The 1,114,629-nt window shown below is 44.1% G+C and overlaps 3 protein-coding genes across 4 annotated transcripts; 1 reads left to right on the forward strand and 2 right to left on the reverse strand.

The window, feature by feature from the left end:
* Positions 1 to 146,879: 146,879 nt before the first annotated feature.
* Positions 146,880 to 972,021, forward strand: piezo2b (piezo-type mechanosensitive ion channel component 2b). 2 transcript variants are annotated; one of them, XM_078215732.1, is made up of 53 exons: positions 146,880 to 147,818; positions 282,659 to 282,754; positions 419,356 to 419,481; positions 505,793 to 505,835; positions 589,853 to 590,015; positions 636,690 to 636,897; positions 641,089 to 641,302; positions 649,395 to 649,563; positions 657,717 to 657,851; positions 670,576 to 670,614; positions 678,644 to 678,782; positions 681,196 to 681,314; positions 684,802 to 685,047; positions 690,766 to 690,877; positions 691,259 to 691,440; positions 708,419 to 708,567; positions 709,100 to 709,273; positions 729,441 to 729,577; positions 744,899 to 745,062; positions 751,829 to 752,005; positions 758,677 to 758,805; positions 763,416 to 763,616; positions 768,612 to 768,816; positions 770,514 to 770,615; positions 781,661 to 781,826; positions 788,910 to 789,153; positions 794,275 to 794,371; positions 795,377 to 795,542; positions 795,848 to 795,937; positions 796,095 to 796,225; positions 817,553 to 817,624; positions 819,892 to 819,998; positions 845,423 to 845,522; positions 854,129 to 854,206; positions 855,798 to 855,964; positions 866,230 to 866,429; positions 874,085 to 874,243; positions 876,841 to 877,143; positions 877,231 to 877,489; positions 880,974 to 881,156; positions 885,184 to 885,421; positions 889,717 to 889,852; positions 904,523 to 904,670; positions 918,706 to 918,920; positions 919,149 to 919,307; positions 928,444 to 928,591; positions 931,431 to 931,619; positions 935,425 to 935,517; positions 938,479 to 938,651; positions 941,736 to 941,852; positions 955,463 to 955,542; positions 961,267 to 961,456; positions 967,852 to 972,021. In XM_078215732.1, exons 1-53 carry the CDS (start codon positions 147,755 to 147,757, stop codon positions 968,102 to 968,104), a joined length of 8,154 nt encoding a protein of 2,717 aa, XP_078071858.1. In that variant the 5' UTR covers positions 146,880 to 147,754; the 3' UTR covers positions 968,105 to 972,021. The 2 variants fall into 2 exon arrangements, with proteins under 2 accessions (XP_078071858.1, XP_078071856.1); XM_078215730.1 differs by lacking the exon at positions 874,085 to 874,243.
* Positions 972,022 to 981,679: 9,658 nt separating this feature from the next.
* Positions 981,680 to 1,019,313, reverse strand: LOC144495580 (putative aminopeptidase NPEPL1). The gene is made up of 12 exons (XM_078215716.1): positions 1,019,062 to 1,019,313; positions 1,013,314 to 1,013,499; positions 1,010,236 to 1,010,400; positions 1,008,061 to 1,008,150; positions 1,006,464 to 1,006,545; positions 1,000,790 to 1,000,932; positions 999,892 to 999,969; positions 994,188 to 994,288; positions 991,822 to 991,945; positions 990,788 to 990,964; positions 985,219 to 985,329; positions 981,680 to 984,188 (listed from the first exon to the last, which is right to left on the reverse strand). Exons 1-12 carry the CDS (start codon positions 1,019,233 to 1,019,235, stop codon positions 984,027 to 984,029), a joined length of 1,593 nt encoding a protein of 530 aa, XP_078071842.1. The 5' UTR covers positions 1,019,236 to 1,019,313; the 3' UTR covers positions 981,680 to 984,026.
* A 6,631-nt stretch (positions 1,019,314 to 1,025,944) lies between these two features.
* napgb (N-ethylmaleimide-sensitive factor attachment protein, gamma b) lies at positions 1,025,945 to 1,082,903 on the reverse strand. Its single transcript, XM_078215717.1, has 12 exons — positions 1,082,618 to 1,082,903; positions 1,072,399 to 1,072,466; positions 1,069,733 to 1,069,817; positions 1,068,050 to 1,068,067; positions 1,058,344 to 1,058,374; positions 1,054,885 to 1,054,994; positions 1,047,159 to 1,047,225; positions 1,042,854 to 1,042,924; positions 1,040,971 to 1,041,049; positions 1,037,456 to 1,037,535; positions 1,030,424 to 1,030,553; positions 1,025,945 to 1,027,167 (listed from the first exon to the last, which is right to left on the reverse strand). Exons 1-12 carry the CDS (start codon positions 1,082,668 to 1,082,670, stop codon positions 1,027,018 to 1,027,020), a joined length of 942 nt encoding a protein of 313 aa, XP_078071843.1. The 5' UTR covers positions 1,082,671 to 1,082,903; the 3' UTR covers positions 1,025,945 to 1,027,017.
* Between the last annotated feature and the right edge of the window lie 31,726 nt (positions 1,082,904 to 1,114,629).

A 1,114,629-nucleotide genomic window follows, 5' to 3' on the forward strand; every position in this document is an offset into this window, starting at 1 on the left:
GTGCTGGAGATTACCCTGGCTGAGCGAAGAAGATTCTTCATCTTCTTCCGACACTGCTGGCTCGTCCTCTTCTGGAGGGTGCTTGCACACATCAGAGCCGCCACTGCATCCCAGGTGGTGTTGGTGACCCTGCTGAAAGGTCTTCTCCTGGAACGGGGGTAGAGTGTGTCCCATCTCTGCTACACTCCATCCAGCATCCTGGTGAGGGCTCCCTCTAAAAGGCAAGGTGTTGACTTCTTGGCTGCTATTCCCTGCAAGTGCTGGGGAGCTGTTTATATGGAGCTCCCCAGATATTGCAGTGAATAAATTGTGGTGGGCCGGGGGAATCAGAGAGAACAGGTCACGGTGTGATTCCCGTGGGCATAAGAATTTTTATTAATGAGGCATAAGATTTGGTTTGAAATCACGCTGGTGCTGTCAGCAGGAATCACTGTTTTTCGCACCGGGACCAACACTTTGCAATGCTGTGGTAAGATTCTGCCCATAGATTTGAGCACAAGTCCTGACATCACTGAGGGAATGCTACACCATTGGAAGTGTCACCCTTCATGTGAGATGCAAGACACAGTCTGCACACTCAACAGGACTTAACAATTGTGTGGCACTATTTTGAAGAGGAGGAGGAGAGTTTTCAGTGGTGTCCTGGCCAATATTTATCTCTCAGCCAACATCTGTAAAAAAAATTACCCAATAATTTAACTCATTGCTGTTTGTGGGAGTTTGCTGTATGAACATTTGCTGCATCATACCAGTTACTACTCTTCGTGCACCTCCTTTTACGTGGGCTATTGCATTCTCTGCTCCCAATACGATCTACTCTACATTTGGAGAGACTAAATGCAGACTGCGTGACCACTTTGCAGAACACCTTCGGTCCATCCACAAGCAGGACCAGGCCTCCTCAGCGTTTGCCATTTCAACACACCATCCTGCTCTTATGTCCATATCGTCACCCTTGGCCTGCTGCAATGTTTCAGTGAAGCCCAATGAAAACTGGAGGAACAGCACCTCATCTTCCAATTAGACACTTTATGTCCTTCCAGACTTAACATTGATTTCAAGAAATTCAGACTGTGAACTCTCCCCTCCAGCTTAGAACCATTAAACCATAAAATCCATATAGTGCAGCAAGAGGTCCATCAAGTCTGCATCGACTCTCTGAAAGAGCACCCAACCCAGGCCAACCAAAGCCAACCAAAAAAGCACACAACCCAATAATCTCTCCCTCAATGTCAACAAAACGAAGGAGATTGTTATTGACTTCAGGAAGCGTAAAGGAGAACATGCCCCTGTCTACGTCAATAGGGACGAAGTAGAAAGGTTGAAAACTTCAGGTTTTTAGGTGTCCAGATCACCAACAACCTGTCCTGGTCCCTCCATGCTGACACTATAGTTAGGAAAGCCCAACAACACCTCTACTTTCTCAGAAGACGAAGAAAATTTGGCATGTCAGCTACGGCTCTCATCAACTTTTACAGGTGCACCAGAGAAAGCATTCTTTCTGGTTGTATCACAGCTTGGTAATGTGGTCATATAATCAGGGCCTAGTTTTAAGGCTGATTAAATTGGATATCCTAAGTTAAAGAATTGGGCATATTAAAATCAAACACAATCAAACGTCGGGCAGGCCAATTGTACAATACACAAACATGTCTGGGCCTGACCCATCAACCACCCATCAAAGGTCGTTGCACTCTACTGATACTTAGCAAGAGATCATTGCACCCCATTGAAATGCACTGGCCTATTGTTAGAAGCCCAGATCGGGCCAGACTTTCTGTCACCGAGAATTCCTGCAGTTACCTTATCTGATAACAGGTTACATGTAAGCAACAGCATGGAGATGGATACCTGGGGGCGGAGCCTGGTGTCCTGTCAGGCAGACATCAAGGAACCCACTGGGTATTGGAACCCCCTCCTAGAACCTCATTGGCCAGAAGCCAGAGAAGTTTCTGGAAAGGCAAGCAGGCAGGGGGATAAAGGGACACATTTCAGACACACCAGCAGCGAAGACTCGACGAGGGAGGCGACCTTGACCATCCGGAAGACTGACCAGAGAAGGAAGGAAGGAAGAAGCTGCCATCGAGACTCACCTTCGTGACGACGGACCAGAGGGACTCAGAGAATCGAGCCTGCAGTTTAACCAAACCATCTTTGCGGGTAGTATACTTGAATCTGGGGTATCCTCTTGTTTTATGTGGGTAATTTAAGGGTTAATAGTGCTATTATTAATAAACTTATTGAACCTTTACTTGTGCTTGTCCTTTGTCCATCTTACAAATAAGGGCACCGGGGTAAAACCTTGGAGTAAGCAAACTGGTCGAAGGTATCTGAGAATTAACAGGTACAACAGCATGGCTCCTGCTCTGCCTAAGACTGCAAGAAACTACAAAAGGTCGTGAATGTAGCCCAATCCATCACGCAAACCAGCCTCCCATCCATTGACTTAGTCTACACTTCCTGCTGCCTCGGAAAAGCAGCCAGCATAATTAAGAACCCCACGCACCCCAGACATTCTCTCTTCCACCTTCTTCAGTTGGGAAAAAGATACAAAAGTCTGAGGTCACATACAAATCGACTAAAGAACAGCTTCTTCTCTGCTGCTGTCAGACTTTCGAACGGACCTATCTCGCATTTAGTTGATCTTTCTCCACACCCTAGCCATGACTGTAACAATACATTCTGCACTCTCTTGTTTCCTTCTCTATGTACGGTATGCTTTGTCTGTACAGCGCGCAAGAAACAATACTTTTCATTGTATACTAATACATGTGACAAAAATCAATCAAATCAAATCAAATCATGTCAAGGTCTTTCCTCCACCCTATCCCCATAACCCTGCACCATGACCAATCTACTTAACCAACACACTTGTGAGCACCAAGGGGCAATTTAGCATGACCAATCCACCTAACCGGCACATCTTTGGACTCATAGAAATCATAGAAACCCTACAGTACAGAAAGAGGCCATTCGGCCCATCGAGTCTGCACCGTCCACAATCCCACCCAGGCCCTACCCCCATATCCCTACATATTTTACCCACTAATCCCTCTTACCTACACATCTCAGGACACTCAGGGGCAATTTTAGCATGGCCAATCAACCTAACCCGCACATCTTTGGACTGTGGGAGGAAACCGGAGCACCCGGAGGAAACCCACGCAGACACGAGGAGAATGTGCAAACTCCACACAGACAGTGACCCAAGCCGGGAATCGAACCCCTGGAGCTGTGAAGCAGCAGTGCTAACCATTGTGCTGCCGTGCCGTCCGTTTTCAGTGGAGTAAGTTACAGTGCAATGTCTTTGTGATCATATTTAATGTGCCCAGGCACCTGTTGCTGTTTTTCACTTAATTCATTCATGGGACGTGGGTGTCACTGGCTGGCCAGCATTTATTGCCCATCCCTAGATGCCAGAGGGCAGTTGAGAGTCAACCACATTGCTGTGGCTCTGGAGTCACATGTAGGCCAGGTCGGGTAAGGATGGCAGATTTCCTTCCCGAAAGGACATTAGTGAACCAGATGGGTTTTTACGACAATCAAAAATGGTTTCATGGTCATCAGTAGATTCTTAATTGCAGGTTTTTTTATTGAATTCAAATTCCCCCATCTGCCCTGGCAGGATTCGAACCCGGGTCCCCAGAACATTAGCTAAATTTCTGGATTAATAGTCTAGCGATAATACCACTGGGCCATCGCCTCCCCTTGTTGTTTTAAGTTAATTCCCTGTGTAATTTGGAGATTTTAGCTGCCAAATTCCTCTCTTCATTCTAAATTCTTCTCATCTGACGGCATATTTTTAAACATGTACTTAATGCCAGCGTGGGGAAGGGAGATGACTATCAGAAAGAAATCCATTCTGAATTTACGCATATTTAACAGACAGTTCAATCTCTCTGTGCTTGAATTAATAACTTTACAAGATTCCTATTTTAACTCCAAATGATAAAATGCGACTAGTTGCTTATTGTTTTATGAATTCAATTGTTTTCAGTTCCTTCATTTGGTGCCTAGTATCCTGCATACATTGCCATGCTCGGTCGAAAGGTTGTCCTCTCTGTCATGAATTCTTTGTTTTCTGCAATTATTTTGGTCTGATCTCACTTAATTTCTTGAGATATGACCGATTAAATATTCATAGTGAACACCCTGCCCCGATGGGGTCTGGTGCAGGGAGCCCGCTGCTATAGTGGAGGGGAAACAACATCCGTCAACTTAAGGCTCTTACACAGCAGCTGTTTAAAGGTTTTGATGAATATTTGCTGGCAATCGTGGAAGAAGTGGCCAGAGCAAGAAATAGGTCTGATACAAATCTGGATGTTCTTATAGATAAAGTGCAGCCTGACAGGCCACCTTCCTCTGCAAACAAATACGTGTGGTGCTTGGCAGGAGGTGATAACAGAGTGAATGATGTTTTCAACATACAGAAAACCTGGAGGCAGATGAGGAAAAAGTTAATAAATAGCTTTAGGAACTCTGCCAAAGAAAAGCTAGCCAGTATTTCACTATGTCAAGTAGATGGGCAAAGTATCCAGGACATTAATAGTTTCCTTTCACCCAGTTAAACCCTAATTGAGGCTATAGATGAAGCGCTCAGGAACCAATATTTCCCAAATTTAGCATCCATGCCCATACCACCGTAAGATAAATGTTATTCTGGTTATAGCTGTAACTATTATTGCGTGACCATTTGGAAAGGTTCACTACAAGGCAAATTTACCACAACGAACCTGCAGCTGCAGCATAAGCTGGAATCCGGGGTAGCTATTTGGTTGGCTCTAGTCCACATCCTTTTCAAACTCTCGACGCCTCAACATTCTTTTGTCACTATTATTCAGTCAAAGCTGCACATAAAAGAGGAGGACCCTCTAATTTTAGAACCATCACTCTACATGAGTAGAACACGCTTGGCATGTTCAAATAGAGAAGGAGGTCAGCGATAGTGAAGCCGGATGGTTTATTGTAGAACAGATCAAACACAATCCTTTTCTTGTCATTCTTTCGTCACTCACTCACTCCGCCATTCAATTGAACATACAAATTGCAGCAAATCATTACAACATACGCTATTAACTATGTTAGCTGTGTTTTAGGAGACAGTTTACAGGCATCATTATAACATGAACTGCAGTTAGAGTATTGATTCCAGTTCTGGTCACCATAGTTTTGGAAGGATGTGGCGATCATTGAGAGTGTGCAGAGGAGATGCTAATTTATTCCAGGGATGAAGAGTTATTTTGGATTGGAGAAGCTGGGTTTGTTCTCTTTGAAGCAAATGAGATTTAAGGGGAGATTTGATAGACACGTACCAGATTGTATAAAACCTTGGTTAGGTCGCATTTGGAGTATTGCGTGCAATTCTGGTCACCACACTACCAGAAGGACGTGGAAGCATTAGAGAGAGTGCAAATAAGGTTTACCAGATGTTGCCTGGTTTTAAGGGTGTCAGCTATGAAGAGAGGTTGAGTAAACTAGGATTATTTTCACTGGGAAGACAGAGGCTGAGGGGAGACCTGATAGAGGTCTACAAGATTATGAGAGGTGGATGGTCAGAGGCTTTTTCCCAGGGTGGAAGTGTCAATTACAAGGGGGCACAGGTTCAAGGTGAGAGGGGAAAAGTTTAAGGGAAACGTGTGGGGGAAGTTTTTCACACAGAGAGTGTTGTGTGCCTGGAACGCACTGCTGGAGGAGGCGGTGGAAGCAGGCACATTGGCAACATTTAAATGGCATCTAAATGGATACATGAATAGGGAAGGAATCGAGGGATATGGACCAAGTAAGGGCAGAAGGTTTTTCCTTTAGTTTAGTTAGGGCATCATTATCAGCACAAACTTGGAGGGCTGAAGGGCCTATTCCTGTGCTGTACTTTTCTTTGTTCTTTGTTATGTCATGTTTGGATAAGATAGGCAAAGAAAAGTCATTCCCATTAGTCAATGATACAAGGAGGGGGTGAGGCTGGAAAAGTAAGAGAGAACTGTCCCTGGTGTGTTTCCCCAACACATTCCTGACTCCTGGAAACTTTCTAATTTGCAGTTAGCCAATTAGGGGCCATTTTGCAATGGTGCCAATATTTTCCTCCTCAATTCAGGCAGCATTCAATGGCAGGCCAGGTGGCTCTCAGAGTCTGACAACAGAGATGAAACGCCAGTTATTTTTATTATGAGTTCTGTTGGGGAGTTTCCCTTCACCCTCTTGGTTCTATTGGCTTCAGACTTCTGAGGGCACTTCATGTTGAGGCAACACCCTGCTCTCCTTACTGTCTCAGCAGTGCCACTTTTCCTGGTGTGGCTATCAACCAGGCATCACAGTGGATCCTCTGATTGGGCCTGGAACTCTGGAGCCTGCAGGGACTACTTTCTGAAAGGTTGTGCCAGTGGGAAAGCTGACAAAATCGGTGGGCTTGGGATTTCCATATGGGCCCAACTTTGGAGTCCTGAAGCTTATTAACTCTGTCTCGCTCTCCACCGACGCTGTCTGACCTGCTGAGTACGGGCACAGTAAGAAGTCTCACAACACAAGGTTAAAGTTCAACAGGTTTATTTGGTATCACGAGCTTTCGGAGCGCTGCTCCTCAGGACTCCAATGTTGGGCCTGTATGGATATCCCAAGCCCATCGATTTTGTCAGCTTTCTCACTGGCACAACATTTCAGAAGGATTGCACATGTCAGAGCAGCTTTCTCGAAGGTCAACCCACGGAAAGCGACTGGCCTGGATGGGGTACCCAGACGAGCACTCAGATATTGCGCGGATTAGCTGGTGGGGATACTCGCAGACATCTTCAATCTCTCTTTACAACAATCTGAGGTCGCTATCTGCTTTAAGAAGACAACCATTATCCCGGTACTTAAGAAAAACCAAGCAGCGTGCCTCAATGACTATCGTCCGGTGGCTCTGACATCCATCATTATGAAGTGCTTTGAAAGGCTAGTCATGACATGAATCAATTTCAGCCTCCCGGACTACCTGGATCCACTACAGTTTGCCTACCGCCGCAAAAGGTCCACAGCAGATGCCATCTCCCTGGCCCTGCACTCAACCCTGGAACACCTAGATAACAAGGACACCTATGTCAGGCTCCCATTTATTGACTACTACAACACTGTTCTTCAACACTATTATTCCTATGAAACTCATCTCCAAACTCCGCCGCCTGGAGCTTGGCTCCTCCCTTTGCGACTGGATCCTGAACTTCCTAACTCACAGACCACAATCAGTAAGGATAGGTAACAACACTTCCTCCACGATTATCCTTAACATCGGTGCCCCACAAGCTGTGTTCTCAGCCCCCTACTATACTCCTTATACACCTATGGCTGTGTGGCTAAATTCCCCTCCAATTCAATTTTCAAGTTTGCTGACGACACCACCGTAGTGGGTCAAATCTCAAACAATGACGTGACAGAGTACAGGAATGAGATAGAGAATCTGATGAACTGCTGCGGCGACAATAATCTTTCCCTCAATGTCAACAAAACGAAGGAGATTGTCATTGACTTCAGGAAGCGTAAAGGAGAACATGCCCCTGTCTACATCAATGGGGACAAAGTCAAAAGAGACGAGAGCTTCAGGTTTTTAGGTATGCAGATCACCAACAACCTGTCCTCGTCCCCCCATGCCGTGCTATAGTTAAGAAAGCCCACAAAAGTCTCTGCTTTCTCAGAAGACTAAGGAAATTTGGCATGTCAGCTACGACTCTCACCAACTTTTACAGATGCACCATAGAAAGCATTCTTTCTGGTTGTATCACAGCTTGGTATGGCTCCTGCTTTGCCCAAGACCGCAAGAAACTACAAAAGGTCTTGAATGTAGCCCAATCCATCACGCAAACCAGCCTCCCATCCATTGACACTGTCTACACTTCCCGCTGCCTTGGCAAAGCAGCCAGCATAATTAAGGACCCGACCCACTCTGGACATTCTCTCTTCCACCTTCTTCCATCAGGAAAAAGATACAAAAGTCCAAGGTTACATACCAACTGACTCAAGAACAGCTTCTTCCCTGCTGCTGCCAGACTTTTGAATGGACCTACCTTGCATTAAGTTGATCTTTCCAAACACCCTAGCTATGACCAGTTCTGGTCGCCACACTACCAGAAGGATGTGGAGGCTTTGGAGAGAGTACAGAGGAGGTTTACCAGGATGTTGCCTGGTATGGAGGGGCTTAGTTATGAGGAGAGATTGGGTAAACTGGGGTTGTTCTCCCTGGAAAGACGGAGGATGAGGGGAGACTTAATAGAGGTGTATAAAATTATGAAAGGCATAGATAGGGTGAACGGTGGGAAGCTTTTCCCCAGGTCGGTGGTGACGTTCACGAGGGGTCATAGGTTCAAGGTGAAGGGAGGGAGGTTTAACACAGATATCAGAAGGACATATTTCACACAGAGGGTGGTGGGGGCCTGGAATGCGCTGCCAGGCAAGGTGGTGGAGGCGGACACACTGGGAACGTTTAAGACTTATCTAGATAGCCATATGAACGGAGTGGGAATGGAGGGATACAAAAGAATGGTCTAGTTGGACCAGGGAGCGGCATGGGCTTGGAGGGCCGAAGGGCCTGTTCCTGTGCTGTATTGTTCTTTGTTCTTTGTTTGTTCTATGACTGTAACACTACATTCTGCACTCTCGCGTTTCCTTCTCTATGAACGGTATGCTTTGTCTGTACAGCGCGCAAGAAACAATACTTTTCCCTATATGTTAATACATGTGACAATAATAAATCAAATCAAATCAAATCAAAACCTCAGTCCAACACAGGCATCTCCGCATCACTGCTGAATATGTTCAGCATTTTCTGTTTTAAAATCAGATTTCCAGCAGCAGTGGTGTTTTGCTTTTGTTGACAGAATATCCTGTTCCTGCACTTCAGATTTATGGAAATATCTTGGCAGATGCATTGAGGAAAGAATTCCCTGCTTGTGAAAGAGTGTACCCAATTTCAGCGCATTAATTAAAATGAGCAGGGAAAGAACAGAAAACCGTCGTCCAGCAGGCTTGTAGCTGTCCATTCTCAGCCTCAGGGCTTTGGTGTGCAGAATTCACTGAGCCTGTACATACAGTTCTTCCGTTGGTGCAGAATCTAGCGAGTCTGTCAAACACCTGGCAAGGCTGTTGGTAGTGCAATGCAATCCATTAGCAGCATCTTTGAATGCCCACCTTTTTTTTATGTGAAGCTTAAGTACCAATTTCCCAGATGTGTCTTCTCCAGCTTGGGGAATTTCCTGCACCACTGTGATGGGTTTAATTGCTCACATTGCTTCCTGAAGGCCTGATCCCACTCAGATCAAGACAGCTGTTGGGAGAATGCCCATTATTGGCAGATATATAGCTGGTGTTGACCCTGAGGAGAATGCTGTTTTTCAGCATGCTGAAACATTAACCTCTCCAGTCCCCTTGTTTCATTGAGAATAGATATCAGAAAGTGAGCAGGACCAAGCAGCCTTCCATAGCAGTGGAGGTTTTGAGTGGCAATCAGTTTCCAGACAGTGGCATAACTCCATCACTGTCGCTCAAGTAAAGACAATGACCCTGAATATGCCACATCTCAATTCCTTAGATTTTCGGGAACACTGTCTTAAACTCAGCCAAGAACAATTGAGATTCACCTAATATCCATTCAGTGCAGGAGAATCATAGAATCCCTGCAGTGCAGAAGGAGGCCATTTGGTCCATTGAGTCTGCACCAACTCTCCAACAGAACATCCCACCCAGGCCCTATCCCGTAACCCCACGTATTTGGTCCACTAATCCCCCAAACCTACACACAATTGGGGGACACTAAGGGGCAAATTTTAGCATGGCCAATCCACCTATCCTGCACATCTTTAAACTGTGGGAGAAAACAGGAGCACCCGGAGGAAACCCACGCAGTAAGAAAACAAAAGTAACAAGATATAATTTGATGCATTGATGATGAACAAGCAATAAATTATATTCCTATATATCCATGTCAAGTGTAGTCTGGAGTGCTGAGAAAAGGGAGGAAGGTTCTGGAGAAGCTGAAGTGCAGAGTTAAATGGATTTGGGGTCTAGAACACTCTGGAAGGTTTTACAAGTTTTCTGAACAGATAGCAAATCCTAGGGTCACTTTCAGTGCATTAAAATTGTCACATGGAAACATTCAGAGTGAGCAAAGAGTTCATAAGTTCTTCAGTGACTGTTTGGGCAGATGGCGGCAGGCTGGGGATAGGGTGATTAAGGAACACACAAGGTTATGGAGTAATGGGAATAGAACTGGGAGTGCTTTGAATAGGTCAATCAAGATCTATGACCACTGGAATTGACTGGTTGGGCCCAGTATTTCTCAGAGCACGTGATGGCGATTGTAAATATTTGTGATGGGCAGTGATGGAAGTAATAGAGTGAACAGATGAGCTGCGAGCTCAAAGGAATGCTCAGATGAAATAGCACCTAAAAGCAGCGCTCCCCAAACTTCTTCCCGATGTGGCCCCATTTTAATGCCTCAGGCTTTGTGGGACCTCCCAGAATGAAAATTGTGGGGGAGGGGCAAGGGACAGGGGCTAGCGAGTTGTTGGGAGGGGGGAAATCACTATCCATCTTCAGCATAGCTGCCCTGATCATTGCTTACAGGTGTGAATAACTCAAAGCTTCTTCCCAGTAAGACCACTTGGAATCCCCTTTTAACCTTTATTTACCAAGCAACCCAAGCAGAATTCAGAGAAGGTCACACGACCCCTTTCATTCCACCATTTCACCCTGAACTGAAACTTCAGTGAGTGAGACACAGACCAAGTGAGTATATTTGGGAATTTGGATCAAAATGCGATTCCAACTGGTAAATCTTTCCAAATTAAGTCGCAGAGTTAAACAGGTAGCTGATTCAGTGACAGTTAACTGTCAATCACCTGAACTCCCTTTGCCTGAATAGGTGTTGATTACTATGTCAGGGAGCTAAGCTAAAATGTGACTTCTCAGCTCGATGTAGTATCGGTATTACAAGTAATCCAAAATATAATAGAGTTAATGCAAGGGATGTAAAATTAAGACATGGCAGGGCAGCTCAGTCCTGTAATGTGTGCAAAGCCATGGATGCTACTGGTGTCTTAGACAACTACCTGCGCAGGAAGTGTTGCCAGCTTCAGAAACTTGAGTTCCGGATTTCAGAGCTTGAGTGGTGGCTGGAGAATTGTGATGCATCCGCAAGGCTGAGAGCTATGTTGATAGCACATTCAGAGAGGTGGTCACACTACAGCTTAAGGACCTGGAGGAAGAGAGGAAGTGAGTAGCCCAAGGGAACTAGGCAGGTAGAACAGGAGTCCCCTGGGGTCCCACTCAGAAATCGTTTTTCCGCATTTGGAACTTGGTACTTCAGAGGAGTGCAGTTAGAACCAGATTCGTGATACAACAAATGCCTCAGCTCTACAGGAGGGGAGGAAGGAGAAGAAAAGAACAAAAGTAAGAGGGGATTTGTTAGTTAGGGAAACAAACAGGCATGTCTGTGACCATTGATGTGACTCCAGGATGGTCTGTTGCCTCCCTGGTGCCAGGGTAAAGGATTTTACAGAGCAGCAGCAAGACATTCTTCTGGGGGAGGCTGAACAGCTCAAGGTCCCGGTCTACATTGGTACTAATGACTTAGGTAGGAAGGGGGACGGAGGCCTGCAATCAGAATTTACCGAATATTTGCAAATAGGACCTTAAATGTAATAATCTCTGGAATACTCCCAGGACCATGTGAAACTGAATGCAGAAATAGGAGGGTAAGGTAGATGAATATGTGGGTGGAAAGATGGTGCAGGAGGGAGGGCTTTAGATCCCTGGGACTGGCTCTGGGGAAGATGGCACCTGTACAAGCTGGACGGGTTGCACCTGAACAGAGCTGCGACTGAGTTCCTTGTGAGGCGTTTCGCTAATGCTGTCGGGATGGCTTTAAACTAACTCAGCAGGGGTGTGGGAACCAAGAGGAAATATTAGAGAGGAATACCAGGATGCACAAAATACTGTGAGAGACAGAAAGCATTAGTGTAGAGAATAGTAAGTTGGAATAGTTAAAATAATGAAGTTGGAATAAGGGAGAAAGTAATGACATTTAAATCAGGGTTACTATGCATGTATGTAATGCACAAATATAGTAAATACAACTGGGGAGTTACAGGTGCAGATGCATAATGGAAATATGATATTGTGGTGATAAGAGATCTGGCTCAAGCAAGGGAAAGATTGGCTGTTAAATATTCCTGAGCGCAAGGCGTTCAGAAACAATAGGGAAAGAAGGGAGAGAATTGCTGTGCTGGAGAAAGAGGATGTAAGACCATAAGACCATCTTCCTCCTCCTGATGCCTGAGGGATGAAGTGGCCTGGACAGGCAAACAAGCAGAACTAGGACCTGTGTGAAACATAATGAGATATTTAGGTATATGCACCTACATCAGCTGTGTACACATACAAGCCTTCATACTGAAACAGAGTGTGCATCAGAATATGGATATGCAGAGGTGACCATTTCCTTGGCCCTCTCTGCAGATGAGTCAAGCTACTCAGCCGGAATGTAGCAGATCCCCAAATCTTTTCTGGCACTGAATCCAGGAACATTCATTCTCTCCTGCTGGGCTCACTGCAGCTGCAATTTGAATCCACGCTTTCTAGATTGTTGTAGGTGTATTATGTTGGCCTGCAGGATACAGGATACATCTGGAGACCTCCAGGCTTTAGACAAGTGTGGGGCAGCTGGGCCTATCGCTTCCTCCATGTCTCCTGTGTGTGACTTTCTCTAGATAAAAATGTGGGGCAGAAAGGTTCATGAGCAATTCAGAATACTAAGCTGTCAGTTACTCCGTGTTTATATACTCTAACCATTTTCTGCATATCGTATGGTGTGGTAGTTCTGCACAAGTGCTTGGTGCTATGTATGTGTGGCTGTGACTCCAGAACATGCTGTGCTCTGGGATCACTTTGCTGGTTTATTCCCTCTCAGTCACACTGTTATGCTGTGACAGCGTGCAGATGTGATGGACCTGGTCAAGAGTCAACACTGTGGGCGCATCCTGATAGTGGATGGGAAAATGACTGTGGCACTGTTCATCATTCATCCATCCACTATATCTTGGCAGCTAACTATATGATTGTATAATATCTGTACCAAGTCATGGTGGCAAGATGATGCCATCACCCTGGCTGTGCCCTGGAAATCACTCAATGCTTTCAGTGTTTCTGAACATTGCACTTTGAATAGGCAACAACAATGACAATTCTTCCATAGGGAAAGCCATGATGGCCATCTGTTTCAGGGTGGAATTCTCTGTTCACCACTCTAAGTGCAGTGGTGGGTGGCTCCCATAGAATCCATAGAATCCCATAGAATCCCTACAGTGCAGAAGGAGGCCATTTGGCCCATCGAGTCAGCACCGACCCCAATTCCAACCAGATCCTATCCCTGCAACACCACATATCTACTCTGCTAATCCCCCTGACACTTAGGGGCAATGTTCTGTGGCCAATCAACCAAACCCGCACATACTTGGAGTGTGGGAGGAAACCAGAGCACCTGGAGGAAACCCATGCAGACACAGGGCGAATGTGCAAACTCCACACAGACAATCACCCAAGGCCGGAATTGAACCCGGGTTCCTGGCATTGTGAGGCAGCAGTGCTAACCACTGTGCCATCATGACGCCCATGGCACCTTTCCCGCTGGCTCGGATGGTGGGAACCCATGCCAGTTTGTGCACTTGGAATATCATTGATGATGTGCAGGCGAGTTCCCCTCCAAACCACCTATCAGGCCAGCAGTTGATTTGCCTGTCCGCAATCAGCTGGCACGCCATATTTAAACAGCAGTCCAACACACTCATATCATTCTCTCCAGCCCACCTATCCTCACCAGATCATTCAGGACATCTGGAACCCTGAAGCAGAATGCAAGTAGCCTCAAGAAAAAGGCAGCACCAGCTTTAACCACCAAGTTCCTCAAGGCCCAGATTCAAGGAATCTGGGTCCACCGGCATGTGCTCTACCCAATGAGTGGCTTGAGAAAGCACCTGGACAACACCTATCCAGCCTGAGAGGCCATTGCCCAGGAGGTGAGCACAGTCACCACCCACCCACAATGAGCAATCCAATGCAGGAAGTGGATGAATGAACATTTATGTTGTTTACACTCACCTGACTCTGTTATCAGGAACCTATCTCAGGATTTTCTTATCCTACAAGAGATCCCGCTGGAGGCAATAGTCTTTGTTCAGAAACATTTATTTACATGCCAACTATTTACAACGGTTGAGTAGGCCTAACAAAGAGCTGGAGCTGTCCTCCGTGATGCTACTCTGACATCCTCTTTCAGTGGGTGACATCATGGTGACTAAGCTTCTTTTGCACATGCTCAGTGAGCTCTGATTAGAGTTAGCACATTACATTTCTTGCCATGCCCTGAGTCTATCCACATTACCCACATTGCCCTACGCTTCCCTGCAAAGTCTCTTCTTTGAAATGGATAGCTATTTGGTGGTTTTCCCAGTCTCCCTGAATGAGTATGAAGCTCCTTCTGGGGTGGCTGGGAATCCTGCTGCTCTGAGGCCAGTTCTAGGGGGCTGTCACTCCTGGTTTCCTTCACTAGTGGTGCAGTAGGTATGGTTCAGGGAACTCTGCCCATGCTACTGATGGTTTTCTGTCTATTGATATGAGGGCAAATCTGTTCTTCTGAATGATTCCTGACTGCGTTTTGACCAGGTATGATGTTGGTTACAGCAGTGTATCAACTGCCATATCCACGCAATTCTGGTCTCTGATTCATTGCCACTCTCCTTTCCCAGAATAGAAAGGTCTTGAGCTCTAGGTTGCTGGTTGAACGTACAAGCCTGACATGTCCATTAGGTTTCTTCCTTCTTCCTAGTTTGATAATGCTCTTCCCCTGTGCCAGTAACCAGGTCTTGGGCAGAAAGAGAATTTGAGTCTTTTGTGTGTGGCCCAACAGGAATTTGCATGGGGCAAACCCATCATGGAATGAACAATAGCTCAGCAGAGTGAGCTCAAAGCCATCATTTTTCTTCAAGATTACTTTGTTAGTGCGTAATCCTTGTTCAGCTTCTTCACTCGTTGGAAGGTACTATAGGGAGCTCAGGCAATCTTTGATTTGATTTGATTTATTATTGTCACATGTATTAACATACAGTGAAAAGTATTGTTTCTTGCCCGCTGTACAAACAAAACATACCGTTCATCGAGAAGGAAAACAGAGAGTGCAGAATTTAGTGTTACAGTCATAGCTTTCTAGGGTGTAGAGAAAGATCAATTTAATGCAAGGTAAGTCCACTCAAAAGTCTGACATCAGCAGGGAAGAAGCTGTTCTTGAGTCAGTTGGTACGTGACCTCAGACTTTTATATCTTTTTCCCGAAGGAAGAACATAGAACATAGAACAGTACAGCACAGAACAGGCCCTTCGGCCCACGATGTTGTGCCGAGCTTTATCTGAAACCAAGATCAAGCTATCCCACTCCCTATCATCCTGGTGTGCTCCATGTGCCTTTCCAATAACCGCTTAAATGTTCCTAAAGTGTCTGACTCCACTATCACTGCAGGCAGTCCATTCCACACCCCAACCACTCTCTGCGTAAAGAACCTACCTCTGATATCCTTCCTGTATCTCCCACCACGAACTTTATTTTATAATGCTCCCTGGATGTTTTATTACTTTAAGGTGCTATATAAATATATTTTGTTGTTCCTCATGTCTCCTGGGCCTAATCATTTTCAGCGGCTTCATTAATTACCGTCTCCCCACCGTAGGGTCGGAAACGGGGATGTTCACTGATGATTGCAGTGTATATTACCATTCACAACTCTGAATACTGAAGCTGCCCGCATGCAGCGCAGGACCAGGACAACATTCAGGTTGGAGCTGATTGTCAATTCATGCTGACACCACATAATTATCAGGAAATATCTATTTCCAGCAAGAAAATCTAACCATCTTCCCTTGATATTCAATGGCATTACCATCAGTGAATGCCCCACCAGCAATAACTTTGGGGTTACCATTGACCAGTCATTTAAATACTGAGGTTACAAGAGCAGATCAGAGGTTGGGAGTTTTGTGGCAGGTTACTCACTTAATGACTCCCCAAAGGCTTGCCATGATTCACAAGGTATAAATCAGGAGTAAGGTGGAATATTCCCTACCTGGATGAGTGTATCTGCAACAATTTTGTAGATCCTATCCAGGACCAAGTAGCTCGCCTGATCAGCATCTCAAATACCACCTTAAACATTCACTCTCCACCATTAGCCCACAATGGTGGCAGTGTATCCCACAGATTAGATGCACTGCAAGAAATCACCAAGGCTGTTTTCACAGCATGTTCCAAACCCTAACTTCTACCACTTGAAAAACAAGTGCAGCCAGCGTTTGGGAATGTGAAGTCGGAAATTATACCTCTATAGGCTGATATGAGTCAAAAATACAGTCATGCTTTATTCTCATAAGCTTATGGGAGAACTTGACCCCTTGAAAGCGGACGCCAAAGTCCTCACTGAACACAAGAAGCATGGATATTTATACATCAGGGTTCCCAATACAAGTCATGAAGCAAAGTCCAGTTAACAGTCCTTGATCGTAAATTATAGTTCCTTTAACAGCTTCTGATAGTCTTTGGATCATGGTTAGAAACCATCTGGTATCCTTGGGTCATAAAGCACAGAAGGTGGAAGAGAGAATGTCCGGGGTGCATGGGGTCCTTAATTATACTGGCTGCTTTGCCGAGGTAACGGGAAGTGTAGACTGAGTCAATGGATGGTTTGCGTGATGGATTGAGCTACATTCACGACCTTTTGTAGTCCCTTGTGGTCTTGGGCAGAGCAGGAGGCATACCAAGCTGTGATACAACCAGAAAGAATGCTTTCTATGGTGCATCTGTAAAAGTTTGGAGAGAGTCCTTGCTGACATGCCAAATTTCCTTAGTCTTCTGAGAAAGTAGAGGCTTTGGTGGGCTTTCTTAACTATAACGGCGGCATGGGGGGACCAGGACAGGTTGTTGATGATCTGGACACCTAAAAACTTGAAGGTCTCGACCCTATTGACTTTGTCCCCGTTGATGTAGACAGGGGCATGTTCTCCTTTACGTTTCCTGAAGTCGATGACAATCTCCTTCGTTTTGTTGACATTGAGGGAGAGATTATTGTTGCCACACCTGTTCACCAGATTCTCTATCTCATTCCTGTACTCTGTTTCATCATTGTTTAATATCTGATCCACTACAGTGGTGTCGTCAGCAAACTTGAAAATCGAATTGGAGGGGAGTTTGGCCACATAGTCAGGTATATAAGGAGTATAGTCGGGGGCTGAGAACACAGCCTTGTGGGGCACCGGTGTTGAGGATGATCGTGGCGGAGGTGTTGTTGCCTATCCTTACTGATTGTGGTCTGTGAGTTAGGAAGCTGCAGAGGGATCATCGGTGAATTTGAACCACTATTGGAGATGGCTATGTCTGGAATGCCATGTTTAGTGAATGTTTTCTTTAAGGAGGTAATAAAAGCTTCAGAGTAAGGCCATGTAGTTTTTGTAGCTCTATCCAGCGGGAGTAATATTTGACCACTAGATGAAAGATTTTCACCTTATTTTTAACTTGATTTATTATTGTCACATTTATTAGTATACAGTGAAAAGTATTGCTTCTTGCTCACTATACAGACAAAGCATACAGTACATAGAGAAAGAAAGGAGAGGACGTAGTGTTCCAGTTATAGCTAGGGTGTTGAGAAAAATCAACTTAATATGAGGTAGGTCCATTCAAAAGTCTGATGACAGCAAGGAAGAAACTGTTCTTGAGCCAGTTGGTACGTGATCCCAGACTTTGTATCTTTTTCCCGACGGAAGATGGTTTAAGAGAGTTTGGTGCGTGGGGTCCTTGATTATGCTGGCTGCTTTTCCGAGGCAGTGGGAAGTGTAGACAGAGTCAATGGATGGGAGGCTGGTTTGCATGATAGACATGGTTTTGTTCACAACTCTTTGTAGTTTTTTGCGGTCTTGGACAGAGCAGGAGCGATACTAAGCTGTGATACAACCAGAAAGAATGCTTTCTATGGCGCATCTGTAAAAGTTGGTGAGAGTAGTAGTGGACATGCCTCTTGAGAAAGTAGAGGCATTGGTGGGTTTTCTTAACTATATTGTTAAACAAATCCATGCTAAAGTGTTCCCAAAGCCTTGATGGGGAGGGCAGGAGTTGCTCTTTCTACTCCTGCCTATGGATGACTCAGGTGACACAGATGGAGACCATCTGTTTAACTGAGGGCCTCAGACAGTTTGAGATCCCTGGCCACCAGACAGGCTACTGTGCCCTGGCTCCAGTGAACTGCAACAGGGCTTCTATTTGGCCTCTGCAGCATGCCAGTCTGATTTAAATGAGGCTCGCATCTCAAAATGGCTCCACCTTTTCTCCCATTTGAATCTTGGCATAGCCGCCTGGAGGGTGGCTGAGTTTCAGCTGGCTAAAAGTTTAACTCTCATATACCATCACAGTACACCCTCCTCCCCCCCCCCCCCCCCCGCCCCAACAACGACCCCGCCCCAGACTGTAGCAATGCTGCAGTGCTTGTTAACCTAGCTTCTGATCTTAGTGCTGAACACAATACAATTGTTTGGAAATGATATTGTGCGTTAGGAATGTTAAATGCTGCTGCCAGGAAGTGAGTGGTTATGTGTATCGACAGTCACAGGGTTCTGTGTGAGGTGCTGCTGTCAGGGTTTGAATGAAGAAACATGATGGGTCAATAACCTGGGGACATGGATTTAAAATAATTGGCAATAAAACAGTTGGGAGGGGGGGGGGAGGTGGGCGGGGAGGGCACAGAGGAGAATATTTTACATGCTGTATTGTTATGATGTGGATGGCATTGCTTGAAAGGGAGCAAATTCAATAGCAACTTTAAAAAGGAATTTCTTTTGAAAAAGAAAAAATTTGAAATGCTATGTGGAAATAGCAGGAGAGCAGGTCTAATTGTTAGCTCGTTCAGAGTCATGATGTGGAGATGCCGGCATCGGACTGGGGTGGGTACAGTAAGAAAGCTCACAACACCAGGTTACAGTCCAACAGGTTTATTTGGAATCACGAGCTTTTGGAGCGCTGCTCCTTCATCAGGTGAGTGGAGAGTTGGGTTCACAAACACGGCATATATGGACAGAGATGCAATCGCACGATAATGTTTGGAATGCGCGTCTTTACAGGTAATCAAGTCTTTACCTGACAGAGAGACAATCGCAGGTTAAAGAGGTGCGAATTGGGCAGTTAGTAGGAATTTGCAAGCCCAGGCCAAATGGCAAGGGTTGCATGTAGTGTGACATGAACCCGAGATCCCGGTTGAGGCTGTCCTCATGCGTGCATTTCAGTCAGTACATGCATGATGGGCCAAATGGCTTTCAATTGTGCTGAATAATTCTATGATTCAAATATGGCCCAAGTGAATTTGGTTTTATTTTCTGAAATTCACCCACCTCCCCCAATGTCCCCACAACCTACCTTCCACCGCTTGTTGTAGTTTGTCAGGATTGGGAGGCCGATATCCCACTTGTGTCAAAATTCCAGTTGCTTGTCAGAGAATGTTTTAACTGGATATACAGGCTGGAGCAGTGAATAGGTTGGGTTTGAGTTGCCCTCATCACTGATGCAGTTCTAAAATTGAAGAATTAATGACACGCACTGCTGCTGGTCTGTTGCTTAACATGAGAAAGTTTACGAGGTGCAATAAATTTTGATTACTCCAATGGAATCAGTAGAGATTTGGTGCTGTCACCCAAATTCTGCACAGGCAAGATGCTGCTTATTCACAAATATTGAGCCCTTCCAGCTCATTTCCTCCATCTGAATCTTTCTATGCAGGGCAATACCAGGTGGCATATTATTGTACAGCTGGAAAGTGGGCACAGTCTAGCAAATGGTTTCACAATGGTGTGGAACAGAAAACAAGTTAACAGACATTTGGACAGACTGTAAGAAACATTATCTGAGGTAAGCACAAAAATCACTTAACCATGGTTTGCCTGAAATTTTATTGGCTCCCATTGTACCTCATTGTGTCAAAAAGAAATTGTATTTAAGTGATTAATAACAGTAATGTTCTTATCTGAGAAACAGCAACCATTACCAGCCAGCTACTTTTCGACAAATCAATGTAACAAATTGCAAAATAATTATATTTTCTTTAAACCATACACTGCTCAGTCTATAGCTTAAATTTATCCTGTGTTATCAATTTCTGCATGTTGCAGAAACTCGATATTGGAAATTCTGTCAACAGAGCAAACGTTTATATCAAAGGACTTTTCTTCCGCCCAAAAAATGTGTAAAATAAGGACTTTTTCTTCATTCGAGCCAATTTGTAATTTTTAGCACTTTTCAAGTGTGGATGCAGGGTGCAACACTGCGGTAAGCAGTTTTTACACTGACTTATTTCACAAGGCTCTGGGTAGTATTTATTGTAGTTCATAAATTCCGACAAAGGTTTAAAAGAAAGGTAACGGTTTTATGATAGAGAGCCAGAAACATCAGTCAGGCCAAATATTGCAGAGCCGATGGACCGCAAATTCCAAATTGTTACGCGGTGTACTCAACTGACGTCGTAAGTAAACCTGAGATCTGGTCTTAATTTACATCAACGGACGAGATGGATGGTAATAAATGAAACAGATTTGGCAACTTTCTCGCAAGCTGCACTACTTTCAAAAGAGGAATTGTTGAAGTAAAGGCTTTGGTAAAACTGAGGGCAAACAAACAGCAGGCAGCACTGACCTAGGGAGAGGGTCTATTGGTTGCACACATCCTAAGTAAGTTTACATTTCAAACTGATTCTGATCAAAGATAATTGACTTGAAATGTTGGCTGGAATTCTCTGACCTCACCTATGGCTGGGATTCTCCTGTCCCGCTGCAGTGAATAGAAATTTGGTTGAGCGCCAAACTCTCTGTTTTCGCTGGCCGGGCTGGTGGGGCATACAACATAGGAGATTAGTTTACCTATGATAGCTCAGAAGGCTTTAGACCTGACTTTTCGATGTTTGATCAAAATTAGATGAATATCTTGTTTTATTTCCAAAATTAATAAAATATCAATGACATTGCAGGAACATATGGTTTTCAAAAAAGTCACTGCCTTTGTGGAGTCTGCACATTCTCCTCATGTCTGCTTGTGTTTCCTCTGGGTGCTCTGGTTTCCTCCCACAGTCCGAAAGATGTGCTGGTTAGGTGCATTGGCCATGCTAAATTCTCCCTCAGTGAACCCGAATAGGCACCAGAGTGTGGCGACTAGGGGATTTTCATTATAGCTTAATTACTGTGCTAATGTAAGCCTACTTGTGACACTAATAAATAAAAAAACTTTAAAGTTTAAAAACTTTAAAATTTGAAACTTAAATATGTGATTTATAAACTTTTTCAAAGACAATCAGTAGAACCATAATACAAATACAATTCGTATGACCTTTTCTTCAGCAGCTAATGAGCCACTTGGCCAATGCAAAACTTAAAGGCTGTGATCTTACAACCTTGCTCTGCCCGACTTTCAGCAAGCTAAGGTGCTAAGATCGGGCAGTAGGCGAAAAATTAGATTCGTGCCCAGTTTTTACCTCCCCTGATCTTACTGGCGCTGTTTTGTTTGCCATTTAATAGCCACAATTAGGGTGAGGGTAGAGAGCCCATCTTAGGCCTCACCCACCCCCTGTAAAATTATTGATAGGTCATGGCAGGGTGGGCCATCGGGGCAATGCTTTGGGCCACCTGTCTGCAAGCCCAACAAGCAGGGACACTAAAGTTCTGCCCCACGAATGTCCCTATAGAGCCCCTAGGGGAATATAGATTTTATTGGGCCTGCATTGAAACAATGGTTGAAATAGCACCACCACAGTATTGAATAGGTGCTCACCTTGTCGTACTATGCATTTGAAAGCAGTGTGACTGTATCGCCCTCTTCTACAAGAGTAGCATCATTAGAACATAAGGCAGTCATGTTGCAGTAGTAGAGGTGGAATACTTGGGCATGAATTGTGCATGGGGTAAAAGTGAGTACTCAGCAGTAACAGTGATATCTACAGCTTACAAAGATTGTAACACAATAAGAGCAACCATCATTTATGCTGCTGTTACTCCTATAGGTCCAGGATGCAGTTATAGCTGGGATCAATCTTTAAGCCTGGTTATAGATAACCCTTCATAAATGCACACTTGCACACATGGGACAGTGGCAAATATGAGTGACAGATGGATAATTGGTTGGCACTCTTACTAACAGTAATTGTGCACAATTCCTCAAGCTTGCACAAATGATATTAGGCATTGTTTTTTGAAATAGCAATGCCAAGGCTACTAAAGCAGCAGAGGTTCCTGACATTGGTGTCTGCCCATCCTAGTTAATGCCTATCCTAGTTAATTACAGATGTGGTTAAAGAGCTTCCTCTGTCCTTTCCATTGCGAAGTTTCAGTTATTAATGCAATCTCTGAGCTACAGGAGCATTTAGTACATGTCACATCCACAACCTACATAGAAAACTGCATGCTGTTCATGGGACAAAGGATCAAATTCAGCACTAAATGTATTAAGCTCCAATGCCAAGAATAATGGGAAACTTAATGAAAATTAATGTACCTTTTATGTTTTATGCAATCTCCTATTTTTCTTGTGACTAAAGTAAGTTGTCAGTTGGTCAAAAGCTAAACAACGGAAGTGCAAAAAATGCAAAAAACAATGAATGGGAATAAGAAATAGTAGTTTCATTCTTGTGAAAATGTGATAAATATGTGTGTGAATATGTGAAACCTTAATGCACGTATCCCCCATTTTATTGTGGATCAGTGCTGGATCCTGCAGAGGTGCCTGGAATGTGCAGCACAATACTCCACTGTTTCAGTAACTTTCAACAACAATTAGCACAGAACAGACTGACTCATTCCTTACATCTGTCTGTGACAGAAACATTGAGGGCAGTAGTGGCAGTATCTGCTGGAATGAGCAGATGCTTGGCTGTTCTTTTTCGATCTTAGTGGACTAGGTGGCACAGCCTCCTTGGGAAGTCTGAACCCTCTCCTTCATTTCCTCCTCCCTTTGTGGGGAGGCAGTGGCGTAGTGGTATTGTAGCTGGACTAGTCATTCAAAGACCCAGGGTAATGCTCTGGGGACCTGGGTTCAAATCCCACCATGTCAGATGGCAAAATTTGAATTCAATAAAAATCTGGAGTTAAAGGTCTAATGATGACCACAAAACCAATGTTGATTAAAAACCCATCTGGTTCACCAATGTCCTTTAGGGAAGGAAATCTGCCGTCCTCACCTGGCCTACATGTGACTACAGAGCCACAGCAATGTGGTTGACTCTCAAATGTCTTCTGAAATGGAGGGCAGTTAGGGACAAGCAATAAATGCTCGGCCAGCGACACTCACGTCCTGTAAAATGAATTTAAGAACACCTGGAAACTAATAGGAATTGTACTTCAAAAATAACTCATTGGCTGGTAAACACTTTGGAACATCCTTAGGATAATCCAGGATCTATAGAAATGTAAATTATTTGCTTTATTCTAGTACAGCTTCATTGGGCTGAACTGATGCTTTTTGTTTATATGTTCATACTGCTGAATTGATGACTTTCCGCCTCATTACCTGCTATATTTATCCTATTGACTCCTTTGCACACGGAACATCCTACCTTTTGGCAGTGGAACAGAGCTAACTATTTGCTGCTGACTGTTGATTGACATAGAGCTGCTGGAATCTCAGAGAGCAGTAATAGAAAATAAACAACATGAACAATATTCTTACAGTTCCTCTGTCCAAGCTATACTTGATGTGTTCTTCACACACTAAGTACTTGTTATTCACTATACCTAGCCTGTCATTCCTCATGACAGAAAACATTTAAAATCTAACTGCACCCACCTGTTCCCAAATGAAAAATACAGATGTAAGCAAAACCAGTCATCACTGAAAATCTAGTCGTTGATGTAAATGACAAGGCAGCATTCAATAGAATTCAACACCTGCACTTCTCTTTCTGCAGTAGTTTGATCTCTGATGTGAATAATCCTTTACCCTGTATGAAAACAAGGTTAATGGTGTGAATTCTGTGTCAAATACTTTGTGTATATTGTGGAGTGAGGGCAAATTGACTGAATGAAACTGTAATGAAAACAGGAAACGCTGGGAACACTCAGCAGATCGTGCAGTTTCTGTGAAGAGAGAAGTGGGGTTAATGTTTCAAGACCGTGAACTTTAATCATAATTCTCCAGCGAGGGCTCAACTAGCTTTTCTGTAGGTTTCAAAAGTGGCATGAAGTAGCACAAAATCCAGCTGGTCGGAGTACTGCTAAAGAAAATAGTTGGGAATTTGGTGAAGGAATTCGAATCAGTGAGGGAAGAGAACTGAGTTTTGGTCTCATTCAGAACAAGGAGTGGTCTGAGAGAGGGAGCAGGATGCAACGAGATCTAAGAGCTGTGATTCAGAGACATAGGGGGCAATTCTCCCAGCCCGCTGTGGCGCTCTTGCAGTGCAGTGGGCCAGAAGACTCTAACAGAGGCCGTTTCGTGGGCTTCCCACTGGGCACTGCGGCCTCCGACTGAAGTCTCCGGGCCCGCTAGAACCTCCCCCCGCCGCCAGGTATTTCACTGCAGCGGGGTTTACAATAGCTCCCCACTTGCGGGGAGCTGGCGGCCTGACCCCACTGGAGAGAAGGGAGGCCACTGAGGCCCCCCCGGGGCTCAGGGGTGAAGGGGATGCCCCCTCGGCACTGCCAGCTTGGCAATACCAGCCTGGCTCTCGGGCACTGCCCACCACGCATCAGGGTGTGGGGAATATAGGGGTGGGGCCTCTGGAGGGGAGATCGGTGGGGCTGGGGGTCCTGCTACCACTCTGCACAGGGGTCAGTGACCGAGAGAGGGAGGCCAGCGATCGGGGCTGCCCATTGGAGTTGGGGAGGGTGTCGGCCTGCTGGCGGGGTCAGGACTGTGGTGGGTGGGAGGTGCGGGTGACATCGGGACTGCCAGGCGGAGGGGAGATCAAGGTGGGTTGGGTATGGGGGGAATCGAGGCTGGCCGGAAGGTGCCCGGGAGGCAAGTGACCGGGCTGTGGGTGGTCGGAGGGGCAGCAATGTGGGGGTCGCAGGGCTGGCCAGTGATCGAGCTGGCCAGCGATCGGGAGGCCAGTAGTGTGGGGCCAGTACGCATGTGCTGATCTCGGCCCTGACAGATCGGTGCATGCGCAGCAGCCCGCTCACTGCTATGCTGCCGGTCTCTCCAGAGGGAATAGGCCCTGCCCACGGATGTTTTGTGTGAATCACAGTAGTGCACTCTGCAGTGCACAGAGTGTGGGAGATTCATTTTGAAAAAAACAGCGGGATTTACTCCATTTTTTACGCATACTCGACACATAATTTCTTTGGGACAATCGCCTCCATAATTTAGGTTAGCAGGGAAATGATAGGTTGGTGAGTTTTAAGATCTCTTTTTATCTCTAAATTAGGATAGTTGTATAAATCTGGACTAGAAAAGTGCAAGTACACATTACATTTATAGCACAACTAGTTAAACAACTTGATATAACTATAAATACTCATTAAACAAAGACTTTAAGTAAATATATGAAATAATTCTAGTATGAGATGTAGCAGGTTGTGTGTCTGCACTGCAGAATATGGGAGTTTGGGGGTGAGACTGTAATGAAGAACATGTTTGCAGGAAGTGTCTCAATCTCAAATCTCCTTGCTCAGAGTCATTGAGCAGAACTTTAGGACCTCTCATTAATAGGTTGGCAAGTGAGAGGCATAGAATGAGGCACCAAGGCAGTGGTATTGTGCGCATTGCCTACTGCTACACCTCCTCCTGTGGGTATTTTACACCTGGCGGGGAGCATTGGGCAACCCAGTCGCTCATGGGCTAATTAAGACCATAAGACCATAAGACATAGGAGCGGAAGTAAGGCCATTCGGCCCATCGAGTCCACTCCACCATTCAATCATGGTTGATTTCAACTCCATTTACCCGCTCTCTCCCCATAGCCCTTAATTCCTCGAGAAATCAAGAATTTATCAATTTCTGTCTTGAAGACGCTCAACGTCTCGGCCTCCACAGCCCTCTGTGGCAATGAATTCCACAGACCCACCACTCTCTGGCTGAAGAAATTTCTCCTCATCTCTGTTCTAAAGTGACTCCCTTTTATTCTAAGGCTGTGCCCCCGCGTCCTAGTCTCCCCTGTTAATGGAAACAACTTCCCTACGTCCATCCTATCTAAGCCGTTCATTATCTTGTAAGTTTCTATCAGATCTCCCCTCAACCTCCTAAACTCCAATGAATATAATCCCACGATCCTCAGACGTTCATCGTATGTCAGGCCTACCATTCCTGGGATCATCCGTGTGAATCTCCGCTGGACCCGCTCCAGTGCCAGTATGTCCTTCCTGAGGTGTGGGGCCCAAAATTGCTCACAGTACTCCAAATGGGGCCTAACCAGTGCTTTATAAAGCCTCAGAAGTACATCCCTGCTTTTGTATTCCAAGCCTCTTGAGATAAATGACAACATTACATTTGCTTTCTTAATTACGGACTCAACCTGCAAGTTTACCTTTAGAGAATCCTGGACTAGGACTCCCAAGTCCCTTTGCACTTTAGCATTATGAATTTTGTCACCGTTTAGAAAATAGTCCATGCCTCTATTCTTTTTTCCAAAGTGTACGACCTCACACTTGCCCACGTTGAATTTCATCAGCCACTTCTTGGACCACTCTCCTAAACTGTCTAAATCTTTCTGCAGCCTCCCCACCTCCTCAATACTACCTGCCCCTCCACCTATCTTTGTATCATCGGCAAACTTGGCCAGAATGCTCCCAGTCCCGTCATCTAGATCGTTAATATATAAAGAGAACAGCTGTGGCCCCAACACTGAACCCTGCGGGACACCACTTGTCACCGGTTGCCATTCTGAGAAAGAACCTTTTATCCCAACTCTTAATTGGCCAGTTAATGGGGAGATCCATGCCAAGTGTCCTGGCAGCCTTGTGACTTGCCCAGGTTCTGACCAATCAATTAGTGTCATTTGTCCCTCATTGCATGGGTAGGGCCAAATTAGGAGACCAACATCCTGCGCTTGAATAGCATCAGAAATATTTCCAATGCTAAATTAAGTCAGGGGATCAAGAGCATTCCTAATGTCAGCCTAAAAGAGGCATTTATCATAGAACCCTACGTTGCAGAAGGAGGCTACTGAGCACATTGAGTCTGCACTGGCTTTCTGAAAGAGCATCTTACTCTTTCTCAGGTGATGTGCATGAAGGTGGCTGAAATATTCAGAAATTAAAATATAACTAAAAGTAATTATTATCATTGATTGAACAAAGAACAAAGAACAATACAGCAATACAATCTGTTTGTGATTTATATAAACGATCTGGAAGAAGATGAGGGGGGGGAGGTTTAACACGGATATCAGAAGGACGTATTTTACACAGAGGGTGGTGGGGGCCTGGAATGCGCTGCCGGGCAAGGTGGTGGAGGCGGACACACTGAGAACGTTTAAGACTTATCTCAATAGCCACATGAATGGAGTGGGAATGGAGGGATACAAAAGAATGGTCTAGTTTGGACCAGGGAGCGGCGCGGGTTTGGAGGGCCGAAGGGCTTGTTCCTGTGCTGTATTGTTCTTTGTTCTTTGTTAGCACAGGAACAGGCCCTTTGGCCCTCCAAGCCTGCACCGAACATGTGTCCCTAACTAGACCATCCATTTGTATCCCCCTATTCCCAGTCTGTTCATGAGGCTATCTAGATAAGTCTTAAATGATCCTAGCGTGTCTGCCTCAACCACCTTGCTTGGTAGTGCATTCCAGGCCCCCACCACCCTCTGTGTAAAATATGTCTCCCGCAAATCTGTATTGAACCTTGCCCCCCTTACCTTGAACTTGTGACCCCTTGTGTTTGTCATTTCTGACCTGGGAAAAAGCTTCCAACTGTTCACCCTATCTATGCCCTTCATAATTTTATAAACTTCTATTAGATCGCCCCTCAACCTCTGTCTTTCCAGGGAGAACAACCGTAGTTTACTCAATCTCTCCTCATAGCTAATACCCTCCATACCAGGCAACATCCTGGTAAACCTTTTCTGCACTCTCTCCAAAGCCTCCACATCCTTCTGGCAGTGTGGCGACCAGAACTGGATGCAGTATTCCAAATGTGGCCTAACCAACGTTCTATATAACTGCAACATCATATGCCAACTTTTATACTTTATGCCCTGTCCAATAAAGGCAAGCATGCCATATGCCTTCTTCACCACCTTTTCCACCTGTGCTGTCACCTTTAAGGATCTGTGCTGCCACCTTTAAGGACCTGTGTACTTGCACACCCAGATCCCTCTGTGTGTCTATACTCCTGATGGTTCTGCCATTTATTGTATAGCTCCTCCCTGCATTAGATCTACCAAAATGCATCACTTCGCATTTATCTGGATTAAATTCCATCTGCCATTTCTCCGCCCAATTTTCCAGCCTATCTATATCCTGCTGTATTCTCTGACAATGTTCATCACTATCCGCAACTCCAGCAATCTTTGTGTCATCCGCAAACTTACTAATCAGACCAGCTAAATCTTCTTCCAAATCATTTATATATATCACAAACAGCAGAGGTCCCAGTACAGAGCCCTGCGGAACACCACTAGTCACAGACCTCCAATCAGAAAAAGACCCTTCCACTGCTACCCTCTCTTCTATGGCCAAGCCAGTTCTGTACGCATCTAGCTAGTTCACCTTTGATCCTGTGAGATTTAACCTTTTGCACCAGCCTGCCATGAGAGACCTTGTCAAATGCTTTACTAAAATCCATGTAGACGACATCCACGGCCCTTCCTCGTCAATCATTTTTGTCACCTCCTCAAAAAACTCAACCAAATTTGTGAGGCATGACCTCCCTCGTACAAAACCATGTTGTCTATCGCTAATGAGATTGCTGCTTTCTGAATGAATTATAAACATGTCGCTACTGCTTTAAACCTATATATCAGAACACTGGAAGCTTCATCCACAGAAGCTGACTCTTGCATGTTGCCACTGAAAGTACTTAAACCATTTAACAAAAATCACCAGTGTCACTTCCAGTTTAGTAATTAAGAGCTGTTGAGATTAATATACATGAATTGACTGTCCTGAGACTCAACGGCCATTTGGTTTTATAAAACAAACTCCAGGCACTCCTCAAGATTGTCCTCTCTCATATCTTGAGAGTGCACCTGTCTTGAGTATTGGCAGAGTGCAGCAGTGCATGTGGGGTATAAAACTCTCTTTGGAAGATGTCTCTTTGAGTTTAGTATGCAAGTACTTTGTGGGCAGATTATATTCGAAAGATCCAATTTAGAAATAAATACAGACATTCCCTGGCTGATTTGGTGAATTTATCCTTTGAGGCACTGAGCTAAGCAATTCAGAAGAATTCCGAGTTCAATCCCTAGTCTATGGTAAATTAGTTGATCTCACCTGGGGAGGTGGTAGGGCTACTATAATGAGCTTTCACATCCCCAGATCCAGAGGGGGAAAATGGGCCACGGTTCCCATGCTTGACTGCTAGGCAGTGTGATACTTGCTGGAGATGCCAACTTATGGACAGTAGGAGAGGATACAAACATACAGATTAGGAGAAGGAGTAGGCTATTCAGCCCTTTGAGTCTGCTCTGCCATGGCTGATCTGATTAAGGATAGACTGAAGTTTGGCTCTGATGCAATAGCCATCAACCAGCCTGCCAATCCTGTTGAATCCTCATATAAACAATGACTGTTTAGGGAAGGCACTGGAGAGCAACTGTTGATGATGGAGATCTAACAAAGAGTGAATGGCCTTGAATTTTCATGGAGTCTTCCCAATCTCCTGTGGTAACTAAGGCAAATTGCCGGAAACCTTTCGGAAAAAGAAGAGGGGAAAATTGAGAAGACAAAATAAAATTTAGAAAAAGAGAGCGCGTGATATATTTGCATGATGACAAACTCTCAACCTTTTCTGTGATGAATATTTTAACATCATATTCAATGTTTCTACATTGTGGCCATGATGTCCACTGATTTTAGCTACAATGTGTCATGAACTGCCAGAAATAAGCAAGAGAAGGCTAAATATACTTTGGCAGAATAAAAGTAAAGACAGATCATTTTATGCAACAGTAATGGTATTGTTCATCCAAGTAAATATGGGAAGAGGTCAAATAGACACAAAAAAAGCAAATATTTTAAGCAAGTCAGCTTCCAAATGTTTTAACCGAAAAGCACTCAAGGATGTGAATTGAAGCCAAAATTGAATGTTTGGACATTCTATGGATGATAGTAAGTTGGATTTTGTTGAACCTCAGTGGTTTTTCTGCCAGAATCTGCTTTCCCTTCCTGGTAAAATTCAGATTGAATGCTCAGCTAATGACCATTCATTCACATATGTGGCAGACATTACACTTGGGCATCACTGAAATCCAATGAGTGGAAAATTCTCAGGTTCAATAAGTGGTGATTCAGATTGCACATAGTACAATGCAAATTTTCCAGCAGTTTCCAATTTCTCTTACAGTTTGTAAACAATATTGAAACATATTTTTGAAATGCAAACGACACTGCTGTGCTTCTGGGCTCTGGACCTGAACCTTTTTAAGTCCATGAAAAGACCGAACTAATCCAAGGAACTGGCATCAGAGTGATTCTTTATTGCATATGTGTAAGTAATACATGTTCCAAAAGGTCAGACTCTGGTTTACTGCACTGGTATCTTCCATTTTGCAGCTATGCAACTCTGGGTCTGAAATTCCAATCGAAGCCTGGGTGCATTTCCGACCTAAATGTGGAAGTGGAGGGTGGAAAATGGAATAGACTGGGGGGAGAATTAGGGCTGGTGAAATGGGCAGACAGTGACAGTGATGAAATTTAATTCAGGGAAGTGTCATGTCATTCATTCTGCGAGGATGAAAGAGGAGAAGCAACATTAGATAATGGGTATAATTATAAAAGGGATGCAGGAGAAGAAGGACCTGGGGGGATATACACACACAAATCATTGAAGGTGGCAGGCTAGGTTGAAAAAGCAGTTAATAAAGTATCCAGGATTCTGGACTTTATAAAAAGGGGCATAGGCCCGGAATTTCAAATCCCGGTTGGGATTGGAAAGATGGGACATTTTCCAGCTCTGCTGCCCAACCTGGGAGGACGAGGCCCAGAAGGTCAGATTTTTATTTCAACGTGTGTGTGTGTGTGTGTGTGTGCGTGTGTGTGCATGTGTGTGCGTGTGTGTGCGTGTATCTGTGTGTGTGTGTGTGCGTGTGTCTGTGTGTGTGCGTGTGTCTGTGTGTGTGTGTGTGTGTATGTGAGTGCGTGTGTGTGTGTGTGCGCGCGCATCTGTGTGTGTGCGTGCATGCGTGTGTGTGTGCGTGTGTGTGTGTGTGTTGGGGGGTTGTGGGGAGGTGGGGGGGGAGGGGGTGAATTGGTGACATTTAAAGTTGGGCCCACAATCTCTGGAAGTACTGTGGAGGTTGTTGGGTGAAAGGCCTGCCTCTGTGCACCGCCACACTTAGGTTGGAAATGCACCCAGAAGATATTTAAAATCTAATTTTTAAAAAGTCCTCAACCCACACACCTCCTCAACCCCTTAGACAGTCCACACGCCCCATCCATGTCAACCTGTGCCACCTCATGTCTCCCACCAACCAATCCTGGCCTCTTATACACTCTATGCTACTCTATAGCCCCTTACCCTCCTCCCCATAGCTCCTCATATCCCCTATGCACCTCCAAGCAACCCATGGACCCACATATCCCTTATGCTACCCTGTTCCCCATCACCCACCTTCATGGCTCTTATGCCAACTTAATGCCAACTTAATTTCAATTCACAGCAACCCATGCCCCCAACAACTTCCCTTTGCCCTTATTCTCCCCCCACGTGCCGACTTATCTTGTATCCACCATCGATAAACGTCAGGAGCAATGCTGACATAAAGTTATGTGTTTATTGATGATGTCACTATTTTTAAAAAACTTTCATCGATTAACATAAAAGCTTTCAATATATTGAAATGCCTTAAAATAATCACTTATGGAAACAAACATTTCACTTAAGTAGTTAATCAGACATGAAAACAAACATTTCTATTTTATAACTGCTTGAGCTGCCAATTGGTTGGCACTGCTGCCTCACAGCGCCAGGGACCCGGGTTCGATTCCCGGCTTGGGTCACTGTCTGTGTGGAGTCTGCACATTCTCCCCATATCTGCGTGGGTTTCCTCCGGGTGCTCCGGTTTCCTCCTACAGTCCGAAAGATGTGCTGGTTAGGTGCATTGGCCGTGATAAATTCTCTCTCAGTGTATCTGATCAGGCACTGGAGTGTGGCGACTCGGGGATTTTCACAGCAACTTCATTGCAGTGTTAATATAGCCTACTTGTGACATGAATAAGCAAACTTAAACTTAAAAACTTAATTAAACTGCTCACTTAACAGGCATCCCATTGCGATAATGTTAAGTTGTAAAATCAGTCATTCTATAATCTTAGCTCTCAAGCTTATGTCAATGGGCAGAGTGAAATAGCTTGCACTGATTTTTATTCAAAATCCACATATTTTGTTTCAAATGTAAAGTCCAACAGAGTTAAATCCCTGGAATGTTTTGGCAGTGCCAATAAGCTCTGACAGTTCTAATGGGGTTTTCTTGTTCTTTGATAACTTTGACAGTTATTTTGACAGATTGACAGTTCTTTGACAGTTTGACAGGTCTTTGACAGCTTAACATTTGTTTGACATCTCTCCAGTTTGATGAGCTTTGATAGTTCCTTGACAGCTTCACAGTTCTTTGGAAGCTTTACAAATCCTTGACGATTTGTCACTTTCAATGAGTTTATGCATTTTTACGCACAATCATGTCCAATTTTATGAATCCCAAAGTGAACCTGACCTCGCCCAAAAGGTTTCTTAACTCTTACAAAGAGTGCCTTGCTTCTCCTAAATGTGACCTGGGACCATATCCAAAGGGATGCCTTACCTGTCCAAAGGGGTGCCCTGGCTATCCAAACATATTCACAAGTTTGAGACCTGCTCCTACCTGGTTTTACCTTCAGGTTTCAGATACATTTATATCTAAGGGTGGCATCATGGCACAGTGGTTAGCACTACTATCTCACAGTGCCAAGGGCCCATGCTCGATCCTGGCCTTGGGTGACTGTAGCTCATACTTGGGTCAAGCAAATGTGGCACATGACCCCCCCCCCCCCGCCCATTTATCTCCCATTGTGTGCCTCAGCTCTATGCTGTTTCATAAGAACATAAGAACTAAGAGCAGGAGTAGGCCATCTGGCCCCTCAAGCCTGCTCCGCCATTCAATAAGATCATGGCTGATCTTTTTGTGGACTCAGCTCCACTTAACCGCCCGCTCACCATAACCTTCCTTTACTGTTCAAAAATTTATCTATCCTTGTCTTAAAAATACTCAATGAGGTAGCCTCAACGGCTTCACTGGGCAGGGAATTCCAGAGATTCACAACCCTTTGTGTGAAGAAGTTCCTCCTCAACTCAGTCCTAAATCTACTTCCTCTTATTTTGAGGCTATGCCTCCTAGTTCTAGTTTCACCCGCCAGTGGAAACAACTTCCCTGCTTCTATCTTATCTATTCCCTTCGTGATCTTATATGTTTCTATAAGATCTCCCCTCATTCTTCTGAATTCCAATGAATATAGCCCCAGTCTACTCAGTCTCTCCTCATAAGCCAATCCTCTCAACTCCGGAATCAACCTAGTGAATCTCCTCTGCACCCCCTCCAGTGCCAGTATATCCTTTCTCAAGTAAGGAGACCAAAACTGTACACAGTAAAGTTTCACACAATCTCATACAGTGAGTCACATTTCTGTACACAGCAGCAACATGAACAAAGTCTCTTGCTCTATCAGCATAGCAATGCATATCTTAGACTTGCATCAGAGGATTATATCAAGTGGCTCATGAGTGTAGGTTTATTCCCCTGATGCGGCTGCACTGAAGACCTCTATGTAGATCTGGTAAGTTTTAATGGCAAACTGTATTGGAGTCAATCTAACTCATTTCATCTTGAAATGTCCTCAATTCTCCCATCCCGCTCGCCACTGGAATTTTAGCAGATGGGTTGCGGACAATGTGAAACCCATCGACAGTTGAGCGAGAATTTCCGGCTGTTAGACCAGCACGGCCGGAGAATTCTGCCCGTAATGACTGTCAGCCTTAAGTGTGGATTACATTGCAAGAATATATCAGCCTGTAGCATGAAGTTATGACCGCGTGTACAGCTAGACATCACCCCTGTATTAGTTCCCATTCTCCTCCTGCAGGATGCAGACCTATGGATCTAGCTGGCACTTTGTGACTCCTAAAGTGTTAGCTATATGGCAACAACAATGCGAGATCAGAGATGTGTGTCTAGGGCCCAGGTGCCGAACTATTAAATGGGAGGATGCCACTCTTGACCTAAAGGTCTGGCTAACACTGCTTGAGTTAATCCCTGAGCCAGGTCTCCAGTGGTCATATGATTGTCAAAACACCATCAATGTGCCAGCTTTCCTTGTGTCTTTCTGAAACTGCTGGAATGAAAATATGGAGATCTTAAATAGGATCAGAGTGAAGTGCTAGTGCATCTTATGTGTGTTCTTTATTATCAACAAAGTTACCAAATAAAACTTAAATATATTGTCGACAAGTTCTGGGTCACAGATGCCAAGGCAATGCTGGATGTGAACTTGAGAAGCTCCTTACAAAGGCTGGGCCATGAATGCTTGTCAACGATCAGACAATGCTGTTGCTGAAGCAATCTCTGTGCACACAAAAGTGATCTAACATGCAAGCTCACATTGTGTCCTGGACCTAAATGATTTTGGAAAATTGACTAAGTGAAAGAGAAACACTAAAGCCTGATGGGACATGTACAGGTACTGAGCATTCTGCGCACTGGAAATGTACAGGAGTCGTACTGGTGTTATACATCATTAACTTGCAGACTTGAAATGAGGCTTCCACCTCTTTCAGGTGAGATTGTTGACCACCTACATCTTAACCCCGATAAAATGGACATTGGCGGAAATGAGGCAGTTCTTAGCCCCCATCTCCATCGTGCTTCGACCTGAAAATGGAATGAATAATTGGCCCATATCTTTTTTGTCTTGATAAATTCTGTAAGATAGACTCAAACAGAATCCTATTAATTAACAGCGTCCAATATTTTCTCTTCGACTAATCATCTCAAACTTAGTTATTCTGTGCATGCAGCAGTTTCTCTGTCTGCCAGCGTTTCCTAATGAAGTTCATTAGTTTTGTGCTGAAATAAATGGAGTCTCTCTCTCAATCAACTCCTGATATTACCAGCACTAGAGAGCTATTAAATTGTTTTATGTAATATAATCAGCTGCTCTTTAATCTAACATTTGAACTAATCAATACAAAGTAGTGGATAATACTGTTCATGCTTTGATGTTTGTTCACAGCAGAGACCAAGGGGCGGCATTAAATGGGCTCTAAATTTGCACTCCAAGTTTGTTGTTTCTCTATCGAAAAATCACTCAGAAACATTATCGAGCTACTCGCAGTTGTTGTTTCTGTAACTTTGCATTCTTCTCTTGGTGAATAGTGTGAAGTAGTGGAAGGACATGCAGGTAGTTGGGTATTCCAAGACTGTGATCACCCTTATATCAGCCAATAGGAGTGGTTAGAACTTCATGGAGGATTCTAAGGTGTGGTAGTGTGGCCCCTTTAAGGAGGTGATTCCTGAGGGCCATGAGGGTTGGACCGGAGCCTATGGAGAGGCATCAGGAGAAGACGAGCCAATTGGATGCAAAGGTGAGCGCCCTGGGTCAGGGTGGAATCTCAGTTGGAGCCAAGGAGGAGAAGAGAGTAAACATATATTCGCTTCGTCAGACCTTTGTTTGTATCCTTGATATAATTATTGTTGATAATAAACTCTTTGTAACTTGATGCCACAATGAGTTGCCTTCAAAGTTATTGCATCAGATCTCTCATAACCCATAAAAAGGAGGAGGTTTGAAGTGTCACACTAAGTCAAGTGTGATTACTCCACTGGATGTCACATGAAGAATTTAGAACTGGCGTCTACTTACGGGAATGTCTGAATCAGGTTTTGAACCCTATAATTTCCAAGGCAGGAATGCTATCAATCATCAAAGTCTCTGCCTCAGCAGGCAGTGGAGGCAGGGTCATTGAATATTTTTAGTGTGAAGGTAGATAGGTACATGTTAGGGAACAGAATCATTGGTTATCAGGGATGAGTGGGAATGTCAGGCTTGAAACTCAAATAGATTAGGTATGCTTTTATCAAATGGCAGAGCAGGCTCGTGGAGCTGAATGGTCTACTGCTCCTATTTCATATGTTTGCATAAAATAAAATCCTATTATTCAAAATGGCCACTCACTAATAATTTAAAATACCAATAAGCCCAGCTTTCTGTCTCTCTGAAGATATGGAACTGTGTTTTATGTGCCCCTGTCTGGCGTGCTTTTTGTGGGCAGAGGCGGGGTGTGTAAACCAGGTTAGGTGACTAGACCGTCACCTTCCCATCCACCCCTGAGTTCACCCCCATAATACGTTAGCTAAGTGGATGCCAAAACAGCAGCCCATCCACCATATGTAAATAAATAATTAAAGGTTAATTGGCAAAACTATTGACCTGGATAATAGAATCATAGGATCTCTACAGTGCAGAAGGAGGCCATTCGGCCCATCGAGTCTGCACCGACCACAATCTCACCTAGGCCCTATTCCCATAACCCCACATATTTATCCTGCTGACACTAGGGTCAATTTAGCATGGCCAGTCAACCTAACCCGCTCATCTTCGGACCGTGGAAGGAAAGAAAGAGCACCTGGAGGAAATCCACGCAGACACGGGGAGAACATGCAAACTCCACACAGACAGTCACCTGAGGCTGGAATTGAACCTGGGTCCCTGGCACTGTGAGGCAGCAGTACAAAGCAGTGTGCCACTGTGCCGCTGCACGCTGCATACTAATACACTGCACCCACCATAATAGAGGCTTTTAATGGTCAATGGAGATGAGAACCTCATTCGGCAGGCTACCCTCCATGCATCAGGGTCACTCCATTAGGATATCACCCTCCCCCCACTTCCTTCTACACTGCCTGGCCTCCAATACCTGCGCACCCCCCATTCTTCTCTCCCCCTGCCTGGGCCCTAGTATCTCTCCCTACCCTAAAACCCCAGGACTTAGCGTTCTGGGGCAGCCATGAGCTTCTTGGTCCTCCTCCCTGCAGTCCCAGCAGCTTCTTCCACTGCTGCTGGTGCTGCTGGAACTGCTGGCCAATCCGCTCAGCCAGTGGCTCCCGAGGGCGGGACCTCCTCTCACTTACAGCTAACATTCCTTACAGGAGCAGTACATAGAGGGAATGAAGAGTCCACCACCCGCCCCCACCTCCAACACACCACCCCCCTCACTTTCCACTCCCAAGCAACCCCTCCACCACCTCCCCACACCCCGCAAAATGCAGCCCTTGGTGATTCAAAGGAGTTATACTATATGCACTTCATGAATCACACTCATAAACTGTATGTTAGCTCAGTTGGCTGGACAGCTGGTTCATGATGTAGAGCATTGCCAACATTGTGGGTATACATTCCTGTATCGACGAAGGATCACCTCCTCAACCTTGCCCCTAAGGTGAGGTGACTCTCAGGCTAAATCACCACCAGTCAGCTCTCTCTGAAAAAGGAAGAGCAGCCTATGGTCCTCTGAGATTATGGTTATATTTACAGCCATTTGATTGGAGGATTTTGATATTTATTGTCAGTTGTCATTTGGCACTACAGATCTTGAATATTGCTGAAAATAGATAAGCTGTTGAACCTTTTTGTCTTGCAGTCATCAGGACAGAGTTGCTGGAAGGTCAGGAACATTTAATATTATGTTGAATGCAACATTTAGCCGAAGAATTTAAGAATGCGTTTATGACAAAGCTATTAGCATCAAGCCATTGATCATCTCCATCCTGCAGTATTCAGTGCGCAGACTCAACTTATATTGCTGACTATATTTAATATAGAGCTCAATAACAACACAGCTTTACACTATTGTGCTTGTGCTCACTACAGATGTTACAGCGTATTCAAGTAAAAGGGTGGCATGGTGGCATAGTGGTTAGCACTGCTGCCTCACAGTGCAAGGGACCTGGGTTCGATTCTAACCCTGGGTCAAAGTCTGTGCGGAGTCTGCACACTCTCCCTATATGGTTTCCTCCCACAGTCCAAATGACGTGCTGGTTAGGTGCATTGGCCATGCTAAATTCTCCCTCAGTGTACCTGAACAGGCGCCAGAGTATGGTGACTAGGGAATTTTCACAGTAACTTCATTGCAGTGCTAATGTAAGCCTATTTGCGACATCAATAAATAAACTAAAAACATATTCTCCACGTAAACTACAACTGGCCAAACACAAATCCGTATAGAACATCGCTCATTATGCCTGTACACCCTAAGAAACTTCCTTTTAGTCCTACCGCTTTGTTCTCTACTTCTGTCCTCCAACGATTGCTGTATCCATGTGGATGCACTTCCCATAATTCTGTGCAGCTTTATCAATGCCACATGTTGATGCACTATCAATCAAGCAAAGACTAGTTTGTATGCAAGAACAAATAGGCTTTTATTCGCAAAAGACTTGGAGCACACCCATGCTGATGAACTGGTCCAGAGACTGAGGCAGGGGGGTGGGGAGCAGTCACCTTTATACCTGGACCAGGGGGGGGAGGAGTCTCAGGCAGGGCCAGCAGGGGCATGTCCAGGCATGTCACACACACACAGGCAATAAGCTTAACAGTGATTTACCACATTCACCCCCTGCTTTTAAAAAAGAGTCCTGCGGGGGTGAGGTGGGTGGAACGATATTTACAGAATTACAAATTTACAAGTTCAGTCTCTCTGGGGGCTTGATCTGCCGCTGTGACCGCCGTAGTGCCGGTTGTGGTGTCGGTTCCGGTGGCCGCGGTGTTGGTTCAGGCGCCAGGCCATAGTCGCTCGAGTCGTCTGTAGTCCCTTCTGATTGTCGGGTGCGTGGTGGCGGCTCCTGGGGCTCAGGCGTGCTGTATACGGGGGTTAGGGGTGTGGGGTTGTGGGTCGTCGTGGTCCCTGGGGCACCTGCGGGTCCCTGGTCTCGAATGGAGACCGTGTCCTCCCGCCTGTCGGGGTATGCCACATAGGCGTATTGGGGGTTGGCGTGGAGGAGCTGGACCCTTTCGACCAGGGGGTCCGACTTATGGGTCCTCACGTGCTTCCGGAGCAGGACAGGGCCTGGGGATGTCAGCCATGACGGTAGTAAGGCCCCCGAGGAGGACTTCCTGGGGAAAACAAACATTCTTTCATGAGGGGTAGCATTGGTAGCTGTGCAAAGGAGTGATCTAATCGAGTGTAGTGCATCAGGGAGGACCTCTTGCCAGCGGGTGACTGGAAGTCCTTTAGACCTCAGAGCTAGTAAAACGGCCTTCCAGACTGTCGCATTCTCCCTCTCTACCTGTCCGTTCCCCCTGGGGTTGTAGCTGGTGGTCCTACTCGAGGCTATGCCTTTGGAGAGCAGGTACTGTCGCAGTTCATCACTCATAAAGGAGGATCCCCGGTTGCTATGGATATAGCTAGGGAAACCGAACAGGGTGAAGAGGTTGTGCAGGGCCCTGACGACCGTGGCCGAGGTCATATCCAGGCAGGGAATAGCGAAGGGGAAACGTGAATATTCGTCAATGACATTGAGGAAGTATACGTTGCGGCCAGAAGAGGGGAGGGAGCCTTTGAAGTCGACGCTTAGGCGTTCGAAAGGGCGGGTGGCCTTAACGAGGTGTGCTCTGTCTGGCCGATAGAAGTGCGACTTGCACTCTGCGCAGACCTGGCAGTGTCTGGTTATAGACCTGACTTCCTCAATGGAGTAGGGCAGGTTACGGGCTTTAATGAAGTGAAAAAACCTGGTGACCCTCGGATGGCAGAGGTCGTTGTGGAGAGTCTGCAATTGGTCTATTTGTGCGCTGGCACATATTCCCCGGGACAGGGCATCTGGGGGCTCATTGAGCTTCCCGGGCCAGTATAAGATGTCGTAATTGTAGGTGGAAAGCTCGATTCTCCACCTCAATATTTTATCATTTTTGATCTTGCCCCGCTGCGTGTTATTAAACATGAATGCAACTGACCATTGGTCCGTGAGTAGGGTGTATTGTTTACCAGCTAAGTAGTGGCGCCAGTGCCGTACAGCTTCCACTATGGCTTGGGCCTCCTTCTTGACAGAGGAGTGTCGAATTTCAGGGCTTTGGAGAGTTCGTGAGAAGAAGGCCACGGGTCTGCCCGCCTGGTTAAGAGTGGCGGCTAGGGTGAAGTCAGACGCATCGCTCTCCACCTGGAACGGGATGGATTCATCGACAGCGTGCATCGTGGCCTTCGCGATGTCTGCTTTGATGCGGTCGAAGGCCAGGCGGGCCTCTGCCGTCAGGGGAAAAGAGATGGATTTGATGAGCGGACGGGCTTTATCCGCATAATTGGGGACCCACTGGGCGTAATACGAGAAGAAGCCCAGGCATCTCCTCAGTGCTTTGAGGCTGGTGGGGAGGGGAAGTTCCAGGAGGGGAAGTTCCAGGAGGGGACGCATGCGGTCGGGATCGGGACCGATGACCCCGTTTTCCACAACACAACCAAGGATGGCGAGGCGGCGTGTGCGGAATATGCACTTCTCCTTATTATAGGTCAGATTTAGGAGTGTGGCGGTGTGGAGGAATTTGTGGAGGTTGACGTCGTGGTCCTGCTGATCATGACCGCAGATGGTAACATTATCCAGGTACGGGAAGGTGGCCCGCAGCCCGTTCTGGTCTACCATTCGGTCCATCTCACGCTGAAAAACCGAGACCCCGTTGGTGACGCCGAAGGGGACCCTAAGGAAGTGATAGAGGCGGCCATCCGCCTCGAAGGCAGTATATTGGCGGTCTTCCGGGCGGATAGGGAGCTGATGGTATGCAGATTTTAAGTCGATGGTGGAGAACACCCGATATTGCGCAATCTGATTAACCATGTCAGATATGCGGGGAAGGGGGTACGCGTCCAGCTGCGTGTAGCGGTTATGGTCTGACTGTAGTCAATGACCATGCAATGTTTCTCCCCAGTTTTAACAACTACTACTTGGGCTCTCCAGGGGCTGGTACTGGCCTCGATGATCCCCTCCCCTAGGAGCTGTTGTACTTTGAACCTGATAAAAGCTCTGTCTCCAGTACTGTACCGTCTGCTCTTGGTGGCGATGGGCTTGCAGTCGGGGGTGAGATTTTCAAACAGTGAGAAAGGGGCGACTTTAAGGGTCGAGAGGCTGCAGGTGGTGCGCGGTGGGCGATCTAAGAACTGATGATTGCAAACAGAGAGCGGGGGAAAAGGCCCATTATACTCCATGGTGGCACTCTTAAGGTGACACAGGAGATCTAGCCTCAGGAGTACGGCAGCGCAGAGTTGTGGCAGCATGAGGAGCCTGAAGTTTTTGTACACTGTGCCCCGTACAGTCAGGGTCGCCACGCAGTACCCGAGGACATCCACTTGACTTTGAAGCCATGGAGATCGTTTGCTTCACTGGCAGTACTGAAAGGGCGTAGCGACTCACTGTGTTAGGGTGAATAAAGCTCTCCGCACTCCCACAGTTAAATAAACAGTTTGTAGTGCGACCGTTTACCTCGATGTCCATCATGGACCTGGCGAGTTGGTGAGGCCTGGGTTGGTCCAGCATAACCGAAGCCACCGTTGGATTTTGCGACGTGGCTGATGGCGTCCAAGATGGCGGCCCGCACGGCTCACACGCTGCTACCGGCGCCCAAGATGGTGGCCCCCGCGGGTCGCACGCGCGCTACTGGGCTTGGAGGTCGATTTCGCCCTGCATACCTTCGAATAATGGCCCTTCTTTCCACACCCATAAGAACATAAGAACATAAGAACATAAGAAATAGGAGCAGGAGTAGGCCATCTAGCCTCTCGAGCCTGCCCCGCCATTCAATAAGATCATGGCTGATCTGACGTGGATCAGTACCACTTACCCGCCTGATCCCCATAACCCTTAATTCCCTTACCGCTCAGGAATCCATCCATCCGCGCTTTAAACATATTCAGCGAGGTAGCCTCCACCACCTCAGTGGGCAGAGAATTCCAGAGATTCACCACCCTCTGGGAGAAGAAGTTCCTCCTCAACTCTGTCTTAAACCGACCCCCCTTTATTTTGAGGCTGTGTCCTCTAGTTTTAACTTCCTTACTAAGTGGAAAGAATCTCTCCGCCTCCACCCTATCCAGCCCCCGCATTATCTTATAAGTCTCCATAAGATCCCCCCTCATCCTTCTAAACTCCAACGAGTACAAACCCAATCTCCTCAGCCTCTCCTCATAATCCAAACCCCTCATCTCCGGTATCAACCTGGTGAACCTTCTCTGCACTCCCTCCAATGCCAATATATCCTTCCTCATATAAGGGGACCAATACTGCACACAGTATTCCAGCTGCGGCCTCACCAATGCCCTGTACAGGTGCATCAAGACATCCCTGCTTTTATATTCTATCCCCCTCGCAATATAGGCCAACATCCCATTTGCCTTCTTGATCACCTGTTGTACCTGCAGACTGGGCTTTTGCGTCTCATGCACAAGGACCCCCAGGTCCCTTTGCACGGTAGCATGTTTTAATTTGTTTCCATTGAGATAGTAATCCCATTTGTTATTATTTCCTCCAAAGTGTATAACCTCGCATTTATCAACGTTATACTCCATTTGCCATATCCTCGCCCACTCACTCAGCCTGTCCAAATCTCTCTGCAGATCTTCTCCGTCCTCCACACGATTCACTTTTCCACTTATCTTTGTGTCGTCTGCAAACTTCGTTACCCTACACTCCGTCCCCTCCTCCAGATCATCTATATAAATGGTAAACAGTTGCGGCCCGAGTACCGATCCCTGCGGCACGCCACTAGTTACCTTCCTCCAACCGGAAAAACACCCATTTATTCCGACTCTTTGCTTCCTGTCGGATAGCCAGTCCCCAATTCACTTTAACACACTACCCCCAACTCCGTGTGCCCTAATCTTCTTCAGCAGCCTTTTATGGGGCACCTTATCAAACGCCTTTTGGAAATCCAAAAACACCGCATCCACCGGTTCTCCTCCATCAACCGCCCTCGTCACATCTTCATAAAAATCCAACATGTTCGTCAAGCACGACTTTCCCCTCATGAATCCATGCTGCGTCTGATTGATCGAACCATTTCTATCCAGATGCCCTGCTATCTCCTCCTTAATAATGGATTCCAGCATTTTCCCTACTACAGACGTTAAGCTGACCGGCCTATAGTTACTCGCCTTTTGTCTCCTTCCTTTTTTAAACAGCAGCGTAACATTAGCCGTTTTCCAATCAACCGGCACTACCCCAGAATGCAACGAGTTTTGATAAATAATCACTAACGCATCCACTATTACATCTGACATTTCTTTCAATACCCTGGGATGCATTCCATCCGGACCCGGGGACTTGTCCACCTTCAGTCCCATTAGTCTACCCAGCACTGCCTCTCTGGTAACATTAATCGTATTAAGTATTTCTCCTGCTGCCAACCCTCTATCGTTAATATTTGGCAAACTATTTGTGTCCTCCACCGTGAAGACCGACACAAAAAACGTATTTAAAGACTCAGCCATATCCTCATTTCCCACTATTAACTCCCCCCTCTCGTCCTCCAAGGGTCCAACATTCACTCTAGCCACTCTATTCCTTTTTATATATTTATAAAAACTTTTACTATCATTTTTTATATTAATTGCTAGCCTAGCTTCATAGTCTATCCTTCCTTTCTTTATCGCTTTCTTAGTCTCTCTTTGTTGTTTCTTAAATTTTTCCCAATCACTTGTTTCTCCACTATTTTTGGCCACTCTGTACGCAGCTGTTTTTATTTTAATACTCTCCTTTATTTCCTTCGTTATCCACGGCTGGTTCTCCCTTTTCTTACAATCCTTGTTTTTTGCTGGAATATATTTTTGCTGAGAACTGAAAAGGATCTCCTTAAAAATCCTCCACTGTTCCTCAGCTATCCTACCTGCCAGCCTGCTCTCCCAGTCTACCTTAGCCAATTCATCCCTCATCCTATCATATTTCCCTCTGTTCAAACAGAGGACACTGGTTTGAGACCAAACTTTCTCCTCTTCCATCTGAATCAGAAATTCGACCATATTGTGGTCACTAGACCCAAGAGGGTCCTTCACAATAAGATCCTTAATTCTACCTACCTCGTTACACAATACCAGATCCAAAATAGCTCGTTCCCTCGTCGGTTCCGTAACATGCTGTTCAAGGAAACTATCCCGACAGCATTCTAAGAACTCTTCCTCCATTCCACCCTTACCGACTTGAGTCTGCCAGTCAATGTGCATGTTGAAGTCCCCCATGATTATTGCCGTTCCGTTTTTACACGCATCCCTTATCTGCTTGTTTATAGCCCTCCCTACCTCAACATTATTATTCGGGGGCCTATATACCACACCTACTAGTGTCTTTCTCCCTCTACTATTCCTCATCTCTACCCATAACGATTCCACGTTTTGTTCCTCAGAGCCTATGTCATCCCTCAGTACTACCCTGATATTATCTCTTATTAATAGCGCGACCCCACCACCTTTTCCTTCCTGTCTATTCTTCCTAAACGCCTGATACCCCTGGATATTCATCTCCCAGTCCTGGTCACCTTTCAGCCACGTTTCTGTAATGGCCACTAGATCGTACCCACTTGTGCTGATTTGCACCATCAACTCATTCACCTTGTTCCGAATGCTTCGTGCATTCAGGCAAAGTGTCCTTATTCCAGCTTTTATCTGAACCCGCTTTGATGAGTTGCGAACACCGTCTCCCTCTACTCCCTTATCTAAATTACCGCCTTCATTCACTTGCACCCTCTCCTCTACCATTAATTTTGTAATTCCCCTTACCCCTGCATCCTCCCCCCCATCAATTAGTTCCTTGATCCTAGTCAACTCTTCTAGCTCCCCTCCCCCCAACCTATCTAGTTTAAATTCTCCCCAGTAGCCTTAGCCAACCTACCGGCCAGGATATTGGTCCCCGTGTGATTCAAGTTCCACCCGTTTTTTGTATACAGATCACCCCTGCCCCTAAAGAGGTCCCAATGGTCCAGGAACCTGAATCCCTGCCCCCTGCACCAGTCCCTCAGCCACACATTCATCCTCCACCTCACTCCATTCCTGCCCTCACCTTCCCGTGGCACAGGCAGTAATCCTGAGATTACTACCTTTGCTTTCCTCTTTCTCAGCTGTCTCCCTAATTCCCTGTACTCCCTTTTCATGACCCCTTCTCCCTTCCTACCCACATCAGCGGTACCAATATGTACCGCTACCTCAGGCTCCTCTCCCTCCCACCTCAGGATTTCCGGGACGCGACTAGCGACATCCTGGATCCCGGCCCCAGGGAGGCAGACCACCATGCGAGAATCCCGCCTACCTCCGCAGAAACGCCTGTCTGTCCCCTTCACCATCGAGTCCCCGATTAATACCGCCTTCCTCCTCTTTTCCTTAGCCCTCTGAGTTACAGGGCTGGACTCCACTGCGGAGACACGGCCACTGCTGCTTCCCCCAGGCGGGCTGTCCCCCCCAGCAGTACTCAAGCAGGAGTACTTGTTGTGCAGGGGCAAATCCACCGGGGTGCTCTCAACCACCCTAGCCTTACCCTTCCTGGCCGTCACCCACTTGGCCTCTTCCCGTGGCCCTGGTGTGACCACCTGATGATAGCTCTTGTCTATCACCTCCTCATTCTCCCTCATCAGCCTAAGATCCTCGAGTTGTAGTTCCAGCTCCCTAACACGGTCTCTCAGGAACCGCAGCTCGACACACCCCTCACAGATGTGGATGTCCGGGAGGCCAGATGCCTCCAGGACCTCCCACATCCTACACTGGGAACAACACATTGGTTTCACACTCATACTGGACACTTTATGTCAAGTAAGACAGTGAAAAGTTAATAAGAGTGTAAGGAAACAAAAACTCACCCCTGCTCGTCCAAGCCCTGTGAGCCAAAGCCCTGGCAGCTCACTCAACTTCCCACTCACTCTGCTGCCCGCTACAATGCTGCCCGCTGTATACTTTGGTGCACTTTTAAACCCTCCAAAAACTTCCCCTGGCCACTCCTGGCCTGACTTCCGGTTTTGAAAAAAACCTCCGATTTTAAACCCAAAATTAACTGAAAAAATAAATAATTAATTCCAGTCAGAAAACCCACTCTCTTACCCTCAGCCTGCTCCTGGGAACAATGAGCAGATCGCATCCTTTGCCGGGCAGCGTTGTCGGGGGTGCTTCCCCAGGCCGCAGAAGTAGAACTTCGGGCCTCCGGAGACTGCCGCAGCGGTCGGGTCATTGGTGGGACGTGGCGTGGCGTAGGTCTGTGGCCCTCCCGAGTACAGAAGTGGCAGCGACTGTGGCGTCCACGATGCGCCCCCCTGGTCAGGGGTGTAGGCCTCGAGATTACGGAAGGCCACCTCTAACGAGTCGGCAAGTGCCACAGTCTTTTGTAGGTCCAGCCCACCCTGTTCCAGCAGTCGTTGTCGGATATAGTTTGACCTGATACCCGTGACACATGCATCTCTGATTAAGTCCTCAGTGTTTTGGGCGGCTGTTACGGTCTTGCAGTTGCAGGCCCTGCCAAGTGCTCGCAACGCACGCAGGAATTGGTCGCCCGATTCTCCTGGCTGTTGTCTGCGAGTAGCCAGAAGATGTCTGGCGTAGATTTCATTCGACTGTTTGTTGTACTTGCCTTTTAAAAGTTCGATCGCATCCTCGTAAGTTTCAGCGTCTCTAATCATCGAGAATACTTGATCGCTTACCCGGGCGAGGAGCACGTGTAGCTTGTCGGTTTCGGTCCGGACGACGGAGGCAGAGGCGGTGAGGAAAGTTTTGAAACATCGCAGCCAGTGATCGAAGCTGTTAGAGGTTCCTACGGCTTGAGGATCCAATTCTAATCTATCGGCTTTTAGTATCTGCTCCATCCCAAAACTTTTTTGCGAATAAAATTGATGCACTATCAATCAAGCAAAGACTAGTTTGTATGCAAGAACAAATAGGCTTTTATTCGCAAAAGACTTGGAGCACACCCATGCTGATGAACTGGTCCAGAGACTGAGGCAGGGGGGTGGGGAGCAGTCACCTTTATACCTGGACCGGGGGGGGGGGGGGTGGCGGGGAGGAGTCTCCGGCAGGGCCAGCAGGGGCATGTCCAGGCATGTCACACACACAAAGGCAATAAGCTTAACAGTGATTTACCACACATGTAAATTATAAACAGGAGAGTTGATTTCCTGTTTTTACTATCCTGTGCACACCACAGAAATGGAACAATGGCACCAAGGAGAAATGATTTCAATCTTTAAAGATTGGCTGTGATGACAGATCCAATTGTACAATTGCACTTCTGAAAGACGTGCTGGTTAGGTGCATTGATCCGAACAGGCACCGGACTGTGGCGACTAGGGGAATTTCACAGTAACTTCACTGTAGTGTTAATGTAAGCCTTAAGCCTTACTTGTGACTAATAAATAAACTTTTTAAAAAAACTTTATACATGTGAAGGTTTGATGAGCCATTATGCTGGATGGTTCTTCAGAAGTATCCCAATCGCAGCATGCCACGCTTTCTGTGACACTGAATGAAGGAAGACATGATGATGATCAACCATCAAAGTCTAATCGTTTTATTCCACAATTCAATTTGTTTTCTGCCAAAAAACTGAAATCCAACATCCTCACATCTAGAATACAAAAAAAACAAATGCATCAAGGTTGCAGTGGGATGTGAGTTTAAGCTGAGGCTGTATCCAAAATTCCACCAGGAAAGTAAAATGAAAGTAACAAAAAGTAACATGTGCAGAGGTGGATGGAGAACCTTTTTGAAGGGCAATCCCTCAGCGGAGATCTCGCCACAAACCCAGCAAGAGGGACATGGGAAGTGCTTCCTGCAAACCTGTTGCCAGACCCTTTTAAACCAAGAGGTTCACAGCCATGAAGGATTGCAAAGGCCTGTGAGCAACCCCGTCCCCAGAAATGTTTGAGATGTAAGCCCTCCCCCCATGGCCCTGTATTGCACTTGTCTGGATCCCCTGCATCCTGTCCGGTGCCCCCTCTCTAACTGACTCCCCAGGTGTGATGGTGACTTGACCACTCAACTCAGATATCCTCTTCAGAGGCGAGGTCATCAGATTCTCGTTTTTATATAGCTATTGTACATCAAACTGGCGCGCAATGAATATTCAGTGAGGCAGGAAGTCCTGGCAAGAGGGCTCACTAACGATGTGTTAAATCATGTAAATGAGGTTCCTGACTTTTCTGGGCAGGAACCTTGTTACATCACTGGCGAGGGGGTTGGAGGATTAGTAAACGTGATTTTCATGGGGTATTGCATCTGCATCACCATTCTCACTGACGGCTTGAGCAGGCTCAAAATTTCACCATCTGATTTTGATTTGATTTGATTTGATTTATTATTGTCACATATATTAGCATACAGTGAAAAGTATTGTTTCTTGTGTGCTATACAGACAAAGCATACCATTCATAGAGAAGGAAAGGAGAGAGTGCAGAATGTAGTGTTACAGTCATAGCTAGGGTGTAGAGAAAAATCAACTTAATGCAAGGTAGGTCCATTCAAAAGCCTGACAGCAGCAGGGAAGAAGCTGTTCTTAAGGTTGGTACGTGACCTCAGACTTTTGTATCTTTTTCCTGACAGAAGAAGGTGGAAGAGAGAATGTCCGGAATGCGTGGGGTCTTTAAGTATGCTGGCTGCTTTGCCGAGGCAGCGGGAAGTGTAGACAGAGTCAATTGTTTATTTTGTTCTTTCAGTTAATTTCTAGGCAGCTTTGTGCTGTGGACTCACGCCTACACTGAATTGGATTTAAGATGTTAGAACTCATTTTGTGTAACATGCCTATTTCCATCAGGGAGAGAAACATTCATCCCATTAACCTGGGCTAGATTCAAACACAGCTCCCAGAGGTGAAAGTATAGCGTACTAATCCACTATACTCCAAAATACTGTAATTGTAATAGAAAATCTATAACGCATTGGACATTTTGATTTTATGTAATATCACATTATCTGTAAAATGGATTAATTCCACAGGATGAAAATTGGATTTGTTTCAGCTCTGTATCAACTATTTTGAGGTTAACAAAAACAACTTTTTTTGATTATCCTTGGTGAGGTTGAGGTAACTAATTGGGGGGTTAGATTGGCCCCAGATGGTGATCAAAGAATGGGACTTAATCAATTCCCTATGACATCTACAGTACTCAGGACACCATTAATCATTGACCACCAAATCTGGTTCAATAACAAGAACATGACTTGTGACTCTATGACTCTATAACATGATGGATATATCTGTCACTGAAAGGTAGGGTTCTACCCACTGAGCCCCAGATAGAATGACAATGGTGGCACAGTGGTTAGCACTGCTGCCTCATAGCGCCAGGGACCTGGAGTCAATTCCCAGCTTGGGTCACTGTCTGTGAGGAGTCTTCACATTCTCGCCGTGTCTGCGTGGGTTTCCTCCCACAGTCTGAAAAACATGCTGGTTAGGTGTATTGACTATGCTAAAATTGTCCCTCAGTGTACCCAAACAGGTGCTGGAGTGTGGCAACTAGGGGATTTTCACAGTAACATCATTGCAGTGTTAACGTAACCCTATTTGTGACACTAATAAATAAACTTTAGTTAACCATGTTACAGTTTTAGATATTTATGCTAGATTTCTCAATCACTTGCAGTGGTACGCTCTCACTCCCAATATCTGAGGGAGGTTTAATCTATCATATATCTGTTAAATCACATTGAGTCCAGGGATGGTACAGGAATGATTGTGAATTCTTCCTTGACGTCAGAAAGCAGTAAACATTTTGCTGGAAAATAGCTGAGGGTATAAACTGCCAAACACATTTATTGAACCGAAAATGGATAAATGAGCAGAATCAGTAATGGATTTGCAGTGGTTAACAGATTAACTATCTCTCCTTAGATATTACATTCTCCTTACATTAATATGATAAAGAAGGACTTTACTACATATTATCGCAGGTGGAAATAGGTCGTTGTTTTAATTAAATCAATTAAAATTACAATTTATTTATTTAATTGATTGAAAGAACAAGCAGTTACGTCTGCTATGCTAAATCTTATCATAAACTGTAATTTACACATGATCCCTGAATATTTATCCTTAAGTGTATCTTTGCTCCAATACCCACAGATACATCTTATCTTGCCTATCTCACTCTCTGTTGGCTTCAGTGGATGCCCAATTTGAATAGGAAAAAATAGGCTTATAAAGGAGCAAAACCTTAATGTTACATGTCCCTGCTAATGACAGGTGTCAGTGTTTATGTGGGAAGTCCCAACAAGGAACCGTGCTGTAATATGCTCAGCTGTTCCATGCTGCTAGAAACTCTTGTGTTTGCCACTCTTTGTGTTTCTGGGAAGGGTCTACCCAGAACTCACACCTTTCCCAAGATCCCTTTGCTAACTCCATTGACCATTGTGTAAGTGGTCAACGCTTAAATATTTTATAAAGAATCTGACTCTCGATATTTTATCATACCCACGAGTGGAAGGGAGTCCAGCTGAGTGGCCAAGGAAATTTCCCCCACGTAAGTTAAACGTATCCCAGACTCAAAATAAGCCGGCATACAAATATTTTATAATTTACTCAGTCAGGGTCAACAATTTTGCTGGTCTGTAGATTTTCAGGGCCAGAATCTACATTCCTCAGCTTTGAGGTCCAAGATCACTTTGTGATTTTTAACCCCATATTTACCATAACAGAAAGAAAGTCGTCAATATAGTGACACACATGGACTATTCCCATTCACAGGATGGTTGTGGCTGAACGATCGGTGACCTTCTTATTGATATACTCTGCTGAGAATTTAACTCTGACAACTCACTCTCCATACCCGGAGGTGTCTAAGACATGGACCTGAGTTATATGGGGGATTCTGAGTAAGGAGATAGGAATGATCTTGCAGGAAGATAATGTGCAGTGCAGATCAGGGAAGCAGAAACCCCAGCTGTGGGGATTTTCTCACCGTTTGGTTTGGAGAATGTTATGTGTGTTATTTTGGAATGCTGCGTGTATCTTATTTTGCCAAACCAAAAAAAATGTTGAAATTTATTTTATTTAAATTATAAATGAAACATCAGTCATATTGGAAACATTATCAGAATATTGCACTGGCACATTATTAGCAGATATAGTGGAAGATGTTTATTGTGAAGTCGTTGTAGCTGAGGATCTTATCAGGCATCATGAATTTTTAAAGTACAAAGACAGTGATTGCATTGCCTAGGTCGTTGAGCATTATCTGGAAGAGATTATCTACTACAGCAAATAAAGTTATAAATTCACCACGCTATTATTGTAAAGTAAGCTGTAAAATAGAAGGCAATGCCTGACAATTTTATTACTCATCTTTGCTAGGACAGTGACTCTCTGGAGTTGGTGCCAGAAATCAAGTATACATTTTTAATATTATACATAAATAGAATGAATGTGAAACTGACCTTTGGCAGTAGTGAGAATGGGTCTCACAGAGAGACAGCAGCTGGATTTACACCTTGATAAAAGCAAAATACTGCGGATGCTGGAATCTGAAACAAAAACAGAAAATCTCAGCAGGTCTGACAGCATCTATGGGGAAAGAATAGAGCCAAGTTTCGAGTCTGGATGACCCTTCGTCAGAGCAGGCTCTGCAGTGTAAAGGTGAGCTGTCGATTTGCAATGGACTTGTTTTGTGCCACTGGCAGATAGCAATGTCTCTCCCTGATGTACAGTGTGTATTGCTTATTTTGCATTAACTTCCATTACTGGTAATATTTGTATCATGAATTGTTTCGCAAAATCTTTTTTTATTACGAACAGATATTAACGCAGACCTGTGGCTGAAAGGTGCTGCAAAATTAACAGCTCGTAACTCTAAAAGAAAGAGCACGAAAATCCCATAGTGTGGGATGGTTAATAGAATAACGTACAGAGGTAAAAGAAAAACAGAAAAGAATCACACGGAAAAAATTGATGCTATTTTGAAGTTTAAACTTTTTAAAAAATGAAGTGGCCGATTGCTGGAAAGCACGTTAAAGTCAGAAAAGTTCAGCGAAGAAATTGCTGCAATAACCTTTTTAAATATTTGAAAAAAGTCCCATAATCCCTGGGACCCTAAAAATTGCAGCAAAATCATAGAGAAGAAACCAATAGCTGAAGACAACCTCAGTTTAAAAAACGGCTACTGCACTGATAACCTGAAAGAGGAAACATCATTCAATGTTGTAACTACAAGGAAAGAAAAAAGCCATGAACAGAACATTAGAAGAGCCAGGTGTGTTTTGGATAGGAAATGGCTCAACCAGACCACAGAGTGGGAGTCTTGGAGAAGACCATTCTTAGTGAACAGGAGACTTACAGATCTAAATAAGGAACCAGAAGACGTACAAGTTAATGAGTTTTAATTCATCTTTTGGTTCACTTGCTGGTGAAGTACTCTACAGGGAACATATAGTTCAATACTCAACAACATTTGGTGAGATATTAAAAGGTCTTGACAGATGTTTAATGTGCCAAGTTGTAGAGAGTGCAGATCCTAGAAGAAAGTTCAGTGCACATCCAAAAAAGCGCCAAGGGTAACCAGTGATCCCAGAGAGAAAGGGCAACAATTAAAAAGTTATCTGAATATCTCACACACACACATGCACATTCACACTCATCTCACACACACACTTATTCTCTCTCACACACACACTCTCATCTCTCTCACACACACACTCTCATCGCTCACACGCACACACACACTCATCTCACTCACACACGCTTACTCTCTCTCACACACACACATTGTGTGAGTCAGCAGAATGGAAGCACACTGGAAGAAACTCAGGGAGGCGCTACTGAATTACAGAGAAACTGAAGATGAAGGAAGCAAGCTTTGTAAAGAAAAGGAAAAAACCTCTTTCCATTTTGAAAAGAGGTCTTTTGAAAGACCTCTACAAGCTACAAGAATTCCTCAGGACAAAGTTTGTACCTTTGGAAAATTAAGCCACAAAGCAAAAATAATTTAACATCACTGAAGGCACTGAAGAACCAGTTGGCAGAGAAGACTGATCAATGTTCTGTATTCCAGGATGAAGCTGAAAACTGTGGGCATCAGACTGAAGCGCTAAAGACGCAGTTGAATAACAAAGAGGAAGCATTGAAAGGGAAAACCGTAGAACTTTCCAAGCTGCAAGCAGATAACGAAGCCATGGCTAGCACAATTACAGGACTGAAATAAGTTTAGACTTTGCCAGAGACAGGTTGGGCCAACAGTGAAAACAAAATGAAAGACAAGGACAAAGTTCTGCTGCAGACAGAGAAAGAAAAGACAGAAATAAGATCCACTGGCATCTCCCATGTATCTAGGGAAGATTTGAAGATTATGGCAATCCCTTCCACTATGTCCATTGCCACTTAATTTAGCTACGTGGGATGCAAGCCATTCAGACCAGGCAACTTACTCACCGTAAGCATAGTTAGCTTTTCCTGTATGTCCTTCCTGTCATTTTTCATCCCAAACATTACCACTACCATTGCCATCCCTATTTTTAGGCTTAGGCGAGAAGCAAGGTTGAGAAGGCATGGATAACCTCAACTGGTACAGGAATTGAACCCGTGCTGTTGACGTCACTACACATTACAAACCAGCCATCCAGCCAATTGAGCTAAGCGACCCCCTCTTTCTTCGTAACCATCAATATATAAAGTACTCATTCAGTTTAAATAAAACAAAACACAGAAAAATATTTTTAACAAAAAAGTTTAAGACAACATATATATCTGGTGTTGCAGTGAACAATATTACCAGCTGAAATATCATTGCAAAGATCACAATATCTTGATACTAGGAAAGGTCAAGAGACTATTAATACTTCAATAGAAGAGGTCAAGAAAACTCTTTGTTAAAAACTTCAGGAAAATAGTTTTTAATGTAATTCCTTGGGCTCTTCAGTTATCTCTCAATGGATGTGTCAGCAGCAATTCCAGGATTCTCATTCACTGCTTATTCTCTGCTTATCTCCTCTGGCTGTTTCTGATTTTACTGTTCCGCAGATAAGAGATGACGCTGAAATACTGGAGGCCCTATTCCCTCGAATCACCCTGCCTAGTGCATTACATTTTCTCTTGACCTTGTCGATATAATAACACCAGTCTGAGCCTGCATGCTCCTCAGATAATCTGTTCAATTGACATGTTTCATCCCTTGCAGCAGTGCAAGACAGTACATCGATTACAAATGAAATCAAGGTTTTGTATTCTTGAACATCAAGGATTCCATGATCATCAGTTGTCTCCATTTAAAAAGTCAACTTGTTAGCCTGAGGACTTACACTAAGTGTATGCATTATCAACATATCCTCCGATTATAAACCCACAATTCCCATGACAACCACCATTCACAGCAAACTTTTGGGCCATGTTGGTATGTAACCTGTGGGTCACTTGTCAGAAATTATATTGATAAGATGTAAGGCGGCATGGTACCACAGTGGTTAGCACTGCTGCTTCACAGTGCCAGGGACCTGGGTTCGATTCCTGGCTTGGGTCACTGTCTGTGTGGAGTTTGCATGTTCTCCCTGTGTCTGTGTGGGTTTCCTCCGGGTGTTCCGGTTTCCTCCCACATTCTGAAAGACATGCTGGTTCGGCGCATTGACCTGAACAGGCGCCGGACTGTGGCGACTAGGGGAATTTCACAGTAACTTCATTGCAGTGTTGATGTAAGCCTTACTTGTGACTAATAAATAAACTTTATAAACACAGCTGAATTCTCTAATCATCCCTCTTCCGTAGTTTCACCCCCAATCCATTGTTTAGATAAAACATTAAAAAATGTGAAGCTTAAAATGTATATAAAAACAGAAAGAAACTGTAATAGTAAAAGTATTTGAAGGATTGGGAAGAATTTGATCCAATTACTGTAGAAGTCAGTACATTTGTAATAAGTACCAATGAAAATCCCAGCAGCAGCAAGACAAGTGGCTACAAGAGCAGGTCAGAGGCTAGGAATACTGCGGCGAGTAACTCACCTCCTGACTCCCCAAAGCCTGTCCACCATCTACAAGGCACAAGTCAGGAGTGTGATGGAATACTCCCCACTTGCCTGGATGAGTGCAGCTCCAACTACACTCAAGAAGCTTGACACCATCCAGGACAAAGCAGCCTGCTTGATTGGCACCACATCTACAAACATTCCATCCCTCCACCACTGATGCTCAGTAGCAGAAGTGTGTACTATCTACAAGATGCACTGCAGCAATTCACCAAAGGTCCTTAGACAGCACCTTCCAAACCCACAACTGCTTACATCTCTAAGGACAAAGGCAGCAGATAAATAGGAAGACCACCACCTGCAAGCTCCCCTCCAAGCCACTCACCATCCTGACTTGGAAATATATCACTGTTCCTTCACAGCCACTGGGTCAAAATGCTGAAATTCCCTCCCTAATGCCATTGTGAGTCAGCCCACAGAACATGGACTGCAGCGATTCAAGAAGGCAGCTCACCAGCACCTTCTCAAGGGCAACTAGGGATGGGAAATAAATGCTGGCCAGCCAGCGACGCCCATGCCCCACGAATGAATAAAGAAAAACAAGTCTGGAACAGACAGGAATGGAGGAAGAGTCAACATCAACATGAAGGCAAGGGTGAGGGACCTTGCGTAGAGAAGCAGATGGGCATGGAAGGTAAATTAAATACACAAAGACTGTTCCATGTTTAATCAATATTGACCTTTCTTGATCTATCTGGGTCAAGTTCCAAATAAGACTGATATTAGATTAAAAACGTTAACTCTGTTTCTCTCTCCAGAGATCCTGCCAGACCTGCTGAGTCCTTTTTCCAGCAAGTTGTTTTTATTTCAGATGTCCAACATCCATCGTGTTTTGCTTTTATTGACCCTTCAGGGAACAGGCTTTCACAATCCTTCAGGTCAAGAGCTTTGAAGATCTGAAGCTTCCAAGTTTTTATGCTTTGAATGAGACAAATGAGGATGGCAGGAGAAAAAGATAAGGGGGATACGATAGAAACAGAAAGATGAAGAGAAAGGAGGGGGAGTTCTTCTGTAATAATTTGAACTTGTTTTATCTTTCAGTATATTTATAGAAAACTAAGTTGAGGCATTGCTTTAAAACACAGCTTCTGCCGAAAGTACCTTTCATCCGAAACAAGAGTTTACAGAGACTGATTTATGTTATATTACAACATTTCCATTTACGAGTCAGTATAATGCAAGGCCATTTTGATGAAACAAAATGACTCATTAACTGTTTTGAATTATTTACTCTGAAGTTATTTGCTACTGCCAGAATCTACTTTGCACAACATGAGATGGCAGCTTTCCGCTTCTCATGATCAGAAACTATCCATGGCAACACATACACAATTTAAAATGCAGTATTTTTGAGTAGCTGTCTCTAATTTATGTATATCTGACATCCACAAAGCTCAGTGAAGCATGGAAAAGTTACCTTAGCGTCATCCTTATGTCTGAAGTGGCATGTCAGTGCCCATGTTGATAGTCCTGTTGTAACCACTACCAGTCTGATCAACATTCCTCTGCAGTTCCCTGTCTTATCCACTCATCTTTTCCTTACTCTTCCTCTTGAGATTTGACTCTTCAGTTCTCCAAACATGAACATCTCACCTGGTGCATTTCTTCCTTTATGGTTACATGTCCGGAGTGTTCTGTTGTTCATTTCTAGGGCACTGTTTGTACTAGTTGAATATGTTGATGTCTATTGATTCTTATGAACAATTTGATTCAGGTGCAGAGAACCCAGAGGTTCAAGGGCTGGAGGACATGGGGTGGGAGAACAGGTTGGGAAGGCCATTGTTCTGTTCTTATATTGTCGAAAACAGTTAGTAGCTAAATTGTTAGGCAGATGAATACATACATATCCAGGGCACCGAATCATTCACTAGTGCACCACAGTCTGTGTTGTGTACTGAACTGGAGCATATGGTGAGATCTGAGAAACCTGGGAACCACACGGCATAACATGGTGGCTGTAGGTGCAGATAAAATCCAAGTATTATAAATGGAATAAATACTGTATTAGATTGAGAACAATCAACCTAAATTAATGCCAGAGAAAGAGATAAAAACTGGGTAAATTATGTGAAAATGAATTGAACACCACTGCAGCAGTGAATGCACAGCTCCAACTCAGGATGAATTGGGAGGTTGACAAAGGCATAGAGGCATCTGAGAAGTTTAAACAAAAGTGCAGATTGACATTCAGTAATTTTCCAAGAAGCACCAGTGAAGAAGGAAGGATCAGTTATGTTATTTTGCAGGAGAGAAAGATTTAGATCTTTTCAATAGCTGTGAAATGAATGAGGAGTAAACACCCCGACAAGATTTCTGAGAATGTCAGTGCATAGGGTGGCATGATGGCACAGTGGTAAGATTAGACAGATATTGCTGCCTCACAGTGCCAGGGTTCACAATTCCGGCCTCGGGTGACTGTCTGTGTGGAGTTTGCACATTCTCTCTGTGTCTGTGGGTTTCCTCTGGGTGCTCCGGTTTCCTCCCACAGTCCAAAGATGTGCGGGTTAGGTTGATTAGCCAGAGTAAATTGCCCCTTAGTGTCAGGGGGACTAGCAGGGTAAATTTCAAAGTTTCAGACAAGAACTAGGTGAGCCTGTTGACAATTCTTAGCAAGATTATGCAACATAGTTAGTGAGTGTAAATTCAAGGAAACAGACAAATGGCTGTTGAATATCTCATTTAAGGCTCTTCATTCTCTGATGTCCCAAAAGAACTGATTGGAATGGACAAGCTCACAATTTCACATAGAGTAAAGACACTGCCAGAGAACAGGAAGCCATGAGCAGGCAGATGAAGATATTGACCATCCAAATGGTCAGCTTTCAGTTACATCAAAGGTAGCAGGGTTGATGCAGTGAAACAGCAACAAAAGAATGCACACCAGACAGAGAGAAATATGTGCAGGAGCTATGGATGACAACATGAGTCCACAGACAGAAGGAAATGTGTCACATAAACTTCAGAGTTTGTGCAACCACTGAGAAAAAATGAGCAGACCAAAGAAAGAAGATGGTCAAGGCATTACCAGAGGCAGACCAACACAGTGAATGAAAAGGAGAAGAAACTGAAACATTCATACCCTGGAAGATGATGGTAAGTTTGAGAACACAAGAGTCAAAGGAACCAAATAACTGTGAGAAATGTTTGGAAGCCACAATTCTCAGAGATAAGAAATTCAAACAACCAATACTTAAATAAATACAATTTCTGCTCTTCAGTTCAAATAAGCAGCATGGAAAACCATGGGGAAATCGTGGGCAGTGGTAGTGAGGTAAAGCTGGCGACCATTAACATATACGTGGAATTGACATTGTGTCAGTGACAATAAAGTCACTGAGGAGCAGCATGTAGATGTGAAATGGGATGAGACCAAGGAAAGATCCTTGGAAGACCATGGAAGTGGGAAGAACAACATTTGCAGGAGATTCTCTGCACGTGAATGGTGAGATAAGAATGGAGTCAGACACTTGGTGTCTGCTGGATAACGAAGGGTCAGCATTGTAAAAGAATGGTGTGGTCAACCATGTCAAAGGCTGCAGAAAGGTCACGAAGCCTTCAGAGGGTTAGCTCACTACCATCGCTGTCACACATGGTGACATTTAGGACTTTAATTTAGGGCCATTTTAGTGCGATTGTAGGTACTGAAACCTGATTGGATGGGTTCAAAATGGAGCTACAGGAAAGATAGGCATGGATTTAAGAAGCAATAACACGTTTATAATTACGCACATTCACAGACTTCGTCAGAAATACAGGGTATTTGTAAGGAAGAACTGTAGAGAGGCTGGCCGGCAGCTCCCCACCCTCCCTGATACCCTAGAGCAGCCTACCGGCTGCCCCAGTCCCTACATGTCTTCCACATGTTTTTAGATTGTCTTCTGCCCAACTGAGGGCTCCACCCTCTGCGGTGATTACCCACTCCTGTCCTAAGTGGTCCCTCAAGCCAGGTGGCCTACTTGTGCTGTGCTGCCCTGAAAGGAACAATTACCACAATGTTCAAGGGCTTACAGCTTAAAGGTCTTCTTCTTCCAGACCAGAAGAAAATATTCTGTCTTTCCAAGAGTGCAAATGACGGAAAGTGAATTGATTGACTCTGTGATTGAGATGATGTCCTTGATATGTAACAACTCTTCAACAGACCTAAAAATGCTGGTGCCTCTTGCATATGTCCTCATACCCTGCACAGATTTGGATTTAATGGTAATAGTTAAGATGCCTTAAATTACTTTTTTATTTATTTGATTACCCCTGTCTTTTATTAGATAGAAAATTCCAATGTTCACTGGCAGTCGTATGCACATTTGACATCAACCAATTAAAACCCATTGATCTGACCAAAATCAAATGACAATTTCAGATGAAATCCTCTCTGATGTGTCTCAGTTTGTGAGGAGTGAATCTGCAACAATTGTAACCACAGTCCTGTTTTTAAAACAGAGAATTAAAGCGCATGTTTTAAGTCACATGAGATTCAATCTGTTTATGGAAATTGCCTGAATTAGCCAGGAAAATGAGAAGAGTATATTACTGGGACTAAGCCTAACCACATTGAGAAGTTTCCAGATAGTCTTAATTTCCAGTATTATCTGATTTCCAAAAAAAAATCAGAAAGCCCACAAACTTGGTGGAGAGAAGTTATGATTGAAACAAACTGCATATAAACTGCTTTCGTTTGACTGTAATTTGCAACAGAACATGTGATTGGCAATAAGTTGGATGTGTCTCTTTAAACAACTAACTTTAACTTCAGGGTTTAAAATGTTAAAGTCCCATTAGAAATATGTTTGGTTTTCTGTCATGGCGGATTTTGCAATTCCCATTGTGTTAGTGAGAGGGACAAAATTCAGGCGATATTCTTTGCAACAAAAATCTCAATGCAGGTCACCTAAGTGCTGGAAAATGATGATGATTTGCTCGAGGAAAATAAAGTTTATTTATTAGTCACAAGAAAGGCTTACATTAACACTGCAATGAAGTTACTGTGAAATTCCCCTAGTCGCCACAGTCCAGTGCCTATTGCGGTCAATGCACCCTAACCAGCATGTCTTTCAGAATGTGGGAGGAAACGCATGCAGACATGGGGAGGACACGCAAACTCCACACAGAGAGTGACCCAAGTCAGGAATCGAACGCCGGTCCCTGGTGCTGTGAAGCAGCAGTGCTAACCACTGTGCTACCGTGCCATTACCTAAAGAGACAGAAATACAAAAAAGACAGAAATCACAGAAACAAGTCAAAGCTTGTCATGTTTTTATTGATATTTACTTATATTTATTTGTTTGCTTTCTTCCACATGTTAGAATGTGATAATGTATGTTCCTGCTTCGTTTTAGAATCAAGTGGCTTCAGGAAATATCAGGTTGCAGTTTTGCTCCTGGAATTCAGATGCAGTTCCGTTGGTAACTCCACTGCCTCGAATTCAGAAGATTGCAGGTTCAGGTTTCGGTCTGGAGGCCTGAGCACAAAGGTTTGGGCTGACATTCCAGTGCAGTACTGCACTCTCCAAGGTGTAAGTCTCTTAAATGAAGGGTTAAATCAAGGCCTTGACTACCCCCTCAGATCCCATATCAACCATCCTATTGCACTATTTCGAAGAATGAACATTATCCTCAATTATCCCTAATGTTCTGATCAATGTTTACTCCTCAATCAACTTCACTATCACAGTGTTGCTTGTGGTAACTTACTGTGCACAAATGTGCCTGGCAAGTTATCTACTTTGCAGCAGCAACTACACTTCAAAAGTACTCCATTGGTTGTAAAGCACTTTGGGGCATCCTGAGGTCATGAAAGGTGTTTTCTAAATGTAAGCTATTTTGTTCTTTCTTGACTGACTAATGAGTGGAGTCTGTGATTGATTGCACATTCAGGTGGCTGCGAGGCTTCCATGGCCTTGAGTCTCTGGCCTCATTTAAACTGGGGAGGTGAACCAGAGTGCCAAACAGGAATCCTAACACAGCTAACTATGCTGCAGTCTCTAAATTGGACTCAAGCTGCCACCAGCAAGGTAAAAGTCCCAGGATTGCTGAGCCCTGGAGGTGTGGTACAGCAGTTGCTCAGATTATTATGTGGCAGTTGGTGGTGCTGGTTTGGGAACCTGTAACAAATGACGCCAGTTCCTGTTGTAGGAAGCACCGTCTGAGGCAACCACATAGCTGTTTGGATGGGGAGGGCATGGCTGTGGGCCACTGCCAGTTTGTCAAGGCCGTGTGTGGTCTGCATTCTCACTGTCTGGCCGTACTAGAGTGCAGGGTCTGTGGGCTTGTGGTCATAGCACCTCTCCTCTCTTGGCACTGTTTTGAGAGGGCTCCACCCACATTTGTTTGCATTTTTGGTTGGAGAAGGGCCTAGGTGACAGGGATCATGGTTCTGGTACATCTGGAGGATATTCTCTGCGATGATGAGGGCAGGCCCTCTCTTGGAAAATTTTGCAAATTGAGTAATGCAGCATGTGTTGTCATGTTGTCAAGTTAAAATGCCCATCTTTGATAAAACTCAATTTAAAGAGTTGGCAAAAGAAATCTGCCAAGTATGGCCTGAATTCAGTTACAAACAACAAAACCAAAGAAAAGATGCTGTTAGTTCTTACTAAATGCTGAGCAAATTTATATCATAAATGAGCATTGGAAAGAGCAAGGTAATGGGATTAGAGTAAAATCCCTAATAGAAGGATGGGTACCACCACAGGTATGTGGGGTGAAGGGCCATTTGTTCTCTAATTTTTATCAGGGCACAAAAAGAAAATATATTACTTCAAATATTAAGATTTTCTTCACTTTGGTTGTGAAAGATAAATGCAAGAACTGGGATTCTCCCAAAAATGTTCCCAACTTGCGGGAAAATGGGAGTAAATCCCATCGGTTTTTTCCAGAATGAATCACCAACACTCACAATGAATGAATCACCAACACCAACACAATGCCCCCTCGGCCGCCCTAACCCCCACAACATGGATGGAACTCCAATCACCCTCCTTTCCCCACCGATTCCAATTGCAGAGTGGTAGTGAGTCCTCCCGTCACCGATTGCCCCGGCAATAGGCTCCATCCCCCTAGTATGCCCTACCCTCCTCTGGCCCTGCCTCCTTGGTACTGCCTGGTGCCCGGTGGGTAGAGCCAAGGTGCCCCTTGGGCAGTGCCATGGTGCCAGGCTGGCACTTCCCAAGGGGGCCCTCCCCCTTACCCCCAAGCTTCTGGTGGGGGGGGGGGGGGTGGGCGGTGACAATGGCTTCTGTTCCCTCCAGTGGGGTCAGGTCGCTTGTTCCTCGTTAGTGTTGAGCAGCACTGAACCCTGCTGGAGGGAACCACTCCCGGTGGGGCGGGGATGACGCTAACGGGTCCAGGAAATTCAGTCCGAGGTCCGTTAATCATATGGAAATATCAATTACCATGACATTTCCATACGATAAATCGGCATGGAGCTAATTACTTCAGCGGACCAGGAGACATCAGCAGAAGCCGTGTTGACCAGTGGGAAGCCCGCAAAACAGCTACCATTGATGTCTCCCAGCCCGCTGCGCTACTCAAGCAGTGTAGCGGGCTGGGAGAATCGCCCCCAAGATTTTTTAAAAATTTAACCCACATAATCACATTTTGAATAACCATTTTCATCCCTTTTCACAAAGATGGCAATTTACTGAAATACTTTGAGTTGACATCACAGAAATAGGCCATTCAGTCAAATTGGTTTATACAGCATTTATGCTGGACATGAGTCTCCTCCCCACTCTGTTCAATTAACTCTGTAAGCATATTCTTCTATTCCTTTTTCCCTGATAAAAAAACAGGAGCAAGATTTGGTCACGTGGCCCCTCGAGCCTATTCTGTTGTTTAATAAGATCATGGTCAAGGTTATTCTTCAACTCCACTTTCCTTCCCTCCCCCTTGATTAGTAGTGCCCAAAAATCTATCGATCACAGTCCTAAATATATTCAGTCCCTGAAATTTCACACGCTGTTAGAGAATACCAAAGATTTACAACTCTCTAAGAAAAGAAATTTGTTCTCCTAAGTACAAATTTTGCAAGTGGAGTCTATATGTGAGAATGAAGTTGCTGAATTCACCAACAATGCATCGCTCAAAATCACAGCCCGATTTTCCATTGGCACTCTCTGCTTTTGTATATAATATGCAACAGCCTCATTGCCTTCCAGAAACTGTGCCAATGAAAGTCAAAGTTTTCAGTGCATAATATTTTTAAATGTATGACATCCGTTAGTTGTGTGTTCAATCAAAAGTCCATCAAAAGTAGACAGTTAAAGGTCAGTGCTATAATGGCTTGGCTTAAATTGAACAACTCTTTGATTTTCAATTGTGTGCAGGGATAGGATTCAGTACCTCTCTTATGGTAGGCTTGATATACTAGGGTGAAGAAGAAAGAGGAAGTGCCAGAGCAATCAGATCCTTATTGGAGGGTGGCACTAAACAGTAGAGATGGGTGTAATCCTTCGACGTGGATAAATTACCAGCTCTCACCATTGAATACAAACTGAGCATCGATACAAACAACCCCATGCAGCTCCTAGGATAATCATTCAACATACCATAGAGATCTTGCAGTTAACTTTCAAATGTCTTTGCAGATCAAGGGATGTCACATGTATCATCCTGCCATGGTCATCTCAATTATCAGTGTTTGCTGTACACGCGATAATGTTGTTCTCCAAAGAGAGCCTGACGAGGTGGAGGAGACCAACACACAATCAAATAAAGAGCATGACACATACATAGGCCAAGAAGTCTGGCACAATCTGGAATGCACTCCCTGAAAGGTTGCTGAAATCAGACTCCATCGGAACATTCCACAGGCAATTATACATCTATTGGAAGAGAACTAATTTTCAGAGTGATGTGCTGAAAGTTGGATGTGGGGCTAATTTGGACTAATTTTAAAGAATCAACACAGGCATAATGGCCCCCCTTGTCTGCACTGTAGAATTCTAAGTGCCAAAGGACCATGCATACAGTCAGGAAGAATCTTGCACAAGATATTTGACATTCTGACAAGCCTCTGATTGCTGTACCAAAGCAAACTATTACAGATGCTGGAGATCCAGGATAAAAACAAAAAATGCTGCAGGTCATCTGTGGAGAGAAAGACAGTTAGCATTTCTCTGGTCTTCTCCACAGATACTGCCTGACTGCTTCCAATATTTTGTGTTTTTATTCTACAACCAGCTGTGCTTGTGCCAGTCCTTTCATGTAGTTTTGATTTGAAATGTACTTAATAACATTTTTAAAAATGTATTGATCCGTGGGATGCAGGCAGCAATGGCTGCACCAGCATTTACTGGCCATCCCTAATTGTTCTAGAAAAGGTAATGGTGAGTTGCCTTGTTGAACTGCTGCAGTCCAAGTGGTGTAGGTGCAGTGCTGATAGGGAGGGAGTTCTAGGAGTTAACTCAGTGACACAGTGATTTTATTACAAGTCAGGATGATGTGTAGCTTGCAGGAGAACTTGTAGGTGGTGCTGTCCACTTCCATCTGCTGCCCTTGTGCTTCTAGGTGGTAGAGGCTGCAGTTTTGGAAGGTGTTGTCATAAGAACTAGGAGCAGGAGTAGGCAATTTAGCTCCTCAAGCCTGCTCCACCATTTAATACAATCATGGCTGATCTAATCTCAGCCTGAACTCCACTTTCCTGCCCATTCACCATAGCCCTTCAAACCCTTACTAATTAAAAATCTGTCCATCACATCCTTAAATTATGCAATGCCCCAGCATCCACCAGGCTCTGGGGTAATGAATTCCACAGACTCATGACCCTTTGAGAAAAGTAATTCCTCCTCATCTCTGTTTTAAATCTGCAGCAGGAATTTCCCTTTCTCTCTGTGAGAAGCTGCAGGTGTGAGCGGACCCCTCTGATAGAGAGAGATGTCAATTTCACTGGGGGAAGCGGTTTCCCTATCCACAGCTGTTCACTTTACACTCTACAAAGACTATAAGCCTGATTGACAGCTGTGGTTTTTCATTGGGAATAAGTGGTTTCACTTCCTCTTCTGCATAAGAGTTCAGAGGAAATGTGTGAGCAAATGTGGACTTCGCTGAAAGGAACTCATTACTCATGATGATAGAACCCAGCCCTCCCACAAAAGGCTCAGAATGTGTTCCCTGTATCCAACTCTCAACTCAAACAGGACCATGTAACCTCAAAGATATTTATGCTCCAACACTGTGATATCCGATAGAGTTGACAAGCCAGTTCTATGAGGAGGATCACATTGGTTTTAGCAAGAAACCTTAAATCAAAACGTCTTTACTTGCTGGGGGATTTCGAAATAAGAACAGGCGCAGGCCATGAGGTTAGGCCCTCCTGCTTCAGACATCATGGCCTGGGAAAGATAAATGAGATCAGACAGAGATTACTTGAGCTTTGCTGCCTCCACGAGCTTTGTACAACTACTATTGTCAACATTGTGGCGGGGGGGAAGGTGGGGGAGGTGGGGGGTGGATTTTGCCATTGACCAGAAACTGAACTGGATTCAACATATAAATACTATGGCTACAAGATGAGGTTGGAGGCTGGGAATTCCGCAAAGAGTAACTTACCTCCTATGCCTGTCCACCATCTACAAGGCACAGGGCAAGAGTGTGATGAAAAACTCTTCATTTGCCTCAAGGAGTATAGCTGCAGCAATACTCAAGAAGCTGGACACCATCCAGGACAAAGCGATCTGCTTGATTGGCATCCTAACCACAAACATTCACTCCCTCCATCACTGATGCAAGTGTGTCCCATCTACAAGATACACTGCAGGAACTCACCCAGCTTCCTCACACAGCAGGGTATCAAATCTAAATCATCTCCATATCTATATTTAATCTATATGTATATATATATATAGATATATTGTCCTATATCATATCAATCAGCTGTTCAAATAATTTAGTAGATTTGTCAAACACACTTATCTTTAATAAATCCATTCTTGTTGCTCTTTGTGATCTCATGCATTTCTAAACAATCATTAACGATCTCAAATTAACAATTTTCCCACAAAGGAAAATAAAATAAGAGCAGGGTGAGGACGTACAACCTCTTTAATCTTAACCATTCAATAAGATTGAGTTTGAGTATGTTTGAGGTGTGGTATGGGCTACTCCTGCTCCCATTCCTACTGTTCTAACATGGGTGAATACATACAATCTATAATTTGAGACTCAGTTCATGTACAATTGGTGTGTCTAATCATGCAGCATATTCTTTTCTCCCATCTTCACAGTAATAGTCTCTGCACCCTGGAATTCTCTGCCTTATAACTTCTCCCCACATCTTTAATTGCCTTCTCAAAACCTGGCCGTAGCACATCTCCTAACTCTGGTTTTGTGTACACTGCTCTCACTCTCTTCTTTTTGTCAAGTGACTTGGACATTTCCTTAATCTATCAGAGGAACCTCACGCTACTTTTTATCTTTAAAAGCTGAAACTTTGAAGATTGAACTGGAACATCTGCAACAGTGTTAACAATGGTATTAATTTTAATTCAGCTGACATATTGGGCCCAATTTTACCATCATGTTGCGCCTGCTTAGGGGTGTGAAAACTTGGTAAAGTCGGCCATGAGGCGAGTAGTGTGATCCGCGCCCAACCCGCGCCGGTTCCCCTTTACCAAAGCCCGAAAATGGCCACGATCGGGTCCGTGCCTGAAACAGACGTAACAGCCACAGAAATGCATTTGCATACATTTAAATTGACTTAATGGGCTGCACACCCAACTTTACCGGCACTTCCCCCTTTACCACTGCGTTCGCCCATCCAGAATCAACATGAAACAGATATGCTCCATATAAGTCCAATTCGGGCGCTCCAGTTAGTGAGGAGGTAAGTGCCGAGCATCTGACGGCTCTCTGCTTGAGATCGGTGGGGGGGGGGAAGATGGGTCCGACAGCTCTCTACTTGAGATCGGTTGGGGGGGGGAGGTGGGTTCAGGTGCCACCCTGCCTGATATTGGTGAGGAGGAAGGGGGGAGGGGGCCGTGATCAGTCTGGGTGGCGGGAGGGTGGGGGGACAAGGGGGTCAGTAATGTTGTGGGGGTGGGGTAATGTCTGTGGGGGCTAGGGGGAGGCATTATCCGGTCTGGGAGGGATGCGGAGCCGCATTCTATCATTTTTTTTCCTGTGTATGTGCAGTTGGAGGCGCTGATCGGAGCTGCAGGGTTTCGGGCGCATTAAGCCCCGCCCACAGGCTTGCGCAGCGCGATTCGGAATCGCTGATATTTTTGCAGGCAGAGTGTGTATGGGGACACCTCAGAACGGGTCTAAAAGTCAGATCTGAAACACTCCCAGTTTCAAGTCTGCCCAACACTTAGAATCAAAATGATTAAATCGGGCCCGTTCTGTTCAATTCCAAAAATTCGTAATATGTTCCCTTGACCAGATCATAGAATCCTACAGTGCCGAAGGAGGCCATTCGACCCATCGAGTATGCATCGACCACAATCCCACACAGGCCCTATCCCCATAACCACATGCTAGACCCCCTGACACTAAGGGGAAATTTAGCATGGCCAATCCACCGAACATCTTTGGACTGTAGGAGGAAACCGAATCACCTGGAGGAAACCCACACAGATACGGGCAGAATGTGCAAACTCCACACACCCAAGCTGGGAATCGAACCCGGATCCCTGGTGCTGTGAGGCAGCAGTGTTGACCAACTGTGCCACTGTCTGCGCTGATGCAGACCCGTAGTGATTCGCGCTAGCGTGACGTCTCATCGGAGAGGTGGGTAGCATCCGGGAGGGGGGGAAGCATGTATACCGAACTCCGTAATGACATTGAAATCCAATCAACTTCATGATAATAAGTTTTGCACCCTTTCTGGACATGAAGGGGCCGGGAAAATCGGAAACCATTTCGCATCAGGTACAAATTGGATTTCTAGCTTCGCATGCTATTTTCCCAGCCTAGTGAAATATACATTCTCATTTCCACCTGCAGCACTATAACATATATTCATACTACGGATGCTGGATATCTGAAACAGAAACAGAAAATTCTGGAAATACTCAGCAAGTCACATAGCATCTGTAGAGAAAAGAAAGTTAACATTTCAGGTCTGTGCCTTTTGTTTTGATGGAAGGTCATAGACCTGAAACTTTAACTTTATTTCTTTCTCCATTGATGCTGCCTGGTCTGTTAAGTATTTCCACAAAACTGAGTCTGCGCAGCCTCCTTACATAAGTTGCAATGGCAGAGGAGTCCAGAACCAGGGGTCAGAGTCTGAGGATACGGGTAAACCATTTAGGCCTGAGATGAGGAGAAATTTCTTCACCCAAAGAGTGGTGAGCCTGTGGATATCTCTACCACAGAAAGTGGTTGGGACCAAATATTGTTTGTTTTCAAGGAGTTAGACATAGCTCTTGGGGCTGAAGGGATCAAAGAATATGGGAAGAAAGTGGGATTAGGTTACTGAGTTGGATGATCAGCCATGATCATAATGAATGGCGGAGTACACTTGAAGGGCTGAATGGCCTACTCCTGCTCTATTTTCTGTGTTTTTGTGTGTTTCAATAGGAGTCACATGGATAATACTCAACTTGCATCAGGAAATATTAAATCAGGAATTTCCATCTCCTATTAGTTCTAACATTCCATGCTATGCTTTTCTACTATTACTGCTAATCCTCTTCTACAGTATCTCTGCAATGGATTTTTGGAGACTGTATTACGAGCTTTAATATTAACATTAAATAGGGTTAACAAATGTGAGTAAATTTATAGGTTCTATACTCTATGCCAATTGCTCTGTAAGAAGTAGAAAGAAAGCATTAATGTAAAGTTGATATTAATATGTATTAAAATATTTGCTTCCTTGGAGTATTTTTAGAAAGGTGAACAGAAGTTAGTATTTATTCCATTAATGACTGATGAACTCACTGATAACTTCTCCAACATTATGTTTATCTCTGTTTACTTGGCAATCATGAACTTACAAAAATTATCATCTGAAAACTGCTGAGAAAGTCAAACCAGAAATAACCTAATCATCAAACTGGTTAACTCCACCTTAGGTGCAAATGTTTCCGCTTCACACTCATCTCCTCCCAACCTTTGCTATATTGTGGAACATTGCACCTTATTCGGGCTTGGTCACCACATACTAAGCTGGTGGATACTTAATACATGCTACCCTGCATCTTGTATCGGACACATTGCATCCCTTTTATGTTGACCAGCCTCTTGTAACAATGTTCCATCTAATCTTAATCTTTCAGCTGCAGTAGCAAAATTTGGTGCATCATTTTTTTTGCCAAAATCAAGCTGCCATTTCAGTCCGATTTATTCTATCCGCTAACAACTCTTGGACATGTCCAGTCTGGTCAAACCTTCATGATTCCTATAACTTTCTTTGTCAATTCACTGGCATGAAGAGTGAAGAGTGACTGTTCCTATCAATCACTATTCCTTCCCCAACCCGACAGGCTGTCAACCAGGATTTAACTGGGCACTTTGCAGTTGGGTGCTTCTTAACTACTTTCAAACTGGACCAGGACAGCACAATTGAAATCTTCACCCATGCCCCACATCATCAACTATTCGATGGCTAATCAGTTTTGTGTAGCGGTGAAGATGATTCTCAAAGATGGCTGGAAATATATGCTGAATCTGCATGTCCTTGACAAATAATTAATAAATCCCCAACCATAAAACTACTATTCCCTCAGCACACAGTCAACATTCACACTCGCTGCACAGACCAAATGAACCCTGTAGGTGCGAATGTCAAGTCCCTTCTTTAGTTGACAGTTTTGTTTCATTCTGTTCTGTACAATAGTTTCAGAACAACACTTCTGCACCAATTAATAATACAACATATTCAGTTGTGACACATTAATCTGCTCACCAACTGAGATTTAGTCAATTAATAGAAAATGTGCTGAAGAATTTTTCTATTTGGTTTCTCTGTGCAAGGAGCAAATCGAATTTATAATTTTCTAGCTTTAGCCTCATTGATTATAACTATATTGAACCGAGAAGAAATTGTGTTCTGCAGAGTTATGAACATGTGAAATAGACTTGCAGATAGAGCAATCAATTCTGCGTTGACAAGTACCTGCTGAATGAAGTGGATGAACAGCTGATTAGGAACAGAATTGACAGTTTATTAAATAAAGAACAGGCTGAGATAATGAAATGCCTAAATGCTGCAAATACATATCCATCTGTATCTCTGAAGATGAAGACAAGTTAACATTTTAGGGGCAGGCCCTTTGTCAGGATGAGTGAATTGCTGCTTTGTGGAATGTGTCAACTTGTAAGCCAATACTCTCCAAAATTTCTCCTTGCTCCTGCTCAGTGGTAAATCAAACCAATTTTCACAATAATTATCTAAAGTTATATGCTTGGGGTAAATTTTGCCGAACCCCTTTTTTGAGGAGTGGATTGTTTAAATTCAGTTCAATGAAAGAGTGCATTGTCCATGATTAGTGGGAAGAATAAGATCTCTTGTTATGAGCTTTCTTAGGTTTGTTTTATCATTGCAGTAATTTCCATTCTAATTAATACAGCCTGCATTTCTGTCAGTGCAACTGATTTTTCTGGTGGGAACTATACATGCAGGAGTGAGAAAATCTCAAGTTGCTTCAAATGGGTTTTCCATTTTGACATTCCTGGCACATGCCAGGAACAGAAAATGGGTAATTTCCTGCCCCGCCACCGAAGACACTTCTTAACTTTCCACTCCCACTTTCCCTTTCAACCTAAGCTGTATTCCAAAGGTGAGGTGAGAGTGAAAGCCTTCAACATCTCTGCTGCATTCAACCTCGTCTGGTATCAAGAAGTCCTAGTGAAACTAAAATAATTGAGAATCAGGGAAAAACTCTTCAGTGGTTGTCGGTGTATTTGTCAATATGCAAAATGGTTATGGCTGTTGACAGCCAATCAACTCAGCCCAGGATATTCCTAGAGGAGTACCTCAGGGCCGCATCCAAAGTCCCTCTATCTTCACCAGTGATCTTTCATTCCACCTTAAGGAGAGAAGCAGGGCTGTTTGCTGATGACTCACTTCATTTGGTTCCATTTACAATTCCTCAGATAATGAAGCAGTCGGTACCCACATGCTGCAAGACCTGAACAATGTGTAGACTAGGACTGAGGTACAAGTGCTAGGCAATGACCATGTTCAACAAATGAGAGTCCAATGACTTCCTTTGGCACTCAATGGCATAACTATCACTGCATATCAATAGAGGAGGGATGAGGGATGCTGACAACAAGGGCAGATGGTAACTTTCTGCAGGTGCCCCTCTTCCCAATGCCAGGTCCCTCAATCAGTCAATGAATGCCTTTGAACAATGGATCCCACCCCCTACTCCAGGATCCCACAAGCAAACAAGCCAAGATTTGCTTATTGTGTTCCCCAAATGGCTAGCTCCTGCTCATTTCCTTGGACTTAATCAGGGTGGAGGTGAGAAGATGGCAGGGTCCCCACCAGCCACCCTCCCACCCAATTAAATGATCCCCCACCACCAAATACTGTCTAGGTGAGGGCACAAGATTCTACCCAATGTGTACTATAGGATGCAATGCAATAAATTTTCAGGACTTCTTTGACGGCCTCTCCCAAATGCATAATAATCAAAATGCAGCATAATTAGAGCACAATGATTTCCTTCAACTTGCATCTACTTTTTAAGTATATAATTTAACATTCTGCTGGTTTTGTTGATTTATCCGCTGCATTAGTAGGACACACTCAGCGTTCAGTCTAGAAGACGCTTCGTTCTTTTTCGACTTTATTGTTGGCTGTTTTAGCACCATCCCTGGTATGTTGCTTGCATTTTTCATAACCACCAATTGTTCCAAAATGTTTTACAGTCATTAAGTACTTTTGAAGTGTAGTCACTGTTGCAATGTAGGAAATGGGGCAGTCAATTTGAGAACAGTGTATTCCCACAAGTACCAATGTGATAATGACCACATAATTTGTTTTTTTGATGTTGATTAACAGATAAATATTGGCCAAGATACCAGGGATACCTCCTCTCCTCTTCTCTGAAATAATGCCATTGGATTTTTTACATCTACTTGAACAGGTAGACAGGTCCTTAGCTTAAGGTCTCACCTGAACGGAACTTCTAACAACTATTAAGAAATGTACACTTACTTCTGGAGGTCAGGAACTCTGATTCCCGATGAACCTTGGGCCTTCTGTACATGCACCGGCTGGGAAATGGCTGCACATGTGTAGTTTGGGTTTTTTTTGTGTTCTTCAGTTCTGGGACGGCCCTGTGTGCCTGCATGGAAGGAAAAAAGTGAGAATGGTGCAAAAAAGCAGCTCAAATGACCTAATATAGAGGCCATTGTCCATTGGGTGTCCCAGGGTACAGGGCACATGAGGGGACAGGTCCCAAAAGGGAGTTGCAGGCAAGGGATAAGAGACAAGGGAAACAGGTCCCTGTGAAAGCTGAAAGAAAGGAGCAGAGAAATAGGCTCTGAAGCAAAGAAAGAGCTGTATGGAGCAGGCTTGAAATGAATTGGGCAAGAGAGAATGCCTGAAGATCCAAGAAAGCAGCCAATGGTTGGTGACTCTGTGTTGTGGGCTGTTGGGGCAAAGGCACCCTTTTGGAACAGTGGTGTTTTGCTTGGTACAGCCAAAGATCTGAAATTTTGTTGGGTAGCTGAAGCATGAATGTACTCAGAAATCAAGGGGCAAGGGATTTCAGAAGGCAAGATTGGAACCCTGAGATGTTGGCTATTGCTGAGGCTGCTCAAGTGTAAGTGACTTTTGGACTGAGTTCCAATGCAAAATCTTTAAATGTGGAGACTGGAAACCTGTGTGAGAAAGATTAAGTTTCCATCAGATTAGAATCATAGATTCCCTATAATGCAGAAGGAGGCCAGTTGGCCCATCAAACCTGCACCGACAACATGATGGTATTAGACAGGAACATTCAAAAGTTGATTGGGTGAGTCTGTTGGCAGGCAAAGGGACAGCGGGAATTTCAAAAGTGTGTTAACCAGGGTTCAGGGTAAGCATATTCCTTTTAGAGTGAAGGGCAAGGCTGGTAGAAGTAGGGAACCCTGAATGACTCGTAATATTAAGGCCCTGATCAAGAAGAAGAAGGAGGCACATGACATGCATAGGCAGCTGCAATCAAGTGAATCCCTTGAAGAGTGTAGAGGGTATCGGAGTAGAGTTAAGAGAGAAATCAGGAGGGTAAAAAGGGGACACAAGATTGTTTTGGCAGATAAGGCAACACCAAAGAGCTTCTACAAATACACAAAGGGCAAAAGAGTAACTAGGGAGAGAATAGGGCCTCTTAAGCATCAACAAGGTCATCTATATGCAGAGCCACAAGAGATGGGTGAGGTCCTAAATGAATATTTCTCATCAGCATTTACTGTTGGGAAAGGCATGGATGTTAGGGAACTTGGGGAAATAAATAGATATCTTGAGGAGTGTACATATAAGAGAGAATATAAAGCGCATCAAGGTAGATAAATCCCCGGGACCTGATGATGTGTATCCCAGGACACTGTGGGAGGCGAGGGAGGAAATTGCGGGTCCCCTAGCAGAGATATTTGAATCATCGACAGCCACAAGTGAGGTGCCTGGTGATTGGAGGGTGACAAATGTTGTGCCTTTATTTAAGAAGGGCTGCAGAGAAAGCTTGGGAACTACAGACCGGTGAGCCTTACATCTGTAATGGGTAAGTTGTTAGAAGGTATTCTGAGACACAGGATCTACAGGCATTTAGAGAGGCAAGGACTGATTAGGGACAGTCAGTATGGCTTTGTCAGTGGAAAAGCATATACAACAAAGAACCGGACAGCACAGGAACAGGCCCTTTGGCCCTCCAAGCTTGCGCCGATCACGTTTATCTATCTAGACCAACCGCCTATATCCCTCTATTCCCCATTTGTTCAAATGTCTATCAAGATAAGTCTTAAATGTGGTTAACCTAACTGCCTCAACCACCTCACTTGGCAGCGCATTCCAGGCCCCCACCACCCTCTGTATAAAAAACTTCCCCAGCACATCTCCACTGAACCTTTCCCCCTTATTTTGAACTTGTGCCCCCTTGCAATTACCATTTCTGCCCTGGGAAAAAGGTTCCAACTGTTCACCCTACCTATACCTCTCATAATTTTATAAACTTCTATCAGGTCGCCCCTCAGCCTCCATCTTTCCAGGGAGAACAATCCCAGTTTATTCAATCTCTCCTCATAGCTAATACCCTCCATACCAGGCAACATCCAGGTAAACATTTTCTGTACTCTCTCCAAAGCCTCCACGTCCTTTTAGTAGTGTGGTGACCAGAATTGGACACAGTATTCCAAATGTGGCCTAACCAACGTTTAATTTGCCAATTTTTATACTCAATGCCCCGTCCGATGAAGGCAAGCAAGCTCCTTGAAAGACATCCCAACTCCTGTTTCAATGTTCTGACCAATGAAACCAAGCATGTTGAATGCCTTCTTCACCACTTTGTCCACCTGTGACTCCATTTTCAAGGAGCTATGAACCTGCACCCCTAGATCTCTTTGTTCTATAACTCTCCCCACCGCCCTACCATTAACTGAGTAAGTCCTGCCCTGGTTCGATCGACCAAAATACATCACCTCACATTTATCTAAATTAAACTCCATCTGCCATTCGGCAGCCAACTGGCCCAATTGATCAAGATGCCGTTGCAATCCTGGATAACCTTCTTCACTGTCCACTATGCCACCAATCTTGATGTTATCTGCAAACTTACATGCCTACAAAATTCTTATCCAAATCATTAATATAAATGACAAATAACAGTGGACCCAGCACCGATCCCTGAGGCACACCACTGGTCACAGGCCTCCAGTTTGAAAAACAACCCTCTACAAACACCCTCTGTATTCTGTCATCAAGCCAATTTTGTATGCATTTGGCTACCTCACCCTGGATCCCATGAGATTTAACCTTATGCTACAACCTACTATGTGGTACCTTGTCAAAGGACTTGCTGAAGTCCATGTAGACAACATCAACTGCACTGCCCTCATCTACCTTCTTGGTTACCCCTTCAAAAAACTCAATCAAATTTGTGAGACATGATTTTCCACTCACAAGCCATGCTGGCTGTCCCTAATCAGTCCTTGCTTCTCTAAATGCCTGTAGATCCTGTCTCTCAAAATACCTTCTCACAACTTACCCACTACAGATGTGAGGCTCACTGGCCTGCAATTCCCAGGCTTTTCCCTGCAGCCATTCTTAAACAAAGGCACAACATTTGTCACCCTCCAATCTTCAGGCACCTTACCTGTGACTATTGATGATTCAAGTATCTCTGCTTGGGGACCCGCAATTTCCTCCCCAGACTCCAACATTGTCCTGGGATACACTTCATCAGGTCCTGGAGATTTATCTACCTTGATGCGTTTTAAGACTTCCAGCACCTCTTTCTCTGTTATGTGTACACTCCTCAAGACATCACTATTTATTTCCCCAAGTTCCCGAACATCCATGCTTTTCTCAACAGTGAATACTGATGAGAAATATTCATTTAGGATCTCACCCATCTCTTGTAGATTCGCATATAGATGACCTAAATGGAATGAATCCATGACCATTTATTTTCCTCTGTATAATCTCCTGATAATATGCAACTAAAGAGTTAAATATGCAAATAAACAAACAAATATTTCTTGAGTAATGACGCATTTCCTGCTGAAAAGTGATTCATCGTTCCCTAACATAGCCACACACTTATTTTTCCATCTTGTTAAAGTCGAAACTTAATCCATCTGCCAATCAACCTACTTTTTTGTCTAATTAAGAAGAATACAAATTTCATAATGGTAGATGTTCAATTTTGTTGTTACTTAAGCCTGATTATAAAATGTACGTTTATAGGAAGTATTCATGATCTGATCAACTCACAAAATAGTGATAAAAGACAGCTGCTGTCAAAATGGAATAGTGTTATCCTAACTTGTAGAAAATCTACAATCTGGTTGTATTTAGATCAGATATTTTAAATTTAAAACTTATGGAAAATGGTGGAATTTGAATTCAATAAAAATATCTGGAATTAAGAATCAACTGATGACCTTGAAACCACTGTCGATTGTCAGAAAAAGCATCTCGTTCGCTAATGTCCTTTAGGGAAGGAAATCTGCTGTTCTTACCTGGTCTGGCCTACATGTGACTCCAGAGCCACAGCAATGTGGTTGACTCTCAACTGCCCATGGGCATCTAGGGATGGGCAATAAATGCTGGCCAGCAACACCCATTCCCACGAATGAATATATAAAAAAAAACAAGGTTCCTTTGGAAACACCTTCCAAACTTATGACCACTGCCATCTAGAAGGACAAGGGCAGCATATACCTGGGAATACTATCACCTGGAGGTTGCCTTCCAAGTCACTCACTATCCTGACTTGGAAATATATCACTGTTCCTTCACTGTCGCTGGGTCAAAATCCTGGAATTCCCTCCCTAACAGCACTATGAGTGTACCTACACCTCAGGGACTGCAGCTGTTCAAGAAGGCAGCTCACCATCACAGGATGTTGCCTGGTATGGAGGGGAGATCCTATGAGGAGAGGCTGAGGGATTTGGGATTGTTTTCGCTGGAAAGGCGGCGGCTAAGAGGGGATCTTATTGAAACATATAAGATGATTAGAGGTTTAGATAGGGTGGATAGTGATAGCCTTTTTCCTCTGATGGAGAAATCCAGCACGAGGGGGCATGGCTTTAAATTGAGGGGGGGTAGTTATAGAACCGATGTCAGGGGTAGGTTCTTTACCCAGAGGGTGGTGAGGGATTGGAATGCCCTGCCAGCATCAGTAGTAAATGCGCCTAGTTTGGGGGCGTTTAAGAGATCCGTAGATAGGTTCATGGACGAAAAGAAATTGGTTTAGGTTGGAGGGTCACAGTTTTTTTTTTTTAACTGGTCGGTGCAACATCGTGGGCCGAAGGGCCTGTTCTGCGCTGTAATGTTCTATGTTCTATGTTCTATGTTCTCAAGGGCAACTAGGAATGGGCAATAAATGCGAGCCTAGCCAGCGATATCCACATCCCGTAAATTAATTTTTGAAAATGGGCGGTTGATTTGATCTCCAAGGTTCACGTGGAACTGTTGGTTGCTGATCATGGATTTGATTGGTTGTAGGCTATTTACACGCACATGAATTTGGAGAGTTTCAGGAGTATGCCTGTGAATGACAGCGTGACATAAACACAACAAAGGCAGTTCCTGCCTTTGGGCCTTTCTGGAAACCGGTCTCAATATGTGCGGCCAGTGTCAGGGTCTGCTCATAGCAATTGTGGCCTGTATGCAAACCTTCTGTTGTGGGAGGGGAGAGGAATGGGTGGGGGAGGCATTGCTGTTTCCAGGGTGGGACTCAGTCTGTTCAGCAGGAGGCGTTCCAGGACCTTACATGTAATTGAGAGTGGACGATGAGGTGATAGCCATGTGGGTCGCCGAGTGGGTTGGCCCTAGTGTGGCAATGGGCATGATCTTGAATTGGTACCAACCGTTTGGATGGTGCCTGTGCCATGGATGTTGATGAACAGCTCTGCTAACCACTTCCTTCCTTGTGATCTAATGTTCTGGGTAAATCCCATTGACTCTTGCAGCTTTGCCCGACTTGGTTGCTGTCAAGGCATGGTCCACTTCCTCTTGTGTGTAAGAGCTTGAAAAGTCTATCTGAGAGACCATATTGAGACTGTTATCTTCCCGGCTTGTCAGCATCTTTGACTTTATTAAGAGCTATGTAGTGAAAGCACCAGCATTGCTTGGTTGTTCTGAGGCAGCAGAGGAGTTCCCATGCGCTCCGACTTGAGTGCACTTGAGTTTCCACTTTTCCCCACCATCTGATGAGACGATCTTCATCAAGGGACTCAAGGAGTGCTGTTGCCACATTGGGGACTTCATTTTTTCTTCTGTATTCTTCCAGGAGCCTTTTACTTTCCAGGGTCCAGCAGAGGCTGAAAGATCTTCCAAAGCCCCAGGGAACACATTTGGTGGCTGTCAGTTTGAGAAGTTGAGTAAAGCAGTGTAGTTTGCAGAGGTAGGAGTGGAATTCGGTTAATGGTGGTTTCATTTGGACTCTATATCTTAACTCAGTTTCTCGCCACAGTTACTGCCAGAACTGCTGAGTTTACCAGCATTTTCTGATTGTATTTCAGATTTCCAGTATCCACATTATTTTGCTTATATTGTAGGCTTTCCAGTTGTCCGTTCACAGATTCCAGCATGGTTTTATCTTTGGGTTTATGAATGTTAGTTTGAAGCCAATGTGAAAGAGGGTTGGCTGATGTTGGGAGTGAGCAAAGACCAGTGGCACTTGTTGGGAGCACACCAGAAGTCAGCCATGGCTGCCTGGGTCATGAAGCAAAGATGAAGTGAATAATCTTTCTTCGACCTCGCAGAATGGAATGTGCCAGGCTGCTTTGCATCGTACATAAGTTTTAGGCCATGGATGGAGGCCCATTCTGACAGTTGCCACATATTGATTTTTGAGGGAATTTCTCTATGTTATGCACTTAAAGTTATATGACACACTTGACTCTTGGCAGTTCATGAATCAACATGAACAGGATGGTGACCATGTTTCCAGCCCAGTCTTGTGCCTGGGTAATACTGATGTACAGACATACAGGGGATGATCTCATTGGCTCATCACGCTGGTCGACTAGTGTGGCAAGCCATTAAAACTGGGTGAGAAGTGAAAAATTGGGCTCGCGCCCGATTTCTTGCTTCTCGGGATGTTACTAGCGCTGTTCTGCCAGCGAAATGATTTAAATATTCACAAGGTTCTTTAAATGTGGCTAGTGAGTTCTGGATGCAACCCTCTGGGCTCATGTGTCCTTACCTGCTCGCCATTGAAGGTTCTCACTGGCGAGGATCACGTATGGTCCCTATCAACGGGGGTCTGACCTGATAGCCTCGCTAGTGGGACCGGAGCCCATTGAAGTCACCTGGGTGGTCGGGGAAAGGCTGGGCAATGCACCTTGGGCAGTGCCAGCCTGACACTACCAGCCTTGTCACATTGCCACTGTCCACCGGGCACCCTGGCACTGCCCACTGGGCACTGAGAAGTGCCAAGGGGGTGGGGCCCAAAGGGAGGGGTGGGGCCTGAAGGGGGTAGGGCTTGAAGGGAACAGTCCCATGATGGGGTGGGGCTTGATGGGGAGGCCAGGGGACACCTCCATGGGAGGATACACTGCATGGGGGTGGTTCGATGACGGCGATCGGCATGGGGGGGATCGGGTAGCGATTGGCCGGGGTGGCAATTATGGGGGGTGGGACTGATATGGGGGGGGGCGATATCGCAAGGGGAGCAATGTCCAGGAGGACAATCGGTGGGGAGTGGTTGCGTTGCCTGAGGGTGGGGGGGGGGGGGGGTGAATGGGTGGAGGGGGGAGCGATTGGTGGGGGGAGCCATGTTCTAAGGGTGATCGGGGGGGGGCAATGTCCAGGGGTTGGGGGGAGTGAAGATCTCCCAATGTACACAGTGCACTGGGAGGTCGGGGGACCTGCACAATGGTGCCCTTGGCGGTGAGAACAGACTCCACCCACTCCCCCTACTGGCGAGAATCACATTTTGCCTCTTTGTTTTTCAACTGCTGTATGATTATGTTTCAAAGCTCACTCAAAAAATGGGAGTGATTCTATCCCATTTTCACACTCATTCAACCCTTAGAATGTTTCTGGTGAGATCGCCCCCACGGTATCTGCCATGGATTTGACCACAACTTTATGTGATGATTACAATACAAGTTACATGTAGGTTCTTATGGTGGCATTGGGTTTACCCCATCTCAGCTGAACTAAGTGAACTGCTGGAGGTGACTACCTCAACCTTAAAATTGATGCGTGTGTGTTATTGATAGATGAACGTTGGTTTTCAGGGTTTATTTCACATGATACCAACGACTTGTGTAAGTACACTGAAGCGCTTGCTTTAATTTCTGAACTAGTGAGTCATCCATTGAAACGGATCAGGTAAAGATCTTGTGAGCCATAATTAGAAGCCATTTCAACACAGTGGGCAAAATTTCTCTTTATTTTGGATGCGTAATTTTGAGTGAGAAAGGTGGTGAGTAGCTGATCGGTGAGTTTCATGTTATATTTGTAGGCACTTTGGAAATAACAATGTGCACGAGTTTCATGCTGCACTCGTGGCAGGCTGACTTTAATTCACCCGCCTTGTTATTACTCCAATCAGGGAGGCACTCCCAAGCATTTGTTCCAAGTCCAGTCAGGAGAATAGCTATGAGGAAAGCTGCCCTGAGGTTTTGTGAGGGAGCACTCACCAGATTGCTGGATGGGGTGGAGCTGAGGCTGGACATCCTGCACCCTCAGGCTGACGGAAGACCAACCAGCAACGTCAACAATCAAACATGGGAGGCGGTGGTAGCACTGGTAAGCTCAAGCTCCCTGTACGAGAGGACGGTCATCCAGTGCAGGAAGAAGATGAATAATCTCCTCCGTGCGGCCACTGTAAGTCACTCTTCACATTTCTAAACACTCATCCACTTGTAGACCCATCACAGATCCACTGTGAGCTCATTGACTGCCAATTCACAGGACCCCACCATTCACCCTCCCACACGTTTCCTCATCTCCCCTGTGGTTCCTCTCCTCATCACATCTCAGCTCCCACTCACCAAGCACACATTCCTTGCATCCTTACCATCTGACCCAACATGCATCCTGTTTACACTCTCCTCATCTGCCTACTTGCAGAAAGAGCTGACTCACAATTAAAACGAGAGAGCACAGTTTTGGTTTGATATTTTAAGTTTCATTTGCTTGTTGGTTCAGGCAGTATCCCTTTACAGGGGCTGCCTCAGTTTATTTGATTTATTTTAATTGGTTATTTGATTAGCCACAAAAAACCTAATATTGAACTCCTCCATATTGAACTTAACTGACTCAGATAACATCACTTTCAGCCCCCCACCCCCCAGAAGTTGTGGCTTCTACAAGCGCAGTATCGTGGACGCCCACCTACTTAGCCCAGCTGCCCACGCTACTTGGCCCAGAGCCAGGGCTCCTTGAGATTGCACAGGCCCTTCAAGCTGTGGATTCCAGACTCAAGGTGGGCGAGATTTGTTTGTGGCTTAATTGCCCACTCACTGAAAATGTTCCTTACCTCTTACGGAGCCAAACCGTGGGCGGCACGGTCGCACAATGGTTAGCACTGCTGCCTCGCTGTGCCAGGGACCTGGGTTCGATTCCCGGCTTGGGTCACTGTCTGTGTGGAGTTTGCACGTTCTCCCCGTGTCTGTGTGGGTTTCCTCTGGGTGCTCTGGTTTTCTCCCACAGTCTGAAAGACGTGCATTGACCTGAACAGGCACCGGAGTGTGGCGACTAGGGCAATTTCACAGCAGCTTCATTGCAGTGTTAATGTAAGCCTACTTGTGACTAATAAATAAACTTTTAAAAAACCATACCCTCCTCTCAGAGTCATGCCAATGGCAGTCACCTCAAAACTGCCCCCCCCTCGGAGGTGAAACTGCCCCCCCCTCGGAGGTGAAACTGCCTCCCCTCTGTCAGAAAAGCCTCCGTTGAGGCTTGAATATACAACGAGGGGGATGGCCGTGTGGTAGCATCGCTAGAGCATTAATCCAGAATGTTCTAATGCTCCCTGGACCCGGGTTCAAATCCCGCCACGGCAGATGGTGAAATTTGAATTCAAGAAAACAAAAACCTGGAATTAAGAATCCACTGATGACCATGAAATCATTGTTGACTGTTGGAATAATCCATCTGGTTCACTAATGTCCTTTAGGGAAAGAAATCTGCCATCCTTACCTGGTCTGGCCTACATGTGACTCCAGAGCCACAGCAATGTGGTTGACTCTCAACGGTCCTATGACATGACATCGCAAGCCACTCAGTTCAACAGCAATTAGGGATGGGCAGTACGTGCTGGCCAGCTAGTGATGCCCATGTCTCATGAATGAATGAAAAAAATGAATACAGTGGGAGTGCCCGCTAATGAAATGTTGAAGTGTTGAAATGAGGTTCATAGAACATAGAAAGCCACAGCACAAACAGGCCCTTCGGCCCACAAGTTGCGCCGATCACATCCCCACCTCTAGGCCTATCTATAGCCCTCAATCCCATTAAATCCCATGTACTCATCCAGAAGTCTCTTAAAAGACCCCAACGAGTTTGCCTCCACCACCACCGACGTCAGCCGATTCCACTCACCACCACCCTCTGAGTGAAAAACTTACCCCTGACATCCCCCCTGTACCTACCCCCCAGCACCTTAAACCTGTGTCCTCTCGTAGCAACCATTTCAGCCCTTGGAAATAGCCTCTGAGAGTCCACCCTATCCAGACCCCTCAACATCTTGTAAACCTCTATCAGGTCACCTCTCATCCTTCGTCTCTCCAGGGAGAAGAGACCAAGCTCCCTCAACCTATCCTCATAAGGCATGCCCCCCAATCCAGGCAACATCCTTGTAAATCTCCTCTGCACCCTTTCAATGGCTTCAACATCTTTCCTGTAATGAGGTGACCAGAACTGCGCGCAGTACTCCAAGTGGGGTCTAACCAGGGTCCTATAAAGCTGCAGCATTATCTCCCGACTCCTAAACTCAATCCCTCGATTAATGAAGGCCAGTACGCCATACGCCTTCTTGACCGCATCCTCCACCTGCGAGGCCGATTTAAGAGTCCTATGGACCCGGACCCCAAGGTCCTTCTGATCCTCTACACTGCTAAGAATGGTACCCTTCATTTTATACTGCTGCTCCATCCCATTGGATCTGCCAAAATGGATCACTACACACTTATCCGGGTTGAAGTCCATCTGCCACTTCTCCGCCCAGTCTTGCATTCTATCTATGTCTCGCTGCAACTTCTGACATCCCTCCAAACTATCCACAACACCACCTACCTTGGTGTCGTCAGCAAACTTACCAACCCATCCCTCCACTTCCTCATCCAGGTCATTTATGAAAATGACAAACAGCAAGGGTCCCAGAACAGATCCCTGGGGCACTCCACTGGTCACTGACCTCCATGCAGAGAAAGACCCCTCCACAGCCACTCTCTGCCTTCTGCAGGCAAGCCAGTTCTGGATCCACAAGGCAACAGCCCCTTGGATCCCATGCCCTCTCACTTTCTCAAGAAGTCTTGCATGGGGGACCTTATCGAAGTCTTGCATGGGGGACCTTATCTCGCCAGTGAGATCTTGTTTCCCAGCCTTCCTGGGCGGGAGCCTCGTTACGTCACTGGCAGGGGCTGGGAAACAAGATCTCACTGGCGAGATACTCATTTTTTGACTCTTGCAGGATTTTGCGCCCATGTTTCAATTTGCAAAATCCCGGCCTTTGAATGGTGATGAGAGAGACCAGGCCACGCATTCACTGAACAATTTTGTTGACGAATGGAATGCAATAAAGTAAGGATTGCCAGATATATAAAAGGTGCTAGGTGCCTTACTGGAAGAAACCAGAGAAGAGACACACTGTCTGTTCAACAAGCAACGGAGAAGAAGGCAGAAAGAGTCAATTCAGTGTCCAGGATCTGCAGAAACCAGAAAAAGCAGGAAACAGATGTCAGGTCTCAAGAAATCTGTTACGGTAAGTCAATAATAATGCTCTACATAACCTAAGTCCTTGGCCAAGTACATAAGCAAACATGACCACTCTGCTAACAATTTACTCTTTTATTTCAGCAAGATACTATGCTCTAAATCTAGTGCAAGATGTAGCAGTGGCATAAAAGAACCAGGGCAAGAAACATTTTGTTTGAACGGATATTTGTGTGGAACTGTGTGCACAGCAACATTCCTTAAAGGGGAAATTCACACAATGAAATGAATTCTGAATTTGAAGCATTACATTGACACTATGCTATTGGCCACTCTGCACTGTTGCTTTGCTTGCAGGGCAAGGGAACTTTTAATTGATCATGATATGTGCAAATTGTTTTCCAAAGCAAGTTAATAGCCAGGATTCTCCCAAAAAAATTCTAAGTCACCAATTTGCATGAAAACGGGAGTAACTCCCATTGTTATTTTAGTGGGAGTTTCAGAGTAAATCTCCCACACTCTGAGCACTGCAGAGTGCTTCAGCGGCATTCCCTCTGAAAATCAGGGGGTGGAGCCTATTCCTGCTGGAGAGGATGACAGCATAGCATTGGGCGGGGCCACTGTGCACGCACGATCTGTCAGCGCAGAGATCGATGCATGCGCAGTGGCCCCGCATTGCTGGCCTCCAGTTTGCTGGCCAGCCAGATCACTGGCCAGCTCCACAATCCCCCATCGCTGCCCTTGCTGACCCCCCCACCCCTGGATCACTGGCCTCCCAGATCTCCCTGGGCAAGCCCCGATGTCCCCACTCCCTGGCCAGCCCCGATCTTCCCAACCCCCACCTGACCAGACCTGATCTCCCAATCCCCCCCCCACAGCAGTCCTGACCACCCCCAGGCAGTCCCAAGTCCCCGGCAGCCCCCACTCCACCTCCCCACCTGGATGTCCAGCTCCAATTGCCATCCTCCCTCCCTCTGTCACCGCTCCACCAATCCCGAATGCAGAGTGGCAGCGGATCCCTCCATCCCCACCGATCGCGCCCACCCACAAGGCGCCATTCCCTCCTCTGGCCCCTCCCCCTTGGCTCTGCCCAATGCCCGTTGGGCAGTGCCAAGGTGCCCTTTAGGCATTGCTAGTTTTCCCCTTGGGCTGTGCCAATGGGCGAGGCTGGCACTGCCCAGGGTGCACCCCCCTGACCCCTGATCTCCTGGGAAGGCCTCAATTGTCTCTCTTCCATCCAGTGAGGTTGGCTGCCTGTTCCCCATTAGTGGGGAGCAGTTGTAAACCCCACTGGATTGAACCACTCCTGGCGGGGGAGGGGGGAACTAGTGGGCCCAGAGACTAGAGCAGTGCAGCGTGCTGGGAAAATCATCCCCTATATCCTTTCAAAGATGCAGGCCGAGATTCTCCTGGCCTGCTGAGCTGCTCAAGCACTGTAGTGGGCTGGGAGACATCAGCGGGGGGTTTTTAGCGAGGGTCGCTGGTCATGGGTCTCCCAAGTGCTTTTTTATAAGCGCACTCAGCTCTGCGCTGGAAATCAGCGTGGAGCTGACTATCGTATGGAAATTAACATCTCCATATGTGTCTCCATATAGTGTCTCCCCCCCACCCCCCCACCCCGCTGCACTAGGAGAGGTTCCCACCTGCAGTGTTTACGACTACTCCCTATTAATGGGGAATAGGCAAACAGGCAGGCTGAACCCACTGGTGGGGACAGAGGATATTCAGCCCCCCCTCTCTTTGGGCAGCGCCAGCCTGGCATCCTGGCACTTCCCAAGGGGCAAACTGGTACTGCCCACCAAGCACTGAACAGTGCTAAGGGGGCAGGTCATACTGTGGGGGTCAGGGCCTATTGGGTGGGGGAATGATCGGTTATGGGGGGACCCACTGCCACTCTGGCAGGATAAAATCCCATTTTCCTGCCCGTTGGGCACTTCGTTTTGTTTTGGGAGAATTCTGGCTGCCACTTTTAAGATCATTGGACATGATCCCATCAATGCAGTGAGGGACAATGAATCTTGGAGCTTCCCTTGCATTTGGTACTGACATCATAATGTTCATATAATATTATTCGTCCTACTGAACAAGTTTGTACACTAATCCACCTAACTGGAATAGCATCACACACAGCGGACAAAACCTAATCCAGATAAATGGGGCTAACTGATTTTTGATTTTATTTATTATTGCCACATGTCTTCGTATACAGTGAAAAGTATTGTTTCTTGCATGCTATACAGACAAAGCATACCATTCATAGAGAAGGAAACGAGAGAGTGGAGTATGTAGTGTTACAGCCATAGCTAGGGTGCAGAGAAAGATCAACTTAATGCAAGGTAGGTCCATTCAAAAGTCTGATGGCAACAGGGAAGAAGCTATCTTGAGTCGGTTGGTTCGTGACCTCAAACATTTGTATCTTTCGGGCATTGGGCATTGTATTGGGCATTTAAATACTCGCTGTGGGGCCTTCCCCAAGATTAAGGGTCCCGGGATAGAAATCCAGCTGCCCCCTAGAGCTTCTGGCCTAATCAAAGGCCAACAGTGCTTCATTGGCCATCAGCACCACTGAGGGTGATGGCAGCTACCAGGAATGCATCTACCAGAGGCCTGGATCAACAAGGGACTGGAGGCCAAAAATCACACAATGGAGGATGTGAGCTCACATGGGAGTAGGTTCAGATGCAGGGCACAGAGAGGGCTGGCTTTTAGCAGCCCTTTCTTCCTGATGCTGGATCCCTCCATCAGGCACAGAATGCCTTTAAATGAAAGGCCCCACCTGGGACTTGCAAGGTTTGCTTTTTGGGCTTCCTGTGCAGCAGTTCCTCCACCCAGCAGTGGTTGAATACCAGTTGCGGTGTTTAAGCACTTAAGGGGCTATTGTTAGGTCAGCAGGCTACATACTGTGTTGGCCCTACCAAAATAAGTGACACTGTATTTACATAAATCAAATAGCATTTGCCAATGTGTAGCCTGCCCACCAGCACGTCCAAATCATAAGATCATGGAGTGATACAGCAAGGTAGGAGGTGCACTGCACATGTGTCAACTCTTTGTTAAAGCTATCCAATCATCTAACTCCTGCTCCTTTCCCATAGTCATTTAAATTTTTCACTTCTATTTAAATAGGATTTCACTCCTCTACAATCTTAAATTCTTGCATAGATTTTGGTGTCATCTAAAAACTAACATACCGTACTCCCACTGTCCAGGTCATGAAGGATTACTGTGAAGATTAACGAATCTATGACCAATCCCTGGGTTACACCATTTAGTAAAATGTCTCCAAGGTGAAACATATCCATTAACTGCAGCAATGAAAGTAGTGCTAAAGGTAGTATGAAAATCAGGAATGTGCATAAGGTCAGAATTGAAGGAGTGCAGGGGTCTTGGAGAGTTGTTTTACAGAAAAAGGGAAAGAAGATGCCATGGATTGGATGACAATTTAGAGAGAATTACCGGGCTGGGAGCCTATGCATGGGTGATGGACATCTTGACATTTTTCTCCACTGCTTCAATAGAATGTGCAAGAGGCCTGAATTGGAAAAGGGCAGATGTATTTGAAAGTTACAAGGTTACAGAGGTTGGGGGGTGTGAGGCCATGGAAGGATTTGAAAACAATGATTAGAATTTTAAAATTGAGGCTTTACAGGATCGGGAGCCAATGTAGATGGATAGGTGTGGGGACTTGGATTGAGTTAAGATACAAGCAGCAGATTTATGAATGAAGTTGAGTTTACAGGGGGTGCATAGTGACTGCTCAGCCAAGAGAGGAGTAGAATAGACCAACGATATTACCGAGGTTGAAATAGAGTTACTGACAGTGTCCCTGCTCGGACATGCTGCAACGTATAAACCCCCATGCAGGCCAAGTAAAAGTCAGCACGGTTCAATTACCATGCATATGCAGCCACACAAAAAAATAAAGGGACTGCACTCTTAAACAATCACCTGTACAATCAAAAAAAGGTTATCAATAGAATGTTACCATTGATTAAAAACTCTCCGGGATTGTCTGATTGTTCTGTCTATTAGTTCTGAAAATACCGGAGGTGGGAAAAGAAATCTATTTGACTGTGGAGGGTGATTGAAGGATATAGTGATGAAAACTCTAGAAATATATCTAGCCAGAGTTGGCAACCCTACTCTTAAGGCCTATTGACAGATGGAGATTGCTGCTTTAGCAGAGTTTTCTAAATATGTCACATTTCTGTGTAAAGTACATTGCAAGGTCTGTGGAGGAATCTAGAACTGCGCAATATGCCATAAAAAATGTTAAATTTAGACTTTATCTCTATTTTCATGTGAAATTAGTATACTGAAATGCTCGCTAAGGAGCTGTTAATAGAGAATTCATAAAAATCAAGCAAAATTGCTCAGGTTAAAATAGAAAATATATTTAGGTATCAATTCACATGATGGGTGGAATTCTCCTGAATTGGGATGAAGTGCCCAAGTCAATGGGAAAATGGGAGTGTTTTCTGCTGGCGCTGTTTTCTGCCGGCACGGTAGCACAGTGGTTAGCACTGCTGCTTTGCAGCCCCAGGGACCTGGGTTCAATTCCCGGCTTAGGTCACTATCTGTGTGGAGTTTGCACATTCTCCTCGTGTCTGCGTGGGTTTCTTCCGGGTGCTCCGGTTTCCTCCCACAGTCCAAAGATGTGCGGGTTAGGTTGATTGGCCATGCTAAAATTGCCCCTTAGTGTCCTGAGATGCGTAGGTTAGAGGGATTGGTGGGTAAATATGTAGGGATATGGGGATAGGGCCTGGGTGGGATTGTGGTTGGTGCAGACTCGATGGGCCAAATGGCCTCCTTCTGCATTGTAGGGTTTCTATGATTCTATGATCTGTCAGATGGGATTCACCTATATTGGTGCCAGAGCAAGCTGTGCCCAGCATACCTTCAAATTCTACATTTTACTCTCGTTCTATGCTTCTAAAATTTTATTCTAACTCTCTTAAACTCTCGAACAATGCTTTAATTCAATCTCTTACACCCTAGCTATGACTGTAACACTACATTCTGCACTCTCTCCTTCCCTTCTCTATGAATGGTATGCTTATCTGTATATTGCGCAAGAAACAATACTTTTCACTGTATACCAATATATGTGACAATAATAAATCAAATCAAATCAAATCAAACCCACCTGATGGATGCAAATATATGCATCCTGGGAAACCCGCTGGCCAGCCCGGCTTTTCTGAGATTAGGGCACCTTTTTTAAAGGCTGTCCTGATCTCAGTGCCTGGAGACAGGTTCCCTTCCCTCCCCAAATGGAAATGGTCCCTCTTTCCACACTGACCAGGGGAGTACCACCAACCCTTCACCAAAGAGGGGCATCCTCTCTCCCCACCCCCCACATCATGCAGGTATGAGGGTGACCCAGCCCCACCACTCATCCCCCCTCTCCATTCAGAACCCCATGGTGGGTGACCCATTATTTGAGTGGTGGGACGGAAGATGCCCCTCTTTGCTGAGGGGTTGCTGGTGGTCCCCTGGGCCCTCAGGGTTCAGCACGCCAGAACCACACTGGTCATTACCAGCACCAAAGCCTGTCTAGTGCACTTCCCACTGGAGAGGCGGGTGAATGGCGGTAAGCCAGTGAATGGACCATCAAACCTGCTAATTGTATTGGAGCCAGACGAGCGAGCCAGGGGAAAGTGATGGGTGCCAAATCCATTTTGTGCCCAATCTTGCTGGCATCTCGTGAGCCCAAAGAATCCCCCCATATCTGTGAGTGATAGGAAGGAAAGATACCGAGGAGGGGGCCGATTCTCCCAGCAGCACAGCAGGCCGGGAGACATCAGCAGAAGCTGTTTTTTGGGCTTCCCTCTGGGCGTCACGTCCTCCACAAGTCTCCCAGCCTAAGATTTCCAGAGTAATCGGCTTTGCACCAGAAATCGGCGCAGAGATTATTACAATATGAAAATTGCTATTTCCATTTTATTAGACTCCGGGCCAGCTATCGTCTCCCACCTCCCTTCCCTCCACCCACTGTCAGGAGTCATCCATTCCAGCGGGGTTTACTATTGCTCCCCATTAACAGGGAATTGGCGGCTAACACAGCTGGAGGGAAGAGAGGTCATTGAGGTTCCCCCAGGGGATTGGGGTAAGGGGAGAGGTGCCCTTTGCGCAGTGCCAGCCTGGAACCCTTTCACTGCCCAAAGGGAAAACTGGCACTGCCCAAGGGGCACCTTGGCACTACCCACCAGGAATTTTGCAGTGCCAAGGGGGGCGGGACTGAGGGGGTTGGGAGCCACTTGGGGGGCGGGATCCATGGGGGGAGGCGATCAGTGGGGGGGGGCACTCTGCAATTGGGATCGCAGGCAGAGGATGGGGGCCGGTGAGAGGGAGGGAGGAGATGATCGGGGCTTGCCATCTGGATGGAGGGGTGGATGGGGCTGCCGGGGGCTGGGACTATCTAGAGGGGGGATGGTCAGGCTGTCGGGGGGGGGGGGATCAGGAATGTCGGGGCTGGTTGCGGCTCCCGGAAGGGGGATTGGGAGATCGATGGTGTCTGGTGGGGGTGGTGGGAGAATGGAGATTGAGGCTAGCTGCGGGGGTGGCGGGGGGGGGGGAGGGGGGTGTGGGCGACATTGGGGCTTGCCTGGGGAGGTCTGGGATGCCAGGAATCAGGAGGTGGGAAGTTCGCAAGGCCAGTGATGGGGAGGAGGTTGTGAGGCTGGCCAGCAGATAGACTGGCCAGTGATTGGAAGGCCGGCAATGCGTGGTCATTGTACATGTGCCGATCTCGGCTCTGACAGATCGGTGCATGCGCAGTGGCCGACACAGCGCTATGCTGCTGGCCTCTTGAGTGGGAATAGGCCCCGTCCCCTACTTTCCAGAGTGAATCCCACTGAGGCACTCTGTGATATAGTGTCGGAAACTCATTCTAAAAAAAACAGCGGGATTTAATCCCGTTTTCCCACAAATTGGGTACTTGGGATTTTTTTGGGAGTATTTCGGCCACAATTTCAAAGTATCAGGGCAATTAGCACTTTGAAGACATGCTTGAAATAATGACTATAGATGGTGAATTGCCTATGGCTTTTTCTTGCATTGATGGAATCTCATGCTGTTTCATTGCATTTGCTGCTTAGTGTTTGGTATGGTCTCCTCCCTTTGCAGTCTTCCACCAGGGAATTTTCACAGGAGGTGCACAATAAGTGGAGTCGGTGGTCACATTAATTAAAAATGTTCAAAAGATTTTCCTTAAATGAATCCTCAGAGGGCATGGAGATTAAGGTTTATGGAAAATATTTTGAGTCCTAAATTGTTCTCAGAAAAACAACAGAAGCATGTGGAGTGTGTACAATTAGAACTGTTGGTTATGAACGCTTGGAGCTCGGTCTCTTTTGGACTTAATGTACGATTAAGAAATACTTAATTGTTCATTTAAAATCTTATCGAGGCATGGGCTTTTCTTCGATTCGGGAGACTGCCAGCCTAACAATGTGGCCAACTGGGAGACATTAGGATCTCAACAGTAGTTGTAAGAAAACAAATGCCCAAAATTGAACTTATTCAAGTGGGGTTTCAAGCAGCTATGCTGTACTTTTAAGTGTAGTCTAACCAATGTTTGATGCAGTATTTCCTTTACTGTTGTTGAAATTCAATTTCATGACCCCAAGCACAATGCAACTTTTCTTTAATTCATTCCTGGAATGTAGGCATCACTAGTTGAGCTAGCATTTTATTGCACATACCCAATTGGCCTTGAACTGAGTGGCTTTGCTAGGCTATTTCAGAGGGCAAAGCAATATGTAGTCCAGGCCAGGTAAAGATGGCAGATTTCCTTCCCTAAAGGACATTAGTGAACTGGATAGGTCTTTACGACAACGGTTTCATGGTCATTATTAGACTTTTAATTCCAAATTTTATACGGAATTAAAATTTCACCACTTGCCTGATAATCAGCATTATCATGGGTCTCTGGATTATGTGTCCAGTGACAATACAACTGTGCCATCGCCTCCATATGTAAGGTCCACTGATCTATGATGGCTGAATAAGTAAAATAATGTATTTTTTTAATTACATATTATCTTGATGTTAAGCTGCTCAGATTGCCCCAGTTCTGGCCAATTTTCCGTTGGTTAGGTGCCTCAAATATTATGATTTTAGGTTTACCTGCAATACCTCCTTTTTTATCTTTTACCTTGTTCAAAACCCCAAATACACAGAAAGATGGTTGGCAGGAGATGCCAGAGAGGAACTTGGTATCTGCATTTAAAAGTCGTGGTCAGAAAGTCAAGACTTCACTTTCACCTACTGTTTTCTCCTTTGGTTAGCTCTCTCAGTTAGAAGGGCAGAAACTTGCTGTCAAAAGGTTTCACAGTATAAGTAGGCTCCTGGTCTCTGGGGAACAATTTAATTAAAAAATATATATGCTTATTTACCGAACATAAATGATGATAAATAAATCTCATATGATCACCCCAATCGGATGGAATGTTACCAGATGAAGGAAGTGACTTGCACTATTTGCTTGTTCAGTGGTTTGACTCCCTGAGAAGTGCTGGCTCTAATAGTGTACAGCTTCATCCTCTTCTGTCTTTGAGAAGAAGTTTAATATTAAATTTATCACTTCGATACATGCTTGCAGTTTATTTAACTTTAACAAGCTAAGTTAAAAATTCACCAGCATAATCACCAAAACAAGCTCACTTTAAATCTTGAAATATGAGCTGGTACCACAGTTATTATCGCCTTCTGTTAGTGCATTCATTAAATTGTTTAGTTAGTGTTAATGTGGTATGTCCAAGACCCAGCCATCTTCAACTGCTTCACCAAACCGATGGCATTCCCTTCAACATAAGGTCAGAAATTGGAAAATTTGCTGGAGATTACACAATACTCAGCAGCATTTGCAAATGACACAATACGCAGCCACATGCAGCAAAACCTGGACACCATTCAGGCATAAGTGGCAAGTAATAGTCACGTCACACAAGTCCCAGACATTGACCCCTCACCAACAAGAAAGAATCGAACCATCTTCTGTATCATCACTGAATCCCCAAGTATAAAGATTCTGGATGCTATTATTGACCAGAAACTTAACTGTAACTACAAGAGCAGGGCAGAGACTGAGAATTGTGTAGTGTGGAATTCATTTTCTGACTCTTTAAAACCTATCTCAATCTACAAGGTACAAGTCAGCACTGTAATGGAATGCTCTCCACTTGCCTAGATGTATGCAACTCCAAAACAGTCAAGAAGCTTGACACAATCTTGGACAGAGCAGTCCAATTGATTGGTAGCCCATTCATCACCTTCAGTTTCACACAGTGGTGGCGGTGTGCACCATCTATAGCATTCACTGCAGCAACTTGAAAGCAACTTCCAAGGCTGTAACCTCTACAACCAAGAAGAAAAAGGGCAACAGACGCATGGGTCACGCTCCAAGCCACACAGTTGGAATTATATCATCACTACTTCACTGTCACTGGGTATAAATCCTGAAACACTGTGCCTAACAGCATTATGATTGCATCCTGCGGGAAATTCAAGATTAGGAATAAATGCTGGCCTTGCCAATCACTCTCGTATCATATGAAAAAAATAGAAAATAGTAGTGCCATCATTACTTCAAATGTAATCAGCATCAAAGTCTTCATATAAGTGCCTGGTTTAATATATCATAATTGAATCATAGAATCCCTATAGTACAGAAGAAGGCCATCCAGCCCATCAAGTCCATACCTACTCCCCATCAGAGCATCCCACCCAGACTCACATCCTGCCTTACCCCAACTCCTTGCACTCACTCTGCCAATTTCCTAACCCACACATCCTGGAATATGAAAAGGCAATCTAGTGTTTGGTAATGACAAATCCACCTAACCTGCGCATCTTTGGATTGTGGGAGGAAACCAGAGCACCCAGAAGAAACCCACGCAGACACGGGGAGAACGTGCAAACACCACACAGACAGTCACCCAATGCCAGAATCGAATCCAGGTCCCTGCTGCAGTGAGGCAGTAGTAACCATTGTGCCACAGTGTCGCCCATACCTGTATGCAGTTAGAGTCATAGAGTCATAGAGATTTACAGCATGGAAACAGGCTCTTCGGCCCAACTTGTCCATGCCACCCTTTTTTTAAAATCCTTAAGCTCATCCCAATTGCCTGCATTTGGCCCATATCCCTCTATACCCATCGTATCCATGTAACTATCCAAATACTTTATAAAGGACAAAATTGTACCCGCCTCTACTACTACCTCTGGCAGCTTGTTCCAGACACTCACCACCCTCTGTGTGAAAGAATTGCCCCTCTGGACACTTTTGTATCTCTCCCCTCTCACCTTAAACCAATGCCCTCTAGTTTTAGACTCCCCTACCTTTGGGAAAAGATATTGACTATCGAGCTGATCTATGCCCCTCTTTATTTTATAGACCTCTATAAGATCACCTCTCAGCCTTCTATGCTCCAGAGAAAAAAGTCCCAGTCAATCCAGCCTCTCCTTATAACTCAAACCATCAAGTCCTGGTAGCATCCGAGTAAATCTTTTCTGCACTCTTTCTAGTTTAATAATATCCTTTCTGTAATAGGGTGACCAGAACTATACACAGTACTCCAAGTGTGGCCTTACCAATGTCTTATACAACTTCAACAAGACGTTCCAACTCCCAACAGTTCCCAACAGTTAGTAGGGAAAATGCTAGAGTTTATTATAAAGGGTGTGAAAACAGGACACTTAGAAAATATGAACAGGATGAGACAAAGTCAAGATGGATTTATGAAAGAGAAATGATGTTTGACAAACCTACTGGAGTCTTTGAGGATGTAACCAGTAGAATGGATTGGGAGAACCAGTAGGGTGGGGTTGGTAGAGTGGGTGGAAGTCTCGCTCTATTTCTATTCTTTCCCAAAGAGGGAAATTTTACCAATCCAATGATGGCAATGATCATTTGTAATTTAACAGTTGAATTGTTTTATTTGTGGGATGTGGGCATTACTGGCAGTAATTGCCCATCCCTAACATGGTAGTGGTGATGGTGCCATGGAGTGCCATAAGGGGCTACCCTCCACTGACTCACCTCATGCAGCATCACCTTCACTTCGGCAGACTTTAAACAATGTTCACAAGCTGGTCCGTGATTCCCTTTCTGATTCTTTCAACACACTTCAAGTAAGCATGAGGTGGCAGCATGTATGGGACAAACTTCATTTATACAGCATAGCTGATCCCATTTATACGGCTCAAAAATAGCAACTTAGTTTTTTCTCAATTCCTGCCACCTGAGATAGCTTTCTGCCCTATTTGTACACTGGCTGTTTACAACAAAGATGGCATTCTGTGTGTAGGGACACCAGACTGACAACTCCTTTTAACCCCATTGAGATACCTCCCAATTTAAGATTACATTGCCTTTTATTTCAAAGCATCTGTTATGGAATACAGATGTACATTAATCTTTCATAGTCACTACCCATTCTGGTCAGCATGCTTTGCATTCCAGTTGATAAGTAGAATAAAACCCCTTTATTAATTTTCTATGTATCAAACTCTCTTTATGTTTCCCAAACTCCTGGTCTATCAACAACCAATGGCTATGATCATTCATTTTTGTTTTTATAGGCCAGTTTAATTATTAACTTTCGGATCCACAGCATGCCCAACAGGATACAATGTCACTAGCAAACTAATGCTTGCACCCTGAGTTTTTTATCCTCCTTAGTTTCGTTGTCCCTTATTAAACCCCATCCTCTTCAACTTTAGAAAAGGTTGACAATGGATTATCCAACATCTTTTAGAAATCTTGTCCCGCTGTAGAGGCACTTGCCTTAATTGCTTTATTCCTTTAAATTTCTCTGCACATGGTTTCTCCATTCCCACCACTTGAGATGGTAATTTTTGATTCTTCCCCTTCGGTTGTTTGTTTAAAGTTTATTTATTAGTGTCAAAAGTAGGCTTGCATTGACACTGCAATGAAGTTACTGTGAAATGCCATGCAACCTTGATAGAACTGTACATAATAAGTTCATAAGTTCATAAAATATAGGAGCAGAATTAGGCTATTCGGCCCATCGAGTCTGTTCCACCATTCGGTCATGGTTGATATGCTCCTCATCCCCATTTTCCTGCCTTCTCCCCATAACCCTTCAACCCATTACCAATTAAAAATCTGTCTAACTCCTTAAATTTACTCACTGTTCCAGCATCCACCAAACTTTGGGGTAGCGAATTCCACAGATTCACAACCCTTTGGGAGAGGCAGTTTCTCCTGAACTCTGTTTCATATTTGCTACCCCTTATCCTAAGACTATGACCTCTCATCCTAGAATGCCCCACAAAAGGAAGCATCTGTTCCACGTCTACTTTAGCCTTGCCTTTTATCATCTTGTATACCTCAATTTGATCTCCCCTCATTCTTCTAAATTGCAGAGAGTATAGGCCTAAACTGTTCAATCTCTCTTCATACGACAATTTTCATTCCATTCAGATTAATACAATGAGAATAGGTTTATTTCTGTTAAGAGTTGACAATCTGTTCCATTAGGTTACTGCAAAAGTGCCAGTTGAAAACTACACCTTTTATACTTGCTAGTTGGCTCGAGTATGATGTAAAATGACGCAAACGGTGCGATTGCCGTATTAGCTGTGGTAGTTCATAAAGGCCTGCCTCCTTGCCATGCCCCATGCTTGTGGAACAGTGTCCCTCAAGTTCTATGCAATCAATTAGGTACCTCTAATGTAATGAGATTCCTAGGTTCTTTGTGGACTACAGCTAATTATTTATTTGCTAAACCCATCCAACAAGGTACCTGCATTATAACAGTGGCTACACATCAAAAATACATTGGCTGTTAAGTGCTTTGGGATGTCCTGAAGTAGTGAAACACACTGTATGAATGCAAGTTCTTTCTTTATCTGACTTTGTGGTAATAAACTGATCTCAGAAAACTGGTACAAATATTACGCATCCCATTGTCGTAAACCCACAAATAATTATTCTGTCACAAATTATGCCAATATGGAAAGAATGCAGCAGTAATCCCAAACTAGTTTTTTTGTTAGAAGATAAAATGAAAACTCAGAAATGATGGGAATCTGAAATAAAAACAGAAATGTGAAACATTCAGCATTTGATTAAATGTCAAGTCCTGAAGGAGCACCTGAACTCATAACCTTCCTTACTTGGTAGGTGAGACTGCTGCTGTTAAATCATGCTGACAGAACATCACATGGTTTTGTGTTCATGTAACTTTGCTAGTAAAATTATTCAATGGTACTATTTCATTTATTGACTTTCCAATCCTTTATTACACTTTTAAAGAATTGTATTGAAGCTAGTATCAAAGTAAAAGTTAATCCTCCCTCACCAAATATTTTTAAATTTCATCATGGCCATAGACTTATAATAAAGGGGTAGCACAGTGGTTAGCACTGCTGCCTCACAGCGCCAGGGACCCAGGTTCAATTCCCGGCTTGGGTCACTGTCTGTGTGGAGTTTGCACATTCTGCCTGTGTCTGCGTGCGTTACCTCCGGTTGCTTTGGTTTCCTCCCATGTTCTGAAAGACTGCTGGTTAGGTGCATTGACCCGAACAGGTGCCAGACTGTGGCGACTAGGGGAATTTCACAATAACTTCATTGCAGTGTTAATGTAAGCCTTACTTGTGACTAATAAATAAACTTTAACTTAAACAGAGTAATTGCAGCATTACTGGTTTCATATAAACATTGCTATAATAAACCAGATGAACATTCCTTCAAATTGACAGGTTCATTTTTGGTAATTGAACATGGTGCCTTGGTGGCAAGGTAGCACAGCCTACTGTTGTACCAATGCATTGCACTATTGAGCACAAATACACGGCAAGGTCTTTGTTTTAGTTGAGTCATTAAAGGGAGAGACATGTGGTCAACAGACACTCAGGAGAAGGTATTGAAAATAATTAGAAGACAATTCAATCTGATTGTTTACCCTCTTGCACCTCCTAATGGTCCATTACAGGGAAGTATTGATAGAGTTCTGGCAGCAGATCTTCTGCTCTCTCATCCAGGGCACAGTGTGTATTGTGGTAGACTTCTGAAAGCAGTAAGGACAAAGCATAATAATTAAATACATGAAGTGACTGGCTGAAAAGTAGGCAATAATCTTAAATAGAGCCAACTATTTTCCAGTTTAGCTTTTAAAAATATACTCTAAACATTACTTAAGAGTTACCAAACTGAAATGGTATCTTAGCGCAGTGTGGAAATATGTCCTCAATTTTATGGAATAGGCGTTTTAAACTAATTTAATCTCAATATGAAATAGCTCTTTTACTCCTATTTCAACATATCCCAACTATCCTAAAGGCTTATATTTTAATTTTTAAAAAATCTGCTTAGCAAGGTATGGTGACTCAAATGCAAATTAGAGTAGATGATCAATGTCCTCATTACTGGTTGTGCTTATCAAAACTAAATATTGACATCCATAGGAGCACAAGAACAGGAGTAGGCCATTTGGCCCTTTGAGCCTGCTCTATCATTCAATCATATCGTGGCTGATCTGATTATGATCTCAGCTCCACTTTCCTGTCTGCCTCCACCACCCACAAACCTTGCTTCCTTGCCTAACAAAAATATGTCTAACTCTGGGGGAATCTTACCTCAATTTGGCAAAGTGCTGGTTCTGGTGAGAAAAACAGTGCGACATTTTCTCACGGAATTTTAAGCCTCATTAGGAAATGTTTTTTCTGATGTGATTCACCCCTGCTCATGGCGGCCTCCCTCTGATTCGCTCACAGTCTCCGCAATCAGTGGGGAACTCCATATAAATGCCTGCTCAGCATTTATCCCAGATCCATTAGAGAGGATGGTTGTCAGGGAGCCAGCACCACGATTCTTAGAGGGAACACTGACCAAACTGTTGAACGTATGCAAGCAGAGGCGGGATGTCCTCCAGCCATGGACGCGCAGACGTCCTTCCAGCAAGGTGACCACACCCATCTGGGAGGCAGTGTCAGCCTTAGTGAGTGACAGATCACTACATAAGTTAACGGGGCAGCAGTGCCGCAGGAAGATGAATGATCTTCTTTGCACGCCCAGGGTAAGTGTGCCCCCTTCAGTCTCCCGCTAGACCCTCTCACATGCCCCTTGCACCTCCAAGATGATCTCTCACTCAGCCACCTCATGGGTTGCCAACACTTATTGAGAGGCCTTCTTCCTTCACCAATCCCAGTGTTCCCCCATTTGCTGCTCTGCTCACACTCCAGTTCTCACTTAAGTCCCATACAAGTCACATCTCAATACCATCTAAACTGGCAGGAATTCCACCTACAGTCTCTCCCCATCTGTCCTATTGCAGGACAAACTGCACCATAACAGCATGCATGGACATAGCATTGTGGAGTCATGCCAAAGGATTCCTGACAGAGCCCTGACCCTTATTCCTCAGTGACTCTGGAACTTCCACCCAAGTGCTTCCCACTTACTGAGTAACTCTCCACTATCCATTACACTCTCCCTCTGACAATGTAGCCACATCCCCACATTGGTCCCTCTCAACACCACCACGATGTAGAGAATGCACCCTCCAGAGTCTCAGTGGCATCCAACCCTTGAATCCTTCACCTACTACCAACCATCCCCGCTCGTCCCCCTCCACCCTGACCCCCAAAGCCTGGTATTATGTAAAAGGGCAGTTGAGTGGATGCATCAGACCAGTGTCTGCATCTTGATCAAAGATGGCCCTTGTCATGACATTGAATGGGGTGAGTGGTGATACACATCACCATAACACAATGCATTTGGATTCACATCTGTGTAGTCTGTGTCATAAGAACATAAGAACATAAGAAATAGGAGCAGGAGTAGGCCATCTAGCCCCTCGAGCCTGCCCCGCCATTCAATAAGATCATGGCTGATCTGACGTGGATCAGTACCACTTACCCGCCTGATTCCCATAACCCTTAATTCCCTTACCGATCAGGAATCCATCCATCCGCGCTTTAAACATATTCAGTGAGGTAGCCTCCACCACCTCAGTGGGCAGAGAATTCCAGAGATTCACCACCCTCTGGGAGAAGAGGTTTCTCCTCAACTCTGTCTTAAACCGACCCCCCTTTATTTTGAGGCTGTGTCCTCTAGTTTTAACTTCCTTACTAAGTGGAAAGAATCTCTCCGCCTCCACCCTATCCAGCCCCCGCATTATCTTATAAGTCTCCATAAGATCCCCCCTCATGCTTCTAAACTCCAACGAGTACAAACCCAATCTCCTCAGCCTCTCCTCATAATCCAAACCCCTCATCTCCGGTATCAACCTGGTGAACCTTCTCTGCACTCCCTCCAATGCCAATATATCCTTCCTCATATAAGGGGACCAATACTGCACACAGTATTCCAGCTGCGGCCTCACCAATGCCCTGTACAGGTGCATCAAGACATCCCTGCTTTTATATTCTATCCCCTTCGCAATATAGGCCAACATCCCATTTGCCTTCTTGATCACCTGTTGTACCTGCAGACTGGGCTTTTGCGTCTCATGCACAAGGACCCCCAGGTCCCTTTGCACGGTAGCATGTTTTAATTTGTTTCCATTGAGATAGTAATCCCATTTGTTATTATTTCCTCCAAAGTGTATAACCTCGCATTTATCAACGTTATACTCCATTTGCCATATCCTCGCCCACTCACTCAGCCTGTCCAAATCTCTCTGCAGATCTTATCCGTCCTCCACACGATTCACTTTTCCACTTATCTTTGTGTCGTCTGCAAACTTCGTTACCCTACACTCCGTCCCCTCCTCCAGATCATCTATATAAATGGTAAATAGTTGCGGCCCGAGTACCGATCCCTGCGGCACGCCACTAGTTACCTTCCTCCAACCGGAAAAACACCCATTTATTCCGACTCTTTGCTTCCTGTCGGATAGCCAGTCCCCAATCCACTTTAACACACTACCCCCAACTCCGTGTGCCCTAATCTTCTTCAGTAGCCTTTTATGGGGCACCTTATCAAACGCCTTTTGGAAATCCAAAAACACCACATCCACCGGTTCTCCTCCATCAACCGCCCTCGTCACATCTTCATAAAAATCCAACATGTTCGTCAAGCACGACTTTCCCCTCATGAATCCATGCTGCGTCTGATTGATCGAACCATTTCTATCCAGATGCCCTGCTATCTCCTCTTTAATAATGGATTCCAGCATTTTCCCTACTACAGACGTTAAGCTGACCGGCCTATAGTTACCCGCCTTTTGTCTCCTTCCTTTTTTAAACAGCGGCGTAACATTAGCCGTTTTCCAATCAACCGGCACTACCCCAGAATGCAACGAGTTTTGATAAATAATCACTAACGCATCCACTATTACCTCTGACATTTCTTTCAATACCCTGGGATGCATTCCATCCGGACCCGGGGACTTATCCACCTTCAGTCCCATTAGTCTACCCAGCACTGCCTCTCTGGTAACATTAATTGTATTAAGTATTTCTCCTGCTGCCAACCCTCTATCGTTAATATTTGGCAAACTATTTGTGTCCTCCACCGTGAAGACTGACACAAAAAACTTATTTAAAGACTCAGCCATATCCTCATTTCCCACTATTAACTCCCCCCTCTCGTCCTCCAAGGGTCCAACATTCACTCTAGCCACTCTATTCCTTTTTATATATTTATAAAAACTTTTACTATCATTTTTTATATTAATTGCTAGCCTAGCTTCATAGTCTATCCTTCCTTTCTTTATCGCTTTCTTAGTCTCTCTTTGTTGTTTCTTAAATTTTTCCCAATCAGTTGTTTCTCCACTATTTTTGGCCACTCTGTACGCAGCTGTTTTTATTTTAATACTCTCCTTTATTTCCTTCGTTATCCACGGCTGGTTCTCCCTTTTCTTACAATCCTTGTTTTTTGCTGGAATATATTTTTGCTGAGAACTGAAAAGGATCTCCTTAAAAATCCTCCACTGTTCCTCAGCTATCCTACCTGCCAGCCTGCTCTCCCAGTCTACCTTAGCCAATTCATCCCTCATCCTATCATATTTCCCTCTGTTCAAACAGAGGACACTGGTTTGGGACCAAACTTTCTCCTCTTCCATCTGAATCAGAAATTCGACCATATTGTGGTCACTAGACCCAAGAGGGTCCTTCACAATAAGATCCTTAATTCTACCTACCTCGTTACACAATACCAGATCCAAAATAGCTCGTTCCCTCGTCGGTTCCGTAACATGCTGTTCAAGGAAACTATCCCGACAGCATTCTAAGAACTCTTCCTCCATTCCACCCTTACCGACTTGAGTCTGCCAGTCAATGTGCATGTTGAAGTCCCCCATGATTATTGCCGTTCCGTTTTTACACGCATCCCTTATCTGCTTGTTTATAGCCCTCCCTACCTCAACATTATTATTTGGGGGCCTATATACCACACCTACTAGTGTCTTTCTCCCTCTACTATTCCTCATCTCTACCCATAATGATTCCACGTTTTGTTCCTCAGAGCCTATGTCATCCCTCAGTACTACCCTGATATTATCTCTTATTAATAGCGCGACCCCACCACCTTTTCCTTCCTGTCTATTCTTCCTAAACGCCTGATACCCCTGGATATTCATCTCCCAGTCCTGGTCACCTTTCAGCCACGTTTCTGTAATGGCCACTAGATCGTACCCACTCGTGCTGATTTGCACCATCAACTCATTTACCTTGTTCCGAATGCTTCGTGCATTCAGGCAAAGTGTCCTTATTCCAGCTTTTATCTGGACCCGCTTTGATGAGTCGCGAACACCCTCTCCCTCTACTCCCTTATCTAAATTACCGCCTTCATTCACTTGCACCCTCTCCTCTACCATTAATTTTGTAATTCCCCTTACCCCTGCATCCTCCACCCCATCAATTAGTTCCTTGATCCTAGTCAACTCTTCTAGCTCCCCTCCCCCCAACCTATCTAGTTTAAATTCTCCCCAGTAACCTTAGCCAACCTACCGGCCAGGATATTGGTCCCCGTGTGATTCAAGTTCCACCCGTTTTTTGTATACAGATCACCCCTGCCCCTAAAGAGGTCCCAATGGTCCAGGAACCTGAATCCCTGCCCCCTGCACCAGTCCCTCAGCCACACATTCATCTTCCACCTCACTCCATTCCTGCCCTCACCTTCCCGTGGCACAGGCAGTAATCCTGAGATTACTACCTTTGCTTTCCTCTTTCTCAGCTGTCTCCCTAATTCCCTGTACTCCCTTTTCATGACCCCTTCTCCCTTCCTACCCACATCAGCGGTACCAATATGTACCGCTACCTCAGGCTCCTCTCCCTCCCACCTCAGGATTTCCGGGACGCGACTAGCGACATCCTGGATCCCGGCCCTAGGGAGGCAGACCACCATGCGAGAATCCCGCCTACCTCCGCAGAAACGCCTGTCTGTCCCCTTCACCATCGAGTCCCCGATTAATACCGCCTTCCTCCTCTTTTCCTTAGCCCTCTGAGTTACAGGGCTGGACTCCACTGCGGAGACACGGCCACTGCTGCTTCCCCCAGGCGGGCTGTCCCCCCCAGCAGTACTCAAGCAGGAGTACTTGTTGTGCAGGGGCAAATCCACTGGGGTGCTCTCAACCACCCTAGCCTTACCCTTCCTGGCCATCACCCACTTGGCCTCCTCCCGTTGCCCTGGTGTGACCACCTGATGATAGCTCTTGTCTATCACCTCCTCATTCTCCCTCATCAGCCTAAGATCCTCGAGCTGCAGTTCCAGCTCCCTAACACGGTCCCTCAGGAACCGCAGCTCGACACACCCCTCACAGATGTGGATGTCCGGGAGGCCAGATGCCTCCAGGACCTCCCACATCCTACACTGGGAACAACACACTGGTTTCACACTCATACTGGACACTTTATGTCAAGTAAGACAGTGAAAAGTTAATAAGAGTGTAAGGAAACAAAAACTCACCCCTGCTCGTCCAAGCCCTGTGAGCCAAAGCCCTGACAGCTCACTCAACTTCCCACTCACTCTGCTGCCCGCTACGATGCTGCCCGCTGTATACTTTGGTGCGCTTTTAAAGCCTCCAAAAACTTCCGCAGGCCTCTCCTGGCCCGAATTCCGGTTTTGAAAAAAAACCTCCGATTTTAAACCCAAAATTAACTGAAAAAATAAATAATTAATTAAAGTCAGAAAACCCACTCTCTTACCCTCAGCCTGCTCCTGGGAACAAATCCCTGATATTAACAACTGATATTAAACCCAAACAACTGAGATTAAACCCAAACAACTGAGATTAAATCCAAACAACTGAGATTAAATCCAAACAACCGATACTAAATCCAAACAACTGATATTAAACCCAAACCACTGAGATTAAACCCAAATAACGGAGAGTAAACCCAAACAACTGAGATTAAATCCAAACAACCGATACTAAATCCAAACAACTGAGATTAAACCCAAACAACTGAGATTAAACCCAAATAACGGAGAGTAAACCCAAACAACTGAGATTAAATCCAAACAACCGATACTAAATCCAAACAACTGATATTAAACCCAAACCACTGAGATTAAACCCAAATAACGGAGAGTAAACCCAAACAACTGAGATTAAATCCAAACAACCGATACTAAATCCAAACAACTGAGATTAAACCCAAACAACTGATATTAAACCCAAACAACTGAGATTAAACCCAAACAACTGAGATTAAACCCAAACAACCGATACTAAATCCAAACAACTGATATTAAATCCAAACAACTGAGATTAAACCCAAACAACTGAGATTAAACCCAAACAACTGATACTAAATCCAAACAACTGATATTAAACCCAAACAACTGAGATTAAACCCAAACAACTGAGATTAAACCCAAACAACCGATACTAAATCCAAACAACTGATATTAAATCCAAACAACTGATATTAAACCCAAACAACTGAGATTAAACCCAAACAACTGAGATTAAACCCAAACAACTGAGATTAAACCCAAACTTCATGTTGAAGCTCGTATGAGCTTTGCACCTCAATATTAGGATTCTAGCTCTTTAGTTGAAAAATCAAATAAAGTAAATGAAACAAACTGAGGGACGAAGTAAAAAGGGCAGTCTCTTAAAGGGAGAATGCTTTAAACAAAAACAATCACAAATGAAACTTAAAACATCAAATTAAAATGTGATTAAAGAATGAGGAACCTAAATAGGCACAGAAGGCCTCAATGGTACCAGTGGGCACTGCATGCTGCCCCTCCAGGGACACCTAACCATTAATGTAGTCAGGGTAGAGGGGCAGACTGGCAGGTCAGACGACACCCCTCGATTGCCTGCTGCCAGCACCTGTTGATGGCAAGTTTGGCCAGGCCCAGGAGCACGTTGACGAGGAGGTCCTCCTCCTACCTTGCCCGTCTCTGCATCGGGTGTCTGTAGATCACGTATGAGGGGCTGAATTGCAAACAAAACTGTAACGAAATATTTTTTAAATAACTAAAAAGGGAGAGCAGTCTAAGCAAACTGCATATGCTTCATAGAATCATAGAATCCGACAGTGCAGAAGGAGGCCATTCGGTCCATCGACTCTGCACCGACCACAATCCCATCCAGGTCCTATTCCTGTAACCCCACATAGTTACCCTAGCTAATCCCCCTGACATTAAGGTCAATTTATCATGGCCAATCCACCTAACCTGCACATCTTTGGACTGTGGGAGGGAATCGGGGCACCCGGAGGAAACCCACGCAGACATGGGGAAAATGTGCAAACTCCACACAGACAGTGACCCGAAGGCGGAATCGAACCCGGGTCCCTGGCGCTGTGAGGCAGCAGTGCTAACCACTGTGCCACCGTGCCGCCCCATGGAGAGCTTGGACTCTGCAAGGCCACAAAAGGGCAGGCATCTTGGGAGTCCCTGAACCGATGCAACATAATGTTGTGTGAGTGTGAGACTGCTGGATGCAACACGCTCCATCCCCAGGTCTCCAATGAGGGTGGGGAGGGGGGGGGGGAGGGGGGGGCAGTGGTGGTGGTGGGGGCGCTGGGGCTTGGCTCTCCAATCACTGGCACTGATGTTTAGCTCTGAAGATATAATCAGCAGGATTGACTGGTCAAGGCAGGGTGAGGTTGTTGTTTTGGCAACTGGCTTCTTCTTACTGACGAGGCATAGCTGATACTTGAGAGGATTGCAATTAGCATGTCAGGCACATTCCTAGAGGGTACCCTCATTCTCCCAGGTCACAGGGGCTGTTGAGTTGACCTGCCTCCTGTCAGCCACAGCCATGCACACCAAGACTTATTCCTGACAGTCAAACTTCCCTGATAAGTGGATTTGGACTACCATGCAGCTAAATCCCTTTGGGCACACACTGTTGCCTAAGTGTGGGTGCAAAACATCCTGCAGTCACCCTCTAAGTAAGAGGTCTTCATTCCTCAGGAGGCAGAGAGGCACTCCATTCCTGAGACTCTCTACTCTGCCCTTGCAGCATGGTCTCTCACAGAACTACACCCAGGAATCTCATAATTGTCCCAGTACTGCCCCTCTGTATTCACCTCCTCCCACCCACTTTCAAACTCTCACCATGGAAGGGCATTCACTCAGCAACAATTTGGACACAAGCCCAGGAAGGACGACATGGGAAGTACTGCCTGCATGCCAGCCACCAGACCCTCCTTACAGCAAGGGGCGCCCCGATATGAAGGGAAGGTAAGGCCTCCAAGTGACCCCCTCCCCCGAGATTGCAAGACTGAACCCCATTCCCGGCCCCGAATCGAACCTATCTGGGTCACCCCCATCTTCTCTGATGCCCCTTGAGCATTTTACATCCTGGAGGGTGATGGCTGCCTGAGTTCTCACCTCTGATATTCCCCGGGTGAGGTAAGTTCACCAGGTTCATGCTCATATAAAGCTGTTGTAAATGGTGCCGGCGTGCTTAATATTCAGTGAGGGGGAAAGTTCAGTGTGAATGCTGGCTAATGACTTGCTAATGTATTTAAACGAGGTTCCTGGACTCCCGTGGTGTGTTTCACATTACTCCGCCAGCGAGGGAGTGGAAAATCAGAAATTGTGAGCTCTCCAAAGAGAATTGCATTTTCCGATACCAGCCGAAATTTTCACCCACCTCGCCACTTCCACTGACATCTAATAAGGGCTTAAAATTGCCCCATGTCTGGAATAAATTCAATGACCCAACCTCCACTACTTTCTTTGGGAGAAGAAAATTCTCCTCACCCCTGTCTTAAAAAGAAGACCTCTTATTGTTAAACTATGTCCCCGAGTTCTAGTCTCCCCCACAGAGGATGGATACCCTGAGGAAATATCCTCAGGGTATCCATCCTATCAAGTCCCCTCAGGATCTTATGTTTCAACAAGATTACCACTCATTCTTCCAAACTCCAATGGATGCAGGCTTAACCTGTTCAATCTTTCTTCATAAGGTAAGCCCTTCATCACAGGAATGAGTCAAGTGAACCTTCTCTGAACTGCTTCTAAAGTAATACAGTTTTTAAAATAAGGAAATGAAAACTGCACACAGTAGTCCAATATTCCTTGCTCATGTATTTAAATGAGGTTCCTGGGATATTCCTCCCCCGCTGTGGTGTGTTTCGCAGTAGCGGCAGGCGCCGGGCCACTTGTTCGTGGCAAGATCTTATGGTCCCATTGTTTTCAATGGGGGCTTCCTGTTGAATTCACCCCTTGCCACTGGTTGCAATTCAATAAAACACAGGCTAAACTGATTAACAATTCTCAGACTGGATCTTATGGTCCCACTGGCGCAAACAGCAGCAAGATTTCGGCAGTAGTCTCACCAAGGCCTGTACGGCTGCAATAAAACGTTCCTACTTTTATATTCCATTCCCTTTGCAATAACTGCCAAAATTCTGGTTCCTAATCACTTGCTGTACCTGCATTCTAACTGTGATTCATGTATCTAGACACTTCTGTACCACAGAGTTCGGCAATCTGTTTCCATTTCAATAATATACTGCTTTACTATTCTTCCAACCATAGTGAACAATGTCACATTTACCTACGTTATTCTCCACCTGCCAAATTTTTACCCACTCACTTAACCTGTCTATATTCCTTTGCAGATTCTCTACCTCCTCTTGACGAGTTATTTTCCTACCTATCTTGGCGTCAACAGCGAATTTTGTTACCATACATTCAGTCACTTCTTGCAAGTCATTGATGTAGATTGTAAATAGTTGTGGAACTATGGCACTCTACTGGTTACAGCTTGCCAATCCGAGCAAGACCCATGTATCCCCGTTCTCTGCTTTTTGTTTGCCAATCAATCTTTTACTATGCTAATATGTTACTCTTTACACCATGTGCAAATAGTACAACTTTATAAAAATGAAATCTCATAACTTCAACGGATACCTACTGAGCCTATGACTCTGGTCTACATTAGATTCTCTACCCACTCCGCCGCATCTGCACACTAAACCATCATTCGAAGCAAATCAGTAAAGTTGAGCATGAAGCTGTCCGACTGTTGTAAAACCCCATAGTATCATTAATGTCATTTAGGGGATGAAATCTGCTAGTTACACTTGGGCTGGCCTATGAGTGACTCCAATGTCACACCAACATGGTTGACTCTAAATTGTCCTCTGCTCCTTTCGTAGTAGCGCTCCAAAAGCTCATGATACCAAATAAACCAGTTGGACTTTAACTGGTATTGTGAGACTCTTACTGTGTCCACCCAAATCCAACACCGGCATCTCCACATCATCCTCTGAAATGGTTAGTAAACCACTCAGTTGTTTCAAACAGGTTGTCACGCAAACTGCAATGGTTCAAGAAGAAGGTCTCTCAAAGTCTACTCTGGATGGACAATAAATGCCAGCCTTGATAGCAATACCCAGTGTATTTTTTTCTTTAATTAGATAACCGCTAATTTATACTTCAACTCGATTTAAATGTCTTTGCGCATATCCCTTATTAGCCTTCTTGATAAAAATCTAGCAATCTCAATCTTGAACATTTCAAATTACTCAGCATTTTTAATCAGCAAGAAGCTTCTTTGTTCATGTATGACCTGAGAGACTTTATGAGATCTGGAGTGCATGTTGAGGACTCCCAAGACTAATCGCTCCTGATTGTATACTACTGTAAGCTGATTGTCCTGCTGGTGGGACAGGATATAACTAAGGATGGTGATGAAGGGGTTTGGGTGTTGGCCCTTAAGAATGCTTCTGTGAGTATGATTATGCTAGATTGTTACTTAATGTGTGGGACAGCTCTCTAAACCTTGGCACCAGTCACAACTAAGTATGTCTGTATTATTTTATAAATTTGCTCTGCCATCAACAGAATGTACTATACCACCTGTTTTGAATATCTAGTTCATGGTTCATGTTCATATATTAGAAGTAATGTTTAGTTATGAGAAGATTATTGTTGTGAAAGTAAGGTGATTAAAACGCTGGGGTTTAATGATTACTAAGCCAAAACATTGTCTGATTTCAAGAAGGAATTAGATATAACTCTTGGGGCTAAAGGGATATGGGGGGAAGGGGGGGATCAGGATATTGAATTCGATGATCAGCCATGATCAAAATGAATGGTGGAGTAGGATCAAAGGGCCGAATGGCCTACTCCTGCTTCTAATTTCTACTAGAACACATAAATAAATGATAGTTCAGAAGGTTACTCATGTTAGTTTAGTAGATTCAGAATAGAAGAGGTGAAGTTATAAAACAGCAAAAGGTCTTAGTGAGCTTGATGATTGTAGATCAGGGATAATTAGCTTAACAATCAGTTTAAGGAAGCCCACTACAGATTATGTCATCATGGAGATGGGTGGAAAAGTTCTTTAGATGTTCTTAGGAAGGTACTCTGGTTTCAGTTTATCTGGGTGTTTGCTGGGAGATGTTTTTATTTGCAGTTTGGACTTCATGTGGTTTGCAGCTCACTCAGAGAAGTTAGCTAAAATAAATGACACTTAGACAGACCTGAACAATAAGAGTAAAAACTAATTCCATCTTTGACTGCAAGGAAGATGAGTAAGGTTTAATCTCAGTTTGGATCTTCTGAGGAATAGAAGCTGGAAGATTACCTAGTTTGAAGCTAATGGAAGAATCTACAGAAGGCCTCATAGTGTCTTACTGCAGCAGAAAATAACCAGCAAATTAGTTTAGAAGTAATGGAAAAGTAACCAGAAGAAGGGACTGTGACCTCCACAGTCAATAGTGGGGTAAAAGAAAATGTTACCACTGAGAACAGTTGCAGCTGAGGAGAATTCTTCAGCGGACTGTGGCATACTTATGGGCAGCCCCTAAAGAAGCAAATAACTTTAAGATTGACATGTCTTATAAGAGAATTCTTGGTGGAAGCAGGAATTAAACCTGAATTGCCATGGAGAAAGCAACAGGGAACTACAGGCTACCCAAGCCTTGCACTAAATTACCCAGAAGCTTGGGAGCTTCTTGTTCCCTATTGTTTCCTCCACAGCAATGCCTTGACCAATCAGAGCCCACTTGCCAATCAATCAGCATCTTTCCCCCTATATTATAAACTGTTGTGATCCTTTGAAATTTAGCATTCTTGCAATTCTCCTAATAAGTGCAAGACAAAATGTTTAGACAACATATTTCTCTTTTCAACATCATCGTCCATTGTTGCCTCACCTGCCTCACCTGTCAAATAGCCTTAAGTCCTCTTTTTCTTAATATATATGTTAAAAACTCCTGCTGTGAGTTTTGATTTCCCATGCAATATTTCAATATTAGAAATGTTTAAAAGGCATATCTTGAACTCTTCTGTATGAATTAAATAGTAATAGCAACTCTTCTGTAAGAATTTAATAGCAATAGTACTGAAGACTTGTGCTCCAGAACTTGCTGTTCCCCTAGCCAAGCTCTTCCAGTACAGTTACAACACTGGCATCTAACCAACAATGTGGAAAATTGCCTAGGTATGTCCTGTACTCAAAAAGCAGGACAAATCCAACCCGGCCAATTATTACCCAATCTGTCTACTCTCGATCATCAGTAAAGTGATGGAAGGGGTCATCAACAATGCTATCAAGCAGCACCTGCTCAGCAATAACTTGCTCAGTGACGCCCAGTTTGGGTTTTGCCAGGGTCACTCAGTTCCTGACCTCATTACAGCCTTGGTTCAAACATGGACAAAAGAGCTGAATTCCAGAGGTGAGGTGAGAGTGACAGCCCTTGACATCAAGGCCACATTTGACCAAGTGTGGCATCAAGGAGCCCTAGCGAAACTGGAATCAATGGGTATCAGGGGGCAAACTGTCCGCTAGTTGGAGTCATACCTGGTACATAGGATGATGGAGGGTCAGTCAACTCAGCTCCATGACATCTCTGCAGGAGTCCCTCAGGGCACTGTCCTAGGCCCAACAATCTTCAGCTGCTTCATCAATGACCTTCCCTCCATCATAAGGTCAGAAGTGGGGATGTTCGCTGACGATTGCACAATGTTCAGCATCATTCGCAACTCCTCAGATACTGAAGCAGTCCATGTTCAAATGCAACAAGATCTGGACAATATCCAGCTTGGGCTGACAAGTGGCAAATGACATTTGCGCCACACAAATGCCAGGCAATGACCATCACCAATAAGAGACACTCTAATCAACACCCCTTTACATTCAATGGTGTAACCATCACTGAATCCCCCATCCTTGGGGTTACCATTGACCAGAAACTCAACTGGACTCACCACATAAACACTGTGGCTACAAGAGCAGGTCAGAGGCTAGGAATACTGTGACGAGTAACTCACCTCCTGACTCCCCAAAGCCTGTCCACCATCTACAAGGCACAAGTCAGGAGTGTGATGGAATACCCCCCGCTTGCCTGGATGGGTGCAGCTCCAACAACACTCAAGAAGCTTGACACCATCCAAGACAAAGCAGCCCGCTTGATTGGCACCACATCTACAAACATTCAATCCCTCCACCACCGACGCTCAGTAGCAGCAGTGTGTACTATCTACAAGCTGCAGCAATTCATCAAAGATCCTTAGACAGCACCTTCCAAACCCATGGCCGTCTCCATCTAGAAGGACAAGAGCAGCAGATAATTGGGAACACCACCACCTGCAAGTTCCCCTCCAAGCCACTCACCATCCTGACTTGGAAATATATCGTCGTTCCTTCGCAGTCACTGGGTCAAAATCCTGGAATTCCCTCCCGAACGGCATTGTGGGTCAACCCACAGCACATGGACTGCAGCGATTCAAGAAAGCAGCTCACCACCACTTTCTCAAGGGCAACTAGGGATGGGCAATAAATGCTGGCCAGCCAGTGACGCCCATGTCCCTCGAATGAATTTTAAAAAATTAATAGGATCATATTATGGGGCACAGGCCTTAAAAACATTTTCTGAGGCCTTAACAAATTTGGTGCACACCTGTTACACGGATCCTTAACACCACATATGCCTCTCCATCTCATTTTCCTGTGATATGTATGATGAGCACACAAAAAGCTTAGCACTAAATAATATAGGTCACCTGCACTCAATTTACATTACTGTTACTGGCACCAAGCTTTACATTATTGGCCCCATAATTTTTTTCTGGTCAATGAAAAATGCATTATGGTGAAATGGCTCAAAGCACAAGAATTTAATTACCTTTCTCATGTTGGCTTCCCAAAAATTGCCTGGTCAGTAAAGAGTTGTTGGGTATTATAATGGAGTTGAATTTATTAATAATGCAAATGTAAAAAGTAATTTATATCTGTTCTTATCCTTGTAACTTAATGGTTGATGTCATATTAGACTGAATGACGGTTGCGTATAGATTATTGAACACTGCACAACAAACAATCAGATACATTAACATTTAGAATTTCCACTTCCACTCAATATCCCATTTATTTTTAATAGTAAAATGTGTACCCATCTATGGGGAAATGTATTTATCTTAATTTAGTATCATACCATTGGAGCCTACTTCAGAAGCTTGCCTTTAAGAAGGTTAAGCATTGCAATGATTGTTTATCTGTTCCATTGTTTTAGAAGTGATTTATTCTGAATAAACCATTTTTATTACAAACTCCAGCAATTAATTAAATGTGGTTGCAATTTCACTGAAAATGTTTAATTTGCCTGACAATATTTATCTATACTTTTTCCTTTTCTTGTAGATATCTAGAAATAACCTTGGAAATGCATGTGAAAATTAAAGGTAACTGATGCCATGCAATTGTTTCCAAGGGTTCCACTTGCGAGACTTTTTTTTTGATATCTAGGTTTATCTATTCAGTGTCAACTGAATAGTGAGTAATCTATTACAGGGTTTGCATGAGGTTATTGAAAGAGCTCCAGCAGCTATATAAACATCTGCATTATTGTCCAAAACTTCTGGGCAAAAAAAGGCTTCTCATCTTAGACTCATAAATCTGCAAGATTGCACTGGAGCTTATGCTGTTAAAAGGAAGGTTGTCCCCTTTAGCACTGGAGAATACCATCCACAAGAATTGCAATTCTGGCAGTAGATAACTGACACTGATAACTTTTGCCACAAATATCCAGATCATCTGGGTTGAAATGCATAAGGAAGCTTTTAATTTAAGGTTACTGAATGACTTCCTTTGCCAAGTGTTATGTCCTGAGAATAATTGCAACAAAGTCCTATAATCTATTTGCTCAATTCAAATATTTTTACAATTTATAGCACTTTGAATATTTATTAGACATAGCCTAAACACAGATTACAACTTATATCTGACATTGTTGACACATTGTAAACTTTACATATGGCAAACCTTTCCAATACAAGCTAAGTTCCTTCATTTGCAAATTGGATAAACTGCATCTTGTACAAAAATCTGTCACTGCATGTGCTTTTTAACCATTTCAAGTCTACTCTGCCTGCAGCAGTTAATTTAAACCCTTGAGTCACTTTGAGGAGATTTGGTAAATATTATTGGAAATAGATGCTTCCAGAAAATAAGGGGAGGTGAATCTGGAAACCTCCTGAAGCAGTTAGCATCATCCTGATTTAGTGATACATTCTCCTATGGCGAAGAAAAATAAGGCTGGTCTCGCATGGTGCAACAACTGATGGATTTCATTATTTCTGCACTCAATTTTTGTTTGTTGCTGCTGCAAAGACGTCATTAGCCACAGCTAAAGATGGTAACCATAATCTCCAAGAAGCCATCTGTGCAAATTTCCTGCAAATGATTCTCATTCAAATGATTATCAGAAAATGAAATGGTTAAATGGTTAAATGGCTTTTTCTGGGTACGTGGTCCTTGAGCTACATTGTACAGCGTGGTGATCATGAGATGATGTATAACACTTGTTCCTGTTCCTTGCACCACAGGGATGAGAGACCTGATAGCTAGAAACAATATCCTAATATACTTTGGGAAAACCAACAAGCAGTTCACTTGAGCAGCATTGTCCTTCTGCTCTGGAGAAGGAGATGCAGATCTTCAGACCGTAGGCTGTTTCATTAGCCATCTCATCTGATACGTTTGCCAACAGAACATATACATATTTCCTGCATCAACCTGGAAGCAATTGGAGGCATAAAAGTTTGGGACAGATTCATCTTGACTGCCGCTAACAGTGCTGTGCCAATAGTGGAGGTCTACTGCACATTGTCTTGACATGTGAACCTCTATGATATTTACTGACCATTTAAATGGGCAAGATTAGTGCACTACATTTTTGCGGCATGAAAGCAGGAAATACTGCATAAAGTATTATTCAATAAAAAGTTTGCAATGCTAATAAAGATATCATTTGTCGTGTAATAGCATTCGTCTTTCAGAAGCAGAAATAGAGCCATAGAGTAATAAGGCAGAGTTTTACGGCCTCGCTCATCTCGAAACCGTAAAATCCCACCTGAGGTCAATAGACCTTTCCATGCTCCGCCCCTTATCCGCTCCGATTCCCATGACGAGCAGGCCGGTAAAATTCCGGCCATAGAGTCTGTGGTGAACCATAGATGGTTACCACTATGGGTACTTGTACATATGTTACTCTTGTTACTGTTGGGGTTAGGGTTTGGGTATTTGATGCACCTCAATGAGCACCCGGAAACAAGGCTTTAGAACTGAAGGCTTTAATACATTAACAATGAAACTACTAACACAAATTCACCCGTTCAGACTGAAGGGGTCCTGCCGGAGCAGGGGGTCTTATACCCTGCCACCGGAGGCGGGACCCCACTGGAGTGTGCCATGATAACACTTAGGACAGGTAAACACCCTAACCCAACAACATAGTACAACCCCCATAACAACAACACCCTAGCCCAACAGTAACACAATAACAACCCCAGTGGTGAACCAACGATGGTTCACCACATTCACCCCTCCTTTAGGAACCAAAGGTGGCGGGGTGGATGAAAACAGACAATGACAAAAAAAATAACAGGATTCACAAGTCCAGACGGTCTGGAGGACCACACCGACGCTGCGATCTTCTCAACACCGGTTGCGAAACCGGAGCAGGTGCTTGCGGTGGCTCTCTCAAAACAACATCTGGCTGTCCCCTCAAAGACTCCCGGGCCGGCCGGCCCTGATGAGGCGATGGTGTAGGGGATCCTGGAACGTTTGGTGGTGGTGGTGGTGGTGATGATGGTGGCGCCGATCTCCGAGTCTCAGGCAAGCTGTACATGGGAGTAAAAGTGTTATGCACTGGTCCCGGTGCTGACCGCGCCACGTCTGGGGAAGTAATGAGGAGTAGTGGATCTGTGACTGGGGGAATAGGAGCGACAGGAGTTGCTACGTCCCCTGCGGGCGCCAGGTCTCTAATGGAGACAGTGTCCTCTCGCCCGTCAGGATATGCCACATAGGCATACTGAGGGTTGGCGTGGAGGAGTTGGACCGGTTCGACAAAGGGGTCGGACTTGCGAGCCCTCACATGGCGCCGCAGAAGGACGGGTCCTGGGTACGTCAACCAGGCTGGCAATGAGGTCCCCGAGGACGACTTCCGAGGGAATGAGAACATCCTCTCGTGGGGAGTAGCATTGGTTGCCGTACACAGGAGGGAGCGGATAGAATGGAGCGCAGTTGGAAGGACCTCCTGCCACCGGGAGACTGGAAGGCCCTTGGATTTCAGTGCCAGTAGGACAGCCTTCCAGACTGTAGCATTCTCCCTTTCCACCTGTCCGTTACCCCTAGGGTTGTAGCTCGTGGTTCTACTAGAGGCAATCCCGAATGAGAGCAGGAATTGCCTCAAGTCGTTGCTCATGAACGACGAGCCCCTGTCGCTATGAATATAGCAGGGGTACCCGAACAGGGTAAAAAGCTCACTGAATGCCTTGATGACGGTGGCAGTCGACGTGTCCGCACAGGGGAAAACAAACGGAAACCGGGAAAATTCGTCTATTATGTTAAGAAAATAGACATTCCGATCCGTTGAGGGAAGGGGGCCCTTAAAATCTACACTCAGCCTCTCAAAAGGGCGAGTGGCCTTGACCAAATGTGCCCGGTCTGGTCGATAAAAGTGTGGTTTGCATTCTGCGCAAATCCGACAACTTCTAGTAACTGACCTGACCTCCTCCACCGAGTAGGGTAGGTTGCGGGCTTTTATGAAGTGGTAGAGTCTGGTGACTCCAGGATGACACAGATCATTGTGGAGAGCCTTCAAGCGGTCCTCCTGCATGATGGCGCATGTTCCGCGCGAGAGGGCATCCGAGGGCTCATTGAGCTTCCCTGGACGATACATAATATCGTAATTATAGGTGGAGAGCTCAATTCTCCACCGCAAGATCTTATCGTTCTTGATCTTGCCCCTCTGCGTGTTACTGAACATAAACGCTACGGATCGTTGATCCGTGATCAGGGTGAACCGCTTACCTGCCAGGTAATGGCGCCAGTGTCTGACTGCCTCCACAATGGCCTGAGCCTCCTTTTCCACCGCTGAGTGCCGAATCTCTGGGCCTTGAAGGGTGCGGGAAAAAAACGCGACGGGCCTGCCTGCCTGGTTTAGTGTGGCGGCTAGGGCGAAGTCCGATGCATCACTCTCCACCTGGAAAGGGATGGATTCATCCACCGCGTGCATCGTGGCTTTCGAGATGTCGCTTTTCAAAACCTTGAAGGCCAATTGGGCCTCCGGCGTAAGTGGGAAGGTCGTGGACTTAATGAGCGGACGAGCTTTGTCCGCGTAGTTGGGGACCCACTGTGCATAATACGAAAAGAACCCGAGGCATCTCCTCAGTGCTTTCGTGCTAGCGGGCAAGGGAAGTTCAGTGAGTGGGCGCATACGGTCTGGATCAGGGCCAATGACCCCGTTTTCCACCACGTATCCGAGGATGGCTAACCTATGCGTACGGAATACGCACTTCTCCCTGTTATAGGTCAGATTCAGGCGAGATGCAGTGCGTAGAAAGTGTTGGAGATTCGTGTCGTGGTCCTGCTGGTCATGGCCGCAGATGGTGACGTTATCCAGGTACGGGAAGGTAGCCCGCAACCCGTTCTGGTCCACCATTCGGTCCATAGCACGCTGGAAGACCGAGACCCCATTGGTGACACCAAATGGAACCCTGAGGAATTGGTATAGACGACCATCCGCCTCAAAAGCCGTATATTGTCGGTCCTCTGGGCGGATGGGGAGTTGATGGTAGGCGGACTTAAGGTCTATGGTAGAAAACACTCGGTACTGCGCAATCTGATTGACCATATCAGAAATGCGCGGGAGAGGATACGCATCCAGCTGCGTGTATCTATTAATGGTCTGACTATAGTCGATGACCATCCGAGGTTTGTTCCCGCTTTTGACTACCACGACCTGCGCTCTCCACGGACTAGCACTGGCCTGTATGATCCCTTCCTTGAGGAGCCGCTGAACCTCAGATCTAATAAAGATCCGGTCCTCAGCGCTGTAACGCCTACTTTTAGTAGCAATGGGCTTGCAGCCAGGTACCAGATTTTTAAAAAGGGATGGTGTCGTGATCTTCAGGGTGGATAGATTGCACGCGGGGCGCTTTGGGCAATTTGGAGGCTGCGGCTGGTTCCCTACTGCCAGTGAAGGGAGTGGCCCACCGTACTGTAGGATCACACTCCTCATGTGGGCCATAAAGTTTAGTCCGAGGAGAATTGGCGCGCAAAGGTGAGGTAGCACAAGGAGCCTGTATTGCTCGTAAACTGTGCCCTGTACCTCAAGAGTTACCATACATTGTCCTTGGATCGGTACAGACCGGGACTGTGATGCCATGGAAATTGTCTGTTTGGCAGGGAGAACCCGGAGTCCACACCTTTTAGCAGTTTCAGGGTGTATGAAACTTTCGGTGCTCCCACTGTCAAACAGACAATTCACAGTTCTGCCACTAACCTTTACCTCCATCATAGAATGTTCCAGTCTGTAATGCCTGGTCTGATCCAGAGAGATCGACGCCACCGTTGGCCCCTGGGCGTCACTGCATGCTGCCGATGTGGATGCTGAGGACCCCTGCTGGTCGCTCCTAGTCGTCGTGGACCATGATGGCCGCCCCCATGAATCGCATGTGGCCGAGGGCTCCAAGCGCAGCGACTCCTGGTGGTCTTCCTCCTCCTCTGTCTGCCACGATGGCGCCGTCCTGAGATCGCACGTGGTCGGACCTCGTGGGTACTGCAGCGCCGAAAGAGATGGTCTCCGTTCTGGAGGGTTACAAGCTGCACTGCCGTTTTTAGGTTTGGACCTGCAGACTTTGCCGTAGTGGCCTTTTTTACCGCACTGGCTGCAGATTGCCGTTCTTGCCGGACACTGTTGCCGTGGATGCTTGGCCCCACCGCAAAAATAGCATCGCTGGCCACCTGGAGCTGCCGCCGTCGTCGAATCGATCTGGGAGCGCGGGTTCGCGGGGCGAGGAGGGAGCAGAGCTTGCTCCAACCACGTTGACTGCACGTGGTCCTCGGGGTACAGCGCCAAGCTCTTCGACGCCGCCTCCAACCTCACGGCCATCCCCATTGCCTGGGTCAAGTTGAGTTTCCCCTTTTCTAATAATTTAAGTCTGATGTACGAGGACCCTACCCCTGCTACGAACGCGTCTCGGGCGAGGTCTTGCATGTACTGCTCGGCGGAGACATCCTTACAGTCACAACCCCTGGCAAGCTGCAGGAGTTCATTGGCGTAGTCTTCTATGGTCTCGCCCGACTGCCGACGTCGTGTAGCGAGGAGATAACGAGCGTGAATCTCGTTGGGTGGCGTAATGTACCTATTCTTTAGGAGCTCGACGGCACCCTGGTAAGTGGAAGCTGCACGAATGGCTAGGTAAAACGTGTCGCTTACCCTTGCGTGGAGGACCTGGAGTCTATCACTGTCTGTAGTGATAGCTAGCGAGGCTGCCAGGTAGTCCTCGAAGCACTTCCACCAATGTTCGAACGTGTTAGCTGCACCGACCGCACGTGGGTCCAGTGTCAGACGATCCGGTTTTAGGATCTGTTCCATATTCTCAGTTAATGTATTAAATTGATGCACCTCAATGAGCACCCGGAAACAAGGCTTTAGAACTGAAGGCTTTAATACATTAACAATGAAACTACTAACACAAATTCACCCGTTCAGACTGAAGGGGTCCTGCCGGAGCAGGGGGTCTTATACCCTGCCACCGGAGGCGGGACCCCACTGGAGTGTGCCATGATAACACTTAGGACAGGTAAACACCCTAACCCAACAACATAGTACAACCCCCATAACAACAACACCCTAGCCCAACAGTAACACAATAACAACCCCAGTGGTGAACCAACGATGGTTCACCACAGTATTCCACCTGTTATTATTGTTTATGTGGTACACTCCGTCCGGCTCCGCCTTCTTACAGGAGTATAAAGGTCACTGCTACTTCCTAGTAGCCTTTAGTCTGGGATAATATTGTTAAGTAGTGTGCTCCTATTTTGTCGTGAATAAAAGCCTTTATTCGCGGGTACGTCCTAGCCTCCCGTGTGAATCAATCGCGCATCAGAGTCATAGTCATACAGAGCATGTCCAAAGTTGTGCGGGTTAGGTTGATTGGCCATGTTAAAATTGCCCCTTAGTGTCCTGGGATGCATAGATTAGAGGGATTAGTGGGTAAAATATGTAGGGATATGGGGGTAGAGCCTGGGTGGGATTGTGGTCGGTGCAGACTCGATGGGCCGAATGGCCTCTTTCTGTACTGTAGGGTTTCTATGATTCTATGAGAGCAGAAAAGGCCCTGTAACTTCTTTGGTTAGCCACCGTTGGACCACTTTTTTTCAGGGAATGCAAATTTAATACAAATTATGAATGAATCCCTTAAATGCTTGTCTTTACTTATCTCCCACCACATCTTTTAATCTAGTTTCCCAATCAACCTTAGCCAAACTTGCCCCTTGTACCTATATAGTTTGCTTTATTCAGATTTTATATTTTAGTTTTGAACTAAATTACTCCCAAAGTCAATGTAAAATTCTATCATATTATGATCAATATTCCCTAGACACTCTTTTAAGAACAAAGAACAAAGAACAATACAGCACAGGAACAGGCCCTTCGGCCCTCCAAGCCCGTGCCGCTCTCTGGTCCAAACTAGACCATTATTTTGTATCCCTCCATTCCCACTCCATTCATATGGCTATCTAGTTAAGTCTTAAACGTTCCCAGTGTGTCCGCCTCCACCACCTTGCCTGGCAGCGCATTCCAGGCCCCCACCACCCTCTGTGTAAAATATGTCCTTCTGATATCTGTGTTAAACCTCCCTCCCTTCACCTTGAACCTATGACCCCTCGTGAACGTCACCACCGACCTGGGGAAAAGCTTCCCACCGTTCACCCTATCTATGCCTTTCATAATTTTATACACCTCTATTAAGTCTCCCCTCATCCTCCGTCTTTCCAGGGAGAACAACCCCAGTTTACCCAATCTCTCCTCATAACTAAGCCCCTCCATACCAGGCAACATCCTGGTAAACCTCCTCTGTACTCTCTCCAAAGCCTCCACATCCTTCTGGTAGTGTGGCGACCAGAACTGGACGCAGTATTCCAAATGCGGCCGAACCAACGTTCTATACATCTGCAACATCAGACCCCAACTTTTATACTCTATGCCCTGTCCTATAAAGGCAAGCATGCCATATGCCTTCTTCACCACCTTCTCCACCTGTGATGTCACCTTCAAGGATCTGTGGACTTGCACACCCAGGTCCCTCTGCGGATCTACACCCTTTATGGTTCTGTCATTTATCGTATAGCTCCTCCCTACATTATTTCTACCAAAATGCATCACTTCGCATTCATCGGGATTGAACTCCATCTGCCATTTCTTTGCCCAAATTTCCAGCCTATCTGTATCCTTCTGTAGCTTCTGACAATGCTCCTCACTATCTGCAAGTCCTGCCAATTTTGTGTCGTCCGCAAACTTACTGATCACCCCAGTTACACCTTCTTTCAGATCATTTATATAAATCACAAACAGCAGAGGTCCCAATACAGAGCCCTGCGGAACACCACTAGTCACAGGCCTCCAGCCGGAAAAAGACCCTTCCACTACCACCCTCTGTCTTCTGTGACCAAGCCAGTTCTCCACCCATCTAGCCACCTCCCCCTTTATCCCATGAGATCCAACCTTTTTCACCAGCCTACCATGAGGGACTTTGTCAAACGCTTTACTAAAGTCCATATAGACAACATCCACGGCCCTTCCCTCGTCAACCATTCTGGTCACTTCTTCAAAAACCTCCACCAGGTTAGTGAGGCATGACCTCCCTCTCACAAAACCATGCTGACTATCGTTAATGAGTTTATTCCTTTCTAAATGCGCATACATCCTATCTCTAAGAATCTTCTCCAACAACTTCCCCACCATGGACGTCAAGCTCACCGGCCTATAATTACCCGGGTTATCCTTCCTACCCTTCTTAAATAACGGGACCACATTAGCTATCCTCCAATCCTCTGGGACCTCACCTGCATCCAGTGAAGAGACAAAGATTTGTGTCAGAGGCCCAGCGATTTAATCTCTCGTCTCCCTGAGCAGCCTTGGATAGATTCCATCAGGCCCTGGGGATTTGTCAGTCTTTATATTCTCTAACAAACCTAACACTTCCTCCCTTGTAATGGAGATTTTCTCCAACGGTTCCCTCCGAGACACTCCCAGTCAACACATCCCTCTCCTTTGTGAATACCGACGCAAAGTATTCATTTAGGATCTCCCCTACTTCTTTGGGCTCCAAGCATAATTCCTCACTTTTGTCCCTGAGAGGTCCGATTGTTTCCCTGACAACCCTTTTGTTCCTAACGTATGAATAAAATGCCTTGGGATTCTCCTTAATCCTGTCTGCCAAGGACATTTCGTGACCCCTTTTTGCCCTTCTAATTCCCCGTTTGAGTTCTTTCCTACTTTCTTTGTACTCCTCCAGAGCTCCCTCCGTTTTTAGCTGCCTGGACCTACCATACGCCTCTCTTTTCTTTTTGACCAGTCCCTCAATTTCCCTGGTTATCCATGGTTCTCGAATCCTACCCTTCCTATCCTTTTTTACAGGCACATGCTTGTCCTGCAGCCCTAACAACTGTTCCTTAAAAGACTCCCACATGCCAGATGTGGATTTACCCTCAAACAGCCTCTCCCAATCAAGAGCTGCCAATTTCTGCCTAATCCCACTAAAGTTAGCCTTCCCCCAATCCAACACTTTACCCTTGGGCCACCACTCATCCTTTTCCATCACTATCCTAAAGCTAACAGAATTGTGGTCACTATTTGCCACATGTTCCCCTACCGAAACTTTGAAGACCTGACCGGGCTCATTCCCCAGTACTAGGTCCAGTATAGCCCCCTCTCTAGTCGGGCTATCTACATATTGTTCCAAAGAACCCTCCTGTACGCATTTTACAAATTCCTCCCCATTCAGAGTCCCAGCTCTCAGCGATTTCCAGTCTATGCCAGCGAAATTGAAGTCTCCCACGACAACAACCCTATTTTTCCTGCACCTGTCCAGTATCTCCTGACATATCCATTCTTCCACTTCCCTTGGGCTGTTGGGGGGCCTGTAGTATACCCCCAACAAAGTGACTGCGCCCTTCCTGTTTCTAAGCTCCACCCAGAGTGACTCGTTACACGACCCCTCTGAATTGTCCTCCCTCTGCACCGCTGTAATATGCTCTCCAACTAATACTGCTACTCCCCCACCTCTTTTGGCCCCTCCTCTGTCTCGTCTAAAACACTTGTACCCCGGAATATTCAGCTGCCAGTCCTGAGCCTCTTTCAACCAAGTCTCTGTCACCGCAACCACATCCAAATTCTTCGTGAGCATTAAGGCCCTAAGTTCGTCTGTCTTACCTGCTACGCTCCTTGCATTGAAGTATAAGCACTCCAGACCTCCAGGCCCAGTGAGGTCATCCTCCCCCAGAGTGCTCTTCTTCTTTGCCAGCCTTGTCCCAGCCCCAAGCTCGTCCCCAGCCACTACACTTGTAGACCTAATATTTTGATCCCCATCCCCCTGCCATACTAGTTTAAACCCCCCCGAACTGCACTAGCAAAACTTCCAGCCAGGATATTCGTGCCCTTCCAACTTAGTTGTGACCCATCCTTCTTGTACAGGTGCCATCCTCTCCTGAAAACTTCCCATTGATCTAGGAAAATGAAGCCCTCCCTCCTTTTAATTCTCTACATAATACTGAATCATAGACTGTTCTGAAGTTGGTTCCTCTGCCTGCTGATCTGGAAAACTAACTTGGTCTCACTACTATTACTGCAAATTTGATTTGTCCAGTCTATATGAAAATTAATGATGTTGTAACCAACACAGATGAAGGAGCGGTGGACCACAAGGAATAAAAGCCAAGTCTTCAATTATTTATGCACACTTTGATATTCAATTATATAGTAGATTAAGGGGTTACTAAACTATAAAAGAAAAACACTTAAAAGGCAAGGGAAGAAGAACAATCAGCTTTAAGTAAGTAGCTGGATTAAGCCAAACCGAGAAAAAGAAATACCTCGTAGGATTCAGATTTAATCCATCTGATTGAAGACACATCAAGAAGCAGAGATAAATGAATAACTGCGGTAAAATGAATAAATAAGGATAAAATAGATAATATCAATGCAGTCAGTGTGTCAGGGCTGAAGAATGTGGGAATTTGTCGACAATCACAGAGAGTCCTAATGTCTCCAATCCTTCTAGCTGAGAAACATTGAGCTGGAAGCACACTGACACTTACTTGGATAGAAACATGCTATTAAACAGCATTTCCTAACAAATGAACCTCCATAACATTTAATGAACATTTAAAATGGACAAGGTCAGTGAACTACTTGTGCGAATTTTGTCATGCTGAGTTGGTACAACAAAGAGGAATGCATGACAGACAACCAACAGGGTAAGGGAAAACTAGTGCAGGCAAGGAAGGAGAAATCGCAGAAGTTGGTCCTTGTTGTAAAATTGCATGAAACGCACCGTGAGCAATTCCTGTAGAAATTTAAAGGACAAAAATTAGGTTATGTGAATTTTAATTTTGCTAACTTTAAAATATGAAACCAATGTTTCAAGAGCAGCCAGGTTGCTTTTGTGGAACTCTGAGAAGCACTTTACTTCCCCTAGCCCCTGAAAGTTGACCTTCTCATCTTCTCTAAGGCTGGACAGCCAGCTCAAAGTAATATAGCAGGACTCAACTGGTCACAGCATGTCTACTTGAATCCTACAATGAAAATCTGTTTGTTAAGTTCATCATGAAATCCCTATTTGTAGGTTAAGAAGGTCAACCACCAGCGAAGATGTGTGCTCCAGCCACCTGTATAGATGGAAATTTAGCCACAGCGGGACTGGGACAGTAAGACTTACCTTGGCATTTTTGGGGCACTATTGCTTCATTGTTGCCAGGCATGAGACCTCAAAAATCTCCCTGACATTTTACTTCCATTTGCCATTTGTGTTGGCATTTAACTAACTTGACTCAATAAATAAAACCTATACTTTGCTGTCAGTAGTGTTAAGACCTAGGCCAGAAACTCCAAGGTGTTTTGTGAAGTTAGCCTAGACCCTAAGTTTTACATTTGATTTTGGCTTGGGTGAGCATAAGGTGTTTCACTCCAGGTATGATTCAAGTGACCCACTAGGAAGCTTTTATCAAACAAAGTTTATTTAAGAACACAGTTAAAGTATAACAAAAAGAATTAGCATAACTTTTACCAATTACACAACTTAAACATGACATCGCATAATCCTTAACATCTGTCTATCTATGTTGTTCCAATGTAAAGCAACCCCATAGACATATACCCTTCTTCAGACTAAGTTAGCACTAAAGCAAGTATGCTCACATGATACTGGTTTTGCAGCTTTGAACACCTATGTGAATTGGTCCTTTGAATGTTGGATGAAATATCTAAGGCTCACCAGTCTTGGAACTTTCAGAAAGCCTCTGGAAAGAGAGAGATAGAGGGATTATGATTTCTTCCACCAGCTCCTGGCAGCAACTGAAAACAAAACTAAAACCGTAATGCTCTGTGGGGAAAAAAGCTGTCCTCATTCATCCTCATTCACATGACATAACCTGAAAATCAACCCCAATCAAGCTCCACTCAGCAATCGCAGGGGATACATTAAAACCAGAGAACACTGCATTCGTTCAGATTAAAATCAACACTGCTTCGATTATCCTGCTTGAACAGCAATAAAGAACAGTGGTCACAGACAACACAGTGTTGACAAAATTCCAGAGCCTGCTAGAAACATCCCGCAGCGAACATGATCAAAATATACCTCTTAAAGGCACAGTACAATCACAGTATCCAGAAACTCTCAGAGATCACTATATGTCAATGGAGAGTCTGCAATAAGCAAGATTAAATGTTTGTATCCTGTTTGAGGACCATTTTATATAACAGGTGTGACATAACAAACAATTATTTAACAAGGGTTAAGCATGCTGTCATTGCTATAGCTAAAGTCTTCTGTTAATTTGTAGTTAAAAACAAATTTCTTAAATGCTCAAAGTGCCTACACACCCCTGAGGATTAAAAATCTATGAAGTGAAGTGATTTTTAATCTAATGACATTCTCTAGAATGATTTCTTCTATGGGAAGTGATGTTCTGTGTTTTACTAGTGAAGAAATGGTTTTCTAGACAGCAGTAGGCTTCTGGCCCAAAAAAGCTGATAACTTCAATATCCTTATCGTTAGTAAGCTAACATTAAACTGAAAAATGAAAGAAATTAACATCCTCCTGGTCTTCTATATGTTTTGACGTGGAGATGCCGATGTTGGACTGGGGTAAACACAGTAAGAAGTGTAAGTGTAAACACAGTAAGTAGTAAGAAGAACTTCTTACTACTTCTATATGTTTGTCAGGGTAGAAATTCTGACTGATTTTCAGCTTTCCAATTGGGTTTTGTGTCTTCTAGATGAAGACCACTACTGTCTCCCCTAAAATATATTTCCCTGTAAAAGATCCTAATTACGTGTGAGAAAAAAACCTTTAAAAGCATGATTTTTGAACCAAAGAAAGAAAATAACTAAAATAACTTATTTTAATGTTGACTGTGGTTCCTTGGGTCAAAACTTTAAAAACATGTATTACAAATATCAGAGGTTTCAGTGTGTGGGGAAACTAGAGATTAGATTTTGGCATTGCTTAACCTGAGACATTGGATAGGGAAGAGAATGGAATTGGATGTATGCATGGAATCTATGGCAGATGGACATACATGATAGTTTCTATCTCGCAAATGTTGAATGGGAGGAAATTGAAACTTGTCAAAGACCGGGTGGTGGGATTTTTCCATTCACGCTCTAAGTCCGGTGGAGGGTGCGAAGATCGACTTTTTCCTGCCAACCCCAATGGTGGATTTAAATGCTGTATGTCAGCTAACTGTTTCATTACTTATTTGCACATGGGAAAAATGTCATATTGTGGATGGCTGGCCTCTGATTCACCCGCCCCACATGAACTCACCGGTACCTCACTCTGGGTGCATAATTTAAATAGCAGCCACACACAGCTGTACCACTGTGCAGGATAGCTCCACTGAAGACATGGCCTCGAAAGCCAAGACAACGCAACCCCCAAATTCAGTGATACCTCCTTGGGCTGTTACCCGTTTCACCTTTCTTTCCTAGGCAGCTCTTCCAAGTGTCAACCAGCCCTGGAGACCTGCTGTAATGTCCTCTACCCCTGCTCTGGCCACAGGAGGTCCACCAATATCACCATACTGGATTGGAAGGCAGTGGCAGAGGTGGTCTGTGCTAATGCTGCACAAAAGAGCTCAACCATCCAGTGCAGAAAGATGATGAGTGATCCTGCCCATTCCACCAAGTCAATCACTTCATCACTCTCAACTCAAACACTCAGCAGCCCATTGGACATTCACTGGCATCTCACCACTACTAACCCAAAGGACCTCACTACTCACTCTTCATACACACCTTCGCATCTCCATCTGGCCTTATATCCTCTGGAGCTCATATCCACATCCCGTCCATGATTCCACTCAGCATCTACAACTGCCCTGGCATGCATTGTGCTCAAACTCTCTCCATGCAGGACAAGCTTGCACACAATCAGAGGAGGAGGTACCAAACAGCTGGTGGAGTAGCCGAGATCAAGTTCCTCACTCCCTATGAGAAGTGAGCCATCGTGCCGACTGGAGAGGATGTGGACTGTTTCTGTGGTGATGATAAGATTGGTGAAAATCACCCTAGTTAGGATCCTGTACCAGCTTATCCCTCAAACAACCACACTGTGAGTGCATTGAATGTTTTTTGAGTGCCCTGTTATGCATTAATCATCTATACTTTATTTCACAGGCACTTCTGCCAAGTGCCTGAGGCCCTCAAACAGCCAAACCCTCATCTCATGCCCTTATAACATTTCAGATTGGGAATGTTATATATTTAAAAGGTTTGCAGGTTGCTTTAAGAGCTGATCACATGATTTGATGGTAACATCATTAGGGTGTTGCCACAGGCTGCTGTTTTACTTTTAGTTTGTACTCTGTGCAGAGGACAGCTCCTAGAATAAATCTGTGGTTGTTGCTTTGAATCCATGTGTGCAAAGCATGTTTTTTCCTTTTTGTTAAAACCCACAAGCCTTAACATTGAAAGGAGCCTGAAAGAGCATTAACCTGCCTCCTCTGTCAGCAGAGGCAAACACATTGCTGGGACCTAATTCCAAAGCAGGCTCAGGATCACTATCTGGTGAACACAACACACAATCTGGTCTACAACAGATGGAGAAGGGATTTTGAAGCTTGCTGGCACTCAGGAGGTTGCTAAAGACTGGGATTCTGCTGAGTCCGAGTCAGGTAACAAGCCTCTGGGCTTGGTAAGTTGTTGGAGCTGCAGCAACAATCATGGGAACATCAGCAAGGGATATCGGCTGCATTTTTCAGATATCGACACATGATAGAGGAGTTCGTCCGCTTTCAGTCTGATAGCGTCTTAATAGCATCAGCATGTCAACACACAAGGTCAACACTGGTAGGATGGCAACTGCCATGGAGACTTTGGTCCAGGACATTGGTCTTGCGTTGTGGCAGAAGCTTCACTTTGTTGGTGTGAGCATTGGTGGTATCCATCAGTGGCTATGTGAGAGTAGGTGGGGCAACTCAATCCCATTCCTGCCTAGCCTTCTCCTCAGGGAGTCAGCTAGAGAGACTCAGACACCCATAGGGATGAGGACCAGCAGCTGGTTACCCCAGGGTCATCTACCCAGATGTGTTAAACATATGTATATAGTATTCATAAAGTGTAAATAGAATCCGATCCTTCTCACATAACCTCTTATGTGTGCCTCCTCTTTACGATCATATATGACAATATGGTCCTTCTTGCAAAGGGATATAGTCAGGTTAAGCAATTGAGAAACAGGGTGGTAGATGGAGCATAATGTGGGGAAGTGGGAAGTTATTCACTTTGTAGTATCCATGGCCTTCAAAGAGATAATGAGCAAATTAAAATAAAGACAATTTACATCAAGTTGTTATGCTCCATTTTGGTGTTTCCACTATCAAATTATGGGAGGTGTCACATATAAGACATTTTGAGAATAGTGATCTGGATTGCAAATTCTGGGAAGTGCACAAGCCACTTTTCTTTATTATTAGAGCTGAGACTTGTCACTTGTAATAGAAGAGACACAATGGTGCAGCTGTTGAGTTTATTTATACGTTACTTCCAAATGTCATTACATATTTATACTTCCTCTGAACAAACAATAGAACCCAAATAAAAACCCAGTCAGACAATATGAAAGATTGAAAGTAGCATGAATAATATTTGCTCTAAATTGTCAAAGCATTAAAATATTGAAGCATGGTGAATACGCATAGTGGACCCCACGGGGAAATGATTCATATGGTGGGGACTTAAAAGGTGGAATCATACACCATAATCACCATCCCTGGTTACATCCGGTTCCACCAGGAGGACAGACCCAGCAGAGATGGTGGCACAGTAGTATACAGTCAGGACAGAGTTGCCCTGGGATTGATTCTGGACCCCATGACATCAGGTCAAACATGGGCAAGGACTACCACTTACCACCTTCCCCCTCCCTCCATGCTTCAGATGATGAATCAGTACTCCTCCATGTTGAACACAACTTGAAGGAAGCACTGGGGGTGGCAAGGACATTTAATCTACTTTGGGTGGACGACTTCAATGTCTATCACCAAGATCAGCTCAGAAGCACCACTACTGATTTAGATGGCCAAATCCAAAAGGACATAACCGCTGGACTGAGTGTGTGACAGGCGGTGAGGGGACCAAGAAGAGGAAAAAACATAGTTAATCTCAACTTCACCAATCTGCCTGTCACAGATGCATCTGTCCAAAACAGTATAGGTAGGAGTGACAGCCGCACAGCCCTTGTGGAACCAAAGTCCCATCCTCACATTGAGAATACTATTGATTGTGTTGTACAGCACTGCCACACTCTTGCCAGCCCCCAATAAAGAAACGCACTCCCTCAGCTGCGATATGGACAGGAACCCAGGAAGCAGCACACAGGAAGGGCTGGCTGCATACCAACCCCCTTAAAGTAAGTGGTGCACTGACATGAAGGGAAGGTAAGGTCTGCAAGTGACCCTCTCCCGACCCCTCTCCCCAAAATGGCAATTCTGGGACCCTCACCCCAAGTTGAACTTATCTGTGTACCCCTGTGTACACCACAGAGGGTACTGGCTGCCTAAGTGTTCACCTCCGAAATTCTCCTTGGAGATGAAGGCGCTGGTTTCATACTTATATAGAACGCCTTCCAAACGGCGCCGGTGTGACTTCACACTGGCGCCTGTTGAACATCCAGTGAGGGGGGAGTTCCTGGAGAGAATGTTCACTAATGACATGCTAATGTATTAAAATGAGCTTCCTGCAGTCCCGCGGCATGTTTCACGCCACTCCACCACTAAGGGGCCAGTAAGTTTGGAATTTGGAAATTTGCTGATGCAAATCGTGCTCTCTGGATTTTGAGCACGCATCAATCACCATTCCCATATTGATATTAGGCTCACGAGTCTATTGTTCCCTGTTTTCTCTTCACCTCTCTTTTTGGGCTTACATTAACTACCCTCCAATCTGTAGGAACAAGTCCAGAGTCTAAAGAATTTTGGAAAATAACCACCAATGGATCTACTATTATTTAGGTGAGAATAGTTTCAATTTCTGCTTTATTTGAAGTAAAACAGTGTGATGTCTGGGAACATGGATTCATCATTTCAGATGTTTAATTGATCTATAGGTATCAGTATGTCCTGTAGAACTTCACTAAAACAGGCACATATCAATGTATTTTTGGTGAGAGAACTACTTTGCCATAGTATGATTTTGTTGTATCTGTTAGTGCTTGGTATAATTCAATTATAGGTACAGGATCGCTTTACAAAACTTAAAAAGTTATAGAAATAACAAAAATTCAATAAACATACATGTAAAACCAAGGCTTGGAAGTGATTGTTGCGCTAAATATAACACAACACATTCAGTTAATACATATTAAATTTAAAAGAACCATTGAGTTACAAAAGCTAATTACCGAACTTAATATTAAACTTACAAAATCAAAGATAGTTACGTACTGTGAAAGAAATTGACTTATTTTAAGCATCATAAGTTAAACTGCACTAATTTAGTGCACAAGGCTGAATGTTTTAACACTTGTTTTTCTTTGCACAATAGGTCTTTGAATTTAGAGAATGTAGCTGATCATTTTAATTGCTAGGGAGATGGATGGTTCCACTCCAGTAATAGTTCAAACTGGACGCCTTGCATCATTGGCCGTATTTTTTTCTCTCCTGTCAAGTGTAAGCCCCATGCTAAGACCAAGTCGTGTGACGAGCTAGTGTGCCAGAATTCAGCATAAAATCATATTGGGTTGACATAATTTGATTATTTGACTAATGCCATAACTGAACTACAAACTAATTGCAAATAATTATCAAAGTTGAACTTTCTACATCAGTTTCAGGACATCACTGCATGAGTTCCTTAGGGTAGTGTACTAAACTCAATCATCTTTGGCTGCTTTGTCAATGACCTGCCCTGATGACAGTATAATGTTTGGCACCGTTTGCCACTCTTCAGATACTGAAGCAGCTCATGTCAAAATGCAGCAAGAGCTGGACATCATCCATGCTTGAGCTGGCAATTGGTAAGTAACATTCTTTTTATTATTCATTCATCGGACAGAGGTGTAGCTGGCTAGCCAGCATTTATTGCCCATCCCTGCTTGCCCAAGGGCAGTTGAGAGTCAACTATACATTGCTGCGGCTCTGGAGTCACATGTAGACCAGACCAGGTAAGGACGGCAAATTTTCTTTGCTAAAGGACATCAGTGAACCAGTTGAGTTTTTCTGACAATCAACAATGGTTTCATGGTCATCAGTAGGTTCTTAATTGCAGATATTTTTTATTGAATTCAAATTCCACCAACAGCCATTGCAGGATTCGAACCCAGAATTCGTGCCACACAAGTGTAAGGCAATGACCATCTCTAACAAGATGGAATCTAGCCATCACCTATTGACATTCAATGGCATTACCATTGCTGAATCCTTCTTTGCTGAAGGATGAACAGCAACATGTAGAACAGCCCAACCCTAACCCCAACAGTAACATATATACAGACTCATAGTACTGGCCAGACCCTGGCTCAGTATTACCTGGTGGGAACCAACGATGGTTCACCACATTCACCCCTCCTTTGAAGACAAAGGCCGGCGGGGTACAAAAAAAAAATTGGTCATTAGTCTATAAGTTCAGACGGTCAGGGGGACCGCACCGTCGATGTGACCTCCTCAACACCGGCGATGACACCGGAGTAGGCACTCGCGGTGGCGTTCTCCCCAAGGCGGTGTCCAACGGTTCCTCCAATGTCTCACGGGCCGGTTGACCCCGAGGTGGTGACAATCTGCTGAACTCGGACACGCCTTGAAGTGGCGACCATCTCCTGGACTCAGGCAAGCTGTACACGGGAGTAAAAGGGTTAAGTGATGGTCCCGATGCTGCCCGCGCCGTGTCAGGAGGGGAAACAATAGTTGGGGGGTCTCTAACAGGAGGTATGGGAGCGACAGGGGTTTCCAAGCCCCCTGCTGGCGCCAGGTCTCGAATCGAGACCGGGTCCTCTCGCCCGTCAGGGTATGCCACATAGGCATACTGAGGGTTGGCGTGGAGGAGATGGACCTGTTCAACCAAAGGGTCGGACTTGCGGGTCCTAACATGTCGCCGCAGAGGACAGGTCCTGCGTACGTCAACCAAGACGGTAATGAGGTCCCAGAGGAAGATTTCCGAGGGAATGAAAACAGTCTCTCATGGGGAGTAGCGTTGGTTGCCGTACACAGGAGTGAGCGTATGGAGTGGAGCGCATCAGGGAGCACCTCTTGCCAACGGGAGACTGGAAGGCTTTTTGACTTCAACGCCAGTAAGACAGCCTTCCAGACTGTAGAATTCTCACGTTCCACCTGTCCGTTACCCCTAGGGTTGTAGCTCGTGGTTCTACTAGAGGCAATCCCGTATGAGAGCAGGTATTGCCTCAAGTCATCGCTCATGAACGACGAGCCCCTATCGCTGTGGATGTAACAGGGGTACCCGAACAGGGTGAAAAGATCACGAAATGCCTTGATAACCGTGGCAGTGGTCGTATCAGAACAGGGAATGACAAAAGGGAATCGTGAGTACTCATCAACCACATTGAGGAAGTACACATTCCGATCTGTCGAGGGAAGGGGGCCCTTAAAATCCACACTCAGTCTTTCGAAGGGACGAGTGGCCTTAACGAGTTGTGCCCTGTCAGGTCGGTAAAAGTGCGGTTTGCATTCCGCGCATACCCGGCAGCTTCTAGTTATGGACCTGACATCCTCCACCGAGTAGGGTAGATTCCGGGCTTTTACGAAGTGGTAGAGCCGAGTGACCCCTGGATGGCAGAGGTCATTGTGGAGAGCCTGCAATCGATTCTCCTGCATACTGGCGCATGTTCCACGCGACAGGGCATCTGAGGGCTCGTTGAGTTTCCCTGGACGATACATGATGTCGTAATTATAGGTGGAGAGTTCGATTCTCCACCTCAAGATCTTATCATTTTTGATCTCGCCCCGTAACGTGTTATTGAACATGAACGCCACGGACCGCTGGTCCATGAGCAGGGTGAACCGTTTTCCTGCCAAGTAATGGCGCCAATGCCGGACGGCCTCCACAATGGCCTGGGCCTCCTTTTCCACCGCTGAATGTCGAATTTCAGGGCCTTGGAGGGTGCGAGAGAAAAAGGCGACGGGCCTGCCCGCCTGGTTAAGTGTGGCGGCCAGGGCGAAATCAGATGCATCGCTCTCCACCTGGAAGGGGATGGACTCATCGATAGCGTGCATTGTGGCTTTCGCGATGTCGGCTTTTAGTTTTTCAAAGGCCACACGAGCCTCTGGTGCTAGGGGAAAAGAGGTAGACTTGATGAGCGGACGGGCTTTGTCCGCGTAATTGGGAACCCACTGTGCGTAGTAAGAGAAGAAGCCTAAGCATCTTCTCAGTGCTTTTACGCTAGTGGGCAGGGGAAGTTCCAGGAGGGGACGCATACGGTGTGGATCAGGGCCAATGACCCCGTTTTCCACCACGTATCCGAGGATAGCTAGGCGGCGCGTGCGAAATACACACTTCTCCCTGTTGTAGGTCAGATTCAGGCGAGATGCAGTGCGTAGGAATCTAAGAAGGTTGGTATCGTGGTCCTGCTGGTCATGGCCGCAGATGGTGACGTTATCCAGGTACGGGAAGGTAGCCCGCAGTCCGTTATGGTCCACCATTCGGTCCATAGCACGCTGGAAGACCGAGACCCCATTGGTGACACCAAAAGGAACCCTTAGAAAATGGTACAAGCGACCATCCGCCTCAAGAGCCGTGTATTGTCGGTCCTCTGGGCAAATGGGGAGCTGGTGGTAGGCAGACTTTAGGTCGATGGTGGAGAACACCCGGTACTGCGCAATCTGGTTGACCATGTCAGAAATGCGCGGGAGGGGATACGCATCCAGCTGCGTGTATCTGTTAATGGTCTGACTATAGTCAATGACCATCCGGGGTTTGTTCCCACTCTTGACCACCACGACCTGCGCTCTCCAAGGACTAGCGCTAGGTTGTATGATCCCTTCCTTGAGGAGCCGCTGAACCTCAGATCGAATGAAGATCCGATCCTCAGCGCTGTAACGCCTACTCTTAGTCGCGATGGGCTTGCAGCCTGGCACGAAATTCTGGAATAAGGAGGGTGTGGTAATCTTAAGCGTCGAGAGGCTACAGGTGGAGCGCGTTGGGCAATTTGGAGGCTGCTGTTCTCCCACTGAAAGCGGAGGGAGTGGCCCACCGTACTGTAGGGTTACACTCTTCAAGTGGACCATGAAATTTAGTCCGAGGAGTATTGGCGCGCAAAGGTGCGGTAACACCAGGAGCTTGAAGCTCTCGTAAACCGTGCCCTGCACCGTTAGATTTACCACGCAACTCCCTAGCACGGTGACAGACCGGGACCTTGACGCCATCGAAATTGTCTGCTTGACAGGCTGGATCTGGAGGCCACACCGCTTCATGGCGTCTGGGTGAATGAAGCTCTCCGTGCTTCCGCTGTCAAACAGACAATAAATCGTGCGTTTGTTTACCTGTATGTCCATCATGGACTTGTCGAGTCTGTGAGGCTTTGCCTGGTCCAGGATGATCGACGCCACCGTTGGTTTGTGAGCGCCACTGCAGGCAGCTGAGATGGATGATGGCGACCCCTGCTGGTCAGTCGCGGTCGGTGCCGACCAAAATGGCTGCTCCCATAGGTCGCACGTGGGCGATGGCGCCAAAATCAGCGGCCCCTGGTGGTCGCGCGTCTCTTGTGACTCCGTCGTCTGGAATGGCGACGTCCTGGCCTCGCACGTGGAAGAAACCCTTGACGATGCCGACGACGAGGAACCCGGCTCCGGGGAGTCACACGCCGCACTGCTGTTCCTGGATGTAAGTTTAGATCGACATACCTTCGAATAATGCCCCTTCTTGCCGCAGGCGGAGCACAACACCGCTTTAGCGGGACATCGCTGCCGAGTGTGCTTCACTCCCCCACAGAAGTAACACCGCGGGCCGCCTGGAGCTGCTGCCATCGTCAGGCCCGAGGTTGGGCACGCCATCACGCAGCTTTTCGGTCCCGCCGGATGAAGTGGGGTCTGTGACTGCCCCTGCCACGCTGTCTCCACGTGGTCGTCGGGGTACATCGCCAGGCTTTTGGAGGCCGTTTCTAGCGTATCCGCTAGCTCTATAGACTTAGTGAGATCGAGATTACCTTGCTCCAACAGCCGAAGTCAGATATAAGACAATCCGATTCCCGCCACAAACGCATCTCGAGCGAGGTCGTTCATGTTCTGGTCTGCCGACACTGCTTTGCAGTTACAGCCCCTGGCTAGCTGTAGGAGCTCGCACGCATACTGTTCCGTCGTTTCGCCGGGCTGCTGTCGTCGAGTGGCTAAGAGATATCGAGCATGCATCTCGTTTGGCCGTTTAATATATCGCTTCTTAAGAAGCTCGAGGGCCCCTTTGTAGTCGGTGGCCGCACGGATCGCTAAATATACAGCGTCGCTTACCCTCGCGTGGAGGACCCGGAGTCTGTCGTTGTCTGTGGTGACAGCTGCGGAGGCTTCGAGGTAATCCTGAAAACATTTCAACCAGTGGTCGAAGGTGTTGGAGGCGCCCGCTGCATGTGGGTCCAGCGTAAGACGTTCGGGTTTAAGCATTTGCTCCATGCTCTCTGTATCGTTTTCTTTTTTTTTCAATGACGAGAGTTCAATTAGTAGTCAATAAAATTGATGCGCGATATAACTCACGAGGCTAGAGATGCTCGAAGAAATAAAGGCTTTTATTGACTACTACAATAGAGCTACCATATTTAATACACGATCCCAGACTGAAGGGTCCCAGACAGAGCAGTGACCTTTATACCTCTCCCAGGAGGCGGAGCCCGACTGGGATGTACCATAAGAACTATATTACAGGTAGAACAGCCCAACCCTAACCCCAACAGTAACATGTAGAACAGCCCAACCCTAACCCCAACAGTAACATATATACAGACTCATAGTACTGGCCAGACCCTGGCTCAGTACTACCTGGTGGGAACCAACGATGGTTCACCACACAAGCAAAACTGGGCCGAGGTGAATCTTATGTCAGAGTCTGAAGCAGGTCGACCAAAAATTTTAAAGAAATGTGCCATTGTCTTTGATGGAGAGCTGGAAAGCATGGAAGAGATCTCAGTCAAGCTAAAGATTAAGAATAAAGCTAAACAAGATGCTTAAAGGCTAGGTCAGTGCCATACACAATCAGGCCTAAGAGAGGCTAGTCAAGGCAGGGGTTCTCAAACTTATTAATGTAAGTGAGCAGACCCTGCCTTTAATTGATGGTTTATTTGTTTGGTTGACTGGAAACCAGCATTTCAATGCAGTTGATCTCGGTCAAGCTTCTCTCCAGATGAATGTAGTCTAGATTCACAACAATATTTGACAATCGTGACACGATAATGTGGGGGTATTCAGATATAAAAGACTTCCATTTGGCATTATGTATGCATCTACATTGTTCCAATTTACTATGGGTCAAATTCTAAGTGAGCTTTCAGACATGATTTTATGCTACCTAGAGCAAAAAAAAGGCAAAGTGTGATTCACGCCAGTAGGGGGAGTGGATGGTGTCTATTCTCACTGGAAAGTCGATTGATGACGGCTAAATGTGACATTGCACATGCGCAGATTACTCAGTCTTCCATGTACAAGTGTGCATAGAACACTGAAGATCTATCACTCCCCCCACCCCCTTGATTGCTGGCCTTCTCCAATCACTGGCCTCCCCAGCCGATCGCCCTCCACTGATATCAACCCTGATACCCCCCACTCAGGCCGATTGCCACCCCAGCTGATCCCTGATTGCAAAGTGCACAGCTCCTCCCGCCCACCTCCCTTTAGGCCCCGCCCGATCACAGACCTGCCCCATCTCTTTAGGCCCTGCCCCTTGGCACTGCCCAGTGCCAAGTGCCACCAGGGTGCCTGGTGGGCAGTGTCTAGATCCCAGGCTGGCAGTGCCAGGTAGGCACTGTCTCTCCCTGCTCCCGGCCACCCGGGGGCCTCAATCACCTCCAGTCCCACTGGCGAGGCCATCATGTCAGTTTCCCATTGCTGGGGACCATACTTGATCCTCACTGGTGAGGACCTTCACCGGCGAGGCCGTTAAGGCAAGTGAGCCCAGATGATTCTGGCCCGGGCTCACTAATCACATTAAAATGAGTTTTTAAATATTTAAATCAGCACAAGGCTGATCATGCCAGCAATCCAGAGCTGGTAAGATAGTGAGAGGTGAAAAACCGAGATTGAACCCAGTTTTTCACCTCTCTCCCCAGATCTTACCAGCTCACCACACCGATCGATTGGCATGACGAGCTGGTAAGATTGCCTCCTAAGAGTCCAATCACATGACATATTGATGATGTCATCGATCTTTGGTGCAGGCAAATGGGTAGTCTACCCTAACAACCTGTAAACACCTTCCCAATAAAACCCATGCTTGTTTGTACCATTGTGGTCTGCAAGCCTTTCTTTTAAAATATCACACTTGTCATCCCAAGATCCAGAATGGACCTGAGCAGACGACAGTAGAACACCAAGGCAACAACTGTAGAGAAAGGCTGTGCCATCTTTGCCTCTTGAGGATCACCAGTCGTCAGTCAGTCTGAGAACCAGACCCTGAAACTAGCTGCAAGTCATTAAACAGTCAAAGTACTGAACATATTCCAGTTTCAAAGCTCATCTGAGAACAAACCTCCAAGACATTCAACTACAAGAAATGTTACAACCTACTTCATTTTACAAGACCCTCACTTCAACTTTAAATAACCAGATCCATTTAAAAAACCACCAGCCTGCCAAATGGGAGACCGGGAATTATAAACCAGAGACTGAATTAACTGTACTCTGTAAAATAATGCTATCTTTATCAGTATTTTATCTTTGTGTGTGCATGTGTGTGTATAGATGAGACCGAGTGTGTGTGGTTGTGTTAATTCAGGGAAAATGTGAGAATAAGTAACCTTCCTTATTTAAACTCACAAAAGTTGCTGTTGAATTATTTAATTGGAATACACATGCCAAGCGTAAAAAAATACATACCTCTTTCTATACAAAGCGTACTGAGTGCAGAGAGTAAGAGAAAAATCACATTCTGTGACACTTCTTTGTGGAGGCTACAAAACTTAAGAACTGGAAAATCCATTTGATATAGTTTATTTGGATTTTGAGCAAAATCCTTTTGAGCAGCTTCTAATTAAAACAGTAATCCATGAGAATCCAGGTTAGAATAGGAGATCAGATTGGAAATAGAAAGCAGACAGGACGTGTGAGAAATGTGAGGTGGGTGATGGGATTCTCTTGTTCAGAACAAACATCTGGCTGGGTGGGCCTTCCATCCACCCCTCTGTTCATAAACCCTGTTTCATGGATCAGCGTTAATTACATAAGCGCAATTTGCTTTTGGCTGGATTCCCAAAATCAAGTCTGTCACTACAAAATTAGAAATGGGAGGGTGGGGGCAGTGGAGAGGGTGGTGGAAGAGGGGGCAGATTGCTGGAGGGGAATGGAATGTAGTACAAGAGGATTCAGCAAAGGTATTTACAGGGAAAACATGACCCAATCTTTACAGAAGAGATACTCCCTCCCACAGAAGCCCATGCCTCAAATTAGGGCCTTCAGTAAGCAGATGCAAGGAAGTAATAGGAAGGAATTAAAAAGGGGGTGGGGGAATGTATTTTCATACAAATCAAGAAAAGTTATATTGAGATTTTATACTGGTCTGATATTTTTTGTGTTGTGTTAGATGTAGAAAAAACAAAACATAATAATCACAAATGGAAGGTTGAAATCGCAGCCATGAGTTAAGTATTCTGAGGAAAGAATAATGAAATCTAAGTGAATGATGTAAATAAGATTAACAGAACACTATGGAGGCAATGCTCCCAAAAAATTCTAAGTGTTGAATTCACGTAAAAACTGGAGTAAATCACGCTGGTTTTTTCAGGGGGAGTTTCAAAATGAACCACCCACACTCTGTGCACTGCAAAGTGCACCAGCGTGATTCACTCCAGAAACCAGTAGGCGGGGCCTATTCCCGCTGGAGAGGCCGGTAGCATAGCGCAGAGCAGGCCATTGTGCATGTGCTGATCTGTCAGCGCCGAGATCGGTGTATGTGCTGTGGCCGCGTCTACCGGCCTCCCAGTCAGCCAGCCCGCAACCTCTGCATCGACAGCCATGCAATCCCCTACCCCCCATGCCCCGATTTGGTCGGGCCAGCCTCGACCGCCACCCGCCCCCCCCCCCCCCCCCCCCGATCCCAATCTCCGGATCTCTCCCCTCCCACTGGCAGCCCGAACCCCACTCTGCAGTCCTGACTTCTCTCCCTGCAGCCCTGACCCCCCCAATAGGCTGCCCCCCTCACCCCAATGCCCAGCTCCGATTGTTGGCCTCCCACCCTCTGTGATTCAGCCCAAAGTGTAGTGTGACAGCAGGATCCCCCACCCCCACTGATCACCCCTCAGAGGCCTCCTCTATCAGGCCGTGTCCCCATTAGGCCCCACCCCCTGGTCACTGCCTGATGCTAGATGTGTGAACTACTCCTGGCGGGAGGGGTTGAGGGGGTGGGGGGGGGGAGGTGGGGGGAGGCTGGCGAACCCTGAGACTTCAGTCCTAGGCCCATGCATGATTTAAAAATTGTATTCAAATCAGGTTCTGCATATATTATGCAGTTCCGCGCCGATTTCCAGCACCGGAAATCCGGCAGGAGAATGGCCCCTATATTTCCATGTATAGAGGTCAAAAGCATCATTGTTGTGCCATTATACGGACATTATCATGGCTTCAGAGTGTCCCAAAATGTTTTAGAACCAATAAAATACTTTTTGAAGTAGTTATTGTTGTAATTGAGGATGTGCAATAGCCAATTTGTGCACAGCAAGATCCCAGAAACAGTAATATGGTGAGCACTCAGATCATTGTTCTAGAGATGTTAGTTAAGGATAAATGTTCGTCAGGACACCAGGGAGAACTCTCCTAATCTTCTTGTTGCATGCAATTTGATCTTTTGCAGCCATTGGAAGGGCAGATGGAGCCTCAGTTAAATATCTCATCCAAAAGGAATCAAATTCAACAGTTCAGCACTCCCTAAGTCTTCAACTGAGTTGTCAGTCAGCAAAACTGGAGTCAATGGGAATCATGGGGAGAACTCTCTGCTTATTGGAGTCATACCTAGCACATAGAAAGATGGTTATGGTGGTTGGGTGTCAATCACCTTAGCTGCAGGACATCACTGCAGGAGTATATCAGGGTAGTGTTCCAGACCTAACCATCTTCAGCTGCCTCAACAGTGGCCTTTCTTCAATCAAAAGATCAGAAGTGGGAATAACTGCAGATGACTATGCAATGTTCAGCTCCATTCACAACTCCTCAGATAACGAAACAGTTCATGTTCAAGTGCAACATGACGTGGATGATATCAAAGCTTGGGCTGACAACTGGTAAGTGGCAACATTTGCACCATTGTGATGATGCTGTGCCTTTAAATAATGTATTTGTGTCGTGTTTCTTGTGCAAGATATTGTTTAGCTGTTTGTTTTATTATTGGCGCTGTTTTGTCTGGATCTAACAGCCCCTGTTGTTACTGCAGCAGCATTATTGATGTTAATTGCTAAAATGTTTGTTTTAATTTGGACTAATGTAGAGTTGTTAATTTAGTGTTTTCCCTGAGGTTTTTCAAAGTGAGGCTTGATTACGTTGTGACAGGAAAAGTCATGTGACTGGGCAGGGATAGGCTCACAGGGGGAACCCCAGCTCAGAAGTTGCTTGGGATCTTTGGAGAGAAGTAGATCTTTCTCTCTCTGAAGTCTGAAGACTGAGATCTGCCAGAAAATAAGTCTCTTTCGCTAAAGTCTGCTGCTGGAAGGTAGATCTTTCTCTGGAAACTGTTGTATGGGAGTCAGAAGACAGGTGTCTTTCTGTTTCTGTCCAGATGGGCTAAAGGGCTGGATATCTAGCATCCACATGAGCATATCTGTTTTTGGTGCTAATTGATTCAGAAGTAGGATTAATGCCTATGGGATTATTGCTTATATTGGAACCATAGAGATAGTTAGCTGTTAAGAATTATACTTTGTCATGTTCAAGTATTTTAATTGGTAAAAGTTATGCTTTAAAAGTTATGCTAATTCTTTTTGTTATAGTCTAACTGTGTTGTTAAATAAAGTTTGTTTGAATAAAAGCTTCCTAGTGGGTCAAGGAAGAAAAACCTTATGCTCGCCCTAATGCTAAAAATGTGGGATCTAGGCTAACTTCATAATATACTTTGGAGCTTCTGACCTGGTCCCTAACACCATACAAATGCCAGGCAATGACCAACTCTGGCAAGAGAGGGTCTAACCATCACCCCATGCCATTCAATGGCATTACCATTGCTGAATCCCCCACTATCAACATTCTGGGGGTTACTGTTGACCAGAAGCTGAACTGGACCAGCTAAATAAATATTGTAGCTACCAGAGCAAGTTAAAGGCGAGGAATCCTTCAGCAAGATGTGAAGGAGGTTGCCTCACATCCTTTAAAAGTGCTTAAATGAGCACTTGGCACATCATACAATTCAAGACTATGGGCCAAGTAAATGGGATTAGGTGGGAGGTCAGGTGTTTCTTGTGTTGGTGCACTTAATGGGCCGAAGAGCCTCTTCTGCATTGCATGAACCTATGATTCTAAGTAACTCATCTCCTGACCCTAGGAAGCCTGTCAGGAATGTAATGGAATATTCTCCACTTGCCTGGACGAGTGCATCTCCAATGCCACTCAAGAAGCTCAGCACACCCAGAACAAAGCAGCCCACTTGATTGCTACCCCTTCCACAAACATTCAATCCCTCCACCAATGAACAGTAGCAGCTGTGTGTACCATCTTCAAGATGCACTGCAGGAACTCACCCCAAGATTTTTTAAGCAGCACCTTCCAAACCCACAACCACTACCATCTAGAAGGACAAGAGCAGCAGATAATAGGGCACACGACCCCCAGGAGGGTGCCCTTCAAGTCACTCACCATCCTGACTTGGAAATATATCGTCTTTCCTTCACTGTCATTGGGTCAAAATCCTGGAATTCCATCGCTAACGGCACTGCGGGTGGATTTATACCTTAGGGATTGCAGTGGTTCAGGAAGAAAGCTCGCCACCATCTTTAAGGGCAACTTGAGATGGACATTAAATGCTGGCCTAGCCAGTGATGCCCACATCCATAAATGAATTTTAAAAATGTCTAGACTATGTGGTCAAGGTTCTGGAGAGAGGATGGAATCTGCAATATTTTGAATCAGTATTAATGTCACCTTGTATATTGTTGGGAAAATTGAATATTGTCTGTAAACTACTGAGGTACTGCAAGGATCAGTTCTTGGGCCTCAGGTATTTGCAATCTAGATCGGTAACTTAGATGAGAAACTGAATGCAATGGATGAGATTTCCCCAGAAATCAGCAAAAGCCGATGTTGGGTGGGAAAAGTGGTGTTGAAACCGCTGACAGCATTGGTCGCTTTCTCCGCTGTATAGTCCAGAATTTTGAAAATGAAACCTGAAAGGGCATGTCCCACATGTATTGCTGGCGGGCTGACCTCTGATTCACCCGCCCCACCTGCATCTTAGTCAGCTGAGGCTTGGGGCACCATTTTTAAAGGTGGCCTCAGTGTAGAGAGAGCAAAGGAGTTCACCCTAGCATAATCCTCTTCCCCCCGAAGCGCTGCATATGCTTGTGCTCACCCAGGAGGTCTGCTTGCCAAGGTGCATGCCTTGAGAAGCCAGTGATGATTCATGCCATTCTGCATCATGCTGATATGAATATATTTTTGATGGGGATGGGGGGGTGGGTGCAGGGGCCTGATAGTTATGTTAATATATTCAAATATAATATATCCATGCCCAATGTTGAATGTCAGGAAATGCACCCTGTCACTGATGGGGGAAGTGAACAATTGCATCTTGTGTTTACGCCAACATAAAACGCGACTTTGCAGTTCATGTAGTATTTTCCTCTCTGTCGCTGAACCCGCCTGATGCGATCGGGAGCAGAAAATGTATCCAAATTTGCTGATGGTACAACATTAGGTAGTAAGGTCTGAGGAGATACGAAGAGACAGCAATGGAAGTTAGACAAGTTAATGAAGTGGACAGATGTGGCAGACAGAACATAATATGAAGAATTGTAACATTTTCCACTTTACTCAGAAAAGTAGAACACTTTTTTTAAATGATGGGAGACAGAGATATCGATCGGAATGTTCATGCCCCGCAGCCACTGTGAGCAAAGATGGAGAATTTGGTGCTCAGCCAAATCTCCATTCACCGCAGTGGGACCAGAAAATCTCACCGGCATGAATGGTCATTTCCCCCGTTGAGTGAGAGATGTTGGTATTCAAAGGGAGCAGGGTGACCTTGTACAGGAATCACAGAAAGGTAACTTGGGGATACGGTGAGCAATTAGGAAAAAAATTGTACTTTTTTTAACAAAGGAGTGTAACAGTAAAAACAGTCTTACTGCAATTGAATAGGACCTTGGTAAGATCACACCTGGATTACAGTTCCTTGCCTCAGGAAGGATATACTTGGATATACTTTTACTTAGAGGGGCTGCAACTGATTCACTGGACTGATTTCAGGGATGAGGTTGGTTGTACTATAAGAATAAATTGAATAGGCTAGGGCTATATCACTTAGACTTAGAAGAATGGAAGAATTGGAATATTCCTTTCAGGGGTTTGACAGGATATATGTAGGGAGAATGTTTTTCCTGGCTGGGGAGTCAAGAAATAATGGTCAAAATGGCAGAATAAGGGGTAAGCCACTTAGAACTGGGATGAGGAGAAATTTCTTCTCTGAGTGGACTTTGGAAATTCTCCAACTCAGAGTGTTGTGGTTGTTGAATTGTTAACTATATTTGAGATGAAGCATGATAGATTTTTAGGAACTAAGGGAATCAAGGGAGTATGTAGATAATGTGGAAGATGCAGTTAAGGTAGGTCAGCAAGCTCTCATTGAATTGTAGAACAAGCATAGAGGGCTTATGGATGGAAAAAGAATGACTACAACAATGATTTCAACAGCAATAATGGCAATATTAGCTTTAATAAGCAATGGGGACTGAGAATTAAGCATGCTGGGATTTTCAGTCAACTTATAATTGAAAACAGATGCAGGTTGTAAAGTTGCTCTTGCTGTGGTCTGAACTGTGACCTGACACTTCCTGTGTTGACCAAAAATGGGAAGTCGTTTACTTTGAGCTGAACTCTATGGCACCGAGATTTATGGGTTCTATGTGAGCTGCATGCTATCTGGATCAAGTATAATGGTGTCGTATAAAAGTAATTCCATTGGCTGTTCGAGCAATGTGACCGGTTTCCAGTTACACCTTTGGCTGGGTGCTAGAAAAACTGGAAAAGTTGAAACAATTTGTCGGTAAAAGAGATGTGCAGTCCTTTGTCGCTAGCGATAACTCTAGAGATCAACAATCACAAGAAGTGCCCTGAAGAACATCAGAGAAGGACCACGAGGATATTCTACATTGAGAATGGACCTGGCCATTTCATTCTAAACTGGGTAGTATCTGTTTTCAATTAAAGAATTAAAGTTAATGTTAAACAATTAAAGAGAATGTTCAGTTAAAGAGCCAATGTTCAGTGAAGAGTTAAAGTTCAGTTAAGAGTTAATTTTCAGTAAAAGTGTTGCAACTGTTGTAAGTTTGAATTTGGTACCAAAAGTGTTAAATAAAGGAAGATTGTTAAATGAATTAAGAGTCCACTCCAGTCTTTATTTGTGACATTAAACTGGAGTGCTTGGAGAGGGTTTAAATTAGTAGCAGAATAACAGGCTGAATGGCATACCCAATCTTATATTTCTTGTGTTCTTAAGTTATTATTTATTCTATAATCTGTGTTGTTGGCATGCATCTCCTGGTTTATTCACTAATCACATCCATATGTTCTGCGAGTGTTACCAAATGTTTCTGACTTGCCTAGTTCTGGAATTTCACATGATCTCATGTATCAATTAAACCAGTAGTCCTAACATTTTACTGTCAGTTAAATAATGAATCCTCTTTTAGATAGTTATCTAATCTCAAATAAATGACTATCAATCATACACTCATGTAACTATGTTCGTATGCAATATTTTCATTTTTTATTAGGTGACTCCTGCATAATAATGATTGTATTGTTGGTGACTGGCTCAATCACCTAATGTATTGTCTAGAATTTTCAGCAGTTTCACTATTGCAAACTATTAACTGGAGCCGATTGCTTGGTTACTTAATGATGCAGCCTTTCCCATCACATCACAAAATTGCAATAATTAGGTGGCAGCTGGCAAACTGGATGACTGGCCAATTTTGTGGAAATTAGTCACTGTCTGTTACCTTTATGTGCAGTGGCCCATTAGATCTACAACTATTTAATGTTAATATGCTTTAACAACTGCACACAGATGTAATAAATAATTAAATCTTTGGCATGTAAAAGAAATGCAGAACCTTCTCTATTGTAGTAACACTGAATAGCTCATATTTCTGTTATGATTTCTAATGTTATCTACTACTGTAACTGGAATTTCTACTGTTGAAGAATTTTTCAATAATTTGAAGAGTTTAAAAATAATGTTATTTTGTATAGATAATTCTCAATAAACATATCAGAGCAAAACAATAAGCAGGTCAATTGGTTGGGTTCATTTGCCATCTGCAGAACTGACGCAGAAACGCCTTGACCCTCAAATGGACGTTTTCAATAAAAGTCAACATTGACACTGAGGAACGGATGTCGCTTCTTTTTTTTCAATCCAGCTCCTTTCCAAAAAATACTTCCAAAAAATGATTGTGTTTTTTTAAAACGGAAAATCGTCCAGTGTTCAGGATATTCCAGGTGGATCCCTTTCCTGTTAACAATGCTAAAAGACTTGCTTCCAATTTCCAGGAAATAACATTGTGAATTCCAAAAAATTTCCGCGAGCAAAAAAGTTAAATGGTAGTCAATAAAATCCGTGGATCTTTCTGTCTCCAGGCATTGGGCGTATGACCAACTGCCCCCAAAGATCTGCACCTGAAGAAAACACTACGTGGAACAAGACGAGGGTCCGAAAAATAGAAATAGCTGCTTACTTTTGCTTACATTTAGAGGCCACTTTTTTGTTTTGATTATATATAAATATATTTTTCTTTTTGAAAGGTCACATCAGCCTTATTTTGCTTCAGCAAATAAATATGGGTAAACAAAGATCGCTCTGATATTTTTCGGAATACAACGCCTTTATCTTTGTATCTTTTATTCTCTCTCTTTGTATCGTTTTACAAACCTGGCATTCCGAGTAGAAACTGATTTAAATCAACTTTAAATACATCGCTTTCTTCATCCAGCGATTGTGTCATATAGATCATATATTACGTACCAAATAAATAGTTGGTGTGTGATTTTAAAAAATCCAACCCACAAATAAAGTAACTGTCAAGATGAGTTTCTGTTAAAGATTAGTTTTTATCTATGTAAGGATTTTAAAAAATGGACGACCATGAATAAAGTCTCAATCTCTTTTTGATAGAGAATTTGTAGCATCGTTTAATACATTGCATTTTCTTTCCAGCAATGTTTTCAACTGTTTTAAATCGTAAAAATTCATTGCGGCGCTTTTTTTTAAATATTGTGTTCATTGTGTTTGCAAGTGGCTCCACTGTCCCGTTAGGTGCAATGAAAGAAAGAAGAGTTTCCACACTCCATCCTCAGTTGTAAAGATTGGCTTTTATTCTAATATACCAAGCAGTACTTTATCCTCTCTCTTTCCACACGCATCGTCTCCCTTTGTGAATGGTCGACTTGCACGTCAATCACGGAAGGAGGAGGTGGGAATTGGTTTGACAAAGTTTCATTGAAGGTAGTTCAGTCAGATGTTAGCAGAGCAGCTGGAAGCCAGAAACCAGCGAGGGGCAGCACAGGAAGGCTGAAATTTCAACCCTTGTATCAGCGGGATTTAAAACACATTCATTTCAGCCTGTCACAGAACGCACCCACGCGCATCTGGTTTTCAAAAAAGAAAAAAAAACCATACGTGTTTCTGAAAAGATTATTTCTTTGAAAGAAAAGTCAGGGGATCGCAAAGCAACGAATGAAATAGAGACTGTCGGCAGTGGAGTGCCCCTCGCATTCGCGTTGCAGATGTTAATCTTCATGGATGAAAAAAAAGAGAAGCCAGTCCAGAAGCACCATCAGTGAAACGTGTTGGGCTCCGATTCTGCTTTCGCGATGAGTCATACAAGCCACGGGATTTAACAGCAGAAGTTTGTGAAGTCCCCGCTTGCTGGAAAATAGAAAACCAGTTCACCGCTGGATCATTTCTTGCAAGCCCGTTCCGTCGCATCGTTGTCTTTTTTAAAATTTGGTGCATAAAACTGCTTTGAAAAAAAAATAAATAAAAGGACAACTTCGAAAGAAGGCGGAATTTGCTTGCCGGATCGTCGTTGAGACCCCCTCCGGGCTTTATCTCATGAAAATAATTTGACTCCCATCAGATCAGCTGGTACTTGATGGGCTATTCCGGCGATGCCGGCAATCTTCTGAGACTTTCCGGTTGTAGAGGGTAGATCGAAATAAGTTCACGAGGGCACCATGCTAAGGTTGCTTTGAATTTCGACGAGGCCAGACCTGCAGTTGACTGGGATTTGTGTACTTCTTGAATGATAAGCGGTTCGGTGCGGTCAACAAGTATTTGAACACCCTCTGCATATTTGAGAAGGGAGCCATCTCTACTCGCGATGGCTTCAGAAGTGGTGTGTGGGCTGATCTTCAGATTGCTCCTTCCCGTCTGTTTAGTTGCCGGTAAGAGTGCTTTCAGATAAGGAAAATAAACTCTTAGTGTTTATTTAGACCGAGGGGCATTTCTGGTGCATATTTTCTTTCTCCCTGTGAATGCCAACTCCACAAACCGACGCATCGTCTGAAATCAATGATAATACGGTTTTGAAATTGTTTTTAAATTCTCTGGGCCAAGTTCATTATTGCTTTCACATGGTAGCCACTGGCTGTAATATACAGTGCTGCAATATTGCGCTTTTAGACAGATACATGACCTAAAAGACATGAAAATGAGTGCATGACAGAATTTACAGCATGAGGGGGGCAAAACCTCACATATATAATTGATTTTTTTCGTTCATTTAAAGAGTACTTTGAGAATGCATTTTAGAAATAATGATCGCCAACAGGAAGCTGTTTTGCAATCGATCAGGTGTATTTATCCATGTCTATCACTCTCATAAGGCGACAGTAAATGTCAACACGCGACTGAGATAAAGTCGTGCGTTTCCCCACTTTTTAAAAATAAAAAAAATCGTACCAAGCAAAAATCCAAACGGGTACAACTACAATTGCGGATTATTTTGTTCAGAGTTTAGCAATATTGGGAAGCTTATTCCAGGGCAAGGAATGTAGATGGTTTGAAGAGTGAAATGGACTTTTAGCTGGGGAGAAACCTGTCGGGGCAGAATGAAACCGATTAGTTTAAATGACAAGTCGAGAGAGAAATGGCTCTGACCTGAAGCTGTGTCGGTGTGGTTGAGGTCTGGATAGAAAAATAAAACGAGAGCAGGGTTGCAGGCAGATGAGTTTCTGAACTGCTTCAAAGTTTCATTGTAATGGGCGTGAGGATAGACCATCGGCTCGGGTCGGTTGCCGGTGAAGTATATCCGTTGCCTGACCCTCCTATCCGTTTTCCTTGTTGCCAAATGGAGGGAAGGGTCGGATCGCCAGCCCACCCCCCTTCGCCTTTGCCCCACTGGCCTGGGGACTAACATCAATCCGGTCCAAAGCTACATTATTGCGAGTGACTGTAAACTTCACCGCCCAAGCGTATTGGTTTAATGGTCAACGTTCTTGGTTCAACTGTGAAATTTGCGGTAAAGAGTTGCCAGATCTGACTTGTGTTTGTGACAACGTTACCTGACAATTTCTTAAAATTCAGTTCGGTAAACTATCACCCCAGCAGTTTTCACGTTTGTGTGTCACATGCATTTTGATGTTACCAAGTCAATGTTCACTTTTTAGTAACCATTCCATCGATTTTCTGACCAAAGAAAAGCGCTACCGCTGGGCCAAATACGAACTGGCTCAACTCCCAATTTCACATAAAAGTGTTAGCAAAAATGACACAGAAGTCTGGAAAATCTGGGTTTTATAAAAAAAGTCTCAACGCAGTTTGTGTAAGATTGCTTCATTATTGCCCTTTTTCTTCTGCCACCCTTTTACCACACGTGTCCAGAATGTAGCAGGTAGAAATCCAGACGTCCAACGAGCTAGTTTAAATAAACATCCTTCTCCCGCTAACTCGCTGCAAAGTCACGCATTCAGCATATTTCGCGGAGCCGTTAGCTTTTTACACTTAAGGATTTCCAGATGAGACGGCGACGCGCCGCTCGCAGCTGGAGAAACGTTGATGCACTGCAATTCTTATTAAAGAACACCACATTTTGTGCCTGTGAGCAGCTGGTGTTTAATATTCGGCAAGGGGAGAGTGGCAGAGCTTGCAATCGCGCCCAGGTGTGTGCTTGCAGGCTGCGGTGGCCTCCTCGTGCTGGGCGCGGTGAGTGCACGTGCTGCTTTTCTCCCGCGCTCGCGCCTCATCCAAGGGCGGCCACCAGGGCTGGAGGGAGCTGAGGGGGCTGTGTGCAACCTGGGCCGGCATGAGCTGAGGAGGCTGTGGCAACCTGGGCTGGCATGAGCTGAGGAGGCTGTGCAACCTGGGCTGGAGGGAGCTGAGGAGGCTGTGCAACCTCCTCGTACTGAGGAGGCTATACAATCTGGGCTGTGCTACCTGGGCCGGCATGAGCTGAGGAGGCTGTGGCAACCTGGGCTGGCATGAGCTGAGGAGGCTGTGCAACCTGGGCTGGAGGGAGCTGAGGAGGCTATACAACCTGGGCTGTGCTACCTGGGCTGGCATGAGCTGAGGGGGCTGTGCAACCTGATCCTGGGCTGGCGCGTGCTGAGGGGGCTCTGCAACTTGGGTTGGCACGAGCTGAGGAGGCTGTGCAGTCTGATCCCAGGCTGTACTACCTGGGCTGGCACGAGCTGAGGGGGGGCTGTGCACCCTGGGCTGGCGCGTACTGAGGGGGGGCTGTGCACCCTGGGCTGGCGCGTGCTGAGGGGGGGCTGTGCACCCTGGGCTGGCGCGTGCGGAGGGGGGCTGCGCACCCTGAGTTGGTGCGTGCTGAGGGGGCTGCGCACCCTAGGCTGGCGCGTGCTGAGGGGGGCTGCGCACCCTGAGTTGGCGCGTGCTGAGGGGGGCTGCGCACCCTGGGCTGGCGCGTGCGGAGGGGGGCTGCGCACCCTGAGTTGGCGCGTGCTGAGGGGGGCTGCGCACCCTGGGCTGGCGCGTGCGGAGGGGGGCTGCGCACCCTGAGTTGGTGCGTGCTGAGGGGGCTGTTGCACCCTGAATTGGTGCGTGCTGAGGGGGCTGCGCACCCTGAGTTGGCGCGTGCACCCTGATCCCCGGGGCGACCGCCTGGGCTGAGGGAAGATTTCGAATGAGCTCGCGCCGAGCCAACCGTCAACCGCCTTCCTCTCTGCGCCTCCTGACATTTGGCAGTCGAAGAATCCCTTTAAAACACAAAGAGACGGGGGCTGGGAGTGAACCAGACTCCCGATAGTGCAGCCGAGAGAGCAAGAAACAAATAATCAAATATATGTTTTGAAAAAAGGTACTTTTACCCATTTCATAAAGTATGGAATTTTATATATATTTAAATAGGGGTGATTCACACACTAATATAAAAGTGTGGCTTGGTGAAGTTACCCGTGGAATGAAGTTCCTGACGAATAAGAGAAACATGGGAATCGTTAGCATGCAGCTTAGAAAGTTAGTGTTAAATTCAAGATGACGGCTGACAATTTGGGATTCCTGGTGGAAATTTCCTGATGATCAATATTACAGTTACTGCATGAACACTTGCGTGCAGTTCTCTTCCTGTATAACCCATAATCTTTACCTTTTTTAAATACTTTGATTTTATTGTCACGTATTGGGATACCGTGAAAAGTATTGTTTCTTGCGCACCATACAGACATAGAAGGAAAGAAGGTGCAGAGTTAAAAAACTTTCCTAGCGAATAGACTACTCTGACCTGATGTTCAGGAGACCCTAGATACATTGCCGGATCGTTAACAGTCCAAATTTCCAGCAACTTGTGGTGTAAAAATGAAATGATCCCAAGGGTGAAGTGAAAAGAAAATCAAAGCACAACAATATGAGATAGCAGGTCAGCGATTTTTATGCCAGGCTGGGTTCATTTCGAAAATGTTTATTTTTGTTGCACACAATAACTTATTTCGCGACCACAAATACAATTGGTAAGATACCGTGCTATACTTAATCTTTACACAACTGACAGAATTAGACAATGAATGGAGACTATCCTAGTGAGATGAAGTCTGGTGCAAAAGGACAGAGCTAGAATGGTAACACTTATACAAATACAAACACTTGACCTGTATCTATTTTCTTATAAATCAAGACTTCCATGATCTCAGGGATTGTTTTGACTTTACAGCAGTAGTTAGGCAGAAGTATACACACTCCACAATGGAATTAAGACAGAGTTAATTGTTACTCTACGTCAGAAGTTAGAACAGTACTTTTGCATTGATAAGGTTGCATTTCATAATATGTTTTAAAAGAGGGAGGTAGATCTCAGACGTTAGAAATAATTTTTAAAAAGTTAACGTTTATTTAGAACATAGAAGAACATAGAAAAACTACAGCACAAAACAGGCCCTTCGGCCCCACAAGTTGTGCTGAACATATCCCTACCTTTTAGACCTACCTATAACCCTCCATCCTATTAAGTCCCATGTACTCATCCAGGAGTCTCTTAAAATACCCTATTGAGTTTGCCTCCATCATCACTGACGGTAGCCGATTCCACTCGCCCACCACACTCTGTGTGAAAAACTTCCCCCTAACATTTCCCCTGTACCTACCCCCCAGCACCTTAAACCTGTGTCCTCTCGTAGAAGCCATTTCCACCCTGGGAAAAAGCCTCTGAGAGTCCACCCGATCTATGCCTCTCAACATCTTATATACCTCTATTAGGTCTCCTCTCATCCTACGTCTCTCCAAGGAGAAAAGACCGAGCTCCCTCAGCCTATCCTCATAAGGCATGCCACTCAATCCAGGCAACATCCTTGTAAATCTCCTCTGCACCCTTTCAATCTTTTCCACATCCTTCCTGTACTGAGACGACCAGAACTGAGCACAGTACTCCAAGTGGGGTCTGATGAGGGTCTTATATAGCTGCATCATTATCCCCGGACTCCTAAACTCAATCCCTCGATTGATAAAGGCCAGCACACCATACGCCTTCTTAACCACCTCCTCCACCTGCGGTGCCGATTTTAGAGCCCTTCTGATCCTCTACAGTACTAAGAGACTTTCCCTTTACATTGTACTCCTTCATCCCATTTGACCTGCCAAAATGGACCACGACGCATTTATCTGGGTTGAAGTCCATCTGCCACTTCTCCGCCCAGTCTTGCATCCTATCTATGTCCCTTTGTCACTTCTGACATCCCTCCAGACTATCCACAACCCCACCAACCTTCGTGTCATCGGCAAACTTACCAACCCATCCCTCCACTTCCTCATCCAGGTCATTTATGAAAATGACAAACAGCAAGGGTCCCAGAACAGATCCCTGGGGCACACCACTGGTGACCAACCTCCATTTAGAAAAAGACCCATCTATACACACTCTCTGTCTCCTTTGGGCAAGCCAGTTCTGGATCCACAGGGCAGCAGCACCTTGGATCCCATGCCCTCTCACTTTTTCCAGAAGCCTTGCATGGGGGACCTTATCGAACGCCTTACTAAAATCCATATAAACCACATCTACCGCTTTCCCTTCGTCAATGTGTTTAGTCACATTTTCGAAGAACTCCACCAGGCTCGTAAGGCACAATCTGCCTTTGACAAAGCCATGCTGAGTATTCTTGAGCATACTAAACCTCTCTAAATGCTCACAAATCTTGACCCTCAGGATCTTCTCCATCAGCTTACCAACAACTGAGGTTAGACTCACCGGTCGGTAATTTCCTGGGCTATCCCTATTCCCCTTCTTGAAAGTAGGAACCACATCCGCAATCCTCCAGCACCTCTCCCATCTCCATTGACGACGTAAAGATCATCTCCAGAGGCTCTGCAATCTCTTCCCTCGCCTCCCACAGTAACCTGGGGTACATCCCATCCGGACCCGGCGACTTATCTATCTTGATGCCATTCAAAGATTCCAGCGCAACCTCTTTGTTAACGTCCACATACACAATCTTTTCAGTCCACCGCAAGCCCGCAGTACATCCACCCAGGTCCTTCTCCTCTGTGAAAACCGAGGCAAATACTCATTAAGCACCTCTGCCATTTCTACTGGTTCCGTACAGATTTTCCTGCCTTCACCTTTTATAGGCCCTATTCCTTCACGTCTCATCCTTTTACTCTTCACGTATTTATAGAACGCCTTAGGGTTTTCCTTAATCCTACCTGCCAACGCCTTCTCGTGACCCCTTCTGGCTCTCCTAATTTCCTTCTTTAGTCTCTTCCTACAAGCCGTATACTCATCTAGATCCCTATCTTCGCCAAGCTCTCTGAACCTTTTGTACGCTTTCCTTTTCTTCTCGACTAGGTCCCGCACAGCTTTTGTGCACCACGTTTCCTTTAACCTACCAACTCCTCCCTGTCTGCTCAGAACGTTGTCCTGTAGAACGCTAGACAGACATTCCTTGAAAAACTGCCACCTCTCTTCAGTACATTTCCCTGAGAATACCTCCTTCCAATTTACTCCTCTAATTTGCTGCCTTATGTCTTCATATTTCCCCTTACTCCATATAAACACTTTCCTAGCTTGCCTGATCCTCTCTTTTTCCAATGCAAGCATAAAGGAGATAGAGTTATGATTGCTATCCCCAAGATGCTCTCCCACTGAGAGATCTGACACCTGTCCAGGTTCATTGGTCAGTATCAGATCAAGTACAGCCTCTCCTCTTGTAGTCTTGTCCACATGCTGTGTCAGGAAACCTTCCTGAACACACCTAACGAACTCCTCCCCATCCAATCCCCTTACCCTAGGGATATCCCAATCTATGTTTGGGAAATTAAAGTTTCCCATCACAACAACTCTACTATTATTGCAACTCTCCAGGATCTGTTTCCCTATCTGCTCCTCCACCTCCCTGTTACTATTGGGCGGCCTATAGAAAACTCCCAGCAAAGTGATCGACCCCTTCCCACTCTGAACTTCCACCCACAGAGACTCTGTAGACAATCCCTCCACAGCATACGCCTTCTCTACAGCTGTGACACTATCCCTGATCAGCAGTGCCACTCCACCCCCTCTCTTGCCTCCCTCCCTGTCCTTCCTGAAACATCTGAATCCCGGCACCTGTAGTATCCAGTCCTGTCCCTGAGACATCCAAGTCTCCGTAATGGCCACCACATCACACTTCCAGGCATTGATCCACGCTCTGAGCTCATCCCCTTTATTCGCTATACTCCTGGCATTAAAGTAAACACATCTCAATCCTTTGGTCTGAGCTCTCCCCTTCTCTATCCCCCGTCCATCCTCCCTCTTGCACTGTCTATAACCCTTCTCTGTTTGCGAGCTAACTTCCTCGCTCCCAGTCACCTCATCTCGATCCCCTCCCCCCAACCTTTCTAATTTAAACTCTCCCCAGTAGCCTTAGCCAACCTTCCCGCCAGGATATTGGTCCCCCTGGGATTCAAGTGCCACCCGTTTTTTGTGTACAGGTCACACCTGCCCCTAAAGAGGTCCCAATGGTCCAGGAGCCTGAATCCCTGCCCCCTGCACCAGTCCCTCAGCCACACATTCATCCTCCACCTCACTCCATTCCTGCTCTCACGCTCCCGTGGCACAGGCAGCAATCCTGAGATTACTACCTTTGCTTTCCTCCTCAGCTGTCTCCCTAATTCCCTATACTCTCTTTTCATGACCCCTTCCACCTTCCTTCTCACATCTGTCACAAGTAAGGCTTACATTCACACTGCATTGAAGTTACTGTGAAAATCCCCTAGTCGCCACATTCCTGCGCCTGTTCGGGTACACTGACGGAGAATTTAGCATGACCAATTCACCTAACTTGCATATCTTTGTACTGTGGGAGGAAACCGGAGCACCTGGAGGAAACCCACGCAGACACAGGGAGAACGTGCAAAGTCCACACAGCCAAAAAAAAATTATTTATTAGTCACAAGTAGGTTTACATTCACACTGTAATGAAGTTACTGTGAAAATCTCCGAGTTGCCATGTTCCAGCGCCTGTTCGGGTACACTGAGGGAGAATTTAGCATGGCCAATGCATCTAACCTGCACATCTTTTGGACTGTGGGAGGAAACCGGAGCACCCGGGGGAAACCCACACAGACACAGGGAGAATGTGCAAACTCCACACAGACAGTGACCCAATCCGGGAATCAAACCCAGCTCCCTGGCGCTGTGTGGCAGCAGTGCTAACCACTGTGCCACCGTGTCACCCATTATCATTATCGTTTGGAAGTTATGTTGCATGCACATGAAGGACAAATATATGCTGGAGTAAAGTTGTATGCGTCTGGTGACATTAAGTAATGTAGTCTGAGTTTGTTTTGGAGGAACATCCTGTAATTAATTACTCAAAACCTTTTCATGTTAATTATCTTCCAGGTAGCCACAAGGGTACTGTCGCATATTCAAAACAAATATATTCACAAACATTCCACAGTACAGTGTTACTGTATTGAAGAACTCTTACGCAGCCCATTTGCAACAATATGGTTTCTAGAGTGAACTTTCATGACGTATTCTACAAATTATTCATTTTAAATTATACCAATCCATTAAAGCATTTGCTTATCAGGCCTTGAATAATCTGCAATTTTTATTTACTTCAGCAAAAGTTTGGTCAGATTTTTGTGCAAAATGCATTCAGGATTATGGTGGAAACATCCAGAGAATGAATTTATAACTCCCATGGTTATGAAATCCGTACCCTTCAACCTTTATTCAAACCCCATAAATAGTTCCATTTGTAAATGAGTAAATCTTAGTGTACATCTCTTGTTTATTATTCTTCTTTGTACTGAAATGGTGGTAATATATTCTGAAGGCTTTTAAACATTCCTTTCAGATAAAATTTCGTGAGTCAAGATGAATATTTTGTCTCAGAACAAACATCAAGTAGATAAAGTAAATATTTTTCTAAAAGTTCAGAATCTATGCTATGTGTCTGTATTTGTAAGAAAAATAAATCAGGAATAGTAAAATTGGAAAATAAACACGAATTAAAGCATTTGTTACAGATTAGGAATGTAATCCAAATTTTAGATACAACACTTGTTGCAGAAAGATTTTGTGAAAACATTGTGCTTCTTTGTGAGGCAAAATACTCCATTTCATTAATTATTTTTACTTCTTCTGTGATCAAGTTCAGTATAGAATTTCTGAACACATCAAGGTATTAATCTAAAGATGACTCTTGTCCCAGTTCTCTCAAACCCTCTCTGTATGGAATTAACTGAGGTATATTCAGCACACAATGCATAGAATATAGTCGGTGATTTGGCCCTTTGTGCTTGCTCCACGTTATGATCATGGTTGATCATCAAATTCAATACCTTGATCCTGCCTTCTCTCCATATTCTTTGATCCTTTTGGCCCCAAGAACAATATCTCATTCCTCCTTGAAATCGCACAACATTTTGGCCTGAACTACTTTCTGTAGTAGTGAATTCCACAGATTCACCACTCTAGGTGAAGAAATTTCTCTTCACCTCAGTCCTGAAAGGTTTACCCTTTATCCTTAAATTATGTTCTGGACTCCCCTCTTACTCTTGTAAACTCCAATGAATATAGTTCTAATCGACTTTGTCTGATTTTGTATGATAGTCCTGCCATCCCAGGATTCAGCCTGATAAACCTTCGCTGTACTCCCTCTATAGTAAGAAGATCCTTCCTCAGTAAAACATCTCTATTCCTATACTCAAATACTATCACTGTGAAGGCCAACATATCATTTTCCGTCTTTACTGCCTGCTGTACCTGCACACTTATTTTTAGCGACTGATGTACATGGACACCAAGGACTGCGAACAGGATACAATTTCATGAAACAAAATAAAAAGAATGATCTGCATTTATATAACATGACCACCAGACTTTACAGCCAATTCAACTTTTTGAAATGTAGTCACTGTTTTAGTACTGGAAACATAGCAGTCAAATTGCAAGCTTCCACAACGAGCAATGTGATAATGACCAGATAACCAATTCTGTGATGATGACTGAAGGATAAATATTGTCCAGGACACCAGGAATATCTCCCCTGTTCTTCAAAATAGTGTCATGGAATCATTCACCCAAAGAAGCAGATGGAACCTCTGCTTAACCAAAATACAGCACACCTGACAGTGCAGCACTCCCTCAGTACTAACCTGGAGTGTCAGCTTTGAACTTGTGTTTATGCTGGTTTTGTACACTCTTGTAAATTTTAGATTTAAAATATTAAAGGAAAATTGTAGGTGTGTATTACATTAAAGCATAATTTGGTCTCTTTAAGCTTATCTTGCAATTTCTTTGAACATTATGGATAGTTAATGGATGTTAATCACAGAACTGTGGTTATATATTGCGCAGAAGGGGTGGATGGGAAGAAGCCTGTGAGGTAGACGTGTTCACTTAGATGCTGGTTGTAATAGCTTGGAATTTTATGAACTTAAACTTGTAAACTGTAAACAAAGTTTGACAAAACCTAGTTCCAGAAGGATAGTGCAAAAAATGCAGCACTAGAATAAAAGAAAAATACAAAGCTATGGTTTGAGTGCTGCAGTGTAGTCCCAAATTACTCTTTATGCCCAGTAATGCTATTAAAGTGCTATTTTGCTATTGTGTGAGGCAGTATGAGATATATTACAAATATTGAATGAAATGCAAATATTTTTTGCAGGAACAATCCTTGTCAAATCTGGTTATATAGATTTATACAAAACTTATTCAATAGAGAAAGAACAAAGACTTGCATTTGCATAGCACTTTTCACAACCACTAGATGTCTCAAAGTACTTTAAATATAGGAAGTGACATATAAGCAATTGGAAAATTAAAAAAAGTACATTGATGGGAATATAGTGCATATCGTTGATCAAAATGACTTTACAACTTAGAATACTCATTATTACTTCAGCATTTCTTCAATATACCCAAACTCCAGACCCTTGGCTGAATAATGAGTATAAAACTCCGTAAAACCAGTATCTCATCTATATCCTTCAATGCAACAGTAAAAATCTTGGTGAGAAATTTGCCAAATGATAACTCTTCTGTGCCACTAAATTTCATAGTAAGAAGCCTCACAACACCAGGTTAAAGTCCAACAGGTTTATTTGGTAGCACGAGTTTTCTGAGCGCTGCTCCTTCATCAGGTGAGTTAATCAGGTATGCAGATGTAGCACATAATCAAGGAGGCTAATGTAATGCGATCTTTTATTACAAGAGGAATTGGACATAAAAGTTATATTATGCTTCAGTTAAACAGGGCATTGGTGAGACCAAGTCTCAAATACTATGTGCAGTTTTGGTCTCCTTATTGAAAGAAACATGTAAGCATGTCGGAGGAGGTTCACTAAATTGATCTCTAGAATGAATGGGTTTTCTCACCAGGAAAGGTTGGACAGTCTAGGCTTGTTTTCACAGGAGTTTAAAAGAGTGAGAGCTGACTTAATTAAAGTATATAAAATCCAGAATGGTCTCAGCAAGGTGGATGTGTAAACGATGTTTCCTCTTGTGGGTCAGTGCAGAACTGCAAGATGGATGTGGAAAGTCTGTTTCCTCTTGTGGGTCAGTCCACAACTAAGGGCTACTGTTTGAAAAATACGGGCTGTCCTTTTAGGACAGAGATGAGAGGGTTGAGCAACTTTGGAACTCTGCCTCTGTAGGCGGGGTCATTGAATATTTTTAAGGCAGAAATAAATCGATTATTAGGCAAGTAACTCAAAAGGTCATGGGGTAGATGGGAATGTGGAATTTGAAAGACAGACAGATCAGCCATCATATTGAATAGTGGAGCAGGCTTGAGGGCTGAATAGCTACTCTTATTTTATATGTTTGTACCTTCTTATGGTTCAAAACATTGAACATAGAACAGTACAGCACAGTTCAGGCCCCTCGGCCCTCAATGTTGTGCCGAGCTTTGTCCGAAACCAAGATCAAGCTATCCCACTCGCTATTATTCTGGTGTGCTCCATGTGCCTATCCAATAACCGCTTGAAAGTTCCTAAAGTGACTCCACTATCACAGCAGGCGGTCCATTCCACACCCCAACCACTCTCTGAGTAAAGAACCTACCTCGGACTTCCCTCCTATATCTTCCACCACGAACCTTATAGTTATTCCCCCTAGTAACAGCTACATTCACCCGAGGAAATAGTCTCTGAACGTCCACTCTATCTATCCCCTTATCTGATAAACCTAAGTCACCCCTATTCCTCCTCCGCTCCAAAGAGAAAAGCCCCAGCTCCCTCAACCTTTCCTCATAAGACCTACCCTCCAAACCAGGCAGCATCCCGGTAAATCTCCTCTGCACTCTCTCCAATGCTTCCACATCCTTCTTATAGTGAGGTGACCAGAACTGCACACAATATTCCAAATGTGGTCTCGCCAAGGTCCTGTACAGTTGCAGCATAACTCCATGGCTCTTAAACTCAAACCCCCTGTTAATAAATGCTAACACACTATAGGCCTTCCACTTGAATGGCAACCTTCAGAGATCTGTGGATATGAACCCCAAGATCTCTCTGTTCCTCCACATTCCTCAGAGCCCTGCCATTGACCCTGTAATCCGCATTCAAATTTGTCCTACCAAAATGAATCACCTCGCACTTAACATTTTTCGGCCCAGCTCTGCATCCTATCAATGTCTCTTTGCAGCCTACAACAGCCCTCCACCTCATCCACTACTCCACCAATCTTGGTGTCATCAGCAAATTTACTGACCCACCCTTCAGCCCCCTCCTCCCAGTCATTGATAAAAATCACAAATAGCAGAGGACTCAGCACTGATCCCTGTGGTACATCGCTGGTAACTGGTCTCCAGTCTGAAAATTTTCCATCCACCACCACCCTCTGTCTTCTATGGGATAGCCAGTTATTTATCCAATCGGCCAAATTTCCCTCTATCCCACACTTCCTTACTTTCTTCATGAGCCGACCATGGGGAACCTTATCAAACGCCTTACTAAAATCCATGTATACGACATCAACTGCTCTACCTTCATTTACACACTTAGTTACCTCCTCAAAGAATTCAATCAAATTTGTGAGGCAAGACTTATCCTTCACGAATCCATGCTGACTATCACGGATTAAGCTGCATCTTTCCAAATGGTCATAAATCCTATCCCTCAGGACCTTTTCCATTAACTTACCGACCACCGAAGTAAGACTAACCGGCCTATAATTACCAGGGTCATTCCTATTTCCTTTTTTGAACAGAGAAACAACATTCGCAGTCTCCAGTCCTCTGGCACTATCCCCGTGGACAGTGAGGACCCAAAGATCAAAGCCAAAGGCTCTGCAATCTCATCCCTTGCCTCCCAAAGAATCCTAGGATATATCCCATCTGGCCCAGGGGACTTATCGACCCTCAGGTTTTTCAAAATTGCTAATACACCTTCCCTCAGAACATCTATCTCCTCCAGCCTATCAGCCTGTATCCCACTCTCATCCTCAAAAACATGGTCCCTCTCCTTGGTGAACACTGAAGAAAAGTATTCATTCATCGCTTCTCCTATCTCTTCTGACTCCATGCACAAGTTCCCACTACTATCTTTGATCGGCCCTAACCTCACCCTGGTCATTCTTTTATTTCTCACATAAGAGTAAAAAGCCTTGGGGTTTTCCTTGATCCGACCCGCCAAGGACTTCTCATGCCCCCTCCTAGCTCTCCTAAGCCCTTTTTTTTAGCTCATTCCTTGCTACCTTGTAACCCTCAAGCAACCCAACTGAACCTTGTTTTCTCATCCTTACATATGCTTCCTTTTTCCTCTTGACAAGACATTCAACCTCTTTTGTGAACCATGGTTCCCTCACTCGGCCATTTCCTCCCTGCCTGACAGGGACATGCCTATCAAGGACACACAGTATTTGTTCCTTGAACAAGCTCCACTTTTCATTTGTGCCTTTCCCTGACAGTTTCTGTTCCCATCTTATGCTCCCTAATTCTTCCTAATCGCATCATAATTACCCCTCCCCCAATTATAAACCTTGCCCTGCTGTAAGGCCCTATCCCTCTCCATTGCAATAATGAACGACACCGAATTGTGGTCACTATCTCCAAAGTGCTCTTCCACAACCAAATCTAACACTTGGCCCGGTTCATTTCCCAGTACCAAATCCAATGTAGCCTCACCTCTTGTCGGCCTATCCACATATTGTGCCAGGAAACCCTCCTGCACACACTGTACAAAAACTGCCCCATCCGAACTATTCGACCTATAAAGGTTCCAATCAATATTTGGAAAGTTAAAAGTCACCCATGACAACTACCCTGTGACCTCCACACCTATCCATAATCTGCTTTGCAATTTCTTCCTCCATATCTCTATTACTATTTGGGGGTCTATAGAAAACCCCCAACAATGTGACCGCTCCTGTCCTATTTCTAACTTCAGCCCATATTACCTCAGTAGGCAGATCCCCCTTGAACTGCCTTTCAGCAGCCGTTAAACTATCCTTGATTAACAATGTTACTCCTCCACCTCTTTTACCACCTTCCCTACTCTTACTGAAACACCTATACCCCGGAACTTCCAACAACCAATCCTGTCCCTGTTCTAACCATGTCTCCGTAATGGCCACAACATCGTAGTCCCAAGTACCAATCCACGCTCCAAGTTCACCTACCTTATTCCGGATGCTCCTTGCATTGAAGTAGACACACTTCAACCCACCTTCCTGTCTGCCGGTACACTCCTGCGACCTTGATACCCTCCTCAGTACCTCACTACACTCAACACTGGCTTCTGGACTACAGCTCATTTTCCCATCCCCCTGACAAATTAGTTTAAACCACCCCCCCCCCCGAAGAGCCGTAGAAAATTTCCCTACCAAAATATTGGTACCCCTCTGGTTCAGGTGCAAACGGTCCTGATTGTATAGGTCCCACCTCCCCCAGAATGTGCTCCAATTATCCATGAAACTGAAACCCTCCCTCCTACACCATCCCTGCAGCCACGTGTTTATCTGCACTCTCTCCCTATTCCTCAACTCGCTAGCACGTGGCTCCGGCAACAAACTAGAGATGACAACATGGTTTGTCTTGGCTCTCAGCTTCCACCCTAGCTCCCTAAATTCCTGTTTTAAATCCCCGTCCCTTCTCTTACCCATGTAGGGAGGAGCTATATGATAAATGGCAGAACCATAAAGGGTGTAGATACGCAGAGGGACCTGGGTGTGCAAGTCCACAGATCCTTGAAAGTGATGTCACAGGTGGAGAAGGTGGTGAAGAAGGCATATGGCATGCTTGCCTTTATAGGACGGGGCATAGAGTATAAAAGTTGGGGTCTGATGTTGCAGATGTATAGAATGTTGGTTCGGCCGCATCTGGAATACTGCGTCCAGTTCTGGTCGCCACACTACCAGAAGGACGTGGAGGCTTTGGAGAGAGTACAGAGGAGGTTTACCAGGATGTTACCTGGTATGGAGGGGCTTAGTTATGAGGAGAGATTGGGTAAACTGGGGTTGTTCTCATTGGAAAGACGGAGGATGAGGGGAGACTTAATAGAGGTGTATAAAATTATGAAAGGCATAGATAGGGTGAACGGTGGGAAGCTTTTCCCCAGGTCGGTGGTGACGTTCACGAGGGGTCATAGGTTCAAGGTGAAGGGGGGGAGGTTTAACACAGATATCAGACGGACATATTTTACACAGAGGGTGGTGGGGGCCTGGAATGCGCTGCCAGGCAAGGTGGTGGAGGCGGACACACTGGGAACGTTTAAGACTTATCTAGACAGCCATATGAACGGAGTGGGAATGGAGGGATACAAAAGAATGGTCTAGTTTGGACCAGGGAGCGGCGTGGGCTTGGAGGGCCGAAGGGCCTGTTCCTGTGCTGTATTGTTCTTTGTTCTTTGTCGTTGGTACCGATGTGTACCATGACTTGTGACTGTTCCCCTTCCCCCTTAAGGATCCTGAAAACACGGTCCGAGACATCACGAACCCTGGCACCCGGGAGGCAACATACCATCCGTGAGTCTCTTTCGCTGCCACAGAATCTCCTATCCGTCCCTCTAACTATCAAGTCCCCAATAACTATTGCTCTCCTGCTCTCCCCTGTTCCCTTCTGTGCCACAGGGACGGACTCAGTGCTGGAGATTCAGTCACCGCGGCTTACCACTGGTAGGTCTTCCCCCTCAAGAAGAGCAAGAAAGGGAAATGAGAAGGAAATCAAATGGCTCATTCAAAGGGCAGAGTAATTTTATTAAATTTATTAAACATATTCTGAGAAATCCATCATTTGTCTTTTTGTACAATTGTTAGTATCAGTTTTCAGCTTTAGCTGTGTACCGAACATCCAGCAATTGGGTCTTGGCTTAGACGAACTATGCTTGTGAATTATATTGGCTTAAAAACAACAGTAACTTAAAATTAACATAATCTTTTCTTGTACTGTATTGCATTTATTATAGCATTAAACATGCAGCAGGTTGATATGCCTTTGTGGTGTTGGTCAAAATTTATGGCTATCCACACCATCAGAATTTTTAGTTTTGCTTTGACTATTGCTCAAAGAAAATACCTGACTCCCTAATCATCTTGAGATAGTTAAAGTGGTAGTGGTAATATACCTGTGCAGTTCCAAATTTTCACTCCTTTACCTTTCATAAGTAAGCTTTTGAACTGCATCTCTAACAAAATATCTAGAATCGCGAAACAAACTACTTATGAGCATACATATGTTTTCTGTTTACATAGTAGTTAAAATGGTTGATTTCGTGATTGTGAACTGCACACAAGTGTACACTTTTGAGTGTCAGCCTATTCCAAGGGTGGAATTTAGTGTTCTCAGCACCTTTCTCCAGGATGTTGACACAATTATCAAGTTAAAAAACAGAAAATGCTGGAAAAAATCAGCAGAGTGTACTGAGGGGAACCAGTTAATGTGTTGCATTTGGACTTCCAAAAGGTGTTCAATAAGCTACCTCACAAGAGGTCAAGTCATAAGATAAGAGCCCATGGTGTTGGGGATAGTATGTTGATACGGATAGAGAATTGACTAATGGACAGAAACCAGTGAGTGCGGATAAGGGGTTCTTTTTCAGATTGATGACCTTTAACCAATGGGGTTCCATTGGGATCAGTGCTGGGACCACAACTGTTTACGATATATCTTAATGACTTGGAAGAAGGAAGCAAATGGACTGCAGCCAAATTTGCAGACAGCAAGTTGTGAGAGGGATACAAACAATTTACAAAGAGATATTGATAGGTTAAGTAAGCTGACAAAAAGTTAGCAAATGGAGTATAATGTTGGAAAATATGAAGTTGTTCATTTTGGAAGGAACAAAATTATTATTTTATTAAATAAAAGTATTATTTAAATGGGGACAATTTGCAGAAAGCTGCAACACAGAGACTTGGGGGTATGTGTGCATGAAACATAGGTGGCACACAGGTGCAGCAGCTAATCAGAAAGGCTAATGAAGTATTGGCCTCTATATCAAGGGGGTTAGAGTATTAGACTAGGGAAGTCTTTCTGCAACTGTACAAGGTACTGGTGAGACCACATCTGGAATACTGTGATTCTCCCATCCCGCTGTGCTGCTTTTATAGTGCAGCGCTGGGCCTCCATGCATTTTCGAGGACTAGATTTCTGGCGCTGTCAGCACCTCGCAGAGCTGCATAATGTATGCAGAAGGTAACTTAAATATATTTTAAATAGCATTAGTGGGCCTGGGACTAAAATCTTCGTCCCTGCTAGCCAAGGGGGCAGGGTTCAATGGGGGCGGGGCCTCTGAGGGGGGACGATTGGTGGGGGATCCCGCTGCCACTCTGCACTTGATCGGAGTGACAGAAGGAGGGAGGCCAGCAATTGGGGCAGGGGTGGTCGGGGCTGGCCCAGGCATGTTTGGGGCCGTGGGGAGAGTGGGGGGGTAGCAATCGGGGGTTGCGGGGCTGGCCATCAATTGGGAGGCTGGCAGATAGGGGCCACTGCACATGCACCAATCTTGGTGCTGACAGAACTGCGCATGCGCAGTGGCCCGCCCAGCACTATGCTGCCTGCCCAGCACTATGCTGCCTGCCCAGCACTATGCTGCCGGCCTCTCAGTGGGGATAGGCCCCGCCCCCAGCATTTTAATGTGAATCATGCTAGTGCACGGGTGTGGGAGATTAATTTTTAAACTCCTGCTGAAAAAAAAAGTGTGATTTACTCCAGTTTCTACGCGAATTCGACACTTTGAATTTGTCTGGGAGAATCCACCCCTATATTTCATTGGAGGCAGTTCAAAGAAGGTTCACAAGGATGATCCTCAGTGTGGAAGGATTGTCTTATGAGCAAAGGTTAAACAGGTTGGGCTCTAATCATTGAAATTTAGAAGAATGAGGGGTATTTTATTGAAACATTTAGGGATCAGGATATTGAGTTTGGTGATCAGCTATGATCAGAATGAATGGCGGAGCAGGCTCAAAGGGCTGAATGGTCTCCTCCTGCTCCTATTTTCTATGTTTCTATGAAACCAGATTCTGAGAGGTCTTAATTCCTCCAAGGCCTGTGGATGGATGCTCAGTCAATGAGTCGGTTAAGATCAATAGATTTTTTGATACTAAGGAAATACATGGATTTGGTGATTGAGTCGGAAGAGATATTGATGCAGAAGTTCAGCCACGATCTTATTGAATTGCGGAAGAGACTTGAGGTGCTCTATGTGCCCGACTCCTACTTCCACTTGCTCTTGTTCTATTTCAATTGCTTGAATTATGATAATAATAATAATAGTGTTGTCTGTCCTTTGGAACTGAATGATTGCTTCTCGAATTTTTTTTCAAACTCGCATCTATTAAATAAGAACATAGGAGCAGGAGTCAGCCATTCAGCCCATTGAGACTATCCATTCAATACGATTATGGCTGATCGGACACAAAAATGCCTTTTACCCATACTATCCCCAGAACACTATACGTTACTGTTAATCAGAAATCTATCAATCTGTTCCACAGTGGTTAGCACTGCTGCCTCACAGCGCCAGGGGCTGGACAGGGTAAATGCTGAGAGGATGATTTCCCTCATGGGAGAGTTTAGGACCAGGGAGCATGGTTTCAGAATAAAGGGATGCCAATTTGAGACTGAGATGAAGAGGAATTTCTTCTGTTGGTTGTGAGTCTTTGGAACTTAGCTATGGAGGCAGAATCCTTGGCCGGAATTTTATCATCCCGCCTTCCACGGGAATCCGAATGGGCGAGGGGCGGACCATGGAAAGGTCCGTTGACCTCAGGCAGGAGTTTATGGTTTCGGGATGGGCAAGGCCATAAAATTCCGCCCCTTGTGTATATTTAAGGCTGAGACAGATATACTTACTTATCAAGGGTTGCAGGGAAAGGGCAGGAAAATGGACGTGAGGAATGTTGGTCGGATCAGCCATGATCCTGTTGAATGGTGGACTGGCTTGAGGGGCTGCACGGGCGACTCCTGTTCCTGTTTCTTATGCTCTTGTGGTCTGGCAGCATATGTGGAGAGAGAAACAAGAGTTAATGTTTTGAATCTGGATGGCTCTTTTTTAGAGCTGAAGAGAGGGAGAAATGTGAAGGGCTTTATACTGCTGAAGAATAATGGAGCAAATAGAAGGTCAGGGATAGGTGGAAGCCAAGATTGGGGTCATCTTTGTGGACTGACCAATGGTGTTCTGCAAAAGCAGTCACCCAACCTTCACTTAGTCAACCCAATGCAGAAGAGACTGCATTGTGAGCAGCGAGTTAAATAGACTAAACTGAAGGAGGTGCAAATGAAAAGGAGTGTTTGTGGTTTGTAGCTTTGGATGGTGAGGAGATCAACGGGCAGGTGTTACAATTTCTGCGATTGCATGGGAAGGTGAATGAGGAGTTGGGGGTGATGCAGGGGTGGACCAGGGTGTCACAGGGAATGGTTCCTATGGAATGCTGACCGCAGTGAGCATGGCGGGGGGGTGTGATTGTGGAGGTGAGGGGAAGATGTGTTTGGTGGCAGCATCATGCTGGAATTTGTGGAAATGATGGAGGATGATCCTTTGAATGTGGACGCTGGTGGGGTGAAAAGTGAGGATAAAGGGAACCTATCATAGTTCTGGGAAAGAGCAGAAGGGGTGAGGCAAAGTTATGGTTTAAAGTTTATTTATTAGTGTCACAACTACACTTACATTACTGTGAAAATACCCTAGTCCCTTAGTTGCCTGTATGGGCACACTGAGGGAGAATTTAGCACGGCCAATGCACCTAACCAGCATGTCTTTTGGACTGTGGGAGGGAACCGGAGTACCTGGAGGAAACCCATGCAGACATGGGGAGAATGTGCAGATTCCACACGGACAGTGACCCAAGCTGGGAATCGAACCCGGGTCTCTGATGCTGTGAGGCAGCAGTGCTAGCCACTGTGCTACCATGCCGCCCATCTCCCACGGGAGATGGATGAACATGAGGGCCTTGTCAACCAGTGGGGTAAAACCTCAGCTCAGGAAAGAGGAAGACATGTCAAAAGCACCGTTTTGGAAGTAGCATCATTAGAATGATCTGATTGATGCAAGGTGTGAGGCACCTGTGGAAGTTGCTGGGCTTCCTAATCCAGATGATGGCATGAAGCAGCACCAATACAGTCATCCATGACCAGAAAAATGTGGGAGGGGGCCTCTGCAAGGCTGGAAAAAGGAATATTCCACATACCCAACAAAAAGACAGTTGTAATTGGGGCCTGTGTGGATGTCCGTAGCCATTTGGAGGAAGTAAGACAAGTTAAAGGAGAAATTGTTCAGTAAGAGAACAAGTTCAGCCAGGCAGAAGAGAGTAGTGGTGGATGATTATTTGGGCTTCTGTTCAAGGAAGAAGCAGAGAGCCATTAGACCATCCTGGTGGGGGATGGATGTGTAGAGGCATTTGATGTCCATGGTGGAGAGGATGTGTTTATGGTAAGGAAACAGGAAATTGTTGATATGTCATAGGGCATGAGAGGAATCATGAATGTCAGTGGACAGAGGCTGGACAAAGGGAGAAAGAATGGAGTCATAGTGGGAAGAAAATGTTTCAGTAGGGCAGGAACAGCCTGAACCTATGGGCTTACTAAGCCAGCCCTGTTTATGGATTTTGGGAAGGAGGTAAGCCAGAAAACAGCAGGTTTGATAACAAAATCAGGATTGGACCTAAGAAAACGGAGTGCAGCAAGTTCAGAGGGAGACAGATTGGAGTGGGTCAGAGGAGCAAAGAAATTAAGATGGCCGATGATAACTATCAACATGACAATGAAAAGATCTAGAGCAGGTAAGATGTCTGATGGAAAGGGCCAGATAGAGGGAGAATACTGGAGGTGGGTGACAGGATCCGTTGAATAATTGGAAGATTCCTGCCCAAAGAAGTGAGCACAGTGTCAAAAGTGACAGAAAGTTCAGCATTGTGTCGAGCCCGAAATTCATTAAGGTGAGGACATAAGGGGATGAAACTGAGATATTTGTTGAGCATAGAACATTCAGCATTAGAGAAGGAAGGTCAGGTGGTACAGTAAATACACAGCAAGAACTGAGATTAGAAGAAGAGATGGGGTCAGAGGGACAGGAAAGGATGGAGGGCTCCAGATGGGCATTGCTATCAATAAATTGTTCGAGCTTCCATTCCTTCACATCTGAATGGAAGAGAAAAAGTTTCTTGTTATAGTGTTAGATGAGATGAAGAATGAAATGGAATTGGGGACAATGACACCTTTGAGATAGGGTGAAATTGGTGAAGTCTAATAGATTGGTATAGTCTAATTGCCTTCCTGCTACGAGAGGACGAGTTTCCTATTTTGGACCCTTCCTGACACTCAATGCAGGACAGCTTTTCTGCTGTCGCTGAGAGCCAGACACGTGGCTTCCCATTCAATTTTGAGCCTGATCCCGAGCTTCCCACTTCTGCGGGCTCCACTAAATTCTGCCATGGTTGACAATCCAGTGTGTTGTTAGAGATGCTGGGTGGAATTCTCCGACCTCGCCTGTGGCTGAGATACTCCAGTCCTGTTGCAGTGAATGGAAATTTGGCTGAGCTCCAAATTCTCCATTCTTGCTAGCAGTGGTAACGGAGTGCAAGACCAGAGAATTCTGACCACTGTCTTTCAGCTGGGATGTTAAACCATGTGTCCTTCTGCTCTCTCAAGTGGATATAAAAGATCTATGACACTATTTTGGTGAAGCGCAGGGGGGTTGGTGCTGGTACTGCACAAAACAAGTTGTTTAGTCCTTATGTTGCTGTTTGCTATTTGCAGATCAGCTGTCTACATTATAACTGACTACATTCCGAAACTATGCCTTTGGCTGTCAAGCACTTTGGGGTGCCCAGTGTTCATGAATGATGATATATAAGTGCAAATTTTCTGTGGCATTGTGGTATTGTCACTGGGCTAATAATCCAGAAACCCAGGATAATGCTCTGGGGACCCAGGTTCAAATCCCACAATGGCAGATGGTAAAATTTGAATTTAAAAAAAATCTGGAATTAAAATATTAAGGATGACCATGAAATCACTGTTGATTGTTGTAAAGATTCATCTGGTTCGCTAATACCCTTTAGGGAAGGAAATCTGCTTGCATGTGACCCTAGACCCACAGCAAAGATGTGCGGGTTAGGTTGATTGGCCATGCTAAAATTGCCCCTTAGTGTCCTGAGATGTGTAGGTTAGAGGGATTAGTGAGTAAATATGTAGGGATATGGGGGTAGGGCCTGGATGGGATTGTGGTCGGTGCAGACTCGATGGGCCGAATGGCCTCCTTCTGCACTGTAGGGTTTCTATGGTTTCAATGTGGTTCACACTTAAAAGTTAGGATTTGGAATGAAATGCCTGATAATGAGATGCATAGGAATCCTGTAGTAATCTTGGGAATTAGATAATAATTATAGGAGAAAAAACATTGTAGACAAGGGGATGAATTTTACAGGGTGGTGGTGGGGGTTTGTTGTATTGCTCACTGCTCTAGTCGAAAAGTCAGTCTTGAGCTGGTCAACATTTTTTAAAAAAAGGCTGCTGGGGATGGTCTTAACAAGCTGAGAGAGGGACTTTCACCCCTCGGGGAATGCCAGTCCTGCCTGAGAGAGCTTCTAGCAGCTGAGTAGTCCCAACACTGCCAGAGTCCAGTCGTGGCCACTGCTGGAGCTGCAAGACCTCCCAAGGAGAAGATCCATGAATATCAGACTTACAGGTAAGTCCAGGGTTTTATTCAGGGTGGTAGACAATGTTGGGGTGTAGTGGGGCAGGGTGAGATAAAGTTCTGGTGGCCAGGGGGGAAGGCACAAAGGGAGTACAATGGGGAGTACCATCTTGGGAGAGTTCTTCCTGATGGCTACAGGGCACCCCCCAAACTCCTTTCCTTTTAGTCCAAGTTGTGAAAAAGTTGGCTGGTTTTCTTCGCAATGATGTGGAGATGCTGGCGTTGGACTGGGGTAAACACAGTAAGAAGTCTCACAACACCAGGTTAAAGTCCAACAGGTTTATTTGGTAGCAAAATCCACTAGCTTTCGGAGCGCTGCTCCTTCGTCAGGTAAGTGTGAGTTCTGTTCACAAACAGGGCATATAAAGACACAAACTCAAATTACAAAATAATGGTTGGAATGCGAATCCTTACAGGTATTCAAGTCTTAAAGGTACAGACAATGTGAGTGGAGAGAGCGTTAAGCACAGGTTAAAGAGATGTGTATTGTCTCCAGACAGGACAGTTAGTGAGATTTTGCAAGCCCACTGTAAAGGCACAAAATAAAGCAAAACTACAAACCTGTGGTGAACACACACAAGTCCCAACCGAGACAATACAATAATGGATCCACTCAACTAGTGATTAGAGTGACTGTTTGCTGGTTATCTCCTTCTATTTATCTCCTTCTATTTAGTTAGCCCGAAAGCAGTACCTCATTCTTTCAGCATATTGTAATTAGTTCTCAACACCTGCGTTGTATGGCTCCAATTTCCTGAAAAGTGGCATTGCAAAAACTGCACGATACAGACTTACCAGGATCTGATAAGCAGGGTTACCGAAACATTCCTTTCACCTCGTCGCCAGTGTAATACCCCTAGGAGTCAGCTGTAAAGGAACAGGTGTTTAATGCACAAAACAAAATAAAGCAAAACCACAAGCCTGTGGTGTACACAATCAGGTCCCAACCAGGACAATACAAGAATGGACCCACTCAGGAGCCTGCTTTAAACAGGATTTGGTATACGAGCTCCACCTCGTGAGTTAATTACCAATCCCCAGGGAGCTTGTACTCAATGCGTCTTACAGAGAGATCAGTCAATGATTTCCCCATGCAAGGGCTGGGGATTGTCACCAAAGGAAATTCGTTTTGCTGCTTTTATGTCCATTGGCGGTTTTCTACTTTGTGGCTCATAATCTTGTCTTGTTTACCTTTGATCATGTGCCCCTTTATTCATTAGTGAGATCATGAGTGGCCCAACATATCATTGCAAAGAAAAACTAATACTGTTCAGCAAGTTACATCAGTAAAAGTAAGCATTTGCTAATATTGTAAAGGTTCTCTTATTTTCTTACTGACCTTAGTCTGTAATGATTTGAGACATTGCTATATTGCGATATATTAATGAGTCACCAGGGCATTACATTTTCCACCATATCAGAATCCATCTGTTATGTATTAAAAAAACATAATTAGTAAGAAGTTAAAAGGCAGCAAGACAATCCTAGTAATTCAGACAACCTGCTTAAACCACTCATGTTTAATGTCTGGAATGTTAAGGACACCCTGTCCTTCTGGGATGGGCTGAGAAGTTGGGAGTTGCTATACTGCTGTTGGCATTTTATGAGTGGTGGGGTAAGTAGCAAAAAGCCTGCCTGTTCTTAGGCCAATTGAGGTTCTAATGGCAAAGTAAGGGCCACTTAAAAGGGCCTCTTTCCACTGTTGCTGGTAAAAGCTGACTGATAAGCACCTCAACTGGTAAGGGTGCCCAAGCAAAACAAGGCAGCCTCCCGGTGGGCTCAGTGTGGAGGGAGGGTCCACCCTGATTGGGGCAACCTCAAAGACTTCCTCTGTCCTCACAATTAACCTTCTTCACCCTTGCCTGATTGATCATAGAAACAAGAAGCAGGAGTAGGCCATTCGACCCTTTGAGCCTGCTTCGTCATTCACCTTGATCACAGCTGATCATATTCAAGATCTTGTTTCCCCCCTTCCTCCCATATCCCTTGATTCCTTTCGCCCCAAGAGCTATAATAGAAACTGGTGATAACTGAACTCACTGAGTTGTACTTTGGGCCTCTGAATGGCTGGTAACTCTTGGAGGGGGGTATCCTGCCATAGAGAGCAGAAGCCATGATTGCAGGCACTTAATTTCCTCCTCAACTTAAGATATCGTGCCTTCCAGAGGTGGGCTTGCTTTCCAGCTGGTGGACAGGGCTACCGCTTCCACATAAACTCAAAATATGTACTAAGATTTATCAAATCATCCTTACCAATTATGAAACTAGCACTTAACTGTTATTCATGTATTCCAGTTTTGTCATTATATTGCCATATCGATGCAGTCCAAATATTATTGGAGACTGGAAAACACACTGCTATTATGATATGATGGCTGCATTCAAAAAGCTCTGCAGATGCATACTGAAACATACAAATGAAGCATTATATTTGGGCTTGCTGTTCTACTAATTGAAAAGAACTGACAGAATGCCCCATTAAAATAGCAGAAATAGCAATGTGTAACATTAAGTGTATTTAATTTTCAGGCTCAGGTGATATTTTGGCAGCAACATGTAAAAATATCTTGGCATGACAGAAAGCTCAGTAACCAGAGAATACAGATTTAAGATGACTGGAAAAAGGTGAGATGAGGAATTTTTTAAGCAGAGTTGCTATGATCTGGATGTACTTGAAAGTTTGATAGAAGCAGATTCAGTAATTGCCTGGATTTTGCTGTAATAATAATAGAGGCTGTAGGTGCTCACTCTTATTGGTAAAACTAACAGCAGCTTCTGTCATCCACACATCGGGCTGCAATCCAGAAGTTACTTTCATTGATAAGTCTGCTCTTCCTCAGGCTGCACGGTTGCCGTCTTTGTCAGTGGAATCAACAGAGATCATGCCACAACCTGAATCTATTCTAAATCAAAATAAGTTTAAGGCTGATTCAATCATGCTTAACTGAGCTTTTAATGACATAGTAAGTGATAATTATTCTTAACCTCTCTAGTCCCAAAAAAATGGAATTTCATTTCCTCAGAAGAAAATGAGAGTTGCAGATTTTTTAATTTTCATAATCATTTTGGCATTTTTCTGTTTTACATCTTTATGACTTTCCCTTACTCCATGTGTATGTCTTTGAGTAAGATAGTGTAGAACTCCAGAAGGACATAGACAGGCTGCTGGAATTGGTGCCCAAGTGGCAGATGAAATGTAATGCAGAGAAACATTAAGTGATTCATTTGGTAGGAAGAACGTAAAAAGGCAATATAAAATAGAAGGAACAATTCTAAAAAGGGTGCAGAAGCAGTTGTATATGTGCATAAATCATTGAAGGTGGCAGGACAGGTTAAGAGAGGGAATATAATAAAGCATTCAGCAGCTTAGGCTTTACTAATAGGGGCATTGTGTATAAAAGCAAGGAAGTTATATTAAGTTTATATAGAGCACTGGTTCAGCCTCAGCTGGAGTATCGTACAGTTCTGGGTGTCACACTTTATTTTATATATTATTGTCACATGTATTAGTATACAGTGAAAAGTGTTTCTTGCTATACAGACAAAGCATATTGTTCATAGAGAAGGAAAGGAGAGAGTGCAGAATGTAGTGTAGGGTGTAGAGAAAGATCAACTTAATGCATGGTAGATCCATTCAGAAGTCTGATGGCAGCAGGAAAGAAGCTGTTCTTGAGTCGATTGGCATCCTTACCATTTAGGAATGATGTGAAGGCATTGGAGAGGGCGCAGAAAAGATCCATGATAATGGTCCACAGGATGAGGAACTTCAGTTATGTTGACAGATTTGAGAAATTGGTACTAATTTCCTTGGAGAAGAGAAGGTTAAGAGGAGATTTGATAGAGATATTCAAAATGACGAGGGGTCTGGACAGAGTAGATGGGGAGAAATAGCTCCCATTGTGAAAAGATAGAAAACCAGAGGGCACAGTTAAGGTAATTGGCAAAAGAAGCAATGACGACATGAAGAAAAGTTTTTCATGCAGTGAGTGGTTAGGGTCTGGAATGCACTGTCTGAGATTGTAGTGAAGGTAGAGTCAATTGAGGCTTTTAACATGGAACTGGATTATTATCTGACAAGAAAAAGAAATGTAGGGCAACAGTGAGAAGACGGGAGTTGTCACTAATTGTTATGTGGAGATTTATTGTGGTAGTATGTTGCATGTACTTTATAGCACAGAACCAGACTATTTGGCCCAGCTCGCTTATGCTGCTATTTTTATGCATCACAATAGCCTTCTCTTAATCTACTTCATCTAACCCAATTAAAATATCTTCCTATTCAACACCAACTAGCTGCTTTTAAACAGTGCCTATACCATTTTAAATGTGCTAAGGTGTTTCAGAGGAGAGTTATTAAACAAAATTGAACACTGAGGCACATAATGAGATATCAGGGCAGATAACAAAAAACTTGCGCAAAGAGATGGGTTTTATGGGGTGTCTTAAAGGAGGAATGAGTGGGGTTTCAGAGTTTATGGCTTGAGCAGCTGAAGGCATGACTACCATAGATGGAGCAATTGAAATCAGTGATGCTGAACAGGTCAGAATTGGAGAAGTGCAGATATCCAATGAATCTGAGGTTTGTTAAGCTGCAAGAGGATATAGAAATTGGAAGGAGTGATACTGTAGAGGGATTTGAAAATAAGGATGAGAATTTTAAAATCAAGGTCTTACTCAGTTACGGGTCCAATATAGGTAATTAAACACAGAGCTAATTGACTAACAGGACTTGGCATGTGTTAGGATATGTGCAGCATAGGTTGAGTTAGGCTTATGGAGGGTGGAAGATGCGAGACCGGCTGTGCACTTATCAAACTTCCCTTTAAATGCATATGTGTTACTCACCTCAACTAAGATCTTAACTTTCTAACCAGTCTTTGAAGTAAAGAATTTTCTCTTGAATGGCTGACTGGATTTATTGGTGACTATCTCATATTTCTGGCCCCCAGTTTTGGATCTTGGAATCACCTTACCACATCCCTTGATAATTGTAAAGACCTCAATTAGGTCACCCCTCAACCTTTTATTTTCTAGAGAAAAGAAACCTGGACTGTTCAGTCTTTCCTGAAAGAATCTTTAATTTTGGTATCATCCTTGCAAAACTTTTTTTGCACCTTCTCTAGTGTCTCAATGTCCTTTTTTATAGAATCATACAGCGCAGAAGAGGCCCTTCAGCCCATTGAGTCCGCACCGACACATCAGAAACACCTGAATTCCCACCTAATCCCATCTACCAGTCCTTGGCCCATAGCCCTGAATGTTAAGATGTGTCAAGTGCTCATCCAGATACTTTTTAAAGGATGTGAGGCAACCTACCTCCACCACCCTCCCAGGCAGCGCATTCCAGATCATCACCGTCAAATTATAGAGATTTATTTTTTTGTTTATTCATGGGACATGGGCATCACTGGCTGGCCAGCATTTATTGTCCATCCCTAGTTGCTCTTGCAGGGCAGTTGAGAGTCAACCACATTGCTGTGGCTCTGCAGTCACATGCAGGCCAGGTAAGGACATCAGATTTCCTTCCCTAAAGGACATTAGTGAACCAGGTGGGTTTTTCTGACAATCGACAATGGTTTCATGGTATCAATAGATTCTTAATTCCAGATTTTTAAAAAATTTGAATTCAAATTCCACCATCTGCCGTGGCAGGATTTGAACTTGGGTCCCCAGAACATGAGCTGAGCTTCCTGATTAATATTCTAGCGATAAAACTACTAGGCCATTGCCTCCCCTGAATATGAGATGAAGGCAGTAATTCAGGGTAGTTGGAAGTGGCAAATGGTGTCACACAAGGTTCAGAAAGTTCATCTTCGGGGCTCTTTCTATTTACTGTGCATATCATTGATTTTGACATAAGCTCACAGCGAGTGATCTCAACAGTTGCAGATGACACAAAAATGGGAATTATAGTTATTTCTTTGGAAGACGAAATAAACCTGCAAAGGGATATTGGTAAAATGGGAGAATGGGCTAAAAGAGACACATGGAATTTAATGCTAGTAAATGTGAGGTCGTACATTTTAATTTAACAAAAAGTTTTTATACTTTGCATAAAAATGGGCTTGGTGTTTTGGAAGAATAGTAAGACTGCTGAGTAATTTGAAAATAGATGTGAATTTAAGCACACAACATTTGCTGCGCCAAGTGCAGGTACCTGCAGTATGGGAGATCTTTTGTATTTGTTCACAGGATGTCAGGATGGTGTGTAGCTTGGGGGGGAATGTTTTGCTGGTGGGGTTCCAATGAATCTGCTGCCCTTGATCCTTCTAGGTGATAGAGGTCGCAGATTTGGAAATGCTATTGAAGGTGCCTTGGTGAGTTGCTGCAGTGCGCCTTGTAGATGGTACACACTGCTGTCACTGAGTGGCACTACATCCACCGACAACAATCAGTGTTGAATGTTTAAGGTGGTGGATGTGCTGCCAGTCAAGAGTGGTACTTTGTCCTTGATGGTGTTGAGCTTCTTGAGAGTTGTTGGAGCTGTATTCAGCCATGTAGGTGGAGAATATTTCATCACATTCCTGACTTGTACTTTTAGATGGTGGACAGGTTTTGGGGAGTCAGGAGGTGAGATAATCCTCACTGAACTCCCAGCCTCTGAAAAGCTCTTGTAGCCATTGTATTTTTATGGCTGGTCTAGTTCAGTTTCTGGTCAATGATAACCCCCAGGATGTAGTAAGAAGTCTCACAACATCAGGTTAAAGTCCAACATGTTTATTTGGTAGCACAAGCTTTTGGAGCGCTACCACTTCATCAGGTGAGTGCAGGATTTGGTTCACAAACAGGGCATATATAGACACAAACTCAAATACAAGATAATAGTTGGAATGTGAGTCTTAACAGGTAATCAAATCTTTGAAGGTACAGACAATGTGAGTGGAGAGAGGGTTAAGCACAGGTTAAAGAGGTGTGAATGGTCTCCAGCCAGGACAGTTAGTGAGATTTTGCAAGCCCAGGCAAGTCGTGGGGCTTACAGATAGCGTGACATGAACCCAAGATCCCATTGAGGCCGTCCTCGTGTGCGGAATTTGGCTATCAGTTTCTGCTCGCCGATTCTGCGTTGTCGTGTGTCTTGAAGGCCGCCTTGGAGAATGCTTACCCGAAGATCAGAGGCTGAATGCCCTTGACTGCTGAAGTGTTCCCCGACAGGAAGGGAACTCTCCTGCCTGGTGATTGTCAAGTGGTGTCCATTCATCCGTTGTCATAGTGTCTGCATGGTCTCGCCAATGTACCATGCCTCAGGACATCCTTTCCTGCAGCGTATCAGGTAGACAATGTTGGCCGAGTCACAAGGGTATGTACCGTGTATCTGGTGGATGGTGTTTTCACGTGAGATGATGGTATCTATGTCGATGATACGGCATGTCTTGCAGAAGTTGCTGTGGCAGGGTTGTGTGGTGGTGTGATCACTGTTCTCCTGAAGGCTGGGTAGTTTGCTGCGTACAATGGTCTGTTTGAGGTTGCGCGGTTGTTTGAAGGCAAATAGTGGGGGTGTGGGGATGGCCTTGGCGAGATGTTCGTCTTCATCGATGATATGTTGAAGGCTCCAGAGAAGATGTCGTAGCTTCTCCGCTCCGGGGAAGTACTGGACAACGAAGGGTACTCTGTCTGCCGTGTCCCATGTTTGTCTTCTGAGGAGGTCGGTGTGGTTTTTCGCTGTGGCGTGTTGGAACTGTCAATCGATGAGTCGAGTGCCATATCCTGTTCTTATGAGGGCGTCTTTCAGCATCTGCAGGTGTCTGTTGTGATCCTCCTCATCTGAGCAGATCCTGTGTGTACGGAGGACTTGTCCGTAGGGGATGGTTTCTTTAACGTGTTTAGGGTGGAAGCTGGAGAAGTGGAGCAATGTGAAGCTATCCGTGGCTTGTGGTACAGTGAAGTGCTGAGATGACCGTCCTCGATGGGGATGCGTGTGTCCAAGTTTGCAACCGATTCTGGAGAGTAATCCATGGTGAGTCTGATGGTGGGATGGAACCTGTTAATGTCATCATATAGTTGTTTCAGTGATTGTTTGCCGTGAGTCCAAAGGAAGAAAATGTCATTGATGTATCTAGTGTAAAGCATCGGTTCAAAGTCTTGTGTGGTGAAGAGGTCTTGTTCGAACCAGTGCATGAAGATGTTGGCATATTGAGGTGCGAATTTTGTCCCATTGGCTGTTCCTTGTGCCTGGATGAAGAACTGGTTGTTGAAGGTGAAGATGTTGTGGTCCAGGATGAAGCAGATGAGTTGTAGAATTGCGTCTGGAGATTGGCAGTTGTCGGCGTTGAGTACTGAGGCAGTTGCAGCAATGCCGTCGTAATGGGAGATGCAGCTGTACAGTGCCGAGACACCCATTGTGATGAGGGGTGTTCCTGGTTTAACTGCTCCATGGGTGCTGAGTTCCTGTAAGAAGTCCGTAGTATCACGACAGAAGCTGGGGGGTTTTTGTACAATGGGTTTCAGGATGCCCTTGACGTAGCCAGAGAGGTTTCACACAGGGTCCCATTGCCTGATACGATGGGACGGCCGGGTGTGTTGGCCTTATGTATCTTCGGGAGGCAGTAGAGATCTCCAACGCGGGGAGTACGTGGGATGAGAGCACGGAGAGTGCTCTGAAGATCTTGATCAGTCTGTTGAGTTGACAGGTGTGTTCTTTGGTCGGATCTGTGGGTAACTGTCTGTAGTGTTCCTCGTTTAATTGACGGTACACTTCTTTGCAGTAATCCGTTCTGTTCAGTATGACAGTGGCCCCTCCTTTGTCTGCTGGTTTGCTGACAATCTTGCGGTTGGTCTTGAGAGCGCGTATGGCATTGCGTTGTGCTTGGGTGACGTTCGGGGCTGTCTTGTGAGTGTGGCTGATGAATCTGGCATTGACGCACCTGACAGCTTGGGCATACATGTCGAGTTGAGGGCAGCCGCCTTCTGGAGGAATCCAATTCGACTCTTTCCTCTTTGGTTGCTGCATCGCGGATCGCTCTGTCTGCTGTTCCGGTTCATTGGCTGTCTCATTGGGTTCGCTGTTGGCCTCTTGGGGTTTGTGGAAGAACTCGCGGAGCCTCATTCGCCTGATGAATCCAGTTCTTCCCCAGAGAGGAGAAGCTACGACATCTTCTCCAGAGCCTTCAACATGTCATCGATGAAGACGAACATCTCGCCAAGGCCATCCCCACACCCCCACTACTTGCCTTCAAACAACTGTGCAACCTCAAAAGATCATTGTACGCAGCAAACTACCTAGCCTTCAGGAGAACAGTGACCACGACACCACACAACGCTGCCACAGCAACCACTGCAAGATGTGCGGATCATCGACACAGATGCCATCATCTCACGTGAGAACACCATCCACCACGGTACATACTCTTGCGACTTGGCCAACGTTTTCTACCTGATACGCTGCAGGGAAGAATGTCCCGAGGCATGGTACATTGGCGAGATCATGCAGACGCTATGACAACGAATGAATGGACACCGCTCGACAATCACCAGGCAGGAGTGTTTCCTTCCTGTCGGGGAACACTTCAGCAGTCAAGGGTGTTCAGCCTCTGATCTTCGGGTAAGCATTCTCCAAGGTGGCCTTCAAGACACACGACAACTCAAAATCGGCGAGCAGAAACTGATAGCCAAGTTCTGCACACGAGGACGGCCTCAACCGGGATCTTGAGTTCATGTCACACTATCTGTCAGCCCACGACTTGCCTGGACTTTCAAAATCTAACTGTCCTGGCTTGAGACAATTCGCATCTCTTTAACCTGTACTTAACCCTCTCTCCACTCGCATTGTCTGTACCTGTAAAGACTTGATTACCTGTTAAGACTCACATTCCAACCATTATCTGGTAATGGAGTTTGTGTCTATATATGCCCTGTTTGTGAACCAAATCCTGCACTCACCTGATGAAGAGGCAGTGCTCTGAAAGCTTGTGCTACCAAATAAATCTGTTGGACTTTAACCTGGTGTTGTGAGACTTCTTACTGTACCTACCCCGGTCCAACGCCGGCATCTCCACATCATGACTACCCCAGGATGTTGATAATAGAGGATTCAGCGATGGTAATGCCATTGAATATCAAGGGCAAATGGTTAGATTCTCTTCCTCTTTGCAGATGGTCAATGCAATCTCAGTAGGGTTGGCACCTTCAGTGGAGAGAGAAACAGAGTTCGTATTTTGACTCCAATGTGACCCCCCTTCGAAATTAGACACGGGAGTTCCAAATAAGAGTCATGTTGGACTTGAACTGCTCACTCTGTTTATCTCTCCACAGATGCTGATAAATCTGCTGAGTTTTTGATTGCTTTTCTGTTTTATTTCCAATTTCTAGAATCCACAGTATTTTATTTTTATTTCGGTTCTATTAGAAACTCTCCTGTTGGAGATGCTAATTGTTTGGCTGCTATGATCCATGTGTGGGAATCATAAATCAAAATAACCAAATACATTGAGTGATCCCCAAATGAAGACATTACCAACAAGGTTCCACTTTTTGCAGTTTAACACAATCAGAATCCATGTAAATTAAACATGAGTTAACAAGTAAATTATGGTTGGTGCAAAATTTATATTACAAGGAATAGCAGACACAACAAAGACAGTCTCATAAGATATCTAGCGTTCACATCACTTCCCGCTCAAATATGGCACTATGTCGCTAACCAGCTCCATAATATTCTGTTCTTTATTTATGCAGGGTAGGCCAGGAGTCATACCCAATAACAACTTTCGCCTTTGAGTTTCATGGATACAGTTATCACCACCGAGTCACACTTATACAAACCCTCTATACCCTCAGGTCATGACAATCCTAATGATGCAGCTTTTCAGAGTTGCAGTTTCAGCTGACTAACCAATAATACCGTGGTTCAGAGTTTGGCCACTTTTGGGAAAACTCCCAGCTCTTTGGCACCTTCAAACTACTTGCACAGCTTTTCAGGTTTTAGAATTTTTTAGTTAGCTCTTACAGTACCTCCAAGAGCTTCTGTCTCACTTTTTGACAAACAGAAAAACTCACCTCTTCCTGAAGGCTGCCTCCCAGATTTCTCCATTACTGTGGTTGCTGTAATCTTAAAAAGTCCAAGGGCTGGTTGACTTTTCTGGCCCGTGCTGTAGTCCCTGTTATTAGATATTTTTCCTTTGACAGAATTGATCAGTTATCCTACCCTTCCTCCTCTAATAAATCAAGGGTGACTTGATGAGGCCTAAGAACAAAAGGCTTTATTGCCAATGAACAAATAACTATATCTACAAAAAGAGTGAGACAGAATAACTGCGACTGTACACTACCCTCCCTGGGTCCAACTGCAGATCCTCGCCCAATCCCGGATACGCACCCTTGCACTCGATTGGCTCATCTTTCCGCCTTGACACTCCATAGATCCAGACTGACCACATGGCCCTTAAAGGGGCCAAGCTACCACACTCATTTTCCCCCCAACTTCTGAAGTCACCAAAGGAGGAAACAAAAGAAAACATCATTGGCAAAAACAACAATTCTCAGAAAAACTTCAGGGAAAGCCACCAAGTTAACTAGTCATAAGTTCACTCAATCCAGTGGCTTCCAAACTCTAGTTCAAGTCTGAACTCTGAGCTAGGTTAATCTGGAAATGAAAAAATAGGTCAGGCCAAGGCGAAAGGCATACTTATCAACCACGGTCTATTTCTTCCTTAGTAGCTGCTGTATTCTCAGTTATAGAAACCACTGGTTCCTCCCATTCCATATTTACACCTGGGATCCCTGTAACCAATCCTTGCAGATCTAAATTTACTGCTGGAGTCTCCTGTTGATCCTTTGTATCAGGCACTTCCTCAGGTGGTCTACATGTTTCTTGATGCGACAATCTTGCATCTTTACAATATAGGAGACTGGTCCTGTCCTTTTGCACAATCTTACCAGCCACCCATAAGGCCATTCGGCCCATCGAGTCCACTCCACCATTCAATCATGGTTGATTTCAACTCCATTTACCCGCTCTCTCCCCACAGCCCTTAATTCCTCGAGAAATCAAGAATTTATCAATTTCTGTCTTGAAGACGCTCAACGTCTCGGCCTCCACAGCCCTCTGTGGCAATGAATTCCACAGACCTACCACTCTCTGGCTGAAGAAATTTCTCCTCATCTCTGTTCTAAAGTGACTCCCTTTTATTCTAAGGCTGTGCCCCCGCGTCCTAGTCTCCCCTGCTAATGGAAACAATCTCTGAGGAGGTCTCAGATATGTTGAGAGAGAAGCAGAGAAAGATGCTCTGAGCAGGAAAAGGGCTGAGGTTAGCAAATTTCAAGCAAAGAGGGCTGGATAGAAGCCCTGGCAATGGAAGAGAACTCTGGAGAAGTCCTGAACATCTAAGAAGACAGCAGAATGTTGGTGACTCTATACAGCAGGCTGTTTGGGAGCAGTAATGTTCAGCTTGACATGGTCAAAGAGCTGAAGTTGTGCTTAAGTTGTACTTGAGTGCATACTTGGGAATCCAATGGAACAGAATCTCAGGAAACAAGATTGTAACCCTGTGGTTTGGGCCATTGGTGAGGCCTTCAGTGTTGGAATGACCTTTGAAGAGAATTTCCAAGTTATATCTTCAAAGTCGAAGTTTGGAATCTGTTATGAGAGATACAGAGGCCAGGATTTTCTGGCTGCATCGTGCCCAGCGCAGAGCGCATTAGAGCAGAATGGGGCCAGAGAATCGCAGGTGCAGGTTTAGCGCATTCAACGCTGATGCGAAACCCACTACAATCTTCCCAGCCACCGCTCTTGGATGTAATCTGGTGGGCGGGAACCAGATTAGCATATTTAAATAAGTACTTAAATATGATGAGTCTAAGGCCAGATTCTCTCTGCTCCTGGGATTTCCCAACCCTCGGGTGCAGCAGGAGCCCAGTGAAAATCACTATTGGTCTCCACAAACAGAGACCAGGTGTGATGGCTAGCCTGGGGGGCTTGGAGGCCATTGAAGTCCCTGAGTGGTTGGGGATATGGCTGGGCAGGGGTGGTCATGAAGGGCGGGACATGGAGGGGGAGTCATGAAGGGTAACCATTGGGTGGGCCCCAATGCCGGAGATCTTTGTTGGGGAGGGAGGTGGGGAAACATCCCTTCAATGTGAGAGAGGGAAAGGGGGTCTTCAATTTCACTTTGAGGTCATTAAAAATGGTGCTCAATCTCTGAGATAGAGTCATCGAGGTTTACAGCATGGAAACAGGCCCTTTTACCCAACTTATCCATGCTGCCCTTTTTTTTTAAACCCCTCAGCTAGTCCCAATTGCCTGCATTTGGCCCATATCCCTCTATACCCATCTTACCCATGGAACTGTCTAAATGCTTTTTAAAAGACAATATTGTACCCACCTCTACTACTACCTCTGGCAGCTTGTTCCAGACACTCAACTGTGTGAAAAAATTGCCCCTCTGGACCCTTTTGTATCTTTCCCCTCTCACCTTAAACCTATGCCTTCTAGTTTTAGACTCCCCTACCTTTGGGAAAAGATGCTGACTATCTAGCTGATTTATGCCCCTCATTATTTTATAGACCTCTATAAGATCACCCCTCAGCCTCCTACGCTCCAGAGGAAAAAGGTCCCAGTCTATCCAGCATCTCCTTATAATTGTGGTCTTACCAATGTCTTGTGCAACTTCAACAAGACGTCCCAACTCCTGTATTCAGTGTTCTGACCAATGAAATCAAGCATGCTGAATGTCTTCTTTGCCACTCTGTCCACCTGTGACTCCACTTTCAAGGAGCTATGAACCTGTACCCCTAGATCTCTTTGTTCTGTAACTCTCCCCAATGCCCTACCATTAATTGAGTAAGTCCTGCCCTGGTTCAATCTACCAAAATGCACCACCTTGCATTTATCTAAATTAAACTCCATCTGCCATTCGTCAGCCCACTGGCCCAATTGATCAAGATCCCATTGCAATCCTGGATAACCTTCTTCACTGTCCACTATGCCACCAATTTTGGTGTTATCTGCAAACTTACTAACCATGCCTCCTTTATTCTTATCCATATCATGAATATAAATGACAAATAACAGTGGGCCCAACACTGATCCCTGAGGCACACCACTGGTCACAGGCCTCCAGTTTGAAAAACAACCCTCTACAGCCACCCTTTGGCTTCTGTCATGCAATTTTGTATGCATTTGGCTATCTCACTCTGGATCCCGTGAGATTTAACCTTATGCAACAACCTACCATGTGGTACCTTGTCAAAGGACTTGCTAGAGTCCATGTAGACAACATCAACTGCACTGCCCTCATCTACCTTCTTGGTTACCCCTTCAAAAAACTCAAGATGCAGATGAGCTAATTTCAATCAACTGGCTGGCCAGCCCCACTGTTCTGAGATTGGGGCAAACTTTGAGACAGTAGCCCCCCCCCCCAAAAAAAAGATTAAATGGTGTCCACCCTCCTCCCACTGATCAGGGAAGCACCACCAACTCCTCACCAAAGAAGGGCATCCTGCCCCCCCACCCACAAATAATGGGTAACTCCCTCCCATACACATCACAGGCATGAGAGTGTCCCAAACTGATCCCCCATTCAACCCTTCTCCTCCCCCCTCAGACTGCCCCCTCAGACCCCTCCACCCAGATCTTCATTCAGCCTCTTTACCCTTCAGATGTCCCACTCAGGCCTCCTTTCCCCTCAGACCACCCACTCAGGTCCCCTTCCCCGTCAGTCCCCCTTCTGGCTACGCGCCTTGGCAGTGCCCACGGTGCACTGTCCCCTGGCAAAGCTACACTGACACCCTAGCCCAGTACTCTAGGGGGTTCAAGGAGGAAGATACAGTGCCAATTTGCTCCTCTGCTGCTGCCATGCTGTAGGGGAAGGGTCCCTCAGGGGTACTGGAGATTGGATGAGTTTGGGCTGGGGGTACTCTCTGCCGAGATGAGGTTGTTGTGTCGAATGTGGGGGTCTGGTTAAGAATCATAACAGACTACAGACCTGAAAATGGTCCCACCATTCTGGAGGGACTGAGATGAAAAAATTCCACTCTTCATGTTTGTTATTTCTAGCAAAACGGTTCTTCCACAAGAATAGGTTATGATTTGGCAAGAAATTGTAAATCATGATGACCAGAGAAAATCCTTTCTTTATGGTGAATTAGGAAGTGTTCTACGGTTCTATATGTTGGTTTTATTTTATAGGGACAAATTTTATATAATCTGTGGTGAATCTAAAACAGCCATAAAATATATATCCGTGTTCGCTGTTGTTATGGTGTAAATTGGATTGCAACCTCTGGCAACTACAAGTTTGCAATTAAATGGGGCAATCAGTAAATTGCTGACCTGATGTCCTGCTCCCACAGGAGCTTCATTCACCAGGCAGTATCTCACCCAGAGACTTGTAATTAAAATACATGGAATGTCTTGCGTTGTGTGGTGGTTGCCCACTGGATACCCACCATTCTGTCAGGGTTTGAGATGATAAGATTCCACCCTTCATGTTAAGTACTAAACTCACCAATAAAAGTAACTGTTCATTTTTCTGTAAGTTGATTTTTCGCATGTGAGTCATGTGAACATCTCTTTGGGTTCCCCTCTCACCAAATGTTACTTGCCACTTGTCAGCCCAAGTGATGTCCTGGGTCTGAGATGATTGACCTCCAACAATAACAACCACCTTTTTTTGTGCAAGGTATGACTCCAAACAATAGAGAGCTTTCCCCCTGATTCCCATTGACTCACGTTTTGCTCAGGCTTCTTGATGCCATACTCAGTCAAATGATGTCAAGGGAAGTCACTCTCACCTTGCCTATTGTGTGTGCTGAAGATTGACTTTGTGCCCTAAGATAGATGAAATGCTCGTGATGCTAAATCACTAGCAATCTTTGGAAATGTTTCCCATCTAGTATTGTGTAACCCTTTGAGTGCATGATGCCATTATGAGATTGTGAGATTGGAGTGAGGAGAAGGTTGATTTACACTAGCAGATAGAATTCAATCATTCATCCACTTCCTGAATTGATTGTGTTTCGAGGGGGGGTTGTATATTGCATTCACCGCTCTTGCAGTGGCCTGCCAGGTTGGCCATCTCTGGGCTATAGGGTATCCCTGCGTTGCTGCATACCATTCATTTGAGACTCCAGGGAGTCCTTGCAAAACCTCAGAGCAGCTTTCTCCTTTAATGTAGCCATTTTTGCACATGTTCGTCTGGCAGCTGGGCTGGAGAGAGTGAGGATGGTGTTTGACTATAGAGTCCAGGCCTTTGAACCCATTAGGTGACAGTGGGGGCCTAGGGCAGTTGAGTTAGTTCCTAATGCGTAACATGATTTGGAGAGAAACTTGCCTATGCATAATTAATGAGCAAATGAGCATGAAATTGGGCACGATTTCCCTCCACACCAGCCTGCAGTAAATGCACTGTGGAACCTGCCCTCTATCACTTTTAGTTCCAAAAATGGGAAATTCCACCCTTGTCACTTCATGATATTAACAGGAAAGGACAGGGTTGATAAAGATAAACTATTTCCATTGGTTGAAAATTCTAGAACTAAGGGGCATAGTCTAAAGATTAGGGCTGGACAGTTCAGGAGAGATGTTAGGAAGCACTTCAACACGCAAAGGTTGGTGGAGGCTTGGAACTCTCTTCCACAAATGGCAGTTGATGCTAGATCAGTTGCTTTCTTTAAATCTGAGATAGATAAATTTTTGCTTAGCAAAGGTATTAAGGGATATGGGCCAAAGGCAGGTATACAGAATTAGGCTACAGATCAGCCATGATTTAATTAAATGGCGGAACAGGCTTAATGGGCTGAATGGTCTACTTCTGTTCCTACAAACTTTTACAAGCACTATATTCTCATTCCTTCAGATTTTTATTTATTGTTGGAGATTCAAAAAAGATAAAACTGTAATTTTTAAAATGTCTGTTCCTTTTATCTCTCTGCTAATCCTATATATCCTTCCCATTTTAAATTTCTCTTGCTATGTATGATTTGGCATTGGAATAAATATTTGACTTCACATTTCCTGGTTTAGAATTTCCATGCTTCAGTAAGTGTTCTTCGGTCTAATTGGCCAAAGAGATGCACAGCTGCTGTCCTGTTCATACGGATTCCCTGCTGAGGGTGAGACATTTAAATGGCTTTCTAACTCCGTGTAAGTGCACTGAAGAGAGAGCATTGTTTGTTTGCCACAGAGATTTTTTGAAGTAAACAACTGTCATAATTTAAATAATAACAAAGCAAGTACCTCTGTGAGATTAATATTTAAGAAAAACAGTGAAATAAATGGAAAAGAAAATTGGATATAGTTTTAAAAACAGGTTAATTCATTAATGTTCATGATTGGCTTTACAGTTATAGTCTTGTTTCATTCACATTGTCCTCCCACTGACTGATTAACTTGTATCTTCTTTCTGTTGGTCAGAGAGGGTGAGTCTCTGCTAGTTTCTTCCTCACTGACAAATGAACATCTTGTTACCACATGGCATTCCAACCAGCAACTTAGCTGAGTGCTGGCAACATTTACCCAACCAAACAAATTAGCTCAACTACCAGGATCAGGAGTTGGTTTTTGGCTGACTGCCAAACTTGAGACTGCTTGAACTACAAAGCTCATTCTTTACTGTGCATGTGCAAAATGGCACTAGATGTGTTGAAGACTAACTTTTTAATTCCCTGCGAATATGGCTTAGGTTTACATATATTTCAAAATGTTATTTAAAACGTATCAAAGCATGGTTATGTTTATTTAGTGAACCTTGAAACAGCTTAAGGCATTCAGCGAAATATATATATTTTTAGAAATATGTTTATATAAGTGGGTGGTATTAAATATGACTGAATACATATAGAAATTTAAAATACGTTTGCACTGTTGTTGCTGTTCATAACTTCTGCATTATGAATTAATTAATATGGGTATTGGGTAAGCAAGATTCCTTCTACCTACTAGCTATAGCAAAATTGCAAACTTGTTTATAAAGAATGGATGAAGAAGTTCTGCTACACCAGAGGAAATTTTCACCATGGCCAATAATTTGTTTTTGTGCCCCTTATTTGACATACAAAGCTGACTTAACTTTGATTTGTGCAACTTCACATCTGAACTACAATATCCAGTTCGCAGTGAACCTGAAACCATTTGGATTAGCATAAAGTGTCTAGTATTACTAACTGGTTATGTGAGTAAGGGGGATATAATGTTGCAATCAAAATCAATAATGGCTTGATGCTGTTAATGTTTTTAATGAGTTGATATTTGTCTTTGTTTCATAAGCATTTGAGTTGCATTTGTAAAACAGGGAAAAATAGTGATGTTTCAGTGAGTAACATTAATTGATCTGAGTGCGATGCTTGAACGCGTGCAATGTTTTCTCCTCAGTTAGTTAAAAGTTGAAACATTGAAGTGGAACTTATCCTTAGACTTTCCAATTAAATTACAATCAAAAGTATGAAGTGTGATGTTTAGCAAGGTCAAATTACACAGGTTGTTTTGCTACTGTACCATGTTCAGCTTCTGTTGATTATCTGATATCTTAGTAAAGACAAAGGTAAGGCCAACAGCTGTGCATCCGGTGTATGGAAAATATATTACAGTATAGGACATGCTGATTGATTGGGTAGACTGTAATAAGTCTTTTGTTGAAAAATGTCTGGAAATGATATGAAGCTCTGTATTTCTAAAGAAAGATCGAGGAAAAGACATTTTGTGTGTGTGTATACTATAAATATGTGTGTTTTTAGATGCCTGTTTGTTATTTGTACAACTGAACAGGGGTACTAATTTGACGGTTTTAAACGCAGCTGTAGTAAACTGATATCATCTGTAAATAACTGACAAAGAACTACAATGAAAGATTTACAATGATATTGTAATAATTTCCCACAGCTCTATAATGAAAACATAAAACACCTTGTGATTATGGGCTTTATTGAAAGTAGCAAAAATAAATTTCAAAAGGTTTTTTTGATATTTAATATCATTTTCCTCAACACCTTAATATTCACAGCATAATGCATAGAAAGCTAGATTGAAGGTACACAGGCTGGAAAAACTGAAGCTTTTTTATATGTATTAGTTGTTGAGTTATTTGAAGCTTTACTTTCTCCAAAGCAAGGTGAAGACAGATGTTGAATTAAGGAGAACGTGTGCCAAAAGTCTTCATTTGAACATTTGTGAAATTGTTGGGTTTTGGAAATAAAATGATGAATTTTGCTGAATTTGAAAATTTATATTGAGATTCCTATGTTTAGGATTTTGCTGCTAGAGTTTTCACTCTGTTGTGTGATGTACCATTTGCCTGTTTATGGGTAAATTGCAGGGACATGGGTATGTCTGGCAAAGCTGCTTTTAGTTAGTTTACATGCTGGAGGCCTCATTGTTATTGAATATCACTGCTTCTGCAGTGAATTAAGGAGGCCAAAATCTATGGGGGGGGTGGGGTGCGAGTGCGGGGGAAAGTGTGTGTGAAGTCAATAATGGAAAGATAGATTGCTAATCCTGGATTTGTGACAACCAATTAAATCTTTCTAAGAACAAAATAGTCATCTTTTTGCTCCCATTCCTGCAAATGTTCATGGTACACTGAGACAGATGCAACGTAAGAATGAAGGCCTAAAGCAGCACCCCAGGAGCTAGCTCCTAAATGTGTATGATTGTGTAGAATGGGTGATAGCAAGCCAGCATGAATCCCAATTTTTATTTCATTGATATCTTGTAAATATAAACGGATTTAACTTCCTCATACTAGATTTCATGAAGAGGTAGCTTATTGTGAGAAGACTGTTAGGCTGGCTGATTTCTGTATTTGTTATTGGCAGCTGTGCATTATCTGCCTTATCCCAGTTGATTTATTAACGTTCATTTCTCAGTAAATTGTTTGGCAGATTTGTAAGAGTGCATTGAATTGTCCAATTATTTTATCCCATGATAAAGTTGCGAAGCAGGCACATACGGATGGTATATCCCTGTACCATTGACAGCTGTAGCCCAGTGGGTACCACTCTTGCTTCTGACTGAGTAGGTTGTAGGTTCAAGCCCCATTCTAGAAATTTTAGCAGAAAAAATATTGTGCTGTTGGAGGTGATGCTTTTTGAAAAGGATATTTAAATCAAGGCTCTATCTTCTGTAAAAGTGGATGTAAAAAAGATCCCATGGTTCCATTTCAAAGAGGAGTGGGTGAGTCACCCTCCCCCCCCCCCCACCCCGCCCTCATCCCCCCAGTGCCCTGCTATCCCTGAATCAACAACATTGCTAAAAATCAGGTTACTTGGTCATTATGACTTTGCTATTTGTGATAGTTTGCTGTGTGGAAATGGAATATACACATAGAAATCATAGAAACCCTACAGTACAGAAAGAGGCCCTTCGGCCCATCGAGTGTGCACCGACCACAATCCCACCCAGGCCCTACCCCCATATCCCTACATATTTACCCACTAATCCCTCTAACCTACACATCTCAGGACACTAAGGGCAATTTTAGCATGGCCAATCAACCTGACCCGCACATCTTTGGACTGTGGGAGGAAACCGGAGCACCCGGAGGAAACCCACGCAGGCACGAGGAGAATGTGCAAACTCCACACAGACAGTGACCCAAGCCGGGAATCGAACCCAGGTCCCTGGAGCTGTGAAGCAGCAGTGCTAACCACTGTGCTACCGTGCCGCCCAAAATGAGTTGCTATGTTTCTCATTTTCCGTGACTACATTTCAAAGACTCATAGAGGTTTACAGCATGGAAACAAGTCCTTCGGCCCAGCTTTGGCTGCCAAGTTTTTACCACTCAGCTAGTCCCAATTGCCTGTGTCTGGCCCATGTCCCTCTTCCCCATCTTACCCATTTAACTGTCTAAATGCTTTTTAGAAGACAAAATTGTACTTGCCTCTACTACTACATCTGGCAGCTTGTTCCAGACACTCACCACCCTCTGAGTGAAAAAATTGCCCCTCTGGACCCTTTTGTATCTCTCCCCTCTTATCTTTAACCTATGCCCTCTAGTTTTAGACTACTCTACCTTTGGAAAAAGATGTTGACTATCTAGCGGATCTGTGCCCCTCATTATTTTATAAACCTCTATAAGATCACCCCTCAGCCTTCTACGCTCCAAGGAAAAAAGCCCCAGTCTATCCAGCCTCTCCTTATAACTCAAATCATCAAGTCCCGGTAGCATCGTAGTAAATCTTTTCTGCACTCTTTCTAGTTTAATATCTTTTCTATAATAGGATGACCAGAACTGTACACAGTATTCCAAGTGTGGCCTTACCAATGTCTTGTACAACATTTCAAATGTACTTCATTATCTAGTATGTTTTGTGATGTCCTGAGGTTTTGATAGATGCTACATAAATGCAAGTCTCCCTTTCTTTACTTCATGGTTTAGACTCAGAGCTTCATATACCTGGACATCAAATGCAGTTGCTGCCTCTGGAGTACAATTTTCATAATGCAATTGTTCAGTGCATGGAAGAATACAACTGCTTCCTATTTCAAAGTCTTAATTGGCTGCTGAGCATATTGAACAAGTGTTGGGCATGATGACAGAGCAGCTCTTTCATTGAGTACCCCTTTGGGCAATCATCACACTATAAGGCATCTTAGACTGAACATGCAGAGTAAGAACTAAGTAAGAGCCAAAGGGTCTATAACCATGCTTTATAATGTTGAAACAGCTTAAGCAATATTCAGTTAAACTGTTATGTTTTATTAAAAGTGCAAGCTATTATTGTCATGGACTAATTTCCAGGCTTCTTTCTGAATCACCTGAAGTAGAAACATGGGTGAGTACAGTCAAAATTATGAGCTGTGCTATTACAACAATGAGTAAGTTCTTGTCACACCTTTTGAAGGATAAAAAATATTATTTGGCTTATTGATCCAAAACTAGTGTTTAATAAAGTTTTTTAAAATTCATTTGTGAGACATGGGCATCGTTGGCTGGCCAGCATTTATTGCCCATCCCTAGTTGCCCTTGAGAAGGTGCAGGTGAGCTGCCTTCTTGAATCGTTGTAGTCCATGTTCTGTGAGTTGATCCACAATGCTGTTAGGGAGGGAATTCCAGGATTTTGACCCAGCGACCATGAAGGAACGGCGATATATTTCCAAGTCAGGATGGTGAATGGCTTGGAGGGGAACTTGCAGGTAGTGTTCCCATTTATCTGCTGCCCTTGTCCTTCTAGATGGAAGTTGTCGTGGGTTTGAAAGGTGCTGTCTAAGGACCTTTGGTGAATTGCTGCAGTGCATTTGTAGGTAGTACACACTGCTGCTACTGAGCATCGGTGGTGGAGGGATTGAATGTTTGTAGATGTGGTGCCAATCAAGCGGGCTGCTTTGTCCTGGATAGTGTCAAGCTTCTTGAGTGTTGTTGGAGTTGCAGCCATCCAGGCAAGTGGGGAGTATTCCATCATACTCCTGACTTGTGCCTTGTAGATGGTGGATAGGCTCTGGGGAGTCAGGAGATGAGTTACTCACCTCCATATTCCTAGCCTCTGACCTGCTCTTGTAGCCACTGTGTTTACGTGATGAGTCCAGTTGAGTTTCTGGTCAATGGTAACCCCAAGTTGACAGTGGGGGATTCAGTGATGGTTACCCCATTGAATGTCAAGGAGCGGTGGTTAGAGTTTCTCTTATTGCTGATGGTCATTGCCTGACATTTGTGTGGTGCAAATGTTACTTGCCACTTGTCAGCCCAAGCCTGGATATTGTCGAAATCTTGTTGCATTTGAACATGGACTGCTTCAGTATCTGAGGAGTCACGAATGGTGCTGAACATTGTGCAATCATCGGCGAACATCCCCACAGCAGACCTTATGATGGAGGGAAGGTCATTGATGAAGCAGCTGAAGATTGTTGGGCCTAGGACACTACACTGTGGGACTCCTGCAGGGATGTCGTGGAGCTGAGATGACTGACCCTCCACAACCACAACCATCTTCCTATGTGCCAGGTATGACTCCAGCCAGCAGAGAATTTGCCCCCTGATACCCATTGATTCCAGTTTCGCCTGGGCTCCTTGATGCCACACTCAGTCGAATGCAGCCTTGATGTCATCATAGAATCCCTACAGTGCAGAAAGAGGCCATTTGGCCCATCGAGTCTGTACCGACCACAATCCCACCCAGGCCCCACCCCCATATTCCTGCATATTTACCCGTTAATCCCTCTAACCTACGCATCTCAGGACTCTAAGGGGCAATTTTTAGCATGGCCAATCAACCTAACCTGCACATCTTTGGACTGTGGGAGGAAACCGGAGCACTTGGAGGAAACCCACGCAGACACGAGGAGAATGTGCAAACTCCACACAGACAGTGACCCAAGCCGGGAATCGAACCAGGTCCCTGGAGCTGTGAAGCAGCAGTGCTAACCACTGTGCTACCGTGCCGCTCTGTCAAGGGCTGTCACTCTCACCTCACCTCTGGAATTCAGCTCTTTTGTCCATATTTGATCCAAAGCTGATTTGCAGACCTCAAAATAATTGGGCTGCAAGTTTAACCTACAATAATATTCCTCTCTAATCTCAGGAATTTTGTTGACTGTAAAATAAAAGAATATCCAGTATGGTAAAGCACAATTTTTGCTTTGAGTTTTCACGTTAAGTTACAATTTATACCATAGAAAACACTTTAAAAGTACACTTTATCCCATGTAATAAAAAAAAGTTGGCAACACACTGGCTTTACTTAGCTTTGTTCCCATGGTTTATTATATCATACAATCATACAAATTTGACAGCAGAAAAGACCAGCTGTTCTCTCAAGTCTGCCCCATAACATGATAAGGAGTCTAACAACACCAGCTTAAAGTCCAACAGGTTTATTTGGTAGCAAACGCCATTAGCTTTCGGAGCGCTGCTCCTTCGTCAGGTGAGTGGGAGATCACCTGACGAAGGAGCAGCACTCCGAAAGCTAGTGGCGTTTGCTACCAAATAAACCTGTTGGACTTTAATCTGGTGTTGTTAGACTCCTTACTGTGTTTACCCCAGTCCAACGCCGGCATCTCCACACCATAACATGATGCCAATGCATCATGACTGAATACTATACTTCCCTCCCTCCCACCTCCTTCTCATCCCTTCAGCCATGTAAGGGGAGGCAGAAATCCAGAGTCATTCAGAGAAAAAATATTTTGGAAAATCCCTCTCCAATCCCTTCAACTGATCAATACAAATTCAGGAGATCAGATGGACCAAGTGTTATCTATAAAGACAATTGTCTTCCATGCACTCAATGCAATCCACTCAATGCAAGTCGAACAAATTATTGAATTGTAATTTGCTATCAACTACCTACTCTAAACTAATTTAAACTGTCATACTTTAAATCTGTGCTTAATCAATTTGACTGGTTGCTGGTTTTTCAGTTCATGCTGATTGGATCAAAAATCGTATTTTCATTGCCACATAGGAAGAGCCACTAGACAGGTCACAAAATGTTCCCACCAAAACTTACCATCATCAATCAGGAACCAGCAACCCACACTGTGCATAATAGCAATCAAATAATCATTCAGCATTTATCTTATGTTGTCAACTTATGGTGAACAATGTAAAGGATACCATAGAATTTCATAATCAGTGAAATAAAAATAAATTTGATTTATTGTTGTCACATGTATTAGTATACAGTGAAAAGTATTGTTTCTTGCATACTATACAGTATATGCATACTATATGTTCATAGAGAAGGAAAGAAGAGAGTACAGAATGTAGTGTTAGTTATAGCTAGGATGTAGAGAAAGTATAAAGTAATAAAAGGATTGCACAAATATCAACATTACAGTATACAAGTAATCAGAATATGTTGAAAAGTGCAGGTCGCAATATAAAAGTCTATTGCACTCTCCATTTTGTGTTAAAGTCCATTAAGTCGAGTTCATTAATTTCTCAATCATTTAAATAAGTGGGGGCTTTGGCTGTCTCGTAGTCTTTCATTTTATATCTTACTTGTGGTATGGTGTCCTTTCTCATAAACAGGTTGGTGGAATGGGCAAACAAGTAACAGATGAAATTTAATGCAGTGAAGTGATTCATTTTGATAAGAACACAGAGACAATGGCCAGAATTCTCTGTCCTTGCCTGTGGCTGGGATTCTCCAGTCCCGCTGCAGTGAATGGAGTTTGATTGAGCACCAAATTTTCTGTTTACACTGGTAGCAGAGGCGGGAGGAAAACAATTGGAGAATCACGGCCAATTTAATATATAGGGTACAATTTTAAAGGGGCTGCAGGAGCAGAAGGATTTGCCTATATGTGTGCATAAATCATTGAAGGTGCCAGGACAGGTTGAGAGGGTAGTAGTCAATAAAGCATCCTGGGCTATATTAAACAGTGCACAGAGTTCAAAAGCAAAGAAGTTATGCTAAACTTGTATAAAGCGTCAACTGGAGTTTCATGCCCAGTTCTGGGCATCACACTAGGAAGAATGTGAAAATATCAGAGTTCAGAAAAAGATTAGTGAGAATGGTTCCACGGATGAAGAACTTCAGTTACAAAGAGAGATTGGAAAAGTTGGGACTGTTCTCATTGAATAAGAGAACGTTAAGTCGAGATTTCATAGAGAGTAGAATCCCGACAGTACAGAAGGAGGGCATTCGGCCCATTGAGTCTGCACTGACCACAGTCCCACTCGGGCCCTATCCCCGCAACCCCTCATATTTACTCTGTTAATCCCCCTGACACTAGGGTCAATTTAGCATGGCCAATCAACCTTACACGCACACCTTTGGACTATGGGAGGAAACCAGAGCACCCGGAGAAAATCCAAGCAAACACAGGGAGAATTTGCAAACTGCACAGAGTCACCCAAGGCCGGAATTGAACCTGGGTCCCTGGGGCTGTGAGGCAGCAGTTCTAACCGCTGTGCCACTGTGCGATAGAGGTATTTAAACTCATGAGGGTTATGGACAGAGCAGATGTGGAGAAACTTGCTGTTGGTGAAAAGATCATCAGCAAAGTGATGGAAGGTGTCTTTGACAATGCTATCAATCAGCACCTTCTCAGAAATAACCTGCTCACTGATGCTCAATTTGGGTTCTGTTAGGGGGACTCAGCTCTTGGTCTCAATACAGTCTTGGCCCAAACCTGGACAAAAGAGCAAAACTCAAGAGATGAGATGAAAGTGTTTGCTCTTGACGTCAAGGCAGCATTTGACGCATTGTGGCAACAAGGGATGAGAATGGGGGGTGGGGTGGAAATCTATCCACTGGTTGGAGCCATATCTATTACAAAGGAAAATGGTTTTGGTTGTTTGAGGTCAATCATCTCAGTCCCAGGACATCTCTGCAGGTATCCATCAGGGTAATGCCCTCGGCCCAAGCATCTTCAGCTGCTTCATCAATCGCCTCCTCCCCCTGCCAACACCATCATATCGTCAAAATGGGATGTTCGCAAGTGACTGCAAATGCTCAGTACCATTCATGAATCCTCAGATACTGAAGTAGTTTGTGTCCATGTGCAGCAAGACATGGAAAATATATAGGCTTGCAGTGAAATGGCAAGTAACATTCATGCCGCACAAGTGCCAGGCAATGACCATCTCCAACAAGAGACAATATTAACTATCTTTCCTTGATATTCAATGGTATTAACATTGCTGAGTGCCCCAGTAGCAACATCCTGAGGATTATCATTGATCAGAAACGGGACTCGACCAGCCATATAAATTCTGTGGCTACAAGAGCAGGTCAGAGGTTGGGAATTCTGCAGATAATAGCTTACCTCCTGACTCCCCAACGTCTAATCAACCATCCACAAGGAACGAATCTGGGGTATGATGGAATATTTTATTCTTGCCTGGATGAGTGTGCTCCACCAGCACTCAAGATGCAGGATAAACATTTGGCTTGATTGGCACCCCTCCATCACCTTTAACATTTACGACCTCCACCACTGATGCATACTGGTATCGGTGTGTACCATCTACAAGATGCACTGCATCAACTCACCCAGGCTCCTTCAAACAGCACCTTCCAAACCCACAACCTCTACTACCCAGAAAGACAAGGGCAGCAGAGGCATGGGCACAACACCACCTGCAGGTTCCCCTCCAAGTCGCATATCATTCTGACTTGGAACTACTCGCCATTCTTTCACTGTTGCTGCATCAAAATCCTGGAATTCCCTTCCTAACAGCACTGTGGGTGTTCCTGCAACACATGGACTGCAGCAGTTCAAAGAGGAAGCACACCATCACCTCCTGAAGAAAAATTAGGGGTGGACAACAAGCTGGCCTAGCTAGAGCCACCTACATCCCACAATGAATAAAAAACAAACCTCAGCAATGGCTGCCACCCACCCTCTATTTAGGGCCTGCCCATGCCTAATTCCTGCCTTCTTCCTTCTATCCAGAATGCGACTCCGGGCCAAATACCTTATTTCCATATTGAAGTTGCAATGCATGCACATTGCTGACACAGTGCAGGGTTGGGACCTGGAAGTGGCTGCCACGTTGGTCCCGACCCCAGAATGCAAATCCTGTCCCATACAAAATCGGTCAGAAACTTTACAAAGAGCCACGATGAGGTGTGTGTAGCAAACAAAGGGTGAAATAAAAATTGAGCATTGAACACAGCTGATGAAAATGAATGTAAAGCTTATATTTCTATCCCACTGTCCAAACATTCTGAAATATCCACAAAATCAAAACTAGAACAGCTCAATTTTGGATATTGCCTTGCTGCACATCCACGTATTGTAGGATCCAGCCAAACTCAGGCCTGAAATCCCAAAGCTCAATGCGAGGAACATTCACAGCAGACCAAATGCATACATATGTAGATTACTTAATATCTTGAGAAGTAACAAAGCAGTGACACATGTAACATATATTTAATTTTGATTTATTATTGTTACATTTATTAGTATACAGTGAAAGGTATTGTTTCTTGTGCGCTATACAGACAAAGCACATCATACATAGTGAAGGAAAGGAGAGAGTGCAGAATGTAGTGTTACATCATAGCTAGGGTTTGGAGAAAGATCAACTTAATGCGAAGTAGGTCCATTCAAAATTCTGATGGCAACAGGGAAGAAGCTGTTTTTGAGTCGGTTGGTACGTAATCTCAGACTTTTGTATCTTTATCCCGACGGAAGAAGGTGGAAGAGAGTATGTCTGAGGTGCATGGGATCCTTGATTATGCTGGCTGTTTTTCTGAGGCAGCGGGAAGTGTGAACAATGTCAATGGATAGTTTGAGTGATGGACTGGGTTTCATTCACGACCCTTTATAGTTTCTTGCAGTCTTGGACAGAGTAGGAGCCGTACCAAGCTGTGATACAACCAGAAAGAGTGCTTTCTGTGGTGCATCTGTAGAAGTTGGTGAGAGTTGTAGCAGACATGCCAAATTTCCTTAGTCTCCTGAGAAAGTAGAAACGTTGGTGAGCTTTCTTAACTGTAGCATCCGCATGGAGGGACCAGGACATGTTGTGGATGATTTGGGTACCTAAAAACCTGAAGTTCTCGAACATTTCTACTTTGTCCCCATTGATGTAGACAGGGGCATGCCCTCTACTACGCTTCCTGAAGTCAATGACTTTCTCCTTTTTTTTTTTGACATTGAGGGAGAGACTATCGTCATCGCACTAGTTCACCAGATTCTCTATCTCTTTCTTGTACTCTGTCTCATCATTGTTTGAGACCTGACCACAACGGTGGTGTCATCAGCAAACTTGAAAATCGAGTTGGTGGGGAATTTGACCATACAGTCAAAGGTGTCTCAGGAGTATAGTAAGGGGCTGAGGACACAGCCTTGCGGAGCACTGGTGTTGAGGATGATCGTGGATCGTTGTGTATCCTTATTGACTATGGTCTGTAGATTAGGAAGTCTAGGATCAAGTTGCAGAGGGAGGAGTCGAGCCCCAGGCCACGGAGTTTGGAGATGAGTTTCGTAGGAATAATGTGTTAAAGGCTGAGCTGTAATCTATGACTAGGGGTCTGACATTTTGCTTTCTAGGTGTTCCAGGCTTGAGTATAAGGCCAGGGAGATGGTGTCTGCTATGGGCCTGTTGCAGCGATAGGTGAACTGTAGTGAATCCAGGCAGTCTGGTAGGCAGCAATTGATTTGTGTCATGACTAACCTTTCGAAGCACTTCATAGTGATGGATGCCAGAGTCACCAGACGATAGTCATTAAGGCACGCTGCCTGACTTTTCTTGAATACCTACTTGTTAAATTACTCTTCCCAAAGTGTATCACCTCACACTTTACAGGATTAAATTTCATCTGCCACTTATCTGTCCATTGACCATTCCGTCTATATCTTCTTGTAGACCAAGACACGCAGCCTCACTGTTAACCATCTGGCCAACCTTTGTCATCTGCAAATTTACTAATCCTACACCTCCCCCCCCGCCCCCCTGACATAGTCATCTATGTCATTTATATAAATGACGAATAATAGGGGCCCCAACACAGATCCCTACTGGCTTCCACTCACTAAAGCAGCCTTCTATCATCATCCTGTCTCCTACAACTGAACTAAGATAAATTGTTGTAATTAAATAATGAACAAAGCATTTTATTGTCAATGATGTATTCATTTACATTCAAGTAGCATTTTCTGCTTTAGGTTTAAACTGAAACAAAGAGCAACGATTTGTTTCACTTTTATTTCTGAACTTCGAGATTTTTCTGCACCAAATTCTAAATGCATGCCAAAAGTTGCAGTTTACACAATACTTATACTTTCAAATTATATTATTTTAGACTAAGGATATTACTAGACGAAGTGCACTAGTTGCACAGTTGATTGTGTTGTCTCTAGGTTTAAGGTTGTGTGTTCAACTCCCACTTCAGAGACTTGACCACAAAAATCTCAGCTGACACTCCATTGCCGGGCTGAGTGAGTGCTTCACCGCCAGAAGTATCAGCATTCGGATGAGACAACCAACCACCTGCTCTCTCAAGTGGATCCAATAATAAAAATAGCTATTTTGAGGAAAAGTATGGGAGTTATTCCTGGTGTCCTGGCGCATATTTTTCTCTCAAATTGTATCAATTTTGAGGGGCCACTTGGTCTACTCCTGCTCCTAGTTCTTATGTTCTTAAAGCAGATTATCTGTTCACATTGTTTGTCGGAGCTATCTGTGCACAAATTGGCTGACATATTTCTTACATTCCAACAATGACTGCTCCTTTAATAGAAAAAGACAAAAAAGTTAAATGCAATGCTTTCTGTGAAGTCAATGTAAAATAGCATTATGAAACAGACAATTGGATATACAATGTTCCCTGTTTTACTGGTCAATTTTTTAAAATTTCATAGGATCATAGAGTACAGTACAGAAGATGGCTGTTCCACCACTTTCAGGCATGGGATTCAAATCCTAACCACTTTGTAAATAAGTTTTTCCTCACGCTGCCTTTGTTCTTTCACCCAGTCACCTTAAATCGATGACCTGTATTAATTTTATTTATTTCAAGTGATTTTCAGAGAACCGTTCATTAAATTATCATAACCAAATGAGTGATGAGTCAACCATCCTATTTAATTTCAATAAGTCAGAACATTTGCAGCTTTTATCAACTTTAAAAATTCAACACAATTTGATTGTGCAACACCTGAAGTGTTACAATATTCAATTCCTAAATCTGTGCCAAAATGTCAAACCAGTTTCTAAGTGTATGCTTTTCTTTATTTCAAACATCTGTGTTGTATTTTGGCTTCAAGACTTTTTTTGTTTTTGTTTTCTGAAACTACATAACAACAGGCACTACATTTCATTGCACGTTAAGTTCTTTGACTCATTTCAAAGAGTGATACTATGCTTATAAATGAAGGCCTTTCTCACCACTACAACCAAATAAACTCAATCATTGTAAATCTAAAGCATAACCATTTTTCATACTTTTTCATCTTATTTCTTTAAGTTATTACACAAATTATTCAATTAAACAAGTTAAAAAATAATCCTAGTTCTTTCAATTGTTACAATTACGACAAATTCAGAGTCAACTATGAAAGGTTATGTATATTATCAAGAGCACTTTGCTTCATTTTCTTTTAGAATTTAAACAGCAGATGTCAGTAAACAATTGGGATACTGAATTGAAGGTATTATCCAGCTGAATTTTCATTATCAAAGCTATGGCTATAAATACAAGAATGACGTGGTATTAATCAAGCATGTTGACTCAATTCTTTCACACTATCAGCTTCAACAATCCCTCAATAAGAACCAATGATAATTTCTATTTAAGCAACATTTTCAAATATTTATCACATTTCAAAAAAATTAAGATGTTATTTCATGAAGCCAAACATAAATCATTTTACTTAATCATGAAATTCCCAATTGGATCAGTTGAGTGATTGGTTGCAGCGCATTAAGGGACTGATTGAAAAACTATTGTTATAAAGGGATTTAATGATAAAACAGTTTAATAGAAGAACTAAGAGAGACAAAAGTGAGAAGAGAAAGAAAGTGTCTCTATGAGTGAGAGGGACAAATAGAGAGCGAGAAAGAAAGCTGACCAGGCCTGACCAGAGAAATGTTGAGCCGTAACTTCTAGGCTCCCCCAGCGTTGGATTTGGGAAGTACCCCAGTGATGTATTGGGAAATCCCTCTTCGTATATCCCAAGTAAGCATTTGTACAGCAATTGCTCAGAAGTGCTAACTGCCACTGGGTAATTGTGCTATGCTGGGAACTATCCAAAGATGTGATTAAAATCACTAACTTTGGATGGTTCTGGCAGGGTTACACTAATAGTTATTTTGGAAAAGTTCAAAGAATTAAAACTTCTTCTTATTTCTGGGTAATTATTTTAAACACCCAGACCAATGCCTGCATGGGACATTCCAACACCTACAACTCCCCAACCTGAATTAATCACAAACACATGGTATTCCCCATTGCTGAACACCCCCCCCCCCCCCCCCCCCGCAATTGCCCTTCTTTCTGGCCCAATTTGAACCATTATAATGGATCTTACAACTGAATAGCTTGTGGGGTCACATCGGAAGGGATTGAAATTAACTATGTGGTGTTGGATGAGACACATCTATGTCAAACTGACTATGGATAATAGGTTTTCCATCACTGAAGGGTATTAGCGAACCATTTGCCTCATTAGCACAAACAGTAGTTTTTATGGTGACTGTCCCTAATTGCCAGATTTATTGATTTCAGTTTTATAATTTGCCATAATGGGACTTGAGTTATGATCCCTTGATTATGAATCCAGTACCATAACTATTTGCCCATTTTATTTTAACCCCACCCTGTCCTTAAAATGCTTATTCTTCATAGTATTATGATCTCAGTCGTGACTAGTAACTTTTTTTTTGAAAAGATTAAGAAATTCAAAATCTTAGTTATTCACTGAAAGAATGAAGCCACAAGGTTCCACAATTTAAAATAAAAGGATTTTTACTATACAAGTTAAACAAAACAAACACTAAATTCTATCTTAGCAAACAGCCTACTCTAAATCCCAGAATAAACATAAGTTAAACATGAATGAATAGGCAGGTTGTGGTCAATTATAGTTCTGGTACAGTTCTGGTCACCTCACTATAGGAAGGGTGTGATTGCATTAGACAGGATACAGAGGAGATTCACTAGAGTGTTGCCTGGGATGGAGCATTTGAGCTATAAGGAAAGATTGGATAAGGTTGGATTGTTTTCTTTAGAGCAGAGAAGGCTGAGGGGAAGACATGATTGAGGTGTATAAGATTATGAAGGGTGGATAGGAAGTAGTTGTTCCCTTTGGTTCAGGCGTCAATCATGAGGGGGGGGAATAGTTTTAGGGTATGGGACAGGAGATTAAGAGAAAAAGAAATTTCACTCGGGGTGGTGAGAATCTAGAATCTACTGCCTGGGAAGGTAGTGAAGGCTGGAAACCTGACAACATTTAAAAAGTATTTGGATGAGTAATTGAAATATCATAACATTCAAGGATATGGGACAAGTGCTGGGAAATGGCATTAGCATAACTTTAGTAGTAGATATTGTCGATATAGACTCGATTGGCCAAAGGGCTGCACAATTCTATGACTCTATAAAGGTAAATTTGCCATAGTCCCAGATGACCATACGCTTTGAGGGGAGAGCTGATTGGTAGTGATTTAGCCCGAGGATCACCACATCTCAGGTGAGGGGTAAGGATGAGAAGGCAGGCCTTCATGAATAACCTTAGTCTGTCCGGGAATTAAACCCATGCTGTCGGCATCACTCGGCATCACTAACCAGCTGTCCAGTCAATTGAGCAACCCCCTAAATTATAAATTACATATTAAGGGGCAGCTGCAACTAAGACAGATCATACCAAATGGCTCGGCAGTCCACTCAGAAAATATATAATCAATCTGTCTTAAAGCGCTTCAAAACTCTGCCTCACACAGAATTTCAGTTCATTTTGGATTTGACACTGTATAATGTGTAAATTGAGTGCTGTATCAAACCTGGTTTGAAAGTGCTCAGTGGCTTGGTTAGAATGCATGGACACTTAGCAGTAGAAACAGCCACCTAAGCATCCAAGCCCTTTGCCTGAAACAGGCATTCAGAACTTTGCATATGCAACTTTATTTGAAGACCCACTTCACGAAAAATTCTCATAACAACATTCTCTGAATGTAGTTATGCTGGGCTTCCTGCATTCAGGTGATTGGCAAAAGGACCAGCAGACACGAGGAAACATTTTTTACACACACAGTTGGTGTGATATAGAATGTGCAGCCTGAAAGGCTTTTGATGGTGGATTAAATGGTAAAACAAAAAACAAACTGGTGAAAAAAAATACAGGGCTATGAGTAAAGAGCATTGTAGTGGGATTAAGTGTACAGTGCTACCAAAGAACCAACATAAGCATGAAAGGCTAAATGGCCTCCTTCTTTATTGTATTGGTCAACAATTTTCCATGTGACCATTTCCAACTGTTCTTAAAAATAAATTGGTGGAGGCCAGCACCACAAAGGAAAGATTTGTCAAATTATTTATCAAAATGTGAGTCAGAAATAGCACTCTCCAATCTGTGACATCACCAGTTTATGCTGCAGGGAGCTGGAACCAGCTATTGTCCTGGGAACAATTGGGTGTGGGGTTGGGGGGGAGGGGGGTGATATGAGGATTGGCAGGAGAGGTTGAGTGGGGTTGGGGGAGAGCGGAGAGATGAGGGGCTCAGTGGGAGACAAGGAGACTGGGTATTGGGGTCAGGGATGGACAGACAAGAGGACTGGAAAATGAGATTGGGTTGAGGGATGGAGATGAGGAAATGGAAATTGGGATGGGAAGAGATGGAGCCTAGAATGCAGTGGGGAACTGTGAGGTTGGGGATGAGGAGAGAGAGAAACTGAAAAATAATATTTTTCAGCTGAAGAGGGAGTATAGGATTGGAATTTGGGGAGAATGGGGATGTGACAAAATGCAAATACCTTACTTTTAAATTGGAGGTCAGGAGTTTGGAGGCTAGGAACTTCCGTTCCCAATGGACATCGAGCTTGTTGTGTATGCATGGTTGGGAAAGGGCTGCACATGCACGGTTAGTGTTTTTATGTTCTGTGGGCTGGGAATCGGCCCTGCGTACATGCACAAAAAGAAAATAAGCAAAAAAGTGGAACAACATGAAACTGGATGTCAGCTGACCTGAACTTGATTGCCATTAAAGGAGCAGAATATGGGAAGGGAGACAGGGTAAAGGCACTAAACCAAGAAGAAGGTCCCAAACCCCAGGGAGTGGAACAGAAAGAGATTCCAGGCAAAGACAAAGGCTGAGATCAGATCTTGATTCCGCTGAGTCAAAATAAATGACAAGAACAGAGAAAAAGACTCCATGTTTATGAGAAAGAGCGGCACAGAGCAGATTTGATGCGAAGTGGATTTGAGAGAAGCACATAAGATCTAATGAGGCAGCCAAAGGTTAGCGATTCTTTACTGCAGGCTTTTTGGGGCAAGGTGTTCTGTTTAGCATGGCTGAAGTTCTGAAACTGCTTGGTAGGTGAAGCTTGAGTATACTTGGGGAATATATTGGGGAATTTCACAGTAACTTCATTGCAGTGTTAATGTACGCCTACTTGTGACTACTTTACTTAGAAATACAGGATAAAGGAGTCTCGGAAGGCGAGATTGAAACCCTTTAGATGGACCCTTGTAGGAGTGAGTGAGAGTGAGGCTTGGAGAGAATTCCACTGTGAGTTCTTCAGATGTGAAGATTGGAAACTCTCGTGAGCAAGACAGAGTTTCAATGAGACCAATTGGCTCATGGTGTGTATAATGAACACTTCAATCACAGAAAATGGTTATCTTCAAGGACCAAACATTCTGGAAGAATTTGTGTTTTAAAAGACACTTTGTTAAATGCAAAAATGCTCATTGTTATTACTTGAGAAAATGTCCTTTTTCAAGATAGGTTATGGAAAAAAAAGCCTGAAAAACTGTTTTTAGTTGTTTGGATTTGAAATGAGAAGGAAAAACTGCTTGTGAGGAAGACGTATGTTAATAAGCTTTTGCTGTCTATTCAACAAGACTGGTTTTATAATCTGATCATTTTTTTGTTTATTGAAGAAACCTGGTCATTAAATGGTCATTCTGAGATTAATAGAGAAAGCACAAGGTCGTGGCTTTTTACCAAGGTCACATCATGGTCCTCCATGAGGAAATGTTCCCTGAATGTGGAATTAAAGTATTTTCAATTAATTGGTCACAGATTAGTTCGTTTGTTCGTGTGCCAAATGTACATTTAGAAACCAATTGCTACAATGCTGCCATGTATTGTTTAATGAGCTCATAATACAGCTCATGTATATCATTCAATCATCACATTTTGCTTTGACCCAGAGTATTTTTCAAGAGCAATTATCACCACATCAAATGTAGGATTGTCTTCTCCTCTTGAATATTGATTGGCCTTTTGCTCCAAGAAAATGTACAAGTATTGCTTTCTTGTGGAGTGCTACAACAGCCCATCCAGTATGGTGGCACAATGGTTAGCACTGCTGCCTCATAGTGCCAGGGACCTGGGTTCGATTCCTGGTTTGGGTCACTGTCTGTGCAGAGTCTGCATGTTCTCCCCATGCCTGCGTGGGTTTCCTCCTACAGTCCAAAAGACCTGTTGGTTAGGTGCATTGGCCTTGTTGAATTCTCCCTTAGTATACCCGATCAGATGCTGGAGGGAATTTTCACAGTAACTTCATTGCAGTGTTCATTTGATTTGATTTATTATTGTCACATATATTTACAGTGAAAATTATTGTTTCTTGCGCTATACAGATAAAGCATACCGTACATAGAGAAGGAAAGGAGAGAGTGCAGAATGTAGTGTTACAGTCATATATAGGGTGTAGAGAAAGATCAACTTAACACGAGGTAGGGCCATTCAAATGTCTGCTGGCAGCAGGGAAGAAGCTGTTCTTGAGTTGGTTGGTACGTGTCCTCAGACTTTTGTATCTTTTTCCTGATGGAAGAAGGTGGAAGAGAGAAAGTGGTCCTTGATTATGCTGGCTGTTTTTCCGAGACAGCAGGAAGTGTAGACAGAGTCAATGGTTGGGAGGCTGGTTCGTGTGATGGACTGGGCTTCGTTCACGACCCTTTGTACTTTTGTCCAGTCTTGGACAGAACAGGAGCCACACGCTGTGATACAACCGGAAAGAATGCTTTCTATGGTGCATCTGCAAAGGTCGTAGCGGACATGCCAAATTTCCTTAGCCTCCTGAGAAAGTAGAGGCATTGGTGGCCTTTCTTAACTATGGTGACGGCATGGAGAGACCAGAACAGGTTTTTGGTGGTCTGGACACCTAGAAACTTGAAGCTCTCAACCATTTCCACTTCGTATCCGTTGATGCAAATGGGCATGTACTCCACTATGCTTCCTGAAGACGATGACTCTTTTGTTGACATTGAGGGAGAGATTATTGTCATCGCACCAGATTCCCTATCTCTTTCCTGTATTCCTACTTGTGACATTAATAAATAAACTTTTAAACTCCATGTAGCAAGCAAGAAGGGCTTGAACCCCAAAATCCATCAACCCATGACATGGGAGGGACTCTCCCAGAGAAGAAAGAAATGATGCTGAAGCTGGTAAAATTAAACTTTTCTTGATCAGCTTCATTGCCAGTCTGTTGTGTTTGCTGATTAATTGTATATTCTATATTTTGGTGCAAAGCAAATTATATCGGATTTACATCTGTAGGAAATGTATTTACAAGAGTTCTATGGTCAGAAAATGACTGCACTAATGCTGCAACTCTGACTTCCAGTGCCATCTGTAGTTTGTTTACTTTGGTCAAGTCTGAGTGGGAACTCAATCAAGTACAATGAGTTTCAATTTTAAATAGCCTCACTTAATCAATGCAAAACAATTGACCCCACAATAAGAGCACCATGTATTTAATCCTTTTCATTTTCTATACTTCCTTTAATTCTCATAATTTAAAAAATTTTGATTAATATTTATTTTGTCAAGATTTATTCAAATTTTAATGTTATATTCAGCTGACCAATTATTTTGGACAGATGAAGATTTTTGAAATGGAGTCAGTATTTTCTCTGCCAGTATTAAAGTTACTTTATTTAACATGTTGCAGTTTAATTTAATACAAACTTCTGAAAACTGAACAATGTGTTCAACTTGGTATATGATGCAGCATAAAAAATGCATGCTTAGCACCTGTGACACACTAAAACTCCTTTCATTCACATGGAACAAACACTTAACAAATTTGTTTGTCATCCCGTCACATAAATAATTCAGCTGCAATGCTACCTACCATGATACTTACTTTTGTTTTAGGCCTTTTATTGTTTGTATACATCTATACAAAGATCTAGCCAACTGTTGCTTTGTAGTGTGATTTTATAATGCAAAACTCTAAATACATTGAAAAGCTTAGTTCTCATCATGAGCTGTTTTGTTTGGCTTCAATGAAGTTTTCTATTTTATAAGAAACATCAGAAAAAACATGTTTGGTCCAACTGAGACTTTAAGTACTAGATAACATTAAGGAAGGAAATGAATCACAAAAGACTAGTGTACAGATACAGCAATTAATTAGGAAAGCCAATAGAATGTTATTGTTTAATGTGAGGGGAATTGATTGCAAAGTGTTATGTTGACCACGGAGGCCATGGGAGATCATCAATAGATCTACCCATGGGCTGCGTGGAGAACAAGCTGCCTTATTGAACGAGCAGAGGTGAATGGGAAGTAGCCAGGGGGGTTCTGAAGCCTGTAACTTTACTTGGACTGGTACTGAAGGTCCCGAATGAAGACTGCCTGACTGTAAGCCACAGGAGTGGCCTTTCCTTTTGGTGCACAATAAAGATGTTGGTGACGGGAAACTTGGCTGAATTACTACAATGGCGATGAGGAGAAAAATGTACTTTTTCCCTCTGGACAACCTTCGAAAATCAAGAATTTCCCCGGGAAGAAAAAAGCCTCTTTTTGGGCAACTTGAACCCTATGTCACCAATGGGAAAGACTGGACCCAATACATTGAGCGCATGCAGTAGTTCTGCCATGCTAACACCATTGAAAGAGACGAAAAGCAAAACATGTTATTGTCAACAGCATGCAGGGCCCCAACTTTCAGTGTGATAAGAAGTCTGATCTGTCATGATGCCCTGATTCCAAAAACTGTTAATGAACTGGTAGACTTGTTAAAAAAAGCACTAAGATCCGAAGCCCCTGGTAATTCTCCAGCGATATCGCTTCAACATGGCTGGGAGAATCCCTGGGGAACTAGTCACTTGGCTAGGTTGCAGAAATGAGTTGAACACTCCAAATTTGGACCACCTCTTAATGAAATGTTGCAGGACAGATTGGTATGTGGTATAATTTATGTAACCATCCAAAGATCCAACCGGCAGCACAACTCAAGTCACATAACTGATTGTCTGGCGCCCATGTTAAGCTATGCACACCTCCCATCCATTTATCATTCATCCCTTTTCAATCAGATAGTGGGGTCTCAGTTTGTTCATGTACTCCGAGTGACAGCCAGCAGTGGCACTTACGGCCGACTCGGTGCTGAAGCAAGAGGAACCACCTTTGTGTGAGAGTGCAGGAGCACTTTGTAGTTCCTCCTGCAGAACGAAGTGAGATGTATGGATATGCAACATTGAGATCTGGGCATGATGGTACTGCAACACTTGTCAACTTGTGAACTCATTCTGGTATCTTTCATAACACTTATCGTATTTCTTAAGTCTGCAGTAGAAACCCTTTCTATTTGTCCTGCTTTCGTCAGCGACTTAATTTTGAAACTCTCTGCTTGTCACACAGCACTGACTATGCTGAATACTTTTGCAACTTTTCTTTTTACCTCACTTCCGTATAACTTTGTCTTCAACAAAGTGCTTGTCTATATGAGGTACACGCATTTGTATTTTTTTGTCCTCCATGGATCACCTGCATTACCCTTGTGTGACACAGGTTGGAAACCACTGAACTAGAATTTAGAAGAGTAAGGGGCGACTTCATCAAAACCTTTCAGATCCTGAGGGGTATTGTCAGGGTGGATGTTTCCTTTGTCTGACAATCGAGAACTAGGAGAACTAAAAATAAGGGGGTCACTCATTTAAGGCAGAGGTAAGGGGAATTTTTTTCTCCAGACTGTCATGTGTCTCTGGAACTCTCTTCCTCAAAAGACAGTGGAAGCAGAGTCTTTGAATATTTTTAAGGAAGAGCTAGATAGATCCTTAATTAACAAGGGAGTGAAAGGTTATCAAGAGTAGGCAGGAAAGTGGAGTTGAGGTTACAATCAGATCAACCACGATCTTATTGAATGGTGAACCAGGCTTTGGGCTGAGTGGCCTACTCCTGCTCCTAATTTGTATATTCATATTTTCATATGAAATGCGCCATAGGAAATAAACGTCAAGCATTCCAATGGCTTTCAGTGTGGTTCATGCTCAGTGAAATTATTGGAAGTTTTATTTGTGTGTCTAAACTCACAGCAAGTCAAATCCTATTAGATTAGAGGTTTTGGCTAGTATATAAGGATTAATGGCAGAATTGATTTAACTTCATAAATGCATAGATAAGTTCAACTTTGTTTATCATTGCATCTGCTACTTGGCAGATGGGATAAATTTAGTCATAATTACTTTCAAGTACAGTTGGATATAATGAATGCCAAACAATCTAAATGTGTTAAATGTTACATGAGAACATTAACAGGATGATTTTAATTTCCTTTACACCCTGAAACGATTGGAGCCAGAGCAAAACAGAACACTTTCTGCTTATTTTCATCCATACTGAGGTTTTTGTTCAGGTTTGGGGTGCAAGCTCAAACTTGCATCTGATACAGGTAGAGGTTTCATTTACATAAAAACTGTAATGTTCCCCAGGCAATTTAGTATGCCAGGTGCAATCCATCGAATCATAGAATCCCGACAGTACAAAAGGAGGCCATTCAGCCCATTAAGCCTGCACCGACAACAATCCCATCCTATCCCCGTTACCCCATATATTTACCTTGCGATTCCCCCCGAAACTAGGGTCAATTTAGCATGGCCAATCAACCTAACCCACATATCTTTGGACTGTGGGAGGAAACCAGAGCTCCCGGAGGAAACCCACGCAGACATGGGGAGAATGTGCAAACTCCATACAGACAGTGACCCAAGCCGGGAATCGAACCTGGGTCCCTGGCGCTGTGAGGCAACAGTGCTAGCCACTGTGCCGCCCCAATCCATAGGCATGAAGTTTGATGTTTTGTAGACTTTTTAAATGGGGAACATTTAAAAAACAACACCACCTCCACTTTTTAAGAGCAGGCTATTTAGCTGCAGATTGTTTTCTGAGTGTAAGTTGTCTACACTTCCCCCATGCACCCTGGACATACTCTCCTCCACCTTCTTCCATTGGGCAAAAGATAAAAAAAGTCTGAGGACACATATCAACTGACTCAAGAACAGCTTCTTCCTTGCTGCCATCAGACTTTTGAATGGACCTATCTCATACTAAGTTGATCTTTCTCTACACCCTAGCTATGACTGTAACATTACATTCTATACTCTTTTCCTTCTCTATGAACGGTATGCTTTGTCTGTATAGTGTGCAAGAAACCATACTTTTCACTGTATACCAATACATGTGACAATAATAAATCAAATCAAATCTTTTCCCTTTATTCTAACACCTTCCATGACCTCAGGACTTGGGAAAGCTCAGTTGGCTGGATGGATGGTTAGTGATGTAGAGTAATGCCAACAGTGTGGGTTAAATTTCTGTACTGGCTGAGGTTATTCATGAGGCTTGCCTACTCAACCATACCCAAAATTCTGGTCAACCAGTTTCCATTTAGGGCTGCTCCAATCACAGGCTGTTTCTCTCCTGCCTTTGCTGATAGGCTAACTAGTGAGTAGTGAACAGTATGTTTTTTTGATATATGGTTGTCAGATGTATTGGGATGCAGTGAAAAGTATTGTTTCTTGCACGCTATACAGACATAACATACCATACATAGAATACATTGGACAGAAGGAAAGGAGAGGGTGCAAAATAAAGTATTACAGTCATAACTAAGGTGCAGAGATAGATCAGCTCAAATCCAATCAAAAGTCTGATGGCAGCAGGGAAGAAGCTGTTTTTGAGTTGGTTTGTACATGATTTCAGACTTCTGTATCTTTTTCCCGACAGAAGAAGGTGGAAGAGCATGTCCAGGGAGTGTGAGGTCCTTGATTATGCTGGCTGGTTTCCTGAGGCAGTGGGATAGAAACATAGAAACATAGAGGAAAGGAGCAGGAGGAGGCCATTTGGCCCTTCGAGCCTGCTTCGCCATTCATCACGATCATGGCTGATCGTCAACTCAATAGCCTAATCCTGCTTTCTCCCCATAACATTTAATTCCGTTCGCCCCAAGTGCTATATCTAGCCGCCTCTTCAATACGTTCAATGTTTTGGCATCAACAACTTCCTATGGTAATGAATTCCACAGGCTCACCACTCTTTGGGTGAAGAAATGTCTCCTCATCTCCGTCCTGAATGGTCTACCGTGTATCCTCAGACTGTGACCGCTGGTTCTGGACACCTCCACCATCGGGAACATTCTTCCTGCATCTACCCTGTCTAGTCCTGTTAGAATTTTATATGTCTCTCAGATTCCCCCCTCATTCGTCTGAACTCCAGTGAAAACAACCATAACCTAGTCAATCTCTCCTCGTACATCAGTCCCACCATCCCTGGAATCAGCCTGGTAAACCTTTGCTGCACTCTGTCGAGAGCAATTGGATACAAATTTGACTTGATAACAGAAGGTGGTTGTAGAGGGTTGTTTTTCAAACTGGAGGCCTGTGACCAGTGGTGTGCCTCAGGGATCGTTGCTGGATCCATTGTTATTTGTCATTTATATTAATGATTTGGATGAGAATTTAGTAAGCATGGTTAGTAAGTTTGCAGATGACGCCAAGATTGGTGGCATAGTGACGGTCATTAGTCTCACAACACCAGGTTAAAGTCTAACAGGTTTATTTGGTAGCACGCGCTTTCGGAGCGTTGCCCCTTCATCAGATGAGAGAAGGGGCAACGCTCCGAAAGCTCTTGCTACCATATAAACCTGTTGGACTTTAACCTGGTGTTGTGAGACTACTTACTGTGCCTACCCCAGTCCAACGCCAGCAATTCCACATGGTGGCATAGTGAATGGTGAAGAAGGTCGTCTAGGATTGCAACGGGATCTTGATCAATTGGGCCAGTGTGCTGACGAATGGCAGATGGAGTTTAATTTAGATAAATTTGAGCTGATGCATTTTGGTCGATCGAACCAGGGCAGGACTTACTCAGTTAATGGTAGGGCGTTGAGGAGAGTTATAGAACAAAGAGATCTAGGGTTACAGGTTCATAGCTTCTTGAAAGTGGAGTCACAGGTGGATAGAGTGGTGAAGAAGGCATTTGGCATGCTTTGTTTCATTGGTCAGAACATTGAATACAGAATTTGGGACGTCTTGTTGAAGTTGTACAAGATATTGGTAAGGCCATACTTGGAATACTGTGTACAGTTCTGGCCACCCTATTATAGAAAGGATATGGTTTGAGTTATAAAGAGAGGCTGGATAGACTGGGACTTTTTCTCTGGAGCGTAGGAGGCTGAGGAGTAATCTTATAGAGGTCTATAAGGTAATGAGTGGCATAGATCAGCTAGATAGTCAATATCTTTTCCCAAAGGTAGAGGAGTCTAAAGCTAAAGGGCATAGCTTTAAGGTGAGAGGGGAGAGATACAAAAGGGTCCAGAAGGGCAATTTTTTCAAACACAGGATGGTGAGTGTCTGGAAACAAGCTGCCAGAGGTAGTAGTAGAGGCAGGTACAATTTTGTCTTTTAAAAAGCATTCAGACAGTTACATGGGTAAGATGGGTATAGAGGGATATGGGCCAAACGTGGGCAATTGGGACTAGCTCAGGGGTTGAAAAAAAAGGCGGCATGGGCAAGTTGGTTTGAAGGGCCTGTTTCCATGCTGTAAACCTCTATGACTCTATGGTACTGTCTCTTGGCATCTTTGATGGTTCTCCTTGGATCGTATCTGGATTTCTTGAATAGGTCAGGGTCACCCGACAGGAACACCTCAGACCTGGACTTCAGGAAGCTGTGGATATCCCTGTTCATCCGTGGTTTCTGTCTAGTCCTGTTAGAATTTTATATGTCTCTCAGATTCCCCCCTCATTCGTCTGAACTCCAGTGAAAACAACCATAACCTAGTCAATCTCTCCTCGTACATCAGTCCCACCATCCCTGGAATCAGCCTGGTAAACCTTTGCTGCACTCTGTCGAGAGCAATTGGATACAAATTTGACTTGATAACAGAAGGTGGTTGTAGAGGGTTGTTTTTCAAACTGGAGGCCTGTGACCAGTGGTGTGCCTCAGGGATCGTTGCTGGATCCATTGTTATTTGTCATTTATATTAATGATTTGGATGAGAATTTAGTAAGCATGGTTAGTAAGTTTGCAGATGACGCCAAGATTGGTGGCATAGTGACGGTCATTAGTCTCACAACACCAGGTTAAAGTCTAACAGGTTTATTTGGTAGCACGCGCTTTCGGAGCGTTGCCCCTTCATCAGATGAGAGAAGGGGCAACGCTCCGAAAGCTCTTGCTACCATATAAACCTGTTGGACTTTAACCTGGTGTTGTGAGACTACTTACTGTGCCTACCCCAGTCCAACGCCAGCAATTCCACATGGTGGCATAGTGAATGGTGAAGAAGGTCGTCTAGGATTGCAACGGGATCTTGATCAATTGGGCCAGTGTGCTGACGAATGGCAGATGGAGTTTAATTTAGATAAATTTGAGCTGATGCATTTTGGTCGATCGAACCAGGGCAGGACTTACTCAGTTAATGGTAGGGCGTTGAGGAGAGTTATAGAACAAAGAGATCTAGGGTTACAGGTTCATAGCTTCTTGAAAGTGGAGTCACAGGTGGATAGAGTGGTGAAGAAGGCATTTGGCATGCTTTGTTTCATTGGTCAGAACATTGAATACAGAATTTGGGACGTCTTGTTGAAGTTGTACAAGATATTGGTAAGGCCATACTTGGAATACTGTGTACAGTTCTGGCCACCCTATTATAGAAAGGATATGGTTTGAGTTATAAAGAGAGGCTGGATAGACTGGGACTTTTTCTCTGGAGCGTAGGAGGCTGAGGAGTAATCTTATAGAGGTCTATAAGGTAATGAGTGGCATAGATCAGCTAGATAGTCAATATCTTTTCCCAAAGGTAGAGGAGTCTAAAGCTAAAGGGCATAGCTTTAAGGTGAGAGGGGAGAGATACAAAAGGGTCCAGAAGGGCAATTTTTTCAAACACAGGATGGTGAGTGTCTGGAAACAAGCTGCCAGAGGTAGTAGTAGAGGCAGGTACAATTTTGTCTTTTAAAAAGCATTCAGACAGTTACATGGGTAAGATGGGTATAGAGGGATATGGGCCAAACGTGGGCAATTGGGACTAGCTCAGGGGTTGAAAAAAAAGGCGGCATGGGCAAGTTGGTTTGAAGGGCCTGTTTCCATGCTGTAAACCTCTATGACTCTATGGTACTGTCTCTTGGCATCTTTGATGGTTCTCCTTGGATCGTATCTGGATTTCTTGAATAGGTCAGGGTCACCCGACAGGAACACCTCAGACCTGGACTTCAGGAAGCTGTGGATATCCCTGTTCATCCGTGGTTTCTGTCTAGTCCTGTTAGAATTTTATATGTCTCTCAGATTCCCCCCTCATTCGTCTGAACTCCAGTGAAAACAACCATAACCTAGTCAATCTCTCCTCGTACATCAGTCCCACCATCCCTGGAATCAGCCTGGTAAACCTTTGCTGCACTCTGTCGAGAGCAATTGGATACAAATTTGACTTGATAACAGAAGGTGGTTGTAGAGGGTTGTTTTTCAAACTGGAGGCCTGTGACCAGTGGTGTGCCTCAGGGATCGTTGCTGGATCCATTGTTATTTGTCATTTATATTAATGATTTGGATGAGAATTTAGTAAGCATGGTTAGTAAGTTTGCAGATGACGCCAAGATTGGTGGCATAGTGACGGTCATTAGTCTCACAACACCAGGTTAAAGTCTAACAGGTTTATTTGGTAGCACGCGCTTTCGGAGCGTTGCCCCTTCATCAGATGAGAGAAGGGGCAACGCTCCGAAAGCTCTTGCTACCATATAAACCTGTTGGACTTTAACCTGGTGTTGTGAGACTACTTACTGTGCCTACCCCAGTCCAACGCCAGCAATTCCACATGGTGGCATAGTGAATGGTGAAGAAGGTCGTCTAGGATTGCAACGGGATCTTGATCAATTGGGCCAGTGTGCTGACGAATGGCAGATGGAGTTTAATTTAGATAAATTTGAGCTGATGCATTTTGGTCGATCGAACCAGGGCAGGACTTACTCAGTTAATGGTAGGGCGTTGAGGAGAGTTATAGAACAAAGAGATCTAGGGTTACAGGTTCATAGCTTCTTGAAAGTGGAGTCACAGGTGGATAGAGTGGTGAAGAAGGCATTTGGCTTGCTTTGTTTCATTGGTCAGAACATTGAATACAGAATTTGGGACGTCTTGTTGAAGTTGTACAAGATATTGGTAAGGCCATACTTGGAATACTGTGTACAGTTCTGGCCACCCTATTATAGAAAGGATATGGTTTGAGTTATAAAGAGAGGCTGGATAGACTGGGACTTTTTCTCTGGAGCGTAGGAGGCTGAGGAGTAATCTTATAGAGGTCTATAAGGTAATGAGTGGCATAGATCAGCTAGATAGTCAATATCTTTTCCCAAAGGTAGAGGAGTCTAAAGCTAAAGGGCATAGCTTTAAGGTGAGAGGGGAGAGATACAAAAGGGTCCAGAAGGGCAATTTTTTCAAACACAGGATGGTGAGTGTCTGGAAACAAGCTGCCAGAGGTAGTAGTAGAGGCAGGTACAATTTTGTCTTTTAAAAAGCATTCAGACAGTTACATGGGTAAGATGGGTATAGAGGGATATGGGCCAAACGTGGGCAATTGGGACTAGCTCAGGGGTTGAAAAAAAAGGCGGCATGGGCAAGTTGGTTTGAAGGGCCTGTTTCCATGCTGTAAACCTCTATGACTCTATGGTACTGTCTCTTGGCATCTTTGATGGTTCTCCTTGGATCGTATCTGGATTTCTTGAATAGGTCAGGGTCACCCGTCAGGAACACCTCAGACCTGGACTTCAGGAAGCTGTGGATATCCCTGTTCATCCGTGGTTTCTGGTTGGGAAACACATGGATTTGCTCCTTTGGCACAGTCTTCTGTGAACTTACTAATGAAGCCTGTTACTGTAATGGCATACTAATTCAAGTTGGTTGCTGAGTTCTTAAATATTGACCAGTCCACTGACCCGAAGCAGTCCTGAAGGAGACCATCTGATTCCTCAGACCAACATTGCACGACTTTCTTTATCGGACTCTCCCATTTCAGTTTGTGCTTGCAAGCCAAGAGCAGGAGCACAGCTTTGTTGTCTGATTTGCCAAAGTGTGGACGGGCGATAGAGCGATAGGCATGTTTGATGTTTGTGTAGCATTGGTCGAGGACGTTTGGGCCTCAGGTTGGACAGGAGACATGTTGGTAATACCTTGGTAGGACACTCTTGAGCTTAGCCTGGTTGAAGTCCGTGACCACGATGTACAAGGACTCATGATGTTTCATCTCAAGTCTATTTGTGGTGATATACATTTCGTCCAGTGTGGTTTTCACGTCCGCATGGGGTGGGATGTAAACTGCTGTTAGGATAACAGAGCTGATCTCCTGTGGTAGGTAGTAGGGGCGGTATTTCAGCATCAGACACTCTAAGTTTGGGGAGCAGAAACTCGCCAGTATTGTTACGTCTGAGCACCAAGAGTTGTTGATTAGGAGGCACACTCCACCTTCCCAAGCCTTTCCTGAAGCCGCTGTACAGTCCATTCGGTGGATTGAGAAACCCTCCGGTTGTAGGGCACAGGTATGCTGAAGACTGGAGCCCACTGAGCCAAATAATGTCAGGGGTAGAGCCATGTGGCCAAGCAATTACAAGTCTGGAGCCTGTGGAGCCAAGCAATGGCAAGGTCGAGCCCATGGAGACAAGGAGTGGTGGGCCAGAGACTGTAATGGTGGGGCCGGAGCCCAGGGAGTCAAGAAATGGCTGAGCAGGAGCCTCTGGAGCCTGGCTTGGTGGGGCCAGAGCCTGGTGAACTAGGCATGGAGGGGCTAGAGCCTGCAGAGCCAAGCATTAGCGAGGCCAGAGCCCATGGAGCTGAGCAATGGCAGTATTGGAGCCCAGACAGCCACGCATTGGCAGGCCTGTGGAGTCCAGTGAGCCAAAGAAAGGCAGGGCTGCAGTCCAGTGAATTGAGCAATGGCAAGGCAGGAGCCCACGGAGCCAAGCAATGGCGGGAAAGGAGCTAATGAAGTCAAGCAATGGCCATTCTGGAGCCCTGTCGGCCAAGCAAAGGCAGGTTTGGAGCCTGCAGAGCCAAGTAATGGTGGGTGCCAGAGCCCAGAGAGCGAAGCAGTGGCGGGAAAGAATCCCGTGGAGCAGTGGCAGTGCCAGAGCCTGCGAAGCCAAGCAAAGGTGGGGCCGGAGTCCAGGGAGCCAAACTATGTTGAAATTGGAACCCGGCAGAAATGGATGTCAGGGCAGGTCAGGGAGGACAATGTTGATTAGTGCGTGCATGTAAGCGTATGTGTGACTATGAAGGTGGGGGTGTGCGACTAAGTGGCTGTGAGTGTGGGAGAGAGTGATTGAGTGGATGGGGGTGAGTGTGAGTCTCCCTTAAGTCCAGTCTCCGTTTTCTTACTCTCACTACACACTCTTACTGCCACACACCAACAATACACATGCATGTGCACTGCACCGATCCTCCAAAATTTTGGTAATTTTTATTGCTTTCTTTTAACTCGACAATTTTTTAACCCAACAATTTATTGCTATGACATGGTTTTAAATTTGTTCTGCAATTGTATCTTTCCTTAAAACCTCAACGTTTTCCTGAAATTCAGTTTATTGTTTTGCCAAATCTTATCTATCTGAAATTTGCTCATCAGCCCTCAAGTAAGACAAATATGCAAATGGAGTCCCCAGAATGAAAAGGTTGGACAAGCCTGTTGTACATTCACCTGAGAGCAACCAGATTTAACATCTAATCTGTAAGACCTCCAACAGTGCAGCACTCTTATCAATTCAGCTGTGGTGTTTCAAAATGGATTACATTCTCAAGTCTCTGAAGCAGGACTTGAACTCGCAACCTCTTCTGAGCCAGAGCTGGGAAAACCACAAGTGAGTTGATAACCCTCAACTTCTCCTTGACAAAGGCTGGGTTGGTGCCCTTGGTGTTTTCCAAAATCTTTCAGAATTTTAGCTTCTATTGTGAAATGTTTCCTTTAATGTCACCATCATTTAAAAATTGACCTAAATTTAAAATTTTCTTTGACCAGAACTTTCCCAGACCCATCTGACTTTGCACTTGGCATTGTAAATAATTAAGAAAATCACCTTAAGGTGGAACATTGAGTTCTATTGCCTTTTACCTCTAAAGCATTTTTACTAGCACTGTACTTTCTAAGAAGACTTAGACCTGCAAAAAGAAATTAAGATAAAGGCAAAATACTGTGGATGCTGGAATCTGAAACAAAAACAGAAAAAGCTGGAAGATCTCAACAGGTCTGACAGCATCTGTGAAGAGAGAATTGAGCCAATGTTTTGAGTCTGGAACTGACGAAGGGTCATCAAAGCATTGGCTCTATTCTCTCTCCACAGATGCTGTCAAACCTGCTGAGATTTTCCAGCATTTTCTGTTTTTGTGAAAAAAATTAAACCTTCAGAAGAAGGCAATTTGTTCCATCAACTCATCACATAAGCTACTTAACCTAACAACACACACATCCACTCACACTTTTGATGCAGGAAAATCTCTATTATCCAACAGGCTTTGGGAATGTGAGGTGCCAGTTAATCAAATATGTTGGTTAACTGAGATGCAAGGTGAGTTCCAGTGAGAGAACTCCAGGATGATCATGCAGGCATTGAGGTCTCACAACATGTGGAGGAGCATGTGAATTGAGTGAATGGTGCCGAGGAGCAATGGTGCTGCAGAGCAGTGGGAGTGAGGACAAGCTGTTTATAACTGTGACTGGTAAGTTTGACTTCTCCAATAAATATGGACCCAAAGACCTGACCTCAGAATTCTGTTTAATAAAGATTTCCAGTTGGTAGAGCAGAAATGTTAACTGTACTTCTATTATTAGGCAAGTATTCAACTCCCTTTCAAAGAAAATTATGGACTCTGCTGAAAAAAATGATTTCTGGCAGAGTTGTGAGGAGTATGAAAATTATCTAATACTTTACAATCTTTTGATATCTTACACTATAGGTCTTAGCCATCATCTGGCTTTCTCAATATAAAAGAAACCACTGATGTTGTTCACAACAATCAAAAGTTATTATTGTAGAAAGGACATGTAACTTGATTCAAAAATATTAAACTCAGCGGTATCATCAGGTGCTCTTTCTGTGCTGTAATAATTTCACGAGAAGTTTGGCAGAAATTCAAAGAATTTACAACAGAGGAGTGGGAGCATCTCTGAGAGAATTCATGGACCAATATTTGTCAACCTTTTCTAATTCTGGGGATAGGGTAGAATCAAGGTAGAAATTAAATGAAAAGAGTTCCAACATGAAACAACAAATTAGTTTTTGTGGACAAGTGACAAAATTAGTACAGCATCCAATGACATTTTTGATGGGTTATCAAGTAAGACCATAAGACATAGGAGCAGAATTAGGCCATTTGGTCCATCGAGTCTGCTCCGCCATTCAATCATGGCTGATATTTTTTTCATCCCCGTTCTCCTGCCTTTTCCCCATAATCCCTGATCCCCATATCAATCAAGAACCTACCTATCTCTGTCTTAAAAACACTCAATGACCTGGCCTCCACAGGTCATTGCAGCAAAGAGTTCCACAGATTTATCACTCTCTGGCTGAAGAAATTCCTCCTCATCTCTGTTCTAAAGGATCGTCCCTTTAGCCTGAGGTTGTGCCTTCAGGTTCTAGTTTTTCCTACTAGTGGAAACATCCTCTCCACGTCCACTCTATCCAGGCCTCACAGTATCCTGTAAGTTTCAATAAGATTCCCCCCTCATCCTTCTAAACTCCAATGAGTACAGACCCAGAGTCCTTAACCATTCCTCATACGACAAGTTCTTCATTCCAGGGATCATTCTTGTGAACCTCCTCTGGACCCTTTCCAAGGCCAGCACATCCTTCCTCAGATACGGGACCCAAAACTGCTCACTAAACTCCAAATGGGGGTCTGACCAGAGCCTTATACAGCCTCAGAAGTACATTCCTGCTCTTGTATTCTAGCCCTCTCGACATGAAATGCTAACATTGCATTTGCCTTCCTAACTGTCGACAGAACCTGCACATTAACTTTAAGAGAATCTTGAACAAGGACTCCGAAGTCCCTTTGTATTTCTGATTTCTTAACAAAGAACAAAGAACAATACAGCACAGGAACAGGCCCTTCGGCCCTCCAAGCCCGCGCCGCTCCCTGGTCCAAACTAGACCATTCTTTTGTATCCCTCCATTCCGTTCATATGACCGTCTAGATAAGTCTTAAACATTCCCAGTGTGTCCGCCTCCACCACCTTGCCTGGCAGCGCATTCCAGGCCCCCACCACCCTCTGTGTAAAATATGTCCGTCTGATATCTGTGTTAAACCTCCCCCCCTTCACCTTGAACCTATGACCCCTCGTGAACGTCACCACCGACCTGGGGAAAAGCTTCCCACCGTTCACCCTATCTATGCCTTTCATAATTTTATACACCTCTATTAAGTCTCCCCTCATCCTCCGTCTTTCCAGTGAGAACAACCCCAGTTTACCCAATCTCTCCTCATAACTAAGCCCCTCCATACCAGGTAACATCCTGGTAAACCTCCTCTGTACTCCCTCCAAAGCCTCCACGTCCTTCTGGTAGTGTGGCGACCAGAACTGGACGCAGTATTCCAGATGCGGCCGAACCAACGTTCTATACATCTGCAACATCAGACCCCAACTTTTATACTCTATGCCCCGTCCTATAAAGGCAAGCATGCCATATGCCTTCTTCACCACCTTCTCCACCTGTGACGTCACTTTCAAGGATCTGTGGACTTGCACACCCAGGTCCCTCTGCGTATCTACGCCCTTTATGGTTCTGCCATTCATCATATAGCTCCTCCCTACATTATTTCTACCAAAATGCATCACTTCGCATTTATCAGGATTGAACTCCATCTGCCATTTCTTTGCCCAAATTTCCAGCCTATCTATATCCTTCTGTAGCTTCTGACAATGCTCCTCACTATCTGCAAGTCCTGCCAATTTTGTGTCATCCGCAAACTTACTGATCACCCCAGTTACACCTTCTTCCAGATCATTTATATAAATCACAAACAGCAGAGGTCCCAATACAGAGCCCTGCGGAACACCACTAGTCACAGGCCTCCAGCCGGAAAAAGACCCTTCCACTACCACCCTCTGTCTTCTGTGACCAAGCCAGTTCTCCACCCATCTAGCCACCTCCCCCTTTATCCCATGAGATCCAACCTTTTTCACCAGCCTACCATGAGGGACTTTGTCAAACGCTTTACTAAAGTCCATATAGACGACATCCACGGCCCTTCCCTCGTCAACCATTCTGGTCACTTCTTCAAAAAACTCCACCAGGTTAGTGAGGCATGACCTCCCTCTCACAAAACCATGCTGACTATCATTAATAAGTTTATTCCTTTCTAAATGCGCATACATCCTATCTCTAAGAATCTTCTCCAACAGCTGCCCCACCACGGACGTCAAGCTCACCGGCCTATAATTACCCGGGTTATCCTTCCTACCCTTCTTAAATAACGGGACCACATTAGCTATCCTCCAATCCTCTGGGACCTCACCTGCGTCCAGTGACGAGACAAAGATTTGCGTCAGAGGCCCAGCGATTTCATCTCTCGTCTCCCTGAGCAGCCTTGGATAGATTCCATCAGGCCCTGGGGATTTGTCAGTCTTTAAATTCTCTAACAAACCTAACACTTCCTCCCTTGTAATGGAGATTTTCTCCAACGGTTCAACACTCCCCTCCGAGACACACCCAGTCAACACATCCCTCTCCTTTGTGAATACCGACGCAAAGTATTCATTTAGGATCTCCCCTACTTCTTTGGGCTCCAAGCATAATTCCCCACTTTTGTCCCTGAGAGGTCCGATTGTTTCCCTGACAACCCTTTTGTTCCTAACGTATGAATAAAATGCCTTGGGATTCTCCTTAATCCTGTCTGCCAAGAACATTTCGTGACCCCTTTTTGCTCTTCTAATTCCCCGTTTGAGTTCTTTCCTACTTTCTTTGTACTCCTCCAGAGCTCCCTCCGTTTTTAGCTGCCTGGACCTACCATACGCCTCTCTTTTCTTTTTGACCAGTCCCTCAATTTCCCTGGTTATCCACGGTTCTCGAATCCTACCCTTCCTATCCTTCTTTTTAACAGGATTTCTCCATTTAGAAAATAGTCTATGCCTCTGTTCCTCCTTCCAAAGTGCATAACCTCACACTTTTCTACATTGTATTCCATCTGCCACTTATTTGCCCTCTCTCCTAACCTGTCCCAAGTCCTTCTGCAGCCCCCCGCTTCCTCAATACTACCTGTCCCTCTACATTTCTTTGTATCATCTGCAAACTTTGCAACAGTGCCTTCAGTTCCTTCTTCCAAATCGTTAATGTATATTGTGAAAAGTTGTGGTCCCAGCACCGACCCCTGAGGCACACCATTAGTCACCAGCTGCCATCCTGAAAAAGACTCCTTTATCTCCACTCTCTGCCTTCTGCCAGTCAGTCAGTCCTCAATCCATGCCAGAATCTTACCATTAACACCATGGGCTCTTAACTTATTTAACAGTCGCCAATGCAGCACCTTGTCAAAGGCCTTTTGGAAATCTAAATAAATCACGTCCACTGGTTCTCCTTTACCTAACTTCCTTATTCCCTCCTCAAAGAACTCTTAACAGATTTGTCAGACATGACCTCCCCGAAACGAAGCTGTGCTGATTCAGTCCTATTTCATCATGGATGTACAACTACATGAAATAGCTACAATGTTAGGAAACTAAAGGTAATTTAAAGGTTTAAAGTTTATTCATTAGTCACAAGTAGGCTTACATTAACACTGCAATGAAGTTACTGTGAAAATCACCTGGGCACCACACTCCGGCGCCTGTTCAGATACACTGAGGGAGAATTTAGCATGGCCAATGCACCTAACCAGCGCACGTCTTTCGGACAGTGGGAGGAAACTGGAGCACCCGGAGAAAACGTGCAGACTCCGCACAGACAATGACCCAAGCTGGGAATCGAACCCAGGTCCCTGGCGCTGTGAGGCAGTAGTGCCTGGACATATAACTGTATGGGTAAACATTAGAAATAATTTATGGCTTTAGGTGAGTTTAATTTAATGTTTCTGTGCCTGGAAGAAAACTATAGTTAGATTCATGCTAGACAAAGGTGCTTATACGTGTGGGGGTTGCTTTCAATTCCAACTGGGATCCTGTTGTGCTTAGAGGTTTGGAGGTGGTTGCTTAGCAAATAGAGGCCCTTGTAAGGGAAAAAGCTTTTCCTTTGTTCTCAGTTTAATTATAAGGTTTAATCAGGCAGTTGCTGATAGACAGCCAGAGAGGGATCATCTCCCACAGTTTTGCTAAAGGCAGTTGATGATAGGCAGTTGAAGAAGGAACACCTCTCTCAGCTTTGCTAGAGAAAAACTGGATTAATAGAGTAATTAATGTGCAAGAAAGCAAGCTCTGAAGAAACTAAAGGACAGTTAATTATGGAAACCTGGAAATAGAACAGGATATTGTTTGTGGGCATCTCAGACAAAACTGAGAAGTTTTGGTTGGTGAGAATGCTATAAAAAAAGTTTTAAAGTAATCCTAAAGTTTGGAATAAGAACAAAGAACAGTACAGCACAGGAACAGGCCCTTTGTCCCACTAAGCTTGCGGCAACACATGACGCCTTTCTAAAGACCTTTTGCATCTACGTGGTCCGTGTCCCTCTATTCCCTGTCTAATCATGTATCTATCTAATCAATATGCCTCTTAAACATTGCTATTGTATCTGCTTCTACCACCTTCTGTGGCAGTGCATTCCATGCACTTACCATCTTCTGTGTAAACAACTTGCCTCTCACACCTCCTTTAAACTTTTCCCCTTTTACTTTAAACTTATGTCCCCCAGTAATTGACATTTTTACTGGGAAAAATAAGTCTGAATTTTTTGGATGGAGGACCTCACTTCCCACCATCCGAAGAGTAAACCCAACCAACAATGTTGATAGTGGGGAATTCAGTGATGGTAATGCCATTTAATGTCAGGGTGAGACAGTTAGATTCTTCCTTGTTGGAGATGGCCATTGCCTGGCACTTGTGTGGTGCAAATGTTATTTGCCACTCATCAGTCCAAGCCTGGAAGCCAGTCCAAAGATGTGTGGGTTAGGTTGATTGGCCATGCTAAAATTACCCCTTAGTGTCCTGAAATGCGTAGGTTAGAGGGATTAGCGGGTAAATATGTAGGGATATGGGGATAGGGCCTGGGTGGGATTGTGGTCGGTGCAGACTCGATGGGCAAATGGCCTCTTTCTGCACTGTAGGGTTTCTATGATTCTTTGAATGTTGTCCTGATTTTGCTGCATGTGCATATGGATTGCTTCAGTATCTTAGGAGTCGCGAATGGCACTAAACATTGTTCAATTATCAGGGAACATCCCTATTTTTGACCTTATGATGGAGGGCAGGTAATTGATGAAGCGGCTAAAGATGGTTGGGCCCAGACACTACCCTGTGGAACTCCTGCAGTGACATCCTTGGATTGAAGTGATTGACCTCTAGCAACATCTTCCTTTGTGCTAGATTTGACTCCAACCAGTGGTAAACTTTTCCTGATTCCTTTTGACTAGCGCTCCTGGATGCCACACTTGGTCAAATGCTGAGTTGACATCTAAACAGTTATTATTTATTTATTTATTATTCGTGTCACAAATAGGCTTACATTAACACTGCAATGAAGTTACTGTGAAAATCCCCTAGTCGCCACACTCTGGTGGTTAATTTCACCTCACCTGTTGAGTTCAGCTCTTTTGCCTATGTTTGGACAAATAAGGTCAGGAGCTGAGTGGCTCATGGCATCCAAACTATGTCAATGAGCAGTTTATTGCTGAGTAAGTGCTGCTTGATTGTTGACAACCCCTCCCATCACTTTGTTGAAGATGGTTGGGGTGCCAACTTGCTGAGTTGGATTTGTCCTGTATTTGGGAATAGGATATAAGTGGGGAATTTTACACTTTGCCAGGTAGATACCAATGTTGTAGCTGTACTAGAACAGCTTGGCTGGGGGCATGGTTAGTTCTGGAGCATAAGTCTTTAGCCAGATAAAACATGGTGGCAGAGAATGTTTTTTTAAATATGGAGGTTGGAAACTAAACTATAATCCTTGTGGAAAATGGCCTTAAATGAATATAAATTGTCGGGGTGTGATACACTCCAATGATTTTGGAGTCTGAATATCCTGACCAGTGGAAGAATTAAGTGGATATGAAATATTATAAGGAATTGTTAGTATCTGCTGGAATTTAGAAGACAAAGGGACGACTTGATTGAAACAAATAAGATCCTGAGCAGTCTTGACAGGGTGGATGTAGTGAGGATGTTTCCTCTTGAGGGAGAATCAAGAACTAGGGGGGTCACTGTTTTAAAAATAATGGGTTGCTCGTTTCAGACAGAGATGAGACGAGGGTCATAAGTTTCTGGAACTCTCTTCCTGGAAAGGTTATGGAACCAGAAGGTGGAATTTTAACAAAATATCGCAAAGTGGCAGGATCTGACTGAAAACTATTGTGTTTCTCTCCTAAGAAGCAGACAGATTTTCCAGATCTTGCAAAAAAAAAGCAGGGAGTGTGTTTCACACCATCATTTTGAGGAGTGGGACCTAAACACACTGGCAAAGCTCGGCTCCGCAGAGACCGGGGCCCCATTTTAAAATCAGAGCAAAACATTTCCTTCCCTCCACCAATGGAAGCATTAGGGGCTTCCACCGTTCCCTGTTTTCCCCCCCAGTCATCACCGGCATTTTCTTCCCCTCCCCCATCACCATTGGCATCTTCCTCTCTCATGCATCCTGACACCCGCACCACCCCCCCCCCCCCCCCATCCCATCATCGCCAGCATCTCCCCCTCGCACAACCCCCTCTACACTTCTGCACTGTAGGGATTCTATGGTTCTATCTCCCTTTTACGCCCTTCCCTGCCCCCATCATCGCTGACAACTCCCTCTCAACCATCCTCCCCTCCCACCTGCCCCTCGTCATTGCCGACATCTCCCCCTCTCTCATCAGCCACCCCTCCCCCACACTCACATCATTGCTGGCATCTCCCTCTCACACACCATCTGCCTCGCCACCCTCTGCCATGATCATCGTCGGCATCTCCTCCCCACCTTCAGTGCATGCTCTCTTCCCCCTCTCCCACCAATTATATGTACATGACCATTCCCCACCCCACCCCCCCGACCCCCTAACGAGGCGCCCACTAGGTTCTGCTCCTGAGACTACCCCTGGCACAGGTTAGCATTGCCAAGTTGGCAGTGCCAATCTGTGCCAGGAGGTGGTGCCTGGGCATATCCCTCTTTCCCAGGAGCTATACTCATCTTTGTACCCCCAGAGGAATCCCCATGACAGATTCATGTCTGGGTGAACCTGTTGTAGAAAATATGGTGAGGGGAAAAATATGGCGGGGGAGGGGGCTGATAATATTAAAATTAATGCAAGTTCATTAAAATTAGGTTTTCACTCTGCGTGGGCGTGAACCTCCTGACGTTACCAGCGAGTAATAGGATAAATTGCGGAACACAATTTCTTTGAGAATTTCCTGATTCTCTCCTGATTTTCAGCTTGTGTTGCCATTTTTTCTGACGTTGAATGTGGGCTGAAAATTGCCCCCAGAGTCTTTGAATATTTTAAAGGTAGAACTGGATAGATTCTTGGTAAGGCAAGGGGGTGATAAGTTATTGGAAGTAGGTGGAGATTATCAGGAGTAGGTGGAGTGCAGATTTGAGGTTACGATCAGATCAGTCATGATTTTATTTCATGGCAGAGCAGGCTTGAGGGACTGAATGACCTACTCCTGCTCCTTGTTCGTATGCTTGTATGTTCAAAATGGTCCTGATACTGGATGCAGTCTCAATACAATGGAAGATTACAACTGACAGAATGAGTTATATGCACCTTTAGCAAATCTGGGTATTACAGTAGAAGACAAATTGGAACCAGAAAAGTAAGTGACTGAAACGAAGGAATGCCCGAGAGGTGGAATGTCCTGTTTGTTTCATGACGTTTCCTAAAATTTTTTTTCACGGCAGCAAACATCTGATCCAACAGACTCTCCTTTTCTGAGACCGAAGGTCTGCCCATTTGAAACAATGTTATACAATTCAGCAATTTGATACTGATGCAGGGATTCCCAAAATGTTTTTTGTCTATCTTAGGAACACTATATGATAGTTAGTAGGTGCTTCAGATATGACTGGAAGTTTCATTATATAATGAATAGCCCAAGCTGGGAGACAGAACCATTGAAATAACACAAAATGAAGAGAATTCCGGTGAGGAGGATGAAGACAATGCTAAATTATACTGGTCACAGAGATTTTGCCCCGTGATGAATGTGTTAGTTATGGCATTCTTTAACTGTACAGTACTGGGTAGTGTTTGCACTTTAACATTCTGAGGTAGCTAAAGAGAGTTGTAATTCCATGTAAACTAGCTGGAGTTTTTTTTATTCATGGGGCATGGGCATCTCTGGCTGGCCAGCATTTATTGCCCTTGAGAAGGTGGTGATGAGCTGCTTTCTTGAATCGCTGCAGTCCATGTTCTGTGGGTTGACCTACAATGCCGTTAGGGAGGGAATTCCAGAATTTAGACCTAGCGACTGCGAAGAAATGGCGATATATTTCCAAGTTAGGATGGTGAGTGGCTTGGAGGGGAACTTGCAAGTGGTGGTGTTCCCATTTACCATCTGCCCTTGTCCTTTGAGTTAGAAGTGGTCGTGGATTTGGAAGGTGGTGCCTAAGGATCTTTGGTGAATTGCTGCAGTGCATCTTGTAGATAGTATACACTACCGCTACTGAGCGTTGGTGGTAGAGGGATTGAATGTTTGTAGATGTGGTGCCAACCAAGAGGGCTGCTTTGCCCTGGATGATGGCAAGCTTCTTGAGTGTTATTGGAGCTGCACTGATCCAGGCAAATGGGGAGTATTCCATCACACTCCTGACTTGTGCCTTGTAGATGGTGGGTAGGCTTTGGTGAGTCGAGAGGTGAATTACTCGCTGCAGTATTCTCAGCCTCTGACCTGCTCTTGTAGCCACTGTTTATGTGGTGAGCCCCATTGAGTTTCTGGTCAATGGGAACCCCAAAGATGTTGACAGTGGGCAATTCAGTGATGGTTGCACCATTGAATGTCAAGGGGCAGTTGTTAGAGCACCCCTTATTGGTGATGGTTATTGCCTGGCATTTGGAGTAAATCATTTTATAAGTACGTATGCACTCCAAATACTCTAGTGAGACACCTATGCTGTTGAGTAAATCATCTGTGAAAAAGGCACAAATGAAACTTAACATGGAGCATGATAAGGCAATTATTTTTGGAAAGTCAGTGGATCAGCATTTTAACCAGTCAGGGTGTTAACAAAATCTGGGGCAGAATGTTATGGTCCCTGCGAGGTGGGTTCTGGCGAGGGGGAGTGCAAAATTGAATGGACAGAATGCCCCGGGACCCCGCCCAAACCCAGGCACAACTTCAAGCTTGGGCAGACAGATTAATTTGATTTTGGCATGGTGAGTCTAAGATGTTTTACTCCAGTTATGTTTCAAGTGACCCACTAGGAAGCTTTTATCAAACAAAGTTTATTTAAGAAGACAATTAAAATATAACAAAAAGATTTAGCATAACTTTTACCAATTACAAGAATTAAAAAATATGAAAAAGTATAACTCGTAATAGCTAACTACACACCCTTCTTCAGACTTGGCTTAGAAACAAGTATGCTCATGTGATGCTGGATTTGCAGCTTTTAACAACTATGTAAATCGGTCCTTTGAATGTTGGATCAAAATTCTGAGATATCCCAGTCCTGGAACTTTCCAAAAAGCCTCCGGAGAGAGAGAGAGAGACAGACAGAGACGCTGCCTCCTTCCACCAGCTTCTAGCAGCAACTGAGAAACAAAACTAAAAACTTGGAATGCTCTATGAAAAAATAGCTGTGCCCAGGGATATCACCTCACCTGTCAATCATCCTCAATCAAGCTCCATTCAGCAATCCCCAAAGGACCATTAAAATTCCAGAACACTGCATTAGGCCAGTTTAAAATCAACATGATATCAATTATACCACCTCAGCCGCAATAAAGGATACCGGTTACAGTCAACACGGCACCAATAAAATACCAGGGCCTGCTTGAAACCTCCTTCAGGGAAACATGATTAAAGTACACTTCTTAAAGGCACTGTACTGTCACATCACCCTTTTACCTATTAAGGCCTTAAGTGACCACTTTGGCCACTTAATGGTCATTTAAGGGCCTTTTCCCACCCAGCCTCAATTTTTTGGCTGGCGGGTAGGTAGGAAACAGAAAAATAAACTTATTTCCATCGTGTGCGGGGAGGGCTCAATCTGATGGCCCCTCTGGGACCTTGGAGCAATGGGCCTCACTCTACTCCCTTCCCCCCCAGACACATAAAAAGCCCACTCTCCCAGCCCCTCAGGGCATATCCTTTTATCTTTCCAATGGTCCTGGTACATAAGTTCCAGGCAAAACACTGATTTGTCGACAGCTTTCACGGGCAGGACTTCCTTCCGAGGATGATGGAACTCTCATCCACCCATTGCCAATCAATACTCAAGTGAACATTAAATGAAGTGGGCTTCCGAGAGTTGACTGCAATGCGTTAAAATTCTACCCTGATGTATCTTATCAGAGAGTTAGACAGATTGCAATCACATCAGGTGATAAAGAATTAGACAAATTGCAGATTGTCTTAAAGTTGCATATAAAATTTGCTCACCATGCTTGTTAAAGGGTAAAAATCCTGCTAAAGGATGCAGGTGTGGTTGATGAAGTAAAATCTATTTTTAAAAATGCACTGAAGGATGCTGCCACATTCCATTTTAAGTCTTCCCTTAGCAACTTAAAGAGGTAGATGGCATGGGTATGGGACAAAGACAAAAAATTGCTTAATTCTACATTTTGGTAGGCCGGGGACCAGATCTGGTCTTACTACAATAACACTTGAATGCAAAATGATTATTGTAGACAAAATCCTGGAAAAATGGATCCGGATCACTTTTAAGAGAGCACCAGTGAAGCTTCTGATGGATAATGAATGTAAGCTTGCTAATGATGATCTCAGAGAGTTGTGAAACCCTGAACACAATGGTCATGAATATCACAGCTGAAAGTTCTCACAATGGACTCTGAAAAGAATTATGTGGTGATCGTGAAATGCTGCACAAAATTTTAGCCGATCAATCAATCTGCAAGTTGACTGACCCTGGCATGGGAAGTTCATGTAAGTAATTCACTCCAGAAAGTTCAAGGATATAATCTCTATTAATTAGTATCGATCAGTTAATCTCTGGGAGAAATCCCAAATTGCCTCCAGTGCTATGCGATAGCCCTTCTTCTCTGGGTGCTACTACATTAGTTTTGTTTTTCTCTGAACATTTATATACTTTATATGTAGGGAGATAGGCTTTCATCAAGGCTGAGCATTTGTTGAGCATTGAGGCATTGTGACTGTCAGAATTGAATTCATACTATTGGTGTATTATGAAAGTGAGTGCCATAAGGAGTGGAAAAGCCCTGGTAAGTCAATAGCTAGGACAGTACTTATGAAACATGTCAGAAAAGTTAGTCATCCCATGTGATTGACATGTAGCTTGGATAAAATTATACAATGAAATAAAAGCCTGAGAATAGTTATGGAACAGAACTGGAAGCAAAAGTTCTTGTGATTGTGAATTTGCTGGCTGCTAATAAACCTGGGGATCAACTAATACGAGAGGTAAAGCAAAGGGAATTAAATAGCTTGAGAGTTCAGAGTTTCTTAATTACCAGATAAGGAACTTTGTCACACAGGTAGATTTGTACTGAAAAGTCCTCACAGGTGGGACTTATAAGGTTAAAGTGAGGCTCATTATTGCAGGATTTTTGAAGAATGAGTGGATGATGCAGATGTTACATGGTCTCTCGCAAAGCTCAAAAAATAATCTTGAAAGTCTTTTTAGCTCTCTTGGTCACGTACTCATTGGAATGTAGACCAGTCAGCATAAATTCCGCATTTCTACCAGTCGATTCTTTTTAGAGAGGTGTTTCATTGAAAATAGATGGTGTTCAACAGAAAGCAAAGCACATTTTTTTTGTTTGTTCATTGGGTGTGAGCTTGGCTTGCTCGGCCAGCATTTATTGCTCATTCCTGAGGGCATTTAAGAGTCAACCACATTGCTGTGCATCTGGAGTCATATAGGCCAGATCAGGCAAGGACGACAGATTTCCTTCCTTAAAGGACATTGGTATCATTAAGATAATCTTTTGGGGAACTTCATGATGAATATTGGTGATATCTTATTGAGTGCTCCTGTGGAATTTGAGAAATGTGTTATGAATAAGATTAGAGTAAACTTAAATTTGGGAGTCATGCTTGTGGGGCTTTTAAATATATTGGTTTAGATATTAAGCAGAGTAGCTCTGGACTAACTCGAATCAACAATCCAATTAGAAATTGTTACTGCCCTCTTGGTTAATTTTAGGTCCTTGCAGAAAGGTGATGTCGCAGAAACGTTTTTGGGCAATTGAACTGGTTGAGCACTCAGACCACATGCTAGTTTTGATGTGTTAGAGTTGAGTACTACAATGAACCACACTAAAGTCCAGAATGTTTTAATGGCAAATAAGACATTTAAAACATTAATTTAAGAAATGCTTAGGTGATACAAATAATATGGAACTAGTTATTTTTAGCAATGCTTCATAGAGTCATAGAGGTTTACAGCATGGAAACAGGCCCTTCGGCCCAACTTGTCCATGCCGCCCTTTTTTTTTAAAAACCCCCTAAGCTAATGCCAATTGTCTGCATTTGGCCCATATCCCTCTATACCCATTGTACCCATGTAACTATCTAAATGCTTTTTAAAAGATAAAATTGTACCCGCCTCTACTACTACCTCTGGCAGCTTGTTCCAGACTCTCACCATCCTGTGTGTGAAAAAATTGCCCCTCTGGACACTTTTGTATCTCTCCCCTCTCACCTTAAACCTATGCCCTCTAGTTTTAGACTCTCCTACCTTTGGGAAAAGATATTGACTATCTACCTTGTCTATGCCCCTCATTATTTTATAGAGCTCTATATGGTCACCTCTCAGCCTCCTTCGCTCCAGAGAGAAAAGTCCCAGTCTATTCAGCCTCTCCTTATAACTCGATTCATCAAGTCCCGGTAGTATCCTAATTTTGCTGATGGGCCTTTTTGTACAGCTGATTTCATGTTATTTCTTATTGGTGAAAATGAGAAATGCTGTCCTTCAGCTTGGAAAAGTAAGAAAATAAAAAGGGCTATTAGAAATATTTTGACTGCTGAAACACTGGCTGTTGTACAGGCAGTGAATACGGGATTCTCTAGCTAGAATTTCATGGGGCATTTGGGAATGGGATTAGAGGTAGGACGGCTGGAAAAATCATGTGGAAATGAATGAGTGACTTGTCTAATGCCTTTCCATTGCATGCCTTGGGATAATGGTTAGATTCTCTCTCGTTCGAGATGGTCATTGTCTGGCACTTATGTGCTGCGAATGTTACTTGCCTCTTGTTAGCCCAAGCCTGGGTATTGTCCAGGTCTTGCAATGTTTTTACATGGACTGCGTCAGCATCTGAGGAGTTGTGAATGTTGCTGAAACTATGCAATCATCAGCAAACATCCTCACTTCTGACCTTATTATGGAAGGAAGGTCATTGGTGAAGCAGTTGAAGATGGTTGGGCCTAGAACACAACCGTGAGGAACTCCTGCAGTGATGCTCTAGAACTGAGATGATTGACCCCCAACAACCATAATCATCATCCTTTGTACTAGGTACGACTGCAACCAGTGAAGTGTTTTCCTCCCTGATCACCATTGACTCTAATTTTGCTAGGGCTCTTTGATGTCCATTTGGTGAGGTGCTGCTTTGATGTTAAGGACAGTTATTCTTGCCTTACCCTTTGAGTTCAGCTCTTTATTCCATATTTAAACCAAAACTGTAATGTGGTCAGGAGCGATCCTGGTGGAACCCAAACTGAGTGTCAGTCAGCAGGTTATTATTAAGCAAGTGTCACTTGATACCACTGTTGGTGACCCTTTCTGTCACTTTACTTGTGATCGAGAGTAGACAGATGGGGTGATAATTGCCTGGTTTGCATTTCATCTGCTTTTTGTGTATAGGACATACCTGGGCAATTTTCCACATTGCCAAGTGCTGTAGCTGTACAGGAATATTTGGATAGGGCATGGGACAAGTTCTGTAACACAAGTCCTCAGTACGATTGTCAGGGCCCATTATCTTTTCAGTATCCACTGCCTTCATCTATTTCATGTGGAAGTGAATCAAATTGGCTGAAGACTGGCATCTGTGATGCTGGTGACATCAGAAAAAGGCTGGCTGAAGATTATTGCAAATGCTTTAGCATCAAATTTTGCACTGTTGTGCTAGGCTTCTCCATCATTCAAATGGGAATATTTGTGGAGTCTCTTTCTCCAGTGAGTTGTTTAATTGTACATCACCATTTACGACTGGATGTGGCAGGACTGCAGAGCTTAAATCTAATCCTTTAGTGTCGAATCGCTAAGCTCTGTCACTTGCTACTTATGTTGTTTGTCATGCACGTAGTTCTGTGTTGTAGCTTCACCAGGTTTCTTGCTGCTCTGCGGTTTTTTCACTTGTGGGCTAGATGGCAAGCAGCCCACCCAAATGGAGCCCAGTTGAGCCACTTGTTCCCAATTTAGGAAGTCTTCCTGTCTTCTCTGGAATTTTCCATTTAATCGGATGCTGTGGCAGGGGAGGCGGAGAGGGGCAAATTCCGCAACATAGACTGCCAGATAAATTTTGATTGCTGCCTTGAGTTCCAGGGCGGGGTGGCCCCCTTTTTGGCTACAGTGGGGCTCCCGAGCAAAAATGGGCACCTCTATGGCATCGGCACCTCTGTCTTTGACAAACCCCCTTGCTGTAGCTTGTCTAACTGGCCACAAACTTTTGACAAAGGAACTGGCATTCGCACAGTCTACTTTCAGGGTGCATTGTACTCCTTCCTTCAAGTAGAACCCCAGTAGTGACCATTGCTAATGGTAGCTCTGCTGAATGGACCAGCAACTCTGAGTGGAACACAATCCTAAATTAGATGGCAGCCCAGGCGAAAGCCATTTACTTGGCCCCTTACAGGAAATGCAACACTGGATCCCATCATCCACCATAACAGGGTTAGGACCCTGCCACCTACCCCCTCCTGAATTTACTCCAGCAGTAGAAACCTTAGCATCTCCAAAGAAAAATAGCCTATTTGTCAAGTATTTTAAGTGAGATTCCATACATTTGGTGTACTGTAGATAATGTAGGATGTTATGTAGGTAATCATTCATTGTAGAATAATGTACACTCTATGGAACATGTGAATGAGAAAAGGTTATGGATTGAACTTGCTAACTTGAAATAAATTATCAAATATACATACATCCTGGGATGGTTTCTTATAATTTTGAGTAATATGGAGGAATGCAGGGATGTCATGTGACCTGTTTGAATTCTGCCCAACAACAAGCTTGGGTGGCTTGGTTGCTAAGGGCCAAAGGTGAGGAGGGGGGGGGGGGGGGGGGGAAGGTGAGGAGGGGGGGGGAGGTGAGGAGGGGGATTGTTAGAACATAGAACATAGAACAGTACAGCACAGAACAGGCCCTTCGGCCCACGATGTTGTGCCGACCTTCATCTGAAACCAAGATCAAGCTATCCCACTCCCTACCATCCTGGTGTGCTCCATGTGCCTATCCAATAACCGCTTAAATGTTCCTAAAGTGTCTGACTCCACTATCACTGCAGGCAGTCCATTCCACACCCCAACCACTCTCTGCGTGAAGAACCTACCTCTGATATCCTTCCTATATCTCCCACCATGAACCCTATAGTTATGCCCCCTTGTAATAGCTCCATCCACCCGAGGAAATAGTCTTTGAACGTTCACTCGATCTATCCCCTTCATCATTTTATAAACCTCTATTAAGTCTCCCCTCAATCTCCTCCGCTCCAGAGAGAACAGCCCCAGCTCCCTCAACCTTTCCTCATAAGACCGACACTCCAAACCAGGCAGCATCCTGGTAAATCTCCTCTGCACTCTCTCCAGCGCTTCCACATCCTTCTTATAGTGAGGTGACCAGAACTGCACGCAATATTCCAAATGCGGTCTCACCAAGGTCCTGTACAGTTGCAGCATAACCCCACGGCTCTTAAACTCCAACCCCCTGTTAATAAAAGCTAACACACTATATGCCTTCTTCACAGCTCTATCCACTTGAGTGGCAACCTTTAGAGATCTGTGGATATGGACCCCAAGATCTCTCTGTTCCTCCACAGTCTTCAGAACCCTACCTTTGACCCTGTAATCCACATTTAAATTTGTCCTACCAAAATGAATCACCTCACATTTATCAGGGTTAAACTCCATTTGCCATTTTTCAGCCCAGCTTTGCATCCTATCTATGTCTCTTTGCAGCCTACAACACCCCTCCACCTCATCCACTACTCCACCAATCTTGGTGTCATCAGCAAATTTACTGATCCACCCTTCAGCCCCCTCCTCTAAGTCATTAATAAAAATCACAAAGAGCAGAGGACCAAGCACCGATCCCTGCGGCACTCCGCTAGCAACCTGCCTCCAGTCCGAAAATTTTCCATCCACCACCACCCTCTGTCTTCGATCAGACAGCCAGTTACCTATCCAATCGGCCAACTTTCCCTCTATCCCACACCTCCTTACTTTCATCACAAGCCGACCATGGGGGACCTTATCAAACGCCTTACTAAAATCCATGTATATGACATCAACCGCCCTGTTGGGGAGTTTATTTTATTGGGAAGAAGGTATAGGATATTAACATCTGTAAACAATGGGAAGAGCATTTGTCCTGAATTTTGTTAGATTGTTGGACTTGCAATTTTGCTATGACAAGGAGCCTCACCAAAATAGCAAATAATGGCATGCGCAGAAATTGAACACGACACAACCTCTCCTTAGTGGACATGAATTTCACTTCTCATCTTGTTATATTTCATCAAGGCAGGAGGATTGCTATTGTTGGAATAGCAATTAATGTTGTAGTACATTGTGATCCCTCCATCAGCCTACACTTCTGTGAGGGGTCACTTCAGCAGTCTATTGTTTATTGTTCCAAAGACAAAGGACAGAAGAGCACCTTCTAGGGGTCGCCTGATGTTGAATTCATGCCCCCAAGTATATGTTCATTATACAGTGAAAAGGAATATATCAATCCACAATATCCTACAAATGATGCCCAAAGTGGAGCAGCAACTGTGACACTGAATGAAAATGGCCACAAGACATTTTTTAGACAATAGCAAAGAGGAACAGGAAAGTAGCTCCAGACCTCTGCTGTCTAAACATAATTGCTTTCTTGTGTATCTGATATCCATTAAGGTGCATCTTCCAATAAACAATAGCAACTTCTGATAATGTGCAATTTCTTAATAATTTTGCCTTCACTAAAAGCTCTGCCAATCTTATTTAGCAAAAGGGTTTAAGATCTTATTTTTCCAATAAAGCTAAATTTTTGGATATTAACTCTATTTTGAATAATCGAAGAACATCGTGAACCACTCAATTTATAATTTTTAAAAGGGCAATTAAGTATTGAAGTCAAGCACCACTTAAGTTTGATTAAATCATTTTCTTGGTTTGCTAGGTTAAGGAACCATTTCATAATTTTATGAAAACTGATCCTTCGATACTTCACCAGACAAAATCCCTACTTTCTGGGTGGGTTTATTAAATCAACTGCTTATTATCCACAATGGCTGTGTGTGGATGGCCCAAGACAGATGAGCAGATACCATGACTGCAGATCTGGTTGGAGTATCTACAGAGGCAGATAGAGAGGCTTATCTGAGAGTGTTTGTTTTTTAACCGTGGGGTATACAATGACAAGGGAACTTTTGTGGTGCAGCGGATAGTGTCCCTACCTCAAATCCCACCCAGGATTTGAAGGCCAAGGAAGGTGTGTTTTTAACACGGTTTGACAGGTTGAGTAACATAGAAACTAGAAGCAGGAGTAGGTCCTTCGAGCCTGCTCCGTCATTCATCTTGATCATGGCTAATCATCGAATTTAATAAACTGCTCCTCATATCCCTTGATCCCTTTAGCCCCAAGAGCTATATCTAATTTCTTCTTGAAATCAGACAATGTTTTGGCCTCAACTACATTCTGTGGTAGTGAATTCCACACATTGACCACCCTCTAGGTGAAGAAATTTCTCCTCACCTCAGTTCTAAAAGGTTCACCTCTTATCCTCAAACTATGACTCCTAGTTCTGGACTTCCCCACGATTGGGAACATTCTTTCTGAATCTACCCTGTCAGAATTTTATAAGTTTCTATAAGATCCCCTCTCACTTTTCTAAACTCTGATGATAACCGACTTACTTTCTTCTCATATGACAGACCTGCCATCCTTGGAATCAGCCCTGGTAAACCTTCACTATACTCCCTCTATAGCAAGGACATCCTTCCTCAGATAAGGACACCAAAACTGCACACCACGCCCTATACAATTGCAGCAAAATTAACCCTATACTCAAATCCTCTACCTATGAAAGCCAACATACCATTTGCTGCTTTTACTGTCTGCTGTACCTACTGTAACTTCCAGCACACACTCAGACTCCCTGAGTGAGCTGTACTACACCATCACCCATAGACTATGACGGAAAGAAATAATTGAATACCATGATATGAAATGCTTCATTTTTATTATATTCACATCTGCCAGGAACTAAATTGAGACTGCTCAGCTGATGTACAAGATTTCTGCAGTTATGAGAGAGGGAAGGTATTTATTTCATCAGATGGATTTATACCCAGGTTTCAGAAATGAATGCATTATATTCCAACATACTGCAATCTGTTTCACTCCTAACTCCCACCATTTAATTAATTATTTGGAAATCAAATTTTTGAACAGTGACTACATTTTAAAAGTAGTTCATTGATTCTAAAGCACTTTGGAACACCCTGAACTCATGAAAAATACTACACATAAATGCAATTTTTTAAGGTTTTAATTCAAAGTACACTTAAAACTGTATCGTACAGCTCAAAATCTGTAGGAAATATGAAAGAAATGTTAGATTGAATCTGAGCAAATTTAACTTCAAGACATTCTTTGATAAACTTTTCCCATTTAAGGTAAAACAAAGATTTAAAAAAACACAAAATACTGAGATTCTTGTGACGATAAAAAGCATTTGTTCTTTGTTGCGCACTGCCAGCTAACTGAAATTATTTCATTATTTTATATGTTGTATATAAAATAGACACTATCTTCATAAACATATAATAGACACAAGTACTATGTGCATTTTGCAGCAGATTTTTAAAATTTTATGTTTATCCTTTGCTTTTTCTAGAACACTGGCTGTGTTGTCTACAAAATAATAGTTGCTGCATGTCAGAAGTTAGCTATTGACGATGAATACTTTGGGATGTCTTCAGGACATGAAAAACATTACATGAATGCACTTTCTGACTCCGTCCCCATTTGTCCTGCACTCTGGCTATATTTCTATTTCAACTTAATGCTGTTTAGTTCATTCCATTCCTTTTAAATGGGAGCGTAATCCTTGCATCAAGTGTGTTAATGAAGATGATCAAGTTCTTGAAATTTTTCATGCTTAGGCAGAAATATCACTCAACAGCAGTTCCATCCATTACAATCTGTGAAAGGGAAGTGGCTAAAGAAAGTTTATTTTGCATTTGTTCATGGGATGTGGGCATTACTGTTACTTATTGCCAATTCAGTTGCCCTTGAGAAGGTGGCCATAAGGAAATTTCTTGAACCATTTAAGTCCTAGTGGTGTGGATAATCCCACAGTGCTGTTTAAGGAGGGAGTTCCAAGATTTTTAACTCCGTAACAGTGAAAAAATGATGAGATATTTCCGAGTCAGGATGATATGTGACTTGGATGGGAACTTGATGTTCCCAATGTGTCTGCTGCCCTTTCTCTCCTAACTGGTAGGGGTCGCATGTTTGGGAGGTGCTGTTTCAAGTTGCTGCAATGCAGCTTGTAGACTGCTGCCACTGTTAGCCAATGTAAAAGGGAATGAATGTTTAAGGTGGTGGATTAAGTGCTGCTTTATCTTAATATAAAGCACCAATATAAAGGGACTAAAGGAAAGAATTGAGAAAACTTTTTTTTATTTATGTTTAGGTAACATTTTCAGAATTAAGTTTCAGACATTTGGGAGGGAATTTTCCTGTCCTGCCCACCATGGGAATCATAGCAGGTGAGGTGCAGACCATGCAACGGTCCATTGCTTTGGGCGGGATTTTCCAGTTTTGGGGTGGACGTGGCTGGAAAATCCCACCATTGGAATATTTAATTTCACAGTTAATATTTGTTATTTTAGAAAACATTCAGCCAATATGAATTGTTTCTTTCCTTTAATTCTGCTCTTTTATCATTCTATGGAATGAATGTTTATGTTAGGAGGCACCTCTACACACAAAGGGTGGTAGTTGTTTGGTACTATTATACAATGATGCTGGATCAGTTGCTATCTTTAAATCTGAGATAGATAATATTTTGTTAAGCAAAGATATTGAGGGATATGGGCCAAAGGCAGGCATATGGAGTTGGGCTACAGGTCAGCCATGGTCTCATTAAATGGCAGAACAGGCTCAGTGCACTGAATGGCCAATTCTTGTTCATATGTAATGAGAGAAGCAGTAATAAATTACCAACATTGTGTACAGAAGGATTTTGCAACTATCTTGCTGAACATCAACATGTTGGCCCAACATTCGGCCCATCGAGTTTGCACTGACCACAATCCCACCCAGGCCCTATTCTCGTAACCCCACATATTTACCCTGCTAATCCCCTGGCAGTACAGTCAATTTAGCATGGCCAATCAACCCAACCCGCACATCTTTGGACTGTGGGAGGAAACAGGAGCACCCGGAGGAAACCCATACAGACATGGGGAGAATGTGCAAACTCCACAGACAGTGACCCGAGGCCAGAATTGAATCCGGGTCCCTGGCACTATGAGGCAGCAGTGCTAACCAATGTGCCAGGGTGCCGCCATTCATGTAGAATGTATAATTTGTCTCTGACTATACCACTATTTTTACCATCTCAAGGGCATCACTGCATCTAACTGGAAGCTAAAACAAGTGTCGGAATCTTAGTTTAGAAGTCTATAAAATTATAAGAGGCATAGATAGGGTTAACAGTCAGAATCGTTTTCCCAGAGTTGAAATGTCTAATACTAAGGGGCATGCACTTAAGGTGAGAGGGGGTAAGTTCAAAGGAGATGTGAGGGCAAGTTTTGTCTGAAATGCACTGCCAGGTGGCAGAGGCAGATACGATAGGGGCGTTTAAGGGGCTTTTGAATAAGCACATGAATATGCAAGCAATAAAGGGATATGGACAAAGGGCAGGCAGAAGGGATTCCTTTAATTGGGCATCATGTTCGGCACAACATCGTGGGCCGAAAAGCCTGTTCCTGTACTGTACTCTATGTTCTATGAGTCAGAACTATCTAATCAGGAGATCAGGTTAGATCATAGAATCATAGAAACCCTACAGTGCAGAAAGAGGCCACTGGGCCCATCGAGTCTGCACCAACCACAATCCCACCCAGGCCCTACCGCCATATCCCTACATATTTACCCGCTAATCCCTCTAACCTACGCATCTCAGGACACTAAGGGGCAATTGTTTAGCATAGCCAATCGACCTAACCCCCACATCTTTGGACTGTGGGAGGAAACCGGAGCACCCGGAGGAAACCCACGCAGACACGAAGAGAATGTGCAAACTCCACACAGACAGTGACCCAAGCTGGGAATCAAACCCAGGTCCCTGGAGCTGTGAAGCAGCAGTGCTAACCACTGTGCTACTGTACCACCCTATTCAAGATGGTGGATCCTAGTGGCTCCAGGCCTGGTAAGTAACTCAGGACAATTTAACTACTTCGATCTTTGTGCCAGATAGTCAAGTTTTAAATAGCGCACACTTTCAGGCTGACAGCTGTAGGTCTGTTCTCTCAAGGTTCGGGGCTCAATCCCAATCTGGAGATTGGAGCACAAAATCTTGTTTGATTCTCCAAAGCAGTGATTCTGTCTTGGATGAGAAGTTAAATACAGATTGATGCACGATTAATCCACTCGGGAGGCTAGATTGTACCCGGGAATAAAGGCTTTTATTAGCAACAAGAATAGAGCATACTGCTTAACAATACAATCCCAAACTAAAGGGTCACTAGGAAGTGCAGTGACCTTTATACTCCTATAGGAAGGCGGAGCCAACCGGAGTGTACCACAGAACAATGCTAACAGGTGGAACACCCCAACAGGAACAAGAGTAACATATGTACAAGTACCCATAGTGATGACCATCTATGGTTCAGTACCCATAGTGGTAACCATCTATGGTTCACCACATTCACCCCTCCTTTAAAAACAAAGGCCGGTGGGGCAAAAAAACAGTACGAACTGTCCATATATTCACAAGTTCAGTCGTATCGGAGGTCCGCACCGTCTCTGCGACCTCCGCAGCACTGGCGGTAGTGCCGGTTCTGGTGACCGTGGTGTCCCTCTCTCCAAGGTGGTGCCCAGTGACTCCTCCAGTTCCTCACGGACGGGTGGACCTCGAGGTGGCGATAATCTCCTGGACTCAGGCAAGCTGTACACGGGAGTACGAGGATTAAGTGGAGGTCCCGATACTGCCCGCGCCGTGTCAGGAGGGGAGAGAATGGGCAAAGGAACCCTAACCAGGGGTCCAGGAGCGACGGGGGTTTCCAGGTCCCCTGCAGGCGCCAGATCTCGGATAGAGACCGTGTCCTCTCGCCCGTCAGGATATGCTACATAGGCATATTGAGGGTTGGCGTGGAGGAGATGAACCTGTTCAACCAAAGGGTTGGACTTGCGGATCCTAACATGCCGCCGCAGGAGGACCGGTCATGAGTACGTCAACCAAGACGGCAGTGAGGTCCCAGAGGAAGACTTCCAAGGGAAGGTAAACATCCGCTCATGTGGGGTAGCATTGGTTGCCGTACACAGGAGGGACCGGATTGAATGGAGCGCATCAGAAAGTACCTCTTGCCAACGGGAGACTGGAAGACCCCTAGACCTTAACGCCAGTAAGACAGCCTTCCAGACTGTAGTGTTTTCTCTTTCGACCTGCCCGTTACCCCTGGGGTTGTAACTCGTAGTCCTACTTGAGGCAATTCCTTTAGAGAGCAGGTATTGCCTCAAGTCGTCCCTCATAAACGACGAACCCCTATCACTGTGGATATAACTGGGGTAGCCGAACAGGGTAAAAAGACTCTGCAGGGCTTTGATGACCGTGGCAGCGGACATGTCAGAACAGGGAATGGCAAAAGGGAATCGGGAGTACTCGTCAACCACGTTGAGGAAATACACATTCCGATCTGTCGAAGGAAGGGGGCCCTTGAAATCAACACTCAGTCGTTCAAAAGGGCGAGTGGCCTTAACGGGGTGTGCCCTGTCAGGTCGGTAGAAGTGCGGCTTGCATTCAGCACATACCTGGCAGCTTCGAGTTATCGACCTGACATCCTCTGTGGAGTAGGGCAGATTCCGGGCCTTTACAAAATGGAAGAGCCGAGTGATCCCCGGATGGCAGAGATCATTGTGGAGGGCCTGTAGCCGGTCCTCCTGCACACTGGCACATGTTCCACGCGACAGGGCATCTGAGGGCTCATTGAGCTTCCCCGGACGGTACATGATATCATAGTTGTAGGTGGAGAATTCGATTCTCCACCTCAAGATTTTATCATTCTTAATTTTTCCCCTTAACGTGTTGTTGAACATGAATGCCACGGACCGCTGGTCCGTGAGCAGGGTAAATCGTTTTCCAGCCAAATAATGGCGCCAATGCCGTACGGCCTCCACAATGGCCTGAGCCTCTTTTTCCACAGAGGAGTGCCGAATTTCAGGGCCTTGGAGGGTGCGAGAGAAAAAGGCGACGGGCCTGCCCGCCTGGTTAAGTGTGGCGGCCAGGGCGAAATCAGATGCATCACTCTCCACCTGGAAGGGGATGGACTCATCGACAGCGTGCATCGTGGCTTTCGCGATGTCAGCTTTTATCCCTTCAAAGGCTAAGCGAGCCTCTGCTGCCAGGGGAAAAGAGGTAGATTTTATGAGCGGACGGGCTTTGTCCGCATAATTGGGAACCCACTGTGCGTAATACGAGAAGAAGCCTAAACATCTTCTCAGTGCTTTGATGCTAGTGGGTAGGGGAAGTTCAAGGAGGGACGCATACGGTCTGGATCGGGGTCGATGACCCCATTTTCCACCACGTATCCGAGGATTGCTAGGCAGTGCTTGCTGAATACACACTTCTCCCTTTTATAGGTCAGATTCAGGCGAGACGCAGTGCGTAAAAACTTCAGGAGGTTGGCGTCGTGGTCCTGCTGGTCATGGCCGCAGATAGTGACGTTGTCCAGGTACGGGAAGGTAGCCCGTAGCCCGTTTTGGTCCACCATTCGGTCCATCTCATGCTGGAAGACCGAGACCCCATTAGTGACGCCAAAAGGGACCCTTAAGAAGTGGTAGAGACGGCACCCGCCTCAAAGGCCGTGTATTTTCGGTCCTCTGGGCGAATGGGGAGCTGGTGGTAGGCTGACTTCAAGTCGATGGTGGAGAACACTCGGTACTGCGCAATCTGGTTGACCATGTCAGATATGCGCGGGAGAGGGTACGCGTCCAGCTGCGTGTACCTATTAATGGTCTGACTATAGTCTATGACCATCCGGGGCTTGTCTCCAGTCTTAACCACCACGATTTGTGCTCTCCATGGGCTAGTGCTAGGTTGAATGATCCCTTCCCTGGGGAGCCGCTGAACCTCAGATCGAATAAAGATCCGATCCCCAGCACTGTAACGCCTGCTCTTAGTTGCGATGGGCTTGCAGCCTGGCAGGAGATTTTCAAATAAAGAAGGCGGGTTAATTTTGAGTGTCGAGAGACTGCACGTGGAGCGCGCTAGGCAATTTGGAGGCTGCGGTTCTCCCACTGAAAGTGGAGGGAGTGGCCCATCATACTGCAGGGTCACACTCCTCAGGTGGACCATAAAGTCTAGTCCCAGGAGTACCAGAGCGCAAAGGTGTGGTAACACGAGGAGCCTGAAGTTCTCATAAACTGTGCCCCGTACCGTTAGAGTTACCACGCAGCTCCCAAGAACGGTAACAGATCGGGACCTCGACGCCATAGAGATTGTCTGCCTGACAGTTTGTACTCGGAGAGCACACCGTTTCACGGTATCCGGATGAATGAAACTCTCCGTGCTCCCGCTGTCAAACAGACAATGTATCAGGCGTCCGTTTACCTCTATGTCCATCATGGACTTGTCGAGTCTGTGAGGCTTGGCCTGGTCCAGGATGATTGACGTCACTGTTGGATCCCGAGTGCAACTGCAGGCAGCTGAGATGGTCGACGATGAGGACCCCTGCTGGTTGTCTGCGGGCGGTGTCGACCAAAATGGCTCCGCCCATGGATCGCACGTGGTCGATGGTGTTGAAAGTGGTGGCACCCGCAAGTCGCACGTGTCTTGCGTCGTCGTCATCAGGAATGGCGGCGCCCGTGAATCGCACGTGGTTGAAGACATCGACGAAGCTGGAGACGAGGAGACGGATCCTGAGGAGTCACACGCAGCACTGCTTGGCTTCGAAGGGAGCTTCGCTCGGCACACTTTAGCATAGTGCCCTTTCTTTCCACAAGCGGAGCAAAATACCGTCCTGGCCAGACATCTCTGGCGAGGGTGCTTCGCCAATCCACAGAAATAGCACCGTGGGCCTCCTGGAGCTGCCGCCGCAGGTCCGAGGTTGAAAGCACGATCGCGCAGTTCCTAGGAGCCGCTGGGTAGAGTTGAGTCGGTGGCTGTACTTGCCACGATGTTCCCACGTGGTCGGTGGGGTAAGTTTCAAGACTTCTGGAGGCCGTTTCCATCGCATCAGCCAATTCTACTGTCTTAGCTAGGTCCAAGTTACCTTGCTCTAGCAGCCGCAGGCGAATATAGGATGAGCCGATTCCCGCCACGAACGCATCTCGGATCAGATCGTTAGTGTATTGAGTAGCCGACACTGGCTTGCAATTGCAGGCTCTGGCTAGCTGCTGAAGTTCGCGCTGGTACTGTCCCGTCGTTTCACCGGGCTGCCGCCGTCGAGCGGCTAGTAGGTGACGAGCATGAATCTCGTTTGGCGGTTTATGGTACAGCTTCTTGAGTAATTCGATGGCCTCTTTGTAGTCTTGGGAATCACAGATTGTTGCATACACAGTGTCGCTTACCCTTGCGTGGAGGACGCGCAATCTGTCAGCGTCGTTTTGGACTGCTGTTGAGGCGTCTATATAATCCTGGAAACACTTCAACCAATGGCCGAAAGTGTTCGACGCTCCTGCGGCACGTGGATCCAAGGTTAGCCGATCGGGTTTCAGCATCTGCTCCATTTTTTTTTCAAAACAAAATTTGTTGCTAATAAAATTGATGCGCGATTAATCCACTCGGGAGGCTAGATCGTACCCGGGAATAAAGGCTTTTATTAGCAACAAGAAAAGAGCATACTGCTTAACAATACAATCCCAGACTAAAGGGTCACTAGGAAGTGCAGTGACCTTTATACTCCTATAGGAAGGCGGAGCCAACCGGAGTGTACCACAGAACAATGCTAACAGGTGGAGCACCCCAATCCTAACCCCAACAGTAACAAGAGTAACATATGTACAAGTACCCATAGTGATAACCATCTATGGTTCAGTACCCATAGTGGTAACCATCTATGGTTCACCACACAGATACTTTTTCCCCTCTGTGGAAAAGGTCCCATAGCAATATTTTAAAGAAGAGTTGAGGAGTTCTTCCTTGTGTCCTGGTGGATATTTATCTCTGAACCAACATCATTAAAATAAATTGGGGGCAATTTCCTCCCAAAATAACAGAGAAAACAGGAGGTTTTCCCACCTGTTTTTTGGGCAAGCTGAGTTTCATGAATTTACGGTATTTTGTGCAATACAGGAACTAACAGGCGATTTATGCCAGTGGCGGTGGAGCATAAACCCACCAGAGAGGCCGGTAGAAGAGTGCTCAGGAGGCCATCGGACATGTGCCGATCTCCCAGTATACTGAGATCAGTTGACATCCCCCCCTCCATCCCCCGGACATTGCTGGCCTGCCAATCACCCACCCTGCCCCCACAGGCCCCACCCACTTGGCACGGCCCAGTGTCCCAGTCGGCTGTGCCAGATTGCCAGCTGGCACTGCGGAAGGGGTACTGTTTTCTTTCCCCCCCCCCCCCAACCTCCCGGGGGCCTCAGTGGCCTCCGGTTCCATCGGCAAGGCCATCACGTCTGGTTCCTGTTGATGAGGAGCGAATGTGATCCCACTGGGGGGAACCTCCACCAGCGAGGTCAGAAAACCAAGTGAACCCAAACAATCGCATCTGGAGCTCGTTGAAGACATTTAAATGAGATCATGCATTTTAAAATTAGCCTCGTGTCATTCCCTGTCGCGAGACTGATTATGTGAAAAAAAAATGATCCGGGAAGAGCGTGACCTGCCGGGTGGGAATTAAATTTTTCGCCTCCTGCTTACATTTCGCACCCAGCAACGCTGGTCGGGTAGGGTATCAGGGTGAGAAAATTGGGTCCATTATCTGGTCATTGTCCCATTTTGCTTGTTGGGTCTTGCTGTGTGCAAATTGGCGAGTGCTGTGAGGCAGCAGTTCTAACCACTGTTGGGATATCCTGAGGTCTTGAAAGGCACTTATTAACGTAAGTCTTTTTTTTGTTAAGTGCTGTTATTTTAAAATTTGGGCTGCTTGCAAACATTGAAAGATACAAAACTTAGTCCTGACACAATGGTATAGATATTAGAAAGTATTGTGCCCATTTTTCAGATGTAAAATGGGCACAATGTAGCAGTGGGGTGGGCTGCATCTAATCTGCGCGAATGCTGGACTCCTTTTTCAGGGTGGAAGCTAAAAGCAACACTTAGGACCCGATTTTACCATTTTGATTCAAAGTGCTGAATCTGAGAGCAATTCAGATCTGACTTGGAAAACTGCTCTCAGGTGCCCCCATACGCACTTAGCCTGAAAAAAAATTGTGAGTCTGAATCATGCTGTGGGTGCTGCAGCTCCGATTGGAGCTTTGAACTGCGCATGTGCAGTGAGGAAAAAAAAATTTGAAAAAACACGCGCCTGTCACATTGCTCCCGGACGGCAAAAAGTGGATAAAACGGCCCAGGAGTGATGGCCCCCACAAACATTGTCCCACCCCCACAACATGACTGTCCCCCTTATCCACACATACCCTCCGTTACCCAGACCGATCGCGACCCTCTGCCCCCCCTCCCCACCGATTGCCTGCAAAGTGGCAGTGGACCCCCCTGCCCTGCCCCCCCGCACCGCCCCATCCTCCCCTTCCCACCAGAGATCCATCTGGCCTCCCTCCTCCTCCCCCCCCTCCTTCCCCAAAAAGAGAGCGATCGGGCTTTCCACGCCCCCCCCCCCCCCCCCCCAGCGATACATCTGACCCGCCTCCCTCCCCTTCTCCACCAGAGAATGATCAGGCCTCCCCCCTCCCTCCCCCTCCCTCCCCCTCTCTCCCCCCACTTCCCCCCCACCAGAGAATGATCGCTCCTCCTCCATCCCCCATCAGAGAATGATCAGACCCCCACCACCACCAGAGCATGTCTGTTTTGCGCCGAATCTGGATGGGCGAACGCAATGGTAAAGGGGGAAATGCAGGTCAAGTTGGGCGGGCAGCCCATTAATTCAATTTAAATGCATGCAAATGCATTTAAATCGCCGTTGTGCTTGTTTCGGGCGTGGTTCAGATCGTGGCCATTTTCGGGCCTTGGTAAAGTAGGCATCTGCGCGGACACGGGCGCAGATCTCGCTAATCGCCTCACGCCCAACTTTACCAAGTTTGTGCGTCCAAAAACCTGTGCGACGCAATGGTAAAATCGGGTTCTTAGGCTCCTTAATGTACATGTTAAAGTCTTAACACTTGTTGAAGAACTCCATTGAGAAATTTGTCTGCAATGATTAGAGCATGCATTGCATTTCACACTGTGTCTCAGCTGACTACAACTGGTCCAGACATAAAATTGGGCCATTGGTGTAGATTACATCCATACATAAATTATTTGTCTATTTCTGTAATGTAATCAGATTTATATATGTATTTGTAAGTGACCATGACAATTGGAATTGAAGCATTCTGTGTTGTATATAGTAGATAATTTGATACACAAATAAAATTTGGACTGACAGTTATTAATTATGGGGAGATGGTGTCAATGGACTGATAATTAAGAGGCCCATGCTAATCCTCCTTGTAGGACTAACTCCTAATGGCAGTTAGTGGAATTTGAATTCAGTTAATCGAATTGAAAGCTAATCAGTATAATGGTGACCATGATGGCCATTATTGATTCTTGTAAAATCCCATTTGGTTTACTAATATCCATCAGGGAAGGAAATCTGCTCCCCTTATTTGGCCTAGCCTAAATGTGACCGCAGACCCACAGCAATATGGTTGATTCTTAACTGCCCAATGAAATGGTCTAACAAGTTACTCAGCTGGTAGGGCAAATTGGGAGTGGCAACAAATGCTGGACTTGCCAGTAATACACGCATCCTGTGAAAGAACAAAAAGTACCGTGATTAGTTTGTGATATTATGGTAGTTGAAATCTGACACATTTAACAACACCGAGATACTAAAAACTGTTTTTTATTCTTTAAAATCTCAAAACCTTTACATTATTTGAGACTATAATATTTTAGGTTGGAGCTGATCAGGGTTGGAATTCTCTGGGTGTTCATGCCCCACCACTGCTGCAAGCAAGAATGGAGAATCTTGCGCTCAGCCAAATTTCCGTTCACTGCAGCGGGACCAGAGAATCCCGCTGGCGTGAACGACCAGAGAATTTTGGCCCAAATTTCTTAAAACAGTTGGTATTCAAAGGGAGTTGTTTTCTGTATTGGGATTATTGATCAAAGTTAGTATTTGGAAGGCAAAGTTGCAGAGAAGTATGCACAGCAGAATGCAGGCCTCCTGCCAAGGATTTTAACAAATTCCAGATGTTTTCAGAATTGAAATGGTAGTATCACATTTCAGCAAAAAAACACGAAAATAGATTAAACTACATGTACAAAGGCATCACAGTTCCTAGTACAACAGCCATCTGCAAAAACGTGTAGCTATTCATTCTGAGTCTGAAGCACTGACTGTAAGAGGATCATTGATGTGTTGACAAGAGTACATGTAAATAGAACATGAATTTTGATCCATGACTCAAGACTGCCCTTTCAATGAATATCTGCAGCAGGCACATCAGTAAAAGATCATTAACATAACACAAAATGCTGCACATTATGATTCCTTTTTGCTGGATTGTAGAAGAATAGCTTACAGTTTTATTACTTTTATTCTCATTGGATAGAATTTTATGCCAATCATAAAAGGAATTTTGTTTAGGTACTAGCTACATTTTTATGGATGTTCTATATCAGTAAAAGAGGTAAAATCTTTTGGAAGCAAAGCAATATGATTGTTGTGTTTCTTAAAACTTCTATGCTTGATGTTAACATTTGTTGTTGAGTAAATAGCCTTCTCAGAATTCAGGAAGAGAAACTTATTGTGTCATTCAGTATCCTGATGGATAAGAAGGAAATATTGTTTAAGTGCAGTTGTGACAGTTCACAAATGAAGGAAATACAAATCTATCAGTGAATATAGTGTATACTAAGGAATTGATTTTCCTCTTGATTTTGGCATAAGGAATTACTTAAGGGCATTCATAAAGAAAAGTAGATAGGAAGAATCATAAACGTGAATCAGATCCTGTCCAATTTTCCATCAATTAATGGAAATAATATCAACTTGTCGCTGTTATGGGCATGTAAACTTATCTGCCAGTTCTTTCTCTTTGCACTTCACCCATAAGATTCTTCATGCCAAATGCAATAACAGTAAAAATGTGCTCCTAAGTTACCTGTACTTTTCCCTAACTTCATATTTTTACTGAAACCACTGTCTCTTGCTGTTACACCATTCAAAAGGTATCAGCATTCCACCTTGGCAGGCTATTGGACTGTGGAGGTTATCAGTGCTTAGCCTTGTTCTTGCTGAACATCTGCATATTAGCAACTTTCAAAAGGGAATTGGATAAATACTTAAAAAGGAAAATATTTACACTCTATGATTAAAGAGCAGGGGAGTTGGACTAATTGACCAGCTTTTCTAAAAGAGCTGACACAGACCTAATGGCCTTCAGTGCTCTACAATTCTATGATTCTATCACTCAATATTAACGGAAATGTGGTTAATATTTGTCCTCTGTGTGCTCAGCCCAATTATGCTTCAGCTTTTATCAGGCTAGGCTATCAGCTACCTCAGACTGGAATGAAGTCTATACATTTCTTAGTACTATACTAATGGAGCCTTTATCCACTGAGCAATATCGGGGACCTTCTAAACAATTTCCTAATTGTTTGTGAATTTGAATATCAAAGTCACTGGGGTGATGCTATATAATGATATACCACAGTTTATTCTTTAATCGTACTCTAGTGGATGGTTTTTGAAACTCTTCATGTCCATAACAATCATTTTATTTTGACTCATTTATGTTATGATTAGTGTAATTAATTGGCTTAGATAAGACTTGGAGAAAAAAGATCAACAAAATTTAAATCCCTTTTCTCAAAGATTCTCAAACATTTCTCAACGTCTGATTTTGATCAAATTGATGTATTTATGTAGCAGAGCCCACACAGCTCAGCAATAAGAGGTGTCTCGTCTTTAGTCATTCTTAGTGATTTCAGAAATGATGCTCTAAAATATTTTTACTGTGAACTAACAGAAGTCAGTCATTGAGTTGCTGACAATGGGGGGTATACAATAGTGAATCATCTCTATTAACATTGTGAGGATTATCTGCTATCATTAAAACCTACCTCATTTTATGCAGGTTAAATGTGACTAGTTAGAAGAGCATGTGGATAATGTCTTCCTGCTTTGCCAACTTACCTTCAAAAAAGCAGAGTCAGCATAGAACATAACAGTGCAGTACAGGCCCTTCGGCCCTCGATGTTGCGCCGACCAGTGGTACCAATCTAAAGCCCCTTTAATCTACACTATTCCAATATCATCCATATGTTTATCCAATAACCATTTGAACGCTCTCAACGTTGACGAGTCCACCACTGCTGCAGGCAGGGCATTCCACGCCCTTACTACGCTCTGAGGAAAGAACTTACCTCTAACATCTGTCCTATATCTCTCACCCCTCAATTTAAAGCTATGTCCCCTCGAGCTAGCCAACACCATCTGAGGAAAAAGGCTCTCACTATCCACCCTATCTAATCCTCTGATCATCTTGTATGCCTCTATTAAGTCACCTCTTAACCTTCTTCTCTCTAACGAAAACAACCTCAAGCCCCTCAGCCTTTCCTCATACGATTTTCCCACCATACCAGGCAACATCCTGGTAAATCTCCTCTGCACCCTTTCCAACACTTCCACATCTTTCCTATAATACGGCGACCAGAACTGTACGCAATACTCCAAATGCGGCCGCACCAGAGTTTTGTACAGTTGCAGCATGACCTCCTGGCTCCGAAACTCAATCCCTCTACCAATAAAAGCTAACACACCGTGCGCCTTCTTAACAACCCTATCAACCTGGGTGCCAACTTTCAGGGATCTATGCACATGGACACCCAGATCCCTCTGTTCATCCACACTACCAAGTATCTTACCATTAGCCCAGTACTCTGTATTCCTGTTACTCTTTCCAAAGTGAATCACCTCACACTTTTCCGCATTAAACTCCATTTGCCACCTCTCAGCCCAGCTCTGCAGCTTACCTATGTCCCTCTGTAACCTGCCACTTCCCTCCGCACTGTCTACAACTCCACCGATTTTAGTGTCATCCACAAATTTACTAATCCATCCTTCCAAGCCCTCATACAAGTCATTAATAAAATTGACAAACTGCAGTGGCCCCAAAACAGATCCTTGCGGTACACCACTAGTAACTGAACTCCAGGATGAATATTTCCCATCAACCACCACCCTTTGTTTTCTTACAGTAGCCAATTCCTGATCCAAACCACTAAATCACCCTCAATCACATGTGTCCATATTTTCTGCAAAAGCTTACCATGGGGAACCTTATCAAACGCTTTGCTGAAATCCATATACACCACATCAACCGCTTTACCCTCATCCACCTCTTTGGTCACCTTCTCAAAGAACTCAATAAGGTTTGTGAGGCACGACCTACCCTTCACAAAACCGTGCTGACTATCCCTAATCAAATTATTCCTTTCTAGGTGATTATGAATCCTATCTCTTATAATCCTTTCCAATACTTTGCCCACAATAGAAGTAAGGCTCACCGGTCTATAATCACCAGGGTTGTCCCTACTCCACTTCTTGAACAAGGGACAACATTTGCTATCCTCCGGTCTTCTGGCACTGTTCCTGTAGACAATGACGACCCAAAGATCAAAGCCAAAGGCTCTGCAATCTCCTATCTAGCCTCCCAGATAATCCTAGGATAAATCCCATCCGGCCCAGGGGACTTATCTATTTTTACCCTTTCCAGAATTGCTAACACCTCCTCCTTATGAACATCAATCCCATTCAGTCCAACAGCCTGCATCTCAGTACTCCCCTCAACAACACTGTCCCTCTCCAGTGTGAATACTGACGAAAAATATTCATTTAGTGCCTCTCCTATCTCTTCAGACTCCACGCACAACTTCCCACTCCTGTCCTTGACTGGCCCTAATCTTACCCTAATCATTCTTTTACTCCTGACATACCTATAGAAAGCTTTAGGGTTTTCCTTGATCCTACCTGCCAAAGACTTCTCATGTCACCTCCTGGCTCTTCTTAACTCTTTCTTTAGGTCCTTCCTGGCTAACTTGTAACTCTCAAGCGCCCTAACTGAGCCTTCACGTCTCATCTTAACATAAGTCTCCTTCTTCCTCTTCACAAGAGATTCAACCTCCTTAGTAAACCACGGTTCCCTCACACGTCTGCTTCCTCCCTGCCTGACAGGTACATATTTATCAAGGACGCGTAGTAGCTGTTCCTTGAACAAGTTCCACATTACAATTGTGCCCATCCCCTGCAGTTTCCTTCCCCAACCTATGCCAGCTAAATCTCGCCTAATCGCATCATAATTTCTTTTCCCCCAGCTATAACTCTTGCCCTTTGGTATATACCTATCTTTTTCCATTGCTAAAGTAAACGTAATCGAATTGTGGTCACTGTCACCAAAGTGCTCACCTACCTCCTAAATCTAAATCCAATGTGGCCTCGCCTCTTGTTGGTCTATCTACATACTGCGTCAGGAAGCCTTCCTGCACACACTGGACAAAAACCAACCCCTCTAAAGTACTTGAACTATAGCTTTTCCAGTCAATATTCGTAAAGTTAAAGTCCCCCAGTACAACTACCCTGTTATTTTCGCTCCTATCCAGAATCATCTTTGCAATCTTTTCCTCTACATCTCTGGAACTTTTCGGAGGTCTATAAAAAACTCCCAACAGGGTGACCTCTCCTTTCCTGTTTCTAACCTCAGCCCAAACTACCTCAGTAGACGAGTCCTCATCAAATGTCCTTTCTGCCACCGTAATACTGTCCTTGACTAACAATGCCACACCTCCCCCTCTTTTACCACCTTCCCTGCACTTACTGAAACATCTAAACCCCGGAACCTGCAACAACCATTCCTGTCCCTGCTCTATCCATGTCTCCGAGATGGCCACAACATCGAAATCCCAGGTACCAACCCATAATGCAAGCTCACCCACCTTATTCCGGATGCTCCTTGCATTGAAGTATACACACTTCAAACCGCCTTCCTGCCTGCCAGTACACTCCTGCGACTCTGAAACCTCATCCATGACCTCACTACTCTCAACCTCCTGTACACCGGAGCTACAATTCAGGTACCCACCCTCCTGCTGAATTAGTTTAAACCCTCCCGAAGAGCATTAGCAAATTTCTCCCCCCAAGATATTGGTACCCCTCTGGTTCAAGTGCAGACCATCCTGTTTGTAGAGGTCCCACCTACCCCAGAAAGAGCCCCAATTGTCCAGGTATCTGAATCCCTCCCTCCTGCACCATCCCTGTAACCACGTGTTCAACTGCTCTCTCTCCCTATTCCTCTCCTCACTATCACGTGGCACGGGTAACAAGCCAGAGATAACAACTTTGTTTGTTCTATCCCTAAGCTTCTACCCTAACTCCCTGAATTTCTGCCTTACATCCCCATCCCTTTTCCTACCTATGTCTTGAGTGCCTATGTGAACCACAACTTGGGGCTGGTCCCCCTCCTCCTTAAGGATATCGAAAACACGATCCGAGACATCGCAGACTCTGGCTCCTGGGAGGCAACACACCAACCGCGAGTCTCTCTCGTTCCCGCAGAATCTCCTATCCGTCCCTTTAACTATGGAGTCCCCAATGACTAATCCTCTACTCCTCTCCCCCCTTCCCTTCTGAGCCACAAGGACAGACTCCGAGCCAGTGACCTGTACACCATGGCTTACCCCTGCTAAGTCATCCCCCCCAACAGCATCCAAAAGTGTACTATCCCCAATTTCTACGACATTTTTTGTTTCTCCCCCCACTTGGATGGCTCCCTGTACCTTGGTGCTGTGGTCAGTTTGCCCATCCTCCCTTTCCCTCCCCTTCTGAGCTGCTGGGCCGAAAGCATGAAAGGCAATTTTGTTAATAATTAATACATAGGACTAAAACACGTCATTATAAACTGTGCTGGATTCTTAGTAACTCCAAAAAAATCATCAAATTAACAAAAAAGAGGTACCTTTAAACATATTAGTTTGCCGTTTTTAATTTAATCTAAATACTACTGTAAAGAGCAAAGTTTGTAACTATTTTCACAAGATCGGCAAAACAATTAACATTCAATGCTACTATAAATCATTTGGATTGATTTAAATTAAAGCTTTCCTTGCTTGAGGCAATAAGTAAATGACAAAAAAGTATAATTATTGCCCTACTTATGATTGCCATTGTACATATTGCCCTACTATAATTGCCATTGTACATTGCATTACAGCTCCTCAATCATAAATATTAGGGAGGCAGCAACGTAGTGGTAGTATCACTGGATTAACAATCCAGAGACCCAGAGTAGTGCTCTGGGGACCCTGGTTCAATTCCCACTACGGCAGATGGTGAAATTTGAATTAAATTTAAAAAAAATCTGTAATTAAAAGTCTAATGATAGCCATGAAACCATCATCGATTGGAGTATCCAATATAACTAACATATCCAATATGTATGATAGAAAAACTTAAGTTTCAAATAACCCTTAACTACCTTCAGGAGAAAGAGAGCTGAGTTCTTTAAAAAAATTCATTTATGGGTTGTGGGCGTTGCTGGCTAGGTCAGCATTTATTGCCCTTCTCTGAGGGCATTTATTGTCTAAGTTTGAGTTTCTTCCAGTCTCGAGCAGTGATAAACAAGCTCTCTAATGGAGAGCAGCTGTAATTAGTTAATTAGGTAGTTAGTTTAATCTGGTTTCTGTATTTCTTTTGATACCAATCAAGTAAACAAACTCAAATTAACTTAGGGCCAAAGTAAAAGGGGCAGCTCCCCAAAAGGAAGGGGGGAACAGCCCGAGCCAAAAACAAAGTCGAAAGGAAACTTAAAACGTCAAACCAAAAGGTGATTATCGGGGTCGATAATACACCCCAGCCCCTGCGGCGCCCAGCGGTCGCGGAAGGCGTCAATCGCGCCCGTGGACACCGCATGCTCTCTCTCCAGAGACACCTGGCCGCGAATGTAGCCGCGGTAGAGGGGCAGACAGTTGGGATGGATGGCCCCGTCGATCGCCCGCTGCCTGGACCTATTGATGGCGCGTCTCGCCAGGCCCAGGAGCAGGTTAATCTGGTTTCTGTAGCTGTCGCAGAACTGACTCATCTTCAAGTTTCAGGTAGTATAAATGCAGGAGTACAGCTTGGGTTCAGTATGTGAAGCTGACAGCTTGATGAATGATAGAGTTTGGTGAAGAGGGGAAGGTGGTGCTCTTTTCTTTTTCAGCCTCCAGTGGTTGGTGAGTACTCTTCTTTTTGTCTCCAAGTGAGGAGAGTGCAATTCGACTTGTTAGCTGATTGGTCAGTGAGTATCCAATACAGAAGTGTCCAATATAGCTGCATAATAGAAAAACTTAAATTTTTAAATAACCCTTAACTACCGACAGGAGAAAGAGAGCTAATTTAAAAAAAAATCATTTATAGGTTGTGGGTGTTGTTGTCTAGGCCAGAATTTATTGCCCATCCCTGAGGGCATTTGAGAGTAAACCACATTACTGTGGGTCTGGAGTCGCATGTGGACCAAGTAAGGATAGCATGTTTCCTTTCCTAAAGGACATTAATGAACCAGATAGGTATTTACAACAATCAATGATGGTTTCATGATCATCATTAGACTTTAATTACAGATTTTTAAAAATTTAATTCAAATTTCACCATCTGTGTGATGGGAATCGAACCAGGGTTCCCAGAGCACTACCCTGCATCTCTGGATTGTTAATCCAGTGGTACTACCACTACGCCACTGCCTCCCTAATAACTGTGATTGAGGGTCTGTCATTCTACATTCTACTAGCAACTGGCTCAAAAGTAAGGTTAAGGTGTGGCAAGGCAGTTCAGTCCAGTGGAATGTGCCTCCTGTGATATTTTGGAAGTCACAGGCACTTCATGTGGTCTAGACAAACATGTTTTCTGGAAGTGTCACCAGCTACAGAAACCTGTGCTTCAGGTTTTGGAACTCGAACAGTAGCTGGAGTCACTGATGTATCAGTGAGGCTGAACCGGGATCTTGGGTTCATGTCACATTATCTGTAACCCCCACGACTTGCCTGGGCTTGCAAAATCTCACTAAATGCCCTGTCTGGAGACAATACACATCTCTTTAACCCGTGCTTAACACTCTCTCCACTCACATTGTCTGTACCTTTAAGACTTGATTACCTATAAAGACTCGCATTCCAACCATTATTTTGTAAATTGAGTTTGTGTCTTTATATGCCCTGTTTGTGAACAGAACTCCCACTTACCTGACAAAGGAGCAGCGCTCCGAAAGCTAGTGGATTTTGCTACCAAATAAACCTGTTGGACTTTAACCTGATGTTGTGAGACTTATTACTATGTTTACCCCAGTCCAACACCGGCATCTCCACATCATGACTGCTTTTGTAGCACAGTGGATCGGGAGAATCTAGTGGAGGCCATTTCATGGGCTCCTCGTTAGGTGCCACAGTCTCTGTCCATCTCTGGCAGCTGAATTTTAAATACGATTAGTGGGCCTGGGACTGAAATCTCTAGGCCAGCTAGCCTGTTTGTCCCCCAAATGGGAGTGGTTCACTCCAGTGGGGTTCAGTATAGCTAAACCACTTTTGCAGGGCCCGGCCCTGCTGGAGTGAAGGGGGAGGGGGGGGGGGTGAAGCCCCCCACAGCGTCAGGTACTGTGTGGGGGGGGAGGGGCCTGGGTATTGACATCTGGCAGTGCCAGCCTGGGCCCTCTGGCATTTCCCAAGGGGAAAAGGACCAATGCTCAGGGGATACATTGATATTGCCCATTGAGCATATGGCAGTGCCATGAGGGCAGGGCCTGAAAGGGGTGGGGCCTCTGGGGACTCCCGCTGCCATTCTGCATTTGGGCTGAATGACAGAGGAAGGGAGGCCAGCAATCAGGGCGTGGGGGTGGGGAGGGGAGGCAGAAATCGGGGGTGAGTGGTTGAGGCTGGCCTCGGCATGTTTGGGGATGCCAGTGATCGGGCTGTGGGGGTTGTGAGGGGTTGCAAGGCTGGCCAGCGATCGGGAGGATGGCGGTGTGGGACTACTGCGCCTGTGCCGATCTTGGCAGTGACAGATCGGTACATGCGCAGTGGCCCGTTCAGTGCTATGCTGCCGGCCTCTCAGGTGGGAATAGGCCCCGCCCATAGATTTTCAACAGGATTTACACTACTGAACAGAGAGTGGGGGATTAATTTTGAAACTCTTGCTGAAAAAATCAGCATGATTTACTCCAGTTTTTATGCAAATTCACCACTTAGAATTTTTTTGGGAGAATCGCCTCCTGAAACTGTATGGATAATTCACATTGTATTGCCCTAATACACTAATGAATCTTTGTGGCATTGCTCATAGTAAATCAGGTAAACAGTTCTAAAATAAATTAGTTTGATGCACGTCAATCGAGCACAAGACACAAGGCTTCGGTAACTGAAGGCTTTTATTGCCTAACAATGGGACTATTAGAACACAAGTACACCACTCCAGACTGAAGGGGTCCCGCCCGACCGGGGGGTCTTATACCTCTCCCAGGAGGCGGGGCCCGACTGGGATGTGCCACAACAGCAACAACCACAGGTGTATTAATCCCACAGTGTAAACACCCTAGCCCAACAACAACATTAGAACAATCCCACAGTGTGAACACCCTAGCCCAACAACAACATTAGAACAACCCCACAGTGGTAACCAACGATGGTTCACCACATTCACCCCTCCTTTGAGAACAAAGGCCGGCGGGGTGCGAAAACAGACTATATAAAAAAAAGTCAACAATCTACAAGTCCAGACGGTCTGGAGGACCGCACCGTCGTTGTGACCTCCTCAATACCGGCGGTGACACCGGAGCAGGTGCTTGCGGTGGCGTTCTCTCCAAAACAGCGTCCGGCTGTCCTCTCGCGGACTCACGGGCCGGTTGACCCTGATGAAGCGGTAGTGCAGGGGATCCCGGTACATTCTGCGATGGCGCCGATCTCCGAGTCTCAGGCAAGCTGTACAGTGGAGTATAACTGTTATGCACTGGTCCCGGTGCTGACCGCGCCACGTCCGGGGGAGAAATAAGAGATAGGGGATTCGTGACTGGGGGTATGGGAGCGACAGGAGTTGCTACGTCCCCTGCGGGCGCCAGGTCTCGGATCGAGACTGTGTCCTCTCGCCCGTCAGGATATGCCACATAGGCATACTGAGGGTTGGCGTGGAGGAGGTGGACCGGTTTGACCAAGGGGTCGGACTTGCGGGCCCTTACATGTCGCCGCAGAAGGACGGGTCCTGGGTACGTCAACCAGGCTGGTAAAGATATCCCCGAGGACGACTTCCGAGGGAATGAGAACATCCTCTCGTGGGGAGTAGCATTGGTTGCCGTACACAGGAGGGAGCGAATGGAGTGAAGCGCATTTGGGAGGACCTCCTGCCAATGGGAGACTGGAAGGCCTTTGGACTTCAGCGCCAATAGGACAGCCTTCCAGACTGTAGCATTCTCTCTTTCCACCTGTCCATTGCCCCTAGGGTTGTAACTCGTGGTCCTACTAGAGGCAATCCCGTATGAGAGCAGGAATTGCCTCAAGTCATTACTCATGAACGACGAGCCCCTGTCGCTATGTATATAGCTGGGGTACCCGAACAGGGTAAAAAGATCACGGAATGCCTTGATCACTGTGGCAGTCGACGTGTCCGCACAGGGGACAACAAACGGGAACCGGGAGTACTCGTCTATGATGTTAAGAAAGTACACGTTCCGGTCTGTTGAGGGAAGGGGGCCCTTAAAATCCACACTCAGCCTCTCGAAGGGGCGAGTGGCCTTGACCAAATGTGCCCGGTCAGGTCGGTAAAAGTGCGGTTTGCATTCCGCGCAAATCCGACAGCTCCTTGTTACCGACCTGACGTCCTCCACCGAGTAAGGCAGGTTGCGGGCTTTGATGAAGTGGTAGAGCCGAGTGACCCCAGGATGGCACAGGTCATTATGGAGGGAGTTCAAGCGGTCCTCCTGCATAGTAGCGCATGTTCCGCGCGAGAGGGCATCCGAGGGCTCATTGAGTTTCCCTGGACGATACATAATATCGTAATTATAGGTGGAGAGCTCAATTCTCCACCGCAAGATCTTGTCGTTCTTGATCTTGCCCCTCTGCGTGTTATTGAACATAAACGCCACGGACCGCTGGTCCGTGATCAGGGTGAACCGCTTCCCCGCCAGGTAATGGCGCCAGTGTCTGACGGCCTCCACAATGGCCTGGGCCTCCTTTTCCACCGCTGAATGCCGAATTTCGGGACCTTGGAGGGTGCGGGAAAAAAACGCGACGGGCCTGCCCGCCTGGTTTAGTGTTGCGGCCAGGGCGAAATCAGATGCATCACTTTCCACCTGAAAAGGGATGGATTCGTCCACCGCGTGCATCGTGGCTTTCGCAATGTCGTGTTTCAATGCCTTGAAGGCCAATTGGGCCTCTGGCGTGAGTGGAAAAGTCGTGGACTTAATAAGCGGACGGGCTTTGTCCGCGTAGTTGGGGACCCACTGCGCATAATAGGAGAAGAAGCCGAGGCATCTCCTCAGTGCTTTTGCGCTAGCGGGCAAAGGAAGTTCAGCAAGGGGGCGCATACGGTCGGGATCAGGGCCAATGACCCCGTTTTCCACTACGTATCCCAGGATGGCTAACCGGCGCGTACGGAATACACACTTCTCCCTGTTGTAGGTCAGATTCAGGCGAGATGCAGTGCGCAAAAAGTTCTGGAGATTTGTGTCATGGTCCTGCTGATCACGGCCGCAGATGGTGACATTATCCAGGTACGGGAAGGTAGCCCGCAGCCCGTTCTGGTCCACCATTCGGTCCGTAGCACGCTGGAAGACCGAGACCCCATTGGTGACACCAAATGGAACCCTAAGAAACTGATACAGACGACCATCCGCCTCAAAAGCCGTGTAATGTCGGTCCTCTGGGCGGATGGGGAGTTGGTGGTAGGCGGACTTAAGGTCTATGGTGGAGAACACCCGGTACTGCGCAATCTGATTGACCATATCAGATATGCGCAGGAGAGGATACGCATCCAGCTGCGTATATCGATTAATGGTCTGACTGTAATCAATGACCATCCGGGGTTTGTTCCCGCTCTTAACCACCACGACCTGTGCTCTCCACGGACTAACGCTGGGCTGTATGATCCCTTCTTTGAGGAGCCGCTGAACCTCAGATCTGATGAAGATCCGATCTTCAGCGCTGTAACGCCTACTTTTAGTAGCGATGGGCTTGCAGCCTGGTACCAGATTCTTAAATAAGGAGGGTGTGGTGATCTTTAATGTGGAAAGATTGCATGCGGGGCGCTTTGGACAATTTGGAGGCTGCAGCTGGTCCCCTACTGTCAGCAAAGGGAGTGGCCCACCGTACTGTAGGATCACACTCTTCATGTGGGCCATAAAGTTTAGTCCGAGGAGAATTGGTGCGCAAAGATGCGGCAACACAAGGAGCCTGTATCGCTCGTAAATTGTGCCCTGCACTTTCAGAGTTACCACACAACGTCCTTGGATCGGTACAGATCGGGACCGTGATGCCATAGAAATTGTCTGTTTGGTAGGTAGAACCTGGAGTCCACACCTCTTTACAGTGTCAGGGTGAATAAAGCTCTCAGTGCTCCCGCTGTCAAACAGACAATAAACTGTACGACCATTTACCTTAATGTTCATCATTGAACAGTCAAGCCTGTGATGCTTAGCCTGGTTCAGGGTGATCGACGCCACCGTTGGCCCTTGGACGTCACTGCAGGCAGCTGAGGTCGATGCTGAGGACCCCTGCTGGTCGCTCCAGGTCGTCGTCGACCAAGATGGCCGCCCCCATGAATCGCACATGGTTGAGGGCGCCAAGTGTAGCGACTCCTGGTGGTCATCTCCCTCCGACTCTGCCGACCACAATGGCGTCGTCCTGGACTCGCACGTGGGCGGACCCCGTGGGTACTTCGACGTCGATGGTGATGATCCCCGTTTTGGAGGGTCACAGGCTGCACTGCCGTTCTTGGGCTTCGATCTGCAGACCTTCGCGTAGTGCCCCTTTTTACCGCATTGATTACAGACCACCGCTTTAGCAGGACACTTTTGCCGTGGATGCTTGGCTCCTCCGCAGAAGTAGCATCGCGGGCCGCCTGGGGCTGCCGCCGTCGTCGGGTCTATATGGGAGCACGCCATAATACTGCACTTCGAGCCCGTGGGGCGAGGAGGGATTTGTGACTGCTCCTGCCACGTTGTCTCCACGTGGTCCTCCGGATACAGGACCAAGCTCTTCGAAGCCGCCTCAAGCATTTCAGCCGTCTCCATAGCTTGGGTCAGGTTGAGATTCCCCTTTTCCAGCAGCTTGAGACGGATGTACGAAGACCCTACCCCTGCCACAAACGCATCTCGGGCGAGGTCGTACATGTACTGCTCAGCCGACACAGCTTTGCAGTCGCAGCCCCTGGCAAGCTGCAAGAGCTCATTGGCGTAATCCTCCATGGTTTCGCCCGACTGCCGACGTCGTGTAGCGAGGAGGTAACGAGCGTGGATCTCGTTGGGAGGTCTCGTGTAGCGCTTTTTTAATAGCTCGAGGGCCCTCAGGTAAGTGGTGGCCGCACGGATCGCGAGGTAGACAGTGTCGCTTACCCTCGCATGGAGGACCTGGAGTCTGTCGTCATCTGTGATGACCGCTGCAGAGGCTGCCAGGTAGTCCTCGAAACACTTCAGCCAGTGGTCGAAGGTGTTAGAGGCGCCGACCGCACGTGGATCCAGCGTCAGACGCTCTGGCTTTAGTATTTGTTCCATACTCTCCTTTCCGTCGAGAGCTTAGTGTTAGGCAATAAAATTGATACACGTCAATCGAGCACAAGACACAAGGCTTCGGTAACTGAAGGCTTTTATTGCCTAACAATGGGACTATTAGAACACAAGTACACCACTCCAGACTGAAGGGGTCCCGCCCGAGCAGGGGGTCTTATACCTCTCCCAGGAGGCGGGGCCCGACTGGGATGTGCCACAACAGCAACAACCACAGGTATATTAATCCCACAGTGTAAACACCCTAGCCCAACAACAACATTAGAACAACCCCACAGTGGTAACCAACGATGGTTCACCACAGAGTTATAATGTATATTAATTTGCTGATAAGATCCATCCCAGAATGTGTTTAAACTGGTCTATCCCTTCAAGGTAATGAAATGTTTCTTGCTATAAATCCTGAGGTCAAATAGAGGTAATTGCTGTTGGTAAGAAAAGTTTTCAGGCAGTTACTTATAAATTCTAAGTTCCTGGTCAGGAGAAACCAGCCTGAAATTTAAAATGATTACAGATTATAAACATGCTTGGATGTTAGATGCAAGTTGCTATCAGCACTACTTTCAATCAACTGCATTGTACATTTAGCATCAATTAAACTTGGTGAATTATTAATGAGTGCTCAATGGTTGAGTAGTTTTAGTTCTGAAACAGTAGGATTATAGGAATAGCCTGCAAATGTTTTCCAGATGTTCTATTTGAATGGGCCATGTACTCGAAGATGAAAATATTATATTTTTGTTGAGATCTATTCAATTAGATTTCAGTTGCAGTTCCAGTGACCCAGGGGGCAGAGGCTGATGGCAGAAATAAGTCTAGCTTCCATTTGGCATTATCTCTGTTGGCAGTAGCCCAATCCAATCAATAAAAACTAATTTGGCACATCAGAAATATTTCCAACCCATTCTTCCAACCTTATACCACCCGACCATCCCAGCACTTTTTTTAACTGACAGACTTGTCCCTTTATTAGGCATTGCAATTAATTCCCTGGGTGACCATGGGCATAATTAATAATTCAGCAACTTAAAATATTGCCCGGGGAAATATTGATCATGTTGTTACCTGGGATGCAAGGACTCTCTGCATAACAGTACATATTATGTGCTATAAGTATAGAACTATACTTAATATCAATTTAAATTTCAAATTTGACTAGTTTTCATTGGTTTGGTTTGTACAAAACCTTGCCAAATTGTAATATTCTAAAATTATTTTGCAGACATGCTAATTGAAGAGCAGACAATGTTTTTTTTGAAAAAGTGCATATTCTTTGACATTTAGTAAGGGTTTGTCTAATGGTGCAGCACTGAATGTTAGGAAACTAGTACTAATGTATTGCAATTAAGTACATCCCATGGGATTTGACCAGTTTATTTCCAGGATCACAACCAAAATAAAATTTTATGTTTCATATACCTGTAGTGTTTCTAGCACTGTGCTGTGGCTCAGTTCTGAAATTAGCTACATGGCTTCAAATATGTATAGGTGTTCTTTTTCTTTAATGAGTAGCTTAAAGTGCTGAAACTAGCTGCTTTTATGCTTTGTTGAAAAAGTAGATAAATGACCAAGGCCATATTGCAAGGTACTACCAATGTTTAAAGGAATAAGAGAAAGCAAATAGGGTGGCACAGTGGTTAGCACTGCTGCCTCACAGCGTCAGGTAACTGGGTTCAATTCCGGCTTCGGTCACTGTCTGTGTGGAATTTGCATTCTCCCGTGTCTGTGTGGGTTTCCTTCAGGCCCTCTGGTTTCCTCCCACAGTCCAAAGATATGCAGGTTAGGTGAATTGGCTGTGCTAAATTGCCCCTTTCTGTCAGGGGGACTAACTAGAGTAAATGCATGGGATTATGAGGATAGGGCCTGCGTGGGATTGTGGTCAGTGCAGACTTGATGGGCCGATTGACCTTCTGTACTGTAGGATTCTATGAAATAAAATAATAGAAAATTGAGGGGGTTGAGGTATGTGATCCTTCTCACCTACCTTTGCTTGACCAAGTATTGCTTTACGCCTAGATAGTATAGAGGGAAAACATCATTGTTAATTAAGTTTTGGTTTTAAAACTGCAAGAAATTTGACTTGGGCAATAGTTCAAAACATCTTGGGATGGGTTTTATGGTTTTGCTCAACCTGAGACCAGAAAATCTTGCCCAAGGACAACGGACATTTCCATTGTCCACCCCTGCCTGCTCCGATTCCATGGTGGGCAGGGCGATAGAATTTCAGCACTTGTATCCCATCAGCCATTCATTAAATCCCTGCTTGATGTTCCATTCCCTTGAGGTCAATGGAGCTGAGTTTCAGGCAGGGAGCATTACAAGTGACCAACTCTATCAAATATGCGCTACTGTCCAATGTGCTTATTGTGTACACTTTGCAGCACAGTACCAACTCCCTGACCACCTCACTGAAAACCCAAATACAGCATACTTGATTGCTGAATATAAAAAAGTACTCAAAAATAGTACACGTAGTTATTCTTCAAAAGAGTGTTACACTCTCATTTCTCCATCTTCCTGTTCCTCAAACTCCTCTGATGTACAGAACATTGTTTCACTTTACTAGGACTTTGCCAAGATGACTTGCTAAAGCAGCATAAATATATTCTATGTTCACTCATTGCATGTTCATATATCCATCAACTGACACCAAGTAGCCCTTGTATTCCATTCCATTCCATTCCCCATTTTAACTTCACTATCATCAGTTTGCCAGTTAATCCATTGAGGAAAGGTTTTGGAATCAGTGGTAAACTTATGCTGAGGGATTGGCTGACACTGTAATGGCAGCAGCTCTGGAGTGGAATCTGTTATTTTTATTGGTCATTTACGAGATGAGGTAGGATTATCTCCATTTGAAATGAGTGTGTGTCAACAGTACAAGACTGTCTCCACTTTTGTTGTGATTTGTATTCTCTCTCTTGGGTAGTCCCTTGCGATCAAGGATTGTTTGTATCCACTCTGGCTGGATGGGTTCTGGGATGGCTGATAAATCCAATATGCAATCTTCAGACTCTGCCAGTTGTGGGGCAGATAGTGCTTGAAGTGTTTAGGCACTCCCTCCGACACATTGACTTTGCCTCTGCACAATCCAGTTGAAGTTTCTTGATGTGTTTGGTACCTTCCAAATTAACCTTTGCTATTTTGGTCACAAATCAAGGTTTCCCATGAGTTGATGGTGGTGCTTTCCCAGTATTTCTGCTGTCCTCCTGGGAGTGTCCTGCTGCAACTGAGTTTGGAGTAGAACAGTTGCTTCGGGACCCTGGTGTCAGGCATACTGATGACATTTAATATCTGGCATAGCTGATTTTGAGTGGTTAGTGACTCAATGCTGGGTAAATTGGCTACCGTTGCACCATCTTTCTTGTCACTGGATTTGGGGGATCTTGTGAATGCACCACTGGTAGTGTTTTTCTGTGCTTTGAGCTGCCTGATGTGGGTTGTCCAAGTCTCCATTGCATAAAGGAGTGTAGGGATGTGATGATACTTTAAGAAATGTATTTTAATCATGTTTCTCTGCAGGATATTTTAGCAGTCCCTGGAATTTTGTTGGAGCCATGTTGTTGGTAGCCAGTACCCTTTATTGTTACTGAAGCTGTATAATTGACATCATGTTGGTTTTAATCTGAACTAATAGTGTTCTGTTGTTTGTGTTCCCCTGGGATGGCAGAGTGGAGCTTGATTGGGGGTGATTGACAAGTCAGGTCATACGATTAGGGCAAGCTATGTTTTCACAGAGGTGCAGTTTTAATTACATTTTTCAGAAGCTGCTTGGAGCTGAGAGGGACAACAGTGATTTTTTTTTTCCTGTCTCTGAAGTTTGGAGACTGGGAGCTACCAGAGACTAAGTTTACCTCACTGAAGTTTTGCTGTTGAGGACATAATATCCTTCTCTAAAAATTGCTGGCTTGGATTGCTCTCCATGGGTGTTAATCTAGCATCAAGTGAGCATGCTTGCATTTGTGCTAACTAATTCTGAAGAAGGGTGTATGTCTGTGGGATATTGTTTTAAATTGGAACAATAGAGAAAGCTAGCTAAAAGTCATGGTTAAGTCGTGTATTGGTAGAAGTTAATAGGTTATGCTAATTGTTATGATATTCTAACTGTGTTCTTAAATAAACTTTGATTAAAAACTTCCTAGTGGGTTACTTGAATCATACTTGGAGTGAAACATCTTGTGCTCCTCAATGGCAAAATCAAATGTAAAACTTAAGGTCTGAGCTGACTTCACAAAACACCTTTGAGTTTCCAGCGTGGGTCTTAACAGTGGATTTTCCTGCTATCTTGGAGACCATAACCTTAGTCGCAGGTTTGACATCCTGGTTCTCAAATACTCTTACCATAGTTGGTCGAAGGCTTAGCTGGTATATTGGAGATGTTGCTGAATTTAGTTATCAATGTCTGTTTGCGGCGAGAGGAGATTCCCATGGTATGGAAAATAATCTGCATTTTCCATGATCTCACTGCTGATCTTCACCTGATGGGAGTTCATTGGAAGAGGACCATTTTTTTTGGAGAACAGTCAATAATGATCTGGAGTTCAGTTTCTAGTGAGTGTGCACACAAGTGTCATTTAGCATACTGGTCATTTAGCATTGTTGATCAACTCAAGGTTATTGAGCAACATTGCAAGTAATGAATCTGTTTCAGTATGTTTGTGGATAATGACATTTATGATGATTTGCTGCCAATTGATGTGGAGTAGGGGGTATGATTTGAAACTAAGGTAATTTTGATATCCATTGTAACAACCTATATGCTCAGAACTTGGGGGATAAGGTAGTTTGTGAAAACTGTTTGTGAAACTGCCTTTCATTGTGTGATCTAAACCTAGTTCAATCTGTTCTAAGCATAATTGATAAACTACATGTAACATTTTTTCTATTTCACAGTTCAATCTCATGATCAATATAAATGTCATACTTTAAAAAAATACTCGTGGTATAAAACCTCATGCAGGTTTTTATTATTTGCAAAACTAGGTTTGAAAGTTGAACAATCGACTGAAAACTGAGGCGATTTAATGTACAAAAAATTATGATAATCAAATAACAATTACGTATTTCATTAAGATTTACATGGATATCTGTGCCAAATGAATGAGAGTCACCTTTTACTTAACATCCCTCCAGTTATAAAACTGCTAACATTGTCTGCTTGTTTTATATCTTGACGCTGCAGTGGTTAATATTTGATCAGAACAGCATGTTTTGGGCAGCATGGTGGCACAGAGGTTAGCATTGTTGCCTCACAGCACCAGGGACCCAGGTTTGATTCCAGCCTTGGGTGACTGTGTGGAGTTTGCACATTCTCCTTATGTTTGCATGGATTTTCTCTGGGTGCTCTGGTTTCCCCTCTCAATCCAAAGATGTGTAGGTTAGGTGGATTAGCCCATGGTAAATGCGTGGAGTTGCAGGGGATAGGGTGGAGAGGAGGGCCTGGGTAGGATACTCCTTTGGAGAATTGGTTCCGACTTGATAGTGCAGAAAGAGGTCATTTGCCCTGTCGGGTTTCTATGTTTTGTGATTCCATCATCCTTGGATGTCCATCAACTTGCATAATTTTTGTGTGGTGAAAAGTGACTAATAGAATAATCTTCATTGCACAAAAGGGGGAAAAAAGCTTAATGTTTATGTCAATGACTGAAGCCAGTTTGTGGTATTTGGCAGTTACGGGCTTGTGCAGAAAATTATCTAATGTGTGAACTGCATTGTGATCTGATATGTTTCAACTACTGCTCAAAAATAAGGAAATTTACAATATTATGTGTTTTTAAAAAATTTATGCCTTCTCCAATGTGGATGTTACTGGCAAGGGCAGAAGAGTCAAGAACCAGAGGACATGATTATATTATGTAAAAGAACCAATGATAACATGAGGAAAAACATTTGTACGCACTGAATTGTTAGGATCTAGAATACATTGAGAGCATGGTGGAGACAAATTGTGGGTTTCAAAATTAGATAATTATCTGAAGAGAAATAATTCATGGGGTTACGGGGAAAGAACAGGGAGTGGTACTAGCCCAGACACTATTATTGAGAGCCAGTATGGCCACAATAGGCAAAATGGCCTCCTTCTGTGCCTTGATTATTTTATGATTCTATTTATTCAAACAAAAATTTCAGAATTGTTGCAGTACAGAAGGAAGACATTTGGCCTGTCAAGTCTGTGTCAGCTCACTGTAGGAGCAATTTACCTACTATCACTTTTCTGCATTCTCCCTGAATCTCTGCATGTTCTTCCTATTCAGCTACAATCCATTTCCCTCTTGGGCGGCATGGTAGCACAGTGGTTAGCACTGCTGCTTCACAGCTCCAGGGACCTGGGTTCGATTCCCGGCTTGGGTCACTGTCTGTGTGGAGTTTGCACATTCTCCTCGTGTCTGCGTGGGTTTCCTCCCGGTGCTCTGGTTTCCTCCCACAGTCCAAAGATGTGCGGGTTAGGTTGATTGGCCATGCTAAAATTGCCCCTTAGTGTCCTGGGATGCGTAGATTAGAGGGATTAGCGGGTAAAATATGTAGGGATATGGGGGTAGGGCCTGGGTGGGATTGTAGTCGGTGCAGACTCGATGGGCTGAATGGCCTCCTTCTGTACTGTAGGGTTTCTATGGTTTCTTTCTATGGTTTTGAATGCCTCGATTGAACTCGCCTCCACCACACTGTCAAGCAGTGCATTCCAGATTCTATCCACTCACTGTGACTCATGTCTCCATTGCTTCTTTTGCCAATTACCAATTAAGGGTTATGGTGAGCGCGGGTAAGTGGAGTGGAGTCCACAAAAAGATCAGCCATGATCTTATTGAATGACGGAGCAGGCTCGAAGGGCCAGATGGCCTACTCCTGCTCCTAGTTCTAATGTACCAAAAATTTGTGCCCTCTTGTTCTCAATCTGGCCATGAATGAGAACATTTCTTTTTATCTATTCTGTCCTCATGATTTTGGATACCTCTCTCAAATCTCCTTTCAACTTTCTCTGCTCCAAGGAAGCAGTTCCAACTTCTCTATCTACATAACTGAAACTCCACATACATGGAACCATTCTCGTGAATCTTTTCTGTTCACTCTCTAACATCATATTTTTCCTCAACATAGTGCCCAAAACTGGACACACCCAGAAGTCTAAGTCTAAATTAAAAGTCTATTTAAAAACTGTTTGAATTAAATAATCAGTGATTCCCATCATGAGCGCATGCCCTCATTCATACATCAAACTCCTGATAAAAGCTCTCTTAGATAAGGGCACAAGTGAGTTCAGGAACCAATCTGTCCTGCATCTGAGGGATTGTAGCCTTTTCCCTGAATGCATCCAACAATAGTACTGAGACAAGGGAATGAATTTTCTTGTTCTGCCCACCATGGGAATCGTAGCGGGTGAGGGGCGGACCATGGAAAGGTCCATTGACCTCGGGTGGGATTTTCCAGTTTCAGGGCGAGTGGGGCTGGAAAATCCCACCCAAAGGATGATTCTTTGAGACAAGATTTTATCACGAAAGATCTGATCATGAAAAATTCTTCCTATCTGGTTCAATAATCTCTGTCCCCTTAAAATTCTGTTCTCCTAAAGCAACAGCCACGAGATAGTTCAAGGATAGTACTCTCAACCACAACCGTAGAGAGGAGTTTCATGGTTGTGGGATCTGCTCAAAAGGTTGTTAGTTTTTTGAGGTAGTGTAATCGTGTATGTCACCCCCACATCTGTACACTCTTTCCTCCAATTCAACTTGTCCATTTTGATACCTAGATACTTATTATTGGTAGCTATTTCAATATCCATATCCTGAATCTTCAAAGAGGCAATATCATTGTGACTTTGTCCTAAAATCTATAACTAGTTCTTTTGTCGTCTTTCCGTTCAGTTTAGAGAATGGTTATTGTACCAATTTAAGAACTTGTCCACCGAGTTCCTGTAGTTTACTTCATCATTTCTCATGAGACCCACAAGCAGCATATCATTAACATGCTTCAGGATTGTTACGTCATCGTGCTTTAATCAATAATCATTTATGTAGAAGATGAAAAACAACTTTGAAAGTACACAGCGCTAAAAGGATCCAGTATTGTTTAACATGGGATCTGAGTAAATCTGGAGATGATCCTTTGTGTCCTGTTGTAAAGGAAATCACTGTTTCAAAGTTGGGGGGTGGGATTGGCATCAAGGTTCTTCAATTTCTCAATAAACGTAAATGGTTGCATGGTGTTAAAAGCTGAAGAGAAATCAACATGTATAGCACAAGCATAGTTGCCTCATCTATGTATGTGTACTGTTGGATCAAATGGACCAAGTTCAGAACAGCATCATTCACTGAGATTGGAAGGCAGACTAACATCAATATGTAGATCAAGAAGATCCAAAAGACGCTTCCCTCCTGAGGTTAAGTTCACTGGCCTGCAGTTGCTGGACTGGTCTTCAAATCATTTTTTGAATGAAGATGTATTATTTACAGTTCTCCACGACTCTGGCACCACTTATGAATCTAAGAAAATTGAAAATTGTAGTCAGTGCCTCTGCAATGTCCACTCTTCCTTTCCTCAGTATTGTTAGATGCATCCCATCAGATCCTGGTGAACTCCACAGCCTATCCACTACCACTTTGTTATCAATTTTCAAACCTTCAAGTCTCCTTAATTGCCTCCTCTTTCACCATGCTCTGCACAGCATCATGTTCTTTGGTAATGACAGATATAAAGTATTTAATACTTTAGTTATGTCCCGTGCCTCCAAGCCTATTCCTCCCCTTATCCTTTTTCAATTTACAGTCTACAGAAATTTTTTGGATTCCTTTTTATATTAGCTGCTAGCCTCTTTTCATCTCTCTTTGCTTCTCTTGTAGTTATAACTTCCCCTGTGAACCTTTCATATTCAGCCTGGTCTCGGTTGACATCTGTCATAACTACACTTTTTTCTTCTTTATCTTAGTCTCTGTCTCTTTTGTCACATAGGGGCAGATTTGTTTGCCCTCCCTAGCCACTTCATATCTGTGCCCAAACTATCACTGAGCTCGTATACTGGTCCCCTTCCTTTATTTCCAAAAAATAAAATTGTGACCCTGACACCACGCAGGGGGCATGAGGGTGAAACAACCCAACCCTCCCCTCAGATCCCCAATCAGCCTTCCTTCAGGCCATGTGCCTTGGCAGTGTCCATATTGCACTGCTTCATAGCACCCTGGCACTGACCCCCTGGCATAGTGCCTTGAGCCCTGAGGACGCTTCAATTTAGATCCAGTGGCTATTTGTGTGACTGTTGCTGTCAGGCTGCAGAGGAAGGATTACTCAAGGGTTACAAAGAACAGTACAGCACAGGAACAGGCCCTTCGGCCCTCCAAGCCTGAGCTGATCACGTTGTCCTATTTAGACCAACCACTTATATCCTTCTATTCACCGTCTGTTCATATGTCTATCCAGATGAGTCTTAAATGTCGCTAATGTATCTGTCTCAACCACCTCATTTGGCAATGCATTCCAGGCCCCCGACCACTTTGTGTTTAAAAAAAAACTTCTCCTGCACATCTCCACTGAACCTTGCCTTATCTTGAATTTGTGCCCCCTTGTAATTGTCATTTCTGCCCTGGGAAAAAGCTTCCAACTCTTCACCCTATCCATACCCCTCATAATTTTATAAACTTCTATCAGGTCGCCCCTCAGCCTCCGAGTTTCCAGGGAGAACAATCCCAGTTCATTCAATTTCTCCTCATAGCTAATACCCTCCATACCAGACAACATCCTGGTAAAGCTTTTCTGTACTCTCTCCAGAGCCGTCACATCCTTCTGGTGGTGTAGTGACCAGAATTGGACACTGTATTCCAAATGTGGCCTAACCAATGTTTTATATAACTGTAACATAATTTGCCAACTTTTGTACTCGATGCCTCATCTGATGAAGGCAAGCATGCCATCTGCTTTCTCCACCACCTTTTCCACCTGTGCTGCCTCTTTTAAGGATCTGTGGACCTGTACTCCCAGAACTCTGTGTATGTGCTCTTGATGGTTCTGCCATTTATATTATAGCTCCCACCTGAATTGGATCTACCAAAATACATTTGCATTTGTCCGGATTAAATTCCATCTGCCATTTCTCTGCCCAATTTTCCAGGCTATCCAAATCCTGCTGTATTCTCTGACAATTTTCACCACTAATCACGTCTCCACCAATCTTAGTATCATTTGCAAACTTGCTAATCAGACCAGCCATGTTTTCTTCCAAGTCATTTATATATATTGTAAACAGCAGTAGTCCCAGCACTGATCCCTGTGGAACACTACTCGTTACAGACCTCCATTCAGGAAAAACACGCTGCCACCTCTACTCTATCTCCTGTGGCTAAGCCAGTTCTGAATCCATCTAGCTAGTTCACCCCTGATCCCGTGAGATTTAATCTTTTGCACCAGCCTGCCATAAGGGACCTTGTCAAATGCCTTACTAAAGTCCATGCAGACAACATCCACAGCCTTTCCCTCATCAATCATTTTTGTCACCACCTCAAAAAACTCAATTAAATTAGTGAGACATGACCTCCCTCATACAAAACCATGCTGTCTGTTGCTAGCGAGACCATTCAGTTCCAAATGTGTATAGATCCTATCTCTAAGAATCTTCTCCAACAATTTCACTATCACTGACATCAAGCTTACTGGCCTATAATTACCCAGGTTAACCTTGCTACCCTTCTTAAATAACAGGACAACATTGGCTATCCTCCAATCCTCTGGACCTCACCAATGACCAACGAGGAAACAAAGATTTCTGTTAGAGGCCCAGCAATTTTATCTCTTGTCTCCCTCAGTAATCTGGGATAGATGCCATCTGGCCCTGGGGATTTGTCTACCTTAATGGTTCTGGGGGTTGGGTGGACTCGGGCTGGAGGCAAGTGGTTGACTTCGTCACACTCCACTAGGATGGGGTGTCATGACTGGACTGCTTCTTCTGGCCCTGGCAAACCTGAAGATCACCGCAGGCAGTCCTGTGATCACTATCTGCATTCCTGCCTGTTTGCCATGCAAATTCTTTAACCACCACGCCAACCCCCTCCTGGGTCACCTGGCAGGAGTTTAAATTGTCGCAGCACTCCATTCTGCAGCAGAGATTTTCCTTTTTCCTAACAGAAGCTGCAGGTGAGATCAGAACCCTTTGAGATCCTCTGAACAGAGGAGATGTCAATTTCACTTTGCATGGGGTTTCCAGTCTGCCCAGCTGTGTACTTAGCCCCACTGTATGCACACAGCTTTGATTTGAAGTTGCTGTGACTTCCCAGCAAGCAGAAATCGTTGAAACCCTTTCCATTGCACTTGAAGCTTTGATCCGTAATAAGTTCAACCTGCAATACCTCATAAAAGATTCAGCTGTCAGATAAAGGGATTTCCATCATCATCTAGCCATCTGTGTTTATTTTGATTTCCCTTCACTGTTGACTGCACCTCAGGTATTCCATTGATCCTGACTGCAATATAAGCAGTGTCTAATCCTGATTGACAGCCTGTAGTTTCACTTCTTTGGTGGTGAATAGTGAGGGCCATTTGACTTGGACTGCAAGCCTGATAATCGCATTTAAATGTGTGTATTTGAATATCACTAGGCTTCCCACCTGCTCTGGATGTGAACTCGATTGGAGCTGGCAGCACAGCCTTGAGGGTTAGGCTGCAGGCTCAAAACCAGTTATTGCGCCGACTCCCGATTCTCTGGGCCATTGTGATTCACAATCAGATGGCGGACCCAGAGAACCTCCCTTGTCATTTTATATACTTAAATTTCAGTCTAACTCTCCAAATCCCTTGATGACAGCAAAAACAGTGAAGCACCTCTTTTCTCCCCCTCTCCTCACCACATTTTCATCAGCCTTTATCACACTCCACTCCCACTCAGCAACTGTGACTAGGGATCCATTGCTGCCCCTGCCTACCTGGCTAAGACTCAAATTCTGGCTTGGACCACGGTCTGCACCCGCCCTGGCTCATTCCCCAGCTGTGTTTTGGGCTCAGCTCCCCCACACCCCACATTTGAGACTTCCAGCCCCAATGCTCACTCACCTTGATCAATATCCCTGAAAGGCTGAATTATGGTTCCCTGGGTCTACTCAAGCTTTGTTACTGATGGAGAACCCTTCCTCCTCTTCGCTTTTTGACTTTCTTTGGCTTCCCAGAGGATTCCCACAATTGGTAATTGTTTGTTTTATATATATATATTATATATATATAAATATAAATGATTTGGAGGAAAATGTAACTGGTTTGATTAGTAAGTTTGTGGACGAAGGTTGGTGGATTTGTGGATAGCAATGAGGAACATCAGAGGATACAGCAGGATATAGATCAGTTGGAGACTTGGGCGGAGAGATGGCAAATGGAGTTTACTCCGGACGAATGTGAGGTAATGCATTTTGGAAGATCTAATACAGATAGGAAATATACAGTAAATGGCAGAACCCTGAAGTGTATTGATAGGCAGAGGGATCTGGGTGTAGAGGTAGACAGGTCACTGAAAGTGGCAACACAGATGGAGAAGGAGTGAAGAAGGCATAAGGCATGCTTGCCTTCATCGGTCGGGACATTCAGTTTAGAAATTGGCAAGTCATGTTGCAGCTTTATGGAACCTTAGTTAGGCCGCACTTGGAATATAGTGTTCAATTCTGGTCGCCACACTACCAGAAGGATGTGGAGCTTTGGAGAAGGTACAGAACAGATTTACCAGGATGTTGCCTGATATGGAGGGCATTAGCTATGAGGAGAGGTTGAAGAAACTTGGTTTGTTCTCACTGGAATGACGGAGTTTGAGGGGCGACCTGATAGAAGTCTCCAAGATTGTGAAGGGCATGGACAGGGTGGATAGTCAGAAGCTTTTTCCCAGGGTGGAAGAGTCAATTACTAGGGGCATAGGTTTAAGGTGCGAGGAGCAAGATTTAAAGGAGATGTATGAGGCGAGTTTTTTTACACAGAGGGTAATGGGTGCCTGGAACTCACTGCTGGGGGAAGTAGTGGAAGCAGATACGATAGCGACTTTTAAGGGGCGTCTTGACAAATACATCAATAGGATGGGAATAGAGGGATATGGTCCCTGGAAGGGGAGGGGGCTTTAGTTCAGTTGGGCAGCATGGTCGGTGCAGGCTTGAAGGGCCAAAGAGCCTGTTCCCGTGCTGTAATTTTAAAAATTCTTTGTAATGGCGCAGCTGAAAATCTCCCGACTGGCAGTGGGACTAATCAGAATAACTCCTCTGATCACAGGTTCCCTCCTTCCTGCCCTTGCTACTCCTCCAATCATAGATTCTGCATCTTAAGGAGAAGAAAGATTGGGAGGGAATGAACTTGTGGTTGGAGGAGCTAGAACAGTCAACATGGGAGAGACATAACCTGTTATTGGCAGAGCAATTCCTCTCAGATTTTGTCTCTTTTGTTTAGAGGGGTGACTTAACTCTCATTTTTCACCTTTGTCATTTTGGGGCTTTCGAGAGCAAATTCACCCACCACCCCCGTGTACTTTAAATCTTATTTGAGACATAACAAATGTTCAGTGTATTATGCTGAAGAGGAACAGGTAACTTTGGAACTAGAAGGTTTTCCTTAATTGGTATTGTCCCTGTGTCTGGGACCATAGTAAACTAATCAATAGAGACTGATTGCTATGATTTGCCACCAACTCTATTATTGCTGTATCCTTCCACCACAAGATATTAGAAGCTGAACTAGATAGCATATTTGTCTTTTCCATCGAATGATTCTTGTGTTCCTATTTTACACAATGAAATCAGGTTGGCAACCCTAGACCATCTTCCAGTGTCTCTTTGGTATAATTGTGGGCTTAAAGGTTTGGAATACAAGTGAGAATCTTTGAGACAGTCATTGAATTGCCCTTTACTGAAAGTAACATGTTCAAAGTGTTAAAACCTTTGAAAGGTTTTTCCACAGAACTTAATGTTGAAGCAATTTATGTGATTTATAGCAACTGTATGGCATTTTGACATTTTTCCAGAAAAAGTCTCAAATTATTTTTATTAACAGCCTGGTATTCATTTATTCCCCAAAACAACAAACACAGTTTACAATTCTATGCTAAAATATAGCCCTATCTTTTAGTGGGATTTCCGTAAAGTGTTAACATTAGTATTTACAAAAGCTTACCATGACCACTGGCATAACTCAAACTCATGTCATGCACGTGCTTGACTTTGCCTCTGCAATCAGGCAGGAAATATATGTCATGATTCAGAAGCTTCTGAATAAGTCTATTGAAACTGATGGGAAGATAAGCTTCATTTACTCCCAGTGGTATTTTCTTGCACTTGGATGATTATAGACAACCTGAACTTTTATTCATTTCATTTTTTTGATGGAATTGCAAATAAATGCACATGTTGGCCAGATTTCGCTATGAACACTATATGCAACAGCCTGTTTGTCGACCCGAGCAAGTTTTTTGAGATACAGTACTGTAACTGGCTAATTGAAAAGTGGAGAATAATATATTAGGTGGGTATGCAATTTTTTTAGTCGTAAAAGAAATGGGTTCTAGCCACACTTCTTGACAGGTTGTTATCTATCTCTCGTAAACCATACAATTGAGCTAGTTTTTAATCAGATGTTGGTTGGCCAAAGCTAAAGGCTAAAACTTGGACCTAAAGCAATATGTTTAAAATCTTCATCTTTTGGGAGTACTCTGATGGCTTAGTAGCATGCTGTGTCATTGAACCAAAAGATTAAGATGGTCTGAGGTTTCAACTTGTGTATGAATCCACTGACCTCAGCTTGTCAGGGGTGTAATACTATAGTTGACATCTGTATCTCCACCTTAGAAACAAGAAAGTTTGCCCAGATGCCTCTCTTGATCGTCATCCAGTAACTCCTTGAGTATCTACATTTTTGTGGAAAATTCCCATAGGGGAATCTTAAACCGATCAAATTTACTGAATAACCCCCAAATGAAGAAATTGTCAAAAAGATTCCACTTTTTGTTGCTTTTACTTTAAGACAAATTGGAATCAACACGAATCAAACATTAAGTAAATGATACTTCAAATAAAATGGTAATACGTTTTTCGCAAGCACCTGCATCATTCCCTGCACAAATATGACACAACATGCAATCTTTGCAACTTACTGATTGGGCATTTGAGTTGCATTCACTGGCAGCTGTATTCCATCTAAGCTCTGTGTGGTTACCACTGAAAGGGCATCTCTCTTTTTTACTTGGGTCATGTCAGTCTTGATGGCACAACTTTGCAAAGTTCCTTTTCAACTGACCAAACAATAATATTGGGTTCACAATCTGGACCTCTGATACATATTCTCAGCTCTTTCACATACCTGAGTTATTTGTACCACTTTTTAGATTTCAGTCCCTTTTAGCTCGCTTGTTCATCACTTCCAAAAGAATTTCTGGAATTCTTTTTTCTCGTCTTACTGCCAAACAAAAACTGACCTTTTGTAGAGCTTTGTTGGTTTCTTCTTGCACGAATTCTGTGTTCCTCTTTAGGTCTGTCTGCTTTTTCTTTGTGTCTGATTCTGTGCTGATTGTTTTCACCTCCAGCTCTCCTGCTTTTAGCTCTCCCTTGTGTCTTGTTATTCAGCTTCTGTCTTAACTTATTTCCAGTTGGTACTGCTTCAAGTCGAGGGTTGTCAAGTTACGTGGACCAGTATTTCTTATTATCTAAGAAAATTACAATTAATCTCTTTAAACATTGTTAAAAGTAAATGCAGATTTCACAACCCTTTTAAGAAAATTGCAAATTTTCCACATTGTTTGCTTCTGGCCATAATAACTACAAATTCTATTTCTTACCTGTCTATGAAGTGTTCTCCTTGCCTCTTTACTGTTTATGGTGCTGTTCACCAAAATGTTAATGTCACCTCCTTTGAAACAAACTGGCTGTAAAATGTAATATCAAAAAGGTGTTCAAGTTGGGGCGATGTTGCCAATTAAAATGCTGTTTATTTGTAAAAAAATTGTAGATCTGTTCATATTTCTCTACTTGACACACAATTGCATCGATGCATTTTGTAACCATCATTTTAAAGTCTAGTTTCAACAATAGATAGCTGGAAGTTAGTTACAAATCAGAATCTATTAATTTGAGGGGAAATGCTTTATAAATATGTCAACTGTGAAATGAGTTTGCAGTCTTGAAGTCCTCCCATTCTCTGTTATTATTTATAACAAATATCTTTCTCCTTCTTGTTATAAGTGAAATAGAATTGGCAAACGGTTTCTGACTTTGCCATCATACTTTTTATGCCCTCAGTCTCTTTGATTAAGAGATAATTGAGGTGAAAGTACAATATGATTTTCACGGAATATTGTTTACCAACCAATTACTGCATGTTCACAAAGTCACTTTTGACTGATTATGAAATCTGCATGTCCTATCAAATTATTGTATCGGTGGATATTTTGTATTTTTATATATCTGACATGCTCAATTGTGTGAAGCTTGTAACACATCTAAACTAACTAAAATTGCAGTAGTTGTTCAAAAATACAAGTTATATCAATAAGCTCAGGCACCACCTCTTGAATTTTGGTGGCATTGCGCTCATCTATCAAGTGGAGAGTATTATATCATACTCCTGATTTGTGCCTTGTAGATGGTAAACAGGCTTTGGGAGGTCAGGAAGTGGGCTAGTCACTGCAGAATTCCCAGTCTTTGACCTTTTGTAGCCCTTTTGTAGGTCCAATTGAGTTTCCGATCAATGATGAGGTTGTTAGTGGGGGATTCAACAAATGATAATGTCATTGAATGTCAAGGGGAGACATTGATTAGATTCTCTTGCTGGAGATGGTCATGAATGTTAATTGCCACTTAACAGCTCAAGACTCAAAATGTTTTTGTATGTAACCAAATGCTGATAATATTAGTGCATCAGCTTTAATTAGGAAAAAGCTGAACCATAGAAAGCATTCTTTCTTGTTGTATCACAGCTTGGTATGGCTCCTGCTCTGCTCAAGACCACAAGGAAATACAAAGGGTTGTGAATGTAGCCCAATCCATCACGCAAACCAGCCTCCCATTCATTGACTCTGTCTTCCCCCTGCCTCAGCAAAGCAGCCAGCATAATTAAGGACCCCACAGGCACCCCGGACATTGTCTCTTCCACCTTCTTCCTTTGGGGAAAAAGATATAAAAGTCTGAGGTCACGTACCAACCAACTCAAGAACAGCTTCTTCCCTGCTGCTGAATGGACTTACCTTGCATTAAGTTGATCTTTCTCTACACCCTAGCTATGACTAACACTACATTCTGCACTCTCTGGTTTCCTTCTCTATGAATGGTATGTTTTGTCTGTATAGCGCGCAAGAAACAATACTTTTCACTGTATGTTAATACATGTGACAAAATAATAAATCAAATCTGAGAACTGTCATTCCATCATGCTAAGCATGTCATAAATATTTAAATCGCCTTTGCGCCCAAAAAGAGTGAAAAGCTGATTTCGCCGGCAAAATAGGGCTGGTATGATTGGGGGAGGCAAGAAACCAAGCGCGTTTCTCATTTTTCCCCCTTCACCTGATCATACTGCTGAAAGACAGGTGGGACCAGGTCATAAAATCGTGCTCATATGTCTAACAAATTTGATTGAGTTTTTCAAAGAGGTGATTAGGTGTGTAGTGCAGTTGATGTAGTCTACACGTAGTCTACATGGACTTCAGTGTGGCTTTTGACAAAGCCCAATGTGGGAGACTGCTCAAGATCATAAGAGCCCATGGGATTCATGGCAGTTTGGCAAATTGGATTCAAAATTGACTTATTGGCAGAAGGTGATGGTTAAAGGTTGGCTTTTGTGACTGGATGCATGTGTCCAATGATGTACTGTACGCAGGGACCAATGCTAGGTCCTTTGCTGTTTGCAGTGCACATGAATTAGCTAGACATGAGAGTTGGAGGTATGATTTTGCAAATTACAAAAAAATTGATGGTGTGATAAATAGCGAGAAAGAAAACCTTGGATTACAGGACAATACAGACCGGTTGGGCAGAACAGTGACAAAGGGAATGTAACCCTGAAAAGTGTGAAGTGATACATTTGGGAGGACTAATAAGGCAAGGGAATATACAATTAATGGTAAGATGCTAGGAAGTATAGAGGACCAGAGTGATCTTGGGTACATGTCCATAGGTCCCTGAAGGCAGCAGCACAGATAGCTAAGGTGGTTAAGAAGGCATATGGGATACTTGCTTTTATTAGATGAGGCATAGAGTATAGGAGCATGGAGATTATAATGGAGCTATGTAAAATGGTTGTTAGGTCACAGCTAGAGTACTGTATGCAATTCTGGTCACCATACCATAGGAAGAATGTGATTACACTATAGAGGATGCAAAGGAGATTCACCAGGATGTTGCCTGGGCTGGAGTATTTCAGCTATAAGGAGAGGTTGGCGAGGCAGGGTTTTTTTTTGCTTGGAGCAGAGAAGGCTGAGGGGAGACCTGTTCGAGGTGTGCAAAATAATAAGGGACATAGGTAGGGTATCTAGGAAATAACCTTTCCCTTACTGGAGGAGTCAATAACCAGGGGGCATAGATTTAAGGTAAGGGGCAGGAGATGTAGAGGGGATTTGAGGACATTTTTTTTTTCACCCATGTGGTGGTGGGAATCTGGAACTCATTGCCTGAAAGGGTGCTGGAGGTGGGAACCCTCACAACATTTAAGAAGTATTTAGAAGAGCACTTGAAATGCCATAACATACAAGGTTACGGAGTAAGTGCGGAAAATGGGATAGAATGGATAGATGCAGGATGGCCACGCAGGTACATTGTCTGAAGGGCCTATATTATGCTGTAAAACTGTGGCTCAAATATGCCTTTTGGTAATAAACATTAATCCAAAATTCTCACAATGCAGAAATGATTATTCTTTTTCACTTGTCTTTCAGCATGTTTATTCCGATACAATGGATTATCATTTGTGTACCTCATTTTCCTTCTCCTTATACCACTTTTTTCTGAACCCACAAAAAAGACAATGCAAGGTAAGAAATTTTAAATTATTATTGTATCCAAACCCTATGGCTGTATTTAATAGCAGGTTGATAGCTTAGGAGTTAATGTTTGTGATTTTATTTCATTTGTTCTTGGGATGTGAGCATTGCTGGAAAGGCCAGCATTTATTTCCCATCCCGAATTGCCCTTGAGGATTGTGATGAGCCGCCTTTTTGAACTGCAGTAGTCCATGTGGTGTAGGTACCACAGTGAGGAGGAAGTTCCAGTTTTTTGACCCAGCAGAAGTGAAGGAATGACGATACAATCCCAAGACCGGATGAATTTCGAACCTGCCTCGGCAGTGGAGTCTGATTTGACTGTCAGTATCTGCAATTCACCTGCTACTGTCAACTAAATGGTGAGCCTGGAGCTGTTAATTAGGAGATGCCTCCAGAATATTGCCAAGCTGGTCCCACTGCTGGCATGTCCAATGTGGAATCCTGGAGCCGGTGGTAAAATTCAATTTATTGTTTTAGTCTGGGACTTGCTGTTTAAATTTAATTAGTTTATTTTAATTTTACATATACTTCATCAAATTTCCACTGGAGCAATTGATTGTTTTTCCAGTTGAATTAAAGGCTTGATCAGAAAAAGAATGATTTGTAAAATAGATTGCTAGCTGCACTGTCTGAGTAATACTGTTCATGCCAATTACCGTGATTTGAATAAACCTCAACTAAATCTTCTGTAATGAATCTTTTCCAGAGATTTCAGTTGCATCCTCTGTAACAAGCATTCCTTCAAAGTGGAATTTGATAAGTTATAGACAATTCCATTGAAATTGTAACAAGAACACAGGCTATTTTACCCAATCAGTCTATATCAGTTTATCCTCCACACAAACAAGTAACCCAAATCCATACTTGACTTCTTCTAAATCTCTGTGTCCCCCTTTCTATCATTTACCTCTTTAATTGATTCTTAAATGTTAAGTGTGGTCTCTGCTTTCATCATTGACTCGGGTACTGCACTCCTCAGCCTTACTACAAACATCTGTGCACAAAAGATTTTTTTTCTGCTTTATATCCTTAATCTCCTACTTTAATTTGGTACATATATATATTTGCACTTGAGGAAAAAAAGAGTGAGTAGTTAGTGAACTTAGACTGTCTTGCATCATGGTCCTCTGGAGAAGTTTGATTCCTTAAGGAAGTTGGAAGGGTATTTACCCAAATGGGTTTTTCAGTGTTCCTAGTCTTTCCCAGAAGATAGCATTCATTTCATATATTCATGCATTCGTATGTGATTTGTATTTCCTGACAGCAGGGATATAAACACAATTTTTACTTGCTGCCTAATTCTGAATGCAATCCCTTTCAATTCAGGGTTGAAAACACATATATTACTGGACAGTTGTGGAGTCATTCTCTTCCTTATAGACCTCTATAAGATTACTCCTCAGCCTCCTACGCTCCAGAGAAAAAGTCCCAGTCTATCCAACCTCTCCTTATAACTCAAACCATCAAGTCCCAGTAGCATCCGAGTAAATCTTTTCTGCACTCTTTCTAGTTTAATAATATCCTTTCTATAATAGGGTGACCAGAACTGTACACAGTATTCCAAGTGTGGCCTTAGTCTTGTACAGCTTCGACAAGACGTCCCAACACCTGTATTCTGTGTTCTGACCGATGAAACCAAGGATGCCGAATGGTTCTTCACCACTCTGTCCACCTGTGACTCCACTTTCAAGGAGCTATGAACATGTATCCTTAGATCTCTTTGTTCTGTAACTCTCCCCAATGCCCTACCATTAACTGAGTAAGTCCCGCCCTGGTTTAATCTACCAAGATGCATCACCTCGCATTTGTCTAAATTAAACTCTATCTGCCATTCGTCAGCCCACTGGCCCAATTGATCAAGATCCTGTTGCAATTGGAGATAACTTTCTTCACTGTCCACTGTACCACCAATCTTGGTGTCATCTACAAACTTACTAACCATGCCTCCCATATTCTCATCCAAATCATTGATGTAAATGACAAATTACAGTGGATCCCTGAGGCACACACTGGTCACAGGCCTCCAGTTTGAAAAACAACCCTCTACAACCACTGTCTGGCTTTTGTCATCAAGCCAATTTTGTATCCATTTAGATAGCTCACCCTGGATCCAGTGAAATTTAACCTTATGCAACAACCTACCATGCGGTACCTTGTCAAAGGTCTTGCTAAAGTCCATGTAGACAACATCAACTGCACTGCCCTCATCTACCTTCTTGGTTACCCCTTCAAGAAACTCAATCAAATTTGTGAGACATGGTTTTCCACTCACAAAGCCATGCTGACTGTCCCTAATTAATCCTTGTGTCTCTAAATGCCTGTAGATCCTGTCTCAAAATATCTTCCAACAACTTACACAGATGTGAGGCTCACTGGCCTGTAGTTCCCAGGCACAACATTTGCCACACTCCAATCTTCAGGCACCTCACCCGTGACTATCGATGGTTCAAATATCTCTGCCAGGGGACCCGCAATTTTCTCCCTAGCCTCCCACAATGTCCTGGGATATACTTCTTCAGGTCCTGGGGATTTATCTACCTTGATGCGTTTTCAGACTTCCAGCACCTCTTTCTTTGTAATACGTACACTCCTCAAGACATCACTATTTATTTCCCCAAGTTCCCTAACACCTATGCTTTTATCAATAGTATATACTGATGAGAAATATTCATTTAGGATCTCTTGTGGATCCGCACATAGATGACCTTGTTGATACTTAAGGGGCCCTACTCTCTCCCTTGTTACTGTTTTGGCCTTTATGTATTTGTAGAAGCTCTTTGGATTCTCCTTTGCTTTATCTGCCAAAACAATGTCATGTCTCCTTTTTGTCCTCCTGATTTCTCTCTTAACTCTACTCCGACACCCCCTAGACTCTACAAGGGATTCACTCGATCCCAGCTGTCTATGCATGTCATGTGCCTCTTCTTCTTGACCAGGACCTTAATATCCCGAGTCATTGTCCATCCCACCCAGTTTTTCTATCAAGTTAATCCCAATTGCCTGCGTTTGGCCTGTATCCCTCTATACCAATATGTCTAAATGCTTTTTAAAAAAGAAGGTTGTACCTGCCGCTACTACTACCTCTGACAGCTCCAGACACTCACCACCCTCTGTGTGGAAAACATTGCCCCTCTGGACCTTTTTGTATCTCTCCTTTCTCACCTTAAACCTATGCCTTCTAGTTTTAGACTCCCCTACCTTTGGGAAAGGATGTTGACTAGCTGATCTATGTCTCTCGTTACTTTATAGACCTCTATAAGATCATCCTTAAGCCTCCTACACTCCAGGGAAAAATGTCCCTGTCTATCCAGCCTCTCCTTACATCTCAAACCATCAAGTCCTGGTACCATCCTAGTAAATCTTTTCTGCACTCTTTCTAGTTTAATAATATCCTTTCTATAATAGGGTGACCAGAACTGTACACAGTATTCCAAGTGTGGCCTTAGTCTTGTACAGCTTCAACAAGACGTCCCAACACCTGTATTCAATGTTCTGACGATGAAACCAAGGATGCCGAATGGTTCTTCACCACTCTGTCCACCTGTGACTCCACTTTCAAGGAGCTATGAACATGTACCCTTAGATCTCTTTGTTCTGTAACTCTCTCCAATGCCCTACCATTAACTTAGGAAGTCCTGCTCTGATTTGATCTACCAAAATCCATCACCTAGCATTTATCTAAATTAAACTCCATCTGCCATTCATCAGCCCACTGGCTCAATTGATCAAAATCCTGTTGCAATCCTAGATAACCTTCTTCACTGTCCACTGTGCCACCAATTTTGGTGTCATCTGCAAACTTACTAACCATGCCTCCTAAATTCTCATGCCACATTAATATAAATGACAACTAACATTGGACCCAGCTCTGATCCCTGGGGCGCACCACTGGTCACAGACCTCCAGTTTGAAAAACAACCCTCCACAACCACCTTCTGTTATCAAGTCAATTTTGTATTCAATTGGCTACTTCACCCTGGATCCCATGAGATTTAACCTTGTGCAACAACCTACCTTACAATACCTTGTCAAAGGCCTTGCTGAAGTCCATGTAGACAATGTTGACTGCACTACCCTCATCTACCATCTCGGTTACCCCTTGTTGCACTTTTTCAAGGAGGCTTTACAGGTGTAATTGAAATGTTTCCTCTATCCTCCTGGGGCTCGCTTATGATTTTGAAGTTGAGTAGAGCGCCCGTTTCAGGAGTCTCGTGTCAGGCACTTGGACAATGTGGCCCACACAGTGGAGCTGATTGAGCCAAGTCAATACCTCAGTACTAAGAATATTGCGTTGAGTGAGAATACTGATGTTGATGTGCCTTTTCACCCGATTTTTAAAAAAGGTTTTAACATCTCCCTGCATTGAACCTGTACTTGGGCACCAGACTGTTCAGATTTGCCCACTTTTAAATAGAAATAGTAATTCTCATTCTCCTGGCCTGTGAACAAACTCTGCAAAGCATAACAGGGCATTAATTGAAGGTGAGCAGATTCCTGATACTCTCGTCTCCAAACTCGCTTTAAAATTGACATGCACCCTGGAGGCATCAGGAACGATGTGGTTAAAGTCCAACGGCATCAGGAACAACAGACTTTCAAATTGCACCTGCATCCATTTATGACCTCACTGGCAATTGAAAATTTGGTCCATGGCATCTGAAATACTGGCCTGGATCATCTGAAAGCAACAGTAGTAAATGCTAAGATGCTTGCCGCTGTCATGTGCTAAAACTATTAAGAAATCCCAACTGGTGCACATGTGCAGTATTTACCCGAAAAGTTTAAAATTATGATGGGGAAAATTATATTGCTCACACTATCTGAGATTGTCTCCAATATTGGTTTTACTGTTGAACGGCTTAATTTATTTCCCCAATCCTTCTCCCGCAACTAATCTTAGGACAGTGATCTTTTTCTGTTAATTCACGTGGTGTGGGTATTGCTGGCAGGGCCAGCATTTATTGCCCATCCCTAATTTAAGAATCAATCACATTGTTGTGCATCTGGAGTCTTATGTCAGACAAAGGAAGGATGGCAGATTTTTAAAGGTTTATTATTTTTATTAGTGTCACAAGTGGGCTTATATTAACACTGCAATGAAGTTACTGTGAAAATCCCCGAGTCGCCACACTCTGGTGCCTGTTCGGCTACACTGAGGGAGAATTTAGCACGGCCAATGCACCTGGTTAGTATGTTTTTCAGACTATGAGAGGAAACCAGAGCACCCAAAGGAAATCCGTGCTGACACTGGGGAAACGTATAGACTCTGCACAGACAGTGACCCAAGCTGGGAATCGAACCCGGGTAAAAGCAGCTTTGACAAAGTCATCAGGACTCAATGTCAGCTCTTTTCTCTCGTTACAGATGCTGTCAGACCTGCTGAGATTTTCCAGCATTTTCTCTTTTGGTAATCGAACCCAGGTCCCTGGCGCTGTGAAGGAGCAGTGCTAACCACTGTGCCACCGTGCTGCACTAAAGGAAATTCCCTCCCTAAAGGAAATCCATGAACCAGATGGGTCTTTATGACCATTAGCAATGGTTTTCATGGTCAGTGTTTGACTCTTCATTCAGATTTTTATAGGATTCAAATTTCACCATCTGCCGTGGTATGGTTTTTTTTTGAAAACCCAGGTCCTGAGGGCATTACCATGACTAGTCCAGCGGCAATACCAATACACTGCTGCCTTTCCAGTGGGCGCTGCATCCAGAGGAGCTAAAAACAGTCAATGAACTCCACAATGTTCATCCTCCCTCCTGACAATGCTCATCTTCCCTCCTGACGATGCTCATCCTGCACTCCTGACAATTCTCACGCACCCCCATGAAAGCTCACTACCATGCCCATTCCTGACGATTCTCACCCTCTTGCAACCCTGACAATGCACCCTCCTTGCCTCCCCCTGATATCCCAACACCTTCCCACCAATGTTCACCCCTTGTGTTCCCTATAATGCACACTCCTCCTACTGTTCATGCCCTCTTCTAGACACTCCGTCCTGTCAATGCTCACAACCGCTCTTCCACACCCTAATAATGTTCAACCGCTCTATACCCCTTACATTGTACATCCTCACCCTCAGTCCTCCACTCTACAGCTCCAATCTCCCACCCAACCTAACCCTACCATCCTCTCAACAATCCCAACACAAACTCAGAACAGCAATTAAAAGTATTAAACATTAGAAATAGTTTTTAAAATAAAATCTTAGGCTTTTAATATCATATTTTTAAAAATCATGTTTACTTAAGGGGAGTTACTTTAGCTGGTGATGTCAGGAGGAAGTGTGGGCTTGCCTTTGTGGTGACAATGCCTCCCTCTTCACTCTGGACAGGGTGAAGGGCAACAAAGATACGCCGTTCTTTTAATCATGGTCAGTTGCAACGACTGTGGCATCACTGCTGACTGGAAAATCTTGGCCAATATTTTTTTTTCTTAAATTATTTTTCAATTCCTGTGGAAACTGGACACCACCCCTTTTCTTGCCAGCAGAACTGGTTTCAATGTCCCAAGAATTTGAAGCCATCCTTCCTGTACCATACTTTAAGCCATGCATGCATTGATCCTCCCCATCTTCCTATTTCTACCCTCGCTAGCTTGCAACACTGGAGGTAATCTTTCTATACCTTTCCCCATTATGTTCTATTCTAGCTGATGTTCACTGATTGCACAACGTTCAGTACCATTTGCAACTCCCCAAACACTGAAGCAGTCCATGTGAGATTTGCAGTAAGACTTGGTGCGATAACCCCCAGGACTTGCAGAGGGAATCACTAATTGACCTCCCTGTAGGATTCGTTGAATACAAGCTCCTGAGGATTGGTAATTAACTCATCAAGTGGAGCTCATATACCAAGCCTGAATAAAGCAGGCCCTTGAGTTGGTCCATTATCGTATTGTCTCGGTTGGGACCTGTTTCTGTTCACCACAGGCTTGTGGTTTTGTTTTATTTTATTTTGTGCATTAAAACACCATCCCTTTACAGCTGACTCCTGAAGTAATTATACTTGGCCAACATACAGGCTTGGGCTGCTAAGTGGCAAATAATATTTGTGCAAGGCAATGACAATTGTTACAATCCCAGCCAATTTCTCCACTGGCCAAGTCACATCCCAGTGTGAAACGTGGTTTGAGAGGTAATAATTTGTATTTTTTTAAGAAGTTATGGAGGTAAGTTACTGAACACTTCTCCGAATTCTGCTGATGAATAAAACATGTATTAAACAAGAAAAATGAACCAGATTACACCAGACAAAAGGGTTGGAAAGATCTCAATACCAACACAAGAAAATGAATCAAATACTCACGATTCCTTCACCTCAGCTATATATTTACAGACACGTACAAATTTGGAAAGATAACACAATTTACCATTTCATGTGAACCAACTGCGAACTGTGGTCAGGAAATGACACTTGCAACCAAAGTAGATTCCATGGATTTCTCAAGAACCCACCCAGATGCTCATTGCACTGTGAACCAATAGGTCTCGTTGAAATCCTGTCTTTCTCAGGAGGGTTTCCAATTCCTATGCTTGAAGAACTTGCGTCAGTTGACTTCAAGCAGGACTCAACTTCATGATTGCAATCTTGCCTTCTGAGATTTTCTCCTGGATCACCATATACACTGAAGCTTCATCTTTCAAGCACACCTTCAGATCTTCAGCCATCTCGAGTAGAACACCATTGCTGCAAAGATCTGCAGTAAGGAGTCACCAACTGTCAGCAGCTCCCTCAATTTTTGGGGGTTTCTCTTTTTTTTCCCCCTTTGTTCATGGGTTATGGGTATTGCAGGCTGGACAAGCATTTATTACCCATTCCTAAAGGCATTTAAGAGTCAACCACATAGCTGTGGATCTGGAGTCACATGTAAGCCAGACTAGGTAAGGATGACAGGTTTCCTTCCCTAAAGGATATTCGTGAATCAGATGGGTTTTTAATGACAACTGAGAATGTTTCATGGTTAATTGCAGATTTTTATTGAATTCAAATTTCACCATCTGCCATGCTGGGATTCGAACTTGGGTCTCCAGAATATTACCCTGGGTCTTTAGATTATTAGTCCAGCGGCAACACCAATATGCCACTGCCTCTTGAGCCCACTTTGTTGCAATCTGCTTCCCCCAGGCCCCTCACTTCTATTCGGAGCCTATTACTCTGTTCCTTTTTGTTTTCAACCTAAGTTAACAGGATCTCTGTCCTTATTCCTTACCTGGGACTTCCTTGTCCGATCTGTTGTTGCCTGACTCCCTGCTTTGAAATCTTCCTTGTTTGGGACCTTCTCCTTGTCCCCTCCCTATATCCTGCTCTCTGGGTCACCATTTGTGCAATAGTATGCCTCTTCAAGACACCTGACCTGCACTTTTGTACTGTTTAATTTTTTTTCTCTGTTCTGCACATATGTGCAAAGGCTGTTCCCAGCCTGAATATATGAAAATAGACGAACTGCACATGTACGGCCCATTCCTGGCTGACAGACGTGCAGAAATTCAGACGCTCACTGGGAACTGTGATTCCCAAACTCCCCATCTAAATTTAAGGTAAATATTGGGAGCTCATTTACACCATCTTCAACAAGAGAAAATCTAACAATCTCTCCATGACGTTCATAGAAACTAGAAGCAGGAGTAGGCAATTCCAGCAGCCCCCCCCCCCCCCCCCCCCCCCCCCCCCCGATCCCTTTAGTCCCAAGAGCTATACCTAATTTCTTCTTGAAATCAGACAACGTTTTGGCCTCAACTAGATTCTGTGGTAGTGAATTCCACACATTCACCATCTTCCTGGGTGAAGAATTTTCTCGTCATCTCAGTTCTAAGTGGGGGAGTCTGTGGGAAAGCAAAGGGACGTCTGGTAAGTGGGAGGCTTTCAAAAGTGTGTTAACCAAGGTTCAGGGTAAGCACATTCCTCTGAGTGAAGGGCAAGGCTGGTAGATGTAGGGAACCCTGGATGACTCGGGATATTGAGGCCCTGGTCAAGACGAAGGAAGAGGCAAATGACATGTATAGGCAGCTGGGATCAAGTGAATTCCTTGAAGAGTATAGGGGGTGTAGGAGTAGAGTTAAGAGAGAAATCAGGAGGGCATCAGGGACACGAGATTCTTTTGACAGATAAGGCAAAGGAGAATCCAAAGAGCTTCTACAAATACATAAAGGCCAAAACAGTAACAAGGGAGAGATTAGGGCCCCTTGAGGATCAACAAGGTCATCTATGTGCGGATCCACAAGAGATGAGGGAGATCCTAAATGAATATTTCTCATCAGTATTTACTGTTAAAAAAAGCATGGATGTTAGGGAACTTGGGGAAATAAACAGTGATGTCTTGAGGAGTGTACATATTACAGAGGAGGTGGTGCTGGAAGTCTTAAAGCGCATCAAGGTAGATAAATCCCCGGGACCTGATGAAGTGTATCCCAGGACATTGTGGGAGGCTAGGGAGGAAATCCCCTAGCAGAGATATTTGAATCATCGATAGTCACAGGTGAGGGGCCTGAAGATTGGAGGGTGGCAAATGTTGTGCCTCTGTTTAAAAAGGGTTGCAGGGAAAAGCCTGGGAACTATAGGCCGGTGAGCCTCACATCAGTTGTTAGAAGGTATTTTGACAGACAGGATCTACAGGCATTTAGAGATGCAAGGATTGATTAGGGACAGTCAGCATGGCTTTGTGTAGAAAATCACGTCTCACAAATTTGATTGTTTTTTGAAGGGGTAATGAAGAAGGTAGATGAGGGCAGTGCAGTTGATGTTGTCTACATGGACTTTAGCAAGGCCTTTGACAAGGTATCGGATGGTAGGTTATTGCATAAAGTTAAATCTCTCAGGATCCAGGGTGAGGTATCTAAATGGATACAAAATTGGCTTGATGACAGAAACCAGACGGTGGTTGTAGAGGGTTGTTTTTCAAACTGGAGACCTGTGACCAGTGGTGTGCCTCAGGGATCAGTGCTGGGTCCACTATTATTTGTCATTTATATTATTTTGGATGAGAATGTAGGAGGCATGGTTAGTAAGTTTGCAGATGACACCAAGATTGGTGGCATAGTGGACAGTGAAGAAGTTTATCTTGGATTTCAATAGGATCTTGATCAATTGGGCCAGTGGGCTGATAAATGGCAGATGGAATTTAATTTAGATAAATGCGAGGTGATGCATTTTGGTCGATCGAACCAGGGCAGGACTTAGTTAATGGTAGGGTGTTGGGGAGAGATTATTGTTGCTGCACCAGTTTACCAGATAGAGAATCTGATGAACTGGTGCAACAACAATAATCTCTCCCTCAATGTCAACGAAACGAAGATCGTCATCGACCTCAGGAAGCATAAAGGAGAACCTGCCCCTGTCTACATCAACGGGGACGAAGTGTCGAGAGCTTCAAGCTTTTAGGTGTCCAGAACACCAACAACCTGTCCTCGTTCCCCCATGCCAATACTATAGTTAAGAAAGCCCACAACACCTCTACTTTCTCAGAAGACTAAGGAAATTTGGCACGTCAGCTGGGACTCTCTTCAACTTTTACAGATGCACCATAGAAAGTATTATTTCTGGTTGTATCACAGCTTGGTATGGCTCCTGCTCTGCCCAAGACCGCAAGGAACTAAAGGTTGTGAATGTAGCCCAATCCATCACGCAAACCAGCCTCCCATCCATTGACTCTGTCTACACTTCTCGCTGCCTCGGCAAAGCAGCCAGTATAATTAAGGACCCCACGCACCCCGGACATTCTCTCTTCCACATTCTTCCTTTGGGAAAAAGAGACAAAAGTCTGAGGTCATGTACCAACCAAACAGCTTCTTCCCGGCTGCTGTCAGACTTTTGAATGGACATACCTTGCATTAAGTTGATCTTTCTCTACAGCCTAGCTATGACTGTAACACTACATTCTGCACTTTCCGGTTTCCTTCTCAATGAATGGTATGCTTTGTCTGTATAGTGCGCAAGAAATTATACTTTTCACTGTGTTAATACATATGACAATAATAAATCAAATCAAATCTTCTCCCAAAGGTAGGGGAGTCTAAAACTAGAGGGCATAGGTTTAAGGTGAGAGGGGAGAGATACAAAAGGGTCCTGAGGGGCAATTTTTTCACACACAAGGTGGTGAGTGTCTGGAACAAGCTGCCAGAGGTAGTTACATGGGTAAGATGGGTATAGAGGGATATGGGCCAAATGCGGGCAATTGCGACTAGCTTAGGGGTTTAAAAAAAAAGGGCGGCATGGACAAGTTGGGCCAAAGGGCTTGTTTTTGTGCTGATTTCCTCTATGACTAAAAGATTTATCCCTTATCCTCAAACTATGACCCCTGGTTCTGGACTCCCAAACCATTGGGAAGTAACCTGTTAGAATTTTTATACGTTTCTATGAGATCCTCTCTCGCTCTTCACAGCTCCAGTGAATATGGACCTGCAGATTTATCCACCTTCAATCCCATCAATTTCTCCAAACCATTTCTCTACTAATGTTGATTTCCTTCAGCTCCTCACTACAACGTTTCTCTCAGTACTTCTTGTACATTATTCATGTCTTCCTTTGTGACGACTGAAGCAAAGTACGAATTTAATTCTTGAGCCATTTCTTTATTCGCCGTTATGAATTCTCTCATTTCTGACTGTAAGGGGCCTACATTCGCTTTTGCCAATTTTTTTTTCTCTTTACATATCTATAGAAATTTTTACAGTCAGTTTTTATGTTCCCGCTAGCTTACTTTCATACTCTATTTTTCCCTTCTTCATCAACCCGTTGGTTGTCCTTTGCTGAATTTTAAACTGCCCCCAATCCTGAGGCCTATTTCTTTCTCTTGCCAATTTGAATCTGATACTATCTCTAATTTCCCATGTAAACCATGGCTTGGCTACAATCCCCCTACCACTCTGGAATAAACAACTTCTGGAGTTCACCTATTCGCTCTTTAAATGCCTGCGATCGCCTGTTCACTGTCATTCCTTTCAGTAATGTTTCCCAGTCCATCATGGCCAATTCATGCCTCATACCATCATAGTTGCCTTAATCGCGATTTAGGACCCTGGCCTCAGAATCAACTACATCACTATCCACCTTGACAAAGAATTCTACCGTATTACAGTCTGTTGTCCCCAAGGGTTCTCTCAACTGGACTGGCAACTAATCCTTTCTCAATGTGCAACACCCAGTCCAATGTGGCCTGTTCTCTTGTTGGTTCCTCAATGTATTGCTCCAGGAAACTATCCCACATGCATTCTGGAAATTCCTCCCCTGTTGTACTGTGACTAATTTGACTCTCCCAATCTATATGCAGGTTAAAATTGCCCATAATCACAGATATTCCTTTAATGCATGTATCTCCAATTTTCTGTCTCATGCTTTTCCTAACATTACCACTACAATTTGGTGTGTATTCAATGGCATTATTATCGCTGAATCTCCCACCATCAACATCCTGAAAAACCAGAAACTGTAGTGGACCAGCCTTATAAATGTGGCTACAAGTGCAGATCAGAGTGGGGAATTCTGTGGTGACTAACTTAACTCTTGACTTCCCAAAACCTGTCCACCATCTACAAGATACAAATCCGGAGTGTGATGGCGTACTCTTCACTGAGCTCTACCATCATTCAAGAAGCTTGACATCATCCAGGACAAAGCAGCCCACTTGATTGGCATCCAATCCACCAATTTAAACATTCATTCAGTCCACCTCCAACCCACAGTGGCAGCAATTTGTATTGTATACATAAAGTATTGCAGCAACTCGCAAGGACTCCTTGGACAGTACCTTCAAAACCCGCAACCTCTACCACCTCAAAAGGACAGGGTAATAGACACATGAGAACAAGTTCCCCTCCAAGCCAGACTTGGAATCACAGAATGGTTACAGCACAAAAAGAGGGCATTTGGCCCATTGTGTCTGTACTGGCTCTCTCTCTTTCCCTGCATTTCTCCATAAACCCTACACATTCTTCTTTTTCAGATAAGTCGAATAGCCTTTGAATGCCTTGATTGAACCGGCCTCCACCACACTGTGCATTCCCAAAAACATCCTTATGAGGAACTATATGGCCATTCCTTCACTACCAAGGGACCAAAATCCTGGAACTCCCTTCCCTGAAGTACAATGGGTGTATCTGCACCAGATGATGGAGGCTAGTGAGGCAACTCACTATCACCCTCTCAAGAATGAGCAAAAGATGCTGGCCTTGGCAGTCATGCCCATATACCATGAAAGTTGTTAAAAAAGATCTGTGTAACAAAATGTGCTGTTACAATTTGGGTCAGAAACTCAAATGTTTTATGAAGTCTGCCTGGATCATAAATTTTGCAATTTATTTTTGGGTAAGCTGAGCATGAGATATTTCACTTCAGGTATGATTCACATGACCCACAAAGGAGCCTTATCAAACAAAGTTTATTTTCGTATGCAATTAACATGTATAGAAAGAAAATTAGCAATAACTTACCAATTACAAACAAGAAAAAAAAATTATATTGTATAACCCTTAATGAATATAGGAAATGTTCCAATCAAACAAAACTCATACACAAAACAGTTGCTACAGGTTTAACACGGCAAATACAAATGCTCGTGATGCTGGAACTGAGACCTTTGGATGGAGAATTGAAACTCTGACTTCCCAGCCTTGTAACTTCTAGCAGCCCTCTGGGTATACACCCCAGAACAGCTTCCAAAACATCAGGGAGAGAGAGACTTTAGGCAGGCCAGCCACCAACAGCACGTTTTCCACTTCAGGAAGGCCAGGAATCTTGCTCCCAGCTAACAGCAGAATTTCCAAAACCAGGGAGAGAGAGCAACACTGTTTTCCAGTCTTCTAAACCTAAACTGAAAATGAATCCTCAGATTCTTTTCTGGGAAGGAACCACCTGACTTTGACTTGTCAATCAATCATCCTTCTCACAATGCAAGACCATAAAAAATCCCAGAAAGTATCAGAGGCCCCAGAGTAAAAATAAACAAAACCCCATTTAAGCCACTGAAGTAGCAATAAAAGGACTTCGAGCAGACGGCCCAGCAGCAGAGGGGGAAAAAACTGAAAAGATCTGCTTACAACTGCAGAGAACATGATTAAAGAAAATTTCTTAAAGGTACACCAACATCACAGGGTCCACAGTCTGTTTAGGAAGTCAATGCATTTCCAGTCTTTCTAGTATTAAGGACCACAGTCTATCCCTTATTCAAAAGCTTTGAACCCCATTTCTTTTATTAGCAATATTGCAAATTCTACTAGTGGCACAGCTAACTGAGAAAATTATTATTAGGTTAAGCTGGGCAGACCAATTGGCTGAGACAGTAGTTTCAATTGTATGCTTTTATTTCTGGTTCAAATCCAACATTAGGAAAGGAAGTTAACATTTTCTCTCAATGACAGCTGTTTAGAATCTTAAATGCATTCAGTTTTGGCAGTCCCAGTCTAGTTCTCACTTGACTGGTATCCACATTGCGACACTACTTAAATTCATCAGCTAATACTTGGCTCTGAAAGAACTAGGTTTTCAATAGTACAGGGAGAATTGCTGATAAATGCATAGCTAATTTTCCCCAAAATGTTATGCTGAACAAGAAACTTCTGAATAAAAATTACTGAGTGAGAATGGCATATTGAAATCCTATGCCCTGGAACTTTGATTAGGTGTTCAGACTCAATTGGAGATGGAGCCAAAGTTTTTCTGAGATTGATCTGGAGGCCATGCTATGGGGATGGTAGAGAGAATCAGAGCTTTTATGAATAGCTGACAATTACTAAGATTTATTTCCTAGTCAGTCAGGTCATTGCACTGAAACATAACAGATTTCTGGAGACCGGGAAATGTGGTTCAGTGTCAAGTAGCCAGATTGGCACCTCTTTAGTACCAAGCATAATTACCTGGCAGTACTTTCTAGACCAGCTGAAAGTGGTCTCAATAAAAAGAATAGTTTCAATATAAGTATTATAAAGTGTTCAAAGGAAGTCTCAAGTAATTTCCTGTCTGTTTAGGATAGGATGAAGTTGGATGTACCTTCACCAATTGAGTAGAACAATGGAGCTCTTAAAGCTTCAAAGATTTTTAGTATTTTTACTGTCAGTTTTACAGTGCATTTCTAATACTATCATCAACTATTAATTTTAGTTAGAGGTTTTATGAAAACATTTTTTTTTCTTCAAGCGTCTAAAATGGCCAAATATGTTCTGCCCATTCACCATGAAACCAAATGGAATTGAAGCATTTACTTTGAATGCCAACTGACTGACTTCTGTTTTTGCACAGGTGCTACTTGCTGTGCATTTTCAGCTTTTTTATTTTTTTTAAAAAAAGGTCTGGAGACTGGATTAAATAGAAACTCCCGACTCATCACAATAACTGCAAACTCACCATGGCTGAGACAGGAGCAATGTTCCATCCAATTTTTCTTTTTGTTTGCAGTCTATTTGTTCAGTGTGCAATTCCATTTAAGATCCTTGTGCACGTAAGTTAAAAGGAAGTTCGTTTGTGCATGGCCTTTTGTCTGTTTCACTGAATAGTATATGCTGTGGAATGCCACATGACCATGACCTGAATGGTTTCATGGGAACTTTATAAGTATATTATAAGTAAAACTTTCAGGAAGTTTAAGGCAGGAAGAGAGTAGGAATTGTGATAGTAGTTAGAGACCATGGTTCCATTAGTTATCGGGAAGTTATTGGGTGATGCCGAAAGCAGCTGGAAAACTCAATAAGGGACACAAGTCCTACTGATCTTAACAACAGGACCTCATTAACATTTTGCAGCTAGCCAAATTAAAAGGAAAACCAACTGCAAGAAGCCATAGCCAGTGATCTTTTGGACGATTCATGGAAATTTGGGACAAAATTGTGCAACTAGAAGGGCTGGGTGGATGTTGGTATTTGAGGATCATCAGACTGTGCAATGGAGCAGGGTTGGATGGTGAAGAAAGGCTAATGAATCTGGTCTGAGGGGGAACAAGGACCTTTGGGGCCTGGTCTACAAGGAGTACTGAAAGTGGCACTGAGGAGCTGGCAGCTTTTGCTGCCTTTCACTGCTGAGTTTCCCAACCCCTAGGAAACCTGAATTTCAAATCAAGCTCTTAAGTTTCTTGAGGATCTAACAAGCAGGGTGGATAAAGGGAACCAGAACAAAGAAAATTACAGCACAGGAACAGGCCCTCCGAGCCTGCACCGACCATGCTGCTTAACTGAACTAAAACCCCCTACCCTTCCAGGGACCATATCCCTCTATTCCCATTCTAATCATGTATTTGTCCAGATGCCCCTTAAAACTCACTATCGTATCTGCTCTTCTACTACCTCCCCCGGCAGCGAGTTCCAGGCACCCACCACCCTGTGTAAAAAAAAACTTGCCTCATACATCTCCTTTAAACCTTGCACCTTAAACTTCCGCCCCCTAGTAATTGACTCTTCCACTCTGGGAAGCTTCTTCTGACTATCCACTCTGTCCATGCCCCTCAATCTTGTAGACTTCTATCAGGTCGCCCTTCAACCTCTGTCATTCCAGTGGGAACAAACCAAGTTTCTTCAATCTTTCCTCATAGCTAATGCCCTCCATACCAGGCAACATCCTGGTAAATCTTTTCTGTACACTCTCCAAAGCCTCCACATCCTTCTGGTAGTGTGGCGACCAGAATTGAACACTATATTCCAAGTGCAGCCTAACTAAGGTTCTATAAAGCTGCAACATGACTTGCTAATTTTTAAACTCAATGTCCTGGCCGATGAAGGCAAGCATGCCATATGCCTTCTTGACTACCTTCTCCACCTGCCTTGCCACATTCAGTGACCTGTGTACCTTTACACCCAAATCCCTCTGCCTATCAATACACTTAGGGGTTCTGCCATTTACTGTATATTTCCTATCTGTATTAGATCTTCCAAAATGCATTACCTCACATTTGTCTGGATTAAACTCCATCTGCCATCTCTCCGCCCAAGTCTCCAACCGATCTACATCTTGCTGTATCCTCTGATGGTCCTCATCGCTATCTGCAAATCCACCAACCTTTGTGTTGTCCACAAACTTAGTAATCAAACTAGTTACATTTTCCTCCAAATCATTTCTATATATTACGAACAGCAAAGGTCCCAAGGCTGATCCCTGAGGAACGCCACTTGTCACAGTAGATTAGTATATTTTGAATTTCCAAAAGTGATTTGAAGAAGTGCCACACAAAAAAGTTGATGATGTGAGGGGTGATTTATTAGCATAGACAGAGGACTGACTAACAGGAAGCTGGGAGTTGAGAGAGTTATCAACTTCAGGAAGCATAAAGGAGAACATGCCCCTGTCTACATCAATGGGGACGAAGTAGGAAGGATCGAGAGCTTCAAGCTTTTAGGTGTCCAGATCACCAACAACCTGTCCTGGTCCCCCCCCCATGCCGACACTATAGTTAAGAAAGCCCACCAAAGCCTCTACTTTCTCAGAAGACTAAGGAAATTTGGCATGTCAGCTATGACTCTCCCCAACTTTTACAGATGCACCATAGAAAGCATTCTTTCTGGTTGTATCACAGCTCTGCCCAAGACTGCAAGGAATTACAAAAGGTCGTGAATGTAGCCCAATCCATCACACAAACCAGCCTCCCATCCATTGACTGTCTACACTTCCCACTGCCTCGGCAAAGCAGTATAATTAAGGACCCCACGCACCCCGGACATTCTCTCTTCCACCTTCTTCCTTCGGGAAAATGATACAAAAGTCTGAGGTCACGTACCAACCGACTCACGAACAGCTTCTTCCCTGCTGCCATCAGACTTTTGAATGGACTTACCTTGCATTAAGTTGATCTTTCTCTACATCCTAGCTATGACTGTAACATTACATTCTGCACTCTCTTGTTTCCTTCTTTATGAATGGTATGTTTTGTCTGTATAGCGCGCAAGAAACAACACTATGTTAATACACGTGACAATAATAAATCAAATCAAAAAGGGATAAAGGGACATTTTCAGGATGGCGAATGGTAACTAATGAAGTGCTGCAGCCTCAACAATTTACAACCACATTAATGCCTTGGACGAAGGGGCCGACTATACTGTAGCCAAATTTGCTAATAATAAGATAGATAGGAAAGGATATTTCTAAGTTGTAAGAAGAATATAAAGGCTGGACTTATCTGGACATGCCTGCAGCAGCAAGCTTGGCAGTTGGGGGGGATGTAGTTTGGCAGGAAACCAAAAATCAGCTTCCTGACAGTGGGATGAACTTCAGTAATTAAGTTCTTGATACTTTAAAAGCAGATTGAGCTTCCTGATGAACAATGTTGGGAAATTCTTTAGCATGTCATACTTGCTCATTAAAAGGCCAGAATTAAGATTTTCTCCAGTGAGAAATCAATGTTCACGTTTACAGCTGCATATAAGTGGTGTACACCTGGTGAGGAAGAGTTATTGCTTGATTGCTGATAAGTAGCTACTTTAGGGGACATCTGTAAATGCCAGCCTATGCTTGAGACTGGGTGATGGCAGTGCAGTTTGCATGGAGGATGACTAAGGCAGGCATAGCGAGGAAGGTTGGCAGGTTTAGTACAGGCTGTCCAGGGAGAGTTAGTGCGGGCTCTCTGGGGAGTGTGCAGGTTCTCCGTGGCCAAGATGGGCAGGTTAATCAACTCAAGTGGGTGTTGGCCATGCTTTTGGTTGGGAGAATGGCAGTCTGAGTAGTTAGAGGTTTACAGCATGGAAACAGGCCCTTCAGCCAACTTGTCCATGCCGCCCTTTTTTAAAAAAAACCCCGAATGTAGTCCCAATTGCCCGCATTTGGCCCATATCCCTCTATACCCATCTTACCCATGTAACTGTCTAAATGCTTTTTAAAAGACAAAATTGTACCTGCCTCAACTACTACCTCTGACAGCTTGTTCCAGACACTCACCACCTTGTGTGTGAAACAATTGCCCCTCTGGATACTTTTGTATCTCTCCCCTCTCACCTTAAACCTATGCCTTCTAGTTTTAGACTCCCCTACCTTTGGGAAAAAATATTGACTATCGAGCTGATCTATGCCCCTCATTATTTTATGAATCTCTATAAGATCACCCCGAAGCCTTGTACGCTCCAGAGAAAAAAGTCCCAGTCTATCCAGCCTCCCCTTATAACTCAAACCATAAAGTCTTGGTAGTATCCGAGTAAATCTTTTCTGCGCTCTTTCTGGTTTAATAATATCCTTTCTATAATAGGGCGACCAGAACTGTACACAGTATTCCAAGTGTGGCCTTACCAATGTCTTGTACAACTTCAACAAGACGTCCCAACTCCTGTATTCAATGGTCTGACCAATGAAACCAAGTGTGCTGAATGTCGTCTTCACCACTCTGTCCGCCTGTGTCTCCGCTTTCAAGCAGCTATGAACCTGTACCTCCAGATCACTTTGCTCTGTAACTCTCCCAAATGCCCTACCATCAACTGAGTAAATCCTGCCCTGGTTCAGTTTACCAAAATGCATCACCTCGCATTTGTCTAAATTAAACTCCATCTGTCATTCGTAGCCCACTGGCCCAATTGATCAAGATCCCGTTGCAATCAGAGATAACTTTCTTCACTGTCCACTATGCCACCAATCTTGGTGTCATCTGCAAACTTACTAACCATGCCTCCTATATTCTCATCCAAATCATTAATATAAATGACAAATAACAGTGGACCCAGCACCGATCCCTGAGGCACACCACTGGTCACAGGCCTCCAGATTGAAAAACAACCCTCTACAATGACCCTCGGTCTTCTGTCATCAAACCAATTTTGTGTCCATTTAGCTACACCCTGGATCCTGTGCGATTTAACCTTATGCAGCAACCTACCATGCGGTACCTTGTCAAAAGCCTTGCTAAAGTCCATGTAGACAACATCAACAGCACTGCCCTCATCTACTTTCTTGGTTACCCCTTCAAAAAACTCAATCACATTTGTGAGACATGATTTTCCACTCACTGTCCCTAATCAGTCTTTGCGTCTCTAAATGCCTGTAAATCCTGTCTCTCCAAATATCTTCCAACAACTTACCCAGCACAGGTGTAAGGCTCACCGGCCTGTAGTTCCCAGGCTTTTCCCTGCAGCCCTTCTTAAACAAAGGCGCAACACTTGCCACCCTCCAATCTTCAGGCACCTCACCTGTGACTATCGATGATTGAAATCATAGAAATCATAGAAACCCTACAGTGCAGAAGGAGGCCATTCGGCCCATCGAGTCTGCACCGACCACAATCCCACCCAGGCCCTACCCCCACATATTTACCCGCTAATCCCTCTAACCTACGCATCTCAGGACTCTAAGGGGCAATTTTTAACCTGGCCAATCAACCTAACCCGCACATCTTTGGACTGTGGGAGGAAACCGGAGCACCCGGAGGAAACCCACGCAGACACGAGGAGAATGTGCAAACTCCACACAGACAGTGACCCGAGCCGGGAATCGAACCCAGGACCCTGGAGCTGTGAAGCAGCAGTGCTAACCACTGTGCTACCGTGCCGCCCTGTAAATATCTCTGCTGGGGACCCACAATTTCCTCCCTAGCCTCCCCCAATGTCCTGGGATACACTTCATCAGGTCCCGGTCATTTATCTACCTTGATGCGCTTTTAAGACTTCCAGCACTTCCTTCTCTGTAATATGTGCACTCCTCAATACATCATTCTTTATTTCCCCAAGTTCCCTAACATTCATGCTTTTCTCAACAGTAAATACTGATGAGAAATATTGATTTAGGATCTCACCCATCTCTTGTGGATCCACACATAGATGACCTTGTTGATCCTTAAGAGGCCCTACTCTCTCCCTTGTTACTCTTTTGCCCTTTATGTATTTGTAGAAGCTCTTTGGATTCTCCTTTGCCTTATCTGCCAAAACAATCTCATGTCCCCTTTTTGCCCTCCTGATTTCTCTTTTAACTCTACTCCTACACCCCCTATAATCTTCAAGGGATTCACTTGATCCCAGCTGCCTGTGCATGTCATGTGCCTCCTTTTTGACCAGGGCCTCAATATCTCGAGTCATCCAGGATTCCCTACTTCTACCCCCTCTTGCCCTTCACCCTCAGAGGAATGTGCTTACCCTGAACTCTGGTTAACACATTTTTGAAAGCCTTCCACTTACCAGACATCCCTTTGCCCTCCCACAGACTCCCCCAATTAACTTTTGAAAGTTCCTGCCTGATACCATCAAAATTGGCCTTGCCCCAATTTGGAATTTTAACTTTTGGGCCAGACCTATTATTCTCCATAGCTGTCTTAAAACTAATGGAATTATGGTCACTGGTCCCGAAGTGATCCCTCACTGACACTTCTGTCACCTGCCCTTCCTTATTTCCCAAGAGGAGGTCAAGTTTTTCCCCCTCTCTAGTCGGACCATCCACATACTGAATGAGAAATTCCTCCTGAATACACAACAAATTTCTCTCCATCCAAGCCTCTAATACTGTGGCTGTCCGAGTCAATGTTGGGAAAGTTAAAATCCCCTACTATTAGCACCCTATTTTTCTTGGAGCTTTCTGTAATCTCCTTACATATTTTCTCCACAATTTCCCGCTGACTATTTGGGGGCCTATAGTACAACCCTATCAAAGTGATTTCCCTCTTATTTCTCAGTTCTACCCATATAGACTCAGTGGCCAAACCCTCGGATATATCCCCTCTCAGTACTGCTGTGATGTTCCCCCTAATCAAAAGTGCAATTCCCCCTCTTCTCTCACCTGCTGTTCTATCTTTCCTATAGCATCTGTATCCTGGAACATTGAGCTGCCAGTCCTGTTCCTCCCTTAGCCATGTTTCAGTAATTGCTATAATATCCCAGTCCCATGTACCCATCCATGCCCTGAGTTCATCTGCTTTGCCAGTCAGGCCTCATGCATTGAAATAAATGTAGTTTAATCTGTACTTCCCTTGCTCTTGCCTGATCTGTCTGGTACTAGGATTACTGCCTTTACTACTTAATTAGTTCTCTTTAACTTCTGTGCAGTTCTCAACCTTCTCTTCTGTCTCCCTACTGCTTTGGGTCCCACCCCCCACCCCTGCCAAACTGATTTAAACCCTCCTGAGTGGCTCTCGCAAATCTCCCCGCCACGATGTTAGTCCCCCTCCAGTTCAGGTGTAACCCATCCCTCTTGAACAAGTCACCCCTTCCCCAGAAGAGATCCCAATGATCGAAAAATCTAAACCCCTGCACCAGCTCTCAAGCTACGCATTCATCTGCCTAATCTTCCTATTCCGACTCTCACTAGCACATGGCACCAGTAGTAGTCCAGAAATTACTACCTTCGAGGTTCTGCACTTGGGCCTTCTGCCTAACTCTCTATATTCACACTTCAGGACCTCATCCCTTTTCCTACCAATGCCATTGTTACCAATATGTACAATGACCTCTGGCTGCTCACCCTCCCCCTTAAGAATGTCCTGCAACTGCTTAGTGACATCCTAGAGTCTTGATTGCGGCCACAGAAATGCCTGTTTGTGCCTCTAACTAGTGAGTCCCCTATTGCTACTGCTTGCTTGCTCGTTGTCCGACCCTACTCTACAGCAGAACCAGTTGTGGTGCCACAGGCCTGGCTGCTGCTGGTATTTTCCCCTGACAGGCTATCCCCCTCAACAGTATCCATAACGGTATACCTGTTTGAAAGGGGAATAGCCACAGGAGACTCCTGCACTACCTGCCTACCTCTTCTGGCGGTCACCCATCTACCTGACTGAACCTGTGGTGTGGCAACCTCCCTGTAATTAGTGTCTATCACACTCTCGGCCCCCTGTATGCTCTGCAATGTGTCCATCTGCTGCTCCAACCGAACAATGTGGTCTGTGAGGTGGACACACTTCCTGCAGACAAAGTTGTCAGGGAGACTAGATTGCTCCCTAATTTCCCATATCTGGCAGGAAGCGCATACTACTGCCCTAGCTGACATGCTGCCCTTGTATAGGCAAAAGGATGAAAGAATCTCAACTCGCCTTTCCCCTGCTTGTGATCCTCCCAGTGACATTTTGTTTGGTTAGAGGCAGACCTAGGGAGGGAAACACTGAAGTAGTGTTTAGGGTTTAACTGTCCCTTTACAACAGCTCCTCCACAAATCACCTTCTGGTTGCATTGACTGCACCTATGCAAATCTTACCTGAAACAGCCAATCAGCGTCGCTGCTCTGCTGCCCTCACCTATGATGATGGCACAGGAAAGCATCCAAAGGGTGGGGCTGTGGTTGTCAAGGTTTGGTTCCTAAGTGTTGAGATTAGGGTTCTGGGAGACAGAGTGACAGTGCTGGTTCTGTTAGGTTGAATAGGTGGCACAGTGGTTAGCACTGCTGCCTCTCAGTGCCAGGGACCTGAGTTCGATTCCCGTCTTGGGTCACTGTTTCTGTGGAGTTTGCATGTTCTCCGTGTTTGCATGGGTTTCCTCCAGGTACTCTGGTTTTCTCCCACACTCCAAAGATGTGCAGATTAGATGAATTGGCCATGCTAAAATTCTCCCTCAGTGTACCCAAACAGGTGCCGGAGTATGGTGACTAGGGATTTTCACAGTAATTTCTTTGCAGTGTTAATATAAGCCTACTTGTGACTAATCAATAAACTTTATTTAAACTTTACTTTAGAATTGGGTACTGTCGAATTTCATGAAAAGTCAGGTTAAGGGTGACCTCAAGGACTGGAAGGGTGACGGTTGGAATGGGCATCTTCAATTGGACAGTTAAGGGCTTGGGGGATAACAGAGATAAAAATGTAAAGTTGTATCAAGGGTAATGAGGGAGGTGCGAGGCAAACAGGGGGATTCAGGGGCAACTTGGTAGGTGAGAAGAGGAGGATAGAAGGCACCGGACCTTTGTCTTACCTGCAATGTTGCAACGCAGCCTCACAGTGAGAGTCACGACTCAAAGCGGTAGAGTGGGTTAACTAAAATTGTACCCTAAAATCATTAGTCGACTGGATGCTCAGTTGTGTTCTCATCTCTATAGTCAAACCAGCAAGACATCAGCATTTCTGCATAACTTGTGGGTCTCGTGCGCTACATTCCAGCAAAGTCTGGAGCAGCACCAAAGCTTGTGCTGAAAGCCATTCCCTCTTGACTGAGGCCGGACTGTCTGAAGGAAGTGAAGCTCCGCAGAGCTCAGGTGAGAGAACGGCCGCAATGTGTCAGGTTGGAACCTTGAGCTATCTCGGTAGATAATAATGATGAGGGGGTGGGTGTTACATCGATGGTGGTAAGAACAAGGTCTACCAAATGTTTCAAGTTTTGGGGGGAAGCTCAATAGTGTTCGAGGAAAGATGTGTGGACATGACTTACATGATCCTAGTCCAAGCATCATGTATCCGCGCACATAGATTAAATGAGAGGAGCATTAATCTTTGGTCCTCCAGCATGGTCTTCTCTATGCTGGGAGGTGTGGGGGGAGGGGGCAGGTGTAGACCAATGCGAAGTCCATGCCTTCCCATTGGTGGTCAGGAATGGAGGGAAGGTTTCAAACAATGTGATGACTGCAGTGTGTTCAGAGAGCACGTCAGGCATCTCAGATGATGACTGAAGGCAACCGTACCATTTTGCTAGTCATGATGCAACTAAGGAGGAACTGGTGCAGGTTGGTCCAGTGCCAGAAACAGCAACCTCCACATTAGCAAGAGACAGCAGTTGGTGACCCTGCATGTTAGCTTTCAGGTCGATACAGGAGGGAGGGGGTGGTCCCGCTGCACACTCTGCCTGTGATTGGTGGGGGTGGGGGGGGAGAGAAGAGAGGGAGTGCTGTTGCTCTCTGCGCACTCTGCCTGTGATCGGGGGGCGGGGGGGGTGTGTGCTCTGCGAATGGTGGGGGTCTCAATTGGTCTGGGCGGCAGGGGGGGGCAGCGGGGGTGATATTTTCAGGCAGCGTAGGGCTCATGATCAGCTGCGGGACCCCACAGTTGTGGTGGGGGCTGGGTTGAGACTGGCTGCAGCAGCAGAGGCCTGACATCTCTCTCGCTCTCTCAGTATGTTTGATTTCTTTATGAACTGCAGACTAACAGCCACAAGTGAGGTGTCTGACGATTGTAGGGTGACAAGTGTTGAACCTTTGTTTAAGAAGGGCTGCAGGGAATCTACACGCCAGTGAGCCTAACATCTATAGTGGGTAAGTTGTTAGAAGGTATTCTGAGAGCCAGGATCTACAGACGTCTAGAGAAGCAAGGACTGATTCGGGACAGTCAGCATGGCTTTGTGAGTGGAAAACCCATGTCTCACAAATTGGATTGAGTTTTTTGAAGGGGTAACCAAGAAGGTAGATGACGGCAGTGCAGTCGACATTGTCTACATGGACTTTAGCAAGGCCTTTGACAAGGTACCACATGGTAGGTTGTTTCATAAAGTTAAATCTCTCAGGATCCAGGGTGAAGTAGCCAAATGCATACAAAATTGGCTTGATGATAGAAGCCAGAGGGTGGTTGTAGAGGGTTGTTTTTCAAACTGGAGGCCTGTGACCAGTGGTGTGCCTCAAGGATCGGTGCTGGGTCCAATGTTTGTCATGACCAAGGTTGGTGGCATATGGACAGTGAAGAAGGTTTTCTAGGAGTGCAACGGGATCTTGATCAATTGAGCCAGTGGGCTGACGAGTGGCAGATGAGTTTAATTTCGATAAATGCGAGGTAATGCATTTTGGTAGATCGAACTAGTGCAGGACATAGTTAATGGTAGGGCGTTGGGGAGAGTTATAGAACAAAGATCTAGGGATACAGATACATAGCTCCTTGAAAATAGAGTCACAGGTGGACAGGGTGGTGAAGAAGGCATTCGGCATGCTTGGTTTCATTGGTCAGAGCATTGAATACAGGAGCTGGGACGTCTTGTTGAAGTTGTACAAGACATTGGTAAGGCCACACTTGGGTAGTTGTACACATGTACAGTTCTGGTCACCCTATTATAGAAAGGATATTATTAAACTAGAAAGAGTGCAGAAAAGATTTACTAGGAAGCTACCGGGACTTGATGGTTTGAGTTATAAGGAGAGGCTGGATTGACTGGGACTTTTTCCCCTGGAGCGTAGGAGGCTTAGGGATGATCTTATAAAGGTCTATAAAATAATGAGGGACATAGATCAGCTAGATGTTTGTCTAATTTGGTGGAATTCTTTGAGAACATTACATGTGCAGTGGACAATGGGGAATCTGTGGATGTGGTGTATCTGGGATTTCCAGAAGGCATTTGACAAGGTTCCGCACCAAAGACTGCGACATAAGATAAAGGTGCTCGGTGTTACAGGTAATGTATGAGCATGGATAGAGGATTGGTTAACTAGCAGAAAGCAAAGAGTGGGGGTAAATGGATGTTTTTCTGGTTGGCAATCAGTGACTAGTGGTGTGTTTCAGGGACCAGTGTTGGGACCGCAATTGTTTATGATTTACATAGATGATTTGGAGTTGGGGACCAAGTGTAGTGTGTCAACATTCGCAGATGACACTAAGATGGGTGGAAGAGCGAAGTGTGCAGAGGATGCTGAATGTCTGCAAAGGGCTATAGATAATCTAAGTGAGTGGGCAAGGGTCTAGCAGATGTTGGTAAATGTGAGGTCATCCATTTTGGTACGAATAACAGCAAAATGGGCTATTATTTAAATAGTAAAAAATTGCAGCATGCTGCTGTGCAGAGGGACCTGGATGTCCTTGTGCAGGAATCTCAAGGAGTTGGTTTGCAGGTGCAGCAGGTAATTAAGGCGGCAAATGGAATTTTGTCCTTCATTGCTAGAGGGATGGAGTTTAAAAACAGCGAGGTTATGTAGCAGCTGTATAAGGTGCTGGTGAGGCCACACCTGGAATACTGTGTACAGTTTTGGTCTCCCTACTTGAGAAAGGATATACTGGCACTGGAGGGGGTGCAGAGGAGATTCACTAGATTGATCCGGAGTTGAGAGGGTTGGTTTATGAGGAGAGGCTGAGTAGACTGGGACTATACTCATTGGAATTCAGAAGAATGAGGGGAGATCTTATAGAAACATATAAAATTATGAAGGGAATAGATAAGATAGAAGCAGGGAAGTTATTTCCACTGGTAGGTGAAACTAGAACTAGGGGGCATAGCCTCAAAATAAGGGGAAGCAGATTTAAGACCGAGTTGAGGAGGAACTTCTTCACACAAAAGGGCTGTGAATCTGTGGAATTTCCTGCCCAGTGAAGCAGTTGAGGCTACCTCATTGAATGTTTTTAAGGCAAGGATAGATATATTTTTGAACAGTAAAGGAATTAAGGGTTATGGTGAGCGGGCGGGTAAGTGGAGCTTAGTCCACAAAAAGATCAGCCATGATCTTATTGAATGGCGGAGCAGGCTCAAGGGGCCAGATGGCCTACTCCTGCTCCTAGTTCTTATGTTCTTGTGTAGATAGTCAGCATCTTTTCCCAAAGGGAGGTGAGATACAAAAGTGTCTAGAGGGGCAATTTTCTCTCACAGAGGGTGGTGAGTGTCGGAACAAGCTGTCAGAGGTGGTGGTAGAGGCAGGTACAATTTTTGTCTTTTAAAAAGCATTTAGACAGTCACATAGGTAAGGTGGCTATAGAGTATTATGGGCCAAACACTGGCAATGGGGACTAGCTTAGTGGTTTAAAAAAAAGGGGGCAGCATGGACAGTTGGGCTGAAGGGCCTGTTTCCATGCTGTAAATCTCTATGACTCTTATGACTGATGCAAAAAATATCAGCCACAGCATCATGGAAGGACTGCATGACACGTAAACTCGGAATGAAAACTGCCATGGGCAAAATAGGGTCACCTGATCCTGTAAGTCTTGCTGCAGGAGACTTAAGAGGTCTGTGACAACCAACCCTGAGAAGCAAAACTTCCCAAAGCACTTATCTTCAGATAATTCAAATTGACTCCAGCCCATTATGCAATGCAGGATTTTTTCAAACAGGTAGGTAGTCCTGTCACCAGGACTGAAAGTGGGGCCCAAATCTATGCAGTTGAGCAATGGACCTTGACGGCATTATATCCGCAGTGACCAGTAAGATTGCTGGTTGCTGCCATGATAACGATTCACTTTAGGAAAACCTCCTAAAGCTGCTGACCCAATCAGAGGGCCAGCAGTTTGGCAACCTCAGCAGCACCACCGATATGGGTGGCTGCTGTTAAGGCTGCAGGAAGAAGTAGGAGGGCTTCTCCATGCTGAGATACCCTTGAGGCAAGGTAATTTTAAAATAAACTTTGCTGGGATTGGACAGGCTGGCTCCGCCAAATGACTTGTTGGGGTGGGATTTGGCGGGGAGGTGGCTCAGTAGACTTGATGGTGATGTACTCTCCAGTAGCTGCGGAGTTGGCCATTTCTGGGGGTTGGAGGAGGAATCCCTCCATGGAATAGCCATAAACGGCGTTTTATCTGGTGTGGTGGCAGCCCTTCCACTAAAATGCCAGTGTTGGCAAAGTACGGAAAGTGACTGGTAACTGACCCTCCTGCATCCAGAGAGCTAGTAAAATTCAACCGTACATAGTCGATTCTCATTTTCTGTTTAATTGTTTAACACCAACACCAGATTGGTGATAGTTCTGGCTTTATTTGACACAGGTAAGAATTAATATACTGAAATATTTAAATAGTTGTTAACAAAGGACATTTTAAGTTAAATTACTTCCTTGAGATTTCGGTTAAAAAATGTGATATTGGTACCTTTCCCTTTGCACCCTCCATGATTGTCTATTTCCAGGCTTTTAACAAGATTTTTTTTTGTACTTAAGTTCCAGGAGAACTTTTGTTCCATTTGTTCCATTAAGGGAACTTTTGTTCCATTTTTCACGCTGCTTTTCAGCAGCAAATGTCCATCAATCACTTGGATATCTGGGTACAGTGATTTATGAACTTTGTCAGGCAAGCCACGAGCTATACTTTGTTTCCAGCATTTCATTAAACAATAATTCATGAAAGGGGACAGCAATTCCAGCGATAGTGACTTTTAAGGGGCATCTGGACAAATGCATGAATAGGATGGGAAGAGGGGGATATGGTCCCCAGAATGTATGGGGTCTTATTTCAGACGGGCAGCATAGCCAGTGCAGGCTTGAAGGGCCTGTTCCTGTACTATAATTTTCTAAGTTCTTGAAGCCAGAGTGATTTAATTTTCCAATGTCAATCCTCTAATTACCCTATTAACTTATATTTCCCCAAAGTTATGGGCTGGGTAGTCTTCAGCACCTTAGTGAGGCAGTGATGCAGTGATATTGCTGCTGGACTATTAATCCAGAGACCAAGGGTAATGCTCTGGGGACCTGGATTCAATAAAAATCTGGAATTAAAACTCTAATGATGACCATGAAACCATTGTCAATTGTTGTAAAAACCCATCTGGTTCACTCATGCCTTTAGGGAAGGAAATCCTGTTGTCCTGACCTGGGCTGGCCTATATGTGACTCCAGATTCACAGCAATGTGTGGTTGACTCTGAATACCCTTAGAGATGTGCTGTAAATGCTGGCCTAGCCAGCAGTACCCACATCTCATGAACAATTTTTTAAAAACCTAACAACATCCCCATCACAACTCCTGATGAGTGGTCTCGGGAGAGGTATAACTGCTGCTGCTTGTGTTTGACCAGCTTACTGCTGCTACTCTTGCTGTATTTCTTCATTCTCTTTCTCCTTTTATAAAGTGGAAAAAATTACCATCATACACTTTATCATATTGTGTGTAAGAGCAGAATAAATGTGGAAAAATATAATCTCCATAGCAAACGTTCCTGTCAAAGTCCATAAAATAGTGTAGCAAACAATGATCTGAATGCTTGCAAGTGAGTTCACCTTTAAAGGTGTGCCAAAATTATGATGGGCTTAGATAGAGCTGACAGGAAAGACTTGTTTCCCCTTGCTGAGGGGTCAATTACCAGTGAACATAGATTTAACGTGATTGGTAGAAGAATTAGAGGGACTATGTGGAAAAACTTTCATGCAGAGGTTGGGTAACTGGAACTCACTGCCTAAGTATGTGGTTGAGGCTGAAACGCTCAACTCATTTAAAAGGTATTTGGACCTGAAATTCTGTAACCTGCAAGGCTATGGACTAGATGCTGGAAATTGAGATTAAAATGAGCGGCTAGTTTCTTGTTTCCCTTTTTCGGTTGGTGCAAACACAGTAGGCTGAATGGCCGCTTTCTAAAAGCCCAAGAGAGGTGAAACTTCCATAAAGAGCATGGGGAGAAAGAGAGGCAAGACTTCAATAGAGAGACCTGAGACTTCAGTAAAGAGCGCAGGGAGGGAGACATGAGACTTCAGTGCAGAGAGAGACAAGATTTCAATCAGATTGCAGGGAAAGAAACGATACTTCAGTAAAAAGCACAGGGAGAGAAAGAGGTGAGCCTTCATAAGAGCATATAGGGAGAGATGAGACTTCAATAAAGAGTGCAGGAAGAGAGGGGCAAGACTTTAGTAAAGAGCATGGGACTCGCTTTCTGGGAGCAGAAACAACAAGGGACACAGTGACATCACAAGAAAATGGTAACTTCATTGGCTGGTGAGTAACTGTTAATTTGGAGTAACTATTGTAAATTGCTTTCAGATTAAAGGTAGTAAGGAAAAGTATTTTATAGATTAAAAAGCTAAAAACCAATTGAAAATTAAAAAAAACAAATTAAAGACAAATTCAATAAAATAGGGATGGAGGGTAAGGTGACGTGTTGTACTTGCAAGATGTGGGAGCTGGTGGACCCATTGTGGTTCCTAGCGAACACCGCTGTAGTAAGTATTGGTTGCTTGAGGAACTGTGGCTCAGAGTTGATGAGCTGGGGTCTGAACTTCGGATGCTGCAACATTCAAGGAAGGAACACTGTTTTTCAGGAGGCAGTCGCACCCCTTAGATTAATGACCTTGAATTCAGCCAGTGGTCAGGGACAGGAAGGTGTGACTGAGTGAGGCAGGTAGAGGGATCCAAGGGATAGCATTACAAGAGCCGATGCCCTTGTGCTTGAGAGAGGGGACTGTATGAAGGATGACAAACTGACCATGACGTTGTTCAGACAGTTGTTCAAGTGGTGGGAGAAAAGACAAATGTAGAAGAATCCCTGCAGTGCAGAAGGAGGCCATTCAGCCATTGAACCTTCACTGACAACAATCCCACCCAGACCCTATCCCTGTAACCCCATGTATTTACCCTGTGATTCCCCCTGACACTTTGGGCATGGTACATTGCCCCTATCAACCTAACCCGCACATCTTGAGTGTGGGAGGAAACCGGAGCACCTGGAGGAAACCCCCACAGACACGGGGAGAATGTGCAAACTCCACACAGGCAGTCAGCCAAGGCTGTAATTGAACCCGGGCCCTTGCTGCTGTGAGGCAGCAGTGCTGACCACTATACCACCGTGCTGTCCCAATGTACGTATGTATGTATGCAACTATGTAGTCATAGTTGGGGATAGTATGGTCAGGAGAATAGACATTGTTTTCTGTAGCCAGGATTGAGTGTCTCGAAGGCTGTGTTGCCTGCCCGCTGCCAGGGTTTGTGACTTCTGCTCTGAGCTGGGAACTTGCAGTGGGTGGGGGAGGATCCAGTGGTGCATGTAGGTAGCAATGGCATAGGTAGAACGAGAAAAGAGATTGTGTAGGCAGTGTGAGGTGTTGGGCACTAAATTAAACAGAACCTCCAAGGTTATAATCTCTGGATTATTACTTGAGCTATGTGCAAATTGACAGAGTACCCAAAATTAGAGACGAGTTCATGGCTCATAGACTGGTGTAAGAGCGTGGTAATCGGTTCGTGGGATGTTGGCATCAGTACTGGGGAAAAGGGGGGGCTGTACTGTTGGGATCATGCTGGGACACCGCTCGACAATCACCAGACAAGCGTGTTCTCTTCCTGTTGGGGAACACTTTAGCAGTCATGGGCATTCAGCCTCTGATCTTCGGGTAAGCGTTCTCCAAGGCAGCCTTCACGACACACGCCAATGCAGAATCGCTGAGCAGAAACTGATAGCCAAGTTTCGCACACATGAGGACGGCCTCAACTGGAATCTTGTGTTCATGTCACACTATCTGTAACCACCACGACTTGCCTGGACTTGCAAAATCTCACGAACTGTCCCGGCTGGAGACAATACACATCTCTTTAACCTGTGCTTAACCCTCTCTCCACTCACATTGTCTGTACCTTTAAGACTTGATTACCTGTAAAAACTCGCATTCCAACCATTATCTTGTAAATTGAGTTTGTGTCTTTATATGCCTTGTTTGTGAACAGAACTCCCACTCACCTGATGAAGGAGCAACGCTCTGAAAGCTTGTGCTACCAAATAAACCTGTTGAACTTTAACCTGGTGTTGTGAGACTTCTTACTGTGCTTACTCCAGTTCAACGCTGGCATCTCCACATCACTTTTTAGGACCCAGCAGCAAAAGACTTTAAAGCTCATAAGATGGGTGAAAATGAAGAGAAAACTTGCTTGTAGCAGAAAAAGAGTTTCTATGGATATATAGCTAGGAAGTGAGTAATTAGGGTAAATATGAGACTTCTACTGAATGAGGCGGGTGAATTGATAACAGCAAACAAAGAAATGCCAGATATGCTAAATACATTTTTTTGCATCAGTCTTCACCGTGGAAGACATTGCAAAAATCCCTAAATTATCAGAGAGGCTGATTTCAAATAACATGGTAGAATTTATTCTATAGTGAAACTCATGGGCTAAAGGCGGACAATTTGTAAGGACCTGATGAACTGCACACTAGGATTTTGATGGAAGTGGCTGAGAGATAGTGGACCCTTTGGTTGAAATTTTTCATAACTCGCTAAATTCCAGGAGGATACCAGAAGATTGGAAGATAGCCAATGTGACACCCTTTTTCAAAAAAGAACGGCAGGAAACTAGAGGCCAATTAGTTTAACATCTATTATTGGCAAGATGCTGGAGACAATAAGCAAAGAGGAAACAGCTAATCATTTTGGAAATAATTAAACCTAGTCAACATGGTTTTATGAAAAAAATAAATCATTGACAAATTTGCTGGAATTCTTTGAGGATGTAACAGGGAAAATAGATAGAAGGGAACCTGCAGATGTAGTGGATTTAGAGTTCCAAAATGCAGTTGACAAGGTGCCACATAAGAGGCTGGTGCATAAAGTAAAAGCCCATGGGACTGGAGGAAATGTGTTAACATGAATTGAAAACTGGCTGTTAGATAGAAAACAGTTGACATGAATGGTCTTTTTCAGAGTGGAAAGATGTAACCGCAGGGCTCAGTTCTTGGCCCACAATTGTTCGCTGTTTACATTGTTTATGATTGTCACATGTATTAGTATATAGTGAAAAGTATTGTTTCTGTGCTATACAGAAAAACCATACTGTACATAGAAGAAAAGGAGAGATATAGAATGTAGTGGTGTTAATGACCTGGAGGAAGGAACAGAATGCAAGGTTTCCAAATGATACAAAGATGTGTGGAAAAGCAGTTTGTGATTCTGCAACAGGATATCGCGAGATTGGGTGACTGGGTGAAAATCTGGCAATTGGAGTTTAATATGGGGAAGTGTGAGGTCATGTACTTTGGTAGGAGCAATCAAAAGGCAGAGTATTATCTAAATGGAGAGACTCTGCAGGTCAGTGAAGTACGGAGGAATCTAGGTGTTCTAGTGCATGATCACAAAATGCCAGCAAGTAGGTCCAACAAGTAGTTAAGAAAGCAAATGGCATTTTGGCCTTTATTGTTAAAGGGTTGGAGTTTGCAATTGTACAGAGTGTTGGTGAGAGCTTACCTGGAATACGGCTTATAGTTTTGGTCCCCTTACCCAAAAAAAGAACATAGTAACATTGGAGGCAGTCCAAAGGAGATTCACCAGGCTAATTCCTGGGACGAGAGGGTTCTCCTATCAAGAGAGTCTAAATAGTCTGGGTCTGTATTCCTTGGAATCTAGAGTGAGGGGTGACCTTATTCAAACATATAAAAGATCCTGAGGGAGCTTGATAGGGTAGATGGTGAGATGTTTTCACTAGTGGGAGAGTCTCGGACCAAGGAACCAGATAAAGGACTAGCCATTTAAAACTGAGGTGCATATAAATTTTTTCTCACATAGGGTGGTGAATCTCTGGAATTGTCAGCCCCAAAGGGAAGTGGAGGTTGGATCATTAGCATTATTTCAAGTGGAGGTGGATAAATATTTGATAGTTCAAGGAATAGAGAGCTATGGGGAAATGGCACAGAAAATGAGTTGAGGCTTGCATAGATCAGCCATGATTGTATTGAATAGTGGGGCAAGCTTGAAGGGCCTGGTGGCCTATTCCTGCTTCTATTTCTTGTGTTCTGCATCATAGCATTTCTATGGTTCTAAATACCACTTCTTCTTGCTGTCAAAAACCAATCCCACAAAGGTTTTACTGATCCAGCACTCAACAGGAGTTACATCTTTGATAAACTTATGCTCAAGTCCTAATAATATAATGGAACTCAATTTTTAGTCATGATGTTCCAGTTTTAAGTGACATTTTTGACACCTGTAAAAACTGCAGTAAAGTGAGCAAGGAATGTTAAAATCATCATTCTTGGCTTTCTGTTTGGAAGCATGGAGGTACAATTCAACTTTGCAGAGCAAATTGAAGGGACAGAATGGCATATTTCTATTTCTGCTATATGTTGCACTGGAGCTTAGCTAGTTCCCAGTTCGAGCAGTGGCCAAGCCCACTGCTCTTACCTTTACTCCAGTGCTGCTCCTGATGCAGGGCCGATTGCATTCCCAACAGTCCCTTGATGTTGGTTAATTTAGCTTCAGAATGATTGCTGAGATGTTGGTATGTCCAAAAAATAACTGATTTATTATATGCAACTAAACTATGTATAGCTACCAATGACTAAGTGTTACACTGCTGAAGCGATGAACATTCTCCCCCTTGACTCCTCACCATGTGTTCTCTTATATCATTATGGGAGGTGCAACTGACATCGTCCCATACATTAATTCTACGAATCAAAATATTAGAGTCATATAATCAGATTCCCTGGCACAAACCAAAGTTGAAGTGGAGGCCAGATATTGTTTTTAGCACAGAACAGTAAAAATATTGGGGAAGGAAGTAGAACACTGGAATTAGACTATTGGCTTGTGGAGAAAACCAGCGCAGACTTGATCGACCAAATGGTTATGCTTTTGTGCTGTAACATTTCAGATTCGTACAATATTTTTAAAAATCTGCTCAATTATTGCCTATTTGCACAAATGGCTGATACATTTCATGGAGTCATAGAAGTTTACAGCATGGAAACAGGCCCTTCAGCCAAACTTGTCCATGCTGCCCCTTTTTTTTTAACCCCTTAGCTAGTGCCAATTACCCGCGTTTGGCCCATATCCCTCTATACGTATCTTACCCATGTAACCCTCTAAACGCTTTTTAAAAGACAAGATTGTACTGCCTCTACTACTACCACTGGCAGCTTGTTCCACACACTCTCCACCTCGTGTGGAAAAAATTGCCCTTCTGGACACTTTTGTATCTCTTCCCTCTCACCTTAAGCCTATGCCCTCTAGTTTTAGACTCCCCTACCTTTGGGAAAATATATTGACTATCAAACTGATCTATGCCCCTCATTATTTTATAAATCTCTATAAGATCACCCCGAAGCCTTCAATGCTCCAGAGGAAAAAGTCCCAATCTATCCAGTCTTTCCTTATAACTCAAAACCATCAAGTCCCGGTAGCATCCTAGCATCTTTTCTGCACACTTTCTGGTTTAATAATATCTTTTTCTATAATAGGGTGACCAGAACTGTACAAGTATTCCAAGTGTGGCCTTACCAGTGTCTTGTACAACTTCAACAAGACGTCCCAACTCCTGTATTCAATGTTCTGACCAATGAAATCAAGCATGCTATGAATGCCTTCATCACTCTGTCCACCTGTGTCTCCACTTTCAAGGAACTATGAACCTGTACCCCTAGATCTTTGTTCTGTAACTCTCCCCAACGCCCTACCATTAACTGAGTTTGATTGACCAAAATGCATCACCTCGCATTTATCTAAATTAAACTTCATCTGTCATTCGTCAGCCCACTGGCCCAATTGATCAAGATCCCGTTGCAATCAGAGATAACCTTCACTGTCCACAATGCCACCAATCTTGGTGTCATCTGCAAACTTACTAACCATGCCTCCTATATTCTCATCCAAATCATTTATATAAATGACAAATAACAGTGGACCCAGCACCGATCCCCGAGACACACCACTGGTCACAGGCCTTCAGTTTTAAAACAGCCCTCTACAACCGCCCTCGGTCTTCTGTCATCAAGCCAATTTTGTATCCATTTGGCTACCTCAGCCTGGATCCCGTGAGATTTAACCTTGTGCAACAACCTACCACGTGGTACCTTGTCAAAGGCCTTGCTAAAGTCCATGTAGACAACATCAACTGCACCGCTCTCATCTACCTTCTTGGTTACCCCTTCAAAAAACTCAATCACAATTGAGACACATGATTTTCCATTCACAAAGCCATGCTGACTGTCCCTAATCAGTCCTTGCATCTCTAAATGTCTGTAGATCCTGTCTCTCAAAATACCTTCTAACAACTTACTCACTACAGATGTGAGGCTCACCGGCCTGTAATTCCCAGGCTTTTCCCTGCAGCCCTTTTTAAACAAAGGTGCAACATTTGCCACCCTCCAATCTTCAGGCACCTCACCTGTGACTATCGATGCTTCAAATATCTCTGCTAGGAGACCCACAATTACCTCTCAAGCCTCTGTTTCCTGGGATACACTTCATCAGGTCCCAGGAATTTATCTACCTTGATGCGCTTTAAGACTTCCAGCACCACCTCCTCTGTAATATGTGCACTCCTCAAGTCATCACTATTTATTTCCCCAAGTTTCCTAACATCCGTGTTTTTCTCGACAGTGAATACCGATGAGAAATATTCATTTAGGATCTCATCCATCTCTTGGGTGAGATAGACACATATAGCGCACATAGATGACCTTGTTGATCCTTAAGAGGCCCTACTCTCTCCCCAGTTACTCTTTTGGCCTTTATGTATTTGTAGAAGCCCTTTGGATTCTCCTTTGCCTTATCTGCCAAAACAATCTCGTGTCCCCTTTTTGCCCTCCTGATTTCTCTCTTAACTCTACTCCTACACCTCTATACTCTTCAAGGGATCTACTTGATCCCAGCTGCCTATGGGTGTCATGTGCCTCCTTCTTCTTGACCAGGGCCTCAATATCCTGAGTCATCCAGGGTTCCCTACTTCTACCAGCCTTGCCCTTCACTCTAAAGAGGAATGTGCTTGCCCTGAACCTTGGTTAACACACTTTTGAAAGCCTCCCACTTACCAGACTCCCCAATTAACTGTTGAAAGTTCCTGCCTGATAAAATTGCCCCAATTTAGAATTTTATCTTTTGGGCCAGACCTATCATTCTCCATAGCTATCTTAAAACTAATGAAATTATGGTCACTGGTCCCAAAGTGAACCCTCGCTAATACTTCTATACTTATAATTATTCATTTATATAGAATAACCTTTGTTATTTATAATACATGCATCTGTTAAGATAGTGAACCAAATAATTTCATCTATGCCGTATCTGTGTTAATATTGTACAGCATAATTTCTTGTCTAGAATAAACTATATTATTTTCCGTAACTAGTCGTTTAAAGTCCTCAGAGTAAAGATGTTGATCAATAATGGAATTGGAATGTCTGTTGTTCCAAAGTAACCCTTTTTAAAACCTGTTAAAAATCTTGCTGAGCACCTGTATGACAGAGATTATTTTGACGAGTAAGCCAATATAGCTTAGAGGAAGGAACAGAGTCAAACATGTTCTCCTCATTCCTGGCAGTTCTGAAAATTTGAATGTGGCTGTTCCATAAATGAGCAAATGTTTCACAATTGAAAGACCAAATCCTTGAAGTTACATTGTGGATATTGGTATATGAACGCTGACTTTGTCTTAAATGCAGTTAACGCAAAAGGTAAAAACATTGTTGGGCAAGCTTGCTACACACCATGGTGGTGGGGCCATCATGGCGAAACCCTTCTTTACTCCAGTGTCTCCTTCATCTCCAAGTTCACCCCTGTAGCCATGTATTTATTTCCGGATAGACAAAAAACAACAACTATAGTGGAGAAAAGATCGCAGTTTCAAAGAAATGTCAAAGGTAAGAACCAAATGGCTGGCATTTGTGTTGTATCACGCTTGGATTCTATTTAGTGTTTGTACACCGATATCCCATGACACTATTTCCCGTACTGTCATTTGAACCTGGATATTTAACCAATGATGGCTGCAATCCTCCCACCTCGTCCCACCGATTGATCAGCGGGGCAAGACTGGACAATTGTGTGCAATGTTAAAAAAAAAATTTGTGCATGGCATAAAATAGTTTGCTATCCTCCCGACGCCTTATTACTGGTATAAAATGGGTGTGAAGCTTACCAGCATGCATTTGAATGGATTTTAATATCATTAGCGAGGTCGGCATGCATGCTTCGTCCCTTCCAAATGCTTCCCACCTTCAATGAGAAGTCACGCTGGCACGAATCATCGCTGCCCTATAAAAGTGTAGTTCAGGCATAGCAGGAGTGAAGGAGAACGAGGAGTTGGGTAGCACTGACCACCAACAACTACAGTATTGGGGGGGAAGGGGTGTCACAGCCGCTGCATGATGAGGGATTGGTGTGCTTGTATGGGTGCAGGGCTTTGGGGGAACTCATGCAATTCTGGGAGTCCTCAGTTTGGAGGTCACCACTGGCTTGGGGCTTGTGTTGTGTGCATTCCCCTGGCCACTGAGTGACCTCCCCATGGGTTTCACATGCTTGACAGGTTCTGTGGCTAACTAGTGATATTCTATCCCAGGCCTTACTAACGAGTATCGTGCCTGGCAGCTGTGTCCCCAATCAAGGAGCTCTGCAGGTTTTAACACGGCTCCTCACACTGCATGGACTCTGCAGTACTGCCTTTGGGAACCCATCCGGTGCTAATTATGGGGGTGCTTCTCCACCATGTTAGCAGCAGTGCTAACCACTGTGCCACCCCTTGTGGCTAAAGGGATCAAGAGATATTGGGGGAAGGCAGGATCAAAATATTGAATTTCATGATTGGCCACAACCAAAATGAATGGTGGAGCAGGCTGGAAGGGCTGAAACAGTTTCTATAGCTACATCTTGTGCAGCTCAGACATCCCTGGGCTTTGAGGACCAGCCCAGGCTGCTGGAATGGCTCATGGGGGACAAGGACTACCTGCTGAGGCCAGTGCAGAGGCCCGAGAATGATGCGGAGACCTGCTACAATGAGGCCTATGCTGCCATCCAGTCCATCATCGAGCAGTGCATCTGGCTCCTGAAGATGCAGTTCCTCTGCCCAGACCACTTTGCCGATGCCCTCCAATACAGTTCCTGGGGTCTCTCCATTATCTTTGTTGTCTGCATAGGCACTCCACAACCTGGTGTAGCAACCCCTCCGCATCCAGTCATCGGTCCCATTGACATCACACCAGGATGATGGGCCTAGATTAGCCATGTTAGTGAGTTACTGATTTGATTTAATTTGTTATATGTATTAGTTTACAGTGAAAAATATTGTTTCTTGCATGCTATACAGACAAAGCATACTGTACATCGAGAAGGAAAGGAGAGAGTGCAGTATGTAGCATTACAGTCATAGCTAGGATATAGAAAAAGATAAACTTAATGCAAAGTAGGTCCATTCAAAAGTCTGATAGCAGCAGGGAAGAAGCTATTCTTGAGTTGGTTGGTACATGGCTTCAGACTTTTGTATCTTTTCCTGGTGGAAGAGAGTCTGTCCGGCGTGCATGGGGTCATTGATTATGCTGGCTGCTTTTCCAAAGCAGCGGGGAGTGTACACAGTGTCAATAGGTGGGAGGCTGGTTTGCGTGATGGATTGAGGCTTTGTAGTTCCTAGTGGTCTTGGATAGAGCAGGAGCCGTACCAACCTGTGATACAACCAAACAGAATTTTGCATCTGTAAAAATTGGAGAAAGTTGTAGTAGACATGCCAAATTTCCTTAGTCTTTTGAGAAAGTAGAGGCATTGGTGGGCTTTCTTAATGATAGCATCAGCATGGAGGGACCAGGACAGGTTGTTGGTAATCTGGACGCCTAAACTTGAAGCTCTCGATCATTTCTACTTTGTCCCTATTGATGTAGACAGGAGCATGTCCTCCACTATACTTCCTGAAGTCTATGACTATCTAATTCGTTTTTTGACATTGAGGGAGAGATTATTGTTGTTACACCTGTTCACATATTCTCCATCTCTTTCCTGTACTCCATCTCATCATTGTTTGAGATCTGACCCACTCTGGTGGTGTCATCAGCAAACTTGAAAATCGAGTTGGAGGGGAATTTGGCCACACTGTCATAGGTGTATAAAGGAGTATAGAAAGGGGCTGAGGACACAGCCTTGTGGAGTACCAGTGTTGAGGATGATCGTGGAGGAGGTGTTGTTGCCTGTCCTTACTGATTGCAGTCTGTGTTAGAAAGTTCAGGGTCCAGTCGCAAAGGGAGGAGCCGAGTCCCAAGCCACGGAGTTTGGAGACACACCCCCATCCTAGATTTAGCACAGAAAATCAATATGCTCACGTGAAGCTGGATTTTGCAGCTCTGCAATACCTGCTGTGAATTAGTCCTTTGGATTGGAGAATTGAAACTCTGACTTCCCCATCCTGGAGCTCCCAGCACTCCTTGAGGTAGAGATGGAGTCACAGCTTGCCTCTAGCTAGCAAACCATCAACAGCAAAATTTTCACTTGAGAGGCAAGAAAGACTGCTTCCAACCAGCAAGCAGAATTTCTAGTATCAGGGAGGGAGTCAAAAACACATCCAGCTGGAGACCAAACACCTAACTATCCAGCAGCCAAAACTGAAAGTAAAGAACTCTTGTGAGAAAATAAAACTGTCCCACCTGACCTGTCAATCATTCCTCCTCCAACAATTGAAAAGGGCAGTGAAACTCCAGGACATTAGGCCCAGATTAAAATAAACAAAAGGTCTATTATATGACTCTAGCAATAATAAAAGATGCCACTACAGACCTCGGGTGCCAATAACAAAAACAAAAGATTTGCTTACAAACTGCTGAGAACATGATTAAAAATACACTTCTTAAAGGCACAGTGGTGTCATATACCTTTGGTGGCTATGCTTTCAGCTCTCTGGGACCTGAGCTCTGGAAGTTCATACAAACCTCTCTGCTCCTCTACCACTCTCATCCTTTAAAACTTACCTGATCCCATTCAAATGTGGCTCAGTGTCACATTTTGTTTGACAGTGCTCCTGTGAAGTGCTTTTTGACGTTTTACTTCACTAAAAATCGCTGTATAAATGTATACGTACATTCAAGCTATCGTGTTTTATGTAGCTGAAGAGAATTTTAATAAGAGGCCAATTAATAAAGATAAGAGATTGGCATTTATATAATGCCTTTCACAATCTCAGAATTTCTTAAAGCATTTCTTAAATTCATTTATGGAACCTGAGCATTGCATCTGTACCTTCCCAGTTACCCTAGATGGTGAGCTAATGTTATGAACCCGTGCAGTTGGAGAGTTACATCACATTGCTCTGCAGGGTTTTTGACCCGATGGTATATCATAGAAATCATAGAAACCCTACAGTACAGAAAGAGGCCATTCAGCCCATCGAGTCTGCACCGACCACAATCCCACCCAGGCCCTACCCCCATATCCCTACAGATTTACCCACTAATCCCTCTAACCTACGCATCTCAGGACACCAAGGGCAATTTTTAGCATGGCCAATCAACCTAACCCGCACATCTTTGGACTGTGGGAGGAAACCGGAGCACCCGGAGGAAACCCACGCAGACACTAGGAGAATGTGCAAACTCCACACAGACAGTGACCCAAGCCGGGAATCGAACCCAGGTCCCTGGAGCTGTGAAGCAGCAGTGCTAACCACTGTGCTACCGTGCCGCCCATGAAGTAACACTGATATCGTTCCAAGTCAGGATGATTTGTAGCTTGAAGGGGAACTTGCAAGTGGTGGTGTTACCATGCATCTGTTACCCTTGTCCTTTTAAGGTGGCTGAGGTCATGAAAGGCACTACAATGGAGTTTTGACCTCAAAATGTGTACAAACCTTTGTGTATATCATGCACTAATAAATAAAGATCTTGTTATTACAGGCTAATTTCTGTCAAGTCAGGATTTATTCCCACTTGGAAATAAGTGGATGTATTAGTGAGGTAACATGGTTTTGTGAAGGGGAGATCGTGTCTCATTAACTTGATCGAGTTTTTTGAGGAAGTGACGAAGATGATTGAGGGTAGGGCAGTGGATATTGTCTACATGGACTTCAGTAAGGCCTTTGACAAGGTCCCCCATGGCAGACTGGTGAAGTCGCATGGGATCAGAGGTGAGCTGGCAAGATGGATACAAAACTGGCTCAGTCAAAGAATGTGGAGATGCCGGCGTTGGACTGGGTTAAGCACAGTAAGAAGTCTCACAACACCAGGTTAAAGTCCAACAGGTTTATTTGGTAGCAAATTTTCTACCAAATAAACCTGTTGGACTTTAACCTGGTGTTGTGAGACTTCTTACTCAGTCAAAGAAGACAGAGGGTAGCAGTGGAAGGGTGTGTTTCTGAATGGAGGGCTGTGACAAGTGGCGTTCCTCAGATCAGGGTTGGGACCTTTGCTGTTTGTAATATAAATGATTTGGAGGAAAATGTAACTGGTTTGATTAGTAAGTTTGTGAACCACACAAAAGATTGGTGGATTTGCGGATAGCGATGAGGATCATCAGATGATACTGCAGGATATAGATCAGTTGGAGACTTGGGTGGAGAGATGGCAGATGGAGTTTAATCCGGATAAATGTGAGGTAATGCATTTTGGAAGGTCTAATACAGATAGGAAATATACAGTAAATGGCAGAACCCTTAAGAGTATTGATTGGCAAAGGAATCTGGGTGTACAGGTACACAGTTCACTGAAAGTGACAACGCAGGTGGAGAAGGTAGTCAAGAAGGCATACAACATGCTTGCCTTCACTGGCCGGGGCATTGAGTTTAAAAATTGGCAAATCATGTTGCAGCTTTATAGAACCTTACTTAGGCCGCACTTGGAATATAGTGTTCAATTCTGGTCGCCACACTACCAGAAGGATGTGGAGACTTTGGAGAGAGTACAGAAAAGATTTACCTGGTATGGAGGACATTAGCTACGAGGAGAGGTTGGAGAAACTTGGTTTGTTCTCACTGGAGCAACGGATGTTGAGGGGCGACCTGATAGAAGTCTACAAGATTGAGGGAATGGACAGAGTGGATAGTCAGAAGCTTTTTCCCAGGGTGGAAGAGTCAATTACTAGGGGGCATAGGTTTAAAGTGTGAGGGGCAAGTTTTTTTTTAATACACAGAAGGTGGTGGGTGCCTGGAACTCGCTGCCAGGGGAGGTAGTGGAAGCAGATGCGATGCGTGACATTTAAAGGGGTGTCTTGACAAATAAAATGAATAGGATGGGAATAGAGGGATATGGGCCCCGGAAGGGTAGGGGGTTTTAGTTAAGTCGGGCAGCATGGTTGGTGCAGGCTTGGAGGGCCGAAGGGCCTGTTCCCATGCTGTAATTGTTTTTGTTCGCTTTGTTTTTTGTTCTTTGTAAGTATCAGCTTATTACAAAATAAAAGTTGTATGCTATTTTACTTTCTTATATGCCTGTGGTTTAGTAATTGTTCTGTCATTTAACCATACATCATCCATCAAATATTAAGATACTAATTTCAAAAACCTTTTAAAGCCAAGGTAAACATGATGATGTTTGAAAACGAAAGTGGCGTTTGAAGCTTTCTTGTGACGAAACATGAAAGCCCCAGGCACTTAATAAATATTTCAGTCGATCCGTCAAAACAACAGAGAAATCAGCCAATGTGCCGGAAGCAGAAATGAATGTGTCAGTATAAAGATATTGAGAATAAAATCATGTGGTTCCTGTGCATTTGGGATAATTGGGTGCAACATGATTTTTAACAGAGGTATTGGCGGGATGGTATGGCTAGTTACAATTTTCATGCAGACTACAAGGGTTCAAACCACAATGAAGAATCAAAAATTACTAACTTTTTATGCCATGGCATGAATAACACAGACACATGTGTCTGTGATAGACACATGGAAATATGACATTATAGCCATTCGTGAAACTTGGCTACAGGAGGGCAGGACTGGCAGCTCACTGTTCCAGGCGGGATAGAGGCAGAGGGATAAACGTTGTGGGGGGGGGGGGGGGGGGGGGGGGTGGCATTGTTGGTCAGGGAAAATGTTACAGCGGTACTCCGGCAGGATAGATTAGGGAGCTTGTCTACAGAGGCCCTATGGGTGGAGCTGAGAAACAGGAAAGGTATGACCACATTAATGGGGTTGTATTATAGACCACCCAATAGTCAGCAAGAATTGGAGGAGCAAATCAGCAGAGAGATAGCTGACAACTGCAAGAAACACAAAGTTGTGATAGGGGATTTTAATTTTCCACATATAGATTGGGACTCGCATACTGTTAAAGGTTTAGACGGGGCAGAGATTGTAAAATGTGTTCAGGAAAATTTTCTACATCAGTATATAGAGGTGCCAACTAGAGAGGATGCGATATTGGATCTCCTATTGGGAAATGAGTTAGGGCAGGTGATGGATGGGAGTGCGAGGGAACACTTTGGATCCAGTGATCATAATGCCATTAGTTTCAACCTGATCATGGATAAGGATAGATCTGGTCCTAGGATTGAAGTTCTGAACTGGAAAAAGGCCAAATTTGATGAAATGAGAAGGGATCTGGGAAGCGTGGATGGGCACAGGCTGTTCTCTGGTAAGGATGTAAATGGAAAGTGGGAGGCCTTCAAAGGAGAAATTTTGAGAGTGCAGAGTTTGTATGTTCCTGTCAGGATTAAAGGCAAAGTAAATAGGAATAAGTAACCTTGGTTCTCGAGGGAGATTGTAACACTGATTAAGAGGAAGAGTGTGTTGTATGAAATGTACAGGCAGCAAGGAACAGATCAGATGCTAGGGGAATTTAAAAAGTGCAAGAAGCTACTTGAGGGAAATCGGGAGGGCTAAAAGACGACATGAGGTTGCTTTGGCAGACAGAGTGAAGGAAAATCCAAAGAGCTTCCATAGGTATATTAGGAGCAAAGGATAGTGAGGGATAAAATTGGTCCTCTTGAAGACCAGAGTGGTAGACTGTATGGAACCAAAAGAGATGGGGGAGATACTAAATGGTTTTTTTGCATCCGAATTAACTGAGGAAACGGGCATGGAGTCTACGGAAATAGGGCAAGTAGGTAGGGAGGTCATGGAACCTTTACAGATTAAAGGGGAGGAGGTGCTTGCTGTCTTGAGGCAAATCAGAGTGGATAAATCCCCAGGACCAGACAGGGTATTCCCACAGACCTCGAGGGAAACTAGTGTTGAACTTGCAGGGGCCCTGGCAGACATATTTAAAATGTCAGTATTCACAGGGGAGGTGCCGGATGATTGGAGGGTGGCTCATGTTGTTCAAAAAAGGTTCCAAAAGAAATCCGGGAAATTATAGGCCAGTAAGTTTGACGTCGGTGGTGGGCAAGTTATTGGAATGTGTGATGAAGGGATAGGATCTACAAATATTTGGATAGACAGGGACTTATTAGGGAGAGTCAACATGGCTTTGTGTGTGGTAGGTCATGTTTGACCAATCTAGAGTTTTTCGAGGAGGTTATCAGGAAAGTGGATGAAGGGAAGGCGGTGGATGTTGTCTACCTGGATTTCAGTAAGGCCTTTGACAAGGTCCCTCATGGGAGGTTAGTTAGGAAGGTTCAATCGCTGGGTATACATGGGGAGGTAGTAAATTGGATTAGACACTGGCTCAATGGAAGAACACAGTAAGGAGTCTAACAACACCAGGTTAAAGTCCAACAGGTTTATTTGGTAGCAAACACTGTTTGCTACCAAATAAACCTGTTGGACTTTAACCTGGTGTTGTTAGACTCCTTACTGTGTTTACCCCAGTCCAACGCCGGCATCTCCACATCAATGGAAGAAGCCAGAGAGTGGTTGTGGAGGATTGCTTCTCTGAGTGGAGGCCTGTGACTAGTGGTGTGCCGCAGGGATCGGTGTTGGGTCCATTGTTGTTTGTCATCTATATCAATGATCTGGATGATAATGTGGTAAGTTGGATCAGCAAATTTGCTGATGATAAAGATTGGAGGTGTAGTCGACAGTGAGGAAGATTTTCAAAGCTTGCAGAGGGATTTGGACCAACTAGGAAAATGGGCTGAAAAATGGCAAATGGAATTTAACGCAGACAAGTGAGAGATATTGCACATTGGAAGGACAAACCAAAGTAGAACGTACAGGGTAAATGGTAGGACTCTGCAGAGTGCAGTTGAACAGAGGGATCTGGGAATACAGGTACAGAATTCCCTAAAAGTGATGTCACAGGTGGATAGGGTCGTAAAGAGTGCCTTTGGTACATTGGCCTTTATAAATCGGAGTATCAAGTAGAAAAGGAGTGTTATGGTAAGGTTATACAAGGCATCGGTGAGGCCGAATTTAGAGTATTGTGTACAGTTTTGGTCACCTAGTTACAGGAAGGATGTAAATAAGGTTGAAAGAGTGCAGAGAATGTTCACAAGGATGTTGCCGGGACTTGAGAAGCTGAGTTACAGAGAGAGATTGAATAGGTTGGGACTTTATTCCCTGGAGCGTAGAAGAATGAGGGGAGATTTGATAGAGGTGTATAAAATTATGATGGGTATAGGTAGAGTGAATGCAAGCAGGCTTTTTCCACTGAGGCTTGGGGAGAAAAAAAACCCAGAGGGCATGGGTGAAGGGAGAAAAGTTTAAAGGGAATATTAGTGGAGGCTTCTTCACGCAGAGAGTGGTGGGAGTGTGGAATGAGCTGCTGGATAAAGTGGTAAATGTGGGGTCACTTTTAACATTTAAGAAAAACTTGGACGGATTCATGGATGAGAGGGGTGTGGAGAGATATAGTCCAAGTGCAGGCAAGTGGGACTAGGCAAAAAAATGGTTTGGCACAGACAAGGGCCAAAGGGCCTGTTTCTAACAGTAGAAACATTTCTAGACATTCGTGGGAGAAAATAGATGTATTTTTTGAAATTGCATCAGTGGAGTTTGTCATATAGAGAATACACAGATAAGAATTTGCAAAGGCTTTATCATCTCTGAATACAGTATGTTTGATTGGCAAAAGCAACAAGAGAATTGAAGGGGCTTGCTCTGAATTTTGTGCGCTCTTCCACTCATTGCTCTTTTAAAAGGACAGTGTCATGGATGTGGCTCAAGCTGATTCAAATAAGCACTTAATGTACAGTCGCGTCGTGGTTATGCGACTGTAATCTCGATCACAAATTCATATCCCACCATGGTATTCTGAAAATGACCAGGAAGCTTTAAGATTATTGTAAGAACCAATCTGTGTGGGCGGCACGTTAGCACAGTGGTTAGCACTGCTGCTTCACAGCTCCAGGGACCTGGGTTGAAATCCCGGTTCGGGTCACGTTCACAACCCTTCGTAGTTTCTAGGTTAGAGGTCTAAGTCAGAGTTGGAGCCATGACAAGATGTGATACATTCGGAAACGATACTTTCAATGGTGCATCTGTAAAAATGGGAGAGAGTTGTAGCAGACATACCAAACTTCCTTAGCCTGCTGAAAAAAAAAAGAGGCAATGGTGGGCTCTCAACCATAGCATCAGCATGGAGGGACCAGGACAAGTTGTTGGTGATCTGGACACCTAGAAACCTGAAGCTCTCGCCCATTTCCACTTCTTACCCTATTGATGTAAACAGGGTAAGAAGTTTAACACCAGGTCAAAGTCCAACAGGTCTATTTGGTAGCAAAAGCCACAAGCTTTCGGAGGGCTGCTCCTTCGTCAGGTGAGTGGGAATTCTGTTCACAATAGGGCATATAAAGACAAACTCAAATTTACAGAATAATGGTTGGAATACGAATACTTACAGCTAATCAAGTCTTAAAGGTACAAACAATGAGAGTGGAGAGAGCACCAAGACAGGTTAAAGAGACGTGTATTGTCTCCAGATAGGACAGCCAGTGAAATTCTGCAAGTCCAGGCAAGCTGTGGGGATTACAGATAGTGTGACATGAACTCAATATCCCGGTTGAGGCCTTCCTCATGTGTGCGGAACTTGGCTATCAGTTTCTGCTCAGTGACTCTGTGCTGTCATGTGTCGTGAAGGCCACCTTGGAGAACACTTACCAGAATATCAGAGGCTGAATGCCCGTGACCGCTGAAGTGCTCCCCAACAGGAGGAGAACAGTCTTGCCTGGTGATTGTCGAGCGGTGCTCATTCATCCGTTGTCACAGCGTCTGCATGGTTTCCCCAATGTACCATGCCTCGGGACATCCTTTCCTGCAGTATATCAGGTAGACCACATTGGCAGAGTTGCAAGAGTATGTACCGTGTACCTGGTGGATGGTGTTCTCATGTGAGATGACATCTGTGTCAATGATCCGGCACGTCTTGCAGAGGTTGCTGTGGCAGGGTTGTGTGGTGTCATGGTCACTGTTCTCCTGAAAGCTGGGTAGTTTGCTGCGGACAAACCGCAGGCTGAGGTGTAGTCAATAAGTGTGATATGTGTCTTTGTTATCCAGGTGTTCCAGGGTTGAGTGTAGAGCCAGGGAGATGGTGTTCATTCAGGGGATGGCAGGACTGATGTATGAGGAGAGATTGACTAGGTTAGGATTGTTTTTGCTGGAGTTCAGATGGATGAGAGGGGGTGGATCTCAGACTTAAATTCTAATAGGACTAATTCTAAATGTTCCAGGGTTGTGTAGAGCCAGGGAGATGGCGTGCTGTGGATATGTTGTGGCGATAGGTGAACTGTAATGGAGCCAGCCTGAGTTGACGTGTGCCGTAACTAACCTTTCGAAGCACTTCATAATGGTGGATGTCAAAGCCACCGGGAGGTAGTCATTAAGGCACACTGCCTTGCTTTACTTTGAGACAGAGATGGTGGTCATCTTCTTGAAGCAGATAGGGACTTCAGATCGGTGTAAGGAGAGGTTATAGATGTCTGCGAATACCCCTGCCAGCTGGTCTGCGCAGGATCTGAGTGCTCCTCTGGGTATCCCTTCCATGCCAGTAGCTTTCCGTGGGTTAACTTTTAAGGCCGATCTGATGTAAACCATTCAAATTCTACCAAATGTGGACAACGAGGGAAACGTATAGCAATGCCCACATTTCAAGAATGAATAAAGAAAAGCTTTAAAATTTTGCATACGGTGACAACCAGCAAGTTGTCCTTTTTGGTTTTCTACCATGCTGATTAATAATTTCAGTTACAAAGGATACAATTAACAACAAGAATAAAAATTTTGATCAACTCCTAACTGTAGAAATGAAATAAGATGTGATATAAAGCATTAAGCTCAAATTTCTTTTGGACCTTTGGTAGGGTGCAGTCAATAGTTTTTCTTTCATGGGATGGAGGCGTTGCTGGCTAAGCCAGCATTTTAATTGCTTATCCCTAATTGCCCTTGGGCAGCTACCTTCTTGAACAACTTGCAGTCCATGTGGTGTAGGTACACCCAGAGTGCTATTAGGGAGAGAGTTCCAGAATTTTGACTCGGCAACAAAGAAAGAATGACAATCTAGTTTCTATTCAGGATGTTGTGCGGCTTGGATGGGAATTTGTAGATGTTCCAAAGTATTTGCTGCTCTTGTGGGTTTTGAAGGTGCTGTCAAAGGATCTTTCGTGAATTGCTGCAGTGTATTTTGTACGCACTGCGCCTCCTTGGTGGAGGGACTGGATGTTGAATGTGGTGCTAATCAATCATGCCAGGAGGAGGGGTAAGAAGCAATCGGGAAGACAATCCCCTGGGGCGGATCCCCTCCATAATAGGTTTTCGGTGCTGGAGGCTACAGTTGAGGAGGAATCAACTGAGCATAGAGAGCAGATCTCTGGGGGTGAGCCGAGTGAGAAAGCTCAGGTGGTTAGGGGCTGTAAAAGACTGGGCCTTGTGATTGGGGACTCCACAATTAAGGGGACAGATAGGAGGGTCGGAACTAAAGGTAGGGACTCAGGGTTGGTGTGTTGCCTACCAGGGGCTGGGGTCCGGGATGTGTCTGACAGGGTATTCAGGACTCTTAGGGGGGAGGGAGATAAACCACAAGTTATTGTACATGTGGGGACACACGACATAGGGAGGATAGGGGAAGGGGATATTAGGCAGGGATTTATGGAGTTGGGGTGGAAACTAAAGGCCAAGACTGACAGAGTGGTTATCTCTGGACTCTTGCCTGTACCACGGGATAGTTTAGAGAGGAATAGGGAGAGGGAAGGTTTGAATTCATGGCTGAGGGGATGGTGCAGGAGGGAGGGGTTCAGGTACTTAAGCAATTGGGGCTCGTACTGGGGAAGGTGTGACCTCTATGAGAAGGATGGTCTACACCTTAATCAGAAGGGGACCAATATCCTGGGGGGTAAATTTGCTAAGGCCATGCAGGGAGGTTTAAACTGATTCGGGGGGGGGAGGGATCCTGAGTAGTGGGGCTGAAAGTGAGGGATGCATGGATGGGGACTGCAATGCACGGCATTGCAGAGGTGGGGTGGAGCAGGGTTTGAAATGTGTATACTTCAATGCCAGGAGTATTCGCAATAAAGTGGGTGAACTTGCAGCGTGGATCAGTACCTGGGACTTCGATGTTGTGGCTATTTCAGAGACATGGATAGAGCAGGGGCAGGAATGGATGCTGCAGGTCCCGGGGTTCAAATGTTTTAGTCGAAGTAGGTAGAAGAGGGGGAGGGGTAGCATTATTGGTCAGAGATTGTATCACAGTGTCAGAGAGGAGGTTTGATGAGGACTTATCTGTTGAGGTAGTATGGGCGGAGATTAGAAATAGGAGAGGAGAGGTCACCCTGTTGGGAGTCTTTTATAGACCTCCTAAAAGTTCTAGAGAGGCTGAGGAAAGGATTGCGGAGTCAATCCTGCTTAGGAGTGAAAGTAATAGGGCAATTGTTATGGGGGATTTTAACTTGACTAATATTGACTGGAATTGTTATAGCTCTAGCTCGTTAGAGGGGTCAGTTTTTGTTCAAAGCGTGCAGGAAGGTTTTTTGACTCAGTATGTAGACAGGCCAACTAGAGGTGAGGCTATATTGGATCTGGTGCTGGGAAATGAGCCAGACCAGGTGCTAGACTTGGAAGTTGGTGTGCATTTTGGTGATAGTGACCACAATTCGGTTACGTTCACCTTAGTGATGGAAAGGGATAGGCATGAACCTCGGGCCAGTGGTTTTAGCTGGGGGAAGGGTAATTATGAGGCTATTAGGAGAGAATTAGGAAACATAGGTTGGACTAGGAGATTACAGGGACTGGGAACGTCCGACATGTGGAGTTTTTTCAAGGAGCAGCTACTGCGAGTCTGTGATAGGTATGTCCCTGTCAGGCAAGGAGGAATTGGTAGGGCTAGGGAACCGTGGTGCACCAAAAAAGTTTCTTTGTTGGTTAAAAAGAAAAAGGAGGCTTATGTTCGGATGAGACGTGAGCACTCGGGTAGTGCACTAGAAAGCTTTAGATTGGCTAAGAGGGAGTTGAAGAGCGAGCTTAGAAGGGCTAAAAGGGGACATGAGAAGACTTTGGCGGATAGGGTTAAAGAGAATCCTAAGGCGTTCTATAGGTATGTCAAGAACAGAAGGTTGGTTAGGGCAAGTTTAGGGCCAGTTATAGATGGCAGAGGGAAGTTATGTGTGGAACCGGAGGAGATTGGTGAAGCATTGAACCAATATTTCTCTTCGGTGTTCACGCAAGGGGACATGAGTATAGCTGAGGAGGACACTGGGTTGCAGGGGAGTAGAATAGACAGTATTACAGTTGATAAGGAGGATGTGCAGGATATTCTGGAGGGTCTGAAAATAGATAAATCCCCTGGTCCGGATGGGATTTATCCAAGGATTCTCTGGGAGGCAAGAGAAGTGATTGCAGAGCCTCTGGCTCCGATCTTCAGGTCGTCGTTGGCCTCTGGTATAGTACCAGAAGATTGGAGGTTAGCGAATGTTGTCCCATTGTTTAAGAAGGGGAACAGAGACTTCCCCGGGAATTATAGACCGGTGAGTCTCACTTCTGTTGTCAGCAAGATGTTGGAAAAAATTATAAGGGATAGGATTTATAGTTATTTGGAGAGTAATGAATTGATAGGTGATAGTCAGCATGGTTTTGTGGCAGGTAGGTCGTGCCTTACTAACCTTATTGAGTTTTTTGAGAAAGTGACCAAGGAGGTGGATGGGGGCAAGGCAGTGGACGTGGTATATATGGATTTTAGTAAGGCGTTTGATAAGGTTCACCATGGTAGGCTTCTGCAGAAAATGCAGATGTATGGGATTGGGGGTGATCTAGGAAATTGGATCAGGAATTGGCTAGCGGATAGGAAACAGAGGGTGGTGGTTGATAGTAAATATTCATCATGGAGTGCGGTTACAAGTGGTGTACCTCAGGGATCTGTTTTGGGGCCACTGCTGTTTGTAATATTTATTAATGATCTGGATGAGGGTATAGTTGGGTGGATTAGCAAATTTGCTGATGACACCAAAGTCGGTGGTGTGGTAGACAGTGAGGAAGGGTGTCGTAGTTTGCAGGAAGACTTAGACAGGTTGCAAAGTTGGGCCGAGAGGTGGCGGATGGAGTTTAATGCGGAGAAGTGTGAGGTAATTCACTTTGGTAGGAATAACAGATGTGTTGAGTATAGGGCTAACGGGAGGACTTTGAATAGTGTGGAGGAGCAGAGGGATCTAGGTGTATGTGTGCATAGATCCTTGAAAGTTGGGAATCAAGTAGATAAGGTTGTTAAGAAGGCATATGGTGTCTTGGCGTTTATTGGTAGGGGGATTGAATTTAGGAGTCGTAGCGTTATGTTGCAACTGTACACAACTCTGGTGCGGCCGCACTTGGAGTACTGTGTGCAGTTCTGGTCCCCACATTACAGGAAGGATGTGGAGGCTTTGGAGAGGGTGCAGAGGAGGTTTACCAGGATGTTGCCTGGTATGGAGGGGAGATCCTATGAGGAGAGGCTGAGGGATTTGGGATTGTTTTCGCTGGAAAGGCGGCGGCTAAGAGGGGATCTTATTGAAACATATAAGATGATTAGAGGTTTAGATAGGGTGGATAGTGATAGCCTTTTTCCTCTGATGGAGAAATCCAGCACGAGGGGGCATGGCTTTAAATTGAGGGGGGGTAGTTATAGAACCGATGTCAGGGGTAGGTTCTTTACCCAGAGGGTGGTGAGGGATTGGAATGCCCTGCCAGCATCAGTTGTAAATGCGCCTAGTTTGGGGGCGTTTAAGAGATCCGTAGATAGGTTCATGGACGAAAAGAAATTGGTTTAGGTTGGAGGGTCACAGTTTTTTTTTTAACTGGTCGGTGCAACATCGTGGGCCGAAGGGCCTGTTCTGCGCTGTAATGTTCTATGTTCTATGTTCTATGTACTGCTTTGTCCTTGGTGTCAAGCTTAGAGTGTTGTTGGAAATGTACTCATCCAAGCAAGTGGAGAGTGTTGCATCACACTCCTGATTTGTGCCTTGTGGATGGTGGACAGGTTTTGGGAAGAGGTAGGGTCTCTCCACACAATTCCCAGTCTCTGACTTGCAACCACAGTATTTATATAGCTGATCCAGTTCTGTTTTTGATTAATGCGAGGGATATTGATGTCAATAAATATCAAGCAGAGATGGTTCAGCCCTTTGTTGTAGATGGTCAGTGGCTGGCATTTGTGTCGTGAATGTTGCTTGCCACTTAGCATCTCAAGCCCGAATGTTGTCCAGGTCATATGGATACACCCTGCTTAAGTACCTGAGGAATAGTCATTGGTGCTGAACATTTTGCAATCATCAGCAAACATACCTGCTTCTGACCTTGGAGGCAAGGTCATTGATGAAGCAGTTGAAGGTGGTTGAGCCTAGGACACTACCCTAGGGAACTCCTGCAATGACATATCAACATACGGATCAGAAGTAGGCAATCTGGTCCCTCAAACCTGCTCTGCCATTCAGTATGATGGCTAATTTGTTTGTTTCAAATTCCACATTCCCATTTACCCCAGATAACCTTCGGTTGCCTTGTATAACAAGAATATATTAACATACGAAATAAAACATCCTGGGACTGAGATGATTTCATCTCCAATGACCTAAACCACTTTCCTTCATGCTAGGTATAATTCCAACAAGTGGAGAGCTTTTCCCCGATTCCCATTGACTCAAGTTTTACTTTAGGGATCCTTAATGCCAAAAAAGTGAGAAGAGAAGAAAAAGAGACTGACAGCTAACATAAAAGGAAATCTCAAGGTCTCCTATAAGCATAGGATAAAAAGGTGGTAAAAGAAAGTATGGCCGATTTAGGGATGAAAAAGGGACTTTCATGTTGATACAGAAGAAATAGCAGAGGTATTAAATGAATACATTGCATCTGTCTTAACCAGGAAGGTGGTGAGAGGTGGTAACTGGTACACAAGAAGAATTCACAATTGAGAAGTTAGAAAGGCTAACTTTACTTAAAATTGATATGGTACCAGAACTAAAGATGCATCTCAGGGCACTGAAGGGAGTGCGTGGAAATTGCAGAGCCATAAGTAGTAATTTTTTCTTAGCTTGCATCATCCCTGTGCCCAAGGAAACTAACTGGAGAGTTTAGAAAGTTGCACGCTTGTTCAAGGAGTGCAAGGATAAAGCTGGGAAATACAGACAAGTCAGTTTGATTTCAGTGGTAGGGAACATCTGGAAACTGCAGTTTGGGACAAAATCAATAGTCATTTCGACAAGTGCAAGATAATTAAGGAAAGCCAGCATGGATTCATTGAGAAAATCATGTTAAACTAATTTGCTGGAGTTTTGAGATGGTAACAGAGAAGGTTGATAAGGGCATGGAGACTGCTGTTGATGTGATGTACGTAGATTTTCAAAAAGCATTTAATATAGTGCCACATAACTGACTGGTTATGCGAAGTGATGCATTTTGGAAGAAATAATGTAGGGAGGAGTTATACAATAAATGGCAGAGTCATCAGGAGTATAGAAACACAGAGGGACCTAGGTGTGCAAGTCCACAAATCCTTGAAGGTGGCAACACAGGTGGAGAAGGTGGTGAAGGCGGCATATGGTATGCTTGCCTTTATAGGACGGGGTATAGAGTATAAAAGCTGGAGTCTGATGATGCAGCTGTATAGAACGCTGGTTAGGCCACATTTGGAGTACTGCGTCCAGTTCTGGTCGCCGCACTACCAGAAGGACGTGGAGGCATTGGAGAGAGTGCAGAGAAGGTTTACCAGGATGTTGCCTGGTATGGAGGGTCTTAGCTATGAGGAGAGATTGGGTAGACTGGGGTTGTTCTCCTTGGAAAGACGGAGAATGAGGGGAGATCTAATAGAGGTATACAAGATTATGAAGGGTATAGATAGGGTGAACAGTGGGAAGCTTTTTCCCAGGTCGGAGGTGACGATCACGAGGGGTCACGGGCTCAAGCTGAGAGGGGCGAAGTATAACTCAGACATCAGAGGGACGTTTTTTTTTACACAGAGGGTGGTGGGGGCCTGGAATGCGCTGCCAAGTAGGGTGGTGGAGGCAGGCACGCTGACATCGTTTAAGACTTACCTGGATAGTCACATGAGCAGCCTGGGAATGGAGGGATACAAACGATTGGTCTAGTTGGACCAAGGAGCGGCACAGGCTTGGAAGGCCGAAGGGCCTGTTTCCTGTGCTGTACTGTTCTTTGTTCTTTGTTCTTTGGTGAATGAAATTCTAGATCATGGAATAAAAGGGCAAGTAGGCACTTGGATGAGAAATTAGCTGAGCCACAGGAAACAAAGAGGTGATAAGTGGTTGTTTTTCAGATTGAGGGAAGGTTGTCGTGGAGTTTCCCAGGAGTCAATGTTGGAACCCTTACTCTTCCTGATATTAATGACCTACAGTGTGATGTTCAGGGCATATTTGAATCAGACAGCCACAGGTGAGGTACCTGAAGATTGGAGGGTGGCAAATGTTGTGCCTTTGTTTATAAAGGGCTGCAGAAAAAAGCCTGGGAGCTACAGGCCAGCAAGCCTCATCTGTAGTGGGCAAGTTGTTAGAAGATATTGAGACACGATCTGCAGGCATTTAGAGATGCAAGGACTGATTAGGGACAGTTTGCATGGCTTTGAGAGTGGAAAATTATGTCTCACAAATTGGATTGAGTTTTTTGAAGGGTTAACCAAGAAGGTAGATGAGGGCAGTGCAGTTGATGTTGTCTACATGGACTTTAGCAAGGCCTTTGACAAGGTACTGCATGGTAGGTTGTTGCACAAGGTTAAATCTCACGGGATCCAGGGTGAGGTAGCCAAATGCATATAAAATTGGCTTGATGACAGAAGGCAGAGGGTTGTTTTTCAAACTGGAGGGCTGCGACCAGCAGTGTGCCTCAGGGATCAGTGCTGGATCCACTGTTATTTGTCATTTATATGAATGATTTGGATGAGAATTTAGGAGGCATGGTTAGTAAGTTTGCAGATGACACCAAGATTGGTGTCTAGTGAACAGTGAAGGTTATCTAGGATTGCAATGGGATCTTGATCAATTGGGCCAGTGGGCTGACGAATGACAGATGGAGTTTAATTTAGATAATGCAAGGTGGTGTATTTTGGTCGATTGAACCAGGGCAGGATTTACTCAGTTAGTGGAAGGGCATTGGGGAGAGCTATACATCAAAGAGATCCAGGTTCATAGCTCCTTGAAAGTGGAATCCCAGCTGGACAGTGGTAAAGAAAGCATTTGGCATGCTTGGTCTCATTGGTCAGAACATTGAGTGCAGGAGTTGGGACGTTGGTAAGGCTACATTTGGAACACTGTGTGCAGTTCTGGTCACATAGAAAGTTATTAAACTAAAGGGTGCAGAAAAGATTTACTAGGATGCTACTGGGACTTGATGGTTTGAGTTTGAGGCTGGGACTTTTTTTCTCTGGAGTGTAGGAGGCTTCGGGGTGATCTTAGAGGTATATAAAATAATGAGGGGCATAGATCAGCTCGATAGTCAATATCTTTTCCCAAAGGTAGAGGGCATAGTTAAGGTGAAGGATATAAAAGGGTCCAGAGGGGCAATTTTTCAGAGGGTGGCGAATGTCTGGAACAAACTGTCTGAGGTAGTAGAGGCAGGTACAATTGTCTTTTTAAAAAGTGTCTTTTGTCTTTAAAAAAAAAAGACAGTGGAGAGAGTAGAGGAAATTCACAAGAATGAAGCCAGTGATAAACAACAAGTGCTTGGGACTAATTTTCTTGGGAAATAGAAGGCTGAGGGGAGATTTCATATGGGTATTCAAGACCCTGAAGGGCATAGACAGGGTAAATAGTGAAAAAAGCATCAAGAACTAGAGGACACAGTTTAAAAATAATTGGCAAAAGGTGTAAAAGTGATGCAAGGAAAAGTTTTTTCACCCAGAGGGTGTTAGGAGTCTGGAGCAAACTTTGACAGCATGGTGGAAGCAGGTTCGATCGAGATATTCAAAAGAGAATTGGATTGCTATCTGAAAAATGTGCAAGGTTGTGGGGATAAAGCAATGGCACAAGACTAGGTAGAATGCTGAGCCAGTGCAGATTTGATGGGGTGGATGGCCTTCTGCAGCAAAGATTGTGATTTATAATCAAGGGCAGTCACTCTTACCACCTCTTTTGTCCATGTTTGGACCAAGGCCATAAGGTTATAAGTTGAGTGGACATGATGGAACCCATACTGAGCAGGTTATTGCTGAGTACGTGTTGCTTGATACTGTCGACCACCCCTTCACTGATGAGAGAGTAGACTGAGTGTAATTGGTTGAGTTGGATTGGTCCTGCTTTGTGGACAGAACATACCAGGCAGCTTTCTGCATTGCTACGTAGCTGTACTGAGGGTGCAACTAGTTCTGGAGTACAACTCTTCAGTTCTAGTGCTGGAATGTTGTCTGGGCCCACAGCCTTTGCAGTATTCAGTGCCTTCAGCTGTTTCTTGATATCATGTGGAGCGAATCAAATTAGCTGGGGACCTCAGGAGGAGGCTGAGATGATTCATTCACTTGGTACTTCTAACTGTTGACAATTGCAAATATTTCAGCCTTGTCTTCATCATTGTAGGGAGGGATATATTAAAGCTTCTTCCTCCAGTTAGTTTAATTGTCCACCACCATTCATGACTTAATTTGAAAGGAAGTAAATAGCAACAGTAGTGACAGCAACAAGAAAATAAAAATTACAATTACCAGGGTAGTGGTGCTTAGCAGTCCCTGGGTCCAGTTGGATTTCACCTCATCTGAAGCTCTCACTGGCCAGTTCTTTTATGTTGGTTTTAATTTTCCAAAATTCAGACAATATGGAAAAGGTTCCACTTGATTGCAAAATAACTAATGCAACACCTTTGTTCAAAAAAGACAGGAAACAGTTGGCCAGATAGCTTAACAGCAGGCATACAGATTTTGAACACAAGTCAAAAAATGTACAGCTGCCTCACGCAATTCAGTTGCTACATTGCAAATTAAATTCGAGTAGTGACTGAAACATGGGATGAATGATGCACAGAGGCTTGTTTGTAGACCTGAATACTTTCCTGACATTTGTGGCATTATCAAAGTCCTGCCCATGACAATTTTTGATGTCCAAACCTAAATTTGCAATGATTTCCAAAATAGTTGACTCCAGGCACTGAAGTGTGGGATTGTTGCTGGAAAAAGAGAAATCGCCCTACAATTTCACCATCACTGGTCACACATCTTAAAATTAAGGTTAATTAGTCCACATGACTCACACCTGGTATTGAATCAACTATTATGGAATAGTATTTTCATCTTTAACTACAGTGAATTGGTTTGAGCTACTCTGCCATCATAGGTTTAGGGACCGGATCAGAAACTCCAAGGTATATTAAGTTAGCCTGACCACAACTTTTTTTGATTTTGGCATTAGGGCGGGCATATGATGTTTCACTCCAGGTATGATTCTATTGACCCACTAGGAAGTTTTTATTTAAAAAAAAACTTATTTAACACAAGTTAAAATATAACTTAGCATAACTGTTACAAATTGATATACTTAAACTTGACTTGGTATAATTCTTAGAGCTGGCTATCTCTGTAGTTCCAATATAGGAATAACCACACAAACATAAATCCCTCTTCAGAAAAAAAAATCAACTCACATGGATGCTAGATTTCCAGTCTTTTAACCTTTCTGGAGAGATACAAAAATATACCAGTCTTCTGACTCTCATACAGCAGCCTTCAGAGAAAAAGACATATTTCTTGGCAGCACCCAGTCTCCAAATCCAAGGAGAGAGCAAAAGAACTTCTCTCCAACAATTCCAAGCAGCAACTGATCTTATTTGTGTAAACCTAGTCCCGCCCAGTCACATGATTTGTCCTGTCAATTAAAATAATCAAGTCCCATTCAACCCCGAGTGGAAAACACTAAAATAACAACCCTGAATTAGTCCTGATTAAAACAAACATTCCAGCAATTAAGATCAATTATTCTGAAACAAATCCTGCACAGAAACATAGTCATAGAGCAAGACAGCACAGAAACAGGCCCTTTGGCTCAACCACTCCAAGCCAACCAAGGTGCCCTCCCAGCTAGTCCCAATAGCCCACGTTTGGCCATGTCCTTCAAATCCTTTCCCATCCGTGTACTTATCCAAATGTTTTTTAAATATTGCTATTGTATCTGCCTCAACCACTTTCTCTGGCAGCTCATTCCATATACGCACCACCCTCTGTGTGAAAACATTGTCCCTCAGGTCCCTTTTAAATCTTTCCCCTCTCACCTTAAACCATGCCCTCTAGTTTTCAATTCCTCTTTTCCTAGGAAAAAGACTCTGCGTTCATCCTACCTATGCCCCTCATGCTTTTATACACCTCAATAAAGTCACCCCTCATTCTCCTATGTTCCAAGGAATAAAGTTCTATCCTGGCCAACCTTCCCTATAGCTCAGGCCCACTAGTCCTGGCAGCATCCTTGTAAATCTCCTTTGTATTCTTTCCAGTTTATCAATGTCTTTCCTATAACTAGGTGACCAAATCTGTACACAATACTCCAAGTGTAACCTTACCAACGACATATACATCTGTAACATAATGTCCCAACTCCAATACTCAATGCCCTGACTGATGAAGGCCAGTGTGCTAACTGCCTTCTTCACCATCCTGTCTACCTGTGACACCGCTTTCAGTGAACTATGTACTTGTACTCCTAGGTCCCTCTGTTCGTCAATACTCCCCAAGGCCCACCATTCACTGTACAAGTTCTACCCTGGTTTGACTTTCCAAAATGCAGCACTTCACACTTATCTGTATTGAAATCCATTTGCCAATTCTCCACCTACTTCCCTAACTGATCAAAATCCCCCTGTAACTTTTGATAACCTTCTTCACGATCAACGATACCTCCTAATTTAGTATCATGTGCAAACTTATTAACCATGCCTTACACATTCACATCCAAAACATTTATATAAATAACAATTAACAAAGGTCCCAATGCCGACCCCTGAGGCACACCATTAGTCACAGGCCTTCAATCCAAGAAACAATCATCAACCATCACCTCTGCTTCCTACAATCGAGCCAATTTTGAATCCAGTTAGCTAGCACTCCTTGGATCCCATGCGACCTAACCTTCCAGACTAGCCTGTCATGCGGGACCTTGTCAAAGGCCTTGCTAAAGTCTTTATACACAACATCTACTGCCCTATCCTCATCCATCCTCTTGGTTACCTCTTCGAAAAACTCTAAAAGATTCATCAGACATGATTTCCCACGCAAAAAGCCATGCTGACTATCCCTAATCAGACCTTGACTATTCAAATGTTGGTAGATCCTGTCCTACAGATCCCCTTCAGTAACTTACCCACCTCTGATGTCAGGCGTGTAATTCCCTTGCTTGTATTTGCTACCCTTCTTAAACAATGGAACAACATTAACCATCCTTTCGTCTTTCAGAACTTCCGCCATGGAAAGAGATGAAGCAAATATCTCTGCAAGGGTCTCTGCACTTTCTTTCCTAGCCTCCCACAAGATCTGAGGATGCACTTGATCAGCTCAGGGGATTTATCCATGTTAATGCGCATTAAGGCTTCAAATACATGACACATTTAAAACATTTAACGACATGGTATTGTCACAATAGTGATGAAGTCATCGTACTTCTGTGCAATAAAATGTTGGTCTTTCCTGAGCCACAATGTTTATAGCTTTTCAAATGTTCTTTGAGAAGCTTGGCAAATTCACTGAGATATTCAAGGCAGGTGAAAAAATTACCTCCTTGACTTGACACTGAAGACTCATTATGTCCTCTTAAAGTAAGTGCCAAGGAAGATAACAGTTTGATTGTGGCAGCAACACTTCTCAGCACTTTCCCCCAGTAAGAACACTCCTATAAGACCATAAGACATAGGAGCAGAATTAGGCCACTTGGCCCATCGAGTCTGCTTCGCCATTCAATCATGGCTAATTTTTTTTCTCATCCCCATTCTCCTGCCTTTTCCCCATAACCCCCGATTCCCTTATTAATCAAGAACCTATCTATCTCTGTCTTAAAGACACTCAATGATGTGGCCACCACAGCCTTCTGCGGCAAAGAGTTCCATAGATTCACCACTCTCTGGCTGAAGAAATTCCCTCTCCTCTCTGTTTTAAAGGATCGTCTCTTTAGCCTGAGGTTGTGCCCTCTGGTTCTAGTTTTTCCTACTAGTGGAAACATCCTCTCCACATCCAGTCTACCCTGACCTCGCTATATCTTGTAAGCTTCAATAAGATCCCTCCTCATCCTTCTAAACTCCAACGAGTACAGATGCAGAGTCCTCAACCGTTCCACATACTACTTTTCAACTTGAGCCAATAACGTAGAATCAATTATTCCAGATGATTTACAACTTGGAATGAATGCACACATAGCCTTAATATGACTTTTGGAAGCTACACGATCAGCAAGATCTCTTTCCGAAATTTCTCCAGTTAGAGCACCCATTGATGAAAGCATGTGTCCCTCTACTAGGGTCAGGGAATAATTTGCAAACATAACAGTAGACTGCCTTGGTTTTCTGAAAATAATCAACCAATTTCTCCTTTCCATTTCCTTTCATCCTCAAAATGGGACTCATGAATACTGCTTTTGGCCACCAACACCAAACTCTTTTCTCAGATTTTCCATATTACCTGGTCTATTTATTACAAAGTATTCAATCATACCCTGTGGAACAGATTTTAGCCATAAGCAATGTCTTGTAGGTTTCTTCCCTCACTTCAGCTGCAGAAGAATGAGCTTGTCATTCCAGTCCCAATTCAGAGTTCACTTCTTATTCTTGAACAACTTCAACATTTTCAGGCAATATGACATCTCTGGAAATTGGCAAGTCGAAGTCATCAGATAATTCATCCATAATTTTGATGGATGAGGATGAATGTGCAGTTTGCACTGCCCAATACTTCAAACTTTCTAAAGTAAAATGACAAACTGTCTTTTTGGCGGCTTTGTCCTCTTGCCTTTAATTTTCTGTGCTTTTGACTGTCAAATTGATAGTGTTGCTTTGCATCGACTCATGTTTCTTGACTTTAACGAATTACATTTCTGAAAGAGCACATTTTTTTTGCCACCCTCAGCCCTGGGGTTCTAGTTGTCCATGCTCACTTAATGACCTCACTGTTGTGCTGGCTCATTGGCTCCCTGGCTATGGTATGGCCTTAGCCCCGTCCTCAGTTGCCCAGTCCTCCACAGCCCTGGTTGGGGTCCAAGTTGCCCCTGGTCACTCAATGACCTCGCTGTTCTGCTGTCTCACTGGTTGTCTGCCTGGCTATCTGAACTCCTCATCTTGCCCTCAGCTTATTGCCCAGCCCTACTGGCCTGGTCAAGTTGCCCCGATGTTCCCCTTAATGACTGCTGGCATGTCCTCGGCTTTCGTACCTTAGATTTACTTTACAATGACCTTGGCAAATTGCTGCTGCTTTGCCTGTTGCATGATTGGCCTTCTCAGCTTGTCCTCCGTTCATTGCCAACCAGCCTTTTCAGTCTTGCTGTTGGCCTGGTCGAGTCGCCCCATTGCTTCCCCTTGACGACTGCTGGCACCTCCTCGGCCATCACACTTCACCTCTGCACGACACTGACTTCAGGGAATGTACTCGCTCATTCACTGGCTGCCTTGCCTGCTGTCTGGCCCCCTTGCCTTCGCCTTTGGTTCATTGCCCATATGCCCTCCTCAACCTGCTGCTAACTTGATTGAGTCACCCCGCTGCTTCACTCGACGACTGCCGGTGCCGCCTCAGACCTAACACCTTGCCTCTACTTGATGACGACATCGGGAAATGTGCTGGCTCACTTACTGGCTGCGACGCCTTCTGCCTGACTGACCTCCTCACCTTGCCCTCGGTTCATTGCCCACTAGCCCTTTGAACCTTGCTGCTAGCCTGGTTGAGTCACCCTGCTGCTCCCCTCGAGAACCGCCAGCACCGTTTCGGCCTACACAGCTCACCTATACTCAATGACAACCTCAGGGAATGTGTTGGCTCACTCACTTCACTGGCTTCGTTGCCTGCTGCTTGGCCTCACCTCACCTTAACTTCACCCTCAGTTTGTTGCCCACCAGCCCTCTCAGCTGGTGGCCTGGTTGAGTTGCCCATTGCTCACTCCGATGAGCACTGGCTTCTAGGGATAATGTGCTTCATTGTAAATCTGCCGCTGGCTCTAACATATTCTTCTTCCTTTCAGTTTTTGACAGCGTCTCTGACTCAAAATGTTAACTCTACCTGATAGATGCTGGCAGATCTGCTGAGATTTTCCTGTGTCTTCTGTTCTTGTTTCAGATTCCAACATCCACAGTATTTTGCTATTCCAATGTCTCTTCACTTGTAATATAAGTGGGAGTGGGAATGGAGGGATACAAAAGAATGGTCTAGTTGGGACCAGGGAGCGGCGCGGGCTTGGAGGGCCGAAGGGCCTGTTCCTGTGCTGTATTGTTCTTTGTTCTATAAGCCCTTGCACCCAAAGCAAACTTACTGTTGGCTCAGGTTGCTCTGGCCTCCATAGATCCCTGGCCCTGGTCAGAAATTGGCTTGCCTTTTTTTATACTTTGGTTGCCTGCCCATCCTCCTCAGCCCTGGCATGAGGGTTGACCTGCTGCTCCCTTTGATGACTGCTAGCCAGCACCTGCCCTCACTTGGCCCTCGCAAGCTCGCAACCCCCCCCAAGATAAGTTCATGACCTTGCTGTTGGCTTAGCTACCTGCCTGGTCATCTGGTCTTCTCAACCCTACTTCTGGGCTGTTGTTGTTTTAAAATATATTTTTGGAAATCCTCGTTGCTGCTGTTCTATTCTCCAAAGTCATCAAACTCTCAATGATCTTGCACAATGTTTTCCCTCTCTGTCGGGTCTCCACCAAGCAGCAATTGCTTTGTATTGATTGCAGATAGGCTCAATGAGCCTATTAGCAAATTCAGAGCTCTCAGGCTCTGATTGGAGGTCACCTACCAGCATGGGGTCCCACATTGGTTAGGGTCCTGTATCTAGGCATAATGTGCTTCATTGTAAGTCTGCTTCTGGCTCTAACACATTCTTTGTCAAAACTGAAAGGAGGGAGAGTCAACGACTCAAAATGTTTACTCTCCTGATAGTTGCTGGCATGATCTGCTGAGTTATTCACATGTCCTCTGTTGTTTCAGATTCCAAGCTCGCAGTTTTAGCTATTCCAATGTCTCTTCACTTTTAATAGAGATAGGCACTGGCAGGGTAGTCTCCTTGCAGCCTAGTTTTTAAAACTAGCCTTTGTTCATTCATGAAATATTGTGGTGAAATTATTGAGATCATGAAGCGATAGAATTTTGCACAGAACCATAGCAAATTCTAAGCCTGCTCTTTAATTGATTTTACTGAGTGCACCATGATTAGATTCTGGAAAATCACTAAGCTATGAGTCACATCATAAAAACTAATTAGAGTTTGCTCGCCAGTTTATCATCCTGCTGTGGATTGCCGCTAAGTGGCATCTTAGATGATGTTGCCAAACTGCTTTGTTTAATTTTTAGAAGAATATTCATTTGAAATAGAAGGGAGTTTATTTTGGATTTACTTGAATAACAGCTTTAAAAAACTTATTTGAAAAATAGTTTTGTTTTATTCATTTGTGGTTCATGGCCATTGCTGGCTGGCCAGCATTTATTGCCCATCCCTAGTTGTCCTTGAGAAGGTGGTGGCGAGCTGCCTTTTTGAATCGCTGCAGTCCTTGTGCTGACCACAATGCCATTCGGGAGGGAATTCCAGGATTTTGACCCAGCAACTGTGAAGGAACGGCAATATATTTCCAAGTCAGGTCGGTGAGTGGCTTGGAGGGGAACTTGCAGGTGGTGGTGTTCCCATGTATCTGCTGCCCTTATCTTTCTAGGTGGAAGTGGTCATGGGTTTGGAAAGTGCTGTCTAAGGATCTTTGGTGAATTGCTGCAGTGCATCTTGTAAATAGTACACACTGCTGCTGATGAGCATCGGTAGTGGAGTGGATGTTTGTAGATGTGGTGCCAATCAAGCGGGCTGCTTTGTCCTGGATAGTGTCAAGCTTCATGAGTGTTGTTGGCGCTGCACCCACCAGGCAAGTGGGGAGTATTCCATCACACTCCTGACTTGTGCCTTGTAGATGTGGATAGGCTTTGGGGAGTCAGGAGGTGAGTTACTCTTGCAGTATTCCTAGCCTCTGACCTGCTCTTGTAGCCATTGTTTATGTGGCGAGTTGAGTTTCTGGTCAATGATAACCCCAAAGATGTTGACAGTGGGGGATTCAGTGATGTAATGCCATTAAATGTCGAGGGGCAGTGGTTAGAGAGTCACTTATTGGTGATGGTCATTGCCTGGCATTTGTGTGACGCGAATGTTACTTGCCACTTGTCAACCCAAGCCTGGATATTGTCCAGATATTTTTGCATTTCAACATGGACTGTTTCAGTATCTGATGAGTCGCGAATGGTACTGAACATTGTGTAATCATCGGCGAACATCCTCACATCTTACTTTATGATGGGGGGAAGGTCATTGATGAAGCAGTTGAAGATGGTTGGGCCTGGGACACTAACCTGAGGAACTCCTGCAGAGAGGTCGTGGAGCTGAGATGACTGACCCTCCACAACCATCTTCCTATGGATTGGGGGGCATGCCTTATGAGGATAGGTTGAGGGAGCTTGGTCTCTTCTCCCTGGAGAGACGAAGGATGAGAGGTGACCTGATAGAGGTTTACAAGATGTTGAGGGGTCTGGATAGGGTGGACTCTCAGAGGCTATTTCCAAGGGCTGAAATGGTTGCTACGAGAGGACACAGGTTTAAGGTGCTGGGGGGTAGGTACAGGGGGGATGTCAGGGGTAAGTTTTTCACTCAGAGGGTGGTGGGTGAGTGGAATCGGCTGACGTCGGTGGTGGTGGAGGCAAACTCGTTGGGGTCTTTTAAGAGACTTCTGGATGAGTACATGGGATTTAATGGGATTGAGGGCTATAGATAGGCCTAGAGGTGGGGATGTGATCGGCGCAACTTGTGGGCCGAAGGGCCTGTTTGTGCTGTGACTTTCTATGTTCTATGTTCTATGTTCTATATGTACCAGGTATGATTCCAACCAATGGAGAGTTTGCCCCCTGATTCCCATTGATCCCAGCTTTTCTAGGGCTCCTTGATGCCACACTCCATTTAATGTGGCCTTACAAAGAACAATACAGCACAGGAACAGGCCCTTCGGCCCTCCAAGCCCGCGCCGCTCCCTGGTCCAAACTAGACCATTCTTTTGTATCCCTCCATTCCCACTCCGTTCATATGGCTGTCTAGATAAGTCTTAAACGTTCCCAGTGTGTCCGCCTCCACCACCTTGCCTGGCAGCGCATTCCAGGCCCCCACCACCCTCTGTGTAAAATATGTCCGTCTGATATCTGTGTTAAACCTCCCCCCCTTCACCTTGAACCTATGACCCCTCGTGAACGTCACCACCGACCTGGGGAAAAGCTTCCCACCGTTCACCCTATCTATGCCTTTCATAATTTTATACACCTCTATTAAGTCTCCCCTCATCCTCCGTCTTTCCAGGGAGAACAACCCCAGTTTACCCAATCTCTCCTCATAACTAAGCCCCTCCATACCAGGCAACATCCTGGTAAACCTCCTCTGTACTCTCTCCAAAGCCTCCACATCCTTCTGGTAGTGTGGTGACCAGAACTGGACGCAGTATTCCAAATGCGGCCGAACCAACGTTCTATACATCTGCAACATCAGACCCCAACTTTTATACTCTATGCCCCGTCCTATAAAGGCAAGCATGCCATATGCCTTCTTCACCACCTTCTCCACCTGTGACGTCACTTTCAAGGATCTGTGGACTTGCACACCCAGGTCCCTCTGCGTATCTACACCCTTTATGGTTCTGCCATTTATCGTATAGCTCCTCCCTACATTATTTCTACCAAAATGCATCACTTTGCATTTATCAGGATTGAACTCCATCTGCCATTTCTTTGCCCAAATTTCCAGGCTATCTATATCCTTCTGTAGCTTCTGCCAATGCTCCTCACTATCTGCAAGTCCTGCCAATTTTGTGTCGTCCGCAAACTTACTGATCACCCCAGTTGCACCTTCTTCCAGATCATTTATATAAATCACAAACAGCAGAGGTCCCAATACAGAGCCCTGCGGAACACCACTAGTCACAGGCCTCCAGCCGGAAAAAGACCCTTCCACTACCACCCTCTGTCTTCTGTGACCAAGCCAGTTCTCCACCCATCTAGCCACCTCCCCCTTTATCCCTTGATTTCAAGGGCAGTCACTCTCACCTCACCTCTGGAATTCAGCTCTTTTGTCCATGTTGGAACCAAGGCTGTAATGAGGTCAGGAGCTGAATGACCCTGGAGAAACCCAAACTGGGCATCCAAGAGTCTTCCATCTTGTTTTCACACTTTACAGTTACTGTTAAATCTCTGGATAGTTCAAAAGTGAAAAGGTTCTATAAATGTATAAACTGACATCACGTAAAATTGATTTTCCTGGAATAGTTAGCACAGAAAAATAAGGTAAAGCAGTTAGGGATTTGTGCAGAAACTGTTGAAAGTCTTAGTTTTACAACATTTTGGCATCTGTTGGGCTGTTGGTAAGTGCATTATTTGTGTTCAAAGAATATTTATAGTATATGCAGTAGCTGCATTCATAACATGGCCAAACAGGTTGATTATCAACTTGCAAACCCCTCAGCATACCTGTGGCAGGCGCAAAGAGCGGGAGAGTCTCCTGGTCAGTCAGAACCTGCAGAAGGCAAGAACATGCCATTGTAGTACCTTGCCAAGCATAACAATGGACCAACACATGGAAGTCCATGGCCACCAATGTCATCTTGGGGCATGGTACCTAAACAGAGAAAGAGCTTTGGAGGAGCAGTGAACCATGGAGTCCGCCAAGTAAGATCATGATTAAATATAAAGACCTGGGCCATGATTCTTCCATCCTGACCCACTAATTTTTTGGCGGGTCGGGCCAGGAGAATTGCATGTGCGCCGATTTGCGGGATTCACGCATGTGTTCCCGATGCGTGCGCACCTCCCAGCAACAGATATCCGGCGCGATTGGGACCATACTGGAAACGGGCAGGAACAACAGGTAAGTTAATTTAATCTTGTTTTAATGTGATTTGAATGCCATTATCAGGCCCGGGACTGAATTCTCCAGGCCCGATAGCATCCCCCACCCCGCCAGTACAATTTCACTCCGGTGGGGTTTAGAGTAGCACCCCACTTTCGGGGAACTAGTGGGAGACCCCACTGGAGTGAAAGGGGGGGCAATCAGGGCCCATAAGAAAGAACATAAGAAATAGGAGCAGGAGTAGGCCATCTGGCCCCTCGAGCCTGCCCCGCCATTCAATAAGATCATGGCTGATCTGATAGTGGTTTAGTTCCACTTACCCGCCCGCTCCCCATAACCCTTAATTCCCTTGTTGATCAGAAATCTATCTACCTGTGACTTAAACATATTTAATGAGGTAGCCTCCACTGCTTCAATGGGCAGAGAATTCCAGAGATTCACTACCCTCTGAGAGAAGAAGTTCCTCCTCAACTCTGTCCTAAACTGACTCCCCCTTATTTTGAGGCTGTGTCCTCTAGTTCTTGTTTCCTTTCTAAGTGGAAAGAATCTCTGCCTCTACCCTGTCGAGCTCCTTCATTATCTTATATGTCTCTATAAGATCTCCCCTCAGCCTTCTAAACTCCAACGAGTACAGGCCCATTCTACTCAATCTCTCCTCATAAGCTAACCCCCTCATCTCCGGTATCAACTTGGTGAACCTTCTCTGTACTCCCTCTAAGGCCAATACATCCTTCCGCAAATAAGGGGACCAAAATTGCACACAGTACACCAGTTGCGGCCTCACCAGTACCTTGTACAATTGCAGCAAGACCTCCCTGCTATTATACTCCATCCCCTTCGCGATAAAGGCCAACATTCCATTTGCCTTCTTGATCACCTGCTGCACCTGCAAACTGAGTTTTTGCGATTCATGCACAAGGACCCCCAGGTCCCTCTGCACAGTAGCATGTTGTAATTTTTCACCATTTAAATAATAGTCCATTTTACTATTATTTCTTCCAAAGTGGATAACCTCACACTTGTCAACGTTATACTCCATCTGCCAGATCCTCGCCCACTCACTTAGCCTATCCAAATCTCTCTGCAGACTTTCTGCATCCTCCACGCAATTCGCTTTCCCACTCATCTTTGTATCATCCGCAACCTTTGTTACCTTACACTCGGTCCCCTCCTCCAGTTCGTCTATATATATGGTAAACAGTTGAGGCCCCAGCACCGATCCCTGTGGCACGCCACTAGTCCCCAACTGCCAACCAGAAAAGCACCCATTTATTCCAACTCTCTGCTTCCTGTTAGATAGCCAATCCTCAATCCACGCTAACACTTTACCCCCAACTCCGTGTACCCTAATCTTCTTCAGCAACCTTTTGTGAGGCACCTTATCAAACGCCTTCTGGAAATCCAAAAACACCACATCCACCGGTTCCCCTCTGTCAACCGCACTCGTTACATTTTCATAAAAATCCAGTAAATTTGTCAAACATGACTTTCCCTTCATGAATCCATGCTGCGTTTGCTTGATCAACCCATTTTTTTCCCAGGTGTCCTGCTATTTCCCAACTACGGACGTTAAGCTAACCGGCCTGTAGTTACCCGCCTTTTGTCTACCTCCTTTTTTAAACAGTGGCGTCACATTAGCTGTTTTCCAATCAGCCGGCACTTCCCAGAGTCCAGCGAATTTTGATAAATTACAACCAACGCACCCGCTATTACTTCTGCCATTTCTTTCAGTACCCTGGGATGCATTCCATCCGGGCCCGGGGACTTGTCTACCTTTAGTCCCATTAGCCTACCAAGCACTACCTCTTTAGTAATAGTAATCGTTTTAAGGACCTCACCCCCTACAGTCCCACAACCATCAATTTTCGGTAAGCTATTTGTGTCCTCTACCGTGAAGACCGACACAAAAAACTTGTTTGAGGCCATTATTAAATCCCCCTTCTTGTCTTCTAAGGGTCCAACATTTACTTTAGCTACTCTTTTCCTTTTTACATATTTGTAAAAACTTTTACTATCAGTTTTTATATTTTGTGCCAGTTTAGTTTCATAATGTATCTTTCCTTTCTTTATCGCTTTCTTAGTAGTTCTTTGTTGTTTTTTAACGCTTTCCCAATCTTCTAATTCCCCACTAGTTTTGGCCACTCTGTACGCATCGGTTTTTAATTTAATACTCTCCCTTATTTCCTTAGTTATCCACGGCTGGTTATCCCTTTTCTTACGTTCCTTTTTTATCACAGGAATATATTTTTGCTGAGTACTAAGAAAAATCTCCTTAAAAATCCGCCACTGTTGCTCAGCTGTCCTACCAACTAGTCTGCGCTCCCGGTCTACATTAGCCAGTTCTGCCCTCATCCTATTGTACTTCCCTCTGTTCAAGCAGAGGACACTGGTTTGGGACCTTACTTTCTCTCCCTCCATTTGTATTAGAAATTCAACCATATTGTGATCACTCATTCCAAGAGGATCCCTCACAAGGAGATCATTAATTTTACCTGTCTCATTACACAGGACCAGATCCAAGATAGCTCACTCCCTCGTAGGTTCTGTAACATACTGTTCGAGGAAACTATCCCGACAGCATTCTAAGAACTCTTCCTCAAGTCCACCGCGTTCGACCCCCAGGGGGTCAGGTGGCAGGGGGTGTTGCCCCCTGGGCAGGGACACCCTGGCAATGCCAGCCTGTGCCCCCTGGCACCGCTCAAGGGGCAAAATGTCCATGCCCGGGGGCACCTTGGCACTGCCCACTGGGCATCGGGCAGTGCCGTGGGGTCCCTAGACGGTGGGGCCTATGGGCAATTGGTGGGGGTGGTGGGTCCCACTGCCACTCTGCATGGGGATCGGTCAGGGCTGGAGGGAGGCTAGCGATCGGGGTGTTCTGGGGTCGGGGGGGTTGGGGTGTCTGCCAGGGGTTGGGGGCATCTGCTGGGGGGTCTGCATCCTGTGCGGGTTGGGGTGGGGGGAATCATCGTCACTGTGGGTGCTGGAGATTGGGAGGCTTCTGGACTGGGGTGGGGGATGGGGTTCGGGGCCGGCCTGGGAATACTCGTGGGGCTGCGTTTCAGCCATGGGGGTGTCGGGAGGGGTAGCACTGCAAGGGTCCTGGGCTGGCCAGCGATTGGGCTGGCCAGCAAGCGGCAGGCTGACAGTTCGGGGCCACTGTGCATGCGTAGAGGCCCAGAACTGTTAGCCTCTGGCGTGAATAGGCCCTGCCCTGGAGCTTTTTAATCTGATTTGATTTATTTTTGTCACATGTATTACCATACAGTGAAAAACATTGTTTCTTGCGTGCTGTACAGACAAAGCATATCGTTCATAGAGAAGGAAACGAGAGAGTGCATAATGTAATGTTACAGTCATAGCTAGGGTGTAGAGAAAGATCAACTTAATGTAAGGTAAGTCCATTCAAAAGTCCGACAGCAGCAGGGAAGAAGCTGTTCTTGAGTCGGTTGATACGTAACCTCAGACTTTTGTATCTTTTTCCCGATGGGGGTGGAAGAGAGAATGTCCGGGGTGTGTGGGGTCCTTAATTATGCTGGCTGCTTTGCCGAGGCAGCGGGAAGTGTAGACAGAGTCAAAATGGATGGGAAGTTGGTTTGCGTGATGGATTGGGCTACATTCACGACCTTTTGTAGTTTCTTGCGGTCTTTGGCAGAGCAGGAGCCATACCAAGCTGTGATACAACCAGAAAGAATGCTTTCTCTGGTGCATCTGTAAAAGTTGGTGAGTGTCGTAGCTGACATGCCAAATTTCCTTAGTCTTCTGAGAGGCGTTGGTGGGCTTTCTTAACTATAGCGTCGGCATGGGGGGACGAGGACAGATTGTTGGTGATCTTTTAATGATATTCATTTTTGTGAGAGTGTGGGAGATTCGAATCTGAACTCCCACTGAAAAAACACTCGTGATTTACACCAGTTTTCCTGCAATTCAGCATTTAGAAATTGTTTGGGAGAATCGCCTTCATCGAGTCTCATCCCCCCCTCCCTGAGTCATATCCCCCCCTCCCCCTCGCGTCTCATCCACCCCCCTCCCCCCTGCGTCTCACAATACATGACAACGCAAAACCGCTGAGCAGAGACTGATAGCCCAGTTCCGCACACATGAGGACGGCCTCAACCGGGATCTTGGGTTCATGTCACACTATCTGTAACCCCCACGACTTGCCTGGGCTTGCAAAATCTCACTAACTGTCCTGTCTGGAGACAATACACATCTCTTTAACCTGTGCTTAACGCTCTATCCACTCACATTGTCTGTACCTTTAAGACTTGATTACCTGTAAAGACTCGCGTTCCAACCATTATTTTGTAAATTGAGTTTGTGTCTTTATATGCCCTGTTTGTGAACAGAACTTCCACTTACCTGACGAAGGGGCAGCGCTCCGAAAGCTAGTGGTTTTTACTACCAAATAAACCTGTTGGACTTTAACCTGGTGTTGTGAGACTTCTTACAACTATTACCACCCCTAGCTTTAGTGGAATTTGGCAATTAATTAAATAAATGCAGGAGAGTAACTGAAACCAGTCCTGTGACGAACTCGTGCCATGTCTGCCCAGATTTCACAAGTTATTTCCCCTTCCTTACTCACCACAGCAAAAAGTTATTTGAGGATATTATTGTTAAACTTCCAATAGCTCATTGTGAAGAAGGAGAGTAGGTTACAACCTTTACTCAGTTTTAGATTTATTCACAAAGTGAGGCATAAATGTATAGCTGCTAACTTTCCAACCAGTTTGTGTCTCTTTATATTCTTTTGAAATTCAAATAAACAGATAAATAAATGATCAACACATTTTTAAAGAGGCACTGTAACTTTACCTTAACAAAAATGTTAATGGAAACTTACCAAATTAAATCAAAATATTTTTGGGAGTCATGTCCTCCACCCCCTGTGGGACCTATCAATTGCAGAAGGCGTCAGTCATGTAGACACCACATGCTCCCTCTCCAGGGAGACTCAGATGTAGATGTAGCCAAGAAAGAGAGGCCTACTCCCTCAATTGACAATTCCACAGACTTGTAATCATCTTGAATAAAACAATGTATTGATTAATAAACAAAAATGTCAGGGGTGCCCCTGCTGGGGCACTGTACCTAAAACGAAACTTCAAAAAGAAACTTAATTAATTAAATGTCATTCCTTGGGGTGATGAAGCACCACAACCTTAGTGGAGCTCACTGGTCACAGAAGCCTGAAATGTGCCAGTGGACACACTGGAATGTGGGTGTTGCTGGCACGGATAGCATTTGTTGTCAATCGCTAATTGCCCTTGAATTGAGTGGTTTGTTGGGCCATTTCAGAGAGCAGTTGAAAGTCAACCATCTGGAGTCACGTGTAGGCCAGACCTGGTAAAGACAGCAGATTTCCTTCCCTGAAGGACATGGGTGGCACAGTGGTTAGCACTGCTGCCTCAGAGCCAGGGTCCCGGTTCGATTCCTGGCTTGGGTCTGTGTGGAGTTTCCACATTCTCCCTGTGTTTGCGTGGGTTTCCTCCAGGTGCTCTGGTTTCCTCCCACAGTCCAAAGATGTGCAGGTTAGGTTGATTGGCCATGCTAAATTGAATCTAGTTTCGGGGGGATTAGCAGGGTAAATATGTGGGGTTACAGGGATAGGGTGGGATTGTTGTCAGTGCAGACTCGATGGGCTGAATGGTCTCCTTCTGTACTGTAGGGATTCTATGATTCTAATCTTCTATGAGTGAATTAGATGAGTTTTTATAACAACCGATGATAATTTCACGGCCACCATTATTGAGATTTAATTGAATTTAAATTCCACCAGCTGTCGTGGTGGGATTTGAACCCATGTCCTCAGAGCATTAGCCTGGATTTCTGGATTACTAATCCAGTGACATCACTGTAATGGTAGTGTCACATCCCTTTAAAACTGCCTGTACTCAATGTTGAGTTCAACAATTTCAGACAATGAACTCTGTCTCAAGTTTACATTCTTTTTTTTTGCCATGTGCCATTCTGAATATTAATTTTTTTTGTTTCTTTACTACAACCATGATTACTCCCTTTGCCATTTGTTCCGTGGCATCTTTGTCATTTAATCTCTTTCAACCTCTACCCTATCCCAGTTCTTCCCTTTTGTCTTTTCCTTGCCCCCATTCAAAGCATAAAATCTATCCCATTTGTACCTTCTGGCCTGAAGGAGAGCCATATTTGACTCAAATTGCTAACTCTGTTTCTTTCTTCACAGGTGTTGAACCTGCTGAAAATTTCTTACACTTTGTTTTAATTACAATGGCACCTGTCAAGTTGTCTTGGGTGGCTACACTCCTGGATCTGAGTAAACAGTCTACTTGGGGGCTGAGTAGTGAGTTGCTTTTACAAGTTTTTGGTATGCCCAAGGCAACATTCTCTGCATTTTCCACTGTCGGACCCATGCATTTTGTGACATTATCTCAAAGATTTTCACAGATAATGTCCCTGACAGCTACATTTTATTCTGAATACAGAAACCCCAGGTGTTAAATTGTTAATAAACGTTGCTCAATAGTTAACTCAATGTTTTTAATTGCAGAATTCAGGTTCAACGTTGAGTAAGGCTCAAAACTTGTTTTGGCTTTAAATTACTTTGTTACTTCCAGTGTTAAATTTTCAGATTCATTGCATTCCTGCAGAGTGCAGAGGGGCGGCATGGGTGGCACAATGGTTAGCACTGTTGCCTCACAGCACCAGGGACCCGGGTTCGATTCCCAGCTTGGGTCACTGTCTGTGTGGAGTTTGCACAATCTCCTCGTGTCTGTGTGGGTTTCCTCTGGGTGCCCCAGTTTCCTCCCACAATCCAAAGATGTGCGGGTTAGGTGGATTGGCCATGCTAAATTGACCCTAGTATCGGGGGAATTAGCAGAGTAAATATGTGAGGTTAAGGGAATAGGGCCTGGGTGGGATTGTGGTCAGTGCAATCTCGATAGGCTGAATGGCCTCCTTCTGCACTGTAGGGGTTCCGTAGGTTCTATGGCGTTTTTAACAACTGTAACATTGCTGGCCTAATGGAGAATAAGGCCTCACTAAAATATCTCAAATGCCAGTTAAATCAGCCAAATCGTAGAATGGTTACAGAATAGAAGGTGGCCATTCAGCTCTGTGTCCTTGCCAGCTCTCTGCTGGAGGAATTTGGCTAGTCCCACTCCTTGCATTTTCCTCATTGCTCTGCAAATGTACTTCATGTACTTATCCAATTTTTAAAAGCCCATATCGCACCTGCCTCCATCATGCTCTCAGGTAGTGCATTCTAGATCTTAAGTACTCACTGCATAAAAGGATTTCTTGGGTTCCTTTACCAATCATCTTATTTTGGTGTCATCTGATGGGAACAGACTTTTTTCTGTATATTCTAACCTAAGACTGTGATGGATTCTCTGAAGCGCCTAATGGAGCAGGAACCATCATCTTGTCCACTTCTCATTCAAGTGGCCGATGATCACATTTCAAGAATATAACCTTATCACAGCATTAAACTGAATTTCAATAAAAAGTTGAGGATTGAAAAACAGTAACCACGACACCCTCCTCCCCAAGGCCCCGGCAGCTCATCTTCCCCATGGCCCTAGCAGCCTAGCCTCCCCCAGGCCCCAGCAGCTTGAGCATCCTGTGGTCCTTGCAGTCTCTCCTCCCCATGGTCTTGACAGTTTGTCCTCTTTGTGGCCTTGGCAATTTATTCTCCCAGTGGCCCTGGCTGTCTCTCCTATGTGTGACTCTGGCAGCTTGTGCATCTCCTCCAATGGGTCCCAGAGGCCGGTCCATCCCATGACCCTGGCAACCTGTCTTCTCTGTGGCCCTGGCAGACTCTCATCCTCATGGCCCCAGCAGTCTCTCCTCCTTGGCCCTGGCAGCCTGTCTTCTGCATGTCTCCAATGGTTCCCTGGGGCCTGGCCCTGGCAGCCAGTCCTCCATGTGACCCTGTCAGCTTGTCCTCTGTATTCTTCCTGTAGTCTCTCCTTCCAATAGGGCAAAGGTGCCTGTCTGCACATTGCCCTAGCAGCCTGTCCTCACCCAGGCCCTCTTTCCACCCTCCCCAAATCTTCCCAGCAAACCCATGCCCACTACTGTTTGTTGCTCCTCCAATCAGAGACTGTTTCTCTCCCACATTTACACATTAGCAAACTTGGGGGAGAAACAGTCTCTGACTGAAGGAGCAGCACCTTGCAGAATCTTCAACTTCTTCGGCCGCCTCAAACCATGTGTTTTGATCATCAGGCTCGCTGCCCTCCTCCTCCTGTCTTTCCATTGTCCTGCTGCCTACGAGAGCACTTCCAAGAAGGCTTCACAGAATCTTGGGGCAATTCTTCCTCTCGATGAAACAATACCTCAGCACCTTCATAGCCCGTCCGTAATTTTTCACAGGCTACAGACTTCCCTTTAAAAATTGTGGCATTTGGTTGCTGGCACCAGGACCCACACACCGCCTTTAATTGGCTGGTGCCCCATTTGCTGGCTGTTAGATGGCTTCCCCTCACGATATCATGGGAGTAATCATGCCACCTGCATATGCTGATCACAGATCTGGACATTTTTTAAAAAATGGACATCACTTTGGTAGGAGGAACGGATTATGCAGAGTATTTGTTAAATGGGCAGAGATTAGACAATGTCGGTTAACAAAGGGATCTGGGTGTCCCAGTCAATAAGTCATTAAAAGTTAAAAAGCATGTGTAGCAACAATTAGGAAGGCTAATGGTCTGTTAACCTTTATCACAAGCGGATTTGAGTGCAGGAGTAGTGAAGTTTTGCTTCAATTGTATGGGATCTTCATTAGACCACACCTGGAGTACTGTGTGCTGTTTTGGTCCCCTTACTTCAGGAAGGATATCATTGCCATCAAGGGAGTGCAATGAAAGTTCACTGGACTTATTCCCAGGATGGCAGGACTATCCTCAAAAAAAGAGATTGGCAAACTGGACTTGTATTCTTTGAGAGTTTTGATGAATGAGAGATGATCTTGTTGAAACCTAGAAAATACTTAAAAGGACAGGCAAGGTAGATGCAGGTAAGGTGTTTCCCCTGGATGGGAGACCAAGGGACACAATTTCAAAATAAGGGGAAAGCCAGTTAGGACTGAGAGGAAGAGAATTGTTTTGGTTTAGAGGGTTATGAGTCTATGCAATTCTCTACCCCAGAGAGTTGTGGAAACTTAGTCATTGAGTACGCTTAAAATACAGATTGACAGACTTCTAACTACCAATGACATGAGGGATATGGGGATAGCATAGGAAAAATACATTGAAGTGGATGATCTGCCATGATTGTATTGAATGGTGGAGCAGGTTTAAAGGGCTGAATGGCCTACTCCTGCTCCTGTGTTCCTATTAACCCATAATTGGGCCATCTATCTGGTAAAATCAAGACTGAAGAGTCTGGATGGAGTAGAGGGAAATTGTTTCCATTTGCAGAAGGATCGAGAGCCAGGGGATACAAATTTAAAGTGACTAGCAGAAGAACTAAAAGAAAACGAGGAAGAACTTTTTTCCACACTGAGTGGATGGGAGCTTGAATGCACTATTTGAGTCTGTGATGGAAATTATATCATAGCTTTATAAAGGTAATTGGATAAGCACCTGAAGGGACATGGTTTGCAGGGCTGGGGCTGGAGGCTGAGGAGACTTGCTAAATTGTTCCTTCAGAGAGCCAGCACAGACTGATTGGGCCAATGACCTTCTAATTTGCTGTAACCATTCTGTGATTCTAAGTTTTAAAACTAGTGATTTTTTTTCATCAAAATAGCTACCCAGTTTACACCTTGATCAAATTTCCATTCCATTGAGCCAATTGAATGGGAAAATCATTGGGGCATTGAATGGTTGTTTCAAATTCTACTGTTTACATAATCATCCAGAGTTAAACTCAGTGCATCCCAACTCTCATACTGCTAGTTACAATAAGAAATCTTGCCACATTCACATTTTATGTGGCTTCATGCATAAAACCATTATCACACAGACATGATTACTTGCAGGCTTCCATGATCAACTTTAGATTGGGAAAATGACAGCCATCATTGACTTCATGTACTTTTACCTTGCATCCCACCCCCTCATTGAACTTCATGCCTTTGTTGCAATAGCTGCATGGGAACATCCCACAGCACAGTGCTGTTCAGACAGACACGAATGTGGCAGGGAAGGAGACCGCTGTATTCCCTGACCCCAGACAGCTGTACTAATTTGACACATTGCACGAGAGGGTTCATGGGTCTATCAGCACTGTGCTATCCATGGAGATCAACTCGGCATGAAGATGGAGGACGGGCCTGCTCTGGCAGTGTGGTGTACAGCGTACCAGACGCAGCACAGTACTATGGCAGAAAGGCTTTGTTGCTTTCACCTCAAAGCTTCCTGCGAACTGAGGACTACCTTGTGCATGCAACCCTATATCAATTGGGTCTTAGACCTACCGTAATTTCCCACTGTTGTGATTCAAATTTGGAAGGCCTGGCAGAAAACCGGTAGCTAGCTGTTTTAATGAGCATTCACGAGATGCAAGTGAATGTAAATGGAGCTAATGCCACCAGCCAGCAGGAAGACACATCTGCCATTTACACACCATTGGGAGGATTGCAATGTGATGTTACACCGGCGGGTCTCTGACTTTTTCGCTGCCACTAGATTCTCTGCTCCTGCCCGCCACCAAACCCACTGCGAGCGAGATGGGAAAATTCTGCCCCAATCTATTCCTCCCATTTCAAATGGGTGTTACAGGAAAAAGAAAATCTTACATAAGTGTCATATTATGGTACTGCTATGTGTTCCTTACATGAAATCTGAGACTTTAATGAGCCTTTTGTAATAACTTGTGTATAAGCCCTCAGCAACCCAGGTGCTTCCCTAAAGCACTATACTGCCTATGCTCAACAGAAGTGCACAGCAGGCATAAGGCTTCAGAACAAGGGCCAGGATTCTCCCAAAAAAATTCTAAGTGTCGAATTTGCATGAAAACTGGAGTAAGTCACGCTGTGGGAGTTCAGAGAAGAATCTGCCACACCCTGTGCAGTACTGAGTGTACTAGTGTAAATCACAAAAATTTAGGGGGCAGGGCATATTTCCACCCAGGAGGCCGGCAACATAGTGCTAAGCAGATCACTGTGCATGCGCTGATCTGTCAACGCTGAGATCGATATATGCGCAGTAGCCCACGCTGCCGGCCTCCCAATTGCTGGCCAGCTTGATTGTTGGCTCCTCAAACATGCTCGGGCCCAGCCCCCCCCCCCCCCTCCCCCGCCCCTCCACACACACCGGCAGGTTACCCCCCCCCCCTCCCCCCCCCCCACCCCTGCCCCCGATGGCCAGCCCCGATCACTGGCCTCCCTCCCCCACCAATCCCAACTGCAGAGTGGCAGAGGAACCCCCTGTCCCGCCCCCTTGGCACTCCCCCATGCCTAATGGGCAGTGCCAAGGCGTCTCCTGGGCATTGGCACTTTGTCCCTTGGGCAGTGCCAGGGGGCCCAGGCTGGCACTGCCAAGGTAGCAATGCCCGGGGGCACCCCCCACCACCCGACCCTCTGGGGGCTCCAATTGCACCCCGCCTTCACTCCAGCAGGGTCAGGCCACTAGCTGCCCAAAAGTGGGGAGCTACTGTAAACTCCTACTGGAATGAAATATTCCTGGCGGGGTGGAGAGGCATGAATATATGAACGCTTGCATATGTAATGCAGCGACGCGCCTATTTCCGGCGTGGACTCCGCGGATCGGGCACCACTTAAATCTTCCGGCCAGCTGTGCTGATTTTTTAGTGCAGCGGAATGGGAGAATTGCCCCCCAGATATCTGGAGAATTATTGTCTGTTGTGCCAAAACCCTGCTCTAGCACTTTTATTAGCCTCTCAGAGCACTTTCTGTCTACATTGATGCAACAGCATCTTTCTTATATTGACAGATTTTACTCCATTAAAAATGCATATTTCCATCAATTTTCACCACAATATTTTTACAGAGCCTACCCCAAATACTTATGATAACATCTGTAGCACATCAATTCTTGAATGCATCGTAGATGCAGTAGACCTAATTAATTCATGTATACTTGTGCCATTTTAGGTCCCTGTTTTCTATCAGCAGGTCTCTTGATGACTTAACATGGGTTGTTACGTATTGTCCAACTGAACAATGAACACACATTATGTAATAGATTGAAGTCGACTCATGGCTCAAAGTACAAAAGGGTTTATTGCCAACGATGGATATGACTATTCTCCACCCCTCCCTGGCCCCAATTGAGGATCAACCCTTGCACCCGATTTGCTTGCTTTCTGCCTTGACACTCCATAAAGTCTGGCCCAGTCATGTGGTCCTCAGGGATTGTTCCCTTAAAGGATCAGCTACCACATTGACTTTTAAATTAAGCTAACACACATCGTAACGCAAATGTTGGAGGTAATAGGCATCTGGACTTAGTTCAGATGTTATGAGTACGTCCCTTTTGTGTTGTCCAAAAATTGATTGGAATCATGGCTGAGGTAAAGTTGAGGTTGTTGGTGAGACTACTCCTAGTGTACTCTGTAAAGTCTTGGTCTCCTTTTTTAAGGAGGGATATACTAGCATTGGAAGCAGTTTGGAGCAGGTTCATTATGATTTAGGCTGATGCCTGAGATAAAGGGGTTGTCTAATAAGGAGTTGGTGGCATCTGGGGATTTCAGGCTTCTTATCAGCTTATAAATTGGAGCCTCGCAGATTGTTAGTCGGATAACCCAATGCTTTTTTAACCCCCTCACAATTTCATTGGCCTTCAAGAAATAATGTAGGCATTCGACATGCAGCACCCACTGTTCCATATTTGAATTGAAAGGTTCCAGTTCACCAAAAATGGGCATTTTGGCATTCACAAACTGCTGAATGATTTCACTTCAAAAGTCTTCCAAACGAGGTCTACTGTCCTGATTTTCTGTGGTTATATGAAGGCACTCCTATTGATCCTCCAGGACAAATGTAATATCTTGAATAACAGGCAGCCACCAGGTAAATAAACGAATAAACGGTTTATTGGGATAAATCACAGTTTACAGAGTGATGATAAGGTTAGCTTATTCCATGACTCCAGATTCTTAACAACCAGGGAGACGCTGATGCCAAAACATTGAATGTATTCAAGAGGCAGCTCGATATAGCACTTGGGGGCGAATGGGATCAAAGGTTATGGGGAGAAAGCAGAATTAGGCTATCGAGTTGGACAATCAGTTATGATCGTGATGAATGGCGGAGCAGGCTCGAAGGGCCAAATGGCCTCCTCCTGCTCCTATCTTGTGTGTTTCTATGTCCCTGGAACTGCACGTTCCGGCCCAATTGGCTGACTGGGTCACATGGCCCACAGACACCCCCCGCCCTTAAAGGGGCAAGCTACCATAGTAGCATAGCGCAAATATTACTGGATTAGCAATCCATAGCCTTGACTAGTGATCCTGAGACATTGGGCTAGATTTTTCAGCCTGTTGCTGACCTGTTCGAAGGCTGAGGTTCTCGTAAAACCCAACCTGTCTCTCATTTTATTGGTGACAGTGGAGGCACCAGGAGGCCTACTTGCCCTTGGGCCTAGTGAGACCCTTAAGTGGCCAATTAATGACCACTCAAATAGCTTAACCTGTCTTTGCCACAGTTTTACTCATGGCAAGGGGAGGCTCAGGCAAGGATGCTATTTTGCCTACACCATGCCTCCTCGAACAGTAAAGTTGTTCAGAAGATGCAGACAAAAAAGCCAGCTATTCTGGAGCCATTTTATGTTTGGAGAGATTTATAATTGGTTCAGGGACAGACTTTGGCCCCAACCTGGAGAGGAGGTCCCATCTTAGAGAGCTGCCCACCAGTCCAATTGGCCATCAGTTCTGTAGTCCCAGCAGCGATGAGTTTGATGGTGGCCACTGTTGGGACTTTAGACAATTCTCAAAGAGGGGATTATGGAAGCCAGACCTCAGGTAAGTCTGGAGTATCAGCTGTCCTGGCTGGCGGGCCCAGAAAGGAGGGGAACAGGTTTGAGAGCCCAAGTGGAAGCGTTAAATAGGGGGTAAGACCTTGGTGGGGGGTGCCTCCAATGGATACAGAGGCCCCCCCAAAGGAGGTGGCCAGCTCCCTTGCTCAATGGCAGCTCATCAAGTAAAAGGGGGCCTAGCATCCTGTAAAATCCAGTTTAGATCCCATCAAAGCAGTTGCAGTTCGTAAATGCAATTAATTAAAAATTAAAAATAGCAAGTATGAGTAATGGTGATCATGAAGACACCGGATTGTTACCCATTTGGTTCTCTAATGTCCTTTAAGGAAGAAATGTATCCAGACAGGGGATCTGCTTAGCTGGGAAGACAACTAACATGTGATTCAGAATAATGCCAACAGCACAAGTTCAATTCCCATTCTGACTCAAGTAGAATTGGGAAATACCTCCTGAGTGGAAGCCAATGGCAAATGACTACTGGCAAAAACAGCCAAGAAAATAGCTCAGGATGAAGCATCTGTTGACAATGAGCCAAAAACTTGCATTCCGACAGAGTACAGACACCAGGTCCACAGCAATGTGGTTGATTCTTAAACTGGTCTAGCTAAAAAGTTTAAATTTATTTATTAGTCACAAGTAGGCTTACATTAACACTGCAATGGAGCTACTGTGAAAATCCCCTAGTTGCCTGTTCGGGTACACTGAGGGAGAATTTAGCATGGCCAATGCACCTAACCAGCACGTCTTTCAGACTGTGGGAGGAAACCAGAACACCCGGAGGAAATCCACGCAGACACAGGAAGAACGTGCAGACTCTGCACAGACAGTGACCCGAGCTGGGAATCAAATCCGGGTCTTTGGCGTTGAGGCAGCAGTGCTAACCACTGTGCCAGTCATTCAATTGTGTTCAAGAAGGCAACATCATTGTCTCAAGGGCATTTTTTTTTATTATTCAGCCCATGGGATGTGGTGTCATTGGCTGAGCCTGCATTTATTGTCCATCTCTAATTGCTCTGAATTGAGTGGCTTTTAGGCTGTTTCAGAGGTCATTTAAAAGTCAACCACATTGCTACGGATCTGGAGTTACATGTTGGCCAGACCACAGAAAGGATGGGAGATTTCTTTCCCGAATAGATATTAGTGAACCAGATAGATTTTTATAACAATCTGCAATGGCTTCATGGCCATCATTAGACTTTTAATTCCAGATTTTTATTGAGTTCAAATTTCAACATCTGCCATGGTGGGATTAGAACCCAGGTCCCCAGAACATTACCCCTGGTCTCAGTACCACTATACCATTTCCTTCCCTATTAAAACTAAAATTAAATAGAAATTCCAAAACTGTTCCAAAGCTTTTTGCTCCAACTAATTTTGTTGGTGTCTATTTTCCTCAAAAGTAGTAGTTCAAGTCATTCAAATCACGTGTACTTGCATGCATATCTTTTTTCTCCTTCTCTTCAATTACCATGCAATCATTGTAATGTACATTGGATGGAATTTTATGTTTTGTTTTAAAGTGCTATCTTGGGCAGGAAAAAAAGAGAGCAGCCCCTCGGATGTCTTGCTGGCATTTCCTGCCAAATTTTCAAGTACGTTGAAAAAATGGAAGGGGCAAGACCTACGACATCACACTGGTGAGGAGGGCTCTGAATCTACGGGTTCCGTGACAAATGATCTGAAAACAATAACAAAAGAGAAACAAATACCCCTTGGACCCACCCCTCCCATGGAATTGGGAACCCCCCCCCCATAGACATGTGTTGTGTCTGTCCAATTCAGATACTTCAACCAGCTTCTTCATCAAAGTTTTACCCAGGTGCCTTTATTTATGAGAAGAACAAAGTACGGACACAGATATAAAGCAACAAACTTTATTAAATATAGTTAACCCGTAAATTGCCAACTATGTATACAAGAAACACCCAGGATTCGGCTATACTACTCGTAAAGATGGCTTGGTAGGCTGTAGATCTGGTCCATGAGTCCCTCTGGTTCCTCTTCGTGAAGGTGATTCTTGCTTGCTGATGCTTGCATGCTTCCTTCCTTCCTTGTCTGGTCTCAGTCATCTCTGGTCTCGAGTCTCCACTCCCAAGATGTCCGGAATGCCTATTTTTATCCCCGTGTGGCCTCGCACTTTTTTTTCTACCTGCCCTTGACCTTCTGCCAATAGGGTGTTGGGAGGGGGGGTGGGGTCTCAGTGCCCAATGGTCTAGTTGATGACCTGTTAACAGGATATCTGAGCCCACCCCGGGTATCTTGGAGTCTGGCCCCATCTAGGCTGCGGATAATATGCCCATGCATATCAAATAGGAGTGATGATTACTTGATAGATTATCAGGGCTGATCCAGATATGCCTGGCAACCTGTCTGAGTTCTGTATATTCAAACTTTGGTCAGGTCTGATTTTTGCTGGAACTGACTGTAGTTTAATTTAGAGTGCCCAGTTCTTTAATTTCAGATGTCCAATTTTATTTTGAGCTCAGCACTACACATTGGACCCCAGCCTCCCCCCAACCTAAACCTCCCCAATGGAAGCACCAACCTCCGGCCGTGCTCCTGGGGGCAATGGGTTCTCACGTACTGCCTCTCCCCCTGGGAATTGTACTTGCCTGTACTCCCCCCAGTGGGAACTATTTGCCAGGTCCCCATTTGTTCAAATCTATTATAAACGCCACCAACGTAATGTCATGCCAGCATGGGAGGAAATCCTAACGTGGGGACATTACAGCAACAAAATCTTCTAATGATATTTAAATATACACTAATTGGTTTCCCAACCCATTACATCATTGGCGGGTGTGAGAACATTGCAGTGGGAAATCCCGGCAACATAAAAGCTGTTTGGCGACTCCCTTTGGATTCTCTGCCCGCACTGGTTTTTGTGCTAAAAACGGGAGCAGAAAACCCCCTCCCATTGAAACTTGTCTATGTATTTGACAGCAGAAGTCTGATACCCCAAACAGTGAACATGTAAAAAATAAATAGATTTAAACCCAAACACCAGCTTACAAAACTGTGCACACTCTAGTTTCCTTCAATATGCTAATATGGATGAACATGTCTTGATATTTGGAGAAAATAGAACATCACTCATTTTTAGGCAGTGGTGGCATGAGTTTGTTTACATCAATGCTTTGGTATAACAGAACATTAAGTAGAAGCAAAACTTCTCTGGTCTATAGCATTTACTTAGATGATAAGAAAGCATTAGATAAAGAAAGGCTTTAAAAAAAAAAGTCTTATGAACTTCAGGACAAATTAATTTGCTGGACTGAGTCTTGCTTGGCAACAGAAAGCTGAAACTGTGACAAATGAATACATTTGCCCCTGGGGACAATGGTTAGTGGAGTAGTGCCACTAAACTGAGCAATGCTTTCAACTTCCACTTGGTTCCTTCGGTGGAAATTAAAATGTTCCAGCATGATCAGTGGCTTTGGAGAGCATTGGCCTTCAAGGATCTTTGCAAAGTCATCGTAAGCTTTTGCCCCAGGCTTTGTTTGGATGAACCAAGTTCCAGAGCCAACTGAATGTTTTACTTCCTATTGTACTGAGAAAAACTGGGATGAGCAACTCATCTGCAACTTTATTCACTTGTACAAAATGCTGAAAAAGCTCCCCATCAGGACACCATGATTCATTTTCTTCATTGAAAGTACCCATGGATCCTATTGAGCATCCATTTCTCTTGCAGTCACTAGCAACGTGAGACTGCTCAGTACTTTCTTTCTACTGTCTTCCTGGTACTCCCCTTTATACCCTGGAGACTGTTGACTTGACATACGTTTTTTCAAATGACCCCAGCTATACAGCAAAGCATACACTCTTTTCAAATATGTCAGATACTACATGGAATACTACTGGAATCTCATCCGTTCTCTGATAGGAAAAAAAAATCCCCTCTTTTAAAACCACACGGACACCTTTTTTTCTTAATTGGTCTTTCTGGCACACTCTAATCTTTAATCCTGATCTTGCTTCTCCTCAGTCTTCTAATATTAAAGTGTGAGGGCCCAAAATTTTTTCTTCTTAGAATTTTTCCTCAACGTTCCTGTTGAAACAAAATTCTGACTTGCAGCCAATTTGCTCCCTGTAATGTCCTCACTATGTAACAGGCTGTCAGTTTTAACAGAAGGGAAGAACATGGTTTGCACATGTCAATTCAGAGTAACAACAGATTTATTGAAGAGCTGTTGTCTGCACTACACAATAAAGAATTGAAAGTAAAATAACAGACTTTGCAAACACCCTAATGACATCACCATCAAATCATGTAATCTATGAAGAAGGTTATCTAGGAGTGCAACGGGATCTTGATCAATTGGGCCAGTGAGCTGATGAATGGCAGATGGAGTTTAATTTGGATAAACGCGAGGTAACGCATTTTGGTTTCTAAATGGGGGGTATTCAAAAGTGAGCAATTATGTCATAATCCTATGCCCCTCTATTAAAAAGTGGGTTTCCTCCGGGTGCTCCGGTTTCCTCCCACAGTCCAAAGATGTGCAGGTTAGGTTGATTGGCCAAGCTAAATTGCCCCTTAGTGTCCCAGGATGCGTAGGTTAGAGGGATTAGTGGGTAAAATATGTAGGGATACGGGGATAGGGCCTGGGTGGGATTATTGTCGGTGCAGACTCGATGGGCCGAATGGCCTCTTTCTGCACTGTAGGGTTTCTATGCTTTCTTTATATGGTAGATTGAACCAGGGCAGGATTTACTCAGTTAATGGTAGGGTGTTGGGGAGAGTTATACAACAAAGAGATCTAGGGGTACAGGTTCATAGCTGCTTGAAAGTGGAGTCACAGGTAGACAGGGTTGTGAAGAAATAATTCAGCATGCTTAGTTTCATTGGTCAGAATATTGAATATAGGAGTTGGGACATCTTGTTGAAGTTGTACAAAACTTTGGTAAGGCCACACTTGGAAGACTGTGTACAGTTCAAGCCCAATTTAATGCTCTGCTCTTCTAGATATAAGTGGGGCTGAAGTTTGTTTTCCTGTTTCTTTAGTGTGAGCAGGAATTTGAGCATAAATATGTACCAAATATTTAGTTAAGCTAAAATATTAAGTAAATATGTACTTACAAGGACCAATTTTAGTCTCACTAGGTGTTGCAAACATTGGTAAACAGGGATAAAAGGGTGCTTTTGTATAATGCGGAAACCAAACACACCAATATGTAGCTTAATGCAACATAAACTACCGCCACATCCCATTTGTGTTTTAATACTTCCAAAAATATTTATTCAAGCTTTTAACAGTTTTGTATATAACATTCTTCTATTTATGTAGGGACTTGAAATCCAAACATATTTGTGGTCTCTATAAATTGGCTTGACATAACCTCCAATACAACTTTTCCAGTAAAAGAAGATGCATTTTCATACCAAACCAGTGAATAAACAGGTATCTAATTCCAAATGAAAAAAGTAACAGTTACATAACGGATGGCAACTGTGTAATTATTACTTAAAAATAGTTATATTGAAAATAATGGTTTGCTCGGAAAGATTTGCACAGCTGCAATCCAGCTAAGGACAATGGCCTGAATTTTCCAACTGTTCCTGCCAGTGGGATCTTCCAGTCACGCCGACAGCAAACCACCAGCGCAGGTTTCCTAGCAGCAGGGGTACATACAACAGGAAACCCCGTTGACAGTGGGACCAGAAGATCCTGCCACCGGCCAATGGTGGGCTGCCTCCGCTGCTGTGAAACATGCTGCAGGGGGTGTGAAAAACCCTGCCCAATAGATGTGATCAATGAATAAAAGTCAGATCTTTTGTGACTCTTTTTCAGTTTTTAAATTGGGAAGCAAAATGGGCCACACTCAAGGCTACAAGAACAACTTGCAAATAACCATTAACGTGCTAAAATATCCACATGCCAAGTCTCCATGGTGCCTGATGTATGTCTGATCGGGAATTGTTGCTGCAAATTGCCCTTGCAAATTTCACAGGCATCAGTCTGCTTGCATATACTGAGCATCCTGAGATCTGTTTTTGGACCTCATCCTGAAATTAGGCTGCATGGAGATGAACAATCGCCATGTTGCTGTGCTCAGGCTTTCACTGTGTGAATGAGGCCCAACAACCCTTGAAGGTGGAGCCAGAGAGGGTCACGTGTGTTCCTCTCACCTTCAAAGCACTCTAGATGGATGCTGTTGGTCCTGATCGTCCTCTTTCATTCTCCTTTGACTACTCCTCCAGGGACTTGAGGACTGTTGCTAATGTTGTAGGTGACCCAATTATATGACATGAAATGGGCTAGTTGGGTCTGGATCTATGACAGGAACCAGCTAATGATCTCAGCTATTACAATGAAACTTGAGACTCAATTTTAAATGAGTCGAATGCTTTCTGCTTCAGAGGGAATGTTAAGTGAGAAATGCCTGTTGTATGCCCGAGAATAAGCCATAACAAATGTCTACCACAGAGTTTATTGTGGACCAGATTGAGACTAAGTTGGAGCAGTTTCAACATCATAACTACGTTAAATGAGTAGTATAATTTGGGATCAGGATCATCTAAATTACACTGAGGCAGGCAGTGTGTCATTCTCTGAAATTTGTTTATTGCTTTTAATAGTCTGGCAATAAGATGAAAGTGTGTGAAAAGATGAACAGCTAACATAAAAGAGAATCCAAATGCCTGCCACAAGCATATAAATAATACAAGCATAGTAAGAGGAGGAATGGGGCCAACTGGGTAACAAAAAGGGGAAATATGCATGGAGGTAGAAGACAGTAAAAGCAAAATATTGCAGATGGTGGAAATCTACAATAAAAAAGAAAATTCTGGAAACACTCTGATCTGCAGCATCAGTGGAGAGAGAAACAAGAGTTAATGGTTTGAGTCAAATATGACTTTTGTTCAGAGCATACATGTGATGTTCTAACGATGTTAGGGGTGTGGGTTTTAACAAAAAGAAAAGTTGTGGTTTACTCACATAGATTCGAACCAACAACAGCAAGGTTTATTGTAAGAGATGTTCTCTGCATTGCACAGAGTACAAACTGAAAGTAAAACAACAGCCTCTGCAACACCCTGATGACATCACCATCAAATCATGTGACTGGCTCTTAAAGCAATCAGCAGCCACTTAAATATATAACAACACTGAACAGCATATTATGAGAGGGGCAGCCCCCCCTCACTCAGATTCAAAGTCAGCATGAGGCAGTCGCTCCATGCCTGCCAGCCCCACAGTCATGATATGGCACTGCAGGAGGCCTGAATTGGGCAGTGTGGAACTTCTGCGTCTCACTGGGTGGGAAATTCTGCCTTTGGGAGTGACTGGCCAAACAGATTAATAATGATTGTAATTGCAATAATAATCAAAGTAGTAATGGAACTTAAAAAAACTAAAGATGTGGCAAGTAAAAGTATGAACAGCAGAATCTTGAACAGCTGCCATCCAAAAGCAAAGAAAAATTAATTTAAAAACCTGTAAAGAGAAAGGAAATAACATTTTATTTGATTTTGATTTGATTTATTATTGTCACATGTATTAGTATACAGTGAAAAGTATTGTTTCTTGCGTGCTATATCCAAAAAGCATACCGTTCATAGAGTACATTAGGGAGAAGAAAGCTGGAGGTGCAGAATATAGTGTTACTGTCATAGCTAGGGTGTAGGAGAAAGATCAACTTAATATAAGGTAGGTCCTTTCAAAAATCTGATGGCAGTAGGGAAGAAGCTGTTCTTGAGTTGGTTGGTATGTGATCTCAGACTTTTGTATCTTTTCCCCAACGAACGAAGGTGGAAGAGAGTATGTCTGTGGTGTGTGGGGTCCTTAATTCTGCTGGCTGCTTTTCCAAGGCAATGGGAAGATATTATGGGTTGAAATTGTTGAACTCGGTGTTGAATCTGGAAGACTGGAAAGTATGTTAATTTGAGTTATTTTGTTTGGTTAGCATGAAAAGAAATATCTAATTGAAAGATGAGGTGCTGTTTCTCATGTCTATATTAAGCTTCATTGGAACATTGCAATAGGCTGAGGACAGAGAGGTCAGTTGAGAGAGAGCTAGGGAATTAAATGACAGGTGACTCGAATGTCACAGTCATGTGTCTGAACTGAGGTTTTCTGCAAAGCAGCCACCCAATCTGTGCGTGTCTCCCCAGTGTAGAATCGTGAGTAATGAATGCAGTACACTAAATTGAAAGAAGTAACACAAATCACTGTTTCACTTGGAATGAGTGTTTGGGGCTTTTGAGAAAGAGAGAAGAAGCCATTTTTTTTTTCATGCTTACATATAATGTGCCATCAGAAAGTGATGAGAGTGGCCCAGGGTGTTATGGAGGTAATGATCCTCACGGAATGCTGAAAGAGGAGGGGAAGATGGGTTTAGTGGTGGCAATAGCTGGAGGAGCTCGGAATAGCAGTGGACGATCTGTTGAATAGGAGGCTGATGAAGTGAAAAATTAGGACAAGGGACTGTCGAGAATAAAGAATTGATGAGCCCCTTGACCATCACCATCCCATTTCCATCACTTAAGCTCTCAACCTTTCCTCTGCCTCCCAGAACCATGATGTCCTAACAGTCCACCCCACCAACCTTCTTGTCCAATGAATTAACCTCTGCATTAGGGTGGCACAGTGGTTAGTACTGCTGCTTCAGAGTGCCAGGGACCTGGGTTTGATTCCCGACTTGGGTCACTGTCTGTGTGGAGTTTGCACATTCTCCTCATGTCTGCATGGGTTTCCTCCAGAAGTCCGGTTTCCTCCCACAGGTCAAAGATGTGCGGGTTAGGTGGACTGGCTATGCTAAATTGCCCCTTAGTGTCAGCGGGACTAGCGAGGAGAAATGCATGTGGTTATTGGGATAGGGCCTGGGTGGGACTGTGGTCAGTGCAGACTTGATGGGCCTTCTTCTGCACTGTAGGATTCTATGATTCTCCAGTGTGATGCTCCCATCTTCTTCTCCCATCACCTTTCAGCATTTTAAAGGCAACTGTTGCACCCTGGACCACTGCTCATTCCAAAATTCCTCCCCTTTCCAAAGCTTCTTTCCATGCACGTGCAGGAGATATAAGACCTGCCCTCTTACCTTCTCACTCCTCAACCTCCAAGGCTCTGAGCACTCCTTCCAGGAGAAACAATACTGTACTTGCAATGTAAAATATTGTATTCAGTGCTCAGAATACAGTCCACTCGACATTGGAGAGAGCAAATGCAGATTGGGCGACTGCTTTTCAGAGCGCATCTGCTCATTCTCGGCAATACCGAGTTTCTGGTTGCCTACCATTTTAATTTTCCACTTTCCTCTCTCACTGACTTCACTGTCCTTGATTCAATGAGACAGAATTGTCTCAGAATTGACAGAGAGACTATTGTCATCGCACCAGTTCACCAGATTTTCTATCTCATTCCTGTATTCTGTCTCGTCATTGTTTGAGATCCGACCTATCACGGTATTGTCATCAGCAAACTTGAAATTCAAGCTGGAGGGGAATCTGGCCAGTTGTAGGTGTAGGAGTATAGTAGGGGGCTGAGGACACAGCCTTGTGGGGCATCAGTATTGACGATGATCATGGAGGAGGTATTGTTGCCTATCCTTACTGATTGTGGTCTGTGAGTTAGGAAGTTCAAGATCCAGTCGCAGAGGGAGGAGCTGAGGCCCAGGCCATGAAGATGGGAGATGAGTTTTGTTGGAATTTCAATGGGAAATCCCATTACCAGCAGCGAGACCAGAAAATCCTGCTGCCGGCAAGTGGCAGGTTGCTTCCCGCACAAGAAACATGGGATGGAGGGAGCCAGAGAATCCCGTCTATTATCGTTCTCACTACAAGATCTGTTCCCTAGCCGCCATGCCATCGCCTTATATCAGGCTGGTCCATTCTTCTCTCTTGGAGGGCGGGGGGTCGGGGGGGGGGGGGGGGGGTTCACATTTCCAATTTTTTCTCACTCAAAGGACCAATGAGCAAGTTTTGGAAAGCTTATGATTGATGGAGCAGCTGTTTGCAACACCCAATTTACCTGTTTGACCGGCATTGTGAAACTGACTAAGGGGGCCACAAAGAATAACTTTGGGGTCCACATCTGGCCCTTGGGCTGCCAGTGGGACAATCCTGCTCTATATAAATACAAGTTGTTATTGTTTCACAATGACTGAAGAAATTACTCATTGTAGAGAAATGAATGAGTCAACAGCAAGCTGGATTAAATTACACTTTCTAGACGAAGTGCTGGGTGTGTACTGTGCTCTAATGTCCTGATGGTGAGGATAAAAAGCTTTTCCTTCATTTGCACGACAGTGGTGTCAGCAGATTTAGCTAATCATTTTATAGCAAGGAACTGTCTGTTCCTGTGAGATGATGGCGTCTGTGAGATGATGGCAGATGCCATCATCTCACGTGAGAACACCATCCACCAGGTACACGATACATACTCTTGCAACTCGGCCAACGTTGTCTACCTGATACTCTGCAGGAAAGGATGTCCCGAGGCATGGTACATTGGGGAAACCATGCAGACGCTGCGACAACGGATGAATGAACACCGCTCGACAATCACCAGGCAAGACTGTTCTCTTCCTGTTGGGGAGCACTTCAGCGGTCACGGGCATTCGGCCTCTGATATTCGGGTAAGCGTTCTCCAAGGCAGCCTTCATGACACACAACGGCGCAGAGTCGCTGAGCGGAAACTGATAGCCAAGTTCCGCACACATGAGGACGGCCTCAACCGGGATATTGGGTTCATGTCACACTATTTGTAATCCCCACAGCCTGCCTGGACCTGCAGAGTTTCACTGGATGTCCTGTCTGGAGACAATACACATCTCTTTAGCCTGTCTTGATGCTCTCTCCACTCACATTGTTTTGTATCTTAAAGACTTGATTAGCTGTAAGTATTCGCATTCCAATCATTATTCATGTAAATTGAGTTTGTGTCTTTATATGCCCTGTTTGTGAACAGAATTCCCATTCACCTGAAGAAGGGGCTTGGCGCACCGAAAGCTTGCGTGGCTTTTGCTACCAAATAAGAACATAAGAACATAAGAAATAGGAGCAGGAGTAGGTCATCTAGCCCCTCGAGCCTGCCCCGCCATTCAATAAGATCATGGCTGATCTGACGTGGATCAGTACCACTTACCCGCCTGATCCCCATAACCCTTAATTCCCTTACCGATCAGGAATCCATCCATCCGCGCTTTAAACATATTCAGCGAGGTAGCCTCCACCACCTCAGTGGGCAGAGAATTCCAGAGATTCACCACCCTCTGGGAGAAGAAGTTCCTCCTCAACTCTGTCTTAAACCGACCCCCCTTTATTTTGAGGCTGTGTCCTCTAGTTTTAACTTCCTTACTAAGTGGAAAGAATCTCTCCGCCTCCACCCTATCCAGCCCCCGCATTATCTTATAAGTCTCCATAAGATCCCCCCTCATCCTTCTAAACTCCAACGAGTACAAACCCAATCTCCTCAGCCTCTCCTCATAATCCAAACCCCTCATCTCAGGTATCAACCTGGTGAACCTTCTCTGCACTCCCTCCAATGCCAATATATCCTTCCTCATATAAGGGGACCAATACTGCACACAGTATTCCAGCTGCGGCCTCACCAATGCCCTGTACAGGTGCATCAAGACATCCCTGCTTTTATATTCTATCCCCTTCGCAATATAGGCCAACATCCCATTTGCCTTCTTGATCACCTGTTGTACCTGCAGACTGGGCTTTTGCGTCTCATGCACAAGGACCCCCAGGTCCCTTTGCACGGTAGCATGTTTTAATTTGTTTCCATTGAGATAGTAATCCCATTTGTTATTATTTCCTCCAAAGTGTATAACCTCGCATTTCTCAACGTTATACTCCATTTGCCATATCCTCGCCCACTCACTCAGCCTGTCCAAATCTCTCTGCAGATCTTCTCCGTCCTCCACACGATTCACTTTTCCACTTATCTTTGTGTCGTCTGCAAACTTCGTTACCCTACACTCCGTCCCCTCCTCCAGATCATCTATATAAATGGTAAATAGTTGCGGCCCGAGTACCGATCCCTGCGGCACGCCACTAGTTACCTTCCTCCAACCGGAAAAACACCCATTTATTCCGACTCTTTGCTTCCTGTCGGATAGCCAGTCCCCAATCCACTTTAACACACTACCCCCAACTCCGTGTGCCCTAATCTTCTTCAGCAGCCTTTTATGGGGCACCTTATCAAACGCCTTTTGGAAATCCAAAAACACCGCATCCACCGGTTCTCCTCCATCAACCGCCCTAGTCACATCTTCATAAAAATCCAACATGTTCGTCAAGCACGACTTTCCCCTCATGAATCCATGCTGCGTCTGATTGATCGAACCATTTCTATCCAGATGCCCTGCTATCTCCTCTTTAATAATGGATTCCAGCATTTTCCCTACTACAGACGTTAAGCTGACCGGCCTATAGTTACCCGCCTTTTGTCTCCTTCGTTTTTTAAACAGCGGCGTAACATTAGCCGTTTTCCAATCAACCGGCACTACCCCAGAATGCAACGAGTTTTGATAAATAATCACTAACGCATCCACTATTACCTCTGACATTTCTTTCAATACCCTGGGATGCATTCCATCCGGACCCGGGGACTTATCCACCTTCAGTCCCATTAGTCTACCCAGCACTGCCTCTCTGGTAACATTAATTGTATTAAGTATTTCTCCTGCTGCCAACCCTCTATCGTTAATATTTGGCAAACTATTTGTGTCCTCCACCGTGAAGACCGACACAAAAAACTTATTTAAAGACTCAGCCATAACCTCATTTCCCACTATTAACTCCCCCCTCTCGTCCTCCAAGGGTCCAACATTCACTCTAGCCACTCTATTCCTTTTTATATATTTATAAAAACTTTTACTATCATTTTTTATATTAATTGCTAGCCTAGCTTCATAGTCTATCCTTCCTTTCTTTATCGCTTTCTTAGTCTCTCTTTGTTGTTTCTTAAATTTTTCCCAATCACTTGTTTCTCCACTATTTTTGGCCACTCTGTACGCAGCTGTTTTTATTTTAATACTCTCCTTTATTTCCTTCGTTATCCACGGCTGGTTCTCCCTTTTCTTACAATCCTTGTTTTTTGCTGGAATATATTTTTGCTGAGAACTGAAAAGGATCTCCTTAAAAATCCTCCACTGTTCCTCAGCTATCCTACCTGCCAGCCTGCTCTCCCAGTCTACCTTAGCCAATTCATCCCTCATCCTATCATATTTCCCTCTGTTCAAACAGAGGACACTGGTTTGGGACCAAACTTTCTCCTCTTCCATCTGAATCAGAAATTCGACCATATTGTGGTCACTAGACCCAAGAGGGTCCTTCACAATAAGATCCTTAATTCTACCTACCTCGTTACACAATACCAGATCCAAAATAGCTCGTTCCCTCGTCGGTTCCGTAACATGCTGTTCAAGGAAACCATCCCGACAGCATTCTAAGAACTCTTCCTCCATTCCACCCTTACCGACTTGAGTCTGCCAGTCAATGTGCATGTTGAAGTCCCCCATGATTATTGCCGTTCCGTTTTTACACGCATCCCTTATCTGCTTGTTTATAGCCCTCCCTACCTCAACATTATTATTCGGGGGCCTATATACCACACCTACTAGTGTCTTTCTCCCTCTACTATTCCTCATCTCTACCCATAATGATTCCACGTTTTGTTCCTCAGAGCCTATGTCATCCCTCAGTACTACCCTGATATTATCTCTTATTAATAGCGCGACCCCACCACCTTTTCCTTCCTGTCTATTCTTCCTAAACGCCTGATACCCCTGGATATTCATCTCCCAGTCCTGGTCACCTTTCAGCCACGTTTCTGTAATGGCCACTAGATCGTACCCACTCGTGCTGATTTGCACCATCAACTCATTTACCTTGTTCCGAATGCTTCGTGCATTCAGGCAAAGTGTCCTTATTCCAGCTTTTATCTGGACCCGCTTTGATGAGTCGCGAACACCCTCTCCCTCTACTCCCTTATCTAAATTACCGCCTTCATTCACTTGCACCCTCTCCTCTACCATTAATTTTGTAATTCCCCTTACCCCTGCATCCTCCACCCCATCAATTAGTTCCTTGATCCTAGTCAACTCTTCTAGCTCCCCTCCCCCCAACCTATCTAGTTTAAATTCTCCCCAGTAACCTTAGCCAACCTACCGGCCAGGATATTGGTCCCCATGTGATTCAAGTTCCACCCGTTTTTTGTATACAGATCACCCCTGCCCCTAAAGAGGTCCCAATGGTCCAGGAACCTGAATCCCTGCCCCCTGCACCAGTCCCTCAGCCACACATTCATCTTCCACCTCACTCCATTCCTGCCCTCACCTTCCCGTGGCACAGGTAGTAATCCTGAGATTACTACCTTTGCTTTCCTCTTTCTCAGCTGTCTCCCTAATTCCCTGTACTCCCTTTTCATGACCCCTTCTCCCTTCCTACCCACATCAGCGGTACCAATATGTACCGCTACCTCAGGTTCCTCTCCCTCCCACCTCAGGATTTCCGGGACGCGACTAGCGACATCCTGGATCCCGGCCCCAGGGAGGCAGACCACCATGCGAGAATCCCGCCTACCTCCGCAGAAACGCCTGTCTGTCCCCTTCACCATCGAGTCCCCGATTAATACCGCCTTCCTCCTCTTTTCCTTAGCCCTCTGAGTTACAGGGCTGGACTCCACTGCGGAGACACGGCCACTGCTGCTTCCCCCAGGCGGGCTGTCCCCCCCAGCAGTACTCAAGCAGGAGTACTTGTTGTGCAGAGGCAAATCCACTGGGGTGCTCTCAACCACCCTAGCCTTACCCTTCCTGGCCATCACCCACTTGGCCTCCTCCCGTTGCCCTGGTGTGACCACCTGATGATAGCTCTTGTCTATCACCTCCTCATTCTCCCTCATCAGCCTAAGATCCTCGAGCTGCAGTTCCAGCTCCCTAACACAGTCCCTCAGGAACCGCAGCTCGACACACCCCTCACAGATGTGGATGTCCGGGAGGCCAGATGCCTCCAGGACCTCCCACATCCTACACTGGGAACAACACACTGGTTTCACACTCATACTGGACACTTTATGTCAAGTAAGACAGTGAAAAGTTAATAAGAGTGTAAGGAAACAAAAACTCACCCCTGCTCGTCCAAGCCCTGTGAGCCAAAGCCCTTACAGCTCACTCAACTTCCCATTCACTCTGCTGCCCGCTACGATGCTGCCCGCTGTATACTTTGGTGCGCTTTTAAACCCTCCAAAAACTTCCCCAGGCCTCTCCTGGCCCGACTTCCGGTTTTGAAAAAAACCTCCGATTTTAAACCCAAAATTAACTGGAAAAATAAATAATTAATTAAAGTCAGAAAACCCACTCTCTTACCCTCAGCCTGCTCCTGGGAACAAATCCCTGATATTAACAACTGATATTAAACCCAAACAACTGAGATTAAACCCAAACAACTGAGATTAAACCCAGAACAACTGATATTAAACCCAAACAACTGAGATTAAACCCAAAACAACTGAGATTAAACCTAAACAACTGATATTAAACCCAAACAACTGAGATTAAACCCAGAACAACTGATATTAAACCCATACAACTGATATTAAACCCAAACAACTGAGATTAAATCCAAACAACTGATATTAAACCCAAACAACTGAGATTAAACCCAAACAACTGATATTAAATCCAAACAACTGAGATTAAACCCAAACAACTGAGATTAAACCCAAACAACTGAGATCAAACCCAAACAACTGAGATTAAATCCAAACAACTGAGATTAAATCCAAACAACTGAGATTAAATCCAAACAACTGAGATTAAATCCAAACAACTGATATTAAACCCAAACCACTGAGATTAAACCCAAATAACGGAGAGTAAACCCAAACAACTGAGATTAAATCCAAACAACTGAGATTAAACCCACAACAACTGGGTTTAAACCCAAACAACAAGGCTGGTGAGCCTTGCATCAATGGTAGGGAAATTATTGGAGAGGATTCTTCGAGACAGGATTTATCCCCACTTGGAAATAAGTGGACGTATTAGTGAGAGGCAACATGGTTTTGTGAAGGGGAGGTCGTGTCTCACAAACTTGATCGAGTTTTTCGAGGAAGTGACGAAGATGATTGATGAGGGTAGGGCAGCGGATGTTGTCTGCATGGACTTCAGTCAGGCCTTTGACAAGGTCCCTCATGGCAGGCTGGTGCAGAAGGTGAAGTCGCATGGGATCAGAGGTGAGCTGGCAAGGTGGATACAAAACTGGCTCGGTCAAAGAAGACAGAGGGTAGCAGTAGAAGGGTGCAGCTTTATAGAACCTTAGTTAGGCCGCACTTGGAGCATAATGTTCAATTTTGGTCGCCACACTGCCAGAAGGATGTGGAGGCTTTGCAGAGGGTACAGAAAAGATTTACCAGGATGTTGCCTGGTATGGAGGGCGTCAGCTATGAGGAGAAGTTGGAGAAACTTGGGCGGCACGGTAGCACAGTGGTTAGCACTGCTGCTTCACAGCTCCAGGGTCCCGGGTTCGATTCCCGGCTCGGGTCACTGTCTGTGTGGAGTTTGCACATTCTCCTCGTGTCTGCGTGGGTTTCCTCCGGGTGCTCCGGTTTCCTCCCACAGTCCAAAGATGTGCGGGTTAGGTTGATTGGCCAGGTTAAAAATTGCCCCTTTGAGTCCTGGGATGCGTAGGTTAGAGGGATTAGCGGGTAAATATGTGGGGGTAGGGCCTGGGTGGGATTGCGGTCGGTGCAGATTCGATGGGCCGAATGGCCTCCTTCTGCACTGTAGGGTTTCTATGATTTCTATGATTTCTTTTCTAAACTTGGTTTGTTTTTACTGGAACGACGGAGGTTGAGGGGTGACCTGATAGAAGTCTATGAGATTATGAGAGGCATGGACAGAGTGGATAGTCAGAAGCTTTTTCCCAGGGTGGAAGAGTCAATTACTAGGGCGCACAGGTTTAAGGTGTGAGGGGCAAGGTTTAAAGGAGATGTACGAGGCAGATTTTTTACACAGAGGGCGGTGGGTGCCTGGAACTTGTTGCCAGGCGAGGTAGTGGAAGCAGATACGATAGTGACTTTTCAGGGGTGTCTTGGCAAATACATGAATAGGATGGGAATAGAGGGATATTGTCCCCGGAAGGGTAGGGGGTTTTAGTTAAGTTGGGTAGCATGGTCGGTGCAGGCTTGGAGGGCCGAAGGACCTGTTCTTGCGCTGTAATTTTCTTTGTTCTTTGCTCCTTAATTTACATTCTGCATCTGCTTATTATTCTACATCGAGGATATGCAGGCACCATTAAATGAACAACAAGATATTCATTTAATAATATCCGCTCTAAAAAATATATCCACTTTCGATAACGCAGTTGCTGTAGTTAAAAGGGGCTCGACTAGTATATTTGCATATATTTTTCTTCCAAACCTCACTTTCTTCCAAAAGAAAAGTGGAAGACAAAGCTTCTTTGGATGGCACCGAAAATAGGAGTCTCCAGTGTGGAAAAAGTTCAGCTATTTATCTTCACAGATAAACAGACAGACACTGGGGCAGCTCTTTCTGTTAACTTTCAACCCCTTCTTTGTATATTCTAAATGGAAACCGGAATCCGCTGGTCCACCTAGGCATTACATACAGGATCTTTTGAGATGAGATGGCCATTATGTCCCTTTGTCTTTACCGGAGATGATAATCAATATTTGAATGCTTTTAGAAGTACCTTGTCTGGAAACGGGGAGGAACTCTATTGTTCCTGAGAGAATCATCCTGTAGCCATTCCTGTCAGTGGTCGACTGTAAATTTTCAGCCATCTTTAGAAATCCATTTTTAGAAATGAAACTCGGGTCTTATTTAAAATCCTACATTTCCATGTGTAATTCCAAGTTTTTTTTCTCCATCATTATGACCCTATTTGTGTTTCATCTTCACAGTTTATTTATTTTGTTTTGAATGTTATGTGCATTCAGATACCGAATCATTAGTTTTGTCCTTTTATTATTTTTGTAACCTCTAGCCTTAACTGCTGATTTACTCTTAGATTTATATTCTCTATCAGGGTCTGTTTTTCCTTTCATATATTAATATGTGAAAAGAAAAACATAAAAAAAGGAGAGACATATTAAATTGTCTCTCATGCCTTTGATTTACCATTTTTTTCTAAATTTGATCAGAAGGCCCCACTATTTCATTTCTTACCCTCTTTAGTTCCCTCATTATGTGGCTCATTAGAACACCTGGCCCCAGTAACATTGAAGTATAGACCATTTCAACCATACAGACCTGATTTTCCCCAGTACTGGTGCTAGTGCCCCACTAACTGGAACAGCCTTTTACCACACCAGTCTTTGAATCACGCATTCATATCCTGAATTTTGTTTACCCTACGCCAGTTAGGCAAGATGTCAAAGTAACAGGGTTGTTGTGGTGGGTGATTTTAACTTCCCGTATGTTGACTGGGACTCGCTTAGTGGTAGGGGCGTGGATGTGGTAGAGTTTATAAGGAGCATCCAGGAGGGCTTCTTGAAACTGTATGTAGATAGTCCAACTAAGGAAGGGGACGTACTGGACCTAATATTGGGGAATAAGCCTGGCCAGGTGGTCAATGTTTCAGTAGAGGAGTGGTTCGGGAACAGTGACCACAATTCAGTAAGCTTTAGGGTAGTGATGGATAAAGATAAGTGTACTCCTCAGGTCAAGGTGCTAAATTGGGGGAAGGCTAATTACAACAATATTAGGCAGGAACTGAAGAATGTAGATTGGGGGTAGATGTTTGAGGGCAAATCAACATCTGGCATGTGGGAGGTTTTCAAGTGTAAGTTGATAGGAATTCATGACCGACACGTTTCTGTAAGGATGAAGGATAAGTATGGCAAGTTTCAGGAACCTTGGATAACGAGAGATATTGTGAGCCTAGTCAAAAAGAAAAAGGAAGGATTTGTCAAGGCTAGGAAGCTGGGAACACACAAAGCAAGTATGGAACATAAGGAAAGTAGAAAGAAACTTAAGCAAGGTGTCAGGAGGGCTAAAAGGGGTCATGAAAAGTCATTGGCCAGCAGGATTATGGAAAATCCCAAAGCTTTTTATACATATAAAGAGGGAAAACAGGGAGAGGGTTGGCCCAATCAAGGACAGGGGAGGGAATCTATGCTTGGAGCCAGAGGAAATGGGTGAGTTATTAAATTACTATTCACCAAAGAGAAGGACTTGGTGGATGATGAGTCTGGGGAAGGGTGTGTAGATAGTTTGAGTCATGTTGAGATTGAAAAGGAGGGGGTATTGTGGATCTTGAGGAACACTAAGGTAGACAAGTCTCCAGGGCCTGATGGGATATACCCCAGAATACTGAGAGGCAAGGGAGGAAATTGCACATATAAAGAAACACTATTGACATTGATATAAGAATTTGGGCGTAATTAAAATTTAGGACTGATGGTATAATTAGTCAATTTAACTTTGTACCCCAAACTTACAGTTTATACAGGTTTCACTGAGCTGACCTACAAGATACAATCAGATGCAGTGAATCAAAGTAGAATTTATGGAGCATGAATGGTAAATACACTTAACAAAAAGCAGTAAAGACAACATGTATCAACCCTCAAAGGTGCGGATCCTTTGAGTGCTAACAGAAAAGTTAAAAGGGGTGACCTTAAACTTCTCTTCCCGCCAGTTGATGGGCGGGGCATGCCCAATTTCTCACCTATTGCAATCTTACCGGCCTCGGATATCCAGCGAGATCAGCCTCGTGCCCAGGAAGGGAATGAGAATGATTATAACATTCAAATCTATTTTAATGTGGATTCAAGTGTTATTAGTGAGTCCGGGACGCAATCATCTGGGCTCACTTGCCTTAGCAGCCGCGCTGGGGAAGGTCCTAACCGACGGGGATCACATATGGTCCCCATCAAAAGAGACCTGTTGTGATGGCCTCACCAGTAGGACCAGAGACCATTGAGGCCCCCAGGAGGTTGGGGGTAAGGGAGAGGGTAGTGTCCCTTGGCCAGTGCCAGCCTAGCACCCTGGCAGTGCCAGTGATGGTGCCAAGGAGGCCAGGCCTAAGGGGAGGTGGAGGGAAGCTGCACACCCTGCAACTGGGGCTTGGCAATCGACTGGGATAGGGAGACAGGGCCAGGACAGGGGGTGGGAGCAAAGGGGTGTTCACAGAACAGAGATCTGTGCATGTGCGATTACGCTCTCTACTATGAGATGCCAGCTTTCCAGCGAGCTTCGGCCCCACCCCTTCCCCTGCTGGCCTGACACAGATTTAGCATTATTTTTTGCAGGGTGGCATAAGATTGGACTTGTGGCCTCACCACTAAAAAAACAGATCTGAAACTCTCCCACTTGAATATTTGTACAAGACTTAGAATGTTATTGCAAGTTTTTCTCTTCATCCTCGTTTGAACTATGTCTTAGGAGAGTTGGCATCATAGCAGCAATGCGATAACTGGGACAATGATGTCTCAGAACCGTTCATATTTATCCCTAAGTTTTGGTCTGCTTGTGCCATATTTGGACATTGGTTGTTTTAACTCTTTCAGGTGGTTAAAAGTTAGGTCCCGAGCTTTATCCCCACTTCCATGGTTCAAGTAACATAGTAAGAAGACTCACAACACCAGATTAAAGTCCAACAGGTTTATTTGGCAGCACTAGCTTTCGGAGTCTCAGGTTCCTTCATCAGGTGAGTGAGGACTTGTGTTCACAAACAGGTCATATACAGACACAAACTCAATTTATAAGATAATGGTTGGAATGCGAGTCTTTACAGGTAATCAAGTCTTAAAGGTACAGACAATGTGAGTGGAGACAGGGCCAAGCACAGGTTAAAGAGGTGTGTATTGTCTCCAGCCAGGGCAGTTAATGAGAGTTTGCAAGCCGAGGCAAGTCATGGGGGTTACAGATAATGTGGGATGAACCCAAGATCCTGGTTGAGGCCGTCCTCGTGTGTGGAACTTGGCTATCAGTTTCTGCTCAGCGATTCTGCGTTGTCGTGTGTCGTGAGGGCCGCCTTGGAGAACGCTTACCCGAAGATCAGAGGCTGAATGCCCGTGACTGCTGAAGTGTTCCCCGACTGGAAGGGAACACTCCTGCCTGGTGATTGTCGAGCGGTGTTCATTCATTTGTTGTCATAGCATCTGCATGGTCTCCCCAACGCACCATGTCTCGGGACATCCTTTCCTGCAGCGTATCAGGTACACAATGTTGGCCGAGTCGCACAATCTCAAACAAACCATTGCCCGCAGCAAACTACCCAGCCTTCAGGAGAACCGTGACCACACAACCCTGCCACTGCAACCTCTGCAAGACGTGCCAGATCATCGACACGGATGCCATCATCTCATGTGAGAATACCATCTACCAGGTACACAGTACATACTCTTGCGACTCGGCCAACGTTGTCTACCTGATACACTGCAGGAAAGGATGTCCCGAGGCATGGTGCGTTGGGGAGACCATGCAGATGCTACGACAATGAATGAATGAACACCGCTTGACATTCACCAGGCAGGAGTGTTCCCCTCCAGTCAGGGAACACTTCAGCAGTCACGGGCATTCAGCCCCTGATCTTCGGGTAAGCGTTCTCCAAGGTGGCCTTCACAACACACGACAACGCAGGATCGGCGAGCAGAAACTGATAGTCAAGTCCTGCACACATGAGGACGGCCTCAACTGGGATCTTGGATTCATGTCACACTATCTGTAACCCCCACGACTTGCCTCGGCTTGCAAAATCTCACTAACTCTCCTGGCTGGAGACAATACACAGCTCTTTAACCTGTGCTTGGCCTTCTCTCCACTCACATTGTCTGCACCTTTAAGACTTGATTACCTGAAAAGACTCGCATTCCAACCATTATCTTGTAAATTGAGTTTGTGTCTGTATATGACCTGTTTGTGAACATAAGTCCTCACTCACCTGATGAAGGAGCCTGAGACTCCGAAAGCTCGTGCTGCCAAATAAACCTGTTGGACTTAAACCTGGTGTTGTGAGACATCTTATTGTGCTTACCCCAGTCCAACACCGGCATCTCCACATCAAGTTACATAGCCAGTAACTAAACTACACATGCTTATTCCTTGTATTCAATGTTAGCTCGAGACATTACATGAATTAGAAGTACAAATGACAATCCCATAAAACAAATTTCACTCTTATTACAAAATGCAGCTTGTCGGTTTTTTCAAGTTGTTTCCAGATTTTTGCAGACTAGTCATGTATGTCCTGAAAGATATTTTTACTAGTGTTAAACAGTTTCTCATGGTGAAACAGGAACTGCAGCAAATAAGATGTCTTATTTGCCTTACTCTTGGATTAAAGTTCAATGATCAATAGTTAGAAAATTATTCTGATTAGAAGGTATGTGTGTTGGTCCTAGCATTTATCACTTTGTGAGTGATTCATGGTGAGATTTTTTACGAGGCCTTGAGTGTGTCTTAAAAACAAAGGGATGCTTTGAATGCTTCAGATATACAGGCAAGCTAACTCTTATCAGCAAGACAGTTCTTCACAAAGTACTAACAGCCTTGAATTGTTTTTAAGCTGTTGCACAGCTGCAATTATTGAAAGTACTGTTTTTAACTGTATAATTGCCACTCTCAGCAGGCAATAACTTCAGCTAGTCTATTTAAAATGTGGTTAGTATAAGATCACAAAATGTTAATCCCAATTATTATAAAATCCTAAAATAGTAGATTATCAAATGCTTACACTGATGGTGGGGTTGTAGAGTTAGGAGCTATACTTTTAGAACATAGAACATAGAACAATACAGCACAGAACAGGCCCTTCGGCCCACGATGTTGTGCCGAGCTTTATCTGAAACCAAGATCAAGCTATCCCACTCCCTATCATCCTGGTGTGCTCCATGTGCCTATCCAATAACCGCTTAAATGTTCCTAAAGTGTCTGACTCCACTATCACTGCAGGCAGTCCATTCCACACCCCAACCACTCTCTGCGTAAAGAACCTACCTCTGATATCCTTCCTATATCTCCCACCATGAACCCTATAGTTATGCCCCCTTGTAATAGCTCCATCCACCTGAGGAAATAGTCTTTGAACGTTCACTCTATCTATCCCCTTCATCATTTTATAAACCTCTATTAAGTCTCCCCTCAGCCTCCTCCGCTCCAGAGAGAACAGCCCTAGCTCCCTCAACCTTTCCTCATAAGACCTACCCTCCAAACCAGGTAGCATCCTGGTAAATCTCCTCTGCACTCTTTCCAGCGCTTCCACATCCTTCTTATAGTGAGGTGACCAGAACTGCACACAATATTCCAAATGTGGTCTCATCAAGGTCCTGTACAGTTGCAGTATAACCCCACGGCTCTTAAACTCCAACCCCCTGTTAATAAAAGCTAACACACTATAGGCCTTCTTCACAGCTCTATCCACTTGAGTGGCAACCTTTAGAGATCTGTGGATATGGACCCCAGGATCTCTCTGTTCCTCCACAGTCTTCAGAACCCTACCTTTGACCCTGTAATCCACATTTAAATGAGTCCTACCAAAATGAATCACCTCACATTTATCAGGGTTAAACTCCATTTGCCATTTTCTAATGTTTTACTTTATGAATAAGTCTAAAACTGAGTAAAGATTGACTTTTGGTCTCCTCCTTCACCAACTAGCTATAGTATGTTAAGACCATCAATACTATACACTTCTGAAGAGATCAGCAAGGATCTAATTGAATATTGGAAGGAGGCTTGAAGAGCTGTATGTATTACTCCTGTTCCTATGTTTCGAACAAAGTTTGACCCAAACGAAACATAGTCACAAGACTCAGAATAGTTCCAGATAGAACATAGAACATAGAACATTACAGTGCAGTACAGGCCCTTCGGCCCTCGATGTTGCGCCGACCAGTGAAACCAATCTAAAGCCCCTCTATTCTACACTATTCCAATATCATCCATATGTTTATCCAATAACCATTTGAATGCTCTCATTGTTGACGAGTCCACTACTGCTGCAGGCAGGGCATTCCACGCCCTTACTACTCTCTGAGGAAAGAACCTACCTCTGACATCTGTCCTATATCTCTCACCCCTCAATTTAAAGCTATGTCCCCTCGTATTAGCCATCACCATCTGAGGAAAAAGGCTCTCACTATCCACCCTATCTAATCCTCTGATCATCTTGTATGCCTCTATTGTCACCTCTTAACCTTCTCTCTAATGAAAACAACCTCAAGTCCCTCAGCCTTTCCTCATACGATTTTCCCACCATACCAGGCAACATCCTGGTAAATCTCCTCTGCACCCTTTCCAACACTTCCACATCTTTCCTATAATGCGGCGACCAGAACTGTACGCAATACTCCAAGTGCAGCCGCACCAGAGTTTTGTACAGTTGCAGCATGACCTCCTGGCTGCGAAACTCAATCCCTCTCCCAATAAAAGCCCACACACCGTACGCCTTCTTAACAACCCTATCAACCTGGGTGCCAACTTTCAGGGATCTATGCACATGGACACCCAGATCCCTCTGTTCATCCACACTACCAAGTATCTTACCATTAGCCCAGTACTCTGTATTCCTGTTACTCCTTCCAAAGTGAATCACCTCACACTTTTCCGCATTAAACTCCATTTGCCACCTCTCAGCCCAGCTCTGCAGCTTATCTATGTTCCTCTGTAACCTGCCACTTCCCTCCGCACTGTCTACAACTCCACCGACTTTACTGTCATCCGCAAATTTACTAATCCATCCTTCTACCCCCTCATCCAGGTCATTAATAAAAATGACAAACAGCAGTGGCCCCAAAACAGATCCTTGCGGTACACCACTAGTAACTGAACTCCAGGATGAATATTTCCCATCAACCACCACCCTTTGTTTTCTTACTGCTAGCCAATTCCTGATCCAAACCACTAAATCACCCTTAATCCGACGTGTCCATATTTTCTGCAAAAGCTTACCATGGGGAACCTTATCAAACGCTTTGCTGAAATCCATATACACCACATCAACCGCTTTTCCCTCATCCACCTCTTTGGTCACCTTCTCAAAGAACTCAATAAGGTTTGTGAGGCACGACCTACTCTTCACAAAACCGTGCTGACTATCCCTAATCAAATTATTCCTTTCGAGGTGATTATAAATCCTATCTCTTAGAATCCTTTCCAATACTTTGCCCACAACAGAAGTAAGGCTCACCGGTCTATCATTACCAAGGTTGTCCCTACTCCACTTCTTGAACAAGGGGACAACATTTGCTATCCTCCAGTCTTCTGGCACTGTTCCTGTAGACAATGACGACACAAAGATCAAAGCCAAAGGCTCTTCAATCTCCTCTCTCGCCTCCCAGAGAATCCTAGGATAAATCCCATCCGGCCCAGGGGACTTATCTATTTTTACCCTTTACAGAATTGCTAACATCTCCTCCTTATGAACCTCAATCCCGTCCAGTCCAACAGCCTGCATCTCAGTACTCCCCTCGACAACTCTGTCCCTCTCCTGTGTGAATACCGATGAAAAATATTCATTTAGTGCCTCTCCTATCTCTTCAGACTCCACGCACAACTTCCCACTACTGTCCTTGACTGGCCCTAATCTTACCCTAGTCATTCTTTTACTCCTGACATACCTATAGAAAGCTTTAGGGCTTTCCTTGATCCTACCTGACAAAGACTTCTCATGTCCCCTCCTGGCTCTTCTTAACTCTTTCTTTAGGTCCTTCCTGGCTAACTTGTAACTCTCAAGCGCCCTAACTGAGCCTTCACGTCTCATCTTAACATAAGTCTCCTTCTTCCTCTTCACAAGAGATTCAACCTCCTCAGTCGTGTGAGCAGTCGTGTGAGGCAACCACGGTTGCCTCACACGACTGCTTCCTCCCTGCCTGACAGATGTTCCAATGAAAATTACAGTAAAATGAAAGAATTCCTGAAGGGAAACCATTAATGCTGACTTAAAATAGACAACAAGCAAAAGATGTTTGCTGAATTTTTTTTTTGCCATTGACAAGAGTCTTTCACAACTTCATGTATACTACTTACAGTGGCAACATTTCAGAGGAATCTTGACAAATGCATGAATAGGCAGAAAATAGACTGCATAGAGGCAAAACATCTTTAATTTAGGAAGGCATCATGTGTCGGCGCAGGCTTGGTGGGCCGAAGGGCCAATTCCTGTGCTGTACTGTTCTTTGTACTGACCATTATATGTTGGGCTGAGCTAAGGAAAGTGAAACATGGAAACCAGGCACCAAAAGTGCATGAGCCATTGCTGTGGTATATTTAACAAGAGCAGTTATTCCCCCTTGGGGCACAGTTTATGTTGTACATAGATGCTCCATTGAGTGTTGTTACAGATCAATGCCAAATATGTTAGCAATCTCAATTTCCTACAATGTCAGTTTCCAATCTTATTTGTGTACCAGGAAGGGAAATGTCATATGACAAGAAATCTCAGTCCGTCTCCCACACCTCCATCAGCAAGGTTAAGAAAAATATTTTGCCAAAGCCTGGAACCATTTCATTTGCCTTTCAATCTGTGTGAGAGATCTGGCACAGGCAAGAAGGAGAAGAAAAATGGCAACAATAATTTTTATGAAACATTGCGAAAAGTACATGAATAATATGATATACATTTAAATTGTGGAGATTGAGGGGGTAATTAACTTCTCCCATTTAGTACAAAATGAATGGCTTGGCAGTTCTGCTGTTTTGTATACCTTCTGTATTTAAAAAAAATCTGTATCTAGAACTTTGGACTTGACATAAAAAGCTTGCGCGCTGTCAAAAAATGAACCGCTCATGCAGCGTATGTGCTGAAATGGAATGCAAGATAATATTGATTTACATGTTGCTCAGACAGAACCAATGCCTTAAATGAGTAAAGGATCAATATCCTGATAAATGGAATACTTATTTTTTTTGTAGTTCTAATAGTACACACATGCACATACAGACCAATAGATATATAATAAATATGCTTCTAAATTCTTAAATTATCACTTAAGATCAATACAAATGGGTATCAACTTCATAAAAAACATTTAAATAAAAATATTATGAACCCCATTTTTGAAAAATGTCAAGTGTTACAGTGCTCCAATTCTGCCAACAATACCACATTTAATCTGTTTTAGTGATTGTTATTGGCAGGAGTGGTGCATTTTTCGAGAAAGAAAAATAATGTATGAATTGCACCTTTTGATTAGTATTGGTATCACTTCTGCTTAGATTTTTTGGTGTAAAGATTTCTGCAAATAATGTTAATCGTGACATGCATTTAGCACCTGAAGTTTGATTGCACAACAGTGAATAAGAGTAAGAGCAGGAATCATATTTTTAGGTTTCTTAATTTTTTAATGAAGGATTCCAAGGATCAATGTGCATTTACATTGCTAACAAAGGATTTTCTATGAAAATAAAAGCTGGCAATATTAAGGTTTCCCTGGCTTTTGAATCTCTTAACATGTTTTCAGTAGAAAATCTAAGCCTTGAAATTACAGTATGCATACTAGCATATGAAATGACTTTAATAGAAGAATCTGTTTATTTGAAATAAAGCCCTTAAAATTGTAGTTCAAGGAATATCATACAAATGCACGGAACTTTAGCATCACAGCATAATTTCAATGCCAAAATGTATTTTTCAGCTAATTAAATTGATTGTCAGTGATGCAGTTAAGAATTCCTTCCTACTGCAACTCATCAATATATACTCCCAGGCACTTATTGAATCTGTTTATTTGAATAGCTAAACTTGAGAGTGGAATTTTCCCACCTTGCGCTGCTGGTGATCGTTTCACATCTTCCTTTCTTCTGAGAGTACATAGCAAAAATTGGGGCATACGTAATGCACAGTATGGCCAATTTATTATTGAGCTCTACTGGTGGGTGAGTTTTGCCCCCATGAAAAGTGTGAAGTTAGGCAATTGTAGTTTAATTGGTTTTAATACCTGTTCCTGTATGTTAGAGTGAAAAGATTAAAGGGAGATTTAATAGGGGTGTTCAAAACTATGGATGGAATCTTACCAGAATTTGCCAAAGTATCAATTCCAGTGAGAAAACCGGTGTGAATCCTGCCGGTATTGGTGGCAGGAAATCTCACTGTACTTTGAGGCTCTTTATCAATTTTATTTCTCCATGTGAATCATGCCGTGCTCGTGGCAGCCTATCTGATTCGCTTGCCCCAGGATGATTTAATCACTGCAATTAATGGGGAGCTCCATATAAATGCCCCTCCAGCACTATTTCCAGATCCATTAAAGGGGATAGCTGGCAGAAAGCCAGTACCTCGATGCTCCAAGGGAGCCCTGACCACAGCCCTAGATGGTGTGCAGCAGAGGTGGGATGGCCTCTATCAATGGTCACATAAACGTCCTTCCAGCAAGATCAACACCTCTGCCTGGGAGGCAGTGGCATCTTCAGACAGTGCCAGCTCACTACAGAAGAGGATGGGGCAGCGGTGCCGCAAGAATGCGTGTGGCCAAATTCCCCTCCAACTAAATTTTGAAGTTTGCTGATGACACCACCGTAATGGATCGGATCTCAAACAATGACGAGACAGAGTACAGGAATAAGATAGAGAATCTGGTGAACTGGTGCGGCAACAATAATCTCTCCCTCAATGTCAAAAAACGAAGGAGATTGTCACCGACTTCAGGAAGCGTAGAGGAGAATGTGCCCCTGTCTACATCAATGGGGACAAAATAGAAAGGGTCGAGAGCTTCAAGTTTTTAGGTGTCCAGATCACCAACAACCTGTCCTGGTTCCCATTCCCGAAAGTATAGCTAAGAAAGCCCACCAATGCCTGAACTTGCTCAGAAGACCAAGGAAATTTGACATGTCAGCTATAGAACATAGAACAGTACAGCACAGAACAGGCCCTTCGGCCACGATGTTGTGCCGAGCTTTATCTGAAACCAAGATCAAGCTATCCCACTCCCTATCATCCTGGTGTGCTCCATGTGCCTATCCAATAACCACTTAAATGTTCCTAAAGTGTCTGACTCCACTATCACTGCAGGCAGTCCATTCCACACCCCAACCACTCTCTGCGTAAAGAACCTACCTCGGACATCCCTCCTATATCTCCCACCATGAACCCTATAGTTATGCCCCCTTGTAATAGCTCCATCCACCTGAGGAAATAGTCTTTGAATGTTCACTCTATCTATCCCCTTCATCATTTTATAAACCTCTATTAAGTCTCCGCTCCTCAGAGAACAGCCCTAGCTCCTTCAACCTTTCCTCATAAGACCTACCCTCCAAACCAGGCAGCATCCTGGTAAATCTCCTCTGCACTCTTTCCAGCGCTTCCACATCCTCCTTATAGTGAGGTGACCCGGACTGCACACAATATTCCAAATGTGGTCTCACCAAGGTCCTGTACAGTTGCGGCATAACCCCACGGCTCTTAAACTCCAACCCCCTGTTAATAAAAGCTAACACACTATAGGCCTTCTTCACAGCTCTATCCACTTGAGTGGCAACCTTCAGAGATCTATGGATATGGACCCCAGGATCTCTCTGTTCCTCCACAGTCTTCAGAACCCTACCTTTGACCCTGTAATCCACATTTAAATGAGTCCTACCAAAATGAATCACCTCACATTTATCAGGGTTAAACTCCATCTGCCATTTTTCAGCCCAGCTTTGCATCCTATCTATGTCTCTTTGCAGTCTACAACAGCCCTCCACCTCATCCACTACTCCACCAATCTTGGTGTCATCAGCAAATTTACTGATCCATCCTTCAGCCCCCTCCTCTAGGTCATTAATAAAAATCACAAAGAGCAGAGGACCAAGCACTGATCCCTGTGGCACTCCGCTCGCAACCTGCCTCCAGTCCGAAAATTTTCCATCGACCACCACCCTCTGTCTTCGATCAGACAGCCAGTTACCTATCCAATCGGCCAACTTTCCCTCAATCCCACACCTCTTTACTTTCATCATAAGCCGACCATGGGGGACCTTATCAAACGCCTTACTAAAATCCATGTATATGACATCAACTGCCCTACCTTCATCAACACACTTAGTTACCTCCTCAAAAAATTCTATCAAATTTGTGAGGCACGACTTGCCCTTCGCGAATCCGTGCTGACTATCCCGGATTAATCCGCATCTTTCTAAATGGTTGTTAATCCCATCCCTAAGGACCTTTTCCATCAATTTACCAACCACCGAAGTAAGACTAACCGGTCTATAATTACCAGGGTCATTTCTATTCCCTTTCTTAAACAGAGGAACAACATTCGCCACTTCCAGTCCTCTGGCACCATCCCCGTGGACAGCGAGGACCCAAAGATCAAAGCCAAAGGCTCTGCAATCTCATCCCTTGCCTCCCAAAGAATCCTAGAATATATTTCATCAGGCCCAGGGGACTTATCAACCTTCAGTTTACTCAAAACTGCCAGTACATCCTCCCTCCGAACAACTATTTCCTCCAGCCTATTAGCCTGTAACACCTTCTCTTCCTCAAAAACATGGCCCCTCTCCTTGGTGAACACTGAAGAAAAGTATTCATTCATCACCTCGCCTATCTCTACTGACTCCATACACAAATTCCCACTACTGTCCTTGACCGGCCCTAACCTCACCCTGCTCATTCTTTTATTCCTCACATAAGAGTAAAAAGCCTTGGGATTTTCCTTGATCCGACCCACCAAGGACTTCTCATGCCCCCTCCTAGCTCTCCTAAGCCCCTTTTTCAGCTCATTCCTTGCTAACTTGTAACCTTCAATCGAGCCATCTGAACCTTGTTTCCTCATCCCTACATAAGCTTCCCTCTTCCTTTTTACAAGACATTCCACCTCTTTTATGACTCTCGCCAACGTTTACAGATGCACCATGGAAAGCCTTCTTTCTGGTTGTATCACAGCTTGGTATGGCTCCTGCTCTGCCCAAGACTGCAAGAAACTACAAAGGGTTGCGAATGTAGCCCAATCCATCACGCAAACCAGCCTCCCATCCATTGACCCTGTCTACACTTCCCGCTGCCTCGGCAAAGCAGCCAGCATAATTAAGGACTCCACGCACCCAGACATTCTCTCTTCCACCTTCCTTCCATCGGGAAAAAGATACAAAAGTCAGGTCACATGCCAACTGACTCAAGAACCTACTGCCATCAGACTTTTGAATGGACCCACCCTGCATTAAGTTGATCTTTCTCTACACCCTAGCTTTGATTGTAACACTATTCAGATACGTAGATAATTGGAACACATTCTGGGGAAGGTGGGACCTGTACAAACAGGACGGGGTGCACCTGAACCAGAGGGGCACCAATATCCTAGGAGGGAAATTTGTTACGGCTCTTCAGGGGGGTTTAAACTAATTTGTCAGGGGAGTGTGAAAAGGAGTTGTAGTCCGGAGGTCAGTGAGGGTGGTGAGGTATTGGGGAAGGTATCAGGGTCAAGGGTGGGTACCGGTAGACAGGAAGGTGGGTTGAAGTGTGTCTACTTCAATGCAAGGAGCATCCGGAACAAGGTAGATGAACTTGGGGCGTGGATTGGTACTTGGGACTACGATGTTGTGGCCATTATGGAGACGTGGGTAGAACAAGGACAGGAATGGTTGTTGGACGTTCCGGGGTATAGATGTTTCACTAAGTGTAGGGAAGCTGGTAAAAGAGGTGGAGGAGTGGCATTGTTAATCAAGGATAGTTTAATGGCTGCGGAAAGGCACTTCGAGGGGGGTCTGCACACTGAGGTAATATGGGCTGAGGTTAGATAGGAAAGGAGCGGTCACGTTGTTAGGAGTTTACTATAGGCCCCCAAATAGTAATAGAGATGTGGAGGAAGAAATTGCTAAGCAGATTATGGATATGTGTGGGGGTCACAGGGTAGTTGTCATGGGGGACTTTAACTTTCCAAATCTTGATTGAAACCTTTGTAGGTCAAATAGTTCGGATGGGGCAGTTTTTGTGCAGTGTGTGCAGGAGGGTTTCCTGACACAATATGTGGATAGGCCGACAAGAGGTGAGGCCACATTGGATTTGGTACTGGGAAATGAACCGGGCCAAGTGTTAGATTTGGTTGTGGGAGAGCACTTTGGAGATAGTGACCACAATTCGGTGTCTTTTGTTATTGCAATGGAGAGGGATAGGGCCGTACGGCAGGGCAAGGTTTACAATTGGGGGAGAGGAAATTATGATGCGATTAGGCAAGAATTAGGGGGCATAAGTTGGGAACAGAAACTGTCAGAGAAAGGAACTAATGAAAAGTGGAACTTTTTCAAGGAACAAATACTGGATGTCCTTGATAGGTATGTCCCTGTCAGGCAGGGAGGAAATGGCCGAGTGAGGGAACCATGGTTCACGAAAGAGGTGGAATGTCTTGTGAAAAGGAAGAGGGAAGCTTATGTAGGGATGAGGAAACAAGATTCAGATGGCTCGATTGAGGGTTACAAGTTAGCAAGGAATGAGCTGAAAAAGGGGCTTAGGAGAGCTAGGAGGGGACACGAGAAGTCCTTGGCGGGTCGGATCAAGGAAAACCCCAAGGCTTTTTACTCTTATGTGAGGAATAAAAGAATGACCAGGGTGAGGTTAGGGCCGGTCAAGGACAGTAGTGGGAACTTGTGTATGGAGTCAGTAGAGATAGGCGAGGTGATGAATGAATACTTTTCTTCAGTGTTCACCAAGGAGAGGGGCCATGTTTTTGAGGAAGAGAAGGTGTTACAGGCTAATAGGTTGGAGGAAATAGATGTTAGGACGGTGGATGTCCTGGCAGTTTTGAATAAACTGAAGGTCGATAAGTCCCCTGGGCCTGATGAAATGTATCCTAGGATTCTTTGGGAGGCGAGGGATGAGATTGCAGAGCCTTTGGCTTTGATCTTTGGGTCCTCGCTGTCCACAGGGATGGTGCCAGAGGACTGGAGAATGGCGAATGTTGTTCCTCTATTTAAGAAAGGGAATAGAAATGACCCTGGTAATTATAGAACGGTTAGTCTTACTTCGGTGGTTGGTAAATTGATGGAAAAGGTCCTTAGGGATGGGATTTACAACCATTTAGAAAGATGCGGATTAATCCGGGATAGTCAGCACGGATTCGTGAAGGGCAAGTCGTGCCTCACAAATTTGATAGAATTTTTTGAGGAGGTAACTAAGTGTGTTGATGAAGGTAGGGCAGTTGATGTCATATACATGGATTTTAGTAAGGCGTTTGATAAGGTCCCCCATGGTCGGCTTATGATGAAAGTGAGGAGGTGTGGGATAGAGGGAAAGTTGGCCGATTGGATAGGTAACTGGCTGTCTGATCGAAGACAGAGGGTGGTGTTGGATGGAAAATTTTCGGATTGGAGGCAGGTTGCTAGCGGAGTGCCGCAGGGATCAGTGCTTGGTCCTCTGCTCTTTGTGATTTTTATTAATGACTTATAGGAGGGGGCTGAAGGGTGGATCAGTAAATTTGCTGATGACACCAAGATTGGTGGAGTAGTGGATGAGGTGGAGGGCTGTTGTAGGCTGCAAAGAGACATAGATAGGATGCAAAGCTGGGCTGAAAAATGGCAGATGGAGTTTAACCCTGATAAATGTGAGGTGATTCATTTTGGTAGGACTCATTTAAATGTGGATTACAGGGTCAAAGGTAGGGTTCTGAAGACGGTGGAGGAACAGAGAGATCTTGGGGTCCATATCCACAGATCTCTGAAGGTTGCCACTCAAGTGGATAGAGCTGTGAAGAAGGCGTATAGTGTGTTAGCTTTTATTAACAGGGGGTTGGAGTTTAAGAGCCGTGGGGTTATGCTGCAACTGTACAGGACCTTGGTGAGACCACATTTGGAATATTGTGTGCAGTTCGGGTCACCTCACTATAAGAAGGATGTGGAAGCGCTGGAAAGAGTGCAGAGGAGATTTACCAGGATGCTGCCTGGTTTGGAGGGTAGGTCTTATGAGGAAAGGTTGAGGGAGCTAGGGCTGTTCTCTCTGGAGCGGAGGAGGCTGAAGGGAGACTTAATAGAGGTTTATAAAATGATGAAGGGGATAGATAGAGTGAACGTTCAAAGACTATTTCCTCGGGTGGATGGAGCTATTACGAGGGCACATAACTATAGGGTTCGTGGTGGGAGATACAGGAAGGATATCAGAGGTAGGTTCTTTACGCAGAGAGTGGTTAGGGTGTGGAATGGACTGCCTGCAGTGATAGTGGAGTCAGACACTTTAGGAACATTTAAGCGGCTATTGGATAGGCACATGGAGCACACCAGGATGATAGGGAGTGGGATAGCTTGATCTTGGTTTCAGATAAAGCTCGGCACAACATCGTGGGCCGAAGGGCCTGTTCTGTGCTGTACTCTTCTATGTTCTATGTTCTAACACTACATTTTGCACTCTCTTATTTCTTTTTCTATGAATGCTCTGCTTTGTCTATATCGTAGAAACATAGAAGAAACATAGAAAAACTACAGCACAATACAGGCCCTTCCGCCCACAAAGTTGTGCCGAACATGTCCCGACCTTAGCGATTACTAGGCTTACCTATAACCCTCTATCTTACTAAGTTCCATGTACTTATCTAAAAGTTTCTTAAAAGACCCTATCGAATCCGCCTCCACCACCTTTGCTGGCAGCCCATTCCACGCACCCACCACCCTCTGAGTGAAAAACTTACCCCTGACATCTCCTCTGTACCTGCTCCCCAGCACCTTAAACCTGTGTCCTCTTGTGGCAACCATTTCAGCCCTAGGAAAAAGCCTCTGACTGTCCACTTGATCAATACCTCTCAACATCTTATACACCTCTATCAGGTCACCCCTCATCCTTCGTCTCTCCAAGGAGAAAAGGCCGAGCTCACTCAACCTATCCTCATAAGGCATGCCCCCCAACCCAGGCAACATCCTTGTAAATCTCCTCTGCACCCTTTCTATGGCTTCCACATCCTTCCTGTAATGAGGCGACCAGAACGGAGCACAGTACTCCAAGTGGGGTCTGACCAGGGTCCTATATAGCTGCAACATTATCTCACGACTCCTAAATTCAATTCCTCGATTGATGAAGGCCAGTACACCATACGCCTTCTTAACCACAGCCTCAACCTGCACAGCTGCTTTGAGTGTCCTATGAACTCGGACCCCAAGATCCTTCTGATCTTCCACACTGCCAAGAGTCCTACCATTAATATTATATTCCGCCATCCTATTTGACCTGCCAAAATGAACCACCTCACACTTATCTGGGCTAAACTCCATCTGCCACTTCTCTGCCCAGTCTTGCATCCTATCAATGTCTCGCTGCAACTTCTGACATCCCTCCACACTATCCACAACACCTCCAACTTTGTGTCATCAGCAAACTTACCAACCCATCCTTCCACTTCCTCATCCAGGTCATTTATAAAAATCACAAAGAGTAAGGGTCCCAGAACAGATCCCTGGGGCACTCCACTGATGACCAACCTCCATTCAGAATATGACCCATCTATAACCACTCTTTGCCTTCTGTGGGCGAGCCAGTTCTGGATCCACAAAGTAATATCCCCTTGGATCCCATGCCCCCTCACTTTCTCAATAAGCCTTGCATGGAGCACCTTATCAAATGCCTTGCTGAAGTCCGTATATACTACATCTACTGCCCTTCCTTCATCAATGTGTTTAGTCACATCCTCAAAAACTTCAACCAGGCTCGTAAGGCATGATCTGCCATTGACAAAGCAATGCTGACTATTCTTAAGCATATTATACCTCTCCAAATGTTCATAAATCCTGCCTCTCAGGATCTTCTCCATCAACTTACCAACCACTGAGGTTAGACTCACTGGTCTATAATTTCCAGGGCTGTCTCTACTCCCTTTCTTGAGTAAAGGAACAATAAATAAAGGAATATAGTTTGCAAGAAACAATACTTTTCACTATGTAAATACATGTTACAATAATAAATAAATCAAATAAATGAGCTTTTTCGCATGGCCAAGGTAAGTGTACCTCTTGCACTCCCTTCACACCTCCAAGGAGATCACTCACCCAATCACCTTACAAGTTGACAACACATATCACGCAGCCCCTTTCCCCACCTTCCCCCGTCTATCCCCATAGTCCTCCCCCAGTAGCTACTCTACTCCTCACATTCCTGCTCTCTCTCATGTATGCCACGTATCATCGCCATCTGGACTGGCATGACTCCTGCCTAAACTCTACTCATCTATGTGATTGTGTGACAAACAGGAGCATAACAAGTGTGCCTCACCCTTTGAGGAAAGAGCCCTTGAATTGGCTGGAGGGGATCAAGACCGTGCCTGCACAGAGGATGGAGTGAAGGTGGCAGACAAAAATGAAAATCCTCAAGGCAATGTAGGGTGCAAGATTAGTAAGTTTGCAGATGACACAAAGATTCGCCAGGCAGTTAACAGTGAGGTTGAGTGTCTTGGGCTACAGGAAGATATAGGCGGGATAGTCAAATGGGCAGATAAGGAGCAAATGAAATTTAACGCTGAAATGTTTGAAAGTAGTAATTTGACATGGAAGTATTCAATCAATGGAATGACAGTAAGAAGTTCTGTGGAACAAAGGGACCTTGGTGTGTTTGTCCACAGATCTCTGAAGGCGGAAAGGCACATAAGCCTTTATCAATCGAGGCATAGATTATAAACGCAGGATGGTCATGTTGGAGTTGTACAGAACTTTGGTGAGGTCACAGCTGGAATACTGTGTGCAGATCTGGTCACCACATAATGGGAAGGATGTGATTGCACTGGAGGGGGTGCAGAGGAGATTCACCAGGATGTTGCCTGGGACGGAACATTTAAGTTGTGAAGTGAAGTTGGATAGGCTTGGGTTGTTTTTATTGGAGCAGAGAAGACTGAGGAGCAACCTGATCAAGGTGTACAACATTATGAGGCACATGGACAGGGTAGGTAGGGAGCAGCTATTTTTCTTCGTTGACGGATCAGTCATGAGGGGGCACAAGTACAAGATGAGAGGCAGGACATTTAATGGAGATGTGAAGAAAAACCTTTTTATCCCAAGGGTGGTGATGGTCTAGAATGCACTGCCTGGGAGGGTGGTAGAGGCAGGTTGCCTGACATTCTTTTAAAAGATACCGCGATGTGCACTTAGCCTGTCATAACGTTCAAGGCTATGGGGAAAGTGCTGATAAATGGGATTAGGTAGATAGGTCAGGTGTTTCTCACCCTTCAGTGCAGATTGGATGTGCCAAAGGTCCTCTTCTGCACTGAGATTCTGTAAAATTGTGCCATCATTCCAATGCAACGAGGGCAATATTGACAGGCTGACATCCACAGTAGAGACCTTGGTGCAGGAGGTGCATTCCATGGCAGGAGATGTCTGCTCTATGGCTCAGCTCATGATCTCCATGGCTGAGGACCTGAGCTTCTTGATGCACACATTGGTAAGAATGTATAAGTGTCTGTGCCAGAGGTTAACAGGGCTTCTGTTAAATGGTAAAAAATTGCAGCATGCTGCTGTGCAGAGGGACCTGGGTGTCCTTGTGCAGGAATCTCAAGGAGTTGGTTTGCAGGTGCAGCAGATAGTTAAGAAGGCAAATGGAATTTTGTCCTTCATTGCTAGAGGGATGGAGTTTAAAAACAGCGAGATTATGTTGCAGCTGTATAAGGTGCTGGTGAGGCCACACCTGCAGTACTGTGTACAGTTTTGGTCTCCTTACTTGAGAAAGGATATACTGGCACTGGAGGGGTGCAGAGGAGATTCACTAGGTTGATTCCGGAGTTGAGAGGGTTGGCTTATGAGGATAGACTGGGGCTATACTCATTGGAATTCAGAAGAATGAGGGGAGATCTTATAGAATTATGAAGGGAATAGATAAGATCGAAGCAGGGAAGTTGTTTCCATTAGCAGGTGAAACTAGAATTAGGGGGCATAGCCTCAAAATAAAGGGAAGTAGATTTAGGACTGAGTTGAGGAGGAACTTCTTCACACAAAGGGTTGTGAATCTGTGGAATTCCCTGCCCAGTGAAGCAGTTGAGGCTACCTCATTGAATGTTTTTAAGGCAAGGATAGATAAATTTTTGAAATGTAAAGGAATTAAGGGTTTTGGTGAGCGGGCGGGTAAGTGGAGCTGAGTCCACAAAATGATCAGCCATGATCTTATTGAATGGTGGAGCAGGCTTGAGGGGCCAGATGGCCTACTCCTGCTCCTAGTTCTTATGTTCTGGGTCTATTCCAGCTGTCCCGCTATCCCATGGAGGAGCACAGGAGCCCTTGGCAACCCAAAGGAAAGAGGATCGGCAGGAGCATAGCCCAGGGTTGTCCACCTAGGAGACCTGGTGGTGCCCAAACCATCTAACACCCCCCCTCCGTGTGAGTGACACACATCCAGCCCTGCACACCGAGGAGGATAACACTGTAATACCCATGCTGCCTGAAAGTTGGCTTGAACATTCCAAGTCAAGGCCCTCCAGGTCAAGTCCACCAAGGGTATTTCAGGCAACAGGATGTGGGTGGCAGCAGACTGCCTCAAGCTCTGCTGTGGATGCGGGGGATACACCTAGATGCAGCAGAATGGTGAGGAAGAGTAAGAAACAATTGGTACCTCGTGGGCAGGGGTGAACCTAGGCACAAGTATATAAATGTCGCCATTGTTATATAGTTCTAGAAATAAAGATCATTTTGTTCACCAACAGAGCCCCCACTCTGTCATTTCATGGTGCCAAGCTTGTCGAACCCCCGCACACACTTGGCACTTCATTTCTGTGGAGTGTGAGAATGGCAATGCTGTATCTCTTCCATCTCTCTCACTGACAAAGCAGTAAAGATGCACTGCTGCTGGCACCATGATCCCCCCCCCCCCCCTCTCTTATAACTGCCACTCTTCCCCAGAGATGATGCTGGGGGCTGATGAAGTGGTGAGAGCCTGCCCACCTCGGATGTCTATATCTAATTCCTTCTTGAAATCGCACATCATTTTGGCCTCAACTGCTTTCTGTGGTACTGAATTCCATAGATTCACCACTCTGGGGGGAAGAAATTTCTCCTCATCTCAGTGCTAAAAGGTTTACCCCTTATCCTCAAAATATGACCCCTAGTTTTAGATTCCCCCACCATCGGGAAGATTTTTTCTGAATGATCCCTGTCCAATCCTGTTAGAATTTCTATGAGATCCCCTCTCACTCTTCTGAACTCCAGTGAATATAATCCTAACTGACTTAGTCATTGCTCATATGACAGACCTGCCATCCCAGGGTAAACCTTCGCTGCGCTGCCTCTAGCAAGAACATCCTTCCTCAGATAAGGACACCAAAACTGCACACGCTACTCCAGGTGTGGCCTCATCAACACCTGTACAATTGCAGTAAAACATCCCTATTCCTATGCTCAAATCCTCTCATTATGCAGGCCAACATACCATTTGTCTTCTTTACTGCCTGCTGTATCTGCGCGCGCACTTTCAGCAACTGATGCAAGAGGACACCAAGGTCTCGTTGAGTATCCAGCTCTTTCAATTTGCGCCCATTCAAATAATAATCTGCCTCACTATTTTTGCAACCAAATTGGATAACCGCACATTCATCCACATTGTACTGCATCTGTCATCCTTATGCCCACTCACTCAGCCTATCCAAATCACCCTGAAGCAGCGCTGCATCCTCCTCACAGCTCACCCTCTCACCCAACTTTGTATCATCTGTAAATTTGGAGATAATACATTTAGTTCTCTCGTCTAAATCATTAATATATAATGTGAACAGTTGGGATCTGAGCACAGATTCCTGCGGTACCACACTAGTCACTGCCTGCCAATCGGAAAAAGACTCCTTTATTCCAACTCTTTGCTTGCAGTCTGCTAACCAGCTTTTTACCCATCTCAAATCACTACGTGCAATCCCATGCGCTTTAACTTTATATTGTAATCTGTTACGTGAAACCTTGTTGAAAGCCTATTGAAAGTCTAAATAAATCACATCTACCAGTTCTCCCTGGTCAACCCTACTCGTGATATCATGAATCAAAATCGGGAAATTTGTTAAGCATGATGTCCCTTTCGTAAATCCATACCGATTTTGTCGAATTATACCAATGCTTTCCAAATGCTATGCTATGAAATCCACGATAATGGATTCTAGCAACTTCCCTCCTACTGAAGTTAGGTTCACTGATCAATAGTTCCCTGTTTTCTTTCCACCTCCCTTTTTGAATGATGGGCTTACATTAGCTACCCTCCAATCTGTAGGAATCATTCCTCAGTCCAAAGAATTTTGGAGAATAGCTACCAATGGATCTACTATTTCTAGGGCCATTTCTTTTTGTACTCTGGAATGAAGATTATCAAGCCCTGGAGATTTATCCACTGTCAATCCCATTAATTTCTCCAAAACCTTTTCTCAACTAGTACTGATATCCAACCTTGAAAGACTTTTTGCTGGTAGTGTCTCCTACGAGGTTCCGCACTCATGAGGTATTGCTCTCAGAACACCTATGGGCCCAGCATCCCCCTCCTCTGCAGGGTGCTGGTCCTGGCCACTTGCAGTGAAACATTGATATTTCTGCTGCTGGTCGATCGCTCAGAGTAGAATCACCAACTCAACTGGCTCCATGATTCTCCAGAATCAAGCAATGAAAAGAACAGCAAAGATGAGGGGTCCTGGAAGAGCCCTAACCCCTCAGCCTGCATGCCTTTGGGACATTCACCCATGTACTTCCCTCTTAGTGAGTGCCTCTCCACTGAGCCTCTCATACAATAGCCACTTCCCCACAATAATCCCTCTCAACTCCACCTGGATGAAGTGTGTGGACCCTCCAGAGTCTCAGTGGTGCCTAACCCGGCCATTCCACACAGCCCCCCCCGACTTTCCCCGCCCCCAACCTTGGTGTTAGGTGAAAGGGCTGTTGAGCGGATGCATGGGTCTGGCATTTGCATCCTCACAGGGTCCTCAACGATGCCCTCCTGTCGTAACATTGACCTTTAGTGATGATGGATAGCACCATCATGCCTTGCATATGGGTTACACATCAGTGTTATCTATGTAATGTTAATGCTTATTTGAACATTAGAGTTCAAGGCTTGGTGCCAAAGCTTCCAAAGCGTTAAGATCATGGCTTCAATCATGCTGATTTAACTCCCACTATTGACTAGTCAACAAAGGTTGAGGGAGCTGATCAGGCAACTGGCTGCTTCTTGAAGCACATAAGGCTTGATTTGTGTGAACACTGTAATTACCATGTAAGCTCATACCAAAAGGACACACTCATTCTCCCAGGTAACAAGGGCTGCAGAGTTAGTCAACCTTCCATCAACCACAGCCATCCACCCTTGCACTAATTTCTTACACTCAAATCTCCCTGAAAAGTGGATTTGAACTTCGAGGCAGCTTTTCCCCGTTGATCTCACACAGTTGCCTGAGTTTGGGGATCAAATCACACTGCAGTCGTCCAACCTCCTCTGCAGCCATTGTGACCTGGGAGAATGAGGGTTCTCTCTTGGAATGAGTTTGAATGTTTTTTTTTATTCATTCATGGAACATGGGTGTTGCTGGCTGGCCAGCATTTATTGCCCATCCCTAGTTGCTCTTGGAGGGCAGTTGAGAGTCAATCACATTTCTGTGGCTCTGGAGTTACATCTAGACTGGGTAAGGACAGCACATTTCCTTCCGTAAAGGACATTAATGAACCAGATGGGTTTTTCCGACAAATATAGTAAATGCTATCTTCATACGAATCAGGTGTGCATTGCCTGCTTCAAGAGGCAGCCAGTGAGAAGGGCTTCAGGCCTCTGAGGCAGGAATGCACCCCATTCCTGAGTCCTGCACTCTGTCCTTACAACCTGGCCTCTCATGGAACCCCACTCAGGCACCCCATAGTCATCCCCAATGCTGAACCTCCATTTTCACCTCCTACTAATTTTCCAGCTCCCATTATGGAAGGGCACTCCCTCAGCAGCAATTTGGATACATGCCCAGCAAGGAGGACATGATGTGGAGATATGGCCTTGGACTGGGGTGGGCATAGTAAGTAGTCTCACAACACCAGGTTAAAGTTCAAAAGGTTTATTTGGTATCATGAGCTTTTGGAGCGCTGCTCCTTCATCAGGTGAGTGGAGAGTTGGGTTCACAAACAGGGACACAGAGTCAATTGCAAGATAATGATTGGAATGCAAGTCTTTACATGTAATCAAATCTTTACAGGCACAGACAATGTGAGTGGAGAGAAGGATAATGACAGGTTAAAGAGATGCGAATTGTCTCAAGCCAGGACAGTTAGTAAGATTTTGCAAACCCCGGTCAAATCATGGGGTACATACTCATGTGACTTGGCCAATGTTGTCTACCTGATACGCTGCAGGAAAGGATGTCCTGAGGCATGGTACATCGGCGAGACCACGCAGACGCTACGACAACGGATGAATGGACACTGCTCGACAATCACCAGGCAGGAGTGTCCCCTTCCTGTTAGGGAACACTTCAGCAGTCAAGGGCATTCAGCCTCTGATCTTCGGGTAAGCGTTCTCCAAGGCGCCCTTCGAGACACACAATAAAACAGAATCGCCGAGCAGAAACTGATAGCCAAGTTTCGCACACATGAAGACGGCCTCAACCGGGATCTTGGGTTCATGTCACACTATGTGTAACCCCCACCATTTGGGTTGGGTTTGCAAAATCTTACTAACTGTCCTGACTTGAGACAATTCACAACTCTTTAACCTATCATTAACCATCTCTCCACTCGCACTGTTTGTACCTGTGAAGACTTAATTACCTGTAAAGACCTGCATTTCAACCATTATCTTGCAATTGAGTCTGTGTCTATATATGCCCTATTTGTGAACCCAATTCTCCACTCACCTGATGAAGGAGCAGTGCTCCGAAAGCTCGTGATACCAAATAAACCTTTTGGACCTTAATCTGGTGTTGTGAGACTACATACAGCAAGGAGGACATGAGAAGCACTGCCTGCATGCCATCTTTCAAGCTCCTTTTTCAACTAGGGGTTTCCTGACACAAAGGGAAGGTAAGACCTGCTCTCAATGGAAACAGCTTCGCCATAATTACTCTGTCAAAAACATTCATAAGGGGGCAATTTTGAGCCCACATGAACCATCAGTGAGAATGGCAATGCGGGCAGGATCCCCACTCCCCTCCCCACTAGATGGGGAAACTGAACCCATTCCTCTCCAGATCTGAGTTGAACTTATCTGTGTCCTCCGTGACCTTTCCGTTGCCCTCTCAGCAAATCAAACCTTAGAAGTTGTTGGTGGCTTGACTGCTCACCTCTGATGTCCCTTTCAGAGCTGAGGTCACCAGGTTCATGTTCACATAAAGCTGTTGTAAATGGTACCAACGTGACATCATGCCACGCCCCGCTGAATATTCAGTGAGGGGGAAATCTAGGATTAAGTGCTGGCTAATGACATGCTCATGTATTTAACTTAGATACCCGAGCTCCCTTACCGTTTTTTGCACTACACCATTGGCGTGTTGGTTTGAAAATTGGAAATTGCGATCTCTCCAGATCGCTTTTCAAATTTCCTATCCGCATCACCATTCTCACTGATGGCTCATGCGGGCTCAAAATTGCCCCCTCATGAGTGGTTTTGACAGAGTAAATATGGCAAAGCTGTTTCCATTGAGAGAAGGCTCAGTAACTGGAAGACATGCATTTAAGGTAATTAGCAAAAGAACAGAGAGGAGTTGACAATTTATGATTTTTGAATGAGAGGTGCCAAGGATAGAACAAGGTGCGGTGCTCAAAGGAGGAGAATGAGCCATAGGAGTAGAGAATTGGGTCAAGGTGAAATTTGGTGATAAGTACCAAACCGCCACTGTAACAGTCTTGATGGAGAAAATTGTGGACGATATAGCCAGGTGAGGAGGCTTCATTCAATGAATGTGTCATCTGTCATTCTATACAACTCTTCTTCATTTCTAACTAAGCTTTAAAAAAAGCTTCTGAACAGATGGACTTTATGAACATCCATAGTTTTCTTTTCCGCTGTAGAGTACGTAGTAAGGCTATTGTTTACTTAACCATATCTTAGGAGGTATTTGCATAAGTCTTCTGATGCGAGTTTGCCTTTAGTGTAACATTAAGCACTTCACAAAGCAACAATAAAACTGATTCAATAAAGTCAGGGTAATCAAAATCTGCCTGTATTCATTTTGAGTTCTGCAATGCATATGGTTGGTAGTTAAGGCATATTGATGATCTTTGAACATGAATACTTACATTTTATTTTAGCTCTTTTTTTAAAATCCCAGATGTATGATCAAGTTGGACCTTTGGTTACTCCCCATATATTGGTGTAAGCTTCTTGAGTCCAGAGTTCAGATGCCCAAATATTTGTAAATTTGTCAGAATATTTGTCTCATCTGAGATTTTATGACATCTAAATTTGACTTAGAGATTTGCTAGGTGCTCTTTCTTAGATGCTCCGGTAATCAGTACATCATCTAGGTAGACAACCACCTTAGATAGGTTCTTCAGTAAATTTTCCATCGTGCACTGGAAAGAGTAGCCAGGTATACTAGTATCGGCCTTTGTGCCTATTTATAGTCACAAATTTTCTAGATATCTCATCTAATTCTAATTGTTGATATCCATGACTCATGTCAAGTTCAGTGTACCTGAAACCGCCTGCTAACTTAACATGTATATCTTCAATTCTTGATTTTGGGTATCAATCTAATTTGGCCACCTGGTCCACTGTTAGTTTGTAATCCCCACATATCCTGATTGTTCTAGTAGGCTTGAGCACTGGCATGATGGGAGCTACCCACCCCGAAAATTGCACAGGCTTGATGATGCCTAGTTCTTCCAACCGCTTTGTTCAGACTCACCCTTCTCATGTAAGGTGTAAGATACTGGTTGGGCTCTATAAAACTTGGGTATGGCCTTGGGCTTCACATACATTTTTGTTTTTAGGCCCTACATTTTGCCTAACTCATTTTGGAACACCTCCAGGTATTTAACTTGCAGGTATTTTTTAAGACATCATGAAAATCTCCTTCGTTAATTTTGAATAATTTGAGGCAATTTAATCTGATTTGGGGAAGCCAACATTGGCTCATCAGGCTTGGCCTTTTGATTCCCCATTACTGGAGCTAGCTTGGCTGTCGTCCGTTTTGAACTGGAGCTGGACACTCCTCCACCCCGGCAGATAATGATTAGTTGTTTTCCTACAATTATAGCAGAGGCCCACGTACTCATCTCCATTCTGGCTGATCATTTACCACCAACACAATCATAATTGGGGCCGTCTTGCCCACTTTAAGTTGTTCAATCTGTGCACTTCAGATATGTTTTCAGGGCTATTCTCAACATTGTGTACTGGAGTTGGAGTTGACCCTATTAGGCTTTGCTTCGTCTTGTATTTGCTCCTAATGTGTCCCCACCTATTGAAGGCAAACCACACAACGTTCCTGAATTTACATTTCTCCTGTGGGTGATCTCCCCCACACTGGTAGTATTGTTTTGTAGCTCCTGGTGTGCGGACTTAATTCCCTATATCTCTGCATTTCTTTTGCTCCACGCCTCTTTACTCATTAGTTTCTGTGCACTCATTCCTGGTGCCACAACTCCTGGCGGCTTACTGTCAAATTTGGTGGACCTCGCTGCTTGCACGTTCTGCAACTCCATCACCTTCCTCCTTAGTACTTTCCACACTCTGGGTGATCTCCAATGCCTTCTTTAAAGTAATTTCTGTTCATTTTGTTTTTGTATGAGCCTGTTATATCATCACAGACTAGCCTGACTCTAAATATATCATTGAGTACAGGCCCAAACTTGCACTGTTGAGCTGTTTGTCTTAACTAATTCCACAAGCTCCTCAAAGGTTTTGGAATTGGGTTAACTGGGGAAGCCCAACTCCCTATCAGGTTATAAGTTGGAGCCCTGCAGGTTGTTAGTAGGATAACCCACTGTGTTTCTTCCTCGCCGATTTCATTGGCCTTACAGAAGTAATGTAGCTATTCGAGAAACAGCCGCAACTGCTCCGTGTTAAGGTTGAATGGTTGCAGTTCATGAGATCCAGAGTCGATATTGAAAACTCCCAGGGCAACTCCCTCCATACTGTATACCATTGTGCTGCCACCTCTGTACATTAACAGGGCAGACCCAGGGATGGTAATCGTGAAATAATGGGAAATTATTTGTAATTAGGATTCTGTGTTGCTCGAGACAGCTGTCCCAATTTTGGATTTTGCAGGGTCGACAGAGCTGGGTTTGCTATTGCTGTTTCTGATGGCTAGGTGGATGCCAGGTGATCCATCTGGTTTCATTCCTTTTTTGACTTTGTAGCAATTTGATACAACTGAGTGGCTTGCTAGACCATTTCAGAGGGCAGTTAATAATCAACCACATTGCTTTTTGTGGAGAGTCACATTTAGCCCAGACCAGGAAATGAGAGAAGATTTGCTTCCCTAAATGACATTAATGTACCAGATGGGTTTTATGACAATTGACAATCATTTCATGGTTATTATTAGTCTTTTGATTCCAGATTTATTGGCACTTTTATCCTGTGGTGGGGTTCGAACCCGGGTCTCCAGAGCGTTACCCTGATTTTCTGGATTACTAGACGCGAACACTATGCCACCCCAAGTTTAGTACATCACACGTCAATAAATAGAAAACTAAATTACTGAAAACTAAAGTAAGCAATGTTAAAAGACAGCAATGTTACACTGAATTTATATCATTTTCATGGTATTTATTATACTATATATATATATGTATAAAACTATGTTCATGAGTAAGTATTAGAATTAAATGACTGCTACTGTAATTGTATCTTTAGTATCTGTTTACTCTACCATAGTATTTCTGTCATCAATAGCCACACAACCCAAAAACATCTGTTTTTTATTTTGTATTTCTCACAGAAGTAATTTTCTATTTTGCCACCGGCAGCATATTTTTGTGATTCATTGCAGATGAAATCTTTGTTCATTATTTTACTTCGAGCATGCCAGTTATACCACATTATGATGTAGCATAACTCAGGGGTGAAGCTGCCAAGAATAAATTTTGGTGACTTATATGCGACCACCTCAAAGGTGAATCCTACTTTCATTTCTCACTGAATGTAATATAACTGCAAGCACCATGGAAAAAACAATGCCAAGTTTGGACAGCTTGGAATGTTAAAAGTCACATTCATTGTTTGATTTTAGCAGAGCTGACTGTTTTGTTGGCTCTTCACTAATGTAAAAAATGTAACTGACAATTGTACCCTGGTGAGAGAAGCTTTATGTATGTGTGTAAAGCTCTGTTTTGCCTGACTAGAGAACAATGAGGAGCCAGTTGTAAAACTCAGCACTGTCAGATTCATATGGTTTTAAGCAAGCATTGGCCCTAAACTGATACCTATGGCGTAACTGGAGCAAAATAAATATGCATGCTAAACTTAATTGAATGTCTGTCAGGATAGGATCATAAAATTACTGACAGATGCTAGATGTTGACTTTGCTTATTAAATTCTAAGATTGCTGCACATATCAGGGAAAGTCTATTTCATTTCTCGTAAAGCAATCATGTTCTGCAGATTGATTACTCAGCATTAGTCCTTAACCTTTGGACTGCCAATAAGACTAAGGAAGTTCCAGATGGTCATGTCACACAATTTCCGTTTTAAATTTGTAGTTCACACAAAGTGATATTGAAACAAACACATGTATTACAAGATGAGCATTGTCAGATCAGGATTTTTGTGACATATTATTCCTAAGTAATTACAAAAAAACTTGAATATTTTGAGAAATATTTACAGCATAGTAACAAGCCATTCAGCTCAATTCGTCCATGAACATATGAATAGGAGTAGGTCATTTAGATTCTTGAAATTTTTCTGCAATTCAATGAGATTGTGGCTGCATGATCAGTGACCTAACTCCTGTCTTTGTCCTCTTTATCTTGGTGTGTTTGATTAACAGAAATCAATCTCAGATTTCAAATTAACAATTTATCGAGCATCAATTGCTTATTGTAAAAGGGACTTCCAAATTTCTATCATCCTTTCTGTGTAGAAGTGTTTTCTAATTTCACTCCAGGAACTTCTGTTTTATTTGGGCTATGTTCCCTTGTCCCATTTTCTAAAACCAGCAGACAACGTTTCTCATTATCTAATCCCTCAGTTCTCCTTAATCTCTTGAAAGCTTCCATAAAATCACCCCCTAATATTTTAAATTCCAGGGAATACAATCCAAGTTTGTTTAATATCAGTGTTTGTGCTGCACATTTATAAATAATACTTTTAAAAACAGTTTGGGTGTACACCATTGATCAGAATAGAATAAAAGCATCAAGAATTTTGTTAGATTGGGTAAAATAGAAAAAGAGGTGAAGGGGAAAAAGTCAAAAGATGCACCTACCACATAAGAGAGATAATGTCCCACAACCTCCTGGCTCCGCAGTGTCAGATTTTGGGGGGGTATCCCAAAAATTAACTGGGGAATCCCTCTTGGACGTTCCCAGGTAAGGGTTTACCCAGCAATTGTCCAGAAGTGCTAATTTCCCCTGGACAATTATGCTGCATTGGAAACCATCTGATAAAGTGACTTTTAAAAATTTTTTCATGGGATTTGAGCATGTCTGGCTGGGCCAGCATTTATTGCCCATTCCTAATTGCCCTTGAACTATGGGCATTTAAGATGTCCTGATGCTGTTTACCACTCCGAAGAAGTTATGGCCCAATAGGTTAAGTTATCGAATAAAAATTGTCAGGAGACACATGTAGGCCAGACCAGGTAAGGATTGCAGATTTCCTTCCCTAGAGGACAATAGTGAACCTGATGGGCCCAAAATCTACAATGGTTTCATGGTCATCATTAGACTTTTCATTCCCGATTTTTATCAAATTAAAATTTCACCTTTTGCTGTGGTAGATTTGAACCTGGGCTCCCGCGATCTGTGGATTACTCATCCAGTGACAATACCAGCATGCCACCGACTGCCCTCCCCACCACCCCACTGGCTAATGTTGGCTAGTTCTGTCAGCAATTACATTCATGGTTACTCTGAAAGAGTTGGAAGAAATAAAATGATTTCTAACTCACTTTAAGCATTTAAAACACCCAGACTGGTTCCCACACAGGACACCCTCTATATTCCTGACAACACAAGCAACCGCCCCCCCAACCACTACCACGGTATTCCACACTCATCCTGCCACCCACCCCTCAACTTGAACAATGCCACCTCCTGACCCGATCCGACCCCCCATGCAACCCAGTTGTACCCTCTTCCCCCAACCCTAATCTTTTCCTTCCTTTCCACTCAACCACTGTCCCCACAACAATCTGACCTGACCCAACTTGTGTCCCCAATCCCCACACCACACCTTCTGACCCAACCCAATATGACTCCCATCTTGATGTCTGATCCCCACCCTCAATGGCCGAACTTACCCTTCCAATGTCCTTCCCCCCGACTTCCTACCCTTCCTCTGTTGTCTGACTCACCCCAATGTCCGATCCCCTCTTCCCAATGTCCTGATGCTGATTAATACTCCAAAGAACAAAGACCAAAGAAAATTACAGCACAGGAACAGGCCCTTCGACCCTCCAACCTGCACCCACCATACTGTCCGTCTGCACTAAAACCCCCTACCCTTCCGGGGACCATATCCCTCTATTCCCATCCTATTCATGTATTTGTCAAGATGCCCCTAAAAAGTCACTATTGTATCTGCTTCCATTACCTTCCCCGGCACTGAGTTCCAGGCACCCACCACCCTCTGTGTGAAAAAACTTACCTCGCACGTCTCCTTTAAACCTTGCCTCCTGCACCTTAAATCTATGCCCCCTAGTAATTGACTCTTCCACCCTGGGACAAAGCTTCTGACTATCCACTTTGACAAGGCCCCTCATAATCTTGTAGACTTTTTTCAGGTTGCCCCTCAACCTCCGTCGTTCCAGTGTGAACCCTAAACCAAGTTTCTCCAACCTCTCCTCATAGCTAATGCCCTCTATGCCAGGCAACATCCTGGTAAATCTGTTTTGCACCCTCTCCAAAGCGTTCACATTCTTCTGGTAGCGTGGCGACCAGAATTGAACAATTCCAAGTGTGGCTTAACTAAGATTCTATAAAGCTGCAACATGACTTGCCAATTTTTAAACTCAGTGCCCTGACCGACAAAGGCAAGCATGCCGCATGCCTTCTTGACTACCTTCTCCACCTGTGTTGCCATTTTCAGTGACCTGTGTATCTGTATACCCAGATCCCTCTGCCTATCAGTACTCTGAAGGGTTTTGCCATTTACTGTATATCCCCCATTTGTATTGGACCTTCCAAAATTACTTCACATTTGTCCGGATTAAACTCTATCTGCCATCTATCTTCCCAAGTCTTCAACCAATCTGTATCCTGCTGTATCCTCTGAAGATCCTCATCGTTATTCGCAATTCCATCAACCTTTGTTGTCCGCAAATGTACTAATCAAACTAGTTACATTTTCCTCCAAATCATTTTTATATATTACAAATAGCAAGGGTCCCAGCATTGATCACTGAGGAACGCCACTAGTCACAGCCCTCCATTCAGAAACCCCCCCCCCCCTTCACTGCTACCCTCTGTCTTCTATGACCGAGCCAGTTCTGTATCCATTTTGCCAGCTCACCTCTGATCTCGTGCAACTTCACCTTCTGTACCAGTCTGCCACGAGGGACCTTATCAAACACCTTACTGAAGTCCATGTAGACAACATCCACTGCCCTACCCTCATCAGTCATTTTCGTCACTTCCTTGAAAAGCTCGATCAAGCTGGTGAGACACAACCTCCCCTTTACAAAACCATGTTGCCTCTCGCTAATATGTCCACTTATTTCCAAGTTGGAGTAAATCCAGCCTTGAAGAATCCTCTCCAATAATTTCCCTACCACTGAAGAAAGGCTGACCAGCCTATAATTACCTGGATTATCCTTGCTACCCTTCTTAAACAAAAGCATTGGCTATTCTCCAATCCTCTAGGACCTCCCCTGTAGCCAGTGAGGATACAAAGATTTCTCTCAAGGCCCCAGCAATTTCCTCCCTTGCCTCTTAATATTCTGGGGTATATCCCATCAGGCCCTGGGGACTTGTCTACCTTAATGTTTTTCAAGACCCCCAATACCTCCTACTTTTTGATCTCAACATGACCTAAACTATCTACGCACCCTTCCCCAGACATATTATCTACCAAGTCTTTCTCTTGGGTGAATACTGACGCAAAGTACTCATTTAATACCTCGCCCATTTCCTCTGGCTCTACGCATTGATTCCCTCCCCTGTCCTTGACTGGGCCAACCCTCTCCCTGACTACCCTCTTGTTTTTATATATCTATAAAAAGCCTTGTCATGGTCCAATGGATTGAATCATCCAATAAAAATGGTTAGATGACATAAGGATCACTTCTGGTTAGCTAAATGGTAACACAACTACTGCCCTTTGCATGTATAATTCGACTGTAATCAAAACACGGTTAAAATTTCAATTTACTATTTATTTTTGCATGGTGCCTAGTTTAATGTAAAATATTAAAAATATATGCCAATAAAAAGCCTTCCCATTTGGATAAAAAGGTGCAGGTATTAATAAAGCAGCTGTAAGATCATCAGTTGGTCCACTTGATAGCTCTATGTCCAGGATTTATGTATCAAGCCAAGTTGATATGTAAAAACTTGTTATCACAGGATAAAATTTAAAATCAATGTCCTGTTGCCTGTCAGTGTTCAAAGAATAAAGCTGTCCTGATTTCCTGGCCAACATTTATCCCTCAATGACCACAAAATTGGTTGTTTCTTATTTGAAAAAGACTTACATTTGTATAGCAGTTTTCACAATTTCACAGCATCCCTCAGCAGTTTACAATCAATGAAGTGCTTTTGAAGTACAGTCTATGTTATAATGTGAGAAACATGGAAACCAATGTGTGCTCATCAAGGTCTTACAAAGAGTAATGTGGGAAGGACCAGATATTCTGACCTGGTTGGTTCTTTGGTATTGTAGCAGGCGATTATTTATGCCACGTGAGAGAACAGATGAGGTCTTGGATTAAGGCCTTATGAAGAACTTTGTTAAAACATCGGGCTGCCCTCTCCTACCATACCAAGATTGCATATTTGAATATGGTAAGTGAGCAGCTGATGGGGGTGTGTAAAATACAGCCCTGCATTCCTGGAGGAGTCTTTTTTATTTTAACGACTCATTGTAGCCAGCTCTAGAGATACGAATTTGACAAGGTTTGAATTAACACAGAAAGGTGCCATATTGTTCGTCTATACTTCAATTTAAAAAAATACTTTTAAACTCATTGTAAAGGTTTGAAGACAGAAATGTACCTTTAAAATAGTTGAACTTAAAACCTGCAGCATCTTTCTGGAATACAGAACAAGTGGAGGCAAAATTCTAAAGCCATCAAAGTTATAGGCTATCAAAATGACTTATTTTAATATCTATTTTCAATAAAAATGTCAATTGTTCTCTCTTTCCCTCCCCTCCTCTTCTGATGCTGTTTCTTGCTGGTAACTAGTTCAATTCGTCTAATAACTCTCGAGGTCATTAGATATCCAAAGTAAATATGGGAGCAGGCTCCTCATCATGAAAATTAGCACAGAAAAGTCCAATTCTGTCCTTGGCTAAATCATTCATGCACACATGTGCATATGCATATTTACTAAATAGGAAAGTATTTAATAGAGAGTTCAAGTTCTTCTCATCCCCATAGCCTGATGGATTTGGCCAATCTTAGCACTATAACTTCTTCCACCATTAAGATGACCCAGGGGTTCCCAAACTGGGTTCCACAGATCCCCAGACCTGAGAAGAGCCGAGGAGGCTAGAGAAGAGCTGAGGCGAATGCGGTTGAGAAAAGCCAGGGATGGGGAGGAGCCAAGAAGAGCCAGACATGGGGAGCAGCTCAAGAGGAGCTGGCTGCAGGGACATCAGAAGAGCTGGGGCCGACACCAGAGGATCCTGAGAAGAGCCAAGGCCACGGGCTTAAGAAGATCTTGAACTGTGGGAGCCCAAGAAGGGCCAAGGCTGGAGGGGCCTGAAAAGAGTGAAGGTAGGAGGGTTCAAGAAGAGCCAAAGCTAAGGGCAGATGAGAAGAGCCGAGGGCGGTGGTGCCCAAGAGGTGGATGAAGGTGAGAGAGAGTGGGTGAGGGTGTGTGTGTAAGTCGATGCTCCTGTTTCAAAACTTCTGTAGAAGGGTCATTTGGTTAACTCTGTTTCTCTCCACAGATGCTTCCAGACCTGCTGAGTTTATCCAGAATTTTCTGTTTTTATTTCAGATTTCCAGCATCTGCAGTATTTTGTTTTTATTTGAGTGAAACATCTTATAAGTTTGTTTCTGTGTGTTTGTACGTATCGAACAATAATGTTGTTGTGGTTTACCATTTTAATATAATAATGTTTCTCAGGGGTTCCTTCAGTACTCTTGGGACGTCAAAAGTGTTCTGGGGCTGGAAATGTTTGGGAAACCAAAGCTAATTCAGAAGAAATTGGCAAATGTTTTTTTATGATAAAAGTTGTTTCCTTAGTTTATGCATTAAGAATCAAAAATGAATAACAAATGAAAAGCAATCAGTTAACTTTATTCCATGATTATGGTTTCCTGTAATTCATCTGTGCATCCATGTTAGACAAATACCTTTGCATTTTGATTGGAAAGTTAGGTAAAATTATCAAATTCAAATAGTATAGTCCTTGATTTAGAATCATAAAAGCAGAAGAATAGAATTATACAGCATAGAAGGAGGCAATTCTGTGCCTGTGATGTTTCTTTGAAAGAGCTACCCACTTCATCCCACTTCTCTGCTCTTTTCAAGTATTTATTCAATTTCCTTTTGAAATTTGTTACTGAATTTTCTTCAACGACCCTTTCAGACAACGGATTCCAGATCATAACACCTTGCTGCCTAAAATAATTTTTCCTTATCCCCTCTCTGTTTCTTTTGCCAAATGTCTAAAATCTGTGATGTCTGGTTACTGATTCTTTTGTCATTAGAAATAGTTTTTCTTTAACTACTCTATCAAACCTCTTCAATTTTGGATATCTCTATTAAATCTCTTAACACTCTGTGCGAAGGAGAACATCCCCACCTTCTCTACAACACCGCAATACCCTATATGGTCAGGACCCATAGTGTTCAGAAACATTTGAATGAGGGGTACGTTATTCCTTGGCTAAGTCTCTGGCCATAATTGTGGTATTAAAACTTGTAAAAAGAATACAAATGCATTATGTATGTAAAAAAATTGAGATGGGGATGCTGTTGGTTATAATGAAGTCCATGAAGATGCTAGTGACCCAGACAATGGGAAAGCTATAAAATGTATAGTACGGCATTGGCAGTATTATAATTAATTGGTGATTTGATTTAAATAGAATTTCTTCCTGGGAACTTATTATTGAATTTTTGTTTTATTTCAGGACATACAGGCCGCTTACTGAAAACCTTGTGCTTTACAAGCCTCACCTTTCTGTTGCTGCATGCCTTGTTTCAAATTACAATTTACAGCCTCCAAGCTAATGAAAAAATCAGGCCAGGCTTCAATTGTAAGTACATTCCTTTCTGTTCTTTTTCATATGTTGTGACAGCACCATGTGCATATTTTTTTTCACAGTGGTGATAAGGGATAGAATAAAGAGCTGTGCTTCTTGGCCTGGATTTGGAGTTAGGAGCAAAGCAACTCAATATTGCATACTGTGATTTACTGTGCATATTTGAAATATATATTAAATGTGTCCTATTAAAATATAAAGAAGTGTCATCTACAGATGTAAATAGCATAAATGCATTTAAGGGAAAACTAGATTCACAATATACATTAACAATTTGAAAGAAGGAACTGAAGGCACTATTGCGAAGTTTGCAGATGATACAAAGATACGTAGAGGGACAGGTAGTATTGAGGAAGCAAGAGGGCTGGAGAAGGACTTGGACAGGTTAGGAGAGTGAGCAAAGAAGTGGCAGATGGAATACAATGTGGAAAAGTGTGAGGTTATGCACTTTGGAAGGAGGAATGGAGGCACAGACTATTTTCTAAATGGGAAAATGCTTAGGAAATCAGAAACACAAAGGGACTTGGGAGTCATTGTTCAAGATTCTCTTAAGGTTAACGTGCAGGTTCAGTCGGCAGTTAGAAAGGCAATGTTAGCATTCATGTCGAGAGGGCTAGAATACAAGAGCAGGGATGTACTTCTGAAGCTGTATAACATTCTGGTCAGACCCCATTTGGGATATTGTGAGCAATTTTGGGCCCCATATCTAAGGAAGGATGTGCTGGCCTTGGGAAGGGTCCAGAGGAGGTTCACAAGAATGATCCCTGGAATGAAGAGCTTGTCGTATGAGGAATGGTTGAGGACTCTGGGTCTGTACTCGTTGGAGTTTAGAAGGGTGAGGGGGGATCTTATTGAAACTTACAGGATAGTGCGAGGCCTGGATAGAGTGGATGTGGAGAGGATGTTTCCACTCGTAGGAAAAACTAGAACCCGAGGGCACAACCTCAGGCTAAAAGGACGATCCTTTAGAACAGAGATGAAGAGGAATTTCTTCAGCCAGAGAGTGGTGAACCTGTGGAACTCTTTGCAGCAGAAGGCTGTGGAGGCAGGTTATTGAGTGTTTTTAAGACAGGGATAGGTAGGCTCTTGATCAATAAGGGGATCAGGGGTTATGGGGAAAAGGCAGGAGAATGGGGATGAGAAAAAAAAATCAGCCTTAATTGAATGGTGGAGCAAACTCGATGGGCTGAGTGGTCTAATTCTGCCCCTATGTCTTATGGTCTTATAGATAAACACGAGAGAAAAACGAATATAAGATTATGCTGACACGGATAGATGAAGTAGATTGGGAGAAGGCTTGTGGTGCCACAGAAACGTTGGCCAGAATTTCATGTGGTATTAGTGGGCATGAACTGAAAGAGCATGAAATCTTGCAAGAATATGCTGGCTTGCGTCCTGAAGTCATTTCGCACTCACAGATGCACACAGTTGGAAGTGCTCCTGCTGACAATTAATCAGGACAAAGGCAATTAAATTGACAATTGAAGATAATTTTACGTTGCCTGTGTGATTTAATGGTCGTTGCATGGGTGACAAGAGCAGGAAGACATTCTTTTTTCATTTTTTTCATTCAATGATGGGGTAAAAGGCAGCTGGAGCATTGGCTGTGTGAGTTGGTTGGAGTTCAGTTGAGTGTTTTCTGCTGCTTCATTGCTAATGTTTTTACCTTTTGCTTCTTCTGAAGTATTTGTTTTGTAATTTTTGTTCTGAGGACCCTTGTTTTGTCAACTCTGAGCATTTCTATTAAGTGCAGTCTTCAGTGAGTGGGACAGTGCCATTTGCATTTCAGCAGATGAGGATTTTCTACTCCATGATGGGGACCTCCTCTGAGGAGGAAGAGAATGGGGTGGGGAGGATCTGCAGGCAGCATCACAGAGAGAGAGACCTGTGGGAGGAGATGCCCAGGTAGTGGGGGTGCATGGCTAGCAGGGAGAGCAAGGCAGAAGGAACTATTGACGATGCTCTACTATCAGTGTGAAATTTGCCAATCAGCTGGCAAAAGTTGTATCAAGCTCATCACTGACGCTGTGTTCTGATGGGTCCTCCCATTCATTCATTACCAGACGGATAAAACTAACCAGACTGAGTACACCAAAGGCTTTGCAGTTATTGCTGTGTTCCTCCGCATTCATGGTGCCATAAACTGCACTGATGTGGCCATCAAGGTGCCAACGGGTCAGCTGGATGCCTTTGTTAATAGAAAGGGTTACCACCCCATGAATGTGAAGATAGTTTGCAATCACAAGACCCAGATTCTGTAGGTCTGTGCAAGGTACCCTGGCAGCACCCATGATGCAAGCATCCTGTGGCACACCCAGGTACCAAAGCTGTTTGTGGCTCCAACTTGGCTGGATGGTTGGCTGCTGGGTGATAAAGGATATCCCTTAAAAGGATGGCTCATGGAACCGGCACCCAGGGACAGAGGCGGAAGAGAGGTACAATAGGAATCATGCCTCCACAGGGGCGGTGGTTGAGAGAGGACCATTGGGGTGTTGCAGGTAAGATTCCACTGCCTGGACTGATCAGAGGGTGCACTGCAATATTCTCCAGAGCAAGTGTCACTCATCATCATTATCTGCTGCGCTCTGCAAAATCTGATGAGAAGCTCGTCAGACATAGGCTGAGGATGTGGAGGTAGACTTGAGGAACCTTCAAAGAAACCAGGGTGTCTAGATTCAATGCTTCTTCAGCTAGGTTGTTAAGGTATGGCTTCAATCTCATTGCAAGGGCACCAGCTCTTTCACACACTTCTGAGGAGACAATCACATTACTGCAAAATCAACTCACAACCTCTGTAATAAAGTTTACTAGCTCCTGGTGCTATGAGCCTTTCAAGGGATATCCTTTGTCACCCCGCAGCCAACCATGCTGCCATCTCACCATAAGATACTGATGAGGCCTTTACCTATGGAAAACATGAAGGACATTGAAGCCATTGAAACGTGATTTATATGTTTACCAGAGTTGCAAACAAGGAAAGTAACATAATATGAATGTTACTGTCACACAAAAACAATACATAAAGCTGATGAAATGAAAGAAAGCCACCCATAATAGCCCAATCCTGCGCTCACAGTGCCTTAAACTTATGCTTGCGAGTGCTGCATCTTGGTGCTTCTCTGCACCCTCACTAGCAACAGCATTATAGAAACATAGAAACTGGAAGCAGGAGTAGGCCATTCGGCCCTTCAAGCCTGCTCCACCATTCATTATGATCAGGCTGATCATCGAATTCAATATCCTGATCCCCCCGCCCCCCTTCTGCCCATATCTCTTGACCCCTTTAGTCCCAAGAGTTATATCTAACTTCTTTTTGAAATCAGACAACATTTTGGCCTCAACTACTTTTTGTGGTAGCGAATTCCATACGTTCACCACCCGATGGGTGAAGAAATTTCTCCTCACCTCAGTTCTAAAACGTTTACCCCTCATTCTCAAATATAAGCCCTAGTTCTGGACACCCCCATCATTGGGAACATTCTTTCTGAATCAACGCTGTTGAACCCTATTAGAATTTAATAAGTTTCTATGAGATCCCCTCTCACTCTTCTCAACTCCAGTGAAGGTAATCCTAACCGACTTAGTTTCTCCTCATATGACAGACCTGCCATCCCAAGAATTGGCCTAGTAAACCTTCGCTGTACTCTTTCTATAACAAGGATATCCTTCCTCAGATAAGGACACCAAAACTGCACACAATACTCCAGCTGTGGTCTCACCAACACCCTATACAATTGCAGTAAAGCATCCCTATTCCTATACTCAAATACTCTCACTATGAAGTCCAACATATCATTTGCCTTCTTTACTGCCTACTGTACCTGCGCACTTACTTTCAGTGACTGATGCATGAGGACACCTATGTCTCGCTGAGTATCCATCTCTCAATTTACACCCAATCAAGTAATAATCTGTCTTCCTACTATTGCTACCAAAGTGGATAACCTCACATTTATCCACATTGTGGTGCTTCTGCCATGCACATGCCCACACACTCAGCCTGTCCAAATCATGCTGAAACATCTCTGCATCCTCCTCACAGCTCATCCTCCCACCCAACATCTGCAAAATTCAAGATAATACATTTAGTTCCCTCTTCCAAATAATTAATATGTAATGTGAACAGTTGGGGTCCTAGCACAGATCCCTGTGGAACCCCACTAGTCACTGACTGCCAATCAGAAAAAGACCTATTTATTCCAACTCTTTGCTTCCTATCTGCTAACCAGCTTACTGTACACCTTAAGACATTACCTGCAATCCCATGTACTTTAACTTTACATAGTAGCCTGTTATGTGAGACTTTATTGAAAGCCTTCTGAAAGTCTAAATAAACCACATTCACTGGTTCACCTCGGTCAACTCTACTAGCTACATTCACAAAGAATTCTAATAGATTCTTCAAGCATGATTTCACTTTTGTAAATCCATGCTGACTTTGCCTGATTATATCACTGCCTTCCAAATGCTGAGTTACGAAATCCTTGATAATGGACATTAGCAACTCCCTCAGTACCAACGCTAGGCTCACTGGTCTATAGTTCCCTGTTTTCACTCTACCTCCCTTTTTGAATAACAGGCTTACATTTGCTATCCTCCAATCTGTAGAAACCAGTCCAGAATCCAAAGAATTTTGGAAAATAACTACCAGTGGATCTACCATTTCCAGGGCCACGTCCTTAAATACTTTGGGATGAAGATTATCAGGACCTGGAGATTTATCCACCTTCAATCCCATCAATTTCCCCAAAACCATTTCTCTACTAATGCTGATTTCCTTCAGCTCCTCACTTGTTTCTCTTACAACTTCTGGCACATTATTCATGTCTTCCTTTGTGAAGACTGAAGCAAAGTACATAATTCCTTGGCCATTTCTTTATTCCCCATTATGAATTCTCCCGTTTCTGACTGTAAGGGCTTACATTAATTTTTGTCAATCTTTTTCTCTTTACATACCTATAGAAACTTTTGGTCACTAGTTTACTTTCATACTCTTATTTTTCCATTCTTATCAATTCCTTGGTGCTCCTTTGCTGAATTTTAAATTGCTCCCAATCCTCAGTCCTATTGCTTTTCCTTGCCAATCTGTATGCTTCTTCCTTGAATCTGATAATATCTCTAATTTCCCTTGTAAGCCATGGTTTGGCCACAATTCCCTTACCACTCTTGAGCCAAACAGGAATAAACTTTTGGAGTTCACCTATTCTTCTTTAAATACCTGCCATTACCTGTCCATCGTCTTTCCTTTCAGTGTTGTTACCCAGTCCATCATGGCCAAATAATGCCTCATACCATCATAGTTACCTTTTATTGAGATTCAGGAACCTAGTCTCAGAATCAACTACATCACTATGCACCTTGACAAAAATTTTACCATTTTATGGTAACTCAACCCCAGGAGTAGTCTCACAACTAGATTGCCAACTGATCCTTTCATATTGCACAATACCCAGACCAGATGGCCTGTTCCCTTGTTGGTTCCTCAACGTATTGCTCCAGAAAACCATCCCGTATGCATTCCAGAAATTCCTCCTCTATTGTACTGTGAATAATTTGACTCTCCTAATCTATATGCAGATTAATGTTGGCCATAATCACAGATGTTCCTTTAACATATGCATCTCTGATTTCCTGTCTAATGCTTTTCCCAACATTAGCCCTCCAGTTTGGTAGTCTGTAAAAAAAAACCCGCCATTGTTTTTCACCCCTTGTTGTTTCTTAACTTGACTCATACAGGTTCCACACCATCAATGCTAATAACTTTCCTCAGTTTCATATCAATATCATTTTCAATCAACAATGGATCTCAACCATCTTTTCCTTTCTGTCTGTCCTTCCTAAACATTGAATGTTTATTTCCCATCCTTGGTCACCTTGGAGCCACGTCTCCGTAATGTCAACTATATCATACCCCTTTACATCTATCTGTGCAACTAATTCATCCATTCTGTTTCAAATGCTCTGAGCATTCACCTTAAGGTGAGTCACCACTGTGACTAGTGGTGAGCCGCAGGGATCGGTGTTGGGTCCATTGTTGTTTGACATCTATATCGATGATCTGGATGATAATGTGGTAAATTGGAACAGCAAGTTTGCTGATGATACAAAGATTGGAGGTGTAGTGGACAGTGAGGAAGGTTTTCAAAGCTTGCAGAGGGATTTGGACCAACTAGAAAAATGGGCTGAAAAATGGCAAATGGAATTTAACGCAGACAAGTGTGAGATATTGCACTTTGGAAGGACAAACCAAAGAAGAACGTACAGGGTAAATGGTAGGACTCTGAAGAGTGCAGTTGAACAGAGGGATCTGGGAATACAGGTACAGAATTCCCTAAAAGTGACATCACAGGTGGATAGGGTTGTAAAGAGTGCCTTTGGTACATTGGCCTTTATAAATCGGAGTATAGAGTATAAAAGTTGGAGTGTTATGGTAAGGTTATATAAGGCATTGGTGAGGCCGAATTTGGAGTATTGTGTACAGTTTTGGTCACCTAGTTACAGGAAGGATGTAAATAAGGTTGAAAGAGTGCAGAGGAGGTTCACAAGGATGTTGCCGGGACTTGAGTAGATGAGTTACAGAGAGAGATTGAATAGGTTGGGACTTTATTCCCTGGAGCGTAGAAGAATGAGGGGAGATTTGATAGAGGTGTATAAGATTTTGATGGGTATAGATAGAGTGAATGCAAGCAGGCTTTTTCCACTGAGGCTAGGGGAGAAAAAACCAGAGGGCATGAGTTAAGGGTGAAAGGAGAAAAGTTTAAAGGGAATATTAGGGGGGGCTTCTTCACGCAGAGAGTGGTGGGAGTGTGGAATGAGCTACTGGATAAAATGGTAAATGCGGGGTCACTTTTAACATTTAAGAAAAAATTGGACGGGTTCATGGATGAGAAGGAATTGGTACTCACCTGCAACACATTCCCATATGGGGTTGGCGCAGTTCTGACACACAGATGGCAAAACGGACAGCAACGGCCAATAGCGTATGCCTCCAGGACCTTAGCAATTGCAGAGCGAAGATTTGTCCAAATTGAAAAAGAAGGTCTGGTTGTAATTTTCGCAGTGAAGAAATTCCACCAGTACCTATATGGGCGGAAATTCACGATCGTCACAGATCACAAACCGTTGCTGGGCCTACTCGAGGAGGACAAAGCAGTGTCACCAATAGCTTCAGCCTGGGTCCAGCGCTGGGCATTATTACTGGCAGCATACCAATATTGGTTGGAGCATCGACCGGGGACTCGAGTGGGAAACACTGATGCCCTAAGCAGGCTACCATTACCAGACACCACACCATTGGTACCCAGAGTAGAGGAAACGGTGATGACATTAAACTTCTTGGATACCCTCCCAGTGGCCGCACACAACATACGCCTGTGGACACAAAAAGACCCTGTATTAGCGAAGGTAAAGCACCTGGTGCTAACAGGGGAGTTATTGTGGTCCAGCCACAATTCCACCCCTATTGGAGCAAAAGAGAGCAGATCACCTTGAGAGATGGGATACTGCTGTGGGGAGCATGAGTTATAGTCCCAAGCCGGGGCCGTCGGGCCATACTGGCTGAATTACATCATGGGCACCCCGGAATGTCCAAAATGAAGATGCTGGCCAGGGGCTATGTCTGGTGGCCAGGTCTGGATGCAGACATAGTGGAATTGGTGGGATAGTGCCAGAAGTAGGGCACAAGGCACTACTGGCATCCCCGCTGCACCCGTGGGAATAGCCAGGTAGACCATGGTCGCGACTCCATGTCGATTTTGCAGGTCCGTTTACGGGGTCCATGTTGTTGGAAATAGTAGATGTCCATTCCAAAGGGTTGGACGCCTACAAATTGAACTCGGCAAACAATGGCAACTGTTGAGAAACTGCGCACCTCGTTTGCAATGCATGGGATACCAGAGGTATTAGTTTCAAACAATGGATCGGTTTTTACCAGCCCAGAGTTCACAAAATTCACGAAATTGAATGGGATTCAGCACATCAGGACAGCACCATACCACTCAGCGTCGAATGGGCAGAGCAGTCCAGACCTTAAAAGCCGGGTTGAAAAAACAACTAGTGGCGTCAATAGAGACCAAACTCTCACGCTGGCTATTCGACTATAGGGCAACCCCACACGCCACCACGGGTATAGCTCCAGCAGAGTTACTCATGGGCAGACAACCCCGCACCAGACTGAGCCTGCTATTTCCAAATCTGGAAGGGAAGGTAGAAAAACATCAAGAAGCCCAATGCAGGGGCCATGACAACACTCGCCAAGAGAGGCACTTTGATGCCGGTGAGAAAGTCTGGGTAAGAAACAAATGGACCCGCATGGATAACAGGAATGGTCGAGTCCAAGATGGGATTGGTATCCTACCGGGTACGCTTTGGCGAGGCCGACATAAGGAAACACCTGGACCAGATCCATGCCACAAACTCACCTCCTGTTCCTGAGTCGAGTCAGCCCTGCAGTCCTAGGAACGAGCAGAGTCCTCCTCGACGGGCCAGCACCATCTCTCCAGCACTCCTGTTGGGAACCTCTAGAGTCTGAGATGGACACGGGACGAAGCTGCAGCGGTTCCCCTATCGCCAGAAGTAGAAGAGGAACTAGCCCTCCGGTGTTTGCTGCAGAAGAGACGGGCGCCCAACCGATACACCCCGCCAATGTCAGATGCTGAGTTGGAGAATCCCGGCCTGACGCTCAAACAGAGAAAAAGACCTGTGAAGGAATCAAACCGAGAGGATTCCTCAGACCTTCGGGGGGAAGGAGTGTGATGACTTCAACCTGACAATTGAGATTGGCTTGCTTGAGTATGAACTTCCTGATTGATTGCTAATTGATGGCCCAATTAGGGAGCCTCATGTTCTATATTTAAACAGGGTTGTCAGTCTTTTGGCATTTCAGTAGCACCGGGAGTACTCTGTAGGTTGTAGTGAGATCTTGTAAATAAAGGAACTTTTGGTGATGGGACTTGTGCTTCCGTGGACTTATTACAGGTGGTTTGTCTTTGACCAGCACATGCACAATGGGCTGAACAGCCTTTTCTTGTGCTGTAGCCCTCTGTCACTCTCTCTTTCAAATTCTAGCACTTGTTAGCGTCAATAGTGATGTTAACTGCACCGGTTCAATTCCTGTATCAGCTGAGGTTATTCCTGAAGACCTTCTCAACCTTGCCCTGAGGTGTAGTGATCTTCAGCTTAAATCACTAAAACTGAGACACTCCTTTTCCCAAACAACATCCATAATTAAGTGACTCTGAGTTAAATCTAATAATTGCCACATACATGTTAAGGTGGCCACATCTGGAGAATAGTTTTCAGGTTCAGTGAGGGTGGAAAATGGCTACTTCTTTTGGGAGACACTGGGGGCAATTTTCTGACCTTGCTGCGCCTGGCCCAGGTTGCGACAATCCCAGCTCTCCCACTCAAAGGGGAGTGCAGCCTATGGTCATCTGGGACTATGGCAACTTAAATTTGGACCTTTATGACTCTATAATGTGAGGAACAATGTACAACCCAGTGAGGAACAGTCCAACCATTGTGTGAATAATTAATAAAGAATATTTATTAAGTTAAAAAAATAAAAACACACAACAAGAAGGCCTATATTTACAAAATGATACTTAAGTACACTGATAACTATACACACACAATTTCATATGAAACTTTGCCGACGACACAAAGGTTGATGGGGTTGTGGATAGTCTGGAGGGATGTCAGAAGTTACAAAGGGACATAGATAGGATGCAAGACTGGGCAGAGCAGGCTGAGGGTAAGGGAGCTTGTGTGTGCACTAATTTATTTAATTATTTTTCAGTTAAATTAGTGAAAAAAATCGGAGGTTTTTTTTTTCTAAACAGGAAATAGGCCCAGCAGCAGCCTCGGAAGGTTTTGGAGTGTTTAAAAGTAGGCTGTACCTTTGAGCGGGCAGCGTCGTTAGCGGGCAGCGGAGTGAGCAGGGGACAGAGTGAGAGCTAAAAGGGCTTTGGCTCACAGGGCTTCGGCGAAGGCGAGGAAGGTTGTTTGTTTGTTTTTCTTCGGTTACACCCCCTTTTTGTTTTAGCCCCAAAACTAAAAAGGACATGGCTGGTATGAGTGAGAGGCCAGTATACTGCATTCGGTGTGGGATGTGGGAGTTCCTGGAGACAAATTGCCTCCCATATCTGTGCCAGATGTGTGGAACTGCATCTCCTGAAGGATCGTGTAAGGGAGCTGGAGCTGAGGCTCGATGAACTCAGTTTAGTTAGGGAAAATGAGAGAGTAATAGATAAAAGTTATAGTCAGGTAGTGACACCAGGGTCTCGGAAGGAAGACACGTGGGTCACAGTTAGGAGGGGTAATAGTCAGAAGGGTGGTGTGCCAGTAAATACCCCAGTGGCAGTCTCCCATAAAAGAAAGGAATGGGCAACAGATGGGAGAAGGGAAGGGAGTGAGCAGTCTGTGGAGGGATCCCCTGTGGTTGTCCCCCTCCAAAATAGGTATCTTGTTTTGGATTCTGTGGAGGGGGATGACCCTCCAGGGGTAAGCCACGAGGACCAGATCGCCTCCACGGAGACAGGCTCAGGGGTCCGGAAGGGAAAGAAGGGGTTTAGGAGAGTGATAGTTGTGGGGGACGCAATGGTTAGAGGCACGGACAGGCGCCTCTGTGGGACTGAACGAGAATCCAGGATGGTAGTCTGCCTCCCTGGTGCCGGGGTACTGGATGTCTCCGAGAGGGTAGGAAGCATATTTAAAAAGGAAGGTAGTCAAATGGATGTGATTGTACACATTGGTGGAAATGATGTAGGTAGGAAGAGCAGGGGGGTCATACGAGAGAAATTCAGGGAGTTGGGTGCTAGGCTAAAAAGTAAGACCTCCAGGGTAGCAATATCTGGACTGCTCCCGGTGCCTAGTGCAAGTGAGGCTCGGAACAGGGAGATTCTACAGTTGAACGCGTGGCTAAAGGACTGGTGCAAGAGGGAGGGTTTTAAATTCATAGATAACTGGGAAATCTTCAAGTCAGGATGGCAACTGTACAGAAAGGATGGGTTACACCTTAACTGGAAGGGAGCAAATATCCTGGCTGGGAGTTTTGCGAGAGTGTTTCGGCAGGATTTAAACTAGTGTGGCAGGGGGGTGGGGAACAAAACAGGAGGTCAGTAAATACTGAGGCTGGGGTCGAGCTGGGGGCCAGGGCAAGGCTAGCTAAGAAGAGGAGCACTCTGGAGGAGGAGGACCTGACTGGGCCTGGAAGTCTGGAGTGCATCTGCTTCAATGCGAGGAGTGTAACGGGTAAAACAGACGAACTTAGGGCCTTAATGCTTGTGCGGAATTTGGATGTGGTTGCGGTGACGGAAACTTGGTTAAAAGAAGGACAGGACTGGCAGCTGAATATTCCGGGGTATAAGTGTTTTAGGCGAGACAGAGGAGGGGCTAAAAAAGGTGGGGGAGTAGCGATATTAGTTAAGGAGCATATTACCGCGGTGCAGAGGGTAGACAACTTAGAGGGGTCATGTACTGAGTCGCTGTGGGTAGAACTCAGAAACAGGAAGGGTGCAGTCACTATGCTGGGGGTGTACTACAGACCACCCAACAGCCCACGGGAAGTGGAGGAAAGGATATGTCAGGAGATTCTGGATAGGTGCAGAAAACATAGGGTTGTTGTAGTGGGGGACTTTAATTTCCCTGGCACAGACTGGAAAGTGCTTAGAGCTGGGGGACCGGACGGGGAGGAATTTGTAAAATGCGTACTGGAAGGTTCTTTGGAACAGTATGTAGATAGCCCGACTAGAGAGGGGGCTATACTGGACCTAGTTCTGGGAAATGAGCCCGGTCAGGTCGTCAAAGTTTTGGTAGGGGAACATGTGGCAAATAGTGACCACAACTCTGTTAACTTTAGGATAGTAATGGACAAGGATGAGTGCTGTCCTACGGGCAGGGTGCTAAATTGGGGGAAGGCTGACTATAGCCGGATTAGGCAGGAATTGGTGGATGTTGATTGGGAGAGGATGTTCGAGGGTAAGTCCGCGTCTGGCATGTGGGAGTCTTTTAAGGAACTATTGATAAGGCTGCAGGATAGGCATGTGCCTGTAAAAAGGAAAGATAGGAAAGGTAGGATTCGAGAGCCGTGGATAACCAGGGAAATTGAGGATCTGATTAAAATGAAAAGGGAGGCGTACGTTAAGTCCAGGCAAATGAAAACAGATGGAGCTCTGGAGGAATACAGAGAGAGTAGGAAAGATCTCAAACGGGGAGTTAGAAGGGCAAAAAGAGGGCACGAGATGTTCTTGGCAGGCAGGATTAAGGAGAATCCTAAGGCATTCTATTCATGCGTTAGGAACAAAAGAGTTGTCAGGGAGAAAATTGGACCTCTCAGGGACAAAGGAGGGGAATTATGCTTAGAACCCAAGGGAATAGGGGAGATCCTAAATGAATACTTTGCATCGGTATTCACGAAGGAGAGGGGAGTGTTAACCGGGAGTGTCTCGGAGGGAGGTGTTGACCCGTTAGAGAAAATCTCCATCACAAGAGAGGAAGTGTTAGGTTTTTTAGGGAACATTAAAACTGACAAAGCTCCAGGGCCTGATGGCATCTATCCTCGACTGCTCAGGGAGACGAGAGGTGAAATTGCTGGGCCTCTGACGGAAATCTTTGTCGCTTCTTTGGACACGGGTGAGGTCCCTGAGGATTGGAGGATAGCGAATGTGGTCCCGTTGTTTAAGAAGGGTAGCAGGGATAACCCAGGAAATTATAGGCCGGTGAGCTTGACGTCCGTGGTAGGGAAGTTGTTGGAGAGGATTCTTAGAGACAGGATGTATGTGCATTTAGAACGGAACAATCTCATTAGTGACAGACAGCATGGTTTTGTAAGAGGGAGTTTTTTGAGGAAGTGACAAAAACGGTTGATGAAGGAAGGGCCGTGGATGTCGTCTATATGGATTTCAGTAAGGCATTTGACAAAGTCCCACATGGCAGGTTGGTTAAGAAGGTTAAGGCTCATGGGATACAAGGAGAAGTGGCTAGATGGGTGGAGAACTGGCTTGGCCATAGGAGACAGAGGGTAGTGGTCGAAGGGTCTTTTTCCGGCTGGAGGTCTGTGACCAGTGGTGTTCCGCAGGGCTCTGTACTGGGACCTCTGCTATTTGTGATATATATAAATGATTTGGAAGAAGGTGTAACTGGTGTAATCAGCAAGTTTGCGGATGACACAAAGATGGCTGGAATTGCGGATAGCGAAGAGCATTGTCGGGCAATACAGCAGGATATAGATCGGCTGGAAAATTGGGCGGAGAGGTGGCAGATGGAACTTAATCCGGATAAATGCGAAGTGATGCATTTTGGAAGAAATAATGTAGGCAGGAGTTATACAGTAAATGGCAGAGTCATCAGGAGTATAGAAACACAGAGGGACCTAGGTGTGCAAGTCCACAAATCCTTGAAGGTGGCAACACAGGTGGAGAAGGTGGTGAAGAAGGCATATGGTATGCTTGCCTTTATAGGACGGGGTATAGAGTATAAAAGCTGGAGTCTGATGATGCAGCTGTATAGAACGCTGGTTAGGCCACATTTGGAGTACTGCGTCCAGTTCTGGTCGCCGCACTACCAGAAGGACGTGGAGGCATTGGAGAGAGTGCAGAGAAGGTTTACCAGGATGTTGCCTGGTATGGAGGGTCTTAGCTATGAGGAGAGATTGGGTAGACTGGGGTTGTTCTCCTTGGAAAGACGGAGAATGAGGGGAGATCTAATAGAGGTATACAAGATTATGAAGGGTATAGATAGGGTGAACAGTGGGAAGCTTTTTCCCAGGTCGGAGGTGACGATCACGAGGGGTCACGGGCTCAAGCTGAGAGGGGCGAAGTATAACTCAGACATCAGGGGGACGTTTTTTACACAGAGGGTGGTGGGGGCCTGGAATGCGCTGCCAAGTAGGGTGGTGGAGGCGGGCACGCTGACATCGTTTAAGACTTACCTGGATAGTCACATGAGCAGCCTGGGAATGGAGGGATACAAACGATTGGTCTAGTTGGACCAAGGAGCGGCACGGGCTTGGAGGGCCGAAGGGCCTGTTTCCTGTGCTGTACTGTTCTTTGTTCTTTGTTCTTTGGCAGATGGACTTCAACCCAGATAAATGCGTAGTGGTCCATTTTGGCAGGTCAAATGGGATGAAGGAGTACAATATTAAGGGAAAGACTCTTAGTACTGTAGAGGATCAGAAGGACCTTGGGGTCCGGGTCCATAGGACTCTAAAATCGGCCCCGCAGGTGGAGGAGGTGGTTAAGAAGGCGTATGGTGTGCTGGCCTTTATCAATCGAGGGATTGAGTTCAGGAGTCCGAGGATAATGATGCAGCTATATAAGACCCTCGTCAGACCCCACTTGGAGTACTGTGCTCAGTTCTGGTCGCCTCATTACAGGAAGGATGTGGAAAAGATTGAAAGGGTGCAGAGGAGATTTACAAGGATGTTGCCTGGATTGAGTGGCATGCCTTATGAGGATAGGCTGAGGGAGCTCAGTCTTTTCTCCTTGGAGAGACGTAGGATGAGAGGAGACCTAATCGAGGTATATAAGATGTTGAGAGGCATAGATCGGGTGGACACTCAGAGGCTTTTTCCCAGGGTGGAAATGTCTGCTACGAGAGGACACAGGTTTAAGGTGCTGGGGGGGGTAGGTACAGGGGAAATGTTAGGGGGAAGTTTTTCACACAGAGGGTGATGGGCAAGTGGAATCGGCTGCCGTCAGCGGTGGTGGAGGCAAACTCAATAGGGTATTTTAAGAGACTCCTGGATGAGTACATGGGATTTAATAGGATGGAGGGTTATAGGTAGGCCTAGAAGGTAGGGATATGTTCGGCACAACTTGTGGGGCCGGAGGGCCTGTTTGTGCTCTAGTTTTTTCTATGTTTCTAACTATCCTTTGGTCGCCAATTACTTACGTTACCTAAAACTGAGACACTCGTTTTTCCAAACAACATCCAATATTAAGTGACTGTATGAGTTAAATCTAATAATTACTATATACGTGTTAAGGTGGTCACATCTGATAAATCGTTTTCAGGTTCAGTGAGGGTGGAAAATGGCTACTTCTTTTGGGAGACACTGGGGACAATTTTCTGACCTTGCTGCGCCTGGCCCAGATTGCGATAATCCCAGAAAAGCTTGTGGGTCTAAAAATCAGTTTCACGTTTCACACCAAACAGTTTGCGATTTTCCCAGCTCCTTTCTAATGGTGCAAACAGGACCATGCCCAGAAAGAGCTGATGCTGATTAGCATGAGATTGACTGGTTTTCAAACTCAGTGGCGAGTTTGGCACATGATCCTCCCTCTCCCGGAATGCTCCCACCTCTCTGCTGAGACATCCCAGATGTGGAGATGCCGGCGTTGGACTGGGGTAAGCACGGTAAGAAGTCTCACAACACCAGGTTAAAGTCCAACAGGTTTATTTGGTAGCACAAACTTTCAGAGTGTCACTCCTACATCGCAAGGGGGATAGAATATAAAAGCAGAGATAGAACATAGAACATAGAACAGTACAGCACAGAACAGGCCCTTTGGCCCACGATGTTGTGCCGAGCTTTATCTGAAACCAAGATCAAGCTATCCCACTCCCTATCATCCTGGTGTGCTCCATGTGCCTATCCAATAACCGCTTAAATGTTCCTAAAGTGTCTGACTCCACTATCACTGCAGGCAGTCCATTCCACACCCTAACCACTCTCTGCGTAAAGAACCTACCTCTGATATCCTTCCTGTATCTCCCACCACGAACCCTATAGTTATGCCCCCTTGTAATAGCTCCATCCACCCGAGGAAATAGTCTTTGAACGTTCACTCTATCTATCCCCTTCATCATTTTATAAACCTCTATTAAGTCTCCCCTCAGCCTCCTCCGCTCCAGAGAGAACAGCCCTAGCTCCCTCAACCTTTCCTCATAAGACCTACCCTCCAAACCAGGCAGCATCCTGGTAAATCTCCTCTGCACTCTTTCCAGCGCTTCCACATCCTTCCTATAGTGAGGTGACCAGAACTGCACACAATACTCCAAATGTGGTCTCAACAAGGTCCTGTACAGTTGCAGTATAACCCCACGGCTCTTAAACTCCAACCCCCTGTTAATAAAAGCTAACACACTATACGCCTTCTTCACAGCTCTATCCACTTGAGTGGCAACCTTTAGAGATCTGTGGATATGAACCCCAAGATCTCTCTGTTCCTCCACAGTCTTCAGAACCCTACCTTTGACCCTGTAATCCACATTTAAATTAGTCCTACCAAAATGAATCACCTCACATTTATCAGGGTTAAACTCCATTTGCCATTTTTCAGCCCAGCTTTGCATCCTATCTATGTCTCTTTGCAGTCTACAACAGCCCTCCACCTCATCCACTACTCCACCAGTCTTGGTGTCATCAGCAAATTTACTGATACACCCTTCAGCCCCCTCCTCTAAGTCATTAATAAAAATCACAAAAGCAGAGGACCAAGCACTGATCCCTGCGGCACTCCGCTAGCAACCTGCCTCCAATCCGAAAATTTTCCATCGACCACCACCCTCTGTCTTCGATCAGACAGCCAGTTACCTATCCAATCGGCCAACTTTCCCTCTATCCCACACCTCCTCACTTTCATCATAAGCCGACCATGGGGGACCTTATCAAACGCCTTACTAAAATCCATGTATATGACATCAACTGCCCTACCTTCATCAACACACTTAGTTACCTCCTCAAAAAATTCTATCAAATTTGTGAGGCACGACTTGCCCTTCACAAATCCATGCTGACTATCCCGGATTAATCCGCATCTTTCTAAATGGTCGTAAATCCCATCTCTAAGGACCTTTTCCATCAATTTACCAACCACCGAAGTAAGACTAACCGGTCTATAATTACCAGGGTCATTTCTATTCCCTTTCTTAAACAGAGGAACAACATTCGCCATTCTCCAGTCCTCTGGCACCATCCCCGTGGACAACGAGGACCCAAAGATCAAAGCCAAAGGCTCTGCAATCTCATCCCTTGCCTCCCAAAGAATCCTAGGATACATTTCATCAGGCCCAGGGGACTTATGAACCTTCAGTTTATTCAAAACTGCCAGGACATCCTCCCTCCAAACATCTATTTCCTCCAGCCTATTAGCCTGTAACACCTTCTCTTCCTCAAAAACATGGCCCCTCTCCTTGGTGAACACTGAAGAAAAGTATTCATTCATCACCTCGCCTATCTCTACTGACTCCATACACAAGTTCCCACTACTGTCCTTGACCGGCCCTAACCTCACCCTGGTCATTCTTTTATTCCTCACATAAGAGTAAAAAGCCTTGGGGTTTTCCTTGATCCGACCTGCCAAGGACTTCTCATGTCCCCTCCTAGCTCTCCTAAGCCCCTTTTTCAGCTCATTTCTTGCTAACTTGTAACCCTCAATCGAGCCATCTGAACCTTGTTTCCTCATCCCTACATAAGCTGTCTTGCTGCATTTGTACAGGGCATTGGTGAGGCCGCAGCTGGAATACTGTGTGCAGTATTGGTCCCCTTATTTGCGGAAGGATATTTTGGCCTTGGAGGGAGTGCAGAGAAGGTTCACCAGGTTGATACCAGAGATGAGCCTGGGTGGGATTGTGGTCGGTGCAGACTTGATGGGCCGAATGGCCTCCTTCTGCACTGTAGGGTTTCTATGAGGGGTGTTGATTATGAGGAGAGACTGAGCAGATTGGGTTTGTATTCGTTGGAATTTAGAAGGCTGAGGGGGGATCTTATAGAGACCTCTAAGATAATGAAGGGGCTGGATAGGGTGGAGATGGAGAGATTCTTTCCACTTAGAAAAGAAACTAGAACTAGAGGGCACAGCCTCAAAATAAAGGGGGGTCAGTTTAGGACAGAGTTGAGGAGGAACTTCTTCTCTCAGAGGGTGGTGAATCTCTGGAATTCTCTGCCCACTGAAATGGTGGAGGCTACCTCGTTGAATATGTTTAAATCACGGATAGATGGATTCCTGATTGGTAAGGGAATTAGGGGTTATAGGGATCAGGCGGGTAAGTGGAACTGATCCACTTCAGATCAGCCATGATCTTATTGAATGGCGTGGCAGGCTCGAGGGGCTAGATGGCCTACTCCTGCTCCCATTTCTTATGTTCTTATGTTCTTATCTTCAGGTGAGTGAGGAGTTGTGTTCACAAACAGGGCATATATAGACACAAACTCAATTTACAAGATAATGGTTGGAATGCGAGTCTTAACAGGTGCAGACAATGTGAGTGGAGAGAGGGTTAAGCACAGGTTAAAGAGGTGTGTATTGTCTCCAGTCAGGACAGTTACTGAGATTTTGCAATCCCAGGCAAGTCGTGGGGGTTACAGATAGTGTGATATGAACCCAAGATCTTGGTTGAGGCCGTCCTCATGTGTGCGGAACTTGGCTATCAGTTTCTGCTCAGCGACTCTGCGCAGAATCGCTGAGCAGAAACTGATAGCCAAGTTCCGCACACATGAGGGCAGCCTCAACCGGGACCTGTAACCCCCACGACTTGCCTGGGCTTGCAAAATCTCACTAACTATCCTGGCTGGAAACAATACACACCTCTTTAACCTGTGCTTAACCCTCTCTCCACTCACATTGTCTGTACCTTTAAGACTTGATTATCTGTAAAGACTCGCATTCCAACCATTATCTTGTAAATTGAGTTTGTGTCTACATATGCCCTGTTTGTGAACACAACTCTTCACTCACCTGAAGAAGGAGTGACACTTCGAAAGCTTGTGCTACCAAATAAACCTGTTGGACTTTAACCTGGTGTTGTGAGACTTCTAACTGAGACATCCCAGAGGCATGAATCACTACTGGTTCTTTAAAGTGTGGTTCAACTGAGGGTTGTGAGGGTGAGTGAGGAGGTGAGTACCGCTTAATACCAACCCCTGGGTGCAAGAGGACAGGTCAGCTGTTGCCATGGTGTGTGGTGGGGGACCCCAATAGGTGCTTGTGTGGCTTGGGCTGGGGGATCTCAGGTCAGGGGTTACCGCTAGGTTGGGGCTTCTGTGGTGAGCATTTTCCCTGGCCACTGAAAGACCTCTGAGGGATTCCATATGAGCTTGAGCTCGAGTCACACAAATGTCGCATTCATAATCCTGCCACCCGTCTGCTGGGTTAGGCTCTGTGGTTTCGGGTGAGGGACAGGAGTCTCCGAGGGGATGTGAGGAAAAAGTTTGCACTCCGTGGGTGGCAGGGATCTTGGATCAGTGAGGGCCAATTTCTGTATGGCCCGTGAAAGGCATTTGGAGGAGCACTTGGAATATTATAGCACTCGGGGATATAAGACCTATGGTGGATAATGTGATTAGTACAACTGCAGTGGTAGCTTTTGTCAGTGTGGACTCGTTGGGCTGAAGGGCCTTTCCTGTCCTATACGATGCTATACAGAGGAATCGCAACTTTGGGGTGCAATGTCCTTTAATCATGATTATTTACAGTGCACACTACCCTATCCCTAACTATAGGATCCGCCTTCACCTGTGCCCTTTTGGTGACCTGACAACTTCTTAATCTTAAATGACCTGTTGCTAGGTCTAGCTGTGTCCCCAGAATGCACATTGGAGATGGAGGTGGTCAGCTGTGTTCTGCGCCCTATGACCTTTGATGCCCTTGGTGAGCATCCCCTGGAAGGCCGGGACCTGGGGGAAACCCACTGTTAACCCACTTCAACCCACTGTCTGTGAAATGCACCAGTGTCAGGAGGGGAGAATTCGGATGGGCTGGAGACTGCCAGAGTCTCTTGGGTGTGTGGCTCTGGGATAACCTCCAGTGCTTCCTCCTCTCTCGGGGTGTTGGTGGGCCACGGGGATGAAGGGACAGCTGGAATGAGCTCCAGAAGCCTCTGCATTACCTGGCGCTGCCAGGCCTGGAAACCCAACATTATCTGCACCATGATGTGCAAAACCCCAGCGATATCCTTCTGAGTCGGACTAGGCTGTGGAGCCCCTCGCAATCACAGAATGACAGAATCCCCACAGTGCAGGAGGCCATTTGGCCGATCGAGTCTGCACCGACCACAATGCCACCCAGGCCCTATTCCCGCAACCCCTCATATTTACCCTGCTCATCCCCTGACAGGGTCAATTTAGCATGGCCAATCAGTCTAACCCGTACATCTTTGGACTGTGGGAGGAAACCGGAGCACCAGGAGGAAACCCATGCAGACATGGGGAGGATATGCAAACTCCACACAGACAGTGACTTAAGGCCAGAATTGAACCCGGGTTCCTGACGCTGTGAGGCAGCAATGCTAACCACTGTACCACTGAATCACCTGCTGTGTCTCGACTATGCTCTCAATGCACTCAATCATGGTCCTCAGCGACTTGGCAATGCCTTGGACCCTGCCACCCATGGCTACCATTTCCTTCACTAGACTTTCCACTGTGGTTGCCACCCTTGTACTGTTGACCTGGATGCAACGCAATATCAGCATCATCTCATGTGACTGAAGGCTGTGGAACTCCTCCAAATGGCCTTGCAGTTGCCAGAATGTCGCTGACATATCCTCCTGCAGTCCCCGACTCTGCTTCTACGTCTCCAGCAGCTCTGTGAGAACCACTTCCAGTGACTGGCTGGGGTCCAGCTGTTTCCTTGGATCCGGTGGATTTCCACCTGCCCAATCACTTGGACGTTTTCACTTCCACCTGATGTGCATCAGCAGCTGTATGCTGCTCACCAGAAATGACCCAAAGCTTGTCTGCTAATTCCGTCCACTGAGGTGTGTGTCTCTGCGCTGATGGATGGTACAGGTGATGCATTTGATGCCTCATCAGTGCTTTCCTCCTAGCTACTGCTGGGAATTGCAGGGGGGCTACTGATTCCTGAGGGCTTGTCCTCATCAGATGTTGCTCCTGCAAGAGAAGATGCATGGTTCAGTGCAAAGGAGGGACAAGTATCTGGGCAACTTGGAACTTACTTGAGAAAGGTCATATGGATGAAGGTTTCGTGGATTCCCACTTCTGTGGTGCACACCAACCTCACAGTCACTCAGTCTCTCAGGTGCCTCTCCTGAGAGCTCCATTGCTCGCTCCTTGAAGGGGGTCAGAGCCGCAACTCAGAAATACCCTCGCCAGTCTTTTCCCGCTCCCTTTGGTTATGGTCCATCTTCTCCTGCGGAGACAAAAGGAGATGATTGAGAGTTCGATGGTCAGCGAGGCAGGGAAAGGGTGGAAATAGTATTCTATGTTTCTATGAAATTTTTATGTTTCTATGGAATTAGATATAACTCTTGGGGCTAAAGGGATCAAGGAATATGGGGGAAAGTGGGAAGGATCAGGATATTGAATTCGATGATCAGCCATGATCAAAATGAATGGTGGAGCAGGCTCGAAGGGCTGAATGACCTACCTCTGCTTCTAGTTTCTATGTATGTCAGCACCATGCCTTGGCAGACAGGGGTTGTGACGGGGTGTGTCAGAGGGATGTGAGGATGATGCTGAGGGTCGGGTTCTGGATTGCCCCATGGTCAGGGATTGGATTTGTGTGTACATTCCAGGTGTGACATATGGGACTGATGCCTGGACAGAACAGATGGATACTCACTATTGCAGTTCGAATGAGGTCGTTGATTTCCTTCAGGCATTGGGTGCGGGGCCTCGGTCTTAGCCTGTGGGCACTGACTGCTACAGACACTGCATCCCAGGTTGCATTGGACTCCCTGCTCCTGGGTTGTCTGTCCTTTCAGGGGTGTAGGATGGCTCGCCTCTCCCCCATGGCATGCGGCAGCTGTCCCAGGGCACCCTCGGTGACGCGTGGAGCTGGTCACCATGCTGCCATCCTCCTGGTGTAACTGGTTGTGGGTCCAGCTTTTCCTTGTTAACTGCACATGGCTGTGGTCACTTTGGCGAGACGCATGGCTGTGGCCACTTCGGGTGAGTGGAGCTGAGGTCACGAAAAGATCAGCCATGATCTTATTGAATGGTGGAGCAGGCTTGGGGGGCCTGATGGCCTACTCCTGCTCCTAGTTCTTATATTCTTATGAATCACATGCCTGAAGATTCCATAAAGGCATGATTCATGTGGAGGCTCCTTCAGTGCACAAAGTGTGGGAGGATTGCACCAAAAATATCTGCATGGACTGCTCCTGTTTTCTCACCGTTTTGACACTTCAAAATATTTTGGGAGAATTCTGCCCTCTATCTATAACTGCTGCAGTTCTGATGTTAGTTGTCATTCTTTTTCGTTAGTTAGTGTTCTATAGTTAATCAGAATCAAAATGCGTTTTGGCAGAGAGATCTGGGTGTCTATGTTAATGAATGGCAGAAAGTCGGTATGCAGGTGCAACATGTAATAAAAAAGGCAAATGATATGTTGGCAATTATTGCAAAAGGACTGGAGTATGAATGTAGAGAAGTGTTGTTGCAATTATATAAGGTGTTGGTGAGACCACTTCTGGAGTATTGTGTCCAGTTTTGGTCTCCTTATTTGAGGAAGAATGTGGTGGCATTGGAGGCAGTTCAGAAGAAGTTCACAAGATTGATTCTGGAGATGAAAGGGTTGACGTATGAGGAGAGATTCAACAGTTTGGGCTTATACTTGCTGGAGTTTAGAAGGATGAGAGGAATCTGATCGAGGTATAGAAAATTTTAAAAGGGATTGATAGAGTAAACATAGACCAAAGGTTTCCTCTTATGAGGTGAGGCAATCTAGAACAAGGGTCACAGGTATAGGTTGCGAGGTGGTAGATTTAAAACTGAGATGAGCAGGAACGCAGAGGATGGTGAATTTGTGGAACGTGCTGCCCATAGCATGGTGGAGTCTGAATCGCTGAATGGTTTCAGGAAGGAGATAGATATATTTCTAATAAAAAAGGGATATGGGGAACAGGTGGGGAGGTGGATTTCAGACCAGGGAGCGATCAGCCACGATCCAATTGAATGGTGGAGCAGGCTCGAAGGGCTGAATTTGTCTACTTCTGCTCCTAATTCCTATATTCCTATTTCTTTCCCTTTGATGTTATCCATCCTTTAGAGTTGGCTTTTGGCAGGTATGAGTCAATTTTCTTATTTCTCCATATTGAAACTATCACCTCTATATCCCCATTGATTTCTCTCGTCACATATGAAAACACTTTTTTCCAATGATAGGCTAATTCGCATCTTATCATTTCTCCTCTGCCTCGAATCAACTCCCCGTTTTAGGTACTTTTATCATTGTTTCATTTTATTTTAATCTTAATTTTTCCCAATTCTTAATATGAGGTTGTGAAAGGCACTTTATAAATGCAAATCTTTCCTTTCCTTGTTTGGATTATTCGTTATTGGACAAATCAGCTGTCGAGACAGTGGTTATTTAAGCTGATCACAATCACGTGACAGATGATTTAGGGTGACCATAATGTCTTGTTTGGTTGATGTGCCCATTTGGTATAATATGGGCTATATGCAATACTTTAAACTTCATGGGTCTGTTACTGTAAAATGTTAATTAACAAAACAAAATCCTCTTTAATGAAGCCAACTTTTCTGTAATCATCAGTATTTCCTCATCGAACATTGATGTGGTGAACAACCTTCATATGGTCTCACCAGTCTCCATGTTTCAACATTTTAGGCATACACATAGTCCACTTATAAAACCACAAAACGTTAGCTTGGTGATCTTTGCATTTACCATATTAAAAGTCTAAAAATTCTCCTTTTTATAATCAGTTATGGAAACAATAGTGTCTTTTAGAAGGAGTTGGGTACTTGTTCGTCATCATTTCTCATGGGAACTGTTAAAAAAAATTGTTTTGCAATAGTAAAATTTTATTAAAACAAGCTTCCACATTCAACCTTTCACTTAGAGTATAGCATATGAAAGGTATATTGTGTAGCATAGAATTTGATGCAGATAAAATACTGCCTTTGCTAGCCTATCAATGACTGATGCTCCATCTTGGGGCAAAAGACTCTGCACACACACAGACAAATGCATATACACATAGATATACATATGCAGACACATAAATACACACATAAATACACACACACACACACATATGTATGCACATGTATGCTCACACAAAGATGTGCACACACGAACACATGCAAACATATACAGACAGACAAATATACACTTACACACATGGCAAAAGCTTAGCTTTCATTGATGTAGATTTTTAATATTTTGAGCTCCATAACCAGCAATCATTAGCTTTCTCCATTTTAAATTTTGCAGTACCAATGTGGAAATTTCCAAATTTGTAATCCTTTAAGCCTGATTTATTATCCTGCCTTCCTATATGGTAAACAAAAGTCACTGGACACTATTACCAGTACATAGAACATAGAACAGTACAGCACAGAACAGGCCCTTCGGCCCACGGTGTTGTGCCGAGCTTTATCTGAAACCAAGATCAAGCTATCCCACTCCCTATCATCCTGGTGTGCTCCATGTGCCTATCCAATAACCGCTTAAATGTTCCTAAAGTGTCTGACTCCACTATCACTGCAGGCAGTCCATTCCACACACCAACCACTCTCTGCGTAAAGAACCTACCTCTGATATCCTTCCTGTATCTCCCACCACGAACCCTATAGTCATGCCCCCTTGTAATAGCTCCATCCACCCGAGGAAATAGTCTTTGAACGTTCACTCTATCTATCCCCTTCATCATTTTATAAACCTCTATTAAGTCTCCCCTCAGCCTCCTCCGCTCCAGAGAGAACAGCCCTAGCTCCCTCAACCTTTCCTCATAAGACCTACCCTCCAAACCAGGTAGCATCCTGGTAAATCTCCTCTGCACTCTTTCCAGCGCTTCCACATCCTTCTTATAGTGAGGTGACCAGAACTGCACACAATATTCCAAATGTGGCCTCACCAAGGTCCTGTACAGTTGCAGCATAACCCCACGGCTCTTAAACTCCAACCCCCTGTTAATAAAAGCTAACACACTATAGGCCTTCTTCACAGCTCTATCCACTTGAGTGGCAACCTTTAGAGATCTGTGGATATGAACCCCAAGATCTCTCTGTTCCTCCACAGTCTTCAGAACCCTACCTTTGACCCTGTAATCCACATTTAAATTAGTCCTACCAAAATGAATCACCTCACATTTATCAGGGTTAAACTCCATTTGCCATTTTTCAGCCCAGCCTTGCATCCTATCTATGTCTCTTTGCAGCCTACAACAGCCCTCTACCTCATCCACTACTCCACCAATCTTGGTGTCATCAGCAACTCTACAGTAGTAACTGTAGAGTTCCATTCTCTTACATAAATTACAAGTGGGGAATTTTATCTAGGAAGCAAACTTGCCTATACAAACTGTTGATCCAAGTTTGGTAAAATAAAGATATGTCAACATCCAGCTGAACAGTTATCACTGTCCCCTGTTTTATAGGAACCAACGTCATTCTCCTGACCCTCACTCTGCCAGGCTCACTTTTGTTGATTCTTTTTACATTCTGATCAAATATATATATTTTCAGAACCATCAACAGTAGCATCCAATTTGCTTTAAAGATCATCCATGTGTCTGAAAGAAAATAAACTGACAGAGGAAATGATTGGATACTAACCTGCCACTGAGGCTGGTCCAGTTTGGTAATTCAGTCTTCACAGCTGAGTTCATTGATAACATTTGAAGTAACTTTGATAGATGATAAATAGAAGTGAAATTGAGTACACGTGATTCAGACTCCAATCCCTGCAGTTTATGGAAGGAGTTCACCTGTCATGGAACCCTATGGATGACCTACTGAAGTTTCTGCAAGTAAGAAAAGGAGTCTGCATAAATGGACCTTCTGTCATCATGGTGAGAGGCCCTGTAAAGTTTAAATTGTTTCGATTTGAGATTCTGTAGACTACAAAAGACTCAGGAGAGCACCAATCACTTGGTATCCAGCTTAAGGACCCTGATTTCTCATGATAAGGGCACAAAATCAGACTGTTTTACTGTTGATAATTCATAACCCAAGTGGATAGATTATTTGAGCCAAATACATGAGGAAAACTAAAGCATTAGTGCAAGTTCTGAAAGTATAAAATTAGGTTAACAAGCACTTATTTTTTATAGAGGTGTTGACCTCTTGAGTAGTTGCTATTGTGAGTGATTTGTGTGGCACTTCGGAAGGCAGCCAAATGAGTTGCTACGAGAAGAAGACATCCCAAGGTATAGAAGGTAACTAGGACTAGTGATATCAATCATTGCATTGTCCTGGAGTTAGCTTAATTGCCATTAGGGATTGGAGAGAAATTTTCAATTTTTCTGTCAAACTGACCTAAGTTTTTTTTTCTCTCAAAAGGTGGGGTGGGATTTTCCTCCCCCTCCACAGTGTGGTAGGGGAGTAGTGTGCCGCTCATTGGTGGTGGGATCTTTTGGTCCCACCATTGTCAATGGGATTTCCTGTTGAACACACCTCTTGCCATTAGGAAACCCGCTGCCGGGATGTGCCATCGGCGGGACCATAATATTCCGCTGGTGTAAATGGCAGCAATATTTCGGTGATATTGTATGTGGGGAGCCAATTAACTCAGTTGCTGGACAGCTGGATCATGATGCAGAGCAATGCCAACAGCACGTGTTTAGTTCCTGTACTGGCTGAGGATATTCATGAGGGCCTGCCTCCTCAACTTTGATCCTCACCTGAGGTGTGGCGATGTTCAGGTTAAATCACCACCAATCAGATCTCCCCCTCAAAGGGGAGAGCAGCCTATGGTCATCTGAGACTATGGCGACTTTACTTATTGTAAGCGGAATAGGATGAGTTCAGTGTGCATGTAGATTGTAGCATGTCTGAATGGGACAGATCTGGTGGATCACTTAGCACTTTCCTATCCTATTCTAGGTGTTCATCATTCCAGTGCTGTGTCAAAACAGGAGTAAAAATGTTCAGAGTCCTTATCTACAATTAATTTAAATGTGCATTACCTAAAAACTAAGTACAATGAAAGAAGCTCTGTAGATATTTGTAAATACACGCGAGCTGTGTAGTCTACTGGACAGCAGAATTCAAGTTTCACCCAAGCAACATGATTGGGAAAAAAAGCTCCCGTTGTGGTATAAATTCGCTTCAACAAGTAGCTAATCATTTGCCATCACTGTAACTTTTTGCTCAAGTATTGTGCCGTCTTTTGAAGTTATGCAATTTGTCTAGTTAACATTTTGCATGAATTAGACAGTACTGGATGGCTTTGAACAATTAGTTCTTAGCTGTCAGAGCATGCGGCTCATGATAATGAGTGAGTTGTATGGATTTTAAAAGTTTATTCATTCATAGGATGTGAACACACTGGTGAGACCAGCATTTATTTCCAATCCATAATTGTTCTGGGGAAGATGGTGGTGAGCTGCCTTCTTGATCTGTGGATTACAGTGCTTCATAGCAGTTTTTGATCCAATTGAGTGGCTTGCTGAAGAGTTAAGAATCAAACATATTGCTGGGGGTCTGGAGTCACATATAGGCCAGACTTGGTAAGGATAAAAAACATAAAAGAGTTGGGCTTTTATTACCATCCAGCAGTTTTATGGTGGTCATTACTGATGCTGCATTTTATTTCCAATTTATCTAATTAACTGAATGAAATTTCCCATCAGCTGCGGTGGATTTGAACTAACCCTTCTGGATTACCAGACAAGTCACCTGCTATCATATCCAGGTGATAATGATGCTAAGCAGGACTGATTTTCCTCTGCTCGCCCTGTTCAGGAATGACTTGGGGAGAGGACACTTGAAATGCACCCTGATGGGTCATATACGCTACTGCCTACACTTACTGTTTGGTTTCAGTAGGATTTTATGGATGTACATTTGACACACTATTGTGTATAGGGCTGCAGGAAAGAGGAAGTATGAACACCTCTACTAGATTAAAGACATTATTAAAAAGACTGGTTTGGGAGTGTATATCCATGACTAAAGGAGTTGTACAATTCCACATCTGAGGTACTGCGTATAGTTTGGTCTCCAGACCTGAGGAAGGGTACACTTGCTTAGAGGAGGTGCAATGCAAGTTCACTAGGTTGATTTTTGAGACTACATGGTTATCCTGTGAGGAGAGATGGGGTTGATTGAACTTGGAGAGGTGAGGTACCCGTTTGGAGCGGCGAGGTCCCCTTTTGGAGCGGCGAGGTCCCCTTTTGGAGCGGCGAGGTCCCCTTTTGGAGCGGCGACCAGAACTGGGCGCAGTATTCCAAATGCGGCCGAACCAACGTTCTATACAACCGCAACATCAGACCCCAACTTTTATACTCTATGCCCCGTCCTATAAAGGCAAGCATGCCATATGCCTTCTTCACCACCTTCTCCACCTGTGATGTCACCTTCAAGGATCTGTGGACTTGCACACCCAGGTCCCTCTGCGTCTCTACACCCTTTATGGTTCTTCCATTTATCGTATAGCTCCTCCCTACATTATTCCCACCAAGACCATAAGACATAGGAGCGGAAGTAAGGCCATTCGGCCCATCGAGTCCACTCCACCATTCAATCATGGTTGATTTCAACTCCATTTACCCGCTCTCTCCCCATAGCCCTTAATTCCTCGAGAAATCAAGAATTTATCAATTTCTGTCTTGAAGACGCTCAACGTCTCGGCCTCCACAGCCCTCTGTGGCAATGAATTCCACAGACCTACCAAGGGGCCTTGGATGTTGGTGCAGGTCAGCTGGTTGTATGAGTTGGCATGAATGGGACAGAGAGAGCGTGTGTGGAGGGGGATGAGGGATAGTGGACTGTTTTTGATTTACCCTTTCTCACAACTGGGATGAAGTCCCAGATCAAATGCGAAATAGTGAAAGAGGCACTGAAGATCATTTTTGGACTGGCAAAGTTCCACCAATTCCTGTATGGCTGGAAATTTGTCCTACTAATGGACCACAAACCATTCAAGAATTTTGGGGCCTATTCAGGTATTCCATCAATGGTGGCCACAAGGTTGCAAAGGTGGACATTGATTTTGTCAGGTCATTCATTTGAGACTCGTTATTGCCAGTTGGACCTATATGCCAACGTGGACACATTATCGACACTGCCTTTGCCAGGGAACAGGGAAGATACAGAGGAGACAGTGAAGATAATGTATTTTTTACAAGAGAATAAAGTTCTGACTACAGCTGTGAATGTTAAGCAAGCCGTAAGAAAAGACCCCATACTGAGTTGGGTGATTGATGTTGTCCGGAGGGTAACAACTTATCACAAGAAGGATCCTGTGTTGAGGGCCTACTTGAACCAACAGTGGGAAATTTCGATACAAGCTGGCTGTTTGTTGTGGGATATATGGATCATTATCCTGACCGAGTTGAGGAGGAAGGTGCTGGAGCAGCTGCACCAAGGGCACCCAGGAGTGATGCAGATGAAAGAGGTGGCCAGAAGTTGCATCTGGTGACCAAACATTGATACTTGTGTAGAAGAGAAAGCAGGAGCGTGTGTAGTGTGCTCCCAAATTTGGAAAGCACCACTAGCATCGCCATTACATCCTTGGATATGGCCAAAACGACCGGGGAAGGCATTCTTATCAATTTTGCTGGGCCAGTGGAAGACTACATGTTACTTGTGGCTGTTGACGCATACTCTAAGTGGCCGAGGTGATGTGCATGAAAACATCTACCACAGATTCGATCCTGGACAGGCTTGGCGACATGTTTGCCAGGTTTGGTTACCCGCAGGAAGTGGTAAGTTATAACGGGCTGCAGTTTGTGTCACGGGAATTCAAAGAGTACATGGAACTTCATGACATTTGGTATGTAAAGTCTGCACCATATCATCCGGCAACGAATGGTCTAGCAGAGCCGTTTGTGCAGTCGGTAAAATACTCCTTAGAGGCTGTGGTAAACCACTGTTATCTGTTATCTGTGGTGGTTAACCACTGTAGTTAGTATTTCTCATTACCTGTATATGTGGCACATCCCTGTCGGTTCCGCCCAAGTCTCCTCCCCCTGGTCTGGGTATGAAGGCGGTGGCTCCACCCCCCTTGCTCTCAGTTCAGACCCGATCACTGACAGGGATGGCTCCAAGTTCTTGCCAATAAAAGCCTGTTTGTCTTGCTCTCAACTAGTCTCAGCTCGACTGATAGTGCATCAGAGGCGTCAAAGGGGAAGGGTCATTGAGGCGAAGAACCAGTTTTTAAATATGTATGGAAGCACACGCATGCAACAACAAAATCCCCCCCCCCCCCAACCGCGATGTTGATGCCAGGAAGACCTTTACGGACAATGTTCATTTTACTGAGGCCGGAAAGGACCAGGTGAGTGGTGGAGAAGCAGATGGACCGGCGAGCTGAACATGCAAAACTGAGAATTTTTCAAAAAGGTGAAGTAGTTCTAGCGAGGAATATGTGCCAGGGAAGAAGTGTTTCCGACAATAATACTAGCCGAGCCTGGGCCGTTATCCTTTACTGTTGAGATGTAAGACGAGTTGGGTTGGCATAGACATGCGGATATCAAGGAATGGAAACACCAGCTGGGTAAATGGAGGCGGTTCAGCCAGAACCAGCAGAGTTTCCTGAGGAAGGGAGCAGGGGACCCATAGCTACACCTTTGCTTGATGAGCTGGGAACACCGGTAGTGGTGACTGATGATGTATGTATGAAAGAATAACTGGAGCCACGATCATTGGGAAGGGACCTAAGACCAGTTCCAGCTCCCAGGAAACAATCTCCATGGAACTATCGGCCCCCGGACCAATTGATCATGTCTATACATTGTTAAATGAATGTTTATTACTGTCTGTAATGTGCAAATAGTTAATTGCTATTTCTGGATGGAAATTGCTATTTTGACCATGTATTTAAATAATTGTTATTTCTGGATGAGGATTGCGATTTAGAAGAGAGGAGTGTTATGTATGTGGGGGTAGCCCCTTTAAGACGGTGGGTTGAGTGACCTACCCAGGAAACCACCCCTACAACAGTCGAGGGCTGGAGTGCGAGGAGTACAGTTCACCAATAAACCCTATTGTTGCTGCGGCTTGCCATTCCGTGACTTCTTTGGAGCTACTAGCCGATAGTCTCAGATAAGTTAAGTGAGAAGTGAGTGGGCAAAAGTTGGCAATGACATATAACATTGGAAAATGTGAACTTGTTCACTTTGGTTGGAAGAATAGAAAAGCTGCACTTTATTTAACTGGAAAGAGATTGCAGAGTTTTAAGGTTCAGAGGAATCTCGGTGTCCTAGTACATAAATCACGAAAGGTTAGTATGCAGGTGCAGCAAATGATTAGAAAGGCAAATGGAGAGTTGCCATTTATTGCAAAGGGAATAGAATAGCAAAGTAAGGATATTTTGCTACAATTATACAGGGTGTTGGTGAGACAACAGTTTTGTTTTCTTATTAAAGAAAGGATATAAATCCATTAGAAGCAGTTAAGAGAAGGTTCATTTGATTTGGAATGGGAGAGTTACCTTATGAGGAAAGGTTGGACAGGCTAGGCCTGAATCCATTGGAGTTTAGAAAATTGAGAGGTGATCTTATTGAAACATATAAGATCCTGAGGAGACTTGACAGGGTGGATGCTGAAAAGATATTTACCCTTGTTGGAGGGACTTGAACTAGGGAACACAGTTTACAAGTGTGTAACTCATGGGAAGGCGATGGCCCAGTGGTATTATCACTGGACTAGAAACTTGGCTAATGTTCTGGGGACCCAGGTTCAAATCCTGCCATGGCAGATGATAAAAAAATCAATAAACAAAAAATCTGGAATTAAGAATGATGACCATGAAACCATTGTTGATTGTTAGAACAATCTATCTGGTTCACTAATGTCCTTTAGGGAAAAAAATCTGCCATCCTTACCTGGTCTGGCCTACATGTGACTCCAGAGCCACAGCAATGTGGTTGACTCTCAACTGACCTCGGACAACGAGGGATGGGTAATAAATGCTGGCCAACCAGCGACACCCATGTCCCACAAATGAATTTTTAAAAAACAGTTTACGAATACCTTGTGATAAGTGATAAGACACGCACAATATTTGTTCAGTGCAGCACTATGATGATCTATTATTGTGGTATCGGTCTATCTCAAACATGGAGGAACAGGAAAAACAAATCTGAGCATGAAGAATTATGGTATTGGAAACAGACCATAAAGTTCAGCTTAACAGGAAAGACTGATCTCATAAGACTGATAATGCCTGAACAGCAGCTCGGGGATGAGTAGCACTAGTTTTTTTTACAGGAACAATACAGGATGAAAGCTGAGAGTAAAACTGTTGAACATGCATTTGCATAAAATGTATATTTAGACACCAGCAAATCTATTAAAATGTTTTAGTGATATTCAGGATCAAAATGAGATGAAAGGAATTGTGTTATTATTCCTCCCATGGTTACAATTTTAAGAAATGTAGTTGGGACAATACAGAGGATAATCAGTCTTAGCATGTTTAGATTATAGAATCATAGAATCTACAGTGCAGAAGGAGGCCATTTGGCCCATTGAGCCTGCACCAACTCCAATCTCACCCAGGTCTTATCCCCATAACCCTACATATTTATCTTCCTAGTCCCCCTGACGCTAAGGGACAATTTATCATGACCAATAAACCTAACCCGCACATCTTTGGAGTGTGGGAGGAAACCGGAGTACCCAGAGGAAACCCATGCAGACACGGGGAGAACATGCAAACTCCACACAGATAGTGACCTGAGGCCGAAATCGAACCTGGGTCCCTGGCACTGTGAGACAGCACTGCTAACCACTGTGACATAACTCAAATATTTACGATCTCAACTTCAAACAAAAGCCATCAATCATTTCATGAGGATCCAATTTTAATCTCATGTTCAGTAATTGGAGAATGCACCTCATTCACAGTAAATAAACCACCAAACAGCACCTTACTCAGAACTCAATTGCTCCTTGCAAAAAAGTGAGTTACACAGGCAGTGACAGAAGTGATTTATTACCTTAAGTCACTGGTCTCCAATTGTAGCAGATTGCAGATAAGGTAAATAAGGTGAAGTTAGGCAAACTAATAGAACATAGACATAGAACAGTACAGCACAGAACAGGCCCTTCGGCCCACGATGTTGTGCCGAGCTTTGTCTGAAACCCAGATCAAGCTATTTCCTCCCTATCATCCCGAAGTACTCCATGTGCCTATCCAATAGCGTCTTAAATGTTCCTAAAGTTTAGGTGTCATATTTTACAAACTATACTGCAAGGTTAATCTTATATTCTAGACCTTAAAGTATTAGATCAGAATGAAATGGAATTGAGATTATAACATGTCAACATTGCCAATATCAATACCTGTAAATTTGCTAAATTCAGGGGCACCAAAAAATGCGACTATACCATGCTTTTTGCACAAGCATTAAGGCTGAATGGACTATTTGCATATGAACACATTGCCCCACTTTTCGTGTGTGGTCACTTCTTGAATGGTCTGCATGCATGAAGGATGAAGAAGGGTGCACATAAGTGCATCCTCTGTGTGCACTAGAACAGCTTTATGCCAGCCTATTCTGATGTCACTTCGTGGAACCAATTTATGCAATGCCAGGATTCAGAACACAGTGCAGCCCACACATTGATGAATCCCTCACCAGAAATGAAGCAGGCAACTGTTGGATTGGATCTGAACCTCACAAATTAAAGGGCCTTTCACAAATTGCTGGTGATGTGGTTTTTAGTAACAGACCCTTGTGCAGATTTGGTGGTTGCTCAGTGGTAGGTTCCAGAGGTGTTTTTATACCATTTTAGCATAACTGCCTAAAGGATGAAAGAACTGTCCTGATATTTGAATCAGGTGGTCATCTTTGATGACCACCTGATTCAAATATCAGGACAGTTCTTTCATCCTAGTCTGCAGCAGCATTAGGGAATGGGAAAAAGGAGGGCATCCTGGCCTTTGTGTAACCAGATGGAATGTCTCATGATGAATTATGAGACTCCATTTCCACTTCAAAAAACATCCCCATCCCACCGTAGAACCATCAATCATCATAGCATCAATTAGAGCCTTCCTATCCAGTTTATCTAGACCCCTTACAATTTTATAAACTTCAACTCACTTACTCCTTGTCTTTCTATTCACAATCTTCTCTCATAACTTTCTCCTTTTCAAATATGTATTCAATTCCTTTTAAAAACAGAAGTCACTTAAATTGGATATTTGAGGATCTGGCAGGAATAGAACAAGTTAACTTTAGATTTTTAGTTTAGCAGCTATTAGACTTAGATGCTAAGTGGAAAGGATAGGAAGCTGTGTTACCTTAACTTTACAATTCAAATTTTACTGTGCTTTGCAAGTTCTCATCAGAGCCTTGGGAATCACATGTTGGTAGGAAATTGGTATGTTTTGCAAATTTAGAATTGTGAGGCAGTGGATTTTGCATTTACACAGAGACTACAATTGTTCTTCTTATAAAATTAGATCATACATCTCAATTTTGTAAACCATTTGTCATCAGATAATCTGTAGCTTTTATTTTGTTGTGTATTTTGATACTTTAATTTTGTTATACTAACAATCATTGGAAGGTTGTACCAGTTGTCTGAAGGAATATGAATTTTCCAAGGATAATTTACTGTGAAATCATTTACTGTAAACAGAGGATGCACATCAGGAAATGGTGCATTACAGAAAATGAACCATGGTGTAGCATGGTTGCCGTACTTCCTGAGTGCCACCTAAAGTGTCTGTCACATTACGAGTCATCTATTTTCTGCAATTGATTGCTTTTCTGAAATTTTCTTTTTTTTTCCCAAATACCACATTAAAAAAAATAATTTTGTAAAACCTACCTTTTCCCTTTACTCATTAATAGAGGTTTATAAGATGATGAGGGGGATTGATAGAGTGGACATTCAGAGACTATTTCCTCGGGTGGATGTAGCTGTTACTATGGGGCATAACTATAAGGTTCGTGGTGGAAGACATAGGAGGGATGTACGAGGTAGGTTCTTTACTCAGAGAGTGGTTGGGGTGTGGAATGGACTGCCTGCTGTGATAGTGGAGTCGGACACTTTAGGAACTTTCAAGCGGTTATTGGATAGGCACATGGAGCACACTAGAATGATACGGAGTGGGATAGCTTGATCTTGGTTTTGGAAAAGGTTCGGCACAACATCGTGGGCCGAAGGGCCTGTACTGTGCTGTACTGTTCTATGTTCCAATGCAGAGAGTAGGAATGGTTAGTGGTTTGCTTTTTGTGGTTCTGTATGTCACTACTTAAGGAATTCCAATCTTGCATCAAAGCACTCTGAAGCAAAGAGAAAGCAGAAATGTGAATAATGGGAAAGGGTTAGGATCCACAAACAAAATTAGATTGAGAAAAATGAGCCACTGAGGAACAGAAATATACTGAAGAGGCCTAACGAGCACAGAGGAAAATATATATGGGTGAATACATGCAACTGTTAGAGAAATAGTTCTCTTGAGCTTTTCCCCAAAGAACACACCTGGGGAGCACTACTGTTGAGCTGCCTGGAATTGCAGGATAAGTATTCTCCATTCTTCCTAAAATACTGCTTCAGGCTTAATATCATGTGGACTTGCCAGTGCCTGCATTTTGAGATTACATTAAAACCTTTAATGTTTTGGGATGTGAGCATCCTCGGAGTGAAATAAATTGGTTGGAAATTGTTTTGATGACCCCGGGAAATTGTCAATAGTTTTCTCCATGGACCTCATAGAGTACAAGCTCCACTATTAATTGAGTGGAGGCTCATCTGAAGGAGCTGTTGGGCGTTTAAAATCAGCCAGCTCCATTCAGGCCAGCAGTCGAAGGACACTGGGGTTTGACCTGTACACTGTAGCCGCGGAAGTGCTACTTCATGCATGTTGTAAATAAAGGGTCTTGGCGACGGAAGACTGACCTTGCAAGATTATTTCATTGGCAACGAGGAGTAAAATTAGTTTTTTCTTCCCCGGACAACCTTTACTATCGAGACAAGTAATCCTGAAGTAAGAAAAATGCCTCTTTTTGGTAAACTTGAAACCTACAATGCAAGCATATGTGATGCTAGTGTACCTTTAAGAAATTGATTTTTTTTAAAATCGTGTTCTCTGCAGTTAAATAGCTTTGGTTTTTTAATTGTTGCTGGGCTGTCAGGTTAGAAGTCCTTTTATTGCTGCTTCAATGGCTTAAGTGGTGTTTTGTTTATTTTTACTCTGGGCCTCAGGTACTTTCTGGGATCTTTTATCACCCTGCATTGTGAGAGGGAAGGTTGATCGACAAGTCAAAGTCAGGTGATTCCTCCCCAGAAAAATCTAAGGATTCATTTTCAGTTTTAGAAGGGGGGTGGACATCAGACTGAAAAGCAGTGTTTCTCTCTCTCCCCCTGGTATTGGAAATTCTGCTGGTTAGCTGGAAGCAAGTTTTTTTGCCTTCCTGGAGAGAAAATTCTGCTGTTGGTGGTTTTACTAGCTGGTACCTAGAGTCTCTCTCTCTCTCTCTCCCCTTGGTGTTTTTGGGAAGCTTCTCTGACTCCAAGCTTGTCTGTGTGTATATCAAGAGAACTGTAGCAGTCAACCAAAGGCTGCCAGCATCATGTGAGCATTCATATTTTCTATGCTAAACCTGCAAGGGTTTTATTTACGGGATTTGTTTGGTTGGAATGGTATTTAGCTGTTCAGGATTTTACAATATCATGGATGTTTTTTTCTCTTGTTTGTAATTGGGAAAAGTTATTGCTAATTTTCTTTCTATACATGTTAACTGTATTCTTAACTAAACTTTGTTTGATACAAGCTTCCGAGTGGGTTAGTTGAATCATACCTGAAATGAAGATCTCATGCTCCCCCTAGCCAAATTCAAATTGCAAAACTTATGATACAGGCAGACTTCGTAAAACACTTTGGAGTTTCTGAGCTTAATTGTATCAAAGTCCTTCTCACTGATTTTTGTACCCATACCATCCTTCTCACTAGTGAACACCATTACAAAGTATTCATTTAGAAACCTATCTACGTCCTCTGGCTCCACACAATTTACCACTGTAGTCCTTAATGGGCCCCACTTTTTTCCTTGTTATCCTTTTACCCTTAATGTACTTATAAAACAACTTAGGATTTTCCTTTATTTTATCTGCCAGTATCCTTTCATGTACCTTTTTGCTCTCCTAGTTTCCTTTTTATGTTCCCTCTATGCTCCTCTAGGGCTTCTTCTGTTTTGAGCTCTTGATGTCTGCCATAAGCCTCCATTTTCCTCTTTATCCAATGCTGTATATCCCTTGATATCCAGGGTTCACTGGATTTGTTGGTCCCACCCTTTTTCTTCATTGGAACATGTTGACCCTGGACTCTCGCTATTTCCTTCTTGAATGCATCCCACTGTTCTATCACAAATTTACCTAAAAGTGTCTGCTTCCAGACCACTCTGACCTAATCATATCTGATTTTATTAAAATCAGCCTTCCCCCAGAACTTTGATTACAGGCCCATCTTTGCCCTTTTCCATAACAATCTTGAATCTAACTGAGTTATAGGGCCCGAGTTTACCAACAATTTGCGCCTGTTTTCGGGCGTGAAATCACGGTAAAATCGGGTGTGAGGCCTTTATCGTGATCTGCACCCATGTCCGAGCAAATTGCGACTTTACAGACACCCGATTCGGGCGTGGATCCGTTCTGCGCCTGAATCGGGCGGCCCGACGATTTAACATGCATTAGCATGGATTTAAATCGATTTAATTAAACGCCCGCCCAACTCTATCATCAATTCCCATTTTACCTTCTTCTGTTCCGTTCCGGATCCGCGCTTTTAGCGACCTGCAAAAGAAAAATCCGAAGATGATTTTTATTTTGCAGGGGAACTCCGAAGCGGGTTCAGATCCTGCAACGGCTCTCTGACCCAGATCATCCTCTAGGAGGGGGGGGGAGGAGGGGAGGGGGTCAGATCACCCTCTGGGAGGGGGGGGAGGAGGGAGGTGGGTCAGATCATCCTCTGGGGGGGGGGGGGGGAGGAGGAAGACGGGTCAGAGCATCCTTTGGCGGGGGGAGCATCTTCTGGGGGGTGGGAGGAGGGAGGATAGTCAGAGCATCCTCTGGGGGGGAGGAGGAGGAGGCAGGTCAGATGTATCTCTGAGGGGGGAGCAGGGGTGTCCACTGCCACTCTGCGGGTGATCCCTCCTCCCCACCGGAGGAACGAATCCCTCCTCCCAGAGTGACTGCACGTCCACTCCGGGAGGAGGGATTCGTTCCTCCGGTGGGGAGGAGGGATCGCCCGCAGTGTGGCAGTGGACACTCCTGCCCCCCTCCCTCCCCACCGATCGCCCGCAGAGTGGCAGCGGACCCCCCTGCCTCCTCACCAGAGATTCATCCACACCCCCCCCCCCCCCACCAGTGAGTGATCGGGCCTCCCCCCCCCCCCCACCACCACCAGACAACGATCAGCCCTCTCGCCCCCTCCCCCCAGAGATACATCTGACCCGCCTCCTCCTCCTCCCCCCCCAGAGATACATCTGACCCGCCTCCTCCTCCCCCCCCCCCCAGAGGATGCTCTGACCTGCCTCCCTCCCCCCCCCCCCCGCCCCCCTCCCCAACCCAGAGATGCATTTGACTGCAAGACCCCAGACTGATTAGAGCTCCGGGTTCAGTGAATTGCACTAGACAGGACAGCAATCAGATTATTAACTCTGCTTGAAAATACTCTCCACTGCCCAGGATTAGCATGAATGTTTTGATATAGATCGATAAGCAATCTCCTCTCTATGAGAAATACCTGCAAGATTCATTTGTCTGATCAAAGGTTTATATCAGTGACAGCTAGCTATTGTTTTCTGCCTTCTTCACAGCAGAACCTGTCTAAAACTCCCAGGCTCTCTTTCACCTAATCGTGGAAGTCATCACAGGGTTACAAGATTCCATCTTCCTGTGACTTCCAGAATACAATTAGCACAGGAGCGACTTGCAGTGCAAGGCACATCAATGATCTGCATCACTGACCCGCCTACTCCCCCCCCCCAAGAGATACATCTGACCTGCCTCTCCTCCCCCCCCCCCCCCCCCCGCTCCCCCGCCCCCCAAGGATGGTCTGTGTCAGAGAGCTGCTCTCTCCGCTTCTGCTATTTTTTTCCCGACCTGGGCGCGCTTTTTCAAATTTTTTTTGAACTGCGCAGCGGACACCCCTGATTCGGCACTTAGAATCAAAATGGTAAAATCGGGTCCATAATCTGCAAAATGCTCTCTCACTGATGCATCAACTAGTTACCCGGCTTTGTTACTCATCCAGGACTCTCTTGTGGGACCTTCTACGTAGTGGCATTAAAGAATTCCGCTCCTTCTAAATCTTTCACACTATGACTACTTGAGTTAATGTTGGTGAAGTTGAAATCCCCACTATCATTACTCTATTACTTTTACACTTCTCGGAAATTTGCTTACATATTTACAAAGAACATAGAAAATTACAGCACAGGAACAGGCGCTTCGGCACTCCAAGCCTGCACTGATCATGCTGCCTGACTGCCCAACATTTTCCTCCAAATCATTTATATAGATGACAAACAGCAAAGGTACAAGCTTTCGGAGCGCTGCTCCTTCATCAGGTGAGTGGGGGTTTTGTTCACAACAGGGCATATAAAGACAAAAACTCAATTTACAAGATAATGTAAAGATGTAAGGGTAAAAATAGATAAGTTCCCTGGGCCGGATGGGATTTATCCTGGGATTCTCTGGGAGGCTAGAGAGGAGATTGCAGAGCCTTTGGCTTTGATCTTTGTGTCGTCATTGTCGACAGGAACAGTGCCAGAAGACTGGAGGATAGCAAGTGTTGTCCCCTTGTTCAAGAAGGGGAGGAGGGACAATCCTAGTAATTATAGACCGGTGAGCCTTACTTCTGTTGTGGGCAAAGTATTGGAAAGGATTATAAGAGATAGGATTTATAATCACCTCGAAAGGAATAATTTGATTAGGGATAGTCAGCACGGTTTTGTGAAGGGTAGATCGTGCCTCACAAACCTTACTGAGTTCTTTGAGAAGGTGACCAAAGAGGTGGATGAGGGTAAAGCGGTTGATGTGGTGTATATGGATTTCAGCAAAGCGTTTGATAAGGTTCCCCATGGTAAGCTTTTGCAGAAAATACGGACACATGTGATTGAGGGTGATTTAGTGGTTTGGATCAGGAATTGGCTAGCTGTAAGAAAACAAAGGGTGGTAGTTGATGGGAAATATTCATCCTGGAGTTCAGTTACTAGTGGTGTACCGCAAGGATCTGTTTTAGGGCCACTGCTGTTTGTCATTTTTATTAATGACCTGGATGAGGGCGTGGAAGGATGGATTAGTAAATTTGCGGATGACACTAAAGTTGGTGGAGTTGTAGACAGTGCGGAGGGAAGTGGCAGGTTACAGAGGGACATAGATAAGCTGAAGAGCTGGGCTGAGTGGTGGCAAATGGAGTTTAATGTGGAAAAGTGTGAGGTGATTCACTTTGGAAGGAGTAACAGGAATACGGAGTACTGGGCTAATGGTAAGATACTTGGTAGTGTGGATGAACAGAGGGATCTGGGTGTCCATGTGCATAGATCCCTGAAAGTTAGCACCCAGGTTGATAGGGTTGTTAAGAAGGCGCACGGTGTGTTAGCTTTTATTGGTAGAGGGATTGAGTTTCAGAGCCAGGAGGTCATGCTGCAACTGTACAAAACTCTGGTGCGGCCGCACTTGGAGTATTGCGTACAGTTCTGGTCGCCGTATTATAGGAAAGATGTGGAAGTGTTGGAAAGGGTGCAGAGGAGATTTACCAGGATGTTGCCTGGTATGGTGGGAAAATTGTATGAGGAAAGGCTGAGGGGCTTGAGGTTGTTTTCGTTAGAGAGAAGAAGGTTAAGAGGTGACTTAATAGAGGCATACAAGATGATCAGAGGATTAGATAGGGTGGATAGTGAGAGCCTTTTTCCTCGGATGGTGATGGCTAACACTAGGGTACATAGCTTTAAATTGAGGGGTGAGAGATATAGGACAGATGTTAGAGGTAGGTTCTTTACTCAGAGAGTAGTAAGGGCGTGGAATGCCTGCAGCAGTAATGGACTCGTCAACATTAAGAGCATTCAAATGGTTATTGGATAAACATATGGATGATATTGGAATAGTGTAGATTAGAGGGGCTTTAGATTGGTTCCACTGGTCGACGCAACATCGAGTGCTGAAGGGCCTGTACTGCGCTGTAATGTTCTATGTTCTATGAGGGACCTTGTCAAAGGCCTTACTGAAGTCCATGTAGACAACATCCACTGCCCTACCCTCATCAATCATCTTCGTCACTTCCTTGAAAAACTCGATCAAGTTAGTGAAACACAACCTCTCCTTCACGAAACCATGTTGCCTCTCACTAATACGTCCACTTATTTCCAAGTGGGAGTAAATCCTGTCTCAAAGAATCCTCTTCAATAATTTCCTACCACTGACGTAAGGCTCACCGGCCTGTAATTATCTGGATTATCCTTGCTACCCTTCTTAAACAAAGGAACAACATTGGCTATTCGCCAATCCCCTGGGACTTCCCTTGCACAGTAAGAAGTTTAACAACACCAGGTTAAAGTCCAACAGGTTTATTTGGTAGCAAATGCCACTAGCTTTCGGAGCGCTGCCCCTTTGTCAGGTGGAGTGGAGATCTGCTCACAAACAGGGCATACAGAGACACAAACTCAATGTACAGAAAATTACAATTCTGTAAATTGAGTTTGTGTCTCTGTATGCCTTGTTTGTGAGCAGATCTCCATTCCACCTGACGAAGGGGCAGCGCTCCGAAAGCTAGCGGCATTTGCTACCAAATAAACCTGTTGGACTTTAACCTGGCGTTGTTAAACTTCTTGCTGTGTTTACCCCAGTCCAACGCCGGCATCTCCACATCATGACCTCCCTTGCAGCCAGTGAGGATACAAAGAGTTCTCTCAAGGCCGCAGCAATTTCCTCCCTTGTCTCTCTCAGAATTCTGGGGTATATCCCATCAAGCCCTTATCTACCTTAATGTTTCTCAAGTCCCCCAATACCACCTCCTTTTTGATCTCAACATGACTCAAACTTTTTACACACCCTTCCCCAGTCTCATCATCCACCAAGTTCTTCTCTTTGGTGAATACTGACGCAAAGTACTCATTTAATACCTCGCCCATTTCCTCTGGCTCCATGGATAGATTCCCTCCCCTGTCCTTGAGTGGGCCAACCATCTCCCTGGCTACCCTCTTGCTCTTTATATATGTATAAAAAGCCTTAGAAGTTTCCTAAATGGCCCTGCTGGCCAATGACTTTTCGTGACCCCTTTTAGCCCTCCATACTCCTTGCTTAAGTTTCTTTCTACTTTCCTTGTGTTCCACACTTGCTTCATGTGTTCCCAGCCTCCTAGCCTTGAGAAATGATTCCTTTTTGTTTTTAATAGGCTCACAATATCTCTCATTATTCAAGGTTCCCGAAACTTGCCATACTTATCCTTCATCCTTGCAGGAACGTGCTGGTCCTGAATTCCTATCAATTTAGACTTGAAAGCCTCCCACATGCCAGATGTTGATTTGCCCTCAAACATCTGCCCCCAATCTACATTCTTCAGTTCCTGCCTAATATTGTTGTAATTAACCTTCCCCCAATTTAGCACCTTCACTTGAGGACTACACTTAACTTTACCCATCAGTATGCTAAAGCTTACTGAATTGTGGCCCTGTATTTCTCTTGGACTGTTAGGGGACCTTTAGAACACTTCCAGCAATGTGATTACTCCTTTTTGACTTTTAAGTTCTACCTATCGGCTTCATTTGCAGAGCCTTCTAAGATGTTGATCCTCCTTACTGTTTTTATTGATTACCTAATCGAAATTGCGACGGTATCTCCTTTTTTTTACCTCCTTCCCTGTCTCTCCTGGAGATTGTATCGTTGGAATCTTAATATGAAATGGCAATGTCAGTATCTGAATGAAAACCACTGTGTTTCTCTCTAAATCTGATGGTACTTGGCCTGATAAAAATCAGGGGAGCGTGTTTCATGCTGTCATTTTAAGGAGTGGGGCCTAAGTAAGCCAGCTGCGCTGAGGTCGAGATGCCATTTTTAAAGGGTGACCTAGTCAGACTAAGAAATAAACTCCCCCCACCCCACCATGGCAGTTTTGGGGGTCTTCCCACCCCGCCCCTCCCGATGGATCAAAGCCATCATTCGTCCTCCCATCGGATCAACGCCAGCATTCCATCCCCCTCCACCCAACTGGCATTGCTAGCATCACCCCTCATCTCCTCCCCGCCCCTCCAACCAGTAGTCACCACCAGCACCATCTTCTCTCTCCCCCCACCCCCCAAACAGTCACCTCCGGCATCTCCCTCTCTCCTCCCCACTACACACACATGCACCCACCTCCCTACCCATGAGGCTCTCACTGAGGTCTCCCTGGCAATGCCCCTTAGCGCAAGTTGGCACTGCCACATTGGCACAGTGTCAGCCAGTGCAAACCTGATTCCAGTGCTCCCCCAGTACTCACTTTTACCTCCCCAGGGGGATCCCCACAACAGATTCATGTCTGGGTGAACCTGTTGTAAACTTCACCAACGTGACGCAGTGAAAATACGGTGAAAGGGGAATCATGTGGTGAGGGGGGTCTTTAATTATTATCAAATTTATTCAAATGAATGGAAATCAGGTTCTTGGCCATTATGGGTGCAAACCTGATTCCAGTGCTGTCAAGGGGTGTTGCAAATCAGAGATCGCAATCTTGCCAGCAAGATTTGCGATTTTCGGGTTTCACCAGATCTTGAGCCCCTTCCACGGACCCCATGGTTGGAGAATGTGGGTTCAAGATCATCCCCAAATCCTGGAAGATTGAGCTGCCAATCCTGCCCGCTCTCATATATAAAAGCTCCGATATCTCTTGAGCATTAATTGTGGTCAACAATCATACCAAATATTAAGGATTCAAACATTTATCTAGTTTCAAATTTCACCTTTAATCCAACTCATAATTCCCATTTGATTTTAAACTCAGCACTGAAACTATTATTGCAAAATCACAATTTAAAGAAAAAAATAAACATTAAAGGTTGAAGCTAGCAGCACAAAAATGAAAAATCCACACAAATTATTTATTGACACATGGATTCACTCCAGGAAACTCCCATAGTCACACATCATCTCCATAGCATTTTGCTTTCATTCAATCTTAATGATTTAAAACTGAAATGAAAGTTAAAAATTTCAAAGAAAACAAGGAACTAGATTAACACAGCGGTCTTCATTCTTCTTCTTAAGAAATTATATAAAGAAAGTTTAACATTAAGACTCTTTCACAGCCAGATAACCTTTGACGTGAAACCAAAATGTAAAACATCATGGCCGGGATTCCCCCAAAACAAAACTTAAGGTGGAATTTTCCTGTCCTGCCCGCCATGGGAATCGCAACAGGTGGGACACAGACCATGCAAAAGTCTGTTGCCGTCGGGTGGGATTTTCCGGCTTTGGCACGAACGCGGCCAGAAAATCTCCCTTTGAATGCCCAAGGGCAGGAAAATGGGAGAATTTCCTGCCCGTTTTTTGGGCATACTTACCTGAATGAATCTCTGGCACTCTGTGAAATGCAGAGTGCCATAGAATGATTCACGCTGAAAAGTGGGGGAGGGGGGGGGGGGGGGCAGGGCCTCGTCCCGCTGGAGAGCTGGCAGCATAATGCTGAGCGGGCCACTGTACATGCCTTAATGACGATCATTCGGTGGCTCTGACAACCATCATTATGAAGTGTTTCGAAAGTTTAATCGAGACACAAATCAATTCCTGCCTCCCAGACTGCCTGGATCCACTATAGTTCATCTATTGCCACAACAGGTCCACAGCAGACGCCATCTCCCTGGCCCTTCACTCAACCCTGGAATACCTAGGTAACAAAGACACCTATGTCAGACTGCTATTCATAGACTACAGCTCAGCCTTTAACACCATTATTCCTACAAGACTCACTTCCAAACTTTGTGGCCTGAGGCTCGGCTCCTTCTTCTGCAACTGAATCCTAGACTTCCTCACCCACAGACCGCAGTCAGTCAGGATAGACAACAATACCACCTCCATGATCATCCTCAACACCGGTGCTCTACAAGACTGTGTCCTCAGCCCCTTATACACCTCTGTCTGTATGGTCAAATTCCCCTCCAATTTGATTTTCAAGTTTGCTGCTAACCCCACTGTAGTGGATCAGATCTCAAACAATGGCAAGACGGAGTACAGGGAATAGATAAAGAATCTAGTGAACTGGTGCGACAACAATATTCTCTCCCTCAATGTTAACAAAAGGAAAGAGATAGTCATCAACTTCAGGAAGCGTAGTGGAGGACATGCCCCTGTCTACACCAATGGGAACGAAGTAGAAATGGTCGAGAGCATCAGTTTTTAGGTGCCCAAATCACCAACAATCAGTCCAGGTCTCTAACAATCTGTCCTGGTCCCTCCATGTCGACGCTATAGTTAAGAAAGCCCACCAACTCCTCTACTTTCTCAGGAGACTAAGGAAATTTGGCATGCCCGTTACAACTCTCACCAACTTCTACAGATGCACCATAGAAAGCATTCTTTCTGATTGTTTCACAGCTTGGTATGGCTCCTGCCCTATCCAAGATCACAAGAAACTACAAAGGGTTGTGAACAAAGCCGAGTCCATCAATCAAACCAGCCTCCCATCCATTACGCTTCCCGCTGCTTCGGAAAAACAGCCAGCATAATCAAGAAGACCCCCACGCACACCAGACATACTCTTTTCCACCTTCTTCCATCAGGAAAAAGATACAAAAGTCAGAGGATATGTACCAATGACTCAAGAACAGCTTCTTCCCTATTGCCATCAGACTTTTGAATGGACCTACTTCACATTAAGTTGACCTTTCTCTACACCCAAGCTATGACTGTAACACTGCATTTTGCACACTCCTTTCCTTCCCAGTGTACAATATGCTTTGGCTGTATAGCATATTGTACAGAGAAACAATACTTTTCTCTGTAAGTAACAATACTTTGTTACTTACATTGTTGTTGAATTCGTTGTTGTCTCCCAGCCTGCTGTGCTACTTGAGCAGCGCAGCGCACTGGGACAATCCTGGCCCACATTTCATTGCCCCAGAATCGCCACTCTCTTGCCAGAACAAAGCAATTGCTTTAACAATTCCTCATCACTTTATCACAGAATATCCTTCCCCTCATTCAGCCTAATTCAAAATATTACTATATACATATGTTAAACAAGTAACTTTAAAATAACTAACACAACCAAACTCGGACACAGACACAGAATCACAGGCAAGAAAAATGACACTGGACAGTAACACACAGACAGAAACTTACTCAAACACAAGTTTTCTTTTTCACATAACAACTTGACTTTACTATGCCATCAAACCATTCTTGATATTCCTTACATATTTAGTACCATAACTTTGTACACAAACAATAGCTTTTCAAAACTATTATTACAGAAAGAGTTGGCTATGAATCAAGTGCTGGTAAATGGAATTAGTATAGATTGGTATTTGATGGTTAATATAGACATGGTGGGCCGAAGGGCCTGTTCCTCTGTTATATGACTGTAGGACACCCTCAAAGCTCCTTGAAAAAGTGCAATATCCCCACCAACACCTGGTAATCCCGAGACCAAAGTCACCTGAAATGGAGGAAAAGCATCTGGGAAGGAGCTGCATATCTCATATTTTATGGCCGAGGGCAAGTTGACACTAAGCATCGACAGTGGAAGAAGCGCGAAGCAACCCGGGAACCCCACCCACCTGGAGGACCCCACCCACACCCACCCATTCCTCCAACCGCAATCTGCCCACCTGTGACAGAGATGGTAGGTTGTACATTGGTCTCCTCAGTCATCTGAGAACTCACTTTAAGTATGGAAGTAAGCCATCCTAAACTTCGACGTTGCCATAGAAAGATAAAAAAGACTACCATTATTTCGGCTTATATGGCTCGATGTCTAATTTTGCTCAATTATAATGCTTCTGTGAAATGCCTTGGATATTTTATTGCATTAAAGGCACGATATACAAATATAATTTGTTTTTTTTTTGTATAGTGCCTTTCGCATCCAAAGAACATCCCAAAGCAGGTTACAGTAAGTGAAATAGTTTTGAAGTGTAGTCATTGTTGGAATGTTGGAAATACATGCGTCCAGCTCTCATAAACAGCAATGTAATAATGACCAGAGCATCTAATTTTAGTGAAAGCACGGAAATGCTTTAAATTTTGGAATAAAATTTAAGCTTGAACTTTCATTTCTGAACATCTTGATACTGAATAAAAGTAAGGTTCATGTAAGAACATTGCGAAGGAGCACATGGAGCAAGACTTCCCCGACAGGTTTCAGGACCCCAATATCAGAGTCAAATGGGAGTTCAAAACCTGCATCCTTAGGGAACAGTCATCCAGCTGTGATTTTCCATGTGACAATAAATTAATTTAATTCAATCGATCTCCGGGAAAGGGTTGGCTTGGTGCTAGAAAATCAGCAAACCAGCAGGCAGCATGAAATTCAGTGCCTGTCCACTGCCATACACCATTGCATATAAAAATCCAGCTCATCCATTCAAAATATTTGATTTGATTTATTATTGTCACATGTACTGGGATACAGTGAAAATTGTGGTTTCTTGCACGCTGCACAAGCAAAATATACTGCTCATAAAGTACATAGGGGAAAAGGAAAAGGATAGGGTGCAAAATATAGTGTTGCAGTTATAGGTAGGATGAAGAGAAAGATCGGCTGAATAAATGATAGGACCATTCAAGAGTCTGATGATAGCAGGGAAGAAGCTGTTCTTGAATCTGTTGGTATGTGTATTCAGATTTTTGTATCTTTATCCAACTGGTTGTTGTGGGGAGTTGAAAACCTCACTTAAAAATAATTATCATTGCCATGGTTTTCTTAAATGCATCTCCTAACAAACTACTCGATAGTCAGAGGTACAGACAGGAGGTTCTGCGGTCGTGACAGAGACTCCCGGATGGTTTGTTGCCTCCCAGGTGCCAGAGTCAGGGATGTCTCTGATCACGTGCACAGCATTCTGAAGTGGGAGGGTGATCAGCCAGATGTCATGGTACACATCAGTACCTATGACGTAGGAAGGAAGAGTGAGGATGTCCTGAAGAGTGAGTATAGAGAGCTTGGTAGGAAGTTAAAAAGCAGGACCCCGAGGGTAGTAATCTCAGGATTGCTACCTGTACCACGTGCCAGTGAGGGTAAGAGTAGGATGCTTGGACAGATGAACACGTGGCTGAGGAACTGGTGTAGGGGGCAGGGTTTCAGATTTCTAGATCATTCTGGGGCAGGTGGGACCTGCACAAGAGAGACGGGTTACACCTGAACTACAAGGGGACCAATATAATTGCAGGGAGGTTTGCTAGTGTTATTGGGGAGGGTTTGCAGGGGGATGGGAAGCAGAGTGCCAGAGTAAATAGTGGAGTGGGGGTGAAAATAAATGATGTTAATACTTCATGCAAAATCACAAATAGAAGGGTTGTGTGTGGTGGTAATAATCTTCTGAGGTGTGTCTATTTCAATGCCAGGAGTATTGTGGGGAAGGCAGACGAGCTGAGGGCGTGGATTGATACATGGAATTATGACATTATAGCCATTAGTGAAACTTGGCTATAGGAGGGGCAGGACTGGCAGCTCAATGTTCCAAAGTTCTGATGTTTCAGACGTGATAGAGGCAGAGGGATGAAGGGTGGGGAGTTGGCATTGCTAGTCAGGGAAAATGTTACAGCAGTGCTCAGGCAGGACAGATTAGAGGGCTTGTCTACTGAGGCCATATGGGTGGAGCTGAGAAACAGGAAAGGTATGACCACATTAATGGGGGTGTATTATAGACCACCCAATAGTCAGCGAGAATTGGAGGAGCAAATCTGCAGAGAGATAGCAGACAACTGCAGGAAACATAAAGTTGTGATAGTAGGGGATTTTAATTTTCCACATATGGATTGGGACGCCCATACTGTTAAAGGTCTTAGACGGGTTAGAGTTTGTAAAATGTGTTCAGGAAAATTTTCTAAATCAATATATAGAGGTACCAACTAGAGAGGATGCAATATTAGATCTCCTATTAGGAAACGAGTTAGGACAAGTGATGGAAGTGTGTGTAGGGGAACACTTTGGTTCCAGTGATCATAACGCCATTAGTTTCAACTTGATCATGGATAAAGATAGATCTGGTCCTCGGGTTGAGATGCTAAACTGGAAAAAGGCCAAATTTGAAGAAATGAGAAAGGATCTAAAAAGCGTGGATTGGGACAGGCTGTTCTCTGGCAAGGATGTGAATGGTAAGTGGGAGGCCTTCAAAGGAGAAATTTTGAGAGTGCAGAATTTGTATGTTCCTGTCAGGATTAAAGGCAAAGTGAATAAGAATAAGGAACCTTTGTTCTCGAGGGATATTGGAACTCTGATAAAGAAGAAGAGAGAGATGTATGACATGTATAGGCAACAGGGAGCAAATAAGATGCTTGAGGAGTATAAAAAGTGCAAGAAACTACTTAAGAAAGAAATCAGGAGGGCTAAAAGAAGACATGAGGTTGCTTTGGCAGACAAGGTGAAGGATAATCCTAAGAGCTTCTACAGGTATATTAAGAGCAAAAGGATAGTAAGGGATAAAATTGGTCCTCTTGAAGATCAGAGTGGTTGGCTATGTATGGAACCAAAAGAAATGGGGGAGATATTAAATGGGTTTTTTGCATCCGTATTTACTAAGGAAACTGGCATGGAGTCTATGGAAATAAGGCAAACAAGTAGGGAGGTCATGGAACCTATACAGATTAAAGGGGAGGAGGTGCTTGCTGTCTTGAGGCAAATCAGAGTAGATAAATCCCCAGGACCGGATAGGGTATTCCCTCGGACCTTGAAGGAGACTAGTGTTGAAATTGCAGGGGCCCTGGCAGATATATTTAAAATGTCGGTATCCACAGGTGAGGTGCCGGATGATTAGAGGATAGCTCATGTTGTTCCGTTGTTTAAAAAAGGCTCAAAAAGTAATGCGGGAAATTATAGGCCGGTAGGTTTGACGTCAGTAGTAGGTAAATTATTGGAAGGAGTACTAAGAGATAGGATCTACAAATATTTGGATAGACAGGGACTTATTAGGGAGAGTCAACATGGCTTTGTGCGTGGTAGGTCATGTTTAACCAATCTATTAGAGTTTTTCGAGGAGGTTACCAGGAAAGTGGATGAAGGGAAGGCAGTGGATTTTGTGTACATGGACTTCAGTAAAGCCTTTGACAAGGTCCCGCATGGAAGGTTAGTTAGGAAGGTTCAGTCGCGAGGTATACATGGAGAGGTAGTAAATTGGATTAGACATTGGCTCAATGGAAGAAGCCAGAGAGTGGTTGTGGAGGATTGCTTCTCTGAGTGGAGGCCTGTGACTCGAGGTGTGCCACAGGGATCAGTGCTGGGTCCATTGTTGTTTGTCATCTATATCAATGATCTGGCTGATAATGTGGTAAATTGGATCAGCAAATTTGCTGATGATACAAAGATTGGAGGTGTAGTGGACAGTGAGGAAGGTTTTCAAAGCTTGCAGAGGGATTTGGACCAGCTAGAAAAATGGGCTGAAAAATGGCAGATGGAGTTTAATGCAGACAAGTGTGAGGTATTGCACTTTGGAAGGACAAACCAAGGTAGAACACAAAGGTAAACGGTAGGACACTGAAGAGTGCAGTAGAACAGAGGGATCTGGGAATACAGATACATAATTCCCTAAAAGTGGTGTCGCAGGTAGATAGGGTCGTAAAGAGTGCTTTTGGTACGTTGGCCTTTATAAATCAAAGTATTGAGTATAAGAGTTGGAATGTTATGGTGAGGTTGTATAAGACATTGGTGAGGCCGAATTTAGAGTAGTGTGTGCAGTTTTGGTCACCTAATTACAGGAAGGATATAAATAAGGCTGAAAGAATGCAGAGAAGGTTTACAAGGATGTTGCTGGGACTTGAGAAACTGAGTTACAGAGAAAGGTTGAATAGGTTAGGACTTTATTCCCTGGAGCGTAGAAGAATGAGGGGAGATTTGATAGAGGTGTGTAAAATTTTGATGGGTATAGATAGAGTGAATGCAAGCAGGCTTTTTCCACTGAGGCTAGGGGAGAAAATAACTAGAGGACATGGGTTAAGGGTGAAGGGGGAAAAGTTTAAAGGGAATATTAGGGGGGGGGGGCTTCTTCACACAGAGAGTGGTGGGAGTGTGGAATGAGCTGCCAGATGAAGTGGTGAATGTGGGCTCACTTTTAACATTTAAGAAAAACTTGGACTGGTACATGGATGAGAGGGGTGTGGAGGGATATGGTCCAGGTGCAGGTCAGTGGGACTAGGCAGAAAAATGGTTCAGCACAGCCAAGAAGGGCCAAAAGGCCTGTTTCTGTGCTGTAATGTTCTATGGTTCTAAGTGAAATTCAAAAAAATTCATTATTCAGAATGATGAATTGGTTTAATTTATAACAGATGTTTTACAAGTACAAATCAAAATAACACTTAATCAGCATATTTGATTTTATTTTATTATTGTCACATGTATTAGCACAGTGAAATTTTCTTGCGCGCTGTATAGACAAAGCATATTATTCATAGAGAAGAAAACGAGAGAGTGCAGAATGTAGTGTTACAGCCATAGCTAGGGTGTAGAGAAAGATCAAGTTAATGCAAGGAAGGTCCATTAGAAGTCTGACGGCAGCAGGGAAGAAGCTGTTCTTTAGTTGGTTGGTACGTGACCTCAGAGTTTTGTATCTTTTTCCAGATGGAAGAAGGTGGAAGAGAGAATGCCCGGGGTGCGTGGGGTCCTTAATTATACTGGCTGCTTTGCCGAGGCAGCGGAAAGTGTAGACGGAGTCAATGGATGGGAGGCTGGTTTGTGTGATGGATTGGGCTACATTCACGACCTTTTGTAGTTTATTGCGGTCTTGGGTAGAGCAGGAGCCATACCAAGCTGTGATACAACCAGAAAGAATGCTTTCTGTGGTGCATCTGTAAAAGTTGGTGAGAGCCGTAGCTGACATGCCAAATTTTCTTAGTTTTCTGAGAAAGTAGAGACGTTGGTGGGCTTTCTTAACTATAGTGTTGGCACGGGGGGACCAGGACAGGTTGTTGGTGATCTCGACAGCTAAAAACTTGAAGCTCTCGACCCTTTCTACTTCATCTACTACTTTCTACTTCGCATATTCTTTGGGTGACCTGATCCCACACCTTAAAGTGACTCATTGATTTTATTTTATTTTTGCTTTGTGGGGTAATAACTGAACTGAATTTTACCAGCCCTTCGGGGATGTGCTGGGACATGGGAAGTTTGGCAAATGGCATGGCAAGGCAAAGGGTGGCATGCTGTTGTATTCCTGCCACTGGTGGGAAAGTTGGCAGGTGGCCAGCTGCTTGGAGCCAAATTGAGCCACTTAGAAGACAAATTATGGGTCTCTTCCAACCTTAGTTGGCATTTTACCAGCAGCTGGGGGGACTGTAAATTGAAACCCGGTGGGTTCTGGGAGAAATGCTCTCCTGTTCAGGCATGCTTTCGCCCACGGATGAACCCCCTGGTGCCAATGGCATAAGTGTATCACTTGCCCTCAATTACCCGCCCCTCCTCCCCCCTCCCTCCCCAGGGTCTGTCAACATGCTCCAGCACCTCTTGGCCCCACTTATCTGACTCTGAGGTCTCATGGTCATCAATGAACCTTCATCTTCCAGATGCAGCCCAGCAGTGGCCACTGCTAGTGGAGCTATTTAGCTCTGACCCTCTTGTTGACATCTTTAAAAGCAATGGCAGCTGCAGTGATACCCATTCAAATTGGCAGTGGAATATCTGCCATCTACTTAAAATTTATCCCCTGTCTCTGTTTGCGACGTTCCCATGATCAGTTGCACATGATCAGAGATTCTGTTTTACTGGAGCTGGTGGGAAAAGGAATATTGTTGAGGACAGCAGTGAGTGGGAATCAATGAATTTTGTTTAATCCCCTAGAGATGTCGGGCAGGGAGTATTAATGTGGATGGTCAACAGGTGCGATAGTGTAGATTATGCTAGTGATAGGCTTGATGGGCTGTTTATTTTTCTTTGTTAGTGCTTTGTTCTGCTCTAAGAAATAAGGAACATTGTGTATCAGATTCCCATTAAAGCCACTTTGTAACTGAATAGTGACATGTAGAAGATCACGTATTAATACATCATTTCTAAATTTCCTTTATCCATGTGATGCTTCTCTCAAATTATCAGAAACCACCCCACATTGGAGAGTTTTAGATTCAAAATGGGAGATATGAGCTTAATAGCACACTGTGCAGTGTAATTTCTCCATCAACATATTTTATTAAGCATAACAGAGGACATCACCTGCATTTATAAGAAGCATATAGTTCAAGTCATAGTCAAAGTTATTGGAGTAGAAATTCATTGATGCCTGGTTTCAGGCTTGAAAAGCAATGAAATGGAAATAATACACCTGAATCCGATTTGAAATCAGGTCTTCAGTCACATCTAAATAGCTCAGCTGAGCTATTGTTATGTGTCCACAGGCAGCCCAGCATTCTACAAGTATGAATTTTTGACATCTCTCATATGCCTCTAAGTCATGATGTGGAGATGCTGGCGTTGGACTGGGGTAAGCACAGTAAGAAGTCTCAACACCAGGTTAAAGTCCAACGGGTTTATTTGGTAGCACAAGCTTTCGGAGTGTTGCTCCTTCCTCAGGTGAGTGAAGAGTTGTGTTTACAAACAGGGCATACATAGACACAAACTCAATTTACAAGATAATGGTTGGAATGCGAGTCTTTACAGGTAATCAAGTCTTTACAGGTACAGACAATGTGAGTGGAGAGAGGGTTAAGCACAGGTTAAAGAGGTGTGAATTGTCTCCAGCCAGGACAGTTAGTGAGATTTTGCAAGCCCAGGCAAGTCGTGGGGATTACAGATAGTGTGACATAAACCTAAGATCCTGATTGAGGCCGTCCTCATGTGTGCGGAATGTGGCTATCGGTTTTTGCTCAGTGATTCTGCGTTGTCGTGTGTCGTGAAGGCCGCCATGGAGAACGCTTATCCGAAGATCAGAGGCTGAATACCCATGACTGCTGAAGTGTTCCCCGACAAGAAGAGAACACTCCTGCCTGGTGATTGTCAAGCGGTTGAGCAGTTGAACCAGAAGCACTCCTCATCACAATGGATGTCTTGGCACTCTTCACCAGCATCCCCCATGATGATGGCATTGCTGCAACTGCCTCAGTACTCAACGTCGACAACTGCCAATCTCCAGATGCAATTCTACAACTCATCCGCTTCATCCTGGACCACAACGTCTTCACTTTCAACAACCAGTTCTTTATCCAGACACACACAACAGCCATGGGGACCAAATTCGCACCTCAATATGCCAACATCTTCATGCACAGGTTCGAACAAGATCTCTTCACCGCACAGGACCTTCAACCAATGCTATACACTAGATACATCGATGACATTTTCTCCCTTTGGACTCATGCGAACAATCACTGAAACAACTATATGATGACATCAACAAGTCCCATCCCACCATCAGACTCACTATGGACTACTCTCCGGAATCAGTTGCATTCTTGGACACACACATCTCCATCAAGGACGGTCACCTCAGCACTTCACTGTACCGCAAGCCCATGGATAATCTCACGATGCTCCACTTCTCCAGCTTCCACCCGAAACAAGTTAAAAAAGCCACCCCCTACGGACAAGCCCTCTGTATACACAGGATCTGCTCAGATAAGGAGGATCGCAACAGACACTGAAAAGACACCCTCATAAGAACAGGATATAGCGCTCAACTCATCAATCGACAGTTCCGATGCGCCACAGCAAAAAACCACACCGACTTCCTCAGAAGACAAACACGGGACACGGCGGACAGAGTACCCTTCATCATACAGTACTTCCCTGGAGTGGAGAAGCTACGACATCTTCTCCGGAGCCTTCAATGTGTCATCGGTGAAGATGAACCTGTCGTCAAGGCCATCCTCACACCCCCACTTCTTGCCTTCAAACAGTCGCACCGTCTCAAACAGACCATTGTCCGCAGCAAACTACCCAGCCTTCAGGAGAACAGTGACCACGACACCACACAACCCTGTCACAGCAACCTCTGCAAGACGTGCCGGATCATCGACATGGATGCCATCATCTCACGTAAGAACACCATCCACCAGGTACACGGTACATACTCTTGCGACTCGGCCAACGTTGTCTACCTGATACGCTGCAGGAAAGGATGTTCCGAGGCATGGTATATTGGCGAGACCATGCAGATGCTACGACAATGGATGAATGAACACTGCTCGACAATCACCAGGCAGGAGTGTTCTCTTCCTGTCGGGGAACACTTCAGCAGTCACGGCCATTCAGCCTCTGATCTTCGGGTAAGCATTCTGCAAGGCAGCCTTCATGACACACGACAACGCAGAATCACCGAGCAGAAACTGATAGCCAAGTTCCGCACACATGAGGATGGCCCCAACCGGGATCTGTAACCCCCACGCCTTGCCTGGGCTTGCAAAATCTCACTAACTGTCCTGACTGGAGACATTTCACACCTCTTTAACCTGTGCTTAATCCTCTCTCCACTCACATTGTCTGCACCTGTAAAGACTTGCATTCCAACCATTATCTTGTAAATTGAGTCTGTGTCTATGTATGCCCTGTTTGTGAACACAACTCTTCACTCATCTGAGGAAGGAGCAACACTCTGAAAGCTTGTGCTGGCAAATAAACCTGTTGGACTTTAACCTGGTGTTGTGAGACTTCTTTCTATGCCTCTAAGTGACTGAGGAAACTGAGGGAGAAGTTGAGGAGAACAGGAAGAGATACAATTGCAGCCAAGACAAGTGACAGAACTGGTTCCACATTAAAAAAATTTTTAAATCGTACATTTTTGATGGTGTAAATTTAGGAGGCCAACTCCAGGCCAATGAAATCTGAGTGGAGCACAGACTGTAATTTCTCTGTGATACACAAGGAGCCCCCTGCCTTTTTTAAATGGTTTCAAAAATGCAATTTTAAAGTAGGGACAGCATGGTGGCACACTGGTTAGCACTGCTGCCTCACAGTGCTAACCAGTGAGGGACCGGGTTTAATTCTGGCCTTGGGTGACTGTGTGGAGTTTTCACATTCTCCCCGTGTCTACCTGGGTTTCCTCCAGGTGCTCCGGTTTCCTCCCACACACTCCAAAGATGTGCGAGTTAGGTTGATTGGCCATGGTAAATTGCCCCTTAGTGTCAAGGGGACTGGCAAGGTGAATATGTTGGGTTACGGGAATAGGCCCTGGGTGGGGTTGTTCTCGGTGCAGGCTGGATGGGCAAATGGCCTCCTTCTGCACTGTAGGGATTCTATGATAAATGTAATTTAATATATTATAATAAAACTAATGACAGCAACAGGTTGGCTGTCTTCAGATGTCATTGGGATTGGAAATTGGACCTCAGGTCACCAATTGTATCCTTGCAAAATGTTTTTGGCTGATAACTCTTGAGATGTAGATTTCATATGTACGAACAAAAGAAAAATGCAAAGCATTGTATAATGTATATTTTTGAAATTATTACAAAATGATGGCAGAGCTGTCTCATCTCAGTATAATTGCTGCAAAGGTACGTAGTTCTTGAGAAACATGAATATTCTGAAATGCGCATATGAACTGTTTTTATCCATTTTCATTCTGATGCAATTAGCTTTGGTAATCCTATACATTATTAAGCCAGTTCAAACTCTGCCAAAAATATTAAATTTAAACAATTCCGCACAGTGCAGTTGTTGATTACTTTACAGTAGCTGTTTTCCTGAATTTCAGGCAAATGATTCTGATGATCTACTTTGAAACTATTTTAATTTGTTAGTTTGAGCTCCCATGTGTTCAAATGCAATTTTTTTTCTCTAAGCCTGGTTCTAATTGGATCCATAGAGTGAGTACGTAAACATGTAATAGGTTATTAAGATATTGGTTTGCATCACAGCTGCCCTGACTGCACTGAGTAGTTTTACAATGACAGACCTAGGTATTAGTTCTAAGCAACAAGCAGGGCCATTACTAGTTGAGCAACATCTTAGGCCAAATATTTGCTGGACTCTCTTATGTTAACAGTTACAATGTGGAATGATGCAACTAAAATCCTTTAAAAGTGTTGGGATTCTTACAGTTCTGTGTGATACAAGATTGGTCTTATTGGCAACCTCACAAATAGGGCCTGAACTATTTGCTCACCATGCAAACTTGTTGCCGAAGTGAGGCATATCAAAGCTATCCTGTGGGATAATGGCTACCCTGATAAGATCATAGCTTGCTATATATCGCACAAATATATGATTGAGCCTAAGGCTGCCAATTTCGGTCCTGAAAATTGCCCAATCTATCTCAGATAATGTATTGAAGTTTTGAGCAACAGGTTCATAGCTCTTTGACAGCTTCATAGCTCCTTGAAAGTGGAGTCACAGATGGACAGAATGTGAAGAAGGCATTTGGCATGCTTGGTTTCATTGGTCAGAACATTGAATAGAGGAGTTGGGACATCTTGTTGAAGTTGTACAATACATTGGTAAGGCCACATTTGGAATACTGTGTACAGTTCTGGTTAGCCTATTATAGAAAGGATATTATTAAACTAGAAAGATTGCGCGAGAGGCAAAAAATCAGCTTCGTGCCTGGTCTCTCGCCTCTCACGGTATTAGTAACCCTGTTGAGCTGGCATAATCAAGGGTGCAAGGCTGATTTTAATATTTATAAGTTAATTTCCATATTATTAGCGAGCCCGGGACACAGTCGTCTGGGCTCACTTGCCTTAACGGCCTCGGGGTGGAGGTCCTCACCGGCAAAGATCACATATGGTCCCCCACCAACAGGGACCTGACATGATGGCATCCCTGGTGGGACCGGAGGCCATTGAAGCCACCCAGGTGGTTGAGGGCAGGGCTGGGCAGTGCCCCTTGGGCAGTGCCACCCTGGCACTGTCAGTCTCGGACCCTGGTAGTTCCAGCTCGGCACCCCGACACTATTCACTGGGCACCCTGGAACTACCAGCCTGACACCCTGGCAGTGTCCGGGGATGCCCGGGGGTGAGGGGAGGGGAAATCGGGGGATGGCAATCAGTGAGTGGTGGGGGGAGGGGAATGTGTTCTCCGGGGGAGTGAGGGAGTGACAATCTCCCAAAGCACTAGTGCACTGGGAGATCAGGGCACATGGGCAATAATATATTTCTATAAATAGCCCTCTCTACCAGTCAGCAGCCAGCTTCCCAGCATGAATAGACTCTGTCCACTGCCTCTACTGGCGAGAATCACATTTTGCCTCACTTGTTTTTCTAAGTGCCATAAGATTGCAACTAGGAGCTCGCCCAAAAAGTGGTCACAATTCTCTCCTGTTTTCACGCTCATTTGGCACTTAGAAATTTTTTTGGTGAGATCACCCCCTGACGTTTGAAGTAGAAAAAAGTATTGTGGAAATAGTTGCTTTACAAATATTGCAAGCAACTTTGTTTTCTTGCTGTGGCTGCCTTTTATTAATAAAATTTTTGCCTATGCCTTGCATGTAGTTCCAGCACAGTCTGATGAGTTGCCATCTTCATGAGATCATTAGTGTGGGCATTAAGATCCTGCATTGGAAATATGCATGATATCAGTCAGTGTGTAATGCTTTTTTGACTGTCCTGCCAAATTGTCTTTTTTCTCTCAGTTTTCAAAATATGAGCAGAGTTTTCAAAGCAGGTTGTTGGATGTGGATTAGCCTGAAGCCTTCTCAGTGAGATGGAAATTCTGGATAAAAAGATTTCCTTTTTTCTCTTTGTAGTTACAGAACATCAATCAGGTAGGGAAAAGTGTTATGGGAGGTGTGCAAATGTCATAACATTGAGTTCACACAGGATGGCGAAGGTATGCTTTCTATCAAGTGCCCATTTCCCTGTTTTTCTGATGTTTTCAGCTTCTTCATCTGCTAATTATATTCAGAACTGAATCAACAATTAATTAATTGAAAGTTGAGTATGTAGATAAGCAGCTTTTGGAGTGTCGAACTGGAAGCTTCTCACATTCCAATGAGCTGCTACCACTTAAAGTCAAACACCACCAATTGCTTGATCCACAAAATATACCAGCACACTTTAAAATCAGCTAAATACTCACATTTCCTTCTTTATATGTTTTACTCTAATTTAGTATTATGTTTAGAAACAGAAAACAATTATTTTGTAGCAAAATAAATAAACAGAAAGTGCTGGAAATACTCAGCCAGCCTGGCAGCACCAGTGGAGAAAGAAACAGAGTTTGGAGTGGAAAATTATGCTTTTTCTTCTCGTTCTGAAGAAGTTATGCTTGACTAAAAATTTAACTCTCTTACTCTTCACACAGATACTAGCAGACCTGCTGAGTAGCACCTACTCTTTTCATTTATGAACAGCACTGGACTTCATTGTACTTGTCTCATGGTGACCAATACAATCAGTCATATCAATCTAACTCATTCAGGGTGCTCATTTTAAAAAGCTAAAGAGTTAACTAAGTATAGTAGTGTATGCAACTTATTTGTGCACAGAGATGATACTAGCAGATGGCTGTTTCCTATTCTGTAAACAGAACACTTTTATCACTTGATTTTTGTATTGATGCAAAACAAAAATCCAATCCCTTTGTCATTCCACAAATCACTTAGGATATTTACTTCAATGCTGGAATAGCCTATCCCATTTTAGCTAGTCTACAGCATAATTACAAAGTGATGACAGCAATCATGGTGTCGACATTTTCCTTCACTGTTCAATAGAATTGTTATTTTCTTTTTAGCAACCCAGTGCATTACATTTTGTAACCTCCTCTGTCTACTGTTTATAGATATTTATGTGTGCAAAGGTATATATCACAATAGGATGAATCTGTGTGCTGAAAAGACACTATTGTGTTGGCAGTGTCATTTAGAGTTGACTGACAAAAAAGTAATCATTTCAGTGTTGGGGATTGGTGCAGTGAATTAGACAATGGCTTCCCGTCTCTGAGACTGGGGTTCAAATACAGCTTAGTCTGATGCGATGAAAGTTGTTTCTGTCTGTTAGTAGTCAGGACAGTCTCAATCAGTTTCTAATGGACATGGACCCACATCAGAAAACTGTAGTTACTGTGGCAAATGAAAGAAATATCACACTTTTATTAAGGAGAATGCTCTCCTACTGTTGGAGTTGGGGAAAGTCTTTTTTATTCTTTAATGTGATGTATCACTGGCAAGGTCAGAGTTTGTTGCCCATCCCTAATTGCTCTTGAACTGAGTAGCTTGTTCGGACATTTCAGAGTCAACCACATTACTGTGGATCTGGAGTCACATGTAGCCAGACCAGGTAAGGATGGCACATTTCCTTCCTTAAAGGTCATTAGTGAAGCAGAGGGATTTGGGTGTTTGAGTGCATGAATTGCAAAAGGCTAGTATGCAATACAGCAAGTAATAGAATATGATCATTTATTTTGAGGGGAGTTGAATATAAAAGTATGGAGGTTGTGCTTCAATTATACAGAGTACTAATGAGACTACATCTGGATTACCTTGTGCAATGTCGGTCAATTTATTTAAGGAAACACGTAAATGTGTTGAAAGCAGTTCAGAGAAAGTTTACCAGACTAATATCTAGAGTTGGTGGGTTGTCCTGCGAGGAATTCACTGGAATAAAAACAAACTATTGCAGATACTGGAATCTGAAACAAAAGTAGAAAATGCTGGAAAATCTCAGCAGGTCTGACAGCATCTGTGGGGAGAGAATAGAGCCAACATTTCGAGTCTAGATGACCCTTCGTCAGAGCTCAGACTTCCAGTTCCCCAGCCCAGACCGCCTCCTCTTCACCATGGATGTCCAGCTCTGACGAAGGGTCATCTAGACTCAACATTGGCTCTATTCTCTCCCCACAGATGCTGTCAGACCTGCTGAGATTTTCCAGCATTTTCTGTTTTGTTGTATTCACTGGACTTTAGAAGAGTAAGAGGTGATTTGATTGAAACATCTCAGAAGATCCTGAGGGGTCTTGAGAGGGTGGATGTGGAGAGGATGTTTCCTCTTGTGGGACTATCTAGGACTAGGGGTTGATCTTTAAAAATAGGGGGTCACCCATTTAAAACAGAGATGAGATTAACTTATTTCTCTGAGGGTCGTGTGCCTTTGGAACTCTTCCTGAGAAGACAGTTGAAGCTGTGTCTATGAATGTTTTTAAGGCAGAGGTGAATAAATTCTTGGTTAGCAAGGGGGGGTGATGCAAATTTTTGTTTACTATCAGATCAGTTATGATTTTACTAAATTGCGGAGCAGGTTCAAGGGGCCAAATATCTTACTCCTGCTCCTTGTTTGTATGTCTATATGTATTACACTGGGCCCTTGGATTACTAGTCCAGTGCATTTAGTTCTATGGAACTGTCTCCCTGTAGCTGCTGTAATCAAGGAGAGAAAATGTTACTCTGCAGTTGGCTGTGCTGCAACTAACCTGGACGTACTCAATCCTAATGCTGGGAGATAAAGATGGGATCCTCCAAAGCTAATGGGCCAGATTTTCAAAGCACAATTGGAGCCCGACACCCAGATGAATTCAGGATCCCAACCTTTGCCTCAACAGCGTTCTCGCAATGCTATTTTAAAATGGTCTAATTGGCTAGAAATGAGACCGGTATCCATTTAGTGATGCCCAGCACTACTTGGAGGTGGGTTTTCCTGCCTGGTACCAGTGCCAAGGGCAAAAAGCAACCATGTTGGGGCAGCCTCTCCTTTGTTGAAGATAGGCAGCTGCTGAAAGCGGCACATGTTGGTCCCAAAAAGGAATGAGTAAAAAACAAATGAACTTTAATTGGTCCCTTGCACTAATGCACACCTGACTGTTTGTTTGGATTCATTACTTGAATGGGTGTAAATTGAGAGAGGTGAATAATCAACGAGACCTTGGAGTCCTTGTGCATCATTCGCTGAAAGTAAGCATGCAGGTACAGCAGGCAGTAAGGAAGGCAAATGGTATGTTGCCCTTCATAACGGGAGGATTTGAATAAAGGGATAGGGATGTTTAGCTGCAATTGTATAGGGCGTTGGTGAGGCCATACTTGGAGTTTTGTGTGCAATTTTGGTGTTCTTATCTGAGGAGGCTGATCATCAAATTCAATATTATGATTCCTCCAATCCCTCCATATCCTTTGATTCCTTTAGCCCCAAGAGCTATAGCCGATTTCTTCTTTGCCTCTACGTTCTGTGGTAGTGAATTCCACACATTTACCACCCTCTGGTAAAGGGTGGAGAAATTTCTCTAAGTAAGTTAAGTTTATTTATGAATCACAAGTAGGCTTACTTTAACACTGCAAATGAAGTTACTGTGAAAATCCCCTAGTTGCCACACTCCGGCATCTCTTCCGGTACACTGAGGGAGAATTTTGCATAGCCAATGCACCTAACCAGCATGGCTTTTGGACTGTGGAAGAAACCTGAGCACCCAGAGGAAACACACGCAGACGTGGAGAACGTGCAGACTCCGCACAGACAGTGACCCAAGCCGGGAATCAAACCCAGGTTCCTGGCGCTTTGAGGCAGCAGTGCTAACCACTGTGCTTCTCCTCACCTCAGTTCTAAAAGGTTTACCCCCATATCCTCAAACTATGACCCCTAGTTCTGGACACCCCCACCATTGAGAACATTCTTTCTAAATCTACCCTGTCTAACCCTGTTATAATTTTCTATGAGATCTCTTCCCAAACACTCAGCTCCAGTGAATATAATTCTAACCAACTCTTCTCATATGACAGACCTGCCATGTCAGGAATCAGCCTGGTAAACCTTTGCTGTACTCCCTCTATAGCAAGGACGTTCTTCCTCAGATAAGGACAACAAAACTGCACACATTACTCCGGGTGTGGCCTCGCCAATGCCCTGTACAATTGTAGCAAAACATCTCTATCCCTATACTGAAAATTTGGTTCCAATTTTATTTTTCTTTAACTTTTATCCTTTATTTTATTGAAAAGGTGAGTTATTAAATTGGAATCATGGAATGACATTATTTAGTGGTCAGTTGCAACTTGTGTGAATGAAATGTTCACTTTTTGGAGAGTGCAAGTTTGAGATTAAAGAACATAGAACATAGAACAGTACAGCACAGAACAGGCCCTTCAGCCCACGATGTTGTGCCGAGCTTTATCTGAAACCAAGATCAAGCTATCCCACTCCCTATCATCCTGGTGTGCTCCATGTGCCTATCCAATAACCGCTTAAATGTTCCTAAAGTGTCTGACTCCACTATCACTGCAGGCAGTCCATTCCACATCCCAACCACTCTCTGCGTAAAGAACCTACCTCTGATATCCTTCCTATATCTCCCACCATGAACCCTATAGTTATGCCCCCTTGTAATTGCTCCATCCACCCGAGGAAATAGTCTTTGAATGTTCACTCTATCTATCCCCTTCATGATTTTATAAACCTCTATTAAGTCTCCCCTCAGCCTCCTCCGCTCCAGAGAGAACAGCCCCAGCTCCCTCAACCTTTCCTCATAAGACCTACCCTCCAAACCAGGCAGCATCCTGGTAAATCTTCTTTGCACTCTCTTCATTGCTTCCACATCCTTCTTATAGTGAGGTGACCAGAACTGCACACAATATTCCAAATGTGGTCTCACCAAGGTCCTGTACAGTTGCAGCATAACCCCACGGCTCTTAAACTCCAACCCCCTGTTAATAAAAGCTAACACACTATAGGCCTTCTTCACAGCTCTATCCACTTGAGTGGCAACCTTCAGCGATCTGTGGATATGGACCCCAAGATCTCTCTGTTCCTCCACAGTCTTCAGAACCCTACCTTTGACCCTGTAATCCACATTTAAATTAGACCTACCAAAATGAATCACCTTACATTTATCAGGGTTAAACTCCATTTGCCATTTTTCAGCCCAGCTTTGCATCCTACCTATGTCTCTTTGCAGCCTACAACAGCCCTCCACCTCATCCACTACTCCACCAATCTTGGTGTCATCAGCAAATTTACTGATCCACCCTTCAGCCCCCTCCTCTAAGTCATTAATAAAAATCACAAAGAGCAGAGGACCAAGCACTGATCCCTGTGGCACTCCGCTAGCAACCTGCCTCCAGTCCGAAAATTTTCCATCGACCACCACCCTCTGTCTTCGATCAGACAGCCAGTTACCTATCCAATCGGTCAACTTTCCCTCTATCCCACACCTCCTTACTTTCATCATAAGCCAACCATGGGGGACCTTATCAAACGCCTTACTAAAATCCATGTATATGACATCAGCAGCCCTACCTTCATCAACACACTTAGTTACCTCCTCAAAAAATTCAATCAAATTTGTGAGGCACGACTTGCCCTTCACGAATCCGTGCTGACTATCCCGGATTAATCCGCAACTTTCTAAATGGTCGTAAATCCCATCCCTAAGGACCTTTTCCATCAATTTACCAACCACCGAAGTAAGACTAACCGGTCTATGATTACCAGGGTCATTTCTATTCCCTTTCTTAAACAGAGGAACAACATTCGCCACTCTCCAGTCCTCTGGCACCATCCCCGTGGACAGTGAGGACCCAAAGATCAAAGCCAAAGGCTCTGCAGTCTCATCCCTTGCCTCCCAAAGAATCCTAGGATATATTTCATCAGGCCCAGGGGACTTATCGACCTTCGGTTTATTCAAAACTGCCAGTACATCCTCCCTCCAAACATCTATTTCCTCCAGCCTATTAGCCTGTAACACCTTCTCTTCCTCAAAAACATGGCCCCTCTCCTTGGTGAACTCTGAAGAAAAGAATTCATTCATCACCTCGCCTATCTCTACTGACTCCATACACAAGTTCCCACTACTGTCCTTGACCGGCCCTAACCTCACCTTGGTCATTCTTTTATTCCTCACATCAGAGTAAAAAGCCTTGGGGTTTTCCTTGATCCGACCCACCAAGGACTTCTCATGTCCCCTCCTAGCTCTCCTAAGCCCCTTTTTCAGCTCATTCCTTGCTAACTTGTAACCCTCAAGCGAGCCATCTGAACCTTGTTTCCTCATCCCTACATAAGCTTCCCTCTTTCTTTTCACAAGACATTCCACCTCTTTCGTGAACCATGGTTCCCTCACTCGGCCATTTCCTCCCTGCCTGACAGGGACATACCTATCGACAGGGACATACCTATCAAGGACACCCAGTATTTGTTCCTTGAAAAAGTTCCACTTTTCATTAGTGCCTTTCCCTGACAGTTTCTGTTCCCATCTTATGCCCCCTAATTCTTAATCGCATCATAATTACCTCTCCCCCAATTGTAAACCTTGCCCTGCCGTACGGCCCTATCCCTCTCCATTGCAATAACAAAAGACACCGAATTGTGGTCACTATCTCCAAAGTGCTCTCCCACAACCAAATCTAACACTTGGCCCGTTTCATTTCCCAGTACCAAATCCAATGTAGCCTCACCTCTTGTCGGCCTATCCACATATTGTGTCAGGAAACCCTCCTGCACACACTGCACAAAAACTGCCCGATCCGAACTATTTGACCTACCAAGGTTCCAATCAATATTTGGAAAGTTAAAGTCCCCCATGACAACTACCCTGTGACCCCCACACATATCCATAATCTGCTTAGCAATTTCTTCCTCCACATCTCTATTACTATTTGGGGGCCTATAGTAAACTCCTAACAACGTAACCGCTCCTTTCCTATTTCTAACTTCAGCCCATATTACCTCAGTGTGCAGATCCCCCTCAAGTGCCTTTCCGCAGCCGTTAAACTATCCTTGATTAACAATGCTGCTCCTCCACCTCTTTTACCAGCTTCCCTACACTTACTGAAACATCTATACCCCGGAACGTCCAACAACCATTCCTGTCCTTGTTCTACCCACGTCTCTGTAATGGCCACAACATCATAGTCCCAAGTACCAATCCACGCCCCAAGTTCATCTACCTTGTTCCGGATGCTCCTTGCATTGAAGTAGACACACTTCAACCCACCTTCCTGTCTACCGGTACCCACCCTTGACCTTGATACCTTCCCCAATACCTCACCACCCTCAACACTGACTTCTGGACTACAACTCCTTTTCCCACTCCCCTGACAAATTCGTTTAAACCCCCCTGAAGAGCCGTATCAAATTTCCCTCCCAGGATATTGGTGCTCCTCTGGTTCAGGTGCACCCCGTCCTGTTTGTACAGGTCCCACCTTCCCCAGAATGTGTTCTAATTATCCACGTATCTGAAACCCTCCCTCCTACACCATCCCTGCAACCACATGTTTAACTGCACTCTCTCCCTGTTCAAGACAAAAACATTATGAAAGTGATCAATCAAGCAAAGACTAGTTTGTATGCAAGAACAAATAGGCTTTTATTAGCAAATGACTTGGAGCACACCCATGCTGATGAACTGGTCCAGAGACTGAGGCAGGGGGTGGGGAGCAGTCACCTTTATACCTGGACCAGGGGGGAGGAGTCCCAGGCAGGGCTGGCAGGGGCATGTCCAGGCATGTCACACACACACAGGCAATAAGCTAACAGTGGTTTACCACAGAAAGCACAGGACTTATGTCAACTCCTGAAGCCACATTTAAATTAGAACAAATTGGTACCATCTGAGATTTAACTTGTGTTGTTTCTCTTTCAAATGCTGATAGGTTTATTCTATAGTTTATAGTATCTGTTTCACATGATTAGTTTGGCTGGGATTACTATTGGCTGTGGAAACCTATAGCACTTGGGATTTGAATCAATTATAATCCAAATCTGACCTTGAACAAGTAGTTCAAAAGTACTTTTCAATGTTTCTAACATCGTGTGAAGTGACCCAAAATTAAGCACTATTCTCATCAGTAAGGGTTTTGGTTTTCAGTTAAATTGTTCCTTGATGTGACCATACTACGATCATATGGTCTATCCTGAATGTCTTGAGAACCTCAAGAGTATATTATGTAGAAGGGACAGAAGTCACATGTAGGCCAGATTGGTAGGGAAACAGATTCTTCTGAAAAAGGTGGATAGCCACTTAATGGGCACTTGAGGGCCTTTTCCAACCTAGCTTCAATTTTCAGGCTGGAGGGTGCCAAATAGCTGAGGGTGGGAACCAGAAAGAAATCACTGGCCTCGATCTCAGGCAGGGGGGGTGGGGGTGGTTCTCCTTCTGACTGGGGACACTCTCCCCTCATGGACACCTCCAGAGCTCCCTCTCCATCCACTCACCCATCCCCCAGTTAAATGCCCGTCTGCATCCCCTCTCCATTACCATTGCTTCTCTGGGACTCTTGTCACTTGTCTCACAGAGGCACAGCATCTCAATGCCTCTTCCGTCCACTGCAAAGCTGTGCCTGGATGGGTTGGAGTGCTTTTGGCGAATCAGACTGGCCAACAGCTCTCCAAAGCAGGACTATCTTCCAAGTGCAGATGGAAGTCATGTCTGCTACCAATCAACATTCATTTGAGCGTGAAATGGCAGCAGGCCTGTCAAGTGCTGATTCTCTGGATGGTAGGGCCCTGAAAAATTCAGGCCTAAATGAGTCCTGCTTAGTATGATGGGTACACCAAATTGTGTGCAGCCAACCATTTTGTTCCTGAACGTTCAGGTTTTAAAGAGTTAACATTAATGTATCGTTACTGTCACATAGTTGTCTGGATGGCTGGTTTGTGATGCAGAGCAGCACCAACAGCCTGGATTTATTTCCCGTACCGGCTGAGGTTATTCATGAAGGTCTGCCTTCTCAACCTTGCCCCTTACCTGAGGTGTGGTTATCCTCATGTTCAATCACCACTAGTCAACTCTCCCCCTCATTGGGGAGAGCAGTCTATGGTCAGCTGGGACTGTAACAACTTTACCTTTAAATTTCTGAGTAATCAGTAAAAGTTGATGAACAATTTTCATCTTGATCACGTAATATGGAAATAATCTTGTTGCTTTAAAATCATCTGATCCTGATGATTACTGTGGTCTTCTCACCTGCATGACAGCTTGGTATGGCTCCTGCTCTGCCCAAGACCGCAAGAAACTACAAAAGGTCGTGAATGTAGCCCAATCCATTAGGCAAACCAGCCTCCCATCCATTGACTCTGTCTTCACTTCCCGCTGCCTCAGCAAAGCAGCCAGTATAATTAAGGACCCCATGCACCCCAGACATTCTCTCTTCCACCTTCTTTCTTTGGGAAAAAGATACAAAAGTCTGAGGTCACGTACCAATCGACTCAAGAACAGCTTCTTCCCTGCTGCTGTCAGACTTTTGAATGGACTTACCTTGCATTAAGTTGATCTTTCTCTGCACCCTAGCTATGACTGTGACACTATATTCTCTACTCTTTCGTTTCCTTCTCTATGAACGGTATGTCTCGTCTGTATAGCGCACAAGAAACAATACTTTTCACTGTATGTTAATACATGTGACAATAATAAATCAAATCAAATCAAATTCCTGTGAGGTGGCCAATTAACAGACCACACATCAGGGAGCCTTGTCAAATCAAGGGCAGTTGGAGGATCAATTTATGCTTGTAAGCCAATTTGAAAAGGCTATAAAACCTTTCCATTTTTTGTTAAAAGCAATTTTTAAAACAAACTGCTCGTTGCACAATACCCCTTGAATATTTCAGGATTTGAGTGGAATCTATTGAAATCCTTTCTAATTCTGTACCTATTTACATATCAGTACATTGATTTTTAAGGCTTTTCTGGGGTGAGAAGAGGGGCCAGTGTTATTTTTGTCAGAATATTATGTGCATGTAAAACAATGAGAGGGTTAATTCTGTAGTATTCACTCCATATACAACTGCTCTTCAAAAACAGCTTCTTCACTGGGTCTGTGATGTATCAGAATTAACATTAATGTATTATAACTGACATACATTTCTGACCAATCAATATTCACATAAATCTGAACGCTTAGGGAAGAATTTTGCTGCCTTCATTTTAAAACACAGCTAGGACCATTTTTGAGTCCTGACCACGATGATTACTGTCATCTGCCCAATTGCATGACCTTTCTGGGAGGTGACCAATCAAATTTAGGGCAGTGAGAGGATCAATTGAAATGTCTGAGGCTGTGGGCACTGGGAAAGGAAGATGCTGCAGATGTAGGAAGAAGACTGGGAGGATGCCCTCAAGTTCGAGGCATCCTCTGAAAACTTCACAAATAAATAAGAATGGCCATTGGAGCCAGGCTGTCATGGTGGAGGGAGAATTAAAGGAGGCCTTGCTGGCCCCTGTGGACTGTTGCCTGGAGGGCCACTTTCTGAGCCTGAGGCAACCCGTCTGCTGCAGATATGATCTGGTGGCATTGCCAATCCCCAAACTGAGCACTTAATTATGCTGTTGGGTAGATAATTGTTGCCATTCAGACCCTGCCTCCGGCAAGATTGTTCAGAGCCGGAAATGAATTGGCAAAACTTCTCCCAGTGCAAAATATTCTGAAATTCTCTTTCTTTCAGTTCCAAAGCTGCATCCCTTCTTCTGGTAAGATTCTGCCCACAATAAGCAGGACATTGTCAATAGCAGCATTCAAAATTTTTGTCAGCACTGAGAGCACAAGCAATCAATAATTTATGTTTGGATCAGGATTATGGATTTCAAGATTTGCCCGAAATATGAATTCAATTAAATACTGATTATTCAAAAGCAATTCAGATTTAGTATTCTGTGTTTTGGTCAGAGTGAATGGTGCAGGCATTGACCCCAGCTAAGGTTTATAATTTTAGAATACTGAAGAGGAAGAGTTTACATTTGTAACTGAATGGAGTTCTATCCTAAATGTCAGAAATTTGCCATCAAAACTGGAATTTGTTTTGAAGATCATGTGCAAAAGTATGCTACTTGGAAAAGCTGAGTACGGCTTTTGCTCTCAGGCAAGTACCATAGATAATCACAACTAAGCCGGAGGGCGCAATTAAGTCAATAAATTTCAGAATAAATAAAGACCATTCTTTAAACAACACTCAGAATGGTTGAAGGCCAATGAAACAAAATTGTGAAGTGAATGAGACTACGGGTAAAATTGAGTCAATTAAATATCCTGCTGGCATTGATCTGCTGCAGATGCCAGATAGAAAGTTGTGGTAAACCATCGTTGCTTCCCACTAGATAGTACTGAGCCAGGGTCTGGCCAGTACTACAAGTATGTAGATATGTTGCTGTTGGGGTTAGGGATGGGTTGTTCTACTTGTTGCTGTTGGGGTTAGGGTTGGGCTGTTACACTTGTATTATAGTTATTATGGTACATCCCAGTCGGGCTCCGCCTCCTGGGAGAGGTATAAAGGTCACTGCTCTGTCTGGGACCCCTCAGTCTGGGATCGTGTACTATACATGGTAGCTTCGTTGTAACTGTAAATAAAAGCCTTTATTTCCTGAGCATCTCAAGCCTCGTGTGTGATAACGCGCATCAATTTTATTTACTGTTAAGTAAACTCTCATCGTTTAAAAGAAAAAGAAAACGAGACAGAGAGTATGGAGCAGATGTTAAAACCTGAACGTCTTACACTGGATCCACGTGCGGCGGGCGCCTCTAACACCTTCGACCACTGGTTGAAATGTTTTGAGGACTACCTGGCAGCCTCCGCAGCGGTCACCACAGACGATGACAGACTCCGGGTCCTCCACGCGAGGGTAAGCGACACCGTATACCTCGCGATCCGTGCGGCCACCGACTACACAAGGGCCCTCGAGCTTCTTAAGAAGCGTTACATTAAACCGCCAAATGAAATGCATGCTCGATACCTCTTAGCCACTCGACGACGGCAGCCCGGCGAAACGACGGAAGAATACGCGAACGAGCTCCTACAGCTAGCCAGGGGCTGTAACTGCAAAGCAGTGTCGGCAGACCAGAATATGAACGACCTCGCTCGAGATGCGTTTGTAGCGGGAATCGGATCTCTTATATCCGACTCAGACTGCTGGAGCAAGGTAATCTTGACCTCACTAAGTCGATAGAACTAGCGGATACGTTGGAGATGGCCTCCAAAAGCCTAGTATTGTATCCTGAAGACCACATGGAGACAACGTGGCAGGAGCAGTCGCTGATCCCTCCTCGTCCCTCGGGTTCGAAAAGCTGCGTGATGGCATGCCCACACTCGGGCCTGACGACGGCAGCAGCTCCGGGCGGCCCGCGGTGTTACTTCTGTGGGGGAGCGAAGCATACTCGGCAACGGTGTCCCGCTAAAGCTGTGTTGTGCTCCGCCTGCGGTAAAAAGGGGCACTATTCGAAAGTATGCCGATCTAAACTTACTTCCAGGAACAGCAGTGTGGCCTGCGACTCCCCGGAGCCCGGTTCTTCATCGTCGGCATCGTCAAGGGTTTCGTCCACGTGCGAGGCCAGGACGACGCCATTACAGTCGACGGAGTCGGAGATGCGTGACCACCAGGGGTCGCTGGTTTTGGCGCCATCACCCACGTGCGACCTATGGGAGCGGCCATGTTGGTCGGCACTGACCGCGAACGACCAGCAGGGGTCATCTTCGTCTATCTCAGCTGCCTGCAGTGGCGCTCACGAACCAACGGTGGCGTTGATCATCCTGGACCAGGCCAAGCCTCACAGACTTGACAAGTCTATGATGGACATTCAGGTAAACAACCACTTGATTTATTGTCTGTTTGACAGCGGGAGCACTGAGAGTTTTATTCACCCAGACGCTGTGAAGCGGTGTGGCCTCCAGATCCAACCTGTCAAACAGACAATTTCTATGGCATCAAGGTCCCGGTCTGTCACCGTGCTAGGGAGTTGCGTGGTAAATTTAACGGTGCAAGGCACGGTTTACGTGCGCTTCAAGCTCCTGGTGTTGCCGCACCTTTGCGCGCCAAAACTCCTCAGACTAAATTTTATGGTCCACTTGAGGAGTGTAACTTTTTATATATTTTATAAATATATACTTTTTATATATTTTATAAATATATAAAAAGGAATAGAGTGGCTAGAGTGAATGTTGGACCCTTGGAGGACGAGAGGGGGGAGTTAATAATGGGAAATGAGGATATGGCTGAGTCTTTAAATACGTTTTTTGTGTCGGTCTTCACGGTGGAGGACACAAATAGTTTGCCAAATATTAACGATAGAGGGTTGGCAGCAGGAGAAATACTTAATACGATTAATGTTACCAGAGAGGCAGTGCTGGGTAGACTAATGGGACTGAAGTTGGACAAGTCCCCGGGTCCGGATGGAATGCATCCCAGGGTATTGAAAGAAATGTCAGAGGTAATAGTGGATGCGTTAGTGATTATTTATCAAAACTCGTTGCATTCTGGGGTAGTGCCGGTTGATTGGAAAACGGCTAATGTTACGCCGCTGTTTAAAAAAGGAAGGAGACAAAAGGCGGGTAACTATAGGCCGGTCAGCTTAACGTCTGTAGTAGGGAAAATGCTGGAATCCATTATTAAAGAGGAGATAGCAGGGCATCTGGATAGAAATGGTTCGATCAATCAGACGCAGCATGGATTCATGAGGGGAAAGTCGTGCTTGACGAACATGTTGGATTTTTATGAAGATGTGACGAGGGCGGTTGATGGAGGAGAACCGGTGGTTGCGGTGTTTTTGGATTTCCAAAAGGCGTTTGATAAGGTGCCCCATAAAAGGCTGCTGAAGAAGATTAGGGCACACGGAGTTGGGGGTAGTGTGTTAAAGTGGATTGGGGACTGGCTATCCGACAGGAAGCAAAGAGTCGGAATAAATGGATATTTTTCCGGTTGGAGGAAGGTAACTAGTGGCGTGCCGCAGGGATCAGTACTCGGGCCGCAACTGTTTACCATTTATATAGATGATCTGGAGGAGGGGACGGAGTGTAGGGTAACAAAGTTTGCAGACGACACAAAGATAAGTGGAAAAGTGAATCGTGTGGAGGACGGAGAAGATCTGCAGAGAGATTTGGACAGGCTGAGTGAGTGGGCGAGGATATGGCAAATGGAGTATAACGTTGAGAAATGCGAGGTTATACACTTTGGAGGAAATAATAACAAATGGGATTACTATCTCAATGGAAACAAATTAAAACATGCTACCGTGCAAAGGGACCTGGGGGTCCTTGTGCATGAGACGCAAAAGCCCAGTCTGCAGGTACAACAGGTGATCAAGAAGGCAAATGGGATGTTGGCCTATATTGCGAGGGGGATAGAATATAAAAGCAGGGATGTCTTGATGCACCTGTACAGGGCATTGGTGAGGCCGCAGCTGGAATACTGTGTGCAGTATTGGTCCCCTTATATGAGGAAGGATATATTGGCATTGGAGGGAGTGCAGAGAAGGTTCACCAGGTTGATACCGGAGATGAGGGGTTTGGATTATGAGGAGAGGCTGAGGAGATTGGGTTTGTACTCGTTGGAGTTTAGAAGGATGAGGGGGGATCTTATGGAGACTTATAAGATAATGCGGGGGCTGGATAGGGTGGAGGCGGAGAGATTCTTTCCACTTAGTAAGGAAGTTAAAACTAGAGGACACAGCCTCAAAATAAAGGGGGGTCGGTTTAAGACAGAGTTGAGGAGGAACTTCTTCTCCCAGAGGGTGGTGAATCTCTGGAATTCTCTGCCCACTGAGGTGGTGGAGGCTACCTCGCTGAATATGTTTAAAGCGCGGATGGATGGATTCCTGAGCGGTAAGGGAATTAAGGGTTATGGGGATCAGGCGGGTAAGTGGTACTGATCCACGTCAGATCAGCCATGATCTTATTGAATGGCGGGGCAGGCTCGAGGGGCTAGATGGCCTACTCCTGCTCCTATTTCTTATGTTCTTATGTTCTTATGTAACCCTACAGTACGGTGGGCCACTCCCTCCGCTTTCAGTGGGAGAACAGCAGCTTCCAAATTGCCCAATGCGCCCCGCCTGTAGTCTCTCGACGCTGAAGATTACCACACCCTCCCTGTTCCAGAATCTTGTGCCAGGCTGCAAGCCCATCGCGACTAAGAGTAGGCGTTACAGCGCTGAGGATCGGATCTTCATTTGATCTGAAGTTCAGCGGCTCCTCAAGGAAAGGATCATACAATCTAGCGCTAGTCCATGGAGAGCGCAGGTCGTGGTGGTCAAGAGTGGGAACAAACCCCGGATGGTCATTGACTATAGTCAGACCATTAATCGATACACGCAGCTGGATGCGTATCCCCTCCCGCGCATATCTGACATGGTCAACCAGATTGCGCACTACCGGGTGTTCTCCACCATAGATCTCAAGTCTGCCTACCACCAACTCCCCATTCGCCCAGAGGACCGACAATACACGGCTTTTGAGGCGGATGGTCGCTTGTATCACTTTCTCAGGGTTCCTTTTGGTGTCACCAATGGGGTCTCGGTCTTCCAGCGTGCTATGGACCGAATGGTGGACCAGAACGGGCTGCGGGCTACCTTCCTGTACCTGGATAACGTCACCATCTGCGGCCATGACCAGCAGGACCACGACACAAATCTCCTGAAGTTCCTACGCACTGCATCTCGCCTGAATCTGACCTACAACAGGGAGAAGTGTGTATTTCATACGCGCCGTTTAGCCATCCTCGGATACGTGGTGGAAAACGGGGTCATTGGCCCTGATCCAGACCGTATGCGTCCCCTCTTTGAACTTCCCCTGCCCACTAGTGCAAAAGCACTGAGAAGATGCTTAGGCTTCTTCTCTTACTATGCACAGTGGGTTCCCAATTACGCGGACAAAGCCCGTCCGCTCATCAAGTCCACCTCTTTTCCCCTAACACCATTGGACATCGCCTTGGGGAGAACGCCACCGCGAGTGCCTATTCCGGTGTCATCACCAGTGTTGAGGAGGTCACAACGACGGTGCGGTCCCCCTGACTGTCTGAACTTATAGACTGATGACTAATTATTCAGTGGTGGAAAAGGAGGCCCAGGCCATTGTGGAGGCCGTCAGGCATTGGCACCATTACTTGGCGGGAAAACGGTTCACCCTGATCACGGACCAGCGGTCCGTGGCGTTCATGTTCAATAACACGCTGAGGGGCAAGATCAAGAACGACAAGATCTTGCGGTGGAGAATTGAACTCTCCACCTATAATTACGACATCATGTATCGTCCAGGGAAACTCAATGAGCCCTCGGATGCCCTGTCGTGTGGAACATGCGCCAGTATACAGGAGGACCGTTTGCAGGCTCTCCATAATGACCTATGCCATCCTGGGGTCACTCGGCTCTACCACTTTGTAAAAGCCCGCAATCTGCCCTACTCGGTGGAGGATGTCAGGTCCATAACGAGAAGCTGTCGGGTATGCGCGGAATGCAAACCGCACTTTTACCGACCTGACCGGGCACAACTCGTTAAGGCCACTCGTCCCTTCGAAAGACAGAGTGTCGACCTTAAGGGCCCCCTTCCCTCAACAGATCGGAATGTGTACTTCCTCAACATCATTGATGAGTACTCGAGATTCCCTTTTGTTATTCCCTGCTCTGATACATCCGCTGCCACGGTTATCAAGGCATTCCGTGATCTTTTCACCATGTTCGGGTACCCCTGCTACATTCACAGCGATAGGGGCTCGTCGTTCATGAACGATGACTTGAGGCAATACCTGCTCTCATACGGGATTGCCTCTAGTAGAACCACGAGCTACAACCCTAGGGGTAACTGACAGGTGGTACGTGAGAATGCTACAGTCTGGAAGGCTGTCTTACTGGCGTTGAAGTCAAAAAGCCTTCCAGTCTCCCGTTGGCAAGAGGTGCTCCCTGATGCGCTCCATTCCATACGCTCACTCCTGTGTACGGCAACCAACGCTACTCCCCATGAGAGGCTGTTTTCATTCCCTCGGAAGCCTTCCTCTGGGACCTCATTACCGTCTTGGTTGACGTACTCAGGACCTGTCCTCCTGCGGCGACATGTAAGGGCCCGCAAGTCCGACCCGTTGGTCGAACAGGTCCATCTCCTCCATGCCAACCCTCAGTATGCCTATGTGGCATACCCTGACGGGCGAGAGGACACGGTCTCGATCCGAGACCTGGCGCCAGCAGGGGACGTGGAAACCCCTGTCGCTCCCATACCCCCTGTTAGAAACCCCCCAACTATTGTTTCCCCTCCTGACACGGCGCGGGCAGCATCGGGACCATTACTTAACCCTTTTACTCCCGTGTACAGCTTGCCTGAGTCCAGGGGATGGTCGCCACTTCAGGGCGTGTCGGAACTCAACGGATTATCATCACCTCGGGGTCAACCGGCCCGTGTGACTGTGGAGGAACCATTGGACATCGCCTTGGGGAGAACGCCACCGCGAGTGCCTATTCCGGTGTCATCACCAGTGTTGAGGAGGTCACAACGACGGTGCGGTCCCCCTGACTGTCTGAACTTATAGACTGATGACTAATTATTCTGTTTTTTTTGTACCCTGCCGGCCTTTGTCTTCAAAGGAGGGGTGAATGTGGTGAACCATCGTTGGTTCCCACTAGATAGTACTGAGCCAGGGTCTGGCCAGTACTACAAGTATGTAGATATGTTGCTGTTGGGGTTAGGGATGGGTTGTTCTACTTGTTGCTGTTGGGGTTAGGGTTGGGCTGTTACACCTGTATTATAGTTATTATGGTACATCCCAGTCGGGCTCCGCCTCCTGGGAGAGGTATAAAGGTCACTGCTCTGTCTGGGACCCCTCAGTCTGGGATCGTGTACTATACATGGTAGCTTCGTTGTAACAGTAAATAAAAGCCTTTATTTCCTGAGCATCTCAAGCCTGTGTGTGATAACGCGCATCAAAAGTATAATTGGCTAGACAGGCATTTTATCTGCCAAATATCGTGGTTTGCGGTTAAATTCAATGAATAAGTACAATTACAATGCTACCATAAGAACAAACTATAGTATATGTAACAACTTGTAGTATATATAATGGACTTTAGTAAGATGTTTGACAAGATCCCACATGGCAGAATGGTGCAGAGACTAAAATCACATGGGATTCAGGCTGGGTAGATGGATACAGAACTCGCCTGGTCATAGAAGTGTCGATGGTCATTGTCCGCAGCAAACTACCCAGCCTTCCGGAGAACAGTGACCACGACACCACACAACCCTGCTACAGCAACCTCCGCAAGACATGCCGGATCATCGACACGGATGCCATCATCTCACGTGAGAACACCATCTACCAGGTACACGGTACCTACTCTTGCAACTCGGCCAACGTTGTCTACCTGATATGCTGCAGGAAAGGATGTCCCGAGGCATGGTACATTGGGGAAACCATGCAGACGCCAAGACAATAGATGAATGAACACCACTCGACAATCACCAGGCAAGACTGTTCTCTTCCTGCGGGGGAGCACTTCAGCGGTCACGGGCATTCAGCCTCTGATCTTCGGGTAAGCGTTCTCCAAGGCAGCCTTCACGACACGCAACAGCGCAGAGTCGCTGAGCAGAAATTGATAGCCAAGTTCCGCACACATGAGGACGGCCTAAACCGGGATCTTGGGTTCATGTCACACTATCAATAATCCCCACAGCTTGCCTCCTGGACTTGCAGAATCTTACTGGCTGTCCTGGCAGGAGACAATACACATCTCTTTAACCTGTGCTTAATGCTCCCTCCACTCACATTGTCTGTATCTTTAAGACCTGGTTTGCTGTAGAGATTCGCATTCTAATCAGTGTTCTGTAACTTGATTTTGTGTCTCTGTGCCCTGTTTGAGAGCAGATATCCACTCCATCTGACGAAGGAGCAGCGCTCCGAAAGCTAATGGCATTTGCTACCAAATAAACCTGTTGGACTTTAACCTGGTGTTGTTAAAACTCTTACTGGTCATAGAAAACAGAGAGTAGCGGTAGAAGGGTGTTTTTCAGAATGGAGATCAATAATGGTGTTCCATAGAGATCAGTGCTGGGATCTCTGTTGTTTGTCGTATGTATAAATATTCTGGAGGAAAATGTGGGTGAATTGTAAGTTTGTGGATGACATGAAGCTAGATGGAATTGCCATGTCCCGAGGCATGGTACATTGGGGAGACCATGCAGATGCTGTGACAACAGATGAATGAACACTGCTCAACAATCACCAGTTCTCTTCCTGTTGGGGAACACTTCAGCGGTCACGGGCATTCGGCCTCTGATCTTCAGGCAAGCGTTCTCCAAGGCGGCCTTCACGACACACGACAATGCAGAGTCGCTGAGCAGAGACTGATAGCCAAGTTCCGCACACATGAGGACGGCCTCAACCGGGATCTTAGGTTCATGTCACACTATCTGTAACCCCCATGACTTGCCTGGGCTTGCAAAATCTCACTAACTGACCTGGCTGGAGACAATACTCATCTCTTTAACCTGTGCTTATTCCTCTTTCCACTCACATTGTCTGTACCTTTAAGACTTGATTCCCTTTAAAGACTCACATTCCAACCATTATTTTGTAAATTGAGTTTGTATCTTTATATGCTCTGTTTGTGAACACAACTTCCACTCACCTGATGAAGGAACAGCGCTCCGAAAGCTAGTGCTGCCAAATAAACCTGTTGGTCTTTAACCTGGTGTTGTGAGACTTCTTACTGTGCTTACCCCAGTCCAACGCCGGCATCTCCATCATGCTGGAGGTTGTCAGAGGATATATCATAGAAATCATAGAAACCCTACAGTGCAGAAGGAGGCCATTCGGCCCATCGAGTCCGCACCGACCACAACCCCACCCAGGACCTACCCCCACATATTTACCCACTAATCCCTCCAACCCACGCATCCCAGGACTCCAAGGGGCAACCTTCAACCTGGCCAATCAACCTAACCTGCACATCTTTGGACTGTGGGAGGAAACCGGAGCACCCGGAGGAAACCCACGCAGACACGAGGAGAATGTGCAAACTCCACACAGACAGTGACCCGAGCCGGGAATCGAACCCGGGACCCTGGAGCTGTGAAGCAGCAGTGCTAACCACTGTGCTACCGTGCCGCCCTTTATAGGTTTATAGATAGATTGGAGACTTGGACATAGAAATGGCAGATGAAGTTTAATCCGGACAAATGCGAGGTGATGCATTTTGGAGGATAAAATTCTAGGTGAGAATTATACTGTAAATGGCAGAACCCTTAGGACATTGACATACAGAGGGCATACAGGTCCATAGATCCCTGAAAGTGGCAACACATTTGGCCAAGGTGATTAAGAAGGCATATGGCATGCTTGCCTTCATCGGCTGGGGCATTGAATACAAGAGTTGACAAATCATGTTGCAACTATATAAAACCTTGGTTAGGCCCATTTGGAGTATTGCATACAGTTCTGGTCACCATACTGCCAGAAGGATGTGGAAGCTTTGGGGAGACCGCCAAGAATGTTCACCAAGATGTTGCCTGGTCTTGAGGGTGTTGACTATGAGGAGAGGTTGGTTAAATTAGGATTGTTTTCACTGGAAAGATGGAGGCTGAGGGGAGACATAAGAACTTAAGAACTAGGAGCAGGAGTAGGAGTAGGCCATCTGGCTCCTCGAGTCTGCTCCACCATTCAATAAGATCATGGCTGATCTTTTCGTGGACTCAGCTCCACTTACCCACCCGCTCACCATAACCCTTAATTCCTTCACTGTTCAAAAATTTATCTATCCTGGCCTTAAAAACATTCAATGAGGTAGGCTCAACTGCTTCATTGGGCAGGGAATTCCACAGATTGACAACCCTTTGTGTGAAGAAATTCCTCCTCAACTTAGTTCCAAATCTGCTTCCCCTTATTTTGAGGCCATGCCCCCTAGTTCTAGTTTCACCTGCCAGTGGAAACAACTTCCCTGCTTCTATCTTATCTATTCCCTTCATAATCTTATATGTTTCTATAAGATCTCCCCTTATTCTTCTGAATTCCAATGAGTATAGCCCCAGTCTACTCAGTCTCTCCTCTTAAGCCAACCCTCTCAACTCCGGAACCAACCTAGTGAATCTCCCCTGAACCCCTCCAGTGCCAGTATATCCTTTCTCAAGTAAGGAGACCAAAACTGTATGCAGTACTCCAGGTGTGACCTCACCAGCACCCTATACAGCTGCAACATAACCTCGCTGTTTTTAAATTCCATCCCTCTAGCAATGAAGGACAAAATTCCATTTGCCTTCTTAATTACCTGTTGCACCTGAAAATCAACTCCTTGTGATTCTTGCGCAAGGACATGCAGGTCCCTCTGCATAGCAGCATACTGCAATTTTTTACCATTTAAATAATAGTCCATTTTGCTGTTATTCCTACCAAAATGGATGACCTCACATTTACCAACATTGTAATCATCTGCCAGACCCTCGCCCACTCACTTAGACTATCTATATCCCTTTGCAGACTTTCAGCGTCCTCTGCATACTTTGGTCTGCCACTCATCTCAGTGTCATCTGCGAATTTTGACACACTACACTTGGTCCCCAACTCCAAATCATCCGTGTAAATCGTAAACAATTGCGGTCCCAACACTGATCCCTGAGGCACACCACTGGTCAGTCACTGATCGCCAACCAGAAAAACACCCATTTATCCCCACTCTTTGCTTTCTATTAGTTAACCAATCCTCTATCAATGCTAATACATTACCTGTAACACCGTGCACCTTTATCTTATGCAGCTGTCTTTGGTGCGGCACCTTGTCAAATGCCTTCTGGAAATCCAGTTACACCACACCCTCAATTGTCCCACCATAAAGTTTTTGCTCCCAGTCTACCTTACCCAACACATCCCTCATCCCTTTGTAGTCTCCTTTGTTTAAGCACAAGACACTGGTATTGGATTTTAACGTCTCACGCTCCACTGCGCATGTAATGTTTTCAAAGAATTCCACCAAATTAGTCAAACATGACCTGCCCTTCATGAACCCATGCTGTGTCTTACCAATGGGACAATTTATATCCAGATGGTCACGCTATTTCTTCCGTGATGATAGATTCAAGCATTTTCCCTACTACAGAAGTTAAACTAACCGGCCAATAGTTACCCACCTTTTGTCTACCTCCTTTTTTAAACAGTGGCGTCGCATTTGCTGTTTTCCAATCTGCGGGAACCACCCCAGAGTCCAGCGAATTTTGCTAAATTACCACTAGTACATTTGCTATTTCCCCCGCCATCTCTTTTAGTACCCTGGGATGCATTCCATCAGGGCTAGGAGACTTGTCTACCTTTAGCCCCGTTAACTTGCCCAACACTACCTCTTTCGTGATAATGATAGTTTCTAGGTCCTCACCTGCCATAGCCTTCCTGTCATCAATTTTTGGCATGTTATTTGTGTCTTCCACTGTGAAGACCGACACAAAATACCTGTTCAATGCCTCAGCCATTTTCTCATTTCCAGTTATTACATCCCCCTTCTCATCCTCTAAAGGTTTACTTTAGCCACTCTTTTTCGTTTTATATATTTGTAGGAACTTTTGCTATCTGCTTTTATATTCTGAGCTAGTTTACTCTCATAATCCATCTTACTTTTCTTCATTAGCTTTCTTCGTGACTTTCTGTTGACCTTTAAAGATTTCCCAATCCTCTAGTTTCCCACTAATCTTTGCCACTTTGTATGCATTTTCTTTCAATTTGATCGAAAATCCTATCTAATTTTATTTTCTTAGATATCCATGGTTGATTATCTCTTTTTCTACAGTCCTTCCTTATCACTGGTATATACTTTTTCTGAGCACTGTGAAAGATCGCTTTGAAAGTCCTCCACTGTTCCTCAATTGTCCCAACATAAAGCTTTTGCTTCCATTCTACCTTAGCCAACGCCTCCCTCATCCCTTTGTAGTTTCCTTTGTTTAAGCATGAATCACTGGTATTGGATTTTACCTTCTCACGCTCCATCTATATTTTAAATTCAACCATACTGTGAGCGCTTCTTCCGAGAGGATCCCTAACTGTAAGATCATTACTTATTCCTGTCTCAGTACACAACCAGATCTAGGAAAGCTTGCTCCCTCGTAGGTTGCATTACATATTGTTCAAGGAAGCTATCGTGGATATGCTCTATGAACTCCTCCTCAAGGCTGCCTTGACTGACCTGGTTTGACCAATTGATATGTAGGTTAAAATCCCCATGATAATTGCTGTACCATTTTTACATGCATCGGTTATTTCTTTGTTTATTTCTCGGCCCACCGTGATGTTATTATTTGGTGGCCTATAGACTATGCCTATCAGTGACTTTTTCTCCTTACTATTTCGAATTTCCACCCAAATTGGGTACATCCTTTTTTTCCACAGAACCTATATCATCTCTCACTACCGCCCTGATGTCATCCTTAAATATCAGAGCTACACTACCTCCCTTACCTTCCTGTCTGTCCTTCCGAACAGTCTGATACTCCTGGATATTAAACTCCCAGTTGTCACCATCCTGCAACCATGTCTCTGTAATGGCCACCAAATCATACTCGTTCGCAATGATATTTGCCGTCAACTCATTTACCTTGTTTTGAATGCTATAAGCATTCAGATAAAGTGCCCTTATGCTAGTTTTTGTACCTTCTTTTTGAATTCTAACACTTCCATTAATAATATCTCCTGAATTCTCCTTCCTTTTAACTTTTTTCTTGAATTTTGATTTGATGAGACCTGATAGAGGTCCACAAAATTATGAGAGGCATAGACAGGGTGGATAGTCATAGGCTTTTTCCCAAGGTGGAATGTCAATTACAAGGGGGCATAGGTTCAAGATGAGGGAGAAAGTTTAAGGGAGATGTGCAGATGAAGTTTTTCATACAGAGTGATGGGTACCTGGATCCCGCTTCCAATGGAAGTGGTGGAAGCAGGCACATCAGAATATTTAAAGACATCTGGATGGGTACATGAATAGGGAGGGAATAGAGGGATATGGTCCAGAAAGGACAGAATGTTTCTTTTCTAGTTTAGTTGGGGCATCATGATCGTCAGAGGCTTTGAGGGCCAAAGGACCTGTTACTGTGCTGTACTTTTTCCTTTGTTCTTTTGTTCTACATAATATAACTATCAATCTTTTTGGTAGAATATTAGTGTGCATTTACACTACATAGCTTTAGCACAAAACAATTTGTAACCCAAGTCTGAAGACAAGCACAACTTTACTCGAGGGAAGCAGATTTACTCTGCTTCGGTTAATTCCTGACTGAGGATTTAGGCTATATTTACATTATGTAGGCAATTGAATGCATCTCCCCTGTGTGGCAACAGAATTAAATAAAATTAGAAGGCTCTGTTCATGATTTTTCACTTATTAAAATAAATGGGTAGGAAAACATAATGCGTGTGCTTACAATTTTCTTTATTTGCACTTTGCCATTTAGTCCATATTGATTAATCCTTTTAAAGGATGATTCATCCTTTTAAAGGGATAGAGTTCCTTCATTTTTGTATCTAATTAATTCTTAAATATTGGGAAAGTTTACATTTCCACTACTCTCTCTGGAAGTCAATTCCACGTTTTATCACTTGTATAAGGAAAAGTTGTATATAGAATTATACTCTTCAATTTATTCTCATCTGCTTTCAACTCATACCACTTTTTCTACTCTTCCAAATGTATTAACATTTAAAAAGAAATCTGAATACCCTGAAGTAACCAATAGAATTGCACCACAGGATGTATCTCTTTTTGAAAATGAAACAAACAACACGTTTTTAAAGTTATTCAATCCTGCAGGGCTACCCATAAATATGCCACAGTCCTCTGTAGAATTTTCCTCAGCTCCAGCTATTCTTCGAGGTAAAATTCACATTTACACTCTCTTAGCTATGGAGGCCCATTCCCTTATTCTGGTTACTTTTCCAATACTTCCATGCTATTCGGCTGCCATTTTCTTTCATTGTAAGACACTGAGGCCAATTGTAGATTTTTCCTGAAGCTTCAAACTAGCCAATCTTCCAGCTCCTGTTTTTCACAAGCTCCAAACTGAGATTAAGCCTCAACTTCCTTACACATGACCAATGATGAAGTTAATGCCTTCCTCTGCTTACAGTGCAGACCTGTCCAACAGTCATTATTTTTGGTTAATTTCTCTCAGCGAGCTGCAAACCACAAACTGCAACAAATACCCCTCTCAGCAAAGATCGAGATAAATTAAAACTAGAGAGCCTTTCCAAGCTGCACCCATCTCTGAGGGTATAGTTCCAAGCTGTCAGATTTTTTACACAGAGGGTGGTGAGTGCCTGGAACTCATTGCCGGGGGAGATAGTGGAAGCGGAAATGGTAGTGACTTTTAAGGCGCGTCTTGACAAATACATGAATAGGATGGGAATAGAGGGATATGGTCCCTGGAAGGGTAGGGGGTTTTAGTTCACTTGGGCAGCATAGTCGGTGCAGGCTTGGAGGGCCGAAGGGCCTGTTTCTGTGCTGTAATTTTCTTTGTTCTTTGTTCTTTGTTCAAACTGACCTCAAGTTAATTTTCCCTTATTTACAATTGTAACCCCCTGCTGACCACTATATGGGGCTACTATTTAAATATTCAATCAACAGGATCCCGAATTCCTAGCGGTTGATGTTGATTTGGCTAATTCCCTGTTTACCCATAAATGTCAGTACTGTAAGTCGGAATATCAAAAATAAATTTAATAACACATATCATTAACAGACATAAAACAGTGAGCTCTGATCTATAACCGTTGGTGCACATATGGGGAAACTCATCCTCTGTAACACATTCGTAGATACTGATCCAGTTGGACTGTATAGTCTCCACCAGTTACTCACGACACCCACACACAGTCCAGGAGAGACACACGTGTGGAAGATGATGCCGCAGGAGGCAGAGGTGCCGCGAGCTATCCGTGCAGCAACGTAGGTCGAGTGCGCTGAATGCTGTCCTCCTCGGCAGTAATGAAAAGAACAGGCAGGGGAACGCCTGGCTGCCTCTCACTCCAAACCGAATTCTCCCTACCTGGAAAAAGCTCTCTTCAGCTCTGCACCTTCAGCTCTCTGCCTCTCTCTTCACTGCTTCACTTCCTGGCGCCTTTTTTTTCCTCCCGCCCCCAGAGCAATCCCATTGGCCCAGCCCACATCACTCAACCAGCAGCATCCTGTTCACAGCACCCACCCGGCAAACAGGACACTGAAGCCCACCAGGGACAAAGAACACTGGTAACTGTCTTCCCCACAAATTTTCCTCAGTCCCTGACACAATATTTTTCATCTTATGAAGTAAATGTTTTTTTATGATCTTTCAGGTTTACTAAATGCTTTCAAACTAATTTAGCTCTAAGTCGCAAAACAAAACCATGGACACAATATTACCACTTCACCATGCCCGTCGATCAGCGTGGCAAGCTGCAAAATCCAATTCACACCCGATGCAAAATGGTTTGCTATTTTCCCAGTCCCTTTTTACTGGCACAAACCACTTCACGCCCAAAAGTGAGCACAAAGCTTGTGAGCATGAATTTGACTGGATTTCAGTATCATTAGTGAGTTCGGCACAGAATCATCCTCCCTCCCGAGTGCTTTATGCCTTTCCGGAGTGATGTCACTGTTGCTCTATGAAAGTGTAATTCAGGCACAACAGTAGCAAAGGGGAGTTGGGAGGTGAGTACCACTGAACACCAACCTCTGGGGTGCAGGGAGGAGGTGGGTCTCAGCCACTGCCATGGTGCAAGGTGAGGTGGGGGGCTTGCATGGGGAGGTTCGTGCCATTATTGGGGTCCTCATGTCGGGGGTCACCATTGGCTTAGGGCAGAATTTTAAAAGTCAGAATCTTGAGAGTGGGAAGGGGTAGCACAATTGTAATGTAAATATGTTTGGTAAAGACTTGGGGGGAAGTGTAATGTACGGGTATCTGGCATAGCAAGGGTTAATGTGGGATTGAGAAATAGTGCCCGCCATAGTGTGATGTAAAGAGACACATGATCTGAGACTAGCGAGAGTTGTGAACTGGACAGAGACCGGAGTAAAAGTAAGCATGAAACTTGAGCTATACCCAGTATACTCTTATGAGCATACCGATTACCATACCGAAAAATGCAATCTTCAAACATATAAGACTAACAGGCCACATAGTCCTCTTTGTATGAAACCTACAACATATAATCAACTTCAAACAGGCAGTCTCATAATTTAGCAATGGTAGAAGATTTAAGGTGATAAGGTAGAGTTGGGTGTTATCAGCGTACAAGTGAAAAATTACCCTATGCTTTCAGATGAAAGCAACACCTTGCATGGAGATGAGAAATAGGAGGAGACCAAGGAGAGATCCTTTAAGAACACCACAGGTAATAATATAGGAGGAGGAAGAGAAGCCATTGTAAGGAATGCTCTGGGTATGATTTGATAGGTAAGAAAGGAACCAGGTGAGCAAATCATCATCCAGTTGAATGATAAGGTTGAAGCTTTGGAGGAGGATTATGTGGTCAAAAATCTTGAGGGCCGCAGACAGGTCCAGAAGGATGAGGAGAAAAGGTTTACCTTCTCTGAGTCACATAGAATGACATTTGCGCCTTTGATAAGAACTGTTTTTGTACTATGTTAGGGCAGGAAATCTGATTGGAAGCTTGGAACATTTGAGAAAAAAATAACAGGCTAATTGAATGCATCATACGCTGAAATCTGTGAATTGCTATCTATTTATTTTATGATTCTACTTAAAATCTTTGAAACAATAACAGTCATAATTAATTATTTTATGTTTCCTTTTTACCAGGCACAGATTGGGAAAAGACCTTCCGACAGATAGGATTTGAAAGGTGAGTGTTTCGTATTGTTCTATCAGATACGGGCTAGTTTTATAACAAAGCGCAATAAATGCTGATTTTCTGAGGTTTTGCTTGAAGTAATAGAATAGCCTATTTTGATATATGATAATATGCTCTGGATAATTAATTCCCTAGTAATCAGGACATACACAATGGGTGGAATTTTTCCATTTTTGCAGAGTGCTGGCTGAGGAGGAAACTGGTGTGCAGCCCACCAGCTGCTCAGCTGGCCGTGCTCACCACATTGTGCAGTACTCTGCAAAAAAAATGGAGGCATGGCCCATGCCATCAGGATGGTAGGGCAGGGGTATCCAAAAAGGGTAGCCCCTATCGATAAAAGAGAAACAGGAACCCCAACCCACATCCCCAGGCAAACCCTCCTCCTTATAGACACAAGGAATGCTCCTCTCCCCTCCAAAGGATATGGGAACACCCCCCCCCCCCCCCCCCATGGATACGAGGAACCCCCCCACCAGAGGGGTTCCCCAGCATTTCCCCAGCACCCTGCGGGGAAAATACCAGCCTCTGGCACTGCCCACGACAAGGCAAAGAGCAGTGGGAGCTTGTGGAAAACATAGAAACCGAAAAAATATCTGAAATGTTTGCCAAGATTCAAGTTTTCTGCCCTAAGAAAGTTGGTAACTACTCATTATTGTGATACATTGGCACAGAAGTAAGTGCCAACATTCTACCTCTGCAGATTCTAAAACACATGTATTCACAAATGATTAAACTATGGCAAAACCTATTACTGTGCAACATTCGGTTATCAATGGTTTACTAATTCCATACATAGGGTCCATAGTCCTGAGTGCATGTACAATCAATCTCTCTGGGTGTCACAGATGCTTTACATTGCGGAGACTAAAGGTCCGGCAATAGTAGATCTACCAGCATGCCGTGACCTCGCACTAATCACAATCCATGGAATTAACCGGACATCACACAGCAGATCAACCTCAGAACCTACTCCTATCACCTCAGTTCACGACCTAACATCGCAATATCCAGAATGTTTTATCAAACTTGACAGTTTCAAGGGAGCTGCATCATTACAGTTTCAGTAGAATACAAGTCCATCTATTAATTCACCACATAAGTGTAACATCCACTTACAAGACAAAATGAAGGTTAAGCGAGTCAAAATGGAGAAGAACAAAATCATTAGAAGAATACAGGAGCACACAGATTGGTGCAACTTCATTACATGTGTCATAAAGAAGGGCAGATCATTGAGAGCATGCCTTAACCCATGATGTATATAAATGCAGCTTTGAAATTTTGTCCTTACAAATACCCACATTAGAACAGATTTGCAGGTAGAAAATTATTCTTAAAGCCTGATGCCAAGCACAGTGGAGAACTCCTGAGCACTAATTATATTTTGTATGCCGTTCGGACGACACTGTTTTGAATGACTTCCCTTTGGGCTATCTGTTAGTCAGGGCCTCTTTCAAGCTCACATGGATGCTTCTATAAGTATGTAAAAACAAAAAGATTGGTGAAGAAAAACATAGTCCCTTACAGTCGGAAACGGGAATAGATAATTGAGAACAAGGAAATGCTGGAGCAATTAAGCAATAACTTTAGCTCTGCCTTCATAGAAAAAAACTTCCCAAAAATACTCGGAAGCAAAGGTCTAGTGAGAAGGAGGAATTGAAAAATATTAGTATTCATAAAAAAAGAGTGCTGGAGGACTGAATGCTGATAAATCCCCCAGATTTGATAATCTACATCCCATGGTACTCAAGGAGGTGAACACAGTAAGAGTTTTAACAACACCAGGTTAAAGTCCAACAGGTTTATTTGGTAGCAAATGCCATTAGCTTTCGGAACGCTGCTCCTTCGTCAGATGGAGTGGAAATCTGCTCTCAAACAGGGCACAGAGACACAAAATCAAGTTACAGAATACTGATTATGGTTGGCTGTAGAGATTCGCATTCTAATCAGTATTCTGTAACTTGATTTTGTGTCTCTGTGCCCTGTTTGAGAGCAGATTTCCACTCCATCTGACAAAGGAGCAGCGCTCCGAAAGCTAATGGTATTTGCTACCAAATAAACCTGTTGGACTTTAACCTGGTGTTGTTAAAACTCTTACTGTGTTTACCCCAGTCCAACGCCGGCATCTCCACATCATGACTACTCAAGGAGGTGGCCATGGAAATAGTGAATGGATTGGTTGTCATCTTCCGAAGTTCTGTTGATTCTAGAATAGCAGATTGGAGAGTGGCAAATGTAACCCTGCTATTTAAAAAAAGTGAGGAAACAAAATTATAGACCAGTTAGCCTAATATCAGTAGTAGAAAAGAATGCTACAATTTATTATAAAGGATGTGATAACATTACATTTAGAAAATATCAGTGAGCTTGGACAAAGTCAAAATGGATTTATGAAAGGGAGATTATGTTTGACAAACCGACTGGAGCTTTTAGAGGATGTAACTAATAGAATAGATAAGGGAGTACTTGTGCATGTGGTGTAGTTGGATTTTCAGAAAGCTTTCGATAAAGTCCCATGTAAGAGGTTAGTAATATATTGGCATGGATTGGAATTGGTTAGCAAACGGGAAACAGAGAGTAGGAATGAATCGGTCTTTTTCAGAGTGGAAGATGGTAACTAGTGGGATACCACAGGGATCAGTGCTTGGCTTCAGCAAGTCACAATATATATCAACAATTTGAATGAGGGAATCAATAACAATATTTCCAAGTTTGTTGATGACACAAAACTAGGTAGAATTATGCGTGATGAGGAAGTAAAGAGGCTTCAAGGAGATTTAGACAAGTTGAATGAGTGGACAAATTCATGGCAGATATGGTAACATGGATAAGTGAGAGGTTATCCACTTCGGTAGGAAAAACTAAATGATAGAGTATGATTTAAATGGTGATAGATTGGGAAATGTTGATCTGCAAAGGGACCTGGATGTCCTTGTACTCTAGTCATTGAAAGCAAGTATGCAGGTACAGCAAGCAGTCTGGAAGGCAAATAGTATGTTGGCCTTCATTGCAAGAGAATTTGAGCAAAGGAGCAAGGAAATCTTACTGCAGCTGTATGTGGCCTTGGTGAGACCATACCTGGTGTATTATGTACAGTTTTGGTCTCCTTACCTAAGAAAATATATACGTGCCAATAGAGGGAGTGCGGCAAACATTCACCAGTCTGATTCCTGGGATGGCGGGATTGTCATCTGAGGAGAGATTGAATCATCTAGGCCTATACTCACTGAAGTTTAGAAGAATGAGAGGGATCTCATTGAAGCATTTAAAATTCTGACAGGAAATAGAATTCCCACTATCAACATCCTCAGGCTTACCCTTGACCAGAAACTGAGCTGGACTAGCCATATAAGTACTGTGGCTACAAGAGTAGGTCAGAGTCTGGGAATTCTGCAGCAAATAACTCACCTAACTCCCCAAAACCTGTCCACGATCTACAAGGCACATGTTTGAAATACCATCCACTTGACTGGGCGAGTGCATAGAAAGAAATCATAGAAACCCTACAGTGCAGAAGGAGGCCATTCGGCCCATCGAGTCTGCACCGACCACAATCCCACCCAGGCCCTACCCCCACATATTTTACCCGCTAATCCCTCTAACCTACACATCCCAGGACTCTAAGGGGCAATTTTTTAACCTGGCCAATCAATCTAACCTGCACATCTAACCTCACAGCTCCATTCAGGAAGCTTGTCAGCAGCTAGGACAAAGCAGCCCACTTGATTGGCACCCCATCCACCACTTTCAACATCCAATACCAGCTCCTGGTCACCAATCTACCTCCTGAGGCTTCTGATTCCACTTTCATCCCCAAGCTTCTGATCTCCACCTATGCAGGCCTCCAACTTAACTTCAGTTCATCCCGTCAATAACTCCCAGCCTCCCAAACCAGCCCTCCATATCCCCACCAGCTCACTGGGAGCAGGAAATCCCCTAAAATGTCCTCCCCTATTGTGCCACTCTGCCCAAAACCCTGTTCCACCTATTTTCCCCTGCCCTGGAACTAACTCTCCTTCTCTCCTCCACTTCCCCCTCATTTACTTTTGATTCCTACAGCCTTCCGACCACCAAAACCCCACTTTTCCCCCAGTTGGGTCAGCAAAGTAAAACTCCGGGCAGATATTATCTATGCCAATTTAAACTCTTCATTGGACCCATCTATTTTAATTCCATTTGCCTTGTTTGTCCCCATGTCATTCAATATTTTTCATCTTCATCTTCAAGTATCCACCTAATCCCATTTAAATCCAGTGATTGGCCTAGCTTTAATAGCAACTTGTGGCAATGCATCCATGGACATCAAAGAATTATGCTTGAGCTCTATTTATGCTTTTTGCATTATTCTAAATTCATCATATTTCATTACCAGTTTGCACCGAACAGTGAAAATAATCGTAAATCCACTGAGCTCATTATTAAACAGTAAATTGAGCTTTACTCTTTGTGTTGATATAGAAAAAGATGATGTCATGAAGATAAATATGTTAAATAAAATAGAAAATGCTGGATAAGCTCATTAGGTCTAGCAGCATCCATGGAGAGAGAAACAGTTAATGTTTTGAGACCCTTTGACAGAACTAAGTCTAAATGAAGATGTAGTTGTGTCCCCTGCATCGAAGCATGAAGAGAACTGCACTCAAAAAATTTATCTTCACTTTATTCCTCCTGGAAGCTTGTAACTATTAGGTTGTCATGGGCACATCTTCTCCATCGTGCCCATGCAATGGCATTCTCATATGGCTTGTCTAAATCCTCACCCTCCTCATATTCACCCTTTTCAACACTGTCCTCATCCAGGGAGATGTCTAGCTCTTCCAGGTCTCCCTCTGGCAACACATCCCCTCTTTGCAACGCTAGATTGTGCAAGGTTCCCAGTGAGTTTCCTGGGTAACAATCACAAACATGCATAATCAGCTTTCTGTGATCACAATTGGTTGGATGTTCAGAGAGAGTGAAATCCATTTCTATTAGAATCTCACCGGCTGCTACCAGAGAGGTCTAAAGGCCACAGGTGTGGAGTTGATGGTGCCCTGCACTTGCAAGAATCCTGAATTGCAGCAAAAACCACATCTCTGGCAGCCTGATTTGCTTCAACCATGTAGAACTGTACATAATGTTGAGCTTTATTGGAAAGGGTATCTTTCACCTCCTTTATGCATTTGTTTGTCACTGATTGTTAGATACTGCAGAGGTCCCCAGTGGAGCTGTGCAAGTACCTACAGCAAAAAATGATCAGTTCGACAGAGCCCTTCAGAGCTACCAGAGTTGGATGCCCTCCAAGTCTGTGCCATGTCAGTTCCTCATGGAGAATGTGGCAAATATGAGCTACCACACTCCTGGACAAGTAAATGCATCTGCCTTTCATTAATCTCCATGTGTGAGTTGCATCTTCTGTAGCCTGTTGGCCATGCCAGAAGTCTATGGATTTAGCTCCTCCTTGTCAGCATCTGAGTCTTTCTGGGGTTCTTTTTCCTCAGAGTGACAATCCTTTTTCCTCAGAATGACAATCCTCTCTGGGCCACCGCTTTCTCGTTTTAATCAAAACTATCAAGAAGGCAGTATTGCCTACAGCTTGCATTCTCCACTCCTGCTGGTATTTGTGCATGGATACAATTAAGCAATCAATGGTAGTTCTCCCTCCATATACAAGGCAAGAATGCAGCCTCTAGCCCATGACTTTCTGTTAGTCTGCACACCACTACCAAAGGCCACCCGTCGCAGGATGATATCATCCTGGAGGACAACAGATGGCTGAACTTCCCCTCAGATGTGGCTGTATATTCACAACAAGGGTCTAAATTTGGTCAAAAGATCCAACACAATCAGCCTGTGTTGGTTGTCTTCCAGTGGCCTTGACAATAACTATGGATACCCAGTCTTTGCATTTAAGTACTGACTGCAAGCATGGTGCCTTGAATGCCAACACCAGTGCACTGGGAACATAGAGGTTTGTAGGGCTCCGCTGCCTCTGTGCAGCAGACATGGACATTGATTTTTGGACTGCCTCAGTAAAGATCAGATGCCAATTAACACCATATGCCCTGAGACAATTTTCCAATTGATATTCTTTCTAGCTTGTTTTCGAACTGTGTCATTGTAAGGTGAACTCAAAAATGGTGCTACTGACTATCTTGTGGGAGGCCAGCTTCCAACTCTCCCTATCTTCCACCAAGTCCCTGTGATTCTTCTGCCTCCTGATTATCGTTCCTCCTATTAATATCTAACCTCCCCTGTTACCTTTGAACCCTGGAGATGCCGGTGTTGGACTGGGGTAAGCACAGTATGAAGTCTCACAACACCAGGTTAAAGTCCAACAGGTTTATTTGGTAGCACAAGCTTTCGGAGTGTTGCTCCTTCCTCAGGTGAGTGAAGAGTTGTGTTCACAAACAGGGCATACATAGACACAGACTCAATTTACAAGATAATGGTTGGAATGCGAGTCTTCACAGGTAATCAAGTCTTTGCAGGTGCAGACAATGTGAATGGAGAGTGGGTGAAGCACAGGTTAAAGAGGTGTGAATTGTTTCCAGCCAGGATAGTTGGTGAGATTTTGCAAGCCCAGGCAAGTTGTGAGGGTTACAGATAGTGTGACATGATCCCAAGATCCCAGTTGAGGCCATCTTCATGTGTGCGGAACTTGGCTATCAGTTTCTGCTCAGCGATTCTGCGTTGTCATGTGTCGTGAAGGCCGCCTTGGAGAGCACTTACCCAAAGATCAGAGGCTGAATGTCCGTGACCGCTGAAGTGTTCCCCAACAGGAAGAGAACACTTTTGCCTGGTGATTGTCGAACGGTGTTCATTCATCCATTGCCATAGCGTCTTTGAACCTTTGAACCCTTCATTATCCATGTGAATATCCCTGTTCTCCCCCTGAACCCTTTTGAATGTGCCCATACCTTTGTCATAAGAACATAAGAACATAAGAAATAGGAGCAGGAGTAGGCCATCTAGCCCCTCGAGCCTGCCCCGCCATTCAATAAGATCATGGCTGATCTGAAGTGGATCAGTTCCACTTACCCGCCTGATCCCTATAACCCCTAATTCTCTTACCGATCAGAAATCCATCTATCCGTGATTTAAACATATTCAATGAGGTAGCCTCCACCACTTCAGTGGGCAGAGAATTCCAGAGATTCACCACCCTCTGAGAGAAGAAGTTCCTCCTCGACTCTGTCCTAAACTGACCCCCCTTTATTTTGAGGCTGTGCCCTCTAGTTCTAGTTTCCTTTCTAAGTGGAAAGAATCTCTCCACCTCTACCCTATCCAGCCCCTTCATTATCTTATAGGTCTCTATAAGATCCCCCTCAGCCTTCTAAATTCCAACGAATACAAACCCAATCTGCTCAGCCTCTCCTCATAGTCAACACCCCTCATCTCTGGTATCAACCTGGTGAACCTTCTCTGCACTCCCTCCAAGGCCAATATATCCTTCCGCAAATAAGGGGACCAATACTGCACACAGTATTCCAGCTGCGGCCTCACCAATGCCCTGTACAGATGCAGCAAGACATCTCTGCTTTTATATTCTATCCCCCTTGCGATATAGGCCAACATCCCATTTGCCTTCTTGATCACCTGTTGCACCTGCAGACTGGGTTTTTGCATCTCATGCACAAGGACCCCCAGGTCCCTCTGCACAGCAGCATGTTGTAATTTCTTTCCATTTAGATAATAATCCAATTTGCTATTATTTCTTCCAAAGTGAATAACCTCGCATTTGTTAACGTTATACTCCATCTGCCAGATCCTCGCCCACTCACTCAGCCTGTCCAAATCTCTCTGCAGACCTTCTACGCCCTCCACACGATTCACTTTTCCACTTATCTTTGTGTCAATCTGACCGCTCTCTTCCTTGAGGCCACATGCACCCTAACTTTCTGGGGCCCACAATGAGACCATCAAATATGCTGCCTTCCCTCCCCAACCCCTACCAATGACTTTTCAGCTACTGACTTACAAGATACAGATGCCTCCTCTGACTGTGACTGTGCCCTCTGCCTCACAGTACCATGACTCTAACCCCCAGGGCCAAAATCCTTAAGTGACTGACATACTGTCCATGGCCATCACCCCACAAAGAGGCCCACTCCCCCAAGACTGGCATGTTTGCCATTCAAAGCCCTCTAATAAGGTCCACACCACCCCAGGATAGCCTCTTCAACATGCTCTCAACAACACAGCCTCAGCCCCATGACAGTCTCTTAAGTATGCCCCTGATGGTGTGGCCTCAGCCCTTTGAGAGTCTCTTCAATATGTCCCGACATTGGACAGTCTCTTCATCATGTCCCTGACAACATGGCCTCAGCTCCAGGAGAGGCACAGACTCTTCCTTGGTCAGTCTTATAAGTTTTGCCCCAGGACAGTCTTTCAGTACCCCACTCTGTTCCCTGACCAGCCACTAATTCTGCCTCAGTCTAGCCCCTTCCCACCCATTTTCCACATCCCCACCCCCCCCCCCACCCCCAAGTCCTGCCTCTTCATCCGCTTCCTGTGTTCCACAACCATTCACCTCCAGCCCTGTCTCTGTCTCCCCTACCCTGCCCATGTTCCACACCAATCCACTCCTGCCTCTTTCTCCACCTCCCCTTCCGTGTTCCACAACCACACCCTCCACTCCTACCGCTGTCTCTCCCCTCCCTGTTTCTGTTCCACAACCACTCCCAAGTCCTGTCTGTCCCCTCCCCATTGGTATTGGTGCTCATAGTCAACATTGGCACAACATATGACACAAGTACCTGAAATCTCATAGAGTCATAGAGATTTCCAGTATGGAAACAGCCCCTGCAGCCCAATTTGTCCATGCCGCCTTTTTTTTTAAAGCCCTAAGCTAGTCCCAATTACCTGCATTTGGCCCATATCCCTCCATACCCATCTTACCATGTAACTGTGTAAATGCTTTTTAAAAGACAAAATTGTACCCTCCTCTACTACTACCTCTGGCAGCTTGTTCCAGGCACTCACCACCCTCTGTGTGAAAAAATTGCCCCCCTGGACCCTTTTGTATCTCTCCCCTCTCACCTGAAACCTATGCCCTCTAGTTTTAGACTCCCCTACCTTTGGGAAAAGATATTGACTATCTAACTTATCTATGCCCCTCATTATTTTATAGACCTCTATAAGATCACCCTCAGCCTTCTACGTTCCAGAGAAAAAAGTCCAGTCTATCCAGCCTCTCTTTATAACTCAAACCATCAAGTCCCGGTGGCATCCTAGTAAATCTTTTCTGCACTCTTTCTAGTTTAATAATATTCTTTCTATAATAGGGTGACCAGAATTGTACAAGTGTGGCCTTACCAATGTCTTGTACAACTTCAACAAGACGTCCCAACTCCTGTATTCAGTGTTCTGACCAATGAAACCAAGCATACTGAATGCCTTCTCCACCACTCTGTCCACCTGTGACCCCACTTTCAAGGAGCTATGAACCTGTACCCCTAGATCTCTTTGTTCTGTAACTCTCCCCAACGCCCTACCATTAACTGAGTAAGTCCTGCCCTGGTTCAATCTACCAAAATGCATCACCTCGCGTTTATCTAAATTAAACTCCATCTGCCATTCGTCAGCCCACTGGCCCAATTGATCAAGATCCCGTTGCAGTCCCAGATAACCTTCACTGTCCACTTTGCCACCAGTCTTGGAGTCATCTGCAAACTTACTAACCATGCCTCCTATATTCTCATCCAAATCATTAATATAAATAACAAATAACAGTGGACCCAGCACTGATCCCTGAGGCACACCACTGGTCACAGGTCTCCAGTTTGAAAAACAACCCTCTACAACCACCCTCTGGCTTCTGTCGTCAAGCCAACTTTGTATCCATTTAGCTACCTCAGCCTGGATCCCGTGAGATTTAACCTTATGCAGCAACCTACCATGCGGTACCTTGTCAAAGGCCTTGCTAAAGTCCATGTAGACAACATCAACTGCACTGCCCTCATCTACCTTCTTCATTAGCCCTACAAAAAACTCAATCACATTTGTGAGCATGATTTTCCACTCACAAAGCCATGCTGACTGTCCCTAATAAGTCCTTGTGTTTCTAAATGCCTGTAGATATTGTCTCAAAATACCTTCCAACAACTTACCCACCACAGGTGTGAGGCTCGCTGGCCTGTAGTTCCCAGGCTTTTCCCTGCAACCCTTTTCAAACAAAGGCAGAACATTTGCCACCCTTCAATCTTCAGGCACCTCACCTGTGGCTATCGATGATTCAAATATCTCTGCTAGGGGACCCGCAATTTCCTCCCTAGCCTCCCACAATGTTCTGGATACACTTCATCAGGTCCCGGGGATTTATCTACCTTGATGCGCTTTAAGACTTCCGACACCTCCTTCTCTGTAATATGTACACTCCTCAAGACATCACTGTTTATTTCCTCAAGTTCCCTAACATCCATGCTTTTCTCAACAGTAAATACCGATGAGAAATATTAATTTAGGATCTCGCCCATCTCTTGTGGATCTGCACATAGATGACCTTGTTGATCCTTAAGAGGCCCTACTCTCTTCCTAGTTACTCTTTTGGTCTTTATGTATTTGTAGAAGCTCTTTGGATTCTCCTTTGCCCTATCTGCCAAAACAATCTCGTATCCCTTTTTGCCCTCACAGCAAAGGTTTTAAAGGTTGGCAAAAGCGACATTCTACATACCTCAAAGTCATTGATGAACTGAAGCTCACTAGCTGCACACCACTTATGTTTAGTTGGGAAACAGACCAATTAACCTTTGGCGGGACACTCAATTTGGAGGGGGAATGTAATTCTGGTGAGTTGGTCTTTTAATTAGCATTCATGAAACGCAAATGAATTCAAACAAGGTGCCCAACATAGCTCAGCAGGAAACTCAACCCACCTTTAACCCACCATCAAAGTTGGGAGAATAAAATTCCAAACTAATTTCCCGCCAGTGGGAAACTGACTTTTTCCATCACATCAAATTTAGTGCCCCCGCCTGCGACGATCCCCTCCACTACTGGAAGTGGAAAGTTCCGCTGTATCTTTGTAAATAGTTTTTTAGGGAAGCAAATTGCTAAACACTTACAAAATTGTGTGAAAAATGAAATATTAGCCCAAAGTTTGCAGGAGCAGAGTATCTTATTTCATGCCCTGTTAATTGGTCTTGGCTTGTACACATTTAGGTTTCAAAACCTTTTACCCCCAAAAAATGATTGAAGTGCAAGCAGTTCAAAGTAAAGGAAACGCTGTCAAGAAGCTTGTGTTCTACAGGCTTTTGGTATACTCATTTCCCTTTTCAAAACCTTTTATGCTGCTCATACTACAATTACAAATTTGTGTTTGTTACAGTTGTCCTAGCAGGTGAGACTCCGGGAATTTAACAGATGATTATTTGTTCAGATAGCACACTGGGGAAGTTATTTTGAGCCTGCATTCTCCGTTTGTGGGAACAGTGGCACGTGCTTAAAATCCAGAGAGTGCAATTCGCGCCGACGAGTTTCTGCATTCCAATTTTACTGGCCCCTTGCCGGTGGAATGGTGTGAAACACGCCATGGGACCACATATGTATTTTAATACATAAGCATGTTATTAGTGAGCACTCTCTCTGGGACTCCACCCCTGCCCCACCTGATATTCAGTGGGCGCTGGTGTGACATCACTTTGGTGCCATTTACAACAGGTTCACCTCGGAGGGGGGGCAGTTACTCAGGTTCTGATTGGGGTGCCCTTTAAAGATGGCACCCAGATCACTGGAGTAGTAGGATTTTGCTGGTGTGTTGAGCCCCACCCCCCCCCCCTCCCCCTCCATATGATGGTGTGAAACACACCCCTTGATTTTTTTTGGCAGAGTGCAGTAAGATCTGGAAAGAAAACCAACCTGGAGAGAAACACAATGGTTTTCTTGTCAGAAACAACACTCTTGCCATTTTTGGGTAAGATTTTGCCCACTATCTTATTTGCAGATATCTAGGCTGCATATTAATCGCATCCTTTCTCATCCTCCGTCTAGAAACATTTCAGAACTATTTGCTTTTGAAGTGCAGACAAATACAACAATTTGCATCTAGCATGGTCCCACAAGCTGCTAATAGCCAGGCACTGTGCTCTAACCATGATTGAGAAAGAGATGTTGGCTAGGATACCAGAAAAACTCTCAGTTCTTCGAAAACTATGTGATCTTTTGTATCTGTTTGAGAGGAAAAGCAGTTAGTTTAATCTCTCACCTAAAAACCGTAACATTGACAACGTAGCATTGCCATAGCACTGCATTGAAGTGTCAACATTAAAGTTGCTTGCCCAACATCCAGTTTTGGATGAGCAGAAACTCGCTCCAATTAAATATTAAGAAGACCAAAGTCATTGTCTTCAGCTCCAGGAATAAACTCTGTTTTCTAGCCATGAATGCCATACCTCTCCCAGGCCAAGTTTATAAACCTGGCATCCTATCTGGCCTTAAACTGTGTCTCCCACCCCATCTTCTCCACCACCATTACTGCCTACTTCCACTCACATAATATTGTTCATCTGCCCCAGCCTCAGCCTATTCATGCTTTCGTTGTGTCCAGACTTCATTATTCCAAAACTCTACTTGGTGGCCTCCTATATTCTGTCAATTTCTGTTCATCCAAATTGCTACTGTTTGTATCCTGACTTGCATGAAACCCCTATTCATCCATTATCCTTGTGCTTTTGATTTACGTTACTTCCTGGTTCAGCAATATCTTAAATTTATCAGACTTGTTTCAAATCTGTCTTTGACCTCATCTATCCCTATAACCTCTTCCAGCCATACAAACCTATAAAAATACTGCATTCCTGTATATCTGACAAGTTGTGCATTGAGCTATGCACAAATAATAGTAGCATGGAAAAAGAATAGAGCAATGATTATGCATGACTTTAATCTTCATGTTGATTGAGTTAATCAAGTTGGAAACAATAGCTATGACAACAAATTCATAGAGTGCATTAGGGATACTTTCCTCGAGCAATATTTCATGGAGCCAACCAGGGAACAAGCTATCTTGGATCTGGTAATGAGTAATGAGGCAGGCTTAATAAATGACCTCAGAGTAAACGATCCTCCAGGAAGTAATGATCATTCCATGATAGAATTTAATATTCAGTTTGAGAGTGAGAAACTTGGGTCGGAAACAATTGTGTTTAACTTAAATAAAGGGAATTACAATGAAATGAGGATAGAGTTAGCTAAAGTGGGCTGGGCAGATAGATTAGCTAGAAAGATAGTAAGCAAGCAGTGGCAGGATTTAAGGAGGTAATTCATGACTTTCAGCAAAAATATATTCCAGTGAGGAGGAAAGATTCCAAGAGAAGAGTAAATCAACTATGGCTAACCAAGGAAGTGGGACCAGAGAATCTCGTCAACAGTGAATGGTACACTGCCTCTTATAGCTGAGAAACATGCAGCTGGCAGGCTGGAGAATCCCGTCCAGCATCTCCTTCTGTGGGTCAATATCCAATTTTGACACGTAACATTCCTGTGAAGTGACTGGGGACATTGTACCACATTAAAGGTGCTACATAAATGCAACATTTTATTTATGCATTGAAGTCTTGAACTGGGCCTTGAACCAACAGTGTTAGTTGAAAGTGAGAACAACTAGCTGACTGGAATTATGTAGCTGTTTGTTATGAACAGTTTGTTGAGGATCTCTTACCAACATTAACATTAGAAAATTACCTAATCATATATCAAATGCCTAAGACCTCAAAGTGGTAGTTCTTTCTATAGCTCTGTGATTTTGGAGGCCTAATAATTCATTGAGAAATCTGAGTGGAGGACATGGTACTTAATGCAGATCACTGTTAAAGTTTAAAAAGGAGATGGAAGACAATCAAATCGAGAAGCAATGATTAAATTACAAGTTCAAGTTTAAAAAGGTAAGAAATTCCATTCGTTGAGAAAAAATGATTTAGAATAGATGTGATGAGTCTTCAATATGCTGGAAGAGTAAGTCATTTGAGATATCTAGAATTTAAGAGGATTAAGGCAAGAAAGATGAGAGGAGCAATGGCCATAATAGTAGTAATAAAGTAGAGAGAGATGAAAAAGCTTATGCGAGACAGAGAGATTGAAAGCTGGAGGTAAATGAAGGTTTAATAGAATCCATCTGCAGGGCATAGTAAAGCGTCCAAAAAATATTGGTGTGCATTATTGTTTGCCAGAGTTACAATGTATTTCACAGCAACTGTAGTGCAGGGAAAGCTGCTTTTGGCTCAAATATCATCATATTGAGGAAAAAGTGACAAGAAGCCATTGTTAACTGAATTATGTGGATCGCTTGAAATCCAATTATTTTCTACATTCGTGTTTTAGACTAGAAATTTAAGTCCTGGGTGTACACAACATTGTGATATGAGATAATTCATCTCTATTGTGATAATTCATCACCAGAATAAGGGTGTCAAACATTTTTTCATGAAGGCAATGCATTTTTAAATTTTTTGCTTTGGAACTCCCAATTCTGTTTTTTTGGATCTTGGCTGCCAAAATACAAAACTGTGAAAAGATAATTGAAAAGGGACAAATTATAATTGCTGGAAGTCTGAAATGTAAAAATTGGAACTCTGGAAATCCTCCGACAGATCAGTCAGCACCTATAAAAAAAAATACAATGCCAGGGCATTGAGTACAAGAGTTGGGAAATCATGTTGCAGCTATATAAAACCTTGGTGAGGCTGCATTTGGAGGATTGTGTGTAGTTCTGGTTGCCACACTACCAGAAGGACGTGGAATGTTCACCAGGATGTTGCCTGGTCTCGAGGGTGTTGACTCTGAGGAGAGGTTGATTAAACTAGGATTGTTTTCGCTGGAAAGATGGAGGCTGAGGTGAGACCTGATAGAGGTCTACAAAAGTATGAGAGGCATAGACTGGGTGGATAGTCAGAGGCTTTTTCCCAGAGTGGAAGTGTCAGTTACAAGGGAGCACAGGTTCAAGGTGAGAGGAAGAAAGTTTATGGGAGATGTGCGGGTGAAGTTTTTCACGCAGAGAGTGGTGGGTGTCTGGAACATGCTGCCAGAGGAGATGGTGGAAGCAGTCACAATCGCAACATTTAAGATGCATCTGGATGGGTACATGAATAGAGGGTATGGACCGAGTGAGGCAGAAGGTTTTTTCAGTTTAGATAGGGCAACCTGATCGGCACAGACTTGGAGGGCCGAAGGGCCTATTCCAGTGTTGTACTTTTCTTTGTTCTTTGTTCTATAAATTTCAAGTATGCATTCCTGCACAAGAGGAATTTTGACATAGGGCAAAACCAAAATGTCAAATCTTCTCTTTACTGACAGTGGCATGTAACCAACAAGTTGCATTTACACAGCACCTTTAATGTTGTGCAATGTCCCCAGTCACTTCACAGGAGTGTAAAGTGACACAATTTAAGCCACATATGGTACACTGCATATTTCTAGTGCTTCCTGTTTTCATTCTTCTGTCAAGATGTGCACGGAAATTTCTTGTGATTAATTGTCCAGTTTAGTCGAACCTTGATGTGAAATTTTTTTTCAAAACTGACCAGATTAACTGTGCATGGTAATGTATATGTTCATTGTTGTGTTTTCTTTGTGTTAGATATGCATTTGAATATTGCAAATACTCCTACTATATGAAAAGTGAAATAAAACAGAATGCTTGATGTCCACAGTAAGACCATCTTAAAAATTGTGTTTATTTAGTGCCTGAATTTGTTGTAGCTGAGCAGCTAACAGTGGGTGAAATTTAGGAAGCCCATTTGCCACGGGCAAAAGTTATGATGGCTAAATATCAACAGAAGACCATAATGAGATTTACAATGGCGAGACCTCGGTTCGCAATCCTACCCACTGCCCTGCTGGTGATGTAATCATGTTCACACCAAATTTGATTCACTTTAAAAAGTAACTTCCTTTTGCCGTATTGTCTGGTCCCGTTGAATGCTGCTCTCAGCAGTGTGATGTCACACCGGCACAATTCACTACTGGTTTTCGATAACGAAAATCAGTCAAAAAGAGAATGCCGGGGATGCGGAGGTGTCTGAAGGCCCTAGGGATTGAGGGCCAAGACTGGGCATTGTCAAGGGGCACTAAAGTGGGCACTGCTGGGGACTTGCCCTCCTTCATTTGGGGGGTGCAAGTTCCCCTTTGTGTTGGGGGAGAGGGGTGCAGGCCGTGGGGGTGGTGGCAGAGGGGAAAGAACCTCCCGATACTTCTATGGTGTGGGGAGTGGGGGTTCACCCTGAAACTTTTGGGGGAGCCCTCCATAGCTATGAAGGGGTTGGGAGGGCATCTATAATTTTTTGCAGATCAGGGCACCCTTTAAAAATAGCACCGATTCCTGCTATCAGACCCAACCCTGCCAGTGTGATGGTGCAAACCATGCCCCTAATTCTTTTTGACAATGTCAGAAGATCTGCTGAGAAACCCTGGCAGTGTTTCTGGAGTTTTCAGTCAGAACCTTACACTTTGCCATTTCTTTCGAAAATGCCTCCCAATATATATGATTAGATATGTCCTTGCATTGAAGGGCCAAAAGGTAAGATGATGGAAATATTGAGTCATGTGATCAGACTGTAGAATGATTTTCTCAAAAACAATAAACCAGACATATTTTACAACAATGCATTGTCATGATAATAGAGTCATAGAGTTATAGAGGTTTACAGCATGGAAACAGGCCCTTCGGCCAAACTTGTCCATGCCGCCTTTCCTTTCTAAACCCCTAAACTAATCCTAATTGCCCACATTTGGCCCATATCCCTCTATACCCATCTTACTCATGTAACTGTCTAAATGCTTTTTAAAAGACAAAATTGTACCCGCCTCTACTACTACCTCTGGCAGCTTGTTCCAGACACTCACCACTCTCTGTGTGAAAAAATTGCCCCTCTAGACACTTTTGTATCTCTCCCCTCTCACCTTAAACCTATATCCTCTACTTTTAGACTCCCCTACCTTTGGGAAAAAATATTGACTATCTAGCTGATCTGTGCCCCTCATTATTTTATAGACCTCTATAAGATCACCTCTCAGCCTTCTACGCTCCAGAGAAAAAAGTCCCAGACTAGCCAGCCTGTCCTTATAACTCAAACCACCAAGTCCCGGTAGCATCCTAGTAAATCTTTTCTGCACTCTTTCTAGTTTAATAATATCCTTTCTATAATAGGGTGACCAGAACTGTACACAATATTCCAAGTGTGGCCTTACCAATGTCTTGTACAACTTCAACAAGGCATCCCAATGTTCTGACCGATGAAACCAAGCATGCCGAATGCCTTCTTCACCACTCTGTCCACCTGTGACTCCACTTTCAAGGAGCTATGAACCTGTACCCCTAGATCTCTTTGTTCTGTAACTCTCCCCAACGCCTTACCATTAACTGAGTAAATCCTGCCCTGGTTCTATTTACCAAAATGCATCACCTCGCAGTTATCTAAATTAAACTCCATCTGCCATTCATCTGCCCACTGGCTGAATTGATCAAGATCCTGTTGCAATTGGAGATAACTTTCTTCACTGTCCACTATGCCACCAATCTTGGTGTCATCTACAAACTTACTAACCATGCCTCCTATATTCTCATCCAAATCATTAATATAAATGACAAACAACAGTGGACCCAGCACTGATCCCTGAGGCACACCGCTGGTCACAGGTCTCCAGTTTGAAAAACAACCCTCTACAACCACCCTCTGGTTTCTGTCAAGAAGCCAATTTTGTATCCATTTAGATACCTCACCCTGGATCCCGTGAGATTTAACCTTGTGCAACATATGGTTGCATAAGGTTAACTGGTGGTTAAATTCCACAGCTGCTGTGGGGCTACTCAAATTGTCTCTAAATCATTCATACAGGCCTCTAAGTTATCAGTCCTGCAACATAATCCATAGGCTACTACACCTTGACTGTACCAGAATGATTCTTGAATGGCACTCATCCAAAGTTACTGAACCCAAATTTGTACTGTGCATGCATTGATAGCTGCACCCAATTAAAAAAAAATGCTGGGAGAACTCGGCAAGTCTGGCAGCATCCGCAAAAGGAGAAAAATAATTATTAATTAGAATTTAATCATGGCGACATAGGTCCTGTTGATGAAACTGGAAGTGGGTGGAAGCAACTGGCCCAACATGACTACGTGGCAGTTAGCCAATTAACAAGCAGAAGGGTGAGACCAGTCGAATCATGTGATGGGGCGGGAGTCAGGATGGCAATCTCGGTGAGAGCTGTTGGTTGCCTATGTGCTGCCACCATTTTTAAGTGGCGGTCAGACCGGCCTACAGAATTTAAATACACTTCTCTGACTGCAGTATAGAGAAGATTAGCTCAGTTGGCTGGATGGTTGGTTTATGTTGCAGAGCGACAGCAACAGTGCAGGTTCAATTCCTGTACTGGATGAGGTTATTCATAAAGGCTCTGCCTTCTCAATGTATGGTGATCCCCAGGCTAAAATCACCACCAGTCAGATCTCCCCCTCAAAGTGGAAAGCAGCTATGTCATCTGGGACTATGGCAACTTTACCTTTTTTATAAGAGAAGGACAGGTCAACTTCACAGCAGTCGACTACAAACTTGAGAAAGGCAACTTTGAAGGACTGATAGTCCTTGGAAGGAACTAGAGGCATAGGTATTGAGCACAGTGATAATTTGAGTGCCACTGGCATAGGATAGCTGTAATCCTTTGGGATACAGGGCATTCTGCATCATGGCACACAGCTTACTGACAGTCTTCTCTGGCATTGCCCCATAGGCATCTGCATGTAGGTATTTGTGTCTTGAAGACTCTGGGTCCTATTTTACCATTCACATTCTAAGTGCTGGGCGGACTTGAAACTGTGAGTGTTTCAGATCCGGCTTTTAGACCCGTTCTCAGGCGTCCCCCATACGCATTCTGCCTGAAAAAATATCAGCGATTCCGAATCACGCTGCAGAAGCCTGTGGGCGGGGCTTAACACCCCCAATATCCTGCAGCTCCGATCAGCGCCTCCAACTGCACATGCGCAGAAAAAAGAATGATAGAATGCCATTCCCCTGCCACATCACTCCCGGATCGGATAATGCTATCCCACAGACATTGCCCCACCCCCACAACATTACTGAACCCCTTATCCCCCCACCCCCTCACCACGCAGAATGATCATGGGCCCCTCCCCCGCTTCACACACACAACCCCCCCCCCCCCGCCCCCCACTGATCACAGGCAGAGTGGCAGCAGACTCCTCCTTCACCCTCACTGATCACAGGCAGAGTGGCAGCGGAACCCCCCCTCTCCTCCCCCCTCCCCACCGATCTCAAGCAGAGAACCGTTGGACCCCTTCCGCTGCCACCCTCCCCATCGATCTCAAGCAAAGAGCCGTCGGACACTCGGCACTTACCTCCTCAGCAACTGGAGCGCCCGAATCGGACTTTTGTGGAGCATGCCTGTTTTGCGTCAATTCTGGATGGGCGAACGCAGTAGTAAAGGGGGAAAGTGCCGGTAAGGTTAGGCATGTAGCCCATTAAGTCAATTTAAATTCATGCAAATACATTTAAATGGCCATCATGCCCGTTTTGGGCGTGGTCCCAATTGCGGCCATTTTTGGGCTTTGGTAAAGGGGGAACTGGTGCAGAGGTGGGCGCAGATCACGCTACTCGTCTCACACTCACCTTTACCAAATTTTCAAGCCCGAAAATGGGCGCAACTTGATGGTAAAATCGGGCCCTGGGGTTACATCACAACCTTTCTTCCGCCTCGCCCCTGCTGCCATTCTGCCTTGTCTTTTGGTGATTCCTGCCCAGCTGTGACTTGTACCTCCTGCTGCAGCTGTTGTGCTGGAAATGGTGGCTCTGCACCATGGTGTTCTTGTGCACATTTCCTTCAGTGCTCCTTGCACGACACAGCAATGAGACAAAACCCTGCACCCAGATGACATGTAGGAGAACAAGCCTCACCAGATGAAGAAGATAAACAAGATGGAGAAGAGGATGTTTAGCAGGCAGGATTTCGCCCCTGGTGGGGTGAGAAATAAACAAAAAAATAACTGATGCATGTAAAAATGGTACAGCAATTATCATAGGGGATTTTAATCTACATAGCAATTGGTCAAACCAGGTCGGCCAAGGCAGCCTTGAGGAGGAGTTCATAGAGTGTATCCACGATAGCTTCCTTGAACAATATGTAATGCAACCTACAAGGGAGCAAGCTATCCTAGATCTGGTCCTGTGTAATGAGACAGGAATAATTAATGATCTTGCAGTTAGTGATCCTCTCGGAAGAAGCGATCACAGTATGATTGAATTTAAAATACCAGTGTCTTGTGCTTAAACAAAGGAGACTACAAAGGGATGAGGGAGGCGTTGGCTAAAGTAGACTGGGAGCAAAAACTTTATGGTGGGACAATTGAGGAACAGTGGAGGACTTTCAAAGCGATCTTTCACAGTGCGCAGCAAAAGTATATACCAGTGATAAGAAAGGACTGTACAAAAAGAGATAATCAGCCATGGATATCTAAGGAAATAAAGGAGGGTATCAAATTGAAAGAAAATGCATACAAAGTGGCAAAGATTCGTCGGAAACTAGAGGATTGGGAAATCTTTAAAGGTTAACAGAAAACCACGCGAAAAGCTATAAAGAAAAGTAAGATGTATTATGAGAGTAAACTAGCTCAGAATATAAAAACAGATAGCTAAAGTTCCTACAAATATATAAAATGAAAAAGAGTGGCTCAAGTAAACATTGGTCCTTTAGAGGATGAGAAGGGGGATGTAATAACTGGGAATGAGAAAATAGCTGAGACATTGAACAGGTATTTTGTGTCGGTCTTCACAGTGGAAGACACAAATAACATGCCAAAAATTGATGACAGGTGAGGACCTAGAAACTATCATTATCACGAAAGAGGTAGTGTTGATCAAGTTAATGGGGCTAAAGGTAGACAAGTCTCCTGGTCCTGATGGAATGCATCCCAGGATACTAAAAGAGATGGCGGGAGAAATAGCAAGTGCACTAGTGGTAATTTACCAAACTTCGCTGGACTCTGGGGTGGTTTCCCAGATTGGAAAATTGCAAATGTGACGCCACTATTTAAAAAAGGAGGTAGACAAAAGGTGGGTAACTATAGGCCGTTAAAGTTAACTTCCGTAGTAGGGAAAATGCTTGCATCTATCATCAAGGAAGGAATAGCGAGACATCTGGATATAAATTGTCCCATTGGTAAGATGCAGCATGGGTTCATGAAGGGAAGGTCATGTTTGACTAATTTGGTGGAATTCTTTGAGAACATTACATGTGTAGTGGACAATGGGGAACCTGTGGATGTATCTGGATTTCCAGAAGGCATTTGGCAAGGTACTGCACCAAAGATAAAGGTGCACGGTGTTACAGGGAGGATTGGTTAACTAACAGAAAACAAAGGGTGGGGGTAAATGAGTGTTTTTCTGGTTGGCGATCAGTGACTAGTGGTGTGCCTCAGGGATCAGTGTTGGGATCGCAATTGTTTACAATTTACATAGATGATTTGGAGTTGGGGACCAAGTGTAGTGTGTCAAAATTCGCAGATGACACTAAGATGAGTGGCAGAGCAAAGTGTGCAGAGGATGCTGAAAGTCTGCAAAGGGATTTAGATAGTCTAAGTGAGTGGGCAAGGGTCTGGCAGCTGGAGTACAATGTTGGTAAATGTGAGGTCATCCATTTTGGTAGGAATAACAGCAAATGGACAATTATTTAAATGGTAAAAAATTGGAGCATGCTACTGTGCAGAGGGACTTGGATGTCCTTATGCAAGAATCACAAGGAGTTGGTTTGCAGGTGCAGCAGATAATTAAGACGGCAAATGGAATTTTGTCCTTCATTGCTAGAGGGATGGAGTTTAAAAGCAGCTGTATAAGGTGCTGGTGAGGCCACACCTGGAGTACTGTGTACAGTTTTGGTCTCCTTACTTGAGAAAGGATATACTGGCACTCGAGGGGCTGCAGAGGAGATTCGCTAGGTTGACTCCAGAGTTGAGAGGGTTGGCTTATGAGGAAAGACTGAGTAGACTGGGGCTATACGCATTGGAATTCAGAAGAATGAAGGGAGATCTTATAGAAACATATAAGATTATGAAGGGAATAGATAAGATAGAAGCAGGGAAGTTGTTTCCACTGGCAGATGAAACTAGAACTAGGAGGCATGGCCTCAAAATAAGGGGAAGCTGATTTAGGACTGAGTTGAGGAGAAACTTCTTTACACAAAGGGTTGTAAATCTGTGGAATTCCCTGCCCAGTGAAGCAGTTGAAGCTACCTCATTGAATGTTTTTAAGGCAAGGATAGATACATTTTTGAACGGTAAAGGAATTAAGGGTTATGGTGAACGGGCAGGTAAGTGGAGCTGAGTCCACGAAAAGATCAGCCATGATCTTATTGAATGGCGGAGCAGGCTCGAGGGGCCAGATGCTCCTAGTTCTTATGTTCTTGTTGGTTCTATAGTACTGGGTGGATGATTTATGGCGGCACGGTAGCACAGTGGTTAGCACTGTTGCTTCACAGCTCCAGGGTCCTGGGTTCGATTCCCGGCTCGGGTCACTGTCTGTGTGGAGTTTGCACATTCTCCTCGTGTCTGCGTGGGTTTCCTCCGGGTGCTCCGGTTTCCTCCCACAGTCCAAAGATGTGCGGGTTAGGTTGATTGGCCAGGTTAAAAAATTGCCCCTTAGAGTCCTGGGATGTATAGGTTAGAGGGATTAGCGGGTAAATATGTGGGGGTAGGGCCTGGGTGGGATTGTGGTCGGTGCAGACTCGATGGGCCGAATGGCCTCCTTCTGCACTGTAGTGTTTCTATGATTTCTATGATGATTCCCAACTTTATAACTCGCTAGTTGTCCAGGAATGATTGATCTCGCTATGGCCCCTCAGAGTTTAATTTCTCTTTTGCCCCTTTTAAGCTCTGACTCTTCAACGTCTGAGAGTAGATCATATCCTGAAAGGCTCTGCTGCTCGGAGCTGCCCCTCTAGTTTGACCAAACTTTTTCTTCGCTGTTTCTACTTGGTCCTACACTGCACTGCAAAGGAAGGTGATTCAACTTTTCCACTGAAATTCAGAGATGCCATCTGAAACTCCCAGCTTTTAATGGATGTATTTCCAACAGCACATTGTGGCATTCCCATGCACCTCATTAAATTTGAGAGGCAGTATAAAATCTGACTCAACAACCTTGCAAAGAAACTTAACTACTTTCCCAATCTCTTCCTTCCCGTCGCATGCTTAATTGCCTTCTGTTTTCCCACTATCGGGCCTCTGACCGGGTTCTCCTGTGTGATTCAATAGCATCCATCTGCCATGTTTCCCATTCTCGTGGGTTTGTTTTTTATTTAATTTGACAACTGTTGGTATTTTCAAAATCAATAGTTTTGGTGTGACTATCATTTTGTAGTATGAATTAATATATTATTTAGCATATTGTGCTCATATTGACAGAAGCCATTTTATGAACTAAACCAGTTACTGCATTGTCGAAAATCAGCCACATTAATAAAATAGACAGCCTTAATAGTGAGACAATTAAAGAATAAGCAATTTATTTATTGCTTATTTATTTTTTTTAGCTTGCACCCAATGCTCCAAGTAGGTGATCCTTCCGCAGCATGAGCTGTGTATTTCCAGTAATTCTTCCATTTATATTTCAGATATTAGCATCTGCCATACTTTACTCTTGCTTCAATGAAGAAGTACTTCGTATTGAAGCCATACACTGATCAGGCTCCAAATTTCTGCAATAAAGAGGTCCCAAATTGATTAATTCTTAGTGTCAAATAAGGCATCAGATACAAAATTCACAGAGGTGTGTGCAAGCACAAGTGAAAGGCATTTGTTCTGGGAAGTGAGTAAAATAACATAGGAAATTTGGTATGTTTGGAGATTACTGAAATTACTTCATATTCAATCTCTGTGCGGGACATGGGTGTTACATTATCATGAGGCCAGACAGATGACAATTTCAAGTCAAAGCAATGTCCAAGCTGATAAGTTTAACCCTTTGGAGTTTAACCCTGATAAGTGCGAAGTGATTCATTTTGGTAGGACAAATTTGAATGCGGATTACAGGGTCAATGGCAGGGTTCTGAGGAATGTGGAGGAACAGAGAGATCTTGGGGTTCATATCCACAGATCTCTGAAGGTTGCCACTCAAGTGGATAGAGCCATGAAGAAGGCCTATAGTGTGTTAGCGTTTATTAACAGGGGGTTTGAGTTTAAGAGCCGTGGGGTTATGCTGCAACTGTACAGGACCTTGGTGAGACCACATTTGGAATATTGTGTGCAGCTCTGGTTACCTCACTATAAAAAGGATGTGGAAGCATTGGAGAGAGTGCAGAGGAGATTTACCAGGATGCTGCCTGGTTTGGAGGGTAGGTCTTATGAGGAAAGGTTGCGGGAGCTAGGGCTTTTCTCTTTAGAGCGGAGGAGGATGAGAAGCGACTTAATAAAGGTTCATAAGATGATGAGGGGGATAGATAGAGTGGACGTTCAGAGACTATTTCCTTGGGTGGATGTAGCTGTTACTAGGGGGCATAACTATAAGGTTCGTGGTGGGAGATATAGGAGGGATGTACGAGGTAGGTTCTTTACTCAGAGAGTGGTTGGGGTGTGGAATGGACTGCCTGCTGTGATAGTGGAGTCAGACACTTTAGGAACTTTCAAGCGGTTATTGGATAGGCACATGGAGCACACTAGAATGATAGGGAGTGGGATAGCTTGATCTTGGTTTTGGACAAAGCTCGGCAGAACATCGTGGGCGGAAGGGCCTGTACTGTGCTGTACTGTTCTATGTTCTATAATGTGTTTTCTCTTACAACAATTTTTTAATGGCTAGAAAGTCAACTGCATTGTGAGAGCAGAAAGTAACTGTAGCTATCTACTCATACAAAATATTTGAGGGAAATTTAACAGGAGATTTAACATAAATGCTCAGAAATGAAAGGTTTTGATTGAGTAAAGGAAGAGAAATGGTTTCTAGTGACAAAAGGGTTGGCTGGTAACCAGAGAGTACTGATCCAAAATAGGCAGAAGAACCCGAAGTGACATGAGGAAACTTTTATTTACACAGTGAGATACAATGGGGACGATCTTACGAAAAAAATCCTAAGTCCAGAATGAGCGTGAAAATGGAAGAGTTTCCAATTCTTTTTTTTGGCAAGGCCGCAAGCCCAATCTTATGCCATTCTATTCAAAAAATAGAACTCCCCCTGTAATCATTGGCCTCTGTGATTGATCGCTCCCCCCACCCCTGCCTCCCTGCCCCTGGCCATTGCTGGCCTCCGTAGCCGATTGCCCCCCCAGCCTGGTCGATCGCTCATCGTCCCGTGCTTCCGAATAATTTAAAAATTCTATTTAACATTGACTTAAATATTGAAATCGGCCTTGTGCCCTTTTCGGGTGTGAGGCTGATCTCGCCGAATTTCTGGGCCTAGTAAGAGCGTGATAGGCGTGAACCCGATTTTCTTTTTGCCTATCTTGCAATCTTACCAGCTCATCCCATCCATCGACTGGTGGGACGAGAAGGTAAGATCATCCCTTTTGTTCTGGAAAACATTGGTGAAAGGTGGTGAAAATAGATTAATTAGTAACTTTCAAAAGGAAATTAGATAAATAATTGAAGAAAAACAATTACAGGGTATGAAGAGGGGAGTGGCACAATTTTTTAGCTTTACCAAAGATTACAGGCACAATGGACTAAATAGCATACCTCTTTTGTATAACCATAATACATCAGATACTGCATTATATGAGGAATTTCATTATTCTCATTTTGTAGATAACTTCTCTTGTAATTCCATTAGTTACTGATGGATGAGTGATTGCTTCTAAACCTACGCTAACTACTTTTTGTGGTTTCTGTGCTATGTATATAAGCACTGATACAATCTAATATAAATACTCGACAGCAAATGTTGTACAACTTCCAGGTTCGCCATTTTCTCTTTTTTGTATCTTTGCAGTAGGATTTGCTGTCCTCAGGTTACTCAATCTTAATGAAGCTCTCAAAAATATCACCAGTACAGACGACTAGATGAGAGAGAGAGACTATTATAATCTCAAATATTAGAGATAGGGGTAAAGGGAAGGAGTGGTTTATTTGAGGTTTAAATGTACTCAGAATTGATTATGATGTTCTCAATTCAGTGTTTATTTTCTTTGAATTTTCTGTACTGAAAGCACTGATTTGTACCGGGATACAATTTCATGCTTGTTGGCAGCCTTCATGTACTACTTCCTTTGGGTCATTCTTCATGAGTAAATTTTGTCAGTGGAGCACATCAATTGTTCCTGATATGGGGTTTCTAGATGGCACATGGATGTTGCAGTATTATAAGGTCAAATAGTTGACAACTTGAAATCAAGGCAGTGTCCACGCTGACATGTATAGTGTTTCTCCGAAATAACAGTGCTGTCAATATACAAGTTAACTGCACAGTGAAGGGAGAATATAACTATAGCTATCTATTCACACAACTGTTCTGATAAATGCAAAATGGAGACTCAGGAGGAACACAGACTAAAGTACTGCCCATAGATATCAGCATGCATCGTTCCTGAGGTTTGCTATTAATCTGCAAACAGAATCCCTTGATTCTTCTAGTAAAAGGAAAATACTGATTCTAATACATATGACCTTTCTTCATGAGTTCTGTAGAAGGGTCATATGAATTTGAAACATTAACTGTTTCTCTCTCCACAGATGCTGCCAGACCTGCTGAATATATCCAACATTTTCTGTTTTTATCTCACAATTCTGCTACTAGATTGTCCTTAATATCATGCAAAATTATATCTGATCCTTATACTGTTTCTCCCTTCCTGTTCCACATGCTGGACAAGAACTCACTAAGGCTCCTTAGACAACACCTCCCAAAACCATGGTTGCTATCATCTAGAAGGACAAGAGCAGCAGATACATGGGAATACCACCACTTGGAATTTCCCCTCCATGCATCTCACCATCCTGACGTGGAAATATATCACCATTGCTTTACAGTCACTGTGTCATGATCCTGGAACTCCCTCCCTAATAGCACCATATATGCATCTACATCACATGGACTGCAGAGATTCAAGAAGGCAGCTCACCACCTTCTCAGGGGCAATTTAGTCATAGAAATCATAGAAACCCTACAGTGCAGAAGGAGGCCATTCGGCCCATCGAGTCTGCACCGACCACAATCCCACCCAGGCCCTACCCCCACATATTTACCTGCTAATCCCTCTAACCTACGCATCTCAGGACACTAAGGGGCAATTTTTAACCTGGCCAATCAACCTAACCCGCACATCTTTGGATTGTGGGAGGAAACCGGAGCACCCGGAGGAAACCCACGCAGACACGAGGAGAATGTGCAAACTCCACACAGACACTGACCCAAGCTGGGAATCGAACCCAGGTCCCTGGAGCTGTGAAGCAGCATTGCTAACCACTGTGCTACCGTGCCGCCCTAGTGATGGGCAACAAATGCTGGTTTAACCAGCAATGCCCTCATCCCATGAATGAGTACAAAAACATGTACACTTAAACACATCAGACTTTTGAATGGACCTACCATATATTAAGCTGACCTTTCACTACATCCTAGCTATGGCTGTAACACTATATTCTGCACCCTCTCCTTTCTTTCTCCCCATGTACTCTATGAATGGTATGTTTTGTCTGTATAGCACGCAAGAAACAATACTTTACATTGTATCCCAATACATGTGACAATAATAAATCAAATCAAACCAACCCATACATACACCCATACACAAAATACCAATATTTTTCATTGTACATTGATCAGCAGTGAAGTCGTAAACAATCCCGCCCTCTGCTGCCTCTTGTAAGGTGAGTTAGTAAAATAGATATTGGAGAACCATCCAGAATCATTCTTGAACTGAGAGGCTTGCTGATCCATTTCAGAGTACATTAAGAATCAACCACATTACTGTAGATACATGGGTCATATGTAAGCCATTGTTCTTGGAAAAAGTGGTGGTTAAAAACCTTGAGCTGCAGGTGGAAGTGACAGGGTGCCAGGGAGCAATGCCATGTATTGCCCAGGCACGTCCCTCTCGCCCCAGGGGATATACTAACCTGTTTATCCTCAGCAGGTTCCTTTCACCTGGTTCCAGTTTTTAAAAAGTAGTTACAATCTCGCTGAAGTGGGGGAATTCCAATTGTGGAAGGATGATACAATGGGGATGTGCACTAATTATATTGAAATGTATGAAAATGGGGTTCCCAACTTATTAGGACCTCATTACATTGTTGGCAGGTGGTGGGGAGAATCGGCAAACGATATTTCACTGGTGATTTTCATTTTTTGAGTTTCACAATAATTTGCGCCTGCGTTGCTGTTTGTGCACGTGGCAATAAATTGTGACTATAGCGTTGTTAGGGAGGGAGTTCTAGGTTTTGGCCCAGTAACAATGAATGCTGGCAATATATTTTGAAGTCAGGATTCTATGCAATTTGGAGAGGAATGTGCAGATGGTGGTGTGTCGAATTGGATTCAAAATGTAAACTGTTTCTCTCTTCACAGCTGCTGCCAGACCTGCTATTTCTTTCAGCACTTCTGGTTTCTATTTAAGCAAATTAAACTTTGGCCTAAGAGCATGTTTAAACACTAAATAGTGAAGTGAGCAACCTATTATAGACTTGGATTTGTTTGGAAGAGCACAGAGGAGAAACATGGAAGTGACTGCCTCGCTTGTCACCCAGCAAAAACTCCTGTAAGGGCCTATCAATGTAGTGAGAGGAGACTCCATAGTTGCGGGAACAAACAGGAGATTCTATGGCCGCAAACAGGAGTCCAGGATGGTGTGCTGTCTCCCGGGTGCCAGGGTCAGGGATATCTCGGAGCAGCTGCAGAAAATTCTCAAGGGGGGTGGTGAGTAGCCAGAAGTCGTTGTGCACATCGGCACAAAAGATGTAAATACAAGTAAGGATGAGGTCCTGAGGAGTGATTATAAAGAGTTAGGAAAAGAGTTAAGAAGCAGGACCACAAGAGTGGTACTCTCTGGATTATCTTCAGTGCCATGTGCTCATGAGAGTAAGAACAGAAGAAGATGGCAGATGAACATGTGGCTAAAGAATTGGTGCAGGGGACAGGGATTCAGATTCTTAGATCATTGGGATCTTTTCTGGAGCAGAGGTGACCTGTTTAAGAGGGACATGTTGCATCTGAACTAGAGAGGGACCAACATCCAGGGAGCAGATTTGCTAGGGCTACAAGGGAGGGTTTAAACTAGATTGGCCAGGGGTGGGATCCTCAGCAGCTGGGAAGCAAATGAGGGACTGAAAGGAGATGTAGTACTCAGCAATGGCAAGCTGAATAGACATGACAGGCAGGAGCATGGCAGGGAGTGGGGAAAACCTGTTGGATTAAATTGCATCTATTTCAATGCAAGAGGGCTGACAGGTAAGGCTGATGAACTCAGGGCATGGATAGGTACGTGGGACTGGGATATTAAAGCCATAACTGAACCATGGCTTCCTGGCACCTTGTACTTTGAGGGGGTAAAGGAGGCAAATGCCGGGCTGCAGAGGGATGGTCCCAAAGGGTCCTAGGGTTGGGTGGGCTCTGGCTGGGCTCTTGGCCCTCTCCCTTGGGATGGGAGTCCTGTGGCTAGCCTGCCCCTTCTAACCCTGGGAATTTATGATAATTCAGAAGATGAGAAAAAAGGTCCACAGCGCAAGGACCTTGGCATGGTGATTTCAGGCATTTCTCTGGTCAAAGTCTTAATTCTGGTATGTGTACTCTGAAAACTTTGAAGTGGGCTGGTCACTTTAATCTCAATGCCCCTGGATACCTGGCAGGCTTCCAAATCACAGCAGTATTCTACTATGCAAAACAAATTTCCCTTTCTGCAGGTGTGAGAAGACCCCTTTCAAGTCCTCTGACTGACAGGAAAAATCACTTTCACTGATGAGGAAGGGAGAGGGGGGGGGGGGGGAGGAAGGTGGAGAAGAATTCCCTTCTCCACAGTTGCTCACTCAGCACCATTTTTTTAATACTGCATTTATTCCGAGTCTCTAAGCCTTTCTAGAAAGGACAAATTCTTGGAAATCCCTTGAAGCCCTTTGCTTTTCTTTGAAAACCTTTCTTTTCATTCAATTTCAAAGTACAGTGGAATAAGCCTTTGATTGACAGCCTAATCTTTTTGCACAGCATGCTATGTTTATCTTTTCATTCAGGTTTGAATGAATTTGAATTACCCCCCATTGTTCTGAACCACAATGTTTATATAAAGGAGGATCTGAGAGCACTTAGCTGCATTGAAGTTGTCTGCAGCTTGGCTCAAAGCCACAAAAGTCGGCAGTTGTAGATCCTGCTGGAGAGGTAGATGAATGGTGGAATGGCTTTGAATCGGGCTTCAAACCTGCCAATTACATTCAAATTGGCAGTTCTGCTTAATTAACAGGTTCACACCTGATCGGGGCCAGCAGGATGGGTCAAATGAATGGCAACAGGTTCGACGCCCATCGGGAATCTAGTTTTAGCCCCTACACCCCATTCAACAGGACATCGGGATTCCCACCAGCTTGAATTGGGCTGGCGAATGCCTTCCCAAAGCCACAGAATATTTAACGTCCACCTGAGGTGTTTGTTGAAACCTCCGTTTAACGTCACATTGAGAAGATGGTACCTTCAACTCTCTCAGAACTGCAGTGAAGTGTCAGACTAGATTATATTCTCAACTGTCTGAATTTTCAGTGAGACTAGGGTCAGAATTCTCCAATGTCGTATGCCCTGACACCACTACCAGCAAAAACAGAGAATTTGGCACTCTATTCATGGCAGTGGTACCAGAGAATCCCAGCCGCGGGCGAGCTTGGAGAGTTCCCTCTTGATCACACATTTCTCTGACTCAAAGACATAAATGCTACAATTGAACTATGGCTGACACCTGTGAAATACATCATGAACCTCATTACCTGAAGTAGGTTTTATTTGTATTGTTACACAATCAGACAGAGCTTTGCATGTGCTTCATTACTTGTAAAACTTATAGCATCCTTGGTGCTTGAATATTCAGCAATATGTAATTTCCAAAGGGGTATTGATCTGACAAATGTGATGAATGAAAGGCCACAATAAATAATTGTGGAACATGCTCAACTGGAGGGGCCTTGTAGGTGCCTATTGTTTTCACCTATTTACATTATGATGCGATTAGGCAAGAATTAGGGGGCATAAGTTGGGAACAGAAACTGTCAGAGAAAGGAACTAATGAAAAGTGGAACTTTTTCAAGGAACAAATACTGGATGTCCTTGATAGGTATGTTCCTGTCAGGCAGGGAGGAAATGGCCGAGTGAGGGAACCATGGTTCACAAAAGAGGTGGAATGTCTTGTGAAAAGGAAGAGGGAAGCTTATGTAGGGATGAGGAAACAAGGTTCAGATGGCTCGATTGAGGGTTACAAGTTAGCAAGGAATGAGCTGAAAAAGGGGCTTAGGAGAGCTAGGAGGGGACATGAGAAGTCCTTGGCGGGTCGGATCAAGGAAAACCCCAAGGCTTTTTACTCTTATGTGAGGAGTAAAAGAATGACCACGGTGAGGTTAGGGCCGGTCAAGGACAGTAGTGGGAACTTGTGTATGGAGTCAGTAGAGATAGGCGAGGTGATGAATGAATACTTTTCTTCAGTGTTCACCAAGGAGAGGGGCCATGTTTTTGAGGAAGAGAAGGTGTTACAGGCTAATAGGCTGGAGGAAATAGATGTTCGGAGGGAGGATGTCTTGGCAGTTTTGAATAAACTGAAGGTCGATAAGTCCCCTGGGCCTGATGAAATGTATCCTAGGATTCTGTGGGAGGCAAGGGATGAGATTGCAGAGCCTTTGGCGTTGATCTTTGGGTCCTCGCTGTCCACGGGGATGGTGCCAGAGGACTGGAGAATGGCGAATGTTGTTCCTCTGTTTAAGAAAGGGAATAGAAATGACCCTGGTATAGACCGGTTAGTCTTACTTCGGTGGTTGGTAAATTGATGGAAAGGGTCCTTAGGGATGGGATTTACGACCATTTAGAAAGATGCGGATTAATCCAAGATAGTCAGCACGGATTCGTGAAGGGCAAGTCGTGCCTCACAAATTTGATAGAATTTTTTGAGGAGGTAACTAAGTGTGTTGATGAAGGTAGGGCAGTTGATGTCATATACATGGATTTTAGTAAGGCGTTTGATAAGGTCCCCCATGGTCGGCTTATGATGAAAGTGAGGAGGTGTGGGATAGAGGGAAAGTTGGCCGATTGGATAGGTAACTGGCTGTCTGACCGAAGACAGAGGGTGGTGGTCGATGGAAAATTTTAGGATTGGAGGCAGGTTGCTAGCGGTGTGCCGCAGGGATCAGTGCTTGGTCCTCTGCTCTTTGTGATTTTTATTAATGACTTAGAGGAGGGGGCTGAAGGGTGGATCAGTAAATTTGCTGATGACACCAAGATTGGTGGAGTAGTGGATGAGGTGGAGGGCTGTTGTAGGCTGCAAATAGATAGGATGCAAAGCTGGGCTGAAAAATGGCAAATGGAGTTTAACCCTGATAAATGTGAGGTGATTCATTTTGGTAGGACTAATTTAAATGTGGATTACAGGGTCAAAGGTAGGGTTCTGAAGACTGTGGAGGAACAGAGAGATCTTGGGGTCCATATCCACAGATCTCTAAAGGTTGCCACTCAAGTGGATAGAGCTGTGAAGAAGGCCTATAGTGTGTTAGCTTTTATTAACAGGGGTTGGAGTTTAAGAGCCGTGGGGTTATGCTGCAACTGTACAGGACCTTGGTGAGACCACATTTGGAATATTGTGTGCAGTTCTGGTCACCTCACTATAAGAAGGATGTGGAAGCGCTGGAAAGAGTGCAGAGGAGATTTACCAGGATGCTGCCTGGTTTGGAGGGTAGGTCATATGAGGAAAGGTTGAGGGAGCTAGGGCTGTTCTCTCTGGAGCGGAGGAGGCTGAGGGGAGACTTAATAGAGGTGTATAAAATGATGAAGGAGATAGATAGAGTGAACGTTCAAAGACTATTTCCTCGGGTGGATGGAGCTATTACAAGGGGGCATAACTATAGGGTTCGTGGTGGGAGATACAGGACGGATATCAGAGGTAGGTTCTTTACGCAGAGAGTGGTTGGGGTGTGGAATGGACTGCCTGCAGTGATAGTGGAGTCAGACACTTTAGAAACATTTAAGCGGTTATTGGATAGGCACATGGAGCACACCAGGATGATAGGGAGTGGGATAGCTTGATCTTGGTTTCAGATAAAGCTCGGCACAACATCGTGGGCCGAAGGGCCTGTTCTGTGCTGTACTGTTCTATGTTCTATGTTCTATTATTTATAATTATAGACATTGGCCTGGAATTGCTGCCTCCATCTGCCCAGACCTCAGCACAATCTGGAAATTCAAGACTAAAATAGTGCAGTGATATGCTTTTTGTATGACTTGTATGATGAAACCACCAAGAATACGTCCAACCTTACCCAAGACAGAAAAATCAACATTTTTCCCTTCTTTAGCCAAAAGTCTTTCCTTGCGCTATGGACCTTTTTTTCTCATCTTCTGAATTACCATAAAGTTATAGAATCCCTACAGTGCTGAAGGAGGCCATTCAGCCCATCAAGACTACATCGACTCTCTGACAGAGCATCTTACCCAGGCCCACCCCTCTGCACCATCCCTATAACCCAATACATTTACCCCGCTAATCCTCAAACCCTGCACATCTTGGGACACTAAGGGGTAATTTAGCATGGCCAGTCCATGTAATGTGCACAATTTTGGATAGTGGGAGGAAACCCATGCAGACATTGTGCAAACTCCACACAGAGAGTGACCCAAGGCTGGAATTGAACCCGGATCCCTGGTGCTGTGAGGCAGCAATGCTAACCACAGTGCCACTGTGTCACCCACGTGTGGGCAATTGTATGAATTCTCCTGAATTGTAATGAATGTAATTAATTCTCATTACACCTGTACCCATCCAGAGAAACATACATAGAATATAGAAGCAGGAGTATTTGGCCATTTGGCCTTTCGAGCCTGCTCAACCATTCATTATGATCATGGCTGACATCAAATTCAATACCCTGATCCCACCTTCCTGCCATATCCCTTGATCCCTTTAGCCCCAAAAGCTACATCTAGTTCTTTATTGAAATCATACAACATTTTGGCCTCAACTGCTTCCTGTGGTAGTGAATTTCATATAATCGCCACCCTCTGGGTGCAGAAGTTGCTCCTCATCTCATTCCTAAAAGGTTTACCCCTTATCCTCAAACTATGACACTATGTTCCCTCAGGAACATTCTTTCTGAATCTACTCTGTCTAATCCTGTTCGAGTTTTATAAGTTCCTATGAGAACCACACTCGCTCTTCTCAATAAAGAATCTGGTGAACTGGTGCTCCCTCAATGTCAACAAAACGAAGGAGATTGTCATCGACTTCAGGAAACGTAAATGAGAACATGCCCCTGTCTACATCAACGGGGACGAAGTAGAAAGGGTCGAGAGCTGCAAGTTTTTAGTTGTCCAGATCACCAACAACCTGTCCTGGTCCCTTCCATGCCGACACTATAGTTAAGAAAGCCCACCAACGCCTCTACTTTCTCAGAAGACTAAGGAAATTTGGCATGTCAGCTACGACTCTCACCAACTTTTACAGATGCACCATAGAAAGCATTCTTTCTGGTTGTATCACAGCTTGGTATGGCTCCTGCTCTGCCCAAGACCGCAAGGAACTACAAAAGGTTGTGAATGTAGCCCAATCCATCACGCAAACCAGCCTCCTATCCATTGATTCTGTCTAGACTTCCCGCTGCCTCGGCAAAGCAACCAGCATAATTAAGGACCCCACGCACCCCAGACATTCTCTCTTCTACCTTTTTTCTTCGGGAAAAAGATACAAAAATCTGAGGTCACGTACCAACCAACTGAAGAACAGCTTCTTCCCTGCTGCTGTCAGACTTTTGAATGGACTTACCTTGCATTAAGTTGATTTTTCTCTACACCCTAGCTATGACTCTAACACTACATTCTGCACACTCTCCTTTCCTTCTCTATGAACGGTATGTTTTGTCTGTATAGCGTGCAAGAAACAATACTTTTCACTGTATGTTAATACATGTGACAATAATAAATCAAATCAAATCAACTCCAATGAATATAATCCTAACCAATTTAGTCTCTCCTCATGTGACATTCCTGCCATCCCAGGAATCAGCCTGATAAACCTTTGCTGCACTCCCTCTATAAAGCAAGAACATCCTTCCTCAGGTAAGGACAGTGGTTAGCACTGATGCCTCACAGTGCCAGGGACCCGGGTTCGATTCCAGCCTTGGGTAACTGTCTGTTTGGAGCTTGCACATCCTTTGCATGTCTGGTTTCCTCTGGGTGCTACAGTTTCCTCCCACAGTCTAAAGATGTGCAGGTTAGGTGGATTGGCCATGCTGAATTTCCCCTTAATGTCCTAAGTTAGGAGGATTCGCAATGTAATAATCTTCCTTCCGATTTTTGCCACCAAAGTAGATAATACATTTATCCACGTTATACTGCATCTGCCATGCACATGTCCACTCTCAAAGCTTGTCCAAATCATGCTGAAACATCTCTGCATTCACTTCACAGCTCACCCTCCCACCCAACTTTGTGCCATCTCCAAATTCGGAGATAATATATTTAGTTTCCTCATCCAAATCATTTATATAATGTGAACAGTTGGGATCCTAGCACAGATCCCTGTGCTACCCCACTGGTCACTGCCTGCAAATTGGAGAAAGACCCATTTATTCCAACTCTTTGCTACCGGTCTGCCAACCACCTTTCTATCCATCTCAAGACTCTACCTGCAATTCCATCTGCTTTACCTTTACATAGTAATCTGCTATGTGAGACCTTGTCAAAAGCCATCTGAAGGTTTTGGTAAACCACATCAATGGTCAGCTCTACTACAAAGAACAAAGAACAATACAGCACAGGAAAAGGCCCTTCGGCCCTCCAAACCTGCGCCACTCCCTGGTCCAAACTAGATCATTCTTTTGTATCCCTCCATTCCCACTCCGTTCATGTGGCTATCTAGATAAGTCTTAAACGTTCCCAGTGTGTCCTACTCCACCACCTTGCCCGGCAGCGCATTCCAGGCCCCCACCACCCTCTGTGTAAAATACGTCCTTCTGATATCTGTGTTAAACCTCCCCCCCTTCACCTTGAACCTATGACCCCTCGTGAACGTCACCACCGACCTGGGAAAAAGCTTCCCACCGTTCACCCTATCTATGCCTTTCATAATTTTATACAGCTCTATTAGGTCACCCCTCATCCTCCGTCTTTCCAGTGAGAACAACCCCAGTTTACCCAATCTCTCCTCATAACTAAGCCCCTCCATACCAGGCAACATCCTGGTAAACCTCCTCTGCACTCTCTCTAAAGCCTCCACGTCCTTCTGGTAGTGTGGCGACCAGAACTGGGCGCAGTATTCCAAATGCGGCCGAACCAATGTTCTATACAACCGCAACATCAGACCCCAACTTTTATACTCTATGCCCCGTCCTATAAAGGCAAGCATGCCATATGCCTTCTTCACTACCCTCTCCACCTGTGCCGTCACCTTCAAGGATCTGTGGACTTGCACACCCAGGTCCCTCTGCGTATCTACACCCTTTATGGTTCTGCCATTTATCGTATAGCTCCCCCCTACGTTAGTTCTACCAAAATGCATCACTTCGCATTTATCTGGATTGAACTCCATCTGCCATTTCTTTGCCCAAATTTCCTCTACTAGTTACATCCTCAAAGAATTCCAATAGATTTGTCAAGCATCCATCTCACCTCTTACTCTTTCTCTCCTCCCCTCACTATTTTCCCTCTGAACCTGCCTTATTCTGTTTTCTGAAGTTCAACTCTAACATTATCATGAAACCTGTTGACAAGGAAGACATTGCTGTTGTTTGGGGTACCAGTCTGCACCGAGCAGAGGTTGAAAGCCAACTCTCTGATGTCCGTACATACATGGATATAAAGCTGAGGACATCAGAGCTGTGCATCTGTGTGTTGCTCCAGACCAAAGTGAAACTGAGGCAGAATCACATGACACACTACACTTAAAGTGATACGCTGCTATCCCTTAAAGGTATATTACAACATCCCCTTTTTAAAAAAAAGAATTCCTCCCACCTTCCAATGATGTAGAACTGTTTACAATGCATGATCATGTTTAGTTGCCGTTACATAAATGCATAGGACTGGTGAATCTATGGGGCACGCCAGATTTCTCGCCTCCTGTGATCTTACCGGCAATAGATATCCGGCGCATTCAGCCTCCCACCCATTTCTAGCGAGAGGCTGAATAAATGGGACCTGAAAGGGCGGGGTCAGGTCAGGGGCCTGAAGGGGGCATGTCAATCGGGTAGGGAGGGGGGGTCACTGTCACTCTGCATCACGATCGGTGGGGGAGTGGGTGGGAGCGACTGGTCTGGGTGGCGGGGGGCAGGAACAATATTTCTGTGTGTGGGGGTGCTTGCGATTGGCTGCGGGCCTCTGCAATAGCTGGGGGGAGGGGTGCTGGGTCGAGGCTGGCTGCAGCATAGAGAGCCGACAGATCTCTCAGACCTGTCAGCTCTCTGCTGGTTGCCATTGTGTATGTGCAGCCACAGGTCTGGCGCTGTTGCTGGAGCCTTGCTGACGAGTTAAGCCCTGCCCCCTTCCACTAGAAATGGTCTAGTCCATTTTTTCCCTTCTCTAAGTACATAAGATTTGCAATTTAGACTCGCCCAGGAACGTTTTCCGAAACCAAGATCAAGCTATCCCAACCCCTATCATTCTAGTGTGCTCCATGTGCCTATCCAATAACCGCTTGAAAGTTCCTAAAGTGTCTGACACCACTATCACAGCAGGCAGTCCATTCCACACCCCAACCACTCTGAGTAAAGAAACTACCTCGTACATCCCTCCTATATCTCCCACCACGAACCTTATAGTTATGCCCCCTATTAACAGCTACATCCACCCGAGGAAATAGTCTCTGAACTGGCACTGGAGGGGATGCAGAGGAAATTCACGAGGTTGATTCTGGAGTTGAGAGGGTTGGCTTATGAGGATAGACTGAATAGACTGGGACTATACTCATTGGAATTCTGAGGAATGAAGGAAGATCTCATAGAAACATATAAGATTATGGAGGGAATAGATAATAGAAGCAGAGAGGTTGTTTAGCACAGTGGTTAGCAACCGGCACGGTAGCACAGTGGTTAGCACTGCTGCTTCACAGCTCCAGGGTCCCGGGTTCGATTCCCGGCTCGGATCACTGTCTGTGTGGAGTTTGCACATTCTCCTCGTGTCTGCGTGGGTTTCCTCCGGGTGCTCCGGTTTCCTCCCACAGTCCAAAGATGTGCGGGTTAGGTGATTGGCCAGGTTAAAAATTGCCCCTTAGAGTCATGTGATGCGTAGGTTAGTGGGATTAGCGGGTAAATATGTGGGGGTAGGGCCTGGGTGGGATTTGGTCGGTGCAGACTCGATGGGCCGAATGGCCTCCTTCTGCACTGTAGGGTTTCTATGATTTCTATGATTTCCACTGGCAGCTGAAACTAGAACTAGGGGACATGGCTTTAAAATAAAGGGGAGCAGATTTAGGAATGAGTTGAGGAGGAACCTCTTCACCCAAAGGGTTGTGAATCTGGAATTCCCTGCCCAGTGAAGCAGTTGAGGCTATCTCATTGAATGTTTTTAAGACAAGGAAATATAAATCTTTGAACAGTAAAGGAATTAAAGGTTATGGTGAGCGGGTGGGTAAGTGGAGCTGAGTCCACAAAAAGATCAGCCATTATCTTATTGAGTGGCGAGCAAGCTCGAGGGACCAGATGGCCTATTCCTGCTCCTAGTTCTTATGTTCTCATGTTCTTATGTTATGTCTATGACCCCTTGTTCTAGACTGTCCCACAAGGGTTAACATCTGTTCAAAGTCCACCTTATCAATCCCCTTTAGCATTTTATATACCTCAATCAGATTCCCCCCCCCCCCCCCCCCCCCCCCCCCGTCATTCTTCTGAACTCTAGCAAGTACAAGCCCAAGCTATTCACCCTTGTACGACAGCTCTTTCATATTTGGAATCAATCTGGTGAAACACCTCTAGCTGCATCCAATGTCACCACATCCTTTCTCAAGTAAGGAGACCAAAATTGGACACAATACTCCAGGTGTGGTCTCACCAACACCTTACACAATTGTAATAACACTTATTTACTTTTAAAATCTTGTCCTTTTGCAATAAACATTCTTCTTATCATATGCTGCACCTGCATACCCACTTTCTGCAATCTATGCACAAGGACACCCAGATCCGTCTGCCTTGGTGCACTTTGAATCTGCTTCTCATTTAAATGATTATTTGCCCTTTTATTTTTCTGGCCAAAATGGATAACCTCGCGCTTATCCACATTAAACCTCATCTGCCAGATTCTGGTCCATTATCCTAGCCTATCAATATCCATCTATAAACTCTTTATCTCCTCATCACTGCCTGATTTCCCACCTATTTTAGTATCATCCATGAACTTCGCCATGTTATACTCTGTCCCTGCTTGCAGATCATTTATGTAGATTGTAAATAGTTGAGGTCCTAGAACTGAACCCAGTGGCACCCCACTAGTTACTGTTCCATCCAGAGAGGGACCCATTTATCCTGACCTTCAGAAGTCAGCCAATTCTCTATCCAAGCTAATACTCTATCCCCAAACCACTGGGATCTAACCTTCTGGATCAGTCTTTTATGCGGTCCCTTGTCAAATACCTCTGGAAGTATAGATATACCAGATCTACAGGATCCACATTATCCACCTTGTTGGTTATACCCTCAAAGAACTCCAGCAAGTTTGTCTAGAATGACTTGCTCTTCATAAAACCATGTTGACACTGGTGAATTGAGCTTTGTTTTTCCAAGTGTTCAGTTTCTCCTTCTTAATGATTGACTCCAGCAACTTCCCCACCACAGTGGTCAAACTAACTGGTCTATAGTTTCCCACTTTTTGCCTCTCTCCTTTTTTTGCACACGTTAGCAAGTTTCCAATCCACTGGTACCTTTACAGAATCCAGGGAATTTTGGAATATCATAACTAATGCATTCATTATCTCTGCTGCCACCTCTTTTGATACCGTAGGGTACAGGCTATCAGACCTCTGGGACTTATCTACCTTTAATTCCATATGCTTACTTAATACCTTCTCCCTAATTATAGTAATTTCACCAAGTTCCTGTGTAGTAACTGCAGGTTTTGAGAAAAAATTAACTTCTACCATGAAAACAGAGACAAAATATTGGTTTAGTGCCTCTGCCATTTCTGAGTTTCCCATTATTACCTTGCCATTATCATTCTCTAAAGGGCCAACATTTACTTTCACTATTCTCTTCCTCTCTTTATATACTTATAGAAGCTTTTGGTATCAGTGCTTATATTTTCTGGTAGTTTCCTTTCATAGTTCATCTTAGCTCTTTTTATTTTGCATTTATGCTGACGTTTAAAGTTCTCCCAATCCCATTAACTTTTGCAGTATGATATGTCCTAGTTTTCACCTTTATGTTATCCTTGCCCCTCTGGACACTTTTGTATCCCTCCCCTCTCACCTTAAACCTATGCCCTCTAGTTTTAGACTCCCCTACCTTTGGGAAAAAATATTGACTATCTAGCTGATCTGTGCCCCTCATTATTTTATAGACCTCTATAAGATCACCCCTCAGCCTCCTACGCTCCAGACAAAAAAGTCCCAGTCTATCCAGCCTCTCCTTATAACCCAAACCATCAAGTCCCGGTAGCATCCTAGTAAATCTTTTCTGCACTCGCTCCAGTTTAATAATATCCTTTCTTTAATAGAGTGACCAGAACTGCACACAGTATTCCAAGTGTGATCTTACCAATGTCTTGTACAACTTCAACAAGGCATCCCAACTCCTGTATTCAGTGTTCTGACCGATGAAACCAAGCATGCCGAATGCCTTATTCACCATTCTGTCCACCTGTGACTCCACTTTCAAGGAGCTTTGAACATGTACCCCCAAGATCTCTTTGTTCTGTAACTCTCCCCAACGCCCTACCATTAACTGAGTAAGTCCTGCCCTGGTTCAATCTACCAAAATGCATCACCTCGCATTTGTCTAAATTGACTTCCTTGTTAAGCCATGGATGATTTTTCACCTTTTTACGGTTCCTCTTCTTCTCAGGAATATACTTTAATTGAGAGGTTTTTATTATTTTCCTTACCATTTGCCACTGTTCTTCAACTGTGCTGCCCTTTAATATTTTTGCCCAGTCCAACTCCTTCCTTAGGCCTTGGTGCAGCTATCATCCGGACAGGTATTCCATCACTCCTGACTTGTGCCTTGAAAATATTGGACAGGTTTTGGGGAGTAAGGGTATGAGTTACTCACAAGAGAATTCCCAATCACTAACCCATTCTTGTAGCCACAGGACACGATCTTACCTGCTATTCAAGCCATGCTCCCGCAACACCAAGGTTGGAAAATTTGGCGGCCAGCCAAATCTCTGTTCACTGAAGCCCAATAGGAAAATCTCACCAGTGTGAATGGAGATAAGATTCTGGCTACAACATTTATATAGTTTGATTCAGTTACATTTCTGATCAATAGTAACACCCAGGATATTAATGTTGGGTGATTCAGCAATGGTAATGTCTCATGAGGAGATGCTTAGATTCTTTGTTGGAGATGGTCATTGCATGCCAAACCATTGCTGAAAACTGGTTAGAACCTGGAACATTAACTATTTGTTGGATAGGGACATCGCTCTCTAATAGTCCATCAAAGCAAGGAGCACACTTGCCACAGAGCCTATGACAAGAAATGTGACTGGAGTCTTTTAATGTGGTGATCCTTTTGAATTGCAGCTATGACAGGGTTTTGGTTAGGAAACTCTCCCACTCTTATCCTCTGCAATAAGTGTGGCAGAAGGATTTATAGGTTGACAAGTTACCTGCTTGGCCATGCCATGAACACTGCTTCCATGGGGATTAATATGGGAGGTGGGACTCAAATCTGAAACTGCAGTCTCAGAGATAGGGATGCTACCCATTGCAGCATTAGACCTCATTTTAAGTCACTATATAATGATGGAATCAAAAGAGAAAATGCTGGAAAATCTCAGGTCTGGCAGCATCCGTAAGGAGAGAAAAGAGCTGACGTTTCGAGTCTAGATGACCCTTTGTCAAAGTTAAAAGGCATAGTAAGTGGGAGATATGTATAATATAGGGTGAGGGAATGAAAGATGAGTCATAGCCACAAAAACAAGGGGAAAGGGGAAGAGGTGCTAATGACAGTCCATAGAGAGAAAAGAAGGTGTGAATGGCCAAACAGCAGAGAAGCTGCAATCAGAGGGTAAACTGTGATGGGGGGGGCGGGGGGGGAGGGGAGGCGGGGGGGGAGGGGAGGCGGGGGGGAGGGGAGGCGGGGGGGGAGGGGAGGCGGGGGGGAGGCGGGGGGAGACAAATAAAGAAAAACAATAAAGAAATAAAAGGTAGAGAACAGTTGAAATAAAATAAAATAAGAACAAAGGGATCGAGGTGGGGTAGAGCTAATCATCTGAAGTTGTTGAATTCGATGTTGAGACCGGAAGTCTAAAGTGTCCAGCCGGAAGATGAGATGCTGTTTCTCCCAGTTTGCGTTGAGCTTCACTAGAACATTATGGAAGCCAAGGACAGACATGTGGGCATGGGGGGAACAGGATCGTGTGTTAAAATGGCAAGCAACGGGAAGGTCAGGATCCTGATTGTGCACAGACTGAAGGTGCTCAGCAAAGTGATCACCCAGTCTACATTTGGTCTCTCCGATATAGAGGAGGCCACATTGGGAGCAGCGAATGCAGTAGACCAAATTGAAAGAGGTGCAAGTAAAATGCTGCTTAACCTGGAATGAGTGTTTGGACCTTGGATGGTGAGCATGGAAGAGATAAAGGGGCAGGTGTTGCACCTTCTGCGATTGCTCGGGAAGGTGCCATAGGTGATGGGAGAGGTATTGTGTATAATGGAGGAGTGGACTAGGTTATCCCGGAGGGAATGGTCTCTGCGGAATGCTGACAGAGGGAGTGAAGGGAAGATGTGTTTAGTGGTGGCATCAAGCTTGAGTTCGCGAAAATGGCGGAGGATTATGCATTGCTGGTGGGGTGAAATGTGAGAACAAAGGGGACTCTATCCTTGTTCTGGGAGGGAAAGGGAGGTGGGTGAGGGCTGTGGCGTGGGAGATGGACTGCACGCTGTTGAGGGCCCTGTCAATAACTGTAGGTGGGAAATTATGGTTGAGGAAGAAGGAGCACATATTCTAAGCACCACTTTGGAAAGTGGCATAATTGGAACAAATGCAAAGGGGGCGAAGGAGCTGAGAAAAAGGGATGGAGTCCTTACAGGTTGTAGGGTGCGAAGATGCAGTAGCCAGGTGCACAGTAGCAGATTATAAACATGCTGTCATACCAGAATGAAAATTAAAAATATGTGGCTTTGCATATGAATATTTAAATCCGTGTGCAAAATTCTGAAGAAGCAGTACAAAATAAGATATTTGAAATTATTTTTAAGCTAATTAACATAACACGTTTACTCCAAACATAGATGCAGAGATAAATATTAATACAAGTTTCATAATTAAAGTGAGGAAAATAGTAGAGATAGCCAGCTAGAATTGAAAGCATGTCTATGGATGGAATTTTCCCATTCCACCCGCCACAGGAATTGTACTGGGTGGGACACGGACCATGCAAAGGTCTGGAAAATCCCGCCACAAATCTTTCACTGTCCCCTGCAGTAAATCAGTAAATATATAGCTTGAAGTTTATTTTCAGTTATCCTAAAAATTAATAACTTTCTACTGATTGTTTTTGTACATGGCACAATGAACTTGGCTCTTAAATCTGTAAAACAGCATAATTAACTGAGCTATAAAGTATTTTATTCTGATAGTTCAATTTACACTATATAAATGCAAGCTGTTGTTATAGCTGGTAACTAGACACAGGTTTAAAGTACAGAGATAATAAATGGACTGTGGCTTATTTATCTAGAGAAAATAATGTCATTTCCAATCCCTACTTTCAACTAAAAAAATTTACAACTGCACAATGTCGTCTTTCATTGCCTTTTGGATATTTTCCAACTGTAACAAAACTAAAATTTATATTCCAAATCAGCATTTAATTATTTCCTTTTGCTCTCTCTTAATCTTTGTAGCTAAATCTATATGATTCAATGTAATCCCACGTATTGGCCCAAATTTTATTAGCAAAATAAAGATGAGGATAATGGTACTGGTCATTACTTATGCAAAAGTGGTACGGCAACTTTAGACAAAGGGTAGATACATAGTTAAACATATATATCCAAAGACTATAGATGATGACCTTCCTCCCCCATTTTGACCTTTTTTTATATCATAGAATCATAGAATCTATGGCATGGAGACAGACCCTTCGGCCCAAACTGGTCCATGCTGACCAAAATGCCCATCGCAGCTAATGCCATTTGCCTGCATTTGGCCCATATCCCTCTAAACCTTTCCTATCCATGTTTCTGTCCAAATGCCTTTTCAATGTTGTCAATGTCCCTGCCTCAACCACTTCCTCCGGCAGCTTATTCCACATACATACCACGTTCCGTGTAAAAAACAAAAGTTGCTCCTCAGGTTCCGATTAATTTTTTCCTCTCTTAACTTAAACCTATGTCCTCCAGTTCTTGATTCCCCAACCCTGGGAAAATGACTGAGTGCATTCACCCTATCCATGCCTCTCATGATCTTGTACACCTCTATAAGATCACCCCTTAATCTCCTGCGCTCCAAAAAAAAAGTCCTAGCCTGTCCAATCTCTTGGGCCCTGGCAACATCCTTGTAAATCTCTTCTGCACTCTCTCCAGTTTAATAACATCTTTCCTATAGCAAGGCAACCAAAACTGAACGCAATGCTTCAGATCCAGCCTCACCAATGTTTTGTACAGCTGCAAAATAACCTCCCAACTTCTATACTCAATGCCCTGACTGATGAAAGCCAGCATGCCAAAAGCCTTCTTCACCTCCTTATCTACCTGTGATCCACCTTTAGAGAACCATACACCTGAACTCCAAGGTCCCTCTTTTCCACGATACTCCCCAAGGTCCCATCATTCACCGTGAAAGTCCTACCTTGATTTGACTTTCCAAAACGCAACACCTCACCCTTTTCTGAATAAAACTCCATTTGCCATTTCTCGGCCCACTTCCCCAGCTCATCAAGATTCTATTGCAATTTTTGATAACCTTCCTCACTGTCTACAATACCACCCATTTTAGTGTCATCTGCAAACTTATTGATCATGCCTTGTACATTCTCATCCAAATCGTTGATATAGATAACAAACAGCAATGTGCCCAACACTGACCCCTGAGGCCTCCAATTCAACAAGCATCCTTCCACCATTACCCTCTGCTTCCTACCATCAAGTGGAGATGCCGGCGTTGGACTGGGGTAAGCACAGTAAGAAGTCTCACAACACCAGCTTAAAGTCCAACAGGTTTATTTGGCAGCACTAGCTTTTGGAGTCTCAAGCTCCTTCATCAGGTGAGTGAGGACTTGTGTTCACAAACCGGGCATATAAAGACACAAACTCAATTTACAAGATAACGGTTGGAATGCGGGTCTTTACAGGGAATCAAGTCTTAAAAGTACAGGCAATGTGAGTGGAGAGAGGGCCAAGCACAGGTCAAAGAGATGTGTATTGTCTCCAGCCAGGACAGTTAGTGAGATTTTGCAAGCCCAGGCAAGTTATGGAGGTTACAGATAGTGTGACATGAACCCAAGGTTCCGGTTGAGGCCGTCCTCATGTGTGCGGAACTTGGCTATCAGTTTCTGCTCAGTGATTCTACGTTGTCGTGTGTCGTGAAGGCCGCCTTGGAGAACGCTTACCTGAAGATCCAAGGCTGAATGGCCGTGACTGCTGAAGTGTTCCCCGACTGGAAGGGAACACTCCTGCCTGGTGATTGTCGAGCGGTGTTCATTCATCCATTGTTGTAGCGCCTGCATGGTCTCCCAAATGTACCATGCCTCGGGACATCCTTTCCTGCAGCATATCAGGTAGACAACGTTGGCCGAGTCGCAAGAGTATGTACCGTGTACCTGGTGGATGGTGTTCTCACGTGAGATGATGGCATCCATGTCGATCATCCAGCATGTCTTGCACTGGTTGCTGTGGTGTCGTGGTCACTGTTCTCCTGAAGGCTGGGTAGTTTGCTGCAGACAATGGTCTGTTTGAGGTTGTGCGGTTGTTTGAAGGCAAGAAATGGAGGTGTGGGGATGGCCTTAGCGAGATCTTCGTCTTCATCGATGACATGTTGAAGGCTCCGGAGAAGATGTCGTGGCTTCTCTGCTCCGGGGAAGTACTGGACGACAAAGGGTACTCTGTTCGCCGTGTCCCATGTTTGTCTTCTGAGGAGGTTGGTGCGGATTTCCGCTGTGGCACATCGGAACGGTCGAACTGTCGATTGATGAGTCGAGCGCCATATCCTGTTCTTACGAGTGCCTCTTTCAGCTTCTGTAAGTGTCTGTTGCGATCCTCCTCATCTAAGCAGATCCTGTGTATATGGAGGGTTTGTCCGTAGGGGATGGCTTCTTTAATGTGTTTAGGGTGGAAGCTGGAGAAGTGGAGCATCGTGAGGTTATCTGTAGGCTTGCGGTATAATGAAGTGCTGAGGTGACCATCCTTAATGGAGATGCGTGTGTCTAAGAATGTAACCGATTCCGGAGAGTAGTCCATGGTGAGTCTCCACCCTAAACACGTTAAAGAAGCCATCCCCTACGGACAAGCCCTCCGTATACACAGAATTTGCTCAGATGAGGAGGATCGCAACAGACACCTACAGACGCTGAATGATGCCCCCATCAGAACAGGATATGGTGCTCGACTCATCGGTCAACAGTTCCGACGTGCCAAAGTGAAAAGCCGCACCGACCTCCTCAGAAGACAAACACGGGACACAGTGGACAGAGTATCCTTCATCGTCCAGTACTTCCCCGGAGCGGAGAAGCTACGACATCTTCTCTGGAGCCTTCAACATGTCATCGATGAAGATGAACATCTCGCCAAGGCCATCCCCACACCCCTACTTCTTGCCTTCAAACAACTGCACAACCTCAAACAGACCATTGTCTGCAGCAAACTACCCAGCCTTCAGGAGAACAGTGACCACGACACCACACAACCCTGCCACAGCAACCAGTGCAAGACATGCCAGATCATCGACACGGATGCCATCATCTCACGTGAGAAAACCACCAGGTACACGGTACATACTCTTGCGACTCGGCCAACGTTGTCTACCTGATACGCTGCAGGAAAGGATGTCCCGAGGGCATGGCACATTGGGGAGACCATGCAGACGCTACGACAACGGATGAATGAACACCGCTCGACAATCACCAGGCAGGAGTGTTCCCTTCCAGTCGGGGAACATTTCAGCAGTCATGGGCATTCAGCCTCTGATCTTCTTGTAAGCGTTCTCCAAGGCGGCCTTCACGACACACGACAATGCAGAGTCGCTGAGCAGAAACTGATAGCCAAGTTCCGCACACATGAGGACAGCCTCAACCGAGATCTTGGGTTCATGTCACACTATCTGTAACCCCCACGACTTGCCTGGGCTTGCAAAATCCCACTAACTGTCCTGGCTGGAGACAATACACATCTCTTTAACTTGTGCTTGGCCCTCTCTCCACTCACATTGTCTGTACCTTTAAAACCTGATTACCTGTAAAGACTCACATTCCAACCATTATCTTGTAAATTGAGTTTGTGTCTTTATATGCCCTGTTTGTGAACATAAGTCCTCACTCACATGATGAAGGAGCTTGAGACTCTGAAAACTAGTGCTGCCAAATATACCTGTTGGACTTTAACCTGGTGTTGTGAGACTTCTTACTGTTCCTACCATCAATTCAATTATATATCCAATTTGCCAGCTCTTCCTGGAATTCCATGTAACCTAACCTTCCAGAGTAGCTACCATGTGGAACTTTATCAAAGGCCTTCCTGAAGTCCATATAGACTACGTCTACCACCCTGCCCTCATCAACCTTCTTGGGACCTTCATCAAAGAACTCTAACAAATTTGTAAGGCATTATCTCCCATGCACAAAGCCATGTTGACTACTCCTAATCAAATCCTGGCTTTCCAAATGCCTGTATATCTTATCCCTCAGAATTCTCTCTAGTAACTTACCTGCCACAGATGTTAGGCTTACTGGTCTATAATTCCCAGGTTTTTCTTTGCAGCCCTTTTTAAATAAGGGCACATCATTTTCTACCCTCCAGTCTTCTGGTACCTCACCCGTGGGTAACGATGATGCAAATATCTCAGTCAGGGCTCCCGCAAGTCCGAGCATATTTGCTTGTTCACATGGCTCTGTCCAACACTAGATTTGCCCCTTGTCCCAGCAAACTGCTCAAACCTGGTTGCTACTGGACCTACAGAACTGCCAGTCAATCAGATTAGCCATTACCTCTCTGAGGTGGTATTTCCTCCCCAGATGGAGACTGGCCAGGGGATAGCTACCCTTTTCCTGATGGGTGGGCTCCCTACTGACTTTCTACTCTGTGGGATGGGGGCGGGGGAAGGAAATTCAGTGCTCTGTAAAATGCAGCCCAGTATTTCAGCATTATTAATGGGAGCATCTTGAAGCATGCACATTCGGAATATTTTTGGAAATCTGCAATGAAATAAAGAGCAATTACAAATTGATTTACTTTAAGGATGGAAGATAAAGTAAATTATGGATTTACAGAAGTATGGAGTTTGGCAAGCAGTGAGAAGGATTTTTTTAAAAATTCAGAATTTATTTTCAAGCTGAAAGGCCAAACATGGAGAGCCTGTGCACCTGCCTCTGGCTGTTAATTGGCTGCCCTAGAGAATAACAATGGTGAGTGTTTCCCAGGTGCGAAGGGAAATTCAATACCCTCTCCTTTCCTTCTCTCCTATGTACTCTATGAATGGTATGTTTTGTCTGAATGTCCATTCTGATGAAAATTATCAACCAAATACATTGGGCTGCTCCACCGCATCTTTTGCTGTACATAATCTAATCATATTTCTCCCTCTCTTTTACTCTGAAAAGTTATAGAAACCTGAAACATTAACTCTAGTCTCTCCATAGACATTGCCAGACCTGCTGAGTTTTTCCAGCATTTTCTGTTTTTATGTGTGATAAATATCCAAAGGCTGTTGTCCAGGATGTGCTACTATATCCTTAGGCCGGAATTTTACTGCCCCATCTGCCATGGGAATCGAAGTGGATGAGGAGCGGACAGTGGAAAGGTTCTTTGACCTCGGGTAGGATTTTACGGTTTCAGGATGAGCGAGGCCATTAAATCCCGCCCTTAGTTTCAGAAAAATGATATCTTGCTGTCTATCTCACAATTGGCATTCATTGAACAGAGCAAATATGCTGTATTTGCAAGCTACACTTGTCACAGTACCATTTTAGTAGAATGATAACCTTTTTTCCAAAAAGCTCTCTGGCCCTGGATGTCAGCTACCATAGATGCAGAATTCCATTCTTTCAAGTTTAATTGTTGGTGAACATTTTTAACTTTCCATTTTTCTTTTTGCCCTTTTTCTCCTTCATAGAAATCATAGAAACCCTACAATGCAGAAAGAGGCCATTTGGCCCATCGAGTCTGCACCGACCACAATCCCACCCAGGCCCTACCCCCATATCCCTACATATTTACCCGCTAATCCCTCGAACCTTCACATCTCAGTACACTAAGGGGCAATTTTAGCATGGCCAATCAACCTAACCCGCACATCTTTGGACTGTGGGAGGAAACCGGAGCACCCGGAGGAAACCCACGCAGACACGAGGAGAATGTGCAAACTCCACACAGACATTGACACAAGCCGGGAATCGAACCCAGGTCCCTGGAGCTATGAAGCAGCAGTGCTAACCACTGCTACCATGCCGCTCCTTATTTTTGCTGTATCTGATTTGACATTAAATTCTCAAAAATTTAAAATTGCGCTGTTAATTTACAGTTCTTCAATCTGACTGGTTCAAGAGATACTCATTGCATGTTGTGTTCTTCAGGTCCCAGATGTGCAGTTCTCTTGTTGTGACAATTATCACCTTGCACTTTATTTTTGAACCTAATTTGTAAAGGGCAAGTTATTTTTTAATACTCTTTTACGCCTGGCCTGATTGGCTGACAACTCTGAAAAGCAGGACTTCCTTCCCAGTTCTGATGAAAGTCGCGCAGGCTGCCAATCAATGCTCATTTGAATGTGAAATGGCAGCGGACCTGTTGGAGATATCTTCCCCTAAACTCTCTGGCTGACAGAGGGCTTACCCCTGTCATTCAAAAGCTTTAGGCATATGTTCTGGGTTTTACAAGCACGTTCTGGTTCTCAACCAGCATGTCAAGGAAAGGGAACTCGTTTGGTTGCTCCATTACAAAGTTTATTTCTGTAGCCCATTAAGGTATGTGAGAAATTCCTTACATGCAGTTACAGATTCAAATAGAGCAAATGTATCATCTACATATCAGAAATATACAAGGATAGGGAGTCATTCCATTGAAGAAATGTTTCACGAGGAAACCGATGAAGCCAATTAAGAAACTGACCCAGCAAGAGCTTGGCCTAAAGAGGATCCTATATCAAGACCATCTATTTGGGTAAGGTAACATGAGCACATGGATATGGACATGACATTACTATCGGATATATTCTTTGTAAAGGCGATGTCGATGCTGAGACATATGCTAAATCTTAATATGCATACCAAAAGACAAATGAAAAGGTACTCAATAGTCAGCTTTGTAATGATGCAGTAAAACAAGCTCTCTGTTCTCAATGTGCCAGTTGAGAAATCTGCCAAGAGGTTCTCTACTACTGTCTACCACAAGCCCATAATGGTTACCCTGATCAGATTGTTGCTTGCTGTACATCGAGCAAACTCATGAATGAGCCAAAACTGTCACTTTCTGCCCCGAAAAGTGTCCAATCTAACTCTGATTACCCTGGTATCTCAAAAATTTGAGCAACTATGAAGCTAGTGGTTTCATGCTGCAACTATGCAATAGCAATACAAGTGATAATCTCCACTAACAGGATGCTACCATCAAGTCAAAGAGATGCTTTGCTTCCCACACAAGTGAAAAATGCAGTATATGAATTTCAGTGCCAGTGTGATACCTGGCATGTAGACCATACTTCCCAGCGATTTGGTGGATTATATCAAACAACATAACCCTTAGGTTGTTCACAACAGGCAAAGTACTGACTGAACTCAACCAGCCTTTACTTGCAAAACTCAGGACATTAGATATGATCCCGTGATTCGACAACGCTAACTAAACAAGTGAGGTGGGAGTGACTGCTCTTGACAGCAAGGCAGCATTTGTGGCAGCAAGAAGTCCTGGCAAAATTAGAGTTCATGGGATTCAGGGGTAAAACTCTCTGCTGGTTGGAGTCATACCTAGCATAAAGGAAGATGGCTGTGTTTGTTGGAGGTCAGTCATCTCAGCTCCAGGATGTCACTGAAGGAGTTCCTCAGTGGAGTGTCCTAGGCCCAACAATCCTTTAGCATTTTCTTGAATATAATTACCCTTTTATAAGGGACAGAATTGTCCAGTGGAATGCTAGGTTTGCTAATGAAGTGGCTAGTGCAGCTTGTTGAAGCATCATTTTCATTTCCTATGTAGTGTGTTTCATTGGTTTTATATTTTTGCCTGAGGCAATAGTTGTAATCAAAAGGAAGTAATAACTAGAACTACTGATGTGTATTTACCCCTAATACTCTACAGATACGAGTTACTTCCAATTACTAATTTTAAAATTTATATCCCCACCTTTTTTTAGTTTAATTCTATTCTTTTAACTTTCTCCAACATCTATTTCCTGCTCTATATTAAGAGACCAAAATACTATACTAATATTTAGTCCAGCATTATCATCCTTAAATAATAAATTATTTACTGTATTTATTTTTATGTTGTTTTTGGCTGCAGATGTGCGATTACAATGTCAGGCACACCAGAGATATACAGTTATGCAATTGTAGTTTTTGTATTAATTTTAAAATTTGTTGCGCAGTTACATGCAGCCATTGTGAAATTCTCTCAGTTCCTTGCTATTAATAAGCAAATCATGTTGGAATGAATGGATTATTATTCAGAGGCCCTGGAAAACCTTTTGAGTATTGAGCATCTTTCTTTAAAAGAAATCTACATTAAATATTAATTTGGTGTGGCCAGACAGTTTTATAAGGCATATTTGTTACAGCACTATTAACAGTTCCATAATGGAGCACTGTCTTAAGTATCATAACTCTCACAACACCGGGTTAAAGTCCAACAGGTTTATTTGGAATCACGAGCTTTCGGAGTGCTGCTCCTTCCTCAGGTGAGTCTCACTCACTCACCTGAGGAAGGAGCAGCGCTCCGAAAGTTCGTGATTCCAGATAAACCTATTGGACTTTAACCTGGTGTTGTGAGACTTCTTACTGTGCCCACCCCAGTCCAACGCCGCTATCTACACATCTTAAGTATCAGAGTAAGTTTTGAAGCAGAGCAGGAGTGCTCTTCGAAATGTCTTGTATGATAGATGGGAAGGTTTTTTGGTGGGTTTAAAAAGGGCTTACCTTGGAGGTTTCAGCCTCATTGTTCCACAGGAGCAGGCTGAGGGTAAGAGAGTTTGTTTCTGGACTTGATTGATTGATTTATTTATTTTTCTGTGATTTTTTTGTGTTTAAAATCGGAGGTTTTTTCCAAAACCGGAAGTAGGCCCAGGAGAGGCCTGGGAAGGTTTTTTGGTGGGTTTAAAAGCAGGCTGCACTTTTGAGCGGGCAGTGTTGTAGCGGGCAGTTTAGTGAGCAGGGAGCAGAGTGAGAGCTATAAGGGCTGTGGCTCACAGGGCTTCAGCAAAAAACAGGCGGAGGCAAGGAAGGTTGTTGTTATTTTTCCAAAACTAGAAAGGAAATGGCAGGTATGAGTGAGAGTCCAGTTCGCTGCGTTCGGTGTGGGATGTGGGAGTTCCTGGAGACAACTTGCCTCCCGGAGGTCCATGTCTGTGCCAGATGCATGGAACTGCAACTCCTGAGGGACCGTGTAAGGGAGCTGGAGCTGCGGCTCGATTACCTCAGTTTTGTCAGGGAAAATGAGACAATAATAGATATAAGTTATAAGCAGGTAGTCACACCGGGGCCTCAGAAGGAAGACAAGTGGGTCACAGTTAGGAAGGGTAAAAGTCATAAGGGTCATGTACCAGAAAGTACCCCAGTGGCAGTCTCCCATAATAGCAAGGGCTGGGCAACAGATGGGAGAGGGGAAGGGAGTGAGCAGTCAGTGGAGGGATCCCCTGTGGTTGCCCTCCAAAATAGGTATATTGTTTTGGATTCTGTGGAGGGGGATGACCCTCCAGGGGTAAGCCACGAGGACCAGTTCGCCTGCACAGAGACAGGCTCAGAGGCCCAGAAGGGGATTAGGAGAGAAATAGTGGTGGGGGATGCGATGGTTAGAGGCACGAACAGGCGGTACTGCGGGCGCGAACGAGACTCCAGGATAGTAGTCTGCCTCCCTGGTGCCGGGGTACTGGATGTCTCCGAGGGGGTAGGAAGCCAATTAAAAAGGGAAGGTAATCAAACAGATGTAATTATACACATTGGTGAAAGTAACGTAGGTAGAAAGAGCAGGGGGGTCATACGAGAGCAATTCAGGGAGATGGGTGCTCGGCTAAAAAATAAGGCCTCTAGGGTAGCAATCTCTGGACTGCTCCCAGTGCCTAGTGCTAGTGAGGCCAGGAACAGGGAGATTCTACAATTGAACATGTGGCTGAAGGACTGGTGCAACAGGGAGGGTTTCAAATTCATAGATCATTGGGAAGTCTTCATGAGAGAATGGCACCTGTACGGAAAGGATGGGTTACACCTTAACTGGAAGGGCACAAATATCCTGGCTGGGAGTTTTGCTAGAGTGTTTCGGCAGGGTTTAAACTAGTGTGGCAGTGGGGTGGGGATCAAAACAGTAGGTCAGTAAGTACTGAGGCTGGGGTCGAACTGGGGGCCAGGGCAAGGCTAGCTAAGAAGAAGAGCATTCCAGAGCAGGATTAGCTGAGTGGGCCTGGAGATCTGGAGTGCATCTGCTTCAATGCAAGGAGCGTAACGGGTAAGACAGACGAACTTAGGGCCTTAATGCTTACGCGGAATTTGGATGTGGTTGCGGTGATAGAGACATGGTTAAAAGAAGGACAGGACTGGCAGCTGAATATTCTGGGGTATAAATGTTTTAGGCGAGACAGAGGAGGGGCTAAAAAAGGTGGGGGAGTAGCGGTATTAGTTAAGGAGCATATTACAGCGGTGCAGAGGGTGGACAATTTAGAGGGGTCATGTAATGAGTCGCTGTGGGTGGAGCTCAGAAACAGGAAAGGTGCAATCACTATGCTGGGGGTATACTACAGGCCACCCAACAGCCCACGGGAAGTGGAGGAATGGATATGTCAGGAGATTCTGGATATGTGCAGAAAAAATAGGGTTGTTGTAGTGGGAGACTTCAATTTCCCTGGTATAGACTGGAAAGTGCTTAGGGCTGGGGGTCTGGACGGGGAGGAATTTGTAAAATGTGTACTGGAAGGTTCTTTGGAACAGTATGTAGATAGCCCAGCTAGAGAGGAGGCTATACTGGATCTAGTTCTGGGAAATTAGCCCGGTTAGGTCGTCAAAGTTTCGGTAGGGGAACATGTGGCAAATAGTGACCACAACTCTGTTAACTTTAGGATAGTAATGGACAAGGACGAGTATTGTCCTAAATTGGGGGAAGGCTAACTATAGCTGGATTAGGCAGGAATTGGTGGCCGTTGATTGGGAGAGGCTGTTCAGGGGTAAGTCCACGTCTGGCATGTGGGAGTCTTTTAAGGAACAGTTAATAAGGCTGCAGGACAGGCATGTGCCTGTAAAAAGGAAGGATAGGAAAGGTAGGATTCGAGAGCCGTGGATAACCAGGGAAATTGAGGATCTGATCAAAAAGAAAAGAGAGGTATACGTTAGGTGCAGACAACTGAAAACAGATGGAGCTCTGGAGGAATACAGAGAGAGTAGGAAAGAACTCAAACTGGGAGTTAGAAGGGCAAAAAGAGGTCACGAAATGTTCTTGGCAGACAGGATTAAGGAGAACCCTAAGGCATTTTATTCATATGTTAGGAACAAAAGAGTTGTCAGGGAAAATGTCGGACCTCTCAAGGACAAAGGAGGGGAATTATGCTTGGAACCCAAGGGAATAGGGGAGATCCTAAATGAATACTTTGCATCGGTATTCACAAAGGAGAGGGACTTGTTGACTGGGAGTGTCTCAGAGGGAGGTGTTGACCCGTTAGAGAGAATCTCCATCACAAGGGAGGAAGTGTTAGGTTTTTTAGGTAACATTAAAACTGACAAATCCCCAGGGCCTGATGGCATCTATCCTAGACTGCTCAGGGAGACAAGAGATGTAATTGCTGTGCCTCTGACGGAAATCATTGTCTCTTCGTTGGACACAGGTGAGGTCCCTGAGGATTGGAAGATAGCGAATGTGGTACCGTTATTTAAGAAGGGTAGCAGGGATAACCCAGGTAATTATAGGCCAGTGAGCTTGACATCTGTGGTAGGGAAGTTGTTGGAGAGGATTCTTAGAGACAGGATGTATGCGCATTTAGAACGGAACAATCTCATTAGTGACAGACAGCATGGTTTTGTAAGAGGGAGGTCGTGCCTTACAAATTTGGTGGAGTTTTTTGAGGAAGTGACAAAAACGGTTGACGAAGGGAGGGCCGTGGATATCGTCTATATGGATTTCAGTAAGGCATTTGACAAAGTCCCTCATGACAGGTTGGTTAAGAAGGTTAAGGCTCATGGGATACAAGGAGGGGTGGCTAGATGGGTAGAAAACTGGCTTGGCCACAGGAGACAGAGGGTAGCAGTCGAAGGGTCTTTTTCCAGCTGGAGGTCTGTGACCAGTAGTGTTGTGGAGATGCTGGCGTTGGACTGGGGTAAGCACAGTAAGAAGTCGCACAACACCAGGTTAAAGTCCAACAGGTTTTTTTGGTAGCAAATACCATTACCTGAGTAATTACCTGAGTAATTTGCTACCAAATAAACCTGTTGGACTTTAACCTGGTGTTGTGAGACTTCTTACCAGTAGTGTTCCGCAGGGCTCTGTACTGGGACCTCTGCTATTTGTGATATATATAAATGATTTGGAAGAAGGTGTAACTGGTGTTTTCAGCAAGTTTGCGGGTGACACGAAGATGGCTGGACTAGTGATGAACATTGTCGAACAATACAGCAGGATATAGATAGGCTGGAAAATTGGGCGGAGAAATGGCAGATGGAATTTAATCCGGATAAATGCGAAGTGATGCATTTTGGAAGAACTAATGTAGGGGGGAGTTATACAATAAATGGCAGAGCCATCAAGAGTATAGAAACACAGAGGGACCTAGGTGTGCAAGTCCACAGATCCTTGAAGGTGGCAGCACAGGTGGAGAAGGTAGTGAAGAAGGCATATGGTATGCTTGCCTTTATAGGACGGGGTATAGAGTATAAAAGCTAGAGTCTAATGTTGCAGCTGTATAGAACGCTGGTTAGGCCACATTTGGAGTACTGCGTCCAGTTCTGGTCGCCACACTACCAGAAGGATGTGGAGGCTTTGGAGAGAGTGCAGAGAAGGTTTACCAGGATGTTGCCTGGTATGGAGGGTCTTAGCTATGAGGAGAGATTGGGTAAACTGGGCTTGTTCTCCCTGGAAAGACGGAGAATGAGGGGAGACCTAATAGAGGTGTACAAAATTATGAAGGGTACAGATAGGGTGAACAGTGGGAAGCTTTTTCCCAGGTCGGAGGTGACGATCACAAGGGGTCACGGGCTCAAGGTGAGAGGGGCGAGGTATAACTCAGATATCAGAGTGACGTATTTTACACAGAGAGTGGTGGGGGCCTGGAATGCGCTGCCTAGTAGGGGGGTGGAGGCAGACACACTGGCATCGTTTAAGACTTACCTGGATAGTCACATGAGCAGTCTGGGAATGGAGGGATACAAACGAATGGTCTAGTTGGACCAAGGAGCGGCACAGGCTTGGAGGGCCGAAGGGCCTGTTTCCTGTGCTGTACTGTTCTTTGTTCTTTGTTCATGCCTCAGCCAGCATCACTAAAACAGCTGATTTGGTCATTGTCACATTGTTGGCTGTGGGAACTTACTGTGACCAAATTGGACACCAAGCGTTGGCACGTCCTTTTTTATATTTGTTCATGGGATGAACATTGCTGGGAAGGCCAATATTTGTTTTTTTTTTATTCATTCGTGGAACATGGGGGTTGCTGGCTGGCCAGTATTTATTGCCCATCCCTAATTGCCCTTGGAGGGCAGTTGAAAGGCAACCACATTGCTGTGGCTGGAGTCATATGTAGGCCAAACCGGGTAAGGGCAGCAGATTTCCTTCCCTAAAGGACATTCGTGAACCCAATGGGTTTTTTCGACAATGATTTCACGGTCATCAGCAGATTCTTAATTCCAGATATTTTTTATAGAATTCAAATTCCACCAACTGCTGAGGCAGGATTCGAATCTGGGTCGCCAGAACATGAGCTGAGTTTCTGGATTAATAGTTCAGCGATAATACCACCCCCTCCCCATTTGTTGCCCAAATCAATTTTTTAAAAATCGATTTATGGGATGTGGGGGTTGCATTTACTGCCCTTGAATTGAGGACATTTAACAGTCAATCAAGTTGCTGTGTAGGCCAGACCAAATAAGGATAGACCATAAGGATGGCAGATTTCCTTTCCTAAAGGGCGTCAGTGAACAAGATGAGTTTTTGCAATTATCAGCAATGGTTTCATGGCCTTTGGTTTCATTGGACTTTTAATTCCATACTTCTACTGAATTCAAATTTCACCATCTGCCATGGTTGGATTCGAACTTGGGATTCCTGGGTCTCTGGATTACCAGCCCAGGGACAAAACACTCTGCCACAGTCTCCACTTCTTAAATTGCATTTGAGAAAGCAAAGATGAACCACCTTCTTTAACTGCTCCAGTCAATGTTTTGTAGGGAAGTGGTGTTCGGAATTAAGTTCCAGATTTTTGGCCCAGCAACACTGAAGGAGCAGTGATAGAGTTTCAAATCAGGTTAATGTGGCATGCTGGGGTGCTTGCAGTTGTGGTGTTCCCTCGTCCTTCCAGAAGGTAGAGGCCATGGGTGCTGTTGAAGGAGACTTGGTGGGTCACTATGGTGCATCTTGTAGATGGTACACACTGCTGCCACTGTGTGTTGGTGGTAGAGGGACTTACTGTTTAACTTTTGGATGGGGCACTAATAAAGTGGCCTGCTTTGACTTGGATGTTGTTGAACCTTTGAAGCTGTTTTGAAGCTGCACTCATCCAAGCAAGCGGAGAGTATTCAAACTCCTGCTGTGTGTTATGCAGATGATCAGAGTCAGAAGGTAAGCTACTTACAAACAAAGAACAAACAATACAGCACAGGAACAGGCCCTTCGGCCCTCCAAGCCTGCACCAATCATGTGTTCCTAACTAGACCATCCGTCTGTATCCCTCTATTCCCAGTCTGTTCATGTGGCTATCTGGATAAGTCTTAAATGATCCTAGCGTGTCTGCCTCAACCACCTTACTTGGTAGTGCATTCCAGGCCCCTACCACCCTCTGTGTAAAATACGTACCCCGCATATCTGTATTGAACCTTGCCCCTCTTACCTTGAACTTGTGATCCCTTGCGTTTGTCATTTCTGACCTGGGAAAAAGCTTCCAACTGTTCACCCTATCTATGCCCTTCATAATTTTATAAACTTCTATTAGGTCGTCCCTCAACCTCCATCTTTCCAGGGAGAACAACCCTAGTTTACTCAATCTCTCCTCATACCTCAGAACTCCAAGCCTCTGACCTGTTCTTGTAACCACAATGTTTATATAGTTGGTCCAGTTAATTTTCTGGTCAATGGTGTGACGTTAGTGTCTCTTTAAGAAAGGTTTTTTAAAAAAACATGTTTTGCAACTCACAGCTTCAGTGGTTTCATGCCCACAGCCTTAAGTGGTGCCATTGTTGGGAAGAGAAAAAAACTAGGCAGGTCAGGTGACAGGGATTGTTTTCAGTTTCAGTTTTGAGCTGCAGGTTTGAGTTGGGTTTAAAAGGGAGTGGACATCAAATTGAAAGCAGTGTTTCTTCTCACTCTCCCTGGTTTTGGGAAATTCTGCTGTTTTGCTGAAAGCCTTCCTAGAGTAGAAAATCTGTTGTAGGGGCTGGACCAGAGTCTCTCTGGTGCTTTGGAAAGCTGCCTTGTCTTCAGACTGTTCTGAGTCTTAAGAGCATCAGACTGCAGAATTCAACTAATGGCCTTGATGCCAGTATCAATTGAGCATTAATTTGTGCTGTGTTCAACCTGTGAAAAGGGTTTTTTTTATTTTCTAGACGTTTTGGTTTTAATTGGAACACAGATACTCATTAAGGGTTATATATTATAGTGGTTGTTTTGTTTTATGTTTATAATTGATAATAGTTCTTGCTCATTTCCTTACTATATCTGTCTATATTTTAAAATAAACTTTGTTTGGTAAAAGCTCTCTAGTGGGTCACTTGAATCATATCTGAAGTGAAACAGCTCATACTTATCGTAGCCAAATTCACGATGAAAAACTTATGATTCAGGCGGGCTTCATAAAACACTTTGGAGTTTCTGACCTGTGCCATAACAATAGTTACACCCAAGTTGTTGATCATGGGAGATCCAGTTTACTTGAATTTTGTTAAGACTCCTGGATAATAAACTTGGTCAAATTCTGTTTTGATATCAAGGGTAGTCATGCTAACTCCAACTCTAGAATTTAACCCTTCTGCCTATAATTGACACAGTAAGTAGTCTCACAACACCAGGTTAAAGTCCAACAGGTTTATTTGGTAGAACGAGCTATCGGAGCGTTGCTGCTTCATCAGGTGAGTGCCTGATCATGCCTATAATTGAACCAAGGCTTTAATAAAACTTGAAGGAGAATGACCCTGGACACAACCTTCTCATTGGTGAGAAGGTTATACTGAGTAAGCACCTCTTGATCACACTGTCACTTTGCTGATAGTTGAGAGTAGGGGAATTGCCCATCGAAAGTTCAAACTTCCTAGATAATTTCCATGGAGCCAGTGTGTTGGGACATCCGAGGAGTTCCGTAGCATAACTTCCAGGATAGATCTGGCCTCCGTAAATCTGGAGACCAGAACCTCTCTATATTCGATTCAGGTTTGAGGAGAGGACATAAAAAAATCTCAATGTATATCATCTTAAAAGGAAACATTTGCTGGGCTATGGGTAAAATGTGGGACTGTAGGGGGTGAGGTCCTTAAAACGATTACTATTACTAAAGAGGTAGTGCTTGGTAGGCTAATGGGACTAAAGGTAGACAAGTCCCCGGGCCCGGGTGGAATGCATCCCAGGGTACTGAAAGAAATGGCAGAAGTAATAGCGGATGCGTTGGTTGTAATTTATCAAAATTCGCTGGACTCTGGGGAAGTGCCGGCTGATTGGAAAACAGCTAATGTGATGCCACTGTTTAAAAAAGGAGGTAGACAAAAGGCGGGTAACTACAGGCCGGTTAGCTTAACGTCCGTAGTTGGGAAATTGCTGGAATCCATCATTAAAGAAGCAATAACAGGACACCTGGAAAAAAATGGTTTGATCAAGCAGACGCAGCATGGATTCATGAAGGGAAAGTCGTTTTTGACGAATTTACTGGATTTTTATGAAGATGTAACGAGTGCGGTTGACAGAGGGAAACCGGCGGATGTGGTGTTTTTGGATTTCCAGAAGGCGTTCGATAAGGTGCCTCACAAAAGGTTGCTGCAAAAGATTAGGGTACACGGAGTTGGGGGTGAAGTGTTAGCGTGGATTGAGGATTGGCTATCTAATAGGAAGCAGAGAGTTGGAATACATGGGTGCTTTTCTGGTTGGTAGTTGGTGACTAGTGGCGTGCCGCAGGGATCGGTGCTGGGGCCTCAATTGTTTACCATATACATAGACGATCTGGAGGAGGGGACCGAGTGTAGGGTAACAAAGTTTGCGGATGATACAAAGATGAGTGGGAAAGCGAATTGCGTGGAGGATGCAGAAAGTCTGCAGAGAGATTTGGATAGGCTAAGTGAGTGGGCGAGGATCTGGCAGATGGAGTATAATGTTGACAAGTGTGAGGTTATCCACTTTGGACGGAATAATAGTAAAATGGACTATTACTTAAATGGTGAAAAATTACATCATGCTACTGTGCAGAGGGACCTGGGGATTCTTGTGCATGAATCGCAAAAACTCAGTTTGCAGGTGCAGCAGGTGATCAAGGAGGCAAATGGAATGTTGGCCTTTATCGCGAAGGGGATGGAGTATAAAAGCAGGGAGGTCTTGCTGCAATTGTACAAGGTACAGGTGAGGCCGCAACTGGAGTACTGTGTGCAATTTTGGTCCCCTTATTTGCGGAAGGATGTATTGGCCTTGGAGGGAGTACAGAGAAGGTTCACCAAGTTGATACCGGAGATGAGGGGGTTAGCTTATGAGGAGAGATTGAGTAGAATGGGCCTGTACTCGTTGGAGTTTAGAAGGCTGAGGGGAGATCTTATAGAGACATATAAGATAATGAAGGAGCTCGACAGGGTAGAGGCAGAGATTCTTTCCACTTAGAAAGGAAACAAGAACTAGAGGACACAGCCTCAAAATAAGGGGGAGTCAGTTTAGGACAGAGTTGAGGAGGAACTTCTTCTCTCAGAGGGTAGTGAATCTCTGGAATTCTCTGCCCATTGAAGCAGTGGAGGCTACCTCATTAAATATGTTTAAGTCACAGGTAGATAGATTTCTGATCAACAAGGGAATTAAGGGTTATGGGGAGCGGGCGGGTAAGTGGAACTAAACCACTATCAGATCAGCCATGATCTTATTGAATGGCGGGGCAGGCTCGAGGGGCCAAATGGCCTACTCCTGCTCCTATTTCTTATGTTCTTATGTTCTTATGTTGGGGAGTGGTACTGAATGGTCGTTCTTTCAATTCGCCAGAATAGACATGATGGGTCAAATGGTTTCATATACTGCATGATTCTATGATTCTATGAATCTATGATTACAAAATTGTTATATCTGTTTCTTAGAATTACTTGGCTACTGCCTTCATATGCAGTTGCACAGATGGAGCACTGTTATGTGTTTATATCATGCAAACAGAGTGACGTTAAGGTTTTGTGTTGGTGGCTTTCCAGATTTGACCTGCTACAAACCCATGACTTTCATCTGCCCCTGTTTGTCCAAGTGTAGAAGAAAAGTACCATCATTTAAAATCTTTATCACCTTATGGATGAAATATGCTTTTTGTTTTTAAGTGCCGTATTGCATCTGTTAAATAAATGTAACGTCTAATTAGAAATGTCATTATACGATGCAGGGTTTTGGAATTTTGGGCAAGTTGCTCTGCCTTTACTTGCAAATTACTGAATAGAGCAGAGATCATTTATTTAATCGCTGTAGACTATGAGAAGCAACATTAAGGTGCATTTACTTAAACCATGAACATTTTATGTTAACATTATTTCACCTCACGTATTATCTGAAAACACACACTACTTCATCACCAAGGAATGCAGTTATATGTTGTACCTGGTTTTTTTGGCTACTTCTGCACACAGTCTTCTTATTAATCAGAAACAAATAGCTTTTGTTAGTGTTGATGACTAATGAAGTGTTTTTGCAAGTATGTACAGCTACCCCTAATTTATTTCCTGAGTTGGATTTTCTCATTTGCAAAGTTCTAACAACTTATGCTTTTTCATGCCAAACATAATATCTCTTGTGGCATTCAACACTTTGAACTTTTTTTATGAATTGCTTTTGGCTTTCTACAGCATCTTCTGCTTTTAAAGCTGAATATGCGATGCTACTTTCTGATGGACATGTTTAAATCGAAGTTACTTGATAGATGAGCTGCGATGTAAGTAACTGAGGATCACTAGATGCTTCTAATTTTACTTCTGCTGGGTACAAATTCCAATTTGCCTCTAGTTTATTGCCTGCATTAAAATCATGCAAACTTGAATTTTGCAAATGCACACTAAGCATTTACAGAGCAGCACCAATTAGAATTTTTATTCTTAATCTCAGCTGGCCATGCAGAATTTTGTTTTTTTTTCTACTGTGCTTAAATATGAAATAGTATTAAAATAATGAAATAATTGCTTTATCTATATTAAGTTTATTTGTAGTAGGGATAGTCCTAACCTCGGGATCCAAATATAAGAGTCATTAGCCACTAAGACATATAGGAGAAACATTTTTACTCAGATTTTTAAGAACATGGACCTTGTTGCCACATGGACTGGTAGAGTTAAACAGTATAGATGCAGGTAAGGTAAAGTCGCCATGGACCCATATGATCATAGACTGCTCTCCCCTTGTGATAAAAGTACACAGAAAAAAATAATTTCAGATTCTCCATTGCTACATAGCAAGACATCCTTCTAAAACCTTCAACAACTTTCTGTAGAGGCTTTCCTCAATGAAACAAACCAATATTTGTGACTATTTCCTCTTAATGAAACAGTCCAATAGCTTAGAGATTTCTTTCCTCTTCAACATCTGGTGTCGTGGGGGCGGCACGGTGACACAGCGGATAGCACTGCTGCCTCACAGCGTCAGAGACCTGGGTTCAATTCCTGGCTTGGGTCACTGTGTGGAATTTGCACATTCTCCCCGTGTCTACGTGGGTTTCCTCCGGGTGCTCCGGTTTCCTCCCACAGTCCAAAGATGTTCAGGTTAGGTGCATTGGCCACCCGAACAGGCGCCAAAGTGTGGCGCCTAGGGGATTTTCACAGTAACTTCATTAGTGTGAATGTAAGCCTACTTGTGACTAATAAATAAACTTTATTTTACTTTACTTTACTTTAAGCTTTCATTGCATTCCCCGGGAAGTCATTATCCCCAACCCTATCCAAAGCAGCATATCTAAAAGGGGTATGGCTCTAGGGGGCTCCTGCACTAGCAACCTACCTCTCTACTCTGCCTGGCAGTCACCTTTCTGCCTGTGCAGACTTGGCTTGTGCTATACACAAAAATTGCAATCCCTCATGGATGCTCCCGAGTGACTCCAGCTGCTGTTTCAGCTCTGATGCACGGATTTTCAGTAGCCGCATTTGAAGACACTTCCTGCACTCATGTTCATTCTCATCACTGGAGGTGTCTCTGGTATCCCACATAGCACAAGAGGAGCATCCACATGGCCAAGATGTCCTGACATGAATGTCCCTCAGATCACTCCCCTTACAACTTCCAAGAAAATAAATAACACTAAGGACTTTCTTCTACACCAGATGCTGACTCTGTAGCAACAGATACTACTATATTACTGTATATCAAATGATAGAATAGATACTCACCAGTTCCTACTAACCAATCAGCAGGTTCTCAGACTGCCTCACTGCATTGCTGACTGCAGGACACCCTTCCCAGTCTGCTTCATTGCAATGATAACAGCAGGACACCCTGTCCAGGCTGCTTCATCGCAATGCTGACTGCAGGATACACTTTCTGGTCAGCTTCACTGCATTTTCTTGTTAATAAACAGCCTCATAAGTCTCCTTCACTCCCTCCAGAATCTCTTGGTGCTGAGTGATTTGTCTGTTTCATGCGGCCTTGTGCACTTGGTCCAGACATTAGTTAATAATCCCACACTTGACACATATCACACCCTCATGCCCTTCCATATATGTCCATTCTCCGAAATGGTTATACATTCAGCCTGGCAGATCATAAGAGGTCATTCAGCCTCTTGCGGCGCTGTTATCAAATCCTTGGTATGATTCCATAGTTACTGACCTCACTTGTGACCTTTTATCCAAGTTGCTTTTGGCTAGCTGGGAGGTCTCCTGCCGATCAACCACAGACTGGAGGAGGATTTGGATGGCATCATCATCAAACCGTGGATCATGCTAGGTCTGGGTGCCTCAACAGCTCTTCTTACAGTTTCTGTGGAGGGGCAAAGAGAGTTAATGGATAGAATTTGAGTCTTTTTGTAAACACTTGTTGTTCATAAGGGGAATGTGGCAGGTTTTCTCAAATATTCTTCCCTCCCTGTCAAGAATCCTGAGTGAGAAAGTGGCTGGCACATTAGTCACCAAAATTTAAAAATGAACTCTTACCTGCTGCTGCTCCAATAGTTCAAAGGATTTTACACTCTTCTGGGTCAGAATTTTGGTTTGAAAACCACTAATTATGGTACAGCTGCCACCAATTCCACCTCTCCCTCACCCTCTCGGAAGTCTAGCCCTGGTGGCATAATCCCTGTTTGGCCAGCTTCCCACTGGAAGGCCACTAACTGGCTGCAAGATACTTTATCTGGCGTCCCGAAAAGGTTGGGGTCTATGAAGGGTACAGTTTCGGGACAGTCATTTTGAAGTTTCAATGATAAATACTGTCCTGTGGAAAATCTCTTTCATTCTCTCATAAAATACTTCGTAAGGATAATATTGATTATTAGAAAGTCTCATTAGTTTAAAAGGCAAGGCAAAATAGGAGGGAGATTAAAGAGAGTGGGACTAGTGCTGAGCCAGTGTTTAAGCTGTCACTGTGCCCAAATATTCACATATTTCTCATTCCTAGTTATTTATTTCAGTCATCCTCCTATTAGCTACATTACACCAATGCAACATTGACTCATGATTGAGAAAGATTTACTTCCTCTACTTTATCCTTTCACTGAAAATAAATCTGTTTTCAGAAGCTAACATTTACAAGCTCAAGATTTAATAACAGACTTCTGCTTCATTTGCCTACACTTTAGTACCTTATTATTTAGATTTCACTTATGTATATTGCCAGTCCCAGTTACAAACAACATATACATGTAGAAACATTTTATGACAAAGTGGTTAGATTTCTGCTGGAGTTACCTCAATTATCCTCAGTAACTTAAGTTGAACATCTGTAACGGCCACAGAGAAACTCCTGAAAGTTGGCAACCAATTAGGACAATCATATGGAAATTGAACCCCAAGTCTATTTGGTTCTCACGAAAGAGAACACCAGGGAATGTCAGGATCTCGATGGTAAAGTGAACCATCAGGAACAACTAAAATGAAAGAGTAAGTGTACAAACCTTTTCATGGGGGTAAGTGGAGACCATTTTAATACAACATACTCATGGGAAAGTACTGTACTAAAAAATTAATACCACCCCACAACCCTTGGTTCATAATCTGGAAATAAGAGAACACTTGGAGTTCCAGAAAAAGCTGTGTGGCAAGACTTTTTTATGTAATTAAGTCAAAGCCAAACATAACACTCTGATTTGTACAAGCCTTCAGATAAGCAAGTATGACTTTAAACTAGAACTAGAAGGTAAAACAATGGAATTAAAATTTTTCGGGGCTATTTTATGGAAAGGAATTTTTGAGTACAATTTCTTTTATTATTCAAAGATGATAATAGGACTGGTAATGTGTTTTTTGAGTGCTGGTGCCTCACATTATGGAGGCCTGGCACATTATGGAGGCCTGGCACATTATGGAGACCTGGCACATTAGCGAGGCCTGGCACATTAGTGACGTCTGTAACACTATGGAGATCTGTAACACTATGGAGACCAACGGCATTATGGATGCCTATTACGATTTGGAGAGCTGACACAATAAGGAGGTTCTGGGGGAAAGAGTAGGGGAATAGGTTGGGGAATAATTGGTCTTTCAAAGAACTGGCACAGCAAGTTGTGCCATATGGCTTTGTTCTGTGCTGTAAGATTCTGTGGGCTGGATGCATGCCCGCCTACAATTAATGGGCTGATTTAGGCCATTAAAAGTCCAAACGACAGCAACTTCTTGTTGCCTGTGCAATTTCCATCTCATTATATGGGCAAAACGAGTGACACTCATCACTTATTTTTCATTTCCTCATCCAACGGCAGGATAAAAGGCACCTGGAGCAGTAGCTGGTTCTCTGTGATAGAGAGTTTGTATCTGTGTGAGTATAGAGTTTTGTCTGAATTTCCTAGTTATTGTTAGCATTTCTAGTGTGATTTTAAGCATTTCTGGACTTCCCTGGAAGGTTTTCCTGAGGACTGCAGCACAATGTTTCATCATTTGCAAGGCATCGGCCCTCTGCATCTGTTCCAATGGGGTATTCCATTCTGCTCATGGGACCTCCTCTGAAAAGGAAGAGAGAAGCAGGAGGAAGAGGAGTCACAATGCGTGTAGGCAGTATCTACTGGCTCAGTTGGTGCAGGACCAACAGGGGGGTCAAGGCAAGAGAGGACACTGAAGATGCCATTACCCAGCGGCTAGAGTATACAATTGGTGCACCAGCCAGCTGCAAATGTCTGAATTCCAGTGCTGCAGGAGGCTACGCCTCTCCAGCGACACAGTGATAGTTTCCAAAATTACATCCAACTGAGTGGGCAGTCATTTCATGCCAATGAAGTTCACAGTGGCTCTCAATCTTTACGGCTCCTGTTCATTTCTTTACATTGGAATTCATTACAATTCTTTGCTCCTTCACATATTTATCTAATTCACTTTTGAAAAATATTGTTGAATCTGCTTCCACCTTAAGGCAGTGCATTTTAAATCATTACTTGCTGCATAAAAATGTCTCCTCATCTTGCCTGCATACTTTTGACAATTTTCTTAAAGTTGATTAAATAAAGTCACAATTAAACACCAGAAAATTTACCTAGTCTCATTCTGCACCTAAATTCTGATCTTAGTTTTGCACCCATTTTGAACCAGCATAATGCAGGAAATTCACTCATTAGCCTGGAGACAGAATCATCATAATAATCAGTGATGTGCTTTGGTGCAAGGGTCGATAGTGGAGCATAAACGAGTGAGGAAATTCAGGATGGCATCATTGTGTGTGTAAGGCTTTGGGGACTGAGCATGCTCATTTCATTAGTGTAGGTTTTTGCTTTGCACCTCGATTACAATTGTCTTTTAGTGTAAGAATGAAGGAAGTTCCATCTCTAGATGAGCAGTGGAGTGAAATGCTGAATCTGACTTCAGGGAAACAGAATTATCAGTAGATTTTCCTTCTGTCCTTTAAGGTACAGGAGAGGTTAATGATAATGTTTGTTTTTAACTAAACAAGAGAATGAATTTCTTCTGTAAGCATTGATTTAAAATTTAAATGATGAAACAAGTATTTGGCATAAAAACTGACTTTTAGTTTGAATACCAAGACACAAAAAACTAAAGCAGGTCAGAGGTGCCAATATTAATTGAAACACAGATCCACAGCTGTAAATTATTACTATGATATGAAAGAAAACTTGCATGCTATAAAAATGATTAATATTAAAAAGTCCCTCTGCAATCATGTGCTGTGAGTAGCTTGTGTATACTTCTGATTTTGCTTTCTTTTTCTTTTGATGAATTGCCGTGCCTAGATTTTGGACTTCTGACCACCCAGCTAGATCACAAGCTCACCACATACTGCCTTAACACTGTTGCAATGTTGGCACACCAATACACTTTGTCACTAGGTTGCCTGAATGCCTAAGGAAAATTTACTCAGATACAAATATTACATTAATCTGTACCAGTAACCCACTATTACTGATCTTTAAATATATATTGATTATTGATTAACAATCTGTTCAGCATTTTTCCTGATGTGACTACAAAATCTAGGTGAGCACTGCTCAGAGTTTTTAAAGGAACATTAGAAACAATGTTATACAGTAGACCATCTATCTCCGTATTAAAAGGAGATAGTATCTCCAGGTTTCCTTGCCACTCACATAGCAAGTTTAAATCCTCCTGAGAACTCATGGCATTCCACCCATTTCTCATATTATGACAATAGCAACATGAACTCCAGTCCCCTAACCTTAGTGAACATAATTTCAGAAGTCAGAACATGGTTGACTTGCATGATGTGTGGCAAGGCTACACACTCACAAATGATGGCTAATGCTTAATCATGCACATGTGGGATTATTGAGTAATCACTGTCAATATTATGAGAGAAGTACGTAGGAGTTCATTATTGGACTCTGATGGGGGCGCAGATTTCATTCCCTTAAATGCCCATGATCATTCAAGCATCTAGCAGCAAGGTGAAATCCAGGAAATCTCCAAACAGTGCAGGTAAACTATATTTAAAGCTGCTAAAACTATATACAATGATTGTACACCTGTGCCACCTGTGTGCCTTCAAAATGACTTCACCTTTCTTTGCCTACTGCTGCAGTCCCGACATCCACAGCTGAGGTAGAGGCAGCAAGCTGACTGCTATGCCCTGTTGATTGTGATGGCTATGTGCCCTGGTAACCCGTAGCCTAGAGGACCCCAGCCCGCTTCAGGGTATCCTTGGAGGTCCTTGGATGAAGCTCCTAGAGTGCCAGGCTGGTGCTCTCCTCTCTGTGGGTGCCCAATGGCACCTTCCTGACTACTTGCAGAGAAGGAGCACCTGCAGGGAGGTCAATATGACCATTCCTCTCCCACCTAGCCACAGCTACACTGCACCCATTGCGAGAGAAATGAGGTACAGGAGCGAGCACATATCTGGCAGCCACTGTGCATTCTACTGGACCTGGGTCTTCAAGGCAGGCACTGCCCTTTTCCATTGAGGCAGTGAAGCACTCTCATGCCAGAGCCAAAACACCAGGCAGAATGTGGATGGATTCTTCCAGCCTTTGCTCCAGTCTGCGTAAGAGCTCCGTATCTCAGCCTGATGTTCCCCTGCCTGTCTCTGTATTTGCAACAGGTGTCTTTGGGCTGAGTCCAGAGGCTTGTCATGGGGCTGAGCAGAGCCCTGCTCTCCAGTTGTCCTCCAAGTGTCGAAAACCTTGTCTGTCACTTCCTCTGCCAACTCTGGATCCATGTCAGTGATATGCTCACCAGAGCCTACTCTAAAATGTGTACCCCCCAGGGTGACCATATCTGCAGTGTTGCAGGGTGTAATTGAATGCTTTGATGGTGCATCCACTGAGGCTTCTGAGGCATCTTCCTCAAAGGTGGTGCTGGGGTTGTTTCTGTGGCTAGTCTCCATTGTGGGCCTCACCATTTTATTGCTAGTACTTGTAATAGAAAAAGCAAAGATTTAGTGAATGCTTAAGCAAACTCCTTAAATGAACCAATGTGTTTACTCTATGGGTACAACTGACATCTGCACACTGGAGGCATCTCACTGGCTTCCTGGGGATCTTGCCTTCAACACGTGCCCGTCCCTGACTATCTGGGCGGCTTACTCCTCATTTGGGGTGTGTCTGGAATGCTGCCTCTGCTGTTGCACAGCTCCTGCCTATTGTGGCCATTCTTGTCCTGCAGAAAGACACAAGGATTGATTGTAATATAGCAGTTACTGTTAACCACCACAGTAAGTGATTAACAAGCAGGATATCCTGATTGAAGATTAAGAGAATGAAGTGGCTGACACTTCATCTCAATCTGTTATCGTGGGGTTGGTGGTGGGGGCGAGGGAGGTGGTGGTGGGAGGGGATTGCTGTAGGCATGTAACATTTACTTGATCCTGTGCATTTCACACCAGACATATTAAGTTAAAATTGTCTTGTTTTTTTATGTTGCAGGATGACCAATACCATATATAAACTAATTTTACATGGACATGAACAAAATTGCAGGCCTGAAGCCTGGTTACATTTACATATACATGTGTTACCTGACCTCTGACTCCCAGGTCAGGTGATCCAATGAAGTACAGAATGCACTGTATTATATGTAATGTGTATTTAATGTGTGCTTCCAGCATGAAAGGTTGGGAGTGCATTTAGGTCTACACTTTAGGTCTAATTAGATCTACACTTTGTTTCCTCCACCAGAGAGACATATAATTGTGGTGTAAAACAAATTCTCAGACTGAAAGGGAGAGAAAGCTCTGTTGCAAATGTGTTAAGAGTGTATTGATGTGACACCTTAATTTCCTCAATCTTTCATACCCTTCTATTGATCCTTGCCCCAAACATATCTTGACTCATTATAATGGCTGTAGCCTGAGCGAAAGAGACTTCACTATGAATTTTCTGCAGTTATGCTGGTTCAAAACAGGTTTAAACTAAGGCTCATATCTGAAGTGCCAGAAACAGCACGCAGCAAGAAACAATCATTTTTCTGGTGTTTTATTGCATATTTTAGGCATTTTGTTTTATTTTTCCTTTCCAAGACCTGCACTGCATTTTCAGTTTCTTGGAATGCACTTTTACGGCCTTAGTATGAGTCACATTTAACATTTAAAAACTCTTTAATTCCTACAGTGCAGAAGGAGGCCATTTGGTCCATTGAGTCAGAACTGGCTCTTGACAGAGTATCTTACCCAGGCCCTCTTCCCTGCTCTATCCCTGTAACCCCACACATTTGCCATGGTTAATCCATCTAGCCTAGACACCTATGGATACTAAGGGGCAATTTACCATGTCCAATTCATCTAACCTTCACATCTTTGGGCTATTCACCAACCACAAAGTTAAACAAGTTAAAGTTTATTTATTAGTCACAAGTAAGGCTTACATTAACACTGTAATGAAGTTACTGTGAAATTCCCCTTGCCCCATGTTTCATACAACATTGTTCTGCACTTAGGTACTTAGAGGTTTGATTATAAGCTCCTTCTACTTTCTCTATTCACTTCAGTGCAGTTATACTTGAGTTTAACTTAGCATCTCAAACTGAGGCACAGCTAGGATCAAAAACTCCCCTTTTGGGAAACCGTATATGAAATGGGTGATAGGATGGGGGATGGTAATGAAACCAAATACAAGCCGTTGTACAATGAATGTTATGTGTAGCTCTTTTACAGACTAGGCAGCTAAACATAACACTGTAGACTTAAGGAAATCTTATCCAGACAGGACTGTGAAATCCTGTGTGAATGTTTGTGGATGACTCATACTATTTTTATTGCTGTGTTTGCTGCAGACAGGGTGAATGATTTCTTGCCAATATTTGTCCACATTGCAGAACAGATGTAGAAATTAATACGTCTTTTTGGTGTGAAGGGCAGTTTGTTCCCTTTTGGTTTCCTAATAAAAAAAGATGCTTTATCTCCCAACTGTGCTGATTTTTACATCTGTACTAAAACATGGCACATTTCCCGATTGGTATTCGTTATACATTATGCTAAAGTTTCTCTTTCATTCAATGATTGAATGTAAAAAGAAAATTGTGTTTTTACTCTTGGGGACTGAGTTTATTACTTTTCAAATCTGTATTACTCTTTACCTCCTTCAGTTTACACTTCTTTGACCTTGTGTTTAATTTACCTTATCTTCCCAGCAATGGTTTATGGTTCATACTATGCGCCTTCGTTCTTCCTCTAGGTTTATCAATTATAGAAGCAAGACAAATAAAAAAGAATTGATAAAATTATTTCTATTGGCCTTTTGCAATCTGCTTCCAGTCTTTATTTACTGTTTTAAGTTTGCACAGTTGTATCAGTTGAGCAGTACAGCATGGTAATACAAAAGGATAATCAGTACCTCTCACCAAAAGATGATGGGGGTGATTTTCCCACCTCGCTGTGACTGCGCAAATGGCAGTGAGCTGGAAAAATAGTAGGCAAATCTAAAAATCTGATTCATGCCCAGCGCCAAACAGTTTGTGATCTTCCTGGCCCGTTTCGAGTGGTGCGAGTTGTGTCACGCTCAGAAAGTGCACAAAGCTTATTAGCATGAGATTGACTGGATTTCAATATTATTAGTGCGCTTGGCATGCAAATATCCCCCTCCTTGAGGCTTCCCACTTCTCCAGCACGACATCGCACTGGTGCCAATTAGTACAGTGTTTTCAAAAGTGTATGGTCAAGGCATAGCGTAACGAAGGACACAGTGGCACAGAGGCTATCACTGCTACCTCATAGCGCCAGGAACCTGGGTTCAATTCCTTCTACTTCTACTTTCTCTATTCACTTCAGTGCAGTTATGCTTGAGTTTAACTTAGCATCTCAAATTGAGGCACAGCTAGGATCAAAAACTCCCCTTTTGGGAAACCGTATAGGTGACTGCTTAGGTGACTGTTTATGTGGAGTCTGCGCGTTCTCCCCGTGTCTGCATGGGTTTCCTGCAGGTGCTTCGGTTTCCTCCCACAGTCCGAAAGACGTGCATTGTCTTTGTTAGGTGAAGTTAGGTGCATTGGTCATGTTAAATTCTTCCTCAGTGTACCCAAACAGGCGCCGGAGTGTAGCGATGAGGGGATTTTCACAGAAACTTCATTGCAGTGTTAATGTAATCCTATTGATGACTAATAAAAATACTTTACTTTAGGAGGTGCATACTGCTGAGCACCAACCTCTGGTGTGTGGGGGGGGGTGAGGTGGGGGTAGGGGGTTGGTGTAGTTGCTGCTGCCATGGTATGGGATGGGGTGGGGGCTTACATGGATGCAGGGGATGGGGAGCTTGAGCATGTCCAGAGCTCGCTGCTGGCTTTTGTTGCACACATGGCTCAGTGGAAGAAGCCAGAGAGTGGTTGTGGAGCATTGCTTCTCTGAGTGGAGGCCTGTGACTAGTGGTGTGCTGCAGGGATCGGTGTTGGGTCCATTGTTGTTTGTCATCTATATCAATGATCTGGATGATAATGTGGTAAATTGGATGCCCAAATTTGCTGATGATACAAAGATTGGAGGTGTAGTGGACAGTGAGGAAGGTTTTCAAAGCTTGCAGACGGATTTGGACCAACTAGAAAAATGGGCTGAAAAATGGCAAATGGAATTTAACACAGACAAGTGTGAGATATTGCACTTTGGAAGGACAAACCAAAGTAGAACATACAGGATAAATGGTAGGACTCTGCAGAGTGCAGTTGAACAGAGGGATCTGGGAATACAGGTACAGAATTCCCTAAAAGTGACGTCACAGGTGGATAGGGTCGTAAAGAGTGTCTTTGGTACATTGGCCTTTATAAATCGGAGTATCGAGTATAAAAGTTGGAGTGTTATGGTAAGGTTATATAAGGCATTGGTGAGGCCGAATTTAGAGTATTGTGTACAGTTTTGGTCACCTAGTTACAGGAAGGATGTAAATAAGGTTGAAAGAGTGCAGAGAAGGTTCACAAGGATGTTGCCGGGACTTGAGAAGCTGAGTTACAGAGAGAGATTGAATAGGTTGGGACTTTATTCCCTGGAGCGTAGAAGAATGAGGGGAGATTTGGTAGAGGTGTATAAGATTTTGATGGGTATAGATAGAGTGAATGCAAGCAGGCTTTTTCCACTGAGGCTAGGGGAGAAAAAAACCAGAGGGCATGGGTTAAGGGTGAAAGGTGAAAAGTTTAAAGGGAATATTAGGGGGAGCTTCTTCACGCAGAGAGTGGTGGGAGTGTGGAATGAGCTACTGGATAAAGTGGTAAATGCGGGGTCACTTTTAACATTTAAGAAAAACTTGGACGGGTTCATGGATGAGAAGGGTGTGGAGGGATCTGGTCCAAGTGCAGGTCAGTGGGACTAGGCAAAAAATGGTTCGGCACAGACAAGAGGGGCCAAAAGGCCTGTTTCTGAGCTGTAAATTTTCTATGGTTTTCTATGGTTCTACATTTCCCCTGGTCATTGCATGACCCCTGAGAGATTGCAAATGAGATCCAGTCTCAACCCCACTAATGTCGCATTGGTTACCCTGCCTTCTGTCTGCTGGACCGGCTCTGTGGTTTATTGCGGGCCTTCCATCCCAGATCCCACTAACAGTAACAAGCACCAATTCTGACAGCTTTTACCCCAATCAAGGGAACTTGGCAGGTGTTAACACAGCTCATCACACTGCATGAACTTTGCAGTGCTTCCTACAATGGCTACCCATTGCATGAAAGTCACAATGGTGCTTCTCCACTGTCAGCCTGAACTACACCCCATTCCTGAAAACCAGTGCACCAAATGTACAGGTGGGTGCACGCAAGCCTGTGCTTCAAGTTTTCCGAATGAGCATCTCCTCACAGCCATCCTTATGCTTACATGAGTGCCAGAGTGTGGAGCACAGTCCACCACATGTTTCTGGCAATAGCCTGTGGTCTCAGGGATCCATACTTGGAGGGGTTGCCCATCTAGAGGGGCACTAGGGGTGCAGAATGCATCATTCCGCGCAATGTGAAGGGAGGGTACAGCCGTGTGGGAGGCCATTAGCGACCATAAAGGGGCATGGTCCCCAACAGAGGGCAAGGGCAAACAGGCTCAGCAGAGCACCCTGATCCACCAGGTGTGAGAGCTGCAGCTTCCTTCCAGGGTCCCCACCCCTTTGCCACTTTGACTAGGTAGCATGCAGGGCCTCAGAGTTAACCTAGGGACAAATTTCTAGGAGACAGGAGGTTTGCCAGAGCTGTGGCCAGAGAAAGGCTGAGTGGGGAAAGAGTACTCTGCGGTCTTTTTCCAATCTTGGAGATTTTGAGGGAAAAGTCTGCAATGCGATGGCTAACACAATTGTCTGTGTCCGTCAGCATGCTACAACCAGAGGTGAATAGGGCAAGGGTGAACCCTTGGAGGTGAAAGGTCACCATTACCTCTGTAACAATACCATTGTTATTACCTCTCTCTTATTCACTTGCAGAGATGAGCAGGAGAGGTGGAGCCTATAGAACTGGCTATCATTATTTTAGTGCATTGAGAGAAGAGAAGACTCCAGTGAGACATACGGCTCTCCAGAGGCAGGAGCAGAACCCTAAGGTGGAAAGAGTGATAGGACCTGTCATGCTGCCACAGAGCAGATTCCAGAGAGTGGTCACTTGGAAGCATCTTATAAGGCTCGGGGTCTACAGACGTCACCTGACCTTCCTAGAAATGAGCCATCGGTGAAGAATTCACCTCTCCAGGGACAAGATAGCTCACTTATGCCACCTATAGCAGGAGTTAACGGCACATGGACTTTTAAAATCACAGCTGCCCTCAACATTTATGCAACTGGCTCCTCTCAGGGCTCTAGGGTGTGCTCTGTGGCGTCTTGCAGGCCTCTCTGCTCATTAATGCATCAAGGAGATGATGGACACTCTCGTTGCAAGGGTTCACAACTATATCCAGAATCAGGCTAGCCTGATTCCAGAACCAGAATCAGGCTAGCCAACTCAGAGGAGCCATAGGATTTGCCCAAATAGCAGGTATAATGAAGCTCATGCTACTACTTATACTTCGATGTATGAGGTATGAGATTCCTCATACGCTGCATGAAAGGATGTCCCGAGGCGTGGTACATTAGCGAGACCATGCAGACGGATGAATGGACACCGCACGACAATCACCAGGCAGGGGTGTTCTCTTCCTGTCGGGGAACACTTCAGCAGTCAAGGGCATTAAGCCTACGATCTTTGGGTAAGCGTTCTCCAAGGCGACCTTCAAGACACATGACAATGCAGAATCGCCTAGCAGAAACCAATAGCCAAGTTCCACACGCATGAGGATGGCCTCAACCAGGATCTTGGGTTCATGTCACACTACGTGTAACCCCCACCAGTTGGCCTGGGCTTGCAAAATCCTACTAACTGTCCTGGCTTGAGACAATTCGCACCTCTTTAACCTGTCATTATCCCTCTCTCCACTCGCATTGTCTGTACCTGTGAAGACTTGCATCCCAACCATTATCTTGCAATTGAGTCTGTGTCTATATAATGCCGTGTTTGTGAACCCAACTCTCCACTCACCTGATGAAGGAGCAGTGCTCCGAAAGCTTGTGATACCAAATAAACCTGTTGGACTTTAACCTGGTGTTGTGAGATTTCTTACTTTTCCCACCCCAGTCCAACGCCGGCATCTCCACATCATGGCTACTAGAAGAATTCAAGACTCATAGCCACCCGATCCATGGATGCTGATGATTAAAGCTAATGATAACGTTCCATCATCCCGAAGTCCCTTCTATGTGCACTGCTCGCCTGTCTGATTGTTAGCACTACCCACCTTCATTGATAAGGCTCATGTCATGGGGAGGGAACGGTTGCCCATAGTCTTTATCTTGAAGGAGTATTATGATGATTTGCAGTGGGGCCATTAGTACTATTCCTCAAAAAGCTACTGCGAATGCCTGACTCCTGTCTAGCTGAAACAACTTGCTTACTTTCAGTGACTAAGGTCATATCAGGGTGATGTCGCGTGGATAGTTTAATCCCGCCTGATCTAAGCTGCTCCTAGGTTCAGTGTCACCAGAAGCAGATGCCCACTGTCCGTAAGGGACTAGCCACTGGGTTACATGTGCAAAGGTCAAACTTTCAAAATGACTGGGTTGACCAATGGTGGCCCTGAACCTTGGTGGGGATGTCCTCATTACCATGGGGAAACTGGCATGACTAATGTATTCTGCTACTGTGAGCGGAAGTCAACCAATGTGCTGGTAGCCATGCAGAGACCAGATGAAGGAGACTTTGGAGTGAGCATCCAGCCTTGCTGTGGAACACAGATGCAGCTGTCTCAGCAGAAGAAATCTTATGAGACCAGGGAGCCATAGAGAGATTGCAATAAGTAAGATTTATTCCATTTACAGAGGTGGTGCTAATTTACATAGGTGATTGCTATCTACAAGAGCCTAACACTCTGTGCAACTGGACCTTCTTAACCTTTCCAGACCTGCCATTACATCTTGGTGTTGGCCCAGGATCCTCAGCAGAGGTGTAGGCAACCTATCTGCCATGCCCTGTTGTCTTTGATGATCTTTACAGGTGTATTCTGCATGGTTGAGTTCTGGAGAGCCTCGGCCTCCTTTCAGGATGCTGCTTTGTGACACCCTCTTCGGTTTTGGGGTTGAAGCTGATTTGGTCAGAGGAAAAGGGGAGTCAGATGGGCTGGATACTCCCAAAGTCTCCTGGGTTGATGGCCCTGGGCTGTGATCAGCTTCCTCTTCTTGCTACAGGTGCTTGAACGCCCTTAGCTTCCACCTTGGGGTAGAGGGGCAGCTGGAATCCCCATCCTCCTCTGACACTGGTATCTTGGATGCAGACAAGTGCCTGTACTATGGAGTCCATATCATACACTGAAGTATTCATGCCCTTCACTGGTGCTGTACAGAACTCTTGCACCAATGTTTCCACTGTGGCTCCCACCCTCGCAGTGTGGCTGCCTCAGAATTTTGGCATGATGTCCTCGGACAAAATGTGTTTCCTTTCTTCCTTTCAATCCAAGGAGTGTAGCTGACATCCCTTCCTGATGTTCCCAACTTTGCCTTTGGAGCTCCAGCAGCTGAGGCATGACCAAACCCAGAGGCACGTGATCTGTTTGGGCATCAGCAGATTCCTGGCCTCCAGCAGGTCTCTGAGTGCCAACTCCCTGGGATGTCCCTGCCTCCACCTGCTGTGGATCAGATAGAGTGAGGTGCTCAACAGTTTGTGACCCCAAGCCCCTCTAAGTCCCACCAAGGTGTGTGTCTCTGTGCTGATGGAAAGTGTTAGTGAAAGCTCTGATGCCTCTTCAATCTCAGTGTCCAAAAATTTGTCCTCACTGGCCTCTGGGGTGGAGTCCTGTGCCTGGCTGGTGGAAGCACTGGGCTCCTCCCCTGTTGTGCCTACAAGAGAAGGAAGATGTCATGAATGCATGGCAGCAGCATAACGATAAAAAAGACAAGACTCACATTAGCATGGTGTGATGGATGATGGTGTCCTGGGACCTCACTTGGTTTTTTTGGCACCCACCTCATTCTCAGCAATCACCTTCCTGCCCAGCCAGTTGGAATTCTTTGAATTCCAAGAGGACTTTAAACTCAGGTATCCCTTCACCTTTCTGGGATCTCTCACTTTTATTATGTGCTAGCTTGTCCTGCATGAAAACAGATGGAGAGAGGGTAAGCAGGCCATGTGCTAAGGAAAATAGTAAGAATGCTGGCATGTATGTGTGGTTGGTGAGCAGGAGCAGAGAGGTGATGAGGAGACGATCTGTAGGGGAGGTGAAGAAGTATTTGGGAAAGTGAGTGGTGGTTTCTCTTCAGCTGGCAGCGAGTGAACGCTCGATGGATGTGTGATGTGTTTGTTTGTGTGTGAGTGGAGAATGATGAGAAGAGTGGCTCATCCTGAAAGAGATCATTCATTCTTTTATGTCAGTGGAAGGCCATCCTCTTGTGCAGGGAGCTGGTGCTTACCAATGCAGTCATAGCAGGTTGGTGACCTTGCTTGAGGTCTCCTCCCTGTGTGTGGGTACAGGATTTGCAGATGCTCCTCCATGACATCCAGCAGGCTGCCAAGGGACGTCTCTGTAAATCTTGGGGCAGACTCCTTAGTTGTCATTGTAGGAGCATGAAGAAGTTGCTGCAGAGTGCTGGGACGGCCGTTAAATGGAGCACCCCACTGATTGAAGCACTCAGCTGATGGGTGTGAGGGCGAATCAGAGGCCTCCCACCATGGAAGCAGCGTGAATCCCTGTGCGAAATATTGTCTTTTTCAAAGTGGTTGAAAATAGGGTGCAAAATCCTGCCAATGCTGCCAGTGGGCTAATCACTGCTTTTCCCACATGAAACCAAAGAAAAGCCAAGCAGCATTCCTTAATAACTATCGTCCGGTGGCTCTGACATCCATCATTATGAAGTGCTTCGAAAGGCTAGTCATGGCACGAATCAATTCCAGCCTCCCGGACTACCTGGATCCACTGCAGTTCGCCTACTGCCACAACAGGTCCACAGAAGATGCCATCTCTCTGGCTCTGTATTCAACCCTGGAACACCTAGATAACAAAGACACCTATGTCAGACTCCTATTTATTGACCACAGCTAGCCTTCAACATCATTATTCCTACGAAACTCATCTCCAAACTCTGTGGCCTGGGCCTCGACACCTCCCTCTGCGACTGGATCTTGAACTTCCTAACCCACAGACCACAATCAGTGAGGATAGGCAACAACACCTCCTCCATAATCCTCAACACCAGTGCTGAACAAGGCTGTATTCTCAGCCCCCTACTATCCTCCTTATACACCTGTGACTGTGTGGCCAAATTCCCCTCCAACTCGATTTTCAAGTTTGCTGATGACACCACTGTAGTTGGTCGGATCTCAAAACAATGACAAGACAGAGTACAGGAATGAGATAGAGAATCTGGTGAACTGATGCAGCGACAATAATCTCTCCCTCAATGTCAACAAAACAAAGGAGATTGTCATCGACTTATAGAAGCGTAGAGGAGAGCATGCCCCTGTCTACATCAACAGGGACGAAGTGGAAAGGGTCAAGAGCTTCAAGTTTTTAGGATCACCAACAACCTGCCCGATCTCCCCTCATACCGACACTATAGTTAAGAAAGCCCACCAACGCCTCTACTTTCTCAGAAGACGAATGAAATTTGGCATGTCAGCTACAACTCTCACCATAGAAAGCCTTCTTTTTGGTTGTATTACAGCTTGGCATGGCTCCTGCTCTGCCCAAGACCACGAAGAACTACAAAAGATTGTGAATGTAGCCCCATCCATCACACAAACCAGCCTCACATCCATTGACTCTGTCTACACTTCCCGCTGCCTTGGCAAAGCAGCCAGCATAATTAAGGGTCCCACGCACACCGGATATTCTCTCTTCCACCTTCTTCCGTTGGAAAAAAGATACAAAAGTCTGAGGTCATGTACCAACCGACTCAAGAAAAGCTTCTTCCCTGCTGCCATCAGAGTTTTGAAGGGACCTACCTTGCATTAAGTTGATCTTTCTCTACACCCTAGGTATAACTGTAACACTACATTCTGCACTCTCTCGTTTCCTTCTGTCTGTATAGCGCGCAAGAAAGAATACTTTTCACTGTATACTAATACATGTGACAATAAATCAAATCAAAACCAGGGTTGGAATTTTCTGGCCGTTCACACCCCGCTGCCACTGCGAGCAAGGATGGAGAATTTGGCGCTGAGCCAAATCCCCAATCACTGCCGTAGGACCAGAGAATTCCGCTGATGTGAACAGCTGGAAAATTCAAGCCCATGCGTCGCTACAAAATTGGAAATTTCCACCCAAAATGTTTGTATTCACCTCTTGAGTTGTAATCTGTCAATGCAGCTTGCCCAAATATTGTAACAAACCCCTCAACATTGGTTGGAAATGGTTCATGGCATGGGATTCTGAAGAAATACAGGACAAAGCTTTCTTAAACTTTCAGTGCATAATGTCTTCATGCTTGTGAATAAGTATTGTAAAAGGTAAAAACTGATGATCCAAGATTGTGTTAGTGATCCATTAGGGAACTATGAATTATTTTGCAATTCTACATCCATTGCCAGTCTATCATCATAATCAGCAGATTATGGATAGGTGTGGGGGTCACAGGGTAGTTGTCATGGGGGACTTTAACTTTCCAAATATTGATTGGAACCTTTGTAGGTCGAATAGTTCAGATGGGGCAGTTTTTGTGCAGTGTGTGCAGGAGGGTTTCCTGACACAATGTGTGGATAGGCCGACAAGAGGTGGGGCCACATTGGATTTGGTACTGGGAAATGAACCGGGCCAAGTGTTAGATTTGGTTGTGGGAGAGCACTTTGGAGATAGTGACCACAATTCGGTGTCTTTTGTTATTGCAATGGAGACGGATAGGGCCGTATGGCAGGGCAAGATTTATAATTGGGGGAGAGGTAATTATGATGCGATTAGGCAAGAATTAGGGGGCATAAGATGGGAACAGAAACTGTCAGGGAAAGGCACTAATGAAAAGTGGAACTTTTTCAAGGAACAAATACTGGGTCTCCTTGATAGGTATGTCCCTGTCAGGCAGGGAGGAAATGGCCGAGTGAGGGAACCATGGTTCACGAAAGAGGTGGAATGTCTTGCAAAAAGGAAGAGGGAAGCTTATGTAGGGATGAGGAAACAAGGTTCAGATGGCTCGATTGAGGGTTACAAGTTAGCAAGGAATGAGCTGAAAAAGGGGCTTAGGAGAGCTAGGAGGGGGCATGAGAAGTCCTTGGCGTGTCGGATCAAGGAAAACCCCAAGGCTTTTTACTCTGATGTGAGGAATAAAAGAATGACCAGGGTGAGGTTAGGGCTGGTCAAGGACAGTAGTGGGAACTTGTGTATGGAGTCAGTAGAGATGGGAGAGGTGATGAATGAATACTTTTCTTTAGTGTTCACCAAGGAGAGGGGCCATGTTTTTGAGGAAGAGAAGTTGTTACAGGCTAATAGGCTGGAGGAAGTAGATGTTCGGAGGGAGGATGTACTAGCAGTTTTGAATAAACTGAAGGTCGATAAGTCCCCTGGGCCTGATGAAATATATCCTAGGATTCTTTGGGAGGCAAGGGATGAGATTGCAGAGCCTTTGGCTTTGATCTTTGGGTCCTCACTGTCCACGGGGATGGTGCCAGAGGACTGGAGAGTGGCGAATGTTGTTCCTCTGTTTAAGAAAGGGAATAGAAATGACCCTGGTAATTATAGGCCAGTTAGTCTTACTTCGGTGGTTGGTAAATTGATGGAAAAGGTCCTTAGGGATGGGATTTACGACCATTTAGAAAGTTGCGGATTAATCCGGGATAGTCAGCACGGATTCGTGAAGGGCAAGTCGTGCCTCACAAATTTGATAGAATTTTTTGAGGAGGTAACTAAGTGTGTTGATGAAGGTAGGGCAGTTGATGTCATATACATGGATTTTAGTAAGGCGTTTGATAAGATCCCCCATGGTCGGCTTATGATGAAAGTAAGGAGGTGTGGGATAGAGGGAAAGTTGGCCGATTGGATAGGTAACTGACTATCTGATCGAAGTAAGAAGTTTAACAACACCACATTAAAGTCCAACAGGTTTATTTGGTAGCAAAAGCCACACAAGCTTTCGGAGCCCCAAGCCCCTTCTTCAGGTGAGTGGGAATTCTGTTCACAAACAGGGCATATAAAGACATAAACTCAATTTACATGAATAATGGTTGGAATGCGAATACTTAAGCTAATCAAGTCTTTAAGTTTGTGAGTGGAGAGAGCATCAAGACAGGCTAAAGAGATGTGTATTGTCTCCAGACAGTGAGACTCTGCAGGTCCAGGCAAGCTGTGGGGATTACAAATAGTGTGACATGAACCCAATATCCCGGTTGAGGCCGTCCTCATGTGTGCGGAACTTGGTTATCAGTTTGATGGGACCTGATAGGTCCTCTGCTATTTGTGATTTTTATTAATGACCTAGAGGAGGGGGCTGAAGGGTGGATCAGCAAATTTGCTGATGACACCAAGATTGGTGGAGTAGTGGATGAGGTGGAGGGCTGTTGTAGACTGCAAAGAGACATAGATAGGATGCAAAGCTGGGCTGAAAAATGGCAGATGGAGTTTAACCCTGATAAATGTGAGGTGATTCATTTTGGTAGGACAAATTTAAATGTGGATTACAGGGTCAAAGGTAGGGTTCTGAAGACTGTGGAGGAACAGAGAGATCTTGGAGTCCATATCCACAGATCTCTGAAGGTTGCCACACAAGTGGATAGAGCTGTGAAGAAGGCCTATAGTGTGTTAGCTTTTATTAACAGGTGGTTGGAGTTTAAGAGCAGTGGAGTTATACTACAACTGTACAGGACCTTGGTGAGACCACATTTGGAATATTGTGTGCAGTTCTGGTCGCCTCACTATAAGAAGGATGTGGAAGTGCTGGAAAGAGTGCAAAGGAGATTTACCAGGATGCTGCCTGGTTTGCAGGGTAGGTCTTATGAGGAAAGTTTGAGGGAGCTAGGGCTGTTCTCTCTGGAGCGGAGGAGGTTGAGGGGAGACTTAACAGAGGTTTATAAAATGATGAAGGGGATAGATAGAGTGAACGTTCAAAGACTATTTCCTCGGGTGGATGGAGCTATTACAAGGGGGCATAACTATAGGGTTCATGGTGGGAGGTATAGGAAGGATATCAGAGGTAGGTTCTTTACGCAGAGAGTGGTTGGGGTGTGGAATGGACTGCCTGCAGTGATAGTGGAGTCAGACACTTTAGGAACATTTAAGTGGTTATTGGATAGGCACATGGAGCACACCAGGATGATAGGGAGTGGGATAGCTTGATCTTGGTTTCAGATAAAGCTCGGCACAACATCGTGGGCCGAAGGGCCTGTTCTGTGCTGTACTGTTCTATGTTCTATGTTAATACCCGCTTTTCCGGTTAGTATTATTAATTGAATGATTAAACTGTTTACAAAAATCTTACTAATGTGCCGCATTAATTTAAAAATTCTTCACATTTACTTAAGATGCATTTTTTTCTTCACAGTGTGAGTGGGGCAGATGCTGGGAACATTATTAGACTTTTTGCTCCAGATGTTGGAATGTTTGTTGCTGGCTTGGCTACATGGCTTGTCTGTAAAAATTTAGTTCAGCAACCACCAACAGAGGACATGGCACAGTACAATCCAGAGTTCCAGAATGAAGAACAGGTAAAACTTAACTTTTTTTTAACCTTTTACTTTCGTCTTTACAATAAAATAGAAACCTTGTTTGTGAACCCAGAGGTTTGAGATTCAGTGAAACAAAGTTATTGTTTTAATGACTGTTTAGTTGTTGAATGGCTAAAAGCAGATGGTTCACCGACATAATGCTGAAGCATGCACTTTAGGCTGTTGTGTTCTTCGTTTAGTCCTGGCTCTAATTGACCGTCGAACTTACCACCCACATCATGATTGGTTTTGCCACTTGTCAGCTGGTGAGAAAGCTCAGTGCACCTAAGGTGAAAATTAATTATTCCAATGATAACCTGGTTGATTATACAGCAGTATGGTAATAATAAGGTTTCACCTATCTTTAACCTGAAGAAAAATGGATATGGACAAGAGATTATTGGGGCTAGGAATGGATAGTTGCAATGGTTTCAAAAGAGATCTGTTTTTAGAAATGTGGTGACTAACCTGTAGTAACAATATACAAGTGTCTCTGATTCAAAAGATTTTTTAACAAGACTTGCATTTATATAGCACTCTTCACTACTTCAGGACATCTCAAAATGCTTCACGACCAATGAAATACTTTTGAAGTGCAGTTACTGTTGTAATGTAGGAAATTAAGAACAACATGTTTAGGATCTCATTCCACATATACGACACATTTATGCACTTTTAACTGAGTTCATCACTGTAAAGGGCACCTGTGTAAGGACAATTTATTCATATTTAATATAAAACTATTGTGTTTGAGGTCTGATATTGAAGACAAATAAAGAACACAAGGTCAGTAGTCGTAAACTAACGGAACAGTTTACTACATGTCTTTCTCCTCGCATAGTCAGCACAAGACTTCCCAGGCAAGTGCCACCCAGGGTGGGGCTTGAATCCCAGGTCACCTGACTTGTTCTTCATATAACATGTATACATTTTTAACACACACATGAATACATAATTCAACTATATTCAAAAACATGAACATCAACTGCGAAAGGCAATATCAACGTCCATTACAATGTCTGTATAGACATCATCCATCTATCTGGAGGATGATGGTTCCTGGACGACCGTCTTGTTGCCACTTGGCTCTTCTTGGGTGTTCTTCCCCACATTTCCGGAAGCTCTTGATCTTCTTCTCTAACATGGTTAGCTTTTGTTGACATTTCCTCTCTGTCAGTTTCAGGAACACAAGACTCAGTCAGTTCCTCAGGCTCCTCTTGCAACAATTCCGTGTCAGGGAGGACTTCCCTGCTTTGATAAGAAGCAACCACTAGCTGATCTGTGTGACTTCTCCCAGATACATTTATCCTGGGTCTGGGCCACCACTGTTGCAGGAACCCATTTTACCCCCCTCCATGTAGTTCCTTGCCAACACAATTTCTCCCTTCCTGAGCTTCCTTGTCTTTCCCTTTGTTTGAGCCATCTGCCCTGTTTGGTTGATTGTTACCACTTCTCGTGTCTCCTCTGCCGCATCAGGTCAAAAGCGGTCCTCAATCTGCGGCCAAACATCAATGACGCAAGAGAAACTTGGGTCATTGCATGAGGTGTGTTGTGATATGTGCTTAAGAATTGATTCACTTGCTTTCCAAGGGGCCCCTCCTGTTGGAAAACCTTCGCGCTGCACCCATGGTGGCCAGCGTCTGATTTGCTCACCCTGCCACGACTTAATGGCTGCCATCAGTGGGGTCACCATTTAAACGTCTCCCCAGAATTTGTTCGAAGTCCAATTGAGGGAGGGCTGCCAGAAAGACTGTACCATGCTTCATCAGGGGGTTCTCAGCAACCTGCTGGATGGGGTCCAGCAGAGGCAGGAGACTGTCTCCCCTCAATCGGACAGACGTCCTGCCAGCAAGATGACCAACCCTGCTTGGAAAGCTGGAGCCGTGATTGCAAGTGCCAGCTCACTGCATAACAAAGTGAGGCTGCAGTGCCGTAGGAAGAAAAATGAACTTTTTTGAACAGGGTAAAGCTGCTTCCTCATGTCTCCTGCAGCACCCCATAACAGTTCTCACACCTCCACAGTGATCTCAATCTCACTTACCTCGCGGGGCTCCAACACTTGTCATGCTGAACCCCTGCCTGCCTCCCCCACCCCCCATAATCCCCATAGTAGCTCCTCAGTTCCTCACATCCCCGCTCCCACTCAACCCTCCATGCATGTCAGACTATATTACAATCTGACGTGGCACTACTCCTGCTGACACTCTCCCCTTCTGTCTTATTGCGGGACAAATTTGAGCGCAAATGGCATGAGTGAGCACAGCCAGGCGTAGTGATGCCAGAGCTCAATACCCTTACTTTCTTAGAGGAGCAAGCCTTTGAGCTTATCGATGAGGAGAAGGACCATGCATGTGTAGAGGGCGAGGTGGGGGCCAAAGACACAAGTGAGATCCCTCAACACATCCAGCCATGCTCAAGCCTCACATGAGTTACTTTTCTCCTATCAGCGTTCCCCTGTCCTGCACTAATGCCACCTCTCTTCCATTTCAGGTCAATCAGCAGACCAGCCCGGTTCATCCTCATGATCCCTGGAGGCCACAGACCTGAGCAACTCTGAGGAGATATCTCGGAGACCAGTATTGAAGAGGTGTCACAGCTGTCACCCGCACCCTCCACTAGCACAGATACTCACACCTCAGTGGGAATAAGTAGTAGGCAGGCATCTGGGTCACTCACTGGTGAGCACCTCACGCCTGAAGATCCATAACAGGCTGAGGCAGGGATGTCCCATGGATCTTGTGCTCGGAGGGATGACGGAGCCCAGGACTCTGAGTCTCAGTTCAATGATGTGTTCCTGGGTTTGGCCATCCCAGAGCTGCTGGAGCAACAAAGGCAAAGTCATGAGTATCAGGAAGGGACATAAGCATCCCTCCTTGGACTGCAAGGCCGACTGGAAAAGTCCCATTATCTTCCGTCCAAGTAAATGGTGCCTTCACTCTCTACACAATAAGGCCAACACTACAAAGGTGGCATCCACCATGGAGACCTTGGTGCAGGACGTGATCTCCATGGCAAGTGATGTCCACTCCATGGTTCAGGGTCATGATTTCCATGGCTGAGTATGTGAGCTCCATGGTGCAAGGCTTCAATTGAATGGTGCAGGCACTGGTGGAACTTCATGAGTGTTGACACCAGAGGATGGCAGGACTTCTGGGTCTCATTCCATCTGCCCCTCTATCCCATGATGGAGCCCAGGGGCCCCCAGGCACCCAGAGGGAAGAGGATCAGCATGGGCACAGCCTGGGGCCTTCCAACTAGGAAGCCTTGGGGATGTTCAGCCCATCTGATGCCCCCCTTCCTGTGAGTGACACACCTCCAGCCCCGCGCACCGAGGAGGGCAATATTACAAGAACTATGCTCCTGAAAGCAGGTCTGGACCCTCAAAACTTCAGCCCATCAGGGAATGCCTGCCAAGGTCATCTTAGGCAATGGAGCATGGATACAGCGAGACAATATAGGTAGAGCTCAGGAATAGGAAGGGTGTAGTCACAATGTTGGGGGTTTACTATAGGCCGCCCAACAGCCAGCAGGAGATAGAGGAACAGATATGTAGGCAGATTTTGACAAGGTGGAAAAATATCAGCGTCGTTGTGGTGGGAGATTTTAACTTCCCCTATATTGACTGGGACTCACTTAGTGCTAGGGCCGTGGATAGGGCATCCAGGGGGGCTTCTTGAAGCAGTATGTAGATAGTCCAATTAGGGAAGAGGCCGTACTGGACTTGGTATTGGGGAATGAGCCTGGCCAGTTGGTCGATGTTTCAGTAGGGGAGCAGTTCGGGAACAGTGACCACAACGCAGTAAGCTTTAAGCTACTGATGGATAAAGATAAGTGTCGTCCTCAAGTGAAGGTGCTAAATTGGGGGAAGGCTAATTACAACAATATTAGACAGGAACTGAAGAATGTAGATTGGGGGCAGATGTTTGAGGGCAAATCAACATCTGGCATGTGGGAGGCTTTTAAGTGTAAGTTGATAATAAACAAAGAACAATACAGCACAGGAACAGGCCCTCCAAGCCCGCGCCGCTCCCTGGTCCAAACTAGACCATTCTTTTGTATCCCTCCATTCCCACTCCGTTCATGTGGCTATCTAGATAAGTCTTAAACGTTCCCAGTGTGTCCGCCTCCACCACCGTGCCCGGCAGTGCATTCCAGGCCCCCACCACCCTCTGTGTAAAATACGTCCTTCTGATATCCGTGTTAAACCTTCCCCCCCTCACCTTGAACCTATGACCCCTTGTGAACGTCACCACCGACCTGGGAAAAAGCTTCCCACCGTTCACCCTATCTATGCCTTTCATAATTTTATACACCTCTATTAAGTCACCCCTCATCCTCTGTCTTTCCAGTGAGAACATCCCCAGTTTACCCAATCTCTCCTCATAACTAAGTCGTTCCATACCAGGCAACATCCTGGTAAACCTCCTCTGGACTCTCTCTAAAGCCTCCACGTCCTTCTGGTAGTGTGGCGACCAGAATTGGGCGCAGTATTCCAAATGCGGCCGAACCAACGTTCTATACAACAACATCAGACCCCAACTTTTATACTCTATGCCCCGTCCTATAAAGGCAAGCATGCCATATGCCTTATTCTCTACCTTCTCCACCTGTGACGTCACCTTCAAGGATCTGTGGTTCAGGACCGTCACATTCCTGTAAGGATGAAGGATAAGTATGGCAAGTTTTGGGAACCTTAGATAACGAGAGATATTGTGAGCCTAGTCAAAGAGAAAAAGGAAGCTTTTGTCAAAACTAGGAGGCTGGGAACACATGAAGCAAGTGTGGAACACAGGGGAAATAGAAAGAAACTTAAACAAGGAGTAAGGAGGGCTAAAAGGGATCATGAAAAGTCATTGGCCAGCAGGATTGAGGAAAATCCTAAGGCTTTTTATATATATATAAAGAGTAAGAGGGTAGCCAGGGAGAGGGTTGGCCCACTCAAGGACAGGGGAGGGAATCTATGCGTGGAGCCAGAGGAAATGGGCGAGGTATTAAATGAGTATTTTGCATCAGTATTCACCAAAGAGCAGGACTTGGTGGATGATGAATCTGGGAAAGGATGTGTAGATAGTTTGATGTGGAGATGCTGGCGTTGGACTGGGGTAAGCACAGTAAGAAGTCTCACAACACCAGGTTAAAGTCCAACAGGTTTATTTGGTCGCAAATACCATAAGCTTTCGGAGCGTGCTGCTCCTTCGTCAGATGGAGTGGTTATCTGTTCTCCAACAGTGCACAGACACAGAAATCAAGTTACAGAATACTAATTAGAATGCAAATCTCTACAGCCAGCCAGGTCTTAAAAGGTACAGATAATGTGGTTGGAGGGAGCATTAAACACAGGTTAAAGAGATGTGTATTGTCTCCAGACAGAACAGCTAGTGAGATTCTGCAAGTCCAGGGGGCAAGCTGTGGGGGTTATTGATAACATGACATAAATCCAACATCCCGGTTTAGGCCATCCTCATGTGTGCGGAACTTGGCTATCAGTTTCTGCTCATTACTAAGTTTGCGGACGACACAAAGATTGGTGGATTTGCAGATAGCGATGAGGACCATCAGAGGGTACAGCAGGATATAGATCGGTTGGAGACTTGGGTGGAGAGATGGCAGATGGAGTTTAATCCGGACAAATGTGAGGTAATGCATTTTGGAAGGTCTAATACAGATAGGAAATATACAGTAAATGGCAGAACCCTTAAGTGTATTGATAGGCAGAGGGATCTGGGTGTACAGGTACACAGGTCACTGAAAGTGGCAATGCAAGTGGAGAAGGTAATCAAGAAGGCACATGGCATGCTTGCCTTCATCGGCCGGGGCATTGAGTTTAAAAAGTGGCAAGTCATGTTGCAGCTTTATAGAACCTTAGTTAGGCCGCACTTGAAATATAGGGCCCGATTTTACCAAACGGGCGCGAAAACGTAGTAAAGTCAGGCATAGAACATAGAACATAGAACATAGAACATAGAACAGTACAGCACAGAACAGGCCCTTCGGCCCACGATGTTGTGCCGACCTTCATCTGAAACCAAGATCAAGCTATCCCACTCCCTACCATCCTGGTGTGCTCCATGTGCCTATCCAATAACCGCTTAAATGTTCCTAAAGTGTCTGACTCCACTATCACTGCAGGCAGTCCATTCCACACCCCAACCACTCTCTGCGTGAAGAACCTACCTCTGATATCCTTCCTATATCTCCCACCATGAACCCTATAGTTATGCCCCCTCGTAATAGCTCCATCCACCCGAGGAAATAGTCTTTGAACGTTCACTCGATCTATCCCCTTCATCATTTTATAAACCTCTATTAAGTCTCCCCTCAATCTCCTCCGCTCCAGAGAGAACAGCCCCAGCTCCCTCAACCTTTTCTCATAAGACCGACACTCCAAACCAGGCAGCATCCTGGTAAATCTCCTCTGCACTCTTTCCAGCGCTTCCACATCCTTCTTATAGTGAGGTGACCAGAACTGCACGCAATATTCCAAATGCGGTCTCACCAAGGTCCTGTACAGTTGCAGCATAACCCCACGGCTCTTAAACTCCAACCCCCTGTTAATAAAAGCTAACACACTATATGCCTTCTTCACAGCTCTATCCACTTGAGTGGCAACCTTTAGAGATCTGTGGATATGGACCCCAAGATCTCTCTGTTCCTCCACAGTCTTCAGAACCCTACCTTTGACCCTGTAATCCACATTTAAATGAGTCCTACCAAAATGAATCACCTCACATTTATCAGGGTTAAACTCCATTTGCCATTTTTCAGCCCAGCTTTGCATCCTATCTATGTCTCTTTGCAGCCTACAACACCCCTCCACCTCATCCACTACTCCACCAATCTTGGTGTCATCAGCAAATTTACTGATCCACCCTTCAGCCCCCTCCTCTAAGTCATTAATAAAAATCACAAAGAGCAGAGGACCAAGCACCGATCCCTGCGGCACTCCGCTAGCAACCTGCCTCCAGTCCGAAAATTTTCCATCCACCACCACCCTCTGTCTTCGATCAGACAGCCAGTTACCTATCCAATCGGCCAACTTTCCCTCTATCCCACACCTCCTTACTTTCATCATAAGCCGACCATGGGGGACCTTATCAAACGCCTTACTAAAATCCATGTATATGACATCAACCGCCCTACCTTCATCAACACACCTAGTTACCTCCTCAAAAAATTCTATCAAATTTGTGAGGCACGATTTGCCCTTCACAAATCCGTGCTGACTATCCTGGATTAATCCGCATCTTTCTAAATGGTCGTAAATCCCATCCCTAAGGACCTTTTCCATCAATTTACCAACCACCGAAGTCAGACTAACCGGTCTATAATTACCAGGGTCATTTCTATTCCCTTTCTTAAACGTGTTAATGGCATGAGGCCATTAACACGATCTGCACCTGCGTCCGCTCAGATGGCCACTTTACCGAGGCCCGGGAATGGCTGCAATCCGATTCGCACCCGAAACGGGCACAACGGCGATTTAAATGCATTTGCATGCATTTCAATTGAATTAAGGAGCTGCCTGCCCAACTTTATCAGCATTTCCCTGTGATTGTGGGGAGCATGTGGCTGGGGGATTGGGGGGGCATAGGGGGGCTGTGATTGTGGGGAGCATGTGGCTGGGGGGATTGGGGGGGCATAGAGGGGCTGTGATTGTGGGGAGCATGTGGCTGGGGGGATTGGGGGGGGGTCTGAGATTGTTGATGTGCTAGGGGCAAGCAGCGTTGCATGACTTCCGCATTTGTTCATCTCCACCTCCACCCCCACCCCTCCCTTTCAGAGTGACGAGATGGCTTTTGCGATGCAACCAATCGATCTTGCTGTTCTTTTGGTTGCTGCTGGAGCTGAGGAGGAGGAACTGGAGGAAGAATTGCAGGCCCAGGAGGCCCAGGCCTTACCACTTGCAGGACCGGAGGAAGACAACCACCAGAGGCAGGAGGTGGCCGCCATTCACCCAGAGTGTGGGGAATAAGAGAAGGAGGGAGCAGAGACCCCGGCAGTTCCATGCACGAGTGTCCTTCGAGGAGATGTCAGACACCATATGCTGCCGACGTCTCCGACTCCGAAAGGATGCCGTGCGACACCTGTGCAACCTGTTGCAGGACCTGGCGCCTCGAGGCAGGGGGGGCACCCACTCTCGGTGGCTGTCAGATTGACGGCTCTGAACTTCTATGCGACTGGCTCCTTCCATAGCCCGAGCGGAGATGCCTGTGGCATCTTCCAGCCTTCAATGCACACCTGTGTCTAGCAGGTCACTGAATCCCTGTATGCCCAGGCTGGGCAGTACATCAAATTTAACCTGGACCATGCCCATCAGGAAGCCCGGGCTGCAGCGTTCGCTGCAATTGCAGGGATGCCGAATGTGCAGGGGGTGGTTGACTGCACCCACGTCGCCCTCAGGGCTCCCCTACAGGATCCATGATGATTTGTTAATAGGAAGGGGTTCCACTCCCTGAATGTACAAATCATGTGCGACCACAATATGACCATCATGCATGTCTGCGCCAGACATCCAGCAGCGTGCATGGCAGCTTCATTGTCAGAAGCTCGGACATCCCGGAAGCATTTGAGGAGGGGTCCAGGCTGCGGGGGTGGCTCCTGGGTGATATGGGTTACCCGCTTCGGACATGGCTGATGACGCCTGTGCAGAGGCCTGTGACTGAGGCAGAGACCCACTATAATGAGGCCCATGTAGCCACACGCGTGACAGTAGAGAGGTGCATTGGGCTCCTCAGGATGCGGTTCCGGTGCCTGGACTGATCCGGAGGGGCCCTCCAGTATAGAACCCTGATCTCCTCCTGCATAGTGGTGGTGTGCTGTGCCCTGCACAATCTGGCTCTGCAGCGAGATGACCTCTTGGAGGAGGAAGAGGACGTGGAGGATGACCAGCCGGCCGTCACTGGGGAGGATGACCAGCAGGAAGAGGAGGAGGAAGAGAACGCCTTGGAACACCAGCCAGGCGATGGAGGGCTGACATCTCAGCTGAGGCATGCGAGGGCAGCAAGGGAGGCTCTGATAATCAGGCAGTTCAGTTGCCAGGGGATGGTGATAGGCTCATCCAACAGCACACACACACTCCCACACACCCTCCGAGGGTGATGACGACTCGCTAAGCACCATTCTGATGATGCCCTGGTGCAAACTAGTCTGACTCCTACCTGAGCTCCACATGCACACTGGCACCTGGGCCCACATCTGTCTAGTGGATAAGGGATCCGAAACCCCCATACAGGGCCCTGGAGCAGGTGGGGTGGGGGACAGGAGGTAATCGCTTGTGGAGTATGAGAGTCCTATGGCTTCCTTTTCTCAGTTACACTGCATTGAGGGGCCACCCCAACTGATATCACCATGAGGCATCCGTCAGGTGATCGTCAATGGGACAGGAACCATATTTGAGACAACTTGTTCGCAGGTGGTTGTTGAGAAAAAACATTTATTTACAATAAAGGCGTTCAGATAAGCTGTTGTAACATAAAAACTTGTGAAAAGAAAACATTAAGGTGCTTACATTTCTTTCTAACTAATGCAGCCCTTCACCCGTGCCATCTCAGTGCAACTACAACTTCCTAACCTTACGTGGCCTACCATTACACCTCAGTGACTCCCCAAAATGTACATCGGAGGTAGAGGCGGCCAGCTGCCTACCTCGCCCCGTGGCCTGTGATGCACTTGGGGGGGGGCCTCTGGAGGCCCTTGAGGGTCCTGGCCGGCTTCCAGGTGTCTGGGATGTTTCCATGGCACCCTCTTCATCCCGCTGCCCCTGAGATGCCCCAGTGTCAGGAAGGGGGGAGTCAGAACATGTTGCCATAGGCACAGTCTCCTGGCTGGAAGGCCCCTGCATGAGCTCGAGCCCTTCCTCCTCCCTTGGGGTCCCTTTTGGCCCCTGGGTCACTCCATGGGACACTGGTGCTTCTGCAGTGAGGTCCAGAAGCTCTGGTGTCACCTGGCACTGCCAGTCCTAGAGGACCACCTGCGTCCTACCCATGGTGGTTGACCCCTCCGCGATGGCCACTTGAGTCGCGAGCCATCTCTCAATGGCCGCAGCAAGTGCCCTCTGGGACTGGCCCTCACTCTGCAAGCCCTCAGCCGTGGCCCTCTGAGACTGGGCCACCTTTTCAAGTGTGGCTGCCATTGCCCTCTGTGTCTCAGTGCTGTCCCGCTGGGTCTCCTGCAAGCTCTCGAGCCTCTCAGCCATGGGCCGCAGAATCTCGAGAAGCCTGCTCAGTCCCTCCGCTGTGGCCTGCTATGGCTCGGCCATTGCTTGGAGCCTGCCACCCATGGTGAGGATCCCCTGCCCAGGCTTTCCATTGCAGACGCCACCCTTGCAGTGTTGGCCTGAGAAGTACGCAGGACAGGCAATTGCTGGTCCGCCTGAAAGCTTTGGGACTCCTCCCAGCAGCCTCGCAGTTGGTCCAGTGTGGCTGTCAGCCCCTCCTGCATTCCCTGGCTCCTTTGCTGAATCTCAAGCAGCTGAGGGAGAAGTGATCTCAGAGGACCAGCATGTAGCCTGGGGCCAGCTGAGTCCTCGTCTCCGGCAGGCCCCCGCATGTCAGAGGCCTCGGACGTTCCCTCCTCCACCCGATGTACATCAGCAGATGTGTCGTGCTCACCAGATTGTGACCCAGAAGCCTCAACACTAACTGGACCCACCGACATGTCAGTTTCTGCGATGGTGAGTTGTGAGGTACAAGCTGACGGATAAATGGTGCCACCCATATCCTCGGAGGACTCATCCGAGCTATCGTTCTCAGGATGGGTGGGAGCTGTAACTGGGGCCTGCGGCCCAGAAGGCCCCGGGGCATCAGTATCTGTCCCTGCAACACAGGACACAAGGTTAAGTGCAAGGGAGGGAGAGGAATCCGGGATGCCAAACACATGAATCACATGACTCCATTGAACATAGAACAAAGAACCCAGAAAATTACATCACAGGAACAGGCCCTTCGGCCCTCCAACCCTGCAGCGACTAGGCTGCCCATCTGATTTGTTTGCCCCTACCCTTCCGCGGGCCATATGCCTCTATTCCCATCCCATTCAGATAGCTGTAGAGATGCTCCTTAAATGTCCCTATAATTTCTGCATCCACGACCTCCCCTGGCAGTGAGTTCCAGGCACCCACTATCCTCTCTATGCAAATAAACATGCCTCGTACATCTCCTTTACACCTTGCCCCTTGCACCCGAAACTCGTGCCCCCAAGAAGTTGCCTCAAAGTGAGTGTATGAATGACAGGTGCTCACGGCAGACCGACCATGCTGTTACTGACAGCCAGCGCCTCCCCTTCTCTGGAGAGCTCCAGCGCCCACTCCTTGAAGGGGGTGAGGACCCGGAAGTCTGGCTCACTGTCTTCGCCCTCTCATGGATATTGTGCTCGGCCTTCTTTTGTGGAGACGGAAGGAGCCATGAAATAAATGGTGGCGTGACTCATGCAGAGAATCAGGTGGTGACCCTTAGAGGGCAAACACAGTGGGGTTCATTGGGGGGAAAGGAAGGAGGTGCTTGGGGGTCAGGAGCTGGAAGCATGCAGGGTGCTGGGAATGGGAGGATCTGGGGGAGATATGGGGGAACATGCTAAATGGGGTTCAGCACTCACCTTTGCTGTACGGATGAGGTCATTGAGTTTTTTCCGACACTGCCTCGCGGTTCGGGGGGCTACTGCCCTGACACTGACCGAGGTGGCGACTTCCTCCCAAGCCGCATGGCCATCAGCCCCACTGGTTCTGCTTCCTCCTGGGAGGAAGAGGGTGTCCCGCCTCGCTTCTGCTGCATCCAGCAGCCTCCCCAAGCCGTCCTCAGAAAATCGTGAGCTGGTCGTGAGCTCATTTTCTCCCTGCAACGCCTGCCTGCCTATCCATTCTTGAGTTTTTTATGGAGCTGCCCTTCGTTAGGGCAGATCAGCTGCAGGCAGTTTGACAGAGCATTCCAGCAAGTTCCATGCAGTTTGCTTGTTAGCATTGAGGGGAAAGCAAGTGAACACTTGCAGGTGTGCTGCTGGGGAGGGGGGGGGAGGGGGCGGGGTGGATGAGTGCCTCAATGATTAGCGACAGGAGAGAGAAAGGGAGGTGTCATACAGCATCGGAGTCCAGAGGTAATGGGGCCTTGTGCAGGAGGGCCTGGGGTGGGGGTGAGGGAGATCACTCTGCCTGATATCTGTAGGGTGGAGGGGGTGGGTGGATCTCTCTGCCTGAGATCGGTGGGGGAAAGGGGGGGGTCCGCTGCCACTCTGCCTGAGATTGGTGGAGGGGAAAGGGGGAGGGGCCGTGATTGCTCTGGGTGGCGGAGAGTGGGGGTATAGGTGGGTCTGTAATGTTGTGGGGGTGGGGCAATGTCTGTGGGGGCTAGGGGGAGGCATTATCCGGCCCGGGAGCGATGTGACAGAAGCACGATTTTCAAATTTCTTTCTAACTGCGCATGCGCAGTTCAGAGCTCCGATTGTTTCAGGCGTGCAAAGCCCTGCCCACAGCACAATTCAGACTTGCGATTTTTTTTTCAGGCAAAGTGCGTATGGGAGCGCCTGAAAACAGATCTCCAAGTCGGATCTGAATCGCGCTCAGATTCAACACTTAGAATGAAAATGGTAAAATCAGGCCCATAGTGTTCAATTCTGGTCGCCACACTACCAGAAGGATGTGGAGGCTTGGGAGAGGGTACAGAAAAGATTTACCAGGATGTTGCCTGGTATGGTGGGCATTAGCTATGAGAAGAGATTGGAGAAACTTGGTTTGTTCTCACTGGAACGACGGAGGTTGATAGAAGTCTACAAGATTATGAGGGACATGAACGGAGTGGATAGTCAGAAGCTTTTTCCCAGGGTGGAAGAGTCAATTACCAGGGGGCATAGGTTTAAGGTGCGAGGGGCAAGGTTTAAAAGAGATGTACGAGGCAAGTTTTTTACACAGAAGGTGATGGGTGCCTGAAATCGCTGCTGGGGGAGGTAGTGGAAGCAGAGGTAGTGGAAGCAGAATTAGGAAACATAGGTTGGACTAGGAGATTACAGGGACTGGGAACGTCCGACATGTGGAGTTTTTTCAAGGAGCAGCTACTGCGAGTCTGTGATAGGTATGTCCCTGTCAGGCAAGGAGGAATTGGTAGGGCTAGGGAACCGTGGTGCACCAAAAAAGTTTCTTTGTTGGTTAAAAAGAAAAAGGAGGCTTATGTTCGGATGAGACGTGAGCACTCGGGTAGTGCACTAGAAAGCTTTAGATTGGCTAAGAGGGAGTTGAAGAGCGAGCTTAGAAGGGCTAAAAGGGGACATGAGAAGACTTTGGCGGATAGGGTTAAAGAGAATCCTAAGGCGTTCTATAGGTATGTCAAGAACAGAAGGTTGGTTAGGGCAAGTTTAGGGCCAGTTATAGATGGCAGAGGGAAGTTATGTGTGGAACCGGAGGAGATTGGTGAAGCATTGAACCAATATTTCTCTTCGGTGTTCACGCAAGGGGACATGAATATAGCTGAGGAGGACACTGGGTTGCAAGGGAGTAGAATAGACAGTATTACAGTTGATAAGGAGGATGTGCAGGATATTCTGGAGGGTCTGAAAATAGATAAATCCCCTGGTCCGGATGGGATTTATCCAAGGATTCTCTGGGAGGCAAGAGAAGTGATTGCAGCGCCTCTGGCTCTGATCTTCAGGTCGTCGTTGGCCTCTGGTATAGTACCAGAAGATTGGAGGTTAGCGAATGTTGTCCCATTGTTTAAGAAGGGGAACAGAGACTTCCCCGGGAATTATAGACCGGTGAGTCTCACTTCTGTTGTCGGCAAGATGTTGGAAAAAATTATAAGGGATAGGATTTATAGTTATTTGGAGAGTAATGAATTGATAGGTGATAGTCAGCATGGTTTTGTGGCAGGTAGGTCGTGCCTTACTAACCTTATTGAGTTTTTTGAGAAAGTGACCAAGGAGGTGGATGGGGGCAAGGCAGTGGACGTGGTATATATGGATTTTAGTAAGGCGTTTGATAAGGTTCACCATGGTAGGCTTCTGCAGAAAATGCAGATGTATGGGATTGGGGGTGATCTAGGAAATTGGATCAGGAATTGGCTAGCGGATAGGAAACAGAGGGTGGTGGTTGATAGTAAATATTCATCATGGAGTGCGGTTACAAGTGGTGTACCTCAGGGATCTGTTTTGGGGCCACTGCTGTTTGTAATATTTATTAATGATCTGGATGAGGGTATAGTTGGGTGGATTAGCAAATTTGCTGATGACACCAAAGTCGGTGGTGTGGTAGACAGTGAGGAAGGGTGTCGTAGTTTGCAGGAAGACTTAGACAGGTTGCAAAGTTGGGCCGAGAGGTGGCGGATGGAGTTTAATGCGGAGAAGTGTGAGGTAATTCACTTTGGTAGGAATAACAGATGTGTTGAGTATAGGGCTAACGGGAGGACTTTGAATAGTGTGGAGGAGCAGAGGGATCTAGGTGTATGTGTGCATAGATCCCTGAAAGTTGGGAATCAAGTAGATAAGGTTGTTAAGAAGGCATATGGTGTCTTGGCGTTTATTGGTAGGGGGATTGAATTTAGGAGTCGTAGCGTTATGTTGCAACTGTACACAACTCTGGTGCGGCCGCACTTGGAGTACTGTGTGCAGTTCTGGTCCCCACATTACAGGAAGGATGTGGAGGCTTTGGAGAGGGTGCAGAGGAGGTTTACCAGGATGTTGCCTGGTATGGAGGGGAGATCCTATGAGGAGAGGCTGAGGGATTTGGGATTGTTTTCGCTGGAAAGGCGGCGGCTAAGAGGGGATCTTATTGAAACATATAAGATGATTAGAGGTTTAGATAGGGTGGATAGTGATAGCCTTTTTCCTCTGATGGAGAAATCCAGCACGAGGGGGCATGGCTTTAAGTTGAGGGGGGGTAGTTATAGAACCGATGTCAGGGGTAGGTTCTTTACCCAGAGGGTGGTGAGGGATTGGAATGCCCTGCCAGCATCAGTAGTAAATGCGCCTAGTTTGGGGGCGTTTAAGAGATCCGTAGATAGGTTCATGGACGAAAAGAAATTGGTTTAGGTTGGAGGGTCACAGTTTTTTTTTTTAACTGGTCGGTGCAACATCGTGGGCCGAAGGGCCTGTTCTGCGCTGTAATGTTCTATGTTCTATGTTCTATGATACAATGGTGACATTTAAGGGGTGTCTTGACAAATACATGAATAGGATGGGAATAGAGGGACACGGTCCCCGGAAGGGTAGGGTGTTTTAGTTCAGTTGGGCAGCATGGTCGGTGCAGGCTTAGAGGGCCGAAGGGCCTGTTCCTGAGCTGTAATTTTCTTTGTTCTTTGGATATCAGCAGGCCGCCTCAACTGTGGATCTTCACAATGCACCTGGACATCGAGGGAGGGTGAGGAAGGCTAAGGAAAAGTAGGCACCTAGTGGGCATGGGGATAAACCTGGGCACTAGTAGAGATAAGTCACCATTGTAATAACTAGCTTGTATTAAAATTCACGTTGATCACCTATAAGGTGCCTATACACGCTCATGCAATAATGCCATGCTCCGCCAACCAAGGGCAAACTCAACACTTTTTCCCTCTGCATTGAGAGAATGGCAGCACTATGGTTCTCCCACTTCCCACAGTGATGATGCAGTAATGCTACACTGCTCCTGGTCCTTAGTCCCACATCTCTCTACAGAAATGTTCAGGCCCCTCATGCCTGCCAACATTCTTTGATATTGAGGATGCCATCAGCTGAAAACATGTGAGAATCTGTCCAACTCGTCAGTAGGTGGAGAAACACACCAGGACCTCTTGAACTCAGAAGATGTAGTAGCAGCTGAGATCTGTCATTGAGCCTTTCTGCACCCCTGGATCACCCTGTTCAGTGGCAGGTCACATTCAGCTCTCTGTAAGGCAGGAGTTAGACATTTTGCAGAGCTTAAAAGGGGCATCACTCTGCCTTCACTGTAAGTCACCATCATTCTCCTGCAATGTCCAGTCAATTGCTTTAGCGCCCTGCCCATGAATGGTGCAACCATCAGGATGACTTCCTGCAAGCACCACAGTAGTGAGAAGATATAAATTCCCATGTTTGGAAAGGTCTTGACACCCTAGTCCTGGCCGTCTCCAAACTGAAAGGAAATGAGGGCATCCTGGGCCCTGGCCAGCGCCTGAGGTCCTTTCTCTGCCTCCTCCGTAGATTGATCCTTGCTGCCCTCCTTGACCTCCTCCTCGTCAGGGGAGATGTGGCGCTCTTCCATATCCTCCTCGCCCGGCTGTTTGCCCCATTGCAGTGTCAGGGCACCACAGTGGAATAATGAGGGTTATTTGGTCCTTAAGTGGCCACTTAAGGCCTTAATTGGCTTCCAGGTGAGAAGACCATCCTTGAACCTTCCCTTGAGTCTTAAGTGTGGGAATTAAATTCTGCATAGTGACCTGTATTGAACTTGCAATGTGCATTAAGGCTCCATATTTCCAATTTTATAAGCTTAGAGAGAGTGGCTGGTAATAAAGTAAATAGGAGAGATCAGCATCAGGAGATTGGTTTAGCAGAACTGCCCTGGTTCACTGGGGCAATTTCAAATAAATTAAGAGTAGTACACTACAGTCTGAGAGGTGCTTATGCAATAACCTGTTCACTGACGCTCAGTTTGGGTTTTGCCAGGGTCACTTGACTCCTGACCTCATTACATAGTTCAAACATGGACAAGAGACCTGGGAGCGAAAATTCAGGCCATAGTTTCCTCCCAACTTATAAATTAAGGGTTTCTCTGGCTTTATGTTGGTTTCATTCCTTGGGTCTTTGCTATCACTGCACATTATGGGGAGAAGGAGGGGATTTTGAGGAGGGGAAAAATAGTGAAGATTAAAAAGATTTGAATGTGCTATACATTCTTGGAGATTTTGTCTAAATGTATCATTTTTCCTGTTAGGTTATGCCTCAGAATGAGCTCATATGATTGTGCTATATAAGATTTTAATTTATTTTCACACAAGTTTAATTATCAAATCCACTGCTTCTATTATATGCTTTCCTGGCTTTTCACCACCAGCATGCACCTGGTCTGTACAAGTGGTTTCACTGCAATGAAAGAATGTGGTACTTTTCTAGTCAGGATGGAAACATGCACTTGCTGCCCTTGTTATTCCAGGCTGCAGAAGTCACAGATTTAAACGGTGCTGTCTAACAAGCTTGGCGAGTTCTTGTGCATCTTATTGTTGGTGCATGCTGCAGTCTTGGTGTACCTGTGATGGAGGGAGTAAATGCTTCAGTTGGTGGATGAGGTATTAATCAAACGGCTGTTTGCCTGGATGGTGTTGAACTTCTTGTGTTGTTGGAGCTGCAGTCATCCAGGTGATTGCAGAGTATTCTATCACATTCCTAACTCGTGCCTTTGTAAATGGAGGAAAGTCTTTGGGATGTCAAGAGGTGAGTTACTCAGCCTCTGACCTGCTTCTGTATCTGTTATTTATGTGGCTGTTTCTGACATGCTTTTGTTTCCATGTTATTTATGTGGCTGGTCCAGTTAAGTTTCTGGTTGAAACTATATTCACACTGCCTATTTATTGCCTGTTTTATGATTCCATCAGGGCCGTCTCTTCAGCACTCAAGCCAATAATGAATCAAACGTGTTCCCAACACTGCTTAGGCACAGGATGTTGGTCCCTAAATTGGATTCCTATGCACCTATTATTAGCCATGGAAACAGGTGCAATGAGGTCCAATTTCACACTCGTTACATTGTGCCACGTTCCAGGAGTATTTCAGCCAATCAGTAGTAGTTGCAGGCATAGAGTGTTTTTTGCTAATTGTGGTCTCGTCCCTTGTTCTGTCTCTTCATGAAGTTTATGAACTTATGAAGTTTATGAGCAGTGCCTGCAGTGGAAAACATTTCTGTCATGATTGTAAAATGCTAGCATATAGGTAAATTAATTTTTTTATTGCAAATTTTGTAATGTTTATCATGATGCAGACCTAATTTTGGGTACTAAATTCCTCAGCCAAGCGAAAATAAGGCTGTGCTTCTCCAGGTATAGCATTTCAATTCAAAGATCGCTGAACCATGGCCTTAATGCTGCAATTTTGCTATGGTGTAGGGAGAGGAGATGGGCCTCAAGTTTTTCTCAGCTGCAATTGGGGATCAAACCCCTGTTGACATTTGTCTGAACCATACACTAACTGAACTAATCGGCCCTCCAGTGGATATCAGTTTGCTTTCATTTTTGTTTGTTAGCCTTTGAACTTCTTAATTGGTAGCTTTCATTCATTCTTGCTAATTGCACAGTTGTTGTGATCTTTTGCTGTTTTATGGATATGACATTTGAGCCAATGAATTCAAGTTGAACATATACTTAGTGGCTCAAGTGTGATGCCTGAAACATGGCAGATGAAACCAGTACATATATTGAATTATAAGTTAGAAATTATTGATAACTGTCAACATTGAAAATCAAATTGTTATGAGTCAGGCAGTATTACAAGCCAATTAGAAATTATCTGAAATTGACACTTTTTACACAGGAATATGCAAATAGGAACAGTTTTATATTGAGAGCAGTCTTGTGACTTAGCAACAAAAGGTCTAGAATTAAAAATAGATTTTTATTTCACAAGAGAAAATGATTTGCAGAATCATGTCTGCATATAATTTATTATCCTATCATAGAAAACAAATCATTTCTTTGTTTTCAAATACATCTGTAGTTTTAATAATATATGAACTTTAGTTAAAGTTTATTTATTAGTGTCACAAGTAGGCATACATCAACACTGTAATGACGTTACCGTGATAATCCCCTAGTCGCCACATTCCGGCGCCTGTTTTGGCACACCAAGGGAGAATTTAGCATGGCCAACATGCCTAACCCATCTTTTGGACTTTGGGAGGAAATTGGAGCACCCAGAGGAAACCAACAGAAATGGGGAGAACTTGCAAACTCCACACAGCCAATGACTCAAGCCAGGAATCGAACCAGGGTCCCTAGCGCTGTGAGGCACAGTAAGTAGTCTCACAACATCAGGTTAAAGTCCAACGGGTTTATTTGGTAGCACAAGCTTTCGGAGTATCGCTCCTTCAGGTGAGTGAAGAGTTGTGTTCACAAACAGGGCATATATAGACACAAATTCAATTTACAAGATAATGGTTGGAATGCGAGTCTTTACAGGTAATCAAGTCTTAAAGGTACAGACAATGTGAGTGGAGAGAGGGTTAAGCACAGGTTAAAGAGGTGTGCTTTGTCTCCAGTCAGGACAGTTAGTGAGATTTTGCAAGCCCAGGCAAGTTGTGGGGGTTACAGATAGTGTGACATGAACCCAAGATCCCAGTTGAGGCCGTCCTCATGTGTGCGGAACTTGGCTATCAGTTTCTGCTCAGCGATTCTGCGTTGTGTGTTGTGAAGGCTGCCTTGGAGAACGCTTACCTGAAGATCAGAGGCTGAATGCCCGTGACTGCTGAAGTGTTCCCCGACTGGAAGAGAACACAACTGCCTGGTGATTGTCGAGCGGTGTTCATTCATCCATTGTCGTAGCGTCTGCATGGTCTCCCCAATGTGCCATGCCCTCGGGACATCCTTTCCTGCAGTGTATCAGGTAGACAACGTTGGCTGAGTCGCAAGAGTATGTACCGTGTACCTGGTGGATGGTGTTCTCACGTGAGATGATGGCATCTGTGTCGATGATCCGGCATGTCTTGCAGAGGTTGCTGTGGCAGGGTTGTGTGGTGGTCACTGTTCTCCTGAAGGCTGCGGACAATGGTCTGTTTGAGGTTGTGCGGTTGTTTAAAGGCCAGAAGTGGGGGTATGAGGATGGCCTTGGCGAGATGTTCATCTTCATCGATGACATGTTGAAGGCTCCGGAGAAGGTGTCGTAGCTTCTCCGCTCCAGGGAAGTACTGGACGACAAAGGGTATTCTGTCCGCTGTGTCCCATGTTTGTCTTCTGAGGAGGTCCGTGCAGTTTTTTGCTGTGGCACTTCGGAACTGTCGATTGATGAGTCGAGTGCCATATCCTGTTCTTATGACGGCGTCTTTCAGTGTCTGTAGGTGTCTGTTGCGATCCTCCTCATCTGAGCAGATCCTGTGTACACAGATCCTGCTGTAAGGCAGCAGTGTTAACCACTGTGCCACCGTGCTGCCCTAGTATTGTTACCTAATTTGCTGAAAATCTTGCTGTGCTAGAAATATATTTCAATATACCCATTGTGACTTTCATATTATTTGTGTAATACTAAAGGACTTTAAAATCCCATATTTAACCATGAATGTGTCTTTCCAACACAGGTTTTGTAAATAAAAGATGCACTAAACATCGGAATCAACAAAACATCAGAATTAACATTGATCATGCTGAATGTAAATACTCAAAGCACTTAACCTGGCACTCATGTCCTGACATACCAGATAGTGCATTACTAACTCAATTTCTAGCTTGCATTTTCATCTTGGGATAGAAACTAATCAGGAATTTAAATTAGACTATTTCCATCTAGCGGACAGGAATTAAACTGCTTTGTTTAGTAACTTTAAACTGATAACCAAGGAGAACATTTTATATCAAAAAATATAAACATGGCTCAGTTAAAACAAAATTGACAGCCACATTAAGCAATTGTCTTGGCCTTTATTGTAACATTCCTTTGCTTTTATTGAAGGAATTTCTACAGGTCAGTATAGAGAATGACTCTTCATCATTTTCCATAAAGATTCAAAAGGACTTCTGCAAATATATAATTTATTCTAGAGGACAAAGCAATCTCATACTAAATTTTCAAATTTAGTCATGTAAACAATTATATTTGGTCTCTAAAGAGATGCAAAAAATCTAAGGGCTGATTGAAACTACAGGCAGAAAGCTGGAGGGAATGGTTGTAAATCCTGCACTGTAGTCTTTTTTTTTATTCATTAATGGGACATGGACATTGCTGGCTGGCCAGCATTTATTGCCCAACCCTAGTTGCCCTTGAGAAGGTGGTGTTGAGCTGCCGCCTTGAATCGCTGCAGTCCACGTGCTGTGGGTTGACCCACAATGCCATTCGGGAAGAAGTTCCAATATTTTGACCCAGCGACTGCGAAGGAGCGGCGATATGTTTCCAAGTCAGGATGGTGAGGGCTTGGAGGGGAACTTGCAGGTGATGGTGTTCACATGTACCTGCTGCCCTTGTCCTTCTAGGTGGAAGTGGCCATGGGTTTGGAAGGTGCTGTCTAAGGATCTTTGGTGAATTCCTGCAGTCCATCTTGTAGATAGTATACACTGCTGCTACTGCGCATCAGTGGTGGAGGGAGTGGATGTTTGTGCCAATCAAGTGGGCTGCTTTGTCCTGGATGGTGTCAAGCTTTTTGAGTGTTGTTGGAGCTGCACCCTTCCAGGCAAGTGGGGAGTATTCCATCACACTCCTGACTTGTGTCTTGTGGATGGTGGACAGGTTTTGGGGAGTCAAGAGGTGAGTTACTCGCTGCAGTATTCCTAGCCTCTGACCTGCTCTTGTAACCATTGTGTTTATGTGGTGAGTCCAATTACGTTTCTGGTCAATGATAATCCCAAGGATGTTGACAGTGGGGGATTCAGTGACTTGTTGACATGACTAAATTTGAAAACACCATTGAATGACAGGGGGCAATGGTTAGAGTGTCTCTTATGGTGATGGTCATTGCCTGGCATTTGTGTGGCATGAATGTTACTTGCCACTTGTGAGCCCAAGCCTGGATATTATCCGGATCTTATTGCATTTGAACATGGACTGCTTCAGTATCTGAGGAGTTAGAATGGAGCTGAACATTGTGCAGTCATTGGCAAACATTCCCACTTCTGACCTTATGATGGAAGGGAGGTCATTGATGAAGCAGCTGAAGATGTTTGGGCCCAGGACACTATAAGGCACAAGTTAGGAGGATTGTAATGGAATACTCTCTCCATTTTCTTGGAGGGTATTCCATTCAATCATTCAATCCCCCCCACCATCAAAAACAAAAACATGGAGAAGATCCTGAGGGATAAGATTTATGAGCATTTAGAGAGGTTTAGTATGCTCAAGAATACTCAGCATGGCTTTGTCAAAGGCAGATTGTGCCTTACGAGCCTGGTGGAGTTCTTCGAAAATGTGACTAAACACATTGACGAAGGGAAAGCGGTAGATGTGGTTTATATGGATTTTAGCAAGGCGTTCGATAAGGTCCCCCATGCAAGGCTTCCAGAAAAAGTGAGAGGGCATGGGATCCAAGGGGCTGCTGCCCTGTGGATCCAGAACTGGCTTGCCTGGAGACAATACACATCTCTTTAACCTGTGTTGAATGCTCCCTCCACCCACATTGTCTGTACATTTAAGACCTGGCTGGCTGTAGAGATTTGCATTCTAATCAGTATTCTGTAATTTGATTTCTGTGTCTGTGTACTGTTTGAGAACAGATATCCACTCCATCTGACGAAGGAGCTCTGCTCCGAAAGCTTATGGTATTTGCTACCAAATACACCTGTTGGACTTTAACCTGGTGTTGTGAGACTTGCCCAAAGGAGGCAGAGAGTGGGTATAGATGGGTCTTTTTCTAATTGGAGGTCGGTCACCAGTGGTGTGCCCCAGGGATCTGTTCTGGGACCCTTGCTGTTTGTCATTTTCATAAATGACCTGGATGAGGAAGTGGAGGGATGGGTTGGTAAGTTTGCCGATGACACGAAGGTTGGTGGGGTTGTGGATAGTCTGGAGGGATGTCAGAAGTTACAGAGGGACATAGATAGGATGCAAGACTGGGCGGAGAAGTGGCAGATGGACTTCAACCCAGATAAATGCGTAGTGGTCCATTTTGGCAGGTCAAATGGGATGAAGGAGTACAATATAAAGGGAAAGACTCTTAGTACGGTAGAGGATCAGAAGGACCTTGGGGTCCGGGTCCATAGGACTCTAAAATCGGCCCCGCAGGTGGAGGAGGTGGTTAAGAAGGCGTATGGTGTGCTGGCCTTTATCAATCGAGGGATTGAGTTTAGGAGTCCGGGGATAATGATGCAGCTATATAAGACCCTCATCAGACCCCACTTGGAGTACTGTGCTCAGTTCTGGTCGCCTCATTACAGGAAGGATGTGGAAAAGATTGAAAGGGTGCAGAGGAGATTCACAAGGATGTTGCCTGGATTGAGTGGCATGCCTTATGAGGATAGGCTGAGGGAGCTCGGTCTTTTCTCCTTGGAGAGACGTAGGATGAGAGGAGACCTAATAGAGGTATATAAGATGTTGAGAGGCGTAGATCGGGTGGACTCTGAGGCTTTTTCCCAGGGTGGAAATGGCTGCTACGAGAGGACACAGGTTTAAGGTGCTGGGGGGGTAGGTACAGGGGAAATGTTAGGGGGAAGTTTTTCACACAGAGGGTGGTGGGCGAGTGGAATCGGCTGCCGTCAGTGGTTGTGGAAGCAAAATCAACAGGGTCTTTTAAGAGATTCCTGGATGAGTACATGGGACTTAATAGGATGGAGGGTTATAGGTAGGCCTAAAAGGTAGGGATATGTTCGGCACAACTTGTGGGGCCGAAGGGCCTGTTTTTGTGCTGTAGTTTTCTATGTTTCTATATTTCTATTGTAGCAATTGTACCATCTACAAATGCACTGCAGGAGCCCACCAAGGTCCTTTGGCAGCACCTTTCAAACCCATGACCATTACCATATCGAAGGAGTAGCAGATACCTGAGAAAACCACCACCTGGAGGTTTCCTTCCAAGTCACTCACCACCCTGTCTTGGAAATATATCACCGTTCCTTCACTCTTGCTCGGTCAAAATCCTGGGATTCCCTCCCTAACTGCAGTGTGGGTGTACCTACACCTTAGGGACTGCAGTAGTTCAAGAAAGCAGCTCCTGAAGGGCAAGTAGGGTTGGGCAATGAACTCTGGCCTGGCCAATGATGCCGACGTTGCTTAAAATGGGAAAAAATGCACTCTACGCACTTCACTAAATGCACTTTACGGTAATCCAAGAACAATATATATTTTCTAAGTTGCAGTGCCCAGAACTGTACATTGTAGTCCAGTGTTTTCACAAGTATTTTGGTCTAACCAGTGATTGGACTAATCAGAGAAAATTGTTGCTGATTTGGAACAGGAATGGGAGCAGGAGCAAGAGAAGGAAAAACAGCTGGAAAAGGAGGAGTTTATACAAGTTTACTACCAAGGAGATCCTACAAAGGCTCATGAGCTTTTCAATGTGTTTTCCATTATAGAAGTATGTGATTGGAAAAATAAGAGGTCCAGATCTTCCAACCAGCGGTAATAGAGTGGGGGGTGGGGAGGTAGGTGGTGCTTAGTTCAGTAATGCTGACTAAACTCTGAGCTACACCAAGTATTAGAACGAGAGGGCACAGCCTCAAAATAAAGGGGGGTCAGTTTAGGACAGAGTTGAGGAGGAACTTCTTCTCTCAGAGGGTGGTGAATCTCTGGAATTCTCTGCCCACTGAAGTGGTGGAGGCTACCTCGTTGAATATGTTTAAATCACAGATAGATGGATTCCTGATCGGTAAGGGAATTAGGGGTTATAGGGATCAGGCGGGTAAGTGGAACTGATCCACTTCAGATCAGCCATGATCTTATTGAATGGCGGGGCAGGCTCGAGGGGCTAGATGGCCTACTCCTGCTCCTATTTCTTATGTTCTTATGTAAGTATTAATCAGCACTAATTTAGAATTATACAATAGAATCATAGAATCCCTACAATACAGAAAGAGCCCATTTGGCCCATCGAGCACGCACTGACAACATTCCCACCCAAGCCTGAGAACATAGAACATTACAGCGCAGTACAGGCCCTTCGGCCCTCAATGTTGCGCCGACCAGTGAAACCAATCTAAAGCCCATCTAACCTACACTATTCCAATATCATCCATATGTTTATCCAATAACCATTTGAATGCTCTTAATGTTGACGAGTCTACTACTGCTGCAGGCAGGGCATTCCACGCCCTTACTACTCTCTGAGTAAAGAACCTACCTCTAACATCTGTCCTATATCTCTCACCCCTCAATTTAAAGCTATGTCCCCTAGTGTTAGCCATCACCATCCGAGGAAAAAGGCTATCACTATCCACCCTATCTAATCCTCTGATCATCTTGTATGCCTCTATTAAGTCATCTCTTAACCTTCTTCTCTCTAACGAAAACAACCTCAAGCCCCTCAGCCTTTCCTCATACGATTTTCCCACCATACCAGGCAACATCCTGGTAAATCTCCTCTGCACCCTTTCCAACACTTCCACATCCTTCCTATAATGCGGCGACCAGAACTGTACGCAATACTCTAAGTGTGGCCGCACCAGAGTTTTGTACAGTTGCAAGATGACCTCCTGGCTCCGAAACTCAATCCCTCTCCCAATAAAAGCTAACACACCGTGCGCCTTCTTAACAACCCTATCAACCTGGGTGCCAACTTTCAGGGATCTATGCACATGGACACCCAGATCCCTCTGTCCATCCACACTACCAAGTATCTTACCATTAGCCCAGTACTCTGTATTCCTGTTACTCCTTCCAAAGAGAATCACTTCGCACTTTTCCGCATTAAACTCCATTTGCCACCTCTCAGCCCAGCTCTGTAGCTTATCTATGTTCCTCTGTAACCTGCCACTTCCCTTCGCACTGTCTACAACTCCACCGACTTTAGTGTCATCTGCAAATTTACTAACCCATCCTTCTACGCCCTCATCCAGGTCATTAATAAAAATGACAAACAGCAGTGGCCCTAAAACAGATCCTTGCGGTACACCACTAGTAACTGAACTCCAGGATGAATATTTCCCATCAACCACTACCCTCTGTTTTCTTCCAGCGAGCCAATTCCTGATCCAAGCCACTAAATCACCCTCACTCCCATGTGTCCGTATTTTCTGCAAATGTTTACCATGGGGAACCTTATCAAACGCTTTGCTGAAATCCATATACACCACATCAACCGCTTTACCCTCATTCACCTCTTAGGTCACCTTCTCAAAGAACTCAGTAAGGTTTGTGAGGCACGACCTACCCTTCGCAAAACCGTGCTGACTATCCCTAATCAAATTATTCCTTTCGAGGTGATTATAAATCCTATCTCTTATAATCCTTTCCAATACTTTGCCCATAACAGAAGTAAGGCTCACCGGTCTATAATTACCAGGGTTGTCCCTACTCCCCTTTTTGAACAAGGGGACAACATTTGCTATCCTCCAGTCTTCTGACACTGTTCCAGTAGACAATGACAACCCAAAGATCAAACCCAAAGGCTCTGCAATCTCCTCTCTAGCCTCCCATTGACTCCTGGGATAAATCTCATCCGGCCCAGGGGACTTATCTATTTTTACCCTTTCCAGAATTGCTAACACCTCCTCCTTATGAACATCAATCCCATCCAGTCCAACAGCCTGCATCTCAGTAGTTATCTTGACACTGTCCCTCTCCAGTGTGAATACTGACGAAAAATATTCATTTAGTGCCTCTCCTATCTCTTCAGACTCCACGCACAACTTCCCACTCCTGTCCTTGACTGGCCCTAATCTTACCCTAGTCATTCTTTTACTCCTGACATACCTATAGAAAGCTTTAGGGTTTTCCTTGATCCTACCTGCCAAAGACTTCTCATGTCCCCTCCTGGCTCTTCTTAACTCTTTCTTTAGGTCCTTCCTGGCTAACTTGTAACTCTCAAGCTCCCTAACTGAGCCTTCACGTCTCATCTTTACATAAGTCTCCTTCTTCCTCTTCACAAGAGACTCAACCTCCTTAGTAAACCACGGTTCCCTCACACGTCTGCTCCCTCCCTGCCTGACAGGTACATATTTATCAAGGACGCGTAGCAGCTGTTCCTTGAACAAGTTCCACATTTCAATTGTGCCCATCCCCTGCAGTTTCCTTCCCCAACCTATGCCAGCTAAATCTCGCCTAATCGCATCATAATTTCCTTTCCCCCAGCTATAACTCTTGCCCTTTGGTATATACCTATCCTTTTCCGTAGCTAAGGTAAATGTAATCAAATTGTGGTCACTGTCACCAAAGTGCTCACCTACCTCCAAATCTAACACCTGGCCTGGTTCATTACCCAGTACCAAGTCCAATGTGGCCTCGCCTCTTGTTGGTCTATCTACATACTGTGTCAGGAAGCCTTCCTGCACACATTGGACAAAAACCGACCCCTCCAAAGTACTCGAACTATAGCTTTTCCAGTCAATATTTGTAAAGTTAAAGTCCCCCAGCACAACTACCCTGTTACTTTCGCTCCTATCCAGAATCATCTTTGCAATCTTTTCCTCTACATCTCTGGAACTTTTCGGAGGTCTATAAAAAACTCCCAACAGGGTGACCTCTCCTTTCCTGTTTCTAACCTCAGCCCAAACTACCTCAGTAGACGAGTCCTCATCAAAAGCCCTTTCTGCCACCGTAATACTGTCCTTGACTAACAATGCCACACCTCCCCCTCTTTTACCACCTTCCCTGCACTTACTGAAACATCTAAACCCCGGAACCTGCAACAACCATTCCTGTCCCTGCTCTATCCATGTCTCCAAGATGGCCACAACATCGAAATCCCGGGTACCAACCCATGCTGCAAGCTCACCCACCTTATTCCGGATGCTCCTGGCATTGAAGTATACACACTTCAAACCACCTTCCTGCCTGCCAGTACATTCCTGCGACCCTGAAACCTCATCCATGACCTCACTACTCTCAACCTCCTGTACACCGGAGCTACAATTCAGGTACCCACCCCCCTGCTGAATTAGTTTAAACCCTCCCGAAGAGCATTAGCAAATTTCCCCCCCAAGATATTGGTATCCCTCTGATTCAGGTGCAGACCATTCTGTTTGTAGAGGTCCCACCTACCCCAGAAAGAGCCCCAATTGTCTAGGTATCTGAAACCCTCCCTCCTGCACCATCCCGGTAACCACGTGTTCAACTGCTCTCTTTCCCTATTCCTCTCCTCACTATCACGTGGCACGGGTAACAAACCAGAGATAACAACTTTGTTTATTATCCCGCCTTATCCCCGTAATCCCACGTATTGACTCTGATAATCCCCCTGACACTAAGGGGCAATTTTTTTAGCATGGCTAATCAACCTAACCCACACATCTTCGGACTATGGGAGGAAATCGGAGCACCACGCAGGCGCAGGGAGAACCTGCAAACTGCACACACAGTCACCCTAGGCTGGAATAGAACCCAGATCCCTGGCACTATGAGGCAGCAGTGTTGACCACTAATTTACTGAATAAGTACCCGGTGAGTCCCAATTATCAGACTCAGGTTGGAGACTGTTGCAGAAGGTTCCAGACGGCACAAATCAATCTATTGACAGTTTAAACTTCCTGGGCAACTTCAGTGCATGCGCATGTACCAGGTCTTCTGCAGGATTCTGTGCAACACAGGCTTAAGTCAACATTTTTGCTGCTCTGACCATCAAAAGATTGGGGCCAGAGTAAAATGAAATACATATATATATCACTCTATTATGCTTCTCACATACCACTCTTTGAGCCATGTATTCATCGCTCTAATTTTATGAACTCTAGGCGAATTTGCACATGATTCAGGTAATAATTCAGAGATTACATCCTTGGAGGTTCTGTTGTTTAATTTAGTGCCCAGCATCTCAAACTCTCTAATCAAAACCACTTTCCTTGTTCTATACCCATGTCGTTGGTTCCATGACAATGGGATCCTTCCCCTCCCATCGCAAATTGCTCTCCAGCCCAGAGCAGATGTCTCGAACCCTGTCACCAGGCAGGCAGCACAGCTGTCTGTATTCATGTTCCTTGATACAGTGAAGAGTGTCAATCATAGAATCCTACAGTGCAGGAGGAGGCCATTCGGCCCATTGAGTCTGCACTGACCACAATCCCACCCAGGCCCTATTCCATACCCCATGTATTTATGTTAGCTAGTCCCCCTTACACCAAGGGGCAATTTGTCATGGCCAATTCACCTACCCCACACATCTTTGGACTGTGGGAGGAAACCGGAGCACCCGAAGGAAACCCGCACAGACACATGGAGAACATGCAGACTCCACACAGACAGTGACTCAAGTCGGGAATCGAACCCCCATCCCTGGCACTGTGAGGCAGCAGTGCTAACCAGTGTCGTCCTAATCCCTCTCACTGTACTGTCCCCTATTACCGTTAACTTCTTATGTGCTCCTCCCACTAGAATGGCATCCTGTACCACAGTATCATGATCAGTCAGCTCATCCACCCTGTCCCCACTGTCATCCAAACAAGCTGAAATAACCTCAAACCTGTTAGACAATTGCAGAGGCTGACACTGCTGACGTTGTGTCTCCTTACCTGCAGTCACACCCTCCTGTCCCTGACCACTTTGTAAACCAGAAGATTCTACCCTAAGGGCTGTGACCACCTCCTGAAACAAAACATCCAGGTAATTCTCACCCTTCCTCATGTGTCACAGTGTCTCCAGCTCAGTCTAAAGCTCAATGACTCTGAGCTAAAGCTCATCAAGTCGCAGACACTTACTGCAGATGTGCTTGTCCTGGATAACAACAGTATCCATGAGCTCCCACATTGCCACAGGCTTTACGCATCACCTGTCATGGAATCTCTACAGTGCAGAAGGAGGCCACTCGGCCCATCGAGTCTGCACCGACCATAACCATGGGAGGAAACCGGAGCACCCGGAGGAAGCCCATGCAGACAAGGGGAGAATGTGCAAACTCCACACAGACAGTGACCTGAGGCCGGAATTGAACCCAGGTCCCTGGCGCTGTGAAGCAGCAATGCTAACCTGTGCCACAATGCAACCCCAATACTAATGTCCTGCAATACTAATGAGATTTAATTAATTATTTCGTTTCTTTTAGATATTCATTAATCTTATCACAAACTCCAGTATAATTTTAAACCTTCAGAAAATAGACATTGGTCCATTACTAGATATTCACCAGATATGCATCAGCAGCTCACCTCCTCCCCTGTAGAACAGCAGAAACCAATTCTTACAAGGTGAAAAAGTTAGAAAAACAAAGGAGTACCAGCTTCCACTTCTCACTGAACTCCCTCTTATCATCTTCCATGCTCTGTCTGAAGCTGCACTCAGTGCTGGTCACAGAGAGGGCGGAATTTTCCGTTCGCGTTCACCCCAAGGCCGGAAATTTCTACCCAAAGTCAACAGACCTTTGCATGGTCCACCCCCACCCACTACAATTCCCATGGTGGGCAGCATGGGATAATTCCACCCAGGGTGTCTGAATTTATATGTTCTGAACAAGGGACTAGCTGAGCCCAGTTACAGCAATTATAACTAGTTTCCTTAATTAATTAATCTGGTTGAGACCTGGAAGTTAAACAATACTTGCAGTTAAATGTTAAACACAAATACAAATAATATTAGAATTTTAGAATTATATTTGAAATGTCCCTCTTCTCACCAACCTTCCATATCAAATGGAATTCCAGTGGCAAGGCAACCTCTGGCAGCCCCTTAGTCTTTAACTCTTCAAAAACCTCAGCTCTTTGAACTTTGAATTCATTCTAACCAGCACTCTGCTTGGTGTTTAGCAAAAAACAGTCCCATTCCTCTCACACAACATAATATAAAAAGCAAATTACTTTGATGCTCAAGTCTGAAACAAAAACAGAAAATGCTGGAAATTTTCAGCAGGTCTGACAGCATCTGCAGAGAGAGAACATTGACATTTCGAGTCTGGATGACTCTTTGTCAGAGCTACAGACAATAGAAAATAAGATACGATTTATATTGTTCCACACTCTGAAGCCATATCTTCTCCAGAAATGCCTCAGCAATAGAGGTAGCCATACTGACTTTTCAATAAATGCATGAGAAGTAAAAGTGAAATTTTGTTCATTTAAACATTGTAAAATTCTAGTGTACCCATTTTATAGCCTCTGAATTTGTATCCCATTCGAACCCTTAATTTCTTATGTTACCCATAAAGACCAATAACTTTTAAAAATATATATGAATTTTCCAGTGACCAGTGCAAAGAGTCACACAAGATTTCATGTTCTAAGGCTTTGCTGTAACAAACAAAAATCATTATTGACAAAATATTACTTTAGAAAGCAACTAATACACTAAACTACAGAAACAGAATTCCCTAATAAAATCTTAGCACAACAAAATCCCCAGGTCACATTTGTATTTTACACCCCATTCTCTGTGGAAATATAATCTTGGGCAAAAAGTCCCAAACTTCTCCCATTTTAACAGAATATCCCTCCAAAGCTAATCTTCCAATGTATTTTTAAAACAATGGCCCTTCACTCAATATTCTGAGCATAATCAAATGGAATTCCAGGGGCAAGGCATCCTCTGGCAACTACTTGGCCTTTAACTCTTTAGAAACTCAGTTCTTTTAACTTTGAAAATGTACTTACCAGCACTCTGCTTGGTGTTTAGCAAAAACAGCTCTATTCCTCTCACACAACATAATATAAAAGCAAATTACTTTGATGCTCAAATCTGAAACAAAAACAGAAAATGCTGGAAATTCTCAGCAAGTTTGACAGCATCATTGTGGTGAGGAGAGAAATGGGGGGTGGTGGTGGTGGGGGGGGGGGGCGGGGGTGGGTGACTGTGGAGGCTGGTAAAGGGCCAGCAGTTTGTGGAGACAGGAAAGATTGACAAAGATGTCATAGACAAAAAAGCAAAGGAAGGTAAATGATGGTGATCATGGCTAAGAAGAGTGCCAAGAATGGTCATTAAGGGATCTGAATGTGTAAATGGCCGAACAAAGTTAAGCAGATTGTCAAAGACAACATGAGACTTGTAACAAATGGTCCTAATGGGGTGGGAAGAAAAAGTTGAAAAATGAAACAATGGAAGAAATAAAAATAAAATATTTATAAAATAATAAAATAAATTGATGGAAATGGGGTGGAGGTGGAGGAGAGAGTTCCTGGTCTGACTTTGTTGAACTTAATGTTAAGTCCGGAAAGCTATAAAGTGCCTAATCGGAAGATCAGGTGCTGTTCCTTCAGTTTGCTTTGGGCTTCATTGAGACATTGGGTGGGATTTTACAGCCTCGCTCAAGCGAGATGGGAAAATCCCACCTGAGGTCAATGGACATTTCCATTGTCCTCCTCTTGTCCGCTCTGATTCTGTGACAGGCGGGGGTGCTAGAATTTAGCCGATTGCAGCAAGCCAAGGATGGACATTTGGGCATGAGAGCAGTATGGTGTGTTAAAATGGCAAGTGGCAGGAAGGTCTAGGTCATGCTTGCGGACAGACTGAAGGTTGTTTTCCTCTGCCTGGCATAGCAGCACCTCACAATCTCAAATCTGTCTGACTGACTCTGAGAGTCTGTGTTCCTGTACACAACAGGACCAGCTTTGTGTTCAGGTGTTAAAACTTGCACCTTACATTCAAGAAGTTTTGATTTGAGTTTATGTCTCCATAACAAGCAGATTTTTTTTTATTCGTTCCGGGGATGTGGGCATCCCTAATTGTTATTGAACCGAGTAGTTTGCTGAAGCTTTTCAGAGTGCATTTAAGAGTCAGCCACATTGCTGTGGATCTGGAGTCACATGTAGGCCAGATCAGGTAAGGACAGCAGATTTCCCATGCTTTGGGAGATTCCGCACACGTGCAGATAGGAAGCAGGCTGTACCTATGGAGTCCTCTGTTTTAGAGTTCTTCAGACGGGCACCTGCATGGAAAAATAGCATGGAAACTTGATCATGGGACCAAGGAATGGGGCACCATATGAGAGAGGAGTCCTAGAACAGGGGAGAGTGAATCCTCCCAAAGACAAAACTCTGAGAGTGAACCCAGGGAGAGGGGACAGGGAGAGGTCCCAGAGAGGGAGCGAGAGTGAACGGGAAGTCACTGAGAGGAGATCACTGGTAAGAACTGATGGAGATGGGAGCAAGCCAAGAGACTCCAACAGTAAGAATGCAGTGCCTGACAGGTTTCAAGTAGCTGGACTTCGGATAGTGAAAAGGCAACAAAAGGTTGATGGGCCCATCTTGTGGGCCTTTGGGGCAGTGACATTTTGCTCGGCATGGCTAAAGAGTTAAAGCTCTGCTTGTGAGTTGGTGCTGGAGTGCAGTCTAGAAAACCCAGGAGTATGTAGTCTTGAGAGACAAAATTGAAACCCCATAGGACAAGCAGTGGTTGAGGCAGTCCAAGCTGGAGCGATTTATGGAGGAAATTTAGAGATTAAATCTTTGATGGGGAACTGTGAAGACTTGCAATCTTCATAAGGAAGATAGAGTTTGAATAAGATTGTGTAACTCACAATGGATGCTGACATCTGGGTAGGTTGCTGAGAAAACCGTGACATCCATCCTAGTTGCACCTGACATTTATTGTGCAGTAACTATAAGTATATCAATGGGAAGAGGATAGCCAGGGTTTCATTAGGAACCCAGAGGACAATCTGTGGGTGGAGCCAGAGGACATTGGTACTGAATAAATACTTCACATCCGTCTTCACCCAAGAGAATGAAGATGAAGGTACAGAATTCAGGGAGAGAGACTGCAAGATTATGGAATTCAGACAGAGAGACTGCAAGGTTCTTGAGCAAATTGACATTGAGAAGGATGAGGGATTGAAGGTGTTGGCAGGCTTAAAAATGGACAAATCTCCAGATCCAGATGAGCTGTGTCCAAGGCTGCTGTGGGAAGCAAGGGAGGAGATTGCAGGGGGTCTGAACCAAATGTTTTAACCATGAAAAGTGTGAAATGATACACTTTGGAAGGAGTAATTTGACAAGGAAGGATTTAATGAGTGGCATGACACTAAGAAGTTCTGTGGAACAAAGTGACCATGGTGTGTTTGTCCACAGATCTCTGAAGGCGGAAGGACATGTTAGTTGGGTGGTGAAAAAGACATATGGGACACTTGCCTTTATCAACTGATGCACAGATTACAAAAGCAGGGAAGTCATGTTGGAGTTATATAGAACTTTGGTGAGGTAACTGCCAGAGTACTGTGTGCAGTTCTGGTCACCATATTACATAGGAAGAATGTGATTGCATGGAGTGGGTACAGAAGAGATTTACCAGGATGTTACCTGGGATGGAAAATTTAAGTTATGAGGAGTGGTTGGATAGTCTTGGGTTGTTTTCGTTGGAGCAGAGAAGACTGAGGGGTGACCTGATTGAGGTGTACAAGATTATGAGGGGCATGGACAGAGGGGCAGCTGTTTCCCTTCATAGACATAGATAGACATAAAATCCCCACAGCACAGAAAGAGGCCATTCGGCCCATCGAGTCTGCACCGACCACAATCCCACCCAGGCCCTACCCCCATACCCCTACATATTTTACCCACTAATCCCTCTAACCTACGCATCTCAGGACACTAAGGGCAATTTTAGCATGGCCAATCAACCTAACCCGCACATCTTTGGACAGTGGGAGGAAACCGGAGCACCCGGAGGAAACCCACGCAGACACGAAGAGAATGTGCAAACTCCACACAGACAGTGACCCAAGCCAGGAATCGAACCCAGGTCCCTGGAGCTGTGAAGCAGCAGTGCTAACCACTGTGCTACCGTGCCTTCGTTGAAGGGTCAGCCATGAGGGGACAAAGGTTCAAGATGAGGGCAGGAGGTTCAGTGGGGATGTGAGGAAAAACATTTTACCCAGAAGGTGGTAATGTTCTGGAATGCTCTGCCTGGGAGGGTGGTCGGGGTGAGTTGCCTCACATCCTTTAAGAAGTACCTGGATGAGCACTTGGGTCAAGTGCTGGTAAATGGGATTAGGTGGGAGGTCAGGTGTTTCTCACATGTCGGTGCAGACTTGATGGGTCAAAGGACCTCTTCTGCACTGTATAATTCTATGATCCTTTGTAATGTGTTTGCTCACAGTTTGCCTGTTAATTCATATGTACCGCCTTAATTCCATTGAGTTTCCACTCAAAACATCACAGTATCAGGGCATTGTTCCAACATGTCAGGACAAAATCAACCAATTCAGGTATTTGTTGACTTACTATACAATCCTAGTTTGCTCCATGAGTTCAGTACTGGGATACTTGATGATATAATTTATAGTAGCAGTGTTATGTATTTGTCTATATATATATAAGTGGCAAGGAGGCTTTTATACTGAATTGTGAGCAAATCATGTTAGATGATCCTCAGTTTAGGACTCTTATGTACAGACATCCAATTTGCTGCTGTGCACAATATCAATTGTAATAATGTTTTAACTTTATAGCCTGCAAACTCGATTGAGCAACAAGAAGACACGGGGCAATGTTTCAGCATTCATAAGTTCTGTGACATTTCTGCCCTCCAGTGGACAAAGTTAGTACAAGAATGATGTAAAATTTAAAGAAGTAGGGTTAATTTGGTGAGATCAGGCGTAGAGAGGGTTGCTCAATGGCACAGCAGATTAGGAAATATGCAAGGTTCAAAATAAACAAGGGGTTGTGCAAGTTTGCCCTTAAAAAGTCACAAGTAACCCAGAAAAAGCTAAGAAAAATTCAAGCGGTCACCCACATACAATATTCCTTAGATGATTTCTCCTCCATGGTCTGGGGCTGAACAATTACAGTGGCTTGTTGAGAGCAGGAAAACATGGGGGACGACCTCCTCCTGTTAGTTTTTAAATTGTCCACCACCATTCATGGCTGGAATTTCTTTTCCTCTTTTATGCGATGTCAGCATTACTGGCAGAGCCAGCATTTGTTGCCCATCCTAATTGCCCTTTTACTGAATGGCGAACAAGGCCATTTCAGAGGAAACTTAAGGATTGGGGAGGTGGTGGCGTAGTAGTATTTTCATTGGAGTAGTAATCCATAGATGAAGGGGACCCATGTTCAAATCACATTACCCTTTAGGGAAGGAAATCGACCATACTTAACTGGTCTGGCCTACATGTGACTCCAGACACACAACAAATGCCCTCTTAAATGGACTAGCAAGTCACTCAGTTGTACCAAACCACAAAAAGTCTAAAAGGAATGAAACTGGACTGACCACCCAGCATGGACCTAGGCACTAGAAACAACAAAAGCAAACTCAACCCTGTCAATTGCCTCACAGACTAGTTAAACAACAGCCTGACAGAGGGGAGGCAGTGGCCTAGTGGTATTGTCACTGGACTAGTAATTCAGAGACCCAGAGTAATGTTCTGGCGTCCTGGATTCAAATCCCACCATGGAAGATGGTGGAATTTGAATTCAGTAAAAAAATTCTGGAATTAAAAGAAACCATTGTTAATTGTTGTAAAAGCCCATCTGGTTCACTAACTTCCTCTAGGAAAGGAAATCTGCTATCTTTACCTGGTCTGACCTACATGTGACTCCAGATCCACAGCGATTTGGTTGATTCTTAAATGCCCTCCTAGCAAGCCACTCAGTTCAAAGGCCATTAGGCAATAAATGCTGGTCCAGTCAGTGACACCCACATCGCATAAGTGAATTAAGAAAACTTATGGAATCATACCTAAAGATAATGTCACAGACACCACCATCACCATCCTTGGGTATGTCCTGTCCAACCAGTAAGAGGTGATGACAAAGTGGCATACCGTCAGGAGGGAGTTGCCTTGGGAGTCCTCAACATCGACTCTGAACCTCATGAATTCTCATGGCTTTGGGTCAAACATGGACGAAGAAACCTCCTATTGATTACAAGTACCACTCCCCTCAGCTGATGAATCAGTACTACTCCATGTTGAACACCAATTGGAGGAAGCACTGAGGGTGGCAAGAGTGCAGAATGTACTCTGGATGGGGGTTTCAATGCCCATCACCTAGAGTGGCTCAGTAGCACCACAGCAAGCTAAGTCCCAAAGGACATAGCTACGAGACTGAGTCTGTGGTAGGTAGTGAGGGAACCAACAAGAGGGAAAACCATACCCGACTTCGTCCTCATCAACCGGCCTGCTGCAGTGGCATCTGTCCATGACAGAATTGGTAGAAGTGACCACCACAGTGCCCTTGGGGAGACAAAGTCACATCATCACATTGAAGATACCCTCCATTGTGTAGTATCAAAATCAGGATAAATAGAAAATATTTCAAACAGATTGAACAACTCAAGACTGGACAACAATGAGGCACTGTTGGCCATCAGCAGCAGCAGAATTTTATTCAAGCACAATCTCGTGGCCCGGAATATCCCCTGCTCCACTGTAACCACCAAGCCAAGGATCAACACTGATTCAATGAAGGGTGCAGGAAGGCATGCCTCAGGAGCGGTACCAAATACATAAAAATGAGATGTCAGCTTGGTGACACTACAACACAGGACTACTTGCATGCCAAACAGCATAAGTAGCAAGTGCTTCCACTGTGGTAATTCCTGTTGTGTGAGGCCTGGTACTGAAGTCTCCGGGCCACCTAGCGTCTCCCCCACTGCCAGGAGTGTTTCACTCCAGTGGGGTTTACAACAGCTTCCCACTAGTGGGGAGCTGGCGTTCTGACCCTGCTGGAGTGAAGGGGGGCCATGGACGCCCCCCAGGAGATCGGGAGTAAGGAGGGGTGCCCCCTGGGCAGTGCCAGCCTGGCCCCCTAGCTCCACCCAAGGGGCAATGTGGCAATGCCCAAGGGGCATCTTGGCACTGCCCACCAGGGCCAGAGGGGCTGAGCCTCTTGGGGGTGGAGCCGATGGGAAGGAGATCGATGGGTGTGAGGGGTCCCACTGCCACTCTGCGGTCAGAATCCGTAAGTAGTCTCACAACACCAGGTTAAAGTCCAACAGGTTTATTTGGTAGCATGAGGTTTCGGAGCATCGCTCCTTCATCAGGTGAGTGCAGGATTTGTTTCACAAACAGGGCATATGTAGACACAAACTCAATTACAAGATAATGGTTGGAATGCGAGTCTTAATAGGTAATCAAGTCTTTACGGGTGTAGACAATGTGAGTGGAGAGAGGGTTAAGCACAGGTTGAAGAGGTGTGAATTGTCTCCAGCCAGGACAGTTAATGAGATTTTGCAAGCCCAGGCAAGTTATGGGGGTTACAGATGGTGTAACATGGAGATGCAATGCCTGCTCCAATCAGCTTGGATCATGTAGATCAAGCCCAGACAGGAAATGAGAGGCCTGTCTTGTCAGCTTGGATCTGGAATGTCTCACTTGCTGAGACTCTGAATTGAACTTTGATTGGATTGAATTGGATATATTAAAAAAAACATGAACCCAAGATCCCAGTTGAGGCCGTCCTCGTGTGCGGAACTTGGCTATCAGTTTCTGCTCAGCAATTCTGCATTGTCGTGTGTCGTGAAGGCCGCCTTGGAGAACGCTTACCCGAAAATCAAAGGCTGAATGTCCTTGACTGCTGAAGTGTTCCCCAACAGAAAGGGAACACTCCTGCCTGGTGATTGTTGAGCGGTGTCCATTCATCCGTTATCTGCATGGTCTCGCCAATGTACCATGCCTCGGGACATCCTTTCCTGCAGCATATCAGGTAGACAATGTTGGCTGAGTCACAAGAGTATGTACCGTGTACCTGGTGAATGGTGTTCTCATGTGAGATGATGGCATCCGTGTCGATAATCCAACACATCTTGCAGAAGTTGCTGTAGCAGGGTTGTGTGATGTCGTGATCACTGTTCTCCTGAAGGCTGGGTAGTTTGCTGCAGACAATGGTCTGTTTGAGGTTGCGCAGTCGTTTGAAGGCAAGAAGTAGGGGTATGAGGATGGCCTTGGCGTGATGTTCGTCTTCATCAATGACATGTTGAAGGCTCTGGAGAAGATGTCGTAGCTTCTGCCCTCCGGGGAAGTACTGGACAACGAAGAGTACTCTGTCCTCCGTGTCCCATGTTTGTCTTCTGAGGAGGTCTGTGCGGTTTTTCACTGTGGCGTGTCGGAACTGTTGATCGATGAGTTGAGCGACCTGTTGGATTTTAACCTGGTGTTATGAGACTACTTACTGTGCCTACCCCAGTCCAATGCCGGCAACTCCACATCATGTCAGAATCAGTAACAGAGGGAGGGAAGGGGCTGATTAGGGCTGGCCATCAGGATGGAGAGGGGAAGGGATCGGAAGATCGGAGCTGCTGGATTGGGGGCTGGCCATGGAGATTGAGGCAGGCCAGAGGGTCAGGACTGGCCTGGAGACATCCAGGAGGCCAGCGATTGGGTGGTGGGGGAATCAGAGGGGTAGCGATGCGGTTTGCTGTGCTGGCCAGTGATCGAGTCGGCCAGCGATCGGGAGACCGGCAGTGCGGGGCTTCTGTGCATGTGCCGATCTCGGCGCTGACAGATCAGCGCATGCGCAGTGGCCGCTCAGGGCTATGCTGCTGGCCTCTCCAGCAGGAGTAGGCCCCGCCCACTGATTTTCAACATTAATCTTTCTGAGACACTGCAGTGCTCAGAGTGTGGGAGATTCATTTTGAAAGTCCCACTAAAAAAACCAGCGGGAATTACCCCTGTTTTTCCCAAATTCGGAACTTGGAATTTTTTTGGGAGAAGCTCGGCCACGATGTTGTTCATTCGAAATATATTAAAAATGTCCATCTACATTTCTATAAAATTTCTTATAATTTGTGTGCATATAAATGCAAATTGAATGCAAGTTTTAGCCTATAGCCAGGCTAATGTGAATTTGATCACCTTAAGCCAGAAAAGTTTAAATTAATTGGCAATATTTACAGGTATTTTTGTGCAAGAGAAATAAAAATTGAGGTTTGATTTATTACAATGAGAAAGGAATGTTTATTGATTGTGATTTTAATCACGTTGGTTGAATCTGGATCACTTTTTCTTGAAATTAATTTCTGAATCAAGACCAGTGAGATGCACTCTGATTTCTTTGCATCTGTTTTTGAGGGGTATAATAGATTATGTTCACGCCCTGCTGCAGCTGTAAGTGAGGACAGAGAATTTGGCACTCAGCTAAATCTCTGTTCACTGCAGCGGGACCAGGGAATCCCGTTGGCGCAAACAGCTGGAGAATTCCAGCCTATGGAGGCTTGTAAGCTCTGTTAACTAAATGGCTAGCGTGTGGTTCAGGATAACACTGTAAATACAGGTTCAATTTCCGTTCTGGCTGAAATAGACTTGGGACCTGCCTCCTTGCCATGTAAAATGGGTGAGAAAATTGGGAGGTTGACTGTGAGGCCGGCTGCTTAGCTCTAGGGGTCCATTGCGCAGGTGCCCCAATCTCCCAGTCTATTGTATACACAGTACACAAGGCGAACTGTCACCCTGCCCCCCCACCCCAATTGCCACCCAGCCAATTGACCCCTCCTGATTGTAGTTCCGAACATTGCCCCCCTGATCATCGCCCCCAGCTGACCATCCCACCCCCATCCCCCCACATATCATTAATATTTAAATCAGCCTCGCGCCTTTGACTGATTTCACTGGCAGAACAGGGCGAGAAAGATTGCGAGGGGCGAGAATCTTTCACCTCTTGCCCGAACCGCTAAGATCTCGCCCACTGGTTTTCTCGCCGGAAACAACACTCTGCCATTTTTGCCATTTTTTGTAAGAATTCGCCCATAGTTAATAGCACTTAAACATTAAGTGCACAAATATTCAGTAAATGGAACTAATCAAGGAAATAAATAATAGGTTGCCAAAACAATTTTTTTACATCTCAGTAGTTTAGTATTAACTGATTGATGATTATAAATTTTGAGTTAAAATGATTGTCTGAGATTGATATAGATTGGTGAAATTAATTTAGGACTAGGCTCCTTCGAGACAGCCAGTCTATTGATTCCATTTTATATGAATGTGGCTAATAATATTTCTAGAAGTTATATGACCGTGCTTTTATGAGAAATGTTTGGTTCAGGCACATCGAGTGTGACCAGATCATTATTTTAGTATTAGTGTCATGTTCTAATATAATTGCTTAAAACGACAAAAAGTATCAGGTATACAAAAGCTGCATTGCATGCTTATTACAATATTGTCATTCAATTACTTGAGCTATAAAAGCTATGAGTTTTAAACTAATTTGTCAGGGGAGTGAGAAAAGGAGTTGTAGTCCAGAAGTCAGTGAGGGTGGTGAGGTATTGGGGAAGGTATCAGGGTCAAGGGTGGGTACCGTGTAGACAGGAAGGTGGGTTGAAGTGTGTCTACTTCAATGCAAGGAGCATCCGGAACAAGGTAGATGAACTTGGGGCGTGGATTGGTACTTGGGACTACGATGTTGTGGCCATTACGGAGAGGTGGGTAGAACAAGGACAGGAATGGTTGTTGGACGTTCCGGGGTATAGATGTTTCACTAAGTGTAGGGAAGCTGGTAAAAGAGGTGGAGGAGTGGCATTGTTAATCAAGGATAGTGTAACGGCTGCGGAAAGGCACTTCAAGGGGGATCTGCACACTGAGGTAATATGGGCTGAGGTTAGAAATAGGAAAGGTGCGGTCACGTTGTTAGGAGTTTACTATAGGCCCCCAAATAGTGATAGAGATGTGGAGGAAGAAATAGCTAAGCAGATTATGGATATGTGTAGGGGTCACAGGAAAGTTGTCATGGGGGACTTTAACTTTCCAAATATTGATTGGAACCTTTGTAGGTCAAATAGTTCGGATGGGGCAGTTTTTGTGCAGTGTGTGCAGGAGGGTTTCCTGACACAATATGTGGATAGGCCGACAAGAGGTGAGGCCACATTGGATTTGGTACTGGGAAATGAACCAGGCCAAGTGTTAGATTTGGTTGTGGGAGAGCACTTTGGAGATAGTGACCACAATTCGGTGTCTTTTGTTATTGCAATGGAGAGGGATAGGGCCGTACGGCAGGGCAAGGTTTACAATTGGGGGAGAGGTAATTTTGATGCGATTAGGCAAGAATTAGGGAGCATAAGTTGGGAACAGAAACTGTCAGGGAAAGGAACTAATGAAAAGTGGAACTTTTTCAAGGAACAAATACTGGGTGTCCTTGATAGGTATGTCCCTGTCAGGCAGGGAGGAAATGGCCGAGTGAGGGAACCATGGTTCACAAAAGAGGTGGAATGTCTTGTGAAAAGGAAGAGGGAAGCTTATGTAGGGATGAGGAAACAAGGTTCAGATGGCTCGATTGAGGGTTACAAGTTAGCAAGGAATGAGCTGAAAAAGGGGCTTAGGAGAGCTAGGAGGGGACACGAGAAGTCCTTGGCGGGTCGGATCAAGGAAATCCCCAAGGCTTTTTACTCTTATGTGAGGAATAAAAGAATGACCAGGGTGAGGTTAGGGCCGGTCAAGGACAGTAGTGGGAACTTGTGTATGGAGTCAGTAGAGATAGGCGAGGTGATGAATGAATACTTTTCTTCAGTGTTCACCAAGGAGAGGGGCCATGTTTTTGAGGAAGAGAAGGTGTTACAGGCTAATAGGCTGGAGGAAATAGATGTTTGGAGGGAGGATGTACTGGCAGTTTTGAATAAACTGAAGGTCGATAAGTCCCCTGGGCCTGATGAAATGTATCCTAGGATTCTTTGGGAGGCAAGGGATGAGATTGCAGAGCCTTTGGCTTTGATCTTTGGGTCCTCGCTGTCCACGGGGATGGTGCCAGAGGACTGGAGAATGGCGAATGTTGTTCCTCTGTTTAAGAAAGGGAATAGAAATGACCCTGGTAATTACAGACCGGTTAGTCTTACTTCGGTGGTTGGTAAATTGATGGAAAAGGTCCTTAGAGATGGGATTTACGACCATTTAGAAAGATGCGGATTAATCCAGGATAGTCAGCACGGATTCGTGAAGGGCAAGTCGTGCCTCACAAATTTGATAGAATTTTTTGAGGAGGTAACTAGGTGTGTTGATGAATGTAGGGCAGTTGATGTCATATACATGGATTTTAGTAAGGCGTTTGATAAGGTCCCCCATGGTCGGCTTATGATGAAAGTGAGGAGGTGTGGGATAGAGGGAAAGTTGGCCGATTGGATAGGTAACTGGCTGTCTGATCGAAGACAGAGGGTGGTGGTGGATGGAAAATTTTCGGATTGGAGGCAGGTTGCTAGCGGAGTGCCGCAGGGATCAGTGCTTGGTCCTCTGCTCTTTGTGATTTTTATTAATGACTTAGAGGAGGGGGCTGAAGGGTGGATTAGTAAATTTGCTGATGACACCAAGATTGGTGGAGTGGTGGATGAGGTGGAGGGCTGTTGTGGGCTGCAAAGAGACATAGATAGGATGCAAAGCTGGGCTGAAAAATGGCAAATGGAGTTTAACCCTGATAAATGTGAGGTGATTCATTTTGGTAGGACTAATTTAAATGTGGATTACAGGGTCAAAGGTAGGGTTCTGAAGACTGTGGAGGAACAGAGAGATCTTGGAGTCCATATCCACAGATCTCTGAAGGTTGCCACACAAGTGGATAGAGCTGTGAAGAAGGCCTATAGTGTGTTAGCTTTTATTAACAGGGGGTTGGAGTTTAAGAGCCGTGGGGTTATGCTGCAACTGTACAGGACCTTGGTGAGACCACATTTGGAATATTGTGTGCAGTTCTGGTCACCTCACTATAAGAAGGATGTGGAAGCGCTGGAAAGAGTGCAGAGGAGATTTACCAGGATGCTGCCTGGTTTGGAGGGTAGGTCTTATGAGGAAAGGTTGAGGGAGCTAGGGCTGTTCTCTCTGGAGCGGAGGAGGCTGAGGGGAGACTTAATAGAGGTTTATAAAATGATGAAGGGGATAGATAGAGTGAACGTTCAAAGACTATTTCCTCGGGTGGATGGAGCTATTACAAGGGGGCATAACTATAGGGTTCGTGGTGGGAGATACAGGAAGGATATCAGAGGTAGGTTCTTTACTCAGAGAGTGGTTGGGGTGTGGAATGGACTGCCTGCAGTGATAGTGGAGTCAGACACTTTAGGAACATTTAAGCGGTTATTGGATAGGCACATGGAGCACACCAGGATGATAGGGAGTGGGATAGCTTGATCTTGGTTTCAGATTGGGCTCGGCATCACATCGTGGGCCGAAGGGCCTGTTCTGTGCTGTACTGTTCTATGTTCTATAATAGGATAGAGACATTTTACCATGCAGCGCACAATGCATTACACTCTAGCAAGATGAAGCTATTTATAACTGCCATGTCCAATAAAGACCATAAAACAGAAGGGCAAAGTCTTACCAAAAAATGGCGGTGTGTTGTTTCTGGTGAGAAAACGGACAGAGAAACAGGTTGGTTTTCTTTCCAGATCTTATGAAAATCTTCAAAGAAAAATCAAGTGTTTCACGCTGCCACGAAAGGGGGCTTGGCCTAAATATGCCAGCAAAACCCAGCAGCACAGAGATCGGGGTGCCATCTTTAAAGTGAGCCCTGATCAGAACCTGAATAAACCTCCCCCCACCAGCCAACTATGGAGATCTCGGGGGTCCCCCTGTCCACCCCCGGTCAGACTCAGCACGTTTCTCCCCTCATATCATCAGCACCATCCCACCTTCTGTCCCCCCAACACCCCAGATTGAGCTGGCACCCACTCTCACCCCTCCCCCCCCCACCCACCCCTGCTCCACCTCTTCATCCGCTCCCAGCCACCACCACTCTGAATGAAATCCCCCCCCCCCCCCGCCCCCCAACAATGCGGCTTCCATTGAGGTCCTGCCCTTTGGCACAGATTGGCATTGCCAGGTTGGTGTTGCAAACTTGTTCAAGAGGCATTGCCAGGCTGCTGACTGGCCATGTCCTTCTCCCATGGGGGCTATATTTACCTTTATGACCCCAGGGAGAGAGACCCCCAAAACAGGTTCATGTCTAGGTGAACCTGTTGTAAATGGCATCGGCATGATGTCATGGCGGCGCCTGCTGAACATCCGGTGAAGGGGGATATCCCGGAGAATGAGCTCGGTAATGACATAATGAGCTCTCCGTGGTCCCACACCATGTTTCACGCCACTCCACTGGCAAGGGGATGGTAAGTTTGGAAACCAGGAACTTGCCGGCGCAAATCCCACTCTCCTGATTTTGCGCGTGCACCGCCATTCCTGCGGATGGAGAATGTGGGCTCAAAATCGCTCTTTAAATGTTGTAAGTAAGCAGTCTGAGGCTAATTACAATAGAGGGATGGAACTATGGACATCAATCAGCAGCAGAAAAATAAAGAAATGCTGAAGTTAAGGAAGACAAAAGGCGAGGCTAAATAGAAGACTCCCAAAGATATTTTTAAAAGCAGTGAGTGAAGCAGCAAGGCTGAAGGGATTCAGCACAGTTTTCATGGGACTGAATGACTGGCCTCTAATGGTGTGTTGGGAGCAAAATGAAGCTCAGTGTTAGAGGAGCAATTGGCAGCAGGAGATTACTGAGGTAGAATGGAGTGAGACATGGAGGGATTTGAAATGGAGATGATCATTTTGAAGTCAACTTGATGGTGCACAAATTGCCAATGAAGCTTGGAGAGAGCAAAAGCTGTGCAGCATTGTAATTTTGTGCAGGTTGGAAAGGAAAATAAGTTAAGTTTATTTTTTAGTCACATGTAAGACTTACATTAACATTGCAATGAAGTTACTGTGAAATTCCCCTCGAGTTGTAAGCTGCAGCACTTTGAATGAGTTGAAGCTTGTGGAGCACTGATAATGGAAGTGAGTTTGAGAAGTCAAACTTCGAATGAAGGCTAATCCCACTTTAACACACACTGGAATCATGATGTGGAGATGCCGGTGTTGGACTGGGGTAGGCACAGTAAGAAATCTCACAACACCCGGTAAAAGTCCAACAGGTTTATTTGGTAGCACGAGCTTTCAGAGCGCTGTCCCTCACCTGATGAAGGGACAGTGCTCTGAAAGTTTGTGCTACCAAATGAACCTGTTGGACTTTAACCTGGTGTTGTGAAACTTCTTACTGTACATACTGGAGTCAATTAGATCCAATTATTTCTTAGAAAAGTGCCAGGAGGAAATAATACACTTCCATTTTCTGTCTTACAATTTTAAAAAAATGTTAGGTCCTTTTAGAAATTGTGACATTCTGGATTGTGATTGATGCACACATTTTAAAGACTATTACATACGTATGTGTATGATTACATTTTGACCAAATACATTGCATAACCTTTTGGATTGCTGGTGCATTATTTGTGGGCAGCATTACATAGTTGTTTGTTTTTGGTAAGTACTGTGCTGAAACTGATTAATCTTGTCCTTCCTTCGCATGTACTTTGAATGTGGGTTCAGGAGTCATTTTAAGTAAAGTCCAGCATATCATGCTGGTCTGTTTATGATATCTACTTTTTCAGTAAAATTTAACACACAAATGATCTTCAAACTTTTGCACTCTACTGCCATAATTTTAACAGAAATCCATGAAAACCCTGTTCTTATATGAAAGTGGGAATTCTACTGCAAACAAGTTACTGTGATGAGCGGGAGCAACTCTGAGGAAATTCCCCACCATAGCAGCAAATGGGATTAGTGGCAGAAATACCTGGTGAATAAAGTTCTTTTAGGCACTGTTTACAAACAAACCCCGTTTAGTAAACATACTTTTTTTTTAACTGAGAAAGTTATCATTTGATTTGGGTCAAGTTTCTTTTATTGTTTAAGCATAATACAGTCTTATAAATTACTAAAATGTATAACTCCCAAAAATAATAGTTTCCTTTGTAAAGTTTTTCCCCACTTTTCTTCCCTGTTGTTTTGAAGATTCTTGACTAGGAATGATTACATGCATCTCCAGCAACTTCTGATACCTCATAAGCTATTCTCAATGTATAAGCCTTGTTAAGAGCATCAACAAACTTTTTAACAAAGCAGAATATCAGAAATTTGAAGTCCCTGAAGTCAATTGTGGCAACGGCAGTTGCTCAGATCAGCTAAGTCAGCACACGTTAGGAATTAAATTCCAGACCATCCTGTTTGGTATGGTTTAGTTTCATATTAGGTAGCATAATTACAATATTGAGTCATAAGAACATTTTTTAATTATTAAAGACTTGCAGCATTTCTTTTTACAGGATGAAGAAAAGCTTGAGCTGGCTGATGCATTCATTTATGAGGAAGATTTTGAGGTAGCTGACGTAGTTCAAGAGATGGAAGAAGAGGGAAATAAACAAAATATTCTTCGCAGAATTGCAACATATGCATCAAAATTAAAAGAATTTATTGGCATTATTATAGCAACCACTGGAAAAGTAGTTGTTACCATTTTACTTGGTTTAACAGGTTTGTATTATAATTAGAGTACATTAAATCTTTGTGCCATTCATAAACAATAATTTCCTTTTTCTCCAAACTCATGTTAAACATAGAAAGCCACAGCACAAACAGGCCCTTCGGCCCACAAGTTGCGCCGATCACATCCCCACCTCTAGGCCTATCTATAGCCCTCAATCCCATTAAATCCCATGTACTCATCCAGAAGTCTCTTAAAAGACCCCAACGAGTTTGCCTCCACCACCACCGACGTCAGCCGATTCCACTCACCCACCACCCTCTGAGTGAAAAACTTACCCCTGACATCTCCTCTGTACCTACCCCCCAGCACCTTAAACCTGTGTCCTCTCGTAGCAACCATTTCAGCCCTTGGAAATAGCCTCTGAGAGTCTACCCTATCCAGACCTCTCAACATCTTGTAAACCTCTATCAGGTCACCTCTCATCCTTCGTCTCTCCAGGGAGAAGAGACCAAGCTCCCTCAACCTATCCTCATAAGGCATGCCCCCCAATCCAGGCAACATCCTTGTAAATCTCCTCTGCACCCTTTCAATGGCTTCAACATCTTTCCTGTAATGAGGTGACCAGAACTGCGCGCAGTACTCCAAGTGGGGTCTAACCAGGGTCCTATAAAGCTGCAGCATTATCTCCCGACTCCTAAACTCAATCCCTCGATTAATGAAGGCCAGTACGCCGTACGCCTTCTTGACCGCATCCTCCACCTGCGAGGCCGATTTAAGAGTCCTATGGACCCGGACCCCAAGGTCCTTCTGATCCTCTACACTGCTAAGAATGGTACCCTTCATATTATACTGCTGCTTCATCCCATTGGATCTGCCAAAATGGATCACCACACACTTATCCGGGTTGAAGTCCATCTGCCACTTCTCCGCCCAGTCTTGCATTCTATCTATGTCTCGCTGCAACTTCTGACATCCCTCCAAACTATCCACAACACCACCTACCTTGGTGTCGTCAGCAAACTTACCAACCCATCCCTCCACTTCCTCATCCAGGTCATTTATGAAAATGACAAACAGCAAGGGTCCCAGAACAGATCCCTGGGGCACTCCACTGGTCACTGACCTCCATGCAGAGAAAGACCCCTCCACAGCCACTCTCTGCCTTCTGCAGGCAAGCCAGTTCTGGATCCACAAGGCAACAGCCCCTTGGATCCCATGCCCTCTCACTTTCTCAAGAAGTCTTGCATGGGGGACCTTATCGAACGCCTTGCTGAAGTCCATATAGACCACATCCACCGCTCTTCCTTCGTCAATGTGTTTGGTCACATTTTCAAAGAACTCAACCAGGCTCGTAAGGCACGACCTGCCCTTGACAAAGCCGTGCTGACTACTTTTGATCATACTAAACTTCTCTAGATGATCATAAATCCTGTCTCTCAGGATCCTCTCCATCAACTTACCAACCACTGAGGTTAGACTCACCGGTCGGTAATTTCCCGGGCTGTCCCTGTTCCCTTTCTTGAATATAGGGACCACATCTGCAATCCTCCAATCCTCCGGAACCTCTCCCGTCTCCATCGACGATGCAAAGATCATCGCCAAAGGCTCCGCAATCTCCTCCCTCGCCTCCCACAGTAACCTGGGGTACATCCCATCCGGTCCCGGCGACTTACCAACCTTGATGCCATTCAATAGTTCCAACACATCCTCTTTCTTTATGTCCACATGCTCGATCCTTTCTGTCCACCGCAAACCAGCAGTACAACCACCCAGATCCCTTTCCACCGTGAATACCGAGGTAAAGTATTCATTAAGCAGCTCCGCCATTTCTAACGGTTCCGCACAAACTTTTCCCCCTTCACCTTTTAAGGGTCCTATGCCTTCACATCTCATCCTTTTACTCTTGACATGTTTGTAGAAAGTCTTGGGATTCTCCTTAATCTTACCCGCCAAGGCCTTCTCATGACCCCTTCTCGCTCTCCTAATTTCCTTCTTAAGCTCCTTCCTACATCCCGTATACTCCTCTAAATCCTTAACACCTCCTAGCTCTCTGAACCTTCTGTACGCCTCTCTTTTCTTATTCACCAGGTTCATCACAACCTTCGTGCACCACGGTTCCCGTACCCTACCAACACCCCCCTGTCTCATCGGAACATTGTCATGCAGAGCTCCAGACAAACATTCCTTGAAAATCCTCCACTTTCCTTCGGTACTTTTCCCCAAGAATGCCTCCTTCCAATTTACCCGTCTAATTTCCTCCCTGATGACACTGTATTCCCTTTACTCCAGAGAAACACTTTCCTAGCCTGCCTGATCCTATCTCTTTCCAATGCTATCGTGAAGGAGATAGAATTATGATCGCTATCCCCAAGATGCTCACCCACCGAGAGATCCTCCACCTGTCCAGGTTCATTAGCCAGCACCAGATCAAGTACAGCCTCTCCTCTAGTAGGCTTATCCACATACTGTGTCAGGAAACTCTCCTGGACACACCTAACAAACTCCTCTCCATCCAAACCCCTAGCCCTAGGGATATTCCAATCTATGTTTGGGAAATTAAAATCTCCCATCACGACAACTCTGTTATTCCTACATCTCTCCAGGATCTGTTTCCCCATCTGCTCCTCAACATCTCTGTTACTATTGGGCGGCCTATAGAAAACACCCAGCAAAGTTACCGACCCCTTCCTGTTCCTAACCTCCACCCACAGAGACTCCGTAGTCAATCCCTCCACGGCGTCCACCTTCTCTACAGCCGTGACACTATCCCTGATCAACAGTGCCACTCCCCCCCCCTCTCTTGCCTCCCTCCCTGTCCTTCCTGAAACATCTAAAACCCGGCACCTGAAGCACCCAGTCCTGTCCCTGAGACATCCAAGTCTCCGTAATGGCCACCACATCACAATTCGAAGCAGCAATCCACGCTCTAAGCTCATCCACTTTATTCACTACACTCCTGGCATTAAAATAGACACATCTCAGACCTTCAGCCTGAGCACTTCCCTTCTCCATCACTCGTCTAACCTCCCTCTTACCCTGTTTACATTCCTTATCTATTTGCGAGCTAACCTCCTCGCTCTCAGTCCCCTCATTTCGATTCCCTCCCCCCAACCTTTCTAGTTTAAAGTCTCTCCAGTAGCCTTAGCCAACCTTCCCGCCAGGATATTGGTCCCCCTGGGATTCAAGCGCCACCCGTCTTTTTTAAACAGGTCACACCTGCCCCTAAAGAGGTCCCAATGATCCAAGTACCCAAATCCTTGTCCCTTGCTCCAGTCCCTCAGCCACGCATTCATTCTCCACCGATTCCTGTTCTCACTCTCCCGCGGCACAGGCAGCAATCCCGAGATTACTACCTTTGCATTCCTCTTTCTCAGCTGTCTACCTAACTCCCTATATTCTCTTTTCATGACCCCTTCCCTCTTCCTACCTATGTCAGCAGTACCTATATGCATCACGACCTTCGGCTCCTCTCCCTCCCCCTTCAGGATTTCTGGGACTCGACCAGAGACATCCCGGACCCCTGCACCAGGGAGGCAAACCACCATCCGAGAGTCCCGTCTGTGTCCGCAAAAACGCCTATCTGACCCCCTCACCGTAGAGTCCCCAATTAGCACTACCCTCCTTTCCTTACCCTTTTGCACTACTGGGCCAGGCTCAGCTCCAGAGACACTGCCACCGCTGCTTCCCCCAGGTGGGCTGTCCACCCCAGTAGTACTCAGACAGGAGTACTTATTATTAAGGGGCACATCCACCGGGGTGCTCACCATCAACCGAGCTTTCTCCTTCCTCACTGTTACCCAGTTACCCTCCTCCCGTGGTCCCGGTGTGACCACCTGCCGATAGCTCCTGTCAATGACCTCCTCACTATCCCTAACCCGGCGAAGGTCCTCGAGCTGCAATTCCAGTTCCCTAACATGGTCCCTTAGGAACCGCAGCTCACCACACCCAGCACAGATATGGTCGTCCGGGAGGCTAGGAGCCTCCAGGACCTCCCACATCCTACATTGGGAACAACATACTGGCCTCACACTCATAATTGCCCCTTTAAACACACAGGGAAAAAAAAAAGTGAATGAAAATTTTAAACTTACCTTTATATATTGTTCTGCTTTATATATGCAGTGTGTATCTATTATTAAATTTAGGAAAATATAGATTAAGAAACTGCTATCTCCCACTCTCTACTTCCCCTCTCCCTTACTCAGATGACATTAATAAAAATGCTTTTTTTTCTGCAGGTATAATGCTACCATCTTTAACCTCAGGAGTATACTTCTTTGTATTTTTGGGATTATGTACTTGGTGGTCCTGCGGTAAACAGTTTGATCCGCTGATATTCAGCTGTTTGTGTGTATTAATGGCCATATTCAGTGCAGGACACTTAATTGGACTGTATCTTTACCAGTTACAGTTCTTGCAAGAACTCGTTCCACCTGGTGACTTCTATGCAAGGTAATGTCGCAATTTTTGTTTTAAGGATGTTAATATAATGATTTCTCAATCCATAGAATAAGATCAACATGTATGTAACATTTTAAAGTGTGGAGAAACTTCTAGATCAGAGACAAAATTAATTTGGGTTAATAAATGACAGTCAATACGAATTTGTTAAAGACAAACTGAGCCTAATTATCTTGATTAAGTTCTTCAAGAAAATATTAGAGACGAATCAAGATAGTGCTGTTGAAGTTGTGCTTCGACTTTCAAGAGGTGTTAAAGTTTATTTATTAAAATTAACACTGCAATGAAGTTACTGTGAAAATCCCCTAGGTCTTCTATGTAGTGTCACTTTCTTTGCAAAATTGAAAGTAAAAGGAACAGTTTTAGCATTGAAACAAATTTAGTTAAGACACAGAAAAGGTTTAGTGATGAATGTTGTTTTTCAGATGAAAGGAAAGTATAAAGGTAGGTATTAGGACAATGACTGTTTTAAATATATGTTAATGATCTGAACTTGGGGTATAGGAGTCAAAGTTTACAGATGACACAAAGTATAAAAATTATGTAAACAATGAGGAGGGCATAGATAGATTGGTGTAATGGACCATACATAACAAACATTATTTAATACAGATCAGTTTGAATTGATGCATATTGTGAGGAAGAATCCGTATTGACTGAGGAGAGCCAATATGAACTAAATTGTACGATTTTAAGTGCAATGCAGAAACAGGGATACCTGGGGGTGCATATACAAGTATTTTAACGTTGCAGGACAAATTCACCAATTGTTAAAAACGTATATGGCTTTATAAACAGAAAAAGTACAAAAGCAAACCACTGCCTCAGAAAAGCAGCGAGCATGATCAAGGACCACACGCACCCTGGACATTCTCTCTTCCACCTTCTTCCATCAGGAAAAAGATTAAAAAACCTGAGATCACATGCCAACTGATTCAAGAACAACTTCTTCCCTGCTACCATCAGACTTTTGAATGGACCTACCTTATATTAAGTTGATCTTTTTCTTCACCCTAGCTATGACTGTAATACTATATTCTGCACCCTCTCCATTCCTTCTCCCTATGTACTCTATGAATGGTATGTTTTGTCTGTATATAGAACATAGAACAGTACAGCACAGTACAGGGCCTTCAGCCCTCGATGTTGTGCCGAGCTTTGTCCGAAACCAAGATCAAGCTATCCCACTCCCTATCATTCTGGTGTGCTCCATGTGCCTATCCAATAACCGCTTGAAAGTTCCTAAAGTGTCCGACTCCACTATCACAGCAGGCAATCCATTCCACACCCCAACCACTCTCTGAGTAAAGAACCTACCTCGGACATCCCTCCTATATCTTCCACCATGAACCTTATAGTTATGCCCCCTAGTAACAGCTACATCCACCCGAGGAAATAGTCTCTGAACGTCCACTCTATCTATCCCCCTCATCATCTTATAAACCTCTATTAAGTCGCCTCTCATCCTCCTCCGCTCTAAAGAGAAAAGCCCTAGCTCCCTCAACCTTTCCTCATAAGACCTACCCTGCAAACCAGGCAGCATCCTGGTAAATCTCCTCTGCACTCTCTCCAATGCTTCCACATCCTTCTTATAGTGAGGTGACCAGAACTGCACACAATATTCCAAATGTAGCGTGCTAGAAACAATACTTTTCACTATATCCTAATACATGTGAAAATAATAAATCAAATCAAATTCAAAACATGAATCAAGCCTCAACTGGAGTGCCAATTCTAGGCACCACACTACAGGGAGGGTGTCAAGGCCTTGGGGAGCATGAAGATTTACCAGAATTTGTAGTGCATTAGGATGTTTTATCATGTTGAATGTGCTACATAAATATAAGTTTATTAACATCCTTATTAATACCCTGAAGAGCTAAATGTCTAAATAGCACTGCAGGTAATAAGAATAAATATTTGAGAACTGAAGAAGGTGTAAAATCCTTTCCGAGAATGATATCAAAACAGAGATGATCTAACTAGCAGAGATTATAAGGTTATAATTGAACAACCTTGGCTCATTTCTCTAAAAAAGAGTAAGCTGGGGACTGAACCAGTAGAGGTCCTTATAATTCTGAAGGGGTTTTGATAAGGTCGACGTAAGGCTGATTGGGAGCGATCTCCACCCCAAACAATGTATTAACCCTGAGTCTCATTTTAGCAGTTCAGAGTTACATGGGAGCATACGAAATAGGAGCAGAATTAGGCCAATTGGCCCCTCAAGTCTGCTCCACCATTCAATAAGACCATGACACATCTGTATGTGTTGACTTCCACATTTCTGATCTATCTCCAATAACTTCTGTTAGTTCTGTAACTGTTTCATTTGAGAAGCAGAGTTTCTATTTAAAACCTGTATTAATTAGAGGTCTTTTATCTGTCTGCTAAGTGCTCTACTTAGTCATTGTCCATGACCCAAGGTTATTGTTGCACTCAACTTCTTCCCGACAGGCCCCTTTCAGGCAGCATGTGGTGACCTCACTGATAGAACACAGCCTGCTGCAGATTACTACTTCAAGGTTTTCACTGATGCTATGTTTCAAAGGGCAAGGGAATTACATCTCTTTATGCTGGATGAGCAGCGTCAGCTGGATAAAGCCAGAGGGTTTGCAATGACTGCAGGTTTTCCATGGTATAGGGAGCTATTGATTATACACACGTTGCCATAAAGGCTCCTGCTGGACAACCCTTCACATTCATCAATAGGAAACATAGAAACTAGAAGCAGAAATAGGTCATCCGGCCCTTCGATCTGCTCCACTATTCATTATGATCATGACTGATCATGAAATTCAATATCCTGATCCACCACTCCCCCCCCCCCCCCCCCCCCGCACCCGCATATCCCTTGATCCCTTTAGTCCCATGGGCTATTTCAAATTTCTTCTTCAAATCAGACATGTTTTGGCCTCAACTACATTCTATGGTAGTGAATTCCACACATTCACCACCCTCTGGGTGAAGAAATTTCTCCTCACCTCAGTTCTAAAAGGTTTGCCCATTATCCTCAAACTATGACCCCTAGTTCTGGACTCCCACACCATCGGGAACATTCTTTCTGAATTTACTCTGTCTAATCCTGTTAGAATTTTGTAAGTTTCTATGAGATCCCCTCTCACTCTTCTAAACTCCAGTGAATATAATCCCAACCGACTTGGTCTCTCCTCATATGACAGGCCTGCCATCCCAGGAATCAGCCTAGTAAAACCTTTGCTGTACTCCCTCTATAGCAAGGACATCCTTCCTCAGATAAGGGCACCAAAAGTGGACACAATACTCCAGGTGTGGCCTCACCAACTCCCCATACAATTGCAGTAAAACATCCCTATTCCTGTACTCAAATCCTCTCACTATGAAGGCCAACACACCATTTGCCTTCTTTACTGCCTGCTGTACCTGCACACTTACTCTCAGCGACTAATTGCATTAGCTATGAGAAGAAGAGGTTGGAGAAACTTGGTTTGTTCTCACCGGAACGACGGAGGTTGAGGGGTGACCTGATAGAAGTCTACAAGATTATGAGAGGCATGGGCAGAGTGGATAGTCAGAAGCTTTTTCCAGGGTGGAAGAGTCAATTACTAGGGGGCATAGGTTCAAGGTGCGAGGGGCAAGGTTTAATGGAGATGTACAAGGCAGGTTTTTTACACAGAGGGTGGTGGGTGCCTGGAACACGCTGCCTGGGGAGGTAGTGGAAGCGGATACGATAGTGACTTTTAAGGGGCGTCTTGACAAATACATGAATAGGATGGGAATGGAGGGATATGGTCCCTGGAAGGGTAGAGGGTTTTAGTTAAGTCGGGCAGCATGGTCGGTGCAGGCTTGGAGGGCCGAAGGGCCTGTTCCTGTGCTGTAATTTTCTTTGTTCTAATGCACAAGAACACCAAGGCCTTGTTGAGTACCCACCTCTCTCAATTTACACCCGTTCAAGTAATAATCTGCCTTCCTATTATTGCTACCAAAGTGGATAACCTCACATTTATTCACATGATACTGCATCTGCCATGCATATGCCCACACACTCAGCCTGTCCAAATCACACTGAAGCATCTCTGCATCCTCATCACAGCTCACCCTCCCACCCAACTTTGTATCATCTGCAAATTTGGAGATAATAAATTCAGTTCTCTCTTCCAAATCATTAATATATAACGTGAACAGTTGGAGTCCTAACATAGATCCCTGTGGAACCCCACTCGTCAGTGCCTGCCAATCAGAAAAAGATCCATTCATGCCAACTCTTTGCTTCCTGTCTGCTAACCAGTTTTCTATCCATCTCAAGACATTACTTGCAATCCCATGAGCTTTAACTTTACATAGTAGTCTACCATGTGAGATCTTGTCAAAAGCCTTCTGAAAGTTTAAATAAACCACATCCACCGGTTCTCCTCGGTCAACTCTACAAGTTACAGCGTCAAAGAATTCCAATAGATTTGTCAAGCATGTTTTCCCCTTTGTAAATCCATGCTGACTTAGTCTGATTATACCATTGCTTTCCAAATGCTGTGTTATGAAATCCTTGATAATGGACTCTAGCAACTTCCCTTGTACTGATGTTAAGCTAGTGAACTTAACTAGTGAGTCTATAGTTCCCTGTTTTCTCTCTACCTCCCTTTTTAAACAGTAGGCTTACATTAGCTACCCTCCAATCTGTAGGATAAGCTATTGAAGGAATCCAGTGAAGGTTCAGCTTGCTTTGAGGGAGTCCAGCGAAGGTTCACCAGACTGATTCCCCAAATGGCAGGACTGACGTATGAAGGGAGACTGGGCTTGTACTCACTGGAATTTAGAAGAATGAGAGGGGATCTCATAGAAACATATATAATCCTGGTGGGACTGAACAGACTAGATGTGGGAAAAATGTTTCCAATGTTGGGGAAGTCCAGAACTAGGAGTCACAGTCTAAAATAAGGTGTAAGCCATTCAAGACTGAGATGAGGAAGAACTTCACTCAGAGTGTTGTGAACCTGTGGAATTCTCTACATAGAAAGCTTTTGGGGCTAGTTCTTTAGATATATTCAAGAGGGAGCTGGGTGTGGCCCTTGCAGCTAAAGGGATCAAGGGGTATGGAGAGAAAGCGGGAGTGGGATACTGAAAGTGCAAGATCAGCCATGATCAGCAGGGCGGCACGGTAGCACAGTCAGGGCGGCACGGTAGCACAGTGGTTAGCACTGCTGCTTCACAGCTCCAGGGTCCCGGGTTCGATTCCCGGCTCGGGTCACTGTCTGTGTGGAGTTTGCACATTCTCCTCGTGTTTGCGTGGGTTTCCTCCGGGTGCTCCGGTTTCCTCCCACAGTCCAAAGATGTGCGGGTTAGGTTGATTGGCCAGGTTAAAATTGCCCCTGAGATGCGTAGGTTAGAGGGATTAGCGGGTAAATATGTGGGGGTAGGGCCTGGGTGGGATTGTGGTCGGTGCAGACTCGATGGGCCGAATGGCCTCCTTCTGCACTGTAGGGTTTCTATGATTCTATCTATGATATTGAATGGTGGTGCAGGCACAAAGGGCTGAATGGCCTACTCCTGCACCTATTTTCTATGCTTCTATGTAATCAGTCCAGAGTCCAAAGAATTTTGGAAAATAACCACCAATGGATCTACTTTTTCCAGGGCCACTTCCTTAAGTACTCTGGGATGAAGTGTCAATCATAGGGACGCAGCGGTTGAACATGGGCCTGACATTGCAGAAGGATAATGACAATTTGCAGTAGGGACAGTGCATAGATCCCCAGAGAGCTTCTGTGAATGTCTGACTCCCATCTGGCTGATAGCAGTTAGCTTGCTCTCAATGACTCGGGTCATATCATGGCAATGCAGGGGGGAAGTTGCACTTGTCCTGATCTAACATCATCCCACGTGAGCTGTACCCTTGTGGTTCAGTCTTACTGGAGGCTGAAGCAAATGTGACGGGGGTGCCAGCTGCAGCTCAAAGGTGCTGAGAACACACATTGATAATGACTAGAATGAGGTGCGCTAGCCCTGTACATTGTGGGAGACATCCCCATTCCCTATGAGAAACGGGCATGACTGATGTGTTTTATCATTGTGAAGAGACACCACCAATGTGTTGGAAACCTGGCACAAAACACATGGAGGAAGCCCTGCACTGAGCACTCTGCCTTTTTCTGGTGCAGGAATCCAGTTTTCAGGTCGGTATTACATGAACACAGCTCATCGAACAAGGAGCTATAGAAAGAGTGCAATTAGTGATTGTTTATTGAGAGGTGAACGCTATGTAAAGTGCTTAAGATGACCATGCTGTGTAACTAGAGCTTCTTAACCTTTTTAACTCTGCCACTATGATTGATGAATCCCCAACATCCACACCAGAGGCAGTCTGCTGTCTGCTATGCACTGTTATTTGCGATGACCTTAGCAGGCGTCCTCTCGACTGCCGACACCTGGAGGGTAAAATAAGGCTCATGCTGCAATTCACACTTTGATAGAGCAGACCATTAGGAATGCGGAGGATGAGGTTCTAGTGCCTGGACCAGTGTGGTGGAGCCTTGCAGTGCAATCTGCAGAGGGTATCACATTTCGTGATTGATTTGTGCATCCTGCACCGGTCATGGGGACGCAATTCTTATCCATAGTCTCTACTTTACAGGAGGATGAAGACAACATGCAGTGGATAGATCCTCATAGAGCTCCCATGAATATCTGTCTCCGATCTGGCTGATGGTAGCTCACTTGCTCTCAATACTTTTGGGGTCTTGCTGTGTGGTAGTGCCACCTTCTTTGGCCTATGGAACTGGAGTAGTCACAGGAAGAGGTGATTCAGATGGGCAGGACACTCCCAGAGTCACCTGGATGGGCCGGGGTGTGCACTGGCTGGTCCTCCGCCTTATGGGTACTAAAGGGTCTCTAGCTTCCTCCTTTAGATAGAGGGGCAGATGGAGGGAGCTGGAGAAGCTCTGTCATCCTCTAGCTTTGGCACTGATGGATCCGAGCAAGTGCCTGCACCATGGAGTACATGTCCCCAGGCAGTACAGAACAAAAGTCTTGCACCAAGGTCTCCATGGTGGCCAATACCCTAGCTGTGTTGACACCGTTGGAGGGTCGGTGAGGTCCATTTCTTGGGTTAGGGGGTGAATTCCATGGGGAGGGGGAGGGGGGTGTTCCGTGGTGATGGGGTGAGTATTCCTTTATTCTATTTTTTACTTTTTTTTACATTGGAGCTCCCTTGATTTTTCTTGTCTATGGGCAGAATTTTCTCCTTTTTTATCTAAATGTCAATTCAGATGGGAAAAGTGGATTGTAGCCTGCCAGCTTTTTCTGCTACACTTTGAAACAATTAGACAAAACAAAAATCAAGGAAGCAGGCCCCACAACATCATGCTGGTGGGGTGGGCTTTGAATGGACATGGACCACAACCCCCTCGCCTCCCTTCCCTCCCACAGACGGCTAACCCCAAAAACATTCCCACAGATCTCCCGGGCAGTGTCCCCTGGCACTGCTCTCTGGGGGCTCTACTTGCCTGTGCACCCCCAATGTTTTCTGCTTGTCAGTTTCCCACTTATAAAATCCTGTTTTTAAGACTCAGCTGGCGTGGAGGGGGGGTGGCGGTGGGGGGGCAGGGAGGAATTTTTCTACATGGGTGTATATTACAGCGAAGAGGCCCGCTAATTATATTTAAATGTATCCGAATGAGTTTCCTGTCAATGCACGCCAGGAACCCTGATACATCACTGGCGGGGGTTGGTGACAATTGCCTCAGGAAATCACACTGGCGTAAAAGCTGTTTTGGGTCTCCTGCTTGATTTTCCTCACCCTCTGCCATTCCCACCCACCAAAAAAGGGGTCAGAAAATCCTCCCTCTCCCATTTTCCAAAAGATAAGGTGGGAAAAGACTCAGTGCAATTGGTGGGTTACATCCCGCTTTTGTCACCTGAGTTGACAATTAGTCAAAAGCTGACAAAATTCCATCCAATATTTCTGCCATTAAAGTTTCTTGTTCCTGACCATTCTTCTTTCATTTTTTCCCTGCATAATCAACAAAAAAACAAATGTGTAATTTGTATAGTATTATTGTAACTTTGACCTTAGTAATAAGTTCATTATCTCTCTTTCTCTCTCTTTTAACAGATTGTTTGGTGTTTCACCAGTGATCCAAACAAACTGCACGACTACTTGGAAGATTATAGCCAATCCCAATATGTCTTGGCCCCAACATGTTAATCCTATCATGTTGTTACTACTGTACTACACTCTGGCAACACTCATACGTCTCTGGCTTCAAGAGCCAGTTATAAGGGTGGGTAATACTCGAATGATTATATTTTTTGTTGCATAGTTATCTCATAATGGCATAAATTTGGCATGAAAGAGCCAGTACTTATCCTGGATAGCATAATGCAACAGACTTCTTTTTGCACTACACTACGTATAAGTATTCATCATCTGATTTAGTCACAGCAAAATTGTCTAAGACCTGAAAATGGGTACACATTTTTATTCTTTCATGGGATATGAGCATAGCAACTAGGGCAGTGTTTGTTGCCCTTCCCCAATTTCTCTTGAACTGAGTGGCTTACTGGACTATTTGACGACATGGTCACCATGATGGCACAAAGTTTAACACTGCAGCATCACAGCGCCAGGGACCTGGGTTCGATTCTGGCCTTGAGTGACTGTCTGTGTGGAGTTTGTACATTTTTCCTGTGTCTGCATGAGTTTCCTCCGGGTGCTGCAGCTTCCTCCCACAATCCAAAAATGTGCAGGTTAGGTGAATTGGCAATGCTAAATTGCCCCTTAATGTCCCAAGATGAGTAGGCTATGAGATTAGTGGGGTAAATACGTGGGGTTTTGGGGATAAGGCGATAGGTGGGCCTGAATAAGATGCTCTGTTGGAGGTTTATTGCAGACTCTGTGGGCCAAATAGCCTCCTTCTATGGATTCTATTTCAGAGGGAAGTTAGGAGTCAACCGTATTGCTGTGGGTGTGAAGTCACATGCAGGCCAGACTGTAAAGATGTCAGACTTCCTTCCTAAAGGGCATTAATGAACCAGATATTTATTTTTTTATAACAATCAAAGATCGTATCATGGTCACCATTACTCAAACTGGCTTTATATTTAAGATTTATTAATTGAATAATTGCAATTGTGATGCAAAATTAACTTGCACTTGTTACTTCTGATGCAGGCCACCCTGAAGTTCATGCTGCCTGCTGATCGCCATGTTTGTAGCAGGCTCAAAGGGCTGAATGGCCTACTCCTGCTTCTTGTTTCTATGTTTACATGCCTGAGCAGGTAGCATGAAGTCATGAAAAAGTTAGCATCACATCAAGTAAAGGTAGTTCTGCACAATTTAAGACCAGTCTGCACCTATTAAAGGGAGGTTCATTTTGACTAGGTCAGGTGGTGGAGCTGGCTGTGGAAGTGCCTGAGTAGAACATACACTGAAAAATGGTGTAAGAGGCTAGAGGGTGTGTTCTAAAGTTATCTGACACAGCATTAGAGATCTTCGTGCAGGAGCTGGGCAGAAACAGAGGCTGAAATTTACAGTTCACACTTTCCTGCCCATCCCCAACTGATCCCCATGTGAAGTGATGGGTAAGGTGCCCAATAGCCGGCCCACCTTTAAGGCTATTAAAGCCTTAAGTGGCCAATTATTGCCCACCTAAGGCCCTCAATAAGCTTTCCTACCGCCCTCAATGCAGTGGCAGGTGGGAAACATTGGGGAGGCCATTTTTTAAACAACTTTGGTGAAATGGCAGAAGGGAAGAGGGGACATATCATTCAGGATATGCCTGTGAGCATCAGTGGTCAATCCCCCAATATGTTACCCCCTGCTGCCTGCCTCGCCTTCAAAACCTACCCCCTTACTCCTCCTTATTCACTTTCCCTGGAGTGCCCACTCCCTGCTCTAAAAACCTTACCTAGGTCTGATGTAAATCTTCTGCATCAATCTCCTTGCAGTCAAAACAGTGCCCACTACTGAGTTCTGGCATTGTTTGGACTGCTAGTGCTGCTGGCCAATCAGATTAGTGGGCAACTCTTGAGGGTAGGCCTTTTTCCCTCAGACTTTCTCTGAGGGGTGGAAGTCTGACCGTTCGCTTGTTTAGGCTGCCCAGAGAGTGTTATTGCTCGGGAACTTTTTTTAAAATTCGCTCGGTTTGGAACTGCCTTTCCTTCTGAGGGGTAAGCAGTATGCCCTCACCATAAAATCCAGCCCAGAGGGGTACTGTATTTAAAGAAGATCAGGAGGCCTGTCCAGAAAGCTATTGGGAAGACAATGGGAGCAGATAGCCATTGTGTTCAATTACAGTAGTGTAGCTCAAGGACCTGGATGCAGTGCTGCAAGTTCAAGTGCTGGAGAGACGAAGGATGAGAGGTGACCTGGTAGAGGTTTACAAGATGTTGAGAGGTCTGGATAGGGTAGACTCTCAGAGGCTATTTCCAAGGGCTGAAATGGTTGCTACGAGAGGACACAGGTTTAAGGTGCTGGGGGGTAGGTACAGAGGAGATGTCAGGGGTAAGTTTTTCACTCAGAGGGTGGTGGGTGAGTGGAATCGGCTGACGTCGGTGGTGGTGGATGCAAACTCGTTGGGGTCTTTTAAGAGACTTCTGGATGAGTACATGGGATTTAATGGGATTGAGGGCTATAGATAGGCCTAGAGGTGGGGATGTGATCAGCGCAACTTGTGGGCCGAAGGGCCTGTTTGTGCTGTGGCTTTCTATGTTCTATGTTCAATGATCAATGAGTGTTCAAGGTCAGTGAAATCATCTTCAAATGCCATATCCTTACAAATGAGCATAAGCATCACACTACTCATTCACCACCCTTCACTCACCGACCGACAACCCATCAACCATATCTCTTTTTTTTTACTTTCATCACACCCTCAGACATGTAACATTGCTCCAGTGTCATATCCACACCTCACAGTTTGCATGCTGTTCAACAGTTTTCCAGCGATTCAACAATTGCAGGAACATCACCCAAACACATTGCACCTACACACTGACATACGTCCCTCAGTCTTGCAGGGCAAGGTGGTACACAAGATGCAGCAGCAACTAAAATGCAGGGAACAGCGTCACCCTGATGGAAGAGACAAAGCATGCTATAACTGGAGCAGCCGTGATTGACGCCCTCATCAGCTGAAGGACTGGACGGATCAAAGATCCATGTGCTCATACCTAATCCTCTTTCTCATATTGCACTTCCTGCTCATCCTACATTCCCTTCTGATAGCGTAAGCACCTCTTGGTTTCACCACTTCTCCTCACAACAATCTTACATATCTGCCTTTATATTTTCAGAAACCCAAGAATTGTAACCTAACCACGGGTAAAGGAGCAAAAGATATGGAAGAGGAAAAGAAACCAATGATGAAGGAACACTCTTCCTCACTCTCACACTTAGCTCAGACACTTATGCATGCACTTTATGGGTGGGATCTTCACATGGTGAGACACCAGACATGCAGGGCCTGCAGCCAGAGCAGGGGAAAAGGAGAGTGGGAGGGCCAGCTTGCCAGAGGGTGAGGTCACACATGAGTTCTGCTGCAGAGGAATCATAGGAAAACTTCAATGGTGACATAGAAAAAGATGAAGGGCATGCACAGAGAAATCTTAAGTGCTCGGCCAAGCAAGTCTGCAGTCATCGTCAAGGAACATGGGAAGTTCAGCACCTTCCTTACACACTACTTTTGCTGATCTTGGAACCCATACTTTCTACAACGAAAGTGATGGCTAACTCCATTTATGCACTTAACCATGGGATGCAAATTCTCATGGCTAATGCTTCTGCTCCTATTGCAATATAAAATCAAAATCCACCCAAAGCATGAGTGCTGCAATGGATTCTCAAACTGAAGCCATGCAATCGCATTTGTTGCCATGAAATTGTAGCCTGTTACCATGCAGGTTCAGATGGCTGCCATTGTCCAACAATCTGCCCTCAAACACATTGTTGGGAATACTGAGGTATCACCTTGGGAGAGTAGCATTGTTGCTGTGGCACATGAATCTGCTGTCCTCTCTCAGGATACCAGTATTGATTTTCTCACCATGGCCACTTTGCCAGTGCCCTTGCTGCTGTCACCCAAGCACACTACTGACACCCATGATGAGTTAGTGCAGTTATAAGGTCCTTTCAAGGGCCAGAGCTGTGAAAAGTCATCCTTCAAGGCCATCAGTAGTTTCCCCATTGAAAGTCAGCAGCCTTTTGTCAGTCATATTGCAGTCACTGAAGTCGCACTGCACAGGAGCACCCGGACAGATATAGGCACAGGGAAGACACATCCTAAGGGAATGGACAAAGGTGTTTAGTTAGTTTTTCTGTGGAATATTTGATTGTTTCATTGATAAAGTTCATTCGGAATGGTTGTTTTGTTGGGGACTTGACAATCAACCTGCTTGGCCATGCCAATAACGCATCTTCTGTGGCCATCAAGTCCTCTGGTGGAATTCATACCCGAAAATTCTGGTTCAGAATAGGGATGCTATCCACAGCACCACTCCAAATAATGACCAATTTAAGATAATCAGTTGAGTTTGTAATGCAGCTCATTTATGCTTGGTGGAAGATTATTCATGAAGGCTTGTCTTCGCCATCTTGCCCCTCGCCAGAGGTATGATGATACTCTGATTAAAATCGCCACCTGTCAGCTCTCCTCCTCCAAAAGGAGAGCAGCCTATAGTCATGTCGGACTATGGCAACTTTACTGTTTACCACTAGAAGCGACATACATATATAAGCAGAGACCCATTCTCTGCAAACAAAAGGAATATGTTCAAGCCTTTTAAATTATCCGGGAGCTTGGTAGTCTGTTATTGCCTATTGTTTTTGCCATGGCAACACCTCAGCCAATCAGAATCGACTTGCCAACTAGTCAGCACCTTTTTCTCCTGCAATATAAATTGTTACGATTATTTTAAATGTGGCATTCTTGTGTTTATCCTGGTGAGCACAAGATGAAAAGCTTCAGCAATATAGCTCCCTTTTCAGCAACATTCAGATATGCAATTGTTTAAGAGGAGGACTTTGCAAGGTCAACTGGACAAGGTATACCTTTGTTTTCTAGCACCTAGGTTGATGAACGTGAAGAACTTTATGACCATGGTCAGCTTTACAACCATTATCATTGCCATCTTTGCTCTTTTCTAAGGCTGCAGGTCTGACTAAAACATTCAGCCAATTTCATTGTGCACCTTAGAGAAACAAAGTTGTTCCACACTCTGTTTTGTGCTGAATTTGAGATGGCAGAATTGTTCCCTGAAAACCATGGATCAATAATGCCTCCTGCTAGGCTCTCTTCTCCCCTCAGTTCTCCTCCCTCTTAGAAGAGAACTCATCCTGTTGTGCATCACCTCTACTCAATTGCATGTCATGCGACATGGTGGCTCAATTGCAGGGCGGCATAATGGTTAGCACTGCTGCCTCACAGTGCCAGGGACTCGGGTTCAATTACCGGTTTGGGTCGCTGTGTGGAGTTTGCACATTCTCCCCGTGTCTGTGTGGGTTTCCTCTGGGTGCTCTGATTTCCTCCCACACTCCAAAGATGTGCAGGTTAGATGAATTGGCCATGCTAAATCCTCCCTCAGTATACCCAAACAGTGTGGCGACTGGGGGATTTTCATAGTAACCTCATTGCGGTGTTAATGTAAGCTGACTTGTAACTAATAAATAAACTTTGCTGAACATACCTTCAAACATCTCAACTAACTTAACAATAGCCAGTATAAATTAACTAGCAACTAAGGTGAAAGATTCACACCCCAAACCACTGTTCATTAGGAATTGGAAATGCACGATCCAAAATATTGATATAGGTTTTAAAAAAGTGTCAGGACCCAAACCTGAAAAAGGCTTTGAAATCTTTGCTGATCTGAACAAGGGTTTGACAGACGAGGTTTCCTGAGCTGATTCGCCCTGTGGTAGTTGACTCTAGCACAACCAGGAAAACCAATTCTATGTGCAGCCTAACCAGCAGTACACAAGCAGGCCAGCACCAAAATTGTACAATTTGGCCCTTTTGCTGAAGATATACAGCAATGTGAAAGTGAAAGATGGTTTTCCCACAGGGCAGGAAATGCACATGCAGTTTAAGATGCTGGACTTGGAAATTCTGCATCACCCCAGCACCTCTGCACTCTCAGAACATAATGCAATTCATGCTGGAAGCATATAGAAATGAACTGAACAGTACAGTGTGGCACAAAATGAGTCACACCTAATGCCCCTGAATTATGGATCCAGTCTTACAAGCTGTCTGACTACCAGAACTACATATTTACTCATTTGAATTATTGTCATTGACTTATGCTTCTTGTTTATACATAAGTATTCCTCGCTCTAAATTTGGGTATTTGATATACTCAGTAGTGAGGAGATTTATGGAAGCAGTAACTTCACAAGGAATTTTATTTTCAAAAGCTTGGAACCCTTATTTGTATTATTATTCAGAGGGTAGGCTCATCGGAATTTGATTTGATTTATTATTGTCACATGTATTAACATACAGTGAAAAGTATTGTTTCTGGCACGCTATACAGACAAAATGTACCATTCATAGAAAGGAAATGAGAGTGCAGAATGCAGTGTTACAGTCATAGCTAGGGTGTAGAGAAAGATCAACTTAATGCAAGGTAAGTCCATTCAAAAGTCTGATGGCAGCAGGGAAGAAGCTGTTCTTGAGTTGGTTGGTACGTGACCTCAGACTTTTGTATCTTTTTCCTGATGGAAGAAGGTGGAAGAAAGAATGTCCGGGGTGCGTGAGGTCCTTAATTATGCTGGCTGCTTTGCCGAGGCAGCAGGAAATGTAGACAGAGTCAATGGATGGCAGGCTGGTTTGCATGATGGATTGGGCTACATTCACGACCTTTTGTAGTTCCTTGCAGTGTTGGGCAGAGCAGGAGCCATACCAAGCTGTGATATAGCCAGAAAGAATGCTTTCTATGGTGCATCTGTAAAAGTTGGTGAGAGTTATAGTTGACATGCCAAATTTCCTTAGTCTTCTGAGAAAGTAGAGGCGTAGGTGGACTTTCTTAATTATAGTGTCGGCATAGGGGGACCAGGACAGGTTGTTGGTGATCTGGACACCTAAAAACTTGAAGCTCTCGACCATTTCTACTTCATCCCCGTTGATGTAGACAGCGGCATGTTCTCCTTTACGTTTCCTGAAGTTGATGACAATTTCCTTCGTTTTGTTGACATTGAGAGAGAGATTATTGTTGCTGCACCAGTTCACTAGATTCTCTATCTCATTCCTATACTCTGTCTGATCATTGTTTGAGATCCAACCCACTACAGTGGTGTCGTCAGCAAATTTGAAAATCGAATTGGAGGGGAATTTGGCCGCACAGTCATAGGTGTATAAGGAGTATAGTAGGTGTCTGAGAACACAGCATTGTGGGGCACCGGTGTTGAGGATGATCGTGGAGGAGGTGTTGTTGCCTATCCTTACTGATTGTGGTCTGAGAGTTAGGAAGTTCAGGATACAGTCGCAGAAGGAGGTGCTGAGCCTAGGTCACGGAGTTTGGAGATGAGTTTCGTGGGAATAATAATGTTGAAGGCTGAGCTGTAGTCAATAGACATAGGTGTCCATGTTATCTAGGTGTTCCAGGGTTGAGTGCAGGGCCAGGGAGATGGCGTCTGCTGTGGACCTGTTGTGACGGTAGGCAACTGTAGTGATACACTATTGCTGGCATTATTGGGCAACTGTTTCTGAAATAGTGTCATATAACTGTTAAGTTCAACAAAAGATAGACCCAGATCATGATTTGTTTTCAGATTATTCTCTGGGAGGAGTTGATTACTAGTGGAAGGAGGGAGAGAACAATTCCGACTAAATGGGGGTGATTCTCCCAAAAGAAATTCGAAGGCTGGATTTTTACATCCTCGCCCGCTCCAGAATCGGGGCAAGCGAGACTTGCAGAATGGCATTCTCCACTGGCCTCGGGCGGGCAAGATGGTAAAATTCTGGCAAAAGTGTCGAATTTGTGCAAAAGCTGGAGTAAATCCCACTGGTTCTTCAACGGGAGTTTCAGAATGAATCTCCCACACTATGTGCACTGCAGAGTGCCCTCGCGTGAATGATCCAAAAAATGCAGGGTGGGGCCCATTTCCGCTGGAGAGGCCGGCAGCATAGCGCTGAGCGGGCCACTGCGTATGTGCCAATCTATCAGCGCTGACTGACCCCCTGCATCACTGCCTCACCGACCCGCCCCCCGCCCGCCCGCGCGCCACGGCCTGATCGCCTCGCTCCACCACGGCACACCTTTATCTTCCCCCAACACACACATTCTCCCCCCCCGCCCCCCCCCCCCCCCCCCCCCGCGCCCCATCCCATCTGAAATGTGTGTGAGACATGTGAGGGCTTTTAACTACCATTTAACAATAGCTGGAATGTATATTTGTACAATTTGCAAAATTATGTTTCATTTTATCTTTACACAGGATATGGAAGAAGAGAGAAATTATGAAAGGGAGGAAGAAGAGCAAAAGGAGCCATTAGGAAGTGATTCACCTGTTACTGCCAATATGAGACGGAATATGTGGTATTCAGCGCACTATGCAACTGATGAGAGAAGGGTAATGCCTCTTAAAACACTTGTCCATATTAAAGCTTTCAAATTAAATCTTGTTTAGGTTAAAGCCTTCAAATTCAATCTTATTCAGGTTAAAACTTTCAAATTCAATTTTCAGGACTGTGGGAAAGGTAGTTGGAATAATTAAAAGGGAAACTAATATCAATCGTGACATTTTTTATTTAGTTATGTATTTGACGCCTTTAAACAGGATAGTATAATTCATCTGAAAGTAGCTGTACTGCATGAAGTAATTTGTGTATCATTTCAAAATATCTTGTAAAATATACCATTTGTCACGAAATGCTCAGTGCCACAGATACCCAAAGTAGTATATTTGTCAAACCAAAACCTTTTTTGAATGTGTCCAGTGACCATTTATCTCTTATAAAAGTCCAGGACAAATCTGGTGTTCAGAATGCTGGAAAATATTGTTTAATTGCAAGTCTTTCAGGATAATTTGCTGATTTTGTACTTCCTGTGGTAACTGCTTTTTATATTTGATGAGATAAATACTTAGGGCAGGATTTTCTGTCCCCCCCTCGCCATGTTTTCTGGTGGCGAAGGCAGCTCGCCTTTAACCACCAGTGGGATCATCCGGTTCTGCAGATGTCTGTGGCGGTTTGCGTGGTTCACTTGACCCACCACTGGGGAACCCACCGTGAGGCGTTGTCTGTGGCAGGAACAGAAGATCCAGCCGTGAGAAGGGCTGGAAAATCATGCCCTGAGTGCATTTGCTAATATTTGTGTGTGAACATCTATGAATATGAGGGATATAGTTTCCAGAGTGGTTTGTATGAATAATATCAGAAAAATATGAACCAATGAGAGAACATTTTTTAAAAAAGGTTTCTCTACCAGAAACTCTTGTCAAAATCATAGAATGGTTACAGCACTTTGGGCCATTGTGACTGTGTAAGCTCTCTGCAAGAAAAGCTGCCTCAGTTCATTCTCTCTCCTTTTCGACGTAGTCCTGTACTTTTTTTCATTTCAGATAGTTATTCAATTCTTTTTTGAAAATTGTTATTGAATCTGCCTCTACCACAGTTTCAGGAATTGCATTTCAGATATTAACCACTTTCTGCATAAAAGAGTTTTTCCTCATGTTGCCATTGTTTCTTACACCAGTCACCTTAAAACAATGTCCTCTGGTTCTTGATCCTTATGCCAATGGGAACAGTTTCTCTCTACCTCGATCTTTGTATTCTTGTTAGCCACTGGAGAGATCCCAGAGGACTGGAGAGAAGCTAATGTTTTTCCTCTGTTCAAGAAAGGAAATAGGGATAATCCAGGAAATTATGGTGAGTCTCACAACGGTGGTTGGGAAGCTATTGGAGAGGATTCTTGGGGATAGGATTTACACGCATTTGGAGGGCGGCACGGTGGCACAATGGTTAGCACTGCTGCCTCTCAGCACCAGTGGTCTGGGTTCAATTCCCCGGCTTGGGTCACTGTCTTTGTGGAGTTTGCACGTTCTCCCCGTGTCTGCGTGGGTTTCCTCCGGGTGCTCCGGTTTCCTCCCACAGCCCGAAAGATGTGCTGGTTAGGTACATTGGCCATGCTAAATTCTCCCTCCGTGTACCTGAATAGGCATCAGAGTGTGGATTTTCACAGTAACTTCATTGCACTTGAATGTAAGCCTAATAAGTAAACCTTTAAAAAAATGCATGGCCTAATGAGGGAAAGTCAGCATGGCTTTGTGCAGAGCAAGTCATGTCTTACTAATTTGAAATGATTTTTCGAAGTGTGGACAAAAGTGATCGATGAGGATAGAGCAGTGGACGTACTCTACATGGATTTTAATAAGGCTTTTGACAAGGACCCCCATAGTAGGCTCAGTCAGAAGGTGGAAGGGTGTTTTTCTGGCTGGAGGTCTGTGAATAGTAGCGTTCTGCAGGGATCCGTACTGGGACCTCTGCTGTTTGTGATATATGAAAACGTAGATGGGTAGGTTAGTAAGTTTGCAGACGACACAAAGATAGGTAGAGTTGTGGATAGTGTAGAAGGTTGTCAAAGGGTACAGTGGGATATAGATCAGTTGTAGATATGGGTGGAAAAGTGGCAGATGGAGTTTAATCTGGGCAAGTATGAGGTGCTGCACTTTGGGAGATCAAATGTTAAGGGTAAGTATACAGTTAATGGCAGGACCCTGAACAGCATTGATGTACAGAGGGATCTTGGAATTCAAGTCCATAGCTGCCTGAAAATGACCACAGAAGTAGATTGGGTGGTGGTGAAGGCATATGACATGCTTACTTTTATTCATCGGGGCACTGAGTACAAGAGTCAGGATGTCATGGTGCAGCTTATAATCTTATAAAATTAAGCCATGCTTAGAGTATTGCATTCAATTCTGGTCGTCAAATTACAGGAACTATGTGGAGGCTTTGGAGAGGGTGCAGAAGCGGTTTACCAGGAAGCTGTCTGGATTAGAAGGTATGAGCTATAAGGAGAGGCTGGACAAACTAGGGTTGTTTTCTCTGGATTGGCAGAGGCTGAGGGGAGACGCGATAGAAGTCTATAAAATTATGAGAGGCATAGATAGGGTTGACAGTCAGAATCTTTTTTAAAGTTTAAAGTTTATTTATTAGTCACAAGTAAGGCTTACATTAACACTGCAATGAAGTTACTGTGAAATTCCCCTTTTCCCAGAGTGAAATGTTTAATACTAGGGGGCATACACTTAAAGTGAGAGGGGGAAAGTTCAAAGGTAATATGAGGGGCACGTTTTTTACACAGAGTGGTAAGTGTCTGAAACATGCTGCCAGGGATGGTGATGGAGGCAGATACGATAGGGACGTTTAAGGGGCTTTTAGATAAGCACATGAATATGTAACGAATAGAGGGATATGTACCAAGGGCAGGCAGAAGGGCTTAGTTTAATTTGGCATCATGTTCAGCACAATATCGTGGGCTGAAGGGCCTGTTCCTGTGCTGTACTGTTTTATGTTCTATCGACTCTATTCAAACCCCTCATGATTTTGAACACTATCAAATCTCCTCTCAACCTTCTCTTCTCCAAGGAGAACACCAGCTTCTTCAACCTACCCAGGTAACTGAAGTTCCTTATCCCTGGAACCATTCTCCCAAATCTTTTCTGCACTCTCCCTAATGCCTTGACGTCCTTCTTAAAGTGTAGCTCCCAGAATTGGACATCAAATGCATGGGAACATCACCACTTGCATTTTCCTGTCCATGCCAGACACCATCCTGACTTGAAACTATATCACTGTTCCTTCATTGTCACTGGGTCAAAATACTGGAACTCCCTCCCTAACAGCATTGTCGATGTATCTGCATCATATGGATGACAATGGTTCAAGAAGGAAGAATCACAGAGAATCACAGAATCTTTACAGTGCAGAAGAAGGCCATTTAGTCTGAGAGTCTGCACTGGCTCTCTGAAAGTGCGTTCTATCTAGTCCCATTCTCCTACTTTATCCCCATAACATTGCACATTCTTTTCAGATATAAATTCAATTTTGACTACCTCAATCGAACCTGCCTCCATCACCATCTCAGGATGTTCCTTCCAGCCACCAATCACTTTCTACTCCTTTTGCCCATTATTTTTATCCTGTGCATTATTTTGATTCCTAATGTACTCTTGAGAGGGAATACTTTCTCACTTTTTAACTTGTCCATGCCCCTCAAGATCTTATATATCTGCTGAAATCTCCTATCAGCCTTCTTTTCTCCAAGGAAAATAGACCCAATCTCGCCAATCTATCCTCACAACTACAGTTGTTTATAGGAACATAGGAATTAGGAGCAGGAGTAGGCAATTGAGCCTTTTGAGCCCACTCCACTATTTAACATGATTGTGGCTGATCTTATTCTGGTCTCAGCTCCACTTTCCTGCCTGCTTCCCATAGCCCTTTATCCCACTCTTCATCAGAAACATATCTATCTCTTTCTTGAATCTGTTGATTGATTCTGCCTCTACTGAACTGCAGGGCAGTGAGTTCCACAGATTCACAACCTTCTGAGCCTTATCTCAGTTTTGAACCTACCTCCTCTCACTCAATGAGGTCGATCTTACCTTCTTGTCTGGCCAGCCAATGGGCGGGGCGAGCCCGATTTCTCACCTCTCGTGATTTTACCGGCACTGGATATCTGGCGAGATCAGTCTCGTGCCCGAAAAGACATAATAGGTACAAGATGAAGGCATATTGAATTGCCAGCACCAATGCACCCATACCGGTTGAGCTCAATGCATTCTATGGCCGTTTTGAGCAATAAGTCAGTGACATCATGCCTTCCGCCCTGGAATAAATCCTTAGGACCTGATGAAGTGTATCCCAGGACATTGCTGCTGCCCTCAAGAGGTACTACATGCAATTGCACCAAGGGCACCCCAGATTGGAAGTAACCAGATACAGGATCAAGAAATCACTGTACTGGCCCTCCATGTACGCAAACACGGAAAGGGAAATCCCCAGATATGCACTGCGTAATGCTCTCGAGCTGCATCAAGTAAAGGAACCGTGCCACTTAAATAAGATCTCAGACCTCCCATGGTCATTCACAGCAGCTCACATCTTCAAATGGAATGGTAAACAACATGTAGTCTTAATTGATTCGTATTCCGGGTGGCTTGAACTCAGTTACCTACTAAACATGATGAGTAACACAGTATCATCAAGTTTAAGAGACACTTCAACACTCATGGCATCCCACAGAGGCCCATAATAGACATTGCTTGCCAATTCATCTCCGCTGAATTTCGCAACTTTTCACATGGGACTTTAAACATATCATGAGCAGCCCCTATATCTGCAGTCAAATGGCCTGGTGAAATCGGCGGTATTCTCAGCCAAACATTTTCTAGAGAAATGTGCACAGGACTGCAGAGTCCTATGCTGCACTCCTCAGCCTGTGAAATCTACCACGATAGGGCTGCCCCTTGTCAGCACAGTTATTTTTTTTCCAGGCACATGATCCTGTGCTCTGCTGCATCCTAAAGGGGTTGAAATCACTGAGTGCAACAGAGTTCTCCTGTGAATTGAGTACAGAATGAATTCCCTGAGAAGCTGCTGTGATGTTTTTGTTCAGTTCCCACATTTGCAGATGGACTGCACCAAGAAGCTTAACAAGGGACAAGAGGATGGGAACTCTGATAACCACAAGGTGGTAGCCATAACAGCAAGTGTGAATGTTTGGGTGGTGTAGCCATGTAGGCGTACTTTGTTAGTAATTAATTATTATAATTAGACAAGAATATAGAGGCAGTAAATGGTTAACTATATTCATCTGACACAAATGAAGTAATTAGAATTATTAGTTGTAATTAGATATCAATGACTTTGGAACAAATGGAAACTTGTGATTGTATATGCAAGTTACTTGTAAGATAACCAAAAGTATAATTACTCATGCCATGTATCACTAGGGAAATCTGCATGTCACTCAAGGAAGGCAGACTTCTCTGCTATAGCTTGAATAAAGGCCAATGTAAAACTCCGAAAGCTTCATCTGGTCCCTTGAGGGGAACTCAGAATGGACTAGCTGGATAGTTGTTTCCCTCCCTATCACAGCCTAAACTTGAAACCAACGTGAATGATGCCCTGCTCCAATGCAGATTAAGAAGCAAAATGCACAAACTTCAGTCCTCTAACACCAAGTTGAATAGTTAGTATTCAGACCCCAAGTGGCCATGACCAGTTGGCAGTGGTACACAGAAATGTCCTGCAACCAAACGGCCTCACACAGTGCCCACTATGTACACAAACACTGACACCTTCTGCAAGTATTAGAACCAGTTTCAACAGATATTGCAGGTCTTCAGTCTTCCAGTCTATGGTACCATCTTTTGGGTGAGAAAACTTTCTTCACATCCCCTGTAAATCTTCTGCCTCTTACCTTAAATCTATGCAGTAATGCCCTTCCACCAAGGGGAAATGTTTCCTCCTGTCGACTTGATTTATGCTTTCATAATTTTATACACATCTCAAACATGCCCCCCTCCAATCTCCTCTGTTCCAAGGAAAACAACCCCAGCCTATCCAATCTCTCTTCGTAACTAAAGCTCTCCATCCGAGGCAACCTCCTGGTAAATTTCCTCTGTACCCTTTCCAGTGCTGTCACATCCCTCCTATTTGTGGATTTCAGAACTGCATACTATATTTTAGGTGTGGCCTGACCAATGTTTTATTTTGTTCCAGCATAATCTCCCTCCTCTTAAACTCTATGTCTCGGCTAATGAAGGTATACCATATGCCTTTATGACCATTTTATTCACGTGCTGCTATCTTAAGGGACTGGTGTACATGCACACCAAGGCCTCTCTGATCCTTGGTGCTTCCAGGGTCCTAACATTCATCATGTATTCCCCTGTCTTGTTTGTCCTGCCCAAGTGCATCTTATCTCACACTTATCTGGATTGAATTCCATTTGCCACTGATCAGCCCATGTGATGAACCTGATTCAAATTTTAGAGCGGAGGCGATTGAGAGGCGACTTAATAGAGGTTTATAAGATGATGAGGGGGATAGATAGAGTGGACGTTCAGAAACTATTTCCTCGGGTGGATGTAGCTGTTACTAGGGGGCATAACTATAAGGTGCGTGGTGGAAGATATAGGAGGGATGTACGAGGTAGGTTCTTTGCTCAGAGAGTGGTTGGGATGTGGAATGGACTGCCTGCTGTGATAGTGGAGTCGGACACTTTAGGAACTTTCAAGCGGTTATTGGATAGGCACATGGAGCACACTAGAATGATAGGGAGTGGGATAGCTTGATCTTGGTTTTGGAAAAGGTTCGGCACAACATCGTGGGCCGAAGGGCCTGTACTGCGCTGTACTGTTTTACGTTCTATGTTCCTCCATCTGTCGTGGTAGGATTCAAACCCATATCCCCAGAGCATTCATAGAATCATAGAAACCCTACAGTGCAGAAGGAGGCCATTCGGCCCATCGAGTCTGCACCGAGCACAATCCCACCCAGGCCCTACCCCCACATATTTACCCGCTAATCCCTCTAACCTACGAATCTCAGTGGCAATTTTAACCTGGCCAATCAACCTAACCCGCACATCTTTGGACTGTGGGAGGAAACCGGAGCACCCATTATCCTGGGTCTCTGGATTGTCGAATAACAATACCACTCCATCACCACCTCCACTGCATGCTAACTTTCTCTTCAAATACCAAAAATTACAAGTTTCACACCTTCCAAAAATTTACCACTTTTGTATTCTTATGGCCAATGAGTAATATGATGATAGTGTGCTATTGCTTTAAATATATTTATTTTTATGTTTAAGGGGACTGCTTACAGATTCAGCTCTATTTGGCAGCAGTTGGTGTGTCTGGAAAACATTTAGCTCAGATGCTGGGAAAGCAAGTTAATTGCTCATTTTAGCAGTGTAGTGTTTTCTTAGGATAGAGCTAATGATTTTTTGTTTATAGATGGAGATTTCCCCTGGGGTTTTGATTTAAAGGTATGGAAGGTGGGTTTAGATATGCAGGGTCATATGATGATGTGGTTAATGGGAGGAGCTAGGTCTGTAGCAGAGAAACAGTTTTTCGATTCTGGCTGGTGTTTGCTTGAAGACAGGTTTCTGCAAGTTGCTGAAACTCATTCCCTCTCTCTGAAAGCTTCAAGACTGCCTACACTCATTATAGCAAGTATAGTTATGGGTATTAGCTATATTTAAAGTGGCATTGTGAGTCTATAAGAGGGATGTTGCTTATTTGGAACTGAAACAGAGGTAATCTAGGAATTAAATTTGTTTCCTTTCAGTTTTAAATATTGTTCAACTGATAATAGTTAAGCTGCTTAATTTGTTAGAGTTATATTTAAACTGTGTTATTAAATAAAGCTTATTTTACTATAAAAGATCCCTAATTTGTCAGTGGAATTACTCCTGGAGCGAAGCATCCGAACCTCACATTTATGCCAAAATAGAAAAATTGTTGTGGTCTAATCTGGCATCCTAATGTAATTTGGGGTTCTGATCCAGAACCCTAACAATAACTTCACACTTTACTATGTTATACTTCATCTTTCTATGTTTCATTTTTAATGACACTATATAAATATAAGTTACTGTTGTTGTAGGCACCAACATGTTATCTAAAGAAGATTGGAAAATTATGACCAGTCCATCCACAATTTCCATCCTTACTTCCCTTAGTGTCATTGGAATCATCTCATCTGGTCCTGATGACTTTAACTTTAGGTACAGCCAGAATATCTGATACCTCTTGAAAAATTTTTAGCCCTCAAGTGCCTCAACAACTTCCTCTTTCACTGTGACTTATGCAGCATTTTCTTCCTTGCTAAAGAGAGTCAAAATGCTCATTTGGCTAAAAGCAAAATACTACGGATGCTGGAATCTGAGGTAAAAACAGAAAATGCTAGAAAATCTCAGCAGGCCTGACAGCATCTGTGGAGAGAAAATAGAGCCAACATTTCCAGTCTGGATGAGCCTTTGGGTACCTTAGCCATGCCCCCTGCCTCCATGTGTAAATCCTTTTTAGGTCCCTATTCAGCCACACTCTTCCATTAACCATCCATTTATTATTTACAAAAACAAAATACTGCAGATACTGGAAATATAAAATATGAACAAAAAGTTCTGAAAATACTCAGCAGCTCAGTCAGTATCTCTGGAGAGAAAGAGTTATTTTTTCAGGTCAAGATGAACTTCCATCAAAACTGTTTTGTGTCTATGGAAGACTTTTGGATTCTTTTAAATGCTAACTGCCAGGCTCCTCTCATACTCTTTTTTGCTTCTTTTATTTGTTTTTTTCACTTAACTCTGAACATTGTATGGGTTAAATTTGATTAGATTAGATTTGATAGCAAGTGAGCACCCTAATCGAGATAGGAACATAGGAATAGGCCGTTTAAAATCTCCAACCTGTTCCATCATTCAGTGAGATTATGGCTAATCTGTAGCCTAACCTCATCAATCCCTGCAACAAAAGCAAAATACAGCAGATGAAGGAAATCTGGAATAAAAACAGAAAATGCTGGAAATACTCAACAGGTACAGCAGCATCTGTGGTGAGAAAAACAGTGGTGATGTTCTAATACAAGTTCATCAATCTGAAACATTGATGCCCAGAGGAGGGGAGCAGACGAAGGAGGGAGTAGACACCCCGGCAGTTCCACACACAAGTGTTGTTTGAACAAATGACGGACACTGTGTGCTGCCGACGGCTCTGGCTCCGAAAGGAAACAGTGCAACACCTGTGCCATTTGTTGCAGGACCTGGCACCTTGGGACAGTGGGGGGCACCCATTTTTGGTGGCTGTGAAATTGACAGCCGCTTTAAACTTTTATGCTGCTAGGTCCTTCCAGACCCTCAGTGGAGATGAATGTGACATTTCCCAGTCAGCTGTCCACAACTGAGTGAAGGGGGTCACAGATGCCATGTATGCCCGGGTTGGCCAGTAGCCTAAATTTGACCTGGACCAGGCCCAGCAGGAAGCCCGGGCTGCAAGATTCACAGCTATCTTGGTCATGCCAAATGTCCGGGGGCTATAGATCACCCTCAAGGCCTCGTTTCAGAATCCATGACAATTCATGAATAGAAAGGGCTTCCATTCCCTAAATGTGCAATTGGTGTGTGACTATAAGATGCATATCATGCATGTCTGTGCCAGACATCCCAGCAGCTTCTTATTGAGGAGCTCAGATGTCCCGGAAGTCTTTGAGGAGGAGCTCAGGGTGCAGGGATGGCTCTTCATCTTTCTGCCCCTGAGATGCTCCGGCGTCAGGAAGGGGGGAGTCAGAAGGTATAGCCACAGCCACAGTCTCCTGGCTGGAAGGCTCCAGCTTGGGCTCGAGCCCTTTCTCCTCCCTCGGAGTTCCTGTGAGCCCCTGGGTCACTCCATGGGACGGTGGTACTTCTGCAGTGAGCTCCAGAAGCTCTGGAATCACCTGGCCCTGCCAGTCCTGGAGGACCACCTGCGTTCTACCCATGGTATTCCACCCCACTGCGATAGCCACCTGAGTCGGAGGCCACCTGTCAATGGCAGCAGCAAATGCCCTCTGAGACTGGGCCACACACTGCAGCCCCTCAGCCATGACCCTCTGTGACTGAGCCACATTCTCACGGGCTGCTGCTGTAACCCGCTGTGCCTCAGCGCAGACCCACTGGGTCTCGTGCAAGCTCTCAAGCCTCTCGGCCATGGGTGGGCCGCCAGATCACGAGAATCCTGTTGAGTCCTTCAGCTGTGGCTCACTGTGACTCAGCCCCGGCCCTCTGGAACTCTGCTGTGGCCTGCTATGACTCGGCCATCGTTTGGAACTTGCCACTCATGGTGGGCATTCCCTGCCCTAGGCTTTCCACCGCAGACGCCACCCTTGCAGTGTTGACCTGGGAACCATGCAAGACAGGCAATAACTGGTCCACCTGAAAGCTTTGGGACTCCTCCCAACAGCCTCACGACGGTCCAGTGTTGCCGCCAGCTGCTTCTGTATTCCCTGGCTCTGTTGCTACATTTCCAGCAGCTGAGGCAGAAGTGATCTCAGAGGCCCAGCATGTTGCCTGGTGGGCGGGAGCATCAGTGGGAGCCATGATGCTCGATGGCCCCAGGCATCCGGGTCACTTCCTGCAACATAGGACACAAGGTTAAGTGCAAGGGAGGGAGAGGAATCTGGGATGCACGAAACTTGTGCAAAAGCCACGCACCCTTTTATCAGCACTAGCTGCTGTAGTCTGTAAGTAGAGAGCTTAAATATCCCAAAGCTTCTTTGAAAGGCTTCAAAGAGATGGTATGTAAGGGGGTAAGATGGTGAGTGGGTAAAGTGGATAAGGGAAGTGGGTGAGGGTTAGGATGGGTGAGAGGATAGGGTAAATAACACAAAGGGTGAGGGAATATGATGGGTGAGAGGGTGGGGAGGGTAATTTAAGTCAGTAAAGGTTAGGGTGGATGAGCGGGTAGGGTGGGGGATGAGTAGGATAAGAAAGGTGACCCGTTTGGGATAAGGTCGATAGGGATGGGGGAGTTGGGTGGTTGGGGGCAAGTTATTTAAGAGGGCTTTCCATTGATCATACTAGACCAATGTCAAATGGAGTATTGCATAGTCATGCTAATGTTCGGCAGGCGATCCTCACATGCTACTAATAAGTATAAAATAGTTGTTTTACAGAGCAATCCAACCTGCCTTATTATTTCTGAAATATTTCTCTGTTGAGTCTTTCTGTGTTCTACAATTTTTCAACTTCTCTCTCTCTGGGTCTATTTATCCCTGCCTTCTCTTTTCCCTTTTCCATGACTTTCCTCTGCTTTAGTTTCATCTCCCCACTCTGACTCAACAATTCTCAGATCAAAAAGGAATATGATGCAAAGAACAACATTGAGCAACCTCTTCAAATGACCTCAAAACTTTATAACTGTGCAGCTAACCCCCTTAGTAACTTTGCCAAAAATTGGGGGTAAGAATTCAGAGCCAAATTTCTGATGTATACTACAGTTGGGCAAGTTGCTACACTATGAGAATAAATTTCACACACATATTTTACATCTATACGTATGTATATATATCAAATTGAATAGTGTTACCCATCTCAAGGGACTGAATGGCCTATGCTTATTCCTATACTTATTCCTATGTTCCAAAAATAAAGTAACATCTTCTGTCAATATAGGAAGAGTAACCCACCCAGGGCAAAAACGATAGTAAGAATGCCGCCCTTATTTTTTTTTGAAACCCCTAAACTAATCCCAATTGCCCACATTTGGCCCATATCCCTCTATACCCATCGTACCCATGTAACTATCTAAATGCTTTTTAAAAGATAAAATTGTACACGCCTCTACTACTACCTCTGGCAGCTTGTTCTAGACACTCACCATCCTCTGTGTGAAAAAATTGCCCCTCTGGACACTTGTATCTCTCCCGTCTCACCTTAAACCTATGCCCTCTAGTTTTAGACTCCCCTACCTTTGGGAAAATAGCAGAAATGTTATAGCACAAATGTCTATATGTCACATCCATGAAATACTACAAAAAGTATGCAATATTAACATGAATATTAATATTGCAGAATGTTTTGTTATCTTACTCTTTTAGCAGATGAAAGATCCTTTGGGTCTTGCAGAATGTTGTAGCTGATTTTGTAAAAAAATCCCTTAGAAGTACATAATGAGAATTATGTTTAAATTGATTCAAACTATCGTTTTTGCCCTGGGTGGGTTACTCCTTCTATATTGACAGAAGATGTTACTTTATTTTTGGAACATAGGAATAAGTATAGGAATAAGCATAGGCCATTCAGAACCTTGAGATGGGTAACACTATTCAATTTGATATATATACATACGTATAGATGTAAAATATGTGTGTGAAATTTATTCTCATAGTGTAGCAACTTGCCCAACTGTAGTATACATCAGAAATTTGGCTCTGGATATATATGGGGTGAAATCAGCTTGCCAGTGGCACAAAATTGTCTCTTAATAGATCAAGAGTCCAATTTACACCATGCTGGATTTCCTTTTCCAAAGCTCAAGACCAAATTCAACCCCAAACCCCACCTGATATATTTCAGCAAACCTGGCAAGATCTGAACTCCTAATGTGTCAGTGGGTAAAGCTGCACTCTGGATGCAGAAAACATCTATAGAGATAGATGAAATGGTACACATTTTTAACCATGTTCTGTCCTTATATGTTGTAGGTTTATTATAATAATTGCTGACTAATACATGATAGATGCATGGACCAATGCAAGCTTGATTATAACATTTTTTTCTTTCTTTACCTCTTCCAGCTCCTTACAATTACCCAGGATGACACCAACTCCTCTGATGTTAGTATATACTTGGCACTGTGTTTATGCATGCTTTAGAAATGTCTGGTTGAATGTAACTAGGGCTAAATTTCTTAAAAACTTGTGATTGAGGCTTTTTACTTTTTCATTTATTTTATCTAGAAATTAACGTTGTTCAGTGACTCCATACAAATTCTTTAAACTGTTTTTTCTGTTACTAGGAGAGCAAGGTAGAATTTAAAATGTCCAAATTCTTTCCACAAACCCTTGCTACGTAGCATTCATAAAGGATGCTACTCACAGTAGGCCACCTCTGCAAAATAAAAGATAGCCAGAACCTTGTAAAGCAAATCTAGCACTCAAAAAGTGTTGTCTGTCATATATCATTGATATATTTAACTAATAAGTGTTAATTAATAAAAAGCTAATAAGGAAAGAATTGTCAAAAGTTACACATTGCTATAAAAGTATTTAGATTTATGTTGTTTTTTTTATAATTATGAGTCAGGTTGTGTTCTTGTAGTACCCTTGGCTCAGTAATAACAATCTTGCCTCTGAGTGAGAATGTTGTCGGGTCAAATTGGGTCAAATGTCAAGGACCAGTGTCCCCTTTTAGATGGACATAAAAGAATCCATGACACTGTTTTGAAATGTCTATGGTAGTCATGATGTGGAGATGCCGGCGTTGGACTGGGGTAAACACAGTAAGAAGTTTAACAACACCAGGTTAAAGTCCAACAGGTTTATTTGGTAGCAAAAGCCACACTAGCTTTCGGAGCTGCAAGCCCCTTCTTCAGGTGAGTGGGAATTCTGTTCACAAACAGAGCATATAAAGACACAAACTCAATTTACATGAATAATGGTTGGAATGCGAATACTTACAACTAATCAAGTCTTTAAGAAACAAAACAATGTGAGTCACGGGCATTCGGCCTCTGATATTCGGGTAAGCGTTCTCCAAGGCGGCCTTCGCGACACACGACGGCGCAGAGTCGCTGAGCAGAAACTGATAGCCAAGTTCCGCACACACGAGGACGGCCTCAACCGGGATATTGGGTTCATGGCACACTATTTGTAACCCCCACAGAGTTTCACTGGCTGTCTTGTCTGGAGACAATACACATCTTTGTGGCCTGTCTTGATGCTCTCTCCACTCACATTGTTTTGTTTCTTAAAGACTTGATTAGTGGTAAGTATTCGCATTCCAACCATTATTCATGTAAATTGAGTTTGTGTCTTTATATGCTCTGTTTGTGAACAGAATTCCCACTCACCTGAAGAAGGGGCTTGCAGCTCCGAAAGCTAGTGTGGCTTTTGCTACCAAATAAACCTGTTGGACTTTAACCTGGTGTTGTTAAACTTCTTACTGTTTTGAAACACAGTAAGAAATCTCACAACACCAGGTTAAAGTCCAACAGATTTATTTGGTAGCACAAGCCACTAGCTTTCGGAGCGCTGCTCCTTCATCAGGTAAGTGGGAGTTCTGTTCACAAACAGAGCATATAAAGACACAAACTCAATTTACAAAATAATGGTTGGAATGTGAGTCTTTACAGGTAATCAAGTCTTAAAGATACAGACAATGTGAGTGGAGCGAGGGTTAAGCACAGGTTAAAGAGGTGTGTATTGTCTCCAGCCAGGACAGTTAGTGAGATTTTGCAAGCCCAGGCAAGTTGTGGGGGTTACAGATAGTGTGACATGAACCCAAGATCCCGGTTGAAGCTGTCCTCGTGTGCGGAACTTGGCTATCAGTCTCTGCTCAGTGACTCTGCGTTGTCGTGTGTCATGAAGGCAGCCTTGGAGAATGCTTACCCGAAGATCAGAGGCCGAATGCCCGTGACCGCTGAAGTGTTCCCCAACAGGAAGAGAACACTCTTGCCTGGTGATTGTCAAGCGACGTTCATTCATCCATTGTTGTAGCGTCTGCATGGTTTTCCCAATGTACCATGCCTCGGGAACATCCTTTCCTGCAGCGTATCAGGTAGACAACGTTGGCCGAGTTGCACGTGTATGTACATACACCTGCAAGTCATGATGTGGAGATGCCGGCGTTGGACTGGGTAAAACACAGTATGAAGTCTCACAACACCAGGTTAAAGTCCAACAGGTTTATTTGGTAGCAAAAGCCACTAGCTTTTGGAGCGCTGCTCCTTCATCAGGTGAGTGTGATTTCAGTTCACAAACAGGGCATATAAAGACACAAACTCAATTTACAAAATAATAGTTAGAATGCGAGTCTTTACAGGTAATCAAGTCTTAAAGGTACAGACAATGTGAGTGGAGAGAGGGTTAAGCACAGGTTAAAGAGATGTGTATTGTCTCCAGCCAGGACAGTTAGTGAGATTGTACATACACTTGCAACTCGGCCAACGTTGTCTACCTGATACGCTGCAGGAAAGGATGTTCTGAGGCATGGTACATTGGGGAAATCATGCAGATGCTACGACAACGGATGAATGAACATCGCTCGACAATCACCAGGCAAGAGTGTTCTCTTGCTGTTGGGGAACACTTCAGCAGTCACGGGCATTCGGCCTCTGAACTTCGGATAAGCATTCTCCAAGGCGGCCTTCACGACACACGACAACGCAGAGTCGCTGAGCCAAGTTCCGCACACATTAGGACGGCCTCAACCGGGATCTTGGATTCATGTCACACTATCTGTAACCCCCACGACTTGCCTGGGCTTGCAAAATCTCATGAACTGTCCTGGCTGGAGACAATACACATCTCTTTAACCTGTGCTTAACCCTCTCTCCACTCACATTGTCTGTATCTTTAAGACTTGATTACCTGTAAAGACTCTCATTCCAACCATTATTTTGTAAATTGAGTTTATATGCCCTGTTTGTGAACAGAACTCCCACTTACCTGATGAAGGAGCAGCGCTCCAAAAAGCTAGTGGCTTGTGCTACTAAATGAATCTGTTGGACTTTAACCTGGTGTTGTGAGACTTCTTACTGTGTTTACCCCAGTTCAACGCCGGCATCTCCACATCACTGTTTTGAAAGACAGCAGGAGTGTTCTCGAGAGTGGCTCAACCAATATTTATCCCTCAATAAATATCACTAAAATATCTGGTTGTTACCTCGTTATGGTTTGTTGGTCTTTGCTGTGTGTTATCAGCTAAATCACATAAAATGTGTTTCCTACATTGCATCAGTTAAGTACTCCATTGGCTGTTATTAGCTTTGGGACTTCATGATACCATGCATGCTCTTTCTTTTGTATTTTTATGACTTCTTGTGTTCCCAAATGTTTATATTTTTGGAGGAAGTTAATTAATATCTTCTAATTTTTTGCTATAATATTTTCTTGTTTCTGGAAGTGACATTTTTTAATTGGTTGCTAAGGGGCTAAAGACTGAAATTCCCAAAAGAAGTAGAATAAATGAAACACCAAATCTGTTAGCCAACTTTGAAATGTTTTCTTGTTAATTGTATCAAATAAATTTATAGGCCTGAATAGATTACCTTTTTTTAATGGTTCAAAATTAAGTATCCTTTGAGCTTAAAGAGAATTCCTTTTAATTTGCATTGTTAACTTGCATTTGCACTCTAGGGCGTAATTTTAATTTTGGGTGATAGTTCAATCAAAAGGGGCAATAGTAGAGTCATAGAGGTTTACAGCATGGAAACAGGCCCTTCGGTCCAACTTGTCCATGCCGCCCTTTTTTTAAAAAAACCCATAAGCTAATCCCAATTGCCCGCAATTGGCCCATATCCCTCTATACCCATCGTACCCATGTATCTATCTAAATGCTTTTTGAAAGACAAAATTGTACCCGCCTCTACTACTACCTTTGGCAGCTTGTTCCAGACACTCGTCACCCTTTGTGTGAAGAAATTGCCACTCTGGACACTTTTGTATCTCTTCCCTCTCACCTTAAACCTATGCCCTCTAGTTTTAGACTCCCCTACCTTTGGGAAAAGATATTGACTATCTAGCTGACCTGTGCCCCTCATTATTTTTATAGACCTCTATAAGATCACCCCTCAGCCTCCTACACTCCAGAGAAAAAAGTCCCAGTCTATCCAGCCTCTCCTTATAACTCAATCCATCAAGTCCCGGTAGCATCCTAGTAAATCTTTTCTGCACTCTTTCTAGTTTAATAATATCCTTTCTATAATAGGGTGACCAGAACTGCCCACAGTATTCCAAGTGTGGCCTTACCAATGTCTTGTACAACTTCAACAAGACATTCCAACTCCTGTATTCAATTTTCTGACCGATGAAACCAAGCATGCCGAATGCCTTCTTTACCACTCTGCCCACCTGTGACTCCACTTTCAAGGAGCTATGAACATGTACCCCGAGATCTCTTTGATCTGTAACTCTCCCCAATGCCCTACCATTAACTGAGTAAGTCCTGCCCTGGTTCAATCTACCAAAATGCATCACCTCGCATTTATCTAAATTAAACTCCATCTGCCATTCGTCAGCCCACTGGCCCATTTGATCAAGATCCCGTTGCAATTGGAGATAACTTTCTTCATTGTCCACTATGCCACTAATCTTAGTGTCATCTGCAAACTTACTAACCATGCCTCCTATATTCTCATCCAAATCATTAATATAAATGACAAATAACAGTGGACCCAGCACTGATCCCTGAGGCACACCGCTGGTCACAGGCCTCCAGTTTGAAAAACAACTTTCTACAACCACCCTCTGGCTTCTGTCAAGAAGCCAATTTTGTATCCATTTAGATACCTCACCCTGAATCTCGTGAGATTTAACCTTATGCAACAACCTACCATGCGGTACCTTATCAAAGGCTTGTCAAAGTAGTTCTGCCATCCATTAAATCATAGAAATCATAGAAACCCTACAGTACAGAAAGAGGCCATTCGGCCCATCGAGTCTGCACCAACCACAATCCCACCCAGGCCCTATCCCCATATCCCTACATATTTTACCCACTAATCCCTCTAACCTGTGCACCTCAGGACACTAAGAGGCAATTTTAGCATGGCCAATCAACCTAACGCGGAACACCTTGTCTGAAACAGAAATCAGAAGGGGTGGTTTAATGGAATGGTCAAGCTAAGCTTAACCATTCCATTAAACCATTCCATAGACCAAAAGGCCTGTTTCTGAGGTGTAATTTTCTATGGTTCTAAGAATTCACATTGTACACTATTGCGTAATGTCATCATTATCCGACAAATGTTCCTCTTCTTAATTAAATGGCTAAAATTAACCATGATTATTTTATTTTGTGCTACTTTGATTATAAATAATTGCTTATTGGGCAAAATATATTATTACCAATATAAAAGCTGTAATCTATAGCTTAATATCATAGAATATCATAGAAACCCTACAGTGCAGAAGGAGGCCATTCGGCCCATCGAGTCTGCACCGACCACAATCCCACCCAGGCCCTACCCCCACATATTTTACCCGCTAATACCTCTAACCTACACATCCCAGGACTCTAAGGGGCAATTTTTTTTAACCTGGCCAATCAACCTAACCCGCACATCTTTGGACTGTGGGAGGAAACCGGAGCACCCAGAGGAAACCCACGCAGACACGAGGAGAATGTGCAAACTCCACACAGACAGTGACCCGAGCCGGGAATCGAACCCAGGACCCTGGAGCTGTGAAGCAGCAGTGCTAACCACTGTGCTACCGTGCCGCCCTTCTACAGAAAAATCAAATCAGTCACTAAACTTTGCACATTTCGCAAAACTAACACATGATGAAAACTATTTGTAATAATTTACATAGAATGACTTTTTTCAATCTATGCTTTGTTTAGAACATAGAACATAGAACAGTACAGCACAGAACAGGCCCTTTGGCCCACGATGTTGTGCCGAGCTTTATCTGAAACCAAGATCAAGCTATCCCACTCCCTATCATCCTGGTGTGCTCCATGTGCCTATCCAATAACCACTTAAATGTTCCTAAAGTGTCTGACTCCGCTATCACTGCAGGCAGTCCATTCCACACCCCAACCACTCTCTGCGTAAAGAACCTACCTCTGATATCCTTCCTATATCTCCCACCATGAACCCTATAGTTATGCCCCCTTGTAATAGCTCCATCCACCCGAGGAAATAGTCTTTGAACGTTCACTTTATCTATCCCCTTCATCATATTATAGACCTCTATTAAGTCTCCCCTCAGCCTCCTCCGCTCCAGAGAGAACAGCCCTAGCTCCCTCAACCTTTCCTCATAAGACCTACCCTCCAAACCAGGCAGCATCCTGGTAAATCTCCTCTGCACTCTTTCCAGCGCTTCCATATCCTTCTTATAGTGAGGTGACCAGAACTGCACACAAGATTCCAAATGTGGTCTCACCAAGGTCCTGTACAGTTGCAGCATAACCCCACGGCTCTTAAACTCCAACCCCCTGTTAATAAAAGCTAACACACTATAGGCCTTCTTCACAGCTCTATCCACTTGAGTGGCAACCTTTAGAGATCTGTGGATATGGACCCCAAGATCTCTCTGTTCCTCCACAGCCTTCAGAACCCTACCTTTGACCCTGTAATCCACATTTAAATTAGTCCTACCAAAATGAATCACCTCACATTTATCAGGGCTAAACTCCATTTGCCATTTTTCAGCCCAGCTTTGCATCCTATCTATGTCTCTTTGCAGTCTACAACAGCCCTCCACCTCATCCACGACTCCACCAATCTTGGTGTCATCAGCAAATTTACTGATCCACCCTTCAGCCCCCTCTAAGTCATTAATAAAAATCACAAAGAGCAGAGGACCAAGCACTGATCCCTGTGGCACTCCGCTAGCAACCTGCCTCCAATCCGAAAATTTTCCATCCACCACCACCCTCTGTCTTCGATCAGACAGCCAGTTACCTATCCAATCGGCCAACTTTCCCTCTATCCCACACCTCCTCACTTTCATCATAAGGCGACCATGGGGGACCTTATCAAAAGCCTTACTAAAATCCATGCATATGACATCAACTGCCCTACCTTCATCAACACACTTAGTTACCTCCTCAAAAAATTCAATCAAATTTGTGAGGCACGACTTGCCCTTCACGAATCACGACTACCCCGGATTAATCCGCATCTTTCTAAATGGTCATAAATCCCATCCCTAAGGACCCTTTCCATCAATTTACCAACCACCGAAGTAAGACTAACCGGTCTGTAATTACCAGGGTCATTTCTATTCCCTTTCTTAAACAGAGGAACAACATTCGCCACTCTCCAGTCCTCTGGCACCATCCCCGTGGACAGTGAGGACCCAAAGAGCAAAGCCAAAGGCTCTGCAATCTCATCCCTTGCCTCCCAAAGAATCCTAGGATATATTTCATCAGGCCCAGGGGACTTATCGACCTTCAGTTTATTCAAAACTGCTAGTACATCCTCCCTCCGAACATCTCCAGCCTATTAGCCTGTAACACCTTCTCGTCCTCAAAAACATGGCCCCTCTCCTTGGTGAACACTAAAGAAAAGTATTCATTCGTCACCTCTCCCATCTCTACTGACTCCATACACAAGCTCCCACTACTGTCCTTGACCAGCCCTAACCTCATCCTGGTCATTCTTTTATTCCTCACATAAGAGTAAAAAGCCTTGGGGTTTTCCTTGATCTGACCCGCCAAGGACTTCTCATGTCCCCTCCTAGCTCTCCTAAGCCCCTTTTTCAGCTCATTCCTTGCTAACTTGTAACCCTCAATCGAGCCATCTGAACCTTGTTTCCTCATCCCTACATAAACTTCCCTCTTCCTTTTTGCAAGACATTCCACCTCTTTTGTGAACCATGGTTCCCTCACTCGGCCTTTTCCTCCCTGCCTGACAGGAACATACCTATCAAGGACACCCAGTATTTTTTCCTTGAAAATGTTCCACTTTTCACTCGTGCCTTTCCCTGACAGTTTCTGTTCCCATCTTATGCCCCCTAATTCTTGTCTAAAAGAAAATTTCCTCTCTAATCAATAAATTTGGCAATTGATCTTCAAATAATCCAGTAATTGTGGACAAGTAGGTCTTCATAATTAAAAAGTCATAACATGTGACTAAGATTTTTTAAACAGGGTTTCTGGAAAAAATGTAAACTTGATATTTTGATTATTTTGCAGGCCTTGCTGGTAACAGTAAATGGAAACCCTGTAGACTATCATGGTATGAACTCAGCATTGCAAGCTGACAATGGTCCAACTACACTAGAGATGTACTCCACACCACAGTATAAATGGGAAATGACTGATGATTCCCCCGGTAAGTTAAATGATCAAAGCCAAATACTGCGGGTGCTGGAATCTGAAACAAAAACTGAAAATGCAGGAAAATCTCAACAGGTCAGAGAGAGAATAGAGCCAACATTTTCAGTCAGGATGACCCTTCATCAGTTTTGCTGAGTTCCTATTAACCTTTTCAAAATTAACCGGCTCGAAGATATAGCCCTAATTTGATCAGAATTCAAATTATAAGTCCTTTTCAAATAAGGTCAGCAGTATCACACTGAATGAATTATTTTTCATAGTCCCAGGAAATCTGTTTCTCCTAATACAACAATTTGTAACCAATTCTAAATAGATCTGTAGGTCACAGAGCATATGTTCCAGATCTACCATTGGTTGAGGAGGTCCATAAAGCCTGTTAAGTGCCCTCCTGCATCATCTCTGCAGCCACACATTCATCTGTTCTATCTTCCTATTTCTATACTTACGAGTCGTTGGCACCAGGAGTGATCCAAGATTGCTATCTTTGAGGTCTTCCTGCTAGTCTGCTTCCTAACTCCCTGAAATCTTTCTGCAGGACCTCATCTCTGTTTCTGCTTATTATTATTGGTATTGATATGGACCACAACTTCTGGCTGTTCATGCTCCCGCCTCAAGAATTCTCTGCAGCCACACTGGCACAAGAAGGCAACATATGACCCTGAATTCATATCTTTGGCTGCTGTACTCCCCAGGTGAACCATGACTCTACCAGTGTTGAGAACTGAGCACAGGTTGGAGAACAAGATGCACTCAGGAGACTCCTGCACTACTTTCCTGGTCCTTGCTTCTATTCCCTCCCGTGCCTGCAAATGCTTAAGATGCTGGCTGATTACATCCAGAAATGTGCTATCCATGTAGCTTAGAACATAGAAAAACAAACAGGCCCTTCGGCCCACAAGTTGCGCCGGTCGTGTCCCTACCTACCTAGGCTTATAAATAGACTTACCTATAAACCTCAATCCTATTAAGTCCCATGTACTCATCCAGAAGTCGCTTAAAAGACCCTATCGAGTTTGTCTCCACCACCACTGACGGCAGCCGATTCCACTCACCCACCACCCTCTGAGTGAAAAACTTACCCCTGACATCTCCTCTGTACCTACTCCCCAGCACCTTAAACCTGTTGATGCGCCTTAAACTTATTGATGGTCAGTCATTTCAGTCTCAGCAGATGACCGCAGGAATTTTGCAGGATATTATCCTAGGACCAACCATCTTCAGTTGTTTCATCTGTGACCTTCCCTCCATCATAAGATCAGAAGTAGAGTTGGTCGCTGATGATTGTACAATCAGTACCATTTGTGACTCCTCAGACATTAAAGCAGTCTGTGCCCATATGCAGCAAAATCTTGACAATGTTCAGGCTTGGGCTGACAAGTAGCAAGTAACATACAAGCCATACATGTGTCAGGCAATGAGCATCTCCAATAAGAGAATCCAACCATCCAATAATATTAGCATCACTGAATCTCCCAACATCCTGGGGATTACCATTGACAAGAAACTGAACTGGGCCAGCATTTAAAGACAATGGCTACAACGGCAGGTCAGAGGCTGGGAATTCTGCAGAGAGTAACTGACCTCCTGGTTCCTCAAAGCTTGTCCACTATCTGCAAAACACAAGTCAGAAGTATGATGAAATACTCTTGACTTGCCTGGATGAATGTAGCTCCAACATCACTCAAGAAGGTTGACACTATCCAGGACAAAGCAGCCCATTTGATTGGCACCCCATCCACCACCTTCAAAATCCACTTTCTCTACCACCAATGCATAGTAGCAACAGTGTGTACCATCTACAAGATACACTGCAGCAACTCTCCAAGGCACTATTTGGCAGCAAGCTTCCAAACCTGCAGCCTATACCACGTAGAAGCATGAGGACATCACTATGGTCTGCCCCCAAGCCACACACCATCCTGACTTGGGACTATTTTGCCACTCCTTCATTGTCACTGGATGAAAATCCTGGAAGACCCTTCTAATAGTAGTGTGGATGTACCTACAACAAATGGACTGCAGTGGTTCAAGAAGATAGCTCACCACCACCTTCTGAGGGGTGATTAGAAATGGACATAAATGCTGGCCTAGCCAACGATGCCCACATCTTGTGAAACAACATAAAACAGTTTTCTCTCTCTGCCATTCCTTTTGTATCCTCTCTCATCCCTCCCTTTTATATCCTCTCTCGTCCCTCCCTTTTATATCCTCTCTCGTCCCTCCCTCTTCTCTCTCTCTCTCTGTCCCTGCTCATTTATCTCCACTGTTCGCCTTATTTTCCATTTCTACACCGGGACTTATTTGACCATGGCCATGTAACTTAAAACAGTGCGACTTTGTTTTGTATGAACCAGATTTAGGATGAATTTAGATATAAATGATTGAACGTGCCCATTTGTTACTACCAGACAAAACTGAAGAAGACAGAATCTCAGAAGAGGCAGATAACAGCAAGCCCAACAGCCTCATCACTATCTTCCGTTTTATTATGAAACAGAGTTATATATGTGCACTCATTGCAATGATGGTAAGTACAAAGGTGAAAGACTGATTTTAAAGTCACTGTTCTGTGTGCTGTAACACTGGTTCAATTAACCATAGAATCCTACAGTGAAGAAGGAGGCTATTCGGCCCATTGAATCTGCATCGACCACAATCCCACCCACGCCCTATCCCCATAACCCCATGCATTTACCCTAGCTAGTCCTCCTGACACTAAGGGGCAATTTAGCTTTGCCAATCTACCTAACCCGCACATCTTTGGACTGTGGGAGGAAACCGGAGCACCAGGAGGAAACCCAGGGAGAATGTGCAAACGCCACACAGACAATGACCCAAGCCGGGAACCGAACCCGGGTCTCTGACGCTGAGAGGCAGCAGTGCTAAACACTGTGCCACCGTACCGCCCCCTTGTGTGCTACAATGCTAAACTTGTACTTGGGAGTATTTATGGTGCCACTATTATTTGTGCAGCAGCAGAATTTTCTTAGATACAGAAAAATGCTTTGAAAACCAGCCTTTTCACACTGATCAGCAGATCCCAATATGTGAGATAGCCACTGCTAGTCCCACAGGTCGATAATGAATAGATTCCATTGCCGAGGCTTTGGACCCAAACTTTTATGAATGAACTCAAATATGGCACCAAGGCTGTTCAGAACCTAAGTCAAATTGGGGACAAAAAGTTGAATATTATTATTTTTAATACCAGATCAGAGTGGGTATAACTGGTGTTGATGTTATTCCAGCTCCAAAAGGACCATTGATGGGGTCATACTCTATATGCCATAAAACAAATTATAAACATTACTGGAGAAAGCTGTACATGCTATAATAATTTATTTTCTCTAATACAAGCCCTTTCTCAGCCGTGACAGAGCCAAAATCTATTGCTGAAAGTATAAAAAATCTTTTCACTTCTAACGTCATTCTTTTATCTTGACCTTCTTCTCGATAAGGTAATCTAAAAAATGCACTGTTCCAAGTGCACTGATATCACAAGTAATGGCCACATGTTTAGATAATTATTTAGGCTAGCAATATTACAATACTTTAACATTTTTATGAAACTGATTTTAAATTTTATTTACCTGCTAATAATTAGAATTAGAAATTAATAATTTTCTTCCAGCTCTGAGAAAGAGATCTTGGTTTTACTCTACTCCACCTACAAACTGGTGAGAGAGAGTTGAGGGGAGGGTCAAAATATCAGGTTCACAACCCAATCTCATTCCTGCCTTTGTAAATCTTAAGTGCAGAAATCAGGCCATGGACAAATGCAGCTCAGATTCTAATTAACAAACTGAAGCCACAGCCTGATGGCATCATTGGTATCATGACTTAAATTTAACAGTAACAGAAGGAACATCCAACCTGTCGGAAACCTGTTCCCAACCACCCTGATTGCAGAATTTTCCTCACCCCCACCCCACCCTGGCCCTTCCAAACGCAATTCTGTCCACAGTCCTAACTGCCGCCTACTTCCCTGAGCCTTATTAATTGTCAATCTCCTCCCAATTATCCAAATTCCAACCTCCTTCCAGCTTTCCGATTGCCACTCAGTCCTCATGTTCTTTTCGCAGTGCTGGGGACCATCCCCATTGGTACGCAGCTGCTGTCTCCTGTCATTTGTGTTTTTCTGTCCCTCACTAGCATCCTCCGTAGCTCTCTGTTAATAATGTGGTCAAAGATGTTAGAGATAGTGGTCAGAATTTGACACACCACCTCTGAGAACTGGCTGGCAGGTGGGTGGGGACATAAAAATGACTGACAGCTGTAGTGCCTTGCCTTTCACCTATACCCACCACTGATGGCATGTTTTCCAGCAGTGGGATAAATGTTCTTTGCCCGACAGCCCATGGGCTACTTAAGGCTCTTTAATGATTAATAATGGCCATCTAATGGCCTCCTCCCACTGGCACTGCAATTTTATCAGCAGCCAGGGGTGGCAATGCCATGTGGCAAGTCCGCCAGATACACTCTGCAGGCGCATAGAGGGATTACTTCTGTTCAGAAACCTTTGCAGGCTCATGGGAGGATTCCACCCCCCATTCGGACACTAGTTGAGGGGGGGGGGGGGGGGTGCATTCCTCCAGTTTGGACACTCTTGTGGGCTGATGAGGGCATCCTTCCTGTTCAAACGCTCTCATGGGCTCATGAGGGCGACCTCTGTTCTGACACCCTGGCCCATTGTGGGTCCTTCCTGTTTGGACACTCTTGCGGACTCGTTGGGGATGTGTGGTTTCGCCTGTTCAAACACCCTGTGTCAAACGAACCCGCCCTCCCCCATGGAACTTGACACACCATCTCTGGGAGCTGGCTGGCAGGTGGGTGGGGCATAAAAATGACTTACAACTTGAGTTGCCTTGCCTTTCACATATACCCACCACTGATGATATGTTTACCTCTGGGAGCTGGCTGGCAGGCTGGAGGCCAATAAATTGTTTCCAGAAATCCCATAGAAAGTCAAAACCAATGTTGCCAGCAGATCACTTCATCCAGTGCCATTCCAGAAATCCGCCCAAGAGCCACACCTCACATTCTAATCTGTGGTATTATTCTTGCCCCAGTCAGAAGACTTTCATTCCAAGTTCAACTCCAGAGACTTGAATGCATAATCTAGACTGACATTCCAATGCCGTAATGAGGAACAGATAAACTGTTCTCTCAGGAAAGCAATTTATTATTTTTAAAAATTCTCTTCTCTTTAAAACCTGTTTCTTTGTGGTAATTATTTGGACGAACTTTTTGCATAAAATTACTCTGAATAACAAAAAAGTGTTAAGTGTAATAAATGTTATTTGATTTACTGAAGCCTTTCTGTTAAAATCAAATAATCATTGTGAAAAATGTACATTTTCATTTATTTTAGGGGGTATATTTTGATATGTTGGTCAGAATTTTATGCTCCCCCAGAGGCGGGTTCTGCAATGAGGGGAGGGGAAGCGTAAAATTACATGGACAGAATGACTCTGGGATCCCGCCCCAACCCAGATGCAATTTCACGATGGGGCAGGCAGGGCCTTGGGCGGGAAAGATTATGCCCCTTCAGACTTGGAGCGCCCTCCCCTCCGGGACCTGGGAGTTCTGACCTTACCTCAAGTATGGTCCCAGAGCTTAGGCTGAGGCAGAGCGCTGCAGTACCTCTGCTGGCCACTGCAGCACAATGTCTGGGCGGGCTGGAAAGCTGTCGACTAAGCAAGTTTGCTGATAGCTCTCCAAGACAGGAATTCCCACCAAGGATGGACGGAGGTCTTGCCTACTGCCAATTAATGCTCAATTGAGTGTGAAATGGCAGTGGACCTGTCAAAGTTGGTGGGGAGGGGTTACGCACTGATGCTCAGGGTGGCAAATGCTTGCCATTAAAGCACTTAAATCACACTTTTTACTGAGCACATAAATCATTTTATTTTTAACAAATATCAGTTATGTTCAATTCCACATTTGTTGCTTGACTTGCAGTTTAAATTTGGGTTCATCTGAGCTCTTTATATCATCTTACTGGTTTCCTCTAGGCTTGGAGTATCACTTATCATAGCTGGCTCACCTTTGTCTTGTTGATCTGGTCCTGTGTACTTTGGATGGTGCGTGATCGGCGACGATATGCTATGCTAACATCTCCATTCATGGCTTTCTATGGAAATGTCCTTTTAACCCTGCAATATATCTGGAGTCTCGACCTCACAGAAGATGAACTTCCCGAGCTATCAGGAGTCTTAAAAAAGATGAAAAATAACCCATGTATCGAACTGAGTTCAAAGGTTGGTTTTAACAAGAGCAATACCTTAAAATTATTTTTTCAGTGTCCGCATGCAAATGTTTAATATGTTTGCCTGAAATTCTGCTCCCTGCTATTTTAGTAGAGGCCTTAACCTATTTATAATGGGCAAATGTAATGACATTATGGTTGTGTTACCAATCTAGTAATCCAATGACTGTGACTGATAATCTAAATTAACATGATTTCAAAGTCCACTGTTGCAGTTTCAAAATTTAAATTCAAGTTTTTAAAAATCTAGAAATAAAAGAAACTGAAAAAATGATCATAAAGTTAACATAAGACATTTTGAGCTGGTGGGGGTCATTTAAAGTTAAAGTTTATTCATTAGTCACAAGTAAGGCTTACATTAACACTGCAATGAAGTTACTGTGAAAATCTCCTGGTCGCCACAGTCCAGCGCCTGTACGGGTCAATACACCTAACCAGCATGTCTTTCAGAATATGGGAGGAAACCGGAGCGCCCGGAGGAAACCCACACAGACACGGGGAGAACGTGCAAACTCCACATAGACAGTGAATTGAACCCAGGTCCCTGGCGCTATGAAGCAGCAGTGCTAAGCACTGTGCTACCATGCCACCCATTTGGCCCTGTGAGCTTACTCTACCTTCCCAACCTCTTCCCACATTCCTTAATTCCATTTGTAAACTAAAATGAATCAATTCCTGAATTGAATAAGCTCAACGACTGAGCATCCACAGCTGTCTAGGGTAGAGAATTTCAAACATTCACAACCCTTTGGGTGAAGAAATTTCTCTGCATCTCAGTTATTAAAAGCCAACCCAAGAACAAAGAAAAGTACAGCACAGGAACAGGCCCTTTGGCCCTCCAAGCCTGTGCCGATCATGATGCCCTAACTAAACTTAAAAAAACCTTCTACCCTTACTATACCTTCTATTCCCTCCCGATTCATGTACCCATGTCCTCCTTATTCTGTTTCAATTTGATGGCCTCTTATTCTTCTAAACTCAAGGGAATTATAGGCTTAATCTACTCAATTTCTTATAGGTTAGCCCCCTCATCCGAGGATCCAGTTAATGAACTTTTGTTGCACTCCCCCTAGGAAAGGTGAGACATTTCTTAGATAGGGAGACCAAACCTGCACACAGTACTCCATGTATAGCCTCACCAATGCCCTGTTTAATTGTAGTATGGCTACTTTTATATCCCAATCTCTTTGTAACCAACGATAACAATGTACAATTGCTCATTGTACTTGCATGTTAACTTTTAGTGATCCACATACAAGGACACGCAGGTTCTGATTTTTCTATTTTTCTGATGTCCTACTATGTTTCTTCATTCTTTCTAAAAGAATGAGGTTATGTTTGTTACTTCTCAATCCTTGGGCACTCTTCTCGAATTGAATGCATTCTGGAAGATCAAAACCAATGCACACAAACATCTCTGCAGCTGCCTCTTTTCAAAATCTAGGATACAGGCTGCCTGGTCCAGGAAGATATCCTTGCTTAGCTCATTAATTTCTTGAGTATTATTTCTGACACTGATTTCTTTAAGTTCCTGTTTGCTATCATGAAAACAGGTTCAAAGTATTTGTTCAAAGTCACTGTCATTTCTCTATTTCCTATTATAATTTCACCTGTCTCTATCTCTAATGGCTTCATGTTTACTTTCACTAATTTCATGATTCACTATTTAAATACAAGGCTGTAGAAGTAGGGAACCCTGGATGACTCAGGATATTGAGGCCCTGATCAAGAAGAAGAAGGAGGCATATGCATAGGCAACTGGGATCAAGTGGATCCCTTGAAGAGTATATAGGATGTTGGAATAGAATGTTGGCAAGTCCACTACTGTTGCAGGCAGGGCATTCCACGCCCTTACTACTCTCTGAGTAAAGAACCTACCTCTGACATCTGTCCTATATCTATCACCCCTCAATTTAAAGCTATGTCCCCTCGTGCTAGCCATCACCATCCGAGGAAAAAGGCTCTCACTGTCCACCCTATCTAATCCTCTGATCATCTTATATGCCTCTATTAAGTCACCTCTTAACCTTCTTCTCTCTAACGAAAACAGCCTCAAGTCCCTCAGCCTTTCCTCATAATACCTTCCCACAATACCAGGCAACATCCTGGTAAATCTCCTCTGCACCATTTCCAATGCTTCCACATCCTTCCTATAATGCGGCGACCAGAACCGTACGCAATACTCCAAGTGCGGCCGCACCAGCGTTTTGTACAGCTGCAACATGACCTCCTGGCTCCGAAACTCAATCCCTCTACCAATAAAAGCTAACACACCGTACGCCTTCTTAACAACCCTATCAACCTGGGTGCCAACTTTCAGGGATCTATGCACATGGACACCGAGATCTCTCTGCTCATCCACACTACCAAGTATCTTACCATTAGCCCAGTACTCTGTATTCCTGTTACTCCTTCCAAAGTGAATCACCTCACACTTTTCCGCATTAAACTCCATTTGCCACCTCTCAGAAGGCAAATGGAATTTTGTCCTTCATCGCAAGAGGGATGGAGTTTAAAAACAGGGACATTATATTGCAGCTGTACAAGGTGCTGGTGAGGCTACACCTGGAGTACTGTGTACAGTTTTGGTCTCCTTACTTGAGAAAGAATATACTGGCCCTGGAGGGGATGCAGAGGAGATTTACTAGGTTGATTCCGGAGTTGAGAGGGTTGGCTTATGAGGAAAGACTGGGGCTATACTCATTGGAATTCAGAAGAATGAGGGGAGATCTTATAGAAACATATAAGATTAAGAAGGGAATAGATCAGATAGAAGCAGGGAAGTTGTTTCCACTGGCAGGTGAAACTAGAACTAGGGACCATAGTCTCAAAATAAGGGGAAGCAGATTTAGGACTGAGTTGAGGAGGAACTTCTTCACACAAAGGGTTGTCAATCTGTGGAATTCCCTGCCCAATGAAGCAGTTGAGCCTATCTCATTGAATGTTCTTAAGGCAAAGATAGATACATTTTTGAACAGTAAAGGAATTAAGGATTATGGTGAGGAGGTGGGTAAGTGGAGCTGAGTCCATAAAAAGATCAGCCATGATCTTATTGAATGGCGGAGCAGGCTCGAGGGGCCAGATGACCTACCCCTGCTCCTAGTTCTTATGTTATTATTACTACCCTTTGGATAAAGAAATTTTTCCTCAACAACACAATAAAAACAGAAAATGCTGGAAAATCTCAGCAGGTCTGACAGAATCTGTGGGGAGAGAATAGAGCCAATGTTTCGAGTCTGGATGACCCTTTGTCAGAGCTAAGAGTAAAGAAAATCAGAAAAGATTTATACTGAGAGGGTCGGGGGGAGCTGTAATGGAACTAAGGAAATGCAAATGAGGATGAAGAAGGCTCGGAGTGGTGCTAAAAGTGTCCATTAAGTGATCAGATGGTATGAATGACAGAATAGAGGTACAGATTGTTAAGGCAGTTGCCCTGAAAGGGGGAGAGGGTTGGGGGCAAGAAGGAGAGCAGGAATGGTGAAGTGGAAAAATGGAACTGAGAAAGATGGATGAATGAGATGAAGTTATGAAATTTTTCCTCATCTCAGTCCTAAATGGTCTTGTATTCTGAGATTGTGTCCCCTGGTTCTAGATTCCCCAACGAGGATAAACACCTTCCCTGCATCTAGTTTGTCCAGCCCCTTTTAAAATTTTATATGTTTCAATCAGATCTCCTCTCATCCTTCTAAAACAAACCAGACCAATTCAAACCAATCTCCTCATAGCACATCCCGGTATCCCTAGTGAATCTCCGCTGCACTCCCTCTATGGCTAGTATGTCCTTTCTTAGATAGGGAGACCAAAACTGCACACAATACTCCAGATGTGATCTCAACAAGGAAGGAAATCTGGCATCCTTTCCTGATCTGGCCTATATGTGACTCCAAATCCACAGAACTGTGATGGACTCTTAAATGCCCTCTGATATGGTCTGACAAGCCACTCAGTTTGAGGACAATTGGGACTGTGCAACAAATGTTGGCCCTGCCAGTGACACCCACATCCCATGAATGAATTTTAAAAAACACAATTTTATGCTAGCTATGCAGTAAATTCAACATTTGCTAAAAATGTACTAGCATGTCCATTTTATGATATTCTGTTTAGCTATAAAACGTTAAGAATTATTAATCCAGTTCATTCTATAGGCTATTAGGTCTAATAACCCAGAGTGTGGCGACTAGGGGATTTTCACAGTAACTTCATTGCAGTGTTAATGTAAGCTTACTTGTGACACGAATAAATAAACAAACTTAAACATTCGAACAGTAGTACTGAAAATTAGCCATGTCCCAAGCCAATCTCCAGCAACAACACTGGCATTGACAATGTGGAAATTATCCACCAAAACAGGACAATCCAAACCAATTAATTACCATACATGTCTGTTCTCAATCAACAGCAAAGTAATGAAATATGTTGTTGACAGTGCTATCAAGCAAAACTTACTCCCTAATAACCTACTCCTTGATGCTTGCCGGGGCTACTTGGCTCCAGATCTCATTGTAGCCAGGGTCCAATCATGGATAAAAGAACTGAGTTCAAGTCATGAAGTCAGAGTTACTGCCATGAAATCAAGGCAGCATTTGACTGATTATGACATCCAGCAATTCTACCAAAATTGAAGCCAATGGGAATTGTAGGTAAATGCTCCATTGATTGGAGAAAGACATTGGTTAGGCTTTTGGAAGCCAATCAGACAGGACCAGATTATTGCTACAGATTTCCTCAGGATATTGGCCTCAGCCATCTTCAGCTGCATTATCAATGTCTTTGCTTCTATCAGATGGTCAAAATGGGAATGTTCACTGATGAATGCAGGGTTCAGTAATGTTTACAGCTCTTCAGATGAAGCAAAATGAGCCCAAATGCAGCACAATGCAGGAGAATAAAAACAAAGTGCTGGAAAAACTCAGCAGGTCTGACAGCATCTGTGGAGAGAGACAAAGAGCTAAGGGGCTGAATTTTCTGGCCATGTACGCCTCAAGACTGGAAATTCCCACCCAAGGTCAACTTACCTTTAAATGGTCTGCCAGATTTTCTGTCCTGCCTGCTATGATTCCCACGGCGGGCAGGATTGGAACATTTGCCTCAATGTTTTTCCAGCACTTCCTGTTTCTTCAGCATTCACAGTATTTTGCTTTTAAGATCTGTACAATATTCAGGAATGGACTGAGAGGTGGCAAATAATATTCATGTCACGCAAATACCAAGTAATGACCATCTCCAAAGAAGTTAATTTAACATCTCCCCTTGACATGACATTAAATGGCATTACCATTGCTGAGTCCCCCACTATCAACATCCTGGGGGTTGTCATTGACAGGAAACTGAACTGACCAGCCATATAAATACAAAGGCAGGTTGGAATTCTGAGACAAGTAACTCATCTCCTGAATCCCCTAAGCCTGTCCACCATCTACAAGGTACAAGTCAGGTGTGTAATGGAATACTCCTCAATTGCCTAGGTGAATGGAGTCCCAAAAATACTCGAGGCTCAACTATTCTGGACAAAACCAGGCTATTTAATCGGCACCCAATTTACCACCTTAAGCTTTTACCCCTCCTACCACTGGCGCATAGTTGCAACAGCGTGTATCATCTACAAACTTCACAAAATTTCTATTTTCTTAAGGTGTAGATGCATATGTCACAATTTCATTGATTATGCCTGTGTTCAGAATATTTAGTGATATATTTTATTCAATAGATCCTGTGTGCACTGACATTCTGGCTGCTACTTCGCCAATATATCACAGAGCGTCGTGAAGCAAAGAAACTCGAGGAATCTGCCTTATCAGAAGTCAAAGTGGAGGAATTAGGTAAACCAGAATTATAATGTCATTAACTTGAGAAATCTTTTGAAGAGTATCTTCTGGATTTTATTGTCATGGAACATCTTGGTTTTCTTTGCATGAAAGAGGGGATTTTTACAGTAAATTCATTGCAGTGTTACTGTAAGCCTACTTGTGACACTAATAAATAAACTTAAACTTAAGCAAGATGCAGTAGATTTTGGTTTTCACCACCTGGGCAGTATCACCTAGCCCTCCAATTGAAAATAAAGCAGGTTCTTGAAAAGGTGCTTGATCTGTTCAACCAAATCACTGCCCAGAATATTACAGCCCAAAATCTAACCTTTGGGTACAAAAACTTGCTGTTTAAAAATTGTCTAGTCAACTTGGTATTTTTTTTTCATCTAGAAGATGGCCAACAAGGGAAGGAGATAATGAAAGTATTAGGAACCCTAGTGATGGGAATGTTTGTCAAGTATTGGATTTACATCTGTGGTGGAATGTTTTTCTTCGTCAGTTTTGAGGGGAAGATTGTCATGTACAAGATTATCTACATGATGCTGTTTCTGTTCTGCGTTGCTTTATATCAGGTACTTATTTCTGGTATTTAATGGTAGTGCCACATCTTGTATAAAATATAAAACCGTATATGCTATACAAGTGATATTCCTTAGCTGTAGTATTTCTTAAGTTTTCTCTTTGATTAATAATATTTAACTGTTAAAGAATAAATGACAGTTTTCCCAAACAGCCTTACACACTGATTATTTTAGTTATGCATTTCTGTTGTTAAAATAATTAACATGCTGAATTATTGTTTTACCTTAGTCAAGGAATTATTGCTTCTGATATTACACCTTAATCCATGATTTATATTTCCTCCAAATTTAGGATAGTACATGATGTATCTGGCTGTCTGTTCTGTACCGGGTCATAAAGTTCTCTTTTTACCTGAATTCTAGATGGGTTAAGTGAATATGGGGAGAGTAGGAAAAAAAGCCCGGGAGCTTGGAGGCCATTGAAGTCTCCGGTGTTTGGGGGCATGGTCAGTCAGTGCCCAGTGGGCATTCTGGCAGTGCCCATGACACCATGGAAGTAGCCACCAGGCACCCTGGAAGTGCCACTTGGGCACTGCAGAGTGCCCTGGCAGTGCCAAGGGTATGGGGCCTGAGTGGGGACTATTGGGGGGAGGGGGGCTATGCAGGGGGGCAATGCAGTGAGGTACATACGGGGGGTCATGCAGTGGTTGATCATGATGGGCGGCATGTCAGCAGTCTTGGTGGGGTGGCATGTTGGGGGTCATGATGGGGGACTTGTCAGGGGTCATCATGGGGGACCCGTCAGGAGGGCCTTGGTGCCGATGATCCATGTCAGGGATGGGTGGGGAAACATGCCGCTGATGAGGAGTAGGTCCCGATGTCAGTGGGGGGGAGGGAGGGGCTCTCACAGTGCACTGCGAGGTTGGATGCTCTTGCGATATGGCGCTGGAGCACTCTAAAGCCGTGCTCACCGGTGTGTTTAGGCCCCACTCCTCCCCCCAGTACTGGCGTGCAACTCACCATTGTCCAAGTGTCGGAGTGTGAGACAATTGTAGTGTGGAGTGCTCCTGAGAGACCAACACAGATCGCTCTGTTATTCTCGCCACTAAGACACTTGGGCCGCAATGTAACCGGCACTGTTTTACCGGTTGCGTCCAGAATGGGCATGAAGCTGATTTAACTATCAATGACATTGTCGTCCGGACTCACTTGTACTTACCCCCTCACCGGTCGAGGTCCTCACCTGTGAGAATTACAGATGGTCCCCACTAGCAGGGATCAGATATGATGGCCTCTCCAATGGAATCGGAGGCCATTGAAGGCCCTGGGTGGCGTGGGCTAGGGCTGGGTGGAGCTCCTTGGACAGTGCCAGCCTGGCGGTGCCTGGCACCCTGGAACTGCACACTGGGCACCCTGGCATGGGCCACCTGGCACTGCCCACTGGGCCGCCTGGCACTGCCCACTGTAACTCTTCAATCTTATTGACTATATTTTATGCATTCACATAATTGCACAATAACCCTGATCCAGGCATCATTACTTTCTTCCTTACTCTAACTTCACAGATTAACGTACTATTCTCTATACTAGTGTTTTCTATTCCTCCCAGTTTTTTGTGCATCCTGGTGTTCCTCTCTAATATTTCTATTTGGTTTCCACACCCCTTTGGAATTAATTTAAAGCCATCCTAGCAAAATGCCCTCAAGGGACTCAGTCCCTGCTCTGTTCAGGTGCAAGCCATCCAGCTTATACAGGTGCTACCTCCTCCAGAACCAGCCCCAATCTCCCACGAATCTAAAACTCTCCCTCCTGCACCATTTTTCCAACTACACATTCATCTGCCTTATCCTCCAATTCTGCACTTACTTTCAGGTGGCACTGGGAGTAATGCAGAGATTGCTACATTGAGATCCTGCTTGCTTATTTTCTGCCTAGCTTCCTAAATTCTGATTGCAGAATTCCATCCCCTTTCCTGCCTAAGTCATTGGTACCAATGCTGACCAGGACCTCTGGTTGTTCATCCTCTCTCAGAAGAATGTCCTGTAGCTACTCTGGCATCAGGGAGGCAACATGCCATCCTGGAGTCACATCTATGGCTGTTCTCTCTGGAGCGGAGGAGGCTGAGAGGAGACTTAATAGAGGTTTATAAAATGATGAAGGGGATAGATAGAGTGAACGTTCAAAGACTATTTCCTCGGGTGGATGGAGCTATTACAAGGGGGCATAATTATAGGGTTCGTGGTGGGAGATATAGGAAGGATATCACAGGTAGGTTCTTTACGCAGAGAGTGGTTGGGGTGTGGAATGGACTGCCTGCAGTGATAGTGGAGTCAGACACTTTAGGAACATTTAAGCGGTTATTGGATAGGCACATGGAGCACACCAGGATGATAGGGAGTGGGATAGCTTGATCTTGGTTTCAGATAAAGCTCGGCATAACATCGTGGGCCGAAGGGCCTGTTCTGTGCTGTACTGTTCTATGTTCTATGTTCTATGGCCACAGAAATGCCTGTCTGTTCCCCTAACTATTGAATTCCCTCTCACTACTGCACTTCCCTTCTTCTTCGTCCCTTCCTGTACAGCCGAGCCACTCTTCTGCCACAAACCTCGCTCTAACTGTACTCCTCTGAGGAACCAGCACTCTTTCTAAAATGGAAAATCAATTTCTGAACGTGATCCAAGGCAAACCTGCGTAGTTTTCTTGGCGTCTTAGTCACCCATTCCTCTCTGCCTCAAGGCCCTTATACTGCAGTGTGACCATCTCTCTGGGCATGCTATCTATGTAGCTTTCAGCCTTGCAGAGGATAGGAATTCTCAGGCGATACTTTGCTGGTTCTTTGATTTGCTCTTCTACTTCCTGAATTTTCTGCGAAAAGCAATGGGTGACATATATGGATGGTCACAATGTAATAGTATGCATTTGTTTTAAATTCTTTCATGGGACATGGGTATCACTGGCAAAGCCAGTATTTGTTGCCCATCCCTCATTGCCCTCAAACTAAACATTTAAAGTGACAGTTCAGAGTCAGCTACATTGATGTTGATCTGGAGTCACATGTAGGCCAGACCAGGTAAGGGTAGCAGATTTCCTTCCCTAAAGGACATTAGTGAACCATCTAGATCTTAATGACAGTCGATAATAGTTGTTACAGTCACTATTACTGAGACTGATTTATATCCCAGATTAATTAGTTAGATTGGGGCGACATGGTGGCACAGTGGTTAGCACTGCTGCTTCATAGTGCCAGGGACTCGGGTTCAATTCCGGCCTCGGGTCACTGTCTGTGTGGAGTTTGCACATTCTCCCCGTGTCTGCGTGGGATTCCTTCGGCTGCTCCGGTTTCCTCCCACAGTCCAAAGATGTGCGGGTTAGGTAGATTGGCTATGCTAAATTAAACCTAGTGTCAGGGAGATTATATGTGGGGTTGTGGGGGTGGAGCCTGGGTGGACTCTATGATTCTATGATTTAAATTCCACCAACTGCTGTGGTGGGCTGGTGGAATTTGACCCCATGTGACTGAACTCCATTATCTGATGCACTTTCTAGCCATGGCAATGGGGATGTTTTTTCCCCCTGTTGTCAGTGGTTTGCCCACAGAAAATCAGCCAGGATCAGGACTTGTAACCAATAACAACATGCTAGGATTCTGCAGTAGCAAAAATATCGTGCAATTACTCGAAGTCATAGAGTCATAGAGGTTTACAGCATGGAAACAGGCCCTTCGGTCCAACTTATCCATGCCACCCTTATTTTTTTTTAAAACCCCTAAACTAATCCCAATTGCCCGCATTTGGCCCATATCCCTCTATACCCATCGTAACCATGTAACTATCTAAATGCTTTTTAAAAGATAAAATTGTACCTGCCTCTACTACTACCTCTGACAGCTTGTTCCAGACACTCACCACCCTCTGTGTGAAAAAATTGCTCCTCTGGACACTTTTGTATCTCTCCCCTCTCACCTTAAACCTATGCCCTCTAGTTTTAGACTCTCCTACCTTTGAGAAAAGATATTGACTATCTAGCTGATCTGTGCCCCTCATTATTTTATAGACCTCTATAAGATCATCTCTCAGCCTCCTACGCTCCAGAGAAAAAAGTCCCAGTCTATCCAGCCTCTCCTTATAACTCAAACCATCAAGTCCCAGTAGCATCCTAGTAAATCTTTTCTGCACTCTTTCTAGTTTATTGGCTTAATGAAAGGAGATTTTACTAAATTTAGCACGAGTTATCACTTAGTGGTAATGTGATTGATGTTACAAAGCGTGATCATTTTAGAAAACAATTAATGAGGTTCCATACAAGAATAATGAATAAATGAAATATAAGATAAAAGAGGATGTTGTAAATTGTATAATTAAGTAGATTATCAGCAGAAAATCAAGAGTGGTTCTGTATATTTGATAGATGTAAGTATGTCCTTTAATGTTTGTTGTATTCATGAATAATTTATGTTATGGACTTTGGCCTGCAAAAAATAGTGACTGCAAAAGTAATTTATTGATTATGAAGTGTGCTGCATATTTTTGAGGACCTGTGCATTGGAGAGAGCACATCCTGAGTGAGACACAGCCAGTGAATATGTGTATTTGGGAATTTGGAGCACAGTGGGAATTCAGTGCTGAGGGGGTAAGAGGCGCTTTTTTTATTTTTTCTTTCTAAGGTTTTAATCTTCAGAGAGTGGTCTTGCCCTGCTAATCATAGAATCCCTACAATGCAGAAGAGGCCATTTGGTCTGTCGGGTCTACACCGACTCTCTAATAGAGTATTTTACCTCGATCCTCTCCTCGCCCTATGCCTGTAACGCCACACGTCCACATGGCTAATCCATCTAACCTACACATCTTGGGATCCTAAGGAGCAATTTAGCATGGTCAATCCACCTAATTTGCACACCTTTGGGAAACCTGTGCTCCAGTTTCCTCTGACACTCCTCTGATACACTGGTAAGTCTCACATCAGTGGCAAGGAAACTATTGGAGAAAACTCTGAGGAAGAGAATTAATCTCCACTTGGAAAGGCATGGGCTAATTAGGGACATTCAGCATGGCTTTGTCAGAGGGACGTCATGCCGAACAAATTTAATAGAATTTTTGGAAAATGTGATCGCGTATGTGGATTAGGGAAGTGCAGTTGATCTGGATTTTAGCAATGCCTTTGACAAGGTCCCACATGGGAGACTGATTGAGAAGGTTGAAGCACCTGGAATTCAGGGAAACTTGGGGAGATGGATCTCAAACTGGCTTAATAATAGGACACAAAGGGTGGTGGTAGAAGTCTGTTTGAGTGACTGGAGGCTGGTGTCCAGTGACGTACCACAAGATTCAGTGCTGGAACCCTTATTGTTTGTTATATGCATAAATTATATAGATGATAATGTGAGGGGAATGATATGCAAGATGGCAGATGACAACAAGATTGGTAGGGTGGTTAATAGTGAAATAGAAGGTGGTAGGTTACAGGAAAATATAGATGGGGTGGTCAGAGGGTCAGAGCAGTGGCAGATGGTATTTAACCCTGATAAGTGCAAGGTGAAGCTCTTTGGAAGAAGAAACAAGATGAGGGAGTATTTAATGAATGACAGAACGCTAGGAAATTCAGAGAAACAGATGAATCTTGGGGTACATATCCAAAGATCCCTGAAGACGGAAGCGCAGGTGAATAGGATAGTTAAGAAGGCATATGAGACACTTGCTTTTATCAGTTGTGGCATAGAGTAACAACCCGGAGTTGGCAACATTGGAGCAGTCCAAAAGGTTGGTTAGGCCATAGCTGGAGTACTGTGTGCAGTTCTAGTCATGTCACTATAGGAAGGATGTGATTGCACTAGAGGGGGTACAGTGGAAATTCACCAGGATGTTGCCTGGGATGGAACATTTGAGCTACAAGGAGAGACTGAGGGGGGACATTATTGAGGTTATAAGATCATGAGGGATTTGGACAGGGTGAACAAGAAGCAGCTGTTCTCCTTGGTTGAGGGATTTTAGGTGAAGGGGCAGGAGATTCCTAGGGCATTTGAGAAAACAAAATTCACTCGAAGGTGGTGGAAATCTGAAATCCTCTGCCTGGGAAAGTGGTGTAGGCTGGAAACCTTACAACCTTAAAAAGGTATTTCAATGAGCTCTTGAAACATCATTGTAAGAGGAATTTCTAAGGTGTCGCACTGGGGTGTCTTGTACTCAGTCAATCTCACTCAACCAATACATAGACTATGAAAGTCAGCATGTAGTTAAAGAATGAAATGGAATTTTCTTTACTAATGCATGCATCAGGAGGGAGAATAGCTGATGAACACCGTTTATCATCTCTGCCTTAACATTACAAATGTAGAATTGATGTGCTGTTCTGAACACTTCAATATCTCACCCAGCCTGTCATCCAAACTGGAAGGTCCAATTACAATATTACACATTATTATCTTAGCCAATAACGTTCCACCTGTCAACAGAATTAGGAGATCATTAGCTCATTGCACCTAAAGATTCCTACGGCCTTACCTAGGAAACCTAACCCACATGCATCTGGTATATCCAAGGCCTCAGCTAACATCTGTGAATTTTAATTGGCGAAAGGAATCAATCTTTTGCCTGAATCCGGCCTCTCTTATCAGCTCGAGAGACTGCACTAGCCTTGCTACCCAGGAGTGAATATATTCCCATACATTCCAGGCCTCTAATTAAACTTGCTGCTGCGTATCCTAAACTGACAAGAAAAACTGCCTTTCTGTACTTCATTGTATCAAAACAATTTGGTCTGTCTACCACAGTGTTTCCCATCATGCTGAGCAGTTAGATCGCCCATTGGCCAAAGTTTACAAAACACATTAAGAATACAGTTTAATTTCATAATATTGGTTAAATTGTATTTGATTTGATTTATTATTGTCACATGTCCATTGTTCCACAGGAGCAGGCTGAGGGTAAGGGAGTGTGTTTCTGCATTTGATTTATTTATTTAATTTTCAGTTAAATTTGTGTTAAAAATCAGAGGTTTTTTTCCTTCCAAAACCGGAAGGAGGCCCAGGAGAAGCCTGGGGAGGTTTTTGGAGGGTTTAAAAGCAGGCTGCACTTTTGAGCGGGCAGCGTCGGGAGCGGGCAGCAGAGTGAGCAGGGAGTAGAGTGTGAGCTGTAAGGGCTTTGGCTCACAGGGCTTCGGGGGAAAGGGCGAAGCGGGGTAGGTTTTTTTCTTTTCCATTCCTATAAAGGAAAAGGGTAGCTATGAGTGATAGGCCAGTTTGTTGCTTTCGGTGTGGGATGTGGGAGTTCCTGGAAAAAGCTAGCCGCCCGGAGGTTCACATTTGCGCCATTTGTGGAACTGCAGCTCCTGAGGGACCACGTCAGGGAACTGGAGCAGCAGCTTGATGACCTTAGTCTAGTCAGGGAGAATGAGAGACAAATAGACATGAGTTATAGGCAAGTAGTTACACCGGGGCCTCAGGGGAAGACACGTGAGTCACAGTTAGGAGGAGTAAAGGTCATAAGGGTGACGTACCAGAGAGTATTCCAGTGGCTGTCTCTCATAATAGGAAGGGCTCGGCGACAGGTGTGAGAGGGGAGGGGAGTGAGCAATTAGTGGTGGGGTCACCTGTGGTTGTCCCCCTCCAAAACAAGTATATTGTTTTGGATAGTGTGGAGGAGGATGACTCTCCAGGGGTAAGCCACAGTGACCAGGTCACTGGCACACAGTCAGGTTCTGTGGCCCGGAAAGGAAAGAGAAGGATTAGGAGAGCAATAGTGGTGGGGGACGCGTCGGTTAGAGGCACGGACAGGCGATTCTGTGGGTGTGAACAGGACTCCAGGATGGTAGTCTGCCTACCTGGTGCTGGGGTACTGGATGTCTCCGAGCGGATAGGAGGCATCTTAAAAGGGGAGGATAAAGAAACAGATGTCATTGTACACATTGGTGCAAATGACGTAGATAGGAAGAGCAGGGGGATCCGACGAGAGCAATTCAGGGAGTTGGGAAATAGGCTAAAAAGTAGGGCCTCCAGGGTGGCAATCTCTGGGCTGCTCCCAATGCCTAGGGCCAGTGAGGCTAGGAATAGGGAGATAGTACAATTGAACGCTTGGCTAAAGGACTGGTCCAGGAGGGAGGGCTTCATATTCCTGGATTACTGGGAAGTTTTCAAGAGAGGAGGGCACCTGTACAAGAAGGATGGGTCACAACTAAATTGGAAGGGCATGAATATCCTGGCTGGGAGTTTTGCTAGTGCAGTTCGGGTGGGTTTAAACTAATATGGCAGGGGGGTGGGGATCAAAAAATTATTTCTACAAGTGTAGAGGCTGGGGACGAGCTTGGGGCTAGGACAAGGCTGGCAAAGAAGAAGAGCACTCTGGGGGAGGATGACCTCACTGGGCCTGGAGGTCTGGAGTGCATCTACTTCAATGCAAGGAGCGTAGCAGGTAAGACAGACGAATTTAGGGCCTTAATGCTTACGAGGAATTTGGATGTGGTTGTGGTGACAGAGACTTGGTTGAAAGAGGGACAGGACTGGCAACTGAATATTCTGGGTTACAAGTGTTTTAGGCGAGACAGAGGAGGGGCCAAAAGAGGTGGAGGAGTAGCAGTATTAGTTAGAGAGCATATTACAGCGGTGCAGAGGGAGGACAATTCAGAGGGGTCGTGTAACGAGTCACTCTGGGTGGAGCTCAGAATCAGGAAGGGCGCAGTCACTATGTTGGGGGTATACTACAGGTCCCCCAACAGCCCAAGGGAAGTGGAAGAACGGATATGTCAGGAGATAATAGATAGGTGCAGGAAAAATAGGGTTGTTGTAGTGGGAGACTTCAATTTCCCTGGTATAGACTGGAAATCGCGTAGGGCTGGGAGTCTGAATGGGGAGGAATTTGTAAAATGCGTACAGGAAGGTTCTTTGGAACAATATATAGATAGCCTGACTAGCTATACTGGACCTAGTACTGGGGAATGAACCCGGTCAGGTCTTCAATGTTTCGGTAGGGGAACATGTGGCAAATAGTGACCACAATTCTGTTAGCTTTAGGATAGTGATGGAAAAGGATGAGTAGTGTCCCAAGGGTAAGGTGTTGGATTGGGGGTAATCTAACTTTAGTGGGATTAGGCAGAAATTGGCAGCTGTTGATTGGGAGAGGCTGTTTGAGGGTAAATCCACATCTAGCATGTGGGAATCTTTTAAGGAACAGTTGTTCGGGCTGCAGGATAGGCATGTGCCTGTAAAAAAGAAGGATAGAAAGGGTAGGATTCGAGAACCGTGGATAACCAGGGAAATTGAGGGACTGGTCAAAAAGAAAAGAGAGGCGTATGTTAGGTCCAGGCAGCTAAAGACGGAGGGAGCTCTGGAGGAATACAAAGAAAATAGGAAAGAACTCAAACGAGGAATTAGAAGGGCAAAAAGGGGTCACGAAATGTCCTTGGCAGACAGGATTAAGGAGAATCCCAAGGCATTTTATTCATACGTTAGGAACAAAAGGGTTGTCAGGGAAAAAATCGGACCTCTCAGGGACAAAAGTGGGGAATTATGCTTGGAGCCCAAAGAAGTAGGGGAGATCCTAAATGAATACTTTGCGTCGGTATTCACAAAGGAGAGGGATGTGTTGACTGGGAGTGTCTCGGAGGGGAGTGTTGACCCGTTAGAGAAAATCTCCATTACGAAGGAGGAAGTGTTAGGTTTTTTAGAGAATATAAAGACTGACAAATCCCCAGGGCCTGATGGAATCTATCCAAGGCTGCTCAGGGAGACGCGAGATGAAATCGCTGGGCCTCTGACGCAAATCTTTGTCTCATCACTGGGACAGATGAGGTCCCAGAGGATTGGAGGATAGCTAATGTGGTCCCGTTATTTAAGAAGGGTAGGAAGGATAACCCGGGAAATTATAGGCCGGTGAGATTGACGTCCGTGGTCTGGTCGCCACACTACCAGAAGGACGTGGAGGCTTTAGAGAGAGTGCAGAGGAGGTTTACCAGGATGTTGGCTGGTATGGAAGGGCTTAGTTATGAGGAGAGATTGGGTAAACTGGGGTTGTTCTCACTGGAAAGACGGAGGATGAGGGTGACCTAATAGAGGTATATAAAATTATGAAAGGCATAGATAGGGTGGACGGTGGGAAGCTTTTTCCCAGGTCGGTGGTGACGTTCACGAGGGGTCGTAGGTTCAAGGTGAGGGGGGGAGGTTTAACACGGATATCAGAAGGACGTATTTTACACAGAGGGTGGTGGGAGCCTGGAATGCGCTGCCGGGCAAGGTGGTGGAGGCGGACACACTGGGAACGTTTAAGACTTATCTAGATAGCCACATGAACGGAGTGGGAATGGAGGGATACAAAAGAATGGTCTAGTTTGGACCAGGGAGCAGCGCGGGCTTGGAGGGCCGAAGGGCCTGTTCCTGTGCTGTATTGTTCTTTGTTCTATATATTAACATACAGTGAAAAGTATTGTTTCTTGCGCGCTATACAGACAAAGCATACGGTTCATAGAGAAGAAAACGAGAGAATGCAGAATGTAATGTTACCGTCATAGCTAGGATGGAGTGAAAGATTAATTTAATACAAGGTAAATCCATTCAAAAGTCTGACAGCAGCAGGAAAGAAGCTGTTCTTGAGTCGGTTGGTACATGACCTCAGACTTTAGTGTCTCTTTTCCGAAGGAAGAAGATGGAAGAGAGAATGTCCAGGGTATGTGGGGTCCTTAATTATGCAGGCTGCTTTTACCATTTATATAGACGATCTGGAGGAGGGGACTGAGTGTAGGGTAACAAAGTTTGCAGACGACACAAAGATAAGTGGAAAAGTGAATCGTGTGGAGGGCGTAGAAGGTCTGCAGAGAGATTTGTACAGGCTGAGTGAGTGGGCAAGGATCTGGCAGATGGAGTATAACGTTAACAAATGCGAGGTTATTCACTTTGGAAAGCACACCCCTGCTTCTACTTTCTCAGAAGACGAAGGAAATTTGGCATGTCAGCTACGACTCTCACCAACTTTCACAGATGCACCACAGAAAGCATTCTTTTTGGTTGTATCACAGCTTGGTATGGCTCCTGCTCTGCCCAAGACCAAAAGGAACTACAAAAGGTCGTGAATGTAGCTCAATCCATCATGCAAACCAGCATCCCATCCATTCTCTCTGTCTACACTTCCCACTGCCTCAGCAAAGCATAAGAACATAAGAAATAGGAGCAGGAGTAGGCCATCTAGCCCCTCGAGCCTGCCCCGCCATTCAATAAGATCATGGCTGATCTGAAGTGGATCAGTTCCACTTACCCGCCTGATCCTTATAACCCCTAATTCCCTTACCAATCAGGAATCCATCTATCCGTGATTTAAACATATTCAACGAGGTAGCCTCCACCACTTTGGAAGAAATAATAGCAAATTGGATTATTATCTAAATGGAAAGAAATTACAACATGCTGCTGTGCAGAGGGACCTAGGGGTCCTTGTGTATGAGACGCAAAAACCCAGCCTGCAGGTGCAACAGGTGATCAAGAAGGCAAATGGGATGTTGGCCTATATCGCAAGGAGGATAGAATATAAAAGCAGAGATGTCTTGCTGCATCTGTACAGGGCATTGGTGAGGCCGCAGCTGGAATACTGTGTGCAGTATTGGTCCCCTTATTTGTGGAAGGATATATTGGCCTTGGAGGGAGTGCAGAGAAGGTTCACCAGGTTGATACCATAGATGAGGGGTGTTGATTATGAGGAGAGACTGAACAGATTGGGTTTGTACTCGTTGGAATTTAGAAGGCTGAGGGGGGATCTTATAGAGACCTATAAGATAATGAAGGGGCTGGATAGGGTAGAGGTGGAGAGATTCTTTCCACTTAGAAAGGAAACTAGAACTAGAGGGCACAGCCTCAAAATAAAGGGGGGTCAGTTTAGGACAGAGTTGAGGAGGAACTTCTTCTCTCAGAGGGTGGTGAATCTCTGGAATTCTCTGCCCACTGAAGTGGTGGAGGCTACCTCGTTGAATATGTTTAAATCACGGATAGATGGATTCCTGATTGGTAAGGGAATTAGGGGTTATAAGGATCAGGCGGGTAAGTGGAACTGATCCATTTCAGATCAGCCATGATCTTATTGAATGGCGGGGCAGGCTCGAGGGGCTAGATGGCCTACTCCTGCTCCTATTTCTTATGTTCTTATGCTTTGCTGAGGCAGCGGGAAGTGTAGACAGAGAGAATGGATGGGATGCTGGTTTGCATGATGGATTGAGCTACATTCACGACCTTTAGTAGTTCCTTTTGGTCTTGGGCAGAGCAGGAGCCATACCAAGCTGTGATACAACCAGAAAGAATGCTTTCTGTGGTGCATCTGTGAAAGTTGGTGAGAGTCGTAGCTGACATGCCAAATTTCCTTCGTCTTCTGAGAAAGTAGAAGCAGGGGTGTGCTTTCTTAACTACAGTGTCGGCATGGGGGGACCAGGATAGGTTGTTGGTGATCTGGACACCTAAAAACTTGAAGCTCTCGATTCTTTCTACTTCGTAGACAGGGGCATGTTCTCCTTTACGCTTCCTGAAGTCGATGACAATATCCTTTGGTTTGATAACATTGAGGGAGAGACTATTGTTGCCGCAACAGTTCACCAGATTCTCTATCTCATTCCTATACTCTGTCTCATCAGCAAACTTGAAAATCGAATTGGCCACATAGTCATAGGTGTATAAGGAGTATAGTAGGGGGCTGAGAATACAGCCTTGTGGGGCATCGGTGTTGAGGATGATCGTGGAGGAGGTGTTGTTGCCTATCCTTACTGATTGTGGTCTGTGAGTTAGGAAGTTCAGGATCCAGTCGCAGAGGGAGGTGCCGAGGCCCAGGCCACGGAGTTTGAAGATGAGTTTTGTGGGAATAATAGTGTTGTGGTTATACAGTTTATAATACCTTTGCATATGTTGTTCCAGGCACATTGTGAATTCTCACTATATATAAGGCACTTTATAATTACCTTAACCCAGTCTACTTATTATAGAAATCTAAAATGAAGGGCTTCTATAATCTGATTTCAATTTACCCTTGTTCAATCAATACACTCAAGAATATGGGACATGTGCTGGAAAATGGAATTAGCACAACTTTAGTGGTAGTTATTGTCGGTGCAGACTCAATGGGCCGAAGGGCCTTTTCTGTGCTGTGCGACGCTGTGACTCGATAACAGTGCTGTCTTGAAATATGGGTGGCGATCTTACCATCGTGCCCATTGGCTGATGGGCGGGTCGAGCCAGTAAGAGCACGAGACAGCCGAGAAATCAGGTTGACACCCGATTTCTCACCTCTTGCGATCTTACAAGCACTGGATATCCGGCATGATCAGTCTCATGCCCTTTTCTGGCATAAGACTGAATAAATTATTTAAATTACATTTAAATATCATTTAAATGAAATAAATGAGCCCGAGACTTAATCGTCTGGGCTCACTTGCCTGTGTGACCTCATTGGGGGAGGTTCTCTCTGGTGAGAATCACGGCAGGTCCCCAGCAATGGGCATGGCACACTGGCATTGCCTGCTGGACACCCTGGCATTGCCCATTGGGTCATGATGTGGAGATGCCGGCGTTGGACTGGGGTAAACACAGTAAGAGTTTTAACAACACCAGGTTAAAGTCCAACAGGTTTATTTGGTAGCAAATACCATTAGCTTTCGGAGCGCTGCTCCTTCGTCAGATGGAGTGGAAATCTGCAGATTTCCACTCCATCTGACAAAGGAGCAGCGCTCCGAAAGCTAATGGTATTTGCTACCAAATAAACCTGTTGGACTTTAACCTGGTGTTGTTAAAACTCTTACTGTGATTGCCCATTGGGTACCAAGCAGTGCCAAGTGGGTGGGGCATGAGGAGGTGGGGCCTACTGGGGAAATAGGGCCAGACTGGGGATGGGCCGATTGGCGGGGGGGGACCACTACACACACTGCAGTTGCGATCAGTGGTGGGGGGGGGGGGGGGGGGTGGGGGCACTACTTTACATAGCGTTCGGTTGAGGGGGGGCGAATGCGGGTTGTGGGGGTCGATCGGTTCAACTGGGATGAGGGGGGAGGGGTCGATCGGTCTGGCTGGGAGGAGGGGGTGGGTATAGGATGTGGGCCCCTGCGGTAGTTGGGGGCAGGCATGCTTTAGGCCACAGAGACCAGCTGAGAGCAGCAATGGCTGTGTCACAGCTCTCTCTGTTGCTCACTTGGTTGCTGGGGAAGTGCCGGCTGTTTTCCAATCAGCCGGCACTTCCCCAGCTGCACACCCTCCAGTGCCAGTATATCCTTTCTCAAGTAAGGAGACCAAAACTGTACACAGTACTCCAGGTGTGGCCTCACCAGCACCTTATACCGCTGCAACATAATCTCACTGTTTTTAAACTCCATCCCTCTAGCAATGAAGGACAAAATTCCATTTGCCTTCTTAATTACCTGCTGCATCTGCAAATCAACTCCTTGAGATTCCTGCACAAGGACACCCAGGTCCCTCTGCACAGCAGCATGTTGCAGTTTTTTACTATTTAAATAATAGTCCATTTTGCTGTTATTTCCTACCAAAATGGATGACCTCACATTTACTAACATTGTACTCCATCTGCTAGACCCTCGCCCACTCACTTAGATTATCTATATCCCTTTGCAGACTTTCAGCGTCCTCTGCACACTTTGCTCTTCCACCCATCTTAGTGTCATCTGTGAATTTTGACACACTACACTTGGTCCCCAACTCCAAATCATCTATGTAAATCGTAAACAATTGCGGTCCCAACACTGATCGCTGAGGCACACCACTAGTCACTGATCGCCAACCAGAAAAACACCCATTTACCCCCACTCTTTGCTTTCTGTTAGTTAACCAATCCTCTCTCCATGCTAATACATTACCCGTAACACTGTGCACCTTTATCTTATGTAGCAGTCTTTGGTGTGGCACCTTGTCAAATGCCTTCTGGAAATCCACAGGTTCCCCATTGTCCACTACACATGTACTGTTCTCAAAGAATTCCACCAAATTAGTCAAACATGACCTGCCCTTCATGAACCCATGCTGCGTCTTACCAATGAACATAGAACATAGAACATAGAACATTACAGCGCAGAACAGGCCCTTCGGCCCACGATGTTGCACCGACCAGTTAAAAAAAAAAACTGTGACCCTCCAACCTAAACCAATTTCTTTTCGTCCATGAACCTATCTACGGATCTCTTAAACGCCCCCAAACTAGGCGCATTTACTACTGATGCTGGCAGGGCATTCCAATCCCTCACCACCCTCTGGGTAAAGAACCTACCCCTGACATCGGTTCTATAACTACCCCCCCTCAATTTAAAGCCATGCCCCCTCGTGCTGGATTTCTCCATCAGAGGAAAAAGGCTATCACTATCCACCCTATCTAAACCTCTAATCATCTTATATGTTTCAATAAGATCCCCTCTTAGCCGCCGCCTTTCCAGCGAAAACAATCCCAAATCCCTCAGCCTCTCCTCATAGGATCTCCCCTCCATACCAGGCAACATCCTGGTAAACCTCCTCTGCACCCTCTCCAAAGCCTCCACATCCTTCCTGTAATGTGGGGACCAGAACTGCACACAGTACTCCAAGTGCGGCCGCACCAGAGTTGTGTACAGTTGCAACATAACGCTACGACTCCTAAATTCAATCCCCCTACCAATAAACGCCAAGACACCATATGCCTTCTTAACAACCTTATCTACTTGATTCCCAACTTTCAGGGATCTATGCACACATACACCTAGATCCCTCTGCTCCTCCACACTATTCAAAGTCCTCCCGTTAGCCCTATACTCAACACATCTGTTATTCCTACCAAAGTGAATGGGACAATTTATATCCAGATGTCTCGCTATTTCTTCCTTGATGATAGATTTAAGCATTTTCCCTACTACAGAAGTTAAGCTAACCGGCCTATAGTTACCTACCTTTTGTCGACCTCCTTTTTTAAACAGTGGCGTCACATTTGCTGTTTTCCAATCTGCGGGAACCACCCCAAAGTCCAGTGAATTTTGGTAAATTACCACTAGTGCATTTGCTATTTCTCCCGCCATTTCTTTTAGTACCCTGGGATGCATTCCATCAGGACCAGGAGACTTGTCTACCTTTAGCCCCATTAACTTGCCCAACACTACCTCTTTCGTGATAATGATAGTTTCTAGGTTCTCACCTGCCATAGCATCGTGTTCCTGTCATTAATTTTTGGCATGTTATTTGTGTCTTCCACTGTGAGTTCCACCAGGGGAAGTCATACTCAATGAGCCCCACAGGGAGATCAATCAGTGATCCCCCCCTCCCCCCGCCAACCCCCGAGTCTGAACGTTCCCCCTCGCTCCCATCTCCTTTTTTGTAGGGTCTGGTCAGGGGGCGTGTAATGGATTGGTCATGGGGCAGCATGATTGTACAGCGGTTAGCACTGCTTCCTCACAGCGCCAGAACCCCGGGCTCGATTCCCAGCTTGGGTCACTGTCTGTGTGGCATTTGTATGTTCTCCCTGTGTCTGCGTGGGTTTCCTCCGGGTTCTGTGGTTTCCTTCCACTGTCCGAAAAGTGTACTGGTTAGGTGCATTGGCCATGGTAAATTCTCCCTCAGTGTACCCAAACAGGCGCCGAGTGTGGCGGCTAGGGGATTTTTACAGTTACTTCATTGCAGTGTTGGTGTAAGCCTACTTGTGACAACAATAAATAAACATTAAACTCTTCCATGAAGAGTGTTGAAAATCCACTACAGGCAGCTGGTCCTCGGTGGCAGCCTCTGACTGGGAGTCCTTTGCCTCTGGGTCCATGTTAGAGCCAAATCCTTCATCATCTAGATTACTGGCTCTTGAGTTTTTGGAGGGCGGAGTTTGCCATCCACAGACCAGTGTGAAGGATGCAGACAGTGGCGCATTCATAGAAACATTTGCCTCTGTGGAGTGTTCCCTACAGAGGTGATCTATGTGCTTCTATCAGGTCTTCCCCCTGCTTTCTACCTTATAAAACACCAGTCCTGTCTTCCTGAAAATAACTCCTGGAATCAGATGTTATTATTAGCTATGTTATATTTTCCTTGGCTATTTATATTTATGGAGGCATATTTTTCAGGTTCATTATGACTGGTGGCGGCGGATCCTGAAATATTTTTGGATTATTGTTGTTTCCTATACAATGCTGGTCTTGGTCCTTGTGTACACCTATCAGTTTAAGTCATTCCCAAATCTGTGGCAAAACATGACAGGAATGGATATTGACAAGTGAGTAATCAAAAATGTAATAAAAGGTGTTGTGTAAGACAGTCCAAAATAATGTTTTATTTGATATCAAATGCCTGCTAATTTCAGAAAGACATTATAATGGATAAGATAAGTGCACAATTTCATTAAAATGAGTATAACTGCACATTACATTTTTAATAATATGCAAAGAATAAGAAAGTTCACCCACCTTCTCAGGGCAACTAGGAATGGGTAATAAATGTTGGCCTTGCAAGTAGCATCCACATCCTGAGAGTGATTTATTTTTAAAATAATTAACCTGTAAAGAACAAATAATGGTTAATAATCAAAGTGTCAAATTTAAATACACTTCACATAGATTATGATTTAATTGAAACGAAATAAGTGAAATTATTACTATCTATTCACATTAACCTGCATCTTTTGATGTTCAGCATGAACCTAGCTCTGTATTCCACAATTGGAAAAAAAAGCTCAGTTTATTTTGATCAGAATATGTTACACGTTCCTTTCAAAACCTTATGCATTATATTATTTATTTTTGTTAAAGATTGAAGGACCTTGGATTAGAACAATTCAGCATCACAGATCTGTTTACCAGCATTTTCATCCCCACATCTTTCTTGCTGGTCTGTGTGTTACATCTACATTATTTCCATGATCGTTTTCTGGAGCTCACTGATTTAAAAGCTGTTACCAGCAAACAGGAAAGCACGATCTATAGGTAAGAAACAATCCCTATTGTATTGACAAATCAGTTAATAGGGCTGAATATCTCTTGATCATTATTCATCATGATCTCAATTCTGGCTCTGATCTTTTTGGTCTGTTGCAATAACCAAGCATATGAAATGGATTATATGTTGTAAGTATATGCCACATATTAATTGTAAAAACTGAAATATATGCATTTTTTAGCCATCATTAACTAAAGATTTGAATATGAATGTGAAATATTACAGCTTCTTTTATGTGTTAAGATTATTGAAATATAAAGGCTCAGTGGACAGGGTTACATTTTCCCTTCAACATCAGAGTACTCACCTGGTGAACTGGTTCAGAATCTTACGAGAATGTTTGGCAGAGTGTTAGTTCTGGTGAGAAAACTGGTGTGGAACTCTCCAGCTCCACTGGCCAGTTTTCTCTCTGTATCATGTCACTTTAACTGCCAAAAAAAAGACTGGGGGTGGAGGGGGGAGACTTGTTCACATCTGTGCGACATCACGTTAGCGAGATATGAAAATCTAATAAAAGGGGTAAGAATTAGCTAGGGGGAATGGTTAATTATATTTAAATTTATTAAAAAGAATGTAAATCAGGTTGTTACCCACGAAATCAGGTTCTTGCCCATCTGGGAGAGAACCTGATTACATTGATGGTGAGGGCAGCAAAAATTGGAAATCGCTGTCTCGCCAGCGAGATTCACGATTTCCGGATCTTGAGCCCCTGCCACCATTCCGCGCATGGAGACTCTAGGCTCAAGATTCTGCCCGTTATTTGAAATATTGGGGTAAATTTTTGTCCAAGTCCAATTTCAGGCCCTGACTTGGAACTGTGGAAGACATTTTCTGACCCATGGCGAAAGTGTTGGGGTGAGGGGCAGTGAAATTGGGGAGCTGAATCAGGATGTATTCATACTTCCTAAAGGTTTTCCTAGTGTGGGCAGCGATATGGTGGTTTCCCAGCGACGATGGTGGTTTTCGGGGGGGGGGGGGGGGGGATGGAAAATTCTGCTGTGGAGTCAGTAGAGTTAGCTGACACGTTACCCAATGTCCATAAAATCACATCACTATCCAGCAATAGGTGTGATAACCAGTCTATTTCAATGTAAGGTAGAGGTAATGCTGGTCAACCATTCAAAGACACAGTTGTAAATTAAGTCAGGTTTTTTAAAGTAAAACTTTATTTCCCTGGTGTCCATATTGCATTGTAAATGGGACAGTAAGAATACAAAATTGCCTTCTGGATTAAAAGAAATGATAAATCAGTAATTTACTCATTGGCTTTCATTATCACAGACTTAACAGTCCTGCCTGATCTTCCTTTCAGTTTAATGAAGCTCTTGGATTTCTCACTTTTTAATGTTCGTTAATTACAGGTCAGGTTTTGCAACAGAATAAATGGGTTGGTTTGAGAAACAATTCTCCTTTTCAGTTTCCAAAATTCATTTATGGAAATTTATATATGTATAAAAAGACATAAAACAGGATCATTCATTTTATTTATATTTGATAGTTTGTGATATTAGGGTAAATGTAAAGTCACCATAGTCCCAGATGGACATAGGCTACACTCCCCATTAAGGGGAGAAAGTTGACTGGTGGTGATTTAATCTGAGGATCACCACACCTCAGGCAAGGGGTGAGGTTCAGAAGGCGGGCCCTCATGAATAGCCTCAGCTGCTATAGGAATTGCACCCATGTTGTTGGTGATGCTTTGCATCACAAACCAGCTGGCCAGCCAAAAACGCTGATATTACAGTAATAATGACCCAGATTTTGCTGTACAAACACCACTCACTGGCTTAAATTGACAGTGACATCTGACATTTGTACAGAAATCTGAAGTTGCTGTCAGGGATACCCTGCTTCTTTATGGGTTGCACTGTTAGAGTCTTTGCCAATTCATGTAGGAACTATAGGATGCTTCTCATCACCTGAATAACCACATGTACAGGAAGTGTCATTAACTGCTGCAGTTTGAACTTAAGGTTTTGAAGCTTGAACAGCAGCTGGCATCACTGCGGTATATATACTGAGGTTGAGACTTTCATGGATAGCACTTTTATGGATGTGGTCACCCTGCAGATTAAAGGCTTTGCAGGGAGAGAGGAAATGGGTGACAGTCTGGCGATAAAGAAGGAACTGGTAGGTCATGCAGTAATCTCACTTTCCAACCAGTACTTCGCTCTGAACACTGTTGAGAGTGGACCCATATAGTGTGCAGTCAGAGCCTAGTCCATGGATCCACGGCTGGCTTAGATGTACAAAAGGTTAGAGAGAAAATTGGAAAAGCAATAGTGATAGGGGATCTGATAGTTGAGAGAACAGACAGGCCTTTTCTGCGTCCACAAAAGTGAATCCAGGATTGTATGTTGCCTTCCTGATGCCAAGAACAAGGATGTCATTGAGCAGCAGTAGAAACTCTGAGAGGGGTTGAGCAGCCAGCGGTCATGGTCCTTATTGGTACCAATGACAATGAAAGAAAGAGGGATGAAGTCTTGCAGGCAGGGCTTAGGGATCTAGGAAGAAAAAAGACCTCAAATGTAATAATCTCCGGATTACTCACAGGAGCATGTACAAGTGAATTTCGCAATAGGATGATAGAGTAGATGAATGTCTCATTGGAGGGATTGTGCAGGAGGGAGGGCTTTAGATTCCTGGAGTATTGGGGCTGGGGAAGATGTGCAGGCTTGTGGGGCTGAACTGCCTATGCCAGCTCCTAGTTCTTATGTAGGGCAGACAAGTTGCACCTGTACAGAGCTGGGGCAATTGTCCTTGTGAGGCAATTTGCTGGTGTTTTTTGAGAGTGGGTAAACTAAGTTTCCAGTGGTGTGGGAACCAGGAGGTAATATTACAGAGGAAAACCAAGATACACAGACCTTGGGAGTGATAGAACTTGAGTAGGAAATAGAAAGGTATAAGTCAGAGTAAGAGAGAATACAATGAGGTCTAATTTGGGTTTACTGGACATGTATCTAAATGCACAGAATATGGTAGTTAAGGTTCCTGAGCTGCAGGTGCAGATATCTACATAGAAATAATGGCAATAATGGAGACCTGACTCAAAAAAACATCAGGACCGAGTAACCGAGTACTTGATTTGATATTTCTCAATACGAGGGGCTGGAACCATCCCCCCTCCCACCCCAACCCCCACCACCACCACCACTAACAGGTTTGATGGTGCAGGGATTTGTTAAATCCAGCAGGCAGCCTGCCTACTGCCAACCTGTCCACACCAGAAATTTTATGGGAGCAGGTTAAGAGGAGATTTGATATGGATGTTCAAAATGTTGAGTGGTCTGGATAGTAGATATTTCAGCATCTCAATCCCTTATTAAGTTAGATGCATAACAAAAGTAGAAAATGCTGGAAAATCTCAGCAGGTCTGACAGCATCTGTGAAGAGCAAATAGAGCCAACGTTTTGAGTCTGAATGATCCTTCGTCGGAGCTGTGGCTCCTGACTCGAAACATTGGCTCTATTCTCTCTCCATATATGCTGTCAGATCCTGCTGAGATTTTCCAGCATTTTCTGTTTTTGTTTCAGATTCCAACATCTGCAGCATTTTGCTTTTATCTCAAGTTAGGTGCAATGTTGGTTGTCTACTATCTACCTTAATTTTAATACTTGGATGTTTTAATCCAGCTCAGCATCAGCATGATGAATATCATGTACTTTTGTCCTTATCAAAACATTCAGTTGGTGAATCATGTTTTGGCATCCTTATTGTTCACATCACTGCCATCATCCCTATAAATGATGCAACATTATTTGGCCAGAGGATGGGCAGGTGACCTACTCTGGCTCAACCCATTCACATGAGGTGCAGTACAGTCAATGACTAATCATTTGAAAATATTAATAATCACCATCCATAACCAAAAGATTTTGCATAGATAGTACAGCTGATTTAATATTGTAACAACGTGAGAAATAAGAGTTAAGACATTTTGGGACAAGTGTATCAGAACAAAGTTGAATTTTTTTATTCATTCATGGGATGCAGGCATCTCTGACAAAGCCTGTATATATTGCCTATGCCGAATTCCTCTTGCAAATGTGGTGGTGTTACCATTTGAACTGCTGCATTCCATGTGTTGAAGATACTCCAACAGTGCTCTTAGAGAGGCAGTTCAAGGATTTGATGCATTGGGGGTGATTTTGAGGTTGCACTCTCCATCTGTAGGAGTGGTGATGCGTGCTCAAAATCCGGAGAGCGCGATTCGTGCAGGCGAGTTTCCAAGTTCCGACCTTCCTGGCTCCTCGCCAGTGGAGTGGCCTGAAACATGCCGCGGGACTCCAGAATGCTAATTTTAATACATTAGCATGTCATTAGCAAGCACGCTCTCCGGGACTTCCCCGCTCACTGGATATTCAGTGGGCGCCACGTCGGCACCATTTATAACAGGCTGGCATGCAGGCAGTGCTTCCCGTGTCCTCCTTTTTGGGTTACTGTCCATATCACTGCTGAGGGAGTGCCCTTCCTTAGTGGGAGTTGGCAAGAGGGTGGGAGGGGCATAGCACTGCCATATTCACACTCCACAAGGATAACGTGTCAGGTGAGCGCGGGTGGTTCCCTAAGTTTGGTGGTATCATGGTGGTATCAACAGATGGGTGAACAAAGTGAATTTTATTGACAAACATTCAGAACAATAGTGCCTATATTTACCTGTGCCCACTAAGTGCTTACAGTTTCTTAATCTTCCTCACACTCCCACTACATCTAGGTATCTCCCCAGGAGTCGCAGCTGAGGTTGAGGTGGCCTGCTGACTTCCTTGTCCTTTTGCCTGAGATTACTTTGGCATATATCCCTTCTAGTGCTGGGACCTTGAGGGTCCAAGCATGCTTTCAGGCAGCATGAATGTTGAACTGCTGTCCTCTTCAGTGCCAGGGACTGGAGGCGTTACACCCACAGGGAGAGTGATGTCAGATGAACCAGAGATGCCCAAGGTTCCCTGGCTGTTGGACCCGGGCTATACTCCTGCCAGTGCCTGCACCATGCAGTCGAAGCCCTGAACCATGGTGTGGATATGTCCTGCCATAGAGTGCACATCTTTCCCTCTGTTCTCTACCCCAGCACCAACCTGGCAACGTTGGCCTTGGTGTGCTGCAGAGATGACACCATCTCCTCGGATAGAAGGTGATGGTACTCCTCCAATGGCCTTACAGTCTGAGAGGTGCAACTATCATCCCTTCCTGAGACACTCAACACTGACTTTGCAACTCCAGCAGTTGTGGGACAACTGGGGCCTGGGGCACATCTATTGGCTGGGGCTCAGCAGGGTCCTGGACTCCAGCATCCTTCTAAATGCCAATCCCCTGGGACATCCCTGCCTCTGCCTGCTTTAGATTTTCAGCTGTGAGGTGTTCACAAGTGAGTAACCCAGAAGCCTGCCTGCTTGTTGAACTCAAAGTGAGAGTATCTGCACTGGTGCCAGTGTGGGTGACAGCTGTGACGCATCCTCCATGGTGGGGTCGGAGAAGCCCCCTCTGTACTAGTTCTGGGGGTGGGGGGGCACAAGGATGGTCTGGCTTGTTTCGGTGCTCAGCCTGAAAGAGAAGCCACATGGCATCAGTATATTACATGGGGCACGAGGAGAACATTGTTTACTCGCTTGAGTCTTGATGAATGACAGCATTTGTAATGAGGATTCTCATGTTTCTTTGCTGTCCCCATTTCACTAGCAGCGCTTCCCCGCAACTCGGGCATGACTTACTCAGTTAATGGTAAGGTGTTGGGGAGAGTTACAGAACAAAGAGATCTAGGGGTACATGTTCATAGCTCCTTGAAAGTGGAGTCACAGGTGGACAGAGTGGTGAATAAGGCATTCAGCATGCTTGGTTTCATCGGTCAGAACACTGAATACAGGAGTTGGAATGTCTTGTTGAAGTTGTACAAGACATTGGTAAGGCCACACTTGGAATACTGTGTGCAATTCTGGTCACCCTATTATAGAAAGGATATTATTAAACTAGAAAGAGTGCAGAAAAGATTTACTAGGATGCTACCAGGACTTGATGGTTTGAGTTATAAGGAGAGGCTGGAAAAACTGGGACTTTTTTCTCTGGAGCGTAGGAGGCTGAGAGATGATCTTATAGTGGTCTATAAAATAATGAGGGGCACAGATCAGCTAGATAGTCAATATCTTTTCTCAAAGGTAGGAGAGTCTAAAACTAGAAGGCATAGGTTTAAGGTGAGAGGGGAGAGATACAACAGTGTCCAGAGGGGCAATTTTTTCACAGAGGGTAGTGAGTGTCTGGAACAAGCTGTCAGAGGTAGTAGTAGAGGCAGGTACAATTTTGTCTTTTAAAAAGCATTTAGACAGATACATGGATAAGATGGATATAGAGGGATATGGGCCAAATGCGGGCAATTATGATTAGCTTAGGGGTTTTTAAAAAAGGGCAGCATGGGCAAGTTGGGCCGAAGGGCCTGCTTCCATGCTGTAAACCTCTATGACTCTATGACTTCAGCTGGCTGCACCTGCTGATGCCTGTTGAGCTCTAGTTTGCCCTGCAATGACATGAATAGGGAGTGAGTAGGTGTAAGTGTGAACATTTAAGATGGTGATGAGGTTTGGCAGGCATGGGTTGTAGCTGGAGTGTATGGAGCATAGCAGGTACTGGTGATTGTGGGAGGGAGGGGGGGATCTGGTGCCTGTTGTTGGCAGAGGCCAAGGTGGCTGAGTGCAACAAGGGGTTGGTGTGCAAGGGATGCAGTGGGAGATTGGAGGTGATTCATTTATCCTGGCTGAGCAAAGAAAATCGTTCATTTTCTTCTGACACTGTTATCCCATCCTCTTATGTAGTGCAATTGCACTGACCAGTGCTGCCACTTCATTCGAGGTAGGGGTGGTCACCCTGCTGGACATCCATCTCCTGGAATGCAGGTTTAGGGTTTCCCGCCTCCGTGCCACTTGATCGAGCAATCTGGTGATGGCCCACTCCGTGAAGTGCTTCTTGGCTACCATCCTCTGGAGTCATTATGGAATATGTGCTGGGGCACTGTTTATATGGAAGTCCACTTATAGAGCTGCAGTTAAGTCATTACGTGGCGGGCAAATCAGAGGGAACGCACTGCTGGAACAGCATGAACCTTATGCCAATAAAAATTAATACTAATGAGCCATAAGATTCAGACCAAAATCATTCCGGTGCCATCAACAGGAATCGCTCAGTTTTTCGCACCAGAACCAATACTCGGCCATTGTTTGGTAAAATTTCACCCAATGGCAGTGAAGGAGCCTCAAAATATTTCCAAGTCAGGATGATGTGTAACTTTGAGGGAACCTTGCACATGATGGTGTTCCCATGCCCCTTTGTTCCTCTGGCTGGTAGCGGTTCTGAATTTGGAAGGTGCTGTCAAAGGAGCTTTGATGAATTGTGGCAGTGCATCTTGTAGATGGCTAAAAACTTCTGCCTATGTGTGATTGTGGTGGAGGGAGTGAACGTTTGAGGTGATGGATTTTGTCCATGCTTAAATGGTAGTGAACTTCTGATTGTTGTTGGAACTGCAGTTGTCCATGCAAGTGGACAGCATTCCATTGCACTCCTGATTTCTTCCTTGTAAATAGTGGAAAGGTTTGGGAGAGAAAGAAGATGAGTTACTCATTGCAAAATACCCAGCCTCTGATTTGCTTTTCCAGCCAAAGTATTTATGGGAAGATTCGGTGAGGGATACCTTTTTAATGTCAAGGGATGATGGCTCTATTGGAGATAGTCATTGCTTGGCACTTAGTGACACAAGCATTACTTGCCACTTATCAGTACAAGCCTTAATGTAGTCCAGCTTTTGCTGCATCCAGCCACAGATGGCTTCATTTTCTGAGGAGTTGCTCTTGAACTTAACACTTTTCAATCATCAGTATAAGTCCCCCTTTTTAACCATATAATGGAAAGAAAGTCATTTTTTAAGCAACTACAGATTGTTGGACCTCGAACACTGCCCTGAGGAACTCTTGCAGCTATGTCCTGGGATTTAGATCATTGGTCTCCCACAAACCACAACCAGCTTCCTTTGTGCTAGCTATAACTCCACCTAGTGGTGACTTTTCCCCTATTTTTCATTGACTTCAATTTTACTCGGCTCCTCTGCCACATTTGGTCGAATGCTTCCTTGATGTCAAGGACAATCACTCTTGCCTCACCTCTGGAATTCACATCTTTGTCCAAGTTTTGCTCAAGGTTACAATGAGGCCTGGAGCAGTGTGGTCCTGGTAGAACCCAAAATGAGCATTGTCAGGCAGATTAATTAGTAAGTGCCAATTCATAGCACTGTGGATGATACTATCCATCAGTTTATGAATGATTGAGTGTAGGCTGATAAACGCTAACTCTCAGGGTGGCAGTGATATAGTGGTATTGTTGCTGGACTAGTAATCTAGTGACCAGGGGTAAGGTTTGAATCCCATCACAGATTATGTTGAAATTTGAATCCAATAAAAATCTGGAATTAAAAGGCTAATGATGACAATAAAATCATTGTCATTTGTTATAAGATCCCATCTGGTTCACTAATGTTCTTCAGGGAAAGAAATCTGCCATCCTTACCTGGTCCAGCCAACATGTGACTCCAGACCCACAACAATGTGGCTGACTTTTTAATGCCCTCTGAAATGGCCTACCAAGCCACTCAGTTCAAGGGCAATTAGGGATGTACAATAAATGCTGTCTCAGCCAGTGATGCCCATATCCCATCAATGAGTTTTTAAAAAATGTTCAGATTGAATTTGCCTTGCTTTTTCTTGACAGGATCTGGCCAAATTTCCATTTGTCATTTGTAACTGTACTGAAACAGCTTTGCTAGAAGTGCAGTTAATTCTGGAGATTATGAATTCAGCACTACAGCTGGGATGTTGTGAGGGTCTGTAGCCAAAAAAGCCATCTAAGTATGGCATATATCCTTCCCTAAAGGTGAATTGGATCCAGATATTACATGTTCACTATTTCTGGTATTAGCATTTTGTCCCAGATTTATTTAATTTACTGAATTTAAGTTTTTCAGCTGCCCAGTGAGATTTTTCATTAGTCCAGTCTCTAGTCCATTACCACAATGCTATCATTCCCTCAATGTTAATAATATTATATCCTGCCTTACCTTTGCTAATATTTATTATTTTCCATTGCTTCAGTGGTAACTATAAGCTTACTAATCATTTAACTGTGTGTTGTGGTGTGTTGGCTAATCGTGACAGTTTGTGGTTTCTTATTACCTCTGTTTCTTTCCTCTTTCTCCCTTTGTCCATTTATGTGTTTGCCATTACTTCATTTTCCAGCCATGCCAAAGTTAATGGGCGTGTTTATCTGTTAGTAAATAGGTGGGTACTGTTGTGCTTTCCATTAGTAATATCAAAAGTTCATTGCAATTTTATTACCTGCCCCAAGTTGCAGCATGCAAGTCACTCTTGTTTTGGAACTGCTTTTGCACGAAAATCCCAATTATCTGCACCATATTTTTAATTGCATTCTGGATATTGAGATCATAAGATGTATATAATGTTTTAACAGTAACTTTGGTATTTAAAGTCTTGTGTTTTCTATTAAAAGTTTTATATTTCAAATATTAAGGCTTGCATTTACAATGTATATCAAACTACTTTAAATTTAAACTTCATCTGGCTAATTGTCCAGCCTTATAGTCAATGTTAACTAGTGTGGAGTTTTAAACAAATGATTAGCTAACAGGGACAAAGAAATTTTAATTTTTTGATATCCCTTGGGGTTTCTCCCAGTTTGCACTTATAATTTAATGGAGACCTACAAAATTTCAGAGCTTCATTAATTGAACCAGTGACTAATGTCACTTGAACACATTTCACGGAATCTTGTGTCTCCCCAATACAGTGCAGTTAGGTACTTTTGAACTTCTACCAACAGATTGAAGAATTAAAAACAAAATCTCCTGTTAAAATAGTGAAAAGCAAACAGTTTACACTGAAAGTAGGGGTGAGATTCTTCGGTCTCGTCCGTGGTGGGACCCATTGCGAGTGAGAATGGAAAATTTGGTGTTTCACAGAAACTCCATTTACCATCAACGGCACCAGAAAACCCCAACCAAGTATGAGGACAGAAGATTTTGTCCCAAAATTCTGTTCCACTTCAATTATTATCAAAAAATATTATTATTGAATTTCCAGCTTTTAACATCTTGCCTAGATAGAATATCCTGTATACCCAACACAGTATCCAAATTCCTGAAACCCAAATGCAGTACTAAAAAAAAATAAACAAATAAAAATATAATGGCAATAAAACCTTTCATTTATTTAGCATCTTTAATGGAGAAAGATGTCTTAAAGCAAAAAGGTGGATGCCAAGCAGGCTTTCCTGCAGGATAACTTCTTGAATCTGAATTTAATTCTTAAGAACCAGAAAAAACCAGCCCATCATAGCATACATTCAGATTACTCACTTTTCAGATTCGCCACTTAGCTGGTATAACTCAGAATAATTGGTCATCTGAAATATGTGCATGATATGTGTGTACATTGAATCCATGAACATGACTCAAATGGTGACTTACCCAGAATGCTTACTTTTCATATAAAGCTAGTCCCGGTTTCCTGTGACTGAAATTTTAGGCCCCAATAGGGGTGAGTACAAAGGTGGGTGGATGCATAAACTTGTGTTGTTGTCAGGCTTGTCAGTTTCCCAGCACCATTCTTCCCCTGGTAGAATGGCGGTGGCCAGCAGGGCTTGCCACCCATAAGCAATTGGTAACCAACTCAACTTGTCAAAAGCCTATCATCAGAGACTGACAGTCAGGAGCCCTCCGTACCTGCCTGGTTTCAGCTGCAGCCACAGGTCATCGTATGGAGGGGTTTTCCCTGCAGAATGTGGCCTGGCTATTTTAACTTTAAAATAGTTAGAGGGCATCCCAAAACACTGCTTCAGTGTTAAAGGGCCCTCGAGCTTCAAAAGAAACAATCCAGCATTTTAAATTGAATGGCAAGCCCTCGAATAGGCCCTAACTGAATAATTCAAGGAAAATCACAGTGGGATGACTGCCCCCCCGCCCCCATAGAGTGCAAGCATCTGACTACCCCCAACTCATTTCAATCTGATGGTGGGGTCCTGAAGCCTGTAGGGAAAATCCTTCCACTGATATAATTAGAAAAGGTGAACAGTTTGTCTGCGCACTGACTTCTCTGGAGAAAATTAAGTTGTCCTCAAAAGCTGTTCTTTTCAGATTATGCTTTTACAGGTGATAATCTCAGTTTCACCTAGTACTAACCTGCAATTTTACTAGATTGGAGTAATAAGACCTTCTTTAGTCTGCTTAAACTTTCTTCATTACACAAACCGCTGTTCCTTAAGATATTGGTGTTGTCATTGGAAACCCTTTAAAATTAGCACTCAGAAACGGCACGGTAGCACAGTGGTTAGCATTGCTGCTTCACAGCTCCAGGGACCTGTGTTCGATTCCCGGTTTGGGTCACTGTCTGTATGGAGTTTGCACATTCTCCTCGAGTCTGCATGGGTTTCCTCCGGGTGCTCCGGTTTCCTCCCACAGTCCAAAGATGTGCGGGTTAGGTTGATTGGCTATGCTAAACTTGCTCCTTAGTGTCCTGAGATGTATAGGTTAGAGGGATTAGCGGGTAAATGTGTAGGGATATGGGGGTAGGGCCTGGGTGGGATTGTGGTCAGTGCAGACTCGATGGGCCAGATGGCCTCTTTCTGCACTGTAGGGATTCTAAACACTGATGCTTGTAGCAATGATAAACTAAAACACAGTACAAGTTTTTGTCACAGGAATGGCTCAGTGTACCTGAACCCCTAATCAGATCTAATCCCACATGGAGTTCTGCACTGAATCCTCCAGCGGCATCATAATCTCTGTTATTAATTTTTTAAAATAGCACAGGGTACATGGGAAAACTTGGAACAGAAGCAGTTCTAAAAGGTTAATTCAGAGAAATCCAGAAGAAACTACTATGCTAATATATTGAAATTTGCCTTTCCTTTACATAACCAAAGTTGCTTCCAAATGTGAATTCAGGACTTGCTTTGTTTCCAACTTCACAATGACTGGCTTTTAAAAAGGCTTAACTGACTAACTGCAAGTAGTCTCACAACACCAGGTTAAAATCCAACAGCTTTATTTGGTAGCACGAGCTTTCGGAGCGTTGCCCGTTCATCAGGTGAGTGAAGAGTTCGGTTCACAAACAGGGCATATATAGACACAAACGCAATTACAAGTTAATGGTTGGAATGCGAGTCTTAACAGGTAATCAAGTCTTTTCAGGTTCAGACAATGTGAATGGAGTGACTTCAACTGCCTTTGGTTGAGTTTTTCAAGGAAGTAACTAAGATGATTGATGAGGGTAGGACAGTGGCTGTTGCCTACATGGACTTCAGTAAGGTCTTTGACAAGGTCCCTCATGGCAGACTGGTAAGAAGGTGAAGTTGCACAGGATCAGAGATGAGCTGGCAAGATGGATACAGAACTGGCTCGGTCACAGAAGACAGAGGGTAGCAGTGGATGGGTGCATTTCTGAATGGAGGGCTGTGACAAGTGGCGTTCCTCAGGGATCAGTGCTGGGATCTTTGCTGTTTGTAATAGAACATAGAACATAGAACATTACAGCACAGAACAGGCCCTTCGGCCCACGATGTTGTGCCGACCTTCATCTGAAACCAAGATCAAGCTATCCCACTCCCTACCATCCTGGTGTGCTCCATGTGCCTATCCAATAACCGCTTAAATGTTCCTAAAGTGTCTGACTCCACTATCACTGCAGGCAGTCCATTCCACACCCCAACCACACTCTGCGTGAAGAACCTACCTCTGATATCCTTCCTATATCTCCCACCATGAACCCTATAGTTATGCCCCCTTGTAATAGCTCCATCCACCCGAGGAAATAGTCTTTGAACGTTCACTCGATCTACCCCCTTCATCATTTTATAAACCTCTATTAAGTCTCCCCTCAATCTCCTCCGCTCCAGAGAGAACAGCCCCAGCTCCCTCAACCTTTCCTCATAAGACCGACACTCCAAACCAGGCAGCATCCTGGTAAATCTCCTCTGCACTCTTTCCAGCGCTTCCACATCCTTCTTATAGTGAGGTGACCAGAACTGCACGCAATATTCCAAATGCGGTCTCACCAAGGTCCTGTACAGTTGCAGCATAACCCCACGGCTCTTAAACTCCAACCCCCTGTTAATAAAAGCTAACACACTATATGCCTTCTTCACAGCTCTATCCACTTGAGTGGCAACCTTTAGAGATCTGTGGATATGGACCCCAAGATCTCTCTGTTCCTCCACAGTCTTCAGAACCCTACCTTTGACCCTGTAATCCACATTTAAATTAGTCCTACCAAAATGAATCACCTCACATTTATCAGGGTTAAACTCCATTTGCCATTTTTCAGCCCAGCTTTGCATCCTATCTATGTCTCTTTGCAGCCTACAACACCCCTCCACCTCATCCACTACTCCACCAATCTTGGTGTCATCAGCAAATTTACTGATCCACCCTTCAGCCCCCTCCTCTAAGTCATTAATAAAAATCACAAAGAGCAGAGGACCAAGCACCGATCCCTGCGGCACTCCGCTAGCAACCTGCCTCCAGTCCGAAAATTTTCCATCCACCACCACCCTCTGTCTTCGATCAGACAGCCAGTTACCTATCCAATCGGCCAACTTTCCCTCTATCCCACACCTCCTTACTTTCATCATAAGCCGACCATGGGGGACCTTATCAAACGCCTTACTAAAATCCATGTATATGACATCAACCGCCTTACCTTCATCAACACACCTAGTTACCTCCTCAAAAAATTCTATCAAATTTGTGAGGCACGATTTGCCGTGCTGACTATCCCGGATTAATCCGCATCTTTCTAAATGGTCGTAAATCCCATCCCTAAGGACCTTTTCCATCAATTTACCAACCACCGAAGTCAGACTAACCGGTCTATAATTACCAGGGTCATTTCTATTCCCTTTCTTAAACAGAGGAACAACATTTGCCACTCTCCAGTCCTCTGGCACCATCCCCGTGGACAGCGAGGACCCAAAGATCAAAGCCAAAGGCTCTGCAATCTCATCCCTCGCCTCCCAAAGAATCCTAGGATACATTTCATCAGGCCCAGGGGACTTATCGACCTTCAGTTTATTCAAAACTGCCAGGACATCCTCCCTCCGAACATCTATTTTCTCCATCCTATTAGCCTGTAACACCTTCTCTTCCTGAAAAACATGGCCCCTCTCCTTGGTGAACACTGAAGAAAAGTATTCATTCATCACCTCGCCTATCTCTACTGATTCCATACACAAGTTCCCACCACTGTCCTTGACCGGCCCTAACCTCACCCTGGTCATTCTTTTATTCCTCACATAAGAGTAAAAAGCCTTGGGGTTTTCCTTGATCCGACCCGCCAAGGACTTCTCATGTCCCCTCCTAGCTCTCCTCAGCCCCTTTTTCAGCTCATTCCTTGCTAACTTGTAACCCTCAATCGAGCCATCTGAACCTTGTTTCCTCATCCCTACATAAGCTTCCCTCTTCCTTTTCACAAGACATTCCACCTCTTTTGTGAACCACGGTTCCCTCACTCGGCCATTTCCTCCCTGCCTGACAGGGACATACCTATCAAGGACACCCAGTATTTGTTCCTTGAAAAAGTTCCACTTTTCATCAGTGCCTTTCCCTGACAGTTTCTGTTCCCATCTTATGCCCCCTAATTCTTGCCTAATCGCATCATAATTACCTCTCCCCCAATTGTAAGCCTTGCCCTGCCGTCCGGCCCTATCCCTCTCCATTGCAATAACAAAAGACACCGAATTGTGGTCACTATCTCCAAAGTTCTCTCCCACAACCAAATCTAACACTTGGCCCGGTTCATTTCCCAGTACCAAATCCAATGTGGCCTCACCCCTTGTCGGCCTATCCACATATTGTGTCAGGAAACCCTCCTGCACACACTGCACAAAAAGTGCCCCATCCAAACTATTTGACCTACAAAGGTTCCAATCAATATTTGGAAAGTTAAAGTCCCCCATGACAACTACCCTGTGACCCCCACACGTATCCATAATCTGCTTAGCAATTTCTTCCTCCACATCTCTATTACTATTTGGGGGCCTATAGTAAACTCCTAGCAACGTGACCGCTCCTTTCCTGTTTCTAACTGCAGCCCATATTACCTCAGTGTGCATATCCCCCTCAAAGTGTTTTTCCGCAGCCGTTAAACTATCCTTGATTAACAATGCTACTCCTCCACCTCTTTTACCAGCTTCCCTACACTTACTGAAACATCTATACCCCGGAACGTCCAACAACCATTCCTGTCCTTGTTCTACCCACGTCTCCGTAATGGCCACAACATCGTAGTCCCAAGTAGCAATCCACGCCCCAAGTTCATCCACCTTGTTCCGGATGCTCCTTGCATTGAAGTAGACACACTTCAACCCATCTTCCTGTCTACCGGTACCCACCCTTGACCTTGATACCTTCCCCAATATCTCACCACCCTCAACACTGACTTCCGGACTACAACTCCTTTTCCCACTCCCCTGACAAATTAGTTTAAATCCCCCTGAAGAGCCGTAGCAAATTTCCCTCCCAGGATATTGGTGCCCCTCTGGTTCAGGTGCACCCCGTCCTGTTTGTAGAGGTCCCACCTTCCCCAGAACGTGTTCCAATTATCCACGTATCTGAAACCCTCCTTCCTGCACCATCCCTGCAACCACATGTTTAAGTGCACTCTCTCCCTGTTCCTCAACTCGCTATCACGTGGCACCGGTAGCGTACCAGAGATGACCACATGTTTTGTCTTTGCTCTCAGCTTCCAGCCCAGCTCCCGAAATTCCTGTTTTAAATCCCCGTCCCTTCTCTTACCTATGTCGTTGGTACCAATGTGTACCACGACTTGTGACTGTTTCCCCTCCCCCTTAAGAATCCGGAAAACACGGTCCGAGACGTCACGGACCCTGGCATCCGGTAGGCAACAAACCATCCTCGAGTCTCTTTTGCTGCCACAGAACCTCCTATCTATCCCTCTAACTAACGAGTCCCCAATAACTATTGCCCTCCCGCTCTCCTCCTTACCCTCCTGAGCCACAGGGACGGACTCAGTGCCGGAGATCCTCTCACTGCGGCTCACCACTGGTATGTCGTCCCCCTCAACCGTATCCAAAGCGGAATACTTATTGCTAAGGGGAACGACCACAGGGGATCCCTGCACCGACTGCTTCTTCCCAGCCCCTCTCACCGTCACCCATCTATTTTCATTCCTCGGAGTAACTGTATCCCTGAAGCTTCTGTCTATGGCCATCTCTGCATCCCTAATGATCCTAAGTTCCTCCAACTCCAGCTCCAGTTCCCTTACACGGTTTTGGAGGAGCTGCAGATGGATGCACTTCTCACAGGTATAATCAGCAGGGACACTGACGTCGTCCCTCACCTCGAACATAGTGCAAGAGGAACATTGCACTGCCTTCACACCCATCCCCTCTAGATACCTTGCCAGTACCAGGTAGAAACAGCAAAAAATGAATTAACTCACCCCTGCTCGCCCTTTCTGCCCAAGCCCTGTGAGCCAAAGCCCTACAGCTTTCACTCTGCCTCCTGCTCACTCTGCTGCCCGCTAACGACGCTGCCCGCTCAAAAGTGCGGCCTACTTTTAAACCCTCCAAAAACCTTCCCAGACTCCTGCTGGGCCCACTTTCTGTTTTTAAAAAAAACCTCCGATTTTTTACACAAATTTAACTTAAAATAAATAAATAAATGTAGTGAACAAACCAACTACCTTCTCCTCAGCCTGGTCCTGTGGAACAATGAGGCTGAAAACTGCAAGTTAAGCACTTTTAAACCCTCCAAAAACCTTCCCAGACTCCTGCTGGGCCCACTTCCTGTTTTAATGTATATAAATGGCTTGATTAGTAAGTTTGCGGGCGACACAAAGGTTGGTGGAATTGTGGATAGGGATGAGGACCGTCAGATGGTACAGAAGATTATAGATCCGTTGGAGACTTGGGTGGAGAGATGGCAGATGGAGTTTAATCTGAATAAATGTGAGGTAATGCATTTTGGAAGGTTTAATATAGATGGGGAAGATACAGTAAATGGCAGAACCCTTAAGAGTATTGATGGGCAGAGGGATTTGGGTGTACAGGCACACAGGTCACTGAAAGTGACAACGCAGGTGGAGAAGGTAGTCAAGAAGGCATACGGCATGCTTGCCTTCATCGGCTGGGACATTGAGTTTGAAAATTGGCAAGTCATGTTGCAGCTTCATAGAACCTTAGTTAGGCCGCACTTGGAATATAATGTTCAATTCTGGTCGCCACACTACCAGAAGGATGTAGAGGCTTTGGCGAGGGTACAGAAAAGATTTACCAAGATATTGCCTGGTATGGAGGGTATTAGCTATGAAGAGAGGTTGGAGAAACTTGGTTTGTTCTCACTGGAAAGACAGAGGTTGAGGGGCGACCTGATAGAAGTCTACAAGATTAAGAGGGGCATGGACAGAGTGGATAGTCAGAAGCATTTCCCAGGGTGGAAGAGTCAATTACTAGGGGGCATTGGTTTAAGGTATGAAGGGCAAGGTTTAAAGGAGATGTATAAGGCAAGTTTTTTTTTTACAGAGGATGGTGGGTGCCTGGAATTCACTGCCAGGGGGAGGTAGTGGAAGCAGATACGATAGTGACTTTTAAGAGGCATCTTGACAAATACATGAATAGGATGGGAATAGAGGGAAATGGTCTCCGGAAGGGTAGGGGGTTTTCGTTCAGTCAGGTCGCATGGTTGGTGCAGGCTTGGAGGGCCGAAGGGCCTGTTCTTGTGCTGTAATTTTCTTTGTCCTTTGAGTTGGCATGGGGAGCATCAATTGGCATTTAGTGAGAGGGGGCATGAGGGGCACAAGGAAGACTTTTTGAACTAACTTTTCAAAAGGTTCCCAAATCCACACTATGGTTCATGACCCCTCTGAAATCGACCAACCAAAAGTCTGACTCCACGAAAATTGAAGGGAATTAGGTGGATCTCGGAGATGCCTAAACCTGCAATGTAGACAGCCAAATTGTGAGTGCAGAGTGAGTCCTTGCAGGGTACAACTCACACCCTTACCTTCTGTCAGTGACAATTAGGGCAAGAATGGGGGTGGGAATTCCTGTAGTTGTCCTGCCAACATTTTTAAATGGCTCCAAAATTGTTCTGACTTAATGAAAATCTAGGTCACAGAGTTTATAGCTCAGAAAGTGGCCATTTAGCCCATCAATTCCATGTCGGCTTCCCGCTGAACTGTCAGTCCCACTTCCCCGGTAACCCTGAAAGTACCCATGCAGTTTCCTTGTGAAATCATTGATTGTTTCTGCTTCCACCAACCTCAAGGGTGGAGAATTCCAGGTCCTTCCTGCTTGCTGTGGAAAAATATTCTTCACGTTTCCCCTTCATCTCTTGTCCAAAGTTTTAAATCTGTGCCCTCTAGTCCTTGTACAATCAGGTAATGGGATAGAAATGAATCAAATGCTTATTACCATCTCCTACTTGCCTTGTTCATGTGGTTGCTACATGTCCAGTTCTTCATTAAAGTTAATTGCCAAAGTAAAATATTGCTTTCAATTACCAACGGACAATGTCATGTACAGTCCCTCAACAAATACCTTTATTCTTAAAGAGAATTTTAAAGGAATTTTTTGTTTGTGCACAGTGGTAGGGTGGCAGAGTGGTTAGCACTGCTGCCTCACAGCTCCAGGGACCCAGGTTCAATTCCAGCCTTGGATGACTGTCTATATGGAGTTTTCATGTTCTCCCTGTGTCTGCGTGGGTTTCCTCTGAGTGCTCCAGTTTCCTCTCAGTCCAAAGATGTGCAGGCCATGCTAAATTGTCCCTTAGTGTCCCAAGATGTATAGGTTAGATGGATTGATTATGGTAAATGCCTGGGGCGGCAAGATAGCACAGTGGTTAGCATTGCTGCTTCACAGCGCCAGGGATCTGGGCTCGATTCCCGCTTGGGTCACTGTCTATATGGAGTTTTCATGTTCTCCCTGTGTCTGTGTGGGTTTCTTCCGGGTGCTCTGGTTTCCTCTCACATTTTGAAAGACATGCTGGTTGGGTGCATTGACCCGAACAGGCGCCCAACTGTGGCGACTAGGGGAATTTCACAGTAACCTCATTGCAATGTTTATGTAAGCCTTACTTGTGACTAATAAATTAACTTTACAGGGATAGGGTGGGAAGAGGGCTAGGCTAAGATACTCTGTTAGAGAGAAGATGCAGACTCGATGGGTTGAATGGCCTCATCTGCACTATAGGGATTCTATTATTAAACTACTGTGCTATCAAATGCAGTTTGTGGAGAAAGTGCATGATGTATATTTTTCAAAGCATGCAAGTGTCTTCTTTCACTTTGTAAGATATTCAAATACAACTGCAAATTGAAAGTAAGTATTTTGTCATTTTCGATTCTAACAAAGCAAGCAGAATAAAATGTTAACTTTTGAATGTATGCCTAAACAAATTAAGGCAATGCAGTCTGAAACACATCAAATATGGAATGGCAATTAATATTTGAATGTGTTGATGTTTTGCAAATATAAGCAATGGATGGGAATTGCATGTACTATCCTAACCAGGAAAGCACGCTGCTTTAGCACAGAAACTGCTGTTGTACCAAAAGCATACAATGCAGAGAGAAACATTTAGCAGCACATTTTAAAGGTAATAAACTGCTTCATGCAAATCCTTTAAAAAAAAATATTCTTTCATAAGATCTCTGTTCTCATCCTCTTTTTCTTCCTATGTGAATTACTCTGTACAGAATCAAGCAATACATATCAAATCGTCAGAATGCGTAAGTCTTCCAAAGACATGAAATGCTTGCTCTGATATGTTGTCATTTCATGCTCTCCACTTAAACTCTGACAGTTTTCTTCCCATGGAAAATGTCAAGTTTAAGCATGATTCATAAAAACAATGAACTGCAGGCTGTGAATTGATGCACCAATATTAATGTGCACCTGCTTTAGATAGTTGCTTCATACAAGCAGTTATTCTAAATCTGCTGTATTCTGATGTAGAAATGATCATATGGAAAGACATGTCAAAAGATAGCATAAAGTGCTTGTAATTCTATGTTGAGAAATGTCTGCACCTATTCCCAATAAGGGGAAAAACATGCTAGTTAATGTTTTCTTAACTGGCCTAATAACTGCCAACAGGTTAGTAAACCAGGAGGGAAGTCTCCCAGACATTGGTATGATGAATCTTAACACCAGTGCTCAAAAAGAGGAAAGAATGGAGGATAAAAAGCCAGAGCAGGGTGAAGATGATGAAGAAGAGGATGAGGAGCCTACAGGTGATATATTTTTCATTTATCTTTCTTGGTTAAGCATTTTTTTGGTCTCAGTTAGCTTGGCAACACAATCCTTAGAGGCTATTCCTGTACTATTCTGTTTACAAGTAAGTCCAGATCGTGAAATGGCATTTGGTGCTGTACTGTTACAAGAAGATGATGAAAGAATAGGAAGACATAATGGTTACTTTTCAAAAAAACTATATATTCATCAAAAGAAATATTCAACCATCAAAAGGCGAGTTTGGTATTGGCAGTGCAACATTTTAATATTTATATTGCCAGCAATTCAAAGCCAAATCTGAGGACTGGGAGAATTGTTTTTTGTAAGGGTAGACGTGTGATGATAGGCAGTTGCTATAAGTATATTATATATATCTCTTGGATTATATGTTTCTGCAGAATGCTTAAAATTTCAGCTTTATTTTACAGGCAGTCGATGTGTCCGGTAAAAATATGGCTCAAGAGTTGTAAAAGCAAGTTAATTACTCATATCAGCTAGGAATGTTACTTTTATAGAGCTAATGGACTTTGGTTTACACACAAGATTCCTTGAGAGGTTGATTGACAGTGTTTTGCGATAATGTGATTAATGTGTAGAGCTGAGTCTGTAGCTGAGAGAAAGAAGATTTTGCAGTTTAGAGTTGGGGTTTTAGTTGGGAAGTGTTTGAAGACAAAGGTTTTTGCAAACTGCTCTAACACTAATTTTCGCTGAAAGCTTCAAGACTATCTACACTCACTATAGCAAGTATATTTATAGTTGCTAACTGTATTTAAAGTGGCATTCAAGCCTGAAAAGGGAATTGGAACTAGAACAATCATAAGCTAGAAAGTAAAGTTGCTCGCTTTCATTATTAAATATTGTTCAACTGTTAATGGCTACCAGCGAGAATGGAGAATTTGGCACTCAACTAAATCTCGGTTTTCTGCAGCAGGACCAGAGGATCTCAGCTCAGCTGGGCGAAGTTGGGAAATCCGGCCTAATGTATAAAAAATGTATCCTCATGTCATCTCTGGTTTCTTTCTTGCGTGGAATTTTTCTATCCCACCCACAGTGAGTTTGTGGTGGGCGGGACCAGAGAATCTAGAAGCAGGCCAAAAGTCGGAAACCCATTGGCATATAAACAGTTAGTAGTTCTCCGAATGGTGGGTCAGTCATCCCACTGCCAAGTGGATGGAATTCCATTTGCATTCATTTACAGCTCACAAATGTTGATTAAAACAGTGCTCACCAGAATGTCCTCACGCCTTCCAATTGGAAAATTACACCGGCCACAAACCCACTTGAAAGTGAGTGATGTGTACAAGTCAGACCTCTGTTTATCTGTGACTTTGCAGTGAATGCAAAACACATAGCCTAGCTACCATAGAGCTGCACCACCTTTGCTTGCTTTCAGATTGACACTGCTGCAGCTTTGGGTTGGTCTGTTCCTGCTCTTTGATGTGCTTGCAGACAGCATTGGCAATGTGCTACAGTTCTCAGGCAGCCTCCACTTTCAGACACTGACCAGTACTGCGCCCAGGCTTCGGGGTTGCAAGGGTCCTCTGCACCCAGTGGCTGACACCACAATCTACAAGGATACTATTGTGATGTGGGACTCACACAGCTTCCATTTTTATAGATTAGAATTTCAACTATGGATGAAGTGATGAAGGGGAGGGTGGGGTAACTCAGACAAGGGGAAGAGCTACAGGGAAGAAAAGCTGTGCAAGAGCAGTGGTGGGGTAGGATAAAGGAGAACAATGGAAGGCAGAAGGGCAAGAGAGGGTAGAGAAGGAGGGGTAACAATGAAGGGCAAAGGGAAGACCAAGAGTTGCCAAGCTCGAACCCGACAGACTTGTGGTAAACATTTACAAACAAGGGGATCAAAGGATATCTGGGCCAGAATTCTCCAGCCTTGCATGCCCCGCTACCACTGCCAATGAGAACGGAGAATTTAACACCCAGCCAAATCTCCATTCACAGCAGTGGGACCTGAGAATCCCAGCTGTGGTCGAGGTCGGAGAATCCCCACCGACATCTTTCACTGGATGTAGACTTTAATGCATACTCTGTAATGGAAAGAGGTTGGCGGGAAGTGGGGTGGGTTGCGGGGGGTGGGGGGGCATTGCTAGGGTTGTGGCATATTAACCTTTTACCTCGGTCAGTGACCATGCACAATGCCTTTAAATATGGTGGGTTCATTACCAATCCTTTCAAATCGGTGCTGTTAAAGGGATACACTTAACTCAGTGTCGTCTTATTGCAGCCACATCTTCAAAATATTATAATGTAGGAATGTAGATTTGGTGAGTTCAGGCAATAGTGAAGGGGGCACAGCTGTATCATATATGACATGTCATCATGACCAGTCATATGTTCACCATAAATGCCTTTCATAACTGGTCAAGCAGCATCCATCCATTGACCATGAGTCACTGATAGGTTATTATTGTACCACTTCAGAGAATAGAGCACAGAACTACTTTGCGTAACTTCTTATTTACATATTATTATCCCTCAGAGGGCTTCAAATTTCATGGGTGTGATTTAACGATCTCATCCTGCCCATCAATTAGCGTGGCGAGGCCGGAAAATAGTGTGCGATACTAAAAATCAGATTCGTGCCTGGAGCCAAAAAGGTTTGCTATCTTCTCAGCCTCCTTTTCCTGGCATGAACCACTTCGCACCCAACAGTAACAAGAACCAGGTCTGGCAGTTGTTGCCCCAATCAAGGGAACTTTGCAGGTGTTAACAAGGCTCCTCATGCTGCATGGACCCTGCAGTACTGTCTTCGATGGGAAATCATCTCATGATAGTCATAGGGTTGCTTCTCCACCGTATGTCTGAACTGCAAGCCATTCATGGAAATCATTGCACCAGACATCCAGGTCTATGCTTCAGGGGTCACCAATGTGGACCGCCTCACAGCCACCTGCAAATATGGAACAAACAGACCTGGCAACAATTCACATGCTTGCTGAGGAGGAGGTGAGAGAAGGCCAGACCAGGCCAGAGGCCATAGCACGGTGGCACAGTGGTTAGCACTGCTGCCTTACAGTGCCAGGGACCTGGGTTTAATTCCAGTCTTGGGTGACTGTCTGTGTGGAGTTTTCACATTCTCCCTGTGCTCCGGTTTGCTCCCACAGTCCAAAGATGCGCAGGTTAGATGGACTGGCCATGCTAAATGCACGGAGTTACAGGGATAGGGTGAAAGAGAAAGCCCGAGTGGGATGCTCTTTCAGAGAGTGGGTGCAGACCCAATGGGACGGATGGCCTATTCCTGCACAATAAGGATTCTATGATTCTAGGAGGACAGGGGGCTGCCGGACAGGGCCAGGACATGGCTGCCCACTGGCTTGAAGGGGGACCCAGGAGACAGAGATCCAGGGTGTATTGGACCCAAATGAGCTGCCAGACACTGTTCCACCGCAGGCTTCAGCTCAGTAAAGAGCCACTGCGGCACCTGTGTCAAGCCCTCACAGACCTAGCATCTCTTGCTACAAGAGGACAACTGCTCCCCGTGGCAGTGAAGATGATGGTGGACCTCAACTTGTACAACAGCGGATCCTTCCATGCCTCCAGTGGTGACCTCTGTGGCATCTCTCAATCCTCCATGCACAAGTGTAACCATAAGGTGATGAATGCTCTGTACATCCGGGCAGGGCATTACATCAACTTCTATGTGTGCCAGGCCCAACAGGAAGCTGCAGACTTTGCTGCCGTCACCAGGATGCTGCATGTACAGGGGACTGTAGACATCTCCAGGTTGCCCTGCAGTGCTCATACAATCAGGGGCTGCCATTTCTTAACAGGAAGGGGTCCTATTCCCTGAACGTGCAGATTGTTTGTGACCACCTGCTGTATATCATGAATGTGTGAGCATGCCACTTGGGGAACGTGCAGGATAGCTACATCCTTTGGACATCCCGGGGTCTTTGAGGACCACTCCACGCTGCTGGGATGGCTCGTGGGGGACAAGGACTACCCGCTGCAGTCATGGCTGATGACGCCAGCGTGGAGGTCTGAGACAGAGACGGAGCCCTGCGACAATGAGGCCCACGCTGTCACCTGGTCTGTCGTCAAGCAGTGCATCAGGCTGCTGAAGAGGTGGTTCCACTGCCTGGACCACTCTGGTGGGTCCTCCAATACAACCCTCTGAGGGTCTCTCTCATCATTGTGGTCTGCTATGTGCTCTACAACCTAGCACACCAAAGGAGGAGGAGGAGGAGGACCAGGCAGACGATGCTGAGGCAGAGGAGAAGGCCAAGGAAGAGCTGGAGGATGGACGACAGGGAGTGGTAAAGATCCTGAAGGGCAGAGCGGCGAGGGAGGCTCTCATCACAGCAAGGTTCTCCAAATAGGAGGTGTAGAGCTTTTTTTATTCATTCGTGGGTTGTGGGCATCACTGGCTGACCAGCATTTGTTACCCATCCCTAGTTGCCCTTCAAGGGCATAGAACATAGAACATAGAACATAGAACATTACAGCGCAGAACAGGCCCTTCGGCCCACGATGTTGCACTGACCAGTTAAAAAAAAACTGTGACCCTCCAACCTAAACCAATTTCTTTTCGTCCATGAACCTATCTACGGATCTCTTAAACGCCCCCAAACTAGGCGCATTTACTACTGATGCTGGCAGGGCATTCCAATCCCTCACCACCCTCTGGGTAAAGAACCTACCCCTGACATCGGTTCTATAACTACCCCCCCTCAATTTAAAGCCATGCCCCCTCGTGCTGGATTTCTCCATCAGAGGAAAAAGGCTATCACTATCCACCCTATCTAAACCTCTAATCATCTTATATGTTTCAATAAGATCCCCTCTTAGCCGCCGCCTTTCCAGCGAAAACAATCCCAAATCCCTCAGCCTCTCCTCATAGGATCTCCCCTCCATACCAGGCAACATCCTGGTAAACCTCCTCTGCACCCTCTCCAAAGCCTCCACATCCTTCCTGTAATGTGGGGACCAGAACTGCACACAGTACTCCAAGTGCGGCCGCACCAGAGTTGTGTACAGTTGCAACATAACGCTACGACTCCTAAATTCAATCCCCCTACCAATAAACGCCAAGACACCATATGCCTTCTTAACAACCTTATCTACTTGATTCCCAACTTTCAGGGATCTATGCACACATACACCTAGATCCCTCTGCTCCTCCACACTATTCAAAGTCCTCCCGTTAGCCCTATACTCAACACATCTGTTATTCCTACCAAAGTGAATTACCTCACACTTCTCCGCATTAAACTCCATCCGCCACCTCTCGGCCCAACTTTGCAACCTGTCTAAGTCTTCCTGCAAACTACGACACCCTTCCTCACTGTCTACCACACCACCGACTTTGGTGTCATCAGCAAATTTGCTAATCCACCCAACTATACCCTCATCCAGATCATTAATAAATATTACAAACAGCAGTGGCCCCAAAACAGATCCCTGAGGTACACCACTTGTAACCGCACTCCATGATGAATATTTACTATCAACCACCACCCTCTGTTTCCTATCCGCTAGCCAATTCCTGATCCAATTTCCTAGATCACCCCCAATCCCATACATCTGCATTTTCTGCAGAAGCCTACCATGGTGAACCTTATCAAACGCCTTACTAAAATCCATATATACCACGTCCACTGCCTTGCCCCCATCCACCTCCTTGGTCACTTTCTCAAAAAACTCAATAAGGTTAGTAAGGCACGACCTACCTGCCACAAAACCATGCTGACTATCACCTATCAATTCATTACTCTCCAAATAACTATAAATCCTATCCCTTATAATTTTTTCCAACATCTTGCCGACAACAGAAGTGAGACTCACCGGTCTATAATTCCCGGGGAAGTCTCTGTTCCCCTTCTTAAACAATGGGACAACATTCGCTAACCTCCAATCTTCTGGTACTATACCAGAGGCCAACGACGACCTGAAGATCAGAGCCAGAGGCTCTGCAATCACTTCTCTTGCCTCCCAGAGAATCCTTGGATAAATCCCATCCGGACCAGGGGATTTATCTATTTTCAGACCCTCCAGAATATCCTGCACATCCTCCTTATCAACTGTAATACTGTCTATTCTACTCCCTTGCAACCCAGTGTCCTCCTCAGCTATATTCATGTCCCCTTGCGTGAACACCGAAGAGAAATATTGGTTCAATGCTTCACCAATCTCCTCCGGTTCCACACATAACTTCCCTCTGCCATCTATAACTGGCCCTAAACTTGCCCTAACCAACCTTCTGTTCTTGACATACCTATAGAACGCCTTAGGATTCTCTTTAACCCTATCCGCCAAAGTCTTCTCATGTCCCCTTTTAGCCCTTCTAAGCTCGCTCTTCAACTCCCTCTTAGCCAATCTAAAGCTTTCTAGTGCACTACCCGAGTGCTCACGTCTCATCCGAACATAAGCCTCCTTTTTCTTTTTAACCAACAAAGAAACTTTTTTGGTGCACCACGGTTCCCTAGCCCTACCAATTCCTCCTTGCCTGACAGGGACATACCTATCACAGACTCGCAGTAGCTGCTCCTTGAAAAAACTCCACATGTCGGACGTTCCCAGTCCCTGTAATCTCCTAGTCCAACCTATGTTTCCTAATTCTCTCCTAATAGCCTCATAATTACCCTTCCCCCAGCTAAAACCACTGGCCCGAGGTTCATGCCTATCCCTTTCCATCACTAAGGTGAACGTAACCGAATTGTGGTCACTATCACCAATTTGAGAGTCAACCACATTGCTGTGGGTCTGGAGTCACAAGTAGGCCAGACCAGGTAAGGACAGCAGATTTCCTTCCCTAAAGGACATGAGTGAACCAGATGGGCTTTTCTGACAATCAACAATTGTTTTATGGTCATCATCAGATTCTTAATTCCAGGTATTTTTTGTTGAATTCAAATTCCACCATCTGCTGTGGCAGGATTCGAGCCCAGGTCCCTAGAACATTAGCTGGGTTTCTGGATTATGGTCTCGCGATAATACCACAAGGCCATCACCTCCGCTGCAGTCCACCAGCCTCAACCTCCACTCATTCATAACCCCCGGGGCCTTCAAACCCCACCCTCTTATCCACACCCCTTGCCATGGGTCCCATTGACATCACAGCAGGGTGATGGACCTGGATTGGCCCCATTAGCGAGTTATTGTTCCAGGCAGGAAGGTGGTGGTGATTCGCTGTGCGGCACACTGATGCTGCCCTGGTGCAACATGTGTCTGCATCTTGGAATAGAATCATAGAATTCCTATAGTGCAGGAGACGACCATTCGGCCCATCGAGTCTGCACTGACCACAATCCCACCCAGGCCCTATTCCCGCAACCCCACACATTTACCCTACTAATCCCCTGACACTGGAGTCAATTTAGCATGGCCAATCAACCTAACCCGCACATCTTTGGACTGTGGGAGGAAACCGAAGCACCCGGAGGAAACCCATGCAGACACGGGGAGAACGTGCAGACTCTGCACAGAGTGACCTGAGGCCGGAATTGAAACCGGGTCCCTGGCGTTGTGAGGCAGCAGTGCTAACCACTGTGTTGAAATGAGACCTGACCTGTCTTCTCAGGCAGATGTCGAAGATCCTGCAGCACCATTGCGGAGTTATTGCCGAGTGGCCTGGTCAACTTCTATCCCTGAATCAACGTTACTAAAGCCGATTATCTGGTCATTATCATATTGCTGTTTGTGGGAGCTTGCTGTGTACAAATTGGCAGCCGCATTTCTGATGTTAAAACAATAGTCAACAACAACTGCTTCCCATATTTGTGTGGCACAGTGACCGGAGGCCAGAATTGAAGCTGGATCCCTGGTGCTGTGAGGCAACAGTACTAACCTCTTTCTGATTCCTACCTGTTCCCTACTAGCACCTGGGATCACGTCCGAGTGAAGGCAAGGGACACCACAACTCGGAGGGAGGGGTCCCAGAATCATAATAGTGGAGTGGAGGTGTACTGAGGGGGGTCCACTTACAAACCTTGCCTTCCTTTCAGTTCTGGCCACCCCTTGCTTTAAAGGGGCTGTGAAGATTGGTATGCAAACAGTGCTTCCCGTGTCCTCCTTCCTGGGTTCCTGTCCATATTGCATCTAAGGGACTGCCGTTCCTCAGTGGGGGCTGGCCAGAAGGTGGGAGGGCTTGGAAAAAAGAGACTCAGTGCTGGGGGCGACTATGAGTTACCTGAGTGGGGTCCCATGACAGGCTGGGCTGTCAGCACACAGTAGGGTATTCAGGAATGGGCTATGTCTCGCCTCATGCGGCCTGAAGGCCCTCGCACTTGGGGGAGGATGATTGCATTGATTGGAACCCACACTCGGGCAGCAGTGTGAGGGCAAGTGGGAGAAGCCACCCGGCAGTCAAGAAACAATTGTCAGTGGTACTTGCATGTAATGGTAGATCTCAGAGGGTCATGGGAAGGCGACTCAATTCTTCATCTCGTGACCTGCGAGAAGCAGAGAGCCCGCGAGGAATGCACAGGACATGCTAATTGCTGGCCTCCCATGATTCAGCAGCACCTAGTCTGCTCTTGACTGAACAGGCACTCCAGCCTTCCCTCACTAGGTGATTATGCCATTAAATTGTGCGCAGCAAAAAAATACTGTTGTTTTGTGGAGTCCAACATTTAACCCTTTGCACGCCAATGTCACAGGCATGGAGCTGACATTTCCAGAAAGGCTGCAACATGTCACTGATGTGCCCCCCTATGCAAGGCATGATAGTGATGTCTATCATCACGCACCCCAATTGAGGTCATGATGGGGTGCATCAGCCCCCTATTAGGATGCAAACACTGGTCACATGCAGCTACTCAACTGCCTGCTGACGTGACACCAGCTTTTTTTTTTGCAGGGGCTTGGTGGTTGGGGGAATGCAGGCGTTTGGTGCCACTGAGACCCTGGTGGGTCAATGCACTGCATCCTGCTGGAGTTGACAATCAATTTGGAGATGTGGCTGTAGTGTGTGAGGAATGACATTGAGGCACTACTGAGTGTGCTGTGATTGGTGGTCCAGAGGAATTGAGGGATGAGGGCTGGGACTCTCACAAACCCTTGTAGCTCATTGTGGTCTTCTCTTCTTTGCAGTGCATGGTCTGGAGGATCATGGGGCGTGTCAAGTTGACTATCCAACTTATTGCCATAGAGCAACAGTAGAGGCACTGGCGTGCCATGGCCCTTGGCCAGGACTTTGTTTGATTTATTCTTGTCACATGTATTGGAATACAGTGAAAAGTATTATTTCCTGCGCACTGTACAGACAAAGTATACTGTTCATAGAGTACATTTTCACAGTAACCTCATTGAAGTGTTAATGTAAGCCTACTTGTGACACGAATAAATAAACTTTAAAACATAGGGGAGAAGGAAAGGAGAATGTAGTGTTACAGTCATAGCTAGGGTGTTGAGAAAGATCAGCTTAATGTATTATAGGTCCATTCAAAAGTTTGATGGTAGCAGGGAAGAAGTTGTTCTTGAGTTGGTTTGTATGTGACCTCAGACTCTTGCATCTTTTTCCCGACAGAAAAGGTGGAAGAGATTATATCTGGTGTGTGTGAGGTACTCGATATATACCCTGCAGCGGAGGAAATTCTATTTAAAATAGCATTTAAATATTACAAGTGAGCCTGTGACGGAATCGTTTGGGCTCACTTGCCTGTGTGACCTCACTGGTGGAGGTTCTCTCCAGCAAGGATCACGTATGGTCCCCATCAATGGGGACTGTCGTGATGACCTCACTGGTAGAACCAGGGGCAATTGAGGCCCCTCCGGGAGGTGTGGGGCAGGGGTTGCCACTTGGATGATGTCAGCCTGGCACTCTGGCACTGCCCACTGGGCATGAGGCCTGAGGAGGTGCCTGAGGGAGCGGGTCCAGACTGGGGGCGGGCTGTTCTGTGGGGAGGGGGGGGTGAACTGCTGCACACTCTGCAATAGCAATTGGAGGGGGGCAGGGCGAAGTGGCGATCAGTCCAGGCGAGGGGGAGACGACCGGCCATGGAGCCCCATGGTAGGAGGGGGGGTTTTGGCCATGAAGGCTGCCTAGAGCTGGAGGGTGGCCTTGGTGGGTTCTGCACATGCACATTCTGCTTCTATCAGGCAGCTTTTGGATGATTTAACCAGGTAAGTCAGGGAAGATTTGATTTTTAAAATCACCCAAAAAAAGTGCAAATTTCTCCTCTTTTCACGCTCATTCAGGACTTGGAATTTTTTTGGTAAGATTTGCCCCCCTTTTGAGGGGCCGTTTAGTTCTGAAGAGGAGCCAAATTGGATTCAATACATTGCCCACAATTTTCTGTAAAAATGACTGTCATAACAGCGAGAAAATTAGAGTCTACTATGCCGGTCTGTCAGGTGCAATCCGGACTGCAATCGTTCTACACTGAGTCATTTTTGGGAGAGTGGCGATTTATGCACTGGTTCTGGGAGGAACGGGGCCTAAACACACCAGTGAGCCCATCTGCAAAGCCATCAGGCGCCAATGTGAAAAGGTGCCCAATTTCACAGTGCACTGGGACACACATGGTGGAGACAAGCCAGTGATTCTTCCCGGGCTCGCGTCTAGCCCAAGCTTTGGAAGATCACAGGAGTGGTTCACGCTGCTGCCTTACAGTGCCAGGGACCCACGTTCAATTCCTGACATGGATCACTGTGTGTGGTGTCTGCACGTTCTCCCCATGTCTGCATGGGTTTCCTTCGGGTGCTCCGGTTTCTTCCCACACTGAAAGATGTGCATTGACCATGCTAAATTCTCCTTCAGTGTACCCGAACAGATGCTGGAGTGTAACAATTAGAGGAGTTTCAGTAACTTCATTGCAGTGTTGATGTAAGCCTACATGCAACAATAATTAATAAAAATTTGAAAATTTTGAGCTGGGAGATTCCAGCGACGAACAGGCTAGAAACATAGAAAATAAGAGCATAGAGGTCTACAGCATGAAAACAGGCCCTTCGGCCCAACTTGATCATGCCACCCAGTTTTTACCATAAAGCTAGTCCCAATTGCCCATGTTTGGTCCATATCCCTCTATGCCAACCTTACCTATGTAACTGTCTAAAAGCTTTTTAAAAGACAAAATTGTACCCACCTCTGCTACTACCTCTGGCAGCTTGTTCCAGACACTCACCACCCTCTGAGAAAAAATTACCACTCTGGATCCTTTTGTATCTCTCCCCTCTCACCTTAAACCTATGCCCTCTAATTTTAGACTTGCTTACCTTTGGGAAAAGATATTGACTATCTATGCCCCTCATTATTTTATAGCCTTCTATAAGATCACCCTTCAGCCTTCTACGTTCCAGAGGAAAAATGTCCCAGTCTATCTATCCTCATAACTCAAACCATCAAGTCCTGGTAGCATCCTAGTAAATCTTTTCTGCACTCTTTCTAGTTTAATAATATCCTTTCTACAATAGGGTGACTAGAACGGTACACAGTATTCCAAGTGTGGCCTTCCCAATGTCTTATACAACTTGGGCGGCACAGTGGTTAGCACTGCTGCCTCAGTGACAGGGACCCAGGTTCAATTCCTGGCTTGGGTCACTGTCTGTGTGAAGTTGGCACATTCTCCCCATGTCTGCGTGGGTTTCCTCCAGGTGCTCCGGTTTCCTCCCACAGTCCAAAGATATGCGGGTTAAGTGGATTAGCCATGCTAAATTGCCCTTAGTGTCAGGGGGACTAGCTAGGGTAAATGCATGGGGTTATGGAGATAGGGCCTGGGTGAGATTGTGGTCGGTGTGGACTCGATGGGCCAAATGGCCTCCTTCTGCACTGTAGGATTCTATGAAAACTTCAACAAGATGTCCAAACTCCCGTGTTCTGACCAATGAAACCAAGCATGCCCAATGCTGCCTTCACCACCCTGTCCACTTACGACTCCACTTTCGAGGAGCTATTAACCTGTACTCCTAGATCTCTGTTCTGTAACTCTCCCCACCATTAATTAAGTCCTGCCCTGGTTTGATCTACCAAAATGCATCATCTCATATTTATCTAAATAAAACTCCCTCTGCCATTCATCAGCCCACTGGCCCAATAGATCAAAATCCCATTGCAATCCTAGATAACTTTCTTCACTGTTCACTATGCCACCAGTCTTGGTGTCATCTGCAAAATGAACCATGCCTCCTAAATTCGCATCCAAATCATTAATATAAATGACAAATAACAGTGGACCCAGCTCCGATCCCTGAGGCACACCACTGGTCACAGGCCTCCAGTTTGAAAAACAACCCTTTGTAACCACACTCTGTCTTCTGTCATCAAGCCAATTTCATATCCAATTGGCTTCATCACTTTGGATCCCATGAGGTGGCTATTCGGCCCTTCAAGCCTGCTCTGTCACTCATTATGATCATGACTGATCACCCAACTCGATAGCCTGATCCCGCCTTCCTCCCTTATCATTTGATCCCCTTTACTTCCTTCGGGAAAAAGATACAAATGTCTGAAGTCACGTACCAACTGACTCGAGAACAGCCTCTTCCCTGCTGCTGTCAGACTTTTGAATGGGCTTATCTTGCATTAAGTTGATCTTTCTCTACACCCTAGCTATGACTGTAACACTATGTTCTGCACTCTCATTTCTTTCTCTATGAACGGTACGTTTTGACTGTATAGCGTGCAAGAAACAATACTTTTCACTGTATGTTAATACGTGTGACAATAAATCAAATCAAAATCAAAAGCTATAGTTAACTGCTTCTTGAAAACATTCAATGTTTTGGCCTCAACTACTTTGTGGTAGCGAGAGCTGACCACTCTGAGGAAACTCCTCCTCACCTGTCCTACACGGTCCACCCTGTGACTGTGACCCCTGTTTCTGGAAACCCCATCATCGGGAACATAGTTTTTGTATTTATGTTGTCTAGTCCTGTTGGAATTTTATAGGTTTGTCTGAAATCCCCCCTCATTCTTCTGAATTCTAGCAAATACAAACCTAACCTACTCAATCTCTCCTCATACATCAGTCCTGCCATCCCTGGAATCAGTCTGGTAAACCTTCTCTGCACTCCCTCCAGAGCAAGAACAACCTTCCTCAGATAAGGAGACTAAAACTGCACACAAACATTCCTGGTGTGAGCTCACCAAGCCCCCTATATAATTGCATCAAATCATCCTTGCTTTGGATTTGAATATTCTCGCTATAAAGGCCAACATGCCATTTGCCTTCTTTACCACCTTATAGCTATTCAGATAATAATCTGCCTTTGTTTTTGTTACCTAAACAGATAATCTCACATTTATCCAAATTATACTGCATCTGCCATTCATATACCCACTCACTCAACTTGTCTAAATCACACTGAAGGATCTCTGTATCCTCCTCAGAGCTTTCCCTCCCACTCAACTTTGTGTCATCTGCAAATTTGGTGATATTACATTTAGGTCCCTCATCTAAATCATTAATATATATCACGAATAGCTGGGGATCCAGCACTGTTCCCTGCAGTGCCCCACTGCCTGCCATTTGGAAAAAGACCCATTTATTCCTACGCTTTGTTTCCTGTCTGCCAACCAGTTTTCGGTCCAACTCAATACACTACCCCCAATCCCATGCACTTTAATTTTATGTGCTAATCACTTATGCTGGACTTTGTCGAAAGCCCAAATAAATCACATCAACTTGCTCCCCTCAACTCTACTAGTTACATCCTTGAAAAATTCCAATAGATTTGTCAAGTATGATTTCCCTTTCATAAATTAATGCTGACTCTGTCCAATCATGCCACTGCTTTCCGAGTGTTTTGCTATAAATAAGTGTTCTGCTATATTTAAATGCTACTTTAAATGTATTAATTGGACTCGTGCCCTTTTTGGGCATAATCCGGTTTGTGCCATTAGAAGGGGTCCGGGAGGGTTGCAAACCATTTGGCACCGGGCACAAAACCTGTTTTTAGGCTCGCACACTATGTTCTGGGATTGGTGTAATCTGCCCCAGGCGCAACGAGGTTGGAAAATCAACCTCATTAATTCTGCTTCTCCCTCCACAGGTGCTGCCAGGTCTGCTGAGTTTTTCCAGACTTTGTATCTTTATTATAGAAGGAGAGTCCTCAGCTTCAGGCTCTGTAATAACATCTGCAATTAATCTTTTTCCAACTTTCCTTCCTTTTGGGAAGTGTCTTGACTGGACTTTTGTTATTGGAACACATCTAGGGCATGGGATCCAAGGGGCTGTTGCCTTGTGGATCCAGAACTGGCTTGCCTGCAGAAGGCAGAGAGTGGCTGTGGAGGGGTCTTTCTCTGCATGGAGGTCAGTGACCAGTGGAGTGCCCCAGGGATCTGTTCTGGGACCCTTGCTGTTTGTCATTTTCATAAATGACCTGGATGAGGAAGTGGAGGGATGGGTTGGTAAGTTTGCTGATGACACCAAGGTAGGTGGTGTTGTGGATAGTTTGGAGGGATGTCAGAAGTTGCAGCGAGACATAGATAGAATGCAAGACTGGGCGGAGAAGTGGCAGATGGACTTCAACCCGGATAAGTGTGTGGTGATCCATTTTGGCAGATCCAATGGAATGAAGCAGCAGTATAATATGAAGGGTACCATTCTTAGCAGTGTAGAGGATCAGAAGGACCTTGGGGTCCGGGTCCATAGGACTCTTAAATCGGCCTCGCAGGTGGAGGATGCGGTCAAGAAGGCGTACGGCGTACTGGCCTTCATTAATCGAGGGATTGAGTTTAGGAGTCGGGAGATAATGCTGCAGCTTTATAGGACCCTGGTTAGACCCCACTTGGAGTACTGCGCGCAGTTCTGGTCACCTCATTACAGGAAAGATGTTGAAGCCATTGAAAGGGTGCAGAGGAGATTTACAAGGATGTTGCCTGGATTGGGGGGCATGCCTTATGAGGATAGGTTGAGGGAGCTTGGTCTCTTCTCCCTGGAGAGACGAAGGATGAGAGGTGACCTGATAGAGGTTTACAAGATGTTGAGAGGTCTGGATAGGGTAGACTCTCAGAGGCTATTTCCAAGGGCTGAAATGGTTGCTACGAGAGGACACAGGTTTAAGGTGCTGGGGGGTAGGTACAGAGGAGATGTCAGGGGTAAGTTTTTCACTCAGAGGGTGGTGGGTGAGTGGAATCGGCTGACGTCGGTGGTGGTGGAGGCAAACTCGTTGGGGTCTTTTAAGAGACTTCTGGATGAGTACATGGGATTTAATGGGATTGAGGGCTATAGATAGGCCTAGAGGTGGGGATGTGATCGGCGCAACTTGTGGGCCGAAGGGCCTGTTTGTGCTGTGGCTTTCTATGTTCTATATGTTCTATTATTCTGATTTGAGTTGAAGCTAATTGCTGAATTGATTCGACTGCTTTACATATATGATCTAAACACTGAAAATAGTTTACTTTTATCTTTGTTTAGAAGAAAAGACAAATAAATGGCACCTGGTAATTGACCGACTAACAGTGTTGTTCCTGAAATTTATGGAGACTTTCCACAGACTACAAGTTATGGTTTGGTGGATTTTGGAGCTACACATAATCAAAATTATATCCTTTTACATCATTTGGATAACATTGAAAGAGGTCAGTGTAACAGCAGAATGACCATTTTCACATGTTTTTATGCCTCGGCGGTCACAGAAGAATCTATTAATTTTCAGTCATTTACCACAACTTGGTGCAATTTAAGCTTGTTATGGATAAGAAATAGAGAAGTTGCAAAAAAATAAGTTTTGGATTAGGGAGTGCGAATTTTAAAAAAATAAGGCAGGATCTGGCCAATGTACACTGGAAACAGCTACTTGTGGGGAAATCTACAGAAAAGCAGTGTGAGACACGAGAAAGGAAATGGGGAGGGTACAGGCCCAACATGTTCCCTTGATGGTGATAGGAAGGAGTAACAAGCCCAAAGAATCATGGATGACCAGAGATATTCAGGATACAATACAAAGGATAATAGAGGCTTTTAGCAAGTACAAGGGGAACAAATCAGTGCAGACATTAGTGGAATACAGAAAGTGCAGAGTGGCACTTAAGCAATTAGGAGTGCAAAGAGGGGATATGAGAATGCTCTGGCTGGTAAACATGGGGAAAATCCCAAGATATTCTGTAAGTATTTCGATGGGAAGTGGATAACCAGGGAAAAAGAAAGATACATTAGGAACCAAAGGGGCAATCTGTGGGTGGAGCCAGAGGACAGTGGTAGAGTGTTTAACGAATGCTTCCCATTCATCTTCACCCAAGAGAATGAGGATGAAGGTACGGAATTCAGAGAGAAAGAGACGGAGGTTCTTGAGCAAATTGACATAGGGAAGGACAAGGTATTGGAAGTGTTGGCAGCCTTAAAAGTGGCTGAATCTCCAGGTCCAGTTGAATTGTGTCCCAGGCTGTTGTGGGAGATAAGGAAGCAGATTGTAGGGACACTGAATCAAATTGTTAATCCCTCTTTGACCATGGGGGAGGTGCCAGAGCACTGGATAATAGCTAATGTGGTTCAGGTATTTAAGAAAGGTTTTTGAGATAAGACAGGGAACTATAGACGAGTGAGTCTCAGATCAGTGGTAGGGAAACTATTGGAGAAAATTCTGAAGGAGTGAATCTATCTCTACTTGGAGAGGCAAGGTTTGATCAGGGATAGTGAGCATGGCTTTGACAGAAGGACGTCATGCCTCCATTTGATCAAATTTTGTGAGGAAGTGACAGTTGTGTAGACGAGGATAGTACAGTTGATGTAGTTTATATGGATTTCAGCAAAGTCTTTGACAAGGTCCCACATGGGAGACTTATAAAGGCAAATGTACATGGGATACAGGGTAATTTGATGAGATGGATTCAAAATTGGCTCAGTTGCAGGAGACAGAGGGTGATACACTTTGGAAGAAGCACTTTCTTGTCAAAGTATTCAATGAATGGCATGACACCAGAAAGTTCGGAGGAACAAAGGAACCTTGGCATGCTTATCTATAGATCTCTGAAGGCAGAAGGGCATGTGAATGGGGTGGTGAAAAAGGCATATGGGAGCCTTGCCTTTATCAATCAAGACATAGATTACAAAAGCAAAGAGGTAATGTTGGAGTTGTGTAGAACTTTGGTGAAGTCACAGCTAGTGTACTGTGCGAGGCTCTGGTCACCACATTGTAGGAATGATGTGATTACGCTGGAGTGGGTGCAGAGGAGATTCACCTGGATGCTGCCTGGGATGGAACATTTAAGTTATGAAGAGAGGTTGGATAGGCTTGGGTTGTTTTTGTTTGGAGCAGAGAAAACCGAAGGGTGACCTGATCAAGGTGTACAAGATTATGAGAGGCATGGACAGGGTGTATTGGAGCAGCTGTTCCCCTTAGTTGAAGGGTCAGTTACAAGAGGACACAAGTTCAAAGTAGGAGCAGGAGGTTTAGGGGGGATGTGAGGAAACTTTTTTTACCCAGACAGTGGTGACAGTGTGCAATATGCTGCCTGGGAAGGTGGTAGACGCAAGTTGCCTCACATCCAAGGCTATGGGCCAAGTGCTGGTAAATGGGATTAGGTAAGTCAGGTGTTTCTTTAATGTCGATGTAGACTCAATGGGCAAAAGGGCCTCTTCTGCACTGATTCTATATTCTGCAAAATCAGCATTTGATTGTTGCCTTTCCACTTTCCTATAAAAGTAGTGAAACAGCAATTTAATTTGTACATTAAGTTGTAATTTCTTTCAGCACAAATGGAAGGCATTTGGTCCATCCTGTTTGTGATGTTTTGTTGCTGGAGGCCTTCACATCCAATCTTAATGTCTCATGGCCAAAGTTTTAACAAATGCTATCATTTCACTGTAGAAATTTATCTTCAGCCAATAAAGGCATTTCATCAGCCCTGTGCTCCCACTGGAGAACTGCACTGACAGAGGAGTTGAAGCGAAAATGTTGGGACAGAGTTTGCTCTAGCAAGATATCCAATTACGTGTCACTAGTTTGACCCTCAATATAAGGGCGGCACGGTAGCAGTGGTTAGCACTGCTGCTTCACAGCTCCAGGGACCTGGGTTCGATTCCCGGCTTGGGTCACTGTGTGTGGAGTTTGCACATTCTCCTCGTGTCTGCGTGGGTTTCCTCCGGGTGCTCCGGTTTCCTCCCACAGATGTGCGGGTTAGGTTGATTGGCTATGCTAAAAATTGCCCTTAGTGTCCTGAGATGCGTAGGTTAGAGGGATTAGTGGGTAACATATGTAGGGATATGGGGGTAGGGCCTGGGTGGGATTGTGGTCGGCGCAGACTCAATGGGCCAAATGGCCTCTTTCTGTACTGTAGAGTTTCTATGTATCTTTGTGCTCCACCAAAAATTGTCCACAAAGTTGCTGAAATGGCAAGCTGTACAACAGTGCTGCGAGGCACACAAGGCCTCTGCGACCTGATGAACAGGAACCAACAAGTTATTTCCCTAAGCAATCCAATTTAAGAACGGGGAAATAATAGAAGAGTTGAAAAGGAGGGAAAATTAGAAGGAGTGAATTCATTGTCAAATCAGACATAGAAAGTGAAATGAAAAGAGAAAAAGAAAGCTTTGGTTGAGAGTGAAAGTTAAAGTAAAAAAAGAAATGCAGTGTTTGACATTTTTAAAATCTACCCAAACTTTCAGAACCTTAAAGAACAAGACTGCACACTTGGTTAATTTTCAATGGCAAATCTGTTGATTGGCAATTAGCACGTTATTTAAAGGATACCTATGCTATTAACCCATCCTAAGGATCTTCAGCAGGGTTAGTTTGTATCAACCACATCATTTCCTTTTATTCAGTTTTATGTGGGTATCACTGGCAAGGTCAACATTTGTTGCTCATTTCTTATTGTCATTGAACATAAGAACATAAGAAATAGGAGCAGGAGTAGGCCATCTAGCCCTTCGAGCCTGCCCCGCCATTCAATAAGATCATGGCTGATCTGACAGTGATTTAGTTCCACTTACCCGTCCGCTCCCCATAACCCTTAATGATCAGAAATCTATCTACCTGTGACTTAAACATATTTAACGAGGTAGCCTCCACTGCTTCAATGGGCAGAGAATTCCAGAGATTCACTACCCTCTGAGAGAAGAAGTTCCTCCTCAACTCTGTTCTAAACAGACTTCCCCTTATTTTGAGGCTGTGTCCTCTAGTTCTTGTTTCCTTTCAAAGTGGAAAGAATCTCTCTGCCTCTATCCTGTCTAGCCCCTTCATTATCTTATATGTCTCTATAAGATCTCCCCTCAGCCTTCTAAACTCCAACAAGTACAGGCCCAATCTACTCAATCTCTCCTCATAAGCCAACCCCCTCATCTCTGGTATCAACCTGGTGAACCTTCTCTGCACTACCTCCAAGGCCAACACATCCTTCCGCAAATAAGGGGACCAAAATTGCACACAGTACTCCAGTTGCCGCCTCACCAGTACCCTGTACAATTGCAGCAAGACCTCCCTGCTTTTATACTCCATCCCCTTCGCGATAAAAGCCAACATTCCACTTGCCTTCTTGATTACCTGCTGCACCTGCAAACTGAGTTTTTGCGATTCATGCACAAGGACCCCCAGGTCCCTCTGCACAGTAGCATGTTGTAATTTTTCACCATTTAAATAATAGTCCATTTTACTATTATTCCTTTCAAAATGGATAACCTCACACTTGTCAACGTTATTCTCCATCTGCCAGATCCTCGCCCACTCACTTAGCCTATCCAAATCTCTCTGCAGACTTTCCGCATCCTCCACGCAATTCGCTTTCCCACTCATCTTTGTATCATCCGCAAACTTTGTTACCCTGCACTCGGTCCTCTCCTCCAGATCGTCTATGTATATGGTAAACAGTTGAGGCCCCAGCTGCAAGGGAGAAGGTTTGATAATGAGCTGCCATCTTGAATACAACTGAGTGACTTACGAGACCATTCCATAGGGAAAAAACAAAGGGTTACAGAGATTTGGAACTCTTCCACAAACAGCAATTGATAAATTATTTGGTCATTTTAAAACTGATATTAAAGCATTTTTGTTAAGCAAAGGAATTAAGGAATATGGAGCTAGGTCACAGATTAATCATGATCTTCTTGAATGATGGAACAGGCTCAAGAAATCAAATGGCATACTACTGTTTTGTTTTCCTGCATATAAGGCAGAATGGATAAGGCCAATAGATTTCCTTCCCTAAAGTGAACCAAAAAGACTTTTCCAACAATCCAATTATTTCTTCAACACCAATACTGATATCAGCTTCTTAATACAGATTTTTACTTAATTAATAAAATTTGTATTTCCTAGTTGTCATGGTGGTATTTGAACTTCTATCACTAGATTACTAATGCAATAACATAACGCTATGTGTATAAATAAATAATGGAAGAATTGGAAAGGAGGGCAAATTAGGAGTGAATTCATTGTCAAATCAGACATAGAAAGTGAAATGAAAAGAGAAAAAGAAAGCTTTGATTGAGATTGAAAGTTAAAGTTAAAAAAAGAAATGCAGTGTTTGACATTTTTAAAATCTACCTGAACTTTCAGAACCTTAAAGAACGAGACTGCACACTTGAGATGGTTACATCTCTGTATTAAATGTTACTACGCAACATTTAATACTGAGGCAAAAAATAAATTCTGTTTTTGCAAAACTAATGATGGAGCAAACAAACTTTAGGACATTTGTGTTATACTGTGCATCTGCTGACCTCCTGTGCCATTTGTACATAAATAACAATAAATTATGATCCAAGATCTCTGTCTCCAGTCCAGAATCCCTATACACATAACTTCCTTGCTAAGTTAATGGAATTGTGGCTTCTCTTAAGAGCTTCAAATTATATAGATAATAAAAGGGTGGTAAAGGAGGTGGGGTGAGAGAGAAGATAACTGGTACACTTGAAGAGTTTACACTTGAGAAGGAGGAGATGGTAGAAACATTATCTTTTCTTAAAATTGAAAAGGTAACAGGACAAAATGAGATGCATCCAAGAGTACTGAGGGAAGTGAGAGGAAATTGCAGACATGTAATAATCAAAAACAGGTGGAAAGATGAAACCAGCAACTTCAGACCCATTGATTTCAGTGGTAGGGAAACTTCTGGAAACTATAGTTCAGGACAAAATCAATGGTCACCTAGACATGTGCAGGATAATTAAGGAAAACCAGCATGGATTGAGGGAAAATCATGTTTAACTAACTTTCTGGAGTTTTGAAGACGTAACAGAACAGATAAGAGAAGCACTGTTGATTTGGATTTTCAAAAAGACATTTGATGCAGTGCCACACAACAGACCTGTGAGAAAATTTCTAGTTCATCAAATAAAAGGGAAAATAGTCATAAGAGATTGGCTGAGGGATAGGAAACAGAGAGTAGTGATAAATAACTGTTTTTCAGTGACCTAGACTTTGATGTTCAGGGTATGAATTTAAAATTTGCAAATGATACAAAGATGAGAAACATTGTCAATTGTCATAGAGTCATAGAAGTTTATAGCATGGAAACAGGCCCTTTGGCCCAACTTGTCCATGCCGCCCTTTTCTTTTTTTTAAAACCCCGAAACTAATCCCAATTGCCTGCATTTGACCCATATTCCTCTATATCCATTTTACCCATGTAACTGTCTAAATGCCTTTTAAAAGACAAAATTGTACCTGCCTCTACGACTACCTCTGGCAGCTTGTTCCAGACACTCACCATCCTCTGAAAAAATTTCTCCTCTGGACACTTTTGTATCTCTCCCCTTAAATTGTGATAGCCTTGAACTTCAAAAGGACATGGACATATTTGTGGATTGGGCAGACACGATATGGAGGGATCTTGATGTATATGTACGTAAGTCATTAATGATGACATTGAGAGAGAGCAGTTAATAAATCATACAGTATTTTATGCTTTATTAATAGGGTCATTGAGTACAAGTAGGAAGGAGGTCATATTGATCTTGTATAAAGGCCTCATCTAGAGTACCAAGTACAATTCTGGGCGTTTTACTTGTGGAATGATCTGAAGGCATTGGAGAGAGTACTAGAGGGCATGGATTCTAATAATTGGCAAAAGGACTAAAGCTGATGAGAAGTATTTTTTTTTTCACCCAGAGGATGGTTGAAGTCTGGAACAAACTTCCAGAGAGGGAGGTGGAGGAAAGTTTGCTCAAGGTATTCAGAAGGGAATTGGATTGCTATCTGAAAAAAAGAATATCAAGGTGATGGGGACAGGGCAGGGAAGTGGGTGTAGGTAGAAAGCTCTATTGAAGAGCCAATACAGACTTCATGGGCCAAATTGTCTCCTTCACTAAAGGTTCTATGATACTGTGTTAATAACTTGCTTCTAATCCCAGCGCTAGATCTGCATCTTTAAAATGTGCAAGACTGATACAAGTGTACTTCTTCTGCAGGTGTCCCTGTTGAATTACGTTTTCTTAATTTCTTGGGCCTTTGCTTTGCCTTATGTAAAGTTACGTCCATTGGCATCAAGTGTCTGCACAGTCATGACTTGTATAATCATTGTGTGTAAAATGTTATACCAACTATCTTCTGTTCATCCTTCAAACTATTCTTCGAACTGTACAATTGTAAGTATATAATTTAAATAATTTTTATTTTGTGTTCCGATGGTTTCAATTACTGATTACTTGGAATATGATTTTATAATTACGAAGTTTTTTATCAACAGAGACCCTGATCTATATGGCCTGATGTATGTACATCTCCTTCACATAAGATACAACTTGAAAGTTGCTCACTTGCCTGCTTCCTTCACCAACACTGGCAGTGTGTTCCAGGCACCCACCACCCTCTCTGAAAAACTTTCCCCGCACTTCTCTCCTAAACTTACCCCCTCTCATCTTAAACCTATGCCCTCTTGTAGTCGACCCTTCCACCCTGAGAAAAAGCCTCTGTCTATCCAGCTTACCTATGCCTCTCAGTTTTATAGACTTCTATCAGGTTGCCCCTCAGTCTCCATCCTTCCAGTGAAAACAATCCAAGTTTATCTAATCTCTCCTCATACCTAAAACCCTCCAGACCAGGCTTTTGCTTTCTTTACTACCTGCTGTACCGACAAGCATTCAGTGACTGATGCATGAGGACACCAAGGTCTCAGAGCAACTACCTCTCAATTTACACCCACTCAAATATAATATGCCTTCCCATTATTGCTATTGAAGTGGATAACCTCACATTTATCCACATTATACTGCATCTGTCATGCATTTGCTCACTCATCCAGCCTGTTCAAATCATGCCGAAGCATCTCTCACAGGTCACCCTCCCACCCAACTTTATCATCTGCAAATTTGGAGAGAATACATTTAGTCCCCTCTTCCAGATCATTAATATATAATGCGCAGATCCCTGGGGTACTCCACTAGGCATTTCCTGCCAATCGGAAAAAGACCCATTTATGCCAAATCTTTGCTTCCTGTCCAGTAACCAGGTTTCCATCTATCTCAAGACACTACCCACAATCCCATGCACTTTAACTTTACATAGTAGTCTGCTATGCGAGACCTTGTCAAAAGCCGCACCCACTGGTTCTCTTTTGCCACTACTTATTACATCCTCAAAGAATTCCAATAGATTAGTCGAGCATGATTTCCCCTTTGTAAATCCATGCTGATTTTGCCTGATTATACCACTGCTTTCCAAATACTGAGCTATGAAATCCTTGATAATGGAATCTAGCAACTTCCCCAGTACCGACACTAGGCTCACTGGTCTATATTTGATTTAATATTGTCACATGTATTAACATAGTGAAAAGTATCGTTTCTTGTACGCTATACAGACAAAGCATACCTTTCATAGAGAAGGAAACGAGAGTGCAGAATGTAGTGTTAACAGTCATAGCTATGGTGTAGAGGAAGATCAACTTAATGCAAGGTAAGTCCATTCAAAAGTCTGATGGCAGCAGGGAAGAAGTTTTTCTTGAGTTGGTTGGTACGTGACCTCAGACTTTTGTATCTTTTTCCCGACGGAAGAAGGGGAAGAGATAATGTCCAGGGTGCGTGGGGTCCCTAATTATGCTGGCTGCTTTGCCAAGGCAGCAGGCAGTGTAGACAGAGTCAATGGATGGGAGGCTGGTTTGCATGATGGATTGGGCTACATTCATGACCTTTTGTAATTCCTTGCGGTCTTGGGCAGAGCAGGAGCCATACCAAGCTGTGATACAACCAGAAAGAATGCTTTCTATGATGCTATAGTTTCCTGTTTTCTCTCTACCTCCCTTTTTGAATGACGGGCTTACATTCACTACCCTCCAGTCCATAGGAACCAGTCCAGGGTCCAAAGAATTTTGGAAAATGACCATCGATGGAACTACTATTTCCAGGGCCACTTCGTTAAGTACTCTGGGATGAAGATTATGAGATTTAACCACCTTCAATTTCCCTACAACCAATTCTCTACTAATACGGATTTCCTTCAGCTCCTCAGTAAAGTTTGTTTCTCAGAACTTCTGGTACATTATTCATGTCTTCCTTTGCGAAGACCGAAGCAAAGTACAAATTTAGTTCCTCAGCCATTTCTTTGTTCCCAGTTATGAATTCTCCCATTTCTGATTGTGGGGGGGCTTTCGTTCATTTTTGTCAATCTTTCTCTTGATGGCCTCGTGGTATTATCGCTAGACTATTAATCCAGAAACTCAGCTAATGTTCTGGGGACCTGGGTTCAAACCCCGCCATAGCAGATGGTAGAATTTGAACTCAATTTTAAATAATCTTGAATTAAGAATGTACTGATGACCATGAAACCATTGTCAATTGTAAGAAAAACACATCTGGTTCACTAATGTCCTTTTAGGGAAGGAAATCTGCCATCCTTTCCTGGTCTGACCTACATGTGACTCCAGAGCTACAGCAATATGGTTGACTCTCTACTGCCTTCCAAGGGCAACTAAGGATGGGCAAGAAATGCTGACCAGCTAGCAATGCCCACCACAAATGAATAAAACATACCTATAGAAACTTTTACAGTCAGTTTTTATGTTCCCCACCAGCTTACTTTCATACTCTATTTTCCCCTTCTTCATCAACCCGTTGATCCTCCTTTACTGAATTTTAAACTGCTCCCAATCCTCAGGTCTATTTCTTTTCCTTGCCAATTTGTATGCTTCTTCTTTGAATCTAATACTATCTGTAATTTCCCTTGTAAACCATGGCTTGGCCACAGTTCCCTTTCCACTCTTGTGCCAGACAGGAATAAACAACTTTTAGAATTCACCTATTCATTCCTTAAATGCCTGCTATTGCCTGCCCACTGCTTTCCTTTCAGTAATGAGATTCAGGACCCTGCTCTCAGAATCAACTACATCACTATCCACCTTGATAAAGAATTCATTCATATTATGGTCACTCATCCCCAAAGGGTTCTCGCATAACTAGATTGTCAACTAATCATTTTTCATTGCACAATACCCAATCCAAGATGGCCTGTTCCATTGTTGCTTCCTCAGCATATTGATCCAGAAAACCAACCTGTATACACTCCAAAAATTCCTTTGTCATCCTGTGACTAATTTGACCCTCCCAATCTATATGTAGATTAAAGTCATCCATAATCACAGATGTTCCTTTAACACATGCATCTCTCTGAGTTCCTGTCTGACGCTATTCTCAACATTACCACTGCAGTTTGGTGGTCTGTATACCACTCCCACAAATGTTTTTGCCTCGACCCACACAGATTCCACATTGTCTGTGCTACTATCTTTCCTCAACATTGTATCAATATCTTACTTAATCAATAATGCAACTCCATCACCTTTTCCTTTCTGTCTGTCCTTCCCAAGCACTGAATAGCCCTTAATGTTTAGTTCCCATCCTTGGTCACCTTGGAGCAATGACTCCGTAATGCCAACTATATCATACCCCTTTACATCCATCTGCTCAACTAATTCATCATTTTGTTTCGAATGCTTTGAGCATTTTGAGCATTTCTCTGTCTATCACTTTTCTTATTCTCCTTGCTGTCTTTTCCTCTTGTTCTTAATTTCCCTTGCGTTGAATCCTTACGTAGGTTCCCATCCCCTATCCATATTTGTTGAACTCTTCTCCAACCACGCTATCAAGTAATCCTGAGATCACTACCTTAGAGGTCCTACTTTTCAGCTAGCTTCCTATATTCTGCTTTTAGGACCTCATCCCTTTTTATACCTATGTCATTTGTACCAATGTGTACCATGACCACTGGCTGTTCACCCTCCCTCTTCAGAATGTCCTGCAACCTCTCTAAGACAGCCTCGATCCTATCACCAGGGAGGTAACATACCCTCCTGGAGTCTTGTTTGTGGCTACAGAAACACCTATCTATCCCCCTTAAAATTGAATCCCCAATAACTATTGCATTTTTATGCCTATTGCTCCTCACCTATGCAGTAAAACCAACCATGGTGCTACAAATTTGGCTGTTGCTGTTATCCCCTGAGAGGCCATTCCCCTCAATGGTATCCAAAACAGTATATCTGTTGGCAGGGGAATAGCCACAAGACATTCCTGCACTGCCTGTCTAGCTCTCTTGCTCTGTCTGGTGGTCACCCATTCCCTTCTTGCCTGTGGAGTGACCACCTCTCTATACATGCTATGCACAATAATTTTCACCTCGCGAATGCTCCACAGTGCCCCAGATGCTGCTCCAGCTCCGAAATTCAGTCTTCCAGCACTGCAGCTGGAAACACTTCCTGCACACACACAGCCCCAGGCACTGGAAATGATCCCAACCTCCCACATGGAGCAGACAATGGCTTGGAGCTCTCCTATCATGACTTTTATGCTTTAAATTAAACTTTTGGAAGATACTTGATATCAGATTATATCCAATTTTCTTTGATACTGCCGAACATAACCCTTACAAACCATAAACCACAAAAACAACCTCTGAAACTTATAGTGATAAAAGTATTAAATACTTGCCCGACCTTATCCACTACTTACCAATTAGCTCATTCCTTTGTGCCCTCCACGTGATGTGAAGTTGCCAGCATTGGGCTACCACTACAGTAGTGCAAGACCACTCCTAGGATTTAAAGGTTGGAAAGCAAGAAGAAAAAGCAAAAAGCACCTCTTGGCCCTCTGCACCAAATTCCCACTCAGTTCCAAATTCCTGATAGACCCCACTCAATCTGGCTGCATCACACGCCAGGTAAGGTCTCTCCCACAGTTTATGTGCAAACTCACTGGTTGGCACTTCCAAAAGCCCCTTTCTTAAATACAGCTCAGATGAACTGCGATGACTCTCACACCAGTTAAACTTCTAATGTATTCACACCTACTGAGGCCCCAATCAGAATTCAGGTGATTGACAGTTAACTGCCACTCATTAATTGGTCAGCTCCTTTTAACTAGACTACTACACTTACAAGGAAAAAAGAAACAGAAAGTCTCTGGACTCGGTCATGCCTCAGTTGGACCTGTCTCAGCTGGAGCTCCAAAGGCATGGGAGGGAAAATCAGGAAGGGATGTCAGAAACACTCCTCAGTTTGAAAGGCTGCCTGGAGGAGTCGGTCCGCCGCCTTATGTCTGAAATGATTTTGCTGACACTCCAATGCAACAAGGTCAACACAGCTAGAGTGGCAGCCGCTGTAGAGATCTTGCTGCAAGACCTTTGACCTGAACTACTGCAGGACATGCTCTCCATGGTGCAGGCATTGAACTACAGTGCCAACAAGCCAGCTGTGCCAACACCAGAGAACGGTGGGCTTCTCGACCTCACTCCAGTTGCCCTTCTATCCAAAGGAAGCCAGGGGCTCTCGAACACCAATAGGGAAAGATAGAAACATAGAAGGTAGGAGCAGGAGGAGGCCATTTGGCCCTTCAAGCCTGCTCCGCCATTCATTACGATCATGGCTGATTATCCAACTCAGTAGCCTAATCCTGCTTTCTTCCCATAATCTTTGATCCCAGAGGATCAGGTGCTGCACTTTTCTGGTCTGGATTGAGGCATAGTGTAACATGCCTCAAAGAGGAACAAGGAGTGATTGAGAATTCATTCATTATTAGAAACTGTCAGGTTATCAACACATTTTTCCATCAAGACTAAGGAGATGAGTGCTAAGAATATGAACATATGAAATGAACAGCAAGGAAAAGACTAACTAGTCCTTAGCCTGTCATGCATCATGATTACCAAATCACCTTGACTAAATACTTCATCTTGACTCCTGAAAAAGCAGTGTGAGATCATCTGGAAGAATTAGAAAGATATCTTTCATCTTTGTGCTGACTCTTTGTTAGAACAATTCAAACCCAGCTTCACAACACTATTTTTCCCCATATTTCTGGTCTTCCTCTACTTCAGATAGTAATTATTTTTCTTCCCTTAAGCTATGCAATGAACCTGTCGCATTGGAAATACATATTATTATGCCAAAGTGTACAATTTATGAATCTGTCACTTTATTTTTCTGTTCATTTTTATTCGAATATTTTAAAATATATTTATATTTGTGTTCTATAAGATATTAAGCAGAATTTTGACTGCCAAATGGAGGTGGGTTTGGGTGTCAGCTGGGGAAGGAGGTGTCATTAAATCCCTAAAAAGGGAAGCATGGTTGGGAACCCAACATAAGCCCAATCATTTTGTATGGTTCAGGTGGGTTTGTAGATGGGTAGAAGACCCCTGTGTAACCTGTGGGTAAGTTATTATAACATTTAAACAGCCAGTCATCCTCTAATTTAACCTAGGATTGAGGCTTTAATAGCCAGCTTACAAATTTCCCAGCTTCTCCGCAATTCATCATCAGCCAGACAAGTGTACAGTGGGAGTGCTTCTTCAGTAAAACTGACAAACTGAGAAGCCTTTAACAGCAAAAATTATGATCTGATATCTTGCTTAGGTAAGAGGCTGCTAGTCACAGGACCTCTTCTCAAAGTGTGCTCTTTGCTGATTTGCCGCACTATTTGCCTACCCTCTCTGATTGTCAGGGACCATGAAAGCAGGATGCTAATGACATGGCTGAGTTAAAGAGCCATGGTAAAGCCCACTTCAATTGCACATGGGTTTCTGCCCCACTGCTGGTCACCTCCAGTTGAAATTCTCCATTCCGTTTTTTAATATCTGGTTTAACACTGGTCACTTTTTTTTACTATTTTAATAGAATAGTCTTTTTCTGCGAGCTATTATTAGTCATTAAAATTAGTCAGCCAATTCCATTTAAAGGAAAAATAATTGAAAGTCAATGCATTTAGCAATATTAATTATTTATAATTTTAAAACTGCAAGTAACATATTTGAACATTTAATTCCTCAGCCACAAGTCAATGAGACAAACGTAGAGAAAATTTCAAAATTGAACAAATCAGTGCTTTACGCCAGCCCAGTCGATCCAGCAAATTGGATTGGACTAAGAAAATCTTCTCCACTTCTGGTGTACCTTAAGGTATGAATTTACTACAAATTCCCTAACTTTCTTTTTATATACAAGCATTTATTCAAGAAAACAGAAAAGGGTTATCTCTCAGAATTTGAATTTGTTTTCATCATAGAAATTATGCCTCAGGTGGTCTATGGTCATTTGTACATCCTTCAGCATTAATTTATGCATAACATTGCCTACAATAAAACAAATGAGTGCTTGCATTATTGAGTCAAAATGTGAATACCAACATCTGCTAAAGGCTTTAGAAAATATAGATAAATGTATTATTGATCAGTGAAAATTATGATTGTTGCATAAAGTGTTTGTGATTAAGCCCTGATTTTTCACATTTGACTCAGGTTTACAAAATATACCAATGCAGAATGTTTATATGATGTCACCATGCTAATTACAACAAATATTGTGAGCCAAAGAAATTGATAGACTGGCACTGTCGCATCAGATAACTATTTAATCAATTTGGCATTTAGCACTGAAAAAATTCTCCCTGGTCTACTCCGTCTTAGGCAAATTCTTCATGATTTCTAGCATTTTCTGTTCTTACCTCAGATTTCCAGCATCCACATTATTTTGCTTTTGTGTTGGTACGTGCTCCAAATAATTTGCTTGTTTTTTCAAGCTGAAACCAAATGATCACGTAAATTAAATTAAGAAAGAAGTAATTTGGTGTTTTATTCATTATTCATTATTCATTAGATTATTTTAATTAAATGACTCTAAGTGAAGAATAAGCTTTATGCTTCTTTAGGGGCAGCGAAATCACAGGATAAAACAAATGTAAATACGCAAACTATATTTTAAAAATCTCAAATGAAATTTGATTTAGTATTCTCATTTCTGGGGCACTCCATAAGCACATATATAGGAACATAGGAGCAGGAATAGACCATTCAGCCTCTTGAACCTGCTCTGACATTCAACTGGATCATGGGTGATTATCTACCTCAATGCCATTTTCCCTTGCAATTCCCCATATCTCTTGATGTCATTAATATCTAGAATTCCAAAGATTTACTACCCTCTGAGTAAAGAAATTTCTTCTCATCTCAATTGTAAGTGGTTTGCATTTATTCCGAGACTGTGACCCCTGGTTCTAGAACGCCAACCAGAAGAAACATTCTGCATCTACCCTGTCTAGCTCTTTCCAAATTTTGTAAGTTTCAATAAGATCACCTCTCTTATTCTTCTAAATCCTAGATCCCTGTAAAGACAAATTTCAATGTGGAGTTCATCTTCTGAAACACTTAAAAGCAATTTGAGGGGAGGGAAGCGGAGATGCAAAAAATTAGATCTGGTATCATTTCTCTAACAATATCACAAGAATTTGCACAATACACCACTTAATTAATTTTCAGTAATTTACTGCAAACATTAGGAACTGTGCTTCTGGCCATAGTAGGACTGGTTAGACCCCAAGAGCAAACAGTTATCATGGGTCTGCTTTAATGTACTTCCAAGAAACAATAACAACATTACTTTTCCGGGCCATTGGAGGTGGGTTCAGGGGCGAGAGGGGTGGAAAAATCTCAGAAACTGATGTCTGGTCGAGTACTCAATATAATCCTGCCCTCTTCTGCTTTTCCAAGGGCAAGATTGAAGGAGATCAGGAAATGCTCTTTGATTTGTTGGTTGAGTATTTAAGTCATTGTTGAGGTTGTTAAGAAGCCAATTCTTTAGCCTTGAGTACTGGATTTCTCAGCTGTGAAACCTGTTTCCTGACCTGTTAGCAACTCATTAGGATCACAGCTAGAAGAGCTTTTTCAGTGAAATTGACAAGTTGGGAAGGTTTTGATTAGTTAGATTGAAGAGCTCCAGCCAGAATCATTGAGATAGTTTATACTGTTGGATAGGTGATTGCCAACTCTGTGAAAGGAACTTCACCTGTTCAGCAATTCAATCAAATACACCAGCCTTCAGCATGGCATGGGAGCAGCAGCAACACCAAACAGCCTTTTCCTCAGCTGCAAGCCCCTCACGGACAGATGAGATAGACAGAAAGATCCATCTGGGAGGAGGAAATACCCCAACAAAGGGACTACAGGTAGAGGATCAGCTCTCTCAACCAGTGCCTCAGGAGGCTCAGGTGCATGGAAGGTCATCTTCAGCTATTTTACAGCTAATTCATTAATATTGAAGTGTACCTGCTGTGTGCAATCCATAAGCTCCCACTATAAACTCTCTTAATCCTCCAATACACCCACCTGCTTCCCTAGAATTTGGCCTTATGAAGCAGGGTTCCTACTCAAAAGGTCTGCACCCCGTCAATCAGAAGTCTTTAGGCTCCATACTCGTCTCTCACTTCCATTTTCAAAACCATCTTCTCTGATATTACAAGGCAACACCTGGATAATGATCTGGTGAACTGTGCCATGATGTACTTTAAACTACATCTACAAGTTTGGGTTGAAAGTACGTAGCATATAGACTTGAAATAAAAACTTACCAGTGCTTCAGTAATCAATGGCGCAGTGGTTTTTTCACTAGACTGTTAATCCAGAAACCCAGCTAATGTTCTGGGAACCCGGGTTCAAATCCCGCCATGGCAGATCATGGAATTTGAACTCAATAACAATATCTGGAATTCAGGATCTACTGATGACCATGAACCCATTGTCGATTGTTGGGTAAATCCATCTGGTTCACTAATGTCCTTTAGGGAAGGAAGTCTGTCATCTTTACCTGGTCTGGCCAACATGTGACTCCAGATCCACAGCAATGTGATTGACTCTCAGCTGTCCTCGGGCACTAGGGATGGGCAATAAATGCTGGCCAGCCAGCAACGCCCATGTCCCACGCATGGATAAATAAATAAATAGGTTGAGAAGGCTTCAAAAAACAAAAATGACTAGCTGCTGTCTTGAATACATAAGAGACTGTAGGTCACAGGTCTTCTTCACAAAGCATGCTTTTTGATATATTTTCCACACCATCTGCCTACCTCCTCTGATTGGCAGAGAATGTGAAAACAAGATGCTCATGACATGGTTGAGTTAAAGAGCCATGACAAAACCCATTTCATTTGCAAATGGTCCGGCATGGTGGCACAGTGGTTAGCACTGCTGTTTCACACTGCCAGGGACCTGGGTTCAATTCCCGGCTTGGGTCACTGTTTGTATGAAGTCTGCACGTTCTCCCCGTCTCTGCATGGAATTCCTCTGGGTGCACCAGTTTCCTCCCACAGTCCAAAAAACATGCTGGTTAGGTGCATTGGCCATGCTAAATACTCCCTCAGTGTACCTGAATAGGTGCCGGAGTATGGCGACTAACTGTCAGAATTGATGTTAATTACTATATGACTTCTTAAATTCAGGAACTTATGGCTTCAAACTCCACTCCAGCATATGAAGGCCTAATATTAACATTAAGAGGGATACTGGGGACGACTCTCCGTCCTTGCGTGCCTGGCGCAGATCACAAAAAATTGTGCGCCTAAAAACAGGTTTTGCACCCAGCGCGAAAATGTTTGCAATTGGCCCAGTCCCTTCTACAGGTGCAAACCGGATCCTGCCCAGAAAGGGTAAGAGGTCAACTAACATATTTAAAGTAGCATTTAAATATGTTTAGCCTGTTCGACACTGCATTCTTCCAGCTCCCAGGATCTTCCGACCCTCAGGCACACGTGAATCCAGCAATAATCACTTCTGGAATCTGAATATCACTTTTGGTCTTCACTAGTAGAGACCAGGTGTGATGACCACGCCAGGGGACTCAGAGGCCATTGAAGCCCCCGGGTGATCGGAGAAATGACTGGGCAGTGCCCAACTGCCACATTGGCAATGCCTGTTGGGCACTGTCAGGTGGGCACGGCCAGTGTGCCAGCAGCAGTTGACCCCTGTCCGGGTCATGATGGGGGGGACTATGATGGGGGGGGGGGCAATGACAGGGGCACAAAGGGGGGGTGACATGAATTCATGGGACATGAAGGGGGGTCATGTCCTGGGTCATTAATGGGGGGCATGTCGGGAATCATGAAGGGGGTCCCATTGGGAGGACCCGAATGCCCCAATGCTGGGAAGTGGTGGGGAAACATACTGTTGATGGGGAGAGTGGGCCGATGTCCATGGAGAGAGGGCGGTGGTCTTCCAGTGAACTGTGAGATCAGGACGCCCTTTCAAAACAGCTCCCAAACGCTTTGCAGCCAGGCTCACTGGCGTGTTTAGGCCCCACCCCTTCCAGAACCAGCACACAACTCACCACTCTCCCAACAAATGATGAAGTGTGGGACAATTGTGGTCCGGTCTGCGCCGGATAGAGCAGCACGGATCGCTCTGGTTTTCTCATCCACTGTTCTTTTAGCTTACAAGATTCTGTCTAACTGTTCAGCTACATGTCAAAGATTCAGTGTTACTATTCTTGCTCAACTAAAATAGATGAAATATTTATTTCATTGTTCTTTCTGGACGCTTGCTGATCACAATGTCACTTCTATATTTACCTATATAACAGTAACTGCACTTTGAAATAATGCATTATGTGAACATAGATACCAGAACTACCTTCTGACTTTCTGGAATGTCTGCAAATTTTAAGTATTGTCAGAATTAGTGCAGAATATTATATCTTCAGAAATTTCAAGCAGAACAAATGTATGTTTTTTCTCTCTTTTTTAGAACAACCTGTTGATTCTTGCTGTTTTAGCATTTGAAGTGACAATATATCGTCATCAGGAGTACTTTAGGCTCCATAATAACCTTCCACCTCCAGTAACGAAAACCATCTTTCATGACATCACAAGGCAACATTTGGATAATGGACTGGTGAACTGTGCCAAGTATTTCATAAATTATTTCTTCTACAAGTTTGGGCTGGAGGTATGCACCATATAGATTTTAACTAAAATCCTACTTATCTACTGCAGTAATCAAATATTCAAAGCAACAAAGTAGTATATTAAAAATGTCAATGATTGGAAATAAATTGCAGAGTATTAAGACAGCACAGCGTCACACTGTTGGGAATTACTGGTTTGAGTTTTAATATTCTTTTACGGGAGTATTGCCTATCCCTAATTGCCCTTGAATCTCTGTGCTGCTCAGTTTCTTATAAAATAGTACAATGTTACAGCACGGAATTGGGCAGGCTTGAAGGTGGAACGGAGAGGAAAGTCACTAAACGTTTCACCGGGTTAATGGTCTGATGCATTCCCACCTTTTGGCACTCTTGCTTGAGGCAGGTCATCACCAGCAATGGCCATCCTCAAAAGTGGATTTGAATAAATTTAGGTTGACTGGGTACAGGATCTTCCAAATAGTGGATAGGTCCACAATGAGGGTCAAGTTCCACAGGTGCCTGGAGGCATGTTGCCAGTGCCTGGCCTGCCCTGTTCTAACTCCCGTTCCCACACAACTGTAACCTCACCATCAGATGGCCACACCTGTGGCTGTCAGCCAGCCTGTGGATGAGTTTACTCTTAACAGGGTTGCCTAATTGCTGATGGCTGCCATTTATTTTATTAAAGTAAATAGCTATTCAGAGGGCACTTCAAGATGGAGGTGCTGTCACAATCCACATCCTGCAGTGCCGAGCAGGATGTGCTTCCAAGGCTGCAGGCTCGCTAATTGGTCCTGCAGTCTCAGGAACCTGACAGCTATTCTCTTAATTGGTCCCATATGGGAAAATCTCCAAGAGGGCATTTGAACCATCATGCGTGTTCAGGTTATTTGAAAGAATTATCCAAGCTATCCCTTTCCCAATAGATCTGAACATTCTTTCCCTTCTTGTATTTATCCAATTCTCTATTGAAAATTATTACCTCCACCCACTGAAAGTGGGTGGAAGTAATGTTTTCACCCCTATTTGTTCAGTCTGTTTGTAAACAACATATCTCAAAAACTAATAAATGGATTTCAACAAACTTAAGACACAGATGGACATTAAGACATGGCCCAAGGAAGGCATGATTATTTTTTGCCGAAGGATCCAGCTCCTGGAATTTTTTGAAGGATCTGTTAGCATTGAGAGATGAGGCAAACTGCCTTTTTTTTTTAAGAATACCTGGATTATTTTATTTTGAATCTTGTTGATTGTTTTAGAATGGTGTGGATTGTCTCAGCTACTGTGGTACAACTTATCACAGATTTCAAAATATGAGCAGAGCTTTCAGAGCATGTTGTTGGATGTGGATTGACCTGACACCCCCTGTGCCCAATGTCAGTTCAAAACTGCATAAGTGCCCACCACAATCACTTCCAATTCCAGCCAGCCCTGTAACCTGAGCTCTGGTTAGGGGAAGGGGGTTGGAGTTGAGGGGGATAGAGAGGGGGAGGAGGAAGAGAGAAAGAGGGAGCGGAAAAGAGAGATGGAAAGGGGTAGTGGCAGCAAGAGACAGGAGGGGGGTGAGACGGGGAAGGGGGAATGAATGTGTGGGAATAGAGTGAAAGGTGGTAAAGGGAGAGTGGGGGTGGGCTGAGAGGGGGAAGGGAGAAAAAGGGGAGGGGAGAGGTAGGGGGAGGGATGGGGGAGAGAGGGGGACAGGGAGAGGAGGAGAAAGGGAGAGGGGAGAGAATGTGAGGGGGAAGACAAAAGTAGAAGGGAAGGGAAGATGGGGGGAGAGAACTGCTGCACTTAGTGTCAGATGTGGGGTTCTGTTGTGGAAGAAAATACCTTGAGGGGTTGTTGGGGGAGAAGATTTCTCTCGGGGCGGTTGTGGTGGTGAGAAAACTGTTGCAATCTTTGAGGGTGGGAGTGTGGTGCAGGGTGGGGGAGGGTAATGGTGGGGTGTTGTTGCAATATAAATTAGGAAAAAAGCAGAAAATAGTTTGTTAAAAAACTATGTTAAAACTGAGTCTTCTCTTTTTAAAGTTAACTCAGTTTAAGATGTATGAAGCTATGGATATTCAGAATCAGCAGTGCAATTTCGGACAATTGATGGCATTGATGTCAGTTACATTACTTACAATATTAAAGGATAGCTAATTAATTGCTTTTGAGCGCAATTGATATCAAATGAGTGCAACTGAATGTTGTTGAAGGCATGATGTTCTCCTCCCGTCCAGGGAACCAGCCTGTAGGAGAGTCCCCAGTGAGGTGTCGCTGAACATTAGACTGGTGGCTGATGCCTGCTTCTTCCTGGGAGACATGTCAATGTTGCAGAGTCCTGGCATGATGCATAAATGAATGTCCGGGTGCCTTTTAAATATAGTGCCCAGATATGACAGCAACTTCCTGCTCGCCTTACCACATGAATCAGCATCAAACCCTCAGATGCATAATTTATTAGATGCGCAGCACACGATTGGGCATGCTCACCCATCTCACTTACAGCAGGAGTCCCTCAGGGTTCCCGCTCCCACCACAAACATAGGGTAAAATTTTAAGGATGGTCAGCTGAGAATCAGCATCTTTACTTCAAGAAAAGCTTGTTTGATTGACTCCTTATTGCTCACTGCATAAATAGTTGAATACATTTGGATTCAGAAAAGGCACACCTTCATCGAAAAGAATCTTAACTCTTTGTTGTGACCAACTGAGGCAATTGAATAGAGGGGAGCCAGTTCACTGCTTCTCACCTAGTCATAATACTACTTAGTTAATCATTTGTTTCTCATGAGCAGGTTAATTATAAACCAGATCTCGTCCATGTTGCAAAGCATCCCCTCTTCTTTTGTTTAGGTGTACAAACGAAAGCATCCCCACTTTATCCCTGCATACTTTATACCTTTTTAAACTGTTAATACTCTCGTGTTGTGTTTCGTTTAGACCCATTTCATGTGCTATCAACAGGCCAGGGGCAGCTGGCCAATCAGATCAAAACACACAGATACAGCCTTGAATTAAATGCTACAGAAAATATTTGCTTGGGCCCAGGCCCGGTGAGGGCGTAGGCCCCAGTATTTTGCAAAATGTGCACCACCATCTGCTGGTAGGAGTCTTACTTGCAGCAACTAGTGCCTCTCTGGCTGTACTGCTGAACAAAACAGCTCACCAGCCTCTGATTGGTCGGCAGATCTCAGTAGGTGGAATGTCCACCCACTGTATCTTGATCATGGGGAATGGTCTGTCACTCTCCTCTCAACCTCCTGATTCAACTTTTAACGTTTACATTTTCCTTAAAATAAAACCATTTATTAGAAGGTCCAAATTTTGGGCAGAAGTTACAACCCAGTGAGCAATGTGGGTCTCTCAGCACCTGTGGCAGGTGAACCTGGTATCTCCAAACAATTCTGCCCATTGTGTTTTTATTATTATAGGAACTTTTCTATCAGCAGATGAATAACTAACTCTGCCAATCCAGCCTCTGCCATGTAGTGATAACAGCTCTCATTGGGGGTGCAATTCCACTCATTTTTAATCATAAAATAAATAAAAACTTACTAAAATTGGGTTGTAACCTCTGCTCAAACTATACCCAAAATTTGGACCTTTTAAGATGTCGTTTATTTTAAACAAAATATAAATGTTGGAAGTTGAATTCAGAATTCTTCTTCCTGATTCTGTGGGCACGATCTACGACCTTGTTCCACCTGACCTTCGGCAAGATGAGGTGGTAAGATCGGGCTGGAGGTGAAAGATCATTTTTCACCTCCCCCGATTATACCGGCACTGTTTTGTAGGCGAAATTGGCTTCACGCCCATGAATGTCATTAAGGAGTCCCGGACACTATCGTCTAGGTTCACTCTCTGAAGTTTTCCCCGACAAGAATCACGTATGGCCCTCATTAACAGGGACTAGATGTGATGACCTCGCTAGGAGATCAGTGGCCATTGAAGTCCCCAGGTGTTCAAGGGCAGGGTCGGGCAGTGCCCATGGAACAGTGCCAACCTGACAGTACCTGCCTGGGACCATGGCACTGCTCACTGGACACCACAACTGTGCCAGGTGAAGTGTTAAGGGGGCAGAGCCAGAGTGAGACAGAACTATGATAAGGGGGGAAGACAAGCAGGGAGCTCTGCCGGGATGGGGGGGGAAAAACTCTGCCAGGGTGGGAGGGAAAAGGGGAACTCTGCCAGGCAAGCGATTGGTAGGAGAGGAGGGAAGGAGGGAATTCTGCAGAGTGGGCGATCGGTGATCAGGGAGGGAGGGAACTCTCAGGGGGGAAGATCAGTGGCAGGGGTTGGGTGTGGCGATGTCCGTGGAGGGGGGTCCTGATGTCCGTGGGAGGGGGCCGGTCCTGATGTCCATGGGGGGGGGGGGTCCCGATGTCCGTGGTGGGGGATGGGGTGGGGGGTTCCTGATGTACGTGGGGCAGCAGGAGATCCCCCAGTACTGAGAGATTGGGGCACTTACATAATGGCGCCCCTAGAGCTCAGCAGCTGGCTTCCCTGACAAGCTGAGGCTCCACCACCCCTCCATCCCCTACTGGCGAGAATCGCATCCTGCCACTTTTTTTCACTAAGTGCCAGACGTTTGCCTTTTCAAACTCGCCCAAAAAACAGATCTGTAACTGCTGTTAGCACTGCTGCTTCACAGCTCCAGGGACCTGGGTTCGATTCCCGGCTCAGGTCACTGTCTGTGTGGAGTTTGCACATTCTCCTTGTGTCTGCGTGGGTTTCCTCCGGGTGCTCCGGTTTCCTCCCACAGTCCAAAGATGTGCAGGTTAGGTTGATTGGCCATGCTAAAAAATTGCCCTTAGTGTCCTGGGATGCGTAGGTTAGAGGGATTAGTGGGTAAATATGTAGGGATATGGGGGTAGGGCCTGGGTGGGATTGTGGTCGGTGCAGACTCGATGGGCCGAATGGCCTCTTTCTGTGCTGTAGGATTTCTAAGATTTCTAAGATTCTAAGTAACTCTCTCGTTTTTTCGCTCGTTCGGCATTCTCTGTCTTTTCCTGACTGATACAATTTCTATTCATTCATATTTCCCGCAGATATGTTTTTTGATGACTATCAATGTGATTGGTCAACGGATGGATCTGTATGCTATGCTTCATGCCCTTTGGTTATTTGCATTACTCTACCGACGCCGCAGAAAAGCCATTGCAGAACTCTGGCCTAAATATTGCTGTTTCCTCGCATGCATTTTGACCTTTCAGTATCTACTTTGTATTGGCATCCCACCTGCTGCCTGTAAAGGTACATGTGCTGCATTTTAAAAATTATTTGAATATCAGTAAATTTGAATTTTGACAATGATGACTTGATCTTTCTTTGATTTAATTTAAGTATCAAGCAACCTGTGTCACATTGGCACAAAATAGTAATGAAAAGTCAGCAGTCAGGGGGTAATGATGAATAGAAATTAATATTATTGATTTTGATAATGTGAACACTTTCTTCATCTTTACTCATGTTTTTACTGTTGATTAAAATGCACAAATTCTGTTTGTGCTTAAGCAGATGAATTTACAACTATTCACTTCTAGTGTGCTCCAAAGAACAGTACAGCATAGGGACAGGCACTTCAGCCCACTAAGGCTGAACTGACACAAGACGTCTTTCTAAACTAAAGACCTTTTGCCTCTATGTGGTCCATTTCCCTCTACTCCCTGCCTATTCATGTATCTGTCAAGATGCCTCTTAAATATTGCTATTGTATCTGCTTCCATCGCCTCCTCTGACAACACATTCCAGGCACTTACTACCGTCTGTGTAAAAAGCCCACCTTCCACATCTCCTTTAAACTTTTCCCCTTTTACCTTAAACCTGTGTCCCCTAATAATTGACATTTCTACCCTGTGAAAAAGACTCTGACCATCCCTTCTATCCAACCCTCATAATTTTGTAAACTTCTATCAGGTCGCCACTCAGCCTCTGACGTTCAAGTGAAAACAAGTTTGTCCAATCTCTCCTCATAGCTAATAGCCTCCAAATCAGGCAACAACCCTGGTGAATCTTTTCTGTACCCTTTCCAAGGCCTCCACATCCTTCCGGTAGTGTGATGACCAGAACTGTACGCAATTTTCCAAATGTGGTCTAACTAATGTTCTATACAGCTGCAACATTTTTATGCTCTGAGTCCTGATTGATGAAGGCAAGCATGCCATACGCCTTCTTGACCAACTTAACCACTTGTGTTGCCACTTTCAAGGAACTATGGACTTGTACACCTAGATCCCTCTGTATGTTAAAGCTTCTAAAAGTTCTTCCATTTACTGTCTACCTCCTTCCTGCAGTAGACCTTCCAAAATGCATCACCTCGCATTTGACCAGATTAAATTCCAACAGCCATTTCTCCGCCCAAGTCTCTGGCCTATCTATATCCTGCTGTATCCTCTGGCAATCCTCCTTACTTTCCACAGCTCCCCCAATATTTGTGTCTTCCACAAGCTTACTAATCATACCACCTACATTCTCCACCAACTCATTTATAGATATTGCAAACAACAGGCGTCCCAACACTGATCCCTGCGGAATAGCACTGGTCACAGAAAAACACTCTTCCGCTGCTACCCTTTGTCTTCTTAGCCAGTTCTGTATCCATTATTCCAACTCACCATGGATCCCACGTGACTTCACCTTCTGTATTGGCTGCTGTGATTGTTTCTCTTTAGTATTAGCTATAAAGGGAGGGGGACAGGTTTCCCTTTAAATATGAAACAGACTTACTTTTGAGTCTTGCTTTAAAATAACAAACCTGATAGGAGAACCATGTACAACATTTTGGGCAATATACCTCCCTGCATTCACAGCTGAAGTAGAAATAATGTAATTTTTGTCATTTTTCTTATTCTTTTCAGATAGCAGTCAGTGATTATTTACCAAACAGAAGTGTTCCATTGTCCAAATAAATAGCGATCAAAATGTCTCACAGTACTTTTATTGTATTGCAGACTATCCATGGAGATATGCCAGTGCCAAAATCGACTCAAACTTTATTAAGTGGTTGTACTTTCCAGACTTCATCACAAATCCAAATCCAATGTTTCTTATATGTGAGTACAGGAAATGTTTTAACTATCATTAGTATTAGGGATTTAATTCACAAATACAACATAAATCTGGTTGGTGTTACTTAGAATACAATAGCAAGACAGAGCACTAATATACCTACTGTTTTGTTTCATAGCTTCTTCCTCTTGTGCATTCATGCATAACCAGCTTTCATGCATGATGATAAAATCTAAATTCAACTCCTTGAACAAATATTTTGAAATGTTTATTGTGCAAATGCTAGTTTGAATTTATGTTTAACACATTTTGCTAATTTATAGCAAAGTAGCCAACCAAATGATCATAGCTTTAATATTCTTTTAACAATGCTGAAAATATTGATGACATGTTATGATAGTATTGTATCATAAAATAGCATAAACCTGGTCAAGTCATGAGGCTAAATCTAAACCACCACAACTGTCTCAAATTCCAGTTAATTTCGAAATGGACAAATCAACGGTCAAGTAGAAGTTTATTTTACTTCTATTAGCTGCAATTGCTTCGTAAAGCACACTTTGACTGGAATTCCCATTGACAGTGGCAAGACATGAGAATCCCGCCACTCCTTTCCATCTCTATGAACGTTATGCATTGTCTGTATAGCACGCCTGGCGGGAAACATGCGGCTGGGAGGCTGGAGAATCTCATCCATGATATTTAAATATTTCTGTTCAAGTTGTGGAAATTGAAATTTTTACTTTTTCAACAACTGAAATAATTCAATAGGATGCATATAAGATCGCTGAGAAATGGTAATGTTTGGGGATTTCTAGGAACATCCTTCTTCACAATCTAATATTAGCCCCTTTAAGAAATTTCTGTTCCCAATAATTTAAAAACATTGGGTGGGATTTTCCAGCCCTGCTTGACACCGGGATCATCCAGTCCCACCAAAAGTCTATGGACATTTCTGGGCTGCTGATTCTTCTATGGCAGTCCCGCCACAATGGGGCAGGAATATCCCGGCCTTTATCTTTTCTAGTTAGCATCCATGCCAAAGCACAGAAATGGGTGTGACAGCTCAGCTAACAATTGTTTCATTCTCCTAAATGAAATGCAATCTTGCTTCATGCTGAAAAATTGTTTTTGAAAGGGATGCATAACTATGTTTACAACCACAAATAACACAGCATTTTGAAAATAGTCCCATAAGAATATCTATGATTGACTAATCAATTCAATGAGAAAGTTTGCATTTCTGCCTCTTTTCACCACTAGATTGACACCTCATTCTTTCTATTTATAATTTGTGAAAAGCAGATCAAGTTATAGAAAGACTCGCATTTATTGTGTAATGTCCAAAAGTAACTTTCTAGCTGATACCCACAAATATTATTTGACAATACATGTAACAGATATTGATGCCAGTGGCCTTTATTAGAGTGTCTAACTGTGCATAATTATACTGTCAGGAAGACCAGATGAAGTTTTTGATTTGATTTATTATTGTTACATGTATTGGTAGACGGTGAAAAGTATTGTTTCTTGCATGCTATACAGACAACGCATAACATTCATAGAGATGGAAAGGAGAGGGTGCAGAATGTAGTGTTACAGTCAGAGTTACTGTCAGAGTTCCCAACTCACAGACACAATCAGTAAGGATAGGCAACAACACCTCCTCCACAATCATCCTCAACACCGGTGCCCCACAAGGCTGTGTTCTCAGACCCATACTATACTCCTTATACATCTATGACTATGTGACCAAATTCCCCTCCAATTTGATTTTCAAGTTTGCCGATGACACCACCGTAGTGGGTCGGATCTCAAACAATGATGAGACAGAGTACAGGAATAGGATAGAGAATCTGGTGAACTGGTGCAACAACAACAATCTCTCCCTCAATGTCAACAAAACGAAGGAGATTGTCATCGACTTCAAGAAGCATAAAAGAGAACATGCCCGTGTCTACATCAATGGGGCCAAAGTAGAAAGGGTCGAGAGCTTCAAGTTTTTAGGTGTCCAGATCACCAACAACCTGTCCTGGTCCCCCCATGCTGACACTATAGTTAAGAAAGTCCACCAACACCTCTACTTTCTCTGAAGACTAAGGAAATTTGGCATGTCAGCTACGACTCTCACCAAATTTTACAGATGCACCGTAGAAAGCATTCTCTCTGGTTGTATCACAGCTTGGTACGGCTCCTGCTCTGCCCAAGACCACAAGGAACTACAAAAGGTCGTGAATGTAGCCCAATCCATCACGCAAACCAGCCTCCCATCCATTGACACTGTCTACACTTGCTGCTGCCTTGGCAAAACAGCCAGCATAATTAAGGACCCGACGTACCCCGGACATTCTCTCTTCCACCTTCTTCCGTCAGGAAAATGATACAAACGTCTGAGGTCACGTACCAACCGACTCAAGAACAGCTTCTTCCCTGCTGCTGTCAGACTTTTGAATGGACTTATCTTGCATTAAGTTGATCTTTCTCTACACCCTAGCTATGACTGTAACACTACATTCTGCACTCTCTCGTTTCCTTCTCTATGAACGGTATGTTTTGTTTGTATAACGTGCAAGAAACAATACTTTTCACTGTATGTTAATACATGTGACAATAATAAATCAAATCAAATCAAAAATCATAGCTAGGAGGTAGAGAAAAATCAATTTAGTATAAGGTAGGCCCATTCAAAAGTCCAAAGGCAGCAGGGAAGAAAGATTTGATTTCATTTGATTTGATTTATTATTGTCACATGTCTTAACGATGATGTGGAGATGCCGGCGTTTGACTGGGGTAGGCACAGTAAGAAGTCTCACAACACCAGGTTAAAGTCCAACAGATTTATTTGGTAGCACGAGCTTTTGGAACACTGCTCCTTCATCAGGATTTGGTTTACAAACAGGGCATAGACACAAACACAATTACAAAATAATGGTTGGATGCGAGTCTTAACAGGTAATCACGTCTTTACAGGTACAGACAATGCGATTGGAGAGAGGGTTAAGCACAGGTTAAAGAGGTGTGAATTGTCTCAAGCCAGGACAGTTAGTGAGATTTTGCAAGCCCAGGCAAGTCGTGGAGGTTACAGATAGTGTGACGTCAACCCAAGATCCCGGTTGAGGTTGTCATCATGTGTGCGGAACTTGGCCATCAGTTTCTGCTTGGCGATTCTGCGTTGTGTCTTGAAGGCCGCCTTGGAGAACGCTTACCCAAAGATCAGAGGCTGAAGGCTCCGGAGAAGATGCTGTAGCTTCTCCGCTCCGGGGAAGTACTGGATGACAAAGGGTACACTGTCCGTCGTGTCCTCTGTTTGTTTTCTGAGGAGGTTGGTGCCGTCTTTCGCCGTGACGCGTCGGAACTGTCGATCGATGAGTCGAGCACCATATCCTGTTCTTATGAGGGCGTCTTTCAGTGTCTGCAGGTGTCTGTTGCGATCCTCCTCATCTGAGCAGATCCTGTGTATATGGAGAGCTTGTCCACAGGGGATGGCTTCTTTAATGTGTTTAGGGTGGAAGCTGGAGAAGTGGAGGATCGTGAGGTTATCTGTGGGCTTGCGGTACAGTGAAGTGCCGAGGTGACCGTCTTTGATGGGGATGTGTGTGTCCAAGAATGCAACCGATTCTGGAGAGTAGTCCATGGTGAGTCTGATGGTGGGATGGAACTGATTGATGTCATCAGTGATGCACCATCAGTCGAGCAAAGACTAGTTTGTATGCAAGAACAAATAGGGTTGTATTAGCAAAAGACTTGGAGCATACCCATGCCAATGAACTGGTCCAGACTGAGGCTGGGGGGTGGGGAGCAGTCGCCTTTATACCTGGACCGGGGGGGGAGGGGTCTCGGGTAGGGCCGGCAGGGATGTGTCCAGGCATGTCACATATACAGGTAATAAGCTAACAGTGGTTTACCACATTCACCCCTTGTTTAAAAAAGAGTCCGGCGGGGGTGAGGTGGGTGGAACGATATTTACAGAATTACAAATTTAGTCTCTCTGGGGGCTTGATCTGCTGCTGCGACCGCCGTAGTGCCGGTTGTGGTGTCGGTTCAGGTGGCCGCAGTGTTGGTTCAGGCGCCAGGTCGTAGTCGCTCGAGTCGTCTGTAGTCTCTTCAGATTGTCGGGTGCGTGGTGGCGGCTCCTGGGGCTCAGGTGTGCTGTATACGGGGGCTAGGGGAGGGTGCTGTGACACTGGTGCTGTATGGACAACGTTGGGGGTTGGGGTTGTGGGTCATAGTGATCCCTGGGACACCTGCGGGTGCCAGGTCTCGAATAGAGATCGTGTCCTCCCGCCCGTCGGGGTACGCCACATAGGCGTATTGGGGGTTGGCGTGGAGGAGTTGGACCCTCTCGACCAGGGGGTCCGACTTATGGGTCTTCACGTGCTTCCGGAGCAGGACAGGGCCTGGGGACGTCAGCCACGATGGTAGTGAGGTCCCCGAGGAGGACTTTCTGGGGAAAACAAACATTCTTTCATGAGGGGTAGCATTGGTAGCTGTGCAAAGGAGTGATCTAATCGAGTGTAGTGCATCAGGGAAGACCTCTTGCCAGCGGGTGACTGGAAGACCTTTAGATCTCAGAGCTAGTAAAACGGCCTTCCAGACTGTCGCGCTCTCCCTGGGGTTGTAGCTGGTGGTCCTACTCGAGGCTATGCCTTTGGAGAGCAGGTACTGTCGCAGCTCATCACTCATAAAGGAGGATCCCCGGTCGCTATGGAAAAAGCTAGGGAACCCGAACAGGGTGAAGAGGCTGTGCAGGACCCTGACGACTGTGGCCGAGGTCATATCCGGGCAGGGAATAGCGAAGGGGAAACGTGAATATTCGTCAATGACGTTGAGGAAGTATATGTTGCGGTCAGAAGAGGGGAGGGGGCCTTTGAAGTCGACGCTTAGGTGTTCGAAAGGGCGGGTGGCTTTTATGAGGTGTGCTCTGTCTGGCCGATAGAAGTGCGGCTTGCACTCTGCGCAGACCTGGCAGTGTCTGGTTATAGACCTGACTTCCTCAATGGGGTAGGGCAGGTTACGGGCTTTAATGAAGTGAAAAAAACCTAGTGACCCCCGGATGGCAGAGGTTGTTGTGGAGAGTCTGCAATTGGTCTATTTATGCGCTGGCACATATTCCCCGGGACAGGGCGTCTGGGGGCTCATTGAGCTTCCCGGGCCGGTATAAGATTGTAGGTGGAGAGCTCGATTCTCCACCTCAATATTTTATCGTTTTTGATCTTGCCCCGCTGCGTGTTATTAAACATGAATGCAACTGACCATTGGTCCGTGAGTAGGGTGTATTGTTTACCAGCTAAGTAGTGGCGCCAGTGCCGTACAGCTTCCACTATGGCTTGGGCCTCCTTTTCGACAAAGGAGTGTCGAATTTCAGGGCCTTGGAGGGTTCGTGAGAAGAAGGCCACGAGTCTGCCCGCCTGGTTAAGGGTGGCGGCTAGGGCGAAGTCAGACGCATCGCTCTCCACCTGGAACGGGATGGATACATCGACAGCGTGCATCGTGGCCTTCGCGATGTCTGCTTTGATGCGGTCGAAGGCTTGGCGGGCCTCTGCCGTCAGGGGAAAAGAGGTGGATTTGATGAGCGGATGGGCTTTATCCGCATAATTGGGGACCCACTGGGCATAATACAAGAAGAAGCCCAGGCATCTCCTCAGTGCTTTGAGGCTGGTGGGGAGGGGGAGTTCCAGGAGGGGACGCATGCGGTCGGGATCAGGACCGATGACCCCGTTTTCCACAACACAAGCAAGGATGGTGAGGCGGTGCGTGCGGAATACGCACTTCTCCTTATTATAGGTCAGATTTAGGAATGTGGCGGTGTGGAGAAATTTGTGGAGGTTGGCATCGTGGTCCTGCTGATCATGGCCGCAGATGGTGACGTTATCCAGGTACGGGAAGGTGGCCCGCAGCCCGTTCTGGTCTACCATTCGGTCCATCTCACGCTGGAAAACCGAGACCCCGTTGGTGACGCCGAAGGCGGCCATCCACCGCGAAGGCAGTATATTGGCGGTCCTCCGGGCGGATAGGGAGCTGGTGGTATGCAGATTTTAAGTTGATGGTGGAGAGCACCCGATATTGCGCAATCTGATTAACCATGTCAGATATGCGGGGAAGGGGGTACGCGTCCAGCTGCATGTATCAGTTAATGGTCTGACTGTAGTCAATGACCATGCAATGTTTCTCCCCAGTTTTAACAACTACTACTTGGGCTCTCCAGGGGCTGGTACTGGCCTCAATGATCCCCTCCCCTCGGAGCCGTTGTACTTCGGACCTGATAAAAGCTCTGTCTCCAGCACTGTACCGTCTGCTCTTGGTGGCGATGGGCTTGCAATCGGGGGTGAGATTTTCAAACAGTGCGGGAGGGGCGACTTTAAGGGTCGAGAGGCTGCAGGTGGTGCGCGGTGGGCGATCTAAGAACTGCTGATTGCAAACAAAGAGCGGGGGAAAAGACCCATTATACTCCATGATGACGCTCTTAAGGTGACTCAGGAAATCTAGCCCCAGGAGTACGGCAGCGCAGAGTTGTGGCAGCACGAGGAGCCTGAAATATTTGTACACTGTGCCCCGTACAGTCAGGGTCACCACGCAGTACCCGAGGACATCCACCGAGTGGGACTTTGAAGCCATGGAGATCGTTTGCTTCACTGGCAGTACTGAAAGGGCGTAGCGACTCACTGTGTTCGGGTGAATAAAGCTCTCCGTACTCCCACAGCCAAACAAACAGTTTGTAATGTGACCATTTACCGCGATGTCCATCATGGACCTTGCGAGTTGGTGAGGCCTGGATTGGTCCAGCGTAATCGAAGCCACTGTTGGATTTTGCGAGTAGTCGCATGCGGCTGACGGCGTCCAAGGTGGCAGCCCGCACGTCCCACACACGGCTGATGGCATCCAAGATGGCGGCCCGCACGGCCCACACGCGGCTGATGGTGTCCAAGATGGCGGCCTGCACGGCTTACAAGTGGCTACCGGCGCCCAAGATGGCAGCCCCCGCGGGTCGCACGCGGTGCTACTGGGCTTGGAGGTCAATTTCACTCTGCATATCTTCACGTAATGGCCCTTCTTTCCACATCCGGAGCAGATCGCATCCTTCACCGGGCAGCGTTGTCGGGGGTGCTTCCCCAGGCCGCAGAAGTAGCACTTCGGGCCTCCGGAGACTGCCGCAGCGGTCGGGTCATTGGTGGGACGTGGCGTAGGCCTGCGGCCCTCCCGAATACAGAGGTGGCGGCGGCCGCGGTGTCCACGATGCGCCCCCGTGGTCGGGGGTGTAGGCCTCGGGATTACGGAAGGCCACCTCTAACGAGTCGGCAAACGCCACAGTCTTTTGTAGGTCCAGCCCACCCTGTTCCAGCAGTCGTTGTCGGATATAGTTTGACCTGATACCCGTGACATAGGCATCTCTGATTAAGTCCTCAGTGTTTTGGGCGGCTGTTACGGTCTTGCAGTTGCAGGCCCTGCCAAGTACTCGCAATGCACGCAGGAATTGATCACCCGATTCTCCTGACTGTTGTCTGCGAGTAGCCAGAAGATGTCTGGCGTAGATTTCATTAGACTGTTTGTTGTACTTGCCTTTTAAAAGTTCGATCGCATCCTTGTAAGTTTCAGCGTCTCTAATCATCGAGAATACTTGATCGCTTACCCGGGCGTGGAGCATGTCTAGCTTGTCGGTTTCGGTCCGGACGACGGAGGAGGAGGTGAGGAAAATTTTGAAACAGCGCAGCCAGTGATCGAAGCTGTTAGAAGCTCCTACAGCTTGAGGGTCCGGTTCGAGTTTGTCGGGTTTTAGTATCTCCTCCATCCCAAAACTTTTGCTAATAAAATTGATGCACCATCAATCGAGCAAAGACTAGTTTGTATGCAAGAACAAATAGGCTTTTATTAGCAAAAGACTTGGAACACACCCGATGAACTGGTCCAGACTGAGGCAGGGGGGTGGGGAGCAGTCGCCTTTATACCTGAACCAGGGGGGGGGGGGAGGAGTCTCGGGTAGGGCCGGCAGGGATGTGTCCAGGCATGTCACATATACAGGTAATAAGCTAACAGTGGTTTACCACAATCAGATAGTTGTTTCAGTGATTGAGTCCAAAGGAAGAAAATGTCATCGATGTATCTCGTGTAAAGCGTCGGTTGGAATTCCTGTGCGGTGAAGAGGTCTTGTTCGAACCTGTGCATGAAGATGTTGGCATATTGAGCTGTGAATTTGGTGCGAAACATGGCTTCGTCGTCCAGTACTTCCCCGGAGTGGAGAAGCTATGACATCTTCTCCGGAGCCTTCAACATGTCATCGATGAAGATTAACATCTCGCCAAGGCCATCCCAACACCGCCACTGCTTGCCTTCAAACAACCGCGCAACCTCAAACAGACCATTGTACACAGCAAACTACCCAGCCTTCAGGAGAACAGTGACCATGACACCACACCACCCTGCCACAGCACCTCTGCAAGACGTGCCGGATCATCAGCACGGATGCCATCATCTCACGTGAGAACACATCCACCAGGTACATGGTACATACTCTTGCGACTCAGCCAACGTTGTCTACCTGATACACTGCAGGAAAGGATGCCCCGAGGCATGGTACATTGGTGAGACCATGCAGACTCTATGACAATGGATGAATGGACATCACTTGACAATCACCAGGCAGGAGTGTTCTCTTCCTGTCGGAGAACACTTCAGCAGTCGAGGGCATTTAGCCTCTGATGTTTGGGTAGACATTCTCCAAGGCTGCCTTCAAGACACACGACAACGCAGAATCGCCGAGCAGAAACTGATAGCTAAGTTCCACACACATGAGGACGGCCTCAATCGGGATCTTGGGTTCATGTCACACTATCTGTAAGCCCCACGACTTGTCTGGTCTTGCAAAATCTCACTAACTGTCCTGGCATGAGGCAATCCACACCTCTTTAACCTACACTTAACCCTCTCTCCAATCGCGTTGTCTGTACCTGTAAAGACTTGATTATCTGTTCAGACTCGCATTCCAACCATTATCTCGTACTTGAGTTTGTGTCTACATATGGTCTGTTTGTGAACCAAATCCTGCACTAACCTGATGAAGGAGCCGTGCTCCGAAAGCTCGTGCTACCAAGTAAATCTGTTGGACTTTAACCTGGTGTTGTGAGACTTCTTACATGTATTAACATACAGTGAAAAGTTTTGTTTCTTGCATGCTATATAGACAAACGATATCGTTCATAGAGAAGGAAACGAGAGACTGCAGAATATAGCGTTACAGTCATAGCTCGGGTGTAGAGAAAGATCAACTTAATGCAAGGTAAGTCCATTCAAAAGTCTGACAGCAGCAGGGAGGAAGCTGTTCTTGAGTTGGTTATTACGTGACCTCAGACTTTTGTATCTTTTTCCTGACGGAAGAAGGTGGAAGAGAGAATGTCAGGGGTGCGTCGGGTCCTTAATTATGCTGGCTGCTTTTCTGAGGCAGTCGAAAGTGTAGACAGAGTCAATGGATGAGAGGCTAGTTTGCATGATGGACTGGGCTTTGTTAAAAAACGTTTGTAGTTTCTTGCGGTCTTGGTCAGAGCAGATGCCATACCAAAGGTTGGTGAGAATCGTTTCAGATATGCCAAATTTCCTTAGCCTTCTGAGACAGTAGAGGCATTGGTGGGTTTTCTTTACTACAGCATCTGCGTGGAGGGACCATGACAGGTTGTTGGTGATCTGGATGCCTAGAAACTTGAAGCTTTTGACTATTTCCACTTCATCCCCGTTGATGTAGACAGCAACAGCAGCATGTCCTCCACTATGCTTCCTGAAGTCAATGACTATCTTCTTCATTTTACAGACATTGAGGGAGAGATTATTAATATTGCACCAATTCACCAGATTCTCGGTCTCTTTCCTGTACTCCATCTCCTCATTGTTTGAGATCCGTCCCACTATGGTGGTGTCATCAGCAAACTTGAAAATCGAGCTGGAGGAGAATTTGGCCACACAGTCATAGGTGTATAAGGAGTATATTAAGGGGCTGAGGATACAGCCTTCCAGGCACCGGTGTTGAGGATAATTGTGGAGGAGGTGTTGTTGCCTATCCTGACTGATTGTTTACCCTTTCCCTTTTCTGATGGCTATTAAAAGTCATAAATGAAGTGAAAACTGATGTCTTCAATTCAGTACCTACCGAGCAAATACAACTCAACTGCAAAAAATTTTAAACAAATAAAAAGTAAAGATTAAGATCAGTATTTTATGACCTCGCTCCAATGAGGCTCATAAAATCCCTCCCGCGACCAATGGCGAATTCCATTCTGCAAGCTTCGGAGCGGGCATGCTGGTAAAATTCCGGCCATAATATCCCAAGCAGTTCATAACACATTACTATACTGATGAGGAATGCTTGAGTAGCAAGAAATAGGATTGGTGTGAGCCAAACAGTTCAGGATCCTGCTCCACTATTTATTAAAATCATGGCTGAACTTCCCCATCAGCTCTACTTTTCTGCTGTTTCTCTGTCTTCCGTAATTTCCTTTGTGCCAAATTATTTGTTAGCCTTTGCCTTGAATGTACTCAATGACTGACCATCCAATCCTTTTAGATATAGAATTCCAAAGATTCACAACCTTCTGAGTCATGTAATGTGTCCTCATCTAAGGCTTAAATAACCAACGCCTTATCCTGAGACTGGTTCCAGAATCTTTGCTCAGGGCAAGTAACCTTTCAGCAACTACCCAGTCAAACTCATTTCAAAATGTTATACATTTCACTGAGATCACCTCTCATTCCTCTAAACTCCAGAGAATATCAATCCATTCCAATCAATTTTTTTTTTTGCCTATAGTTTCTGACATGGTGAGATCCTAATCCAAAATTGATTCTTTTGTTTGTGGTGGGAAGTGTGGTGAAAAAGAGGAACATGTTAAATAAAGACATTCGGTCAAGGTGCGCAGCCAGTACGCTTTTCAGAGAAGGGAAGGAACATTGATTGCTATACTAAGTTTTTTTCTTAATACTGATGTCATATTGCATCTTTAAATGTTACGAAAAAGCATTCAGAAACTCATTCTTTCTGTGACATAAATAGTTTAAAATGTAGAAAAAATGTCAAATAACAATCTAAGATAGCCGTGCTCATTCTCAGATGATTTCATGATGTTGCTGTGTGCATCGCTGCAGTGGCAAGTGTTTGAAGATGAAAACAGAGCTGCAGTAAGGATAGTTGCTGGGGACAATGTGGAGATTTGCAGAGATTTGGATGCAGCCACATTCAGTCAGCATAACCCAGTACCAGACTTCATTCATTGCAGGTAAAGCATTAAATCTGGTTGTAATGTTTCATACTTAGTGAGAAATAGTTATTGATCCTGGCATGTGCCAGCACATTTATTTTCTTTAATGGCATGGGTTTGTTGTAGCATAATATTACTTATTACATTTTTAAACATAAAAAATAAACATCACCAGCAAATTTAATGGAGATTTATTCATGGTACAGTTCTCTCCGTACAATATTTTGTATGCAAATGTAATTATGTTCATAATTAAAGCACATTATATAGTTAACAAAGACAACAGCCGGGATTTTCCCCAATATCAACAAAGGCCAATGTTGGGCAGAAAAAGCAGCATTGAATGACAACCTTCTCTGTCTCATAGTGTGGGACTTCAAAAAAAAAATTTGAAGGCACTGATCTCACAACATATCGCTGGCAGGACAGTCTCTGATGTGCCCGACCCACCACCAACTCAGACACTCGATGATTCAGGGCACCATTTCTAAAGGTTGCCCCAGCATACAGCAAGCAAAGCAGTTCACCCATATGCCCTTTGACACACCCCTGGCACTACCCAGGTATTCCCTGGCACAACCTGTGCACTACCTGGGCACTGCCTGGGCATCAATCATACACAAACCTGGTGCTCCTGGCACTACCCGGGCAGTGCCTGTGGGTGCCAGTGTAGCATGAGGATAGTGCCAAACTAGTATCTGGGCATGACACTCTCCCCCCCCCCCCCCCCTCTCCCGGAGTGCTACATTCACCTGAGCTCTCCTGGGAGGTTTGCTTGCCAGGTGCACACCTTTGGAGACCAGTTGTGCTTTATGTCAGTCTGCCACCATGCCGCTGTGGATGGATGTTTAACAGGAGGGCATGATTCTGGCATAAGGTCCTGTTAATGTGATCATTTATTATAATGAGGTTCCCACCATTCAACATTGGGAAACACGGCCTGTCACTGATGGTGAGGGCAAGGTGCAACAATCGCATCATGCTTTCGCAACTTTGCACTTCTCACGATATTTTCCTCTCCTGTCACTGAACCCACCTGATGCGAAAAGGAGCAGAAAGGCCTGGCCAACATGTCCAATAGAAGCTATGATCATAGGTTGCTGTGGCGAGGATCTTAGAGAGAAGGACACATGGATAATACTGCAAGCATTGACAGCCATAGGGTTATGAGTGGAGCAGCAATCGTTTGAGTTTATACTTTGTTTAGATTTTTAGTTAATCACTCTAAAAAATAAAATAGAGCCAAAAGCAAATGTTAGAAAGGAAGTAAGTATTTAATGATTGTTAAACAATAATGTAAGTTAGATTTTCTTAGGTAGCTTTTCTTACCAGTGAACAGTTAAAGAGAGCTGACGAGATTAATTCCCAGTTGTCAAAATAATTGGCTTAGTGGATAAGGTTAACAACTTTAATTGGATGTATTTTTGGGGTTTTCATCACGTGACCCCAGCATCCAACTGCCCTGCCCTCTCACTTCTTGCCTCGGTTGCCAAAAATCTTCCATCCTCAAGTTGAAACACTTTTCACAACCAATTAGAAGATAAACTGACTCTCCATTATCTGATTGGATGACTCACAACTGTTTACCAAAATGCCTTTATTCCCAAATTGATTTTTATAACTAATAATTCAAAGTTTACTAAGAAAATAAAAATAATCAATATTTTAATTGTTATTACTGAGATGGAAGGAGTGTGCAGTTTATCTAGCCCCCTATAGAGATCTCATCATTAATTTAAAAGTTTATTTCACTTACCAAAATGACCAATTATTTATACTCGCTACTGTTCGACCCAAAATAAAAGAAACTTTAACCCTGTGTTATAATTCAAGGTCAGAAACTCCAAAGTGTTTTATGAAGTCCGCCTGGATCATAAGTTTTGCAATTTGAATTTGGCTAGGGTAAGCATGATATGTTCCATTTCAGGTATGATTCAAATGACCCACGAGGGAACTTTTATCAAACAAAGTTTATTTCAGAACACAGTTAACATACATTAATAATTATTACCAATTACAAACATGAAAAAAACCCATGATATTGTATAACCTTATTAACTATATGAAATGTTCCAACCAAACAAAACCACCTTAAAACCTACCCCTGCTACACATTTAGCACAGAAAATACGAATGCTCACATGATGCTGGAACTTAGTCCTTTGGTTGGAAAATTGAAACTCTGACTTCCCAGCCTTGTAACTTCCAACAGCCCTCAAGGTAGAGATATTGCCACTTCTGGCCTCTAGCTTTTAGCCAGTGAACCACTGCAAGAGACAGAGTTCTCACTCCAGGAAGGCAAGATGACCTGCTTCCAGCGACCCAGCAAAAACTATAATACCAAGGAGAACGAGAGAGAAAATCTGCCTGCAACTTAAAAACCCGGACAGCTACGGACTCTGAACCAAAACTGATAGTAAATCCTTGGATACTTCTGTGGAGTAACCACCTGACTTTGATTTGTCAATCAACCTTCCCCCTCACAGTTCAAAAGGCCGTAAAATCCAAGACACTGCATGAAACCTAGAGTAAAAATAAACAAACCTATTTAAACCATTGAAGCAGCAATAAAAGGACTGTGAAGCAGGCAGCTTGGTGCAACAATGAAAAAAAACTGCTTAAAATCTGCAGAGAACATGATTTTTAAAAAAATTCTTAAAGGCATACTAGTGTCACACCAGGCTTCTTTCAATAAACTCAGAATGATTTATTTATTATAAGACACAACTTATTTTAACACGTTGGTTAACACACAGTTGTAATCAAGAAGTATGAAGTAAAAAATCCTCAGCAAACACACCGACACACACACACAATGCTTTCTATGGTGCATCTGTAAAAGTTGGTGAGAGTCGTAGCTGACATGCCAAATTTCCTCAGTCTTCCTAGTATCACAGCTGCTATTTATCTAGATAGATGGCGAGAGGTAAGAGAGCAAACATTGGCTGGGATTTTCAACTCTCATTCACGTTGGGTGGGTTCAGCAATGGAGTGATAAATATTGCGAGAAGTGCAAAGTGATGTTTTACGTCAACTTGAAAGCATGGTGTGATTGTCCCCTCCTCCCATCAGTAACAGGCTGCATTTCCTGATGTTCAACGTCAAAAACTTATTGTAATAAATTATCATATCATTATCATATGCCAGAATCATCCCCCATCAAAAAATCCATCCCCGCAGTGTGATCACAGAATGGCAGACAAAGTAACTGGTCTCCGAAGGTTTGCACCTAGCAAGCTGTCCTCCCAGGGGAGCTCAGGTGAGTGCAGGGAAGAGGGTCATGCCAGGGTAGTGCCAGGGCACCACCCTCACACCCAACACTACCTTGGTACCCTAAGAATTACCCTGGCACTACCCAAGCAGTGCTTGGGCAATGTCTGCTTGATGCATGGGCAGTGCCTGGTTAGTGCCAGGGGGTGATTAGGTAGTCATAGAATCCCTACAGTACAGATGGAGGCCATTCAGCCCATCGAGTCTGCACTGACTCTCTGAAAGAGCTTCTTACTCAGACCCCATCATGTAGCCCTACATATTTACTCAGTTAATCCCCCTAACATATCTTGGGGCAATTTAGCATGGCCAATCAACTAAACCTGCTCATCTTTGGGTTGTGGCAGGAAACCTGAGCACCCTGAGGAAACTCACGCAGACATGAGGAGAATGTGCAAACTCCACACACATATCCAAGGCTAAATTGAACCCAGGTCCCTAATGCTGTGAAGCAGTAGTGCTTACCACTATGCCATCATGCTGCCACTAGTGTTTCCTTGATTCCCATGCTGTGCCAGGGCAATGCCCGCTTGATGCCTGGGTAGAGCCAGGGATGCTAAGGAGGGCCAGGAGGGTGCTCACTGTGCATTAGGCTGGCCTTTGTAAATGGTGCCCTGGATCACCAATTCACTGAGTTGATGGCGGGGTGGTCGAATCAGAGGCCAACCCGCCAGCAATATGTTGTGGGAACCATGACATAGAATCATATAACCATAGAATCATACAGCACAGAAGAGGCCCTTTGCTCCATCGAGTCTGCACCAGCACATGAGAAACACCTGAATGCTCACCTAAGCCCATCAGCCAGCACTTGGCCCCTGACTGTTATGATGAGTCAAGTACTCTCCAGGGCGGCACGATGGCACAGTGCTTAGCACTGCTGCCGCCTCACAGCGCCAGGAATCCGGGTTCGATTCCCGGCTTGGGTCACTGTCAGTGTGGAGTTTGCACATTCTCCCTGGGTCTGCGTGGGTTTCTTCCGGGTGGTCCGGTTTCCCCCCACAGTCCAATGATGTACAGGTTAGGTGTATTGGCCGTGCTAAATTCTCCCTCAGTATACCCGAACAGGCGCTGGAGTGTGGTGACTAGCAGATTTTCACAGTAACTTCATTGTAGTGTAAATGTAAGCCTACTTGTGACAAATAAATAAACTAAACTTTATAAATAAATAAACTTTATAAACTTTTAAAGGATGTGTTTTCAGAGTTCCGCACTATATGGTGGAGAAAACCATCATTGCCGTCGGCAGCTTCAATGCCATTTTTCCCACCTGATATCGGGGAAATCACGGCTATCAACTTCTACTCCAGATCAAACCAAAATTAGCAGTGCAGTTATATAAAAACAAAGAACAGTACAGCACAGGAAACAGGCCCTTCGGCCCTCCAAGCTTGTGCCGCTCATTGGTCCAACTAGACCATTCGTTTGTATCCCTCCATTCCCAGACTGCTCATGTGACTATCCAGGTAAGTCTTAAACGATGCCAGCGTGTCTGCCTCCACCACCCTACTTGGCAGCGCATTCCAGGCCCGCACCACTCTGTGTAAAATATGTCCCTCTGATATCTGAGTTATACCTCGCCCCTCTCACCGTGAGCCTGTGACCCCTCGTGATCGTCACCTCCGACCTGGGAAAAAGCTTCCCACTGTTCACCCTATCTATACCCTTCATAATTTTGTACACCTCTATTAGGTCTCCCCTCATTCTCCGTCTTTCCAGGGAGAACAAGCCCAGTTTACCCAATCTCTCCTCATAGCTAAGACCCTCCATACCAGGCAACATTCTGGGAAACCTTCTCTGCACTCTCTCTAAAGCCTCCATGTCCTTCTGGTAGTGCGGCGACCAGAACTGGATGCAGTACTCCAAATGTGGCCTAACCAGCGTTCTATACAGCTGCAACATCAGACTCCAGCTTTTATACTCTATACCCCGTCCTAGAAAGGCAAGCATACCATATGCCTTCTTCACTACCTTTTCCACCTGTGCTGCCACCTTCAAGGATTTGTGGACTTGCACACCTAGGTCCTCTGTGTTTCTATACTCTTGATGGCTCTGCTATTTATTGTATAACTCCCCCCTACATTAGTTCTTCCAAAGTGCATCACTTTGCATTTATCTGGATTAAATTCCATCTGCCATTTCTCCGCCCAATTTTCCAGCCTATCTATATCCTGCTGTATTGCCCAACAATGTTCATCGCTATCCGCAAGTCCAACCATCTTCGTGTCATCCGCAAACTTGCTGATAACACCAGTTACACCTTCTTCCAAATCATTTATATATATCACAAATAGCAGAGGTCCCAGTACAGAGCCCTGCGGAACACCACTGGTCACAGACCTCCAGCCGGAAAAAGACCCTTTGACTGCTACCCTCTGTCTCCTGTGGCCAAGCCAGTTTTCTACCCATCTAGCCACCCCTCCTTGTAGCCCATGAGCCTTAACCTTCTTAACCAACTTGCCATGAGGGACTTTGTCAAATGCCTTACTGAAATCCATATAGACGACATCCACAGCCCTTCCTTCGTCAACCGTTTTTGTCACTTCCTCAAAAAACTCCACCAAATTTTTAAGGCACGACCTCCCTCTTACAAAACCATGCTGCCTCTCACTAATGAGATTGTTCCGTTCTAAATGCACATACATCCTGTCTCTAAGAATCCTCTCCAACAACTTCCCTACCATGGACGTCAAGCTCACCGGCCTATAATTTTCTGGGTTATCCCTGCTACCCTTCTTAAATAACGGTACCACATTCGCTATCCTCCAATCCTCAGGGACCTCACCTGTTTCCAATGAAGAGACAAAGATTTCCGTCAGAGGCCCAGTAATTACCTCTCTTGTCTCCCTGAGCAGTCTAGGATAGATGCCATCAGGCCCTTGGGATTTGTCAGTTTTAATGTTACCTAAAAAACCTAACACTTCCTCCCTTGTAATGGAGATTCTCTCTAACGGGTCAACACCTCCCTCTGAGACACTCCCAGTCAACAAGTCCCTCTCCTTTGTGAATACCGATGCAAAGTATTCATTTAGGATCTCCCCTATTCCCTTGGGTTCCAAGCATAATTCCCCTCCTTTGTCCCTGAGAGGTCCGACTTTTTCCCTGACAACTCTTTTGTTCCTAACATATGTCCTTATCAGACTTCTACTTGAGCCATTTTGGGACTTGGCCTTATTTATATGCTTTTAGTATAAGACTATTACTTACATAGAAGCAGAATAAATCAACAGATAAAATCGCAATATGGTATGCACCTCTCTCAATATTTAGAATCATTTTCTGAAGTGTAAAATCTTTGAAAATATTTTGAATTCCTTAAGATTATATTCTCAGTGATTTGGCAGTCCAGATACTGAACTTACTTATATTGAATTTTACCTGCCATTATTATGCCATATATTTTGTTTCAAGGTGTATAAGAAACATAAGTTAACCTGAAGCTTTATTTTAAGAGGTTTGAACTGGTAGAAGACAAGTTGATGACTGATTTCAGGAAGTAAAGAGGTGATTAATACCTGGAATATTTCGCTAGATAAGGTAGTAGAGGTGAAACTCAAATTATTTGCAAAGAAATTAGGGGCCAGATTCTCCGACCTCACCCACAACTGTGATTCTCCGGTCTTGCTGCAGTGAATGGAGATTTAGCTGAGCGCCAAATTCTCCATTCTCGCCGGCAGTGGTGGCGGGGCGTGAACGGCTGGAGAATTCTAGGCTAGATGTTGTGATCGGGTAACTGTAGATTGCTGTGAAAAATTACTTCATGAGCTGAATTACCTAGTCTTTATAATCTCATAATTTGATATTTCAATGTTTTCTTTCATCCAAACACAGATCCTACCTCGATATGATAAAAGTTATTGGATTCAGTTACCTATTTTGGTTCGTGCTCACAATCATCTTTATCACAGGAACCACACGAATCAGCATCTTCTGCATGGGTTACTTGGTTGCCTGTTTCTATTTCCTGCTGTTTGGTGGAGAGCTTTTACTAAAACCAATTAAAATAATCCTGCAATACTGGGACTGTCTTATTGCCTACAATGTTTTTGTCATCACAATGAAGAATATTCTATCTGTAAGTAGTGAATTATAAAAACCAGAACACTTAGGCTCTAAGATGTGTTAAAATGTATTTTTATTTTGTTGGTGAAATATTTACTATTGTATCATTATTGTTACATTGTTAAGGCAGTCAAACCCATTCGGCTAGGTTCTTCAGATGGTCAGGCATAGGGTGTGATGGCAAGAAAAACAGGTATTCAGAGAAATATAAGAGCCTCAGTCCTTGTAATTGTCGAAACAGGTTTGATGTTCTTGTAACTTGTGTGGATGAGAGCAGGGCCTTCAGGGAGGGTGAGCAAACTGCCCACAGCACCGGGGTGTCATTCAAGTGGGGGGTTGTTAAAATGAATGTAGTTGTAGTAGTTGACAGTCCAGTTAGGAGGATAGATACTGTTCTCTGCAAATGAGAGTGAGAGCCTGAAGGCTGTGTTGCCTGATTGGTGTCAGGGTTAAGGACATTTCAGGGCAGAATTCAGGAAACTGTAGTCCAGTTAGTCTAACATCTGTCATTGGAAAAATGCTAGAATTCATTATTAAAGAGGTGAGAGCAAAACATTTAGAAAATCATAATACAATCAGGCAGAGCCAGCATGATTTGCCAAAGGGAAATTGTGTTTGACAAATTTATTAGTGTTACTTGGAGATGTAAGAAGCAGGGTAGATAAAGAGGAACCAGTAGTTTTAAGCATAGATTTTGTCCCTGGATCAGATGCACTGAGTCGGGAGATTATTAGCCCGACCCTCAAAAAATTCAATTCACAGGTCGGATTTTTAGTTGGAGGAGGGAGCGCAGGTTGAAATAAGAGAGGGACGGGACAACCCTGGAGCGAATGCACAGGCTGCCAGGTGTGGAGGCCGGCAAGGTGCAAGGCCCACCTCCATGCCTTGGCATTGTGTTTAAGTAAATAAAATTAATAGTAACCAAAACAAACTTTCCTTTATCCCTCAACCCCCACACTCCCTTTAACTCATCCATTCCTATCCATGCTCCTGACATACCCTCCATGGACCACATCCCTTCATGTAAACCTTATACCATCACCTAGCCTCCATACCACCTATGCCAACTGAGTACCCCTCAACGCACTCCATGGGCCCCGAGCCTCTATGCCAACTCATGCCCTTACCCACCACCCTTTGCCCTTAAGCCCCCCATGCTAACTCACCTATCCTTAGACTTTCCTTGATAGCTTTGATACTTCCTGGATAGCTTTCACAGGTTTGATAACTTTTACACTTCCTGGACAGCTTTCATAGGTATGACAACTGGGCAGGTCCTTTACCATTCATTGACAGTTCCTTGACAGCTGGATAGCTCTTTAACTGTTTCTTGACAACTGGGCAGTTCCTTGACAGCTGGACAATTCCCAGACAACTTGACAGTTCCAATAATTTTGTGTGTAAAAAGTGCACGATCATTTTCACTTTTAGCAATCCCAAAGGGTGCCTTACCTCTCCCAAAAGTGTGATTAGATGGTATGCAAAAGGATACCTTACCTCTCCAAAGGGATACCCTAGTTATGCAAACACATCCACTAAGTTCAGACTTCTTAACCTGTTCTAATCTGCACACTCTGGATATAACTTTCCTGTTCTTTCAAAATCCCTTTCAATAGTACTAGCTGTTGATTTAAATGGCCAGCAGCTTCCACTAATTGTACGTGCATGAACCCTAGGCTGACTTTAGTACTGCTCCCACGTGGATGGGAAATTCCAGGTTTAGGGGCAGAACTTCAAATTTTCAACCATTTCTGCGATTTTCACCAAGACGAGAGCTAGAATATCGAGCACAGTTCTGGAAACCACACTATAGGAAGGATGTGAATGCATTGGAGAGAGTGCAGAAGAGGTTTGCAAGATTGGTTTCCAGGGATGAGAAACTTCAGTTCTGAGGATAGATTGGAGAGGTTTTGAAAGTTTTCCTCGGAGACAAGAAGGCTGAGAAGAGATTTGATAGAGATGTTCAAAATCATGAGGGGGCTGGACAGAGTAGATAGAGAGAAATTGTTCATCCCCATGAAAGGATCAAGAATGAGAAGCAATGTGATGGAGGAAAGAAGCGTTTTCACACAATGAGTGGTTTGGGTCTGGAATGTACTTGCCTGGAAGCGTGTTGGAGGCAGGTTCAATCGAGGCATTCAAGAGGACATTAGGTGATTTCTTGAATAGAAACAATATGCAGAGGTACAGAGAAAAGGCAGGGGAATGGCATAAACCATAATGCTCATTTGGAGAGTTGGTGCAGACATGATGGGCCAAATGGCCTCTTTCTGAGAGCCCCTCCATCATGCCAAAAATCCAGGCCTTAGTGTATTTGGATTTCCAAGAGGCATTCAATGAGGTGTCACACAAAAGGTTACTACACAATATAAGAGCTCATTGTGTTGGGGGTGATTTATTGGCATGGATAGAGTACAGGGTAACTAACAGGAAACAGAGTCGGATAGATGAGTCAAATTGTAACTAATAGGAATCAATGCTGGGGACGCAACTATTTCGAATCTATATCAATAAGTTTGTTAAAAGGACGATCTGTATTGTAGCCAACTTTGCTGATGTAAAGGTAGTGGTGTTACCATGCACATACTGTCATCATTCTTCTCGGTAATGGAGGGTGTAAGTTTCAGGGGTGCTATCAAAAAAGTGTGGCTTGTCTGAGATCAGGACACCATTCCTAAACGGTGCCCACTCTTAGCATTCAAACAGGCCTCATTCCCGTAATGGAAAAGGCATCCCCCTCCCCCGCTCCCGCTGCTGACCAGGAGAGCACCCCCCAGCCCCTCAGCACAGAGAGGGACCCTCTACCACCGAGAGAATGGATCAGCCCCCCGCAAACCACAATGGAAAAGGTAACCCCCAACACTCCCCCTCCCCTCCCCATCCACCAGACAAAGACTCCTGATACAGGGTCCTCCCAAGCCCTTTCCCCCTCAGGACCCTTACCCCCCCCCTCCCCCCCCCAAGCTTCCTTCTTCAGTTCCTATCCCTTAATAGTGTCAGCCTTGCACTTCCCCTGGCACTATCACATTGGTAATGACAGCCTGATTTGGCACTTTGGGCCCTGAGGGGGGGGTCAAGGAAGTAAGTTCTCTGCCCAGGCACCCCTCTGCCACTGTCAGGTTGCAGAGGGAGGGCCCCCAAGGGACCTCGGGGCTGGGGGTTATCAGGTGGGGGGGCAAGGGATTGACCTTGGAACTCTCCCCCGGGAAAGAGGTCTCATGATTGAATGCCCCTTCTAGCCTTGGGAAACCTGAAGATTGCTCTTGGCATGGTGATTTCAGACAGCTGTCTGATCAAAATCTTCATTCTTGTCTGTATACAGCATTTTTTTCAAGTCTTTCAGCGTTCCTAGAAAGCTCAAAACCTTTGAAGTCTTTGAAATCCATTGTAAATCTTTGAAAATCTTTGTTTTCATACAATTTCATGGTCCAGTATCTTTAACTAGCCTTTTAGTGACAACGTAATGGTTTTTACACAGAAATGTTGATGAGAGAAAATGTATGAGAGGCAACAGAGTAAAAAAATGGAGAAAAAGACAGAGTGGAAGTGAAACAGAAAGATTGAGAAGGAAATAGGAAAAGTTGTAGATTAGAAGTCAAGTAGATAGACAGAGGCATATTTCTTTTTGTTTGTGACTTGTTAGTAATACAGTTATGAATTAATTTGTTCAATGTTACATTAATAGTTTTGGTCTTACTTAAAGAAGCATCAGAGGGAGTGCAACAAAGATTAGGATTGTTTTAAGAATAGAGATTGAATAGGCCCATCTTGTGTGAAATTTAAAAAAAAGGGGTAGAATAAAATAATAGAAGTGTATAAAATTCTTAAGTGATTAACAGGGATGATGCTAGGAGGATGTTCCCTCTGGTTTGAGAGTCTAGAACTGGGGCTTACAGTCTCAAAATAAAGCATCAACCATAGAGAACTTAAATGAGAAGAAATCTCTTCACTCAAATAATATAAATCTTTGGAATTCTCTATTCTGGAAGACTGTGGGTTTTCAGTTGTTTAATATATTCAGGATAGAGATCAATAACTTTTGGTGGCACAGTGGTTAGCACTGCTGTCTCACAGCGGATTCTGGTCTTGGGTGACTGTGTGGAGTTTGCACGTTCTCTCCATTTCTCCGTGTCTTCCTCTGGGTGCTGTGGTTTCCTCCCAGAGTCCAAAGATGTTCAGGGTAGGTGGACTGGTCATATTAAATTGCCTCTTAGTATCCAAGGATGTGTAGGTTAGGTGGATTGGCTGTGAAAAATGCAGGGGTTTATGAGATAGTCGGTGCAGACTCATTGGGCTGAATGGCCTTCTCCTGCACTGTAGGGATTCTATGGTTAAAGAAATTAGGAAACATGGGGTAACGTGCAAAGGGTGGAATTGAAGTAGAGGATCAGCCATAATCATATTAAATCACAGAGGCATGCCTGAAGGACCAAATGGCCAACTCCTATTCCTGCTTAGATGTTTTTATGTTGTAAACTCCAATCAGCAATATTAATAGTTAAAATAGGCAATAGTTTTATTTCCCTGATATGTCAAGAGCCAAGACCAATCATTCCTCGATTTCTCTTTTGTTGTGCATAGCGAGTGTGTTGCTTTGTGAAAATATGTTTGAGACTGCTGTGGGGCCGCACATACCTGTATCTTTAAAGAAACTTCTTGTGCAGCTTGTTTGCTGAACTGCATAGTACATTCCTGATTGCTGCATGCAACTTACAGGTACTGTATAATCGTGTCATTGAGGTCTATAGCATTGTCAAGGTGGTTGACATTTCACCACCCACTCTTTTCTTTCAGTGAGTTATGTTTACAGTTGCCACCACCCATTTTCTTAATTGAAATCCTTGAATTTTCCTGGATGGAGGGTACATTTCTATTCTAGTATATACATGTATGGAAAAAATAGTGCCATGAAATTGTATTTCACGAGGGTTAGTTATCTCAAGGGCTGAATAAAGGCACCAAAAGTACAATGCAGTTACGTTAGTCAAATCTTCACCTGATATCATCTAATAATATACTTAAAGTTGTTGAAACTATTCAATAATTAATTGTCCTTAGTAACAAAATTAAAGAAAGAAATCAACACTGCTTTTTGTCTTTAAAATGTATACTTGAATATCTGTTTTTATTCCAGATAGGAGCATGTGCCTACATCAATTCTTTAATTTTGAAAAGCTGTTGGTTAATCCAAACATTTGGTCTCGTTTGTACTGTTAAGGGCTATGATGAGCGTAAGTAATACATTTAGCTTTTATCCTCCAAAAACATTTATGCCAAAGAAATATATTCTCCAAGAGGCACGAGGTGCCAAATCTGAATCACAAAATGGACAAAAATTAGGATTTAATGTTTCCAATGTAGTATGTGTGCTTATATAGAAGTACAAACACCATGCAAAGTGTACAATTGTTTCAAAATCTATATCTGCATGTAGAATAGTATGGACTCATTTCTAAATTTAATTAAATTGATGTCATTGTACAGGGTTATCAAGTGAATAGTTAGAATCCATTTACACTACCCAGCAACTGCCAATAAGCTAACCCTAATGCATTACTGAATCTTAGGGGCGGCATGGTAGCACAGTGGTTAGCACTGCTGCTTCACAGCTCCAGGGTCCCGGGTTCGATTCCCGGCTCGGGTCACTGTCTGTGTGGAGTTTGCACATTCTCCTCGTGTCTGCGTGGGTTTCCTCCGGGTGCTCCGGTTTCCTCCCACAGTCCAAAGATGTGCGGGTTAGGTTGATTGGCCAGATTTTTAAAATTGCCCCTTAGAGTCCTGGGATGTGTAGGTTAGAGGGATTAGCGGGTAAAATATGTGGGGGTAGGGCCTGGGTGGGATTGTGGTCGGTGCAGACTCGATGGGCCGAATGGCCTCCTTCTGCACTGTAGGGTTTCTATGATTTCTATGATTTCTGTGCCACCAATAACCCTGAATCTTATTAGCTAATGAAAACTTTTCTAAATGCTTTATGAACCCATCAGATTTCCTAGTTTCAGCACACTTTCTGGTAATGTATTTTACATTTTGTCATTTTGTTTTTTAACCCAATTTTCTTTTGTTGTTCTTGATTTGTAGACACATATACCTGAAGAGTTAGCAATTCAATAAATAGTATAGATGTGTTGGTGAAATTTTTAAAATATGTAAAATTTACCATAAGAATTGGTAGGCTGATCATTTCCATAATTGAATTTTGATTTATTGCTGTGTTGAAATAATATCTTCTTCTCTAGCCCCTCCTGAGAGTCTTAAGAAATGTCCATTGCCCAAAGATGAAGCAGGCATTATATGGGACAGTATATGTTTCTCCTTTCTGTTGCTGCAGCGGAGAGTTTTCATGAGTTACTACTTCTTGCATGTAGTGGCTGACATAAAATCTGCTCAAATCCTTGCATCAAGGTAGGTTAAAAATAAATAAATCTTTATGTAATATAGAAAAATCCATGATACTATTAGAATTAGTGTTTATCTGATTCAATCGTTAATGTAGTTACATTATATTTCATTTCTGCTCATGATCAACTGTTCAGATACCTTCCAAAAATGTAAATATTAATTATATTTCAATTTTTGGAAAAAACAACATCAGTTAATGCTAAAATTTTGTTGCATCAGCAAAGCTCTTTTCATTACACAAGCTTTAAGTTTGTGATCATTTTTAATGTATATATTGCTGACTAGTCATGCTTCATGTCCTATTTTAGAGGTGCAGAGCTGTTTCAAGCTATAATTGTAAAAGCTGTGAAGGCAAGGCTTGAGGAGGAAAAGAAGTCAATGGATCAACTCAAAAGACAGTAGGACCACATTCTAAGCGACTATTTTTATGAATGCACCTTGTCATGTCACGATTGTGACCTTGCATTGAGTATGATAAGACTAAGAACCTTTGATATTGTGTATTGGTTGCTACTAATATGCTATTCACACACATACTTCTTTTATCCTAAATAGGATGGATCGCATCAAAACAAGACAACAAAAATATAAAAAAGGCAAAGAGAGAATGCTCAGTTTGACTCAATCAGTAGATGCACAGGGTTCCCAGGTGAAGCAGAAAGATGATGATGAAGATGATGATGAAGGTATTTCAACTGGGAAGCAATAAGACAAAACGTGTTGCATGCATTTGTTAATTCCATTGTTGACCTGTGTTATTTATGTTATGCCACACGTCACAGCTGTTATGGATATGCAACATGGTCATCCCCTTAATATTTTAACAATAAGATACAGGTACAGAATTTAGAGTTACCAATGTACATGAATTAACAATTTTGCAAAGAAAAGTTTCAGTTATGTCTACATAAATTTGATTTGAGTGTAAGCTCCTGATGTAGCATTCTGATTTACTCCCATTAAGAAGATATTGGAGTTGGTCAGCCTTTGGCTGATTTTCTGACAGAACACACCAGCTGGTCATCTGTACTCGCAGTGAAGAGGCAGCCATGCTAGGCTAGGCTAAATTAACTTCCATTGGACCATTGGTTTTCCAAGAACTCTTGTGTACATATCAAGAAGTTTTTCAAAGAGAGCTGGGGTACCTACGGGTTGTAAAACTAAAATTTACGTAAACCTTGGGTCAATGCCAAAATGTTTAGAGCCCAGCCTGCCCCTTATGCATGACATCAAAAAGTTGAGGTGGAGTCAAAGATATTGGAAGATCTAGGGACAATATTGGAATGCATATTTGTCACCCTGCAGCTCACTGGCTATGTATACGGTTTGGGCAGGTAAATATTGACTGTCTTGACCACCATCGAAAGTGTGGTAGTGTGGCCCCTTTAAGGGGTGGGAACTCATGGGTCACAGGACCCTACTGGTATCTATTAAAAGGAAGCGCACGACCCATTATCCATCAAGTGTTAAGACGTGGGAGTTGGTAGGAGGGAACCTTTAGTGTGAGCCTGGGCATCAGTGGAACTAAACTTGTACCTGCATTGAATTTAGTGCATATAGTTTTATCTTTCCTTCAATAAATCATTGCTGTGATTCAAGGCTTCCTCATCATGATACCTCATGCTACAACACTGGCAATTAGAATAAATTGGCCTACAGTGGCTAATGTGCCTAAATCTGGAAGGGAAAGGGTGAGTCCCTGAAAGACAAACCTGCAAAGAAGTAAAAAAAAAAGGTCACTGTGCCAACCTTAGTTGAGTAGCCATGTCACTTTTTGGGAAAATCGGTCTGTTTGATCCAAAGCTTTGATATTTTCTCGCAGCCAACGAAATAACATTTGAAGAAAAGCAGAAAGTTATTTTACTTGCAGTTTGTGGACCTCAAACATAAAACCTTGTGAGAAGCCTTACATCTCTGGAAGCACCGGATACAAAATCCATTGACCAGTTATTGAGGGGCCACTTTAATCCTCGACCCTCCATTTTTATGCAGTGATATGAATTCCACTCAGCTATTAGGGACACAGAGGAGGCACTTTCTGCTTTAGTCTCTCAACTTCACAAACTGCAAAAAACTGTGCGATTGCTTAAAGTTTATTTATTAGTTTCACAAGTAGGCTTACACTGCAATGAAGTTACTGTGAAAGTTCCCTAGATGCCACACTCTGGCGCCTGTTCGGGTACATTGATGGAGAATTTAGCATGGCCAACACACCTAACCAGCATGTCTTTCAGACTGTGGGAGGAAACCAGAGCACACGGAGGAAACCCACACAGACATGGGGAGAACATGCAGACTCCAAACAGACGGTGACCCAAGTCGGGAATTGAACTCAGGCCTCAGACACTGAGGCAGCAGTGCGAACCACTGTGCCACTATGCTACCCCACAGTTTGGTCCATCTTTAAGTGATATGTTACGTAATCATCTTGTATTTGGTGTTAACAGTTTGAACATTCAAAAGAAGCTCCTCGTCGAAACTAATTTTTCACTGGGTAAAGTGGTTGAATTGGCTCAAGCAACTGAGCGTGCTGAAGAAAGCGTTCTTGAATTGCAAGGCATGCAGGGCAAGGTGAATGAAATTTGACGGAAAATGGAGGCTGCTTGAAATACTAGTTGCAAGGGCCCAGCGGAGCCCAAGAGAAGGAAAATAAATCACTAGCCACAAGAGGTTGATGAGTATTATCATCATCCATTCCCAAGACAGATGCAAATGTAAAGAGTTCATTTGTTACAGATGTAATTGGAAGGGCCACATAAAGCCAGATGCTGAGTCAGACAGTCCGTGCCCAGTTCGCAAAAAAATTGAGGACTCTAACAAGATTAAGAAAGATTCAGAAAAGAAGTGTAAAGTTAGACAAAACATCTCCCATTAAAATCTCCCTTATGGTCAATGGGTGTCCATTAACTATGGAGATTTGGCAGTGGTAATAGGTGAATAAACGCAAGTATTTGCAAGGAAGTCTGCAACCCATGAGACACAACAAAACTTCGGCAAAGTTGGTAACCTGTATGGAAGAGGCACTAAAGTCATTGGGCAAAGCGTCAAAACCAATGTCTTAGCAGCAACAATCTGTTAAGTTACCCCTGATGATAGTGAAAGAACAGAGGCCTGGCCTTTTGGAACAAGACAGACTGAGGCAAATTAAGTTGAATTGGTTGGTAATATTCAACATCACAGATGGGGTTTTCCAAGAGCTCTTGGAAGTGCAGCAGAGAGGGAGAGATTCGCGAGAGGAGTGCTGCGGGTAAGCGCTGTTATTTTTTAACTTACTTTTTCGCGGGTTTTTTCTTAAAAATTATCTAAACCCGGAAGTGGTCGCGCAGGGAGGTCTGGGAGAGAGAGATTTTTTTTTTTCCCCAATAAATTGGAACAGAGAGGAATCCCGATACTCTACACTTGTAGAGTATCCCACCCTCCCTCCTCCTCTAACCTAAAAAAAAAGACCCAGTGAGAGCAGGGCTTTGGAGAAAACAGGAGGAGGAAAGGTAAGTTTAAAATTTTCATTCACTTTTTTTTTTCCCTGTGTGTTTAAAGGGGCAATTATGAGTGTGAGGCCAGTATGTTGTTCCCAATGTAGGATGTGGGAGGTCCTGGAGGCTCCTAGCCTCCCGGACGACCATATCTGTGCTGGGTGTGTTGAGCTGCGGTTCCTAAGGGACCATGTTAGGGAACTGGAATTGCAGCTCGAGGACCTTCGCCGGGTTAGGGATAGTGAGGAGGTCATTGACAGGAGCTATCGGCAGGTGGTCACACCGGGACCACGGGAGGAGGGTAACTGGGTAACAGTGAGGAAGGAGAAAGCTCGGTTGATGGTGAGCACCCCGGTGGATGTGCCCCTTAATAATAAGTACTCCTGTCTGAGTACTACTGGGGTGGACAGCCCACCTGGGGGAAGCAGCGGTGGCAGTGTCTCTGGAGCTGAGCCTGGCCCAGTAGTGCAAAAGGGAAAGGAAAGGAGGGTAGTGCTAATTGGGGACTCTATGGTGAGGGGGTCAGATAGGCGTTTTTGCGGACACAGACGGGACTCTCGGATGGTGGTTTGCCTCCCTGGTGCAGGGGTCCGGGATGTCTCTGGTCGAGTCCCAGAAATCCTGAAGGGGGAGGGAGAGGAGCCGAAGGTCGTGATGCATATAGGTACTGCTGACATAGGTAGGAAGAGGGAAGGGGTCATGAAAAGAGAATATAGGGAGTTAGGTAGACAGCTGAGAAAGAGGAATGCAAAGGTAGTAATCTCGGGATTGCTGCCTGTGCCGCGGGAGAGTGAGAACATGAATCGGTGGAGAATGAATGCGTGGCTGAGGGACTGGAGCAAGGGACAAGGATTTGGGTACTTGGATCATTGGGACCTCTTTAGGGGCAGGTGTGACCTGTTTAAAAAAGACGGGTGGCATTTGAATCCCAGGGGGACCAATATCCTGGCGGGAAGGTTGGCTAAGGCTACTGGAGAGACTTTAAACTAGAAAGGTTGGGGGGAGGGAATCGAAATGAGGGGACTGAGAGCGAGGAGGTTAGCTCGCAAATAGATAAGGAATGTAAACAGGGTAAGAGGGAGGTTAGACGAGTGATGGAGAAGGGAAGTGCTCAGGCTGAAGGTCTGAGATGTGTCTATTTTAATGCCAGGAGTGTAGTGAATAAAGTGGATGAGCTTAGAGCGTGGATTGCTGCTTCGAATTGTGATGTGGTGGCCATTACGGAGACTTGGATGTCTCAGGGACAGGACTGGGTGCTTCAGGTGCCGGGTTTTAGATGTTTCAGGAAGGACAGGGAGGGAGGCAAGAGAGGGGGGGGAGTGGCACTGTTGATCAGGGATAGTGTCACGGCTGTAGAGAAGGTGGACGCCGTGGAGGGATTGACTACGGAGTCTCTGTGGGTGGAGGTTAGGAACAGGAAGGGGTCGGTAACGTTGCTGGGTGTTTTCTATAGGCCGCCCAATAGTAACAGAGATGTTGAGGAGCAGATGGGGAAACAGATCCTGGAGAGATGTAGGAATAACAGAGTTGTCGTGATGGGAGATTTTAATTTCCCAAACATAGATTGGAATATCCCTAGGGCTAGGGGTTTGGATGGAGAGGAGTTTGTTAGGTGTGTCCAGGAGAGTTTCCTGACACAGTATGTGGATAAGCCTACTAGAGGAGAGGCTGTACTTGATCTGGTGCTGGCTAATGAACCTGGACAGGTGGAGGATCTCTCGGTGGGTGAGCATCTTGGGGATAGCGATCATAATTCTATCTCCTTCACGATAGCATTGGAAAGAGATAGGATCAGGCAGGCTAGGAAAGTGTTTCTCTGGAGTAAAGGGAAATACAGTGTCATCAGGGAGGAAATTAGACGGGTAAATTGGAAGGAGGCATTCTTGGGGAAAAGTACCGAAGGAAAGTGGAGGATTTTCAAGGAATGTTTGTCTGGAGCTCTGCATGACAACGTTCCGATGAGACAGGGGGGTGTTGGTAGGGTACGGGAACTGTGGTGCACGAAGGTTGTGATGAACCTGGTGAATAAGAAAAGAGAGGCGTACAGAAGGTTCAGAGAGCTAGGAGGTGTTAAGGATTTAGAGGAGTATACGGGATGTAGGAAGGAGCTTAAGAAGGAAATTAGGAGAGCGAGAAGGGGTCATGAGAAGGCCTTGGCGGGTAAGATTAAGGAGAATCCCAAGGCTTTCTACAAATATGTCAAGAGTAAAAGGATGAGATGTGAAGGCATAGGACCCTTAAAAGGTGAAGGGGGAAAAGTTTGTGTGGAACCGTTAGAAATGGCGGAGCTGCTTAATGAATACTTTACCTCGGTATTCACGGTGGAAAGGGATCTGGGTGGTTGTACTGCTGGTTTGCGGTGGACAGAAAGGATCGAGCATGTGGACATAAAGAAAGAGGATGTGTTGGAACTATTGAATGGCATCAAGGTTGGTAAGTCGCCGGGACCGGATGGGATGTACCCCAGGTTACTGTGGGAGGCGAGGGAGGAGATTGCGGAGCCTTTGGCGATGATCTTTGCATCGTCGATGGAGACGGGAGAGGTTCCGGAGGATTGGAGGATTGCAGATGTGGTCCCTATATTCAAGAAAGGGAACAGGGACAGCCCGGGAAATTACCGACCGGTGAGTCTAACCTCAGTGGTTGGTAAGTTGATGGAGAGGATCCTGAGAGACAGGATTTATGATCATCTAGAGAAGTTTAGTATGATCAAAAGTAGTCAGCACGGCTTTGTCAAGGGCAGGTCGTGCCTTACGAGCCTGGTTGAGTTCTTTGAAAATGTGACCAAACACATTGACGAAGGAAGAGCGGTGGATGTGGTCTATATGGACTTCAGCAAGGCGTTCGATAAGGTCCCCCATGCAAGACTTCTTGAGAAAGTGAGAGGGCATGGGATCCAAGGGGCTGTTGCCTTGTGGATCCAGAACTGGCTTGCTGCAGAAGGCAGAGAGTGGCTGTGGAGGGGTCTTTCTCTGCATGGAGGTCAGTGACCAGTGGAGTGCCCCAGGGATCTGTTCTGGGACCCTTGCTGTTTGTCATTTTCATAAATGACCTGGATGAGGAAGTGGAGGGATGGGTTGGTAAGTTTGCTGATGACACCAAGGTAGGTGGTGTTGTGGATAGTTTGGAGGGATGTCAGAAGTTGCAGCGAGACATAGATAGAATGCAAGACTGGGCGGAGAAGTGGCAGATGGACTTCAACCCGGATAAGTGTGTGGTGATCCATTTTGGCAGATCCAATGGAATGAAGCAGCAGTATAATATGAAGGGTACCATTCTTAGCAGTGTAGAGGATCAGAAGGACCTTGGGGTCCGGGTCCATAGGACTCTTAAATCGGCCTCGCAGGTGGAGGATGCGGTCAAGAAGGCGTACGGCGTACTGGCCTTCATTAATCGAGGGATTGAGTTTAGGAGTCGGGAGATAATGCTGCAGCTTTATAGGACCCTGGTTAGACCCCACTTGGAGTACTGCGCGCAGTTCTGGTCACCTCATGACAGGAAAGATGTTGAAGCCATTGAAAGGGTGCAGAGGAGATTTACAAGGATGTTGCCTGGATTGGGGGGCATGCCTTATGAGGATAGGTTGAGGGAGCTTGGTCTCTTCTCCCTGGAGAGACGAAGGATGAGAGGTGACCTGATAGAGGTTTACAAGATGTTGAGAGGTCTGGATAGGGTAGACTCTCAGAGGCTATTTCCAAGGGCTGAAATGGTTGCTACGAGAGGACACAGGTTTAAGGTGCTGGGGGGTAGGTACAGAGGAGATGTCAGGGGTAAGTTTTTCACTCAGAGGGTGGTGGGTGAGTGGAATCGGCTGGCGTCGGTGGTGGTGGAGGCAAACTCGTTGGGGTCTTTTAAGAGACTTCTGGATGAGTACATGGGATTTAATGGGATTGAGGGCTATAGATAGGCCTAGAGGTGGGGATGTGATCGGCGCAACTTGTGGGCCGAAGGGCCTGTTTGTGCTGTGGCTTTCTATGTTCTATGTTCTATGTTCTATATCAAGAAGTTTTTCAAAGAGAGCTGGGGTACCTACGGGGTGTAAAACTAAAATTTACGTAAACCCTGGGTCAACGCCAAAATTTTTAGAGCCCAGCCTGCCCCTTATGTATGACATCAAAAAGTTGAGGTGGAGTCAAAGATATTGGAAGATCTAGGGACAATCAAACTGGTACAGTTTTCAGTGTGGGCTGTGGCAATAGTTTCAGTGCTAAAACCAGACCGAACAGTGAGGATTTGCAGTGATTACAAGCTGACTGTAAACAGAGCTGCTCAAATACATAGCTATCCTATCCCCAGGGTAGTAGACCTTTACACTAAACTGGCAGGAGGCCATGAGTACATGAAATTGGACTTGTGTCATGCCTACCTATAGCTTGAGCTGGAAGAAGACTCAAGGAAATTTGTCACCATTAATACGCATAAAGACTTATTCCAATATATGAGATTACCCTTCAGCATTTCATCTGCTTTCACTATCTTTCGGTGCACCATGGAAAGTCTCCTGCAAGGAACCCAGAGTGGTCATGCATCTAACCGATGTCTGAATAACAGAGCCATCACCCAAGGAGCATAGGGCCAATTTAGAGGAAGTTCACAAAAGATTCAAAGAAGCTGGTGTCAACTTGAAAAGAGAATTTAGGATTCTGAGTAGATGCAAAAGACTTGAACCCAGGAGAAGTAAAAGTAAAGGCAATAAGAGAGGTGCCTCTACCAAAGAATGTAACAGAGTTGGAGTCCTTCTTAGGGATGGTGAACTATCATGGCCATTTTCTACCCAACTTGTGTACCATTTTGGCACCCTTACACCATCTTCTAAAAAAAAATCAATGTTGGCAATGGGAAGATGCCTTTGACCAAATAAAACAGGCCCTGCAATCATCTACTTTACTTGTTCATTTTGACCCAGGTAAGCAGATCATAGTGATGTGCAATGCATCACCTTATGGCATAGGGGTCATACTTTCCCACCAGATGGAGGATAGCATGGAGCAGCCTGTCGCTTTTGCTTCCAGGACCTTGTCAAATGACAAAAGGAGGATTCACAGATTGAAAAAGACAGCCTAGCAGTTGTATTCACTGATAAGAAATTTCACCAGTATGTGTACGGCTGCCATTTCACCATTATTTTGGATCATAAGCTGTTGCCAGGGCTATTCCGCATAGACAAACCAGTCCTGCGGATCGCATCAGCCCAAGTTCAAAGATGGGCCTTGCTGTTAGCTGCACACGGTTACACATTTCAGCACAGGCCAGGGGCACACATTTCTAATGCTAATGCCCTAAGTTGGCTCACACTTCTGTGATGAACCACTGTAGTATTGTCTGTTTATGCGATATGCCTGGACACGCCCCTGCTGCCTCAATCCGGGGCTCCGCCCTTCTCTGGGTATAAAGGCGACTGCTCTCCGCCCCTTTGCCTCAGTTCGGATTAGCTATCGGTTCGGGTGTGCTCCAATTCTTTCGTTAATAAAAACCTGTTATTTCGCAACAACGAGTCTTTGCATAATCAATGGTGCATCAACTTCCGCAGCCAGTATCTTTGCAGTCAGTCCCACAGGAGATAGTCTTTGCATTGAATTTTCTAGACACACTACCCATTTTAGTCAGCCCACATCAAGACGTAGACCCAGAGGAACCCAGTCCTTTTGAAAGTGAAGAAAATGGTTTTGACAGGCTGGCATTTTGACAAATCTGAGCAAGTCCTGCTCTATTGCAGCATCGTCATGAAATCATCTGCAAAGACGGGGTGCTGAGGCCTCAACTATTTACAATTTATATTAATGACTTGGATGAAGGAACCAAATGTATGGTAGTTAAATTTCCTGATGAGACAAAGATAGGTAGGAAAGTAAGTTGTCAAGAAGACATAAAGGCTGGAATTTTACCGCCCCGCCTGCCATGGGAATCGAAGCAGGCGAGAGGCGGACAATGGGAAGGTCCGTTGACCTTGGGTGCAATTTTACATTTTCAGGGTGAGCAAGACCGTAACATCCTGCCCAAAGAATTTACAAAGGGATTTAGATAGGTTAGGTGAGCGGGCAAAAAAGCAATTTTTTCACACAGAGGGCGGTAAGTGTCTGGAACAAGCTGCCAGAGGTAGTAGTAGAGGCGGGTACAATTTTGTTCTCTAAAAAGCATTTAGACAGTTACATGGGTAAGATTGGTATAGAGAGATATGGGCCAAATGCAGGCAATTGGGATTAGCTTAGGAGTTTAAAAAAAAAAGGACGGCATGGACAAGTTGGGTCGAAGGGCCTGTTTCCATGCTGTAAACCTCTATGACTCTATAACATGGGAAAATGTGAACTTGTCCACTTTGGCAGGAAGAGTAAAAAAGCAGTATATTATCTGAATGGAGGGAGGCTGCAGAACTCAATGATTTCAGAGGGATTTGGGTGTCATGGCACATAAATCATAAGAAGTTGGTATACAGGTACAGCAAGTGATTCAGATGCCAAATGCACAGTTGGCACTTATTGCCAGGGGAATGGAGTATAAAAGTAGGGAGGTGTTGATGCAGTTTTAGGGTCATAATTATACCACATTTGAAGTACTTTGTACAGTTTTGATCTCCTTACTTAAGAAAGGATATAATTGCATTAGAAACAGTTCAGAGAAGGTCCATTTAACTGATTCTTGAGATCAAGGTGTTAACTTATGAAGAGAGGTTGAGCAACTTGCACCGATGCCCATCGAAGTTCAGAAGAATGATTGGTGATCTTATTGAAACATAGGAGGGGACTTGACGGAGTGGGTACTGAGAGGATGTTCCCCTTATAGAGAATCTAGAACTAGAGGGCACAGTTTAAAAATTGGAAGTGTCCCATTTAAGACTGCAATGAGTTTTTTTTCTTTCAGGGGGTTGTTCATCTGTGAAATTCTCTTTCCTAGAGAGCTGTGGAGGTAGAGTCATTGAATATATTCAAGGCTCAGTTAGATTCTTAATCAACAAGGGAGTCAAGGGATATGGGGAGTAGACACGCAAGTGGAGTTGAGGCCAAAATCAAATCAGCCATGATTGCATCAAATAGTGTACTCTTGTTCTAATTCTTGTGTTCTTGTGAGTTCTTTTGAATACTGCTTACCTCAAACAGAAAATGTTCAATTCCTCAGCACTGAGACATCTTCAGCTTAATATTCACAAAACTTGCTATATTACAGAATTCACTTCTACTGTGATCAAAGCGTAAGTATTTTTTTAATTCTTTCATGGGATGTGAGCATCGATGGTTGGGCCTCTATTTACTGCCCACTCCTAATTGCTCTTGAACTGAGTGGCTTGCTAGGCCATTTCAGAGTCAGCCACATTGCTGTGCGCCAGGAGTCACATTTAGGCCAGACCGGGTAAGGATGACAGAGTGAACCAGATGGGTTTTTACAACAATGATCTTATGGTCAGCATTAAACATTTAATTCCAGAAATTGAATTAATTGAAATTCCACCATCTGCCATGGAGGGATTCAAATCCAGATCCCCAGAGCATTTCCTTGGATCTCTGGGCCACTAGTCCGGTGACAATACCATTACAGCACTGCATCCTGTGGTGATTTTTTTTTCAACACAGCATAGTCCCTGCTATGGTGAAGTAGCCTGCATTCCTATTCTAGAATCCACCAGATTTTCATCTTAGTGATTTAAAATACTTATTTACTTCACTGCATTCACAATTAAATATCTTTTACTTAATGGTGTCTAACAATAAGCATTTCGCTAAATTATGTTAAAGGTATTGTTTAATAGTAATTATTTTTTTCAACCAAAGAACATATAACATATTTAGATTAAGATGGCTGATAGAAAATTAGAATCTCCGTTCAATCAAATACCATTGAGACATAAGCCACAAAGGTAATAAATATGGATGTATAATATTAAAGGATAATGCTTCGCTTGATGTATAATGATTTTATATGCAAAATACTGGCAGGGGTTTACTGATAAATGATTTGGTAGATATTGCACTCATGGTTATGACCCATTTACAGTAATTTTATAATGAGAATAATTTGTAACCATTACTGATCCTGCTATAGTTTGAAAAGTTCTGATCATGTACTTTGAGCCTTGTGTAAGAATGTCAGTTTCCTAATGCAGGATTATTAGAACTTGTGCTTTTGTTGATACATCATTCACCCTAATTAATGTTATTTCAGTTTCATTTGTGCTTAGATGCATAACACATTTTTTTTATATTTTACCAAATTTACAATTGCATTTCCTTATAATGAAATAAGTATATACTTCAGAATTGTTGGAATTTTTTTTCTGTTTGAGCCTTAATTAAATTTCAGCCTTGGCAACAGGCCAATTTCTTTGTCCCAGATACTTGAAGTAAGGAAGGAAAAAATATTGGCCTGGGCTTCCATGAGTCATATTTACCTTACTCTTAAGTAGAGTGTAAATTTGGATGGGATATAAAACACATTGCACCCAGTTCTGTCAGGGTTTAATGGGTAGGTTAGGTTAAAATTGCCTCCCTGAGTCATTAACCTTTGCTAAAAGTATATACATGTCTGGATGTCAGAAGAGAATAGGCTTTGGATCATCTTTGATATCGAATAGCCCGCTGCCACTCTCATTTAGCATCGCATATGAAGAATGGCCACTTTGGTGAAGGAGGCAGTAACTATCTTTGCAAAACTAGACAAGACTTTAACTCACTCAAAATCAATTCACTTAGAGTTAAAATCAGGCCCCAAAATCGCAATGTGAGAACTGGGAAAGGAAAAAAAGATCAGCAAACGAACTGGAGTGCAATTCTCGTTTTCAGAATCATACACACAAGCAATGTGTTATTTGTCCTAATGTCATGAACTGGTATGCATCCAGATGAAAAACTTTTCTTTAATTTAGAAACATCTTTTGATTACTTGTTTTCCATTTTTATTAAGTTGCTCTTGTCAGTACATGCTCTATTAGTAGCAAAAGCCTAGGAAATATTGCTGGCACTACCAGTGAACAAATGTTTAACACATTTGTATGACATTCCTCTGCCCATTAATTTAATGCATACATTAACCTTATTATTTTAAGTGAGTAATCTCTCCTTTAAAACAGGGGTAGAGAAATGCCATATGAATTACCAACAATAATTGCTAGGCTAATATTAGCACAGCTAATATTTTAACAAGAAGCTCGGATTCACATTTGTCTGGAGGTGAAATTAGTTGAAGTAATCTCAAATTGTTGAATTAACATTGGTGAATTCAGTGAAATGTTTTATTTCTGTTAATTCTAAGTTTCTGTTAGCTAGGAAAATAAGAATGAACAGTTTTTTATTGAAAGGTTTTAAAAAACAGGATTGATAAAATATGAGCTGCATAATAACAAGACAATAATAAATATGCACTATGATATGATAGTAAATTATTCCTACTTTATGGAAGACTTGCAGCACATTAAAAAAATTAGTAAATGTAGTAAGTGTGCCTGTGTTATTTCCTTAATTTTTGAAACTATTGGAACAGGGAACTCATGCTGCTAGCTATGATATTTCTGATGGAAAGTACGTATTTTCCAAGTCAACCGAGAGGACATGAATGTAGTAAGAAGCATCATTAAAATATACAATAGTTTAATTTACTTAATGATATAATGAAACATGGGTAGGTGCATCTTTTTGTCAGCAGATCATAGAATTAACAGAATTACATAGGAGAATGTATAATGATAAATAGACAAATGGCAGAGAAACTAAACAATTACTTTGACTTTATCTTTATAAAAGAAGATACAGAAAATCTTCCAGAAATACTAAGCGAATAAATGACTCGTAAAACTGAGGAACTAAAAGAAATCAGTATTAGCAAAGAGGCAGTACTTCAAATGTTAACTCGGTTGAAGGTTGATAAAACCCCTAGACCAGATGAGCTTCATTCCAGAATGTTGAAGGAGTTGGTTAGAGAGACAGTGGATGCATTGTATAGATTCTGGAAAGGTTCCTGAAGACTGGAAAGAAGCAAATGTAATCCCACAATTTAAGAAGTGGGAAAGAGGGAGAATAGAGAACAACAGACCTGTTAGATATAATCATTTTAGGGAAAATGTTAGACTCTATAATAAAGCTATGTTCCTTGTCTATATTTAACCTGATGCCATGGGACTTCATGAGTTCGGAGTCGATGTTTAGGACTCCCAGGACTCTTGACTGTATGTCACTGTGCCACTACCTCTACTAGATTTGTCCTGCCTGTTTCATTCCTTTAGGACTTTGTAGAGATTTGATCAAACTGAGTGGCTTGCTAGGCCATTTCAGAGGGTGGTTAAGAGTCAACCATATTGCTGCCGATCTGGAGTCACATGTAGGCCAGATCAGGTAAGGACATCAGGTTTCAAAGAACAAAGAAAAGTACGGTACAGGAACAGGCCCTTCGGCCTTCCAAGTCTGTGCCGATCATGATGCCCGAACTAAAAAAAAGCCTTCTGCCCTTACTCAGTGCGTATACCTCTATTTCCTCTCTATTCATGTACCCATCCAGATGCTTCTTAAATGTTGCTAATGTACCTGCTTCCACCACATCCACTGGCAGCACGTTCCAGGCACCCACCACTCTCTGCGTGGAAAACGTCCCCCACACATCTCCCTTAAACTTTCTGCCTCTCATCTGTGCCCCCTTGTAATTGACACTTCCACCCTTGGAAAAAGCTTCTGACTATCCACCCTATCTATGCCTCTCATAATTTTGTAAACCTCTATCAGGTCTCCCTTCAGCTTCTTTCTTTCCAGTTAAAACAATCCTAGTTTATTCAACCTCTCCTCAAAGCCAACACCCTCGAGACCAGACAACATCCTGGTGAACAACCTTCTTTACACTCTCCCCAAAGCTTCCATGTCCTTCTGATAGTGTGGTGACCAGAACTGCACACAATACTCTAAATGTGGCCTAATCAAGGTTTTATATGGCTGCAACATGATTTCCCAACTCCTGTAGTCAGTGTTCTGGCTGATGAAGGCAAGCATGCCATATGCCTTCTTAATCACCTTGGTCACCTGTGTTGCCACTTTTAGGGAACTGTGGACCTGCACGCCCAGATCCCTCTGTATGTTAATGTTCCTAAGGGTTCTGCCATTTACAGTATAATTCATACCTAATTTGATCCTCCAAAATGCATCACCTTGCATTTGTCCAGATTAAACTCCATCTGCCATTTCTGTGCCCAAGTCTCCAATCTATCTATGTCTTGTTGTATCCTCTGACAATCTTAGGCACTATCAGCAACTCTGTCAATCTTCGTGTCATCTGCAAACTTACTAATCAGACCACCCACATTTTACTCCAGATCATTTATATATACTACAAAAAACAGAGGTCCCAGCACTGATGCCTGCGGAACATCACTAGCTACAGATCTCCATCCTGATAAATACTCTTCCACTGCTCTGTCTCCTGTAACCAAGATGTGGAGATGCCGGCATTGGACTGGGGTAAACACAGTAAGAAGTTTAACAACACCAGGTTAAAGTCCAACAGGTTTATTTGGTAGCAAAAGCCACACAAGCTTTAGAGCTCCGAAAGCTTGTGTGGAATTTGCTACCAAATAAACCTGTTGGACTTTAACCTGGTGTTGTTAAACTTCTTCCTGTAACCAAGCCAGTTCTGTATCCGTCTAGCCAACCCACCCCAAATCCCATGTGATTTTAGTTTTTGTACCAGTCTGCCATGTGGGACCTTGTCAAACGCTTTCATAAAGTCCATATATACTACATCTACAGCCCATCCCTCATCAATTTTCTTTGCCACTTCTTCAAAAAACTCAACCAAGTTAGTGAGACATGACCTTCCCCGAACAAAACAATGCTGCTCGTCACTAACAAGTCAATTTTCCTCCAAATGTGCATATATCCTGTCCCTTAGTATCTTCTCCAAAAGCTTTCCCACCATTGATGTCAGGTTCACCGGCCTATGACCTGTTGGATTATCCCTGCTTCCTTTCTTAAACAAGGGAACAACATTGGCTATTCCCCAGTCCTCTGGAATCTAGCCTGTGAGCAAAATGGATGTGAAGATATAAGTTAAGGCCTCAGTTATTTCTCCCCTTGCTTCCCGCAGTAACCTGGGATAGATCCCATCTGGCCCCGGGAACTTGTCTACCTTAATGCAACGTAGGATACTCAACACTTCCTCCTTTGATACATTGACGTTCTCAAGGATGTTCACACACCTATCCCTGACCTCAACATCCATCATGTCCTTCTCCTTGGTGAATACCAATACAAAGTACTCATTAAGGATTTCATCCACTTTCTGTGGTTCCATGCATAACTTCCCTCCATTATCCTTGAGTGGGCCTACTCTTTCTTTTGCTATCCTCTTGCTCCTAATATATGCATAAAAAGCCTTGGGATTCTCCTTGATCCTGTATGCTAAAGGCATTTCATGACCCTTTTTAGCCCTCCTAATTTCACGTTTAAGTTCCTTCCCACTTTCACTGTACTCCTCAAGGGCTTCGTCAGTTTTTAGATGCCGAGACCTATTCCTTTTTCCTTTTGACTAAACATACAACTTCCCTTGTTCCCATGGTTCCCGAATCCTGCCATGTCTATCCTTCATTTTTGTGGAGGCATGCCTGTCCTGCACGTCAGTCAACTTTAAAAGCCTCCCACATGCCACACGTGGATTTGCCCTCAAATAGCTGCTTCCAATCCACATTCCCCAGTTCCTGTCTAACCTGGATTAATTGGCCCTCATCCAATTACGCACCCTTACCCAAGGGCCACTCTTGTCCTTATCTATGACTACCCGAAATCTTATGGAATTATGGTGGTTAAGCCCAAAATGCTCCCCCACTGAAACATCAATCACTTGGCCTGGCTCATTCCCAAGTTTAGTATGGCCCTCTCCCTGGTTGGATTGTCAACATACTGTATCAAAAAGCCCTCCTGGACACATCTAACAAATTGCTCTCCATCTGAGCACTTGGCTGTAAGAAATTCCCAGTCAATATGGGGGAAGTTAAAGTCACCCATCACAACTACCGTGTTTACTTCACACCTTTTCAGCATCTGACTACACATGTGCTCCTCTGTCTTCTGCGGGCTGTTGGGAGGTCTATAATACACTCCCAACATTGTGATTTCACCCTTCTTATTTCTGAGCTCCACCCATAATGCCTCACTACAAGATTCCTCCAAATTGTCCTCCCTCAACACAGCTATGATTTGCTCCCTAATCAGTAATGCAATTCCCCCACCTCTTTTGTTTCCTCTTCTGTCCCATCTAAAACAACGATATCCCGGAATTTTAAACTGCCAGTCTTGTCCCTCCTTTAACCATGTTTCCATAATTACAATTACATCATAATTCCATGCAGTAACCCAGGCTCTCAGTTCATCTGTTTTACCTGTTATATTTTTTGCATTGAAGCAAACGCAATCCAGACCTACAGCCCAGCTGAGCCCTGCGGCTTCCCTCTGCCTGCTCTTATTCTGCGCTATGTTTATCCCAGTCTCACTTTTTTCCCTAGTCTCTATACTTACTGGCTTGCTGTTCCGGTTCCCACCCCTGCCACACTAGTTGACATCCTCCCGAACAGCACTAGCAAATCTCCCGTCCAGGATATTGATGCTCCTCCAGTTCAGGTGCAACCCATCCTTCTTGTTTAGGTCCCACCTTCCTCACAAAACATCCCAATGATCCATATATCTAAGCAAACTGAGTGGGAATGTAAGTTGTGAGGAGGATACAAGAATACTTCAAGATGACTTGGACAGGATAACTGAATGGGCTAAAACATAGCAGAAGGAATGTAATATAAATATGTGTGAAGTTATTCTCTTTAATAGAAAAAACAGGAAGGTGGAATATTTCTTAAATGGTGAGAGGTTTGGAAGTTCAGGTGTCCAATGGGACCTAAGTGTTCTTGTCACTAAAAGCCAGCATGCACGTGCAGCAAACAATTAGCAAGGCAAGTGGTATGTTGGCCTTCATCACGAGGGGATTTACATAGAAATATAGGGGGTGATCTTACCAAAACAATTCTAAGTACCAAACAGGAGAGAATCGCGCCTATTATTTTGGGAGAACTCTCAGTCATGATCTTATGTCACTGAGAGAAAAAAGTGAGGCAAAGTGTGATTCTCATCAGTAGGGGGAGTGGACAGAGTCTATTCACACTAGGAAGCCGGCTGATGACTGCGAGAGATTGCCATTGCGCACATGCCGATCTCTGCGTTTACAAGACTACACAGTTAATGCACTGGGAGATATCTCACTCCCTGAATCCCCATGGAGATCACATTCACCACCCCCTCCGGCTGATTGCCGCCCCTGTTCCCCACTCCCCCAACGATCGCTGCCCCAATTCGCCATCCCACCCACGGTCGATTGCCGTCCCTGCGACCCCCAATTGCAGAGTGTGCAGTTCCCAGTCTCCCCTTAGTTCATGCCCCTTCAGATCCTGCCCCTGCCCTTCAAGCCCCTCCACCTCACTGTAGGCCTCACCCCGTGCACTGCCCATGGCCTGGTGAGCAGTGCCACCCTAGTACTGCCCAAACACTGTCCCCGACAACCCAGGGGAACTTTATTGCCTCTGGTCCCACCAGTGACAAGAGGCCATTGCCGAAGCTCTTCATGTGGACCATATCTCCCAGCTTGAAGACTCTATCTGATCACTGACTATCATGGCCCTTTTTCTGGGCTTCTTGTTTTAACACAACTTTGCCACCCAAATTTTGGAACGTCAAGCCAAGTCTAGTCCAAAGGCATCAGCCCATATATAGCTTCGCCGAGGCTATTCCCGTTGTCATATACAGCATATTACGATAGTTGAAAAGGAATCTGTGGATCGGGAGCCTGTAGTTTGTTTTCTCATGCTACTTTTGAATGACTGGACCGCTCAGCCAGGCCATTTGAGAACAGGTGGTAAGGTACTTTGTGGATGTGCCTTACTTGGTTTGCACTCATGAAGGTCTGAAACTCCCGGCTGGTAAATGGGGTCCCATTGTCTGTTACAAGAATCTCAGGTATGCCATGCGTACCGAAGGATTGATGGAGTTTCTCTATGATATTGTCAGAGATAGTAGAGGCCATTTGGTGCAAGGCGATCCATTTTGAATGGGCGTCGATGAGGATTTAAAAACATTGAATCCATAAATGGCCCTGTAAAGTCGGCATGTACTCAAACCCAGGCTATTCCCAAGGGTACACGAAGGCTGCTGGCAGGGCCTTCTGGTTTTCCTGGCAGATATTGCACTGCATGAGCAGGTTTTCAATTTCACTGTCTTCACCACCAGACATAGTTCCTTGCGAGCATTTTCATCTTAGAAATTCCTTGGCGGCAAATGTGCAATTCTTAAAGTATTTGTCACTGGCCTGGACATGGGACAATCACCTGGACTCCCCACAAGATGATGCCATACTTAAGTCCTGATATTTTAGAGAGATAAGGTTTCAAATTCTTGTAGGACACCCTTATTGTCCGTCACTTAGGCTGACATAATGTAGTTTCGCCAACATAGGCTCCTTTTGTTTTGGGTTCATGCCTGGATCTGCTTAGCAGATACTGGCAGAGTGTTCATGAAGTTCAGTGATGTGTCTTCATTCATCTTGGGAGGAGAAGGTAGGCTGATGGGTAGTGGCAGGTGGCTCAAGGCATCCGCATTGGCTATGTTTCCTTGGATGGTGTTCTAAAGTATATTCATAGGCACATAATATCAGTGCCCAGTGTTGGATCCAGGTTGGTGTGATGGGAGGAGTCACCTTATCTTCCTTGAAGAAGAGGTTTGTGATCAGTTACTAAAGTGAAATGCCGACCGTAGACGTACTGGGAGCTTTTTCATCACAAACACCATGGTCAAACTTTCTTTATCGATCTGGGCATACTTCTTTTATGCAACCGCCAGGGCTCGTGATGCTTATGCGATTCAACATTCAGTCCCAACATCCCAATGATGTGCGGTGTGCTTACTCCTCATTGTATGGTGGAGTGACTTGCTGTCCAGTTCTTGGATTTCACAGCCTCCAACTCCAACCACCCCTTCTTGGCAGTAATGGAAGACACAGGCATTACCCACTGGGGACTAGGTTCTGCTATATAGGGGTCGCCCAAGGCTGACGACAGTACCATCTATGGACCCCTAAAGCTCCTGGTTCCATTTTTCTGCATTTTCATGGGAAAGAGCCAGTTCTATGACTTGAGGTCCAGAGTTGGTTGAGTCTGTAGCTTCTTTTGGGTTGCAATATTATTGATTCTAACTTTTGTGGAAGTTCTAGCACATACTCAGTCTTCTGCCAATTTCCGCAGTCTTATCAAGAATTCAGTGATTAGTTCCCCAGGCAGTCTATTTGCCATGTTAAACCTGTAGCGTTACAATATAACAGACAGTTTATGGTCGTAGTGTTTCGCTATTATATCTATCAATTCATTGAAAGATTTTGAATCTGGGTAGGTTAAACTTTTTATGATGCTGAAAATTGGGTCCCTACAAATAGTCAGGATACAAATAGTTCCCTTTTATCATAGAAATCATAGAAACCCTACAGTGCAGAAAGAGGCCATTTGACCCATCGCGTCTGCACCGACCACAATCCCACCCAGGCCCTACCCCCATATCCCTACATATTTTACCCACTAATCCCTCTAATCTACACATCTCAGGACACTAAGGGGCAATTTTATCCCGTTTGCCCGGAAGAAATATCTCATTCTTTCAACATACTGGGGCCAATCCTCTACACCCACATCATAAGGTTCCAGTCTCCCACACAGTGGCATTTTCAATATCTCTTTATCACTGTCTTATTGGGTTTATTGAAAGACAAGGCTGTCGAAAACTTTTCTTGTTCCTCGTTGCCAATGTAATAACTCAGGAAGCCTGACTGGAAAGGAACATAGTTTATTTACAGAATGCAAAGTAAAACCACTACCGTGGTCCTTGCCATTCTTTCTGGCAAATCAAACAAACTAAATTAAACAAACTGAGGGACAGTTCTGCAGACCCAGTCCTTGGTATGCCTTATAAAAAGCTTAGGTAATGAGTTCCAGCTGAGCAAGCCATTACATGTTACCAGGGGAATTCTTACTCAACAAGCCCCTCAGGAAGTTCAATCAGCTATTCCCCAAGGATATCGTATGTGGTGGTTAGAACAAAGATCGATAAGCATTTTTAATGACAAACTACTGCGTATCCTCCTTAGGAGACTAAGGGGTAAGTGAGATCCTTTTTCAGTCAATTGCAGCCCAAAGATGATAGCAATAAATTGAAAGTGAATCAATCTTTTGTTGCAGTAGTTTTAAAATCTAAGAATTGATCAGCTAACTGGGCATACCCTTTGCTTGGGTTTGGAGAGGGATCTTGTTACTGAAAGTTGGAATTCCTCCTTTTAGACTTGATAATCCTGTAAATCAAAGCCTACCAGGGAGAGTCATCCTAGGCAGCAGATAAAGTTGCCAAAGTCCCAGATGACCAGAGGCTGCTAGCCCCTTTGAGAGGGAGAACTGACTGGTGGTGATTTAACCTGAGGATCACCACACCTCAGCTAGTACAGGAATTGAACCCACGCTGTTGACATCACTCTGCATCACAAACCAGCTGTCCAGCCAACTGAGCTAATACATTAGTGCTTTCATTCTGCTGGTAAACTATAACATTTTTGCTAGTTATAATCAAAACATTTTGATGGAGATTGGGCCTCTTACTAACCTGTTCTTTGGGCTTAAGTGAAGGAGGTGTATCTCTACATGAGAATATATGCACTTCATAACGTAGGGCAGGATATTTATTTTGATGTCCTGACCCTGCTGTCTGGATGAAATGCAACCTGGAATCCAGAAATGCTGGCGTAGAGATCCAGAGGGAGATTTTGGAGGAAATGGTCGACTGCTAGTCCCATTAAATCAAGGACAATGGGCAGGTTCTCAAGTCTGGAGAGCAAATATAAGGCATTCCAGCACTGAAAGATCAGCAGATGGAGTTGCTGAAGTAGATGAACAATCATTAGTGTGTCTCAAATTGGAGGCATTCTCTGAAGGCTTTACACTATTTATAAATAAAATGTGGCTATAGATGTTAGGCCAGAATTGCAGATGGAAAACCTCAGCTGTGGCCCTCTTCAGTTGTGACTGGGTCAGTTAAAAGAGGCATCAGTGGCCCCAATGGCCTCCATCCAACAAGCCACAGTAACAGCAGGTGGGCCATATGTATTCTGGAAAAATCTAGGTGGTGTGTGAAGAGTGCCCTCAATTGACACTTCAATTGGCTACCCCTGTTGGAAGCATAAATAAAATTAAAAAGTCAAATTATTCAGGAGCAAATCTTTAGGCGACTCTGATTCACTAGTTGTTTTCAGAGTAAGGAATAGTGTTGAGAGGTTGCGAAGGAACCTTAAAAAGCATTGGAAAATAATTCACATATGCAGATCATTTCATGAGAGAAAATGTGATAATTAAAATAGGTACTTATGTATTAAGTATTATTTATTTCTTGCATAAAGTTCTCATTAATATGTTACCCCATTTGTAATTCTCAAATTAAAACTCAGCCCACCTAATTATTTTGTTTTTGATTTCCATAATTAATATTTGGACCTATTTTATTTTAGGAGAACCAGAGAAAGACAAAGCCAAGGGCAAAAAAAAGCAGTGGTGGCGGCCCTGGGTTGACCATGCTTCTAGTAGGTTTGCCTCAATCATCTGTTAGTTGTGTATGCTAATCATGTACCAAATTTCCTTGAATAGACAATTGTGTTTTTTTTAGTTTATTTTCAAACAGAAGTTAATAAGTAAAAAATGTTTTTAAAAAACATTGCCTATTCTAGTTTGATTTAAAGCATGAATTTATTTTAGCCCAATTGTTATTATTTTGATGGGCTTTATGCTCAGTTTCAACCAAGGTTGGTAGTTATGCAAGAAGGTCCTTCTGCACTAACTCACCATCACTGTAAGGATCCACCTCAAATGCACAATCAACTGTGAAACTACAGTATGCTGAATATGATCATCTAACCATTTTGCATTGCACAGTGCTTCAAGTAAATTCTACACCTATTAATTTGAAGTAATTATTTACCTGACAAATTTTGAATTATCCAGTATTTGGAATTAAGCAATTTTAATAATACAGCACAACAAGTGATTTCATTTTGAATTAGCTGATTATTTGCATTAAGCAACTTCAGGTTAAGAGGAATAGACTATGTGCGTAAATGATTAGATGAAAGCCAATGTATGAGCTACCTTTGTGCCATCTATTTATCTGTTGTGAACAAAACTGATAAATCAATAGCTGATTACTGAAGAACACAGTTTTTTAGTTGCATTGATGTTGTTTTCTGATCTGTAAAACGACCTGTGTTAATTGGTACCGTTTAAATACATTAATGTATACAGGAAAGACAACAATGCTGTTCTGCCAGACTGCAAGGAATCATTACTTGCAGCTGTTTGTCTCAATCAAACAGCCTGTTGCTCCATTATTTATATTTTTGGGTTGGCCTTTACCTTTATGACTCTGTTACAAAATGAGGCATGAAAGTAATGAATTCTTGATCTATTCAAGGAAATAAGGTATCTGTTACATGTGATACCAAACTAATTTGTTATTTCGGAGGCTAAGGTCAGTTCTGGGATGCTGTGAATTTTCAGTATGTGGATCCGTCAGGACCATTTTGTGACTGCTTCATTTTCACGAAGAATTGTCATTAAGTTTGACCACGGTTTCATTTTTTTTCTGTCTATTTATTGATTTTTAAGATTGATTCAATTTAACCTCCTTAAAGGTATTGGTTTGGGGAGGTTACTGAGTTTCTTATCAGGAAAATGAATTACAGTCATTATGGGTAAAATTTGTAGTAAAACCATAAAGCTTTCTTTATAAGTGTTTTAATAACATTCTTGTTCCTGGTGCACAAGATAGAAAATCTTTGTTATTTCAGCTTATCTTTCAACTCCCTCGTTCTATCATCCCAGTAATCTTTACAATCAAGCACTTACTATTTAAACAAAAATGAAAGCAAAGCTATAAATATAAATAGATAGAAAAAACATATGAAGTTAATGACAATTTATTTTAATTATGAGATTGTGTTTTATAAGGGCTATTATGTTTTATAAGGGTTTATAGCATATGTAAATTTCAAAAGGATATTTATAATGTAGTGCATTTGGAATTAATGCATAACTTTGACAATAAGTTAACTATTTTTAATGATTGAAAAGAATACTTTGTATTCTCTTTTATTTTATTTGGTACAAATCCAGGGTTTGCTTAGTTTATATGGTTATACCCAGTCAAATGTAAATCTGAAAATTTAAAACGTACAAAAGAAAGCTTGTTATGTATTATGTTATGCTGAAATGCCGTGTCATTTTTATGTTATCTATTGGACAGATTTTATATTGTTTGAAATCCATTGAAATGCATGTTTCTGCATGGATTATTTAAAAATGAAATTCAGAAATATAAAACTAAAAGTTATATTTCAATGAGCCTCAGCCACAACTTCTTACTTCCTTATTCACAGTACTTGCACAGAAATATTGCCAGTCTTTGCAATATTTATTCTCTTTGTCTCCACCTTTCTTCACATTTTTCAACTATAGCCACCCTTTTTGACGTTCTGCATTCTGCTACTAATTCCTCATTAAACTTTGTTATCCTGGCTACCTCTTCTTGATTTTCCTGTGCATTCCCTTGAGTTGGATGTTGACATTCAGGTAACCATTTGGGTAGTTTAGTGCTGTACATTCTTTACACTCTGCTCTCTATTACATTGTTGACATGGTTCAATCTTTAATTTATCATTTGTTTTATTAATGTCAGCTCGTAAAGTAGAATGAAATGATTTTAAGATATAAAAGTAATTGAAGATCCATTCAGAAGTCCATAAATTGCATTGTTTCACCTTTCATTTTACTAGTAATGTTATCTTCTCCTGCTTAGTGGTACGAAGTGGAGATTACTATCTCTTTGAGACAGACAGTGAGGAGGAGAATGAAGAAGAAATAAAGGAAGAAGAAGAAGAACAACCCAAAAAATCAGGTTTCCAGGTACTATTCTGGAATGCTGTTATAGTTTTTCCAAGAATAAAATTTGTAAAACAAAAATCAAAAAACATTAAATCTAAATGCACACAGTAAATAAGAGCTAAAATATTCCCTCAGTTCATGGAAATAAAAGCTGTCAATGCAAAGGTTAATTTAGCATCTGAAACTTAAGTTGATGCTTTGGATCAGATTCTGTCAGCTCTGGCAGGGAGGTTAAGAGTCACACCTCAAGCTACCTTTTGTCTTTCAGATGTTGACTGATCAAAAGTTTATTTCCAAGATTTTGAGGGAGTTGTTATAGTTATAGCATTCTTTATTTTTATATTTGTTCATGGAATGTGAGCATCACTGTCGAGGCCAACATTTATTTCCCATCCTTAATTTGCCCTCAAGAGTGAATAGTAAAACAGCCACTTTATTGAACCACTTTAGTGGGTGTGGTGTTGCTGCATGCACAGTACCATTTGGAGGAGGGCTCCCAGATTTTGACCAGCAACAATGGAGGAACAATGATACAATTCCACATGAGGATGGTGTGTGGCTTGGAGAGCAAGTTACAGATGGTGATGTTCCCATGAGTCTGCTGCCCTTTTACTTTCAGGTGTAGCTGTCATGAGTTTGGAAAGTGCTGTTGAAGGAGCTTTGGTGAGTTGCTGCAGTGTATCTTGTATATGGTACATATGGCTGCCTCGATATGTCAATCATGGAGGGAGTAAATGTTGAAGGTAGTGAATCAAGGGGGCTACTTTGTCCTGGATGGTGCTGAGCTCCTTGAGTGTTGTTGGAGCTGCACTCATTCAGGCATTTAGAGAGCATTCACTCACACTTCTGACTTGAGCCTTGTAGATGGTGGATAGACTTTGAGGAGTCAGGGGGTAAGTTACTCTGCCAAAAATTCCCAATCCCTCAGCTGCCCTTGTGGCCAGAATATTTATATCACTGGTCTAGTTCAGTTTCTGGTCAGTGGTAACCCCAGGACTTTGATGGTAGTTGATTCAGTGATGGTAGTGCCATTAAATGTCATGGGGAAATGGTTAGATTATTTCTTGTTGGGAATGGCTATTGCTTGACAGTTTTGTGGCGTGGAAGTTATTTGCCTTATACCAGACCAAATCTGAATGTAGTCCAGATCTTGCTACAAATGGGCATAGAATGCTTCAGTGTCTGAGGAGTTGTAGGTGGTACTGAACACTGTGTAATCATCAGTGACCACTTCTGACCTTCTGATAATGGGAAGATCATTGATGAAGCCTTTAAAGATGGTTATCCCAGGACACTACCCTGAGGAACTTCTGCAGCTTGAGGCTTTTTATTAATTCATGGGACATGGGTGTCGCTGGGGAACCAGCATTTATTGCCCAATCCTAGTTTCCCTTGGAGGGCAGTTGAGAATCAACCACATTGCTGTGGCTCTGGAGTCGCATGTAGGCCAGACCAGATAAGGACAGCAGATTTCCTTCCCTAAAGGACAATAGTGAACTTGAGGCTGAAATAATTGGCCTTCCAACAAGCACAACCATCATCATCCTTTGTGCCAGGTACGATTCCAATCAATGGAGTTTTCCACTGATTTCTTTAGACTGTATTTTTGCTGCGGGTCATGCTGCCACATTCGGTCAAATACTACCTTGATGCCAAGAACAGTCACTCTCATTTCACTTCTTGAAATCACCTCTTTTGTCCATGCTTGGACCAAAGATGTAAGATGTTCTGGAGTTGAGTGTCCATGGCGGAACCTAAACTCAGCGTCATTGAGCAGGTTACTGCTGAGTACTGCTTAATAACAATGTCGATGACACCTTCCGTCAATTTGATGATATTTGAGAGTAAATTGATAGGGCAGGAATTGGCTAGGTTAAATTGGTCTTGTTTTTTGTGGACAGACATACCTGGTACTACAATTGAAATGCTTTTGGGATTTATAGGGTGGGATTTTCCATTTTCTGCTCAAAATCCTGGCTGAGGCAACAAAACTTGCACGCAGCTCACAGACTGCAGAGCTGGCTTTACTTGCCAGATAATCCAGCACCCTGTGCGGAAGAAATCTGGAGGCATGGCCCACGCCGTTATGCTGATGGGGTGGGGCCCAAAACGGCCAGCAACTGGGAATCCCATGATCACGGTGCCCTTTTTAAAGGGCATCCTGATCTCTAATAGGCAACATAGGAAATCCCCCCCACACATTTACATGAAGACCCCATGGGCACATGAACTCCCCACATGCTCAAGGGGAATCTCCAATTCCCTGAAATCGGGACCCATGCCCATGGAGATCCCCAGAGTGTATGCCTTTGGCACACTCTATGGCACTACCCCCTGGGGCGTTGACTAGTGCCTTGGTTATAGGAACAGTGCCTGGGTACTTTATCTGTCAGTTGGCTTTTTGTCTATATCACTTAATTTATAACAGTAATATGAAATTGTCATCTACATTCCTTTGTCCATATTACAAGACACTTGAACCCAATCTCAAATGATCAGAGGATTATGTAATAAAATGCTTCAAAAGAGGATAGAAGGATATGCATTTTCCCATGTGTAATATGAAAGCAATATAGTTCTATTAGTTCTTACCAAAGTTATTACCATGGGAGTGTTGTTCATTAAAGGTAACAAGAATTACACAAATAAAGTTCATTATAATTTTAATTTTTTTGAAGGCTTGAACAAATCAGATCAATCCTGCTGATAGCAGAGTAATTGAGAGTGTCAATGTTCAAAGAAGCATATTCCACCCTCGAGGCAACAATATGAAAAGGAAAGGGGGAAAATTGGCAAGAAACAGAGAAATCGTTCATGGAAAATGTTTCCAAAATATCGCTATTAACCACAATAGGTGTTTAGTGATGCTGTTAAACTGTACCATGTAGACCAAGAGATTTTCTATGTGGTCTCACCTTGGACAGTCATTGGCCTCAGTTGCTCTGAACTAAGGAAGGGAAAACTTGGCTGTGATTCCTGTCTTTGGGCCAGTTGAACCACTGAAAGCATGTCAGTATTGTTGAGGGCAAAGTCATGACTTGTGACTACAGTTGAATTCTCTGATAACTCTCACTACTTTGGTTCACATGTGAAAAGTGACCATTTAATCAAGTTACTTGGCATCAACTATTTTCCATGCAACTATATCTGGTGTATGTTATGGTTTGCAGGAGGATAAAATAAAAAAGATAAGGAGAGAATTATACTTCAATATTTTAATAAATGCAAATTACTGTGGATGCTGGAATCTGAAACCAAAAGAGAAAATGCTGGAAAATCTCAGCAGGCCTGGCAGCATCTGTAAGGAGAGAAAAGAGCTGATGTTTCGAGTCCACAAAGTTTTGACAAAGGGTCATCTGGACTTGAAACGTCAGCTCTTTTCTCTCTTTACAGATGCTGCCAGACCTGCTGAAATTTTCCAGAGGTCCTCGATATTTTAAGATAGTTGCAAATTATTATTTGACAACCTCAATTGGCTTCTGAAGAAGAGATGGATTTTCTGGGGGCTTTACCAGCTCTGTTGCCATAACTTGGGAGAAAGTTCAGTGAAAACGCCTTCTATGTTTGTAAATTGGACTAGCAGAACAATCTTGCTAAAGTTTAGGCAGTCAAACAAAGGAAGCCCCAAGGAAACTCCTGTGAAAAATTTCTGATTTGCAGAATATATGTGTCTGGAAACACACGGTGTAGCTATTTAAATGTTTTCAGAGAAATGTACATTCATCACAGCAGTTGTGATGAATTGCCCATCAATGTGAACCTCCATCGGTAAGTACTGTCAAGCAGGGTTGTGGGCATGACTTTTCTGCTGCTCTCATCCCCCAGATTGTCTGGGAGAACTGTTTTAACTAAGAATAGTTATTGATGATCCAACCACTTCACCATCAACTAGCTTTCAAATATAGTGCAGCTATTTGATAACTGTTTTCAAATTTCTATGTATTTAAATAAAATTGTATGTCATGTTTATTCAAAGATCTGTTAGAAGGTCTGTACTGATGCACAAATACATATTTTGCTCTTTTCTATCTTTGATTATAAATGCTGTTTGCTTATAATAACCTTTTGCCTGTTATTGCACCCAATTACGCAGACAGACTGGGATGTAAGAATGTCTTCTTCCCACATCGAAACATGAAAAATAAAGTTTCAAGTCAAACTCTATTTTCATGATCATAATAATTGAAGAAGAACCTTAGTAACTGCTTACATCACATTTGTGGCAATGCTTTTAGTGTGGCTTGTATAACTGAAATAATTCGACATAAATCCATGCAGATATGCTATAGATATAAAGCAGGATTTTGTCAAATATCTTAGTACAATGTGCATTGTTATATTGCTGTTTTTTTTTACTTTTTTTGTCTTGATGCATCCTAATGCAATAAATTTTGTAACATTGTGATAACCTTTTCTGGTTTGCCAATGTCCATGGTTAACTGAATACACTTTTTGTACAATTCGTTAAGATTCCTGCAATGTGGATGATTGAAATGCCTTGTGTTAAACATTCTTTGATAATGGAGAAACCAATTATTGCTGATGATCTGAACGTTGACATTTTAGTTTGAGATTAAATGCCAAATTATTGTCCTAAACCTTATTTTTTCAAGGTTTAGTCACTCATTTTTGTTATTTAATTAAGGTTCTGCATTCATGGATGTAGTCATTGCCAACATATATTGAGAGACAGGAAAATAATACAACAAATTTCAAGAGTATTTGTAAAAAGAGGAACACAACTTATTACAATAGAATTTGAAACTTAAACCATTGCCCTTGGTATTTAAATTTTTATCACTGCTTATAAACTTTTGACTTAATCTGAAACTTTTGACTTAATCTGATATGTGACCTAATACCACTTAAATTTCAAAAATTAGTATGATAGACTAAATGTCTATTAATTTTTGAAAATGCTGCAAATACTAGAGGCCAACAATTATATTAAGATACCATATCGTTCCAATCTTCACCATACATTCTAATTTTAATTCCAAAATTGTGACCATCTTTTTTGTGACTACCGCTCCTATATTGCCTTCAGCACTCCATCATGACCCTGTTCCCTCACAACTCCCATACACCCCAAGCTACTCACCTGTCCTCCACATAAATATGTCCACATTTTACATGTTCCTTGCAATTTCTCTGCCATCTTCCCCTTATTCTTCAGTTCTCTTATTTGGTCCATGATGTCCACCACCCAAATACACCCCTTTGACAAAGGGTCATCTGGATTCGAAACATCAGCTCTTTTCTCTCCTTACAGATGCTGCCAGACCTGCTGAGATTTTTCAGTATTTTCTCTTTTAGTTTCATCCCTTCTTTACCTTGCTCACCAACAACAATCTGTCTCCCTTGTCTGGCATTGACGTTCCTTCCTGCTATTTGTACTTCTCCTTAAGCAACTTACTTTTTCAATTTGCCCAGCTGCTTCAAAGTCTCAAAGCTTGTCATTTTCTTCAAAGTCTTAGAATGTACTATAACATTTAAACAATGCTTCCACTTCACTTAGTACTTTGTTTTCGGTTTGGTTTCTAACCTATATACTGCATAAAAATTACACCGATTGTTGCTGAAAAAATAGACCTTTTTTGTCAATATTTTCGTATTGCACTCATCGGCACGTTTGCAAGAATAGTATCAGGGAAATCAATACGTTTGTACTGTATGAGAGAAGAGTGCTAATTGGTTGGCAAGTGGACCTTGATTAGTAGAGATGTTGCCATGGGGTATGCATCAGTTGATGGTAACTGACAGTTAACTGCCAAGCATTATTCGGAATTTAAACCAAAGTGACTCTGATTGGTCACTTATTATTACTGTGAAGAGCTTTCAATTCCAGGTTTTATGAATTAAATTTAAATTCCACCAGCTTTTGTGGTGATATTTGAACCCATGTTCCCAGAACATTAGCCTGAGCCTCTGGATTACTATTCCGTTTGCATTCCCATTAAATCACCATCTCCATCATCTTTAATTGCTGTCTTGTGGTTTACCAGTGGCCTAATCTATGTTGGGAAGTTTTCCCTCTACTCATGGGTGACTTAGGTCTACAAAACTACTTTATTTAGCTATAAACTGCTTGTTTAAAAAAAATGAAAGAGAAACTGTTTTCTCTGTAGGTTTAGCTCTTCCCGTTAAGAACTTGACTCTAACTCTGTCAATCAACCTGATCAAGACTGCATTCTGAAACCCGAGGGGAAAAACCAAGTAAACACAAATGCATTAACTCCGTTTAGACAAACAAATCATTAGCTAAAATGAGTTATTATCCTGTAGTCTCAGCATGGAGCTGCATCTTTTTTCAGACAAAGCGACTCCTTGCAACAAAACACTCTCTTACAAGCAACGTGATATAAATTTATTCCTTAAAGGCACAGTATCATCAGACAATGTTACATTGTGATACATATCACCATCTCGTTGCTATAAATATTAACCCATTATTCTACACCTCCTCACAAGTATAACCTCAACTTTTTTAATAACCACCTTGAACTATTTTCTCAAACTATTTACATTATATATTCAAACCTTTGTAACATCTTTTACCATTACAGATTCGATCCAGTTCCTACTCTCACTGTGCTTTCCACTACAGCCACCCCCCAATCCCCAAGTTCATACATTATAGAGGAGAATTAGGCCTTTTGGCCCATCGAGTCCGCTCTGCCATTCGATCATGGCTGATACGCTCCTCATCTCCATTTTCCTGCCTTCTCCCCATAACCATTCAAACCAATTCCAACTAAAAATCTGTCTAACACCTCCTTAAATTTACCCACTATCCCTGCATCCACCGCACTTTGTGGTAGCGAAGTTACTGTCATAAAGGATTCAATCTCCCATGGTGTTCTTGGTTCTCTGGTCAGAACTCATGGATACATGCGATTGCTCATCTTTTCCCTGGATGACCACTGGATCAACAAGTGAGACAGCAACTTTTCACGGCTGCTGGTAATTGGGCTGTGATCTCCACAACAACTGAACTGTTAAGGATCATGAAACCTTTTCAAAGAAAAACCAATCCAAGAGCAAAGACTGCAGGACATAGACAATCATTCACTCTTGAACAGGAAGAAGACAAACTCGCATTCACTCAGGAAACCTCTGCTCCCTTAGCACACTGGAGAAAAGCCTGAGAAAATGATGAATCTTCAACTCCAACAAAGAATTGCATAGCTGAATGATTCACTGCTACATAGCAGATGAAAAAGATATTCAATATATGAGATTGAACAAATCTGGATGATGATGAGAAGAAGGACGAAAATTATGTAGACAGGATTTATTTGCAGAAGATATGGAGGCCAATTCTACTAGCCTGCTGCACAGTTTTTGTAGTGCAGCAGGCCAGGAGACTTGAGCCATTTCACGGGCTCCCCGCTGGACCCCACGGCCTCCACGTGTCTCTGGCAGTCGGATTTATGGTGCCGTCAGCTCCGTGCCGATTTCTGGTATAGAGCTGTATAATTTATGCAAATACACATCTCAATCGATTTTAAATATCATTAGCGGGCCCGGAACTGAAATCTCCGGGCCCGCTAGCGTCTCTCCCCGCTACTACCCGCCAGGTGAGGCTCATTCCAGTGAGGTTTAGCATAGCTCCCAACTTGCAGGGAGCTGGCAGCCTAGTGCGGTTGACGGAGGGGAACCGGTGGATGCGGTGTTTTTGGATTTCCAAAAGACGTTTGATAAGGTGCCTCACAAAAGGTTGCTGAAGAAGATTGGGTCACACGGAGTTGGAGGTAGGGTGTTAGTGTGGATTGGGGATTGGCTATCCGACAGGAAGCAGAGAGTCGGAATAAATGGGTGCTTTTCTGGTTGGCAGATGGTAACTAGTGGTGTGCCGCAGGGATCGGTACTGGGGCCTCAACTATTTACCATTTATATAGACGATCTGGAGGAGGGGACTGAGTGTAGGGTAACAAAGTTTGCAGACGACGCAAAGATAAGTGGAAAAGTGAATCGTGTGGAGGGCGTAGAAGGTCTGCAGAGAGATTTGGACAGGCTGAGTGAGTGGGCGAGGATCTGGCAGATGGAGTATAACATTGACAAATGCGAGGTTATTCACTTTGGAGGAAATAATAGCAAATTGGATTATTATCTAAATGGAAAAAAATTACAACATGCTACTGTTGGGGGTCCTTGTGCATGAGACGCAAAAACCCAGTCTGCAGGTGCAACAGGTGATCAAGAAGGCAAATGGGATGTTGGCCTATATCGCAAGGGGGATAGAATATAAAAGCAGAGATGTCTTGCTGCATCTGTACAGGGCATTGGTGAGGCCGCAGCTGGAATACTGTGTGCAGTATTGGTCCCCTTATTTGCGGAAGGATATATTGGTCTTGGAGGGAGTACAGAGAAGGTTCACCAGGTTGATACCAGAGATGAGGGGTGTTAGTTATGAGGAGAGACTGAGCAGATTGCGTTTGTACTCGTTGGAATTTAGAAGGCTGAGGAGGGATCTTACAGAGACCTATAAGATAATGAAGGGGCTGGATAGGGTAGAGGTGGAGAGATTCTTTCCACTTAGAAAGGAAACTAGAACTAGAGGGCATAGCCTCAAAATAAAGGGGGGTCAGTTTAGGACAGAGTTGAGGAGGAACTTCTTCTCTCAGAGGGTGGTGAATCTCTGGAATTCTCTGCCCACTGGAGTGGTGGAGGCTACCTCGTTGAATATGTTTAAATCACGGATAGATGGATTCCTGATCGGTAAGGGAATTAGGGGTTATAGGGATCAGGTTGGTAAGTGGAACTGATCCAATTCAGATCAGCCATGATCTTATTGAATGGCGGGGCAGGCTCAAGGGGCTAGATGGCCTACTCCTGCTCCTATTTCTTATGTTCTTATGTAACCCCGCTGGAATGAAGGGGGGCCATCAAGATTGACAAGGGCTGGTGGGGGCAGTAAGTGCAGGCTGACAGATCAGCGCATGCGCAGTGGCCCACTCAGCGCTATGCTGGCGATCTCTCCAGCAGGAATGGGCTCCTCCACTTATTTTCAATGGGATTTACGCGAGGGCACTCTGCAGTGCACAGAATGTGGGAAGTTCATTTTGAAACTCTAGCTGAAAAAAAACAGCGTGATTTACTCCAGTTTTTACACGCATTCGATACTTATATTTTTGGGGGGAGAATCGCCCCCATGATTTCCCTACTGCACTTAGGGATCTACTTTCACTCTCCGTGGTCATGCTAACCTTGCCAAACGTGGATCAGCATGGGGATGCCCTGCTGTAGGCAATGTGATGATTGTGGTAGAACAAAAAGTTAAGACAACTAGAGCTAAAAGGGGTCATGAAAAAGCCTTGGCCAGCAGGATTAAGGAAAATCCCAAGGCTTTTTACACATATATAAAGATCAAGAGGGTAGCCAGGGAGAGGGTTGGCCCACTCAAGGACAAGGGAGGGAATCTATGTGTGGAGCCAGAGGAAATGGGTGAGGTATTAAATGAGTACTTTGCGTCAGTATTCACCAAAGAGAAGGACTTGGTGGATGATGAGTCTGGGAAAGGGTGTGTAGATAGTTTGAGTCATGTTGAGATCAGAAAGGAGGAGGTATTGGGGTTCTTGAGAAACATCAAGGTAGACAAGTCTCCAGGGCCTGATGGGATATACCCCAGAATACGGAGAGTAGCAAGAGAGGAAATTGCTGGGGCCTTGAGAGAAATCTTTGTATCCTCACTGGCTACAGGGGAGGACATGATGTGGAGATGCTGGCGTTGGACTGGGGTAAGCACAGTAAGAAGTTTAACAACACCAGGTTAAAGTCCAACAGGTTTATTTGGTAGCAAAAGCCACACAAGCTTTCGGAGCCCCAAGCCCTTCGGGGGCTTGGGGCTCCGAAAGCTTGTGTGGCTTTTGCTACCAAATAAACCTGTCGGACTTTAACCTGGTGTTGTTAAACTTCTTACAGGGGAGGTCCCAGAGGACTGGAGAATAGCCAATGTTGTTCCTTTGTTTAAGAAGGGTAGCAAGAATAATCCAGGTAATTACAGGCTGGTGAGCCTTACATCAGTGGTAGGGAAATTATTGGAGAGGATTCTTCGAGACAGGATTTATTCCCACTTAGAAATAAGTGAACGTATTAGTGAGAGGCAACATGGTTTTGTGAAGGGGAGGTTATATCTCACGAACTTGATCAAGTTTTTTAAGGAAGTGACAAAGATGATTGATGAGGGTCAGGCAGTGGATATTGTCTACATGGACTTCAGTAAGGCCTTTGACAAGGTCCCTCATGGCAGACTGGTGCAGAAGGTGAAGTCGCATGGGATCAGAGGTGAGCTGGCAAGGTGGATACAAAACTGGCTCGGTCAAAGATGACCTGAGTGGGTTTGTGATCCGTGGTCCTTTCGGTATCTTGTCTGCTTTCTTGCATCTTTGTAGAAACTTGATGTCTGTGTCGATATGTGCGATCTTCTTGGAAATCCTCTCCACTTGGAACCGGCAGTTTGCGGTGTCGCTGGTAGTCATGATGTTAGTCATCGGTCAAAGAAGACAGAGGGTAGCAGTGGAAGGGTGCATTTCTGAATGGAGGGCTGTGACAAGTGGTGTTCCTCAGGGATCAGTGCTGGGACCTTTGCTGTTTGTAATATATATAAATGATTTGGAGGAAAATGTAACTGGATTGATTAGTAAGTTTGCGGACGACACAAAGGTTGGTGGATTTGCGGATAGCGATGAGGACCATCAGAGGATACAGATCAGTTGGAGACTTGGGCGGAGAGATGGCAGATGGAGTTTAATCCGGACAAATGTGAGGTAATGCATTTTGGAAGGTCTAATACAGATAGGAAATATACAGTAAATGGCAGAACCCTTAGAAGTATTGATAGGCAAAGGGATCTGGTACAGGTACACAGGTCACTGAAAGTGGCAATGCAGGTGGAGAAGGTAGTCAAGAAGGCATACGGCATGCTTGCCTTCATCGGCCAGGGTATTGGGTTTAAAAATTGGCAAGTCATGTTGACGCTTTATAGAACCTTAGTAAGGCCGCACTTGGAATATAGTGTTCAATTCTGGTCGCCACACTACCAGAAGGATGTGGAGGCTTTGGAGAGGGTACAGAAAAGAGTTACCAGGATGTTGCCTGGTATGGAGGGCATTAGCTATCGGGAGAGGTTGGAGAAACTTGGTTTGTTCTCACTGGAACGACGGAGGTTGAGGGGAGACCTGATAGAAGTCTACAAGATTATGAGAGGCATGGACAGAGTGGATAGTCAGAAGCTTTTTCCCAGGGTGGAAGAGTCAATTACTAGGGGGCATAGGTTTAAGGTGCGAGGGGCAAGTTTTAAAAGAGATGTACAAGGCAGATTTTTTACACAGAGAGTGGTGGGTGCCGAGAACGCGTTGTCGGGGGAGGTAGAGGAAGCGGATACAGTAGTGACTTTTAAGGGGCGTCTTTACAAGTACATGAACGAAATGGAAATAGAGGGATATGGTCCCCGGAAGCGTAGGGGGTTTTAATTAAGTCGGGCAGCATGGTTGGTGCAGGCTTGGAGGGCCGAAGGGCCTGTTCCTGTGCTGTAATTTTCTTTGTTCTTTAACTTTTAACAACAGAATGAATCTCCAGAACTAAACCCAGATGGAATTCTCGGGTAAGACTCTTCAGCTGTGGAAGCTCTAACGTTTTGGCTTCTGCTTCTGCACTGAAGGACAATATTAATGGAAGGATAATTTTCTGGTGAGATTGAAATGTGGGCATCTGCTTACTTCTACCCAAACTAATAGGCTCTAGCAACACTCTGGCAGTCTAATCCACTTTGGAATCAAACATTTTGTTCTCCCTGGACAACCCTCTATGGTCAGCCAACAGTACACAATGATTCTCATTGGTATGTTCAATGAGTCAAGTATACGAATTCTGTGCTTTAACAGCACACACAGCTGACCCCTTAAAAAATTTGACAACTGATCAGTTGCATGCAAGCTTCTATAGTTCAACCTGTAAATAAACAAGTTGTTTTTCCTTAAACTGGTGAACGGGCATCTTTACATTTAGTGATGAAGTTAAAAAAACAATCCTCAGACTTGTGAGTATCCAGTTTACATTGAAGTTGAGAAAAGAAAAGAGTACTTGCTAAAATGCCCCTCTTTGGATTGATACATCCATTTGATTCCCCTGTGGAGAACTGCACACAATGCATAGAGTGCCTTGGGTATGACTTCCAAGTGATTGGAAGAGGGGAGGAGGTGAAGTACAAGGCAATTCTCTGGAATGCGTGTGGAACCCAAACTTAGAATCTGATTCGCAGTCTCACAGCCCCAAGCATGCTGACTCCAAATCGTTCTGGGAGCCTGGGGAATTGGTGAAGTCACATTTCCAGCCTAAACCATCAGTCATACTCCAAGGATTCAAGCTTAATCAAGGAGGAGAGCCCCAGGCAAAATGATTGCAACTTATATCATCAAATTGAAACAAATATTAGAGTATTGCAATTTGTGAGCCACCTTGAATGATATGTTACAAGACAGATTAGTCTGCAGGGTGAATAATGAGGTGATTCAATGCAGATTACTTGCAGTGGTCGATATAAATTTTAAATGAACAAAGAAGATAGTGCAAGCAAAGGGAAATGCTGGAAAAGTTGTACAAGAGTTACAGTACATACAAAATGGCACAGTTCACCAGTTAGGGTGGGAATGTGCAGTTAGCAGTGGCCCTAAACTTAAGTAGCCATAAGGCAGGAAATGAGTTAAGTCACAAATAAGATGAGAAGATTGAGGAGTCACCAATTGTATAATGAGTCACCAGCATACAATGTGGAAGAGTATAGCACCAATGATTTAAATATTCATTCACTGTTTAATATAAAAGTGGGCAAGATAGCCCCAATTACTGTATTGTTCCAGGTAAATTGGAAGCTTTTTAAGATGGTGGTTGATTGAGGGGTATCAGCTACTGTGATAGGTGAGCATGCTTATCAGTATTTGAAAGATGGAGTTCAATCATTGGATTTGAAGACTACTACAACTTATATTGGAGAAGCACTAAAAACAGTGGGCACTGCAATGGTACCAATAAGCTACGGGCAACAATCTGCCCAACATAGTTGCAGGGGAAGGACCAAGCCTTCTCGGCCACGACTGGCTTAAGGAAATCAAGTTAAATTGGACTGAAGTTTCCAAGTGCATGAAGGAGCACTGCTTGAACTGATGAAGAAATATGAGAGCATCTTCAAGGATGAATTAGGCAAAATAAAAGGCCTGCAACTGAAAATCTATGTGGACCCAGAAGCGACCCCCCCCCCCCCCCCAATTCTTTAAGGCAAGACCAGTACCATTTATTTTGAGAGAAAGTAGACACTGCATTAAAGTGATTGGAACAACTGGCCATTATTCAGCCAGTTAACTTCTTGGAATGGGCAGCAGCCACAGTTCCTATATTGAAACCGGACAAGACCATCTGCATTTGTGATGATTACAGGTTAGCAGTTAATCGAGCTGCCAAATTGGATAAATATCTAATCCCGAAGATTAAGACCTGTATGTAAAGCAGGCTGGAGGTCAATGCTATACAAAGCTGCACCAGTCACGTGTCAGCAACTCAAATTAGACAATGCTTTCTGAGGTTATGACACGATAAACACACACAAAAGGTTGTTCCAATGCATGCCTTTTGGTGTGTCTTCAGCATGTGCAATTTTCCAGAGGACAATGAAGAGTCTGCTGCACAAGTTGCATTATATCTTGATGATATTTTAATAACTGGATCGACAGAAGCCAAGCATCTAGTAAACGTAGAGATGATTTCAAGAGGCTGAAGTTCACCTCAGGAAGGAGAAATGTATTTTTCAAGCCACTGAGGTAACCTACCTGGGGTAGTGGTAGATGCATGAGGATTACAGAATCACAGAATACTACAGTGCAGCCAGTTAACTTCTGCCCATCAAGTCTGCACCGACGCATGAAATGCCCTGACCTGCCCACCTAATCCCACTTGCCAGCTCTTGTCCCATAGCCTTGAATGTTATGGCGTGCCAAGTACTCATCCAGGCACTTTTTAAAGGATGTGAGACATCCTGCCTCCACCACCCTCCCAGGCAGTGCATCCCAGACCATCACCACCCTCTGGGTAAAAAAGGTTTTCCTCAAATCCTCCCTAAAGCTCCCACCCCTCACTTTTAACTTGTATCCTTTCATAACTGACCCTTCAACTAAGGGGAACAGCTGCTCCCTATCCACCCTGTCCATGTCCCTCATGATTTGAACACCTCAATCAGGTCCCCCCTCAGTCTTCTCTGCTCCAGAGAAAACAATCCAAACCTATCCAACCTCTCTTTATAACTTAAATGTTCCATCCCAGGCAATATCCTGATGAATCTCCTCTGCACCCCCTCCAGTGCGTTCATGTCCTTCCTATAATGTGGCGAGCAGAACTGCACACAGTATTCTAGCTGTGGCCTCAAAGTTCTATGCAACTCCATCATGACCTCTCTGCTTTTGTAATCTATACCCCGATTGATAAAGACGAGTGTGCCATATGCCTTTTCCACCACCCTATTAACTTGCCTTTCCGCCTTCAGAGATCTATGGACAGGGTGGATAGGGAGCAGCAGTCAAGGTCCCTTTGTTCTTCTGATCTTCCTAGTGTCAGACCTTTCATAGTATACTTCCTTGTCAAATTACTCCTTCCAAAGTGTATCACCTCACGCTTTTCAGGGTTAAATTCCATCTGCCACTTATCCGCCCATTTCACCATCTCGTCTATATCTTCCTGTAACCCAAGACACTCAACCTCACTGTTAACCACCCGGCCAACCTTTGTGTCATCAGCAAACGTACTGATCCTACCCTCCCACATAATCATCTATGTCATTTATATAAATGACAAACAATAGGGGGCCCAGCACAGATCCCTGTGGTACGCCACTGGTCACTGGCCTCCAGTCACCAAAGCAGCCATTTGTCATCACCCTTTGTCTCCTACCAATAAGCCAATTATGAATCCACCTTATCAGATCACCCTGTATCCCATGTGCTTTTGCCTTCTTAATATGTCTCCCATGTGTGACTTTGTCAGAGGCTTTGCTGAAATCCATGTAAACTACATCAACCGCACTACCCTCATCCACACACTTGGTTACATGCTCAAAAAATTCAATCAAATTTGTTAGGCATGACCTCCCTCTAACAAAACCATGTTGACTATCCCTGATCAAACCTTGCCTCTCCAAATGGAGATAGATTCTCTCCATCAGAATCTTCTTCCGTAGTTTCCCAACTACAACCTTTCTTAAATAGTGGGACTGCATTAGCTGTTCTCCAATCCTCTGGCACCACGATGGCCAGGGAGGAATTAAAAATTTGGGTCAGAGCTCCTGCAATTTCTTCCCTTGCCTCCCACAACAGCCTGGGACACAATTCATCCGGACCTGGAGATTTGTCCATTTTTAAGCTCGCCAATACCTCCAATACCTTGTCACCCCCTATGATCATTTTCTCTAGAGCCTCACAGTCTCTCTCCCCGAGTTCCATAACTACCTCCTCATTCTCAGATGTGAAATATTCGTTTTACACCCTACCAATGTCCTCTGCCTCCACTTGCAGATTTCTCCCTTGGACCTTAATAGCCCTACTCTTTCCCTGGTTGTCCTCTTCCCATTGATATGCTGATAGATACTTAGGATTTTCCCTACATTTACCAGCCAGAGCTTTCTCATATCCCCCCTTTGCTCTCCTAATTGATTTCTACCTTGGCCAGATCCTGTCTTATTTTGTTAAAATCTACTCTCCCCCAATCCAAAACCTTTTTCTGCAACTTGTCAATTTCTTTGTCCATAACAAATTTGAATTGAACCATGTGTGGTCGCTATCACCAAAATGCTCCCCCACCAACACATCAACTACCTGTCCCGGCTTCATTCCCCAGAATTAGGTCCAGCACTACGCCATCCCTTGTTGGATCCTCTACATATTAACCTAAGAAGTTTTCCTGTATACATTTTAAGAACGCTACTCCGTCTAAGCCTTTAACATGATGGCTATCCCAATTAATGTTGGGAAAGTGAAATCACCTAAATACCCTCTTATTATTGTTAGACCCATCCATGAATTGCGCACATATTTGCCCTTCAATTTTTCGCTGACTACCTGGAGGTCTATAGTAAACACCTAGCAATGTAGCTGTCCCTTTTTTATTCCTAAGCTCTACCCACAATGCTTCATTTGATGCCCCCTCCAAGATATCATCTCTCCTTATTGCAGTAACTGCCTCCCAACTACTAATTCAATGCCTCCCCCTCATTTACCACTATCTTGCCTGAAGATTCTATACCTCGGGATGTTAAGTTACCAATCCTGCCCCTTGGTCAATCACGTCTCCGTGATGGCTATTATGTTATAATTACATCTGTCAATCCTCGCCCTTAACTCATCTGTTTTACCTTTAATACTCTTGGCATTAAAGAAGAGGCCCTCCAGCTTTGTCTTACTCCCTTGAAACTTACTACCGCTCTATTCCTTCTGACTTGATTGCTTTTCCATGTTATACTGTGTCCCTATTCTGCTAACAGTCTGGGTCCCCTCCCCCTACCAAACTAGTTTAAACTCTTCCCAACAGCACCAGCAAACCTGCCAGCAAGGATGTTAATCCCGCTCTGGTTCAGATATCGAACATCCCGCTTATACAGGTCCCACCTTCCCCAAAAACGGTCCCCAGTGGTCCAGGAATGTAAACCCCTCCCTCCTGCACCAGCTCTTAAGCCACGCATTCATCTGTGCTATATTCCTATTTCTGTACTCACCAGCTCGTGACACTGGGAGTAATCCAGAGATTACAACCCGAGAGGTCCGGCTCCTTTGTCTATTGCCTAACTCCTTGAATTCTTGATGCAAGACTTCATCCCTTTTTCTATCTATGTCATTGGTACCAACATGTACCATGACCTCTGCTTTACCACCCTCCCCCTTCAGAATGCCTTGCAGCTGTTCAGTGACATCCCGGACCTTGGCACCAGGGAGGCAACACACCATCCTGGAGTCTCTTTCATGACCACAGAAGCACCTACCTGTGACCCTGACTATGGAGACCCCTGTGACTATTGCTCTTATGCGCTCTGACCCTCCCTGCTGAACAACAGAGCCAGCCGTGGCCACTGCTGTTGTTTTCCCCCGAAAGGCCATCCCCCCCCCAAAACTATCCAAAGCGGTATACCTGTTAGAAAGGGGGACAGCCATGGGGGATTCCTACACTGACTCCTTGCCCTTTCTATCGGTCACCCATCTATCTGCCTGCACCTTGGGTGTGACCACTTCTCTGTAACTCCTGTCTATGACGCTTTCAGTCACCTGCATGCTCCTATTTGCATCCAACTGAACCACGCGGTCTGTGAGGACTTGCCATTGAATGCTCTTCCTGCAGATGTAGCCATCCAGGATGCTGGAAGCGTCACGGACGCCCCATTACACCCCATGGAAGACAAAGTCAAGGCCATGAAAGAGGCCGTGATCCCCAAAAATACTTTTGAGCTCAAGTCATTTTTGGGAATGGTAAATTATTATGGGTGTTTTTTTACCAAACATCGATATTATTGGCCCCTTTGCATATTCTGCTAAAGAAACATTAGTGCTGGTCTTGGAAGACACCCCAGAAAGAAGATTTTAACAGAGTAGAACAATTGCTGCATTCTTCAAATTTATTTGTACATTTCAACCCATCAAAGGAACTCATGTTGACCTGTGATGATGCCTCTCCATATGCATTGGGACAGTGTTATCCCAAGAGATGGATGATGGATATAAATGGCCAATCGGCTATGTCTCAAGAACCCTCTCAGAGGCCGAAAAAGGCTACTCTCAAATTGAGAAAGAAGAAATATGGGTAGTTTTTGTTGTCAAGAAATTCCACCAGTACTTATATGGTAGAAACATCAAAGCTAGAAGCAGGAGTAGGCCATCCAGCCCTTCAAGCCTGCTCCGCTTTTCATTGTTATGATTGATCATCAAAATCAATACCCTGATCCCCCTTCTCCCCCCATATTCCTTGATCCCTTTGATAGATAGACACATTGTTGCTGAACACAAATGTTCTTGGGTCTTTTTAAAGGAGACAAGGCTATTCCACCAATTGCATCAGTAAGAATTTAATGTTGACATCAACTCTGTCTTCCTACGAATATACATTCAAACACTGAACTGGAATTCAAATAGCGAATGCGGATGAACTTAGCCACTTACCTGTACAAGGAATTCTTATAGCTGCTCCAGTACCACAGAAAGCTGTCATAGCACTGAATATTTTGGATATGTTGCCAGTCTTGACAAAGCAAATCTGGTACTAGACCAGTCGGGATCCACTTTTTTCCAAAATGAGACACAGGATACATGCTGGTTGGGCCAATGAGCCATTTTCTGAAGAAATTAGACCCTTTGTTACCAGCAAGGACAAATTGAGTTGCCAGGGTGGCATCATACTCTAGGGAGTAGTCATCCCCGTATCAGCCAGAGTGCCACTTCTAAAGGAACTACAGAGCACTCATCTGGGCATTTCAAGATTAAGGTGCTCACCAGAAGTTGTGTGGTGGGGGCCTGGCATTGATGCTGATATCAAGAGCTGATTCAAGCACTGTAAACTGTGCCAACTGCAAAGGTTATCTGTTGCAGCCCCACTGTACCCTTAAGAACGAGGCCTGGACAGCCATGGGTATGACTCCGTGTTGATTATGTTGGTCCATTCATGAGCACAGTGTTTCTGCTCATTATTGATGCACACTCTAAACGGATGGATGTTTTTGAGGTGAAGTCTCCTACATCACATGGTACCATTGAAAGATTATGCCACTGTTTTTCCACCCATGGAATACCTGAAGTCAAGGTGTCTGACAATGGAACAGTATTGACAAGTTTCAAACTTCACCACACTCAATCGTATAAAGCACATTAGAACTGTGCCTTACCATCTAGCATCCAATGGACTAGCTGAATGAGCCATGAAAACCTTTAAATGTGGCCTAAAGAAGCAGTCAGGAGGAACCCTGGAGACCAGAATCTCATGCTTCCTCTTGGCTCCTGGACCACTCCACATGCAGCAACGGGAGACCCACCAGCTGAGTTGTCAATGACCATCATCTCAGAACTAGACTGAGCCTCGTGTTTCCAAATTTGCCAGGGAGGGTAGAGGCCAGCCAAAGCAGTCAGAAGGCAAGTCATGATTCATGTCAGTCAACATGGTCATTTATGATGGATAACTTCATGTACGAATCGTTGTCTCTAAAACAGGACCCGTGTTTCACCAAGTGGACATAGAAGGAAGGATCATCCGAAAACACATGGACCATTTGAGAAAAAGAGAGATGTCCCAGCAGCCAATTTTGCCATCAGGAAGTATATTGCATCAGGAAATGTTGCTGACTGTTTTAGCACTGAAGTAACTCATCCTCCTGTGGCAGGCACAACTGATGTCTCCATGAAAACAGACAGAACTATGCCTGAAGTGGCACCTGTCATCGTGGTTTTGGCTGACAGCAATCCTGTGGAAGCACCACCGACAGGATTAGGAAACCCCCTGAGAAACCTAATTTATAATTGACTAAATTCATGTACTAAATGTTTGATTATCTTGGCTGTGTAAATTGAGTATTGACATTTGCATAAAAGGACTTAGTGGGAGGGATGTGGTGATTGTTGTCCCTTTAAGGATCCATCTGCAGAGTAAGGGTCATGTGACCCAGGGAACCATTCAGGTAGCAGGGTGGGGTATCACCCTGGTAAGTGGCTGCAAGCCTCAGTATAGTTTTAGCCTGTAAATAAGCGAGTTTTGTTTTCCCTAAACTGGTGAACAAGTATCTTTACACACACTTTTGTGCATTTTGGCAGGCTGATTGGGCATGGCTGTAGCCTTTGGGCCTACCCAACTAACAGACTCTTCTGAAGCCTTGGTATTTTGAAGTATTGGAGCCTGGTTTTGCTAAGTTTGATTCACCTAGCATATTGAACTGGATCAAGTGTTCAGTCATTTTGTGTCTATAAAAAATCTGACAGCTTTTAGTCACGGCTGCGATGGTGAAAATTTCATGCCCACAACAACAACGGGCTAGCCTTTACAGGTCTGTAAGAAACAAATCGACGGACTCCTTTGGCTTTTGGAACCTCTGATTGAATTGCATTTGCTTGATTACAAGGTTCCATTTTGGGCTGAAATACGCATCAAACACTTTAGGACAATTCCAAGTCTGCAGAGGTCTGCTCTACCACTTTCTCAGCAGGACATTGTCAACAACAGACCCCACTGCATAGAGGAATGAACTAACCTAGTGTTTCTGCTGTTTAGCCTGCAAACCTGAAACTGATCGATACGTCGAAATGTTTTTTCCACACACCAACACTGGTGTCTCTGTGGACCTTTGAGGTTTTTGAATGGCCGTGGAAGGAGCAGTGATTGCTTAACTGGTGCTGCAATCCCTACGAATCCTCAGTTTGCCTCAGAGCTAAGTGAAGTCTTTTGATTCTTCCTTTGAAGAAGCCTTCTCCCGATTTCTCCCCACAGGTGTTCTGTCATGGCACCAAAGTCTGAGGACATGCACCAACTGACTCAAGAACAGCTTTTCTGCTGCCATCAGACTATTGAATGGACCTACCTTGTATTAAGTTGATCTTTCTCTACACCCTGGCTATGACTTTAACATTACATTCTGCACTCTCTCCTTTCCTTCTTTATGTAAGGTATGCTTTGTCTGTACAGTGCACAAGAAAGAATACTTTTCACTATAATAATACAATAATAAATCAAATCATTGTTAGATTGGTGCCACCACCAGTGCTATCATGTTTTGCAGTTTAACGTGTGGCCTAATCAATACTGGGAAGGTTTCCCTTTTCACTTGAGCGACTTAGGTTTAACTCAGGTAGGTTTCTCCAAACTACTTCATTTACACTTATATGGATAAGCTTCAAGGTAAATACATCTCCCGTGTGCAAACACTTCCATCTTTCTATCAGAGTCTTTAGTACATAACTGCTGACGTCACTTTACATTAAGATACACATCACTATCTCATCAGCATAGCTTTTAACCCACTATGCTATGGCACCCGTCTCTTCCAGAGCCTCAGATGTCGCTATTGGCCCTCCTGCCTAAAAGGCTTGCCCACTGTTCTAAATTGTCTCCCGGAGGTGACCTTTAAATTAACTGTGTGAGATGATTGGGCAGGAGAGCAGACCTCATAAACCATTGCTGAGGGGATCCAGAAATAGTTCCTATTATTGATGAAACACTGAGATGATAAAATTATCACAGTCACCTCCAGTTTATCTCAGGAATTTTCATTGCTCATTTCAAATCCATTAGCTACATTACGCATTGTCCAAGGTCAGTTTCTACATTTGTTTTCTTTATTCATTCTTAAGAAATGGATGGCACTGGCAAGGATAACATTTATTGCCTAAGTTAACTTTGCAGAACTGAGTGGCTTTCCAAATTACTTTGGAGGCAGCTAAGAATCAATTACATTGGGGTAAGGAAGTACACATGTAACCCAGATTGGGTAAGAACGGTAGAGTTCTAACTTACTGAATGACTGATCTAACAACAAAACCATGAGAGCACCATGCCCAGGTATACTGATGACACCCATTTCTAACTTACTGACCTCTACCTTGACCAGAAGATGGATGCCAGATTTTCAGATTGTCTTTCTGCTATCAATATCTGGATGAATTATAACTTACTCTAGTTAAACATGATCAAATCTGAGATCATCTTCTTTGGCTTACAATAGCATCTGTGTCGAAAATCTCTGGTCATTGCAGAAATTCCCTAACTGTTATTTCAAGCTATCAGGATTTACAGAATGTTGGCATATGTATTCAATCTCAGGTTCGGCATTATCTCTCAAATATGTTGAACTAAAAAAATGCTTTCTTGCACCTCTACAATAATAGCTGCACTATCACAGAAATTATTGTCCACACCTTCATCACCTCAAGGCTTGGTATCTCCAATTACTTTGCAGCTGGTTGGCCACCACACATTAGTCCTCCAACAAACTTCAACTCATCCAAAATGACATAACTAGTGTTTTCACTTGCACAATGTCCAACATTCTCAATACTGTTATCTACCCCCAAGCTCTAACTCCCATGGCACAACATGTCAATTTCAAAATTCTTCTTTGTTTGGGAATTCCTCTATGGCCTTATATGGCTACAGAGTCAATCCCTCTAAAGCCAAGAGATCAGACCTAAATGATCTCTTCCTACCTTACCTCTTTATAACTTTATTCCTCTAACATTTGACTGTCTTCATGCCTCGCTGTGCCTACTGCTTCATTTGAATTCATTTTCCAATCACTGTAGCCCCAATTTTAACAGAGATGACCTAGTTTGAAGTGGATGCCCATTTTTGACCTCATCAACTTTACCCAGCAATAAAGTAAGTAGGAAACAAACTCAGGTGAGCCATAAAATGGTCATGTTCTGAATCGCCCCTTGTTCCCACCGAGCAAATTAGGTTCAATTTGAGCCCATATGCTCTGTGAAAGTAATTGTAGTTCACTGCTTCTCTGCCTGCTTCCAAAAACTTGGTCAAAAATCTTGTTTTCAGTAATGCTTTAGATTCCCCCAACCTACCTTCTACATTTAACTCCCCTTTTTCCCATTGTCAGTATTCAATGCATTACTTTTCTTCTTTACTATTAGTTGTCTCTGATGTGAGAAGCATCATGTGGATACAAGTTTTTATTTTAATCAATAGTTAATTTAGAAAGTCAAATTCTCTTTAGTTTTTTCTGTGTAGAGTTGGCCTTTTTGTAGATTATGTAAACTTCAAAGATAAATAACCTCCAAATGAATGTGAAACCTTAAAGCATTGACATGAATTATTTTTCAAAAAACTCAACTAAGTATTAGGAACTTCCTTTCTACTAACAATTGCCTTGCTTTATCCTTCTCTATAGAGAGCAATTCGGAAGTTTGCTTCAGCCATAATAGCATTGCCAAAGTCTATCCTAAAACTACCAAAAACCATACTTCAGTTGATAGTCAGAGCTGTAAAGGTATTTCTTAGATGTTTCATGAGTGTGTGCAATGATTATGCCTCATTCTGTAGTATGCCAACACATTTAATACAGTACACCCCAACCAGTTGACAACTCTTCGATATATTTGGTTGAATTGTAGTTCGAATGAATTTTTTTCTGCAGTGTTTATTGTGTAACTTAAAAACAATTGTAAAGGTGATGTTTTGGTGTGAAAGCATAATGTTAGAATTACCAACTAATATTTATTCTCCTCAGTGAAAGTACCTGAAAAAAGCTAAAATATGATGTCACCCATCTCCTAAGATTGCCAATTGGTGGGGGTGTACTGTACTTCCCTTATATATCAGTACCATTCTGCCTTTTTGTAACTGGCTTTTATCTGCATGTTTAGTTATCCTTCAATAGAATTGTTCAAGCATATTAGTAGAGAGCTTGACAGCTGAAGCAATTCAGATAAGAGAAACCATTTAACAGCAAATTTAAAATAAACAAAATTGATCTGAAGAATTTTATTTTCTGAAGTTTTTGTTTATTCAGATCAGTTGATTGGTGCATTTTAAGACTTTGTTTACATAAGCTAGATGCTCAATTCAACTATGTAACATCTACTGTGATTATAACAGATTATTAAAGTTAAATATACTGAGGCCGATAAAAAGTACTTTCATACTCATAAGGTGTATATTGTGCGAACAGAGACCCTTTTTGCATTAAGGTTTAAATACTTATGGGTTGTAAATACACAAGTAGAATCTTGTGGTTTAGAGTTGACACAAACATTAATACTCAAATAAAACAGAGAAAATCAAAATGATAGATTCAGACTAAGTTCCATGTAATATTTTTCAAGATAGAGGTTGATGATATTGTCTGAATGCTAATTGGTTTTATGTAGTTCTTTGTTGATTTTTCTGCACATCAGTTCAACTAAGAAAGCTGGAAAATACTTTGGCTTCTGTACATCATAATATGCATGTCTTGCTTCCATGCTTGCTTTAACCCAGTGCTGCCTTTTTGTGCTTTTGTTGCTCTTGCTTTGCATGCATGATTATATCTACGACTGATAGATCTGTTATGGGGAATAAATCAACAAAAAAGGGAAATGTAGTACTGAACAAATAGAATTTTCCTGTGCTATCAAAAATCACCACAGAGATTGACTTACAACTAATTGCAACTAAATTAATGCTGCTGATAAATTATTTGAACTAACCACTAATTATGCATTTTTGCTAACTACTAACAACTCCTAAAAAGTAGCAAACATGTATTGTGGTTTTCTTTTTCCTCAGTCATTTACTTATTATTATTCTGTTTACATTTGTGTAGTGCTGTACATTGGTATTTCAAAAATAGAAACCTAGCCAAATTAAATACAGAATTGTTGCTTTTTAAGTAAACTTCCACAAATTGCCTTGAGATAGGCTTTATAGAATGCATCATCCACCATGCCAGCAACCAATGGACATGTTGAGAGGACTCTCTTTCATTCACTGTTAAGGTGTTTGAAATCATAAAAAATATTTAAAATGTTAGTTAAAACAACATTTGTCTTTTAGACAACAGGCATCAGCATCAAGCAGCATCTGCTGCCGTCAGACTTTTAAATGGATCTACCTCATATTAAGTTGATCTTTCTCTACACCTTGGCTATGAGTGCAATACTACATTCTGCACCTTCTCCTTTCTCTATGAATGATCTGCTTTGTCTGTATAGCACAAGAAACAACACTTTTCACTGTATACTAATATGTGATAAATCAAATCAAAGTACTCTCAGACCCAATATAGTATATATATATATAGTCTATTTTATGTGGTTTGGAGTTCCCGCTATTTTGTTCCAGTCCAAACACAATGCTAAATCGTAATCTCAACAGATCAACCCTAATGTACTAGTCTGACATTTTCTTCTATCAATTCTGTGGCTTCTTACAATAAAATTGCCAGAATAATGCTAACTTTGGGCAGTATAATCATGTTACTAGGACATAGATTGTATATATTCCCCTATCATTTCACATGCACCACTTGTAACCAGCAGACGGGCAAGGAAGATTTTCAATGCCAGTGTGTCTGAAAATATGTATGTTGTTACATTTCCTTTTGGACAAACCCTTAATCTGTGTGTCCAGCAGTAGAAAAATGATGGTGGATTTTAATTTTTACTTTTATTAATGATTTTACAGTGCCTGATTTTTGTATACCAATACAGCACTATAATTAAAATGGTTAATAAGGATTGATAGCCAAAATAAGCAGCAAGGTCTCATCTAAAACCTGGCTATTCCAGCCAGTAAGCTGTATATTCCATTGATGTTTTGAACCCAATTGCTACAGTGTTTTCAATAAACTTATGCTGTGGTGAGTTTCTGGATATCACTTGTGCTCTGTAGTATGGCTATGCACTAAATGGTGTCACTTTAAATCTGGTGAAGTTATGTGGACTTTGTTTTTACAGTTCATTTATCAGACCTGGATGAAAGATTCAAAATCGGTACTAAAAGAAAGGGAACAAAACAAGCGGAAAGGATGGGAACGTGGTAAAAAAGAAGCAGGAGGTAATGTTGGTGCAGCATTTTGTCGTTCACCTACTACACACCTGCAACTTTGAAAAAAGTAACATTCATAACCCTGTTAATATAATTTATCTTAAATTATACATGAAGATACTACTTAAAATGGAGGTGTTGGATTTGACTCCCTGTTCACACTTGGTCATCATTTGTTCCTAACTCTTCCAATTCCTTATCTGTTTCCCTTCTGGTGACCAGAGTTGAATTCAGATAATCTCACTGCAATTATTCTTGAGTGAGGGGAGACCTCATTATATTCTGAATGTTAAACAGAAAAACACTTGTGTGTTTCCAGTAGTAGAATCTGTTCATACTTTCCATGGTAATTCCATGCTTCTGCTGCCCTTATCCTTCTGGCGGCAGTCATGGGATTCGAAGATGCTGTCTAAGGAATTTGCATCTGTGCAACAGTGCATCTGTGCTTCAGTGGTGGAGGGAGAAATTGTTAGTGGATGGGGTGCCAATCAAGTGAGCTGCTTTGTTCTGGATAGTGTTAAGGTTCTTCAATGTTGTTGGAGCTGCACTCATCCAGGCAAGTGGAGAGTATTCCATCATATTCCTGGTTCATGCCTTGTAGATGGTGGACAAGCTTTGGGGAGTCAGGAAGTGAGTTACTCATCACAGGATTCCTCACATCTAACCTGATCTTATACAGTATTTATATGGCACCTCACCTGTAACTATCAATGATTCAAATATCTCTGCTCGGGGACCCTCCCTAGCCTCCCACAGTGTCCTGGGATACACTTCATCAGGTCCCGGGGATTTACCTACTTGATGCACCAAGTTCCCTAACATCCATGCTTTTCTCAACAGTAAATACTGATGAGAAATATTGATTTAGGATCTCACCCATCTCTTGTGGATTCGCACATAGATGACCTTGTTGATCCTTAAGAGGTCCTAGAATCATAGAAACCCTACAGTGCAGAAGGAGGCCATTCGGCCCATCGAGTCTGCACCAACCACAATCCCACCCAGGCCCTACCCCCACATATTTTACCCACTAATCCCTCCAACCTACGCATCCCAGGACTCCAAGGGGCAACTTTTTTAACCTGGCCAATCAACCTAACCCGCACGTCTTTGGACTGTGGGAGGAAACCGGAGCACCCGGAGGAAACCCACGCAGACACAAGGAGAATGTGCAAACTCCACACAGACAGTGACCCGAGCTGGGAATCGAACCCGGGACCCTGGAGCTGTGAAGCAGCAGTGCTAACCACTGTGCTACCGTGCCGCCCTACTCTCTCCCTAGTTACTCTTTTGCCCATTATGGATTTGTAGAAGCTCTTGGGATTCTCCTTTGCCTTATCTGCCAAAACAATGTCGTGTCTCCTTTTTGCCCTCCTGATTTCTCTCTTAACTCTACTCCTACACCCTCTATACTCTTCAAGGGATCCACTTGATCCCAGCTGCCTATACATGTCACGTGCATCCTTCTTCTTCTTGACCAGGGCCTCAATATCCCGAGTCATCCAGGGTTCCCTATATCTACCAGCCTTGTCCTTCACTCTGAGGAATGTGCTTACCCTGAACCCTGGTTACACACTTTTGAAAGCCTCCCACTTACCAGACATCCCTTTGCCTTCCCACAGACTCCCCCAATTAACTGTTGAAAGTTCCTGCCTGATACCATCAAAATTGGCCTTGCCCCAATTTAGAATTTTAACTTTTGGACCAGACTTATCATTCTCCATAGCTGTCTTAAAACTAATGGAATTATGATCACTGGTCCCAAAGTGATCCCTCACTAACATTTCTGCCACCTGCCCTTCCTTATTTCCCAAGAGGAGGTCAAGTTTTGCTCCCTCTGTAGTCGAGCCATCCACATACTGAATGAGAAATTCTTCCTGAATACACTCAACAAATTTCTCTCCATCCAAGCCTCTAATACTATGGCTGTCCCAGTCAAGGTTGGGAAAGTTAAAATCCCCTACTATTGCCACTCTATTTTTCTTAGAGCTATCTGTAATCTCCTTACATAGAACCATAGAACATTACAGCACAGAAACAGGCCTTTTGGCCCTTCTTGGCTGTGCCGAACCATTTTTTTGCCCAGTCCCACTGATCTGCACCTGGACCATATCCCTCCACACCCCTCTCATCCATGTACCTGTCCAAGTTTTTCTTAAATGTTAAAAGTGAGCCCACATTTACCACCTCATCTGGCAGCTCATTCCACACTCCCACCACTCTCTGTGTGAAGAAGCCCCCCCGAATATTCCCTTTAAACTTTTCCCCCTTCACCCTTAACCCATGTCCTCTAGTTATTTTCTCCCCTCGCCTCAGTGGAAAAAGCCTGCTTGCATTCACTCTATCTATACCCATCATAATTTTATATACCTCTATCAAATCTCCCCTCATTCTTCTGCGCTCCAGGGAATAAAGTCCTAACCTATTCAACCTTTCTCTGTAACTCAGTTTCTCAAGTCCCGGCAACATCCTTGTAAACCTTTTCTGCACTCTTTCAATCTTATTAATATTCTTCCTGTAATTAGGTGACCAAAACTGCACACACTACTCTAAATTCGGCCTCACCAATGCCTTATATTAGCCTAACCTCAGTTGTTGGCAAAATTCTAGAATCCATCGTTAAGGATGAGATTTCTAAATTCTTGGAAGTGCAGGGTCGGATTAAGACAAGTCAGCATGGATTTAGTAAGGGGAGGTCGTGCCTGACAAACCTGTTAGAGTTCTTTGAAGAGATAACAAATAGGTTAGACCAAGGAGAGCCAATGGATGTTATCTATCTTGACTTCCAAAAGGCCTTTGACAAGGTGCCTCACGGGAGACTGCTGAGTAAAATAAGGGCCCATGGTATTCGAGGCAAGGTACTAACATGGATTGACGATTGGCTGTCAGACAGAAGGCAGAGAGTTGGGATAAAAGGTTCTTTCTCAGAATGGCAACCGGTGACAAGTGGTGTCCCGCAGGGTTCAGTGTTGGGGCCACAGCTGTTCTCTTTATATATTAACGATCTAGATGACGGGACTGGGAGCATTCTGGCCAAGTTTGCCGATGATACAAAGATAGGTGGAGGGGCAGGTAGTATTGAGGAGGTGGGGAGGCTGCAGAAAGATTTAGACAGTTTAGGAGAGTGGTCCAAGAAGTGGCTGATGAAATTCAACGTGGGCAAGTGCGAGGTCGTACACTTTGGAAAAAAGAATAGAGGCATGGACTATTTTCTAAACGGTGACAAAATTCATAATGCTAAAGTGCAAAGGGACTTGGGAGTCCTAGTCCAGGATTCTCTAAAGGTAAACTTGCAGGTTGAGTCCGTAATTAAGAAAGCAAATGTAATGTTGTCATTTATCTCAAGAGGCTTGGAATACAAAAGCAGGGATGTACTTCTGAGGCTTTATAAAGCACTGGTTAGGCCCCATTTGGAGTACTGTGAGCAATTTTGGGCCCCACACCTCAGGAAGGACATACTGGCACTGGAGCGGGTCCAGCGGAGATTCACACGGATGATCCCAGGAATGGTAGGCCTGACATACGATGAACGTCTGAGGATCGTGGGATTATATTCATTGGAGTTTAGGAGGTTGAGGGGAGATCTGATAGAAACTTACAAGATAATGAACGGCTTAGATAGGATGGACGTAGGGAAGTTGTTTCCATTAACAGGGGAGACTAGGACGCGGGGGCACAGCCTTAGAATAAAAGGGAGTCACTTTAGAACAGAGATGAGGAGAAATTTCTTCAGCCAGAGAGTGGTGGGTCTGTGGAATTCATTGCCACAGAGGGCTGTGGAGGCCGAGACGTTGAGCGTCTTCAAGACAGAAATTGATAAATTCTTGATTTCTCGAGGAATTAAGGGCTATGGGGAGAGAGCGGGTAAATGGAGTTGAAATCAACCATGATTGAATGGTGGAGTGGACTCGATGGGCCGAATGGCCTTACTTCCGCTCCTATGTCTTATGGTCTTATGCTCTTATGGTCTTATACAACCTCACCATAACATTCCAACTCCTATACTCAATACTTTGATTTATAAAGGCCAATGTACCAAAAGCACTCTTTACGACCCTATCTACCTGTGACGCCACTTTTAGGGAATTATGTATCTGTATTCCCAGATCCCTCTGTTCTACTGCACTCTTCAGTGTCCTACCATTTACCTTGTATGTTCTACCTTGGTTTGTCCTTCCAAAGTGCAATACCTCACACTTGTCTGCATTAAACTCCATCTGCCATTTTTCAGCCCATTTTTCTCCTCAAAGCCCATTTTGCTCCTCAATTTCCTGCCAACTATTTGGGGGCCTGTAGTACTACCCTATCAAGTGATTTCCCCTTCTTTTTTCTCAGTTCGACCCATATAGATTCAGTGGCCGAACCCTCGGATATATCCCCTCTCAGTACTGCCGTGATGTTTTCCTTAATTTGGTCAAATGCTGCCTTGATGTCAAGGTTAGTCAGACATCTCACCCCTTGGGTTCAGCTCTTCTGTCCATGTTTGGATGAAGGCTGTAATGGGTCCAGGAGCTGAGTTGCCCTTGCAGAACCTGGCAGACGTTTAAGGGGCATCTTGACAAATACATGAATGGCATGGGAATAGAGGGTTATGGTTCCCAGAAGGGCAAGGGGTTTTAGTTCAGATGGGCAGCATGGTTAGTGCAGGTTTGGAGGGCCGAAGGGCCTGTTCCTGTGCTGTAATTTTCTTTGTTCTTTAACCCAAACTGAGTGTCAGCGAGCAGGCTATTGCAAAGCAACAGTACTTGATTGCACTGTGGATGACTCCTTCCATCACTTTACTGATGATTGAGTAGACTGATGGGCATGATTGCTTTTTGTTTGCAGCACATACCTGGGCAACTTTCCACATTGCTGGGTAAACGACACTGTTGTAGCTGAACTGGAACAGTTTTCCTAGGGCAGGGCAACTTCTGGAGCACAATTCTTTAGTAGTATTGCCAGAATATTGTCAGGGCCCATAGCCTTTGCAGTATCTAGTGCCTTTGGCCATTTCTTGATATCATGCAGAGTGAATCAAATTGGCTGAACACTGGAATCAGTGATGCTGGGGAATTCCAAAGGAGGCCAAGGTGAATCATCCACTTGGCACTTCTGGCTGTAAATTGTTGTAAATGCAACATTGCCTTATTTTTTGCATTGATGAGCTGGGCTACCCCCATCATTGAGCCACCTTCCCTAGTGAGTTGTTAAATTATACACTGTCATTTATGACCACGTGGCAGAACTGTAGAGTTTAGATCTGATCCATTGGTTGTGGAATAGAATAAAGAACAAAGAACAGTACAGCACAGGAAACAGGCCCTTCGGCCCTCCAAGCCTGAGCCGCTCATTGGTCCAGCTAGACCATTCATTTGTATCCCTCCATTCCCAGACTGCTCATGTGACTATCCAGGTAAGTCTTAAACGATGCCAGCGTGTCTGCCTCCATCACCCTACTTGGCAGTGCATTCCAGGCCCCCACCACTCTGTGTAAAAAACGTCCCCCTGATATCTGAGTTATACCTCGCCCCTCTCACCTTGAGCCCGTGAGCCCTCGTGATCATCCCCTCCGACCTGGGAAAAAGCTTCCCACCTTTCACCCTATCTATACCCTTCATAATTTTGTACACCTCTATTAGGTCTCCCCTCATTCTCCGTCTTTCCAGGGAGAACAAGCCCAGTTTACCCAATCTCTCCTCATAGCCAAGACCCTCCATAACAGGCAACATCCTGGTAAACCTTGTCTGCACTCTCTCCAAAGCCTCCACGTCCTTCTGGTAGTGCGGCGACCAGAACTGGACGCAGTACTCCAAATGTGGCCTAACCAGCGTTCTATACAGCTGCAACATCAGACTCCAGCTTTTATACTCTATACCCCGTCCTATAAAGGCAAGCATACCATATGCCTTCTTCACCACCTTCTCCACCTGTGCTGCCACCTTCAATAGTTTGTGGACTTGCACACCTAGGTCCCTCTGTGTTTCTATACTCTTGATGGCTCTGCCATTTATTGTATAACTCCCACCTACATTAGTTCTTCCAAAATGCATCACTTCGCATTTATCTGGATTAAATTCCATCTGCCATTTCTCCGCCCAATTTTCCAGCCTATCTATATCCTGCTGTATTGTCCGACGATGTTCATCGCTATCCGCAAGTCCAGCCATCTTCGTGTCATCCGCAAACTTGCAGATAACACCAATTACACCTTCTTCCAAATCATTTATATATATCACAAATAGCAGAGGTCCCAGTACAGAGCCCTGCGGAACACCACTGGTCACAGACCTCCAGCCGGAAAAAGACCCTTCGACTGCTACCCTCTGTCTCCTGTGGCCAAGATGTGGAGATGCCGGCGTTGGACTGGGGTGAACACGGTAAGAAGTCTCACAACACCAGGTTAAAGTCCAACAGGTTTATTTGGTAGCAAATACCATAAGCTTTTGGAGCACTGCTCCTTCGTCAGATGGAGTGGAAATATGCTCTCAAACAGTGCAAACAGACAAAATCAAGTTGCAGAATACTGATTAGAATGCGAATCCTACAGGCAGCCAGGTCTTAAAGGTACAGACAATGTGGGTGGAGGGAACATTAAACACAGGTTAAAGAAATGTGTGTTGTCTCCAGACAGAACAGCTAGTGAGATTCTGCAAGCCCAGGAGACAAGCTGTGGGGGTTACTGATAATGTGACATAAATCCAACATCCCGGTTTAGGCCGTCCTCATGTGTGCGGAACTTGGCTATCAGTTTCTGCTCAGTGACTCTGCGCTGTCGTGGGTCGTAAAGGCCGCCTTGGAGAACACTTACCTGAAGATCCGACAACGGATGAATGAACACCGCTCGACAATCACCAGGCAAGACTGTTCTCTTCCTGTGGGGGAGCACCTCAGCAGTCACGGGCATTCAGCCTAGGATCTTCAGGTCTTCAAATCATTTATATGTACTATAAACAACAGAGGTCCCAGCACTGACCCCTGCGGAACATCACTAGCTATAGATCTCCATTTAGAAAAACACCCTTCCACTGCTACTCCCTGTCTTCTATAACCGGTCCTGTATCCATCTAGCCAGCCCAACCCGAATCCCATGTGATTTTAGTTTTTGTACCAGTTTGCCATGTGGGACCTTGTTAAATACATTACTAAAGTCCATATAAACTACATCCACAGCCCTTCCCTCAATTTTCTTTGTCACCTCTTCAAAAACTCAATCAAGTTGGTGAGACATGACCTTCCCTGTACAAAACCATGCTGCCTGTCACTAATTAGTCAATTTTCTTCTAAATATGCATATATCCTGTCCCTCAGTATCTTCTCCAAAAGCTTCCCCAGTACTGACGTCAGGCCCACCGGCCTACAATCTGCTGAATTATCCCTGCTTCTTTTCTTAAACAAGGGAACATTGGCTATTCCCCTGTCCTCTAGAACACCGCCTGTGGTCAATGGGGATGTGAAAATATCTGTTAAGGCCCCTTGCCCTCGCCTCCCGCTGTAACCTGGGATAGATCCCAGCTGGCCCTGGGAACTTGTCTACATTAATGCAATTTAGGATACTCAACACTTTCTCCTTTGATACATTGACGATCTCAAGGGCGTTCACACATATCCCTGACCTCAACATTCGTCATGTCCTTCTCGTTGGTGATTACTGATGCAAAGTACTCATTAAGGATTTCACCCGCTTCCTGTGGTTCCACGCATAATTTCCCTCCATTGTCCTGGAGTGGGCCTACTCTTTCTCTTGCTACCCTCTTGCTCCTAATACATGCATAAAAAGCCTTGGGATTCTCCTTGACCCTGTTTGCTAAAGACATTTCATGGCTCCTTTTCGTCCTCCTAATTCCACGTTTAAGTTCCTTCATAATTTCACTGTACTTAAGAGCTTTGTCAGTTTTTAGATGCCTGGACCTATCGTATACTACCTTTTTCATTTGACTAAGCTAACAATTTCCCTTATCATCCATGGTTCCCGAATCCTGCCATTTCTATCCTTCATTTTTGTGGGGACATGTCTGTCCTGCACTACAATCAACTGGCATTTAAAGCCTCCTATATGCCAGACATGGATTTGCCCTCAAATAGCCACTCCCAATCCACATTCCCCAGTTCCTGTCTAATTAGGATGTAATTGGCTATCGCCCAATTAAGCACCCGCACCCGAGGGCCTTTCGTGACTTTATCCATGATTACTCGAAATCTTACGGAATTATGGTCGCTAAGCCCAAAATGCTCCCCCACTGAAACATCGATGGCTCATTCCCCAATACAGAGTCTAGTATGGCCCCCTCCCTTGTTGGATTGTCAACATACTGTATCAAAAAAGCCCTCCTGGACACATCTAACAAATTGCACTCCATCTGAGCACCTGCCTGTAAGGGATTTCCAGTCACCCATCACAACTACCCTGCTTTTTTCACACCTTTTCAGTAGCTGACTACACAACTGCTCTTCTGTCTCCTACGGGCTGTTGGGAGGTCTATAGTACACTCCCAACATTGTGATTTCACCCTTCTTATTTCTGAGCTCGCTTAGGTGTCTGTTTGAAGGAATATAAAAAAATGGAGCAATTGCATAGATCACACAGCTGGAACAATGTTGAGTTTGTTCACATGCCACTACACTCTTTTGGTTAGGTCACGTTGCAATTGAATGTGAAGAGACAGAAGAGCTGCCAACACCAGAAGAAGTGAATAAAAACTCAAATGCACCAGGTATGACCTTTTAATTAGAATAGAGACAACTTTATGTAGAAATCGGTCTTGAAAAGAAATTAGGTCAATTCTCAATTGTAGAGTAAAGTTTACCAATTAGAAGCAATGCCATCAAGCTTCACACAATGAAGATACCTCTTCAGAGTTCAGACATGGAGAATAACATGTCCCATTCATGTATATCACAGAACATGTGATACAAATATTTGATCTCCGTGTCTATATGCCTATATTCCTGTGCACCAAATTCAGCATCAAACATGTAAAATCTACCCCAGCCTGTTCCTACCATTGTAGTATTGGAATAATCTTTTATGACTGTTATTAACAATACAAAATAATCAAAGAGCAGAACAGTGTAGATGCTGGAACTCTGAAATAAAAAGAGAAAATGCTGGAAATAAACAACAGGTCAGATAGCGGAAAGAGTAACTGGGTGGAATTTTCCGGCCCTTCCTGCAGTTGGGATCTTCTGGCCCAGCTGAAGGCAGCCCCCCAGGGTGCGTTCCTCAGCAGCACATCCAGTGCAACGCAAATGGCCTTTGACATTGGTGACACCGCCAGCAACAAATGGCAAGCCGTCTCCCCCACCAGAAAACCCACCCGAGGAGGCTGGAAAATTTCGGCCACTCAGTACAGTTAAAGTCGACGGCCTTTCATCTGATTCTACGTGCAGAGTTTTCTCACAAGAAAACTGTCATAATGGCGAGAATACTGGAGCAATCCGTGCTAGTTTGTCAGGCACGCTCCAGACTGTAATCTTCCCACACAGTCATTTTTTGGGAGAGTGGTGAGTTGCATGCTGGTACTGGGACATAGTGCTCTGCCATTATAGCCACCCCTCCACCTCCCGTGGTCATGGCCTCCCTGTTATAGCCCCACTCAAGCCCCCCTGTCATAGTCCCTATTCAGCCCCATCCTCACTCAGGCCCTATACCTTGGCACTGCACCTGGCACACTGGCAGTGCTCAACTGGCACTGCCAGGGTGGCTGGAGGGCACTGTCAGGGTGTCCAGTGGGCATTGTCAGGTGGATATTGCCCATTGGGCACTGCCTGGTGGACATTGCCCAATGGGCATTGCCTGGCCATGCCCCGACCACCCGGGGACTTCCGCTGGTAGAGTCAAGTACTAATTCGTGCCCATGTGGTGTTCCGCCAGAGAGGAACATTCCATGAGGGGGTCGATCATGTGCTGAACTTGCTAATGTGATTGAAATCAAGTCAATCTCATATTAATCAGCCTGATTCTCTTTCTGGGTGCCACCTGGTTTGCGCCAGTAGAAAGGGGCCAGGACGATTGAAAATCATTTGGTGCCGGGCGTGTAACCAATTCTTGGGCCAGCATACTATTTTCTGGGATCGACGCAATCTGTGCCAGGTGCGGCAATGTTGGAAAATCGCCCTGCTTATTCCTATACAAATTCCAGCTTTAAACTTTTCAATTGGCCTAGTTCATTTCAATGGATAAGAAATCTTGAGGGCCTACTTCCATGTCTGAATTTCCTGTATGCAATCAGTGCTGGAACGGCTAAATTCACTCCTACAATTCTTAACTGACTATTTCTAATAATGCTTCTCTTTTTTTCTCAGATAATATTATCAAGCGAGTGTTTAATCTTCTGAAGTTCACGTGGGTTCTCTTTTTGGCTCTGGTGGACAGTTTTACAAAATGGCTCAATTCCATCTCAAAAGAGTGCATTGATATATCCACAGTGCTGAGGATAGAGAGATGTATGCTTACAAGAGAAGTGAAGAAGGTATGACAAATTGGAATAATCTTTCTTAAAATCCTGTTTATTGATTGAAAAGATTTAATTAAGAAAATCAATTTTGTTTCTAAAATGCTGCAGCTTATTATCCTGATGCTTACACTCACTATATGACTGTTATCCAGACTTAGTCCATTTGATGATAATAGGCGTGATTTTGAAATGGTAGCCAAACAGGTTGAACCCGGGTTTAGTTCTGGCATTGGTTGACTGTCTCCAAAAGTTTCCTCCAAGTGCTCCGGTTTCCTCCCATGGTCCAAAGATGTGCAGGCTAGGTGGATTAGCCATGGTAAATGTGTGGGGTTATGGGAATAGGGCGGGGTGATGGGCCTGGATAAGACACTCTTTCAGAGAGTTGGTGCAGGCTCGGTGGGCTGAATGGCCTCCTTCTGCATTGTAGGGATTCTATGAGGTACAAAGTTAATACAACAGCACTCGACTTGTTTGTACCTGGGCCTAAGTAGCATACCAGCAGAGAGTTGTAGGCTTCAAACAGGTGACCTGCTATAGATTGATGGTTCCAGTCAACCACCTGACAGCAAAGCAACGCAGAGGACCTAGATGGGGAGAGGAGGTCTTGGATGGGAGACTGAAAGGGCAGAGATATTTAAAGCTTTGGATTTCTGGTTAGGTTGCTCAATGACTTGTACTATTACATTGAGAAACATTAGCTTACAAAGTTAAGAAGGCCTTTCAATTATATTCATTTCATAATTCCAGAATTTTACTTTTCCATTGCCGCTATTCCAGTCTAACTTTATCTTCTAAGTCCAGTATGCTCAACCAACCTTCCTGGTAACCCATATCAAGTTCTTGATCATCCTTTGTGACAATTATAGTTAGAAAAGTAATGCATTTTGGACCCTTTTTCCTCCCAAGCAGATATTAGCCCTACAAATAAAACTTTCCTATTTTGAAATTGCTAAATTACATCACATTAACTGTTACATTTACAAAAGCTGTTTTGTAATTAGCAGCATATATGAATCACAACATAGTTAACAATTAGACAAAATGAGCAGAACAATCCTAATTATATAGTATTTTTAAATAAGCCTCAAATTTGGTTCAATGGTGCCACTGGTTTTGGCATGACTGGAGACAAATATAGGTGAGTTAGTCCATTCTGCCAATGTCTGGCTGGGCAAATGCCATTTTGAAGGATGATATTACAAGTACACAACCTGCCATTTTGAACCTTGTTTGCCTTACTAATGCCGTCTGTTAAACATGTATAGCTGAATAAGCATTCAACTGCGCAGGAGACACTCTATCACGAGTGCTATTGAAAGGCAAGAGCATTCAACTTTCAGGTGAGGTTTTGCTGCTGCAGCATTAGTAGAAGTACCATTTTGTTAGAGGAGTTGACAGAAGTTCTTACAGTCAGGAGGAAGTGCTGCTGTGCCTTTGTATGGAAATATGTGAATTTAAAAGGCCTCTGAGTTTATCACTTACTCCCAGCCCTTGCGAGGCCTACCGATCTAGGGCTTTTCCTACCTGCACCTCAGCCATGAGGAATGTCAGTTACGCTGCCCGAGAATTGTGCTATCTTCTCAAACCTGACCCTTAGCCGCAGAGTACTGCTAGGGTATGATGCGAGTAGCAATCAAGGTCATTGTTGCCCTCAGTTTCTATGCCAGTGGAGCCCTAGGGTCCAAGATACCATCAACAAATCAGTTTGCCACCAATCACAGCATCTGTGATAAAACAGAAAGTGCTGGAAATATTCAGAAAGGAGGAGCAGTCAGGCAACAGCAGAGGGTGACAAATTTCAACAAACGTGATGGGCTGATTGGCACTGTTTAAAGTCGATGACCTTTCATCAGAAGTAGATGGACACAGGTTAGAGTAAGTGAGGGGGACAGGTTTGAAATGACCAATGGTGCACTGGCAATTCTCAATGAAAAGGCAAGAGGGTAAGAGGCCAGAGGGAGCGGTCCAGGTGGAAGGAGTATACTAAGCAGGCCAAAGAAGTGGGCGCAGAAGCAAAACTCATTGAGGCAGGGGTGTTTTTTAAAAATTCACTTCTAAGATGTGGGTGTCGCTGGCCAGGCCAGTATTTATTGCCCATTCCTAGTTACCCTTGAGAAGGTACTGGTGAGCTGTCTTCTTGTTTCATTGAGGTCACTGAGGTGTAGTTACACTCTCAGTGCTGTTAGAGAGTGAGTTCCTGGATTTTGACCTAATGACAGTGAAGGAACGGTGATATATTTCCAAGTACTGCTGAAGAGTTAAGTCAAGGATGTGCATATGGTGGCTCATGGTGTCGATTGAGAATCTCAGGATGCAGCAAGAACAATGGTTTGAGGAACGTTGAATGTCTCAGATACCTTTAATAATGAACAAAACATGAAGAGTGAAATTTTAATTGGAGCTGGAGAAATTGATGATTAAGGAAATATGACGAGGAAAGCAAGTTTAAGTGGAAACCTGATCAAACAGAAGAAAGGAAATAGGAAGCAATGAAGGCTATGGAAATCTCATTGGAGAGAAGGACAGAACTTCTTCAAGGTGGGCATTCTTGTTTCAGAGGTGGCAGTGAATTAAACGCTATAAAGGTCCCCACTGGCAAGGATCATGTATGGTCCCCATAAATGGGGACCAAACATGATGGCTTCGTCAGTAGGCTTGGCACTGCCCACTGGGCACCCTGGCACTGCCTGCTGGGCACTGGGCAGTCCCAAAGGGGAAGGGGCTGAGGGTGTGTGGCCTGAAGGCGGCAGGATGACCGGGGGAGACGCTGCGCGCATTCTGCAACCGTGATTGGTGGGGGTGGGGGGCGAGGGAGGCAATGCTGTGCACTCTGAAACTGTGGCCAGTGGGGGGGCTGGGGGATGCTGGGGGAACGATGCTGCGCTCTCTGAATCGGCCAGGGAGTCGTAGAAATGTGGCAAATACATGCAGGAGTAGGCCATTCGGCCCTTCGAGCCTGCACCACCATTCAATATGATCATGGTTGATCATGCACTTTCAGTACCCCATTCCCACTTTCTGTCCATACCCCTTCATCCTTTAGCCACAGGGGTTACGTCCAATTCCCTCTTAAACGTATCTCATGAACTGGCCCCAACAGCTTTCTGTGGTAGAGAATTCTGCAGGTTCACAACTCTGAGTGAAGAAGTTCTTCCTCATCTCAGTCCTGAATGGCTTACCCCTTATTCTTAGACTGTGACCCCTAGTTCTGCACTTCCCCAACATCAGGAACATTCTTCCCGCATCTAGCCAGTCCAGTCCCATCAGGATTTTATATGTTTCTTTGAGATCCCCTCTCATTCTTCTGAATTCCAGTGAGTAGAAGCCCAGTCAATCCAGTCTTTCTCCATATGTCAGTCCTGCCATTCCAGGAATCAGTCTGGTGAACCTTTGCTGGACTCCCTCAATAGCAAAAATGTCCCCCCTCAGACTAGGAGACCAAAACTGCACACAATACTCAAGGTGTGGGCTCACTCGGGATACTGAGGCCCTGGTCAAGAAGAAGAAGGAGGCACATGACGTGCATAGGCAGCTGAGATCAAGTGGATCCCTTGAAGAGTATAGAGGGTGTAACAGTAGAGTTAAAAGAGAAATCAAGAGGGCAAAAAGGGGACACAAGATTGTTTTGGCAGATAAGGCAAAGGAGAATCCAAAGAGCTTCTACAAATACATAATGGGCAAAAGAGTAACTAGGGAGAGAGTAGGACCTCTTAAGGATCAACAAGGTCATCTATATGTGAATCCACAAGAGATGGGTGAGATCCTAAATGAATATTTCTCATCAGTATTTTTACTGTTGAGAAAAGCATGGATGTTAGGGAACTTGGAGAAATAAATAGTGATGTCTTGAGGATTGTACATATTACAGAGAAGGAGGTGCTGGAAGTCTTAAAGCGCATCAAGTAGATAAATCCCTGGGACCTGAAGAAGTGTATCCCAGGACACTGTGGGAGGCTAGGGAGGAATTTGCAGGTCCCCTAGCAGAGATATTTGAATCATCGATAGTCACAGGTGAGGTGCCTGAAGATTGGAGGGTGGAAAATGTTGTGCCTTTGTTTAAGAAGGGCTGCAGGGAAAAGCCTGGGAACTACAGACCAGTGAGCCTCACCTCACATCTGTAGTGGGTAAGTTGTTAGAAGGTATTTTGAGAGACATAATCTACAGGTATTTAGAGATGCAAGGACTGATTAGGGACAGTCAACATGGCTTTGTGAGTGGAAAATCATGTCTCTCAAATTTGAGTGAGTTTTTTGAAGAGGTAATTAAGAAGGTAGATGAGGCAGTGCAGTTGATGTTGTCTACATGGACTTTAGCAAGGCCTTTGACAAGGCACCACATGGTAGGTTGTTGCATAAGGCTAAATCTCACGGGATCCAGGGTGAGGTAGCTAAATGGATACAAAATTGGCTTGATGACAGAAGACAGAGGGTGTTTGTAGAGGGTTGTTTTTCAAACTGGAGGTCTGTGACTCAGGAATCAGTGCTGGCTCCACTGTTATTTGCCATTTATATTAATGATTTGGATGAGAATTTAGTAGGCATGATTAATAAGTTTGCAGATGACACCAAGATTGGTGACATAGTGGACACTGAAGAAGATTTTCTAGGATTGCAACGGGATCTTGATCAATTGGGCCAGTGGGCTGACGAATGGCAGATGGAGTTTAATTTCGATAAATGTGAGGTGATGCATTATGGTCAATCGAACCAGGACTTACTCAGTTAATGGTAGGGCATTGGGGAGAATAATAGAACAAAGAGATCGAGGGGTAAGATTCATAGCTCCTTGAAGGTGGAGTCACAGGTGGACAGAGTGGTGAAGAAAGCATTCAGCATGTTTGGTTTCATTGGTCAGAACATTGAATACAATAGTTAGGACGTCTTATTGAAGTTGTACAAGACATTGGTAAAGCCACACTTGCAATACTGTGTACAATTCTGGTCACCCTATTATAGAAAGGATATTGTTGAACTGGAAAGAGTGCAGAAAGGATTTACTAGGATGCTACGGGGCCTTGATGGTTTGAGTTATAAGGAGAGGCTGGGACTTTTTTCTCTGGAGCGTAGAAGGCTTAGGGGTGATCTAATAGAGGTCTATAAAATAATGAGGGCATAGATCAGCTAGATAGTCAATATCTTTTCTCAAAGGCAGGGCAATCTAAAACCAGGAGACGTACGTTTAAGGCGAGAGGAGAGAGATACAAAAGGGTCCAGGGGGCAATTTTTTCACACATAGGATGAACAAGCTGCCAGATGTAGTAGTAAAGGTGGATACAATTTTGTCCTTTTAAAAGCATTTAGACAGTTACATGAGTAAGATGGGTAAGCAGAGATATGGACCAAGCGATAGCAATTGGGACTAGCTTAGGGGTTAAAAAAAGGGGTGGCATGGACAAGTTGGACCGAAGGGCCTGTTTCCATGCTGTAAACCTCTATGATGCCATGACTCTATGACCAAGGCCCTATATAACTGTTGCAAGACATCTTACTCCTATACTCAAGTCCTCTTGCTATTAGCTTTCCTCACCGTCTGCTGTACCTGCATGCTAACCTTCAGCGACTGTTCTATCATGACACCCAGGTCACGCTGCACTTCCCCTTTTTCCTAAACTACCTCCATTCAGATAGTCTTCCTTCCTGTTTTCTGCCACCAAAGTGGGGATAACCTCACATTTATCCACATTACATTGCATTTGCCATGTATTTACCCACTTAGTCAGCCTGTCTAAGTCACCCTCTGGCCTCTTAGTATCCTCCTCACAACAAACACTGCCACCCAGCTTAGTGTTGTCTGAAAATTTGGAGATATTGCATTCAATCCCTTTGTCAAAATCATTAATGTATATTGTGAATAGCTGGGGTCCCAGCACTGAACCTTGCAGTAACCCACTAGTCACTGCCTGCCACTCTGGAAAGGACTCGTTTATTCCCACTCTGCTTCCTGTCTGCCAACCAGTTCTCCATCCACATCAATGCATTACCCCTAATACCATGAGCTTTAATTTAACTGCAAGTTTCTTGCATTGTACCTTGTCAAAAGCCTTTTTAAAGTCCAGATACACAACATCCACTGGTTCACCCTTGTCCACTCTACTGGTCACATCCTCAAAGAATTCCAGAAGATTTGTCAAGCATGATTTCCCTTTAGTGAATCCATGATGACTTGGACCTATCCTGTCACTGCTTTCCAAATGCTCAGTTATTACATCCTTAATAATTGACTCCAGCATTTTCCCCACTACTGATGTCAGGCTAACCGGTCTATAATTCCCCATTTTCTCTCTCCCTCCATTTTTAAAAAGTGGGGTTGCATTAACTACTCTCCAATCCACTGGAACTCTTCCAGAGTATATAGAATGCTGGAAAATGATCACCAATGCGTCCACTATTTCTAAGGCCACTTCCTTGAGTACTCTAGGATGTAGAGCATCAGACCGTGGGGTTTTAATCCCAGCAATTTCCCCAATACAATTTCCTGAGTAATAAGGATTTCCTTCAGTTCCTCGTTCATGCTCGACCCTCTGTCCCATAGTATTTCTGGAAGGTTATTTGTGTCCTCCTTAGTGAAGACAGATCCAAAGTATTTGTTCAGCTGGTCTGCCATCTCTTTATGCCCATTATGAATTCACCTGTCAGGGACCTACATTTGTCTTCACCCGTCTTTTTCTCTTCACATATCTGTAGAAGCTTTTGCAGTCAGTTGTTATGTTTTCTGCAGGCCTACTCTCATATTCTGTTTTCCCCTTCTGAATTACACCCTGTGTCCTCCTCTGCTGGATTTTAAATTTCTCCCAGTCCTCAGGTTTGCTGCTTTTTCAGGCCAATTTATTTGCCTCCTCTTTGGCTTTAACACCATCCCTGTTTTCCCTTGTTAGCCATGGATGAGCCACCTTCCTCATTTTACTCTTATACCAGACAGGGATGTACAGTTGTTTTAAGTTCATCCATGTGTTCTTTAAATATCTGCCATTGCCTATCCACTGTCAACCCTTTCAGTATTCTTTGCCAGCTTAACCTAGCCAATGCATGTCTCATACCATCAAAGTTAGCTTTCCTCAAGTTCAGGACCCTAGTCTCAGACTTAACTATGTCACTCTCCACCTTAATGAAGAATTCTACCATATTGTGGTCACTCTTTCCCAAAGGATCTCGTACCACAAGGTTGCTAATTAATCCTGTCTCAGTACACAATACCCAGTCTAGGATGGCCTGCTCTCTAGTTGGTTCCTCGACATATTGGTCAAGAAAACCATCCCTTGTACATTCCAAGAAATTGTCCATCCCATTGATACCAGTTTGGTGAGCCCAATCAATATGCAGATTGAAGTCACCCGTGATAACTGCTGAACCTTTACTGCACGCATCTCTAATTTCCTGCTTGATGCATTCCCCAACCTTACTACTACTGTTTGTACACAACTCCCACTAGCATTTTTTGTCCTTTGGTGTTCCACAGCTCCACCTATACAGATTCCACATTGTCCAGGCTAATGTCCTTACTTACTATTGCATTAATCTCCTCTTTAACCAGTAACGCTACCCCACCCCCTCTCCTTTCCGTCCATCTTTCCTGAATATTGAATACCCCTGGATGTTGAGTTCCTATCCTTGGTCAGCCCAGAGCCAGATTGGATTTGATTTATCATTGTCACATGTATTAGTACAGTAAGCAGTCTCACAACATCAGGTTAAAGTCCAACAGGTTTATTTGGTAGCAAAAGCCACTAGCTTTCAGAGCTACATCCACAACATGTTTTAGTATACAGTGGAAAGTATTGTTTCTTGCACGCTATGCAGACAATGCATACCGTTCATAGAGAAGGAAACGAGAGAGTGCAGAATATAGTGTTACAGTCATAGCTAGGGTGTAGAGAAAGACCAACTTAATGCGAGGTAGGTCCATTCAAAAGTCTGATGGAAGCAGGGAAGAAGCTGTTCTTGAGTCATTTCATATGTGACCTCAGACTTTTGTATCTTTTTCCCAACGAAAGAAGGTGGAAGAGAGTATGTCCGGATTGCGTGACGTCCTTAATTATGCTGGCTGCTTTGCCGAGGCAGCGGGAAGTGTAGACAGAATCAATGGATGGGAGGCTGGTTTATGTAAAGAATTGGGCTACATTCACGATCTTTTGTAGTTTCTTGCAGTCTTGGGCAGAGCAGGAACCATACCAAGCTGTGATACAACCAGAAAGAATGCTTTCTATAGTGCATTTGTAAAAGTTGGTGAGAGTCATAGCTGACATGCCAAATTTCCTTTGTCTTCTGAGAAAGTAGAGGCGTTGGTGAGCTTTCTTAATTATAGTGTTGGCATGGGGGGACCAGCACAGGTTGTTGGTGATCTGGACATCTAAAAACTTGAAGCTTTCGACCATTTCTACTTCATCCCCGCTGATGTAGACAGAAGCATGTTCTCCACTATACTTCCTGAAGTCGTTTTGTCTCCCCGATCCCAATTACACCATATCTGTTAATGATTGACTGCGCAGTTAATTCATCCACCTGACTACAAATGCTCCTTGCATTGAGACTCAGAGCCTTCAGGCTTGTTTTTTTGGCATTTATTGTCCTCTCAGAATTATGATATAATGTGGTCCTTTTCGATTCTTGTCTTTGGTTTCTCTGCCTTCCACTTTTCTCCGTCATGCCTTTTGTTTCTGTCCCCACTTTACTTCCCTCTGATTTCCTGCATCAGTTCCGATCCCCCTGCCATATTAGTTTAAACCCTCCCCAAACAACACTAGCAAACACTCTCCCTAGGACATTAGTTCCAGTCGTGCCCAGGTGCAGACCATTCGATTTGTAGTGGTCTCACCTTCCCCACAACAGGTTCCAATGTCTCAGGAATTTGAGTCCCTCCCTCGTGCATCATACCTCAAGCCACGTATTCATCTTAACTATCCTGACACTGTTACTCTGACTTGCACGTGGCACTGGTAGCAATCCTGAGATCACTACCTTTGAGGTCCTACTTTTTAGTTTAACTCCTAACTCCCTAAATTCAGCTTCTAAGACCTCATCCCATTTTTTACCTATATAGTTGGTGCCTATATGCACCACAACAGCTGGCTGTTCACCCTCCCCCTCCAGAATGCCCTGCAGCCGCTCCGAGACATCCTTGACCCTTGCACCAGGGAAGCAACATACCAGCTTTGGCAAAGGGTCATCTGGACTTTAAACGTCAGCTCTTTTCTCTCCTTACAGATGCTGCCAGAACTGCTGAGATTTTCCAGCATTTTCTCTTAAGGCAACATTTACGTCCGCAGAAACACCTGTCTATTCCCCTTACAATTGAATCCCCTATCACTATACCTCTGTCACTCTTTTTCCTGCTATCTGTTTATTAGAGCCCGCCACGATGCCATGAACCTGGCTGCTGCCACCTTCCCCAACAGTATCCAAAACAGTATATCTGTTTTGGAGGGAAATGACTGCAGGGAACCCCTGCACTGCCTTCCTACTCTTCTGTCTGGTGGTCACCCATTCCCTCTCTCCCTCAGTAATATTTATCTGCAGTGTGACCAACTCCCGGAACGTGCTATGCACGATCTCCTCAGCATCGCGGATTCTCCAAAGTGAATCCATCTGCAGCTCCAGCGCTGTCAAGCTGTCTAACAGGAGCTGCAGCTGGACACACTTCCTGCACGTGAAGGAGCCAGGGGCACCAGAAGGGTCCCTGAATTCCCATATTGCACCAGAGGAGCATGACACAAGTCTGGGATCTCCTGCCATGACTTAACTCTTCAGTTAACTTAACAACAACAACTACAACGCCAAGAAGAAAAAGAAAAGAAAAACTACTTACCAGTTACCTGTTGGCTGCGACTTCACAGTTCAATTTCTTTCTACTTCTCACTTGCCCTCGAGTCTCCCTCGCAGGTCTGCCTCTCCGCTACTCCCAAAGTGAGCACCTCTTTTCCCTCAGCACCAAATTTCCGATACCCTCACTCTGGCTGAATCTCACTCTAGCTGCAGTCTCTCTCCACTAGCAGGCGCAAGCTCACTGGTCATGCGCTTGCTAAAACCACTGCCTTAAATACAGCTGAGGTGAGCTGAGATGACTCACACCAGTTTAAAATTCCTAAGTGTTCACACCTCTTGAGGCCCTAACCACACTTCAGTCAATTGACAGATAACTGCCACTTAGCTACAGGGTTGGTTGCTTGTTAGCACTTACTCTGCCGAGTACCTTTGCATTACAATGCCATGCAAGCATAGACAACATCATATTACACTAACCGGCCTTTAAATCTGCTCATCATCTTTTGTGTTACTGTACTATAGGGAAATGTTCCATGCCGTGACAGTATCCATAATTACTACAAGTACCAGATGAAATTGCACAGTTCACGGGAGTCAGGTCTGGATAGAAATGATGATGGTGCCAGATGTGTTGCTTTAACGATCCACGAAGGAAACCGAGAAGTGAGTGCTGAGAGAATGGATAGCACGGATTCTATAGGTTCTCATGATAGTCTGTCCAGGTAATTGCTTCAGAAATGCTTGTTCCTAACATTTTATTGTTTGTATCCTATTGGAAAATATTTAAATTCAATTCAGTCTGACCGGACCTGAATTTAACTAATGTTCATTAACATTTTTAAAAACTGAATTCATTATAAAGGATCTTGCTTAACTCTATGCACATAATATTCAGGCTATTGTTTTTCATTAAATATGTATATATGACTTGGGCACTGGTCACAGGGATGAATGCTTGTGCCTGAATGCTAAGGCCCAAGATGCATCCTCAAGCCTCATTATCATCTAGCCAGTAAACTATGAACGCTTAGTGATTGCTCATTGGCACAGGGGAATGGAAAATCAGGCTGCTGAAACTTCAGCAACAGTGCTCTAGTAAGTGACTTAAAGGGAACGGTAATGAAAGTGTGTGAGTGAGGAAGAGAATGATCAATTAGGGATGTAGCAGTGTTCTGGTATTCCTGAGCACTGCCCATTCAGGTGTGGCTACCTCAGGGCAAAGAATTCTTGTAGCAGGAGCCTCAAACAGATTTGAGGTTTGGTGTAAATAAACTAACATCTATTTCAGATATAGGCATAACATACAACCATAAGTGACATTACACGATGAAGCAATTCATGGAAACAATTTCTGATTCTGAACCAAAGAGATGGAACCCAATCAGGGAATATCATTCCATTAACAACAACGAAGCATAGAAATTAGAAGTTATGCTTTGCACTTTAGACCAACTTGTTATTGTAATTTACAAGAACGAAGCAAACCAAATCCTGGGATCTTTTCCTGGGAAATATGACTAGTACTAATTCACTAAACAAATGGAAAATAATGCTTCTGACATTCTATACTTTAAGTGATAAGTTTGTATTTCCAGTTGAATTAGAATTGCTGCTATAATGATTTATCTTTGTCCACACTCAAATTCATGGACCAACAGATGTGGGACTGTTGCAAACTGATTTTGGTGTTCCTTTACCAATATGGTGGGAAGTGCACTTGCTTCTAATAAACCTGAATTTCCTACCCTCCATACTGGAGGCTTATGAGGCTATATAATGTCCACAAAGTGGTGGTTGTTGATCTAAATGTCACGGCCTATAGATCTATGATAAGCCTCCTTCTTGAACCACTGCCGTCGATGTGCTGTTGGTCAACCCAAAATGGTGTTAAGGAGGGAGTTCTAGGATTTTGACTCAGCTACAGTAAAGGAACAGTAATTATTCCCAAGTCAGAATGACATTGACTTAGGGCATTTGCAGATGGTGATATTCCCATTTACCTGCTGCCCTCTCCTTGGTGCTCGAGGTTGTGTGTATGGAAGGTACTGTCATGGCAATCTTGGTGAGTTGCTGCAGTGCAACTTGTACATGGTACCCACTGCAGCCATTAGCCTGGATTACATCACCTTCCAGTCGCTAGCCTGATCTTGAGAAGTATATAACGCAGTGGCCTTCGGAAATTGTTAGAATTATTATATTGTCACTAGAAGTGCAATGCTTATGCATGCACTTAAATAGGACAAATGAAACCCTCAGTTCAGCAAAGATTTCAGACCAACAGCTATTTAGTGTAGCCATATAATGGAAGAAAACACTGTAATGTGACAGAAGAACAAGATTTATCAGAGCCTACAAAAAGACCTCAATATCAAAATGACTAGTTTCCAGAGATTCATCATCAAACAGCAACAAAAAGAAGAATACAATTAAGTTACATTGACAACATGGATGAAACACGCACAAATTTTGGTAGGCCCAGCAGCTGAACTGTGAACTGTAAAGGTTCCTAAACAGTTCTAGTGAAATAACAGGACGTGAGAAGACAAGATTCATATCGAATAGTAGTAGACAATAATATTGTAAGCACACCAACTGACAGTTACATTGACTACACCTTCTCACATCCTTCCTCCTCATAAGGATTCAATTTCATTGACTACTCTGTCTCAGTCATATTTATTTTGATGATGAAACCTTCCACAGATATATCTTCTGTTTCCAACAACCAACGATTCCACGCCACAATAGTTGACAGGTCCTTAACTGTATCTGACCTAATTCCTGCACTTATACTTTCATCCCTTCTGCTCCCTCCAGAACCATTCACTTTCCACCCACCAACCTCCACATTAAAAGGATCATACCCCATCATTTCCACCAGCTCCAACACAATGCCACCACCATTGTAATCATTTGTTTTTCCTCTCCCTTCCCCTTTCAAAAGCCTAAAGCCCATATTTTTCTTTCTTCAGTTCTAAAGACTCGAAATATTAATTCTGTTTTTCTCCCCAGAAATACTATTGAGTATTTCAACTACTTGCCTATATTTCAAAAAATATTCATAGTTTTGGTTCTAGCTTAACTGATAAATTATACTTTATAATAACTAAAGATTAAGGCCAGGATTCACCAAGACCACTAGCCCCTAACAGGAATCCTAACGGCCTGTTGAATCAGGCGACCCTGAGCAGGTAGGAACCCAATAAATATGCAAAGCCCTTCATTTTAATGTCATTAGCGGGCTGGAAGCCCGATTCTCCATCTTCCCACAATGCACCCACCTCCCCAGCCAGAAAACTGTGAGCATTATTTGGTGCAGGCCCTAAAAAGCGGGGACATTGCACCATGGAATCCAAGGGGGATCAAGAAGGTAAGTGCCCTTCTAAACATTGTGTGGGCTGCACAGGGGGTTGTGCAAATCAACTGGGGGTTGGGAGGTTTGTTTCATCCTGGTGCAAAGGGGTGACTTCGGGGGAACCCCCAGGATGGAAGTGCTTTGGCTGAACTTCTTCATGGTGCAGTTAAACAATAGCAATGCACTCAATCCAGTATGTTTCCTACAACAATCGATTCACAATGTGGCATTGCCCTTGCTTCATCTAATGAGCTACAGTTGTCGTCTCTTCTCTCTCAACTCCTTTCACTCACCGGGTATATCACTTTCACAAAGGCTCTCCCTCTTTCAGGTTTCACTGAGCCCAAGCTGCTGGCACATCTTTTTGATCTTTCTTCATTGACAGCCCCAGCAGATGAGGAAGGGTATGGCCAAGGATTGAATGTCCCAATAGCAGATGAAAACTGTGTTGCCAGACAGCCCATGTCAAATCAAAAATTTCATTGTTCATACCATCAGTCAGTGTTCCATGACGGCGTATGCACTCTCGCTTTGTCCTGCAGCTGCTCACTGCCTCATCTTTTTCCCACTGGATCACGTTAATAATATTGGGCCGTTCCTACAGATCACACCAGCAGTTTGACAGGACTCTCATTTTATCCATTGGCTACATCATTGTATGGTGTGAAGCTTCCAGCAAAAGTACACATATCTGAGTTTCACTAAGCTAAAGTCAGTTCACCTTTTTCAGAAGGAACCACATACCTGCCCAAAATTTTCATCAGCACCACACAAACAGTTGCCACAGCTCATCCAAGAAGGCACAAGGGTCTCCCTCATTGAAGGACTGTAATGTCAACTCTCTGTCCTGGAAGGGGCCGAGGGTAAGGGTTGGTTGGGTGGTTAGTGGTCTGCCACTCGAGCTGAAAATGCCAGCTCATACTATGGCTGTGCAGCTGTTTGGAATGTGGCAACTACCCAGGAAGAAGGTGATGTGATGGTCATTCCGGATCATACACCTGCTATGCTTCTTTGTCCCTAAGAGCAACTGTGCCTCTCACACTCCTGCTTGCCTAGAGCCTCCTATCAACTGTTCATCAACATCGCTAGATCAGCTAGTATCCCAGGCACTAAATCTAAGTCTGGGTTAGTCACAGGCAGGGCCATGAGGCTCTTGGCCATGGGGCCACTAAGGAGTGCGCACTTGTACCAGAACATGATGTGCTCCATAACTGGTAAGGTGAAGCAAGGGAGCAACCAGACCAAAGGCTGTGATCGAATATGAGGGGCCATGATGCAAGCTAGATAGTGTGGGCAAAAGCTCCTCAAACCTGCATTGGGCAGCGGGAATGGTGAGGGTTGATCATCCTTCATATGCTGGATCACGATGGGATTAGGGAGGACCGTCTGGTTCACTAATGTCCTTTCGGCAAAAAAATCTGCCGTCCTTACCTGGTCTCCAGAGCCACAGCAATGTGGTTGACTCTCAACTGCCCGCGGGTAATTAGGGATGGGCAATAAATGCTGACTAGACAACGATGCCCATGTCCCACAAATGAATAAAAGAAACCTTGAGGGGTAAAGGATGGATGAACTTGCTGACAGGCTCTCGCTCTCGCTCGTTCGCTCCCTCGCTCTCTCTCTTTCTCTCTCTCTTTCTCTCGCTTGCGCTCTCTCTCGTGCTCTCTCTCTCTCCTTTACAACTCTTCACAGATTGAAGATGAATATTGGTCTAGAGCCAGCCTAGCTAGCATTTTTCCTCCTGAGGCGGCAAGAGTGCTAGGGCCAACCCAGGCTCTACCCAGCGCCACATGAGCCAGCACCCAAACATCAGGAGGCTGCCACAGAGGCTCAAGTAGTGCCTGACTATCAGGCTGAGGAGGGGGAAAGAAGACATTGATTCTGTAGGCCATGTGTCTACAGGGGAGCTGGTCTTCTCACGAGCTGGTGGACAACATGTGCTGCTGAAGACTGCGCCTTCATTGGGACGCTGTGCAGCACCTTTGCCAGGTTTTCACACAGCTGTCACCAAGAGGAGGTGGAGGATATTATCCCCAGTGACCGTGAGAGTGACCACTGCCCTGAACTTCCTCGCCACAGGGTCTTTACAGGTCGCGAGTGGGAACCTATGCAGAATATTGCAATCAGGTGCAACCGGGAGGTGACAGATGCCCTGTATGCCTGGGTATCGGATTACATCACCTTACATCAGGACCAAGCCCACCCCCATGCCCAGGCAGTAGGATTTGGTGCCATTGGCAGGATGCCTCAGTTCCAGGGGTAATCGATGGTACCTATGTCACCCTGCGAGCTCCGTCGCATCATTGAGTGCCTTTCCTAAAAAGGGAAGTGTTCCACTCCCTTAACATCCAGCTGGTGTGCAACCACTAGCTGAACATCATGAATGTATGTGTGTGCTACCCTGAGAGCATGCATGATGCCTAAAACCTGGGGCACTCCTGGGGCCCTGGTGGGGGGATTGGAAGTGAGGTTCAGCCTTTTTCAGTGCTGCATACCTCTATGGCTCTATGGCCACAATTCACCCAAATTGGCATTAAATGTCCAGGCCAGTGGGAGCTTAAGTACGCCGGGAAAGCTGACTGCAGAGCATTTGGGCACCACCATTGCACAGGGTGCCCTGGTATCCTACTGAAGTTGGAGACCTCCTCACTTGCATAGCACTCCCCTTGTATAGAGCCCCCCCTTGCAGAGCTCACTCTTTGCATAGCCCCCACCCGCACGGCCCCCTCTCTTGCAGAGCTCCCCGCCATGCATAGCTCCCCCTGCATGACCCCCCCCCCCCCCACCTTGCACAACAACCCCCTGCAGGCCAACCCCCTGCCACTATGCACACTACCCTTTTGTCATAGCCCCACCTCCACTCAGGCACCACCCCCCACTCAGCCCCCCACCTCCTTGGCACTGTCCCTGGTACACTTATAGTGCCCAACCAGGCACTGCCAGGATGTCAACTGGGCACTGACTGGTGGACACTACCAGGCTGGCACTGTCCAGTCATGCCCCTGACCACCAGGGGCTTGAATAGCATTCGATCCCCCCCAAAATAGCTATGGCGCCTGGTCCCCGCTACTGCAGAGCAGTCGTGATTCTCACTGCGTGACGTCTCATCAGTGAGGGGGAAGATTCTGGAAGGTGGGAAGAAGCCGTGCGGGAGCAGGTAACTGCTTTTAAGTTAGATTACCTTTATTTAATAGGCTTCGCGCCCTTTGTGGTAGCAAAATAGGGTGCAAATCAATTTTTTATCCTCACTCGATATCTTCCCAGCTTGCCACACTGAATGGCTGGCGTGGTGAGCCGGTAAGATCACGCCCTATAACTTAACATTCAACCCAGGCAGAAATCCAATATTAACACACAATACAGTGGATGCTGGAAATCTAAAAAATCTTGGGCCGATCATTTAAGATTGAGATGAGGAGAAATTACTCACTCAAAGTGTTGTGAATCTTTGGGAGATCTCTACCCCAGATGTTTACAGATGCTCCTTCATTGGATTTGTTTAAGGCTGGGGGAAAGCAATTTTTTGGTCTCTCAGGGAATCAAGGGACAGAGGGAGTGGGCAGAACTGCTGCTGGATGACTGCAGGTTCCCTTAGAAAGAATTTAACACCTTAGATAGAATTTTGCATGGTCCCACATTACCAGCTTGGTTTTATATGAAGGAGGTTGCTTATTAGAAAATCACAAGTAAATTTCCCAATACCTGTCATTCATTAATGTAAAATTGCACACACACAACTTTCAAATAAGTTTCACCCTGCCAATGAAGCCCCACCAGTATGGTACTGCCATGGGAAATTACTCCTTTATTCTTCTACAAAATATTCCCTATTTCAATCATTTTACTTTAGAAAACAGTGCAGTTTATTTTCAAATTTAATTCTGTCAGTTAATAATCTATGTTCTTGTGGTTTTTTAATTTAGCTAGTGCTTATTATTTGGTTTAATAATTTTTCTTACAGATAGATGCTGAACAGCTCTTTCATTTCAGAATACCTCTTTCTGAGCAGAGAGGAACATAGCATGACATACCCCAGTCACATTGTATTAGTTTATATATAGATTGGTTTATTATATTTGGATTGGTTTTTAGCGTTTTTAATAAGGTGGGGGGGGGGGGGTACAAACTTTTCCAATACTAATCTAAAATATATAGAGCAGGATTCTCCAATCTCGTTGGCACCACTCCCTCTGACAGTGCGAACAGAGAATTTGGCACACAGCCAAAACTCCGTTTACTGCAGCAGCACCGGAGAATCCCAACCACTGGCGAGGTCGGAGGTTTCTGGTGATAATGTTTATTATATCCTGCAGTTTTTCATCTCTCAAGAGATACATTTAGGCTGAGATTTTCTGACCCCACCATAGTGGGACCCTCTGCGAGGGATGCAGCGAGCCAGCCAAAGTCCATTGACAATCGGTGGGACCAAAATATCCCGACAGCGGGCAGGGCCAGAAAATTCCGCCCTTAGTTTCTTTGCATTTTTACCATCTAAAATATAAGTCATAGTAATGGCCTCATTATATCTTTTTAGATTTTAGTGTATAGTTGAGAATTGCTGATCAGTGAAAGACAATTGCTGCTATCTTATTCACTGCTAGTACTTTGTTGATTCTTTGAGATTTGCCTGTACATTTAGTTTGGCAAATGCTTAAAATATTAAAAATAAAACCCACTTTTTAATTTGACATTGCAGTTGAGAGAAGCTGAATAATTTCCCCATTGATGACATTAACAAGCAAATACCAGCTGTTACCTAACTTACTGTTATTTTTATTAAACATTTATTTTAAGGGAAAGGATCCCTTAAACCAAAGGTAAACAAAGTGAACAGTCTTTTCCATGAAACTCCTTTTGTTTAGGTGTACCTTTTCCTTTTCAAATTGTTGCAGAGGACAATACAGCCCTAAGATATGGGTGCATCAACAGAATCTTGGAGATTCTTTTAAATCTTTTGTGCATGCAGCTGTTTTGTGCACTTTTGTCTAATTTCTATGTCATTTTAATTTTTTGTACTGCTAGCTGCTACACTGAAGCTACCATGCTGTACTCACGGCAGTCAACTCTAGATGATATAGATGATATTCCTAAAACAAGTGAGCGTGCTCGACCTAGGCTTCGTAAAATGTACAGCGTTGATATGTCCTCCTCATCGGTTGAAAGTTGCAGTATAGTGTCAAGGTGCCTTATTCATGCATGCTTAATTTCAATAATTAATCAAATATATTTATTATATACATATATAATATATATATATGTTTGCATAATGTATGCTGGCATGATCCCTCGTTTGAAATACAGGTTTCTACTTTGCAAAATGTCACAAGACTACAAGTTATTCAATGCTGGATAATAAACTTAATTTTAGAAAATGGTTATCAGTGATGCTAAAGCAATGTGCTCAAATCCCACGTCATTCAGCTCTACATAAACCTTTCTGTATATGCTACTTAATCTGCTGACTACACTTAGAATTGCAGAGAATTACATAAGAGTCTAGATTCTACCCAACTGGCCAATGTCAGTGTTCATACAACATGTAAGCCCCCTCCTACTCGAATTCCCTCTTCCCAACCTGCCCCCGTATTCCTCTATTCGTTTCAACTCAAATATACATCAAATGTTCCATCAAATACACCAATACTAATTGCTTCAACCACTTCATATGGTGATGAGTTCCACATTCTTGTGTGAAGAATGTCTTCCTGCATTCGTTATTTGATGATATTGACTATCTTATATGTATGCCCTCTGGTCCTGGACTTCCCCAGAAGTTGGAACAATTTCTCCATATCCACAATATGAAACCCTTTCAGTATTTTAAATAGCGTATCGGGTCTCCTCTCAGTCTTTTTTACAGAGAAAAGGGTACCTGCTCAATCTTTCCTGATAGGTGCATCCTCCCAATTCTGGTATCACCTTATATATCCTTTTTATCTTCACTTTCTCCAATGTTTTAATATCTATTAACATTGAGACTAGAACTGCACACTATGGCCAGAATTTTCCGGCTGTTCATGCCCTGTGCTGCTGCAAGTGAGGACGGAGAATTTGGCACTCAGCTAAATCTCCGTTCACTGAAGCAGGACCAGAGAATCCCGCTGGCGTGAACAGTTGGAAAATTCCAGCCGGTAACTCCAAGTGTGGTCGAACAAAACATCCACATGAATGTAACGTTTTACCACTTGTCTACGTTGTAGACTGTGAATTTGTACCAGCAGATATTTATAGTAAAGATTCTAGAAAATGTTGCATAAAATATTTAAAACAAGGGTAACTTTTTTAGGCCACTGTAAATGCTTTTAATTATGTGCGGGTTTAGATTGTTTTCTGCAACATCTTAGTTGGTGTGAGAATGTGCATGATTCCAATAACTAACTTCCAAAGACCCTCAAACATGAGTATATTGTAGTCTCAGAATAAAATGAATATTAAACAACTTACAATAACATACTTCCCCAACAGTGCTAATAATGGCTATGTTCTATAAAGACTCTGTGACATGGTGGCACAGTGGTTAGCACTGCTGCCTCACAGCTCCAGGGACACGGGTTCGATTCCTGGCGTGGGTCACTGTCTGTGTGGAGTTTGCATGTTCTCCCTGTGTCTACGTGGGTTTCCTCCGGGTGCTCCGGTTTCCTTCCTCAGTCCAAAAATGTGTGGGTTAGGTGCATTGGCCATGCTAAATTGCCCCTCATTGTCCCAGGATGCATAGGTTAGAGGGATTAGCGGGGTAAATACATGGTGTTATGGGGATAGGGCCTAAGTGGAATTGTTGTCGATGCAGACTCGATGGGCTGAATGGCCTCCTTCTGCACTGTAGGGTTTCTATGATTCTATGACTCCTGCTTGAATACACACTTGAACAGTTGAACTAGAATCTATAGAATAGCGATTTGCATGCATATTTTCTTGACCATTTCTGTTTTGGTTTTGTACTATGAGAAGATAATTTTGTACTATGATACGATAGTTACAAGTTTGAGGGAGAGGAAAAGAACTTCTTCCCCTTTCATTTCTTAAGTAACTAATGTGCACTTTGTAGTTTAACACTAAGGTGTGCAAAAAAGGTAGGTATAAAATTCTGTCTCTGACCTGGTCTGAATTAATTGATCTAAATGAGGCTGTGGTGGAGATACTGCAGATGATTGTTGTGCCTTGTGAATGGAGGAAACCAATAAGGGCTTTTTATTCTGCTTGCTGCCTGATGAAAGTGTGTGCATGTTGGGTGAGGACTGATTTGGACCCATTGTGATGTCTTTAATTATTAAGTAACCTTCTGACATTAATGCCTAAGTTTACATGTCAAAAATGGTTGCTTTGGCATGGAACTGGAGGGCTACCAGTTCCAAAGAATTTGTGCAATATGGTGAACTATTCCCCATCAAGGGAAAAGGAAGCAAAAAAAAATTTCCGATGAATAGAGTGCAACACAAATTGGATTACAATAATATATGTACAATATTATCTTTACCTTTTTGTTATATTTCCACATTTTAATCACATCAATACTATTTGACACACAAGTTTGGGCCCATGTATAAATAGGTTTGCAATATCAGCATGTGGGTTAAATATGCGCATGAAACTGGTGCCAAATAAACAAACAATCTTTTCCTAGTCAAAGCTATCAAAATCCGTTGCAATTTCATGCTTAAACAATAATGGAAATTTCAAAACTTTTGAATGGGAAAAGGTTAAAAATCTAAAATATTTTTGAAAGGAAAATAATTGGATCCAAACTGAATCTTATAAAAGTGAATGTTTATTTTTCTTAGTGAGCCAACACAATGCACAATGTTGTATTCACGTCAAGGGACCACGGATACAATTGAAGAAGTGGAAGACGAGCAGGATGAAGAAGCAACAATTCCTGTGTGCACAGCAGATATCATGACTGAGGAAGTTCCTCCCTCATATAGCAACGCTGTTAGCCTTGATCGCATATCCTTTAGTTCAGATTCAGCTGGTGAAAAACACCTCATGGCACTGACCCCAGATAGCAGAATAGATATACTGGAAGATGCTATATTTCCAAACTTGAGTCATGAACTAACAGCCAGTGAACTACTTCTTAACAAGTAAGGTGAAAATTCAGATACATATCTGTTTTTGTTTAATTGAGGTAGTACATATCTTTAATGTGATTCCAATATCTTACATTACAGAATGTTTTATGACGAAGAGTTAGAAGATTCAGAAAACTTCTACAAAGCGCAGCCCCGAGCTCTGCTTCTATTCTTTGCTCTATATAATACCTTGGTAGCTCGTTCAGAAATGTTATGTTTCTTTGTTATTATACTGAACCACATGGTTTCAGCTTCAATGATTACACTGGTACTACCTATCCTCATCTTCCTCTGGGCTATGCTATCTGTACCTAGGCCAAGCAAACGCTTCTGGATGACAGCCATTGTGTATACAGAGGTATGTGTAATTTTTGGAGTTTGATGAACTTATTTTACAATTATTGTGACTAAGCGTAGCTCTACAATATTGAAAGAACCATGGAAAAGTTGCCAATTCAATTTACTGAAATGAAAATGTAAAGCATAATGTAATTTATTTATAAATCTTTGAAATATCAAATTAAAGCGCAAATGTGTGGGGTTAGAGGCAGGATGGGGTTGGAAAGAGGAATTGAAAATAATCTCAAATGGAGTGCAGCATGCAGTTTTTGGGGGGGGGGGGGGAGATCTTACCAAAAGCATTCTCAGTCCTGAATGAGCGTGAAAACGGGAGAAATTCACGCCGCTTTTATGGGCGACTTAAAAGTTGAATTTTACTTGACTTAGACAAAAATATCTTTACAAACCAGTTTCGTGGCAGAAGGGGGATTGGACATGGCCAAGATTGCCTGAAAGCTGGCTGATAACAGCAGAGGGCACAATTGCGCATGCTCAGATCTCTGTGCTCTGAATCTTCCACAAATGGCCACCCCCCATCTGGCCACATGCCCCTCAGTTGGCCACGTGCCCCTCAGGCCCAACCCCTGCCACAACCCGGGTGCCAGACTGGCAGTGCCAGGGTGCCCAGTGGGCACTACCAGCGTGCCAGATTGGCACTGTGTGCCAGGCTGGCAGTGCCAACCTGAGCACTGCCCAAGAGGCACCCCCTACCGCCAACCTCCCAGGGGGGCCTCAATGGCCTCTTGTTCTACTGCAAGGCCAGCGCATCTGATCCCTGTTGATGGAGACCATGAATGATCCTCGCCAGAGAGAACCTTCCCTCGCAAGGCCACAAATGCAAGTGAGCCCGGATGATTTCGTCCTGGGCTTGCTAATTCTATTCAAATTATGTTTTAAATATATTTAAATATTGTAATCAGCCTCGCACCAGATATCCAGTGCTGGTAAGATCACCAGAGGTGAGAAATCGGGCGCTGATTCCTGATTCCTGAAACCTGATTCTTTGGCTCTTGTGATCTTACCTGCTCGCCCCGTCCATTGGCAGGTGGAGTGCAATGGTAAGATCACCCCCATAGTGATAATGGTACTACTAAATGCACCTATTGTTTTGGCTCAGTTAGCCTTACTTTTGTCTCTGATACACAATTCCAAATAGAATTCCATGAATTGAATACTTCATCCAGCCTGAAACAACAGTGTGAATGCATTGGTGAAGATAATACCATTCGACCATCCAAAGATGTGCAGGTTGTTTGACCATGTTAAATTGCCCCTTAGTGTCCCAGGATGTGTAAATTCGGGGGATTATCAGGGTAAATACATAGGGTTGCAGGGAGAAGGCCTGGGTGGGATTGCTGTCAGTGCAGACTCGATGGGCTGAATGGTCTGCTTCTGCACTGTAGGGCTCTATGATTCTCTGACCGTATCTGCTGTTTGTGCGCCCTTGCTGTTGTGCTTTCCTACAAAAGCATATTTGACTATACTTCAAAAATAAATCCATTGGTCTCATTTTTAATTCCTTATGGGTGCAAAAGGTTATTTGAAATGGAAGAGATTTCTTAAATAATTATTTACATGAACCAATTCTATCTTGTCTCTAATGGGCACAAAGTTCTATGGCCTCATGCATGTATCAAATTGGATGAGTTAGTATCAAAATGTACCTGGACCTGCCAAAACTTCCAAGAACGTTTAAGATGTCTGGCCAGATGCAAAATTGAGAAATTACTTTTAAAATTTTCACCCACACATTTGTTTTAATTTGATATTTCAAAGCTTTGTAAATAAATGACATTTTACTTTCCATTCTCATTTCAGTAAATTGAATATGCAACTTTTCCATGGTTCTTTCAATATTGTAGATTGAAATCTATATTCAAATTATTATTTTAAAGATATTTTGTTAAGAATTTGTTTTGATCAAATTTGCATGCAGAATGTGAGCTTCAACTGTATTTAATGCCATTTTAATAAAAGCTATTGAAATTCACATAGGCATAAGCATAAGAGCAAAGATGTGATAGATTTGGACAGGGCTACAGTTAGAGTACTCCAAGTTTTAGGCACCTGTTAGAGAAAAACAATTAAAGCCATAGATTGCATATAGTATAGATTAACCAAGATAATATCAGGTAGAAGAGACCATAATTAGGAGAAGATACTTAAAATACATTGGAATAGTCAAGGCTAAATGGAAATTTAGTAGTTTTTTTAAAAAAACAGTGTAGTTTTATTTAGTCAATTGGTGAATTAGTCACGAGTTCATCAATAAAAATTGCCACTCCGAGAGTCAGAAGTAAAGTTAGTAGACAGTTAATTTCACAGAAATCTGTAACCAGATAGAATGCTTTACCAAAAAGAGTAGTTCAGGTAGAGATGATTATTCTTTCAAGAGAAGAAAAAACATTTGAAGCAAAGGAATTTGAGAATAGAGCATGATAGTGAGATTCATTTTACGTTGTTCTTGCAAAGAGCCAGCTCAGATGTGTTAGGCTGAATAGCCTCTTTCTGTACCTTCAGCTTCAATGGCTCTATGGAAAACAATTTCATATCCTTTGGGTAATTTAACCAGACTTCTGGGAGGCGATTTTCCGACCTCACTGCCCCTGGAAGAGATCAGGCATGATGGCCACGTGGCGGGGATCAAATCCATTGAAGTCTTTGGGCAGTGCCTACCAGGCACCCCAGCAATGGTCACCAGGGCCAGTTGGGCTAAGGGAGTGGGACCTTAGTGGGGCTATGGTGGAGGTGCTATGTAGGGGGGCCGTGCAGGGGGTGCTGTGCAAGAGGTTGTGCAAGGATGGAGTGTAAAGGGAATCATTCAGGGGTGGAGCATTAAGGGGGTTATGATAGGGGGCATATTGGGAGTCATGATGGGGGGGCATGTCAGGGACTAGGCAGGGCGAACACACTGAGTGGGCCCCAATGCTCCGATGCTGGTGACCCATGTTAGGAAGGAGGTGGAGGAACACTGATGAGGTGAGGGGTCCCGATGTCCTTAGGGGGAAGGAGAGGATGCACTGTGAGATCAGGATGCCCTTGAGAAATGGCACCCAAGTGCTCTGAAACTGGGCTCACTATTGTGTTCAGGCCCTACTCCTTCCCCAAGTAACTCGCCATTCTCCCAAAAAATGGCCAAGTGGGATGATTGTGGTGCGGAGTGCGCCTGGGAGACTGGCGCGGATTACTCTGTTAATCCCACTCGTTCTACACTTCATAAGATCGCACCACTAGTTTTTTTTCAAAATTCCGCCCATTTATGTACAAGACATTTATGTTCAATACAAGCAAACCTTCCTTTCCTGATTAATTTAGTTCTTCTAAAGTAAACTCTTAACTGTGAATGCCTGGAATACAGACTTGTAATCAGTTATTAAAAGAAAATTCTGGTCCTTTCCCGTACTTCCCAGTGTACTAGTATTTTTTAAATTTCCTTGAATTAGGCTAACTGATGAAACAAATGTGACTGCTACACAAAACTATGGTGTTTCATCTTTCTACAGGTAACAATTGTGATCAAGTACTTTTTCCAGTTTGGATTTTTCCCGTGGAATGAAAATTTGAATCTCAATCGAGAAAAACCTGAATTTCCCCCAAATATAATTGGTATTGAAAAGAAGGAAGGCTATGTGCATTATGACCTTATACAGCTGCTTGCACTGTTCTTTCACCGGTCCATTTTGAAGGTAATAGGCTGTCATTTCCCTTCTTGAAGGAAAAGTATGCTGTCATTCCAGCATCTCTATGCATTCTTGTACAGATGATTGGAATAGTAGATGTACATGTCAACATAATATAATATGAAGAAAAAGTAGGAAGAGCACATAGTTGCTGAAGGATTATAAGTATAGCATTAACCAATCTATTATCTCAGATTTTATCAGCCTACTCTGTAGTTTTAGAATTGTTTGTTCTGATTTCAGCATGTGTAATTTCTGTAAAGCAGGCTTATCCAAGCTTTTTGTATGATGGGGGGGGGGGGGGGGGGGCTACTTTCAGGAAAGTAGGGTTTGGCACAACATTAAACCTGAATTTCAAACAAAAAGCTGATGTATGAAAAGAAACAACTTGCTGAGCATAAAAAAGTGAAAATAATAAATTAATCATTTAAAAAATAAGTGATAAATAAAGATGACCATTAGAGTGTTGATGTGTGGAAGCGAGGATTAATGAGAACCCCGAGATTGGGAGCGAGTCAGACATGAACTCTCCTTTTCTTCTCACCTCTCTCGCTCACACACTTTGAACAATTGCTCCAGGGGCCCAAGGGCTGCAGGTTGGATAAGCCTGATGTAAAGGATGCTTCTCCCCAAACCACAAACCCGACATGGAAGTTAAATGCAAGCATGTACGTGTCCACACATTAATGCTAGGTTTCTGCTTTGAACATTATCAATGATAAACCACTGCTGGTTAATTGATGACAAGGAGTATCCACTGAAGAGGAGATTGATGACACCTGTCAGGTGCTTGAGGACAGAGGCAGAGGAGAGATACAACTGCCATGTATTCACAAGTGCAGTGGTAGTGAGGACCATTGGGCTGCTGAAGATAAGGTTCTGATGCCTGGACCAATCTGGGAGTGCCCTGCAGTATTCACCGGAGTGAGTGATACTCATCATAGTTGTCTGCTGCAGTCTTCATAATCTTGCTCTCTCCAGGGGTGAACCTTGGACCAGGAGGGCAATGTGGCTGATGCATCTAGATCAGATGTCGACTTGGATGCAAATCCTAGGCAGCCAGAAGAGAGGCATCAGGGATGCGGGTGGGGGGGTGGGAGGGGGCACAGGGGGAGGGGTGTCACAAAGGAGACCCTCATTCAGCACTTTTTCAGGGAGCCTATCCTGTCCTCTGACAGAGTCCATGGGCATCACCCCAATCTCAAACAACTCACAGTGAACCACTCCATGAGCCCAAATGCCTGGCTAATGAAGGTTTATACCCTGGATATCTATCCATAGCCATTTATGAGAATGAAACTGCTCAAGCACACAGGACGCTGATGGTTTGTGACCAATAAGAATTTAATGATGACAACAATCATATAACACAGTGTGCAGCTGGATAATCTATAGAAAACAGGGAGAGGGAAGGAATTTAAAAGTACCCTGTGCAAATCCCTGGTTGTGCTCCTTGTAACTTACGTTTACATTTATGGTGCTATGTCTAAGTTACCAGCTTGTGGTGGTACAGAGGTCACTCGGCATACTCACTAACTGTTCATCCACATAAGCAGTCATTGTTTATATCAACATGTTATTTTCCCTTGATTGTGAAATTTTACTTAACTTTCTAAAAGTTTTACATAGATTTCCTGGTCCTTACACCGGTAGCATGGTGGCACAGTGGTTAGCAATGCTGCCTCATAGCGCCAGGGATCCGGGTTTGATTCCCGGCTTGGATCACTGTCTTAGCGGAGTCTGCACATTCTCTCCGTGTCTGCGTGGGTTTCCTCCAGGTGCTCCAGTTTCCTCCCACAGTCTGAAAGACATGCTGGTTAGGTGTATTGGCCATGCTAAATTCCCCCTCCGTGTACCCGAACAGGCGCCGGAGTGTGGTGACTCGGGGATTTTCACAGTAACTTCATTGCGGTGTTAATGTAAGCCTACTTGTGACACTAATAAAATAAACTTTAAACTTTTGATGAGACAGTTAACCTATAGAGGGATCCCTTACTTACCCATATTCACTATTTGCCATAAGAAATAATTGTAATAAACTACATTCATTATTTTGCTCTAACACAACATAAGGGAAGGCAGGGATGTGTGGTATTGTCGCTGGACTAGTAATCCAAAATTAGAGTCTCACCATGGCAACTGGTGAAATCTGAATTCAATAAAAGTTGGAAAAAAAAGTCTAATAATGTCCATGAAGCCACTGTCAATGGTCGTAAAACCCATTTGGTTCACTAATGCCCTTGAGGGAAGGAAATTTCCCATCCTTAACTGGACTAGCCAACATGTGACTCCAGATACACAGCAATGTGGTTAAATGCCCTCAGGGATGGGCAATAAATGCTGGCCCAGCCAGTGACACCCACATCCCTGGAAGAGATAAAAGAAATCGTCTCAGTTGCATTGAAGTGTCTCAAAGAGAGTTACATAACTAAAGTCATAGAATCCTTGCAGTGCAGAAGGTGGCCAGTTGGCCCATCGAGTCTGCACCGACTCTCCGACAGAGTTTCTCACCAGGCACACTCCGTCCTATCCCCATAATCCCGTGCATTTACCATGGATAATCCATTTAACCTACACATCTTGGGACAATTTAGTGCAATTTAGCATGGCAAATCCACCTAACCTGTACATAGAACATAGAACATAGAAAGCCACAGCACAAACAGGCCCTTCGGCCCACAAGTTGCGCCGATCACATCCCCACCTCTAGGCCTATCTATAGCCCTCAATCCCATTAAATCCCATGTACTCATCCAGAAGTCTCTTAAAAGACCCCAACGAGTTTGCCTCCACCACCACCGACGTCAGCCGATTCCACTCACCCATCACCCTCTGAGTGAAAAACTTACCCCTGACATCTCCTCTGTACCTACCCCCCAGCACCTTAAACCTGTGTCCTCTCGTAGCAACCATTTCAGCCCTTGGAAATAGCCTCTGAGAGTCTACCCTATCCAGACCTCTCAACATCTTGTAAACCTCTATCAGGTCACCTCTCATCCTTCGTCTCTCCAGGGAGAAGAGACCAAGCTCCCTCAACCTATCCTCATAAGGCATGCCCCCCAATCCAGGCAACATCCTTGTAAATCTCCTCTGCACCCTTTCAATGGCTTCAACATCTTTCCTGTAATGAGGTGACCAGAACTGCGCGCAGTACTCCAAGTGGGGTCTAACCAGGGTCCTATAAAGCTGCAGCATTATCTCCCGACTCCTAAACTCAATCCCTCGATTAATGAAGGCCAGTACGCCATCTTTAAAGAGGCAACCTGAGCCTGCCTACTGGGCACTAGTCAATGCCAAAGGAGTGGGGCCACAGCCTACTGGGGGGCAGAGCCTTTAGGGCTGGGAGACGATCGGTGGGGTGGGGGGGGGAACATGCTGCCACTCTGCAAGAGGACTGGTGAGAGAGGGAGGGAGTAAGGGCTATCGGGACTGGCCATCGGGGGTGCGGAGTAGGGGGGGTTGGGGCTGGCTGTGGGGCGGAGACATGGGGCTGGCCTGGGGAGGTCTGGGGGGCAATCAGTTGAGCAGCTGGGGGTAGGTCGGAAGGCCAGCAATCAGGGGTGGCGGTGCTGGCCAGCAATCGGGAAGGCCGGCAATGGGGGCCACTGCGCATGCACTGATCTTCACTCTGACAGATCGGCACAGTGGCCCACTCAGCATTATGCTGCCAGTCTCTCAGGGAGGAATAGACCCTGCTCATTGCTTACCAGAGGGAATCACACTGAGGCACTCTGCAATGCAGTGTGTCGAAGAGTCGCTTTAGTAATAATGCTAAAAACAAAGCGGGAAGTACTCCCGTTTTCCCCCACATTGGAAACTTTTTTGGGAGAATCGCAGTCCACACACCTGTGTCATTTGCCTGACAAATTCAATCAATTCATTTTGTTACTGCCCTTCAGCTGAAGCACTGAACCTGAGGTCTTTTCATTTGATTTGTCACTTGTGGATTATTCATGAGCAGAAAATAAAATATTGTGGTTCATTATTGTTCTGGCTGCAACAACATACTTCAATTTTAAAAATTTTATTTTAGTGTCACGGTTTATGGGATGAAGATGATAAGAATGAAAATGCTTCCGCAAAAGATGACATGGAAGAAGATAATCTGAATGAATCTCAGAGAAATAACTCTCTAGGTTCTTTAAAGTCAATTAATTTGCAAGCATCTATGGATTCCATACATGTTCATTTTCCAGAACAGACAACAGCCAGAAGATTAAGCTCAACAGGTTCACAGATCTCAAATCGATCATCACATAAGTCACAAAGAGGTAAGATTTTGAGATAATTGAAGCATGAGAAAAGATGTATGAAGTTTTGAGAGTGCTAAAACATCTTAATAGTTGGAAAAAATCTAAAAATGACTATCTTGTGATTTTTTGCTGCTGTGCAAAACTATGTGAATGCATCCTGTTAAGAAGCATATCACTGAATAGTGAGGACAACATTAATTAATACAGTGAATTTCCAATATTGTTACTTTTAGCTTATTTATCAACAAATGTGACAGTTGCAGAGGACTCAATGTAGTAACACTCGATGAGGTTTTCACCAATATAATTGAAGAAACTTTCAAATTAAATTGATTGAAATAGAAACACTGTTTAAAAAAAAAATCCAGTGATTAATTTCATTGTCTCATATTGTCAAAGGCATAAAACTTTTGTTAATTGAGTTCAGTTTAACTGGGTCATTTTATACTTCTGCAAAGTAACAATAACAGAAAAATTGCATGCAAAATTGGTTGCTGCATTAAGCACAGTATTAAAGGAAGTGGAACTTTGTTTTTAAGGTCAAGTATAATTTTGTTTTAAAAACATTTTTGAAGCTGGCATTACTCTTTAGCAAGTAGTACATTCAGGCAAAATGGGTCTTCTAGCTCTAAGTCTGGCTTAATTTGATCCCGTACCGATTCACAGAGATGTGACAAGTATGGTACTGCATAAGTGTCGACCACATGTTTTTTCTTCTTTCATAAGCTGTGGGCATCACTAACAAGGCCAGCATTTGTTGCTTATCCTTAATTGCCCTGAGAAGGTGGTGATGAGCCACCTTGTTGAACTGCTACAGTCCAGATACACCCTCAGTGCTGTTGACAATGGAGTTCCAAGATTTTGATCCAGTGACAATGCAGGAACGGTGATATAGTTCTACTTCAAGATATTGTATGGTTTGGAGGGGAACTTGCATGTGGTTGTGTTCACATATATCTGCTGCCCTTATCCTTCTAAGTAGTAAGGTCCCGTGTTTGGAAGATGGTGTCAAAGGAGGTTTGGTGAGCATTGCGCACAATTAGCCATTGCTTCCACTGTGAGTTGGTGGTGGAGAGAGTGAATGTTTAGATTTGTGGATGGGATGCAAATCAAGCAAGCTGCTTTATCCTGGATATGCCGAGCTTCTTGAGTTGTTGGAACTGCAATTATTCAGGCAAGTGGAGAGTATTCCATCATTTGCGCCTTGTAGATGGTGGACAGACTTTGGAGAGTCAAACGATGAGTTACTCTCTGCAGATTTCCCAGTCTTTAACCTGCTCTTGTAGCCTCAGTTAATATGACAGGTTCATATACTTTCTGCTCAATGTGGGGCCTGGAAAAATAGTATTCTGCCATTATTTTGAAGGGTGGAGGATAGAGTTGTTATCACTCAAAGACCATTTGGAAAAATAAAACTACTGAGAATGTTCCATTGCTGCTTTTCTAATGATAGTTACTTGAGTCAGCAGACCTTAACGTAGAAACATAGAAAAACTACAGCACGAACAGGCCCTTCGGCCCACAAGTTGTCCCTACCTTCTAGACCTACCTATAACCCTCCATCCTATTAAGCTCCATGTACTCATCCAGGAGTCTCTTAAAAGACCCTATTGAGTTCACCTCCACCACCACTGACGGCAGCCGATTCCACTCGCCCACCACCCTCTGTGTGAAAAACTTACCCCTAACATCTCCCCTGTACCTACCCCCCAGCACCTTAAATCTGTGTCCTCTCGTAGCAGACATTTCCACCCTGGGAAAAAGCCTCCGAGAGTCCACCTGATCTATGCCTCTCAACATCTTATACACCTCTGTAAGGTTTCCTCTCATCCTATGTCTCTCCAAGGAGAAAAGACTGAGCTCCCTCAGCCTATCCTCATAAGGCATGCCACTCAATCCAGGCAACATCCTTGTAAATCTCCTCTGCACCCTTTCAATCTTTTCCACATCCTTCCTATAGTGAGGCGACCAGAACTGAGCACAGTACTCCAAGTGGGGTCTGACGAGGGTCTTATATAGCTGCATCATTATCCCCGGACTCCTAAACTCAATCCCTCGATTGATAAAGGCCAGCACACCATACGCCTTCTTAACCACCTCCTCCACCTGCAGGGCCGATTTCAGAGTCCTATGGACCTGGACCCCAAGGTCCTTCTGATCCTCTACAGTACAAAGAGTCTTTCCCTTTATATTGTACTCCTTCATCCCATTTGACCTACCAAAATGGACCACGACGCATTTATCTGGGTTGAAGTCCATCTGCCACTTGTCCGCCCAGTCTTGCATCCTATCTATGTCCCTCTGTAACTTCTGACATCCCTCCAGACTATCCACAACCCCACCAACCTTCGTGTCGTCGGCAAACTTACCAACCCATCCCTCCACTTCCTCATCCAGGTAATTTATGAAAATGACAAACAGCAAGGGTCCCAGAACAGATCCCTGGGGCACACCACTGGTGACCGACCTCCATTTAGAGAAAGTGGCAGGTCTTTAATTTTTTGTCTCATTTTTCATTATTATTGGGAAACAAAAATTATCCCAAATATAACCACAGTGGATGTATAGGATGGGAAATCTATCTCTGGTAATTATTAAAGATCTGACTCAGTCTTTCTTCTTCAACCCATGGATAATACCTATTGGAAGTTAAGTGCAATTTTCCCACAGTTTTCCATTCAGGAAATGAATGGATAAAGAAATAATCAGCTTGTGCCTGCACCTGAGTGTTGAAGAGGAAATCTTAGGCCATGTATGTTTGATGATCCTGATTCAATTGCTGCTGTCTACAAAATAGTTACATGTCACAGCAAAGGAAGCCCCAATATCACATTTACTTTGAATCCCAGAAAAGACAGAGTGAAAATGGAAGTCTTGCATTTATAGGTGGCCTGTGATGACCTCAAGCCCAAATAATACAGAGAATAGGGGCCGGGGGCAGGTGACTGCCCTCCCAATCCCCAGCAGAAGCAAAGTTGGTATGCAGTTGATCCACTTCACATCAGCCCGCCCCGCTGTCATAATGCATTGTGGGCAGGTTAAACAAGGGCTGAGTGAGACTTCTGCCCATCACTGGGATTGGCTGACAGGTCTATCAGTCACAGTAGTGCCAAGAACTCGTTAGTGGCAGCTGCAGATGCTGCAAGAGAAAGAGGAAGAAGGTCTTTGGATCCAAGGAACCAGATAATTGGGTATGGAGGGTTTGAGCAGGTCAGGGACGGGCATGGAATAGGCTTGGGGATGGGTTTAAGGCTGCCAGCAGATAGGAAGAAAGGGAGGGGCGGCACGGTGGCAAAGTGATGAGCACTGCTGCCTCACAGCGCCAGGGACCTGGGTTCAATTCCTGGCTTGGGCCACAGTCTGTGTGGAGTTTGCACATTCTCCCCACATCTGCGTGGGTTTCCTCTGGGTGCTCCAGTTTCCTCCCACAGTCCAAAGATGTGCGAGTTAGGTGGATTGGCCACAATAAATTGACCATTAGTGTCAGGGGGATTAGCAGGGTAAATATATGGGGTTGCAGGGATAGGACCTGGGTTGGATCATTGTCAGTGCAGTCTCGATGGGCCGAATGGCCTCCTTCTGCACTGTAGGGATTCTGTGGATTCTATTCTATCTTCTTGGAGCTGCCCTCGATCTGTACACATCACCAAAGCTGGAACCAACCCCCCCCCCCCCCCCCCACCCCCACCTTCATTTCCACCCTTTGACGAAATTATTTTAAAAACTGGGCTGCCCACTCCCCTCCGACTGTCCATGCCGAACATTTCATGGCACGGCCAATGTAGTATCAGGGCTAGTTGGCTTGATAACACGTTTAATTGACTGTTGATTACCTATTTATATATGGCAAGCAGGCTGTCAATTCCTGTGCAAGCCCACCACCCTTGTATTATGGGTGTGAGCTCTGGAGTGGGAGAGAAGGTGGTGAGGTGGGCTCCGGCTCTATTTTACATGTCCCACCACACTGAAAACATGTTCAGCAGGGCTCATAAAATGTAGCCCTGGGACATCCCAAATGGTTTTACAACCAATGAGGTCCTTTTGAAGTGCAGTTTATGAACTGCATGGACTGTGTTTTGAGTGGCTTAATGATATCATCCAGCAAAAATATATCATTATTTTTCTCTCGGAGGAGAAGGAATTATTAGTGTAAGTACAGGCTTTTGTTTTTTTAAATCACGCAAAGGTCATTCAACTGTGTAAATTTTGATAATACTGTTTTTTTATGACTGATCTTCATAACTAAAAGCTTTGCTTCAACATTAAGCAACTGTTTAATCAAGGTGAATGCTTTTCCCCCTATTTTCATACAGGCAGTATAAGCACCCGAAACAGTAGTAGTCGGAAAGGAAGTGGGTCACTCAGTGTCCATCCAAAGAGTAAAAAGGAGCTTTTATTGGAAAAATTAAGGGAGCAAATGATCAAGGCAAAAGCCATTGCCATTGCAAAGTAAGTGATATAATTCTGATTTCAGAAAATGTCCATCCATACAGCATGTTAGGGTCATTATAAATAATTCTGCCCTTTAATTGAAGATGCAACACATTTGTAGGAAAGGTGATATTGTAACATTTTAGAACCATGCCATTTTCATCTCAGTACCTTGTCTTTACATCCAGGCTAGGGAAATGATGGAATTTTCCTTCTATCATGATTATGATGGGTTTAAAGTATAAGAAGTTAGACAATCTCAATTATTTTGCTAAGGTATGAGAATCTACAGCAGAAAATAGCCCTTAGTTCAATGTTAGTTGCTACTGGCTTGCCAGTTGACTTAGACAGCAATATTGGTGGATTTCTTTTCTGGGAAAGGGTACTACTCTGATCTGAGGATACATTTGGGATCATTTTAACATAGAATAGAATCATAGAATCCTGACAGTGCAGAAGGACTTGGCCCATCAAGTCTGCACAGACTCATCAATAGAGCATCTTACTCCCACTCCCTACCCCATGCATTTACCTCACTAATCCCTCTAATCTACACATCTTGGGACACTAAGGGGCAATTTAGCATGGCCAATCCACTTAATCTGCTCATCTTTGGACTGTGATTGGAAACTGGACCACCTGGAGGAAACCCATGCAGACATGGGGAGAAGGTGCAAACTCCACACAGTCACCCAAGGCCAAAATTGAACCCAAGTCCCTGGCGCTGTGAGGCAGCAGTGCTAATCACTGTGCCACCATGCCATTCTTGATGTTAATGTTCAATACAAGAGGAAAACGTTTTTCAGTTTTCAACACTGTTATTCTCATATTAATATAGGAAAACTCATCATAACACACAAGAAGGAAAAACTTCTATGGCACCTTTGTACAGCTGGTTGTGCAACATGACAGAACTTCCATGTTCTTTAGCTCCTAGGACAGGGCAATTTAAATAATTGAGGCCCAAAAGCTTAATTACTAATTGATTGTTGAGCGTTGGGTCATTTATTAAACCTAACAGAACCGATACCTCTTCTCATCAGGGTGCAGATAGATGCAAGATTCTCAAAGCAGTTTGGTAAAACCTTCAAATTGAGGGTAGAACATTGTAGAATTTTGACAGAAGTAGTATCTGCTTTTTCCACCCATTAAAATTGGGTTGCTATTTGAAAATGGTTGGCATGGGCAGCCAACTTGTTTGTGACCTTCCTTGCTCCCTATATTTATGCTAGACAGATTGTGCAAGTTGTGGGTTAAATATGTGAATAAGACAGATTTGATACCATTAAATACCTTAGGAATCAATATTGGCCAGAATTCTATGGCCCAGAAACTGACAGGAATGGAGGCAGAGGGGAATGTAAAATTGGCTGCACTAAGGTAGGGGGGTGGGGGGTTTCAAACAGAACCTTTCATTGCCAGGAAACAACATCAATGTGGAACTGCCATAATCCATGCTGACCCACCCCGTAACAATAAAGCGCTGCAGGGTGGATTAATAAGGGCCAAGTGGGACTTCCGCACCTCACTGGGACAGAGGTCCCATCCGCTGGAGCTGCTGAGCATTTGGATTGGCCAGCAGCTCCACCAATTCTAGCAGTGCCACAAAGGCATCAGTGGCTGTTGCCTGCACTGCAACAGAAGGAAAAATGGATACCTGCCGCACTTAAGTCAGGAGTCTTGGGCCAGAGAGATTTGAGTAGATTAGGGAGAGATGCAGTGGTGGAGAGAGGGTGGGTTTAAGAAGGGAGTGAGTAGGAATGAAGGGGGTTCGACCTTAGGAAGGCCACCCCATGATTGGCAAAGGACAGCCCCCCAAAGTTCCCTCCTTCCTGCCCTTTAACCATATCGGGGGAAAAGAAAGTTTGGAAGTGCGCAGAGGGTGGTGGGCTAGATGCCTGACCTATTTTAGGTGCCGATGGTCGTCATGATGTGGAGATGCCGGCGTTGGACTGGGGTAACCACAGTAAGAGTTTTAACAACACCAGGTTAAAGTCCAACAGGTTTATTTGGTAGCAATGGTATTAGCAATGGTATTAGCAATGGTAAATGGTATTTGCTACCAAATAAACCTGTTGGACTTTAACCTGGTGTTGTTAAAACTCTTACTATTTTAGGTGCCCCAGGGAAATACCCCCACTGAGGGCACGTAGAATTCAGGTTCATTATGAGATGGCATTGGTCAGGCCCCAATGTCATCATACAGGGCCCCAATTTTATGAGTGATAGTGAGCCACATGAGAATACCACTTGCATTTCCAAAATGGGCAATAGAGAGCTACTTGAGTTTGTTAAGGGGGCAATCAAACCCAATTTTATGGCTCCCTCCACATTTTATGAAAGCACACAGGAGAGACCTGGAGTTGGGAGCTTCGGCAGCTTTTAAAGGGTGGCGATAGGCCAGCAGCTGTTGTTACTGTTGCATTTGGCGGCCCTGCACTGAAGCTATTTAATTTCTTCCTTAGAAAGAAAGACAACCATTGATTTAGGGTTAAGGCCCCCTGAAAGAGATTGTGTTCCTGGTCAGGAAAGCAGCTTGAAAGGGGGAGGGGCTAGGCAATGTTGCTGCACCTACTGGAAGGGTGTCCCAGTCGGAACAACAGTGACATGGGCACTATACATTCTGGAGGAGATTCCACTAAGGAAGGAGAATTGGAGAGGTCAGGAGATGTAGGTACATGGATGGGCACAGCAGCAGCCTCCTGGCTACCTGCCCGGGAAACCTCATTAAGAGAAATGTAGAAGATCACAGAGGGGATTGTGAGCAAACATCAGCCCAGAGACAAAGATTTCTTGTGGTCAGAATCTCCAGACAAAGAATGAACTACCTTCAGATGGTGGAACTGCAGTATCACCAGAGACTATGCCTGCCCCAATATCTTATGACTAATCTTTATGTAATGATGGTGGCGGAGGTGAGCTTCAGTTTTATTGTTTGTCATCTGATGTCAGTAGCTCTCAAGGTCACTGTGGTCCTCTAAATTTCTATACCTTGGGTTCATTCCAGGGACCAACTAGAGACAATCAATCAGACATCACTGTGTCAAGGTAATAACAGATGCCCTCTTCAGAATGACCAATCAGAACATAGATTTCTGAACTGATGCAGACAATAAGGCAATGAGAGCCAGAGGACTTGATCAGCATTGCTGGATTCCACCAGGTGGCCACCATGGTTTCCATAGATCAGCCAATGATCTTCATTAACAGGAAGGGAATTTATTCCCTTAATTTGCAAATTGTCTGTGCCACAGCCAGCAAATTATTTAAGTGTATGCTCATTCCTCTGGAAGCAGCCACAAACCATATACTCTCCAGAACCTCCTGGTGCCACATTGTTATATATTGTTGTAATATCTGTAAAGAGCTATGAACTAGGGGACCCGCTTCGTGGCTGCACTAGAGATTCAAGTGCTGTGTAACAGAACCAGTTCAAACTAGTTCTCCTTTTATACAAGGCAGCATGACAAGTATTAAACATAAAGAGTTCTATTTTTTCCTAGTTCAAACTGTGATTATTACCAACATCAGGGATCCAAAAGGCAACAAGAGCACATAGCGTAGTGGCAATAAGTGTCTATGAGTAAACATGAAGCATTTTAAATTAATGTAACGCTGATTTGTAAGACCGACCCCATTAGTGCCACCCCCATCGGTGCAGACTCGATGGGCCGAATGGCCTCCTTCTGCACTGTAGGGATTCTAACAAAATCTGAGGCAATCGTTTGGAAACAAAAACTAAATGTTGACTGGCACAGGGATGAATGCATAGCTACAGCCTCTAATTAATTGGAAAGCTGGTGATTATGTAGATGCATTTGCAAAGGTTAAAGAGAAGTGCAGATTGACATTCTGCAGTTTCCCAAAAGACACCAACAATAATGAGAGGGTCAGTCATATGCTTCTGTGGGCAGGAGATATGGAATTAAGTTTATTTAACAACTGGGAACTTACTGAAGAGGACAGCAAAATCCCACGCATAATTTTTGAAAGAATCATCGGATCTACGGTTATGGATTTCAAGGCCTCTGACAGGAATTGATAACTATTGACAACATTGTAACAAAATTAAAACATGCAGCTTGAAAATGTAAGTTTAAAGGCACAGATGAAAGGCTGTTGGTTCAACTCATTTGGAGTTCTGCAGACCCTGAAATACAGAAAGTACTAATTGAGATGGACGAGCTCACAATATCACAGGCTGTAGACAGTGCCAGAGCACACAAAGCAGATGAAGATACTAACTAAGCCGCTAGCCTTCAGTTGAACCAAGAGAAAGGCAGTAGGGTTGATCCAATTCAGCAGCCGCAAAAGAATGTACACCGAATAACGAGAAAGGCATGAAAGAGCACATTAATTCACAGGCAGAAGGAAATGTACCACATATTGATCATTCTGCAGAGCTTGTGGAAGGACCAGTCATTGGGACAAAATGTACACAACAAAGGGAGAAGGTGGCAAACGAGACAACTGGTGAATGGACAGGAAAGGGAACCAGGGTAGTGGAAAATGAAGGTGAATTTGAGAACACAATAGACATAGAAACCAGGTTACTGCATGAAATGGCTTGATGAGACAGTTCCCAGAGAGAAGAAATTCACATAGCTCACTGAAGAACGGGAAGATGGAGGTCAACAAACATGCTAAATCCTGAACTGAGCCGTTGAAAGGACAAAGTATACATATACAGGATCCAAGCATGAAAACATGGAGCCCAGCAAAAGTTATTTCTGAAGCTGAAATGCCAAGGTCATACATAATTGAGACCAAAAATGGCAAGCAAATGAGAAGAAACAGAGCCCATATTTGACCTACACTAGAGCAGGAAAAATAGAAAAGATCATCCGCAATTCTGGAAGCATCAATATTCAGAGAGACAATGTTAACAACATCACCAACAAATGACACATTAGCATCAGCAAGTATGACGCCTGCAACACCACAGACAGCAAGCACAACATTGCCTGTGCAGCGTGCCAACTCAACCACTAAAGGCAACAAGTACCAAATCCACAAGATGGAGACACAATGGCCAGAATTTTCTGCTCTCATATGCCCCACTGCCAGCAACAATGGAGAATTCGGCCAAATCTCCATCCACTGCAGCAGGACTGGAGAATCCCAGTCATGGGCAAGGTCAGACAATGTGAGGTCATCCATTTTGGTAGGAATAACAGCAAAATGGACTATTATTTAAATGGTAAAAAATTGCAGCATGCTGCTGTGCAGAGGGACCTGGGTGTCCTTGTGCATGAATCACAAAAAGTTGGTTTGCAGATGCAGCAAGTAATTAAGAAGGCAAATGGAATTGTGTCCTTCATTGCGAGAGGGATGGAGTTTAAAAACAGGGAGGTTATGTTGCAGCTGTATAAGGTGCTGGTGAGGCCACACCTGGAGTACTGTGTACAGTTTTGGCCTCCTTATTTGAGAAAGGATATGCTGGCACTGGAGGGGGTTCAGAGGAGATTCACGAAGTTGATTCTGGAGTTGACAGGGTTGGCTTATGAGGAGAGACTGAGTAGACTGAGGCTATACTCATTGGAATTCAGAAGAATGAGGAGAGATCTTATAGAAACATATAAGGTTATGAAGGGAATAGATAGGATAGAAGCAGGGAAGTGGTTTCCATTGGCAAGTGAAAATAGAACTAAAGGGCATGGTATCAAAATAAGGGGGAGCAGATTTAGGACTGAGTTGAGGACGAACTTCTTCACACAAAGGGTTGTGAATCTGTGGAATTCCCTGCCCAGTGAAGCTGTTCAGGCTACTTCACTGAATGTTTTTAAGGCAAGGATAGATACATTTTTGAACAGTAAAGGAATTAAGGGCTATGGTGAGCGGGCGGGTAAGTGGAGCTGAGTGCACGAAAAGATCAGTCATGATCTTATTGAATGGTGGAACAGGCTCGAGGGACCAGATGGCCTACTCCTGCTCCTAATTCTTATGTTCTTATATTCCGGCCAACATCTTACAACCTAAGCGACACCATGAATAATATTTTTGGAAAATAATACACATACATTATAAAAGACTCCTACGAAGGGATTCAGCTATTTCCAAAAGTCGATCAATTATCTTCTTTAGTTTAAAAGAGGGATGTTATATGTTGTTGTATTATCTGTGAAGAGCGAAGACCTAATTAGCTAAGAACCAATTGTTATGTGTAAGTGTTCGAAGCGGACACATTTAATGGCTGCATTAGAGACTCATGTAACAGAACTGGACCTGTTCAAGGCAGCATGGCAAGTATTATACATAAATTCTGGAGTTGACAGGGTTGTCAACTCCAGGAAGACAACCAATAGACAGGAAGGAAAAGGTGGTGGGGTCGCGCTATTAATAAGAGATAATATCAGGGTAGTACTGAGGGATGACATAGGCTCTGAGGAACAAAACGTGGAATCATTATGGGTAGAGATGAGGAATAGTAGAGGGAGAAAGACACTAGTAGGTGTGGTATATAGGCCCCCAAATAATAATGTTGAGGTAGGGAGGGCTGTAAACAAGCAGATAAGGGATGCGTGTAAAAACGGAACGGCAATAATCATGGGGGACTTCAACATGCACATTGACTGGCAGACTCAAGTCGGTAAGGGTGGAATGGAGGAAGAGTTCTTAGAATGCTGTCGGGATAGTTTCCTTGAACAGCATGTTACGGAACCGACGAGGGAACGAGCTATTTTGGATCTGGTATTGTGTAACGAGGTAGGTAGAATTAAGGATCTTATTGTGAAGGACCCTCTTGGGTCTAGTGACCACAATATGGTCGAATTTCTGATTCAGATGGAAGAGGAGAAAGTTTGGTCTCAAACCAGTGTCCTCTGTTTGAACAGAGGGAAATATGATAGGATGAGGGATGAATTGGCTAAGGTAGACTGGGAGAGCAGGCTGGCAGGTAGGATAGCTGAGGAACAGTGGAGGATTTTTAAGGAGATCCTTTTCAGTTCTCAGCAAAAATATATTCCAGCAAAAAACAAGGATTGTAAGAAAAGGGAGAACCAGCCGTGGATAACGAAGGAAATAAAGGAGAGTATTAAAATAAAAACAGCTGCGTACAGAGTGGCCAAAAATAGTGGAGAAACAAGTGATTGGGAAAAATTTAAGAAACAACAAAGAGAGACTAAGAAAGCGATAAAGAAAGGAAGGATAGACTATGAAGCTAGGCTAGCAATTAATATAAAAAATGATAGTAAAAGTTTTTATAAATATATAAAAAGGAATAGAGTGGCTAGAGTGAATGTTGGACCCTTGGAGGACGAGAGGGGGGAGTTAATAGTGGGAAATGAGGATATGGCTGAGTCTTTAAATACGTTTTTTGTGTCGGTCTTCACGGTGGAGGACACAAATAGTTTGCCAAATATTAACGATAGAGGGTTGGCAGCAGGAGAAATACTTAATACGATTAATGTTACCAGAGAGGCAGTGCTGGGTAGACTAATGGGACTGAAGGTGGACAAGTCCCCGGGTCCGGATGGAATGCATCCCAGGGTATTGAAAGAAATGTCAGAGGTAATAGTGGATGCGTTAGTGATTATTTATCAAAACTCGTTGCATTCTGGGGTAGTGCCGGTTGATTGGAAAACGGCTAATGTTACGCCGCTGTTTAAAAAAGGAAGGAGACAAAAGGCGGGTAACTATAGGCCGGTCAGCTTAACGTCTGTAGTAGGGAAAATGCTGGAATCCATTATTAAAGAGGAGATAGCAGGGCATCTGGATAGAAATGGTTCGATCAATCAGACGCAGCATGGATTCATGAGGGGAAAGTCGTGCTTGACGAACATGTTGGATTTTTATGAAGATGTGACGAGGGCGGTTGATGGAGGAGAACCGGTGGATGCGGTGTTTTTGGATTTCCAAAAGGCGTTTGATAAGGTGCCCCATAAAAGGCTGCTGAAGAAGATTAGGGCACACGGAGTTGGGGGTAGTGTGTTAAAGTGGATTGGGGACTGGCTATCCGACAGGAAGCAAAGAGTCGGAATAAATGGGTGTTTTTCCGGTTGGAGGAAGGTAACTAGTGGCGTGCCGCAGGGATCGGTACTCGGGCCGCAACTATTTACCATTTATATCGATGATCTGGAGGAGGGGACGGAGTGTAGGGTAACGAAGTTTGCAGACGACACAAAGATAAGTGGAAAAGTGAATCGTGTGGAGGACGGAGAAGATCTGCAGAGAGATTTGGACAGGCTGAGTGAGTGGGCGAGGATATGGCAAATGGAGTATAACGTTGATAAATGCGAGGTTATACACTTTGGAGGAAATAATAACAAATGGGATTACTATCTCAATGGAAACAAATTAAAACATGCTACCGTGCAAAGGGACCTGGGGGTCCTTGTGCATGAGACGCAAAAGCCCAGTCTGCAGGTACAACAGGTGATCAAGAAGGCAAATGGGATGTTGGCCTATATTGCGAGGGGGATAGAATATAAAAGCAGGGATGTCTTGATGCACCTGTACAGGGCATTGGTGAGGCCGCAGCTGGAATACTGTGTGCAGTATTGGTCCCCTTATATGAGGAAGGATATATTGGCATTGGAGGGAGTGCAGAGAAGGTTCACCAGGTTGATACCGGAGATGAGGGGTTTGGATTATGAGGAGAGGCTGAGGAGATTGGGTTTGTACTCGTTGGAGTTTAGAAGGATGAGGGGGGATCTTATGGAGACTTATAAGATAATGCGGGGGCTGGATAGGGTGGAGGCGGAGAGATTCTTTCCACTTAGTAAGGAAGTTAAAACTAGAGGACACAGCCTCAAAATAAAGGGGGGTCGGTTTAAGACAGAGTTGAGGAGGAACTTCTTCTCCCAGAGGGTGGTGAATCTCTGGAATTCTCTGCCCACTGAGGTGGTGGAGGCTACCTCGCTGAATATGTTTAAAGCGCGGATGGATGGATTCCTGATCGGTAAGGGAATTAAGGGTTATGGGGATCAGGCGGGTAAGTGGTACTGATCCACGTCAGATCAGCCATGATCTTATTGAATGGCGGGGCAGGCTCGAGGGGCTAGATGGCCTACTCCTGCTCCTATTTCTTATGTTCTTATAAAGAGCTCTTTCAAAGCTTAAGATGTGATTAGTGCCAACGTCATGGCTCCAAAAGACAACAAGAACTCATTGCACACCAGCCACCACCACTTCCGCAAACATGCCTGCAGGATGGATACTTGTCGACAAGGGATACCTACGGTGGCACAGTGGTTAGCACTGCTGCCTCACAGCGCCAGGGGCCCAGGTTCAATTCCCGATGTCACTGCCTATGCAGAGTCTGCACGTTCTCCCCGTGTCTGCGTGCGTTTCCTTTGGGTGCTCCAGTTTCCTCCCACAGCCTGAAAGACGTCCTGGTTAGGTGCATTGGCCATGCTAAGTTCTCCCTCAGTGTACCCAGACAGGCACTGGAGTGTGACGACCAAGGGATTTTCACAGTAACTTCATTGCAGTGTTAATGTTAGCCTACTCGTGACACTAATAAATAAACTTAAACTTAGAGATGGCTGCTGACACCAGTGCCCAAGACTAAGACGGAGGAATGCAATAATACAAGTTATGCTGTGACTAGAATGACTGTCGAGCAGACTATCAGTCTCCTCATAATGATATTCAAGTACCTGGATCGATTCAGTATGCTTCATCGAAGGTCTCCCAGAAAGTGGTGGTCTGCTGCACTCTACGCAATCTGATGCTGCAGTGAGGAAGGTACTGCATGCTGAAGACATAATGGAGGATGAGGAGGCTGATGAGACTGCACAGCATCTTGTTAGACAGTGAGGGGACACTTGCAAGATGCTAAGATATCGGCTCAAGGAGACTCGCGAGGCACTTGCACCCTCTACTTTCAGCTTAGCCTTACCATTGCAGCCAACCAGCCAAAATACACTGCACACTCCAAGCACAACTTAATGTCAATCAGCTCTGCTGTAACCCCAGAGCTTCCAGCCAACCCTCAAGTTGACACATGGCACTTTTGCAGAGCCAGAGTACTACCGACACTGGATAGAAACTTCCATTAACCAAATCAGACATTTATTAGATTAATCATAAAATACAAGTAGAAAATCAGTAGCTGTCTAATCATCTGGGAGGCCCAAATGCATCTAGTGTGTTTCCTTAACTCTTTTGCAGGTGTTCCCCCTTCAATGCCAGCTTGCTACATCACGGTTTGGGATGTACTTGGTGGCAGCCTTCTGACTACCTGAGTCATAGAGTCATAGAGGTTTACAGCATGGAAACAGGCTCTTCGGCCCAACTTGTCCATGCTGCCCTTTTTTTTTAAACCCCTAAACTAATCCCAATTGCCCGCTTTTGCCCCATATCCCTCTATACCCATCTTAGCCATGTAACTATCTAAATGCTTTTTAAAAGACAAAATTGTACCCGCCTCTACTACTATCTCTGGCAGTTTGTTCCAGACACTCACCACCCTCTGTGTGAAAAATGTGCCCCTCTGGACACTTTTTATTTCTCCCCTCTCACCTTAAACCTATGCCCTTTAGTTTAGACTCCCCTACCTTTGGGAAAAGATATTGACTATCTACCTTATCTATGCCCCTCATTATTTTATAGACCTCTATAAGGTCACCCCTCAGCCTCCTACGCTCCAGAGAAAAAAGTCCCAGTCTATCCAGGCTCTCCTTATAACTCAAACCATCAAGTCCCGGTAGCATCCTAGTAAATCTTTTCTGCACTCTTTCTAGTTTAATAATATCCTTTCTATAATAGGGTGACCAGAACTGCACACAGTATTCCAAGTGTGGCCTTACCAATGTCTTGTACAACTTCAACAAGGCGTCCCAACTCCTGTATTCAATGTTCTGACCGATGAAACCAAGCATGCCGAATGCCTTCTTCACTCTGTCCACCTGTGACTCCACTTTCAAGGAGCTATGAACCTGTACCCCTAGATCTCTTTGATCTGTAACTCTCCCCAACGCCCTACCATTAACTGAGTAAGTCCTCCCCTGGTTCAATCTACCAAAATGCAGACCTGGTGGGCTGGGAATATTGAGGGGCTATTGCATGGTTGCAGGAATCTCCTCTGTCATCATAGCAACTTGAGGCACTCGGGTCACTGATAGAAGGGCTGAGGAGATCCTGTCAACACTCAGAACGCCATGAGAGGAGCCCTCAGAAACAGAAGGGCACACTTGTATCTCCCTGGTTGAGACTCCAGGTGCTCTGTCCCCTTTTTGATGTTACCATACCCTTGAACTCATGGACAAGGCATGTAGGTCTGCATGCACCTCCAGCATCCACTGATTGGCCTGTTGGATGTTGCTCTCCATTAGAGTCACAAATCTCTCAATAGAGAGATGGCTCGGATGGCCTCCTCCAATGTCGAAGCCAGGGCATAGATACATTCAGGAAGATCTGCCAGATCCTCATGCACCTCACAATAGACTTCCTGCATTGCCAACACATGGATAACTCCAGAGGCAGGTCATCAGCTTGGAGTTCAGAATGGGTCTTGCCTTCCACAGTCCTCTAACTGTCAGTGCCTCCAACATCTTGTCACACACATGCATGGTGCTCATATCAGCTTGTGACCCCAAATGAATTCCATTGAGATGAAAGTATCTGCACTGGTGGAGGGTGCAGGGGGATAATGTGACGTTGCACCATCTGAGGTCCCCTCCTCAGAGGAGGAAAACGAGTGCCCCTCTTAGATGGTTGCTGTTCTTATGGTTGACTTGTGAGAGAAAACAGAATGATCAGGCTTTTCCAAACAGGAGCCCACAGAATCAGAATCTCACATCATTGTCTGCACATCAGCGGACACGTGGACACTATTCACATGGCACGGGGGACAGTGGTTAGCACTGCTGCCTCACGGTGCCAGGGACCTCGGTTTGATTCCCGGCTTGGGTCACTGTCTGTGTGGAGTTTGCATGTTCTCCCCGTGTCAGCGTGGGTTTCCTCTGGGTGCTTCGGTTTCCTCCCACAGTCTGAAAGATGTGCTGGTTAGGTGCATTGACCCGAACAGGTGCCGGAATGTGGCGACTAGGGGAATTTCACAGTAACTTCATTGCAATGTTAATGTAAGCCTTACTTACGTGACTAATAAATAAACTTTAACTTCACCATCCTTCATGCTTAACTGAGGCTAACCTGATCCCTGATGATGAGGTGACTCAGCTTCCTGCATCTGTACTCCAGCCACCATCCATTATGGAACAGCTAGGATGATACCCTTAGAAATTCTTTTATTCATTCATGGGACATGGGCGTCACTGGCTGTCCAGCATTTACTACCCATCTCAAGTTGCCCTTGAGAAGGTGGTGGTGAGCTGCCTTCTTGAAACGCTGCAGTCCACGTGCTGTGTGTTGACCCACAATGCTGTTAGGGAGGAAATTCCAGGATTTTGACCCAATGACTGTGAAGGAACGGCGATATATTTCCAAGTCAGGATGGTGAGTGGCTTGGAGGGGAACATGCAGGTGGTGGTGTTCCCATGTATCTGCTGCCTTTGTCCTTAGAATCATAGAATTCCTCCAGTACAGCGTCTGCAATGACTTTTATCCAGGCTTACCGCATAACCCCACGTATTTACTCCGCTAATCCCCCTAAACACTAATGGGCAGTTTGCCTTGGCCAATAAACCTAACCTGTATATCTTTCGACTGTGGGAGGAAACCAGAGCACCCAGAGGAAACCCACGCAGACGTGGGGAAAATGTGCAAATACCACAGACAGTCACCAAGGCCAGAATTCAACCCAAGTCCCTTGTACTGTGAGGTAGCAGTGCTAACCACTGTCCCGCCCTTCCAGTTTAAGAGCCCCCTTCTCCTCCCTGGGATTCAGAATAATGATGATCAAGACTCCACCACCAATTTATGCCCTCTCTCTGGCATTCTGGTCTGTCTTCGACTGTGGCAACAGAAGAACAATATTAATTGTCACATGAGAGCAAACACAATGCCTAATCGCCTTGCACTTTTGCTGCTGTGTCTGCTGCCATTGCCATTCATGTGGAATTGGGCCACTTTGGTGTGACCTTGTGAGAGTCACATTCCTTAACAGAGCTGAAGCTAACCCCCTCCAATTAAGAAGATGCTGCAATCTCCAACTATTGCCACTGACAAGATGAACTCTCCCTGCCCAACACTGACACCTTAACTCATATCCATTTATTGACCTGTTTGCTGTGTTGCAGCCAGGTTCTCTAGATGACCCTAGAGCTACTGACCACCTTTCCAACCTCCACACAGGTTGGTCTCCTCCTTCTGCCCCTGGGGAAGAGAACCTCCAGCCTTGCCTCAGTGGCCTGAAGAAGATCATGCAGGGAGTTGTTACTGAACCATTGGGTCACTGGGACCTTTTTTCCACCAGTCCGACAAGCGGCTTTCTGCTGTGGTTTTCTTGTGAGGATGCTGGGGGAGTGTCAAAGTCTCGTGATAGCTGAGGGGTTCAATGATTTCTGGATGCTGGGGGATAGTTGGGGGAGTGAGGGGATTGGGGTGGGGTGGTAGGTGGTCCAAGGCTCCTGGATGCTGTGGGAAGAGAGCAAATACTACTGAAAGCTTAGGAGTGTAGGTAGTCAAAGGCTCCTCGATTCTGTGGGGAGGTGGGGCGCAGGAATTTCTGGCTCCTGGATTCTGGTAGGACTTTAGTCTTCTGAGGATGGTTACAGAAGGATTGCTGAGACAAAGACCATTCAGATTATGGCTTGAGTGCTGTCAGCCCTTTAAACATAGTGCCAGCATTTCCACTTTCCACACAGCATTGCCAGCGGCCACTGCCTCATAGCCCACTTCCAGCCACTAAGAGGTGGGTCACCCCATCTTGCCAGCCACAAGATTGTACCACAAATGGAGTTGGTGCAGGAGGGCCTTCGCTACTCCCTTCAGATTCCACTTCCCATTTCCTGTCAGTTCCTGAAAAAATTCCAGTCACTATCTTAGCCACAATTGATTACCATTGGAAATGAGAAATTGAGGGGCGTGTCACTCCAACTATAGATTTTAAGGTAATGATAGTTGAATAGAAACATAAATGTTGTTCGATGCATCTATTCTGCAAGATTGTCTCATGGTTACTCTAATACTCAGGTTAAGTAGTCTTGGGAAAGAGAGTCAGCATCAGAGAGTAAGGCCATGATGGGGAAATTGTGTTGAGATTGAGGAAATGGACCTGAAGAAATTCTGGTTTGACTAGTGGCTAGTGCTTTGCTAGTGAAAATGATGTACCCTAGAACTGCTTACCTCTTTTAACAAAAGTTTTGATAATTAATTGGAAATGACTATTAGAAATAATCAAGTATGCTTTTAATATATTCTAATTATTCTGTATTTTACTCACAAATTACAATGTTAATATGACCCTTTATGACATGCATATTTTACAGGATGAAAACAATGGTATGTTGATAATAATGGATAAAGGGCAACAAACTTAGCCTGGTCTTTAATCTTGATGACCATTATTTAAGTCATAGAGAAACAAAATCAGTTTGATGCAAGTGAACTGTCAAATCCTACGTTACAAGTGACTTTGCTTCAAAAAGACTCCATTGACTGCAAAGCACTTTGGGTTGACCTACAGTCATGATGCGTGCCGCATAAGTGCAACTTTATTATTCCTGTCTTTTACTAGTTTGTCCACTAAAGAAGCATTAGATCAAGTATTACATTTAAAATCAAAATGTAATATAATTTATGATTGTTAACTTGAATTTCATTCAGTGTTTTATTCTTTTTCAGAACACTTCAAATATATATCCCAATCAAACATTTCTTCTACAACATTATCCATCCAGAATATAGTGCAGTAACAGATGTCTATGTGTTGATGTTCTTGGCTGATGTTGTAGACTTCATTGTCATTGTCTTTGGTTTTGGGGCATTTGGGGTAGGTAATTTTTGTTTTATTTTATAGAATGTTTGATATTGTCTAATTAATTGTGGTAAAGTTTCTGTAGATTTCCTAATCTCTCATTAGAAATGTGACCGGTTGCATTGTTTCGCTAGGGTTTCCATTGATCTTTGCCAAAGTTACAGTAAGAGGTCAGGAGAAACCCCAAGAAAATATTACCCCATTATCTTTTCAAATCTATTCACAGTAAATATTTTATCTCAAGGTACATCATGTAATATAATTTATGATATTTATGTATTTATAAATATCCCAACAAACTTTTGTCATGGAAGCATAATGCTGATTTAACAAAGCACGAGTCTTGTATATGTTCCTTAAAAAATCTTAAGAGCACATGAAATAGGATCAGAAATAGACCATTGGGCCCTTCAGGTTTGCTCTGCCATTCAGTAAGACCATGGCTCATCTTCTACCTCTATCTTGCTGCACTATCAACATATCGCTTAATTCCCTTAGCATCCAAAAAGCTATCAACCTCTATTTTGAATGTACCGAATGAATGAGCATCCATGGGCCATGGGGGTAGAGAATTCCTAAGATTCACAGCCCTATGAGTGAACATGCTTTTCCTCATCTCAGTCCTAAATTGCTGATCTCTTATCCTGAGACTGTGAGCCCCATGTTCTAGATTCCCCAGCTTGAAACATTTTTTCAGCTCTAACCCTGATAAACCCCTTAAGAATGTTATATATTTCCATTTAATTACCCTTCATTCTTTTAAACTCCAGGGAATATAGGCCTAGCCTACTCAATCTCTCCTCTTAGGACAATCCCCTTATGCCAGGCACAATTCTAACTAATTAGAAAAACTATCTAACTAGCATGGTGGCACAATGGTTAGCACGGCTGCCTCACAGCGCCAGGGACCCAGGTTCGATTTTCGGCTTGGGGCATTGTCTGTGGTGCATCATGTGTTTATAAATATCCAACACACTTTTGTCATGGAAGCATAATGCTGTCTGCACGTGATCTGTCTGTACGTTCTCCCCGTGCCTATGTGGGTTTCCTCCTGGTGCTCTGATTTCCTCCCACAGTCCGATAGACATGCTGGTTAGGTGTATTGGCCATGCTAAATTCTGTGTACCCAGACAGGCACCGGAGTGTGGTGACTAGGGGATTTTCATGGTAACCTATTTGCAGTGTTAATTTAAGCCTACTTGTGACACTAATAAATAGACTTTTAAAAAATGAACCTTTGTTACATTCCCTGTAGACCCAATATGTCCTTTCTTAGGTAAGGAAACCAAAACTGTTCAGTTCTCCAGGTGGGGCCTTGTCAATGCCTTGTAATCACTTTTTTACTCCTATTCTCCAATCCCTTTGTAACAAAAAGACACAGAACATTTGATTTCCTAATTGCATGTTATAGCTGCCTGTTACTTTGTGATTCATGTACTTGACCACACTGATGCCTGTAAGTGCAAATATTTCCCAATATCTTTTTTTAAAAAATTTGTTTTTTAAAATTTTCTTACCAAAGTGGATAATTTCACAATTTACTACATTATATTTCAGCTGCCATTTTCCTTCCCATTTGCCCGTCTTGCTTGGGCCCCTCTGCTGCCTATTTGAGCCCTCCTCAGTCCTTACTTTCCACCTAACTTTACATCATTAGCAAACTTGGATGTGTTACACTCAGCCCCCTCAACTAAGCTGATAATTTAGATTGTTAATAGCTGATGCTCTAGTTCTGATCCTCAAGGTATCCTGCTAGTTATAACCTGTCGACCCAAAATATCTGTTTATTCCTATTCTGTTTTCTGTCCATTAGCCAGTCCTCATTATGCATCTCTATGATAACTAACCTACCACCCATTTTCCATAATAATTTTTCTTACCTTTTGTTCATTGTTTTTTGTCTATCTTTATTTATTGGTATTGCATTCTCAGACCTCCAGTAATGTTCCGCTGTAAAATAAATAGTCAACTCTTCAGAAATGTCTACTGATTATCAAGGTTGGTATGTTGCCTGCCTGATGCCAGGGTGAAGGACGTCACTGAGCGAAAGCACAGTACTTGAGCAGGGAGGGGATAGAGATTGGGGTCTAGATAGAAAGAGAGATGAGGTCCTATTGGCAAAATATAAGGAGCTAGGAAGAATCTCTTGATTTTTGATTTGATTTATTATTGTCACATGTATTAACATACAGTGAAAAGTATTGTTTCTTGCGCGCTGTACAGACAAAACATATTGTTCATAGAGAAGGAAACGAGAGAGTGCAGAATGTAGTGTCACAGGACTTAATGGTTTGAGTTATAAGGAGAGGCTGGATAGACTGGGACTTTTTTCTCTGGAACTTAGGAGGCTTAGGAGTGATCTTATAGAGGTCTGTAAAATAATGAGGAACATCGATTAGCTAGATAGTCAATATCTTTTCCCAAAGGTAGGGAAATCTAAACTAGAGGGCATAGGTTTAAGGTGAGAGGAGAGAGATACAAAAGAGTCCAGAGAGATACACAGAGTGTGATGAATGTCTGGAACGAGCTGCCAGAGGTAGTAGTAGAGGCGGGTACAATTTTGTCTTTTAAAGAGCATTTAGAGAGTTACATGGGTAAGGTGGGTATAGAGGGATATGGGCCAAACATGGGCAATTGGGACTAGCTTAGTGGTTAAAAAAGGGCGGAATGGACAAGTTGGGCCGAAAAGGGCCTGTTTCCATGCTGTAAACCTCTGTGACTTTATGATGAGGCCAAGGGCTGCTGAGGTGCTGCCAGACTGCCCACCTCGGCTGTAAGATGCATCTGAACACTAGAACCCCTGACATGGTCTCCGCTGATGTTTGTGGCAGCCGCACTGGTATCATCTGCCACCTCTTGAGTGGGTATGTATTGTTCCCGAGGAGCCATCTCTCCAGCTGCCACACTCCCTCAAAGACAGCTGCAATCTGAGAGTGCCCCAAGATATAGCTGTCATGGATTCTCCCTGTGAAATGGGCACACACCTACATGAAGCACATCGTGTGGTCACAGATGAGCTGCACATTGAGGAAGTGAAATCTCTTGCAATTGATGAATGGCACCGCATGACGCCCTGAAGGAAGCAGATATACCTGGGTGCAGTCAATCAAAACTTGCCACTGGGGAAAGCCTGCTATGTGGACGAAGCCCATGGTCCTGGCATCTTGGCTCATGTGGTTCCAGTCAAGTTAATATACATGTGAGCCCTCACATAAAAGGGCATCTGTAACCTTCCGGATGCATTAGTTTATGGCCAACTAGAAGATGTGACGCAGGTCATGTGTGCTGCCCTGGAATGAGCCACTCGCATAGAAATTCAGAGCGGCTTTGAGTTTGAGGACCACAGGCAGTGGGTGTCCTCCCATTGCATGTGGTGCCAGCCCCTGCAGGGCCTGGCAGAGGTGGTCCACTGTGCCCTGGGACAGACACAGTCTTCTACATCACTGCATCTCTGACATCTGCAGATATGATGACTGATGTGGTGCTGCTTCTGGAACAGCAACTGGCCCAGCCCCTCCCTCCTCTACAGGGTACAGGTTCTGGGCAAAAGCTACAGCATGTTGGTTTCTCTGCCACTGCTCTTTCCAATAAGGAGGATAGCCAACTCAACAGGCTCCATGATCCTCCAGACCATGCACAGTAAAGAAGAGAAAACCACAGTGAGCTCTAAGTGTTCAGAGATTCCCGACCCTCATTCCTCAATTCCTCTGGGACTATCATCCAATAGTAAGAAGTCTAACAACACCAGGTTAAAGTCCAACAGGTTTATTTGGTAGCAAAAGACTGAGTGGCTTTTGCTACCAAATAAACCTGTTGGACTTTAACCTGGTGTTGTTAGACTTCTTACTGTGTTTACCCCAGTCCAACGTCGGCATCTTCACATCATGACTATCATCCAATGACAGCACACTCAGTAGGTGTATCAACGGCATCCCTCACATCCTCCACTCTGCCGCCAAAGCCACATCTCCACAATGGTCTCTGTCAATTTCAGCAGGACGCAGCATGTGGACCCACCAGGAGCTCAGTGGCACCAAACATCGGCATGTCCCAGTCCCGCCCCCCAAAGAAACAAGGCATCATGTTAGAGGGCAGTCGAGTAGCTGCATGCGACCAGTGTTTGCATCCAGAAAGGGGACTGATGCACGCCGTCATGACCTCAATTGGGGTGCGTGATGATAATCATCACCATCACACCTGGCATAAGGGTTCACATGATGTGGAGATGCCGGTGTTGGACTGCGGTAAGCACACAAGCTTTTGGAGCGCTGCCCCTTCATCAGGTGAGTGCCACTCACCTGATGAAGGGGCAGTGCTCCGAAAGCTTGTGGCTTGTGCTACCAAATAAACCTGTTGGACTTTAACCTGGTGTTATAAGGGTTCACATCAGTGTAACCTATGTGATGTTGCAGCTTTTCTGGGAATGCCAGCTCAATGCCTGGGATATATGCTTGCAAAGGGTTCAAAGCTGGCCTCCACTAAATGGCTGTGCTGTTTGGCTGCACAGCATTTATTTGCATAACCAAGAGTAAGGAGAGGCTGGGGTGGCTGTTCAGCCAAGTGTCTTCCACTTGTGGAGTTGCCAGCGTTGGACTGTAAGGAGTCTCACAACACCAGGTTAAAGTCCAACAGGTTTATTTGGAATCACAAGCTTTCGGAGCGCTGCTCCTTCATCAGGTGAGTGGAGATGTCGGTTCACAAACACGGCATATATTGGCAAAGACACAATTGCAAGATAATTACAGATTGGAATGTGAAGAATGGTTGGAATGCTGTAGTCCTTTCAAGATCTTGTCTGCTTTCTTGCATCTTTGTAGAAACCTGACATCTGTGTCAATATGCGCGACCTTCTTGGAGATCCTCTCCACTTTGAGCAGGTGGTTTGCAGTGTCGATAGTAGCCATGATGTGGACACATACTATTCCTCTTGTGCCAGATGAGGCATAGCTGAATCATGCGAGGCCAGCAATTAGCATGTCCAGCGGATTCCTAGAGGGCACCTTTGGGGCGATTCTACCAGCCTGCTGCGCTGTTTTTGTAGCGCAGCAGGCTGGGAGTCTCGAGCGGAGGCCATTTCGCCGGCTCCCCACTAGGCGTCATGGCCTTCGCGATTTTCCAGGCGTTGGATTTCCAGCACGGAAGTGCATAATTTATTAAAACTCTAATTGTAATACAATTTAAAACCCATTAACGGGCCCAGGTAGTGTCTCCCCCGTTAGGAGTGGTTCGCTCCAGTGGGGTTTAGTATAGCTCCCGAACCCGCTGGAGTGAAGGGGGGCCACCGAGACCCTCCCCCCCCACCAGAGGGACACCTTGGTACTGCCCAGAGGGAGGGGCCTAATGGTGGGCAGAGTCTGATCGGTGGGGATGGGGGATCCCGCTGCCACTCTGCAGTGGGTGGTGACAGAGGGAGGGAGGCCTGCGATCAGAGCTGTGGGGAAGGTGGGAAACCGAGGCTGGCCCGGACATGTCTGGGCGCCCAGCAATTGGACCATGGGTGGTGGTGGGGGGGGTGGTCACATGGCTGGCGATACGGGGGTCATGGGGCTGGCCAGCGATTAGGAGGCCAGCAGTGTGGGCTACTGTGCATGCGCCAATCTCGGCACTGACAGATCAGCGCATGCGCAGTGGCCCGCTCAGTGCTATGCTGTTCGGCCTCTCGGGTGGGAATAGGCCCTTTAATTTCAGCGTGATTCATGCTGAGGCACTCTGCAGTACACAAAGTGTGGAGGAGAGATTCATTTTGAAACTCCCGCTGAAAAAACTAGCGTGATTTACTCCAGTTTTTATGTGAATTCGGCACTTCAAATGTTTTTGGGAGAATCGCCCCCCCTGTTTCTCCCAGGTCACAAGATGTGCAGGCTGAGCAGCCTTCTATGACCCATTGAGATCTATCATTACACACAAGTACCCCTGACAATTGGTTTTTGACTGCCAGGCAGCTTCTGCCTTTTGCCCTCACATTGCTGCCTGAGTGTTGGTTCCAATCACTGCAGTCATTTTCCCCCGAGTGTGAGACCCTTCAGGCTGCATGAGGCCAGATGTAGCCCATTCCTGAATCCCCCCACTCTTCCCTGACAGTCCAGCCTGTCATGGGACCCCCACCCAGGTAACTCACAGTTGCCCCAATGCTGAGCCTCTTCTTCTGAAGCCCTCCCACCTTCTTGCCAGCTCCTACTAAGGAAAGGCAACACCCTTTGGACAGGATATGATATGGACAAGGACATTAGAGGATTTTCACAGTAACTTCATTGCGGTGTTAATGTAAGCCTGCTTGTGACACTAATAAATAAACTTTAAACCTAGTGGGTTGTAGGGAAACATGATGCAGGTTTATTAAGAAGGTGTTGCTTGATCCAGAATGGAAGAACCACAGAAGCCCGTGAATTTCCCTGCTTATGTCACCACAGATCATGTGACGTTAGACACAGGAGAGATAGGACAATGGGAAGATCCATTAACCTTGGCCGGGACACAAGGCCGTAAAATCCTGCTCAACGTTGAGTCCATATGACCCTTCCACGGAACTGAAAAGGGATAGAAATATGAGGAATTATAAACTTGGAGAGGGAAATAGGACAGAATGAGAAGTCAGTAATAGGTCTGAGTTAAGGAGTGATCGACAAATATCTCATGGACATCAGACAAAGAGGCTGTTAATAGTGCCATTAGGAATTGAAGAGTGTTAATAGTGCCAAAGGTAGTATAGCAGAATGTATTAATAGAAGTACAGGGATTAGGGCTCAGAGGGAGTAAAACTAAACAATAAGGGACACAGGCTACATGGGGGAGGTATGGGGTTGTGTTGGGGCAAACCTGGGGAATCAAATAAATGAAATAAAAGGGGAAAAATCAAGATGGAGGGGAAAGTTCATAGTCTAAAATTGTTGAGTCGAGAAGGCTGTAACGTGCCTAATTAGAAAATTAGGTGTTGTTCTTCCAGTTTGTGTAGGGCTTCACTGGAGCTTGCAGCAGGCCAAGGACAGATGTGTGGGCATGAGAGCAAGATGCTGAGTTGAAATGACAAGCGAGCAGAAGATTGCAGTCATACTTATGGACAGAACAAAGGTGTCCACAAAGCAGACATCCAGTCTGCATTTGGTTTCCCCAGTGGGAGAGGAGGCAACTGCATTGGGAGCAGCAAATACAGTAGACCAAATTGAAGAAGGTGCAAATGAAATGCTGCATCACCCGAAAGGAGTGTTTGGGTCCTTGGACAGGGATGGGGGAGCAGGAAAAGGGGAAGGTGCTGCACCTTCATGATTGCATCTTTTTTCTTTAGACAGTCCATCTTCTTTCTTCAATTGTGGGTCAGTGATGTCGGGCACCTTTTCGATATAGCACCCAGATATGATGGTAGGACCTGTGCCCTCAAGCCTGTCCCACCATAGAAGATGGTGCAAAATCCCTGGATGCATAATTAATTATGCCGGGGATGGAAGCTATGATGTGGTTTCCCATCAGCCTCCAAACAGGAACATTTCCCACCTCACTACAGGACTTAGTCTCAGATGGGAGAATTCTGCCCAGAGCATGTGGCTGAAATACTAAATGAAAACTTTGTCAGGGCTAGAGTTGTAAAGTACTGCTAACTGTGTAAAGGTATTCCTGTATCTTTAAAAGTTTCTTTGGTTTAATAAATGTTTAAATGTACCTATTAAAACCATCAGGATTTCCTTGCTATGAGCAAAAGACAAATAACTTGATAGCTCCCACAACATTAGGGGCGGCACGGTGGTTAGCACTGCTGTTTCACAGTGCCAGCAATCCGGATTCAATTCTGGCCTCGGGTCATTGTCTGTGTGGAGTTTGTACTTTCTCCCCGTGTCTGCATGGGTTTCCTTCGGGTGCTCTGGTTTCCTCCCACAGTCCAATGATGTGCAGGTTGGGTTGATTGGCTATGCTAAATTGACCCTAGTGTCAGGGGGATTAGCAGGGTTAATATGTGGGGATACAGGAATAGGGCCTGGGTGGGATTGTGGTGAGTGCAGACTTGATGGGCTGACTGGCCGCCTCCTGCTCTATAGGGATTCTATGAACATGATTTATCTCAGATAGCTACTATTTTCACTTTTTTGCAATCAGGTTGGTTATTTTTCCTCCCAAATCATGGAGTCTTGATATGAACAAAAGTTGCCAGCTTTGAAGATCTCTGTTATAATACCACTGTGACCTGGTGTACATGTACCTTTAAGGGAGAGTATCCATCACCACCACCTCGACACAAAATGTGCTATAGTACTCAGCTCGGTACCCTGAACTCAGCGGAATTTTTCCGGGAATCGTAGTGGGCGAGGATGGACCATTGACCTCAGGTGGGATTTTCTGGTCTTGGGTCAACACCGCTGGAAAATCCCACCCTCAGTTTACAATGGCAGCTTGTAATGGTCAGACTTTGATATGCAGAATCCCAGTTACCATTAGGTGTATCTATTCTTACCTTCTAATAAAGAACCCACGTTATTCATTCTATTAGGCATTCTATTCATACGTTAGGAACAAAAGAGTCATCAGAGAGAAAATCGGACCTCTCAGGGACAAAGGAAGGGAATTATGCTTAGAACCCAAGGAATAGGGGAGATCCTAAATGAATACTTTGCATCGGTATTCACGAAGGAGAGGGACATGTTAAACGGGAGTGTCTCGGAGGGAGGTGTTCACCCGTTAGAGAAAATCTCCATTACAAGGGAGGAAGTGTTAGGTTTTTTAGGGAACATTAAAACTGACAAAGCCCCAAGGCCTGATGGCATCGATCCTAGACTGCTCAGGGAGACGAGAGATGAAATTGCTGGGCCTCCGACGGAAATCTTTGTCGCTTCTTAGGACACAGTTGAGGTCCCTGAGGATTGGAGGATAGCGAATGTGATCCCGTTGTTTAAGAAAGGTAGCAGGGATAACCCGAGAAATTATAGGCCGGTGAGCTTGACGTCCATGGTAGGGAAGTTGTTAGAGAGGATTCTTAGAGACAGGATGTATGTGCATTTAGAACGGAACAATCTCATTAGAGACAGACAGCATGGTTTTGTAAGAGGGAGGTCGTGCCTTACAAATTTGGTGGAGTTTTTTGAGGAAGTGACAAAAACGGTTGACGAAGGAAGGGCCGTGGATATCGTCTATATGGATTTCAGTAAGGCATTTGACAAAGTCCCACATGGCAGGTTGGTTAAGAAGGTTAAGGCTCATGGGATACAAGGAGAAGTGGCTATATGGGTGGAGAACTGGCTTGGCCATAGGAGACAGAGGGTAGCGGTCGAAGGGTCTTTTTCCGGCTGGAGGTCTGTGACCAGTGGTGTTCCGCAGGGCTCTGTATTGGGACCTCTGCTATTTGTGATATATATAAATGATTTGGAAGAAGGTGTAACTGGTGTTATCAGCAAGTTTGCGGATGACACGAAGATGGCTGGACTTGCGGATAGCGATGAGCATTGTCGGGCAATACAGCAGGATATAGATAGACTGGAAAATTGGGCGGAGAGGTGGCAGATGGAACTTAATCTGGATAAATGCGAAGTGATGCATTTTGGAAGAAATAATGTAGGGAGGAGTTATACAATAAATGGCAGAGTCATCAAGAGTATAGTAACACAGAGGGACCTAGGTGTGCAAGTCCACAAATCCTTGAAGGTGGCAACACAGGTGGTGAAGAAGGCATATGGTATGCTTGCCTTTATAGGACGGGGTATAGACTATAAAAGCTGGAGTCTGATGATGCAGCTGTATAGAACGCTGGTTAGGCCATATTTGGAGTACTGCATCCAGTTCTGGTCGCCGCGCTACCAGAAGGACGTGGAGGAGTTAGAGAGAGTGCAGCGAAGATTTACCAGGATGTTGCCTGGTATGGAGGGTCTTAGCTATGAGGAAAGATTGGGTAAACTGGAGTTGTTCTCCCTGGAAAGACGGAGAATGAGGTGAGATCTAATAGAGGTGTACAAGATTATGAAGGGGATAGATAAGGTGAACGGTGGGAAGCTTTTTCCCAGGTCGGAGGTGACGATCACGAGGGGTCACGGGCTCAAGGTGAGGGGGGCGAAGTATAACTCAGATATCAGAGGGATGTTTTTTACACAGAGGGTGGTGGGGGCCTGGAATGTGCTGCCAAGTAGGGTGGTGGAGGCAGGCACGCTGACATTGTTTAAGACTTACCTGGATAGCCACATGAGCAGCCTGGGAATGGAGGGATACAAACGATTGGTCTAGTTGGACCAAGGAGTGGCACAGGCTTAGAGGACCGAAGGGCCTGTTTCCTATGCTGTACTGTTCTTTGTTCTATTATTGTTTAGTAATAAACAATGACTGAAAGGTGTACAAGCTTCAACCCTTCAATGTACAGCAGCAGAACTGCTTGGAAGTGAAACAACTATCAACTGCTAATTCAGTCTATGTATGTGATTCTACAGCTCTGTGGGAAGCCTACACACCTTCATTCTGGAATATCACACCTCACTCTAGCCAGCAGGGACTCGACTTCATTTGATTTGATTTATTATTGTCACGTGTATTAACATAATGAAAAGTATTGTTTCTTGCGCACTATACAGACAAAGTAAACCGTTCATAGAGAAGGAAACAACAGAGTGCAGAATGTAGTGTTAGTCATAGCTAGGATGTAGATCAACTTAATGCAAGGTAAGTCCATTCAAAGGTCTGACAACAGCAGGGAAGAAGCTGTTCTTGAGTGAGTTGGTACGTGACCTCAGACTTTTGTATCTTTTTCCCGACGGAAGAAGGTGGAAGAGAGAATGTCCGGGGTGCGTTGGGTCCTTAATTATGCTGACTGCTTTGCCGAGGCAGCAGGAAGTGTAGACAGAATCTAGTAAAATTGTTCAAATTTTGGAGAACTTAACTGGTATAAGTCTACCTGCAGCAAGGTTTGTGCAAGAACAGAGATTAAATAGCAGGCTCCAGAGGGTCTAGCTTTAGACAGAGCTCCACAGAAAGAAAATAATCCGTTACTGCTTCTTGCTGTCCCTTCAGCAGGTTGCGGAGAATTTAAAACACTGGACACTGGGCTAGGGTAGAAGTGTCAATTCGGTAACAGTTCCCAACAGCTCCTAACAACTAATGCAAAGGTCTTTTAAAACTGTTCAATTTGAAACTCTGCAGTTTTATTTTCACACCTCAGTCACTATTTTCTGGGAGGAGCTTCAATAAGCCTGGGAAAAGCAGAAACAGCTCAACAGCGCCACTATTGTAATCAAGCAACAACCTATGACCAGCTAAGGCAGTGGCTAGTTAAAGTACTGAAACTCAAATGAACCAAAATAGCTGTCCTGTTCTATGAAAAGCATTATATAACTGCAAGGCTCTTTTTCTTTCCTTTAGTTGTGCTGCTCACCATGTTGCTCAGAAGTGATTTCTGGTGCTTGCTATTCAGTTAGCAAGGACTAAAATCAGCAGATGTCAGAGGTGTAATGCTCATCTAGTGACTGTCCACGATGCTACCTTGAGGTTAAATTGGCTCCAAGATAGCCAATCAAATGTGGTAAATTCAAATTGAGCCAATTAAATCTTGCAGATGTTTTTTTTAATCAAGTACCTTTGCCAAATTCCAGTAATCCAGATTATTGTTGCTGATTAACAAAGAACAAAGAACAATACAGCACAGGAACAGGCCCTTCGGCCCTCCAAGCCCGCGCCGCTCCCCGGTCCAGGATTGAATCCTGAATCCAGGATCCCCGCCCAATTTTCCAGCCTATCTACATACCAATATCCTATCCACCGAGCTGTCCCTCACAGCTACGATGCTTTGTTCATTACAACCTATTAACTCACCCCCACCCCCCCATTCCAGACCATGTGATCTCCAGGGAGAGGCGAAAACCCAGAGTGAAAAACCCCAGGGCCAATATGGGGAAAAAAAATCTGGGAAATTCCTCTCCGACCCCCTGAGGCGATCGAAACGAGTCCAGGAGATCACAATGGCCCTGATCGGGAAATGCTTCCCAACCCTAGTCATTTCCACTTCCACGTACACCATATGAATTCCCTGCCCCCGAGACAGGTTCCCAACTATCCGCAGTCTCGCTCTGTACTGGCACCAGCAAGATGATCATAGAATGAAGCCTTGAAACGAGAAACAAGGAACAATTAGCCCGCGCCGCTCCCTGGTCCAGACTAGACCACTCTTTTGTATCCCTCCATTCCCACTCCGTTCATATAGCTGTCTAGATAAGTCTTAAACGTTCCCAGTGTGTCCGCCTCCACCACCTTGCCCGGCAACACATTCCAGGCCCCCACGACCCTCTGTGTGAAATATGTCCTTCTGATATCTGTGTTAAACCTCCCCCCCTTCACCTTGAACCTATGACCCCTCGTGAACGTCACCACCGACCCGGGGAAAAGCTTCCCACCGTTCACCCTATCTATGCCTTTCATAATTTTATACACCTCTATTAAGTCTCCCCTCATCCTCCGTCTTTCCAAGGAGAACAACCCCAGTTTCCCCAATCTCTCCTCATAACCAAGCCCCTCCATACCAGGCAACATCCTGGTAAACCTCCTCTGTACTCTCTCCAAAGCCTCCACGTCCTTCTGGTAATGTGGCGACCAGAACTGGACGCAGTATTCCAAATGCGGCTGAACCAACGTTCTATACATCTGCAACATCAGACCCCAACTCTTATACTCTATGCCCCGTCCTATAAAGGCAAGCATGCCATATGCCTTCTTCACCACCTTCTCCACCTGTGACGTCACCTTCAAAGATCTGTGGACTTGCACACCCAGGTCCCTCTGCGTCTCTACACCCTTTATGGTTCTTCCATTTATCGTGTAGCTCCTCCCTACATTATTCCCACCAAAATGCATCACTTCGCATTTATCAGAATTGAACTCCATCTGCCATTTCCTTGCCCAAATTTCCAGCCTATCTATATCCTTCTGTAGCCTCTGACAATGTTCCTCACTATCTGCAAGTCCTGCCAGTTTTGTGTCGTCCGCAAACTTACTGATCACCCCAGTTACTCCTTCTTCCAGATCATTTATATAAATCACAAACAGCAGAGGTCCCAATACAGAGCCCTGCGGTACACCACTAGTCACAGGCCTCCAGCCGGAAAAAGACCCTTCCACTACCACCCTCTGTCTTCTATGACCAAGCCAGTTCTCCACCCATCTAGCCACCTCCCCCTTTATCCCATGGGATCCAACCTTTTTCACTAGCCTACCATGAGGGACTTTGTCAAACGCTTTACTAAAGTCCATATAGACAACATCCACGGCCCTTCCTTCGTCAACCATTTTGGTCACTTCTTCAAAAAACACCACCAGGTTAGTGAGGCATGACCTCCCTCTCACAAAACCAGGAGCTCGGACTCCTTTCATTTAGCTATGACCTTAAAAGAGGCCAGATAATCCTTCAGTTGGGGTTGGTATATAAGTAGTTCGAAGTTCCAACTTCTAACGAGCTTTGTACTCTTAACTGCTAAGTCCAATAATTCCTCAATATAACCTAGGAGCCCTTAACATGTAACCTGTACTTAAGTTATTGAGGCCTAAGTATGATGTGTTCCTACGCAGAGTATGAAGTCCATGGAAAGCAAAGGAAAACAAAAGGGCGGCACGGTAGCACAGTGGTTAGCACTGCTGCTTCACAACTCCAGGGACCTGAGTTCGATTCCCAGCTTGGGTCAATGTCTGTGTGGAGTTTGCACATTCTCCTCGTGTCTGCGTGGGTTTCCTCCGGGTGCTCCGGTTTCCTCCCACAGTCCAAAGATGTGTGGGTTAGGTTGATTGGCCATGCTAAAATTGCCCCTTAGTGTCCTGGGATGCGTAGGTTAGAGGGATTAGTGGGTAACAGATGCAGGGATATGGGGGTAGGGCCTGGGTGGGATTGTGGTCGGTGCAGACTCGATGGGCCAAATGGCCTCTTTCTGTGCTGTAGAGTTTCTAAGATTCTAAGAACTTTTTATCTGGATTTTTCCGTAATGTAATTGAAAAACTCTTTTGGTTGCTGTTGAATTTCTTTGTATCCTAGAGAGCTAGTTGACTAAAAGAAAATACTGTGCACAGGAAGACAATAGCTCAGTGATGCCTGCTTTGTCTTTCACAGAAACATTCCGCAGCTGCTGATATCACATCCTCTTTGTCAGAAGATAAAGTACCAGAGGCGTTTTTGGTGATGTTAATAATTCAGTTTGGAACAATGGTGGTAGATCGAGCACTCTATCTCAGAAAGACAGTCTTAGGGAAAGTTGTCTTTCAAGTCATCCTTGTTTTTGGAATTCACTTCTGGATGTTCTTTATCTTGCCAAAAGTGACAGAACGGTAAGGTCCTTATTTTATTGAGCTAGATGGAAATTTTAAGGGGAAAAAAGCTTGGGTTTTATAGACAAATTACTCAGTTATTTCACTAGTTATTATACTAGTAATAGTTAATAGCTGACAAATGCTTCATGTATCTTCCACCATCACCAATCATTTAAATGCGTTTGGTGTATTTATATATACTAGCATAGTACTCCAAAAATAGCTTTCTCTGTTATTTTCTTACAGGAGGTTTAGCCAGAACAAAGTTGCACAGATTTGGTACTTTGTTAAATGTGTTTACTTTGGATTGTCAGCATATCAGATACGTTGTGGTTACCCGACACGTGTGCTTGGTAACTTTCTGACAAAAAGCTACAACTATATCAACTTGTTTCTCTTCCAAGGGTAAGAGAATTTCTTGTTAAATGCGGTAATCAATTCATACATCTTCTCAGTTTGACTAAATGTTTGCTGAAATTTATAGTTATAGTTCCCAAGTATCTCAATGATGCAGTAAAAATTGCCTGAGATCATACAGCTATCAATATAAGTGACAATATGTAGATTTATAATGAAAGAAACAGTAACCTATTTAAATACATGGAGGTGTGTTGATATTAATGAGATACATAGGTAAATTTTATAAACATTAAGAATATAAACCCTTTCAATCATCATCTTAATGTGTTGACTTGAGCTAATGTACCATTTACATAATTAATTATTATTCCATGTAATTCTATGTAGTCCATTGTTCCATAACCACATACCAACTTCTGGTGTTTCACCCAAGTAGCCATTTTTCATATGCGGCCCAAAGAGTAAGCAGTAGCAGGCTGATCAATGATGTATATCACATTTCCTAAGATCAGATGAAATAGGAGCAGGAGTGGATAATTTGGTTCATTGAGGCTGATCAGACATTCAGTAAGATCATGGTTGATTGTGGCCTCAACTCAATTTTCCTGCCTGTGCCACATAACCGTCGACTCTTGTCAATTAAATATCTGTCAGCCATAAATATATTAAATGACCTAGCTTCAGCTGCTCTCTGTGGAAGAGAAATCCAAAGATTTGTGACCCTTGGAGAGAAGAAATTCCTCCTCATAGCCATCTTAAATGGAAGATTCCTTTTTTAAAACTGCCCCAAAGTTCTAGATATCCTCTATGAAGGGAAGCATCCTCTTAGCATTCATTCTGACAAGCCCCCTCACAATCTTACATGTATTAATAAAATCACCTTTCATTTTCCCAAACTCCAATGAATACAGACCCAACATACTCAACCTTTCCTCATCAGACAATCCCTTCATCCCAGGATTCAGCGGAATGAACCTTCCCTGAACTGCTTCCAATAGTATATCCATCCTTAAGTAAGGAGACCAAAATTGTACACAGTTGTGGTTTGACCCATGCTCTGTATAGTTGTACAAGACTTTCCTACTTCTATACTCTAGTTCTTTGCAACAAAAGCCAACATTGCATTTGCATTCCCAATTACTATCTGTACTTCCATGCTAACTTTTTGTGATTCATGTACAAGGACTCCCAGATCTCTCTGTACCACTCTCATTCCATTTAAATAATATTTTGCTTTTATATTCTTCCTCTCAGAATAAACGACTTAATATTGTATGCCAAACTTTTGCCCATTCACTTAACCTATCTCTAATCCCTTTTCAGACTCTTTGTCCTCACAACTTGTTTTCATACCTATCTTTGTATCATCAGCAAATTTGACTACAATACAATCTGTCTCTTCATCCAAGTCATTAATATAGATTAGAAATAGTTGAGGCCCCAACAGTGATCCCTGCAGCACTCCACTAATTACAGTTTATACACTGAGTACTTCCCATTCCTTTGCAGCCATTTTTCTCAAAACATCACCATTGACAAAGAGATCAACAACAAATCAGCCAACTCAACCTCCTATAAACTACAGCAGCGAATATGACAACAGTGACCTCCTCATATCAACAAAAGTCCTAGTATACAGAGCAATTGCAGTCACCACACTCCAGTTCTTCAATTAGATCTGGGGCTGGGTTTTCATCCTAGAAATGGGGTACCTCAAGTCAGGAAATTTTCCAGTTCAGCACACCCACTTAAGGAAAAAGTACCCTGAGTGGCAAACACCATATTTATCTGGGGAAGATGGATGTGGGATAGGGTTGAGCAAGCCGCTATAGGCACAGATGAGAGGCACTACAGGAGCTGCTGAGGCAGACCGGTTAAATGACACTCCTCCGTCCTCTGGGAGTTCATCCCAGTTGTTTTGTAAGATATTAGACCTTCTACCCCTCACCCCCTCCACACATTCCTCATGTCCCATCCATGCCAAGCCAGGACCTTCCACCCACCCCCAATTGCCCTTCCTACTCTTCATGTCTCACCCACCATGCCCTCCACCCACTCCCAATGGCTATCATAGACTCCAAGACAACCCATGCACCCTTGATGATGCTCATAGCCTCCATGCCTCCCACTCATCTGCAATGGTCCCTCACATCCTCCATGTCAACTCCGAGCACTTGAATGCCCTTTTACCTTGTATACACTGTGCAGATCCAATGCCATGTATGTAAATGTTTAAAAGCAACCATTTGTAACTTTCTTTAAAAAAAACTATTATATACTCCTATAAAACTATCAATCAACTGAACTTGTAAAGTATTAATAACAGAAATTATTATTACGCTACATCTCTTTAACTTGTATAAGTAAACATTGAGCCAGTGACAAAATAGATCACACCGAAAAAAACATTTAAAATATAGCTTGCATCACGTTTTCCCCTGTGTGTACCTGTTTTAACAAATTAATGGAAATCTAGGATCTCATTTGATTGAAAGGGAACCTGTAGATAGAATCATAAAGGTTTGCAGCATGGTAACAGGCCCTTCGGTCCAACTTATCCATGCTGCCCTTTTTTCTTTGAAACCCCTAAACTAATCCCAACTGCCCGCATTTGGCCCATATCCCTCTATACCCATCGTACCCATGTAACTATCTAAATACTTTCTAAAAGATAAAATTGTATCCACCTCTACTACTACCTCTGGCAGCTTGTTCCAGACACTCACCACCTTCTGTGTGAAAGAATTGCCCCTTTGGACACTTTTTTGTATCTCTCCCCTCTCACCTTAAACCTATGCCCTCTAGTTTGGGAAAAGATATTGTATATCTAGCTGATCTATGCCCCTCATTATTTTATAGACCTCTATAAGGTCACCCCTCAGCCTCCTACGCTCCAGAGAAAAAAGTCCCAGTCTATTCAGCCTCTCCTTATAACTCAATCCATCAAGTCCCGGTAGCATCCTAGTAAATCTTTTCTGCATTCTTTCTAGTTGAATAATATCCTTTCTACAATAGGGTGACCAGAATTGCACACAGTATTCCAAGTGTGGCCTTACCAATGTCTTGTACAACTTCAACAAGACGTCCCAACTCCTGTATTCAATGTTCTGACTGATGAAACCAAGCATGCCGAATGCCTTCTTCACCACTCTGTCCACCTGTGACTCCACTTTCAAGGAGTTATGAACATGTACCCCTAGATCTCTTTGATTTGTAACGCTCCCCTACGCCCTATCATTAACTGAGTAAGTCCTGCCCTGGTTCAATCTACCAAAATGCATCACCTCACATTTGTCTAAATTAAACTCCATCTGCCATTCGTTAGCCCACTGGCCCAATTGATCAAGATCCCGCTGCAATTGGAGTTAACCTTCCTCACTGTCCACCATGCCACCAATCTTGGTGTCATCTGCAAACTTACCAACCATGCCCCCTATATTCTCATCCAAATCTTTAATATAAATGACAAATAACAGTGGGCCCAGCACTGATCCCTGAGGCACACCACTGGTCACAGGCCTCCAGCTTGAAAAACAACTCTCTGCAACCACCCTCTGGCTTCTGTCAAGAAGCCAATTTTGTATCCATGTGGTATACCTGAATTTCTAGAAGGCATTTGATAAGATGCCAAGTAAAAGACAAGATTACATGTGCAGGGGTTAATGTACTAACATAGATAAAGGATTGGTTAGCTAATGGAAAGCAGATAGTGGGCATAAATGGGTAGTTTTCAGGTTGGCAAGCTGAAACAGATGTAGTACCACAGGGATCAGTGCTGGGGTCTCAACTATTTACGATATACATCAATAATTCGGATGAAGGAACTGACTATGTTTGCTAAATTTGCTGATGATATCAAGATAGGTAGGAAAGTAATTTGTCAATTGAGGCAAAGAATCTGTAAAGGGATAGACTGATTAAGTGTGGGAAATAAAATGGCAGATGGAGTATAATGTGTGAAAATATGAACTTATCCACTTTGGCAGGAGGAATAGAAAAGCAGTATACTATTTAATGGAGAGAAATTGCAGAACTTAGTGCAATCTGGGTTTCCTGGTACATGAATTATAAAAACTGAGTGTGCAGGTATAACAAGTGATTAGGAAGACAGATGGAATGTTGACATTTATTGCAAGGGGAATGGACTATAAAAGGAGGGAAGTCTTACTGCAGCTGTAGAGGGCCTTTGCGAAACCACATCTGGAATACTGTGTGCAGTTTTAATCTCCTTTAGTTGAAAAATGACAGAATTGCATTAGAACAAAAGAACAAAGAAAAGTACAGCACAGGAACAGGCTCTTCGGCCCACCAAGCCTGTGCCGATCATGATGTCTGCCTAAACTAAAACTGTATGCACTTAGAGCCCATATCCTTCCATTACCATCCTATTCATATATTCGTTTAGTTGCCCCTTAAATGCTGCTATCGTACGTGCTCCCGGCACCTCCCCAGGCAGCACATTACAGACATTCACCACCCTTTGTGAAAAAAAAACTTGCCTCACACATCTCCTCTAAACTTTTCCCCATTAAACCTATGTCCCCTAGTACTTGACTTTTCTACCCAGGAAAGAGCATCTGACTATCCACTCTGTCCATGCCATTCATAATCTTGTAAACATCTATCAGGTCACCCCTCAACCTCCGTCATTCCAGTGAGGACAAACCGAGTTTATCCAACCTCTCCTCATAGCTAATACTCTACAGACCAGGCAATATCCTGGTAAACATCTTCTGTATCCTCTCCAAAGCATCCACATCCTTCTGGTAGTGTGGCGACCAGAATTGTACACAATATTCTAAATGAGGCCTAACTAAGGTTTTGTACGGCTGCAGCATGACCTGCGAATTTTTATACTCAATGTCCCGACCGATGAAAGCAAGCATGCCTTCTTGACTACTTTATCCACCTGCATTGCCACTTTCAGTGTGATTGATGGACATGTACGCCCAGATCTCTTTGCCTGTCAATACTCCTAAGGGTTCTACCATTTACTGTATAATTCCTCCATGCATAGGACCTTCCAAAATGCATTATCTCACACTTGTCCGCATTAAACTCCATCTGCCATTTCTCCGCCCAAGTCTCTAACCAGTCTGTATCTTGCAGTATCCTCTGACAATCCTCTTCACTATCTGCAACTCTACCAATTTTTGTGACATTTGCGAACTTCCTAATCAGACCAGCTACATTTTCCTCCAAATCATTTATACATGCTACAAACAACAAAGGCCCCAGAACTGATCCCTGTGGAACACAGCTAGTTACAACCTTCCATTCAGAAAAGCACCCTTCTACTGCTACCCTCTGTCTTCTATGGGCAAGCTAGTTCTGTAGAACTGGGGAGAGAGCGGGTAAATGGAGTTGAAATCAACCATGATTGAATGGTGGAGTGGACTCGATGGGCCGAATGGCCTTACTTCCGCTCCTATGTCTTATGGTCTTATGGTCTTATGGTATCCATCTTGCCACCTCTCTTCTGATCTCGTGAGACTTCACCTTTCATACCTGTCTACCATGAGGTACCTTGTCAAAGACTTTACTGAATTCCATGTATATCCACTGCCTTTCCTTCACCTATCATCTTCGTTACTTCCTCGAAAAACTCAGTCAAGTTAGCGAGGCATGACCTCCCCTTCACAAAACCATGCTGTCTATCACTAATGCTTAGAGGAGATGTGTGAGGCAAGTTTTTTTTTCACAAAGGGTGGTGAATGTCTGTAATGTGCTGCCTGGGGAGGTGCCGGGAGCACGTACGATAGCAGCATTTAAGGGGCAACTAAACGAATATATGAATAGGATGGTAATGGAAGGATATGTTTCCAAATGTGACTAAATCCTGTCCCTAAGAATCTTTTCCAATAATTTCCCTACCACTGACGTGAGGCTCACCAGTCTATAATTTCCTGGATTATCCCTGCTGCCCTTAAACAATGGAACAACATTGGCTGTGCGCCAGTCCTCTGGAACTTCACATGTAGCCAATGAGGATTCAAAGATTTCTGTCAAGGCCCCAGCAATTTCCGCCCTTGCTTCCCTCAGTATTCTGGGGTAGATCCCATCAGGCCCTGGCAACTTATCTACTTTAATGCTTTTTAAGAGACCCAGTGCCACCTCCTTTTTGATATCGACATGACCCAGAATATCTACACCCTATCCTAGGCTCCTCATCCATCAAGTCCCTCTCTTTAGTGAATACTGAGGCAAAGTATTCATTTAGTATCTTGCCCATTTCCTCTGGTTCCCTCCACTATCCTTGACAGGACCAATCCTTTCCCTGGCTACCCTCTTGCTCTTTACATATGTATAAAATGCCTTAGGATTTTCCTTAATCCTGTTTGCCAAGGACTTTTCATAATTCCTTTTCGGCCTCCTAACTCCTTCCTTAAGTTCCTTCCTATGCTTTTTATATTCTTCAAGGGCTTCATCTGTCCTAAGCCTTTTAGACCTTATGAATGCTTCCTTTTTCTTTTTGACAAGGCTCATAATATCCCTCCTTATCCAGGGTTCCTGATACTTACCATGCTTATCCTTCATCCTCACAGGTACATGCCAGTCCTGAATTCCAATCAACTGACATTTGAAAGACTCCCACATATCGAATATTGATTTACCTTCAAACAGCCTTCCCCAATCTACACTCTCCAGATCCTGCCTAATGTTGTTGTAGTTAGTCAGCCCCTAATTTAACACCTTCGCCGAGGTCTACTCTTGTCCTTATCCACGAGCGCCTTAAAACTTACAGATCACTTCCCGAAATGCTGTCCTACTGAAACTTCAATCACCTGGCTGGGCTCATTCCCCAATACCAGGTCTAATATGACTCCTTCCTGTGTTGGGCAATTAACATACTGTTTCAAGAAACCCTCCTGGATGCTCTTTACAAATTCTGCCCCTAGCAGTAAGTGAGTCCCAGTCAATAAAGGGAAAGTTAAAATCACCCATCGCAACAATCCTGTTGTTTTTGCCTCTTTCCAAAATCTGTCTGCATATCTGCTCCTCTATCTCCTGCTTGTTGTTGGGAGGCCCATAATAAACCTCCAACATTGTGACTGCCTCCTTAGTCCTAGGTTCTACCCATATTGCCTCGCTGTCTGAACCCTCTGAGGTGTCCTCCCTCAGTACAGCTATGATATTCTCCTTAACCAGTAATGTAACTCCCCCACCCCTTTTACATCCCCCTCTAGCCTGCCTGAAACAACTGAATCCTGGAATGCTTAGCTGCCAATCCTGTCCCTCTTTCAACCAAATCTCTGTAATAGCAACAACATCATAGTTCCAAGTACTAATCCAAACTCTGAGTTCATCTGTCTTACCTGTTATACTCATCACATTGAAACAAATGTACTTCAGACCACCAGTCCCGCTGTGTTCAACAACTACTCGCTGCCTGCTCTTCCTCGTAATCTCACTGGCCTTAGTCTGTAGCTCTCCCTCAGTTATTTCTCCTGCTGACCCACTGCTCTGGTTTCCACCCCCCTGCCATACTAGTTTAAACCCTCCCAAGTGACTCTCACAAATCTACCTGCCAGAATATTGGTGCCCCTCCAGTTTAAGTGTAACCTGTCCTCCTTGTACAAGTCCCACCTGTTCCAGAAGAGATCCCAATGATCAAGATATCTGAACCCCTCCCTCCTACACCAGCACTTTACCCATGTGTTTAGTTGCACTATCTTTCTATTCCTATCCTAACTGGCACATGTCACAGGAAGTAATCCTAGAGGTCCTTTTTTTTAAACTTACTACCTAACTCCCCTTGCAGAACGTTGTCACTCTTCCTGCCTGTGTCGTTAGTACCAATGTGTACCACGACCTCTGGCTGTTCATCCTCCCCTTTCAGAATGTCCCAATCGAAGTACAGAAAAGGTTCACTCAAACTTTTTGGCTTAGTGGTATTATCGCTAGACTATTGATCCAGAAACTCAGTTAATGTTCTGGGGACCTGGGTTCGAATCCCACCACGGCAGATGGTGAATTTGAATTCAATAAAAATAAAAATCTGGAATTAAGAATCTACTGATGACCATGAAACCATTGTCGATTGTCGGAAAAACTCATCTGGTTCACTTAGGGAAGGAAGTCTGCTGTCCTTACCCGGTCTTGCCTACATGTGACTCCAGAGCCACAGCAATATGGTTGACTCTCAACTGCCCTCTGAACAAGGGAAGCTAGGGATGGACAATAAATGCTGGCCAGCCAGCAATGCCCATGTCCCACAAATGAATAAAACAAAATTAATTTAAAAAAAACTCTTCCTGGGATGAATGCATATGATGTATAGGTGAACAGGCTGGGCCTTTACCCATTGGAAGTTAGTAGAATGAATGATATCATTGAAACGTGTAAAATCCTGAGGGGATTTGATAGGGAAGGTACTTGGGGAAGATGTTTCTGCTTAAAGAAGATATTTCACTTGTGGGAGAGAACCAGTAATACAAATTACGAATAAGAGGTCTACCATTAAAGACTCGGATGAGGTGAATTCTCTCAGATGGCCGTTAGTATGTGGAATGTACTTCCCCAGAAAGTAATGGAGGCCAGGTCATTGAATTTTATTTAAGGCAGAGTTAGACAAATTTTCGGGAGTCAAGAGTCATGGAGAGGGTCGACAGCTTGGTAGAGTTGAGACCACAACCCAGATCAGTCTTGATCTTATTGAAGCGGGCTTGAAGAGCTAAACGGCCTCCTCCTGTTCATAAGTCCTTTTTCCGATGATTTTCTAAATGTCCTGCTACTATCTCTTTAATAATGGATTCTAGCATTTTCCAATGACAGATGGTAAATATATAGCCGATAGTTTCCTGCTTTCTGTTTCTCTCCTTTCTTAATAGCAGTGTTACATTGCAGTTTCCATTATACTGGGTCCTTTCCAGAATTTTGGAAGATTACATCCAATATATCCACTATCACTGCACTCCACACTACCAACTTCACCCTTATTGACTTCCCAATGGGAGTAACTAGAGAGTGACCAACTTTACTTCACTAGTCTAGGTGCTGAGGGTATCTTAGTGTTCCATCAGCTATCCTTGTCTGAGAACTATTGACTCAGAACAGTTAGCACACACATGAGATTTCTGGAGTGATGTGAGGATGCTTGTGGAATCAATTAAATTTGATTAATTATCTAGTGCCAGACACGTGGCACCTGCTCAATTCCAATGTAACATGGTCTCCACAGATTTCGACTAGTTCCATTCCTGACTGAGCTCAGAGCTGTGATGGATTGGGTCTGGACAGACACAACCCTTAGTCTCTCAAGTTGGATCTGTATAGAGGACATTTACGCCCATATTTTTATTCTGAAGTGCTGGCGTGAATCTGAGAAGGTAAGAAAGAAACATATAAATCATAGATCAATAATGTTTATGATTACATTTTTGGAAAAGGAAAACATTTATTCATAGTTTAATAATTTTCTGAAACATTCACTAAATGTTCTTGATGATTTTTCTCTGAGCTTTGCATTATTTTTTAAGTTGGAACTGTTGCATATTTTTCATATTTCACATTAACAAAACAATCATTGACACAATGGATGTAATTCTCCAACAAAATGACTAAGGGAGCGATCTTCCCAACTTGTCACACTGGTCGATCACTGTGGCAAGCTGGTAAAATATCGGAGGGTGGGGGGGGTGGGTGTGTGATCCTAGCTGCTCACCCACCGCACCTAATTTCTCGCCTCTCATGATCTTACCGGCACCAGATATCTGGTGAGATCAGCCTTGCACCCAAAGGGGGTGCAAGGCAGATCTCACTATTTAAAATATTGGACCGGGCACATGGATACCAATTGGCCGCGGAGCCATGCAGCTGTGGTGGGGTTTTATGGGCCACGGAGGCCGGCTATGGCTGGGGGAGACAGTGACAGGTTTCTGCACTTGTGCAATTGCACCCTATGCTGCAATCCACTGGCTTTTGGGCAATTTAGGCAGATTCCAAGTTTGACTAGATTTTTTTGACCAAGTCGAATAAGATTCAATTTTTAAGTGACCCAAAAAAAAGCATGCATTTCTCCCGTTTTCACGCTCGTTCAGAATTTAGAATTTTTTTGGTAAGAGAGACAAAAAATCAGGCTTGCGCTTATTTCCCGCCACTCGCGATGTTACTGGCCCTGTTTTGCTGGCAAAAATCAACCTTGCGCCTGGAAAGAGTGCAAGATTGATTTAAATATTCATCAGTTAATTTAAATAATGATTAGTGCATCTCAGAAACAATCACCTGGACTTAACTGCTCGCCGGTGGAGGTCCTCACTGGCAAGGACACGTATGTTCCTCACCAATAGTGACCTGACGTGATGGCCTCACCAATGGGACTGGAGGCCTTTGAAGCCTCTGAGCGGTCAGGCAGTGCCCCTTGGGTCAGCAATCGTCCAGGATGGAGGGATATTGGGGGTGGCAATTGGTCGGCTGGGGAAATCAGATGTGGTGGATCGGGAGTGGCGATTGGCCGTGGGTAGATTGGGAGTGGCGATCTGTGATCTGGCAGGGGGCTGGAGATCGGATGAGGTGGCAATGGAAGAGCAATTGGTGGGGGCGAGGTCCACGGGGGGATTGGGGGAGTGACAGATCTCCCAGTACACTGCGTATGCATTGTGCACAACGCAGTGGGAAATCGGTGCCTGAACAACAGCACCCCGACAGCTCAGCAGGCGGCTTCCTCAGCATGAATAAACTCCGCCCTCTTCCCCCTGCTGGCGATGACCATATCTTGCCTCTTTTTTTTTCTAAGTGCCGTATGATTGTGCCTGGGAGCTCGCCCAAAAAATAGGTGTAATTCTCTCCCGTTTTCATGTTTGTTCAGCACCTCGAAATTTTTTGATAAGTTCGCCCCTTAAGTGTCATCTCCAGCATGAAACAGTGCAGTTCCCATCGGGTTGGTTGGTGCAATCCTGATCACAATTTTACAACTTTTATTGAATTGCAGTGTGAGTGAGAGAGGTAGGGCTTAAAGACACTGACAAGGACTGCTCCTCAGAAAACAGAGCACCTCAGATTAACATTTAGTCCATACCTTCATCACTGGCATCAAAAGCACAGTCCTCAATCACCGGCAATATCGGGATTCCCCTCCCATCGCTGGCATCAAAGGCCCTCCCCTCCCTTTCACTTGTGTGAATCCCCACTATCGGCTCGCTATAGGCTCCGCCCTTTCAGCCCTACTGCTTGGCAGTACCAACCTGACAATATCCCTGGCACCATGCTAGGTTGGAACTGCCCATCCATGACCACCCAGGGGCACCAGTGGCCTCCAAGCAACCAAGCATGATCATCACGTTTGGTCTCCATTTATAGAGACCAGTAGCAGTGATTCCCACCAGCTTCCTGTTGTTCCAGTGGGTCGGTGAAATCCAGATTAAATGAAGATTTAAATATGCTAACCTGCTTCACGCCCTCACGAGGCAAGAACCAGATTATATTGCCTCGGGTGGAGTGGAAAGAATCCCAAAAGGTGTTCACCCCAGCGCAAATCGCGTTTGACCCCTTTCGCAAGATACTCTGGCCATAATGCTATTTGCAGCTGGGCACATGAGGCTGGAGAATTGGCCCCACTGTATATGCTAGCATAATGGTTTATGTGCTTCAGGATTTGTGTAATCATGGAACAGGGTTGGTGGCTAGCGGATGAGAGGGCATGAACCATTTCGCAATTCATAACCTCAACAGTGCTTTAAAATCCTGCAGACCTATTTTAAATTAATTAATTTGTTTTAATAGTTTTAAAATGCCTTTTAGGTAAAGTGTATTAGTATTGAGGAATGGAACTCTTCCAACGCTGGCATCCAATGTCGGCATGAACTACACCAAGATCAAGTATTATACAGTCGGGTGCAACTTAAGTGCTCTCTACACAGCCCCAAAAACAAATCTCAGCTCACCCTTAAAAGAGTACATCCTAACGGAACACTTTATTTTCTGTTTCCAATACCAACCATGCAGAGACCTCTCTGACTGAGATTGACAGCCAATTACTGCTAAATTATAAAGAGTTTTTAAGTTCCTATCCAAAATAAACAATGTACATGATTGATGCCTTCAGATTTGACATTACTTTCATATGGCAGATGCTTGGACCATTCAGTTTAACACCCCAACTGAAATGGCTCTAGGATGTCTTGTTTAATGATCTGTTTTTTTTAAACTTTTGTTTGGGTTTCATTACAGAGATATCCTCAGCCACGTGGACAGAAGAAAAAGAAAGTTGTAAAATATGGCATGGGTGGCCTTATCGTCTTCTTGTTAATATGCATTGTGTGGTTCCCACTCCTCTTCATGTCCTTAATCAAATCTGTTGCTGGTGTGACAAACAAACCTTTGGATGTTTCTGTTAAAATAACCATTGGAGGTTATCAGGTAAAACAAAGGCTGTATTCTTTCTAACACAAATTGTATACCAATGTAAACATTTAAAAAAATGCCAGAATTTTACGATCCTCCCAGTGCTTTTTAAAGTTGGGGCAGAGGTGGGAGGATATTGCATGGATGGGAATCTCTCTGGGACCCACTCTGAATGGGATGCAATTTTTTTAGTTATAAATTTATTAGTATCACAAGTAGCTTACATCAACACTGCAATGAAGCTACTGTGAAAATCCCCTAGTTGCCACACTCCAGCGCCTGTTTGGGTACACTGAGGGAGAATTTAACATGGCCAATGCACCTAACCTTTCTTTCGGATTGAGGGAGAAACCCAAAGGAAACCCATGCAGACACGAGGAGAATATGCAGACTGTGACCCAAGCCGGGAATCGAATCCAAGGCAGTGAGGCAGCAGTGCTAACTAGTGTGCCACCATGCTGTATGGTGGGAGGGGCAAGACTTCAGGCAGTGAGCCCACCCTTGCCCCAATTGAGTCATTAAGTAGCCACTTAATTGCCATTAAGGGCCTTTTCCCATCCACGCTGAATTTTTAGGCTGGTGGGCAAATAACAGATCAGGGCAAAACAGAAAAGTAATCAAGCCTACATCTCAGGCAGAAAGGTAGGGGAGCAGGGAGGGCCTCCATCTAAAGCATCCTTCCGACTGGGGAATCCCTCTCCTCAAGCCAGGAGATTTCTGGACCACCCTCTGTCCTATGGCCTACCCCCTGAGATCTCAAATGCCACCCCATGACCCTTCAGGCATCCCCTACCCTCACCTCCCAGCATCCCCTACCTTTCCCTCCCCTGGACCCTGCCACTTATCTTCACTCCAACTCCTTGAACTTAGTTCCAGGCACGTTACTTTAGTGTCTCTTTCAACCATTGCAGAGCTGTGTTTGGAGGGGCTGGAGTACTGCTGGCCAATTTGATTTGCTGGCAGCTTTGCAAATCAGGAATTCTGCCTAAGTTAGAACAGATGGCCAACCTTCTGCCAATCAATGCTCATTAGGGCGTGAAGTGGGCAACAGGCCTTCGGAGTGGGCAGGAATTTGGTCCCTGCCAACTGAAACAACTATATGATGACATCAACAAGTTCCATCCCACCATCAGACTCACCATGGACTACTCTTCGGAATCGGTTGCATTCTTGGACACACGTATCTCCATTAAGGACGGTCACCTCAGCACCTCACTGTACCGCAAGCCCACGGATAACCTCATGATGCTCCACTTCTCCAGCTTCCACCCTAAACACGTAAAAGAAGCCATCCCCTACGGACAAGCCCTCCGAATACCCAGGATCTGCTCGGATGAGGAGGATCGCAACAGACACCTCCAGACGCTGAAAGATGCCCTCATAAGAACAGGATATGGCGCTCGACTCATCGATCAACAGTTCCGACGCGCCACAGCGAAAAACCGCACCGACCTCCTCAGAAGACAAACACGGGACACGGTGGACAGAGTACCCTTCGTCGTCCAGTACTTCCCCGGTGCGGAGAAGCTACGGCATCTCCTCCGGAGCCTTCAACATGTCATTGATGAAGACGAACATCTCGCCAAGGCCATCCCCACACCCCCACTTCTTGCCTTCAAACAACCACGCAACCTCAAACAGACCATTGTCCGCAGCAAACTACCCAGCCTTCAGGAGAACAGTGACCACGACACCACACAACCCTGCCACAGCAACCTCTGCAAGACGTGCCGGATCATCGACACGGATGCCATCATCTCACGTGAGAACACCATCTACCAGGTACACGGTACCTACTCTTGCAACTCAGCCAACGTTGTCTACCTGATACGCTGCAGGAAAGGATGTCCCGAGGCATGGTACATTGGGGAAACCATGCAGACACTACGACAACGGATGAATGAACACCGCTCGACAATCACCAGGCAAGACTGTTCTCTTCCTGTGGGGGAGCACTTCAGCAGTCATGGGCATTCAGCCTTGGATCTTCAGGTAAGCGTTCTCCAAGGCGGCCTTCACGACACACGACAGCGCAGAGTCGCTGAGCAGAAACTGATAGCCAAGTTCCGCACACATGAGGACGGCCTAAACCGGGATGTTGGATTTATGTCACATTATCAGTAACCCCCACAGCTTTCCCCCTGGTCTTGCAGAATCTCACTAGCTGTTCTGTCTGGAGACAATACACATCTCTTTAACCTGTGTTGAATGCTCCCTCCACCCACATTGTCTGTACCTTTAAGACCTGGCTGGCTGTAGAGATTCGTATTCTAATTAGTATTCTGTAACTTGATTTCTGTGTCTGTGCACTGTTTGAGAGCACATTTCCACTTCATCTGACGACGGAGCAGTGCTCCGAAAGCTTATGGTATTTGCTACCAAATAAACCTGTTGGACTTTAACCTGGTGTTGTGAGACTTCTTACTGAACTCTCCAAAATGACAGGGACCGAGACCCACACCCCATCCTAAAAATTCAGACACAAGTGTATTCAATAAGGTATGAAGTAAACTGTGAAAAGTTAGCTTTCATTTCCATACAAAGATTTCCATAATTGTAACAAATTTCAGCTGGATTCATTTTAGTTCATTTCAGAAGTGTGAAGGAAAGCAATTCATTAATTTAAACCAAGTAACAACAGAGAACAATAAATTGCAAATTAGCCAGTCTGGGATGGCACGGTGGCACAGTGGTTAGCATTGCTGCTTCACAGTACCAGGGACTGGGTTCAATTCCCGGTTTGGATGACTGTCTGCGTGGGTTTCCTCCGGGTACTCTGGTTTCCTCCCACAGAGTAAGAAGTTTAACAACACCAGGTTAAAGTCCAACAGGTTTATTTGGTAGCAAAAGCCACACTTAATAAACCTGTTGGACTTTAACCTGGTGTTGTTAAACTTCTTACTGTGTTTACCCCAGTCCAACGCCGGCATCTCCACATCATTCCTCCCACAGTCCAAAGATATGCAGGTTAGGTGCATCAGCCATGCTACATTCTCCCTCAGTATATCTGAACAGGCGCCGGAGTGTGGCGACTAGGGGATTTTCACAGTAACTTCATTGCAGTGTTAATGTAAGCCTACTTGTGACAATAAATAAACTTAAACTATATGATGTTGAGGGGAATACAAATGAAGTCCAATTCAAAATTCTTTTGTCACAAAACTGATTTTAACTTGCAGTATTCCCTTGAGTTAGTTGAAGAAAATTAAAAGGAGTGTAATATTTACTAAAATAAACATTTGAAATGTAGAAACATAAGAAATAGGAGCAGGATTTGGCCATTCTGCCCTTCGAGCCTGCTCTGTCATTTATTATGACCATGGCGATCATCCAACTCAGTAATCTGTTCCCGCTTTCCCCCATATCCTTTAATCCCTTTAACCTCGAGCTATATCTAATTATTTCTTAAAGAATTGATGTAGAACAACCGTGTCAATAATGAGGCAGCTCAGATAGTAACTGACTGAGTGGGCGAGACAGCCTTCTGGAAACATAATTCAATCCCCCATTATATGGAGTGAAAAAACAGAAGTTTTATGTAGGTGTTTGGAAGCTAAAATAGAAGAATCTCATGAAAGGAATGAGCCCCAGTATAGCCCAGTTGGTCTGAATGATCTGAATCTGTGCTATATGACTCCATGTAGCTCATAAACTGTTTTTTCACTTGAAGACAAAAATCACCACCCCTTGTGTTACTCCCCTGTGAGTCTCTTTTGTGGTGAATTTTAATATAAGTTGCCATATTCAAACACAGGTTCCAGCATCCACAGTAATTTTTTATTTTAGTGACATATTCAAATCTGTGTTTCTTTTCCTCAAGCCCATCTTTACAATGAGTGCCCAGCAGAAGCAGCTGCACGATCTTACTCCGAGTCAGTACAACACACTCTTAAGGAAATATACTGATAATTCTGTAAGTACTTTCTGCATCATTATCATTTATATGCTGTGTGGCAGACTGGCACAATTTCAAAATTTCCAGGTGATATGAAACTTGGAAGCATTGTGAACAATGAAGAGGATAGAGTGGAACTTCAAAAGGACATAGACATGTTGATGGAATCGGAAGACAGTTGGCAGGTGAAGTTCAGTGTGAAATGATTCATTTTGGTAGGAAGAACATGGAGAAACAATATAAAATAAAGGGTACAATTTTAAAGGGGGTGTAGGAACAGAGGAATCTATGTGCATAAGTTGGCAGGACAAGTTTAGAGAGCAGTTAATAAAGCATACAGTATCTTAGGCTTTATTAGTTGGGGCATAGAGTACAAGAGCAAGGTGGTTATGTTGAACTTGTAGAAGACAGTAATTTGGCTTCAGCTGGAGTATCATGTCTAGTTCTGAGCACCCACTATGTAGGAAGGACGTGAAGGCATTGGAGAGCGTGCAGAAAAGATTCACGAGAATGGTTGCAGGCATAAGGAAGTTATGAAAATAGATTGGAGAAGTTGAGACTGTTTTCTTTGGAGAAAAGAACAATGAAGAAGAGATTTGATAGATGTATTCAAAATTATGAATGGGCACAGAGTAGATGAGGAGAAACTGTTCCCACTCATGAAAGGATCAAGAACAAAGGGGAATGGATTTAAAGTAATTGGCAAACAAAACAAAAAGTGACATGAGGAGAAACTTTTTTATGCTGTGAGTGGTTAAGTTCTGGAATGCATTGCCTCAGATTCTGGTGGAGGAAGGTTCAGTGAGGCATTCAGAAGGGAATTGGACTCTTATCTGAAAGGAAAGAATGTACAGGGTCATGGAAGAAAATGGCACCAAATGATTTGCTCATTTGGAGAATCATGCAAACATGATGGCCGCCTTCTGTTCTGTAACAATTCTGTGAAATGGAAGAATAGGTTTTTGTCTCTTAATTTGGCAGAGGGGATTGGTAAATTCACCAATTTTGATTCTTGATTCTAGTTAAATAAATGGAATTAAATCTGTGCAAATCTATATCGGATAGACAATCTACTACTTTAGTTTATCACTCAGAATGTTAAGTTGAAACTCGACCCTCAGGATTGTTGGCCCACCCATCCTTCAATTATCTTCCCACAGATTTTGACTGTTAACTTTTGTTGCGAGTCAAATAGTATCTCACCAAATGCTCATTATATTTTGTATAATTGCTGCTATCCAACTGTGACAGCTGAGTCTAAACCTGTCCTCAAATGACATTGACACTGACATACTTTCTAACATGAGTCATTAGATTATCAGTGGAAAGACTAGGTGAAATATTATGGGACAGCGGGGTCTCTCTTGCTGTTTGAAGAGTGCTGGAGAACCTATGTTGCCTTCTTTGCAGAATGCCTGCCAAACCATGAGCCAATCAGATAGGTGAAATACCAGTGGCAACCTTTTGCCAGCATTAGGACCTTGAGAGCGGAGGTCTTGCCTTTCAAGAACTGCCAGCCAATCAGAGGTCTCCTGCTTAAAAGCACCACAGGAAAGACACTCTTTGAAGGCCCAGGATAATAGACCAATCCAGGCCACAGGAAAGTATGGCGAGGGTTTTTGCAGGGTGGGATCACTGGTTTGGGGTGCTCTCAGCACCCCCCATACCCACACCTAGTTTCTGATGCTGGGTCTCTTGAGCAGGCACTGAATGCTCTTTGAAAGAGGGTCTCTCTCCCACTCCTCAAACCGACTTTCAAGACGTAAAGGAGCCCACACAGGTTTACTTGCTTTGCACACCACATGCCAATAGGCCTGCCCGCAGCAGGCTTGATACCAAATACCAGTGTTTGCTGGGGACAGTATAGAGGGAGCTTTACTGTGTATCTGACCCCGTGCTGTATCTGTCCTGCGAGTGTTTGATGGGGACAGTGTCGAGGGAGCTTTACTCTGTATCCAAAAGAAAGTCAATAACTTTTCCCAAAGGCCGGGGAATCTAAAACTAGTGGTATAGGTTTAAGGTGAGAGGGGAGAGATACAAAAGTGTCCAGAGGGGCAATTTTTTCACAGAGGGTGAACAAGTTGCCAGAGGTAGTAGTAGAGGCAGGTACAATTTTGACTTTTGAAAAGTATTTAGACAGTTACATGGGTAAAATAGGTATAGGGACTAGCTTAGGAGTTTGAAAAAAAGGACAAGTTGGGCCAAAGGGCCTGTTTCCATGCTGTAAACCTCTGACTCGCTGCAGCAGGATGTGGCCCTTAAGCGGTCGTTAATTTTCCAATTATGGGCCTCACTTGATGGTGGGTAGGAGATCAGGAACCTGTGATAATCTGCAACAGGCTTTGCTGTGGCTACCTTGTTTCATCATAGCAGTTGAAGGTCCAAAATCAGTTGAGAATGGCATGGATACATGGAGTTCATAAAGTAGAAATTGAAATAGGATGCAAACCCACGCACACATGAGGAGAATGTGCAAACTCCACACAGTTACCCAAGGCCGGAATTGAACCTGGGTCCCTGGTACTGTGAGGCAGCAGTGCTAACCACTGTGCCACCATGTTGGCATAAACTCCAACCTCTTTCTCCCTTGCCCAAAAGACAGCATATCAGGTTATAATGTATCTTAAAAGGCTGTTCAAAAATATTATGAATTTTTGTCCCACTCATTGTAATTGGACCATCCCTTTAAATTTGAATTATGTGCATTATATCCTCCCTTATCAATGGTGTCATGTGGAGATCTACCTGAGTTTGCACCTGAATTTGTGAACTTAGATAAGAGATTTGAATGCATTTTACAGTTTAGATTCAAATAGGTCATAAAGCAGTGCTAAATAAATTAGAACTGACATATCTGAAGGTGAAAGTCATCCCCATTGGATCACAATAAATAACACCTATGTTTATTGCTCTCAAAAAATGAAGTTGATAGAGATAAAATACACAGTGAATTCAAGAGCTAATTGTATTTTTTCTTAGGCTGCTATGCAGTTCCTGGAAGCGTACATGAGAGAAGATATTCTGATTGCAGAACTTGAAGGAAATTCAAATTCTCTCTGGACTATCAGCCCACCAAGTCGGGGGAAGATGATGGAAGAATTAAACCAAAATGCTTCAAAAATCTCCATTGTTGTATCTTGGTCTGTTCAAAGGTAAAATAGTATGAATGTTTGATTACTATTACATTTAAGTGTACACATGATGAGTTGAATTTTATCAGCCCTTTGGAGACAGACTGGGAGGCAAGATGGCTCATAAAATGTTGCAGGTAGTTGGTAGGGTGGTGCACCCATTGTTTTCGTGCCACCATGGCAATGGCAGGGAACAAGGCGGACAACTGTCTTGCCCAGAGCCCAATTGAACAACTTTAAGGGCCTGTTCCCATATCCGCTGGCATTTAACCAGCAGCGAGGGAAGACCGCCAGGTAAATCCAGGCAGTCCCCCAACAGATGCCAGAAGTGGGGGAGGTCTCTATTTTTGGGCACTTGTTAGCCCTCTTAGTAGCCCCCAAAGAGCAATGGTGTTGCCGACACTCTCAAATTCCACTCCCCTCTCCCAATACAGTCTCCCAGATGGGCACCAGTGCTCCCAGACTCTATTGATGTGATTGTGAGGGCACCACATCCACCTTTTTCTCCTGGTGCAGCTGCAGAAGTGGCCATTGCTCCGGATGGATTTGTTGAGGAAGTACCTGATAAGATTTAATATTCATTTTCTGCTTTACGTAACAGGTGAAACAATTATGGCATCAACAAAGTATAACCAGATTTTCTGCTGCTACATAATTCATCACATTATTTTCCAACCAGTAAAATAAGTGGATGAAAAATCATGTCTTGGTGAACACATTACCAGAAAATCTCAGTCTATAACTTGAGTCATAGTCAATTTCAAATAGATTCTCCAGGTCTGCTAGCTCCCAGCTAGTATTGCAATGGCCGGGAGAATTGGGAGTGGAAAATCAGGTTTCACTTCAGTTGCCAAACCCATTGCAACCCTCCCAGGCTGCGCTCCTGGCCCCCATTGGGTTCCTGCCCATAGTGTATATTTAAACTCAATACTTTCAATATAATTAGCAGGTTTGAATTCCAATTCAAATAGCTCTCGCTATTCACCCTTCTCCAAGGTGGGATCTGCACTGGGCAGGCTTTTGTGCAGGTGCTCGCAAGAGTTGAACCCCAAGGGTTGAGGAAGCACCACTCAGCAATGAGAGGCATCCCCTCCACATCACACAGGTATGAGGTTTATCCGACCTGACCCCCCCCCCACTCAACCTCCCTTCAGGCCATGTGCCATGACAGTGCCAAGAGTGCAGTGCCTCCTGGCATCCTAGCACTGACACCCTGGCCTGGCGCCTTGGGTCCCAAAGGGGATCAAGAGAGTAGGTCAAGTGGCCATTTGCCCCATTGCTGTTGCCAGGCTGCAAAGGATGGGACCCTCAAGGGTACTTGGGTTGGGGCAAGGGGTAGACCACGCCACTTCCTGCTGGAGCAGGGCTTGACTGCCCCTTCTAGTCCTGGCAGACCTAAAGATCACCCCTGGCATGGTGATTTCAGGCAGCCCTGTACAAATACAACTGCCTGATGGCATTGGCAGAAATGGCTACCACAAAATTGGCACTGGGAGACCAGTTCCCATCTTCATACTTGGGGGCACCCTTCAAAATATTGTGTGACAATACCACTGTACTAAGTGGGATGGATTAAGGTCAGAATATAGCAGCTCCAAACTGGGCATCCATGAGGAGCTCTATGTGATCAACAGTAGCAGAATTGTATTTCAGCACTTTCTATAACTTCATGGTCAGCATATTCCTCACTCCTCCAGTAACATTAAGCCAGATGATGAATCCTCGTTCAACAAGCAGTGCAGAAGAACATGCCATAATCATCACCTGGCACATTCTCCCCGTGTCTATGTGGGTTTTCTCTGGGTGCTCTGGTTTCCTTTCACAGTCCAAAAATGTGCAGACTGGGTGGATTGACCATGCAAGATTGCCCCTTTGTTTCTAAAGATGTGCAAGTTAGGTGGATTGGCCATGGTAAATGCACGGGGTTACAGCAAGGGAGTTAGGCCTGGGTGGGTGGGATGTTCTCTGAGTCGGTGCAGGTTCGATGGGTTGAATGGCATCCTTCTGCACTGTAGGTATTTTATTCTAACTAGTTGGACCTCTACTCCTTTGGTTAGGTGTTTGCCCAAATGATCCCCTTAAAAATAGCATCCAACTACTAATTACCTTTTTACAATGAAAGTATACATCAACTGATTTTGTTACATTATGCCCACTTAATATTTCCTTGCAAATTATGAGCCAAGACTTAATATAGAGATTATGGGCTAAATTTTACTGATTCTCAAATTGTGGGAGCAGATACAGAGGGGCTTGTAAAATGGCGGGAACCCTTTTGGGTCAGCTCCTCTACCAGTGGTGATGTTTTACAGTGGCAAGCAGGAAGCAGGCTGACAACCTCTTAGAAAAAGCCTCCCTGGGGCAGTGGAGCCAATGGCTCTATGGCCCAAAGAGAAGGCCATGGACAGAAAAGGCACTAACACCCCATGGTTCCAACTATATACCCAGAAGGGTTGCCGCTTTGTACTGTGGTGCCTAAAATTTAATTGCTGTTTTGCCAGTTAGGAGACTGCATTGGTAAAATTAACAAACCACTCCTGCTGTCTTCAAATGCTGACATGCAACTTGATTTTTGACTCAACCTCAAGCCCATGGGAAAATTCAGCCCTTTATTGAATGCAAATAAATTGAGTTTGCACATTCTTCCTGTGTCTGCATGGGTTTCCTTCAGGTGCTCCGGTTTCCTCCCATACTCCAAAGATGTGTGGGTTAGGTTGATTGGCCACACGAATTTGCCCATTAATGTCAGGAGGACCAGCAGTGTAAATAGGTGGGGTTACGAGGATTGGATTTGGGTGGAATTGTTGGTGCAGGTTCAATGGGCCAAATGGTCTCCTTTTGCACTGTAGGAATTCTATGATATATTTCCTTCCCAGAATTTCATTATATTTCATCATGTATTAAGAAAATTTAAGTTTTGTTTGGTTCAGACACATTTTATGAAGCAGAACATTTTCAACTTATAATATTGTTAACCCTTTGTCCTAATCAACCAAACCACTTTATCATTTTATCTTATGATTCTTTGCTTATTATCTGAGAGTATTCATGTTTCAATATTCATGGTGTACATTACAATCAGCTTTCAGTACATTCAATTCACAGGAATACCAGTCTTGGTGGAAAGTCAGAAATTGCTTCCGATAAACTCTCGTTTGAAATTCAACCGCAGGCCAAAATAGGACTTGCTGCATTGCTCGAAGGAAGTGAGAACAAATCTGTGTAAGTTAATCATTTTAGTTAACTTAACTACACAACCAATATTTCATGTTTCAAGGTTTTTTAAATCAATAATCTTTATATTAATTGCAAACCTTGTTTTAAAAATCAAACACTTAAATTCCTGGCATCTATATTTTTATCATACAGTGCTGGGTTTGGACTTTGAGTTTTGTCATCTGATCTCAGCAGAAGAATTGTTTTGTTTGCTGAATATAACCATATGGCGAGTGCATTCTTTGTGAATGTATTTTTAACAGCAATTCAGAACCAGGACCATTCCATCATGTTATATGACAACATATTTTGTTAAAATGTTTCTTGATTTAGCGCAATGAACATACTTTGAAAATTTCTGAAGTATAATGAATGGATTGAAGGATTTTACAACACTAACACCTTGCATTTATATGCTGTTTATGTTGAAGAATGTACCAAGAGGATTCATAGAAGCACGATGAACATAAAAATTGTTGAGCCAAATATTAGTACGGGTGGCCAAGACTGGGTGAAAATGGATGACCTTAATGGAGGAGAGGATGGTACTGGCAGTGTTTAGGAAAAGAATTGCAAAGGGGACATCTGGACAACTAACAACATGATCATCAATAGGTGGGAGGGGTTAGGTGTGGTGAAAGAAGGAGGGATGCATTAAAGGAACAGAGCTTGATGTTTGGGAAAGGTGAGGATTGTGAATGGAGTGGCAATTGAAACCCTGGAGAAAGTCAGTGATATGGAGGACTGTGGTCATTGGAGGATTTTAATCCAGGGATGAGAATTTTGGGTCTTTAGGATCTCAGAAACTAATGCAGGTCAGCAAGAACAGGATGATGTGTAACTGTGCAGGGTAACATAAAGGGAGCAGAACTTTAGATGAAATCAACAATGTTTTATGGAATCAAAAGAGAAAATGCTGGAAAATCTCAGCAGATCTGGCAGCATCTGTAAGAAGAGAAAAGAGCTGACGTTTTGAGTCCAGATGACCCTTTGTCAAAGCTGGTTTTATGGAAGATGGGAGCAACGGACAATTTTAGTCTGGAAGTAACAAAGGCATGACAGTTTTTTTATCAGCAGATGTGCAAAAGTAGGAACCAGCATGGGATATTTTAAATGGAAATAGACTATTTATGATGGAGAGCATATTAACTTGAAAGCTGAGCTCAAGGTTAACCAGATGTCAATGTTGTGAACAGTCTGGCTCAACTTTAAACATGCATTAGCTGCAGGAGGGACCCTCCCTGCATCCCTGACCTCATTAGCCCTGTTTAAAGATATTAGCATGGAATTCTGAGATGAGGTGCTTTAGTCATTCTTTCACTTTTGCAGAAAAAGTGGATTTATTTATAGTGTTGTTGAAGGAGTTGAAAATTTGTTCAGAGTCAAATAAAGTGGTGCTGTAAGTTTCTAATCGAGTTCAATGAAGGTTGAAGGCTTAGTGGCAGAGAGCCTGCTATCACTCATGGGATCTATAGTTGCAGTCCCTCTTAGGGTGCAGCACAACAGAGAAATGGAGCACAGACAGCAGGGCGGGGAAACTATGAGCAGAGGAAATGGAGTGGAGATGCCGGCGTTGGACTGGGGTGAACACAGTAAGAAGTCTCACAACACCAGGTTAAAGTCCAACAGGTTTATTTGGTAGTAAATACCACAAGCTTTCGGAGCGCTGCTCCTTCGTCAGATGGAGTGGAAATGTGCCAGAGGAAATGGAACAGGGCACTCAATAGAATGTTGTACTCAGCCATGATATCTATGGAGCACTTCTGCTTCCTCCACCACAGACGGGCAGTGTCTGAGGTAGCTATAATTTGAAAGAATATGATCATTCAACTGACTCTCCGGCACTGCTACTCCAGATGAGTCTATTGCAACAGAGCAGTGGGAGGATGACTCCATCCACGGCCGCTTTGATCACAGTGTCCTTTGATTTCTGTGTATCAGGAGCCTACCAGACTGGAGCCAACGACATTGGCAGCATCTCACAGTTTGCCATGCACCATTGCACTAATGAGATAACAGAGGTTGTATACACAAGGAAAGAGGACTGTCTTCTCTGAAGCCAGAGAGAAGCAGGAGGGGCAAGAATGTGGCTTGTCTAGGATGGTGGGATTTTTCAATGGTGCAGGGTGCCATGGGCTGCAGAAACATGAGAACCAAATGTCAGCGGGAAAACGTGTTGGAGTCTAAAGGATACCACTCTCTTCACGTGCATTTGGTGTGCAGCCATGCATAAAGCTTCATGTCGGTGAATGCCCGTTGTCCTGTCGGCACCTCTACACCAGTCTGACATTCAAATTACCACAACAAATCAGAGGCTGACTGGTGACAAGAGCCACCTCCCAGATCATTAGCTTTGAATTACCCTAACAACTATTGGGCTCTCTTCCAGGATTCAAAGCTGTTGAGAAACTGGTGAATTTTCTTTTTTGCAGGTGTTGCATTCCATTAGTTTAAGTAGGGAGTACCTTGTGGAAAAAAATGCCTTTTCAGTGGCTAAAGATTTCCTGGGTGTGGAAGAGATCACTCGGAGTGGTTTACAGAGGGTGGTTAAAATGAAGCTTTTGGATTTGGTGAACAAGCTGCAACTGACTGTAACTGAAGAGGCGAGGAAGGTAGAGATAATTTTGGCAGAGATAATTTGAAAGCTCAGCATTTCAATTTACCAGAAACACAGATTGAATCATTGGAACTGGCTAGAATTCAATTATAAATGAAACAGCTGCAACAAGAAAAAGTATTTAAACAGTTTGAATTGCAATTAAATGCAAAAGAAAGAGATAGGTAAAGATGTTAAGATCTTAAGGGATGCAGAATCATGTCAATCTGCAATGATGATGGAGTATTTCCAGAAAAGGTGGAATATGTGAAATTAATGGTGAAAAGATTAGTGTTTCATTGTGTAAGCTAAGGTTAGAGATTCCGATGAAAAGTGATGAATTGATAGTAGAAGTAATACGGAAATTACCTTTTTCAGGGATTCCGTTTACCCTGGGTAACAATATAACTAGATCACAGGTGGAAGTGATGCCTACTGTGGTTGAAAAGCCAGTGAAAATCAAACAACTGAGGCGTTGTGGGAAGAATATCCTGGGATGTTTCCCAACAAAGGTTGAGACAGGAAGAGGAGAAATCAGGAGTAAAGATAAGGAGGCTGAGGTTCAGTTATCAGAAACATTTTTTTTCCAGATGGTTGATAAAGAGCAAGAATAGATGGAGAATGAAGTGGATATCTTTAATTCAGGAAAGCTGGCAGAATTGCAACAGAATGATGTAGGGATAGAGCAGTTCTACCAGAAAGCAGACACAGAAGAAGAATCTGAGTGGATACCAGAGTGTTATTATATTAGAAATATGGGCGGGATTTTATGTCCTTGCTCATCCCGAAACTGTAAAATCCCACCCGAGGTCAATACCTGCTGTGGCAGGCGGGATAGTAAAATATTGGCTAATGTCTTAATGAGGAAGTAGAGACCTTTACATCTTTAGGCAGGTGAAAAATGCGCAGTAATTCATCAGTTGTATTACCGGTAGGTTATAGGCAGGAGATATTGCGGTAGCGCATGAGGTGCCAGTAGGAGGTCATTTAGGAATAAGGAAAACTCAAGTGAAAATACAAAAACAATTTATTGGCCTGGACTGCATAAAGATGTAGTAGAATTTTGCTGTACATGTTACGAATGAGGGTAATGGGAAAATCTCAAGTGGCAATCAAATCAGCACCCTTCATACTCATTCTGGCATTTGAGGAACCTTTTACTAGGATTCTAATTGATTGTGTGGGTTCCCTCCCTAAAACAAAAAGTGGGAATCATTATTTGTTGACCATAATGGGTGTGTTTACTGTTATAGTTCAGGTCAGAAACTCCAAAGTGTTTTGTGAAGTCAGCCTGAATCATAAGTTTTGCATCTTGAATTTTGTTAGGATAAGCATGAGATGTTTCACTTTAGGTATGATTCAAGTGACCCACTAGGGAACTTTTATCAAACCAAGTTTATTTAAGAATATAGTCAACATGTACAGTAAGAAAATTAGCAAGAACTTTTATCAATTACAAACAGAAACAAAACAACCACAATAATGTATAACACTTAACCAATACATATATCAGGTATTCCAATCAAAACCAACATCCAAATAAACAAAACCCTTCAAACAGATTTATCACTGCACAGGCTAAAGCCCTCATAATACCGGAATCCAGTTCCCTGGCTTGAATGCTGATTTCAAATGATCTTGAAAACTCAGAGCAGCTTGTAATCATCCGCTCCCTAAAACACCAAAAACATAGATTCTTTACTGCAGCATGGCAACAAGCCTTTCTTTCAGTTAACTGGTAAAACTTTTGAAGCAAAACAGAGAAGAGACTTCTTTCAGCTATGCTTCTAACATTGCAGCCAAAACAAAACTAAAAACAATCCTTGTCACCTGACCGACACACAGCTTTTTTTTCTCCTTCCAGCAATGACATCACCCAAGGCTGTGACCATGATTTTTTTTAAAACCCTTAAAGGTACACAAACCTCACATTACTAGATTTCTGGAGGCCCTTTCATTATGTAATATTTCAGCTAAAAGAATTGTAGACTGCCCACAGAAATCCAATTAGATCAAGGATCAAATTTTACATAAAAGTTATTCAAGGAGGTTATGGATAGCTTGGGAGTGAAGCAATTTAAATCAATTGTGTATCATCCATAATCGCAGGGAGCGTTAGAACAGTGGCATTAAGCTTTAAAGACTGAATGGGGAGGGGGGAACATTGAGTTGTTGGGGAAATTAGAAAACCCAAATTAAAGGAGGAGGTAAGAGTGCAGATTAATGATGTGGCAGATGGTTACCAGACAATAAAGGTGAGGGACAGAATAGGTGAATGTCTTTATGCACCAAAGAATTATAAAAGAGTAGGGAAATTTACCAGTAGAACAAAGTTAAAAGCTTTGTATCTAAATGCATGAAGCATTCGGAACAAAATTAATGAGTTAGTGGCGCAAATAGAAACAAAGGGGTATGATTTGGTGGCTAAAAGCAAATTACTGTGGATGCTGGAATCTGAAACCAAAAGAGAAAATGCTGGAAAATCTCAGGTCTGGAAGCATCTGAAAGGAGAGAAAAGAGCTGATGTTTCGAGTTCAGATGACCCTTTGTGAAAACTAGTTGGTTTATGATTTGGTGGCGATTACTGAGACACGGTTACAAGGAGACCAGGTCTGAGAAGTGAATATCTAAGGGGACTCAGCATTTCAGAAAGATGGACTGACAGGAAAAGTAGCTGTTGTAGCTTTGCTGGTGAAGAAAGAAATCAGTGCAGTAATGAAAAATGACATAAGCACAGGAGATCAAGATGTGGAATCTGTCTGGGTAGAAATAGGAAATAGCAAAGGGAAGAAGTACTTGGTTGGAGTAATTTATAGGTCCCTAAGCAGTAGTTCCACAGTGGGGCACAGTATAAAACCAGGAAATACTGGGAGCTTGCGAGAAAGGTACAGAAATGATCATGGGTGATTTTAATATGCAAATAGATTGGAAGAATCAAATTGGCAAGGTTAGCCTGGAGGCCGAGTTCATTGAATGTATTAGAGATTGTTTCTTGGAACAGTATGTTATGGAACCAACCAGGGAGCAGGCTACTCTGGATTTGGTGTTGTGTAATGAGGAGGGATTAATTGGTGACCTCATAGTTAGGGATCCTCTCGGGAGTAGTGATCATAGTATGATAGAATTCAAAATTCTATCATACAATGATAGAAAATGGAGTCCCACACTAGCATTTTGGAATTGAACAAAGAAAATTACATAGGCATGAGGATAGATTTGGTCCAAATAGAGTGGGCAGGAAGGCTAAAAGGGAGGACAGCGGATGCGCAGTGGCAGTTGTTTAAGGAGATACTCAATTCCTCACAACTAAAATATATTCCAGTGAGGAAGAAAGATGGTAAGGGGGGTAAAAAACATCCATGGCTAAACAAGGAGGCCAAGGATAATATAAAGACAAAATCTAACGTATACCATATTGCAAATGCCAGTGACAGGCTGGAAGATTGGGAAACATTCGAACATAAACAAAGGGATACTAAAAAAGTAATAAAAAGAGCTAAGGTAAATTACAAAAGAAAACTAGCGCAAAATATCATAAAGGATAGCAAAAGCTTCTCTTAGTATATAAAAGGGAAGAGAGTCGCAAAGCTGAATGTTGGTCCCTTGGAAGATGAAGCCGGACAGTTAATAGTGGGGAACACTGAAATGGCAAAGTTACTAAATCAAGACTTTGCCTCACTTTTCACGGCGGAGGACACTAGTACCATTCCTATAGGAATGGGCAAGTCGAAGGTAATAGAAAGGGCAGAACTTAGAACAATCAACATCAATAGGGAAAAGGTGCTCGGCAAACTATTGGGATTGAGGACAGACAAGTCCCCCGGGCCTGATGGTCTACATCCTAAGATATTAAAGAAAGTGGTGACAGAGATAGTGGATCCACTGGTTATGATATTCCAAAATCCCCTGGACATGGGAAAGGTTCCAGTGGATTCAAAAAATGCTTTTAATGTAACGCCCTTATTCAAAAAGGGAGGGAGGCAAAATATGGGAAATTACAGAGCAGTTAGTTTAACATCTGTTATTGGGAAAGTGTTAGAATCCATTATCAAGGAAGCAATATCAGGACATTTGGAAAGTCAAAATGCTATCCATCAGCGTGAGCGTGGTTTTATGAAGAGCAGATCTTGTTTGACTGATTTGCTCGTGTTCTTCAAAGTTGTAACAAGCAAAGTGGATAATGGGGATCCTGTAGATGTAGTATATCTGGACTTCTGGAAGGTGTTTGATAAGGTGCCACACAAAAGGTTAAGTCACAAGGTTAGATCACATGGGATTAGGAATAATTTATTATCTTGGATAGGCGACTGTTTTCTGTCCATCAGACAGAGAGTCGGGATAAATGTTTTGTTTTCCCAGATGGCAGGAAGTAACTAGTGGAGTGCCACAGGATTCGGTCCTTGGGCCCCAGCTATTTACAATCTATGTGAACGACTTGGATACAGGGATAGAAGACCCTATAGCCAAATTTGAAGATGACACAAAAATAATCAGGACAGTAAGTTGCAATGAGGGAATAAGAACCTTACAAATGGATATAGATAGGTTAGGAGAGTTGGCCAAAATGTGACAGATGGAGTTTAATGTGGATAAGTGCATTTCCAGTGAGGAAATGTGAATGTAAGTCATGCATTTTGGTCAGAAAAATGGGAAGGCAACTTATTATCTGAATTGGGAGAGCCTTCGTGGTGCTCCAGTGCAGAGGGATCTGGGTGTCCTCATTCATAAGTCACAGAAAAGTAGCAAGCAGGTACAGCAGATAACAAAGAAAGCAAATGGAATGTTGGCATTTGTAGCTAAAGGAAGAGAATTTAAAGGTAAGGAAATATTGTTGCAACTATACAAGGCATTAGTGAGACTGCACCTGGAGTATTGTGCACAGTTTTGGTCCCCTTATTTGAGGAAAGATGTGGCATTGGAGGCAGTTTAGAGGAGGTTCACTAGATGATTCCATAGATGAGGGGTTTGTTGTATGAAGAGCGATTAAACAGTTTAGGCCTATACTCTCTAGAATTTAGAAGAATGAGTGGAGATCAAATTGAGGTATACAAGATGATAAAAGGTATGGATAAAGTAAGCGTGGGGCAGATGCTTCCTCTTGTGGGGCATTCTAGGACGAGAGGTCTTAGAATAAGGGATAGCAAACTTAAAACAGAATTGAGGAGAAACTACTTCCCCAAAGGGTTGCAAATCTGTGGAATTCACTACCCTAAAGTGCGGTGGATGCTGGGAGTGACTAAATTTAAGGAGGAGTTAAACAGATTTTTAATTGGTAATGGGTTGTGGGGAGAAGACAGAAAAATGGGGATGAGGAGAATATCAGCCATGATCGAAAGGCAGAGCAGACTCAATAGGCCGAATGGCCTAATTCTGCTCCTATATCTTATGAACTTATAAGACCATGTTGATGACCTATAGTCAGCAATATCCAATAAAGGAATTTCATTTGTACTTTTCGCAATTAGTGATGCATCAAATGAATCAAAAAAATTCAGTCCCTCTGAATTGATTTTTGGCCATGAGATAAGAGGACCACTTAAGATTGTCAGCGTTCCAAGACTACATTATTGGACTATGTGAAGTTTTAGAGAAAGATTGAATAGAGCAGGTGAGTTGGCTAGACAGTGGCACAGCATGTGATGAAAAAAGAAATGGATAAGGATCAAAAATTTATCGTTTTGGTAATGGGGAGAAAGTATTTGGACTATTAACAGTGGTAGGTGAACCATTAAAAGCAAGGTTTAGCAGGCTTTATCAAATCAAAACAGCTAATTGAGTGAGGTGAATTATTTGATAAGGCTGCTAGATAGAAGGAAGATTCACAGAGTGTGCCATGTTAATATGTTCAAACGGTATCTTGATAAGGAAGGAAAGCAAAAAAAGGATGTGTTCGTTGTTACAACTCAGAGTGAAGAAACAAATCCAGTGAAGCAGTTGAGACTGCCTCATTGAATGTTTTTAAGACAAATATAGATATATTTTTGAACAGTAAAGGAATTAAGGGTTATGGTGAGCAGGTGGGTAAGCGGAGCTGAGTCCACGAAAAGATCAGCCATGATCTTATTGAATGGTGGAGCAGGCTCGAGGAACCAGATGACCTACCCCTGCTCCTAGTTATGTTCTTATGTTCAGATGATTCTGAATTTGACAATCCTCTAATTAAATTGGACAATGATGAAGTAATCAAAAATTGGGACAATTTACTGGGTTACCTTCCAGAGGAAAATCAAAATGATTGGAAAGAGTTATTGCAATCACAGAGCTATATGTGGGAACAAATAGGAAAGTACTAAAGTAATTGTGCATGATGCAGATGTAGAAAATGCTATTCAAATTGAGCAATATCCGTATAGGCTTAATCCACTCAAGTTGGCACAGGTTCAGAAGTTGAAGTTGACACTTGCTCGGTCTGAGATGCAGCAGCTGAAAGTCTTGATCAAACACTATGAAGGGCTGGTCGATTGTGACAAACCTCAGTTAATGAAGAGGCAAATGAGGGCAATGTAAAACTGGTGAAGGCAAAGAAGGAGGACAAGTTATTTGACAATGATGCAAATAAAGAAAATGAGCAGGTGAGAAGACAGGTGGAAGAAAAATTGATTGATCTGAAGCCTGTTCCTGAGTTGTTGAAATTAACTGAGCATAAACTGCAGTTCTGTCAACAGCAGCTTGTCATCTATGAAAGGAAAAATGTAGATAAGTCAGTAGTCATGTGTGATCTCAAGATGGAGATTGAGGAGCAGAAGCATTTTACTACTGCAGACAGAAGAAAAGGACAACGAGACTGTTTGATGAAACTGTACCATCATTCCTAATGAATTGCTGGGATAATGAATCCATACAGCTTGCACGGACATGGATACCCAGAGAAACAGCACTGTTCATAGCTGATGTTCGAGCAAATTACAGTGGTGTTCACAATAGCATAACTGCTGCAATGATCACTAAAACCATAATTAAATCCTGACACCAAAGAAGCCAATCTGTTATATATCTTTTCCAAAGAATGTGCAGAGAATGACAAAGATCCAGAACAAACTTATCACTTAATAAACTATATTGGAACAGAAAGATATACTTCTATTTTCACAAACCAAGATTGTCCAATTTATATTTTCCAAGGTAGAGAAGAATAAAAAGGCTATCCAACCGTTTCAGAATTGAGGGTTGTGTTGTAATTGAAAATCCGCTAGTACAGGCCAAGGCTGCAGATAAAAAAGAAAATCATAATGCACAGCTAAAAATGTGAGTTTAGAGAGAATTTTGCAACAGAAAGTGGAGTTGGATTCGCTGACAGAGGAACTAAGGCCAGTTAACATAGGGGACTGGGATAAAGTGACCCTTCTGGATGGCCCTGAACACAGATGTGAAGTTGAGAAAACATGCAAAGGGACTGGTTGTCTTTGACAAAGTCTGTGAGCAGCTCAACCTTCTGCAAAGATTGCTTCGATTCGACATTTCAGGACTCTGAAAATCAAAAGGACTGGTTGGACTCAACAAAGGAAATTACAAAGCAAATCTGAATTGTTTTGCGCCAGTTTGCATTCTGTGTAAAGTTTTATCTTCCGGATCCTGCCCAGCTCTCTGAGGACATTAACAAAATTAATTTGCAATTATGGCAACAGAACCAAACTCAGACTCAGAATCAAAACAGGATCGAAAACAGAAGACCTCTGAAAAGAGGAGGAAGCAGCTGAACAACCTACCCCTTATCATAGAAATCATAGAAACCCTACAGTGCAGAAGGAGGCCATTCGGCCCATCGAGTCTGCACCGACCACAATCCTACCCAGGCCCTACCCCCACATATTTTACCCGCTAATCCCTCTAACCTACACATCCCAGGACTCTAAGGGACAATTTTTTTAACCTGGCCAATCAACCTAACCCGCACATCTTTGGACTGTGGGAGGAAACCAGAGCACCCGGAGGAAACCCACGCAGACACGAGGAGAATGTGCAAACTCCACACAGACAGTCCTTAAACTATGAGCTCTTGATTTGATCTGATTTGATTTATTATTGTCACATGTATTGGGATACAGTGGAAAGTATTGTTTCTTTCGTGCTATACAGACACGACATACTATTCATAGAGTACATAGAGGAGAAGGAAAGGAGAGAATATAATGCTGCAGTCACAGATAGAGTGAAGAGAAATATATGGTAGGTTCATTCAAAAATCTGATGGCAGCAGGGAAGAAACTGTTCTTGAGTTGGTTGGTACGTGTTATCAGACCTTTTGTATTTTCCTGACACAAGAAGGTGGAAGAGAGTATGTATGGGATGCATGAGGTCCTTGATTATGTTGGCTGCTTTTTCGAGGCAGCAGGAAAAGTAGACAGTCAATGGATGAGAGGCTGGTTTGCGTGATGGATTGGGCTACGTTCACAACCCTTTGTAGTTTCTTGTGGTCTTGGTCAGAGCAGGAGCCATACCAAGCTGTGATACATCTGGAAAGGATGCTTTCTATCGTGCATTTGTAGAGCCATCCAGATTCGAAATGCTGACTCTGTTCTCCTTCCACAGATGCTGTTAGACCTGCTGAGATTTTCAGCATTTTCTGTTTTTGTTTCAGATCCCAGCATCCACAGTAATTTGCTTCTATTTTACTGAGACAATGTATCTTTATCAAAATAGTGCCATGGGAACTTTTGCAGACAGAACAGCTGAGGCCTCAAATTAACATTTCAATTAACCTGAAAGGTGGCATGGGCATCTCTTCCTTAATAGTGCACTGGACTGTCAGTCTACATCTTGTGCCCAAGTTACTTGAATGGGACTTTAATACACAACTTGCTGCCTCCAACTGCTGCAGTAAAGCTCACGGGCTGCAATTCTCCCAAAAAGGTTCTAAGTGCTGAATTCGCGGAAAAACTGGTGTAAATCATGATTATTTTTTCAATGGGAGTTCACATTAGACTCTCCCACACTCTGCAATGCAGAGGCCACAATCATGAATCTCATTAAATTTCAAGGGGCGAGGCCTATTCAGAGTGGCCCCGAGCTGTCAGAACAAAGAACAAAGAATAGTACAGCACAGGAAACGGGCCCTTTGGCCCTCCAAGCCTGTGCCGCTCCTTGGTCCAACTAGACCAATCGTTTGTATCCCTCCATTCCCAGGCTGCTCATGTGACTATCCAGGTAAGTCTTAAACGATGTCAGCGTGTCTGTCTCCACCACCCTACTTGGCAGTGCATTCCAGGCCCCCACCACCCTCTGTGTAAAAAAAATCCCTCTAATATCTGAGTTATACCTCGCCCCTCTCACCTTGAGCCCGTGACCCCTCGTGATCGTCACTTCTGATCTGGGGAGAAAGCTTCCCACCGTTCACCCTATCTATCCCCTTCATAATCTTGTACACCTCTATTAGACCTCCCCTCATTCTCCGTCTTTCCAGGGAGAACAACCCCAGTTTACCCAATCTCCTCATAGCTAAGACCCTCCATACCAGGCAACATCCTGGTAAACCTTCTCTGCACTCTCTCTCTAACGCCTCCACGTCCTTCTGGTAGTGCGGTGACCAGAACTGGACGCAGTACTCCAAATGTGGCCTAACCAGCGTTCTCGTTTCAGCCTCTCATTTGCTGGCCAGCTCAATCACTGGCCAGCCCAGGACCCCCACAAACCCCCAATGGCCGGATCGCAGCCCCCCCGTCCATTCACGGGCTAGCTGACCTCCCTGCCCCGGCCCAGAGCACTCCGATCTCTGTTTACCCCCCCCCCCCCAGCACACCCCAATCTCTGGATTCCCTCTAGCCCTGACCGATCCCATGCAGAGTGGAAGCGAAACCCCCCCTGATCGCCCCTAAGCCTGCCCCACCCCCTTGGCACTGCCCCATGACCGGTGAACAGAGCCAATGTGCCCCTTGGGCATGGACACTTTGCCCCTTGGGCAGTGCCAGGGGGCACAGGCTGGCACTGCCATGGTTCCCATGCCCAGGGGGCACCACACCCCAGCCTCCCGAGCCCCTGGGTTGCCCCAATTGCCCCCCCCCTTCATTCCACCCCAACAGTGTCGTCCCACTAGTTCCTGAAAGTGGGGCGCTAGTCTGAACCCCACTGGAGTGAAATACTTCTGACAGGGTGGGAGATGCTAGCGGGCCTGGAGAATTCAGCCCTGGGCTCGCTAATCACATTAAAAAGAAATGTAAAATATATTAAAATGACTTATCTGCTGTTCCCGCCAGTTTCTAGTGTGGTTCCGATGGCGCCAGACGTCCAGCGCTGAGAGATGTGTGCACATCGGGAACACATGCGTGAATCCCGCAAATCGGCCGACACGCAATTCTCCTGGCCCACTGCGCTAAAGAATTAGTGCGGTGGGATGGGAGAATTGCCCCCAGTCTTTACAGAAGTGGGACTGCTTATACTGGGGTCAAAATTTCTCACCATGCTTTTAAAACACAATTTTTCAAAATATTCTCAACTCATTCTGAGGATGAAGGACTTTTATCTTGTGAAGAAAGTTTGAACAGATTGGGCCAACACCGACTGGAGTTCAGAAAAATGAGAGGCACTCTTATTGAAACATATATCTTGAGGAAACATATTAGGTTGGATACAAGGAGGATGTTTCCTTTTGTGGGGGAGACTAGAACGAGGGGAAGAGTTCGACAATAAGTGGTCTCCATTTTAAGACCGAGATGAGGAGAGATTTTTTTCTCGGGGTTGTTAGATTCTAGAATTCCCTTCCATGAATTTATTCAAGACTGAGTTAGATAGACAAGATAGTCAAGGATATGACGACAGACAAGAAAGTGGATTTGAGGCCGCAACCAGATCAACTATGATCTTATAAAATGGCAGAGCAGGCTCAATGGACCTAATCCAGTTCCTAAATCCTATGTTCCTTTCATTAATTTGTTGGTCAATTAACTCACCAAATAGACTTGCACACTGCACCCACTGCTGGTAAATGGGGCACTGTGGAAATTCATGGCCATTATTTAGTTCATTAGGAAGCAAGAGTGTTCTTCTTGTATTTCATAAACTATTAAAAAATGTTCTTCTTTTACAGAAAACTTGAAAAAATATTTCCAAGCTATATTAGAGCTCCCTCTGGTTCGGAAACAAAACCTGTGAAACAGCTTTATAAAAGTAAGTGTGCATGTGCTTCATGAACACATGAATATGTGAATCCAATGACACATTGGATATGAATAACTGAATAAATAACACTTGAAACTAAATTACTGGTGGGAATTTGCTCAAAGCTGTTCCCAATTCACCTCCATAATTTCTCTAGAAATACAACACCCACCCTGTTTATCCATTTGGATGAGGTTTCTTCCACTTCTGGGTAAATTACAAAAAAACATTATAAATAGGTGCTGGAGTAGCCCATATAGGTCCCAAAGCCTACTCTGCCAATCAGTAAGATTGTGGTTAATTTTTGACCGTAACTCCATTTTCCTACCTTGGCCGGAATTCTCCCAAAAATTCTAAGTGTCGAATTCCCGTGAAAACTACAGTAATTTGCACTCTTTTTTTTTCAGTGGGAGTTCAGAGAAGAATCTCCCACATTCTGTGCACTGCAGAGGTCACGAGCATGTATATCATTATGGAACTGAGGGCGGGGCCTTTGTCAGCTGGAGAGGCTGACAGCATGGCGCTGATTGGGCCACTGCATATGTGCCAATCTGTCAGTGCCGAGATCGGCGCATATGCAGTGGCCCCGTACTGCCAGCCTCTTGATCGCTGGCCCCCCAACCATTCCCAGGCCAGCCCTAAGCCCACCCTGATTTCCAGTCCCTGTTTTCTACCTCCCACCCACCCCTGATTGCTGGACTCCCTCCTTCCTCCATCGATCCTGTCTGCAGAGTGGCAGCGGGAACCCCACCCTCACCGAATTGCCCTGCAGGTCCCGCCCCTTCGCACTGCCCCATGCCTGATGGGCAATGCCAAGGCGCCCCATGGACATTGTAATTTTCCCCTTGGGCAATGCCAGCACATGCCCCCCCCCCGCCCCGGGTGCCAATGCCCAGGGGCATCCCCCACCCCCGCTGTCTGACCCTCTGGGGGGCCCCGAATGTCCCCCCTTCACTCCAGTGGGGTTGGGCCACTAGTTCCCTGAAAGTGGGGCGCTACTGTAATCCCCACTGGAATGAACCTCTGGCGGTGGGTGAGGGGGGGTGGGGGGGAGAGATGCAAGCAGGCCCAGAGATTTCAGTCCTGGGCCTGCTAATCTCATTAAAATTATATTCAAATAAGTATTCAAATAATTCCCCCCCCCCCCCCCCCCCCCCCGATTTCCAGTGCGGAGCTGACACTGCCGGAAATCCGGCGCTGGGAGACGCTATCACAGCGGGAACCCATGCGCGAACCCCGTGAATCACCAACACAAGAATCTTCCGGCCCGCTGCGCTAATTTGTTAACGCAGCGACATGGGAGAATCGCGGCCCTTATTTTCATATCCATTAATTCTCTCATTGAAACTTGTATCCATCTCAGTCTTGAATATACTTGATGACTGAGTATCCACAACCCTCTAGAGTGGAGAATTCTGAAGATTCACAACTGTCCAAATAAATAATAATTCCGAATGTCAGCCTTCAACGACCAACTGCTAATTTTGAGAAGACGACATTAATTCTAGACTCTCTAGCCATCGAAAAGAACCTCTCAACAATTACCCTCTCAAGCCCCTGAAGAATATTCTACATTTTACTGAGATCACCTCACATTCTTCTAAACTCTGGAGAATGTACATCCATTCCACTCAATCTCACAGTAGTGAGGCAGGAGCAGTTCTGAGGAAATAACCAATCAATGTTTCAATTCTGTTGAAATTTGACTCTAAAATAACATCTGTTATTACTGTTCAAAATACGTCTAGTTCCTCTTAAAAATCGTGCCCCGTCAAACATCACATCTTGGAATTGGTCCATTATCCAAGCACATTTTCAGATGTAACAAAAATTCTATTATTTTGTATGTAATTTTTTAAAATGCCATCATGTATATTATTCTGTCTTGACTATGTTGAAATCAAAACTCTCTGTACCTTCCAATGCTCAAACTCCCATCTTTACCAGGCCCACAAAATATTGCATTTATTTTGTAATTCATTCTGGAGGTTTGAATATCACTGTCAAACAGCTTTATTGACTATCCCCATTAGCCTTAGAAAGTGGTGATAGTTGTAGGACTGTTGCAATCCACAAAGTGGTTGTTTTCTTATCAGTTTGTGATTCTAAGCAACTTACGAGGCTGAACACAGTAAAACATGACAGGTGGAGTAAAAGTAGGCTACTTGCCCCTTCGCGCCTGCTCCAGCATTTGATAAGATTGTGCCTGATCTGATTTTGGTCTCAACTCCACTCGCTGTCTGCTCCCCATAACTCTTACAATCATAGAATGCCAAAGGGGGCCATTCAGCCCATTGAGCCTGCACCGACAATAATCCCACCCAGGTCATATTCCTGTAACCCCACACATTTACCCTGTAAATTACCTTAACACTAAGGGGCAATTTAGCATGGCCAATCCACCTAACCTACACATCTTTGGAGTGTGGGAGGAAACCCACACAGACATGGGGAGAACATGCAAACTCCACACAGACAGTCACCCAAGGCCAGGATTGAACCCAGGTCCCTGGCGCTGTGAGGCAGTAGTGCTAACTGTGCTGCCCATTTTGCTGATCAAAATTCTATCTAACTCAGCCTTGAATATATTCAATGACCCAGCCTCCACTGCTCTTTGGGAAAGAGAATTCCCAAAAACACTCTGAGAGGAAAAACTTCTCCTTATCTCGGTCTTAAATGAAAGGCACCTCATTTTTGCCCACAAGGGGAAACATCCTCTCTGCATGTACTCTAATGAGTCCACTCAGAATCCTATGTTTCTATAAGCTGATCTCTCATTTTTCTAAACTCCAATATATAGACTCAATCTGCTCAAACTTTCCTCATAAGATAGCCCTTCATAGAGTCATAGAGATTTACAGCATGGAAACAGGCCTTTCAGCCCAACTTGTCCATGCCGCCCTTATTTTTTAACCACAAAGCCAATCCTAATGCGTTCAGCCCATATCCCTCTATACCCATCATACCTATGTAACTGTCTAAATGCTTTTTAAAAGACAAAATTGTACCCGCCTCTACTACTACCTCTGACAGCTTGTTCCAGTCAATCACCACCCTCTGTGGAAAAAATTGCCCCTCTGGACACTTTTGTATCTCTTCCCTCTTACCTTAAACCTATGCCCTCTAATTTTAGACTCCCCTACCTTTGGGAAAAGATATTGTATATCTAGCTGATCTATGCCCCTCATTATTAAAGACCTCTATAAGATCACCTTTAAGCCTCCTACGCTCCAGGGAAAAAAGTTCCAGCTATCCAGCCTCTCCTTATAACTCAAACCATCAAGTTCCGGTAGCATCCTAGTAAATCTTTTCTGCACTCTTTCTTGTTTAATAATATCCTTTCTATAATAGGGTGACCAGAACTGTACACAGTATTCCAAGTGTGGTCTTGCTCATGTCTTGTACAATTTCAACAAGACGTCCCAACTCCTGTATTCAATGTTATGACCAATGAAACCAAGCATGCTGAATGCCTTCTTCACCACTCTGCCCACCTGTGACTCCACTTTCAAGGAGCTATGAACATGTACCCCTAAATCTCTTTGTTCTATAACTCTCCCCAACGCCATACCATTAACTGAGTAAGTCCTGCCCTGGTTCGATCGACTAAAATGCATTACTCACATTTATCTAAATTAAACTCCATCTACCATTCATCCGCCAAATGGCCCAATTGATCAAGGTCCCGTTGCAATCCTAAATAATCTTCTTCACTGTCCACTATGCCGCCAATCTTGGTGTCATCTGCAAACTTACTAACCATGCCTACTAAATTCTCATCCAAATCATTAATATAAATGACAAAAACAGTGGACCCAGTACCAATCCCTGAGGCACACCACTGGTCACAGGCCTCCAGTTTGAAAAACAACCCTCTACAACCACCCTCTGTCTTCTGTTGTCAAGCCAATTTTGTATCCAATTGGCTACCTTACCTGGATCCCATGAGATTTATCTTATGCAACAAGCTATCATGCGATACCTTGTCAAAGACCTTGCTAATGTCCATGTAGACGACATCAACTCCACTGCCTTCATCTATCCTCTTGGTTACCCCTTTGAAAAACTCAGTCAGATTTGTGAGACATGATTTTCCACTCAAAGCCATGCTGACTGCCTCTAATCAGTCCTTGTGTCTCTAAATGCCTGTAGATCCTATGTCTCAGAATACCTTCTAACAATTTGCCACTACAGGTGTTAGACTCACCAGTATGTAATTCCCAGGCTTTTCCCTGCAGCCCTTCTTAAACAAAGGCACAACATTTGCCACCCTCCAGTCTTTGGACTCCTCACCTGTGGCTGTCAATGATTCAAATATCTCTGCTAGGGGACCCGCAATTTCCTCCCTAGCCTCCCACAACGTCCTGGGATATACTTCATCAGGTCCCAGGGATTTATCTACCTTGATGCGCTTTAAGATTTCCAGCACCTCCTTCTCTGTAATATGTACACTCCTCAAGACATCATTATTTATTTCCCCAAGTTTCCTAACATCCATGCCTTTCTCAACAGTAAATACCGATGAGAAGTGTTCATTTAGGATCTCACCCATCTCTTGTGGATCCGCATATAGACGACCTTGTTGATCCTTAAGAGGCCCTACTCTCTCCCTCGTTACTCTTTTGGCCTTTGGTAGATAAGGCATAATTCTCCTTTGCCTTATCTGCCAAAGCAATTTTGTGTCCCCTTTTTGCCCTCCTGATTTCCCTCTTAACTCTACTCCTACATCTCTATACTCTTCAAGGAATCCACTTGATCCCAGCTGCCTATGCATGTCATATGCTTCCTCCTTCTTGACCAGGCCTTCAAGATCCCAAGTTCATCTCAAGAATCAATTGAGTGAACTTTCCCTAAACTACTTCCAAAGAAGTTAAATCCTTTCTTAAATAAGGTGACCAAAACTGTACACAATACTCCAGATTAGTATAAGTAAGACCCTGCACAGCTGCAGCAACACATCCCTACTTTTATACTTAATTTCCCTTGTAATAAACACCAACATTTAATTCGCCTTCCTTACTGCATCTGCATTCCAACTTTTTCTGAATCATGTAAGGCCACCTAGATCAGAGTTCTGCAATCTCTATATATTTAAATAAAATTCTACTTTTCTGTTCTTTCTGCTGAAGTGGACAAGTTGATAGTTTCCCATTTTATACTCCATCAGCCAAGATTTTTGCCCAATCTTAGGGGTTTCTGAATTTCTGAACTCGTATGGTCTTTTTTATGTTGGCGGCACAGTGGTTAGCACTGCTGCCTCACATCACCAGGGACCCAGGTTCAATTCCTGGCTTGGGTCACTGTCTGTGCAGAGTCTGCACGTTCTCCCCGTGTCTGCGTGGGCTTCCTCCAGATACCCCAGTTTCTTCCCACAGTCCAAAAAGACGTGCTGGTCAGGTACATTGGCCATGCTAAATTCTCCCTCAGTGTACCCGAACAGGCACCGGAGTGTGGTGACTAGGGGAATTTCACAGTAAATTCATTGCCGTTAATATAACCCTACTTGTGACGGTAATAAATAAAATTTAACTTAAATTGCAGTCTTCAAGCTTTTAAATCCAAGCTTGATGTTGCCTTATCCTTAATTTATCTGAAGTTTTAATTATACATTTTATTAATTATTTATTGCAGAATTTTTTTCCCATTTTAAAATTTGGGGGCATTCTGAAGTATATTATTGATGAAAATGTGTACCTTTTTCAATATAATGTTTCTTATATGTTTATCCAATAGATGACGCTGACTACTGTGAACTTGTTGTAAGACTTCAGAAAAAAGACAACCGTACAGGACAAATTCAGGAATGGTGGACTGTTAATCAGACTGAAAAGTTCAACAGATATGATGATAAAGAAAGCTTAGAAATTATTGTATTCAGTGATAAAGTTAGCCCACCTAGCCTTGGGTTTCTTGCTGGTTATGGGTAAGAAAATACTTTTACTTTGTTTACAGTTATTTGATGTTTGTTACAAACCATCAGTTAATGATGGCATCAAATTTCTTTCCTTTCTTCACATGTACACCTTTATTATGTTGTAACTGTATTGAAAAAATTAAGGAAATATACGTTTCCATATGGATACTTTTACCCCATTATTGTGCTCAGCAGCATCCCAAAGACATAAAATGGCCTGGGCTGGGCTGGGATGGGTTGTGCTGCTGGTCACTTCTGGAGCATCCTGTAGGCTATTGGCATAGGTATGCCATGTATGCATTGGTGCTATGAGCAGAGGTTTGTTGGTCAATTTCATACACAAAGTTGAAACTTCAGCCATGCATGCCCACTGAATGTCTGTGCTGATCACACAGCTAACTAGGCATCCAACCACATAAGGGACCACCATGCCCTCCAAATTATATTATTTAAAGAACCAGACATCCAAATTTCAGGTGAGGTGTTTTTGACTTACTTATGCTATTGCAAAGTTGGTAGAAATTCTGTGGCGTGTTAAGACCCAGGCCAAAGACTCAAGTGTTTTATGAAGTTAGCCTAGACCCTAAGCTTTACATTTGATTTTGGCATTGGTTTCAGTCCAGGGACACTCCAAATGTTTCACCAGAGGGTTTTTATCAAACAAAGTTTATTAAAGGCCACAGTTAAAATATAACAAAAAGAATTAGTATAACTTTTACCAATTACAAGACTTAAACATGATCCAGTTTAACTCCTAACTGCCAGCTATTTCTGTTGTTCTAAGTTAAACACCATCCCAGAGACACACACCCTTCTTCTGACTTAACACAAACACAATTATGCTTGTGTGATGCTGGATTTTCAGTATTGTAACACCTATGGACAGAAATACAGGCTAAATGTTTGCAGAGAAGGATATTTCCTCAAAACAGCCAAACTTAATGAAATAAACTTAATATCTGACGACTTCCAGTCTTCAGACTCCAGAGAGAGGAAAAACTGCTGTTTCTCTCGCAGCTTCTGAAAATGAAACTAAAATTCAAATGCTCTGTGAAAAATAGCTGTCCTTAGTCACATGACATAACCTGTCAATCATCCCCAAATCAAGTGCCACTCAGCAATCCCAAGGGACCATTAAAACCACAGAACACTGCATTCATCCAGATTAAAAATAAACATGATGTCAATTGCACAGCTTCAGTAACAATGAAAGACATTGGCTGCAGACACGGTATCGACAAATTGCCAAGGACTGCAGAAACATCCTGCAGAGAAACATGATTAAAATACATTTCTTTCTGATTTGATTTATTATTGTCACATGTATTTACAGTGAAAAGTATTGTTTCTTGCACGCTATACAGACAAAGCATACCGTTCATAGAGAAGGAAATGAAAGAGTGCAGAATATAGTGTTACAGTCATAGCTAGGATGTAGAGAAAAATCAACTTAATGCAAGGTAAAGGCACATTATCATTGCAGGCTTGTTTTTGAAGGTCTATTGAGAGGTCATTCATCCATTCAGGCAGGGAAGAGGATTTTGCCACCTGTTTGTAAAAGGAATGGGGATTATTGTTGCAATACCTCTGTATTTGCCACAACACTAACAAATGGAGCAGAGGTTGAATAGAGGGGAAGCTCTGTGAAGTCGGAGGATGAGAAGGACTCTTCCCAGAAGTCACGACCCATCATGTGTTTTCCGAGAACATTTATCTGAGCCAGGAACAATGTCAGAGGTGACTCAGATTCACTAAGGACGTGGTTACATGACTGTGCCACCTTCTTGCCTTTATAGGACGGGGCATAGAGTATAAAAGTTGGGGTCTGATGTTGCAGATGTATAGAACGTTGGTTCGGCCGCATTTGGAATACTGCGTCCAGTTCTGGTCGCCACACTACCAGAAGGACGTGGAGGCTTTGGAGAGAGTACAGAGGAGGTTTACCAGGATGTTGCCTGGTATGGAGGGGCTTGGTTATGAGGAGAGATTGGGGAAACTGGGGTTGTTCTCCTTGGAAAGACGGAGGATGAGGGGAGACTTAATAGAGGTGTATAAAATTATGAAAGGCATAGATAGGGTGAACGGTGGGAAGCTTTTCCCCGGGTCGGTGGTGACGTTCACGAGGGGTCATAGGTTCAAGGTGAAGGGGGGGAGGTTTAACACAGATATCAGAAGGACATATTTCACACAGAGGGTCGTGGGGGCCTGGAATGTGTTGCCGGGCAAGGTGGTGGAGGCGGACACACTGGGAACGTTTAAGACTTATCTAGACAGCTATATGAACGGAGTGGGAATGGAGGGATACAAAAGAGTGGTCTAGTTTGGACCAGGGAGCGGCGCGGGCTAATTGTTCCTGGTTTCTCGTTTCAAGGCTTCATTCTATGATCATCTTGCTGGTGCCAGTACAGAGTGAGACTACGGATAGTTGGGAACCTGTCTCGGGGGCAGGGAATTCATATGGTGTTCGTGGAAGTGGAAATGACTAGGGTTGGGAAGCATTTTCCGATCGGGGCCATTGTGATCTCCTGGACTCGTTTCGATCGCCTCAGGGGGTCGGAGAGGAATTTCCAAGATTTTTTTTCCCCATATTGGCCCTGGGGTTTTTCACTCTGGATTTTCGCCTCTCCCTGGAGATCACATGGTCTGGAATGGGGGGGTGGGGGTAAGTTAATAGGTTGTAATGAACAAAGCATCGTAGCTGTGAGGGACAGCTCGGTGGATAGGATATTGGTATGTAGATAGGCTGGAAAATTGGGCGGGGATCCTGGATTCAGGATTCAATCCTGGACCGGGGAGCGGCGCGGGCTTGGAGGGCCGAAGGGCCTGTTCCTGTGCTGTATTGTTCTTTGTTCTTGTTCTTTTGCGCTACCTGGAGTCTCACACTGGGACCAAGGAAGGCACTGTCAGTGGTCAGACAGGTCACTGTGGCAGTAAGCTTCTACGCGAGCAGGTCTTTCTGGACAGGAGTAGCCAATGGTCCAATATCTCCCAGTACACTGTCTGGTGACAAATCCAGGAGTTGATATGCCTATGTGTCAAGAGCAATGATTACATTGTGTTCTGCTTAAGGTGTAAGACACAGGGTGAGGGAGTCGCATGCAATTACAAGGATAACGGGATTCCTGATTGTGCAGGAAGCCATTGACTGCATGTACATGGTTAAGGGCCATGTCAACAGTGCAAGATAAACAAAGCAAAAAAAAGCTACCTTTCTGTCAGTGTGCAATTGGTGTGCTACCATACACAATACGTCATATTAGTGAATGCTCACAACCCTAATCAGGGGAGATGGTGGCATCATGGCAATGTACTGTACTAGTTATTCAGAGGCCTAGACTAATGCTTTGGAGACATGGCTTCTCTTTCTGTGTTTTTGGATAAAAATGGACAGGTTACTTTTTGTGGCTTTTATTGTAGAATCGTGGCCAAAGGTTTTATCATTTTAGATAAATGATGAGATGGGGAATAGGGGAACCATGGTGACAAAGGGAAATGGTAGAATGGTGTCAAGCTACAGTGTTATTGCAGCTGTACTCATCTGGGCCAGTGGCGAGTATTCCATCACACTCCTGATTTGTTCCCTGTAAATTATGGAGAGGCTTTTGGGAGGCAGGTGGTGAGTTACTTGCTGCAGGATTCCTAGCCTCTGACCTGCTCTTGTAACCATAGTATTTCTATGGCTCGTCCAGTTCAGTTTCTGGTCAATGGTAACCTCCAGGAGTTTGATAGTGGAGGATTCAGTGATGGTAATTCCATTGAATATCAGGTGGTGATGGTTAGATTCTCTCTTGTTGGAGATGATAATTGCCTGGCACTTGTGTGGCACAAATGTTACTTGCTACTTGTCAGCTGAAGCCTAAATATTGTTCAGGTCCTGCAGCAATTTATATGGACTGTTTCAGTATCTGAGGAGTCATGAATTGTGCTGAACATGGTGCGAACATCCCCAGTTGTGACCTTATGATGAAAAGGAAGGTCATTGATGAAGCAAATGAACATGTTTGGTCCTAGGACACTGCCCTGAGGAACTTGTTTGTTATGCCTCTCACAGCTGGATCGCTGGAGGAATTTAGAGGCAACAAAGAATGGCTGTGATGCTTTAAAGTGTGTGAGGGTGAGGAAGAGTATTTGAATTAGGCAAGAGTTTTGAGTGCTCAAAACTGTTGATGGGTGAGTGACAGGGTTTTTAAAAATTCATTTATGGAATTTGGGCGTCGCTGGCTAGGCCAGTATTTATTGCCCATCTCTTGTTGCCTTGAGAAGGTGGTGCTGAGCTGGGTGGAAGTGGTGTGGCACATTGAGCAGCGTGAGAGATTGGTGGTGCAGTGGGTATGGGATGATCGTTGAAGTGATATTGACTGACCACTCCCATGCGATCGTTAAACTTTCCTCTTACAGTGTTGTCAGGTCCTTAAGGCCAGGCACCAGGGGTGGGATTTTCCAACCGTGCTCACCCCGAAACCAGAAAATCCTGCCTGAGGTTAACCGATCTTTCCGTGGTCCGCCCCTCACCTGCTCCGTCCGATTCCTGTGGCAGGTGGAACGGGAAAATTCGCCCCCCAGGTGTTCAGCTCTGGCCACCTGCTCCCATTCAGAGAAGTCTGTGACAGAACCTTAGAAGAGAAAAATGTTCGGGTGCAGCTGAGGTATCCCCCCAGGAGGGGGAGAGCTAGGGAAACCAAAGCCAGAGCTCCCTGGATGATGAAAGGAGAAGAGTAAGATGAAGTCCATGGAAAAAAAGGGGTAGTGGCAACATGGGTACAAGAACATAAGAATTAGGAGCAGGAGTAAACCATACAGCCTGTCAAGCCTGCTCTACCATTTAATATGATCATGGCTGATCTTGGGTTTCAGCTTCATTTTCCCACCTGCTCGTCATATCTCTTAATTCTCTCAGAGACCAAAACTCTGTCTGAGTAGAGAATTACAAAGATTCACAGCCCTTTGAGTGAAGTAATTTTTTCTTATCTCTAAATGATTGGCTTCTTATCCCGAGACTGTGCCTCCGTATTTTACTCACCAATTGACAGAAACAATCTATCTGCATCTACCCTATCAAGCTCCCTCAGAATTTTGTAGGTTTCAATGAGATCACCCCCTTATTCCTCTAGACTCCAGGGAATATAATCCAGTTTACTTAGTCTTTCATCACAGTACAATCCCTCAGCCCATGGACCAATCTACTGAACCTTTGCTCTAACCCTCCAACGCAAGTAAATCCTTTCTTAAATGTGGAGACCAAAATTGAACAGAGTACTCCACATGTGGTCTCACCAAACCCCTTCTTTATTCTTGTACTCCAAATCCCTTGCAATACAGGCCAGTGTCTGAGTTACAGGAACAGAAGAATTGTGTGTTTTTTGAACAGGAGGATGGTATAATATGGTGTTCTCAAGGGGTTGGTATGAAGACCACTGTTTCTATTTATGGCCTAAGCTTGGATGTATGAAGCACAATTTCAAAACTTGCCGATGTCATAAAACCAGAAAGTATTGCAAATTTGGAGGAGGAAAGTACAAGACTTCAAAATGACATAGATAGGTTGATGGAATGGCCAAACATGTGGCAGGTGAAATTTTTAAAAATTCATTTGTGAGTTGTAGGTGTCGCTTGCTAGGTCAGCACTTAATGCCCATCCATAATTGTCCTTGAGAAGAGAGTGAATCACTGCATTCCATGTGGAATAGATACATCCACAGTGCTGTTAGGGAGAGAGTTTCAGCATTTTGGTCCAACAACAGTGAAGGAACAGCGATATATTTCCAAGTCAAGGTTGTGAGTGGTTCAAGGGGAATCTCTAGGTAGAGATGTTCCCATGGGAACTGCCCTTATCCTTCTTGATGGTAGTGATTGTGGGTTTGAAAGGTGATGTCTGAGAAGCCTTGGTTCGTTCTCATGGTTCATCATGTAGATGGTACACACTGCTGCCATTGTGCCTCGGTGGAGTGTGAAGTGGTACATTTTGCTAGGAAAAACATGAAGAGACAATGTACAGTAACGAGCATAGCAGGTGCAAGAACATGAACGTCTGGGGGTATGTGTGCACAAATTATTGAAGGTGATAGAGCATTTGAGAAAGTGGTTAAAAAGATTTAAGGGGTCGTAGGCTTTATAAATGAAGGTGTGAAGTGACCTCATCAGATGGCCAATATCGCAGTGGAAACCTCAGATAGGCATTAGGACAATTATTCATCCTAATACAAAGGCACAAACATTTATGATAGGTGTGGCCATTAATAAAGAATTAAAAAAAGGCATGCAATGTGGCAAGTGATTTGGCAATGGTTGCTTAACATCCTAAACAGCCAAATTTCTGGGCTCTGATCTTTTTTCAATATAGGGAAATAATTTTTGCTGAATTTCCTTTATCATAATTTTTTCATGCTGTTTTCATTACTTTTCAGTATTGTGGGTCTGTATGCATCAGTTGTGCTGGTCATTGGAAAGTTTGTACGCGAGTTCTTCAGTGGGATCTCTCATGACATCATGTTTGAAGAGCTGCCAAACGTGGATCGAATTTTGAAGTTATGTACAGATATCTTCCTGGTTCGAGAGACTGGAGAACTTGAATTGGAAGAGGATCTGTTTGCCAAGCTCATCTTTTTGTATAGATCACCAGAAACTATGATCAAATGGACACGTGAAAAAACAAAGTGAAAGCTTCTGCTGGTGTGGATGTAAAAGGTTTTTTTAAAATAAAAAAAAGCACAATATCACTGAAAAGCCGAGCTTATCAGTTAGATGACAGCAGCTTTTCCTTATGGAGCCCAGGCAGTTGCACGTTCCTTAAGTCCTCTCTGCCTACAGTCTCTCCGCTGATACGAAAGGCTGGTGCTTGTTCTAACATTCAGCATCAGTTATGGAAATGATTGTGTTGCAACTGAATCCAGTTTCTTTCTATTTTTAGTCAGCCAAAATCAGGACTTCCGAAATGCTTATGTTCCTTGCAGGTATCAACTGTATCAATCCTTTATATTTCTTCATGCAATGCAATGGTTTTGTGCCATGTAATCTGCTGTCATTATCAACCAGTCACAGAGGAACAAGGCCTGGAGTGATTCAATATTGACAAGGACATCACCAATGAATAAGAATTCTTGGATATCACAGGTGATGCAAGCGTATACTGACTGTCCTGAGCAAGGAAAATAATTTGACTATCTGTTTTGAATGCCTTATTTTATTTGTACAGTCAATAGAAAAGTATGACCATGTCAGTAATCTTTCTCAGGAAAAAAGTTCATTTATCAAAAGGCTTGTGTGTCTTCTATAACTTCATTATATTATAAAAACAATGTGGGTACACAATATTGCAATACAATCAAAAATACTCCATCTTGAGCAAATGTTTTTCCAAGATGAAAGACCCCTGGTGATATCGGTGAAAGTACTTGAAACTAAAAGTCAGCAAAGTGTTCAGAATTTACTTGAACCTTTGAAATGCAAAGCCTTCAACTGTTTTTATTTATTTGATTCAACCAAAGGCAACACTACTCTTGCTTGATGTTCCCATAGTTTCATCAGTTTACTTTCATGATGGGAGAAAAATAATAACTGTCTTTCCTCTTATCTGATTTTTCCACCTCTCTGAGACATCTATCCTTTCATCTACGACATTTGTCAGCTGAGAGCTTGGGCAATTGACTGCCATGTCTCTGCCTGTAGTGGTCTTTAACAAATCTTTTAAAAGTACATAAGAGCCCGGGGCCACTCATCTCTGATTTTGTTTTTGTTGGGATTCATTTATTTTCATCCACTGCCCATCAGCTGTGAAAGCCTAACCAATATCAAGAACTTATTTGTGGGAGTCGAGGGGCACAACTGTGTCACCCATTCTTGTGTTACAGAAGGTTGGAATAACCATATCATGGGTCCCATCTGTTATTGTGTCTCATGCCCATTATTGTGCAACTAACATTTTAGATGGACAAAAATATTTTCTGTTCATACAGAATAGAAGAAAATGCCCAAATGAGATCCAAATGGTTTGGTTGGATTTTGCTCTACTTAAAACACATGTGCATTTAAATTTTATTTCCATGCCTAATGATCAACAAATATGCACAACAGTCGCATGATCAGGTTCCAGAGCGAATAAATTGCTATCTTTTTATTCTAAATTGAACTTTAGAGGTAACAGTGCTGAGCACAGTATGTAGAATATGAAATAACGAGTCAAAATAAAAGGAAGTTATGTAACCATTCAATATTGCATAATATTTTGACAACCTGGATTGCCTGCTAGAAAATATGGACTTCTGCATTGAAGCAGATCTGTTTGACGTAAATTTTGATTCTTTTTCTATATATTTCCACATGCAAATTGCTTTTGCTACAATTGTTGAAGTACCTACAGTCCTATGACAGGCCAAAATATCAACCTGACGGATCTTAATGTTTATTTTTATTGACTTACCAAAATGCAAACATGTTGAATTTGATTTAGAAATTGAGAGATATTTCTAAGGGTTATGACATTGTCAATAGGCATGATCGTAGCACAGTCATTGGACCTTCAACTTATTTGAAAAACCCTACTAAAAATGAATCCGTTGTTACAGCAAGGATCATTGCAATATAATGTTGCAGTGTATAATTGTAGAAATTTTAATTGGTTGTGCTTCTCAAAAGATTACCACTGACTCAATTACTTGAAATGGTCAGTTCTCAAGATGACCATTCTGTTTCATATATATTGTATTTAGATAAACCAGTTGGTTTCACAACTAGTACAAGCTTGTATCGTTAAGTCATTATTAATAATGCAAAGCAGGGATTAAAATTTACCTTTCTCATTGGTAGATTTTCTTCTTAATGATCTAATTCAGTGGCTGATGAATTTTTTCTGTAACTTGTTACACAATCCCAAGACAGCCCATTTGTTAAAACTTACAGGGCTCAATAGATTGTGTGTTTACAGTGGCATACTGATGAACTTGATTTGATTTGATTTATTGTCACATGTATTGATATACAGTGAAAAGTATTGTTTCTTGCACGCTATACAGGCAAAGCATTACCATTCATAGAGAAGGAAACGAGAGAGTGCAGGCTGTAGTGTTACAGTCATAGCTAGGGTGTAGAGAAAGACCAACTTAATTCAAGGTAGATCCATTCAAAAGTCTGACAGCAGCAGGGAAGAAGCTGTTCTTGAGTTGGTTGGTATGTGACTTCAGACTTTTGTATCTTTTTTCCCGACGGAAGAAGGTGGGAGAGAGAATGACTGGGATGCGTGAGGTCCTTAATTATACTGGCTGCTTTGCCGAGGCAGCGAGAAGTGTAGACAGAGTTAATGGATGGGAGGCTGATTTGCATGATGGATTAGGCTACAATTGCGACCTTTTGTAGTTCCTTGCGGTCTTTGGCAGAGCAGGAGCCATACCAAGCTGTGATACAACCAGAAAGAATGTTTTCGATGGTGCATCTGTAAAAGTTGGTGAGAGTCGTAGCTGACATGCCAAATTTCCTTAGTCTTCTGAGAAAGTAGAGGCGTTGGTGGGCTTTCTTAACTATAGTGTCGGTATGAGGGGACCAGGACAGGTTGTTGGTGATCTGGACACCTAAAAACTTGAAGCTCTCGACCCTTTCTGCTTCATCCCCATTGATGTAGACAGGGGCACGTTCTCCTGAAGTCGATGACAATCTCTTTCGTTTTGTTGACATTGATTATTTATTTAAACAATGTTGCAGTCCAGGTTTAATCACATAGAAACAAAATGCCTGCTTTCGTGTTTTCATGAAGACCTGGACAGAATTTCTCGGTAATAATCTGCATATGAAGAAAAGTGGTGAATAATTGACCCTATGATCCTGAAAGTTATTATGAAGGTAGTCTGGAGACTACTATGAATTTCAAACACTGCTGACAGAGGGTTAAAACTGACAGAAAGAGAAGCTAAGTAAACCTGCAAAATTCTTTTAATCTGCGATATTACAGTCATGGTAACCCTTTAACATTTTATAAACTCAAAGCAAGAGTGAATGTTCATATCCAAATATTCTAAAGATTTTTCATCTTTTGAAAGGAATTAATAGCAATTCCTGCTGCTTGGAAGGCGATGGGGGGTGGGGGGGGGGGGTGGTTGTGGGGTAGTGGAGGGAGCGGTGAAACTATTGCTTTAATTTGATTTTCTGTAATTACCTTAACCATGTATATTGGAATGAAATAGCTATTTTCAACCTCCTTGTTGACAGTGCAGCTGCATGTTCCAACCCCCTCCACCATGTGCACTGTCTTGGATGATTTTAAAATGAATATTTCTGAAGATGAATTATAGCAGTTTGAGCAACCAAGTTTTGTATGACACAGGAGTTATGTTATTCCACAGTAGATTTCAATATTACAATGTGTGTTAATATGTATTTATATTTCAAGTTTATTCATAAACTTCTGGAATAGTTATAGAAAATATGCAATAAGCTTTGCTTCTAGTTGGGTTACTCTGGTTTTCCTCTGAACAAGATGCTGTCTACCAGACCCACGCGATTCTGACCCTGCTGTAACAGGAAATATGTCCCTGTTTTATATTTGTTTCTAAGACATCTCACTAAGTGATGAACATTTTCAATAAAATTTCTTGAAAAATTGATTTTCTCTTACCATTAGATTTGTAAAGTCTAAAAATGGCCAGGGGCTTTCATCCCAAGTTGCTTTGGATGCATTTTCTTTGTTGCAGACTCTGTCTTAAACCACAGATATCTGGAAATTTCAAGAATTACAACCTCAATGTCCCTTAATATTCCAGGTCAGAACTGCCATGAGTGATCATTCTCGTTATTTAAAAATCTAAACGTTTGTAAGGTGTGTTTAAATGATAATGTGAAATTATCAGTCCTGATATCTCTGATCAAGATAATTTGTACATACTACATACCACCTTATATAATCACTGTTTGTTTCCCTGAGAAGGTAATTAGTGATGGGCAATAAATATTTGGCTTGTCAGCGATGATTGTATCCCATTAAATATTTTTTTTTGAAAAGCAGTGTTGAGAACTGTTGAGTGGCTTAATGTAAGCTCACTGCCTGGTCTCCTGGATTGACACCATAATTTATCCTCTCAATTATAGGGTGGAATACTCCATGTGGGGACACAAGGAAACCTAGGGACTTGACATAGGTAGCCACTGCCACCCCACAAAAACACAACCCGCCCACATCCCCCACTGACAGTGAGTGGAATTCCACTCACTGAAACTTAGCCCAACCCTCCTGGGACTGCAGAGAGCCTGCAGAAGACACCTCCTGCTCCCCAAAATCTTGATACAACCCTCAGACCAGGTAGGTGTTTCTTGTCCAGTTCAAGCAGAAGGCTGATTATGAATATGAAGTTACAATCTCTGGGACAGCCAATGTGTGCACAGCAAAAAGCAATGTAATGACCAAATTGTAATGTCCTAGCTATATTGGGGGTTGTGGGTTTAACAGCAAGAAAAGATGAGAGTTGGATACTGAAATTCAAACTAACACAATAGAATCCCTACAGTACAGAAAGAGGCCATTCGGCCCATCGAGTCTGCACCGACCACAATCCCACCCAGGCCCTACCCCCATATCCCTACATATTTTACCCACTAATCTCTCTAACCTACGCATCTCATGACACTAAGGGGCAATTTTTTAGCATGGCCAATCAACCGAACCCGCACATCTTTGGACTGTGGGAGGAAACCAGAGCACCCAGAGGAAACCCACGCAGGCACGAGGAGAATGTGCAAACTCCACACAGACAGTGACCCGAGCCAGGAATCGAACCCAGGTCCCTGGAGCTGTGAAGCAGCAGTGCTAACCACTGTGCTACCATGCCACCCATTTTATTGAAAGAAATGGTCTCTGCACTGCAGAATACAAAACTGAAACAACTAATAGCATCACCATCAAATCACAGTGACACCGTGGTTAACAGTGCTGCCTCAGTGTTAGGGACCTGGGTTCGATTCCCGGCTTGGGTCATTGTCTGTGTGGAGTCTGTACGTTTTCCCCGTGTCTGCATGGGTTTCCACCAGGGTGCTCCAGTTTCCTCCCACAGTCTGAAAGACGTGCTGGTTAGGTGCATTGGCCGTGCTAAGTTCTCAGGCACCTGAGTGTGGCGACTAGGGGATTTTCACAGTAACTTCATTGCAGCGTTAATGTAAACCTACTCGTGACTAATAAATAAACTTTAACTTTGAATCATGTTATCAGCTCTTAAAGCAACCTGCACAACCCTTTTAAATATATAACATCCCTTCCCTTTTACTTCTGTGGTCCTGATAACAAATTACTATGACTCATTATTATCATTCATTTGTAGGACACGGGCATCGCTGGCTGGGCAGCATTTATTACCCATTCCGAGTTGCCCGAAGACAGTTGAGAGTCAAGCACATTGCTATGGCTCTGGAGTCACATGTAGACCAGACCAGGTGAGGATGACAGATTTCCTTCCCTAAAGGACATAGAAACTAGAAGCAGGAGCTGGCCATTTGGCCCTTTCAACTTGCTCTGCCATTCATTTTGATCATGCCTGATCACCGAATTCAATATACTGATCCCCCCTTCCTCCTAACATTAGTGAACCAGATGGGTTTTTTGACAATGGTTTCATGGTCAACAGTAAATTCTTAATTCCAAATTTTTTAATTGAATTGAAATTCCACCACCTTCCATGGCGGATTCAAACCCGGATCCCCAGAACATTAGCTGAGTTTCTGGATTACTAGTCCAGCGATAATACTGCGAGGCTATCGTCTCCCCTGTAGATCAATAATACTCTAGACACAGCACTATGCATCAATGATCAATATACACAGTCATTAAGAAAGTCGATCAGAGGATGTCTATTCCCCTTTGGTTGTACATTACATTTTGGAATTTGTCCTTGCCCCTGAAAGTATGCTTTGGAACTTCAGTAGACACCTCTTGGAGCTAATGCTACATCACTCTTACTCGGTATAGTAGCAGGGACACAATCATCAGGCCAACTGAGATTCTTCTGTAGCAGCATTCACAACACTAGAGACTAAAGAATTTGGTGTTTCTGGAGATATTCTGAGAAATTGTTTTGAGATGATAACAATTGGTCAGCGTAGCGTCGCCAAATTAGTTCACTTCAATTTGAACCGTGTAAGAAATTGGACCTGTTTTTGCTAAAACTATGACTGGTACCCATTTCTCACTCGTGGCGTAGTTACGCACTAACACAATCCGTGTTGAAATGAGCGTCATTTTGCCCTCACTTCTTGTCTAGCAGCTTGACATTATTGTTGATCTATTATTGCTGAGATTTCTGGAGGTAATAAATCAAATTTAGTTCTCAACTTTCTCTTTGAGTAATAATGCAGCTGGAGTTTGGGTAGTCACACGTAGTGTTTCTAGAAGATGCCAAAAAGCTATTCACACACATAACAAACCTTGCTCTTGAAGGATTTAAAGAATGTTTCAAGGATTGTACGAATCTTTCAGCTGATCCATTGGTTGATGGATGATAAAGTATGGATTTTATATGTTGAATACCATTTACTTTGAGATAATCCTCAAACTCTTGTGAAGTAAACTGTGAACCTCACTAACAATCTGTTCTGGTTACCAAATCTTGCGAAGATTTTGTCAGGTTTTTCAATGGTTTGTTCAGATGTAGTAGATCGCATAACTTCTGGCCACTTTTGAGTGTGCATCAATTACGATAAGAAAGGGACCAGCAAAATCTACATGTAATTGTTGCCTTAGCATTTTAGGCCACTCTCAAAGGTGTAAAAGAGACAATGGTGGTTTATTTCTTATTCATGCCAAGGATACTTTCCCACTTCTCTTCAATCTAGAACCGGCCACCAAAAATAACTTGTGCTAATTCCTTCATCCAGACTATACCAAGGTGTCCTTCATGAGGTTGTTCAAGAACTTTTCCAAGCAGACTAGGTGGAATGATCACTTGGATTCCCCACAATGGACACCCCACCAAAGCATCTTTGACATCCTTGTTTCTTTCTCACATTCTGTTGTCTGGTCCTATGACTATTTCATACATAGTAAATTATACAATGGCTTCAATAATGTAGCTAAGGAACAAATTTTCCAGAATAATTCACTAATCCTAGAAAGGACCTCAATTGCGTCACATTCGTCAGACGTGGCGCTTCTAAAAAGCGTCCATATTTTTAGGTGCTTTATGTAGGCCTCTTTTTACCCTGGAGACTGCTAACTTGATTTTTTTTTCAAAAGACCCCAGCTATACAGCAAAGCAGCTGCTTTTTTGATATACCAGTTTTTGTTGTTGTCGGTGCAGACTCAATGGGCCGAATGGCCTCCTTTTGTACTGTAGGGATTCTATGATTTTGCCTGGAATCTCACCTTTCTCTGATTAGGAAAATAAGCTCTTTTAAAACCACATGGAGAGCTTTTTCTTTCTTGTCTTCCTGGCCCTTTAATCCTGTTGTTGCTTCTCCTGAGCTTTCTAATATTCTAACTGAGGACCGACAATCTTTTCTACCTTAGGATTTTTTCTCAATGAAACAAAATCCTGTCTCATCACCAATTGTCTTTCTGTAATGTCCTAACTATGTTAGGGGTTGAGGGTTTTAACAGAAAGAAAAGACTTGGTTTGCACATGTGGATTCAAACTAACCCACAATAGGTTTTATTGAAAGGTGTTCTCTACACTGCAGAATACAAAACGAAGTAAAACAACAGCTTGCAACACCCTAATGACATCACCATCAAATCATGTGATCAGTTCTTAAAACAACCTGCAACCCTTATAAATATATATCACTGATTATCCAGTTTAATGATCCTGATAAATATTGGCCACACACCAGAGTACTGCCCGCCCCCACCCCCGCCCCTAACTCTTTTTGGAGGGGACAAACTAGACCTTGGTTTAAAGTTTCATCTAAAAGACAGCACTCCAAAAACAGTTTTTCCTCAGTACTGCATTGGATTATTAGCCTAGACTTTTCACTCCAGTCTCCTAAATGGGATGTGAACCTTCTGACTGAGTGGTGAGAGTACCACAAAATGAGCCACAACAGAGGTAACAGGATTCCAAACCTCGCTTTTAGGATTTTATTTAACTACTCTCTAGCAATTTTAGGTTCAAGTACTTGAACACCTTATTTCCAAAGCTCTTGAAGTTCACCCTGCTGTCTGCAACGCATTATAGTTAGAATCATAGAATCCCTACAGTGCAGAAGGAGGCCATTCGGCCCATTGAATCTGCACCAACAACAATCCGACCCAGGCCCTATTCCTGTAACCCCATGTATGTACCATTCTAATCCCCTGACACTAAGGGACACTGAGTCCGTCCCTGTGGCTCAGAAGGGAAAGGGGAGAGCAGTAGAGCTATAGTTATTGGGGACTCGTTTGTTAGAGGGATAGATAGGAGGTTCTGTGGCAACAAGAGAGACTCACGGATGGTATGTTGCCTCCCGGATGCCAGGGTCCATGACATCTCCGACCGTGTCTTCAGGATTCTAAAGGGGGAGGGGAAACAGTCACAAGTCGTGGTGCACGTCGGCACCAAAGACATAGGTAAGAGAGGGGACGGGGATATAAAACAGGAATTCAGGGAGCTTGGGTGGAAGCTGAGAGCCAGGACAAAACAGGTTGTCATCTCTGGTATGTTGCCGGTGCCACGGGATAGCGAGTTGAGGAACAGGGAGAGAGTGCAGTTAAACACATGGATGCAGGGATGGTGAAGGAGGGAGGGTTTCAGCTATGTGGATAATTGGAACACTTTCTGGGGAAGGTGGGACCTGTACCAACAGGACGGGGTGCACCTGAACCAGAGGGGCACCAATATCCTGGGAGGGAAATTTGCTACGGCTCTTCGGGGGGGTTTAAACTAATTTGTCAGGGGGATGGGAAAAGAAGTTGTAGTCCGGAGGTCAGTGAGTGTAGTGAGGTACTGGGAAGGGTATCATGGTCAAAGGTGGGTACCAGCAGACAAGAAGGGGGGTTGAAGTGTGTCTACTTCAATGCAAGGAGCATCCGAAATAAGGTAGGTGAACTTGGGGCGTGGATTGGCACTTGGGACTACGATGTTGTGGCCATTACGGAGACATGGGTAGAACAAGGACAGGAATGGTTGTTGGAAGTTCCGGGGTATAGATGTTTCAGTAAGTGTAGGGTAGCTGGTAAAAGAGGTGGAGGAGTGGCATTGTTAATCAAGGAGAGTGTAACGGCTGCAGAAAGGCATTTTGAAGGGGATCTGCCTACAGAGGTAATATGGGCTGAGGTTAGGAATAGGAAAGGAGCGGTCACGTTGTTAGGAGTTTACTATCGCCCCCCAAATAGTAATAGAGATGTGGAGCAAGAAATTGCTAAGATTATGGATAGGTGTGGAGGTCACAGGGTAGTTGTCATGGGGGACTTTAACCTTCCAAATATTGATTGGAACCTTTATAGGTCGAATAGTTCGGATGAGGCAGTTTTTGTGCAGTGTGTGCAGGAGGGGTTCCTGACACAATATGTGGATAAGCCGACAAGAGGTGGGGCCACATTGGATTTGGTAATGGGAAATGAACCGGGCCAAGTGTTGGATTTAGTTGTGGGAGAGCACTTTGGAGATAGTGACCACAATTCGGTGTCTTTTGTTATTGCAATGGAGAGGGAGAGGGCCATGCGGCAGGGCATAGTTTACAATTGGGGGAGAGGTAATTATGATGCAATCAGGCGGGAATTAGGAAGCATAGGTTGGGAACAAAAATTGTCAGGCAAAGACACTAATGATAAGTGGAACTTTTTCAAGGAACAAATACTGCGTGTCCTTGATAGGTATGTCCCTGCCAGGCAGAGAGGAAATGGCCGAGTGAGGGAACCATGGTTCACAAAAGACGTGGAATGTCTTGTCAAGAGGAAGAAGGAAGCGTATGTTAGGTTGAGAAAACAAGGTTCAGTTGGCTCGATGGAGGGCTACAAGTTAGCAAGAAATGAGCTGAAAAAGGGGCTTAGGAGAGCTAGGAGGGGGCATGAGAAGTCCTTGGTGGGTCGGATCAAGGAAAACCCCAAGGCTTTTTACTCTTATGTGAGGAATAAAAGAATGACCAGGGTGAGGTTGGAGCTGGTCAAGGACGGTAGTGGGAATTTGTGCATGGAGTCAGAAGAGGTGATGAATGAATACTTTTCTTCGGTGTTCACCAAGCAGAGGGGCCATGTTTTTGGGGAAGAGAAGGTGTCACAGGCTGATAGGCTGGAGGAAGTAGATGTTCGGAGGGAAGATGTGCTAGCAATTTTGAATAAACTGAAAGTTGATAAGTCCCCTGGGCCTGATGAAATATATCCTAGGATTCTTTGGGAGGCAAGGGATGAGATAGTAGAGCCTTTGGCTTTGATCTTTGGGTCCTCACTGTCCACGGGGATGGTGCCAGAGGACTGGAGAGTGGCGAATGTTGTTCCTCTGTTTAAGAAAGGGAATAGAAATGACCCTGGTAATTATAGGCTGATTAGTCTTACTTCAGTGGTCGGTAAGTTGATGGAAAAGGTCCTTAGGGATAGGATTTACGACCATTTAGAAAGATGCAGATTAATCCGGGATAGTCAGCACGGATTTGTGAAGGGCAAGTCTTGCCTCACAAATTTGATAGAATTTTTTGAGGAGGTAACTAAGTGTGTAGATGAAGGTAGTGCAGTTGATGTCATGTACATGGATTTTAGTAAGGCATTTGATAAAGTCCCCCACGGTCGGCTTATGAAGAAAGTAAGGATGTGTGGGATAGAGGGAAGTTTGGCCGATTGGCTAGGTAACTGGCTTTCTAACAGAAGACAGAAGGTGGTGATGGATGGAAAATTTTCAGACTGGAAACCGATTACCAGCGGAGTGCCACAGGGATCAGTGCTTGGTCCTCTGCTATTTGTAATTTTTATAAATGACTTGGAGGAGGGGGCTGAAGGGTGGATCAGTAAATTTGCTGATGACACCAAGATTGGTGGAGTAGTGGATGAGGTGGAGGGCTGTTGTAGGCTGCAAAGAGATATAGATAGGATGCAGAGCTGGGCTGAAAAATGGCAAATGGAGTTTAACCCTGACAAATGCGAGGTGATTCATTTTGGTAGGACAAATTTAAATGTGGATTACAGGGTCAAAGGTAGGGTTCAGAAGAATGTGGAGGAACAGAGAGATCTTGGGGTTCATATCCATAGATCTCTGAAGGTTGCCACTCAAGTGGATAGAGCCGTGAAGAAGGCCTATAGTGTGTTGGCGTTCATTAACAGGGGGTTTGAGTTTAAGAGCCGTGGGGTTATGCTGCAACTGTACAGGACCTTGGTGAGACCACATTTGGAATATTGTGTGCAGTTCTGGTCACCTCACTACAAGAAGGATGTGGAGACACTGGAAAGAGTGCAAAGGAGATTTACCAGGATGCTGCCTGGTTTGGAGGGTAGGTCTTATGATGAAAGGTTGAGGGAACTTGGGCTTTTCTCTTTGGAGCGGAGGAGGTTGAGAGGAGACTTGATAGAGGTTTATAAGATGATGAGGGGGATAGATAGAGTGAACGTTCCAAGACTATTTCCTCGGGTGAGTGGAGTGGTAACTAGGGGGCATAACTATAGGGTTCATGGTGGGAGATATAGGCAGGATGTCCGAGGTAGGTTTTTTACTCAGAGAGTGGTTGGGGTGTGGAATGGACTGCCTGCAGGGATAGTGGAGTCAGAAACTTTAGGAACATTTAAGAAGCTTTGGATAGGCACGTGGAGTACTTCGGGATGATAGGGAGGAAATAGCTTGATCTGGGTTTCAGACAAAGCTCGGCACAACATTGTGGGCCGAAGGGCCTGTTCTGTGCTGTACTGTTCTATGTTCTAATTTAGCATAGCCAATCAACATCACCCACACATCTTTGGACTGTGGGAGGAAACCCGAGCACCCGGAGGAAACCCATGCAGACACGGGGAGAACATGCAAACTCCACACAGGCAGTGACCTGAGGCCGGAATTGAACCCGTCCCTGGCGCTGTGAGGCAGCAGTGCTAACCACTGTGCCACCGTGCCGCATTATAAAAGTTATAAAACAAATAGATGGCTTTGTATTAAACTGGAACATGTAAGCTGAAAAAATAAAAAGAATCATTGACCTTAAATTCTCGATGTTGATTTAATTTGCCAAATATGTCTCACATATTGACAATATACTTCAAGTATGGATGCCAATGACAAATTCAAATAGGAATGGTTAAATTGCTGATTCAGCAAAGAATGAATAAAAACTTGACATGGAGACAGAATTGAAATGTGGTTGGAGTGGAGCTGAGGGCAGGCAAGTGAAGTCTGAATGATCCTGTGTTACTTGACACCACTGTGTAGATTTTTTGCACTTTTGTAATTATTAACATAGTTTTCTAGCATATTTTATAATTTAGGAATACTTAAATCAACACAACTCAGACATGCTTTGTGAAAGCCCATTTTCCAAAATGGAGAGGAAAGCCAAGTCCAGGGAGTCCGTAGGGAAGCAAGGTCAACACTTGGGGCAGTATTTTACAATGCCCATCGGCAAGTCTGGAGGTTGGCGCCAGGCTGGGGGGAGCTGTCTTGTAAAATGTAGCCTGTGGCCTGTATGGCACATATCCATCTTCCCCAAAACTGTCTTCCATTTTACAGGGGCTGGCAGACGCAGCTCACCTGCCTACCCTTAGGCCCATTCGAGGCCCTTAAGAGGCCAGCCAAGGGCCACATTCGCCACTATTTTATATGCAGCAGGGGCAATGCTAATTTGGTAGCCTGGGAGCTTTAGCTGCGTGGGCTGATGTCGTGCAAGGGGGGGATTTGGAGGAACCTCTTTTAGGGTTTCATCCTGTGTTCATTATAGGGAATCCCTCAAGATCGTTTCCACCCCACCTTTCACCACTACCCCTCCAGGCCTCTCAAACCCAGCTCCTAACTTCCTCAGTCTCCTCAGTGAGGCCAACAAAGCAGGCCCCACCGATACCCCGGGCTTATCTTCAGTCTGGCCTCCATTCACTTCTGTTCTTTTGGGATTGGCTGCAGTTCCAGCAATGGCCACCACCCAAACCTGGTGCTGCTGGAATTGTAGAGCTACTGGCCATATGGCAGGATTTCCTCCTTAGATGTCACCAGAGTCTCATCTTCTGCCAGTTAACACTCAACTGATCATAAAACGCAGCCAGTATTGGTGGGGATGCAGTACCGCTGACGTTTTGAATGGTAGGCTGGTAAACTTGGCCATAGGAAAAACCCTGCCCTATGTTATAATGATGATAGCAATGGCAGATTCATTAAATAGACAGAAGAATCTTGCAAAGTGTCAAATATTTTATATACATCATTTCAAATACAGAAAAATATACAAAAATTGCTTTACGTTTGGGCAAGACAAATCTTCACAAATTGTTTTAAAAGTATATACGAGGTAGAGCCAAGACTATTCATCGTACAAATTTGATAAACCTATTAGCTATTCTAGAATTAATCGGACAAGGTTTAATTTTCTAAATTGAAACTGAGCAGCAATCATAGAATTTATTTTCAAAAATTTGATTTTTGTTTGGTTTTGCAACAGGGAGAAAGACAGTTTGCATCACCTTGTAAGCAACTGATATGACCGCCAACAGTATAAGTTTTATGGACTCCATTGTACAAATCTAGCCACAGTCGTTTTTAAAGCTAATACATTTCATAGAAGCGAAAAACGTTAGTCCAAAGTAATATAATCCCCAATCCTTGTAGGAAACCATGTAAAGAAATGGTGGGGTTAAAGGCATTGCAATCTTCAGCGAAGCTCATATTTGGATTATCAGTTCATTTAATGGTGCTTATATTTGTTATTTTAAAATTCCATTATCTTTTAGCCATAGTACACACACAAAAGGGTCAATATTTTTCTTAAAAATTGCATACTTAAGGCATTGATCAAACCAGTTTAAAATGTTTTGTAAGGCTAATAAGATACAGCATTCCAAAAGGGAATACAAGGCTGAGAATAATTTTTTTTAAAAAAGGTGTGTATCTTTTGTACAACAAAATACACCAACTAGAATTTGCTGACATTTTTGGAAGTAGGTCACTCTCGTGGTTTGCAGAGAACCTCGCTTAAGGACCATTCCTTGTTCCACTACTCCAATGGCTTCTCATTAGTGATCACCCCTATGCTGACAGAGAAGAAAGTGCTAAGCCTCAACTTCATACTGGTTGAGAATTATTTTAAATGTATGAGCCCCAGTATGCCACACAATCAGATTAATACTCTGCACCCATGGGGAACACCATCATTCTTGGGACTCCCGTCATTCTCACTGACAGCTCTCACTGGTCTCAGGCCCCAGTCCCCATCTCCATTGTTTGAAACAGTCCAGTTCCTGGACCCAAGGGGACATGCTAAGTTGGCAAAACTATCACAGTGGCTTAAAAGGCACAGATATTCAATTGGACAGTCTTCAATAATATGAATTTTTAAAAAAGAAAAGAAAATTCTGCTATGATTAAAATGAAGTATGCTCTTCCAGACTTCATAAATGTTTGAAGTATCATGGAAATAGACGCGCAGCACTGCAGCCTTTTCTAAATACCTGAGAGGATGCCAACTGAAGACATTTTTCCCAGCAACATGGAAAACCAATTCCTGGATTCAGTGACACTCCTTCAGTTTTGATACAGACCATTTATTTGCTCAAAGGTGATGGAACTGCCCTGCCATCCTTCTCTCATTACAGGACTGAAAACCTCCTCTGGTAACATCTGACAGTACGGCAGACTGTGGCTGGAATGACGTACAAAAGCAATAGAGCTGCTGTGAAGATGGAGTGATCCATAGTCAGTTTATAAACAAAATTACAAATGCTGTAAACTCCAACCTCCAAGATAACATCAGCTAGATCAGTGACCTTTTGTCTTAGAACAGAGAAGGCTGAGGCGGGGCCTCATAGAGGTGAACAAAACTGATGGATATAAACAGGAAGAAACTTTTCCCCTTAGTAAAGGGGTCAATAACCAGGGGGCATATCTTTAAGGTAAGGGGCAGGAGATTTAGAGGGGTTTGAGGACAAAGCTTTTCACCCAGAGAGTGGGTGGGAATGTGGAGCTCACAGCTTGAAAGGATGCTTGAGGCGGGGAACCCTCAACATTTGTGCAGCATTTAATTGAACTTTGATACACCATAGCATACAAGGGTATGAACCAAGTGCTGGAAAATGGGATTGGAATAGACAGGTGATTGATGGCCGGTGCAGACACGATGGACCAAAGGGTCTCTTTCTGTGCTGTAAAACTCTTGACTCTATCAACTTAAATCAAGTGAAACTGAAAACAAAATGTTCAAATATCTTGGAGTGTGCCTGAAGAATCATATTTAAGTTACATGAAAAGTTGCAATTTTGTTTTGCAAGTCAGCAAATCACAAGTTACAGTAATAAAGCCAAGGTGATATAGATTTCTACAGGCCATTGAAACTTAAATTTGAAACACAATGCAATTTATGTCTATAAATGCCAGTTTCTGACAAATTTACACCATCAGGGATGTAGTCAGAATAGATGCGGTGTGAATCTAAATACTAACACGCAAGCATAATTCAAACGGATGCCTCACACCAGCTCAACATCCAAATCCATACAACAAAGAATGAACATAATCTCAAGCGGAATTCATACGAGTCGCCTCTTTTTGCAGCAATTTTCCATTGAATCACCACCTTCTGTCGTGAAATTAACACCAGCTGGTGAAATAAAGTTCAATAATGCATCATCTGTTGCACGACCAAACAACGCAAGAAGAAGAGCTACCCCATAGCCGGTAGCACGTGCTCCCTGATGGAAAAAGTGCAAATGTTAGTTTTTCTGCTCTTATACTCTGCCCTGCTTCCAGAAAAATGTAAAAATCAACTGCAACGGAACTGGGATGAGGGAAATTTCTTTACACAGAGTGTGGTAAATTTTTGAAATTCTCTAGAGTTGCGAATCCTCAATCGTTCATAGAAACCCGACAGTGCAGGAAGAGGCCATTCGGCCCATCGAGTCTGCACCGACCACAATCCCACCCAGGCCCTACTCCCATATCCCTACATATTTTACCCTCTAACCTACACATCTCAGGGCACTAAGGGGCAATTTTAGCATGGCCAATCAACCTAACCCGCACATCTTTGGACTGATCAATCGTTGATCAATCGTTGATCATAATCTGTGGCCAGTAGAGTTTTGGACACTAAGGGAATCATAGGATATAGTGATAGGTTGACAAAGAGGAGTTAGGGTAGAAGATCTGATATGAGCTGATTGAATGGCAGAGCAGGCTCAAACAGCCACATAGTCAACTCTAATGCTTTATGCTTTCACCGTGGGAATCTTCCATAATGTTCATTTAGAAAAAAAAAATCCATCACACAAAGTTAATTTGCATTATCCCCTCTCTTTCAGCAATTAAAGACTTTTACAATAATAGAAATTAAACTTCTAACTAAAAAGAACTGCAACACAAGGTAGAAATGATTCAATGTTTCAAAATTTCAGTACAACTCAAATTCATAGACACTTTTGAGACTGAAATAGAACAGTGGATTTGAAATGATAACACTGAACCCCCCCTCGCCCCCCGCCAATCCCAACCTGGGCATCCAAGGCTGCGAGTGCTTTCCGAGACCCAGGCATCATTAATCATCCTCCTCCCAATAACAATAGATGTAGAAAGAGTTAGAAAATAAAAGACAAGCATAGATGCAGTTGCAGGAAGAGGTTTGGCTGAACACCAGCACAGAGGAAATAGTTATATAAACAGATTTTACTGAATGCAAACGTAACTCATACAACTGCTGCAGAGAGATGAACTCATATTACTTACAGTGTGAGCTGGGGAAGCCATGTCAATGTGCACCCAGACTCCTGGCCAATCAAATCCAATATGAGCTTCAATAAACAAGCCTGCACACGAACTCATAGCATTGGCTCGATCCTACAATAAACCAACCAGATTACATGCAGTTAAATCCATTCAACTGGTTACCTTCAGCAATTAAACACAGTTTGTAAGAAAATGCTTGTTTATAAGTAATCTCTGCATGTTGACATATTGATCATTAGTGAATAAAAAGACAGAGTCAAATGGAAACTAGTTTACAGATAGTCTTATAAAAATCACAGAAATATGCAGCACAGGAGGCCATGGCCCATTATGTCTAAAGTAAGAACAGAAAATGCTGGATAAACTCAGCAGGTCTAGCAGTATCTGTGGAGAGAGAAACAGAGATAATGTATTGAGTCCGGATGATCCTTCTTCGAAGCCCATCATGTCCGTGCTGGCTGAAAAAGCGCTATCCAGCCTAATCCCATGCCACAGCTCTTAGCCTTCAGATTGTCTTAGACGTTACAATACTTCAAGTGTCTATCTGAGTACTTGCTGAATGCACTGAGGGTTTCTGCCTGAACTCCACTTTCAGAAAGTTCCAGACCGTATTACCGTCCGAGTGAGAAAATTCTCAACTCCTCTCTAATTCTTCAATCAATTGCTTTAAATCTAGCTCTTTTAGTTATTGACCTCTCTGCTATGGGAAATATGACCTATTTAGGCCACTCAATTTTACACAACTTGAGGTCAATTTATACACTTCAGTGCAAAATGACAAGATTGAAGCATTGGCAACCAACCTCAGCCAAAAATTGTCAAGTGAATGATCCAATCCTGTAGAGATCCCCAACATCACTGATGCCAGTCTTTAACCAATTCAATTCACTTCATGCAGAAGTGGCTGAAGGCAATGGATACTGCAAAGGCAATAGACCCTGATAACATTCCAGCAACAACACTGAAGAGTTGTGCTCCAGAACCAGCTGTGGCCCTGGTCAAGATCTCCCAGTTCCTCAACACTGGCACCTACAGGCAATGTGGCAAATAGTCTGGGTATGTCCTGTCCTCAAAAAGCACGACAAATCCAACCAGGCTGATCATCATCTCCTCAATCTACACTCTATTAGCAGCAACGTGGTGGAAGGTATTGTTGAAATGCTATCAAGAAGCACTAACTCAGCAATAAACTGCTCACTGATGCTCAGTCTGGGTTCCACCAGGGTCACTCAGCTCCTGACCCTCTTACAACCTTGGTCCAAAAATGGACAAAAGAGTTGAACTGCAGAGGTGAGGTGACAGTGATTGCCCTTGCCTTGAAGCTGTTTCAAGTGGTGCTCATGATGTGGAGATGCCGGCGTTGGACTGGGGTAAACACATTAAGAGTTTTCACAACACCAGGTTAAAGTCCAACAGGTTTATTTGGTAGCAAATGCCATTAGCTTTCGGAGCGCTGCTTCTTCGTCAGATGGAGTGGTCTCAAACAGGGCATACAGAGACACAAAATCAAGTTACAAAATACTGATTAGAATGTGAATCTCTACAGCCAACCAGATCTTAAAGATACAGACAATGTGAGTGGAGGGAGCATTAAGCACAGGTTAAAGAGATGTGTATTGTCTCCAGACAGTGAGATTCTGCAAGTCCAGGAGGCAAGCTGTGGGGGTTACTGATAGTGTGACAGGAACCTAAGATACCGGTTTAGGCCATCCTCATGTGTGCGGAACTTGGCTATCAGTTTCTGCTCAGCGACTCTGCGCTGTCGTGTGTTGTGAAGGCCGCCTTGGAGAACGCTTACCCGGAGATCAGAGGCTGAATGCCCGTGACCGCTGAAGTGCACCCCCACAGGAAGAGAACAGTCTTGCCTGGTGATTGTTGAGCAGTGTTCATTCACCCATTGTCGTAGTGTCTGCATGGTTTCCCCAATGTACCATGCCTCGGGACATCCTTTCCTGCAGCGTATCAGGTAGACAACGTTGGCAGAGTTGCAAGTGTAGGTACCGTGTACCTGGTGTTCTCACGTGAGATGATGGTATCCGTGTCGATGATCCGGCACGTCTTGCAGAGGTTGCTGTGGCAGGGTTGTATGGTGTCGTGGTCACTGTTCTCCTGAAGGCTGGGTAGTTTGCTGCGGACAATGGTCTGTTTGAGGTTGTGCGGTTGTCTGAAGGCAAGAAGTGGGGGTGTGGGGATGGCCTTGGCGAGATGTTCATCTTCGTAGTCAGTGCACCGAAAGCTAATGGCATTTGCTACCAAATAAACCTGTTGGACTTTAACCTGGTGTTGTTAAAACTCTTCAAGTGGTGCTCCGCAGGGCTTGCTGTTGGGACACCTGATGTTTGTTTTATATATTAAAGATTTGGACTTGAATGTGGGGGGACGATTAGAACATTTGCAAGTGACACAAATTTTGGAGCTTACAGCTATCCTCTACACTATCCATGTAGTGGATAGTGTAGAGGATAGCTGTAAGCTCCAAAATGATATAGATGGATTGGTGGAGTGGGCAGGAAAGTGGCAGATGGAGTTCAACTTAAAGGGAGGTCAAACAGTAAAAGAAAATGCACAATAAATGGGAATATACTGAGAGAGATAGATGAAGTCAGAGACCTTGGTGTACATGTGCACAGGTCAGTACAAGTAGATAAGGTTATAAAGAAGGCATATGGAATACTCTCCTTCATTTGTAGAGGTACAGAATACATAAAGTAGGGACATAATGATGAAACCATACAAGATACTGGTGAGGCCTGTAGAAAGATAGAAAAGAAAGGGCTACTATAAGATTGCCAGACTCTGCTAGGGTTTTTGTTTAATCAACTTGGACGTGCCGAATCATCGACACGGATGCCATCAGCTCACGTGAGAACATCCACGAGGTACATGGTACATACTCTTGCGACCAATGTTGTTTACCTGAGACACTGCAGGAAAGGATGTCCCGAGGCATGGTACATCGGCGAGACCATGCAGATGCTATGACAACGGATGAATGGACACTACTCGACAATCACCAGGCAGGAGTGTTCTCTTCCTGTTGGGGAACACTTCAGCAGTCACGGGCATTCAGCCTCTGATCTTCAAGTAAGCGTTCTCCAAGGTGGCCTTCACCACGCACGACAATGCAGAATCGCCGAGCAAAAACTGATAGCCAAGTTCCGTACACGAGGACGGCCTCAACTGGGATCTTGGAAATCAAAAAATCATAGAAACCCTAGACTGCAGAAGGAGGCCATTCGGCCCATCGAGTCTGCACCGACCACAATCCCACCCAGGCCCTACCCCCACATATTTTACCCGCTAATCCCTCTAACCTATGCATCTCAGGACTCTAAGGGGCAATTTTTAACCTGGCCAATCAACCTCACCCACACATCTTTGGACTGTGGGAGGAAACCGGAGCACCCGGAGGAAACCCACGCAGACACGAGGAGAATGTGCAAACTCCACACAGACAGTGACCCGAGCCGGGAATCGAACCCGGGACCCTGGAGCTGTGAAGCAGCAGTGCTAACCACTGTGCTACCGTGCTGCCCTAGTGTCACACTATCTGTAACTCCCACGACTTGCCTGGGCTTGCAAAATCTCACTAATTGTCCTGGCTGGAGACAATATACACCTCTTTAACCTGTGCTTAACCCTCTCTCCACTCACATTGTCTGTACCTTTAAGACTTGATTACCTGCAAAGACTTGCATTCCAACCATTATCTTTTAAATTGAGTCTGTATCTATGTATGCCCTGTTTGTGAACACAGCTCCTCACTCACCTGATGGAGGGGCAGCACTCCGAAAGCTTGTGCTACCAAATAAACCTGTTGGACTTTAACCTGGTGTTGAGAGACTTCTTACTGTGCTTACCCCAGTCCAACACCGGCATCTCCACATCATGTCTATAGGTCAGCATGGACAAGATAGGGAAATTGGCTCCTTTCTGTGCTGTATCATTTCTATGGTTCTATGGCTGAATCCTGCACTAACAACATCCGAGGAGTTGCCATCGAACAGAAACTTAACTGGACGAGCCATATGAATAGTGTGGTTATAACAGCAAGTCAAGCAATTGCAGAGGGACCTGGGGGTCCTTGTGCATGAGACACAAAAACCCAGTCTGCAGGTGCAACAGGTGATCAAGAAGGCAAATGGGATGTTGGCCTATATCGCAAGGGGGATAGAATATAAAAGCAGAGATGTCTTGCTGCATCTGTACAGGGCATTGGTGAGGCCGCAGCTGGAATACTGTGTGCAGTATTGGTCCCCTTATTTGCGGAAGGATATACTGGCCTTGGAGGTAGTGTAGAGAAGGTTCACCAGGTTGATACCAGAGATGAGGGGTGTTGATTATGAGGAGAGACTGAGCAGATTGGGTTTGTATTCGTTGGAATTTAGAAGGCTGAGGGGGGATCTTATAGAGACCTATAAGGTAATGAAGGGGCTGGATAGGGTAGAGAGGGAGAGATTCTTTCCACTTAGAAAGGAAACTAGACCTAGAGGGCACAGCCTCAAAATAAAGGGGGGGTCGGTTTAGGACAGAGTTGAGGAGGAACTTCTTCTCTCAGAGGGTGGTGAATCTCTGAAATTCTCTGCCCATTGAAGTGGTGGAGGCTACCTCGTTGAATATGTTTAAATCACGGATAGATGGATTCCTGATCGGTAAGGGAATTAGGGGTTATAGGGATCAGGCGGGTAAGTGGAACTGATCCACTATCAGATCAGCCATGATCTTATTGAATGGCGGGGCAGGCTCGAGGGGCTAGATGGCCTACTCCTGCTCCTATTTCTTATGTTCTTATGTTCTAATGAATTACACACCTCTGACTTCCCAAGTCTGTCCACCATCCACATGGCATAAATCAAGAATGTGATGGAATACTCTCCACTTGCCTGGATGAGTGCAGCTCTAACTGAACTTAAAGCTCGACTCAATTCACTTGTTTGGCACCACATTCACTACCTTAAACATTCATACTCCACCACCATAGTGAGAGAAATGTGTACCATATCCAAGATGTACTGCAGCAACTTACTGCACCTTTAACAGTCACCCAAGGCTGGAATTGAACCCGGGTCCCTGGCGCTGTGAAGCAGCAGTGCTAACCACTGTGCTACCGTGCCGCCCCGGTGACCATGAAACCACTGTCTGAAGAACCCATCTGGTTTAAGATTCTAAGGCTCATCCTATAATGATACAATCACACTTTTACAATTGAAAGTCTGAAGCAAACACTGGGTGCTTAGATGTTCAACTTCTCAATTCTGATATTCTTCACTTTGATTAAAAAAAAACTTTTTAAACCTTCACTTGCTGCAAACATTAGTACCTCTAAACTGAATAGTTGCTAGTTTCTTGGGCATGGTAAAGGTGAGGATGACTGGATTGACCAGTTAGTATTTAATGTTAAATTTTACATTAGATTATACTTTTGCAAATCAATGAAATAAGGTTTATCTGTATAGAACAGCTATGTCTCAAAGAGAAGCCGCACAAATCTAAAAGAATGAACAAAGCACAATCATCCCAACTAGTGGTGCCCATTTGGTTCGCTTCGTGTGGTCCATTATTAACTTACAGCCACAAAATTTTTCATGTCTGCCACAGCAGATGTAAACTCGCTGAAATGCAGTTCAGGACAGTAAACCATTGGCTGCACAAGATCACCACTGTTCTGCCCAGCTTTTACACAGGCATGTTCCCATTCTTCACTATTGGTCAGCAGTCCAGCATGGTACTTTCCAGTAGCAACACCCTAGTTAAAAAAAGAAAAATCATACACAAGATTTGTTTGCTCAGCTACAACATACCATTTCAGCAATTGGATGTTATCATAGAGGTATTACCCATTAACCATACAGGAACCAAAATCTCAAAGTAGGACAAGTTGGACTGGTGAAAGACAATTAGTACACCAGTTTTATAAGTTGCTTGCATCCAAAAATTTCATTGGAAGCCACTACAATGCGACAGAGGACTGGTTGGGGAGTGTGTATCTTCTAAATAAGGGTAGCTGAAGTGCTTAACATTTTTGACATTTGGGTCGATGTTGCACGTCATCAATAGTCGCCAGCAACTGCCACTAGGAACAGGCTGCCCTTCTTGCCCAACAAGTGGCATTCTACAGACAATGCACATTGATGAGGGGGATATTAACAAAAGAATTCTGGTGTGACTGACTCCCAGAACCAACTAAGCTTCCCAAGAGAAATAATGCAATTTTAGTCAAACCTTGTATTCCACAGTAGTTGGGTTTTCGCAGTAAGCAATTCTCATACATGACCATAACCATCCTCCACCCTCAACCCAGGTGATGTTGGACAAATTCCAAATAACTCTATTGTTGACAGACCATTAAATAAAAAATAAAATGCTTGCTGGTGTAAGGCTTGACACCTTAAAATTACCAATTATGAAAAAGTTGATCTTGAACAACAGCTTATTTATCTTCAGTTGTTCAAAATGAGGGCCTCAGTCAATGGAAACTACTACTTTCAGTTAAAACACCAATTAGTGCACTCCAATATCAGGTGATCCTTGCAGTCTATGTAAAGTAAGACTAGGATCAGAATATATGAATGCTTGTCTACAATAACTGGAATGTTTACCTACCTGAGCACCAGTTAAAGTGGCGATATCTAAGATGATATCTGCTTTGAGGTCTTTATATGCATACGATACCCCATCAGCCAAAACCAGACGACCCTCTGCATCTGTGTTATTGACCTCAACAGTTCTATTGAGCAAAAATGTTTTTGTAAGTAGAAAATCAGAACTGATCTTGCTTATGTATCCACTTAAATTCATAAGATATAGGAGCAGAATTAGGCCATTCAGCCCATCGAGTCTGCTCCACCATTCGATCATGGTTGATATGCTCCTCATCCCCATTTTCCTGCCTTCTCCTCATAACCTTTCAACCCATTACCAATTAAAAATCTGTCTAACTCCTCCTTACAGTTACTCACTGTCCCAGCATCCACCGCACTTTGGGGTAGTGAATTCCACAGATTCACAACCCTTTGGGAGAAGTAGTTTCTCCTCAACTCTGTTTTAAATTTGCTACCCCTTACCCTAAGACTATGACCTCTCGTCCTAGAATGCCCCAACAGCAGAAGCATCCCCACTCCACATCTACTTTATCCATACCTTTTATCATCTTGAATACCTCAATTTGATCTCCCCTCATTCTTCTAAATTCCAGAGAGTTTAGGCCTAAAACCGTTCAATCTCTCTTCAAATGGTTGACGAAGGAAGGGCCGTGGATGTCGTCTATATGGATTTCAGTAAGGCATTTGACAAAGTCCCTCATGGCAGGTTGGTTAAGAAGGTCAAGGCTCATGGGATACAAGGAGAGGTGGCTAGATGGGTAGAAAACTGGCTTGGCCACAGGAGACAGAGGGTAACAGTCGAAGGGTCTTTTTCCGGCTGGAGGTCTGTGACCAGTGGTGTTCCGCAGGGCTCTGTACTGGGACCTCTGCTATTTGTGATATATATAAATGATTTGGAAGAAGGTGTAACTGGTGTTATCAGCAAGTTTGCGGATGACACGAAGGTGGCTGGACTTGCGGATAGCGATGAACATTGTCGGACAATACAGCAGGATATAGATAGACTGGAAAATTGGGCAGAGAAATGGCAGATGGAATTTAATCCGGATAAATGCGAAGTGATGCATTTTGGAAGAACTAATGTAGGGGAGAGTTATACAATAAATGGCAGAGCCATCAAGAGTATAGAAACACAGAGGGACCTAGGTGTGCAAGTCCACAAACTATTGAAGGTGGCAGCACAGGTGGAGAAGGTGGTGAAGAAGGCATATGGTATGCTTGCCTTTATAGGACGGGGTATAGAGTATAAAAGCTGGAGTCTGATGTTGCAGCTGTATAGAATGCTGGTTAGGCCACATTTGGAGTACTGCGTCCAGTTCTGGTCGCCGCACTACCAGAAGGACGTGGAAGCTTTGGAGAGAGTGCAGAGAAGGTTTACCAGGATGTTGCCTGGTATGGAGGGTCTTAGCTATGAGGAGAGATTGGGTAAACTAGGGTTATTCTCCCTGGAAAGACAGAGAATGAGGGGAGACCTAATAGAGGTGTACAAAATTATGAAGGGTATAGACAGGGTGAACAGTGGGAAGCTTTTTCCCAGGTCGGAGGTGACGATCACGAGGGGTCACGGGCTCAAGGTGAGAGGGACGAGGTATAACTCAGATATCAGAGGGACGTTTTTTACACAGAGAGTGGTGGGGGCCTGGAATGCGCTGCCAAGTAAGGTGATGGTGGTAGACACCCTGGCATCGTTTAAGACTTACCTGGATAGTCACATAAGCAGTCTGGGAATGGAGGGATACAAACGAATGGTCTAGTTGGACCAATGAGCGGCACAGGCTTGGAGGGCCGAAGGGCCTGTTTCCTGTGCTGTACTGTTCTTTGTTTGTTCTATATGACAGAACCCTCATCTCTGGAATCAATCTAGTGAACCTCCTCTGGACTGCCTCCAATGCCACTACATCTTTCCTCAAATACGGGGACCAAAACTGTGCACAATACTCCAGATGCAGCCTCACCAATGCCTTGTATAGTTGCAACAATACTTCCTTACCTTTATATTCTATTCCTTAAAGCCTCACTTTATTTTGTTCATCCAGCCACAGAGTTTGCAAGATTAGTACGAGGAAAGCATAGTATTAAATTGCAAATATCCAAGACAATAAACCAATCTGAGCTCCTAACCAAAATATTAACAAACAGCATTGGAGGCAAATTCATCTCTTCTAAAAAAAACTGCTGAAAGAATAAAATCCCAACACAAAAGTGATTTTACTATTGTATATCCCATATTATGATTACACATAGCAAGATATTACGAAGGAAACTAAGTTTAAACAAAACCTTTTTCTGCTTCTAATACTTCCGCTCTTGATTTTTTAAACAAAATTTGAGGACGATGCATTTCGGCACGTCAATCCATTAACTTACTTTCCAGAGTACAGTCGATGAATGTCATCTGGTCTTGTTGCATTAGCTCCAACAGCATTCTCAGCCAAGCAGAACAATGCATGCAAGTTCTCTTTAAAACCCTGATTGAAAAAAATTAAATTGTTGAAGCAGTGCCATTAAGCACAACAGATGATTCACCAGATATCTTTAAAGTAGAATCTAATTGCATTATGTGGTTTAGTAATCAGCAACATGTTTTGCATTGGAACTATATCAAATCAAACTCAATAAGTCACCAACATGTAATTTTTCTTCATTGATATGTACCACATAATTAAGCATCACATTAGAAACTTATATGGTGGGGTTGGTTTAGCTCAGTTGGCTGGACTACTGGTTAGTGATGCAGAGTGACGCCAAGTGTGGGTTCAACTCCCGTTCTGACTGACGCTATTCACGAAGGCCCCGCCATCTCAACCATGCCCCTTGCCTGAGGTGTGGTGATCCTCAGGTTAAATCACCCCCAGTCACTGCTTATGGTCATCTGGGACTACAGTAACATAAAAAAACCACACTTTATGAAGATAATATATGAACTGATGTGAATGTGCCAAATGTTTGGGGAAAGCACCAGAATGCAAACACGCTTTCTTATGTACATCAAAATAGGGGTGTGCCAAATTGTGAAACATTTTGAAAGAAAGATTAGGAAAATAAACTACACCTTAAATGGTAACATTTTAATATGAAGCTGAGGGAGCTTGTTGAACAGATAAAAGCAAATTCCTGCGGATGCTAGAATCTGAAACAAAGACAGAAAATGCTGGAAAATCACAGCGGGTCTGACAGCCTCTGTGGAGAGATGCTGACTCTTTGTCAGAGCTCACAGATCAATAAGGCCATGGAAAAGACAAAATGAATCTTGCTTTAACATCTTTGGCAAAGGATGTAATAACAAATTAGATCATTCGGTTAGATAGGATTGGGAGTGTTTTAGAAACCAGCAATGGATTACCAAAAAGTTGATAAAAAGGAAAAAAAATAGAATGCCAGGAATATAAAAACAGATAAGAGCTTTTTTAAGCATATAAAAAGGAAGAGAGTAGCTAAAGTAAATACTGGTCACTTAGGCTCAGGCACAGGAAAAAATTATCATGGGAAAAGAAAAAATGGCAGAGGCATTAAACCAATATTTTGTATCTGTCTTCACAATAGAAGACACAAGTTCCATCAGAAATAGATGATAAGCCCTCGGGACAAAAAAGTGAAGAAATTAGGAAAATGAATAACAGCAAAGGTATTTAACATTAAGAATGGCATGGTGGCACTGCTGCCTCACAGCGCCAAGGACTCGGGTTCAATTCCGGCCTCGGGTGACTGTCTGTGTGGAGTTTGCACGTTCTCCCCGTGTCTGCATGGGTTTCCTCCGGGTGCTCTGGCTTCCTTCCACACTCCAAAGATATGCAACTTACGGGGGGGGGGAAAGAGGCCTGGGTAAGATGCTATGTTGGAGAGTCGGTGCAGACTCGATGACCTCCTTCGGCACTGTAGGGATTCTATTATTGGAAAAACCTAAGGGATAAAAATCCAACAAATCCCCGGGATTTGATGGCCTACATTTTAGGGCCAGAATTTTTATGTTGCTTGAGCAGATGGGCACCCAACTCAGAAATGGGTAAAATCACCCATGAAGATGTCGAGTGCATGTCCCAAAGTCATTTCGCCCCCGCCCTTGCGCAACATTTCGGGTGCGCCCGAATTGGAAGCACACCAGCCGACAATCAAGAAGCCAATTTAAATCAATTAAACAGCAATTGACTGGGATTTTACGTTGCCTGTTTGCCTTTGCTGCTGACGTGTGAGCTGACGGGCCAGACGGTCTTTACGTTTTAGCTCCAACCTCAGTCTAGGGCGGGATGAAAGTCAGGGCTCAAATAAAATTAATAAATATGTGTCTGGAGCCTGAGGTCTATGTATCCTTGCACTGCCTAGACACTTGTGGCATAGCTTTTCCACTGATATTTCTTTTTTACAGATCAGCATCTCTCTCAGAAAGCTCCACAGTGGCTGTCCCCCTGAGGGAGCGCATTGAAAGCACCAGCCCACACATTCCCTTTGCTGGGTGACCATCCTCCTCCCACCCTCCCCCACAGCACTGAACCCTTCACAGAGCACATTTCACACCTTATGGCTGTTAACTGGCCAGCCAGTGTAAGAGCACGTTGACAACACGATCTTGGGTGAAACCCACTCCCACCCATGCCCACTTCCTGTGCACTCCAAACGTAAAATTTAGGTCTCGGGTTTGAAAAGAGATAACTGCAGAGATGGTGGGTGCTAGCTCTGATCTTCCAAAATTCCATAGGTTCAGGAGCAGTCCCACCAGACTGAAAGTTGGCAAATGTTACACCACTTTTCGAGAAAGGAGGGAGAGAAAACAGTGAACCTCAGATCAGTTAGTCTAACATCAGTTGCTGGGAAAATGCTGGAACGTATTATTTAAGAAGTCTTAACAATTAACTTAGAAAAGCATAGGATGATCAGAACAAGTCAACTTGATTTTACTAAAGAGAAATCCTGTTTGACAAATTTATTGGAGTCTTTTGAGGATGTAACTAGTCAGGTAGACAGGAGGGAAACAGTAGATGTACTATACCTGAATTTCCAAAAAGCTTTCGATAAGGTGCCGCACAAAAGGGCTCATGGAATGGGGGTTATACATTAGCATGGTTATAGGATTAGTTAAAGGATAGAAAAGAGCGTGGGCATAAATAGGGCTTTTTTCAAGTTGGCAGGCAGTGAATAGTGGAGGGCCACAAGGATCAGTACTGGGACCCAAGCTATTTACAATCTATACTGCTGGCTTAAATGAAGAAACAGATCAATGTATCTAATTTTGCTGAAGATACAAAGCTCGGTGGAAAATTAATCTGCGGGCTGGACACAGAGAGGCTGCAAAGTGATATAGACAGGTGAGATGAGTGAGCAGATGAGCACAATATAGGGAAGTGTAAAGTTGGTCACTTTGGTTGTAAGAATAAAAAAAATTAAAAGGCGAGAAAAAAATGCTGATGTTCAGAAAGACTTGGGTGTTCTTGAACTAGGAAAGCAGAAAGTTAGCATGCACGTACAGAAAGCAATTAGGAAGGCAATGGCATTTTGGCCTTTATTGCAAGGGGATTAGAGTACAAGGATAAAGACATCCCGCTACAGTTAGATAGGGTTTTGGTGAGACTGTATCTGAAGTAGTGTGTGCAGTTTTGGTCTCCACATTCAAAAAAGGATATACCTGCATTGGAGGTGGTACAGCAAAGGTTCACTAAATCGGTACCTGTGACGAGGGGATTGTCCTGTAATGAGAAGCTGAGTAAATTGGGCTTAGTTCTCTGGCGTTTAGAAGAATGAGAGATAATCTAACAGAAACCTATAAAAATTATGAAGAGGCTTGAACACAAGATATGATGCCAATCATTTAGAATAGAGAAATTACTTCAAAGGGTTGTGAAACTTTGAAATTCTCTAAACCAGAGGGTTAAGGGTGCTCCATCATTGAATACATTTGGGGTCTGGATAAACAGATCTTTGACCGCTCAGTGAACTAAGGGATATGGGGAACAGGCAGGAGAATGGAGCTGAAGCCCAAGATCAGCCATAAGCGTATTGAATCAATATTGCACTAAGGGGCAGCATGGTGGCACAGTGGTTAGCACTGCCGCTTCATAGTGCCAGGAACTCGGGTTCAATTCCAGCCTCGGGTGACTGTCTGTGTGGAGACTGCATGTTCTCCCCGTGTCTGTGTGGGTTTCCTCCGGGTGCTCCGGTTTCCTCCCACAGTCCAAAGATGTGCAGGTTATGTGGATTGGCCATGGTAAATTGCCCCTTAGTGTCAGGGGAATTAGCAGGGCAAATACATTGGGTTATGGGGATTGTTGTTGGTGCAGGCTCAATGGATCGAATGGCCTCTTTCCGTACTGTAGGGATTCTATGGATGGCAGGGCAGCTCAATGGACCAGATGGTCTACTCCTGCTTCTATTGTTTGGGTTCTTATACATGTTTAGTTTAACAGCTTCAAACATTAAATTTTCTGTCTAAGAAGTAGGAATATGGTAGAGATTTGACACTTTCTTCAGGGCCCAACTATTTATGTTGGTGCTAATTTTACCCTCTTACATATAAATACTGTGGCTGCAAGAACACGTCAGAGACTAAGAATCCTGTGGCAATTAACTCACAGCAGACACAAGAGAACCCCAGCACCTGGAAATTTTCTGTCACTGCCGAATGCAGAGAGGCAGTGGGACCCGCCCCCAGATCTACCAATCCCTCCCCTCTCGTTGGTCTGGAAACATACTGCTGTAAAACATTTTCATGAACGTTCCAGGAACTCTAACTCCTTACACTACCACTATTCCAGTCTATATTCAGATAATTATATAACTACGCTACAATTCTTTCCCTCTCTGTAAATTCCTTACAGATTTGTCCTCTCCTTTCTACTAGTTGCCGGCCTATTGATATACCTAGCACTGCAATTGCACCATTTTTGTTCATCAGCTCTAACCAAAATAGATTCTGTCCTGGGCCCCTCTGCAATATCCTATCACTCCAGCACTGCAGTCTTCTTCTTCATCAATAGCCCCACTCCTTCCCTTTTCTTCTTTTCCTATCTTTCCTGAACACCTTATATTCCGGACTATTTAACACCCAGTTCTGTCCTCCTTTCAGCCAGATTCCTGAGAGGCCACTTCATCATATTTCCATGTTAACCTGTGTCTGTAACACACCAATCTTATTAACCACATTTCTCGCATTTGCATACATGCACATTAACCCTGATTTAGGCTTTATTATTTTCTCCCTGGTGCCAATCACACCCAATAATCTTTTATTCCATACTCTCAGCAACTTTTACAGATGCATCATAGAAAGCATTCTTTCTGGTTGTATCACAGCTTGGAATGGCTCCTGCTCTGCCAAAGACCGCAAGAAACTACAGAAGGTCGTGAATGTAGCCCAATCCATCACGCAAACCAGCCTCCCATCCATTGACTCTGTCTACACTTCCTGCTGCCTCGGCAAAGCAGCCAGCATAATTAAGGACCCCAGACATTCTCTCTTCCACCTTCTTCCTTTGGGAAAAAGATACAAAAGTCTGAGGTCATGTGCCAATCGACTCAAGAACAGCTTCTTCCCTGCTGCTGTCAGACTTTTGAATGGACTTACCTTGCATTAAGTTGATCTTTCTCTACACCCTAGCTATGACTGTAACACTACATTCTGCATTCTCCTGTTTCCTTCTCTATGAACGGTATGTTTTGTCTATATAACGCGCAAGAAACAATACTTTTCACTGTATGTTAATACATGTGACAATAATAAATCAAATCAAATCTAGTGCTATCTATCTCTCCCAGTATTTTGTACACCTTGGTATTCCTCTTTGATAATTGTTCCTGGTTCCTGCACCCCTACTGAGTTAATTTAAATCTCCCTAGTGGCACTCACAAATCGCTCCACAAGGAACTCAGACCCGCGTCTGTGTAGCTGCAACCTGTCCTGTCCAAAACCACTAAGATCAGTAAATGTGGGCCCCTGCTCATTAAGCTGTATCCAGCAAGACTCAGCTTCAGAAAAGGAAGGGTCTCTGAAATGTGTTTCACAAGTCAAAAATTGAAAAAAAAAAATAATTTAATACAATTTCTAGGATCCCTTACTACCGGTAAGAGAAAGGTGTAAACTCACCTGTTTCACGGCAGCTCTGAAGGCTCCTAGGACAGCAGCAGCACCCCCACAATCCCTCTTCATACCTGGCATGCAAGTCTACAAAAGGAAACCAATTCAACTTTCATGCTTACAGAGGTATAGTTAAAACCCAGTAAGTTAATTCCAAACATGCAAAATAAGTCACACAGTTTAATGGTGGTGCTTTACTACACTAGTAAAGGATAGTTTTATTTAACCTAGTAACCTATTTACCAAGTTTTTCACTGAATTCATCATACTGTACCATTTAACTACACAGATTCAAGTAGCATTCTGGACTATAAAAGAAAGTCACAAATTAAGATCATCAATGCCAATACAGTCTTAATCTGGAGCTAATATTGCTTCAGTTGGACTGTTGGTAATTTGTTACCAGATCAGATTGGTAAGCTATGGCGTTTGACCTTGCCCAAACATGTGCCCTTGCACTTGTACAGTTTGTTGTTCATCAGTCAGTGAAGATTTTTTAATATTTGCAGAGGTGTTGCTCAACAAAATACCAAACTGCTTTTAGTGAAAGACAGCAACACTTTTTAAACAGTGTCTGTGAGTTAAGAACAAATTAAGAAATTCAGGTATATGCAATGACATATACTAGGTGTGATATTTTAAGAATACTGTCAATAGACTTCCAGCAAAAAGCAGTGCTGTAAACCCCTTATTATGATGTTGGGTATGCAAGCCCCATGTACACTTGCCTCCTCTAAATGTACAGAAAATAAAACATGTTGGATTTCATCTTACTTGCATACCTTTTAATTCATAAAAGCTGCCATATTTAACAGTTAAAATATTAGATCAGATTTGATCATTCTAAATTTGGTCTAGTGAGTGATCAGCAAAGGTAAGAACAGATAGAACAGGAAAGTTGCATCACCTTTGATTTGATGCTGAGACCACCAGTGTCATAAACAATACCCTTGCCAACCCAGGCTATAGTTTGTGTAGCATCCTCTGGCTTGTGACTAAGTATTGCAAGAGCAGGTGGGTTCATTGCAGCTTTTCCAACTCCATAGATACCTAAAAATTCAAACAAATACAAATCAAATGTATACTCGATTGAAGCGAAGAGAAAGGATTGCTAACACATACTGCAACGATCCAATTACAATGAGAGGGGAATTCCAATGAACCTTGCAGTCAGGATCTCAGTTCACACTTAAATAATACACTGCTTAGCTATGAGTTCAAGGGACCAGATATAAGAACATAAGAACTAGGAGCAGGGCATCTGGCCCCTCGAGCCTGTAGTGCTATTCAATAAGATCATGGCTGATCTTTTCGTGGACTCAGCTCCACTTACCCGCCCGTTCACCATAACCCTTAATTCCTTTACTGTTTAAAAATTCATTTATCCTTGCCTTAAAAACATTCAATGAGGTAGCCTCAACTGCTTCACTGGGCAGGAATTCCATAGATTCACAACCCTTCGTGTGAAGAAGTTCCTCCTCAACTCAGTTCTAAATCTGCTCCCCCTTATTTTGAGGCCATGCCCCCTAATTCCAGTTTCAAATCTAGTACAAATTCTAGTACATATCTAAACACACCAGGGCTAATAAATCTGCATCTCAACGTAATGTTTTTAAAATTAATTTACAGGATGTGGGCACTGACAAAGTAATTGCTCATTCTTTAAAAAAAATATTTTGCTCCATTCTTAAAGTTCCTCCAATTTAACATTTACAAAGCCAATGCGCAGAGTAGACTGGGAGGCCCAAATCCATCTCCTTGCTTGCTCCAAAAACCAAATACAAATTGAAACCAGTTCATTGTCCCATAAAAAGGCCAATAAGATCCAAGCAGACAAGAGGAGGAACTTCTTCACCCAAAGGGTTGTGAATCTGTGGAATTCCCTGCCCAGTGAAGCAGTTGAGGCTACCTCATTGAATGTTTTTAAGGCAAGGATAGATACATTTTTGAACAGTGAAGGAATTAAGGGTTATGATGAGCAGGCAGGTAAGTAAGTGGAGCTGAGTCCATGAAAGATCAGCCGGAGAGGCCAGATGGCCTCCTCCTGCTCCTAGTTCTTATGTTCTTAAGATGAGGCATTGCACCTGATCTTGGGCTTGATCGGACGCTTGATTTAACCAAAAAGGCGAGAAGCGCACTCTAGCCAGGGGATCAAGGTTTCACCGCTGAGCATGAGTTGCCCTCTTGACAACGGTATGACTTGCTCGGGCCACCTGAGGGTAGTTGAGAGCCGACCACATTGTTGTGGGCCTGGAATCACATAGGCCAGAGCAGGTAAGGAGAGCAAATTTCCTTCTCCAACAAAGTATTAGTAAATCAAATAGGCTTTACAACAAGCCATTAGTTAAAGGGTAATCTTTCCTAACACTAGCTTTTTATTCCAGATTCATTTAATTAATCCAATTTAAATTCTCCAGCTGCTGTGGTGGGATTTAAACTCATATGTCCAAATCATTAGCCAAGGCCTTTGGACTACAAGTCCTAATATAACCATTATGCTTCCATTCCATGATGGTCTAGATGGCACAATGGGCTAATCCCAAGGTTATAAAAGATTACATAAAATCTCTGCAAAGAATAATAGAGATGTGGAGGAAGAAATTGCTCAGCAGATTATGGATATGTGTGGGGGTCACAGGGTAGTTGCCATGGGGGACTTTAACTTTCCAAATATTGATTGGAACCTTTGTAGGTCAAATAGTTCGGATGGGGCAGTTTTTGTGCCGTGTGCGCAGGAGGGTTTCCTGACACAATATGTGGATAGGCCGACAAGAGGTGAGGCCACATTGGATTTGGTACTGGGAAATGAACCGGGCCAAGTGTTAGATTTGGTTGTGGGAGAGCACTTTGGAGATAGTGACCACAATTCGGTGTCTTTTGTTATTGCAATGGAGAGGGATAGGGCCGTACGGCAGGACAAGGTTTACAATTGGGGGAGAGGTAATTATGATGCGATTAGGCAAGAATTAGGGGGCATAAGATGGGAACAGAAACTGTCAGGGAAAGGCACTAATGAAAAGTGGAACTTTTTCAAGGAACAAATACTGGGTGTCCTTGATAGGTATGTCCCTGTCAGGCAGGGAGGAAATGGCCGAGTGAGGGAACCATGGTTCACGAAAGAGGTGGAATGTCTTGTGAAAAGGAAGAGGGAAGCTTATGTAGGGATGAGGAAACAAGGTTCAGATGGCTCGATTGAGGGTTACAAGTTAGCAAGGAACGAGCTGAAAAAGGGGCTTAGGAGAGCTAGGAGGGGACACGAGAAGTCCTTGGCAGGTCGGATCAAGGAAAACCCCAAGGCTTTTTACTCTTATGTGAGGAATAAAAGAATGACCAGGGTGAGGTTAGGGCCGGTCAAGGACAGTAGTGGGAACTTGTGTATGGAGTCAGTAGAGATAGGCGAGGTGATGAATGAATACTTTTCTTCAGTGTTCACCAAGGAGAGGGGCCATGTTTTTGAGGAAGAGAAGGTGTTACAGGCTAATAGGCTGGAGGAAATAGATGTTCGGAGGGAGGATGTCCTGGCAGTTTTGAATAAACTGAAGGTCGATAAGTCCCCTGGGCCTGATGAAATATATCCTAGGATTCTTTGGGAGGCAAGGGGTGAGATTGCAGAGCCTTTGGCTTTGATCTTTGGGTCCTCACTGTCCACGGGGATGGTGCCAGAGGACTGGAGAGTGGCAAATGTTGTTCCTCTGTTTAAGAAAGGGAATAGAAATGACCCTGGTAATTATAGACCGGTTAGTCTTACTTCGGTGGTTGGTAAATTGATGGAAAAGGTCCTTAGGGATGGGATTTACAACCATTTAGAAAGATGCGGATTAATCCGGGATAGGCAGCACGGATTCGTGAAGGGCAAGTCATGCCTCACAAATTTGATAGAATTTTTTGAGGAGGTAACTAAGTGTGTTGATGAAGGTAGGGCAGAGTTGATGTCATATACATGGATTTTAGTAAGGCGTTTGATAAGGTCCCCCATGGTCGGCTTATGATGAAAGTAAGGAGGTGTGGGATAGAGGGAAAGTTGGCCAATTGGATAGGTAACTGGCTATCTGATCGAAGACAGAGGATGGTGGTGGATGGAAAATTTTCGGACTGGAGGCAGGTTGCTAGCGGAGTGCCACAGGGATCAGTGCTTGGTCCTCTGCTCTTTGTGATTTTTATTAATGACTTGGAGGAGGGGGCTGAAGGGTGGATCAGTAAATTTGCTGATGACACCAAGATTGGTGGAGTAGTGGATGAGGTGGAGGGCTGTTGTCGGCTGCAAAGAGACATAGATAGGATGCAAAGCTGGGCTGAAAAATGGCAAATGGAGTTTAACCCTGATAAATGTGAGGTGATTCATTTTGGTAGGTCTAATTTAAATGTGGATTACAGGGTCAAAGTTAGGGTTCTGAAGACTGTGGAGAAACAGAGAGATCTTGGGGTCCATATCCACAGATCTCTAAAGGTTGCCACTCAAGTGGATAGAGCTGTGAAGAAGGCCTATAGTGTGTTAGCTTTTATTAACATGGGGTTGGAGTTTAAGAGCCGTGGGGTTATGCTGCAACTGTACAGGACCTTGGTGAGACCACATTTGGAATATTGTGTGCAGTTCTGGTCACCTCACTATAGAAGGATGTGGAAGCATTGGAGAGAGTGCAGAGAAGATTTACCAGGATGCTGCCTGGTTTGGAGGGTAGGTCTTATGAGAAAAGGTTGAGGGAGCTAGGGCTGTTCTCTCTGGAGCGGAGGAGGCTGAGGGGAGACTTAATAGAGGTTTATAAAATGATGAAGGGGATAGATCGAGTGAACGTTCAAAGACTATTTCCTCGGGTGGATGGAGCTATTACAAGGGGGCATAACTATAAGGTTCATGGTGGGAGATTTAGGAAGGATATCAGAGGTAGGTTCTTTACGCAGAGAGTGGTTGGGATGTGGAATGGACTGCCTGCAGTGATAGTGGAGTCAGACACTTTAGGAACATTTAAGCGGTTATTGGATAGGCACATGGAGCACACCAGGATGATAGGGTGTGGGATAGCTTGATCTTGGTTTCAGATAAAGCTCGGCACAACATCGTGGGCCGAAGGGCCTGTTCTGTGCTGTACTGTTCTATGTTCTAATATTTCATTCTGGCAACAGGAATACTAATCACATGAAAACGTAGAGAACATTGTGTTTTAAGCTTTTTTTTACGTGGAAAGTTGAACATAGAAAACGTGGAGAACTGGAAACAGTTGTGGTCCATTTGGCTGGCCCCAAAGTTTATCTTCTTAAATATCCAGGCTGACACTCTATATATTAGTTACTGTTTGCTCGAGAATTGGCAGCACGGCGGTACCATGGTTAGCATTGCTGCCTCACAGCACCAGGGACCCGGGTTCAATTCCAGCCTTGGGCGTCTGTCTGTGTGGAGTTTGCACATTCTCCTCATGTCTGTGAGTTTCCTCCCATAGTCCAAAGATGTGCAGGTTAGGTGGATTGGCCATTCTAAATTGCTTAGTGTCCCAAGATGTGTAGGTTAGATGGATTAAACATGATAAATACATGGGGTTGTGGGGATATGATGGGGAGAGGATCTGTCAGAGAGTCGGTTTAGACTCAATGGGCCAAATGACCTTCTTCTGCACCGTAGAGATTCTATGATTCTATAAAGTCAGCAACACTGGACATCATTACTGTTTCCCTTGACAGTCTATTCCACAAATGTTTCCAAGCTCAAAAGCATTTCCTTGGTCACAGCTTATAGCTACAACAAACAATTTACCAGGGATAATTTTACTTACATATCTTCAAATCCTGAAAATGTCAGTAAGCCCTCCCTTACATTTTCTTTCCTTCAGCGTAAATACTTCCATTTCTGTATTTTCTCAAGTCCCTCATCACAAGCATCATCCCCTTCTCTGTACCCAATAATAGTCAGAATGTCCCACTCCTGTCACCCAAATTGCACAGAGTTACACCAAATAGGGCTGGACCAGTTCACCATTGCTCCTTACTAACCAAGAGCTACACACTCAGAGCATAGTAATTGCACATTCCTGCATGATGAGCCTCACAATCAGGGAGTATGGATTCTGTAGCCCTCTCACGCCTAAGCTTTAGGGAGAATGGAGTCATCCAGATGTTGCTTACTTTGCTTATAATTTGAACATGCTGTCCAGCAATAACCTCAGCATCTTTTCCTGTGTTTGTGTCCTACTACCATTCATCTTAAAATATTTATTCCGGTTTTCTAGTCCCAGCACCTTGGTAGCTGTTTACATCAAATAACACCTGCCTGCTGTCAGCCCAGTTCCCCAAACTAAATATCTCTGTATTCCTTTGACAGCCAACTTCCCACTCCTGCGTTCAAACATTCAGAATGATGTCGACAGGGAGCAACTGACAGGAAATTACAGATAATTTTCTTCATTACGAGTTATACTTCCTGACACCTGCCGCCTCCTACAGTTTTTTTTAAAGTATAGGAAGTCTTCGGTAAGGCCATGAGCCCAATCTTGATTTAGCCACATCTGGCTGTACAATGTTTACCTTCCAGCATTAACAATGCCATAATGTCGATCTCCTGAAAGCAGCATTTACTCTACAATAGACATTACCTCCAAATCCCCTGTGATTAAGTTCCTCTCCACGGATAACGGTGGGAATAATGTCCAGCTCAGATCCAACTTGTTCAATTTCCTAGTCAGAGAAAGAATAAAATCTTAAATGAACCTCTCTCAAGGAAAAAAAGAGTAAAATCAAAAGTCAAAATGTGAAAATAAAACAAGCTCATGCTCTAGAATCTAACCTAATTTTAAAACCTCAAGCATTCACTACTCAAATGAATTAACAAGTAAGCTATTTCCTTACTGTAATAAAATTAACATAGCTAAGGAATCAGTGCTACTTATATCAGGCACTGAGCTCCATAAAGAGCAATGGACTCAATGGCTATTATCACACAGAACAAGGAGACAAATTTTTAATCTAGAAACAGCTGGCACATGCAAATTGAAAAAACAAAAGTAATCCGACATGGCACTTCTACCTTACTGAATTTGCAATGGCCACAAACTTACAGTACTCCCACCGTCAAGAGGATTCACAGGTACAATTAAATTATGTTGCAACCTCAATGTATGCACAAGACACATCTACTGGATCGGACGTCTCCCATCCCCCACTCATTAAACATACTCATCTTGCTCAACTTCCAAGCCTGCTGGGAGCTTGCTGATTTTTCTCTGTGGTAACACTACCATCTCTGAATCAAAACATTACAGGTTCAAGTTCCACTCTAGAGAGTTGAGTGCACTTTGGTGCAGTACTGAGGGATTTATGAACTGTCAGGGATAGCGTTCTGTAGCTCTGCCTTCCCTTCTCGATGTATGGAAAAGAAGCAATTTCAAAGAAGAACAGGAAAGTCCTCCCAGTGCCCTTGCCAATATTTATTCCACAACCAACATCACACAAACTGATCCTCTGGCTGCTGCTTGCGAGGGCTTGCTGTATGTTAATTGGCTGCTATTTCCTACATTACGGTAATGACTATATTTCACTAACTATAAAGTGCTTTTGGATGTCCTTAGATTGTGATAAGCACAATATAAGTGCAAGTTCTTTCTTCTGATGCTCGTATTTCACATTGTTCCTGACAATTTTTAAACCAACATAATAGATACGCTTACACATTCTGAATGTAGTTAAAAAAAAAGTGGTACAAAAAACTAATTTATGTCCCAGCAGATTCACAGGTGATGTTTTTCTCCTCTCTCAAACCCTCTGGTTACAAAGACCAATCTAAGATATTAAACTACTTGAATCAGCAAACCGTGATGTCTAAGCAGGTTCAATGGAAGATGTCTCTCCATATTCTGATGCCGCATTGAATACAGGGAAAGAATAAGGCAGGAAAGCCGTTATAGCATTGCATTCCTGACACTGACTGAAGCTCAGCACTATGGCAAAATAATTTAAGGACAACAAATTTAAGCAGTTGGGAAAATCTGGATTATTCATAAATGACTAGAATGTTCTAAATTGCTAGACACATGATAACACAATACATTATCCATTATTGCTGCAGTCCTGACAAAGTTCACCATGACAGGAAATGGAGAGTTGATGGCTTTTGACATTAAGCGACAATATAGAAGAAAAATAGCTGTTTATGTTGCTGCTGTCTACATTAGCTGACATTTCAAACATTCTCACCGCAAGGAAATCATCTGTATTCATCTCATTGCATGGTGTATCCACAATGCGAGCGGCTATTTGAATGCCTTCAGCAGCACTCATCAGGCACTATGGAAAAATAATGGTAAGTACTGAAAATCTATTAGAACAATCAATGCATAGACCTGAATGAGATTATTGTATTCATATTATAACCTAAATAGGTTGCTTTTCTCTGCAGAAAAAATTGAAATCGTCTCAACTTTTCTATCTGGGGCTGTTCAAGTCACCACTACGGTTTATTTTATGGCATCAGAAAGCAATTACTCCAAACAATACTTGAGATGTTATATAAACTGCAAAGCTGCTGTTTGCAAATTATTGCTCCTCCTAAGAAAATCGATAAACAGGATTGACAAAAACAAATGTAGGCTCCATACAGTCAGAAATGGGGGTATTCATAATAGGGAAAATTAAAGACTGAGGAACTAAATTTGTACTTTGCTTCTGTCTTCACAATGGAAGTAGGAAGTCTCACAACATCAGGTCAAAGTCCAACAGGTTTATTTGGTGGCTTGTGCTACCAAATAAACCTGTTGGACTTTAACCTGGTGTTGTGAGACTTCTTTCTGTGTTTACCCCAGTCCAACGCCAGCATCTCCACATCATTCACAAAGGAAGACATGAATAATTTTTGAGAAACACAAGTTTTGGTGAGGAACTGGAGGTAATCAGTATTAGAGAAATGGTTTAGTGGAAATTGAAGGCGGATAAATCTCCAGGGCCTGATAATCTTCATCCCAGAGTATTTAAGGAAGTGGCCCTAGAAATAGTAGTGGTCATTTTTCAAAATTCTTTGGACTCTGGAATAGGTCCTACAGATTGGAGGGTAGCTAATGCAAGCCCGCTATTCAAAAAGGGAAGTAGAGAAAAAACAGGGAACTATAGACCAGTGAGCCTAACGTCAGTAGTCGGGAAGTTGCTCGAGTCCATTATCAAGGATTTCACAGCACAGCATCCGGAAATCAATGGTATAATTAGACAAAATCAGCATGGATTTAGACAAGGGAAATCATGTTTGACAAATCTACTGGAATTCTTTGAAAATGTAACTAGTAGAGTGGATTTGGTTTATTTAGACTTTCAGATGGTTTTTGATAAGGTCTCACAAAGAAAAAAATGGAATTAGGTGAGAGGAGTTCCACCCTGCCAGATGATAGTGGAGAGACATTGGAGGTGGATGGCATGGTTAACCATGTCAAAGGCATTCTAGAAGAATGAGGAGAAAGTTTACCTTCTTAGTGAGTGTTTGTATCATTTTAAGGATAGAAGAAACCAACCAGGTGGTCAACATCAAATGAAATAGCAAAGAATTCTATAAGCATAGCCTGAGTGGAAAAAAATAAAACTTGAAGCAAGAGTGAGACCACAGAAGATGAAAAGGGTTGTCTGGTACTTTGAGATAAGGGAATGGCAGACTCAATAAAATATTTTAACATTTGTTTGTGTAGAGCAAGGAAAAGCTGGGACTACAGGAATACAGTAAGGAGTCTCACAACACCAGGTTAAAGTCCAACAGGTTTATTTGGTAGCACAAGCCTGTAAAGGCTTTACCTGTAAAGACTCACATTCCAACCATTATTTTGTAAATTGAGTTTGTGTCTTTATATGCCTTGTTTGTGAACAGAATTCCCACTCACCTGATGAAGGAGCAGCGCTCCGAAAGCTAGTGGCTTGTGCTACCAAATAAACCTGTTGGACTTTAACCTGGTGTTGTGTGACTTCTTACTGTATTTGCCCCAGTCCAACGCCGACATCTCCACATCATGACTACAGGAATAGCCACTGAAAATAAATACTCAAAAAGATTAACTTTAATAAAAAAGTTAATATGACAAAGTTCCAAGGCGACAGCATCCCAGAATAATGAAAGGAGACTAGAAAGTATATTGAGATGGTACCAATCATAGGATCTGTGCTACAAGACTTCAAAATGCAAGTGTTAACCCTATCCTTCTTCCTTCCCCATACTCCAGCTCAAACTGGATAAGCAAGTCAGTAATGGCAAAATTAGTCTGACCACTATGGTGTGTAAATTTATACAGGATATAAATGCTACATAAAGATGGGACTGCAGGAACAAAAACAGCACGACTAAATATAAATCAATAATTGCATCATCTCAGATCCTCTCAGCATCATGCTAATACTTACCTCAAGTGTAGATTCAGTAAGTGGGTTGGCATTCTCTCCCACCAGAATAAACTCGACAGTGAGTTTCTCTCCATGTTCCGGCAATCCAGTGCGTCGAGAAAACAGAGGAAATGCCCTTGTTAGCGCACAAGCTGATGCAAAAACCTCTGTGTATTCACAAACTAACTGAAATAAAAGTTATAATCACATTAAGTTAAAACTATTTTTTTTTTAAATGCACATATTATTTATTAAGCACGTCCAATACTGTTTATTCCTGCAATTGAGAACATGGTCACTCTTCTCTAAAAGCAGGACCAGAAAGTTTCTCACTAAAGTCAAAGCAGTTCATAGAATCCCTACAGTGCAGAAGGAGGCCATTCGGCCCATCGAGTCTGCACTGACCACCCAGGCCCTATTCCCGTAACCCCACATATTTACCCTGCTAATCCCCTGACACTAGGGTCTAAATTGGCCAACATCTCATGAGACAATAAATAATAACATTGCCGGTGTTTTAAAAACGTAAAGTTTTAACGGAAACACCAACCTGGCGCTCAGCACAATGGAACTAGAACCATGAGCATTTGCTGAACTAGATATTTTGAAAATGTACTGTTGAGAAAATACAATGGACAATCCCAACCCAACCGAGGCTAGTAAATTAGTTTGTAATCTCTGACACCAACCATCAGGGAAAGGCAGTCACTTAAAACTGAGAGCAACAATTTATAAAAAATGGTCCAAGCTGATCAGCACGTTTGGAAAGAGCCTTATCACTTAACTCAGCATAAAATCTAAAAACCCTTTTCATTTTTTGTGGTCCCACCCTTGCTTCAAATTTTATTTTTTTCCACTCAGGCCATGCTTATAGAAGTCTTTGCTATTTTACTTAATGTTGACCACCTGCTTTCTTTCATCTATTCTTATAAAATCATACAAACACTCACTAAGAAGGTAAACTTTCTCCTCATTCTTCTAGAATGCCTTTGACATGGTCAACCATGCCATCCATACGCAGCCAATCAACCTAACCTGCACATGTTTGGACTGTGGGAGGAAACCGAAGCACCCGAAGGAAACCCAAGCAGATACGGGGAGAATGTGCAAACTCCATACAGACAGTGACCCAAACCGAGAATTGAACCCGGGTCCCTGGCGCTATGAGGCAGCAGTGCTAACCACTGTGCCACTCTGTCGCCCATCTGACGGAAAATGCTGGAAACAATTCAGGAAGTTCGGCAGAGTCTGTGTAGAGAGAGAAACAGAATTAATGGGCAGAATTTTCCATCTTGGGCAGGACTGGAAAAATCGGAGAGCCACTGAAAATCAATGGCTCTCCAACTGTTTCCATCCCACCGATAATGATGCCCAGCCGTGTAAGGGCCGGAAAATCCCAACCAACGTTTCAGGTCTGTGGCTTTTCATCACCAACCTGAGACATTATCTCTGCTTCGCTCTCTGCACAGATGCTGCTTAATCTGCTGAGTTTCTCTCCGGCATTTTCTGTTTATATTTCAGATTTCCAGCATCTGCAGAACTCTGATTTTCGATTTTCAGACTTTATGCTGAGCTAAGTGATGAGACTCTTTCCCAAACTTGCTGGTCACCTCGGACCATTTTTTATAAACTGTTGCTCTCAGTTTTATGTGACTGCCTTTCCCTGATGGTTGGTGCCAGAGATTGCAGTCTAATTTACTAGCCTCGGTTGGGTTGGGTTTGTCTATTGTATTTTCTAAACAGTACATTTTCCAAATGTCTAGTTCAGCAAATGCTCATGGTTCTAGTTCCATCGTGCTGAGTGACAAGTTGACATTTCCATTAAAAATTGATGTTTTTAAAACTCTGGCAATGTTATTATTTATTGTTTCATGGGTCAGCATTTATTGCCCATCCCTAATTGCCCTTGAACTGAGTGGCTTGCTCGGCCATTTCAGAGGGCAGTTAAGAATCAACCACATTGCTGTGGGTCTGGAGTCGCATGTAGGTCAGCCGGCAGATTTCCTTCCCAATAGGACATGACTGAACCAGATGGGTTTTTACAATGACTGATTATAGTTCCATGGTCACCATTACGGAGACTAGCTATCAGTTCCAGATTCAATTAATTGAATTTAAATTCCACCAGCTGCCATAGTGCGACTTCAACCCATGTCCCCAAGGTCTTCGCCTGGTCCTCTGGATTACAGGTCCATTGACATCACCACTACTCACCAGGGTTTCTGAGAACTAGAGGTGATGCCAGCCTTTTACTACAGTCATGCAGAATTTTTTTTAAAAGTCATTATAAGTTTGGTAACATCCAGCACAAAGTAGATCACTTGATCGGCATGCTATCCACCACCTTAAACATTTACTTCCCACCACCACTAGCGCGCAGTTGCAGCAGTGTGTATCATCTACAAATGCACTGCAACAACTTACCAAGGCTCCTTCAACAGCACATTCCAAAAACACACCCTTTAGAAGGACAAGGAGAGCAGACTCTGGAACACCACTGCCTGCAAGATTCCCCTCCAAACCACACACACCATCCTGTTTGAAACTATATTGTCATTCCTTCAGTCGATGGGTCAAAACCCTGGAAGTTCCTTCCTGACAGCACTATGAGTGCACCAAGACCCATGGATGCAGTGGTTCAAGGAGGAAGCCTACCACCACCTTCGCAAGAGAAATTAAGAATGGGTAATAAATACTGGCCTTGCTAGGGTGCTTGCATCCCATGAAGGAATAAAAACACTATTACAAACGAGCTAGGGAACAGCAAGCTTATGTAGAAAGCAGAAATCGGACTTAACAGAAAAGTACATTAGAAGAGAATTATCTCTCAATCTACAAACAAATTGCTCAAGAATATTGATCTACAAACAATATTAAACTTGCCTACACAGTACTTTCTTTGACAATTCCTCCAGCCTTTAAAATGACAAAATTATTAGGAATGCATTCCGAAGGAGATATTCCATTGATACGGAATATCTTTTATGATAAATTAAGGAAACATTAAGTTATAGTTTTAAAAACAAGAATGGTTGTGAAGAAAAATTAGGAAGAAAGTACACACAGTGTAAATGAACAGCAGCCTAGGTGATCACTCACCACAATGCACCGGTTAGTTCTTCTAGACGAACAATTGCGAATCAGTCGTGTGAGAAAGTGAGCTGAAGAAGGGCTGTTGTGGCGGCTGACTTTGGACGGGAGCGCTGCCACAACAGCATAATCGAGCCAAAGAGAACAGGTATCAATTGGATTTGGATTCAAAGCGTTCAGTGCAGCCTGCCAGACCTGAATGATAAACAAGGTGTTAACCACACTGTAGATTTGGAACTTCACAGGAAAGAATTACTATGATCATAGACACACTGGTCACATACAACAGAAACAGGCTGTTCAGCTTTAGGGCAGTAAGAGTTTTAACAACACCAGGTTAAAGTCCAACAGGTTTATTTGGTAGCAAATGCCATTAGCTTTCGGAGCGCTGCTCCTTCGTCAGATGGAGTGGAAATCTGCTCTCAAACAGGGCACAGAGACACAAAATTAAGTTACAGAATACTGATCAGAATGCGAATCTCTACAGCCAACCAGGTCTTAAAGATACAGACAATGTGAGTGGAGGGAGCATTAAGCACATGTTAAAGAGATGTGTATTGTCTCCAGACAGGACAGCCAGTGAGATTCTGCAAGTCCAGGAGGCAAGCTGTGGGGGTTACTGATAGTGTGACATAAACCCAACATCCCAGTTGAGGCTGTCCTCGTGTGCAGAACTTGGCTATCAGTTTCTGCTCAGCGATTCTGCACTGTCGTGTGTCGAGAAGGCCGCCTTGGAGAACGCTTACCCAAAGATCCAAGGCTGAATGCCCGTGACCGCTGAAGTGCTCCCCCACAGGAAGAGAACAGTCTTGCCTGGTGATTGTCGAGCGGCGTTCATTCATCCGTTGTCGTAGCGTCTGCATGGTTTCCCCAATGTACCATGCCTCGGGACAGCTTTAGGGCATGCAGCAGATTTCAGAGTGGACAAGTTACAATAATTGGGAAAACACACGAATCCAAGTTTTATTCGAATTGAGCAAAGTAATTAGGACCAGAAAAACATGCAAGTAATTTTCATCACACAAAACATTTTTAAAAAGAAATGTTGAGTATCTCTCTGATGTGGAAATGCCGGCGTTTTCCACTCCATTTGACGAAGGAGCAGCGCTCCGAAAGCTAGTGGCGTTTGCTACCAAATAAACCTGTTGGACTTTAACCTGGTGTTGTTAGACTCCTTACTGAGTATCTCCCTTGCCATAGTGGCTAAATGTGCTAGATGATGAGCTACACAGTAAACCAAACCAGAAGGATTCCTGCTTCAATTTGTAGAGTTACCTATTTGGGCAGCATGGTGGCACAGTGGTTAGCACTGCTGCCTCATAGCACCAGGGACCCATGTTCGATTCCCAGCTTGGGTCACTGCCTGTACGGAGTCTGCACGTTCTCCTCATTTCTGGGTGGGCTTCCTTCGTGTGCTCTGGTTTTCTTCCATAGTCTGAAAGACGTGCTGGTTAGATGCATTGGCCATGCTAAATTCTCTCTGTGTACCTGAACAGGCGCCGGAGTGTAGCGACTAGGGGATTTTCACAGTAACTTCATTGCAGTGTTAATGTAAGCCTACTTGTGACACTCATAAAATAAAGTTTAAACTTGTGGTCATAGCTGCAGTTGGGGCATTACAAATGGCTACAGTGTCACTGAAGTCATCAGGGCAGTGACATTGACAGAAAAAGTTAGCCTTAGCTCCTTCCTTAAAATGGAAGCAGAGACGATGAATGATTTCAAAAGGAAACTGTATGGGCAATAAACTTCCAGGGCTAGGGGAATAGAGCAGGGAAATGGGATTGACTGGTTTGCTCTACAGACCGCCAGTATGGACTCAATAGGTCAAATGGCCTCCTTCTGTGCCGTTTTGACACAACGAGAATGATTATCCAGTAATCCCTGCTAAAACATACACATGAATGAATATCAAGTGAAGTTTTGGCAACAACAATATTAAACTAGAGTTGAAAAGATTAGAGGCTGCGAACTTAAGGGTGGCACGGTAGCACAGTGGATAGCATTGCTGCTTCACAGCGTCAGGAACATGGATTCGATTCCCGGCTTGGGTCACTATCTGCGTGGAGTTTGTACGTTCTCCCAGTGTCTGCGTGAGTTTTCTCCGGGTGCTCCGGTTTCCTCCCACAGTCTGAAAGACGTGCTGGTTAGGTGCATTGACCCGAACAGGTGCCGGAATGTGGCGACTAATGAAATTTCACAGTAACTTCATTGCAATGTTAATGTAAGCCTTACTTGTGACTAATAAATAAACTTTAGCCACATCTCGCCCTACAAGTTAAAGTTAAAAATTGTTAATGCACAAGCTCCTGTCTCAATAGATTCAGGATTTAATGTATGTCAACATATCTGAGGCTTCCCCCCCATGAATGTGCACATATAAAATCAGATCTGTAATTTCTACCGCAGCACGGGTTTCTCTATGTAATCAAGAACTACTCCAGCAAGTTAAGAAATGCAGATACACCAAGCACAGTGGACATGGCTGTACATAAACGTAAACGTTTAGTTTTGCCTCAACAGTATGGTGGTGATTACACCCCCAAGCACACTAACAGCTTCCGCTAATGGTTTGTCATACAAGATTGCACAAACATTTATTTAAAAATGCTCTACTAGACCTGCTCGGGATCTTCATAGCCCGATTTTAAAAATTCTTCTTAACGTTTGAAAAAGAAACACAGCTCTGTCCGCTCTTCTATAATTAGTTGACCGTGCAATGTACCTCTGCATATATAGGAGCATTGAAATTCTGGACATCTGAGTTCAGGGTGAGATGTAACTGATGGGGCAACTTGGAGTCTGCCGAATTCACCTGAGACAGGTCTCTGTAATTGCAACTTTCAGTGGCAACAATTCTCCTTAAACTTGTACTGAGTTTAAGTGAATCCCTACCTTTCAAAGCTAAACCATTTTGTTTCCTGCTCACAGATTAGTATGACAATAAACAGCGCCTCTAACATAATAAAACACCCCAAAGAAATTCACAGGAAACATTGAGCCTCGTAAGAAGAAATTAGGAGAGATGTCCAAAATCTTGGTCAAAAAGGTAGGCTTCAAGAGATGTCTTTAATAGGGGAAAAGAGGCTTACAGAGGGATTTCCGAAGCTTAGGGCCTAGACAGTTTAAGGCATGGGCACCAATGGAGCATTTAAAATCAAGGACACTCAATAGTCCAGAATTAGAGGAACACAGATATCTCAGGAGGTTGAGAGTTTGAAGGAGATTAGAAGGATTTGAAAACAAGGATGAGAATTTAAAACAAATAAAGGCATTATTTGACATGTTTGGACGGCATGGTGGCACAGTGGTTAGCACTGCTTCCTGGCAGTGCCAGGGACCCGGGTTCAATTCCAGTCTCAAGTGACTGTCTGTGTAGAGTTTGCAAATTCTCCCCGTGTCTGCGTAGGTTTCCTCCGGGTGTTCCGGTTTCCTCCCACAGTCCAAAGATGTGCGGGTTAGGTTGATTGGCCATGCTAAATTGCCCCTTAGTGTCCCAAGATGTGTAAGTTAGGGGGATTAGCAGGATAAATATGTGGGGTTACGGGGATAGGGGCTGGGTGGGACTTTTGTCGATGCAGACTCAATGGGCCAAGTGGCCTCCTTCTGCACTGTAGGGATTCTATGACTGGAATACAGTGTAGCTCAGTGAGCAAACGGGTGACGGATGAACGGAACTTGGTGCAAGTTAGGACAAGTTGAGTTTCGGATGATGTCAAAATAATCAAATGAACAAGAATAACACTGTTCAAACTTGAACCAACTACAGTTACAATGAAACTAGATTCAACTAAACTACAGGGAAGTAACACATAGCTTACAAAAACTGAAAAAATATTTACAAAACAGGCACAAAACTCAGTGGAATCTATAAGGTTGTTTTCTACAAGGAAAGGGGTCGTGGCACTACAGACACAATTAAACAGTGAAATGCAGTTTATAGCAGCCAGTTTCATTGATCATCTGTTGGTCTAAATCTACAGTTGATGCTCACTAATTACAACATTTAGCATTGCCTCCAGTAAAAAGGTCCATTGTAGATACTCCTCCTATTAACAACGTAAAAGGAAAAGGGGGGAATTGTACATTGACTAGGATGCTCATTAGGTTGAAAATACACAAGCAAAAATTATTTAACAACCCAACTCATGCAGCCTTTACAAAAAGAGGGGTCTTGGCAACCAGCACAATTCAGTGAGGAGGCAACTTTAATTTACATAGCACTTTAGAATATTTTACTATGCTAAAGTTGCTTCACTGGAGAGTTACAAAACAAATTTTCAAACCAAACCACATGAGATAGTAGGCCAGGTGACCATAAGCACACTCAAAGAGGTAGGTGTTAAGAATTTTAAGAAGGGAATTCCAGAGAATAGGACGCTGGCAGCTGAAGGCACGGCCACCCCTAGAAATAAAGACAGTATTTTATTCAAGAAACACATTCGCAGCCCGCTCGACCTTTTTTTTTTTCAATACTTTTCCAATTCAATCAAATCAAATCCAATTCAGAGTCTCAACAAGTTGAGACATTTCAGATCCAGGCTGACAAGACAGGACGGGAGACCAAAACCACCCTGTCCTGGGCCTGATCTACATGAGTCAAGCTGATTGGAGAAGGGGGAGGATCCTCCTCCAAGACTTGAACTCATTTGCATCTTAGCCAAAAGGCCGAGATGCCGCTTTTAAAAATTGCCTCATATCTACCTTTTGGCTAGGATCAAGTGTGGTATGGATTGGATGCTGCACTTGGTCGAGGTCATTAGGTTACATTTAAGCTTCATATTCATATGAAGCAGTTTTTTAAAGCGGCATCTTGGCCTTTTGGCTAAGATGCAAATGAGATCAAGCCTTGGAGGAGGAAACCTCCCCCTCTTCCAATCAGCTTGGCTCATGTAGATCAGGCCCAAGACCGGTGTGAAGGCCCTGTCTTGTCAGCTTGGATCGGAAATGTCTCAACTTGTTGAGACTCTGAATTGGACTTGATTTGATTGAATTGGAAAAGTATTTAAAAATTTGCAGCCCGAAGGTTGAATTGCAATTGACTTGCATCAATCAGGTTAAAGATGTCTGAATTTGTAACAAGCATATAGTAATAGAAATACTCAAGTTACAAAAGAAAATTCAAGATTTTATGCTGTGATGGTTCCATCATGCCAAAGTCTGGATGATGGAGTGATTAAAATTGCCATTCTGCAAGAGGACAGAAACGGAGGTGCTGAAATGTCTCAGGTTGTGAGTATGTTGGGAGGGCGAAGGACTTGCAGGGATTTGAAAACAAGGAAGAAGTTTCTCAACAAAAAGTGAAGAATGAGGTTGTTTTGAATTTATTCTTGCTAATTGCAGATCACTGTAGCCTGAAATTTGGAGGGTGGGCTAGCCAGTCAGTGGAGAAATGGATCAGTCAGGATGAGCTAGCAAGCTAGACAGATGGGTAATCAGTTGGGGCGGGCTAGTAGGTCAGATAGAAGGTCTGATTGGTCGCGGTGGAGTAGCAGGCCAGGTAGAGGGGCTGACTGGACAAGCTGGGCCAGCAGGCCGGGTAGAGTGGCTGACTGGACAAGGTGGGCCAGCAGGCCGGGTAGAGGGGCTGACTGGGCAAGGTGGGCCAGCAGGCCGGGTAGAGGGGCTGACTGGGCAAGGTGGGCCAGCAGGCCAGGTAGAGGGGCTGACTGGGCAAGGTGGGCCAGCAGGCCGGGTAGAGGGGCTGACTGGCTCCTCCTGTTCCTGAGCCAAAGCCACCATTTTGGAGTCACTCACCTCCTGACTGACCCGGGGCTCCAATTTCCCCTTCACTTGGCTCCAGGTGAGCTTTTGCAGATTTGGCAGCTGTCCCACCAGCAGCACCGGCCGGGCCTGAGGGTCGGCATCCCCGGCGCTGCCCGTGAACACCAGCTGCTCGATCACCGCCCCGGCGCCACCGCCACCTTTCATCGCACCGCCGCTGACAGCTCCCCCGCGCCTGCGCGGAGCCGGCAGCTGCCGGCCCCGGAGAGCATGCGCACCTCTCCTTCCTCCCAGAGCTAAGCGCAGAGTGGATTGCAACATTGCCAAGTGTTGATGTCGTCTGCAAGTTGTTCCATTCGTAGTTGATTTAAAAGTTAGGGTCCAAAGTTTTATTTTAGAACAAAAATAGCAGGTGTTGGTTACTTGTAGACAAAGTATGTGAATTATAGGTAACGTTGGAGTTTACTAGCCATTTTATGGCTAGTAAGCTCTCATTTGTTCCCCACAGTTCTGCATTCTATCTCAAAGAATCATAGAATGGTGACGGCACATAAGGAGGCCATTCGTCCCGTATGTGTGCTGGCCCTCTGAAAGAGCAATTCCCCAGCATTTTTCCCAGTGGCCTTGAAAATTTTGACTTTCAGATAATGATCCAATAATTCCCTTTTGAAAACCTTATCGACTCTACCTCCACACACACTCACGCAATGCATTCCAGTCAGTAACTGGTGGGTACGTGAGAAAGTCTTTCTTCATGCCACCCTTATTTCTTTAGCCAATTTTGTTAAATCTCTGTTTTTCAATCTGTCCACCAATGTAAACAGTTTTTACGTTTCTGCTCTGTCCATATACCTCATGATGTTGAACACCTCGATCAAATCTTCTCTCAATCTTCAACTTCAATATCAACTTCCCCAATCATTCTACTAAATAAGTCGAAGATTGCTCATATCGACGCAGACATCAAGTTTCTACAAAGATGCAAGAAAGCAGACAAGATCCCGAAAGGATTACAGATCATGAACCCACTCAAGTCGACCTATAACACAGACTACGCTGAGACTTTGCCATCGCATCTCTCTCACACTCAACCACCTCGTACACTAGATCAACAGCAGACGCCACAACCTGGAAACCAAGATACAGTCCATATTCTCAACTTGCACTCAGGACTCAGCAGACCAGTTGCGAAACACTGCCAAGTAGACAAGACAATAGAACTACGCCACCTACATGCGCACCAAGGACAGGAAACTTGAGAAACTCAGCATCATCACCAGCAGCAACCAAGCCTCCACCAGTACCACAGAAGAAAACAGCACCACTACAGGGAAGTCCATTGTCAATTTGTCGGACTACACCCATCAACCAGACGAAATCAAAGTTCGCAGCCGAGGGCTCAATTTCTGCACCACCACCAAAATGGACCACATTGGTCTCGCGGCAGACACTGAGGAATTCATCAGGCGAATGAGGCTCTGGGAGTTCTTCCACAAACCCCAAGAGGCCAACAGCGAGCCCAATGGGACAACCAATCAACCAAAACAGCCGAAGAGGAAAGAGTTGAATTGGCTTCCTCTGGAAGGCCGCTGCCCTCAACTCGACATGTATGCCCAAGCCGTCAGGAGATGCGTCAATGCCAGATTCATTAGCCGCACTCAAGGCAGCCCTGAACATCACCCAAGCACAATGCAATGCCATCTGCACTCTCAAGACCAACCGCAACATTGTCATCAACCAGCAAAGGAGGGGCCACCGTCATACTGAACAGAACAGATTACTGTGAAGTGTCCTGACAACTGAATGAGGAACACTACAGACAGTTACCCGCAAGTCTGACCAAAGAACACACCCGCCAACTCATCAGACTGACCAAGATCGTTGATCTGGACTGTTAGAGCACCCTCTGTGCTCTCATCCCAAGTACTCCCCGCGTTGGAGATCTCTACTGCCTCCCAAAGATGCACAAGGCCAACACACCCAGCCTTCCCATTGTATTAGGCAATGGGACCCTGTGTGAGAACCTCTCTGGCTACTTCGAGGGTTTCCTGAAACCCATCGTACAAGGAGCCCTCAGCTTCTGTTACGACACTACGGACTTCTTACAGAAACTCAGCACCCATGGACCAGTTGAACCAGGAACACTCCATCACAGTGGATGTCTCGGCACTCTACACCAGCATCCCCCATGACGATGGCATTGCTGCAACAGCCTCAGTACTCAACACCGACAACTGCCAATCTCCAAATGCAATTCTACAACTCATTCGCTTCATCCTGGACCACAATGTCTTCACCTTCAACAACCAGTTCTTCATCTAGACACATGGAACAGCCATGGGGGCCAAATTCGCACCTCAATACACTAACAGCTTCACGCACAAGTTTGAACAAACCGACACTATACACTAGATACATTGGTCACATGTTCTTCCTTAGGACTCATGGCGAACAATCATTGAAACAACTATATGATGACATCAACAAGTTCCATCAGACTCACCGTGGACTACTCTCCAGAATCATTTGCATTCTTGGACACATGCATCTCCATCAAGGACGGTCACCTCAGCACTTCACTCTACCACGGATAACCTCACGATGCTCCACTTCTCCAGCTTCCACCCTAAACACGTTAAAGAAGCCATTCCCTACGAACAAGCCCTCCGTATACATAGGATCTGCTCAGATGAGGAGGAACAAAACAGAAGCCTACAGATGCTGAAAGATGCCCTTGTAAGAACGGGATATGGCACTCAACTCATCGATCGACAGTTCCAACGCGCCACAGCGAAAAACCGCACTGACTTCCTCAGGAGACAAACACAGGACACGGCAGACAGAGAGAGTATCCTTCGGCGTCCAATACTTCCCCAGAGCAGAGAAACGATGACATCTTCTTCGGAGCCTTCAACATGTCATCGAAGACGACAAACATCTCGCCAAGGTCATCCCCACACCCCCACTACCCGCCTTCTAACAACCGTGCAACCTCAGACCATTGTTCGCAATAAACTACCCAGCCTTCAGGAAAACAGCGACCACAACACCACACAACCCTGCCACAGCAACCTCTGCAAGACATGTCGGATCATCGACACGGATACCACCATCATGTGAGAATACCACCCACCAGGTACAGGGTACCTACTCATGTGACTCAGCCAACGTTGTCTATCTGATACGCTGCAGGAAAGGATGTCCCAAGGCATGGTACATCGGCGAGACCATGCAGACACTACGACAACGGATGAATGGACACCACGCGACAATCACCAGGCAGGAGTATTCCCTTCCAGTCAGGGAACACTTCAGCAGTCAAGGGTGTTCAGCCTCTGATCTTCAGATAAGTGTTCTCCAAGGTGGCCTTCAAGGCACACGACAACGCAGAATCGCCGAGCAGAAACTGATAGCCAAGTTCCGCACATGAGGATGGTCTCAACCGGGATCTTGGGTTCATGTCACATTACATGCAGCCCCCACCATTTGGCCTGGGCATGCAAAATCCTATTAACTGCCCTGGCTTGAGACAATTCACACCTCTTTAACCTGTGATTATCCCTCTCTCCACTCGCACTGTCTGTACCTGTAAAGACTTGATTACCTGTAAAGACTTGCATTCCAACCATTATCTTGTTATTGTGTCTCTGTCTATATATGCCGTGTTTGTGAACCCACCTCTCCACTCACCTGATGAAGGAGCAGTGCACCGAAAACCCGTGATTCGAAATAAACCTGTTGAACTTTAACCTGGTGTTGAGATTTCTTACTCTACTAAATAAGATTTTCACCCCTGCAACCGTTCTCATGAATCTTTACTGCACCCTCTCTAATACCTTCACATCCTTCTTGAAGTGGGATAACCAGAACTGGACGTAATACTCCAGAAACCGGATTTATCGCAACGGTAACTGCATTACTCATACATATTAATATGCAAGTACACAGTTTGTGTAAAAGTAGAAGTCTGCTAGTTTGTTTTGTTGTGCAAGATCTCATTATGTAGCACACATGGATATGTACTTCTATAGGAGCGGCATATTAAGGACAGGGAATAAAATATTCTGTCAGCTTGTATTTATTAGTAAAAGCAGGAAACACTGTCAACAAGTATCCAGGAACAGAGAAAGGAGAGTGTGAAAGTAGCTTAGGTATCATCATTTGTATGTAAACTGGGTTTAATGTTGGCACTGTGGTTAGCACTACTGCCTCACAGCGCCAGGGACCTGGGTTCGATTCCCAGCTTGGGTCACTGTCTGTGTGGAGTTTGCACATTCTCCCTGTGTCTGCGTGGGTTTCCTCTGGGTGCTCCCGTTTCCTCCCACAGTACAAAGATGTACAGGTTAGGTGGATTCGCCATATAGTGTCAGGGGGACTAGCTAGGGTAAACACATGGGGTTGTGGGGATAGGGCCTGGGTGGGATTGTGGTCAGTGCAGACTCAATGGGCCAAATGGCCTCCTTCTGCACTGTAAGTTTCTAGGAACGGGAAATGAAGATCCAAGTAGAACAGATAACCACATTGCTAATGGAGGGAGCAATGTCTAAAATTACAGTTGGCCAGTGCCTGTGCCCCCAGGGAAGGAAGATTGAGTCAATCGTACCGATTATATTCACTGGCGTTTAGAAGAGTGACACTTACAAAATTCTAACAGGGTTAGACAGGGTAGATTTAGAAAGAATGCTCCCAATGGTGGGGGTGTCCAGAACTAGGGGGTCATAGTTTGCAGATAAGGGGTAAACCTTTCAGAACGGAGGTAAGGAGAAATTTCTTCACCCGGAGAGTGGTGAATGTGTGGAATGCACTACCACAGAATGCAGTTGAGGCCAAAATGTTGTCTGATTTGAAGAAGAAATTAGGTATACCTCTTGGGGCCAAAGGGATCAAGGGATATGGGGAATCAGGATATTGAATTCAGTGATCGGCCATGATCAAAATGAATGGCGGAGCAGGCTCGAAGGGCTGAATGGCCTACTCCTGCTTCTAGTTTCTATGTTCATAAACACAAAGATATGCGATCTCAAACCTTACAAACCAGACGGGATTTGCAAAATGGCTGTCAAAAGTTATTAATTTGTCAATTATCTTGGAGTTTAACCCCAAAATGATTTCACCAATGTAATAATCTGACTTGGTTCACTGCAGTTGTTAATAAAAAAGCATCCACTAATACTCATATATAGCAATACATTGACCTTATGTAAGTAACGTTGTCAGTTAACAACTGGCTAATCAGATTGCTTGACTGCATATATTCATTTTTATTATATGGTTTTATCATCAATAAGAATTCTTATAGTTCTCTAACTTGCAATTTCTTTGATTTAGCATTATTTTATAAACACAGCTTGTAGACAGTCTAAAGCAGTCGTTCCCAAAGGGTGCGGCGCGCCACGCCACACTGGTGCGGCGAGAGAGGATGGCAAGTGTGGCGGGAAGATTCAAGGACAATCAAAGAAACATTTAATAATGGATAGATGTTTTTATGTAGCTGCATTGTTTTATACTTTCTGGATGTCCCATGATCGTATTATAAAGTAGTTGTGTTCTATGTTATGAATCAAGCACTGCTAGGAGTTGGTTTTTTTTTTGTTTTTGAATGTATTTCTTATGAATAAAAAATTCGGTGTGGCGCGAGCAAATTTTTATTCCGAAAGTGCGGCCCGGTGAAAAAAGTTTGGGAACCACTGGTCTAAAGGAAGATTCAATCAAAACATAACTTCTATCAAAATTAATTGACTTACTCTATAAAGCACACAAATATATTTACCATTCAAATTCTTTACTCCTGGTCCCTGTGGTTACATATCAAGATAGAATTAATCTTTACAAGATACCTGCCCCAAGGTGTCTCATCATCTCAGTCCAGTCAGGAAGAAGTGAAACTTGCCAGTGAGGGTAGATGAACTCTCTTTATCTCTAATAATTCTCTGGCAAGTTCATGATTCTCTGAAAGTTTAGACAGTTGCTGCAGAGGCTTGAAATGCAGATGATGAACGGAGGGATCCATTCTGTTTCCGGCTATATAATTTCAACCTCATAATATTCATTCAAATGTAGCTTAGCCAAAATATATACTGACTTCTGTTAACTGCTTTCCAGTGGTTGTGGGTGTTTTGTTTAAGTAATCATATAGAATTCTGTCTGGGGATGTAACAACATAAATGTGAAAAGGTTTGAACAACCCAATGGTCTCTTGACCATAAGTAACCATCGATCCTTTCCGAGAATAACATATTTCCTTTTGTAGTATCCAATCAAGCTTGCAAACATAATAGTCATTTTAATGGCTGTAATATATTTTTAACAAACTCGGCATGATATAGGGCAGTGCTTTTGCAATTCAGTCTGAAAAAAGCTGAATTCAGGAGGAATCACAAACGAGATCACAGAATCCCTACAGTGCAGAAGGAGGCCATTCAGCCCATCGAGTCAGTATCAACTCTCTGTAAAAGAGCATCTTACCCAGGCCCACCCCCCCTGCCCTATCCCCGTAACCCCATGCATCTACCTCATTAATCCCCCTAACCTACACATCTTGGGATACTATGGGGCAATTTATCATGGCCAATCCACCTAACCTGCACATCTTTGTACCGTGGGAGGAAACTGAAGCACCCGGAGGAAACCCACACAGACATGGGGAGAACATGTAAACTCCACATAGTCAGTCACCCAAGGCTGGAATCGAACACGGGTTCCTGGTGCTGTGAGGCAGTAGTGCTAGTTACTGTGCCACCTGAAAAACATTAAATCAAGTATTTTTTCTGTTTTTGTTAATTAAGCTAGCGAGGTTTAAAAACAATGTGCTTAGAAGTCTCTTTAAGTTTTGACAAATACGAGAAGCTATCTTTTGCGGCAAGCGTGAACATAGTAAATTGCAACAGGTTCAGTAAAACACTTATGCAAAAAGAAATCCAGGTAAGTACAATACTTTACTTTGGACAAATTTCAAAACCTGTATACATAAAGCAGCCTTTTCATGTTTACACTGTGACACCATTGACAAACACAGATAAAGAACATCAACAAGTACTTCCTGATCTGCTGGCCTTAGTTTCTCTGTGGCAGCAAACTCAGAAAATTACAATTTTGTTCCTATTACGATATTTCAGTTATGAAGTAATTTGCATCAACAACAGGAGTTGCTTTTATGGTGTTGGTTTAAGTTAAAATGACTAAGATTGAAAACACACTTACAAAAAGCTTTTTGCAAGTTTGTACTCCAGTCTCATAGGATACATTAACAATTGCTGAACCATGCGCATTATCATTTGAATTAGACAACACATATATACATGATAGTTCATAAATACTGAATTCTATTTAACATGTACAAATATCTCAACTTTTAAGCATATGTTCCCACATCACGGGATAAGTGTAAAAGAAACACTTCAATGGTAGCAAGATGCAGCCTTAATGATATAGTATCCTTTCATCAACTGTGCAATATTAAAGCTACAATGTTGTTTGGTAAATTAATGCTGAACATATTTTTAAACTCTTTTTTTATAATCTTCCTAAAGTTTTATGTTATTATTCAACATCCTCAAAGTCTTAATAGACCAAAAACAAATCTGTTGTTGTGCTGGTACAATAAATAAACTGCATTAATTCAGGATAGTGTGATATATGTGCGGAAGTCCTTAAAAAGAAAATGTTCTTTATAGCAAGATTTCTTTACACCAATTTAAAATTGCACCTTTAAGATTACATTTCGAAAACAAAAAAGCACACAGAAGATTATCTAACAAATTGTACATAATGCAGAATTAGCCAAATCTAAACGCTGCCACCAAGCCTAAATACTTCACAATGTCATATTTAAATCAGTCTGGTTCTTGAGCAATTCCTATGCAACCCAGAATCTCTCAGGTTAACGGTTGGCAGCTAAAGACAAGAGTGCGGATTGTTTTGAGCTTTGGCCTTCACTTCTAAGCAATTCAATTTGAGCCGAAACATGTCAAACAAGAGATCTGTCCATAACTAGCACAATCCAGAGGAGTACTCATCGTCTTCTTCATTAGCAGTACCAGTTGCATTTTGTGCAGATTCTCCAGCTTCTTGTTGAGACTCAGGTGACTTCTTTTTTGTTCCCCCTCCAGGGACTCGCAAGCTTAGAGACAGTTTGGCATACTAGAAAAAAAATGATTAAATAACCTTAGATATAGAAAATGTTCAAATGTTTAATTTGGTGAACCAGTATCATTTTTTCAAAATAATATACACACTATTTAAGATTATTTTTCATCAGATAATTGTCAGTTTTCATCATGCAAACTTATGAAAACCAAGAAGGTCCAACTGTTGGCAGTTGGCCATACTTTATCCTCGGCCAGTCATTGACAGAAGAAGTCTGCTTAGTCACAGAATCATATAATGGTTACAGCACAGGAGGTCATTCAGACCATAATGTCCATGCTGGTTCACTGCAAGAAGAACTCATTCTAGTTTTACTCCCGCAGCGTTTCCCCACAGCCCTGAAACTTTTTCTTTTAAAGTTTAAAATTTTTATTTATTTGTCACAAGTAAGACTTAGATTAACACTGCAATGAAGTTACTCTGAAATTCCCCTAATCGCCACAATTGGGCGCCTGTTCGGGTCAGTGCACCCTAACCAGCACGTCTTTCAGAATGTGGGAGGAAACCAGAGCACCCGGAGGAAACCCACGCAGACACGGGGAGAACGTGCAAACTCCACAGACAGTGACTCAAGCCTGGAATCGAACCCGGGTCCCTGGTGCTGTGGAGCAACAGTGCTAACCACTGTGCTACCGTGCCCCCGTCATTATTGAGATCATTACTGAGTTCCAGTTAATTATCAGGTTCTCTTTTGGAGGTCTCAATTGAGTCTGCCTCCACCACACTCTCAGGCAGAGCATTCCAGATCCTAACCACATACTGCATGACAAAGATTCCTTTATGTCATCTTTGCTTTTCTTGCCAACCACCTTAAATCGGTGTTCTATGGTTCCCTTTCCTTCCGCCAATGGGAACAAATCTCCGATTAATCATCTATCCACCATTGAGAGATACTCCAACATTTATAAGCTTTTGGTCATCCAAAAATTTGGAATTGTGCCCTGAACAACAAAGCTCATTAATGCAGATTAACGGATCCTAACACCGGCTTCTGGGGAAATCGCACTATATCTTCTTCCAGTCCAAAAAACTATTCAACACTACTTAGCCAACTTCGTATCCATGCTGCCTCTGTCCCTTTTATTTCATGGGCTTCAACTTTGCTGACAAGCCTGATATCTGGCAGTTTGTCAGATGCCTTTTGGAAGTCCATGTACACTACATCAACCGCACAGCTCTCATCAAAAAACTCAAACAAGTTAGTTGAACGTGATTTATCTTTAACAAATCCATGCTGGCTTGCTTTAATTAGTCCAAATTTGTTCAAGTAACTGTTAATTTCGTCCTGAATTATCATTTCTAAAAGCTTTCCTACGATGAAGATTAAATCGACAGGCCTGTAGCTATTGGATCCATCTTTACACCTTTTTTTTGAACAAGAGTGTAACACTTGCAATTCCCCTGTCCTCTGGCACCATTCCTGTATCTAAGGAGTATTGGAAGATTATGATCAATGCCACTGCCATTTATATATACCCTTACTTTCTTCAGTTACTTGAATGTATAAAGTCTGATTTATCATCTTTTAAACATAGCCAGCCTATCTGAAACCTCCTCTTTATCATAAAGTTTCTTAACTATCTCTTCTTTCACCATGACTTGCATCTTCTTACTTCATAAAAACAGATACAAATGCTCATTTAGTACGTTATATATGCTCCCTGCCTCCATGCATAAATCCCCATTTTGGTCACTAATTGGTCCCACTCTTCTCACCAACCTATTACTGTTTATCTGTCTCTGCTTTACAAAGTACTAAATTGTGCCATATGCTAAACAATAATACACACAAAGCATTTGTATCAGGGACAGCATTTTCCATAAAATGAAAGTGACCATTGTATAAAGCTTTGAAGTCACCCCAAAATATATTTGTCAAGCCTGGTATTTAGTAATGCACACATTAATTGTATAAGTATTTACAAGGGGCAACCGCTTTATCACTCTGTAGAAGGAGACATTAGGATCAATGCAGGGTCTCACATGTTACCCATGTGGATATCAGGGTTCTTCATAATATTCATGAAGCAAAAAGGTTACTTTCAATTGGTATTCATGTGACATCCAAACATATAAATACCATTATGTATTTCACTGGCTATTAGCTGTTACAGTAAGAAGTCTCACAACACCAGGTTAAAGTCCAACAGGTTTATTTGGTAGCAAATACCATAAGCTTTCGGAGCGATGCCCCTTCGTCAGATGGAGTGGTCTCTGTTCTCCACATCATATTAGCTGTTAAACAGTAATGAAACCTTCATTCTATAAGAATTTACAGTAGTAACATTATTTAAAGAAACAACATTAAGTGCATGATTTTTAGTAAAAGGCTATCCTTTGGAACAATAGGTTTTGGTGAATCTTCACAACGCTGCCTCAAAGATCACTGGACCTAATCTTCCGAGCACTGGCAATCACGGTTAGATTGCCAATTGCTCCTATTTTCTTACCCAACATCGGAGCCTGAACTTCTGAACCAAGCCTTTTCAGAAATGTGGAGCATACCTGTTCTCAGAATCCTATTCTTAATGCAGGATCATCGGAGGAAGCCAAGCCACATCCAATTTTTACTGTACTCGCTGTCGTATTCTAGTAAACATTCGTTGACCAGCACACTGAAAAGCTTTGGAACATTTAAATAACCGTTCAGTGTAACTGAGGTAATTTGGCAGAGTGGTAGGGGAGACATAGTGATGAGGTCAGGTCAGGGTGGGTCATGGGGAGGTTGGAGGGTGGGTGGGGAAGGGGTTATCAAGAGTCGTGGAGGAAATTGGAGGGTCAATGCAGTCAGAGGTGTAATTGAAAAAAGATTATGGAAACTAAGTTACAGAATTTTGACATAAGTATATCATTTTTTAAAGCAGTAAAATGTATAAAGTTAGTTGGAGAATTGGAAGGGTAGATGTTGAGGAGTGGTTTTCCCTGGCTGCACAGTCTAGAGCTAGGAGGTCACAGCCTCAGGATGAGGGATCAGCCATTTAAGACTAATTAATGAGAAATTTATTCACTTAGAGGATTTTAAATCTTGTGGAATATATTCAATACAAGGATCAGTAGAGCTTTATCTAGGGAAATTAAGGGGAATAGGGATAGGGCAAGAAAGTGAACTTGAAATAAATGATCAGCCATAATCTTACTGACTGATGCAGCAGGTTCGAAAGGCTGTACGGCCTACTCTACTCCTGCTATCTCTTATGTACATACATTCTAACAAAATATTGGCACTCTAGAAATTATTAACCAAGCTTACATCATTATCCATGTACTTGAAGAGAGGTGAATTACAGATAGCAGAAACCTGGTCCTGGTCTTGTTGATCAAATCCTTCCAGTAGCTGCTCCAAAGCAGTGGCGTCCTCACTGCCATTAAATCCTGGTATACTGTGCACAATAAGAATTATATCAGAAATTGCATCTGTAATTTATACCTTATGAGCTGAACTTTGAGGGGAAAAACAAAAACATGTTTCAGCAACTTTTTGGTTAATTTTTCATTGATTCAAACTGGGGATGAGAAAATAGGTTTGTCCGCCTGGCTCACATTTCCTGGATATCAAACACATACACATAGGTACTGTATATTTTTTGAACTTGTATCAGCAATTAGCACCACCCTCAAATCTTTGGCATGGCAGGCCTTCATGCCAAAACTAAAGGGCAATTGTGAAGCGGCGCAATTATAACTTTGAACATTAATCTTCTTAAAGATATTTTATGCAGATATAACTATCTCAAAGTTTGCCAACTTGGTCAGATTATAAAGACCAAAAAGACTCTCACATAGAATTGCTAACAAGCACTACAAATTCTTACTAATCATTGTAGGATACAGCTGAACCAGGAAATGTAAAGATATAACAATTTTATTAGCAAATTATGGTTTAAAAAAACATATGCTTTTATCTAATTTAGCAGGTAAAATTGATCTATACTAGAAGGCTTAAAGCAAGTTGACAAATGGTTTTTTAACACGCCTGATTTTTTTTCCACTTGAAATTCACAGAACAAGCTGGAGACTTGCATCTTAATGTCAATGTCACTTTTACTTGGAAGGTGTGATAAGGGATAGGATCTACAAATATTTGGATAGACAGGGACTTATTAGGGAGAGTCAACATGGCTTTGTGCGTGGTAGGTCATGTTTGACCAATCTATTAGAGTTTTTCGAGGAGGTTACCAGGAAAGTGGATGAAGGGAAGGCGGTGGATGTTGTCTACCTGGATTTCAGCAAGGCCTTTGACAAGGTCCCTCATGGGAGGTTAGTTAGGAAGGTTCAGTCGCTAGGTATACATGGGGAGGTAGTAAATTGGATTAGACACTGGCTCAATGGAAGAACAGTATGAAGTCTCACAACACCAGGTTAAAGTCCAACAGGCTTATTTGGTAGCAAATACCATAAGCTTTCGGAGCAGAGCTCCTTCGTCAGATGGAGTGGATATCTGTTCTCAAACAGGGCACAGACACAGAAATCAAATTACAGAATACTGATTAGAATGTAAATCTCTACAGCCAGCCAGGTCTTAAATGTACAGACAATGTGGGTGGAGGGAGCATTCAACACAGGTTAAAGAGATGTGTATTGTCTCCAGACAGAACATCTTTCCTGTAACTAGGTGACCAAAACTGTACATAATACTCCAAATTCGGTCTCACCAACGCCTTATATAACCTTACCATAACACTCCAACTTTTATACTCTATACTCCAATTTATAAAGGCCAATGTACCAAAGGCACTCTTTACGACCTGTTCTGTCTGGAAGAACAGCTGTTCTGTCTGGAGACAATACACATCTCTTTAACCTGTGTTGAATGCTCCCTCCACCCACATTGTCTGTACATTTAAGACCTGGCTGGCTGTAGAGATTTGCATTCTAATCAGTATTCTGTAATTTGATTTCTGTGTCTGTGCCCTGTTTGAGAACAGATATCCACTCCATCTGACGAAGGAGCTCTGCTCCGAAAGCTTATGGTATTTGCTACCAAATAAACCTGTTGGACTTTAACCTGGTGTTGTGAGACTTCTTACTGTGCTTACCCCAGTCCAACGCCGGCATCTCCACATCAATGGAAGAAGCCAGAGAGTGGTTGTGGAGGATTGCTTCTCTGAGTGGAGGCCTGTGACTAGTGGTGTGCCGCAGGGATCGGTGTTGGGTCCATTGTTGTTTGTCATCTATATCAATGATCTGGATGATAATGTGGTCAATTGGATCAGCAAGTTTGCTGATGATACAAAGATTGGAGGTGTAGTGGACAGTGAGGAAGGTTTTCAAAGCTTGCAGAGGGATTTGGACCAACTAGAAAAATGGGCTGAAAAATGGCAAATGGAATTTAACGCAGACAAATGTGAGATATTGCACTTTGGAAGGACAAACCAAAGTAGAACGTACAGGGTAAATGGTAGGACTCTGAAGAGTGCAGTTGAACAGAGGGATCTGGGAATACAGGTACAGAATTCCCTAAAAGTGACGTCACAGGTGGATAGGGTCGTAAAGAGTGCCTTTGGTACACTGGCCTTTATAAATTGGAGTATAGAGTATAAAAATTGGAGTGTTATGGTAAGGTTATATAAGGCGTTGGTGAGACCGAATTTGGAGTATTATGTACAGTTTTGGTCACCTAGTTACAGGAAAGATGTAAATAAGGTTGAAAGAGTGCAGAGAAGGTTCACAAGGATGTTGCCGGGACTTGAGAAGCTGAGTTACAGAGAGAGATTGAATAGGTTGGGACTTTATTCCCTGGAGCGTAGAAGATTGAGGGGAGATTTGATAGAGGTGTATAAGATTTTGATGGGTATAGATAGAATGAATGCAAACAGGCTTTTTCCGCTGAGGCTAGGGGAGAAAAAAACCAGAGGGCATGGGTTAAGGGTGAAAGGAGAAAAGTTTAAAGGGAATATTAGGGGGAGCTTCTTCACGCAGAGAGTGGTGGGAGTGTGGAATGAGCTGCCGGATAAAGTGGTAAATGCGGGGTCACTTTTAACATTTAAGAAAAACTTGGACGGGTTCATGGATGAGAGGGGTGTGGAGGGATATGGTCCAAGTGCAGGTCAGTGCGACTAGGCAAAAAATGGTTCGGCACAGACAAGAAGGGCCAAAAGGCCTGTTTCTGAGCTGTAATTTTCTGTGTGTCTTTCTATGTGTCTACTTAGTTTGAAATGAAAAATTTTGGCAATATTTTCCAATTTTACATTCAGTTTGAGGGACAGAAGAGTCATCTAACACTAGCATTTTGAACTTTAAATGCAATTATGAGGGCATGAAAGGAGAGCTAGCTAAAATGGCAACTTAAGTTAAGGGATAGGTCACTAGAGATTGAACAGCAAGCATGTAAAGAGATATTTCAGAATATGCAGAATAGATATGTTCCAACGAGAAAGAAAGATTCGAAGGGCAGGACCTGCCACCCATGGTTAACTATAAAAAATTAATGGTAGCATCAAGCTTAAATAAAAAGCACATTATTGCACCAAGATGTGTAGCAGGTCAGAAGATGTGACAATATAAAAAATAGCAATAATGACTAAAAGATTAATAAGGAGGGGAAAATTAGAGTAAAGAGGGAGCTAGTTAGGAATATAAAGACACATTGTAAGAGTTTCTATAGATATTTAAAAGAAGTGTTAAACTGAGCATCGGTCCTACAGAAAGTGAGTCTGGGGAATTAATCATGCAAAATAAATGGGATATGAATTGAACAGGTATTTTGCAACACTCTTCACTATACAAGGTTATAAATAACATCCCAGAAATAGCTGTAAATCAGGGAATGGAATGCAGGGAGGAACTCAAGAAAATTTCAATCATAAGGGAAGTGGTACTGAGTAAATTGTTGGGAGTTGCAGCTGACAAATCTCCAGATCTTGATGGACTTCATCCTTGGCTCGTAAAAACAAAATCGCTGTGCTGGTTTTAATTTTACAAATTTCCCTAGATTTGGGAAAGGTTCTATTAGATTAGAACATAGCAAATGTAACTCCTTTAAAAGGGAGACAGAAAGCAGGAAACTACAGGCCAGTAAGCTTAACAAGTTATTGGAAAATTTAAAAGTTAATATTAAAGATATTATGGCAAGGCGCTTAGAAAAATTCAAGATAATCAGGCAGAGTCAACATGGTTTTGTGCGAGGGAAATAATGTTCAACAAATTTATTGGAGCTCTTTGAAGTGGTTAAAGGGGAAACCAGTGGATGTACTGTACTTAGACTTCCAAAAGGCTTTCGATATGCTGCCACATCAAAGGTTATTGAGGAAAATAAAAGCTCATGGTGTAGGGGGTAAAATATTGGCATGGTTAGAAGATTGGTTTACTAAGAGGAAATAGAGAGTAGACATAATGGGTTATTTTCTGATTGGCAAAATGCAACAAGTGATTTGCCACAAGGATAAAGGGGCTGAAATTGCTTTACTTCAGTGGCAGCAAATTGGTGGCCAACTTTAAACTAAGCCAGTTTTATTTTCGATTTACTTACTTACAAACATACTAATTAGGAGCATGAGTAATGTTGGGACCTCAATTCCTTACAATTTATATCAGTGATTTGGATGAAATGACTGAATGTAAGGTTGCTAAATTTGCTGATGACAAAAGATAGGCAGGAAATTGTGTAGAGGACATAAATAGGCTACAAAGGGATAGGTAAGCTAATTATGTGGACAAAGATATGGCAAATGGAGTATAAAGCGGGTAAAAGTGAAATTGCCCATTTTGGCAAGAAGAGTAAAAAACATTATCTAAATGGTGAGAAACCGCAGAGCTCTGAGATGCAGAGGGATCTGGATCCCCCTAGTGTATGAATTGCAAAAGGTTACTCTGCAGGTTCAACAATAATTTGGAAAGCTAACAGAATGTTATTGTTTATTGTGACATGTATTTAATATAAAAGTAGGGAAGTTATGCTTTAGTTATATAGTCATGATGTGGAGATGCCGGCGTTGGACTGGGGTAAACACAGTAAGTTGTTTAACAACACCAGGTTAAAGTCCAACAGGTTTATTTGGTAGCAAAAGCCACACAAGCTTTCGGAGCTGCAAGCCCCTTCTTCAGGTGAGTGGGAATTCTGTTCACAAACAGAGCATATAAAGACACAAACTCAATTTACATGAATAATGGTTGGAATGCGAATACTTACAACTAATCAAGTCTTTAAGAAACAAAACAATGTGAGTGGAGAGAGCATCAAGACAGGCTAAAAAGATGTGTATTGTCTCCAGACAAGACAGCCAGTGAAACTCTGTGGGGGTTACAGATAGTGTGACATGAACCCAATATCCCTCGGCCTCAACCGGGATATTGGGTTCATGTCACACTATCTGTAACCCCCACAGAGTTTCACTGGCTGTCTTGTCTGGAGACAATACACACCTTTTTAGCCTGTCTTGATGCTCTCTCCACTCACATTGTTTTGTTTCTTAAAGACTTGATTAGTTGTAAGTATTCGCATTCCAACCATTATTCATGTAAATTGAGTTTGTGTCTTTATATGCTCTGTTTGTGAACAGAATTCCCACTCACCTGAAGAAGGGGCTTGCAGCTCCGAAAGCTTGTGTGGCTTTTGCTACCAAATAAACCTGTTGGACTTTAACCTGGTGTTGTTAAACTTCTTACTTAGTTATATAGAGCATTGGTGAGAGCATATCTGGAGCACTGTGTACAGTATTGTCTCTTTATTTAAGGAAGGATGTAAATGCGTTGGAAGTAGTTCAGAGAAGATTTACTAGGCTAATACCTGAAATGGGCAGGTTACTTTTTCAGGAAAGGTTGAACAGGCTAGTCTTGTATCCACTGGAGTTTAGAAGAGTAAGAAGTGACTTGACTGAAACATATAAGACCTTGAGGGGTTTTGATAGGGTGGATGTGGAAAGGAGGTTTCCACTTGTGGGAGAATCTAGAACTAGCGGTTGCTGTTTAAAACTAAAGGTCATGAGTCTTTGGAATTCTCTTCCTCAAAAGATAGTGGAAGCAGAGTCTGACTATTTTTAAGTCAGAGGTAGATGGATTCTTGATAAGCAAGGGAGTGATAGGCTACGATTGGTAGGTGAGAATGAGGAGTTGAGGTTACAGTCAGATCAGTCCTGATCCTTTTGAGCAGCAGAGAAGGCTCAAGGGGCTGACTGGCCTACCCATGCTCCTGATACGCATGTTCATATGTATATCAATGGCAAATTAAACTGGCTTGCTGGCAAAATCAGCTACCAATTTGCTACAAGCCCGTTCATACCACTGAGAAAAGCCCCTTTATCTCTCAACCAAATGATGAAAATTAAGTTACCAATAGATTTATACTCTGTTAATGTACAGTGACTGAGTTACAGTCATTGCTACAACTATAATGAAAATATATAGTGTTATGGTTACTTTTTGGTTATTAAATAGGTTTATATTTACAGATTTCAGCAGCTGAAAACTGTTGATTTTAAGAATAAATGTGTAGATCAGCAGAATGACATTTTTTAGTTTTGGAAAACATTTTTGGGCATCAAACTGAAAGATTCTAGTACTTGGAAATGGGACAACTCCTTATTTCAGCCACTAGGGGCAGGATTTCACCGTGGGTTTCAAGAACTCCAATGTTGGCGACCATACAGGATTTCAAGCTTGAACCTATTAGCAGCAAGAACGGCATAATTATACTCTGGGAGTCAACCTCCTAATTGACCATCTCCAAGCTCGCCCTTCTACTGAGAGTGGTAGCCAGGCTCTGAAGCCTCAGCAGTTTACCAAGAGAGAGAATAAATTGAGGCATCCTCAGAGGGGTTAAATTAAAAAATAATCAGAAAGGGAAGCCAGCAGGCCCCTCAGACCAGCAGGGAAACCCCTCACAATGGCTCATTGGGGCCACAGGGACGGCTGTCTTTTCCTTCCCCTCTTTGCAGCATTGTGCCTCTAGCTCCAATGCTCACCTGATCTGCTGCAGATAGAGCACCAAATTAAACTGGTGTCACACGCACGCAAAAGGAGCTGCTCCACCGCTGGCTTGAAACCATTTCTTTTGATGCACAGTGATACCACATGACCCAACTACCAGCAAGGTTAGGCCACCCAGTAACATTGTCACTGGTAGTATTGGTAACAATATGAGACTTTATTGCTACGTAAATTAGAATAGATTGAAATCTTTCAGCCAGTGGACAAAGTCTTTAAGCTATTAGTAGCGGACAGAATGCTAATAGACCATCAAGCTTGCACACTAACTTTACCATTTTCAAACAGTTTGAAACAACGTATTCCCTCCTTTCACCAAAAAACAGACAAGAGACACCAGAAATAATGTGTTACTGCTTACCTATAGCTTTCTCGAACACATTTGTCTGCAGCTACATAGTCATTCCTATGTAGATGGACCAAGACTTGTGCAATTGTTTTCTAGAACAAACAGTAATACTATTAAAAACTCATTAATGCAATTTACACTTGAAGTAGTAGTGCTACAGTTTTCCCTTCCTTGAGTTAAACGTATTTCAATGTCATCTGCAAATTGAGATTATTCAAAAAATGTCTAGCTCTTAAAAAGTTACGTCCCCCCACCCCCAAGTCCATCACCATCATGTATATTTTCATTCCAAGTGTGGCCTGTTGGTGTAATTTTGACATTAGTGTGAGCATAAGGTGTTTCATTCCAGGTATGATTCTATTGGCAGACTAGGAAGCTTTTATCAAAACAAACTTTATTTAACAATATAGTTTAACTATAAGAAATGAATTAGCTATCATTTACCAATTGAAATACTTAAACATGACAAGATACAATTCGTAACTGCTAATCTATCTCTATTAGTTCCAATTCAAGCGATATTCCTCTTATAGACGCAAACTCCGCTTCAAAATCGGTTGGCAATACACAGGCTTACGTACTACTTGGGCTACCAGTCCTCGAGCCTCCAGAACACAAATGGTGGTGGTGGGGGGGGGGGGGGGGGGGGGAGAGAGCGAGAGCGAGAGAGAGAGAGAGAGAGAGAGACCTATTTCTCTTAGTAGGTCCCAAACAGCAGCCTCCTGAGAGAGCGAGACAGAGCTCTTGCCTCTTTCAGAGCCCAGCAGGTTGCCAACCGAGAAATCCCGTTCATAGGTAGGGAATTATGTTACATTTAACCACTACTGTTGCCAATCATGAAATTCATCAGAAAGACCGTGGGTTTAAATTTAATTTTAATGAGTCTATAAATCGGAAGGAGCAAATTGACCACCTGTTACAATCCTGCATAACTTTCCCTTTGAAGTCAACAGACAGAAAAAAAGCATGACTCAGTGACTGATATGCTACCACTTGTTTTACCCATCTGACACACTGAATTTTACCTCCATATTTAATCATTAGACGAAAACATTTGTGCAACAACTTGAATTGATCACCTCAGGCCTATAATCTGGAGGCCATTGTTCCTGTGCAAACTATCTGAAAGCTATTTGTTGCAATTTTCTGCTCTTTCCATGTTATTTTATATTTTTCAAATATTTATCCACTTTTCTTTCCAAAATTTACTATAGATTCTGCTTTCACTAGAATTTCTGATAGAGTAAAGAAATAGACTGCCATATGTAAAGGAAATTCTCCTCTGCCCATTTGTTCTTTGGAGGTGATTACAAGTTTATGCCCTCCAGTTAGTGACAAATGAACACCGCAAAATATTTTTCCTATTTAACTTCATTTTTTTTTTACATATGAACATTCAGAATTGCACCTAAAAATAAAAGGAGCATAGCAAAGTTTAAAGTTTGTTTATTAGTGTCACAAATAGGCTTACATTAACACTGCAATGAAGTTAATGTGAAAATCCCCTAGTCGCCACACTCTGGCGTCCGTTCGGGTGCACTGAGGGAGAATTTAGTATGGCCAATGCACCTAATCAACACGTCTTTCGGACTGTGGGAGAAGACAGAGGGTAGCACTGGAGGGGTGCGTTTCTGAATGGAGGGCTGTGACAAGTGGCATCCCTCAGGACTCAGTGCTGGGACCTTTGCTGTTTGTAATATACTAAATGATTTGGAGAAAAATGTAACTGGTTTGATTAGTAAGTTTGTGGATGACACAAAGGTTGGTGGATTTGCAGATAGCGATGAGGACCCTCAAAGAATACAGCAGGATATAGGTCGGTTGGAGACTTGGGCGAAGAGATGGCAGATGGCGTTTAATCCAGACAAATGTGAGGTAATGCATTTTGGAAGGTCTAATACAGATAGGAAATGTACAGTAAATGGGAGAACCCTTAAGATTAATAGGCAAAGGGATCTGGGTGTACAGGTACACAGGTCACTGAAAGTGGCAACGCAGGTGGAGAAGGTAATCAAGAAGGCATACAGCGTGCTTGCCTTCATCGGCCAGGGCACTGAGTTTAAAAATTGGCAAGTCATGTTGCAGCTTTATAGAACTTTAGTTAGGCCGCACTTGGAACATAGTGTTCAACTCTGGTCGCCACACTACCAGAAAGATGTGGAGGCTTTGGAGAGGGTACAGAAAAGATTTACCAGGATGTTGCTTGGTATGGAGGGCATTAGCTATGAGGAGAGATTGGAAAAACTTTGTTTGTTCTCACTGGAATGACGGAGGTTGAGGGGCAACCTGATAAAAGTCTACAAGATCATGAGAGGCATGGACAGAGTGGATAGTCAGAAGCTTTTTCCCCCCCAGAGTGGAAGAGTCAATTACTAGGGGACACAGGTTTAAGGTGCGAGGGGCAAGGTTTAAAGGAGATGTACGCGTCGGATTTTTTACACAGAGGGTGGTGGGTGCCTGGAACCCGCTGCCGGGGGAGATGGTGGAAGCGGATACGGTAGCGGCTTTTAAGGGGCGTCTTGACAAATACATGAATAGGATGGGAATAGAGGGATGTGGTCCCTGGAAGGGTAGGGGGTTTTAGTTAAGTCAGGCAGCATGGTCAGTGCAGGCTTGGAGGGCCGAAGGGTCTGTTCTGTGCTGTAATTTTCTTCATTCACCCAGAGGAAACTCTCGCAGACACAGGGAGAACATGCAGACTCCCCACTGACAGTGACCAAGCCGGGAATCGAACCTGGGTTGCTGGCACTGTGAGGCAGCAGTGCTAACCATTGTGCCACGGTGCTGCCCCCCATATCATATGCATGGAAAATTTTCCTAGAACAGTAGTATACAAATTGCACCAAAATTTTAATGAGATATATATTTAACCACATTATAATGATGTTTTCAATATTCAAAATTTTGTGCTCAGTTCAGTGGAATTAAACAAAACTTTGAGGTGAGTACTGGATACTCTCAGGTCAAATACAGCATATACTGATATAAAGTCAAGCTCCTTCCTATTGTGTCCCAAGCATAATTTCAGAGGTTCACCTTTTACTGCATTGATATGAATCTTCTCATTTTGCACTGAAAATGTTAGGACGTCTGAGCAAGATTGTCAATTAATATTAATTTATGTTGATATACGACCAATTTTGCTCTCTGGGTCATTACTCAACTCAGTAGGAATTGGATACAGACTCCCCAAATGAATTTCACACCGAACAAAATGCGTTAGTCCATCAGCATATTTTTGAAAGCCAAGCAGTTCACTAAATGCTAATCAACTAGCTAACCAATTTATCTTAATTGCATTTCGAGTAGGCAGCGCAATGGGCCTTATAGATTTTTCTTTCAATCCATTGCATAATGAATCAAGTGCTTTCATAAGCGGGGATCAAGCAGAATACATACTAGAGGACTTAGCTTTAGAATTTTATATGAATTCCTGATTACACCGTTCAGACAGAAGTATTGACAGTCAGACAGGAATTTATAGAAAAATCTCCAAATGTCAATGCAAGAAAAACTTCTTCGTCTACCTTAAAACATGTTGGGTAATTTTCAACCTCCTTATACATGTTCTTTTCCTTCAGAAGAGATGTTGCAGCTTCATCAAGTCTTAAAGATAAAAAAAAATGATTTAATAACGGTTTTAAAGCATTTACACAGCCTAATCTCATTGAGTCAAGGATACATTAAAAATACTCTCAATCAACAAATATTTGTTCCGTACATAAATAGAACCTTAAACATATCTAGTATGGCAAATTACTTTTGCATTTGAAAAGATAATACCAGTCTAGCATACACGTGTGATTCTGTCTTCCACTGATAAGTGGAACATATTGATGACTATTTTCGAAACTGTAAATGCAAACAATTTAATATTGAAAACACAACAATCGTCGAGAAACACTGCTATCGTGAATGGTCTATCACAAAATAGTTGCACCCAAGAAAAAGCTTTAATTTACAATAAGTTCAAGATCTCAGCTAGATGCTTGAGTCAGAACAGCAGAGAAAAAAAAAAATCACAACTCGCACAGCCAGAGCTGAAGGAGATCATTTCCCAGGCAACCTGATGTCCGAAAATTGTTCCAGGACAGAAGGTCAGTTCTTCATTAACCAAGTCACCAATCAATATGATAAAGTGTTGCAATCTCAGCTTAAAAATTACATAGGACATTCAGCATAGAAACAGGCCATTTCGCTCAATGTATCATCATATCATAAAATCCCTACGGTGCAGAAAGAGGCCAATCTAGCCTGCACTGACAAAATCCCCCCCAGGCCCTGTCCCCGTAACCCTACACATTTACCCCACTAATCCCCCTGACACTAAAGGGCAATTTACCATGGCCAATCCACATAACCTGCACATTTTTGGAGTGTCGGAGCACCCGAAGGAAACCCAGGCAGACAGGAGGAGAATGTGCAAACTCCATGTGGTAAACCACTGTTATATGTTATCTGTAGTGGTTAACCACCGTAGTTAGTATTTCTCAGTACCTGTATATGTGGTACATCCCTGTCGGTTCCGCCCAAGTCTCCTCCCCCTGGTCTGGGTATAAAGGCGGTGGCTCCTCCCCCTTGCCCTCAGTTTAGACCAGATCACCAACAGGGATGGCTCCAAGTTCTTGCTAATAAAAGCCTATTTGTCTTGCTCACAACTAGTCTCAGCTCGATTGATAGTGCATCACTCCACATGGACAGTCACCCGAGTCTGGAATTGAACCCGAGTCCCTGGCGCTGTGAGACAGCAGTGCCAACCATTGTGCCTTCTTAACTATCAGCAAAAACCTCGGCTCCCTTCTCCTTCATATGCTTAGAAGCAATAAGCATATTTGAAAATTGCAGCTATGTGGAGAGATTGGATAGGCAAGGGTTGTTTTGCTTAGAAGAGGATAAGGGGTGACCTAATTGGGGTGTACAAAATTATGATGGGCCCAGACAGGGTAGACAGGAAAGACTTGTTTCTCCCAGCTGAGGGATCAATTGCCAGAGGGCATAGATTTAGGATGACTGGTAGAAGGATTAGAGGAGACATGAGGAAACGTTTTTTCACCCAGAGGGTGCTGGGCATCTGGAATTCACTGCCTAAATTGGTGGTTGAAGCTAAAAAGCTCAACTCATCTCATTTAAAGGGTATCTGGATCTGCATCTGGAAGTGCTGTAACCTGCAAGGCAACGGACCGGGTGCTGGAAAATGGGATTAAAATGAGAAGCTAGTTTTTTGTTTTGGCTAGTGCAGACCCGATGTGCTATATGGCCTCTTTCTGCACTATAACTTATCTATGGTTCTAGTTACAGCTATATTTCTTTTGGAGTGGAGAAAGGTTTATAAATAGAAAGCACTATTCCTATATTTATCTTCATTTCAAGTCTACAGGTAGCCAAATCTAGTTTGTTGAAATGTTCTTACCTACGAGCCCGAACTAACAGTCGTGAAACTTTTCCAAGCAATTCAGCAGACTGGCGTAAACGTTCTTCATTCTACCAAATGAAAAATCTACTGTTATAAAGTCTATAATCAAATACACAGCATTCTTAATCATAATCACATTCTTAGAGATATCTGCAGAGACTGCTAAACTCCTCTTTTAAATAAATTCCTGGATTTTTCCTGGTTATTCGCACCATTGTGAACCTCCTTTCTCTTTTAGTGTCGTGTTGCCTCCCAAATCCATGTCAACCTCTCTTGCTTACCCTTATTTTGAATCTATCCAATTGAATTTCTACTGTTTGGCACCAAAACAGTCCTGACTGAAGTCACAAATGACATTATGTGATTGTGATCCTTATCTGAGAAAGGATGTCCTTGCTATAGAGGGAGTACAGAGAAGGTTTACCAGGCTAATTCCTGGGATAGCAGGTTAAATCGGTTAGGACTATATCCACTGGAGTTAAGAAGAGTGAGAGGTGATCTCATAGAAACTTCTAAAATTCTAACAGGATTAGATAAGGTAGATTCAGAAAGAATGTTCCCAATAGTGGGGCAGTCCAGAACTAGGGGACATAGTTTGAGGATATGGGATAATCCTTTTAGAACTGAGGCGAGGAGAAATATCATTACCCAGATAGCGGTGAATGTGTGGAATTCACTACCACAGGAAGTAATTGAAATCAGGCAACGTTTTGATCAAAAAGAAATTCGATATAGCTCTTGGGGCTAAAGGGATCAAGGGATAAGGGGGAGGGTGGGATCAGGATGTTGAATTCGATGATCAGTCTTGATCAAAATGAATCGCGGAGCAGGCTCAAAGGGATGAATGGCCTACTCCTGCTTCTAATTTCTATGTGACCTTGGCGCATTATTATCCTCACTTGCTGCATAGACTCTGATACAGTCGAGAAAACCATCCTCCCCCCATGCCACCTCTTCACTGTGAAGCTTGGTGGATACCCTTGTTAGGTTCCACTCTCCCCTATTCTATCACTGCAAGCAATGGTATCTGTTCTCATCTCAGTAAACTACTTGAGGTCTATCAACGATGGACTTCATTGACAAACCATCCATAGAAACATAGAAAATAGGTGCAGGAATAGGTCATTCGGCCCTTCGAGCCTGCACCACCATTCATGCGCTTTCTGTATCCCACTCCCTCTTTCTCTCCATACCCCTTGATCCCCTTAGCCACAAGGGCCATATCCAGCTCCCTCCTGAACATATCTAATGAACTGACCCCAACAGCTTCCTGTGGTAGAGAAGTCCACAGGTTCACGACTCTGAGTGAAGAAGTTCTTCCTCATCTCAGTCCTGAATGGCTTACCCCTTATTCTTAGACTGTGACCCCTAGTTCTGCACTTCCCCAACATCGGGAACATTCTTCCCGCATCTAGCCTGTCCAGTCCCATCAAGGTTTTAGGTTTCTATCAGATCCCCTCTCATTCTTCTAAATTCCAGTGACTAAAAGCCCAGTCAATCCATTCTCTCTTCATATGTCAGTCCTGCCATTCCAGGAACCAGTCTGGTGAACCTTCGCTGAACTCCCTCAATAGCAAGAATGTCCTTCCTCAGACTAGGAGACCAAAACTGCACACAATACGCAAGGTGTGACCTCACCAAGGCCCTGTATAACTGCAGCAAGACATCCTTACTCCTATACTCAAATCCTCTTGCTATGAAGGCCAGCATGCCATTAGCTTTCCTCACTGCCTGCTCTACCTGCATGCCAACCTTCAGTGACTGTTCCACCATGACACCCAGGTCACGTTGCACTTTCTCTTCTCCTAAACTGCCACCATTCAGATAATAATCTTCCTTCCTGTTTTTGCCACCAAAGTGGATAGTCTCACATTTATCCATATTATATTGCATTTGCCAAGTGTTTGCCCACTCAGCCAGCCTGTTCAAGTCACCCTGCAGCCTCTTAGCATCCTCCTCATAGCACACAGCCACCCAGCTTAGTATTGTCTGCAAATTTGGAGTTAACTTCCATTCAGCTCCACTTCTATTATTTGCCTACAGTCGTCCACTGCTTGTTTTGCCAGACTAGTTATCCAACATTTATTTCTGCATCAGTTGTAATTTCCTCCTGTGAAATATAGGAACTGTTAGATTATCAAGGTCCATCGAATTTAAGTTTAAGTTTTTATTTATTAATTAATGTCACAAGTAGGCTTATATTAACACTGCAGTGAAGTTACTGTGAATATCTCCTCGTCGCCACACTCCCGGTGCCTGTTCAGACAAACTGAAGGAGAATTTAGCATGGCCAATAAATATAACCAACAAGTCTTTTGGACAGTGGGAGGAAACCGGAGCACCTGGAGGAAACCCACGCAGATACCGGGAGAACGTGTAAACTCCGCACAGAGAGTGACCCAAGTCGGGAATCGAATCCAGGTCCCTGGCACTATGAGGCAGCTATGTTAACCACTGTGCTACACTGCCGTCCGTATAATTTACGTCCAGCTGGTTGCATGATACAACAGCAATAGTTATTCTTTAACCATAACAATTAGGTTACAACAGACCAAGGTAACACAAGGAAAACCTCAGTGATGAAATGTCTTGGGAATCAAGGTCCAAAGTTACCTGTTTCTCCCAAGCATGCTATACCTATCACCCATCAAAGGTAAAACAAAATGAAATCCTTCTGAAAGATCAATACAAATTTCTACATTAAGAGCCTATTCCACAGATTGACCATATGCTCACTGAAAGATTGGCCTTGGTTTTCTCTTCTCCTTATTCCATGTTAGGCAAGAGGGGGGTTAACATATCAGAAAACCTCACCAAATCCGACCCTCATGGCACCATGTAAATGCAATTGGTTGTTTATTGCAGCAATTCTGGTTGTAAATAAGAGGAAATATGATACTATGGGTCCTGAGATACGCATGTCATGGTAAACATGATGATGCACATATGCAACGCAGATAACAACATCTCTAGCATGATAGTTCCAAGTCTCCCGGCCCAACTTTCAGCACCAAAATCAGGAAGAGAAATAGCTTGAAGTAATTGGTCAAATTGTTCATAGTTTTGATCTTTCTGATCCTAAACAATATTGGAAATTTCAGACATCTAAAATGGAAAATAATTTAATGAGGATTGTGGGGGAGGGAACCAACTGAGCACACTGTTTTTCTGTTAACCTAGTAATTCACTCTGTATGCAACTGCTATGAATTCGCTCCTGAACAGATATGTAGCAAAATCCTTCATGGTATTGAATCCCACAATCAAGAAATATAAGGAGCCTCACATCAAAGGATGATGGTTTAAGAAAAAAATATTTTACTCACTTCTCATCCTCTGTATTAAATTTGACGCAGCTGATGCAGGGAGAATGTTTTTCAGACTAGACTACATTCACATTTCTAGTGGAACCAGCCTTGGCAAAGATACTTTGTCACAACTGTTGTGAGCACTTACCAGGACTTTTAGAACTGCCACTGAGTGCCATAAAAGTGGTCTATTTGAACTGAATAAATAACTGAGTTGTCATTTAGTTTAACTGTGCCCGAGTAGTCCATTCCTTATTTTATGAGGCTCACCAGTGTTCAAAGTAAAAACTGAGTCATTACTTACTTTCTCTGAACTTATAATTTTACTGAAATAAGACAGAGAGCACTGGAAAAACTTAGCAAGTCTGATAGCATCCGTGGAGAGGGGTTGGCACGGTGGCACAGTGATTAGCACTGTTGCCTTACAGTGCCAGGGACCCGGGTTCGATTTCCGGCTTGCATCACTGTCTATGCGGAGTTTGCATGTTCACCCCGTGTCTGCGTGGGTTTCCTCCCCCAGCCCGAAAGGCGTGCTGGTTAGATGCATTGGCCATGCTAAATTCTCTCTGTGTACCCGAATAGGCGCCAGATTGTGGTGACTAGGGGATTTTCACAATAACTTCATCGCAGTGTTAATGTAAGCCTACTTGTGACACTAATAAATAAACTTTAAAAGAGTTGGCGTCATAAGTTGAATATGACTTTGAGTACAACAATCGAATATGGAGTCATACTTGACTTAAAATATTAACTCTAATTCTCCCTCCACAGATGCTACAGGACTTGAGATTTTCCAGCTCTTTGTCTTCGTTTCAGGTTTCCACCATCAGGAGGGTTTTGATTTTACTATACTTCTATTGGGCTGATTTCTACAGCCGGTTTTCTCCTGGTTTTGATGCTGTGAATATAACTTGCAAGAGCATTCAATAAAACTGAGTTTTTGAAAGTGGCAATTAAAATATTGAATTTAAAGGTAGTGGGTACCTGCAACTTACCTCAAACACTGAAGCAGCCTGTTGGTAAAGATCTACAGCTTTTTTCAAGTTTACATTTTCTATCAGCCTGAAACAGAACAAAAACATTTCTTTCTCCTTGATAACCTGGCATTGCCTTTTAATCAGTTAATAATATTGTAAAACATACTAAAGTTATCATCCAAGTGACCGGAGGTAAACCACAGGATAGGAAAGTACCAGTTGCGGAAGATTCCATAATCAAGTAAATAGCTTATTTTTGGAGTCATAACTGGAAGTCCTGCATAGGGTGAAGGATATCACAGAACAAATGGACAAACTTCATAGGTGGGAGGAGAACAGCTTGGTCCACGTTTTAACCACAATTTAAAGTTTGTTTCAACTCATGCAGAAGGAATTTAAGGAGTTATGCATTAGTTCTGAAAAGCAAGGCTGCAAGAGAGGCAGGCTCTGGATTGCTTCCTCTGCCATTTGGTGAATAGAGGGGGAGATTAGGAAGCTCAACGTACGGTGGTAGAGTTCGCACCAGCAGAATGGGTTCCTCGAGCATTAGTGCAATTTCTGAAACAAGGGAAGGCTATACCGAAGGACAATCTTAATCAGCACCTTTCTAAATAAGTGGAGCAGTGGAGAAAAAGATTTAGCTGAGTGGCGATAGGGGCAGAGAAACTCTGGGCTTGGTTTCAGAGAGAGAGAGAGGGAATGAATGAATGTGTGGTAATCACAGTGATTGGCGACCACCAGGTTAACAGCAACAACAACCATTTAGCTAACTCAAACTATGTACCGACTACTTCAATATTGCATCTTCTCCATTCAGCTTGAGGATCGACTCGGTGGTAAAAGGCTACGCTCAGCCCCAAGATTTGCTCACTCTCACCCCATTGAGTGATCAGGTAATATAACCTTCCCAACACTCACCACTACATCCCTCCCCCTTTAAGTCTCTTATTACACAAGAAAAGTTAAACTATTTACACAATATTAACAATAAATATTTTAACACAGAACTATCAGGGACTTTCATTTTGTCTGGGAGCGACATAGTTCAACTGATTATGATTCAACAGCAGAGATAGATTAGGTTGAATATTCTCAGTCTAACTCTTGTACAGGCACATCACTCCCCACTATTTCCTGACTTTCACTGGGGTCAACACTTGGTTCTGCAACAGGCTGACTTGCCTCTTCACTCCTTTGACCAACCATAACACTACAAGCAGGCACAATCGGAGGAGATTGCAACAGTTGCCCTTGAGACGACTCTCATCTTCTTAAGTGATCTGAGTGCTTCTTTAACATTTTGATCTGAACTTCCACTTCGTAGGACACTGGGCCGGTTCTGGCCTCAACAACATCTGGGACCTAAATTGGTCCATTTCCAAAGTTTTTTTACAAATACTGGATAATCCATCTCAAATGTTCTCTTGACTCTTGATGAATTATGGTTCCTTTCCTGCATACTTTGCCTTGACTCCCCCCTCCCCATTGAACTAAGAACTACCAGGGTCAACTGGGCTCTCAAACTCCGACCCAGCAACTCAGCAGGAGCTATTCCACTGGTCATCTGTGGCGTGGTCCTGAAAGCAAGCAGGAATTTTGTTAAGTTTGCTTCAAGGGACGCTGATGATAATTTCTTCATACCAGCTTCGAAGGTTTATACCACACATTCTGCGACTCATTAGATGAGGGGTTATATGGGACTGTTCGGATATGCTTAATTCCATTGGATGTCATGAATTTTCAGAACTCAACATTTGTGAATGCCAAAGAACAATACAGCACAGGAACAGGCCCTTCGGCCCTCCAAGCCTGCGCCGCTCATGTGCCCACTAGACCATTCTTTTGTATCCGTCTATTCCCAGTCTGTTCATGTGGTTATCTAGATAAGTCTTAAACGATCCCAGCGTGTCCGCCTCAATCACCTTGCTTGGCAGTGCATTCCAGGCCCCCACCACTCTCTGTGTTAAATACATCCCCCTGGCATCTGTGTTGAACCTTGCCCTCCTCACCTTGAACCCGTGACCCCTTGTGTTCGTCACCTCCGACCTGGGGAAAAGCTTCCCACTGCTCACTCTATCTATGCCCTTCATAATTTTATACACCTCTATTAGGTCACCCCTCATCCTCCGTCTTTCCAGGGAGAACAACCCCAGTTTACCTAAACTCTCCTCATAGCCAAGACCCTCTATACCAGGCAACATCCTGGTAAACCTTCTCTGTACTCTCTCCAAAGCCTCCCAGTCCTTCTGGTAGTGTGGCGACCAGAACTGGACACAGTATTCCAAATGTGGCCTAACCAGCGTTCTATACAGCTGCAACATTATATGCCAACTTTTATATTCTATGCCCCATCCAATAAAGGCAAGCATGCCATATGCCTTCATGACCACCCTCTCCACCTGTGTTGCCACCTTTAAGGATCTGTGGACTTGTACACCCAGGTCCCTCTGTGTGTCTATACTCCTGATGGTTCTGCCATTTATTGTATAGCTCCCCTTACATTAGATCTACCGAAATGCATCACTTCGCATTTATCTGGATTAAATTCCATCTGCCATTTCTCCGCCCAATGTTCCAGCCTATCTATATCCTGCTGTATTCTCTGACAATGTTCATCACTATCCGCAACTCCAGCAATCTTCGTGTCGTCCGCAAACTTACTGATCACACCAGCTACATCTTCCTCCAAATCATTTATATATATCACAAACAGCAGAGGTCCCAGTACAGAGCCCTGCGGAACACCACCAGTCACAGACCTCCAACCGGAAAAAGACCCCTCCACTGCTACCCTCTGTCTTCTATGGCTAACACAGTAAAAAGTCTCACAACACCAGGTTAAAGTCCAACAGGTTTATTTGGTAGCAAATACCATAAGCTTTCGGAGCACTGCTCCTTCGTCAGAAATGTGCTCTCAAACAGTGCAAACAGACACAAAATCAAGTTGCAGAATACTGATTAGAATGCGAATCCTACAACCAGCCAGGTCTTAAAGGTACAGACAATGTGGGTGGAGGGAACATTAAACACAGGTTAAAGAGATGTGTATTGTCTCCAGACAGAACAGCTAGTGGATGCCACTAGCTTTCACTAGTGGATTCACTAGCTTCCCTCCACCCACATTGTCTGTACCTTTAAGACCTGGCTGGCTGTAGGATTCGCATTCTAATCAGTATTCTGCAACTTGATTTTGTGTCTGTTTGCACTGTTTGAGAGCACATTTCCACTCCATCTGACGAAGGAGCAGTGCTCCGAAAGCTTATGGTATTTGCTACCAAATAAACCTGTTGGACTTTAACCTGGTGTTGTGAGACTTCTTACTGTGTTCACCCCAGTCCAACGCCGGCATCTCCACTTCTATGGCTAAGCCAGTTCTCCACCCATCTAGCTAGCTCACCTTTTATCCCGTGAGATTCAACCTTTTGCACCAGCCTGCCATGAGGGACCTTGTCAAACGCTTTACTAAAATCCATATAGACTACATCCATGGCCCTTCCCTCGTCAATCGTTTTTGTCACCTCCTCAAACAACTCAACCAAATTTGTGAGGCATGACCTCCCTCGTCTATCGCTAATGAGATTATTCAGTTCTAAATGCGCATATATCCTATCTCTAAGAATCTTCTCCAACAACTTCCCAACCACGGACGTCAAGTTCACCTGCCTATAAATACCCGGGTTATCCTTGCTACCCTTCTTAAATAACGGGACCACATTTGCTATCCTCCAATCCTCTGGGACCTCACCTGTGTCCAGTGAAGAGACAAAGATTTCTGTTAGAGGCCCAGCAATTTCATCTCTTGCCTCCTTAAGGAGTCTAGGATAGATGCCATCCAGCCCTGGGGATTTGTCTGTCTTAATGTTTCCTAAAAAACCTAACACTTCCTCCCTTGTAATGAGATTTTTTCTAACGGGTCAACACATCTCTCTGAGACACTACCAGTCAACATGTCCCCCTCCTTCGTTTAGGATCTCACCTACTTCCTTTGATTCTAAGCATAATTCCCCTCCTTTGTCCCTGAGAGGTCCGATTCTTTCGCTAACAACCCTCTTGTTCCTAACGTATGTATAAAATGCCTTAGGATTCTCCTTAATCCTGTCTGCCAAGGACATTTCGTGACCCCTTTTTGCCCTTCTAAGTCCCTGTTTGAGTTCTTTTCTACTTTCTCTGTATTCCTCCAGTGCTCCATCTGTTTTTAGCTGCCTGGACCTTATGTATGCCTCTTTTTTCTTTTTGATTAGACCCACAATTTCACTGGTTATCCATGGCTCCATTATTGCAAACAAGTACTTCTGGTAATCTGTGGGTGGCAAAGCATGGCACAGTTTCTCAATTGTTGCACGGTAAGTTGCAGATTTCATCTTGCAAATCTCAGTCATTTTGTGTGGGCATCCACTAGTCACAGGAACATTGCACCCATAAACGTACCTACGAAATCAACATGAGCAATCACCCATAGCTGACCTGGTAATTCCCAGGGGTGTAAAGGGGCTGTAACGGGTAATTTCTGTTGTAGTTGGCACTGATCACAGTGTCAGCATCTATGCCAGGCCACCATACATAGTTTCTAGCTAGCATCTTCATTTTTGACATGCCCATATAACTTACTTCGAGATACGGGGACGACTGCTCTCACTCACCACAGGATGACACCATCCTCACAACTAAATTCATCTTTCCTTTTTTGATAAGGCTTCATCTGATCTGTAGCTCTTTCATACTCCGAACCATGCAGTATCATGTTTTTGATTCTTGATAATAGTGGGTCTCGACTGGCCCAGAACTTTATCTGTTGTGCTGTCACAGGCAACGTATCTAAAAAGTTTAAGACCATTACAATCTCAAGGTACTGGAGAGAGTAATGTGCTTTCTGGTAATGGGAGATGCCTTGGGCATCTGCTTGGGCTATGTGTGCCCCTGGCTTGTGTTCAAACGTGTACCCGTAAGCCGTCAATTTCTATGTCCATCATGTATTATAGCGAACGCAATTGGGGAATTTGCTTTATCTTCCATAAAAAGGCCTAAGAGAGGCTAGTGGTCAGTTATGTCAGTGAAATGTCTCCTATAGACATATTGATGAAATTCTTTAAACCATAAATCACAGCTAGGTCTTCTTCAATTTGAGAATACCCTTGTTCTGCATCTGAAAGGGTTCTTGATTCGCATCCAATGTGTCTCTCTGAACCATCATCTATCCCATGGGATAATATAGCTCCCACCCCATATGGAGTGCATCACCAGTAAGAACCAACTTTGTAGTGGAGTCAGGCACAACGATTGAAGTGTTTGTTTTACTTGGTTGAAAGCCTCATTTGTGTTTTCCAGAACCACCTCTGTTGTTTCTTCAATATTACATGCAAAGGTGCAAGCAATGCTGATAGATTTGGAAAGAACCACCCTTAGTAGTAGCCCAAGGAAGAACCTGAGTTCTGAGGTGTCTCTAGGGGCTAGTGCTTCCTTAATTGCTCTCACTTTGTTCGCCATAGGATGTAAGCCCTGTGCATCCACTCTATAATCAAGATAAGCCACCTGATTCATTTAGAAGATGCACTTTTCTCTTTTCAGCCATGCTCCTGCCTCATCCTGATTGGCTAAATGCTCTTCCTCCGTGGATCTCGTTATCAAAATGTCATATGGGTAAACCCCGAAGCAAAATTTTCATTATACGTTGAAAAATGGCACAAACTGATGCGATCCCAAATGGTAGACGTGTACTGATATAATTCCTTATACATGTTGAAGGTGACATATTCTCTCGATGGATTGTCCAGCTCTAATTGTTGGTCTGCATGGCTCATGTCCAGCTTGATATACGTCACACCCCAGTGAACTTTGCATATAGATCCTCTATTTTGTGGATAGATACCTATCCAGCTTCGCAGTCTAGTTTATCATCAACTTGTACTCTCCGCATATATTGATGGTCTTGTCTTGTTTGATTACTGGCCCACTTTGAGAATTGCATGGGCTTAATGGTGCCCAACTCTTTTAAACTTTTAAGCTCTGTTTCAACGCTTTCAAGTAATGAGTAGAGCACAGGTTTAGCCTTAAAAAATCTGGCTAGCTTCAGCATCAACATGAATCGTTGCCTTTAAAACTTTGAACTTCTCCATCTCCTCTTGAAATACTTATTGGTATCATCTGAGGATTTCATGCAGACTCGCTCATTTATTTCAAAAATTTCCAGCCAGTTTAGTTTGATCTCCTGGGGCCAGTCACACCCAATCAAACTTGATCCTTGGCCCAAAACCACAAATTACAGAGAGCAATTTGCTCTCTGTAATTTTCAGGAGTAATGGTCATTTCTACAATTTGAAAAGCTTCATCAGTGTTCTTCAACCTTGGGGGTTGAACCCTCCTTGGAGATACTGGTATATTTGTTCTCCAATGACCATAGCTGACACCTCTGTGTCTACCTCCATCTTAACTGGATGGCCATTCACCAATAACACCACTGTAATTGGGGCGACTTTGCTTACTTTTATGTCATTCATTGACAAAATGTTTCTTTCACCTTCTGGCTGACTCTCCATATTATGTACTGGAGCTGGATTGTTTACCCTGCGTGTCCTGGGTAGGCCCTGCTTATTTCTGCACTTGTGCCTTACATCCACTCTTCTCCCACATCAAGCATTCTGCTTCGATGAATTGGCACTTCTCTTGGGAGTGACTCCCCCGCGTCGGTAGCACTCTACATTACTCCTAGGCTGTTGACTGTACTGCCTATACTTTTGAATTCCTTCGGTTTCAATGCTTCTCTTGTTACTTAAACCAGTGCCCTCACTCTTGGTACCGTTGCTGCTAGTAGCTTCTTGCAAAACCTGGTGGACCTTGCCGTTCTGCAGACCTTCTCTGCAGTTTCCACTTCGAGTGTAAACTCCAGTGCCTGTTTTTAGGGTTATTTCTGACTCTGCTCACAAATCCTTCTATATTGCAGTATTATTTACACCACACACTAAATCAGTCTCGTGACATGTCATTTAAGGCTGACACAAACTCACAATGCTCCGCTATTTGTCTTAATCTTGCCACAAAGGCATTTGTTGTTATTGTTTCTCCTGGGGCTCTCACCGTGGAGTTGAATTTGCACCTTTTCAAAATTGCCCAGGGCTTAAGACAATAATGCCCCTTAACTAGGTCTACTAGCTCAGCAAAAGTCTTCAAGAAGCATCTGGGGATGTTAAACTTCAGAGTAAATTATATGCATGGGTTTCACAGGAAGTAAGCAATATAACATTCTTCTTATCCCTCCTCTCTATTCCATTAGCCTGGACAAAATATTGCAAACACTCCACATACTGTACAGTTTTTGGAATTTACATCAAATGGTTCTAGCTTGCAAAAGATAGGCATGTTGTTGATTTCCTCTTTCTAGGTTGGGCCAGAGTGGACTTAAGTTGGACCGTTTCAAACAAGGTCTCCTTCGCACTTTTTAGTGCGAATTCAGGTGCTCGTTTTCCTCGTCATTAATGTGGGAATAGTAATGATTGGCAACCACCAGGTTAACAACAACAACAGCTGTTTATTAACTAACTCAAACTATGTACAGAGTGCTTCAATATGCGTCTTCTCCATTCTGCTGTAGGATCGATTCTGATGGTAAAAGCCACACTCAGCCCTGGAATTTGCACACTCCCACCACATTGGGAATTCGGGGCACATGATGACCCCCCTCCCCCCCAGACACTTGTCCCTCAAAAAGGCTCACTACTGCAGAATGATTAATGTAGTCAAAATTTCTTACTTTCCAGCACGGTCCAATGCCATGGCAGCAGTGTCAGGCGTACCACTCTCTATGAACATCATGCTGGCTTTCTCAATGAGATGAACTGCCTCTGGCAATCTTTGCATTTCCTATTTTAAAAACATTAGTGCAGAATATTTAACTTGTGGCTTATATTTGAATTTAAATATCAATGAGAACAATACTCATTTGAGATTTGAGGATAAACAATAGGGAAAATAGCAAAACATTATGCATTCAATAATTAAAATGTATATGCTCTTCCCCATGTAGACTTAAATTACTGATAAATATAAATAAAAAAAGAGCTTCTATTAAGCATTTCCATAGTATCATTTATTTTAAAATCAAGTTATCTAATTATTTCTCTAGCTAAAACAATCATATTCAAAATATTTAGCATCACATTGTGTATTATAAACCAGTTCTCAAATAAACTATTCCATTGAAAGGTTTAATGAACATTTATGATATTTGACTAGCATTTTCACATAAAATGAGCCATTTGTGAAGTGGGGAAACATACTCTTTTACTGTGACCACCAGTTAACACCAGACAAAAGATCACAAAAGCTACCAGCTTGTCATTAAAAATTCAACTAGTTTATTGATGTCTTTCAAGCCTACATATCATTACTGTCCCACACTATAACAATTGCTCAAAGGATGACCACATTTAGACCAAACAGGGATGGACAATAAACATGACTTTGCAATGATCCCGAGTACATTTTTTAAAATATAGATTTCAAATGTATTTTGAGAGATAATCAGAATAATTAAAAAAAGATGAAGATGGCACTAAAATTTAGGATTTATTTGTACATTAATGAGGGAACGGGAAGGCTGGAAAGTGGAATTAACGCCACAATGAGATCAGCCATGGCCTTATTGAATGGCGCAGCAGGCTCAATAGGCTGAATGGCCTACTCCTGTTCCTATTTCCTATGATTTTATGAGGCTATTCAGGCCTTTTGGAGTCTGCACCACTATTCAATAAAATCATGATTGATCTGATTGCGGCCTTCACTCCATTTTGCTACCTATCCCCCAGAACCCATGACTCGAGTCTTGAATATATCCAATGATCCAGGCTCCACTGCTTCATGAGGAAGAGAATTCCAAAGACTAACAATGCTCTGAGAAAATAAATCCTCATTATCGCGAACTTAAATTACTATGCAGATTACAAAATGTAAAATTAAAGCGCATGGAATTATGGGTAGTGTCGAGATGGATAGAAAGCTGGTTAGCAGACAGGAAGCAAAGAGTTGGAATAAATGGTCTTTTTCCGATTGACAGGCAGTGATTAGTGGGGTACTACAAGGGTATGTGCTAGGGCCCCAATTGTTCACATTATATATTAATGATTTGGATGAGGGAACTAAATGTATATTTTCCAAATTTGTAGATGATATAAAGTTGGATGGGATGGTGAGCTGTGAGGAGAATGCCGAGATGCTTTAGTGTGATTTGGACAGGCTGAGTGAGTGAGCATATGCAGTATAATGTGGATAAATGTGAGATTATCCATTTTGGTAGCAAAAATAGGAAGGTGGATTATTATTTGAATGGGTGTAAATTGAGAGAGGTGGATACTCAGCGAGACCTTTGTGTCCTCCTGCATCAGTCGCTGAAAGCAAGCATGCAGGTACAGCAGACAGTAAAGGCGGCAAATGGTATGTCAGTCTTCATAGTAAGAGGATTTGAGTACAGGAATAGGGATGTTTTACTGCAATTGTATAGGGCATTGGTAAGGCCACACCTGAAGTATTGTGTGCAGTTTTGGTGTCATTATCTGAAGTATGTTCTTACTATAGAGCGAGTACAGCAAGGTTTTACCAGGCTGATTCCTGGGATGGCAGGATTGTCATATGAGGAGAGACTGAGTTGGAAATATTGGAGTTTAAAGAGGGAATCTCATGGAAACGTATAAAATTCTAACAGGATTAGACAGGGTGGATTCAGAAAGAATGTTCCCTTTGGTGGGGGAGTCCAGAACTAGGTTCTAGTTTAAGGATAAGGGGTAAACCTTTTAGGACTGAGGTGAAGAGAAATTTCTTCACCCAGAGAACGGTGAATCTGTGGAATTCACTATCACAAAAAGCAGTGGAGGCCAAAACCTAGTGTGATTTCAAGGAGAATTAGATAGAACTCTTGGGGGTAAAGGGATCAAGGGATATTGGGGGGGGGGGGGGGGGGGGGGGGAGAGGCAGGATCAGGATATTGAATTTAATGATCAGCCATGATCATGATGAATGGCTGAGCAGGCTCGAAGAGCTGAATGGTCTACTCCCTGCTTCTATTTTCTATGTATATTTCTATGTAAATGGGAGAGCCTTTACTTTTGAACGGTCACCCCTACCCTTCTAGATTCTCCCATGAAAGGTAGCACTTCACAATTAATGGAAGAAGTAAAGGAGCTATTGATCTGAAACTAAAGAGACAACTATATCACTTCCTGCTCTTCACTGCTGAAATGCCAAATGGAAATACAAATGTTAAAAAATGGTTGATGAATAAATGAATGAGCAACAGTACTTAGGGTGAAATGTGTGCCTGGCTGCTTCCCTTAAGGGCTGAGTGATGCCAAAGCTGTGCATGCAAATTATTTGATCTGTCTGGTCAGTTTGTGGACATATAATCACAATAACACACCAATTTTAATTAAATATATATAGGAATGTTTTCAGTAGTCAACCAAAGGGGAAATTTTAATAAACCTGTAATGTAATATCACTTTTATTAAGATTGTACATTAAGAAATAAAAATATCAATGAGTTATCTGAAACTTAGGGAGGAAACATGCTTAAGGGAGGGGTGAGTGGGTGTGCAGACTTCACCAGAGGTGCCTATCACCTTCCCGACTCCCCCTCCACCCTGATTAAGACAGGAGCAAGGAAGGTGATGATAGCATTCCTACCCTAAGGCCAAGTGAGCCCCGCAAGTGGACAATTAATGGCCTCTTAAGGTCCTCATGCTGTTGCCGCTGGAGGCACCATAAGCCACGTGAGGAAGCCACCCAGCAAAGGGTGCCTGATTGGCCAGCAGCTTGAGGTCAGGTGCTTTACCCTTAAAGCACGGAAGCCTCAGCAGCAGGCAGTTATCTGCCAGATTCATGGTTCGAGCCGTTAGGGCTTCGGAAAACAGTCATGGCGTAGTTGCCAACCACCATGGCCATTAAACTTCAGCCCTTAAGAAAGCAAGAATAATCTCAATAATAACCTGGACAAATACGAATTTTCTTCCATAAGGACACATTAACAAAATTGCATTCTTTGAAATCTCACACTTCAAAGCTGGACATTTCTGCCATATTGTTAGCAAGTTAACCAGAGACAAAGGAGTATTTTTACTGAAAAGGAAATTTTACACAGTACTTCATGTGATCAAAAATAACTTTTTTTTTAAAAAATCATTCAGATTTTAGAAATGAAAAAAAAAGCCAAGGAACCAACCTTCAACATCATTCCAGCCTGTTCATATGCTCTGTGGAGAACAAAGAAATCACAGTATGGGGATGCATTGTATCATAAGTCTATAAAACTGGCTGTAATTTATTTAACATAACAGAGGGCTGATGCAGTCCTAGGCAGAGTACAGGATGTTCTAGTCCAAACATGTTATATCTGACTAAAAATAACAATACTCGGAGGCAAAAGTGGAGAAATTTTCCAAAGCAGATTTCTGAATTTTTAAAATTTGTTTAGGATGTATCGCTGGGAAAGCCAGCATTTATTACCCATCCCCAACTGCCCTCGAACAGGTGGTGACGAGGTACTCTTTATATACACACACACACACAGGAGCATTGACAAGTTGCTGCAGTGCATCTTGTGGATGGTAAGCACTCTTGCCATTGTGCACTGGTGGTGAAGGGAGTGAATGTTTAAGGTAGTAAATGAAGTGTCAATCAAGCAGATTGCTTTGGTTTCGATGGTGCCAAGCTTCTTGAGTGTTATTGAAGCTGCAATCATTCAAGTAAGTGGAGAGTATTCCATCACACTCCTGACTTGCGCTTTATAGTGAACTGGCTTTAGGAAGTCAAGAGTGTATTATTGGCACAGAATTTTCTGACCTCTCTTGTCGTCACAGTATTTACATGACTGATCCAGTTTAACTTCTGGTCAATGGTATACTGATGGTGGTGGATTCAGTAATGGTAATGCCATTGGATGCCAAAGGGAAATCAATGGATTCACTCTTGTTCGAAATGGTCATTGCATATGTGGTACATGAATTTGACCAGCTACTTATTAGCACAGGCTTGAATGATGTCTAGATCTTGCTTCATGTGGGAAGAGACTGCTCCAAAATCTGAGGAGTAGTGAATGGTACTGAACATCGGGTAATAATTTTCAAACATCTCCACTTTTGACCTTACCACAGGGCAGCACAGTGCCGCCCCTCATAGCGCCAGGAACCTGGTTCAATTCCGGCCTCGGATCAGTCTGTGTGGAGTTTGCACATTCTCTGTGTCTGCGTGGGTTTCCTCCGGGTGCACCGGTTTCCTCCCGTAGTCTAAAGATGTGCAGGTTAGGTGGATTGGCTAGGCTAAATTAACCCTAGTGTCAAGGGGATTAGCAGCGTGTATATGAGGGGCTACGGGAATAGGGCCTGGGGTGGGATCGTGGTCGGTGCAGACTCGATGGGCCGGATGGCCTCCTTCTGCACTGTAGGGATTTTATGATATAGGGAAACAACTGAAGACAGCTGGGCCTAACTTTTTCCCATTGATTTCAATTTTGCTAGGACTCATTAATGTCATGCCCAATCAAATGCTGCCTCAATGTCATGGGCTGTCACGCTCACCTCACATCTGGAATTCAGTTGTTCTGTTCATGTTTAGGCCAAGGCTCTAGTGAATTCTAAAGCTGACTAGCGTTGGTGGGATCCAAACAGTGCATTGGTGAGCAGTTTGTTGCTCAGTAAATGACACTTCATAGCACCGTCCATGACGGTGATGACAGGGTAGTTGGAGGCAGTTCAGAGATTGATACACCTGGAAGCAGCAGGTTGTCTTATGAAGAAAAGTTGTAGATTGGGCTTCAACTGCAGCTTAGAAGACTGAGGGGTGACTTGATTGAAATATAGATGATTCTGAACAGTCTCGACAAGGTGGACATGGCACTAGGGGGCACCTCCAAAGATTTGCAGGTTGGGTGGATTGGCCATGCTAAATTGAACCTTACTGTGTAGGTTAGGGAGAATTAGCAGGGTAAATATATGAGGTTACGGGAATGGGACCTGGGTGGCATGCTCTGTCGGAGAGTCGGTGCAGACTGGATAGGCCGAAAGTCCTCTTTCTGCATTGTAGGGATTCTATTATTCTAAGATGGGCGGTAGAGTAATGGTAATGTTAGTAGACTGGTAATGTAGAGGTCCAAACTAATGTTCCTTAACATGAGTTCAAATCTCATGTCAGCTGGAGGATTTTAAGTTCAATTAATTAATAAATCTGGAATCAGTTGATAGTCTTATTAATAATGATCTGAAGATATTGTAAAATCCCACCGGGTTCATTAATATGTTGTCCTTGCTTGGTCTAGTCTACATGTGACTCCAGACCTGGAATAATGTGGTTGAGTCTTAACCACCCTCTGAAATGATGTAGCAAGCCACTTAGTTTCATCAGATGGCACAAAAAAGACAAAAAATATATAACAGATGGACTCTCAGGCGCCATAAACAACAAAGGCACGCCCTAACCTACACAGTAAGGGATAATTTAGCATGGCCAATCCACCCAACTTGCAAATCTTTGGAGTGTGGGAGGAAACCAGAGGAAACAAACACACGGAGTACATGCAAACTTCACACAGACTTCACCCAAGGCCGGAATTGAACCCTGGCGCTGTGATGTAGCAGTACTACCCACTGTGCCGCCCAAAACAAACAGAAAGATCATATTTCTAGAGTGACTGACACAACACATCCTACAATTCCTGGAAAGGCAAAGAATGTCAAAAGTCTGAACAGGTTAAGCAAGCAGTTTCAAGCCACTGCTATGTGGTGGTACTTTCCACTAACAGGGTGCTGCTGTCTGTTCAAATAGATGCTCTTCTTCCCCATGCAACTGAGCGATATGATAAATGAATTTCAGTGCCAGTGTGATGGTAGGTACATAAACTGTATGTGCCAATGATTGGCTGATCAAATCAATCATGTGATGATACTGTGCCTTTAAGAAATGTATTTTAATCATATTTCTCTGCAGGTTTTTCAAGCAAGTCCTAGCATTTTATTGGTGCCATGATGTCTGTAACTGGTGTCCTCTAATTGTTACTGAAGCAATATAATAGACATCATGCTGATTTTAATCTGGACTAATGAGGTGTTCTGTGGTTTAACGGTTCTTTAGGAATGTCTGAGTGAAGCTTGATTTGAGATTGATTGACAGTTCATGTCATGTGGTTAGGGATAGCTATGCTTCAGAGAAAAGTCCAGATTTAGTTTCATTTTTTCTGTTGCTGTTAGAAGGTGGTGGAAGAAGGCAGTGTCTCTGTCTCTCTCTCTTTCCAGAGGCTTGCTGAAAGTTCCAAGACTGGGAAGCCTCAGAGATTTAATCCAACATTCAAAGAACCAATTCACAGCAGATGTAAAAAAGCTAAAAACCCAGCATCACATGAGCATTCTTGTTTCTGTGCCAAGTCTGAAGAGGGGTGAATGTCTGTGGGATGGTGTTTGACTTGGAACAACATAAATATCTAACTGTTGTTTATATTCTGTCATGTTTAATTCGTCATTTGTAAAAGTTACGCGAATTATTTTTACACAAAGGTTGGTGAGGTTGTGGATAGTCTGGAGGGATGTCAGAAGTTACAGAGGGACATAGATAGGATGCAATACTGGGCAGAGAAGTGGTAGATGGATTTCAACCCAGATAAATACGTAGTAGTCCATTTTGGCAGGTCAAATGGGATGAAGAAGTACAATATAAAGGGAAAGACTCTCAGTATTGTAGAGGATCAGAAGGACCTTGGGGTCCGGGTCCATAGGACTCTAAAATCGGCCCCGCAGGTGGAGGAGGTGGTTAAGAAGGCGTATGGTGTGCTGGCCTTTATCAGTCGAGGGATTGAGTTTAGGAGTCCGGGGATAATGATGCAGCTATATAAGACCCTCGTCAGACCCCACTTGGAGTACTGTGCTCAGTTCTGGTCGCCTCATTACAGGAAGGATGTGGAAAAGATTGAAAGGGTGCAGAGGAGATTTACAAGGGTGTTGCCTGGATTGAGTGGCATGCCTTATGAGGATAGGAGAGACGTAGGATGAGAGGAGAACTGATAGAGGTATATAAGATGTTGAGAGGCATAGATCGGGTGGACTCTCAGGCTTTTTCCCAGGGTGGAAATGTCTGCTACGAGAGGACACAGGTTTAAGGTGCTGGGGGGTAGGTACAGGGGAAATGTTAGGGGGTCGTTTTTCACACAGAGGGTGGTGGGCGAGTGGAGTCAGCTGCCGTCAGTGGTGGTGGAGGCAAACTCAATAGGGTCTTTTAAGAGACTCCTGGATGAATACATGGGACTTAATAGGATGGAGGGTTATAGGTAGGCCTAAAAGGTAGGGATATGTTCGGCACAACTTGTGGGGCCAAAGGGCCTGTTTTGTGCTGTAGTTTTTCTATGTTTCTATATGTTAACTGTGTTCTTAAATAAACTTAGTTTGATGAAAGCTTTCCCGTGGGTCACTTGAATCATACCTCAAGTGACTTACCTTATGCTCACCCATGTCAAAAATCAAATGTAAAACTTAGGATCTAATCTATCTTCATAAAACACTTTGGAGTTTTTGGCTTGGGTCGTAGTTATATAACCACCTTTTCTGGCAATACTCCTTTCAAACTATATAACTCCTCATCTCTCACCAGCAAAGGCTGACTTGCCCCTATATCTCAAAATTTTAACTTCTTTACCTACTCCTGGTATACATTGGTAAACTTTACCCACACAAGTAAATTCTTTAGAGATCTGGCACTTTCTTATCAATCAACCCCTGACCAGGCTGTACATTCTGTTGCACCTCTTTAGCTTCAACTGAGGTTTTCTTTACCACTTTATCAAACCCCACTGGTTTATACTGTTTTACCATGTCTGTCTTCTCAGTGCTTTTCTTAAACCACCAACATTGCGACTTTGCACATCCTACTTTATTACAAACAGCATGTTCCTTTGATTGTTCATGATGGGCAGAATTCAGATTACACTCAACGTGTCTGAACTTGCAAAAATCCACCACAAAACATCTATTTGAGTACTGCACGCATCAGGACAATCATAAGAATACCAAAACTATATTGTACGAGAAGTGTGTGCTGATTGGGTGGCAAGTAAACTCTGATTGGTACAGAGGTTGCCATGGAGAATGCACCAATTGATGGTGACTGACAGTTAACTACCAAGCAGTTTGAAATTTAAATCAGATAGCTCGACTGACTGATCTAGGCTGAGGAACGAACCAGTGAACGGCTGCCACTTTTTTTGTTCAGCTGAAACAGGTGCAATGTGCGTACATGTTCTGTCTAAAAAGACCAGGGCCCTTGTATTGGTATACGTAACTTTCCAGTACATGTAAATGTGCCATACTGCGAGCCCAACAGACAATCTTAAATTGGTTGTCAATGTAATTCTTAACATAAAAGAAGATTATTTAACAAATGTTGTCCAATTGCGGAATCATATCTAATGTTGGATACTGCTCGAGTTTTGCAAATATGGACTGGTTGGGTATGACCTGTACTTTGCCCACAGCAAACAGTGGAAGGGACATGCTGTTTGATACAATCCGCTAGTCTTTGGGACCGTGATGTTAGTGTACCTTTAAGAGTTTTTTTAAATTCATGCTCATAGCCTTAGGTGATGTCATTGTTGGGAGGAGAAAAAAAAACTGTGGGCAGCTCAGGTGACAGGAATTTCATTTTCAGTTTCAGATTGGAGCTGCAGGTTTGAGATTTTAGTTTTAGAAGGGACAGTAAGCTAAAAAGTGTTTTCCCTCTCTCCCTGTAGTTTTAAAAATTCTGTTGGTTAGCTGAAAACAAGATCTTGTCTTCCTGAAGGATGAAAACCTGCTGTTGGTGGGGGCTGGGCCAGAGTCTCTCTGGTGTTTTAGGAAGCTGTCTTGTCTTCAAACTGTTCTGAGTCTCAAGAGCAGAGGACTACAGACTTCAACCAAAGGACTCAACTTCCATTATCACGTGAGCAGTAGACTTTGCCATAGCGAACCTGTTTAAAGGATTTTGTCTATGGCAAGGGTTTTGGCTTGATTGGAACACATCAGGTATCTTTGTTAAAGGCTATATATTATTATGGTTGTTTTGTTTTTGCTTGTAATTGATAAAAGCTCTTGCTAATTTTCTTACTATACACGTTGACTATATTTTTAAAATAAACTTTGTTTGATAAAAGCTCCCTCGTGGGTCATTTGAAGTAAAGCCTATCATGCTTATTCTAGCCAAATTCATGATGCAAAACTTATGATCCAGACGGGCTTTAGAAAACACTTTGGAGTTTCTAACCTGAACCATAACAGTGACATACAGCCCACATAGCAAGCATCACACTGGCACTGAAATTCCTATACTGCATTACTTATTTGGGTGAGACAGAATGTCTTTTTGGCATCCTATTGGTGGCAATTACCACTCATGTTCCTACTACATAGCAGCATAAAACAGCGAGCTTGACCTGTTGGCTCAAATGTTTGAGACACTTTGCCCTTCCAAGGTAATCTGAGGTAAGTTGGGCATTTTCAGGGCCCAAAGTGACAGCCTTAAGCCCATTCATGTGTGTGAGAGATATATAGCACAAAATGATCTTATCAGCTATTATCCCACATGATGTCTTTGATGTGCCCTATTTCAGCATCAAGTTTGTATGGTGAGAAAATGGCTCAGACTCTATTTACAAGGTTGCCATTGAAGTCAACCTTACGTGCACTGAACTGCAAGAGTCCCACACATATATTGACCAATGAAGGTAGGTTTATGATAGGCTATGTTAGAGAATCTCCTGGCGGATTTGTCAACTAGTACATCCTGGAAAGGGAGTTCATTTGTCTGCTCTACCTCTAAAAGGTAAATCTGAGTGCAAAATGGAGCCCATCAAGACATTTAAGGAAATCATTACATGCAGCTGCAGATTTAAATATAGCAAACATATCATCTACATAATCAGAAATAAGTAAGGAATAGGTTAGGCGTTAGTCTTCGAAGACATGTTTCTCATGGAACCCAACAAAGATGTTTGAGAGGGCTGGGCCTAGAGGGGCTCCCATGGCAACACAATTTAATTAGGCAGACATGCTGTTGTTAAAATTGAACTCAACTGCGTAAGTTGCAAGTACACAAGTTTGATGAATACTGATTCACGTGATAGTGGTGGGTCTAGATCATGATATAATGCTGCAGCACAAATATCAATGGCTTCTTTAAGTGGAACATTGGCGAATAGGCTGGCGTTATCAAATCACATAAAATCAATATCAAATCAAAGCACATGTACACATCATCACTATCGCGATACAATTCTTGCATGGTGTTCACGAATGTGAAGGTAACCTTCATCATGTATGTGGAAAATATGCTCAAAACTGGTTGCAACAATTCACCCAATAATTTGGCTAATTCATGTTGTGAAGAACCAGTCATAGATAAGATAGGGCGCAATGTGGGAGGATGAATCCTGTCATACATTTGATGTCATGATGTGGAGATGCCAGCGTTGGACTGGGGTAAACACAGTTAGAAGTCTAACAACACCAGGTTAAAGTCCAACAGGTTTATTTGGTGGCAAAAGTCACTAGCTTTCGGAACAGGCTGTTCGAAAGCTAATGGCTTTTGCTACCAAATAAACCTGTTGGACTTTAACCTGGTGTTGTTAGACTTCTTAATACATTTGATGTAGCAGCTCATCACTCTTGCACAAGTCCAGCAAGCATTCTTAGGCTTACTTCCAAGCAAGGAAGTCCGTTTATGTTAGTGGCAGGTGGAATAAGTATAAATGGCGTATTTAGTTTTTGCTTGCTAAGGATGACTATGCCCGTCCCTTTGTCAAGTTTGCTGATGTGTATGTCCAGGTTGGTCTTATGGCCTCGCAACCTGAAAATCAGACAGGTCATCAAAATCCCACAATAAATGTACTAGGCATGGTACAAGGATTCAGTGTCTTCAGTGAATGCTGGTTTGTGGAAAGATAGTTGGGAGTAGAGGAGTTTGAACTCAGCAAATACCTCTTCCTGTTTGATCTGGGGTGAATGCACACCAAAATTGAAAACACGCGCAAGAACAAACTCCTCACTTTCTGACAGTACATGGTTCGTTACGTGTTTAGTGGCTTCAACAAAATATATCTCTTTTTTCAGTAATACTCAAGTTCGGCATCACTAACCGACTATTTAAAATGTTTATTGTTCGGTGTGATTCTGCAATTGGGCAGCATTTGCTGTACCAGCCTGAACATGCTAACGACCAACTTAAGATAATCAGTCAAACTCGTAAAGTGGTTCATTTACGCTTGCTAAAAGTGACATATATTCACATCCAGGAACCTGGCCTCTGCAAATAAATTGTTCATGCCTTGTGCCTTTTTTGATTACCCGGGAGCTGGGGAGCCAATGGGTCCCCGTTGCTTTCTACATGGTAACACCTCATGCAATCAGGATTGACTTGCCAACCAATCTGCACACTTTTCTCCTTTGGTATAAATTGTTGAGATTTGTTTGAGTTTGGCATTCTTGCATTTGTCCTGATGACTGCAAGACGAAAAGTGTCAGCAACGTGTCTCTCCTTTCAAATATTCAAATTCTGTACTACCAAACAATCTCCACTATAACCACTCACTTGGCAATTTCTCACTCTCATCTCATCCTCTGACACCACTGTCTTCAACTAAAAACCTGTGAGATGCAAGTAATTAGTATGAATCTGCATGGTTAGAGCAATCAGTGAGTCCCTATTTGCATAAAATCTGGAATGAGAAATCAGTGAATTACAATTCGTAAGAAACTGAGATAAAAGTCCACAATACTGAAAGTTACGTATAGCCTATGAAAAATATCAAGTACAAAAGAGATCACCAAACATTTCCGGTTCTACACAATCTAACAACAAGAAAGTTGGTGAGAAACTGCATGAAGGCAAAATCAGATATCAATTTTAGCAAGGTACTGCAGAATGACAATATTGTGTGTAAGGCAAGAAGAAGCAATGCATTTTTCTTACTATTGTAATGGACAAGAAACTGCTCTGGCACAACGAAAACCGTTTGCCCTTAAAAATAGAACAAGATGGATCTTTAATACCTAGCAGTATAACAAATAGATATGATTGAAGTACAAGGAATAACTGGAATGGGCAGCCCGATGGCACAATGGTTAGCACTGCTGCTTTACAGCGCCAGGTCAGGTTCGATTCTCGGCTTGGGTCACTGTATGTGTGGAGTTTGCACATTCTCCCTGTGTTTCTGTGGGTTTTCTCCGGGTGTTTCGGTTTCCTCCCACAGTCCAAAGATGTGCGGGTTAGGTTGACTGGCCATGTTAAATTGCACCTCAGTGTCAGGGAGATTAGCAGGGTAAATACGTGGGGATAGGCACTGGGTGGGATTATTGTTGGTGCAGGCTAGATGGGCCGAATGGCCTCTTCTGCACTGTAGGAATTCTCTGCAAGTGCATGAGCTAGATGCCATGTGAAATTTGAAATTCCATGCAATCCTCTTTGTAAATTTGAATTGGTCCAACATGCAATAAAATGCCCATCTTGTAAAAACCCCTGATAATAATCCCAACAAAATGTGAAAAAAAAAATCAATTTTGAATCTCTTTGACAGACACAGACTCCTGACATTATCGGAGCTTGATGCAGCATTTAATTAAGCGTTCCACTTTTGTTTAGAAATTTTAAATTATTAAAATTTTTTAAATGATCTCAGTTAGGAATTTTGACTCTTCCACCCTGATCTTTTATGCATCTTTCGATGCTTTTGACATCATTACCAAATTCCAGAGATTCTGAAATTTGAATCGATCGGATAGACAAAGAACATATTTTGTCCTTGATGGCTGCAACCCATTAGAAGGGCACTAGTTCAGCCTCTAAATTCACCATTTACAATAGGTTTCATTTAATTTTGTGTTGCAATGAAAATAAGAACAGTAGGAATTTACAGTACTTACTTAGCAGCATGGAAGAAACTAGAGTGAACAGGCTGTTAAGGAAGACAAACAGAAGTATCAGCAGCAAAGACATATTACAATTGCTAATTCAACTGTCAGTTTAATCTCATCAGACAGACCAATGTCTCAGCTGGATCTTATCACTGTTTAAAATATGCCAATGAGAAGTCATTAGTTCCTTTCAGGGTTCATCAAGTTTTAAAAAAAATATTTTACTGGCTGACTTTGCTACTGTGTCTTCAAGTTCCAGTCTACAAATCAAAATTTTAAGAGTTTTGCCCATTTATTTCATAGCAATTCACAATCATGCCAATTCCACATCTCAATTCTAAAAAGCAAGCAATTCCTATATTCTGACTTGATAGAAGATGTAAATGCTTAGGAAGTTGCTCTGAAAACAATAGGAGTGAAATTCCATGGTATCTGCCATGCTTCTATCGCTTGCTGCTAACTTTCAGGAGTTGCCCTGTGAAAATGCACTTCTTTAATTTAGTCACGTTGTCCAGACTCATTCTGAAATATAACATATTGCAATGACAAAGTATGAGCTTTGAGTTGAAACTGATTCTAAAGTAACTCAAGAGCTCAGTGCTAATTTAGTTCCAAGACATGCATGCTTATAGATTTAGCTACCGTTATATCCTACACTTTATTTGGAGATGCTAGTTGAGATATAAATGATGGCCAGCTTATCAGGGAGATCTCCCCTACTCTACTTTGATTAGTTCCAATGGATATTCTTATTCTCCAAAGAGGGCAAATGGTCCCAATCCAAAAAGAAATGCAACAATCATTATTAATGCAGTGAAGATTATATATTAAAGTCTCTGGATTGGGTTTGAAACCATAACCCTCTGATTCACAGGTGAAAGTGCTACCATTGAGCCAAGTTGGACAATTTCAATAGACATTCAGAAAGGCAATGCCTCTGCCTACTGGCTCCAAAGGCCACCAGTAATGTTGAAACGCTTCTTGGAGCAGGAAGCTGCAAGGATGACCAATTTAAAACCAAATCTGAAAACTTTTTAAATGCAGCTGAGCAATGAGCGACAAGCAACGGGAAAAGATGCTGGGCATGAATTTTCCTGGTGGCTCACCCAGTTATCCATTATAACCTCAGTGAAATATCAGCATTCAGTGAAAGCAGCATTTGCATCATTTTCCCAGAATTTGCTAAAGAACATGAGAAATAGAAGCAGGAATACACCATGGTCCCTGAAGGTTGCTCCCCATTCAGTGAAACTCATTTTGAACCTCAATTCCACTTTCTTCCCCATCCCTTTATTTCCTCAGTGTCCACAAATCTGATGATCTGTCTAGAATACACTCAACGCTGAATTGTTGGGGTAGAATTCCAAGAATTCCCAATACTCAGATGAATATATTTCTCCTCAGAATGTAACCAGTAGCTCTAGGCTCTGCAGCCAGAAAAAAAACAACTTGTCAGCGTCTATCCTTCAACCTCTATAAACAATGGTCAAGCAGTAGATGCCCCACAGTAATTCACCCTCACTGTAATCATTATTTAGGAGTTGTGTATAGAAATGAATGACTTAAAGCATCCTCTGATGTACCTTACTTCCTTGAAAACTAGAAACGATGATCAGTACTTTTTGAAAACATCATACAAACCAAGAAAAGAACTTCTAGCAGTTGGCTATTTTCAATGTAATAAAAGGATACGCTCTATTGTTCTGATGTGATTCAGCTTCTCTTAGATAGGCATCTTTTGCTTGGTCAAACTGTTTTGCGTTTTTGAATGCAACAGCTATAATGAAACAGAACAGAATTTAATTTATATATTAGATGTGATATAATAAAAAAGAACCATCATTATTTTAATTCCTAGTGGATGACAGATGTGAATAAACAAAACACCATGTAATAGCAATTTTCATTTAATCATTGACTCTACCCAACATGGAAACACACAAAATTTACAGCATGGTTGAAGGTCTCTTGGTCCATCGTGCCTCTGCCAGCCAAAAGAGCCGTTCTCCAACTCATGGGTCCCTGCAAGCACTTCACGTGCATCCATAAGTTTTTTTTTAAGTGCCATGAGGGCTTTTATCTCCACTGTCCTTTCAGATTCCCATCAACTTCTGAGTGAAAGACAGTTCTCAATTTCTTCCTGGTGCTTGCAGCAATTACTTAAATCCATGCCCCTGGTTACTGAAGTCTTTGCTAAGGGAAATAGGTCCATCCGATCCACTCTATCTAGGTACATCATCATCTTATATACTTCAATTAAATCTCCCCTCAGCTGGTGGGTTCCAAAAAAAACCCCAAGCCTATCCAAACTTTCCTCATAATTTAAATTATCCATTCCTGACAATATCCTCATAAATCTCCTCTGCATCCTCTGAAGTGTAGCACAGTGAGCTGAACTGCACACAGAAATCTAGCTGTGGCCTAGCTATTGTTTGATACCATTCTAACATAATTTCCTTGTTCTGATATGTCTATGCCTTGACCAATAATAAAAAGGAATCTCATCTGCCTTCTTAACCATTTTATCTCCCTGTCCTGCTATCTTCAAGAATCTATGCTCCTCCACACTTTACAGCATCCTATCATTTAATGTGTATTTCCTTGCCTTGCTTTCCCTTCCCAAATGTATTAACTTCACACTTCTCTGGATTGAATTCTATTTGTCATTTTTCTTCCCACCTGACCAGCCAGACAGGATATCATCCTGCAGACTACAGCCTCCTTCCTATTGACCACATAGCTAATTTTTACATTATCTGCAAATGTTTTAATCATGCATCTACTTTTAAATGTATATCATTGATACATGCCATGAAAAATAAGGAAGCTGGAACTGAGCCCTATAAAACCTCATTAGAATCTTCCAATAACAAAAAACACTCGTTGACCATAATACTTTGCTTCCTGCCACTACGCCAGTTTTATATCCAAGTTGCAGCTTACTCTTGGATCCCATAGGTTCTTACTTTTCTGACAAGTCTGCTGTTTGGGACCTTATCAAAGCCTTGCTAAAACCCATGTTGACCGTATCAAACACACTACCCTCATCACCCTCATTGTTACCTCCTTAAAAACTTCCTTTAAGAAATTCATGCTGATGTTGATTCATCCAAGACTTTCTAAATGAGAATTTATGTTGACCCTCAGAACGACAGAAACCTGGATATTCCACTACTGTAGAATCCTTAGGGATCTTTAATACAGCAAGAACTTAAACTGAAAATATGAATTTTCAGAACTGGCACAACAGATAACCTTGACGCCAGCCAATTTTCTGGGATCAGGCCCCTTTGCTGATTTTTTAAAAGCCCCTGAATTCTGCTGGGGAATCTGCAAGAGAGGCAGCTTGCTGCTTCTGTGCTATCTGAAATATATAAAAATGCACCACTTTAAATTTTCAAATAAACTAGCCATATCCCCCAGACATTCAATTGCATTACAGTCGGAAAATCCTGGGGATGGTGGTTACCATTGATCAACAGCTTAACTGGACCAACCATTCAAATACTGTAACTGCAATAGCATGCCAGAATGTCAGAGGCAGAAAGTTCTGTGGCGACTAACTCACCTCCTGACTTCTCAAATACTGTCCACCTTTCCAAGCCAAAAGTCAGAAGTATGATGGAATTCTTTCCACTTGCCTGGATGAATATGGCTCCAAAAACACCAAGAAGCTCGTGACTATCATGGACAAAGCAGCTCCACCCATCCTAAACATTTGCATACACTTGCTTGCCACTGGCACACAGTTGCGTGTATCATCTAGTTAGATATAGCTCTTGGGGCTAAAGGGATCAAAGGAGAAGAAAGCGGGAAAAGGTTCCAAGTTGGATGATCATAATCAATGGTGGAGCAGGTTCGAAGGGCCGAACAGCCTACTTCTACTCCTATTTTCTGTTTCTACCTACAAGTTGCATTACAGCTACTCGCCAATGTTTTATTAACAGTGCTTTCCAAACCAATGTCCTCTGCCACCTTCTCAAGGGCAAATATGGATGGCAACAAATGCTGGCCCATGCAGTGAAGCTCAAAAATTAAACAAATTGAAATGAGGGGGTACAAACTATTTCTTTATTTTATCAAATTTTTAAATTGTGGACTAACAGAGGTATTTTCAATTATTGTCTTTCTTTTGATTCTTTAAGTTACAGATGCTAGAAATCCAAAATCTTACATAACACCTGACAAGACAGCCTTATAAATTTACTTATACTTATTGCTATGAATTATAAGGTGTAGCTTTTATTGCTCAGTATAAGTAACACTCTACAGAGGAAACCAATGTGCCTTAGGACGAGATCAACTTGAATGTGTGAATGAAAGAAAATCTTCGGATGTTAAGATTTGCTGTTTCTTACCTGCCTTTGCATATTCAGATGCTGCACTGTCATAATCAGGTTTCCACTTTAGAAAGCCTGTTTTCAGACTGAAAATAAGAGAGGATCAATCACATTAATCTTATTCCATGTAATTTAAAACTGCATTAACATATTTTCACAGCTACATAGACAGGTTTACATTAGATTGTAGCAAAATGCATATACTGATTCTTTTAGAGATATTAATGATCTGGACTTGGGTATACAGTGCACAATTTCAAACTTTGCAGGTGAGAAGAGAAGTGGACTTCAGGAGAACAAAGAGCAGTTTGGCACATGAACAAGCCCTTCACGAGCCTGCACTGATCACATTGTCCTATCTAGATCAACCACCTGTATCCCTCTATTCCCCACCTGCTCATGTGTCTATCCAGATAAGTCTTAAATGCGGTAACGTGACTGCCTCAACCACCTCACGTGGCAGTGCATTCCAGGCCCCCACTACCCTGTGTGAAAAACTTCCCCTGCACTTATCTAGTGAAACTTCCCCCCTTACCTTGAACTTGTAATTGTCATTTCTGCCCTGGGAAAAAAACTTCCAACTGTTCACCTTATCTATGCCCCTCAGAAGTTTATAAACTTCGATCAGGTCGCCCCTCAGACTCCATCTTTCCAGGGAGAACAATCCCAGCTTATCCAATCTCTCCTCCGAGCTAATACCCTCCGTACCAGGCAACATCCTGATAAACCTTTTCTGTACTCCCCCCAAAACCTCCATGTCCTTCATGTCTGGCGACATGAAGGCGACCAGAATCGGATAAAGTATTCCAAATGTGGCCTAACCAACGTTTTATATAACTGTAACATAATTTGTCAACTTGTATACTCGATGCCCTGACCGATGAAGGCAAGCATGATGCTTTCTTCACCACCTTTTCCACCTGTGTTGCCACTTTTAAAGATCTGTGGACCTGTACTCCCAGATATCACTGTGTCTATGCTCCTGATGGTTCTGCCATTTATTTTATAGCTCCCTCCTGAATTGGATCTACCAAAGTGCATCACCTCGCATTTGTCTGGATTAAATTCCATCTGCCATTTCTCCGCCCAATTTTCCAGCCTATCTATATCCTGCTGTATTCTCTGACAACCTTCATCGCTTTCAGCAACTTAAGCAATCTTAGTATCATCTGTAAACTTGCTAATCAGACCAGCTACGTTTTCTTCCAAATCATTTATATATATTACAAACAACAGAGGTCCCAGCACTGATACCTGCGGAACAGGGATCCAGGGTGATTAAATCTCACGGGATCCAGGGTGAGGTAGCTAAATGGATAAAAAATTGGTTTGATGACAGAAGCCAGAGGATGGTTGGAGAGGGTTGTTTTTCAAACTGGAGGCCTGTGACCAGGGATCCTCAGGGATCAGTGCTGTGTCCACTGTTATTTGTCATTTACATTAATGATTTGGATGAGAATATAGGAGGCATGGTTAGTAAGTTTGCAGTTGGTGGCATAGTGGACAGTAAAGAAGGTTATCTCAGATTGCCACGAGACCTTGATCAATTGGACCAGTGGGTTGAATGGCAGATGGAGTTTAAGAACAAAGAACAAAGAAAATTACAGCACAGGAACAGGCCCTTTGACCCTCCAAGCCTGCACCACCATGCTGCCCGACTTAACTAAAACCCCCTACGCTTCCGGGGACCATATTCCTCTATTCCCATCTCATTCATGTACTTGTCAAGACACCCCTTAAGAGTCACTACCGTATCCACTTCCATTACCTCCCCCGGCAACAAGTTCCAGGCACCCATCACTCTCTGTGTAAAAAATCTGCCTCATACATCTCTTTTAAAACTTGCCCCTCGCACCTTAAACCTATGCCCCCGAGTAATTGACTCTTCCACCCTGGGAAAAAGCTTCTGACGATCCACTCTGTCCATGCCTCTCATAATCTTGAAGACTTCTATCAGGTCTCCCCTCAACCTCCGTCGCTCCAGTGAGAACAAACCAAGTTTCTCCAACCTCTCCTCATAGCTAATGCCCTCCATACCAGGCAACATCCTGGTAAATCTTTTCTGTACCCTCTCCAAAGCCTCCACATCCTTCTAGTAGTGTGGCAACCAGAATTGAACACTATATTCCAAGTGCGGCCTCACTGAGGTTCTATAAAGCGCCAACATGACTTGCCAATTTTTAAATTCAATGCCCTGGCCGATGAAGGCAAGCATGCCGTATGCCTTCTTGACTACCTTCTCCACCTGCATTGCCACTTTCAGTGACCTGTGTACCTGTACACCCAGATCCCTTTGCCTATCAATACTCTTAAGGGTTCTGCCATTTACTGTATATTTCCTATCTGTATTAGACCTTCCAAAATGCATTACCTCACATTTGTCCGGATTAAACTCCATCTGCCATCTCTCCGCCCAAGTCTCCAACTGATCTATATCCTGCTGTATCCTCTGATGGTCCTCATCGCTATCCGCAAATCCACCAACCTTTGTGTCGTCCGCAAACTTACTAATCAATCCAGTTACATTTTCCTCCAAATCATTTACATATATTACAAACAGCAAAGGTCCCAGCACTGATCCCTGAGGAACACCACTTATCACAGCCCTCCATTCAGAAACGCACCCTTTCACTGCTATCCTCTGTCTTCTTTGACCGAGCCAGTTTTGTATCCACCTTGCCAGCTCACCTCTGATCCCATGCAACTTCACCTACACCAGTCTGCCATGAGGGACCTTAATTTAGATAAATGTGAGGTGATGCATTTTGGTAGACTGAACCAGGGCAGGACTTACTCAGTTAATGGTAGGGCGTTGGGGAGAGTTACAGAGCAAAGAGATCTAGGGGATTCAGGTTCATAGCTCCTTGAAAGTGGAGTCACAGGTGGACAGAGTGGTAAAGAAGGCATTCAGCATGCTTGGTTTCATTGCTCAGAACATTGAATACAGGGATTGGGACATCTTGTTGAACTTGTACAAGACATTGGTAAGGCCACACTTGGAATACTGTGTACAGTTCAGGTCACCCTATTATAGAAAGGATATTATTAAACTAGAAAGAGTGTAGAAAAGATTTACGAGGATGCTATCAGGAGTTGATGGCTTGAGTTATAAGAAGAGGCTGGATAGACAGGGACTGTTTTCTCTGGAGCGCGGAAGACTGAGGGGTGATCCTATAGAGGTCTATAAAATAATGAGGGGCATAGATCAGCTAGATGGTCAATATCTTTTCCCAAAGGTAGGGGAGTCTAAAACTAGAGGGCATAGGTTTAAGGTGAGAGGGGAGAGATACGAAAGGGTCCAGAGGGGCAATAGAGGCGGGTACAATTTTGTCTTTTAAAAAGCATTTAGACAATTACATGGGTGAAATGGGTATAGAGAGATATGGCCAAATGCGTGCAATTGGGACTAGTTTAGGGGTTTAAAAAAATAAGGGCGCCATGGACAAGTTGGGCCGAAGGGCCTGTTTCCATGCTGTAAACCTCTATGACTTTACACCACTAGTTATAGACCTCCATGCAGAAAAACACTCTTCCATCCCTACCCTCTGGTGCGGCACGGTAGCAGGGTTTAGCACTGCTGCTTCACAATGCCAGGGATCCGGGTTCGATTCCCAGCTTGGGTCACTGTTTGTGTGCAGTTTGCACGTTCTCCCCGTGTCTGCGTGGATTTCCTCCGGGTGCTCCGGTTTCATTCTGAAAGACATGCTGGTTGGGTGCATTGACCCGAACAGGCACCGGACTGTGACGACTAGGGGAATTTCACAGTAACTTCATTGCAGTGTTAATGTAAGCCTTACTTGTGACTAATAAATAAACTTTTAAAAAACATTTTTCTTCTATGGCCAAGCCAGTTCTGAATCCATCTAGCTAGTCCACCCTTGATCCTATGACATGACATGCATAAGCAGCTAGGATCAAGTGAATCCCTTGAAGAGTATAGGGGGTGTAGGAGTAAAGTTAAGAGAGAAATCAGGAGGGCAAAAAGGGGACACAAAATTGTTTTGGCAGTTAAGCAAAGGAGAATCCAAAGAGCTTCTACAAATACATAAAGGCCAAAACAGTAACAAGGGAGAGAGTAGGGCCTCTTAAGGATCAACAAGGTCATCTATGTGCGCATCCACAAGAGATGGGTGAGATCCTAAATGAATATTTCTCATCAGTATTTACTGTTGAGAAAAGCATGGATGTTAGGGAACTTGGGGAAATAAACAGTGATGTCTTGAGGAGTGTACATATTACAGAGAAGGAGGTGCTGGAAGTCTTAAAGCGCATCAAGGTAGATAAATCCCCGGGACGGGATGAAGTGTATCCCAGGACACTGTGGGAGGCTAGGGAGGAAATTGCGTGTCCCCTAAGCCGAGATATTTGAATCATCGATAGTTACGGGTGAGGTGCCTGAAGATTGGAGAGTGGCAAATGTTGCGCCTTTGTTTAAAAAGGGCTGCAGGGGAAAGCCTGGGAACTGTAGACCAGTGAGCCTCACATCTGTAGTGGGTAAATTGTTGGAAGGTATTTTGAGAGACAGGATTTACGGGCATTTAGAGACGCAAGGACTGATTATGGACAGTCAATATGGTTTTGTGAGTGGAAAATCATGTCTCACAAATTTGATTGAGTTTTTTGAAGGGATAACCAAGAAGGTAGATGAGGGCAGTGCAGTTGATGTTGTCTACATGGACTTTAGCAAGGCCTTTGACAAGGTACCGCATGGTAGGTTGTTGCATAAGGTTAAATCTCACGGGATCCAGGGTGAAGTATCTAAATGGATACAAAATTGGCTTCTTGACAGAAGCCAGAGGGTGGTTGTAGAGAGTTGTTTTTCAAACTGGAGGCCTGTGACCAGCGGTGTGCCTCAGGGATCGGTGCTGGGTCCACTGTTATTTATCATTTATATTAATGATTTGGATGAGAATATAGGAGACATGGTTAGTAAGTTTGCAGATGACACTAAGATTGGTGGCATAGTGGACAGTGAAGAAAGTCATCTCCAATTGTAACGGGATCTTGATCAATTGGGCCAGTGGGTTGACGAATGGCAGATGGAGTTTTATTTAGACAAATGCGAGGTGATGCATTTTGGTAGATTGAACCAGGGCAGGACTTACTCAGTTAATGGTAGGGCGTTGGGGAGAGTTACAGAGCAAAGAGATCTAGGGGGTACAGGTTCATAGCTCCTTGAAAGTGGAGTCACAGGTGGACAGAGTGGTAAAGAAGGCCTTCATCATGCTTGGTTTCATTGCTCAGAACATTGAATACAGGGTTTGGGACATCTTGTTGAAGTTGTACAAGACATTGGTAAGGCCACACTTGGAATTACTGTGTACAGTTCAGGTCACCCTATTATAGAAAGGATATTATTAAACTAGAAAGAGTGTAGAAAAGATTTCCTAGGATGCTACCGGGACTTGATGGTTTGAGTTATAAGGAGAGGCTGGATAGACTGGGACTTTTTTCTCTGGAGCGTAGGAGGCTGAGGGGTGATCTTATAGAGGTCTATAAAATAATGAGGGGCACAGATCAGCTAGATAGTCAATATATTTTCCCAAAGGTAGGGGAGTCTAAAACTAGAGGGCATAGGTTTAAGGTGAGAGGGGAGAGATACAAAAGTGTCCAGAGGGGCAGTTTTTTCACACAGAGGGTGGTGAGTGTCTGGAACAAGCTGCCAGAGGTAGTAGTAGAGGCGGGTACAATTTTGTCTTTTAAAAAGCATTTAGTTACATGGGTACGATGGGTATATGGGTATAGAGGGATATGGGCCAAACGCAGGCAATTGGGACTCGCTTCGGGGTTAAAAAAAAGAGTGGCATGGACAAGTTGGGCCGAAGGGCCTGTTTCCATGCTGTAAACCTCTAACCTCTATGTGATTTAACCTTTTGCACCAGCCTGCCATGAGGAACTTGTCAAATGCTTTACTAAAGTCCATGTAGGCAACGTCCTATATATAGAATAAAGAAAATACAGATAAAACTGGTGAATTTTGTAAAGCATGGGAGAAGAAATTCAATGTGATGAAATTCAGGGAAATGAGAAGAGACATGTTTTGATAGCAATAATGTGGCAATATGAATTAAATAAATCAATTTTACAGGGGAACAGAAAGATCTAGGGTGAATGTTCACAAATCTTTGAAGATGGCAGGACACATTAAGAATTCTATCAAAATGCATAAGGGATCCTGGGCTTCATTAATAGAGAAATAGAGTACAAAAGCAAGGAAGTTAAGTTAAACTTTTATAAAATACTGGTTAGGCCTCATCTGGAATTTTATGTTCAATCTGTGGGCACCAGACTTTAGGGAAGGATGCAAAGGCCTTAGACAGGGTTCAAATCCTGTCACAGTAGTTGGTTGAATTTGAATTCAATAATATCTGGAACCAACCGATTGTTGGAAAAACCCAACTGATTCACCAAAGTCCTTACTTGGTCTGGCCTACATGTGACTCCAGAGCCACAGCAATGTGGTTGACTCAACTGCACTTGGGCAACTAGGGAAGGGCAATAAATACTGGTCAGCCAGTGACACCCATGTCCCACAAATGAATTTTTAAAAAAAGAAAAGGTTCAACAGAATGGTAATGAGATACTTCAGTAATGTGGGGACACTGGCGAAGCTGGGTTGTTCACCTTAAAGCAGGGAAGGTTAAAAGGAGTGTTGATAGAGATAGTCAAAGTCTTGAATGGCTTTCAGAAAGTAAATGAGAAACTTTTGCAGTGGCAGATGGCTTAGTAACCAGAAGACACAGGTTTAATGATTGGCAGATAAAAACTTTTTTATTTTATGCAGCGAGTGATCTGGAATGCACTGCCTGAGAAAATGGTAGAAGCAGATTCAACAGTAACATTCAAAAAAGAATCAATACTGGCAGTGGGAAAAAAATTGCAGGGCGCTGAGAATAGTGTCAGAGTGTAATTAATTGAATATCTCTAACACAGACACGATGAGCTGAAAGGCCCTTCATTTCACCATGAGTGGCTGCACCTTCAGCCACATAGGCTCCAAGATATGTATACTAAACCACGCCACCTCTCTCTTTCTGGCAGTGTCAATTTTGGTTCAGTTACAGTTCTGTGAAACACCTTTCTCCATATTAAAAAAAAAGCACCATGTAAAATGGAAGTGGTTTTAAAAACAAAAGACGAAAATTAACTCTTATAGGAACTTGATTTTAATCCATGTCATTTCTAGGTTAGGTGCATTTGCATGGGTTAAACCCAAAATATAATTTGATCACAAATCAACATCTGCACAAATGCTGCTCATCTGGCTTAACAGCTATGTCATCTTTGGCCATTTGGTCCTTGAAGCCGAGGCTATTCAACTCTATTCATACTTTTTACTTGCTGGCATGTCCTGCTTCAATTTTCAGGCCTAGAGGATGGGAATGGGTTGTTTAAGTGGTGTTACATCACTGGTGAATCAGAACAACCAGCCTAGTTAGTATGAGAAACTTGGAATATATGAAAATATAAAACTATGAATTTAAACTTTATACGTAGCCAGAGGCTTCTCTATGCAATAAAAACAGAAAATGCTGGAAACACTCAGCAGGTGAGGCAGCATATGCAGACAGAAACAGTTAACATTTCAAGTCAATTACTGTTTCTGGTGAAGAGTCTGATCTGCTCAGTGGTTCCAGCATTCCCTGTTTTTAGTTCAGATTTCCAGCATCTGCAATAATCTGCTTTTGTATTAAAGTTTATTTATTAGTCACAAGTAAGGCTTGCGTTAACACTGCAATGAAGTTACTGTGAAATTCCCCAAGTCTCCACAGTCCGGCGCCTGTTTGGGTCAATGCACCTAACCAGCACATCTTTCAGAATGTGGGAGGAAACCGGAGCGCCCGGAGGAAACCCACGGAGACAGGGAGAGAACATGCCAACTCCACACAGACAGTGATCTAAGCCAGGAATCGAACCCAGGTCCTTGGTGCTGTGAAGCAGCAGTGCTAACCATGCTGCCCCGCAGCACAGCACAGGCCCATTTGGCCCACAAAGTTCCAGTGACCTGCAAATGTTTTTGCTTCAGATAATTAGTCAATTCTTTTTTGAAGGCTGCGGTTGAATTTGCGTCCACCATATTCATTGGCAGAACATTCCAGATCCTAACCATGCTCTGCATTAAAATGTTTTTACACGTCACTTTCACTTCTTTTGCAAATCACCGTAAATTAGTACTCCATAGTTCTGTTTTTATAAGATCAGAAGAAATAGGAGTAGGCCATTCAGCCCATCGAGCCTGTTCCGCCATTCAATCTCATGGCTGATCTGATTGTTGCCTTAACTTTCTTGCCTGTCCCGCACCCCGGCGCCATAATCCTCGACTCCTTGTCAATCAAAAATCTATCTAGCTCAGCCTTGAATACATTCAATGACCTCCTTAGCAGATGAAATTCAATGCGGAGAAGCACAAGGTGATACATTTTGGGAGGAAGAACAGAGAGAGACTATATAAAATAAGGGATGCAATTCTTAAGGGGGTGCAGGAGCAGAGGACCTCGATGTTCATCCAGAAAGAACTCTTCAAATGTCGACACTAAAAATATCACAAAACTTACTCCAATTTATAAATCAAAGAAAAGGTTCAATAAAGAGACTTCATTACTCCAAATTTGAGGCCTCACCCTGGGCCATTCCAAGCAATCCAACAATTCCCAACAGGTTCTTATTTATACTGAAACAGCTGATCATCACATCATTCTGTCATTGGTTATGGTTTACTGGGTCAGCTGACCCTTACAATTTGTTACCATTGGTCACATGAACAGATACAATGTTATCACCGGTTACATTCTAACACTGGTGTATATGTACATGGACCATTGAAGGTGGCAGGACAGGTGGAGAGAGCAGTTAAAGCATGCAGTATCCTGGACTTTATTGACAGGGGCATGGGGTACATGGGCAAGGAGGTTATGCTGAACTTATGCAACACATTCCTCAGATCTCAGCTGGAGCATTGTGTTCTGTTCTGCACCACACTATATAAAGGATGTGAATGCATTAGAGTGCAGAGGAGGTTTACAAGAAGGGTCCCACAGATGAGAAACTTCAGTTCAGAAGACAGATTGGAGAAGTTGGGACTGTGGACTGTTCTCCTTGGACAGAAGCTGGCTAAGAGGAGATTTGATGAAGTGTTCAAAATCACAGGGGGAGGGTAGACAGGGAGAAACTGTCCCAGCTTGTAAAGGATCAAGAATGAGAGGGCACAGATTTAAACTGATTTCATAAGCAGCAAATGTGATGTGAGAAAACATTTTTCACATAACGAGTGGTTCAGGTCTGGAATGCACTGCCTGGAAGTGTGGTGGAGGGAGGTTCAATCGAGGCGTTAAAGAGGGCATTTGATGATTATTGACAAGAAAGTGTGGCGTATGGGGAAATGGCAGGGGAATTGCACCAAGTCATAATTTGAGCCAATGCAGACACGATAGCCTCCTTCTGCACCATAACAATTCTATGATTCTAGACTCCATTGCTCTCTGGGAAAGAAAATTCCACAGACTAACCATTCTGAGGGAAGAAATTCCTCCTCATCTTCATCTTCAATCCATCACCTTTAAATTTGCCCCCCTAGTTCTAAATTATCTTATGTGGGGAAGCATCCTGTCAGCATCTACTTAGACCCCTCATGATTTTGAAAACCTCCATTAAGTAGCTTCTTCAGCTTTTCTCCAAAAAGGGACAGCCCCAGTTTCCCCATCTATCCAAGTGAAAATGTTGTATACATGACTGTATACAACATTTTACACTTATAAACAGCAGATACACCAAAGGTATGCTGCGAAGGCCTTATCTGAAATGATAAAAGATGATTTTAAGAACAGATGCCAGCAAGTTTCTTATCACTTAGATCGGATATCAAGTGATGCCAAAAAACAGTTGAAAGCATTTGAGGATATATTTGCAACGCAACTGCACCAGTTCTATGAAACACCCACTGTCACTGAACTAATGTTTTTTTTTGCATTGATGGTATGAAATCAGGAAATATGCCAGCGCGCAATGGCTGCCGGGGCTTGTAGTGCGTCAGCGGCTCAGGCCGGCAGCAGCCGAGGCGGAGAGGACTACAACACCCAGAATACACCGCGTTTCTTCACCCCCTCGAAGGTCAGCCCGGCGGCCGCGAGCCGCTTCGGTTAAAGAGACGCGGAGCTCAAAAGGACAGGGGCCACCTCACCGAATACTGCGAGAGGGAAGCAAAAAAAAAATAATTCACCGCGGCCGTTGGCTTCTTTACCATTTTTCCGCCGTCGCTATGTGTTCCAACGCCTCGTTGATTTTCTGAGCCATTCGCCTCACCCGTCACTAAATCTCGCACTTTCTCTTGCGTTTGAAAATAAGATAGGGGTGAAATCGGACACAAAACAACTTATCTGCCTGACGACAGAATTTTCCACCTCCCCTGATAAATGAGGAGTAAAGCGAAATTACTAGCTTGAGGAGAACGCCCCTCCTCCCGCTTGGACGGGCTCAACACGCAACAAGATGAACAAGCCAAGGCTGCAGTGCGCAGGCGCGTCCTCACGGGTTTCCCCGTCGCGCATGCGCATCCGTCAGACTGCTTTCCTTCCAGTTGCGCAGGCGCGTCCTCCCGGCTGTTTCCTCCTCCCGTCGCGCATGCGCGTCATCCCCACCTACCCCAGGGCAGTGTAGTCACAGAATCCTTACAATGCATAAAGAGGCCATTAAGCCTTTCAAGTCTGCAGGGACTCTCAGTGTATCTTATGATGTGGAGATGCCGGCGTTGGACTGGGGTAGCACAGTTAAGAAGTCTCACAACACCAGGTTAGAGTCCAACAGGTTACAGAGCACTGCCCCTTCATCAGGTGAGTGAAGAGTTGTGTTCGCAAACAGGACATATATATAGACACAAACTCAATTTACAAGATAATGGTTGGAATATGAGTCTTTATAGGTAATCAAGTCTTAAAGGTATAAACAATGTGAGTGAGGAGAGGGTTAAGCACAGGTTAAAGAGATGTGTATTGTCTCCAGCCAGGACAGTTAGAACTGAGCTTGAGGAGGGTGTCCTCGGGCAGTGCTCCGAAAGCTTGTGGCTTGTGCTACCAAATAAACCTGTTGGACTTTAACCTGGTGTTGTGAGACTTCTTACTAGAGTATCTTACCCAGGCCTTCTCTCCTGCCCTATCCGCGTAACCATGCACATTTACCATGGCTAATCCATCTAACGGACGTAGGGAAGTTGTTTCCATTAACAGGGGAGACTAGGACGCGGGGGCACAGCCTTAGAATAAAAGGGAGTCACTTTAGAACAGAGATGAGGAGAAATTTCTTCAGCCAGAGAGTGGTGGGTCTGTGGAATTCATTGCCACAGAGGGCTGTGGAGGCCGAGACGTTGAGCGTCTTCAAGACAGAAATTGATAAATTCTTGATTTCTCGAGGAATTAAGGGCTATGGGGAGAGAGCGGGTAAATGGAGTTGAAATCAACCATGATTGAATGGTGGAGTGGACTCGATGGGCCGAATGGCCTTACTTCCGCTCCTATGTCTTATGGTCTTATGGTCTTAACTCTCCACTCACCTGATGAAGGAGCAGTGCTCCGAAAGCTTGTGCTACCAAATAAACCTGTTGGACTTTAACCTGGTGTTGTGAGACTTCTTACTGTACCCATCTAACCTAGACATCATGGGACACTAAAGGGACAATTTAGCATAGCCAATCCATTTAACCTACACATCCAAAGATATGTGGGTCAGGTGGATTGACCATACAAAATTGCCCCTTAATTTTTCAGGGGGATTAGCAGGGTATATGGGGTTACGGGGATAGGGCCTGAGTAGGATTCCTGTCGGTGAAGGCTCAATGGGCCAAATGGTGGCCTCCTGCACTGTAGCGATTAATGTTTCCCCAAATGCTGTCAGACCTGCTGAGATTTTCCACCATTTTCTGTTATTGTTGCATGATAGTGTATATGGGGGAGGATGAGTGAGAACTCTGATACTGGGAGTGAGCCAGACGTATGGACACACCCCAGCATACTCCTGTCACACACACTGCTCACCCCCATACACACAATCTCTCCCCCTCACACCCTCCCCCCAAAGCTCTCTCCCCCCCCAATCTCCTCCACACACTCCATCCCCTCATACTCTATCTCTTCCCTCTCACACTCTCCCCTTACTTCACATTCTCCCTCTACTCACACTCTTCTCCCCCCACACTCTCTCACTCCACACTTTCTCTCCCTCCACAATATCTCTCCCCCACACACTCTCTTAACCCACCAGATTAGCATTGAGAAGAAAGACGTGTTAGCAGTTTTAGCGGGCTGAAGGGTGGATAAATCACCAGGCCCAGATGAGATGTATCCTAGGCTTCTGTGTGAGGCAGGGGAGGAGATTGTAGGGGCTCTGATGCTAATTTTCAAATCCTCTGACCACAGGAGAGGTACTGGAGGATGATTGACATGGTACCATTATTCAAGAAGGAAAGTAGGGAAAAAACATGTAGTTACAGGCCACTGGATCTAACATCAGGGGTAGGGAAATTATTGGAAAAAATTCTGAGGGATAGAATTAACATCCATTTGAAGAGCAGGAATTAATCAGGGATAGCATGGCTTTGACGGGGGAGATCATGTCTAACAAATTTGATTGAATTTTTTGAGGAGGTGACAAAATGTGTTGATGAGGGCAGTGCCATTGATGCAGTCCACATGGACTTCAGTAAGGCTTTTAACAAGGTCCCCCATGGGAGACTGATGAAGAAGGTAGGAGCCCATGGGATCCAGGACAATTTGGCAAACTGGATCCAAAATTGGCCTAGTGATAGGAGGAAGAGAGTGATGGTCGAAGGGTGTTTTTGTGAGTGGAAGCCTGTGTCCAGTGGTGTACTGCAGGGCTAAGTGCTGGGTCCCTTGCTGTTTGTAGCGTACATTTATGATCTCAATACAAATGTGGGTGGCATGATCAGTAAATTGGTGGCAAATAGCGAGGAGGAAAGCCTTAGATTACAGGATAATATAGATGGTCAGATGGGCAGAGCAGTAGCAAATGGAATTTAACCCTGAAAAGTGTGAAGTGTGAAGGTTGGGACTTTATTCCCTGGAGCGTAGAAGATTGAGGGGAGATTTGATAGAGGTGTATAAGATTTTGATGGGTATAGATAGAGTGAATGCGAGCAGGCTTTTTCCGCTGAGGCTAGGGGAGAAAAAAACCAGAGGGCATGGGTTAAGGGTGAAAGGAGAAAAGTTTAAAGGGAATATTAGGGGGGGCTTCTTCACGCAGAGAGTGGTGGGAGTGTGGAATGAGCTGCCGGATAAAGTGGTAAATGCGGGGTCACTTTTAACATTTAAGAAAAACTTGGACGGGTTCATGGATGAGAGGGGTGTGGAGGGATATGGTCCAAGTGCAGGTCAGTGGGACTAGGCATAAAATGGTTCGGCACAGACAAGAAGGGCCAAAAGGCCTGTTTCTGAGCTGTAATTTTCTATGGTTCTATGCATTCTTCAAGACAACGCAGAATTGCCAAGCAGAAACTGATAGCCAAGTTCTGCACACAGGAGGACAGCCTCAACCGGGATCTTGGGTTCACGTCACACTATCTGTAACCCTCACGACTTGCCTGGGCTTGCAAAATTTTACTAACTGTCCTGGCTTGAGACAATTCACTCCTCTTTAACCTGTGCTTAACCCTCTCTCCACTCTCATTGTCTGCACCTATAAAGACTTGATTTCCTGTTAAGACTCGCATTCCAACCATTATCTTGTAATTGAGTTTGTGTCTATATATGCCCTGTTTGTGAACCTAATTCTCCACTCATCTGATGAAGGGGCAGCGCTCCGAAAGCTTGTGCTACCGAATAAACCTGTTGGACTTTAACCTGGTGTTGTGAGACTTCTTACTGTGCATTTTGGGAGGACTTACAAGGCAAAGATATACACAATGAATGGTGGGATGCTATGAAGTACAGAAGACCAGAGGGACACTGGGGTGGATGTCCATAGATCCCTGAATGTGGCAGGACAGGTAGATAAGGTGGTTAAGAAGACATATGGGATACTTGCCTTTATTAGCAGAGGCATAGAATATATGAGCATAGAGGTTATGATAGAGCTGTATAAAACACTGGTTAAGCCACAGCTAGAGTACTGTGTGCAGTTCTTGTCCCCACATTAGAGAAAGGATGTGATTGCACTGGGTGCAGAAGACATTGACCAAGATGTTGCCTGGCTTGGAGCGTTCCAGCTATGAAGGGAGGCTGATTAGGTTGGAGTTGTTTTCTTTACAGCATAAAAGGCTGAGGGGGACCTGATTGAGGTGTATAAGATTATGAGGGACAAAGATAGGATAGACAGGAAGAAATGTTTCCCCTTAGTAGAGGGGGATAATAACCAAGCAGCATAGATTTAAGGTAAGAGGCAGGAGATTTAGAGGGGAGTTGAGGAAAAACCTTTTCACCCAGAGGGTGGTGGGGATCTGCAATCACTGCCTGAAAGAAACTCGCAACATTTGAGAAGCATTTAGATGAACATTTGAAATGTCATAGCACACAAGGCTATGGGCCAAGCACTGGAACTTGGGATGAGAGTAGGTTGGCGCCTGATGGCCAGCGCAGACATGGTGACTCAAAGGGCCTCTTTCTGTGCTGTAAAACTCTATGATTATGACACCTGTGCTCCCTAGCACCTCCGCTCCGTGGATCTTGCTCCCCAGCTCTTGGCTCCCCTGCCCTTGTCTCCCCGGGCCTTGCTCCTCATCTCCCTGGCTGGCAGCTCCCTACACCCTGCTTCCCGGCCCTCGGTCCCCCAGGCCCCAAACTCACCGCTGCTGGTGTTCACTGCTTCTCCAATCACATTGTTTCTCTCCCACATTTGCTGCCAATAGACTGAAGTGAGCCTATCAGCAGCAAACATGGTAAAATAAATGACATGGGATTAGAGGAGCAGCCCCATGCAGATTTTTTCATGACTGGAGTTAAAGCAAAACTCAAGTTCAAACCTGATAGTACCTCTAGGTGCTTAAAGGCAAAAACTGCACCATACACAATTAAACCGAAAAGTGGAACTAGAGAAACTATTAAAGGACAGAATGATTGAACCTGTAACCACGAGTGATTGGGCAACTCCAATCGTCCCTGTCATTAAACCAGATGGTTCTGTAAGAATTTGTGGTCACTTCAAGATGAAGTGACTTGCCATTAATTGAGAACCTATTTGCTGGATGATCAAGGGGTTAGCAGTTTAGTAAAATAGACTTGTCCCAAGCATACTTCCAAATTAAGGTGCCAATTGAGTCACAACCACTGCTAACATTGTTACTCACAAAGGGTTGTTCCGAGATAAACGCCCACCGTTCGGAATAACATTGCCACCAGCCTTATTCTAAAATTCTATGGATCAAATTCTAAGTGGCCTCAATGGTATCCAGTGTTATCTGGACGACATTCTAGTCACGGGCAAAAATGAAGTGGATCATTCACAAACCTTAGAAGAAACACTGAAATGTCCAGAGAAACACAATCTTCGTGTGAAGAAAGAGAAGTGTGAATTTCTCAGAATATCTAGTCTTGGAATAGATAAAGATGGCCTCTATAAAGAACCAAAGGAAATGACAGCGATCCTAAAGGTACCACAACTGCAGAAGGTGTCACAGTTGTGATCATTTTTAGGACTAATAAATTATTATGGAAAATTCATTCCAGGCCTTGCAACATTACTGAAACTCCTTTGTACCTTCATAAAAGCAAATTCCTGCAGATGCTAGAATCTGAAACAAAAACAGAAAATGCTGGACAATCTGTCAGCGGGTCTGACAGCATCCAGAGGAACTTGCAGTGGGATGGGAAAGATCCAGTTGTTGTGGTCCATAAGATCATAAGATATAGGAGCAGAAGTAGGCCATTCGGCCCATCAAGCCTGCTCCATCATTCAATGAGATCATAGCTGATCTGATATAATCCTCAACTCCATTTTCCCATTTTATCCCCATAACCCTTGATTCCCTTACTGATTAAAAATCTGTCCACCTCAGCCTTGAACATACTTAATGACCCAACCTCCACAGCTCTCTGTGGTAAACAATTTCATAGATTCACTACCCTCTGAACGAAGAAATTCCTCCTCAGCTCTTTTTTAACATAGGTACCAACGATATAAGTAGACTAAGGAATGAGGTTCTGTGGAGAGAATATGAGCAACTAGGTGCTAAATTAAAAAGCAGAACCTCAAAGTTAATAGTCTCTAGTTTACTACTGACACCTACATGACTACTGACACCTGAGTCATGAGCTAATTGGCATTATGATCAATAGATTAAAGAGGTCAATGCATGGAACCAAGGTTGGTGTGGGAGAAATGGATTTGAGTTCATGGGACATTGGCACTAGTAACTGGGGAAGGAGGGAGCTGTTACATTGGGATGGGCACCACTTGAATCATGCTGGAACCAGAGTTGTGGTGAATCACATAACTAGGGCTGTAGACTGGGCTTTAAACTAAGTAGTGGTGGGAGGGTTCAATTGCATGAAAATTTAAAATGTCAAAGTGTAAGGAGAAGGTAGGAGTATATGTTAATGATGAGGCAAATTGTTCCCAGATGCTGAGAGAAAAGGACAGAACATATGAATGCCGTATGACACCAGGGAATTGTATAAGAGTAAGGAACATTAATAATAGGAAAAACTTAAAGGCTTTGTCTTAGAGTGCATGTAGCATTTGGGATAAAATTAATGAGTTAATAGGGCAAGTAGAGACAAAGGGATATGATTTGATGGCAAATACCAAGGTTACAAGAAGACCAGGTCTGGGACTTGAATACCCAAGGGTATTCAGTGTTTCAGAAGGATAGACAGAAAGAAAAAGGAGTTTGTGGTGCTTTGTTAGTAAAGTAAGGGATCAGTTCTGTAGTGAGAAATGATATTGGCACTGGAGATCAAAATGTAGAATCAGTCTGAGGAGAAATAAGAAATAGCAAGGGAAAGAAGTCCCTGGTGGAAGTAATCTATAGGTCCCTGAATAGTAGTTCCACAGTAGGACACCATATAAACCAGAAAATACTGGGGCTTGTAAAAAAGGTATACCAATAATCATAGCTTAATTTTAATTTGCCTATTGACTGGATTAATCAAATTGGAAAGAGTAGTCTTGAGGGAGAGTTCATACAACATATTAGATCACTTTTTGAAACAATATGTTGATGAAGCAACCAGGGAGCAGGTTGTTTTGGATTTTGTATTATGTAATGAGATGGATTAATGAATGATCTTATAGTAAAGAATCCTCTGGTGAAGATTGATCATTGTATGCCTGAATTTCAAAATCAGTTTGAGGACAGCAAAACACGAGTCGTACACTAGTGGTCTGGTGTTAAATTAACATAATTATGCAGGTACGAGGACAGATTTAGCCCTAATGGACTGGACAGAGAGACTAAAAGGTAGGACAGTTGATGAACAGTGGCAGATATTTTAAGAAGATATTCAATTCCTCCCAACTAAAATATATTCCAGACAGGAAGAAAGATTGTAAGAGGGGAAAATGCATCCATGGCTAAGCAAGGAGGTTAAAGATAACAGAATGGCAAAAATTGAGATATACCATATTGCAAAAGTTAGTGACAGGCTGGAGAATGGCAAACGTTTGAAGACCAACAGAGGGTTACTAAAAAGGTAATAAAAATAACATATAAATTATGAAAGAAATCCAGTGCAAAATATAAAAATGAATAGCAAAAGATTCTTTAAGTGTATAAAAAGGAAGAGAGTAGCTAAAGTCAATGTTGGTCCTTTAGAAGGCAGGACTGGGGAGTTAATAGTGGGGAATACAGAAATGACAGACACACTAAATTAATATTTTGCCTCCTTTTTCATGGTGGAGGACACTATAACCATCCCAATAGTAAGGAGTAGTGCAGAGGTTAGGAACTTAAAACAATCAGCATCACTAGGGAAAATGTATTGAGCAAGTTACTGAGATTAAAGGCAGACAAGCCCCCAGGGCCTGATGGCCTACACATGGGGGTTTTAACGGAAATGGCAGCAGAGATAGTGGAGCATTGGTTATAGCATTCCAAAATTCACAGGATCCAATGTTTAGAGGTTCCAGTGGTTTGGAAAAAAGCTAATAGAAACGTAGAAAATAAGTGCTGGAGTAGGCCATTCGGCCCTTCAAACCTGCGCCACACTGCCCTTCAATATGATCATGGCCGATCTTGGACTTCAACTCCATTTTCCGTTCCGCTCCCAATATCCCTTAATTCCCCGAGAGACCAAATGTCTGTCTGTCCCAGCCTTAAATGTATTCAACAACAGAGTATCTACAATTCCCTGGGGTGAAGAATTCCAATCATTCACAACCCTTTGAGTGAATTCATTTCTCCTGATCTCAGTCCCAACTGATCGTTCCCTTATCCTGAGACTGTGCCCTGATGTTTTAGATTCCCTGACCAGTGGAAACGACCCCCCAGCATTAACCGTATCAAGCCCCTTCAGAATCTTCTAGGTTTCAATGAGATTGCCTCTCATTCTTCTAAATTCCAGTGAATATAAGCCTAATTTACTCAGTCTCCCATCATAAAATAACCCCTTCACCCCAGAGACAATTTCATGGAGCTTCACTCTACCACCTCCAATGCAAGTGTATCATAGAATCATAGATCATAGAACCCTACAGTGCAGAAAGAGGCCATTCGGCCCATCGAGTCTGCACCGACCACAATCCCACCCAGGCCCTATCCACATATCCCTACATATTTACCCACTAACCCCTCTAACCTATGCATCCCAGGACACTAAGGGGCAATTTAGAATGGCCAATCAACCTAGCCCGCACATCTTTTGACTGTGGGAGGAAACCGGAGCACCCGGAAAAAACCCACGCAGACACAGGGAGAATGTGCAAACTCCACACAGACAGTGACCCGAGCCGGGATTCGAACCCAGGTCCCTGGAGCTGTGAAGCAGCAGTGCTAACCTCTGTGCTACCGTGCCACCGTATCCTGTGCTACCGTATCCTTTCCTAAATGTGGAGACTAAAACTGCATGCTGTACTCCAGATGTGATTTCACCAAAATCCCTGTATAATTGTAGCAGGATTTCTTTATTCTTGTCTCCAATCCTCTTGTCTTTTTCCTTCCTAATTGCTTGCTGCACCGGCACGCTAATTTTCTATGTTTCCTGTGCGAGCACACCCATGTCCATTTGAACATCAACAGTTACAAATTTCACACTTCTGAAAAAATATTCTGCTTTTCTGTTCTTATTAAGTGACTAATTTCGTACTTCTCTACATTATACTCCATCTGCCATCTTGTTGCCCACCCATTTAACCTCTCTATATCTCATTGCAGCCTCTCTATGTTCTCTTCACAGTTTACCTTCCCAAATAGCTTGAAATCATCAGCAAACCTTGCAACATTACCCTCTCTCTTTATCTAAGTCATTAATATGAATTGTAAATAGCTGAGGCCTCAGCATTGACCCTCGCTGTACTCCACTATTCACTGCCTGCCAACTTTAAAAAGCCATGATGTGGAGATGCCAGTGTTGGACTGGGGTAAACACAGTAAGAAGTCTCACAACACCAGGTGTTGTGAGACTTCTTACCGTGTTTATTTTAAAAAGCACTATTTATGCCCACTCTTTGTTTCCTGTCTATTGACCAATCCTCTATCCATGCTAAAATATTATATTACATTATACTATATTGAAACATAAAACACGTAGCAACCCTGAACAGAGTGGGATGATTTTAACTGTATAATGTGAACTAAGTGGATATCTGATCATACCCCAGATATATAGGTGAATAAGTTGCTCTAGACGTTCTTTGCTTTGAGTGAAGCGGGATCTATCTTGTTGATATGACCATTTAAAGGGAAGTTTCCCATTTTAAGGTACCCATAGCAAAGGTTTGGACTGCAGATTGGAAAATAATCAGAGGCCAGCATCTGTCATTGCAGGCCATCCACAAGCCGTTCTGCCCCAGCCTTCATTGGAGTAGAGGTGGGAAGGAAGGTGGTGGGGTGGGGTGGGGTGGGGTGGGGTGGGCCCCCCTCCTCTCCCGCCCCCCCCAGCATTCAGGCCCACCCCCCAGCAGTCTCCCATCTGATTAAACATGCTTCCTACCTCCAACCTCATCTTGGGGGAGGGCATTAAATTCCACTCATATGCAAAATCAAGGAAGTTATGGTGAACCTTTATAAGATGCTGGTTCAACCTCAACTCGAGTATTGTGTCTAATTTTAATCACTACCCTTTAGGAAGGATTTTAATTTTTAAAAATTAATTTGTGAGAAATGGGCGAGGCTGGCCATTTATTACCCATCTCTAGGTGGTGGTGAGCTGCCTTCTTGAACCACTGGAGTCCCTGAGGCGTAGGTACACCTACAGTGCTGTTAGGGAGGTAGTTCCAGGATTTTGACACAAAATAAGTGAATAAACGGCATTTCCAAATCAGGATGATGAGTGACTTGGAGGGGAACTTCCAGATGGTGGTGTTCGCAGGTGTCTGTTGCCCTTGCCCTGCTAGATGGTAGCAGTTGTGAGTTTGGAAGGTGCTGCCTAAGGAACCTTGGTAACTTCCTGCAGTGTTTCTTGTACATAGAACATAGAACATAGAAAGCCACAGCACAAACAGGCCCTTCGGCCCACAGGTTGCGCCGATCACATCCCCACCTCTAGGCCTATCTATAGCCCTCTATCCCATTAAATCCCATGTACTCATCCAGAAGTCTCTTAAAAGACCCCAACGAGTTTGCCTCCACCACCACCGACGTCAGCCGATTCCACTCACCCACCACCCTCTGAGTGAAAAACTTACCCCTGACATCTCCTCTGTACCTACCCCCCAGCACCTTAAACCTGTGTCCTCTCGTAGCAACCATTTCAGCCCTTGGAAATAGCCTCTGAGAGTCTACCCTATCCAGACCTCTCAACATCTTGTAAACCTCTATCAGGTCACCTCTCATCCTTCGTCTCTCCAGGGAGAAGAGACCAAGCTCCCTCAACCTATCCTCATAAGGCATGCCCCCCAATCCAGGCAACATCCTTGTAAATCTCCTCTGCACCCTTTCAATGGCTTCAACATCTTTCCTGTAATGAGGTGACCAGAACTGCGCGCAGTACTCCAAGTGGGTCTAACCAGGGTCCTATAAAGCTGCAGCATTATCTCCCGACTCCTAAACTCAATCCCTCGATTAATGAAGGCCAGTACGCCGTACGCCTTCTTGACCGCATCCTCCACCTGCGAGGCCGATTTAAGAGTCCTATGGACCCGGACCCCAAGGTCCTTCTGATCCTCTACACTGCTAAGAATGGTACCCTTCATATTATACTGCTGCTTCATCCCATTGGATCTGCCAAAATGGATCACCACACACTTATCCGGGTTGAAGTCCATTGTAGATGGTATACACTGCTGTTCCTGTTCGTTAGTGGTGGAGAGAGTGAATGTTTGTGGGAGTGGTACTAATCAAGTGGGCTGCTTTATCCTTGATGATGTTGAGCACTCATCCAGGCAAGTGGAAAGTATTCCTTCACACTCCTGACATGAGCTTTGTAGATGTTGGATAGCTTTGGGCAGTCAGGGGTTTGGGGAGTCCTGGCCTCTGAGTTGCTCTTGTGGCCACAGAATTCATATAGCTAGGCCAGTTCAACTTCTGGTCAATGGTAACTCCCAGGATGTTGATAGTGTGGGATCCAGCGATGGTAATGTCATTCAATGTCAAGGGGTGATGGCTAGATTCTGTCTGGTTGGAGATGGTCAGTACAAGGCATTAGAGAGGATGCAGGATAAATTCACTAGCTTAGTTCCAGCAACGTGCAACTTCAATCACTTAGGTAGACTGGAACCGGGGCTGTTCTCTTTAGAAAACAGAATACTGAGAGGCAATTTGATTGAGGTTTTCAAAATCAAGGGAGTCTGGATAGAGTTACTATGGAGAAACCTTTCTCATTGATGGAAGGGTTGGTAACTAGAGGATGTGATTTAAGATGATTAGCTGGAGACACATTGGCGACATGAGGTAAAGCTTTGTTTATGCAGAGCTTGGTTGGAGTCTGAAATGCTCTGCCTGATAGTGTGGTGGAGGCAGATTCAATCATGGCTTTCAAAAAGGAATTGAATAATTATCCAAAGAGAAATAATTTGGAGGGATACGGGTGATGCGCGATTAAATCACTCGGGAGGCTGGATCGTACCCGGGAAATAAAGGCTTTTATTAGTAACAAGAATGGAGCATACTGCTTAACAATACAATCCCAGACTAAAGGGTCACCAGGCAGTGCAGTGACCTCTATACTCCTACAGGTAGGCGGAGCCAACCAGAGTGTACCACAGAACAATACCAACAGGTAGAACACCCCAACCCTAACCCCAACAGTGACAACAGTAACATATGTACAAGTACCCATAGTGGTAACCATCTATGGTTCAGTACCCATAGTGGTAACCATCTATGGCTCACCACAATGGGGAAATGGAACAGAACAAAAAAAAACAAAGAACAAAGAAAAGTACCACACAGGAACAGGCCCTTAAGCCCTCCAAGCCTGTTTATCCCTTATTAACCCATCCTCCTGTTTATCACTGGAGGGCTCTTCCATGGCCCACTGCTAAGTCGTGGTGACTGAGCCAACTTCTCCCAGAATGTTCCTCTGCTGCCTCTGTTGGATGCACTCCCTCCTCACTGGGAAGGAGGGGGGGAGGGGGTAGTCCCACTGTGTGTGGGACTACCTGAGAGAGCTGACACAGTCTGGACCAACAGGCTGAATGGTCTCCCTCGATGCTGTAACCATCTTTTTCTGTGTGATGGTGCATGTGATCATGGTTTCATTCCCCAGTAATGTGACCTTTTGCTTTATACTCATAATTCCTCTAATTCCCAACACTCCTCCCATTGGAAATTGGGCAGCTCCTGCATTTATAGTGATTATTAAACAATAAGAAAAGTGGAGCTTCAGTGAAGTGCTTTCACCCTAGGAACAGGAAGAGGTCATTCAGGCGCTCAAGCATGTTCTGCTATTAAATTAGGTTATGGCTGATCTCTATCTGAACTCAATTTACTCACCTTGGTTCCGTATCGTGAGATTCCCAAGTAACAATCATCTATCAATTTAGTTTTGTAATTTTCTGCTGACTGAGCTTCAATAGACTTTGGGTGGAAGAATTTCAGGATTCCTTTGTCTGAAGAGATGCTTTCTGACATCATTGCCAGCCTGTTAGAATTCAGGTTGCTCTGGGCTCACCCATCAGAGGAAATATTTTCCCTTTTATCCACCCTAGGAACTCTTTTGATCATCTTAAACACCTCAGTTCGATCACACTTTAATCTTCTCTGCTCAAGGCAATGCAAGTCTAGTCTGTGCAAGCTGTCTGCATCATTTAACCTTTTCAAGATATACGATGAATGCTGTTCAAGGGCAGGCAGCAAAAGAAAACAATTGTATTGAAAGAAAGATACATTAGGACCAGGGAGACAGACAGGATGAGAAGAGATTTTTTAAAAAACATATGAAAGAGAAAAGTAAGATGATCCACAAATGCCAGCAGCTAAACTTTCTGACCTGAGGACACCAGCGACTTGTCTTTATATTGCACATTTATCATAAAGTCCCTGCAGTGCAGAAGAAGGCCATTTGGCCCATCAAGACTGCACTGACTCTCTAACAAAGCATCTTACCCAAGCCCGCTCTCCTGCCCCATTCCCGTAATGCCACATATTTACCTGGCTAATCCCCCTAACCTACACATCTTTGGACCCTAAGGGGCAATTTAGCATGGCCAATCCAGCTAACTCGCACATCTTTGGACTGTGAGAGGAAGCTTAATGTAGTAAAACAGCCCGAGTCATTTCACAAGAACATCATCGATTAAAAATTTGACACTGAGCCACATTAGGACAGAAAGGAGGTAGACTTAAAGGTGCATCTTAAGGGAAGAAAGAAAAGGAAAGCTGTCATTTATTTAGCACCTTCCACTACCAGAAAACGTCCCAAAACATTTTGCAGCTAACAAAACATTTTTGAAGTGCAGTCACTGTTGTAATTTAGGAAACACAGCAACTAATTTGAGGACAGTAAGCTCCCACACACAACATTGTGATAAATATCAGGTCACCTTGTTTATGTTGATAAGGGATAAATATTATTTGAAATAGTGTCCTGGGGTGTTTTCCATCCAGTTGAGAGGGCTTCAGTTTAATATCTCATGTGAAAGACTGCAGTGACACACTCCCTCTGCACTGTTTTTTAAATTCAGCCATGGGATGTGGGCATCATCCCTGACTACCATCCCTAATTGCCCATAAGAAGTTGGTGATGAGCTGCCTTCTTGAACCGCTGCAGTCTATATGGTGTAGGTACACCCACAGTGCTGTCAGGGAGGGATTTTGTCTCAGTGACCGTAAAGGAACTATGATATATTTCCAAGTCGGATGGTGGGTGGTTTGGAGGGAAACCAGCAAGTGCTGGTGTTCCCATGTGTTTGCTTCCCTGGTCCTTAAAGATAGTCGCGGTCGTTGGTTTGCAAGGTGCTGTTTAAGGAAACTTGGTAAGTTTCTGCAATGCATCATGTAGATGGTACACACGGCTGCCACAGTTAAAGTTTAAAATTTTATTTATTAGTCACAACTGAGGCTTACGTTAACACTGCAATGAAGTTACCATGAAATTCCCCTAATTGCTACAATCTGGTACCTGTCCGGATCAATGCACCTAACCAACACATTTTTCAAATTGTGGGAGGAAACCGGAGCAGCCAGAGGAAACCCACGCAGACACAGGGAGGAAGTGCAGACTCCACACGGACAGTGATCCAAGCTGGGAATCGAACCCGGATCCCTGGCACTGTGAAGCAGCAGTGCTAACCACTGTGCTACCGTACATCGGTGGTGGAGGGAGTGAATGTGGATGTGGTGTCAATCAAGCAGGTTGCTGTATCCTGGATGGTGTCAAGCTTCTTGAGTGTTGTGGAGCTGCATTCTTCCAGGCAAGGGGAGAATATTCCATCTCACTGCTGACTTGTGCCTTGTTGCTGATGCACAGGCTTTGGGGAGTCAGGAGGTGAGTTACTTGACACAGAATTCCTAGCCTCTGATCTACTGCTGTAGCCATAGTATTTATATGGCTCATTCAGGTCAGTTTCTGGTCAATGATTTGATAGTGGGGCATTCAGCAATGGTAATGGTACTGAATATTGAACATAAGAACATAAGAACTAGGAGCAGGAATAGGCCATCTGGCCCCTCGAGCCTGCTCCGCCATTCAATAAGATCATGGCTGATCTTTTCGTGGACTCAGCTCCACTTACCCGCCCACTCACCATAACCCTTAATTCCTTCACTGTTCAAAAATTTATCTATCCTTGTCTTAAAAACATTCAATGAGGTAGCATCAACTGCTTCACTGGGCAGGGAATTCCACAGATTCACAACTCTTTGTGTGAAGAAGTTCCTCCTCAACTCATTCCTAAATCTGCTTCCCCTTATTTTGAGGCTGTGCCCCCTAGTTCTAGTTTCACCTGCCAGTGGAAACAACTTCCCTGCTACTATCTTATCTATTCCCTTCATAATCTTATATGTTTCTATAAGATCTCCCCTTATTCTTCTGAATTCCAATGAGTATAGATCCAGTCTACCCTGTCTCTCTTCATAAGCCAACCCTCTCAACTTCAGAATCAACCTAGTGAATCTCCTCTGCACCCCCTCCAGTGCCAGCATATCCTTTAGAACATAGAACATAGAACATAGAAAGCCACAGCACAAACAGGCCCTTCGGCCCACAAGTTGCGCCGATCACATCCCCACCTCTAGGCCTATCTATAGCCCTCAATCCCATTAAATCCCATGTACTCATCCAGAAGTCTCTTAAAAGACCCCAACGAGTTTGCCTCCACCACCACCGACGTCAGCCGATTCCACTCACCCACCACCCTCTGAGTGAAAAACTTACCCCTGACATCTCCTCTGTACCTACCCCCCAGCACCTTAAACCTGTGTCCTCTCGTAGCAACCATTTCAGCCCTTGGAAATAGCCTCTGAGAGTCTACCCTATCCAGACCTCTCAACATCTTGTAAACCTCTATCAGGTCACCTCTCATCCTTCGTCTCTCCAGGGAGAAGAGACCAAGCTCCCTCAACCTATCCTCATAAGGCATGCCCCCCAATCCAGGCAACATCCTTGTAAATCTCCTCTGCACCCTTTCAATGGCTTCAACATCTTTCCTGTCATGAGGTGACCAGAACTGCGCGCAGTACTCCAAGTGGGGTCTAACCAGGGTCCTATAAAGCTGCAGCATTATCTCCCGACTCCTAAACTCAATCCCTCGATTAATGAAGGCCAGTACGCCGTACGCCTTCTTGACCGCATCCTCCACCTGCGAGGCCGATTTAAGAGTCCTATGGACCCGGACCCCAAGGTCCTTCTGATCCTCTACACTGCTAAGAATGGTACCCTTCATATTATACTGCTGCTTCATCCCATTGGATCTGCCAAAATGGATCACCACACACTTATCCGGGTTGAAGTCCATCTGCCACTTCTCCGCCCAGTCTTGCATTCTATCTATGTCTCGCCGCAACTTCTGACATCCCTCCAAACTATCCACAACACCACCTACCTTGGTGTCGTCAGCAAACTTACCAACCCATCCCTCCACTTCCTCATCCAGGTCATTTATGAAAATGACAAACAGCAAGGGTCCCAGAACAGATCCCTGGGGCACTCCACTGGTCACTGACCTCCATGCAGAGAAAGACCCCTCCACAGCCACTCTCTGCCTTCTGCAGGCAAGCCAGTTCTAGATCCACAAGGCAACAGCCCCTTGGATCCCATGCCCTCTCACTTTCTCAAGAAGTCTTGCATGGGGGACCTTATTGAACGCCTTGCTGAAGTCCATATAGACCACATCCACCGCTCTTCCTTCGTCAATGTGTTTGGTCACATTTTCAAAGAACTCAACCAGGCTCGTAAGGCACGACCTGCCCTTGACAAAGCCGTGCTGACTACTTTTGATCATACTAAACTTCTCTAGATGATCATAAATCCTGTCTCTCAGGATCCTCTCCATCAACTTACCAACCACTGAGGTTAGACTCACCGGTCGGTAATTTCCCGGGCTGTCCCTGTTCCCTTTCTTGAATATAGGGACCACATCTGCAATCCTCCAATCCTCCGGAACCTCTCCCGTCTCCATCGACGATGCAAAGATCATCGCCAAAGGCTCCGCAATCTCCTCCCTCGCCTCCCACAGTAACCTGGGGTACATCCCTTTCTCAAGTAAGGAGACCAAAACTGTATACAATCGTAAACAATTGCGGTCCCAACACTGATCCCTGAGGCACACCACCAGCCACTGATTGCCAACCAGAAAAACATCCATTTACCCCACTCTTTGCTTTCTGTTAGTTAACCAATCCTCTATCCATGCTAATACATTACCCATGACACCGTGCAGATTTATCTTAGACAGCAGTCTTTGGGGCGAAGGTTTGATTCTCTCTTGTTGGAGATGATCATTGCCTTGCACTTGTGTGGCATGAATGTTACTTGCCACTCATCAGCCCAAGCTGGATATTGTTGTGGTCTTGTGCAATCATCAGCTAAGATCCCCACTTCTGACTTTATGATGGAAGGAGGGTCCACTGATGCCCTCCTCTACTCTTCACTGAACCAGAGTTGAACCCCTTTCTTGGTGCTCATAGCAGAGTGGGGATAGTCCAGTCCCTGAGGTTGAAAATTGAGATTGAGTACAATTCTGCTGCTTCTGATGGCCACCAATGCCTCATGGATGCCCAGTTGCTAGATCTGTTTAAAATCTATCTCTTTTAGCACAGTGATAGTGTCACGCAGCACGATGGAATGTATCCTCACTATGGAGGCAGGACTTTGTCGCGGACAGATGCATCTACAGCAGGCAGGCTGGTAAGGATGTGTTCAGATATGTTTCTCCCTCTTGTTGATTCCCTCACCACCTGCCACAGACCCAATCTAGCAACTATGTCCTTCAGGACTCAGGTATCTTGGTCAGTAGTGTCGCTAATGAGTCACTCTTGGTGATGGACAATGGGGTCCCCCACCCAGAGTACAGTATGTGCCCTTGCCACCTTCGGTGCTTCCTCCAAATGGTGTTAAATATGGAGTACTGATTCATTAACTGAGGGGGTGGGGTGGAGTGATGGGGAAGGGCGGGGGAGGGTTCCATGGTAATTAGTAGGAGATGTCCTCACCCATGTTTGACCTGATGACGTAAGTCTTCATGGGATCTGGAGTGGATGCTGAGGACTCCCAGGGCAACTCCCTCCTGACTGCATATTACTGTGCCACATCCACCTCTACCGGGTCTGTCCTGCCGGTGAGACTGACATACTCAAGAATGGTGATGGTGGTGGCTGGGACATTATCTGTAGGTATGATTCCGTAAATATGACTGTGTCAAACTGTTACTTTACTAATCTGTGAGACAGCTCTCCAATGTCTGGCACTAGCCCTGAGCTCTCTCGTTCACATCTTTATACTCAGCACCCTTCACCCATTCTGGTCTTCAGTGTCTCTTTTCAGGGAGGAGCCAAGAGTGTGAATGGATGCAGTGGGTCCAGGGAGCTTTTCTACAAATCCTGATTCGAGGCTGGAGGTGAAGGAGGGAAAGGTGTTTGTACGAGCAGCTCCAGCAGGGGCAGTGTATGTGGGAAAGGCCAGGGGGAGCGTGAGCACCAAAGGAGGCTGAGGAGCAGAGAACCCAGACTGCAGAGACAACTGGCAACACCGAGGATCTATTGTCCACGAGTCTCCTTTCTACAAGTTAGTGAGAGGCAGTGCAGGACAAGGCTGGATTTTCCAGAGATCTGGTCCACCAAGTTCGCCACTTTCTTCAAGAAGACCTGACACCATGTGAGTTTGGAGGCTTCACCCTGCCAGGGGCCCTGAAGGTGACGGCAGCTCTCAATTTCTTTGCCTCTGAGTCTTTCCATGGCGAACTGTGTGCGGATCAGTGCGGCATTTCACAGTCAGTGCTACATCGGTGCATTCAGGAAGTGACCAATGCCCTTCACAGGAAGGCCCTTCATTATGTGAACTTTGTTTTGGACGAGGATAGTCAGGCTCAGAGATTCAAGGGCTTTGCAGCTACCTCTGCGTTCCCAAGAGTGCCGGGAGCAATAGATTGCACCCATGTGGATATACAAACTCCCTGGCAGCAGCACTTGAGGTTCATCAACTGCAAGGGTTTCCATTCTATCAATGTGCAGTTGGTGTGTGACCATCAAAGCCACATCCTGCGTATTTGTACCTGGTTCCTGGGAGCTGCTATGACTCCTACATCCTCAGTTACTCCCAGGTATCTGGGATCTTCAAGGAGACAGAAAGTCTGCAGGGGGATAAGCTCGTCAGAGCTGAGAACAAAGAAAATCTGATAAGATTTATACTATGAGGAGGGGTGGGGGGAAGGAGCCGGGGTGGGGGGGGGGGGGGGGGGGAGGAGCAGGGGGGGGGGGCTCATCGTATAAATCTTATCTGATTCTCTTTGCTCTCACCTCTGACGAAGGGTCATCCAGACTCGAAACGTTGGCTCTATTCTCTCTGTAAGAAGTCTCACAACACCAGGTTAAAGTCCGACAGGTTTATTTGGTAGCACAAGCCACAAGCTTTCGGAGCACTGCCCCTTCATCAGGTAAGTGGGAGTTCTGTTCACAAACAGGGCATATAAAGACTCAAACTCAATTGTGTATTGTTTCCAGCCAGGACAGTTAGTGAGATTTTGCAAGCCCAGGCAAGTCGTGGGGGTTACAGATAGTGTGACATGAATCCAAGATCCCGGTTGAGGCCGTCCTCATGTGTGCGGAACTTGGCTATCAGTTGTTGCTCAGCGATTCTGCGTTGTCGTGTGTTGTGAAGGTCGCCTTGGAGAACGCTTACCCGAAGATCAGAGGCTGAATGCCCGTGACTGCTGAAGTGTTCCCCAACGACATTTTCTTCCTTTGGACGCATGGTGAACAATTACTGAAACAACTCTATGATGACATCAACAAGTTCCATCCCACCATCAGACTCACCATGGACTACTCTCCAGAATCGGTTGCATTCTTGGACACGCGCATCTCCATCAAGGACAGTCACCTCAGCACTGTACCGCAAGCCCACGGATAACCTCACGATGCTCCACTTCTCCAGCTTCCACCCTAAACACGTTAAAGAAGCCATCCCCTACGGACAAGCCCTCCATATACACAGGATCTGCTCAGATGAGGAGGATCGTAACAGACACCTCCAGACGCTGAAAGACACCCTCATAAGAACAGGATATGGCGCTCGACTCATCAACCGACAGTTCTGACGCACCACAGCGAAAAACCGCACCGACCTCCTCAGAAGACAAACACAGGATACGGTGGACAGAGTATCCTTCGTCGTCCAGTACTTCCCTGGAGTGGAGAAGCTACGACATCTTCTCCGGAGCCTTCAACATGTCATTGCTGAAGATGAACATCTCGCCAAGGCCACCCCCACACCTCTACTTCTTGCCTTCAAACAACTGCACAACCTCAAACAGACCATTGTCCGCAGCAAACTACCCAGCCTTCAGGAGAACAGTGACCACGACACCACACAACCCTGCCACAGCAACCTCTGCAAGACGTGCTGGATCATAGACACGGAGGCCATCATCTCACGTGAGAACACCATCCACCAGGTACACGGTACCTACTCTTGCAACTCGGTCAATGTTGTCGACCTGATACGTTGCAGGAAAGGATGTCCCGAGGCATGGTACATTGGGGAAACCATGCAGATGCTACGACAATGGATGAATGAACACCGCTCGACAATCACCAGGCAGGCGTGTTCTCTTCCTGTCGGGGAACACTTCAGCAATCACGGGCATTCAGCCTCTGATCTTCGGGTAAGCGTTCTCCAAGGCAGCCTTCACAACACACAACGCAGAATCGCTGAGCAGAAACTGATAGCCAAGTTCCGCACACATGAGAACGGCCTCAACTGGGATCTTGGGTTCATGTCACACTATCTGTAACCCCCACGACTTGCCTGGGCTTGCAAAATCTCACTAACTGTCCTGGCTGGAAACAATACACATCTCTTTAACCTGTGCTTAACCCTCTCTCCACTCATATTGTCTGTACCTTTAAGACTTGATCACCTGTAAAGACTCGCATTCCAACCATTATCTTGTAAATTGAGTTTGTGTCTATATATGCCCCTGTTTGTGAACAGAACTCCCACTCACCTGATGAAGGGGCAGAGCTCCGAAAGCTTGTGGCTTTTGCTACCAATAAGCCTGTTGGACTTTAACCTGGTGTTGTGAGACTTCTTATTGTGCCCACCCCAGTCCAACGCCGGCATCTCCACACCTATTCTCTCTCCGCAGATCTTCCAGCATTTTCTGTCCTTGTTTCAGGTTCCAGCATCCGCAGTATTTTGCATTCATGAGAAAAGAAGTTATCTGTTTCTCAGCTTTTCTTCTGTTTTACTGGAAACAGACGTTTCCACTCTATATTTTAGGAATAATAATCTGAAACTGTCTGCACAAATGTACAGTTTCCTGCAGTTCTCATACACCGGGTGTGAAATTGCTGTGACCACTAGGTGGCTCCATCACACTGTTTACCAAGCTGTAAAATTGGTTTTGTCTAACAGTTCCAAAACTTACTTTATGGTCGTCAAACCAAGGCTATATTTAGCAATAGCTTAAAACGCTCACTAGTTAAAAAGTTTGTAAGGAATTTAAAAATTTGCAAAATGGTTACGAATATGATTTTAATTTGAACATATTTATGATAATAATCACTGCCTGCCTCACCCCACAAGTTACTTTTCACATAAGATGCTTAAAGGGAGAAAATAGCACAGTAAGTCAATATTTTACTGTATTATAAACACCACCTTTTATTTATGAAGGTGCCAATTGTTCATAAATATACTATAGCTAGGGTCTAATAAATACACGTACTATCGCTTTTATAGTGTACTAAAAGGTGCTTGTGCTGTGTGAATGTATTCTAAATTCCATGGGATAGACATGTAATTCTCAAAAGTAATGTTTTACCTTACAAGGTGTGTGCCAAGTGTAGCAGGCTGCTAAACTTTCCATCCCTCCATTAGATTTCCTGTTCCGACAAAATCTCTCACGCCCCTGATTGTTAATTGCAGATTATATCAGCAACGGATACCATCCAAAAGCCCATTTCCTGGAATTACCTCCATGAATGGGTCGTCAGCGGATAGAATCCCTACAGTACAGAAGGAGGCCATTCGGCCCATCGAGCCTGCACCGACCACAATCCCACCCAGGCACAATCCCATCCAGGCCCTATTCCCGTAACCCCAAACATTTACCCTGCTAATCCCCCTGACACTAGGGTCAATTTAGCACGGCCAATCAACCTAACCCGCACATCTTTGTTGTGTGGGAGGAAACCGGAGCACCCGGAGGAAACCCATGCAGACACGGGGAGGATGTGCTGACTCCACACAGACAGTGACCCAAGCCAGGAATCGGACGCGGGTCCCTGGTGCTGTGAGGCAGCAGTGCCACTGTGCCAACTGTGATAACTGGCGTCATGGATATATAAGTATGAAATTAGTAAATCAGTAATTAAAGTCCAGATTAAAGGAAATGCCACCCCCTACAGAGTAGCTGAAATATGAACCAGACTCTCAGCAGTCGTTGCTCAGTGTTGCTTCAGATGAAGATGCTTCAGTTTATTTGATCCTCACAGAATGACAAGCCTCTTTGCTGCAGCATCAAGCTGATTCTTAAATGAGTCCCAGCCTCAATGCTTATTTGCAGCAATCCACTCCAGTTATTAGTCACCCTCTGTGTAAATTAATACTTCTTGATGCTTCTATTAAACTGCCCTTCACAACCTTAGAGCATCCAAACATGAGACCCAGGAGCAGGAGAGGACCATCAGGGCCACTGAGCCGACTCATGGATCGTGGCTGATTAACATTAAACATGTACCTCTTTCTCAACTGCATTCACAAATCCCAAATGCTTCTGCCACTAATCCTGTTACATGTGTGCACATTGTATTAGGTCTCACCTTTATAGTTCATCCATTGGCTTTAGTTGTGACAATTCAGCCTGTAGCAGTAACCCTCATACAAACTAATGTGAACAGTGAATAGTTTAACATAATTCCTACAAAGTTGAACTCAATTGAATTGGCACTCGAGCCTAGCATCCTGCTCTCGCCATTAATTTCTGTCTCACGCTCTTTGGGATTTACAGCGTGAGGCCTCTTTCAATTTCCCACTTCCCAAATTCTTTCCTGCCCTTGCTCTGATGCCACGATGATTACATTCTTGCCTCTTGGTGAATCTCAAAACTAGAAGCTCCTCAGATTCAATAGCTAATTCCCATGGCGGGCGGGTCGGGAAAATTCCACCCAGAATAACCTTTCTTTAGTCTGTCAAAATTGTCATAATTTTAAACACCTCAATAAGGTCACCTCCTAGTCGTCACTGCTCCAAATAATGTTTATTTCTGCAGGTGTCCCCTGTTTAACCTGCATTCTCATGGCATTTATGTTCTTGTGCAGTTTCTAAATTAGGGAGGTTCCCTGAATCGAACTGTATTCATTTTAACTTGAGCACAGTTTCTGCACATGTTCAGACTTTATTTTGAAATAATCTGTGACTTTACTTGTTGCCCTTTCCAAATCGTGCCACTCGCTGTTTCCCTACTCACCACTTCCCTCTCCCAACCAATGGCACAGTGGTTGGCACTGCTGCCTCACAGCGCCAGGGACCCGGGTTCGATTCCCAGCTTGGGTCACTATCTGTGTGGAGTCTGCTCATTCTCCCTGTGTCTGCATGTGCTTCCTCCGGGTGCTCCGGTTTCCTCCCACACTCCAAAGATGTGCGGGTTAGGTGGATTGACCATGCTAAATTCTCCCTCAGTGTACCCAAACAGGTGCCGGAGTGTGGCAACCAGGGAGTTTTCACAGTAACTTCATTGCAGTGTTAATGTAAGCCTTACTGGTGACACTAATAAATAAACTTGAAACTTTAAAAACAACCATCCCCCTTGGCACTTCCCCCTTCCAACTGCTGTGCTCGCCGCTTCTCACCAGCTCACTGCTTCCCCCTCCTGACTTTCCCACTCACTGCTACCCTCCAGCTCACTGCTACCCTCCGGTTCACTGCTACCCTCCGACTCACTGCTACCCTCCAGCTCACTGCTACCCTCCAGCTCACTGCTACCCTCCAGCTCACTGCTACCCTCTGGCTCACTGCTACCCTCCGACTCACTGCTACCCTCCAGCTCACTGCTACCCTCCAATTCACTGCTACCCTCTGGCTCACTGCTACCCTCTGGCTCACTGCTACCCTCTGGCTCACTGCTACCCTCCGGCTCACTGCTACCCTCTGGCTCACTGCTACCCTCCAGCTCACTGCTACCCTCTGGCTCACTGCTACCCTCTGGCTCACTGCTACCCTCCAGCTCACTGCTACCCTCTGGCTCACTGCTACCCTCCCAATCACTGCTACCCTCTGGCTCACTGCTACCCTCTGGCTCACTGCTACCCTCTGGCTCACTGCTAGCCTCTGGCTCACTGCTACCCTCTGGCTCACTGCTACCCTCCAGCTCACTGCTACCCTCTGGCTCACTGCTACCCTCTGGCTCACTGCTAGCCTCTGGCTCACTGCTACCCTCTGGCTCACTGCTACCCTCTGGCTCACTGCTACCCTCCAGCTCACTGCTACCCTCTGGCTCACTGCTACCCTCTGGCTCACTGCTACCCTCCAGCTCACTGCTACCCTCTGGCTCACTGCTACCCTCCCAATCACTGCTACCCTCTGGCTCACTGCTACCCTCTGGCTCACTGCTACCCTCTGGCTCACTGCTAGCCTCTGGCTCACTGCTACCCTCTGGCTCACTGCTACCCTCTGGCTCACTGCTACCCTCTGGCTCACTGCTACCCTCTGGCTCACTGCTACCCTCCGGCTCACTGCTACCCTCCAGCTCACTGCTAGCCTCTGGCTCACTGCTACCCTCCAGCTCACTGCTACCCTCCAGCTCACTGCTAGCCTCTGGCTCACTGCTACCCTCTGGCTCACTGCTACCCTCTGGCTCACTGCTACCCTCTGGCTCATTGCTACCCTCTGGCTCATTGCTGCTCTCTGGTTGACTGCCACCCTCTGGTTCACTGCTACCCTCTCCTGATGCTCCTACTCACTGCTTCCTTTCCCCTTGCTGTTTCCCACTTGCTGCCTTGTTCATCGTTCCTCTCCTGAGCCCTCACTATGAATGTGGGCTTCCGAGAGAGTTGGCTCGGGGGAGGGAGTGAGCACAGGAGTGCGGGGAAGGGCAAGTGGGAAGGTCATGAGAGAGAAGTGGCAAGTGTGAGGATTGGGTGAGGGAAGCAGCGAGCTGGAGAGACGTGGTGAGTGAGCAAATCGTGAAAGAGAAGCTGCAAACGAGAGGGCCAGGATAGAGAAGTGTTGAGTGAGAGGTTAGAAAGAGTTAGGAAGTTCGTAAGAGCATTTCAGGTCAGTTAGTTCAAGATTTCTATTGTAAAAAACTAAAGGTCAGGAATGTAGCCCACTATATGATTTCTTGTGGAAAAATGATTTTCATTGAGTATATTTTCATTTAACGCTGATTTTCTTTTAGGAACACATTCGGAGTGCTAAATGATGATAGCTGTGGGTATAGACACTTCTCAATAGTTTGGCCAATCAAGAAGGATGATATAAATCATCGATGTAGAACCCTTTAGTCATAAGTGTCCCTTTCTAAAGGGGTACATTCCAAACTGTGACAAAATTAAGTGAAAACATTACAAATGATCATTTTGTTTGCTCCGCTTTCAGGTGGTGTGGAGAGAAAAACACAAGGTCACCCTCAATCTCAGAAACTCTTTGATCTTCAAGTAGATAGTGGTCAAACCTTCGGTGTCACTTTTCAAACTGAGGAACTATGGGAGGTGCGTGCAGAGATTGAACACAAGAGGAGCAAAATTACAGGAGCAAAAATGGAGCAAACTCTATAAAATAACACTCAGTGTGAAACCAAACTAGCTATTTATCAGGGTGTCCAATCCACAATCTAGAACTTCACAACAATGGCACTTGTAAAAGGTGACCACAAAATGTACTTAAAGCCCCAGACTAAGCTGAAAATTCACATTTGTTGCAGATTTACAGCTGAATTGCGTTGCGTGGTTGAGCCCATATTTCAAACAACAAACTTACACTCCTTGACCTGAGAACAAAGTTGCGCTGTGGCACAGGAGATCCCCGTTAGACTGGTACAAACACCTGATGTGAATCTCCTGCCAATTCCTGCAAGAAAAGGACAAACTCAGCACATGTGCCAGGACTAGTAACCTAACACCATCCAGCACTGTATCTAAGCAGCCCTCAGTTCAGATCACTCTAAAGTGAGCCTAATGCAGCCAGTACACAGTCTACAGTATAAACAGGGTATCAAGGACAACTTCAATCTAGTTTCACTTCCTATAACATTATTGGATGGCACAGTGGTTAGCACTGCCGCCTCACAGCGCCAGGGACCTGAGTTCGATTCTGGCCTTGGGTCACTGTCTGTGTGGAGTTTGCACATTCTCCCCGTGTCTGCATGGGTTTCCTCTGGGTGCTCCCAGTTTCCTCCCACAGTCCAAGGATGTGCTGGTTAGGTTGATTGGCCGGCTAGTGTCAATGGATTAGCAGGGTAAATGCGTGGGGTTGCGGGAATAGGGCCTGGGTGGGATTGTGGTGGATGCAGACTTGATGGGCTGAACGGCCTCCTTCTGCACTGTAGGATTCTATTCTATGGTTCTATATTGGTTTGGATGAATATTGGCTGCTGAAGGCAGGTTGTTGCTTTAATTTAGTTGACCAGATGTTTCTGTATGGATTAGTTTCCAGGTTAAAACAGTTATAAATCAACAGATAAAAAACTGGTTTACCAATAAATCTGCTTGGGTCATAATTTCTACATAAAATTACATAATCATTGTACACAGAACTTTGATCGTTTGTTCCGCAATTTAATCTAACTGAAAGCAAAGAAAAATACAGGCGGAATTTTACAGCCCTTCCCACCGGCGAAATTTTCCAGTCCCGCAAAGTCAATGGAGTTTTGAAGGCCTCACCACATTTACATGCCCAGCCTTGCCCCCGTGGTGACAGGCCTATAAAATCCCACCCGACTGAACTAAAGCAGCTTGTGGATAATAAAGCTTTTAGATGTGTCATGTCTCTTGGGGAAGTTTGGCAGTAGGTTGACTTTATTCAATGCCAGTGGAATGGAGTCTGCACTTGGATAAATTTATTGATTTTGCCTTCAATTTCCACCCCTCTCTCACCTTCACATGGTCCATCTCCGACATGTCCCTTCCCTGACCACTCTGTCTCCATTTCCGGTGATAGACTGTCCACCAATATTCATTACAAACCCACTGACTCCCACAGCTACTGTTCCTCACAGCCCACTTTCTGTAAGGACTCCATCCCATTCTCCCAGTTTCTCCACCTCCATCGCATCTGTTCTGATAATGTCACCTTCGAAAATGGTACTTCTGACGTGTCTGTTTTTTTCCCTTCGCCGAGGTTTCCCCCACCTGTGGTTAACAGGGCACTCAACCAGACTCGACCCATTTCCCACATCTCTGCCCTCACCCCTTCCCCTCCCTCCCAGAACAACCATAGTGTCCCTGTTGTCCTCCTTTTTCACCCCATTAGCCTCCGCATTCAAAGGATCATCCTCCGCAATTTCCATCAACTCCAGCATGTTGCTAACACCAAACACTTCTTCCCATTACTCCTCCTGTCAGTATTCTGCAGGGACCGCTGCCTCCGTGACACCCTGGTCCACTCCTCCATCACACCCAACTACCAAATCTCTTGCCACGTCACCTTCCCTTGCAATTGCAGAAGCTTTAACTCCTGCACATTTACCCCCACCCTCCTTCCCATTCAAGGCTCTGAACGCTCCTTCCAGGTTAAGCAATGTTTCACTTGCACTTCCTCCCATTTGGTTTATGGTATTTGCTGCTCCCAATGTGGTCTCTTTTACACTGGGGAGACAGGATACAGCCTGGGCAGCTGCTTTGACCCCAACCTTCCAGTCGCTTGCCATTTTAATTTAGCATCTTGCTCTCATGCCCACATCATAGAAATCATGGAATCCCTACAGTGCAGAAGGAGGCCATTTGGCCCATCAATTCGCACTGACAACAATCCCACCTAGGAACTATCGCCGTCACTGCACATATTTACCCCACTAATTCCTCTAACCTACACATCCCAGGACACTAAGGGGCAACTTAGCATGGCCAATACACCTAACCAGGACATCTTTGGACTGTGGGAGGAAACCGGAGCATCCGGAGGAAACCCACGCAGACACAGGGAGAACATGCAGACTCCATACAGACAGTAACCCAAGCCAGGAATTGAACCTGGGTCCCTAGAGCTGTGAGGCAGCAGTGCTAACCACTGTACCACCATCCATCCTTGGCCTATTGCAATGCTCCAGTGAAGCCCGGTGCAAGATGGAAGAGCAGCATCTCATCTCCCCATTGGACATGTTGCAGCCCTCGGGACTCAATGTTGATTTCAGCAACTTTCGATATTGACCTTTCTCCTCCGTCTTGAACACCCTTTCTTCTCTTTTTCTTTTTTAAAATATTCCATCCACGTATTGCCTCAATGTAAAACACTCCCTCCCCCTCTCACACCAGCTTATCTGTTGTTTGTCCTTAAAGTTGCTCCTTTTTGTTGCAGGTTCTTTTGCTCTGACATTCTTCCTCTCGGTTCCGACGAAGGGTCCACGACTCTCAACGTTAACTGTGTTTCTCTCCTGATAGATACTGGCAGGCCTGCTGAGTTTTTCCAGTGTCCTCAGATCTTGCTTCAAATTCCAGCATCCGCAGCATTTTGCTTATTTTTTTTATGAGAATGGGTTATGTAAGACTGAGGAATTTTACATAATAGGACCAAATGGGAAATGACTCACTTTGTTGGAAGTCTATGGAATGCCACTCTAAGGGAACAGCTTTGATCCATTGGGAATTCTTTATACCAGAAGGGAAAGCCAAATGTCAGCTTTCTTTCTTTGTCTCTGAGGGCTGCTGGTATGAATTCTATGCAAATAATTGACTGCATAATTTGGTTAATACTTCAATCAGCTTTAGAGACATTTAAGCCATTCAAGAAGATGTCTCACCACCATCTTCTCAAAGGCATTTAGGGATGATTCTGCTCTTGCCAGTGATGCCCACATCCCATCAACAAATCTCTCCTTGTGCTCCAGGAAGGAATGAGAGTGCTTCCTCCTGGCCCTTCCCGCAAGTTTACCGGCATCTCTGGGATCAGAGAAGCCCTGCCCCATTCAAAAACCATCCCAGATCAGGGATCTGACCATTCCTTGCCCCAGCATCAGGGATTGGTCCCTTCCCTCCTGGAATCAGATCTCAATTCACCCATCCACAACTTTCCACTGCAGTTGCTGGCTCTCTACTTGTGGGCGCGGCCTACTCCAGACTGCTCTCCACCCACCTGGAAGCCAAACCTCTCAACCAGACTGATTTCCAGCCAGGGTTCCTGTCAATCAAAACACAACACTCGCTGGAATTTTACCGTCCCACCTGCCACAGAATCGGAGCGGGTGAGGGGCGGACAACGGAAATTACCTCAGGTGGGAATTTCCGGTCTCACCCGAGCCCGTAAAGTCCTGCCCACAGTGTGCAATCTGCACATTCTCCCCGTGTCTGCGTGGGTTTCCTCCGGGTGCTCTGGTTTCCTCCCACAGTCCAAAAATGTGTGGGTTAGGTTGATTGGCCATGCTAAATTGCCCCTTGGTATCAGGGGGATTAGCAGGGTAAATATATGAGGTGATGGGGAAAGGGCCTGGGTGGGATTGTGGTCGGTGCAGACTCGATGGGCCAAATGACCTCCTTCTGTACTGTAGGGATTCTATGATTACTAGTTAAAACAGCTGTTGCTTTCCTAACCAATGCTCTGCTTCCCATAACGTGGTGGAGTCTGAATCATTGAATGGTTTCAAGAAGGAGATAAACATATTTCTAATAAAAAAGGGACAAGGGGATATGAGGAACAGGTGGGGTGGGTGGATTTGAAACCAGAGAAAGATCAGCCATGATCTGATTGAATGGCGGAGCAGGCTTGAAGGGCTGAATTTGCCTACTTCTGCTCCTGATTCCTATGTTCCTAAACCTGCCCCTGTTAATATAAAACCACACTGTCAAAGTGGCTGATCCATTGCAAACTATCATGTGTCAGTTCTATTGGAAACATTGGAGAACAATAGTCTTCACAGGTTCAACTTCAGCGGAGTGACACTTAGAGAGTAATGCCATTTGCAAACAGGGTTGAACACAAACATGACACAGTATAAGAGGCATGCTGTGACATTGCAAGTTGTACATGATTGGAGTGAGTTTGGCAAAATGTCCACTTCTTACTTAATGCTCTTTTGTATCCTGATGTATTTGTTATAAGAACTATATATCATCGAACTGCGGTCTAATTCTTCCAAACTGGGATTGTATCTGCGTACAGTTTGCACCGTATGATGAATCTGGCAAAGTGCAAACCTTCATTCTGTTTCCATTTCCTATCTCAGCAGGTTCTTGTCCATTCGGATCATTCATTGTAAGTTGAGGCATAAATGGAAACAGCCTATTTTGATGATAGATTTATAGCAGATCCTCCTCCCACTGATCACCAGGTCACAAGATAAGAGAAATCATTTCAGTGATCTCTGAAACCCAGTACACAGTCAGAGACAGATAGCTCAAAGCACGGTCTAAAGATCATGGAAAATCACATGGGTAGTTTTTTCCCACAACTTTCAGCTTGAAGAATAAGGTTTATTGGTTTTTGCAGCTTCTTTGGTTGAACGAAAGTCCATATAGAGTTGCGGCTGAATTGCCTTTTGGCACATTGAAACAATTTGGGAATAAGTACCCTTTTATACCTCAAGACTTCAATGCAACTATTTCTATGTCAACAGAACATTGCAAGAATGCAGTTTCATTGCTTATGAGATCTTTATCAGCATGAATTCATTTATTTGCAAAGATTTCTCCAGGGATTAGATATTACCATAAACTCAACACATCTGCCTTGATCTTTATTGAAATCAGATTTTGGGTTTAATTTACTTAATTGAACGTGTCTTCACTGCTGCTTGCCCACGCCTCTTTCCAAATTATCTCTGGTGACTTTATTGCAGCTTAGGTTCATTACAAAATCATCACAGCACAAAAATGTTGTGCAAAATGGCTTTCAAAGTCCAGCATTTAGCATACACACAGTTCGGCTTTTAAAGGACAACTATTTTCCACATCAAGGGCAGAGAAAAGATGAAAGTGATGCATCGGCCAGAACCTAACAGCGGGCCCTCAGCTTGAGAGTCAGAGAGAGCCCTGTGTGGCCTCTTTCTGGGAAGGCAGGCTACATCATGTGTCACTCAAACATTGAACAGGCCAGTGACAGACCCGTCCCGGGGATCATAGAACATAGAACATAGAACATAGAACATTACAGCGCAGAACAGGCCCTTCGGCCCACGATGTTGCACCGACCAGTTAAAAAAAAACTGTGACCCTCCAACCTAAACCAATTTCTTTTCGTCCATGAACCTATCTACGGATCTCTTAAACGCCCCCAAACTAGGCGCATTTACAACTGATGCTGGCAGGGCATTCCAATCCCTCACCACCCTCTGGGTAAAGAACCTACCCCTGACATCGGTTCTATAACTACCCCCCCTCAATTTAAAGCCATGCCCCCTCGTGCTGGATTTCTCCATCAGAGGAAAAAGGCTATCACTATCCACCCTATCTAAACCTCTAATCATCTTATATGTTTCAATAAGATCCCCTCTTAGCCGCCGCCTTTCCAGCGAAAACAATCCCAAATCCCTCAGCCTCTCCTCATAGGATCTCCCCTCCATACCAGGCAACATCCTGGTAAACCTCCTCTGCACCCTCTCCAAAGCCTCCACATCCTTCCTGTAATGTGGGGACCAGAACTGCACACAGTACTCCAAGTGCGGCCGCACCAGAGTTGTGTACAGTTGCAACATAACGCTACGACTCCTAAATTCAATCCCCCTACCAATAAACGCCAAGACACCATATGCCTTCTTAACAACCTTATCTACTTGATTCCCAACTTTCAGGGATCTATGCACACATACACCTAGATCCCTCTGCTCCTCCACACTATTCAAAGTCCTCCCGTTAGCCCTATACTCAACACATCTGTTATTCCTACCAAAGTGAATTACCTCACACTT

The sequence above is a fragment of the Mustelus asterias genome, chromosome 7 (genome assembly GCF_964213995.1).
Source record: "Mustelus asterias chromosome 7, sMusAst1.hap1.1, whole genome shotgun sequence".
Taxonomy (NCBI): domain Eukaryota; kingdom Metazoa; phylum Chordata; class Chondrichthyes; order Carcharhiniformes; family Triakidae; genus Mustelus; species Mustelus asterias.

Coding starts and splice junctions, on each gene's coding strand:
- piezo2b (XM_078215732.1), top strand. CDS start 147,755: ATGGCTTCAGAAGTGGTGTGTGGGCTGATCTTCAGATTGCTCCTTCCC. Junction 877,490..880,973: donor CAGCCATTGTGTATACAGAG/GTATGTGTAATT, acceptor ATCTTTCTACAG/GTAACAATTGTGATCAAGTA. Junction 919,308..928,443: donor AACTTGTTTCTCTTCCAAGG/GTAAGAGAATTT, acceptor TGGTCTCCACAG/ATTTCGACTAGTTCCATTCC.
- LOC144495580 (XM_078215716.1), bottom strand. CDS start 1,019,235: ATGAAAGGTGGCGGTGGCGCCGGGGCGGTGATCGAGCAGCTGGTGTTC. Junction 1,000,933..1,006,463: donor TAATCACAGGGGATTTGGAG/GTAATGTCTATT, acceptor TTGAATTTTTAG/GTATCTATGGAGTTGGAAAA. Junction 985,330..990,787: donor ACATGAAAAATTTTGTGGCT/GTAAGTTAATAA, acceptor GGTTTATTGTAG/GATCGAGCCAATGCTATGAG.
- napgb (XM_078215717.1), bottom strand. CDS start 1,082,670: ATGGCTCAGAAAATCAACGAGGCGTTGGAACACATAGCGACGGCGGAA. Junction 1,072,467..1,082,617: donor ATAGCGACGGCGGAAAAATG/GTAAAGAAGCCA, acceptor TCTTATTTTCAG/TCTGAAAACAGGCTTTCTAA. Junction 1,037,536..1,040,970: donor ATTACCCAACATGTTTTAAG/GTAGACGAAGAA, acceptor TGTTTGTTCTAG/AAAACAATTGCACAAGTCTT.